Genomic DNA, 1,153,433 nt, shown 5'->3' with positions numbered 1-1,153,433 from the left:
TCGTCGGCATTGTAATACATTCACGCATTTACATACCTCTCATAAATCTTAAAGTACGATTCTTGGTTTCCAACATCCTTTTTCACAAACCAGAGTCCCTAACTTCTATTCATTATTCATATACATATAAACACGTAATCACATTCCTCATATAGCATCAGCTTATTGATCATACACATTCCTCAACAGCATAATACACATTGTCATCGTAATAATAACATCATCAAAACTCAGCCAAATCTTAAAATAGTCGTAGCTTTCTGCAATAGTTTCATACCATAAAAAATATTCTCTGCTCATTTCAATAGTGTCATCTACTTCGAACATACTTTAAAAATCATAATCTCATATGAAATACATCATTCAAAGCCCTCATAGTATCACAATGTAGGGTCCCCCTGAATAGGTCAGGCGTGCACTACACGCCGGAAGCGGCTACGAGGGTAGCGGAGTACGTGTGGAGTGCACATGGGGTTTTTTTAGGTTAGAGAATTCCCTCCCTAGGCCCGACAAGACGCCTCCTGAGACGCGGCAAGGCAGGAGTAGGCAAAATGCAACAAGGAATAACAATATTAATGTGCTAATAGTAAACTGCAGAAGCGTCTATAGAAAGGTCCCAGAACTGCTCTCATTAATAAACGGTCACAACGCCCATATAGTACTAGGAACAGAAAGTTGGCTGAAACCAGACGTAAACAGTAATGAAATCCTAAACTCTGATTGGAATGTATACCGCAGAGATAGGCTGGACAGTGAAGGGGGAGGCGTGTTTATAGCGATAAGAAGTGCAATAGTATCGAAGGAAATTGACGGAGATTCGAATTGTGAAATGATTTGGGTGAAGGTCACGGTTAAAGCAGGCTCAGACATGGTAATTGGATGTCTCTATAGGCCCCCGGGCTCAGCAGCTGTGGTGGCTCAGCACCTGAAGAATAATTTGGAAAATATTTCGAGTAGATTTCCCCACCATGTTATAGTTCTGGGTGGAGATTTTAATTTGCCGGATATAGACTGGGAGACTCAAACGTTCATAACGGGTGGCAGGGACAAAGAATCCAGTGAAATATTTTTAAGTGCTTTATCTGAAAACTACCTTGAGCAGTTAAACAGAAAACCGACTCGTGGCGATAATATATTAGACCTTCTGGTGACAAACAGACCAGAACTATTTGAATCAGTTAATGCAGAACAGGGAATCAGCGATCATAAAGCGGTTACTGCGTCGATGATTTCAGCCGTAAATAGAAATATTAAAAAAGGTAGGAAGATATTTCTGTTTAGCAAAAGTGACAAAAAGCAGATTACAGAGTACCTGACGGCTCAACACAAAAGTTTTGTCTCAAGTGCAGATAGTGTTGAGGATCAGTGGACAAAGTTCAAAACCATGGTACAATATGCGTTAGATGAGTATGTGCCAAGCAAGATCGTAAGAGATGGAAAAGAGCCACCGTGGAACAACAACCGAGTTAGAAAACTGCTGCGGAAGCAAAGGGAACTTCACAGCAAACATAAACATAGCCAAAGCCTTGCAGACAAACAAAAATTACGCGAAGCGAAATGTAGTGTGAGGAGGGCTATGCGAGAGGCTTTCAATGAATTCGAAAGTAACGTTCCATGTACTGACTTGGCAGAAAATCCTAAGAAATTTTGGTCCTATGTCAAAGCGGTAGGTGGATCAAAACAAAATGTCCAGACACTCTGTGACCAAAATGGTACTGAAACAGAGGATGACAGACTAAAGGCCGAATTACTAAATGTCTTCTTCCAAAGCTGTTTCACAGAGGAAGACTGCACTGTGCTTCCTTCTCTAGATTGTCGCACAGTTGACAAAATGGTAGATATCGAAGTAGACGACAGAGGGATAGAGAAACAATTAAAATCGCTCAAAAGAGGAAAGGCCGCTGGTCCTGATGGGATACCAGTTCGATTTTACACAGAGTACGCGAAGGAACTTGCCCCCCTTCTTGCAGCGGTGTACCGTAGGTCTCTAGAAGAGCGAAGCGTTCCAAAGGATTGGAAAAGGGCACAGGTCATCCCCGTTCTCAAGAAGGGACGTCGAACAGATGTGCAGAACTATAGACCTATATCTCTAACGTCGATCAGTTGTAGAATTTTGGAACACGTATTATGTTCGAGTATAATGTCTTTTCTGGAGACTAGAAATCTACTCTGTAGGAATCAGCATGGGTTTCGAAAAAGACGATCGTGTGAAACCCAGCTCGCGCTATTCGTCCACGAGACTCAGAGGGCCTTAGACACGGGTTCACAGGTAGATGCCGTGTTTCTTGACTTCCGCAAGGCGTTTGACACAGTTCCCCATAGTCGTTTAATGAACAAAGTAAGAGCATACGGACTATCAGATCAATTGTGTGATTGGATTGAGGAGTTCCTAGATAACAGAACGCAGCACGTCATTCTCAATGGAGAGAAGTCTTCCGAAGTAAGAGTGATTTCAGGTGTGCCGCAGGGGAGTGTCATAGGACCGTTGCTATTCACAATATACATAAATGACCTGGTGGATGACATCGGAAGTTCACTGAGGCTTTTTGCAGATGATGCTGTGGTGTATCGAGAGGTTGCAACAATGGAAAATTGTACTGAAATGCAGGAGGATCTGCAGCGAATTGACGCATGGTGCACGGAATGGCAATTGAATCTCAATGTAGCGAAGTGTAATGTGATGCGAATACATAGAAAGATAGGTCCCTTATCATTTAGCTACAAAATAGCAGGTCAGCAACTGGAAGCAGTTAATTCCATAAATTATCTGGGAGTACGCATTAGGAGTGATTTAAAATGGAATGATCATATAAAGTTGATCGTCGGTAAAGCAGATGCCAGACTGAGATTCATTGGAAGAATCCTAAGGAAATGCAATCCGACAACAAAGGAAGTAGGTTACAGTACGCTTGTTCGCCCAATGCTTGAATACTGCTCAGCAGTGTGGGATCCGCACCAGGTAGGGTTGATAGAAGAGATAGAGAAGATCCAACGGAGAGCAGCGCGCTTCGTTACAGGATCATTTAGTAATTGCGAAAGCGTTACGGAGATGATAGATAAACTCCAGTGGAAGACTCTGCAGGAGAGACGCTCAGTAGCTCGGTACGGGCTTTTGTTGAAGTTTCGAGAACATACCTTCACCGAAGAGTCAAGCAGTATATTGCTCCCTCCTACGTATATCTCGCGAAGAGACCATGAGGATAAAATCAGAGAGATTAGAGCCCACACAGAAGCATACCGACAATCCTTCTTTCCACGTACAATACGAGACTGGAATAGAAGGGAGAACCGATAGAGGTACTCAGGGTACCCTCCGCCACACACCGTCAGGTGGCTTGCGGAGTACGGATGTAGATGTAGATGTAGACAATAGTTCTGAAAAAATATGAAGAGTTCACAAAGTAGAGACAAAATACAGTTTCATAAGTGTGAAATTATCCAACTCTGTAATTGCGTAAACATGTCACTGATATAGTAAAAAAATGTTTGTTTCTCTGTTAAATAATCGGGTAGCTGTGTATTTTATGTTGGAGAAATATGGTACTGATGTGTGCAGTTATGTAAGCAAATACCAAATTAGCTATGGCTCCTTGTGCTTGCCAAACACATGGTACACAAAGTAAGCGTGTACCCCCCTGAGGATTAATGTAATTATACTCTCAGCTGTTACAGATTACAGCAATTGAATGAAATGTATCACGGAAAACCTTCGTATCATTGTACCTCAAATATCTTTAAAAGTAAATGTTTTAAGTACAAAATTAATCAAACAAATACGTGTACTGTAGCTCTAAACTGTGCATCTTGTTGTAAGATGATCTTTGTGGAAGTGTCGTAGTTATCGTCCTCCAAAAGCTAAGTTCTACAGAAGTCAATGTACTTACCTCATGATAAACAAAAGTGAAATGCTTCGTGTATAGATATCTTAGATATTACGCTTATTGCTGTGATTAAGAAAGTACTGTGCTGTAACGTATTGTTGTGGTACAGAAAAGGCTGTCTCATTGTAGCTATACCACAAAAGTTACTACTAAAACATGCTTTGCTTTCCAGACTAATTCAGAAAAACTTTGCAGATATAAAAGAGATACAGCGCAAAAGCAATAACATAAATTGTGTCACTCATTAGCATCGTCGTGACAAGATCGTGTAGCTGTCAAAGAAACCAAATGCTAAGTCATCTTTAATCTCACCGATTGTACTTCAAATAAAGAACATATTTTCAAGTAAACCGAAATTTTGCATTAAAATCTGATTAGCAGTACCTGTATATGTTCTAAGTATGTGAGCCTTATAGTTGTTACATAATCGTGCAACTAACAAGCAAGAATGTACACACACAATAACACTGTGACATCTGTTCACTATAACAATGCATTCGTAATTTCCGTTTAAATAAGCTCTCTTGGTTCTTGACTGGATGTTTAACTTCAAACATTGTTGTATGTTAACAGATTCCAAGTCTGACAAAGCATACTAGTAATGTAAAGTGAAAAGTTTTATGACAAAGACAAAGTTAAAAAGCAGATTATCTTTCAATACACGGTTTTACATGTGAAATGTGGTGTAAACCTTTACTCTTCCTAGTGTGCAGAGTTTCAACTTCGAAGCAATTATCATGTGGTATACGTCGGATTCTGTAAGGTCCATTGTAAATCAGAAAGATTTTTGACTCAAGTGGTTCTTCTTATGTGACAATGAATGTGCTTTAAAGAGAACTTTCTGACCAATATATAATTTCTTTGCCTTTGCTTTACTGTGTAGTTTTCTCCTTTTGTCTGCAGCAGAATTTATACTTTTAATAGCCAACTCAATTATGTCTTTGTGTCGAAGGTTACGTGTATTCGGGAAAGGTACAATCTCTCTGATTCTGTTCAGTGGTTCTTCATTCTTCAGTACAAGAATAGGTGGTAAAGCAGTGGAGTCATGGGGCATTTTATTCAGCACGTTTTGCAATAAGTGTAAATATCTGTTTCAATGCTGATGCTTTCTGTGACAATAAAGTCTGCAAAGCTTATTGATTTCTTTCATAATCTGTTCAGACAGGTTACAATGTGGTGAGTACAATGAAATAAAAACAGGTTTGATTTTATGGTTCTGAAGCATGTGTGACCAAACAGCAGATCTGAATTCCGGTCCGTCATCTGAAATGACTTTACTAACGTGTCTATCTTCACATAAGAAATTTTTAACAAAGGCGTTGGATACAGACCGTCCAGTGGCTTTCGTAACGGAGTGAAAGAAACAAATTTTGAAGTAAGTTCCACAGCGACTAGAACGTACGATAATCCATCCGATGTTCTGACAAGTGGTCCCAAGAGATCAACAGCAGCAAGTTCTTTTAATTTAAAAGAAATGATAGGAAACAACGAAGGACGATCTGAGATAGTAGATGGTTTCGCCTTTTGACAAAGTTTACAAATAGACAAGACTCTTCGAATTCTATTTTCCATATTGTTAAAATAACAAGTCGTCCGACGAATATGATAACATTTTCGTGGGCCAAAATGTGCGTAGCTGAAATGAATGTACCAAATGAGCTTATTAACAAAATCATCAGGAATGCAAAGTACCCATAGCTTGTCATCAACAGTGCAGCGTTAGAACAGTACGTTGTTTCTAACTAGATAATAATGCCGAATCTGTGTATGTGTCTTTTCATGCCATTTGCTTGTGATGTCTTTCCAAATCAGATCATTATCTTGCTCATGAGCAATGTCCTTTAAAGTTATGGAGATGAAGTTTTCAAAGGCGACTTTCTGAATGTAAAGAATACTGAAATTTTTCTCGAGGTTGCCTTCTGTGTTACTTTTCTCAAGCCCAGCCGGTGCGCGTGACAGTGCGTTCGCAACAATATTCTCCTTGCCGGGAATGTAGACTATTGTGAAGTGGAATTCTTGCAGAAAAAATTCCCAACGTTTTAACCTGTCATGATTTAATTTTGAAGACATAATAAATTGTAATGCACGATGACTGTAACTTCCCCTTAGAACAATTTATACACGAGTGTGCTTAAAGTGACACACAATATTTTTTTAGCGCAACGCAATCTGACTTTCAGTAATCCCTAAAAGAGAATGGCCCAGACTAACATTAACCTATATGTTTCACAAATCTTTTACCTCACAAAAATTTTCGTTACTCGAACTACTGCAGTACAGCAAGCGCCACTACTGCCAGCTAACTAAAAGATTCAAACTACGGAAGTCACTAACTACTGATAGGCACAGTTAGCAAATGAAATATTTTAATAGAGAACAAACAATGTATATACCTTAATAGTCATAATATATATATCAGTTCATGACACCAATTCTTACAAATTCCAAAACTCCGTCATCTCTCTCCCCATGCCCACCATTGCTGGCGGTTCACCAACTGCACAACACTACACGCTGTTAACATCCAGCCGCCCAACACTACAATGGCAGACAACAATGCAAACCAGCCACAGACTAGCCCCCATGCTCCCCAAAAAAAAATTTACAAATTGTTTTGGGCAGTGGCCAATACAGATTTGAAAAATTTTTTCATAATTACAATAACAAAGAAATGAAATGCACACACTTATCGATACAATGTTGGTCAAAAGCTAAAATTTTCTCACAGTCCATAAAGACAGTCCTGATCATTCATCACAATAAAATTGCAGTGTTTTCCTGAAAGTCTGAGTAGTAAAAGAAAATGCACACAGAAGTAGTGGATTTCCATCCAGTCTTGAAGAAGTAGTGTTGTCCTTCCAAAGGAAATGTAATTATGTAATAGGCGTATTTAAACTGTTTTAGCATGTAATTATCTGAACTGTTTCTTATTTAAATTGTTTTGTTAATTAAATTGCATTGTGTATTATTGAGAAAGAGCGGGAAACCGCGCATAGATACATTTTGAGAAAGAGCGGGAAACAGCGCGCAGTAATACATCTGTAATGGTAGCAGGGATTGTCTGCACCAAAAACCATTGTTGGCGGCGAGACCGCACTTTTGTAGCATTGAGCGTTGGAAGCGAGCAGTTGCGAGTAAGATGTGAGACGAGGCAGTCGTAGCTAGCGAGACATGAGAGGAGGTCGCTGTAAGCGAGGTATGAATTAACACTTTGAAAGAAGCGGTGTGCTCGCCAGCCACTCGCTATATGTAGCGCAATGTTAGTTTTTAAGAATTTTTGTAAAGAACTATGCCCCTTGTAATTGTTTGTCAAGATCGTTCTCAGAATATAGTTATGTAATTTTGATGGAAACTTAGGTATGTAGCGCAACGCTACTTTTTAAGAATTTTTGTAAAGAACTATACCCCTTGTAATTGTTTGTCAAGATCGTTCTCAGAATATAGTTAACTTCTACCAGATTAAATGCATTAAGAATTTTCTATCCCAAAATCATTCACGTAAATGCTTTACGGAATTTATTGTTATCTTAAAAGAAAAGTCTAAACTGAGCTTCAGCTTTTATCAAATCTAAATTAACTTCAACTTAAAGAATTCCAGTCACAAAGTATTATGAAACTCCACCAGCAGCTTATAATTATGTTAAAGAGAAGTAAGTATATTCATTCCACAGTTTGCTGTAGCAGTCAGATGGCGATCCAGTATAAATAATTAAAGGTAAGAATCAGTCTTAATAATTTCAGGTAACGACTGAGGGCCACGGCGACAACACATTTTATGTTTCGTCGTAATAATCAGCAGGTAGTCTTGACAGAGCAGCAGTTAAAAGATTTTAAGAGACGCAGCGTTCAGTCAGCAAGCAAACGTTCATCAAATATTAGATGGGAAGGTTTCAGAAAGACAGTGCTGACTCTTGACATGCAGACAGGTAATGGGCCACAACAGAGCAAACCCACAGCAGAGTCAGTCGAAGTTTTGAAGGATATTGGTAGATAGGTCAACACAGAGTAGACCCATTGTAGTCCTGGTAGAGATTACAGTATTGGTGGGCCACCAGAGGTGCAGACCTTGTAGAAACAATGTTATTGGTGAGTCATCAAAGGTGTAGACCCACTGTAGTCCTTGTAGAGATGGCCAGCAGCCATCTGTTTGACTGTGCAGGCGCACAATCGCCATTGAAGAGTCTTGGGGATAATATAGCAAGTCCACAACCACCACTTGTGCACTCACAAATTTTTTTGAAATGTCCTTAGAACCAGAAATGCTGTTATCCAGTCCCTTGCTGAATTATTAACACACATGCAAACACTATCAGTTCCTACTTCTCACATATTGTCTATATACTATTACCAACAGAAATGTGTGCAGTGAACTGTAACTTACAAGTTACTTAATTTGATGAACTGGTGTCAATTACAATTTTATAACATAAGAATACCATAACAAAGGTACAAAATACATCATTAAAGAACATAACAATACAGATAACATTTGTAGTAATACAGGCTTTACAAAACAATAGAAATTATCATATACATCAGTGTTACAGGAATTATGACATAAGTAAATACACAAACGATCAGAATAGCTTTTGAAACATCAACTTCACACATGAGCATTAAAACAAAACAGAATAAATAATGTGTAAACATCTTTACAAAGTAAATAACATTTTATTAATGCAAATTATATTTGAGGATAACAGTATTCCTTATCATAGTGAATGTAGCTTAGTATTAGAAAAATTCTGCAACGTAAGTCTTATCAGATTAACATATAAAGACCGGTAGAACATAAATACACAAGGGTACACAAACATATAATGGGATAACAGAGAGGAAGGACAGGGTTTGTTTTCAGTGTAATATTTGGTACTGCAGTCCAACTCAAAACTTCATTCTGTAGATCTTTCGTCATATCTCAACATTTCCTTCCACCAAAAATATCCTATCCAAGCATGCTTTCTGTATTTTGTTCATATCCTCTTCCAAAAATAGTTTTTATCCACTCTACTCTACTTTTTTTGGCCAAATCATTTCTTATAGCTTCTCAATGCATTTCTTCCAATTCATCACAACTCGTTCTCTTTTATAACCTACCCCATCTTAAGCTAACTTAAAGCTACTGAGCTCAGATTCTAAACTAAGGGACGAGACACTGCAGCAGCACAAAACAATTAATACAAACAGCAATAACAAAAAAAATAGAAATTGGCAAAGCAAGTAGCAGTAAATGTAATAACTTATATCTAAACAGGACAAACCCACAAGCAGAAAAAAATAGTACACTAAAGACAACACCGCAGATAAGGGAAATGTATATTCACATCTTAATGTCTATATAATTAAAGTGGTGCACCACAAAAAAACTAATTTTACCAAAGATATTACCAAGCAGTTGAAAAGAAAACTAAGTATGCATTAACTGTTATTAATTCCTCTTCTTATTGTTCTTTCCTTTCCAAGTGCTCCTTTTCAAAAGAACATGGATCATAAAATGATTATTTAATAGATCTGTTGACAGAAAGTTTTCACATTAGTAAATGCATTTAATTTTATTTTATAAAACCAATGCTGTTAACACAGCTGGAAAACAGATATCAAATGAAATACGCAATTATTCAAAGTAAAGAATGAAAACATCATTCAATAGCTACGTGGCATTTCATAAGTCAGTAGAAGTTCTCTCAACTCTCATAGAAAGACACTTGTCATAATCAGGTGTGCAGATGTAAGAATGTTTCCAAGAAATGAGCGTGTCGTATTTGCGATGCTTTCTACAAAGGAATGTCAATACCGAGGATAATGGCCTCTTTATTTTTTTCTCCACCAGTGCCTCTGAAAGGCACACACTAATGGCTTGTTTCCAGGTGGCTGTCGACCAGCTGGGTGCCCACGACACATTATGTGCAGGTGGTCACTTAACTTTCTTACCGAAATATTTACACCAGTTTCCGCTACAGTGGCAGTCTCATATAAAAAAATTCACAAGTCAAGAATTTGCGTTACAAATCTCTAGAAACAAAATCCTTTAAATATAATAGTGTCCAAAAAATTTTCGCCAGCATAGTGATACATTCTTGCATATACACATATTTCATGACTCTTAAAGTACGATTCTCGGTTTCCAAGAACCTTTTTCACAAACCACTACTCATTATTCCTTACCTTATTCGTCGACACTTCTTCAATATTACATCATAACAGATACGTAGCATAATCAAATTCCTCATATAGCATCAGCTTATTGATCATAAACATACCGCAACAGCATAATACACATAGTCCTCATAACATCATAAAACCTCAGCCAAATCTCAAACTCGTCGTAGCTTCTTCCAATAATTACAAAACCTAAAAAAAATTCTCTGCTCATATCAAAAGTGTCATCTACCTCAAACGTACTTTAAAAATCGTGATGCCATAGCAAATACATCATTCAAAGCTCTCATAGTATCACTATGGTTCTGAAAAAATATGAACAGTTCACAAAGTACAGACAAAATACAATTCCGTAAGTGTGAAGTTATCCAACTGTGTAATTACGAAAACATCTGTCACTGACGTAGTAAAATAAATGTTTGTCTCTCCCAGTTAAATTATCAGATAGCTTTGTACTTAATGTGTTAGAGAAATATGATACCGATGTTTAAAGTTGTATAAGCAAATACTATATTAGCTAGGGCTCCTTGTGCTTGTCATACACATGGTACACAAAGTAAGTGTGTATCCCCCTGAGGATTAATATAATTATATCCTCAGGTGTTACAGATTACAGCAATGGAATGAAATGTATCACGGAAAACCTTTGTATCATTCTACTTTAAATATCTTTAAAAATAAATGTTTTAAGTACAAAAATAATCACTCAAATACGTGTACTGTAGCGCTAAACTGTGCGTCTTGTTGTAAGATAATCTCTGTGGAAGTGTCGTAGTTATCGTCCTCCAAAAGCTAAGTTCTGCAAAAGTCGATGTACTTACCTCATGATAAACAAAAGTGAAATGAAACTTCCTGGCAGATTAAAACTGTGTGCCCGACCGAGACTCGAACTCGGGACCTTTGCCTTTCGCGGGCAAGTGCGGGTAGAGCACTTGCCCGCGAAAGGCAAAGGTCCCGAGTTCGAGTCTCGGTCGGGCACACAGTTTTAATCTGCCAGGAAGTTTCATATCAGCGCACTCTCCGCTGCAGAGTGAAAATCTCATTCTGAAAAGTGAAATGCTTTGCGTATAGATTTCTTAGTTATTACGCTTATTGCCGTGATGAAGTAAGTACTGTGCTGTAACGTATTGTTGTGCTAAAGAAAAGACTGTCTCATTGTAGCTATGATACAAAAGTTACTACTAAAATATGTTTTACTTTCCAGAATAATTCAGAAAAACTGTGCAGATATAAAACAGAAACACCGCAAAAGCAATAATATAAATTGTGTCACTCATTAGTAGCGTCGTGATATAATCGTGTAGCTGTCAAATAAACTAACCACTGTGTCATCTGGTATCTCTAAGAAAGTACTTTAAATCCAGCGTGTATTTTCAAGTAAACCAAAATGTTACATTAAAATCTCATTAGCAGTACTGGTAAATGTTCTAAGCATCTGAGCCTTATGGTCGTTACGTAATCGTGAAACTAACAAGCAAGAATGTACAAATAACAACACTGTGTCGTCTGTTCACTATAAAAATGCATTCGTAATTTCTGTTTAAATAAGTTCTCTTGGTTCTTGACTGGATATTTAACTTCAAATATTGTTGCATATTAACAGATTCTAAGTCTGACAAAGCATACTAGTAATGTAAAGTGAAAATTTTTATTGCAAAGACAAAAGTTAAAAAGCAGATTATCTTTCAATAAACGGTTTTACATGTGAAATGTGGTGCCATCATTTACCCTTTCTAGTTCGCAGAGTTTTAACTTCAAAGCAATTATCATGTTGTGTACGTCGGTAAGGAATGCTAAAATTTTTCTTAAGGTTAGCGTCTTATGTTATTTTTCTCGGAGCCAGCCGGCGCACGTGGCTGCCTGCGGTGCGAGTCATTGTCTGTTACCTTTTTGTTGGCGCGCGTCGTTATTGGGATTAGGAGACATAACTTCTACAAATCCACCTTGTCGAGAGTGCCCTGCTCTGTTTGAATCTCGACAGTTCTGATGCAATTCAAGTCTGTCGTTAAGATTATATCGTCTGTCGTCTTGTCGGTAGTTCCTGTAGTTTCTTTCTTGTCGGTTAAGTGGTGGAGAATTTCTCCCTGAATCGTAACTGCGCGCTGGACCGTTGCGTCTGATGTTATTCCGTCTCCTGTGATGATAATAGTTCTGGTTCCCATGTTGTCTGTTTCTATGATTGTCTCTGTCATATTCATTACTACGGAAATGCGATCTTTCTCTGTAACCATTACTCTGCGACTGGCTGTCATATGGGTGGTGTCTGTTTTGGTCATAATTTGTATTGTGAGAATGGGCTTGTCGTGTCCAGTTATTATTTCTTTCATCGCACAATTGTGATGCATGTAACCTGTAATTGACGTGTTCCTGTTTTCGCGTTCCGCGATTGTCAGTGTCAATTTCCAATTCTTGTAACAGTCCCTGAAAAGCTTCGACGTCCTCTTTGCAACGTCCTGCCAAAATAATATGTCGTAAATGTTCAGGCAATTTGATTAAGCAAATGCAGATGAGTTCTGAGGGGCTGTATGGGTTTGAAAGATACTCATTCTTATGTAACATATCTTCAAAATATTTCACAAGACTGGAGAATTCAGATTGTTCGAAATGTTTCATCATTATGATGCTATGTTTTACTCGGTCTTGTGTAGCTAGAGACCAATATGCTGAGAGGACGGCATGATAAAATTCTCTTTCACTGTGACAATCGTGAATGACCGATCGCATACTTACAGCTGGTTCATTCACCAAGTAACCACACATAAATTCTAATCTGTGCTCTAATGACCAGCTGGGAGGAAAACAATGAGAGAATTGATGGAGCCACGCTTGTGGATAAATATCGTTGCCAGAATTCTTAAATGTTTTCAATTTACGTGTAGTAATGAACAGCTTATAGTCAAAATCATCGTGTCGGCGGGTAGCATATCGGTCATTGTTACGTCGTATCGGCGGTTCCATCTCAAAATTCGGTGCACCTTGCCAATTTCTTTCATGATTTCCGAAATGCCCTGTGTTATTATTTTGTGGCTTTTTCGTATTTCTAAGTTGCTCTTCGCGTGTTGGAGCGCGAGTGTCCTCTGAAATATGTAATTCTATTATTACCTGTGTCAGGTGATCTTGTACTTCCCTGATGTCTCTTTGGTGTTGCGTATTAATTTGATTCAGATTTTGTTTGAATTTCTTAATTTGTTCATACTCTTCTGTGTCAGTGATGGCTACAGGTATTGTGTCATTCAGATCATCATCTACCTTTGCAGATAAATTAGTGAACTAATCCGAAAGTTCGGCTACTTTCTCCGATAGTGAACACATTTCCTCAGTGTGTTTTTCTGAACAAAGTTACAGAGTGTCCATTTGTGTTGAAATCGAATATACTGTGTCCTTTAAGTTTTGCTGAATTTTTGCAACTTGCATAACCGAATCGGTAGATGCAACTGATTCAATTTTAGCTTGCAAGGTCTCATGATTTTCATGAACAATAGTTTGCAGTTCTTTTATGGTTGATTTGTGATTCTGCAATGTATTTTCATGCCACGAAACAATAGGTTGGAAATGCTCACAAATTACTGTTTTTACGTCATTACAGACTTTTTGACATTTCGATTCAATGTTATGTAACTCAGTAGTGAAATCTTCACTTGTTTGTTCAAGCTTATGTTCCACTGAGTCTAACTTTTGAAGCTTTTGTTCCATTGTGTCTAACTTTTGAAGATTTTGTTTCATTGTGTCTAACTTTTTAAGATTTTGTTCCACTGTCTCTAACTTTTGAAGATTTTGTCCCATTTGTTTCTGATTTTGTTCAAGTGTTGTGTCTAACTTTTGTAGCCTTTGTCCCATTTGTTGCATTAACTGTAATAACAGTGCACTGCTGTCTGAAACATGTTCCTCAGTGCAATTCGGCAGTGCATTTGAACCGGCTATATTCGCATTTTGAAAAGCAGACAATGTGTCTTGATTTATTTGAGAAAACGTTGAGGACGCAAAACCTGAATCTACAGTATTTACAAGATTGAGTCCTGTCATTTCGGAATCCTGAGGGGAGCTGTTGGCGAGCGATCGATCGATAATGCTTCCCTGTTCACTAATTGTTTCACTGCCTACACCATTATTTGCAGCCCACTCCATTTCCCTATGCACAATTACCATATTACTACTTTGAACATTAGTTAATTCATTACATGGTGGCGCTAACACACTGCTTTCGTCTTCACTGTCATTTCTCAGTTTACTTTGGACCCTAGTATTACGTTTTTCACACGCCATTATTGTCACAATATTTCACACGATAACACATACAAGCACAATTTGAAGAGCAAAAATAAGAGAACACATTAACATAGCACTGAAAATAATATCTAGGTAATTGCAAGCGCAGCTGCGAAATACTTGGTGCAAATCTACATGCATGCCATAACTGTTTTACTGTACAACAATGAAAGACTACAACTACAAAGGAGATTCTCTCTACAATTACGCACTAGCAATAAACAACATCTACACTAATTACACAAACTACAAGAAAAAATCAGAAGATTCCAGGTTCGAATCCTGGCAGGGTCGCCATATGAAACTTCCCCTTAGAACAATTTATACACGACTGTGCTCATACTGACACACAATTTTTTTTTTTTGCGCAATGCAATCTGACTTTCAGTAATCCCTACAAGAGAATGGCCCTGACTAACATTAACCTATACCTTTCACAAATCACTTACCTCACCAAAAATCTTCGTTACTCAAACTACTGCAATACAGCGAGCGCCACTACTGCCAGCTAAATAAAAGATTCAAACTACGGAAGGCACTGACTACTGATAGGCATAGTTAGCAGATAAAAGATTTTAATAGAGAACAAACAATGTATTTACCTTAATAGTCATAATATAATAGCAGTTCATGACATCCATTCCTACAAATTTCAAAACTCCGCCATCTCTCTCCCCACATCCACCACTGCTGGCGGCTCACCTCCAACTGTGCAACGCTGCGCGCTGTTCACATCAATCTGCCCCAACACTAAAATGGCAGACAACAATGCAAACCAGCCACAGACTGCGCACAGCACAGCCAGCGATTTTCATACAGAGCGCTATGATGCAGCGGCGTTACCAATAAGAAAACCTAAACAGCTTACTTACAAGTTTTATTGGATTGGCGTCCTATTAAAAGTTTTGTACAATGAGGTATTTCTGCAGTACATATTAAGTAAAATTCGAGTGAGGTAATAGATCGAATTCAGCTATGAGATCGCATCCAAAAGAAAGCGTAAAGTTTACTGATTTCAGCGAAGTGTTTAAATTAACCTAAAGTCTATTAGTTAAATAGATATTAAGACTTGAAGTCTGTAGCCTGTATGACTTTCAGTGCCAATTGTGGCCATACTACTGAATAATTCCGAGATAAGTTTTGATACTTTTGCTACCTATATTTTTGTACGTAAAATGACTCCAGTCTCAACTTCGTAAGTGCATTAATTAAGAATTAAGTAAATATGAATAAGTGGAAGTTATTGTCGAAGAGGGTTGCTGTGGTTATCAGTCGGGAATTCCCACTGCGGATGCATAAGCTAGTTCTGCGTATTTAAATTGATACAGCTCACTCTCGTTATTTAAGAAATAAAACCCAATAGTTAACTTCAAAACCATTTAGAAAGGATCATTTTAACCCTGGGAAATTATAAACTATAACATATTAACAGAAATAGTCAAATATTCAAGCACTCGTCTACATATGGTCCAAGCTGGTGCAGTTCACAGTTAGTTCTCGGTCAGATTCTCACGGAGTAAAAGTGCGGCAAGTTAGGGCCGGAATGTGATGTGATGATACTTGAAACAAAAGCTTAACTTTCCCGGTCAGTACCAAAAAAGTGTAATTGTTTTCGGCTTTGGACATTTCACGCGTATTGTGGACATTGTTGAAGACTGGACGTTTTGGACCTACCTAATGTGACGATTATTAGGTGTAAGAGGCCTGGTCACATGAATATTGTGTGTGTGAATGATAGCAAATAAATCGCACTGTGGTTGTCATAAGTGTTCAACAGTGAATACGATCTTGACTTTTGATCTTGGAAAACATGATCTAGGATCCTGGCTTCTTAATTGTAGTGTGATTTAGGTTAGACGGACGCAGCTACCGAGAAGACAACATTGAATAAGCAAAGCAAGGTAGGTAAGGAACACTGCGCACTATCTACTGGGTGTGGAAGTGTTTTAATACATCCGGTTGTAGCGTGAACTTTAAGTGGCCCTAATACAGGGATTCAGCCCGGCACGTTACAGTGCCCTGAGAAGAAAGAGTTGACAGTGAGTTCTCTGCAGTGGGAGCCGTCCTCTGTCTATCACAACGGAGTCCAGTGACGGGAACAGCGGACGGCCAGACCTCTACCCTCAAATCCATTACACAGTATTGCTACAATATACAGGGCGCTTCAAGAGAAATGATCAATATTCAGGAAAATGGCATGAAAAGCCATAATCAAAAACTTCTACTGCATGCTCTTTGCTTTCCATATGTTGAGAGACGGCCGTATGGATCAATCTGAGAAAAATGTCGTGTAAACTTGGGATCTAGAGTGCATACTTTAAGAGCTCTGAGCACTGATTCGTTGCCGTGAAACACATCTTTCCTACTGAAGAAGTGCTCACAGCTCCTCAGGTATGCATTTTAAATCCCGCGCTTACTGAACAGTTTTACTTCGACTGGACATTATTATCATACTCCTGAATGTTGACCATTCACCCTGAGGCACCCTGAATTGTTCAGATGTTCAACCAGTGACACATCGAACCCTAATTGTGTAAAGAATTGAACTCCCATGCATGAGACAGCTTTAGACATATGGTTAATACTTCTTAAGCCATAGAACCCAGTACGTTGTCCTCGATGGTGAGTGTTCATCGGCGTTGAAGGTATCATCTGGAGTGCTCCAGGGAAGTGTGGTAGGTCCGCTGTTGTTTTCTATTTACATAAATGATCTTTTGCATTGGGTGGATAGTAAAGTGCAGCTGTTTGCTGATGATGCTGTGGTGTACGGGAAGGCGTCGTCGTTCAGTGACTGTAGGAGGATACAAGATGACTTGGACAGGATTTGTGATTGGTGTAAAGAATGGCAGCTAACTCTAAATATACATAAATGTAAATTAACGCAGATGAATAGGAAAAAGAATCCTGTAATGTTTGAATACTCCATTAGTAGTATAGAGCGTGACACAGTCACGTCGATTGAATATTTGGGCGTAACATTGCAGAGCGATATGAAGCGCCACCAAATAGCTATCGAAGTATACATGTATGACAGTCGGACCAGTAAGTCATGAGGGATCACATCCACGCCAAAGAAACACATGGATTGTAAGAACCAGCTGCCGGTGTGACCGCCACGACAGCCGACACGGAAGTGGCTCTCCTTTGTTGGCTGTCAAGGAGAGTCCTGCTGGTCCTATGCTCTCATGAATTTATTTGGCGTATGCGTTACTCCTCGCGACAGACTGGCCTAGCTGTCAAACATTTGTGTTTCCATAATCATTCGGCAGCACCTGAGGATGGTTGGTTGATATGTGGAAGGGGACCAATCAATAAGATCATCGGTCCCATGGTTTTAGGGAAGGATGGGAAAGGAAGACGGCCATGACCTTTCAGAGGAACTATACGAGGACTAAATCGATTTAGAGAAAGCACGGAAAACCTAAGTCAGGATGGCCGGACGCGGGTTTGAACTGTCATCCTCCGAAATGCGAGTCCAGTGTGCTAACAACTGCGCCACATCGCACGGATGAAGCTTTAGCCTTCGAAACTGATCGTATAAATTACAAATAAATGAGGCTTCTGGAATGTGTTCGTCAGCTTCCAACGCTCGCATTTTTCATTACATACCTGTGGTATCTATTTTAAATATACACATAAAAAAAAATTAGCATCACCGGTTCCGAGACTTATGGAACTTGTACAGAAAATTAGAACACAGATCAACATAAACATCATTTCCGCCCTTTTTATTGCTCATTAAAACCACACGCTGCATGTAATACCACCATACAGCGAGACCATCAGAGGTGGTGGTCCAGATTGCTATACACACCGGTACTTCCAATACCCAGTAGCACGCCTTCTTGCATTGATGTACGCCTGGATTCGTCGTAGCATGCTATCCACAAGTACATCAAGGCACTGTTGGTCCAGATTGCCCCACTCTTCGACAGCCATTCGGCGTAGATCCGTAAGAGCCGTTGCTGGGTCACGTCGTCAATAAACACCCCTTTCCGGTGTATCTCGGGCATGTCCGATAGGGTTCATGCCAGGAGAACATGCTGGCCACTCTAGTCGAACGATGTCGTTACCTTGAAGGAAGTCATTCACAGGATGTGAATGATGGCTGCGCGAATTGTCTACCATGAAGACGAATGCTTCGCTAATATGCTGCCGATTTGGTTGCTCTATCGGTCCGAGGATGGCATTCAGGTATCGTACAGCCGTCACGGCGCGTTCCATGACCACCAGCGGCGTACGTCGGCCCCACTTCATACCACTCCAAAACAATAGGGGACCTCCACCTTGCTGCAGTCGCTGGACAGTGTGGCTAAGGCATTCAGCCTGACCGGGTTCCCTCCAAACACGTGTTTGCATCTTTGGGCGTGTTTAGTGACATCTCTGAACAGCCAAAGGGACTGTGTGTGTGATACAATATCCACAGTCAACGTCTATCTTCAGAAATTCTACATCTACATCTATATCCGTATTTCGCAAGCCACCTGACGGTGTGTGGCGGAGGGTACCCTGAGTACCTCTATCGGTTCTTCTTTCTATTCCAATCTCGTACTGTTCGTGGAAAGAAGGATTGTCGGTATGCTTCTGTGTGGGCTCGAATCTCTCTGATTCTATCCTCAAGGTCTCTTCGCGAGATATACGTAGGAGGGAGCAATATACTGCTTGACTCCTCGGTGATAGTATGTTCTCGAAACTTTATCAACAGCCGGTACCGAGCTACTGAGCGTCTCTCCTGCAGAGTCTTCCACTGGAGTTTATCATCTCCGTAACGCTTTCGCGATTACTAGGGTGGCTGCGGCCAGACAAACTGCGTGACTACCACACTCTATGTCTACTTCACCGACTCCTCATCGCGCAAGCACCCCAGTACCTAGCTTCAGAGATTAAAAACCTGTCATGCCATCATAATCGAAACACGAGGTCACTCTTATCTGGTATCCTAACTGTGCCCACTCACAAAACAAAAACTTTTGCAAACTCCTTCTCAGTTGCCGCTGTCCGCCTCTGGAACAAACTGCCCCTTACCTTGAGGAAAATTCAATCTCCTGTGGCTTTTAAGAAGAAGTTGAAGCATTTCCTACTATCATCCGCATAAAATTCTCCACAAAATTAATGTGCAAGGCCAATCCTCTCATCTGTCAAATAGCAAAGCTAGCGTCTCGTATCTTGCTGCTGAGATGCCTTCCTCTTCATCTATCTCTATTAGCCACGCAGTCTCCTTTTCCTTTATATTTTCCTTAATTATGTTTCATCATGTCTCTCTATTCTTCTCCTCCCTTCACCATGAGTCTCCCTCATACTCTCTGCTGCCAGCACTCCTATCTTAAATCTTTCTCTTCAATAATGCATTTTTCGAGGTGTACCTTTCTAATTGTTTATCTCACTTTTTGTATTAGATGTAGTTTAACATGCCTACTGAAACATATGACTGTAAAATAAGTAGAATGCCTGGTTAGATGTAAGAGAGGGCCTGATGGCCCTAATCTTGCCAGGTTAAATAAATAAATAAATAAATAAATAAATAAATGATCCTGTAACGAAGCGCGCTGCTCTCCGTTCGATCATCTCTATCTCTTCTATCAACCCTATCTGGTACGGATCCCACACTGCTGAGCAGCATTTAAACAGTGGGCGAACAAGCGTACTGTAACCTACTTCCTTTGTTTTCGGATCGCATTTCCTTAGGATTCTTCCAATGAATCTCAGTCTGGCATCTGCTTTACCGACGATCAACTTTATATGATCATTCCATTTTAAATCATTCCTAATTTATGGAATTAACTGCTTCCAGTTGCTGACCTGCTATTTTGTAGCTAAATGATAAGGGATCAACCTTTCTATGTATTCGCAGCACATTACACTTGTCTACATTGAGATTCAATTGCCATTCTCTGCACCATGCGTCAATTCGCTGCAGATCCTCCTGCATTTCAGTAAAATGTTCCATCGTTACAACCTCTCGATACACCACAGCATCATCTGCAAGAAGCCTCAGTGAACTTCCGATGTCATCCACAAGGTCATTTATGTATACTGTCAATAGCAACGGTCCTATGACACTCCCCTGCGGCACACCTGAAATCACTCTTACTTCGGAAGGCTTCTCTCCATTGAGAATGACATGTTGCGTTCTGTTATCTAGGAACTCTTCAATCCCATCACTCAATTGGGTTTATAGTCCATATGCTCTTACTTTGTTCATTAAACTACTGTGGGGAACTGCATCGAACGCATTGCGGAAGTCAAGAAACATGGCATCTACATGTGAATCCGTGGCTATCGCCCTCTGAGTCTCGTGGACGAATAGCGCGTGCTGGGTTTCACACGACCGTCTTTTTCGAAACCCATGCTGATTCCTACACACTAGATTTCTAGTTTCCAGGAAAGTCATTATACTCGAACATAATATGTGTTCCAAACTGATCGACGTTAGAGATATAGGTATATAGTTCTGCACATCTGTTCGACGTCCCTTGTTGAAAACGGGGATGTCCTGTGCCCTTTTCCAATCCTTTGGAACGCTACGCTCTTCTAGAGACCTACGGTACACCGCTGCAAGAAGGGGGACAAGTTCCTTTTGCCTTCTCTGTGTAAAATCGAACTGGTATCCCATCAGCTCCAGCGGCCTTTCCTCTTTTGAGCGATTTTAATTGTTTCTCTATCCCTCTGTGGTCTATTTTGATATCTACAATTTTGTCATCTGTGGTTCAAAATGGTTCAAATGGCTCTGAGCACTATGGGATTGAACATCCGTGGTTATCAGTCCCCTAGAACTTAGAACTACTTAAACCTAACTAACCTAAGGACACCACACACACCCATACTCGAGCCAGAATTCGAACCTGCGACCGTAGCAGTCACTCGGTTCCGGACTGAGTGCCTTAACCGCGAGAGCACCGCGGCCGGCTGTCATCTGTGCGACAATCTAGAGATGGAACTACAGTACAGTCTTCCTCTGTGAAACAGCTTTAGAAAAAGACATTTAGTATTTCGGCCTTTAGACTGTCATCCTCCGTTTCAATACCATTTTGGTCACAGAGTGCCTGGACATTTTGTTTTGATCCACCTACCGCTTTGACATAAGACCAAAATTTCTTAGGATTTTCTGCCAAGTCAGTACATAGAACTTTACTTTCGAATTCATTGAACGCATAGCCCTCCTCAGACTACATTTCGCTTCGAGTAATTTTGGTTTCTCTGCAAGGTTCAAATGGTTCAAATGGCTCTGAGCACTATGGGACTTAACTACTCTGGTAATCAGTCCCCTAGAACTTAGAACTACTTAAACCTAACTAACCTAAGGACATGACACACATCCATGCCCGAGGCAGGATTCGAACCTGCTACCGTAGCAGTCGCGCGGTTCCGGACTGCGCGCCTAGAACCGCTAGACCACCGCGGCCGGCTGTCTGCACGGCTTTGGCTATTCTGGGAACTGGGGTGATGCAAAACTTTTTTTGATGTGTGTATATGAAACATGTTGCATGTTCCGTTTAAAATGCAATGGTAAGTAGAGACAGCCACAATACACATATGAGATGTTGGTCCTTCTTCTCTCCTATAGAAGCATCCAGCACAACGACTGCTACACCTTACATATGAAATAAACAGGGAAGACGACGGAGCATAATTTTGAACATGAACCATCCAAAACGCACTTTTCTTCTACGATGCACTGAAAGTCATGGATCAAGGCCATCAATTGGATAGACGATTACATGACATCCGAAAAATGTTCGATACAGTCACCAACGCTTGCTAACGAAGTACGAACATATGGGTTATCGTACGAGATTTGGGATTCTAATGAGGATCCGTACATAGGCATGTTACAGTAAGTCGTAGCCGAAGAGGTAACATCGTAGGATATAGAATTACCTTCTGCCGTTCCGAAGGAAGTGTGTTGGGCACACAATACTAACAATAAGCACATTGTTTTTACAGATCGTACAGTACTTCACGTAGCATCGATAGAACACTTACCTGCGAAAGGATAAGGTCGCAGTTTCGAGGACCAGGCCGGCACAGAGCTGTAATCTGCCAAGGAAGTCGAAAATCATTGTACGTTTGCAGCGGAGAAAAAGTTATTCCTGAAAAATTTAACTTGATTGTATTCATTTGAAATAAAAAGCAAAGTCAAAAATTCAACCGTTTCTGTAACCAAAGCGATGCGTTTTCAAAGAGAAATACTATGTACAAGAAATGTTTGAAATGAGATGATTAAGAATAAGTTGTTCCAACAGCAATTTAGATGGTACTGGGTAGACTTATATCATCTAGGAAATATAGCATTTCCTTGAAGGTTAATGAAAGTGTTATTTCCAGGGATCAGATGAGACGAATCGAATATATATTATATATAACCCAGAGTGAATACCGTTGTTCCTACAATGAATGATATAATGATGTGTAAGTGATATGAAGAACATTTGATAAAGAAAATTTCAAAGGAAAAGTAAGGAACTAATAAGTAATTAAATAAAAAACCGTATAAGGTGTTCCAACTAACCGGAGAGAGAGTAAATAAGAAACACTTACAGAAAATGGTTCAGATGGCTCCGAGCACTATGGGACTTAACTGCTGTGGTCATCAGTCCCCTAGAACTTAGAACTACTTAAACCTAACTAACCTAAGGACATCACACACATCCATGCCCGAGGCAGGATTCGAACCTGCGACCGTAGCGGTCGCGCGTTCCAGACTGTAGCGCCTAGAACCGCTCGGCCACTCAGGCTGGCGTAAACACATACATAATTTATGCGAGAATAGTAAAGCATTGTACCAACATGAAACGAAATTGGATTAGCTCTCTGGCAACGCGTACAACACAGTGTTAAAGACATTCATACACCTCATTCCTAATTTTTATTTAGTACACAATGAAACTGATTTTAGAACTCGATATTGCTGAATGTTTTTTGTCCCGCTGTATGACAACCGATGCTAATAGCTGATTAACGTGAACAGTAATACGTGGTCGGAACACAAGAGAGCCCTTTGTATATTCTTTTCTTCTTTAAACTAGTTAACAACTAATTTCCATGACAATATAAGAAGATAAACAAACCAAGAACTAAGAAAAACTAATCATAGTGCTATTGCACCAAAAAAGTTTGTGGGACCGTGAGGTTTTATCATCGTTTCAGAGGCGTCGATGTTTGCCTTAAGGAGATTAAGCAAGATACTGATAGACTAAAAGAAAGTGCATGTACTCCGTCAACATCAGTTCAGAGTGCTTGTTAAGAAATATCTTTCAATACGCTTGGTATGAGAATTTTTCTGACTTCTGACATAGTGTCCGAGGAACAGCAATGACTGATTATGAGCTGGAATATTACAACAGTCAATTCACGATTATTTGTATTATGGTGACTGGTTTAGGGTAAATAGCCATCTTATGTGCGGTTTTATATCGACTGTGATGCGCCTTTATCAAAGATATCGTTATTACAGGAACAAAGTGTCACATGGTCAGCAAATCCAAAGAAATAGAAGTTTAGATCGGTTAATATCAGCTATATTAGACCTTTGCCCTTCAAGTTTCCACCACATGATGTAATACGGTTGATACGTCGCGCGACTGGCCCCACTATACATTTCTTGTTGTGTCATCTTTGCCATCGATTTCGCTTTGGTCAGCCGCGAGTCAGTTGTTCGTCGCGGGTTCGGCTTTTTAAGTCTGCTGCGTCGAGGCAGCAGCGCTAACGGTGTTGTCTGTCGGTTGCGGCTATAGCACGATCGCGAGGCGGGCCCTTACATGGTGCGTATGCTCATATTCGTGGTATTACTGGAGGACTGCGGCCGGAGATGGCGGAAAGGTTTTGGATTCCGGCACGAGGCGTGGTGTTTGGCTTTTCTCGCCACGCATTGCATGCTGAGAAGAAGAGCTTGCCGGAGCGTCGCCCGGCGTTAACCGTTCGCCTGGGCATAGGGCGTGTGTTTCATTTAAACAGGTGCAATTGTGTGCTTATAAGTATATGTTAATTGTTAACAAACGTTGTGACGAGTCTGATATGTCAAAACGATGTCACACGTGGCATGATACGCGGCTTGGGCTTTCCATCTTAGTTTCCTACCACTTGAGGAAGAACGTGCTGGTATATGTAAGGAAACACGGCGAGTTTCTTATTATTGAGTAATGGTATATCTAAAATGGTTATAACCTTGGTGATTAAGTACCAAAATTTGCACCTTAATTAACGAGTTGCGAAATACTACGTTGTCTCGTAAAGCTACATCAGATTCCATGAAAGTGTAGTCCTGGTGGGCTCTTGCCCGTATAAAGTAACACTTAGCTGTTGCTTTATGTTTCAAGGAACAATCTTATTTACCCATGTTCTGCAATGTTTTCATTGAATTATTAAGTATTGAGTTAAAAAGAAGTTTTTTAGAGCCTTCCTGCTTCAATGTTATTATTTATTCTTTTATGTAATATGAACGTGCAACTGCAAGTGTGCTGTTGTAGTTGATTTATGTTTCAGATGTGCGGAGCGCACTGTGTTTCGTCCTGTAAGGTAGGACGTGGCACCGGATCTTGACGACTTGGCCGTTGCCAGTGAAACAGCGTTCAGTATTTCTGTTCTCTTTTTTTTTTTCCTGGCTCTGTCAGGTCGTTAAGCTTTGTAGCTCCCCCGCCGCCTTGCCGGATGCACCTTTCTCTCGAAATATGAATTTGTACCTGTAAGACTGGATCACTCTGTAACCAGTGGCCGATCAGATAGCTGGAGGCTCCGCCTTATTAATTCTGTGTTTCTATACCAGCCATATGCTTATTATGTTTGTACCGTGTCTGCTGGTTGTGAAGTTTAATTTTTATAAAGGAGGGTTTCATGTTCTTATGTTCTCACGGGATGTTTGAATGCTGAGGCGCAGTTTTTTATTAATTGTTTGTTATTTAATTAGTGGCTACCTGTTCTGGCATCAACTGTATTACTCCTTAGTCAGAAGTTCATATGCCCGGTGTCTTCATTGCCGAGTGATGAACTTCTAGAAGTTGCCTTATTGCTACTAGTGTGCCTTGTGTTATGCCTTAATGTCATACCTTGGTATGAATTTACATTGCAAAAGAGTTTGGCAAGTTTCGATTGTATAAAAGGATTTACACCAACAAAAATTTTCTTAATGTTTTAAGCATTTGGCCGGGCGATGTGACCGAGCGGTTCTAGGCGCTTCAGTCCAGAACCACGTTGCTGCTACGGTAGCAGTTTCAAATGCTGCCTCGGGCATGGATGTGTGTGATGTCCTTAGCTTAGTTAGATTTAAATAGTTCTACGTCTAGAGGACTGATAACCTCAGATGTTAAGTCCCATAGTGCTTAAAACCATTTGAACCATTTTATGCATTTGTTATGCAGTTTTCAACAGGGGTTTAAGAACAAAATTTATTGCCAGAATGAGATTTTCACTCTGCAGCGGAGTGTGCGCTGATATGAAACTTCCTGGCAGATTAAAACTGTGTACCCGACCGAGACTCGAACTCGGGACCTTTGCCTTTCGCGGGCAAGTGCTCTACCAAGCACTTTCCCGCGAAAGGCAAAGGTCCCGAGTTCGAGTCTCGGTCGGGCACACAGTTTTAATCTGCCAGGAAGTTTCATATCAGCGCACACTCCGCTGCAGAGTGAAAATCTCATTCTGGAAACATCCCCCAGGCTGTGGCTAAGCCATGTCTCCGCTATATCCTTTCTTTCAGGAGTGCTAGTTCTGCAAGGTTCGCAGGAGAGCTTCTGTAAAGTTTGGAAGGTAGGAGACGAGATACTGGCAGAAGTAAGGCTGTGAGTACCGGGCGTGAGTCGTGCTTCGGTATCTCAGATTGTAGAGCACTTGCCCGCGAAAGGCAAAGGTCTCGAGTTCGAGTCTCGGTCGGGCACACAGTTTTAATCTGCCAGGAAGTTTCAAAATTTATTGCGCTCCTGTAAGGTTGTGAAATTTATGTGTTTTATTGTGTTTAAACTGTCCAAGCTAATAAACATAGTTTAATACAGGTGTGTATATTTGCTAATTATGGCCCTGCTGTTTCCTGTCGTGTTATTGGACGCAAATAGCACATTCCACCGGTAATACCGTTCAGTATCGAAATAATTTGATATTTCTCATTTTTTATGTTTACTCATTCCATCTATGTACATCGTGAAGTGCACAATGCTCACAAAACACTCGTAGGATCCATTCCAGAGGATAGTTCAAGTGTATGCTGGAAACACGAGGAAGGGATTTTTAACGCATTCAAAAAATACTCAGAGTATTATTGGAGACACTGGAGGATGTAAACTATGTGCTGAAAATCCTAAATTGGCAGAGGGTTGAAGAATGACGCCAATTATCCCTCGTTACTTCGGTCAGAAAAATAAAAGGGATATCAACGGCAGCAGAAAATGGTTTACCGGGAGAAGGATTCACTATGAATAGCGAAGTAGAACAGAAAGTGAATTACTGTGAAGAGTTCCGTGATAGCATAGTTCTCATCAGAACTGATAACAAACCATATCTGACAACAATAGTGCGCATATAAATGCCGACGCCGCAAGCAGAAGACGAAGAGGTAGATCAAGTATATGAGGATACTAAAACGGTAATACATAATGTAAAAGGGGATTTGAAAATGATTTGGGGGACAAAGTAGAAGACAGAGTTGCGGGAGAATATGGGCATGGCTGTAGAAATTAGGGAGGAAAAAGACTGAGTTCTGCAACAGGTTTTAGATGGTATTAGGGAATACTTCGTTCTAAAATCACAAGAGGAATAGGTAGACTTTCCAGCGGGATGACATCAGTGTCAGACGTAGATTGCGGAACAAAGTATTGGACTCTAAGGTATGTCTAGGTGCAGACGCAAATGCAAGCCACAATTTAAAATGATGAAGAGTAGACTGAAGTTAAATAGAATCGTACGGAGGAATCAGCGTGGAACCAAGTGAGATACTAAAGATTGAGGAATGATAAGACGCGTTTTGAGTTTCCAGGAGATGTGGATACTGCGATAAGAAGTACCTGAGTCAGTTAAGTTGAAGAGAGTGGACGTCTGTAAAAAGGTCATACATAGATGTTGGACAAACATAGGTACGAGGGGGATAATTGCAATGAAACCTTGGGTAACAAAAGATATCGATGGATGAGAGAAGAAGTACAAAAGAAGTACAAGAAGGGAAAAACAAAATGACTTCGCCATCAATCCCTTAGTCGGCCGCGGTCGTCTAGTGGTTCTAGGAGCGCAGTCCGGAACCGCGGGACTGCTACGGTCACAGGTTCGAATCCTGCCTCGGGCATGGATGTGTGTGATGTCCTTAGGTTAGTTAGGTTTAAGTAGTTCTAAGTTCTAGGGGACTGATGACCACAGCAGTTAAGTCCCATAGTGCTCACAGCCATTTGAACCATCAATCGCTTAGTAATGAAATAAACAAGAAGTGCAGGGAAGGCAGGACGAAATGACTGGGAAAAAAAGTAAGAAATCGAAAAAGGTATGATAGCCGGAAGGATTGTTTCAGCAAATAGAAAATTCAAGAAACCTTCGATGAAATTAAAAGCAAGACTGGCGACATTAAGAGTGCAATAGAAATTCCAGTCCAAAGCAGAAGAGCGATCAGGTGGGTGGTAAGAGTACATTGAGGGCCAATTTGACGGGGAGGAATTGTCTGACGACGTAGTAGAAGACACAGGAATTGATAGGGAAGACTTAGCGGATCCAATAATATTATAATTTAAAAGACATTTGGGCGCCTTAAGATCAAATAACTTGTAAAATCATTGGGGGTGTTGCAACAAAACGGTTATTACCGTTGATGTCTAGAACGTATGAGACTATAGATACACAGTATTTTCATAATTCCAAGAACCAACAAGTGTGAGAATTATCGCAAAATGAGTTTAACAGCTCATGCATCCAAGATACTGACAAGAATAATGTACAGAAGAATCCAAAACAAAAGTGAGGATCTGTTAGAAGACGATCAGTTTGAGCTTTAGGAAAGTAAAGGAGCCAGAGAGGCAGTTATTACGTTGCAGCTGATAATGAAGGCAAGAATGAACAAAAATCGGTTCGCTTTAGTAGGATCTGTCGACCTAGAAAAAGCGTTCGACAATGTAAAATGGTGCAAGACGATCAAAATCTTGAGAAAAATAGGGGGTTAAGCTATAGGAAAAGACGGGTAATATATGATATGCACAAGAACCAAGAGGGAAGAATATGAGTGCTATAGATGCGTAATATACAATATATACAAGAACCAAGAGGGAAGACTATAAGTTAAATACACTCCTGGAAATGGAAAAAAGAACACATTGACACCGGTGTGTCAGACCCACCATACTTGCTCCGGACACTGCGAGAGGGCTGTACAAGCAATGATCACACGCACGGCAAAGATGACACACCAAGAACCGCGGTGTTGGCCGTCAAATGGCGCTAGCTGCGCAGCATTTGTACACCGCCGCCGTCAGTGTCAGCCAGTTTGCCGTGGCAAACGGAGCTCCATCGCAGTCTTTAACACTGGTCGCATGCCGCGACAGTGTAGACGTGAACCGTATGTGCAGTTGACGGACTTTGAGCGAGGGCGTATAGTGGGCATGCGGGAGGCCGGGTGGACGTACCGCCGAATTGCTCAACACGTGGGGCGTGAGGTCTCCACAGTACATCGATGTTGTCGCCAGTGGTCGGCGGAAGGTGCACGTGCCCGTCGACCTGGGACCGGACCGCAGCGACGCACGGATGCACTCCAAGACCGTAGGATCCTACGCAGTGCCATAGGGGACCGCACCGCCACTTCCCAGTAAATTAGGAACACTGTTGCTCCTGGGGTATCGGCGAGGACCATTCGCAACCGTCTTCATGAAGCTGGGCTATGGTCCCGCACACCGTTAGGCCGTCTTCCGCTCACGCTCCAACATCGTGCAGCCCGCCTCCAGTGGTGTCGCGACAGGCGTGAATGGAGGGACGAATGGAGACGTGTCGTCTTCAGCGATGAGAGTCGCTTCTGCCTTGGTGCCAATGATGGTCGTATGCGTGTTTGGCGCCGTGCAGGTGAGCGCCACAATCAGGACTGCATACGACCGAGGCACACAGGGCCAACACCCGGCATCATGGTGTGGGGAGCGATCTCCTACACTGGCCGTACACCTCTGGTGATCGTCAAGGGGACATTGAATAGTGCACGGTACATCCAAACCGTCATCGAACCCATCGTTCTACCATTCCTAGACCGGCAAGGGAACTTGCTGTTCCAACAGGACAATGCACGTCCGCATGTATCCCGTGCCACCCAACGTGCTCTAGAAGGTGTAAGTCAACTACCCTAGCCAGGAAGATCTCCGGATCTGTCCCCCATTGAGCATGTTTGGGACTGAATGAAGCGTCGTCTCACGCGGTCTGCACGTCCAGCACGAACGCTGGTCCAACTGAGGCGCCAGGTGGAAATGGCATGGCAAGCCGTTCCACAGGACTACATCCAGCATCTCTACGATCGTCTCCATGGGAGAATAGCAGCCTGCATTGCTGCGAAAGGTGGATATACACTGTACTAGTGCCGACATTGTGCATGCTCTGTTGCCTGTGTGTATGTGCCTGTGGTTCTGTCAGTGTGATCATGTGATGTATCTGACCTCAGGAATGTGTCAATAAAGTTTCCCCTTCCTAGGACAATGAATTCACAGTGTTCTTATTTCAATTTCCAGGAGTGTACCAAGAACGAAGTGCCCCGTTTGAAAAGGGTGTAAGACAGGGATGCAGTCTTGGCCCCTGTTGTCCAATATATAAAATGGAAAGAAAAGAAAGGCTCAAGGCTAAGATTAAAATTCAAGGTGAAAGCATAAGAGTTAAGGTATACTGATTACGTTGCTATGCTCGGTCAAAGTTAATATTTACGGGATCTACTGAATGGAATGAATAGACTAATGAGTTCAGAATATGGATTAAGAGTAAATCGAAGGTGAACGAAAGTAATGAGGAGTAGCAGAAATAAGAACAGCTGGTGACCACGCAGTAGATCTAGATAGCAAAATAACCTATGGGGGACCAGTTGTGTAAGACATAAAAAAACAGACTAGCACGACGAGAGGGGCATTCCTGGTGAAGAGAAGTCAAGTAGTATTATACATTGGTCTTAATTTGAAAAAGAAATATCTCAGATTATACTTTTGGGCACAGCATTGTATGGTAGTGAGACATAGACTACAGAAAAAACAGAACAGAAGAAAACAGAGAATAGAAGCATTTGAGATGTGTTGCTACAGTAGAATGTTGAAAATTAAATGGACTGATAAGGTAAGAAATGAGGACTTTCTTCACAGAATCGGCCATGGAAGGAATGTATGGAAAATACTGACAAGAAGAAGAGACAGAAAGACGGACTTCTGTCAGTACATCAGGGAATAACGTCCTTGATACTATAGGGAGCTGTAGAGGATGAATACTGTAGAGCAAGACAGAGACTGGGATACACCGATCAAATAATTGATGATGTAGATGGTTAACGCTACTCTGAGTGATACCGTTGGCACAGGATAGGAATTTGTGGCGAGCCGCATCGAACCACTCACAAGACTAATGACTCAGAAAAAAATTAGAATCAAGCAAAGGCTTTGATTTGAGTAATAGAATTTCTGGGGACGTAAATTTGGAGCTCCACATTGTACGGCAGTGAATGATGGATGTTGATGAAACCGGAATAGAAGAAAAGCGAAGGGTTTGAGACGGGTCCTGTAGAAGAAAGCTGAAAATTAGGAGGACCGATAAGTTTCGCAGAATCTGCGAAAAAAGGAACATATGAAGAACACTGACAATAATAGGGTACAGGATGACAAGAGCTGTTGAAAGACATCACGGAATACCATTCGTGGAATCAAAACCAGCTGTAGAGGGTAAAAACTGTAGTGGAGGATACAGATGTTGTTGTTGTTGTGGTCTTCAGTCCTGAGACTGGTTTGATGCAGCTCTCCATGCTACTCTGTCCTGTGCACGTTTCTTCATCTCCCAGTAACTACTGCAACCTACATCCTTCTGAATCTTAGTGTAGTCATCTCTTGGTCTCCCTCTACGATTTTTACCCTCCACGCTGCCCTCCAATACTAAATTGGTGATCCCTTGATGCCTCAGAACATATCCTACCAACCGATCCCTTCTTCTAGTCAAGTTGTGCCACAAATTTCTCTTCTCTCCAGTCCTATTCAGTACCACCTCATTGGTTACGTGATCTACCCACGTAATCGTCAGAAATCTTCTGTAGCACCACATTTCAAAAGCTTCTATTCTCTTCTTGTCCAAACTATTTATCTTCCCTGTTTCATTTCCATACATGGCAACACTCCATACAAGTACTTTCAGAAACGACTTCCTCACACTTAAATCTATACTCGATGTTAACAAATTTCTCTTCTTTAGAAACACTTTCCTTGTCATTGCCAGTCTACTTTTTATATCCTCTCTACTCCGACCATCATCAGATATTTTGCTCCCCAAATAGCAAAACACCTTTACAGATGCACCCAGCAAATAATTGGGAACATAGTGCGCAAGTGCTGCTCAGAGATGAATAGGTTGGCACAGAAGAAGAATTCGTGAACGCCGCATGAAAACAATCAGGAGACTGATGACAAAACAAAACAAAATGAAGCCTACTAGTTACTTTTGAGTGTTGAGTGCAGAATCAAGACGTACGAGTATTGTTCAGCCCCCTACGTGTCGTTCAAGACAGGACATATTAAGCGCCGGCAGAGGCTCTTACGTGCTATTATTTTTTAATTCAATAAATGAAATTCGGAGGTATCCTAATGAGTGGTACAATGGAATTTCAATGTGTGGCTATAGGTGCTCCACTGCTTCACTTTTCCATGAGGACGTAAGACGATCGTATTCCCTTCCTGGAGCTCGGATGCCTCACTGCCGTCGCGAAATAGCATCAGTTCGCAAAACCGCTTTACAGAGGAGTTAATTAGGCCTAATACAGCATGCTGATCGGCTTAACAGGAAAGAGCTTGGTGGTGGAAGGGTCTGAGAAAGCGAAACCGACTGACACAGAACTCCAATCAGCGACATGCTGCATTGTGCCTTGTGTAAACCTTACTAGAGACCAAAGAAACTGGCAAATAAAGAAAGAACTGTAGATGCCTTTTCAGTATTTCCCTGCCATACTGCATTGATGAAAGCACCTGTGATAATAAATGTATACCCCGATAAGAGCAAGGTGAATAAAAATTAATCACTCTGAAGGGAAACTGCAGCTAGCTCAATTTTTTTAAAATAGCTGTATTGTTTATACCGTTATCGGTTTCGGACTATTATGCCCACCTTCGAATGGCTAAATTAGTTTTAGCACATTTTCACAGTCGCCAGTAGAGTGTCGTTTGCTCGTAATATACGTAAGAGTATTGAAGTAGTTAATACTTCTGACAAAACTCTACCATCTGGTGAGCAAGATGTATGAAACAGGCGAAATACCCTCAGACAACAAGAAGAATATAATAATGCCAATCCCAAAGAAGGAAGGTGTTGACAGATGTGAAAATTACCGAACGATCAGTTTAATAAGTCACAGCTGCAAAATATTAACGCGAATTCTTTACAGACGAATGGAAAAACTAGGAGAAGCCGACCTCCGGGAAGATCAGTTTGGATTCCGTAGAAATACTGGAACACGTGAGGCAATACTGACCTTACGACTTATTTTAGAAGCTAGATTAAGGAAGGGTAAACCTACGATTCTAGCATTTATAGACTTTGAGAAAGCTTTTGACAATGTTGACTGGAATACTCTCTTTGAAATTCTAAAGGTGGCAGGGGTAAAATACAGGGAGCGAAAGGCTATTTACAATATGTACAGAAACCAGATGGCAGTTATAAGAGTCGAGGGACATGAAAGGGAAGCAGTGGTTGGGAAGAGAGTGAGACAGGGTTGTAGCCTCTCCCCGATGTTATTCAATCTGTATATTGAGCAAGCAGTGAAGGAAACAAAAGAAAAGTTTGGAGTAGGTATTAAAATCCATGGAGAAGAAATAAAAACTTTGAGGTTCACGATGACATTGTAATTCCGTCAGAGACAGCAAAGGGCTTGGAAGAGCAGTTGAACGCAATGGATAGTGTCTTGAAAGGAGGATATAAGATGAACATCAAGAAAAGCAAAACGAGGATAATGGAATGTAGTCGAATTTAGTCGATTGATGCTGAGGGAATTAGATTAGGAAATGAGACACTTAAAGTAGTAAAGGAGTTTTGCTATTTGGGGAGCAAAATAATTACGACCTTAATTTTTCCGAGAGCATGCAGCTTTACTGTATGATTGAATGATGATGGCGTCATCTTGGTAAAATATTCAGGAGGTAAAATAGTCCCCCATTCGGGTCTCCGGGCAGGGACTACTCAAGAGGATGTCGTTATCAGGAGAAAGAATACTGGCGTTCTACGGATCGGAGCGTGGAATGTCAGATCCCTCAATCGGGCAGGTAGGTTAGAAAATTTAAAAAGGGAATTGGATAGGTTAAGGGTAGATTTAGTGGGAATTAGTGAAGTTCAGTGGCAGGAGGAACAAGACTTCTGACCAGGTGACTACAGGGCGATAAACACAAAATCATATAGGGGTAATGCAGGAATAGGTCTAATGATAAATAGGAAAACAGGAATGCGGGTAAGCTACTACAAACAGCATAGTGAACGCATTATTATGGCCAAGATAGATACGAAGCCCACACCTACTACAGTAGTACAAGTTTATATACCAACTAGCTCTGCAGTTGACGAAGAAATTGAAGAAATGTATAATGAAATAAAAGAAATTATTCAGATAGTGAAGGGAGACGAAAATTTAATAGTCATGGTTGACTGGAATTCGAGTGTAGGAAAAAGGACAGAAGGAAACGTAGTAGGTGACTATGGATTGGGACTAAGAAATGAAAGGGGAAGCCGCCTGGTAGAATTTTGCACAGAGCATAAGTTAATCATAGCTAACACTTGGTTTAAGAATCATGAAAGAAGGTTCTATACATGGAAGAACCCTGGAGATACTAAAAGGTATCAGACAGATTATATAATGGTAAGACAGAGATTTAGGAACCAGGTTTTAAATTGTAAGGCGTTTCCAGGGGCAGAAGTGGACTCTGACCACAATCTGTTTGTTATGACCTGTAGATTAAAACTGAAGAAACTGCTAAAAGGTGGGAATTTAAGGAGATGGGACCTGGATAAACTGAAAGAACCAGAGGTTGTACAGAGTTTCAGGGAGAGCATAAAGGAACAATTGACAGGAATAGGGGACAGAAATACAGTAGAAGAAGAATGGGTAGCTTTGAGGGATGAAATAGTGAAAGCAGCAGAGGATCAAGTAGGTAAAAAGACGAGGGCTAGTAGAAATCCTTGGGTAACAGAAGAAATATTGAATTTAATAGATGAAAGAAGGAAATATGAAAATGCATTAAATGATGCAGGCATAAAGGAATACAAACGTCTCAAAAATGAGATCGACAAGAAGTGCAAAATGGCTAAGCAGGGATGGCTAGAGAACAAATGTAAGGATATAGAGGCTTATCTCACTAGGGGTAAGATAGATACTGCCTACAGGAAAATTAAAGAGATCTTTGGAGATAAGAGGACCACTTCTGCGAACATCAAGAGCACAGACGGAAACCCAGTTCTAAGCAAAAAGGGAAAGCAGAAATTGGAAGGAGTATATAGAGGGTCTGTACATGGGCGATATACTTGAGGACAATATTATGGAAATGGAAGAAGATGTAGATGAAGATGAAATACGATACGATATGGTACGATACTGCGTGAAGCGTTTGACAGAGCACTGAAAGACGTGAGTCGAAACAAGGCCCCCGGAGTAGACAAGTTCCATTGGAACTACTGACGGCCTTGGGAGAGCCAGTCATGACAAAACTCTACCATCTGGTGAGCAAGATGTATGAAACGGGCGAAATATCCTCAGACTTCAAGAAGAATATAATAATTCCAACCCCAAAGAAAGCAGGTGTTGACAGATGTGAAAATTACCGAACTATCAGTTTAATAAGCCACAGCTGCAAAATACTAACACGAATTCCTTACAGACGAATGGAAAAACTAGTAGAAGCCGACCTCGGGGGAGATCAGTTTGGATTCCGTAGAAATACTGGAACACGTGAGGCAATACTGACCTTAAGACTTATCTTAGAAGAAAGATTAAAGAAATTTCAAACCTACATTTCTAGCATTTGTAGACTTAGAGAAAGCTTTTGACAATGTGAGCTGGAATACTCTCTTTCAAATTCTAAAGGTGGCAGGGGTAAAATACAGGGAGCGAAAGACTATTTACAATTTGTACAGAAACCAGATGGCAGTTATAAGAGTCGAGGGACATGAAAGGGAAGCAGTGTTTGGGAAGGGAGTAAGACAGGGTTGTAGCCTCTCCCCGATGTTATTCAATCTGTATATTGAGCAATCAAGGAAGGAAACAAAAGAAAAATTCGGTGTAGGTATTAAAATCCATGGAGAAGAAATAAAAACTTTGAGGTTCGCCGATGACTTTGTAATTCTGTCAGATACATCAAAGGACTAGGAAGAGAAGTTGAAAGGAATGGACAGTGTGTTGAAAGGAGGATATAAGATGAACATCAACAAAAGCAAAACGAAGATAACGGAATGTAGTCGAATTAAGTCGGCTGATGCTGAGGGATTTTCATTATGAAATTAGACACTTAAAGTAGAAAATGAGTTTTGCTATTTGGGGAGCAAAATAACTGATGATGGTCGAAGTAGAGAGGATATAAAATGTAGACTGACAATGGCAAGGAAAGCGTTTCCGAAAATGATAAATTTGTTATCATCGAGTATAGATTTAAGTGTCAGGAAGTCATTTCTGAAAGTATTTGTATGGAGTGTAGCCATGTATGGAAGTGAAAGATGGACGATAAATAGTTTGGACAAGAAGAGAATAGAAGCTTTCGAAATGTGGTGCTACAGAAGAATGCTGAAGATTAGATGGGTACATCACATAAATAATGAGGAAGTATTGAATAGGATTGGGGAGAAGAGAGGTTTGTGGCACAACTTGATCAGAAGAAGGGATCGGTTGGTAGAACATGTTCTGAGGCATCAAGGGATCACCAATTTAGTATTGGAGGGTAGCGTGGAGGTTAAAAATCGTAGAGGGAGGCCAAGAGATAAATACACTAAGCAGATTCAGAAGGATGTAGGTTGTAGTAGGTACTGGGAGAGGAAGAAGCTTGAGCAAAATAGAGTAGCATGGAGAGGTGCATCAAACCAGTCTCAGGACTGAAGACCACAACAACAACAACAATACAGATATTTGCGAAATACCAGTTCCCTTTAGTTCCTTCATATATGTAAAATTTTAGTTTCCTTGTTACTTATTTTCTTATGTATGTGACTGATATTTGTTGATGCAAAGGTCTGCTTCATAGCTGTGTACACTATTTCATTTTTTCTGCTTTTCATGACTGCATAAAAGAAAGTTCTCTCGGTAGAACGTTGTTCGAAGGTGACCTCCTGCTTCTGAAATCTGCACTTTCGTTGCAAGGAGATTGGTAATTTCCTTAATATTTTTCTACAGATGAAGCTATTTCTCTCACAGAACACATTATAATGCCACATATTTAATTACAGATTATCTAGAGGTAAAGTTGTGTACAATGTTTTAATTTGTTTGATAGTTTCGATGTTCCGGCTCAACTTGTATTAAATAATTAAATACAGCGTGTTTTGGTGTATGTTATCTGTGCAACACAATATAGTCAACACTGCTAGGAACTCACTTCAAAATACAGGAAACTAACAGAGGCCTATTGATGATGTTATGGTGTGCTTGAATGTCTGGGACTGTTATAAGAAGAGAAATGTTGCAATACGGTCCCGCAATGTGGTAGCTATACGGTATCTAATTACCAATTAATAGCTTCAGCTGGATTTGGCATACCTAAATAAACTTGTAGAGTTTATACCTCTAGATCCGACATTAGATGGTATTAGCGTGATCAGTTCTGTGGTGTCTATTTTTTTTTTCTTTTTTGGCCGTTGCACGTGAAACACCGTTGTAGGCCTTAAGCCTGTAACACAAGAACGTGCTCGGACATGACGTATATTGTACAAGTGTTTAGTGTATTGCACAAATGTCGCCTGACGCCATTCACATAGCGTAGACGTTTTCCTGATAATGTAACGTTCGTTGGTCTGATCTTCAGTCACATTAACAGAATATCTACAGTTTACGAAGACATGTGTCATGGACACAAGATAACTATTTGATCAATATTGCATAGATCATAGTGCTCCAGAAACACTTTTGAAGCTATCAACGTTACGTCATGTTTCAGTTTAACGTTATTACCTGTTTCTCAAGAGAACAAAAAGAAGTTGAATTAATTTTCAACAACAATGTACTGCCTCATATCGTCACGAAAATACTAAACAGCTTAGTGTTTCTTCTTAAGGGATATTTTTCCATGTTGTAACAGTTGTCATATCGTGAATTTGATTTTTACCAGTGCTTTTTGCAGTGGTGTTATTTCGCTCACACTCGCCTTATGTCAATAGGGGGAGCAAGAAATTAAATTTTCATTTTCTCCAGTTACACATTATACTGCGAATTTTCAATTATCATAACACTCCACAAGCGGATTTCTCCAGAAATCTGATACAGCGAGTAGGTGAAAACGTCACAGACGTTCTTAGCTCCTTCCAGGATCTACCCTTCAGTTCATCTCACAGTCTGCTCTTGCTTGTGACAAGCTTTAATGCGATATTGGCTTTCATGTGAGAAAGACATGGAATTTTTATTATTTTAGTTGTAAGCGTTATCGGACCACAAAGAAACATGGTGAAACGTCAACAGATTGTTTGGCTGTGATGTGAGAACATGTTCGGAAGGCATGGTATTTTTATAATAATTGTTGTAGGTGTTTCCACGTTGCAGCATGTTAAACAAATATTGGACCGCGAAAAACAATCGCGAAAAGTGAACAAATTGTGCAGTGTTTATTCTGTGAAGCAGTGGCTGTGTCATAAACAAGCGTAGTTCGTCGACAAACTCCGGACAGGAAAAGTGCATTACGAACTCAGGCCACTATAACGGGACCCACTGGCGGCTGTGTCCGTATGGACTGGGCAGAAGGGGACAGCAGTGGTGCAAAAGCAAAACCGTGTACTCCGTCAGCGCAGGCCCACATTGCGTTTGCACTGACACGCGCCACGCTGGATGTTATCTCTAAAGCAGGTCGTGTAGCTTTTCACGCTTTGAATTACGTAAATATGTGCCAAACAAGAGTTAGCAGTGATGGGGATAGGATCGCAAGAATAAATGATATAGAAAGTTGTTTATTTGTTTAATACGAGCAGCTAATATGAAACCGACGATCAGAACTAAAGTTAGTTAGGTGACTAAGCAATAGTTCCTAATAACATCGTGCAACATTGAAAATGCTGATAAAGAAAATCACAAATAAAATTGTTTCACAAAGGTTTCCGTCCATAAAGGAAAAAGAGGAGAAATTTACAGCCAACCTAGTTTTTAGTAATTTACACTACTGGCAATTAACATTACTACACCAAGAAGATGGCGTGCTACATACGCGAAATTTTACCGTCAGGAAGATGATACGGTGGTATGCAAATGATTAGCTTTTCAGAGCATTCAAACAAGGTTGGCGCCGGTGGCGACACCTACAACGCGCTGACATGAGGAAAGTTTCCAACCGATTTCTCATACACAAAAAGCAGTTGACCGACGTTGCCTGGTGAAACGTTGTTATGATGCCTCGTGTAAGGAGGAAAAATGCGTACCATCACGTTTCCGACTTCGATAAAGGTCGAATTGTAGCCCATCGCGATTGGGGTTTATCGTATCGCAACATCGCTGTTTACGTAGGTCGAGATCCAATGACTGTTAGCAGAATATTGAATCGGTGGGTTCAGGAGGGTAAAACGGAACGCCTTGCTGGATCCCAACGGCCTCGTATCACTAGCAGTCGAGATGACAGATATCATATTCGCATGGTTGGAACGGATCGTGCAGCCACGTCTCGATCCCTGAGTCAACAGATGGGGACGTTTGCAAGACAACAACCATTTGCCCGAACAGTTCGACGACGTTTGCAGAAGCACGGACTATCAGCTCGGAGACCATGGCTGCGGTTACCCTTGACGCTTCATCACAGACAGGAGCGCCTGCTATGTTGTACTCAGCGACGAACATGGGTGCACAAATGGCAGAACGTGATTTTTTTCTGATGAATCCAGCTTCTGTTTATAGCCTCATGATGGTCGCATCCGTGTCTGGAAAGATCGTGGTGAACGCACATTGGAAGAGTGTATTCGTCATCGCCATAATGGCGTATAACCCTGAGAGTTAGTATGTGGTGCCCTTGGTTACACGTCTCGGTCACTTCGTGTTCGCATTGACGGCACTTTGAACATTTCAGATGTATTACGAACCGTGGCTGTATCCTTCGTTCGATCCCTCCGAAACCCTACATTTCAGCAGGATAATGCACGGCCGCATGTTGCAGGCCCTGTACGGTACGTTCAGTATACGGAGCCATGAGTGATTACCTCGCGGTCTGAGGTGCTGCAGTCATGGACTGTGCAGCTGGTTCCGTCAGAGGTTCGAGTCCTCACTCGGGCATGGATGTGTGTTAAGTAGTTTGTAAGCTTAGTGATTGATGACCTTAGCAATTAAGTCTCATAAAATTTCACACACATTTTAACATCTAGATACAGAAAATGTTCGACTGCTGCCCTGGCCAACACATTCTCCAGATTTCTCACCAATTGAAAACGTCTGGTCAATGGTGGCCGAGCAACTGGCTCGTCACAATACGCCAGCCACTACTCTTGATGAACTGTGGTATCGCGTAGAAGCTATATGGGCAACTGTACCTGTACACGCCATTCATGTCCTGTTTGACTCAATGGTCTGGCGTATCAAGGCCGTTATTATGGCCAGAGGTGGTTGTTCTCGGTACTGATTTCTCAGGATCTATACACCCAAATTGCGTGAAAATGTAATCACATGTCAGTTCTAGTATAATATATTTGTCCAATGAATACCCGTTTATCATCTGTATTTCTTGTTGGTGTAGCAATTTTAATGGTGGGTATTGTATGTATTGTGTGGTACTCACTTGTAAGGCAAAACATTACATACGCATGAATATTTTATTGATACATACAGTTGGCCGGTTGTGGCTGACCGGTTCTAGGCGCTACAATCACAAGTTCGAATCCTGCATCAGGCATGGATGTGTGTGATGTCCTTAGGTTCGTTAGGTTTTAGTAGTTCTAAGTTCTAGGGGAATGATGACCTCAGATGTTAAGTCCCATAATGCTCAGAGCCATTTGAACCATTACAAACATTATATATCTAGACTGCTAGTTTATAAATGATACGATTATTTTCGATTGTGCTAGCAATCTTCTGAAAATTTAAAATAGGCATAAAAATTGTTGTTTGTAATATTTTCTCCCTGCTTACAATATATACAATATAAAAAGTACAGGAAGTGACGGAGAACATACAGTCCTGGAAATGGAGAAAAGAACACATTGACACCGGTGTGTCAGACCCACCATACGTGCTCCGGACATTGCGAGAGGGCTGTACAAGCAATGATCACACGCACGGCACAGCGGACACACCAGGAACCGCGGTGTTGGTCGTCGAATGGCGCTAGCTGCGCAGCATTTGTGCACCGCCGCCGTCAGTGTCAGCCAGTTTGCCGTGGCATACGGAGCTCCATCGCAGTCTTTAACACTGGTAGCATGCCGCGACAGCGTGGACGTGAACCGTATGTGCAGTTGACGGACTTTGAGCGAGGGCGTATAGTGGGCATGCGGGAGGCCGGGTGGACGTCCCGCCGAATTGCTCAACACGTGGGGCGTGAGGTCTCCACAGTACATCGATGTTGTCGCCAGTGGTCGGCGGAAGGAACACGTGCCCGTCGACCTGGGACCGGACCGCAGTGACGCACGGATGCACGCCAAGACCGTAGGATCCTACGCAGTGCCGTAGGGGACCGCACCGCCACTTCCCAGCAAATTAGGGACACTGTTGCTCCTGGGGTATCGGCGAGGACCATTCGCAACCGTCTCCATGAAGTTGGGCTATGGTCCCGCACACCGTTAGGCCGTCTTCCGCTTACGCCCCAACATCGTGCAGCCCGCCTCCAGTGGTGTCGCGACAGGCGTGAATGGAGGGACGAATGGAGACGTGTCGTCTTCTGCGATGAGAGTCGCTTCTGCCTTGGTGACAATGATGGTCGTATGCGTGTTTGGCGCCGTGCAGGTGAGCGCCACAATCAGGACTGCATACGACCGAGGCATACAGGGCCAACACCCGGCATCATGGTGTGGGGAGCGATCTCCTACACTGGCCGTACACCTCTGGTGATCGTCGAGGGGACACTGAATAGTGCACAGCCCATCCAAACCGTCATCGAAACCATCGTTCTACCATTCCTAGACCGGCAAGGGATCTTGCTGTTCCAACAGGACAATGCACGTCCACATGTATCCCGTGACACCCAACGTGCTCTAGAAGGTGTAAGTCAACTACCCTGGCCAGCAAGATCTCCGGATCTGTCCCCCATTGAGCATGTTTGGGACTGGACGAAGCGTCGTCTCACGCGGTCTGCACGTTCAGCACGAACTCTGGTCCAACTGAGGCGCCAGGTGGAAATGGCATGGCAAGCCGTTCCACAGGACTACATCCAGCATCTCTACGATCGTCTCCATGGGAGAATAGCAGCCTGCATTGCTGCGAAAGGTGGATATACACTGTACTAGTGCCGACACTGTGCATGCTCTGTTGCCTGTGTCTATGTGCCTGTGGTTCTGTCAGTGTGATCATGTGATGTATCTGACCCCATTAATGTGTCAATAAAGTTTCCCTTTCCTGGGATAGTGAATTCACGGTCTTCTTATTTCAATTACCAGGAGTGTAACTTGAAATATCGTTACACAGTTAATACATCACATATTATACAGTCACGTACTGAGACAATGAAACTACTGTGTATTCTGTAATAGTGCTATGTCTGTCTTCTAGAGGGACTATTTATGAACAGTTACATAACAAAATTTATCACATGAAAATAAGGTTAAACAAAATACACCAGAAAAATAGTGTTAGTCGTGTGCCTGGCGTTGAAACCTCCATCACTAAGCATTCAGCAGTCAACGTTTTTAACGACGGACCTGTCTGCCCTGCGTAATACCGGGTGATCAAAAAGTCAGTATAAATTTTAAAACTGAATAAATCACGGAATAAGGTAGATAGAGAAGTACAAATTGACATGGGGTTTTATTGGAACAAAAAAAAAAATTTCACAAAATGTTCCACAGATGGCGCTTCATCTGATCAGAATAGCAATAATTAACGTAACAAAGTAAGACGAAGCAAAGATGATGTTCTTTACAGGAAATGTTCAATATGTCCACCATCATTCCTCAACACTAGCTTTAATCGAGGAATAATGTTGTGAACAGCACTGTAAGCATGTTCGGAGTTATGGTGAAGCATTGGCGTCGGATGTTGTCATTCAGCATGCCTAGATATGTCGGACGATCACGATACACTTTCGAATTCAGGTAACCCCAAAGCCAATAATCGCACGGACTGAGGTCTGGGGACCTGGGAGGCCAAGCATGACGAATGTGGCGTCTGAGCACACGATCATCACCAAACGACGCGCGCAAGAGGTCTTTCACGCGTCTAGCAATATTGGGTGGAGCGCCATCCTGCATAAACATCGTACGTTCCAGCAGGTGTTTATCAGCCAGGCTGGGGATGAAGCAGTTCTATAACGTATCGGCGTACCTCTCACCCGTCACGGTAGCAGTTACAAAACCAGAATCACGCATTTCCGCGAAGAAAAAAGGCCCGATAACGGTAGATGTGGTTAATCCAACCCATACCGTGACTTTCACGTCGTTCAATGGCGTTTCCGCGGCAGTTCTAGGATTTTCGGTAGCCCAAATTCTGCAGTTGTGGTCGTTGACAGAGCCTCAGAGCGTGAAATGAGCTTCGTCGGTCCACAACACGTTACTCAACCAATCGTCATCTTCCGCCATCTTTTGAAACGCCTACACCGCAAATGCCTTCCGCTTCACTAAATCTCCATGTAACAGCTCATGATGCCGATGGATTTTGTACGGATAATATCGAGAGTACTCCTAAGTGACAACCAAACAGTAGTGTATGGAATGCCGGTGCGACGTGCGACTGCACGAGCGCTGATTTCCCCGTGCATAGACGAACCCGCTACAGTCTCCATTTCTCCCTGAACTGTCTCAGCAGCATTACCCCTTGTGCTCGGTCGGCCACTACGGGGTCTATCGTCTAAACAACCCGTGGCTTCGAAATTCGAAATCATCCCCGTCACAGCTGCATTTGTCAACGGACCTTTACCCATTCGAATCTCCTTTCTATGGCTATAGGATCGTAACGCTGAACTAGCACATTCCCCATTCTGATAATACAGCTTCACTAAATGCGACTTTTCATTCAACGTCAAGATGCTGGCGCATCAAATTCTCTCTCTCATTACAGCTCCCTGTATGCACGATTGTCATGCGCTGTCACTGACGTCTTGCTGTCCAGCACCATCTGTCGGACATTTTGTGAACTTTGATTTTTTTTGTTCTAATAAAACCCCATGTCATTCCAAGCATGTGTGTCAATTTTTACATCTCTATCTACATTATTCCGCGATTCATTCAGTTTTCAAATTTATACTGACTTTTTGATCACCCAGTATATCCTTCTTGTTGCGTCTGGTGATGAATTATCTTGTTGTGTGATTGCCTTCATTTCGTCTACTTCATGGTCCTAAATTGTAACAGTTTGTAGTTAGTTTGATTTCTACTGCTCCTAAATACTTTCGTCTCTGTGTTAATCTCAATCCATAATCTTTATGCTGTGGATTGTTCCACCCATTCGAGATATTCTGTAATTCTCCCTCGCTGTGACAGACAATATCAACTACATTAACGAACCTTATAATTGGCATCTTTTCATCCTGAATTTTGACCCCACTTCGGAATATCTATGTTATTTCTTCCATTCCTTCAGTAGATACGGACTGAACTGTGGAGGAGGAAGACTGGATCCTTACGTCATGCATTTCTCAGTAAGAGCACTTCTCTTTCGGTTTCCATACCTGGTGTTCCTACTTGTTTTCGCTGAGAATTTTGCATCTGAGAAGCTACAGTCGTCCATGGAGTTTGGAGAAACAATGAATGAACAAGGCAGTGCTTTGTATTCTACGAGATGGTAGCACCCTTCCACGCAGTATGCTCCTGCCGCAGACGGTACTTGTTTGTTTGCGCTTGTGTGCAATCTTTCCCTTTCTCAAAAGTTCTACTTTCGCTTATTAAACATCACTTCCCCACATAGAATCTCGATACGATTTCAGAATTTAAATACCGCCCTCTGTGTACGTATGCTGTTGTATAACCTCGAACAAACTATCGTCATATAACCTTTTCGAGGAATATATACTGTGCACTTAAACCACGTGACTTGATTAATTATTTAAATATGAGATTACACAGGAAAATTACACAGCAATTTCTTGCAGCTAAAACTTTATTGACTGGCACACATTATAGGGGTTTTACTTTGGAAATAAATTACAAACTTAAGTGGAAGCCTCATTCAATTTAGGTAATCCTTACCATCTGGCATCAGGTACTCCTTACTATGTCGCATCAAAGGTGCGTTAGCACGTGAAATACCCCATGACAGAAGTGTGAGAGAAAAGTACCCGGATCATTCGAAGAAGGTACATCCAGCATCACGTGATCCTATTACGTGACCTCGTTCAAACACAATGAGGTAAAATGGAAACGAGCTTTTGGCGTCATGGTGTCTCTCGCCTTTAAATGCATGCTTGATTAACATCAACTATCAACGTCCAATTTCAAAGGTAACTAAAGCTCGTCAACTACACCTACATATATACTCCGCAAGCCACCCAACGGTGTGTGGCGGAGGGCACTTTACGTGCCACTGTTATTACCTCCCTTTCCTTTTCCAGTCGCGTTTGGTTCGCGGGAAGAACGACTGCCGGAAAGCCTCCGTGCGTGCTCGAATCTCTCTAATCTTACACTCGTGATCTCCACGGGAGATATAAGTAGGGGGAAGCAATATATTCGATACCTCATCCAGAAACGCACCCTCTCGAAACCTGGACAGCAAGCTACACCACGATTCAGAGCGTCTCTCTTGCAGAGTCTGCCACTTAAGTTTGCTAAACGTCTCCGTAACGCTATCACGCTTACCAATCAACCCTGTGACGAAACGCGCCGCTCTTCTTTGGATCTCTATCTCCTCTGTCAAGCCGACCTGGTACGGATTCCACACTGATGAGCAATACTCAAGTATAGGTCGAACGAGTGTTTTGTAAGCCACTTCCTTTGTTGATGGACTACATTTTCTAAGGACTCTCCCATTGAGTCTCAACCTGGGACCCGACTTACCAACAATTAATTTTATATGATCATTCCACTTCAAATCTTTCCGTACGCATACTCCCAGATATTTTACAGAAGTAAGTGATACCAATGTTTGTTCCGCTATCATATAATCATACAATAAAGGGTCAAATGGCTCTGAGCACTATGGGACTTCACATCTGAGGTCATCAGTCCCCTAGAAGTTATAAGTACTTAAACCTAACTAATCTAAGGACATCACACACATCCATGCCCGAGGCAGGACTCGAAGCTGGGACCGTAGCAGTCGCGCGGTTCCGGAATGAAGCTCCTAGAACCGCTCGGCCATCACGGCCGGCTACAATAAAGGATCCTTCTTTCTATGTATTCGCAATACATTATATTTGTCTATATTAAGTGTCAGTTGCCACTCCCTGCACCAAGTGCCCATCCAATGAAGAACTTACTGCATTTCGCTGCAATTTTCTAATGCTGCAACTTCTCTGTATACTACAGCATCATCCGGGAAAAGCCGCATGCAACTTCCGACAGTATCTACTAGGTCATTTATATATATATTGTGAAAAGCAATGACGCACGGGAATAGCCAAGCAGTCTAGGGCGCTAAAGTCATGGACTGTGCGGCTGGTCCCGGCGGAGGTTCGAGTCCTCCCTCGGGCATGGGTGTCTGTGTTTGTCCTTAGGATAATTTAGGTTAAGTAGTGTGTAAGCTTAGGGACTGATTACCTTAGCAGTTAAGTCCCATAAGATTTCACACACATTTGAACATTTTGAAAATCAATGGTTCCATAACACTCCCCGGTGGTACGCCAGAGGTTACTTTAACGTCTGTAGACATCTCCCCGTTGAGAAGAACATGCTGTGTTCTGTTTGCTAAAAACTCTTCAATCCGGCCACACAGCTGGTCTGATATTCTGTAGGCTCTTACTTTGTTTATCAGGCGACAATGCGGAACTGTATGGAACGCCTTCCGGAAATCAAGGAAAATGTCATCTACCTGGGAGCCTGTACCTAATATTTTCTGGGTTTCATGAACAAATAAGGCGAGTTGGGTCTGACACGATCGCTGTTTCCGGAATCCATGTTGATTCCTACAGAGTAGGTTCTGGGTTTCCAGAAATGACATTTTTTTTTTTTTTTTTTTTTTTTTTTTTTTTTTTTTTTTTTTCATCAGTCTACTGACTGGTTTGATACGGCCCTCCACGAATTCCTTTCCTGTGCTAACCTCTTCATTTCAGAGTAGCACTTGCAACCTACGTCCTCAATTATTTGCTTGACGTATTCCAATCTCTGTCTTCTTCTACAGTTTTTGCCCTCTACAGCTCCCTCTAGTACCATGGAAGTCATTCCCTAATGTCTTAGCAGATGTCCTATCATCCTGACTCTCCGATTCTGCGTAGAACCTCCTCATTCCTTACCTTATCACTCCACCTACTTTTCAACATTCGTCTATAGCACCACATCTTAAATGCTTGGATTCTCTTCTGTTCCTGTTTTCCCACAGTCCATATTTCACTACCGTATAATGCTGTACTCCAGACGTACACATCCTCAGAAATTTCTTCCTCAAATTAAGGCCGGTATTTGATATTAGTAGAGTTCTCTTGGCCATAAATGCCTTTTTTGCCATAGCTAGTCTGCTTTTGATGTCCTCCTTGCTCTGTCCGTCATTGGTTATTTTACTGCCTAGGTAGCAGAATTCCTTAACTTCATCGACTTCGTGACCATCAATCCTGATATTAAGTTTCTCGCGGTTCTCATTTCTACTACTTTCATTACCTTCGTCTTTCTCCGATTTACTCCCAAACCATACTGTGTACTCATTAGACTGTTCATTCCGTGCAGCAGATCATTTAATTCTTCTTCAATTTCACTCAGGATAACAATGTCATCAGCGAATCGTATCATTGATATCCTTTCACCTTGTTTTTTAATTCCACTCCTGAACCTTTCTTTTATTTCCATCATTGCTTCCTCGATGTACAGATTGAAGAGAAGGGGCGAAAGGCTACAGCCTTGTCTTACTCCCTTCTTAATACGAGCACTTCGTTCTTGGTCGTTCACTCTTATTATTCCCTCTTGGTTGTTGTACATATTGCATATGACCCGTCTCTCCCTATAGCTTACCCCTACTTTTTTCAGAATCTTGAACTGCTTGCACCATTTTATATTGTCGAAAGCTTTTTACAGGTCGACAAATCCTATGAACGTGTCTTGATTTTTCTTTAGCCTTGCTTCCATTATTAGCCGTAATGTCAGAATTGCCTCTCTCGTGCCTTTACTTTCCCTAAAGCCAAACTGATCGTCACCTAGCGCATTCTCAATTTTCTTTTCCGTTCTTCTGTATATTATTCTTGTAAGCAGCTTCGATGCATAAGCTGATTGTGCGATAATTCTCGCACTTGTCAGCTCTTGCCGTCTTCGGAATTGTGTGGCTGATGCTTTTCCGAAAGTAAGATGGTTTGTCGCCAGACTCATATATTCTACACACCAACGTGAATAGTCGTTTTATTGCCACTTCCCCTAATGATTTTAGAAATTCTGATGGAATGTTATCCATCCCTTCTGCCTTATTTGACCGTAAGTCCTCCAAAGCTCTTTTAATTCCGATTCTAATACTGGATCCCCGATCTCTTCTAAATCGACTCCTGTTTCTTCTTCTATCACATCAGACAAATCTTCACCCACATAGAGGCTTTCAATGTATTCTATCCACCTAACTGCTCTCTCTTCTGCATTTAACAATGGAATTCCCGTTGCACTCTTAATGTTACCTCCGTTGCTTTTAATGTCACGAAATGTTGTTTTGAATTTCCTGTATGCTGAGTCTGTCCTTCCGACAATCATATCTTTTTCGATGTCTTCACATTTTTCCTGCAGCCATTTCGTCTTAGCTTCCCTGCACTTCCTATTTATTTCATTCCTCAGCGACTTGTATTTCTGTATTCCTGATTTTCCCGGAACATTTATGTACTTCCTCCTTTCATCAATCAACTGAAGTATTTCTTCTGTTACCCATGTTTTCTTCGCAGCTACCTTCTTTGTACCTATGTTTTCCTTCCCTTTTTAGAGACGTCCATTCCTCTTCCACTGTGTTGCCTACTGCGCTATTCCTTATTGCTGTATCTATAGCGTTAGAGAACTTCAAACGTATCTCGTCATTCCTTAGAACTTCCGTATCCCACTTCTTAGCGTATTGATTCTTCCTGACTAATGTCTTGAAATTCAGCCTACTCTTCATCACTACTATATTGTGATCTGAGTTTGTATCTGCTCCTGGGTACGCCTTACAATCCAGTATCTGATTTCGGAATCTCTGCCTGACCATGACGTAATCTAATTCTAATCTTCCCGTATCTCCCGGCCTTTTCCAAGTATACCTCCTCCTCTTGTGATTCTTGATCAGTGTATTCGCTATTACTAGTTGAAACTTGTTACAGAACTCAATTATTCTGTCTCCTCTTTCATTCCTTGTCCCAAGCCCATATTCTCTTGTAACCTTTTCTTCTACTCCTTCCCCTACAATTGCATTCCAGTCGCCCATGACTATTAGATTTTCGTCCCCCTTTACATACTGCATTACCCTTTCAATATCCTCATACACCTTTTCTGTCTGTTCATCTTCAGCTTGCGACGTCGGCATGTATACCTGAACTATCGTTGTCAGTGTTGGTCTGATGTCGATTCTGATTAGAATAACCCGGTCACTGAACTGTTCACAGTAACACACCCTCTGGTCTACCTTCCTATTCATAGCGTATCCTACACCTGTTATACCATTTTCTGCTGCTGTTGATATTACCCGATACTCATCTGACCAGAAATCCTTGTCTTCCTTCCACTTCACTTCACTGACCCCTACTATATCTAGATTGAGCCTTTGCATTTCCCTTTTCAGATTTTCTAGCTTCCCTACCACGTTCAAGCTTCTGACATTCCACGCCCCGTCTCGTAGAACATTATCCTTCCGTTGATTATTCAATCTTTTTCTCATGGTAACCTCCCCCTTGGCAGTCCCTTCCCGGAGATCCGAATGGGGGACTATTCCGGAATCTTTTGCCAATGGTGAGATCATCATGACACTTCTTCAACTACAGGCCACATGTCCTGTGGATACACGTTACGTGTCTTTAATGCAGTGGTTTCCATAGCCTTCTGCATCCTCATGTCTTTGATCATTGCTGATTCTTCCGCCTTTAGGGGCAATTTCCCACCCCTAGGACAAGAGAGTGCCCTGAACCTCTATCCGCTCCTCCACTCTCTTTGACAAGGCCGTTGGCAGAATGAGGCTGACTTGTTATGCCGGAAGTCTTCGGCGGCCAATGCTGATTATTTATCAAAATTTAGGCAATTTCGGGGATCTAACCCGGGATCGAAGACGTTTTTGATTATTAATCAAAGACGCTACCCCGAGACCACGGGTACATGACATGATACGCGAGCAAAAAACTGATTTGCATCCACCCAAATGCGGATGGAGCAAAATTTGAAAAGACAGCTTCATTCAGGTTTATAATTTATGTCGCACAACTTCTTTTTGAGGTTGCGATTTTACTTTTCCGGTCAGAGTATGTTTACGTCGTTAAGGGACATATATGAGAAGAAAGTAGAGTGACAGATTAATTTCTTTCGTTACCTCCGTTGCAGCTTTTGAGTGGTGAAGTTGTAATCTGTGGTACGTCCAGACGGCATCAGCTCTGCTATCATGCTGATGCTCGGCCAGGATGAGAGGTCGGCTGCATTATTAGCTTTGATAGGCCGGCGGGAGACAGGAGGAGAGTCAGCTACCTGATCCAGTACAGGCGTGGACACATGACCCCGTAGCGAGTGCTGTGACCGCAGGACAGCGGTCGATTAGTCATCGCAGGCGGTCAGCACGGTCAGTGACTGAGCTGGGACGGCAGTCGAGGTTTCTGAGACGGTCTACGCTTGGCGATGTGGACAGCGGAACAGGAGATGCGGCGACAACAATAAGGGCCACACCTGAAAGCCGTGCTATTTGCGGTTGACTGAGGTCCCGGTCCAGACTAGTCACAAATCGCCGTAGCAGGCCGATTTTATCTCAGTGGCCCAGTTGGAGCTGTAGGGTTCAGAACAGAGCAATGAGATGGTGCACAGCCAGGACTGGGAAACCTTCTCCAAGTGGGTGTACCAAGCAACTGTGTATGGGACATCGTCAACCGTCTGTCCAGGGTGTGGCCGCTGCATGGGCACAAACTACGCCAAGGATATGTTGGTGTATTTTCCTAGGCCAGATGACGGCCACTCCGGTATAGGCAGGGAAATGGGCTCCGACATTTCAAGCGTAACACTACTTAATTGTATTAGTATGCATCAGGTTAACTGAGTTGTCCAATGTTGTGTATAGTGCAGATTGCAAGTAGGGCCCTGAAAGCATTTAACAAGTAAATTTATGCACAGAAGTTTATTGGCTGTAGTACGACTTGTTATGGTTACTCTGTGATGGCACTTTGAGTCTTGGAATGTGTTCTCAAAACGCGAAAGCCATTTTGGTTTTGTTAATTAGTCTCCATGAGTGAGACTGATTTCAATGTTTTACTGCAAAGAAGGTAATCATGTTTTATCACGCTGAAAGCGTGACTCTTTGGTTTTCACAATTTGTACAAATAAATCTATCTCGTTATTTTTCTCTGTCAGGGTATTTTAGTTAGCCGGCCGCTTTGGCCGAGCGGTTCTAGGCACTTCAATCCGGAACCGCAAGTTCGAATCCTGCCTCGGACATGGATGTGTTTGATGTCCTTAGGTTAGTCAGGTTTAAGTAGTTCTAAGTCTAGGGGACTACTGACCTCAAACGTTAAGTCCCATAGTGCTTAGAGCCATTTGAAGTATTTCAGTTATGCTTTTCATTATACGTAAGATCGTATTAAGATATACAGGGTGACTGCAGAGGGCTGTCATAATCGGTGAGATGATTCTACATGTGAAAATAAACTAAGAAACTCTTGTGAACATGGGTCCGATTTTCGATCGGTTACAGAACTACAATGTGTTGAAGATTACACACATCCATGAATGATTACGAAGACAAGTCTGCATATTACTTACTCAAATGCAGTGTAGGCGCTGTAGTGGACAGAATAATGGTGGAATGAATGAATGATTTATCCTACAAGAGTTTACAAAAAGTATTACACTCACCCCAATGCTCGCGTTGCTGGTTGTATTGTGTTCCACACCGAACACAATCCGCACGTGCTTTAACGCAGGAAACTGTATCGGTGATGCGAGCAACAAGCCCTTCACGTGAACTCACCTTCGTAGCGTACACATCCCCTCCCCACACCCCCCGCCATCCACCCAGCCCCAAAAACAGAGGTCCGATGGGGTTAGATCGGGCGATCTGGCAGGCCAGTTAGTTTACAAATTAGTGACATTCCTACTGAATCAACCTGTATGTATAGGGTAGTCTTGTAGATCGATCACAGTAGCTTGTCGTAGCGACCAGCTGGTTATAAGAGTGCTCGCAAATTCCCTCAGCATCACCCGACTTAATTCGACTACATTCCATTAACCTCGTTTTGCTTTTGTTGATGTTCATCTTATATCCTCCTTTCAAGACACTGTCCATTCCATTCAACTGCTCTTCCAAGTCCTTTGCTGTCTCTGACAGAATTACAATGTCATCGGTGAACCTCAACGTTTTTATTTCTTCTCCATGGATTTTAATACCTGCTCCGAATTTTTCTTTTGTTTCTTTTACCGCTTGCTCAATATACAGATTGAATAACATCGGGGAGAGATTACAACCCTGTCTTACTCCCTTCCCTACAACGGCTTCCCTTTCATGTACCTCGACTCTTATAACTGACATCTGGTTTCTGTACAAATTGTAAATAGCGTTTCGCTCCCTGTATTTTACTCCTGTCACCTTCAGAATTTGAAAGAGAGTATTCCAGTCAACATTGTCAAAAGCTTTCTCTAAATCTACAAATGCTAGAAACGTAGGTTTGACTTTGGTCAATCTTTCTTCTAAGATAAGTCGTAAGGTCAGTATTGCCTCACGTGTTCCAACATTTCTACGGAATCCAAACTGATCCTCCCCGAGGTCCGCATCTACCAGTTTTTCCATTCGTCTGTAAAGAATTTGCGTTAGTATTTTGCAGCTGTGACTTATTAAACAGATAGTTCGTTAATTTTCACATCTGTCAACACCTGCTTTCTTTGGGATTGGAATTAGTATATTCTTCTTGTTGTCTGAAGGTATTTCGCATGTTTCATACATCTTGCTCAGCAGATGGTAGAGTTTTGTCAGGACTGGTTCTCCAAAGGGCGTCAGTAGTTTCAATGGAATGTTGTCTACTCCGGTGGCCTTGTTTCGACTCAGGTCTTTCAGTGCTCTGTCAAACTCTTCACGCAGTATCGTATCTCCCATTTCGTCTTCATCTACATCCTCTTCCATTTCCATAATATTGTCTTCAAGTACATCGCCCTTGTATCCGTGTGAAAGTTAAGAGGTATTATTTTGTTTGAAATTTTTTATTACGCGAATTCTCGCGTCTGTACAGTGATTCGCTGTTAATGTGCGCGTGCGACGACCAAGCACAATGCTTCTTCCCTCTTCAGGGTTTATCCTGTGCGGAGCGTCCTTACGCAGATTCTTTTCCTATCTATTTTCTGTCACGGCACTTATTTGTGTGCAATATTTTCCTTCTGTCACAACTCACTCATACATACACTTAGCAACTATTCTATATCTAATAGGCACAAGTATAAGATTAAATAAACAAAAATGAATCTTACTAACTAGGAATACAACTTACGTCTACCTTTACACACTACACGCTTTAGACTTATACCCTTAAGTATCCCTGAATATAAACGGTTTTAAGTGCTTGTGCGGGAACAACCCTCTTATCCTTCCTGTGTCCGGGTGTGCTAGCAGGTAACACCCATCATGTGGTATCTGTATGTGGTCCTGTAACTTGCCATCACGAGGCTTATGGCGTGTATTTAAAACAAACCTGATTAGCCTTCTAACAGTGGCGCTATAAGTCACTCTTATGCGACTGACGCGAAATTTGAATAGACGTCGTCTTTTAGACGTAGAACCATGCTACCAACGTTCACTTATGCTGACAAGTCTTTCCTGGTACTGCGATGTTTTTTCCACCAGTGTACTTTCAATGCTCTGATTGTTGCCAGCATCATACTGAACAAAAGCAGTAATCACACCAATCTTTAAACATGGAAACAGAAAATATTGTAACAACTACAGAGGTATATCTTTAATTAGCGTTGTGGGTAAAATCTTCTCAGGTATTGTTGAAAGGAAAGTGCGAGTATTAGTTGAGGACCAATTGGATGAAAATCAGTGTGGGCTTAGGCCTCTTAGAGGTTGTCAGGACCAGATCTTTAGCTTACGGCAAATAATGGAGAAGTGTTATGAATGGAACAGGGAATTGTATCTATGCTTTATAGATCTAGAAAAGGCATATGACCGGGTTCCTAGAAGGAAGTTATTGTCTGTTCTACGAGATTATGAAATAGGAGGCAAACTTTTGCAAGCAATTAAAGGTCCTTACATGGATAGTCAGGCAGCAGTTAGAGTTGACGGTAAATTGAGTTCATGGCTCAGAGTAGTTTCAGGGGTAAGACAAGGCTGCAACCTGTCTCCACTGTTGTTCATATTATATATCGGTCATATGTTGAAAACAATAGACTGCCTGGGCGGACACAAACACAAAATAAGCAGTCTTGCATATTCGGATGACTTTAGTTTTGATGGCAGATTCGATTGGAAGTTTGAAAAGTAATATTTCAGAGCTAGATCAGAAATGTAAGGACTATGGTATGACGATTAGCATCTCCAAAACGAAAGTAATGTCAGTGGGAAAGAGATATAAACGGATTGAGTGCCAAATACGAGGAACAAAGTTCGAACAGGTGGACAGTTTCAAGTACTTAGGATGCATATTCTCACAGGATGGCAACATAGTGAAAGAACTGGAAGCGAGATGTACCAAAGCTAATGCAGTGAGTGCTCAGCTACGATCTACTCTCTTCTGCAAGAAGGAAGTCAGTACTGAGACTAAGTTATCTGTGCACCGTTCAATCTTTCGACTAACTTTGTTGTATGGGAGCGAAAGCTAGGTGGATTCAGGGTACCTTATCAATAAGGTTGAGGTTACGGATATGAAAGTAGCTAGGATGATTGCAGGTACTAGTAGATGGGAACAATGGCAGGAGGGTGTCCACAATGAGGAAATAAAAGAAAAACTGGGAATGAACTCTGTAGATGTAGCAGTCAGGGCGAACAGGCTTAGATGGTGGGGTCATGTTACACGCATGGGGGAAGCAAGGTTACCCAAGAGACTCATGGGTTCAGCAGTAGAGGGTAGGAGGAGTCGGGGCAGACCAAGGAGAAGGTACCTGGGTTCGGTTAAGAAAGATTTTGAAGTAATATTCTTAACATCAGAAGAGGCACCAATGTCAGCGCGGAATAGGGGATCATGGAGGAATCTTATACAGGGGGCTATGCTCCAGACTGAACGCTGAAAGGCATAATCAGTCTTAAATGATGATGATGATGTACTTCCAATAGTAAGGTTTCCTCTTCCGCCAACATTTAAAAGTCTGGTGCGAAGTGCAGTTTGTGGATACCACACACAAACATTGTGAAACCAGACGAATTCAAAAGCGAAAACAGACCACAAGTCTGCAACAAAGTAGCAAGTCAATATTGAGTGACAACACTAGGCAGTCGGCAGCGAATTATGTCCACACGTCGCTGATGATCGCAGTTATCCACAGCAGAGGTGATCGATCGTTGAAGCAATGGCCCTGGTGACGGTGCTACCCAAATGGTGTGCTCGATGTACTGAATGACCTGTTTTCTGCACCACGTGATGGGAAACCCCGTGTGTTGACGTATGACCAAACGGGAACAAATGCGCTGAAATGGGGCGTTGTTCATCCAGAGTCACTGTCCCGCAGACGGCGAATGCCACATCGACTTTCAGAATTACGTGCATTAAGGAATTCCTCGAGAGTAGCAGACTGTCACCATAATGGTAGCTACTTTTCAATAACTTTCTCGTTGCTGCTACATTTAATCTCAAGCTGATCAATTCTGAATATATAGTGGCACAGAAATGTTTCTATAAACTTAAAGGGGTTTTAGAGGGTCTCATGGGGAAGAAATCGTCTCTAGAAACGCCAGCGCCGAAGCTGTACAGGGTGTTACAAAAAGGTACGGCCAAATTTTCAGGAAACATCCCTCACACGCAAAGGAAGAAAATATGTTGTGTGGACATGTGTCCGGAAACGCTTACTTTCCAAGTTAGAGCTCATTTTATAACTTCTCTTCACATCGCATTAATCATGGAATCGAAACACACAGCAACAGAACGTTTCAGCGTGACTTCAAACACTTTGTTACAGGAAATGTTCAAAATGTCCTCCGTTAGCAAGGATACATGCATCCACCCTCCGTCGCATTGAATCCCTGATGCGCTGATGCAGCCCTGGAGAATGGCGTATTGTATCACAGCCGTCCACAATACGAGCACGAAGAAGTTCTACATTTGGTACCGGGGTTGCGTAGGCAAGAGTTTTCAAATGCCCCATAATGAAAGTCAAGAGGATTGAGGTCAGGAGAGCGTGGAGGCCATGGAATTGGTCCACCTCTACCAATCCATCGGTCACCTAATCTGTTGTTGAGAATCGTACGAGCTGATAGTGCCTGCACACGCTGTACATGGTACGGAAACAACTGGTTCTCCCTTAGCACTCTCCATACAGTAACGTGGTCAACGTTACCTTGTACAGCAGAAACTTCTCTGACGTTGACATTAGGGTTATCGTCAAGTGCACGAAGAATTGCCTCGTCCATTGCAGGTGTCGTCGTCGTTCTAGGTCTTCCCCAGTCGCGAGTCATAGGCTGGAATGTTCCGTGCTCCCTAAGACGGTGATCAATTGCTTCGAACGTCTTCCTGTCGGGACACCTTCGTACTGGAAATCTGTCTCAATACAAACGTACCGCGCCACGGCTGTTGTCCCGTGCTAATCCATTCATCAAATGAGCGTCTGCCAACTCCGCATTTATAAACGTTGCACTGACTGCAAAACCACGTTCGTGATGAACACTAACCTGTTGATGCTACGTACTGTTGTGCTTGATGCTAGTACTGTATTGTAATGAGCCGCATATCAACACAAGCATCAAAGTCAACATTACCTTCCTTCAATTGGGCCAACTGGCGGTGAATCGAGGAAGTACAGTACATACTGACGAAACTAAAATGATCCCTAACATGGACATTAAGCGTTTCCGAACACATGTCCGCCCTAACATCTTTTCCTTATTTGTGTGTGAGGAATGATTCCTTAAAGTTTGGCCGTACGTTTTTGTAACAGCCTGTAGAAGCCGGCACCTGTCACGAGGCCACTCCTTCGATAGCAAGCGTGACTTTCCACGCTCACGGAACGTAATTGAAAAGTTTCGCCAAGTCTGCTACTCAGTCATCGCGACTGATTGCCACAATCGCCAGGAGAAGATAGAACTTGCTGTTGCATGAAAAGGCCTTGTCCTCTATGAATGTGATTCTCTGTTGCCTAGGTTTATGGCAGTTTCTGACGTGGGTTGCCATCTATAGTTTAGTTTTCTTTTGGTCCCTCTACAATCTCCAACGTTTTTCTATATACAGAGGATAAATAAATTGCAGATGGACACCTGTGTCCGAAACGGTCATCCATGTAGACAACACGCATTCGTAGGATTCCTTTCTAAGCAGCAGCAAGCTTCATCTTCTCCGCTGACGATTGTGGAAATCAGTCGCCACCAATGAATAACAAACAACATTTTGAGACGTTCCGCCTTTGATCCGTCAGCTTACACAGTCACATGTGCTGCCGAAGACGTGGTCTAGTGGCAGGTGACGGTGCCTCTAGCTTCAACGCTCTCAAGCATTGTTGGATGACCTTTCCGGATTGGGGCTCCTATACTCGATTTGTTCCTCAAAACATGCTCTACAACCACTCGAAATTTGCCTCAACATTTGTGGGGTACTGTGTGTAGTTGGTACAAATGTATTCGAATTGGAAATTTTTCATTCAGTCTCCATCTAACTGGACTCAAATTTCACCGATATCTAGGCTGAACAAGGAATACAATACTGCTTCAGTACGTTGCATGTTATTCTGGTGTTTATATTATGACAACAGAATAATATTTTAAGTTTTAAGACGAAAATGTGTAATTTTAATTTCACTAAATTTCGTTAAATAAGTGACAGTTGATTTAAATGAGCTATTTACCAGACATGTATAGACTTAACTTCTTTGCCTTTACGTGTAACCTACGTTCTTGCTCGCACTTGTGGTGAAGAGTAGTTTTAAGATGGAGTGTGGGAAAGGCTGCTCTAACGAGTATTCGTGTTTCAGCTGTTGAAAGACGTAATCATGTTTGAATTGCTGTAAGAGTGAGTGGGAGATATATTAATATTGTAATCACTCATCTGAGGATTATGAATATGGCAGATGTAATGAAGAAACGTTTAACTTGTGGAAGTAGCTCAATTTCTTGATAGAGGTAAATCCACAGGACATTATAATACCACTAAGAAGAGACAAATAAACCAACGTTAAGAGAATAAGCTAACTACATTTTTAATGGTTCAATAGTGTGAGCGACTCTTTTCAATGACTAATATCCTTCCACTGGATGAGTTATTGTATAAATGTTATAGAAATGGGCATATTACAACAAGAACCATCATGACCAATTTCTGCTGATGATAAATATTATAGTCAATCTCAAAAGACGCAGATAATGCTATAAATTATAGCCGCTGTGTTACTGGCTGGTTTTGCTGCTAGTAGTTTTGCTATTAATTAAAATGGAACGTAACTCTTTCTGTACATCAAGCGCATAATTTCATGATGAAATTAAAGCTTGGACAACAGTTCTTAAGTATGGTAAAGTCTTCAAAATGTTTAATGTTACATGTTGAAGGAAACTGAAATTGAAGAAAAAGCGCGTATCTTAAGAAGCAGACAATGTACTATTCTCGGTCTTCCACCCACTGTAGACAAATAAATCAGTAAATTGACAATCTACGAATATTAACATTCAGTAATACAATGTGCAATTATATCGTAGTAAACATATGTCAGAATTAAAGTTTTCACACAAAAGTGTACCTAAAGCAGTGTGCGTGGCACTCCTCCATGGCCGATTCGTTGTAATTTGTTTTAGAACGTAGGTGTGCTACCTACCACATCACGTTACTTCTCTCCTCTCATTAGCTTTCGTTGTGAATAATGTATTAAATTTCGTAAAGAATAATTAACTTCATAATTTCAACACTGGAAGGATAAAATTGTCTTAATGACTTAAGTAAAACCAGCAGTTGCCCAGAAAGGTGTGAATAGTGCTGTCACAACAATCTTAATCCAGTGGCGTTGAGTAACTAACTGGCAGCACATGTGCATCTAGAACAGCCTACAGGTTGTAGTTAAGTGTCTGGCAAAGAGTGCATCGGATCACTTTCACAATACAGGGTGTTTCAGGAAGAATATACGTATTTCGAATTCATATATTTATTAAACTTTAAGACATACTTATATGAAACCTTCAATTTGTTCAAATGGCTCTAAGCACTATTGGAACCAACATGTGTGGTCATCAGTCCCTAAGTCTTGAACTATGTAAACCTAACTAACCTAAGGACATCACACACACATCCATGCCTGAGGCAGGATTCGAACCTGCGATCGTAGCAGCAGCGCGGCTCCAGCGCCTAGAACCACTTGGACACAGCGGCCGGCATGAATCCTTACACACATATTTAAGAACAAGTTCAGATTACAGATGTTCAATATGTCCTCCATCAGCGACACGAACAATATTACATCGATACTCAAATTCCTCCCAAACTCGTGCAACCATGTCCTTCGTCACTGATGTTATGGCAGTACGGATCCGGTTCTCGAACTCTTCCAGTTTCTGTGGGAGCGGTGGTACATAAACGTTGTCTTTAACGAAACCACACAGGAAGACGTCAGAGGGTGTTAAATCCGGTGACCGTGTAGTCCAGCTGAGACACGCTAAGTCTCCAGCTCATTTTCGACCAGGCCAACGAACTTGTCGAAAAATAAAGTTGTCCACGAACAGCCTCGGAAACAACCAGTTTTGTATCATAGTGAGATCGTTAACCGTGTTTCCATCAAAGATGAATAGACCGTAAACAGTTGATCGACATATGGCACAAAACAAATTGACTTTTGGCGAATCTCATACATGTGCAATGGTTGCATGTGCGTTCTTAGGCCCTAAATTCGACCATTGTGTTTGTTTACTTGACCACTAACATCGAAAGTCGCTTTATCACTGAACACGATGCGTTGTGCGAAAGTGTTATCATTGTCAATAGTATCAATGATCTCGTTACAAAATGCCACACGTCTGCGTTTGTCATCAGGACGCAGAGCTTGTAACAGCTTCTAACCTGTTCGGCTTCATAACCAACCGACCTCTCCAAACACGCCAAATTGTTGTTGTTGTAGGCAGTTGTAACTCCCGACTGGCATGACGAGTTGATTTTGAAGGACCACGCTGGGAAGCAGTTTGAATTCGTTCAACATTTTCTTCAGAAACACGAGGGCGGCCAGTACTCTTTCCTTACACATCCTGTATCTAGAAACTGTCGATACCATATACGAATGTTCCACCCATTCGGAGGATCAGTTTGGTTCCTCAACTGAAAACGTCTTTGCACTGCAATCACGGAATTGCACTTCGCAAACTCGAGAACACAAAATGATTTCTGCGGCGGAGTAGCCATTTTAAACATATGACGGTCACCAAGCAAAACAGAAGACAATTGACATCTAGCGGCTATTAATATAAACTAGACTATATATTCCTTTCTCCAATAGCCGAGCCGAGGCGCAGCTATCGATAGTGTGGACAAAATATTCCTTTGTATTACATATATTCTTTTTGAAACACCATGTATTTCTCTCCCCTTTCTCTCTCAAACAGCGCAAAGGAAAAAAGAACACTTACATATTTCCGAGTGAGTTCTGATTTCCCTTATTTTATTATGATGACCAATTTTGCCTATGTAGATGGGCGCCAACGATATATTTTCTCGTTCAGAGGAGAAAAGTGGAGATGGAAATTTTGTGAAAAGTTCTCGCTGCAACGAATAACTTCTTTGTTCTAATGATTTCGTATCATATTCGTAACGCTCTCTCTCCTATTTCGCGATAATATAAAACGAACTGTCCTTTGATCTTTTTCCAAGTCTTCCATCAATCTTATCTCATACTGACCCCATAAGGCGCAGGAATACTCCAGAACTGTAAAGACAAGCGTAGTGTAGGCTGTCTTTTCAGTAGACTTTTCACTTCTTTGTGTGTCCTGCAAATAAAACGAGCGGAAAGTAAATTTCAAAGTAAACTGAATAAGGTCCTCTTGGAAGCTCTTCCTATAAATCAAAAACTATTTTATTTACAAACTTGTGGAATCTACTCAGCAAAAGAACTGTATATTGACTTCCGTTATTGAACGAAGTACTGTTTTCTGTTATGTGGACTCGTATGTAGCTCGTTAACTTGAACACAGATTAGAGTACCAGTTAACTTAGTAGCAAATGGATGAAACCATTCCACACGCCATTTAAGTGTCCCCTGAAACATAAGTTTGTGGGACGCTGCATAAGCAATTTCGATAGACAGTAAGAAACGGAATGAATAGGGTTGCAGTACTAGACAGGAGATAAGTGTATAACTAGCTTAGAAATTGCTTAACATTTATGTATGCTACGTTTCCATTGCTTCAGCTTTCGCTGTCTTCGTCGCGATGACAGCAGTGCAATTAATTCAACGACCTTATAAAGTATGCAAGTTAAAGAAAAGGAGGACTATCGAGAGAAACCGGCACAGCGAACTGATAAAATCTCGAGTTTCGTCGGCTTCCGTTGTAATTATTTTCGTGAAATATATCTCGTAATCGGATCTTGCAGCGCGCTGCTAAGTTTCCGTCCAATTAGGCGCGAGTTAACGTGCCCAGAGTCCCAGAGTCCGGCTCGGAGGGCTGGGTTCACTGTTAATAATCCAGCAGCATAATCACGCGCTGGACACAGCCAAAGTTCTTCCCAAGGGTAACAGAAGCCCGGAAAACGGAAGAAAGGGAGCACAGACCATTCGAAAATGTAATCCTTAGAGTCGCATTACGTTTTCTGTATGAACAAGCGAAAGAAAGTGGTACTTTCAAGAGCAACCATTCCGGCACTCGCCTTAAGAGGTGCCTCGAACTGACACATTTACCTCTCTCCATAATACCTTGAAGTTTGTATAGAGAAGACCATTCCGAGAAGATGGCACTTTAGCAGCTCTTAAGTGGACCGCTATGAAGACGGTCAACCATAGGTTTTAACAGCGTATTACCTTCAAAATTACGCTTTATGTTCTGACACAATGTCGCGCAGGAGGCGTGAGACACATATCAATACCGAACGCGTCTTTCTTTTCTCCACGGGTGTATTTGGTAGCTAACAACAATAGTTCACCTGTCATCGTATGTAAGCTTAGTTGTCTATGTACGCTACTGACCAGTAAAATTCCTACACCACGAAGATGACGTGCAACGAACGCGAAATTTAACCGACAGGAAGAAGATGCTGTGATATGCAAATATTCGGCTTTTCAGAGGATTCACACAAGGTTGACGCCGGTGGCGACACCTACAACGTGCTGACATGAGGAAAGTTTCCAACCCATTTCTTATACACAAACAGCAGTTGACCGACGTTGCCTGGTGAAACGTTGTTGTGCTGCCTCGTGTAAGGAGGAGAAATGCGTACCATCACGTTTCCGACTTTGGTAACGGTCGGATTGTAGCCTATCGCTATTGCGGTTTACCGTATCGCGACATTGCTGCTCCCTTTGGTCGAGATCCAATGACTGTTAGCAGAATATGGAATCGGTGGGTTCAGGAGGGTAATATGGAACGCCGTGCTTGATCCCAACGGCCTCGTATCACTAGCAGTCGAGACGACAGGCATCGTATCAGCATGGCTTCACAGCTGCAAGCAGCGCTGGCTTCGGTCGCGCAGCTTGAAGCTGTTGCCAATGGGCACCACTGTGGGGAGCCGGACTCGGGTATCACGGGGATGTCAACCTCGTCCCGTCTGTCCCCAGATCGGTCTGCCGCTGTGGTTGCCCCGGTTGCTGCCCGCAGTGGGGCTGAGCTCTTGCCTATGGTTGATTGGGAGGTCGTTCCAAGGCGCGGCAGGCAGCGAAAGGCGTCCCCGGAGGCTGATCAGAAAGCCGCCCCGGTGCGTCTGTGAAACAGGTTTCAGGCAATGTCTCCGGCTGAGCCAGGTGAAGCTGCCTGCCCTATTTCAAAGGATGATTCTCAGCTTTCAAGGTCCGGGCAATCACAGAGGGTGACCTTCTTAGTAGTTGGGAGCTCCAATGTTAGGCGCGTAATGGGACTCCTTAGGGATATGGCGGCTAAGGAGGGGAAGAAATCCAGTGTGCATTCCGTGTGCATTCCGGGTGGACTCATTCCTGATGTGGAAAGGGTCCTTCCGGATGCCATGAAGAGCACAGGGTGCAGGGTGCAGCCAGCTGCAGGTGGCGGCACATGTCGGCACTAATGACGTGTGTCGCCTTTGATCTGAGGAAATTCTCTCTGGATTCCAGCGGCTAACTGATTTGGTGAAGGCTGCCGGTCTTGCTTACGAGATGAAGGCAGAGCTCACCATCTGCAGCATCGTTGACAGAACCGACTGCGGACGTTTCGTGCAGAGCCGGGTGGAGGGTCTGAATCAGACGGTTTTTGCGACCGTGTTGGCTGCAGATTCCTTGACTTGCGCCGTAGGGTGGTGGGGTTTCGGGTTCCGCTGAATAGGTCAGGAGTTCACTACACTCAGCTGGCGGCTACACGGGTAGCGGAGGATGTGTGGCGTGGACTGGGCGGTTTTTTTAGGTTAGAAGGCCTCAGAAAAGTGCGGGATGGGCTGCAATGTCAAAGGGTGCATGGAAATACAGGACGAGCTTGGATCAAGGAATAGTCGGAATTGTAGTTGTAAATTCTTGTAGTTGTGCTCGGAACGTCCCCGAGCTTCAAGCGCTAATAGAAAGCACAGAAGCTGAAATCGTTATAGGCATAGAAAGCTGGATAACGCCTGAAATAAGTTCTGCACAAATTTTTACGAAGTCTCAGACGATGTTCAGGAAAGATAGATTAGGCAGAATTGGTGGTGCAGTTTTTGTGTCTGTCAGTAGTGGTTTATCTTGTAGTGAAGTCGAAATAGATACTCCGTGCGAATCGGTATGGGTGGAGATTATATTTAACAGTCGAACTAAGTTAATAATTGGCTCCTTCTACCGACCCACAGACTCCGATGATATAGTTGCTGAACAGTTCAGAGAAAATTCGAGTCTCGTTACCAATTAATACCCCACTCATACGGTTATAGTTGGTGGGGACTTCAAAAAGCGGATAAAGTGTCACTAGAAGCCTTTCTAGTAGACAATCTCCATTCCTTCCGAACTGACTTGCAAATGTAGACGAGATGAGGCTCAAAATCAAAAATATAGTAGCAACAGCAGTTGAGAGATTCATACCTCATAAATTGGTAAGAGATGGAACTGATCCCCCGTGGTACACAAAACAGGTCCGAACGCTGTTGCAGAGGCAACGAAATAAGAATGCGAAGTTCAGAAGAATGCGAAATCTTGAAGATTGGCTGAAATTTACAGACGCGCGAAATTTGGCACGGACTTCAATGCGAGATGCCTTTAATATGTTCACAACGAAACATTGTATCGAAATTTGGTAGAAAATCCGAAGAAATTCTGGGCGTATGTAAAGTACACAAGCGGCAAGACGCAGTCAATACCTTCCCTGCACAGTGCCGGTGGTACTGTTCCCGACGACTGTGCCACTAAAGCTGAGTTATTGAACACAGATTTCCGAAATTCCTGCATCAGGGAAGACGAATGGAATATTCTAGAATTTGAAGTGTTCAAAAGTCATAATATATATAGTAGTTCATGACATCTATTGTTACAAATTTCAAAACTCCGCCATCTCTCTCCCCACATCAACCACTGCTGGCGGCTCACCTCCGACTGCGCAACGCCACGCGCTGTTAACATCCAGCTGCCCAATACTACAATGGCGAGTACTACAACAATACCAACCAGCCACTGACTGCACACAGCACATCCACTGATTTTCATACAGAGCGCTACGTGGCGTTACCATTATAAAAACCTATACAGCCCACTTACACAGCTAGCTCTTCATTCGCACGAAGTAATGGCCGCTATCGACAGGGGATCTCAAGTTGATTCCGTATTTCTAGATTTCCGGAGAGCTTTTGACACCGTTCCTCACAAGCGACTTCTAATCAAGCTGCGGGCCTATGGGGTGTCGTCTCAGTTGTGCGACTGGACTCGTGATTTCCTGTCAGGAAGGTCGCAGTTTGTAGTAATAGACGACAAATCATCGAGTAAAACTGAAGCGATATCAGGTGTCCCCCACGGAAGCGTCCTTGGACCTCTGCTGTTCCTGATGTATATAAATGCCCTGGGTGACAATCTGAGTAGTTCTCTTAGGTTGTTCGCAGATGATGCTGTAATTTACCGTCTAGTAAGGTCATCCGAAGACCAGTATCAGTTGCAAAGCGATTTAGAAAAGATTGCTGTGTGGTGTGGCAGGTGGCAGTTTACGCTAAATAACGAAAAGTGTAAAGTAATCCACATGAGTTCCAAATGAAATCCGTTGGAATTCGATTACTCGATAAATAGTACAATTCTCAAGGCTGTCAATTCAACTAAGTACCTGGGTGTTAAAATTACGAACAACTTCAGTTGGAAAGACAACATAGATAATATTGTGGGGAAGGCGAAATAAAGGTTGCGTTTCATTGGCAAGACACGTAGATGATGCAACAAGTACACTAAAGAGACAGCTTACACTACACTCGTTCGTCCTCTGTTACAATATGGCTGCGCGGTGTGGGATCCTTACCAGGTGGGATTGACGGAGGACATCAAAAGGGTGCAAAAAAGGGCAGCTCGTTTTGTATTATCATGTAATAGGGGAGACAGTGTAGCAGATATGATACGCGAATTGGGATGGAAGCCATTACAGCAAAGACCTCTTTCGTCGCGGCGAGATCTATTTACGAAATTTCAGTCACCAACTTTCTCTTCCGAATGCTAAAATATTTTGTTGCTCCCAACCTACGTAGATAGGATTGATCATCAAAATAAAATAAGAGAAATCAGAACTCGAACAGAAAGGTTTAGGTGTTCGTTTATACCGCGCGCTGTTCGGGAGTGGAATGGTAGAGACATAGTATGATTGTGGTTCTATGAACCCTCTGCCAAGCACTTAAATGTGAATTGCAGAGTAATCGTTTAGATGTAGATGTAGGTGTAGATGTAGATGGCTGTAGCGTATCGTGCAGCCACGTCTCGATCCCTGATTCAACAGATGGGGACATTTTCAAGACAACAACCATTTGCACGAACAGTTCGACGACGTTTGCAGCAGCATGGACTATCAGCTCGGAGACCATGGCTGCGGTCAACCTGACGCTACATCACAGACAGGAGCGCCTGCTATGGTGTACTCAACCATTGACGGCACTTTCAACAGTGGACGTTACATTTCAGATGTGTTACGACCTGTGGCTCTAGCCTTCTTTCGAGCCCTGCGAAACCCTACATTTTAGCAGGATAATGCTCGATCGCATGTTGCAGGTCCTGTACGGGCCTTTCTGGATACCGAAAATGTTCGACTGCTGCCCTGGCCAGCACATTCTCCAGATGTCTCACCAACTGAAAACGTCTGGTCATTGGTGGCCGAGTATCTGGCCCGTCACCATACGCCAGTCACTACTCTTGATGAACTGTGGTATCGTGTTGAAGCAGCATGGGTAGCTGTACTTGTACATGCCATCCAAGCTCTGTTTGACTCAATGCCTAGGCGTATCAAGGCCGTTATTAAGGCCAGAGGTTGTTATTCTGGGTACTGATTTCTCAGGATCTATGCATCCAAACTGCGTGAAAACGTAATCACAAATCAGTTCTAGTATAATATATTTGTCCAATGAATACCCGTTTATCATCTGCATTTCTTCTTGGTGTAGCAATTTTAATGGTCAGTAGTGTATTAACTCTTAATCTCGTCTGTACGCTGTGCTTGTACTTCAGTACAGTTATCATATTCTTGGCAGATGTTGAGACGATGCGCTATGCCTGAAACGCGTAAATCAGTAAAATGTTTGGGAACAGGTTAGCTGTTGTTACTAGCGACTCAATATAGTGGTGAAAAAAAGACATGCTGAACGTAACGACGCAGCTTAATGGACAAAAAATTCTGTTGAAATTTGCGGGAAGCTTTCGGAGTTAATTTTCGGTGTCATTGTTACCTGCAGCCTCGACTTCTGTGGACCTAGCGAATTATAAAACTGTGGACTCTAAACTAATATAACTCCGTTATTCTTACACGTCACTCCTTCTAAACACGTACACAACCTGTAGAGATTTATTGCCTCAACATACTTCGTACCCGTGGTCTAGGATTAGCGTCTTTGATTCATAATCAAAACGCATTCGATACCCGACACTGCCTAAATTTTGATAAATAATCAGCACTGGCGGCAGAAGACTTCCGGCATAAGAAGTCAGCCTCATTCTGCCAACGGCCTGGTCAAAGAGGGCGGAGGAGCGGATAGAAGTTGAAACGTCCCCTTAGAAAAATTTATACACGACTGTGCATAAGCTGACACACAATATTTTTAGCGCAACGCAATCTGACTTCCAAAAATCCCTACGAAAGAATGGCCCTGACTAACATTAACCTATATGTTTCACAAATCACTTACCTCACAAAAATCTTCGTTACTCGAACTACTGCAATACAACAAGCGCCACTACTGCCAGCTAACAAAAAGATTCAAACTACGGAAGTCACTAACTACTGATAGGCACAGTTAGCAAATGAAAGATTTTAATAGGGAACAAACAATGTATTTACCTTTATAGTCATAATAAATATATCAGTTCATGACACCAATTCTTACAAATTTCAAAACTCCGCCATCTCTCTCCCCACGTCCACCACTGCTGGCGGCTCACCTCCAACTGCGCAACGCTACGCGCTGTTAGCATCCAGCTGCCGCTGCCCAACACTACAATGGCAGACAACAATACAAACCAGCCACAGACTGCACACATGACACAGCCAGTGATTTTTATACAGAGCGCTACGTGGCGGCGGCGTTACCAATAAAAAAACCTAAACAGCCTACTTACAAGGTTCAGGGCACTCTCTTGTCCTAGGGGTCGAAAATTGCCCCTAAAGGCGGAAGAATCAGCAATGATCAACGACATGAGAATGCAGAAGGCAATGGAAACCACTGCATTAAAGACACGTAACGTGTATCCACAGGACATGTGGCCTGTAGTTGAAAAAGTGTCATGATGATCTCTCCATTGGCAAAAGATTCCGGAATAGTCCCCCATTCGGATCTTCGGGAGGGGACTCCCAAGGGGGAGGTTACCATGAGAAAAAGATTGGATAATCAACGAAACGATAATGTTCTACGAGTCAGGGCGTGGAATGTCAGAAGCTTGAACGTGATAGGGAAAGGAAAAAATCTGGAAACGGAAATGCAAAGGCTCAATCTAGATAAAGTAGGGGTCAGTGAAGTGAAGTGGAAGGAAGACAAGGATTTCTGGTCAGGTGAGTATCGGGTAATAATAACAGCAGCAGAAAATGGTATAACACGTGTAGGATTCGTTATGAATAGGAAAGCAGGGCAGAGGGTGTGTTACTGTGAACAGTTCAGTGACCGGGTTGTTCTGATCAGAATCGACATCAGACGAACACCGACAACGATAGTTCAGATATACATGCCGACGTCGCAAGCTGAAGATGAACAGATAGAGAAAGTGCATGAGGATATTGAAAGGGTAATGCAATATGTAAAGGGGGACGAAAATCTAATAGTCATGGGCGACTGGAATGCAGTTGTAGGGGAAGGAGTAGAAGAAAAGGTTGCAGGAGAATATGGGCTTGGGACAAGAAGTGAAAGAGGAGAAAGAATAATTGAGTTCTGTAACAGGTGTCAGCTAGTAATAGCGAATCCACTGTTCAGAAATCACAAGAGAAGGAGGTATACTTGTCAGTCAGTCAGGAAGAATCAATACGATAAGAAGTGGGATACGGAAGTTCTAAGGAATGACGATATACGTTTGAAGTTCTCTAACACTATAGATCCAGCAATAAGGAATAGCGCAGTAGGCAACACAGTTGAAGAGGAATGGACGTCTCTAAAAAGGGCCATCACAGAAGTTGGGAAGGAAAACATAGGTACAAAGAAGGTAGCTCCGAAGAAACCATGGGTAACAGAAGAAATACTTCAATTGATTGATGAAAGGAGAGAGTACAAACATGTTCCGGGAAAATCAGGAATACAGAAATACAAGTCGCTGAGGAATGAAATAAATAGGAAGTGCAGGGAAGCTAAGACCAAATGGCTGCAGGAAAAATGTGAAGACATCGAAAAAGATATGATTGTCGGAAGAACAGACTCAGCATACAGGAAAGTCAAAACAACCTTGGGTGACATTAAAAGCAACGGTGGTAACATTAAGAGTGCAACGGGAATTCCACTGTTAAATGCAGAGAAGAGAGCAGTTAGGTGGAAAGAATACATTGAAAGCCTCTATGAGGGTGAAGATTTGTCTGATGTGATAGAAGAATAAACTGGAGTCGATTTAGAAGAGATAGGGGATCCAGTATTAGAATCGGAATTTAAAAGAGCTTTGGAGGACTTACGGTCAAATAAGGCAGAAGGGATAGATAATATTCCATCAGAATTTCTAAAATCAGTAGGGGAAGTGGGAACAAAACGACTATTCACGTTGGTGTGTAGGATATATGAGTCTAGCGACATACCATCTGACTTTCGGAAAAGCATCATCCACACAATTCCGAAGACGGCAAGAGCTGACAAGTGCGAGAATCAGCTTAACAGCTCATGCATCGGAGCTTCTTACAAGAATAATATACAGAAGAATGGAAAAGAAAATTGAGAATGCGCTAGGTGACGATCAGTTTGGCTTTATGGAAAGTAAAGGCACGAGAGAGGCAATTCTGACGTTACGGCTAATAATGGAAGCAAGGCTAAAGAAAAATCAAGACACGTTCATAGGGTTTGTCGACCTGGAAAAAGCGTTCGACAATATAAAATGGTGTAAGCTGTTCAAGATTCTGAAAAAAGTAGGGGTAAGCTATAGGTAGAGACGGGTCATATGCAATATGTACAACAACCAAGAGGGAATAATAAGAGTGGACGACCAAGAACGAAGTGCTCGTATTAAGAAGGGTGTAAGACAAGGCTGTAGCCTTTCGCCCCTACTCTTCAATCTGTACATCGAGGAAGCAATGATGGAAATAAAAGAAAGGTTCAGGAGTGGAATTACAATACAAGGTGAAAGGATATCAATGATACGATTCGCTGATGACATTGTTATCCTGAGCGAAATTGAAGAAGAATTAAATGATCTGCTGAACTGAATGAACAGTCTAATGAGTACACAGTATGGTTTGAGAGTAAATCGGAGAAAGACGAAAGTAATGAGTAGTAGAAATGAGAACAGCGAGAAACTTAACATCAGGATTGATGGTCACGAAGTCAATGAAGTTAAGGAATTCTGCTACCTAGGCAGTAAAATAACCAATGACGGACTCAGCAAGGAGGACATCAAAAGCAGACTCGCTATGGCAAAAAAGGCATTTCTGGCCAAGAGAAGTCTACTAATATCAAATACCGGCCTTAATTTGAGGAAGAAATCTCTGACGATGTACGTCTGGAGTACAGCATTGTATGGTAGTGAACCATGGACTGTGGGAAAAACGGAACAGAAGAGATTCGAAGCATTTGAGATGTGGTGCTACAGACGAATGTTGAAAATTAGGTGGACTGATAAGGTAAGGAATGAGGAGGTTCTACGCAGAATCGGAGAGGAAAGGAATATGTGGAAAACACTGATAAGGAGAAGGGACAGGATGATAGGACATGTGCTAAGACATGAGGGAATGACTTCCATGGTACTTCAGTCCCAAGCGTCACTAAAGCTTACCTAGAGATGTCTAGGTTTTGGGAACCTAGAATTATGTATGTGTATTTTCGTGTATTCTTTTTTTTTTTGTACCGATTCAAACATGTTTAAGATGCGTTTCATCCATTTAGAACCATTTACTCTTCCCTTGTGGCTAGAAAAAATTCTGCATCTGTGCATTGTGTGGGTAACATTTTCCGGTTTAGGATATACGTCGTACAAATATGTTGTTCCGATTTTTAAAAATAAATTTCGTTTCTGTAATTGTATAAAATCTTTCTTGCCTTGTAATTCCATTTTAAATTATTTCATAGAGAGGATAAAATATTCAACTGCACAGAGACAATTCTGTTATAACGGTATTCTAATAATGAATTTAGGTATATACAGAGACACGTGCTATGCTGCAAACATTTTGTGTGGTTTTAAAAGCTATTTCCACTTTGTTGCTCTTACATTTAAGGCTTTTTATGAACCATTTGCCTGTAATTCATATACCTAGATATTTATCCTCTTTATGCGTAATTGGGGTCTTTTGGACCCAGCTATCTTCACTTTATTAATGAATTGTCACGCTTATTTCCTTATTTATGAATTTTTTCGATACTACTTGATGGAAAAAATTCCGTATTTAATGTTGAATTACACGTACACTGTATTCGTTCTAATGATAAATTACAGCTCAGTACATCCCCACTTTTAAGCTTCACATGAAGTAATCAACCAGTCTCATACACCCGAACCGCCACCATGACACACACAGCTACACAAATATAAAAACACAATAGAATTTTCTAATCCTATTTCAATGTCGTGCAGTCATCAGGCGTACACTAGTAGGCCTTCGAATCGGAAAACCCATTTCCAAGATGTTCCATTGAATGGTTCGCACACTGACAGCTGTCGATGGTCCAGCGGAAGGGTTCCTCTTCTGCCACGTTTAACGGTTCTCTTCAGTTGTCGTTGGTACCGTTCTTGCAGGATGTTTTTCCGGCCTCAGCGATGACGGAAATTTGGTGTTCTTCGGCATTCCTGACATTCACAGTTCACTCGTGAAATCGTCGTACGGGAAAATCCCTACTTCATCGCTACATCAAAGACGCTGTGTGCCATCACTTGTGCGCCGACTATAACACCACGTTCCAACTCACTTAAATCTTGATAGCCTACCACTGTAGCAGCAGTGACCGATGTAACAACTGCACCAGGACACCTGTTGTCTTATATAGGCGATCCCGACCTCAGTGCCATATTTTGCCTGTTTGCATATCTCTATATTTGAATACGCATGCCTATACCAGTTTCCTTGGCGTTTTAGTCTGTTTGATTCCGTATACCGAAGTACAATTATACAGGCTTAGTTTGGGTAGCTGGAACAGTCTTTTAGTAATAAACAACGAATTGCCTTGGCAGATTTCTCGGACTCTCTGTCTTGTACCAAGACGGAATTTTCCCGTCACTCCCTCATTAATTTGGTTCCCACTTTTGGGTTGCAGTTTTCAACAAAGAAGATGATATCCTTTTTTGGTGGCAGTGATTCTTCTAAACTGGGCAATAACATGCTTCTCAGCATTGGTGGTTGCCGCATAAACTTGAATGATCGTGATATTAATGGCCCGACCTCGAAATCTGATGGACATCATTCTATCATTTTTATAGTTTAATCCCATTACAGTTTTCCTTAGTCTCTCACTAACTACAAAGGCTACTCCATTACTTCTGTTGTTCTCTTGTCCAGAATAGTATACCATATGGCCGACCGAAGCAAATTTTCCCATACCAGTCCAGTAATCCACGTCATTTTACTTGTTCCCAATATGGCGATGTCAATCCTCTCAATTTCTCTTTTCACCATGTCTAATTTTCCGCCTAACCAACAGATTTTATATCTTTTTTACATCTTACATCAGAAATAACAGCGAAGAGCATAATGCACAGAAATAACAGCCCAAGCAATTTCCCAGTAACAGGCTACACGAGGGTTTTAATCGGCACGGATGTGTAAACTACGCAGTGGCGAGCTCCTGTTAGCTGGAGCAAGCTCCCCCACTCCTTTCTCCCCCCACCTCCCCCACGTCCGTTGGAATAACACACTGGAGCGCCGCAATCGTACCGGCGGTATTTGTTTCGGCTATTACTCTTTGCGGATGAGTCGGCCAATCGGCAGAGAGGACTTCGCCCCCATGTTCCCCTCTCCAGCCGCTCTGTCTCGCTGTCAGCTGCGATGCCGCGGTTAATCTCCCGCACTGCTGAACGTCCTCGAGCGTCCCGTTGGAGGGTCGTTGCACCAGTCTGACGAGAGCCGGTCAGCAGTCGTGCGTCTGCGCCAGTAATGGAAGTGGTCCGCGGCAAACGTGGCTTCTCTCTCTCTCTTACTTCCCCTGTTGTACGAGAAAGGAAAACAGCGCGGCTCTGGAAGTTCAAAACTGAAAACTCTTAATGCTGATCCTGATTAAAACCTGTTGGAAAACTGTGAGAGAAGATCAGTAGTAAATGAAGTCGCAGAGCAGAAAAGTATTATTTTGAAAAATGCGATAGTTTGTCGTAATAAGAACTACCATTATTGTCAGTTATCCAAACCTATTACTAAGCAGTAATTTAGCATTGTTGTTGGTATTCACTGCGCAAAGGAAACTAATGTGGAAATACTAAATGTGAGCCTTGGTAAATGTTAGATAACTATTTCCTCAGCGTACAATTCAGAAACCACTCCTATATTTCAGTGACGAATCAGAAATAGATTGTTTTGCTGGCGATACAGGTATCGTCAACCACCAAAGAGTAGCAGCAACAGATGAAGCTATAAATGAACTATTGTTAAATACGATTGAATGTTTCTTCGTTAATGTTCCATCATGTTAAAAAAACACACAACTAATTCAGTTCTGTACAAGTCAAGATATATCGTAATCAATAACAAGACAGCATTGGGGAGACAAAAAACGTAAAAGTAAGTTTCCGAAATTCCTGAATGTGCGTACTGATCATAATGTGAACTACGAGTTATGTGTTATATATTTTTTCAAATGCTTCAGTTTAGTAATCTTGCTGTACATTTAATTGCGGATTCTTGCTTTGAAAGCTTTATAAAATTAATTTATGTTGTATGCTTTCATTCACTGAGGCAATTCGACACACAGACATAAAGTTCTCATTACACACAGATATCCTGTATGTATGGTGTCCATCCATAAATGTAACGGAGGCGACGATTTAAAAACTTGGGCATGGTAACAACCACTTTGCAGTACGTTTACTCAATTATGAAGTCTGAAGTGCATAACTATATACAAAATGAAAATAATAGTGGTATTTATAAACACAGCACAAGGAGCAAGATTAGCCTTCCTATACACAACGGAAAGGAGCAAAGTACATAGTCCTAAAAGTATTCTACCAACTCCCTTGTGAATTATAGGTTCAAATTGAAATATGAAGCATGCTTAAATGAAATAGATCCGCATATTGCGAATACATATTAGCATCACCTATTTCTGACACATGAAATTTTGTGCCTGACTGGGATTCGAACCCAAATTTCCAGCCTGTCATGAGCAGTCCCCTAGCACGTCATTAGTGCTGGTCAAACCTCCACATGTCACACAGTCACAATTCAACTGCTGGACGTTCGTGAAACTAAACGTAGTAAGATCTTTGTTATTATTTTGTACTGTCGTTTTAGCCCCGCGAGACGTGATCTTAACAATGAAGGGTACAGTGTCTGTGATGATGTAGTAACTGCACTTATTATACACAGTGTTTTCAGACAAATAATAGGAAACGGCAGTATCTGATTACAGCTTTAGTGGTAAATTCAGAAACCTTTAACTTCCTTTGAATAGCTGCCACTCCGTATAAAGCCGAAGCAATGTGTTCATATAAAACCATCATTGTGTCGTCAAATATACATCCAGACATTGGATATGAGCCAGTAACAAAGCAGTCAAACTACTCTATTAATATCAGAAAATTTATTAACTTACACAAACTCCACCAAAAAGAAGGGGGATTATGGGTTGTCGTTGGTACTAGAAACTTACATTAGAACAGTAACTGCAAAAAACTGCAGTACACTTACTCAAAGCCTAACAGATTATGGTTTATAATCTCAGTTTTTGCTGGACAAATGTGTTTGTCATTTATGACACACACTGCCTAATAACCTGGAAAACTAGATGCTTCTGTAGTGGAAGAAAGACGTGTCGATGATGCCGTCTCTACCGCCGCTTGTCTCGAAATACTGCGTTTACTTTTCTTGTCTAAAGTGCTGCGAAGCTATTATGGCAACTTATTTGTATATCGTAGCCGCTAAGCAGTATGTGATACAGTATAATTGAAAGGATCTCTGTTCACGAAACAAATCTTAAATAAGGTACTCACATATGGTGATGTTGAACAAATGGCAGAATTCGTGAACAATGAAAAGGGTTCTAGAGATAATAAATTCAACGAATCCAGTGATTTGAGAAATGTAATATAATGTTTGATAAAAATAACTTACAGAGTATTTCTAGTCATGGGTTAATACAAGTATCGAATCAAACCTTTTAACTTTCCCACAGAACATTATAGCACAAGAATATTCAAAATAAAGTTGCAGACTTCTGAAACACGATCTTACGAGTGAGAGAAACTGTAAATCACTTGCGCTTACAAATGATTAGCTCGTAAGCGGACACCGGTCACCACATTCCTAATGAGCTCAAAAGCTACATGAAAAGGATACCATTCTACATAATCCGAAAGCACCTGCGAATTCCAAATCTATACTATAATCTACAAGCTAGGCGTTTGTTGCTATCTCACCGTGGTGGGGGAAGTTGTCGGCTGAATGCACTCATCATGAAAGCACTAGACGAGTGTCTAAATCCCGTCAACTTGATGTACTGCCAGGAATCAGAGTGCTTCCTGCTAAAACAGCACAAAGCAAATTGAAAAACAGGTGCACAGTGCTCTGATCGGTCAGCCACGGTAAAAATTTTTGCGATTCACTATGAGATGCCTGCCTGTTGTTTTTTTACAAAGACGTTCCCCTCAAGCAGGCACAGTCTGCTAGTGTCTGACCGTCTTTGAATGCGCCATTGTCGGCGTGAAAACCATTCACTCTAAAGCAGCCATCTTTCTAGAACACATTAGGAAGTGATATGAAGTGGAGTAAAATGGCGAAAGGTGAGTGGATGACATATTCTCTATCATTTGTAAGACACTCATATTATATGAGTGGATGCTCTCCACTGTCCACCGTCCTTCACCTCTACTGAATCTGCTGATAATTTCGTCCATATTTAACGATATCCAGGATCGAGCAATCCAAGCATTCTTCCTCTCCACCTCGTTCATGCAATTTTACCTTCGATGACCCTTCCCTGGTCGCAAATTGTTCGCACTGTATACCGTAATCAAGGTCTTCTCCTCATTGTCGTCATTTTCACTTGTTTCCTCGATTTCTTGAAAGCACTTTTTCTTTGGCAGTCTAATTCATTTACATTATGTTTCTCCACAAAACCATTTTTCCTGTTCCTTTTTTATATATAATGTTATGTTCAGTACTAAACATTTGACGAATCTCTTTCTTATTGCTAACGGAATTGTTTTTGCTGTCGAAAAACCTTTCACCATTCAAAAGCTCGTTTACCTGAATATATTCTCCTTTTTTCCCTCCAAACAGCTTCCATTGCCTACCACCTATCTTCCTAAGCACCTAAGAGTTTTCACTAGACCTTGCATTGTTCCTTCCAATGTTATTTTGACAGAACTCAAGTGTTTGCTTATTCCCAAACCAATGGTCTTCCCTGTACTATTCCTCATTTCGTACTCTTCCCAGTTTTCCGATTCTCTCTGCACTGCTTGAGCATCTGCATACTTATCCGCATTCATTTGTCTTTGCATTACTGTTATGCCGCTTGCTGTTTCCCTCCGTTAGCTTTTAGTTTCTCGTCATAAGCATTGACGTGTGTGGGCGAACACAACATTCTTATCTAATACATTTTCAATACCCGTGTCACCTTTTTCCTCATCGCCAATACTTTCTATCAGTTCTTGCCTTATATTGTGTTCCTGGTGTGTATGACGTCACACAAAACAGTAGAAATTTGTGTCACGTACGAAGGTATTTGTTCTAGTCCTTCCGTACAAAATAGAAGCTTGTCAATGCAATCGAGAAGTACAGCATGTTAAGTCTCATATTTGTCTATTGAAAACTCACTTATTGACCGTTTTAGATGCCTCGCAGTTGACCTAGAATCGTAATATTTGGCAAGAGACGCGGTGCGGCAGCAACATTACACGAAGAAAACGCGAAAACTATTAATTTGTAATAAAATCTTAAGAAAACGTTCCCTTTTTGTTATTTGTTTTCGCATTGTCGTAATGCCAGAACAACATATTGCTCGCCTTTCTCTCGGGAATGGTTACATGTATCGAGTGGAAATTTGTGTCCCGCACTAAGGTATTTCCGTCCAAAATAGAAGCTTCTAAGTCAATGCAGTCGAGAAGTACGGCATGTTACGTCTCGTATTTTGGTTATCGAAAACTCAGTTATTGACCGTTTTAGAAAAAGCCATGAGGGTGACCTAGATCCGTAATATTTGACAAGAGACGAGATGCGGCAGCCACATTACTCGAGAAAATGCGTAAAATATTAATGTGCAATAAAATCTTAAGAAAACGTTCCGTTTTTGTCATGTGGGTTAGAGAGTAGAACAGTAGCTGTCGTCATAAAGAAGCCGACAAGAGCACAAATGATTATCGTACAAGTTAACGCAATAAACAGAAGACTTACTTAACTTGTATTTTTCCAAACTTACAAACATTCATTGTAAGACTCACTATAAATTAGGCAACAAGTAACAGAGTCCATCTACCGATGTAAACAACATTAAATCTCGCTGTCCTATGAGCAGACTACGGCTTTTGATGAGATGAAGCTTTAAGCTCGAGTGGTTGGAGTCGTCGCGTACCGCCATCCTGTAATGCAGCAGCTTAGCGTACTCGAGGTACCGAGCTATTAGACGCATGGCTCAGTGGGCGTGCCTCATTTAGTCTACCGGCTCCTGTATGAGCGCTATTGGCGTCTCACGAAAATTTGTAATTCCGTTGCTATGACTCATGCGGCGTGATAACAAAACGTGATGTCACAAAACTTTGTAAACTGAGATGAGGTTTGGGATCAGTGGTTCGAAATGACCAACTGAAGTGATATGAGATCATCAATGAGCATTGTATATGGGGATGGAGTTGGTAAACTGCTTAAAATTTTCTGCATTACATCAGTGGAGTCACCGTAGAGAGCAATACCCAATAACCTGTGTTGCACAGTCGGTATTTTTCTCTTGGATTATACAATGTTGTTAGTCTATGAAAAAGCAGGAGAATCTGGAAACAAACTCCATGTAGAATCTATCTCTGAGAGAGAGGTACTTGTTTACATGCCGTTCTGATGTATTCACTAAATACACAGCTGTTTCTTCTAGTAGTTGTAGCTAATAGATGTGAGATGAATGGATCTTTTTTTTTAGTTTTGACTCTATCTCTCTTTTGTGATAAATTCATAACTGGTTTTGGCCTTCAAAGGCCACCTTCTGGTAGTATGGGCGACATTCGATGACCAAATATGCAAACATTGTCGGCTGAAAGTCATGAACACTTGTTCATCAAATGCTGCCCACAGCATCTGTAGGTGGCATTTGAAGTGCGAAACCAGCTGTGCTTGTATCATAAGCAGGTGACTGGTCGAAAAAAATTATAATACTTTATAATAAGTCAATCGCCATCTCCGCAACCGGAATGTCGCTTTTTACAAAAATTGTAAGTCGTCTGTGTCAGTAAAAATAAATTGAACATCCAATACGGACCGTTAGTTTATCTCAAAGTATTCAGCTTACGATCTGCATGAATTCTTAAAAGATAGACGTCTGTAACACCAAAATTCAATGAAGATGTTGTCTTGTGACGTATTTATAAGACGTGTAGCTTCGTGCAAAGTGAATCGTTACCATGAGCAGTACAGACAAAATGTGATTACCTGTTTTTGAAATGTGCTGTTACAGAAGAATGTTGAAGATGGTACAGCGGGCAGCTAATAATCATGTACTGCATCAAACTGAGGAGGAACGAGTTTTGAGGTATATCTTTACTTTAAAAAAATGGTATATGGATAATGCGTGTGTCTGTAATAATGAGGAATGTGTAATGTTTATGGCTAATTAGTCTGCTGCTGACTTTAATGTTGTGCAGTATGGCTTACATCCTACTATTACATAGTATATGGCCTAGTGATCACAAAATAAAGCGCAATAAAGTGAACACTGCTTTCTCACATCTCAATGGTTGCTTTTTTCATGGACTTATATTGTAGCGTAGGCTTCCCTGGCTCCTGATTGGCCAGAGCTGAGAGACAGACACCCCACTACAGCTTGACAATAGATCGGCAGTGTAAGTAGCCGCTAATAGTCATTCATGAGAAGTCACTGGTGAGGCTCACTGAGAGGAGCTTGTGACCTGAGCAGGATTGTGTTCACCGTTCAGGATATGTATTTTTAATTTCGTGTTATTAACGTTTCCTTACATTTCAGCGAAATCGTGGTTTGCATTCAGATAATGAAGTCGAGCGAAGAAGTAACACATCTGAATGTACTGTGCAATAGTACGTACTTATGATATTGTTCAATAGTTCACTTATCATCAATTAGAATGTTGTATCGCAATATAATTGTTATAGTATCAGCTATGTGTTGTTTGTTGCTCCAACATTGCAATCGTGGAACAAAATCCTAGCATCCTTCAAATAATTAGGTATCCGTTAGTAAAAAGCAAACCAGAACTTTCCTGTAGCAGATCTACAGAGGCGAATCATCAGAACAGCCACGACCATGTGAGACCTTCTGCATGATGGACACATCTTTAGAAGACTCAAGGGGAGCAAATGAAAATTTTGGAATGTATGCATGCTCACCTGCAACTTCCCCAACTGTTAGGATGCTGGCTGCAGTTATTACGCATAATTGAAGAGACTTAACAGGATAGACTCACATTGAGATATGTGTCGAGTCAGTAAAAACCACAGCAACACAACCTTCTGTGTCGTTAGTTGGTTACGTGTTCCATGGATTATTTTGAATTATATATGGTAATGATGTAGAACGAGTCATTTTACATTCACATCGCAAATTAATTTCTACATATGCTTAAATTCTAAAAATTTCTGAGTTTTTTTTTTCTTTTTTTTCTTTTCTTTACGAAAAGGAAAAGATCTAAAAATGTAGTAGCCAGTAATAGAATTTCTTCTGTGGAATAGGAGTTGTCAAGAGCCAAAATCACAGTTTGTTTTGCAATTTTACATCGGTGTCTGTCGGACTCTTAGCATTGCTGAGCGCAGCATTGTGCACCTTTTTTCTAAATGCAAACTTAATGTGGAGTCAATAATGTCATTTTTTCTTCTAGTTTTTAATTAGGTACAGCAAGGTTCCTTTTGAACTGTAGTGGATCATTTATAACAAAATTCATGAGGGCATAAATATACTGTGACGCAATAGCGAGAAAGCCCAACCCTTTCAACGGTTCTGTAAAAGATGTTCGCGCATGTTCACCACATATTATTATTCTTATAGCACCATTTTGCGATATGGAGACTTTTTGTCTCATTGTCTGGTGAGTTACACCAGAACATTATTCCATATTACTTTAGTGAATGAAAATATGCAAAATATGTCAAATTTCTGATTTGTCTCTCCCCAAGATTTGCAATGACAGTAAGTGCAAATTGTGGCGTAACTAATCTGTTTTACGAGTTCCAAAAGTTTCTTTTTCCGATTTCAGTTTTCATAAATATGGATACCTAAGAATTTTAAACTTCCTAACCTATTTGTATTTCCCACCGTGTGTTATACTTTGCTGGTGTACCCACAGATTTGCAGAAGTGAATATTTTGCGTCTTTTTAAAATAGAAGGTGAGATCATTTGCAGAAAACGAGTAAATGATACTTTTAAGAGCTCTGCTTGCTATTTTTCCTATATGTACGTTTTGCGTGATTACAGTACTAGTGGACTCTACAAAAAGAACTACTTTTTATTATATTAGGCAGAATATCGATTACGTAAATGAGGAACAAGAGTGTCCCTAAGATTGAAACTGTGGGAACCCAATATGTGATTTCTCCCCAGTCAGATTAACGTCCGTGGACTGTATTGGTTACTTAACTAAGCACAACTTCCTGCCTTCTTTAGGTTAGATATGACATCCATTGGTTGTCTGTATCATTAGTTCAATAAAAATTCAATTTACTAGGAGAATACTGAGAGTCACAGAGTCTTTGTCTAAGATAGGTCTCAGAAAATAATAACTGGCGCTGTTTTATTATTTAATGCTTGCAAAATCTGATGAGTGAACATGTAAATGCCGTTCTCGGTAGAGCAACCCTCCTGAAAACCTAATTGTGATTGTCTGTGGATATTATTGTTGCTATTCTAGAATACATCACCTTCTCAAAAAATTTGGAAAATGGTGTCAGCAGTGAAACAACTCGGCATTTTTTGACATCTCTTTTATCACCTTTCCTAAAATGTGCTTTAATAATGGTATGTTTCAGTCTCTTTGGAAAAATGCCTTGAGTTAATGGTTATGATTCTAATAGTTCGGGACATCCTTTCAGTCTCTCACACGCTTCCACATAAGATAAATGCATAATAATGAATATATACATTTTCTCCCTGTGTTGAATACAGTAAGTACTGCCAAATATTTGTCAAAAAGTACCATCAGTTGTGTACTGCACGACAGCTTATGGAGATTGTATATGGATGTCGTCCTTGCACGCCTCAGATCTCTCGTACCTTCCGGAAACTCGATGCACAATGGAGTGTACTAGGTAATTAGTTAGCAGCAGGGGCTCTGCCATCCATCATACTGTCTGGCGATTCCCCGGCGTGCCCAGTCGGCAGAAGTAAGCGTTAAGTACGTCTCCAGAGCCATAGGTATAAAGACTTAGCAGAGAGTTCCAAACCTGCGATTCATCCATCATCCTCTAAGTCGTCGGGATGCGTCTAGCATACCATAACGGCGGAGAAATTGCTTGGCAGTGGTAATGGTTAGTAGCACCTTACACCAGGTATATTTGAGAATGCTCCCATTTAAATGAATATGTTAGATTTCCTGGTCCCTGAAGAAACCTCTTACATTTTTATCTGAGTCTCTTAGTACAAAAAAAAAAAAAAAAAAAAAGATGCTGGGAGTAGGAACAGCTGGTATTGTATGTAGAACATTTTAGAAATGTTTTGGCAAAAATATTTTGAAGATGAGCAAAGAAAGGGGACATAATAATGAAAGATTTGATTGGAACTACTATTGACTGCCGGAATTTCAAGAAAATTTTGTTAGTTTTTGTACATGGGATGGGACAAGAACAAGATTGTTCTGTTAGGAGTGTTACAAGTCAAAGTGGATTTCAGTTTATGGCGTGACCAATGGTATATTCGGCCCTCATAAATTTTTCTTATAGCTTTCGATTTCATTGTTTCCAGATCAGATCTGTCACAAATTGATACATTTACTTTTCTCTAATATTCCTAAATGTTGCTCTTCATGGACAATGTGTGTTTCAGAAACTAGCGTATTGGTCAAACCTGTACAACTGCTACATGTACCTATATTGGAATTCAATGTATGTCCTGACCTCTGTCTCCCATGTCCATCTCCAGCTCACCCTTTCTTTGCCTATCTCCTCCCCTTCCCCCTCTCCAGTATTTCTCTCCAACTCACCCTCTCCCCCTCTGCCATTTTCTTTTACCACACTCTCTGACCTTGTCAACAAAACCTTGATTGTGACCTGAATGCACTTAAAACGCATGTGTAAATCGGTTAGGGCCATTGTCATGCACTGTATGAGACACCTTTCCTGCTGCGGAATCTGTGAAAAGAGTAGCTCCAGTGACAGTATTTAGAATGGTTTTAATCTCTGCAAACCGGTGCGATTACGTAGTAGTATTCTAGTAACGCCATAACAACTTATGTGTTTCCTGTTAAAACCGACTGCGAGGGACGAAGCAAAACGGTATACAGCTGAGAATACAATTTTTGTTTAAAATTATATAAGGAGAAAGAATATTTATAGGAAAAACTATTTGTGTAATGGTTTAAATGCCTTCTGATCGCAGGCAAAACAAACTGTGAGAAAGAGGACTGAAGTGCAAATTTTCACCGCACTGTCTTTTCTTTCTCGCAGTCGGTAATGAGAGAAAAACCTATGCATTGGGCAAGAATTCTGCTGTTTCCTTAGCGCATAAATAATTGTGTACCATATATATTTTCAAATGTGTAATCCATATTCGTCCGAAAGTTTATTAGAGTACCGTGCAAAAACTTGAAGGAATTCGGTGAATAAATTTAGAGATGTTTAGTACAACGTAAAACAACAATTGTCTTTATACAGTGGCATAGATTATGTGTACATATTTACATACATTTCAATATATGTGCGTATGTCCGTCAGTATGTTTATTAAACTAGAACATAACAATTTGTAGTTAATTCCTTACGAACTTGTCTTTACACGTAGATGCAAGCTTAATGCTCGCTGCTTCGCTCGAGTAGACTGTATGGTCTGCACAGACTTTTTTTAATCGAATTTTTACGTTTCTACGTCTTCCTCTAAGCCATTCACTCTGATTAAGGCTATATAAGTATGCTCTTTTTCCAAATGTATTTCCGATAAAAAGAGATTCTTATGGCTGTATGTCGTTTTTAAACCCGATTTTTTAGTTCTTGTAGTGATATTTCCATTGAAACATTCATCCCGTAATACGTATTTATTTACAGGTCATATACAAATTTTCATGCATTTAGCTTTAAAAATGTTTTAATGTAATGGAATATTTACAGTTACATTCCCATTACCTTATTTCGTCTCCGTTTATAGATTAATTTTCCAAAAGGCACTGAAATACATATTTTATTTCGAACCGAAAATCCTAATACAAATTTTCGGAAATTCAGTTTCAAAAATGCTTTCTTAATGAAAAATTTACATACATATTTTCATCTCCTTTGCCTTTCGCGGGAAAGTGCTCTACCAACTGAGCTATCCAAGCACGACTCACGCCCCGTCCTCACAGCTCTAATTCCACGTCTTTTTTTTTCTAAACGAGAGGCCACATTCAAATTTTCATGTGCTAAACTTTAAAAACACTCATAATGAAATATGTTCATAATAGATTTTATGCCCTATTTCACCCCCTTAGGTGCTGAATTTCCGAAAACACTGTAACATGCATTTTCTTTACTGAGAAGTCAAATGCCAGTTTTCAAAGATCTAGGTTCAAAAATGCTGTAACTGTTCTTTATTAATGTTATGCTTTCAAAAAGTTTCACTCACTATTTATCCTTCCAGGAGTTAAATTTTCTAAAATGCTGAAACCCTTGTTCATTTATTACCGAAAATCGAAATACCAATTTTCGAAATTCCAACTTCAATATTACCCTAATAGTGACATAGTTCCTAAAAATTATTCATCCCCTATCTCACCCCCATAGGGGTGGATTTTCGGAAAAATCCCTTCTTAAACGGTTCCTACATTATACCACTTTCGCCACATTTCAAGCTTGTATACTTATCAGTTTGGGCTGGATGATGATGAGCCAGTCAGTCGTGACGTTTTCCTTTATTGAACAGAGGTAGATTTACAGTGGGAAACAAAGTTGTGAGTAGCTAAGATTAACAGGAGAAAATAACAGAAAAATGTTGGAGGTACCTGACAGATGGAACACTGTTACCTTGGGACAAGACCTTCCTTTATACTTTTCCAGTTAGGTTGTCAGAGCATTTAGGGAAACGATCGATTTGAAGGCATCTTGTATGTAATTCTATATCTCTCCGCCTGCGATAATATGGCCAGAGCGTGGAGTGTCGTGTCTAAGCTCGCCACGCAGTACCTGCGTCCCCTCTGCAGCTCCGGCATCTAATTAATCGCGCATTGTGCTCTCACCACACACGGCTCAGATGCGCCGGGACGCAATACTCCGCTATCTCTGGTCTTTGACGTGTGCACGGGTATACACTGTGTAATTCCGCTAATTACGGTCCTGGTACCGATATCTGGGGTTGGGCGGCGGTACTGACGTTCGTGAAGCTACACCCTAATGTCTTCTCCGAAACATCTCAGTAAAACCAAAAGTTAAATGTAGCGTATTTATTTGTTACGGGATTGTCTGTACATACTGTAATGCCCCATTGAAGATTAATTCCGAGAGTATCGTATTAAATCATTTTTCTAAAAGTCAGACAAGGATCGGATCTGAAATAGATACGACTGAGTGACAACAGCTGTTGATAACGATAATGATAATAATAATGAAGCTAATAATGATAATGATGGTGGTATGGCTGATGACGGTAACAAATCTATGCTCATTAAAGAAGCAGAGTTTTCATTTAACGACAACAAGGAATGTCGCAATACATTGAACCACACACTTAATATTACGAAATGTCTGGGAGGAAAGGAATGGTACACAAACGACCAAATTACTTAATAAGTAAGGAAAGACTTATTATTTTAAGAGAGGTTTCAGTCGTGGTTACAATGAAGATGGTTTTATTAGTTCTTCATTTGCGACGTGTTTCGTTTTTATTCGAAGGAATCATCAGACAATCTAGGAAAATTACAAAATTCTGTACAAATATAATGGCCATATACGAAAATTGTAAAATTGCAATACTTTCAAATCCCGTCGCAAATGAACTAATAAATCCATCTTTATGGAAATCACGGCAGAATTCTCTCTTTATAACACTACCACGGTTGCTGCACCAGTGCTCTTTTTTTCTGAGGAAGAATGTAGTTGCTAAAATATACCATTGTAGATTCTTCTTCTGGTTCTACAAGAATCATAGATAAAGAAGTAAACGCTGAAGCTGGCTCGCATTCATAACAGAATAAATTGTCACTCGAGTTTCCCGTCGTAAATTAAGATACGAATGAAAACTATATAGTTGAAAAATATCTACACGCATCTGAATGAGATTATGGATATGCTATCCCGCAGATGAAAGGTCTCGTTACATACCAAGGTAATCAAATAATAATTCATTATAAACCTGCGGTATCGTTGTGAATAGCAAGGTAGGACAAAGAGTGAGCTCCTGTGACAAACTCAGTAACTAAATTATGAAAAACAGGACCGAAAAAAAATTGACATTGACAGCTGCAGTTATATTTTCCAGTGGTAAAAGCAAGTAAAGCACTACGAGATTTAGAGGAATTCATTCTGCCCGCGATTCGTCAGCGATGCTACTCGCTGTGGCTCCAAGACACTCTCTTCAACTCCATAGAATTTGTTCGAGTATTTCAATGTTTTGGTTACATCCTGTTCGTGGAACAACATTTTTCCATCTCTAGTTTCAGTCAACTGTTGATCGATTTCATGTCTTTCAATTTCATATACACTGTTTATACGTGGGTATTACTTTGATGTGCTTCCAGATGTCTGAAGATTTCATTTATCCCCTTACATGTGGAGAAAGGCTGTTTACATCTTACTGCATCGGCATCGTTACTCACCGCACTTGAGAAACTTTATATCCACCTGATTCAAATATGGATAGGGAATTTAAGTGAAAAACAACATTTTTGCGTTTGATAGTCAACTATATTTCTATAACAGAATTTCAATTTTTTTGTTGGAGTGTCAGTTTCAAGTGAAAGTTTCTTGGCTGAGTTCATTTTAAAATTTTTACCTCTGCACTGTGGTTCGGAATCCAAGTCGGTCTGTAAGTTCCGTTACGACTGGTTGGGTACATCAGTTCAACGAAACCAAAAGCCACGCCTACCAAAGCAGTGTGCGCTTCAAACCAACATTTGGGTTTAATAATATTTTGTTTACACGGGTTATGATCTGCTGCACTGCAGGCGATCGTTCTCATATTACTTTTCCTGTCCGTCGTGTTTAATCTCATATTGTAACCCATTAAAGACACATCCTACAATACACTCGTCCTCCCTCTGCGCGGTGTGGGATCCTTACAAGGTAGGATTGACGGAGGGCATCGAAAAAGTGCAAAGAAGGGCAGCTCGTTTCGTGTTATCGCGCAATAAGTGTGAAAGTGTCACTGATATGACACGCACGTTGGGGTGGCAGTCACTGAAACAAAGGCGGTCTTCTTTGCGGCGAGATATATTTACGAAATTTCAATGTCCAACTTTCTCTTCCGAATGCGAAAATATTTTGATGACACCCACCAACGTAGGAAGAAATGATCATCATAATAAAATAAGAGAAATCAGACCTCGAACGGAAAGATTTAGGTGTTCCATTTTCCAACGCGCCATTCGAGAGTGGAATGGTAGAGAAGTAGTAGGAAAATGGTCACTTAAGTGTGAATTGCAGAGTAACCATGTAGATTTAGATGTAGTAGGTAGTGATATTTATTTTCTCTTTTTTTAATTCTAATGTAGATTCTGAAGAAGGACGTTGTAAAGTCGGAACCTTTGATTCTGCTGAAAAAAAAAACAGCGTTGAAGACAATTGAACAAAAAATTGTGTACATCATAAGATCACTCTCCATATTGTCATTTATGTCAAACTCTATTTAGCCTTTGGGCTGACAGCTTTAACTAAGCTAGCATACAATCATAATGGGGACACAAAACAATGTACAAGCACCATATTAATAATAATATTTGAAGTTGCAAGGAAGGACAAGGAGTTATTAAAGTAACTGAATGCTAGTTTAGGATAGACTATCCAAAAAAATACACCATCAGGAGTCGACACACCAAAGCCCAAAATTTATACTTAGACCACAAGAGGGACAGCAAGTAGATAATTAAATCACAATCAACCAAGCTGCCCACTGCTGACCACAGGCCGAATCAAACGAGACCAATAATTCCACCAACGTCAAACGTAAATGACAGGAAATTCGTTGAACATGGTTAACACCAGAATACTGATCTCTTAGAGTTTAAAACACAGCGCCCCCAGCGCCCTCGTCGTTGTGCCAGTATATTAGGGGCCATCAAAAAGTTTACGCTTGAGTGCGTTGTTGTGGCATATAGAGCGACTCCGATGCGGGTACATACGCACCGACATCTAGGCAAGGGATGAGTGTTATATCCGTGTCCTTCCGACGGGCTTGTGGTAAATGTGGAAACGTGAACTCTGGCGCCGTTATCACCAAACGCTTCCAAACACGACCAACGTGTTGTTATACTTTTTCTTGCTAACACACACCGATAGGCATCCATCAGAGAATGAAGAATATTTATGGGGCAGCATGTCTCTCCCAATGCAATTATCAAGCCTCTGATCTCTTAAAAAATACTGGAAGGGTGAACGATTCATGTCGGCCGAGGATGTAAGGCAGTCAGTTTCAGACTTCTTCATACAGTAGGACAGTGTTTTGCCAAACAAGTATATTTAGCCTGGTGCGTCAGTGGGCCGATTGTCTCAATGCTCACGGCGATTTTGCCTGGATTAAACTGAGAAGCTTCTTGACTGAGGACAGCATCCGGGAGAGTGCTGTGCGGGCCACATGCCCCTCCGTATCCGCAGCCAGCAACACTTGTTGGCATGACAGAGCGTCCGGGAGTTACCGTTGGGCACTCATGCCTAAATGGCATGCCGATTCTGGACTGAACAGAAACATTTTGATCTTCCCTTCTATTTACTTCCAATACTTAAACTAAAACTCTCCCAAGCACTGGCGCTCGCATCTGTTCTCAAGGTTTACATTGATTTGAGCACACAAACAGAACATGGCAACAGTTGCAGCTGTCTTACGTCTACCTCATCACATAGAAAGCTGTATGCTACGACAGACGTACAATGATATTATGATATTAAGCTTACAAGCAGAATGTACTATCTCTGATAAGTACACAGACAGTATGATCTGTGTTTTGTGGAGCCAACGACCTTAGTTAACATGTAAACAGTGCGTTAGAGCGTCGATTTATAGCGATTCATGTGAAGGATTTTAGCAACGGTAATAGTTCACGTAATTTACATCGTTTCACAATGAGCAGAGCTTCCTGCTCATTTGATGTTACTGTATTTCTACAGTGAGAAGGGTTGTGTTGACTATGAGATTTATACATGCCGGAGGATTTTAAGGTCAGACTTTTGCTATAGCATAATATAAGTAGTTTGTTATTTCCAGCACTGTTTGTAATCTATTACTAACGTCTGATATGTGCTAAAGCAAAATGTAAGTGGTGTTTTATTTTCATCATTTTTATGATGCACTATGATCTACATGGCATGTTTGTGCAATTTTGTATATACACTAAGTGCTCCACTTTTATATTCTTTTAGATTTTGCAGCACTACTTGATAATGGTCCAAAACCCGAAATGGAAGTAGTGACACAAATAATTTCTACAGTCAACGGCAAAAATTATGTACTTTCAAAAATTAAGCAGACCACTCATTGTTTGTTGCGGAAAATTCTTATCTGTATGACGAGGTCTATGTGGCTAAGATATGTAATCTTAAATAATTTAAATATGTGACAGTTTAATGCAACGCCACTGTGCTAACAACAGACCTAGCTTGCTTTTTAACTACTTTACAACTCACCGAGCTACTGCTACGTTCGTGTTTATTCCATTTAGGGATTGTCGTGTATTTACTCTAAATAATTCTATAATCCGTTAAGCTGTCTCCAAAACGAAAAAGACAATTTGCACGAAAATCATATTGAACAAAACTTGAAATGTCTTTAGTTATGTGAAGTACATATATGTTCGACTGAACCCGTCATTTAGAAGAGCGTTGTAAGTAAATTTTAGGTAAATCAAAACGTTTGTAGTACCTAAATCTCATTCGTTAAAATACGTAGACTCCAAAACGCTGTCCTGTCATTTTGTACTGCAAAAACGTGTTACATATTGAACGTAAAAGACAAATGTTGGTTTTCTGCTTTATTCCTGCACAGTGTAAGGTCTGTAGGACAGTTGGCACCATTACACTGAAAGCGTTAACAAAAGAATATAGATAGTGTAGCGTGAAATCGGACAGAGAAAGTAAAGAACGTAAAAGAGTCGAAAGAGAGAGGTCTGCAGCCGGGCAGACAATAGCAGTAGGACTGCAATTTACTCCATTGTTGTCACAATCGTTTCAAATTTTCCCGTTCTTCGCCCTGCAACATTTATAGCAATTCAGTGATTTCTCGCAGATTTGAACTCGATGGAAGTAAGTACACTTCCTCCAGTGCTTTCAACAGAGCGACAACAACGGCTAATTTCTGCATCATGTATTGTCTGGAAGTGGTTTAGATAAGAAGAACTCCCGTCTTTACAGAATTTCTGCAGAAGAAGATTTTACTGCATTATCCTCCTTTCAGCCGTCTCATGCATGCATATCACTGCAATATTTATAGTATGTGACCCCCGTTTCTCGTCGGTATTAACTGGGTTCTATACTATGTTATTCTCGCTAGTTCACATTTACCCACTGTAAAAGAGTGTTTGTCCTGGAAGCAAGACCATCGAACTCGAAAAGTCTTATAAATCGTCAAGGGGGTTATTCACTGAGCAAGCTGTTTGCCCCCTCAGCCCTTCCTAACCTGAACTGGCCTCTTGCCCACCAAATAGAAAGGTGTATTAATTCAGCATCACTTTGAAAATAGCAGGAACATGTAATGTACCTTGACTAGCGGCCATTTGCGATGAAAACTCTAAGCGTTTTCGTCATACACTGATAAACTAACATGATCTGCTCTCACGTCCTACTCCTTCTCTAGGCGACCATACTATAGATTGTAGGGTGGCGGCTAGACCTTGCGGATATGGTGTATTTTAATATTTTTGAAGAGGAATGGCGACTTTCAACAGTTATAAAACATTTTCAGATCCGACCACTTTAGGAACCTGTCTAACACTGACAAATAGTATTCTTGAAAGTAAAATCTTGAATACATTGTATTTTTCTTATCCGTGACAGTTGGGGGTAGGGGGGGGGGTAGTCACCCTCTCCCCTTTAGCCATAGGTAAGGGCGCTTCTGAGCCATGACACTTTCCACCATACTTAACTCGGGTTCCCTCTACGTTGTCCTACGTCGTTGGTGAATTTTCACTGACAAACCCGATGCTGTCAATAAAGTTCTTCTGGGTTTGTGACCGCATTTTCAACTACAAAATTCCGACGTTTCGCCAACTATTGCCAAATGTCTTCCTCAGGGCGTATTGTTGAAGAAGGCGTCTTGGAATAGTCGCCGAAACGTCGGAATTTTGTAGTTGACAATGCGTCACAAACCAGAAGAATTTTATGGACAGTGACAACGGCTGCGGAAGCCTACGTTTACATTAAACTCGATCCTGTTACGTTTCCTTGGGGACAGCCGATACACCTTTCCCTGATGATGGAAATTCGTCAAGCAGACGTACTGCTTTCTGTAACCCAAATTTTCCAAATAAGGAATTAAGAACGACAGAATATACTTGTTCACCTGTCTCTGTTACTTGCTGCATATTGTCTGTGAAAGATGGAACTACTTTTCAAAGTAGTATTTTTAAGTGAACCGGTACTGGTGCAATGAAACTTTCGCCGCTGTTCTTCACACAGAATGCTTCTATGTTCGAGATCAGAAATATTCTCAAACACCTACCAGACGGACGTTAGAGATATTTTGCCTGTAACTCTGAGCATCCGTCCTCTTACCTTACATATAAGCGCAACTTATCCGTGAATTTTTGATACCTGTTCAGTGATTGCTGTCTCATTCACACTAAATTATTAACTCAGAAATATTGAATCTGTTCCTTCAGATTTCGCCATTAATATTTATTTTCTTTTAAGATGGCATTAGCGAAAGCCTTGCTACAAAAGAACATTAACGCTATTATCTAGAAAAGCTAGTATTAATGAAAGAAAAGTCCGGGAAGCAGCTGAAACATCCGAAAAATGAGGTGAAGGCTACAGACTTCCCTCTTCGTTGCTGCCTGCTATGAAGAAGGTAAACAGCGAAGCACGGAGACGGAGGAACATAAACAACAAGGAATCTAACGAGGTGGTCCATCAGAAACACTTTAGCCTCCTGCCTTTCTTTGAGTGTGTACTTTCAGTATTTACTCAATGACACAGCACACCAATGGCAGCCCAAATATTTTTACACAATGTCTCCACTTACCTGAAAAGAAAACGGCAAAATAGCATTTTAGAATTGAACGTGACACAGTCTTTCGCCGGTGTTGAGCTATCCAGGGACAGAAATGTAATTCTGAAGAAATAAGATGGTGGCATGGCATTATTGGCCGATAAATCCAGTCTAGAAGAATTCGACTGTCTAGCCGTAGGCTTACTACTGCAGTAGTACAAGTTTATATGCCAACTAGCTATGCAGATAACAAAGAAATTGAAGAAATATATGATGAATTAAAGAAATTATTCATATAGTGAAGGGAGATGAAAATTTAATAGTCATGGGTGACTGGAATTCGAGAGTAGGAAAAGCGAGAGAAGGAAACGTAGTAGGTGGATACGGATTGGGGCTAAGAAATGAAAGAGGAAGCCGCCTGGTAGACTTTTGCACAGAGCACAACTTAGTCATAGTTAACACTTGGTTTAAGAATCATGAAAGAAGGTTGTATGCATGGAAGAACCCTGGAGATACTAAAAGGTATCATACAGATTATACAATGGTAAGACAGAGATTTAGGAACCAGGTTTTAAATTTTAAGGCATTTCCAGGGGCAGATGTGGACTCTGACCAATATCTATTGGTTATGACCTGTAGATTAAAACTGAAGAAACTGCAAAATGGTGGGAATTTAAGGAGATGGGACCCGGATAAACTGAAAGAACCAGAGGTTGTACAGAATTTCAGGGAGAGCATAAGGGAACAATTGTCGGGAATGGGGGAAAGAAACACAGTAGAAGAAGAATGGGTAGCTTTGAGGGACGAATTAGTGAAGGCAGCAGGGGATCAAGTAGGTAAAAAGACGAGGGCTAGTAGAAATCCTTGGGTAACAGTAGAAATATTGAATTTAATTGATGAAAGGAGAAAATATAAAAATGCAATAAATGAAGCAGACAAAAAGGAATACAAACGTCTCCAAAATGGGATCGACAGGAAGTGCAAAATGGCTAAGCAGGGATGGCTACAGGACAAATGTAAGGATGTAGAGGCACATCTCACTAGGGGTAACATAGATACTGCCTACAGGAAAATTAAAGAGACCTTTGGAAATAAGAGAACCACTTGTATGAACATCAAGAGTTCAGATGGAAACCCATTTCTAAACAAAGAATGGAAAGCAGAAAGGTGGAAGGAGTATATAGAGGGTCTATACAAGGGCGATGTACTTGAGGACAATATTATGGAAATGGAAGAGAATGTAGATGAAGATGAAATGGGAGATACGATACTGCGTGAAGAGTTTGACAGAGCACTGAAAGACCTGAGTCGAAACAGGGCCCCCGGAGTAGACAACATTCCATTGGAACCACTGACGGCCTGACAAAACTCTATCATGGGGTGAGCAAGATGTATGAAACAGGCGAGATACCCTCAGACTTCAAAAAGAATATAATAATTCCAATCCCAAAGAAAGCAGGTGTTCACAGATGTGAAAATTACCGAACAGTCAGTTTAATAAGTCACAGCTGCAAAATACTAACGCGAAATCTTTACAGACGAATGGAAAAACTGGTAGAAGCCGACCTCGGGGGAGATAAGTTTGGATTCCGTAGAAATACTGGAACACGTGAGGCAATACTGACCTTACGACTTATTTTAGAAGAAAGATTAAGGAAAGGCAAACCTACGTTTCTAGCATTTGTAGACTTAGAGAAAGCTTTTGACAATGTTGACTCTCTTTCAAATTCTAAAGGTGACAGGGGTAAAATACAGGGAGCGAAAAGCTATTTACAATTTGTACAGAAACCAGATGGCAGTTGTATGAGTCGAGGGGCATGAAAGGGAAGCAGTGGTTGGGAAGGGAGTGAGACAGGGTTGTAGCCTTTCCCCTATGTTATTCAATCTGTATACTGAGCAAACAGTAAAGGAAACAAAAGAAAAATTCGGAGTAGGTATTAAAATCCACGAAGAAGAAATAAAAACTTTAAGGTTCGCCGATGACATTGTAATTCTGTCAGAGACAGCAAGGGACTTGGAAGAGGAGTTGAATGGAATGGACAGTGTCTTGAGAGGAGTATATAAGATGAACATCAACAAAAGCAAAACGAGGATAATGGAATGTAGTCGAATTAAGTCGGGTGATGCTGAGGGATTTAGATTAGGAAATGGGAGACTTAAAGTAATAAAGGTTCGCAGAAGAGCTTCTGTGAAGTTTGGAAGGTAGGAGACGAGATACTGGCAGAAATAAAGCTGTGAGTGCTGGACGTGAGTCGTGCTTCGTTGGCTCAGATGGTAGAGCATTTGCCCGCGAAATGCAAAGGTCCCGAGTTCGAGTCTCGGTCGGGCACACAGCTTTAATCTGCCAGGAAGTTTCAACTCTTGCATTCAGTCGTGTGTGATATCTACCACCCTACTCTTCACCCTTCAGTAGCAATTCATGGACGGAAAAATGTTTTTCACCAATTATAAGGTCCAGAACGCCGTTAAAATACGAGTCAAAGAGGCGGCGGGAGCCTTTTTAAGGAAGGTAGCAGAGAGCTAATCCCTCGACTCACATTGTGCTCTCAGAACGAGGCGACGTCGTCGGGTAGTTGCATTTGATGCGCATCTGTCAATTTTTAAATATAAATCAGGACACTGCCTGAGAAAAGGAGTGAAATATCCTAAAAGAAAGCAGGAAACGAAATAAAACTTCGTGGATTTAGAGGATATGTGACGTTACTTAAGCGATTACAAAATCGAGTTGAATGTAGAGAGAGCTTGGCAGTACTAGCTCACTTATCAGCATGGCGTCATACGACCTCTGACGTGGATGCATTCTCTGAATCTGCTGGTCAGGACGTCATAAACCCGTTGTATCTCCTTCAGAGCCACACTGTCCCACACCCACTGAAACTGAACCTAGATATTCTGGATGCTGGAACTGGAACGAAGTTAATGTCCAAGTTAGTTTCAAAAAGTTGTTTTATCGGGGACAGGCCAGGGTGTAATGTTGGCCACAGGAGCTCGTCATCATCACGGAGTCAGTTCGTAGAGACACTTGTAATGTGTAGGCGATCATTGTCCTGCTGAAAAATGGCACAACAATATGGTCGGAAGAGAGAGACCACAGATGAGGACGCAGAATGTCGGTGAAGTACCGTTGTGCCGTCAAGGTCCCCGCACTCACTACCAGCCATGATCACAAGTCACTCCCAGCGGCTCCCTACGTGATGAGGCCAGCAGTAACATCGCTGTGGCATTCCGAAACAATGAGACAATGGAAACTCTCTCCAGGTCGTCGTCGAAGTTGACGACAATGGTCGTGTGGGGTGGCGTATAGCCGCAATTCCTCTCTTAACATAATACGATGCCATTCATCAGCAGTTACATGCTTCCCAATCTTGGGATCACTCGAAACGGAACCATTTGTGTTGTGCCATTAACGGCAGCCCCCGCATGCGGCGGTATTTCCTTGTCCGACTGTTACCATTCTCCGACCAATGATACGGCAGGGGTAGACGTGTAGGATATATGACTTGCCTAGTACACAATATGTTGATAATCGGTTGTGGTCGTCATGTTGTCGATCGGAACGACATGCATGACGATTATGCATGGCATCACGTACTCATGCGGACCAGGGCAGGGCATCTCTTACATCCGAAAGACCCCAACATCAGGATATTGCACAATTCCACCAGCTGGTCAAATTGAGACCAACAGTGGAGGGCTTCGACACTGTTTCAGGTGCTGACAACACAGTCTTAAACGAGTATGTGGCATTTTCATATCCTTCACACAGTTATCACTCTCATGCTTTTCTCAGCTCTTTTATAGCCTACCAGGTCTGTTAGCAACACTAAATACTAACAATACTAGTCCCCTCTGGTTGCCGTTCTACCTATCACAGAGAAAAACAACTTTGAACAATTTTATATTCCCATCATGGACGTGTACAAGAACGAATTTACACTGATTTCATTGGAAAATGTATAAGACGCAGTCAAACGGGCCTGCCCCCATGTTTATGTTTGGCTTTGCAGCCTATGGCCTCAATTGTTTGCCGGATGTATTCCAATCTCTGTCTTCCTCTACAGTTTTTGCCCTCTACAGCTACGTCTAGTACCAGGTATGTAATCCCTTGATGTCTTAACAGATGTCGTATCATCCTGTCACTTCTCCTTGTCAGTGTTTTCCACATGCTTCCTTCCTCTCCGATTCCGCGATGAACCTCCCCATTCCTTACTCTATCAGTCCACCTAATTTTCAATACTCTTCTGTAGCACCACAGCTCGAATGCTTCGATTCTCTTCTGTTCCGGTTTTCCGGCAGTCCGTGTCTCACTACCATACAATGCTGTGGTCCAAACGAACATTCTCAGAATTTTCTTCCTCAAATTAAGGCCTATGTTTTAGTAGATTCCCCTTGGTCAGGAATGCCCTTTCTGTCAATGCTAGTCTACTTTTGATGGCCTCTTTACTCCGTCGGTCATTGGTTATTTTGCTGCACGAGTAGCAGGATTCCTTAACCTCATCTATTTCGTAACCATCAATCCTGATATTAAGTTTCTCGTTGTTCTCATTTCTGCCACTTCGCGTTACTTTTGTCTTTCTTGGATTTACTCTGATCCCATATTCTGTACTCATCACACTGTTAATTCCTTTCAGGAGATCATGTAATTCTTCTTCACTTGCACCGAGCATAGCAATGTCATAAGAGAATCGTATCGTTGATGTCTTATCTCCTTGAACTTTAATTCTATTCTACAACCCTCGTTTTATTTCCATCACTGCCTTTTCGATGTACAGATTGAACAATAGGGGCGAAAGATAGCTTATACCATTTCTAATAAATGAAAAGCACTAATTTGCTTTTGTTCTACCATATCAGTTTTACTGTGTTAACCATTTTCGGCTTACATGGCCATCTTCAGACATTTACTATTTTTAATCCGAGTATTTCGTTCTTGGTCATCCACTCTTATTATTCCCTCTTGTGTCTTGTACACATCGTATATTACCCTTCCCTCCCTATAGCGTCACCCGCTTTTCCTCAGAATTTCGAACATCTTCCACCATTTTACATTGACGAACGCTTTTTCCAGGTCGACAAATCGTATGAAAGTGTGTTGAGTTTTCTTTAGTCTTGCATCCATTATAAAGCACAACGTCAGAACAACCTCTCTCCTTTTCCAGTTCCCTGTATATTGTTCTTGTACGTAACTTTGAAGAGTGAGCTGTTAAGCTGATTGTGTGATAATTTTTGCACGCATCAGCTCTTGCTGTCTTAGAATTTGTGTGGATGATATTTTTTCCGAAGTGAGATGATATATTCCTAGACTAATACATTCTACACACAAACGTAAACAGTAATTTCCTTGCCACTTCCCCAATGATTTAGAAATCCTGATACAATATTACCTATCTCTTCTGTCTTACGTGATGTTAAGTACGCCTTCACCATCAGTGTTCTGCCTAAAGACAGGTTTTCACATGGTAGTTCTCCAGGCTGTCCGGTCTTCTGCCATCCTCTTCAGGTCTGCATAATTTCCTCTTCCCTTTATGTCGCCTATCACTTTGTATCTCCTCCTTCCTCTCATTCTTCTCTCACAAACCAATCCTTCCAAAGCATCTACTAGCAAGCACTCCCTTCTCAACGAATGTCCCAACCAGTTCTTTTTCCTTTCTCTTACAACCCTCAGCATACATCTTCTCTCACCAACCCTTTCCAATACTCTTTCATTACTCACTATTTCCATCCAGCTTATTCTATCCATTCTCCTCCACATCCACATCTCAAATGCTTCTAACCTTTTTTCATCCTCTAGTCTTTCTTTATTTCTAGAATATCAAAAATATTGGTTTTACTTGTTTATTTCTTTACTGATTTATTTAACCAGGCAAGCTTGGGATCATTACACCCTCCCTTACCAGGATTCTACAAAAAGCAACATAGTTTTGCATCACCCCAGTTCCCAGAACTACTAAAGATAGACGTTAACTATAAATATTGTATCACAGACATAGTCTTTTTGACTGTTCAGAGATGTTGTAAATCCTCCCAAAGATGTAAACAACCATTCATGAACAGCGCCGTTAGGCAAACGGGGTCCGACAGCCGATCAGTTTCAATTATTCCACCAGGAAGGAGATATATACGGCTCGTGTTATCTGTTTTTCAACAATGCCTAGACCGTCAATACCGCTGTCCGATCGCGTCCGCATTGTTACTTTGTGCCAGGAAGGGTTCTCAACAAGGGAAGTATCCAGGCGTCATGGGGCGAACCAAAGCGATGTTGTTCGGACATGGAGGAGATACAAAGAGACAGGAACTGTCGATGACATGCCTCGCTCAGGCCGCCCAAGGTCTACCTACGGATTATGGCTCGGAGGAACCCTCACAGCAACCCCACAATGTTGAATAATGCTTTTCGTGCAGCCACAGGATTTCGTGTTACGACTCAAACTGTGCACAATAGGCTTCATGAAGCGCAACTTCATCCCTGACGTCTATGGCGAGGTACACGACACCATGCAACACGGTACAGATGGGCCCAACAGCAGACCCAATGTACCACTCAGTACGTATTGGCATCACGTTCTCTTCATCGATGAATTTCGCTTATGCCTTCAACCAAACAATCGTCGCAGACATGTTTGGAGGCACCCCAGTCAGGCTGACCGCCATAGACACACTGTCCAGCAAGGTGGAGGTTCCCCACTGTTTTGGGGTGGCATTATGTGGGGTCGACGTACGCCGCTGGTGGTCATGGAAGGTACCGTAAAGGCTGTACGATAAGTGAATGCCATCCTCCGACCGATAGTGCAACCATATTGGTAGCATATTGATGAGGCATTCGTCTTTGTGGACGACAATTCGCGTCCCTATCGTGCATATCTTGTGAATGACTTCCTTCAGGATGCCGACATCGCTCCACTAGAGTGGCCAGCATGTTCTACAGTCATGAACCCTATCCAACATGCCTGTGATAGATTTAAAAGGGCTGTTTATGGACGACGTGGACCGCCAACCACTCTGAGGGATCTACGCCGAATCGCCGTTGAGGAGTGGGACAATCTGGACCAACAGTGCCTTGATGAACTGGAGCATAGTATGCCACGACGAATACAGGCATGCATCAATACAAGAGGACGTCCTACTGGCTGCTATAGGTACCAGTATGTACAGCAGTCTGGACCAATACCTCTGAAGGTCTCGCTATATTGTGGTACAACATACAATGTGTGGTTTCCATGCTCAAGAAAAAGGCTGGAAATGTTGATCTGTATTCAAATTTCCTGTACAGGTTCTGGAACTCTCGGAACCGAGGAGAAGCAAAAGTTTTTCTTATGTGTGTATATATTTTACTTTATACAGATATTTCGGTAAGCAGGTTACAGTACATTTAGGTATTAAAAGGTAGAATAGTACAGATTAGAAGAAACCACGCGCATGTAATTTATATTAGTTCATGATAATTACAGCAATGACTATAAACTACTGTAAGGATGGTTTCTAGCTATTAGTGTTAGCATTAGTGGCCATGAGAGAAAGGGGTGAAGGAGGGAGGGAAACAGCAAAGGTATATGCTTAAGAAGAGCGTGATAACACACAAAGAATATGAGGGAAAAGAACTTGACGCGACCCATAATGTAATAGGGAAAAGAGCAGAAATGGGATAAGATAGGAGCAGTGGCTTTGTTATTGGACACAGGGGAAGTTGGTCGTACACGTTATTTTTTGAGGGAAACGTTATGAGGCTGACAGAAGCGCTTCTTATTACTGAAAGTAGCAGGGCATCGAACTGTGTGCACACAGCAGGGAGCTTTTTGCAGGGGGCGGACAGAAGTGAGAACGAAGGAGTTTGCGAAAGTTTTTGATTTGTGAGAGGGTATAGCTAACGTAATTGATAAGTGCGACATTTCGTTTCGGTTATTTGGTGTGTGGCCAAGATAAACACGAAGCCCACGCCTACTACCGTAATACAATTTTTTATGCCAACTAGCTATGCAGATGACGAAGAAATTGATGAAATGTATGATGAGATAAAAGAAATTATTCAGATAGTGAATGGAGATGAAAATGTAATAGTCATGGGTGAGGTGAATTCGATAGTAGGGAAAGGATAGAAGGAAACGTCGTTAATATGGATTGGGAGTATGAAATGGAAGAGGAAGCCACCTGGCAAAAATTTGCACAGAGCATAACTTAATCATAGCTAACACTTGGTTCAAGAATCATAAAAGAAGGTTGTATACATGGAAGAAGCCTGGAGATACTGACAGGTTTCAGATAGATTGTATAATGAAAAGACACAGATTTAGGAACCAGGTTTTAAATTGTAAGACATTTCCAGGGGCAGATGTGGACTCTGACCACAATCTATTGGTTATGACCTGTAGATTAAAACTGAAGAAACTGCAAAAGGGTGGAAATTTAAGGAGATGGGGCCTGGATAAACTGACTAAACCAGAGGCTGCAGAGAGTTTCAGGGAGAGCATAAGGGAACAATTGACAAGAATGGGGGAAGAAATACAGTAGAGTCAAGGAATATATTGCTCCCTCCTACGTATATCTCGCGAAGAGACCATGAGGATAAAATCAGAGAGATTAGAGGCCACACAGAAGCATACCGACAATCCTTCTTTCCACGAACAATACGAGACTGGAATAGAAGGGAGAACCGATAGAGGTACCCTGAGTCAGGTGGCTTGCGGAGTATGGATGTAGATGTAGATTGATGTAGAAGAAGAATGGGTAGCTTTGAGGGATGAAGTAGTGAAGGCAGCAGAAGATCAAGTAGGTAAGAAGACGAAGGGTAGGGGTAAATGAAGCAGGCAAAAAGGAATACAAACGTCTCAAAAATGAGATCGACAGGAAGTGCAAATTGGCTAAGCAGGCATGGCTAGAGGACAAATGTAAGGATGTAGAGGCTTATCTCACGAGGAGTAAGATAGATACTGCCTACAGGAAAATTAAAGACACCTTTGGAGAAAAGAGAACCACTTGCATGGATATCAAGAGCTCAGATGGGAACCCAGTACTAAGCAAAGAAGGCAAAGCAGAAAGGTGGAAGGAGTATATAGAGAGTCGATACAAGGGCGAGGTACTTGAGGGCAATATTATGGAAATTGAAGAGGATGTAGATGAAGATGAAATGGGAGATACGATACTTCGTGAAGAGTTTGACAGAGCACTGAAAGAATTCAGTCGAACCAAGTCCCCGCGAGTAGACAACATTCCATTAAAACTACTGACAACATTGCGAGAGTCCTGACAAAACCCTACCATCTGGTGAGCAAAATGTACGAGACAGGCGAAATACCCTCAGACTTAAAGAAGAATCAGTCTAATAAGTCACGGCTGCAAAATACTAACGCGAAATCTTTAGAGACATATGGAAAACTGGTAGAAGCCCACCTCGGGGAAGATCAGTTTGGATTCCGAAGAAATATTGGAAGACATGAGGCAATACTGATCCTACGACTTATCTTGAAAGACAGATTAAGAAAAGGAAAACCTACGTTTCTAGCATTTGTTGACTTAGAGAAAGAAAACTCTCTTTCAAATTCTGAAGGTGGCAGTGGTAAAACGCAGGGAGCGAAAGGCTATTTACGACGTGTAAAGAAGCCAGATGGCAGATGTAAGAATCGAGGGACATGAAAGGGAAGCAGTGGTTGGGAAGGGAGTGAGACAGGGTTGTAGCCTATCCCCGATGTTATTCAATTTGTATATTGAGCAAGCAGTAAAGAAACAAAAGAAAAATTCGGAGTAGGTATTAAAATCCATGGAGAACAAATAAAAACTTTAAGGTTCGCCGAACACATTGTAATTCAGTCAGAGACAGCAAGGGACTTGGAAGAGCAGTTGAACCGAATGGACAGTGTCTTGATAGAAGGTTATAAGATGAACATCAACAAAAGCAAAACGAGGATAATGGAATGTAGTCGAGTTCACTCGGGTGCTGCCGAGGGAATTAGAGTAGGAAATAAGACACTTAAACTAGTAAAGGAGTTTTGCTATTTGGGGAACAAAATAAGTGATCATGTTTGAAGCAGAGAGGATATAAAATGTAGACTGGCAATGACAAGGAAATCGTTTCTGAAGAAGAGAAATTTGTTAACATCGAGTATAGATTTAAGTATCAGGAAGTCGTTTCTGAAAGTATTTGTATTGAGTGTAGCCACGTACGGAAGTGAAACATGGACGATAAAAAGTTTGGACAAGAAGAGAATAGAAGCTTTCGAAATGTGGTGTTACACAAGAATGTTGAATATAAGATGGGTAGATAACATAATTAATGAGGAGGTATTGAATAGAATTGGGGGGGGGGGGGGGGGGGAAGGGGAGGTTGTGGCACAACTTGACTAGAAGAAGAGATCGGTTGGTAGGACATGTTCTGAAGCATCAAGGGATCATAAATTTAGTATTAGAGGGCAGCGTGGTGGGTAAAAGTCGTAGAGGGAGAATAATCTTAGCAGATTGAGAAGGATGTAGGTTGCAGTAGGTACTGGGAGATGAAGAAGCTAGCACAGGATAGGGTAGCATGGAGAGCTACATCAAACCTGTCTCAGTACTGAAGACCACAACAAGAACGTTTTGGCGTGAAACAATTTTACTCTCTGATGTGAGATAACGGAGTGCTTGTGCGCTGAGTCGCCGGTGTAGTAGACACAGCCAATGATAGTAATCGACGTGCTCGTGTCGATGGAGGTTTGGTGGAACGGGTTCTTGCACTAGTTTACAATCAGACAGTCTTTCCTAAAGGTATTTGTCTGGAGTGCAGCCTTGTGCGAAACTGAAACTTGGACGATAAACAGCTCACACAAGAAGAGAATAAGATTTTTTGATATTTGGTGCTACAGTAGAATACTGGAGATTAGATGGCTAGACCGAGTAGCTAACGAGGTTGTACTGGATCGAACTTACGGGTAAAGAAATTTTATGGCAGACCCTAATTAAAAGGAAGACATCGATTAAGAGGACACCTACTGAAGCATGACCGAATCGTCAGTTTGGTAACGAAGGGACGTCTGTTGGTAAAAGCTATAGAGGAACAGTAACGGATGACCCGTGCACGGCTCTGGATTATTTCATTTATTTTTTTCATCTTCTATTATGGTACTTCCGCCTTGTTTTCTTATTCCATTTACTGGCGTCACTAACGTCCTGACTTACATGCCCGTGAGCAGCAGCAGCAGCACGTATCAATAAGTGCAACGTCGTACCACCTCTGGAGCGACCAACAGTATTTCCGGGTTGCTGTGTGCCTGACAGTTTGGGACAGACCAGCAGTGCAGTCGGGACGCAGCAGCAGTGAAGTCGGGGACAGAGAGCCGGTGAGGCGCGGACAGCCAGTGCTCGCCGACCGCTGGCGACAGACATGAACTGTCCAACGGAGGGAGATTGGAGCGGGACAACCGTTGGTTGGTTGTTCGTTTGGTCGTCTCATCGGCCGACGTATATCTGGTCCTTTCACCGTTTCCAGACCAGACATTTGGTCAGTTGGTATGGAGCAGAGAGAAAATCACCGTGGCGCGTACTTTGGCTGGCCCTGCTGGCAGCCACTATGCGGTGTCGGAGTGCGTGGTGCTTTCCCCATTGCTACGAGGTTCCTGGCTCGCCGATCCTGGACATGAAAGTTGAGTTTTGACTTAATCGACCAGCAAGCCACGACTGTTCACATTGTGTCGTTTGGACTTCATTGTCGGCTGTTCGGATATTCCCGTGAGCAACAATGTGTGTTTTCAAGCTGGCAAATTTTAGCTACCCTCTGGTGGCGTTTAACTGTACTTGGATATTTGAATTACGTGCACCAGCGGAATATTCTGTCTTGTGGCAGTTAACGTTCCCGTTAGCTGCCCTGGTCGTTGACGTAAATTCAAGCAGTATATCTTCCTCATCGTGTTGTCGCTGTCCAGCATTGAGTGTAGTTTGACAGCTCAATTTATAATTGGTTGTGGGCGCCAGTACCTTCTACGTTGCCCCATTTAACTCCCGGTTGTTTGCTGGTTGGGTGAATCGGAGGTTATCTTGACGGTGGGTCCGTTGACTGTGTGTCGGTTGTGTTGTCGTCGGATTGACAATGGTGGGGCCGACTTCCTTTCTCACCTAAGAGAGCGTTAGTGTTTCACTTCCAGCCCGACCCTCGGAACTTCTAAGCGCCCTTGAGTGTACTGCCTTTTCTTGTTTCTTCTTGTTGTTTGTACTTGTATGGTTTCTAGCCGAATTTTAGATTAAGGTAGATTTGCCTTTAAGGCGTCAGATGCTTTGGGCCTTCTGCTAATTTAAGAACTGTTTTACGTAAAGACTTTGGCATTCTTAAAATTAATGGCCGGCCGCGGTGGTCTCGCTGTTCTAGGCGCTCAGTCCGGAGCCGCGCGACTGCTACGGTCGCAGGTTCGAATCCTGCCTCGGGCATGAGTGTGTGTGTTGTCCTTAGGTTAGTTAGGTTTAAGTAGTTCTAAGTTCTAGAGGACTGATGACCACAGATGTTAAGTCCCATAGTGCTCAGAGAAATTTGAACCATTTTTTTTAATTAATGTTATTGAGTCTTAACTGTTGGGCCTTCAGCCGATTTTGAATTTAAGTTGTTTTCCTCTTCAAGTGTCAGATTCTTTGGGCCTTCAGCCCAATTAAGGAACTGTTTTAAGATAAGAGCCGGCTGGAGTGGCCGTGCGGTTCTAGGCACTACAGTCTGGACCGCTACGGTCGTATGTTCAAATACTGCCTTGGGCATGGATGTGTGTGATGTCCTGAGGTTAGTCAGGTTTAATTTGTTCTAAGTTCTAGGCGACTGGTGATTTCAGAAGTTAAGTCGCATGGTGCTCAGAGACATTTGAACCATTTTTTTTAAAGATAAGACTTTGCCTTTTAAATTTTTGATTTTGGTTGAGCTTTAAGTTATTGGCTTTCAGACGTTTTTTAAATTAAAGTGGTGCTGTTCTTAAGGCATGAGATTCTACGGCGCATTCAGCCGCTAATTAAGTTCCAAAACTAAATTTGTGTTTTTTAGGTTTGATCAAATAAAATGTTCTGTCCAGAATGAGATTTTCACTCTGCAGCGGAGTGTGCGCTGATATGAAACTTCCTGGAAGATTAAAATCTGCCAGGAAGTTTCATATCAGCGCACATCCCCCAGGCTGTGGCTAAGCCATGTCTCCACAGTATCCTTTCTTTCAGGAGTGCTAGTTCTGCATGTTTCGCAGAAGAGCTTCTGTAAAGTTTGGAAGGTAGGAGACGGATACTGGCAGAAGTAAAGCTGTGAGTACCGGGCATGAGTCGTGCTTCGGTAGCTCAGTTGGTAGAGCACTTGCCCGCGAAAGGCAAAGGTCCCGAGTTCGAGTCTCGGTCGGGCACACAGTTTTAATCTGCCAGGAAGTTTCAAAATGTTCTGTGTTCGAGCGTAACTGACAGCCGCTTATTCTGGCACCTTTCCACAATTTAAAACCACCTGTCCTGTCCTGCGGGTTTGGCAGGGCGTTTCAAGTGGTGAATAGAGTAAGCAGGTTCAAATGGACTGAGAAGGATGTGGGTTGCAGTAGTTATTAGGGAACAAGGGGCTTAATATAGTAGCGTGGATATCTGCATCAAACTAATATTCTAATGCCAACAACTATTATGAATTCTAGACATACAACTTTTTTTTAAATAAATGGTGATTCTTAATTTCTGGACGTGCCTCCAGGTTTCAGACTAGGTACATTCACACCTCGGTAACGGCAGTAGCAGCAGCGGCAGCAGCAACCTGTAACACAGCTGTGAGGCACCCCCGCACACAGAGGGCGCCTGCCCGGCGTGTCCCTGCAGTAATCAGGTTACTGGCGGCGAGATCAGAGGCCCTGCTCGCGTCATATTTCTAATTACGGAGCGCTGCGCACCACAGGAAAGAGGGCGCTGGCGGAGGACAGGCAACGCGCGGGAACCAACCAGCTCACTGTAAGCCGTGCCGCAGCTTCCATAGACAGCCTCTAGCGGTGAGACTGTGCGAAACTACAGTTTTTTTACCTCAACAGTTATCTCAAACACCGGGGAAGCTGGGGGAGGACAGGGGAATTCGGTACACACCACGGAAATTTATAGCTAAACTTAACACTGTGCTCTTAAAATCAGTCCGCAGCTCGTGGTCGTGCGGTAGCGTTCTCGCTTCTCGCGCCCGGTTTCCCGGGTTCGATTCCCGGCCGGGTACCTGATGATGACTGGGTGTTGTGTGATGTCCTTAGGTTGGTTAGGTTTAAGTAGTTCTAAGCTCTAGGGGACTGCTGACCATAGTTGTTAAGTCCCATAGTGCCAAGAGCCATTTTTTTTTTAATTTTGGAAGTTGTTTCTGAACTTCCACACTTTGTCCACAACTCAGTGCAAAGATAATGTGACTTTTGGATGACTAATTCTCGTATGTCACCGTATCCGACTTAATTTTTGTATTGCCTCACTTTAGATAAAACTGGCGGAAAAATGACGTCAGAACTCTGTTTCAGAAGCAACGAAAACACCATGCCAAATTCAGAAGGTTGCAGAATCCCCAAGACTCGAAATTTAGTGTGGACGTCAATCCGAGATGCTTTTGATAGTTTCCACAATGAAACATTGTCTCAAAATATGGTAGAAAACCCAGAGAGATTCTGGTCGTATGTAAAGTACACTAATGGCAAGAAACAGTCAATGCTGTCACTGCTTGATAACGATGGAAATGTTACCGATGATGGTGCCACGGAAGCGGAGTTATGAAATACCGTGTTCTGTAATTCCTTCACGAAGTAAATACTCCAGAATTCGAAACCAGAACAGCTGTTAGCATGAGTGACATAAAAGTAGATATCTTAGGTGTTTGCGAAGCAACTCAAATCACTTAACAAAGGTAAGTCTTCCTATCCAGATGGAATACCAATCACGTTCCTTTCAGAGTATACACACACAATGGCGCCTTTCTTAGCAATCATATACATCCGCTCCCTTAACGAAAGGTCCTTTCCTTAAGACTGGAAAGTAGCACAGGTCACGCCAATATCCAAGAAACGAAAAAGGAGTAACCCACTGAATTACAGACCCACATCACTGACCTCAATTTGCAGTAGGAATTTGGAGAATATACTGTACTCGAACATTATGAATCATCTTGAAGAAAATGAGTTATTGAGACATAAATTGTTCAAATGGGTCTGAGAACTATGGGACAACTTCTGAGGTCATCAGTCCCCTAGAACTTAGAACTACTTAAACCTAACTAAGGATATCACACACATCCATGCCCGAGGCAGGATTCGAGCCTGCGACCGTAGCGGTCGCCGATTCCAGACTCTAGCGCCTAGAACTGCTCTTCCACTCTGGTCGGCTATTGATACATAACCAACATGGGTTCAGAAAATATCGCTCTTGTGCAATGCAGCTAGCTCTTTATTCCCATGAAGTAATGAGCGCTATCGAGAAGGGATCTCATATCGATTCCATATTCCTAGATTTCCAGAAGGCTTTGGATACCGGTCCTCACAAGCGACTATTAATCAAATTGCGTGCATATGGAGTATCGTCTCAGTTCTGTCACTGTAGTCTTGGTTTCCCCTCAGAGAGGTCACAGTTCGTCGTGATTGACGTTAAATCATCGAGTAGAACGGAAGTGACATCTTGCATTCCGCAAGGTTGTGTCATAAGCATTCTTCTGTTTCTGATTTACTTAAATGATCTAGGTGATATTCTGAGCATCCCCCTTAGATTGTTTGCAGATGACGCTAGTAAAATCATCAGACGATCAGTTCCAAATGGTCTAGAGACAATTTCTGTATGGTGCGAAAATGGCAATTGGCACGAATCAAACAGAAGTGCGAGGTCATCCACATGGGTACTACAAGAAATCCGATAAGTTTTTCGTATACGACAAATCGCACACATCTAAGGGCTGTCAATTCGACAAAATACCTAGGAATTATAATTACGAACAAATTAAATTGGAAAGACCACACAGATAATATTGTGGTAAGGCGAAACAAAGACTGCCTTTATTGGCAGAACACTTAGAAGATGCCACAAACCTACTAAGGGACAGCCTACATTACACTTGTCCGTCCTCTGCTGGAATACTGCTTCGCGGTGTGGGATCCTAACCAGGTAGGATTGATGGAGGACATCGAAAAAGTGCAAAGAAGGGCAGCTCATTTCGTGTTATCGCGCAATAGGTGTGAGAGTGTCACTGACATGGTACGCGAGTTGGGGTGGCAGTCATTGAAACAAAGGCGGTTTACTTTACGAAATTTCCATCACTAACTTTCTCTTCCGAAGGTGACAATATTTTTTTGACACCCACCTACGTAGGGAGATATGATCATCATAATAAAATAAGAGAAATCGGAGCTCGAACAGAAAGATTTAGGTGTCCCTTTTTCCCAAGTGCCATTCGTGAGTGGAATGGTAAAGAAGTAGTATGAAAATGGTTCGATGAACCCTCTGCCAGGCACGTAAGTGTTAACAGCGGAGTAACCATGTACATGTAGATTTGGGGTTAAATATCGCGTCGTAAGATCAAGAAAACTTGTCAGTATAAACCATCGATAACATGTTAAGTTTTTAATTTTCGTGTATCTCTTCTTCACTCACAGTTATAATGGGAGATATTACGTCTTCTGTGTCTGTAATTTAAGCTTAATTTGGATCAGATAGTTTCTGTTTACTTAAAAGTATCTTCATTGGTCATTGTAACATTACGATTTTTCTTAAAAATCTGTGGACAGAACGTAAGGAGTTCTCATGGTTTAAACGCACGTCTTTTTGGCACCTTCTTCATTTCCGTCCGTTCTTCTACACAAAGCCGCAAAACTAAACAGGCTTAACACGGCGAGAATGTGGAGAGAAATTGTTACACCAGCTATGAAGTGGGTATGACCGTAAGGCACTGTGCAAATCGTGGACAAATTTAAATGCCTGGGAGAATTTATAACGGGAATGAACAGCAGCAAGGAGGGAATAACAGAGAGGATAAAGAAGATGAGGTCAGCTTTCTGTATGACAAGAGAGGTATAGAATAAAAAGAAAATATCCACAGAGGCACAGATAAGCCACTACAAGGCCACGCTGAGGACTGCAGTATTATATGCTGCTGAGACGATGACACTAGCAAGAAACGGGGCAGAACAACTAGAGAAAGAAGAGAGAAAAATACTGAGAAAAATACTAGGTCCCAAAATAGTTGGAGAGAGGTGGATGCGAAGACCTAGGGAAGAATTGTACCGGAACATCAGAACAATATCCGGGTACATCAGAGTCAAAAGGGCAAGGTTTACTGCACATGTAGTTAGGATGAGTATGGACAGAATGACGAAGAGAGTGTGGGAAACAACAGGGAGGACAAGGAGAAAGACAGGATCTAAGTGGGTTGTGGAACTTCGGAAGGACTGGTTGGAACTGGGGAAGGAAAGGAAAGGAAAATTGGAGGAACAAATATACACCGACCAATATGCCGGAGATCAATGACAGAGAAGAATACAGGGAAAGATTAGAATGTCACCAGTGGAGCCGACAAGAGAAAAGGACAAAATGATACTGAAGATATCGGAAAAAGAGCGGGAGAGAAGAAGAGATAGAATAAAGAGGTTCTGGGAGAAGAAGAGGAAAGTGCAGTCCTCGAAGGGGCTACCCGTGGTCCTACAGAAGCCGTAACGCAACAAAAAGAAGAAGAGGAGGGTATGAGATATCCGAAAATCTGATGATGAATTTTTCATCCTATAATTGTGTATTAAGTATTTTTTTACTTGGAATACTAATAATGGTGTCTATTAAACATGATGAGTAAGTAAAATACTGTGCTTAAGATATAAAACCTTTTTTTGGGTGAAATAATGAAGTGTCTATATTTCCTCATGAAAAGTACAAGTTCCAAAATTTTAACATTTTTTCATACAAAATTCGAACAAAATTTCAGTTTCTTTGATTAATTAACATAATGACATTATCTTCTAATCCTAAAACAGAAAAAGAAGATGAAAGTGGCTTCATACACTTCGAACAAGAATGTTTTGCTTTACTGTCTGTTTATTCACCTGACACATCTACCAATCATTTTGTTTGGAACTGGCGATGAAGTTTCTCCCAGTTGATCAGCAATCCTGTTTCGAATATCTGTTGGAAGACGTACGTATGCTTGTCTAATGCGAAGACTGTCATTTGTCAGATTCCAACCTAAATTACGAATGATATCTCGGAACTTCATGCGTGTTTTGTCACCTTCGTTATTTTCTCTGCCGATTGGGATGGCATTAATGCAGCCATATTGAGTACACCACAAAAATTGTCATAGGCCAGCGTTTGCTGTTGTTGATTATTTGTATGTGTAAGTATAGTATTCAACATGCTGCTTGTTATAAAAAAACTCCAACATTCAGTCTCTGTTTTGGCATGTTTTACGCCTGGAGAACTGGTAATAATATTCTCTACACGGATACGAATACCTTGTTTAGGAGAATCCTTCATCCATTTTATACCATCTTTGGACGTTTAAGAAATCCCACGTATCTCAGGTGAATGAGACCAGGAGCCGGAAACGCAGATTTTGGCTCTTGCAAATCGTCCAAAATACCCTCTTGCTCCGAATCACTTTCTTCATTTCTTCGAGAAACTTTGTCAATATCTTCTTCGCTCTCAGAGTGGCAGGAACTAGAATTTGAACAGTTTTCTAAAACTTCTTCTAGTAGTTCTTGTAACTGGCATTCATTTTCTTCGTAAGACACCTTGAGAAACATCAAATCTTAAAATAAATCAAAGAATGCTATATGTGACTATATATCACATAAACTTTCCGACAGCTCAAAAATGTAAAATCGACTACGAGGTCGAATGTGACATACTGTAGCCAACTTCGCACCCCTCTGACGTTGGCGCAACAATAAACTCAACACTGCATCTTGCCCCCCCCCACCCCCCCCCCCCCCACCCTGTCCTTTACCTCCAACTACCATGACAGCCAAGATTTGTGTGGCAACAATTACGTTTAGCAGTCTGTGTTCCAAACACCTCGAGTATGACATAGCCGACCGCACTGATGCCGGGTTAATGTCCGGACTTGGAGATCGGAAAACTCTCATATTGTGTTAGAGCAGGTGAGGGATAGCTCGGAAGTGATAGTTTACCTGCATATTTTCTAGCTTTGTGTTGCATCTCAGGTAACCAAATTTCAAAAATGCATAGTGTTTCCACAAGATAGCGTACCGCCACACTGAGGGTTATTTGCTCGCCAGTTCTTGGATGAAATCATTCTGGATAGATAGATCCAATGTTATAACCAACACTTTCGCGAGATATAAAAAATCCCGACTTTTTTGTGGGGTTTACGTTAAGGTTAAAGCAGGGCTTCCCAAGGTGTGGTCCGCGGAACACTTAGGGGTCCGCCGGCTCTTTCTAGGGGGGTCGCGGCCACCTTTCACCAAATAGTGCAAAATAATGGGTAAAATTATTGAATAAAAATGTGAAAATCAAATTCATCACTATCTCTTTTTTTCGTGTGACAAACATGTGTACTTTTACTTTAGGTCGTATTCCCAAGCAGCCTTTGCGGTTCCTAAGTGAGCACGCATACACAGTTTAGTGCCGAAAAGTGCGGCTTCTCTGATCGACTGTTTCACAACAATACGGGGGTCGTTTGTGCGCTGGCTCACGGCGCTAGATGCGCTGAAACCTTTTACGCATGCACGGAGCGAGCTTTGTCGACCAATCACAGCTCTCGCTTTCACTTATTTGGCCCCAGGTATCGTTAAATGTTAAGCTTGCTTTGTCAGTGCATAAGTCGATTTTTGATCAGTTTATTACATATAACATGGGTCCGTGGCTGAAATCGGGATCATTGAAGAAGGGTGCGGTTTCTCCATCGTCTTCACAACAAGGGAAGTTTCCAGTTGAAATGAATGAGGAGGGAGGACCACAAAAGGAAGAACAGTCGCAAGAAGCTCCAATAACTATTGATACTTCGGGGGGGGGGGGGGGGGGGGGGTTCATTGGGAACATGGCAGTTGCATTAAGAAGTTTTCAGTTCCCATGGGTTTCGCTCTGAAATTTAAAGTTCCTGTGCTCTTGACTGACTGGGGGTCCGCCATGTATTTTCGACTGTAGAAGGGGTCCGCCAGCTGAAAAGATTGGGAAGCGCTGAGTGAAAGTATTCAGTTCACCACTTCCTGATGTGTAAGGGGTTAATTACGAATACGAAGTACTAGAGAGCGCTGACGGAACCGGTGTTGGTAAAGATATGGAGAGAAATTGAGTAACGCCTAGGCATTCTAACGGAAACAAACGAAGCACACAAGCATCCTTATAACGTTTAGGAGCTACGGTACCAACTCTAACAAACTTCGCAGTTTTATCTTGGGTACTTCCCTAGTTACAAATTTTTGTTTTCACCGTTTATACGTCTGTAGCGCTTTCCGTGCCTGCTGAGATGAATTTTCGTTTCCCATGAAGACAGTTTCAGTTTCGAGCTGCTCTAGTTCCGCTTCTTATCGGTTTTTGAGATGTTATGGGCTTTGTAAACTATTCAGAACGGACATTGTTTGTGCCGGATGGTGGCAACTAGTAGCCTGTAAATACAAGTCTGTAAGAGTGGTCTTAAGGAAGAAATTTCTGAGTATGTACGTGGGGACTGTGGGGAAACTGGACCGGAAGAGAATGGAAGCATTTCAGATGTGGTGGTACAGACGAACGTTGAAAATTAGGTGGTCTAATAGCTTAAGGAATGAGAACGTTCTGCGCAGATTTGGAGAGGAAAGGAATATGTGGAAAATACTGACAAGGACAGGGGACACTTTGATAGGACGTCTTTTTAGACATCAGGGAATGACGTCCATGGTAGGTTGCAAGTGCTACTCTGAGATGAAGAGGTTGGCAAGAGAGGAATTCGTGGCCGGCCACATCAAACCAGTCAGAAGACAGATGACTCAAAAAAAGAAGAAAGAAATGAGTGGTCTTTGCAGTTATCGAATGTTGTGCCATCTCTTGGAGTGCCATAAATGAAAGTAAATGAAAAACTACCCGAGAGCTTCATGTGCAAAATGTCGTAATGTCAGAGGCCCGAAGATAAACAGTGATAACCAACGGTCTAACAGTAATATCAGTGTATCAAGACGCCATAAAGGACAAAGCTGCGATATCAATGTATCATCTTTATTATTCTTCTCTTGAAGATTGTGTGAAACGTTCGCTCGCTCTCATCTTTTGAGGTCTATAAGTGCATTACCTCTAAGTCAATATGAAAGTACATAAAGTTTTTAAACGTAAATGTTTTTCATGTGTTAGATTAATGAACGACATCTGATATTAAAAATAACGCCTTTAACGTATTTGAGGGTTGGTCGCCATTACAGCATACAATAGTGTTTTGCTTAATACGACCTCAGGATCCGTTATAATCAGAAGATTGCGGGTGAATTTCCTTACTTTGACAGAGCTTTAAATGATTATTAGAAAGGTTCCAGTAATTTCTTGCTACTTATTCCCTATCAAACTACATAATTCGAGTACGTTAACATATAGCCATTTCAAAAGTCGTTTCTACTGCTCTGAAGGAAAGGCATTACTTAAACAATAAGAAAGTAATGGTTCGCATCTACACATGTACTCGAAACCTGATCAGTGAAATGAATGAGCTCATGTGCGCCACTTATGACGAGAAATGTCACCTGGTGGTATGCCCAGCATAACTTTACTTGAATAGAGAAAACTGAAAAATGTTTCAAATGGCTCTGGGCACTATGGCACTTAACTTCTGGGGTCATCAGTCCCCTAGAACTTAGAACTACTTAAACCTAACTAACCTAAGGACATCACACACATCGATGCCCAAGGCAGGGTTCGAACCTGCGTCCGTAGCGGTCGCGCACTTCCAGACTGTAGCGCCTAGAACCGCTCGGCCATTCCGGCCGGCAGAGAAAACTGAATTTTAAGTCGTATTAGTTTATTATTTGTTTTAAAAATCAAGAATTGAGATAACATATAAAACAATATTAGTTTATAGCCACCAGACTAAATACTTTTATTTCATTTTCACGAGTCGGGGAAGGACACTACGACAAAAAATAGACCTTACGTGTTCACTCGTTGTAATGTCCAAGCGAAACATGCTCTTACGTCGCACTACAGCGTCTAAATTTGACAAGTAACCTTCTTCCTACATTATGCATAGTGTGTTTTACAAGACCCCTAATGATCTGAAAGGGAGCCACTATGATGAAATGGGGAGGGTGGCAAGCAAACTGCATAAAAGGAGAACTGCATCAAGCTGTGTCAAGCTTCAGACTGAAACAATCAAGTACCCTCTGCCGCACACCGTAGTGCGACTTCCAGAGCATAAATGAAGGTACAGAAACAACCATCTATATTTTCAAGTACCCTCTGCCGCACACCGTAGTGCGACTTCCAGAGCATAAATGAAGGTACAGAAACAACCATCTATATTTTTGACGTAATTCCAGTACAGGTCTTGTCGTGCCATTTAATAACACATGTGTGGGCCTATCAGTAATTTAAAAGGCATTACGCATCGCACATATTTTCATTCGGCTTAATTTTTGCAGAGTTATAGCGCCAATGGCAATGCGGAAACTGTGTAAATTTTCGGGCCCCAATGTGAACGTTATCCAGAATTAATCAACTTGTGAAAAATGGGATCGAGAGCAAAAGCCGCCATAGGTCCACATCGGTGAACGCGCTGCAAGCGGATTAAAAACCAGAGTACCGCCGCATAAATTCCGAGAGCAATTTGTTTCCCTTCTCGCCGAAGTTAATTCACGGTTTCTGACCTTTGTAAGTAATTTCTCACCTGTTCATTTGTAATTAGCGCCATTTTCAGTATCTCTTTTCTGCCGCACTAGTTCGCTGTATCTGATGTAATGTAAGTGAAGTTGGAATGATGTGTTGAGCGTACTATATGTTTCATGAGTTACTGAGTTCAGATTTGCATACTACACAGTGATCAAAATATGACACCCTATCACGTAAAATTAACTGCAGATCTGTTTTCTTTTTTCATTCATCTGACTTCTAACTACTCTGATGCGGCCCGCCTCGAACTGCTCTCTCGTGCCAACTTCTTCCTCTCAGAGTAGCACTAGCAAGTGCCCTACTACCTCGGTTATTTGATGTTTTCAGCGTTAGGATGTATTCCAATCTCTGTTTAATCCTACAAATTTTACTATCTAAAGCTCCCTCTAGCGACGTGGAAATTCTCAACATATGTCATTCTACAGTAAAACTTCGTTAACACGAATCCGAAGGGACAAAAAAATCACGAGTTCGTGTTAATAAAATTTGTGTTAAGTGAAAAATACAGATTTTAATAAGTATATATGTACAGCAGTACACTAATGTGTAATACACACCATCAATCACGTTCTTGTAGACTTATAACACAATAAAGTGATTGTGAAATCCAAGTACTCACAAATTATGTACGTTACTTCCTTGGAAAAATTCGGTCATGGTTCGCTGACGTTCATGGGAACGAGAATATTTTGTAATTTAACAACCAATTGTAATGATAGCGTCCGTAAACCCAGCAGTGATGTCGGATGTTGAAGCGAACCGTTCTAAACAGTCCAAGGCTGTGAACATCTCCTGACGGGTAGGTGGAATGGTATCTGTATTCTCTTCCTCTACACTTTCTTCTGATGGCCCTTCTTGCACCTCGTTCACAGCTTTTTGCACATCCGATTCCACAGAAGCACATACAACAACGTCGTCGTCTAGACTAATGAATTCTTCGAAACTAATCCCAGGGTTCGTAACCACGAAGTCCTCCAGAACTGTCCATTCCTCAGGTGAAGTGGTATCCTGTAACTCGTGGACATCTTCAGTGTTGCTATGTTAAAGAACTTCCCTATATGATGTGGCGATACTGAGTTTTAGGCTGCTGCTATCGCTTTTATTGCGTCAAGCAGATTCCAATTTGGGGTTGCAGTATTGTTTCCAGCAGCACGAATTGGACCTCTTACAAGTCGTTTCCGATAAGCTCTCTTTATGAGAGAGATTATGCCTTGGACCAAACGCTGAAGGCCGCTTGTGGCCTTGGGTGGAAAGAACTGAACCTCTCTGTTGGATAGGTTCAGGTCATGAACTTTATGGACAGTACATCTGTCCAATGTAAGAAGAACATGTTTATTTTGAGCAACCATTTGACTGTTGATACGAAGAATCCGCTTGCGAAATGATGGCATCGATCCAAGCTTTCTTGTGGTGAGAGCAGATGCAAGGTGAAGTGTCCACATTTGTGTTTTATTTTGATAAAAAACGTGGTTTCTCGGATTTACCCATAACCCAGGGACGAAACTTCTCATTGCTGTCAGCATTACAGCGCAGTACAACAGTCCCACGTTGTTTGCTTCATGCACCGCCATGACACTTGTCACCTTTTATCCCCAGGGTGTGATTTGGAAAAATATTGTAGAAAAATCCAGTTTCATCCATGTTAAACACGTCACACGAGGCATACTTTTCCCTCACTCGGTTGAATTCATGCAGCCAGCTGTTCGCACTTTCTTCATCAACTTTATTTGCTTCACCACAAATTTGTACAGATGAAATTGCATGTCTCTTTTGGAACCGATACAACCAACCAGCAGAACAACGGAAGTCTTCGATGCCCATATCTTTAGCAATATCATTTGCTTTTGACTGAATCATAGGGCCAGCGTATGATTGAACCATTCTAGCAGTAACGTCTCGACGTCTTCATGTTTGGCGGTACGAAGACGTTTAGATTTGTATCCAGAACCTGATGCCGCAGCTACGGTACCGGTTGTAACTGTGGTTTTTATTCTGTATTCCAACTCGATACGGCTACGGCTAACAGAGCACCTGTCAGATCTGGCACTGAGTACATTCCTAAATACGGATGCACACATTATTGAATGTCTTACAATGTACAGCATACGGTGATTGTTGAGGTGATAATCGCGGCTACAGACCTACAATACGTTAAAAACGAGTCAACAATAAGTATAATTAGCTTTGCACCTACGTTTCCTACATTCATTTCGGAAAAAATTACGCTTTAGAATACTCAAAGATTGGAAGTTTTTGTTACAGTGAAATTTAATTTCGCTAGGAACTGAAACGGAGTTCGTAATTCACTTTAAAATTCGTGTTACCCAATAAAACATACCTTAAGAACTAATGTATTCCTGGCGGCACCAATATTTTTTTTTCGTGTTAATCGCGAGTTGGTCTTATGTGAGTTCGCGCTAACGAGGTTATACTGTAGTTTTGTTACTTATAGGACGCGATCTACAAGACTACCATATCAACCACCATGCATATTCAATTTGTTAATTGGAAACGCTTAAGAAAGGAAAACGATACCATTAATTTTCCAAAATAACTCATAGATGAACAGATCTTGAAATTTGTCGTGTTAATAACACACACGTCAATCTTATTCACTAAATTATAATTGACGACAACGAAACATCATACATTTTACAATGACCCATATCAAATTACCAGTACGTGGGGCTGGATAAACCAGCTAATTAAGGTGTTATTGCATGCACAATTGTCTAACGTATCTGCAAAGAAACGACTAATATCAATCCACTACTTTGGCAAGGGAAACATGCAAGAGGAATGAGTGTCGCTACAGGTATAGGACTGCCTAGCAACGTGCCTGAACGTTCTCATGTGATTGTACTCATAAAGGAACGCCATTTAGAAAGCTTCACGTCCGCTCATGAGCGGTCGGAAGTGACAGGTGCAGCACTATTGAAACAAAGTTGAGAAGAAAGAAGCACACAAATATCATGTGACATTCTAAAGTCTAACTAGTTGTTGGTTGACAAAGAAATGTTGATAAAATGAGAACTTACGCACACTAATTGATGGGGATAAGATTAGATCAGTATATAATCAATTTAAATTAGGAATAAACACTGTGGGGATCTACTTAACACCACTGCACGGATTACTACCTGGCATCATACGCAAGCCGTGCTAAAGAAAAATTGGTTTAATTATGAAAATTACACTCTTGAACTGTCGGAAATGTTAGAGAAACACTTTTCAACCAAATAGAGCTAAGGGGACAAAGAATACGTATATGCTTAACACCGTGAGACCGAGCGAGGTGGTGCAGTGGTTAGCACACTAGACTCGGATTCGGGAGGACGACGGTTCAATCCCACGTCCGGCCATCCTGATTTAGGTTTTCCGTGATTTCCCTAAATCGCTACAGGTAAATGCCGGGATGGTTCCTCTGAAAGGGCACGGCAGACTTCCTTCCCCATCCTTCCCTAATCCGATGAGACCGATGACCTCGCTGTCTGGTCTCCTCCCCAAAACAAACCAACCAACACCGTGAGCTATCTGAAACACTGTCTACAATCACGAGCAAGCAGTCACAATGAAGCGATGGTTTAGTTATGAAAACTACACTCGCGAATCATTGAAAACATTATTTAGGTATATATATCGAAGAACAATCACTTTAAGAATCTGTTCGAACGACAAGACATAGCAAAGAACTCCCTAGCCGCACGTGGTTCACAAAGACATATCGTTTGGTTTGTGAGGTAAAAAACAATAGTTCAAGATGTAAAGCAACATATTGCTTTCTTTTAATTAGATTTTAAATATTCGCGGTGCTCTATGTTTTCTTGTCCTACGTCAGTTTTGACATCGTAGAGATTTTATTACGTCATTTGGTATGGAAGTTGTAACATTATATTTCTGCTATTCTGTATACAATTTCATTACGTGGTAGACACCGATAAGTATGCATTTTTTGTCGTCTTTATCAGGTTCCACTGACGACGGGATATATGCCGGAATACCGATCTGGCAGTCAAATATTTTACGTGCAGCTCATGGTCTATAGCACGATGTCTTTCTATAAATACAGCCCACATGTTAGTGATTAACGTAACGCCACCGACGAGCACATGAAGAGACTCCAAATTCTACAGAACCGTTCGCCGAGACTGCTCTACATATATTAATTAGAGATTAAAGTCTATTTCTATTAATTGTCATTTAGCTGATCATTTCGTTCTAGATCGTTACTTTCAGTCAAGCTTTATTTGTTACGAACTAACGACTACCGTTGCAGTTGTTTCACATTGCTCCAGATTCTATCCCTCGCTTCCAGCGTCAGTATTACGTACGGAAGCCTGTAAGCTCATCATTCGTATCGCTAATGTTTTATTGGAACTGAAGAGGCATAGTAACAAAAGAATTGCAAGGCAGTACATGGTGCTTTTTTTTAAAAAAAAAGATTTGAGTAACCTGTGGAAATATTTTTATTGTGAAAAGTTATGAAAAGTGTGACTGCTGTACAAATAATTCCAAAAATTAAAGAGTGGAAGTTGAAAGAAGGAGAAAATAAGAAAAGTTTACAAAATCCAGTAGCACAAAAATTGCCAAAAACTGAGTCGGGTAGTGTAGAGGAAGAGTGGAACGTACTTAAAACATCAATAGTTAACAGAGCTATGCAGAAACAAAGGGTAAAGTGAAAGACAAAGAAACCAGTTGGTGGAACGATAGACTGACAGATGCAATTAATAAACGTAAAATGGCAAAGAAAAAGATGGAGTTTGAAATAAGAAATCAGAACTCCAAGCAAAGAGAATTGTGAAAGACGAAAAGGAGAAGATTTGGGAAACATTCACCCAGAAGCTAAAGCAGGATATCAAAGGGAACCAAAAGCTACTATATGTGTTTTTGAAAAGTAAATGATCTCATAGGGAAGGCATAAAAACGATTGAAAAAGAGGATGGGGATATTATCAGGGACATGGAAGGTATCAGACAAGAGATGAAGAATTATTTTGAAATCTTACAGAATGGGGAAGGTGCACAAAAAAGTGACACCGAAGTCGTTGAATTAGAGGAAGAGCAGGAACCAATCTCTTGGTTAGAAACTGAGAAGTCCCTGAAACGGATGAAAAGAGGGAAGGCGGCTGGAGTAGATGCGCTGACAGCGGATATGGTTAAAGCCGTAGGAATCCATGGAATACAGTGGTTACCCCGGGTGCTGGGGGTGATATGGAAAGAAAACAAAGTGCTGGATAAATGGAGAAAAGGAATTATAATACCATTGTTCAAGAAAGATACTAGAAAGTAATGCACAAACTACCGAGGAATCACACTGTGGAAAATTATAGGACACCAATTAGAGCAACAACAGCATGGGTTCAGAAGTAATAGGGGAACAATAGATCTCATTTTCTCCCTCCATCAGTTAAAGAAGAAATATTGGGAGAAAGGAAAGAACTTCATAGCAGTATTCGTGGATTCAGAAAAAGCATATTATAGTGTACCAAGGGATAAAATATGGGAATGCTTGCGAAAACATAACCTTCCTGGTTCATTAATTAAAACGTCCTGGTGCTGTACGACGGTTTTGAGAGCAGTGGACAAGTAGGAGGTGGAAGATCAAAACGGTTTAAGACGAAGAGAGGTGTTCAGCAAGGTAGTTCGCTCGCCCCTTTACTCTTCATTACGCTTACAGACACAATCGTGAAAGAAATCAAGGATGAAGGAAATGAAGATCTCAACGATTTGTTTTTGCTGATGACATCGCCATTTGGGGAGAGACGGAAATGGAGGTTCAGAGGCACTAGGTTACTAGAACACAAAATTTAAAAATTTAATGACATTCATACATTTTTTTAGAGCTCCTTGTCACCTTCAAAGAAGAACGAAGACGACGTTGACAGCGCCGATTATATGATGTCAATGCATTACTGGATTGGTTGGTCTCACTTTTATAGTCCGTTCCAGGTAAGTCAGCAGTTGCTGATATCTGCCATCTTGACAAGCCTGACAACTTGAGGCTTGCTAAATCCATAGTCAGCTAGTTCAGGCTTGTCAGATTCTCAATTTCGCAGTTCAGCTACTTGAGACAAGTTGAGACCTACAAAAAGCACGGTCAGCGAGTGTATGTATAAATTTTATATTGTACGAACTCGAGACAAGTTGATACAAAACGCTGTGTCAGCGATTTCAGCCTCACCGCAGCCTAATCAATATATGTAGCATTACGCGTAAATAAGAGTCAAATATAATGTCGGAAAAACGTAGAAACGTCAAGCATTATTTCTGATATTATTCAATCATCAATACGATTGCTGCTTATGATAAATAATTGAGCGGTATTAAAACATCCAGAAAATCATTCATAAACATTTTAGCTTGTTGAAAAATTCAGATACTTTTGAACATGATTCTCGTGTGAAAAGGTATGTCAGCATATTTCGCAGATTGCCGGCAAGCATAACCGGAGGCATTCATTTGTCAGTGCTGTTGTTTAAAAGACGCATGAGCGGTCTTCTTAGAGGGCTGGAAAATTTTACTCAGCAGCATCTTATTGTGTCTGCAAACCATGATGTCTCGTTTCAAAAGTCAGACAATATCTACTGTAATTCCTAAAATGCGTGTATCATTTGCTGCGAGAGACATCGATTTCCGTATTTTTTTCAGCAAATTTGTTTTTGTTTTTTTTTTGTTACCACTTAAAGGAGCTACAAAGTCCGAACTTGAGCGGAAACATACAATGCACACACAAACTAACAGCATTACAAACACTTAAAAACAAACGTTCTCTCACATTCTCTGGAAAACTGTGTGTTAAATCCACAGCACCAGCTTCTCACGATAATTAGCTGAAAACTGGCCTCACGTACGCATGTTTTTTCAGTAAATCCATTCCATATCGCTTTGTTTCCCTTCGTGCAATATCGTTACATGTTCGTATTTTGTTACACAGTGTAACTTATAAATAAGTTTTCAAAAAGGTACATAAAATTTACTGTGGTGTATAAATAATACAGAAAAAGTTTACTGATTATGATGATGAGATAGATGTAGAACTATTGTACATGTGAAAACTAATCGCACTAAACTGAATCAAAACATCGACATTTAGTTGCTTTATGTGCAAACCACACGAAATCCACAACTGATGCACCCACACATTACACAAAGAATTTCAGAGACAGTGGTTCCAAGACGATGTTCTATGTCTTGTGTCATCACGAGTATCATGAAAGAATATGAGGATGACAAAATAAGCTAAATGTGTAACGTCTGCTTAGAAAAATTTAAAAATAACAGTGCTGGATAACCTCTTACGTTATTTGATTTTCAAACGGCTGAGCAGAACTGAACGTACTCAGACATTTCTATCTTTACTTATTCTGATCAACACTAAACTGACAAACAATATTTTTAGCGCAACGCAATCTGACTTCAATAATCCCTGCAAAAGAATGGCTGTGACTAACAATAACCTATACCTTTCATGAATCACTTACCTCACAAAAATTTTCGTTTCCGGAACTACGGCAACACAGCGAGCGCCAATACTGCAAACTAAATAAAAGATTCTAACTACTCAACGCACTAACTACTGATAGATATAGTTAGCAAATGAAACCTTACTAATGTTCAAAAGTGATCATATATATATACTCCTGGAAATTGAAATAAGAACACCGTGAATTCATTGTCCCAGGAAGGGGAAACTTTACTAACACATTCCTGGGATCAGATACATCACATGATCACACTGACAGAACCACAGTCACATAGACACAGGCAACAGAGCATGCACAATGTCGGCACTAGTACAGTGTGTATCCACCTTTCGCAACAATGCAGGCTGTTATTCTCCCATGGACACGATCGTAGAGATGCTGGATGTAGTCCTGTGGAACGGCTTGCCATGCCATTTCCACCTGGCGCCTCAGTTGGACCAGCGTTCGTGCTGGCCATGCAGACCACGTGAGACGACGCTTCATCCAGTCCCAAACATGCTCAATGGGGGACAGATCCGGAGATCTTGCTGGCCAGGGTAGTTGACTTACACCTTCTAGAGCACGTTGGGTGCACGGTATACATGCGGACGTGCATTGTCCTGTTGGAACAGCAAGTTCCCTTGCCGGTCTAGGAATGGTAGAACGATGGGTTCTATGACGGTTTGGATGTACCGTGCACTATTCAGTGTCCCCTCGACGATCACCAGAGGTGTACGGCCAGTGTAGGAGATCGCTCCCCACACCATGATGCCGGGTGTTGGCCCTGTGTGCCTCGGTCGTATGCAGTCCTGATTGTGGCGCTCACCTGCACGGCGCCAAACACGCATACGACCATCAGTGGCACTAAGGCAGAAGCGACTCTCATTGCTGAAGACGACACGTCTCCATTCGTCCCTCCTTTCACGCCTGTCGCGACACCACTGGAGGCGGGCTGCACGATGTTGGGGCGTGAGCGGAAGACGGCCTAACTGTGTGCGGGACCGTAGCCCAGCTTCATGGAGACGGTTGCGAATGGTCCTCGCCGATACCCCAGGAGCAACAGTGTCCCTAATTTGCTGGGAAGTGGCGGTGCGGTCCCCTACGGCGCTGCGTAGGATACTACGGTTTTGGCGTGCATCCGTGCGTCGCTGCGGTCCGGTCTCAGGTCGACGGGCACGTGCACCTTTCGCCGACCACTGGCGACAACATCGATGTACTGTGGAGACCTCACGCCCCACGTGTTGAGCAATTCGGCGGTACGTCCACCCGGCCTCCCGCATGTCCACTATACGCCCTCGCTCGAAGTCCGTCAACTGCACATACGGTTCACGTCCACGCTGTCGCGGCATGCTACCAGTGTTAAAGACTGCGATGGAGCTCCGTATGCCACGGCAAACTGGCTGACACTGACGGCGGCGGTGCACAAATGCGGCGCAGCTAGCCACATTCGACGGCCAACACCACGGTTCCTGCTGTGTCCGCTGTGCCGTGGGTGTGATCATTGCTTGTACAGCCCTCTCGCAGTGTCCGGAGCAAGTATGGTGGGTCTGACACACCGGTGTCAATGTGTTCTTTTTTCCATTTCCAGGAGTGTAGTAGGTACCGTGAAGAAAGTACATGTTTCCTGAAACTTCAAAATATTCTTTTTTCCATATTTCTATCAGTTCATGATATCCAGTATTACAAATTTACTCTTTATGATTGACACATGTCCAATTCGTCTCCTCTCAAAATTCTGCAATCTCTCTTCCCACATCCACCACTACTGGCGGCTCACCTCCAACTGCGCAACTCTACACGCTGTTCACATCCAACTGCCCAACACTACAATAGCAAATATTTCAACAACTCAAACCAGCCACAAACTGCACACAGCACAGTCAGTGATTTTCATACAGAGCGCTACGTGGCGTTACCAACATAAAAACCTAAACAGCCTACTTACAAATGGACAAATGAAGATTTGAAATAAGTGAAGCAAGCTGATGCTGCAGATTTATCGAATAGAAAGGTTGCTGAAAATATATTAAAATCTCCTAGCACATTGTAAATCAGAATAAAGAATAAAAATCAATCCGAGCCGAAAATAACCTCTACTTTGTATCACGTAGCTTCCCAATAAAAACATGTTGTCAAACTTCAAAGTAAACTTCTTTATACTTTAAGTTCAGAGATATGTAGACGTATGCAAATACCTTTGACTTTCACATAAATAACGCCTCTTGTCACCATACTTACACATTTTACGCTAAGTAGATACGCAGGTATCTATGTGTATATAAATTTTATTGACTTTAAAGAAAGTAGTGCATTTCTTAACCACCAATTCAGCTGCATGTCTGGTGCCATTAATACGTCTCATTGTAATGCTCCACCATAATTGGCGGGAGAGAAGCTAGAGGGGAGTGGGGAGTGAGTATTATGTGTAACTGGGATACTTCCGCCATCTTGGATTTTTTTTAAATTTATTTTGAATATATACTGTCTTGTGTTTTTAAATTTCTCATCAGCGCCATCTTTGAAGTTTAAATTACCTGCCAATTTTTAAATTTTCCGACATCTGGCATCTTGATGATGCTCATGTTTACAGTACCGACTAGCTGTGGAAACCTGAACTATTTATCAGTATCAGCGCAGGTTTTTATATTTGGAGAAACAAGAAACAAATAATGCGCCAGTTTTTTTGCAACCGTTAATTAATATTACTAAATGTACGTTTAGGTGTTCGAAATTTGATGTTTCTTCTACGATCTTCGTACTAGGAGTATTAGAGTTTGACGTCAAGTCCTAAATGAGTTCCTTTAGTGTTGATCAATAGCTCAGTTTGATAGACCGTACGAAGAGACAGTCATGTGCTTTTCAACCGACCTCTCATTTCCTTAAGCCATTTTAGGGACACTGCGGCAAGCCTTACTTGCCGAATAGTGTTCTGATCCTGAATCGTTGGTCTGAAATCTATGCCTGCTCTCTGTGTTCTCTGAGACATCGGTTCTGCATAAATTGAGACCTCACACTGTACACTGGTAAAGAAACTGCTACTTGGGATGCTGGATTAAGAAGTAAATAAAATTTTCGTTTCGCTCTGCTCTGATTACTCACATTAAAGAAACAAATTCTTAATGAATACACAGAGACAAGTCATATGCAGAATCTTGAAATGATTATGAAATGCTTGAACAAGCTATACATACATAAGAAATAATTATTCCTGGAATACAGTTAGCAGTATTCAATAACACGCCACTCATAAAACCTAAAAAACAACACAAAGAATGCGTGCATTATGATGTGAAAATTTTCTTTGTTTCTCAGGTTTTTGTGGCATTGTTGGTGGGGAGCCCCAGAGGAGTGTATTCAGCATGCTATACAGAAATAGTTTTGTTCTTCCAAACAAAATGGCCCCTTTGCACGCAGTCTATGAGAGTTCTACCGAAAGTGTATTAGTGTTCACGATATTTGATGAGCGCTGTTACTCCACAACTGAGATCTGAACTGGAGAATAGCCGATCCAGTTATTATTCTCTATAAATGGTTTCGGTTCTTAAGTGCAAACCATTTTCAAGCAGAATCTTAAACTGATACTGTAAGTGTAACGAAGCAGTGTACTTAATCACAGTTCCTTGTGTTCTAAGTTTTACCCGAAGAAGCTAGAGAACATAAACTTATACTTCACCTTGAAGCAAAGTCCACTGCAACTATTTTAGAAACTCATTAAACCTACACAGCTGCTTTTAGGTTTTCACTCTCAAAGCATAAAATTTACAATTTATAATATGTCAAAACATAGTTCCTATTAGTGCTAAAGCACCTGATGCTTTTAATTGATCGAAATTATGCAATTTTTTTAATCACGACACGCACAACAGTTCTACGATATTATTGGCAACTTCACTTTTGAAGCTACCAGAGTTAATTTTTTTAATCATCTGATATTGCTACACCACTTTTACTGTAGATGAGCAAACTTACATTTCTTTCATGACGAAACACCTGGATTCACTTCATGTGAATATTATTACGTGCAACGTTTGGTTGCATTTGTTTGTTTGTTTGAGATTTAACTACAAAATGGTTTCAGTATCAAGTAATGTAAAACAAAGGACTTTTAACAACTGGAGCGGCTATACATCAATTCAGTTGAATGTATGTGTTAAGGATGGATGACTGTAATGTGTGTACTTTAACAGTGCGTGTCATATTTGCATCGTGCGATGATGAAAGGAAGGACAGGGCGAAAGCTGGTGACGGAACTAAACCTACCACCTCAACGGCTCCATCCGGCCAACAATTTCCATCAACAGTATCACATGCCCTCCTTTGACGAAACATTACGGAGAAGCTGCTTGAAAGTCTGTTAATCAGGAACTTTTAGCCTTCTCCGAATACAGGTGGTAGAAATTTCAGCCATAACAAAGATTCGAACAAGCTATCTCCAATCTAAACAGCACAACGCTATAAATTACAATGGTTGAATATCTCTGGATTCATTAAGCTCTCTAAAACTCGCACATATCTAATGGCACCGCCATTGGAGTTTTGCTGAATGAATTCCTTTTCAGTCGCGAATTCCAAGGTTCGCGTTTTGCGGGTCCACGTATAGTTGTTTTTATTTATGTGCAGAAGAAGAGGGCGCAACCCAACACTGATGGGAAACGTTCACTTAAAATAAATAAATTAATTAATTAAAACACAAAAAATCGGGCCTGGACTAGATGCAGTGACAGTTAATTAGGTATGAAGAAAAATACGCATATGACAGGTCTACCTCACCTTTTTTACTTCCGAAGTGGCTCTCTATTCATGATACTTCACTAAGTGATCACCACATTGAACATTCTGTTTATAAATCATTTCTCCTCTTTCTTAGGCTTACGCGTATAACTGACGCATGAATATTCTAGAAATGCCCGTTCCATTTGTATCGCACTCCATTCACTGAGTGATGTGGTCTCAGAGATAGGTGGCTGACGTTGAAGTAAGGGAGAGAGGGATTGAGTAAATACGGGCCCCTTCCTCTTACGGCGCCTAATTCAGCTAATGGAAGTGCTCCTTCCTCGGAAGAGATGTTGATGTGCCACGGGGCTTGGGAGGAGCAGCCCGTGTTATAGGATTTAATCCGTATATGATTTCAGGGAAGTAGCGCAGATTCGGACAGTATTAACACACACTGGAACTGCCACTAAATTCAGAGTAATTTTAATTTTTATATTGCCTTAGTAGTTTCTCTTGTTGGTGGCGTCCAGAAATTTTAAATACACACATCAAAAAAAAGTTTTGTATCACCTTGGTTCCGAGAGTTCCAGAACCAGCACAGTAAATTGGAATACATATCGACATAAAAATTATTTCCGCCCTTTATATTGCTCATGAAAACGGCACATTGCGTGTTGTACCACCATATAGTGAGACCTTCAGAGGTGGTGATCCAGATTACTGTAAATACTGATACCTATAATACCCAGTAGCACGTCCTCTTGCGTTGATATATGCCTGTATTCGTCGTGGCATACTATTCACAAGTCCATCAAGGCGCTGTTGGTCCAGATTGTCCCACTCCTCAACGGCGATTCGGTGTAGATCCCTCAATGTGTTTGGTGGGTCACGTCGTCCATAAACAGCCCTTTTCAGTCAATAACAGGTATGTCTGATAGGGTTCATGTCTGGAGAACATGCTGGCAACTCAAGTTGAGCGATGTCGTTATCCTGAAGGAAGTCATTCACAAGATGTACACGACGGGGGGGCGAATTGTCGTCCATGAAGACGAATGCCTTACCAGTACGCTGCCGATATGGTTCCACTATCGGTCGAGGGATAGAATTCACGTGTCGTACAGTCGTTTTGGGGCCTTCCATGACCACTAGGGGCGTACGTCGGTCCTATGTAATGCCACCCCAAAACAGCAGGCAACCTCCACCTTGCTGCACAGTGTGTCTAAGGCGTTCAGACTATTCGGGTTGCCCCCAAACACGTCTCTGACAATTGTCTGGTTGAGGCATATTCCTTTACTTTGTCATATACAAGTTATCACATCAAATGTTGTGAAAGACACTACCAAACCAAAATTGGACATGGACATAGTCCTGTTTCAATATTTACTTTTCATACGGTACAAAAATAATTACATGTCACTTGCAATAGGATTTTTACACTCTCTATGGGGCAACCTTGTTTCTATTTTTATGATAACAGCAATTACAGTAACTTTATCGTTTATAGGCAAAGAGGCAGGTGGGGGCTCTCAAACTGTCTTTCCAATTTTCATCACACAAATTACACAAAAATAAAATTTACTTCAACTGCAATTAATATATTCGTTATTCAAGTTCGTTTATTCATTTCAATCAACTGAAAACTGTAGACCCTTGAACTGTCCATTACCATAAAGGAAACTAAAGATACTTTTCTGAGACAATTTGTAAAATGCAAATTTTGGTACTATTCTGTCACTAATTTCGCTCACCTTGCAGGACTTTTAAAACAGTTAATGCCCGTGATCTTTTATACAAGTTTTTAAGTATGAATTTAAATGCATTTTACTGTAATTAACCTCAAGACAATGTGCTGTCTTATTGCCATTGATACTATCAGTAATTTTCATTAACAGAATTTAATGCAATTTATCTTTAATACACATACACTTTGAAATAAAGCAAATCAATCACTATGGAAGTTTTCATAAATGCCACGCTAACTTCCTCCCGTAACTTCAATCGAAACCACAGTATCTCTAGATATCTTTTTACGTTCAGAATTGTGCAAATAATCAACCATTTATTTTCATTAGATTTTAATACATAGTACTCTCTGATGTCAGTATTTATGTCGAGTGGTTCCTAAGAGGTATGATGAGAGGAACCAAACCAAGGATAGGACACAAGTTTCACATAATTTGCCTGAATTTCGCAAATCAAAAAACACTTAAATGTACTGGTTCATACTTTGTCAAAATTCTGACCTCTTATAACTGCCGAAGTGATTGTGCAACTTCAGTGGCGAGTACCTAACTATTACTAGTCTCTCCTCTGGATGTAATTGGCTCTATTATCTTCTTCTGGGGACGACATTTCCCACATTAGAGCCATTTCCATTAACAGTGCACCACTTAATAGTCGTGCACACATCTCAGGCCTCTCCATATTACATCCAGGTAGTGGATACCTCACCCAGCACCTGCGCAGCTCACTCTATTGCTGCTCAGACTAAACGTGTCCAATAGCTAGCTGCCGACTGACTACTATTCCACCTTTTAGCCTGCGCCAACCACATTCTAAAGCGCACAAACTCACTTCCGTTGTACATGGGAAGTACCGTTGCTTTTAATTTTATACAAGTCCCTAGTCATAAACCAGCTTGTTCACAGTTGTAAACAAACATCTTTTAAAAAATCTTAATATTTAAATACATTAACAGCTCGACACAAAAGCTACTTAATTATATAACATTTTCCTCCCTCGGGCATGGGTGTGTGTGTTGTCCATAGCGTAAGCCAGTTTAGGTTGGATTAAATAGTGTGTTAGTCTAGGGACCGATGATCTTAGCAGTTTGTACCATAGGAACGTACCACAAATTTCCAGTTTTCCAAATTTCTTTAAAAAAAACTCATGCGGTTGGGAACTTCAGTATTTAAAATGCCCAGGTATCGATTGCTTTGAGTCGGAAATTACCGACTCCAGATAATCAATTAACCTTATGCCGATCCTTGTAAGCTCTAGGGGCTATCTCTTACCAAAACGTTTGTGTAACGCTGCAATGAGTCTGCTCCTTTTTTTACTATTCTTGCCATTTTTATCTTTTAAAGTTAATGTTGTTTTGTACATTGAGGAATGATGTCTGACTGAATCTTGGCCCAGCCTTCCCTCGATTTCCAAGGGTTGTTTTCCTTAGTTCATGTAGCACGTCTGGATGTGCCGTTCCAAACTGGCGTAGGGAGCATACATGACAAGTACACGGTCTGCCTGCCGCAAATCCACTCTGTTCCTCTGTATCTACAATTTCTGCTTTGGTTCTGTTTCCGAGAATACGACCACACCAGCTTCCTGTTCAGCTGGATACACTGCTACCTCTGTAATTACGACAGTACCGCGTATTCTCCTTTCTGCAAATTGAGCTTATTACAGAAATATTAAAATCCTCCAGCAGCTCCTCATCATTCATCATCACTTTATTAGAGAAGGTTGACACTATGAAACGTTCCCTTAGAAAAATTGTACATGACTGTGCTTAAACTGACACAATAATTTTTATCGCAACGCAATCTGACTTTCAGTAATTCCTACAAAAGAATGGCCCTGACTAACATTAACCTATACGTTTCACATATCACTTACCTCACAAAAATCTTGATTACTCGAACTACTGCAATACAGCGAGCACCACTACTGCCAGCTAAATAAAAGATTCAAACTACGGAAGGCACTAAGTACTGATAGGTATAGTTAGCAAATGAAAGATTTTAATAGAGAACAAACAATGTATTTACCTTAATGGTCATAATATATATAGCAGTTCCTGACATCCATTCTTACAAATTTCAAAACTCCGCCATCTCTCTCCTCACGTCCACCACTGCTGGCGGATCACCTCCAACTCCACAACGCTACGCGCTGTTAGCATCCAGCTGCCGCTGCCGAACACTACAATGGCAGACAACAATGCAAACCAGCCACAGACTGCACACAGCACAGCCAGTGATTTTCATACAGAGCACTACATGGCGGCGGCGTTACCAATAAGAAAACCTAAACAGCCTACTTACATAGCCCCCATGCCCCCCACAAAAAAATTTACAAATTGTTTTAGGCAGTGACCAATACAGATTTCAATTTTTTTTCATAATTACAATAACAAAGAAATGAAATGCACACACTTATCGATACAATGTTGGTCAAAAGCTAAAATTTTCTCACAGTCCATAAAGACAGTCCTGATCATTCATTAAAGTAAAGTTGCAGTGTTTTTCTCAAAGTCTGAGTAGTAAAAGAAAGTGCACACAGAAGTAGTGGATTTCCATGCAGTCTTGAAGAAGTAGTGTTGTCCTGACAGTGCTGACTCTTGACATGCAGACAGGTAATGGGCCACAACAGAGCAAACCCACAGCATAGTCAGTCGAAGTTTTGAAGAATATTGGGAGGTAGGTCAACACAGAGTAGACCCATTGTAGTCCTGGTAGAGATTACGGTATTGGTGGGCCACCAGAGGTGCAGACCCACTGCAGTCCTTGTATACATAATGGTATTGGTGAGTCATCAAAGGTGTGGACCCACTTCATTCCTTGTAGAGATAGCCAGCACCCACCTGTTGCGACTGTGCAGGTGCACAGTCACCATTGAAGAGTCTTGCGGAGAATATAGCAAGTTCATCAACCACCACTTGTGCATGCACAAAGTTTTTGGAATTGTTCATAGAAGCAGCAATGCTGTTAACCAGTCCCTTGCTGAATTATCAACACATGTGCAAACACTAACAGTCCCTACTTCTCACATATTGTCCATTTACTATGACCAACAGAAACGTGTGCAGTGAAATGTAATTTAGAAGTTACTTAATTTGATGAACTGGTGTCAATTACAATTCTATAACCTGAGAATACAATAACAAAGGTACAAAATACATCATTAAAGAACATAACAATATAGATAACATTTGTAGTAATAGGGGCTTTACAAAAGAATCGAAATAACAAATACATCAGTGTTACAAAAATTATGACATAAGTACATACATAAAAGATCAGAATAACTTTTGAAACATCAACTTCGCACATGAGCATTAGAACAAAACAGAATAAATAATGTGTAAACATCTTTATGAAGTAAATAACATGTTATTAATGCAAATTATATTTGAGGATAACAGTATTCCTCATCATAGTGAATGTAGGTTAATATTAGAAGAGAAAAAATTCTATGAAACAGTACACAGAGACAGAAAGAAAACAAATACACAAGGGTACACAAACACATAGTGGGATAACACAAGAGGAAAGGGCAGGGTTTGTTTTCAGTGTAAAATTTGGTCCTGTAGTCCAACCCAAAACTCCATTCCAGAGATCTTTCGTCGTATTTCAACATTTGTTTCCACCAAAAAAATCCTGTCCAAGCAAGCTTTCTGTATTTATATGTTCACATATTTCTTACCTCATCATTTATTTTCCAGTATCTTACCTCATCATTTATTTCCAAGAAAATCCTACCTATACCTGCTTTCTGCACATTTTTCGTATAACCTCTCAGTCCATTTCTTCCAATTCATCGCAACTCTTTCTTTTATATAGGCTACCCCCTCTTAAGCTAACTTAAATCTACTGAGCTCAGATGCTTAAACTAAGGGATGAGGCAGTGCAGCAGCACAAAACAATTAATACAATGAAAGAAAATGGAAATTGTCAAAGCAAGCTACAGTAAATCTAAATTCCCAAGCAATGCAACATTACAGCTAATATGAGCCAATGTGCAGCAACAAGAAAAATGAATTAGTAGTAAAACTACCTTAACAGAGTAATACAATGTCAAATTCAGTAACACTATGCGTGGCAAACAGCAGCAGCAAATGCAATAACTTGCATCTAAACATGACAAAGCTCAAGCAGAAAAAATATTACAGTAAAGACAACAATGCAGAAAAGGGAAATGTCTATTCACATGTTAATATCTATGTCCTTAAAGTGGTGCACTACAAAACTAATTCTACAAAAGATATTACCAAGTACTTGAAAAGAAAATTCTGTATGCAAATTTCTATGAAGGGAAATGTCTTTTTGTGCTCCTTCGTTTTTTTAAGTACACCATAAAGTTGTTATTCACTGGATCTGTAGGCATAAAATATTTACATTAGTACATCTATAAAATTTTATTTTACTCAATGCTGCTGCAACTAGAAACTTGATATTAAACGAAATGAGCAAATTATATATAAAGCAACATATGAAACGTCTCCAAAGGCTAAAAAACTCTCTCAACTAAAAAGACAATACATGTAAAACGTTTCTCATCATTTCATTAGGCATTTTAGTAAATATCATAAATTAACAACTCTACAGTGTAATCATGTTTTCAAGTTTGAGGGTGTCGTATTTAAGATGCTTTCTACAAAGGAATGTCAATAGCGAGGATAATGGCCTCTTTTTTTTCACCTAATGGCTTTCTTTTGTCAGGTGGCTGTCGCGCAGCTGGGTGCCCACGACGGATTATGTGCAGGTGGTCACTTAACTGTCTTACCGAAATATTTACGACACCAGTTTTCGCTACAGTGGCAGTCTCATATAAAAAATTTCACAGGTCAAGAATTTGCGTTACACATCTGTAGAAACAAAATCCTATTGATATAACAGTGTCCAAAAAATTTCGTCGGCATTGTAATACATTCACGCATTTACATACATTTAATAACTCTTAAAGTACGATTCTTGGTTTCCAACAACCTTTTCCACAAACCAGTGTCCCTAACCACTACTCATTATTCCTTACCTTATTCGTCGACACTTCTTCAATATTTCATCATAACAGATACGTAGCATGATCAAATAACTTATATAGCATCAGCTTATTGATCATAAACATATCGCAACAGCATAATACACATATTCATCGTAGTAATAACAACATAACATTTCAGTCAACTCTCAAAATTGTCGTAGCTTCCTCCAGTAATTTCAAAACCTAAAAAAAATTCTCTGCTCATGTCAAAAGTGTCATCTGCCTCAAACGTACTTTAAAAATCATGATCCCATACCAAATACATCATTCAAAGCTCTCATAGTATCACAATGGTTTCAAAAAAATATGAAAATTTCAAAAAGTACAGACAAAATAAAATTTCATAAGTGTGAAGTTATCCAACCGTGTAATTACGCAAACATCTGTTACTGATGTAGTAAAATAAATATTTGTCTCTCTCAGTTAAATGATCAGATAGCTGTGTAATTCCGTGTTAGAGAAATATGGTACCGATGTGTAAAGTTGTATAAGCAAATACCATATTAGCTAGAGCTTCTTGTGCTTGCCATACACATGGTACACAAAGTAAACGTGTACCCCCCTGAGGATTAATGTAATTATATCCTCAGGTGTTGCAGATTACAGCAATGGAATGAAATGTATCACAGAAAACATTTGTATCATTGTACTTCAAATATCTTTAAAAATAAATGTTTTAAGTACAAAATTAATCACTCAAATACGTGTACTGTAGCTGCAAACTGTGCGTCTTGTTGTGAGATAATCTCTGTGGAGTGTCGTAGTTATCGTCCTCCGAAAGCTAAGTTCTACAGAAGTCAATGTACTTACCTCATGATAAACAAAAGTGAAATGCTTTGCGTATAGATATCTTAGTTACTACGCTTATTGCTGTGATGAAGTAAGTACTGCACTGTAAAGTATTGTTGTGCTACAGAAAAGGCTGTCTCATTGTAGCTATATCACAAAGTTACTACTAAAACTTGTTTTCCTTTCCAGAAGAATTCAGAAAAACTGTGCAGATTTAAAACAGATACTTCGCAAAAGCACAATGTAAAATGTGTCACACATTAGTAGCGTCGTGATACAATCGTGTAGCTATCAAAGAAACCAAATGCTAAGTCATCTTTAATCTCACAGAAAGTACTTCAAATAAAGAATGTCTCTTCAACTAAACCAAAATAATGCATTAAAATCTCATTAACAGTATATGTTCTAAGTATGTAAGCATTATAGTCGTTACGTAATCGTGCAACTAACAAGCAAGAATGTAAAATAACAACACTGTGTCATCTGTTCACTATAACAATGCATTCGTAATTTCTGTTTAAAAATATTCCCTAGGTTCTAGACGGGATATTTAACTTCAAACATTGTTGCATTGTAACAGTTTCGTAAGTCTGACAAAGCATACTAGTAACGTGAAGTGAAAAATTTTATGGCAGAGACTGAGTTATAAAGCAGATTATCATTCAATAAACGGTTTTACATGTGAAATGTGGTGCAATCTTTTACCCTTTATAGTACTCAGTTTCAACTTGAACGCAATTATCATGCGGTATACGTCGGTAAAGAATACTGGAACTTTTCTCAAGGTTAGCGTCTATGTTATTTTTCGCTAAGCCAGTCAGCGCACGTGGCTGCCTGCGGTGGTCATTGTCTGCCACTTTGTTGGCGTGCGTCGTTATTGGTATTAGGAGACCTAACTTCTACAAATTCACCTTGCCGAAAGGGCCCAGCTCTGTTTGAATCCCGCCAGTTCTGATGAAATTCAGGTCTGTCGTTACGATCATATCGTCTGTCGACATGTCGGTAGATTCCATAGTTTCTTTCCTGTCGGTCACGTGTTGGAGAATTTCTCCCTGAATCGTAACTGCGAGCTGGACCGTTGCGTCTTACATTATTCTGTCTCCCGTGATAATAATAGTTCTGGTTGCCATATTGTCTGTTTCTATGATTGTCTGTGTAATATTCATTACTACGGAAATGCGATCTTTCTCTGTAACTATTACTCTGCCAGTGGTTGTCATATGGGTGATGTCTGTTTTGGTCACGATTTACGTGTATTATTTCTGTCATCGCGGAATTGTGACAGGTGTGGCCTGTAATTGTTGTGCTACTGTTTTCGCGTTCCGCGACTGTCAGAGTCAATTTCCTGTTCTTGTAACAGTCCCAGAAAAGCTTCAATGTCGTCTTTGCATCGTCCTGCTAAAATAATATTCCTTAAATGTTCCGGCAATTTCATTAAGCAAATGCGGATGAGTTCTGAGGGGCTGTTTAGGTTTGACAGGTTCTGATTCTTGTGCAACATGTCTTAAAAATATTTCACAAGACTGGAAAATTCAGATTGTTCAAAGTGTTTCATCATCATGATGCTATGTTTTACTCGGTCTTGTGTAGCTTGAGGTCAATATGCATGATAAAATTCTCCTTCACTGTGACAATCGTGAATGACCGATCGTATTCTTACAGCTGGTTCGTTCTCCAAGTAGCCACACATAAATTCTAATCTGTGCTCTAATGACCAGTTGGGAGGAAAACAATGAGAGAATTGATGGAGCCACGCTTGTGGATGAATGTCGTTGTCAGAATTCTTAAATGTTTTGAATTTACGTGCAGTATGAACAGCTTATAGTCAAAATCATCGTGTCGGCGGGTAGCATATCGGTCATAGTTACGTCGTGTCGGCCGTTCCATCTCAAAATTCGGGCACCTTGCCAATTTCTTTCATAATTTCCGAAATGCCCTGTGTTATTATTTTGTGGCTCTTCCTTATTTCTAAGTCCCTCTTCCCGTGTTGGAGCGCCAGTGCCCTCTGAAATACGTAATTCTTGTATTACCTGTGTCAGCTGATCTTGTACTTCCCGGATTTCTCTTTGGTGTTGCGTATTAATTTGATGCTCATTTTGTTTGAATTTCCTAATTTGTTCGCACTCTTCTGTGTCATTCAGATCACCATCTACCTTTGCAGATAAGTTAATGAACTGATCCGAAAGTTCGGTTACTTTCTCCGATAGTGTACTTATTTCCTCAGTGTGTTTTTCTGAACCAATTTCAGAGTGTCCGTTTGTGTTGAAATCGTATCTACTGTGTCCTTTAAGTTTTACGTAACCGAATCGGTAGATGCAACTGAGTCAATTTTGGCTTGCAGGGTCTCATTATTATCATGAACAATAGTTTGCAGTTCTTTTATGGCTGCTTTGTGATTCTGTAATGCACTTTCATGCTGCGAAAAAGGATGAAAATGCTCACAAATTTGTGTTTTTACGTCATTACAGACTTTTTGACATTTCGATTCGATTTCACGCAACAGTAGTTAAATCTTCACGTGTTTGTTCAAGCGTATGTTCCACTGAGTCTAACTTTTTAAGCTTTTGTTCCACTGTGTCTATTTTTTTAAGATTTTGTTCCATTGTGTCTAACTTTGAAGCTTTTGCTGTGTTTGTCTCTGATTTTGTTCCATTGTGTCTAACTTTTGAAGCTTTTGCTGTGTTTCACTCTGATTTTGTTTTATTTGTTGCATTAATTGCAATAATAATGTATTAGTGTCTGGAATCTGCTTTTCGGCAGTGTATTTGCACCGGCAACATTCACATTTTGACAAGCAGAAAATGTGTCTTGACTTATTTTAGAAAACGGCGAGGTCGAAAAACCTGAATGAACAGTATTTGCAAGATTGTGTACTGTCATTTCGGATTCCTGAGGCGAACTGTTGCCGACCGATCGATCGATAACGCTTTCCTGTTCACTAATTGTTTCACTGCCTACACCATTATTTGTAGCCCGCTCAATTTCCCTATGCACTATTACCAAATTACTACTTTGAACATTAGTTAATTCATTACATGGTGGCGCTAACACACTGCTTTCGTCTTCACTGTCATTTCTCAGATTACTTTGAAGCCTAGTATTACGTTTTGCACACGCCATTATTGTCACAATATTTAACACGATATCAAAGAAAAGCAAAATTTGAAGAGCAAAAATAAGAGAACACATTAACGTAGCACTGAAAATAATATCTAGTTAATTGCAAGCGCAGCTGCGAAATACTTGGTGCAAATCTACATGCATGCCACAACTGTTTTACTGTACAACAATGAAAAACTACAACTGCAGAGGAAATTCTCTCCACAATTACGCACTAGCAATAAACAAAGGCTACACTAACTGCACAAAGTACAAGAAAAAATCAGAAGATTCCAGTGAGCTATCCTGGCAGGGTCGCCATATGAAACGCCCCTTAGAAAAATTGTACATGACTGTGCTTAAACTGACACACAATATTTTTTAGCGCAACGCAATCTGACTTTCAAAAATCCCTACAAAAGAATGGCCCTGACTAACATTATCCTATATGTTTCACATATCACTTACCTCACAAAAATCTTGGTTACTCGAACTACCGCAATACAGCGACCACCACTACTGCCAGCTAAATAAAAGATTCAAACTACAGAAGGCACTAACTACTGACAGATATAGTTAGCAAATGAAAGATTTTAATAGAGAACAAACAATGTATTTACGTTAATAGTCATAATATATGTATAGCAGTTCATGACATCCACTCTTACAAATTTCAAAACTGCGCCATCTCTCTCCCCACATCCACCACTGCTGGCAGCTCACCTCCAACTGCGCAACGCTACGCGCTGTTAAAGCCCAGCTGCCGCTGCCCAACACTACAATGGCAGACAACAATGCAAACCAGCCACAGACTGCGCACAGCACAGCCAGTGATTTTCATACAGAGCGCTACGTGGCGGCGGCGTTACCAATAAAAAAACCTAAACAGCCTACTTGCAAGTATTTCCCATAAAGTACTCCATATTGTTTTTCGGAAAATCCTGCAGACCTATTCAAATTTTGTACATAGAACTCTAGAGCAAAAATATCTATCAAGAACTACAAAAAATGTATGTATCTCGAAAATCGGGTGCCAATTCTGCACTAATGTCCAATGCCGACATCAGTCCAAATAGTTTTGGTGCATGAACATGCAGTAATCGAAGCTGCTCCGTTGCCGTTTGGTCGGCTCTCTGAAGTTGCACGGGGAGCTCGGAATAAGGACGCCCGGCTGCACCTAGAAAATTTTACAGGAAAACATTCCCTTGAGATAATGATGCATCTCATGTTCCATCGGTTCCTGGCATCTTCAGATAGACCCATCTCGAGATTCCACAAAATGAGAACTGAAGAAACTAATCCTTGATCCGCCAACTGGATCCACCATTTCTAATTTTGTAATTCGGACATCATATTTTTAACCTGCAACCAGAAGAATTTAAAAAGGACGCAGTTTTGTATGATTTTATATCCATTTTTCTATTATATTTTGAAGCCAGAAGGCCCACTGTGCGCCGAGGAGGACATTGTGGCCACTAGAGTGTTGCTTGGCGGCGAATCGCATTACTTTGCGGCCATATTGTGTGTGTCTAGATGCTGAATTCAGTATTTAGCACATAAATTCATTTCCTCGGTGATAGCTCGGAAACCTTAAATGAGTAACCGTCAGCAGATCTTAATATTTCCAAAATGTATGAATGCCCACAAAAGGAACTGCAACCGAGTAGAGTGGCCGTATAATGCCATGTCACGAACTGCGTGGCCTCTCCCGGCGGAGGTTCGAGTCCTCCCTCAGGCATGGGTGTGTGTGTGTGGTTCTTAGCGTAAGTTAGTTTAAGTAGTGTGTAATACTAAAGACCGATGACGTAAGCAGGTTGGTCCCTTAGGAATTCACACACATTTGAACATTTTGAAAGAACTGAAGGAATTTTCCATTCTGGGAAGCAAGATTAAGAACGATGACCCAAGCAAGGAACATATAAGCTGTAAATTGGCAGACGTGAAGAAAGATATTTTTTCCAATGAAATGTTCTGCTGCTATTACATATGAACTTTCTTTCTGACTGGTTCGATGCGATACGGCACGAAGTCCTCTCTCGTGACAGGCTACATCCTAGATATCTTCGAATCTCTCCCACCCTCTACAGTTTGTAGACTATGTATCGCTCTCAAGTAGCAGGAGGTTATTCCTTGATGTCCTAACACACGTCATATATCATTCTGTTCCTTCATTTTCTTGGTTTTTCCACATGTCCCTCGCTTCACCGATTTTTCGGGGAAGCACCTCATGTCCTATCTTATCAGTCCACCTAACTCTCAACATTCTTCTGTATCCTCACACATCAATCACTTCGATTCTCTTCTTTTCCGGTTTTCTAAACGATCCATGATCCACTACCATACAACTCTGTGCTCCAAAGTTACATTCTCAGAAGTTGTTCCCTCATATTAACACTAGCAGCTTGTCTTGGACACGAATGCCCTCTTCGCTGTTCTAGTTTCCTTTTTTAGACTTTCCTGCTCCATCTGTCATGCGTTACTTTGCTTCCAAGGCAGCAGAATTCCTTATCTGCTTTTACTTCTTAGTCCGCATGTCTAACGCCAAGTTTATTACTAATCTCTTCCCCGCTAATTCTAAGTACATTCGTCTTTCTTTGGTTTACTCTGAATTCGTAGAGAGAGCTCTTTAGATTGTTCGTTTAACAGCTAGTGCAGTCCTTCCTCACTTTCGTTGAGGATACAGTTATGATACATCGTTCTTTGGTCTATAGTTGCATGGAGTAGAAATTTAAATATAAAGACTAAAAAACGTTTGTATATGTCTCTTTCTTTGTTACATGAGCAAGGCAGTAAAAAAGTGCGAGCCGACTGCGGTTTTCATCGTCGAACTAGCAGTTTGCATCGTCGGATGTAATCTACCCGCAGTCGACGATCGTACAGAGGAAGATGATTCCTGAAGGTGCAGTGAACTGCTGGGTTAACTGTCGCAACAATATAAAAAAGAGAGTAATGTATGTGATGAACTACATTCTGTTTTAATCTAATAACGACTAACTTTGAATACAGGCTGAGTAACTTAGAGTTCATTACTTGGCAGTAGCGTGGAATAAATATGTATGATATTGTCAAGAGAATAAATGTGTTTGTATAGTCATTTGCTTTACTTTATCCTAGGGGAAATATTTTTGAAAATTATCTGCTGAGGAGATACATCAACGAATTTATTACACTAATATAAATTCCAAGGCCACTGCGACTCGTAAGCCATACTCTGCCGCTATCTTTGGTCGAACATTATGACATCTTGTACTGAATGTTGAATATTTAGATGTAGGTGAAGGGGCAGCAGCTAGACATGGTCTGTGAGTGAAAAATATACTAATTAACTATCCAAAAAGTTACTGTGACGGACACTAACTTCAAAACATCAGTTAACCATAGTTTGAAAGCAGGGCACCTATTTCACTGGTTGAGATAGCTACGCAATCAAAGCCGCCACTGATACCGAACGTTCTCGTTAAACAGTCTGGTGTTTAATGTCGCAAAGGACAGAGCCGTTGCGCCGTCAATTTATCTGCAACAAGGCGATAAAGTGTCTGCGTCGAGACCATTAAAATCTTCAGAATCTGTGAAGTGCGATCCTGAAGGTGGTGGCAACCTCGATTGTAAAACGACAGCTCATTGTCGTTACGCTACTGTCCCACGCCAGGAGGGAGCTCATTATCAGTGCCATCAGCGATTCTTACCAATGAATCGCTCACCGGCATTTCAGTAGCAGTCTTTAATCTTTCTTCTATTCCCATCATTGCTTCTTCGTTACATAGACTGTACAGAAATCAGCGAGAGACTACGTTCCTGTCTTTTTCGTCCAAGCATTTCGTTCACAATCTTCCATTGTCACTGTTCCCTCCCGCTTTTTGAACATATTGTATGTAATAAGTCTTTCCCTTACATCTATTTTAGTCAAACTTTTGAACATCTTCCGCAAGGTAACAATGTCGATCGCTTTTTTTTCAGGTCAAAAAAATTCTATGATCGTGTTTTTATTTTTCTCAAGTCAGTCGCAACATCAGAACTGTCTTTCTGGCGCCGTTACCTTTCCGTAACCCAAACTGATCGCCGTGATAGTGTGACAAAAAATCCTATGGGAAACTCTTAACGGAGTAAGACAGATATCTGAAATCCCTCACGGCATACGGAAGTAGTAATGTTGCGCTAGAAGGAATAATAGAGGAGAAAAATGGTAGGATTGGGCAAAGGCCAGATATACAAAACACGTTATAGACGTTGATTGGTGTTATACTTACGAATATGTGGCAGAGATTCTAGCCGTAAAGAAAGTGCCTCCAATTGAAACCTATAGGAGAATGAAAGGTGTGTACAGTGATGATTGTATCGGCATCAGTAATGTTCAACATTGCTCTGTTCGTGCTCGTCATGGAGGAAACCATGGTGCTAACCTCAACGTGTGTGACAGAACTCTGAGTGGAAGGCCGCTTACGGCTTCCGATGAGACTCATCGGAATCGGGCTGATGAAAGTATCAGAGAAAATCGGCAGATAACAGAGACACAGCTCTCAGGTAAGTACACTCCTGGAAATTGAAATAGGAACACCGTGAATTCATTGTCCCAGGAAGGGGAAACTTTATTGACACATTCCTGGGGTCAGATACATCACATGATCACACTGACAGAACCACAGGCACATAGACACAGGCAACAGAGCATGCACAATGTCGGCACTAGTGCAGTGTATATCCACCTTTCGCAGCAATGCAGGCTGCTGTTCTCCCATGGAGACGATCGTAGAGATGCTGGATGTAGTCCTGTGGTACGGCTTGCCATGCCATTTCCACCTGGCGCCTCAGTTGGACCAACGTTCGTGCTGGATGTGCAGACCGCGTGATACGACGCTTCATCCAGTCCCAAACATGCTCAATGGGGGACAGATCCGGAGATCTTGCTGGCCAGGGTAGTTGACTTACACCTTCTAGAGCACGTTGGGTGGCACGGGATACATGCGGACGTGCATTGTCCTGTTGGAACAGCAAGTTTCCTTGCCGTTCTAGGAATGGTAGAACGATGGGTTAGATGACGGTTTGGATGTACCGTGCACTATTCAGTGTCCCCTCGACGATCACCAGAGGTGTACGGCCAGTGTAGGAGATCGCTCCCCACACCATGATGCCGGGTGTTGGCCCTGTGTGCCTCGGTCGTATGCAGTCCTGATTGTAGCGCTCATCTGCACGGCGCCAAACACGCATACGAACATCATTGGCACCAAGGCAGAAGCGAATCTCATCGCTGAAGACGACACGTCTCCATTCGTCCCTCCATTCACGCCTGTCGCGATACCACTGGAGGCGGGCTGCACGATGTTGGGGCGTGAGTGGAAGACGGCCTAACGGTGTGCGGGACCGTAGCCCAGCTTCATGGAAACGGTTGCGAATGGTCCTCGCCGATACCCCAGGAGCAACAGTGTCCCTAATTTTCTAGGAAGTGGCGGTGCGGTCCCCTACGGCACTGCATAGAATCCTACGGTCTTGGCGTGCATTCGTGCGTCGCTGCGGTCCGGTCCCAGGTCGACGGGCACGTGCACCTTCCGCCGACCACTGGCGACAACATCGATGTACTGTGGAGACCTCACGCCCCACGTGTTGAGCAATTCGGCGGTACGTCCACCGGCCTCCCGCATGACCACTATACGCTCTCGCTCAAAGTCCGTCAACTGCACATACGGTTCACGTCCACGCTGTCGCGGCATGATACCAGTGTTAAAGACTGCGATGGAGCTCCGTATGCCACGGCAAAAACTGGCTGACACTGACGGCGGCGGTGTACTAATTCTGCGTAGCTAGCGCCATTCGACGGCCAACACCGCGGTTCCTGGTGTGACCGCTGTGCCGTGCGTGTGATCATTGCTTGTACAGCCCTCTCGCAGTGTCAGGAGCAAGTATGGTGGGTCTGACACACTGGTGTCAATGTGTTCTTTTTTCCTTTTCTAGGAGTGTATGACATATCACTAGAGTGTGTACAGGCCATCATTGCAGAACTACATTACAGAAAACTGTGTGGACGGTTGGTACCTCGAATCCGAGATCCTTTACTTATCGTGTCAAAAGTATAGAAATATAATATGTTGACGTAATTTTACACAAAAGAAGACCAAAAACTGGACACTTCAAGTCCATTTGGTGTAGCCCTCATAACGGTCTTGCACGGTGCAGGTGGTTGGTGGTGAGGAACACTGAAGGAGGGGGTGGTTAGTGTTTAACGTCCCGTCGACAACGAGGTCATTAGAGACGGAGCGCCCGCATCTCGTGGTCGTGCGGTAGCGTTCTCGCTTCCACCCCCGGGTTCCCGGGTTCGATTCCCGGCTGGGTCAGGGATTTTCTCTGCCTCGTGATGGCTGGGTGTTGTGTGCTGTCCTTAGGTTAGTTAGGTTTAAGTAGTTCTAAGTTCTGGGGGACTGATAACCATAGATGTTAAGTCCCATAGTGCTCATAGCCATTTGAGAGACGAAGCGCAAGCTCGGGTTAGGGAAGGATTGGGAAGGAAATCGGCCGTGCCCTTTCAAAGGAACCATCCCGGCATTTGCCTGACACGATTTAGGGAAATCACGGAAAACCTAAATCCGTCGTCCTCCCGATTGCGAGTCCAGTGCGCTAACCACTGCGCCACCCCTCTCGGTCCTGATGGAAATGGCTGTTAGTCTGCTCAGCGCCACACTGGCAAAGAACCACAGAGAAACCACAAGTCCGCAGATTGGTCCTGCATCTCGTTGTGTTTGATCGTAATCTATTGAAAGACCACTATATTGACAATTTCTCCAAATTTCTAGGGGGAAGCTCTTCCTTTGGAGTCATCCATTCTCCCACATACCGACATTTCTCCCGCCATTGGGAGAACCTTGCCGCATGTGGATTCTCGATGATAGCCTCAGTACATGTCAAGAAGCTCTTTCTTGATTTCAGCCTAGAATGTGCTGGCTAACGAACGTATAGTGGATGGGCTTCCTTCGTTGTGGCCTGACTTTTTTCATATCTCGCAGCTACCTCACGTCTGATTTCAGGAGGAGCTATGTCAGCGAGGCAGTGGAGTTTGTCGACAGAAGTAGGTTTAAACAACCCGTGGTAATCCGGCAAGACTGATTTAGAGCCACATCTATGTTCCTGCATGGCTGTACTTGTACCATACCGAAAACGCATATTCAGCAGTCGAATAACATAGAACAAACGCACTTGAGCGCACAGTGCAAGGATTAGCACCCCATGATGTACCTGTTAATTTTGGCACTATGTTATTTCTGGCTGCTACTTTCTGTTTGGTTTTTAGGCAATGCTTTTTATATGTTAGCGCGCGATCCAGCGTTACTCCAGGATATTTGGGAGTAGGATTTTGTTCGAGTACGATGCCTCCCCAGGATATATTTAAAGATCTCAGAATGAGATTTTCACTCTGCAGCGGAGTGTGCGCTGATATGAAACTTCCTAGCAGATTAAAACTGAGAGATACTGGCAGAAGTAAAGCTGTGGGTACAGGTAACTAAGTTGGTAGAGCACTTGCCCGCGAAAGACAAAGGTCCCGGGTTCGAGTCTCGGTCGGGCACACAGTTTTAATCTGCTAGGAAGTTTCATTTAAGGATCTATTTCCCTGTTTATTCTTCAGGTGGAACCGTGAAGGCTGTATATCTGCCAGCTATTAGTTTTGAGCGTGAAAGTGATTGATTCCTTGACAAACTTGTAACCTGGTTCATCATTTTCACCCCGAAAACAAGAGAGCATCAATACAGTTACGACACAAGCGGTCACTGACGCCAAAAACGTTCTAGGCCCATATCATCAGCAAGCAAAGAAATGCCCAGTGTCCCGGGGTGTTCAAGCTGGAGTGCACTTGGAATTCATACCTAAAGCCAAGACCATAACCTCTGCCAGGTACTGTGAGACGCTCAGGAAACTCAAAGCACGAATCCGAAGAGTTCGTCCACATAAAGAGCACTCTGTCCTTCAGCATGACAATGCCAGAACGCACACGAGACCTGTGATATCTCCAACAGCCCGACGCCCTCTGTTCACTGTCATTGACCACCCTCCGTACAGATTACGCCCATCCGATTTTCATCTTTTTAAGAAACTTAAGAAACGCATTCGAGGACATAATTTTGAAAGTAACAAAGCGGTGCAGGCACAGGTAAGATTGTGACCCTGCCGACAGTTAAACACTCTACAGTGTCGGTATCAGCAAACCGGTCTACCGTGGGAGAAAAGTGTCCGTTGGCAGGCTGATTATGTTGAAATATAAAGATGTAAGTATCTAGAAAAAAGTAGAAGGATATTAATGGAGTTTGCTGTATTGGAAAAGCTTTAAACATTTTCAAAAACTAAATTTGGAATGCATTACTTTTCATCAAGCCCTTGTTTTAACCAGAAGGTTTGTGTTGTACGAAGTTGAACTTGGAAGGAGGTATCCAGTGAAGAAGATTCATATGAGCTCATGACGAACTATAGCGGCTAATGGTGGATTCACACAGTGGACAGAGTCTGAAGTCAGTGTTTCTATAAACTGTGAGAATCTCACTATTCTTCAAGTTGGTCATCTATTCTTCGATCCAGAACATTCTGATGAAGAATTCTATGCCTGTCCATATTGAGGCTACAAGAAAGAGCACTGACATCTACGTTCCATCATCATGATGCGTAACAATAAGACTGTCTTATAAATCCTTTAATTGGAGTGTCAGATGACTGGGTTAAAGAAATGTGCACTGTTGTATACCAGTGAGACGAGAAACGTTTCAACACACAGAGACCGTATCCCATGTTGATCTGTCACTACGGTTGGCAATTGTTTGGTTATCAGTAAAAAAACGTGTCCATTTCTTGTGCATTTCGAATATCATTATATTGTAAAGAAGAGGTTGCAAGCCTTCCGGTTAAAGGGTAAGAAACTCGTGAAAACCTAGCAGGACTCGGAAAGAAATAATAAATAACTTGTTACCTTTTTGGAGATCAGAACCTGTACTGCACCTGTAACACCAAATTTATAAGTCTCATACAACATCATTGATATCACGGGGCTATCTTTTTTCTCAAAGACCGACCTGTTGCGAAAGGCAAACCACAGAATCGAAAATGTTTTTCTTGCAACATTTAGCTCCATCTTCCAGCTGGTTCTCTACATAGCCGCCGTTCCGACTTAGACATTTGTCGTACAATTGTACCAACTTTCCAATACTCTTGCAATAGAAGATAGCCGCCTATGGCTTCCTCCAGTTCTCTATGCATTTCTGCAGCTCGTTGTCAGTGCCAAAACGCTCTCTTCATAGCCAGCGGTTAATGTGAGTGAAGAGATGAAACTCAGAGCGAACCAAGTCCGGTTTGTATGGTTGGTGCTCAAACACTCAGATGGGAAACGCAGCAGGAGCGTATTTGTTACAGCTGCACTGTGCGACCCAGCATATTCATGAAGAATAACAATGTCTGATGACATTTGGGAGGTAACAGGTGATTTGTGGTGCCCTGAAAATATTCTGAGTTCAGAGTTGGCGATCACGTGGTGCTGCACAAGAGGGGTAGCCCCAGCGTGTGGCCCAGCCACCGCATGGCTGGGAATTCCATTGTGACGCTGTGTCTGTGAAGGAGAGACGCCGGGAGTGCCACAGATGGCGGACTTTGTGAAACCTTAATGGCAGACATTTCACAGTTCATATAAAAATTAATAGTAGCCAGATAAATGATGATATCTCAAAAAGAAATTTATCCATTACTTTTATTTGCATGATGATTCTGATGGTGTAATCAGATTTTCATTATATTTATTGGTTTAAAGTTTAGTATCTGACGATAAATTATACAGTAACACCCAGCAACAAATTTCCAAAATCTAAACGGTTCATGCAATTTTGTCGATCGATATGTGTTTGGAAAGCTGTTAGTGTTAACCTATATTGATATAAATTACAGGCATATAACTTGAATAGCAGATGAGTTATTCGAGGTCGATTATTATCGATCATGTCAGGTCATAAGTACTCCACAGATACACCAAAAAAATTGTAGCAGCGTGCTTATAAATATATTTATTCATCTGTGTCTTTGTTTATATCCAATACATACCATTCGTGTAGAAATTGGTCGTTTATTTACTGTGTTTTAGAAAACACAGAGACATTAGCCTACTGGCCTATTCCTTTGATATATGCTTCTTTGATTTGTTTATGTATTTAATAATGTGTGTTAGAGTGTGTTTCTGGTCCAGTCGCAGGAATATTTATTTAATTATACGTTATTTAAATGTAAATACAGTGTTTCAAATGTGTTTTAGTATGTTTGTGAGTGTGCCTAAGCTTGACAACATGGCGGGAGCTCTCTAGCCAATCACAGCGCTCTTGAATGGGGAATTCTGGACAGTGCAGCGCGAGGTACAGTATGGGAGAGGACACAAGAGGGACCTGGGCAGTATGGGCTGATAGACGCAACGTCGTGGGAAAGACTTGGAGAGTGGAGCAATTTGCTTGTGGTCGTGGGAGATAGAAATACTTTGTGTTGCCGACTTCTGCACTTGTGAGATTTCCATGGCTTCTGCAGTGAATATGTAGTTTTGCGTTTGGAAGTGAATATACCTCGAGCTATGTTGTTGTTCATAACTAATTGCATTAAATAGGAATCTATTGTTTCCCTGACATTCAACATATATTTTATTCAATTTCTGGACCATAGACACCAATAAGTGTTTTGCAGTAATAAGGGGCATTCTTAAAGGTACTGCTATCGTACTCATCAATTAATTTCGTTAAAATAGTACCTGCAGAATTTATTTGATTGCAATCTTTCATTTATAAATTTATATGTTACATTCATAACTCGCAATTACCGAGTCATAGGAACCTTTGACCATTCGATTCATGTGTATATTCATATTGTACACTGTAGACTCTACAGTATGTGCCTTGTAATGCAGCAACTACATATCCCAGCCCCTAGACAACGAAACCAGACAAAACTTTTAATACTTCAACTTTGACTCTGAGGGCACGTAGTTGAGAGCCATCACCTCAGTTCACTTAATTTGGAAGCCCGTACATTGCACTTCGCGTGTTCTGAATTCCACCTCATATACAATTATCTCTAATCATCTGATCCACTTGCTGAACAAGACCATCGGTTGACACTCGCTTCCTTCCCTGACTGCCTGCATCATGAATATCTGCAGTTCCCCCTTCAACGTTTCTGCACCATTGCCGCAATTTGCTGTCACGCATGACAGTTATGTTATGTGGGCTGCATGAAATCAGGTGTAACCCCTTAGCAGGAAGAAATCTAATGACAACATGCACTCACACTTGGTATGAGACTCTTGTTCAGGTCTTCTTTATGTGCTTATTCTACACTCAGACTTTAGAAAGCGCGAGGTGACGCGATCGGTGAGCATACTAGAGACCCTGTGCAACATGTCATTGAAGTTTCACTGGACGACCGATCCGACCTTGAAAGACAACAGCCCTCATATGACTGATTCGAAGCAACCACCACGCTCATTCGTCATTGCTCCTTCGATTTCGACCTCTATCCAGGAATTAAAGGAACAGACTTTATCGAATTATCATAAAATGGGGGAAAATACAAGAAAAGCGAGAGCACTTTCCGTTAAAGGGATTTAGATGACTCTGAACTTTAACATAAGTGACTGATTGCAGGATGACCGTGTTGGAAATAGATTTACATTAGGTAATGTAAATACAGAACGGTTACACTTTCATCCAGTTCCGCGAACTTTGCGAACGTTTCTAACCATGTTCGTAGAGGAGGCTGATGCTTTTTACACAATTCTTATAAATTTATATTTTAGGAAAACATTCCAATTTTGTCAGAGAGATGTAAAGGCGAAATACGGAAAGATATTATTTAATGGTGAGGAAACCTGAAAATGGTTCCGTACAGGACTGTGTGTTGACAAGACAAAATTGAGGGTGTAACTGATGTAAATGCATATAGGTTTCTGTGTGGTACCTTAATATGTACATAGATCAGTGTGTTGGCTGTTTCTTCTCTGCAACAAACAGTCTTTCCACAAAGGCGTCACAACCTTCACGACCTTGATGTTTTCTGCACAGTCCGTACTACACCACTAGGTGGACCACATGCGTCAGTATTGACTTTCCGTTTTGCGTCCACGCATCCTCACTTCAACACTTGAAGTGCCGCTCAGGGGGAAACAAACATTAATGGCCTGCTCTTCCCACATGTGCTTGGCGGTACTAACCAATCTGGAAACATACTACTCCACATAGTTATAAATTTTTAGTCTGCAAATGGAGTAATTACTGATGCAGCGTTATTCAGTATACCACCTTCTATAATCGATAACATTATCAGCAGTTGTACTCGTTACATGCTGTATATGGGAGGAGAATCAGCAGGGCAATATTTGGCAAGACATGAAGGTAAAATAAGAACTACAAAAGTACCTGACAGTCACTTCCCCTAAAGTCGCAAAATACCATATCAGTGTGCTTAAACGGTGCAGGATAAACCATATGAAAGCCTGAATTTTGCAAGACAAAATGGTGCGGAACAAGATTTTTCATGTACCCAAGATAATTGTGTAAATGAGCGCTTTTTACAATCAGTAATGTACGAATTGATGGGAATCACGTTTAAATAGCGTAGGTAAAAGATTATGAAGGCCTCATTCAGGTATTACTACACTATAATAGATAAATGGGACTATTAAATTAAAAGAAAAGTGGCTGTCAGTAAGATGATTAATCAACACAGAGGAAAATTATGCTGCAGCATTTAGTTTTAGCTGTTGGTCGGACGCGAATGTTGCCTATAAAATCTGCGACTTCATCGAATGGCACCTGATCAAAGTATTTCACCCTTAATGCAAGTCATTTATTCATACGCACAAAACCAGATATTCCATCGTTGGACCAGTTGTGTTGAATGTAGTTGCTGCGGAATTATAGGTATTTCAAAGACATAAAAAAGAAATGCAATCTACACTGAATGAGAAGAAAGAAATTCATTAAAAAATATTTCTCTGTTTTGTTTTCAGACACGTTGTATAAGAATTTTGTCACCTTTTCGCCTCAGATAACTGATACACTAATGTTAACACTGGTACAAGTAATATGGGTATTCACATCAGTATCAACATAGAAATATCCTAGTTTTCCTCCTTAGAAAATGTATACTATTTGATACATCCATTCAGTCCAATTCGTTTTTTTTATTTTATTTTATTTATGTATTTATTTATTTATTTTTTTTGACTGTATGGTGACGGTCTGCCAAAACGGGCTACGGCAGGGACAAATATCTATTGAACGGACAGTAAATACTACCACAGATTAACCGCAGGCCTATATCGCTTTAATTAATTAAGCTGAATTTGTTTCCGCTTTAAATGAAAAAGGACGAGGAGAAACTATTGTGCCACATTTCCTTCTTTACTAAAATGCGACTGGACGACCATTTAGAAAAATATGTAAAAACTAAGGACTGGAAATGAGAATAAGTTCTCAAACCGCGTCGTGAATATCTAAATAAAACTGATTTGATGAAGTGAACTAGTAACTGAAATTTATTTTCTTCATAGAAAAAACCCTATATCTTCTCTCTCAAGCCGGAAAGAGATGTTAGCAATACATAGTTTCCTAGTAGCGAGTTAAAAATATTTGGCGTGGAACAGTGAGAAATTCTCCTTGCCCTGTGTCAGGTAGCTGTACTTTTTGTGCAGTGTACCTCCCCGTAAGGTACTGTATATCGGAACATTTGGACCGCCGGGCAGTGGCGAGAGGATTTTCGCACCAGTCTGCTGGGTAAACCCGCTTTCACGGAAAGCTTCTGACCCAGTTGACGGGGTGCCAGGCAGGGCGTAAGGGTCCTCGCTTTCCTTTCCCACAGCTTAGCCTCCCCGAAAGCGCTCCGCAGTATGGGAGGGGTGGCCAAGGAGACTTTTCGGACTCCATTCTGCTCCATGCACAGTACATCACGAGGCTTACATGCGCATCCGCTTGCTGTCAGCGTTGTATATCCTGAACGCATCCAGGATTTGCCTGCGAAAAACAGAAAAATATTCTTATAAATATTTCGCTCAATGCAACGATAAGTATCTTATCAAGACTGTCTTGATACAGAGATTACATGTGATAATGTGAGCGTCTGCTTATATGCAGAATGCTTCTTGACTATGAATGTTACTGTGAAGCGCACTTCCCTCGTCTTGACTGAGTGGAGCAGCCAATGCCTATAAAGATACTTACATGAAGTTTCAATTCATTGATACACATGAAAATACATAACTGATCAGACGGAAGTTTAGTGGAGGTGGAAATCCAATAAAATTATGTCGGAACTCAGGCGTTTTTGTGTGGAGTGGTTCTGTTTAAAAATCTACCTAATAAATGACGTGTGAAAACGTGTGGCGTAGCACACATCAATGTATTCAAATAGGATAATTTATCAAACAAACAAAAAAACCAAAACTTCACGAAATATTCATACAAAGCCGCTTTGTAGGCATGGGCTATCAATTATTATAAATACGAAGCGAGACGTTTTGTAGCCGGAGAAGAACTTTTTTAATCATGGCTGCCTAAAAAAGTCTCTGCCAACGTAAAGAATATCTTAACCTGCTAGCATTTCCATGTTCTAAACCACTCTGCCCAACGGTTCCGTGTCACGGAGCAAAGATATTTCCTTATTCTCTATCAGTAGCTATCATGTCGATAATTCCTAAGTCAAGATTCCGTGGCCAGGAGCAGAGAGGTAACCCAAACACTTCACAAGAACCTATTTATTGCCTCCATTCAACAACAATGGGCCAAGCTACTTTGTTAAATAAATACACGTATGTATAACAGGTGACTGACAAGAGTCAGTGACTGGGATACACGACGTTCTATCAAAATCAGTGGAGTCCTTGGGAGAGCAGACGGTGAAATAGCTATCCCACATGGTGTGGAAAATACACACTGATTCTTATTAACGTTTAAAAACTTCAGAAGGGATGTAGATGACGTTGAGTCAAGTCATTTAATATAAGTTACACTGAGTTGCAAATGTCGGCAAATACCACAAAAGTGGATGACAAATGTGGAAGATCTGACGTCGCCCGATAACGTATTCGCCGCATGTGCAGTGGTTGGACATATTGGTTTATCGCACCTGTTCTTCCAAACCAAATTTAAGTATTCATACGGGTGTGCCTCTATGAGCACGTGAGCAACTTCCACTACTGCGTTAAACAGTTACGTGTCTAGAATGAAGTAGGATTCATTATTTTATTTACCGGTCTCGTGGTCTCCGCTGGCTTAACTTATAGCAAAGTACAGTACAAAAGAAACCTACCGCATTGTGTCACGAGTAAATGAATATAACTTCCAAACTTTGTCGTCACCGGTAATTGAACTACGCTTTCTTTACTAAATAATGTCTGTAAACAAAAAAAGAAGGGTCAACAGAAAAGAAGCACCAAAAACAAGAATAGATTTTACCTAGTTACAGCGAGGGCACTGATTTTGTAACTTCTACTTTTACAACAGATCGTATTTACAAAAAGTGTTCGAAAGTTGCAACGTTTGCTCGAATGCAAGCTATTGCATCGCTCAATCATCCCTTCACGCCCACTCTCAAGCGCTGGCCGTTTGTCGAGGTACTTCATCTGGTGACGTTGCATGTTCAACAATTGTCATCCATTTTTGGAGTCTTTCTCGACGTATGTGACCCCATTTGTCTCAGGTTAAATTACTCATCACAGGGTCATCTACCTCGCTTCGGGGTACATCTTCCACGATCGCCAAGCACAATGGGATAGTATGGATTCCAATCTAATTAAGATAAGTAAGTGGCTAAATAGCGTCAGACTATGAGTTTGATCAGTCATGGTATCCAGATACTGACGTGAGTTATTTACAAATAGAAGGAAAAACTGGTAAACGCACTAACCTAGGAAAATATTAGTTAGTGTAATAACATGCGTGGCAACAAGAATGACCCGACGTTTATAGCAAACCTATCTTAATAGAAATTGTAAATTTTAAGGACCTTTTTGTCAAGGCTATCCTTCTTAAGACAGCAAGGATAAAAAAGAAAGCGAACGGCCATATACAACTTGTACGGAAACCACTAAGATGTTATACGAGCAGTAGAAGAGAACGGAATGACACAGGATTTAGCCAGTCTCCGGCCTTCTTGAATTTGCTCATACAGTGAAGGAAACTAAAAATAAAGTAGGAAAATAAATTATATTTCATAGAGCAAAAATAAAAATTTTCACTTCCGATAATAGAATTATAATTCTCTGAGACTGCTAAGAACTTAGAGGAGCAGTTGAACGGAATGATTGTGCCTTGAAAAGAGGTTATAAGATGTACCTCAACAAAAGGAAAACAAGAATAATAGAATGTAGTCGAATTAAATTGGGTGAGGTTGAAAGAATTAGGTTAGGAAAGGAGATACTAAAAGCAGTAGATCAGTTTTGTTATTTGAATACTGAATTAACTGTAGAGAGCTGACAGCAGTAGCAACAGAGGCACTTCTGCTAAAGATATTTGTTAATTCCTACATTCAATTTAAAAAAGTTGCACAACGAAGGAATTATCCGACTGGGACGGAAATCGGTAGATGTCATGGACATATACAGACAAACAAATGATTATAATTTCACAAATATTGGATGACTTATTCAAGAGAAAGGGCTTCATAAATTGCTCACGTCAACAACACGTTGGTCCACCTCTGGCCTTTCTGCAAGCAGTTATTCGGCTTAGCATTGCTTGACAGAGTTGTTGGTTGTCGTCCAAAGGAATATCGTGCCAAATTCTGTCCAATTGATACGATATATCATCAAAGTCTTGAACTGGTTGGTGGGCGTTCACCATAAAGTTCCAACGTCCTCAAATGGGGAGATGTCTGGTGACCATGCTGACCGAAGTAGGGTTTGACAAGCACGAAGAGACGAAGCATAAACTATCGCCGTGTGCGGTCGGGTATTATCTGTCTGAAACGTAAGCGCAGTATGGCTTGCCATGAAGGTCAACAAAACGGGGCGCGATATAGTCGACCTACCACTCAACTGTAATGGTGTAGCGGATGTCAACAAAAGAGTTCGTTTTATGAAAAGAAAAACCACTGCAAAACATCACTCCTGGTTGTTAGGCTGTATGGTGTATATAACATATGACATGCAGATAGTGTATATACCGTACGTTACCCATAAAAATATAACAAAATTCTCTCGACACTACACATTGTGACTTGAAACACGAGTAACATGTGATTACGTTTCTACTAAATTGTTTAAATATATAAGTAATATGTAAGTTATAGTAAGGCGGTAACAGACGTTTTCATGTGCACACAATTTCCAGATAGTTGGTCATACCACGAGGGGATTAAACTTCTGTTTTCTGCAGAGTCTCAAACGAGAGAATTTATCGGTTATTAGTCCGGTAAATCCACCTTTGCATTCGGGGGTGTCCACAACACTGGCTTTGATGTGATGAAATGTGGAACTATTGTGATTAAATCCAGCACTTATAGGCTTGTAATAAGACGACTAGTGGCCTTGTAGTATGTGAACAAAAGCTGAAGATAAAGTGTGTGTGTGTGTGTGTGTGTGTGTGTGTGTGTGTGTGTGTGAATACCTAAGGGACCAAACTGCTGAGGTCATCGGTCCCTCGACTTACACACTACTTAAACTAACTGTTGCCAAGAACAACACACACACCCATGCCCCAGGGAGGACTCGAACCTCCGGCGGGAGGGTCCGCGCAGCCCGTGACATGGCGCCTCTAACCGCACGGCTGAAGAGAAATTCAATACTGGGTTGCGGCAGACTACTTACCGTTGTTTGCATTAGGGTTGTTTACAACGTCTTGCAACACTGATCCTGAATCACAGTACAACAGAGGGCTGTAGAAAGATTTTATTTCAGAGAATTCCTGCAATTGAAGGGTGTTCTGGTAGATTATTGACCTGTTCATTAAAAACTAGGGATGAGCGGTTTTTAATATTGTATTGTATTTTAACCGGGGACCTAGAAACGATGGAGGTCTCCGTCCCCGCCGCAGCCGCGTTGGTTCACAACCTCTTGACAACTACCGCTGTCCACTTTATCCATCCGCCGCCCCACACCGAATCACTCTTTCAGGGTTACGATATTTAATTTTAGTATTAATTTAACATTGTTACTGGGTGATACCTACTTAACAGTTAAATAGTCGTCAGCAGCTCGTGGTCGTGCGGCAGCGTTCTCGTTTCCCGCTCCCGGGTTCCTAGGTTCCATTCCCGGCGGGGTCAGGGATTTTCTCTGCCTCGTGATGACTGGGTGTTGTGTGCTGTCCTTGGGTTAGTTAGGTTTAAGTGGTTCTAAGCTCTAGGGGACGGATGACCATAGATGTTAAGTCCCATAGTGCTCAGAGCCACTTGAAAGTGAAGTTAAATAGTCGAGGTCTTCCGGAGTTGAGCGTTGCTCGTGCGACTGCCTCGTCGTTGCTCCTTACTGTGTTCTACGACCTCTACCTGAAGAGTGGGAAGCCATTCTTCTGCTGTCAGGATGTCTTGGCTGCTCCCTATCAAACCTGAACGTCGGCATAAACAGGAATCAGTCAGCAAGATAAATGCTGACTAACTGAAACCCTCAGCTGCCAATAGGTCTTGTTGATATACCTCGATGTGGACAGCTGAAAATGCGTGTCCCGACCGGGACTCGAACCAGGTATCTCCTGCTTACGTGGCAAACGCTCTATCCATCTGAGCCACCGAGGACACAGATGAATAGCGCGACTGCAGGGACTTATCCCTTGCACGCTTCCGTAAGACACGAATTCCCAACTGCCCACAATTCTACATACGTAAAGTACGTCATAGACATTTGCCAAACCACTCACTGCTCGCGCACGCTTTGGCGATTCCCGTAAGAGTTTGGGCAACCTGTGCCCATTCGCACAGACAAAGGTCAATCGCTGGGTAGCCTTTAAGTATATACATATGAAGACAGTAACTGTTTTTGAAAGAACAGATACTGTTGATGACCGTGCAGCTTTTCCCTGGAATAAATGATGACTAACTGAAACCCTCAGCTGCCGATAGGTGTTGCTGTCCACATCGAGGTATATCAACAACACCTATCGGTAGCTTAGGGTTTCAGTTAGTTATCATTTATTCCAGGTAAAAGCTGCACCTTCATCAACAGTATCTGTTCTTTCAATAACAGTTACTCTCTTCATATATAGAAAGATGCCAACAGCTGGTTTTCTCTCTTTATTAACGGCGGGATTTCAGTTAGATTTGCAGATGAGAAGTAGGCGAACTCGTCTCGCAGATGTAGTAAGGCATGGACATCTAGCTCACGAAAAGCAAGAATGTGCTGCAGTTCTTGATCCGGCTAATAGCAGAAGCGAGAAAGTGCCAGACTCACCCATACGCCGGACGCTGTCCATGTTAACTCGGCACTGGCCCTTCTTCGTATGCCGCAGGATGTGACGGTAGTACTGGTCAGCTGCAACCTCTTCACGTCCTGCATAGATGGAGGATCCGGCTGATCGGGCGTGGCGGCCGGCCATTGATTCCTCTCCTGTGCCATCCTCTTCATTTCCCAGTAGCACTTGCTCGCTACATCTTCTATTATTGTAAAATGAATTCCAACCTTTGTATTCCCCTAAACTTTCTACACTCTAAAGCTTCCACCAGTAACGGGAAAATTATTCCCTAGTGGCTTAATACATGTCCTATCATCCTGTCCTTCTTGTCAGCGTCTTCTGTATTTTCCTTTAATCGCCGATTCTGTTGAGATACTCATCATTCCTAATCTTGTATATCTAACTTACAACTTTCTATAGCACCGCATCTCAAACGCTTCGATTTTCTTCATTTCCGGTTTGTCCGCAGTCTATGATTCACTTTCGCATATAGCTGTGGTGCAGATGTAAATTCACCGAATTTCTTCCTCAGGTTAACGCTGACGATTGATGCTGGCAGACTTTTCTTGGCCAGAGATGACCTCTAAGTATGTGTCGATCTGAATTCTATACTCTCCTTGCTTCGTCCATCATATGTTGTTTCGCTTCCAAAGTAGCATAAATTTCTTAAATTCATCTATGGCGTGGCAAGCGACACGGATATTAAGTTCACCGTTAGTTTCATTTCTGCTATTCTTCGTTATTTCAGTCTTTATTCTATTTACTCTCCAGCCGTATTCTGTACTCATTAGGTTGTTTGTCCATTCATTGCCCTGTAAATCTGTTTCTCTTTCACTGAAGATGATAATGTCACCAATGAATCTTATAACTGACGTCTTTTCACATTGAATTTTAATCGTGATATTGTATATCTCTTTCATTTCCGTCACTGCTTCTTCGACGTATAGATTTAACAGTAGGGTCAAAGATTGTATCCTTCCTTACACCCTTTATAATCCGAGTACTTCTTTTTGTCTTCCATTCATATTGTTTCCATTGACATTTTACATATCTGTTATACTATACACGTCTAACTTTAGTAATATGAACACTGAATAATTTTTCACCTTCGAAGATTGTTAAAATAACTTATTCATGTGGACGACCGGTTTTGGCAGCTCTCTGTTGCCATCGTCGGACCTGCAAAAGATGGGACCGAAAATAGTAGGAAGCAACAACTAAAAAAACAGTACAATTTGAAATGCATGGAGCAGCAACTTACTGAACTTCACATCATTACACCGTCTTCTCCTTCATTGCAGTAAGTGGTGCTCCTTATTATATGTGGTTATCCTGAGCTATACTACAATTCGGCACGTCAGTTAACAATATAAATATTGCAAACTTTAGGGATAGCCTACAGCAGCTAGACTGGGATGAAGTGTATAAGGAACCCGATGTAAACTTGAAATATAACTTATTTCACAATACATTTTTAAGGGTATTTGAAAATTGTTTTCCCAAGAAAATAGTTAAACATAATTCCAAGAAAACATATAAAAAACCTTGGCTAACTAAAGGAATAAGAATATCTTGCAACCGTAAAAGAGAACTGTATCTAACAGCAAGAGGGAGTACTGACACCGAAATTGTTCAATATTATAAAAACTATTGTGCGGTACTAAGAAAAGTTATTAAAAAGTCCAGAAGCATGTGTATCATGTCTGAGATCAGTAACTCTGATAATAAAATTAAAGCAATTTGGAATATTATTGAAAGGGAAACAGGGCAACCAAGAGCACAGGAAGACTTTAGTGCAATAAAACTGAATGACAAGTGCACTAACAAACAATCAGAAACTGAAAATATTTTGAATAATCATTTTTTAAATGTTGTGGAGAAAATAGAATCTAGATCTTCACTAGAAGAGGCAAGGCTATTAATAGAAGAGGCCATACCTGTGCAGTTTGAAACAACTGTAATTCCACCAACCTCTCCCTCTGAAATCAGTAAAATAATAAACTCACTGAAAAGTAAAAGCTCTTACGGAATTGATGGCATTTCCAGCAAAGTACTTAAAGCTTGTTCCCCACAGATAAGTAGGATTCTCAGCCACGTATGTAATAGCTCTTTGGAGCAGGGTGTTTTCCCTGATAGACTGAAATATGCCACTGTAAAACCATTGCATAAAAAGGGGGATACATCGGATGTCAACAACTACCGCCCAATCTCTCTTCTGACAGCTCTATCAAAAATTTTTGAGAAAGTAATGTATTCAAGAGTAGCCTCCCATATTTGTAAAAATAAAGTACTAACAAAATGTCAGTTTGGTTTTCAGAAAGGCTTTTCAACAGAAAATGCTATATATGCTTTCACTGATCAAATATTAAATGCTCTGAATAACCGGACATCACCCATTGGTATTTTTTGTGATCTCTCAAAGGCCTTTGATTGTGTAAATCATGGAATTCTTTTAGATAAGCTAAATCATTATGGTTTGAGTGGGGCAGTGCACAAATGGTTTAATTCATATTTAACTGGAAGAATGCAGAAAGTTGAAATAAGTGGTTCGTGTAATGTTAAAACAACAGCTGATTCCTCAAACTGGGGTGCTATCAAGCACGGGGTCCCACAGGGTTCGGTCTTAGGTCCTTTACTGTTCTTGATATACGTTAATGACTTACCATTCCACATTGATGAAGATGCAAAGTTAGTTCTTTTTGCTGATGATACAAGTATAGTAATAACATCCAAAAACCAAGAACTAAGTGATGTAATTGTAAATGATGTTTTTCACAAAATTATTAAGTGGTTCTCAGCAAACGGACTCTCTTTAAATTTTGATAAAACACAGTATATACAGTTCCATACAGTAAATGGCACAACTCCAGTAATAAATATAGAATTTGAATAGAAGTCTGTAGCTAAGGTAGAATTTTCAAAATTTTTAGGTGTGTCCATTGATGAGAGGTTAAACTGGAAGCAACACATTGATGGTCTGCTGAAACGTCTGAGTTCAGCTACATATGCTATTAGGGTTATTGCAAATTTTGGTGATAAGAATCTCAGTAAATTAGCTTACTATGCCTACTTTCATTCACGGCTTCCGTATGGCATCATATTCTGGGGTAATTCATCGTTGAGTAGAAAAGTATTCATTGCACAAAAACGTGTAATCAGAATAATTGCTGGAGCCCACCCACGGTCATCCTGCAGACATCTATTTAAGGATCTAGGGATCCTCACAGTAACCTCACAGTATATATATTCCCTTATGAAATTTGTTGATAATAATCCAACCCAATTCAAAAGTAATAGCAGTGTGCATACCTATAACACCAGGAGAAAGGATGATCTTCACTATGCAGGGTTAAATCTGACTTTGGCACAGAAAGGGGTAAATTATGCTGCCACAAAAGTCTTTGGGCACCTACCAAACAGCATCAAAAGCCTGACAGATAGCCAACTAACATTTAAAAATAAATTAAAAGAATTTCTAGATGACAACTCCTTCTACTCATTAGCTGAATTTTTAGATATAAACTAAGTAAAAAAATTAATCATTAGTGTCATGCAATATTTTGTGTAATGTAATTTCTTGTACAGACATCTTTTATTAACCTGACACGTTCCACATCATTACGAAGTGTCGTATTCATGATCTATGGAACAAGTATTAAGCTAATCTAATCTAATCTAGTATTAAAATAATAGATATGTACACACATATTACTGTGCCAATTACGAATGCTCATATTCTTCACCACTTAACAACGGACAGGTCCCACTGTAAACATTTTTAGCGATGTGTAAGTACATCAGATGGTGCAGTACCAATCGATACTATCATCTCACTACATTAAGGCATGCATCTGCTACTCCATATAATCGCATATGCATAAATTATTGTCATAATATATAAGCCAAATCAGTATTCCCCCTTCAGGGGAAACATTTATCCTTAAAATCATGTGCAACGGTCACGAAAAGAAAATTACACATAACTTTTAATATGTTTTAGAAAATTTAAAAAAAAATCATAAACATTCATATTAATTCTGTACCAAATTTTCCTTAATACAAAATCACATCCAATACGACAACCTATGACCAGTTAAAAGCTCTCTATGTAGAACTAATGATATCATATATAGTTTGATTTTAATAATCCAAGAATAGCTCTATATCGACAGGCAGAGATATCTTTCATCAAGAATACATTCAAGACATATGTATAAAAAATTCAACTATTTAGTGTTTGTGTTTTGTTGACAGGTACGATGTTTACATGAGCTTAGCCAAGAGAACACGTCACTCTAGGTCTAGGTGGAATCTTGTCACCTGTGCAACCTGATCACATGATACCCAAGTGAACTCTCTTCAGAAGTTTAGTACAATCAATTTACAATTATTATACCATGTGAGACTGCAATCGCTGTTAAACTCAGCCCTTGATCTAACATTACCAGATCATTGTCACATGTTTCTACATTTCTTATAGAATTATTAAGAATGTTTATAAAGTGTTTTTAAAAAGAATTTTATAAGGGCATAAAATTTTGTATATAAAATATGTTTTGTGAATGTTTCATTTGATTTTAGAGGCAATTTTTCCCCAAATATACAATACTATCTTGGTTTACATGTTATGTAATAATTCAGACAAAGGTTATTATATGGAATAATAGATCCATGCCTTAATGCAATGAGGCCATTATACCGATTTCTACTACCATTGCGCCATGTGATGTACTTATATTGTTTGTTCTGAGATCTGTCTCAGTTAATGAATTTGAGCACTTGTAATCGGCGCAATAATATGTGTTTAGGTACGCCTAGGTAGCCATTATTTTAAAATTAACATGCCAACTCTTTATATAGCATGCACTGTACAGTACCACTTACTGTACTGAAGAAGAAGAAGAAGAAGAATGTATAAAGATGTAAACATAAGTATGTTGCTGTTCAATGTGTAATGAATTTTTGATATAATTATGTGTGCTGTTATGTTACTTGCTGTCTTGTAGCATTTACGGTCCCATCCTTTGCAGATCGAGGATGGCAACAGAAAAATGACGAAAAGCGTGATCTATATGAATAAATGATGTTAGCGATCTTTGCAGATGAATATTTATGCAAATTTAATGTCTATTATCAGTCTTTCCTTGCACATTACCCGTACTTCTTTTCTTATACAGTTTTGATGCTTGCACTGCTTCCCACTGTCAGACTGTTGTTAATTGTTTATTTCGTTATGAATGACAGCGCTCTAAGAACTTCCCTGTTGACCTTGCACTTTCTCAAGGATCGTTATCTGACCGAACCTAAAATTTATTTTCCATTCTCCTCTACACTATTCTTGTCAAAACCTTGGACGTATGCGCAGTTACACTCCTCGTGCGATGGTTCTCGCACTTTTATATCCTTGCTATCTTCCGGAATTATGAGTCTTGTACCTGCCGCACATCGACATGAATAGTCCCTTTGTTGCCACTTTCCTCAATTATTACTAAATATCCGAAGGAATGTTTTTTTTCCTCCCTGACTTATTTGATAGCAAGTCTTCCAAAGTTCTGTTAAACCCTGAGCCCACTATTTCTTCCATATCATCTTCTAGCACATCTTCAGACAGGTACTCCCTCTCGCAGAGACCTTCGATGTACTGTTTCCATCGGTCTACTCACTCCACTGCACTTAGCAGTAAATTACCGGTGTGTTCTTAACGTCCACGCATTTGCTTTTCATTTCACCGAAGGCTACTTTGACTTCTCAATATAGTGAATCAGTATTTCAGACGTGGAAGCGCGGAATGTCACGGACGAAATGCCCTCAGCCGGGATCGATTAGCCAAGACTCCTGGATGTGGTCCTGGTGTTTGCTGAAGTCGGCCTGCAGTGGGCTCTCAACTGGCAGGGCCAAGTTTAGCTGCAGTACTAGACAAGGTTCACCGACCCGTAACTAGTTGAGGAAGCGTCTAGTAGTACTTGATCCCGGATAACCCTCACCTGATCGACAGCTGGCATGAAGTACTCCTCAGGAAAGGTTGTGCTCGAAAAGAGATGGTGCTTGATCGGACTGAGTGACATCTAAAGCCACTTCTCCTGGCCCTTTCGTGATATGCTATCACGTTTGGTTACATATATCGCAAAGTCAGCTTTCCTCCTGGCCCAGGCTTGGTGTAATCCAGTGGCCGGTCTCTCGCACCATGCTATGTCGACAATGTTTCAGCCCTGGTGGCAGCAGCAGGGCTCATTGTGTGGTAAACCACTTTCTACTGTGTCCGAATGCGGACTTTCGTCAAATCAGCACAGCAACTTACCAGATTATGCTCCAAATGGTTCAAATGGCTCTGAGCACTATGGGACTTAACATCTGAGGTCATCAGTCCTCTAGAACGTAGAACTACTTAAACCTAACTAACCGAAGGACATCACACACATCCATGCCCGAGGCAGGATTCGAACCAACTTCCGTAGCAGTCTCGCGGTTCCGGACTGAAGCGCCTAGAACCGCTATGTCACCAAGGTCCTCTCCAGGCTATGCCAGTAGAAAGTTTTTTCTGCCCACAAGTTATGGATGCCGGTTCGGAAAGGTTATTGCGTAACACACCGTCCGGAACTTCTCATTACATCCGTTCGATGCAACACCCCATCAATTATCAATATATTCACTGAGAGAGGTTGTAACTCACTGCTGAGTGTACTCGTACAAACACAGATTAGCGAATGTAGCTAACATAGGTCCTCCTGCTCAAGCGATGCCACCGTTCCACTATGGACGCTGTGACATGTTTACAGCTCCAAGTTTTTTCGCAATCCTGCACTCGAGAACCATGCAAATATGATGTATTACACCCAGTTACAGAATATTAAAGCATAGAAATTGTACTTCAACATTTAGAAACTACCGGTACAGTAATGCGAACTATTTCGCTGGTTTCCATGTACATCACAGCCTTTGGAAGCTGCTACTAGGTTCCTCAAACCTATAATTGGTGATAAATGAAATATTTCGATCCAACGTTTTCAATTAACAGTTTAGTCCATCGCTATTCAAAACCAGTCATATACAAGTTAGTATCCACTAAAAGAATGAAGTTATTCATTTCATTATTTCATATTTTCATGGGGACATTCGTCATGTTCGCAATGAAGCGGATCGTAGTAGTATACGACATTGGATTCTCATCTGACAGCCTTTCTTTCATAGTACAAGTTACGTTTAAGAGATTCGGACATCTCTTAGTCTCCAAAAATAAGTACTTTTTCTATCAATGTCCTTCGCAATAAATTAAGGAGTATTATTAGGAAGTTCAAATTAGCGACATTGATTTAAATTCGAACAAAGAACTGCCCAACCTGTGACATCCTGGAATATACTTGTGAGTAAATTTTTGAAAGCTTTTTGGAGATACGTGTTTGATCCACTCCGCAACCCGGTGTTTTCAGGTTCTAATATCTTTAAATTTCATATTTTAATAAGATACTCCATGTTACTTAACTACTATCTGTTCACTAATTCGAAGACGATTGTGATAGCATGATTATGGATCCGGTGTCTGACGGGTGTTACGTACTAGTCTGCTACTATAAGCTGCAATCTAGATGTAGATATTGCTGTCAACTATGCGGATGCGTGAGTTTACTGTTAGTGTACAACAAACGTATGTTCTGCGGTATTTCGAACTAATGTTCCGGTTCTTCATTACAACGAACTTGTCACGTAAAATATTCTTTCGGTTCTTTAAAGGCGCATACTGGAAATGCGCTCATAAATATGTTGGCTTCATGTAGCTGCTGTTAAAGTATAGCAAAAGCGTCAGTTTTGCGAATGTATTGGTTTAGTAGGGAAAAATATTGTTGGCAATCAGACAAACCACTAGAGTTCATGAACTCCGTTGTCCGAGAAACTGGCGGTATCGCAATCACGCAGTTCCGTCTGCAATTCCCGTACGACCGCGTCTAATCCGCCAGTGGACAGAAACAATTCGCTGCCGCTGTGTCCGCTTGTCCCTGCTGCGTCCCAGATTCCACTTGTCCTACCCCGCCCGAGGGGCGGTGGAGGGAAGGGCGAGTGACCTCTCATTGTTCATCAATACTCCGAAAGCCAGTCAATACCTTCAGGGAAACATGGTTGCTGAGCAGTCTGAACCTCGCCAGGACTGTAGCGTAGAACATTTTCTATAGCAACGACTCACTGCAGACTCATTGCACAAGTAGAAAAGTAATACTTGAATCTGCCCTTTCGACATGCAATAACCATCCTGAATATTCCAAAGGAAACAAGTTCAGAACTAATCAATGTAGTGGAAGCTGTTGTGTGGACCACCAGCTATGTGTTGCGAAGCATCATCATCGTAATCATAATATGGAATGAATGAGAAATATTAGTTATCTACATGTACATGAAGAATACCCGGGTTATATTTTTACATCTCTCTAAGTATTTTGATCTAGTGAACCATGCGCTGCTGCTATGGAAATGGAGGTCATGTAATAGCAGACACAATGGTAAGTATTTCTCAGATATGTGTCATCGAAAATGGCGTGAGGAAAATAAAAATTCAGTCTGTGACTAACGTCAGGACAACGGTCAACACTAGGACCATTTCCTTCATGTGCGTAAGTAACATTATAAAACCTTCTAATCCCATTCGTTTTCCAATTCAGATGACACTTCTCTGCTTTTTTATTGTGACGACGAAAATGAGATAACACACTTTCAATGAATACGACTTTAGAAGCGCCTAAACATCCGGTAACCATGGATTAAAACCAATACCACAAAACCACACTTAAATATTGTCAAAACAGGTAACTCATGCCACTAATGCAGAAAATATATTGGTGGAACTTCCTGTATGGGTATTCAAGTCTTGTACCTGCACTTTAAGGGGGAATAAAACTTTTACCCAAAAAAGCAACGTTACTTTATTTGCCTCTAGGTCAGTGCTGCTCTTTGCAAAAATCAGTAACATCTACACAAATTTATTACTACATTATTCTTGAAGCATCAGGTTTTCGAACATCGCTAGCAATTCTTTTGATAATGACCGGTTTCGACAGGTCTATGCTGTCATCATCAGACCATGCAACATAATTAAATGCATTGCTTGTTACAAGATATGACTATGGCAGCGTAGATCTGTCGAAACCAGTCATAGTAATAAAAAGAATATCTAGCGATCTTGGCAAACTTGATTCTTCAAGAATCATACAACATTCAGATCACCTCCAACGACTGACGCAATGTCAAACATATATAAAAATTATTGCTGCCTGGCTTAACACAGATTTTATAATAACGTACCTTAATGCACCCAGTTCAGATTATGCAGCTGGTCTCTGTCACCAAGTCTCGACGTGCACATAGCTCAGTCATATGATGTAGTCTCAAAATTTTTCCGGGGCAATAAACTGTACATAGTAACTACAACATTAAAAATGCACTCATGAATCATCGAGACAGATATTAAAATACAATGAAAGGAATCTAAGAAAACACACAATAAGAAAAGCATTCTTAACTATGAATAGAAGCTTATAAATCCATATGGTTGGTCCTAAACTCAGTGACGATAAGACAGAACATTGGGTTACAATGACATATGCATGTGATTCCCATAAAACTAATAATAATTCAATAAATTGTATCTTTCTTTAACATTTTGGCACGTTTGTAGTAACCATTACAACTGAAAATGCACTCATAACAAGACTGGAACGCGACGACACTGAAAGAGCAAATAATGCTTAGCACGTTAAATAAGAAGTTGACTGAGGTCAGTCTTGCAACGACCATCAAATAAACACAGAGGTCACTCCACAGTGGTAGACCGGAAATTTCAAAGGGTTTTTATTTGAAATATTTCTCACCACATTAAGATTTCTTCGGTATTCCACGTACGGAGTAGCAAATGAAGAAGACAACTCCTAGTATTAAACGTGGTATTGGCCCGACCACTCAGGCTGCAGTATGTTCAGACTGAGGTTTTCCCAGATACAACGTACTGAGTGGGTCGCCTCCAACGGTGCCTCAAGTGTCACAGGGCAGACAAGAAGTCGGCCTTTGACGCCGAGCGGTTCTAGGCGCTTCAGTCCGGAACTGCTGCTACGGTCGCAGGTTCGAATCCTGCCTCGGGCATGGATGTGTGTGATGTCCTTAGGTTAGTTAGGTTTAACTAGTTCTCCGTCTAGAGGATTGATGACCTCAGATTTTAAGTCCCATGGTGCTTAGAGCCATTTGAACCACTTGCAGACAAGACTATCAGGCTTCAAATCCTACAGAAGGAAGACATTACTATGGCTCCGCAGGACTTTAATCATGGCAGTTAGTCGTAGGGACACTAAGCGAAGAACACACACAGAGACTGAACACACAGTACTCTTAAATTTGGCACGTGGGCATGCCACACGTTAAAGGTACACTATAGCACTCATTGTTAGGTAGCAACACGAAAAAACACAATAGAGGGAAGACCTCTATCGATAGTACTTTCATGAGCAAATAAAAGGTTTGAAAAGGTTGTAAATTGTGTGTGTGTAAGAAAGTAAGAAGAACATTTTAATTGTTTAGCCAGGCTTGCAAGATAGTATATAAGAAGATGCAGACAAATGTATACTATACAAAAGTGACATATTTACGAGTTATGAGATGAAAATGTGAAGTATGTTATACGTTATACTACTACTAGCATTTCCACATTTAACTTTGGAAGTTTGAGAAAATGCTATAGTTAGAGTACTTTTCTTTTTATGGGCTACATTAATTTATAATTCACCGATTTTTTCACGTTTTCCACGCCGACTATTATTTGTTTGCTAGAGACTGCATTATGACCACAGTGTGTCGTGCATACGTGACTGGTGTAGCTAGTATCTACGCTAGGCATGCCTTTGGCCGATTTCTGGGAAACCAGAAGACACTTCACCGCAAGAATGCACTCGTAAACAGTGGTGAACTGGATATAGTCCTGACCTCGGCTAGCCATGAGAGTGACTGACGCAGCATTGGCGGTTGGACGTCCAAGTTTACCAGAGACATGCTCCTTTTGCGGCGAATTTTGTTGGAAAGCGGCGGCAGCTGAGAATTTAACTGTAGGCTTCTCAGTTGTCGAAGAAAGCAAGTATGGCTGGGGGAAACGTTGCCTGCCCAGTTTGTGACCCATGGTGAAACTCTTTGACAACAGGCATTGTCTTTTTGCATACTGGTTCCTTTCGCGCATTCTTCATATATGTGTGTTGGCTCTGGTCTGGTAGTGCCGGCCAGAGGGGCAGGTTGGTGTTGTTCATGTAGTGCACGTTTTCGAAAGTTGTCGCGAACTTTCATCAAGTTTGTTGTGTACTCGCCACGTTACTGAACGACTTGCAGTGTCTTTAAGGTGCGTTTTTGGTTTTCAGTCTGTTTTGTCACGCCTGTCAGTTCTCTTTAAGGTGCTTATATTTTACCGACTAATATTTATTGCTTTGCATTTTGTAATATAATTTGAGTTAGTCTGTCTCTGACTACATTGGCTTTTTATTTAAATGCTACTTAGCCCTTAATGCTGGTCCAGTTGATTTTATATTTTCACCTACTGATGTCTGTGTTTTGGCTTATATCTAAGTTAAGTAATGTTGAATTCTGTTTATATGTATGATTTGCAGATTAAGCCATTATTTAAGGCGTTGTTTGTCATTGACTCCACTGTAACAATCACCAAATAGTTTTGCATTATGACTTATAAAGAAAGGTACTTATTTTTTTGGTAATTCGACTGGCCAAATGATTACATCAAATCCACAGCCCTGTTACTTGTCATTTTCTACTATGTTAAACTATTCGTCTGAATGATACTGTTTGTTATGCCTGCATCTACGTTGCTGCCTACCAGTTTTTGCCCATTCTGTTCGTAAATTTGTTCGGATACTGTTGTTGTTCGTTTCCTCACTTGAATTTGTTCAGTTGTATAAATTCTAAGTGGTTATACAACTTTTTTTTCTTTTGAGCAAAGAGGCGGCACTTAGAGGCGCCCTAAAATATAAGTTCTACTATTGTTTGGTTGAGCAGTGTGCTATAATCTCACTTTAGCTACTAATGGATTCTTTATTCTTTGCATTTTAGAGGGATTTCAGGCAAATCGTGAAGTGGTTTCACCAATCACCAATTGTAGACTTGCTTAAGTGGTCACTGTCCGTTAATTAAGTAGAGGTCTTCCTTTTAAGATACTGTTAAAGTTCCTTGTAAAAGAAATTTTAAGATTTAGTTCTGGCTAGAATTTTAGTTTTAGTATTTACGTTCTTCACACTTTTCAGTATTCCTACTGCAACCACTTCCATCGCTGTGATACGCTATTGGTGCAGCTGTTAACAATAATTTTTGTTTTGTGTTGCATGTAACCTTGTTATTTATACTGTACTGTATAGTACTACACCTACCTGTAACGTAAGGCTTCTGATTTACCAGTGAAATATACCTGTAATTGGGTCATAAGCCAGTTTAGTAGTCGCCAAGTTTTTTAGACTATTTAACAGCCATTGTTGAGTAACTGTGGTTTAATTGGCCTTGATTCATAACTCATTTGTACTGCAACAGTGGAAGCGTTTTTTGGCCTTAGGTGTTCCTCCCTCAAGTTCTCACGAACATAGTCCATAGCTTTTCTTCTTCTTGGTTTTCTCTTGCTCTGTCACCTTCTGCTACAATTTCACGACTCCTTTACCTCCATCTCCTCCATTTTCATGACGTGTCCGCATCATTGCAGTCTCCTGTTTTGAAACCTCTTTGATACCTCTGTTACTTTATGCTGACTTTTAGTCTCTCATTTCTGACCCTATCGCCTCTGGCGACCCCTGAAATTCTTCTTAACAATCTCATTCCAGCCAAATCCATTGCTTTATAATGTGTTTTAGTTGCTGCCAATGTCTCTGCTCCATATTGTATTGCAATTCTCATTAGTGACAAACTCCATTAATTTAGTCTTCAGGTCTATTCTTCTATCGCACAAAACACCTGACGACACTTTCTAGTTCATCCAAACTATCTCACTCTACTGGCTATGACCATATCTGAATTTCAAAACTTGACGCTGTTGGTCCAAAGTAGTTAAAGCTGTAGACGTTCCTCAAGTTTTCTCCTTGCAGTTCCAACGTTTCTTCCCATTGTCCTCCTGCACACATGTACTCCGTTTTCTTCCTACTGATTTTCATCTTTCTGTCTTACAAAGATTTTCTACCTCTTTCCAATCTCACATCGAACTCATCCTTGTTGGTGTTGCGTAGCATATATCGTCTACGAAAATCACGCTTCAGAGAGCTTGCTAGCACTTCCGCTAATATACGTCGATAAGTTTGTGTGGTACCATCTGAAAAATATTACCACACTGGTAAAACTGTTTTATGTATGAATATTTTACTGTATCATCACTTTCCGAAATTGCTATTTCCCAGTAACTGACCAGTGCGTAGTGCGAAGTAATGAGACTTTTATGTTTTATTATCCTTTAAATCATTACACAGATAAGGTAAAGGTGTCCTCCAACAAGGAGGATTTTTAATCCAGCAGTGCTTTGTTCCGACGTCGTAAGCCCTTGTCATCTTCTCATGAGTATTTTCATATTAACATGGACTTAGAACCACGGTTTAATTTAGCATTTTTCACATTAATCAATCAGTGTCAGAAGTGAAAGAAGCTATTCGATCCCAAGAACGACTGTGGGTCATACCTCAAAAGGTTTACAGATAAATATTCATAATTTTGATTTGCAGCTCCTTGTATTGGCAGTGTTTGCAGTTAAAATTGTTGGATGTGAGGTCCGCCAGTTATGCAAAGCACCCTTTTCCCTCAGTAGCCAAACATGTTTCGGCACCACTGCGTGCATTTACAAAACGATCTGTTGTTTGAACTAAAAATGCACATAATTTTATCATCATTTAACAAAAATGTTCACATTTCAGAATAAATAAAAAAGAAAACCCACTGATGATGGCACAGTGGTGCCGAAACATGTTTGGGTACTGAGAAAAAACGATTTTTTGCATAACTGGTGGACCTCACATCCAACAATTTTACAGATGAAGTCTGCCACTTAACCACAGAATCATTTGTCATTAACTATGATATTACCTATATCCACTAGATATAATAATCAGCAGTTTCAGTTCCATTTGTCATGTCAGCTGGTATTTTTCCTATTCTTTAAGCGCCAGAGATGATCGTAAAATGCATTTAAGACCGCACTGTGTTGAGCGTTATCTGTGATGTGTGTCCCTTCTTTATTCCGTGACTTTCGGAAAAGAAAGAAACGAGTATCTTGTCAGAATCCGTGGTGAGAGGGAGCGCATGATGTAGAAAACTCTGTAGCTGGAATCAACTGAGAAGAGACATACATGACTCACTTGTCAAGAATATTGATATAATCATTTGATTTAATCTGCATTGAGTTAGTAAATGCAAGGAAACATATCGTTGTATTTAAGAGTCAGTTAAAGCTATGGCAGGAATTTATTGAAAAAGGAATTTCCCAAATAATGTCATTCTATGCAAAATTAAACTGAGCTTACGATTCGGAAGATGTCTTGGTTCTTGGTGAATCAAATCAGAACCTGCCCTTTGAAGCCTTGCATCGGGTAAAGTTCATTACGATGCCACAGTTGCTACTCATTAGCCATCAAAATTATAGTGCACTTCACTACGCACCTTATTCGTCACAGCCGTGCTGACTTTGGCTCTGTGTATTCAATGTGTAAGATTAACATCTATAGAGTTTCAGGTGATTTGCAAGAGGGATTAGGGTGCCGTGGTGAATTTCTAAATATTATTTTGCTTAAGGTTTACTCTGTTGACGTTGTATATAGTAATAATTTACAATGAGGAGGACAGAGGCATTAGAATGACTCTCACGACAGGAAGGTCTATCTTACATCGTCCACTCATCTTCTTGTTCTTCATCTTCCTGTGTCACCTTCCGCTACCAGTTCCATTCTCTTATCACAGCAGTCTCCTCCCATGAGCCTTCTTTAATATATTACTTTAATGTTACCTTGCTAGTTTACGTACGGCGCAATTGTGTTATTAAGCTTGTTTCATACGCATATTAGAAAAATATTAAAAGGCTACAAACCCGCCTCGATTGGGAAAAAGCACCTAGTGTCAACCTAGGTTTCGGCGTAGATAACCACACCTTCTTCAGAACAATAAAACCCACAAGTGCCTAAAAAGACCTTTGTCAATGATTAAAAGAACACCATAGCTATACATTTATAAACGAAAAACAAGGGGAAACACAAACAGTACATGTGTACAAAGTCTAAACCGTTACTTAACTTAATGGTGTAACCTCCACCTCACACCGGCCTATGTTCGATGAGCCATGACCGCACATAAACTGCGGTGTTGTTTTAATCATTGAGAAAGGTCTTCTTAGGCACATGCGGGTTTTATTATTCTGAAGAAGGTGTAGTTATCTACGCCGAAACCTAGGTGAACACTAGGTGCTTTTTCTCAATTGAGGCGGGTTTCTAGTTTTTTAATACATTAACCAACGATTGCTGACGCGCTCCGATGTTGAAGGTTCTTGATATTAGTAAAACCCCAGAATCATCCCTTGACGTTTGCAGAAGCAAAAGCAGAAACGGCAGTTATCGACGGCAGGCTGAAGTGGAATGAACAACATAACCGACAGCGCCTCTCTTGGTGTGGAAGACTCCGATACATTTCGTCGGCTGCAGAAAGGATTCTCTCACATTTAGTGTCTGTCTGGTAGTTCTGGGGTTGTCGGGAGTTCTGTGCCCGCAATCTAATACAGCTGCCGGGGAGTCAACTGAATCTCTCCGAGGGCGTCTCAGGAAATCAGATCCGCCCCTCCCCCCACCACGCGTCCTCCTGCGCTGTTGCTCTTCCAGCCCCCTCTCCGCATCTCCCCAGGGAGGACCGTTCTGAGTATTTGCCAGCGAGCTGGCTGGTATTGCGGTTTCTTCCCCTCCAATCGCGTGCACACACAGACGGCCTGGGATCGTTTGTCTTCGGACAAAGACATTTCCCGGCTATTAACCCAGATGACTCGCCCTACTGACAATTACTCCAACCAGTACGCTCTAACTCTTCACGGCGATTCGTATTACAGCGCTACAACATACGACGACAGATCGAATCGTCCAACAAAATACATTGTGCGATAACTTATCAGAGCTAGAAACCTTCGTTTGCTGCGACATTCATTTCTCGTCAGAGCTTGAGTTCGTAATTTATGAAACAAATTTTGAGTTTTATATGAAAAACTTAGCAATCGTCTACTGAAAAACTTCATTATCAAACAATGCAGAGTTTAGCATTTTCTGTGAAATTATACTAATTGTAAAATGAAGAACTACCATCTCGTCAACTTGGCAAGTGGCATTCTTTAGAATTTGTGGTAGTGATATGAAGCCCACCCTAGGTGCAATACTGGTCGAAATCTTGATCCATTATTTTTTGCAGTATGTTGTAGCGTACCATCTCGAAGAAAAGCTAACTTTCAACACTAATGAAACTGAAGCCATTATTTCCAACATAGTAGATGTATACTTTTTGCCAATGGAAGAGTTACTGGTAGCAGCACACTCATCCCATGCCAGACTAATCGTTGGTAATCAGAGAAGCACAAAATTTCCGACGAAGGGCTGTTTTGTTCAGGCACTGACGTTATTGCAGTCCACGCCCATGTCCAAGTACCGCTCATACCTCCTTTGTGACCGTGACTTTGCCCGCATAGGCCCGAAAAAGAAAAAGGATACCGTTTACACACCAGATCAGTGGGTTAAAATAATCCAGGAAAATGCTAGTAATATAAGCGTTGATGACGCTGTATAGTCGATCATGAAGCGTCACAAAATATTATTCACCATTTTCAAGGAACCTTCCGACAAAGTTGAAACTGACGACATATAAAATCACCGAGCGCCCTTAGACATCTGTGACTGTAAACACTGCCGCAGGTGGTTTACCGCCGGTACATTTAATTTCAGAAATGAATGCATTATTAATCAACGGATACTTAAATGTCCCTATGAGAAAGACAAAGAATGTTGTGAAGTATGAGGCATCCATTGGTCCCCGCCATCGGCGATGTTTTGAAGAACTGACGCAACGCAAAAGGAGAAAGTTGCTGATTTGGGAAATGAAATCTGGGATTGAGATTGAATGTGAGAATGTATCATACAAACTATTGGAGACAAATTTTTCAGAATATGTACTTTTTCTTTCTTGCTAAATTAATTATGACTCTCTTGTCGCGAAGATTCAAAACGCGGTATACAACGACACAACCATAGCGAATGCACGGTTTTTAAACGTTTTTCACACTTAAACTATTCATTAGATTTGACGGACATGAAAGAATGTTACATATACATATACTGTATTAGTTAGCTGCACACTCGGTCTAATTAAATAATGTCAGAGATATATAAAAATAATTGATTTTTCCGAAGTAATTGTTGGTGGGCTTCTGTTCTTCTGGAAGTCATAGCATTAACAATGTTCATGAAACGCCCCTAAGGACGGTTCGAAACGTGCAGTACTTGCCCCACAATTACTTCTGTCAGATTTCTTGTAGGTCGTACGTTAACCTGTGTAGCTTTCCAGTTTACCTTTGTTTCAGCGTACTAGATACGTTGCATCTCCAGAAAGTCAGGGAAAATACTTTCAGTATTGTGTCATACGATATCTATCCCAATGTTCGTGCTTAATAAAAACTTTTGAACAATAAGTGGTCTCTTGTTATTCGCTATAAAAGAGAGAGTGTTACGGAGACGCTAAACAGACTCCACTGGCAGACGTTAAAAGAGAGACGTTGTGGTTTAAATGGTTCAAATGGCTCTAAGCACTATGGGACTTAGCATCCGAGGTCATCAGTCCCCTAGATTTAGAACTACTTAAACCTAAATAAACTACTAAACTACAGACATCACACACATCCATGCCCGAGACAGGATTCGAACCTGCGGCCATAGCAGCCGCGACGTTCCGGACTGAAGCGCCTAGAACCGCTCTGCCACCGCGGCCGGCGAGACGTTGTGCATCACGGAGAGATTCACTATTAAAATTTCGGGACATCACTTTTCAAGAGGAGTCAGATAACATATAATTCCCCCCCCCCCCATATATCTCGAGTATTGACCACGATGACAAAATAGGATAAAGTAGAGCCGATACAGAGGCTTACCGACAATCATTCTTCCCACTCGCTATTCGCCAGTGTAACAGGGTTGGAGGGATTAGATAGTGGTTCCGAAAGTACCCTTCGCCAAACACCATTAGGTGGCTTGTGGAGTATGATGTAGATGAAGATAAAATATTGGTGACAGGGACGCAGTCAGTGTTCATTTAACGGTCGCACAACAAAGCAAGGAGGAAAACAGTGAAGTGGTATTCAGAGAGAAAGCGTGATACACTTCAAAAGAACTACACTTCCAAAATAACTACCAAATGAATCCCCGTATCTGTCTTGAAGGACTTAAGAAATTTCACTTTAAAAAGTTCTAGAGCTTCTACAGGGAACTGGGTAGACAACTTTTGGAACAGGAACCCATTACTGTAGCCATAAAGTTTTGTTCTACTGCCTTTCCAAATCACGCGTTTATCTCGTCCGCTTCTGAGGAATCAACACTGGGTAACAAACGTCATGGGAAGCGATATGCACATACAGAAGTGATGATAGTATCGCGTACACATCGTACAAAAAGTGTGTTGACGGAGGTGTCATTTATACTCAGATGATTCATACGAAAAGGTTTCAGACGTGATCATGGCCGCACGACGGGAATGGTAGACTCATGGGACGTTCCATTTCGGAATTTGTTGTAGAATTTAGTATTCCGCGGTCTACAGTGTCAAGAGAGTATCGAGAATACCGAATTTCAGGAATTACCTCTCATCACGGACAACGCTGTAACGACAGACAGTTTTCACATAACGACCCAGAGCAGCGGCGTTTGCGTAGAGTTGTCGGTTCTAACAGATTAGCAGCACTGCATGAAATAACCTCTGAAATCAATCCTTCAGGACATTGCGGTGAAATACGGCACTAATGGGCTATGGCAGCAGACGACCGACGCGAGTGCCTTTGCTAACAGCACGACATCACCTGAGCACCTGTCCTGGGCTCGTGACCATATCGGTTGGACCTTAAACGATTGGAAAACCTCGTGGCCTGGAGAGATGAGTCCCGATCTCAGTTGATAAGAGCCGATGGTAGGGTCAGAGTATGGCGCAGACGCCACGTAGTTGTACGTGTGTGTCAACACCCAAGTTGTCAACAAGCCACCGTACATGCTGGTCGTGGCTCAACATGGTGTGGGCTGTTTCAACAAGCAATTGGCTGGGTTCTCTGATCCAGCTGATCCGACCAATCATTGACTGAAAATGTTCATGTTTGGTTCCCTGGAGACCATTTTCAGCCATTCATGGACTTCACGTCCCCATACAACGATGAATTTTTTGTGGATAACAATGCGCCATGTGACTAGGCCACAGTTGGTCGCGATTTGTTTGAAGGACATTCTGGACAGTTAGACTGAGTGATATGGCCACTCAGATCGCCCGACATGAACCCCATCACAAATTTGTGGAACGTAATAGAGAGTTTAGTTCACGCACACAATCCTGCACCGGCAACGTTTCTGTAATTGTGGGCTGCTGTAGAGTCAGCACAGCTCAGTATTTCTGCAGGGGACTTCCAATGACTTGTTGAGTTCATGTCACGTCACAGGGAGATCCGACATGATATTGAGGGGGATCGCATGACTTTTTTCACCCCACTGTAACTATATGCGATTCAGTCCATAACGTATGCAACAATCAAACTGAATTACGTTTCTTTTCCAAGAAGGAACGTATCCATTTATCACTAAAACACGTTTAGCTACGGGAAAACGTTTCTACTATATTCTACAGGAAAAAAGAAGCAAGTATCCCAATATTAGCACATGAGTCTACTGAATTATAACAGCTGATCAATGTGGCAACTGCAACCGACGACACACACATTGTACAAACGAATCATGTACTGGTTCACTCTCTCCATCGTACCTTGTTTTCTGTCAGTCTATTTTGTGACGACCAGAACCGGTGTCAGCATATATTCTTTGTCTCTGCAAGAATCTCGTAGATTGCATGCTTCAAATCACCTAACAAGAAAAATGTCAAATGGAGTCAAACATCTGTGGAGTGACCACAGTTGTTGTTGATGTGGTCTTCAGTCCTGAGAGTGGTTTGATCGAGCTCTCCATGCTAATCTATACTGTGCAAGCTTCTTCATCTCCTAGTACCTACTGCAGCCTACATCCTTCTGAATCTGCTTAGTGTATTCATCTCTTGGTCTCCCTCTACGATTTTTATCCTCCACGCTGCCCTCCAGTACTAAATTGGTGATCCCTTGATGCCTCAGAACATGTCCTACCAACCGATCCGTTCTTCTAGTCAAGTTGTGCCACAAACTCCTCCCCAATTCTATTCAATACCTCCTCATTTGTTATGTTATCTACCCATCTAATCTTCAGCATTCTTCTGTAGCACCACATTTCGAAAGCTTCTATTCTCTTCTTGTCGGTGTTGTGGTTGACAGGAGAGCCAACACCTTGGTACTAAAGGAGGCCGAAATGCACGCGTTTTAGCTGACGCAGGCTGCCGTGAGGTCTGGAACATGACAAGGGAATTAGAATTGAGAAAAACGGACGTAGCTGGTGGAATACTTAACTTTAATCCATTAATGACGAACGTCGCTCTTGACGATACATGGTTTACAATATCAATAGTAGCGATAATGGCGCCTTGCTAGATCGTAGCAAATAACGCAGCTGAAGGCTATGCTACCAATCGTCTCGGCAAATGAGAGGGCAGAGGTCAGTGAACCATCGCTAGCAAAGTCGGCTGTACAACTGGGGCGAGTGCTAGGAAGTCTCTCTAGACCTGCCGTGTGGCGGCGCTCGGTCTGCAATCATTGATAGTGCCGACACGCGGGTCCGACGTATACTACCGGACCGCGGCCGATTTAAAGGCTACAACCTAGCAAGTGTGTTGTCTGGCGGTGACACCGCAGTCTAAACTGTTTATCGTCCATGTTTCAATTCCATACATGGCTACACTCCAAACAAATACTTTGAGAAACGACTTCCTGACATCTAAATCAATACTCGATGTTAAGAAATTTCTCTTCTTCAGACAAGCTTTCCTTGCCATTGCCAGTCTAGATTTTATATCCTCTCTACTTCGTCCATCATCAGTTACTTTGCTCCGCAAATAGCAAAACTCCTTTACTACTTTAAGTGTTCCATTTCCTAATCTAATTCCCTCAGCATCACCCGACTTAATTCGGCTACATTCCATTATCCAAGTTTTGCTTTTGTTGATGTTCATCTTATAACCTCCTTTCAAGACACTGTCCATTCCGTTCAACTGCTGTTCCAAGTCCTTTGCTGTCTCTGACAGTATTACAATGTCTATTTCTTCATCACCTGCAGAGCTAGTTGGCATATAAATTTGTGCTACTGTAGTCGGCGTGGGCTTCGCCTCTGTCTTGGCCACAATAATGCGTTCACTATGCTGTTTGAAGTAGCTTTTCCGCACTCCTATTTTTTTATTCATTATTAAACCTACTCCTGCATTACTCCTATTTGATTTTGTATTTATAACCCTGTATTATCCTGACGAAAAGTAGTGACCACAGTACTGGATTTAACGCAACGAATACAGTTAAGTGTATAGGGATTACGTTATGTCGTGCTTCAATGCACTTCGGTACTTGGGAAGTCAGTGTTCCTATCCCAAAATGCATAGGAAATCACTGGATATAGATATGAGTGAAATTTATAATGAGCTGCAACTGATCTTTTAGGAGAGGACGTGTGACATCGATCTTTCACTGAATGAACAAATTCTACACCTCTTTAACCTATGGAGGACTGTGAGTGAGGTAACTGATGAGTGAATTCAGGATTAATTTTTTCTCCATATACAAGACAGGCAACATAGGAGACACAAATAACTAAAGATAAATTTGCCTCCCTGACACAGACCATAAAATACATAGCAGTGTCTTAAATAATAGTCTATCTCCGACACAGCATTATTAGAACAATGAATAGACTTTAGGAAAGGACGATCGTACACTGATGGTATTTTTAAAATAAACCAACTACACAACGCTCAATAACTGGGTAAAAACTATACAATTGATAGAGACGAGGAGTGAATTTAAGTTAAAGACACACATATTAGGATGTTAACAGACACGTACTATGGTAGATTGTAGACGACCGACGGTGCCCAACACATCTTATTAACTCTATTAAAGCTCTTTACAAAGAGACAAAAGTTGAAAAAACAGCTAACAGCAACACGGAGTCAGACACCAATGTGGCCTTTCTCCAACTCTTTTCAATATGTTCACTGATGATCTTTTGAGGGCTTGGAAACTTTCGGAAAAAAATCATCAAAGGGAAATGTTTTAATACTCTTTACACAGACGATCAAATAATAACTCAGTAAAATGAAGATTATCCTCTAGGGTCGTTTATCATCTCATTTTTGGCTTCCAAATATAACATGAACATCTACACTAATAAAACAAAGGTAATGCCATTCAAGGGAAAATCCCTTACAAGAACTAAAATTGTAATAAATAACATCTTAGCCCGCTATCAGTATCTCGGCTGTGCCATAAGACGAAATTTCGACAGTGAAATTGATAATGAGATAAAATTTAACGAAATCTGTGGAACAATTAGAACGCTACAAAAATAAGCCACGAGAGAGACACAGCTGAAATTCGAAAGTCGTGCCGTACCTACTATGCTCTACGGATCTTAATTTCTGTTCCCACGCAGTAGGATATTAAGAGGATACAAGCTGCGGAAATTGAGATATCTCCGTAGCGTTAAGGGTTCCCAGAGAAGATCGCTTCAGAAATACAGACATCAGGAAGGAAGCTGCTTCGATGCACAAGGACATAGATCAAACAGAAACAGTTGTCGATAGCATGCGAATAGAATGCACAAAATTAGACTACCAAAATAAATTCTTGGCTACAGATGTAGAGCGAAATGGCAGACACGAAGAGCAGGGAAGAAATGGCTAGATCTTACTGATCGTAACAGGTGAAATCATCAAAACCATGAAGGGAGAAGACGAACAATGAGATTTATAATCGTGACAAAGTCATGCTGGAAGAATGCGACCATATTGTACAGGAACAGGTATACTGCAGAATTGCTGTGTTCGTCACGGAATAAGAAGCCACTATCTGATAAACTAATTACTTTAATTGATGAGTTTTGAGTACAACCGAGCATCAGAACCCACATCTTGGTAATCAGATATATAAAGACAGTATGTAACAAACAAAGCTAGTCTGCCATGAGAGCTTAGTTTGTTACATGGTTTCTTTATCTATCTGACCACCAAGATATTCATGACAGTCTGATGATGGATTCTATCAGAAACACATCAAATTAATTCATTAGTTTATCAGCTGATGACTTCGTATTGCATATTATTCAGTACTCCTATTGCATAAGGAGCTGCTAGATTTGGTGGAACGTGTTGAGCTTGTTAGGATAGTAACATACAGCAGTACAGTCTTTTTTAATTAAACATCAGTTGAAGTTTATTTACGAGGTGCATTCAAGTTCTAAGGCCTACGTTCTTTTTTTCTAATTAACTACTCACCCGAAATCGATGACACTGGCGTTACTTCTCGACGTAATCGCCCTGCAGACGTACACATTTTTCACAACCCTGACTCCATGATTCCATGGCAGCGACGAAGGCTTCTTTAGGAGTCTGTTTTGACCACTGGAAAATCGCTGAGGCAATAGCAGAACGACTGGTGAATGTGCGGCCACGGATAGTGTCTTTCATTGTTGTAAAAAGCCAAAAGTCACTAGGAGCCAGGTCAGGTGAGTAGGGAGCATGAGGAATCACTTCAAAGTTGTTATCACGAAGAAACTGTTGCGTAACGTTAGCTAGATGTGCGGGTGCGTTGTCTTGGTGAAACAGCACACGCGCAGCCCTTCCCGGACGTTTTTGTTGTAGTGCAGGGAGGAATTTGTTCTTCAAAACATTTTCGTAGGATGCACCTGTTACAGTAGTGCCCGTTGGAACTCAATGGGTAAGGATTACGCCCTCGCTGTCCCAGAACATGGACACCATCATTTTTTCAGCACTGGCGGTTACCCGAAATTTTTTTGGTGGCGGTGAATCTGTGTGCTTCCATTGAGCTGACTAGCGCTTTGTTTCTGGATAGCAAAATGGCATCCACGTCTCATCCATTGTCACAACCGACGAAAAGAAAGTCCCATTCATGCCGTCGTTGCGCGTCAACATTGCTTGGCAACATGCCACACGGGCAGACATGAGGTCATCCGTCAGCATCTGTGGCACCCACCTGGATGACACTTTTCGCATTTTCAGGTCGTCATGCAGAACTGGGTGCACAGAACCCACAGAAACGCCAACTCTGGAGGCGATCTGTTCAACAGTCATTCGGTGATCCCCATAAACAATTCCCTCCACTTTCTAGATCATGTCGGCAGACCGGCTTGTGCAAGCCAGACGTTGTTTCGGTTTGTTGTCACACGATGTTCTGCCTTCATTAAACTGTCGCACCCACGAACGCACTTTCGACACATCCATAACTCCATCACCACATGTCTCCTTCAACTGTCGATGAATTTCAATTGGTTTCACACCACGCAAATTCAGAAAACGAATGATTGCACGCTGTTCAAGTAAGGAAATCGTCGCCATTTTAAGTATTTAAAACAGTTCTCATTCTCGCCGCTGGCGGTAAAATTGCATCTTCCGTGCGGGGCTACCATCTCTGGGACGTATTGACAATGAACGCGGCCTCATTTTAAAACAATGCGCATGTTTCTATTCTTTCCAGTCCGGAGAAAAACAAATCGGAGTCCTTAGAACTTGAATGCACCACTTAAAAATGAACTTGGATTCACTCAGTCCAATCAGCAAGACACTGCACATTTCTGGTTCCTAAAAACATAAGCACTTCAGAAATTATAGACCAAACGTATGGATGAATCCCCTGAAACGTGAAGGCGATCCTCTGTGTTTTGGTCCATTTACACTCTGTATGTTGTCAACGTTGCTTCTAATTTCACCGAAGGTTGTTTTGACTTTTCTACATATTGAGTCAGCCCTCCTGACGATAACTTCTTTTCCCATTTCTGCACACCTTTCCTGTAGTCATTTCACCTTGGCTGCCCAGCATTCCCCGTTTAATTCAATTATTTGTATTTCTGTATTCCTGTCTTCCCCTGAACATTTTTATACTCCTTTCGTCGATCATTTCCGTTTCTTCTGTTAGCTAAGGTTTCTCCGCAGTTAGCTTCCTTGTACGCATGCCTGTCTGGCCGGCATCTGTGATTGACCTTTTTTTTATATAGATTTACGCTTCTCTTCAACTGAAATTCGACTCTGGTATTTCTTACCGCAGTATACACATCCTTAGCGAATTTCAAGCACCTCTCATCGTTCTTCAGTATCCCAATTTCTTCCACACTGATTCTTCCGACGATTCTCTTAAACTTCAGTGTACTCCTCATCGTTATCAAATTGTGATCTGAGTTGGTATCTGCTGCTCGTTACAATCTAATATCTGATTTCTAAATCTCAGTCTGGCCACTACGTAATACGGCTTCAACGTTCCCACATCTCTTGGTCTTTTCCAAATAAACCTCCTTCTGTTGTGAGTCTTGAACAGCGCATTTGCTGTTACCGTCTGAAATTTATTGCAGAAATCAACTGGTTTTTGCTCCTCTTTCACTCCTAATGCCAAGCCTATACTTTCCAATAACCCTTTCTTCTTTTCTTTCCACTACAACCGCATTCCAACCTCACCTGATTGTTATAGTTCGTTCCCCCGTCCCCCTTCATATATTACATTACCCGTTCCATATCTTCATATACTTTCTCTATATCTTCATACCCTACTTGCGACTGCAGAATGTATACCAAGCTCTCGGTGCTGGTTTGTTGTCGGTTCTGATAACACCCCTGTCACTGGACAGTAATTCACTCTTTGCCCTACCTTCCTGTTCATAAAGAAAACTACCCCCGTTACACGTATTTTGCGGCTGTAATATTGTAATCGTCTAACCTTAAATGCTTGTCCTCTTCCCATTTCACTTCACTGACCCCCACTATATCTAGCTCAAGCTTTTGCATTTCCTTTTACTGATTTCCTAGCTTTCCTACTATGTTCAAACTTCGGAAATTCCATGCTCCGACTCGTAGAATATTATCCCTTCGTTCGTTATTGCATCTATTTCTCTGGCTTAACTTATTCCTTGGCAAGCCCCTCCCGGAGATGCGAACGGGGGACTATTCCGATACCTTTTGACAATGGAGAGATGGCCATTACACCTTTTCACTTAGGGCCTATACGCGATATGTCCTGCTGATACACATTCTGTCTCTTTAATGCCGTGGTTTCCCTCTATTTACACGTCATGGAGGCAGACGGCGTTTCTTGACGTGAGCAAAAATCTAACGTAAAATACCGGTACGGTAGATAAAAATCGACAGCTTTTGTAGGAAGTGTTTTTAGATCTGAAAAGAAAGCCAATTTTGCGTTACAGACTACTGATGACATTTATTTCAATAAAACGAAGCACTTTTAGTGACAAAAATATGCATTTTCATGTTGTTGCAAGGCTTGATTTAAAATACCTTCAATAATTATAAAGCAACAACGTGCAATAAGGCACACAAATGAAGTATTTTTTATACTACATTCCAAATTTTGTATCTTAGTTTCTATTGCACTTTTTTCCACAGTTGGAATACCGACTATAAGTAGTTGAACCACTTCTTTGTGTGCCCTATTTACCACATTCTTGTTTGTATAATGTTAATGCGTCAATATCCAGAGATTTAATAGTACAATTGTGTAAGTTTATCGATGTGGCCATTGATCTTCTACTTCAATATACTTGTAACCACTAAAACTCGCTGCTACAACAGAACAACTCACGGGCCAGAGCCCGTTACAGAAATCCAAAAAATGGTACAGTTGGCTCTGAGCACAATGGGACTTGACACCTGAGGTCATCAGTCCCCTGAACTACTTAAGCGTAGCTAAGCTAAGGATATGCCCGGGGCAGGATTCGAAACTGCGACCGCAGCACCAGCGCGGTTCCGGCCTGAATCGCCTAGAACCGCTCGGCCACCTTACAGAAATCCGCACGTGTGTGCCCAGCCGAGGCAGTGGGTTCCAAGAAGTGTGACTGACAGCGTACTGGTCATGCCTACATAAGATCATTCGCAACTGAGCGAATACTACGTCTGTCCTCTCGGGCGCTGATCGCGTGGAACCACTGAGTTTCTGCGTGGACATAAGTGTGGCCCCGTCTAACCTATCGATTTCGTATTCGCATGACAGTTGTTGGCTCCGAATCAAAGCGAGCAGCAGTATTGGAGGACAACAAACTCCACGAACCGTACAACACGTTCCTACAGCTCTCGCACGCTGATAGGTGCTGTTAAATGTTTTCGCTTATTGCAGTATGATCTCACAATGAAATGTGGATGCTGTTACTCTTATCTACTGTGTGCTGTTGCGTTAAAATTCTCAACATTTGCATATCTAAGGTTGAAGTACACCTCATGCCCAGCGGATAACGTGTCGCACGTTGCCTCTGTGGCATTATTAGCCAACAAAGTATAAGAAATGACAAGAAGGGGGTGTCAAATTATATGAATGAGTTACGTGTGTGGTGTGTCGCTCGTGGAATGCGCTTTGTTGTGTCAGCCAGTAGCAGAGATCTCTGCATATTCATCGCCGCTCCGAATGCGGGGCCCCGTGTGTAATGAAGAGCTATCCCGTCCGCCCGAGGCATCGAGACGGACCCCGCGCACGCTCCATGAATATGCACAACCGCGCGCAAAGCACACATGGACCACCGGAACAGTATCGCCGGCGCTGTTTATGAACATGCAAATCGCTTTCTGATACGGTGCAACCCGTTCCGGCGTCGCCCAGATTCGAACAGAACCCATTACCGGAATCCGTCTGCGTGACCACGGCGTCGTATCTTGGGCTGGTTAGCGGCAGTAGTCAACTAGTTCTGACAGAAGCTTCGCTTATTGCCATTAAATAAAGACCTGAGTTGAAACATGGTACCAGCTGCAAAAGGAGTCCATTGATTCAGTTTGTAGCCGGTAATATTCTGTGGTGGCGTGACAATGAATTTCATCAGTGTCCGACATTCATGGTGGCCAAAATTAAATCAGTAAGACAAAATGAGATTTTCACTCTGCAGCGGAGCGTGAGCTGATATGAAACTTCCTGGCAGATTAAAACTGTGTGCCCGACTGAGACTCGAACTCGGGACCTTTGCCTTTCGCGGGCAGGTGCTCTATCATTTATTTCCTTTTAAAATTTCATTTTGTCCGTTTTAGTTCGTTGCATGTGCTCGGGGCGGACGTCGCAAGACACCCGTTTCAGTTCGTCGTTGATGCATTAACTCATTTTTTTATTTTTTTTATTACAGCGGCAACTAACCCTCTGGCCGAACACGCTGAGCTACCGTGCCGGCACCATCTGAGCTACCGAAGCACGACTCACGCCAGGTCCTCACAGCTTTACTTCTGCCAGTATCTCGTCCTCCACCTTCCAAACTTTACAAAAGCTCTCCTGCGAACCTTGCAGAACTAGCACTCCTAAAAGAAAGGATACTGCGGAGACATGGCTTAGCCACAGCCTGGGGGATGTTTCCAGAATGAGATTTTCACTCTGCAGCGGAGTGTGCACTAACCTGAAACTTCGTGGCAGATTAAAACTGTGTGACCGACCGAGACTCGAACTCGGGACCTTTGCCTTTCGCGGGCAGGTGTTCTACCGAGGCGCGACTTACGTCCGGTACTCACAGCTTTACTTCTGCCAGTATCCGTCCCCCACCTTCCAAACTTTAGAGAAGCTCTCCTGCGAACCTTGCAGAAATGGCACTCCTGAAAGAAAGGATACTGCGGAGACATGGCTTAGCCACAGCCTGGGGGATGTTTCCAGAATGAGATTTTCACTCTGCAGCGGAGTGTGCGCTGATATGAAACTTCGTAAGCCATGTCTCCGCAGTATCCTTTCGTTCAGGAGTGCTAGTTCTGCAATGTTCGCAGGAGAGTTTCTGTAAAGTTTGGAAGGTGGGAGACGAGATACTGGCAGAAGTAAAGCTGTGAGGACCGGGCGTGAGTCGTGCTTCGGTAGCTCAGATGGTAGAGCACTTGCCCGTGAAAGGCAAAGGTCCCGAGTTCGAGTCTCGGTCCAGTACACAGTTTTAATCTGCCAGGAAGTTTCAGCAAGACAAAAGTTTGTAAATGTGACTGTATTTAATGAACCAGGAAAATACCTCTTTTCAGAAGATGCCGCCAACAGCTACCATCGACTCATATACATAACTTTATAACGATCACTACAGCACAACCTGTTGAGATGGATGAAATCACGAGGGAGGAGGTAGGCACTGCGTTTATTCCATATACAGGCGCACTATCGGGGAAAATCGGCCGCATTTTGAAGAAACACCGGGTCGGAATGGTGTTTTGTCCTCCGAATAAAACTCGTGCACTGGTGGGGAGCGCCAAAGATGACCTCGGTTTGAGGAAAGCCGGCGTGTACCAGATTCCGTGTCAATGTGGCAAGTCGTATATTGGTCAGACGATGCGTACCGTCGAGGACCGATGCCGTGAACACCAGAGGCACACTCGACAGACGTATCCGAGCAAGTCGGCGGCCGCTGGAGACTGTTTGTCGGAAAATCACGCTATGGAGTATGAACGCACGAGGATTCTGGTACAGACGTCGAGATACTGGGACAGCGTTGTTAGAGAGGCCATCGAAATTCGCACCAGTGACGACCTCATAAACCGTGATTGTGGCTATAATCTTAGCAAGGCTTGGGAACCAGCGATTGGGTTAATCAAGAGCAAATTGAGCAAAAGTATAGTTGTCACGACCACGCTATCTGTTCCACCGACCGACCGTGGCGCGGGGCGCGGACGGCGGAGTGAGCGCGCCGCGGGCGGAGGGTATTTAAATCCGCCTCCGCCGCGACCGAACCTGGTTCCCCCTGAGCAACCATAGCGCACGGATCTCCGTGCCGGCACGTTCACAGGAGCTCAGTCCGTGAGTTCACCTGATGATGGTGACATGTATGATCGCCGAAATATTGTGCCCGTTGGACACTGTAGACCGGCAGTACACCCTTGGATATTATGATTAATTAATTATTAGATTACATTGTCACGAAATTCAGCATACGGTTTTCTGGACAGTTTTAGCTTGCCTACCTTTTACTATTCCGAAATGGGAAAAGGAAATGACCATGGTTAAGACTGTTTTAAACGATATGTTGAGAACTAGATCACGATTTAGGTACGTTTCATATGTATGCTAATATTATCTGCTTCTCTGCAAGAGCTAACATTAACTAAATTCTCCGTCAACGCTTGTTTTGAGAACAAATCGAAAAACACACTTTCCTGGTAAAACATCCCAGCTTCCTCAACCAAATTAAAACGTTTCAGCTCCTCAACATCAAATTAAAACGTTGCATTAGGAGGTGTCTGCTTCGTGCAAAAGGTCTTGAGTTCATATTGACGACAACAAGTAATTCTTCATTACAGACGTTTATTTACAAACAGAACTGACAGACTTCACAGACTCGACAACTGACTCTCCGAGCTAACCGCACTGCATATCCGAACTGAACTGGCAACTGACAACTCCTAGGTGTATTCATATCTTTCCAAACAATGAGAGTCTTTGACAATGTTTTGTTTACAATACGATAGCAATTCACGACTTAAAACTAAATTAGACATTACAGAATTTTAGTACAGATTAAAGTAAGTAAAAGTATCAGTACATATAAATTCTTACAAGCATAATTTCCAAATAGATTTGATAACATTATTCTACCAGCTTCTGGATAACCTTCACCAGATTTGTACCGATGTTTCCAGAAATATCTGATTCTCGATATTTGATTCTGGATATTTCTTGAGTGATTTAGAACAACTATTTATATGTAAAATGATTTAAATCGTGTTTCAAAACGTAAATAAATCTTTTAGCAATATTTCTTGATACAAATCGTCTTTCGAAATTAGGTTATGAAACAGTTTTCACAAGTTTTCGCATTTTTGCGATCATAATACAGAACCTCTCCATAGAAAGCTCCAGAAGTGCGCATCAAACGCTCATTCACAGACTTTCTCTTTAGCTGGTGAGTTTTTAAAAGTATCTTGTCCATATTATACGAAATAATTTAGCTCAAAACTGATAATTTATACAATTAATCAGAGCTACAGCAAACAGTGAGTCTTTCTTTTACAAAATGAAATATAATTACAAAATGGAATGAAAATAGGTTACTAACACTAATATATATTTACATTAATTCTATTTTTGTTCTTTCTGTGCAAAATGTCCTAATATTGACACAGTACAATATTTAAACATCACCAAAGTTTCCCTTTACATTTTGCATATCTGTATCGACATCCCCTAAAAGTCTACAGTATCGAATACTTCAATATGTCCCAATATGTCCTGTAATATTACACTGGCTATATGCATTTCTTTTACTCACTAACGGTTAAATTCAGAAGAGAGACGGATAGGTGGAAACTATGGCATAAAAGTTCTATACCACACTTGTTACGGGTTGCAGATATCGACCGCGGTCCGTAATACGTATCTCTGTACCCGCGGCTTGTGACACGCATCTAGCGAGCTCTCGTCCACTCTTGCTCGGGACGTCAACCAGGGATATAGGATTGCCTTCAGCTGATAGGAAGCAACCTCTAACAAGGCGCTCAGTCAAGTATGACATAAGTAATGCCTCTCTGGAAATGTTTGTAATTATATGTATGCAGCATATGAAGGAGCCTGTAACACAAGTTAAGTAGAAAATATATTATTTTTTTACCAACGACTACTAATAATTTCAGTTGTTGTAGATACAGACTCTGCAGCCTATGCTCCTTACCGACTTCACCGCCAAACCTGCAATATATGTTTCTATTTATCATTGGCCACCTGTCATCATAACAACTGACGACGAGAATCATAACAGAAACAATAAACCGAAGGCCTCTATGAGGGGCAAGACTTGTCTGGTGAGTTTGGAGACTTAAGGTCGAATAAGGCAGAAGGGGTAAACAACTTTCCAACAGAAATTCTAAAATCTTTAGGGGAAGCGACAACAAAACGACTATTCACGTTAGTGTGTAGAACGTATGAGTCTGGCGATAAACAATCAGACTTTCAGAAGAACGTCATACATACAATTCCGAAGATTTCAAGAGCTGACAAGTGCGAGAATTATCGCACAGTCAGCTTGACGTCTCATGCATCCAAGTTGCTGACACGAACAATATACAGAAGACTGGAAAATAAGATTGAGAATCTGTTAGATGACAATCATCTTGGCTTTAGGAATGCTGTTAATGTAAAATGTCGTGTGACTAGGGCCTCCCGTCAAGTAGACCGTTTGCCGGGTGCAAGTCTTTCGATTTGACGCCACTTCGGCGACTTGTGCGTCGATGGGGATGAGATGATGATGATTAGGACAACAGAACACCCAGTCCCTGAGCGGAGAAAATCTCCGACCCAGTCGGGAATGAAGCCGGGACCTTAGGATTGACATTCTGTCGCGCTGACCACTCAGTTACCGGGGGTGGACGAAAAGCTGTGAATAATGGAAGAAAGACTAAAGAAAAGTCAAGTCACATACATAGGTTTTGACGACCTGGAAAAATCGTTCGATAATATCAAGTGGTACAAATTGTTCGGAATTAGAAAAGTTAATCTATATAGAATGGCCACCTACGTAATAGTCGGCATTTCCACCTTTGGCATGGGTAACGGTGGCTACATGTCGTGGCATGGAATCAATGAGGCCTAAGTAGATTGCAGAAGGGAGCTGGCACAGCACTAAGTCACCTAATTCCCGTAAATTCCGGGGAAGGGGCGATGAACTCTGACGCCACTTTCAATCACATCCCAGATATGTTCGATCGCGTTCTGGTGAGTTGTTGGAGGGGAGGGGGGGGGGGAGGAGAAATACATCAATTGAAACTCGGCACTGTGTTTCTCGAAGCACTCCATCACACTCCTGGCCTTGTGACATGGCGCATTGTCTTGTTGAAAAATGTCACTGCTATCCGGAAACGTGATGGTCAGTAAAGGATGTGTGTGGTGTGGAACCAGTATACAATACTCCTTGGCTGTCATTGTGCCTAGTACGAACTCCACTGAACCAGTTGATGCCCACGTGAATGTTCTCTGGAGCTTAAGGGAGCCGCCGTCACATTCTCTCCGTCCCGTGGTACGTGCGTCAAGGAGCTGTTCTCGTGGAAGACGACGGATTTTCGGCCTCCCATCTGCATGATGAGGGAGGTATCGGGATTCATCAAAAATAAGGAAATGGCTACAGTTATTCAGATTAAAATGGTTCAAATGGTTCTGAGCACTATGGGACTTACCATCTGAGGTCATCAGTCCTCTAGACTTATAATAATTTAAACCTAACTAACCTAAGGACATCACAAACACTCATGGCTGAGGCAGGATTCGAACCTGCAATGGTAGCAGCAGCTCGGTTCTGGACTGAAGTGCCTAGAACCGCCCTATTTACATTATTCGGAAAGTAAGGAACTATAGGTCGCGAAATGGAAATCACAGTGAAAATCCGATGACATTTTGCACAGGTGTGTTGGACAGTGTCTCTAATATGCCCGTCAATCGCGTTACGTCGTTATTTTTGATTTGGAGCACACAGGGAGCACACAAAGACGCCTAGAACAATAGTCTCGTGCCACGTACTAGGGCCTCGCGAGAAATTTTGCCTGAAGCTATGCAGCCAACACTACATAACTATCGTGCGATTTCTTCTTCAAGACGATTCTCAGCCGCATTCTACACGGGCAATGAAGATGCTCCTGCATCGTTTTCCATTGGAGATGTTTGATTACCCACAATACAGCACGTAATTGTCTCCCTCATGAGTTTCATCTCTGCTCACATGAACCGCTGGATATGAAGACAACATTTAGGCACAGACGACGAGCTGTAGGCCAGCGTAGAGAACTGGAGGAAAGCACTGGCGGCTGTGTTCTATAACGAGGGTATTGGAAAGTTGGTACAACCTTCCGACAAACCTCTAAGTCGGATCTGCGACGAAGGAGGTAATTATGTGGAAGTTGTAGCTAACTGTTGCAAATAAAACAGTTTTGATTTTCACTGTGGTTTCCATTTCTCGACCTATCGTTCCTTATTTTCCGAATAGCCCTCGTACTAGAGCTGGGGTGCCACGTATTCGATTTGAGCTAAATAAGGTACGGTAGTGAATATACCTTGACAATGCGAACAACAATCAACAAAAAAGGTCATACTAATTCATACTATTTCAATAGCAGTAGTTTCCTTCAATTAAATTGTCAAAAGAACTCTTTATGTCAATATTGCTCCATCATTAGTAATCATTTATCTCTAATTATCATTTTCCTACTGTAAAGTACAGATAACGTTACTGAGAGCCGTTGGCTAAACACACTAACACCTCTCCAGTGTAGTTCAAGGCAATTCACCGGAACTCTACTTGATTAAATGTTCTACTGTCCCGTATCTTATCAGCAAAACAGAAGTTTAGTGTCAAATAAAGCCTACCCACATTGTATTGTATGTTAACCGGGGGCCTAGAAACGACGGAGAGGCTCCGTCCCCGCCGCAGCCGGAGTGGTCCACAACCCCACGACGACTACCGCAGTCCACTTCACCTATCCGCCGCCCCAAGCCGAACCCAGGGTTATTGTGCGGTTCGGCCCCCGGTTGACCCCCCCCCCCCTGGGAACGTCTCACACCATACGAGTGTAACCCCTATGTTTGCGTGGTAGAGTGGAGAACGTGAAACGTGGCTGCGTAGCAATTGCCGACATAGTGTAACTAAGGCCGAATAAGGGGAACCAACACCCATTCGCGGAGGCAGTTGGAAAACCGCCTAAAAACCACAACAGGTTGGCCATCTCACCAGATCTCGACACAAGTCTGCCGGGAGGATTCGTGCAGGGAACCAGGCGCTCCTTCTAAGTCTGGAAAGCCGTGCGTTAGATCGCACGGCTAAACCTACCCAAATACACTCCTGGAAATTGAAATAAGAACACCGTGAATTCATTGTCCCAGGAAGGGGAAACTTTATTGACACATTCCTGGGGTCAGATACATCACATGAGCACACTGACAGAACCTCAGGCACATAGACACAGCAACAGAGCATGCACAATGTCGGCACTAGTACAGTGTATATCCACCTTTCGCAGCAATGCATGCTGCTATTCTCCCATGGAGACGATCGTAGAGATGCTGGATGTAGTCCTGTGGAACGGCCTGCCATGCCATTTCCACCTGGCGCCTCAGTTCGACCAGCGTTCGTGCTGGACGTGCAGACCGCGTGAGACGACGCTTCATCCAGTCCCAAACGTGCTCAATGGGGGACAGATCCGGAGATCTTGCTGACTTACACCTTCTAGAGCACGTTGGGTGGCACGGGATACATGCGGACGTGCATTGTCCTGTTGGAACAGCAAGTTCCCTTGCCGGTCTAGGAATGGTAGAACGATGGGTTAGATGACGGTTTGGATGTACCGTGCACTATTCAGTGTCCCCTCGACGATCACCAGAGGTGTACGGCCAGTGTAGGAGACCGCTTCCCACACCATGATGCCGGGTGTTGGCCCTGTGTGCCTCGGTCGTATGCAGTCCTGATTGTGGCGCTCACCTGCACGGCGCCAAACACGCATAAGACCATCATTGGCACCAAGGCAGAAGCGACTCTCATCGCTGAAGACGACACGTCTCCATTCGTCCCTCCATTCACGCCTGTCGCGACACCACTGGAGGCGGGCTGCACGATGTTGGGGCGTGAGCGGAAGACGGCCTAACGGTGTGCGGGACCGTAGCCCAGCTTCATGGAGACGGTTGCGGATGGTCCTCGACGATACCCCAGGAGCAACAGTGTCCCTAATTTGCTGGGAAGTGGCGGTGCGGTCCCCTATGGCACTGCGTAGGATCCTACGGTCTTGGCGTGCATCCGTGCGTCGCTGCGGTCCGGTCCCAGGTCGACGGGCACGTGCACCTTCCGCTGACCACTGGCGACATTATCGATGTACTGTGGAGACCTCACGCCTCACGTGTTGAGCAATTCGGCGGTACGTCCACCCGGCCTCCCGCATGCCCACTATACGCCCTCGCTCCAAGTCCGTCAACTGCACATACGGTTCACGTCCACGCTGTCTCGGCATGCTACCAGTGTTAAAGACTGCGATGGAGCTCCGTATGCCACGGCAAACTGGCTGACACTGACGGCGGCGGTGCACAAATGCTGCGCAGCTAGCGCCATTCGACGGCCAACACCGCGGTTCCTGGTGTGTCCGCTGTGCCGTGCGTGTGATCATTGCTTGTGCAGCCCTCTCGCAGTGTCCGGAGCAAGTATGGTGGGTCTGACACACCGGTGTCAATGTGTTCTTTTTTCCATTTCCAGGAGTGTAGTTAACTATCTTTATGAATCATTCTAGTACCGAGTACAACTTCGTCTTATTAGGCTGACGACCGTTCTTATTGCATAATTACAGCTTTCTTCATTACTGATAGAACCTTAGTACGATTCCCGTTTGTTTTTCTCTTGTTTCCTCTCAATAACAATCTTTCCGGAATCGAAAAGTAGTCAGATACGTTCGTTTCCATTACACACAGTCATGGTCACAAAAATCCTTTCGCAAGTGCAACATTATTGGCACAGTACAAAAAAACGAGTAATAGCAGCCGGTAGCGTTATGGGGTGTGCCCCAAAAAAAGTGTGCTGTAGCAATTGATGTTCATGATGTGTATTAGTGACCTTGTGGACAATATTAATAGTAACCTCAGACTTTTTGCGCATAATGCAGTTATGTACAACAGTGTACTGTCTGAAAGAAGTCAGTCAGATCTTGATGAGATGTCAAATTGTTTTAAATGTTCAGAAATTAAAATTGTGCGCCTTACAAAAACGAAAAAACCTATTATCCTATGCCAGTGATATCAATGAGTCACCGTTGGAATCGGTGAACTCAGATAAAATTCTGATTGTAACACCTTGACCTCAAATAACGAAAAGTGTGAGGTCATCTACATGAGTGCTAAAAGAAACGCGTTGAACTTCGGTTACACGATAAATCAGACTAATCTAAAAGCCTTAAATTCAACTACATGCCTAGGTTTACCATTTACGAACAATTTAAATTGGAAGAAACACATAGAAAATGCTGTGGGGAAGGCTAACCAGAGGCTGCATTTTATTGGCAGGACACTTAGAAAATGTAACAGACCTACTAAGGAGACTGCCTTCATTACACTTGTCCGTCCACTTTTAGAATACTGTTGCGCGGTGTGGGACCCTTACCAGATAGGACTGATTGAGTACATCGAAAAAGTTCAAATACAGGCAGCACGTTTTGTATTATCGCGAAATATGGGAGAGAGCGTCACAGAAATGATACAGGATTTGGGATGGACATAATTAAAAGAAAGGCTTTTTTCGATGCGACGGAATCTTCTCACGAAATTTTAATCACCAAATTTCTTCTCCGAATGCGATAATATTTTGTTGACACCGACGTACATAGGGAGGAACGATGACCAAGATAAAATAAGGGGCATCAGAGCTCTTACGGAAAGATATAGGTGTTCATTCTTTCCGCGCGCTATACGAGATTGGAATAATAGAGAATTGTGAAGGTGGTTCGTTGAACCCTCTGCAGGTACTTAAATGTGATTTGCAGAGTATCCATGTAGATGTAGATGTATGAAATAGTGATGGGTAAAAGAGACCGGTTATAACCGATATTTTAGTTCTGAATAAGCAGTATTTTTCTGTATTTATTTGACCTCAGTTATCACGAGTGTTCTTTATTTTTTTTTTACTAATATCTGGGTAAAAACCGAAATACCAGTTAGCCACAATAGCAGTTCAAAATTTTTTGCTTTTAAATAATTTTTTTATAAAACGAGTAATTGATATTCATAAAATTTCCATTACTTTGAAATATTGCCATTTTGTAGAAAATCGAAAAAGCAGTCAGTGGAATTTTAATAAAAATACTAACGGAAACGAGCAACAAACATATGGGATAAGAACTGACACAGCATTGCTGAGACTATAACGCACCTGTCACCATGTGACATTGTCTATTAAATGGTACACGACGACATTTAGTCTACAAACGTGTCCTCACGTGATCTATATGCTAGTTTCTCACAGTAGTCGCCACACATACTTTGTTTATCATAATGGCACCAACCCTAGTTTGGAAATATTTTACAACGTAACTTAGCATAACGCTTCATTTAATAGTATTAGAATGTCGAAAAAAAATCTCTTCATGTGTCGATTATAGGTGTTCTTACCTTATTATAATCTCACTTGTGTATACAAAAAGGCGCGCATGTGCAGACGGCTTAAAAGTTTTTCCGTTACAGGGCCTGTATCCAAAGCTGCCTTTGGTTTTCATTCTTAGGGAACCTACGAGCAGGAACGAGAAACAGTTATACTTACTTCTGTAACCGAATTATCACAGATAGTTTCCAAAATGTAATATGAGTCTGACTTTAGAGGCATCACTTTCAACACTTTAATTTACGTGATACTCTGTCTCAAGTGTAAAATTCATATAAAAGTGACTTCAGCAGATTTCTATAAACGCATCTGCACTATCATAGAAACACACGTGAAATGTAATGCCATTTCCCCCGACAGAACGCTGAGTAGAGCCATTAGCGCAACACGAAACAACCGTGTTTTGCTAACATTCACGTGACTTTAGCCCAGATGTGTTGGAGCCACGAAAATGACGTCACGGCCAGGCTATTATATTTATGGTCGAAGGTCTGGTCTTGTATCTCTGACCGTTCCGCCTTTGGTTTTCCGGCTTGGCCTGTGACTGGGGGGCGTTCAACGAGGCAACATGTTTTGAAGGCAGGCCCTCGTCTCCATCCGCTGTGTCTGGGCCTCGCCATCCTCGCCGTTTTGCCGCGCGCCGGGTGTACGGTGCTGATCAGTCGACGCGTTTGCGTGCGAAACGGTGACGGGGTCCGTCATCTCAGGCTGGACACCTTCTCATCGCGTAACTGGGAGCATTGAGTTTCGTACGATTCATATGCTGCGGTTAACCTGTGAAGATTTGTGATGGTGGCACGTTGTGTCTGCCGGAGGTCAGTTAAGGATGGTTCTGAATAAGAGACTGTTATACTGAACAGCCTTGGGAGAGCCTGTCCTGACAAAACTCTACCATCTGGTGAGGAAAATGTATGAGACAGGCGAAGTACCCTCAGACTCCAAGAAGAATATAACAATTCCACCCCCAAAGAAAGCATGCGTTGACAGATGTGAAAATTACCGAACAATCAGTTTAATAAGTCACGGCTGCAAAATACTAACGCGAATTCTTTACAGGCGAATGGAAAAACTAGTAGATACCGACCGCGGGGAAGACCAGTTTGGCTTCTGTAGAAATATGGGAACACGTGAGGAAATACTGCCCCTACGACTTATTTTACAAGCTAGATAAGAAAAAGCAAACCTATGTTTCTAGCATTTGTAGACTTACAGAAAGCTTTTGACAATGTTGACTGGAATACTCTCAAATTCCGAAGGTGGCAGTTGTAAAATACAGGGAGCGAAAATCTATTTACAATTTGTACAGAAACCAGATGACAGTTATAAGAGTCGAGGGACATGAAGGGGAAGCAGTGATTGGGAAGGGAGTGAGACAGAGTTGTAGCCTCTCTGCGATGTTGTTCAATCTGTATATTGAGCAAGCAGTAAAAGAAACAAAACACGAATTCGGAGTAGGTATTAAAATCCATGGAGAAGAAATAAAAACTCTAAGGTTTGTAATTTTGTCAGAGACAGCAAAGGACTTGGAAGAGCAGTTGAACGGAATGGACAGTGTCTTGAAAGGAGGTTATAAGATGAACATCAACAAAAGCAAAACGAGTATAATGGAATGTGGTCGAATTAAGTCGGGTGATGCTGAGGGAATTAGATTAGGAAATGAGACACTTAAAGTAGTAAAGGACTTTTGCTATTTGGGGAGCAAAATAACTGATGATGCTCGAAGTAGAAAGGATATAAAATGTAGACTGCCAATTTCAAGGAAAGCGTTTCTGAAGAAGAGAAATTTGTTAACATCGAGTATTGATTTAAGTGTTATAAAGTCGTTTCTGAAAGTATTTGTATGGAGTGTAGCCATGTATGGAAGTGAAACATGGACGATAAATAGTTTGGACAGGAAGAGAATAGAAGCTTTCGAAATGTGGTGCTACAGAAGAATGCTGAAAATTAGATGGGTAGATAAAATAACTAATGAGGAGGTATTGAATAGGATTGGGGAGAAGAGAAGTTTGTGGCACAGCTTGACTAGAAGAAGGTATCGGTTGGTAGGACATGTTATGAGGCATCAAGGGATGACCAATTTAGTATTGGAGGGCAGAGTGGAGGGTAAAAATCGTAGAGGGAGTCCAAGAGATGAATACACTAAGCAGATTCAGAAGGATGTAGGCTGCAGTACGTACTGGAAGATGAAGAAGCTTGCACAGGATAGAGTATCATGGAGGGCTGCTCAAACCAGTCTCAGGACTGAAAACCACAACAACAACATACTGAACTTACGAATTCTAAGGCTTCGAAGTGTTGTTTCCGCGTAGCGGAGTTTAATTATATTGGGATATGCAAAAGGGAATAGAGTGTTACTGCTTGTTTCAAAAGTTCCTTGCAGTGTTAATTTGATATAGTATCTTAATTAGTGTGCTCTTCGTCAAGTTTTGGTTTTAGTATTTGTTTTAATAAGAAGGGCAGAGCTTTGTTAAGTCATTGTAATTTTAATTGTTCTTTTATTCGGTAAATGTCTGTCTGGTTTTTAGTTATGTTGCAGATAGTCACGTAGTTAGTAAGTCTTTCATGGTTTTGAAAAAGGTGAATCACGAGTTGAATTTGCCTGCCTCGTGAATTATTTTCTGTTGCAGAAATTGTCTGGTATGTGGGGCAGGTGGGGTTTGTCGCCTTGGCGGACAGGCTGAGATCGTGTGTGTGTTCGTCGTGTTTTCTGCCCTGGGTTGCAGCCTGATCATCGTTGAAATTGCTTGGCGGTTGCTTTCTACTCGTTTTTTCCGAGTACCACCGTGTGTAAGTCGTGCTCCCAACTTTTAGTTAAATATCCGTGCTGTCCACTGGGACGGACGAGATCTTTTCATAAGTTACTCAAGGTGAATTATTAGTGTCGTGTAAATTTTGGTTACGTAAACAGCGATCTTAACATTGAGCTTATGATGGCGACTGACTGTGATCCTTTTTCAATCAGATCTAATTATTGTCTTTGAAATACCGTTTGTTATATTAGTACGAAATTTAGACTTGATCTTTGGTAATTCCATTCGTATTTTTTTTAAAGCGGAGGGAGGGGGGAGACATGCTTTTAACGTCAGTTATCTTAAGAGGACAGAGGTCCGAATTAAATTTTTATATTGTTATTCTGCTTCTGTAATACGAAATTTGGTCTTTAGTTCAAATTAAAATTCTGTACCAACCACAAGTTTGTCCATCAGCAAAGATCCTTAGGTTGTATCTCTTTTGAGTAGCTGTTGTTAAATTGCAGTTTTGGTTTCTCTAGCACGCAACTTGAGCAATCACACATCTCATTAACAATTCATTATTAATTTACAATAAAAATAAACTGATCTGCTGCTTCTCTTTATCTTCTTGTAGCCATTGAAGACGGACTAATTAACACAGAAAATATAATTCAACCTCGCTTTTCACCGTTTAACACTAACTACTCGTACTGCGCAATTCTCGGCGTAATAACCGATAACAGTATGATTCTTGAGCAGAGTTTCCGAACAATATGAATCAATAGGAGAATACTGGTGATTTTTTGTAGTATTTAATTACTTCCCAGTTTTCGAGAAGAGCAGCACACACTGGACGGACTAAGTTTTCTTTTATTTGCTTATTTAATTATATATTTTGATTCTCTGTAGCCGCGCTGGATTAGCCGAGCGGTCTTAGGCGCTGCAGTCATGGACTGTGCAGATGATCCCGGCGGAGGTTCGAGTCCTCCCTCGGGCATGGGTGTCTGTGTTTGTCCATAGGTTAATTTAGGTTAAGTAGCGTGTAAGCTTAGGGACTGATGACCTTAGCAGTTAAGTCCCAAACGATTTCACACACCTTTGTACCGAGGGTCTTAAAATTATTCGGTCTTTATTCGATTCCTATCTTTATTACAGGAAACAATGGGGATAACATTTCGAAAACCAGTTATCTGAGAAACAGATTATCTGGGGCGGTTTTAACATTGAGGTTAAAATGGCGTGAAAAAACGACATTACCGACAAACGGTTGTTTTAGCTGTAGTTGCCATCCTTAATATGAAGTGTAACGATCAGTCTCATTTGTGAATAAATCTAGTGGTAGGCTTCGGTTTATTGGTAGAATACTGGGGACGAGCAGTCAGTCTTTGGTGGTACGCCACATAACGTGGTAAAAATGATATTGAATAACTTCGCAAATATAATAAAACTGAAGTGGTAACGAAATAGATATTATCGGAGAAAATAACAGACTGTAATCAATTAATCTGATCTGCGAACGTAATTGCAGTCTGTTGTCTTTGCAAAATGATCGCCCTCTCTCCCTCCTGTTTCTGCGTAGTGTAAGAAGCCATTTTGTGAAGAGGCACGAAATATGTTACATGTAATATTTGTCCTGTATATAATCAAATATTACTGAAGTGTTGTGTAGTAAAATTTGATAAATACCTACTCCTATATTCATGAACCGGCAATAACAATCTTTTATGAAAGTCTTATAGTGGAACATTTTGGACATAAACAATTTTCCAGTTGTGAAGTAGCCAGAACAACACTAACTTTCCATAATACCGGGTGATCAAAAAGTCAGTATAAATTTGAAAACTTAATAAACCATGGAATAATGTAGATAGAGGTAAAAATAAACACACATGCTTAGAATGACATGGGCTTTTATTAGAACAAAAAAAAAAAAGTATTGCTAGACGCGTGAAAGATCTCTTGCGCTCGTCGTTTGGTGATGCTCGTGTGCTGAGCCGCCACTTTTGTCATGCTTGGCCTCCCAGGTCCCCAGACATTTATTAGCTTTGGGTTTACTTGAAGTCGGAAGTGTATCGTGATCGACCGACGTCTCTAGGGATGTTGAAAGACAACATCCGACGCAATGGCTCATCATAACTCCGCACATGCTTTACAGTGCTGTTCACAACATTATTCCTCGACTACAGCTATTGTTGAGGAATGATTAGCTGTTTCACGTATTACATTATCTGCTTCAATTATTCTGTTCGTTTTAGTACAAACTATAACTGCGTTTGACTTTTTACAATTTTACGAGAGGAACTTTGTATTAACAGGTCATTTTTATTATTGGCTTATGCTATTTAAATTTTATGAAAATCTTCGTAATAACTCTCCAACAAACTTAATATGTTAAAGAGAATTTCTGATAGTGGTACAGTCGAAGAGTGCGGATAGCGCATATGGAGTGCGTTTATATGCGGTGAAGGGCGGGTTCTGTTCACGGCGGAAAAAAGCGTTCGCCAAATACTTGATACTCACGTGGATATTGTGAAAAGAAAATTTTAAACTTTTTTGAGAGGGAGATTCGTGGAGTGTTGACAAGTGCAATAACAATGTACATGCGAGTGAACCGTGTTGTCTGCTGGAATACGTTGCTTAATGTAAAAACGGGTGGGAAACAGTGCACAATTCATGAAGATGATTCGATAACCTTAATGAGTGCGAAAATAAAATGCCGAGTCATTATAATTAAAATGTCGCTACTTGAGCCAGTGTACACGTAAAACTATTTACTGTACAGCTACCCAACTTTATAGGACTCATGTTCAGACTGTGCGCTGCAATCTTCCCGTTGTTAGTAGTGCTATTGATAAAATACTGATGTATCAGTGCATTCTTCTGAAGGTATCGGTATAAATAGACAATTTGTCTTTCGCTATATATCGATATCGAAACGGCAATATTGAATGCCGCTTATTTCATTTCATTTTTTTCGGGATTTTCGGTAAATATTTGAAAGTGTTCTTTTGAAATAGTAATAAAACATAATTTTACTTTCACTATGTGGATGAGTCTTTTTGAGCGTACATCACGTCCAGTCTTCTCTGACTTTTAAAAACAAGTGCAGCCGTCACAAAGAAGTGAGTCTGCACTGAGGGAGGGGGGGATGGGATAATGGTGGCGGGTGAACGAGAATCTAAGTGACAAGACTTGTCTTTGCTGTGGGCGGGGAAATGCTGAGGGGAAATGCTGACGCAAACGGCGCTCTGCGCTCTCTAACAGAAACTGCAACATTTTGTTTTGATATTAGAACCACTCGGTCGCTTGCGTGTGCTGGAATAAAAAAAAGAAAAGAAAAAAAACCGTATGGAAGTCGACATGAAGTGTTCCGGATAAATCCGATATGTGACGAAACCGACCGGCGGATCCACACCTTTTATTGTACCACTTACACTCAGTTACCCTTTGTAGCAGTGTGGTTATCGCCAAGTGTGGCCGTGTATCGTTTTCCTTTCGATTCTCGATGTAGGGGAAGTAAGCAGACTGCTAGATTTCTGATGTACAGAATATCTAATGATAAATCAATACTTAAGTATACAACTGTACGACCGGCAGTATATTTACAATGAGCAGCCGATATTTACATAGGCTAGTACGTCGATATCTTTTCCGACGATATATCATCACATTGGCACTCTTTTTACGGTATATCGATGGCCAATAATGATATTTTTAAATATCGTTCTGTTGGATTCCCGACATTCTTAAAAACAACAACAGTCCCGATACAAAATGGCTCTGAGCACTATGGGAATTTACATCTGAGGCCATCAGTCCCCTACAACTTAGAACTACTTAAAGATAACTAACCTAAGGACATGACACACATCCTTGCCCGAGGTAGGATTCGAACCTGCTACCGTCAAGGTCGCCAGATTTAAGATTGAAGCACTTAGAAGCGCTCGGTCATAGCGGCCGGTAACAGATGGAATTTTAAATTTAGCATTTGACAAATCTTTCACGCAGGAGGATCGTACAAACATACCGCCGTTTGAGTCTCGTATAGATTCCCGTATGGAGGACTTAGTAATAGACATCCCTGGGGTTGTGAAGCAGCTGAATGAGTTGAAAATAAATAAATCGCCAGGTCCTGATGGGATTCCAATTCGGTTCTACAGAGACTACTCTACTGCATTGGCTCCTTGCTTAGGTTGCATTTATCGCGAATCTCTTGCCCAACGTACAGTTCCGAGCGACTGGAAAAAAGCGCAGGTGACGCCTGTATATAATAATGGTAGATGGATGGATCCTCAAAATTACAGACCAATATCCTTAACATCGGTTTGTTACAGGATTCTCGAACATATTCTCAGTTCGAATATAATGAATTTCCTTAAGACAGAAATTGTTGTCCATGCATCAGCACGCCTTTAGAAAGCATCGCTCCTGCGAAACGCAACTCGCCCTTTTTTCACATGATATTCTTGCGAACCATGGATGTGCCATATTCCTTCACTTCCGGAAAGCGTTTGACTCGGTGCCCCACTGATGACTCCTAACTAAGGTACGAGCATATGGGATTGGTTCCCAAGTATGTGAGCGGCTCGAAGACTTCTTAAGTAATAGAACCCAGTACGTTGTCCTCGATGGTGAGTGTCCATCGGGGTGAGGGTATCATCTGGAGTGTCCCAGGGAAGTGTGGTAGATCCGATATTGTTTTCTATCTACATAAATGATCTTTTGGATAGGGTGGATAGCAATGTGCGGTTGTTTGCTGATGATGCTGTAGTGTACGCGAAGGTGTCGTCGTTGAGTGACTGTAGGAGGAAACAAGATGAGTTGGACAGGATTTGTGATTCGTGTAAAGAATGGCAGCTAACTCTAAATATAGATAAATGTAAATTAATGCAGATGAATAGGAAAAAGAATTCTATAATGTTTGAATACTCCATTAGTAGTGTAGCGCTTGACACAGTCGCGTCGATTAATTATTTGGGCGTAACATTGCAGAGCCATATGAAGTGAGACAAGCATGTAATGGCAGTTGTGGGGAAGGTGGATAGTCGTCTTCGGTTCATTGGTAGAATTTTGGAAAGATGTGTTTCATCTGTAAAGGAGACCGCTTATAAAACACTAATACGACCTATTCTTGAGCATTGCTCGAGCGTTTGGGATCATTATAAGGGCGGATTGAGGGAGGACATAGAAGCAATTCAGAGGCGGGCTGCTAGATTTGTTACTGGTAGGTTTGATCATCACGCGAGTGTTACGGAATTGCTTCAGGAACTCGGGTGGGAGTCTCTGGAGGAAAGGAGGCGCTCCTTTCGTGAATCGCTACTGAGGAAATTTGGAGAACCAGCATTTGAGCCTGACTGCAACTTACATTTCGCGGAAAGACCACAAAGATAAGATAAGAGATATAGGGCTCGTACAGAGGCATATAGGCAGTCATATTTCCCTCGTTCTGTTTCAGAGTGGAGGAGGGAGAGAAGATGCTAGTTGTGGTACGACGTACTCTTCGCCACGCACCGTATGGTGGATTGCGGAGTATGTATGTAGATTTAGATGTAGATGTTAGTAGTGTTAGTCATGACTTGCCGTTTGGCGCCAGTGGTACAATGACGTAGGTTTGAAACACAAGTATCTCTGTACGTTAGCTGCAAGCAGTCAGCATGGACTACGTTTGGATGACTTAACTTGTAAAGCCAATTGTGCCACAAATTGTTGCAGAAGGAACTGTTGCATGGCTGAGACTGCTGGAAGCAATGCGCGATCATTAAGTAGTGCACGAACCGAACCCCCCTGACAGCGGAACATACCGTAGTCCACCATCCATAAAGTGCTGCAAACAGTTGTGAAATGGTATCCGTACGAACTTCCAGACTGTTTTGAATGCAGATGGTCGTCACATTGAGTTACGTTTGAAATCTAGAATGTAAACCCTACACGCTGTTAACGAATGTAAATCTCCTTTACAGTCGACACAATTGTTTTGAGAGCGTCAGAAACTGTGTAACTATATAATTGTGTTCCATCGTTCCTTCACAGTTGCCCATTTTCCATTCTACTATACGTTTCTATCACTCTGGATCATCCATATATCTAAAAAAAGTGAAACTAGGTATGTACCATATAATACTTTGCAATAAGTTGAAAAGAAAAGAACTGTACATAATTGCAGAATTTACCTAGGTATTTGCGCCAGCAACACGTCTTCTCTACTCAGAACCGGATGTCATAGTACTGTGCTTTGCAACTACTGTCAATGTTTTAAATGTGTGTATATTGATAGTAGGGGCAGAGGGGAAAGGGGAAATGGAGTGAGGCTGAGTGCGAGAGGGATAAGTAAGCAAGGAGGTGGTTGTGGAGATATCAAGAGATTAACAAGAGAGATCGTGCTAAAGGTATGCAACGTATAATTATGCAAAAGTTCTCATTGTAACATTAATCATGTAGAATGACAAATGATAATATTGACAAATGATAATATAGTAAAAACCGCACAATATTTCGGCGAGACAACTGCCCGCCATCTTCAGGTGCTGCTGAATCGTCGCTGAGAAGCTCGCCAATTTATATGTTGGCTTTCTGGAACAGCGCAGGCGCCAGCGGGGGAATAACGTCATGGAAGACCAATCGTAGACGGCGTCGAATACCAGAGCCCTCGGCTGGAGAAACGGGTCGCGGTCTGCGGAAGCGCGCAGCGGCCCCGGAAAATGCGCCCGGGAGCGACGGACTCCGTTCGAGAGCGCAAGGTGTTGGCGCGCGATTTAAGCATCTGCGCTAAGGCTTCCCATCTGTGTTGACTCGGTGCAGTTGCTAATATGCGGCTGACGATTCCTTAGTGCCGCCAAGGCTGGCTCCCAGGCTGTGCTCAGGTGAAACCCCGTGTCTCTGTTTATTAGGTCACTACTTATACGTATTTCGACAGCCTCTTTGATAATGGAGTCCCAGTGTGTGGAACCATACGAGAGGATCTTGGTTTCTTCATAGTTCATGCCGTGTCCCGTGTCAAGGCAGTGTTCAGCAACGCCAGATTAGTCTGGCTGAACCAACTTCGTGTGACGTTTATGTTCGTAGCACCGGTCTTTAACCATGCGACACGCCTGGCCAAAATAAGACTTCCCACAGTGGCACGTGATTTTATATATTCCTGGTCTCCTCAGGCCGAGGTTGTCCAGAGCCTAGCATTGATTGCACTCGTGCTGGAGGCCGGAAAACAAGTTTAATCCGGTAGTTCTTCAAAATTCTGTCCATCTTAAAAGACACGCCACCGACATACAGTAGAAAAACCAAGCTCCATGGTGTTCTCTGCTTCTTCAGGCTGTTCTTGAGGTTTGGAGCGTGCTGGTGGAAATGCATTCCGGATCTGCTTCTCGGAGTACCCGTTCCGGGCAAACGCAGAGCGGAGACGGCTAAGCTCTGCCGATAAGCAGTCCCGATCTGAGGTGGCTCTAGCCCTATGCACAAGCGTCCGTAATACACTGCTACGCTGTGAGGGATGATGACAGTTCGTAGCTTGTAAACACAAGTCTGTGTGCGTAGGCTTCCGGAACACACTGTGACCCAAGGAGCCGTCTCCTTTTCTACGAATCAAAACATCCAGAAACGGGAGCTCACCATCTTTCTCTACCTCTGTGGTGAAACAGATACTTGGATAGAGGGAGTTCAGGCGTTCCAGAAAAGAAGGGAGCGTTGCTGTCTCATGCGGCCATACCACAAACGTATCATCTACATATCTCCAAAAACATCCGTCTGAAGTGTTTTGTCCTTGAAATCTTCCACAAAAGGATTAGCTACTATGGGAAACAGAAAGCTCCCCATAGCAATACAGTCAGTCTGCTCAAAATACTGGTCGTTGAATAAAAAGTCGAGGTAAGCACATGTTTGAAAGGTGTAAAAATGTCCTCCTCCAGCTTGGCTCCTACGGAGTTGTGAGCCGTGGTAAAAATTGCTGCTTTGAAGAGTGCGCCGCACCGCGTTGTGTGAAGCAGTCGCCCTCCGTTTCTGGCTGTGGCGCCGCTGTGGTAATCGCAGCTTTGGTGTCTGCCTCTGGTGGGAAAGGTTGCCTGTTCACGTGCATTTAAGGGGCGCTATCAGCTCGGCAGGGCGTCAGTCGGAGAGAGGCTACATCAGTCTCACTTCACCAGTTGCTGGCCTGTCTCTCGTTTGCATTTGTGAGGCAGTTAGTGTCTGTCTGTCGTCGAAGTGCTATTATATCTGTCGTCCGGATCAAACTTTAAAGCCAGAAAATGAGTCTTGTCACTCCGCCAGTTGCAGAACTCAGCTACTGGTTGCACGGTCTGGGCGTTAGGCCGACAGTCTGCTCAAGTTGCTCGGCCAACGGTCATTGGCGGTTGGATCGGTAGGTTGGTCGGTCGCGCACTGAGACACGAGATGACTTGTCCGCCTTGAGCGTCGGCGCATGTGAGGTCACCACGTGAGGCCAGTGGGCAGCGCCATATAGAAATGGGTAGTGGCTTCGCGGTTCCCACGAGAGCAACAGGAGACAAACCCCGACATCGGGCTGGCCGGTGAGAGCTGCCACGCCGTGAGACGGGAGATTGGTGATCCTTCCTGCGTCCGTTGAAGCGGCTGGCAGGGGACGGTTCGGGAGAGCATTGGGCGTGCTGCGCCAGGTCTTCGCCAGAAGTCGAAGTTTGTTTTAAGTGATTGGAGATATGTTGGATCATTTACTTGTTAAATTTTACTTGTTTTCTTGGTGAGGTCACCAGCCGCTTTGTTTTGGGGTCGTCCCACCATTTTTCTCCGTTTGCCCACCCGCGGGAAGGTGGTTTTTTGTGAATTGGGTGGTCCGATTTTTCCTTGTGCAGTTGGGAAGGTTTAGAGTAATCTGCACTTCGGGTTGTTTAGTAACCCCACCCCATGTCAATCTGCCATACCTTAATTACTGCCTCTGTCATGTTTGTCAGATTCGGTGTTAACGAATTTATTGCTTAAAGGCCGAATTCTTGATATATGTTTTTATCTTGCCTGTCATCTTGCGAGGTGGTGTATGTGTAATGTATTTTATGTAAGTCTGCATTTTATGGGTTTTATTTAAATAATCATTTTAGGCTATAAGGTTGCCACCATTCTACCGTAAGTCCTTAAAAAATGCACTTTCGGTGGCAAATAATTTGAGTGTTGTGCCATTTCCATCCCACTTACGGGGTGCATAGTTTGTGTGTTTGTGTGAGTTGTTAAAAAATTTTAGTTTAAAGTAATCTGGTGCGTTGCAGGTTGTGAGCGGTCATGACTACGGCCGTGTTGAAAGAGAGCAGGCAAGCTTCTCAACGCGGAGGCTCATACTGTTAATATTGTTCTTTCTGGCTCTAAAAAAAATTGTAACTTAATATTTCGAGGGTGATTTTCTGCTTATAATTTTAAATATTTTTTTAAAGAGCTTTTAGAAATAAAATTCACGTTGGTTAAAAGTAATTTCATTTTCCATCCGTTACTTCCTGGCAACTTCCTATTGATGAATCGCAAGTAAATAGATTCTTTAAAAAAAGATTTTGAAAGTAGATACGGTCAAAGTTGTAATGAGTCCATCATAGGCACTTGTGTGAACACAGAAACCACATCGAAATTCACTAGTAAGTCGGTAGATTCAAGGCGCAAGTTCTTCAGTCGCCGTATAAAATCTTCTGAGTATCATATAGGGTGTTCACATTTCCCCACCAAGACGATAGGGCGAAGTGGAACATTCGTCTTATGTATCTTTGGCAGGCCATAAAGTCGTGGCGGAGCAGGTGCTCTTTCTCTTAAACTCTTCTCCAGATGGTCAGGAAGTTGGCTGGATTTGAGGAGAGCGGATGTCTTCCGTTGTACGTCATCCGTCGGATCTTTCTGAAGACGACGATACGCTGTATCCTGTAGTAAGTCCATCATCTTGCTAAAATAAGATGTAGCAGGCAGACGAACAGTGGCGTTACGCTTGTCAGCTGGTAAAAGCCTCAAACAGCACAACTGAATTAGTTGTTAATGTGTCAGGGTTGGAGTGGAAGGGGACGCAGGGCACCCGATGAGATGTAGTAGCAGTAGTAGTAGTAGTAGTAGTAGCTTTATTCTACCGTAGATCGTTTTCTACAAGGATGTAAGACTTGCCAAAGTATTTAGAAATTTAGATCAATTTAAAAAAGCTAATTCGTATACACATATATTTACAGACATACACATATATTTACAGACTTCTCGTTAGAGACAATCGTTAGATTTACTTCTGGGGTACCAATTCTTTTTTTTACAAATAACTTATTAAGTAATGTAATGCCACATTGCCAGAATGATTTTCACTCTGCAGCGGAGTGTACGCTCATATGAAACATCCTGGCAGATTAAAACTGTGTGCCAGACCGAGACTCAAACTCGGGACCTTTGCCTTTCGTGGGCAAGTGCTCTACCATGTCAGCTACCAAAGCACGACCCTTCCTCATAGCTTTACTTCTGCCAGTATCTCGTCTCCTATCTTGTTCACCCTTATCTCACTATCAGTCACTGCACACACTATACACACATTATTTCATAACACAGAAGGTGATTAAGTTGAACATCTTATGTAGACATGATGGTTTATTTCAGTAAATAGTTGTTGAACGCAGGCCTAGAGAAGCCACCGAAACTGGATGGGCTGCTGCCCAAGAGAGCAGGAAAGGAGAGAGTGTAACCTCCCCCTCAGTTATCGCACTTAATGACAGTGAAAAATTAAACCGCGTGTACCTAATGGAAATCTGGGAAAAGCAATCGTCACCGAAGTTAATCTATCGGTAAAGGAAGAGGAAAGGGTTACATATAAATGAAAGGAAAAATGCAAATGAAATTGGTGGAAATTAATTTTGAAAAGGGTAAAGTTAATAAAGAAAGTAAATGTGCGGTCGATACTTTAACAATTAATTGGCGTTAATTAGATATTTGAGATTTGGGGAAATTACGGTCGCCAGCCCCATGGACAGCTACTATAATAACTGAAAATGATAGATTAATGCACATACATTTAGCACTAAAAGCGTGGCAACTGAAGGTTGTCACGTGTTGTGTGATAACTGAATGTGTGTCAGAAGTAATAAATTTTGCTACACTCTGACTTAATTTAGCAAAAGAATTAATAAAACCGGAAAACTTAAAGTTAATTTAGTGACTGAAATTAATAGTGAACTTTGTTTCTGAAGCACTACGAAATTCAATAAAATAACGTTAGTCTTGGGCTACCTCAACAATCATTTCAAAAGACACTGTCACCAGGCGAAACGTGCTCTTGATGTGCGCCGGCTAATGCTCCCCGTCTGCAACATCGTGGCAGAAACTATCATAGCAAGTCGAGCGCTATTACATGCTGCCAAACCCGAAAGCGCGGCAACTCGCGGGAGCATCACACAACACACATGCTCCACTGCCCTACTCCCGCCAGACTCTGCTCTGCCAAAGATCCTAAACACTTTGGTTCTCCACACGACCTACCGATCTAATCGTTCGATAGCATAGTTTTCCCTAGGCCAGACCCTGCGTAAACGTACAAATAATACTTACAAAACAAACCAATTATACATCGACATAAACCAATGATACATCGATATAAACGCAGTAAAACAATTACAATATGTAAAGACACAGAAATGTCATATCTTCAGGTAACAAAATAAGGAAAAAATAATTACAGTTGGTACAATAGATGGAAATAGGAGGATATGTATTTCTGGCGTTACAAGCGTCTGGTCGTGTCAGAATCTGGCACCAGAAGAGGGTGGACGGCGTGTCCGTTGGCCGCGGTTCGACCCCCACGTGACCACTTCCAAACCTCCCTATTGGACAGCCAATTTGAAGACATGTGGTTCGGTAGTGTTACCTCGTCAGCAACACGTGAGTTTTGCTGCTGATGGTTCAACACGTGAGCTTTGAAGTGGTTGTGTCCGGTATAATCCAAGTGACTTACGAGCTGAAACTAGCCGCCAGGCAGAAGGCACTGGCGAACATCAATTGAAAGATCTATCTATCTACCTACATGCGGATCATGCTCCAGTTACTGCCGGGTTTGGGTGCTGACGAGTCCACTCCATTTGGCTCGGTCCACCCACCACTTTTCTTCCTCCACTTGCTGCCATGTCACACGTCTCCTTTCTACAAATATTCTCACTCCGATTTTCCACAGTGTTCTTGGGCGCCCTCTTTGTCTTTTCCCATCCATATTTAGTTCTTCCATAATTTCGGGGTGTCTCTGTCCATGCATCCTCTTAACATGCCTGTACCTTCTTAATGTCTTTTTTTCAATTTCTTCTCTCATACTTTCTTGGTTAAGGTCCTTTCTAATCTCTACATTCCTTACTCTGTCCATTCTCGTTTTTCCCTTAACTGCGCTGAGAAATTTCATTCCCCTGCTTGCAGTCTGCTCCAGTTCCTTTCTGTCATTGTTCATGTTTCTCCACCATAGGTGACAATCAACTGAAATATAAAAAATTAATTTTTTATAATATTACATCGGTTCAGTAATGGCCGCACTGAACACAGTATCTGAAGATATTCAGTGTGTGAAACTCTGAAAGTATACAGTCTTAAGTTCTTACTTTAAAACTATAAAAATAATATTATATAACTTTTTTTCCTTAAAATATTTTAAGTACAGGCCCAGAACAATGGATTTACAAATAGTGAATGAAATAAAGATCGTAAAATTACGCAAGAGGATTTATGTAGAGGACTTAGAACACACGAAGTGGCATTAAATATTACAAATCTTAAAAGACATTGGAAGTGTAAAGCGGTAAAAAAAAGAAAAAAAATTTAAAAGTGAAACCATGTGCAGCAACTTAAGTTATTAGGAACAGGTTGTAACAGTTGTGGTCAACTGCACTTGCTTCTGTGTCATGGCGCTGCACTGCACACAGTTTTGTAGTAAATGCAGAAGCCAGTGTGCATGTCGGCCTGTTGCTATGACGGTGCGTGAGCCAATGCGCTGCCATTGTCTCATTAAATCCTCAGAGTGATTTTATCATCAGTCCATTTTTGGGAAACTTTGAAATCCTCTTCCAACCGTCCACCTCTCCAACAGCCGCACTCATCGAGCAGAGACAGCAGCTCACAGACCATCCTAGGAGCAGGCCGGCGTGCAGACTGGCTTCCTTACATATTGTAGAAGTACGCGCCTTATATCGCCAACAGGCAGAACCGTATTCTTTTCATCATATTGGCAAACCTGTTCCCTGTAACTTCAGTTGCTATACAAAGTTTTACATTCATAATTTGTTTTGTAGTTTTTTACTTTGAATCTTTTTCAAAATTTATAATATTTAATGACATCTCATGCAGTCCGATGTCCTCTACATAGTTCCACTCGCTTAATTTTACGATATTTATATCTTACACTACTTGTAGATCCATTGATCTAGGAAAATACTTTTAATGTTCAATTGTGTGTGAAATCTTACGGGACTTAACTGCTAAGGTCATCAGCCCCTAAGCTTACACACTACTTAAACTAAATTATCCTATGGACAAACACACACACACCCATGTCCGAGGGAGGACTCCAACCTCCGCCGGGACCAACCGCATAGTCCATGACTCCAGCGCCTTACACCGCTCAGCTAATATACTTTTAATGTTTTAACGAAAAACATTTTTATACAGTTTTATTTTTATAGACATAATGTCTTCACACTTGCACACTTTGAATATTATCAGATACTAATTCAGTTCTTGCCTCTTTTTCCACTTTCATAATTTGCTATTTTTTGCGTTTACATTATTGACTTTATGCAGTTTTAGGTTAAGACCCTCCCTTGTTGAACCCATACCACCTCTACCACTTCCCATTGCCATCCCTTAACTTCTTTTCCCGGTATCCTCTCCCCCCCCCCCCCCAAACCCCGACAACCTTCGTTCCATTTTGTAAATTAATTATTTCATCTCGTTTACACCCCCTTTACACTCCCATTGTTTTACACTACTAGTTTTTCAACGGGAATTTTTACATAATTATACGTTCTATAATTTTAGCACGACCTCTCTTGGTCAACTGATGACATCCCCACCACATGTCCCAGCTTCCTTTCCCCTTCCCCAATCAGCCTCGCTCCATTTCTTAATCTTCGGCCTCCGCCGCCCCCCTCCTACCACCAACATATACCTGTCTTTGAAACACTGATCGCACTTACAAAACACAGTATTCTAACATGTAGCTCAGAGTAGCCAAGTCGGGTTGCTGACGCAACTACTTAAGTAAATTCTGCCCTTCTGTGTAGTTATTTTCTTGTCTACTTATATGTTGTTGTTGTTGTCTTCAGTCCTGAGACTGGTTTGATGCAGCTCTCCATGCTACTCTATCCTGTGCAAGCTTCTTTATCTCCCAGTACCTACTGCAACCTACATCCTTCTGAATCTGCTTAGTGTATTCATCTCTTGGTCTGCCTCTACGATTTTTACCCTCCACGCTGCCCTCCAATGCTACATTTGTGATCCCTTGATGTCTCAAAACATGTCCTACCAACCGATCCCTTCTTCTAGTCAAGTTGTGCCACAAACTTCTCTTCTCCCCAATCCTATTCAATACCTCCTCATTAGTTACGTGATCTATCCACCTTATCTTCAGCATTCTTCTGTAGCACCACATTTCGAAAGCTTTTATTCTCTTCCTGTCCAAACTATTTATCGTCCATGTTTCACTTCCATACATGGCTACATTCCATAGAAATACTTTCATAAACGACTTCCTGACATTTAAATCTCTACTCGATGTTAACAAATTTCTCTTCTTCAGAAACGCTTTCCTTGCCATTGCCAGTCTACATTTTATATCCTCTCTACTTCGACCATCATCAGTTATTTTACTTCCTAAATAGCAAAACTCCTTTACTACTTTAAGTGTCTCATTTCCTAATCTAATGCCCTCAGCATCACCCGATTTAATTTGACTACATTCCATTATCCTCATTTGGCTTTTGTTGGTGTTCATATTATATCCTCCTTTCAAGACGCTGTCCATTCCGTTCAACTGCTCTTCCAAGTCCTTTGCCGTCTCTGACAGAATTACAATGTCATCGGCGAAACTCAAAGTTTTTACTTCTTCTCCATGAATTTTAATACCTACTCCAAATTTTTCTTTTGTTTCCTTTACTGCTTGCTCAATATACAGATTGAATAACATCGGGGAAAGGCTACAGCCCTGTCTCACGTCTTTCCCAACCACTGCTTCCCTTTCATGCCCCTTGACTCCTATGACTGCCGTCTGGTTTCTGTACAAATTGTAAATAGCCTTTCGCTCCCTGCGTTTTAACCCTGCCACCTTCAGAATTTGAAAGACAGTATTCCAGTCAACATTGTCAAAAGCTTTCTCTATGTCTACAAATGCTAGAAACGTAGGTTTGCCTTTTCTTAATCTTTCTTCTAAGATAAGTCGTAAGGTCAGTATTTCCTCACGTCTTCCAACATTTCTACGGAATCCAAACTCATCTTCCCCGAGGTCAGCATCTACCAGTTTTTCCATTTGTCTGTTAAGAATTCGCGTTAGTATTTTGCAGCTGTAACTACTTATAGTAAAATATTAAATGGTATTTACTTAGTATTACTTTGTGTTATGTATGAAGATGATCCAGAGTGATCGAAACAGCGGAACAATAAACGAGAGTTACCTTAAATGTTAATCTCTCACATACGAATCAAAATATGTTTCTTTCAATGATTTATTCTTTATTTCTCCTCTGCATGTCCTCACAAATGTTTCCATGAAGTTTCATTTGCCTACGGCCACTCGTTTTTCACGGGGCCTTCTCAGGTAGTGAAAGTTTAAATATAACCACGCTGTTATACACCACAGGCTGATTCAGCTGCCTCTACTGCTGTCCTATGCAACTCCTCAATGTTATGGCAGGCCATCACAAACGACGCGCGAAATTCTCATATTGTCTCGCTTGCTACACGCAAACCATTAGTCATATAGCAAAAGTGAGCAGGACATGTTTATAGGAAATTTGTGTAGTTAAATTTTGTACTTGGATACGTTTTCACTGGAGGACTCGGTTTTCAATTAATTCAAGAAAAAAATGTAAATAAGTTATCTTCAAACGCACCTCACTCACACACTCATCCCCAACCAGTCAGAATTTCTAGAATTTGTTTGTGGTACTTCTGAAACGTCCCCTTTGAACAATTGTACACGACTGTGCTTAAACTGACACACAATATTTTTAGCGCAACGCTAGCTGACTACAAAAGAATGGCCCTGACTAACATTAACCTATACCTTTCACAAATCACTTCCCTCACAAAAATCTTCGTTACTCAAGCTACTGCAATACAGCGAGTGCCACTACTGCCAGCTAAATAAAAGATTCAAACTACAGAAGGCAGTAACTACTGATAGGCATAGTTAGCAAATGAAAGATTTTAATAGAGAACAAACAATGTATTTACCTCAATAGTGTTCAAAAGTCATAAAGTATATAGCAGTTCATGACACCCAGTATTACAAATTTCAGAACTCCACCATCTCTCTCCTCACATCCACCACTGCTGGCGGCTCAACTCCAACTGTGCAACACTATGCGCGATGTTAATATCCAGCTGCGAGTATTACAACAATGCCAACCAGCCACTGACAGCACATAGCACAGCCAGTGATTTTTCATACAGAGCGCTATGTGACGGTACCAATAAAAAAACCTAAACAGCCTACTGACATAGCCCCCATGCTCCCCACAAAAAATTTACAAATTGATTTGGGCATTGGCCAATACAGACTTGTAAATTTTTTTCATAATTATAATTACAATAAAAAAGAAATCAAAAGCACACACTTATTGATACAATGTTGGTCAAAAGCTAAAATTTTCTCACAGTCCATAAAGACAGTCCTGATCATCCATCACAGTAAAATTGCAGTGTTTTTTTCTCAACATCTGAGGAGTAAAAGAAAATGCTCATAGAAGTAGTGGATTTCCATGCAGTCTTGAAGAAGTAGTGTTGTCCTTCCAAAGGAAAGACAGTGCTGACTCTTGAAATGGTGACAAGTAATGGGCCACAACAGAGCAAACCCACAGCAGAGTCAGTCGAAGGTTTGAAGAATATTGGTAGGTAGGTCATCACAGAGCAGACTCACTGAACTCCTGGAAGAGATTATGGTATTGGTGGGTCACCAAAGGTGCAGACCCACTGCAGTCCTTGTAGAAATAATGATATTGGTGGGTCATCAAAGGTGCAGACCCACTGTAGTCCTTGTAGAGATGGCCAGCAGCCAACTGTTGCGACTGTGCAGGTGCACACTCACCATCGAAGAGTCTTGCGGACAATATAGCAAGTCCATCAACCACCACTTGTGCACTCACTATTTTTTTTAAATGTCCTTAGAACCAGCAATGCTGTTAACCAGTCCTTTGCTGAATTGTTAACACGCGTGGAAACACTAACAGTCCTCTTCTTTTTTCACATATTGTCCATATACTATGACCAGTGAAATGTAACTTACAAGTTACTTAATTTGATGAACTGGTGTCAATTACAATTTTATAACATAAGACTACAATAACAAAGGTACAAAATACATCATTAAAGAACATAACAGTACAGATAATATTTGTAGTAACACAGGCTTTAGAAAAGAATAGAAATAAACATATACATCAGTGTTACAAGAATTATGACAAGTACATACATAAAGATCGGACTAACTTTTGAAACATCACCCTCACATATGAGCAACAAAACAGAATAAATAATGTCTAAACATCTTTACAAAGTAAATAACATATTATCAAAAGAATTCTACAATGTAACTCGCATCTGATAAACACATAAAGACAGGGAAAACACAAATATACAAGAGTACACAAACACATAGCCGATTAACAGAAAAGAAAAGGACAGGGTTTGTTTTAATGCAGTATCTTGCAAACAAAATTTTAGTTACTTCTTGGAGATCTCCCTTCATTCTTCATTATTTCAAAAAGTGCTAACTATACCTGCTTTCTGTACTTTCTTCGTAAAACTTCTCAATGCATTTCTTCCAATTCAGCATGACTCATTCTCTTATATAGTCTGCCCCTCTTAAGCTAATTTAATTCTACTGAGCTCAAATGCTAAACTAAGAGACAAGGCAATGCAGCAGCACAAACAGTTAACACAAACAGCAATGACAAAAAAATGCAAATTGGCAAGGCAAGCAACAGTAAATCTAAATTAACAGAGAAGTTGCAATATTAAAACTATTATGAGCCAATGTGCAGCAACAAGAAAAATAAATCTGTAGTAAAACTGGGTTAACAGAGTAATACAAAGTGAAATTTAGTAGCACTATGCTTGGCAAACAGCAGCAGCAAATGCAATATCTAATATCTAAACACGACAAAGCTCAAGCAGAAAAAATATTACAGTAAAAATAGCCGTGTTTAATACCTATGTCACATCTTAACACTAGAGTGATGCATCACAACAACTTACTCTAACAGACAAGTTACCAAACCGTTAAAAGATTATTTTTGCAATTCCTGTGAAGGGAAATGTCTATTTGTGCTCTCTTTTCTAAGAAAATACATCGTAAAATTATTCTTTACTGGGTCTGTAGACAAAAAATAGTTACATTAGTTCATGTATTAAATTTTATTTTAACCAATGCTGCACTGCAGCTAGAAACTACATATTAAACAAAATGAGCAATCTCTCAACTAGAACGACAATAGATGTAAAATGTTTCTCATCATTTCATTAGGCATTTTAGTAAATATCATAAATTAAGAGCTCAACAGTATAATCATATGTTGTCAAGTTTGAGCGTGTCGTATTTGGAATGCTTTCTACAAAGGAATGAAAGTAGCGAGGATAATGGCCTTTTTTTTCCTTCACCTGTGCCTCTGAAAGGCACACACTAATGGCTTTTTTCCAGGTGTCTGTCTCACAGCTGGGTGCCCACGACACATTACGTGCAGGTGGTCACTTAACTTTCTTACCGAAATAGCAGTTTCCACTACAGTGACATTCTCATATAAAAAATTTCACAGGTCAAGAATTTGCGTTTCAAATCTGTGGAAACAAAATCCTGTAAATGTGATGGTGTCCAAAAATTTTCGCCATCATAATGATACATTCACGCATATACACACATTTCATAACTCTTAAAGTACGATTCTGGGTTTCCAACATCCTTTTCCACAAATCAGAGTCCCTTACCACTACTCATTACTCCTTGCTTTATTACGCATATACATATTCATAGACACTTCTTCAATATTTCATCATAATAGGTACATAGCATAATCAAATTCCTCATATAGCATCAGCTTATTGACCATAAACATACCGCAACTACGTAATACTCATCATCATCATAACATCATAAAACCTCAGGCAAATCTCAAAATCGTCTCAGCTTCCTTCTATAATTTCAAAATCTAAAATTAATTCTCTGCTCATTTCAATAGTGTCATCTATCTCAAACGTACTTTAAAAATCATTATCCCATACCAAATACATCATTCAAAACTCTTATTGTATCACAGTGGTTCCAAAAAAATATGAACAGTTCACAAAGTACAGACAAAATACAATTTTTAAGTGTCAAGTTATCCAACTGTGTAATTGAGTAAACATGTGTCACTGATGTAGTAAAAAAATGTTTGTCTCTCAGTTAAATGATCAGATAGTTGTGTAATTTGTGCGTTAGAGAAATATGGTACCGATGTGTAAAGTTGTATAAGCAAATACCATATTAGCTAGAGCTCCTTGTGCTTGCCACACACATGGTATACAAAGTAAGCGTGTACCCCCCTGAGGATTACTGTAATTATATCCACAGGTGTTGCAGATTACAGCAATGGAATGAAATGTATCACAGAAAACTTTGCATCATTGTACTTCAAATATCTTTAAAAATAAATATTTTAAGTACAAAATTAGTCACTCAAATACTTGTACTGTAGCGCTAAACAGTGCGTCGTGATGTTAGATAATCTCTGTGGAAGTGGGGTAGTTATCGTCCTCCGACAGTTAAGTTCTGCAGAAGTTACCTCATGATGAACAAAAGTAAATGCTATGCGTGTAGATATCGTAGTTATTACGTACCTTATCGTGATCAAGAAAGTACTATAATGTAACGTATTGTTGTGCTACAGAAAAGGCTGTCTCATTGTAGCTATACCACAAAAGTTACTTTCCAGAATAATTCAGAAAAACTGTGCAGATATAAAACAGATACACAGCAAAATCAACATTGTAAATTGTCACCCATTAGTAGCGTTGTGATAAAATCGTGTACTTGTCACATAAACTAAACACTGTGTCATCTGGTATCTCACAGAAAGTACTTTAAATCCAGAATGTATCTTCAAGTAAACCAAAATGTTGCATTAAAATCTCATTAGCAGTACCCGTATATGTCCTAAGTATGTAAGCCTGATAGTCGTTACGTAATCGTGCAACTAACAAGCACGAATGTACAAATAGAACATTGTGTCGTCTGTTCACTATAACAATGCATTCGTAATTTCTGTTCAAAAATGTTCCCGAGGTTCTAGACTGGATATTTAACTTCAAACATTGTTGCTTGTTAACAATTTATTAAGTCTGACAAAGCATACTAGTAATCTGGAGTGAACAGTTTTATGGCAAAGACAAATTTAAAAGGCAGATTATCTCTCAATAAATGCTTTTACATGTGAAATGTGGTGCAATCCTTTACTCTTCCTAGTGGACAGAGTTTAAACTTCAAAGCAACATGTTGTATAAGTCGGTAAGGAATACTGGAATTTTTCTCAATGTTAGCATCTATGTTATTTTTCTCTGAGCCAGCCGGAGCAAGTGGCTGCCTGCGGTGCGAGTCATTGTCTGTCTCTTTGTTGGCGCGCGTCGTTATTGGGGTTAGGAGACCTAACTTCGACAAATTCACCTTGACAAGAAGGCCCTGCCCTCTTTGAAGCTCGCCAGTTCTGATGGAATTCAGGTCTGTCGTTTTGTCGATAGTTTAAATAGTTTCTTTCTTGTTGGTTAAGGGGTGAAGAATTTCTCTCTGAATTATCACTGCACGGTGGATCTTTGCGTCTGAAGTTATTCTGTCCCGCGATAATAATAGTTCTGGTTTCCATATTGTCTGTTTCTATGATTGTCTCTGTTAAATTCATTACTACGGAAATGCGATCTTTCTCTGTAACTATTACTCTGCCAGTGGTTGTCATACGGGTGATGTCTGTTTTAGTCACGATTTACGTTGTAAGAATAGCCTTGTCGTGTATTATTTCTGTCATCGTGGAATTGTGACAGATGTGACCCGTAATTGTTGTGCTCCTGTTTTCGCGTTCCACGGTTGTCAATGTCAATTTCTAGTTCTTGTAACAGTCCCTGAAAAGCTTCAATGTCGTATTTGCAACGTCCTGCCAAAATATTATGTCGTAAATGTTCAGGTAATTTAGTTAAGCAAATGCGGATGAGTTCTGAGGGGCTGTATGGGTTTGACAGGTAGTGATTCTTGTGCAACATGTCTTCAAAATATTTCACAAGACTGGAAAATTCAGATTGTTCGAAACGTTTCATCATTATGATGCTATGTTTTACTCGGTCTTGTGTAGCTTCAGACCAAAACACTGAGAGGAAGGCATGATAAAATTCTCCTTCACTGTGACTGTCGTGAATGACCGATCGCGTTCTTACAGCTGGTTCATTCTCCAAGTAGCCACACATAAATTCTAACCTGTGCTCCAATGACCAGTTGGGAGAAAATTGATGAAGCCATGCTTGTGGATGAATGTCGTTGTCACAATTCTTAAATGTTTTGAATTTACGTGCAGTAATGAACAGCTTAGAGTCAAAATCATCATGTCGGCGAGTCGCATATCGGTCATTGTTACGTCGTGTCGGCGGTTCCATCTCAAAATTCGGTGCACCTTGCCAATTTCTTTCATAATTTCCGAAATGCCCTGTGTTATTATTTTATGGCTTTTCCGTATTTCTAAGTCCCTCTTCCCGTATTGGACCGCGAGTATCCTTTGAAATATGTAATTTTTGTATTACCTGCGTCAAGTGATCTTGTACTTCCCAGATTTCTCTTTTGCACTGTGTATTGATTTGATTTTGTTTGAATTTTCTAATTTGTTCATACTCTTCTGTGTCAGTGAAGGCTACGGGTCTCGTGTCATTCAGATCATCATCTACCTTTGTAGATAAGTTAGTGAAGTGATCCGAAAGTTCGGCTACTTTCTCCGATATTGAACACATTTCCTCAGCGTGTTTTTCTGAACACAGTTTCAGAGTGTCCATTTGTGTTGAAATCGAATCTACTGTGTCCTTTAAGTTTTCCTGAGTTCTTGCAAGTTGCGTAACCGAATCGGTGGATGCAACTGAGTCCATTTTGGCTTGCAAGGTGTCGTGATTTTCAGGAACAATAGTTTGCAGTTCTTTTATGGCTGCTTCGTGATTCTGTAACGCATTTTCATGCCGCGAAAAAATAGGTTGAAAATGCTCACAAATTTGTGTTTTTACGTCATTACAGGCTTTTTGACATTTTGATTCAATGTTATGTAACTCAGTAGTTAAATCTTCATGTGTTTGTCCAAGTGTGGTGTCTAACTTTTGAAGCTTTTGCTGTGTTTGTCTCTGATTTTGTTCCATTGTGTCTAACTTTTGAAGATTTTGTTCCATTTTGTCTAACTTTTGAAGCTTTTGTTCCATTGTGTCTAACTGTTGCTGTGTTTGTCTCATTTTGTTTCATTTGTTGCATTAATTGCAATAATAATGTATTAGTGTCTGGAATCTGTTCATCTATGCTTTTCGGCTGTGCATTTGCACCGGCAACATCCACATTTTGACAAGCAGAAAATGTATCTTGAGAAAACGGTGAGGACGCAAAACCTGAATGTACAGTATTTTCAAGATTGTGTCCTATCATTTCGGATTCCTGAGGCGAGCTGTTGCCGACCGATCGATCGATAATGCTTCCCTGTTAACTAATTGTTTCACTGCCTACACCATTATTTGCAGCTCGCTCCATTTCCCTGTGCGCTATTACCAAACTACTACTTTGAACATTAGTTAATTCATCACACAGTGGTGCTGATAAGCTACGCTCGCTGTCGCTGTTATTTCTCAGTTTACTTTAGAGCCTTGTGTTTCTTTTTCACACGCCATTATTGTCACAATATTTCACACGACAACACAGAAAAACACAATTTGAAGAGCAAAAATAGGAGAACACATTAACGTAGCACTGAAAATAATATTCCGTTAATTGCAAGCGCAACTGCGAAATACTTGCTGCAAATCTACATGCATGTCACAACTGTTTTACTGTACAACAATGAAAGACTGCAACTACAAGGGAGATTATCTCTACATTTACGCACTAGCAATAAACAAAATCTACACTCATTACACAAACTGCAAGAAAAAATCAGAAGATTCCAGTGAGGTATCCTCGGCTAAGGGTCGACATATGAAACGTCCCCTTAGAAAAATAGTACACGACTGTACTTAAACTGACACACAATATTTTTAGCGCAACGCAATCTGACTACCAAGAATCCCTACAAAAGAATGGCACTGACTAACTTTAAACTATACCTTTCACAAATCACTTACCTAACAAAAATCTTCGTTACTCAGGCTACTGCAATTTAGCGAGCGCCACTACTGCCAGCTAAATAAAAGATTCAAACTACGGAAGGCACTAACTACTGATAGGCATAGTTAGCGAATGAAAGATTTTAATATATAACAAACAATGTATTTACCTTAACAGTCATAATATATATATATAGCAGATCATGACATCTAGTCTTACAAATTTCAAAACTCCTCCATCTCTCTCCCCACATCCACCACTGCTGGCGGCTCACCTCCAACGGCGCAACGATACGCGCTGTTAACAGCCAACTGCCCAACACTACAATGGCGAGTATTACAACAATGCCAACCAGCCATTGACTGCATACAGCACAGCCAGTGATTTTTCATACAGAGCGCTATGTGGCATTACCAATAAAAAAACCTAAACAGCCTACTTACACTTCTTCCTACTACTGTACAAGAAATAGTCCCGATATTCGACTTTATGATTTCTGTTGATTGGGCTATTACGCCTCCAGCATAGTCGGATATTCCTTTAACGTTATTAATTTAAACTTGTCCAAAAAGATAGTGAACGAAAAACGACTTCTGTGTACATTTGGCTAAAACTAATTACATTGACAATTCGATACCAGCTGTACCATTACAAGCACATCAGATTCGTAGTGAGAAGGCCTCACGAATACAACGATGTCATTGTTTATTTCATGCTGTTAAAATTCACAAAAATGTTATTTAAAATTAGCACAATCATCTATTTTACAATTTTTAACTGCTCGACTAAGCCGATGGCATGCTATGGCCATTCAGTGAGGACCATAATAGGTCGAATGTAGGAAATAATTCGTGCAGGCGCTAATATTTGTGCAGTGGTAGCAGGGAGTGCCAAGATCAACATAGTAGAAATCCTGACCGGTATCGGTTGACTGTGAGAGTTGAGGGGGGGGGGGGGGCGCGTTTTAAGGCCGCTTTTGTACGTTTTTCTTGAATAACTTGAAACCTACGACCTTTAGCAAAATCATATCATATCCTAGTACAAAATTTAATTACATTAAGTTTCGTATGAAAAGGTCCCCTATTTTTTTTTTTTTTTTTTTTTTACTGTAGGACTAATAGTTTGTGCAAAGCGAGAGAGAAAATGCGAAAATCTCCCTTGTGGTTTGTGAACGCCACCTATAACACTACCGGTTGCATCAAAAGACAGCGGTAGTGGCATTTGAATCAGCCTGTATTTGCATCGAGTCTCATACAATAGCCAGGGGATTGTGGGAACATTATGTGCAGGCGGCGGATAGAAATCGGCTCAGCACTCGCTGTCTGCGCCTGTATGCAGAATGTAGGCATTGCACGGCATGCTGTACGCTCGTGGCGTTTAACAAGGCCTGCCGCAGGCGAACACACCCCTGGTGTCCCAGCGCGAGCGTTACGAGAGGTCCATTATGCAAAGCACGGTAACCACACACACGTTTATCCCCGGGGACAAGAGGTGCTACTGCAGATTCACAGCCAGGAACAGCCAACGACAAAGCTTGCTGTTTAGCACGAATGAACTGCTGCCTTAAATCTTATCTCACAATGTTCTTAATATTTCCTCCTTTCATATGTTCAGCACTTTAAGCTATTCATGTTATCATTGCTCGGTTTCATTAATACTTTTCTCTTATTTCGCGGGTCGTTCAATAAGTAATGCCCCACATTTTTTTCCTCAGAACATATATATTGTTACGAATCAGAATTTGGTGACAATATATATCAACATATCTTGTCCATGTCCTATTTTTCTACGCACTCTCCATCATGTTCCATGGCATTACGCCAATGTGTTGGAAGAATATGTAAGTTTCCTCTAATTTTCGTCTATGGTCACACTTTTTGTTAACAGATTACCGGTTTGGGTCTATGGTGACCAGTATCAGATCTGCAACAAAAAATGGGAAAAACATAAATACACTCGCAGATTGTCTACTGATTAAAAACAACAAATAGACCACAATGAAAAGTTCTACTAACAAATATATGAATTTCTGCGCCTTACGTACGGGAAGGCATGCCTATTTTATAAAAACAAAGTCCTAATGTATTACAGCCATAGTGGGATCGTCAAATGTTAAATGCAGAATCAGCAGTGGCATAGTCAAATATACATAAATAACATCATATGCACGAGTCATATTGTTAGTAGCACTACTGTTCAATACAAACTGCCGTACAGTAGCCACAAGATGTTTGTGTTCTCCAGATGTCGCTAATGTCGGCATACACTAGTTTTCAATAATTAATTGAACAGCGAAAATAGAAGGAGATACAACAGTTGAAGTCTGTAATGAGCTTATATCGTATAAAAGGCATCACAGTAATAAAAAGCAATGACACAGAACACGACAAAAGTAAGACTGTTGAAAAGACGAAGAGTTAAGAGACAGTAGTTATGTTCTAGTGCCAATATTCTAGATAATGACGTAAGTAATAATCGCTTTATTGTATATACGGGTCAGTTTCATTCGCGACTATGTCGCAGCTTGGGAAGATAATGTATTCCCTACTGGTAAAACCTCTTGTCCTGAAGGCGTGGCTATGTTTCCACTCCATTACTGACACCGTCGTCACCTTCAAAGTGTGTTTCCCGTAGAGAACGTTGCCCTGGTCGGCATGAATACGATTCAGCATGTCTGGAGCAGTGACTGTGACAAAACGTCCCGAGCGTGACTATCATGGAGCTCTGTTTCTGCATTTCCTGAGGCTGTAACTTTCCTTACCCAACGCTCAACTGTACTCCTATCAACTGCAGCGTCTCCATAACCTGCATACAAACGTTTATGGATGTTAACCACAGTTTCTTTTTCTGCACACAAGAATTCAATAACAGTACGCTGCTTGTAACATGAGTCGTACGTAGACGCCATTTTGACACTGTACTGCTCTGCCATGTGCCAGAACGGTTCGAAACTTCACCGGCGCACAGAACAAACATCAAATGTGAAGCACCAACATGGACGTTTGTCTATGTATATTAATGGCTTTTTAACGAACCTCTTATATTTACTGGTTTGAGAGTTCATGGATCTTAGAAGTAATCGGCCTGAGAAATAATCAACGATTTTGATTTCTTCGTGCATTATTTTCTGTCGAATTTGTATTTTATACAATACATTAAAAACACAAGATTATATCTTGAACCGTACTGGAGTCGCATTTTGGAGAATGCTATTAACCTTGATAGATTTTGTTTTCAGAACGAGATTTTCACTCTGCAGCGGAGTGTTCGCTGATATGAAACTTCCTGGCAGATTAAAATTGTTTGGTGAGCCGGGACTCGAACTCGGGACCTTTGCCTTTCGGGGGCAAGTGCTCTACCAACTTTTTAAATTTTTTATGACAATTTTTTTCTGTTTAATCTCATTTTGTTCGCTATTGTTCGTTGCATCTGCTGGGGGCGTACGTCGTACGACAACCGTTTTAAGTTCGTTATTCATCGATTAACTCAGTTTTTTTTACTACAGAGAGCACGTAATCCTCTGACCGAACACGCTGAGCTACCGTGCCGGCGTTCATTTTGTTCGTTGTTGATCGTTGTGTTTGTTCGTTGCGGACGTCACATGACATCCGGTTATGTTCGTTTCTTGATCGTTTCGCTCAGTTTTTTTATTACAGAGGCCAACCAGCTCTCTGACCGAACATGCTGAGCTACCATACTGGCCCCAAACTGAGCTACCCAAGCACGACTCACGCCCCGTCTTCACAGCTTTACTTCTGCCAGTACCTCGTATCCTACCTTCTAAACTTTATAGAATCTCTCCTGTGTCGTGGGTATTGCTTGGGTAACTCAGTTGGTAGAGCACTTGCCCCAGAAAGGCAAACGTCCCGAGTTCGAGTCTCGGCCCGGCACACAGTTTTAATCTGCCAGGAAGTTTCAGGTTTTGTTTTGCTGGCAAGTATGTGACTTCAGCTATTAATTGTAGAATTTCCTTTCTTTAAAGCCCATATTAAAAGATCAATGTATTCGTTATCCAGTTCCTTTCAAGCTAATGTCCTTATTTAGTAAAGACGACCCCTCTTCTTATGTTTTAACAACAAACTGGAAGTATTAATCACAGTTGTTGTTGTTGTTGTCTTCAGTCCTGAGACTGGTTTGATGCAGCTCTCCATGCTACTCTATCCTGTGCAAGCTCCTTCATCTCCCAGTACCTACTGCAACCTACATCCTTCTGAATCTGCTTAGTGTACTCATCTCTCGGTCTCCCTCTACGATTTTTACCCTCCACGCTGCCCTCCAATGCTAAATTTGTGATCCCTTGATGTCTCAAAACATGTCCTACCAACCGATCCCTTCTTCTAGTCAAGTTGTGCCACAAACTTCTCTTCTCCCCAATCCTATTCAATACCTCCTCATTAGTTACGTGATCTATCCACCTTATCTTCAGTATTCTTCTGTAGCACCACATTTCGAAAGCTTCTATTCTCTTCCTGTCCAAACTAGTTATCGTCCATGTTTCACTTCCATACATGGCTACACTCCAAACAAATACTTTCAGAAACGACTTCCTGATACATAAATCTATATTCGATGTTAACAAATTTCTCTTCTTCAGAAACGCTTTCCTTGCCATTGCCAGTCTACATTTTATATTCTCTCTACTTCGACCATCATCAGTTATTTTACTTCCTAAATAGCAAAACTCCTTTACTACTTTAAGTGTCTCATTTCCTAATCTAATTCCCTCAGCATCACCCGATTTAATTTGACTACATTCCATTATCCTCGTTTTGCTTTTGTTAATGTTCATCTTATATCCTCCTTTCAAGACACTGTTCATTCCGTTCAACTACTCTTCCAAGTCCTTTGCCGTCTCTGACAGAATTACAATGTCATCGGCGAACCTCAAAGTTTTTACTTCGTCTCCATGAATTTTAATACCTACTCCAAATTTTTCTTTTGTTTTCTTTACTGCTTGCTCAATATACAGATTGAATAACATCGGGGAGAGGCTACAACCCTGTCTCACTCCTTTCCCAACAACTGCTTCCCTTTCATGTCCCTCGACTATTATTACTGCCATCTGGTTTCTGTACACATTATAAATAGCCTTTCGCTCCCTCTATTTTACCCTGCCACCTTTAGAATTTGAAAAAGAGTATTCCAGTCAACATTGTCAAAAGCTTTCTCTAAGTCTACAAATGCTAGAAACGTAGGTTTGCCTTTTCTTAATCTTTCATCTAAGATAAGTCGTAAGGTCAGTATTGCCTCACGTGTTCCAACATTTCGACGGAATCCAAACTGATCTTCCCCGAGGGCTGCATCTACCAGTTTTTCCATTCGTCTATAAAGAATTCGCGTTAGTATTTTGCAGCCGTGGCTTATTAACCTGATAGTTCGGTAATTTTCACATCTGTCAGCACCTGCTTTCTTTGGGATTGGAATTATTACATTCTTCTTGAAGTCTGAGGGTATTTCGCCTGTCTCATACATCTTGCTCACCAGCTGGTAGAGTTTTGTCATGACTGGCTCTCCCAAGGCCGTCAGTAGTTTTAATGGAATGTTGTCTACTCCGGGGGCCTTGTTTCGACTCAGGTCTTTCAGTGCTCTGTCAAACTCTTCACGCAGTATCGTATCTCCCATTTCGTCTTCATCTACATCCTCTTCTATTTCTATAATATTGTCCTCAAGTACATCGCCCTTGTATAAACCTTCTATATACTCCTTCCACCTTTCTGCCTTCCCTTCTTTGCTTAGAACTGGGCTGCCATCTGAGCTCTTGATATTCATACACGTGGTTCTCTTCTCTCCAAAGGTCTCTTTAATTTTCCTGTAGGCAGTATCTATCTTACCCCTAGTGAGATAAGCTTCTACATCCTTACATTTGTCCTCTAGCCATCCCTGTTTAGCCATTTTGCACTTCCTGTCGATCTCATTTTTGAGACGTTTGTATTCCTTTTTGCCTGCTTCATTTACTGCATTTTTATATTTTCTCCTTTCATCAATTAAATTCAATATTTCTTCTGTTACCCAAGGATTTCTAGCAGCCCTCGTCTTTGTACCTACTTTATCCTCTGCTGCCTTCACTACTACATCCCTCATAGCTACCCATTCTTCTCTTACTGTATTTCTTTCCCCTATTCCTGTCACTTGTTCCCTTATGCTCTCTCTGAAACTCTGTACAACCTCTGGTTCTTTCAGTTTATCCAGGTCCCATCTCCTTAATTTCCCACATTTTTGCAGTTTCTTCAGTTTTAATCTACAGGTCAAAACCAATAGATTGTGGTCAGAGTCCACATCTGCCCCTGGAAATGTCTTACAACTTAAAACCTGGTTCCTAAATCTCGGTCTTACCATTATATAATCTATCTGATACCTTTTCGTATCTCCAGGGTTCTTCCACGTATACAACCTTCTTTCACGATTCTTAAACCAAGTGTTAGCTATGATTAGGTTGTGCTCTGTGCAAAATTCTACTAGGCGGCTTCCTCTTTCATTTCTTAGCCCCAATCCATATTCACCTACTATGTTTCCTTCTCTCCCTTTTCCTACACTCGAATTCCAGTCACCCATTACTATTAAATTTTCGTCTCCCTTCACTATCTGAATAATTTCTTTTATTTCATCGTACATTTCTTCAATTTCTTCATCATCTGCAGAGCTAGTTGGCATATAAACTTGTACTACTGTAGTAGGTGTGGGCTTCGTATCTATCTTGGCCACAATAATGCGTTCACTGTGCTGTTTGTAGTAGCTTACCCGCATTCCTATTTTCCTATTCATTATTAAACCTACTCCTGCATTACCCCTATTTGATTTTGTGTTTATAACCCTGTAGTCACCTGACCAGAAGTCTTGTTCCTCCTGCCACCGAACTTCACTATTTCCCACTATATCTAACTTTAACCTTTCCATTTCCCTTTTTAAATTTTCTAACCTACCTGCCCGATTAAGGGATCTGACATTCCACGCTCCGATCCGTAGAACGCCAATTTTCTTTCTCCTGATAACGACATCCTCCTGAGTAGTCCCCGCCCGGAGATCCGAATGGGGGCCTATTTTACCTCCGGAATATTTTACCCAAGAGGATGCCATCATCATTTAATCATACAGTAAAGCTGCATGTCCTCGGGAAAAATTACGGCTGTAGTTTCCCCTTGCTTTCAGCCGTTCGCAGTACCAGCACAGCAAGACCGTTTTGGTTAATGTTGCAAGGCCAGATCAGTCAATCATCCAGACTGTTGCCCCTGCAACTACTGAAAAGGCTGCTGCCCCTCTTCAGGAACCACACGTTTGTCTGGCCTCTCAACAGATACCCCTCCGTTGTGGTTGCACCTACGGTACGGCCATCTGTATCGCTGAGGCACGCAAGCCTCCCCACCAACGGCAAGGAACATGGTTCATGGGGGGAGGATTAATCACAGTACGGAAGCTATATTAGACGCTGTTGTTGTTGTTATGGTCTCAGACTGGTAAGATGCAGCTGTCCATGCTACGCTATCCGATATAAGGCTCTTCATCTCCGAATAAATACTGCAATTTACATCCTACTCAGTCTGTTACCATATTCATGTCTTGGTCGTGATCAGCGATTATTAACCCCCCCCCCCCTCCCCCACCTTTAACGCTTAAATCTACACTCCTGGAAATTGAAATAAGAACACCGTGAACTCATTGTCCCAGGAAGGGGAAACTTTATTGACACATTCCTTCGGTCAGATACATCACATGATCACACTGACAGAACCACAGGCACATAGACACAGGCAACAGAGCATGCACAATGTCGGCACTAGTATAGTGTACGTCCACCTTTCGCAGCAATGCAGGCTGCTATTCTCCCATGGAGACGATCATAGAGATCATGGATGTAGTCCTGTGGAACGGCTTGCCATGCCATTTCCACCTGGCGCCTCAGTTGGACAGCGTTCGTGCTGGACGTGCAGACCGCGTGAGACGACGCTTCATCCAGTCCCAAACATGCTCAATGGGGGACAGATCCGGAGATCTTGCTGGCCAGGGTAGTTGACTTACATCTTCTAGAGCACGTTGGGTGGCACGGGATACATGCGGACGTGCATTGTCCTGTTGGAACAGCAAGTTCCCTTGACGGTCTAGGAATGGTAGAACGATGGGTTAGATGGCGGTTTGGATGTACCGTGCACTATTCAGTGTTCATTCGACGATCACCAGATATGTACGGCCAGTGTAGAAGATCGCTCCCCACACCATGATGCCGGGTGTTGGCCCTTTGTGCCTCGGTCGTATGCAGTCCTGATTGTGGCGCTCACCTGCACGGCGCCAAACACGCATACGACCATCATTGGCACCAAGGCAGAAGCGACTCTCATCGCTGAAGACGACACGTCTCCATTCGTCCCTCCATTCACGCCTGTCGCGACACCACTGGAGGCGGGCTGCACGATGTTGGGGCGTGAGCGGAAGACGGCCTAACGGTGTGCGGGACCGTAGCCCAGCTTCATGGAGACGGTTGCGAATGGTCCTCGCCGATACCCCAGGAGCAACAGTGTCCCTAATTTGCTGGGAAGTGGCGGTGCGGTCCCCTACGGCACTGCATAGGATCCTACGGTCTTGGCGTGCATCCGTGCGTCGCTGCGGTCCGGTCCCAGGTCGACGGGCACGTGCATCTTCCGCCGACCACTGGCGACAACATCGATGTACTGTGGAGACCTCACGCCCCACGTGTTGAGCAATTCGGCGGTACGTCCACCCGGCCTCCCGCATGTCCACTATACGCTCTCGCTCAAAGTCCGTCAACTGCACATACGGTTCACGTCCACGCTGTCGTGGCATGCTACCAGTGTTAAAGACTGCGATGGAGCTCCGTATGCCACGGCAAACTGGCTGACACTGACGGCGGCGGTGCACAGATGCTGCGCAGCTAGCGCCATTCGACGGCCAACACCGCGGTTCCTGGTGTGTCCGCTGTGCCGTGCGTGTGATCATTGCTTGTACAGCCCTCTCGCAGTGTCCGGAGCAACTATGATGGGTCCGACACACCGGTGTCAATGTGTTCTTTTTTCCATTTCCAGGAGTGTATATTAGGTGGTAACAAATGTCTCTTCTTTAGAAATGCTTCTCTTGCCATTGCCATTCTACATTTTATATCCTTTCTGTTTCTGTCATTTATTTTGCTGCCCATAAAGCAAACCTCATCTACTACTTTAAGTGTCTCGTTTCCTAATCTAATTCCCCTAGCAACACTGGATTTAATTTTAATTCAACTACAACAACAACCGAATGAAGCCCGCGCTCCATAATCAAGTGTTTTCTGTCACATTTCGTAGAGAGAATACGATAACTCCTACAATATTATTTTCATGGTAGAGGGCGGCGCACGAAAAATGGGCCACGAGTACTAGACTGCTCATTGTCGCCCATCTGTTGTGTTTCTACAATACTCCATTGCTTCCCATTGACCGTTGATGACCACAGAATCATAATCTTTCTTAAAATCCTAAATTTTAAGATGTACTTCCTGACCTTTAGAACACATCTTCTCTCTTATTTGTTGCTTTATTTGTTATTTCTTTACTGCCTGTTGATTATATATTTATCTATTCTGCTGGGGTGCACTCAGCCTCTTGATGAAAATTTAGGAGCTATGGTCGTTTTCTTTGACCGGAGCAGCTACTATTCGGGAGAGCAGTGTGCTGGCCACGCGCCCCTCCTATCTGCATCCTCAACTGAGGATGACACGGCGGTAGGATGGTCCCAATGGGCCACTTGTGGCCTGTAGCCGTTTGTTCTACTCTGCTCATAGCGGTCAACAAATCGTTCGTAATTGGCGAGCCAGTCTGTACTTGAGGCCAGTTTTTCGTGCGCCACCTTATATTATTTCACTGCTATCAGCGGCCGAACGCTACAGTTGGCTGAACGAGAGCTTTTACAGAATCATGAAAATTACTTCTACAAGAAAGTGAGAATTCTGTAATGAACAAAACTGTGTACTCCAAGGGGAAATTACAGCAGTAATTTTTCCCGAGGGCATACAGCTTTACTGTATGGTTAAATGATGATGGCGTCCTCTTGGGTAAAATATTCCGGAGGTAAAATAGCCCACCATTCGGATCTCCGGGCGGGGACTACTCAAGAGGATGTCGTTATCAGGAGAAAGAAAACTGGCAATCTACGGATCGGAGTGTGGAATGTCAGATCCCTTAATTAGGCAGGCATAGTAGAAAATTTAAAAAGGGAAATGGATCGGTTAAAGTTAGATATAGTGGGAATTAGTGACGTTCGATGGCACGAGGAACAAGACTTCTGGTCAGGTGAATACAGGGTCATAAATACAAAATCAAATAGGAGTAATGCAGGAGTAGATTTAATAATGAATTAAAAAATCGGTGTACGGGTAAGCTACTACAAAAAGCATAGTGAACATATTCTAGTGGCCAAGATAGAGACGTAGCCCATGCCTACTACAGTAGTACAAGTTTATATGCCAACTAGCTCTGCAGATGACGAAGAAATTGAAGAAATGTATGATGAGATAAAAGAAATTATTCAGGTAGTGAGGGGAGATGAAAATTTAATAGTCATGGGTGACTGGAATTCGACAGTAGGAAAAGGGAGGGAAGGAAACATAGTAGGAGAATATGGATTGGGGCTAAGAAATTAAAGAGGAAGCCGTCTGTTAGACTTTTGCACAGAGCATAACTTAATCACAGCTAACACCTAGTTCAAGAATCATAAAAGAAGGTTGTATACATGGAAGAATCCTGGAGGTACTAAAAGGTATGAAACATCCCCTTAGAAAAATTGTACACGACTGTGCTTAAACTGACACATAATATTTTTAGCGCAACGCAATCTGACTTCCAAAAATCCCTACGAAAGAATGGCCCTGACTAACATTAACCTATACGTTTCACAAATCACTTCCCTCACAAAAATCTTCGTTATTCAAGCTACTGCAATACAGCGAGCGCCACTACTGCCAGCTAAAAAAAGATTCAAACTACTGAAGGCACTAACTACTGATAGGCATAGTTAGCAAATGAAAGATTTTAATACAGAACAAACAATGTATTTACCTTAATAGTCATAATATATATAGCAGTTCATGACAACCATTCTTACGAATTTCAAAACACCGCCATCTCTCTCCCCACGTCCACCACTGCTGGCGGCTCACCTCCAACTGCGCAACGCTACACGCTGTTAGCATCCAGCTGCCGCTGCCCAACACTACAATGGCAGACAACAATGCAAACAAGCCACAGACCGCTCATGACACAGCCAGTAATTTTCATACAGAGCGCTACGTGGCGGTGTCGTTAACAATAAAAAAACCTAAACAGCCTACTTACAAAGGTATCAGATAGATTATATAATGGTAAGACAGAGATTTAGGAAGCAGGTTTTAAATTGTAAGACATTTCCAGGGGCAGATGTGGACTCTGACCACAATCTATTGGTTGTGAACTGTAGATTAAAATTGAAGAAGTTGCAAAACGATGGGAATTTAGGAAGATGGGTAGAAGAAGAATGGGTAGCTCTGAGGGATGAAGTAGTGAAGGCAGCAGAGGGTCAAGTAGGTAAAAAGACGAGGGCTAATAGAAATCCGTGGGTAACAGAAGAAATATTGAATTTAATTGATGAAAGGAGAAATAAAAATGCAATAAATGAAGCAGGCAAAAAGAAATACAAACGTCTCAAAAATGAGATCGACAGGAAGTGCAAAATGGCTAAGCAGGGATGGGTAGAGGACAAATGTACTGATGTAGAGGCTTATCTCACTAGGGGTAAGATAGATACAGCCTACAGGAAAATTAAAGAGACCTTTAGAGAAAAGAGAGCCACTTGTATCAATATCAAGAGCTCAGATGGAAACGCAGTTCTAAACACAGAACGTGAAGCAGAAAGGTGGAAGGAGTATATAGAGGGTCTATACAAGGGCGATGTACTTGAGGACAATATTATGGAAATGGAAGAGGATGTAGATGAAGATAAAATGGGAGATACGATACTGCGTGAAGAGTTTGACAGAGCACTGAAAGACCTGAGTCGAAACAAGGCCCTGAGAGTAGACAACATTCCATTAGAACTATTTACGGCCTTGGGAGAGCCAGTCCCGACAAAACTCTACCAAGATGTATGAGACAGGCGAAATACTCTGAGACTTCAAGAAGAATATAATAATTCCAATCCCAAAGAAAGCACGTGTTGACAGATGTGAAAATTACCAAGCAATCAGTTTAATAAGCCATAGCTGCAAAATACTCACACGAATTCTTTACAGATGAATGGAAAAACTAGTAGAAGCCGACCTCGGGGAAGATCAGTTTGGATTCCGTAGAAATACTGGATCACGTGAGGCAATACTGACCTTACGACTTATCTTAGAAGAAAGATTCAAGAAAGGCAAACCTACGTTTCTAGTATTTGTTGACTTAGAGAAAGCTTTTGACAATGTTGACTGGAGTACTCTCTTTCAAATTCTGAAGGTGGCAGGGGTAAAATACAGGGAGCGAAAGGCTATTTACAATTTGTACAGAAACCAGATGGCAGTAATAGTAGTCGAGGGACATGAAAGGGAAGCAGTGGTTGGGAAGGGAGTAAGACAGGGTTGTAGCCTCTCCCCGACGTTATTCAATCTGTATATTGAACAAGCGGTAAAGGAAACAAAAGAAAATTCGGAATAAGTATTAAAATCCATGGAGAAGAAATAAAAACTTTGAGGTTCGCCGATGACATTGTAATTCTGTCAGAGACAGCAAAGGACTGGGAAGGGCAGTTGAACGGAATGGACAGTGTCTTGAGAGGAGTGTATAAGATGAACATCAACAAAAGCAAAACGAGGATAATGGAATGCAGTCGAATTAAGTCGGGTGATGCTGAGGGAATTAGATTAGGAAATGAGAAACTTGAAGTAGTAAAGGAGTTTTGCTATTTAGGGAGCAAAGTTACTGATGATGGGCGAAGTAGAGAAGATATAAAATGTAGACTGGCAATGGCAAGGAAAGCGTTTCTGAAGAATAGAAATTTGTTAACATCGAGTGTAGATTTAAGTGTCAGGAAGTCGTTTCTGAAAGTATTTGTTTGGAGTGTAGCCATGTATGGAAGTGAAACATGGACGATAACTAGTTTGGACAAGAAGAGAATAGAAGCTTTCGAAATGTGGTGCTACAGAAGAATACTGAAGATAAGGTGGATAGATCACGTAACTAATGAGGAGGTATTGAATAGGATTGGGGAGAAGAGAAGTTTGTGGCACAACTTGACTAGAAGAAGGGATCGGTTGGTAGGACATGTTTTGAGGCATCAAGGGATCACAAATTTAGCATTGGAGGGCAGCGTGGAGGGTAAAAATCGTAGAGGGAGACCGAGAGATGAATACACTTATCAGATTCAGAAGGATGTGGGTTGCAGTAGGTACTGGGAGATGAAGAAGCTTGCACAGGATAGATTAGCATAGAGAGCTGCATCAAACCAGTCTCAGGACTGAAGAAAACAACAACAACATGTCTCCATAAACAGTCAACCCATTAAATTATACTAAATAACTGACCCACACAAAAGTTAATATCACTAGATCACTGATACAGCAAATATCATCATGTAAAGACACAAATTCATCTTAAATAATTAATATGATGTACGAATATAGTCACCAAATTTCGTATTTTGGATCTCCTTAAATAAAAATCACCCAGTGAAACCTATTTGTTCACTCGGACCGTTTTCACTCAGTATTCACGTAAACACTCCTATTTTAGACGAAAACGAATGTAATTCTTAGTAACTCATGTTATTTACTTATTTATGCAAATTAAAGAAGTCAATTGTCAAACTTCCAAAAAGCGGCCTTTTGTAACAAAGAATTATTCTGTCAAGCCAACAAATCTGTTAAATTATGTCACTCGATATAATTTAATAACTTTTCTGCACAATTTACAACAGATGTACATGTGACTTATAAACTATACCTCTTTTTAGTAATTCATTGACAAGGGTATAAATACAAGGAGCAAGATGGGTCGGGAGCGGAGTCTGAATGACACTTCGGTAAAGTGTGTATGTGTGTTATTGTTCGAGGTGGATAAACATTGCAAAGAACATGTAAAATAAGTGCTACTTTGTGTTGTGTCATTGTCTTTGGTGGACAGTGGAATTAAGATGTCCACCAGAGAAATAAATATTTGAAGTTTAATTATTTGTTGGTTTCGCTCGTTATTTATCATCAAATGCACATTAAAAACACGGGACCTCATCTTTTTATCCCTAGACAACCAGATTTAGAGCCAGCATCAGCATCGACACACAGCAGCGATCCAGCAAGCAGCAGCGATTACCACAATCCATTTTAATGGCGCCAACCTAACATCAAGTGCTAACAAGCCCCTCAAATGGGAGTGAGATAGTGAGATTATATCAATATCTATGACTAGGCAACAATTATACCAAGTAGCCATTCGGTTACGCTGTGATTGTGGGTATGGGTCAGTATAGCCAGTGGCTGTTTTAATGTCACTGTTTTTTCTTCCCTTCTCTGTGCAGTACGATGGATGCTTCCAATAGTTGATAGCAAGACTAGATAGTGAAAGATAAGTCCTTTCGTAGGAGAATGCAGCAGTGTTGTAATCTTCTACAGGCCTAGAATGGGTTTTAGAAGGCACCCAACAGGGCATTCACTGGCCATCGCCAAATCCTGTGCAACGTGTGATACCCAAGTCATAAAAAGATTCTATACAGGTATTGCTTCTCTAATCCGTCTTTATAAAATGCCGTTGAATCCTCGGCCACGTCAGCTAATATTTTGTTCAAGAATACAAAATTCCTATTAGTTTACCCTCTCCTTCTCAAGATTTCACGCACTTTTTACTTGCAGCCTATATGCCGAGTTTGCCATTCGTCAGTTGCAGAGTTGTGTTAGCGGGTGGGATATCTTAGGGCTGTGTTTTTCTTTCTCTGATCGACTGGCCAAAAAAGAACTACACTGATGAGATTAGGCGTTTGCGTGACTCAGTTACATGTTTCTCGTTTGTCTGAATTCGCAGCTCCACGCTCATTGAGCACCGAGTTCCCGCCCTGGGCAAAACACAGTCGAGTTGCAGAGCATTCACCTAGGAAAAAACACTTCGTGTTCGGATTCTGAAGTATAAAATTTCATGTTCAGCTTTTGCAGTATTTACACTACTGGTCATTAAAATTGCTACACCAAGAAGATAAACGGGTATTCATTGAACAAATGTATTACACTAGAACTGACATGTGATTACATTTTCACACAATTTAGGTGCATAGATCCTGAGAAATCAGTTCCCAGAATATCCACCTCTGGCCGTAACAACGGCCTTGATACGCCTGGACATTGAGTCTAACAAAGCTTGGATGGCGAGTACTGGTACAGCTGCCCATGCAGCTTCAACATGATACCACACTTCATGAAGTTCTTGTAAAACCCTATGTCATTCCAAGCATGTGTCTCAATTTTTACCTCTCTATCTACTTTATTTCGTGGATTATTAAGTCTTCAAATTTATACTGACTTTTTGATCACCCGGTATTTCAAATATGTTCGGCGACATACTGCACTACTGTCTAAGTCCTTGCGATGTTTGGAATATCTCACTCAATTTTCTCCCTACGGTAACTGCTGCATACGATTGGTGGTATATTCTCTGAATTACGGATATCTGTTGTGTTTCTACAATACTCCATCGCTTCACATTGACGGTTGATGAGCACAGCATGATAAGCTTTTTTAAAATCCACAATTGTTAGGTATACTTCCTGACCATTAGAACACGCCTTCTCTCGTTTGTCTGATGCTAAGAAAATGGTCCATACAAGACATCCCAACTGTAAATCATGGCTGTTCCTCTTCCATCTTCCTCTCAATCTCATTTTCAAACCTGTTTTTCAGTAAGGTGCTGAAATATATAATGTTTGATTAAATGTAGAAGGTACGTGGAAAGATAGGAGCGAACACCAGAACACTGCCAAAATGTGCATTGAGAGCAAGAAACTGGATGCGTAATTTTATAACTGCATGACTTGCTCCTGAAGAGAGCGAATTAACTTTGCGTCCGAAAGGTATCGGTGGGTGCAACGATGGAGCATCTTGCCGAACACGTATACCGTGAAAAAGGAATCTGGAGGCAGTAGCGGCTGGAGAATATGATTCCAGCCCTGTCTTTGTGCTCAGCACTCAAGTATAGACATCCTATCAACAGCAAGGCTTGCCCCATCAGTCGTCTATCAAAAGATCTCTCGCCTGTCTTACTCTACTGAACATTAAAATTGCTACACCACGACGATGACGTGCTACAGACGCGAAATTTAACCGACAGGAAGAAGATGCTGTGATATGCAAATGATTACCTTTTCAGAACATTGACAAGAGGTTGGCGCCGGTGGCGACACCTACAACTTGCTGACATGAGGAAATTTTCCAACCGATTTCTCATACACAAACAGCAGTTGACCGGCGTTGCCTGGTGAAACGTTGTTGTGATGCCTCGTGTAGGAAGGATAAATATTTACCATCACGTTTCCAACTTTGCTAAAGGCCTATTGCTATTGCGGTTCATCGTATTGCGACACTGCTGCTTGAGTTGGTCGAGATCCAATGACTGTTAGCACAATATGGAATCGGTGGGTTCAGGAGGTTAATTCCGAACGCCGTAGTGGATCCCAACGGACTCGTATCACTAGCAGTCGAGATGACAGGCATCTTATCCGCATGGCTGTAACGGATCGTGCAGCCACCTCTCGATCCCTGAGTCAACAGATGGGGACGTTTAAAAGACAACAAACATCTGCACGAACAGTTCGACGACGTTTGCAGCACCATGCACTATCAGCTCGGAGACCATGGCTGCGGTCACCCTTGACGCTGCATCACAGACAGGAGCGCCCGGGATGGTGTACTCAACGACGAACCTGGGTGCACGAACGGCAAATCGTCATATTTTCGGATGAATCCAGGTTATGATTGCGGAATTATGACGGTCGCATCCTTGTTTGGCGACATCGCGGTGAACGCACATTGGAAGCGTGTATTCGTCATCGCCGTACTGGCATATCACCCTGTGTGATGGTATGGGGTGCCATTGGTTACACTTCTCTGTCACCTCTTGTTCGCAGTGATGGCACTTAGAACAGTGGACGTTACATTTCAGATGTGTTACGACCCGTGGCTCTACCGTTCATTCGATCCTTGCGAAACGCTACGTTTCAGCAGGATAATACACGACCGCATGTTGCAGGTCCTGTACGGGCCATTCTCGATGCAGAAAATGTTCAACTGCTGCCCTGGCCAGCACATTCGTCAGATCTCTCACCAACTGAAAACATCTGGTCAGGGTTTATTAGAACCACCCCATATTGCTAGACGCGTGAAAGATCTCTTGCGAGCGTCGTTTGGTGATGATCGTGTGCTCAGCCGCCACTTTCGTCATGCTTGGCCTCCCATGTCCCCAGACCTCAGTCCGTGCGATTATTGGCTTTGGGGTTACCTGAAGTCGCAAGTTTATCGTGATCGACCGACATCTCTAGGGATGCTGAAAGATAACATCCGACACCAATGTTTCACCATAACTCCGGACATGCTTTACAGTGCTGTTCACAACATTATTCCTCGACTACAGCTATTGTTGAGGAATGATGGTGGGCATATTGAGCATTTCCTGTAAAGAACATCATCTTTGCGTTGTCTTCTTTGGTAATGCTAATTATTTCTCTTCTGATCAGATGAAGCGACATTTGTCGGTCATTTTATGAACTTTTGTATTTTTTTTTTTTTTTTTGATTCTGATAAAAACCCATGTCATTCCAATCATGTGTCAATTTGTACTCTCTATCTACATTATTCCGTGATATATTCAGTTTTCAAATTTATACTGACTTTTCGATCACCTGGTACATATGTAGTCTCTATTGGAACGGTGTAATTATTTGACCGAAAGTATAGTATTTCCTGTCCATCGTGGTACTGTCTACTCATTATTTGCCGATGATCAGATACTGATAGCACGAGGTACAAAGGATATCAACTTTATGATGAGGAAATTGATGGAGTCATATGAACGAGGCGAGCCTAAAATAAAAATGAGCAAACCAGAATATCTAGTAGTTGGAGGAGATGGAAAGGATACAGTACTGCCGCAAGGATCCATTAAACGTGCTAAATAAATACTTAGGATCGATTATCTCCTCCTCGTGAAGTTGCGAAGCAGATGTGGACGCAGGATCCAGCAAGCAAGAGCAACAATTTGAAAAACTAAATGGGGTTCTGAGGAGCAGTGCTGTATCAGAAGAAACCAAGAAGGGGATTCTGCAAACAATAGTGGAAAAGTATACTAACATACGGTACAGAAGAATCGACGCTGGAGGAGCGGCAGAGAAGCGGAGTACAGACAGTGGAGGTGGTTGGAATAAAGAGGGCAACCAGCGAAGAAGAAATGTGGAGATTAATTATTTATTTTTATTGTTTGAAATAACTTGGATTTAAGTACAAGCTTTTTAAGATATTTTGTCTTCAACTGTTCCTGCAGGTTTAAAACTTGGCTCGCTCTCGATGTTGCTTTCAATTACATACTGTCCTAGTGGTGGTGCCCCATAATACAAATGCTTCTCTTTGCATGCCTGTGACTAAAGATATTTTTCAATGAATATTCAACTCATTTTTACAATTTGAACAGCAGGTCATCTTAAACACAGTAACATATTATATACGCAACACTGTTAAGTGTATTTTTTTAATGTGTGTCCTCTTACTTGGATATGGCCGTCCTTATACTATATTTCTTTTAGCTGTTATACATTATTTATAATCTTCTATCATCATCATCATCATCATCATCATCATTTAAGACTGATTATGGCTTTCAGCGTTCAGTCTGGAGCATAGCCCCCTTATAAAATTCCTCCAAAATCCCTTATTCAGTGCTAACATTGGTGCCTCTTCTGATGTTAAGCCCATTACTTCAAAATCATTCTTAACCGAATCCAGGTACCTTCTCCTTGGTCTGCCGCGACTCCTCCTACCCTCTACTGCTGAACCCACGAATCTCTTGGGTAACCTTGCTTCTCCTATGCGTGTAACATGACCCAACCGTCTAAGCCTGTTCTCCCTGACTGCAACATCTATAGAGTTCATTCCCAGTTTTTCTTTGATTTCCTCATTGTGGACACCCTCCTGCCATTGTTCCCATCTACTAGTATCTGCAATCATCCTAGCTACTTTCAAATCCGTAACCTCAAATTTGTTGATAAGGTAACATGAATCCACCCAGCTTTCGCTCCCATACAACAAAGTTGGTCGAAGATTGAACGGTGCACAGATAACTTAGTCTTGATACTGACTTCCTTCTTGCAGAAGACACTAGATCGTAGCTGATCGCTCACTGCATTAGCTTTGTTACACCTCACTTCCAGTTCTTTCACTATGTTGCCATCCTGTGAGAATATGCATCCTAAGTACTTGAAACCGTCCACCTGTTCTAACTTTGTTCCTTCCTATTTGGCACTCATTCCGTTTATATTTCTTTCCCACTGACATTACTTTCGTTTTGGAGATGCTAATCTTCATACCATGGTCCTTACATTTCTGATCTAGCTCAGAAATATTATTTTGCCTACTTTTAATCGAATCTGCCATCACAACTAAGTCATCCGCATATGCAAGACTGTTTTTTTTTTTTTGTGTTCACATATCTTAATCTCATCCAGCCAGTCTATTGTTTGCAACATATGATCCATAAGTAACATAACAACAGTGGACACAGGTTGCAGCCTCTATACTGTACAAAATTTTCTGACGTTACTTTTTCATTTTCTTATTTACAGATCTGAAGATGGTTGTTAATACCAACTGAAATTCTTCATCATGCTTTAATCGTATATCCATGTTTATCCTACTTAACTGGTTAACGTTGTTACCAGAAAACTAATTACTTACCGATTTCTTACACGATACTCTAATAAACTGTCGGACACACATAGGATACATTTTTGAATGCAGATCTTGTATAATTATACATAAAACACTACATAAAGCGGACATGTTGCTAGCAAAGAGGGAAACGTTCTCGACCGATTTGCTTCAGATTCTTACACAACTTTGTAATAAACTTATTTAATGTACAACGAAGCGGCAAAGAAACTGGTATAGGCGTGCGTATTCAAATACAGAGACACGTAAACAGACAGAATAAGGCACTGCGGTCAGTAACGCCTATATAAGCAAGTGTCTGGTGCAGTTGTTAGATCGGTTACTGCTACTACAATGGCAGGTTGTCAGGTTTAAGTGCGTTCGAACGTGGTGTTATATTCGGCGCACGAGCGATGGGACAAAGCATCTCAGAGGTAGCGGTGAAGTGGGGATTTTCCCGTACGACCATATCACGAACGTACCGCGAATATCAGTCCAGTACAACATCACATCTCCGACATCGCTGTGGCTAGAAAAAGATCCTGGGAGAACGGAACCATAGACTACTGACGAGAATCTTTCAACGTGACGGACGTGCAGTCTTTCCTAAATTGCTGCATATTCCAGTGATGAGCAGTCAAGTGCCAGCTTGCGAACCTTTCAACGAAAACCATCGATATGGGCTTTCGGAGCCGAAGGCCTACTCGTGTACGCTTGTTGTCTGCACCACACAAAGATTTGCTCCTCGCCTGGACCCATCAACAACGACATTGGGCTGTTGATGACTGGAAACATGTTGACTGGGCGAACAAGTCTCGTTTCAAACTGTATCGAGCGGATGGACGTGTACGCGTATGGAGACAACCTCATGAAGCCGTGGGCCCTGCATTTCAGCTGGGGAGTGCTGAAGCTGGTGGAGGCTCTGTAATGGTGTGGGACGTGTGCAGCTGGATTGATATAGGACCCCTGGTGCGTCTAGATAAAACTTTGAGAGCTGACACGTACGTAAGCATCGTGTCAGGTCACCTGCATCCATTCATGTCCTTTGTGCATTCCGACGGACTTGGGAAATTGCAGGGGGAAAATGCAGCACCCCACAGGTTCAGAATTTCTACAAAGCGGCTCTAGGAACACTCTTCTGAGTTGAAACACTTCCGTTGCCCACCAAACTCCCAAGATCCCCCCCTCTCGTACTCTTATGGATTTATGGACAGCCCTGCAGGATTCGTGTTGTCAATTCCCTCCAGCACTACTTCAGACATTAGTGGAGTCCATGCCACTTCATGCTGCGGCTCTTCTGCGTGCTCGTGGGGGCACTGCACGATATTAGGCAGGAGTAAAAAATTTTTTGGCTCTTCACTGCATATGGTCTATAAAGTCGTATATAGGAAACCTGCAAACAAACTTACAACATGAAAATCTCCGAACTCGACTTTGGGTAAGTTTCAGATAGACCAAGTTGCTATATCTGTAACAATACCAAAAATATACTCAACGCACAAACAAGAAACGAATTTTTTTGAGTCAGAGCACCATTTCTTGCAAATAGAGGTTAGATTTCAACGTAACAGAAAAAGCCACAAATGAATAAGACATTCAGAATTGATCCAGAACACCTTCAACTCAACAAGAGGAAAATTCTTTGGGAAATCAGCCAATCAGACACAACAAATTGGAAGGGCTTTTCCGAAGTACCAGGAAACACGAAGAGATTAGGCAAAGCCCCAAGAGAAACATAGGTGGCGGAACAGTGCTCGTTATCAAGCAGTAGAGAAAAAGAATAGAACTTTCAGTAGCAACAAAACTTGGCAGGAATTTTTGAGAATACAGAAAATTTCATCTAAGACAATACGAAGAGAAAAATGTTGATGTGGTATAAACCTGCTTAAAGAAATTGAACAAGAATTTATCAAGAACAATAACAGAGATTTTTACAAATATTTAAGAGAAAACTTCACAGGATATCAACCACTTAAGCTGTGCTTTCGTCAGCCTAACGGTTTACTGGACACAAACACTAGTAATAACTGTCAAATTTTAGGTAAGTATTTTGTCTCAACTGCAATCCTCCGATAGAACAATTACATACTGAAAATCTCCCATACAATCCTGACTCAAATCCACCATTTCTTAAAGAAGGAAAGGAAGTGATCAATTGTTTGAAGAACAACAAGTCTCCCGGGGAAGACGGAATCACAGAAGAAATGTGGAAATTAAATGACAATAATCTGACACACGCAAGTCACATAACTATATCAAACATTGGAGAAACTGAACAAATACTTGCAGAGTGGAAATGTGCATAAATTCATCCTCGCGACAAAAAAGGAACTTCTCTTTTCGTGGCTAGCAGTGAAACTCACTTCAGAAAAGTACTCATAACCTGTAATCCTGCAATTTAATCATCTTAACATTGTTATGTAGTACGAAACTCTATAATAAAACTACAGTAAAATTTTATTAATAATAACAGCGTTATATTCTACTGATTCTGTTTTTGAGTCACTATTCTTCTGCCTGGTCTCATGCGGCACACAACGAATTCCTCTCCAACGTTTTCATCTCAGAGTGGCAGTTGGAACCTACGTCCTCAGTGATTTGCTAAATGTATTCCAATCTGTGTCAGCCTCTACGGCTTTCACGCTGTACAACTCACTCTAGTACTGTGGAAGTTATTACCTGACGTCTTAACATGCGTCCTACCATTCTTTTCCTTCTTCTTGTCTCTTTCTTCCACATATTCTGGTCCACGTCGATTGTACGACGAACCTCATTCCGTACCTTACGAACCCACATAATTTTCAACGATCTTCTATGGTATCACATCTCAAATACTTCGATTCACTTTTGTTCAGGTTTTCCGATAGTCTGTGTGATTTTTCCCTCACCTTGAGGTCTACGTTTGGTACTGGCAGACTCATCTTCGCCAGGAATCCCGTTTTTTGCAGTGCCAGTCTGCTTTTTATGTTCTTATTGCTCCGTCCAGTATCAGCTATTTTGGTGCTTAGATAGCAGAATTCCTCGAATTCGTCTACCTCGTGATCACCAATTCGGATGTTAAGCTTCTCACCATTCTCATTTCTGCTACTTCTCATTTCTTTCGTCTTACTTCGATTTTCTCCCAGTCTATGTTCTGTACTCATTACACTATTCATTCCCTTCATCAGATCCTGTCGTTCTTTTTCTCTTTTACTGAGCAAAGCAATTTCGGCCGGCTGGTGTGGCCGAGTGGTTCTAGGCGCTTCAGTCTGAAACCGCTACGGTCGCAGGTTCGAATCCTGCCTCGGGCACGGATGTGTGTGATGTTCTTAGATTAGTTAGGTTTAAGTAGTTCTAAGTTCTAGGGGACTGATGACCTCAGATGTTAAGTGCCATTGTGCTCAGAGCCATTTGAAACATTTAACCAAAGCAATTTCATTATCGAATATTATCATTGCTATCGACACAGACTGAGTTTTATATCCAGGGCAGGGCGGACTACGATGGAGGCGGGACGTGAGCGACCAGATCTGCTAGGGAATTTCTCGAAATGTGAAATATAGGAGATTCAGTGTTACATTGGGAGTTTATTTCTCCAACCCTGTTATTAAAGACACAACGAAAGAAATAAGATACGGCGTCTAGTAGCCAGATTGTAGGCATGGTGCCTGAAAGAGAAGCTAGCAAACACCGGGATGGGAGCTGGTATGTAAGAGACCTGTCGCATGTCCTAGACGCCTCCAGCCGGCTGCTTACCTACTGGCTGGCAAGGCGGTGCCCCAAGCCATCCTACTGCCAGCTACGTCTCGATTGCCGAAGATATAGGGCCATATTTTGGACATTCTGCTAGTTTGTTCATAAGAGGCTAACCGGTAAGGTTTGGATTCAAACTATAGTGTACAGTCGAAGCTGGAGGATGTCTGTATCAGTTGACCTGCATGGTACAGCTCTGCAGAGAACCAACAAAAATCTGCGTCTACGCGAAAGGGTTGTAACACACTCGTTAAAAGCAAGAGTGGCTGGCTTTGTCAAAGCTTCACCTTCCATTGTTGGTGGAACTGGACTCCAGTCCATTATCAGCAATGGGGGGGAAGCTTTGACAATTCCATCAACTCGTGCTGGCGAAACGTTACGAAAAATCTTGAAACATACGGCGGCCGAAGAACCCAAGACACAAGCCAACAAATAGTTTGTCAACAAGTGATCACGAAAGCCTTAACAATTCTCGTATATATAGAAATGGTACAAGAATTCCAAAGTGGGACTAAAAAACAGCCTAATCTAATGTACGATACTACAAAGGCCACAGACAGCACTTGTCTCTTAGTTTGTCAGTGGATCCGGCGCTCAGAGGCACCAAACGGGACAAAATGTCGTATCGGAGATAGCGCGCCGCGAGCCATGCTCTGGTGTGTTTACTGAAAGGGTGAGGTTTCAGACTTTGGAAAGTAGGTAGGCAAAGGCTAAGCAAACTTCAGCTCCTGCTTTACGGCAAACTTGAGAGCGAGGAAAAGTTAACACTCTCTTCGTCTTGCACGAAGAGAGTAATCTAAGTGCTCTGTAGTTTACGGAGAAGTCCTTCGACCGGAATGCGGTTGAGAGCGCTTACCAGCAGCCCGCGCCTGTGATGTGGCAGGAACACTCCGAACAGCAGCCCGCAGCTCGTGGTCGTGCGGTAGCGTTCTCGTTTCCCGCTCCCGGGATCCCGGGTTCGATTCCCGGCGGGTTCAGGGACTTTCTCTGCCTCCTGATGACTGGGTGTTGTGTGATGTCCTTAGGTTAGTTAAGTTCTAAGTTCTAGGGGCCTGATGACCACAGATGTTAAGTCCCATAGTGCTCAGAGCCATTTTTGAACCAAACAGCAGATGGAATTGTGACAGCGTATAACTATCAAAAATAAATTAAGTAGAGTTCAAACATTTATCCCATTTAACAATACTATATCTTACATCTGACTGGAGACAAAAACTGCTGTGAATTTGAACTTATGCATAAGACCATTAACTTTTTTACGACAGCGCCATGCTATTTTACAAGATTTTTTTTTACATGCATCCACGTTCAATTACATTTACGATCACGAGTTTCATTTACCTTTCACAAACTTTGAAAGTGCCCTCCACTGGACTCACGGCAGACATCCACACAATATCAGACTCGTCCCACTTTCTTTTTTGCGAGCAACTGTGGAGCTGAAGCATCCACTGCTGTTGCTCTCCGGTTTCTCATTACCCTCAGGTAATCGAAGGAGAGACACACAGACGCAATCTTTCACATACTCCTGGTTAAAACAATAACTCTATGGTGTATCATCTAGAAACGTCATCAAAAGCGTACAACTAATTGCAAATTATTGCAAATGACTTAGCTTATCTGTTTGTATCGTGGGAGTTTATCCTCAACGATGGAAACTCTGAGGTTCTCCCACAAAGAAAATTCGCTAAATTTCGGTTACACGATAAACCATACAAATTTGAAGGTGGTTGAATCGCTTAAATACCTAGAACACTTGAGTTGTGGAGAGGGTGAACTAAAGACTGCCTTTTACTGTAAGAACACTCAGAAGATGTACGGAATCTGCATTTTTTGGGACTGGTTTGATGTGGCCCGACACTAATTCCTCTCCTGCGCCATCCTTTTCATATCAAAGTAGCACTTGCATCCTATGTGCTTAATTGTTTTCCCCTACATTTTCTCCCCTCCAGGTTTCCCTTTAGTAACATGGAGGTTATTCCCTGGTGCCTAAACATCTCTTATCCTGTCCCTTCTTCTTTTCAGTGTTTTCATACGTTCCTTTCTTCACCGATTCAACTGAGAGGTTTCTCATTCCTTGCCTTATCTGTACCCTGAATTTCAACATTCTTCTGTAGTAGAACATCTCAGATTCGTCGATTCTCATGTTTTCCCTTGTCGACGGATACTGTGCGGTCCTTACCAAACGGCTATGGCGCATGACACCGAAAATGTTCGAAGAACGGCAGCTCGTTTTCCGTTGGGATGGTGTAGGGTTGATGGCCGTGACAGTCGTTAAAACACAGGCGTTCGTCGTTACGCTGATATCTTTTCTTGAAATTCCAATCACCAAATGCGAAAATATTTTGTTAGGTACACCTACACAGCGAGATATGACAGTCACAACAAAATGAGAGAGAGTTAGCACGGAATGACTTAACCGTTCGATTTACCCATGTGGTGTTCGACAGTGGAACGATCAAATGGTTCAAATGGCTCTGAGCACTATGGGACTCAACTGCTGTGGTCATTAGTCCCCTAGAACTTAGAACTACTTAAACCTAACTAACCTAAGGACATAACATACATCCATGCCCGAGGCAGGATTCGAACCTGTGACCGTAGCAGTCGCACGGTTCCGGACTGCGCGCCTAGAACCGCGAGACCACCGCGGCCGGCTGGAACGAAAAGAAATAACATGAAAGTGTTTTTATGAACCCTCTGCGTAACTGTAACGTGTTAATAGCATGTAGACTTTGAAGACATCGCTAGTTGCGACCTATATGAGAGGTTTTTTTCTGTTTTATCTATTGCTTTCTTTCTTTTTTCTTAATTGTACAGGAACTTCTGGTGATATAGCACAGTGTTTATTTTGCTCTATAACGTAATCAGTAACTGTTTGTTGAAAATAATTATATGTAACTGGTATTATTTCCCTTTTTTGCATTAGTACTTAGGCTTTCTTGTCTATTCAGTAAATTGTTTTGATTATTTATCATGTATTGCATTGGTTTTGATTGTAATGACATTCTAACGATAAATGTATACTGATATACAGTACCAACAGAGCGAGAGTGATCAGAATATCGATTTCGAGGGTCGAACAGTGTGAGTAGAGCGTTTGTGGTGCTCATGTTTGCACGGAGAAGGCGGAAGGAGGTTAAAGTGTGCTGGCTACGTCGTTTAGTGAAACTATCGGCGCGAACGAAAGTGATTAACGATGAGATACATTTCTGCTCCTTCCTGTAGTGGAATGTAGAAACGTTTAAATTGGACGGAGAAGGTGGAGTGTGTAAAACCGCCAAAGGAACTGTGTCGCATCACTAGGACAATATAGCTATTTTGTGAACTATCAGGCCTCATCCCTAAACTGGTGGGGAAGGGCGGCAGACTTTAGTACGTTATAAACTGCTCTGCATGTGGGAGCAGCCTTCGCCCAAACCCATGAGCTTTCCTCCTGATTTTTCGTCAGGACGCTGAGGACCGTGATGTCGAGCGCCCCTCAACCCAGTTCATCATCATCCTAGGCGCCGGCGTCAGGAAGCGCAGCTGAACTGAGCTACGTCGCTGGACTGGTGCCACCTAGCCACTTGGGAAATCTAAGGTTTGTCGAAAGAGATGCTGCTCGTACTGGAAGCTAGGAATCAGTGAATGGCTATCTCTGTAAATCGGCGTTCTTAAATTCCCGACAAAGGGTCGAATGTGCTGCCAATCTGGGAGTCTTAGGACTCTTTTCCGTCTTATTCACATGTGTGTCAATATCACTTTCCCATCTCCTTCCCCATGAACCATGGACCTTGCCGTTGGTGGGGACGCTTGAGTGCCTCAGCGATACAGATGGCCGTACCGTAGGTGCAACCACAACGGAGGGGTATCTGCTGAGAGGCCAGACAAACGTGTGGTTCCTGAAGAGGGGCAGCAGCCTTTTCAGTAGTTGCAGGGGCAACAGTCTGGATGATTGACTGATCTGGCCTTGTAACATTAACCAAAACGGCCTTGCTGTGCTGGTACGCGAACGGCTGAAAGCAAGGGGAAACTACAGCCGTAACTTTTCCCGAGGGCATGCAGCTTTACTGTATGATTAAACGATGATGGCGTCCTCTTGGGTAAAATATTCCGGAAGTAAAATAGTCCCCCATTCGAGTCTCCGGGAGGGGACTACTCAAGAAGACGTCGTTATCAGGAGAAAGAAAACTGGCGTTCTACGGATCGGAGCGTGGAATGTCAGATCCCTTAATCGGGCAGGTAGGATAGAAAATTTAAAAAGGGAAATGAATAGGTTAAAGTTAGATATAGTGGGAATTAGTGAAGTTCGGTGGCAGGAGGAACAAGACTTCTGGTCAGGTGACTACAGGGTTATAAACACAAAATCAAATAGGGGCAATGCAGGAGTAGGTTTAATAATGAATAGGAAAATAGGAATGCTACTACAAACAACATAGTGAACGCATTACTGTGGCCAAGATAGATACGAAGCCCACACCTACAACAGTAGTACAAGTTGATATGCCAACTAGCTCTGCAGATGATGAAGAAATTGATGAAATGTATGATGAGATAAAAGAAATTATTCAAGTAGTGAAGGGAGACGAAAATTTAATAGTCATGGGTGTCTGGAATTCGTCAGTAGGAAAAGGGAGAGAAGGAAACATAGTAGGTGATTATGGATTGGGGGGGGGGGGGGAAGAAGTGAAATAGGAAGTCGTCTGGTAGAATTTTGCACACAGCACAACTTAATCATAGCTAATACTTGGTTCAAGAATCATAAAAGAAGGTTGTATACATGGAAGAATCCTGGAGATACTAAAAGGTATCAGATTACATAATGGTAAGACAGAGATTTAGGAATCAGGTTTTAAATTGTAAGACATTTCAGGGGGCAGATGTGGACTCTGACCACAATCTATTGTTTATGAACTGTAGATTAAAACTGAAGAAACTACAAAAAGGTGCTAAATTAGGGAGATGGGACCTGGATAGACTGAAAGAACCAAAGGTTGTAGAGTGTTTCAGGGAAAGCATAAGGGAACAACTGACAGGAATAGGGGAAAGAAATACAGTAGAAGAAGAATGGGTAGCTTTGAGGGATGAAGCAGTGAAGGCAGCAGAGGATCAAGTAGGTAAAAAGACGAGGGCTAATAGAAATCCTTGGGTAACAGAAGAAATAGTGATTTTAATTGATGAAAGGAGAAAATATAAAAACGCACTAAACGAAGCAGGCAAAAAGAAATACAAACGTCTCAAAAATGAGATCGAGAGGAAGTGCAAAATGGCTAAGCAGGGATGGCTAGAGGACAAATGTAAGGATGTAGAGTCTTATCTCACTAGGGGTAAGATAGATACTGCCTACAGGAAGATTAAAGAGACCTTTGGAGAGAAGAGAACCACTTGTATGAATATCAAGAGCTCAGGTGGAAACCCAGTTCTAAGCAAAGAAGGGAAAGCGGAAAGGTGGAAGGAGTATATAGAGGGTTTATACATGAGCGATGTACTTGAGGACAATATTATGGAAATGGAAGAGGATGTAGATGAAGACGAAATGGGAGATAAGATACTACGTGAAGAGTTAGACCTGAGTCGAAACAAGGCCGCCGGAATAGAGAACATACCATTAGAACTACTGACGGCCTTGGGAGAGCCAGTCATGACAAAACTCTACCATCTGGTGAGTAAGATGTATCAGACAGGCGAAATATCCTCAGACTTAAAGAAGAATATAATAATTCCAATCCCAAAGAAAGCAGGTGCTGACAGATGTGACAATTACCGAACTATCAGTTTAAAAAGTCACAGCTGCAAAATACTAACACGAATTCTTTACAGACGAATGGAAAAACTGGTAGATGCGGACCTCGGGGAAGATCAGTTTGGATTCCGTAGAAATGTTGGAACACGTGAAGCAATACTAACCTAGCGACTTATCTTAGAAGAAAGATTAAGAAAAGGCAAACCTACGTTTCTAGCATTTGTAGACTTAGAGAAAACTTTTGACAATGTTAACTGGAATACTCTCTTTCAAATTCTGAAGATGGCAGGGGTAAAATACAGGGAGCGTAAGGCTATTTACAATTTGTACAGAAACCTGATGGCAGTTATAAGAGTCGAGGGGCATGAAAGGGAAGCAGTGGTTGGGAAGGGAGTGAGTCAGGGTTGTAGCCTCTCCCCGATGTTATTCAATCTGTATATAGAACAAACAGTAAAGGAAACAAAAGAAAAATTCAGAGTAGGTATTAAAATTCATGGAGAAGAAATAAAAACTTTGAGGTTCGCCGATGGCATTGTAATTCTGTCAGAGACAGCAAAGGACTTGGAAGAGCAGTTGAACGGAATGGACAGTGTCTTGAAAGGAAGATATAAGATGAACATCAACAAAAGCAAAACGAGGATGATGGAATGCAGTCAAGTTAAATCCGGTGATACTGAGAGAATTAGATTAGGAAATGAGACACTTAAAGTAGTAAAGGAGTTTTGCTATTTGGGAAGTAAAATAACTGATGATGGTCGAAGTAGAGAGGATATAAAATGTAGACTGGCAATGGCAAGGAAAGCGTTTCTGAAGAAGAGAAATTTGTTAACATCGAATATAGATTTACGTATCAGGAAGTCGTTTCTGAAAATATTAGTTTGGAGTGTAGCCATGTATGGAAGTGAAACATGGACGATAACTAGTTTGGACAAGAAGAGAATAGAAGCTTTCGAAATGTGGTGCTACAGAAGAATGCTGAAGATTACATGGGTAGATCACACAACGAATGAGGAGGTATTGAATAGAATTGGGGAGAAGAGGAGTTTGTGGCACAACTTGACAAAAAGAAGGGACCGGTTGGTACGACATGTTTTGAGGCATCAAGGGATCACAAATTTAGCATTGGAGGGCATTGTGGAGGGTAAAAATCGTAGAGGGAGACCAAGAGATGAATACACTAAGCAGATTCAGAAGGATGTAGGTTGCAGTAAGTACTGGGAGATGAAGAAACTTGCACAGGATAGAGTAGCATGGAGAGCTGCATCAAACCAGTCTCAGGAGTGAAGACCACAACAACAACAACATCCCGTTCATTGTCCCCCGTGATCACGTCACAGGAGTGCGTGAAACAGTAGACGTAATAAGTGTAGACGCCATTTGCTGCTTCGGATTACGTTCAGATTTCGTCGAATGATTTTGAATGGTCCCTAGTACTTCCATCCTTTGCACCACAGCAAACATTTTAGCCGCATTACAGTCCAAGGGGGTGCGATCATAGTCAATGTTGTCCTTGGAGAATGGTTGAATCGTCCAGGAGGTGTCGGTAGTGTCGAATGTTGGCGAGACGATCGTTCTGTTACGCATTGCACCGTGGAATGTCGTTAACGGCCGCGGAATGTGTGGGAATCAACGCCACAAGGGAAGAGGTGGTTTCAGTGACGCGCTTTATGCACCCTCTGAGCGGCGGTGTAAGATATTTCCCTCGGCTAGGCTTAAGAAAACCGCGCGATTTCAACGTTTGGCGTCGAGATTCGGACCTCCGTCGCAAAGGCGTCAACGAAAGGGGTGAAATGTGTGTGGGAGGGCGTGGGGCGGCGGAGGGGGAGAGGGAGTTGACGAACTTCCCACCGTCTGAAACACTATTAGGGTCTTGAGCAGAATTGTGGTGAAATTAGATGCCAATGTGACATCATGAACCGACCATTAACCGACGATTCAGCTGACATGAGTTTTCTTGGCCCTTTTTTTCGCATCTCTAAACACATTTCTTTTCGAAGGGTCACCGAGCCCAAGTGTAATCTCGCAGGATCCTCGCTTTTGCACTGTTAGAAGATAGTTTTAGTCACCTGGGAGAAAATTTAAACTACTATGTCTCAATGGGAGAAAATTATGGGGTTTAGAAAAATTAGCCGTTTACTTATGTTGCGCAGTTTTGTGATTTATTTTCACGACCAGAATTAATTTATGAAACACAATACGCAGTTGTTTATCACCGACATGAAGGGCCTGTAGCTACTGAATTTTGTTTCGCTTGAAACACAGATGTCGCTGCACAACATGCATGACAGACACATGAGCAATAACTCTACACTTGCACTGTAGACTACGTAAAAAACTCTGTTGGAAGCACTCTGTATCTTGGAAAGAGCGCGAGCATGTGACCTCTGCTCTGAATCTGCTGGTGCCGCTGCCAAATGATTAGAACTATGAGGTGCGGTGCCTTTACAACCGGCGAAAATCAGGGTACGCAGCTGTAAATGATTTGCACATGTTTAAAGAACACAATTGCATGAACCAGCTGAAGGCCATATTATGAAGGAAGTGAAATTATTGCTCGGCTGAAGGCCACACACAACTTCAAATAAGAAACGGCTGAAGGCCTGAATTAGAAGTCAAAAGAACAATTCCCAATAGCACACATTTCAACAAATACATTGTATTTAAAACTAGTTTTCTTTAGAAAAAAATACTTATTGTAACACGGCTGAAGGCCTTACCACGAAAGAAGTGAAATTATAGCTCGGCTGAAAGCCACAGTCAACAATAATTTAAAAAATTACAAATATCCTTAAAACGAACATCTACATCTAAGGAATCAAGACAAGCGGTTCTCAGCAAGTGTTCCAAGGGTCGGCCTGGGAAGGTAACTCAAACATAAGGTAAGGTGAGACACGCAGGCAAGAGTAACATGATGGCAACTCGGACTAGGGGCAGCTTAAGCGCCAACCTACCGACTAACAAATCCCCGTAACGACCGATCACCGGTAAGACAAGCTCGAAGAGACACACAGCATTACGTCTTCAGAAAACACCCAAGACCGAAGGGAACACTAGAACAAAGGTAGACGTGCCAAAACAAAACAAAAAATCAAAAATATGCACAGTACTATACAAGAGGCTGTCGAACTACACGCCGTGTCGGACAGCAACAATACAACGAGGAAAGGGTACACTGCCGGAAACGTCCGCTAACCTCCAGGGCCGGTAACTGGGGAGTTAGCGGCCACAAGGCAGAAAATACCGCTGGTAGCACTTCACTAATAAGAATAATACTAAATGCCATGATGAATAACAAATAGAGAAAGACGACTGGAGTATTTGAGTGCCTCGAAACACTCCACTCGTTGCCGCCAGGCTCAGCGGCCCTGAGAACGACAACCCGCGACCAAAGGCGAGATCTCAGAATAGTCGGGGTTGCATTAGCAGTTAACTCTTCACTCAACTTAAACGTCTAAGATTCGGCGTGCAACGAAGCCGTCGCTCTCGCAGCTACCCCTCCTCAACCCGGCAGTGGCAGCACGCCGCCAGCGACCCCTGCTTGCCCTCGCGCTGCACGGACCTGCTAGGTGCGGCGCCCCCAACCGACCTGATGTCCGTTCGCAACTCTCTCCAAATCCAGTACGCAGACAGCATTAAAATAACTACTCATTCAAAAGCACAAGATGCACCCCGATCAGGGAAAAAAATTCCACCAACTACCCAAATACTAAAGCCAGTAACTGTGAAACCACACGGACAAATTATAAGTCGGCACAAACACAGAGAAGCCAGAAGCGCTCGGAAGACCAAATGCACATCGTCCGCTGCGACGACCAACCAACGGTCGAGTCAGGTACGGGAAAGATTCCAGTATAAAATGTCGACTGACAACTTATTGCCATGAGGTTACTTCGACGGACACACACACACACACACACACACACACACACACACACACACAGGTGAAAGTTGCACTGCTAGGATACCACTGTCCATTCAACTACAACTCGCTGAATCCGATCCTTCACGTGGTCGTGTTCTCTCGCGACCACATCCAATCCGTCGGACAGTGCATGTGTGTCGCCAGCGGTCGGGCGAGTACTGGCTGTCCGGACCTCACTGCTGCTCCTTTCCAACTCAACTCGCTCGACACACGACGACCCGGAAATACTAGAGGCCGATCCCAAGATGTTACCACAGTATGCGCTATCGATAAGCGCTGCTGTTGCCACTCACGGACAGAAAAGACGAGCAATCGTAGTGGCGCCATTATCGCTATTACAAGATGTCAAGCTATCATCAACGCGAGCCGCACACGGCTGACCCGCAACTTACTAATGTCGACAAGATATACTTTTACTTTATAAATCAAATGTGTCGCACTTAGAAAATATAATTTCCCGAAATCTCAAATCTTTTTTAAATTCGCTGAATTACCCTTGTCTACAGACTACAACCTTCAGCCTTCAGCAACGAATTAAAAGAATTATACATTCCGACCACAGAAACTATGCAAACGTAAAGGTGGAAGGATAGCAACGGTGTCTGTGTGATTCTTGATGACAAATTTGTACAAATTACCCTTGTTGCTTCATACTCCATACCAGTGGCAGTGAACCTTTATCGTGGATGGAAAGTCATTTTAAAACGGTAGTAGCCAACTCAGTCTGCTGAGATCGTACTCAAGTGTCTCACCCAAGAGTTGAACGTAGTGGTTTATACTTCACCATAAGGAGGCATCTTCTGTAAGTCACAGTGGTGACCAAACAGCAGTGGCAGCTTGCAGTGGCTAATTTTTACTATTACCTACTAGCCGCGGTCTCTAGACAAAGGCTTTTTCAGCAGGCTGCAAATCAGATTCACTAACGAAAATTCTAGTCAGACTTGTTACTTTGGAATCAGAGATACAGTCAGGATGACCGCATACTCAGATTGAGACTTCTGGAACCGGATAGTATTTAGGCTGGATAGTACATCATCATGGACGGCGATGTTGCCATTCACCCTTATTATTCCGAGGTGTCAGTGGACCCCAACATCACGTTTCAGTTATAGTCAGTTCTCCTGCATCATCATCATCATCATCATTTAAGACTGATTATGCCTTTCAGCGTTCAGTCTGGAGCATAGCCCGCTTATCAAATTCCTCCATGATCCCCTATTCAGTGCATTGGCGCCTCTTCTGATGTTAAACCTATTACTTCAAAATCATTCTTAACCGAATCCAGGCACCTTCTCATTGGTCTGCCCCGACTCCACCTACCCTCTACTGCTGAACCCATGAGTCTCTTGCTTCTCCCATGCATGTAACATGACCCCACCATCTAAGCCTGTTCGCCCTGACTGCTACATCTATAGAGTTCATTCCCAGTTTTTCTTTGATTTCCTCATTGTGAACACACTCCTGCATTGTTCCCATCTACTAGTACCTGCAATCATCCTAGCTACTTCCATATCCGTAACCTCAAATTTGTTGATAAGGTAACCTGAATCCACCCAGCTTTCGCTCCCATACAACAAAGTTGGTCGAAAGATTGAACGGTGCACAGATAACTTTGTGTTGATACTGACTTCCTTCGTGCAGAAAAGAGTAGATCGTAGCTGATAGCTCACTGTATTAGCTTTATAGAGTTCATTCCCAGTTTTTCTTTGATTTCCTCATTGTGGACACCCTCCTGCCATTGTTCCCATCTACTAGTACCTGCAACCATCCTAGCTACTTTCATAACTGTAACCTCAACGTTGTTGATAAGGTAATCTGAATCCACCCAGCTTTCGCTCCCATACAACAAAGTTGGTCGAAAGATTGAACGGTGCACAGATAACTTTGTCTTGATACTGACTTCCTTCTTGCAGAAAAGAGTAGATCGTAGCTGATCGCTCACTGCATTAGCTTTGCTACACCTCGCTTCCAGTTATTTCACTATGTTGCCATCCTGTGAGAATATGCATCCTAAGTACTTGAAACCGTCCACCCGTTCTAACTTTGTTCCTCCTATCTGGCACTCAGTCCGTTTATATTTCTTTCCCACTGACATTACTATCGATTTGGAGATGCTAATCTTCATACCACAGTCCTTACATTTCTGATCTATCTCAGAAATATTACTTTGCAAACTTTCAAGCGAATCTGACATCACAACTAAGTCATCCACATATGCAAGACTGCTTATTTTTTGTTCACATATCTTGATCTCACGCAGCCAGTCTATTGCTTTCCACATATGATCCATAAATAATATGAACAACAGTGGAAACAGGTTGCAGCCTAGTCTTACCCCTGAAACTACTCTGAACCATGAACTCAATTTACCGTCAGCTCTAATTGCTGCCTGTCTATCCATGTAAAGACCTTTAATTGCTTGCAAAAGTTTGCCTCCTATTCCATAATCTCGTAAAACAGACAATAACTTCCTCCTAGGAATCCGGTCATATGCCTTTTCTAGATCTATCAAGCATAGATACATTTCCCTGTTCCACTCATAACACTTCTCCATTATTTGCCGTAAGCTAAAGATCTGGTCCTGACAACCTCTAAGAGGCCTAAACGCATACTGATTTTCAACCAATTGGTCCTCAAGTAATACTCGCACTTTCCTTTCAACAATACCTGAGAAGATTTTACCCACAACGCTGATTAAAGAGATACCTCTGTAGTTGTTACAATCTTTTCTGTTTCAATGTTTTGTTTAGTCTGATGGAACCTGTCCCGACTCCCAGGCCATTTCAGTTATCCCGTGTAGCCATTTAAGACCTGACATTCCAATGTATTTGATGAGTTCCGACATAATTTCATCCACCCCATCTCCTTTATTGCACTGCAATCTATTGACCATTTTCTCCACTTCCTCAAAAGTGATCCTATTTCCATCATCATTCCTATCCCATTCTACCTCGAAATCTGAAACATATCTGATCGTATTTTCACCTACATTGAGCAACTCTTCAAAATATTGTCTCCATCCTCCCAAGGCATCCACAGGATTCACCAGCAGTTTTCCTGACCTGTCCAAAATACTTGCTATTTTCTTCTTACCTTCCTTTCGAAGACTGCTAATTAAACTCCAGAATAGTTTTCCAGCAGCTTGACCCATAGTCTGCAACCTGTTTCCTCTGTCTTCCCAAGATTTCTTCTTGGCTGCTGCAATTATCTGTTTGGCTTTGTTTCTTTCTTCAACATAACTTTCTCTGTCTACCTGAGTTCTAGTATGTAGCCATTTTTGATACGCCTTCTTTTTCCTTTTACATGCTGCCTTGACTGTGTCATTCCACCAAGTTGTTTGCTTCACCCTACTTTTACACACTACTGTTCCAAGACATTCTTTAGCCAATTCTGGTACTGTGTCCCTGTACCTTCTCCATTCCTTTTCCAGTGACTGTAGTTGACTATATTCAACTAACTGGTACCTTTCTGAAATCTTTGTTATGTACTTGTGCCTGATTTCCTTATCCTGAAGTTTCTCCACTCTTATCCTCCTACATATGGACCTGACCTCCTGCACTTTCGGCCTCACAGTCCCAATTTCACTGCAGATTAAATAATGATCAGTGTCATCAAAGAATCCCCTGAATACACGTGTGTCCCTCACAGTCTTCTTGAATTCCTGATCTGTTATTATATAGTCAATGACAGATCTGTTTCTCCTGCCTTCCCAAGTATACCAGTGAATGTTCTTATGTTTAAAAAAGGAGTTTGTGATTACTAAGCCCATACTAGCACTGAAATCCAAGAGTTGTTTCCCATTCCTGTTGGCCTCCATATCCTCTCCAAATTTACCCATAACCTTTTCATACCCTTCTGTTCGATTTCCAAACCAGGCATGAAAATCACCTATTAGCAGAACACTGTCCTTGTCTTTTACTCTAACAACTACATCACTGAGTGCCTCATAAAAACTATCGATCTTATCTTGATCTGTCCCTTCACAATGCAAATATACTGGCACAATCCTAATTTTCTTGCTAGACCCTGTCAAATCTATCCACATCAGTCGTTGGTTTACTTACCTTACCTCAACTACACTGGGTTCCATTTCTTTCCTGATGTAAAACCCTACACCCCATTGTGCTATTCCTGTTTTGACTCCTGACAGGTAGACCTTGTATTCTCCCACTTCCTCTTCTTTTTCACCCCTTACCTGAATGTCACTAACAGCTAAAACGTCCAGCGCCATCTTACTTGCAGCCTCTGCCATCTCTACTTTCTTCCCAGAGTAGCCCCCATTGATATTAATAGCTCCCCATCTCATTACCATTTGTTTGCCAAGTTGTATCTTAAGAGTCCCTAGTTTGTCAGAGGTGGGACGCCGTCACCTCCAAAGGTCCGAGGCATTTTGCTCTGATTGTTGCCAGCATCATATTTAAAGTCCCAGCGAAGCAGGTTGCTAGCCTTACTTGCCCTGGGTCCCATTGAGTTTTAACCCTCACGGTTGAGAGACTAACCGGTAGATTTGGTAGTCTTTGCCGTATGAGCACAAAGGTGACCACGACTCAGAATATGTCTGAGATGCCCAGCCTTCTTCCAAAGTAACTGGTATCCCGACTGTCAGGACCACTTACTTGGCCACTCATACATTGCCCGTGGTTCATGAACTAGAACATGACTACAGGAACCCACACCATGAACCACAACATATTTTATGTTTAATAAATTAATTGTTAAACTCAGCCCACACCTGTACAACCCTGAGACCCAAAAGCTACTCCACCTGTAACCTTTTCTATAACAATATGTCCGAGATGCCCAGCCTTATTCCAAAGTAACTGGTATCCCGACTGTCAGAACCACTTACTTGGCCACTCATACGTTGCCCGTAGTTCATGAACTAGGACATGACTACAGGAACGCACACCATGAACCACTTCACTTCAGTTCTCCTTGTCTTCACGATTTCAGTCAGTGTTGGAATTCTGTGGAGCGGCTAAGGGCGATTGTTGGCTCCTTCTTGCAACGCTCACAGGATTAGTTATGGGTGCTGTCAAACTGCAATACTTGATAACGACGTGGCTCGGTACGGTAATGTGGCACGAGTGGCGTCCTGCTTTCGGCAGCATTAGCGCTCGTTCCGTGCCACATAGACTGACTGTGACGGCATGAGACGGATCTGACTTTCTTATGTCTGCACCAAACAATAATATATTAAGATGTAGTAGTCTATTCGTTATCGTTTTCCCCTCTTATGGTTCGACACATATACTGAATACACCTCTGCCTCCTCCTCTTCCTCTCAGTGTCCACCTCTTCTTCCCTCTGTCTGTCCACCTCCTCATCCCACCTCTATCTCTTCTCCCATCTGTCTCTTGGTTTCTTCACTCCCTCTCCCTGACCTTATCTTCATCCCCTCCACTGAGTGAGGCAGTGGATAGCACACTGGACCTTAGGACGATGATGGTTCAAACCCGTATTTGGCCATAGGGTTTCAGGCAAATGCTGGAATGATAATTTTTAAAGGGCACTGTTGACTTCCTTACCCACCCTTAGTTCATGCAATGGGACTGATGACCTCCTTGTTTGGTCCCCTCCCTCAAATCAGCCATATCGTCCTCCCCTTCCTCCATCTCCTTGCTACCCTCTTCCTACCCTAACTACCCACTACCACCCCACATCTTCCAACTGCCTTATGAAACACCCCCTGCTGCCCTCTCTGCCACCAGCTGGTGTGGTCAAGCGGTTCTGGGCGTTAGTCTGGATCCAAGCGACCGCTATGGTCGCAGGTTCGAATACTGCCTCGGGCATGGATGTGTGTGATGTCCTCAGGTTAGTTAGGTTTAAGTAGTTCTAAGTCCTAGGGGACTGATGATCTTAGAAGTTAAGTCCCATAGAGCTCAGAGCCATTTCAACCATTTCAACCCTCTCTGCACATTTCCTCAACCCCTCACTGTCTAGCCCCTCCTCTATCCACCTCAATCTCTCTGGAGCCATGCTCATCAGCGTTTGTAGCCACAGAAGAACAATTCAGTAAAGCAGGCCGATACTATTCCCGCAACAATACTTCATCTAAATCTACATCTACATGACTACTCTGCAATTCACATTTAAGTGCTTGACAGAGGGTTCATCGAAACACAATCATACTATCTCTCTACTATTCCACTCCCTAACAGCGCGCGGGCAAAACGAACACCTAAACCTTTCTGTTCGAGCTCTGATTTCCCTTATTTTATTTTCATGATCATTCCTACCTATGTAGGTTGGGCTCAACAAAATGATTTCGCATTCGGAAGAGAATGTTGGTGACTGAAATTTCGTAAATGGATCTCGCCCCGACGAAAAAGTCTTTACTTTAATGACTTCCATCCGAACTCGCGTATCATATCTGCCACACTCTCTCCCCTATTAGGTGATAATACAAAACGAGCTGCCTTTTTTTGCACCCTTTCGCCATGTCCTCCTTCAATCCCACCTGGTAAGGATCCCACACCGCGCAGCAATATTCTAAAAAAGGACGAACGAGTGTAGTGTAAACTGTCTCTTTAGTGGACTTGTTGCATCTTCTAAGTGTCCTGCCAATGAAACGCAACCTTTGGCTCGCCTTCCCCACAGTATTATCTATGTGGTGTTTCCAAATGAAGTTGTTCGTAATTTTAACACCGAGGTACTTACTTGAATTGACAGCCTTGAGAATGGTACTGTTTATAGAGTAATCGAATTCCAACGGATTTCTTTTGGAACTCATGTGGATCACCTCACACTTTTCGTTATTTAGCGTCACCTGCAAGCTGCCACACCATACAGCAATCTTTTCTAAATCGCTTTGCAACTGATAGTGGTCTTCAGATGACCTTACTAGACAGTAAATTACAGCATCATCTGCGAACAACCTAAAAGGACTGCTCAGTTTGTCACCCAGGTCATTTATATAGCTCAGGAACAGCAGAGGTCCCAGGAAGCTTCCCTGGTGAACTCCTGAAATCATTTCAGTTTTACTCGATGATTTTCCGTCTATTACTACGAACTGCGACCTTCCTGAGAGGAAATCATGAATCCAGTTGCACAACTGAGACGATACCCCGTTGGCCCGCAGATTGATTAGAAGTAGCTTGTGAGGAACGGTGTCAAAAGCTTTCCGGAAATCTAGAAATACCGAATCAACTTGAGATCCCCTGTCGATAGCGGCCATTACTTCGTGCGAATAAAGAGCTAGCTGCGTTGCACAAGAACGATGTTTTCTGAAACCATGCTGAGTATGTATCAATAGATCTTTCCTTTCGCGGTGATTCATAATGTTTGAATACAGTATATGCTCCAAAACCATACTGCAGACCGACGTCAATGATATAGGTCTGTAGTTCGATGGATTACTCCTACTACCCTTCCTAAACACTGTTGTGACCTGCGCAATTTTCCAATCTGTAGGTACAGATCTATCGGTAAGCGAGCGGTTGTATATGATTGCTAAGTAGGGAGCTATTGTATCAGCGTACTCTGAAAGGAACCTAATCGGTATACAATCTGGACCTGAAGACTTGCCCGTATTAAGCGATTTGAGTTGACCCGCAACCCCTAAGGTATCTACTTCTAAGAGACTTATGCTAGCAGCTGTTCATGTTTCAAATTCTGGAATATTCCATTCGGTTTCCCTGGTCAAGGAATTTCGGAAAACTGTGTTGAATAACTCCGCTTTAGTGGCACAGTCGTCGGTAACGGTTCCATTGGCATTGCGCAGGGAAGGTATTGACTGCGTCTTGCCGCTTGTGTACTTTACATACGACGAGAATTACTTAGGATTTTCTACGAAATTTCGAGACAATGTTTCGTTGTGTAACCTATTAAAATCATCTCAAATTGAAGTCAATGCCACATTTCGCGCGTCTGTAAATTTTAACCAATCTTGGGGATTTTGCGTTCTTCTGAACCTCGCATGCTTCTTCCGTTGCCTCTGCAAAAGCGTTCGGACCTGTTTTGTGTACCATGGGGAATCAGTTCCATCTCTTACTAATTTACGAATCTCTCTATTGCTGTTGCTACTATATCTTTGAATTTGAGCCACATCTCTTCTACATTTCCATAGTCAGTTCGGAAGGAATGGAGATTGTCTCTTAGGAAGGCTTCTAGTGACACTTTATCCGATTTTTTAAATACAAATATTTTGCGTTTGTTTCTGGTGGATTTGGAAGAAACGGTATTGAGCGTAGCTACAACGACCTTGTGATCACTAATCCCTGTATCAGTCATGATGCTCTCTATTAGCTTTGGCTTGTTTGTGGCTAAGAGGTCAAGTATGTTTTCGCAATCATTTTCAATTCGCGTGGGATCGTGGTCTAACTGCTCGAAATATTTTTCGGAGAAAGAATTTAGGACAATCTCGGAAAATGTTTTCTTCCTACCACTGGTTTGAACAAGTATTTTTGCCAACATATCTAGGGAAGGTTGAAGTCCCCACCAACTATAACCGTATAAGTGGGGTATTTATTTGTTACGAGACTCAAATTTTCTCTGACCTGTTCAGCAACTATATCATCGGAATCTGGGGATCGGTAGAAGGAGCCAATTATTAACTTAGTTCGGCTGTTAGGTATAACCTCCACCTATACCAATTCGCATGGACTATCTACTTCGACTTCACTAGAAGATAAACCACTACTGACAGACACAAACACTCCGCCACCAATTTTGCCTAATCTATCTTTCTTGAACATCGTCGGAGACGTCGTAAAAATTTCTGCAGAACTTATTTCAGGCCTTAGCCAGCTCTCAGTACCTATAACGATTTCAGCTTCTGTGCTTTCTATTAGCGCTTGAAGCTCAGGGACTTTACCAGCGCAACTACAACAATTTACAACTACAATTCCGACTGTTCCGTGATCCAAGCACGACCTGTATTTACCATGCACCCTTTGAGATTGCAGCCCACCCCTTACTTTCCCGAGGCCTTCTAACCTAAAAAACCGTCGAATCCACGCCACACAGGCTCCGCTACCAGTGTAGCCGCCAGCTGAGTGTAGTGAACTCCTGACCTATTCAGTAGAACCCGAAACCCCACCACCCTATGGCGCAAGTCAAGGAATCTGCAGCCAACACGGTCGCAAAACCGTCTGAGCCTCTGATTCAGACGGTGCAGGGCAGGCTACACATTAGGGCTTGAAACTGATTTTTTTGCTTACACACAGGGTGCAATGCAAAGTAGTTCGATAAAACAGGTTGATACTACTCCTTTACAACATACCTGTCATGCAAGAGAGCCTGTATATCTGGGCCCAGGAAACCTTTTCTTGCCCATGACATATAGGCTGCCCTGCTCAGCAGGTTGATTTGGAAGGCCAATACTGTTTTCACAGAACATTTTCGTCACATAGGGCAGCCTATAGACCAGGGGCTGAAAAAACACGTTTTTTTCAGTATTTCCGCTTGGTTAGAGTTGGTAATCCTGCTGTTTCTGTGCCATATTTGTTGACATCGATAGAGGGATTCTTAGCAGATCCAAGCCATACATTTTGCCGTATAGGTATAACATATGTGCAACTTACAATCATATCTGCTGTGCAACAGTATAATCAACATCCTTATGTGTTTTCTGCTCTAACAGATTCACTGTGTCTTATTTAACTGTTAGAAGAAATACACTCCTGGAAATTGAAATAAGAACACCGTGAATTCATTGTCCCAGGAAGGGGAAACTTTATTGCCACATTCCTGGGGTCAGATACAACACATGATCACACTGACAGAACCACAGGCACATAGACACAGGCAACAGAGCATGCACAATGTCGGCACTAGTACAGTGTATATCCACCTTTCGCAGCAATGCAGGCTGCTATTCTCCCATGGAGACGATCGTAGAGATGCTGGATGTAGTCCTGTGGAACGGCCTGCCATGCCATTTCCACCTGGCGCCTCAGTTGGACCAGCGTTCGTGCTGGACGTGCAGACCGCGTGAGACGACGCTTCATCCAGTCCCAAACGTGCTCAATGGGGGACAGATCCGGAGATCTTGCTGACTTACACCTTCTAGAGCACGTTGGGTGGCACGGGATACATGCGGACGTGCATTGTCCTGTTGGAACAGCAAGTTCCCTTGCCGGTCTAGGAATTCAGTGTCCCCTCGACGATCACCAGAGGTGTACGGCCAGTGTAGGAGATCGCTCCCCACACCATGATGCCGGGTTTTGGCTCTGTGTGCCTCGGTCGTATGCAGTCCTGATTGTGGCGCTCACCTGCACGGCGCCAAACACGCATACGACCATCATTGGCACCAAGGCAGAAGCGACTCTCATCGCTGAAGACGACACGTCTCCATTCGTCCCGCCATTCACGCCTGTCGCGACACCACTGGAGGCGGGCTGCACGATGTTGGGGCGTGAGCGGAAGACGGCCTAACGGTGTGCGGGACCGTAGCCCAGCTTCATGGAAACGGTTGCGAATGGTCCTCGCCGATACCCCAGGAGCAACAGTGTCCCTAATTTGCTGGGAAGTGGCGGTGCGGTCCCCTACGGCACTGCGTAGGATCCTACGGTCTTGGCGTGCATCCATGCGTCGCTGCGGTCCGGTCCCAGGTCGACGGGCACGTGCACCTTCCGCCGACCACTGGCGACAACATCGATGTACTGTGGAGACCTCACGCCCCACGTGTTGAGCAATTCGGCGGTATGTCCACCCGGCCTCCCGCATGCCCACTATACGCCGTCGCTCAAAGTCCGTCAACTGCACATACGGTTCACGTCCACGCTGTCGTGGCATGCTACCAGTGTTAAAGACTGCGATGGAGCTCCGTATGCCACGGCAAACTGGCTGACACTGACGACGGCGGTGCACAAATGCTGCGCAGCTAGCACCATTCGACGGCCAACCCCGCGGTTCCTGGTGTGTCTGCTGTGCCATGCGTGTGATCATTGCTTGTACAGCCCTCTCGCAGTATCCGGAGCAAGTATGATGGGTCTGACACACCGGTGTCAATGTGTTCTTTTTTCCATTTCCAGGAGTGTATAAATATGAACACACAAAAACAGCTTCCCTGACTATATCCTTAATGAGCAAACAAAAAAAAAACTTCGAGAAAGTAACTTCCACACACCAATATAAATGGTTCTATACCTAAGATGAAGTAGGAAATCTTGTAATCTTGTATATCTACAATAGCCTATTATTTTCATGATACTAAATACGAATTACTTATAATGTACCATCATCATCAATGTTCAAATACCTCCTAAGGATTCCACATATTTTCTCATCGACTTCTGTTTCTCCACCATTTTCTAAGTAAGACTGTAGCGCAGTAACTCAAAAAATCATGTATATCTTTTTCCCTTTAATGACCGATATGTAATGTAAAATACTTTTTCACAGTAATGTGAAAGTAATGTACACTTCCTTTCCCGAAACGTTATATTTTTACTAAGTGTCAAGTTCATGGCGCCTTTGACATTCATGTACTTGATAAACACTCTGTGTTTTCATATTTTGCAAGCTAGTCAAAACATAAGGTGTGCAATGGATATTTGTTTCATGACCAAATTAAAGTATTTGTGTAATGATGCAAATTGACGTGTAAAATTAAAATTAAAATTAAAATTAAAATATCGTGTCTGTCTGTTTGAACACACTAAACTCGAAAACTATTGGACGAATTTTCATGTGGTTCTCACAGGTAACTTCAGCGTGGCTTGGGGGAACGTAAAGGCTTTAAGTCACCAAAATCGAATAGAGAAACAAAAATTTAAATTTTTAACACTCTGCTCTGCTTAGTAGCTCTGATGTTTACTTAACGGACAAAATTATCACAGCGTAATACACCAAAGAACCAACAGATGTCGCCTCGGTGATAGAGGTTTTTATATCAAGTCCCGGAATTTTATCTTTAGGAATAAAAAACAATACCGAATTTACTTGGCAGGGATATACTGATCCACAGATTTTGCATCGTACTAAAAGCTTAACGAAATTGCTTTGCTTCTTTCGCTAGGTTTGTTTTATATTTGAATTTTTGGCTGGAGGAAACAAATTTATGTGCTAAGTCATCCTGTAAGGATTCCGTTTTTACCGGTTAAGGTGCCCAAATCTAAAGAGTTACGGTGTCAAAGGCCCTTCTTTAAATTGTTGCGAAGCACGGAGTATGGCTAGTTACAATTATGTTTCTCTGAAGGAAACCTTAAAAACAAATGCTCCATATGTACATCTCATGTAAACTGCATTCTAACACACGTCTGTAGTGGAATTATCTTTATAACAAGTATGTAAGGAAATAATTGATTACCCTGGGGCAACTAACAAGTAACCAATATCTCATATGTTTTGACAAAAGTATGAAAGCTGTCTGATGATGAATTGCGTAAGTGCGGAGCCGGTAACAGTACTTTCTGAAGGAAGTAACCTAAAATCAATTTGTTGCTGGTTGCTGTACACCATGATCAATTTATTTAACATAGCTCCCAAGGTCCACATTTATTTATGTCACAAAACAACTCTTATGGAGAGTCGTGATGAATACAGGAATTACATGAGATACAGGAAATACATGGTCATTGTAGCGAGACAGTACTGTAGCATTTACATCCCCTAAAGTAAACGCAATAAATATATAATTTAAAATGTATATAGCCGGCCGGAGTGATCGAGCGGTTCTAGGCGCTACAGTCTAGAACCGCGTGACCGCTACGGTCGCAGGTTCGAATCCTGACTCGGGCATGGATATGTGTGATGTCCTTAGGTTAGTTAGGTTTAAGTAGTTCTAAGTTCTAGGGAACTGATGACCTCATAAGTTAAATCCCATAGTGCTCAGAGCCATTTGAACCATATTAAAACGTATATAAAAATAAACTTCACGCTTCCTTAAGAGAAAGCTTCCATTCCTTCCAAAATGACCGTGAGCGTAGACCAGATGTAGCTTACATTCAGTAAAGTAGTTTTGGCACAAACTGAGAGTTTGTTAATAAGTAAATTAATAAGTGACGGAGCAGATCCACTTTGGTACACAAAACATGCCAGTACCTTGTTGCAGAAGTTACGAAATAAGCACAACAGATTTAAAAGAAACAACCATCTCCAAAATTGGCGATGTTTCAGTGAAACTCGAAATTTAGCGCAAAATTCATTGCCAGTTGTTTTTAATAGTTTCCACAACGACATCTGTCTCGATATCTGGCAGAAAATTTAAAGAGATTCTGGTCAAATATAAAGTCAGCCAGCAGCAAGACATATAAAATACCTTCACTGCACGAAAGCACCGGTAATATCACCGTCGAAGTCTTCACTTTAGAGAAATTACTAATCTCGGTTTTCCTTCACCAAATACGATATATTCCAGAACTCGATTCAAGAACAGCTGACAACGTGAGTAATTACAAGTAGATATCTACGGTGTAACAAATCTATTTGCGTCACTCAGTAAAGGCAAGTCTTCTGCTCCAGATTGCACCAATTATTTTTCTTTCGGAGTATATCGACCGAATAGCTCTATTTTGAGCAGCCATATACAATCGGTGACTGGGCGAAATATCCGTATCTAAACACTAGAAAGTTGCACAGGCCGCACAAACACACAAGAGAGAAAATAAAAGTAATACACAGACTTGTAGGCCCATGTCTCAGAGGATTTTGCGACATGTATGTATTCGAACGTTTTGAAGTACCTCGAAGAAACGATCTATTGACACATAGTAACATGATGTTACTATGAAGGGTAAGCAGCATGATCGGCTGTGAACTATGAGGGAGTGTTACTGCTAAACTGTTTTAGCAGTAACACTGTTTTTGTTACACAATTACAGAATATTAAGTTAACCATTTCCAAACTAAATTAAATAAAACAAGAAAATTTATCAAAAAAACTTTAGTTCTTTCTAATTTAATAATTTCCGAGAACAACTACAACAAATCTTGCGGGAGTGTAGTGATAATTCCTGTAACAGAATAATAGTAAATTGAAACACTCTCTAACATACATTACTAACAATCCTTGGCAGAACTGAATTCTAGCTCAGTTCCTTGAAATCCTCAAACAAAAACAAAAAAAAACGGAAGCACTGCAGTCACAACATATATTCATAATATTGCCTTCGTAATTCCAAACATAATCATACAGAACAAATTAAGGCCAAGATGCAAGTGCATAAATCAGGTACATATATAGAATTTAGTGGACGAAATATCTCTCACTAAAACTGAAATACATTTTCCTATACACACCTACGTTAACCAACATTGTGGAATAATATTAGACGGAAGACCCGTAATAAATACAGAAATGAAACAGTTTAAGACTAGACATGTGGAAAAATCGGGTCTACTGCCGGATGTTTGTGTCACTCTGGCACAATATTTCGGCCGAAATATTGTGCCAGGGTGACACAAACATGCGGCAGTAGACCCGATTTTTCCACATGTCAAGATCTCGCCGGGAAAGCCTGAAGAGTTACATCAGTTTAAGACTAATTTCTGACAGAATTTTGCGAACAAACGCAATGTAATAATACTGTTCAGCTTCAGCTATCTAACTGTAGTAGCAGTAGTCAACGAAGACCAAGAAAGGTCGAATAGGAGAAAACCTCATGTAGTCGCTAACTTTTGTTGAGTTTGGGACGTACCGTTTAAAAGGCCAACTTACGATTTTCTTGATTAACTAGAAAACCGCAGTATCCAACGAAAATATTTCACAGCACAGAATTAAAGACCATTTCCTACATAATGCCCATTTTTCCTCTAAAACTAATAGTTTCCGAGTTACAGGGAATGAAAAAATCTTATAGGCTATTATTAAAAGCAGGATTTTAAATATATAAAATTATCGTGTATTGCTAAATGAAGTTAGTTAAGAACAAATATTAAATAAATGTACCACATCTAAGTGCATTAGAGCCGTACTGAGGGATAAATTGTTTTCTGGGGGTAAAAGAGGTTGAAGAGCACTGGAGTGGATGGTATAAACATGCGAGAAGCTATGTCGCCAGGTTGTGGTCATGCAATTCCCTCCTTCATAGATCTACAAACTGAGGACTAAGCAGTGATTCCGCACTGTGCACCACTGAGTCACAAGAAGAAACGACAGGATTTTTCGTAAAGTTATACCGACCACGCGCTGTGCAACTTATGAATCACTGGCGACGAAGTGTGCAGGCATGGAAAGGTGGTTTTTATTTTCCACAAAGTGCATGAAGACGGCACGAAACGCAGAAGCGAGATAATAAAAATATTGACCAAAGAAAGGCATATGGACAGAATCTACGTAAATCTCTATACATTGGTGTACACTGTTAGAGGGGAAACTGATTCTTAGTCATCTTGTACGGCAGCTGTAGCGCCCTTCCGGGAAAGGTGATTTCCTCCACTACGAGTTCTGCTCGCATTTCATTTCGCGGACAGACTATAGCCTCCAAGTACTTACTTTCCAGTTCAGTTATATTAACAGAAAGAAAATACCTTCACTGAGCCGATTTCTTAGTCTTGTTAATTTCAAGTTATTAAATGAGTACTTATTTTAGTTGTTAAGGGAGCTAATATGTTTAAAACAACAGCTGGGGCTGTCAACCGTTTACCACAACGGAGTGCCTTCAGTTTGCAGATCTGTGGTGGAGGGAATTGTATGATTAAATTCAGGCAATTTACTTTCCCTCGCACTTTTAACCCCCACTACCCACCGTGTTCCTCACCCTCAACACCATTTACCCCATAATACGACTCTAATGCACTTAGGAGTGGTACACACATTTAATATTTGCTCTTACTCGCTGCAAGCCATGCGCTTTCACTTCTCCTCGACAAACTGCCAGAGCACGAAATTATAAGAAGCAGAAGGTCCCTTTTAAGATACGGAAACATGGACCAACAGTAGCGCTCATAATGGTATGGCAGCGAAATTTGAGTACAGAAATATGCGGCACGAGAATACTTGCTCTTGTTTTGCGAAATACAAGTATTAGATGTTTGTATTTTTTCAATCGATACTTTATGGATTGGCCTCATAGTTCGTGGAAAAGAGTACTTGCAAACGTTTTTGTGGGGTTACAACGTAATATATTCGAGAAATATCACTCGAAAACTTAGATTAACTCCTCGTAGCTGGGTTTCATAGTCATGTAATATGTTATAAATTACATCGTGGTCGCCATCTGACTGTAAAATTATTTATTTGTAACACCCAATATTGTAGTTAAGATTGTATGGCCACTATCAAGTGGAAATAGTTGCTCTTTAGGGCTTGTCAAAATCTATAAATCGTCTGACATCACATAACACAGAAACTGGTTCATCGTACTCTTTTCCTGATTACAATCTTTTGTGTATTGCCCTCTTTGGATTACATTGTAAATATGTTTTTGGTATTCTGCTTAATTGTTGCTCACATCAATAACAGTGTTGGCTGAGGTAAATAATTCCATTTCGCTTCTGTTTCTGCTCGATTAAAATGCATTGTAAGAGTATCACTCGTATTCTACCCTTCTTTTCCGCAACCGTTTCTCTTACTTTCTCTCATTAAAGGGAGTCCTCCGAAATTTTTACTGGGATTGGAGGATCCCTGTTAAATCGCATTATTTGTAGTTAATAACACGTGAACATTTGCATAGCTACTGCAGGACTTTTAGCCTTTCAAGGAAGAATGTTCTAGTCACGTAGTCCACAAAGAATACTCATCTACATCCATACTCTGAAAACCACTGTGAAATGCATTGTATTCGATGGCATTCAAAACAGATTACGTGCTCATTCCGTCACAGGACGTAATGAAGTTGGATACCAATTCTGTCAAAAGTTGCTAACATAGTTCTCCATTAAATGCAAGGGAGTACATAAAAAGGATGCAAACAAAAATAAAGAAATCAAAACAGCTGAAGACTAATCTGCCGCAGAATATTGCAAACACTCGACGTAATAATACCGTTCAATTTGAGCTGTGTGACTGTAGGAGTGCTAGTCAATGAAGACAAAAAAAAACCTGTCGAAGAGGAGAAATAATAGGCTAATCGTAAACTTTTGTACAGTGGCAGTTCACACATGAATTCGTAAGCAGTAACATACGTAAGCTGTTCAAATGGCTGTGAGCACTATGGGACTTAACATCTGAGGTCATCAGTCCCCTTAACATAAGTCCACAGAACACCATGTGGCGAAAACAGCTTCTCTTTTATATGAAACAAAGAAATATAGTATTATTTAATCTACTCAGGCGCCCGTTAACATTTTCATACGTCATAAAATTCTGGGACATCCTAATTCTTTCTTTACACACTCTTTGTGTAAAAGGACTTATCTAAAAGGGAAACGCCACAAACGTGACTTCATATTTTGAGCTGAAAAGAGTAGACATGCAAGTTATCAATTTCAGCAATGTAATCTGCGCGAAAATTCAGCCCATAATTCTGACATTGTGCAGTAATGATCTGCCGTACGTCCAGCCTTTAAACTTCGCGCGCGGCGCCAGTTGTTCATCACCCGCTCCGTCCCACTGCAACCACCCAATGGCGGAGCGCCGAGTAGGGTACAGTGACAACTGAGCCTTCCTATGTGCGGGATGTCGAAGGCGAGGGAAGGTTGAGGAGGGAAACACGTCTGCAGAACGAGTCTCGAATGCCTCTTCGAGAACACTTTTTTTATTGTTTTATGCAAAAAGTACATAATACGTCAACCTGACGTAGTTATATGTTCAGTACAATGCCCCAAACGGAAAGTGAATACACCTACGTAACTGTATATTATGAAATGGTGTTAATAATTTTCGATTTACAATTTAATCATGCCAATCGCGTTGAAGAATAACGCATATCCTTCACTCTTTTCAACCCAAAGAATACTCACAAGAGCATTGTTAATAATAAAACAGCGGTACGTCACTTCCTTGGTGATACACTCATTTATTTCATTAATTTACACTGCACGTCCTTTGATACAATGAACCATCACTAGCAAGCCGCTGTGGCCGAGCGGTTCTAGCCGCTTCAGTCCGGAAGCGCGAGGCTGCTACGGTCGCAGGTTCGAGTCCTGCTTCAGGCACGGGTTTGTGTAATGTAATGTCCTTAGGTTAGTTAGGTTTAAGTAGTTCTAAGTCTAGGGGCCCGATGACCTCAGATGTCAAGTCCCATAGTGCTCAGAGCCATTTGAACCATTTCTGAACCATCGATTGTTGATTTACTGACTTTAGATTAGATAAGATTATGTTTACTTTCATTCCAATTGATCCGTAGTGAGGAGGTCCTCCAGGATGTAGAACATGTCAGAAAAAGAACAATACATGAAAAATATTTACAACTCAAACAAATAAGCTCATGTACCAATCCACAGGTCCCAAGTGGAATGATCGTCCTTTTTTAATGAACACTATATGAAAGGACCGTTTTACAAATACTAATGCAGTGAATTTAAAATTTAAAAAAGTTGAAAAGCCTCTAACAGTACAAAATCTTCTATGTAGTAGTTCGTACTAGAGCATTAAGCTATTTTAGTGAGGCGGAGTGAATGACAAAAAGTGGGAGTGACGTTTGAAAGCTGTACATTCAGAAGGTCAAAACAATCAGAATTATGGTCGAAATTTTCCCGCTGTATCAATAGCTCGGGCTGATATCTTGTTAATCTGTTTTTTCCCCTCCTTAAAATTATAGGTACAGTTGGTGATGTTTCCTTGTTATAAGGTGTCACAAATCTACTAAAGAGACTGCCTTCACGACGCTTATCCGTCAACTTTTAGAATATTATTGCACAGTGTAGGATCTGTACCAGGTAGGATTGAGGGACAATATAAAGAGTTCAAGGGGGTGCACCTCGTTCTGTATTATTGTGAAATAGAGGGGAGAGTTTCACGAGCATAAGCCTGTTGGGATGGCAATAATTGAAAAAATAGTGTTTTTCACTGTTTTGACGGAATTTATATCATCAACGTGACAAACCTTTCAGAGCCCTCTCTTGTCTTTCTGCATTTTTAAACTCCCCATCTGCTTTTTCCCTTTGCCGAATCACGAACGAGCAACTGGCGGCTCACGAGCCAGATTCATCCCAAGATTGGTTCCAGTGCGGCCCACGGAGGAAATTAGTGAGAGAGGAGGGAGGCGTTCGCATTGTATTCCGCCCGCGACCAGCTTTCTGATATTTCCGCGGGTGTTTGGCTCGGCTCGCCTTGGGTTTGCACCTCACCACTCAGACCAGTGAAAGTATTGCTCACTCCACGCGTGCGCGATGGCATTTCACCCGCCCCTGGATCTGAACACATTTCCAGCCTGAGAAATGATCCCCATGCATAACACATCAGTTGCCAGCGTTACTGGATGCGCAGATAATGTGTCAGCACTGCAACCAGACGGCAGTTGATGGTTGCAGTGCTGACGCATTATCTGCGTATCCAGCAATGCTGGCAACTGTTGTGTTCTGCATGGCGATCATATCAACCTGTATCCCATCAAACACAGCATGAAGATGACGCAATGAAGCGTTGAAACTGGTATTGGCAAACTAAAATATCATAAGCCCGGCTGTAGGTGTTTTTATTTATTTGTCACGACAGGGTAGTCGGTCTGTGCCGTGCGACCTTCTGAGGCGTGTTTGAGCACAGTTTAATTTAGTTCTGCTAGTAGGTGCAGTTTGTCACATGTACGTCACTGTTACAGGGTTCTTGGACATATCTTGGTACGACAACTTAGCAACAACGAAATAATATGTCATAAATGAAGTTTGTGGTATTATGCTGTATACTTTTATTTATTTTTTTTATTTATTACTGCCTAGTACGTTTTATTTATTAGAGTTTTTCATGGTCCTTGTAAATTCTGACATTCGCGCAACGTCGACTGTTTTCTAACTGTCAAAATGTACATCAAGGATATCCACAGAACTGGTAGCATTAGAGCGCATTGTGGATAGCAAACGTCTTTTGGTAGCGCGTGTACGCCATTTATCATCCCCTACGCTGCCCATTAGACGAGGCTCCCTGCTTTTGGTTTTTACTGGCCGTTAATCGGATTACATACTGCCGCAGGGGAAAAAGCATTAGGGGGTTTGTAATAGCACTCTCCGCGCCTTTGCCGTGCGGCTGGGGAAGCTAATCACCCCGCGAATTAGGCCGCCCAATAACAAGAGGGTGTGCACGAGGGCTCGCCGCAAAATTTCGTTGAATCATTAACTTGCTTCCATTCGGCAGAAAATAAAATGCGCCGTTCAGTATAAAAAAACTGAAACAAAATAATCCAGACGAAGTGAGCTATGACTGATCCGTTTACAAATGCGTACCGTCTGTATTGCGAACGTTGAAACATTATCAGTTGCATTCCCAGACCGTACAATTATAGTTCTTGTTATCATACTAAGTTTTACATACCCTGAACGCTCTTCGCTGCGTACTGAAACACTTCGCTCTGTCTTAATTGCTCAGACCACTGCAAATGCTTTCACGGTGTCTTTCACATGAACGCTATAGGTCGTCATCTAATGGAAATTCTTCTGCCACTCTCTTTATGATGTGCTTCTGCGTACTCACACTGTAAGCAACCAGTCGGTGCATAGAAGAGGGTGCTTTGTAATTAAGCTGGCCATTATCTTCCTGTTCCATTCGGAAATGGTTAAAGGGAAAACGACTGTCTGCGTGCTTCCGCACGAGGAACCATGGTTCTCTATTCTCACTTTCGAGTTCCTTAACTCTACGTTGATGGCAACACAATCTTTCCTCAGTCAGCTGGTTCACTAAATTTTCGCTATAGTGTTTCGCGAAGAGACAGCCTTCTTTCGTCCAGGAATTCCCATTTGGACTCACGGCGCATTTCTATAATACTCGCGTGTTGGTGGAACCTATGGCTAACCGATCTAGCAGCATGTTTCTGAACTGCTTCCATATCTTCTTCAGACCTTTTTTTAGTCATTAGTCTTCTGACTGGTTTGATGTGGCCCGGCACGAATTCCTCTCCTGTGCTAATCTCTTCATCACAGAGTAGCACCTACAATCTACGTCCTCAATTATTTGCTGGATGTATTCCAATCTCTGTTTACCTCGACAGTTTTTACCACCTACAGCTCCCTGCAGTACCATGGAAGTTATTCACTGATGTCTTAACAGATGTCCTATAATCCTGCCCCCTTTTTCATATATTCCTTTTCTCTCCAATTCTGCGGACAACCTCCTCATTCGTTACCTTATCAGTGCATCTAATTTTCAACATTATTTTGTAGCACAACACTGAAATGCCTCTGTTCTCTTCTGTTACGGTTTTCCCACAGTCAATGTTCCACTGCCATACAGTGCTGTGCTCAAAACATACTTTTTCAGAAATTTCTTCCTCAAATTAAGACCTATGTTCGATACCATTAGATTTCTCTTGACCGATAACGTCCTATTTGCCAGTGCTAATCCGCTCTTTAAGACATCTTTGCTCTGCCCAATGTGGGTTATTTTGCTACACAATTAGCAGAATTCCTTAACTTCGTCTACTTCGTGATCACCAATTCTGATGATAAATTTCTCGTTGTTCTCTTTTCTGCTACTACTGATTACTTTCGTCTTTCCTTGGTGTACTCTCAATCCATGTTCTGTACACATTAGACTGTTCATATTGTTCAACACGTACTGTAATTATTCTTCATTTTCGTTGAAGATAGCAATGGCATCAGCAAATCTTAACATTGACATCCTCTCACCTTGAATTTAAATCCCACTCTCTGAACGTTTCTTCTACATGTGTCATTCGTTCTTCAATGTTTAGATTGAACAGCAGGGGCGTAAGATTTCATTTCTGTCTTACATCATTTTTCATCCTACTACTTCGTTCTTAGTCTTCCACTCTTATTGTTCCCTCTTGGTTCTTTACGCTTCCTTCCCTTTCGAAAGTCTTGGAAACATTTGACACTGTCGAACGCTTTTTCCAGGTCAACAGATCCTATGAACGTGCCTTGATTTTTCTGCATTCTTCCATTACCAGCCGCAACTTCAAACTGCCGCTCTGGTTGTTTTACCTTTCCTAAAGCCAAACTGCTCGTCATCTAACACATCATCAATTTTTTCCAGTCTTCTGTATATCAGTACAGTCAATAACCTGGATGTATGAGCTGTTAAGCTGACTCTGCAATAAGTTTCTACCTTGTCGGCTATTGCAGTCTTGAAATCTGTGTGGATAATGTTCCCCTGAAAATCTCATGATGTCACCAGTCTCATACAATGAACACACCGAGAATAATAGTTTTGTTGCCACTTCCCCCAATATCTATCCATTGTGCCTTATTTGCTCTTACGATGCTAATACTCGAACCCCTATCTCTTACCTGTCGACCCCTTTATAGGCAAGTTAAGCTTATTTGAAATTCTGCCAATAAACGGAAATCGACCATTCGCTGTCCTTATAGCCGACAAATACGTGCTCGTTCCATTTCTTGTTGCTTGCACTGTGCTTAGATATTTATTCAAAGTGACTGTGTGAAGCTGCACACCACTAATACTAATTCGAACACATTAGGAATGTTTTTCCTACTCATCTCCGTTAATTTATATTTCTCGTCATTTCGAGCTAGCTACCACTGATCACATCAAATAATATTCCTGTCCAAGTCGTCCTGTATGCTCCTTCAGTCACTGCCCCGTACACTTTAGCCATCAATAAAACATCACGGATTGCTGCTTAACCCACCTGTCCGACCGATTACTGTTACAAGAGCGGTCCTATCACAAACTTCCCTGGACTCTTGTCCCAGGTGAACACTCACCGTCCAGGGCAATGTACCGGGTTCTGTTAGTTAAAAAGTCTTCGAGAACCTATTCCGTATGTTTGGGCCTTTGTTAAGTCTGCGATATGGCACCATATTAAACATATTCTGGAAATATGGCAATATGGTATCTGTCCGTCACCAATTATCGGTGATTCCCAGGACATCGTGCGAGAAAATGGCTAGCCGTTCCTATTTGGTAATACTAAAATGCCACGCCCTTTTCATTTGCAATCACTTGACTTCAGCTACTGTCGCTTGGTACCTATTCCCATCATCCTGTTTTATCAACAGTCTTCCTAGCTAGACCTGCTCCAGCCATTATTTCCTTCCCCTCATTCGTTGAACTTTCTTTTTTTCAGCAACGATTAGAGTTGTAATATGTACCCAACCATTCCATCTCTCCGTTAACGTGATGCAGGATGTTTTCATTCTTTACTTCATCATCCTAGCCGAATTTGAACAGTCTCCCGTAACTCAACATTTCAAAAGACTGAAATGAAGACAGCCAAGAGGAAACTTACGCGATGTGTTACTGTCAGAGTTCAACTCTTGCGCAAGTTGTCGCACATGGTTCCTCGTGTCGTCTTCACTGAAATAATGTAACTGTTCTGCTCAAAGATTAACGTGTGGTTGACAGTAAATTTGATGAAATAGCAGTTTACAGCGACGCTAGAGTAACAGTTGTCAGTTCCTTGAATGGTGACATAGATGCATCAGTGAATACTACCTGCGTCCTAGGAATTTTTTATCATAATTATCCATTGTACATGAAATCAATCGCTCCAGCATGTGATATTTTATTTTATTTTTATTATTTTTTATTGAATGGGCCGTCACCTTGATACCTAGAAGGACCTTTGTTACATCGCGGCTGCGCGGGGTAGCCGAGCTGTCAGGGGCACCTTGTCGTGGTCCACATGGCTTCCCCTATCGGAGGTTCGAGTCCCCCCTCGGGCATGGGTGTGTTTGTTGTCTTAGCGCAAGTTAGTTTAAGTTAGATTAAGTAGTGTGTAGGCTTAGGGATCGATGACCTCAGCAGTTTGGTCCCATAGGACATTACCAAAATATTTACATCGCGGTTAGGAAAAAGTTATACAGATAAGAAAAATCATAATTTTTGTTTCTGCAATATCAAGTGCGCACTAACGACTTCGTTAGCCCCTAGAAGGCAGTTCTGGCAGTAGGTGTTGCTCTGGTCTCATTCCTTCTATAAGCTAATTAGTGCTATTTTATCCATTAGAGCTACAAATTAAAACCACCCACCACCTAATATTACAGAAAAAAACTAATAACAATAACAAGGGGCTAGTAACAGTAAAGAATGAGATAGAAAGTGAACAGAGACCAGAACGGAAATGAGAAGGAAAGAAGTAGATCTGCCCAGCATATAACATCAACGGATATATGGAACGTAAAACATGTTATATATATAACAGACGTTGTCGAATGATAATAATTTGGAATTTTACTTTCCACTTCTCCACAAGGTCAAGATTTATGCCCTCCATGTGTATTCTCTCTGCTTTCTCTCCGTCAGTCGCGGTACACTGTGTTTACTAGAGGGGACGACACACACCAGGGAGTAACAGCGCGATGCTTCACACATAGTATGGTTAGTTATCTCCAAACGGCGCTCTTACTAAAAACTGCTTCGTGTTTCCGCTCGTAAACATTCAAGTAAGACAATGAATATTAGGACAATTTGCTGAGTTTCTGCGGGTTTTAGCGTCTGTGTTGTTCAATAATGAAGCTGAGTTTTCACGCGACGGGCTATTCAATTATCATAAAAATTACATTTGCCCATATGGAAACCCTCATTAACTGCAACAAGACGGACGTCAACATAGGGTTAGCCTGAACGTGTGGGGTGTAATCATTCATGCCAGTAGCATCTTACTGGACAAACACATCAACAAGTTCTCAGACATGGGTTGCTTGACTTGCTTGAGGATGTACCTCTAGACGTCACCCAACAAATGTGGTTTACGTATGATGGGACTCCATCTTCGACTGTAGCTCGATGTCCATTTCCAAACAGATGGACTGCATAGGCCGATCAATGCAAGGCCTGCCAGATCCCCAAATCTGTATCCAATTTTTTGCTTCGGGAACACTTAAAATCCTTTGAGTATTAAACTCCCCTGGCCAGCGTCGATGTTCTGATGGAGTGTATTCAAACTGGATTTGACGAGATATGGAACACACCGGGAGTTCTCCACTACGTACGGCATAGTATGGAACACAGGCTCAGGGAATGCATGTAGTAGGAGATGGCCACTTCGAGCAATACCTATGAATGTGAATGTACTTGGTAAGTGTATGGTTTTTCTGCCATGAACAGTAAGTCATTTATACCTCCCTGAGGAAAGATTTTCAGACCCATAATCAAATGCTATTTTTGTAATCTTCTTAAGTCAATAATCCATATGTATTACAAAAATGTGTGTGTGCATGCATGTTCCTCATCTCCTAAACCACTGGACCGATTTCAACCAAACTTGGTACACATATCATTTACTGACTAGAAAGAATCGCTGCTGTCATAAGAACCATCTACCTGTCAATGGGGTGGGGGTGGAGGTGGGAAATCATTGTAACCCAGGATGCGCAAACTACACTTATTTTATTCATCCGATAGTTGAGAACGAACACTTAGTGACTTTCAACGAATTTGAACCATAATTTCAAACTTTTACAAAACTTTTACTCGCTGAGAACTCGTACAAAATTCTGAAAGAGAAAGAGTTCATCGCTTATTGCATTTTAACTGTTCATGCAATAAAATTGCAGCACAATTTATGACTGTTTAAGTTATTACTTATTTACAACTAACTGTATCCCCGACACATTTTGCAGACAGTATTTACAAACACCGCTAAAAGTATATCAGCAAAATTCTATCATTTTTGATACTTAATTATGAAGATATTACGTCATAAACACTGAAATTCATGAAAAACTGCTGCATCATGTACAACGTTTAAATTTATCCTAATTTGCTGCCTACTGTATGTGCAGCATCCAGTACCTACATATGCTGCTGAATGTACTTACAAAAGCTCATCATTGTAAACACATAGTGCAGGAGATATGATGTGAAATATTGAGATGCGTGAGTAACTGCAGCATCATGTATAACCGTTAGCTTTGTTTAAATTTGTCCTAATTTGCTACCTACTGTATGTGCAGCATCCAGTACCTACATATGCTACTGAATCTACTTACAAAAGCTCATCATTGTACAACACATAGTGCAGGAGATATGATGTGCAATTTGAGATGCGTGAGTAACTGCAGCGTCATGCATAACCGTTAGCTTTGTTACTTCTTACTACAAACTCTATTCGCAACACATTTCGCAAACAGTGCCACGTATTCCACTGGATGTACCTGCAAAATTAAATCGTTGTACGACACACAGTTCAGGAGATACGTCATAAACATCGAACTGTGTGAAAATGAAACCGCAGGGTGAAATTCTCTAGAGATATAGGTCAAATACGTGTACAGATACGTGTGCAATATGTTAAATATACGTGAAATATATTTGAAATGTCATTACGTGGGCAAATCCATGCGTGGAAAGCTTATCCTAAATCCCTTGAGCGATTTCAACCAAATTTGTGTACACATATTAGTTATGACCTGGATAGAAATACTGTAGGAGTAAGAACCTCCAGCTTCCTATTGTGATGAGGGGTTGTAATGTTATGAGAGAAGGGGAGAGGGGAGAAAAGATGGACAGACAGAGGGATGTAGGAGATGGACGGAGAGAGGCGGAAGGAACTAATAGAATGTTTCAGTAAGTCCATACCCGGGCAACGACGGGTACTCAGCTAGTAAATCGATAAATTTTCTCTTACTTTTTTATATACCCTGTATACTGGCATATATTTAGACTTTTTAAATACTCGTATATCTCACACTAGATCTGTATTATGTAACATACAGAGTTATGAAGTTAGAAATGTATATCATTCAACTATGAATAATGTTAACTTAACCGTCTCCTTTCAACTTACCTTTGTAATGATGAGCTGGTGGAGGGAATATGTTGGACGATGGCACTTAACAATGATTTGTTTTCGTAGGCTTTATCGGCAACTCTCTCTTAACACAAACAAAAAATGAACCTAACTGATCACCATCCCCACGCCAAAATCGAAAGGGCTCAGGGCTGGGGACTTCGCTGGCCAAGAACTTTGAACGTATCAGTTGATTCATCTGCCGGCAAATGTTACGTTTAGACGGTGTGTCACCTGACGAATAGAACGTGCATGTGCCCAGTCATGCTGGAAAAGCATACCGTTCCTTGCAGACAAAGGACGTTCGTTTTTAAGTGTCTACGATAACACAACTAGCCCAACAACGAAAATCTATAGAAAATCGCCCTTGAACGAATATCTCCACAACAACACGCGGGATTTAGTCGGACGAACGATTTCAGTTTCGAGCGTTATTGTTACCATCACGACTGAAAGTGGCTTCGAGAGTAAATAGTAGGACCAATCGCCAATTTTCACTTAACCAATGACGAAATGCCAATCTTCTACCTTCATCACATTCTCGAGGGTATTGAATCCGCCACAAACTGTGAAATTGTAAGGATAGAGGCCTTACATACGTAGTCCGACATATTCCTGTGAGTGAAGCATCATTATGTCTAGAAATTGTGGGTGTTATTATTGAAGAACGAATTTTTCTACTAACCGAATAATGTCTTATACTTTAGCCACACTGTTTCTACCGCAAACTCAGATGGAATGTGGTTGCTGGGCACTGCACCAGTCTGATGCAGTTTGGTGGAAATCGGAATTAACAATCTTAAAGCTGGCACTCTATTGTTAGGAATTCGTCTACTGCATACTCTACAAGCAGCAGAAGCGTTTCCATTACACAAACCTTACACAAATACTCTGTCACCATATGCAGAATTTGTAAATACTTGCACCATGCTTAAACGACGCAATAGAATTGATCAACAAATCATAATCATAGTTCAAAATTTCTGTTAAGTAAATTCAGTCGCAAATTCGATTTTAAAACAGATATCGTAGCGACTAGCAATTTAAATTATTCACTGGAATGTACCGGAGTGTTAGTGTGATCAAAAAATCGACTCACCTGTGGCAACTGGGATTAAATATTGGTCAGCAACCTCACGTCTTTCCCGCATCAGACACACAAGACACTCATCTGCTGATGTATTGCCCGTCGACCGTATTGCCTGTGAGATTCTTCTCCTTGTGGCAAGGGACATTGTTATCTAGACATTGAATGACGATAATAGAACGCGGACAGGCAAAGGCTACAGACAATGAAAAGTCTCTTTAGAGCCTAGACATATTGTAACCAAACAGAACATGATTTGAAGTAGCCTTGTTACATAAATTACTGACAATACCAGTCCTCCGGCTCACCGTCTGGACATCATTCGGGTGAAGTTGAGTACCCACACGGTGAATAGTTTTCAGTCTACACTAGCTCAAGTAGCGAAAGTTTAATTACAGCTACACTGTGAAGCAGTAGTCAGCTCAATTAAGTTTATATCACTCTCTCCTTTTTTCTGGCACTGGAAAGGGCAGTGTTTGTGGGTGTTCTGCGCGCTCTATCTCCCACGAAAAAAATATCGGTTACAAGACGACAGACGACAAATAAACCATAGCAAATGTAGTGTCAACGTGTGAGGTGAAAATTAAGCTCTAACCGGTTGCGTCTCTATAACCAATAAAAACGGAACACATGTTGTACGAAGTATTTCATTCGAATTTGTTCACACTACCACATATTAAAATATTTACTATTTCTGCTAAACTGCTGTATAGCCCTACGCTATTATTTGTTTAAAGATAAACTGCCTAACAAGCAAAATTAAGTGCCCAGAACGAGACGGCGAAACGAAAAGAAACTTCAGTGGTTGAGAGGATAAGTGATATTTCAGTGATTACAAAAATCGATTAAAATCTACCAAAAACTTGGCAGTTTGAATCCAATTGTCAGTATGACGTTTCACCCCGTCTGGCCTGGACGCATATGCCAATTCATATGGGAAGAGTGTGACAAAGCTGTTACATCTTCTGTTGTGGCAAATTGGCCCAAAACTGTTGTAACTCATCCTTGACATCCTGGATACTGACACTAACAATAACTTGATGACCGTTATGGTTACACACGTTCCATCGGGAACAGATTTACGGATCTTGCTGAGCTCAGGAACACCTCCATACTACAGAGACAAAATGGTTCAAATGGCTCTGAGCACTACGCGACTTAACTTCTGAGGTCATCAGTCGCCTAGAACTTAGAACTAATTAAACGTAACTAACCGAAGGACATCACACACACCCATGCCCGAGGCAGGATTCGAACCTGCGACCGTAGCGGTCGCTCGGTTCCAGATTGCAGGGCCTAGAACCGCACGGCCACTCCGGCTGGCCTACAGAGAGAGCTCGTAGAGACACGAGCCAAGTGTGAACCAGCCCAGTCCTTCTGAAAATGGCTCCACGATACAGACGCATCAGAAGTGACGCATGAGGGCGCAAGATATCGCCTGAGTGCTCTCGATCACTATCGTGACAACAACGACATAGAGTCATACCTGACGGCACCCTGCACCACCGTGTCTGAGGTAACACCGCTTGCGTCTCCAAAACAACGGGACCACAGGACCTTTCCCTGGGTTGCCACCATATCAGTCTATGATGGTCATTCGGAGTACTGCAGAACTTCTATTCATCGCTGGAAACAATGCGACACCATTCGTCAGTAGTCGATGCTTCCATGCCACGGCATCACTCCAAACGGCAGCCTACGCATTCCCCTGTCCGACTACTCCTGCTTTCAGACCAGCAGTGAGGCCTAACAGACTGTTGCGGAGATCCATTAGTTATTCTTGGATGGCAGGTGCACATGTGAACTGGTTACAATGTGCGTTGTGCGCAATACGGCAATATTTCCTTGTTGTGGTCAGAAGTCCAGCGCAACCTTGATGTCTGGTATGCATACGCTCACGTTCCCATGCAGTCCAATTTAGGGCCACTGTCACATCCGTATGTGCCACCAATCTGCGTCTGGCACGAGTAGCACCTACAATCTACGTCCTCAATTATTTGCTGGATGTATTCCAATCTCTGTTTACCTCGACAGTTTTTACCACCTACAGCTCCCTGCAGTACCATGGAAGTTATTCACTGATGTCTTAACAGATGTCCTATAATCCTGCCCCCTTTTTCATATATTCCTTTTCTCTCCAATTCTGCGGACAACCTCCTCATTCGTTACCTTATCAGTGCATCTAATTTTCAACATTATTTTGTAGCACAACACTGAAATGCCTCTGTTCTCTTCTGTTACGGTTTTCCCACAGTCAATGTTCCACTGCCATACAGTGCTGTGCTCAAAACATACTTTTTCAGAAATTTCTTCCTCAAATTAAGACCTATGTTCGATACCATTAGATTTCTCTTGACCGATAACGTCCTATTTGCCAGTGCTAATCCGCTCTTTAAGACATCTTTGCTCTGCCCAATGTGGGTTATTTTGCTACACAATTAGCAGAATTCCTTAACTTCGTCTACTTCGTGATCACCAATTCTGATGATAAATTTCTCGTTGTTCTCTTTTCTGCTACTACTGATTACTTTCGTCTTTCCTTGGTGTACTCTCAATCCATGTTCTGTACACATTAGACTGTTCATATTGTTCAACACGTACTGTAATTATTCTTCATTTTCGTTGAAGATAGCAATGGCATCAGCAAATCTTAACATTGACATCCTCTCACCTTGAATTTAAATCCCACTCTCTGAACGTTTCTTCTACATGCGTCATTCGTTCTTCAATGTTTAGATTGAACAGCAGGGGCGTAAGATTTCATTTCTGTCTTACATCATTTTTCATCCTACTACTTCGTTCTTAGTCTTCCACTCTTATTGTTCCCTCTTGGTTCTTTACGCTTCCTTCCCTTTCGAAAGTCTTGGAAACATTTGACACTGTCGAACGCTTTTTCCAGGTCAACAGATCCTATGAACGTGCCTTGATTTTTCTGCATTCTTCCATTACCAGCCGCAACTTCAAACTGCCGCTCTGGTTGTTTTACCTTTCCTAAAGCCAAACTGCTCGTCATCTAACACATCATCAATTTTTTCCAGTCTTCTGTATATCAGTACAGTCAATAACCTGGATGTATGAGCTGTTAAGCTGACTCTGCAATAAGTTTCTACCTTGTCGGCTATTGCAGTCTTGAAATCTGTGTGGATAATGTTCCCCTGAAAATCTCATGATGTCACCAGTCTCATACAATGAACACACCGAGAATAATAGTTTTGTTGCCACTTCCCCCAATATCTATCCATTGTGCCTTATTTGCTCTTACGATGCTAATACTCGAACCCCTATCTCTTACCTGTCGACCCCTTTATAGGCAAGTTAAGCTTATTTGAAATTCTGCCAATAAACGGAAATCGACCATTCGCTGTCCTTATAGCCGACAAATACGTGCTCGTTCCATTTCTTGTTGCTTGCACTGTGCTTAGATATTTATTCAAAGTGACTGTGTGAAGCTGCACACCACTAATACTAATTCGAACACATTAGGAATGTTTTTCCTACTCATCTCCGTTAATTTATATTTCTCGTCATTTCGAGCTAGCTACCACTGATCACATCAAATAATATTCCTGTCCAAGTCGTCCTGTATGCTCCTTCAGTCACTGCCCCGTACACTTTAGCCATCAATAAAACATCACGGATTGCTGCTTAACCCACCTGTCCGACCGATTACTGTTACAAGAGCGGTCCTATCACAAACTTCCCTGGACTCTTGTCCCAGGTGAACACTCACCGTCCAGGGCAATGTACCGGGTTCTGTTAGTTAAAAAGTCTTCGAGAACCTATTCCGTATGTTTGGGCCTTTGTTAAGTCTGCGATATGGCACCATATTAAACATATTCTGGAAATATGGCAATATGGTATCTGTCCGTCACCAATTATCGGTGATTCCCAGGACATCGTGCGAGAAAATGGCTAGCCGTTCCTATTTGGTAATACTAAAATGCCACGCCCTTTTCATTTGCAATCACTTGACTTCAGCTACTGTCGCTTGGTACCTATTCCCATCATCCTGTTTTATCAACAGTCTTCCTAGCTAGACCTGCTCCAGCCATTATTTCCTTCCCCTCATTCGTTGAACTTTCTTTTTTTCAGCAACGATTAGAGTTGTAATATGTACCCAACCATTCCATCTCTCCGTTAACGTGATGCAGGATGTTTTCATTCTTTACTTCATCATCCTAGCCGAATTTGAACAGTCTCCCGTAACTCAACATTTCAAAAGACTGAAATGAAGACAGCCAAGAGGAAACTTACGCGATGTGTTACTGTCAGAGTTCAACTCTTGCGCAAGTTGTCGCACATGGTTCCTCGTGTCGTCTTCACTGAAATAATGTAACTGTTCTGCTCAAAGATTAACGTGTGGTTGACAGTAAATTTGATGAAATAGCAGTTTACAGCGACGCTAGAGTAACAGTTGTCAGTTCCTTGAATGGTGACATAGATGCATCAGTGAATACTACCTGCGTCCTAGGAATTTTTTATCATAATTATCCATTGTACATGAAATCAATCGCTCCAGCATGTGATATTTTATTTTATTTTTATTATTTTTTATTGAATGGGCCGTCACCTTGATACCTAGAAGGACCTTTGTTACATCGCGGCTGCGCGGGGTAGCCGAGCTGTCAGGGGCACCTTGTCGTGGTCCACATGGCTTCCCCTATCGGAGGTTCGAGTCCCCCCTCGGGCATGGGTGTGTTTGTTGTCTTAGCGCAAGTTAGTTTAAGTTAGATTAAGTAGTGTGTAGGCTTAGGGATCGATGACCTCAGCAGTTTGGTCCCATAGGACATTACCAAAATATTTACATCGCGGTTAGGAAAAAGTTATACAGATAAGAAAAATCATAATTTTTGTTTCTGCAATATCAAGTGCGCACTAACGACTTCGTTAGCCCCTAGAAGGCAGTTCTGGCAGTAGGTGTTGCTCTGGTCTTATTCCTTCTATAAGCTAATTAGTGCTATTTTATCCATTAGAGCTACAAATTAAAACCACCCACCACCTAATATTACAGAAAAAAACTAATAACAATAACAAGGGGCTAGTAACAGTAAAGAATGAGGTAGAAAGTGAACAGAGACCAGAACGGAAATGAGAAGGAAAGAAGTAGATCTGCCCAGCATATAACATCAACGGATATATGGAACGTAAAACATGTTATATATATAACAGACGTTGTCGAATGATAATAATTTGGAATTTTGCTTTCCACTTCTCCACAAGGTCAAGATTTATGCCCTCCATGTGTATTCTCTCTGCTTTCTCTCCGTCAGTCGCGGTACACTGTGTTTACTAGAGGGGACGACACACACCAGGGAGTAACAGCGCGATGCTTCACACATAGTATGGTTAGTTATCTCCAAACGGCGCTCTTACTAAAAACTGCTTCGTGTTTCCGCTCGTAAACATTCAAGTAAGACAATGAATATTAGGACAATTTGCTGAGTTTCTGCGGGTTTTAGCGTCTGTGTTGTTCAATAATGAAGCTGAGTTTTCACGCGACGGGCTATTCAATTATCATAAAAATTACATTTGCCCATATGGAAACCCTCATTAACTGCAACAAGACGGACGTCAACATAGGGTTAGCCTGAACGTGTGGGGTGTAATCATTCATGCCAGTAGCATCTTACTGGACAAACACATCAACAAGTTCTCAGACATGGGTTGCTTGACTTGCTTGAGGATGTACCTCTAGACGTCACCCAACAAATGTGGTTTACGTATGATGGGACTCCATCTTCGACTGTAGCTCGATGTCCATTTCCAAACAGATGGACTGCATAGGCCGATCAATGCAAGGCCTGCCAGATCCCCAAATCTGTATCCAATTTTTTGCTTCGGGAACACTTAAAATCCTTTGAGTATTAAACTCCCCTGGCCAGCGTCGATGTTCTGATGGAGTGTATTCAAACTGGATTTGACGAGATATGGAACACACCGGGAGTTCTCCACTACGTACGGCATAGTATGGAACACAGGCTCAGGGAATGCATGTAGTAGGAGATGGCCACTTCGAGCAATACCTATGAATGTGAATGTACTTGGTAAGTGTATGGTTTTTCTGCCATGAACAGTAAGTCATTTATACCTCCCTGAGGAAAGATTTTCAGACCCATAATCAAATGCTATTTTTGTAATCTTCTTAAGTCAATAATCCATATGTATTACAAAAATGTGTGTGTGCATGCATGTTCCTCATCTCCTAAACCACTGGACCGATTTCAACCAAACTTGGTACACATATCATTTACTGACTAGAAAGAATCGCTGCTGTCATGAGAACCATCTACCTGTCAATGGGGTGGGGGTGGAGGTGGGAAATCATTGTAACCCAGGATGCGCAAACTACACTTATTTTATTCATCCGATAGTTGAGAACGAACACTTAGTGACTTTCAACGAATTTGAACCATAATTTCAAACTTTTACAAAACTTTTACTCGCTGAGAACTCGTACAAAATTCTGAAAGAGAAAGAGTTCATCGCTTATTGCATTTTAACTGTTCATGCAATAAAATTGCAGCACAATTTATGACTGTTTAAGTTATTACTTATTTACAACTAACTGTATCCCCGACACATTTTGCAGACAGTATTTACAAACACCGCTAAAAGTATATCAGCAAAATTCTATCATTTTTGATACTTAATTATGAAGATATTACGTCATAAACACTGAAATTCATGAAAAACTGCTGCATCATGTACAACGTTTAAATTTATCCTAATTTGCTGCCTACTGTATGTGCAGCATCCAGTACCTACATATGCTGCTGAATGTACTTACAAAAGCTCATCATTGTAAACACATAGTGCAGGAGATATGATGTGAAATATTGAGATGCGTGAGTAACTGCAGCATCATGTATAACCGTTAGCTTTGTTTAAATTTGTCCTAATTTGCTACCTACTGTATGTGCAGCATCCAGTACCTACATATGCTACTGAATCTACTTACAAAAGCTCATCATTGTACAACACATAGTGCAGGAGATATGATGTGCAATTTGAGATGCGTGAGTAACTGCAGCGTCATGCATAACCGTTAGCTTTGTTACTTCTTACTACAAACTCTATTCGCAACACATTTCGCAAACAGTGCCACGTATTCCACTGGATGTACCTGCAAAATTAAATCGTTGTACGACACACAGTTCAGGAGATACGTCATAAACATCGAACTGTGTGAAAATGAAACCGCAGGGTGAAATTCTCTAGAGATATAGGTCAAATACGTGTACAGATACGTGTGCAATATGTTAAATATACGTGAAATATATTTGAAATGTCATTACGTGGGCAAATCCATGCGTGGAAAGCTTATCCTAAATCCCTTGAGCGATTTCAACCAAATTTGTGTACACATATTAGTTATGACCTGGATAGAAATACTGTAGGAGTAAGAACCTCCAGCTTCCTATTGTGATGAGGGGTTGTAATGTTATGAGAGAAGGGGAGAGGGGAGAAAATATGGACAGACAGAGGGATGTAGGAGATGGACGGAGAGAGGCGGAAGGAACTAATAGAATGTTTCAGTAAGTCCATACCCGGGCAACGACGGGTACTCAGCTAGTAAATCGATAAATTTTCTCTTACTTTTTTATATACCCTGTATACTGGCATATATTTAGACTTTTTAAATACTCGTATATCTCACACTAGATCTGTATTATGTAACATACAGAGTTATGACGTTAGAAATGTATATCATTCAACTATGAATAATGTTAACTTAACCGTCTCCTTTCAACTTACCTTTGTAATGATGAGCTGGTGGAGGGAATATGTTGGACGATGGCACTTAACAATGATTTGTTTTCGTAGGCTTTATCGGCAACTCTCTCTTAACACAAACAAAAAATGAACCTAACTGATCACCATCCCCACGCCAAAATCGAAAGGGCTCAGGGCTGGGGACTTCGCTGGCCAAGAACTTTGAACGTATCAGTTGATTCATCTGCCGGCAAATGTTACGTTTAGACGGTGTGTCACCTGACGAATAGAACGTGCATGTGCCCAGTCATGCTGGAAAAGCATACCGTTCCTTGCAGACAAAGGACGTTCGTTTTTAAGTGTCTACGATAACACAACTAGCCCAACAACGAAAATCTATAGAAAATCGCCCTTGAACGAATATCTCCACAACAACACGCGGGATTTAGTCGGACGAACGATTTCAGTTTCGAGCGTTATTGTTACCATCACGACTGAAAGTGGCTTCGAGAGTAAATAGTAGGACCAATCGCCAATTTTCACTTAACCAATGACGAAATGCCAATCTTCTACCTTCATCACATTCTCGAGGGTATTGAATCCGCCACAAACTGTGAAATTGTAAGGATAGAGGCCTTACATACGTAGTCCGACATATTCCTGTGAGTGAAGCATCATTATGTCTAGAAATTGTGGGTGTTATTATTGAAGAACGAATTTTTCTACTAACCGAATAATGTCTTATACTTTAGCCACACTGTTTCTACCGCAAACTCAGATGGAATGTGGTTGCTGGGCACTGCACCAGTCTGATGCAGTTTGGTGGAAATCGGAATTAACAATCTTAAAGCTGGCACTCTATTGTTAGGAATTCGTCTACTGCATACTCTACAAGCAGCAGAAGCGTTTCCATTACACAAACCTTACACAAATACTCTGTCACCATATGCAGAATTTGTAAATACTTGCACCATGCTTAAACGACGCAATAGAATTGATCAACAAATCATAATCATAGTTCAAAATTTCTGTTAAGTAAATTCAGTCGCAAATTCGATTTTAAAACAGATATCGTAGCGACTAGCAATTTAAATTATTCACTGGAATGTACCGGAGTGTTAGTGTGATCAAAAAATCGACTCACCTGTGGCAACTGGGATTAAATATTGGTCAGCAACCTCACGTCTTTCCCGCATCAGACACACAAGACACTCATCTGCTGATGTATTGCCCGTCGACCGTATTGCCTGTGAGATTCTTCTCCTTGTGGCAAGGGACATTGTTATCTAGACATTGAATGACGATAATAGAACGCGGACAGGCAAAGGCTACAGACAATGAAAAGTCTCTTTAGAGCCTAGACATATTGTAACCAAACAGAACATGATTTGAAGTAGCCTTGTTACATAAATTACTGACAATACCAGTCCTCCGGCTCACCGTCTGGACATCATTCGGGTGAAGTTGAGTACCCACACGGTGAATAGTTTTCAGTCTACACTAGCTCAAGTAGCGAAAGTTTAATTACAGCTACACTGTGAAGCAGTAGTCAGCTCAATTAAGTTTATATCACTCTCTCCTTTTTTCTGGCACTGGAAAGGGCAGTGTTTGTGGGTGTTCTGCGCGCTCTATCTCCCACGAAAAAAATATCGGTTACAAGACGACAGACGACAAATAAACCATAGCAAATGTAGTGTCAACGTGTGAGGTGAAAATTAAGCTCTAACCGGTTGCGTCTCTATAACCAATAAAAACGGAACACATGTTGTACGAAGTATTTCATTCGAATTTGTTCACACTACCACATATTAAAATATTTACTATTTCTGCTAAACTGCTGTATAGCCCTACGCTATTATTTGTTTAAAGATAAACTGCCTAACAAGCAAAATTAAGTGCCCAGAACGAGACGGCGAAACGAAAAGAAACTTCAGTGGTTGAGAGGATAAGTGATATTTCAGTGATTACAAAAATCGATTAAAATCTACCAAAAACTTGGCAGTTTGAATCCAATTGTCAGTATGACGTTTCACCCCGTCTGGCCTGGACGCATATGCCAATTCATATGGGAAGAGTGTGACAAAGCTGTTACATCTTCTGTTGTGGCAAATTGGCCCAAAACTGTTGTAACTCATCCTTGACATCCTGGATACTGACACTAACAATAACTTGATGACCGTTATGGTTACACACGTTCCATCGGGAACAGATTTACGGATCTTGCTGAGCTCAGGAACACCTCCATACTACAGAGACAAAATGGTTCAAATGGCTCTGAGCACTACGCGACTTAACTTCTGAGGTCATCAGTCGCCTAGAACTTAGAACTAATTAAACGTAACTAACCGAAGGACATCACACACACCCATGCCCGAGGCAGGATTCGAACCTGCGACCGTAGCGGTCGCTCGGTTCCAGATTGCAGGGCCTAGAACCGCACGGCCACTCCGGCTGGCCTACAGAGAGAGCTCGTAGAGACACGAGCCAAGTGTGAACCAGCCCAGTCCTTCTGAAAATGGCTCCACGATACAGACGCATCAGAAGTGACGCATGAGGGCGCAAGATATCGCCTGAGTGCTCTCGATCACTATCGTGACAACAACGACATAGAGTCATACCTGACGGCACCCTGCACCACCGTGTCTGAGGTAACACCGCTTGCGTCTCCAAAACAACGGGACCACAGGACCTTTCCCTGGGTTGCCACCATATCAGTCTATGATGGTCATTCGGAGTACTGCAGAACTTCTATTCATCGCTGGAAACAATGCGACACCATTCGTCAGTAGTCGATGCTTCCATGCCACGGCATCACTCCAAACGGCAGCCTACGCATTCCCCTGTCCGACTACTCCTGCTTTCAGACCAGCAGTGAGGCCTAACAGACTGTTGCGGAGATCCATTAGTTATTCTTGGATGGCAGGTGCACATGTGAACTGGTTACAATGTGCGTTGTGCGCAATACGGCAATATTTCCTTGTTGTGGTCAGAAGTCCAGCGCAACCTTGATGTCTGGTATGCATACGCTCACGTTCCCATGCAGTCCAATTTAGGGCCACTGTCACATCCGTATGTGCCACCAATCTGCGTCTGGCACGATTGGAACACCCGCCCGGACACTTTATGAAGCTCCTATCAATTTGTCAGGTCTGATAACGCTGTCCCCCATGAATGTGTGACATTTCTGTGTCCTTGAAAGAGATCATTCAGCAGTTAACGCCCTTATATACCTTACCAGGCCTGCTAGAAACACTAAAACGAAAGATGCTATTGCCTTCTTGTGGCCGTTCTACCTGGCACAGAGAACTGCAACCCTAATCATTCAGATATCCGCTGACGATGTATACACCTACAAAGTTACACTGACATAAGGTCATATCTTCTGGATGCACTACTACATTTGTCAGGCAGTGTACATAAATCTCATGTTTTAAAAAATAGTACAGCGGTTGTTGATGTAAAAATATGAAGAAATTATAGATGGAAGTGGAAGTAAAGCTCCGCTATTACTTTACAATGACCTTTACACATCAAAAGAGGCCAAAACATATAACATACGTGTAAGGCAGAGATGCTAAATGCTTGAATCAACTCCGGTAGAATCTGTAAACCAGTGAATGTGTTCAAGACAAATGCAATGCACTCGAAGAAAGTACACAACGGAGATGTACGCTTCTGTAGGTATGTTACACAAGACCCAAAATACTGGGTGCCCACTCACACCTCCCTGATTTCAAAGACCCCGGAAAACAAACGATAGAGAATACGACAGTAAAAAGCGCATCACACTGTAGAGCACCTCAAACAGTTTATGTATCTATCATCAATACACTCCTACATGTGAACTTGGAGAGTGAAGAATATCGAGTCTATATTCAGTTTCTTGCCAAGGTCTTTGTAACATTTCCTCTGCAGTCGCGTTAGTGATACTATGTCGCAACATAGGAATATCGTCCACTTTGGTCGCATACACGTGGTCCTTCACGAATTCCCACGTGAAGAAATCAAGCGGCGTAATTTCGGGTGGGCGTGGTGGCCAGGCAAAGGGCCCTCCGCGTCCCATCCAAAGACTGGGAAATTTCCTGTCCAGGAACTTGCGCACAGCCGTTGATCAGTGCGGCGGAGCGCCATCTTGTTGAGAAATGATGTTGGGTAGCAAGTCTTGTATCTGCTCCAACATGTCCAGATACACTGACCCATTCACTGTTTGTTCCGCAAAGAAGAACGGTCCAGCAATCCTGTCGTGCATTAGCCCGCACCAGACCTTCAGTTTAGGGCTATCACGAACATGTTCAATGGTAACGTATGGATTCTGCGAATCCCAAATCCGAACATTATGCCTATTGACCCTTCCCGATAGATGAAAGGTTGCCTCATCTGAAAATAAGCACCTTTCCAGGAAGCTGGCATCCATATCAATACGTTGAAGCATACTCGCAGCAAATTGTTGTCAGCATGGTTTGTCATTCGACATCAGATGCTGCAGAATTTGTTCTTTCTAATGGTTCAAATGGCTCTGAACGCTGTGGGACTTAACATCTGTGGTCATCAGTCCCCTACAACTGAGAACTACTTAAACCTAACTAACCTAAGGACATCACACACATCCATGCCCGAGGCAGGATTCGAACCTGCGACCGTAGCGGTCACGCGGTTCCAGACTGAAGCGCCTAGAACCGCACGGCCACAACGGCTGGCGCACTTTCTAAGCACACGTACGAAGACGCTGGTGAACTACACGATGCAATGTTGATCGAGGTACATCACGTTGCCCAACTGCTTGACGAATTGACTTACGTGGGCTTCTGAGAAACGTTTGTCTGATGTCTTCCACTGTCTCTTCTGAAACTCTGTAACGTGCACCGCCAGAATGTTTCACAACACTTCCCGTTGTCAGAAACTTCCTATACCATTCCTTAATTGTTTTCACATCAGGTGGATTACAGTCATGCACACGAGATAATTTCTTGGAACAGAAATCCCCGATTTTGTTTCTGCAAACCACAATACTGATCACGCGCGCTGGTGTGGAGTCACCGTTTTCACTTCATGCGACCATGCTGCACTCTGGCGACGATACTTGGCACTTCTGACGCGGGAATATGAATTCTTTGAGATGCTCTACAGTCTACAGCGTCGTGCATTTTTCACTGTCGTATCTACTGTGGTTTACCTCTCCTGGGTCCTTGAAATCAGGGAGGTTTGAGTGGGACACCCTGTATTTCTTGTTAATACGTCCCTGAAAGCACTAAGTAATCATAGTAATCAACCTAAAACGTTCTAGATATATCGACACCGTTGGTTTTCCATGAGAAATACAACTGAGATAAGCACCTCAACCGCCAACTGTCCGGCCGCGGTGGCCTAGCGATTCTAGGCACTTCAGTCCGGAGCCGCGCTGCTGCTACGGTCGCAGGTTCGAATCCTGCCTTGGGCATCGATGTGTGTGATGTCCTTAGGCTACTTAGGTTTAAGTAGTTCTACGTCTAGGGGACTGGTGACCTCAGATGTTGAGTCCCATAGTCCTTAGAGGCATTGTGAACCGCCAACTGTATGGCAGTGCGTACAAAAAAAGGTCAGTAGCAGAGGCAGTCAGCATGGCGCTACAAGAACCTGCGTCTGGCAGTCGCCTCTTCCCCATGCTATCTCCCTTGTTCACCCCACCGCGTAACTCTATCTCACACCCCTGTGATCACTGAAATTATATTGCGGACACCGATTATTAGCAATCTACGTGCGAGTTAGAGAGGAGCGGAGGGAGAGACGGGGTGCCGAGTACAAGAGTGACAGCTGGGGAGGAATAGTTACGAACGGTAAATTGGTGGATGGCGAGCCCTGCCGTGTTCACATCTTCCAAGCTGACGAATATTCAGCAGTAAAGTGAGGTGGGTGCGAAAAAATGTGTGTGAAATTTTATCGGGCTTAACTGCTAAGGTCATCAGTCCCTAAGCTTACACACTAGTTAACCTAAATTATCCTAAGGACAAACACACACACACACCCATGCCCGAGGGAGGACTCGAACCTCCGCCGGGACCAGCCGCACAGTCCATGACTGCAGCGCCTAAGACCGCTCGGCTAATAACGTGCGGCAGTAAAGTGAGGTCACAGGCTTCACAGACACAGAGCCTATCTCATTAATTCCTCCTCGTTAGGAGGTTATTAGTAAAACAAAGTCCTTAGTACCTCGTAAGAATCTATTTTCTTGTGGGGTGTAATTTTTTTAAATGAACACTTAGAATTACTTCATTCGCGACAGCTAGTTTCTCGGAATGCGTAATATCGAGCGACGTCGCACAGAAGTTACGTAATATGCTCCCAGTAGTGTGGCAAGAACAACGCGTAATGGCATCTCTAACAGAAATGCGACACAGCCATAACAGATACGGTAGCAAAAATCACAAATGTGAAACTAGTTTGCCGGCCGGTGTCGCCGTGCGGTTCTAGGCGCTTCAGTCTGGAACCGCGTGACCGCTACGGACGCAGGTTCGAATCCTGCCTCGGGCATGGATGTGTGTGATGTCCTTAGGTTAGTTAGGTTTAAGTAGTGCTAAGTTCTAGGGGACTGATGACCACAGATGTTAGGTCCCATCGTGCTCAGAGCAATTTGAAACAATTTTTGAAAATAGTTTTCATTCATTTCACTGAGAATGGCTTCGGTTAAAAGCGCCCGTAACCAAGTAAACAGTTTGGAAAGATGAGACAATATTAAACTGCGGTTACTTTATAAATGCTGCGTGAACACAGAGAAACGTTTACAATTGATAAATGTTCATTTTGTAGTCGTCAATATAAGGTAATTCAATATTGTGTCAGTCAAACTCAAGCTTTTCCCTAAACCAATAAAATTAAAGAACAAGAAGGTATCAAATGTAAAGTGTCATGTATAATATCTTACACAAAGTCTAGTGAAATTACAAATACATGTATAAAAATATCCAGGATGTCATCTTCAGTTGTACAGTAATCGCAAGTCGGAGAGGGTATTAGCTTCAGCGTGCGTTTTCTCTTATTGGAAGCCACTGGCGCTACTCTTGATCTATTGATGGTGACAATTTCCCCTTAATATGTGCCCAGTGTTGTGGTTGGCAGGAGAGCCAACCGGGTTACTAAAGGAGGCCGAAAGGCACGCGTTTTAGCTCACGCAGGCTGGCGTGAGGTCTGGAACATGACAAGGGAATTAGAATTGAGAATAACGGACGTAGCTGGTGGAATACTTAACTTTAATCCATTAATGAAGAACGTCGCTCTTTATGTACATGATTCACAATATCAATAGTACGGATACTGGCGCCTTGCTAGGTCGTAGCAAAAAACGTAGCTGAAGGCTATGATAACTATCGTCTCGGCAAATGAGAGCGTAGAAGTCAGTGAACCATCGCTAGCAAAGTCGGCTGTACAACTGGGGCGAGTGCTAGGGAGTCTCTCTAGACTAGACCTGCCGTGTGGCGGCGCTCCGTCTGCAATCACCGATTGTGGCGACACACGGGTCCGACGTATACTAACGGACCGCGGTCGATTTAAAGGCTACCACCTAGCAAGTGTGGTGTCTGGCGGTGACACCACACCCAGCATCAAGTTGCTTCGAAGGTTTTGTCCTCATTACGTAACGATGACCATTCTTCCGATTATAAGCAGTTTTAAGAAACCATACGACGCGAACTGTGTGCCCACCAGCAAGTTCCGTCGACGTTATTGCTCTCATTACATAACGATGATCATTCTTCTTTTGCCTTAACAGGAGACCGTCGGTAATAATCACTGTACGGAGAGTATATGCGAGTTATATGCTGATATGGTTCGATCTTCACTGGAAAGAAATCAACTTATGACATGTCTAAGGATGCCCTGAACTAGATATTCTGCAGTTTTATCTGATGGAGCTCTCACAGGCAACAGAAGAGCACTAATCGTATCAACATATGTCAGAACAATGTCTTTTTGTGACTATTGCCTATACAGGGTGTTACAAAAAGGTACAGCCAAACTGTCAGGAAACATTCCTCACACACACACAACTTACTTTCCATGTAAGAGCTCATTTTATTACTTCTCTTCAAATCACATTAATCATGGAATGGAAACACACAGCAACAGAACGTACCACCGTGACTTCAAACACTTTGTTACAGGAAATGTTCAAAATGTCCTCCGTTAGCGAGGGTACATGCATCCAACCTCCGTCGCATGGAATCCCTGGTGCTCTGATGCAGCCCTGGAGAATGGCGTATTGAATCACAGCCGTCCACAACACGAGCACAAAGAGTATCTACATTTGGTACCGGGGTTGCGTAGACAAGAGCTTTCAAATGCCCCAATAAATGAAAGTCAAGAAGGTTGAGGTTAGGAGAGCGTGGAGGCCATGGAATCGAGGAAGTACAGTAAATACTGGCGAAACTAAAATGAGTTCTAACACGGAAATTAAGCATTTCCGCACACATGTCTACATAACATCTTTTCTTTATTTGTGTGTGAGGAATGTTTCCTGAAAGTCTGGTCGTACCTTTTTGTAACACCCTGTACTATGGCCTGTAAGATAGTATGGATGATTCTGCGTTTACCAATAATAATACTCCATGTTCATGTACCTCTTCGTGGAATACTACTTCTATATGTTGCAACTGTAAACAGATTTCAAAGTAAAGTGCGTTAATACATCTCTTGAAATGAAATCACACATGGCGTGCTAAATATGGTCTCTTAAGTCTTTGTCAATTTGGTTCCGTTCCTAAATGCACAGACGTTCATCTTACGTAATTTTAAAACGTTGGTGGTTCAAATGGCTCTGAGCACTACGTGACTAAATTTCTGAGGTCATCAGTCCCCTAGAACTTAGAACTACTTAAACCTAACTAACCTAAGGACACCACACACATCCATGCCCGAGGTAGGATTCGAACCTGCGACCGTAGCGGTCTCGCAGTTCCAGACTGAAGCGCCTAGAACCGCTCGGCTACACCGGCAGGCTAAACCGTTGATCAGAGGTGAAGTACGGATCTATCTAATCCTTTGTGTGTGGCAGTATGCCTAATCTCTAGAATCAAGCTGATTTCATTTGTTTGTATCCTTTTAGGAGGTGCAATTTTACAAACGTATGCGTGTGGCGTTTCCATTGTTCTTGTTCTAGATGCTGACGATGATGAAGGGGGTACTGTGCATGGCAACGCGGACATTAGGCCTACATCGTCGATTCCCACAGTTGGCTAAGTGTTTCACTCATTGCCCTGCTGCGAGCACACTGCATGCATAATAATTCCGTACACTACATTTCCACGATTTTTCTACGTGATTTGTTTGTGTGCTTGCATGCTGGCTAGTAATGGGCTATTAAATACCACACAGACTTAAATACGAATAAACAAATTTTCCTTTTATACCACTCATATGACCTGTGAGACACTTAAATTTAGGTGTTTTAGATACACGGTTACTAATTCGAAACAGAATTATTTCAGGAAAACTTATCTGCATTTTGAAGTGCTGACTGTTTAATAATGAGTATGCCAGGTCCTTTTTTTTCTTCTATTCGTATAGCTGAAGACGGCACTGTTCTTATTTAACTGAGTCGCATTATTTACGATGAATTTCATTAGCGATTAAACTTACTGTGGAACAGAAGTCAAAATGTTTGACTTTCGGACAAGCGTCTCCTAGGGTGAACACGAATTATTCTCACTGCTCGATGACGCTTCATCCGTCCATTCTGTCTAAGATGTCAGTTACCCCAAAACATTATGCTATAAGACGTTAATGAGTGGTTATCTTCAGCCCGAAGGTCGCAGTTGTTGTTGTGGCCATCAATCTGAAGACTGGTTTGATGCAGCTTTCCACGCTGTCTCGTGCAAGCCTCTTTACATCCGAATGACTAAGTCAACCTACACCCATTTGCGCCTGCTTACTGTTGAATATAACATGCAATTACGTTAATATACTGATAAGTTTGCTTCCGAAAATGACAGTTACACGAAGACAGAAGTTTCTGAGGGTGGTTGGGTTGTTTGGGGGAAGAGACCAAACACCGAGGTCATCGGATTAGAGAAAGACGGGGAAGGAAGTTGGCCGTTTCCTTTCAAAGGAACCATTCCGGCATTTGCCTGGAGTGATTTAGGGAAATCACGGAAAACGTAAATCAGGATGGCCAGGCATGGGATTCAACCATCGTCCTCCCGAATGCGAGTGTAGTGTGCTAACCACTGCGCTACCACGCTCGGTCGAAATTTCTGAATATTTTGAATTATTCTATATTTTTACCGAACTAAATAAATATACTGTTTTCTAAATCTAAGAAGAGTCCATTATCATAAACACTCTTTGGAAAACATTGTTAACACTTGTGAGACCTGAGTTTATCCTCGAGCATACAATTTTCAAACAACTTACAGGAATTCAGCCAGGTAATATTTACAGCGATCGTCGATATTTCGGCGGCAGTACACCCCGCCATTTTCAAGGCTCAAACTGCAACGGACAGGCGATGTACAAAAAAAAAAAAAAAAACTAAAACCTTGGTTCTTGGAGTAATTCAGAAAAAATACCACACACACACACACACACACACACAAACACACACTGAACACTAGTGTCAACAAAGATGACCAAAGTCAGAGGCGTCAATAGAGAAAAACTACGAACTATCAGGTGAGGTAACATTGACTCTGTCCCCCTTTTTTATTGGAAAGGAAGGATGGCAGGATTACAAGCAGAGTTTCAGCAAAAACCTCCATCCCTGTTTACAAGGTTGCTCGCTAATTTAAACTTAAACAGCTTCCTTAATAACATTGTCCCAATAGCTGGACGTGTATGTCAGATAACAAACATTGCGTCTTTTGTACATAATCCTGTTTGTTTAAGATAACTGTGGCATTGCCCTTGTCCGCAGCTAAAGTAACAATGTCATGGTCAACTTAGAGAGTCCGTGAAGTAGCTCTCTCTGCTGCTGTCACATTACTCTTTATTATCTGACTCAGCGTATGGCAGGATCGATGCTGACTCCACGAAAAGTGTGGAGAGAAAGACCAACAGCCTCCTGAAGGAAAGTGATTTGACGCAGTACACTACCAAGAGTCTTAAAACCTATAGTGATTTCCGACATAGGATATGTGGCACAAGGGATGGATTCCTTTCAGTCCGATGGTGAGCATGTCGGCGCTCCGACATATCGTTAAACCAGACATCTTGCTTCTATGTTAAGTCCACAAGTTGGTCTGTGTGAACTTGGCTTATTTCTTACATCGTTTGGAGGGAATACGGTTGAATGTCTGATATTTTAGTAGGTTTTCATGTGGCCTGTCTCTTCACTCATGCTCCTCTGTCTGATTCGTTGCTGTTAATTGAGGTTAGTTTGGTGTCGAATTAGCTAATCTCTTTCAACATGTGTTGAAAGCCTGAAGGGGTACTTCGTGCCTTGGTACACAGGGCACGTGTCATTTCCGACACTGAGACTTTGCCAGATGAGCTGGGCAATTTTGAAGCTACATTTCATCAGAACGGTTATAGTGAAAAACAGATTGAACATGCGTCGCGCTATTGAACAACTCTGCACGGGGGAGGGGGGGGGGGGGGGGGGCTGATGATAATACTGCGTCGACACCTATGTCTACTGCCTTTTTGCCTTACGCAGGAGGCCCTTCCAACAAGATCGGTCTTATTTTACGGAAATGCGATGTGAAATCTGTTTTCTGACCTCCATCTAATATTAGAGTGCTTTTGGGTTCTGTTGAGGATGTTCTTGCTTTGCGTAAGGCGGGTGTATATCGCATTCCTTGTAGCTGTGGCATGGCATACATTGGTCACACTATTAGGACGTGGAGGGCCGATGTACTGAGCATAAACGACTCATACGATTACAGCAGACAAGTAGATCTGCTGTTGCCGAAATTGTTTGGATACTGGTCACCCTATGTTATATAACAATACTGAGATATTGGTATGCACGTCCACGTATTGGGGCAGTGTTATTATGAAAGCTGTTTAAGATTAAATTAGTGAGCAACCAGAGATGGAGGTTTTTCTTAAATACTCTGCTTTGACTCCTGCTCTCTCTCCCTTCTTAAAAAACAGAGGGACAGAGTCAATGTTACCTCACCTGCTAGTTCGTAGTCTTTCACTATTGATACCTCTGACTTTGGACATCTTTGCTGGCACTAATGTTAAGTGTGTGTTTTTGTGTGTGTGTGCGCGCGCGCGCGTATGTGTGTGTGTGTGTATGTGTGTGTGTGTGTGTGTGTGTGTGTGTGTGTGTGTGTGTGCCTGGGTGTGTTATCTTTCCTGAATTCCTCCAAAAAATCGAGGTTTTTTTCTTTTCTTGCATTGCCTGTCCGTTGCGGTTTGTGCCTTGAAAATTGCGGGTGTACTCCCACCGAAATATCGGCGACCGCTGTAAATATTACATGGCTGAATTCCCATAAGTTGTTTGAAAATTGTTTACAGTTTGCTGTTGCTTTCTCTGTTACTGATTTAATTATACTGCTTGTGTCATCTGCAAAATGTACTCACTCTGTTCGATGTATGGTACATGAAATACGATACTCATAAATAAGGAAAGAGTTGACCCAAAATTAAACCCTATAGAAATACTTTTGTAGTTCCCACTCAGGCACTGAAGGTATTTCTTCTTCCAACACAGTTTCAGTTACAAAGTACAACTGTTTACTTCACCTTTGCTGAGTCTGATTCAGACCAATTGTTTGTGAAAAATTCTGTTCAATAAAGCTAAACATTTTCTGTAAGCGAAATATGATCCACTCATTGAAACCCTTTCGCTAACCAAAAATAAGTATAAGCAGTGTTAACTTAGTAAACGTATCTACGCACAGCATTCATGGTGACGTATTTCTTACGTATTCAAAATGATGAGCTAGTATGTAAATTGTTTACTTATAATAAAATGCAAGTCATACAGCTCTCTGTATGTCTTTTATCATCGCTGTTTGTTTTGGTTAGTAGTCATCATCGCAGTAACTGCACACAGCGAACAAATCATGAAATGGCCGGAAATTCATAGCGTAAATTGAATTACACATGAGGTGTTATGACAGAATACTTACAAGGCATATCACTTACGGGTCACATCATGCCAGATCAAAATAAAAATGTTATTACTGCAGCCACATAAAAAAACATTTACCCCTACTCAAGAGGTGGCATGTCAGATGTAAGAGCACATTTGTAACTCATCGTCAGTTAATTGTAAACAAATCAAAGAGTGGCGATCATGGATGTTTGCTTTAAAAACCAAACCAGAACAAATGATTCATGCATTCAGGGTTGAAAGATTCTAAAGATGTTGCAAAAGTCGACTCAAGACATACAAGCAGGATGAATATTATTATATTCTAAAAGTACAAGCCAACTGGACAGACGCATAATGAAACAGCAAATGGTAACATCTGAAAGATGATACTATAAATGTGTAAAAGGTTCATTAAAAGTAAGTTGTTGTGTAAGTGAAGATATGAAAATATGGAAGGCGTTTCCAGTAACTTCTATGTGCCACTTCATACTATTATCCTGGAGTTAACCAAGGTAGTGTCATAGGATCGTTATTATTTACAATTTATATGAATGTTCAAGTGGATAGCGTTGGAGACTCCGTTAGGCTATTCCGGACTATGAAGTTTACAAAGACTGCAAAGCAGAGGATCGATGTCTTATGAAAGGACTGGCAATTGATCTTAGCCATAAATAAATTTATCGAACTTCGCATCAATAGAAGTATAGATCTACTACCGTAAGATTACGCTATTGGTGACAAATAACCGTAAACAGTAACTACCGTAATATGCCTAGGAGGGACATAAGTGGAGCGGCCACATAAAGTAAATAGTAGGTAAAGCAGATGGCGGGATGCGATTCATTTGAAGAATCTTCAGGAACTGCAATTCATCCACAAAAGATGTTTTTCTCGTCAGTCTGGGATCATTACCAAGCGGTTCAAAATGATTCAAATGGCTCTGAGCACTATGCGACTTTACTTGTGAGGACATCAACCACCTAGAACTTAGAACTAATTAAACCTAACTAAGGACATCACACACATCCATGTCAAAGGCTTGATTCGAACCTGCAATCGTAGCGGTCGCTCGGCTCCAGGCTATAGCGCCTAGAACCGCACGGCCACTTCAGCCGGCATTACCAAGCGGGATACGTAGAAGAGACACAGCAGATCCAAAGAAGAGCAGTACGATTTGTCACGGCATCGATCACTCGGCGACGGAGCGTTACGAAAATGCCCCATGAACTCGCTGTAAGATAAGTTCTCTTCATGACGGAGTGTTGTACTATTGAAATGTTGATATAGTGCGTTCCACGAAAGATGGCAACACGCTACTTACTCCCTCGTACGTCTCGCGAAATGACCACAACGAGAAAATCAGAAAAATTTTAGCTAATACGAAGGTTTACCGCGAAGAAGTCTTCCCCTTGAAAGGAGAGATTAGGTAGTTGTACCAAAATTACCCTCAGCCACTCTCCGTAAAGTGGATTTCGTAGAAGTAGATGTAGACTGGCGCGGAATGCTCTATCAAACCTATATTAAGACGAAAGACCATAAGAATTGTTTTGCTATAGCGCAGCTACTATGTTGATAATCATTACTGAATCTGCAAGTAATGTACTATCCGCAGCAACTGTTAGTCCACCGAGACTGTCATATTTTTACTACCTGTTGATCTCCCTTTCAATGTAATTCAACTCAGTTTTTAGCAAATTCCGTGACGTGGGTAGCCTTTCTGTGTTTATCTGCTTGGCTAAAACCTTAGTGAATATAAATTCACTGGGCCCGTCTCTGCGTCCACTTTTCCACCCGTTCTCCGTCTTCTCGGCACGTACGACGTCCATCGCAGCACGTCTCGGCCGCCTGCGCTGAAGCCGCGACCAATTTTTCGGCCTCACGGAGCGGTATCGACTTTGCATTAGCCGCACTCTCTCCGGCGGCTGCCTGCCCCATAACGATTTTAAGCCATCCAGAGGCACGGCGGTAAGCGCGGAGAGTGTGACGAGCGGAGGGAATGTTAGGGTATCCCCCTCCCAGACGAGGGTTCGATTGCGGGCCTTTTGCCCAGCGTGGCTCATGAAGTGTTTACAAAGCGGTTTATGGATGAATGAGCCGCCCTATATCCAGATGATAACCGTCGCGGATGTACTGCATCTACATCTATGTTCTGCAAAAACTTTGAAGTGCATGCCATATAGTTCTTCCTATTGTACTACACATTAGGATTCAGCCCCCTTCCATACATGTATGCATGTATGGTGTGTGAGAGGAATAGTTCTTAAACTGCTCCTATGCTAGCTGTAATGAGTCTAATTCCTCTACACAGTAGTAGCAGGTTGAGGGCCACTGTATACCTCGAGATTCATCACTCACGTAGCATAATCTATTGTCTCTGAACAAGTTTACAGCCTTCACAACACTTCGAAACCTTGTGAAACTTTGAGTCGATACTTGTGCACTTTCTCCGATAATACTACTTTATAGGTAACTGCATAATCTGCAAAAAGTCTGGCGTTAGAATTAATTTTGTCTGTCGGGTTATTCAGTTACAAGAGTCGAGGGACATGAAAGGGAAGCAGTGGTTAGGAAGGGAGTGAGACAAGGCTGTAGTCTCTCCCCGATGTTATTCAATCTGTATATTGAGCAATCAGTGAAGGAAACAAAAGAAAAATTCGGAGTAGGTATTAAAGTCCATGAAGAAGAAATAAAAACTTTGAGGTTCGCCAATGACATCGTAATTCTGTCAGAGACAGCAAAGGACTTGGAAGGGCAGTTGAATGGAATGGATAGTGTCTTGAAAGGAGGATATAAGACGAACATCAACAAAAGCAAAACGAGGATAATGGAATGTACTCGAATTAAGTCGGGTGATGCTGAGGGAATTAGATTAGGAAGCGAGACACTTAAAGTAGTAAGGGAGTTTTGCTATTTGGGGAGCAAAATAACTGATGATGGTAGAGAGGATATAAAACGTAGACTGGCAATGGGAAGCAAAGAGTTTCTGAAGAAGAGAAATTTGTTAACATCGAGTTTAGATTTAAATGTCAGGTAGTCATTTCTGAAAGTATTTGTATGGAGTGTAGCTATGTATGGAAGTGAATCATGGACGATAAATAGTGTGGACAAGAAGAGAATAGAAGCTTTGGAAATGTGGTGCTACAGAAGAATGCTGAAGATTAGATGGGTACATCACATAACTAATGAGGAAGTACTGAATCGGATTGGGGAGAAGAGAAGTTTGTGGCACAACTTGACCAGAAGAAGGGATCGGTTGGTAGGACATGTTCTGAGGCACCAAGGGATCACCAATTTCGTATTGGAGGGCAGCGTGGAGGGTAAAAATCGTAGAGGGAGACCAAGAGATGAATACACTAAGCAGATTCAGAAGGATGTAGGTTGCAGTAGGTACTGGGAGTTGAAGAAGCTTGCACAGGATAGAGTAGCATGGCGAGCTGCACCAAACCAGTCTCAGGACTGAAGACCACAACAACAACAACATGAACAACAAAGGTCCAAATACATTACCCTGGACCATTGCTGTCGCTGACGGTCCATACAAGATAACGCTCTGTGTGTCCCTTCAGAGGCATCCTCAGTATCAGTACAAGACGCGTTCAAACTCAACGGGTCTGTGTTTTTGTTTCAAGGTAACTCCTGCTCCCCCTTCCCTCCACGCCGTCCTTCCCGGCATGTGGCGAAGTCACTGTACCACAGGCTCCATTGTTCCAGCAAAGCGAGGTTAAAGATAAGCCCCCTAAGCCTCCCCTCCCCACCACTGACACATGGCAATGTCATCGAACCACACGGCTATTTCTGTCACTATTGTTGTCGTATGTCTCCTTCGTTTACTATCCCAGATATGTGAGTTTCGTCATTTGTTCAAAATGTTTACACGTCGGTGAAAGGATCAGGATCTTTCTCCTTGGAAGTAAAAAGTGGCACCGAATGTCAGGAGAGGGGCTAGTGTAATTGGTTAATACAAACCATTAAAAAGTGCACGGAAGTATGTTTTTTAACACAAACCTACGTTTTTTTTTAAATGAAACCCGTTAGTTTTGTTAGCACGTCTGAACACATAAACAAATACGTAATCAGTGGCGTCTGTTGCATTGTAAAATGTTAATTACATCCGGAGATATTGTAACGTAAAGTTGACGCTTGAGTACCACTCCCTTGCTGTTCGATCGGAGAGCACCGAATTACGTAGGGATCGAAAGGGAATGGTGATGGACCTTAGGTACAGAAGAGACTGGAACAGCACATTACGTCCACATGCGAAAACCTTTTTATTGGTCTTTTTCACTGACGCACATGTGCATTACCGTGAGGGGTGAGGTACACGTACACACGTGGTTTACGTTTTCAATTACGGAGTGGAATAGAGTGTGTCCCGACATGTCAGGCCAATAGATGTTCAATGTGGTGGCCATCATTTGCTGCACACAATTGCGATCTCTGGCGTAATGAATGTCGTACACGTCTCAGTACATCTGGTGTAATGTCGCCGCAGGCTACCACAATACGTTGTTTCATATCCTCTGGGGTTTTAGCACATCACAGTACACATTCTCCTTTAACGTACCCCACAGGAAGAAGTCCAGAGGTGTAAGATCAGTACAACGGGATGGCCAATTTATGTGTCCTCCAGGTCCTATGAAACGCCCGTCGAACATCCTGTCAAGGTCAGCCTAGTCTTAATGGCGGCTTCAGTGTAACACGTGTTAAGTTCGGCTCGCGAAATTTAGTCGAATTCGAAGGTGTTCTCGCAGGTGGTGTTGTCTAGTACAAGTGGAAATCGTGTAAACAACAGTGTTCTGTGCAGTAGTGCTATTTTTTTCTGTGCTCCGCCAATATCTGCGAGAAAATGGTAAACAGAAGAATCAACAGCAGCGCGTCCAGCAGCGGGGAAGCAGCAGGTGCGGCGGGCCTGCTCCTGGCGGAAGGTGCGGCCGCGGCTCCCGGTATAGCGGAGCTGGTTCGCTCTGAGGTAAACGCTGCGCTTCGCGATAAAAACAATCTCGATCTGATAGCAGGCACCATATCAGATACTGTAACGGCAGCAGTATTGGCCAAAATGCGTGAAACTGTTGAGGCCAATACTGCCGAAATTACAGCACTAAAAAAGTCTGTGTCTGAATACGAGAAAAAGGCACGAGAGTTGGAAGTGAAACTATCTGCCGCCACAGACGAGCTAGAACAGTACCAAAGGCGAAATAGTCTACGACTGTTTGGAGTAGCAGAAAATAAAGAAGAAGACACGGACAACCTGCTTATACAGGTTGCGCGTGAAAAATTAGGCGTCGAAGTGACCAAGGCAGACATTGACAGGAGCCACCGGGTGGGACGAAAACTACCAGGTGCTACCAAACCTCGTCCAATAATTATTAAATTTGTTTCGTACCGAAAAAGGGCTGAGATCTTTACCCAGAAGAAGAAGTTAGCAAGGACAGGGATTACAATAAGGGAAGATCTGACACACGAGCGGCTAAAGATTTTAAACAGTGCCATATCCCATTTCGGTCTTCAGAATGTGTGGACTCAGGATGGCAGAGTAATCATTAAGACTGCAGCTGGAAAGAAGACAGTCACAAACATGACAGAACTAAATAGTATTAAGTGAACCTACTCGAGCCAAAAGTCAAACTTAACACCATTTTCAAATTTTAACAGTCCTATACTCAGATATAGTCTTGTAATTGTATTAACTTTTTAATTATTTGTACCTTCAACTAATTGTTTTTGTAACTTATTAACTTTTTAATTATTTGTACCTTCAACTAATTGTTTTTGTAACTGTATTAACTTTTTACTATTTTTTGTGTCTTTAGCTGTAGCCATTGCTTAGTTTTAGTTACTGCTAATACTTTTTTCATTTTCTCAGTTTATTCTCTTCCATTCTGTAATAGTTCTATTGCAATTATTAGTCTCTCCTTTAGTTCATTAGTCAACCATCTCTTCGGTTTAAATTGTTCATAACAAAAATTACTATCAGTATCACTTTAGCAAATTTCAATTTAATTCTAGCTTCCTACGATACTCTATTAAATATTAAGCTTACTTCTCTCTGCTGGCAGCATCGGCCTCTTAAATCACTCCTCTTTCCCTTATTTCCACCCTAAGCTGTTTCAAATACTCTAATTACACTTTTCCTCTTACGACACAGGATACTCAGGTCCACACAGCTGTCACCATTTTGGTCATATTCTCCCTGCACCGAATACCACTAATCCATTTTCTATACTCCCGCAACCTCAGGAAATCTCTTGCAGTCGCTTTTCTTTCGGCTCTCGCGGAGTCACAAACAGGGCGCGCAAAATCTCGGACACCCCTGGAATATGTCACTTGGCGGAAACACCGGTCAGTGCCCCTCGCGGCAGGTAGTGCCTAACAAAGGGACAAACCAGTCTGCCACCCTACTCCAGGCTGCTCAGCGGAACGCGTCCGAGCTTTTAGCAGCTCACTGCAACATTCAGTCTTTACCTGCGCATTACGAAGAACTTAGCCTCCTCTTCCACCAACTAAACTACCACGTAATCCTCCTATCCGAAACGTGGTTGAAACCACACATATCCTCTGCATCTATTCATCTCCCAGGGTACACATTTCTTAGGGCAGACAGATCAAAAAAGCGAGGTGGCGGGGTCGGCGCATATATACGAACAGATCTCAAAGCGAAAGTCTTATGTACGTCAAATCCTGCTGAAGAAAAAGAGGCTGAATTCATGTTCATTGAAATAAATATACAAAGTCGGAAATTCTTGACTGGCGTCGTGTACAAGCCGCCAAAAATAAGCTCAATGAGTTCCTTCCAGTCGGAATTACATTCACTTCAGTGTCAATACGAACATGTCATCGTAATGGGTGACTTGAACATAGACCTGCTAAGAGACACTCCCTCCGCAATAAACCTAAGAAGATTGTTTAGTTGCAATAGCATGAACATTCTTCCATTACAACCCACACACCATACGGCGCACAGTCATACTCTTATAGACGTGATCGCAACAAAACAGACTGACAAAGTAAGAGATGTTGGTCAATCATCGGCCCCTGGCCTCTCAGCACATGATGTAATATTCCTGGCCTACTCTGTGCAGCCCCCAAGGATCAAATCGCGTTACATAACTTGTAGGAACATGAAACGTATTGACCTTGACGCTCTAACAGCCGATTGCTCAGAAATCTCATGGCATCAAATAATCAGAGAACCTACAATCGACGGCAAAATTAATGAACTTGGTGATAAACTCACTGCCCTCTATGACAAACATGCACCTGTGCGCACAGTCCGTGTAAGAAAATCTCCTGCTCCATGGCTGACAGCTGAATTACGTCAAATGATGACTAATAGGGATGCTGCCCACAGGCGTTTCAAGGCAGATCCGAAACCCGAACGTTTTGAAGAATATAGAAAGCTACGGAACAGAGTGAAACAATGCATTCGCAATGCCAAAATCAGGCACGCTCGCTCCCTCGTATGCAGCGATCTGACACCCACGACTCTATGGAAGAATCTCCGTAGCTTGGGGGTCGGAAAGGCAAAATCGGAAACTACTTTTCATGTGTCAGCTAACGAATTAAATGAATTCTTCTCTGCACCTCTGAATACCAGCACGGCTGATAATTTCCGTCCACAAGAATCCCCAAACAGGATAACTAACAACGATACCTTTCATCTAAAACATGTAACAACAAATACGGCAAGAAAAGCAATAATGAGAATCTCTTCTGATGCAATAGGCAACGACAGTATCGGTATAACCATGATTAAGAATGTTGCCGATATCTTAGTACCTGTCTTAACTGACATATTTAATTTTTCCCTCGTGAACGGAATATACCCCACTGCATGGAAAAGAAGCATAATTCGACCCATCCCTAAGGTCGAAAACCCGCAACTGCCTAGTGATTACCGACCAATTAGCATACTGCCTGCTGTTTCCAAAGCACTGGAATATATTGTTCATGACCAAATCACTGAACACTTGCATGAATTCAGTCTATATGACAAATTTCAATCCGGTTTCCGTAAACATCACAGCACAAACACTGCTCTAATTAAAGTAACTGATGACCTGAAATATGCCATCGACAATCGAAAGGCAACAATATTGACGCTACTGGACTTCAGCAAAGCTTTTGACACTGTTAACTTTGACATATTACTCAGAAAAATGCAACAGCTTAATTTCTCTGATAGTGCAATGAGATGGTTTGAAAGCTACTTAAAAGACAGACAGCAATGTGTTGTCTGCGCAAATGAAAAATCTTCCTGGAAACATGTTTCTTCGGGAGTGCCACAAGGATCAGTCTTAGGACCACTTTTGTTTTCTTTATATGTCAACGATATTTCGTCGGTTTTGTCCTCCTGTAAACATCATTTCTATGCCGACGACCTCCAGCTCTACCTCAGCGTCAGACCTGAAGACGTAAACACTGCAATCGCTCTGATGAATGATGATCTGTCTTCAGTAGTGACATGGGCGAAAAACCTGGGGCTTAAATTAAATGCAAAAAAGACGCAAGTAATCTTAATAGCCCATCAGAAATTAATAAGTTCAGATTTCCGCGAACGGCTACCTCCTATTCTGCTCGAAGGTACTCCAATACCATATCAGAAAACAGTGAAGAACTTGGGTGTAACTTTGGACGAGCATCTCAACTGGGCGGAGAATACAGTCGCAGTGTGCCGAAAGACGTCTGCTTGTCTCTATGCTCTCAAAAAGTTTCGGAACATATTCCCACAGGACTTGAAACGCCAGCTCGTGCAAGCACTCGTTCTACCGAACCTCCACTATTGTGATGTGATTCAACAAGGCATGAGTAGTGAAAACAAAAGACGGCTAGAGCTAACCATGAATGCCTGTGTGCGTTACACCTGCAACATTCGCCGATATGATCATGTTAGTGCTTCATACTCCGAGCTAGGGTGGCTGCGGCCGGACAAACTGCGTGACTACCACACTCTATGTCTACTTCACCGACTCCTCATCGCGCAAGCACCCCAGTACCTAGCTTCAGAGATTAAAATCCTGTCATGCCATCATAATCGAAACACGAGGTCACTCTTATCTGGTATCCTAACTGTACCCACTCACAAAACAAAAACTTTTGCAAACTCCTTCTCAGTTGCCGCTGTCCGCCTCTGGAACAAACTGCCCCTTACCTTGAGGAAAATTCAGTCTCCTGTTGCTTTTAAGAAGAAGTTGAAGCATTTCCTACTATCATCCGCATAAAATTCTCCACAAAATTAATGTGCAAGGCCAATCCTCTCATCTGTCAAATAGCAAAGCTAGTGTCTCCTATCTTGCTCCTGAGATGCCTTCCTCTTCATCTATCTCTATTAGACACGCAGTCTCCTTTTCCTTTATATTTTCCTTAATTATGTTTCATCATGTCTCTATTCTTCTCCTCGCTTCACCATGAGTCTCCCTCATACTCCCTGCTGCCAGCACTCCTATCTTAAATCTTTCTCTTCAATAATGTATTTTTCGAGGTGTACCTTTCTAATTGTTTATCTCACTTTTTGTATTAGATGTAGTTTAACATGCCTACTGAAACATATGACTGTAAAATAAGTAGAATGCCTGGTTAGATGTAAGAGAGGGCCTGATGACCCTAATCTTGCCAGGTTAAATAAATAAATAAATAAATAAATAAATAATTGCGGAATGTGCAGGTGCACCATCATGCTGATACCACATACTTCGACGCGTTTCCAGAGGGACACCTTCGAGCAACGTTGGCAGATAATTCTGTAGAAACGCGATGTATGTTGCAGCTGTTTGGGCCCCTGCAATGACGTGAGGACCAATGAGGTGGTCGCCAATGATTTCGCACCATACATTTACAGTCCACGGTCGCTGTCGCTCTGCCTGTGTGAGCCAGCGAGGATCGTCCAATGACCAGTAATGCATGTTCCGTAGATTCACTGCTCCGTGGTTTGTGAAATCCGCTTCATCGGTAAACAGGTAGAACTGCAACGCATTCTCTGCTAATGCCCATTGACAGAATTGCACTCGATGATTAAAGTCATCCCCATGTAATTGCTGATGTAGCGACGCATGAAACGGGTGAAAGCGGTGACGATGCAGTATGTGCATGACACTACTTTGACTCAGTCCACCGGCTCTCGCAATGTCCCGTGTACTCATGTGTGGGTTCATGGCAACAGCAGCTAACACACCAACTGCATCCGCTTCTCCTGTGACGGGCTACAACCGTACCTGTTGCATACAGCTGGCGGTAGATGTTTTGCAATGTGCGGCACGTTGGATGCTCCCTATCCGGGTACCGTTCTGCATACACCCTGCAGGCTTCGGCTGCATTTCGTCGACACTCGCCATATATAAGTATCATCTCCGCCTTTTTAGAGTTCGAATACACCATGGTCACAGTTCCTACAACACTACACTATCATAGACGTCTGGTAACACGGTGTACTACAGTTGGTCTGAGTACGGAGACGAATGCAGAATAACAATAGCAGCAAGCGCTACATGCGGACACTGCGACAGATAGACCAAACGACAACATTGCACTACAGCCACACTCGTAAACACGGTCGTCATCGTAAACATATTCCTGCAGATGCTGCTCGCCGACCGTGGCCCGTGTTTGTTACAACACACAACTGAACATCGGAGGTTTCAAGCGTCAACTTTAGGTTACAATATCCCCGGATGTAATTAACATTTTAAAATGCAACCAACCGCACTGACTACGTATTTGTTTATATGTTCAGATGTGCTAACCAAACAAACGTGGCTCCATTTAAAAAAGATAGGTTTGTGTTAAAAAACATACTTCTGTGCATTTTTGTATGGTTTGTATTAAGCAACTACACTAGCCCTTCTCCTCAGGTTCGGTCTGTGGAATCGGTTCGTTGACACACATGCTTGGAATGACGTGGGGTTTTATTACAACAAAAAAAGCGTAGTTCACAAAATTTCCGACAGATGGCGCTGGACAGCAAAACTGCTACCGTGACAGGTGAGAGGTACGCCGATATGTTACAGAATCGCATCATCCCCAGCCAGGCTGATAAACACCTGCTGGAACGTACGATGTTTATGTAGGATGGCGCTCCACCCCACATTGTTAGAAGCGTGAAAGATCTCTTGCGCGCCTCGTTTGGTGATGATCGTGAGCTCAGCCGCCAACTTCGTCTTGCTTGACTTCCCAGGTCAGTCCGTGCGATTATTCGCTTTGTGGTTACCTGAAGTCGCAAGTGTATCGTGATCGACCGACATCTCTAGAAATGCTGAAAGACAACATCCGACGCCAATGCCTCACCATAACTCCGGCAAGCTTTACAGTGCTGTTCACAACAATATTCCTATACTACAGCTATTGTTGAGGAATGATGGTGGACATATTGAGCATTTCCTGTAAAGAACATCATCTTTGCTTTGTGTTACTTTGTTATGCTAATTATTGCTATTCTTATTAGATGAAGCGCCATCTGTCAGACATTTTCTGAACGTTTGTATTCTTTTAGTTCTAATAAAACCCCATGTCATTCCAACTATACTGACTTATCGATCACCCATATATATATATATATATATATATATATATATATATATATATATATACTCCTGGAAATTGAAATAAGAACACCGTGAATTCATTGTCCCAGGAAGGCGAAACTTCATTGACACATTCCTGGGGTCAGATACATCACATGATCACACTGACAGAACCACAGGCACATAGACACAGGCAACAGAGCATGCACAATGTCGGCTCTAGTACAGTGTATATCCACCTTTCGCAGCAATGGAGGCTGCTATTCTCCCATGGAGACGATCGTAGGGATGCTGGATGTAGTCCTGTGGAACGGCTTGCCGTGCCATTTCCACCTGGCGCCTCAGTTGGACCAGTGTTCGTGCTGGACGTGCAGACCGCGTGAGACGACACTTCATCCAGTCCCAAACATGCTCAATGGGGGACAGATCCGGAGATCTTGCTGGCCAGGGTAGTTGACTTACACCTTCTAGAGCACGTTGGGTGGCACGGGATACATGCGGACGTGCATTGTCCTGTTGGAACAGCAACTTCCCTTGCCGGTCTAGGAATGGTAGAACGATGGGTTCGATGACGGTTTGGCTGTACCGTGCACTATTCAGTGTCCCCTCGACGATCACCAGAGGTGTACGGCCAGTGTAGGAGATCGCTCCCCACACCATGATGCCAGGTGTTGGCCCTGTGTGCCTCGGCCGTATGCAGTCCTGATTGTGGCGCTCACCTGCACGGCGCCAAACACGCATACGACCATCATTGGCACCAAGGCAGAAGCGACTCTCATCGCTGAAGACGACACGTCTCCATTCGTCCCTCCATTCACGCCTGTCGCGACACCACTGGAGACGGGCTGCACGATGTTGGGGCGCGAGCGGAAGACGGCCTAACGGTGTGCGGGACCGTAGCCCAGCTTCATGGAGACGGTTGCGAATGGTCCTCGCTGATACCCCAGGAGCAACAGTGTCCCTAATTTGCTGGGAAGTGGCGGTGCGGTCCCCTACGGCACTGCATAGGATCCTACGGTCTTGGCGTGCATCCGTGCGTCGCTGCGGTCCGGTCCCAGGTCGACGGGCACGTGCACCTTCCGCCGACAACTGGCGACAACATCGATGTACTGTGGAGACCTCACGCCCCACGTGTTGAGCAATTCGGCGGTACGTCCACCCAGCCTCCCGCATGCCCACTATACGCCCTCGCTCAAAGTCCGTCAACTGCACATACGGTTCACATCCAGGCTGTCGCGGCAGGCTACCAGTGTTAAAGACTGCGATGGAGCTCCGTATGCCACGGCAAACTAGCTGACACTGACGGCGGCGGTGCACAAATGCTGCGCAGCTAGCGCCATTCGACGGCCAACACCGCGGTTCCTGGTGTGTCCGCTGTGCCGTGCGTGTGATCATTGCTTGTACAGCCCTCTCGCAGTGTCCGGAGCAAGTATGGTGGGTCTGACACACCGGTGTCAATGTGTTGTTTTTTCCATTTCCAGGAGTATATATATATATATATATATATATATATATATATATATATATATATATATATATATATATATATGTGTGTGTGTGTGTGTGTGTGTGTTTGTGTGTGTGTGTGTGTTCCATTACAGTAAAATGAAAAACAATTGTAAAGAACCCTTGAAAAAAATTATATTTTTTCTTTTACTGTAATGGAATAAATATAGACAAATAGATACATAGAAAGATATTCCTAAGTTTCTCGTAGTTTACATAATTACTTTTATACGGTATACAGGATTCTCAGGAACAGTTTGAAAAGCTTGTAAGGGTACAGCAGGGATGGTTGTGCATAAAAATAAGTCGTGTTTACCTGGTGACAAATATGCAACCAGTCGCTCTTTTACGATTTATTCAACCACGAACATGTTTTCGAGCCACTGCTGGTTCATCATCAGATGGACGTGTTACAAAAATATTATGTTGTGGACCAAGTGTAGCTAGAAGCAGTGCTGGTGTTGAGTGCTCTGCCTTGTGGTAATCACATCACATTGCTTCTTCTAATGTGCTTTATTAAAATATGTACACAAATAAACAGAGAATGTGGCTACACTTTGTTTTACATAGTAAAACTGCCATACAAACATTGTAAAACATTGTAAAATTTCTATAAAAATTCTCAAATATATTAACGTCATAACATTAAACTGCAAACAATATTTTATTTAGTCCATTTCTGTAACTTCCGGGTAGATTAAAATTGAGTGCCGAACCGAGGCTCGAACTCGGGACCTTTGCCTTTTGCGGTCAAGTGCTCTACCCACATCTTTTTTTTTTTTTTTTTTTTTTTTTGTTGATCTCATTTTTGTTCTATATTCTTCGTTTAATTTATTCTGTTACAGAGAGTCGTTAACCCTCTGACCGCACACGCTGAGCTACCGTGCCGGCACTGACTGAGCTACTAAACATGACTCACGAAGAACCGGGCTCACAGCCTCAATTCTGCCAGTACCTTCCAAACAGTTGGTAGAGCACTTTTCCGCGAAAGGTAAGGATCTCGAGTTCGAGTCTCGGTCCGGCACACAGTTTTAATCTGCAGGTCTCATATCAGCAAGTTTCATATCAGCGCACTCTCCGCTGCAGAGTGAAAATCTCATTGTAGTCCATTTCTATTTGTGATTTTCACAACAATAAAAATTTGTAATTAGAATCAGGTACGTGATTAAAATTTTGAAGTATCTTCCCCGCCAATTTTTCTGACAGGTCACATCTTTGCATTAACAGACTTACGAGTTAGTGTGACGTTGATATCTGTAATATCAACGACATCTGGTCTGAAATGGCAGCATACTGCTGGTTTATTTGGAAATTTGTGCTGAGGTCATCGCTCGCTAGACTTACACACTACCTAATCTAACTTAAACTAACTTATGGTAATAACAACACACACGCACACTCATGTTCGAGGGAGAACACGAACCTCTGAAGGGAGGAGCCAAGCGAACCGGGGCAAAGCGCCTTTGACGACGCGGCTACCATGGCCGGTTCTAGTTTATTCTTCGGCATTTAGAATGATTACAGATTCTAAACACATGTACATACTGTAAGTGTACTGTCATATCGATGGTTTAGTTGTGGAGTATCTTTGCGGGCAACCGCATCAGTAGTGAGTCAAGCGCGTGACACGGAACTTGGTACAAATGGCACTGAGCACTATGGGACTTAGCTTTTGAGGTTATCAGTCGCCTAGAACTTAGAACTGATTAAACCTAACTAACCTAAGGACATCACATACATCCATGTCCGAGGCACGATTCGAACCTTTCAGATTACGTTGATACAATAGCTCCCTACTTAGCAATCATATACAACCGCTCGCTCACCGATAGATCTGTACCTACAAATTGAAAAATTGAGCAGGTCGCACCAGTGTTTAAGAAGGGTAGTAGGAGTAATCCATCGAACCTATATCATTGACATAGGTTTGCAGTAGGGTTTTGGAGCGTATACTGTATTCAAACATTATGAATCACCTCGAAGGGAAAGATCTATTGATACGTAATCAGCATGGCTTCAGAAAACATCGTTCTTGTGCAACGCAGCTAGCTCTTTATTCGCACGAAGTAATGGCCGCTATCGGCAGGGGATCTCAAGTTGATTCCGTATTTCTAGATTTCCGGAAAGCTTTTGACGCCGTTCCTCACAAACGACTTCTAATCAAGCTGCGGGCCTATGGGGTATCGTCTCAGTTGTGCGACTGGATTCGTGATTTCCTGTCAGGAAGGTCGCAGTTCGTAGTAATAGACGGCAAATCATCGAGTAAAACTGTAGTGATATCAGGTGTTCCCCAGGGAAGCGTCCTGGGACCTCTGCTGTTCCTGATCTATGTAAATGAACTGGGTGACAATCTGAGCAGTTCTCTTAGGTTGTTCGCAGATGATTCTGTAATTTACCGTCTAGTAAGGTCATTCGAAGACTAATATCAGTTGCAAAGCGATTTAGAAAAGATTGCTGTATGGTGTAGCAGGTGGCAGTTGACGCTAAATAACGAAAAGTGTTAGGTAATCCACATGAGTTCCAAATGAACTCCGTTGGAATTCGATTACTCGATAAATAGAACAATTCTCAAGGCTGTCAATTCAACTAAGTACCTGGGTGTTAAAATTACGAACAACTTCAAGTTGGAAAGGCCACATAGATAATATTGCCAAAGGTTGCGTTTCATTGGCAGGACACTTTCAAGATGCAACAAGTCCACTCATGAGACAGTTTACAGTACACTCGTTCGTCCTCTGTTAGAATATTGCTGCGCGGTGTGGGATCCTTACCAGGTGGGATAGACGGAGGACATCGAAAGGTCAGCTCGTTTTTTATTATCACGTAATAGGGGAGAGAGTGTGGCAGATATGATACGTGAGTTGGGATGGAAGTCATTAAAGCAAAGGCGTTTTTCGTCGCGGCGAGAACTATTTACGAAATTTCAGTCAGCACTTTTCTCTTCATAATTCGAAAATATTTTGTTGAGCCCAACCAACATAGGTAGTAATGATGATCAAATAAAATAAGAGAAATCAGAGCTCGAACAGAAAGGTTTAGGTGTTCGTTTCTCCCGCGCGCTGTTCGGGAGTGGAATGGTAGAGAGATAGTATGATTGTGGTTCGATGAACCCTCTGCCAAGCAGTTAAATGTGAATTGCTGAGTATTCATGTAGATGTAGATGTAGATGCAGATGTAGACCGTAGCGGTCGCTCGGTTCCAGACTGTAGCGCCTAGAACCGCACGGCCACTCCGGCCGGTGACACGGAACTGTTATGTCCTGTAGTGTGTAGCTCTGCATGTGAGAGGCATTGCCAGCATGGAAGTTGAAGTGTTGCTACAAGTGTTATTACAGTAAAGTAATAAAATAAGTAAATGATTCATAGGAAACTGCGTCATGAAGGAACTTAAAAAGTGAGCAGTGCCGCCGATAACGTATTTCCGTATCCTCTCGTTGCGTGTCGCACCGTACAGTATCAATCACCCGCGCCGTGTGCGTTCTCACAGAATGAATTGATGTGAATCAGCAGAAACTAGTTACCATGAAAGAGTACAGTCAAGTGCCAGTGTCATGTAGCGAGCGTGAGGACGTGCGTTCGATCATCGCGTTCCGCGTAATCAACAATCAGCCGCGCCGCGACTGTCACTCGCACGCTCGTACAAGTGAGAACTGAGAGTGTAAATTCAGCCTTGTGAACAGTGATAAAATTTATTACTAGTGTCAAGGAGGACTGGTACTAAATACCTGTGTATGCGGGACGAGCGTAAGAACTTTCGTGCCACCATTCGGCTTCCGCATCAACAGTCATTCGCGCCGTGTTCGGTACGCGTACGCTCGTCCAAGTGGACAAATAATCATCAAGACTGTCAGTTGGGATAAACATTTACGACTTAGAGTGCAAACAGTGCAACCTGTGATTTCCATATCTTCTCAGAATACAGATGTTCATACCAGACGTAGAACAGAATTGTGCTTAACGTTGAGTGGCTCCCCTTATTCGCTTTCATATTTCGATAAATAATTTCAGGCAAGCCAGCAGCAGTGTGTGGCAGAACAGTCCGACAGCCGCGGGAGTACCAGGTACGTGGTGTGGACAGGGCGCACCGTCCAGAAAAGTAGAAACGAAAACTAGTTTAAAGTACCCCCACCCATTAGTACCCCCGGACGTATAACAACACGCTAGTGTGCATAACGAAAGGGCGAAAAAACCGTTCGCAAGGTGTATCACTGCCAAGTGAGACAGATCAATGAAATGTAGAAGATGCATAGAAAGAACTGCTACAGTATAATACAGAAGTTAATTGACAGAAATGCGCAATGAGACGACTACAATTGTCACTTTTACTCAAAGATTGTAAACCATTGGAGTCACTGCGATTTATGACGGTCTCCTGGCGATTATAAAATGCTGAACAAGGTTCGTAATAGGATGACTGATCAGTACGATTGCCAACATATGTTCTGCAGAGTGCTTCCATACTGACCACATGGCTGGTAAGGAGTTGTTTGTTTTGTTGCGGCATTCCATTCCTCCACTAGCTTGGTCGTCGGTGATACATGTGGATGTGACTCAATACTCCTACCCAACGAATCCCACACGTCATCGATTGGATGCCGGGCACGACAGTCCACTCGCCGAGTATCCTCTTGTTCCAAGACCACCTCCGCCTACGCTATCCGATGCGTCGTGCAGTGTCATTCATAAAAATGAAGTCAGGATCGAATGCACCCTTGGAAAGACACACAGCGGGAAAGGAGTAAAGTCACAGAACGATAAACAGTGAATGTACCGTATTCATAGATCAGGACGTCAGTATCCCCAAGCAACATTATGGATCGCCGTACTATAACACTTGAGACATCTAAAACGATTGTGTTCGAAAATGTTCTCGATGTCTGACTCTACCATATGAGGGTACATAATGAGACGTACTGCCCCAATTACCATCCAGCAGTTCTTAACCGAGCTGTTCGAGCAACGATCGGCCAACCACAAAATCTCCTTACCAATCTCGTGACCAGGATGGGAGAGTGTTGCAGAGCATGCCTTGCTGTACGTGGTGCACGTACACCGTATTAAGAACCATGTTGTGCCTTTTTTAATTTTCAGGGGATCCTCACAAAACACGGTGACTTCAGCTTAATTATTGCATATTTCTTTATTTATCTTTTGTACTATACTGTAGCAGTTCCTTCTAAATCTGATCCAAGAGCTGTATTACTTGGTAATGTTAGATAGTCCGTGAGATACTTTCTTCCATACGTTATTCATGCCAGTGTATGTATGTAGCACCTTTCATAGTTGCAAATTAACTGAAGCTCTCTTCATCAGCGTTGGACCACGCGAAACCTTCCTCACACATATGTGTCTGCTAAGCACGAGGTACATGTGCACGTCAAATGTAAATCCCACGATGTCAAAACATCTTAATCCATCTGGCTTTAGCGAGCTGCTACTGACGATAATATGAAATGTTTTCCTAGTTAGAGCAAGCGTATTTTAAACTCAAACTTTTCGATTTTGCCAACCGTGCAGCCGAGTCCAAATTACAGAGATATGTAAATAGGTGGAATACGGAGCTGTGGTCGGCAACAAGTGTCTGGCTCAGTTGTTAGATCGGTTACTGCTACTGCCATGACAGATTATCAAGATTTAAGTGAGTTTGAACGTTGTGTTATAGTCGGCGCACGAGGCATGGGACGCAGCATCTCTAAGGTAGCGATGAAGTGGTGATTTTCTCATACGACCATTTCACGAGTGTACCGTTGATAACAGGAACCCAATAAAACATCAAATCTCCGACATCGCTGCAACTGAAAAAAGATCCTGCAACGACGGGACCGACAAGCACCGAACAGATGCGTCAACGTGACAGAAGTAGAACCCTTACGCAAATATCTACAGATTACAAAGCTGGGCCATCAACAAGAGTCAGCGTGCGAACCATTCAACGAAACATTATCGATTTGGACACTCTTGATGACTGCACGACGCAAAGCCTTACTCCTCGCCTCGGTCAGTCAACAACGACATTGGACTCTTGATGACTGGAAACATGTTGCCTGTTCGGACGAGTCTCGTTTCAATTTGTATCAACCGGATGGACATGTACGGGTATGGAGACAACCTCATGAATCCATGGACTGTGCATGTCAGCAGGGGACTGTTCAAGGTGGTGGAGGCTCTGTAATGGAGTGGAGCGTGTGCCGTTGGAGTGATCTGGGACCCCTGATATGTCTAGATATGGCTGACAGGTGACACGTACGTAAGGACTGACACGTACATAAGCATCCTGTCTGATCACTTGCATCCATTCATCTCCATTGTACATTCTGGCGGACCTGGGTAATTGCAACAGGACAATGAGACACTCTACACGTGTATAATTGCTACGGAGTCACTTAAGGAACACTCTTCTAAGTTTAAACACCTCCGCTGCTCACCAAACTCCTCAGACATGAACATTACTGAGCATATCTTGGACGCCTTGCAACGTGCTGTTCAGGAGAGATCTACACCCCCTCATACTCTTGCGTATTTATGGTTAGCCCTGCAGGATTCATGACTTTAATTCCCTCCATCACTACTTCAGACATTAGTCGAATCCATGCCACGTAGTGTTGCGGCACTTCTGCGTGCTCGCGGGGGTTCTACACAGTATTAGGCTGGTGTACCAGTTTCATTGGCTCTTCAATGCAATAACACATGTGTATTGTGCCACATTCGTCGAGAATCACTATCCAGATAAAATCATGGCTTATATGTAAGAAGAACATTGGCCCACTTTTCGACCATCCAGGTGGTATGTTGACGGCTCCATACTAGATGTTCCCTTCTGTGAAGACGCGTCGTCACATCCAGTTGGCGTGCAGTACTAAGGCGGAACGGCCGTACCCTTACATACAAATAACGTTTCTCTCTTTTCGATGTTACACATTGTCGCCACATACGAAAAACACTGAACGATCCACATTAGTTCGCGACAGTCCTGCTTCCATTCTTCCCATAGCCCGGTATTCATGTCGTGAACAAACCGAGATGGTGTTTGTGTACGGCCAAGCTGATGGAAACGGTCAAGATGTAGCACGGCTATACCAAAAGAAGTACCTTCACATATACCAACCACATCACACAACGTTTCATTCCCTTATTGCGCGTTTGTGCAATTATGGATCCTTTCAAACAGACCAATGTGCAGGGAGGCGTCGGTCTGTGCGTACACCAGATTTGGAGGACCGTGTTCTGCAGGATACTGAGACGAATTGAAGTACAAGCTCCAGGCAAGTGGCACTGCAACATGGTGTAAGATAAAGTACAATTATGTAGGCTTCGTCGATATATGCTGCAGTGAGACAGATCCAAGCTACTCAGATCGAAAGTTTTTCTTGGTCGTACTTTATGCGCCAACGATACTGGATGTAAAATGGAACCACATTCTAATTTCTAGCGCATCACGAGGGGTTATGGAAACTGTCTGAAATGTACGTACGTCCTGATCTTCGGTGAATAGCACCTGTGGAAACAAACGGCCCAACGGCTTGATACAGTGATGGAGATCTACTTTGAGGCTCCAGTTAGTGACCGCTTTGCCTTTCAATTGTACAACATATCACACATCTTTGAGAACGTTAACAAAGTTTCCTTGTTCTTCCAGGAGCTTTCGATAGTCATTTAACGACGTATATTGTTCCATTCATAGAAATATATTTGCTTCAGTATTTCGTGTCATTTAAGAATTAAGAATGTTTAAAGCAGAACAGAATTACATGCCCTTCTGATTACTACTATCTGCCGAAAAGCTACTTTCCTTCTCATGAGCCGTTATGAAAGGTACTGAAATGTATTGTTTCGTTGTCATTGGTAGCCCTTCCTAAGCGAAAGGCAAATCGATACCGCCGAATGTGCTGCGGCTTTCACCGTGGACTCTGGTCAGCTCGCCATTCGTCCATGAAATAACCTCGACGCTTCCCAGCGATCTGAAAGGGGCCAGACGGGATGTATAGTCGAGTGGGTGGGGGATCTGCCGTAATCCCCTGGAAGCCATGGGATGGGATGATAGAATTTGGGGTCGGCCTTCCCCCTTCCCCGTGCCTGTCAGCCGTTTATTAAATTTTTGTCCGTGCGGTGCTGTTGGCAAATGGATAACGACCGCTTTAGGTGGAAAAGAGAAATTACGAAGTCACTGTAGCTTTTCCTGGCGCTGTACAATGCTTCTCGGGCCTCGTATCAGGACTTTTCTTGTCTTTCCATGCAGCATACGCAGAACGGCGGGATTCAGAATGAACAGATTCAGCACACTGTTATCCTATTGTGATGTAAATCATGTCGTCACTCTACAAAAACTGTAATCGGTGTTAACGCTGTGAACAGATTCAAGCCAGAACATTTAGTTTATATTATGATATGATAACTGGGGTATTATTCAAGATCTAATTACCTGTCGATAACGATTTTATGTTTCGCCCAACGTGATGTTGTGAATACTTTTATGAACCTGATGATGATTAGGAGTCTCAAACTGATAGTATAAACAAAGTATTTTACCAGCAACTCATTGAGGTAATATGACATTTTTCAAATTTATAAGAGCTGTGTGGCACCAGTTCACGAAAATGTATTGGAGGCGTTGAGAATGATATTGATTAGTTTAGCAATTTTGAAGCCTTGTTTAGTATTATAAGAAGTGGAAGGTGTAGTGAAAGAGGAGAGGACTGTAATTTAATTGACAACGGATGCCAGGAAGCCAGAGAATTTCAATAGCGCACATACAGACAAGGGGAGGAAAATGTGGTGGAATGGATTGACGAGAATGATCTGCAAGAAGAGGTACATATTGTGACAGAAAGTAGGCCATTACCTGTCTTTTGAGTTCTGAAATGGTTTTAATTTTCCTATTATTTTGAGAAAGATTGTTTCTGACACAGCCAATGATTTACAGAACTTGGCAGTGTTGTGTATTGGTACAGAGAAGATTTTACTTAGCTGAAAACGAGTATTGCTGCTAGGTTATTCAGATAGTAGTGTAAGGGTTGAAGATACATAAGAAGTAGTGCAATGGTTGAGAAGACGATGCAGCAAACATTGGGGGTGACAATCTCTACGTTTATCGGCATGTATCCATGACAATATTGTTCATGGGCAGGTGTAATACGGTGGAAATAAAGTACATCACAAATGTATCGCACACCAACGTTAATCGCGAGCTCCAGGTGACGTGTACTCTCAAACGAAAGCTCCTGGAGAACGCAATCACTATAATCAAGGACGGGGAATATTAGTCTCTCTCTAAGACATTCTTTTTAACCTAGAACAAAAATACTTTTTCGTATTTGTGCATTGAATGAAGTGATGCCGACAACTTCTTACAGACTGTAGATTGTCTGTTCACTCCAATCTAGGTAATGGTCCAGAACTATCCCTAAATTCCTCGCAGAAGGAACACGGTGATTTCTATGCCGTTTATGGCGCTCAACATCGAGGTCATCAGCGCCCTGACACACATTAAAAGGAACGACGTGGACAGACCTAAGAAAACTAAAGCACACACTCAAAGAAAGCAGGAAAAGAAGGAAAACGCTACATAAGAAAGTAAAACCTAAGGAAAGGGGAAACATAGCAACAAGAATGTCACAGGAAATTATTATTGGCTGGCGACTTACATAAAATATGGGCGAGCTTGTCACACAGCGAGCAAATTAAAATCCTCTCCCTAAAATATTTGTAAAAACATTTGACATGGCACAGAACTTTAAAACTTTAACCACATTCGTCCGATTGTTGCCTAAAAGAGATGGCAGGTCCGCTGGCAAGTCAGCCGCGGCCCGCTGGTCAGAAAATAAAACGCAGTCCAATAAAACGTGGCGCACAGTGACCTTGACGCCGCAAGCAACACACATTGGAGGGTCCTCTCGCCGGAGCAGGAAGCCATGCGTCATAGGGCTGTGGCCTATCTGAAGCCGAGTGAGGAGAAACTCGTCCCGTCGATGGGGCTGAAAGGAAGTACACCTACACGCGTTAGGGGACTGATGACTTCAGCAGTTAAGTTCCATAGTGCTCAGAGCCATTTTTGATCGCGTTTCCCAAGAACTTTCGTATGACAGTTCACGTCGCCTGGAGCTGGCGATCAACGCTTCTGTGCGATAAATTTGTGATGGACGTTATTCCCACCGTATCACTCCTGCCTATGAACAATTCTCAGAAGTCACTAATACTCCCCATCCTTGGCGATGGTTGTGCTACTATCGAAGGACTTTGGTATAAGTGCTGATGTCGGCTGTAACTGTTCACGTGAAAATCAATTTAGCAGAATGTTACTAGGTGCCAGTATATAAGTGTTTCACACTTTCTCAATACCACAAAGTAATAATGATACACAAGGGACAAAATAAACTCTCATGAGAAAGGGAGAATAGGGAGAAGTAGATAAGAAAATAGCAGCTTATACTTTTCCCATCCAACGTATTTACGTATAATTATACAAGTCTCTAAAGTATGTAAGCCAGCGAAGTGATGCAGGATGCACCAAACGGAATGCAGCACAATCTTCCCTGATTTTTCTTGATGGTTCTGTGGATGAGGTTAACATTGTGTGGCTCCATTTGAACGGTCTGCATCAGAAGATAAAATTTACGTTGCATTTTGGGAGGGAACAAAGTACAAACGTTTTGGAATCAATGTGACAAATAAAGACTGTAGGCATACATAAAAAATTTTCGTTAACCTACTGCAACAGATGACATCATTCGTAATTCATCTTGCCGTCTTTCGACAGATTAATAGCCTATTTTCACTCTTTCATAAGCAGACTATTCAATATTCCCCTAGAAAAAGAAAATATAGGTAAATAATTTCGTATACTTAAATTCACCGTCTACTACTATGGATACGAGCCAAATAACGTCCAAACAATGTATGACAATAAACACCAATGATAGGCTAATATTATTAAAGCAACTAGAGAGATGTAAACCTAAATACAGTGACTTACTTTACATCTGTGATATCTCAAACAAGATCACTAGAGTGTTACATAACAACCAAGTGTTGTCGCACAGAGAAACCACTAAGTAGGAGACTGCGGAACAATGTACGAAAAATATAGCAATTCGCACATTCAGATGTCTATAGAACTGACAGTCACAGCTATAAGTTCTATGTAAGGCACACAGGGAGAAATTTTAGTGAATGGTTTAGAGAAAACAATTCAACGAGTGACAGTAATAACTCATCTTTTGGTGCACACATTACGCCAGAGAGCCATGGGGCGCCAAATATAGGTGATTTGAAGAAATTGAAATATGTAACAGCTTTCATAAGCCCACTTGGAGTGCAGTTGATAAAAAAAAAACTTAGCTAAAAACAAGCAAGTTCATAGAAAACGTCCATCAATTACTGCAGGCCAGTTAACATTTTTTCAACTACTTGCCTTTTTTACAGTGTAATCTAAATTCACAACTATATCGTACTCTCACAGCATGGTTCTTGCCTATATGCGCCTTGTCGCGTACCATAATTTTTTGCGCTTCTTTCGTTTTCCCATATGTCAAAGTGCAATGTTTGAAGACAATTACACACTATTACATTTCTGTAGCCCATCTAATACATATTTTGAAGTTTCAGGAAACACGTACTTTCTTCACGGTACCTACTATTTGATCAGACTCGTTACGATTGCTGCATCCTGATCTCGTGTGCCATTATTCTGTCAGTGCCGTTTTTGACTTAGTAAGTAGTGTCTTGTTATAGTACATAACCATCAACCTTCCATCACTTATTTCAATTCTTTATATCCTGTCCATTATCTAACTGCAGTGGTTCCTTGTCAGAGCCACTAAGAGGTCTGAGGATGAATGTGGGCACGTATGTTGCCTCGGTATGTTTCAATAAGATGGTAATGTCGTTAAGGGCAGAAGACTCCATTTTTATTGTTTTATATTTTTACAATTTTCATATATTTTTAGAATTATATGTTGCACATTTTCATCGTCGTTGTTTTGATACTTCTGTCTAGAGGTTTCCATCTCCACTGCTCTATTAAAGTAAAAATAAAAATAAAAAAGATGTACAAGGGCTTGAATGGTGACTTCTCTTGTATTTATTATTGCATACGATATCAAACTAGAGTGTCACAAGAAGTTGTATTGTTTACCATTTTATCTTACTATTTCTAACGCGTTGGATGTTAAGAAGGTAATCTGTATATTATCTTATTTCATTTTATAGTTTCAAACAGTGTGTAACAGTTATTAAAGTTGTGTTGTTTACCATCTTACTGTTTCTAATGACTCAGATATTAAGAAGGACATGTAAATCTGTGCGTTATCTTATTTCATTTTATTGTTTCAAATAGTTTGTAACAGCTGTTAAAAATGAATTCTTGAGTAACTTACATTTCCATAGCGTCGATTAAGATATTGTACACGCAATAAAAAGAATATATTCCTTCTTTTCTTCCTTTCCTAATAGTTATGACAATCTCACCACACATACACCCTATCTGTCCTCGAATTTGTGTTTGACTTGCTTGCCATGAGGTGCCCCTACACCCCTACACATATTTCAACTATAGCGGACATTAGTAAACGACATAGGTATATGCTATTGATTTTACTGTACCAAATATGAAGGCTAAAGTCTTCAAGCCCTGTAACATGGCAAACCATTTTAATGTACAACATTTTCAGCTATTGTCTGCTGTCTGTTTTCACATGTACTAACGCCGCGCTTTTATTTACTCTATTGTAATTATAAGGCCTACCACTGACTGCCCAAGAAAAGGTGACTGTAACCCAGAACATGTATACTTCATGGTTTAAATACTGTAACTTCTCTTTTTATTTTGTTTTAGTTTCGTGACTCCAGTCAGTTGTTGTTTCTTCCAATTTGTACTACAATTATGTTCCTTCTAATACGTGCGCAGTTACTTGAAATTGGCTACACAGCCAAAGCAGAGTCGTATGCAAAATAAAAATAAAATTAAAGTAAATGACGGATAGCTTATTTCGTTGAAGATGGCAGATTAATTTCGCTGAGTGTCGGACTGTTTTGCAGTTGTCGTGAAAGCGATGTAGCGCTGCAGCGAAAAGGGATCAGTTCATCATAAGGGATAAATCAAAGTTCAACGCCAAGGACGACGTGGATCTAGGTACCTTTATTGTGTCTATAGGGTATTGGTGCCATCCTGAAATCATATTAAAACTATTTACTTTCCCAGAGAAAGTGGAAGGCAGCGGACGCACTGAAAACTGCTGTGACGCAACGCCTTCATCTTAGAAATCATTTTCGCACCCCAGAATGATTTCAGTATCTATGCTTAGAATTTTCAGAGTTTTGCCCAGAGCGCTCGGGGCTGATGACGCTAGCTAGGAAACGATGTGCCAATCAATATGTCAACACGGTGTACGATCGATGTACTGAAGACGGATCACCAAGCGAACCTTACCAGACAAGCAACGAGCAAAGGAATCAAAAGAAAACATCAGTACTACACATCAGAGCAGCATGAAGAAACGCCCTGAGATTTCAACTGCTGGAAATAGTTAAATGTTGCAGGAACACCGGAGTTCAGCGACCCATAAACTATCACAGCGAGGCAAAGAGCATTGAGGACGGCAAATTCGATCATGGACCCAGCCACCGCGTCATAGGTGTACGCTAGGCTGTTTTAAGTAACGGAGTTTCCGGAGATCAAAGACACATTCAGTTTCACCGCCTTTCTATCTGTCGCCAGAACCAGAAGCAATGACGGACGGTCTATTCAGTTGCGGCGAAACCGCGACAAGCTGATCGATAATAGTCCGCCTGCTATGGACTTGCTGAGCTGGGGCCCCGTAAAGCAGGTACAGCCCTGCTTTGCTGTTACACCGTACTGCTTCATCGCGGGTAAGGAGGGTGAATCATGAATGATCTGTAAGCGTATCTCTTTACACCGTTGAGATGTGATGCGTGCACGCAGACCCCTGGCTGATTCGTGAACATCTCCCGCACTCTTGGTCGATCTATGGTCAATGATCTGGGCTAACCGACATCCGGACTATCTTCACTTAATCACATGACGGGCTGTGTACAACAGTGCTGAGATACAGGGCCGTGCAGACATAGTATAAGGGGCGGGTGACGCATGCCCAGATTCACACTACCGTCTCCACAACAACACTATAGTTACACTATGTCGGCGATTGCTGCGCAAACAAGTTCTCAACGTATGCGTACCCCACCACTACTCTACCACACAAACATAGGAGTTACACTCGTCTGCTGTGAGACATCCCATGTGGGGGTCTACCGGGGGCCGAACCGCACATTAACACTGGGTTCGGTGTGGGGCGGTGGAAGGGTGAAGTAGACTGCGGTATTCGTCGTGGGCTTGTGGGCCACTGTGTCTGCGGCGGGGACGATGTCTCTCCGTCATTTCTAGGTCCCGATTAACATACAATACAATACAAACGAAACGGAGTCATACGTGTTTACATGAGAGGTATTTTTATTAAACCAGAATATCCGTGCACTTTTTGCGATCTTTACTACTTGTGTAATAGTAACTAACATGCAAAAACGTCATTGTAGTACTAGACATTTAACAATTACTTTCCGCCAATACTTTTTTTTTTAAATTGCAAGTTATTACGAGCATGAAATCAGTTTCTGCGTGTTTATAATAACAGTCAAGGAACAGATGCTCACCAACTTGTTCAGGATTTATTGACGATCCTTTTTTTCCTAAATAATGTTAACATTCACACTAAAAGTCCTTTCACAAGCAGCACTAGTAGCAGGAACAGCAAACGTATTTTTTACTACTTGTGGTAGCTGTGGGAGTATCGGAGATTTTTATTCCCACCAAACAAGCAGTGGATCGTCGTGTAATTCTGATGAGTCAATTACTGCTTACACAGGCATATAGTCATACCTTTCTTCATCATCGACATCGTCACGTAATCAGTTCTGGTCCTCTTGCTTTCTCTGTTCCTTCCCTCCTCTAGTTGCTGCTTTTCGACTGCACTTCGTGGAATTCTCCTAAAGAGATATCTAGCAACTGATCTTATTTCTTTTTCCGCTGTAGTGGAACGCATTCTCATATCTCTGAAAGGGGGAGTGGCGAACGTAGCGATCTTGTGATTCGTTTCAAGATTAATTTTCTGAGGCACTTCCTGCGAAGCGAAGCTTTCGTTGCTAGTTATTTATTTCTTCAAACTGTGTTGTACGACATTTTTCTTGTCGTTCTTGGAGTTTGTTTGTTCCATTGTGAAACGGTTTTAAAAAAAGTATCAAATTTAGAAGTAGGTGCTTGTCTATTCCATCTAATTATACAATATTGTTTTTTGTTGCAGTTTCTTGTCAACGTGCCTAATCAAATTCCTATTGCCCGATGATGACTTGCATGATAATATGTACTTGTATTTCTCGCGCTGAAGAAATCCTGCTGTCTTGGTTATTCAGTACTGTAACACCCCCCGGGGTACAAATGTAGGTGGGGGACCCTTACACTAGTTTCTCACTTCTCACCGTGCGCCTTGCCCTCACGACGTACCTGATAATCCCGTGGCGGTCGTATTGTTCTGCTCCGCACTGCTGCTGGCGTGCCTGAAATTATGTATCTAAATGTGAAAGCAGGTTTAGGGGAGCCATGCAACGTCAAGCACAACACTGTCCCATGTCTGGTATGAACATTTATATTCTGAGACGATATGAAAATCGCAGGACGCAGTGCTTACGTTCTTAGTCATAAGTTTTGATGCCAACTTCTAGATGATTACCTGTCCACAAAATCACTTGGACGAGCGTACGCGCAACCGACACGACGCGGGTTATTGTTCATGATCCGGAAGAAGAATGGTAAACTATAGGGTGCTGATTGACATTAGTTCATTCTGAGAGGCCGAACAAGGCGCGGATGATAGATGTACGGTGCGATACGCAACGAGAGGATACACATTTAAGTTATCGGCGACACTGCTTATTTTTAATTACATCATTACGCACTTTCCTCAGAATCGCTTCCATATTTCATCACTATGCTATAATAGAACTTGCAGCAACATTTCAACTTCCAAAGCAACAATGCCTCTCACATGAAGTACTACCCATAAAGATACTCCGCAACTAAGCCAGCGATATGAAAATACGCTTGTTGTTGTTGTTGTTGTTGTTGTTGTTGTTGTGGTCTTCAGTCCTGAGACTGGTTTGATGCATCTCTCCATGCTACTCTATCCTGTGCAAGCTTCTTCATCTCCCAGTACCTACTGCAACCTACATCCTTCTGAATCTGCTTAGTGTAGTCATCTCTTGGTCTCCCTCTACGATTTTTACCCTCCACGCTGCCCTCCAATACTAAATTGGTGAACCCTTGGTGCCTCAGAACATGCCCTACCAACCGATCCCTTCTTCTGGTCAAGTTGCGCCACAAACTTCTCTTGTCCCCAATCCTATTCAATACTTCCTCACTAGTTATGTGACGTATCCATCTAATCTTCAGCTTTCTTTTGTAGCACCACATTTCGAAAGCTTCTATTCTCTTCTTGTCCAAACTATTTATCGTCCATGTTTCACTTCCATACATGGCTACACTCCATACAAATACTTTCAGAAATGACTTCCTCACACTAAATCTATATTCGATGTTAACAAATTTCTCTTCTTCAGAAACGCTTTCCTTGCCATTGCCAGTCTACATTTTGTATCCTCTCTACTTCGACCATCATCAGTTATTTTGCTCCCCAAATAGCAAAACTCCGTTACTATTTTAAGTGTCTCATTTCCTAATCTAATTCGCTCAGCATCACCCGACTTTATTCGACTACATTCCATTATCCTCGTTTTGCTTTTGTTGATGTTCATCTTATATCCTCCTTTCAAGACACTATCCATTCCGTTCAACTGCTCTTCCAAGTCCTTTGCTGTCTCTGACAGAATTACAATGTCATCGGCGAACCTCAAAGTTTTTATTTCTTCTCCATGGATTTTAATACCTACTCCAATTTTTTCTTTTGTGTCCTTTACTGCTTGCTCAATATACAGATTTAATAATATCGGGGAGAGACTACAACCCTGTCTCACTCCCTTCCCAACCACTGCTTCCCTTTTATGTCCCTCGACTCTTATGACTGCCATCTGGTTTCGGTACAAATTGTAAATAGCCTTTTCGCTCCCTGTGTTTTACCCCTGCCACCTTCAGAATTTGAAAGAGAGTATTCCAGTCAACATTGTCAAAAGCTTTCTCTAAGTCTACAAATGCTAGAACGTAGGTTTCCCCTTCCTTAATATATCTTCTAAGATAAGTCGTAGGGTCATTATTGCCTCACCTGTTCCAACATTTCTACGGAATCCAAACTGATCTTCCCCGAGGTCCGCTTCAACCAGTTTTTCCATTCGTCTGTAAAGAATTCGCGTTAGTATTTTGCAGCTGTGACTTATTAAATTGATAGTTCGGTAATTTTTACATCTGTCAACACCTGCATTCTTTGGGATTGGAATTATTACATTCTTCTTTAAATCTGAGGGTATTTCGCCAGTCTCATACATCTTGCTCACCAGATGGTAGAGTTTTGTCATGACTGGCTTTCCCAAGGCCGTCAGTTGTTCCAATGAAATGTTGTCTATCCCGGGCTCCTTGTTTCGACTCAGCTCTTTCAGTGCTCTGTCAGACACTTCACGCAGTATCGTATCACCCGTTTCATCTTCATCTACATCCTCTTCCATTTCTATAATATTGTCCTCGAGTACATCGCCCTTGTATAGACCCTCTATATACTCCTTCCACCTTTCTGCTTTCCCTTCTTTGCTTAGAACTGGGTTTCCATCTGAGCTCTTGATGTTCATACAAGTACTTCTCTTATCTCCAGAGGTCTCTTAAGTTTTCCTGTAGGCAGTATCTATCTTACCCCTAGTGAGATAAGCCTCTACATCCTTACATTTGTCCTCTAGCCATCCCTGCTTAGCCATTTTGCACTTCCTGTCGATCTCATTTTTGAGACGTCTGTATTCCTTTTTGCCTGCTTCATTTACTACATTTTTATATTTTCTCCTTTTATCAATTAAATTCAATATTTCTTCTGTTACCCAAGGATTTCTACTAGCCCTCGTCTTTTTACCTACTTGATCCTCTGCTGCCTTCACTACTTCATTCCTCAAGTTTACCCATTCTTCTTCTCCTGTTTTTCTGTCCCCCATTCCTGTCAATTGTTCCCTTATGCTCTCCCTGAAACTCTGTACAACCTCTGGTTCTTTTAGTTTATCCATGTCCCATCTCTGTTATTCCCACCTTTTTACAGTTTCTTCAGATGTAATCTACAGGTCATAACCAATAGGTTGTGGTCAGAGTCCACATCTGCCCCTGGAAGTGTCTTACAATTTTAAAACCTTAAAACCTGCTTCCTAAATCTCTGTCTTACCATTATATAATTACAATACGCTATTATGTAATTACAATACGCTTATAGTACGTAAAAATTGTCCCAACTTTGCTTTTTGCTCTAGGACATCGGATGTTGATAGATATTCACTCCTCCTTCTTAAGTTGCTTTTTTGTATCCTCCACCAGAGAAATAGATAACCCAGCCATTGCTTCTCAGTAGAGTCAACAGTAGAAGTATTCATAGATCTGAAATTCCAGTTCATAGCTGATAATCAAGGATACTGCACGAGCGCTAACAAGTGACGCAATAAGTGTCAATGGCTGAACTCCGCGAGAAATGCTTCATAAAGGTACTTTGAAGTCTATGTCCATCACACACCCGCTCAGACCCGAAAATACCCGAGATATCCGAAGAATCACGCAGCGCCCGTATTTAGTCAACACACGGCACGCACGGCGGCCGACGTACCAGGCGCCTGACCATACCCCCTCATATCCCCTTATGCCCAAGAGATCCGTCTCGATGGCATAGCAGGGCCCACTGCTGTGTCACAACATACAGCCATGTATACTGATTTATTGTCTTACTAGAGAAGTTCACTTGCTCCGATACTGGGTGTTACAAAAAAGTACTGCCAAACTTTCAGGAAGCATTCCTCACACACAAACAAAGAAAAGATGTTATGTGGACATGTGTCCGGAAACGCTTAGTTTCCATGTTAGAGTTCATTTTAGTTTCTTCCACCTACGCTCAATGGAGCACTTTATCATGATTTCATAGGGGATACTCTATCTGTGCTGCTAGAACATGTGCCTTTACAAGTACGACACAACATGTGGTTCATGCACGATGGAGCTCCTGCACCCTTCAGTCGAAGTGTTCGTACGCTTCTCAACAACAGATTCGGTCACCGATGGATTGGTAGAGGCGGACCAATTCCATGGCCTCCATGCTCTCCTGACCTCAACCCTCTTGATCTTCATTTATGGGGGCATTTGAAAGCTCTTGTCTACGCAACCCCGGTATCAAATGTAGAGGCTCTTCGTGCTCGTATTGTGGACCTCTGTGATACAATACGCCATTCTCGAGGGCTGCATCAGCGCATCAGGGATTCCATGCGACGGAGGTTGGATGCATGTATCCTCGCTAACGGAAGACATTTGGAACATTTCCTGTAACAAAGTGTTTGAAGTCACGCTGGTACGTTCTGTTGCTGTGTGTTTCCATTCCATGATTAATGTGATTTGAAGAGAAGTAATAAAATGAGCTCTAATCTGGAAAGTAAGCGTTTCCGGACACATGTCCACATAACATATTTTCATTCTTTGTGTGTGAGGAATGTTTGCTGAAAGTTCGGCCATATATATAAATAGAGAGAGAGAGAGAGAGAGCGGTACACGGTTAAAATCAGCCTGCGTCACCTGGGTGATGGTATTATGGAGTTGGTTTACAGCAGGACATGAGGTCAGCTATGGAACGTACTACGGGCTAAAGCTGAAAGATAGTCTCTATGAGCAGAAATGCATGGGAACCACACTGAACTTTAATTATTTCTAATGTCTCATATGTGCCCTATTTGTATGGATAGATGTTCCCTTTATTAAGTATATGTTTCATGAGAGTGAAGTGATATTATTGGAATACACTGTATGGCACTGAGCGAACCTAGGAATTCTAAACCCCTGGCTACTGATTAGCAACAATTAATAATGAATTGCGTAGATAAGTTACCAGCATTCCGTATAACACTGAGGTGACGAAAAGTAGTGGGATAGAAATATGCACATGTACAGGTAGAGGTTGTGTCGCGTACACAAAGTAGAAAATGGCAGTGGATTGGCAGAGGTCTCATTTGTACTTAACTGATTTATGTGAAAAGGCTTACGACAGGAGTTAACAGACTTTAAATGTAGAGTGGTAGTTGCAGCTAGACGGATGTGACAATAAATTTTTGGAATCATTGGGAAATTCAACATTCCGACACCCACAGTGTGAGGAGTATGCCGATAATGCCAAACTTCGGCAGTTGCCGACGGCCTCCGCTTAACGACCGAGAGCAGTGCCGTTTGTGTAGAGTTGTCAGTGATAACAGACAAGCAACACTGCGTGAAATTACAGCAGAAATCAATATGGTTCATACGATGTTAGGACAGTGTGACGAAATTTGGCGTTAATGAACTATGACAGCAGACGATCGACTCGAGTGCGTTTGCTAAAAGTATGACGTCACCTGCAGCGCCTCCCCTGGTCGCGCAACCATATCAGTTGGACGCTAGGATGGCTGGAAAACCGTGGCCAGGCCAGGTGAGTCCCGATTTTAATTGGTGATATCTGATCTTAGGGTTCAAGTGTGACGCAGACCCCACGAAGCCATGGATCCAAATTTTTAACAAGGCTCTGTGCAGACTGGTAGTGGCTCCGCAATGCTATAGCTCTGATCCAAGGGAATCGAGCATTGACCATTTTCGACCATTCATGGTTTGCATGTTTCTAAACAACGATGGAATTTTTGTGGATGACAATGGGCCATATCACCGAGCACAGTTATTTGTGATTACATACAATCCTGTTGGAAGAACATCCGCAACTGAGCATTACACCAGAGGTTGGAAATACCTGAGGATGGGCTTCGCGATTAGTTGCAAGAACATTCTGAGGAATACGAGCGAATAATTTGGCCACTCAGGTCGTCCGTCATGCATCCTATTGATCTCTCGTGGAGTATAATTGAGGGGTCAGTACCCCTGCACAAAATCCTGTGCCCGCAACACTTCAGAAATTATGGACGGTTACAGAGATAGCATGGCTCACTCTTTCTGCAGAGGACTTCCAGCGGCCTGTTGAACCAATGACACTTCGCGTTGCTGCACTATTCCGGGCAAAATGAGTTACGACACGATGTTAGTAGATATCGATGACTTTCCTCATTTCAATGTATGTCTATACCACATTTGTTGCAATGATCTGACTATTAATAGTAACAAACAATATCATTTCCACTTATGCTTCAATGGCAGCTCCAAATCTTCATCATTAGTATTTATAGTACTTCCCTCTTCTTCACTCATAAAAAATATTAATTTCACCGTATTCGCCTCCCACTACCCAATCATCATTGTTGTGGACATTAGCATCAGTGATCACTTTATCATACGCGTATTCCTTAAACAAACCCCTGCTGCTAGTTTCTAATGAATCATCGTTTCTATACCTCCATTTACATCTACTTCTATACCCTGCGAACCACAGAGAGGTGCGTGGCAGACGATACGTCACACTGTACCGTTTATTTGATCATTTCCATTTCCATTCAGGTATGCAGATCGGGAAGAATGATAGTTTCAGTACCTCTGTGCATACTGTGATTAATCTAATCTTATCCTCATAATACTGACGTGAGTGATATGTAGTGGTCTGTCGTATATTCCTAGAGTCGTCATTTAATGCTGTTTCCTGAAACACTGTCAGTAGACTTTTCTGGATAAATTCCGTGTGTCTTCAAGAGTGTGCCAGCACAGTTCTTTCAACATCTCAGTGACAGGTCAAACAAACCTGTGACCATTCGTGCTACCCTTCTCTGTATACGTTCAATATACACTGCTAGTGTTACTTGATAAGGGTCCCAAGCACTTGAGCAATATTCTAGGATGGGTTGCAACCTCCTTGGTAGACAGTTTGCATTTCCCTAGAATTCTACAATAAGTCGAACTACGCTACCTGCTACACCCACGAGTGAGCCTAAGTGATCGTACCACTTCATTTCCCCTGTAAGTGTTACACCCAAGTACTTGTACGAGTTGCAGCTCTCATTACTAATATTATATTCATAGGATACTATGGTATTTAGGGTTCCTTATTCTAGCCGGTAGAAACGGGACTCTTATAGTACGACAGTTATCCGACTGTGTCTCGATCTGCCTGTACAACACGTATCATTTTGATTTTACTGAATTTATGCCACATAGTAAGGTCTACGGTCCCTTATCGGTATGAATAATTGAAGCCTCTAAGTTAATTGAACCAAAAGTTACGGCCATTTATGGCACATGGTTTGATACTCGCAAACTCGCTCATTCAAAACCCATAGGACACTTCCAATTGACGTATAATCGCGAAATTTGGCAAGAAGCAAGGGTTCACAGTAAAACTAAAGTAAAAATCTATAATTGTAAGTTTGCAATTACAAGACACGAAAAATATTTTCTTTTTTTTTTGGTCATTATTGTTATCTGCCAGTCTGTCTCCCCGCCCGTGTTAAGACCCTCTTTCTCAGGAAGGGGGTGACGGGATGACTTAGAATGTTGAAATTTTTGTCGCTTACTGAAATCTACGGTCGCTTTCCGGTGAGGAAAATATAACTATCTAAGTCAATGAAATAGAATGATACGGCCATTTACGTCACAAATTTGAAGATTCTCAAACTCATTCCTGCAAAACTGTAGGGTGCTTCCCATTCACCTAGAATGATTAAATTTGACAACAAGCAAATTTTCACAACGTTAGCAAAGGACAAAATCCGAAAATTGTTAATCTGTAACTATACAACACAAAAAAATTTTTTTCATAATCTGTTATTCGACTGACCGTCCGTCCACATGTTTGAACCCCTTTCTATCAGGAATGGATAGACGTATATGTCGCCTGCATCGATATCGATAACAGGAAAGAAAATCTATATACATAATTAAGTTTGTACGGAACACCCAGTACCCGAGTTTTATTCTCATTACCCGGGTTTTTCGATTTGTGAAATGCTCAATTTAATATTTTTGAACATTTAAAGCATGTTACCAATCATTGAAATCTTATCAAAATCTCATTGAATATTTGCTCAGCTTCATTCAGACTTAACTTCGTTATAGATAACTACATCACCTGTGAAAAATCTGAGGTTACTATTAAAATTGTCTGCAAGATCGTTAGTATATAACATGTACAGCATGGAGCCCAAAACACTTCGCTAGGTACGCCCGAACTTACTTCTACATACGTCCATGACTCTCCATCCAAGATAACATGCTACTTCCTCCCTAGAAAGAAATTCTCAATCCAGTCACGTGTTATGATTGATACCCCAGATGATATAAGCATAGGTGTAGTACTGAATAAAATGCTTTTTCAAACCGAGAAATACTGAATGTACCTGACTGCTTCGATCCGTGACTTTGAGGACGTCATATGAGAAAAGTGCAAGTTGGGTTTACGTGATTTATGTTTTCGAAATCCACGCTAATTGCAATTGAGAATGTTATTTCTTTTTCGAGATACCTCGCTGTGTTTGATCTTAGAATATGTTCAAAGATACTACAATAAATACCTGTCGGTAGCTTTTTGGCTCACTTCTGCTTTCTTTCCGTAGGCAGGTGTGACCTGTCGTTTCTTCCAATTACGGGGCACAATTTTTTGTTCGAGGGAACTACGATAGATTATAGTTAACCATGAGTCTAACTCAGTCGCGAATTGAGTACAGAACATGATACGGATTCCATCGGTCCCTGGGAATTTGTTCATTTTTTACGAATTCAACTGTTTTCATATCCACTGAGACTTATTTGATTCACAGACTTATTTGACTCATCTTTTCAGTGTTACGCGAATTAAATTGAAACAGAACTCTTGGGTTTTCCTTCGCAAAGGAAAATCTGAAAACAGAGTTAAACATTTCTGCTTTTGCTTTGCTACTCGCAATTTTCATTTCCCGTCTCGTCCATGAGTGATTGGACACAAACTTAGGTGCCACTAACAGCCTTAAAAATATTATGTTGTGAAAGATCATTTGATAATATTTTGCTATGGTTGTCATTGGACGCTTCACAAAGTACTCACTTGACTGCCAAACGCGAATCATTCAGCATCTCTCTCACTCTCTCCTCTCTCTTTCTCTCTCTCTAGCCGTATGCCTTTTTTATACCTATTATACTGTAGCTTCTTTCTCTTTAAGTTTCTTTACAACGACTGTATGCTTTGGAGGGTCCTCCAGTTATGAATTTCTCTTTACAAAATTTTTGACAAACACCAGCCTTCTCACCTCATATACTGTTTCAGTACTATCTCCCTGCCTCAACTAATTGTAACCCGTTTTAACCTTGTGATGTAATTCACTTTTCATCGTCGACGGATGACTGTGAAATGGTTTAAATTAGTGTGTAATCAGATAATGAAACTGTTATTCTGATCACACGAAGGAACGACCGACCGCCGTTTTTTTGTTTTTTTAAGTTCGCGACAGACGTCCCCAGCGGCAAGTAGTCGCCTCGCATCTCTCGGAGATGAAGCGCCGTCTGCGGGCGCCGTGCACGTGGCGGCCACGTGGGGTCCTTCTCGGCGGCTGGCCTGCACTTTGTAATGAGCCAATTTATATACATGGCCAGAACAGAACTGAGCCGCCACCGCTGCTGCCGCAACTGCGTTAATTTCGCCTCAGGCCAGGAGCTTTCTGGGAACGGACATCTGGACTGTTAGCTGCAAGGCAGGACACTGTATTCCCATTACGTAATACTTCCCGATCCAGTCAACGTTGTTCATTTCTAACGACTCAAAACATTCAATTTGAAGCTAGTACTCTACTGCAGCAGTACATGGAGTACCTAAGCTTGTTGTTTTAATAGCAAAGGCTGAATATACTGTGTTCATGAGTAACAACATGATGGTTCCACAGCGGCAGCTGCCCGCAGGCTGGTGATACTGTCCCTACACTGAGGCCAAGTTGCGCTAATATCATCGTAAAATTTCTCACTATCTGTTGCTAAAATAATGGTCGCTCACAAGTCGACGGAATACTTTGTATACAGCGACCGTTTAAAGACAGAGTGTTGTGAGAAACTGGAAATCTCACCCGATGACTGTCGCTGGATGATTTTTGAAAAAATTAGTAGAAGTCTAGCAACGGCAGCTTGAATCATTTTGTGTCTACAATTGGTCTGAAGAATTTCTCTTGGATGTCCTTTCGTCAGTGATAAACTGAAGGCGTCAGTGGAAGAATATGCCTAACCACAGAGCATATTTTGAGCTATTACATGTTATACGATTGGTTAAAAACAAAGAGAAGAGCATAATGTTTTCGGTAACCTATCACAACTATGGAAGTGTGGTTAAAATAGGGATTTCGTTTTGAAAATTCAATCATATCCACAGTCACATGAAAAATACTTATAAACATGTACGGACTAAGCGCCTTCGTTGTATATTTGAATGGTTGTTAGCCTAGAGGGAGCTGACAAGAGTAGTAGGGCTCTGAGCATACGAAATGCGATTGGTCCCGGCGGAGGTTCGACTCCTCCCTCGATCATGGGTGTGTATGTGTTTGTCCTTAGGATAATTTAGGTTAAGTAGTGTGTAAACTTAGGGACTGATCACCATAGCAGTTAAGTCCCATAAGATTGCACACGCAAAACACACATACGAAATATCCTTCAAATGACGTTTGCTGTCATATTACAGCTGAGACAATTGCGGATGTCGTATTTCTCTCTCATCAGCTTTACCACCTCCTTATCTTCAAAATCATTCCAGGATTCATGATGTCCTACACGTGACACTGTCAAGGATGGAATGGCCTTCTCATCCCCATCCCTCGTTGCTCATCTGTAAATCTCACATGAATCACTCAGTGCCATCAGCGTCCCCTGGATTCGTGGGAGCGAGGTGCTCCTGCAGTTCGCAAGTGTCTCATATTTGGCTGACATGACGAGCCCCACCACCGGTGCCCCGCACTTTGGCAAATTTTGCACGAAGCACCCCCGTTCCTCACCCCACACGCCCACGCTCAAGCGCAATTCGCGCTTCCGCGCCCATGACGTCACGGTACTATGTATGTCGTGTAAGCTTGTAAATATTGATATACTTATAATAGTAATGACATTTTGTTGCTCAGCAGGTTGTAAGTTTCTTTTAATACAAAGGCACAGTACTCTCTAGCTGCATTTGTGCCTGGAGAATGACTGATTCAGACGTTGTAAGATGATGGTAATAATAATAATTATAATTATAATAATAATAAACAACATCACATAACAAATCTGACATCATACTCACCAATAAAAAGAAGAAATTAACACAACTAATATCCATACCCAATACAACAAATGTATGAAGAAAACAGGAGAAAAAATTGAAAAATACATCCAACTGGCTGAGGAAGTCAAGAACATGTGGCATCAGGATAAAGTTGACACTATGCCAATTATACTATCAACTACAGGAGTCATACCACACAATATCCACCAGTACATCAACGCAATACAGCTACATCCAAACGTATATATACAACTACAGAAATCTGTAATTATTGATACATGTTCAATTACCCGAAAGTTCCTAAATGCAGTGTAACATATACAGTACAGTTAAAAGGAAGTCACGCTTGATCAAGGTCCGCGTCACTTTCCATTTTTAACCACACATAAGGTCTGTGAAAGGAAATAAAATAATAATAATCATCGTAGTATAGGTCGCGAAAAATACACTGACAGAAAAAAATTGCGACGCCGACAAGGAGTTGTGCAATGTAAACGAAAGCTGGGAGATGTGTTTCAACGTCTGAAAGTTGATGTCTATTAATAGTTCACGCCAGTCGCAAAAGAGTGCCGTCAGTATGACCACTATAAGGATGCAAATCGGGTTTGCTTTAAATACGCGCTGTAACGGTCGTGAACGCTAGTTACCTTCGACACTGGACGTAGTGAAATGATGCTAGTCAAGAATTCCTTTATGCCGTCAAGGACACCATTATCACTCAATCACTGAGTCTGAATCAGCGAAGAAGTGTCCAGAGACGTCTGGGACAGTGGTGCAGTACCAACCTAACTGTCTCTCGCCATGTGACCTGACAATGAGTATTGAGGTCTTTGGTGCAATTTCATTTAAAAGCAGAACCTTTGGTTGTCATCTGAGGTACCCTCACAGCACAGCGGTGGATCGACGATATTCTCTGCCCCATTCTGTTACCCTTCATTGCTACCCATCCCGAGCTCACATTTCAGCAAGATAATACACACCTACATATCTCAAGAGTTTCTATCGCTTGTTTCCGTGTTCCCGTCCCCCACCCCCATGAACAATCGACGTTGCCGTTGAGGGGGAGGCTTGTGTGCCTCAGCGATACAGATCGCCGTATCGTAGGTGCAACCACAACGGAGGGGTATCTGTTGAGAGGCCAGACAAAGAGGGGAAGCACCCTTTTCAGTAGTTGCAGGGGCAACAGTCTGGATGAATGACTGATCTGGCCTTGTAACACTAACCAAAACGACCTTGCTGTACTGGTACTACGAACGGCTGAAAGCAAGGGGAAACTACAGCCGTAATTTTTACCCGAGGGCAGGCAGCTTTACTGTATGATTAAATGATGATGGCGTCCTCTTGGGTAAAATATTCCGGAGGTAAAATAGTCCCCCATTCGGATTTCCGGGCGGGGACTACTCAAGAGGACGTCGTTATCAGAAGAAAGAAAACTGGCGTTCTACGGATCGTGGCGTGGAATGTCAGATCCCTTAATCGGGCAAGTAGGTTAGAAAATTTTAAAAGGGAAATGGATAGGTTAAAGTTAGATATAGTGGGAATTAGTGACGTTCGGTGGCAGGAGGAACAAGACTTCTGGTCAGTGAATACAGGGTTATAAATACAAAATCAAATAGGGGTAATGCAGAAGTCGATTTAATAATGGATAAAAAAAATAGGAGTGCGGGTAAGCTACTACAAACAGCATAGTGAACGCTTTTTGTGGCCAAGATAGATACGAAGCCCACGCCTACCACAGTAGTACAACTTTATGTGCCAACTAGCTCCGCAGATAACGAAGAGATTGATGATATTTATAACGATATAAAAGAAATTATTCAGATGGTTGAAGGGAGACGAAAATTTAATAGTCATGGATGACTGGAATTCGATAGTATGAAAAGAAAGAGCAGGAAACTTAGTTGGTGAATATGGAATAGGGGTAGGGAATGGAAGATTAAGCCGCCTGGTAGAATTTTGCAAAGAACATAACCTAATCATAGCTAACACTTGGTTCAAGAATCATAAAAGAAGGTTGTATACATGGAAGAATCCTGGAGATACTAAAAAGTATCAGATAGATTAGATATTGGTAAGACAGAGATTTAGGAAGCAGGTTTTAAATTGTAAGACATTCCCAGGGGCAGATGTGGGCTATGAACACAATCTATTGGTTATGAACCGTAGAGCAAAATTGAAGACACTGTATAAAGGTGGGAATTTAAGGAGATGGAACCTGGATAAACTGACAGAACCAGAGGTTGTAGAGAGTTTCAGGGCGAGCATTAGGGAACGATTGACAAGACTGAGCGAAAGAAATACAGTAGAAGAAGAATGGGTGGCTTGGAGAGATGAAATAGTAAAGGCAGCAGAGGATCAAGTAGGTAAAAAGACCAGCGCTAATAGAAACCCTTGGGTAACAGAAGAGATATTGAATTTAATTGATCAAAGGAGAAAAAAATGTAGTAAATGAAGCACATAAAAAGGAATACAAACGTCTCAAAACTGAGATCGACAGGAAGTGCAAAACGGCTAAGCAGGGATGGCTAGAGGATACGATACTGCGTGAAGAGTTTGACAGAGCACTGAAAAACCTAAGTCGAAACAAAGCCCCCAGAGTAGACAACATTCCATTAGAACTACTGACAGCCTTGGGAGAGCCAGCCCTGGCAAAACTCTACCATCTGGTGAGCAAGATGTATGAGACAGACGAAATAGCTTCAGACTTCAAGAAGAATATAATAATTCCAATCCCAAAGAAAGCAAGTGTTGACAGATGTGAAAATTACCGAACTATCAGGTTAATGAGCCACGGCTGCAAAATACTAACACAAATTCTTTACATTCGAATGGAAAAACTGGTAGAAGCCGACCACGGGGAAGATGAGTTTGGAACCCTTAGAAATGTTGGAGCAGGTGAGACAATACTGACCCTACGACTTATCTCAGAAAATAGATCAAGGAAAGGCAAACCTACATTTCTATCATTTGTAGACTTAGAGAAAGCTTTTGACAATGTTAACGGGAATACTCTGTTTCAAATTCTGAAGGTAGCAGGGGCCAAATACAGGGAGCGAAAGGCTATTTACAATTTGTACAGAAACCAGATGGCAGTTATCCGAGTCGAGGGCCTTGAAAGGGAAGCAGCGTTTGGGAAGGGAGTGCGACAGGGCTATAGCCTATCCCTGATGTTACTCAATCTTTATATTGAGCAAGCGGTAATGGAAACAAAAGAAAAATTCTGAATAGGATTTAAAATCCATGCAGAAGAAATAAAATCTTTGAGGTTCGGCGATGACATTGTAATTCTGTCAGAGACAGCAAAGGACTCGGAAGAGAAGTTGAACGGAATGTACAGTATCTTGAAAGCTGGATGAAAGATGATCAACAAAAGAAAAACGAGGATAATGTAATGTAGTCGATTAAGTCGGGTGACGCTCAGTGAATTATATTAGGAAATGAAACACTTAAGTAGTAAATGAGTTTTGCTATTTAGGGAGTAAAATAACTGATGATAGTCGAAGTAGAGAGGATATAAAATTTAGTCTCGTAATGGCAAGGAAAGCGTTTCTGAAGAAGGGAAATTTGTTAACATCGAGTGTAGATTTAAGTATCAGGAAGTTGTTTCTGAAAGTATTTGTATGGAGTGTAGCCCTGTACGAAAGTGAAACGTGGACAATAAATCAATGGATCACCAATTTAGTATTGGAGGGCATCGTGGAGCGTCAAAATCGTAGGCCTAGACCAAGGGATGAATACACTAAACAAATTCTGAAGGATGTAGGTTGGAGTAGGTACTGGGAGATGAAGAAGCTTGCACAGCATAGAGCAGCATGGAGAGTTGCATCACCCAAGTTTCTGGACTGAAGACCTCAACAACAACAGTTTTCGTGTTTGGCAACACCTAACTTGGCAGGAAGGTCTCCGAATGTGTCCCCAATTGAGAATGTTTGGAGCATTAAGGGCAGGGCTCACCAACCAGCTGAGGACTGACGCCCCAATTGGACAGAGGTTGGCACGACAGCCCTCAGGAGGACATCTAACGACTCTATTAATCAATACCAAGTCAAATAACAGCTTGTATAAGGGTCAAAAGTCGACCAACGGGTTATTGACTTGCTCAGTTTGTGGACTCTTTCTCTTGAATAAATCATCCAATTTTTCTGAAACTGTTTGCCTGTACAAGTAATCCACATCTACAGATTTCCATCCCATTCAGATATTACCTTCATGGTGCACAGTTTTTTTCCTTATTTTTCTTAGGGTTTATTTTTGGCATGGACTCTTTCAATCTTTTTGGTTTGCACACTCAAGGCAGCTTTCTCTATGTGAACTCTTCTGTGTCTATGGACAAGATAGCTTTTTTTGCGACGAATTTAGTGACATTTTTCAAAATGGCCTAGGCAAAGCTAATAACTTTGAGCCTCATATTGCCATGAAGGACAATGGGCAACCACAGTTTTGCCAAGCATGGCCTGCCCTCTTGCTAGCAGAGATCATGTGGAGCAGGAACTCTGATCTTGGCAGAACAATGGTATGGTTTCCTAGTAGCCATCAGTTGATAGGTAATACCTTTAGTATAGTAAAGAAACCGTTAGGCAGCTTGCGTATATGTGCACATTTCAAGTTAACAGGAAATCAACTGTCTGTGATAGACTCTTTTCTTTTGCCACAGCCTGAGGAATCCACGAAAGAGCTTGGCGCAGGCCGTTTCTTTTAGAGAAATAGCTGTTACAAGTTTTTCTAATCAATACACACATGAGATTATTTAAGTTTTTGAGGTTTCAACTGAGCAGGACATTGACACCTGTAATTTTGCAACAGTTTCAGATTGTACTCCTTATGAACTACTTTCCAGTCTCAGGACTTTGTTTCAAGCGCCATCAGAAACTGTCATAAAGTGTAATAATAATCATTGCTCCATGTTCCACTCTGAGACTGAATATCAACGGTCAGAGCAGGCACCCTTTACAGTCACACTTAACAGCTGTACAGGTGATTGCAGTTCATACGTATCTCATTGCACTCCAAGCAGTGTTGTGTAAATTAACTTATTACATTTCGCCCCTACCAAACACTGCACAAATTCCAGTTCCATTGTATTGTCTTCGAAGAAAGAATGTTCCATTTGAAAGGACTCGAGAGTTTCAAGTCGCATTTAAGAAACTGGAAGATGTGTTACTGAGCAACGAAAGTTTGGTGCATTTTGATCCTTCTAAGGTTGTCGTTCGTTCAGTTGATGTATCCTCTTACGGGATTGCCGCTGTTCTCTCACAAAGAGTTGGGCAGGCCAATTGCATTTGCTTGCTATATTCTCGACAAAGTAAAGTGCAAGTATACGCAGATTTAGACGGAACTTCTTCCTGCAGACTATGGGGTGGCCTAATTTTATCAATTCTTTTATGGAAGAAACTTCTTCTTGGTGACAGATCAAAAGACTCACCTCATTGTGTTGCCATTCCAAGCCAGTCCCTTTGTGCATGGTGCAAAGTTGCAACAGCGGTCTCTATTCCTATGAAATTATCAGTATGAAATTTTGTACAGACAGCTTGGCATTCACATACAGACACATTCTTTCGCCTACCAATTGGAATTACGGATCAGAAAAAAAGCCCAGTTACATCGAGACCCATATTTTAGTTCTGAATAACTGGTACTCTTCGGTGTGTTTTGGTTTCAGTTATGAAAGGGCTTTTTTATTTTTTACTAATAACAAAGAAAAAAATTAAATATGTATTAACGACAGCAACAGTGCTAAAATTTTTCGTTTCTAAATAACGTGTTTTTAAAAAGAAGTAATTTTTATTTAAAAAGTTTACACTGGCGTGATATATTGGGTTATTATAGAAACTGGAAAACCACTCAGTGTTATTTTAATAACAGTGCTGGCAGAAATCAGCAAAAACCACATCGCATAACAATTCGTACAGCACCGCTGAGACAATAATGTCCCTCGTGCCGTGTGTTGTGGATTAAGGCTCATGTGTTCATGCACGGTGCAAGAATTGCCCCTAATTGGTCCGTACGATAGTGTATCGGTGTCGTCACTGGATATATGTTGTACTTCACAATGACACCAACCCTATTATGGAAACATTTTTAAAAAATGAAGTACAATGCTTTATTTGCTTAGAAGGTTAAAAATCTGTCTGTCATTTATACGAAATAATAAAAGAGGAAGGAAATTATGGTAACAGGAAAAAATTAAAAACTTAACAATATTTTACTTATAGTATACAGTAAAAATACAAAGTAGCCGATCTGCTGCCTGTGTTTACATAATGTGCTTTTATCTGCCTGTTGTTCTTCAACCACAGGTTTCGCCCTTTATCATTCGCAATGTCCAAATTGAGGTATGGTGAAAGATGATTCGAAAAAAATCAGTGAATGGTGGACAGACTAGTTTTTTTTTTAATTTGCCTGTTTAACTTAATACCTTGATTCTATGTATCTTGAAAGTAGGAGAGTCCAAATTGTTCGATTTTTACCTTTGTCATGGGAAATAATAGGAAGAGAAACCGAGAATCGATTATTTCATAAACCGGTTGTTTTGAGCAATTTTAACACTAAGGTGAAACCCGGCGTGGAGAAAATCGATATAACCGGAAACCAGTTATTTCAGCAATAATATACACCCGTAGTTGACACTGATTCGGTATTTGACACTTCAGAGGATTCTTGTTCCTACATACATGTTCAGGACAATGAAACACTTGATGGTTTCCCGTCGACCATCGATGGATTGCTTCGGCATCTGCTGTGGACTGTACGTAATCTCAAGATTCTGTTGCAGTTGGTCTGCCTTGGTTGACCACATTCACTTATGCAGATTAGTGATCTGGTTTTACACTGTTATTTTGCTCTTTGGCGTAACTTTTCTGTCCAGAAGGGTTTATCCTGTTACATACAGACAACAACGAGTCGTGTGTAATTGTGCCATGGCCGGCCAGTGTGGCCGAGCGGTTCTGGGCGTTTCAGTTTGGAACCGCGCCACCGCTAAGGTCGCAGGTTCGAATCCTGCCTCGGGCATGGATGTGTGTGATTTCCTTAGGTTAGCTACGTTTAAGTAGTTCTAAGTACTAGGGGACTGATGACCTCAGTTGTTAAGTCCCATATGAACCAATATGAACCAATTGTGCCATGTTAGCTTCAGAAGGGACTCTTTGCCTTCTCCATCAAGGACATTGGGGCATTATACACACTAAGCATCTTTCCCGATAGACAGCCACAAGTCATGTGAACAAAGCGCCAAGTCACTGCAACCGTCTGACCACGTGAGTCCTCAGTAGTTAATGTGGAGGCTGCTGCACACTTGCATGCAATCCAAGGTGTGAGCCATCGTGGCATTTCCAACACTCACCTCATGGCAGCAGGTATTGAAGCATGCACACGCGAGTGTACAGCTTGCAGCCAGCAACCAGCCACCGCATGTAGGCGTATGGGGTATGCAATCTCAGGAAACAGAACTGCAGCTCACACATTCACAAAACTTTCACTGGTCCTGGCCCTCGGTGCACTGCAGTAACGGAGCTAGTGTACAGTTTCTAAATCTCCGCGAGACATTCGAAAATAGCTGAAGAAACTGTCTTCACATGACGACAGTTCTTTGCAAATTTACCGTAAATCTTATCGTTTACTGTTAACTTAATATACACACTTTCTTCGCTTACTCCAAGCGAAGTTGGTAGGTGTCATCGCCGCTATTCGTGTTTACTGGACAGCAGCTGACCCACTCCAACAACTGCCATAAGGCCCTGCTTCCTGCTTTGTTTGACCACAACCGACGATGGCGGGTAACATCACGTTTCGAACGCACGGACAGCCCTCTATCTGATTGAGCCTTTGCCACAAAAATGTCACAAATAGTTACTAATAATGAGGAAGTGCTGGAAATGTTATCCAAGTTAATTATTAAAAGCTTCAAACAGACGTGTGGTGATGATTTGGTTCTCCATCCGCATCTACATCTACCTGTCTACTCTGCAGATCATACTTACGTACCTTGCAGAGGGTTCATAGAACCAGCTTCACAATGGTTCTCTGCTATTCCACTCTCGAACAGCGCGCAGAGAAAACCAACTCCTACATCTTTCCAGTCGAGCTTTGATTTCCTTTATTTTACGATGATGATCGTTTGGCTACAACGTAGGTCGGCTTCAACAAAATATTTTCGTATTCTGAGGGAAACAGCCTGCCGCAAGGAGATGTGCCTTTGGTTTAATGAGGTCCACCCGAACTCCTGTATCATGACAGTGACCCTCTCACCCCTATTTCTCGACAATACAAAACGTGCTGCCTTTTTTGAACTGTTTCGATGTACTCAGCCAATCCTATCTTAGCCGTGCGGGGTAGCCGCTTGGTCAGGGGCGCCTTACCACGATCACGGATCGCGCGGCTCCCCTCCCCCCCCCCCCCCCCCCCCGTCGGAGGTTCGAGTCCTCCCTCGGGCATGGATCTGTGTGTTGTCGTTAGCGTAAGTTAGTTATGACTTAAGCCTTTTGGTACCCTAGATTTACCACAAATTTCCAAATCTCCTATCGTGTACTCAGTTAACCCTATCTGGCAAGGATTCCACATGGCGCAGTAGTGCTCCAAAAGAGGACAGACAGGCGTAGTGTCGACAGCTTCTTTAGTACATCTGTTGCATCTTCTAAGTGTTCTGTCAATAAAATGCAATCTTCGTTTCACCTTCCCCACAAGATTTTCAATGTGTTATCCAATTTACGATGCTTATAATAGTTATTTTTCAGAAGTCTAGCAATTTCTGTCAAAAAGCTGAAGCAACTCTTGAGGAAAGAAACGAAAATGAGGTCATTTGATTCGTTCCTCGTTGATGAAAATCGTAAAGAACTTCGTCAGTTTTCGATCAAAACCTTCAGAATCCACAGCTATCAATACTGGCTGACACATCTTTATAATCGCCAAAAGTGGATTTTAAGAGGGTTGTCTAGAAAGTAAGTTCCGATTGGTCGCAAAATGGAAACCACTGGGAAAATCCGGTAAAGCTTTGCAGAGATGTGTTGGTCAGTGTCTCTAGTAAGCCCGTCGATCGTGTCGCGTCGCTCTATTCAGTTCTGAGCGAACAGTCAGCACGTAAGGATGTGTGAGGTATAGAGTCCCCCACCAAGCATGAGGGCTGGTTAGAGATGTCGCGTGTGTCGTGCAGGCCACATAACACAACTGTCGAGCAGTTCCTTCTTCAGGCCAATTCTCGGCCGCACACTGCAGGGGCAATGAAGACGCTCCTGCAGCGTTTCCGATGAGAAGTGTTTGATCACCCCCAATTCAGTCCGTAATTGGCTCCCCCCTCAGTCTCATCTCTAGTCACAAGAATCGCTGGCTGTGAAGACAAAAGTTTTCCACGGACCACGAGCTGCAGACCAGTGTAGATAACTGGCTGAAAGCACAATCGTCTGTTTTCTATGACGAGGATATTGGAAAGTTGGTACAACATTACGGCAACACTCGAAGTTGGAGGGGCGACTATGTAGAGAAGTAGGTGCAAGGTGTACCTAACTGTTCCAAATAAAACGTTTCTGATTTTCACTGTGGTTTCCATTTCACGACCTATCGGAACTTACTTTCTGGAAACTCTCGTACTAATAACCATGTAAGTGATTATACACAGCGTGATAGTGTACGGAAATAAAGATAGTTGTAAATGGTTTTCATTGTTTCACAAAAAACGCAAAATGAAGCACCGTAGTTCACTTTCTTATCTTAACGTTAGAACCAATATTTCGTCAAATGTTACAACTAATATTTCGTCAAATGTTCTTGGAAAGAAATATCTTTTTATGAATCCTTCCTGAAGTCTTCTTTCACCACAGCAAGGCAATATTTAACCTGCGGAACTCGCAGATCCATTTGCTCTGCTTGCACAAACTGCTCTCGGCTGAAGAAGCTAATAAAAAGATTCAGGTGCAGACCACCTGCAAACTCGGGGCGCGCACTCAGTACCAGCACCCTCAAACGGTGTATTACATTTCAAATGATCATGTGTTAAGGTTTTTGGGCTTATTCCACGTTGTTGTTGTGGTCTTCAGTCCTGAGACTGGTTTGATGCAGCTCTTCAAGCTACTCTATCAGGTGCAAGCCTCTTCATCTCCCAGTACCTACTGCAACCTACATCCTTCTGAATCTGCTTGGTCTCCCTCTACGATATTTTACCCTCCACGCAGCCCTGCAATACTAAATTGGTGATCCCTTGATGCCTCAGAACATTTCCTACCAACCGATCCCTTCTTCTAGTCAAGCTGTGCCACAAAATTCTCCACAATCCTATTCAGTACCTCATCATTAGTTATGTGATCTACCCATCTAATCTTCAGCATTCTTCTGTAGCACCACATTTCGAAAGCTTCTATTGTCTTCTTGTCTAAACTATTTATCGTCCAAGTTTCACTTCCATACTTGGCTACACTCCATACAAATGCTTTCAGAAAGCCGGCCGGAGTGGCCGAGCGGTTTTAGCCGCTCTCGAACGCCGACACCGCTGCGGTCGCATGTTCAAATCCGCCCTCGGGCATGGATGTGTATGATGACCTTAGGTTAATTAGGTTTAAGTAGTTCTTAGTTCTAGGGGACTGATGACTTCAGAACTTGAGTCCCATAGTGCTCAGAGCCATTTGAACCATTTTTGCTTTCAGAAACGACTTCCTGACACTTAAATCTATACTCAATGTAAACAAATTTTTGTTCTTCATAAACGCTTTCCTTGCCATTGAAAGTCTACATTTTATATCATCTGTTCTTTGGCCATCATCAACTATTTTGCTCTCCAAATAGCAAAACCCCTTTACTACTTTAAGTGTCTCATTTCCTAATCTAATTCCCTCAGCATCACCGGACTTAATTCGACTACATTCCATTATCCTCGTTTTGCTTTTTGTTGATTTCATCTTATATCCTCCTTTCAAGTCACTGTCCATCCGTTCAACTGCGTTTATTCCATATCCAGGAAAAAAATTTTACTTAGTATCTGTATGTGTTAACATACACTCCTGGAAATTGAAATAAGAACACAGTGAATTCATTGTCCCAGGAAGGGGAAACTTTATTGACACATTCCTGGGGTCAGATACATCACATGATCACACTGGCAGAACCACAGGCTCATAAACACAGGCAACAGAGCATGCACAATGTCGGCACTAGTACAGTGTATATCCACCTTTCGCAGCAATGCAGGCTGCTATTCTCCCATGGAGACGATCGTAGAGATACTGGATGTAGTCCTGTGGAACGGCTTGCCACCTGGCGCCTCAGTTGGACCAGCGTTCGTGCTGGACGTGCAGACCGCGTGAGACGATGCTTCATCCAGTCCCAAACATGCTCAATGGTGGACAGATCTGGACATCTTGCTGGCCAGGATAGTTGACTTACACCTTCTAGAGCACGTTGGGTGGCACGGGATACATGCGGACGTGCATTGTCCTGTTGGAACAGCAAGTTCCCTTGCCGGTCTAGGAATGGTAGAACGATGGGTTCGATGACGGTTTTGATGCACCGTGCACTATTCAGTGTCCCCTCGACGATCACCAGAGGTGTACGGCCAGTGTAGGAGATCGCTCCCCACACCATGATGCCGGGTGTTGGCCCTGTGTGCCTCGGTCGTATGCAGTCCTAATTGTGGCGCTCACCTGCACGGCGCCAAACACGCATACGACCATCATTGGCACCAAGGCAGAAGCGACTCTCATCGCTGAAGACGACACGTCTCCATTCGTCCCTCCATTCACACCTGTCGCGACACCACTGGAGGCGGGCTGCACGATGTTGGGGAGTGAGCGGAAGACGGCCTAACGGTGTGCGGGACCGTAGCCCAGCTTCATGGAGAAGGTTGCGAATGGTCCTCGCCGATACCCCGGGAGCAACAGTGTCCCTAATTTGCTGGGAAGTGGCGGTGCGGTCCCCTACGGCACTGCGTAGGATCCTACGGTCTTGGCGTGCATCCGTGCGTCGCTGCGGTCCGGTCCCAGGTCGACGGGCACGTGTACCTTCCGCCGACCACTGGCGACAACATGGATGTACTGTGGAGACCTCACGCCCCCGTGTTGAGCAATTCGGCGGTAAGTCCACCCGGCCTCCCGCATGCCCACTATACGCCCTCGCTCAAAGTCCGTCAACTGCACATACGGTTCACGTCCACGCTGTCGCGGCATGCTACCAGTGTTAAAGACTGCGATGGAGCTCCGTATGCCACGGCAAACTGGCTGACACTGACGGCGGCGGCGCACAAATGCTGCGCAGCTAGCGCCATTCGACGGCCAACACCGCGGTTCCTGGTGTGTCCGCTGTGCCGTGCGTGTGATCATTGCTTGTACAGCCCTCTCGCAGTGTCCGGAGCAAGTATGGTGGGTCTGACGCACCGGTGTCAATGTGTTCTTTTTTCCATTTCCAGGAGTGTATTTGTCCTTCTTTCTAAATATTTATTGTGAATTCTTGTGTTTCTGACACGTACTACATGGTGCAGTATCTTCTCACTGTGGCTACACTGGATCGAAACCGTTCATCCGATCTAACCTAATCCGTATATCAAGAGAGATCCGCATTGTCCGTCGCTTGATACCTACGGTGCACGCTGTCAGCCTGGCCATTGGCCTTCGGCAGCTGCAGTAGTTGGCCGACTCGTCGCCAGGTGGGGATGGCGGCGGCGGCGGCGGCGCCGGCCCGCTGCAGGAGAGGGCGTCGCGACGCGTCGCCGGCTGCACAGTAGCGCGACCGACGCCGTGCTGTGTGGCCGCTGCAGCGCCGCGACAGCTGCGAAGCCTCTCTGGTGCGAGTCCGCGACGAGACGCACGCAACACGGCAGTAGAGCCGCCAGCTGCGGAGTACTCAGCACGCGGCTGTCAGCTTCCAGAGGACACTACCGAGCGACTGAGTGGTCACGAAAGACTGTAGGTCTCAATATCAGGCTTTCCGGACACTGCCATTGTTGCAGACACTGGTGCGATAACTTCGCTAATAGTCAAATTTCTTTCGCTATAGAGAAACGAGACAGTATATCACTTTATCAGAAGTGTACTGGACTTTCGTTTGGTACGGCGTGTGATCTTCTTAGCGTCACTGTTGAGTAAAATATTTTACGTAGCAACATGGACCATCAGCTTCTGTAACCAATATTCTTAACACGTCATAGGTAGCAGCCGCAGTGCTGGGCCAAAAACTTTGAAGATCTCTCAATAACGTAAGTGTTTGTTTTTCTCTTCATTTTGCGCATTATTAGCTCACTGAAATTATAGCAAATAGTCCTTATTTAATTTCTTATATATCTCATTTTTATGTCATTCAGACAGCAAGTATTTTAATAGACCCGTAGCTGAAGACTACAAAATAGCGGAAAAATTAAGTGGCAAGCAATAAATGGTATCCTGAACATTTTCGCAATAAAAATGTAATACTCCGAGTTAGCAGCAGACTCTGAATAATGAAAAGTGTGAGGTCATTCACACGAGTGCTAAAAGAAACTCGTTGAACTTCGGTTACACGATAGATTAGTCTAATCTAACCGTAAATTCAACTAAATACCTAGGTATTGCAATTACAAACAACTTAAATTGGAAAGAACACACAGAAAATGTTGTGGGGAAGGCTAACCAATGGCTGCGTTTTATTGGCAGGACATTTAGAAAATGTAATAGACCTACTACACTACGCTTATCCGTCCTCTTTTAAAATACTACTGCGCGGTGTGGGATTCTTACCAGATAGGACTGACGGAGTACATTCAAAAATTTCAAAGAAAGGCAGCACGTTTTGTATTATCGCGAAGTATGGGAGTGAGTGTCACAGAAATGATACAGGATTTGGGCTGGAAATCATTTAAAGAATGGCGTTTTCCGTTTCGACGGAATCTTCTCACGAAATTCCAATCACCAACTTTCTCCTCCTAATGCGAAAATATTTTGTTGACACCGACCTACGTAGGGAGGACCGATCACCACGATAAAGTAAGGGAAAGATAAAGCTGTTCATTCTTTCCGCGCGCTATACGAGATTGTAATAATAGAAAATTGTGAAGGTGATTCGATGAACCCTCTGCCAGGCTCTTAAATGTGATTTGTAGAGTATCCATGTAGATGTAGATAAAGATGAGAAGACATTGCACCGAAGTTGCACCGAAGTTACTTCACCGAGTGGTTTGATGCATGTCTTCAGCTTGCATCTGTGAATATTCACAATGAATAATCATAATACTGTCATCTCTCTCCAACGTCGTAATAACACTGCTACTTTTACGTGTCGAATTACGTGTGGCTTAGCAGTTATGGCATCAGGACATAGATGAACTACGAGTATCTCCAACGTTAGGGTGACAGGGGGCGTTACATTTTTTCCGTAATTTCTGAAGATTTCCGCAAATTATGTTGTCAGATTACATTTTCAGCGGCTTAACCTATTGACCATCTCATATCAAAGCTTTTCTCCTGCGTCCACGCAAACAGTGGTCAAGGGCTTGCCAATGTGATGCCCATGAAGTGTTTCCAATAAAACATCAATCTGTGGCTTGTTCTGGGCAATCTGACGATGTTAATGGTTATCTGTTCGTTAGTAAATTATTTTTTTGCCTTGCATGTGTTAATAGAATGATCTTTTATTTTAATTTACCTACAAATGTAAATTTTTATTTTAATACAATGACGATTATTTTGGCAATAATAATACCTAATGTAGAAATATCAGGTAGCTCTAGCAGTGAGGCAAAATGGCTTTGACCATGGAGTACGATGACAGTAGTGATAGAACCTCAGCTCATTTTTTTCTCAGAAACTGTAATTAAATAATTAATCGTTGCTGTTGAATGCTTGTTATTGTGTTGGAAATTTATAGAACTCTAGCTCGTTGATTTTCACCGTCAAACATCATAAATTGTGTTCCATAGTAGTCTGTGTAGTCATCCGTCCATGAGTAACATCAGTTGCTTAGTGTAGGGTCAACGTACTTCTCACTACATACAGGATACTGCATTATACTTTGAGTTTCATCTGCATTGGGCTAAATTTTCTTGTACGAACTTACGTACTTCCTTACCAATCAACATCTGTGCTATAGTAAAGCTCAGTAAAACCTCTTACACTTGCGTATCAGGACTATTCCGTTTTTTTTCACATATGACCTTTCTTTAGGCAGTGGTTTAACATAGAAAATACTTCGGTGTGATTATAATGGGAGAAACAATTTAGGAAGGTCCCAGTTCTTGGTTGCTCTCAGCCTGATGTTCATCACGAAATTATTTAGGGGTTTCTGTGAGTTTACCATTAGGTACTACAGCTTGACCAGGAGTATTTTCATTTTCAGCATGATTCATAGCACTGTAACGTCCCCTTAGAAAAATTGTAAATGAGTATGCTGATAAACCTCTTACGTTATTTTATTTTCAAACAGCTGATGAAAACTGAGCGTACTCAGACATTTCTCTCTTTACTTAGTCTGAGCATCACTAAACTGGCACACAATATTTCTTTTTGCGCAACGCAATCTGACTATCAGTAATCCCTACAAAAGAATGGCCCTCACTAACAATAACCTCTACCTTTCATGAATCATTTACCTCAGAAAAAATCTTCGTTATTCGAACTACTGCAATACAGCGAGCGCCAATACTGCCAGCTAAAGAAAAGATTCTAACTACTGATAGGCATAGTTAGCAAATGAAAGATTTTGATAGAGAGGGCACAATGTATTTACCGTAATAACGTCCAAAAGTCATCGTATATATATCTTTCAATTCATGACATTCATCTTTACTAATTTCCTTTTTTCCGGCGGACACACGTCCATATCGTCCGCTTATAGTAACCTCTGGACACTGGCATCGCTCTCTCCTCATCCACCACTGCTGGCGGGTCACCTCCAACTACGCAACGCTACGCGCTGTTCCCATCCAGCTGCCCAACACTACAATAGTGAATATTCGAACACTGCCAACGAGCCACAGGCTCCACACAGCACAGGCAGTGATTTTCATACAGAGCACTACGTGGCGTTACCAACATAAAAATCTAAACAGCCTACTTACAACGCGAACACGATCTGAGACGTTCGTTGCAGCAAAATCACGCTCAATGAATGGAGGGGCCACACTATTCGATCTCACTTTGTTTGAACCCATTAGTTGCATTTGGGACAGGTGCTTTATCGTTAATACGCAGTGCCCAAAAGATGAGATGGTGAACTCATCCCAGTCAATTCACTCGAGTGGGCAGTCTCAAATGTTATTTTTGTACTGGTATAAACGCATATGGTCCAAATAGGAAAGAATAACAAAATGTCTTCTAGTTGTTCCACAACTGCTTATGTGAAAGTCTTAAAAATTATAACAATACAGGCAATGCACATAACAGTTAACTAATACAGCCAATGGGCATAACAGTTAACAGACACACTCTCAAATGTGGCAGCGGCTCCTCTTTGTGCCTTTAGGGCCCTACCTTCTGAGGCGTTAATAGTATTCATATTATGACGGTGCATAGAAGTATGCTTTAAATTACATGAGTAGTCGTCTTTCCCCTCTCGTCATCTAGCACTGGTCTTTTGCATATGTTTGAATTGTCATTTACATACTATTAGTCGATTCTTATTACGTTCATCTTACTTTTACGGTGAGTACAGGATACTGCATTATACTTTGAGTCTTTTCTGCACTGAGTTAAATTTTCTTGTTCCAGCTTACGTACTTCCTTACCAGTGAATATCAAAATGTCTTTGGTTCCTATAATTAGTACCAATGGCTGTAAGTTTAATTCATCATTCCATCATTCTCTCCTTACTATGGTGTCTAAATGCTTTGTGTTTGCTTTACGCTATATGATATTCCGCTACAAATCAAATGGCTCTGAGCACTATGGGACTGAGATCATCAGTCCCCTACAACTTAGAACTACTTAAACCTAACTAACTTCCGGACATCACACACATCCATTCCCGAGGCAGGATTCTAACCTGCAACCTTAGCGGTCTAGCGTTTCCAGACTGAAGCGCCTAGAACTGCTCGGCCACAGCGGCCGGCTATCTTACACTTACTAGAGCTACCAAATTCGCAGGCTATAAAATCGGCCACGAAATTAGCGTCTGGTTTTTCAGTCAGTCAGCCTTCAAAGCACAATGTAGGATCTTCGGTTTTCCAAGTCCTGCTAAGTTTTGTAGTACTTGTTGCAATGCGCTGCTTCCCCTCATGAATTTCAGAGCCGGCCGCGGTGGTATAGCGGTTCTAGGCGCTCAGTCCGGAGCCGCGCGACTGCTACGGTCGCAGGTTCGAATCCTGCCTCGGGCATGGATGTGTGTGATGTACTTAGGTTAATTAGGTTTAAGTAGTTCTAAGTTCTAGGGGACTTATGACCTCCGCAGTTGAGTCCCATAGTGCTCAGAGCCATTTGAATTTCAGAACATTGTTTCCCAATGGCTGTTGGGAAACACCAGTCTCCAAGTGGAAATCAATCGCCTTTGAAGGTATTATGGTTGGAACACTCCACCACCCATTTAGTTGGATTAAGGGAAGTCTTATCTCAAGGCTTGAGAATAGTCTCCTATCTCCCGGGAACCAGAAAAGTGTGACTCGCATTCACAACAGTGACCAGGACTAGCCAAGGCGATCGATGAAGAAATGATGCGCCACACAATCTTCTCCGTAATCCACTTCCTTGTTCCCCTGTCTCTCCTATTTTTTTCCCAGCATGTACCCCTACGTCACTCCATCATTCACTGAACAACTCATAACTTTTTACGGTTTCCGATTTGTCATTAACAGTGCTCAAAGGGTATTACTACTGATTTGATACTGTCGAAAGCGTGCTTGAAATTTATGAATAACAGATACACTAGTTTTGTTCACAAGTTGCCATGGTCGAGGATGCTATTCCCTCTTCCAATTATCCGATAAAGTTCAACTTCTTTTTCTATGTGGTTGGTGTTGCTCGTAGCGGATATTTTGTGCCTTGTGGAATGAACGATGACGTCTACATAGCCTTTTGCTTTGCCCTCTCCATTTAGTGTGAATGGGGAGGGGAATAATTACAGCATTTTCCAATTTTTAGGAATTGTCTTCTTTCGTAAACATATTGTAAATAATTTTGCAAGCTCCTTTCAAGTTTCCCTGCCAACGACCTTACGGCAGTGGTAACACCAGTCACCGCCAGATCACCGAAGCCAAGTGCTGTTGGGCTTGTCTAACACTTGGATTGGTGACTGGCTAAATCTGCCGGGCGCTGTTGGTCGACGGAGTGCAGTCTGACTTTGTGAGGCCAATTGGGAAACTACCTGATTTGAAAGTAGTGGTTCCGGTAACAAAAACTGATAACGGCCGGGAGAGCGGTGTGTTGACCACTTGCCCCTTCGTATCTGCATTCACTGTCGCCTATAAGCTCAAGATGACATAGCAGTCGGTCGGTACCCTTCGACCTACCGAAGCCAGTTCAGACGGAGTTTTCAAATATCCCTTCAACGCAAACCATTTCTATTTACAGCATAATATCATCCTCAAACTTTTCTCCAGTCATCGAACTACAAATGGCTCGATGGATTTCATTTGTGTTTCTGATCCGTATCATGAACTACACTAACATTTTACAAAACTGGGAATGCTTGTACCATATTCTCTGTGTTGTCTGGTCTCGTGTTACCAGCCATTTCAACTTTTGGTTTTTAATATTCACAAATACTAAATCAATATTTTCATTCCTTTACACTTTTATTCTTTTCAAGTGCCTCTCCTAGTAAATTTTCATTGCATTTAAGCACGACCTATTGTACTGTCTCCATGCCACATTCTGACCACATTGGAGCAAAATTACGTTTTTTCGTTTCAAAAATTGGTCGTGCTCTTCTGTAACATAATCCCAGTATATCCATACTACTGTTTCAACCTTCTTGCTTACAACAAAGCTTACTCAAAAATGTTCATCTGTGTGTGAATTCCTGAGGGACCGAACTGCTGTGGTCATCGGTCCCTAGACTTACACACTACTTAACCTAAATTATCCTAAGGACAAACATACACACCCAGGCCCGAGGGAGGACTCGAACCTCCGACGGGAGGGACCGCGCAATCCGTGACATGGCGCCTCTGACCGCGCGGCCAAAAGCTTACTACAGAGTGTCCTGCCTGCTCTGCTCGTTTGTAGTAGAACATATAACTTTATTATTACTTTTTCATCGTTATTTCGCTGTACTTCGTTTAATCGGTATGCATGCGACGGAGTCCGCAGCTCGTGGTCGTGCGTCAGCGTTCTCGCTTCCCGCGCCCGGGTTCCCGGGTACGATTCCCGGCGGGGTCAAGGATTTTCACTGCCTCGTGATGACTGGGTGTTGTGTGCTGTCCTTAGGTTAGTTAGGGTCAAGGAGGTCAAAGTTCTAGGGGACTGATGACTATAGATGTCCAGTCCCATAGTGCTCAGAGCCATTTGAACCATCCGACAGAATGCTTACCTAATGTGTTCCAAACGACACTCATAAATACGCGATATTCCGGTGCTCATACCTATGGTTCTATTGGTAGGTTCGTTCTGAATAGCCCCTGGGCTCGGACCACTTGTATGCCGAACAGAACTATCGTCGTAGTGACACAGGGTTGAAGTACGAATATTATACACTCCCTCCTCCTTAGGCAGATGGAGCATATGGGTTGGCTCTTTTTGCATTTGATATGGTGTACGGTGTGGTTGATGACATTTATGGAGGCACCATTAGTTCATGGGCGGCTCCTCGGGAAGCCACAGGAAACCTTTTTCGTCATAAGTCGACCAAAACCTAGCTAACGATTCCAAGACGGCTATACACAGAAAATGGCTGAAAGTCTTAAGATACATTACTAAGATACCGATCTCAAGGAACAGTGAAACTTCTCTTTGTATCTTCATCCGTTTCCAAGATACAAATGTGAAAAGCTATCCTACTTCTACACCTAAAAACCGGTATGAGATTAAATTTAAATAACGAATAAACAAACAAACACCGTCCGAACAGGTCATGAAGGCCCAACGAAACCGACCGGCCGCCGTGTCATCCTCAGACCGTAGGCGTCCGCGAATGAGGATCGGACGGGAATGTGGTCAGCACACCACTCTCCCCGCGGTTGTCTCCGTAATGGGTACCGCTACTTCTCAATCAAGTATCTGCTCAATTGGCCTTACAAGGGCTCAGTGCACCCCGCATCCCAACAGCACTCGGTAGACGCGGTTATTGACCCATCCAAGTGCTAGCGTTTAACTTCGGTGATCTGACAGAAACTAGTGTTACCATTGCGATGAGGACGTTGGCTCTAAATAATAAATAACTGCAAGAAATTGATCAAATTTTAACGATTCTTAAAAATCTTTATCCGTTGTCTATTAGTTTGTAAAGTGACATGGCACGGAGAAACATGTCATCGTCTGAGAGCCCTCAGGAATTTTGAAAGAGGAAGCTAGTATTCCACGTTGCAGTTAGAGTCTCTTGAATAAACAGGAACGTACTCGCGCGTTTTGTGCTCCGGTCGGAGCATGTTTCCAATGGTCCTACTATACTGCATTTATTAAAATTCTCTTTTTCTATTCATTAACCTATCTTCGGATCATAAGGCTTGTAGCTTCCTTCCATATTTTGACTCGTGCTTCATTGCAGTAGTTTATTGTCCGCTCATCGGACGTGAGTAGGGATGGTCAACAGAGAGAACACACTCCGTTGTGAACTCTATGTTGGCTAAAACGAAAACATCTTTACTTTACGACTAAGTCATTAAAATACCATATAATTAGGCGGAAAAACGTTGCTTTCAAAGGATATTGGCAGATCATGTATGGTTGCCAGGGCATTTGTCCATGGCTAAAGCCCAAGATGGTGGACATGGGGATACAGGGCCAGCCTCAATGGTTGCTAGCTCACTAATGCTACGTATAGAATTCGGAAACACTGTTTAAAATTGTGGGAAATTGAAAAAAAGGCCAGGTGCGAGCAGGACTCCCACACAGAAGTTACCGTGCAAAATTGATGTGTGTATCCTTTCCGAGAACCGAAGATCTCGTCTACTTTTGTCTGTTGTCCACATTGATACTGGTTGAGATATCAGTCCCATGGATTGCAACACTTTCGAGGATTTTTAATCTTGAAAACAAATAACAAATGACAAACAGAATATTTGTCGTGTAATATTTTTATAAAGTAACAATTTTCGGAGTGTTTCCTTTACTTGTGCTGTGCAACCATTATTCTTGCCAGATTTCATGATTCTACGTCAACGGTACGGTACAGGTTTTAATGAAAGAATTTGCGAGTATCAAAATCTGTGATATAAATCTGATTCCATTGACTTAGAAGTTTACCATCTTTACAGCACCAAAGGACTATAGGCTTCAGTATATTACATAAATTCGAACTGGAGACATTTACCTGTTTCCGAGAAATAAGGCAGGCAGACAGTCAGAAAACAAATGACAGGCTAACACTTCCGGACTTTTCCCTGTACCTGTACTGTAAAACATTGCTTCTTCAGAAATCACATGATTATAGACCACCGGGATGCACCAATATGGGTTTTGATGAATGAGTTTGCATCTAAATATGTGGCATAGATGGCGGTATATTTTGATTGCAATCACTCAGAATTTAACGTTTATTATACCGTCAAGGGAACAGCGACCTTAGTATGTAACATAAATATCAATTTGATACATCTGCTAGTTCCTGAGAGAAAGCAGTCTGAACAGACGGATGGATAAACGGAATCAGAGAACAAATGGTCCAATATGTTTCTTTGTGTGATTTAACGACAATTTAACAATTTTCGTATTTTTTTTCCTTTGCTCCTGGGCGAATTTCATGATTCTGTAGCTTTTGATGAGTGAGTTTACGAGTGTAAAAATGTTTGACATAAATGGCAGTATATTCTGGTTTCATGATTAGGTGCTTCACTTTCTCATATTGCCAAGGGAGCGTAGAGCTGAAAATGTGACATAAGTTTCAACTTGATACGTCTAACCGTTCCTCACAAAAAGGGTTGTGAACAGTCGGGCAGACAGAGGGACAACAAAGTAAAACTGAAAGGGTTCCGTTTGTACGCATTGAGATATATAGCTCTAAAAATGGACCAAGCTCGATAGCCGGCTCTCGGGAGCCTCCACAACACTACAACACTGCTCCCCCCCCCCCCCTCCCCACTCCGCTGCCCGCAGTGGCCGAGCGGTTGTGAGTGTTTCAGACTGTAACCGCGCAACCGCTGGACTTTATATCTATCACAATTTTTAACTTATTGTGGGCTTTTTGGTTCTAAACATGGTGCTTGGTGCCCATTGTCTGCTGCAGCAGGGTCAGGGGGTTGGTGCAGGGGTGCTGCAAGGTGGAGTTTCTCTCTGTTGGGATATCAAACTGAAATTTGCCACCAATTTATGTTTAGCACTGGTGGGCTTGTTGCATTTTATGAATTTTCCACCATTTTAAACAGAGCTGTCGATTGTTATATTTAGCGCAAGTGATCTAATAACCATGCACGATGTGTCAGTATCCCAGGTTCACCGTCTAAGACAGTAGTTATGGACATGTGCTTTGCAACCATGCAGGCTTGACCAATAGTCTCAGGTCCCCCACCTAGGATTTTAGCCATAGGCAAGTAGCCTGTGATGTCATAGAGGATGGGTCAGTTCACCCATGTCTGCTACCTTGAATCACCATCTTGGATTCTGGTGTCATACAGTTGGGGAAACCTCAGTAGGACATGCGGGCCTGTTCATTATCTTTGATTCTGTACTAAGATCAAGTTGTCTGTGACATCATAGGAGCTGGGCCATCATTCACAGGCTTATCTTGGGTTCTGACATCATGGGGTTGGGGAAAACCCAATAGGGAAAGTGAGTTAGGCTGACCATGTTCGATTTCATACTTAGAACTAAGGCTAGCTTGAATTTTTTTTAATTTGCCATTATTTTCTTTTCAATTTCCTGCCATTTTATACATAGCGCAAATGGCTTCGCTTCTAAATTCACATCTCTTTTCTTGTGCAAACTGCTCATATCATTTTGGTGGGATTGAATTATTCATGACCATTGTGTGCTAAACCAAAAAACTCTCCTGCTTCGCCTTCTGGTGCCTGGTAGTGTGAGGAGAGTCCCCCTGTCGGGAAAGGTGAGCTTTCCTACGAAAGTTTTAAAGAACAATTGATGTGTGAGGAGTACGATTTATTACATCATACTACTAACAATAGTAGTACTTCTTTCTGTTGTCCAATTTAGTGAAGCAAACCACAGATGTAGTGGGGTGGCTCAGGTCCATATTATCACTGATTTACCCAAACTGTATGCGTGATGCCCAGGCGTTAGTACATGTTACATCACACATCAAACTTCATATAGTAAATCATTCATTGTGGACATTCAATAAAAGTAAATTTTACACGTACATAGCATATTGTAAGAAAAAACAGGGGTGTCAATCGCTGTGACGGCAACTTCCAAATGGACTCACATTTAATTACCCAACTGGTAATTTGAAAAACAAAAAAGCAATTGTTATAGAAAAGGTTTCAGGTGGAGTAGCTTTTGGGTCGCAGGGTTGTACAGGTGTGGGCTGAGTTTAACAATTAATTTATTAAACATAAAATATGTTGTGGTTCATGGTGTGGGTTCCTGTAGTCATGTCCTAGTTCATGAACCACGGGCAACGTATGAGTGGCCAAGTAAGTGGTCCTGACAGTCGGGGTATCAGTTACTTTGGAAGAAGGCTGGGCATCTCGGACATATTCTGAGTCGTGGTCACCTTTGTGCTCATACGGCAAAGACTACCAAATCCACCGGTTAGTCCCTCAACCGTTAGGGGTAAAACCCAATGGGACTCGGGGCAAGAAAGGCTAGCAACCTGCTTCCCTGGTACTTTAAATATGATGCTGGCAACAATCAGAGCAAAATGCCTCGGATCTTTGGAGGTGACGGAGTCCCACCTCTAACTGACAAACCAGGGACTCCTAAGATACGACTTGGCAAACAAATGCTATTAACATCAATGGGGGCTACTCTGGGAAGAAGGTAGAGCTGGCAAGGCTGCAAGTAAGAAGGGGCTTGACGTTTTAGCTGTTAGTGACATTCGGGTAAGGAGTGAGAAAGAAGAGGAAGTGGGAGAATACAAGGTCTACCTGTCAGGAGTGAAAGCAGGAATAGCACAATGGGATGTAGGGCTTTACACCAGGAAAGAAATGGAACCCAGCGTACTTGGAATAAGGTATGTAAACGAACGACTGATGTGGATAGATTTGACAGTGTCTAGCAAGAAAATTAGGATTGTGTCAGTATATTCGCATTGTGAAGGGACAGATCAAGATAAGATGGATAGTTTTTATGAGGCACTCAGTGATGTAGTTGTTAGAGTAAAGGACAAGGACAGTGTTCTGTCCATGGGGGATTTTAATGCCAGGATTGGAAATCGAACAGAAGGGTATGAAAAGGTTATGGGTAAATTTGGAGAGGATGTGGAGGCCAACAGGAACGGGAAACAACTCCTGGATTTCTGTGCCAGTATGGGCTTAGGATTCACAAACTCCTTTTTAAACATAAGAACATTCACCGGTATACTTGGGAAGGCAGGGGAACCAGATCTGTCATTGACTATATAATAACAGATCAGGAATTCAGGAAGGCTGTGAGGGACATACGTGTCTTCACAGGATTCTTTGATGACACTGATCATTATTTAATCTGCAGTGAAATTGGGAGTGTGAGACCGAAAGTGCAGGAGGTCAGGTCCATATGTAGGAGAATAAGAGTGGAGAAACTTCAGGATAAGGAAATCAGGCACAAGTACATGACAGCGATCTCAGGAAGGTACCAGTTAGTAGAATGTAGTCAATTACAGTCATTGGAAAAGGAATGGACAAGGTACAGGGACACAGTACTAGAAGTGCCTAAAGAATCCCTTGGAACTGTAGTGTGTAAAAGTAGGATGAAGCAAATAGCATGGTGGAATATCACAATCAAGGAAGCCTGTAAAAGGAAAAAGAAGGTGTATCAAAAATGGCTACATACTAGAACTCAGGTGGACAGAGTAAGTTATGTTGAAGAAAGAAACAAAGCCAAACAGATAATTGCAGCATCCAAGAAGAAATCTTGGGAAGACTTTGGAAACAGGTTGGAGACTATGGGTCAAGCTGCTGGAAAACCATTCTGGAGTGTAATTAGCAGTCTTCGAAAGGGAGGTACGAAGGATATGACAAGTATTTTTGACAGGTCAGGAAAACTACTGGTGAATCCTGTGAATGCCTTGGGCAGATGGTGGGAATATTTTGAAGAGTTGCTCAATGTAGGTGAAAATACGATCAGTAATCTTTCAGATTTCGAGGTAGAATGGGATAGGAATGATAATGGAAATAGGATCACATTTGAGGAAGTGAAGAAAATGGTCAATAGATTGCAGTGCAATAAAGCAGCTGGGGTGGATGAAATTAAGTCGGAACTCATCAAATACAGTGGAACGTCAGGTCTTAAATGGCTACACAGGATAATTGAAATGGCCTGCGAGTCGGGACAGGTTCCATCAGACTGGACAAAGCAGTAATCACACCAATCTTTAAACATGGAAACAGAAAAGATAGTAACAACTACAGAGGTATTTCTTTAATCGGCGTTGTGGGTAAAATCTTCTCAGGTATTGTTGAAAGGAAAGTCCGACTATTCGTTGAGGACCAATTGGATGAAAATCAGTGTGGGTTTAGGGCCTCTTGTTGTTGTCAGGACCAGATCTTTAACTTACGGCAAATAATGGAGAAGTGTTATGAGTAGAACAGGGAATTGTATCTATGCTTTATAGATCTAGAAAAGGCATATGACCGGGTTCCTAGGAGGAAGTTATTGTCTGTTCTACGAGATTATGGAATAGGAGGCAAAATTTTGCAAGCAATTAAAGGTCTTTACATGGATAGTCAGGCAGCAGTTAGAGTTGACGGTAAATTGAGTTCATAGTTCAGAGTAGTTTCAGGGGTAAGACAAGGTTGCAACCTGTCTCCATTATTGTTCATATTATTTATCGGTCATATGTTGAAAACAATGGACTGGCTGGGTGAGATTAAGATATGTGAACACAAAATAAGCAGTCTTGCATATGCGGATGACTTAGTTGTGATGTCGGATTCGATTGAAAGTTTGCAAAGTAATATTTCAGAGCTAGATCAGAAATGTAAGGACTATGGTATGAAGATTAGCATCTCCAAAACGAAAGTAATGTCAGTGGGAAAGAAATATAAACGGATTGAGTGCCAAATAGGAGGAACAAAGTTAGAACTGGTGGACGGTTACAAGTACTTAGGATGTATATTCTCACAGGATGGCAACACAGCGAAAGAACTGGAAGCAAGGTGTAGCAAAGCCAATGCAGTGAGCGCTCAGCTACGATCTACTGTCTTCTGCAAGAAGGAAGTCAGTACCAAGACTAAGTTATCTGTGCACCGTTCAATCTTTCGACCAACTTTGTTGTATGTTAGCGAAAGCTGGGTGGATTCAGGTTACTTTATGAACAAGGTTGAGGTTACGGATATGAAAGTAGCTAGGAAGATTGCAGGTACTAGTAGATGGGAACAATGGCAGGAGGGTGTCCACAATGAGGAAATCAAAGAAAAACTGGGAATGAACTCTATAGATGTAGCAGTCAGGGCGAACAGGCTTAGATGGTGGGGTCATGTAACACACATGGGAGAAGCAAAGTTACCCAAGAGACTCATGGGTTCAGCAGTAGAGGGTGGGAGGAGTCGGGGCAGACCAAGGAGAAGGTACCTGGATTCGGTTAAGAATGAGTTTGAAGTAATAGGTTTAACATCAGAAGAGGCACCAATGTTAGCACTGAATAGGGGAACATTGAGGAATTTTATAAGGGTGCTATGCTGCAGACTGAACGCTGAAAGGCATAACAGTCTTAAACGATGATGATGATGATAAAATATGCTTGACAACAGAACAACAACTAAACAAACCTTAATTTAAAGCCCAGTACAGTTCTGGAAATAAAGGCTCAAACAAAAGAATAACTATTAAAATGCTTTCGACACAGTGAAACATAGTTTAGTGAAACAGAAATAAAATCAACTTTACCCCAGCCCACCGAATCGAGCATTAGGAATTACAGTACAAGGCTGCTGGGTGTGGAAAGTGTGGCGAGTGTTTGCGTGTGTCGGCTCGATGGGGATGGTGGTTCAAGCCTGGTGGACGCAGGTCGGCGTCCGTCGGTCGCGACAACTCCGACCTGTAACTTTTTGAAACAAACTCCTCGAATTGTTTGGTTTGTTTCAGATACTATCTCCCTTTAACAGATATCGCGTATCGATGGGGCAGCACGTCGGAATGTATGAGTGGCCCTCGCTTATAATTGAAGCAATGGTGTTCGAAGGATGTCTGTCTCCTTTATTGCCACACACAGTGACTGCACCACTCGGTAGCGCAACAACTGCCTTTATCTCAAACAATAAACCAAATATCCTACGCGGGTTCGCGAACGGCTTATATGCTTACGTGATATTGATAACAGTAGTTCTTCATGTTCGATTTGCAAATAAATGTTCAAACGTAGATAATATCTCCAATTATAAGTTCCACCCTTCAAGCCGATGCGGTAGCGTTCTCGCTTCCCGCGCCGGAGTTCCCGGGTTCGATTCCCGGCGGGGTCAGGGATTTTCTCTGCCTCGTGATGACTGGGTGTTGTGGATGTCCTTAGGTTAGTTAGGTTTAAGTAGTTCTAAGTTCTAGGGGACTGATGACCATAGATGTTAAGTACCATAGTGCTCAGAGCCATTATTATTTTTTTTTTTCAAGCCGATGCCACATTATAGTCTTGTAGCTTTTTGAAGTATTATAGCGTCGTTAAGGCGTCGCTACGGTGCTAATTCAACAACTCCCACGTCGTAAATCCAGAGATAAGGTATTCTCTAAACAACGCACAGAAGGCGTCGTAGTACGGTGTAAACTTCCTGTTCCCTGTTAATAATGTCCCTAAATCACCTTTAACTTCGGCGTTCTCTCAAGAGAGAATTATTTCACAGTTATATGGTAAAGTTCCACTAAACGATGTAGCCGACACCAAGCATTAAAGTTATATCCGAGTTTATTGTACTTCTGAATTATGTAACCACTGCACTGGAAAGCACACCGATCTGTCATTCAGGGCACTAAAGCTATTTGCATCAGCAGTTCTGACACTGACTACAACTTCCGACAACACGGCGTACCTCTGAATTCTTTGTGATCGGGTGTAGATGTTTCCAACTCAAGGCTATTTGTAGAGTTTATGTCGTCGGTTGGTATGTTGCTGTATACTTCCATGTTCGTGGCTGTCACAGATCAAACGATTCAGTCCAAGAATTGATTAAGTATCACACAACTTACTTTTCCTTCACGTAGAGTATAATAACTGTTCCGTTGTGAGGCTAAACGGTAACTGTTCTCTTAAATCTATTCATAATTCTGACTAGTACGTCAAGACGGTACTGGAAAAGCTTTAAAACTCCAGATCGGTCTGAAACAATCTAGTAGTGGTCAATAGACGTACTGTTATCGCAACGTCTACAAGAGAGCGAAGTAACATCTCCATTGAAGTTCTACATTGTAGTCGCAGCGAAATTAAAGCTCGATGTGGCTACAACTCTTTTCTTCGATAAATTTTATCTCTGATCACTTTATCTTGTCTGGGTACTAATATTCGTAAGGCTTGTACTTTGAATTCTTTATTTAAAGTTTCAGGCTTCTTATCATCTGATAGATTTTCGTTTAGTTCTTTCCTTGTGATGAACGTTATTAGTTTTGTAGTGTTTGTGTTAGTCAAACTTTCAATAGTGTTAATATTTTGTTGCTGGTAGCTCCTGTCAAGATCAGAATAACTAATTTTTTTATGTATTTTGCTACCAAAGGGATGCCATTAAGTGCTCTAGATATTTGGGGTGTTACAAGAGGAAATAACAAAAAATGGAGCTTCCGCAATTAACCATAGGACACTACGGCAACTCTCAGACTTAATTAAGATTATCTACATGTTGTTTTTGTTGTGGTCGTCAGTCCTGAGACTGGTTTTATGCAGCTCTCCATGCTGCTCTATCCTGTGCAAGCTCCTTCATCTCCCAGTACTTACTGCACCCTTGTCCTTCTGAAAGTGCTTAGTGTATTCATCTCTTGGTCTCCCCCTACGATATTTACCCCCCACGCTGCCCTCCAATGACTAAATTAGTGATCCCATGATGCCTCAGAATACGCCCTACCAACTGGTCCCTTCGTCTTGTCGAGTTGTACCACAAACTCTTCTTCTCACCAATTCTGTTCAATACCTCATCGTTAGTAATGCGATCTAACCATCTAATCTCCAGCATTTTTGTGTAGCACCACATTTCGAAAGCTTCTATTCTCTTCTTGTCCAAACTATTTATCGTCCATGTTTCACTTCCATACATGGCTACACACCGTACAAATACTTTCAGCAACGACTTCCTGACATTTAAATCTATACTCGATGTTAACAAATTTCTCTTCTTCAGAAACGCTTTCCTTGCCATTGCCAGTCTACATTTTCATATCTTCTCTACTTCCAACACCATCAATTATTTTGCTCCCCAAATAACAAAACTCCTTTAATACTTTAAATGTCTCCTTTCCTAATCTAATTCCCTCAGCATCATCCGACTTAATTCGACTACATTCCATTATCCTCGTTTTGCTTTTGTTGATGTTCGTATTTTATCCTCCTTTCAAGGCACTGCCTGTAGCCTGCAAGATATCTATGCCATAATCCAGTTTCTCCTGGGCATGTCCTCATTTCAGTGTGCAACTGCTACTTTGATATTATTATACTGCATCATTCAGAAATCCCTAAATTTCCCCAGGGGGTCCACAAGCCTTTTATGGGTACCTGCATGGCGAGCACAGGACCCCAAGCTTTCCGCGCTGCGTACCTTCCTTTTCCGCATTCTTCCCCATCCCCCATCCTCCTCCTCCACCCCTCACCTCCGCCTCATCCCTTCCCCTTCTCTCCCTATGGGAGTATGTTTCGTGCCTACGTCCAGAGACGGACGCTTGTAACTGTAAGACAGTCTCTCTTCTTTGCTTTCTAAACTGGAAAGTCTCTGTCCTCCCTTTGTCTTTCTCTTTTCCTCGCCTCTTCTCTTTACCATATTCTTCGCTGCGACGTTTGAAACCTCTCTCCTTTCTTTTCTTTGTTCCTCCCTTTCTCTTTCTTTCCTCCCTGTCCGTGTCTGAAGGCCGACCCAAGCTGTCCCACGCGTAGCCAGTGACGGGGTAACGGGTAATTCCCCGCCCCGGGTAGACAGGTAGGACACGTACGTACCCCAGGTAACGGCCAGGCCCAGGGAGGGGTGATTACCTGAGCTGTTATCTTCCCAACGTGCCGATTGGTCCCTCCGTCCGTTTCTCGATACGTGTGACCTGAGGTGTGAACAATCACCTAAGGCGGGAGTGCCCTCAGAGAGCCCCCCCCCCCCTCTCCCCCACAAGGAAGGAGCACGCCATCGGAGATTCCGGTAATTAATGGGGGATACTTCCACGACGGTTTCCTGTACGTCTGCAATTTCTGCTCACAAGCGAATGTTAAATGAGTCTCAGCCATAGACAATTCTTCCATCAGTGCAGTCTTGTTGTTTCTAGGTTGGAAGAAGGTCAAAACTTCTCCGCAGTCAACCCTTTCATTATTCAGAAAGGTGTCGACGCAATTGCAGGTCCTGAAAAGGCTTGTTCGCAATTACAAAATGACACCTTGTTGTTATAAACAGTCAGTGCCCTCCAGGCACAAAAATTGCTGCGAACTTCGCTGCTACACACCTTCCCTGTCCGGGTGGAAGGGCACTACACTTTAAATTCATCATGTGGAGTAGTTTATACACTCTCACTCGACGGATTGTCCAACGAGGAAATTCAAAACTGCCTGTCTGACCAGGGCATAACGGCTGTACATCGAGTCATGAAAAGACTTGACAAGGCTTGGTTCCAACCCATACTATCTTCTTGACATTTGACAGAGTTCAACTTCCATCGAGAAGCAGGCTATGAGATAATTTCATTTCACCCTTACATCCCCAACCCTACGCCTTGCTAGCAGTGTCAGCGGTTCAATCATACCAGCCAGTCGTGTTTCACCAGGCCAAATGTGTTACTTGTGGCACGGATGCCCATGAGGGTGCTTGTCCAACTCCATCCGCTCGTTGCATCAACTATACGGGTGACCACGCTGCTTCCTCTAGAGATTGCTTCATTTTCGAGGATGAATCGCTTATTTAGCAAATCAGAGTAATGGAAAAAGTCCCTATACATCTACATCTACATGACTACTCTGCAATTCACATTTAAGTGCTTGGCAGAGGGTTCATCGAACCACAATCATACTATCTCTCTACTATTCCACTCCCGAACAGCGAGCGGGAAAAACGAACGCCTAAACCTTTCTGTTCGAGCTCTGATTTCTCTTATTTTATTTTGATGATCATTCCTACCTATATAGGTTGGGCTCAACAAAATATTTTCGCATTCGGAAGAGAAAGTTGGTGACTGAAATTTCGTAAAAAGGTCTCGCCGCGACGAAAAACGTCTATGCTGTAATGACTTCCATCCCGACTCGTGTATCATATCTGCCACACTCTCTCCCCTATAACGTGATAATACAAAACGAGCTGCCCTTTTTTGCACCCTTTCGATGTCCTCCGTCAATCCCACCTGGTAAGGATCCCACACCGCACAACAATATTCTAACAGAGGGCGAACGAGTGTAGTGTAAGCTGTCTCTTTAGTGGACATGTTGCATCTTCTAAGTGTCCTGCCAATGAAACGCAACCTTTGGCTCGCCTTCCCGACAATATTATCTATGTGGTCCTTCCAACTGAAGTTGTTTGTAATTTTAACACCCAGGTACTTAGCTGAATTGACAGCCTTGAGAATTGTACTATTTATCGAGTAATCGAATTCCAACGGATTTCTTTTGGAACTCATGTGGATCATCTCACACTTTTCGTTATTTAGCGTCAACTGCCACTTGACGCACCATACAGCAATCTTTTCTAGATCGCTTTGCAACTGATACTGGTTTTCGGACGACCTTACTAGACGGTAAATTACTGCATCATCTGCGAACAACCTAAGAGAACTGCTCAGATTGTCACCCAGGTCATTTATATAGATCAGGAACAGCAGAGGTCCCAGGACGCTTCCCTGGGGAACACCTGATATCACTTCAGTTTTACTCGATGATTTGCCGTCTATTACTACGAACTGCGACCTTCCTGACAGGAAATCACGAATCCAGTCGCACAACTGAGACGATACCCCATAGCACCGCAGCTTGATTAGAAGTCGCTTGTGAGGAACGGTGTCAAAAGCTTTCTGGAAATCTAGAAATATTTGCTGCTCGTAAGTTATTCGCCAGTCGAAAGCCCTTGTGACCCCAAAAGGTAATTATAGCACTAACCTTGCTTCTCCAATGCCTTCCAAGGAGGCAGCAACGCAGACTTTTGATCTCACCTTTAGTGCTACGGTCGTCAGGTTGGCCAGCGCAAAGATCGCCCGTTCAACCTCTCCACTATCACCTGCTCACTCTATGGCTCACCCTTCATCAGCCTCTGCTACATCACGAGCCCCAAAATCAGAGACCCGGATTTCCAAAAAAGAGCCTACTCGCGAAGAATTTTTACGTACCGCGGTTTCACAACCATCGATTGCTCCCTCATTTCAACGTCCCATTTCCAAGAAGGTTCATAAGAAACCAAGTTCCTCTCCTCCTTCTCCACGGCGTGTCTCATTCACAGCACCACCTGGCGGTAACCGCCCTCGGCTGTCTTCTGTGTCGCCAAGGCGCACTGCTGGCGGCCGATCAACCGGCCGATCGTTGGTGGCAGGAGCTGCCCCCGAACAACCTATGGATCAGGATCTTCTGCCTTTTGCTGAATGCCGTTCCACGCTGTCGGCCACCAGCTCTCAGCAGTCTTGGAGTTGAGAGAAATTGTGGTAAAATTCTTCCATTTTCTGTCCTCCCTATGTCCATTATCCATTGGAATATCCGCGGCATTATAGCCAATTGGGATGAGTTGTCTATCCTCTTACGATCCTCCTCACTGGCCATCTTCTGTCTTCAGGAAAAAAAGCTGCGTACTCACGATCGCTTTGTTTTCCCTTATTTTCAGTCAGTCCGATTTGATCTCCCCTCTGTTGATGGGACTCCAGCACATGGGGGGGGGGGGGGGAGGCTTACGATTCTTCTCCATGATACTATCCATTATCTCCCAATCCCCTTAAACACTTCCTTCGAAGCTGTTGCTGTCTGTCTTTCCCTTTGTGAATATGCCTTCTCTCTTTGTACCGTATACATTCCATCGTCCACACCAATGGCAAGAACTGATCTCCTTCACCTCCTTGGTCAGCTCCCGCCCCCCCCCCCCCCCCTATTTGCTGGTTGGGAACTTGAATGCCCACCACCCGCTTCGGGGATCTCCGCGTCCTTGTCCGCGAGGCTCCCTATTGATTGGCATCTTCCACCAAGCGGATCTTGTTTGCCTCAACACTGGGGAACGTACATTTTTGTCTGCCTCCACGACGAATCTCTCATTTGGACTTTTCGGTCAGTACTGTTCAGCTAGCTCGGCGCTTTGAGTGGTTCGCTCTTCCTGATACACACACGAGTGACCATTTTCCATGTGTCCTTCGATTGTAGCAACAACAGCCATCTATGTGCCAGAGACGCTGGAATTTTGCCCAAGCCGATTGGACACTTTTTCTCTAGTGACATTCAGTGGCCGTCACTTTCCTAGCGCCGACGATCAGGTCACTCACGTTACAGAAGTTATTCTTACAGCCGCGGAACGTTCAATACCTCGCACCTCCGATTTGCCCCGGCGCCCCCCAGTTCCTTTGTGGAATGAGGCGTGCCGTGACGCTATATGTGAGCTGCGACGTGCTCTTCCGACACCATCCTACTTTGGCCAAATGTATCCGCTATAAGCAGTTACGAGCGCGATGCCGTCGCGTCATCCGCTATAGCAAGAAGGCAAGCTGAGACTTCTTTTCTACCTCTTTCAACACCTTCACTCCCTCCTCAGAAGTTTGGAGTCGAATTCGACTGTTGTCTGGAGCACCCAGTTTCTCCTCGATGTCTGGGCTCACTGTCGCGCATGATACCTTAGGGGACCCAGTCGTAAGTTCTAACTCATTGGGTCAACGCTTTGCTGAGATTTCCAGCTCTTCAAATTACCCACAGCCTTTCTCCCGAAGAAACGTGCAGCGGAAGTGCGACCTCTTGCTTTCTCCTCTCAAAGTAGCGAAAGCTATAATACTCTTTTCTCCATGCGGGAACTCCAACACGCACTCTCTTCTTCTCACTCTTCCGCCCCAGGACTGGATGGTATCCACATCCAAATGTCATATCATAGTCTGCGTTACCTCCTTCGCCTTTATAATCGAATTTGGACCGATAGTACTTTTCCCAGAAGATGGCGGGTAGCTATCGTCGTTCCTTTTCCGAAACATGTAAAGGATAAACATCTCCCCTCTAGGTATCTCCCCACTTCTCTAACGAGTATTGTGTGTAAGATTTTGGAGCGTATGGTGACTTACCGTTTACCCTAGTGGCTGGAGTCCCGAAGCCTTTTAACTCCTGCCCAATGCGGTTTCCGAAAGCATCGTTCTGCAGTTGACCATATTGTTGCTCTCTCCACTTATATCATGAACAGTTTTCTCATGAAACGCCAAACAATAGCAACGTTATTTGATCTGGAGCGAGCATACGATACCTGTTGCAGCACAGGCTGCTCCTTTTTATTCGTGAATTTACGGCAGAGTGCACATTTAAAGTGCGGGTGAACTCTACTGTCTCCCGCACTTTCTCCCAAGAAAACGGGGTACCCGAGGGCTCCACGCTGTTCTACTATTTGCCATCGCCATAAATCCAATTATGGATTGTCTCCTTCCCAATGTCTCGGGCTCCCTCTTCGTGGACGATTTTGCGATCTACTACAGCTCTCAACGAACCAGCCATCTTGTACGACGTCTTCAAGGATCTCTCGATCGCCTCCCCTCACGGAGCATCGAAACCGGCTTCCGATTTTCTCCCAGTAAGGCCGTTTGTTTCCATTTTTGGCTTCGTACGGTGTTTCTTCCGCCTTCTCTACATCTAGGCCCTGTCAACCTTCCGTTCGCTGACGTCGCTGAATGCTTGCGTCTTACGTTTGACAGAAAACTCCTAGGGAGCGGACCGAGTGGTCCTCCTCCGCCTCTATCGCGCCTTATTGCGCTCGAAATTGGACTATGGAAACATAGTTTACTCCTCTGCTCGGCCGTCTATTCTTCGGCGTCTCGACTCTGTCCAACACCTTGCATTGCGTTTAGCGTCTGGAGGTTTTTACACCAGCCCTGTGGAAAGCCTTTATGCTGAGACTACTGACTCTCCGCTGTCAAATCGGCGAGCTGACCTTCTGTCGTTACGCTAGCCATCTGTCTTCCATGCCTCCTAAGGCCCATGACCTTTTTCCGACGCCTCCTTGGATTTCGGACGTGTAGGCCGCCCTTCCTCTCTACTACCACCGGGAGTCCGCTTCCGTCAACTGCTACGTTCTCTTTCCTTCCACTTTCCTAAACTTTCTTGACAACTGGGGATACAGCACCGCCTGGGCTCCGCCCCCGGACCTGCCTGCTCCGTGACCTTTGTCAGTTTCCCAAGGGTGCTACCCGTTCCCTCGTTTATCGTCGGGTATTTGCTGCTCTATGCGCACAAATAAAGGATGCCACATTTATTTACACTGACGGCTCAAAAACATCATTTGGTGTTGGGAGTGCCTATATTGTTGGCGACACCCCTAATCGATTCCGGCTTCACCACCAGTGTTCGGTTTTTACTGCGGCGCTTTACTCTGTTCTCCAGGCTGTCAAATACACGCGTCGTCATTAGCGGAAACAGTATATTATATGCTCGTATTTGCTCAGCTCTGTCCTCAGTCTCCAAGCTATTTATCTTGTCCATCCTCTGGTCCACCGGATTCAGGACTGCCTCCACTTGCTCCACTTGGGGGCGTCTCTGTGGCATTCTTCTGGATCCCAGGACACGTTGTTATCCGTGGGAACGAAGCTGCCCATATAGCGGCCATTGCTGCAGTCTCTCTTCTTCAGCCTGCTGTTCGCATGGTTCCCTTTTTCGATGTACGGAGTGTTTATGTCGTCGTGTTGCTCTTTTATGGCACTCACATTGGTCTACACTTCCCAACAATAAATTGCGGGACGTGAAAGCTCTTCCCTGTGCTTGGATCTCTTCTTCCTGAACTCATCGTTGGGAGGTGGTAATTTTAACTAGACTCCGGATAGGGCTCTGACTTTTCAGCCATCGACATCTTTTAAGTGTCGATCCTCCCTCGCTTTGTCCCCACTGCTCTCAACTGTGGACGGTGAGACACCTTTTACTTGAATGCTCCTATTTTACTCCGTTACGCGCCCGTCTACAGCTGTCACCTGATATATCTTCCATTTTAGCAGATGACACGCGCTCCGCCGAGAAGTCCTCAAGTTTATTAGTATCTGTGAGATGACGTCGGTCATTTTAAGCACTTTTTGGGGAAAACAGCTTCCCTTCTGTACTGGTTTTCCAAGTGCCTCATCGACGTAAATCAAAGAAGCGGTTCCATATCGGACATAATGGTTGCACCGATCTACTGTAGGGAAAAGGAAATCACATGGAGAGACGCTAATAGTCTGAATCGTGCATGAACCAAATACCTAGCCTAATTCCTAACAAGGTCCCCTAAACTTCAGAAACAAACGCTCCTACCACTGTCTCATCCACATTGACAGCATGAACTTATAATTTTCTGTCATCGGTGAGAAATAGGAACTCCATGGGCAAAATATCCTAAGCGGAGATGGTCTCTCGTCCGCACGTCTGTAAAATGGTAGTGAAGTGCTCACGTAGAAGAAGAAGCCCCCAATAAGTGAGAATCCGTCTTTCATCGGTAAGAGACACAATATCGACCGAATGTCAGCAATTAAGAAGTAATAAGTGTATTCGAAATGACGCTCCTCTGAGCTCTCCGTAAAGTAACCCCCGGGAAAATCTATTTCACAATCAGGAGGTATGTTAATCGAACTTGCAGTGGGATGCTATGTAACAGTTCTTCCACTTAGCTGGGAAATTGCTATTTGTTTCAAGTTAAACAAATCTCACAATTTGGTAACACTATTCATGGAATGTAGCGCGCAATCTACCACTACGTATGCTTTTCTCAGGTTCTTTTCAATCATCGTGTGTCCAGCTCTCTCCTTCAGAAATTGGGTCAAAATTTCCGCACACCGGCGGCAGAAAGTAGGGCTGGTTTTATTTGACGTGTTGGCAGCATTCCGCAAGTTTTGCGCTCCGACGGACCTGGCAGGACGACATCTGTGATTCCTTTTATTAGCGCACCCCGCAGGCTTTGTTGTTCGGTGGCTGTGTGAACTGAAATTACTGTATGGCTTTTGTGTTCCAGTGTCTCCTTACCTCCGTAGGTTTGGAGGATTTACTATTCTTAATCATGTCTGCTCTTTGTTGTTGCTTTTTTTAATAACAAAGTATGGTCGAAGGAGCCCCATCTTTGATTTTAGTAGAGAGACAAACCACACAACTCTGTTTATTACTATTAATTGATATTAGCTCGAGCCAGTTGCTAGGACCACTAATTGCTACACCGTTTCCGTTGCGCATAATTTATCACTCCAGATCTGGGTCGGTGGGGCGGATGGGAGGGGGGGGGGGGGCGGAGGGCTGTAGGTTTGATCTCCGTATGGAGACAGTCTATTTGATACAGACCAGAGGCACTGTTTACCATTAGCCGTAGCCGAATGGCATCTTGCGACACGGTTGGGATCTTGCATTATATTTATAATATATAGCCTACTATATTTTCGCTGTTGATGTAGTCTCACTTCAGCATAAGGTAAGATGTTTCAGTTTATCACTTCTTTACTACTATAATGGCAACACACATAGCTAACAGCGTCTACATGAAGGCGTTAGGGGTATAACTTCAGATAATTTTTTGGTGATTGAGGGCATTCTACTGAACCACACAATATCTGTGTTCACTTAATTTTGCAGACTACTAATTATAGCAATTAAGAGAAGTATGTTTTTAGGTTGGTTAGTACCTCCAAGTACAAGTGGCTACAGCAATCCAACCATGCTTCTTTTCCCTGTGCGTGGACGCAAAATGGGTAGTCGGTACTGACAGGCGTAGTCCACAAAAAGTAGTGCAGTTACGACAGTGCAGCAACAGAACGGTAGTAAATTATGTAACTTGTTTGTGGGAAGAATGTTAGACGCACGGAATATACAACTAACACTCTGCAATTGGTACATATTATGGAACCAATGATCACAATATCTATACTGACACCCCTAGTACCTTGTATATCACTAAATAGATATGCAACATGAAGGTATTGTACGTCACATAGATCGGGAGAGATGACACCATAAACGGGGAGATGCGTGAAAAACTTTGTTTTATACGAGCGAGATCGATTCTCTAGGCAGTCGGGAATGGAATGAATGGTATGTTCTATGATCCTCTGGCAACTTGCCAGTGGTGTATTGGTCTATAATACTCTATAACCATTACTTTAACCTTTATCTAAATAGGAGTGACTTGCCCTTGCCTGATTTCACGTTTGGCTATCGATATTGACTTACTGGTTTTGCCCAGCTTATAATGTTCGCCACTTCACTGATGTTGATTGGACCATCAATCCAAATGGGAAACACCCCAGGAAACTCGGTCTGTGTTGGCAGGGTTTGGCGAACTTGAGATTCTTCTTCAGGGGACTGGTGAGCGTTCCAATAGTCTACAGCCGTAAGCTGCTGCTTCTGACTATGGCGCTTTGTGTGACACTGAGCTGAGATCTTGACTTTATCCCCTGGAAAGGAAAAATTTTAAAAACAATCAATAAAAAGAGAAGTCAACGTCAAGATGAAAAGCCAGTGGTTTACATCGCTATTGAGAGGAAACGGTAGTTTTTGGGTAACTTCTGCGGCATCTTTTCCATTACTATTTTTAGATTACATTTACCTCTTTCCATGGATCCCTTGGAGAGGAGCCTATGGGATGTGGAAAGAGCCGAAGGTTTTTTTTTTCCTTACTCAGATACTAATGCAGACAAAGTTATAAGCTGTAATCCTTGTGAAGATATTCATCGATGGAGTAGGACTTGGCCAACAGGAAGATCTTTTATTCGCTCTGAAACCGATATTTATCAATTACAAGACCTTTGATATGCTCTGGTAAGTTATTGAATACATCAGTACTAATGTATTTGAGTATTTTTTGTACTAATGTTAAGCTTTTATAGTCCTTGTACAGATTTTTTTTTGGTTCTGGTACTAAAGTCATGTTTTGCACTACTTTGTGTAAAAAGGTGGTTCAACTGGCTCTACGCACTATGGGACTTACCATCTGAGGTCATCAGTCCCCTACACTTGGAACTACTTGAGCTAACTATCCTAAGGACATCGCACAGACCCATGCCCGAGGCAGGATTCGAACCTGTGACCGCAGCAGCCACGTGGTTCCGGGCTGAAATGCCAGTCACATTTGCGAGTAAAAAGAGGCATTTTGGAAATGACAAAGGACACCAATGAGTATATGTACTGTGAAGTAGTAGTTAGAATACCAAGTTTCTTCAAGAGCTCTCTGCATGATTATCTAGAACTGACACCAGATATAATTCTAATGACACATTTCTGAATTTTGAAAATGTTCTCATTGTGAGAAGAGTTTCCTCAAAAGATGATTCCATAACTCATTAGTGAATGGAAGTAGGCCGAATAAACTAACGTCTACATTTTTAAATCACCTATTTCTGCTATCATGCGTAACTAAGGCGTTTAATTAAGTCTAGAGTGTGAGTTTTCCAATTTAGTTTGTGGTCAATTTGTAGCTCTAAAAATTTGACACTGTCTACAGTTTTAATCTCATTGTTTGAATACATTATACTTATAGGGTCAGGTTTTCTTTGTGAGGTACTGAACTGTATGTATTAGGCCATGTCAAAGTTCAGTGGCAATCCATTTGCTGTGAATCACCCGTTGATACTTACAAATATTTCATTAGTCGATTGGTCAGTAAGATCACGAGTACTGATCTGCAAATAAGACAAAATCTGCATTTTGTGAACCTGCATGTGAAAGGTCATTAATATATAATAGGAACTACAAGGGACCTAAAATAGAGCCCTGGGGCACCCCTTTTCTAATGGTTTCACATTTTGAATGGCTATTGTTATGTGATGAGCCTGATGCAGACACACACTGTTTACCATCAAAAAGATATGAGGAGAAGCATGAGTCTGCTGCTCCTGTTATCCCATAATATTTTAACTTTTGTATAAGGATATCATGCTCAACACAATCAAAAGTTTTAGTCAGATCACAGAATATTCCAAGTGGTAATAGCTTTTGATTTATTGATTCTAATATATCATCTGTAAAAGTGAATATAGCTTGGTCAGTTGACAATCCTTTCCGATATCCAAACTGATTGTGAATGAGAATATTATTCTGTACTCAATGTGTATAAAGTCTATTGTACATAACCCTTTCAAACACTCTTGAAAATACTTCCACTGATGATTTGTCTCCTTTTCTGTGCAATGCTTTGACAATAATATATTTAAGCCTATCTGGAAAAGTACGACTGCTGGAGGGATTCATAACATAAGTAACTGAGTTCTGAGGAGCAACATGTAATTATTATAGTGATGATTTCATCATAACCACTGGAACATTTGTTTTTAAGAGAGCTAATAATATTAGAAATCTTTCGGTAAGGCTGGACATAACTGAATTTTGTCAAAATTCTGCGGATATGCACTTTTTAAATATTTTAAGCTGTCTTCTGAGGAACTATGCAAACCGAAGCTGTCTGCTACTGAAAACTCAGTTGCTTTCACTACAACAGATGATGCAGAGCTCTTTGGGTAAGACAGCTTTAGGTATGCAGACAGGAAATATTTTAAAAAAAGGCTAAAGTGTTTAGTGATTATCCGATCATGCCTCAGTTTCGTCTTCCACTGTTCGTTTGATTGTTCTACCATTACATTTCTCAAGTATCTGCACAAGTAACAGTAACGGTATTTTCTGTACTGAGTCTTGGTACAGATGCAGACGAACTAAAGTAGTAGGGGGAAGAGAATGGCGTGGCAGGCATCAAAAGGATTAATACTTAAATTCAGCTATCCAACATCATTGCCTGAGATTATATTGACAAGTTTCTTTTATCTTATAATACACAGAATCGCCAAAGGAACTGGTATAGGCGTGTGTATTTAAATACAGAGATATGTAAACAGGCAGAATACGGCGCTGCGGTCGGCAACACCTATTTACTAGATTTGTTACTGCTGCTACAATGAGAGGTTATCAAGATATAAGTGAGTCTGAACGTGGTGCTATTGTCGGCGCACGAGTGATGTGACACAGCATCTCCGAGGTAGCGATGAAGTAGATATTTTCCCACACGACAATTTCACGAGAGTACCTTGAATATCAGGAATCCGATAAAACATCAAATCTCCGACATCGCTGCGGCCGAAGAAAGATTCTGCAAGAACGGCACCAACGGCGGCTGAAGAGAATCTTTCAACGTGACAGAAGTGGAACCCTTGCACAAATCGCTGCAGATCTCAATGCTGGGCCATCAACAAGTGTCAGCGTGCGAATCATTCAACGAAACATAATCGATATGGGCTTTCGGAGCTGAAATCTCACTCGTGTACCCTTCATCACTACACGACACACAGCTTTGCGCCTCACTTGGGCCCGTCAACACTGACATTGGACTGTTGATGACTGGAAACATGTTGCCTGCTCGGACAAGTCTCGCTTCAAATTGTATCGAGTGGATGGACGTGCACGGGTACGGAGAAAATCTCACGAACCAATGAACCCTACATGTTAGAAGGGGACTATTGAAAGTAGTGGAGGCTCTATAATGGTGTGGGGCGTGTGTAGTTGGAGTGCTATGGGTATCCTGGTACGTCTACATAAGACTCTAACATCTAGATACGACTCTCTCATCAGTCGTCTTTGGACTCGTTCTTGCAGGATCTTTTTCCGACAGAAGCGATGTCGGAGATTTGATGTTTGGCTGGATTCCTGATATTCACGGACACACGTGAAATGGTCATACGGGAAAAAATCCCCATTTCATCGCTACCTCAGAGATGCTGTGTCCTGTCACTCATGCGTCGACTGTAGCACCACGTTAAAAGTCACTTAAATCTTGATAACTTGCCATTGAAGCAAAAGTTTCCGACCGCAGCGCTGTCTTCTACCTGTTTACGTATATCTGTATTTCAATACGCCTTCCTATAACTGCTTCTTTGATGACAGCTGGGTTTAGTCCAGTGTTTGCAATATTATAAAGTTAAAATATTTTCTGTCTGATAACAATACAAACGTCATATAACATGCTATTTCTCGCGGGTACAGAGTAACCGGAGCTGCCAGAACTATTAAGTACCTGATATACGTAATATGATTCGGTTTATACATAAATTTTAAAATAAACAGGATTGGCGTAAAAAACCTGAAGTGGTAATGAATTTCCTCTACAATCTGCAGCTGACGAACAATAAATAAATATCTTAGCAATGATGTTTCTACGACAACGCTTTGGACGACTACCGGGCACCCAATCACGGCTCCAGTCCTACAAGGACATATGCTTCCTGACCTCCAACTATCCCGTTCCACCATTCACTAGAGAGCTTTCCACCACGGTCTCAATAATGCCCTTATAATGTAACTTACTAAAATTTGTATCTTTCATGATGAGGCTCACTCTTCGCTCGGTATTTATGTACAGGTATAACTCAGAAAGAGTTTATGACCACTAAAATAGTAACTCTTCTAGTACTACTGGGGACAAAATAAACCCTTAACCACAATGGAAATAAATATAAGAAAAGACTAGACACCACGAAGGAACTATCCGAATGTGATGAAAATCGTTAGATGTCGTATACATGTACAGGCAAACAAATGATCATAATTTCAGAAAAATTAGATTATTTTTTCAAGAGAAAGAGCTTCCGAATTTGAGTCTGTCAATAACACGTTAGTCCGCCAGTGGGTCTTACGCAAGCAGTTATTCGGCATTCCACTGATTGACAGAGTTATACATCTACATCTACATGGATACTCTGCAAATCAAATTTAAGTGCCTGGCAGAGGGTTCACCGAACCACCTTCACAATTCTCTGTTATTCCAATCCCGTATAGCGCGCGGAAAGAATTAACACCTATATCTTTCCGTACGAGCTCTGATTTCCCACATTTTATAGTGGTGATCGTTCCGACCTATGTACGTCGGTGTCAACAAAATATTATCGCATTCGGAGGAGAAAGTTGGTGAGTGGAATTTCGTGAGAAGATTCCGCCGCAATTAAAAACGCCTTTCTTTTAATGATGTGCAGCCCAAATTCTGTATCATTTCTGTGACAGTCTCTCCCATATTTCGCGATAATACAAAACGTGCTGCCTTTTTTTGAACTTTTTCGATGTACTCCATCTGTCCTACCTGGTAAGGATCCCAGACCGCGCAGCAGTATTCTAAAAGAGGACGGACAAGCGTATTGAAGCCAGTCTCCTTACTAGGTCTGTTACATTTTCTAAGTGTCCTGCCAATAAAACGCAGCCTCTGGTTAGCCTCCCCACAACATTTTCTGTGTGTTCTTTCCAATTTAAGTAGTTCGTAATTGTAATACCGAGGCATTTAGTTGAATTTACGGCTTTTAGATTAGACTGATTTATCGTGTAATCGGAGTTTAACGAGCTTTTTTTAGTACTCATGTGAATGACCTCACACCTTTCGTTGTTTAGGGTTAACTGCCACTTTTCGGACCATTCAGAAATTTTTTTTCTAAACCATTTTGCAGTTTGTTTTGATCTTCTGATGACTATATTTGTCGATAAACGACAGCGTCATCTGCAAACAACAGAAGACGGCTTCTCAGATTGTCTCCCAAATCGTTCATATAGATACGGAACAGCAAAGGGCCTATAACAATACCTTGGGGAACGCCTGAAATCACTTCTGTTTTACTCGAAGAGTCGTTGGATGTCATCATGAGGACTAGTATCGCATCATTAGAACGTCAAGATCCTCAGCTGGTTGGTAGACCTTGCCGATAATATCCCAAACGTTCTCCGTTGAGGAGAAATCCGCCGATCCTTCTGGCCAAGGTACAGTTTGGCAAACGTGGAGACAAGCAGCAGAAACTCTAGCCGTGAGCGGGCGGGCATTATCTTCCTGAAATGAAAGCACAGGAAGGCCTGCCACGAAGGACAATAAAACGGGGCGGAAAATGTCGCTGACATCCCGCTGTGCTGTAATGCCGTCGCGGATGGTCCTGGTATGAGAAGAAAATGGCGCCACAGACCGTCGCTCCTGCTTCTCGGGCTCTATGGTGGTCGACAGTCAGACCTGGAAGAGCAGTTGAACGGAGTGGACAGTGTCTTGAAAGGGAATATAAGATGAACATCGACTATAGCAAAACGAAGATAATGGAATGTAGGCGAGTTAAATCGGGTGATGCTGAGGGAATTAGATTACGGAATGAGACACCTAAAGTAGTAAAGGAGTTTTGCTATTTGGGGAGCAAAATAACTGATGGTCGAGGTAGAGAGGATATAAAATGTAGGCTGCCAATGACAAGAAATGCATTTCTGAAGAAGAAAAATTTTTTACGATCCAGTATAGAATTAAGTGTCAGGAAGTCGTTTCTGGAAGTATTTGTATGGAGTGTAGTCATGTATGGAAGTGAAACATGGACGGTAAATAGTTTGGACAAGAAGAGAATAGAAGCTTTCGAAATGTTGTGTTACAGAAGAATGCTGAAGATTAGAGAAATTTGTGTCACAACTTGATTAGAAGAAGGGTTCCTTTGGTAGGACATGTTCTGAGGCATGAAGGGATCACAAAGTTAGCATTGGAGGGCAGTGTGGAGGGTAAAAATCGTAGAGGGAGACCAAGAGATGAAGACACTAAGCAGATTCAAAAGGACGTAGGTTGCAGTAAATACTAGGAGATGAAGAAGCTTGCACAGGATAGAGTAGCATGGAGAGCTGCATCAAACCAGTGTCTGGACTGAAGACAACAACAACAGAATGTATTTCCAAAATTTATAAGTATCCAATGTTTGGTTCACTTTTATATTTACAACAAATTAAAATCTGTTTATTGTTTCTTTGCACTGTCAGTATGACCCCTGTCTAATTTTTTGTTTGGTTTAATTGTAATATTTAAGAAAACAGAATAATGAGTGGTACGTCGAACAGTTTCAAACATCCCCTTGGAAAAGTTTATGAATGACTGTGCTAATAAACCTCTACGTTGTTTGATTTTCAAAAGCTGAGCAAAACTGAACGTACTCAGACATTTCTTTCTTTGCTTATTCTGATCAACACTAAACTGACACACAATATTTTTAGCGCAACGTTATCTGACTTTCAATAATCCCTACAAAAGAATGGCCCTGACTAACAATAACCTATACCTTACATAAATCACTTACCTCACAAAAATGTTCGTTACTCGAACTACTGCAATACAGCGAGCGCCACTACAGCCAGCTAAATAAAAGAGTCTAACTACTGATAGGCATACTTAGCGAATGAAAGATTTTTATAGAGAACAAACAATGTATTTACCTTAATAATGTTCAAAAGTCATCATATATATTAGTTCATGATATCCAGTATTACAAATTTACTCTTTCTGATGGACACACGTCCAGGTCGTCCGCCCTCAAAACTCCGCCATCTCTCTCCCCATATCCATCACTGCTGGTGGCTCACCTCCAACTGCGCTCTGTTCACATCCAACTGCCCACCACTACAATAGCAAATATTCCAACAATACAAACCAGCCACACACTGCACACAACACAGTCAGTGATTTTCACACAGAGCGCTATGTGGCCTTAGCAACATAAAAACCTAAACAGCCTACTTGCAAGTTGTAATGTATGTTTTTATGTTAGTTCATTAAAATACTGGCATTTTATCCAGTATAACGTACTTGGGATCTTTATGACTCAGTGGTACTCAGCGGAAAAAACGACTCCTGGTTGTAAGAATGTTAAATATAAGTAAACAAAATAAAACGAATAAAATTTATCTGTGTGACTCCTATTTTTTTAAAAAACGGACTTTATCAGCTGCGAACCGACAGATAAATTTCTCCTTCGAAGATAATGGAGAATGTCATGAGAAATCTATGACAGTACTTTTACATTTGTACATCATGCACCTACGAGAAACTGGATCCTTCCGCGTTAGAGTGGGAGAATGGTAGATACTGGCCGTGCCAAATTTACCAGGACACCTGATTTCTAAGACAATATGTACCACGCAATTGGTGACCTCGCCACCAGTAGGCGTTGCGTTGTAGGGCCCTAAGGGTTGTTTCAGCTGAAGTCTCTTGCACTTTTCTGTGTTTTGTGTTGTATGTTTTGGTCATTACACGTTACATGCATTCTCACGGTCATTAAAGAAAGGCAATCACGGTAGCAAAGCAATATTCATACTGACACACTTGCTCTGTAATGAGTACTATATCAAAACACGCAGTTTTATCGGTGAAACTATGCTTTTCTCTGTATACAGGGTGTACGGCCAAACTTTCAGGGAACATTCCTCACACACAAAGAAAGAAATTATGTTATGTGAACATGTGTCCCGAAACGCTTACTTTCCATGTTAGAGCTCATTTTATTACTTCTCTTCAAATCACATTAATCATGGAATGGAAACACACAGCAACAGAACGTACCAGCCTGACTTCAAACACTTTGTTACAGGAAATGTTCAAAATGTCCTCCGTTAGTGAGGATACACACATCCAACCTCCGTCGTACGGAATCTCTGATACGCTGATGCAGCCCTGTAGAATGGCGTATTGTATCACAGCCGTCCACAATACGAGCACGAAGAGTCTACATTTGGTATCGGGGTTGCGTAGACGAGAGCTTTTAAATGCCCCCATAAATGAAAGTCAAGAGGGTTGAGGTCAAGAGAGCGTGGAGGCTATGGAATTGGTCCGCCTCTACCAATCCATCGGCCACGGAATCTGTTGTTTAGAAGCGTACGAACACTTCGACTGAAATGTGCAGAAGCTCCATCATGCGTGAACCACATGTTGTGTCCTACTTGTAAAGGCATATGTTCTAGCAGCACAGGTGGAGTATCCCGTATGAAATCATGATAACGTGCTCCATTGAGCGTAGGTAGAACGAAACTAAAATGAGCTCTAACATGGAAATTAAGCATTTCCGGACACATGTCCACCTAACATCTTTTCATTATTTGTGTGTGAGGAATGTTTCCTGAAAGTTTGGCCGTACCTTTTTGTAACACCCTCATTTGTCAAAACTATGGAGCACAATTTTATAGAAGTGGTAACTTTTAGGGAAGTGTAGAGGTAGTCCAGGGGGAAGCAAATGTTTCAGACATAATCTAATCAATCATACGAGCTTGCAGATGATTGTTGGATGGCATTTTGCAGTGCATTGGGCATTTCTATGCTGTTTTCCAGCCACTCATGCACCACATCGTGAATCACTGTTTTTGTTATTCGGCCTCTGTGAGCATACGTAATGTTACAACAACACGGGAAGCAGCTCATTTCGTGTGAAAGCGCATCTGCTCTAATTCACGCTTCGCGGCCGCAGTTGCTGGACATTTTGTACTGTGCGGAAAAGATAGACTGAGAGGACAGCATACGCAGAAACAATAATGCTTGCAAATACACACACAGAGAGACAGAGAGAGAGAGAGAGACAAACACACGCAGTGAAACGGAAATGTCGACAATGTTTTCCCGATAGCAAACGACTAGCCGTTTGCGTACCAATGTCATCAAAGGGTGAGTGCTGGCATATATTCGAAGCAATTAACGCCTCTCGTACGCCACATTAAACGCTGATCGCGTATGAAAACAATGTCTGTATGAAAGCATTGTCTCCTGTGCGTCGTACATCGAATAATGGAAGTTACTGCACGTCATTAGCGTTATGGGTAGCAAGGCGACAATTAGTAGAAGATTTGTCGATTGTGATACAATGAAGTTGAAAAGAAAGACACTACAAATTCCTTTAATCTGTAGTGGATGTAAAATATCAGCATCATCATACATGAAAACCTAAAGACGAGTCAACAGTTGTGAAGAGTTTTCTAGCAGGTAAAGGAAAACGTTTGAGTTATTTGAGTCACGTTGCTGATTTGTCAAATAGAGAGATGCTTCAGTAGCTTGAGTGTCTGGTATGCCACGTCTAAAAGATACTTACAAACCTTTAGTTCTCTACTAATTTATCTCGTTCTTTCTCTGCCTATTATGACTCATTAGAAAGAGACGTCAGGTGTTTCGAAACATAATTCGTGTAAATTCAAGTAAGAATTGTACTTTATGCTAGATGTTTGAGTTCCTCACGTGTTACATCATCCCAGTTCTATTCCAATGGGATATGGGAGCCATCTAACCGGTGAAATTTTATTCTATCTTTTGCCTCACTTTTCCGTCAAGGAGATGTCTCTGCTAAGGAAATGGGTTTATTTGATAAAAGAGGAAGAGTAGTGATTGACGTCTGTCAAATGGTTCAAATTGCTCTGAGCACTATAGGACTCAACTGATGTGGTCATTAGTCCCCTAGAACTTAGAACTACTTAAACCTAACTAACCTAAGGACATCACACACATCAGTGCCCGAGGCAGGATTCGAACCTGCGACCGTAACAGTCGCACGGTTCCGGACTGCGCGCATTAACTTCTGTCGTTGAGTTCATTGGAGACAAGGCACAATCTCCCAATTGGAAAGAGAGAGTAAGAAATGTCATGTGTCCAGTCAGGGAAATCACTCCTTCCTTGGGCTTAGCCAATTTTAGACAAACCACGGAAGATCTAAATGTATCGCTGTCTCTCTCTCTCTCTCACTGTGTGCGAGTCCAACATAACACCAAAGGGGCATCTCCCTCAGTGGGTTTGTTCGAATGGGTTGCTTCTTCTTTGGGACAGACTTGTATTTCCTCTACATTCGTGCTTGTGCCGTCTTCAGAATTGCCACAAACGTTTATCCGTTTCACTACGTGATAAGGACGTGGTGATTCTTCTATAAATCTGGATTCTCATTCAGACTTTCCTCTGACAACTACTGGTAGCCAAATGAAAGCCGTCGGTTTTTTTCCTGGTCTGCATGTACAGTCTAGGCAAAAAAAAGATGCAATTCTGTCTCCGTGTGTAGGCTGTCCACACTTTACACTAAATCTGTATCTGTAATCCTAGAGCCACCTTACAGTGTGTGGCCGAAAATGCTTGGTGTGCCGCTGTCCGTACCCAGTTTTCCTGTTCCAGTCGGGAATGGTTCGAGGGAGGAACGATTACTAGTAAGTCTCCGTGTGAGCTAGAGTATCTCAAATTTTATCTTCTACGTATTTTGGCGAGATATATGCAGCAAGAAGGAATATTCTGGTTCACACATCTAGGAACATACGCTCTCGGAACAATACAGAACGTTTCTCTTGCAGCTTGTGCCTCTGGAGTTGGTTGAGCCTCTATGTGACGCTTCTGCACTTACTAAATGAACCTGTAAGGAAAGGCGTTCTTCTTTTTTGCTTCTTCTATCTTTCCTCTGTCAACCCTGCCTGCCATTGATCACAGACTGATGAGCAATATGAAATTATTGGTGGAACTGAATTTTTTTATAGGCAACGTCCTTCGTTGAAGGATTAGAATACATTAGGATTCTTGCGATGAATTTCATCCTGGCCTTCGCCTTACTTATTAGTTTTATGTGGTCGTTCCAGTTTAAATCGCTCTGTACCCATATACAGGGATATTTTATGCATGTGGCTGCTACCAATAACAGTTTTACATTCAAATAATACACAATAACAGGTGTTTCTGGATGTTTATAGGATATACACTACTGGATGTTTATACGATATATGTTGTGGGCCAGTTCCTAATCCCTACACCAATTTCGATACTTTGCAGGTATTCCTGAATAGAGCTTTGGAGGGCATAAGATCAAATAAGGCAAAAGGGATAGACAGCATTAAATCAGAATTTCTAAGATTATTGGGGTAAGTGGCAACAAACGGACTATTCAATTTGGTGTGTAGAACGTATGAGTTTTTCGACATATCTAACTTATCATCCACACAATTCCTAAGACTGCAAGAGCAAACAAGTGCGAGAATTATCACACAATCAGCTTAACAGCTCATGAATGAGAATAATCTATTGAAGAATGGAAAAGAAAATTGAAGATGTATTAGATGACGGTCAGTTTGACGTTAGAGGAGGTAAAGGCACCAGAGAGGCAACTCTGACATCGCGGTTGATAATGGAACCAAATGGAAGTGAAACATGGGCGATAAATAGTTTGGACAAGAAGAGAATAGAAGCTTTCGAAATGTGGTGCTACAGAAGAATGCTGAAGATTAGATGGGTAGATCACATAACTAATGAGGAAGTATTGAATAGGATTGGGGAGAAGAGAAGCTTGTGGCACAACCTGACCAGAAGAAGGGATCGGTTGGTAGGACACGTTCTGAGGCATCAAGGGATCACCAATTTAGTGTCACAGGCCAGCGTAGAGGGTAAAAATCGTAGAGGGAGACCAAGAAATGAATACACCAAGCAGATTCAGAAGGATGTAGGTTGCAGTAGGTACTGGGAGATGAAGAAGCTTGCACAGGATAGAGTAGCATGGAGAGCTGCATCAAACCAGTCTCTGGACTGAAGACCACAACAACAACAATGGAACCAAGACTAAACAAATGCCAAGAGATGTTTATAGGATTCATCCACCTGGAAAAGGCCTTAAACAATGTAAAATGGTGCATTATTTTCGAAATTATGAGAAAAATAGGGGTAAGCTATAGTAAGAGTTGGGTAGTACACAGTTTGTACAAGAGCCAAGAGGGAATAATAAGAGTAGACTACCAAGAACGGTCCTCGGAGAACAAAGTCTGTACGACAGGGATGTAGGCTTTTGCCCCTACTGTTCAATCTGTACATCTAAGAAGCAATCATATAATTAAATAAAGGTTCACTTGTGGAATTAAAATTTTAGGTGCAGCAGCAAGATTCACTGTCATGCGGAGGACCTACATTCAGTGCCCGTTACTCCCAGAAATGTTTCTCTCCTTGTGGGAGGCCTGCGAACAGGGCAAATTCAGCCTTGAGGTGCCAACTGACAAACTACTTAAATGAGAAGTAGCTGCTCCATGGTCTACAGACCCAAGACCGACCTTACTATGTACACACATCAGTGTGTTGCCTGCTTTTTCTCTGCACTGAAGTCTCCTCAGAAACATGTCACAAAATTGACTACCTGATGTTTTCTGAACCGCTATAACTGCATCACCAAATGGACTACACCTGTCAGTATAGACATAAAGCTTTGCGTCCACAGGTACACACCTCAACATCCATAATTAATGGATTACTCTTGCCACATGTACCTGGAGGTACTCACCTATCACAAAACATACGACTTGGTCTTACTATAATTATTGGTCTCTAAATGACGTAAATTTTTTATTTTTTATTTTTATTTTTTTGGTCATCAGTCTACTGACTGGTTTGATGCGGCACGCCACGAATTCCTTTCCAGTGCTAACCTCCTCATCTCAGAGTAGCACTTGCAACCTACGTCCTCAATTATTTGCTTGACGTATTCCAATCTCTGTCTTCCTCTACAGTTTTTGCTCTCTACAGCTCCCTCTAGTACCATGGAAGTCATTCCCTCATGTCTTAGCAGATGTCCTATCATCCTGTCCCTTCTCCTTATCAGTGTTTTCCACATATTCCTTTCCTCTCTGATTCTGCGTAGAACCTCCTCATTCCTTACCTTATCAGTCCACCTAATTTTCAACATTCGTCTATAGCACCACATATCAATTCTTCGATTCTCTTCTGTTCCGGTTTTCCCGCAGTCCAAGTTTCACTACCACAGAATGCTGTAATCCAGACGTACATCCTCAGAAATTTCTTCCTCAAATTAAGGCCGGTATTTGATATTAGTAGACTTCTCTTGGCCAGAAATGCCTTTTTTGCCATAGCGAGTCTGCTTTTGATGTCCTCCTTGCTCCGTCCGTCATTGGTTACTTTACTGCCTGGGTAGCAGAATTCCTTAACTTCATTGACTTCGTGACGATCATTCCTGATGTTAAGTTTCTCGCTGTTCTCATTTCTACTACTTCTCATTACCTTCGTCTTTCTCCTATTTACTCTCAAACCATACTGTGTACTCATTAGATTGTTCATTCCGTTCAGCAGATCATTTAATTCTTCTTCACTTTCACTCAGGATAGCAATGTCATCAGCGAATCGTATCATTGATATCCTTTCACCTTGTATTTTAATTCCACTCCTGAACCTTTCTTTTATTTCCATCATTGCTTCCTCGATGTACAGACTGAAGAGTAGGGGCGAAAGGCTACAGCCTTGTCTTACACCCTTCTTAATACGAGCACTTCGTTCTTGATCGTCCACTCTTATTATTCCCTCTTGGTTGTTGTACATAATGCGTATGACCCGTCTCTCCATATAGCTTACCCCTACTTTTTTCAGAATCTCGAACAGCTTGCACCATTTTATATTGTCGAACGCTTTTTCCAGGTCGACAAATCCTATGAACGTGTCTTGATTTTTCTTTGGCCTTGCTTCCATTATTAGTCGAAACGTCAGAATTGCCTCTCTCGTGCCTTTACTTTTCCTAAAGCCAAACTGATCGTCATCTAGCGCACTATCAATTTTCTTTTCCATTCTTCTGTATATTATTCTTGTAAGCAGCTTCGATGCATGAGCTGTTAAGCTGATTGTGCGATAATTCTCGCACTTGTCAGCTCTTGCCGTCTCCGGAATTGTGTGGATGATGCTTTTCCGAAAGTCAGATGGTATGTCGCCATACTCATATATTCTACACACCAACGTGAATAGTCGTTTTGTTCCCACTTCCCCTAATGATTTTAGAAATTCTGATGGAATGTTATCTATCCCTTCTGCTTTATTTGACCGTAAGTCTTCCAAAGCTCTTTTAAATTCCGATTCTAATACTGGATCCCCTGTCTCTTCTAAATCGACTCCTGTTTCTTCTCCTATCACATCAGACAAATCTTCACCCTCATAGAGACTTTCAATGTATTCTTTCCACCTATCTGCTCTGTCCTGTGCATTTAACAGTGGAACCCCCGTTGCACTCTTCATGTTACCACCGTTGCTTTTAATGTCACCAAAGGTTGTTTTGACTTTCCTGTATGCTGAGTCTGTCCTTCCGACAATCATATCTTTTTCGATGTCTTCACATTTTTCCTGCAGCCATTTCGTCTTAGATTCCCTGCACTTCCTATTTATTTCATTCCTCAGCGACTTGTATTTCTGTATTCCTGATTTTCCCGGAACATGTTTGTACTTCCTCCTTTCATCAATCAACTGAAGTATTTCTTCTGTTACCCATGGTTTCTTCGCAGCTACCTCCTTTGTACCTATGTTTTCCTTCCCAACTTCTGTGATGGCCCTTTTTAGAGATGTCCACTCCTCTTCAACTGTGCTGCCTACTGCGCTATTCCTCATTGCTGTATCTATAGCGTTAGAGAACTTCAAACATATCTCGTCATTCCTTAGAACTTCCGTATCTCACTTCCTTGCGTATTGATTCTTCCTGACTAATGTCTTGAACTTCAGCCTACTCTTCATCACTAATATATTGTGATCTGAGTCTATATCTGCTCCTGGGTACGCCTTACAATCCAGTATCTGATTTCGGAATCTCTGTCTGACCATGATGTAATCTAATTGAAGTCTTCCGTATATCCTGGCCTTTTCCAAGTATACCTCCTCCTCTTGTGATTCTTGAACAGGGTATTCGCTATTACTAGCTGAAACTTGTTACAGAACTCAATTAGTCTTCCTCCTCTTTCATTCCTTGTCCCAATCCCATATTCTCCTGTAACCTTTTCTTCTACTCCTTCCAATACAACTGCATTCCAGTCGCCCATGACTATTAGATTTTCGTCCCCCTTTACGTACTGCATTACCCTTTCAATATCCTCATACACATTCTCTATCTGTTCATCTTCAGCTTTCGACGTCGGCATGTATACCTGAACTATCGTTGTCGGTGTTGGTCTGCTGTCGATTCTGATTAGAACAACCCTGTCACTGAACTGTTCACAGTAACACTCCCTCTGCCCTACCTTCCTATTCATAACGAATCCTACACATGTTACACCATTTTCTGCTGCTGTTGATATTACCCGATACTCATCTGACCAGAAATCCTTGTCTTCCTTCCTCTTCACTTCACTGACCCCTACTATATCTAGATTGAGCCTTTGCATTTCCCTTTTCAGATTTTCTAACTTCCCTACCACGTTCAAGCTTCTGACATTCCACGCCCCGACTCGTAGAACATTATCCTTTCGTTGATTATTCAATCTTTTTCTCATGGTAACCTTCCCTTTGGCAGTCCCCTCCCGAAGATCCGAATGGGGGACTATTCCGGAATCTTTTGCCAATGGAGAGATCATGATGACACTACTTCAACTACAGGCCACATGTCCTGTGGATACACGTTACGTGTATTACGTAAATACCGATGTAATATTGTTCAATTCACCGTCCTTTACCATTTGAAATATCTGCACTTACACCCATTACAACCTACATGTAGTGCGCTGAAGAATATTCGTATTTTTTTCCCTGAAAGGCTGTTCTTGAGCTTACTAAGGTTTTCACGAGAGGTACAGCATCTTTATTCTTATCAAATTACAATGAAATCCAGACCTTTAGTTGCTTACAGGCGTTGATAAATATCAACGGGGGAGAGTACGAAATGTGTGACCGACCAGGACTCTAACACTGGATCTCCTGCTTACATGGTAGACGGTTTGTCAGACTGGGCCAACGACATGTCCGAAAGAACACATCCCATCTTCTTATATTAAAATATCTTTATTCTTATGTATTCCACTCAAGTCTTTTCAACACTTCTATTCCACACTCTCGTTTTTAGTACTATTGTTGTTGTGGTCTTCAGTCCTGAAACTGGTTTGATGCAGCTCTTCATGTTACTCTATCCTGTGCAAGCTTCTTCATCGCCTGGTACCTGCTGCAACCTGAATCCTTCTGAATCTGTTCAGTGTATTCATCTCTTGGTCTCCCTCAACGATTTTTACCCTCCACGCTGCCCTCCAATACTAAATTGGTGATCTCTTGATGCCTCAGAAATTTTCCTACCAATCCATCCCTTCTTCTAATCAAGTTATGCCTCAAACTTCCCTTCTCCCCAATTCTATTCAATACCTCTTCATTAGTTATGTGATCTACCCATCTAATCTTCAGAATTCTTCTGTAGCACCACATTTCGAAATCTTCTATTCTCTTCTTGTCCAAACTATTTATCGTCCATGTTTCACTTCCATACTTGGCTACACTCCATACCAATACTTTCAGAAACGGCTTCCTGACACTTAAATCTGTATTCAATGTTAACAAATTTCTCCTCCTCAGAAATGCTTTTCTTGCCATTGCCAGTCTACATTTTATATCCTCTCTACTTCGACCATCATCAGTTATTTTGCTCCCCAAATAGCAAAACTCCTTTACTACTTTAAGTGTCTCATTTCCTAATCTAATTCCCTCAGCATCACACGACTTAATTCGACTACATTCCATTACCCTCGTTTTGCTTTTGTTGATGTTCATCTTATACCCTCCTTTCAAGACAATTTCGTTCAGCTGCTCTTCCATGTTCTTTGCTGTCTCTGACAGAATTACAATGTCACCTGCGAACCTCAAAGTTTTTATTTCTTATCCATGGATTTTAATACCTACTCGAAATTTTTCTTTTGTTTCCTTTACTTGAATGGATAAAAAATGGTCTCGAAGAAGCCGAGCATAGCTATTTCCAGCCGACGATCGGTTCAGCTGGATCAGAGGACTCAGTCTATTCCTCGTAAACACAGCCCATACCATTATGGAGTCATCACCACTCTGCACTTTGCCTTGTTGACGGCTTAGGTCCATGACTTCGTGGGGTCTGCGCCATCAGTCGCTCAAAAGAGGAAAGGCGGCTGGACCTGATGGGATACCAGTTAGATTTTACACAGAGTACGCGAAGGAACTTGCCCCCCTTCTTACAGCGGTGTACCATCTCTAGAAGAGCGTAGCGTTTCAAAAGATTGGAAAACAGCACAGGTCAACCCAATTTTCAAGAAGAGACGTCGAACAGATGTGCAGAACTATAGACCTATATCTCTAACGTCGATCAGTTGTAGAATTTTGGAACACGTATTATGTTCGAGTATAATGACTTTTCTGGAAACTGGAAATCTACTCTGTAGGAATCAGCATGGGTTTCGAAAAAGACAGTCGTGTGAAACCCAGCTTGCGCTATTCGTCCACGAGACTCAAAGGGCCATAGACACGGGTTCCCAGGTAGATGCGGTGTTTCTTGACTTCCGCAAGGCGTTCGACACAGTTCTCCACAGTCGTTTAATGAACAAAGTAAGAGCATATGGACTATCAGACCAATTGTGTGATTGGATTGAAGACTTCCTAGATAACAGAACGCGGTATGGCCTTCTCATTGGACAGAACTCTTCCGAAGTAAGAGTGATTTCAGTTGTGCGGCAAGAGAGTGTCGTAGGACCGTTGCTGTTCACAATATACATAAATGACCTTGTGGGTAACATCGGAAGTTCACTAAGGCTTTTTGTTGAATATGCTGTAGTATATCTAGAGGTTGTAACAATGGAAAATTGTACTGAAATGCAGGAGCATGTGCAACGAATTAACGAATGGTGCAGGAAATGGCAATTGAATCTGAATGTAGACAAGTGTAATGTACTGCGAATACATAGAAAAAAGGATCCTTTATTATTTAGCTACAATATAGCAGAGCAGCAACTGGAAGCAGTTAATTCCATAAATTGTCTGGGAGTAGGAATAAGAAGTGATCTAAAATTAAGTGATACAAAATTAATCGTCAATAAGGCAGATGCCAGACTGAGATTCATTGGAAGAATCCTAAGAAAATGCAATCCGAAAACAAAGGAAGCAGGTTACAGTACACTTGTCAGCCCACTGCTGGAATACTGCTCACCAGTGTGGGATCCGTACCAAATACGGTTGATAGAAGAGATAGAGAAGATTCAACGGAGATCACCGCGCTTCGTTACAGGATCATTTAGTAATCACGAAAACGTTACGGAGATGATAGATAGACTCCAGTGGAAGCCTCTACAAGAGTGACGCTCAGTAGCTCGGTACGGGCTTTTGTTGAAGTTTCGAGAACATACTTTCACCGAAGAGTCAAACAATATATTGCTACCTCCTACGTATATCTTGCGAAGAGACCATGAGGATAAAATCAGACACAGAGGCATACCGACAATCATTCTTTCCACGAACAATACGGGACTGGAATAACGGGAGAACAGATAGAGGAACTCAAAGTACCCTCCACCACACACCGTCGGGTGGCTTGCGGAGTATAGATGTAGATGTAGATGTAGATGTAGATGTAGATGCAGATCAGCTCTTATCAACTGAATTGAGGGCTCATCTGACCAAGCCGTCTAGAGTCCAACCGATCTGATCGCGTCGGTAGTCTGCTGCCATAGCCCATTAACGCCAAATTTTGCCGCACTTTCCTAACGGATGGATTCGTCGTACGTTCCACATTGATTTATGCGACTATTTCACGCAGTGTTGCTTGTTTGTTACCACTGACAACTCTACGCAAACGCCGCTGTTTGCAATGTCGGGAGTGTGTTGCATATCATGCACATATGGAAAAGTTCTTGTTTGACTGGACCACCCATCAGTGCCAGGATCATCGAACATGAACTACACTGCAGTTTCTGATAGGAGAAATCGTCCATGGCATAACACTTGCTGGATGACACTGACCAGACGATAATCCACTGATATACAGATTCTCATTGTGGTGAAAAGCTACGTCGCCCGTTTGTTCAGGAAAGCTATTGAAATTCGTAAACATGACAACACACACACACTCATGCCAGAGGTAGGACTCGTACCTCCGCCGGGACCAGCCGCACAGCCCATGACTGCAGCGCCTCAGACCGCTCGTTTAATCCCGCGCGGCATATCACTATGGTTCCAGTTGTCCGCCTGGATGTTCCTCTGACTATTTTACAGGTTGTTTCTGCACATGGTCATTTTTAAAATTCTCACTAAGGTTGGGCTGAAGCCATCGATGGCTTTTCCGAACTGGGGGTAGAGGTGGGGACGGGGGTGGTCTTCGAGGTTCCCTGCACCTAAGAAGGATGCAGCCACGATCAATGGAGATGCAGCACCGAAATGTCCGCAAAAAAATGTTCAAACGTCGGAGGGTGCCAGCAGTGTTAAATGTTGTCAAGAACGTAGTCCTCTTGCTCATCTCACTGCGAACCGTCGTTTTCGCCCGCGAAATGTGTGAAAATCAGCGGCCGCAACAAAAGGGCTGGTTCCATTGCCTGTGTCTGTAATGTTTTGCTTGGTTATACTTAAGAAACCCTCGTGAATTCAAAGCTGGGCGTTGCGTTTTTGACCTATAAAACACAGACACCAAAATGAGATTTTCACTCTGCAGCGGAGTGTGCGCTGATATGAAACTTCCTGGCAGATTAAAACTGTGTGCCCGGCCGAGACTCTAACTCGGGCTGGCAGAAGTAAAGCTGTAAGTACCGGGCGTGATTCGTGCTTCGGTAGCTCAGTTGGTAGAGCACTTGCCCGCGAAAGGCAAAGGTCCCGAGTTAGAGTCTCGGTTGGGCACACAGTTTTAATCTGCCAGGAAGTTTCATATCAGCGCACACTCCGCTGCAGAGTGAAAATCTCATTCTGGAAACATCCCCCAGGCTGTGGCTAAGCCATGTCTCCGCAGTATCCTTTCTTTCAGGAGTGCTAGTTCTGCATGTTTCGCAGAAGAGCTTCTGTAAAGTTTGGAAGGTAGGAGACGGATACTGGCAGAAGTGAAGCTGTGAGTACCGGACGTGAGTCGTGCTTCGGTAGCTCAGTTGGTAGAGCACTTGCCCGCGAAAGGCAAATGTCCCGAGTTCGAGTCTCGGTCGGGAACACAGTTTTAATCGGCCAGGAAGTTTTACAGACACCAAAGATTGTGACGACCTTCCCAAAGTGTTACACATTCACGGTGGCTTTAAGCAGAATTTGCGTGACATTTGGCGCCAATGTGCCTTAATTAACTTACCTTACACATCACATAAACGTATGATCTGTGGCAGTTTTTTCGTATCATTGAAGACATTGCTGATAGAAGCGTCGTATACTCATAGAGTGACGTCGCAGGACGCTATGCTTTCCCACCAATACTGCGGATGGCTGTGCGTACCTTTGACCAGAATTTCAAACTTATGTATCACTGTGGGAGGCAATTTTGGGATTTAGATAATGCGTCCCTTTGATTCTGTTGCGCAGTGTAAATGAGATCTTACACAAATCCACAACAAGAGGTCGTATGCCATGATATCAGGCGACAGAAGGCGGTGGTACATTGCGAGATTCGTAAGCACGTTACGATCGATCCATCGCTGAGGCAACTGACTGTCAAAGAAATATAGGCTCCAATGAGGCAGTGTTCCGTTCTGCTGAAATTTTCGTCGTTTTTTCTCAAGTGTAGAAAAACCAAGATCTCAAACATACCCACGTACGTGATTCTATAAACGTCGTTGCCACAAAACAAGAACCAGTGAATCGTTTCCCGGAAAACAGCACTAAACAGAAGGTGCTTTGAAAGATTTCTCTTGAGCTCAACTACGGTATATGGCTTACGTTATGATGGTTCACTAATTGAAGGGAAGTAACCTAATCACTGAACTACAATCGTGAAAGGTAATGATTATCATCCATCTCCCGCCCGAAATGAATCCAGAAATATTTACATTGTATTGTTTATCACCGTAGTGAAGAGCGAGTAGCAGCTCACAACTATGTTGTTGCAAACACAAACGTCGCAATACAACACGGTAGATATACACACACATGACGAATGGCATGTTGTCGGTTCTCATGACGTGTAGACCTCTGTGGGCTGGGTGTAAAACTCTGCTGAATGCACACTACGTCTTGAACGAGCACACGGGGAAGGTTTGCATATTTCCCCTTACATAAACAGCCAGTGTCTTGGATCTTTAGGTCTTGGATCTTTTGGTGTCATGATCGAATGGTATTTGCTGAAGAAGGTACACTGGCGTACTCTCAACGTTAATCACGCCGCAGAGTTGTAACAGAATTGCGCCTACGACCAGCCCCCACCCTGTCAACCACATGGACTGCCTGTATAGTACCGAAAATTATTTTACTCTAAGCTTAGTTTTTAGTTTGCCGACAGCCTTGCCGCAGTGGTAGCACCGGTTCCCGTCAGATAACCGAAGTTAACCGCTGTCGGGCTGGGCTAGCACTTGGATGGGTGACCGAGCACTGCTGGCAAGCGGGATGCACTCAGCCCTTGTGAGGCAAACTGAGGAGCTACTCCACTAAGAAGTAGCGGCTCCTGTCTCGGAAACTGACATACGGCCGGGAGAGCGGTGTGCTGACCACGTGTCCCTCCATATCCAGTGACGCTTGAGGGCTAAGGATGACACGGCGGCCGGTCGGTACCGTTGGTCTTCATGGCCTGTTCGGGAGGAGTTTAGTTTTTAGTTTCGATTCATAAGTATAAGTTGATATCAGTTTCTATATTTATTCAAGTATAAAATAAAGTGTTGCGATAGGAAATCAATCCTTTTGAAACTCATTGTACTTCAAAAACAAAAAAGAATGTATACAGGGTGTTACAAAAAGGTACGGCCAAACTTTCAGGAAACATTCCTCACACACAAATAAAGGAAAGACGTTAGGTGGACAAGTGTCCGGAAACGCTTAATTTCCATGTTAGAGCTCATTTTAGTTTCGTCAGTTTTTACTGTACTTCCTCGATTCACCGCCGTGATTTCATACGGGATACTCTACCTGTGCTGCTAGGACATGTGCCTTTACAACTACGACACAACATGTGGTTCATGCACGATGGAGCTCCTGCACATTTTAGTCGAAGTGTTCGTACGCTTCTCAACAACAGATTCCATGACCGATGGATTGGTAGAGGCGGACCAATTCCATGGCCTCCAACCTCTCCTGACCTCAACCCTCTTGACTTTAATTTATTGGGTCATTTGAAAGCTCATGTCTACGCAGCCCCGGTACCAAATGTAGAGACTATTCGTGCTCGTATTGTGGACGGCTGTGATACAATACGCCATTCTCCAGGGCTGCATCAGCGCATCAGGGATTCCATATGACGGAGGGTGGATGCACGTATCCTCGCTAACGGAGGACATTTTGAACATTTCCTGTAGCAAAGTGTTTGAAGTCACGCTGGTACGTTCTGTTGCTGTGTGTTTCCATTCCATGATTAATGTGATTTGAAGAGAAGTAATAAAATGAGCTGTAACATGGAAAGTAAGCGTTTCCGGACACATGTCCATATAACATACTGTTTTTTCTTTGTATGTGAGGAATGTTTCCTGAACGTTTGGCCGTATCTTTTTGTAACACCCTGTATAATTCGTTCGGTTGGAGACTAACAAACAACAAGAAACAAACGACTAAAATAAAAAAAAATCGAGCAGAAATCACCATCAATTTTTCCTTGCTTGGTAGATCTTTTTTTTAAGACTTCAGGCCCAAGGGATGCCTACTGGCAGACATGTCATCCTCTGCACAGCGGCATTAAGCGGATACAGTTTGGAGGAGTACGTGGTCGGCTCACAGCTTCTCCTGTCGTTTAGCGGACATTCCAGACCGCTGAGACGCCATTACTCGGTCAAGTAGCTCATCAGTTCGCAACACGAGGCTGCTACGTAAAAATACTTATCGGTACCAGAAGTCGAACCCAGTCCTCCACATGGAAGCCTTCTATGCTGACAACACTTCTACGGATGCGGACACGTAGGTCTTTAGACATCGCCAAATATAGATGGCGGTCTTCTGTTGGTCCATCAACTGTCATGATTGTGGGCACTTCGTAATATCCACAGCGATTGTTTTATCGGTGCTTGCCCTTTTTTACAAACAGGACGGACTTGACATAACGTGCTCGGCATTCTGTTGTCCGTCGTATCACATGTACTCACACTAACTTGACCGGCTGTTTATTTAATCGAATTACGAGCTCTCCCAGAGAGTGGCGCGGAATGTGCAGTCATGGTAATGCTGAACTGTTCGTCTGCGCAGAGTTACAGATTTTTAATTTATATCTATGCCATTCTGCGTATGCATATGCCAGTTTCAAATTTCACTGATTTCTGCCTTTTATTATTGTTTAATTTTCGGACTGATATGAGTGAACTCTTTTGAGCCACTTTTTTATGTCAGTTGTATTTATCTTGCTCAACGATCAACCGTTTCCGTGTTACCAATTGTTTTCTAAATACTGAGCAGCAACTGAGTATACTCTAGCTATGTACCCTACCTTCTTTGTCTTGCTATAACCAATGGTCATCAGTCCACTGCTGGATAAGGACTTTATCTAGACTTGAAAAAGCAGTACAGTTGTCAGCTGTACGCATGTGTATTATTCCTGGGAGTTTTGTAATACTATTTTCCCATCTTCGCCTTTTCGTATCTAATCCAGCAGAAGGTGCATATACAATCCATACGACTGGTCACATGTCCTACTCCTCATTATTTCATTTTCGTTACAGGCATTATAACGTCATCCATTTCAATCTGTTGCCTGATCAATATGTTTTTTGTTTTTTTTTTGTTTTCCTGTCTCTGCAAGTAATTCTCAATATTCATTGCCTAGTAAAAAGGTGAATCATCCAGAACAGAAGAAGAAAACGAAATGTGACTTCATGGGTTGAGATGGTATTTCATACTATTTTAGAGAGAACAAAATCGGGTACAAATTTTGAAAGAACTTGGTACTATGAATCTACTTACCAGTACGACGTTGCACCTCCTCTGATCTGAAAGCCTACACTGATTCTGCCTCGTCCGAGCAAAGTGGCCAACAACAGTAACTGGTCTGTGATATCATGGATACTGACATTGGGACGTAGTTGACGTCCAATTTGGTCCCACGCATTCTACCGGAGACAGATGTGGGACAGAATATGCCACGAGGGCACCACAAAATCACGTAGATGGTGGACAAGCATTGTTCTGATGAAAAGTGGCGCTACGATACTGTCGCATAAGAGGTAACACATGAGAATGCAGGAGGTCCGAGACGTCCCATTGCGCAGTCTGTGTACCAGCCGTCAGCAGTCATAGCTTACGGCTCCCCACAGCCTGACCCCAGGAGTAACATTGGTGCGACTCTCCAAACAGTTCGCACCCCAGGTCACAGCCATGCTCGCTGACGACGTTCATCTGGTGCAATGCAGAGCAGCGATTCATCGCTGAACACAAAGCGACGGCATTAGCCAGCAGTCCATGCTTCCCAGTAACGGTACCACCCTGAACACAAACGTTTGTGTTAAGCTGTTAACGACAGCCTACTCGTGGGATGGTAACTGAACACTCTGCCTACTGTTAGCCTACGACCAATTGAGCGAGACGACACACAATGTTGAAGGGAGTCCATTACATCTTCTCAGGAGGCAGGTGCAGATGTAAGGAGTTACCATGTGTTTGGTGCACGATATAGTGATCATCTATTGTCTTTAAACTGAGATCGTGATTGTCTGACACGATATCATTCAGCGTATGAACGCCCTTTGATTTCTGTTCGCCATAAATGAAAACCATATCCATTTATCGACTATCTTCAAAACTGCGTAAATCGGAAAAGCTTCATAAGTATGTTTCCTGATCACTAAAACAGCGGGGCAGAGACAAATTGACTTCAAGTACGCTGGTAAACACACGAATTACGTGTTTTCTTACATTTGGTGCGTTTCTGACACCTTATCTTCCACTGGGAAGCAGTGGTTTGTTACTATCTGATCCCATTCCAGAGACACAATATTTTATTGCACTCCTTTGCTAAGGTTCTCTGCATTCCTGTGGAGAACAGCATTTATTTCCATTTAAACAAAACAAAATAATACTCGGTGTCGTAATTCGGCATTTGTAAACGTTAAGATCTACTTGCGTAGATTAGCAAAATCGCCACATTGTCCCCTGTACCTTGGCGAAAGGTGTCGTCGACATTAGGACCTTGCACTTTGCAACACGTGACGTTATTGTGGTGTTTTCATCCTGAAATATTTTAATTGTGGCTTTCCCGACCATAAAGAAGCAGCTGTGGGGAAGACTGGACAGAAAAGCCACGCTGTAAAACTAATGGGTCGGAGAGTTCCCAGACCTTAGATAAACCACAATTCGTGATGTTGATATATATGGCGAGGACTGTGTTAGCGGCATCATCCTCTGTGTGTGTGTGTGTGTGTGTGTGGATTTACGTTTGGAACATAATGATGTCTCGAGATCAAACAGAAATGCCACAAGGATACTCGCATGAGAGTCAAAGCTCATCCGTGCACACATTAGTCCATAGCAGTTCGGAGAGAAAAAAAAGCGTTCTGGAACGCCTAAAATTTATCTGAGCCACTAGAATTAAACAGACGCACTACATAATTTCTAATACAGCATGAGCCATTAGATTAGCTTTAAGGAAACCAGAGCAACAAAAGCAAATTACAAATAGGACAATAAATTAGCAAAACTGCCACGCAGTTTGACATGATCAATTAAATATCCATGGTAACTGGTCATAAATAACGTTTCACTGCGCTTCCAATTGAAAATCAAATAAGCAGTTATTAATGGGAGGCGGACAAGAACAGGTAACGCATACACTAATGGACACCGCTGACCTCAAAATAAGGTTTCTGCTGGAACGCTTTATACTGCCTAAAGGTCAACAGGCGCCGCGGATACAGAAGATTAAAACATAAGACAAATTGTAACAAGACCTCAGCCAATGAATCAGTCTAAAATGTCGATTACATCTTTGAATCACATTGCCCTTTGAATACCATGGAGATACTGGCGTCCGTACCCAACAAACACGAGGAAGACAGACCAAAATGAAAGTGCAGACTGCCCTGACAGCTCGGCGCCCTTCTGATAAATCACAGCACAAGCACTGTCGGCACTCAATAACTTACCCGGGGTGACATGACGCCAATATTGGTCGCCTGCCAACAGCTGACACCTCGGCGAAGAGATCCCACGGACAGCTCGTTACAGATTCGTTCCTCACCCTATACTGGCCACCAAACTGGCCATTACCCCTGGAGCCGCCACACCAGAGGGCGCTGCGCTCCAGCAGCAACATGTTAATCAGAGGTCATACGAACAGTGATATGGATACATTGCGAGAAAGCCGTCACGGATCACTTATTTATCCTTCTTCGTAATTTTGGTGGTAGATAGTGTGGACGCCATTTATATTTCTATCGCCCTTCCCCCTCTCGTTCTCTCCTCCTCCCAGCCACCCTTCCTCGCCTCCCTTGCTACCTTCTGCGGAACACAATTAGTGTACCCCAACAGTCAGCATCTAGTGTTGTCCCCTCTTAAAAGTGTGGATCGTGGATACAAGCCCAGTGTCCACTTAGCCGGATATGAAAAACATCCTGAAAACCACACGCCGGTTTACCAGTACGCCAGCACTCGTTAATTCGCTCTGGAACCAGGCGCCTAACCAAATTCTAGAAGCAATGTGCTAACGTGAGCAGCTGTCTGGGCGAGTGTTTTCATTTCCCTGCATTGTAATGTTCGTCATTCTATTCGTCCTCATACAAAGCGACGAAATTGAAACCGACACTAAAAGTACGAGTGTTGTCCAGAAAGCAAGTTCCGATCGGTTGCGAAATGGAAACCACAGTGGAAACCAGAAACGTTTTATTATCAACAGTTAGGTGCATCTTCCACTTACGTCGTGTGTTGTCGTAGTGTTGTATCGACTTTCCAGTATCCTCGTGATAGAAAGCTGCCGCCTGTTCTTTCGGCCTGCAGCTCCTTGTCTGTGGAAAAAAATTGTCTTCATAGCCAGCGGTTCTTGTGAGCAGAGATGAGACTCAGGGGGAGCCAATTACGAACCGTATTGTGGGTGATCAAACACTTCTCGTCGGAAACGGTGCAGGAGCGTCTTCATTGCCCCTGCAGTGTGCGGCCGAGAATTGGCATGTAGAAGGAACTGCTCGACAGTTGTGTTATGTAGGCTGCATGATGCAGGCGAAATCTCTAACCAGGCCCTCATACTCGGTGGGAGACGTTATTCCCTAAGCATCTTTACGTGCTCACTGTTCACTCAAAACTGGAAAGAGCGACGTGACACGATCGACGGGCATACTCAAGACACTGCCCAACACGTCTGTGTAAAGCTTTACCGGATTTTCCCAGTGGTTTCCATTTGGCGACCGCTCGGAATTTACGTACTGGACAACCCTCGTATTTCATGCACCTTAAGATAGGCTACCCAGCTTACAGCACCTGTTCTGATTGAAGATTATGTAAGTTGGGTTGCCTATCTAAAGGTGTATTAAATTGTTTTCGGCGTGGTATCTAAACGACTGGAGTAGCGAGGTCGAGTGGGTGATGCCACGCAGAACGGAACGACTTGTGCGCGCGGCTGGGCAGCTACCGTAGCCGTGCTGGAGTTGGACGATCGCTCTTCGCGCAGAGCTTGCAGCGTCGGACGGACGACGAGTTACTGCAAAACAGGTAACGGACACGGTAGACGAAGGAGGAACTCCCGCAGAGGACAACGGACGCCTTAGAGAGGTCAACCCACTCCCCCTCAGACGCAGGCGAAATCAAGCAGGATCGTGACACTAGAACCACACACATCCTTTTCCAGACAATTCTACAGTTATCGACGGCACCAGGCCACCATATCACTGTCCAGGACAGAAGACACCGGTACGAACGTGCTAAACGACTCGCACCCAGACGTGAAAAAATGCTACCTACCATTGATAACGCAGAGGACATCGAGCCTTATGCACCGGTATCAACAGAGTTACCAAGTTTGTCAGATGCTGAGCCACCCAATAAGTCGGACACAATCATCCTATCACAACGAAGACCAGGAGTTTTAACTTGACCTGCATCAACGATAGGTAGGAAAACGCAGAAACCCGCATGGAGCGGAGGACATTGCGAAACGACAGCACCCTGTGCCCACCTGAAACAAACGCGCACTGCTACAGCCAATGACTATCAGATGGATGTATCTGCAGAACAGGGTGCAACTGGAAAGAGCAACGACTCAAACCCTGCATTGCTATAAAGCTTTCCACCACCAAGGATACCACATGTTACCGTCCGATTCTCAACGCAATCCCTATCCCTGAACAAGGTAATTAAGAAACATGAAGAAGGATCCGTAAGGATGACACAATCAAGCTTTAGTTCTCCTTACTGGTTGACCAGAGGATCAGCCTGTGGTTTCTCAAGGATTCAAAAATTTTTCTGTTTACACACTAATGACCAATCGACAATTCTCTCAAAGTCGTCATCATATACTTCCCATGGGGAATCACAGAAGATAGCACAGCCTCTGTAGAAAATTGGTTTCCAACAAACATAAGGTCGGTCAATTTGAATCGAGAGACGAGAAAACAAACAAGCTAATACCACATCCAGTGTGCTTTGTGACCCTACCGGCAAGCCCAGCAAGCGAGTCAGTGTATGACGTCAAACATCTTTTCAAAACCAATGTGGTAAATGAAACACATTGGCCAACGCAGAAGATGTCAACATTTCTTCCATCCGCCAATTATTGCCACCTGCCACCTCGGTGTGTAAAGTTCGTGGACCACCAGCCGTCCACGACTTGTCAGAAACCTCTAAACCAAGAACGAAAATGTATAAATTGTGGAGGCGAACATCCTGCTACATGGAGAGGATGCCGAAAGTTGCGGTAGGCACTGCAGATTTACACTGCGTAGGCACAAGCAGCACAGACTAGACACAAACTGGGCTGCCAACGAAGAGGAACTTCCGCCTTTACGTCAGAGAACGGCATAGTCCACGGCAGCCTGGCACACTTCTGCTGACAGCAGAGATCAACAACCTCGCTCGACTGCATCAGTCACACATTCACTGTTCGACTTTTCAGAAGTCATGAAGGTGGTCGAAAGCTTAAATAATTTTCACAGTCATTCAAGAAACCTTAAGAAAATTTAATGAAGCACCTGACATCCTATTAACTTAGCAGATAGAACCATGAAGATGTTCACCACAGTAATGGGCATAAACCAACGAGTCTGGATAACCTTTCACTGTGCATATTCAAAGCGAACGGCATCTACAATAAGAGGGTAGAATTCTAGGATTTCCTCACGCAGTTTAAGATCGAGATTGTGTTTCTGACGTAAACGCATCTCCGCCCCACCCAACCTTAAAACTTATGCAATACGGTGGGCTACCGGACCGACAGAGCAAATGGCCGATAGGGCGGAATAGCCATATATATTAAGCGATGGATCACACACGTTACTCTTGCACTGCTACAATTTACACCTCTGGAAGTAACTACAGTTAACATCTCCACTCGTTTCGGCGTCATGACATTGGTTGCGGCGTATTTTAGCCCTCAGAGCCCGTTTGTCGAGGACGACCTTCTGCTGCTATTGGTTCGACGTGAGAGAATTCTGCTAAAAATGGCTCTGAGCACTATGGGACTTATCATCTATGGTCATCAGTGCCCTAGAACTTAGAACTACTTAAACTTAACTAACCTAAGGACATCACACAACACCCAGCCATCATGAGCAGAGAAAATCCATGACCCCGCCGGGAATCGAACCCGGGAACCCGGGCGTGGGAAGCGAGAACGCTACCTAACGACCACGAGACGCGGGCAGAATTCTGCTCTGTGGCGACTTCAATGACAACCACTTTGCGTGGAACTCGCGCTGTAGCACCACGAGGAAACCAACAGCGTGGCTTGGAGGAACGACTGAAAGCCATCACATTAGAGGTGGGCGATCCAGCTGATGCCCCGAAAAAAACTGCCCAAAAACCCGACGAGTTAATTACCTTGAAAAACTCAGTCTGCGCCTTCATTAACGGTCCGACCACCGACCACAATCCGGTGGTGAGTACCATCACAGCCACACTGGAATATCTACGCCCTCCCATTCAACAGACCACAAAATGGGACCAGTAGCAGGCTTTCTTTAGCAACAATATTCGCCCCACAACAGATATATCGATAACAGCGGAGACCGTCTGTGCATTGAACTGCAAAGACCCGAATGGCCTCCGGTCAGGCTACGGTCATAACCGAGTGGAGCAAATTGTATAGTGAAGAGTTTTCACAACGGCTCCAGATCTTGAAGACCCTTAAAAACAGGGTGCGAAAACGCTGGCAGCAGCACCTTAACCCCTAGGAACATCGAGAACTTAAGCAGTTCTCTTGGTAGTTACAATACAGAGACTCTGAATTCCACCAAGAAAAGTAGGGAGATAGGGTAGCTGTTCTCACCTAATGGACCAGTGATGAGTGGGACGTGGTTCAGGCCCTCCGAAACTCAAGGCCATCGAAAAAGGCACTTCTGAGACGTCTGAGCCCATTCTTCAACCCACTGAGCTAGGCAGAACTTTCCACCACGAAGTATGCGGCCCAAAACGTCTTAGGACATGAGAACGCCGCCGAAGAGCAGAAGATAAAAATAGAACGCCCGACCCAGTATATCCGACATTTGCGGACGTCTGCTAGATTGGTCGACGACTCGGCAACCACTCGCCTCGGAGCGTCACAATATAACGAAGGAACAGTTGAAGACGTTACCACGCAAACCACGGGCGTTGATAACCCGCATTTTTAACTGTTGCCTCCTGCTAGGATACTTCCCCGTCGAGCTGAATATTGCTCGCTGAGTGTCACTACCAAAGCAGGGGAAGGACCATCGCCAATCGCAAAACCACCGGGCAGCAGCCTCTTGCCAACACTCTCTAACGTACTGGAGCGGATCAAACTTCGACGACTTCTCCCAGCAATCAGCGATGTTGTATGCCCAGACCTGTTCCCCTTCCAGCCACCCTTGTCGGTTGAACTCCAGCTCCTCAGTGCTACGAAATACATCACCCTTATTATATGTACTATTGGAATAGTATTAAGTCTCTAGAATGATCAACCATCGCAGGAATTATGTCCTAATTGCTTGAGGTTGTTCTTCTGTTCCAGGAAGCTGAACCATCCCTCGATGGCGAGCCTAACGAGTGCAGCACGAGTTTCCTGCCTGATGCCGTTGATGCTCATACTGGGTGAGTACTGAGCCAACTGTACAGCAAAAACGGTTGTAGGATGTGCGAGTCACTTTATAAAAACCGTACTTTTCTGTAGCGTGGCTCACTGGAGCAAGTACATGGTCACTTTTGTATTTATGTATCGTAGTGTCTTCATGAACCTTGCAGATATTTGTATTGGCAGAGACATTGACTCTACAAGATTTGGACGCAGAGCGATATCAAAGCTCGAATATGTTCAGGTGGTTTTATGTTACAGTAGCTATGCAGATATGAAGACAGTGAACAGGATTAGCATGGAATGCTTCATAAAACCAATCTTCAGATTGAAGACCAGAACAACAATAACAACAGCAACAAGACAATGAGTGCGTGCCAAAAATAGGTTTGATTGAGATATCCACGCTAGTATATTCCGCGCAAGCCTCTTAGTCTCTGCCTATATATCGCAATCTATATCTTCTTGGACATGTCTACAAAATCAGGCTTCGGTCGCCCTCTGCAATCTTTACTCGTCCCTCCTCACACGTCTTTCCGTTACGGAACAGTCTTATCCTTCATGGTACAGAATGTGTTCTGTTAACCTGCCCTTCTATCCTCCCCAACGCGATGCAGCGCCGCACCCATTTAATCTTGAGCATTCTTTTGTAGCAATAATTTTCAAAATATTTTATTGCCCTCTTCTCTGTCCTTTTTATCACCCACGTTGTCTTCCATATAATACTACAATCCAGACAGTAAGACACTGTAACACTTTATGTTGGATGTTAATAAATTTCTCTTTTTCAAAATTGTTTTTCAAACTCGTTTACTATTTTTAGTGTATCATTTCCTAACCTCATTCACCAGCAACACCACACATATTTGAACTATATTCCATTACCCTTTTTCTGACCTTATAGACCGTTGTAAAGACGCTAGCTATACGGTTCAACTACTCTTTCTAGTCCTTTGCAGTCTGTCAGAATTATGAAATCATCAGGCGGCCGAAAAACTCCGCATTGGGGTCCCAGCCAATAACGACATTTATTTTGGATCATCGCTCTTTTCCAGGTTTGTTGCGGCTAATACGAATTCCTCTCCTGTGCCAACCTCTTTATATCAGAGTAGCACTTGAAACCTACTTCCTCAATTATATGCTGGACGTATTCCAATCTCTGTATTCCTCTACAGTTTTTGCCCCCTACAGCTCTCTCTAATACCATGGAAGTCATTCGCTCATGTCTCAACAAATGTCCTATCATCCTGTCCCTTTCTTTGTCAGTTTTTTCCATACATTACTTTCCTCTACGAGCCTGCGCAGAACCTCCTCATTCCTTATCTTATCAGTCCACGAAATTGTTAACTTTCGTCTGTAACTCCACATCTCAAATACTTCGATTTTCTTCTCTTCCGGTTTTCCCACACTCCATATTTCGCTACATCACAGTGCTGTGCTTCAAACGTGCATTCTCAGAAATTTCTTACTCAAATTATGGCCTAAGTGTAATACTAAGAGACTTGTCTTCTCCAGGAATGCCCTTTTTGCCAGAGCTGGTCTGCTTTCGCTGTCCTCCTTGTTCCGTCCGTCATTGGTTATTTTGCTGCCTAGGTAACTGAATTCCTTAACTTTATCTGCTTCGTGACCGTCAATCCTGATGTGAAGTTTCTCGCTATTCTCATTCCTGCTACTTCTCATTACTGTCGTCTTTCTTCGATTTACTCTCAATCCATATTCTGTACTCATACTGTTCACTCCATTCAACAGATCATGTAATTCTTCTTCACCTTCACTTAGAATAGCAATGTCATCCGCGAATCATATCATTGATATCCTTTCACCTTAAATTTTAATTCCACTCCCGAACCTTTCTTTTATTTCCATCGTTGCTTCTTCAATGTACAGATTGAACAGTAAGGGCGAAAGGCTACATCCCTGTTTACATCCTTTTTAATCCGAGCACTTCGCTCTTGGTGGTTCACTCTTACTATTCCCTCTTGGCTCTTGTAGATACTGTATATTACACGTCTCTCCCTATATCTTATTCCTATTTTTCTTAGGATTTCGAACGTCTTGGACCTTTCTACATTGTCGAACGCTTTTTCCAGATCGAGAAAGCTTATGGACGTGTGTTGAAGTTTCTTCAGTCTTGCTTCCATTATCAACAGCAACGTCAGAATTGCCTCACTGAAGCCTTTAGCTTTCTTGAAGCCAAACTGACGACATAAAACACATCCTCAATTTTCTTTTCCATTCTTTTCTGTATCATTCTTGTCAGAAACTTGGATGCATGAGATGTTAAGCTGAATGAGCGATAATTCTCGCACTTGCAAGCCCTTGCAGTCTTCGGAATAGTGGGGATGATATGTTTTCCGAAAGTCAGATGGTACGTTGCCAGACTAATAAGTTCTACACACCAACGTGAATAGGCGTTTTATTGCCCCTTCTCCCAAATGATCTTAGAAATTCTGATCGAATGTTATCCATCCCTTCTACTTCTTCTTAAGTCCTCGAATGCTCTCTGATGCTAATACTGGATACCTTGCTTCTTCCAAATCGACTCCCGTTTCTTCTTCTATCACATCCAACAAATCTTATCACTCGAAGAGGCCTACAATGTATTCTTTCCACCTATACTCTTTCCACCTATCCGCTCTCTCCTCTGCGTTTAATAGTGGAATTCCAGTTGCAATCTTAATGTTACGACCCTTGCTTTTAATTTCACCGAAGGTTGTTTCCACTTTCCTATATGTTGAAACAGTCCTTTAGACAACCATTTCTTTTTCAATTTCTTCATGTTTTTCATGCAGTCATTTCGTCTAGCTTCCCTACACTTCCTACTTATTTCATTCCTCAGTGAGATGTATGTCTGTATTCCCGAATTTCCCTGAACATTTTTGTTCTTCCTTCTTTCATCGATCAACTGAAATATTTCTTCTGTTATCCATTGTTTCTTCGCAGCTACCTTCTTTGTACCTATATTTTCCTTCCCAACTTCTGTGATGGCTCTTTTTAGAGATGACCATTCCTCTTCAACTGTAGTGCCTAGTGAGCTGTTCCTTGTTGCTGTACTTACACCTTTGAGATCTCTCACCATTTCTTAGTAGATCTGTGTCCCACTTCCTTGCCTATTGATTGTTCCTGTCTAATCTCCTAAACTTCAAGTACTCTTTATCACTAATACATTGTGATCTGAGTTTACGTCTGCTCCTGGGTACGCCTTACAATCCATTATTTGATTCCGGAATCTCTGTATGACCATGATATAATCTAACTGAAATGTTCCCAAGCGTATATCCCCCTCTTGTGATTCTCGAACAGAGTATTCGCTACTACTAGCTGAAATTAATGCCATACCGTACTTTTATTGTAACGTCATCCACAACCCGTAAGACTTTATTTCTTCTGGATGAACTTTAATTCCTTTAGCCAATATCTCACTGGTTTCCTCCACTGCTCGTTCTATCTACAGATTTAGTAACGCGCAGAATAGGCTGCAAGCCTCATTTGCTTCTGAAATTCCCTGTCACGACCATCTACTTTATAACTGCAGTCTGGTTTCTGTACAAATTAGTGATATCTTTTGACTTCCTGAGTTTTATCCATGATAACTTCAGAAATTCAAACAATAGTAAATGATTTAATAAAAGAAATAATCAAAGTAATACAAACATGTGTCGTAAGAAGTACTCAGAACATTTTTTTTAGGATAATATATTATTGTATGCCACATGATTCAAATTTATACTGTACCCTGGAAGGGTAAACTGTTTCCGAGTTTGCCGGCCGCGGTGGTCTCGCGGTTAAGGAGCTTAGTCCGGAACCGCGTGACTGTTACGGTCGCAGGTTCGAATCCTGCCTCGGGCATGGATGTGTGTGATGTCCTTAGGTTAGTTAGGTTTAAGTAGTTCTAAGTTCTAGGGGACTGATGACCACAGCAGTTGAGTCCCATAGTGCTCAGAGCCATTTTTGTTTCCGAGTTTCCACATGGATTGTCGGTTTAATTATTGTAAGTTAGACAATACGCTGAAATAAAAATATCCGAAGCTTGTATACATAACACCAAAGGTCCCATCGACAGGGTGTTACTATGTCTCTGCTACATGTATCTCCTAGGGCAGCCGGAAACGGATCTCCTAGTAGCCACTGCAAATAATGCTACTATTTTTACTACAATATTATATCTCCTAGACCTTACAGTTCAATGAATGTCGCCTTACCGATATTCATTGTCGGCGAGCGAAAACATAATGTTTGATAGACTACCACATGGCCTCGACCAATAGCGTAACAACTAAGCAAACAACCTGCGACGTTGAGTAACGTAGCTACGATTCTGTCGAAGTTCAAATAATTCTTGTATGACTCTTGATAGAGTATAAATTTTCATAACCATGAAAAAAATCTGTGGGGAATAATCACATCTACCTCCAAATTAATACGTAACTCATTCTTACAACTAGAATCCAATATCGAGTAACATGAATTGTTCACAGAATGTAAAAAATAGCTCTCCATGAATATACAGTGTTGCATATATGAAGTGAACATTGTGATTCTTGAAGTCTTCCCGACGTACTGAATATTGTATGAGGTTTCGGGATTGCAGCCGTACCATGTTTACTTCTTACCACAATATTTTCGGCTGGCAACTGTGCAGCCATTTTCACGTGTGTGTCCACCACCTGAGGCTGCTTGTTCACGGTATCGGGCATATAACAACTTGGCGTGGAGACGCAAGGGCATTGGCGGCCGTCCTCTATCTAAATCCTCGCTCTCTTCAATACTGTTCCATCTGTGGCGCGCATGCACAAGGGTAAAGGTGAAACTGCAGGTCCGCACCCTGCGGGAATGAGCACACGCTGCGCTAAAACAAACCGTCACCCGTGTCGCCTGACTTGTCATTATGAATAAAATGTTTTCTCTCAGAAGAAATTAAAGAGGTGGCCAGGTCTCAAGTCTTGTCCAGCTGAAAGCAGCCGTTACGATTTATAAGATCTTGTGCTAGACGTATTTCCACAAGTTCTTTAACTACTGATTCCAAAAAGGATCTCGGCGGCCTAAGATTTTTGTGGCAGGAAATAGTGAGTCCTGTGGCAACGCAACGCTGAACCACCGCCTCCTTCCCGTCACCCAGTGTGGCTTTCGGCCGTCCTTCTCTTCTGACGACCTCCTCCTTCACCTCACTCATCTCCTTTCCGACGAGCTTAATTCCCGTCGCTCCGCTATCTTCCTCTCCCTGGACCTCGAACGAGCTTATGACCGTGTATGGCATTCTGGTCTCCTCTTCAAGCTCTAAACCTTCGCCCTTCCCATTAACTACATCCGTCTAATCGGCTCCTTTCTCTCCCACCACACGGACTCCTACACCTTTTTCCCCTCTGCCAGTGTGCCCCAAGGCTCCGTCCTCTCCCCCCTTCTGTATCTCCACCGCTTGGTGCAACCAGTGGTTGCTCAAGGTCAATCCCTCCAAAACCCAGGCGACCATTGTAGTCAAAACCACCCCTTCCTTCCGCCTCCTTGTTTTCTGTCTCATCGTCTATGGCCGTCCTATCGCCCTCACTCCCACCCTAAAGTACCTTGGCGTCACCCTCGATCGTCGCCTCTCCTGGACCCCCCCCCCCCCCCCCATCTCCGGACAATCCAAGCCAAGACACACTCCTGACTCCATCTCCTCAAGCTCCTTTCGGGCCATATGTGGGGTTTGCACCCCTATACCATCCTCCACACCTATAAACCCCTCATCCGCCCTATCCTTTGCTACACTCATCTGGCCTGGATCTCCGCCCCCCCCCCCCACCTTTTATAAATCCCTTCAAATCCTTGAACGCCATGCTCTCCACCTCGCCTATCGCATCCGTCTCCCCTCCCCCACGCGGATCTCATTCCTTTCCCCACCTCCTCCTTTTCCTTGAAAGGATACGGATCCTGTACACCTCCCGCAAACTCGACCCTCCTCATCCGCTTGTCTCGCCCATCCTCTCCCACCCACGCCCGCTGCCACGCCAGTTTTCCCACGTCCCACCCGGTCTCCATCTCTCCTCCCTCCTTACCCTCTCACAAGGTGGCTTCCGCCAGCTCCCCCTCCCTGATGATGTCCTCCTCCCCTCCATCTACCCCTCCTATCAATTTTGATCCTCCCTGCCCTCACTTCCTGTGTCCTCTCCTCTTGGCACCCTCCCTCCCTTCTCTTTAATTTTCCCCCATCCCCTTCCTCCACCCCTCTTCCCCTGGGCTTCCCCCCTTCTCCCCTGCCCCTATCTCCCCTGCCCATGCCATCGTTTCTCCCATCTCCTTCTCACTCTCCCTCTCCCACCCCTCCCCCCCTCCTCCTCTCTTGGCAGGTTCCCAGACTCGTACCCAGTTAGTGAAAATTCACGCGCGGAGATCAACACCTCGTGTTTCTGTGTGTGCCGTCGTTTGTGCTTAAGTGGTTCAGTGTTATTCGTTTTGTGCACCTACGTTCACTTGTGACAATTTTCGTCTATCTATGTGTCCAAGTGTCTGAACAACTTTTATCTTGGACTCTACGCCGGTGAACAGCTCTATGTATTTTCAGAAGCATGTCTCTCTGTTTATATGTTCACCATATTTTTGTCTCACATTGTCTTCATTTGTATCTTGTGTGTTTCTCTGAGGCCAAAGAGTGGCGTAGTATGCTGCTGCAGGCCTGCCTGTAAACAGGTTTGAGAATAACAATAAAGAAAAAAACCAAAAAAAAACGCTGAACTATGGCCAACTTACTGGGCTGCGAAAGGCGAGTGTGGCACTCACGTTTAACGTACCTTTCATTTATCGTGTGTTTCGTCTGACCCATGTACGCTTTGCCACACTGGCAAGGAACTTCGTAAATTCTGGCCTTCCGCAGTGCCAGATCGTCCTTTACCGGACCGGTGGCCGGAAAATTACTTTAACTTGATATTCCCGTAGGATCCTGCCTAGGCCGGCAAGGGTGACCGAGCGGTTCTAGGCGCTACAGTCTGGAACCGCGCGACCGTTACGGCTGCAGGTTCGAATACTGCCTCCGGATGGATGTATGTAATGTCCTTAGGTTAGATAGGTTTAAGTAGGTCTAGGTTCTAGGGGACTGATGACCTCAGAAGTTAAGTCCCATAGTGCTCAGAGCCATTTGAACCGTTTGATCCTGCCTACTTTAGACGAAAGTTGCCGACCTACGGAATGTACGCCTTGGACTTGAATAGCTCCTTGTCTTCTTGATGTTGTGAGTGGTCACGTTTTTCCTACTTCGCACTATACTAATATGACGTGAAGAATAACCATCATCTTTGAACACCGACTGTAGATGCTGTAGCTTCTTTGCAAGGCTATCACCATCGGAAACAACGTGTGCTCGGTGCACCAACGTTCTAAGGACGTCGGTAGTGTGTGACGGCTAACGGCAGCTCGACACTTGCAAGTAGAGGTCCGTATGTGTGGGTTTACGGCAGACGGAATACCTTAATGACCCATCCACTTTCCTACTGACCAAGATGTCCAGAAACGGTAACCAACCAAAATGGTCCAAATGGCTCTGAGCACTATGCGACTTAATTTCTGAGGTTATCAGTCGTCTAGAACTTAGAACTAATTAAACCTAACTGACCTAAGGACATCACACACAGCCATGCCCGAGGTAGGATTCGAACTTGTGACCGTAGCGGTCGCTCGGCTCCAGACTGTAGCGCCTAGAACCGCAAGGCCACTCCGGCCGGCGGTAAGCAACCAGCCTTCACTATTTTCAGCATACATTCTACGTTCTTGTGGACTTAATTCAATTGTTACAAGAAACGTATAAACACTGGAAAATGTCGTGTGACTAGGGCCTCCCGTCGCGTAGACCGTTCGCCGGGTGCAAGTCTTTCTATTTGACGCCATTTCGGCGACTTGCGCGTGGACTTAGACATGTGAAACGTTCCTTTAGTCCGCCCTCGAAGTTTCCGTGTCGTCTCGCGAATTCACACTCGCGGCCCTTGCAGTCTAAGCGATGTGTGGCGTGCAAAAACGTGATCTCCGTTTTGGTGCGCATCCAGATTAATTTTCTTCTGTACCACGATATCCATTCAGAACAAATATGGATCGCCAGCCTCGCTTTGACTCGCGAGACACTGTTATACTTCTCTCAACTCCATAGTCAATAATCATACTCTTCTCCTCAGGAGGCTCCCATCTTTGGAGTACACCGGGTTTTTTTCCCTGTCGATCTCCCTTGGCCACTTCTTGTTTTTTTTTCCTATCCCAAATGTGTTCAGTTTCGAGGTCCAAAGGAGTCTGTCATTTTCTGTGCTCAAGTCAGATCTCCTAAGCTACTGCCTTTTAAGTTTAGGGTGTTGTATCACCAAAAGCTATGGCAGCAAAACACTGAAGGAAAACATCAGCTTTGCATGACTAATGCTAGGAGATGCCAGTAGTCCAAAACAAAGGCTAGTGGGGCCGGGTGGATTCGTAGGCAGGCGCGAAAGCTGCCGCTTAGGGAAAGGAAAATCTTGGAAACAAATTCACCGACAGCCAGGCCAGCAAGGTACTGAAGGTGTAACTTCAATTCCCAGAGCACCGTCACTGGACTCGGAGAGGACAGACTACAAACCTTCTGACCAAGGCTGGGGAAAAGTCTAAAACATGGAAAAATAAAACGGTAACTGAAGATGATCGGTTTCGACAGAGCTACAATGGCATCATTTGATTTTATACTTTAAAATATTTACAACACATTGTCCACCAGTATTACAAGTCACTTCACGCTGCACATGCACTTCCACCATCAAGATCACTAAATATCGGCAAGTCAGATGTAAAAGTGTGATGTACCAACATCAGTGTAACTAAGATGCGACGATCCTGTTCACTACCAGCAAGCAACTCACTCCACCAAAATGTCTTTATAGAGATTTTGGCTTATGGTGCAATGAATTGCAGATCGTTCCCAGATTCACCATGTCACGAATTCCTAAGAAAAAATATAAATATTCTGAGAACTGTAACATGGAACAAAAATTCCTTAATAACAAGGATCACGAGCTTATAGAATAATTGATACATCATGAAATATCAATATGTAGTATCCAAGAGCCAAAAAAGAAATGTTGATGGTGTTAGGACAGCAACCAGCCACAAATTTACTTTCAGTTCCTTTATTCAAAGGATACCGATAAAGGAACTGAAAGTAAATTTGTGGCTGGTTGCTGTCCTAACACCATCAACATTTGTCTTCAAACAGCAGCCACGGTCTCCATCATGTCATCATATGACAAAATTGCAGAAAAGAAATGTTTTCATCAGGTGAGAACCAACATCCGTTACGTACTGGCCAGTGTGGTGTTCGTTGCGTTCTCCTGCGATGTACTGCCTGACTTAAAGCACTATGAAATAAATTCGTTAATATTTCACAGACGACTCTTTCCACGCTTTCACTGTGATGACGTTGATGTTGTATCACCTTAAAAGGAAAGTGGAATACGTTTTGAAATGATTTGGTCTACCTTACATCCAGTGATGATGATCTATGATCGAAAGTGGTATATGAGATATAGGTTAAAAAAAAACAACTGATGATTAAAATGAATTTTCTAAAAAGAAAAGAACTTAAAAGGCAGAAGTAGTACTACCAACACATACTCATTTACAGTGGAGTCGAGAAGGAGACCAGAACTAAGGCAGGAGTAGGATACCTATCCACAAAAAATACGAAGATCTTATTAAGAAGAACGAATAGATCACTGAAATATTTTAATAAAACCGAAAATGGCTCCACATTACCTCTCTGTACAGGCCAGAGGACTGTGGAACACAAGTAGAGACCATCTTTGAGCAGCTGCAAGAAGGTATCAATCTGATACCTTCAAATGAACTTACAGTATTAATGGTGGCAGGTAAACAACGATTTACTGAAGACTTTCTAAATGATAATGGTGAGATTGTGATCAATTTATTCTCAAGCGAAGAACTGAGAATAAGTGACACCTTCTATGACCATAACGTGGAGTATAGATACACTTTTCAGAACACAAGAGTTCATGAATATACAGCTGATTACACTGTTAGGAACATCCACCGACTAGTCAGCGCCAGATGTTAAGACTCTAAGCTTTGCCAACATATGGAGTGATCACAATCTACTCAAGGCAATAATGAGGTTGCATGTAGGAAGATAAAGCACTGCTAAAGAACCTATCACAAACGAAGAAACGTTAAATATGAAATCATTGTGAATTAAATGTACAGAAATTTTGTATCAGAAACTATAAGCAGAGAAAATAAAACAGAAGGCCATTAAAGCAAAGGCTAACATGCACTACTGGCCATTAAAATTGGAACACCAAGGACAAATGCAGATAATGAACGGGTATTCATTGGACAAACAGATTATACTAGAACTGACATGTGATTCATTTTCACGCAAAAATGGCTCAAATGGCTCTGAGCACTATGTGACTCAACTGCTGAGGTCATCAGTCCCCTAGAACTTAGAACTACTTAAACCTAAATAACCTAACGACATCACACACATCCACGCCCATGCAGGATTCGAACCTGTGACAGCAGCGGTTGCGCGGTTCCAGACTGTAGGGCCTAGAACCGCTCGGCCACTCAAGCTGGCCATTTTCACGCAATTTGGGTGGATATATCCTGAGAAATCAGTACCCAGAAGAACCACCTACGGCCGTTATAATGGCCTTGATCCGCCTGGGCATTGAGTCAAACAGAGCTTGGATGCCGTGTACAGTTACAGCTGCCCATGCAGCTTCAACACGATACCACAGTTCATCGAGAGTAGTTACTAGCGTACTGTGACGAGCCAGTTGCTCGGCCTCCATTGACCAGACGCTTTCAATTGGTCAGAGATCTGGAGAATGTCCTGCCCAGGGCAGTAGTCGAACTTTTTCTGTATCCAGAAAGGCCCGTACAGGACCTGCAACGTGCGGTCATGCATTATCCTGCTGAAATGTAGGGTTTCGTAGGGATCGAATGAAGGGCAGAGCCACGGGTCGGAAGACATCTGAATTGTAACGATCACTGTTCAAAGAGCCGTCAATGCGAACAAGAGACGTGTAACCAATGGCACCTCATACCATTACGCTGGGTGATACGCCAGTATGGCGATGACGAATACACGCTTCCAATGTGCGTTCACCGCCAAACACGGATGCAACCATCATGATGGTGTAAACAGAACCTGGATTCATCCGAAAAACTGACGTTTTGCCATTCGTCGTTGAGTACACCATCGCAGGCGCTGCTCTGATGCAGTGTCAAGGGTAACCGCAGCCATGGTCTTCGAGCTGACAGTCCATGCTGCTGCAAACGTTGTCGAACTGTTTGTGCAAATGGCTGGGTTGCAAACGTCCCCATGGGTTGACTCAGGGATCATGACGTGGCTCCTCGATACGTTACAGTCATGCGGATAAGATGCCTGTCATCTCGACTGCTAGTGATACGGGGCCGTTGGGATCCAGCACGGCGTTCCCTATAACCCTCCTGAACCCACCGATTCCATTTTCTGCTAACAGTCATTGGATCTCGACCAACGCGAGTAGCAGTGTCGCGATACGATAAACCACAATCGTGATAGGCTACAATCCGACCTTTATCAAAGTCGCAAACGTGATGGTAGGCATTTCTCCTCCTTACTCGAGGTATCAAAATAACGTTTCAGCAGGCAACGCCGGTCAACTGCTGTTTGTGTATGAGAAATCGTTTGGAAACTTTCCTCATGTCAGTACGTTGTTGGTGTCGTCACCGACGCAAATCTTGTGTGAATGCTCTGAAAAGCTAATCATTTGCATATCACAGCGTCTTCTTCTTGTCGGTTAAATTTCGCTTCTGTAACACGTCATCCACGTGGTGTAGCAATTTTAATGGCCAGTACTGTACATTATGGTCCGGATAATGTCAGAGTGAGTATCGAAGCAGCGGCTCAAGAAGCCTTAGGTATACGAGTTACAATGTGATATACAGAATACTCAAAACAATAAAGTCTTGTGAAGATTAAAAAAGGAATCTGCATGAGACATAATCACTAGTTAATCGTTTTGGAACTGAACACTGGGCAATCTTGCTAAAAATATAGAAATTGACCTTAATGGACTGCAGAAACAAATTAAGACAATGATACGACAGCAGAGTAAATAAGTAAGCGAAAATTTGAAAGTGAATGACATAAATGATGAATCATGTATTGAATATTTAATATAACTGTTTGAACGAAAAAAAGTACCAGAAAACGGAAACAAATCAGAGATCGTCATACAAGTAAATGTTTATGTAATTGTTTCACATGAAGAGACAGAGAAAGCTGTAAGTCGCTAAAAATAGACGGTCTCCATAAAAATATACGATTCTCAATGAAATACTGAAGCATGGAGGATGTCCTCTAATTGAACAATTAACCAAGTTAGTTAATAATGTTCTAATTCATAACAAAAATAATAGTAAATAAATTAGAAAAAGAAGGATTAGTACCCTCCCAGAGGAACAATATGGTCACATAACCGGTAGGTCATGCACAAATGCACCACTCTTTCTTACACAAATTGTAGAGAAATACACTGAATACAACAGAAGAGCCTATCTTTGTTTTATTGACTTAAAGATGGCTTTCGGTAGGATTTAGTTAACAGATGTGGTAAATCAAATCTGCAATCGAGGTGGTACTGTAGGTTAAGCAGCAACATGTACTGTCTTCCGACAGTGCGCCATTCTAGTTATCCAATTGTCTTAGCATGGGATGAAATTTATACCTTAATTTTTGAAGTCACTTAGCAATTGCAGCTGCTAGAAACAGAGATTTTGATCAATCGTTAGGAAAACACAAGGTGGTGGACGCTCTTGAAGCTTAATATCTCCAGGTTTTATCTGTGGGCACCTCTGAAACAATGTCTGTACATGGAAATATTGATGACTCATGAAGACGTTAAATGCCATATATCAAGGGCTTGTCTTCCGGTCAGTCCACAGAAATGAAACGTGAATTATTATCTGTACGAAGTCGCTTTGTGGCAGGCATCACACCCGAAACGTACCTGAGTTGCGTGCTTGCTTACTTTCTCATTTGGTGCGATAGGTCAAATATTTTTGTGGAATCTCTTCTCCTTACAGAGGTACCGTTTGATCATGTTCCATATATGTTGTTGCAGTCCACTTCGAGGTCTCTTCCCGGTGCTACAGGAAGAAGAAAAGTCCCTGTTTTATTTTGGAATGAGCGTTAAAAGTTAGTTACGTACGTAGAGAATTCTCTACACTGTGCGAACTTCCGTATGCCAATTTTATAATACGTATCTCACCCCTTACACTTCACGAAAGTACGTTTCTGTGGTTTGTAATAGATTACACACTGCAAGACAGACGATGTGTGTTAGTTCAGTCGCACGGGGTTTCCTCCACGTACGCAGCCGGTGCAATACCGCTGTCGGAGCTGAAAACGACAGCAATCGTCACCTGGAAATGAAGGTCGAGGTGAGTGAAACATTACGAGGACTAAACCTTATACTCAATGTTCCGGAAAACCATTGCTTCTCGGTCGAGTGAGTGTTGTTGGCAGCTGGTATCGGATATAAACACGCCCGAAGCTAGTTATCGACATCTTGTTTCTTGTCGGCACAATCCTGGGCCACAATAGCGACGGGAAAGTTCATAACGAGCCCGGCAGGAGGGTGCGGAGACTGTATTTGACAGTTCTTCTTTATGAGCCTGAAAGCAAGGAAAGTTGTAACACGAATATTGCTAACGACGTTTCCCATTTCTTGGAAACTCCGTAACGTGTCTGGTGGCACTATTTTACTAAGGAGTTACATCACCGTGAAAAAATGCCACAGAGAGTTATAACATGCATGAATACCAGCAGCATAACTAGAAACAGCCGAACGCTTGACCAAAGCGAGATAATCAGTCCTAGACAAAAGCTAAGGCTTGAAAATGAACAGGGACGCTGACGTTTCCATTGGCATTGCAGTATCTTTCACAATTTATTGGTTCTTATTCATCATATCTCGTTCAGTTTCCGAGCGATTTTTGTTCTCATGATAGACAATATGGATTTATCAACAATTTTTACGATGTAAAGTTTACAGGAGCAACTAAGAAACATGAATTTGTGCATGGATATGGGGAAAATATCTATGGGCTCGTTCAAATTTTATGAGGCAAGCTGAATGAGATGTTGTGCAACATCTCGCGAAATCCTAGTTACAGACATTCAAGAACCAATCTAGTAATATATTACAAGTCCGTCATCACTGCTCCCGGACGGACCGCGAAGATGTCATTAGCGTAATTATAGCATGCACAGAGGAATTTAACCAATCAGTGTACCGGCATTGCATAAACTAGAGCCAGAGGAAGAAAGCCTGATGTGTCGTAGAATACGAAGAATCATTTACCATGCAGGTCACAGTGATTTCCGGTTCAAAGGTGGCCGTCAGTCAGTTGAAGATGGCTGTCGACTAGGAAACTATTCCTGAAGAATAACAAAAACGAGAATGACGTCGCCTGTGGTAGTGTCTCCAACTACCCAGAAAGGAAGGAAGGAATATTGGCTTTAAAGTGCCCTCGACATCGAGGTCATTAGAAACGGAGCACAAGTATGAATGCTGTCGAGGATGGGGAAGGAAATCGGCCGCGCCATTTCAGAGAAATCATCCTGGAAATTGGTTGGAGCGATTTCAGAAAATCACGGAAAATCTAAAATCTGGATGGCCGGACACGGGTTCGAACTGTCGTCCTCCCGAATACGAGTCCAGTGTGCTAAACCCTGCTGCCCCTCTCACTATGCTACCCAAAACGGCATGATATGAAATGCACATAGCCATTGTAGTGAATGAATGCATCGTATTTCAATTTAAGTTTGTATTACGCTGCATATTTTGAATTGATTTTTTTTCCTTCCGCAGAAATCGCTATAGTAGTGTTATTAGTGAATGTGTATAATTGTGCTCAAACTGAGTACTGTTAGTATGCGTAAATTATGAATACTTGTGTGGTAACGAAATCAAAAGTCAAAATTAAAATTAAATAATTATTAAGATAAATATCGTTTTAATACACCACGTTTTTCAATCGAAACAAGAAGTAAAAAATAATTTCTCCTAGCCCCACACAGATTCCTAACCCCATACTGAAAGTCCTGAAGACTTATAATTGTGATTTTTTAACTCTCGGGCGGGCGCGCCGTTTTTCATAACACGAGGGGCGCCCGGCGCACTTTGTACACATGAAAAGAATAGCTTTCCCAAGGTAAGTCATATATGATCAGAATCACAATTTAATCTTAGTTTATTTAAACGAAGACAAAATAAACTTACATAATATGAGCTAAAATACTGTTCTATTAAACAATAATGATATGAATTTTCCCTATAACTCTCTGTTACCAAGGACAGGTGTTAAAGAGACAGTAATGACGCATTAGAAGCATTAAGCAGTGCAGTTGCATCAGATCTTGGTCAGCTGCTTATTCGATCACTAATTATCTCGTAGACAACTTTCTCAATGTTGGATTATGTTGCTAATTCGTAACTGGGAAAATTTGTTTAACAGCCGCAATTTTTTTCTCGCCTAGCTCGCTTTGTATTTTATACTACTGCTGCTCACTTGGACGTACGACAACACAATTTACCGCTGTGTTACCTGAAGCAATACTGAAGGAATAGGTATAGGATTGCAGTTGTGAAACAATAATAGAACCGCACAAAATCGTTTCATTTTTGATTGGCGAACTTTATACACAGGCGCGCCCGCTCTAGGGTTAATAGCTATGAAAACACTCGTACGTTTTAGAACAAGAAACGTGAGGCGCAAGTAACAGATAATAGTAAGGAGCTGAACTATTTATGTGAATCATTCACGAATGGAACACCAAGATGAGAAACAGCCAGTAGGGGGCAAAGTTCCCTGCCACACGCAGCAAACAAGAAAGCGTGTTAATATTATATTCTCGTCCAATTATGACCATCGTCGAAAGTTTCAAATCACTAGCTCATCTGCTTAAAATTAATTGCAAAATTTTGTACCAGACAGATAGACAGATAGAGAAGAAAGTGACCTAATAGAAACCTATTAAAAAAGAAGTCATTTGTCGTGAGTAGATGGTGCTCAGAGTAAGGAAACGCAGGACCTACTGCATGCTAACACTCGTGTGCCACACAACTGTATCTAAGTTGGGTCATGTCATTGGAATATATGCGACAAACTGAATACGCATCTAACTGCTGGTCGGTTTGTACCACGCTTTGCGAGGAGCTCCTTGGACAAGTTTAGAATCTGATGATGACGAAACATCCAAGCACTTGATCATAAGAGGAGAACACTGATGCATCTATAGCGAAAAGTTCAACAACAAAAAAGTTATTGATCACACTGGTGTAGCAAAAGATCTTTAGCCATTAGCACTCTTAAAGAAATATCAAAGCGCCGCCACTCACAGATTTTTCGCTACCACTACGCTTCTGACCAGTGAACTGTGTCCGAGAGCTTTGTACTACAAATGAAAGTTACTATGCTCCCCTAGTCACTCAACAGCCTACACCTCACAAATTAGCTATAAGGCGACGCCGATTTGATACAGTTAATGACGTTTGCCACCCCCACTTAAAGACTTGCATATTAAGGTTTCTATGGGCACGCGCAGAGATAGATGCACTGTAATAAAAATGTTTGAACGATAGTGGAATGTACTTTGGAGACAAGCTGACAAAGTGAAAGAGGATAACTATTTAAAAAATATTTGTGATTTTTGGGACACGTGCCTGCCACACGTAAATCTGTCAGGTTAAAAAGGAGGGGTATCCATTAAAGGATATTTCCACCAACCATTAAATAAATTGCGAACTGTAGCGCAACAAAACGCTTTGATGAAGTGAGTACAGGTTTTGCACTCTGTTTAATTCGGAATGACATCTGTGTTTTTTTGCATCTACGTATACCAACACAGTCACTTCGAAGGAATACTTTCCCACTTAAGGTATTCTCAATGAATCTTTTCCACACAGTAAAAAGTAATTTAAAACACAAATTTGAAAAACTTTTTTCTTGTGTCAAACGTCTGCCTTTATAGTAGGGATGAATGATGTGCATTGAGGTAGTGTATCAACGAAAACATGACGTTTACCAATCTTTGTTTCAATTCAGTGGCCGATTTTAGAATTACGTGAAGGAATTCATAATGGTTCAAATGGCTCTGAGCACTATGGGACTTAACATCTGAGGTTATCAATCCCCTAGAACTTAGAGCTACTTAAACCTAACTAACCTAAGGGCATCAGACACATCCATGCCCGAGGCAGGATTCGAACCTGCGACCGTAGCGGTCGCGCGGTTCCAGACTGTAGCGCCTAGAACCGCTCGGCCATTCCTGCCGGCCGTGAAGGAATTCTCGATAGAGATTGCCGTTAACTGTTTCTGTCGATTTCTTCATTTTTGGTGTTCTGAGTCATTGCGTGTACTTCGTTCAGCATCTGTGAATATTTTGCGTTCTATATACACAGACAGAAAAGAATTTCTGCGACAGAAGGAGCTGTGCGACATAAACGAAAGTTGTTCGGCCTAATTCTACATCTGAAATATGATTATTTTCCCCTCGTCGTTAAGTAAGTGGCCTCAGTTCTCTGAAATGATATATTTACCAGATTCCACTTGTTACCAAGTTATGATTTGATGTGTTTAAAAAGAAAGAAAACGGTAGTAGTAATTTGCTAGGAAACTCGATTACTAATCAAACTACACGCAACTATCAGTACTTGAACACATTACAAATGAATAGGCCCACAGAGGCCCTTACATTGATGGAACTCAAGGCTACAGATAACTGTTAAAAAAACAGTTACAATTTGTGTTTCGTGATGTTCCACTCCCACCTAAGAGTTACACACACTGTCGATCTGATGTGACCAGCGGACGACAATGCTCCACATTGACACTAGGGCACCTACTATATCCAAACTTCAAAAAATCAGAAATATGTCGATATGATTCGACCTTATTTCACGCTTACTTTACTTTTTCTTACCCAGAGAATATTGGTCTTCAGCCCAAAGTTTTGCCATGTCCAATGTTTACTTGCTTCCCTTTCATAATTCATTTCCTGGAACAGTTAGAACAGGTCAGGATACGGTTCATATCCTGATATTCGGCACAATGACAATTGTAGCCATATTCCTCTATAAAACATCATGGATCAATTTTGTCTTCATTGATGCTTCATCCGTTATGATGCGCCTCAGGTTTCTCCAAATTTTCCATCTCAAATTCTCGCCGATGTGCATCTTCTGTTATGGAGTGTAATCGTTCCCAGAATCGAAACGTTCTCTGTTCAAGAACCTCCTGCAGCATTTAGGTCTTCCTGGTCCACATGAAGCTTCCAAAGAAAGCTTGTTTTTCATCGAAGGTATGCTTAATCTTCTCAATGTCTTTGCGTCCGTCTCTTCGGGTGCTGGCGTCCATAAATCAGATTGTTTTGTACAGTTTTTCGATCAGCAAGGGTTTCATGCTGTCGATTATCGAGGCAGCATGTTTCATTTAAGCTTACGTTATCCCTTTTCGCATGTGCAAATCTGGGCTGTGGTTCTCTGCACCTTTCACCTAGCTCCCCATTTGCTGTTAGCCAATTTTCTCTGTATGTCATTACTTGCAGCGACTTTATGATGTCTGTACGACAATTAGTGGCCTAGTTCTACTCCAAAGTAGCTCGGTTTCCAGTTGTGTTTCAGGGTGGTGCCGTTCCAGGTTACATTCAGCTGTCGGTTTGCTTGTTATGGACAAAAATAGAAGAAGCTGACCTGTATTCTTGAGGGATTTGGTTTAAGGGAATTTTCCTGACAGTATTCTGACATGGCGCTTAAATGATGTTTGTTCTACCTCTTCGAAACTCTTTTCTTGTGCTGAGATGCACAAGTCGTCGGTGTACAGGAAGAGAACAGTGTAATTTTGTAATTTGGTGCCGGTTGGTCATTGTAATACAGGCTGTATAGAAGGAAAGCAGAACATTACTCCAGGCAATCCTGTTTTGCTGTCCTCCAGTGCAACATGGAACAGTCAGTGATTTAGTGATTTGTACAACCTGGTAATTTTGAATTATGTCATACGGTCTCGTCATGGGTGACTTATGGTTGACTGTGTCATATCTACATCCGCATCCGTTTACATAACCGGAAAGCCACATAAGGTGCGTGGCGGAGGGTACCCTGTGCCACTATTAGTCACACTCTTTCCTGTTCCACTTGCAAATAGAGCGAGGGAAAAACGGCTGTGACCGAGCGAGGTGGCGCAGTGGTTATCACACGGCTAAAACCCGCGTCCGGCCATTCTGATTTACGTTTCCCGTAATTTCCCTGAATCACTTCAGACAAATTCCGGGACGGTTCCTTTGAACACGGCCGACTTCCTTGCCACTCCTCCCCTACTTAGATGGGACCGATGACATCTACGTCTACATCCATACTCCGCAAGCCACCTGACGGTGTGTGGCGGAGGGTACCTCTATCGGTTCTCCCTTCTATTCCAGTCTCGTATTGTTCGTGGAAAGAAGGATTGTCGGTATGCTTCTGTGTGGGCTCTAATCTCTCTGATTTTATCCCCTCTTCGTGAGATATACGTAGGAGGGAGCAATATACTGCTTGACTCTTCGGTGCAGGTATGTTCTCGAAACTTCAACAAAAGCCCGTACCGAGCTACTGAGCGTGTCTCCTGCAGAGTCTTCCACTGGAGTTTATCCATCATCTCCGTAACGCTTTCGCGATTACTATATGATCATGTAACGAAGTTCGCTGCTCTCCGTTGGATCTTCTCTATCTCTTATATCGACCCTATCTCGTACGGATCCCACACTACTGAGCAGTATTCAAGCAGTGGGCGAACAAGCGTACTGTAACCTACTTCCTTTGTTTTCGGATTGCATTTCCTTAGGATTCTTCCAATGAATCTCAGTCTGGCATCTGCTTTACCGATGATCAACTTTATATGATCATTCAATTTTAAATCACTCTTAATGCGTACTCCCAGGTAATTTACGGAATTAACTGTTTCCAGTTGCTGACCTGCTATTTTGTAGCTAAATGATAAGGGATCTATCTTTCTATGTATTCGAAGCACATTACACTTGTGTACATTGAGATTCAATTGCCATTCCCTGCACCATGCTTCAATTCGCTGCAGATCCTCTTGCATTTCAGTACAATTTTCCATTGTTACAACCTCTCTATACACCACAGCATCATCTGCAAAAAGCCTCAGTGAACTTCCGATGTCATCCACCAGGTCATTTATGTATATTGTGAATAGCAACGGTCCTATGACACTCCCCTGCGGCACACCTGAAATCACTCTTACTTCGGAAGACTTCTCTCCATTGAGAATCACATGCTGCGTTCTGTTATCTAGGAACTCCTCAATCCAATCACACAATTCATCTGATAGTCCGTATGCTCTTACTTTGCTCATTAAACAACTGTGGGGAACTGTGTCAAACGCCTTGCGGAAGTCAAGAAACACGGCATCTACCTGTGAACCCGTGTCTAAGGCCCTCTGAGTCTCGTGGACGAATAGCGCGAGCTGGGTTTCACACGACCGTTTTTATCGAAACCCATGCTGATTCCTACAGAGTAGATTTCTAGTCTCCAGAAAAGTCATTATACTCGAACATAATACGTGTTCCAAAATTGTACAACTGATCGACGTTAGAGATATAGGTCTACAGTTATCTGTTCGACGTCCCTTCTTGAAAACGGAGATGACCTGTCCCCTTTTCCAATCCTTTGAACGCTACGCTCTTCTAGAGACCTACGGTACACCGCTGCAAGAGGGGGGGGGGGGCAAGTTCCTTCGCGTACTCTGTGTAAAATAGAACTGGTATCACATCAGGTCCAGCGGCCTTTCCACTTTTGAGCGATTTTAATTGTTTCTCTATCCTTCTGTAGTCTATTTCGATATCTACCATTTTGTCATCTGTGCGACAATCTAGAGAAGGAACTACAGTGCAGTCTTCCTCTGTCATTTAGTATTTTGGCCTTTAGTCTGTCACCCTCTGTTTCAGTACCATTTTGGTCACAGAGTGTCTGGACATTTTGTTTTGATCCACCTACCGCTGTTTGGTCCCCCCCCCCCCCCCCCCAAAAAAAAACTGAAACAAATGTCTGTATGCCTCCGTACAAGTACTAATTTCTTTTATCTTCGTTTTCCTTAGTGAAATTACGTTGGCGCTCGTAGAATTGTTCTGCAGTCAGCTTCAAATCCTGGTTCTCTAAATTTCCTCCATAGTGTTCCTCGAACATCTGCTTCCCTCCAGGGACTCCAATTTAGGTTCCAAAATGGCTGTGAGCATTATATGACTTAACTTCTGAGGTCATCAGTCCCCTAGAACTTAGAACTACTTAAACCTAACTAACCTAAGGACATCACACACATCCATTCCCGAGGTAGGATTCGAACGTGCGACCGTAGCGGTTGCGCGGGTCCAGACTGTAGCGCCTAGAACCGCTCGGCCACCCCGGCCGGCAATTTAGGTTTCCATGAAAGTTGCGCGTTGTCTGAATCCACATGTATCAAATCTGGCAGCCCGCCGCTGAATTATTTCGATGTCTTCATTTAATCCGACCTAGTGTAGATCCCAAACACTCGACCAGGACTCAACAACGGGTCTCACTAGCGTCCTTTATGTGGTTTCCTTTACAGATTAATCACTCTTTCCCGAAATTCTCTGTAGTCAAACATAAACCGCTGTCAAAGATTCAATAAACCAACGTCAAATATTCAACTTCCCGACACCAATCTTTACACACTCGTTCCATTTCATATAGTTTTACAACGTTATCTTGGGTATTTAATCGAAGTGACTGTGCCAGGCAACACACTGCTAATCCTGAATTCGAACATTACGGGTTTGTTTATTCCCACTCATTCGTAATACCTTACATTTTTCTACCTTTTTGAGCTATCTAAAATTCATCACACCAACTACTAGTTTTGTCTAAGTCATCTTGTACCCACCTTCAGCCACTCCTTACTGTACACCACAGCATCATCACAAACAGCCGCAGATTACTGCCCACCCCGTCTGTCAAATCATTTATAGGCCTATATAGAGACAGATTAACAGCAGTCGGATCACACTTCCGTGGTGCACTCCCGACGATACCTTGTCTCTGATGAATACTCGCCGTCAAGGACAACATACTGGGTTCTAGCCATTTGCATATCTGGGAACCTACTCCATAAGCCCGTACACTCATTAACAGTTCGCAGTCGAGCACGGTGCCAGATTCTTTTCGGAAATTTTGGAATACTGAATCTGCCTGTTGCCCCTCATCAGCAGTTCGCACGATATCGTGCGAGAATAGTGCAAGCTGAGTTTCTCCTGAGCAATGCATTCTGAAACCCTGTTCATTTGTAGACAGAAGCTTTTCAGGCCCAAGTACATGTATTATATTCCAACTAAATATTCATTCAAGAATTCAGCAGGAAACTGCGGTATGGCGGGGTTTTGTTCTCTACCTCAGAAAGGCTTCTGCTCGATGTGCCTGCACTCAGTAACACTGATACTCACGAGAGTATGTAAAAGCAGCGTTGATAAAAAACACCATCTAATATCTACAATTACTGAGGCCAAACAACTCTAGTAAGGAAAGAAAGATCTTTAGAAAAACTGTCATTCAATTTTATCGGGCAGTAAGAAAATGGATTAGCTTCTGGAAAATAATGTCCGAAATTTCCACACATTAATGTTTATTTTGTCCTTATAGCCAAAGAAACGGTACTATTCAGTCCACATTTAAACTATTTGCTACTTTCTTCCAGTTCACAATTCATACCCACAGCAAGCAGACACGAACCGAATTAAACAACATTTTCACATCGTACTTGCACGATATTTCGGTCACGTAGCTCGTAACCTTCATCAGGTGCGACCTGAGACTGCTCCTCGAGTCGCTGTCGCTGTCGCTGTCGCTGCACAGGTGAGGGTGAAACCTCGGCTTGAGTAGGAAGTTCTAGCGCTGATGCGCTTCGCCTTCCTCATGGCGGTGTGGCGAGTGGAGACTTGGCGGTAGTGAAAGGCTTGGCGTTGTGCATTTTTTTTTTTTAATATAAAGAAGACAGAAGAGTCAGAGAGAGAGACAGTAGAAGAGGAGGAAAACGAAAGGCCTCAAGTGACTGGCCTGGTGAAGTTTATATATATATATATATATATATATATATATATATTAGAGAATAGGATAGTAGAAGGGACAGTAAGAGAAGCAGGAAGACGAAAGGATCAATTGACAAGCCAGGCTATAACAAGATTGAAGAGAAGAAGTGGAAGGGAGAATGAGAGAAGAAGATCAGAAAAACGATGACCACCGATTCGTATGCCGACACGGACGGTGAGGCAGACACTCGTAGAATGATGGTTTGGGGAACCAATAAGTGAGATGGGAGAGGTCCCAGGAGAAGAAAGCATAGGGAGTGTTTGGATTACTAGAGCAAGGAGGGAAAAGGACGAGAGAACATAGAGGAGGCGTTGAGCAGCTGGCGTCGACAGGTGGAAAAAGAAAAGATGGAAAGGTGTGGAGCAGGAAGGGAAGGGAGAAGGGGGGACCAGGTATCAGTGGGCAAGGAGGTCAGGCCATCGGGTGGTGGCCAGGCGATGGAGGCGGGTGCCAAGGGAATGGATGAGAGGATTGGCTGATTGGCGGGAGTGGTGATAAAAGGAAATGGCGGAGGAGCAGACGCGATCGTGAAGGAGGGGGACACCAGCAAGCAAATGAAGTTCGCGGGTGGGGAAACGGTATGGGAGTCGGAGGGCAAGCCGGAGAGCACGGTTCTGCACCGTCTGGAGACGGTGGAGATGCGTAGGAGCGGCGTTGCCCCACACAACTGAAGCATATTCAAGGATGGGACGGATCAGGGATGTGTAGAGGAGGATGCCGAGATGCTGGGGAAGAGAGGAAGATGGATTTATGAAGGGATAGAGCTGACCCAGGCGCCCCAAGGCCTTGCTCTGGATGTCTTCAATGTGGGGACACCAGGTGACTGCCCTGTCCAGGGTGACCCACAGATATTTGGCAGTCATTGCCCATGGGGCAGGTATGCCAAGGACAGTTACAGGGGGGTAGTTGATGGGCCACCAGCGCCGACACATGATGAGAGCCTGGGTTTTCGCAGGGTTGAATGCGAGGCGCCACTTTTTCGCATACTCCATGAGAGTGTCGATGGCGGATTGGAGATGTCGTCGGAGGAGGGCCTTGCTCCGGGAGCGAGCGTAAACTGCCGTATCGCCGGCATACAGGGCGAGATGAACACGCGGAATGGTGGGCGTGTCAGCCGTGTAAAAGCTGTAGAGGACTGGGCCGAGCACACTCCCCTGAGGGACACCCGCCCTGACGCGCCTCCTGGTGGAGGTACCTCCCAGGATTCGGACATGGAAAGTGCGGCCCTCAAGGTACGTGGCGATGAGACGGACGTGGCAGGTGGAGAAGCCATGGTCAAAGAGCTTATACAGCAGACCCTCATGCCACTGCTCCTCGAGTGGACCTGGTCCAGTATTTATGCCTATGGCCTTCCCCCTTCACTAACGGCTGCAGGCGCTTCCTCTGTGGTCCGCGCCCATTCCTGCGACCTGCTGGAGCGTTGCCGCTCCGTTTTTCGTCCGCTGCGGCTCTGGATGTTCCCTCTGCAGTCCGCGCCCACCAGTCCCACTTCTGGGTGTTCCATCTTCGGTCTGGTGCTCCTGGCAGTCCGGTAGGGGCTCGTTTTCCATCTCCATGTCTCTGGTTCTTCTGTTTGTGTAGTGTTGCAGCTGGCCCCGTTGCTCCTTTAACAATTCCAGAGCCGGATCCCAAGCTCTGCTTAGCTGGTACCCTGTATCACGGTTCATAAGATCGTCAGCCATTCTTATTTCTATCGATTCTCTTATAACGCTGTCCTAAAATCTGGGTGTTTGTGCTAGAATCTTGGTATCCTCATACTTCATGGCATGATCTACTTCTAGACAGTGTTCAGCTATGGCTGACTTAGTCACCTGTCTTAAGCTAGTGTGCCTCTGATGTTCCTTGCACCTGATCTCCACAGTTCTTGTCGTCTGGCCAATGTAGAACATGCCACATTGACAAGGTATATTGTAAATTCCTGGGTTTCGTAACCCCAGGTCGTCTTTGACACTCCCCAGCAGTCCCCCGATCTTGTTGGATGGACAGAAAACACACTTGATATTGTGTTTACGGAGGATCCTACTGATTCTGGCAGAAATAGAGCCAGCATAGGGCAGATATGCCACCTTCTCTGCTTCATCTTGGTCTTCTTCCTGAACCTTTGGTATAGCGGCTGGTTGGAGTGCCCTCGCAAAAACTGTTTTGAGACATTCTATCTCTATAGGTAGATTCTCTTGGTCTGACAGGGCACGTGCTCTGTAGGCCTAGGTCTTACGAACCCCATTGTTCTGTGCAGGGAGGTTACAGCTGCTGGCCTGCAGATATAAATCAGTGTCGTGATGAGCGGGCGCGGACCGCAGGCGGAACGCTTGGTACCCCAGACCGTAGATGAAACCCCAGGAGCGGGTCTGGTGCGCGCGGACCGCAGAGCCGCAGAGGGAACAACACCTAGATCCGCAGCGGACGGAAAACGGAGCAGCAACGCTCCAGTAGGTCGTAGGGAATGGGCGCGGACCACAGAGGAAGCGCCTGCAGCCGTTGGTGAAGGGGGAAGGCCATAGGCATAAATACTGGACCAGGTCCACTCGAGGAGCAGTCTCAGGTCGCACCTGATGAAGGTTACGAGCTACGTGACCGAAATATCGTGTAAGTACGACGCTGATATCCGGCAGAACACCCGACAACCCAAGATGTCGTTAGATCGCCGGGAAAGCGTGAAGAGTTACAACATTTTCACAGTCATTAATTTCACCACTAATTTGAGTTATTACATTCGGCCCTTCATGAGAATTTCTAAAAAAAATTGCTTCCCAAAAATGCTCAGTGGTTGAATCCTGAAACATGCCACATGGATACTATGAAGGCCAAATTTTCACACGCTAATATCTTTCCAATAAAACAATTCCAAAACTTCTAAACTTCACAAAACTGTCCGTAAATGCAACTGCTATTACGGCCACGCAGTCTGGACACGAGAAGCCAAATATTTCTCCATTTTGCAATATTTTACACATTATTTTGACTCTTACTAATAACATGACCGTCCGCGTTCAAAGCTAGCGAGTGACTCCTCTTCTTGCAGCCTTACTCCCAGTATAAGTATCACGTAATGAGTGGGAACCGTCTCAGTTCTGATTGGTTGATCATACTTGCTGCCAATCAAAATGCTCGCTCATGATCATACTCGAACCAAAACTGGCCTGCACCAATCCTTGTACACAGACGCATTTACGTCATTCTGACTTACAAATATTAAAGTAATGTTTAATAAACGAAAACTAAAAGGCAACAGATCTGGAAATATTCTTTAGATACAGATTTTACTCCAGCTGATTCTCTGGCTGCTGTGTTGCAATAGCAATCAAACCTAGACATACGTCATCAGCAAGTGGGTAAATTCCCTAGGATCATTTTCCCACAACAGACTTGTGTAACTCTTGCAGGTTACGTAAGCCCGTATGTCATACAAGATTTAAATCTGACGGAGGTCCCACGTACACACTCTCATTTACTCACATTTATTCCCACGACAATATTAGACACAAATAATAATTTTGTCTGATTATTATACTATCAAAATGATACATAATTAAAGTTATAATATGAAAATCTCAATTAATTAACTCTGCACACTGAGAGTTCTGTTTATGTTCTCCATTAATAACAAAAAAAAATAAACTATCATATTTCCTAACTGAATATAGTTCCCTAAATGTCAGTTTTTGACTGTTATAGCATTTTTGTATCTCTGAAACTATGATAGTTACATTGTTGAAATTTTTATACAAGCTTCTCCTGAATAACAAACGTTAGTGTACAGATTTTGAAAATTATTAAAAAATATTTAATATCGTTTATTTAGGTTCATAGGTGGCATGAATATACAGTTGCTCGAAGTGACACAGGAGCCGTTCTCACGCTGCAGTAGCAGCAGGTGTATATGAATCATAGGTAGGACACAACTTGCGATCTCCTTCACAGCCTCCGGCTCCAATACTGCCGGCTGTACTGCAATGTAGCATACTGCAATAAGTGTTACTGCGCATTAACTCGCGACGCCACAATACCTAGGTTAAGGATATCGGTCTGTAATTTTCTTTTACACTTCTTACAAACAAGTGTCACCTGCGCTTTTTTCGCTTGTCGCTTGGGAATTCGTTCAGCGCGATTGGTTCGCGATAAACGCAAGCTAAGTGAGGGGCCAGTGTCGTACTCTTCTGTATGCAGAATTTAGGTGAACGAGACGAGTGCTATTATTTGTTTACTTTCATATCCCTTGTTTATATGTTAGCAGACAAAATTTGGCCAGTGCACAATGTTCCTGTTCAGAAACCATCCTGCTGAGGATAATCTTTGGATCCAGGGTACCTGCAGTGCATGTCAGTATTGTTTTTTATGCAGTTTGCGTATGTGATATAAGAGCGACATCGAGCGACAGGCCTTCAGGGAATCTGGCCTTTCTCGGGCTTTTACAAAGCTGCGTACATCACAGCAATCGCTATCGTTGAGAAAACAAACTGATTCACATGAGATCCTGAAAATTTACTTTTTGAATTCCTCTCGTACATCATGTGGGACAGAAAATGAATACCAAAAAGGAGCGCACATACAGGCTATAACCGCTCAGTTCTGTTTCCAAGCGGGTATTTACAGAAGCAAGTACGACATTCTGCAAATACGTCGCAACTGGCGCGCAAATGATCGCGGTATGTGCGAGGCACAGTGGTGGCTTTATTGACTGACGGTTAGCAAATTAGGTGCAAATATAGAGAGCTCATAGCGCCGAAACTCCATCAAAGGTCTGTAATTAGACCCGAGTGCTCTAATTGCATCACGGTCAGCTAATTTGCTATCTACGAACGCAGACGCAGCTGATGCTAATATGATTTACCGAAGCGCATCTATTTCAGAGTAACGTCCAATAAACAAACAGAGCAAATGGCCTGCGGTTCGTCCAACGGTGGACCGGTGCTCATTGTGACATTCCGTTAGGATTATGCTTCAGGAATGACACTGGCACAAAACTAAGACTACAGCATTAGCTACATAGCAAAGGACCTATTTTTCAGGTGTTTTGCTCGGCAGTACACACTACCTTTACCAACAGAGGGTAAAGTATAATATAAAATGCCCATCTTATTACATCGACCGAGTCGTAGCACATCATATCGCGCCTATGTCAAGTAAGAGATAGTAACGGGCAGACAGCTTCACACAATGGGTCATAGTTATCGTGTGACGGGATCTGATCCAGTAGCTAGCCGCAAGTAGTTAGGACTGTGGCCGAGACATGTCAGCTTGTTACAGACTACGAAATTATCAAGTATTTAAAACATATTTAGGCAACAAAACTATTGTTATTGTTATTACTATGGCTTTCATTAATTTCTGCTAATTTGTTTACTAACGCGAATGATAGCGTGAATGAATTTTACACTCCATGAAATGGAAAAAAGAACACATTGACACCGGTGTGTCAGATCCACCATACTTGCTCCGGACACTGCGGGAGGGCTGTACAAGCAGTGATCACACGCACGGCACAGCGGACACACCAGGAACCGCGGTGTTGGTCGTCGAATGGCGCTAGCTGCGTAGCATTTGTGCACCGCCGCCGTCAGTGTCAGCCAGTTTGCCGTGGCATACGGAGCTCCATCGCAGTCTTTAACACTGGTAGCATGCCGCGACAGCGTGGACGTGAACCGTATGTGCAGTTGACGGATTTTGAGCGAGGGCGTATAGTGGGCATGCGGGAGGCCGGGTGGACGTACCGCCGAATTGCTCAACACGTGGGGCGTGGGGTCTCCACAGTACATCGATGTTGTCGCCAGTGGTCGGCGGAAGGTGCACGTGCCCGTCGACCTGGGACCGGACCGCAGCGACGCACGGATGCACGCCAAGACCGTAGGATCCTACGCAGTGCCGTAGGGGACCGCACCGCCACTTCCCAGCAAATTAGGGACACTGTTGCTCCTGGGTTATCGGCGAGGACATTTCGCAACCGTCTCCATGAAGCTGGGCTACGGTCCCGGTCACGCTCCAACATCGTGCAGCCCGCCTCCAGTGGTGTCGTGAGAGGGGTGAATGGAGGGACGAATGGAGACGTGTCGTCTTCAGCGATGAGAGTCGCTTCTGCCTTGGTGCCAATGATGGTCGTATGCGTGTTTGGTGCCGTGCAGGTGAGCGCACAATCAGGACTGCATACGACCGAGGCACACAGTGCCAACACCTGGCATAATGGTGTGGGGAGCGATCTCCTACACTGGCCGTACACCTCTGGTGATCGTCGAGGGGACACTGAATAGTGCACAGTACATCCAAACCGTCATCGAACCCATCGTTCTACCATTCCTAGACCGGCAAGGGAACTTGCTGTTCCAACAGGACAATGCACGTCCGCATGTATCCCGTGCCACCCAACGTGCTCTAGAAGGTTTAAGTCAACTACCCTGGCCAGCAAGATCTCCGGATCTGTCCCCCATTGAGCATGTTTGGGACTGAATGAAGCGTCGTCTCACGCGGTCTGCACGTCCAGCACGAACGCTGGTCCAACTGAGGCGCCAGGTGGAAATGGCATGGCAAGCCGTTCCACAGGACTACATCCAGCATCTCTACGATCGTCTCCATGGGAGAATAGCAGCCTGCATTGCTGCGAAAGGTGGATATACACTGTACTAGTGGCGTCATTGTGGATGCTTTGTTGCCTGTATCTATGTGCCTGTGGTTCTGTCAGTGTGATCATGTGATGTATCTGACCCCAGGAATGTGTCAATAAAGTTTCCCCTTCCTGGGACAATGAATTCACGGTGTTCGTATTTCAATTTCCAGGAGTGTATTATGTCTGTTAACTGAGAGTACACGATATCATGAGAGCTGTGACTGTACAGAGAGAGTGAATTATACTCTCACGGTAATTTTATAACGTACAACTAGCCAGCTTATGGCTCTGGAAAACAAGAAACATTTCACAATAATTCTCTTGTTTAAATAAGGAGTTTTTTATATCTGTGTTTTCTCTAAATTTGTTCATTTAGTAAATTGTTCATTAAAGCTGTTAAGCTATAGTTGGGCAAAAGTAAAGCGGGATTGCGCGGTTGAATGTTAATATCGAAATGGCTATGATGTGATATCAATCAATTAGAGGACGATAGTCTCATTGGTGGGCTAAAGGATTGCTTTGTGAAGGCTGAAGAGTCAGTCAGGAGTGTAGCCATCACCTTTTTCGGGTTTGGATATAAGGAAAGCTGAATGTACGTGATAATTTCACAGAATAATGATTTAGACGTGACCGTGGAGTGCCGCAATGTGGATGAGAACTTGTGAGAAAAACAAACCCTTGACTTCCCGATTTTAAGATGGAAATAGTGACTTTTACATAATCAGTATCCGTGTAGCATGATACACAAGCCATGACCACAAACTGGACATTTTTAGTGGTCAAATTATGTAATATTTGCGCGAGCGTTCTGTCACCGATAATCCGTTTGGTAATCCTTTCGGTGATGGGTTCGCTTAGTTATCATAGGCTGGCAATGACGAGTGACTGTGATAGTGTGCATGCGTTGAAACTAGAGCTTCAGATCAGCACAGGGTTGGTAGTGTTCTGTATCAAACAAGTACCACTGTATCTAAGTTTTCCCTCACAATCTACTTTTACATCAATCGGTCATTTAACACGATACTCAAAAACATTTGCTTTAGCCTTTGGATTCGTATAATGCTACTGGTTGTACAACAGCTTTCCAGTAAAAGAACATCTTTTCTGTTTCTACATCATACACCTATACTCTACAAACCACCGTGAGGTGCATGGCAGAGCGTACGTTCCAATGTTCCAATTATTGCGGCTTTTTTCCGTTCCACTTCTGTTACGTCACTATCTCTGTGACACTCTCCCTCGGATTAAAGAAACCTGTGACCATTCGTGCTACCCATCTCTATCTTCGTTTAGTGTCCCATGCTAGTCCTATCTAGTATGGATCCCACATACGTGAGTAACATTCTGAAACCGGCAGCACAAGTGATTTGTGTAAGCAACCTCCTTTCTAGACTGATGACACTTGCCGAGGATTCGACCAATAGACCGAAGTTTACCACCCGCTGTACCCGCGACTGATTCTATGTGATCATTCCATTTCATACCCATACAAAGTGTTACACCTATGTATTTGTATGAGTTGATCAATTAGAAAACCACTCGGTAATATTCCCTAGATCAGACTGCATATTTATGAAGCTTGTTTCAGACAGTACTTCATTACAGAGAACTGCATCATATGCAAAATGTCTGAGGTAACTGTTAATATTTCATGCGAGGTCATTAATGTACAACATGAATAGCAAGAGCCCCAAAACACTTTCCGGCGGCACACATGAAGTTACTTCTACATCTGACGACAACTCTCCATCCAAGATAACATGCTGCGTCTTCCCTACGAAAAAGTCCTCAATCCAGTTATAAATTTCACTTGACGCCCCATATGATCGCACTTTTGACAAAATAGGAAGGTGTGGTACTGAGTGAAGTGCTTTTCGGAAATCAAGAAATACTGCATCTACCTGACTGTGGAGCGGACTGCTAAAGAAGGAATCACCGTAAGGTGGATGAATATTATTCCTCTCGAAAGAGCACACTGCAAGACCAACGAGAATGTTATGTCCACGTAACTGCGACGCCTGTCATATTGCGGACACACGCCCTGCTCTATGCATGTGCATAGTAACGTCAGTGACATTTTAGGTATTATCAACAGAAACAGAGCTCACCGAATTCACATCGCTATGCTAACAACAGCTGTTTACCTAGTAAGAGAGCAGCAGCAGTTTGGACAGCTCCCTACACAACCGAAGCCGTCATTACATTTACGCAACTACATGGCTGTGGAAGACTGTTGGCTTGCAAACACGAAACTGAGTAATAAATTTAATCAACATCGTGCGGATAATTACGCCTGACTGTCATCTGAATCGTAAAATAGCAGCAGGCGAGCAATTCAAGAAAGAATTACCTCCTGTTCTGGAAAGCTGGCCTGGTATCATACTTCAGAATTGAACTACATTATGTGATCAAAATAATCTGGACGCCTTGCTGAAAATAATTTACAAGTTCGTGGCGCCCTCCATCGGCAATGCTGGATTTCAGTATGGTGTTGGCCCACCCGTAGCCTTGATGACAGCTCGACCATGAAATCCAAGTTTTCTCACCTCCCGCCTAACTGTCATAGCACTTGCAGTGGATCGTGATGCAGTTTGGAATTCGTGTATGATGGTCTGAATAGATGTCTGCCTATTACACATTACGACCCTCTTCAGCTGTCGGCGGTCTCTGTCAGTCAACAGACGAGGTCGGCCTGTTCGCTTTTGTGTTGTACGCGTCCCTTCACGTTTCCACTTCACTATCACATCGGAAACAGTGGACCTAGGGGTGTTTAGGATAGTGGAAATCTCGCGTACAGACTTGTAACACAAGTGACACCCAATCACCTTACCACGTTCGAAGTCCGTGAGTTCCGCAGAGCAAAACATTCTGCTCTCTCATCATGTGTAATGACTAATGAGTTCGCTGATATGGAGTACCTGGCAGTAGGTGGCAAGCACAATGCACATAATATGAAAAACGTATGTTTTTGGGGGTGTCCGTATACTTTTGATCACATAGTGTGCTTATCTTACAGCGGACGCTGCAACTTGCAAGTAGAGTGTAAGGTGTTGTTTATAAAAAGATCACTAAATATTTCATTGAAGAGCGGACCTAAGTTTCTTTCTCAAGACTTAACAGGTGAAGTCTAAATGCTTTGCGTCAGACTAAGAGTCAAAACGTCTTATGTTCCAGCCCTTGCAATTTTATTAATGTGATAAATTACGAGATACTTCGTCTTTCAGAGTCCTCACTTAACTTGCTGGTAAACCATTATACACAGTGAAACGAGGTAGTATGGGAAGGAATAGGAGGCATCAACACGTAACACTTGAACCATTTTATTTCGTTGGTCTTCGTGCCCTTTGTCCTCCGTGAGGTCCCTTTGACGTTTTTGCGAGGCCTGCGTGTATCTTGTTGAAGGTGACATGGCAGGTGGGATATGGCGGCGTGTCTCTGCGTTGTGGGACGCAATGATTGTGTCGCTGATCACCTCACCGGTGGGTGATGAAGTGCATCAGTATCCAATGCGACACTGGTTTTGCAAAGGTTGTCTTGCAGGGGAGCTGCATCAAAACAGTCCATGAAGTGATCGCAGCGTAGCAAAATATTCGACGATTTAGCAGAACGTAAGTAAGCTGATCGAAACTAGAACGAATTTGCGCTGTTTACTATGCGAGAGCACTGTCCAGGTAACCAGTGTTTACACAGTCGGAATGCGCCGATCTTCACAATTCCGTTTCACGGAGCGAACTATGTGGTGATAGGTGCATGCGCTCCTCTGCGGTGAAATATTTTGTGTTTTCTCTACGTCTGATGGAAATGAAGTGTCAAATTCATTTGCACGCACTAAATAAACATATACTGTGACAGTAAATAGTCACAATGTTGATAAAATTATATTTTAGCCTTCGAAACCAGGCGCTTTTGAATTCCCTCGCTTACGTAATTAGTTGCAAATTTAGAATACTGGCATCCACTGTGGCATAGTGGTCAGACGCAAGGGGCCTCTCTGCCCGTATGTATATTTTTTAACGTATATATCTTGTTTCAGGACACGGAAGTGATGATAAGGCAGGAGCATTTCATAAAATAAATGCGTATACACGGCACTCGGACAGAGGAACTTTCGTTCCTCAGCGCAGTCTACTGTGGCAGCGATGCATTTCCGGACACATGTTCGTCGGACCTTTTCTCCTCCATTTCCAGTCAAAAATCCGTCCCTCCAGTTTGTCCGTTTTATTAATGTTCACTCAGCGTACACTTATGTAGAGAGTGACCTTTATATTATGATATCTGTTGCTTGTGTGCTTCTAGCCTCTCGGAAGGCAGTATGTCGTTTAAATGAACATCTCTCTTCTTCTCTTTATTGTGTTACAAATAAGAGGGTATATGAATCACTCCCACCTTCTTGATCATCCCCCCCTCCTTTCCACCGTCCTTTCCCTGGGCTCCCTCTTCCCCCCCTTCCATCCTCTTTACTCCCCACCAAGCCCCTCCCTACCTCCCTTCTCCTTCCCCCCTCCAAGCCCTTTTGTATTCCCATCCTCTGCCTTCCCCACTCCCTGTCGCCTCTGCCCAGCACCCCCCACCCCTCTTATGGGTCCTCATCCGCCATCGACTCCTTTCCCGCCTCACCCCCTTCGCTTTTCCTCTCCTTCCTCCCTTTTTTATTTTCCATCATATGTCCAGTTTCCCCCCACCTGCTCTCGGCTGAGGTATGTCACAATTGCCAACTTTTTAGTGCAGTGTTCCAGTGACTGTTCAGTGTTGTTCGTCTTTCTCGTGATGCGCATAGAAACCATGCTATCGCTATGTGTGAATTTTATGTCTTTTACGAACAGAAACCAGACTGTCGCCATGGTTTTTTAATTGTCTGTCTATTGTTTTACCTGTCTGCTTCGTATGTATTTTATTAGCATCATCATCCCTCAGTTCTTTGTTTTAAGTTCCACGATTTTTTTCGCCCTGTTACTCTTTAAGTCTCCGATTTTATCGCCTGTTTTTATTATTTATTCTCTTCATCTTTTTAATAAAGTCTGTAGGCTGAAGAGCGGCATACTAAAATGCTGCCAGCCCGAAAATTCAATAATGAAAAAAACTTCCTTGTTCTATCATTTGACCTTGCTCCATCATTTAACCTGTTGTGTGCGACTGAAACGAGTCAATGTCAGTCAGCTAATTCAATTTTGTCTGCTCCTCTAGTTTTGCCAGTTACTTTAGAAGAAGTAGAAAGGCAAAGAAGTCGAGCCTGGTCATCAGAGCTGGGATGATAGCACACAAAAGAGTTCAGTTGCCAGCTAAGACGTTCGCATCTTTTGTGCCGGCCACCACAAGGGTAGGGGAAGCGGCAGACTCGAACTGGAGCTGTGGTTTTGTGAGTAGAGGACCGATCTGTGGGTAGCCTACGGATGGTGGAATTTGAAATATTGAATGTCCAAATATTCAGTTATTTCACTGCAGTTTCTTTTGGAAGCAAGGGCAATCATATTAGGTAATGTACGAATAAATTTAGTGTGAAGTTCTTTTTTTTTTAGTTCTGGTAAGAATAATGTATGCTTGACTGACCTACTTTCCTTATTGTGGTAGAACAAAAGACACTTGTCTTCCGAGACTGGTATGGTGGTATATTCACTTAAAAATATAGACTAAAGTCATTAAACGGATGTTTAAAATGTATCTTTGACCATCGACTGTTTTATATTAAACCAATGTATCAATCGGTTTCAATCTAGGACTTCTACAAGTCCTGTGTCATATATCGATATTCATGACATGCTCTACACATTATTTAAGTAATAACAAACGTAAAGTGGTGGCTTAGGCCATTTTAACCCTTATTAGTGAATATGGTCCAAGACTGAAACCGGATTAAAATATAAATAGCTGACGGTCACACTTGCATTTTATATATTACTTGACGTCTGCTTGTACTGGTCCGTGACTGGCAGTACCCAAGATCGATTGACAACGACAAGGGATCGTACTGTACCAACGTCTCTGTGCCGTTACTGCAGAGTATCCTGTTGCGCAAAGTACTTAGGCTGCCAGTCGACAACCTCACCTTTAATTAAGTACACTTTCTTATTTTTAAATAGGTGTTAAGACTGCAGAATGCTATCTAATTGCAGAAGATTCCAGTTGGAGAGGAGCCTCTGATGACGACAAGAATCTAGCCCGCGCCGCAGTCACATTGGCAACGAACTAATCGGACACGAAATCAGCCTCAGTACAATTGATATTGCATCCTCCTCAACCGTTGACCATGCAAACAGCCTGTCTGCCAAATAATGGGAACAACACCCTGTCTAGACACGACACCGAAATGATTACTGAAGTTAAGCAGTAGTGAATAAATGGGCCTATTTAATGAACCACTCTCGTTGTCTACGATACTGATCTCGTCAGAGCAGCAAATTACTTTAATTTCAGTACCTGATTACCTAGCGTGATGATAAATGCGACATCTAACTAGCAATTTTTATCTTTCGCAACGAGCTTTTCACAACGCAGGACGTACTATCTGACTGTTTTATTACTTGTACTAAAATACCAATCTGTCTACCGTCTTGAAATGATTATTCTCTTTATGGACACTTCCATGACTACTGTTGAGAATTAAAACATTTTGTAAGTCTCCCTTAAATATTTTTCCAACTAGACGCAGCGATAATATGTAAGAAATGAGACTTCGAATGCGTCACAGAATAACGTATCTTTGTTAGTAGCAAAATCTTTGGCCTTTCGGTAAATAATTCATTACTTCAATTAAACTTATTCATCATTTAGAAAACATTTTCCCTTAATTGAAATCTTTTCTTTAATATTGAGAAGATCTATTTTCAGTAGATTATTTATAATTTCATTCGTTCAAGAACCTTTACCCAAGCACTTCTAAAAACACCACATTATACGTGATATCGACTTCACTGTATCAATATCTCTGAATTACACTCTTTTATACTTCCGAAAATGATATAGATATATTCACACTAGATACCAATTTAAATAGACTGGAAGGTTTCCTTTAACCCCAATAAAATTATATTGATTTTCCTTATAGGTATCTCAATACACGTTGGTTATCACCAGTGAACGAGTGCCAGCAAATATATTATCATTCCCCACAATACGGAAACAAGTAATAAAAAGATCAAACAAAACTCCCAAATGTCACCGCTACTTTTAAACTAACATTAAGTTACAATTTAAAAGCTAATATTGACATCTTCAGGCGTTGACCACAAGCGACCCGCTAAGTTCCCTAACATTTAAATCGGCCACTCGTCACCTTGATGAATGAAGGTTCGGTTTAGCTACGTGTAGCTCGTTAAATGATTCCTTCAATTTACTACCGCTTGTCTACTCAGTGATACGTGCACACCATCACCGTATAGTGAAACAGTTTGTCGTTCTATGAGCCAATTCGCTGCCTGCTGCAAGCTAGTTGTGCACCTACCAACACGTGTTCGAGGCTTTCCCTTCTCGATACACACGCGCACAATACCCAAACCACCTCCATAGAAACGACAAGCAACCCAATTACCTCTGGGCGCGCCGCGACCACTCAGCATACAAAGCAGACGGGATATCGGTCACACCGATTCCACAAAACTCAGCACCTACAAATCAATCTCTCAATTAAATCAGGCTCACGCGGGACTCACCCCAACAAATTTTACGAACGAAACTGTTCCCACAACTACAATCGACTAAATTCCGTGCACTCTCCCAAGACTTAGGTGTCAACTGATTAGCCTCTCTACACCACGCAGTGAAACGCTATTAACATCAGACCTGATATACGCCACTACCACCACTTGCTCGGTGAGAGGGGTATCCGGGAACTAACTAAGCCTTTTCGTTGTACAATAGGAACCATTTAAAACGAACAAACACGCAACGCCACGCCAACTTTTAACAATTAATGTAATAATCATCTATGATGTCGCTTCTTCGCGATAGCGGCCGGCTGCTGTGCGTAGCTCAGGCAGCATCTCTGGACGCAGCGAGGGCGATATGGTATATCGCTGCAGTCGCGCTTGCTCGCCACCTGCTATTTCTTAGTCGCTCTCATATAATCTGGAACACAATTTGATTTTGGTTTTACCACATCATGCACGTATATTATGGTGACCACCAGGTGTTATCATTGATTTAACACGCAGGACGCTCTGCACCAGTAAGGGCGAACGTACCCCGCGCGTTTTGACACAGCACATGTTTATAGTCTCCTTCCTTCCAAACTCCACAGAAGCTCTCCTGCGTACCTTGCAGAACTAGCACTCCTGAAAAAAAGGATATTGCGAAGACATGGCTTAGCCCCAGCCTGGGGGACGTTTCCAGAATGAAATTTTAACTCTAGAGCGGAGTCTGCGCTGATATGAAACTTCCTAACAGATTAATTTTGTGTGATATCCTTTCTTTCAGGAGTGCTAGTTCTGCAAGGTTTGCAGGAGAGTGTCTGTAAAAGTTGGAAGGTAGGATACGAGATACTAGCGGAAGTAAAGCTATGAGGAAGGGGCTCATATGGTAGAGCACTTGCCCGCGTAAGGCAAAGGTCCCGAGTTCGAGTCTTGGTCCGGCACACAGTTTTAATATGCCAGGAAGTTTCAAGTCAGAAGACTGACGGTTTCTTGAAAAAAATGGAATACCGTACTTGCAGCGATCAACATTAACAACGGGTAGGGCCCAAGGATTGCCCTTAAGAGCACAGTTCAGCGCCAATGGGATCCATTGCGCCTGATTGGCAGTTCTTCAGCTGCTATTGACACCAGCTGCTGCGTTTTAGTGTTGTCATCGGTTTATAGGGGAGACGGTAGAGCCGTTCCATCAGGTTTTCTCTCTTCCTCCAGATCACTAGTGCCCTCGCTTTCTGTACCCACCTTTGCTTCCAGTTACGGATTACAATGAAATAATGCTGCAAGGCCTAACTCACGAAAGCTCACAGCCCATGTAGCTCATCACGAATGCCTGTATTCGTTGTATCTGTCGTGTTTGACTCTTTGCTAATATTTCACCTTCTCATGCACAGGTATACTGACTGCGTGCAGAGAGTCGCAGAGATTTTTAAACCCTCTGCCTTCTCTACTGTCTTATCAACGAACAGTCTTTTATCTCTCTCCTCGACCTTAACACTCTTCTCAGGACAAGACGGCAGAACCACCCTCCACCCTCATAGCAAGATCGTTTCCGCCCCACGCCATCGTTCAGCGACTTTCTCGGAGTTCTTCTCAGTAGCAGGAAGACGACTTCCGACTTATATTAGAAAAATGTATAACATTTCCAGCTTAAAAAGACAGTTAATGGCGTATCTACTACAGCAATAATAAGGATTACTGCTCTCCATCTCAGCACTCATTACCACTGTGGCCTTGTACATTCTTCTTTCCGACCAAATGTTCTTCACGTTTTTGTATGTCCATCCTTGTGCCAGGTCTAGGGGAACTACTGCTGTAAGAAAATTAAATATCTACAGCCGTCCGTAAGTTCTCATTGATTCTGTAGCTACGAGTTTCGGCGCTTCTGTCCACCATTTTCATGGACTGTGCAGCTCGTGCCGGCGGAGGTTCGAGTCCTCCCCAGGGCACGGGTGTGTGTGTTTGTCCTTAGGATAATTTAGGTTAAGTAGTGTGTAAGCTTAGGGACTCATGACCTCAGCAGTTGAGTCCCATAAGATTTCACACACACATCCACCATTTTCAGGCCTTAGTTGATGCTTAAGGGGCTTTCACGATCCATATATACGATATATCAGTGGGCACAGACTGGTTTACGCTGTCGTTTTGAATGTTTCTCCAATCAGTTCACAGGTGATGGTTGGAGAGACGACATCACAGGGCCAGGCAGTGTGCGTAAGCCAGTTGTTGGCCACTGATGTAATATATATATGGATCGTGGTAATCCCCACAACAACAACTAAGGCCTGAAGATGGTGCACTGAAGTGCCGAAACTGGTAGCTACACAATATATGACAACTGTTAATGTTCCCGCATCTCAAAGGCAAGATAGACACACGCCAAAGGCACTGGCCCAGAGAGGGTGCAAACACTAACAGCAAAGTTTAAGAATTAACTGGGAAAGGTACATCATTTCCCGTCTTCTGCCTACGAGAAGAAGTCTTTCCCTCAGCTTGCGACTGAAAACCCGCAATGTGGTCGCAGTGTTATTCCCACACTGTGATTTCGTTCAGGTACCATCATAAAGTTACGGCTGCTACCGAACAGCTCAACAGCGCGCTCGCTTCATACAAATGGCACCTACACAGCTAGCAAAGAGGCTGAAAAAAGAACGAAGTCTATTACAGTGGAGTTTTATTTTTTGCAATAATTATACTGTGTAACAGACTAAGTTGATTTATGTTTATTTTTTTAATTTGGATCTGTTGCACATTATAGCAATGCAAATCAATTAACTGTGAATGCATGAACGTTATTTGAATTTTTAAAACCTCGATACTTGGGCGCAACAATGTATTTAAATAAGCAGCTTGAAGTCAATTTCTTTTTCACAACTTTCCTCACAATAAAAATGTAAATGTTTCTGCTGAGTACTTACAGGACAATCTGCGCTGTTATATTACAGTATTTCTTACACTTATCAAACCACTGCGCTCAATAGACATTCACTGTTCCTCTTCTCAGCTCAGTCGATGGCACATTGTTTATTGCAACTGAGTAGAATACGACGTCTGATTCACCCCACATAACTCAAAGTTGCGTTAGTTAAAACAGCTTCTTTCATCATTGTGAAGTTCCGATATTTCAGGGATGTTAGCTGCGACAGCGTTTCCAGTAACACTTTCGACAGTTTATGTTTGTAGTTAAGTTTCTGGTCGTGTGTATGAGTATGAAGGGAAGCCCAGAACTCACAGCAACAAAGCTTTAGTTTGTTACGCTTTTTAATTCAGTCTACTAATATATTTTCATGCGACATTAAAGCTTGTTTTGAAATCTTAATTCAATGCAGATAATAATTTCCTTTAATCAGCGTAGAATTAAATATTTGAGCTATTTCGTACAGCCAATAAAAGGCCTGAAAAATGACTATGAAAAAAATACATACTTCCGGACTCTATCTAAATCACTCATTTGCCACCTAAATGGTTTTAAAAAGAATCCAGAGTTAGCTCTAAATAGCTGAAACGACAATACTGGCTAGCATGTATTCAACAATGCTATTATTGCTTTTACTTCGCTGCAGTATTGTATTGTCTCAAGGGCAGCCGTAAGTTGAACCCTTGTGTAAACCAAAGTATGCTCTGCCATTGGTCATAGGCTGCACTGCTCGAGCATCTGCCTTCGTAACACCACCGCAACCCACGTAGTTCTCTCATCAAACCTCAGTGGATAGCCGGTATCGCTGTACTTGTCGGTGGTGCCCGTATTTACGTGTCGCTGGTATGCGGGTATCTCAGGACACGCCGCGCGGACAGAAGGGCAACGCCGTTACAGTTGAAATATGCCGGTAATTAGTGGGTATGTTTGATTATCACCGGAGCGTACATACAGATTTTGTTCTACTATAAATGTTCTAGAAACTTTACACAGTAAATAGTTCCGTACTACAATGTCACATATAATTTGTTGTGTGCATAATTATTCATCAGTGTACCTCATTTAAGTAATATTTTTCAAGAGTGCTCCACTTTTAATATACCTCCTTAGAAAATTATATAATTCGCTTAATGCTAAATCTTTGTAATAAAAATTTCGAAAAAGTTGTGGCGGGGTGGGGGGGGGGGTGGTTGGGGGGGGGGGGGGGGGTAGGGGCGTGAGCGTGCAGCTTTGTCACTTCTGCCAGGAAACTACTTCCGGTCCAGATGGTATACCAAACTGGTTCCTTTCAGAGTATGCAAACACAACAGAACATTTCTTAGAAATCATATACAACCGCTCACTTGACGAAAAGTCTGCTCCTAAAGACTGGAAAGTGGCACAGGTCACACCAATAATCAAGAAAAGATATAGGAATAACCCATTGAATTACAGACGCATGTAACTGACCTCAAATTGCAGTACATTTTTGTAGCGTATACTGTACTCGAACATTATCAATCACCTTCAAGAAAATGACATATTAAGACATAACCAACACGGATTCAGAAAACATCGTTCTTGTGCAATTCTCATGAAGTAATGAGTGCTGTCGACAAGGGGTCACAGGTCAATTCCATATTCCTAGATTTCCTAAAGTCTTTGATACCGTTCCTCAGAAGCGACTACTTATCAAATTGCGTGCAGTTGTGTGACTAGATTCGTGATTTCCTCTCAGAGAGGTCACAGTTCGTAGTGATAGACGGTAAATCATCGAGTAGAACAGAAGTGATATCTGGCGTTCCGCAAGGTAGTGTCATAGGCCCTGTGCTGTTCCTGATTAATATAAATGATCTAGGTGATAATCTGAGCAGCCCCCTTAGATTGTTTGCAGATGATGCTGTAATTTACCATCTAGTAAAATTAACAGACGATCAGTTACAATTATAAAATGATCTAGAGAGAATTTATGTATGGTGCGAAAAGTGGCAATTGGCACTAAACAAAGAAAAGTAGGTCATCCACATGGGTAGTAAAAGAAATCCGATAAATTTTTGGTATACGGTAAATCGCACAAATGTAAGGGCGGTCAATTCGACTAAATACGTAGGAATTACAAATTACGAGCAACTTAATTTGGAAAGACTACATAGATAATATTGTCGGGAAGGCGAAACAAAGACTGCGCTTTGTTGGCAGAACACTTAGAAGATGCGACAGATCCACTAAAGAGACAGCCTACATTACGGTACACTTGTCCGTCCTCTGCTGGAATATTGCTGCGCGGTGTGGGATCCTTACCAGGTAGGACTGACGGAGGTCATCGAAAAAGTGCAAAGAAGGGCAGATCGTTTCGTGTTACCCGGCGGGGTCAGGGATTTTCTCTGCCTCGTGATGGCTGGGTGTTGTGTATTGTCCTTAGGTTAATTAGGTTTAAGTAGTTCTAAGTTCTAGGGGACTGATGACCATAGATGTTAAGTCCCATAGTGCTCAGAGCCATTTGAACCATTCGTTTCGTGTTATCACGCAATAGGGCTGAGAGTGTCACTGATGTGATAAGCGAGTTGGGGTGGCAGTCACCGAACAAAGGTGGTCTTCTATGCGGCGAGCTCTATTTACAAAATTTTAATCTCCAACTTTCTCTTCCGAATTCGGAAATATTTTGTTGACACCCACCTACGTAGGGAGAAATGATCATCATAATAAAATAAGAGAAATCAGAGCTCGAACGGAAATATTTAGGAGTTCCTTTTTTCAACGCGCCATCCGAGAGTGGAATGGTGGAGAAGTAGTATGAAAATGGTTCGATGAACCCTCTGCCAGGCACTTAAGTGTGAATTGCAGAGTAACCATGTAGGTGTAGATGTAGAATCCTCTTGCTGCGGCTCTGCAACTAGAACAGCTTCATCAGTTATTGACTATTGCAAAATCGAATCCCGACACCCAACTGTATACTTCAGACCCCTACTGCTGCGCCTGTATTGCCGCATCCCTCCATTGTTAGATCGCCATCAATACTCCGTGTGGTTTTCAGATAATCCGAACCACTGCCTCTCCCAGGTCACGTAATATACCGATTCAATGATGGTTAGACAATGAATTGTACATGGGATGGACGTTTGTTATTATTGTGAATGGACCTGAATTGGAGGGAGATATTCAGTCCACTAAAATAGATTTTACTTACGTTTTTCGTTGAAGTTGCCTTCGTTGTTTTCTTATAGAGGTATGATAAGACGCAGGTCTGCTTCGCATGATGAACAACCACTGATGCTAGGATTATGGAAGTCGGGTGAATCTCTCTACAAAATGAAATGAATATCTACAACTTGTATATTTGTAGCTTAAATCTTCAAAGATCGGAACAACAAAATGTAATATTCATTCGCTTCTATGAGCTATCAGTTGCTTTCTAATGTATCACAAAAGAGCCGTCCTGTGTGACCGTGCGGTTCTACGCGCTACAGTCTGGAACCGCGAGACCGTTACGGTCGTAGGTTCGAATCCTGCCTCGGGCATGGATGTGTGTGATGTCCTTAGCTTAGGTAGGTTTAAGTAGTTCTAGGGGACTGATGACCTCAGATGTTAAGTCCCACTGTGCTCAGAGCCATTTTGAACCATTTGTATCACAAAAGACGATTCGTCTCCATTACTCCACAACTTGCTGCAAAGTGCTCAAGGAAGAGGCACAAAAATAACATTTAAAGCAGACAGGTTCACGCCGTTGTCAATGACCTTAACTGATAAATGTTTAGAAAAAACTGTGTGGATTTAAATTTCAGGATTTTTATGTCAAATCTACAAAATTTATTCCAAAGATATGAGACATAAAGAGTTATGTGCGAAATAATGAATTTTAGTGTGTATAGTTCTATAAGAACTTATGTTGTTGTTGTGGTCCTCAGTCCTGAGACTGGTTTTATGCAGCTCTCCATGCTACTCTATCCTGTGCAAGCTTCTTCATCTCCCAGTACCTACTGCAACCTACATCCTTCTGAATCTGCTTTGTGTACTCATCTCTCGGTCTCCCTCTACGATTTTTACCCTCCACACTGCCCTCCAATGCTAAATTTGTGATCCCTTGATGCCTCAAAACATGTCCTACCAACCGATCCCTTCTTCTAGTAAAGTTGTGCCACAAACTTCTCTTCTCCCCAATCCTATTCAATACCTCCTCATTAGTTACGTGATCTATCCACCTTATCTTCAGTATTCTTCTGTAGCACCACATTTCGAAAGCTTCTATTCTCTTCTTGTCCAAACTAGTTATCGTCCATGTTTCACTTCCATACATGGGTACACTCCAAACAAATATTTTCAGAAATGACTTCCTGACACTTAAATCTATATTCGACGTTAACAAATTTCTCTTCTTCAGTAACGCTTTCCTTGCCATTGCCAGTCTACAGTTTATATCCTCTCTACTTCGACCATCATCAGTTATTTTACTTCCTAAATAGCAAAACTCCTTTACTACTTTAAGTGTCTCATTTCCTAATCTAATTCCCTCAGCATCACCCGATTTAATTTGACTACATTCCATTATCCTCGTTTTGCTTTTGTTTATGTTCATCTTATATCCTCCTTTCAAGACACTGTCCATTCCGTTCAACTGCTCTTCCAAGTCCTTTGCCGTCTCTGACAGAATTACAGTGTCATCGGCGAACCTCAAAGTTTTTACTTCGTCTCCATGAACTTTAATGCCTACTCCAAATTTTTCTTTTGTTTCCTTTACTGCTTGCTCAATATACAGATTGAATAACATCGGGGAGAGGCTACAACCCTGTCTCACTCCTTTCCCAACCACTGCTTCCTTTTCATGCCCCTCGACTCTTATGACTGCCATCTGGTTTCTGTACAAATTGTAAATAGTCTTTCGCTCCCTGTATTTTACCCCTGCCACCTTTAGAATTTGAAAAAGAGTATTCCAGTCAACATTGTCAAAAGCTTTCTCTAAGTCTACAAATGCTAGAAACGTAGGTTTGCCTTTTCTTAATCTTTCTTCTAGGATAAGTCGTAAGGTCAGTAATGCCTCACGTGTTCCAACATTTCGACGGAATCCAAACTGATCCTCCCCGAGGTCCGCATCTACCAGTTTTTCCATTCGTCTGTAAAGAATTCGCGTCAATATTTTGCAGCTGTGACTTATTAAACTGATAGTGCGGTAATTTTCACATCTGTCAGCACCTACTTTCTTTGGGATTGGAATTATTATATTCTTCTTGAAGTCTGAGGGTATTTCGCCTGTCTCATACATCTTGCTCACCAGCTGGTAGAGTTTTGTCATGACTGGCTCTCCCAAGGCCGTCAGTAGTTCTAATGGAATGTTGTCTACTCCCGGGGCCTTGTTTCGACTCAGGTCTTTCAGTGCTCTGTCATACTCTTCACGCAGTATCGTATCACCCATTTCGTCTTCATCTACATCCTCTTCCATTTCCATAATATTGTCCTGAAGTATATCACCCTTGTATAAACCTTCTATATACTCCTTCCACCTATCTGCCTTCCCTTCCTTGCTTAGAACTGGGCTGCCATCTGAGCTCTTGATATTCATACACGTGGTTCTCTTCTCTCCAAAGGTCTCTTTAATTTTCCTGTAGGCAGTATCTATCTTACCCCTAGTGAGATAAGCTTCTACATCCTTACATTTGTCCTCTAGCCATCCCTGTTTAGCCATTTTGCACTTCCTGTCGATCCCATTTTTGAGACGCTTGTATTCCTTTTTGCCTGCCTCATTTACTGCATTTTTACATTTTCTCCTTTCATAAATTAAATTCAATATTTCTTCTGTTACCCAAGGATTTCTAGCAGCCCTCGTCTTTGTACCTACTTTATCCTCTGCTGCCTTCACTACTTCATCCCTCAGAGCTACCCATTCTTCTTCTACTGTATTTCTTTCCCCCATTCCTGTCAATTGTTCCCTTATGCTCTCCCTGAAACTCTGTACAACCTCTGGTTCTTTCAGTTTATCCAGGTCCCATCTCCTTAATTTCCCACATTTTTGCAGTTTCTTCAGTTTTAATCTACAGGTCATAACCAATAGATTGTGGTCAGAGTCCACATCTGCCCCTGGAAATGTCTTACAACTTAAAACCTGGTTCCTAAATCTCTGTCTTACCATTATATAATCTATCTGATACCTTTTAGTATCTCCAGGGTTCTTCCACGTATACAACCTTCTTTCATGATTCTTAAACCAAGTGTTACCTATGACTAAGTTGTGCTCTGTACAAAATTCTACTAGGCGGCTTCCTCTTTCATTTCTTAGCCCCAATCCATATTCACCTACTATGTTTCCTTCTCTCCCTTTTCCTACACTCGAATTCCAGTCACCCATTACTATTAAATTTTCGTCTCCCTTCACTATCTGAATAATTTCTTTTATTTCATCGTACATTTCTTCAATTTCTTCGTCATCTGCAGAGCTAGTTGGCATATAAACTTGTACTACTGTAGTAGGTGTGGGCTTCGTATCTATCTTGGGCACAATAATGCGTTCACTATGCTGTTTGTAGTAGCTTACCCGCATTCCTATTTTCCTATTCATTATTAAACCTACTACTGCATTACCCCTATTTGATTTTGTGTTTATAACCCTGTAATCACCTGACCAGAAGTCTTGTTCCTCCTGCCACCGAACTTCACTAATTCCCACTATATCTAACTTTAACCTATCCATTTCCCTTTTTACATTTTCTAACCTACCTGCCCGATTAAGGGATCTGACATTCCACGCTCCGATCCGTAGAACGCCAGTTTTCTTTCTCCTGATAACGACATCCTCCTGAGTAGTCCCCGCCCGGAGATCCGAATGGGGGACTATTTTACCTCCGGAATATTTTACCCAAGAGGATGCCATCATCATTTAATCATACAGTAAAGCTGCATGTCCTCGGGAAAAATTACGGCTGTAGTTTCCCCTTGCTTTCAGCCGTTCGCAGTTCCAGCACAGCAACGCCGCTTTGGTTAATGTTGCAAGGCCAGATCAGTCAATCATCCAGTCTGTTGCCCCTGCAACTATTGAAAAGGCTGCTGCCCCTCTTCAGGAACCACACGTTTGTCTGGCCTCTCAACAGATACCCCTCCGTTGTGGTTGCACCTACGGTACGGCCATCTGTATCGCTGAGGCACGCAAGCCTCCACACCAACGGCAAGGTCCATGGTTCATGGGGGGGATAAGAACTTATAAACTAATAAAATTAAATTACCTATACCCGACGATATGGAAGAATTCTAAATACGTCCCGCGCCTGGTTACATTACAACCACGAAATACTGAGGTCTACACACCCTATCAACTGTTGCTGTCCCTAACACGTTTCTAAATGAAGGTTCCAGCATGTACGAGGGAAGTCGAAAGGTTCTGATTATGTCCTTGTAAAAATCAAGCTGCGACCACGATACGTTGCGATGGCATTGCTCGTTCTCTACATTCTCTCTCTAAAATGTGTGAACTTTCCCAAAAAATCAGCAGAGGAGATGAATTTGGCGGATCTTCTTTCTAGCATGTAGTAGCTCCCCAGTGCTTAAGCAAAACCTGTTGCATCTGGTCTATTTAACCCAGTGAATAGCCCTCGTTAGAAACCTTAGAAAGCCAGCCGGTGTGGCCGAGCGGTTCTAGGCACTACAGTCTGGAGCAGCGCGACCGCTACGGTAGCAGGTAGGATTCCTGCCTCGGGCATGGATGTGTGAGATGTCCTTAGGTTAGTTAGGTTTAAGTAGTTCTAAGTTCTAGGGGACTGATGACCTCAGCAGTTAAGTCTCATAGTGCTCAGGGCCATTTGAACCATTTGAAACCTTAGAAATCAAGTAATGTTGTTTGAAAACGATGGCTGTGGGTATAGAACACTAAATAATATACAATGAAGGCTGTCACGATATTATTTCTTGGCTGCTAATGAGTCTTTCGCGTTGTACAGTTTTTCGCTGCTCACGTTTCGTCAAGAGCTGCGCTTGACATTTTCAGAGGTCGGCAAGGCTCAGCGGAAATAGGATCACCTCTGAAGATCTCCAATTCAGCTCTGGACAAAACATTAGGGAAGAAAAGTTTGATGGCAGATGGCCATTCAACCCAAAAGATTCACCAGCAGCTACGAAATCTAATGGCCAATAAAGAAATTAAAAAAGGAATATAAAAGTCAACACACAGACATTGGAAGTCAGCTGTGTGTCGGTGAAATTGCCAGTCCTCCTGTTTCTGGACCCAAGATTAATTCAGCTTCTTCCCAAACACTGGGCTAGAACACACAAATAAGCAGACAAGACGCTCATTGACCAGCTAAAATATGGTATGAGTACTGATGCGATTGTAGAAAGCAGCGGCCATACAGGGGCATGCAGGGAACAGATTTGAGGGGCCAAAGTAGCTCTTTGCACGTCGACCAGTGGAATGCTACCCTGATGGTGACTGCCAGTGTGCTGGTGCCAGATAAAGCCTTCGATCATCTGGGGTCGAAGTCAATTTTACAGCCGGCCTTGTGCGCCTAAGAAACACCAGAGTCCGCCGGAAACTTAGTAACGGACCCATAGCCCTACATTTATACTGTGTACGCCATAGGTATTACAAAGTATTACCTTATTTTAACAAAAATAGGCGGAGAGGCTCGGGCTCCATACAAGCCATCTGGAAAGACTAATTGTTTTTATAAAACCGCTGATACTATAAATTGAATTAAAAGCAAAAGCAGCGTAGATGGTGTTACGGGCCGGTGATGGACTTTCACAGACATTCGTTGTTCGAGCTGATCATTAGACGAGACTGCTCAAGAACGACAGTTGTTCCTTAAGACTCGCGGCAGTGGGTGCATACTTGCAGGATGATGTGCTCTAACTGCATTGTTCTCTTGGTGCTTGTTTTCCGAATTAAGGAATAATTCTTGGCCTAAATAGTTTAGCACAAATAATAGTAGATTAAAATAGTAATAGCGCTTGAGCGAAGTTAACTAAAGAAGTCAGATTTTTTGCGATGTGTGTTCTCCTGGCTGAGCTCCAGTCATTCCGGGTTGTGAACCCGGAGGTGACCTTGACCTTTCAGCAGTCTCTATTGATGTTATTTCACATGATATGTGAGCTGTGTTAGGTGCTGCGGGGCACAGAAGTGAAGGCGTATGTGGAGGACAATTGAACAGTACAAAGCAGATCACGATCCACTGCATTCCGCAGTTCGCGGAATCCATAGGTGCAACCGCAATACGACCAACAGCTGAACAATACACCATCGCACTCGGGACTGCCATATGAAACGAGCAGCCATTGCTGTTCGCATAATAAATCCTGTCACAGGAGATGCGCGAGCCTGATAGGACGTAATTTCTAGGTACTGTAGTGCTTTGCATCAGCTCCATGAGATACCAAGCTGTGTAATTCACTAAATCGGAGTTATGGATCAATTATATTTAAACAGTAAGATTTATCATGTTCCACCAATTTATGCAATTGTACATGACGATAACTGCAAAACGTTTAGTTACACCCATATTGTATGTGTTGAACTCTACAATACACAGTAATCAGATATGCTTGTTACTCACAGTTATTGTTGTAGGGAAATATGAGGTTGTTTGTAAAGAAACCACTTTCAATCAGTGACAACATTTTTCCTTTTTGGAATAACTGTTCCATTGCTTAAGGCTCCCCGCGATGCGCAATATACACTGACGGAAAAAATCTAAACACCAAAAAATCATTAATGTAATGTAATGAAATTTTGGGACTACATTTATCTAGGAACATTGAAAGGTAACCCTAGTGGGGACTACATAAATTGATTAAGTGTGTAGGCATGGTTTTAGTGTTGTAACAACATTTATTTTTCAAAAGAAAAAAAAACAGACATAAATTGTGCTAAACACGTTATTAATTGAATACCGCAAACGACTAACAGGTGCCAGAATGAGATTTTCACTCTACTCTGCAGCGGAGTGTGCGCTGATATGAAACTTCCTGGCAGATTAAAACTGTGTACCGAACCGAGACTCGAACTCGGGACCTTTGCCTTTCGCGGGCAAGTACTCTACCATCTTTTTTTAAAATCTCATTTTGTTCGTTTTCGTTCGTTATATCTGCTCGTGGCGGACGTCGCAAGACAGCCGTTACAGTTCGACGTCGATTCATTCACTCAGTTTTTTTATTACAGAGGTCAGCTAATCCTCTGGCTACCAACTGGGCTACCTAAGCACGACTCACGCTACTGGCGGAAGAAAAGCTGTGAGGCCGGGGCGTGAGTCGTGCTTGGGTAGCTCAGTTGGTAGAGCACTTGCCCACGAAAGGCACAGGTCACGAGTTCGACACAGTTTTAACCAACTAACAGATGGTTTAAGGCTACGATGGACAAGGATCCTGGGTTGGCGAAAACGGTTTACCTCTGGCCCTAAAAATATTTACAACGCTATCTGAATTGATCTGACGCTGAGCAGACTTTGAACTACTATAGTTCTCTACGTAGGCGCAGCTGAGAGCAAGTGGCGATTGAGGTCTGTACCCTCTCAGAATGCCGGAGCGGCAGTACGTTACCCTGTTTGGTTCGTGCGGCGATGTAACATTCAGCAAACGAGAAGTGTGCGGTAGGGGCGGGACGTGTAGACGGCATCTGTGAATCGACCGCGGCCACGAAAGAAATGCAAAATTTCACGGGCATAGCGATCAGGCAGACGGATCACTGTTTACTCTCTTCCAGAGCCCTAAAATCACGGTAGATTTCAGTGTGTGCCACACCCGTTCGCTGGTCGTAGCAATGACCAATCTTTCTCACTTATACGACCGAGCGCACAAGGATACCAAACGACAAGACTGGTAAACCAAAAACGAATAGGTGTGCACTCGGCAAACGAGTAGTCAGAGACGTTTGAGGTCGGAGCAGAAAGAACTTCACCACAGGCTTCCCAGTCTAAACTACTCGCAAGTGAAGTCAGTCTCACGACAGTCTCAAGTACCAAGCACACATGCCAGAGCTTCGACCAGAAGTGCTTGCCAGACAAAAGTCCCGTACGCGAGAGACTCGCACCTCTCCAGAAAAAATGCACTACTAGCCTTTAAAATTGCTACACCAAGATGAAATGCGGATGATAATCGGGTATTCATTGGACAAATATATTATATTAGAACTAACATATGATTACATATTCACGCAATTTGAGTGCATAGATCCTGAGAAATCAGTACCCAGAACAACCACCTCTGGCGTAATAACGGCCTTGATACGCCTGGGCATTGAGTCAAACAGACTTGGATGGCGTGTACAGGTACAGCTGCCCATGCAGCTTCAACACGATACCACAGCTCAGCAAGAGTAGTGACTGGCGTATGGCGTATTGTGACCAACCTGTTGCTCGGCCACCATTGAGCAGACGTTTTCAATTGGTGAGAGATCTGGAGGATGTGCTGGCCAGGTCAGCAGTCGAACATTTTCTGTATCCAGAAAGGCCCGTACAGGAACTGCAACATGCGGACGTGCAGTATCTTGCTGAAATGTAGGGTTTCACCGGGATCAAATGAAGGATAGAGCCACGGGTCGTAATACATCTGAAATGTAACGTCCATTGTTCAAACTGCCGTCAATACGAACAAGAGGTGACCGAGAGGTGTAACCGATGGCACCCCATGCCATCACACCGGGTGATACGCCTGGATTAATCCAAAAAAAATACGTTTTGCCATTCGTGCACCCAGGTTCGTCGTTGAGTACACTATCGCAGGCGCACCTGTCTGTGATTCAGCGTCAAGAGCAACCGCAACCATGGTATCCGAGCTGATAGTCCATGCTGCTGCAAACGTCGTCGAACTGTTCGTGCAGATGGTTGTTGTTTTGCAAACGTCCCCATGAGCTGAATCAGGGATCGAGACGTGGCTGCACGATCCGTTACAGCCATGCGGATAAGATGCCTGTCATCTCAACTGCTAGTGATATGAGCCCGTTGGGATCCAACACGGCGTTCCGTATTACCCTCCTGAACCCACCGATTCCATATTCTGCTAACAGTCATTGGATCTCGACCAACGCGAGCAGCAAAGTCGCGATACGATAAACCGCAATCGCGACAGGCTACTGTCCGACCTTTATCAAAGTCGGAAAGGTGATGGTACATATTTTTCCTGATTATACGAGGCATCACAACAACGTTTCACCAGGCAACGCCGGTCACCTGCTGTTTGTGTACGAGAGATCGGTTGGAAACTTTGTAGGTGTCGTCACTGGGCCAACCTTGTGTGAATGCACTGAAAAGCTAATCATTTGCATATCATAGCATCTTCTTCCTGTCGGTTAAATGTCAGGTCTGTAGCACGTCATCTTCGTTGTGTTGCAATTTTAATGGCCCGTAGTGTATTCCGTTTTCCCGCAAAGTACACGGACGACACCGCCTTCACCCTGTCTTGAGCCAATCACAGGGCTCTAGAGGCGCTAAATCTCCCCTTCCACAAAACAGCACATACTCATGTCGAACTAGTGCAAAAGTTAAGAAACCTGCATCTCTGGAAAAAAGGAAACCGCCAATTACTTGCTTTTTAAAGTTTTCGCAGAGAGAGAAGAGACGAGTTTCTCCGATGTCGTGGTGCTTCCGATGGCAGAAAGCGAACGAATAGAATCTTAATGATATTTACCTAAATCGCCTGTTCCCTAGAGCTTGTTAGTCCTAGCTATGAGGTGTAATAAAGCAAGAATGTTGAATTCAAGAATGTAAACGTGCATTCATTGTGTCGCCCACGTGCCTGAGGTCAATCTGTGGGAGGAATTTCCATGCCTGCTGCACTTGGTCGATAAATGCAGGCACCGTTAATGCTGGATGCGTATGATGCTGGAGTTGTCCGATAGTGTTCTAAACATCTTTCATTGAAGACAGACCTGGTGATTGAGGAGGCGATGCAATATGTCGACACTGTTAGAGCATGTTGGTTACACGAGCGGTATGTGGGCGAGCGTTATCCTGTTTGAAAACTCCCCATCCCCCCAGGGGGGAGGGGGGTCGAATCACCAGACTGACGTACAGATTAGCAGTCACAGTGCGTGGGATATCCACGAGAGTACTTCTGCTGTAATACGAAATCACTCTCTGGACCGTAACTCCAGGTGTATGTCAAGTATATCTAGGCCTTCCAGAAAGGTTGGTTACAGGCGCTCATCTGCCCTCCTTCTAACCGACATACTGCCATAACTGGCACCGAGGAAAACCGGCTTTCAACAGAAGACACAACAGACAACCACCGTACCCTCCAATGACCTCTCGCTTCAAACCACTGAAGTCACAAATGGCCGTCGTTGGGGTTAGTGGAATGCACGCTGTAGGACATCTTGTTCGGAGCTGTCCTTGAACTAACCGATTTGTAACAGTTCGTTGTGTCACTGTGGTCCCAACTGCTGATTGAATTACTGCCACAGACGCAATACGATACGCTACAGTCATACGTCGAACACGATGGTTTTCTTCTAACCTCAACTCATTATGTCTAATCTCAAAGGTAAGTAACGCTCACGACTGTTACAGCGCGTATTTTTTTTTATCAAACCGGTTTGTATCCTCATAGTGGCGCTATTAGTGCCATTCTTATATGAATGGCGCGAAATTTCTATAGATCTCATCTTTCAGACGTAGAAACATGCCTACCAGCTTTCGTTTACCTTGCAGAATTTATTGGTGTTGGGCTTTCTTTTCGTCAGTGTGTTTTTTTAACGTCTCACATTGTATTATCGTTGAGCATAGATGCGATATTTTGACACTGAATGAAACCAGTCGTGGTGCAGCTTTTCTGGAATATTTTTTTTTTTCATTAATCCAACGTGGTGAGAGTTCCACGCCGAGAATAAGAATTTGTGGAAGGAGCGTTTCCAAATGACCTCATTCGTGCGTAAATCACTCCTCCTTAGAATTATCCTTATACTCAGTATGGCATCTGCCTTCCCCGGAGTTGCATCTTAAAGCACTACGGACAGAAACTCATAAATACTTCAAGGTTGGGATTCATACCAGTGGTGATCGCTATTCGCCTAGTCAAATGTATTGGACCGTATCTCCTCTTCACGAACATTAAAGTACCTTTAATATGTTTAGTGTCATCGTCTGTCCCTACATCAGGTACTGATACTATCAAAAGTCTCCACATTTTGGAAAAAGCTCCTCACGATGTGGTACCTTTGCTGACAACTGCGTCTTCTGCGAACAGCCTCATAGGGTTTACATACATGATATGTTAGATCGCTCACCCACTGTGTACAGCTTCGTCCCTACCACACGACTTCGAAGTTCACCACATGTCTGCTTCTGATGTTGTTCCTCCATTAAGCGTTTCGTATTCAAAACTCATTTTACGAATATTTGAAATACAAGACGTCGAAAACTGTTTTCCTTCAATATCAATATTCGTCATCTGCTAACGAAAATACACTCCTGGAAATGGAAAAAAGAACACATTGACACCGGTGTGTCAGACCCACCATACTTGCTCCGGACACTGCGAGAGGGCTGTACAAGCAATGATCACACGCACGGCACAGCGGACACACCTGGAACCACGGTGTTGGCCGTCGAATGGCGCTAGCTGCGCAGCACTTGTGCACCGCCGCCGTCAATGTCAGATACTTTGCCGTGGCATACGGAACTCCATCGCAGTCTTTAACACTGGTAGCATGCCGCGACAGCGTGGACGTGAACCCTATGTGCAGTTGACGGACTTTGAGCGAGGGCGTGTAGTGGGCATGCGGGAGGCCGGGTGGACGTACCGCCGAATTGCTCAACACGTGGGGCGTGAGGTCTTCACAGTACATCGATGTTGTCGCCAGTGGTCGGCAGAAGGTGCACGTGCCCGTCGACCTGGGACCGGACCGCAGCGACGCACGGATGCACGCCAAGACCGTAGGATCCTACGCAGTGCCGTAGGGGACCGCACCGCCACTTCTCAGCAAATTAGGGACACTGTTGCTCCTGGGGTATCGGCGAGGACCATTCGCAACCGTCTCCATGAAGCTGGGCTACGGTCCCGCACACCGTTAGGCCGTCTTCCGCTCACGCCCCAACATCGTGCAGCCCGCCTCCAGTGGAGTCACGACAGGCGTGAATGGAGGGACGAATGGAGACGTGTCGTCTTCAGCGATGAGAGTCGCTTCTGCCTTGGTGCCAATGATGGTCGTATGCGTGTTTGGCGCCGTGCAGGTGAGCGCCACAATCAGGACTGCATACGACCCAGGCACACAGGGCCAACACCCGGCATCATGGTGTGGGGAGCGATCTCCTACACTGGCCGTACACCTCTGGTGATCGTCGAGGGACACTGAATAGTGCACGGTACATCCAAACCGTTATCGAATCCATCGTTCTACCATTCCTAGACCAGCAAGGGAACTTGCTGTTCCAACAGGACAATGCACGTCCGCATGTATCCCGTGCCACCCAACGTGCTCTAGAAGGTGTAAGTCAACTACCCTGGCCAGCAAGATCTCCGGATCTGTCCCCCATTGAGCATGTTTGGGACTGGATGAAGCGTCGTCTCACGCGGTCTGCACATCCAGCACGAACGCTGGTCCAACTGAGGCGCTAGGTGGAAATGGCATGGCAAGCCGCTCCACAGGACTACATCCAGCATCTCTACGATCGTCTCCATGGGAGAATAGCAGCCTGCATTGCTGCGAAAGGTGGATATACACTGTACTAGTGCCGACATTGTGCATGCTCTGTTGCCTGTGTCTATGTGCCTGTGGTTCTGTCAGTGTGATCATGTGATGTATCTGAGCCCAGGAATGTGTCAATAAAGTTTCCCCTTCCTGGGACAATGAATTCACGGTGTTCTTATTACAATTTCCAGGAGTGTAATTTATCTTAATTTTGAAAATCGATGAGTTGAGTCATATGTCTCATGAACCTAATTAGGTTCATGTTTTTATGAGAACGTAAGATTTTCTCAGCTAAATTTTAGGTTTTAGAGAGTGTTTCTCAATATAGAAAATACGTAAATATTATTGTAGCTCCTTACAAAAACACATTTACTCACATGAGAAAGAAACACAATAAACATTTCATATATATTTGAAGGGAAAATTTGAAAATATCTCTCACTTTTCACATACAAACGATTTTTAGATTCTCTACGTTTGCTGGACCATCCCAATAACTACAAATAATGTCAAAAAACAAGGAGACTCGCTACGGATGTATAAATAAGTACACATACCATCCCATTTTATAGGTCGCAACCATCTATATATCAACCCCCCGGCCCCTTGTACTTTTCTTCCAAGTTCAGAAAGCTTCTTGTTAGATAACAGCACCAGACAGATATGGGACGGTGACGTCCCAAGCACAAGACGACGTGTTACTTTAGAGGGACGTACGTGTCAACCAAACCACGAAAAACGTAAGGACGACGCACTGCTGTTCGTTGGGAAGCGTGCTGTCCAGTCGCTTATAGGCCGAATATTCCATAAGCACATATAGCGGTTACTAGAGGACTGTGCGGAAGAGCTTCCTGGAAGTCAATAAACGTCGCACCAACCCGCTTTCTTCTACCTTTGGATCTTATGATCGACCTTAGATAGCCGTATCTTATGCGATCGATGCTTGCGGAAACCATACTGATTCCCCACATAGGAATTTTGTCATTTTCTGGAAAAGTTATCATTCAAGAGCGTAACATATATTCCATAATTCTAAAAGAAGTCGTCAGTGACGTAGCAATGAGGATGTCCCCGATATCACTGGATTCTCCCGACGAGATACATCGGCCGATCTTTTCAAATCCAACGTCCGAACGTCGACCTTGGATGTTAATCGGTGTAATTTTCTTCCGTCAGATCCGACGATGTTCTCGCAAACAGTAAGAAACTGATGTTGAGTCCAAGAAAGGGCGACTTTGTGGTAACCTGAGGATGAAAAATAAAATCCGTATACAGTTCGTAATCTATGGACTGAAACCGCAGGTTTATTGGAAACCACAAGAAGGCAGAATCTTTATGGGAAATTTTAGGCGTAAATTATAACCTCAAAAAATAATTTGCTCAAATAAGGCCTGTCTTATCATTACAGTTACCGTAATGGATCTTTTGGTTTGCTGTAGGTGGGTGTTAGCTATCTACAAATTGTTATTACTGCTTAATGGCATTTTTATGCCAGCAGGGTGGTTTATTGTGTAATATGAAGTGATCTGTAAATGTGGTGAGTGTGTTTCCACTTTACATTGCTATAGATTTTCAACGTATGTTTTTCTAAACTTTGTGCTTGTCTTTCACACGTGTGACGAACGATCGTCATTGAAAGATAACTGACGTTTGTCTGCATACGTTCAAATACTTACCGTAAGAAATAGTGTTTTTAGTCTTACTTTTCAACGCCACCATGAGAAATATTATGTATGCAACAAACCGTTTTCCCCTTGACATCATATATTCGAAAAATGGACAGAGATTCCAGTACTCGCCACATTATTTTAGAGACGTATAGCTCATCCACAAGCACTTTTTAAACGCGAAAGCTGCGGAGCAGCTTTCGTCTTCAAGCACATGACGTTGTGGTATTCATCCAACACTAAGGGGTTAAAATGTAGCACAGTTCATACATAGAATAGGTCATAACCTAACCTAAACTAACCTAATATCTTTGACCCTACCAAAAACTGGTGAAGAGGATCGAAAGCCGATATTAGACGACACAGCTCAAGTATACAAGTCAGCACCAACCATCAGTGCTCCAAGCGTACAAGTCTGGAAATGCCAACTTTTGCGCTAGTGTACGTTTGCACCTGTGCCCCAAGGGTACATATTCAGAGCCACGGGTTTGTTTACGTAGGTTACGTCGTAGAGTGCGAAAGTAGGTATTTTGGTACTCGTATCTAAACTTATGAGGGGTCTAGCAGTTATTGTTATCCTGCGTAATGATAATGAAATTATGTTGTGATTGTACTTAATTATGGACTAAAGTGGTCGCGTTATGTCACGCAGGTACAAGCTAATGATTATGTTTACGCTTAACACCATTTTAGACGCGCAGAATTTAGTTACGTATGCAGCATTTGCCGAAACGCTGTCCGCCTTAGAAGGACAGAACAACAATGTAATACCAAGAGAAGGAATTGCCAGGGACGTATACGCCCTGTTAATGTAGGAACTGAAGCCCAAAGATCCACAATAGTTCAGGAATTTCGTCAGAATGGGTGTGCCTTGTCAGTCGTAAATGGCGGGATTCGCGTAAGTGACGCATTAATGGGGGAAGCTATTTCACAATAAAGCCACTGCGAAGGTGCAAACCGGGCTTTACAGTTCTCTCTGTTCACTGCAGGCACAACTGCTCTGACTTTTGTGGATATTCTGTCAACACTATCCTCCTTGGCATGCTGAAATAATACAAAAGATGCTTTCAAATCAAACAAATGAGGTACTTTCACCAACTGAGGTGATTTGTACACATATCGAAAGTAAAATTATATGGACATTCACATAAAAATTAGAATTAAACATTTTTCGACGTACCTTGTAATGTCATAGATAATGTCTAGATAATCTTATAGAGAAGTGCAAAATGGCTAAGCAGCGATGGCTAGAGGACAAATGTAAGGATGTAGAAGCTTATCTCACTAGGGGTAAGATAGATACTGCCTACAGCAAAATTAAAGACACATTTGGAGAGAAGAGAACCACGTGTATGAATATCAAGAGCTCAGATGGCAACCCAGTTCTAAGCAAAGAAGGGAAGGCAGAAAGGTGGAAGGAGTATATAGAAGGTTTATACAAGGGCGATGTACTTCAGGACAATATTATGGAAATGAAAGAGGATGTAGATGAAGACGAAATGGGAGATACGATACTGCGTGAAAAGTTTGACAGAGCACTGAAAGACCTGGGTCGAAACAAGGCCCCGGGAGTATCCAACATTCCATTAGAACTACTGACGGCCTTGGGAGAGCCAGTCATCACAAAACTCTACCAGCTGGTGAGCATGATGTATGAGACAGGCGAAATACCCTCAGACTTCAAGAAGAATATAATAATTCCAATCCGAAAGAAAGTAGGTGCTGACACATGTGAAAATTACCGAACCATCAGTTTAATAAGTCACAGCTGCAAAATACTAACGCGAATTCTTTACAGACGAATGGAAAAACTGGTAGATGCGGACCTCGGGGAGGATCAGTTTGGATTCCGTAGAAATGTTGGAACACGTGAGGCAATACTGACCTTACGACTTATCTTAGAAGGATGATTAAGAAAAGGCAAACCTACGTTTCTAGCATGTGTAGACTTAGAGAAAGCTTTTGACAATGTTGACTGGAATACTCTTTTTCAAATTCTAAAGGTGGCAGGGGTAAAATACAGGGAGCGAAAGGCTTTTTACAATATGTACAGAAACCACATGGCGGTCATAAGAGTCGAGGGGCATGAGAGGGAAGCAGTGGTTGGGAAAGGAGTGAGACAGGGTTGTAGCCTCTCCCCGATGTTATTCAATCTGTATATTGAGCAAGCAGTAAATGAAACAAAAGAAAAATTTGGAGTAGGTATTAAAATTCATGGAGAAGAAGTAAAAACTTTGAGGTTCGCCGAATTCATTGTAATTCTGTCAGACATGGCAAAGGACTAGGAAGAGCAGTTGAACGGAATGGACAGTGTCTTGAAAGGAGGATATAAGATGAACATAAACAAAAGCAAAACGAGGATAATGGAATGTAGTCAAATTAAATCGGGTGATGCTGAAGGAATTAGATTAGGAAATGAGACACTTAAAGTAGTAAAGGAGTTTTGCTATTTAGGAAGTAAAATAACTGATGATGGTCGAAGTAGAGAGGATATAAAATGTAGACTGGCAATGGCAAGGAAAGCGTTTCTGAAGAAGAGAAATTTGTTAACATCGAATATAGATTAATGTATCAGGAAGTCGCTTCTGAAAGTATTTGTTTGGAGTGTAGCCATGTATGGAAGTGAAACATGGACGATAACTAGTTTGGACAAGAAGAGAATAGAAGCTCTCGAAATGTGGTGCTACAGAAGAATACTGAAGATAAGGTGGATAGATCACATAACTAATGAGGAGGTATTGAATAGGATTGGGGAGAAGAGAAGTTTTTGGCACAACTTGACTAGAAGAAGGGATCGGTTGGTAGGACATGTTTTGAGGCATCAAGGGATCTCAAATTTAGCATTGGAGGGCAGCGTGGTGGGTAAAAATAGTAGAGGGAGAGCGAGAGATGAGTACACTAAGCAGATTCAGAAGGATGTAGGTTGCAGTAGGTACTGGGAGATGAAGAAGCTTGCACAGGATAGAGTAGCATGGAGAGCTGCATCAAACCAGTCTCAGGACTGAAGACAACAACAACAATCTTATAGACACCTTTCATTGTTGCATGCCTTAATAAGCACGCTTATACTTTCTTTGTTTCATTCCATTTCACAGTAAGGCACTATCATTAGATGTTATTAGTGGATATAGAGCCGGCCGGAGTGGCCGTGCGGTTCTAGGTGCTGCAGTCTATAGCCGAGCGAGCGCTACGGTCGCAGGTTCGAATCCTGTCTCGGGTATGGATGTGTGTGATGTCCTTAGGTTAGTTAGGTTTAATTAGTTCTAAGTTCTAGGCGACTGATGACCTCAGAAGTTAAGTCGCATAGTGCTCAGAGCCATTTGAACCATAGACATACAGAGTTTCTCAATGGCAATACAAAATGGAAAACTTTCATTTGTTTTATTTCTGTATTTATGTTTTTTTTCCCTTTATTGATTTTCGATTCCCCCCCCCCCTCCCACCTGGGGAGGGGCGGTCTGACAGCAGCTTAATGCGCTGCTCTGCAGCCGAGAGAAAAGGTATACAAACAAAGTTGAAAGAACAAACAATTTAAAAAAGGCGATAAAACTCTGACTTTGTTAATAACAGTTAAATGGTGGATAGTTGCCGAACTTAAAATACAAAAACACGGCGTTGACGATGCAGATGAAGACACACAGGAAGACGGGGACAGGCACAATTAAAAAAGATGGCGACAGTCTGGTTTCCGTTCGCACGAGATAAAAACACAACTAGCGACAGTATGGTGGCCTATCGCAACACTGACAAAGGACGCACAACACTGAACACGCACTTAAAACACCAGTGTAGAAGCAACACGGCGGCAGATGAGGTGGGGGAAGCTGTATTTATAAAAAATTACTCACTGAAAAATGTGTGGGATATCTGGCGCAGTAGACAAAAGGATTTGCAAGAGCTCAAGTATTTCTCATCTGGTGACCACAAGTGAAAAGAATAACAGGCAGAAAGCCGTCTCTAAATGCTGCGTTCTACGCACGCATACACACACCTCTTCTATCGCGCATTCGCGGATCCACAGCAGAATGTAACGGTTCCTATTTCTCCCCGGCGGTTACACGGTCTGCTGAAATCACAGCTTCACCCGTTCTGCCGCCAGGTGCGTCTAACTTGTAGCGTTTAATAGCGGCTTTTTACTGTGGCCAATCTGTTGGCCGACGTTATTGGGTAACTCCTTCTCGAGGCTACCGTCGGTGCCACTGCCAACGTAGCGTATGATTCTTTTTGTTAGTCTGTCAATACTTTTTATCACCTGAAACAACTTGCGCTTCTTTTCAGTCAAATGGCACTCTTCGCTGTTTCAGACGCTTACACGTTCAATACAGAATCCAACTGGCACCCACTTGCATCCTGTGATATCCATGCTGTGGAGTTATTTTTTTTGAGCTAATTCTGTGTTCCCCAATCACTTCTTTCTGTAATTACAATTTTCGTATCGCTGCGATGGTCGGAAGAAAAATTGTATGTATTTGTACATTTTGCAATCGCTGTTCTGGCTCTACACAAGTCCTTCCTGGTTTGGCTCGGCATTGCATTACAATCTCTTCGTAGCGGCTGCGGTACCCTAACTGCATCGATGTTAAGTCGTCAGTTTTGGCTGAACACAGAACACTCGTAACCTGAAGCCGGCAGACTTCGACCTACTACAGCCGATCCAGTACTAGGGAGCCGTCGTTCAGGACATTACGTAAACAAACTACACTGCAAGACCCTTCGTCACTGAAGAGCGTTACAACAAATTTAGACGAATAACATTTCACGGAATTGGAACTTTTAATCATATACAGGGTGGCCCATTGATCGTGACCAGGCCAAATATATCAATAAATAAGCGTTAAACGAAAAAACTACAAAGAGCGAAACTTGTCTAGCTTGAAGGGGATGGCGCTATGGTTGGCCCTCTAGATGGTGCTGCTATAGGTCAAACGGATATCAACTGTGTATTTTTAAATAGGAACCGCCATTTTTATTACATATTCGTGCAGTACGTAAAGAAATATGAATGTTTTATTTAGTCCACTTTTTTCGCTTTGTGATAGATGGCGCTGTAATAGTCACAATTTTAGACGAACAGTTGGCAACAGGCAGGTTTTTTTAAATTAAAATACAGAACGTAGGTACGTTCGAACATTTTATTTCGGTTCTTCTAATGTGATACATGCACCTTTGTGATCTTATCATTTCTGAGAACGCGTGCTGCTACAGCGTGATTACCTGTAAACACTACATTAATGCAATAAATGCTCAAAATGATATCCGTCAACCTCAATGCATTTGGCAATATGTGTACCGACATTCCTGTCAACAGCGAGTAGTTAGCCTTCCGTAATGTTCGCACATGCATTGACAATGCGCTGACGCGTGTTGTCGGTGGATCACGATAGCAAATATCCTTCAACTTTCCCCACAGAAAGAAATCCCGGGACGTCAGATCGGGTGAACGTGCGGGCCATGGTATGGTGCTTCGACGACCAGTACACCTGTCATGAAATATGCCATTCAATACCGCTTCAACCGCACGCGATATATGTGCCGGACATCAATCATATTTGGAAACATCGCCATTCTGTAACGCAGTCAAACATCTTGTAGTAAGATCGGTAGAACATTACGTAGGAAATCACCATACATTGCAGCATTTACATTGCCATCGATAAAATGGGGGCCTCCCATAATGCCTCACCATACATTAACCCGCCAAGGTAGCTGATGTTTTTAATGCCAAAACTATCCCTACTTTCTGAATAGCCCTCGTACACTTGTGCACACACACACACACACACACACACACACACACACACACACACACACACACACACACACACTGAGAAACCAAAACATGTGACCACTGTCCACCGCGTCGTTGGATGCCACCTGGTGGCTTTGCGGACACGTGACGAGGTAACCAAAGGAGGTAAGAGGAGCAGACAGGGATGGGGGATCACCCTAGACAAGAGATGAGCTGTAAATGTGGAAATCCATTATGATACGTTACTTTCATAAAGGGCAGATTATTATTACGAAGAGCCTGTGAACGAGTATGTCTAAAACGGCGAAGCTGCTGTCGTGAGCATCTACGGAAAGAGTTACAATGAGAGTGAAATTACCACTAGGCGCTAAATGGTTGGACGTCCGCGACTCTTCACACAACGTATGGTACGCAGGCATGTCTACTCTGTAATATAGGATAGATAACAATCTCTCTGCCGAAAGAACACAATGCTGGTGCACGTACAAGTGTCTAGGAGCTCACCGTTCATCGTACATGGTTGAACGTGGAGCTTCTCAACAAACTACCGTTACGTGTTCACACGTTGACCCAACGACATCGTCAGTTACGATTGCAGTGTGCACGGGACCATTTGGATTCGACCGTCGATCAATGGAAATGTCCTGGCGTGAAATGTCCTGGCGTGACCACAAGCGCTGGAACGAAGATGAAGAACGCAAGAAAAGAGAAGGCGGTGAGATGACGTCGACCAATGGTGCGCTGATTAGGACCGCACCTAGAGAGCCTGTATACAGAGAGAGTGGCCACAGGTGAAGTTGCCCGTGATTGGTTGATTAGCTTTGCCAGAAAAATGCCACCTAACGTATCTCGCGCTTCCTGTATTCGCCGTGCTTTTGAGTTGAATTCAAGTTCGGAGGACTTTTGGAAACGATTAAAACGTATTTGAATTATTGAGAGACTTGTTATGCGTTGTGCATGCATGTTCGATTTAGTTGTATATTGTTTTTAGTACGTAATTTGCGATCTTAAATACGAGTTGAAATAATGAAGCGTTTTGTGATGAAGTCGGTAGGCCTACAGGTTGCAATAAACACGTTAGGAATTGTACAGTATTGTTTTTGACATCTGTAGTTCGTTCTGCAGACGTTCGTAAACGATGCCAGGTTGTGCTGCATTTGGTTTTTCCAATACAGGCGAGGGTGGATTTAGCGTGTTAGCGTTTCCACACAAAGAAGAAAGACGAAAGCAGTGGGCAGTCGCAGTCAATAGGACTGACATAAACCAAACAGTAGCCTTGTTGAAACCAACCAAGTACTCTTATCTATGCGAAGTAAGTCGTATTTGATTTTTACTACAAATAAAACAACTTGCAATATACATAGTTAAATTTCATAACAGACCGGTAAATTAGCTGTGTAAAAATTATTACAACACATTATTCTTATAAACAAAGGCATTGAACGAATGATTTCGCCATATTGTCTTGTGCTTTTGATTCGGTGAGTGTGTACTCCACTACCCCACTACTGGCCATTCAAAAGTCCAGTCCGCAGTTTGGCAAAAAAATGGCCGCGTACCGTCCGGTTGGTCACTCTCTCCGTATACAGGCTCTCTAACCGCACCATCACAGGAGCGGCCTCCACAAGAGGAGAGTGTAAGCGCAGCTCCTGCCAGTCTCGGTCGCTTAGTACTCCCACAGGACTGGACCCAACCCAGCAGCGAACGCTACGACAGCAGTTATTACTGATCCACAAACTGTGTGCCAAACTTACATGAACACTGTATACAGCAAAGCACTCTGGTTTATACTGCAAGACGCTCACCACTTGGGACAACACGTAAATAAATGTTAAGTACTGGCAATGTTCTTATTTGTAATAGGACTGTTAATGTGATTTTGCTTGAATTGTCGTGTAGCATTCGGAGAACGCAGCAACCTTTAGGCACCCTATACGAAAGGAGTGGGCAGTACCCCACAGGAAACGTGTCGGCTCTGAGGGTGAATCACATTTTTGCTACACTTGGTCGATGGTCGTCTCCACAAACGCCGTTATTGGGGTGAACGGTGGCTCTAAACGAGCAGCACGCCACGGAGTAACAGCATTATGCTATGGGAGACGTTCTCCTGTGCTTCCATGGGAACCGTGGTAGTAATCGAAGATACGCTGACACTAGCGAACGACCTACATTCCTTCATGCTTGATATCTTCTCCGACGGAGATGTCACCTTCAGCAGTAGTTAGTTAGTAAGTAAGTAAGTTAGTTAGTTAGTTACGTGCTCTATTGATCAATAGCACGGAAAACCGTTATGATATGGGACGTGTAAAATGCGCAAGAAATGCGCACAGGAAACAAGTTTTTTTTTCCTTTTCTGTGTTTACATTATAGTGTTATACCTAAATATTTCTATTATCTATCCCATTCCCTTATATGGCAAAAAATGCATATATTGTATCTCCAGATTTATTTACTCATATACAAGAATTCATCTATGGTATAGAAGGAGTTGTCAAGGAGGTATGATTTCAATTTTTTTATGAAACTATTACTGCTGTCTGTCAGACATTTTATTTCATCTGGTAATTTATCAAAAAGTTTTAAAGCAGTATATTTTACTTCCTTTCTGTGCCAAAGCTAGGTTAAGTAAAGGATAGTGTAGGTCTTTCTTTTTTCTGGTATTGTAATCATGAATGTCGCTGTTGATTCTAAACTGGTCCATGTTGCTGAGAAAAAAAAATCATTACTCAGTAAATGTACTGTGAAGCAGTTGTAAGAATTCCTAACCTTTTAAACAGATGCCTACAAGATGTGCGTCTGTGAACTCCACTTTCTGTTGAGCAGTGAATACCTTTTTCCAAAGTGTTGGTTCAAATGGTTCAAGTGGCTCTGAGCACTATGGGACTTAGCATCTGTGGTCATCAGTCCCCTAGAATTTAGAACTACTTAAACCTGACTAACCTAAGGACAACACACAACACCCAGCCATCACGAGGCAGAGAAAATCCCTGACCCGCCGGGAATCGAACTCGGGAACCCGGGCGCGGGAAGCGAGAACGCTACCGCACGACCACGAGATGCGGGCCGCCTAAGTTTGAGTTGCCCCAGAATATTATTCCATAAGACATCATAGAGTGGAAGCATGCAAAGTAAGTTAGCGTACTAACTTACACATCCTCAAAATTGGCAATTATTCTGATTGCAAAAGTTGCTGAACCTAGTCGCTTTAATAGATCCAAAATATGAATTTTCCAATTAAGATTCTCATCTATATGTCCACTCAAAAACTTAGTGTGCTCTACCCTGGCTACTAACTTCTTTTTATGTGTTTTGTTTATTGAAGGAATTATACTTTTTGCAGCAGGAAATTGGATAAACTGAGTTTTTTCAAAGTTCAGAGCAAGCCCATTCGCAGAGAACCAATTAATAACTTTTCCAAAGGTCTTCTTTGTATAATTTTCTATCTGACTTTCTTTTACTAGATTAATAACTATGCTTGTATCATCAGAAAACAGTGTCAGTTTAGCATCTTGTTTCATATAAGAAGGGAGGTAATTCACATATATCAAGAACAGGACGGGACAGGACCCATGATAGAACATTGTGGAACACCTAATGTAATTTTACCCCAGTTAGATGAAGTGGCAAACTCCTTTGAATCATTTGAAGCATATAAAGAGACTTTCTTCTTCCTGTTCCGTAGATATCACTTAAACCACTCTTATTCTGTCCCATTTATACCAAAGAATTGTAATTTCTCAAACGTAATGTCATGGTTCTCACAATCAGGTGCTTTGGATAAGTCACAGAATATTCCTATTGGTAATATTTTACTATTTAAAGACACTGTTATGTGGACAGTGAAGTTGTATATTGCTGTCTCAGTGGAACAGCGTTTCTGAAATCTGAACTGTGATTTACTAAGTATCCCATTACTATTGAGATGACTAACCACTCTTGAGTACATTACTTTCTCAAAGATTTTTGAAAATGCTCGAAGCAAGGATACTGGCTGGTAGTTATTGACTTCTGTGGTTTACCCCTTTTTGTAGAGAGGCCTGACAATGGCATAATTTAACCTGTCAGGAAAAATACCCTGAGTCAGTGATGCATTACATATGTGACTCAAAACATCAGCTGTAATTGCTCCACATTGTTTTAATAACTAGTTAGAGATATCATCTACTCCAACAGAACATTTATTTTTTCAAAGTTTTAATAATTTCCCTTATTTCCCAAGAGGTTGTTAGATGAAACTTAATCTGACTAAACTTTTTCAAAACTGACTCTTCCGTGTACTGTCTGGCTTTTTCTTTTGAACTTTTCTCATCAATTCTTTCTCCTACACTTAAGAAGTGATTGGTAATACATTGGCTACCTGTGAACTGTTGCTTAAGATGGTCTCATTCTCTTTACCAGTAATACTACCTACGCCAGTGGTTACTTTTCCTGTCTCCCTTCTAACAATATTCCATATCGATTTGATTTTATTGCTAGAGTTGTTAATTTCCTCTCTAACAAACATCTTTCTTCGTTACCTTACAACGTTTCTCAGTATGTTACAATAATTTGTATAGTGTAAAACTACTTCTGGATCTTTACTAGTTCTTGCTGTCTGATACAGTTTTCATTATCTTTCTGAAGATATATTAATATCTGTAATAATTCATGGTTTCTTTGAAAAGTTTGTGGTGCTACATTTAGTAATTTTCTTTGGAAAACAATGATCAAAAAGGGATATAAATTTACCACGAAGTATGCTGCATTAATCATTAGAATTTGGCTCATTATACAGGGTGTTACAAAAAGGTACGGCGAAACTTTCAGGAAACATTCCTTTCACACAAACAAAGAAAAAATGTTATGTGGAAATGTGTCCGGAAACGCTTAATTTCCATGTTAGAGCTCATTTTAGTTTCGTCAGTATGTACCGTACTTCCTCGATTCACCGCCGGTTGGCCCAATTGAAGGAAGGTAATATTGACTTCGGTGCTCGTGTTGACATGCGACTCATTGCTCTACAGTACTAGCATCAAGCACATCAGTACGTAGCATCAACAGGTTAGTGTTCATCACGAACGTGGTTTTGCAGTCAGTGCAATGTTTACAAATGCGGAGTTGGCAGATGTCCATTTGATGTATGGATTAGCACGACGCAATAGCCGTGGCGCTGTACGTTTGTATCGAGACAGATTTCCAGAACGAAGGTGTCCGGACAGGAAAACGTTCGAAGCAAATGATCGGCGACTTTGGGAGCACGGAACATTCCAGCCTATGACTCGCGACTGTGAAAGACCTAGAACGACGAGGACACCTGCAATGGACGAGGCAATTCTGCGTGCAGTTGACGATAACCCTAATGTCAGCGTCAGAGAAGTTGCGGCTGTACAACGTTGACCACGTCACTGTATGGAGAGTGCTACGGGAGAACCAGTTGTTTCCGTACCCTGTACAGCGTGTGCAGGCACTATCAGCAGCTGATTGGCCTCCACGGGTACACTTCTGCGAATGGTTCATCCAGCAATGTGTCAATCCTCATTTCAGTGCAAATGTTCTCTTTACGGATGAGGCTTCATTCCAACGTGATCAAATTGTAAATTTTCACAATCAACATGTGTGGGATGACGAAAATCCGCACGCAATTGTGCAATCACGTCATCAACACAGATTTTCTGTGAACGTTTGGGCAGGCATTGTTGGTGAGGTCTTGATTGGGCCCCATGTTCTTCCACCTACACTCAATGGAGCACGTTATCAAAATTTCATACGGGATACTCTACCTGTCCTGCTTGTACATGGGACTTTTCAAGTACGACACAACATGTGGTCCATGCGCGATGGCGCTCCTGCACATTTCAGTCGAAGTGTTCGTACGCTTCTCAACAACAGATTCGGTGACCGATGGATTGGTAGAGGCGGACCAATTCCATGGCTTCTACGCTCTCCTGACCTCAACCCTCTTGACTTTCATTTATGGGAGCATTTGGAAGCTCTTGTCTACGCAACCCCGGTACCAAATGTAGAGACTCTTCGTGCTCGTATTGTGGACGGCTGTGATACAATACCCCATTCTCCAGGGCTGCATCAGCGCATCAGGGATTCCGTGCGACGGAGGGTGGATGCATGTTTCCTCGCTAACGAAGGACATTTTGAACAATTCCTGTAACAAAGTGTTTGAAGTCACGCTGGTACGTTCTGTTGCTGTGTGTTTCCATTCCGTGATTAATGTGGTTTGAAGTAATAAAATGAGCTCTAATATGGAAAGTGAGAGTTTCCAGACACACGTCCACATAGCATATTTTCTTTCTTTGTGTGTGAGGAATGTTTCAGGAAAGTTTGGCCATACCTTTGTGTAAGACCCTGTATACATCTTCCCAGTTTACATTTCTTAAACTTTCTCTAAAGTGGTCTATAGATACCGGGTTGAGCACACTTTTACTTAATTGTTTCTGAAGTATACACCCTCTTAGGTTTTGTAAGTTAATCAGGTATACATCATGGTCAAATAACCCATTCACACAGGGAAAGTATGTGCTTGTTCTGCATCCTATTGCTGTAAAAATACGTTATCTATTAGAGTACTACTGTCCTAAGCTGTGCGTAGGGGTGGGGGGGGGGGGGTATTGATCACTGATTCTAACTTATATTTTGTTAACAACACATCTAGTTCACTTTTCCTACCAGAATCACTTAGAAAGTTAACATTGAAATAACCACAGATTAATAGCTTCTTTTTGTCTGACAGTGAGCATAATACGGAGTCAAACTTTTTTGTGAATAGCTCCCAATCTCCTAGCGGAGGCCTGTACACTGTTGCTCATATCAACACAACATTATCGAGCTGAGGCTTACATGCGCAAAGCTCAAAGTGCTGATCAACACAAAATTTGCTTATTTCAACAGTTCTGTATTTATACCCCTGTCTTATGAAAATGGCAACTCCTCCTTCACCCATACTAGATCTACAAGTGTAAGATGCTAAATTATAGCCATTCATACTGACATTTTCCATCCCCACAGTTACATGGTGCTCAGATGGACAGAGTATGTCAATCACATTCTTATTTTTGAAATCATCTAAACAAATTATCAGCTCATCTACTTTAATTTTTATTCCCCTGATATGTTGGTGAAGTAAGTTGATACCACCCTTAGCTTTATCCCTATTTGCTGTGCATGAAGTTTCTTTTCTTCTATTTTCCTCGGTTGTTGTCCTTCTGGAATTTGGCTTTAATCTCAAAAATCTGTCTGCCTGGTCCTAATGACCACAGGGATCACCCCTTGTGCGACTGTGACCCCCTTACAGTATGTGCTAATAGAGATGCTGACTTACCTTTCCCCTTCCTATTAAGGTACAGGCCATGTGTAGTGTAACCCCATCTACTAACAGCATCGACTGGAGCAACACTCATATGAGACTTTGCCAGTGTCTGGAGCATCCCGTTCATCTCAGTGTTTGTCCAGGGCTGATCATGGCGCTGAAAGACCTCCACAAGCCCCACATTCGTGTGCCCAGTTTCTGCTCCTATTTTATCCAGGTCACTCCTAACACTATATCTTGGATTCATAGCCAGGCTGTTTCCTGCTCCCCCAGCTATAATTACCTGATCTTCCTTCTCAAACTTCTTGCATAGCTGACCTAAGTTTTCTGTCACCTGGCTAAGGCTAGCACTTGGTTTCACAAAACTTCTGACCTGGTACTCTGTCCCTAATTTCTTCTGAAGCTGTTGGCCCACACCCCTCCCATGACTGCTACCTATAAACAGGATTCTTCTTTTCCTATTGTGGTTTCTTCCCGTCCTGTCTTTTTTTCTTTAAGCTAGTATTCTGTTTCAACCTACATTCAACTACATCTGAATGAGGCCCTTCCTCCACTACTTCAGATAGCAAGCCAAACTGATTTGATAACTGAATTTCAGAACTTTTATCAATTGTTTCCATTTTTCGCCCTTTGACTGTTACCTTTTCCCAGCGCCCAGAGTCCTTTCCCTCCCTTAGCTTACATAGTTCCAAATTCGCCGTATATATTATTCAGCCCTAAGGGCACAAATCTTTGCCTTCTGTTCCGCGATTTTTCTGTCCTTTCTACATAATCTACACTGACATGTAAGAGCTTCATTACCTACCCTCGTTTACTCTCCGCTGCACTCGCCCCAATGAAACCACAACCTACAGTCTATGGAGAACACCCCCTCTTTCAAATTTCTACGTCAACCACAACACTTGTCACACATGGTTTGACAGTAAAACGTAACATACAGGTAAAAGCAGAAAATAACTTCAACAACACAATAGTTTCTTAACCTGTACTAATACATAACTAAACACTAATGTAAACAAACTTATAAACTTGCTTCAGAAACTTTTAAGTAACCACACAAATTCTGGATGAGAGACACGAATTAATTTAACTTGTAAGCGCTAAGTCTAGTCAAAAAGAAACATCTACGCTCGTACGAAATTTACGCCGAAGTACGTAAACAAACTCGCGACTGCTGGCCTTTACGAAATACTTCTTTTTCAAGGTAATTACATTTAGAAAAGCGAAACATTTAATAGATAGATTAGATAAGAAGTAAATGCACTAGTCTAAAATGTAATATTAACTAAATTACCTCTTATTTCAATATTAATCGCTTAACTTAGTGAGCGCTTCGTACACGCGCGTCCACCTGGCTGCCCTATGTCTCGGACCCGGAGCTGAGTTACACTGGTTTGAGGACCATTATAGTGAGCTCACGTTGAAGTCTCGGTGACCAAATTCGCCTGATGTAAATCCTATGGAGCCCATATGGGTCACTATCGGGCGCCTTTACCGTGGACCCAAATCAGCGGCAGTTACGAGTATTTACGGGAATTACATGACCTGTGCGTAGACATCTAATGCTACCTACCTCCAAAAAACTAGTAACAAACTTTCGGATCCCTGACACGGAGAATCAGTGATGTGTTTCGTTCCAAAAACGGACAAACAAGTTATCAAGAAGGTGGTCATTTTGTTTTGGTTCATGAGTGTGCATACATAAGTACATCCATTTCTATAAACTGTACAGGTTTGTTCTATTAGTTAAAACTGCGTTTGGTTGATTATGTTTGTTTGGTCGTTTATTATGGGTTTGTTTTCTGTTCTGTCTGCTTCGAATTTGAAAGTTTTCTTGTGGTTTTTCGAGATTGTTGATGATTGCGAGTTTGATTATTTTCATATCTGTTTCTGTTGTGGTTTGGGCGTAGTTTTCATGTCGCAAGTGTTCTGTAAATGTTGAATGGCTGGTGCCGTTCTTCCATACTCTTTAACGTTCTAATATTTTGTTTCAGTTATTCTGCTGATCTGTCGTAAGAACAGGGCATTACAGTGTTACGCTGTAGTTGAGAAATGCTCACTTTTTATATGTGCCAGTGTCATCCTACTTCTTGAAACCTTTCTGTATTGAATTATCACTTTGGTATGCTAATTTTATTCCTTGTTTCTTGAAAATATTACCAAATCTGTGTATCAGCTTCTTCCCATATATGAGCGAGTACCGGCTTGGCTGTTGAGCTTCCTTGCTGTGTTGTTGCGAAGTAGTGGTGTCGTTAGTGTGTGTGCGGTTTTAGTGATTGTTGCGGGTCCTTTGGATTCTCTGGTGTTTTGTTGAAGTTTTTAAGATGGTATTAATTTTATGTCTTTCTGGATTTTCTTATTTATTTTTGTAACTATAGATCCTTTGTACCCATTTGATTTTGCTATTTGACTTAACTTCAGAGCTCAAGATACAGTCTTTCAATTTTGTAGAAAAGGGAGCCACCACACTTGTTGGAAGTATTATGTTACTTCTATATAATGTCTGAAGTCAAAACTTGATGAGATCTTATTTCACTAATTGAAGTAGTAACAGACGCTATGCACCATGATTTTTTCATCCATTATCTGAACAGCATAATTAACATTACTTAGCCTAGAACTACTTGCCACAGTAGATTTTTATAAGCTCGACTCACACGGCAAGAAAAAATCACTTTTTACCGAGAATGAGACGGTTAATCATAAAATTTAGTTTTCACTAAGTGGGTATAATAAAGTTATCGTTGCTCGAGATTTTTACGATCGTTCTAATTACCAGCAAACAGAATTGACCGCTCACCACTATTAATGGGGTTGATTTGCGCAGAGTGCCACGAAATTTGCTTATGGATTATTACGACGCGGGTTAAAAACTAAAATGCATTGTATTATACATCACTGATCCTTAGAATAAATTTTTAGCGACGTACGCCAAAAGTTTTGAGTCGTGCAGTAAAATTTATAGCACACCAGTTCCCAATGTTTAATCCACGATGTGCTCAGTACTGGAAGATGGATGCCTAAAACGGCGACAGACAGCCGAAGGGAACGGCATGAACATTAAAGGACGTATGATAAATTCATACAAATCCGTCTAAGGGTGGTAGATGGTTGAAGGTAACCTAACAAAGGATTGACGAAACGCTACTGAGCTGGTTATTACAGACCTTAATCCAAACAATACCAGTCACGCATGGGGAGTATTCCGGTTGTGCGACTGTATCGCCAAACTGTCTACACCACTTAGTTCGAAGGCATATCAATACTGATTTTTAAAACATTTGTTTGCAACAATGAACAGCAAATAATCCGTTTCAATAATGTTGTGGTGCATGTTCGCAACATTTCAAAGTTGGACAAAGTGGAACTCAAGATGTAGACTATATCAAACACGTGTATCAAATTGTAGAACGGAAAAGGTAGTTTGACACGGTTGTACCGATAGACCTATCCTGCTCCATATACTACAAGAATTTTGAATAGACAATAAACTGCTTGGTTTCATTAAATAGTCTGTCTAGAACACTAAATCAAAAGTTAGATTCCAGTCTGAAATTGATGAACCATTTGAAATGATAACAGTAGACCGCCAATGGAATGTACTCGCCCCTGTTATCTTCAATAGCGTTTTGGGGAAAAACGTTAGAGAATAGGAAAGTGTACTATAAAAGTCTGAATTAAATCAACAACTAAGGCTAGGAACGAAACACGAAGGAACGAAAATCAGCCACCTGGTTTTTTCGGATGACCTTGCAGTCTGTCGCAGAGACATAAACCCGCATTCACGCAGATAAACCACATCGCAAGACCGTCAGAGAACGCAGGATTTGAAATCTCCACATTGGAAACAGGATACATGAATTCACTGAAAACAAACTTTGAAAAAATTAATGAATTCCTCGGTGTAATCGTTCAAACCAATTAACTGGCCTAAGAATCAAGCAATTACAGGTGCCAGGAGATGGATATGGCATACCAGATCTCCAAGGACACCTACAATAAAAATTCAAACTCCGTTACTGTGAAAAATTGCAGCAGAGTACCTTGCAACACTTAAAGTAAGAGAAATAGAAAAAAATTGAGGAAGAACAGAGGATAATCAAATTTTATGGGTCTCACCAAAGAGGAAATAGGCAAATACAAATTTAGAAGCAACAAAGAACATTATAAAAGATTCCCAAACTCTCAGATACAATCCCAGAGAAGACTTGTCAGTTTCTTTGCACTTGTGAAAAGAACGGATAACAATAGCTAATTAAAATAATGTTTCAATATTCCATTCATAAAAAGAACAAAAAACAACGGAACAACGAAACTCAGAAAGTCTGAGGAAATATGAACGTAACTAAAGAAGACATTCAAGACAGAGAAAAATTCTTCAATACTATGCTTGTCAGAAAAAATGAAGCACTCAGAAGAGATGGTCAGATGGCAATTTATCTTCGTATATGTACACACCATAAGCGGTTGTCAAAATAGAGTTGAAATTGTCTATGACACGTTGAAGACAACCAGACTGGATCGGTGTTTTTTTCCGCTAAACTTTGTACCATATGTAAGGTAAGCTGCCTTACTGTGGCATGTTTGCCCTATGCAGCATAATATTTGACTGGAATCGAATGGCGGTCAGAGTGCCGAATGGTTGCTGCTGTGGCTCGAGTGCTGAGATATAATAAGTAGTTTGGAAGTATATGAATACTCAGAGCGCTAAAATTGTTCTATTTATATTGTGAAGCAGAACAAGTCTCAATATGATTCTTGAGTTTCTCCCGGCGTATTTGATAATCAAAATATCCACGGGTGTACTGCCGGTCTGTAGTGTCCAACGGGCACAATATTTCGGCGATCAAACATGTCGCCATCATCAGGTGAACTGACGGACTGAGCTCCTGTGAACGCGCCGGCACGGTGATCCGTACGCTATGGCTGCTCAGGGGGAACTGGGTTCGGCCGCGGCGGCGGCCGATTTAAATACCCTCCGCCCGCGGCGCGCTCCCTCCGCCGTCCGCGCCCCGCGCCCCGGTAGCGCGATGGAGCAGATTGCGACGGCGTCTGAGATGACGTCGGTGTGATGGCTCTGTCCGCCGTGGTCGTCACAACTATGCGTTTGCTCGATTTACTCTTGATTAACCCAATCGCTGGTTCCCAAGCCTTGCTAAGATTATAGCCACAGTCACGGTTTATGAGGTCGTCATTGGTGCGAATTTCGATGGCCTCTCTAACAACGCTGTCCCAGTATCTCGACGATTGTACCAGAATCCTCGTGCGGTCATAATCCATAGCGTGATTTTCCGACAAACAATGTTCAGCGACCGCCGACTTGCTCGGATACATCAGTCGAGTGTGCCTCTGGTGTTCACGGCATCGATCCTCGACGGTACGCATCGTCTGACCAATATACGACTTGCCACATTGACACGGAATCTGGTACACGCCAGCCTTCCTCAAACCGAGGTCATCTGTGGCGCTTCCCACCAGTGCACGAGTTTTATTCGGAGGACAAAACACTGTTCCGACCCGGTGTTTCTTCAGAATGCGGGCGATTTTCCCCGAGAGTGCGCCTGTGTATGGAATAAATGCAGTGCCTACCTCCTCCCTCGTGACTTCATCCATCTCAACAGGCTGTGCTGCAGTGGTAGGGCGGAGAGCACGTTGGATCTGCCACTCTGAGTACCCGTTTTTTCGAAACACAGTTCTCAGACGTTCCAATTCCTGGGGGAGACTCTCTGTGTCAAAGATAGTGCGCGCCCTATGTACTAGAGTTTTAAGTACCCCATTCCTCTGTGCAGGGTGGTGGCAGCTGTCTGCGTGCAAATATAGATCAGTGTGTGTTGTCTTTCGATACACCCCATGACCTAGGGTGCCGTCAGCCCTTCTCCTGACCAAGACGTCAAGGAAAGGTAATTTACCCTCCGTTTCAGTCTCCATAGTGAATTTGATGTTGGGGTGTATGGAGTTCAGATGTGTAAGGAAGTCAAGGAGTTTATCCATACCATGTGGCCAGATGAGGAACGTGTCGTCCACGTAACGGAAAAAGCAAGTAGGTTTCCATTCGGATGACGACAGGGCTTCCTCCTCGAAGTTCTCCATGTACAAATTCGCTACCACCGTTGAGAGTGGGCTACCCATGGCGACTCCCTCCGTTTGTTCGTAGTATTCTCCATTAAAAAGAAAATACGCGGGGCGCGGACGACCGGGAGCGCGCCGCGGGCGGAGGGTATTTAAATCGGCCTCCGCCGCGACCGAACCCAGTTCCCCCTGAACAGCCTTAGCGTACGGATCTCCGTGCCGGCACGTTCACAGGTGCTCAGTCCGTCAGTTCACCTGATGATGGCGACATGTTTGATCACCGAAATATTGTGCCCGTTGGACACTACAGACCGGCAGTACACCCGTGGATATTTTGATTATCAAATACGCCGGGAGAAACTCAAGAATCACATCATACACCTTTACGAGGAGGAGATGTATCGCAGCATGAAGAAATTTGAAAAGTTGCGCCACCGTAGATGTCGTTTGCTAAGTACTCTTGCCTTTCTAAAGAGATGTCGTTCTGAGAATGTTGTTCCAAATTTTGCTAAGGTTATGCATCACATCGATTCTGCTGCAGCTAGGAGAATCAAGAAACGAGCCACCCTCGCATTGGTACGTGAGAGAGTGCAATTCACCCGCCGGAGCCTTGAGTTTATCTCACAGGAATTACTCAAATTACATTTGCAACTGGCTACTAAGTTCACTCCTTTTTCCTGGGATTGGATTGATGGTGTCACCTGGGTGTCAGCTGATTCCGCCCATAAGAAGGCTACGGGACGTTAAACAGCTAAGTTCTCACGTCTCCTTGACAAACCATTTCTGTAGGTTCCATGCAAGACTGTCATCAATTTCAGTGTTACGGTGTTGAGTGATGATGCGGTCTCGGTTTTGCAGAAAGGTCTCAACTTCGCTCCCACCCCAAAGTTCACTCCGGTCGCAGAAATTGCTAGTTCTGTTGAACAAGTTGCAGCTCGACCTCCGCCAGAATCAGTCGAGGAAATACGTCTTGAAACTTGTCGTGCGTTGACGAAATCCAAGCCTATGAAGTCAAATAACAGCAGTAAAGAGAGGGCGGCCATTCGTGATCTGAGGGAACGCTCTGAAATTGTTGTCTTACCGGCTGACAAAGGCAATGCTACAGTTGTTGTCTCCCATAAGGACTACACTGATAAGATGCAGAGCCTGCTAAATGACGATTCCTGCCGGAAGATTAGCGTTGACCCTACAAAGAAGGTGGAGAACAAGACGAGGGTTCTTCTCAAGGACGCAGATTTACCGGAGGGTGACGCTAAGAAATTGTTACCCCAAGGTCCGGTACCGCCTAGACTTAATGGACTCCCGAAGGTTCACAAAGAGGGGGTACCATTACGCCCCATTGTCAGCAACATCAGGGCACCTACATATTTGTTGGCCAAATACCTGACGGGAATATTAAGTCCTTATGTTGGTAAATGCCCTCATCACATCCGTAATTCCGTGGATTTTGTTAAATGCCTTGATAGCTTCAGGTTGGATGAGTCAGATATCATGGTGAGTTTTGACGTCGTTTCCTTGTTTACGAGGGTACCCCTGCGAGAGTCGCTAGAGTTGATTGGTCAGAGGTTTGACGAGAATACCACTGAACTTTTTAGGCATGTCTTGACTTCCACGTATTTTCTTTTTAATGGAGAATACTACGAACAAACGGAGGGAGTCGCCATGGGTAGCCCACTCTCACCGGCGGTAGCGAATTTGTACAAGAAGAACTTCGAGGAGGAAGCCCTGTCGTCATCCGAATGGAAACCTACTTGCTTTTTCCGTTACGTGGACGACACGTTCGTCATCTGGCCACATGGTATGGATAAACTCCTTGACTTCCTTACACATCTGAACTCCATACACCCCAACATCAAATTCACTATGGAGACTGAAACGGAGGGTAAATTACCTTTCCTTGACGTCTTGGTCAGGAGAAGGGCTGACGGCACCCTAGGTCATGGGGTGTATCGAAAGACAACACACACTGATCTATATTTGCACGCAGACAGCTGCCACCACCCTGCACAGAGGAATGGGGTACTTAAAACTCTAGTACATAGGGCGCGCACTATCTTTGACACAGAGAGTCTACCCCAGGAATTGGAACATCTGAGAACTGTGTTTCGGAAAAACGGGTACTCAGAGTGGCAGATCCAACGTGCTCTCCGCCCTACCACTGCAGCACAACCTGTTGAGATGGATGAAGTCACGAGGGAGGAGGTAGGCACTGCATTTATTCCATACACAGGCGCACTCTCGGGGAAAATCGCCCGCATTCTGAAGAAACACCGGGTCGGAACTGTGTTTTGTCCTCCGAATAAAACTCGTGCACTGGTGGGAAGCGCCAAAGATGACATCGGTTTGAGGAAGGCCGGCGTGTACCAGATTCCGTGTCAATGTGGCAAGTCGTATATTGGTCAGACGATGCGTACCGTCGAGGATCGATGCCGTGAACATCAGAGGCACACTCGACTGATGTATCCGAGCAAGTCGGAGGTCGCTGAACATTGTTTGTCGGAAAATCACGCTATGGAGTATGACCGCACGAGGATTCTGGTACAGACGTCGAGATACTGGGACAGCGTTGTTAGAGAGGCCATCTAAATCCTCACCAATGACGACCTCATAAACCGTGACTGTGGCTATAATCTTAGCAAGGCTTGGGAACCAGCGATTGGGTTAATCAAGAGTAAATCGAGCAAACGCATAGTTGTGACGACCACGGCGGACAGAGCCATCACAACGACGTCATCTCAGACGCCGTCGCAATCTGCTCCATCGCGCTACCGTGTTCCTGAGTAGTGGACCCCTTTTTGAACTAAAGTTATTCACTTTCCTCTGGTGTTGGTATAGTGTATCACTTTCAACTATTCGCCCGGTATTTCCTCGTCTCCTCACCGATTCGAGCCTTACACAGCACTGGCAGACTATATAACGACTTGAACAGTATCTGACTGAAAGATACGGAGATGCCACATACTCGTGTAAGACAATGTCTTCAGCACCTGACCGAATTTCGAAGTGGCCTCATTGCGTGTTTCCATTTGGCCAGCTAATCGTATAGAGCTGTCTCAGATTTGCGATGCATTCGGATGTGACAGTGGTCTGATATGTTACCTCTCGTGTGACATATCGCAAAGACGATTTTTCAGCAGGACAAAGCTCGTGTAAACATGTCACTTATGGCTATGAGTTGTCTGCATCCTCTTGAGGTACACACATGCCCAGCGAGATCAACTCCTTCCCATTGCCAGTGTCCAGCATTTAACAACTCATTTCCAGCATTGTGTACCAGCTTTCTCAGGAGAGGATAAAACGACTTTAGACAGCCTTCCGAATAGAATTAGGGCAATCAGATCGGAGAGGGTGCAACGTCATACGGGTAAGTGGGCACATGCTCTCAAGTTCTATGTTAATTTGACTCGATTTTGTAAAACATAGCCTGTCGATCTGTAAGATATCGTTTCCTCATCCCATTCTGGATGTTGAAATTTTGTTATCGGGCACTGTCGAATATTCACACTATTGTGTTATTCGTTTGTAATAATAAGCCACGGAAGAAGCCGTTAAAGTTCAGAAGCACGAGCAATTTTATGCCGTTGACCAACCATTCGCGTTTAATCCTAGTAATCATAGTCAGTTCGAAATTGCTAACGGTTAGTTTTCCAGAAAAATAGGTGAGTGGGGTACCAGTCCTCTGACTGCGGATGACCTGCAGTTTGTGCTACATTGATAACCCGTCTCTGTTCCTGCTGATTGTATTCAAAGGCGCAGGACTATAGCAGTGGCATTTTTGAGGTGACTTGACTAAATACAATTTTAGTTCTGATGCATTCTGGTTAGAGCTCTGAGCCATAAAAACGTCAACAATATCTTGAAAAAGGCAAAGCAAAGTACGTAGCTTGTACCATTGTTTCTCAAATTGAGTCTGTATTTACGCGAGCATGGTTGTATTTCTGTATCTCTCGCACTGTGTGTGTGTGTGAGAGAGAGAGTGAGTGAGAGAGAGAGAGAGGGGCAGGGACAGAGACAGAGCGACGGAGAGAGTGCGTTCAAGTAATGAAGCTCGTTAACGAGGTTTGCACAGAGATAGCAACTCCAGGGCTAACTGCAGTTGTTGTTCCCGCCACAAATGTGGTCAACCAACCATGTCGAATACCAGCACAATAGAGCGCAAACTATTAGGACCGCGAAGCACTACCTGTTGCTATGTGTCTCCTCTCTTATCGCCTCGTATATGTGAAGACCCATGCATGTGGAGCAGTGTTGGAATTAACTATAACACAGATTCTGTTCTGACGAAATGAAACTAGAATCGTCTGGCAAGAACTGTGGATTCTTTGATTGCTCTGTAGCGTAAGTTCTTTAAAGAAGATTTCTTTAGTAAATATTCTGAATGACCAACGCCTTTACAATCACAATAGATTGGTTAAAGCGGAAACAAAATAAATTTATTCCTAATAACTGTCTTTCAGAGGTCGCTATAGACAGAGTCTGATTAAATCGGAAAAGTTGCAAGTTAAATTGCCGTCTGAAAAGTTTATCCATAATTATCGTTTTAACATGGATTTCCGAAAATGGTAATACTAATCTACAAGGGGAATTCAATAAGAAATGCAACTTTCTTCCCCGTCTAGTTTCAGTTTAAAAAAATGAGAAATTTGCTGTGGAACTTCGCGAAATATTGAAGCTTCAGCCTCTATAGTTTCACGAAGTGCCGTTAGATGGTGGCGCTATATGTATCTTCCAAACTAGCGTCTGTAACGGAGGTACATTGCAAGCAGAGAGCTGTCATTGAGTATCTTTTGACGGAAAACCAGAACATCGCTGATATTGATAGGCGCTTGCAGAACGTTTACGGAGACCTGACAGTGAACAAAAGCATGTTGAGTCCTTAGGCAAGACGTCTATCATCATCACAACAAGGTTGCGGAAACAAAACGGCAATCCACAGAGTGGGACCACAAAACCTCTCCTCCGAAGAAAAAGTTGAAAACCGCAATCACAGCCGGTAAAGTCATGGTGACAGGCTTCTGTAAATCTGCAGGAGTCATTCCGTTTGGTTTCCTCCTCATAGTGCAAGGATCAGCTCTGAAGTGTATTGTGCTACCCTCAGGAAATGGAAGAAATGTCTTCAACGAGTTCGTCGCCCAAAAATGCAAACGAAATTCTTCCCCATGATAACGCAGGGCCTCACACAAATCTGTGCTCCCGAGAGGAGCTCGCAAAACTTCATTGCAGTGTTCTTGCTCATACGCCCTAGAGTCCACAACTCGCACATTCTATCTGATTGGCCCAATCCACTCCTCGGAAAGCAGTAAATCGAACATTGGAAGGTTATTGATTCACCAAGTCGTTGGCTCCGACGTCGAGCAGTAGAATGATGACATACGGATATACAGGACCTCCCAGTAAGATGCCGTAAGGATGTCGTATTGAACGATTATGTTCAGAAAGAGTGAGGGAAAAAAAATGGTTCACTGGAGTGCTGAATAAAACCACCTGCTTCCACAACAAATGTGTTGCATTGTTTATTGAATGTCCCTCTTGAATTAGTCCTTCGTGCGTAAATAAATGCATAAGAAAGAGCGCCATGATTAGTTCTTATCAGTAAGTTAATACGGCGGTGCTGGGTGGAAAATACGGTAGTCGATATATCAGATGTGGCATTCCTTGAGGGGAATACATTACAAGGTTCTCTTGTGTAATGGTACTTCAAATAAGTAACCATTACGGCACCTCAGCTCAACCTCTCGATACCTGCAATATTCTACTGTGTTTCTGTAAAATAGTTAACATATTTCTGTGACTACATTCAGATTTGATTTCATTAATGTAGAGGTACTTCGATACATCGATATGTATATATTGCTATGATATTATTCTTATGTGTATTCTTTCTTTTGTCACTATGATCATTGACGTACTTGTAACTCTGATTTTTGGGCGCGTAAGCGTAGAGAGTCAAGTCTTTGTCGTCATGTTGAAAAGACGCAAATTGTAGTCAGTTTATGAAATGTGAACTTTAACAGCGAGGAAGATACTTTTAAGTATGTTTTATATTGTGAAGTGATGTTTTGGAACGAGTTACGTGATATTGTAGCAAAAGTAATAAAAAAGAAGTATAACTTAAATTCGAAGTGCTGATTACTTTTTTACATCACGATTGTCCTAACTTGCAAAAGTTCAATCTTCAAGAATGGGTTATGAAACACATCTACAAAACTTTTGAATATCGCAGAATAACACGTAGGCCTCTTTGCATCCGAGCTTGGAATCATCACTACCTAGATTTTCGACGATTGAGCCATGAGTTCACAACGAGACCAGCGTGGGAAACACGAAAAGATGAGTACCTAGTTTATTCATTATTTCAAGATAAGACTTTATTAACTGTGCTCTAATGACACCTGCCACTAATATAACTTTGTTGTTGCCCGAAAATGCAGTATTTAGCAGCGTGAGCAACACTAAAATCATAATTAATTTTTGACCTTTATTATGGTAGGGTTGTTAGACTGGGAAACCTTAAAACAAAGACGTTGTAGGCGTAAAAAAGAGCGCATATAAATTCCGAAAATTCCATACCATTTCCCGGTAGGTATTCCCCACGGATATCTTTTCTTGTGTATTCATTTTAGCACTGCGTTTCGGTAGTCCGATTTTATAATCATCCTTCTATAGAACTTCCCATTTCTTCACAGGTTTTCAACCTTATGAACAGCAGCACCTGTCTCTGTACGGCGACGCATTTTAAAAACCAGAGCATGCATTTGCGTGGCAGGTCTGCAGCAGCTAGCATTGTTGGCGTCGCCGGTGCTGGGAGAGAGATCCCGTAAGCGGATTGCCGTAGAGGCTCGCCCGGTTCGTCGTAAGCCCCTCTTCACTGGCAAAGAGTTTCGTCCGCGAAAGCTTTCGCTGTCGCCACGGGGACTATTTGCACATCGCAAAAGCACAGCCTTGTTCCTGTACGTATACGCTGCCCTCGTTACAGTGCTCCACTATCGCGTAATGAACAAAATACTAGCTTACGCTGTATCGGAACAGCTTTGTGTATGGATTAAGATGTCGATTTGGTCTTCAGTCCGATGACTGATTTGATGCAGCTCTCCTCTCTATTCTATGCCGAGCAAGCCTCTTCATCTATGTATAACTACTGCTATCTACATATATTTGAACCTGCTTAGTAGTATGACCTACTAATCGACCTCGAGGGCCATGAAAGGGAAGAGTGGTTGGGAAGGGAGCGAGACGGGGTTGTAGCCTCCCCCCGATGTTATTCAATCTATATATTGAGCAAGCACTAAAGGAAACAAAAGAAAAATTCGGAGTAGGTATTAAAATCCATGGAGAAGAAATGAATACCTTGAGGTTCGCCGATGACATTGTAATTCTGTCAGACACAGTAAAGGACTTGGAAGAGCAGTTGAACGGAATGGACAGTGTCTTGAAAGGAGGATATAAGATGAACATCAACAAAAGCAAAACGAGGATAATGGAATGTAGTGGAATTAAGTCGGGTGATGCTGAGGGAATTAGATTAGGAAATGAGACACTTAAAGAAGTAAAGGAATTATGCTATTTGGGGAGCAAAATAAGTGATGACGGTCGAAGTAGAGCGAAGTGTAGACTGGCAATGGCAAGGAAAGCGTTTCTGAAGAAGAGAAATTTGTTAACATCGAGTATAGATTTAAGTGTCAGGAAGTCGTTTCTGAAAGTATTTGTATGAAGTGTAGCCGTGTATGGAAGTGAAACATGGACGATAAATAGTTTAGACAAGAAGAGAATAGAAGCTTTCGAAATGTGGTGCTACAGAAGAATGCTGAAGATTAGATGGGTAGATCACGTAACTAATGAGGAGGTATTGAGTAGAATTGTGGTAAAGAGAAGTTTGTGGCACAACTTAACAAGAAGAAGGGACCGGTTGGTAGGACATGTTCTGAGGCATCAAGGGATCACAAATTTAGCATTGGAGGGCAGCTTGGAGGGCAAAAATCGTATAGGGAGACCAAGAGATGAATACACTAAGCAGATTCAGAAGGATGTAGGCTACAGTAGGTACTGGGAGATGAAGAAGCTTGCACAGGATAGAGCAACATGGAGAGCTGCATCAAACCAGTCTCAGACTGAAGAACACAACAACAACAATCGACCTCTTCCTTTACCAAAGTCGTGCCAAAAATTTCTTTTTTTTCTGACTGAGTATCACCTCATTAGATATTCCCTTTAACCATCTAATCGTCATCATTTTTCGTAAAACCATGGCTCGAAAGCTTCTAGTCTATTCTTGTATGACCCGTTTATCGCCCACGTTGCATTATCGTGAAGTCCGCCCGCGGTAGCTGAGTGGTCAGCGCGACAGAATGTCAACACTAAGGGCCCGAGTTCGATTCCCGGCTGGGGCGGAGGTTTTCACCGCTCAGAGTCTCGGTGTTGTGTTGTCCTAATCATCATCTTTGCATCCCCATGGATGCGCACGTCGCTGCAGTGGCGTCAAATCGAAAGACTTGCGCCCGGCGATCGGTCTACACGACGGGAGGCCCTAGGCACACGATACTTCCAGACGAAAACCTTCAGAAAAATTTCCTACTACTTAAATTTACAACATATATTAAGAAATTCCTCTTCTTCAGAAATCATTTTCTTGCTATTACCAGTTAGTATTTTATATTCTCTCTGTTTCTGCCATCAACAGGTGTTTTTCTGTATAAACAGCAAAATTTATTTACTACTTTTCCTAATAGAATTCCATCAGCCTCGCCTGATCTGATTCGGCTACATCCTATCACCCCTGTTTTGCTTTTTGATGTCTGTTGCGCAGCATTTCAGAAGGAGTGGAATTTCTATTGAGGTTGTGTTAATGTCGGCTCTTAACCAAGTACCCCGATTTATCAACAAGTAGTTTACCAAGGAAGGTCACATACGTAAAGAAATTGCAAGGTAAGTCACGAACTCGCTCTCAGTTTTAAGAAATAATTAACTTGCGATATAACAAGTTGATCAAAATACACTGGTGTGCAAAACTGAAGGACGAAAGTAGCTCTCACATGATGTGTCACTGCCGATTAACATAGCTCTGTGAAACTTGGACCGTATATGGAAAGAACTGCTACAGTATAACATAGAAGGTAACAGAAAGAAATCGCAATGAGATGAATAGAAATCACTCCTTTACTCGAAGAAAATAATTACACTGACGTCACCGTAATTCATGATAGTCCCCTTGGCCATTAAAAAAGGCGGAACATGGTTCTTAACAGGAGTGTCTCAACATCGCCGACAACAGCGAACGCTCTGCAGTGTTCTCCCGGCTGGCCATAATGTTGGTAGAGTAACCTGTGGCAGATCGGAGAACATAACACCCAGTAGTCATTTTGGGGTACAAGACAATTGTGGTAAGCCGTTAAATCGATTGAGAGGGAGGGGGAAGAGGGCAACAGAAAAAGAGAGAAGATTGTGAGTGTCTAGGTGGACTAGAGGGTTCTCTAGTGCAGGTATCATAACAGGTAAGGGTATACGTAGGTCAAGAATAATGACAAACAAAAGCTGAGGTCAGGAGGGTTATAGCAACGTTGGATATATTGCAGGGAGAGTTCTCATCTGCGCAACTGAGAAAAGCTGGTGTTGGTAGGAAGGATACAGATGGCACAGGCTGTGAAGCAGTCACTGAAATGAAGAACGTCGTGTTGGACAGTGTGCTCAGCAACTGAGTGACTCAGCTCTTTCTTGGCCACAATTTGCCAGTATACATTCACGCAGACAGATAGCTTGTTGATTGTCATACTCACATAGAACGCAGCACAGTGGTTGCAGCTTAGCTAGTAGGTCACATGAGTAGTTAATGGGATAGGTTATGCTTGTGGCCGGAGTAGGTGGTTTGTTGAAGGATGTATGGCACAGGTCTTGAATCTAGGTCCATACAGCGATATGAGCCATGAGGCAAGTGGCAGGGAACAGTGGTCGTGACAGAGGATATCGTGTATATTCGGTTGGAGGCGGAATACCACTGTGGGAAGGGTGGAAGAATAGTGTGAAGGACACTCCTCATTTCAAAGTGGTTAAATGGCTCTGAGCACTATGGGACTTCACATCTATGGCTATCAGTCCCCCTAGAACTTAGAACTACTTAAACCTAGCTAACCTAAGGACAGCACACGAGGCAGAGTCCTCATTTCAGGGCACGACGTGAGGTAGTCGAAGCCCTAGTGGAGAATGTGATTTAGTTGCTCCAGTACTTAGTGGCACTGAAACGGGGGAAATGCTCCTCTGTGGCCGGACAGTTGCACTTTGTGAGGAAGTGGGTCGCACGAAAGGTAAGGTACTTTAGACTGATGACATGCATTCGTAGTTTTCGGAGGTTGTACATGCTGTGATAGTGAATCCAACGGTAAGCAGTTCAATTGAACAGGAATAGGCATTTCTAAAACGGGCAATCACGGAAATTGGACAGACAAACATTGGTACAGTCAACCTTGGGTAAAATAAGAAGTACTTCAACTGATCGACGAAAGAAGGAAGTACAAGAATGACAAGAAAAATACAGTGATAAAGCAATATAGGTCACTTCGGAATGAAATAACTAGGAGGCGCAGGGAAGCTTAGGCAAAATGACTTCAGGAACAGTGTGAAGAACTCGACAAAGAAACTATCGTTGGTAGGAGGGATTAGCATATACAAAAATCAAAACAATCTTCGGTGAATTTACTCCTAATTAAGAACAGAAACTATGCGAAACCAAGAATGAACTCTTCTCATTAAAAAGGATGTAAAGCAGGTATGCAGCCATTCAACTTGAAACGTCCCCTTAGAAAAAATTATACAAGACTGTGCTTAAACTGAAATACAATATTTTTGGCGCAAAGCAATCTGACTTCCAAAAATCCCTACGAAAGAACCTGACTAACATTAACCTATACCTTTCACAAATCACTTACCTCACAAAAATCTTCGTTACTCAAGCTACTGCAATACAGCGAGCGCCACTACTCCCAGCTAAATAAAAGATTCAAACTACAGAAGGCAGTAACTACTGATAGGGACAGTTAGCAAATGAAAGATTTTAAGAGAGAACAAACAATGTATTTACCATAATAGTCATAATATATATATCAGTTCATGACATCAATTCTTACAATTTTCAAAACTCCGCCATCTCTCTCCCCACGTCCACCACTGCTGGTGACTCACCTCCAACTGCGCAACGCTATGCGCCTCTAACAGCCAACTGCCGCTGCCCAACATTACAATGGCAGACAACAATGCAAACCAGCCACAGACTGCACACGGCACAGCCAGTGATTTTTATACAGAGCGCTACGTGGCGGCGGCGTTACCAATAAAAAAACCTAAACAGCCTACAGCCTACTTACAAACTCTACAGTTTAGACTATAAATCGAAGAAACAATGACCTATGTAAAAGAAAGGTTAATGAGTGAGATTAAATTTCAAGATGAAAGGATTTCAATGACAATATTCACCAACGGCATCACCATCCTTCATGAAATCGAATAAGGAATATGTGACACATTGAACGGAATGAAGAGTCTAATGAGCACACATTATGGACTGTTCGAAAAGAAGCAAAATGCTAGTATTGAGGAGTTGTAGAAATGACAACATGGACAAACTAAACATCAAAATTTGTCACCACGAAGTAGACGCAGTTATGAATTCTGCTATCTTGCCAGTAATCTGATAGATGATGGAAGATTCAAGAAGGATATAAAAATCGGGTTAGCACAGTATTTCTGGCCAAAAGAAGTGTACTAGTATCAAACATAGACCTTAATTTGATTAAAGAATTGCTGAGGATTTACTTTTGGAGGATATCAATGTACGGTAGTGAACCACAGACTGTCTGAAAACTGGTACAGAAGAGAATCAAAGAATCTGGGCCGCGGTTGTGCAGGAGGATGCTGAAAATTAGGTGGACTGATAAGAAAAAGGACGATGAGGTTCTCTGCAGAATCGACGAAGAAGGAAACACAAAACATTGGCAGTAAGTAGGTACAGCATGAGAGGACGTGTATTAAGAGATCAGGAAATAACAGAGAGGATTAATTGTATAGAGGAATAACGATACTGGAATATATCCAAGAAATAAATGAGGATGTAAGGTGCATGTGCTACTCTGAGTTAAAGAGGGTGGTACAAAAGAGGAATTTGTAGTGGAAAATATTGAACTTGGCAAAAGACTAACGACTAAGAAATTTTTAAAAAGTTTGAAAAATATCTGAATATGCAACAATTTGCGCAGTTTGCCCATCGTGTATGTATCACAATCCCCTATCAAAGACCATGAAATTAGAGCCCAATTACATGGAGATTTAGACGAAATGTTTATAGTTCAAATTAATTTGTATTAACTAAAGCACTATTTCATACTTAATTTACTAGCAGGTCATAGCTACACATTTTCAATTATCTCCCAAACCTGTATAGGCATATGTACCGGAATGTTCTTACTTCAGTTACCGTACTTTCAGCCATGCCATTTTCTGTTGTTAATTACGGTACGTCTCGAGTACTGTACGTATTCTCGATAATATGAATGACACCAGTCGTTGTGCCGTTACTATAGATATATGACGATGTATCAAGATACAGAAAATCACCACCGCCGGAAATTACACTGAAATAATAACGAACACATTTTCATTGAAATCATGGTATATTTTACTGTATTACCATACGGACTTGGAGTGTTTCTAACCATACACACCATACATACACACGTCCATAAAGCTACACAGTAAGTGTATCCATTGGTAACCAGTTAGTGAATTCCTTTAAGTTTAGTTTATTGTTGGTAGATGAGGGGACTCACTCTACATTCAAAGCTATGTTCAATGCCATTAAATTCATGACTTAGGTGCCTGTTTTCTTACTGCGTACGGAAGCACGCTATTAATTATCCAATGGGTTGGAACGTAACAATTCAGCAAGAATAACACCGATTTTGAAGAGCATCTGCAATGAACATCCCTAATCACGACCTCAAGTACATACCAGTGTACACAGTAACCATAAGAGATTAATTCATAACTTTACTCCACTTAGCTGGCAGCCAAAAAGAAAACTGAAGCATACTTTGTTAATATTTTATCTATTTATAATAACATTACCACATCATGAATTCCATTTCTCTGCCTAACGCATGCATCTCACTTATTTCAAAGTGATATTGACACATTATGTCCTTTAACATCTCTAAGCCTCCAAAAGCATCACATAAATTTCGTCAACAATTCGTCAGTGGATAAATGACACTTCATGTATCTTTACTTTAAGATCTGGTTCCTTCATTTCACCCAAATTATCCAGTTAACCTTCTCACAGTACTGGAAATATTTAGGCTGTTATTCTTAGTGTATATTAGAATGTAGAGCGATTTTGCAACAGCCAACAGCTGCAGAAATCCGACGTACACCAATTAACTGGTGCCTGCAGCATTATTTGCTCTCCAGTTTTAGTTACAGACTATGTTAGTCCTATTTGCATAAGAACATATGTAGAAAATAATCACCTCAATTTGGATTCTGTATCAAACTGTACATCCCCACCCTCTGCTGAGTACAAGATCTTGTCAAAAAAAAAGGCAAACATTTTTCATCTGCAATAGGATATGCCAGTGTGGCATTGTGTTCAAATAAACCTTTGCATTGATAGCAGCCATATGTGATAAAACTTAATCTCTATGTTGCCGATGAGTGTTGTGTCCACATCCATGTTAAGACCAATTGACAGACTTTAAAGATTCAAATGTTTCACCTCCTTGATGTTATCTTCAAACAAAATAACGCATGACTACATGTCGAGTGCAGTGTCACAATCTACTCAACAGAGAATTTGTTCGACAACTGCCATGGGCTTTGGGTTCTGTGGATCTCTCCGGAACAGAGAATGGCTGGGCATGTGACCACTTACCAGCCATCAAAGTTGAACTTTGACACACAGCTGAAGCAGCACAGGACATACCCATGACTGACATCCAAGTTCTGTTAGGCCCAGCGCCCAGCAAGGTTAGAGGCATTGCTGCTGCCTGAAGTGATACTAAATCTTGTACCCTTCACACCTCCCAGCTCACTTGCAAACTCAGTAATGCATTCTTTCTACTACATAGTGTATACGCTATAAATAAGACTTGGTTATATGCTATCGTTTTGTGTGTGGCAGTTTTAATGATCACCACTACATCTCCAGCCTTTCACTCATTGCATTTCACCTGTTGCGAGCCCACACCGCAAGCAGGATAGTGAGCAAGTTATAGTTCCAGTACTGGAACCATTCTCGAAGCTGTTCTTCTCAGCCAGCTTTCCTTGCAGCGCCAACCCTTCATCAGGTGACCCTCTCTCCCTACCTGTTGCAGGCGTGTGTCGAGGGCAGCTGGGCGTGCAGGCGCCGGTGCTGGTGCAGGAGCCGCCGGCGCGGCTGCGCTTCTCCAACTCCACAGGGGCGCAGCTCAGCTGTGCCGCAAGGGGCAGCCCGCCCCCAGCCGTCGTCTGGCAACACGCAGATGGCTCTCCCGTCACTGCAGTGCCGAGGCTCAGGTAGGAAAAAGCTCCTGGCTATCGGTTATTGTCACTCCAGTACGTAAGAGAAAAATTGTCTCAGTTTTGTCTTATTGGTCATACAGCGCTTCAAAACTTGGCAATCATTTATATGACTTGGGTTACTTAGAAAATTATATGAACGATACAAGTCTTGAGGTTTCCATATTAAGGTTGCGTCATTGCGAAGGTAGATATTTGTGGGTATAATCTATAGGCCACTCATGGCGGTTCGCTGGGTAAGAAATAATAAATCTGAAAATCGAAGATTTCTTTGTGTCTACCGCTTCATTTTCCTCTTGCATGATGTGTTAATGTGAAAGCTGCAAACTGCCGCGTGGTTTGGAGTCCATGCCAAACAAAAAGATCTGTATTATCTGTCTGGGTAAGTCAATTCAGAGGCCAGAAGAAAACATGGGCATACTGCCTGAATACCATCCTCCGACCGATAGTGCAACCATATCGGCAGCATATTGGCAAAGCATTAGCCTTCATGGACGACAATTCGCGCCCCCATCGTGCACATCTTGTGAATGGCTTCCTTTAGGATAACAACACCGCTCGACTAGAGTGGCCATCATGTTCTCCGGACATGAACCCTATGGAAAATGCCTGGGATAGATTTAAAAGGTCTGTTTATGGACTGCGTGACCCACCGACCACTCTGAGGAATCTACGCCGAATCGCCGTTGAGGAACGGTAAAATCTGGATCAACAGTGACTTGATGAATTTGTGGATAGTATGTCACGACAGTACAGGTATAACACAACCACCGACTACTGCTATACCATAACCTTAAAGTAGAAGCCAGGTCGTGAAATAAAACTATCTAGTTAAAGCAACTATGGTATAAAGCAACAGAGCAGTGTTACCCTCTGAGAGGAATTTTGTTATGTTGACCATGTTGTACCTAATTGGGGTGCCTTATCGGAAATGACAGTCAGAATTACGTAAATAGTTGAACAGTACAAACAATATTTTACCTATCCATACTGTTCAAAGAACAAGGAAAACGGTCACCAGCCTAATTAGGCAAGAGAATTCACATTCTTGTTCAAGAAATTAAGTATGAATAACCTTAGCGGACAAACACAAACTATACTTTGCTACAAGCGAGTGCAATGAACTCTAACACCTGCATATCTTCACGGTAAGAGTTGAGCTGACAGATCAGAAAAAAACTATTTGCATAAGTATTACAGATAACGGAACACACTATTAATATCGGTGCTTATTCAAACTGAATAAGCTTTATGACATTACTATTAATATTCACTGCAGAAACATAAATAGGACATAGGTTAAGTGTTATTTTTCAAACACTTTCCTACTTAACACAAAATTATGAACTGGTCACAGGTGAAGTCTCTCTTAGCTAAATACTTTTCTATTTAGAGTGAAAGTTAAATGGAATCCACTAACAGATTACTTTTCATTTTTTTAATAAAGAATTTACTGTTTTCATAAATAGTTGTCCTTCTGTTAATCGTTATGCAGTACGAGCACAATAGGCAAACTGTGGATCCTGTTACAACATTATTATACACTTTTATTACACAAAAGAAACAAGTACTTAGCAAGCATGAGTATACAACTTGCCACTATTGCAGTTTTCCACGTTTGCTACAGTGAGACACAATGTTGACAAATTTGCAAGAAACTGGCTCACCTTTTAAAATTTACTACAGGCAGCACTACGATCATTAACTAAGCAAAACTTTATAAGCCTCTGTTTTAAGAGCTTTTAATCTTTAAAAGAAACAGCAAATTGTCTTTATTACGGCAGTCTTCTACTTTCAAGTAAATAATTAAATAGGTGACTTTGAAACTCCACAAAACTTTAAATTGGACTGATTCCATCACTGGGAGGCTCTCACAAAACAACATTTACTACCTCCCACAATGTCACTAAATCCACAGCAAATCTGAATACTTCCTTCTTACCAAAGATCAAAGAACATTATTTAATTAACTATTTGGCTTTGAGGCTTTCATTTTTTCCACAAACTCGGATACTCGGTAATTATAGTTCAAATGGAGAGGTGTTGTAATAGCGGAAAAATCAAAGTAGGTACATGAATTCAGTTATAAGTTACTTTATATTTGTGCAAACTAAAACATCCAATGAGCTGATCCTTCACTGTACATTACTATAGTGCTCCATTATAGTGATTGCGCAGTGTGGTGGAAACTGCATGTTGGTAGATGGATTTGCAGGTAGAATTGCCGGACTCTGTCATTTCTTACTGGCGATGATAGACTTCAATTCCAGAATAGTTCCAACTCTTTATCCATCCATCTGAGGCATTGGAAAGCGGCAGGAAAAGCCTCTCTCAGAACCTCCACAATATACAACTTTTACATTGGCAGTGCACAGTTTGGTAGCTCATTCCCGACCAACTCTTTGTTCCACCTTTTCTACCTATGCCAACCACAATTTGCATGCACTACACAGTTCCGTTCCCGAGGGCAACAACAACACTTTTTACATATGATATAATTAAGAACCCTAAGTGACGCTCAGTAGTTTACATAAAATCAAACAAATATTTTAAATAAAACAGAACCTTTGCACATATTGACATTTCTACAAAAATATTTAAATAAAATTACAATTATATACAGTAATATTTGTCTCCCTACAAATGAGACAAAGAATTTAAATGATAGATAAACTACCTTGCATAGAATCAAACCATGACATCAAAGTTTTTACAAAGAAAGGAGTATACAATTTTGTGTTATCTATTCAATCAAACACATTTACAGAAGCTAAACGATGTAACATTAAATAAAACAAAAAGCAAAATAAATCAGTAGATTATTAGAGCTATGGTGTTACACATGCCCCATATTTCGTTGAAGTTTCCCATAACAGACACTTCAAGGAAACATCTATAACATCTAAGTGATGTTAGCTACAAACAAAAATTTTTCCATCCAACTTCAGTTGGGACAAAAAAAAAAAGAATACACATATTACAGACATACAGTATATACACTAAGAAATTTTATACATTTCTCCCAAAAATATTTTCAAAATAACACATTTCCAGTAATTTTCATTTTTACACTGGCTTAAAGAAACTAATTTTCACCATTACACAGAGCATACATTAAATTTTCTGTCTCTTCCACATAGATACTATATCACTGTCAGATAAGCAGTATACAAAATAATCTGGGCATTAGTAAAACAGGTATAGTATTCTAAAAAAATATGCATACACAACATCACAGAAACATTCTAACTTAACAAAACACAAATTTGACTTTCAATATTTTTTAAAGAATGTGAATATTCACAGACACATAAGCATACTCATGATCACAATACATTTTACAAGGTTCAACAATTAATGAAATGATGAAAATATTCAGTTTGCATCCACATATATACAAATATTTAAACAAACAGCTCCTAAACCTTTCTGTTCGAGCTCTGATTTCTCTTCTTTTATTTTGATGATCATTCCTACCTATGTAGGTTCGGCTCAACAAAATATTTTCGCATTCGGAAGAGAAAGTTGGTGGCTGAAATTTCGTAAAAAGGTCTCGCCGCGACGAAAAACGTCTATGCTGTAATGACTTCCATCCCAACTCGTGTATCATATCTGCCACACTCTCTCCCCTATAACGTTATAATACAAAACGAGCTGCACCTTTTTGCACCCTTTCGATGACCTCCTTCAATCCCACCTGGTAAGGATCCCACACCGCGCACCAATATTCTAACACAGGACGAACGAGTGTAGTGTAAGCTGTCTCTTTAGTGGACTTGTTGCGTCTTCTAAGTGTCCTGCCAATGAAACGCAACCTTTGGCTCGCCTTCCCGACAATATTATCTATGTGGTCCTTCCAACTGAAGTTGTTCTTAATTTTAACACACAGGTACTTAGTTGAATTGACAGTCTTGAGAATTGTACTATTTATCGAGTAATCGAATTCCAACGGATTTCTTTTGGAACTCATGTGGATCATCTCACACTTTTCGTTATTTAGCGTCAACTGCCACCTGACACACCATACAACAATCTTTTCTAAATCGCTTTGCAACTGATACTGGTCTTCAGATGACCTTACTAGACGGTAAATTACAGCATCATCTGCGAACAATCTAAGGGAACTGCTCAGATTGTCACCCAGGTCATTTATATAGATCAGGAACAGCAGAGGTCCCAGGACGCTTCCCTGGGGAACACCTGATTTCACTTCAGTTTTACTCGATGATTTGCCGTCTATTACTACGAACTGCGACTTTCCTGACAGGAAATCACGAATCCAGTCGCACAACTGAGACGATATCCCATAGCTCCGCAGCTTGATTAGAAGTCGCTTGTGAGGAACGGTGTCAAAAGCTTTCCAGAAATCTAGAAATACGGAATCAACTTGAGATCCGCTGTCGATAGCGGCCATTACTTCGTGCGAATAAAGAGCTAGCTGCGTTGCACAAGAGCGATGTTTTCTGAAGCCATGCTGATTACGTGTCAATAGATCGTTCCCTTCGAGGTGATTCATAATGTTTGAATACAGTATATGCTCCAAAACCCTACTGCAAACCTACGTCAATGATATAGGTCTGTAGTTAAATGGATTACTCCTACTACCCTGCTTGAACACTGGCGCGACCTGCGCAATTTTCCAATCTGTAGGTACAGATATATCGGTGAGCGAGCGGTTGTATATGAGTGCTAAGTAGGGAGCTATAGTATCAGCGTAATCTGAAAGGAACCTAATCGGTATACAATCTGGACCTGAAGACTTGCCCGTACCAAGCGATTTGAGTTGCTTCTAAGAAACTCATGCTAGCAGATGTTCGTGTTTCAAATTCTGGAATATTCCATTAGTCTTCCCTGGTGAAGGAATTTCGGAAAACTGCGTTCAATAACTCCGCTTTAGCGGCACAGTCGTCGATAACAGTACCATCGGCACTGCGCAGCGAAGGTATTGACTGCGTCTTGCCGCTTGTGTACTTTACATACGACCAGAATTTCTTCAGATTTCCTACCAAATTTCGAGACAATGTTTCGTTGTGGAACCTATTAAAGGCATCTCGCATCGAAGTACGTGCCAAATTTAGCGCGTCTATAAATTTTTGCCCATCTTCGGGATTTCGCGTTCTTCTGAACTTCGCATGCTTTTTCCGTTGCCTCTGCAACAGCGTTCGGACCTGTTTTGTGTACCACTGGGGATCCGTTCCATCTCTTACCAATTTATGAGGTATGAATATCTCAATTGCTGTTGCTACTATATCTTTGAATTTGAGCCACATCTCGTCGACATTCGCATAGTCAGTTCGGAAGGAATGGAAATTGTCTTTTAGGAAGGCTTCTAATGACACTTTATCCGCTTTTTTAAATAAAATTATGTTGCGTTTGTTTCTGATGGATTTGGAAGAAATGGTATTGAGCCTAGCTACAATGACCTTGTGATCACTAATCCCTGTATCAGTCATGATGTCCTCTATTAGCTCTGGATTGTTTGTGGCTAAGAGGTCATGTGTGTTTTCGCAACCATTTACAATTCGCGTGGGTTCGTTAACTAACTGCTCGAAATAATTTTCGGAGAAAGCATTTAGGACAATCTCGGAAGACGTTTTCTGCCTACCACCGGTTTTGAACAAGTATTTTTGCCAACATACCGATGGTAGGTTGAAGTCCCCACCAACTATAACCGTATGAGTGGGGTATTTATTTGTTACGAGACTCAAACTTTCTCTGAACTGTTCCGCAACTGTATCATCGGAGTCTGGGAGTCGGTAGAAGGAGCCAATTATTAACTTAATTCGGCTGTTAAGTATAACCTCCACCCATACCAATTCGCACGGAGTATCTACTTCGACTTCACTACAAGATAAACCACTACTGACAGACACAAACGCTCCACCACCAATTCTGCCTAATCTATCTTTCCTGAACACCGTGTGAGACTTCGTAAAAATTTCTGCAGAACTTATTTCAGGCTTTAGCCAGCTTTCTGTACCTATAACAATATCAGCTTCTGTGCTTTCTACTAGCGCTTGAAGCAAAGGGACTTTTCCAGCGCAACTACGACAATTTACAACTATAATTCCGACTGTTCCTTGATCCAAGCACGTCCTGTAATTACCAAGCACCCTTTGACATTGCAGCCCATCCCGCACTTTCCCGAGGCCTTCTAACCTAAAAAACCGCCCAGTCCACGCCACACAGCCTCCGCTACCCGTGTAGCCGCCAGCTGAGTGTAGTGAACTCCTGACCTATTCAGCGGAACCCTATGGCGCAAGTCAAGGAATCTGCAGCCAATACGGTCGCAAAACCGTCTGAGCCTCTGATTCAGACCCTCCAGCCGGCTCTGCACCAAAGGTCCGCAGTCGGTTCTGTCAACGATGCTGCAGATGGTGAGCTCTGCCTTCATCTCGTAAGCAAGACCGGCAGCCTTCACCAAATCAGATAGCCGCTGGAATCCAGAGAGAATTTCCTCAGATCCAAAGCGACACACGTCATTAGTGCCGACATGTGCCACCACCTGCAGCTGGCTGCACCCTGTGCTCTTCATGGCATCCGGAAGGACCCTTTCCACATCAGGAATGACTCCTCCCGGAATGCACACGGAATGCACACTGGATTTCTTCCCCTCCTTAGCCGCCGTATCCCTAAGGGGCCCCATTTCGCGCCTAACATTGGAGCTCCCAACTACCAGTAAGCCCACCCTCTGCAATTGCCCGGACCTTGAAGGCTGAGGATGATCCTCTGAAACAGGGCAGGCAGCTGCATCTGGCTCAGCGAGAGACAGTGCCTGAAACCGGTTTGTCAGACGCACCGGGGAGGCTTTCTGATCAGCCTCTGGGGACGCCTTTCGCTGCCTGCCACGCCTTGGAACGACCTCGCAATCAACCACAGGCCAGGGCTCAGCCCCACTGCGGGCAGCAACCGGGGCAACCACAGCGGCAGACCGATCTGGGGACAGACGGGACGAGGTTGACATCCCCGTGATACCCAAGTCTGGCTCCCCACAGTGGTGCCCATTGGCAACAGCCTCAAGCTGCGCGACCGAAGTCAGCCCCGATTGCGATGATTAAATGATGATGGCGTCCTCTTGGGTAAAATATTCCGGAGGACAAATAGTACCACATTCGGATCTCCAGGCGGGGACTACTCAAGAGGATGTCGTTATCAGGAGAAAGAAAACTGGCGTTCTAGGGATGGGAGCGTGAAATGTCAGATCCCTTAATCGGACAGGTAGGTTAGAAAATTTAAAAAGGGAAATGGATATGTTAAAGTTAGAGATAGTGGGAATTAGTAAAGTTCGGTGGCAGGAGGAACAAGACTTCTGGTCAGGTGACTACAGGGTTATAAACACAAAATTAAATAGTGGTAATGCAGGAGTAGATTTAATAATGAATAGGAAAATAGCAATGCTACTACAAACAGCATAGTGAACACATTATTGTGGCCAAGATAGATACGAAGCCCAAACGTACTACAGTAGTACAGGTTTATATGCCAACTAGCTCTGCAGATGACGAATAAATTGAAGTGATGTATGATGAAATAAAAGAAATTATTCAGATAGTGAAGGGAGACGAAAATTTAATAGCCAAGGGTGACTGGAATTCGAGTGTAGGAAAAGGGAGACAAGGAAAGCCGCCTGGTATAATTTTGCACAGAGCACAACTTAATCATAGCTAACACTTGGTTTAAGAACCATGAAAGAAGGTTGTATACATGGAAGAAGCCTGGAGATATTGACAGATTTCAAATAGATTATATAATGGTGGTACAGAGATTTAGGAACCAGGTTTTAAATTGTACAACATTTCCAGGGGCAGATGTGGACTCTGACCACAATCTCTTGGTTATAAACTGTAGATTAAACCTGAAGGTGGGAATTTAAGGAGATGGGACCTGGATAAACTGACTAAACCATAGGTTGTACAGAGTTTCAGGGAGAGCATAAGGGAACAATTGACAGGAATTGGGGAAAGAAATACAGCAGAAGAAGAATGGGTAGCTTTGAGGGATGAAGTAGTGAAGGGAGCAGAGGATCAAGTAGGTAAAAAGACAAGGGCTAGTAGAAATCCTTGGGTAACAGAAGAAATAATGAATTTAATTGATGAAAGGAGAAAATATAAAAATGCAGTAAATGAAGCAGGCAGAAAGGAATACACACTTCTCAAAAATGAGATCGACAGGAAGTGCAAAATGGCTAAGCAGGGATGGCTAGAGGACAGATGTAAGGATGTAGAGGCTTATCTCACTAGGGGTAAGATAGATACTGCCTACAGGACTTTTGGAGAAAAGAGAACCACTTGTATGAATATCAAAAGCTCAGATGGAAACCCAATTATAAACAAAGAAGGGAAAGCAGAAAGGTGGAAGGAGTATATAGAGGGTCTATACAAGGGCGATGTACTTGAGGACAATATCATGGAAGTGGAAGAGGATGTAGCTGAAGATGAAATGGGAGATACGATACTGCAAGAAGAGTTTGACAGGGCACTGATAGCCCTGAGTCTAAACAAGGCCCCAGGAGTAGACAACATTCCATTAGAACTACTGATAGCCTTGGGAGAGCCAGTACTGACAAAACTCTACCACCTGGTGAGAAAGATGTATGAGACAGGCGATATACCCTCAGACTTCAAGAAGAATATAATAATTCCAATCCCAAAGAATTCAGGTGTTGACAGATGTGAAAATTACCGAACAATCAGTTTAATAAGCCACAGCTGCAAAATACTAACACGAATTCTTTACAGACTAATGGAAAAACTAGTAGAAGCCGACCTCAGGGAAGATCAGTTTGGATTCCGTAGAAATACTGGAACACGTGAGGCTATACTGACTTTACGACTTATCCTAAAAGAAAGATTAAGGAAAGGCAAACCTACGTTTGTAGCATTTGTAGACTTAGAGAAAGCTTTTGACAATGTTGACTGTAAGTCTCTCTTTCAAATTCTAAAGGTGGCAGGGGTAAAATACAGGGAGCGAAAGGCTATTTACAATTTGTACAGAAACCAGATGGCAGTTAGAAGAGTTGAGGTACAGGAAAGGGAAGCAGTGGTTGGGAAGGGAGTAAGACAGTTTTGTAGCCAAAATCTGTGGAGAAGAAATAAAAACTTTGAGGTTCGCCGATGACATTGTAATTCTGTCAGAGACAGCAAAGGTATTGGAAGAGTAGTTGAACGGAATGGATAGCGTCTTGAAAGGGGGATATAAGATAAACATCAACAAAAGCAAAACGAGGATAATGGAATGTAGTCGAATTAAGTCGGGTGATGCTGAGGGAATTAGATTAGGAAATGTGACACTTAAAGCAGTAAAGGAGTTTTGCTATTCGGGGAGCAAAATAACTGATGATGGTCGAAGTAGAGAGGATATAAAATGTAGACTGGCAATGTTAAGGAAAGCGTTTCTGAAGAAGAGAAATTTGTTAAAATCGAGTATAGATTTAAGAGTCAGGAAGTAATATCTGAAAGTATTTGTGTGGAGTGTAGCCATGTATGGAAGTGAATCATGGACGATAAATAGTTTGGACAAGAAGAGAATAGAAGCTTTCGAAATGTGGTGCTACAGAAGAATGCTGAAGATTAGATGGGTAGATCACATAACTAATGAGGAAGTATTGAATAGGATTGGGGAGAAGAGAAGTTTGTGGCACAACTTGAACAGAAGAAGGTATCGGTTGGTAGGACATGTTCTGAGGCATCAAGGGATCACCAATTTAGTATTGGAGTGCAGTGTGGAGGGTAGAAATCGTATAGGGAGACCAAGAGATGAATACACTAAGCAGATTCAGAAGAATGTAGGTTGCAGTAGGTTGCAGTAGGTACTGGGAGATGAAGAAGCTTGCACATGATAGATTAGCATGGAGAACTGCAGCAAACCAGTCTCAGGACTGAAGACCACTACAACAACATTCACCATAACCTCCACCGCATCTACGTCTTTTACCTCATACACATCATTAATAGTACGATTATTCCCCTTTTCACTCGCCATTTCTGGCTCCCTTTCATTCTTTAATAATGTCTTTTCCCACGATTCCGATTTTGAGTTATCCTTATCATATGACATATTAACTTTATTTTCAGTTTTACATTCGTCTATTACTGAAACCGGCCAAGGGAAGTGTCCGATCGTACCTCTTCTGTTACTCTCTATGGCAGCCATCTTGTTGTGACCAGCGCAAACGGTCACGTGACTTCACACTGGGAACGCCACTATGTATCACTCCGCGCCCGCCTTCCATACGCTCGTTCTTAACCTTCCTGCCCCGTATTGCACATCTTTCATTCTCGAATTTATGATTTGACATCTTTTCTTTGGGCCCGCAACCGGTTTCCGCGTGAATCCGGCCCGTAACACACGCGGTTTTCAGTTTTCCATTTCGTCTCTATTTTGGAAATTCCGCGCTCTGCATCCCTTACCGCGCATCGTATAATTTCCCCATCCTCTCGCACGACCTCTCTGAATCGTGTTCACACGAAATCTGTCATTTTCAGGTCGTTTGTTTTGGTCATTTCTTTCTCGCGAATAATTGTTGTTATTATGGGGACGAGACTCACTATTTCTTCGCCAGTGATTTTCATCCTCTACTCTTTCCAAGAACGAAGAGAAACTTCTAAGGGTACTCCCAACATATCCTTTAGAATCCTAAGGCTGTTTCTGCCAAAGAACCAAAACGATCTCTGCTTCAGTCCTCCTAGCCTTCGGATGTATCAACTTTCTGTACCATGATTCGCAAAACTCTTTCATGGTTTGCCTAGCTCTGATGTTATACAACCTGGCCACTAGAAACTCACGCTACAACTAGTCTTATTTTTGTTCTGACCAGTACCTGTCAATAAATTTTTGATTTAAGTTTTCAAAAGACATCTAGTTAGTATCCAGATTCAACCTCCACCGTTTTGCTTCTCCCGTTAAGGCACTGATCACAGCATTGACTTTTTCCTGGTCAGATAAATATTCAGGAAAGTTTCTTTCGCAATTCTTTCCAAAATCATTATGGTGCCATCTGTTATGTCTCTTTGCAGTGTCGAATTTTTCCTCGCCCTCTAATACTTTACTGAAAGGTATACTTCCAGTAAAATGTGTAGGTCCTGAAACTTCCTGGCAGATTAAAACTGTGTGCCCGACCTAGACTCGAACTCGGGACCTTTGCCTTTCGCGGGCAAGTGCTCTACCAACTGAGCTACCGAAGAACGACTCACGCCCGGTACTCACAGCTTTACTTCTGCCAGTATCTCGTGTCCTACCTTCCAAACTTTACAGAAGCTCTCCTGCGAAACTTGCAGAACTAGCACTCCTGAAAGAAAGGATATAGCGGAGACATGGCTTAGCCACAGCCTGGGGGATGTTTCCAGAATGAGATTTTCACTCTGCAGCGGAGTGTGCGCTGATATGAAACTTCCTGGCAGATTAAAACTGTGTGCCCGACCGAGACTCGAACTCGAGCTGTGAGTACCGGGCGTGAGTCGTGCTTCGGTAGCTAAGTTGGTAGAGCACTTGCCCGCGAAAGGCAAAGGTCCCGAGTTCGAGTCTCGGTCGGGCACACAGTTTTAATCTGCCAGGAAGTTTCATATCAGCGCACACTCCGCTGCAGAGTGAAAATCTCATTCTGTGTAGGTCCTGTTTGTATTTTTCTTTCCAAGTCATACATTTTGTCTTGGATTTGTGAAGTGTTATGGTCACATTTCTTTTCGCGAGCAACAATCTGTTTGGTTAGTTCTCTCCTTGTTTCTGTTACAGATTGTTTAATCTGTTTGTATTTCGGATTTAATACCGAATATCTTTTCGTCCACTTTAGTAATGACTAAGGGTTCTATTTGATCTTGAATTTTAAGTATTTCAGTGTCAATTCTTTCGTTAATGTCATCACTCTGTCCTTGTACATTGGCAATATTGCCACTGATGACAATAATTTCGCTTTTGAGGTTTTTAATTTCATTACTCACTCTTCCTACCCTTGAGTTGACTTCTTCTTTTTGTTTACTAAGTCTGGTACCCTGCATTTCGATTTGTTTACTTTGTGAAATAATCTGTTGGTTTTGCTCAACAAGTTGATTATTAATGTTCCGGCCTTGTGCTGCAATTTGTCCCCCCTGTGCTGCTATTCGTGCATTAATATTGTCACTGTGTGCTGTAATTTCTGCCTTAATATTGTCATTAATATTGTCATTTTGCGCAGCAATTTGTGCCTTAATACTGTCATTTTGCGCTGAAAATTGCACATTCAGTATTCTAAGTAAATCCGTCAGATCTGGTGTCTTTTCACTTATAATTTCTACTGCATTCTCGTGTTCTGATCCTACAGCCCTTTCTGTTTTTGGTGATTCGAACATATCCCTCGATTCATTAGCATAGCCACTGTCTTCGACAACATATCTTATTTTGTCATGTTTAGTACGGGCAACATTCATAGCTTCGATCTGTTTATTGACATACACATGATATCGTACGTAATTTAACTCTCGCGTAGTGCTATCTGTTGGTGTGCTGCCTGAACTCCTCTCGATTGCATTCTGTTCTAGCGTATCTAGATTAATTTCTAGTTCCCTGTCCATTTTCGTTGCTATTAAATACTGATATCTTTAATTTTTAATTTAAGTTGAACTTTCACTATCCGTTCTGCCAAATAATGCACAGGTTCGTGCCGCTGGACGTTTTATGTTCACTCTATGTTTGTAAAATGCCAACTACTCATAATTTTTTCCGCCTGTAGTTGGTAAATTTAACAACATCCTGTCACGCGGCACAACGTATAATACCATCGCTTGTTGCTTTATACCATAATTACTTTAACTAGATAGTTTTATTTCATGATCTGCCTCCTACTTTAAGGTTATGGTATAGCAGTAGGAGGCAGTAGAGTTATACATGTTCCGGAACTCTCGGTTGCGAGGTGATTCAAAACTTTTTGAGGTGTGTCTGTTCCAACATCTGTCTACCTTAAAGAACTTTTTTTACCCTCTACGGCTCCTACAATTGGGGATACTGTGTAAGTTATTCCTTGCCTTCTTAGCGAATGCTATATCATCTTATCACCTCTTATTCTTAATATTTCCCACATGTTCCTCTCTTCAAACATTCTGTAGATAACCTCCTCACTTGTCATGTTCTCTTTCCAAAATCAGGTCAAATATTTCTATATCAAACGCTTCACCTAAAACGTTCTGTAGAGAACTTCCTCATTTGTCATGTTCTCTTTCCTAAATAAGGTCAAATATTTCTGTAGCACCATCTATGAAACGCTTCAATCCTCTACTTCCTCAGAGGCACAGGCATCTGTGAGTGTGTGGAAATAAGAGTGCCCTCCTCCCCTCCCCTTCCTCTGGACTTTGGAGTAGAGATCTGTGATTCATTAAAGAATTCCCTGTCGCTTCTGTAAGTGATTTCCCGAGATTCTATTACGGCTCTCGTTAAGCCAGTTGTAATACCATTACGTGCCTGATCGCAATGAGAGAATACTGTTGCTTTAGCAATTAATGTAAAACCGTTTATATCTTTGACCTCCCATCCCCTACCCTAACACTTAATACGGCTGCAAATATAGGAAATCGTATGAGGATTTTTATGTTTAGCAAGAGCGACAAGAGACAAATTTCAGATTACCTGACAGGTCAACACGCAAATTTCATCTCCAGCGTTGTCAATGTTGAGCATCATTGGACACAGTTCAGTAGATTCGTACAATACGCTTTAAACATGTATGCGCCGAGAAAAAACTGTAAGGTATGGAAAAGACCCACCAGGGTTCGAAACCCGTGTTAGAAAGTTGCTACGTAAGAAAAAAGAGCTTCACTGAAATTTAAATGTAACTAACGAAGTAAAATTTGGCGTAAGTAGGGCTATGTGTGACACGTTAAATGAATTCGAAAGTAAAATTCTGTCTACTGAGTTGACAGAACATCCCAAGAAGCTTCCGTCTTACGTTAAATTAGTAAACTAATCTAATCAACCTATCCAGACACTCCATAATCATAATGACACTGAAACAGACACAGAAAAGGCTGAAACACGAAACGTCTTTTTCCAAAACTGTTTCACAGGGGAATACCGCACTGTGGTTCCTCCTTTAAATTGTCACACTGAAACACCAAGAAAAATTGTACAAGACTGTGCTGACACACAATATTTTTAGCTCAACGCAATCTGACTTTCAAAAATCCCTACAAAAGAATGGCTCTGACTAACATTAACCTATACCTTTCACAAATCACTTACCTCACCAAAAATCTTGGTTACTCGAACTACTGCAATACAACGAGCACCACTACTGCCAGCTAAATAAAAGATTCAAACTACAGAAGGCAGTAACTACTGATAGGGATAGTTAGCAAATGAAAGATTTTAAGAGAGAACAAACAATGTATTTACCTTAATAGTCATAATATATATATATCAGTTCATGACATCAATTCTTACAAATTTCAAAACTCCGCCATCTCTCTCCCCACGTCCACCACTGCTGGCGGCTCACCTCCAACTGCGCAACGCTATGCGCCTCTAACAGCCAACTGCCGCTGCCCAACACTACAATTGCAGACAACAATGCAAACCAGCCACAGGCTCCACACAGTAAAGTCAGTGATTTTCAGAGCGCTACGTGGTGTTACCAATAAAATAACCTAAACAGCCTACTTACAACACGAACGACAAAATGATATGTCTAAATAAGTGGCCACGATACAGGAAGGCGACTGAAACCGGACAGAGGAAAGTCCACTGGACCTAACAGGATGCCAGTTCGATTCTGTACAGAATATACGAAACAGTTTGCGTCTCTTGTCTAGAAGTAGTGTACCGTAGTTCTCTAGAGGAAGGAAGTGTTTCTAAAGATTGGGAAGAAGTGCAGGTCATGTCCGTTCTCGAGAAAAGTCATCAAACAGTCGCGAAAAACTATACTCCTATATCTCTCACATGGTCTGTTGTTTTCTGGAACATGTTTTATGCTCGTGTATTATGATATTCCTGAAGACCGAAAGTCTTCTAAACATGTATTCCGAAAACAATGACATGTGAAACTCAGATCTCTCTGTTCGCCCACGAGACCCAGATAGCAGATGATACAGGCATCCAGTTAGATGCCGTATTCCTTGATTTCCGTAAGGCGTTTGATACAGTTCCTGATTGTCGCCTATTGAACAAAATACGAGGGTGACGAATATCAGACTAACTGTGTGACTGGATTGATGACTTCCTAATAAACAGAACACTGCATGTCATTCTGAACGGAAAGTGGTCTTCAAACGTAAAATTAACTACGGACGCGCCCCGAGGTAGTGGTACAGGATCATTACTTTACTCAATATACAGGGTGCTCCATTGATCGTGACCGGACCAAATATCTCACGAAATAAGCGTCAAACGAAAAAACTACAAATAACGAAACTTGGCTAGCTGAAGGGGGAAACCAGATGACGCTATGGTTGGCCCGCTAGATGGCGCTGCCATAGGTCAAACGGATGTCAACTACGTTTTTTAAAATAGGAACCTCCATTTTCTATTACATATTCGTGTAGTACGTAAAGAAATATGAATGTTTTAGTTGGACCACTTTTTTCACTTTGTGCTAGATGGCGCTGTAATACAAACATTTGGATCACAATTTTAGACGAACATTTAGGTTTTTTAAATTAAAATACAGAACGTAGGTACGTTTGAACATTTTATTTAGGGTATTCCAATGTGATAAATGTACCTTTGTGAATTTATCATTTCTGAGAACGCATGCTGTTGCAGCGTGATTACCTGTAAATACCACATTAACGCAATAAATGCTGAAAATGATGTCCGTCAACCTCAATGCATTTGGCAATACGTGTAACGACATTCCTTTCAACAGCAAGTAGTTTGCCTTCCGTAATGTTTGCACGTGCACTGACAATGCGCCGACGCATGTTGTCAGGCGTTTTCGATGGATCCTTCAACTTTCCCCACAGAAAGAAATCAGGGAACGTCAGATACGGTGAACGTACGGGCCATGGTATAGTGCTACGACAACCGCACGCAAGCTATGTGCCGGACATCAATCATGTTGGAAGCACATCGCCATTCTGTCATGCAATGAAACATCTTGCAGTAACGTTGGTAGAACATTATGTAGGAAATCAGCATACATTCCACCATTTGGATCGCCATCGATAAAATGGGGGCCATTTTGAATAATGCCGCACCATACATTAACCCTCCAAGGTCGCTGATGTTCCACTTATCACAGCCAACGTGGTTCAAATAGCTCTGAGCACTATGGGACTCAACTGCTGTGGTCATTAGTCCCCTAGAACTTAGAACTACTTAAACCTAACTAACCTAAGGACATCACACACATCCACGCCCGAGGCAGGATTCGAACCTGCGACCGTAGCAGTCGCGCGGTTCCGGACTGCGCGCCTAGATCCACGAGACCACCGCGGCCGGCAGCCAACGTGGATTTTCCGTTGCCCAGTAGTGCTTATTATACCGGTTTACGTTACCACTGTTGGTGAATGACGATTCGTCGATAAATAGAAAGCGTGCACAAAATCTGTCATCGTCCCGTAATTTCTCTTGTGCCCAGTGGCAGAACTGTACACTAGGTTCAAATTCGTCGTCTTGTAATTCCTGTTGTTTGTTGTTGTTGTGGTCTTCAGTCCTGAGACTGGTTTGATGCAGCTCTCCATGATACTCTATCCTGTGCAAGCTTCTTCATCTCCCAGTACCTACTGCAACCTACGTCCTTCTGAATCTGCTTGGTGTACTCATTTCTTGGTCTCCCTCTACGATTTTTACCCTCTACGCTGCCCTGCGACACTAAATTGGTGGTCCCTTGATGCCTCAGAACATGTCCTACCAACCGAACCCTTCTTCTAGTCAAGTTGTGCCACAAACTTCTCTTCTCCCCAATCCTATTCAACACCTCCTCATTAGTTATGTGATATACCCATCTAATCTTCAGCATTCTTCTGTAGCACCACAGATCGAAAACCTCTATTCTCTTCTTGTCTAAACTATTTATCGTCCATGTTTCACTTCCATACATGGCTACACTCCATACAAATACTTTCAGAAACGACTTACTGACACTTAAATCTATACTCGATTTTAAGAAATTTCTCTTCATCAGAAACGCTTTCCTTGCCATTGCCAGTCTACATTTTATATCCTCTCTAATTCGACCATCATCAGTTATCTTGCTCCGCAAATAGCAAAACTCCTTTACTACTTTAAGTGTCTCATTTCCTAATCTAATTCCCTCAGCATCACCCGACTTAATTCGACTACATTCCATTATCCTCGTTTTGCTTTTGTGGTGTTCATCTTATATCCTCCTTTCAAGACACTATCCATTCCGTTCAACTGCTCTTCCAAGTCCTTTGCTGTCTCTGACAGAATTACAATGTCATAGGCGAACCTCAAAGTTTTTATTTCTTCTCCACAGATTTTGGCTACAACCCTGTCTTACTCCCTTCCCAACCACTGCTTCCCTTTCCTGTACCTCAACTCTTCTAACTGCCATTTGGTTTCTATACAAATTGTAAATAGCCTTTCGCTTCCTGTATTTTACCCCTGCCACCTTTAGAATTTGAAAGAGAGTATTTCAGTCAACATTGTCAAAAGCTTTCGCTGAGTCTACAAATGCTAGAAACGTAGGTTAGCCTTTCCTTAATCTAGCTTCTAAGTCGTAGGGTCAGTATTGCCTCACATGTTCCAATATTTCTACGGAATCCTAACTCATCTTCCCCTAGGTTAGCTTCTACTAGTTTTTCCATTCGTCTGTAAAGAATTCGAGTTAGTGTTTTGCAGCCGTGACTTATTAGACTGATAGTTCGGTAATTTTCACATCTGGCAACACCTACTTTCTTTGGGATTGGAATTATTGTATTCTTCTTGATGTCTGAGGGTATTTCGCGTGTCTCTCATAACTTGCTCACCAGATGGTACAGTTTTGTCAGGACTGGTTCTCCAAAGGCTGTCAGTAGTTCTAATGGAATGTTGTCTACTCCCGGGGCCTTTTTTTCGACTTAGGTCAAATTCTTCATGCAGTATCATATCTCCCATTTCATCTTCATCTACATCCCCTTCCCTTTCCATGATACTGTCCTCAAGTACATCGCCCTTGTACAGACCCTCTATATACTCCTACAACCTTTCTGCTTTCCCTTCTTTGCTTAGAACTGGGTTTCCATCTGAGCTCTTAATATTCATACAAGTGGTTCTCTTTTCTCCAAAGGTCTCTTTAATTTTCCTATAGGCAGTATCTATCTTACCCCTAGTGAGATAAGCCTCTACATCCTTAGATTTTTCCTCTAGCCATCCCTGCTTAGCCATTTTGCACTTCCTGTCGATCTCATTTTTGAGAAGTGTGTACTCCTTTCTGCCTGCTTCATTTACTGCATTTTTATATTTTCTCCTTTCATCAATTAAATTGATTATTTCTTCTGTTACCCAAGGATTTCTACTAGCCCTTGTCTTTTTACCTACTTGATCCTCTGCTCCCTTCACTACTTCATCCCTCAAAGCTACCCATTCTTCTTCTACTGCATTTCTATCCCCGCTTCCTGTCAATTGTTCCCTCATGCTCTCCCTGAAACTCTGTACAACCTATGGATTAGTCAGTTTATCCAGGTCCTATCTCCTTAAATTCCCACCTTTTTGCAGTTTTTTCAGTTTTAATTTACAGTTCATAACCAATAGATTGTGATCAGAGTCCACATCTGCCCCTGGAAATGTTGTACAATTTAAAACCTGGTTCCTAATTCTCTGTCCTACCAATATATAATCTATATGAAATCTGTCATGATCTCCAGGCTTCTTACATGTATACAATTTTCTTGTATGATTCTTGAACCAAGTGGTAGCTATGATTAAGTTGTGCTTTGCGTAAAATTCTACCAGGCGGCTTCCTCTTTCATTTCTTAGCCCCAATCCATATTCACCTACTACGTTTCCTTCTCTCCCTTTTCCTACTTCTGAATTCCAGTCACACGTGACGATTAAATTTTCGGCTCCCTTCACTATCTGAATAATTTCTTTTATTTCCTCATACATTTCTTCAGTTTCTTCGTCATCTGCTGAGCTAGTTGGCATATAAACTTGTACAACTGTAGTAGGTGTGGGCTTCGTATCTATCTTGTCCACAATAATGCGTTCACTATGCTGTTTGTAGTACCTTACCCGCAAACCTATTTTTTTATTCACTATTAAACCTACTCCTGCATTACCCCTATTTGACATGTATTTATAACCCCGTATTTGCCTGACCAAAAATCTTGTTCCTCCTGCCACCTAACTTCACTAATTCCCACTATATCTAACTTTAACCTATCCATTTGCATTTTTAAATTTTCTAACCTAACTGCCCGATTAAGGGATCGGACATTCCACACTCCGATCCCTAGAACGCCAGTTTTCTTTCTCCTGATAACGACATCCTCTTCAGTAGTCCCCGCCCGGAAATCCGAATGTGGGACTATTTTGCCTCTGGAATATTTTACCCAAGAGCACGTCATCATCATTAACCATACAGTAAAGCTGCATGCATCGGGAAAAAACAACAGCTGTAGTTCCCCCTTGCTTTCAGCCGTTCGCAGTACCAGCACAGCGAGGCTGTTTTGGTTTGTGTTGCCAGGCCAGATCAGTCAATCATGCAGACTGTTGCCCCTGCAACTACTGAAAAGGCTGCTGCCCCTCTTCAGGAACCACATGTTTGTCTGGCCTCCTTGAGTTGTGGTTGCACCTACGGTACGGCTATCTGTATCGCTGAGGCACGCAAGCTTCCCCACCAACGGCAATGTCCATGGTTCATGGGGTGGAGAGGGGGATTTGTAATTCCTGGTGCGTATAAATATGGTACGGGTGTAATCGATGTTGGTGTAGCATTCTCAACACCGACGTTTTGGGATTTCCGATTCTCGCGCAATGTGTCTGCCACTGATGTGCGGATTATCCGCGACAGCAACTAAAAAACCTACTTGGGCATCGTCATTTGTTCCAGGTCGTGGTTCACGTTTCACATGTGGCTGAACACTTCCTGTTTCCTTAAATAACGTAACCATCCGGCGAACGGTCCGGAGACTTGGATGATGTCGTCCAGGATACCGAGCAGCATACATAACACACGGCCGTTGGGTATTTTGGTCACAATAGCCATACATCAACACGATATCGACCTTTTCCGCAATTGGTAAACTGTCCATTTTAACACGGGTAATGTATCACGAACCAAATACCGTACGCACTGGCGAAATGTTACGTGATACCACTTGTATCTTGTGACTATTACAGCGCCATCTTTCACAAAGCGAAAAAAGTGGTCCAACTAAACATTAATTCTTCTTTACGTACTACACGAATATCTAATAAAAAATGGGGGTTCCTATTTTAAAAAAACGCAGTTGATATCCGTTTGACCTATGGCAGCGCCATCTAGCGGGCCAATCATAGCTTCATCTGGTTTCCCCCTTCAAGCTAGAGAAGTTTCGGTTTTTGTATATTTTTCGTCTGATGCTTATTTAGTGAGATATTCGCCGAGGTCACTATCAATGGACCACCCTGTATATAAAAGACGTAGTAGACAACGTCGGAAGTGTCTTGACGCTTTTGACGGATGATGCTGTTAGATAGAGAGAAATGCTGATGCATACAGAGAGTGTTGAAGTAACTGACCCTGAGGGTAAGAAAATGCCTCCAATGCATTCGAAGTTATGGACACGAACAACCATCGGCTGTGTAATAGAATGACGACAGTGAAAATGTTTCACAGACAAGGCTTGTACCCGGATTTTCGCCTTATAATTAGGCTTCACAGCCAGACACAAAGGTACGTATGTCGTCAAACATGTGTCTACAACCTGCACTAGTACCTCCATTATCTATATTCCCCTACAGGGGAGACATTTTAATTGAGAGTTGCTTCCCCAGTGTCGGTGGATAAACTAAGTAACGTAGGGCGTGTTTTGTTCAGAAGTAGAATGCAGTGTTCGTTCGAACATGCATGCATTTCATGTCCGAAGGAACTTCGCATCGTACTTTGTAAGTAGGCTGTTTAGGTTTTTATGTTGGTAACGCCACATAGCGCTCTGTATGAAAATCACTGGCTGTGTTGTGTGCAGTAAGTGGCTTGTTTGCATTGTTGTTTGCCATTTTAGTGTTAGGCAGTTGGCTGTTAACAGCGCGTAGCGTTGCGCAGTTGGAGGCGAGCCGCCAGCAGTGGTGCATATGGGGAAGTGAGATGGCGGATTTTTGAGAATGCATAATCTGGAGGTGTGTCCATCAGAAACAGTACATTTGTAAGAATGGATGTCATGAACTGCTATATATGTTATGACTATTAAGGTAAATACATTGTTTGTTCTCTATCAAAATCTTTCTTTTGCTAACTATGCCTATCAGTAGTTAGTGCCTTCAATAGTTCGAATCTTTTATTTAGCTGGCAGTAGTGGCGCTCGCTGTATTGCAGTAGCTCGAGTAACGAAGATTTTTGTGAGGTAAGTGATTTGTGAAACGTATAGTTTAATTTAGTCAGAGCCATTTTCTTGTAGGGATTACTGAAAGTCAGATTGCGTTGCACTAAAAAATATTGTGTGTCAGTTTAAGCAGTCATGTATAATTTTTCTAAGGGGACGTTTCAACTTTCTAACAACACAGACCCTGCGTATTGCGTAAACAACTGAAACATTTTGCGAATACATAGACAAAAAGATCATTTATTGTATGATTACAAGATTGCAGAACAACCGCTGGAAGCAGTTACTTCCATAAAATATCTTAATTGCATGTGTATGGTTCAAATGGCTCTCAGCACTATGGGACTTAACTACTTTGGTCATCAGTCCCCTAGAACTTAGAACTACTTAAACCTAAGTAACCTAAGGACATCACACACATCCATGCCCGAGGCAGGATTCGAACCTACGACCATAGCGGTCGCTCGGCTCCAGACTGTAGCGCCTAGAACCGCATGGCCACTCCGGCTGGCTGTTTAGGTATTTAATAATGTGTGTTAGAGCGTGTTTATGGTCCAGCCGTAGGAATTTCAAGCTTTTTAAATGCAAATCCAGTATTTGGTATGTGTTTAATTATGTTTGTGAGTGCACGTTGGCTTGGAGACATGGAGGGAGCGCTCTAGCTAATCACAGCGCTCGTTACTAAGAGAGACTTATGGAGGTTGGGGAAGAGCATCGTTTCCGGAGAGGACACGAGGTAGTTCTGGACAGTTCGGTCCGAGGGACAATCGCGCAGGACAAGGAAAGTACTGGTCATGAAGGCGCGACAGACAGTCTCGGGAAAGACTTTGAGTGAAGCAGTTTGGGGATGGTCGCGGAGGATAGAAATACTTCGGAGTGCCGTCCTGTTCTCTTGTGTGATTTCCGTGGCTTCTGCAGTGAGGTCGTAGTATGCATTCAGAATTGAATATATCGTGAGCTATGTTTTTGTTCATAACTAATTACGTGAAGTAGGAATCTATTATTTCCCTGTTATTCTACTTATATTTTATTTAATTGCTGGACCATTGATACCAATAAGTGTTTTGCAGAAATATACCGCATTCTCAAATTTACTTTTACTATCTTACTCATCATTTAAAGTCGTTAAGATAGTACCTGCAGATTTTATTGAATTCCAATCTTTTATTTATAAATTTATACGTTACTTTCATAATACGCAATTGCCGAGCGATAGAAACCTTCGACATTCGATTCATGTGTGTATTCTTATCGTATACTATAGACTCAGCAGTCTTTGGCCTATAATGCATCAACTACGTATCCCAACCCCTAGACAACGAAACCAGCCAAAGCTTTTCATATTTCAGCCTCGAGTCCGAGGGTACGAAGTTGAGGGTCATCCATACCACCTCATTTCACGTTTTATTTGAAAGCCCATAGGACGTTTTTGTTCCAGATTTAGTTTACAGTAAATTACTGGAAAACTAATGGAGGTAGCTCAGTGGCGTCACATACTTAGTGTTTTTTTTTCGAACTGAAGCTTCATACGAATTTTCATCTTTCTAAGTCTAATATTTAGTGCCTTCAATTTTTCGTAAGAACGCCGATTTTGGCTTCAATATTGTTCTGATCAAGTTGAAACTTGTTGCGCTAGCTTTATTATTGAGCACCACCAATTATTTTTTTCTTTAAACGATGTATTTAGGGAAACATATTCATCTGATCACTCTGAGATATAACAATTTTAACATTAATAAACTGAAGCATATTTTGACAACGTTTGGAAAAGCTACTTTAATTTTCAATTTCATCCTTAGATTACGGCGCACGACTTTGTATGCTACGCACATGCGCCAAATTATGGTGATGTGGCGCTAGTAGCAGTGAACTGGTGCAAGTCCCGACACAGTCGCTCGTCTCTGTATCTCTCAAATGATACAGCGCATGCCTCGCCCCAGTGCGTTCCTAGAAGAGTCCGCCAATCCGTTTCTTCCTCCTACGGATACCTCACAAAAAGACAGCGGAGACGAAATAAAAGACATTCGAGCCCACACGAAGGCTTTCTGACCGCGGACCATACACGACTGTAACAGGAAAATGTTGAAGGTATGTGACATATAAATTACCCTCCGCCACACACCGTAAGGTGACTTGAGAAATATAGATGTAGATGCAAATTCATTAATTCCATTTTCTGAGGTTATAGTTAAAATTTTCTTACATCTCATATACGAGCTAAACTCAGTTCAATAGTTGATGTCGGAAAAGAAGGGATCCCCGTTGACGATGAAGTTTATTAATGATGGAGCATGATCTCGGAATGTGGAAGGAAGCCGACTTTCCCCATTCAAAATAAGCCTTCTGGTATTGGCCAAGGAAGACCATCGAAAATTTGAATCTGCTTGGTCGTACGGAATTAAGCCACATTCCACCAGAATACGAGTCCATTGTGTCAAATAGCTTACCACAGCACCCTTTTGTTCGGTACGCTGACTGAAATTATCAGCGACCAAAAACCAAATAACGCGGGTGGATCTCATTCGACTTCTATCGATTTATTCACTTTCATCAGCTATACCGACGATAGTCTGAAATGAAATGATAATTAAATCGTGACCCTAAGCTGTCGATAGGCGTTGATACACATAAACAGGGACAGTTGAAAATGTGTTCCCCGACCGAGACTCGAACTCCGGATCTCTTGCTTACATGGCAGACGCTCTATCCATTTTTTTTCCTTTTTATCTTTTTTCATTTATCATCAAATTAATTTGGTATATTCAAGAAAATCAGACAACCATAGTCGAATCATCATTTAATATCAGCTGCAAAAAGAAAATCATCAAATTAGTTCAACCACAAAAAATTATTAAATTCTGAACGGGAAGACTAACCCATTATCCCACCCTTCTTGTCAATGTTTTTATGTACATACATGTGGAAGAGAAAAAGTGGCAAAACAAAGCTACAAGGGAGGGGAGTCAAGCGCAGGGAAGAAACAGGAATCACAGGGAAGCTTAACCAACACCCTGACGGTTGAACACAAGAAAAAGCATATTCCCAAAAAGCGCTCGGTATCGTGCCATTTCCAATGCACAGTTGTCAGAAAATGGTGAAAAAGGCGGGGATGTGGGTCATTCCCGCCTTCACCGACATAGAGAACGTAGTAACCCAAGAGCCAGACAATCGAGTTCGTTTTCGTCTGAGGAACAAAAGGATATGTCCGGATGTAGGTGAACGTCGTCTGGCAAAGCGGTTTCAGGCCCTCGAATAAGGAAAGCTAACTGACGGCGGACCCAGGGCCAATGATCCCGTCCGCAAGCAACGTGCCTGAGAAGTATGGTGTCAGTTTGATGACATTCCTCACACTGATCATTCGGACGAAGTCCAATGCGAAAATGGCGATCACCAGTAGCTATCAGACGGTGAATGACCTTATACCAAGTCGAAGCAATCTCTATCGGCAATATAGGAAGACTAAGATGCGACGAGACAGTTTTCCAAGACGTTGGCGGGGAAGCAAGCTCAACAGAAGAAAGGGGACATGTTGCAACCCAACGGGGTGATAGCATGGTGGTAGTAATATGCGTCATAGAAAGAAAGTATATCAGCACCTGGGATACCGATAATTAGAAAGTATTCAAGCATGTGCCGCAGTTTAGGATTAATCCGTCCAATATCAACAGGAGGGATCAGCCAGATCGTCCGGAGGCGGGATAGTAACGAGAAATAACTGAATGCGTACAGGTTAAAACATTGCGGTGGGCGAATAAGATGGATGTCTTCAGTTTGATATCGGAAAGACCCAATCCTCCAAGGTTTCGTGGCCTGGCCACTACTTCATACCGGACACGAAAGATATGGCGGCGCCACAGGAATCGACCAGACAGCTGTTTCAGTCGGAGGGCCATCATCGCGGGAAGCAGGAAGGCCTGCGCAACGTAATATACTTTACTGAAGACATAGGTTTCTAAAACCCGTATCTTGTGAAGGAGGCTAAGCGAACGGCGTTCATGTTCAGGGATCGCCCCGTGAACACGACTCGTAACCTCACGCCAATTTAGTGTCGCCATTTTGATCGGACTGCGATCCACTAAGATCCCTAAGGTCTTATGGCGATTGACGACCGTCGCCCAAAGAATTACGACATGATCGAAGCCTCTCAACGGTAGGAACGTGCATTTACGATCATTAATGCAAGCACCAGCAAGATGACGACATGAATCCAAGGTATCCTTAAGCCCCGGTATGTCCTCGACATGTCTTACTAAAATCATGACGTCATCGGCGTATGTACGGACCGAAAAAAAGGTCCGCGATATAGTCCAGACACGTAATTGCATAGCGAGGCGGTGAAGTAAGAGCTCTAAGAACAAGACAAAAAGTGAGATTGATAAGCGGCTTCCCTGGGGTAAACCCCGTCTGATCGATATCCAGGGGGTAGGGTGACCGTTCACAATCACAGACACACTCATACCGATAAGAAGAGAAGTTAAGACTTGTCCAGCATCAGTATTGAAGCCGACAGCTGTGAGCACTCTCGTTAAGAAATCATAGCTGACGCGATTAATCGCTTCTTGGGAATTAAGAAAAAGCAAAGCCCCTGGAATATTAGAGGCAGCAGCCATTGAAATTACATCGCGACATTCGAGAACAGAAGTCAGTATCGTGCATCCAGGCACACAGCTTTGGTGGGCGGCTATAATGGAATCGAGCAGCTTAGAGAGACGGATATTAATTGCTCGAGCGACAATTTTGTAGTCGAAGTTAAGGTTAGTAACAGGACGGAGGGAATCAATCGCAGGTAGACCTGTGGACTTAGGGAGCAGTACCAGTTTCCCTTCCTGAAAAGGAGCAGAAAGTGAGACTCCCCTCATCATTTCATTTACCATTGACATATAGGTATCATGTGGCCAAAATTGAACATAAAACACCTTAGGAATAGAGGAGTGACGACGCGATGCAGCAATGATGTAAAGTCGTCGAGAGAGTCTTTTGCAGGGACATGGGCATCACACAGATTAATAAAATAGGTGTAAATAAAGTCGGAAACGTCACGGTGAGAGGTGAACATGGGGACGTCAGCGGTTGTGAGGGAGGCAAGGCACACACGTTTCTGGCGAGCCCGTAAACGGACTAGAAGGTAAAGTGACGTCAATTCGTCTTGTAAAAGGGAACGTGGTTGAGACCTCGTCCACAGTCTCTCCATTTGAATGCGTTTGAGCTGCAGCAGTTGGGCTTTGATGCAATGCATATCAGTAAACCGTGGGGAGAATGCGTAGCACTATCGTACATTTGACGTACACTGAGTAGTAAAATTCTTGCGTTTGTCGATCGTCTGCCACCGTCTTCCAAAACGCATGAGAGCCCTACGGATTTGTGAATTAGCATGCAGTGTCCACCATGCCATAGTAGACGAGTACTGGTCCATAGTACGAGAACAACGAATCCATACGTCCTCCAGGACGACACCAAGAGAGGTATCCTGAAAATAGGCTATACTGAGCAGCCAGGGAGGACGGAACAGTTTTACCGGTTGCCGCTCGTAATTACACTTGACGCCTACGGTGCAAAGATTAGTAAAACAGACTGGTATCACATCAAATTGCACACACAAGGAATCGGAAAGGTAAAAGCGATAGAGACGATTGCTAGACGTGGGAGTAAAGTACGTACTGAAACGTCCCCTTAGAAAAATTTATACACGACTGTGCTTAAACTGACACACAATAATTTTTGGCGCAACGCACTCTGACTATCAAAAATCCCTACAAAAGAATGGCCCTAACTAACATTAACCTATACATTTCACAAATCACTTACCTCACAAAAATCTTCGTTACTCGAGCTACTGCAATACAGTGAGCACCACTACTGCCAGCTAAATAAAATATTCAAACTACTGAAGGCACTAACTACTGACAGGAATAGTTAGCAAATGAAAGATTTTAATACAGAACAGACAATGTATTTACCTTAATAGTCATAATATATAAATCAGTTCGTGACACCAATTCTTACAAATTTTAAAACTCCGCCATCTCTCTCCCCACGTCCACCACTACTGGCGGCTCACCTCCAACTGCGCAACGCTACGCGCTGTTAGCATCCAGCTGCCGCTGCCCAACACTACAATGGCGAGTATTACAACAATGCCAACCAGCCACAGACTGCACACGGCACAGCCAGTGATTTTCATACAGAGCGCTACGTGGCGACGGCGTTACCAATTAAAAAAAAACCTAAACATCCTACTTACATAGCCCCCATGCTCCCCACAAAAAAATTTACGAATTGTTTTGGGCAGTGGCCAATACAGATTTGAAAAATTGTTTCATAATTACAATAACAAAGAAATGAAATGCACACACTTATCGATACAATGTTGGTTAAAAGCTAAAATGTTCTCACAGTCCATAAAGACAGTCCTGATCATTCATCAAAGTAAAATTGCAGTGTATTTCTCAAAGTCTGAGCAGTAAAAGAAAATGCACACGGAAGTAGTGGATTTCCATGCAGTCTTGAGGAAGTGTTGTCCTTCCAACAGAAAGGCAGTGCTGACTCTTGACATGCAGACAGGTAATGAGCCACAGCAGAGTCAGTCGACGTTGAAGACTATCGGTAGGTAGGTCATCACAGAGCAGACCCACTGTAGTCCTGGTAGAGATTACGGTATTGGTGGGCCACCAGAGGTGCAGATCCATTGCAGTCCTTGTAGAAATAATGGTATTGGTGGGTCATCAAAGGTGTAGACCCACTGTAGTCCTTGTAGAGACGGCCAGCAGCCATCTGTTGCAACCATGCAGGTGCACAATCATCATCGAAGAGTCTTGCGGATAATATAACAAGTCCACAACCATCACTTGTGCAATCACGAAAATTGTTTTTGAAATGTTCTTACAATCAGCAATGCTGTTATCCAGTCTCTTACTCAATTATTAACACACGTGCAAACACTATCAGTCCATAATTCTCACATATTGTCCATATACTATGACCAACAGAAACGTGTGCAGTGAAATGTAATATACAAGTTACTTAATTTGATGAACTGGTGTCAATTACAATTTTATAACATAAGAATACAATAACAAAGGTACAAAATACATCATTAAAGAACATAACAATACAGATAACATTAGCAGTTGTACAGGCTTTACAAAAGAATCGAAATAGCAAATACATCAGTGTTACAAAATTACGACATAAGTACATACATAAAAGATCAGAATAACTTTTGAAATATCAACTTCACACATGAGCATTAAAACAAAACAGAATAAATAATGTGTAAACATCTTTACAAAGTAAATAACATGTTATTAATTCAAATTATATTTGAGGGTAACAGTATTCCTCATCATAGTGAATGTAGCTGAATATTAGAAAATTCTACAACATAAGTCTTATCAGATAAACATATAAAGACAGGAAGAACATAAATACACAAGGGAACACAAACACATAGTGGGATAATACAAGGAAAGGGCAGGGTTTGTTTTACTGCAGTATTTTGCAAACAAAACTTTCTTTACTTCTCGGAGATCTCCCTTCGTTCTTCATTATTTCCAAAAAGTCCTATCTATACCTGCTTTCTGTACTTTTCTCATCCTCTTTCAAAAATAGTTTTTCTCCACTATACACTACTTTTTTTTGGCCAAATCATTTTCATATAGCTTCTCAATGCTTCTCTTCCAATTCATCATAGTTAGTTTCTTATATAGTCTACCCCCTCTTAAGCTAACTTAAATCTACTGAGCTCAGATGATTAACTAAGGGACAAGGCAGCAGCAGCAGCAACACAAAACAATTAATACAAACAGCAATGACAAAAAAAATGCAAGTAAGCATAGCGAGCAGCAATAAATGTAATAATTTATATCTAAACATGACAAAGCTGAAGCAGAAAAAATATTACAGTAAAAATGTTTAATACCTATGTCACATCTTAACACTAGAGTGATGCATCACGAGAACATACGCTAGCAGATAAGTTACCAAATCGTAAAAAAATTATTTTTGCAATTCCCATGAAGGGAAATGTCTATTTGTGCTCTCTTTTCCAATAAAGTAAATCATAAAATGATTCTTTACTGGGTCTGTAGACAGAAAATGGTGATATTAGTACATCTATTAAATTTTATTTTAACCAATGCTGCAGTGCAGATAGAAACTGAATATTAAACAAAATGAGCAATCTCTCAGCTAGAAAGACAATAGATATAAAATGTTTCTCATCATTTCATTTCAGAAAATATCATAAATTAAGAACTCTACAGAGTAATCATGTTTTCAAGTTTGAGGGTGTCGTATTTACTATACTTTCTACAAAGGAATGTCAATAGCGAGGATAATGGCTTTTTTTTTTACCTGTGCCTCTGAAAGGCACACACTAATGGCTTTTTTCCCAGGCGACTGTCGCATGGCTGGGTGCCCACGACGCATTACGTCACGGTCACTTACCTTTCATACCGAAATATTTACGACAGCAGTTTCCGCTACAGTGACAGTCTCATATAAAGATATGTTCGCAGGTTGAGAATTTGCGTTACAAATCTGTAGAAACAAAATCCTTTAAATATAATAGTGTCCAAAAAATTTTCGCCAGCATAGTGATACATTCACGCATATACACACATTTCATAACTCTTAAAGTACGATTCTTGGTTTCCAGCATCCTTTTTCACAAACCAGAGTCCCTAACCACTACTCATTATTCCTTACCTTATTACACATATACATATTCGTCGACACTTCTTCAACATTTCATCATAATGGATATGTAGCATAACCAAATAACTCATATAGCATCAGCTTAAACATACCTCAGCAGCATAATTCACATCGTCGTCGTAATAATAACATCATAACACCTCAATCAAATCTCAAAAACGTCATAGCTTTCTGCAATAATTTCAAAACCTAAAAAGAATTCTCCGCTCATGTCAAAAGTGTCATCCATCTCAAACGTACTTTAAAAATCATGATCTGATACCAAATATGTCATTCAAAGCTCTCATAGTATCACAATGGTTCCGAAAAAATTTGAACAGTTCACAAAGTACAGACAAAATACAAATTCGTAAGTGTGAAGTTATCCAACTGTGTAATTACGTAAACATCTGTCACTGATGTAGTAAAATGAATGTTTGTCTCTCCCAGTTAAATGATCAGGTAGCTGTGTAATTAATGTGTTAGAGAAATATGGTACCTATGTGTAAAGTTGTATAAGCAAATACCATATTAGCTAGGGCTCCTTGTGCTTGCCATACACATGGTACACAAAGTAAGCGTGTACCCCCCCTGAGGATTAATGTAACTATATCCTCAGGTGTTACAGATTACAGCAATGGAATGAAATGTATCACGGAAAACCTTTGTATCATTGTACTTCAAATATCTTTAAAAATAAATATTTTGAGTACAAAATTAATCACTCAAATACGTGTACTGTAGCGCTAAACTGTGCGTCTTGTTGTAAGATAATTTCTGTGGAAGTGTTGTAGTTATCGTCCTCTATAAGCAAAGTTCTGCAGAAGTCAATGTACTTACCTCATGATAAACAAAAGTGAAATGCTTTGCGTATAGATATCTTAGTTATTACGCTTACTGCCGTGATAAAGTAACTGCTATACTGTAACGTATTGTTGTGCTACAGAAAAGGCTGTCTCATTGTAGCTATACCACAAAGTTACTACTAAAACATGTTTTCCTTTCCAGAAGAATTCAGAAAAACTGTGCAGATATAAAACAGATACACCGCAAAAGCAATATTTTAATTTGTCACTCATTAGTAGCGTCGTGATATAATCGTGTAGCTGTCACATATATTAACCACTGTGTCATCTGGTATCTCACAGAAAGTACTTTAAATCCAGAATGTATTTTCAAGTAAACCAAAATGTTGCATTAAAATCTCATTAGCAGTACTGGTAAATGTTCTAAGCATGTGAGCCTTATGGTCGTTACGTAATCGTGCCACTAACAAGCAAGAATGTACACACACACAATGTCACTGTGTCATTTGTTCACTATAACAATGCATTCGTAATTTATGTTTAAATAAGTTCTCTTGGTTCTTGAATGGATATTTAACTTCAAACATTGTTGCATGTTACCAATTTCTTAAGTCTTACAAAGCATACTAGTAATGTAAAGTGAAAAGTTATATGGCAAAGACAAAGTTAAAAAGCAGATTACCTTTCAATAAACGGTTTTACATGTGAAATGTGATGCAATCTTTTACTCTTCCTAGTACGCAGAGTTTCAGTTTCAACGCAATTATCATGTGGTTACGTCGGTAAGGTAAACTGGAATTTTGCTCAAGGTTAGCTTATGTTATTTTTCTCTGAGCCAGCCGGCGCACGCGGCTGCCTGCAGTGCGAGTCATTGTCTGTCTCTTTGTTGGCGCGCGCCGTTATTGGGATTAGGAGACCTAACTTCTACAAATTCACCTTGACGAGAATGCCCTGCCCTGTTTGAAGCTCGCCAGTTCTGATGGAATTCCGGTCTGTCGCTATGATTATATCGTCCATCGTCATGTCGGTAGTTCCTGTAGTTTCTTTCTTGTCGGTTAAGTAGTGGAGAATTTCTCCCTGAATTATCACTGCGCGGTGGACCCTTGCGTCTGAAATTATTCTGTCTCCCGTGATAATAGTTCTAGTTGCCATAGTCTGTTTCTATGATTGTCTCTGTTATATTCATTACTACGGAAATGCTATCTTTCTCTGTAACTATTACTACTCTGCCAACGGTTGTCATACGGGTGGTGTCTGTTTTGGTCACGATTTACATTGTACGAATAGCCTTGTCGTGTATTATTTCTGTCATCGCGAAATTGTGACAGTTGTCACTTGTAATTGTTGTGCTCCTGTTTTCACGTTCCGCGATTGTCAGTGTCAATTTCCAGTTCTTGTAACAGTCCCTGAAAGGCTTCAATGTCGTCTTTGCATCGTCCTGCTAAAATAATCTGTCGTAAATTTTCAGGTAATTTGATTAAGCAAATGCGGATGAGTTCTGAGGGGATGTATGGGTTTGAAAGATACTGATTCTTGTGCAACATGTCCTCAAAATATTTCACAAGACTGGAAAATTCAGATTGTTCGAAATGTTTCATCATTATGATGCCATGTTTTACTCGGTCTTGTGTAGCTTGAGACCAATATGCTGAGAGGAAGGCATGATAAAATTCTCCTTCACTGTGGCAATTGTGCATTCTTACAGCTGGTTCATCCTCCAAGTAGCCACACATAAATTCAAATCTGTGTTCTAATGACCAGTTGGGAGGAAAACAATGAGAGAATTGATGAAGCCACGCTTGTGGATGAATGTCGTTGCCAGAATTCTTAAATGTTTTGAATTTACGTGTAGTAATGAACAACAGCTTATAGTCAAAATCATCATGTCGGCGAGTCGCATGTCGGTCATTGTTACGTCGTTTCGGCGGTTGCATCTCAAAATTCGGTGTACCTTGCCAATTTCTTTCATAATTTCCGAAGTGTCCTGTGTTATTATTTTGTGGTTGTTCTGTATTTCTATGTCCCTCTTCCCGTACTGGAGCGCGAGTGTCCTCTGAAATATGTAATTCTTGTATTACTTGAGCCAACTGATCTTGTACTTCCCGAATTTCTCTTTTGTGCTGTGTGTTGATTTGATTTTGATTCTCTTTGAATTTTCTAATTTGTTCATACTCTTCAGTGTCAGTGAAGGCTACAGGTTTTGTGTCATTCAGATCATCATCTACCTTTGTAGATAAGTTAGTGAACTGATCTGAAAGTTCGGCTACTTTATCTGATAGCGAAATTATTTCCTTTGTGTGTTTTTCTGAACCAAGTTTCAGAGTGTCCATTTGTGTTGAAATCGTATCTACTGTGTCCTTTAAGTTTTCCTGAGTTTTTGCAAGTTGCGTAACTGAATCGGTAGATGCAACTGAGTCAATTTTAGCTTGCAAGGTCTCATGATTTTCATGAACAATAGTTTGCAGTTCTTTTATAGCTGCTTCGTGATTCTGTAATGCATTTTCATGCCGCGAAAAAATAGGTTGAAAATGCTCACAAATTTGTGTTTTTACGTCATTACAGACTTTTTGACATTTCGATTCAATGTTATGTAACTCATTCGTTAAATCTTCACGTGTTTGTTCAAGCGTGGTGTCTAACTTTTGAAGCTTTTGTTCCATTGTGTCTAACTTTTGAAGATTTTGTTCCCTTGTGTCTAACTTTTGAAGATTTTGTTCCATTGTGTCTAACTTTTGAAGCTTTTTCTGTGTTTGTCTCTGATTTTGTTCCATTGTGTCTAACGTTTGAAGCTTTTGTCCCATTTGTTGCAATAATTGTAATAACAATGCACTGGTGTCTGAAACATGTTCCTTAGTGCTATTCGGCAATGCATTTGAACCGGCAATATTCGCAGTTTGAAAAACAGAAAATATGTCTTGACTTATTTGAGAAAACGGTGAGGACGCAAAACCTGAATCTACAGTATTTGCAAGATTGTGTCCTGTCATTTCGGAATCCTGAGGCGAGCTGTTGGCGACCGATCGATCGATAATGCTTCACTGTTCACTAATTGTTTCACTGCCTACACCATTATTTGCAACCCGCTCCATTTCCCTATGCACAATTACCAAATTACTACTTTGAACATTAGTTAATTCATTACATGGTGGCGCTAACACACTGCTTTCGTCTTCATTGTCATTTCTCAGTTTACTTTGGAGCCTAGTATTACGTTTTTCACACGCCATTATTGTCACAATAGTTCACACGATAACACAGAAAAGCACAATTTGAAGAGCAAAAATAAGAGAACACATTAACATAGCAAATAATATCTAGTTAATTGCAAGCGCAGCTGCGAAATACTTGGAACAAATCTACATGCATGCCACAACTGTTTTACAGTACAACAATGAAAGACTACAACTACAAAGGAAATTCCCTCTATGATTACGCGCTAGCAATAAAAAAAATCTACATTAATTACACAAACTACAAGAAAAAATCAGAAGATTCCAGTGAGGTATCCTCGGCTAAGGGTCGACATATGAAAGGTCCCCTTAGAAAAATTTTACACGACTGTGCTTAAACTGACACACAATAATTTTTGGCGCAACGCAATCTGACTATCAAAAATCCCTACAAAAGAATGGCCCTGACTAACATTAACCTATATATTTCACAAATCACTTACCTCACAAAAATCTTCGTTACTCGAGCTACTGCAATACAGTGAGCACCACTACTGCCAGCTAAATAAAATATTCAAACTACTGAAGGCACTAACTACTGACAGGAATAGTTAGCAAATGAAAGATTTTAATACAGAACAGACAATGTATTTACCTTAATAGTCATAATATATAAATCAGTTCGTGACACCAATTCTTACAAATTTTAAAACTCCGCCATCTCTCTCCCCACGTCCACCACTGCTGGCGGCTCACCTCCAACTGCGCAACGCTACGCGCTGTTAGCATCCAGCTGCCGCTGCCCAACACTACAATGGCGAGTATTACAACAAAGCCAACCAGCCACAGACTGCACACGGCACAGCCAGTGATTTTCATACAGAGCGCTACGTGGCGGCGGCGTTACCAATTAAAAAAAACCTAAACATCCTACTTACAGTACGTCCCATAAGTGTAGGATAGCAAGAAATCCATACGCAAGGGGCGCACCAGGTCGTCGAGTTCTTTACTAAAATTAAAATTGGGAGACTGACCCACCGGCCGTAATACACAATTGAAGTCCCCACCTAAGATAATCATTGTCGAGGATGTACGAAGCAGGTAATAGAAACTCGAGCATGTGGTAGTAAGACCTGTGCCAGAAGGGACATAAAGAAGGAGTAAACTGAGATCACAAAACGGGCACCCGATCCCCCTTCCACTGTCGAGTACTTCGAAATGCATCAACGGAATGCCTTCCCTATAAAACAAGGCAGTGTCCGTAGAAAGTTCGGAAGCTACATTAACAACGTCTGAGAACCCAGGAATGGAAGACTGGTCGAATAAGATTTCCTGTAAAAAAAACAACATCTGCCCCAGATTGATATATAAACTGTCGCAAAGCGGCGAGCTGAAGCTCAGAACATATTGTGTTAATATCCAGAGTAAGAAATGTGTACACGTACATGGAACTGCAACACAGAAAGAAGAAGAAAGAACGGTATAGATCCGTAAGTTGAATGAGCAACATATCAGTAACCATACCAGAATCAACCGTCGAACCAGAGAGAGAATAATAACGAAACAGAACCCTCATCTCCCACTGCTTTTTCTTCGGCCCTGATGCGTCTCTCTGTGGCTGTTTACGGATTTTACTGCGTCTCCGCGGCGCCGACGCTGATGCGTTCGGCCGCGTAGAAGCATCATCTAGGTATTCCTTTTCAGATGGCGAGGCAGAGACCTCTACATCGCATTAGTCCGAAGACACGGGTTCACGGAGGGTCGGTTGGTGAATAATAGCGAGATCCACTGACTATTGAGAATCAATCAGTTGTTTCATGCGAGATGATACCGGCGGAGGTCCGAGTCCTTCCTGTGGCATACGTGTGTGTGTGTGTGTGTTTGTCCTTAGGATAATTTAGGTTAAGTAGTGTATAAGCTTAGGGACTGATGAACTTAGCAGTTAAGTCCCATAAGATTTCACATACATTTGAACATTTGATTTTTCATGGGAGAAGGCTGTGACCCAGACGGGGCGACAGAAGTCGCAGAAGGGGGATGGGAAACAGAGTCGACGGGACAAGTGTCCGAGAGAAACGGAGAAGACACGTGGGAACCGGAAGCAGGTTCCTTCATGGGCGTCTCCGAAGGGGTGGCCTCGACAACAGGAAAAACGCCAGGTAAGGTGTCAGGGGTCTCCTGCACAGGCGTGAAAGCACCTGCGGCGTACTCATCCACGATTTCGGACTGAGAAGGGGATCCTTTACTGAAGGACTAAAGGAAGGGCGAGCCAATAGAAATGATTCATCTGCCGCATCAACCTGCGTTCGGCGACGCTTGTTGTCAGAAATCATGGCGGCCACATCGGAATTAACGGCGTCAACATCCAGTCGCAAGGACAGCGGGGGAAAAATTACTGGCGCTGTCGGTCAACGGATGACTTCGTCCCTCAGTAACAGTGAGGGATTCAGTCTGAGATCCCTGTGGGAGAAGACCAGCTGAAGTCAATTTCTTACGCTATTCGTATGTAGGTTTTAATACCACCACACGCCGCGGACGATTAGTACGGAAACGACCGGTTTGATTACAATAACATGTTCTTTCTTGGCCACTGTACGTAATATGGACCCTGTAACCACATACCTGCAGATGGCAAGGAATATGTTTTTTGACCACCATTTCCACCGACCGAATACCACTACAGATCTGTTAGCGGTGCAGAGCACACCAGCGTTCCTTCCGCATATGACGTATTTCCCAATAAGGAAGCAAAAAGGGCCTCAGAAATAGGTGTATGCATTGATGAGGAGTTGAACTGGAAAAACACACTGAAGATCTGATGAAACGTTTAAGTTAAGCTACTTATGTTATTAGGGTCATTGCAAATGTTGGAGATATACATCTGAGTAAATTAGCGTACCACGCCTATTTTCATTCTCTGCTTTCTTATGGCATCATATTCTGGGGTAACTCATCATTGAGTAAAATAGTGTTCATTGCACAAAAGCGTGTAATCAGAATAATTGCTGGAGTTCATCCAAGATCGTGCTGCAGACACTTATTTAAAGAGCTAGGGATCGTCACTGTAACCTCACAATATTTCACTTATGAAATTTGTTATTAACAATCCGAACGAATTCAAAAGTAATAGCAGTGTACATGGCTACAACACTAGGAGAAAGGATGATCTTCACTACTCAAGGTGAAATCTAAATTTGGCTCAGAAGGGGAAAAATTATGCTGCCACAAAAGTCTTTGGTCACTTACCTAATAAAATCAAAAGTCTGACAGATAGCCTTACAGCATTTAAAAGGAAATTAAAATAATTTCTTAATGGCAACTCCTACTACACATTAGACGAATTTTTGGATATAGTAAGTGGGTAATTTCCCCAAGCTCCACAAAAAAGTAATAACAAATATGAAGTGTCATGTAATATTTTTTGTAATGTAATATCTTGCATAGACATATTTTATTAACCTGACACGTTCCACATCATTACGAAATGTCGTATTCGTGATCTATGGAACAATTACTTATCTAATCTGGCCCGACAACCAGGATTGATGGCCCGAGGTGCCATTTGTTTTCATGATAGGTTCCGTTTGGTTGTCATCCACTGGACCCTTACAGCATAAATGTATGTCGGCGATATTCTAAGCCCCATTTTGTTGCCCTTGATGGCAAGCCACCATGGGTTTACATTTCAGCGAGATAATGCCCGCTCGAATACGATAAGAGTCTGTACTGCTTATCTCCGTGCTTGCCAAATCGTAACTTGTCCACCAAGGGCTCCGGATGTCTCCCCAGTTGAGAACGTCTGGAGCGTTACGGGCATGGCCCTCCAACCAAATCGGAATTTTGACAATGTAACACTCCGAACGGACAGAATGTGGCAGAATATGCCTCAGGAGAACATACAACAGCTCTATCAACCAATGGCAAGCCGAGCAGCTGCTTGCATAATGGCTGTAGGTATACCAACGCGTTATTGAACTGCACATTTTGTGAAGCTCTTTCTCTTCGGTAAATAATCCAACTTTTCTTACACTGTAATCGTTCGTTTGGCTGCACACGTGTATAACTTGTACTGAGTTCCGTCCCATTCGGATAATTTCTCCGTGCTGTATGTACTGCTAAAAATTTTGTTGTTGCATTTACCGCCATGCTACGTGTATCTTTCGGTAGCGCACCCATATTCGAATGTCCGTGCAGCCAATGCTGGTCACACAGTGTGAGTAACGGCCTCCTCGCCTAGTGCTGCGACGCAAGCTGAACTAATTTGATTGTCCACGGAGCCTGGGCGCATGCGCTGTGCAAACTCCAGCCATCACGTTACTGCTGAGCTAACACGGCGGGGCAAACAGTGGCTGCCGGATTCCCCACTGTCCACTCACTGCGGGCTGTCTGACTGATACGATGCTCTGCAGCCGAGCTGAGGGCCAAAATTCTTCTCTCAGCACTCGCTGCCGATAAAGATGTGGAGAGGTCTGAAACGTTTCCATACAAGCGTGAAAATCAACGATAGGGATAGAAGGCGAGACAGTGAACGGAAATACCCGTGTTCAACGGTTTGTTAACTTAACAATTCACTCGTTCAATAACACTGGTTTCGGCGAGAAACGACATGCAAGTTAGCACCATGCCACGTAATTCATCACTCTGTTCAGAAACTTAATTTTTTCGGGACCATGCGACCGTCTGAGTAAACATACGTTACAGTAAGCACATTCCACAAGGAGGTTTGTAAAATTCCGCTACTTTCAAAATTATATTGAGTATGCATGCACGGTTGTAAACCCTGTTTATGTCACGAAATAGCCGGCCGTTTTTTTCGTTTTGTGAAGGAAGTGCACAGTTTTACATTTCTGAGCCTTTATAGCAAGCGACGAGCAGTTCTAGGCTCTTCAGTTTGGAACCGCGCGACCGCTACGGTCGCAGGTTCGAATCCTGCCTCCGGCATGACTGTGTGTGATGTCCTTAGGTTAGTTAGGTTTAAGTAGTTCTACGTTCTAGGGTACTGATGACTTCAGATGTTAAGTCCCATAGTGCTCAGAGGCATCTGAACCGTTTTTGTCACTTAATATATCCCCAAACACTGAATATGACTCATTAATAAAGCGATCTGTCTTTCGAATTTAATTCGGTGATGCGACAGTTTACGTAAAGCGCAACGAAAAGGGGGGAGGGGGGGCGGAGTTACTGGGAAGCACTACTACAGATTTTTGAACCAGAACATTAACTGCAAATCTCCAATTCCACAGCCTCAAAGTGTACTAAATCGCGCATTACAGGCCCGCTTTTTTCAGGAATGAATGATTTTGCCGTCTGTTGCCTGCACTACCTAATAACATAAAAACAAAAGGCTTTTGTGCTGAAAAGAATGATTTGCTATGCCGTTCTCTCCATGTCTCGAAGAAATGCGTCAGCATCACCTTACCCGGATTGCTGAAATTTCTTACGAAAGATAAATGCAAGCCCGGTGCACATGTGCAATCCAGACCCTGAGCAAAATCCAACGCACTGGAGCATGTTTCGGTTGAAACCAGCGTTATTCAAATATCGAGTCGAAGTACGCACGGTACAGTTGGTTGTCGTAACCCGATGTGAGTCGCAAAGTACTTACTTCGAATCTCACAATCAGAAGTGGACATGAAAACATCTTTAAAAATGAACCGAACGACGTGAAATAATAGTCTGGAATTTATGATACTTTCTTGTATATATTGGTTGACTATAATTAAAGTTTCGCTATTTAACACGTTATAACACGGAAACCAACCAGTTGGTTGCGCGCAGGTTGCCAAACAGCGGCAGAGCCTAGCTGTGATATTTTGTATTTAAGGTCTCTATGGTTGGAGACAGTACAAAATGCCTCGAATGTCAGGCTAATCAGGTAAGTATGGAGTTAATAAGGAAATGAGACACTGGATTGACTTTTGGCCTGCTTTTAATGATTCTTCACGTGTTTATATTAATATGCGGAAGAACATGTGAAACACAGGCGAGACTTGTACCCTCACGCTATTGTTAAGCAGTTACTAGAACAATATTCTATTATGAATAGTACTGCACATGGTAACATCTAACGGTGGTACTGTAGACCACGAACCAAGAAAATGAGCCAGTTTCTATGGCTTTAATCACACCGTTAGTTTTAGTTGTACATCACTGTGGAAATGGCAAACATATACCAATGCATAAAAGCTAGTCTTTCAAGTGCTGTTTAGTGTACAAGCTTAAATGAGCATTTCTCACTCACGTAGATTCTGCTGGCAGCTGTTGATCACCCGAGTTGCTGCCGGGTTTGAAATTTTCTGCTGGCTGGAACTCTGTCCTCCTTGACTTATAGTGGCCTCTACACAGGGTGAAGAAAGAATGGCGTATTTGGTCAGAATGTGATTCCTCATCCAGATTCACGACAAAAAATTATCCAGCAAAATCAGATAGGCTGCATTTTGACAACATGACAACACATGTGTGAAAACGAGGAGCTGGCAAACACTATCTCATCTCGCAAGTGTATCACCCCCCCCCCCCCCCGCACTACCGTACTACCCGTCGCGGCTCACTGAGTAGACTGCTGGGACATCAAACACACATCCACCATGGAGCTATTGTTGGCATCCGCGCTAGGTTACTTTTATTTTCAGGCGTCCGTTCCCTAGTTCTTGTTATAAGCAGGAAAGTGAACAATCATAACTGGTCCTGTCAGGTTCATGTAGGACCGCGTCCCGATGGATCACACAAACGATGAATACGCCGAAATGCATTTGGTGCCGGGTGCACGCGATAACCAACCTACTGTTGCTGTTCAAGGGTATACTAGACGGTACCCTCCAAAGCCACCATCCTGATGAGATGGTTTTTCGTTACCTGCAGCAACGACTTTGGTAAACCGGTCATCTTCATCCACAATCGATGGACAGAGTCAGTCCAAGGACTAAACGTACTCCATAAACAGGGGACGTGATTCCTAATACCGTTTACCAATCACCTGCGGAGTACCCTTGATATTGTAAGCCAGTTCCAGGTATCTTAAAGAATGGTTATTGACATGTTGAACGATGAAGAAATTCGTCCATATCATTAAACGGAGAGTCTTTCACTCGTGAAGGTATTTTCAACGTCCACAACAGTCATTATTGATGGGAAGGCAAAAGGTTGGGAAGCCGTGCCCTATTGCATACCTCTCTTCCGTCCTCCCATCACTCTCTTCATCACATGGTCCAAAACCGAAAGAAATAGTGTTGGTAAGAGAATACACCCTCGTTGTAGGGAATCATTAACCATTCCCTGATAGGAGGCGCAGGTCTGAACTGCTCCCCATGTGCTTGTTGTACAATACGTCAGTCCTTACTTACGATGGGCAGACGTTGGCGACCGAACCTTTACATGGAGCACTGTCTCAAACTATGTCAGGTGCTGATAATGCTGTCTCAGGCGGGTACGCTTCATTTCCGTGTTCTTCACAGTGATCCCTGAACATCTGACGTAGTTCACGCCTCTTATATACCGAACCGCAACTGTAATTTATTACACAGCCAGCAACGGTATGTACGTGTACGAAGTTATATCGGCATCCGACCATGTCCTCCGGGTGCTTTTTTTTTTTTTGTCATGCGATATATTTATATACAGGGTGTTACAAAAAGGTACGGCCAAACTTTCAGGAAACATTCCTCACACACAAACAATGAAAATATGTTATGTGGACATGTGTCCGTAAACGCTTACTTTCCATGTTAGAGCTCATTTCATTACTTCTCTTCAAATAACATTAATCATGGAATGGAAACACACAGCAACAGAACGTACCAGCGTGACTTCAAACACTTTGTTACAGGAAATGTTTAAAATGTCCTCCGTTAGCGAGGATACATGCATCCACCCTCCGTCGCATGGAATCCCTGATGCACTGATGCAGCCCTGGAGAATGGCGTATTGTATCACAGCTGTCCACAATACAAGCACGAAGAATCTCTACATTTGGTACCGGGGTTGCGTAGACAAGAGCTTTCAAATGCCCCCATAAATAAAAGTCCAGAGGGTTGAAATCAGAAGAGCGTGGAGGCCATGGAATTGGTCCGCCTCTACCAATACATCGGTCACCGAATCTGTTGTTGAGAAGCGTACGAACACTTCGACTGAAATGTGCAGGAGCTCCATCGTGCATGAACCACAAATTGTGTCGTACTTGTAAAGGAACTTGTTCTAGCAGCACAGGTAGAGTATCCCGTACGAAATCATGATAACGTGCTCCATTGAGCGTAGGTGGAAGAACATGGGGCCCAATCAAGACATCACCAACAATGCCTGCCCAAACGGTCACAGAAAATCTGTGTTGATGACGTGATTGCACAATTGCGTGCGGATTCTCGTCAGCCCATACATGTTGATTGTGAAAATTTACAATTTGAACACGTTGGAATGAAGCCTCACCCATAAAGAGAACATTTTTACTGAAATGAGGATTGACACATTGTTGGATGAACCATTCGCAGAAGTGTACCCGTGGAGGCCAATGAGCTGCTGATAGTGCCTGCACACGCTGTACATGGTACGGAAACAACTGGTTCTCCCGTAGCACTCTCCATACAGCGACGGAGTCAACGCTACCTTCTACAGCAGCAACTTCTCTGACGTTGACATTGGGGGTATCGTCAACTGCACGAAGAATTGCCTCGTCCATTGCAGGTGTCCTCGTCGTTCTAGGTCTTTCACAGTCGCGAGTCATAGGCTGGAATGTTCCGTGCTCCCTAAGACGGCGATCAATTGCTTCGAACGTCTTCCTGTCGGGACACCTTCGTTCTGGAAATCTGTCTCGATACAAACGTACCGCGCCACGGCGCCACGGCTATTGCCCTGTGCTAATCCATACGTCAAATGGGCATCTGCCAACTCCGCATTTGTAAACATTGCACTGACTGCAAAACCACCTTCGTGATGAACACTAATCTGTTGATGCTACGGACGGCCGCGGTGGCAGTGCGGTTCTGGGCGCTGCAGTCCGGAACCGCGGGACTGCTACGGTCGCAGGTTCGAATCCTGCCTCGGGCATGGATGTGTGTGATGTCCTTAGCTTAGTTAGGTTTAAGTAGTTCTAGGGGACTGATGACCTAAGATGTTAAGTCCCATAGTGCTCAGAGCCATTTGAACCATTTTTTTGTTGTTGATGCTACATACTGATGTGCTTGATGCTAGTACTGTAGAGCAATGAGCCGCATGTCAACGCAAGCACCGATGTCAACACTACCTTTCTTCAATTGGGCGAACTGGCGGTGAATCGATGAAGTACAGGACATTCTGACGAAACTAAAATGAGGTCTAACATGGAAGTTAATCGTTTCCGGACAAATGTCCACGTAACATATTTTCTTTCTTTGTGTGTTTCCTGAAAGTTTGGCCGTACCTTTTTGTAACATCCTGTATATGCGATTGGTCAACACATAAAAAGACACACTTTCTGCGGAGCTATGAACATAGTTTATTCTGTTATTTTCCAGTTGCAACAAAGAGATAAAATTTTTAATTGGAAGAATAGTTCTTTCTTTGACACTCTGGAATCATTTCAGCCAGCTATGTACAAATCAGTTTAAATCACATTCCTGTCACGTTTGGTTTGGGAGCTACAACACTTCAAAGTTTCAGGGGCGGATACCACACGCCGTACACAAAGCAAAGCGCCTTCTAAAGGTTCTGCGGGCAAGATCGCCGCCGATGTCACGGAGCGACAAGCTTCTTCGATGTGCTCTTAAACTGTCACCCGTATACGTGACAGGTCGAACAATACTAACAAATGGGATTCAGTGTGCTGCAGGTTACTGACGTCAGACGGAGATGGCAGACACATACAACGAGTACGTTGACACGTTGCTGATGCTCGGCAAATGGCGGCACGATGCCATGGCGAGTGCGTGAGGTATCCTAGGAGAAGAGCTCCGGCAGCAATTACGTTCTTGCATGCTGAACGACGACTTCGGGAAACAGGCAGCTTGGGAAGGCGCAGCAGTAACAGGCGAAGACTTGCAAGAAGTGAGGAGACGGATGTACTTGTTTTAGCTGCAGTACACCACGATCCCCGTGTCAGCTTACGAGGTGTTGTAGCGGTCGCTGCTACCAGTCTTACGTCTCTGTGGCGTATAGTGCAGAGTCACAGGTTTCATCCGTACCACCTGTCCCTCACCCAGGAGCTGCATGGGGACGTTTCCAGCCGAAGAGTTACGATCTGTAAATGGGCTGTATCAAGTCCACGTTCATAAATTATGGTGCAGTGAACCGTCAATATGCTGCGACTGCTGGCGCATCTGATTCTCTCTCTCATTACAGCTCCTTTAATACACGATTTCCATGCGCAGTCACCCACGTTTTGCTGTTCAGCGCCATCTGTCGCACATACTGTGAACTTCGTTTTCTTTTTTTTTTGTTCTAATAAAACCCCATGTCATTCCAAGCATGTGTGCCAATTTTTACCTCTCTATCTACATTATTCCGTGATTTATTCAGTTTTAAAATTTATACTGACTTTTTGATCACCCGGTACGTTTACGCGTCTCAATATGCGCTGGACCCGCGCGACACGTGCGGAAATTGCGCGTCGCGCTGCAGTTCGTGTCACGTCACACGTGCTGTAAGCGTCTCCATTTGCGCCGAGCCTAACTCTGGTGGCGCTAGCAGCCTTCGCGTACGACCAGACTTTCTCTGGGGGTTAGTGAAAGATAATTCGACAATATTCTTCTACGGTAGCCACTGGTGGCTTGACGCAACGCTCTCTTGCACTGCTGCTCATGTATAAATTCTGCCGCTGAGCCAACAGTGTATTATTGCCCTGATAACAACAACAATGTGTGGTATGATGTGTTGGGCTCGACACTAAAAGGAAGAGAAGAGCCAGCAGGAGGCCATTATTCACCGAGGAAGGCAAAAACACACACACACACACACACACACACAAACACACACACACGCACGCACGCACACGCAGACAGACGCGGGGTTCAGAATGGATGCTGACGCCGGTCGCCATACATGATGCAGGGCGCACAGTAGACTGGCCTGATACATTATTCCGGCGGCCCTTTTCCTCTGAACGGCGTTCCCCCCATCCCTTCCCTTCCCGTCGCTTCCCTTCCTTTCTTATGGCCGCCGTATATTGGCGCCGCGCCAGACGTCAGCGTCTCCACCAAACAGAAACGTTCTGCCTGACTGCCCACACTAGCCATGTACCTCGCTGGTAGCTGCATCGAAGTCGGCGCTTTGTAGACGCTAAGGTCACCCTGACAGCGAGTAGCTCACAATTTTTTGTGACGATAATATTCACAGCAGATTCTTGTGAGAATCATCGCACCTGTTGTACAACTGAGTAGTTGCTAAGAAACTCCGTCGCTCTAGTATCGACAGGGCCTAATCATATCTGTTATTTCTGAAGCCAACATCCCTTTCTCTCAACAAACGATAATCATGTAGAGATGAATGAGGTACCGTTAGAAGGTTTTTCAGTCGGCTTCTGACACTGCATACCAATTTTAGATTAAAACTTGCTATTTGTGGAAAATATAACATAAAAGAGACTTAACTGTGATAGGTGAAAGGGAATCATGGATGCCCAGTTCCATACCAATATTTTACGAAGATAACTTATTAATCACTAATAAGGAGTCTCTTTTGGTAGGTAACATTTTATTTGCTTCAAATTACTTATTCACTGCATAGTTTGTAAACATCATTGTCATAGACAATAATCGAGATCACTGCGGTAGTCCATTACCTCTACCCGTCGTATAAATTGACTGTTCTAAACAAGTATGCTATCCGAGCGACAAACACATTTGTCGTTGTTGCCTCTACTATGACTTAACGCGCTTACTGTAACTGGAAATGTTTGTCGAGTTAGAGCTATAGGTTATGTGGAGCTATTGTTTTAATTCTGATGAAGGCACTCTTAGAAGAGTTAAAACCTGGTCAGTAAGACTAAAAATAACAGTGAGGGAGGTCTCATTTGTTTCAATTTCGGTTACAATTAAACTCTCCCTGTTCATCACGTTAAAATATGGAAACAAATTGCCGTACGAGGACCAAAATTGGTAGTAGTAATGTGAAGCACACGAGGAAGAGAAATAATGCTGAATCAATTCAATTGAAACGCTTAATGAGCTGCTGCGGTACATCATACCATTACATACCGGTACCATTATTGCTACAAAAAGAGCCCGAAAGCGCAGGACTGCACTCTGTACAACAGAAGGGAGCATGTCCGTAGGTATGCTGCCTACCTCACTTGATATGCTGCGCTTCAGCACATGTGTGAATGTTCCCCTGGTAAACCCTGTCTTCAGGTACCTCCACAACCAGAAATCACAGGGAGTGAGATCAGGTGATGGTGCCGACCAAGCATTTGGAAACGATCGGCTGATAATTCGATTTATTCCAAGTGTGTTTCGGAGAAGCAACTGAACTTCACGAGCGATGTGCGATGGTGCCCTGTCTTGCATGAAAACTGCTGAGTTCCATGCGTGTCTCTCCTGTAGGGTGGGTATGACTTGCTGGGGATGCATATCGCAGTAACGCTGGCCAGTCACAGTGCAAGTCTTTGGTCCTTGATCGCCAGCCTGTTCAAAAAAGTGATGAACACAGCCGTGAAGCCACACCATATGGCGACACGTTCACCCTACAAAAGAACTGCAGGGCCAGTGAATGGAGATGAAGATCCCAACACTCGGCAATTCTGTGTGTTCATCTCACCTGTCACAGAAAAATCAGTTTCATCTGTCCTTATGATGATCCAGGGTCAGCCCCCCTCAGCTTCAGTCCTTGTGAGAAAATGGAGAGCGCAGTCTACAAGGTGTGCGTCATGTGGTGCAAGGTGCTGTACGATACGGACGTTGCAATGGTACCATTTCAGAATGCTTCAGTGCAGTGGACCACATATTGTTCAACAGTGCTGGCACAGCACGAGCAGTGGCTGACGAACAGGAATTGCGTGCAGCGTTGTCTGCCATAGCGATAGCGATTGCACAAACCATCTGTGGTCCAACCGGTCGTCGGTCTCTTCCAAGACTGACGTCCAGGTCTCTAGCAGAATCCGACTTGTTCATCATGCTCCTCGCAAAAGATGAAGAAAGAGGACTTTTCCATAATCCTTTTATTTGGTGATATTCTCGAAGTGCAGCTGCAGCATTACTGTTGTTTTGATAGTAGAGCTTCACCAATGTTACCCTGCTCGTTTTGGCCACCCGGTCGCTATGGACGAGCGGTTCTAGGCGCTTCAGTCCGGAACCGCGCTGCTGCTACGGTGGCAGGTTCGAATCCTGCCTCGGCCATGGATGTGTGTGATGTCCTTAGGTTAGCTGGTTTAAGTGGTTCTATGTTCTAGGGGACTGATGACCTCAGAAGTTAAGTACACAGTGCTCAGAGCTCACATTATCAGTGACAACATGCCTGTCTGATACAAATGGTTGTAAGCACTATAGGTCATCAGTCCGCTAGACTTAGAACTACTTAAGGCTAGCTAACCCAAGGACATCACACACATCCATGCCCGAGGCAGGATTCGAACCTGCGACCGTAGAAGCAGCGCGGTTAAGGACTGAAGCGCCTACAGCCGCTCGGCCACAGCGGCCGGCTAAGTCCCATAGTGCTCAGACCCATTTGAACCTTTTGGTCAACCTCATATTGACACGTCAACAAGTTTACTGCAACTGTCCAGGTGTGTGGGACTATGAATCACGATGACTGATCACGGCACCTGGTGGCCATAGTTGGAACCAGACCGTGGCGCTGTGACGCATGGAAATCATGCACTCCGGACTTTATAGCTAAATGCTAATAAGTTTGTACTCGTACGGTAGTTGGTTTCCGTGTTATAACGTGTTAAATAGCGAAACTTTAATTATAGTCAACCAATATATACAAGAAAGTATCATAAATTCCAGACTATTATTTCACGTCGTTCGGTTCATTTTTAAAGATGTTTTCATGTCCACAACTACCCTTAATCCAACGACTACACTAATTCCAAGTACTGGGATTATTTAAAACTATAGAAGTGCCTAAAGTTTGCCATGAGTTCCGTTGTAAATTATTAACAATCCGATAATCAGTTACAGAAACTTTACTTCTAAATCCAGACGTACACTACTGAAAATTGAAATTTCTTGGCACAACGAAGAAGAGGAATCGTTTTGCCTGCACCTGTACACAAATACTTTCCACTAATGCAGAGTCAAGTACTCCATCAATGGCAGAGGAAATTTTGGTACAGCATAGTTCATAGCTTTTAGCACCACAATACCACAATGTTTTATGCTCCAACTGCTTACTCTAATAAATGAAGTCCAGACTATTTTTAGGCTTCCTTGTTTTGATTTCCTTCTACTCATTATATTCAGCCACCGTTGTACTTCACTGTTAATTTGAAATACTTTCCATTTAGATACATTCACGTCACAGAAGTCATTGAACAGCGATATGTTCATATAAAGATGGCGGTAGTATCGTGTACACATCATATGAAAGGGCAGTGCGTTGGCGGATTTGTCATTCATAATCAATTGATTCGTGTGAAAAGCTTTCCGGCGTGTTTACGGCCGCACAACGGGAATTAACAGACTTTGAACGCGGAATATTAGTTGGAGCTAGACGCATGGGACGTTCCATTTCGGCACACCCCTAGGAAAACTCACAAATCAGTGTAGGACGTACGACGAGCGTATCCATTAGGACAGTGAGGAGAAATTTGGCGTTAATGGACTATGGCAGCAGACAACTGATGCGAGTGTCTTTGCTAAAAGCACGTCTTCACCTGCAGCGCCTCTCCTGCACTGGCGACCATATCGGTTGAAGCCTAGACGATTGGAAAACCATGGTCTGATTATGTGAGTCCAGATTTCGGTTGGTGAGAGCTGATGGTAGGATCCGAGTGTGGCGCAAACTCCAGTAAGCCATCGACCTAAATTATCAATAGCGCACTTTGGAAGCTGGTAGTGACTCCATAATCGTGTGGGCTGTGTTCACATGGGATGGACTGAAACCTCTGGTCCAACTGAACCTATCATTGACGGAAAATTGTTCTGTTAGGCTGCCTGGAAACCATTTGCACCCATTTGTGAATTTCATGTTTCAAAACCACGATTTTATGTCATCGGGTCACAATTATTCGCGATTGGTTTGACGAATGTTCTCTGCATCTCGAGTGAATGATTTAGCTACCCAAATCGGACTATATGAATACCATCGAACATTTATGGGACATAATCAAGAGGTCAGTTCGTGCACAAATTTCTGCACTGACAACACTTTCGCAATTATGGACGGCTGCAGACGCAGCATGGCTCAATATTTCTGAACGGGACTTCCAACGACTTATGGAGTCCATGCCACGTCGAGTTGCTAAGCTGCGACGACACGATATTAGGAGGTTTCCTTTGACCTCTTTCACCTTTCTTTTAAAGGTCTTCTTTGAAATTTTCACTGTCAAATTCTTCCAGCCGCGAGGTGTGGTCGCGCGGTTTGAGGCGTCATGTCACGGACTGCGCGTCCTCTCCTGCCGGGGGTTCGAGTCCTCCCTCGGGTATGGGTGTGTATGTTGTTCTTAGCATGAGTTAGTTTAAGTACTTTGTAAGCCTCGGGACCGATGACCTAAGCAGTTTGGTCTCCTAAGAATTCACACACACAAATTCTTACGAACGTTGCTAAATTTTGTTTGAAGTAAAGGCAAACAGCACAATGGCATCTGCAAAACGAAGGTAGCTTTTTGGCATTAACAATTATGCCTTCTCTCCCAAATTTCAGGGACCTGGACACTTCCTCTAGGGCTATCGGTACGCTTCTGCCGATTAAAATCTCGTTCCCCGGCTTTTACCTCTGTTCTGAACTTCCCACTGCCTATTATTAGTGCTTCCGGTTATTATACCATGTTGTGGTTGGAGTTCAGTCAGCGAGTACACTTAACATTAAAACTCGCAGCACCTGGAGAAGACGGCTGGGTCGGTCGCCGAAATATTGAGCACATTATTAATCAAACCTAGGACTTCCCGCTACATGCATTAAGCCAGTCCACCAATTGAAGCGGTACCATTAATTTACGCAGTTATTGTTCAGAAAACTAACGTAACTTGAACAACTATTTGTTTCTCTGCGGCTGATAGTAAAGATTTTGGCGAAATTTAGTCGAGAGCTATCTCAGATTCTACCAATCACTGACAAAGTGGCAATCAATACCATTGCAATGCTCCATGATTTCGTTCACGGTTTGCGAAATGCTCCTACGCGCTACATCCCCTTCTGATGCCCACTGGTCTATCTGACTGGTCAAAATCTAGTTTTTGTCTGTGCAGATGGTGATAATGTTACTATACATATTGTACATTACTGAGGAACTGCTGATAAATCAACAGTTTACCGACTTACACGGCTACTTCCTTAACTTTGCAATTTAAAGTTTTCCGTGAGGTTAACGAAAGTAAAAAGACTTTTCTCAACATTATCCACAACTTCATAGTTTTTATTTTGATCTAAACTTAATCCTAACGAACACAGTAGTTTAGTAGATAGCAAGTCAGACAAATAAAACAATTTAAATGTTAATTTTACGCAGTTGAAATTCACAAAATTGTGAGGTGAAATTGATACAAACACCAATTTTATAATTTGTAAATGCATGACTACGCCTGTGGCGTAACATCCCAAGTAAATGAAGACCAAGATGTCGAATATGAGAAATAATTCGTGTACAATGGTAGGAAGGAGTACTTCCGTATTCCATTTCTTTGCGATTGAATAATCTCTTAAATTTCAGCCTACTCTTCATCACTACTAAAGTGTGATAGCAATTTATATCTGCTCCTGGGTACGCCTTAAAATCCAGCATCTGATTGCGGAATCTCTGTCTCACCATGATGTAATCTAACTGAAATTTTCCCGTATCACCCGGCGTTTTCCAAGAACACCTCCTCCTCTTGTAATTCTTAAACATAGTATTCGCTATTATTGGCTGAAATTTATTACAGAACTGAGTTGGCCTTTCTCCTCTGTCATTCCTTGTGCCAAGCCCATATTCTCCTGTAACTATTCCTTCTACTCCTTCCCCTGCAACTGCATTCAAGTCCCCCATGACTATTATATTTTCGTCTCCATTTATGTACGGTATTACCCTTTCAATATCCTCATATACTTTCTCTCTCTCTTCATCTTCGCTTGAAGTTCTCTAGGGTTGCACATGCAGCAATAAGGAGTAGCTCAGTAGACAGTACAGTTGAAGAGGAATGGATACATGCAATACTTTGCACCTATGTGCTTCCAGTTGCACACACATAGGCAGGCCCCATTTGGCTGTTAACCTGCGTAGCGGTTAGACGTAGCTAACGTAGCAGAACGAGTAGTGTAGGTGCCATTTTTTAATATCACGTAGTTTACACTTGTACTACAAAAATGAAGATTTCAGCAGAAGTCTAAGAGTCACCCCATACAAATTCGGCTCGTGAGGCTCGAACGCTAACCGCTTGACCGCCATGAACTCTAACTTTTTTTTTTATGTCCATCCTGTCGACTTGAGGTCAAGGGTGCTACAGATGTATACTTATATAAGAAAATGCAGCACCTTCAACCGTCCTTATGATGTCTTTTATTGTACAGCTTCCAGTTCCGGCGCTTCAACGCACCGTCTTAGGCTTGTATGCATAAACGGTAATGACAGCATTATCAGCTTATGAACCATGCAATACAAAGACAGATCAAAGACAGAATGAGAATCAAGGATATGACTCTGCAAGTGAATTTACAGCAATCATTTAATAGAACGGACTGATACATCCATTGTCACATACCTTAAGTGTACCGTAATGAATTTTCACTCTGTACATTGTACAAATATACTATTTATTACTAATTTCATTAACTAAATATCCCATGGTATTTATTGACCAGTCGAACGATACATCATGTGCACAACCCTGAAATAACCTGCTGAATGACAAAATAACTGTATAAAATGTTAAATGTATGAAAGAGACTAGAACCTCAGAAACAAGTAAAGCGAAGAAACATGATCCATTGTCGTGCCAAAGTATAAAATGATGAGCCGTAAACCGTTGAGGGGGCGTACGTACGTCATTTACATAAAATGAATGTCCAAGATATGTCAGAGAATCAAATTTAGGACACCACCTGTGATCAAAAATGTTCAAATGTGTGTGAAATCTTATGGGACTTAACTGCTACTGTCATCAGTCCCTACGCTTACACACTACTTAACCTAAATTACCCTACGGACAAACAAACACATCCATGCCCGAGGGAGGACTCGAATCTCCGCCGGGATCAGCCGCACAGTCCATGACTGCAGCGCCACCTATGTTCATAAAATATGTAGAACATATGAAACATCCCCACAAGAAACTGTTCATGGTGAAGAACAGTCACGTGTAAATGCATCCATACATAATGAGCTGCCATAAAACTATAACACACAAGTACACTCAATAGCTCGCGAGGATGCAGTGCACCATAAAGGATGACTCAACAGTATCTGTTCATGAAGTATCAGAAAATCGTTCTGATTAGCAAACTACACAAAAAGGACTCACATTGAGCCGTGGCGCCATTGAATTAGTAGACCGTTGTGTCTGACGCCACTGGCTGAGGTGTAGCATCAACCATCCCTCTTGTGGCCCCATTGCCAATATCCATGAGGAAGAGTTGGTATCTGTGGGTTGTGTCCTTAGAAGGTCTTCGCTTGCCGATATACAGGGTGTAAATTTTAAGTTCACAAATCAGAATAACTCGAAAATTAAGCTTCACACGAAAAAATGTTTAGAATCCAAAGTTTATTATTTTGGAGGGGGACATCTGCTGGTGCTATAATTAGCTTTCCACCCCAGCCTCATAGGGTGGGGTTTGAGGGAGAGGAATTAGAGTTTTACAAATGTTGACCTAACCTGCGGGAAAAAATTAATATTTGGGTCAACGTTTGTAAAACTCTAATTCCTCTTTGAAAATTATGCCCTTGACCCATCCATAAAAGTTTGCACCCTTCTCATCAGCTTCTCAGGAATTCTAAAGCCAGGCTATGCATTGTATAGGATGTTCCTTTGCATGCTGTCGTATGCACGTTGAAAGTCCCAAACGGATTATATATATCTTTATCGTACTACCAGCGTTTCTCAAACAGTTGCCTTAGGGTGAAAATGAGATATACGTATTATCAGTCAGTTTGATCGAAAGTCAGCTTGGTATTCGTGTATGTTGTTCTCTATGAAAGGTTGTAATTTTCTGAAAATAATGACAGAGAGTACCTTGTAGATTAAATTCAGCAAGTGATACCTGTGTAGCTACCACATTCCATTTTTCTCCCCTTCTTGTATAGCGGCCAATTTATGGCAGTCAAAAGTCTAAGAAAGGACAAGGGCCCCGGGTAGAACAGAATAATAGGAGAATTAATCGAAGAGGGAGATGAGGGCATGCACTTCAACATATAAAAAATTGAGGCGTTTGATACGGAAAAAAGATGCATTGCCAGAAGAATGGAAATTGGCCATTTAGTTAGGTGCTGTGCGAAATTCGAATGGTTTGCAATGAGAAATAGGGGGCGCAATGAGTTTGCGTATGGTGCATGTCAGATCACATATTGCTGTGTACAAAACGGAGCTAGCATAAAGAATTTTTCTTTAGAGTGGAGACGAGTTCTGTATCTAATGCCACCCTTGAGGAAATTGATTGTATGAAGTGCACTCACTTCCGACCGTGCGCGCAAATGATAGAGTGGAAGTGAAATATTCATATCTTCCCTCATATTTGATAAACAGACATACCAAACATGAGATTTTCAGTAGCTATTGATTAACAGTTAGTTATTTCAGGAATATGTCGCAACTGCAATCACATTACCATGTTAGTGAGGTGAAATTGTGTAAATACAGATCTGTTTTGGGAAAAGAAGCTAATCTTCACATGACAAAACGTGAAAGAAAAGGAAGGTGTACAAGACAGGCGAAACCAAATCGTTTCCTATGTTCCAAGTTTTCCGTAATCCAGTACACATTGTATTTTTACGAGGACTGTTCGAAAGGAAGGTCCGATCGGTTGCAGAAAGGAAACCACTGTGAAAATCAAAAACGTTTTATTTCCAACTGTTAGTTACACCTTCCAGCTACTTCTTTACATAGTCGCCGCTCCAATTTACACATTTCTCGAAGCGTTGTACCGTCTGTCCGATACCCTCGTCACAGAAGGAAGCCGGTGTCCTTCCTGCCAATTCTGTGCGTTGGTCTACATCTCTTCTTCCGTGCCATAACGTTTCCTACATAGCTAGCGGTTCATGTGAGCAGAGATGAAACTAAGCGAGAGTCAATTGCATGACCTAACACTTCCCATCGAAAACGCTGCAGGAGGATCTTCATTGCCCCTTCACAGTGCGACCGAGAATTGTCATGCAGAAGGAAATATATGACAGTTGTGTGGGCTGCATAACATCAGGCGAAATGTCAAACCAGGGCCTCGTAGTTGGCGGGAGACACTACTTTCTTCGCATCTTTACATGCTCACTGTGCGCTCAGAACTGAAAAAAGCGACGTGACCCGATCGAAGGGCATACTAGAGACACTGCCCAACATATATGTGCAAAGCGTCATCGGATTTTCACCGTGGTTTCCATTTCTCAACCTGTCGAACTTTCTTTTCCGAATAGCCCTCGTAACAAGAAATTGTTGACTTGTCGAATTATTTGTCGTGCTGGCATAATCTGTTAATACGATCGTTTTCAGACTCGCTTACAAGTTCTGTAAGGGACTTGTTTGCGTGAATACTTGATCTGTAGAACTACACTTTCCCTGCCGCGATGTCCCATCGGCAAGGGAGCCCTCACCCTTACCGTTGTTACCTATCGCATCGCGCCTACTGCGGCGCTACAGTCGTGTGATATCGCACGCACTCTGCATTCGCCTAGAGTGTTTCGCTTTCAGATACCTTCGAAGCAGATGTTCACTGGCGGGGCTACACTATTCGTACAAAGTTGCACAATCGACTATATTTGGAGTCATTCGTCAAGTATTTCAACTTATGTGGATGAAATTAAGAGATACTGTGATTCTAAAAGCAGACGAAAAAATGCATTTAAATTTGAATCTCAACGATTTAAACACGACGCAATGTTTCCTTATTGCATCGAAGCTGTCGGTAGTGAAGCATGTCAGAATATAAAATCCATAACACTCAAGTTCTAATACTTCACTTTTTGCTGCAGTAGTTTTTGTGCTTTGTAACACTGACAATCCCCTTATCTGGGAAGGCATTCGTCATTATGGAAAAGACAGCGACATGTATTTTCAGATACTCTGTTCTTTATGAAAAACTCACTGTAAAATCTTAAGCTATATCGAAACAAAGACCTTTAAAAGAATACCACGTTTTGGCACTTTCTTACGTCATCGCAGATAAGGAAGCATTTGGACTGATGGAAAATTTAGTGAGATCCCACGGCGGATAGCAGCCGATTTATGATAAAATGTAAGGGGCGTTCAAAAAGAAACGAGCCGGTGTCTGGAATGCGCAAACCAGGGACAGGAGGGTAATATCGTGGCGTGTGTAACGAGCTGTGGTTCCGACCAGAGCGTGGAAGTCCACAGCCTGTCGCTAGAGGGCACGTGTGCACGTCACGTGACTATATCGAGCTAGCAGCAGCATTCATCAATCGTCCAACGCTGCCAGTCGCATTGCAAACAGTGACATAGAGGCACCAAAAGAAGAGCAAACAGGTGTTGTTCTTTTCCTGGCAGCGGAAGGTGTAGGAGGAACGGACATTCATCGACGAATGTCACAGGCGTACAGCGAACACCGCATGTCCTTCCAAGGGTCAAGGCATGGCACAAGCGCTTCAGGGAAGGAAGGGTGTCGTTAGCCGATGATGTACGGTCTGGAGCACCACACTGCATTACCGATGACATCGTCCAGCTGGTGGATGCACTCAGGACCGCCTAGTGACAGTGAAAGCCACAGCCGCCGTGGTCGGATTGGGCGTCGGATGTGTTCACACCATCTTGAAGGAACGACTGCGCACGCACAAAGTGTGGGCCCAATGGGTGCCCCACAGCTTCAATCGCACCAGGAATAATGTCGAATGGCCCACTGTCTTGCTCATCTGCAGCGCTGTGCTCAGGAAGGGAATGCGTTCCTGGCACGAATGGTGGGTGGAGATGAGTCATGGTGTCAGCACTTCGAACCAAAATAAAAACGACAATGTCTCCAGTGGAAGCATCCAGGGTCACCACCACCATAAAACGCCAAGACTATCCACACGAGTGCAGAAAAAAGTTATACTGACGTTCTTCTTTGACTGAGATGGCCCCCTTCCGATTCACTTCCTGCAGCACGGGACAACAGTGCATGCCCAGCGGCACTCGTAAACTTTGACCACGCTTCGACAAGAGATCAAATCAAAAAGACCAGGCAATTTCGTCCGGCCAATACAGTCGCTACACTCCTGAACAAATTTAAATGAGAGGTTCTCGGCCACCCTTCATACAGTCCGGATTTCTCTCCCTGTGATTACGCCATTTTTGGTCCCCTTTAAAAGGCTCTGAGAGGGGCAAACGATACACCTCGGACGACGACTTCCAGTTGTACTTGCGGAACTGGTTAACATCGCAGCCCCAGGAATCTTGTGAGACAGTGATTCACCGCCTTGTGACACAGTGGGACGTGTGTCTCAACAGCCAGGGTCAGTACTTCTAACATACAGGTACTGGTTTCTATAGTTATGCCTCCTGCTCGTTTCTTTTCGAACGCCCCTTATATATCGGATAACTTTAAAGCGTAGGTGCTTCGAGTTTACTTTCGGTACAGCGTGTACTAAGTTGCGAATACTCCGTGACCTATGAGATGTCACTGTGGATTGTGCCGAACGCATTTTAAAAGCGATTACAGTACTTCACAACTGTGCTGGAGTGAGAGATAGATTTAAACGCAAAGACAGAAGGAAATGCCTCAAGTGTAAACGCTATCCGCAGTGGATAACCCACTTCATATGCGGATACCGCTTTGGTTAAATTTACATATATTTTGATAATGCAGGCATATTTGACCATGCAAACCGCAAGATATGAACGATAGTGTACTTACTTGTGTCCTCGGAGTCATTCATGACGGCATACGTGAAGAAAACGTTCTCGGTTTTCCAGCCACGTCAATTCGAATAAAATCCTCAATTACATTTATTCAACTTGACGCGGCTGGGAAACTGAGACCGTTTTATTCAGTGTACCTGCTTGCTAACGCTTAAGTTTTTCTTGTCTACATTTTTTTCCTTTCAGTCATTTCCCTATCAGAACATCAAAATCAATTCATCCCAATCTCGCCGTCCTAAAATTTTCTTTTTATGTGTTTCCGACGTTGTATTTCAAAATGCCGGCCTTTTTGTTACTTCGCCACTTACTAGCTCGACGTCAATACTACCGCTTTCCGTTTCGGTTTCACTCATTTTTCACAACTTCCAACAAAGGAAAATAACAGAAACACGACTGGAACGAGGGATCACCTAATCGACACACGGGCGCCACCTGTCCTTCTAATAGCGCGGCAACGGGCTTTTGCCTGCCTGCGTCTACAGACTTTTTTCATAAACGCTCTGTTTACACGCATCAGAATGCGCTCATGTGACGGATTTCAAGTTGAGCGTTAGGTGTCTAAACGAGCGATCTTTTGGCAGACACATGGTGCCGTGCATTTTGATGCTTTCAGGCTGGAACGCCTGTGATATCAACAAGCATTAATTAAATTGCCCTCAGTTTGCTTATAATCTTGTGGATGCGGCTGACGTCATGGCAGCCATCGCTGTTGATCCCAGTGTTGGTGTTTACTCTATCGGCCACTCTGAGTAACCCATATAATGACTGAAACTTCCTGACAGATTAAATCTGTATGCCGGACCGAGACTCGAACTCTGGATCTTTGCCTTTCGCGGGCAAGTGTTCTACCAAATGAGCTACCCAAGCACGACTCACACTCCCTCCTTTACTTCTGCCAGTACGTACCTCGTCTCCTACCTTCCAAACTTTACAGAAGCTCTTCTCTGAACCCTGCACTTGCCCGCGAAAGGCAAAGGTCCCGAGTTCGAGTCTCGGTCCGGCACACAGTTTTAATCTGTCAGGAAGTTTCATATAAACGCTCACTCCGCTGCAGAGTGAAAATCTCATTCTGAAAGCATATAATGACTGACCATCTAGTGTGGCAAGTGCTTACTTGGCCTTATGACGGTGGCTGGTGTAGCCAAATACCGGGTGATTGTAATGAAGGTTCAACTATTCATTATGAGGATTGTAATTCCCTTATGCAGAGAAACCTGGTAATAAGTATGCTAATTCCTTAACGCAGAACCGACTTAGGCATGAAAAAATTAGTTCCAATTTTGGCCACCAAGTGCAGATCTGGCTCTGTAAATGCAAGAAATATGTATAGAAATGTTTCCACATGTATGGATTAGGAACCGTAAGTGGGTAGAAAAAGTCAAACAAGTGAGAAAGACATAACGTTGCTTTTATTACTAACTACTATTTACAGAATTTGTATGAGCACCGGAGACGTCGATAGGATACTGTATCCGTAAAACGATGTGATCAACAGTTGCTCGCAACAGTTCGAGTGGAATCTCAGGAACATGCTCCTGCATAGTGGTAAGGAGATTAGATCGAGACCGAACGTGTTCCCGGTAAACGCGTTCTCTTAGGTAACCGCAGAGCCAAAAGCCACGTGGATTAAAATCAGGTCAGCTTGCAGGCTATGCGTGTGGAAAACCTCTAGAGATAACACGCTTGTGGAAGGTTGCATTAAACAAATGTTTCATTGGGCGAGAGAGTTGTCGTGTTGTACTGTTTTGCATGAAAACATTAGTTTCACACACATCCGTCCTTCCATTGCACGAGTTGTCTGCTGTACGAGGAGGTCTCGGTAACATGCAGACGCTATGGAACACCTGAATGGGCTAGTGGGTGTATTTTCTCGAAAGAAGAACGGGCCGAGAATAAAGGTGCTTGCGAAAGCACTCCACTCAATGCCACACGAAACACACCTGTGTTTCTAACACCATGTGTTTAAACCATTTAGTGAACTCGGGCCCCTCCTCAGACTTTTCAGTCGGCGATACTCTCTCAATGCACCGCTGTAAATACTGTCGTTCACATAAAAACAGTTTCACTAACGGTGTATGGTCTCTCTTCTCGATAGCTGTATTGTTCATTCAAGTTATGGCATGTTATTTGACAGTATGCATGTCATATAGTCCTACAGTGTATGTGCCAGATTTATATCTGGCGGCCATTTTTCTTTCAGTGTGAATCGGTTCCGTTTTAATGCATTGTGTACCAAGTTTCTCTAAAAACTGTGTCCGTACAGGCCTCGGAAGGCCCGGCGTGACCGACCGACCGCCGTGTCATCCTCACCCGGTAGGTGTCACTGGATGCGGATATGTAGGGGCTTGTGGTCAGTACACCGCTCTAGCGGCCCTGGTCAGTTTTCGTAGCCAGAATCACTGCTTCTCAGACAAGTAGCTCTTCCATTGGTCTTACAAGGGCTGAGTGCACCCTGCTTGCCAACAGCGCTCGGCTCCGCAGTGCTTAATTTCGGTGTTCTGAGGGGAACCGGTGTTACCATCGCGGCATGGTTGGCATCAACATCCTCTGTCAGACAATAATTACAGCCCAAAATGGACCTCCATCAGTAGCTGCGCTTATAACCGCCCGGTACGTAAAAAGTCCTTAGAAAGTGTAACTATCATACGTCGTAGATTGCGCCAAAATTCCGAAGCGGTTTTGTCGCCTCGTTTTTCTTGCTAAAGCACTTCTCCGAACCTTTCATCTGGAGAGTTCGTACAGTTGGCAATTAATTCAGCATTTAAGGCAAGTTAATCATGCTGTCGAAGTGGGTTGGTACTAATGTCCGACTCCAGTGCAGTTGCCTGATGGTCCATATTGCTGATTTCTAACGTAAATTGATAATCTTCAACGTCCTGAAGTGCGAAAATATTTATCATAATCGCGAACAAAATTTGTGGTGGGTCGGGCATAAATGGCGGAGCCCGGAAGTGCAAACAGGGCACGGAAGAACCGCTTACGCCGACGGACTGACAGTTTATAGTTCGTGGGTGGGGTCGTGACGCTGAAGAAAACACAGGAACGGCCAGGTTTGCTAATTTTAGCTTACCCTCGCTTCCTGGAATAGTAGAAATATCCAGTGGGAACAGCACTGCTGCATGTGTTTGTCTAACGGATACGGTGTTTGCACTGTTTTACCTTTCGGCTCTGTACACTGCACTGTGTCAGCAGTTTGCAGTGCAGGAAGAGAGAGAGCTACAAAACCTAAATCTCCCGGGCGAATTCCTCGAATCTCGGCGTCGATTACGTGCAACAGACTGTGATTGTCCTCCATTATAGCGTCGTTGTTTACTCGTCACGAAATAAACTGTCCACACCGAAACTTCTTTCTTCTTTGTCGGTATCACCAATTACATTACGTATAAAAATGTACACGGGGTTCATGTGCACAGAAATGCATGTAATACTCGCAAAACAACATACACGTTATATTGTTACCTAGGGGCACTAGAGACAGAGAGGAATCAAAGATACATGTTTATATCGAAGATGACAGACACCTAAATCGGTTGCTAGACTGATCCTAAATGCTCATCTTCATTCGCTAATATGGATGCTATAGATAATTTCTTGTATATGGGTTGTTTTGTCCGTCTTGCACGTGGCATGTCTTTTTCTAGTCCTACATGAGCTGTGATTACAGCCTAAAAGGCTGACTTAAGGGCTACGACTTTTATCATAGCTGGTGTTCTCTAGTAACTGTAAAGAGCCGTAGAAAAGTCCTGGCCTGAAGCAGCCGGAGAAGCGAGCTTGGAGGGGGAGGGGGTGAGCAGGATATGGCCAATTGAGAGGTCTTACTTCTGGCTGCCTGAAGGACCGAAATGTTAGCTGCGCGAGGTAGCCGCGCGCTCTCAGGTTACTTGTCACGGTCCGTGAGGCTCTCCCCGTCGGAGGTTCGAGTCTTCCCTCGGCGGGCATGTGTGTGTGTGTGTGTGTGTGTGTGTGTGTGTGTGTGTGTGTGTGTGTGTATTGACTTAAATTAGTTTCTTAGATGTATTTTGTAGGCTTAGGCACCGAGACCTCAGCAGTTTAGTCCCGTAAGACCAGACCACAAAATTTTTTTCCCAAATGTTAAATAATTCCATCTGCTGCTTGCAGCTCTCGTCGATGTAGGAGGGAATCCTTGTGCCTTCCGGTATGGATGTTATATTCCATAGTGGTCGTATTTTCAGTAGGCACGAGTTGGTAATCCATCCTCATCAACGGATCTACTTTCTCAGTACAGAAGGGCTTACAATCACTTGAAAGTACATTCCTGTGTGTGCGTTTAGCATACGGATGAATCGGTCTTCTGGTTTGTTTGATGTGGCCCACCAACCTTTTCATCTCAGAGTGGTACCTGCATTCTCCGTCCTCAATTATTTGTTAGATATATTCTAATGTCTGTCTTCCTTTGCAGCTTTTACTCTTTACAGCTTCCTCTAGTACTACGAAAGATATTCTCTGAAGTCTTAACGGATGTCCTATCATTTCGTCCCTTCTTCTTGTCAGTATTCTCCTCCCCAGTTCAGCGGAGAACTTCGTCACTTCCTTCATTCTTCTGTATCACCACGTATCAAATTCATCGATTCTCTACCATTCATGTTCCATAGTCCATGTTTCACTACCATATACTGAGGATAGAAATGGCATTACAGCGAATCGTATCACCGATGTCCTTTCGCCCTGAATTTTATTTCCGTCTGAACAGCAGATGCGAAAGACTGCAGCTGTTGCAGCCTACTTCGTTCTTGGTCTTTCAATCTTATTGCTCCCTTTTGCTTCTTGCCCATATTGTATGTTACTCGTCTTTCCCTATAGCTTGGTCCCACTTTTCTCTGAATTTCGATCATATTGAAACATTTAAGATTACCAAACGCTTTTTCCATGTAGCAAAGCCTATTAACGCTTCTTTGATTTTTTTCAGTGTTGCTACCATTGTCACGTGCAACGTTAGAACCGCGCTGCTGCCTTTACTTTTCCTGAATGCAAACATCATCATCTAACAGATTCTCAATTTTCTTTGACATTCTTCTGCATATTATCCTTATCAGCAGCTTGAATGCATTATCTATTAAGCTAATTGTGCGACTTTTCTTGCACTTGACGGCTCTTGCTATCATCATAATTGTGTGGATGATGTTTTTTCCGAAAGTCTGATGGTATATCACCAGCCTCATACTACACACCAACGTGAATAGTCGTTTTGTCGCTATTTCGCACAATGATTTTAGAAATAACGATGGATATTTATCTTTCCCTTCCTCCTTATTTGACCTTAAGCTCTTGTACTGGATTCCCTGTCTCTTCCCTGTTGACTACTGTTTCTTCTATCACGTCATCTCCTCTCTCTCATATAGGTCTCCAATTTACTCTTTCCACCTAACCGCTCTCCCCTCAGCAGTTCACTGTGAATTCATCGTTGCACTCTCCATCCTACCACCCTTCCTTTTAATTTCCCCAAAGGTTGTTTTGACTTTTGTGTATGCTGAGTCAGTCCTTCTAACAATCATTTATTTTTTATTTCTTCACATTTTTCATGTAGCCATTTCGCCCCAGCTTCCCTGTGCATCCTATTTACTTCATTCCAAAGTCACTTCTGCTTCTGTATTCCTGAATTTCCCTGAACGTGTTTCTACTTCCTTTTTTCCTCTATAAATTGAAGTACATCTTCAGTTACCCATGGTTTCTTCGCTGTTACGTTCCTTGTACCTATGTTTTCTTTCCAACTTCTGTGATTCCCCTTTTAAGAGTTGTCTGTTTCTCTTCAACTGTACTGCCTACTGAGCTATTCCTCATTGCTGTATCTATAGCCTTACAGAACTTCAACCGCATCTCGTCATTTCTTACTACTTCCGTACCCCCCTTCTTTGTGGAATGTTTCATCCAGGCTAATGTCTTGGTACTTCACCCTACTCTGCATCACTAGTATACTGTGACCTGTGTCTTCGTCTGCTCCTGGGTACGTCTTACAAATTACAATCCAGTACCTGATTTCGGAATCTCTGTCTGACCATGATGTAATCTAACTGAAATCGTCCTGTCTCCCAGTCTTTTCCAAGTATACCTCCTCCTCTTGTGATTCTCGAAAAGGGTATTCACTATCACTGTCTGAAATTTATTGCAGAACTCAATTAGACTCTCTCCACTCCTATTTCCTGTACCAAACCCTTATTCTCACATAACCCTCTCTTTTATTCCTTTCCCTGTAGCAGCATTTCAGTCCACCATGACTATTAGATTTTCAACTCCATTTACGAAGTGAAATACTCGTTCTCATCTACGTCTACATCTTACTCCGAAAGCCATCTAATGGTGTGTGTCAGAGAGTAATTTCGGTACTACAATCTGGTCCCTCCAACAGTGTTCCACTCTCGAAGAGTGCGTGGGAAGAATAATTGCTGGTAAGCCTCTTTATTGGCTCTAATTTCTCGAATCTTCTCCTCGTGCTCGTGGTCAAAACACGAGATGTACAGGGGGGGGGGGGGGGGGGGGAGTAATATGTTGTCGGACTCCTCCAGGAAAGTACTGTCCAGAAATACCAATAGAAACTCTCTCTGTGACGCACAACGCCTCTCTTGTAACGTCTGCCAGTGGAGTTTGTTTAGGATCTCGAGTAACGCTCCCTCGCCAGCTACACGATCCCTAGACGAAACGAGCCGCCCTTCGTTGAATCTTCTCCATCTCCTCTGTCAGTCCTCTCTGATAGATACTCAAGAATCGGGCGAACAACCACCTTATAAGCCACTTCTTTAGTGGATGAGTTGCAGTTCTTTAAGATTCTTCCAATGACTCTGGGCCTTGTGTCTGCTTTTTCCACAGTCTGTTTTATGTGGTCATTCCACTTACCGTCGCTCTGGATAGTTACGTCTAAATATTTTACGGCAGACGCTGTGTCCAGGTGTTTCTCATAAACAGTGTCGCTGTACAGCAGTGGATTTCTTTTCCTGTGTAAGTGCAATATGTTACATTAATTTACGTTCAGGGTCAACTGCCAGAGCCTACACCAGTCAATGCAGGTCGTTCTGCAAATTCGTACTGCCTTCTGGCTTTGCTACTTTGGTATAGACAACTGTATCATCTGGTAATAGCCTTAAAGAGCATCCGACGCTTTCTACTAGATACACGGGGTAGTCCACTGATCGTGACCGGGGCAAATATTTCACGAAATAAGCGTCAAACGAAAAAACTACAAAGAACAAAACTTGTCTAGCTTGAAGATGAAAACTAGATGGCACTATGGTTGGCCCGATAGATGGCGCTGCCATAGGTCAAACGAATATCAACTGCGTTTTTTAAATGGGAACCCCGATATTTTATTACATATTCGTGTAGTACGTAAAGAAATATGAATGTTTTAGTTGGACCACTTTTTCGCTTTGTGATAGATGGCGCTGTAATAGTCACAAACATATGGCTCACAATTTTAGACGTACAGTTGGTAAAAGGTAGGTTTTTAAAAATTAAAATAAGGAACATAGGTACGTTAGAACATTTTATTTCGGTTGTTCCAATGTGATACATGCACCTTTGTGAACTTATCATTTCTGAAAACGCATACTGTTACAGCGTGATTACCTGTAAATACCACATTAATGCAATAAATGCTATAATTGATGTCCGTCAACCTCAATGCATTTGGCAATACGTGTAACGTCATTCCTCTCAACACCGACGATTTTGAGATTCCCGATTCTCGCGCAGTTTGTGTGCTACTGATGCGTGAATTAGCCGCGACAGTAGCTAAAACACCTACTTGGGCATCATGATTTGTTGCAGTTCGTGGCTGACGTTTCACATGTGACTGAACGCTTCCTGTTTCCTTAAATAACGTAACTATCCGGTGAACGGTCCGGACACTTGGATGATGTCGTCCAGGATACCTAGCAGCATACATAGCACACGCCCGTTGGGCATTTTGATGACAATAGCCATACCTCAACACGATATCGGCCTTTTCCGCAATTGGTAAACGTTCCATTTTAACACGGGTAATGTATCACGAAGCAAATACCGTCCGCACTGGCGGAATGTTGCGTGATACCACGTAGTTATACGTTTGCGACTATTACAGCGCCATCTATCACAAAGCGAAAGAAGTGGTCCAACTAAAAGATTCAAATTTCTTTTCGTACTACGCGAATATATAATAAAAATGGGGGTTCTTATTTTTAAAAAAACGCAGTTGATATCCGTTTGACCTATGGCAGCGCCATCTAGCGGGCCAACCATAGCGCCATCTGGTTTTCCCCATCAAGCTAACCGAATTTCGTTTTTTGTAGTTTCTTTCGTTTGATGCTTATTTCGTGAGATATTTGGCCTGGTCACTATCAATGGTCCACCCTGCAAGCCGCAACGTTCCTACGATACCTCCTGTCGTACTTCGGATATTATGTTTACATCTGCCACTTTTGTTCCTTTAAGAGCGACGTCTTGAGTTCCATCTGCAAGAAAGTCTTGAATCCAATAGCAAGTCTGCTCCGATATTCCGTAAGCTCGTATTTTTTTCATTAAACGTCAAGGCGGGACGGTGTCAGATGCGCTGCTGAAATCAAGGAACACGGCATAAATCTGAGTGCCGTTGTCCACTGTGGATCTCATGGAGTAACAGAGCGCTTAGTTTCACTGGATCTCTGTTTGCGGAATCCATATTGATTTTTAGAGAGGAGCTGTTCGTTTTCCAAAAAACGTCATAATTCTTGAGCATAAAACATGTTCCATAATCCTACAACAGATTGATGTCAACGATATCGGTCTATAATCGAGTAGATCTTACGGCCTTTCTTAAAAAAGAGGAATAACCTGCGTTTTTTCCCCCAGTCGTTACGTATCTTTCGTTGCTCAAGCGATCTACGATAAATTACTGCTACAAGGGGAGCAAGTTCTTACGCATAATTCTTATAGAATGTTATCGGTATCTCATCTGGCCCAGACGTCTTCCCACTACTAAGCGATTGGTAGCTGCTTTTCAATTCCGAAATCGATTATCTCAATATCTGCCATTTCGACGTTCGCACGACGATTGAAAGGCGGGCCAGTGTTACGATCTTCCACGGTGAAACAACTTCGGAAGACCGAATTCAGTATTTCAGCCTTCTCTCTGTTATCTTCCGTTTCGGTGGCCGTGTGGTCGTTGAGAGAATGAATAGATGATTTTGACCCACTTGCTAATTTTACATACGACCAAAATCAGTTAGGTGTTTTACTCACGTCTGTTGACACGTCTTACTTTCAAAATCATTGAACGATTCTCTGATTGCTCTCCTTACGCCCATTTTCGCTTCGTTCAGCTTTTGTTTGTCAGCTAGGTCTTTAGTTCTGTTGAATCTTAGATAAGGTGCTCTTTGTTATCGTAGCGCTTTTCTAACACGACTATTAAACCATGGTGGTTCCTTCCCATCCTTTAAAACATTACTCAGAACATACTTGTCTAGAGCCTATTGAACGATGCTTTTGAGTTTTTTTTTTTTTTTTTTTTTTTTTTTTTTTTTTTTTTTTTTTTTACATTGTTCTCCACATCTTCGTCCTTATCGCCGAATATCTGATGCTGAGTGCTGAGGCATTCTGAAATTTGTATCCTGTCGTCCTTGCTGAGCAAATATATCTTCCTACCTTTCTTAACATTCCTTGTAGGACTTGTCGTCATAGATGCTGTCACAGTCTTATGATAACTGATATCTTCCTCTAGGTTAACTGATCCGATAAGTTCAGATCTGTTTGTTGCCAGGAGGTCTAAGACGTTACCCTCTCGAATTACTTCTCTAACTATCTGCTCAAGGTAATTGTCGGACAAGACATCCAGAACAGTGCCACATGATTCCCTGTCTCTGGCACCAGTTTTGATAGCATAACGCTCCCAATCTATATCTTGTAAGTTGAAGTCTCCCCCCCCCCCCCTTATTACAACGGCATAATCAGGAAAATTACTAATGATATTCTGCAAGTTCTGTCTGAAGCGCTCTACAACCACAGATCCCGACGCAGGTGATCTGTAGAAGCATCCGATCAGCATTTTTGACCGTTATTTGATACTCAGTTTCGCCAAGATTAATTCACAATCGGAATCAATGATAACCTCGCTAGATTTTATCGAATTTTTTACTGCAATAAACACAACGCCACCACTGGCGACTAACCTATCTTTATGATAAACATTCCAGCCTGAGCTTAGGATTTCGTTGTCACTGACATCTGGTTTTAGCCAGCTTTCTGTTGTTCTCAATACTATCTGTGCATTATAACCTTTAGTAAGTGATACTAATTCTGGGACCTTTCCTTGGAAGCTCCTGAAGTTTACTAAAATCATATTAATCTTTTCTATCTCGGATCCACGAGGAGAAAAATTCCTTAAAGTAACTGTGGCTGATTTAACAGGTTAAATTCTCTTTGATCTCAAGGGAGGGGTCCTCTAACCTAATAGATCCCAGCGTGCAAGCCACACATACTGCGCTACCCTAGTAGCCGCTTGCTGCCTGTACTGCAGGGGAACCCTAAAATTCTACACTCGATAGCGGAGGTCGAGAAATTCGCATCCCATGCCGTCGCAGAGTCGTCTGAACCTCTTGGTTAGACATTTCAAATCCGAGGACCGCGATCAACCCTGGGTACGATGCTACAAATAGAAAACTTTGCCTGCACCCCACGTACGTTGCTAGTTGCCTTCGCCAAATCAGCCAGGTGCCGAAAGGAGCCGAGGGTAGTCTCAGAACCCAAGCGGCAGGCGTCATTCGGGCCGACATGTACCACTACATGCAGCCAGTTGCACCCAGTGCGCTCGGCAGCCGCTGTCAGGGCCTCCTCCATATCACGGATGAGACCTTCCGGAAAACATACCGAATGCACACTACAATTCTTTCCGCCTTGTCTGCTATCTCCCTGAGGGGCTCCATCAGCCGCCTAACACTGGAGCTCCCAATGACAAGCATACCCACCCTCTGTACTTGTGCGGACTTGGCAGGAAAATCGACCGCTGGCCCAACAGGAGAGGCATCCCGTGCTGGCTCAGAGTTATCAGAAACATTGGGAAGCACCTCATTACTGTTGCTAAGACGGAGGGAGCAAGCCGCACGGCCTGCTCCTTCTTTCTCCTTCCGCCCAGTGGCACGGAACTCACCAGTCTGCCACTTACTCCGGAGTGAGGACGGACCGGTTAGATGTTCCGTATCAGAAGTCGCAGTGAGGTCTGAATCACCAGGGGATTCCAGTGGCACCAAAGATGTCGCAAGCCTCGTCACTGGCGCCCCGACGTCACCAAAACTTCGAGCACTAGCTAGAAGTTTGTCGACGGTAGCCTACGCAGCTTCCAGCTATTTTTGAACAGCAGGCAACTCTCCTTGTGTCCGCTCACAACAACACAGACCCCAGCCAGTTCGTATATTATACACGATACCGTAAAGATATACAGTCTCAAATGGCGCTACTAAGTTTGAAATGTACTCGTATACAAAATATAGAAAAGGTGAATAAAGTAACACTAAAGTTTTTAGTTTTACAATTTGAACAGAAACCAGATCGTTGTTATAAGGGTCGACGTGCATGACAGGGAAGCAGTGGTTGGGAAGGGAGTGAGACAGGGTTGTAGCCTATCCCCGATGTTATTCAATCTGTATATTGAGCAAGCAGTGAAGGGAACAAAAGAAAAATTCGGAGTCGGTATTAAAATCTATGGAGAAGAAATAAAAACTTTGAGGTTCGCCGATGGCATTGTAATTCTGTCAGAGACAGCAAAGGACTTGGAAGAGCAGTTGAAAGGAATGGACAGTGTCTTGAAAGGAGGATATAAGATGAACGTCAACCAAAGCAAAACGAGGATAATGGAATATAGGTGAATTAACTCAGGTGATGCTGAGGGAATTATATTAGGAAATGAGACACTTAAAGTAGTAAAGGAGTTGCTGTTTGGGGAGCAAAATAACTGATGATGGTCGAAGTAGAGAAGATATAAAATGTAGACTGGCAATGACAAGGAAAGCGTTTCTGAAGAAGAGAAATTTGTTAACATCGAGTATAGATTTAAGTGTCATGAAGTCGTTCCTGAAAGTATTTGTATGGAGTGTGGCCATGTATGGAAGTGAAACATGGACGATAAATAGTTTGCACGAGAAGAAAATAGATGCTTTCGAAACGTGGTGCTACAGAAGAATGCTGAAGATTAGCTGGGTAGATTACGTAACTAATAAGGAGATATTGAATAGAATTGGGGAGAGGAGGAGTTCGTAACACAACTTGACTAGAAGAAGGGATCGGTTGGTAGGGAATATTCTGAGGCATCAAGGGATCACCAGTTTAGTATTGGAGGGCAGCGTGGAGGGTCAAAATCGTAGAGGGAGACCAAGAGATGAATACACTAAACAGATTGAGGAGGATGTAGGTTGCAGTAGGTACTGGAAGATGAAGAAGCTTGCACAGGATAGAGTAGCATGGAAATCTGCATCAAACCAGTCTCAGGACTCAAGACCAGAACAACAACAACTACAGTTTACCTAGGTTTCGATGCCAGTAAAGGTATCTTCTTCAGAACATAAAACAAAATTACTTGGCAACTGAAGGCTGAATTTCTTATTGGCTGTGCAGATTTCTCACAGTAGACTGAACTATTAAACAGAAATAGGTTTCTCTACTGCCGCTGCCGCTACACTGGGTATTGACGCGACGGGTGACATGGCGGTCTGGCGGCGCGAAAAATTACGCTAGGGAGCCGCCCTACACAACGATATTCGCAAGACTTACTCAAAAAAGAATAAACTATGATTAATTTTCTAACCACTAGTCTACACAGTAAATTATACACGTACAGTTCACTTGTTTGCAGAAGCACGTGAACAAAAATCAAAGACGGCGGCTCCTGCTACACTCAGTGTCCTCATATATGTTCTCCATCTCTTCATCTTCTGCTCGCGACGTCGGTATGTACTCGTATATCTGTGCTATTGTTGTTGGTGTTACCATCGACTCTGATGAGAACTACCTTACTATTGATCTGTTTGCAACTGCTCACTCTCTGACCTGCCTTCCTGTTCGTAACGAATTCTGTTCCAGTTATACCATTTTGTGTGTGTTGTTGATATTACCCTATAATCATATGACCAAAAATCCTTGTCTTCTTACCTTTACACTTCTCTGACCCCTGCTGTATCAAACCTGAGCCTTAGCATTTCCTTTTTCAGATATTCTAGCTCCCTTCAACATTCAGTCTTATGACATGCCACGCCCCGTAGAACGTTACCCTTTATTTGGTTATTCTATCTCATTCTCACAGTCACCTCCCCCTTGGCATTTCCCTGTCTGAGATCCGTATGGGGGACTAATCGGGAATCTTTTACCAATGGAAAGATCAATATCTCACTATTAACTATGTAAGGGCTTCATGCCTTGTGGATACACATTATGTGTCTTTAACACAGTTGTTTCAACTACTTTCTGCATCCTCATGTCGTTGATGATTGCTTATTCCCAGCCCAAGAGCCGGCTGGAGTGGCCGTGCGGTTCTAGGCGCTGCAGTCTGGAGCCGAGCGACCGCTACGGTCGCAGGCTCGAACCCTGCGTCGTACATGGATGTGTGTGATGTCGTTAGGTTACTAAGGTTTAATTAGATCTACGTTCTAGGCGACTGATGACCTCAGAAGTTAAGTCGCATAGTGCTCAGAGCCATTTGAACCTAGCCAGCCCAAGAGCAAGACAGTGCCCTGAACCTCTTTCCGCTCTTCCCTCCACTTTGGGAACCCCTTTAGCAGAATGGGGGTGGCTTTTTATGCTGCATGGTGATGAGGATTTTTATTCAAACTGTAAGCAGTGATGAGGTTCGAGCCCGGGGCGCAAGACATTTTGATTACTTGTCAAAGACGCTACGACTACACTAGGGTGATCCCCGATGTTGTGGTTAGTTGTGGCTATGTTCTAATTCGGTAATCGGATGTCGAAACGTTTCTGAAAGTATTTAAGATTGCTACAAGATTTTAATTAATGACTTTGGGCTCCCATGGCAGCCCGGAAGTTGTGCTTTGATAACTGGCAGCTATATAAGTAATGAATCTGGAAAGACAGCGTCAGTCATCGAGCAGCCGCACCTGCAACAGCAACGAGATAGATTATTTATGCCGCGTTACTTTAGGAGGAGTAGGCGTTCTCGTCTTACAGTTTTTAAAGCAATAGACAACATTTCTATTACTACCAAGGATTTTGTAGGCACCCAAGTCATCTTGCACGAGCCATCGGTGTTTTGCGGTGGAGTTTTGAACTTCACTCTCGCTAACAAGGATACGAAGTTAACGAGAAGGTTGTATATACAAGGTTACTGGAGCATTTAAATTCACATAATTTGCTGTCAAATGTTCAGTTTGGTTTTAGAAATGGTTTAACAACTAAAAATGCTATATTCTCTTTTATCTGTGAGGTTTTGGACGGATTAAATAAAAGGTTGCCAACGTTAGGTGTTTTCTCTGATTTAACGAAGGTTTTTGATTGTGTTGGCCACAAAATATTACTGCAGAAGTTGGACCATTATGGAGTATGGGGAGTAGCTTACAATTGGTTCGCCTCTTACTTTAAGAACAGAAAGCAGAAGGTAATTCTCCGCAATATTAAGAGTGGTAGTGATGTTCAGTCCCAATGGGACACTGTTAAGTGGGATGTTCCCCAAGGGTCAGTGTTGGGGCCACTGCTGTTTCTTATTTATATAAATGATATGCCTTTTAGTATTACAGGTGATTCAAAAATACACTCCTGGTAATGGAAAAAAGAACACATTGACACCGGTGTGTCAGACTCACCATACTTGCTCCGGACACTGCGAGAGGGCTGTACAAGCAATGATCACACGCATGGCACAGCGGACACACCAGGAACCGCGGTGTTGGCCGTCGAATGGCGCTAGCTGCGCAGCATTTGTGCACCGCCGCCGTCAGTGTCAGCCAGTTTGCCGTGGCATACGGAGCTCCATCGCAGTCTTTAACACTGATAGCATGCCGCGACAGCGTGGACGTGAACTGTATGTGCAATTGACGGTCTTTGAGCGAGGGCGTATAGTGGAGATGCGGGAGGCCGGGTGGACGTACCGCCGAATTGCTCAACACGTGGGGCGTGAGGTCTCCACAGTACATCGATGTTGTTGCAAGTGATCGGCGGAAGGTGCACGTGCCCGTCGACCTGGGACCGGACCGCAGCGACGCACGGATGCACGCCAAGACCGTAGGATCCTACGCAGTGCTGTAGGGGACCGGACCGCCACTTCCCAGCAAATTAGGGACACTGTTGCTCCTGGGGTATCGGTGAGGACCATTCGCAACCGTCTCCATGAAGCTGGCCTACGGTTCCGCACACCGTTAGGCCGTCTTCCGCTCACGCCCCAACATCGTGCAGCCTGCCTCCAGTGGTGTCGCGACAGGCGTGAATCGAGGGACGAATGGAGACGTGTCGTCTTCAGCGATGAGAGTCGCTTCTGCCTTGGTGCCAATGATGGTCGTATCCGTGTTTGGCGCCGTGCAGGTGAGCGCCACAATCAGGACTGCATACGACCGAGGCACACAGGGCCAACACCCGGCATCATGGTGTGGGGAGCGATCTCCTACACTGGCCGTACACCTCTGGTGATCGTCGAGGGGACATTGAATAGTGCACGGTACATCCAAACCGTCATAGAACCCATCGTTCTACCATTCCTAGACCGGCAAGGGAACTTGCTGTTCCAACAGGACAGTGCACGTCCGCTTGTATCCCGTACCACCCAACGTGCTCTGGAAGGTGTAAGTCAACTACCCTGGCCAGCAAGTTCTCCGGATCTGTCCCCCATTGAGCATGTTTGGGACTCGATGAAGCGTCGTCTCACGCGATCTGCACGTCCAGCACGAACGCTGGTCCAACTGAGGCGCCAGGTGGAAATGGCATGGCAAGCCGTTCCACAGGACTACATCCAGCATCTCTACGATCGTCTCCATGGGAGAATAGCAGCCTGCATTGCTGCGAAAGGTGGATATACACTGTACTAGTGCCGACATTGTGCATGCTCTGTTGCCTGTGTCTATGTGCCTGTGGTTCTGTCAGTGTGATCATGTGATGTATCTGACCCCAGGAATGTGTCAATAAAGTTTCCCCTTCCTGGGACAATGAATTCACGGTGTTCTTATTTCAATTTCCAGGAATGTATTTCTGTTTGCTGATGACACCAACTAGATAGTGAAGGATTTTGTGTGTAATATTGAAACAGTAATAAATAATGTAGTTCATTAAATAAGTTCGTGGTTTGTGGAAAATAATTTGATGCTAAATCACAGTAAGACTCAGTTTTTACAGTTTCTAACTCACAATTCAACAGAACCGATATTTTGATCGGACAGAATGGACATATTATAAGCGAGACGGAACAGTTCAAGTTCCTAGGCGTTCAGATAGATAGTAAGCTGTTGTGCAAAGCCCATGTCCAGGATCTTGTTCAGAAACTAAATGCTGCTTTATTTACCATAAGAACAGTATCTGAAATAAGCCACACTTCAACACGAAAAGTAGTCTACTTCGCATATTTTCATAAGCTTATGTCGTATGGTATTATTTTTTGGGGTAATTCTTCTGATTCAAAAAGGGTATTTTTGGCGCAAAAACGGGCTGTTCGAGCTATATGTGGTGTAAGTTCGAGAACCTCTATTGCCCTCACAGTATATATTTTCTTTAATATCGTCTGGTGTTAGCAACATTAGCCTATTCCCAAGAGTTAGCAGCTTTTACTCAGTTAATACTAGGCAGAAATCAAATCTGCATGTGGAATGCACTTCCTTGGCTCTTGTGCAGAATGGAGTGTAGTATTCTGCTGCATCCATTTTCAATAAGCTACCACAAGAACTCAAAAATCTTAGCAGCAGCCCAAGAGTTTCCTCATGGCTCACTCCTTCTATTCTGTAGAGCAGCTCCTGGAAGAGCTAAAAAATTAAGCAAATTCTAGTGTTAGATTGTTGATTTTCTATATTTAAACTTACTTGTCACCTGAATATGTTTCTTATTTATATATTTCATTTTATCTATTTCTAATATCGTGTTATAATTTTATGTATTGGCTTGTTCCATGACCATGGAGAGTTCTCCTTAATTTGGTCCCACGGAGCAATAAATAAATAAATAAATAAAAAATAAATGAACACGTTAATGGCTGGGTCACCGTTGCTCTTGTACGTGGACCAAATGTCGATAAAGTAAAAGGGCTGGATAATTTCAATTCACGTGATGTCATCGCTTATCGGACATTTCAGATTTGTGAAGTTTACAACAGAGATAAGGGTTCATCGTATTACATGTCGACTATGCCTTTGGTTCTCAGGACCAGAAATGTCGTAATATAAACGAATTGGAATCTGTCTCAGTGTGGGTGAAAGGTGTTGACAACTGTAAAAAGATCGCACTCGTGCGTGAGCTGACTCATTGTTATAGAAATTAAATAGATTTCGCTTCCTTATCCTTAATGTTTATCTTTTAAAAAAAATACACTTTGATCTTGCCCTACATAGTTCTGTCTCACGGTTAACTACTGAAGCACAGGAATGTTCTAGTTGTTAAATACTGACTTTTCATGTGGAAAATCCTAGCGGGTAACCACGGACAATACATGGGGATATTCGTAGGTGAACGGAGTCCATGGTGATAGCGTCCCATGAGGCGGTGAGTGGAGCGGGGGGAGGGGGGGGGGGGCGTTACAAAGTCCCACGAAGACGCGAGGAAGAAGAATGGAATTTTATTGAGTCTAATAACAATTACAGTAGCTTTTTAGTAGAATATGGGCAACCAACATTCGATGTTGCTCTGGGAGGTACCAGAGAGAATCATCTATGTGTTCTACCGCTGCCGTTCCAGGATGAGCCAGTTCAGTCGCTACCACTACGTTCCTCCACTCTCCACCATTGCGGATTGCTTCTGTATCGTATCACCAGTCGCACCGTTTATCTTATTGCATATCCTACCACCTCAGTGAGAAACGCCGACAGTCTTCTGGCCTGACACAACGTAACCTAGCGTCACCTGTGCTCTTGGTTTTCTAACGTTATTCTGTTCCTTCCTCGCCAACAAATACCTCCGGCTGAGCGAGCCGCCGCGTCTATCTGGCGAGCGGCGGAGCTCAGAGACGGCGTGTCTGTAGCGACGTTGGTCCCAATTACGTTAGTGGTTGCAGCCGGCGTATCTGCCACGGGCAACTCCATTCATCTCGCGACTGCTCCCCTCAAAGGGACAATGCGGGCGCAGCACAATGCCGCGGGCCGCGCTCCCTTGTGATAGCGCCGAGCCGCGCGTCAGCTGCCGTCCCCTCCTCCGTCGCAGAAAGGCGTCTTCCGAAAGAGTAATCCGATGCGAGGGGCTCTCTCTCTCCTTCGCATCTGTAGAAGTGGGCAAGGAAAACTGCCACATCAGACGCGTCGATTTCTTCTACCAATGACTGCGTTCGTGCAAGGTTGTAGCTGTTGAGTCTGCAAGTAGAAAATAATACACTCTTGGAAATGGAAAAAAGAACACATTGACACCGGTGTGTCAGACTCACCATACTTGCTAAGGACACTGCGAGAGGGCTGTACAAGCAATGATCACACGCACGGCACAGCGGACTCACCAGGAACCGCGGTGTTGGCCGTCGAATGGCGCTAGCTGCGCAGCATGTGTGCACCGCCGCCGTCAGTGTCAGCCTGTTTGCCGTGGCATACGGAGCTCCATCGCAGTCTTTAACACTGGTAGCATGCCACGACAGCGTGGACGTGAACAGTATGTGCAGTTGACGGACTTTGAGCGGGGGCGTATAGTGGGCATGCAGGAGGCCGGGTGGACGTACCGCCGAATTGCTCAACACGTGGGGCGTGAGGTCTCCACAGTACATCGATGTTGTCGCCAGTGGTCGGCGGAAGGTGCACGTGCCCGTCGACCTGGGACCGGACCGCAGCGACGCACGGATGCACGCCAAGACCGTAGGATCCTACGCAGTGCCGTAGGGGACCGCACCGCCACTTCCCAGCAAATTAGGGACACTGTTGCTCCTGGGGTATCGGCGAGGACCATTCGCAACCGTCTCCATGAAGCTGGGCTACGGTCCCGCACACCGTTAGGCCGTCTTCCGCTCACGCCCCAACATCGTGCAGCCTGCCTCCAGTGGTGTCGCGACAGGCGTGAATCGAGGGACGAATGGAGACGTGTCGTCTTCAGCGATGAGAGTCGCTTCTGCCTTGGTGCCAATGATGGTCGTATGCGTGTTTGGCGCCGTGCAGGTGAGCGCCACAATCAGGACTGCATACGACCGAGGCACACAGGGCCAACACCCGGCATCATGGTGTGGGGAGCGATCTCCTACACTGGCCGTACACCTCTGGTGATCGTCGAGGGGACACTGAATAGTGCACGGTACATCCAAACCGTCATAGAACCCATCGTTCTACCATTCCTAGACCGGCAAGCGAACTTGCTGTTCCAACAGGGCAATGCACGTCCGCTTGTATCCACCCAACGTGCTCTAGAAGGTGTACGTCAACTACCCTGGCCAGCAAGATCTCCGGATCTGTCCCCCATTGAGCATGTTTGGGACTGGATGAAGCGTCGTCTCACGTTGTGTGCACGTCCAGCACGAACGCTGGTCCAACTGAGGCGCCAGGTGGAAATGGCATGGCAAGCCGTTCCACAGGACTACATCCAGCATCTCTACGATCGTCTCCATGGGAGAATAGCATCCTGCATTGCTGCGAAAGGTGGATATACACTGTACTAGTGCCGACATTGTGCATGCTCTGTTGCCTGTGTCTATGTGCCTGTGGTTCTGTCAGTGTGATCATGTGATGTATCTGACCCCAGGAATGTGTCAATAAAGTTTCCCCTTCCTGGGACAATGAATTCACGATGTTCTTATTTCAATTTCCAGGAGTGTAGTAGCTGTGTTTACGTTTAGTAATTTGCTGTTTTCTCTGTTGTTTATCTCACAAGCGACCATGAGATCTGTTAATCAAAGATTTCAATGTGTTCAAAACTGGTTCAAATGGCTCTAAGCACTATGGTACTTAACATCTGAGGTCATCAGTACCCTAGAACATAGAACTAGTTAAACCTAACTAACCTAAGGACATCACACTCATCCATGTCCGAGCAAGATTCGAACCTGCAGCAGCTCGGTTCCGGACTGAAGCGCCTCCAACCGCATGTCCACAGCTGCCGTCTTTCAATGAGTTCAAAGGGTTCAGAGCACTACGGGACTTAACATCTGAGGTCATCAGTCCCTTAGAACATAGAACTAGTTAAACCTAACTAACCTAAGTACATCACACACATTTATGCCCGAGGCAGGATTCGAACCTGGGACCGCAACAGCAGCGCGATTCCGGACTGAAGCGCCTCGAACCGTTCCGCCGCAGCGGCCGGCTTTCAATGTGTCTTAGTATGTTGCAGACGGAACTATCCTATCTGGCTACAGGCTTTCCATGCGACGGGGCTTAGTTTCATAGAAAATAATCGACATCGAAGTTGTAAGCGTACAAGCTACACCTGTAACACCGAGTCGCGGGTCGGGCAAGCGAGCATAGCACCCGAGGCTGAGGGTCACAGCTACCCAGCTGGAGGTATGAATTCAAATCTTAACGATGTACTTTTTTCCATTTTCATCGTACAGTATATCATTGAACAGTATAAGTCTTGCGATACTATTGACAAATGGTCATTTTTGCCGTAGTAATTTCATTAATGAGTCATTTATTACAGCATACTCTCTTCAAATACGTATTCCGCCTGTAGTTCGTAGTTAAAATTCCAAGTATTCGCACAGCTGCAATGAGTGTCCAATGATGCACGCGGAAGGATTCCAGATACAGACGAAAGTCCCCATCCCTCATTTTGACCTCGATCATGTAATTAGTACCGATGAAACCAGCTGCCAGTACCAATCGACGTACTACATATCCCTTACAGGACAACGAGAGAAAACTGATTTGGGCAAGATCGGTCATCCCTTCTCAGCAAAGTATACCATAATAATGTTAGGAAAGATATTCTTTTACGTTTTACTACGTAGGCAATAAGCCATCTTATAAATTTATTTGGAACCTTAAAAACAGAGTTGGCTCATAAATTAAAAAACTGGGGAAAGTCCACGAAAAGCTGAAACAATAATTTTTAAAATCTGTTATTCTTCCGTGCATGGAACAAGACGCATTTCCAAACATTAGTGATGCGTGAGGAGGGCAGTCTGACCAGACACTATGCTTAAAACATTGTAGCTGAAAGAAATACATGCACGTCCTCCTGACTTACTACAGATCAATGGAGAAATGTTTTCGAGGAAAGATTCCATAAAATCCGTTCTTAAATCTTGCAACAATTTAGTGCGCCTGCATTCACATTAATTACCAAATAAGCTTTGTCTGCGTTGAAGTTGACTGAAGAAAGAACAGTATTTTTGACTTCGGATGACCTGTGTTTTCCAGTTTCGCTTCTGAAAAATCTGCGTATTTGCAAGGCAGGAGCTTTCATTAAATGTGTGTGGTGTTCCACGAATTTGTGTTTCGGTTGCTTCTTTCAAATACCATCCGTACCGCACAGCATGCACAGCAAGCAATGCAGGCGATAGTGCATTCTATTCTGTAACAAACTGAGCACGCATTTAAAAAAACTGTGGTGTAATGATTGATTTGTTTATGAAATTACTATGGAGAAAATGCTTCCGAATTTTGTATTCAGTTGAGGTATTATGACATTCAGATTATTCAGTCGACCTTCCCACTAACCTTAGTTCCAAATTTTTGCCGGTAGATGGCTCCGAATTGTGTAAGGTGGCGGCGTGTAACGTAGCTCTGTTGGTCCATGAAAACTGAAAGCACGAATTTGGAGAGTTCATCCGCACACTGAGCACCGATTTCTTCAGTATGACAATACCCGAATACAAACCGAGCCCTGCGACATCTGCAAGAAATTGACGCCTTGGCCCCACTGTCATAGATATCCACCAAACAGTCACCATTTGGCCCCATCCGATTTTCATCTTTTTCCAAAAAGAGAACGCCTTTGAGGGCTTCACTTTGTGGTCACCACCGCTAGATCCCAGTTCGGCTCCAACCTCTCCTTCCCGACCCCACCGAACACCTGAACCTTAGTCTCTTCTTCCCCGGCCTTACTGTCACCTGCGCCACCATCTACGTCCGCCCTAACGTCCCTATTCCCTTCGACTTCCTCTCCCACATTGACCGTACCTTTTCCTACTACGTGATCGCCGCCGACCTCAACATCTATAGTCTTTCCGCCGCCCAGTTACAGCGGTGGCATCGGTTCCTCTCCTCCCTTCACGGCGACCTCATTCCCATCCCCCAGCACACCCGTCCCGAATCCAACTCCACTAACTCCACTCCCGATGTTATCCTTTCCTCCCCTAACCTCCTTGGCTGCATAATGGTGGATGTCCTGGCGCCTATTGGTAGCGACTATCTCCCTGTCCTCCTCACCGTTTCAGACGGTCGTCGCCCCCGCCCCGACCCTCGTAATGACCCTCCCCCAAAGTATGTCCATGACTATTCCCGTGCCGACTGGAATGTCTACCGGGATAACCTTTCTACCCAGGTCGATAGCCACCCCTTCACCTACCACCACCCTGATGATGTAACCCATGCCGCCACCTTTCTCCAGCAGACCTTGTCTGAGGCGGTCGAGGCCCACGTCCCTACTGTCCCCTTCCACCCCCACCGTCCTACCTAACCCCCACAGGCTGTCCTCCTCCTCCGCGAATCCCGCCGTCTATACCGTGCCTTCCTCCACACGCATGACCTGGACACACTCCGACGCCACCGGCAACTCCGACACATTCGAAATTTGCTCGCGGCTAAGAAACGCCGGTACTGGCGACAGACATGCACTCATTTAAATGCTACCCTGCCTATAAACTCGTCCAAGTTCTGGTCAGCCTTCCGTCGCCTTACCGGAACTAACCACCCCCCCTCCCCTACTATCCTCTTCTCCATGATGAGCACCCGTTCCCTGACACCCTTAGACCAATCAGTTTGCCTCTTACCTCTCTTTTCCATCCCTGATGATCCCCAGTTCGATTACTCTCACTTCCCGGATGTCCGCAATCGAACTGACACCTCTGTCCCTCCACTCGCACCTGCTTTCCTGTACTTGGACAACATTGCACACACGGAACTCAATGCCCCTATCACTACACAGGATCTCATTGCTACACTCCGCACGAAACGCAACACCGCACCTGGTCATGATCGTGTCACCTACTGTCACCTTTGTGAAGCTCCTGTCTCTTTCCTCTCCACCCTGGCCAGGCTCTACAATGTAGTCCTGTCCACCGGTTACTACCCTGACCTGTGGAAAACCTCCCGTAACCTGATGTTCCTTAAACCTGGAAAACTGCCGTCCGCCGTCTCCTCCTACCGTCCCATCAGCCTTACCTCGGTCTTCAGCAAGGTCCTGGAATCTATCCTCACCCGCCGTATCCACCAGCATCTCCACCAGCACCGCCTCCTTCCCATTAACCTCTGTGGCTTTCGGCCATCCTTCTCTTCTGACGACCTTCTCCTTCACCTCACTCATCTCCTTTCCGAACAGCTTAATTCCCGTCGCACCGCAATCTTCCTCTCTCTGGACCTCGAACGTGCTTATGACCGCGTATGGCATTCCAGTCTCCTCTTCAAGATCCAAACCTCCGCCCTTCCCACGTCCGTCTGATCGGCTCCTTTCTCTCCCACCGTCCTTTCTACGTCACCATCCATAACACGGATTCCTACACCTTTTTTCCCCTCCGCCGGTGTGCCCCAAGGCTCCGTCCTCTCTCCCCTTCTGTACCTTTTATATACGGCGGACATGCCGCCGCCGTCACCCCCCATCCACCTTCTCCAGTTTGCCGATGACACCGCCTTCCTTGCCCTTGCCCCCCCCCCCCCCCCTGCAGCGCTCCCAACACCTTCTCCAATCCCATCTTGACCGGTTCACCGCTTGGTGCAACTAGTGGTTGCTCAAGGTCAATCCCTCCAAAACCCAGGCGATCATTGTAGGCAAAACCACCCCTTCCTTCCACCTCCTTGATTTCTATCTCACTGTCTATGGCTGTCCTATCGCCACTACCCCCACCCTTAAGTACCTTGGCGTCACCCTCGACCGTCGACTCTCCTGGACCCCCCATCTCTGGACAATCCAAGCCAAGGCACACTCCTGACTCTGTCTCCTCAAGCTCCTTTCCGGCCGTACGTGGGGTCTGGACCCCTCCACCATACTCCACACCTATAAATCCCTCATCCGCCCTATCCTTTGTTACGCCCATCCGGCCTGGATCTCCGCTCCCCCCCCCCCCCTACCTTTTATAAATCCCTCCAAATCCTTGAACGCCATGCTCCCCACCTCGCCTATCGCATCCGTCTCCCCTCCCCCACGCAGATCCTGTATGAACTCATACCATTCCCCCACCTCCTCCTTTTCATTGAGAGGATACGGATCCTGTACACCTCCCACAAAGTCGAACCCCCTCACCCACTTGTCTCGCCCATCCTCTCCCACCCCTGCCCACTACCACGCCTGTATTCCCACATCCCACCCGGTCTCCATCTCTCCACCCTCCTTACCCTCTCCCAAGCTGGCTTCCGCCAAGTCCCCTTCCCTGATGATGCCCTCCTCCCATCCATATACCCCTCCTACCAACTTTGATCCTCCCTCCCTCTTCCTCTGTCTGTTCCTTTGGGCACCCTCCCTCCCTCCTCCCTTTCTCCCCACTCCTCCCCTGGGCGTCCTCTCCCCTGTCCCTCTACCTCTCCCATCTCCTCAGCCTTTGACATCTTTGTTCTCCCATCCCCACCCTCCCCCCCTCACCTTTCTTCCCCTCTTGGCAGGTCCGTGGACTCGCACATGCTACGTGGACTTTCGCGCGCCGGAGATCATCGCCATCTTTGTCTCGTGTGTGTGATGTCGTTTTGTGTTTTTAGTGTCCGCCGTCACGCTTCTACGTTCACTTGTGCCGTCAGATTTATCAGTGTTCTGTGCGCCGTGTCAACGTCTTTTCAGTGTCGTTATCGTCGAGTGTGAACGGCTCCGTGTTTTTTGTGTATCTGTGACCACTATTTTTTAGCCCGTCATTATGTTCATTCTGTTTTTCCAATCTGTGTTCTGTTATTGTCAACACTACGGCTGAAGAGCGGCGTAGCATGCCGCTGACAGCCTACGTGATTGTATAGGTATTAAAATAACAATAAAGGAAAAAAAACTTCACTTTGATAGTGATGAAAGAGTCAAACAGAGGTGAGGTTGTGGCACTGTCAACAAAGCCAAACGTGTTGGTCGTCAGGGCGAATCTGTTGAGAAATAAATACGTACACATTACTAGATGGGCATTCTGTTAGTAATGGGGTGAATGGCCTATCAGACCATGATGCACAAATTTTAACACTAAAAGGCATTTGTACTCAAATGTCACATATAATTACAAACTAAGTAGGAAAGTTAATCCAACAGCAATAGAGAGTTTTTTAAACCTCGTCAAGGAGCAAGAGTGGCAGGATGTTTATAGTGCCGATAACATATATGATAAATACAATGCTTTCCTTAACACATTCTTAACACATTTCTCTTGCACTTTGAGAGTTGCTTTCCATTAGAACATTCTGAACGGGATACTAGCAGTAATGGGTGGCTCGGGTGGCTGACTAGTGGATAAGGATATAGTGTAGAACAAAGCGGGAATTATATGAAAATGTTAGAAGTAGTCACAATCAAGCTACAGTAGCCCATTACAAACAGTACTGTAAGGTGCTTAAAAATGTTATCAGGAAGGCAAAGAGTATGTGGCGTGCAAATAGAATAGCTGATTCACAGGATACAATTATAACCATATGGTCAATTGTGAAGGAAGTGTCTGGTCAGCAGCACAAGGTCGACGATATAAAGTTAGTTCGCAGTAAAAATATTTCTGTTACTGATAAATCAGATATGTGTACAGTATTTAACAATCATTTTCTGAACATTGCTGGTAAATTAAATAAAAATTTAGTTTCTACATAAAATCATATAACTCTTTTGGCAAATGCCTTTCCGAGATTTCTGTCTGAAATGGTCCTTTGTGATACAGACAAGAGGGAGATTGAGTCAATAATTAAATCACTGAAGACTAAGTACTCTAATGGTTTTGATGGAGTGTCTAGCAGAATATTAAATTACTGTGCTGCACATGTTAGCCCTGGATTTAGCCATATTTGTAATTTTTCCTTTAGGAATGGTTAGTTTCCCGAGCGCTTAAAGTACTCAGTAGTAAATCCGCTTTATAAAAAAACGGAGAAAGGGAGAATGTAGATAATATTACAGCTATTTCTATGCCATCAGTGTTTGCAAAAGTTATTGAAAAAGCTGTGTGTGTAAGGGTGACTGATCATTTTATGTCACACGATTGCCTATCAAATGTACAGCTAGGCTTTAGAAGTCGTTTAACATCTGAAAATGCTATATTCTCTTTTCTCTGAGAGGTACTGGATGGATTAAACAATAGGTTTCGGACGCTAGGCATATTTTTTGGTTTAACTAAGGCGTTTGATTGTGTTGATCACAAAATACTGCTCCAGTAGTTGGACCATTACGGAATACTGGGAGTAGCTCACAATTGGTTCACCTCTTACTTTAGCAACAGAAGGCATAAGGTCGACGGCTGGTGTGGCCGTGCGATTATAGGCGCTTCAGTCTGGAACCGCGGGTCCGCTGTGGTCGCAGGTTCGAATCCTGCCTCTGACATTAATGTGTGTGATGTCCGTAGATTAGTTTGGCTTAAGTAGTTCCCAGTTCTAGGGGACTGATGACCACAGATGTTAAGTTCCATAGTGCTCAGAGCCATTTGAACCATTTGAGCAAAAGGTCATTATTGACAATGTTGAGAATGGCTGTGATGTGGGGTCTGATTGGGGTACAGTCCAGTGTTGGGGCCACTCCTGTTTCTTATTTATATAAATGATATGTCCTCTAGTATTACTGGTACCTCTAAAATATTTCTGTTTGCTGATGACTCTAGCTTGGTAGTAAAGAATGTTGTGTGCAACATTGGCTCAGTTTCTAATAGTGCAGTACATGGCCTAAATTCATGGCTAAACGCTAAATCACAGTAAGACAACGTTTCTACAGTTTCTAACATACAATTCAACAAAACCTGTCGTTTTAATTTCACAGGGTTGTCTCATGATTAGTGAAACTGTATAGTACAAATTTCTAGCTGTTCAGATTGATAGTAAACTGTCCTGGAAAGCCCACGTGCAGGATCTTGTTCAAAGACTTAATGCTGCCATCTTTACTATTCGAACGGTATCTGAAGTGACTGATCGTTCGACACGAAAATTAGTCTGCTTTGCTTATTTTTATTCGCTAATGTCGTATGGTATTATATTTTGGGGTAACTCTTCCCATTCTAAAAGCATATTTTGAGCTCAGAAATGGGCGGTTCGGGCAGTAAGTGGTGTAAGCTCACCAACCTCTTGTCGACCCCTGTTCACGAGCCTGGATATTTTGACACTGGCCTCTCAATATATATATTCCTTATTGTCATTTCTTGTTAACAATATTAGTTTATTCCCAACAATAAGCAGCTTTCACTCAGTTAATACTCGGCAGAAATCAAACGTGGATTTGGATCGGACGTCCTTAACTCTTGTGCAGAAAGGTGTGCAGTACACTGCTGCATCCCTTTTCAATAAGCTATCACTCGATTTCAGAAATTTTAGCAGTAATCTATGCACTTTCCAATCGAAGAGTTTCCTCAGGGTCATTTCTTCTATTTCCTTGAAACATTAAGCTGATTGCTGTTGTATTGTTGATTGCGTTTACGTAACCTTATGGACTGGCTTTTTTCGGGTTCATAAACATTTTTTTCTCTGTTTTTGCTTTTATGTGGTAATTTCATGTGCTGACACGTTCCATGAGCTTCGAGATTGGCTCCTCAGTTTGGTCCTACGGAGCTTGACGTGTAAATAAAAAAAAAATTAAGAATAAAGATGTAGAATGTTATTAAAATTTAAAAAGCTTTTCAGATAAAAAATTCAGAGGTATTACATTTTAACACGCCATCGTAAGAACAATGAAATAGCATGCTGTAAAAGTCGTAAGCAGCAAAATAACCAGTTGCAGATTATCTGGATAGCATTGTATAAACAAGTACTGAAGCCAGGGCTCTTTTAGTCAGTCGTCTCGTAAACTCCCAAACCCTTCCGTATCAGAATTCGAGGAACCAAGTTAACAGTCGAGGCGGTCAACTCCTACACTAATGAGGAGTTGATCAATGACAGCATACATGAAGTCATACAACTCCTAGAAGTCCACCTTCGGCAACACAGCTGATTTCATAAAATCATCACATTTTCGTAACACTCCAACTGTCGTGTTGAGGCGTAGCGCAGAATACCGATCCTGCCTTGAAGGCGGTTACGTGGGAGATGTGTCTCAGAGCTGGATAGTGACACATGGTGACGCGAGACTGGACGCGCACGTAGTTTATGTATCAGCCACTAGAGGACAGTATTGGATAGGGAACTGTGATTTAGTTTCGATTGTTCCCACTAGAGTGCACTAAAGTAATAGAATGTTTTTCATAAACTGTTCTAGTATTTTTATAAAGTGTTATGTCTTCTTGTGTATGTAAAATGTTATAAATAAAACAGCACGTAAAATACAGGGAACAAAAGTTGTGGCATCCACACCTCCATCCACAGTATTTTAACAGATTGCGTTTTATACTGTGATGCAAGGGCAGAAGCAGATATTGGTGGGGATCTGCCCTCTGTTTCAACTGATGATGCGATGAGTGTGACTAAGGTTTTAATGTACTGCGATGTATCTGGACTCTGGCCGCCTAAGCTGTTAGGCTGGAGTTTTAGTGTGTTGCAGAGTGGCTGGCTCCTTTTTTTATTGAGGTCAGCCAGCCACATCCATCAGCTGTATTGTTTTATCTCCTTATACCACATTCTTCCTGTATAGTTAATATTTTACTACAACATCTACGTCTACATGGTTACTCTGCAGTTCACACTTAAGTTTCTGGCAGAGTGTTCAACGAACCACTTTCATACTACTTCTCTAACATTCCACTCTCGAATGGCGTGTGGGAAAAAGGAAGACGTAAATCTTTCCGTTCGAGCTGTTATTTCTCTTATTTTATTGTGATGATCATATATCCCTACGTAGGTGGGTGTCAACAAATTATTTACGCATTCGGAAGATAATGTTGGTGATTGAAATTTCGTAAATAGATCTTTCCACAAAGAAAACCGCCTTTGTTTCAGTGACTGCCACCCCAACTCGCGTATCGTATCAGTGACACTCCCACCCCTATCTCTCGATAAGACGAAACGATCTGCCCTTCTTTGCACTTTTTCGACGACCTAAGTCAATCCTACCTGGTAAGGATCCCAAACCGCGCAGCAATATTCCAGCAGAGGACGGACAAGAGCAAGATTTCGTTCCGTGCTTCCGAATCAAGAGTAACACGAGTTGAATATTTTACACGGCGTTCCGTAAAAGCGGTGAAACCTTTCGATGCTTTACCGTGTCTCATTATCTCACTCTAGCCAAATTAACCGATACATAAATGACAATTACTTACATTGTCTTTACATCTGATGTGGGCTCCCTGCACCCGGCGACCAATAAATTATGATTATTGCTGGTGTCCTAAGTCGTAAATATAGAGAAGGGGATAGAGTGTTTAGTAAAACGTGGGAAGAGGGATTCTTTTTCCTATTTTGAGTGAGACAATAAATCAGTGTATATGACGGTGGCTGGATAACTTGATGGCTTTGGTTACCCACATCAGCTATCGCCTGAAAATGGCGAAATAGCCGAAACTGGCCAATTGTGCGAAATAGACAATAATTACAGTCGGAGGCATGAGAAGCTGTCATTTCGCAAATTTTGCTCGACTGTGGTGCCTGGCCGAAGAATTACTTTATTCAGTTTCTAAAAAGTACAGATAAATAAACTGACATAAAAAAATTTTCAAATGTCTGTGAATTTTTAAGGGACCAAACTGCTAAGGTCCTCCATCCCTAGACTTTCACAATACTTAAAAGAAAAAGTATGCTAAGGACAGCACACACAGCCAAGCCCGAGGCAGGACTCGAACCTCCGGTGGGAGGGGCCGCGCAATTCGTGACATGGCGCCTCTAACAATGCTACCTCTCTTCTCGGCAAAACTGACATTGTAAATAACAGATTTCAGCTATCAGTCGTCCTTCTTAAATTTTATTTGCAGATCTAGACTTCAGCTAGAAACTAGCCATTCTCAATGCACTATCATTTTTTATCAATGCATGTAATGCCTGTTGGTTGGGCCTCATTCACATTTAACTGAATATTGAATACTGAGTATTCACTGAATATGGAACACTGAGTATTCAAAGAACTGTGGATAAAGCCCAACCAACAGGCATTACATGCATTGATAAAAAATTACAGTGGATTGAGAGTGGCTAGTTTCTAGCTGAAATCTAGATCTGTCAATAAAATTTTAAAAGGACGACGGATAGCTGAAATCTACACTCCTGGAAATTGAAACAAGAACACCGTGAATTCATTGTCCCAGGAAGGGGAAACTTTATTGACACATTCCTGGGGTCAGATACATCACATGATCACACTGACAGAACCACAGGCACATAGACACAGGCAACAGAGCATGCACAATGTCAGCACTAGTACAGTGTATATCCACATTTCGCAGCAATGCAGGCTGCTATTCTCACATGGAGACGATCGTAGACATGCTGGATGTAGTCCTGTGGAACGGCTTGCCATGCCATTTCCACCTGGCGCCTCAGTTGGACCAGCGTTCGTGCTGGACGTGCAGACCGCGTGAGACGACGCTTCATCCAGTCCCAAACACGGAGATCTTGCTGGCCAGGGTAGTTGACTTACACCTTCTAGAGCACGTTGGGTGGCACGGGATACATGCGGACGTGCATTGTCCTGTTGGAACAGCAAGTTCCCTTGCCGGTCTAGGAATGGTAGAACGATGGGTTCGATGACGGTTTGGATGTACCGTGCACTATTCAGTATCCCCTCGACGATCACCAGAGGTGTACGGCCAGTGTAGGAGATCGCTCCCCACACCATGATGCCGGGTGTTGGCCCTGTGTGCCTCGGTCGTATGCAGTCCTGATTGTGGCGCTCACGTGCACGGCGCCAAACACGCATACGACCATCATTGGCACCAAGGCAGAAGCGACTCTCATCGCTGAAGACGACACGTCTCTATTCGTCCCTCGATTTACGCCTGTCGCGACACCACTGGAGGCAGGCTGCACGACGTTGGGGCGTGAGCGGAAGACGGCGTAACGGTGTGCGGGACCGTAGCCCAGCTTCATGGAGACGGTTGCGAATGGTCCTCGCCGATACCCCAGGAGCAACAGTGTCCCTAATTTGCTGGGAAGTGGCGGTGCGGTCCCCTACAGCACTGCGTAGGATCCTACGGTCTTGGCGTGCATCCGTGCGTCGCTGCGGTCCGGTCCCAGGTCGACGGGCACGTGCACCTTCAGCCGACCATTGGCGACAACATCGATGTACTGTGGAGACCTCACGCCCCACGTGTTGAGCAATTCGGCGGTACGTCCACCCTGCCTCCCTCATGCCCACTATACGCCCTCGCTCAAAGTCCGTCAACTGCACATACGGTTCACGTCCACTGCGATGGAGCTCCGTATGCCACGGCAAACTGGCTGACACTGACGGCGGAGGTGCACAAATGCTGCGCAGCTAGCGCCATTCGACGGCCAACACCGCGGTTCCTGGTGTGTCCGCTGTGCCGTGCGTGTGATCATTGCTTGTACAGCCCTCTCGCAGTGTCCGGAGCAAGTATGGTGGGTCTGACACACCGGTGTCTATGTGTTCTTTTTTCCATTTCCAGGAGTGTATAATTAACAAGTCAATATAACAGTCGCTGAGTGCAACAGCCTTCTGAATGGAAGGTAATCTGATGAATACTGACTTTGTTTACAGATTCATTGTAATATTAATTTAACACTAAGTGATTATACTAGACCTTTTTAGTTTCTGCACCGAAGGCATCGACTGTAACCATTCGCCTAAGGAGACAGGATCGATTCCCGGTACCTCCCCGGATTTTTCTGAGATAGGGAGATCTGGAACTGGGTCCACTCGGCCACGTCAGGCCAAATGGGGAGCTACTTGAATAAAGAAGCTGGGGCGTCATCAGGCTTCATCTGCTGGCAATAACGGCTGGAGGAATTCGCGACAAGCTGTTCAAGTGTCCCACGCTAATAGGCCGCTCCTCGTACTGCCTTATGGTAGAAGTTGGTTGGTCGGAACGTCCCTGAGGTCTTTTAAGCGTGAGCCCCGCGGGGTAGCCTCGAGATCTATGCGTCTTGCCACAGTTCGCGCGTCTTCCCCGTCGGACGTTCGACTCCTCCCTCGGGCACTGATGTGTGTTTGTTGTTTTTAGCTCGAGTTAGTTAGATTATGCAGTTCGTAAGCTTAGGGACCGATGACCTCAGCCGTTTTCTCCCACAAGACCTTACCACAAATTTCCAAAAATTTCTCTAAGCGTGAGCAACTATCTAGGTGTAGTCTCTCTCAAGGAGGCAACGTGAAGCTGCCCGCCGATAAAACATGATAGCCTCGAATTCACGCCACTGAACGAGGTGGCGTAGTGGTAAGCCACCCGTCAGGCATTCCGAACGAGAAAGGCTCTGGTACACAATGTGAGACGCTGAGTCTTTTTCCTCGTGGTCACAGACACTCAAGTTCATTTCCCCTCCTGAATTTTCTGGCAGCAATTACAGTGCCGTATTGAGGGAGTGTCGCCGAGCGAACGGGGTGATGGTTTAAAGAAGATGATAATGGAATTCGAAAGTACGAGTGAGCTTCGCGTGACACCTGGACGAGGAAGGTGTCCTGCTCCGGTGGAAGCTGTTGAGGAGTAGTTGTTGTTGTAACTGAGAATGCAGCACGTGTTCCGGGTAGTGTTAGTGCTCGGTCAAAAATACGGAACGTTTTGTGATCTGTTATGCACTGGTTCCCGAAAAAGATCCAGTCTGAGCTGCAGCTGAAACCACGTGATCCGCAGAAATATTCTGAGTTTGCTCTTCGGATTGACGTTGATAACACGTGGCCGAAACTCCTTCTCCAAAGAAGACGAAGTAAATATTCCTGAATTCCAATCAAGAACAACTGCCAAGATGAGAAACATAAAAGTAGATATCCTCGGTGTAACAAAGCACCTTAAATCACTTACTAAAGGCAAGGCCTCCGGTCCAGATTATATACCAGTCAGGTTCCTCTCAGATTATGCTGATAAAATAACTCCATGTTTAGCAGTTGTATACAACCGTTCACTCATAGAAAGATCCGTACCTGAGGACTGAAAAATTGCTCAGGGCACACCAATACCCAAAAGGGGAAGTATGAGTAATCCGCTGAATTACAGGTCCATCTCACTAGCGTCGATTTGCACTAGGGTTCTGGAACATATACTGTGTTCCAACGCTTTATTGACACATCAGCACGTGTTCAGCAAATATCGTTCTTGTGAAACACAAATAGCTCTTTATACGCATGAAGTAATGAGTGCTATCAACAGGGGATGTCCAACTTATTGCATATTTTTAGATTTATAGAAGGCTTTCGACACCGTTCCGCACAAGCGTGCCTGTGGAATATCGCCTCAGTTCTGCGACTGAATTGGTGATTTGCTATCAGAAAGGTCACAGTTCGTCGTAATAGACGGAAGGTCATCGAGTAAAACAGAAATAATATCAGGTGTTCCCCGAGGAAGTGTTATAGGCCCTCTATTGTTGCTGATGTATGTTAACGATGTAGTAGACAATCTCTTTAGCCGTCTTAGATTGTTTGCAGATAATGCTGTCATTTACCTTCTTGTAAAGTCATCAAATAGCCAAAACTAATTGCAAAATTATTTAGATATCTGTATGGTCTGAAAAGTGGCAACTGACCATGAATAAAGAAAAGTGTGAAGTTATTCATATGAATACTAAAAGAAATCCCCTATATTTCGATTACGCGATAAGTCACACAAATCTTAAAGCTGTAAGTTCAACTAATTACTTAGGGATTACTATTACAAATAACCTAAATTCCAACGATCACATAGATAATGTTGTGGGTAGAGTAAACCAAAGACTGCGATTCATTGGCAGAAAACTTAGAACGTACAACAGATCTGCTAAAGAGAGTGCTTACACCACGCTTGTCCGCCCTATCCTGGAGTATTTCTGTGCGATGTGGGATCAGAATCAGATGGGACTGACGAATGACAGCGAAAAAGTTCAAAGAAGGGCAGCTCGTCTTGTATTGTCGGGAAAAAGGGAAGATAGTGTCACAGACATGATACGTGAATTGGAGTGGTAGTCATTAAAACAAAGGCGTTTTTTGTTGCGACGGGATCTTTTTATGAAATTTCAATCAACAATTGCGAAAACATTCTGTTTGCAACCACCTACATAGGGAGAAATGATCATCACTATAAAATAGGAGAAATCAGAGCTCGCACAGAAAAGTTTAAGTACTTTTTTTTCCCGCTGATCGTTCGAGTGTGAAACGGTAGAGAGACAGCTTGAAGGTGATTCATTGAACCCTCTGCCAGGCACTTTTTAATAACAGAGTAATCACGTAGATGTACATGTAGATTCTACGAACTGACGAACCACATTTTAGACTACAGGGTGCAATGAATAAACAGAATTGCCAAATTTGGGATACTGTTACACCGCACACTGTGTACGAAGAGCTGTTGCACTGCCGTATGAGACTGTGTGGCGCTGACTCACAAGCACTTTTATTCTTGGTCAGTTCTCGTTTGAAGAGAATACACGCAGAGCGCTTATCAGGTGTACCGTGACGTCTGCGCATTATCGAGATTCCTTGTATAGCCTGTGATCCTCGCTTTGGAAGAGCGCAACTGTGTGAAAATCACTGTCTTCATGCAAGAGAGGGCAACATCAAATGTCGCTCGTCCATTGCAAGATATGCTTAATGCAACCTTCTACTTACTTGTAATCTCCAAAGGTTTCCAAGATGAATGGCTTGCAATATCCCCTGATCTCAATTCATGTGATATTTTGATCATGTCAATATCCAAAAGAACGCCTTTACCAGGAGTGCGTTCGGTCTCTACATAATCTCAAGGCCATTATGGAGGAACACGTTACTCAGATTCCATCGTAAATGCTGCGAGCAATTGTTCAACAGGTCGTTTTACGGATGCAGCTTCTCGTCAACGTTTCAGGTGCTCCTGTTGAACAAACTGTGTAAAATAAAATCAACATTATGTCTTTCTCTCTTGTTTGGTCCTTTCCGACCACGTCCTGTTCCTAATCCATTACGTATGGAAATATTTCTATATCCCGTTCCTATTCCATTACCTACAGAATTATTTCTATACGTCTGTCTTGCTCTCACAGCGCCAGATTTGCACCTGGTGACTAAAATTGTAACTATCTGTTTCTCCCTTCCTGTACCTTCGTGAGTAGTTGCGCTTTAATCATGACAACCCTGGAGAACAGCATTGCACTCATAACAGATAAGCACTTTCTCTGTGAGCAACTGTTCTCCAAAGCTAATGGAAGTAAAACCTCTGTTCAACAAAAATAGCAGTCGTAATGTGATCTTGAGGCGCATTCGAAACCAATGGGGCAGCGAAAGACGTAGGAGTTCTTCAACCATTCACCTAGCCCATAAGGTTAACAGTATAAGTTGAACAACACGGATCTGTTGCCCATGCTTAGCCTTGATCGCCTATTTGGCAAACAGACGGAAATCTGTAAGCCCTTCTGTGTATTTTACACTACTGGCCATTAAAATTGCTACACCAAGAACAAATGCAGATGATAAACGGGTATTCATTGGACAAATACATTATACTATAACTGACATGTGATTATATTTTCAAACAATTTGGGTGCATAGACCCTGAGAAATCAGTATCAAGAGCAATCACCTCTGGCCGTAATAACAGCCTTGATATGCCTGGGCATTGAGTCAAACAGAGCTTCGATGACGTGTACAAGTACAGCTGCTCATGCAGCTTCAACATGATACCACACTTCATCAAGAGTAGTGACTGGCGTATTGTGACGGGCCAGTTGTTCGGCCACCATTGACCAGACGTTTTCAGTTGCTGAGAGATCTGGAGAATGTGCTGACTAGGGCAGTATTCGAATATTGCCTGTATCCAGAGAGGCCCGTACAGGACCTGTAACATGCGGTCGTGCATTATCCTGCTGAAATGTAGGGTTTCGCAGGGATCGAATGAAGGGTACAGCGACGCGTCGTAACACATCTGAAATGTAACGTCCACTGTTCAAAGTGCCGTCAATAAGAACAATAGGTGACCGAGGCGTGTAACCAATGGCATCCCATACCATCACGCCGGGTGATACGCCAGTATGGCGATGACGAATACACACTTCTAATGTGTGTTCACCGTGATGTCTTCAAACACGGATGCGACCATCGTGATGCTGTAAACAGAGCTTCGATTCATCCGAAAAAATGACATTTTGCCATTTGTGCACCCACGTTCTGCGTTGAGTACACCATCGCAGGCGCTCTTGTCTTTGATGCAGCGTCAAGCGGAACCGCAGCCATGGTCTCCGAGCTGATAGTCCATGCTGCTGCAAACGTCTTCGAAGTGTTCGTGCAGATGGTTGTTGTCTTGCAAACGTCCCCATCTGTTGACTCAGGGATCGAGACGTGGCTGCACGATCCGTTACAGCCATGCGGATAAGATGGCTGTCATCTCGAGTGCTGGTGATTCGAGGCCGTTGGGATCCAGCACGGCGTTCCGTACTACCCTCCTGAACCCACCGATTCCATATTCCGCTATGAGTCATTGGATCTCGACCAACGCTAGCAGCAATGTCGCGATTCTATAGACCGCAATCGCGATAGGCTACAATCCAGCCACTATCAAAGTCGGAAACGTGATGGTACGCATTTTTCCTCCTTACACGAGGCATCATAACAACGTTTACCAGGCAACGCCGGTGAACTGCTGTTTGTGTATGAGAAATTGGTTGAAAACTCTCCTCATGTCAGCGCGTTGTAGGTGTCGCAACCTGCGTCAACCTAGTGTGAATGCTCTAACAAGCTAATCCTTTGCATATCACATCTTTTTCCTGTCGGTTATATTTCGTATCTGTAGCATTTCATCTCCTGTTGTAACAATTCTAAAGGCCAGTAGTGTATGTACCTTTAGTCTTTGAGATTTGAGCATAAAGTTTCCACAAATATAACAAAATGGACTGTTGAAACTTGTACACGTTTGTGTAGAAGAAGATTTTAAATAAATAAAATTATTGTATCACTTCTTCTCGAGGATTCCACAGTTGACTCTAATAATTTCAAACCAAACCTAAGAAGACAAGAAAATCATAATGTTTATTCGTAGCTGTGATTGGGATATTTAAAAACACCCTAATTCCCAAATATTATAAAATCAGCAGTGAAACCAACACGACACATTTAACAACTACACTCAACGTAGTTGATAGGGAAAAAAAGCAAACTACCAAAAAATGTGGCACTGACCACAACTATATAGTAGAAGATACGCAGAATATGTGAAGCATACTTTAAACTGTAATTCTCAAAAACTACGGTCACTGAAATGAATAAACTCTAGATTAGTGTTGTATCAACCTTAGTAACATTGTCTCACTAAGCAAAATATTTGTTGCACAGTTAATATCCCTGTTATGAAGCAAGCTGTCTTCCTAGGTCTTGTTGTGCTTTGTTCATTCGTGCCGTCTTATTCCCTGCTAAAAAGTGAGGGGAAAAACGACTAAAGGTGGCTGTGAATAAATGGTCAAACAACACCATTTTCTTATGGCGATTAAAGCTAATCAAATGTATTGATTGTCATACAAGTGGGAAACACAAAAGGAGAACTAGGTTGTACGCCGTGCGTCGAGTGAGACCGAACTCAACCAGGCTGCCTTCTGACGCGGTTCGCTAGTATAGCGAAACTTCTCCGAGGCCGCTGTGTGCTAAAGACGTCACACACACACACACCACACACACACACACACACACACACACACACACACACACACGCACACAAGCAGAGGTGCTGGAGCAGCCGCCCGTGTAATTGAATCCCAAAGGCAGCGCCATCTGCACGCGACAGCACAAGAGCGTATCGTGTTCCACAAACGTGGAAATGTTCCACAGAGCAGCTTCTGGCCCTTCTCACAGTACACCGGCAAACATACGTACATGGGAACCTCGGCTTCAGATAATGGGAAGGGACAAGTTGGTTGTTTTGAGAAACTGCACATTGAAGTTTCGATGAAACCTCGTAAGATTTTTCAAGTACAAGTAAACTGATATCGTATTCAAATACTCATTGTTTTCAAATATATGTGACGACATACTTTTAGAATGGTAAATTCTACTAAAAGCTTAATTTAAAAAAAAATCAGTGTGGACTTTACATTACCTGCAAAAAGAATGCACGTAAAATGGGTTTCCATGTTTTGCGTGCATTAACTCTGTTTCTTTTCGAATATTTACTTACTGTGTGAATTGAAGAAATATTACTGTGAAACATCTCTAAAATACAAATTTAAAAGTTCCGAATCGTTCGAGTTTTTCTTATATTAAGACTTGCATCAACACTGTTTTTCAGTAATAAAGTATAACAGCCTCAAAAATTCATCTGTGGTCCAGCACAACATAAAATCAATTTTTGCAAGCACCTTACTACAGCATGCAAAGGAAATGTTAAGGACGGCCAAAGGGGGCCACACCGTGATTCAGATAGGAAAAAATCGATTTTCTGTTTTCATCATATTTCGATAGATTAATGTTTTATTTAAGTACTCGGAAATGGATTTTGCTGAAAAAAAATTTTTTTGAGCATCTGAAGAGCATTTTCCTACCACGTGTGTTTATGTGCCACGCCCACTTTTCTGCCACCTACTTTTCTCCATATATTTTAGATCTTTATATCCCCTACATTGCACGTTAGTGATTTTTTTTGCTCCAGAGAGTGTTGGCTATCCTTGGAATGCAACGGTCGGGATTGTTTTGTTTCTGTTGTTTGTAAAATTGTTGACCGGACAGGGTCAGTTAACTAAAACTGAAATAGAAAACTTGCAGGAATACTATGGGCAGGCAATTAGGAGAAATAAAGAAAATCTGGAGGCAATGAAGAGAGATGTTTGGGCCATATTCTTCCATAAGTCCTCTTCTGATGATAAGCCATATCATGGATTGTGTCCATCAGGAGAAAATAAATTCTTGGTGCAAATACATTAGGGCTGGGGCAACTGGAGTACCTTATTCTCACCAGCATTCCCTTCCTGCTGATGTTATTACATCAATTAAATCTATTTTCAGAGAATTGGGTCATCCTGACCTACTAAGGAAATCTGTGCATGGGCAGACACAGAACCCAAATGAATGTTTCATCATAATTTGGAACCGCCTTCCTAAAACTGTATTTGTAGGCATGCATACAATCAAACTAGGAGTTCATGATGCTGTTATCAAATTAAATTGTGGTAATATTTGAAAGTGTTGGGTACTGAAAAGCTGGGAATTAATCCTGGTGAAAATAAGATCACTGGGCTGCAGCATTACGATAAAATAAGGGTAGCCGATGCAGACAAGTCTGCATCTAATATTCTAGGCGCTACAGTCTGGAACCGAGCGACCGCCACGGTCGCAGGTTCGAATCCTGCCTCGGGCATGGATGTGTGTGATGTCCTTAGGTTAGCTAGGTTTAAGTAGTTCTAAGTTCTAGGAGACTGATGACCTCAGATGTTAAGTCCCATAGTGCTCAGAGCTATTTGAACCAAAGCAAGACAAACATCCAGGAAGGTGAAAAAGAAGCGAGAAGACCTGCTAGAGGACAAAGAAGGTCCATCATATGCAGCAGTACAGTTTTAATTAACTATAAGTAACAAATTTCAAATTTCCCGCAAAATTAAAATTTTCAGTACATATGCCCCATTATATCAGAAACTATCATAGATAAATGAATGAAATTTTCAGAGACTCTGCATAACATACAAAGCCACCTCTGGTACTAAGTTCATTAATTTTCCCTCATAAGGAAGTTAACAAAAAGTATTTCCTGCAGAAAAAACTTAATATTTTTTGTTAATACACTTTTAAAAAAGTATTTCTTAAACACTATAAAATCGGTAAAGTATATTTTAGAACAGTTTTTCTGCAGAAAAAACTTAATATTTTTTGTTAATACACTTTAAAAAAAGTATTTCTTAAACACTATAAAATCGGTAAAGTATATTTTAGAACAGTTGACTATTAGCATCATGTAACTTACAGTAAAAATATTAAGGTCCTGTATCAAATAGTTTTTTCAGAAATTGGTCAAATACCTGCCTAAATTAACATGGGTTAGGTAGGTAGGGTGTGGTCCCCTTGACATTTCTGCCATAACTCTGTCATAGAAATCCACGTAAACTATGGTGAAGAACACGACATTGTTTACTTGTTGAAATTTACACCTTTACCTGACTAGCAACCATTTCTCAAGTGCATCTACGTACAAGAACATATTAAGGAACTTTATGTTGTAGGTATCCACGTCATGCTGATATTCGTAAAAATTTGTCCAAAAACGAATTTTCTTGGCACGAATACTGCCTGCGTTATTAAACCAGCAATAGTAACTGGCAGCCATGTTTCTGATACTTACCAAAGTCTACACGCACAGATCCTGAGAAAACCGCCATTCATGAGAATCTGAAATTGGATACTAAGCTGCCATTTCTCGGTATGACGGGAGAACTATCAGCTAATACGAATAAAGGACATCGGTTACCATGTTTTGCGTGCTGTAATTCTGTTTCTCTTCGAATGTCCCTCACCCCTGTTTACTGGAGGGGTCTTCTTACAGAAATGACCTTTCACACTCATTTTCTTCATGTAGGGTACCACAACCGTATATTTGTTAAAGAAAATTTCGGAATATTCCACCTCGGCTGTTTTTCACAATAATTCAATTTGTTAAACGCTGCACGGTTGGCCAGTTTCGGCCATGCAGGGCATTGTCAAACGCAGTAGGTCTCGATTTGTTTCACTATTATTGTCCTGCTAGTAAATGGCGATGCACCCGGTCTGAAAGATAGCAAATAACGTACAAACTGGGAACTTCCTACGTGCAGTAATAGCCGTGTTTATAGCTAATGCCCGTTATACGTGCGGTCGAGGTCGTTGGCGAAAACCCAACTGTCGAGACCGGAAGCGAGGACGTAACATGGAATTAACGATGAAGTTGACTGTTACTAAAAGCAATAAGATTTTCAGTTTTGACGTAATGAGTTCGCTTTCACATCGGACATATAGCCGTTTATTACCATAACAATAATTGTAGAACACATCAACACCTACTGCGCTTGAGAATGGCCGCAAGGTCGACATTGGGCAATCGCGCAAGGTATGGTAAACTGAATGCTTGTGAATAAAACGGGCGAAGTGGAATACACCAAAATGTCCTTTTACTATCACGTTGTTCCTTTCGGCAGTGTGGGTAATACTTTCAAAGGATTTACAGATCTACAAAAAGGATTCGACGATGTGAAGTGGTGCAAGAAGTCTGATATTCACAGATAATTACGCAAGCGCTACAGAGAAAGAAGGCTGATATACAATGTGTAAGATGTGTTATTATAAATTTTAAAAAACTGACTCGAGTGTAAGTGTATGATAGTAGTTCCAGTAGAACCGCAAACAAAGTTTGCGAGATATTTTCGAATGTCTGGTTACAATCAGACACCTGTTTCAGAAAGAAGTATTGTTCTAGTTACAGAAAGTGGAACTAAAATATAAATTGATTAAGCCAGAATCTTTATCCCCTCGAATTTCACGTATAACCCATGTTTCAGGAATGTGGTACACTGTTACATTTTGCTGCTGATGTAAGACATCTAGGTCACCAGTGTAGTCCGAAATGGATAAGTCGAGTACAGTCTTTTGTTTGGCCTCCAAGATCACACTCCACTGAATTTTTCTGCCTGCGATTTACTCAGAAGTTAAGAGTACTGGACTCCCGATATTACAGTTGAGGAATCGGGGCACTGAGCTGCACGGTATTATACAAATTTCAAGATGATCCAAGAGGCTTTGAAAGATTTTTTAACCACTTCAGAGCTGAGGGTTGTAATGCATTGTATTGCGACTACGACATGTGGAATACCTCATATAACAAATAGAAGTATGCAGTAAATTATAGCATGTAACGTACAGTGTTGTACTTCATGTTGAGGTGGGCTACGGATGCAAAATCAGTCCAAGTAATCGTAAATGGAAAATTAAGTGAGAAGTTTGAGTTTCAAATACATTTGTACTAAGTAGGACAATTTTTCATTCTGAAGTTAGAGTCGGATCACAACTGGACCCATATTTCTTGACACGTTTTCGCCATTGTTACCGTCACGTAGGCCTATTAATTACAACTATTGTACACACTTTGTACGGGAACCAAACAGGTCTCGCTTGTGTGAGGGCGGAGATCTAAATCCCAGTCCAGATTTAGGTTGTCCGTGGTTTACCTGAATCACTTGAGGCAAAATCCGGAATTTTTCGTTTGATAAGTAGACTGCAGATATCTTTCAACATCATTCCCTCAGTCACCACTCTCAGAAGGTTACTTATTGTGGAAACAGCCATAATTTCGTCACCCAGTTGTGAGCTTAGGCCTGCGCCTGCCGTTCGGATGCATTTCTTTCACCCATGAGAAAAAGTCCGCACAGAAGATAAATATTTTTTTTCGATTTTGCATTGGGGGAATGTTTATCTGATATTTGGTGACACAGGGTCAGGCCACTATCTGAACCATATTTTTTTTTTACTAACGTTTCACGACCTGCTGCCCGAGCCATCCTCAGAGGTTGAAGTAAAATAGGGTTGTTGTTGTGGTCTTCAGTCCTGAGACTGGTTTGATGCAGCTCTCCATGCTACTCTATCCTGTGCAAGTTTCTTCATCTCCCAGTACTTACTGCAACCTACATCCTTCTGAATCTGTTTAGTATATTCATCTCTTGGTCTCCCTATACGAGTTTTACACTCCAGCTGCCCTCCAGTACTAAATTGGTGATCCCTTGATGTCTCAGAACATGACCCTCAAACCGATCCCTTCTTCTAGTCAAATTGTGCCACAAACTCCTATTCTCCCCAATTCTATTCAATACTTCCTCATTAGTTATGTGATCTACCCATCTAATCTTCAGTATTCTTCTGTAGCACCACATTTCGAAAGCTTCTATTCTCTTCTTGTCCAAACTATTTATCTTCCATGTTTCACTTCCATACATGGCTACACTCCATACAAATACTTTCAGAAACTACTTCCTGACACTTAAATCTATACTCGATGTTAACAAATTTCTCTTCTTTAGAAACGCTTTCCTTGCAATTGCCAGTCTACATTTTATATCCTCTCTACTTCGACCATCATCAGTTATTTTGCTCCCCAAATAGCAAAACTCCTTTACTACTTTAAGTGTCTCATTTCCTAATCTAATTCCCTCAGCATCGCCTGAATTCGACTACATTCCATTATCCTCGTTTTGCTTTTGTTGATGTTCACCTTATGCCCTCCTTTGAAGGCACTGTCCATTCCGTCCAACTGCTCTCCCAAGTCCTTCGCTGTCTCTGACAGAACTACAATGTCATCAGCGAAGCTCAAAGTTTTTATTTCTTCTCCATGGATTTTAATACCTACTACAAACTTTTCTTTTGTTTCCTTTACTGCTTGCTCAATATACAGATTGAAAAGCATAGGGTATAGAATAATAACCTTCACCAGTCACAATATCAGGTTTATATATATATATATATGTGCGACCGGTTTGGGGCTTGTTGTCATCTGCGGGTACTTTTCATTCAATTACAAGTTTCTACCCTCAGTGTTGTAGATCAGTATTTAAGCGCAAAACAGAGAATGTGATGACTGGTAGCAGCTGGTATCCTACACCCTATAAAGGTACAGTCACAGAGTTCAACTGCATCTATTACGGATAAAATTCACTTATGGTAAAATAGTTACACTACTGAAATTGAAAGTGTTAGACCACTAACAACGTGACCGAACGGTTCCAACTGACACTCCAGCACGTTCGTGTAAAATAGCATTTGACAGGCACTATCACAAAATTACGTCTGCCACGAGAGTAGCTGTAAATGAGCTTTGTTTCCAAGAGCAAGTGTTCAATACGACACTAACACCCGTCTTATCTGCTGGCAAATGGCATTGGAAAAGCTCTCTAATTTTTGTAAACTTTAATCTGAAACTATAAATGTTTAATTATGACACATGCTGTAGGTTCATCGATCAACAAATCAAAAATTACTCCGAAAAAGACTCTGAAATTCCGGCCTTCCATATGAAATCACGGTTGAATTACTATTGGTGTTTCTTACGTGCTTCGGTGATATGGATCGACAAATAATTCACAGTTATAAATAAGCTTACACGGGGCTTCCTCTATTGATTTCACACTTACATTACCTTGAAATGCATTCAGCGTAATTATGGGCACAGTGAGAGCCTGAACCAGTACCATTAAATAATTCTCATGCTTTATTGTAGTGGAACCATGCGGCTGCTAAGGTCGCAGGTTCGAATCCTGCCTAGGGCATGGATGTGTGTGATGTCCTTAGGTTAGTTAGGTTTAAGTAGTTTAAGTGCTAGGGGACTGATGACCTCAGATGTTAAGTCGCATAGTGCTTAGAGCCATTTGAACCATTTTTTTATTCTAATTAACCGAGTCAGTAAGCGCTGATGTTGAAGTGAAGATCTATATCTTCTAACAGTCAGCGACTAGAAAGAAAATGAGTACATCAGTGTCTCAACTACACCGACAAGAGTCTCTGGACTGTAACTCGATCGGCTATCAAAGATATGAAAATCACGAAAAAAAGTTGGTGGTAATAATATATGCTCTACATCCTCGGGGAAGATCGGATTTCGGAATTTAGTGAGCAGCCTCTTCCCCTAAGCCCGCCGTCTATCTGCAAGTGTGTCCCACTTCAAACTTTCTATGAGATTTGTAACGCTCTCGCAATGGCTAAATGTACCTGTCACTAATCTTGCCCCTGTTCTTTGGACCTTCTCAATTTCTTGAATAAGACCCAAGTGGTAAGGGTCCCATACTGATGAGCAATACTCTAAGACTGGACGAACTAACATATTGTAAGATATTTTCTTTGTTGAAGGACTGCATCGCTTCAGGATTCTACCAATAAACCGCAATCTAGCGTTCGCCTTACCCGTTACTTGTGTAATCTGATCATTCCATTTGAGATCATTTCGAATAGTCACACCCAGATACTTGACTGATTTTACCGCTTCCAAAGACTGGGCATTTATTTTGTACTCGTACATTAATGGGGATTTTCGCCTTGCTACACGCAGTAGGTTACACTTACTAATATTGAGAGATAACTGCCAGTCATTACACCACTCATTTATTTTCTGCAAATCCTCATTGATTTGTTCACAACTTTCGTGTGATACTACTTTCCTGTAGGCTACAGCATCATAGGCAAGCAGGCCTTAGGCCGCTGTCAATACCATCAATCAGATCGTTTATGTAAATCGTAAAAAACAGAGGACCTATTACACTGCTCTGGGGCACACCTGAAGCTACTCTTGTTTCTGTTGAAGTTACCCCGTTCAGGACGACATACTGCTCCCTGTCTGATAGAAAACTTTCTATCCAACGCATATGTCATTGTATAGATAGTAAGCCCGTACTTTTTGTAGTAAGCGACAGTTCGGATACGTAACTATAGGACGTCTATGTACAGCTTATCGGCATTTTTCGAAGTTTGTGAATGGTCGAATCACTGCAGTGAGGCACATTGGAACATCCGACTGTCAGACCGCACAGAGGGTTTCCTGAAGTTGAGTAGTTGCAGAACGAGAGGTAGTGGCGAAATTGGTCAACAGTGTAGCACCATGAGGAGGCATCGGTCCTTCCAGAAGCCTTGCACCACGAGTAGAGAGTAGGATTGCCGGCCTCCGTACCAAGATGGTCAGCATAGACTGCTGACATTCGGAGGACCCGGGTTGGATTCCTGGTACTGCCAATCATTTTCCTTGGTGGATGAAATGGTATGGGATGCACTGAACGTCATGATCACAACTGAGAAGCAGCGTGAATGAAAAGTAGCGGCTATACGGTCTGGACGTCGTACGGCGTGCTGACCAAATGCCCCTCCAATCGTAGGGTAATGCGAAGCAGACTGTAACTTGGCGGCTGGTCGACATCTCTTGGGCCTGTATAGCAGAGGTGTCACACGAATGGGTGAAATGTGGGTAAGAGGGGGTGTGACGACCTTCTCATAACGTGACACGTCGACGGTGGAGTTGGGCAGAGTTGGGTATCAATGTGATGTCATTAACCCGTCTTACAGCTCACATGACTTCTGAGCTCTGGCGTTTTATTTGCGGGTGTCGACAACTTGCTACTTGCAGCGTCGTCGAGTCGGAGGATGACGTCACAGGGGCATCACGCTTTTGTTCTATTACAGAGGACGTTCGTAGACACCTCTGAGCCAAATCTGAAACTTCTGCGTCGCAATGGGAGACAGTTATTAGGTATCAAAAATTTATCTCTTTTAAATGTGTTGTGCAGAGTATTTTGCTCCGGTGAAGTAGCACTGTTAGGGGCCTAACTTAAAAATCTCGTGATATCGTAAATATTCCAGCACAACAGCCGTAACTAGCGTCCAGAATTTAGAGCATGATTGTGTATGACTAGTTCAAATCAGTACGAACATCAAATTGCGTCTGTCCAAGGATGGAGCAGTTCCAATGATTTCACCAACGCTAATCTAAAAATAAACACAGCTCCTAGATTCACGCAACAGTTGACAACATAAAGAAATTTCGTAACTTCTAATTAATTTAAATAATGGATCGTTCACACAGCGAGAAACGTATGCTAGATCATAAAAAGATGCGGCGCTGTTGTACGACTGTTTGAACACGACGAGCCTCCGTGCAATGCCCTCAATGGGTTGCCAGTGTCTGTCGTGTTCGGAACAGACTTTTATGAGTGCATTGTGTTGGAGCTAAAGGAATTCGAAAGTGGACAATTTTTTGTACTCTTATGGTGGCTGCTTCCCTGACGCAGTTAGTTGAAGTGTTTGGTATTTCAAGAGGAACCACATCGAAACTGTGTGCTGATGTCACGCCTGCATAAGCTGGCGCGAAGATTGGTTATTTTCACATATGATATATTTATGTTCGCAGAATTCAGCCACTATACAGTTTAGAGGGGCAGATTGCGTATCATATTGCCGAAACTGGTAGCTTATAAAATAAACTGGAGATGGACTTTCGGTCTCGTTATTTTTTACGAGTGGAAGTTATTTTGAATGCTAAAGTTTTTGAAACATCATTTTAGGCATCGTGGAATGTCAGATCCCTTAATCGGGCAAGTAGGTTAGAAAATGTGGAATGTCAGATCCCTTAATCGGGCAGGTAGGTTAGAAAATTTAAAATGGAAATGGATAGGTTAAAGTTAGATGTAGTGGGAATTAGTGAAGTTCGGTGGCAGGAGGAACAAGACTTCTGGTCAGGTGACTACAGGGTTATAAACACAAAATCAAATAGGGGTAATGCAGGAATAGATTTAATAACGAATAAAAAATAGGAGTGCGGGTAAGCTACTACAAACAGCATAGTGAACGCATTATTGTGGCCAAGATAACCACAAAGCCCATGCCTACTACAGTAGTACAAGTTTATATGCCAACTAGCTCTGCAGATGATGAAGAAATTGATGAAATGTATGATGAGATAAAAAAAATTATTCAGGTAGTGAAGGGAGACGAAAATTTAATAGTCATGGGTGACTGGAATTCGTCAGTAGGAAAAGGGAGAGAAGGAAACATAGTAGGTGAATATGGAATGGGGCTAAGAAATGAAAGAGGAAGCCGTCTGGTAGAATTTTCCAAAGAGCATAACTTAATTGTAGCTAACACTTGGTTCAAGAATCATTAAAGAAGGTTGTCTACATGGAGGAATCCTGGAGATACTAAAAGGTATCAGATAGATTATATAATGGTAAGACAGAGATTTAGGAATCAGGTTTTAAATTGTAGGACATTTCCAGGGGTAGATGTGGACTCTGACCACAATCTATTGGTTATGAACTGTAGATTAAAACTGAAGAAACTGCAAAAAGTTGGGAATTTAAGGAGATGGGACCTGGATAAAGTGAAAGTACCAGAGATTGTACAGAGTTTAAGCGAGAGCATAAGGGAACAATTGACAGGAATGGGGAAAGAAATACAGTACAAGAAGAATGGGTAGCTTTGAGGGATGAAATAGTCAAGGCAGCAGAGGATCAAATAGGTAAAAAGACGAGGGCTAGTAGAAACCCTTGGGTAACAGAAGAAATATTGAATTTGATTGATGAAAGGAGAAAATATAAAAATGCAGTAAATGAAGCAGGCAAAAATGAATACAAACGTCTCAAAAATGAGATCGACAGGAAGTGCAAAATGGCTAAGCAGTGATGCCTAGAAGACAAATGTAAGGATGTTGAAGATTATCTAACTAGGGATAAGATAAATACTGCCTACAGGAAAATTAAAGAGACCTTTGGAGAGAAGAGAACCACTTGTATGAATATCAAGAGCTCAGATGGCAACCCAGTTCTAAGCAAAGAAGGGAAGGCAGAAAGGTGGAAGGAGTATATAGAGGGTTTATACAAGGGCGATGTACTTGAGGACAATATTATGGAAATGGAAGAGGACGTAGATGAAGATGAAATGAGAGATACGATATTGCGTGAAGAGCACTGAAAGACCCAAGTCGAAACAAGGCCCTGGGAGTAGACAACATTCCATTAGAACTGCTAACGGCCTTGGTTGAGCCAGTCATGACAAAACTCTACCAGCTGGTGAGCAAGATGTATGAGACAGGCGAAATACCCTCAGATTTCAAGAAGAATATAATAATTCCAATCCCAAAGAAAGTAGGTGCTGACAGGTGTGAAAATTAATGAACTATCAGTTTAATAAGTCACAGCTGCAAAATACTAACGCGAATTCTTTACGGACGAATGGAAAAACTGGTAGATGCGGGAGGATCAGTTTGGATTGCGTAGAAATATTGGAACACGTGAGGCAATATTGACCTTACGACTTATCTTAGAAGAAAGATTAAGAAAAGGCAAACTTACGTTTCTAGCATTTGTCGACTTAGACAAAGCTTTTGACAATGTTGACTGGAATAATCTCTTTCAAATTCTAAAGGTGGCAGGGGTAAAATACAGGGAGCGAAAGGCTATTCACAATTTGTACAGAAACCAGATGGCAGTTATAAGAGTCGAGGGACATGAAAGGGAAGCACTGGTTGGGAAGAGAGTGAGACAGGGTTGTAGCCTCTCCCCGATATTATTCAATCTGTATATTGAACAAGCAGTGAAGGAAACAAAATAAAAATTCGGAGTAGGTATTAAAATTCATGGAGAAGAAGTAAAAACTTTGAGGTTCGCCGATGACATTGTAACTCTGTCAGAGACAGCAAAGGACCTGGAAGAGCAGTTGAACGGAATGGACAGTGTCTTGAAAGGAGGATATAAGATGAACATCAACAAAATCAAAACGAGAATAATGGAATGTAGTCAAATTAAGCCGGGTGATGCTGAGGGAATTAGATTAGGAAATGAAACACTTAAAGTAGTAAAGGAGTTTTGCTATTTAGGAAGTAAAATAACTGATGATGGTCGAAGTAGAGAGGATATAAAATGTAGACTGGCAATGGCAAGGAAAGCGTTTCTGAAGAAGAGAAATTTGTTAACATGAAGTATAGATTTATGTACCAGGAAGTCGTTTCTGAAAGTATGTGTGTGGAGTGTAGCCATGTATGGAAGTGAAACATGGACGATAACTAGTTTGGACAAGAAGAGAATAGAAGCTTTCGAAATGTGGTGCTACAGAAGAATGCTGTAGATAAGGTGGATAGATCGTGTAACTAATGAGGAGGTATTGAATAGGATTGGGGAGAAGAGACGTTTGTGGCACAACTTGACTAGAAGAAGGGATCGGTTGATACGACATGTTTTGAGGCATCAAGGGATCACAAATGTGGCATTGGAGTGCAGCGTGGAGGGTAAAAATCGTAGAGGGAGACCAAGAGATGAATACACTAAGCAGATTCAGAAGGATGTAGGTTTCAGTAGGTACTGGGAGATGAAGAAGCTTGCACAGGATAGAGCACCATGGAGAGCTGCATCAAACCAGTCTCAGGACTGAAGACCACAACAACAACAGGCATCGCAATGTGTTGTGCTTTTGCTGTTCCCGTATCTTTGTTCACTTCTTGCACCGTCTCAGTATATAAAAGAAAACGATGAGCTGCTGAACGAAAATATAACAATATATTCTTCAAAACAATACGTCCATTGAATCCCCATAACATTTGGCTGCTAACTAACTTTAAAAGAATTTCATTCAATATTCTTCTTGTTTTCTTTGTGCCTTTGTCGCACATTTTGGCAGTGTCGGCATGGTTAAGGGCGGATTTGGCAGGGTTAATTTTAGACTATATCGGATACCCTTCCTCTCGCCACCATGTGACTCGAATGAGGATGATGATGAAGATGATGATATGATAATGACACCACAGCACAAACACCCCGGCTCCGGGCAGAAAACAAAATCCCCAACCCACCCGGGAATCGAACCCCGGGCTTCGTGATCCATGGGCAGCAAATGCTAGCCATTAGACCCTTCGTGATCTAGAGGCAACAATGGTAACCACTACATCACGAGCTGCGTACAATTCCATTCAATATTATTGGTAATAATCCTGAATTTGAACAATTAAAATATTCTTCACTCTAAAACTAACGGAAATCAGAAATTGACGACTGCACTAGTAATTTACTTCATGTGACTGCAGTCTTTCTTGCCGTATTCTAATGAGAAAATCTTCTTGACTCCGATCAGTTTTGTTCTTTTCAACAGCCACGATCTGCAGTATCCTACTGCTGCCCTTTCTTCTGCTCGTCGATCTCTCTCGCATACATCATCTACGCACCTTTATCCCAGGAACTGCAATTTGGAATGGCGGCACGGTAACTCTTAATCAACAGAAATATCTAAAAGATTTTCACAAAATGATTAATAAAACATTTTCTTCCCTCATACCGCCCATCTACCGTCGCTCAGCTAACGCTTTTAATTCATTGCCCTAGTCAGGCATTCTGAATTCATCGGGTGATTAGCGGATGTAAGTGAACCGTTACATCGGTAAAGTAATATTTTGTTCGCTAAGCGACAGTGCAGAAATATATCAGATTCCTAACTGAAGTCAAGGAATAAGGCATCAACGTGGGTACGGAGGGCTAGAAGACTGACAAAAAAAAAAGGGTACCCTACGTGCTAACTTGATATTAGTTGCCCGCTGCTTTCATGGTGTTACTGTGCAGGAGAAAAGGTTTTGTATACGACTTTAGATAAGTGGCTGAGGTCTTTGAAACAGGTACACTACTGGCTATTAAAATTGCTACAATAAGGAGAAATGCAGATGATAAACGGTTATTCATTGGACAAATATATTATACTAGAACTGACATGTGATAACATTTTCACACAATTTGGGTGCATAGATCCAGAGAAGCCAGTACCAACAGCAATCACCTCTGCCCGTAATAACGGCCTTGATATCCCTGAGCACTGAGTCAAACAGAGCTTCAACACAATAGCACAGTTCATCAAGAGTAGTGACTGGCGTATTGTGACGAGCCAGTTGCTCAGCCACCATTGACCAGATGTTTTCAATTGGCGAGAGATCTGGAGAATGTGCGGACCAGGGCAGCAGTAGAAACATTTTCTGTATCCAGAAAGGCCGGTACAGAACTGCAACATGCGGTCGTGCATTATCCTGCTGAAATGTAGGGTTTCGCAGGGATCGAATGAGGGGTCCACGTCCACTGTTCAAAGTGCCGTCAGTGTGAACAAGAGGTGACCGAGACGTGTAACCAATGGCACCCCATACCATCACGCTGGGTGATACACCAGTATGGCGATGACGAATACAAGCTTCCAGTGTGCATTCACCACGATGTTGCCAAACACGGATGTGACCATCAAGATTCTGTAAACAGAACCTGGATTCATCCCAAAATATGACGTTTCGCCATTCGTTTACCCAGATTCGTCGATGAGTACGCCATCGCAGGCGCTCCTGTCTGTCATGCAGCGTCAAGGGTAACCGCAGCCATCGTCTCCGAGCTGATAGTCCATGCTGCTGCAAACGTTGTCGAACTGTTCGTGCAGATGGTTCTTGTCATGCAAACGTCCCCATCTGTTTACTCAGGGATCGAGATGTGGCTGCACGATCCGTTACAGCCATGTGGATAAGATGACTGACATCTCGACTGCTAGTGATACGAGGCCGTTGGGGTCCAGCACGGTGTTCCGTATTACCCTCCTGAACCCACCGATTCCATATTCTGTTAACAGTCTTTGGATCTCGCCCAGCGCGAGCTGCAATGTCGCGATACGATAAACCGCAATCGCGATAGGTGGAAACGTGTTGGTACGCATTTCTCCTCCTTACCTGAGGCATCACAACAACGTTTCACCAGGCAACGCCGGTAAACTGCTGTTTGTGTATGAGAAATCGGTTGGAACCTTCGTCATCTAAGTGGTGAAGCAATTTTAATGGCCAGTAGTGTACTTAGAACGGGGGTGGGAGGGCCTTCAATACGTAATACATAACTTTTTTTCTCGGCCAATTCCTATCGAAAAAATGCAGCATTTTCTGTGGGACATCGTGGAATATTCCCTCTTCAGCCTCTGTTTCATGAAGTTCCGATAAGTAGCGACGCACTGTAGTCTGTCGGTAAACTGAAGAGCGAGTGCGCGAGTCCCCACTCTGCCTACCTGCTACGTCACAGGGCGCTTCTACAGGCTGTTTCACAACGTAGTACAGTCGCTCCCGCGGCGCGAGCTTTAGATCTATGGCGACGCCTTGTACAGATACGTCTCGGCTGCGTTTATTTTTAGACAAATGAGTTGAGAGTATAGGGAAAACAAAAGACGATAGCTTCTTCGAAACAATACTTTTTAGAGTAAATAATATTAACATAAGAACGGAAGTCAGGATTCTATTACAAACATAGAACCAAATGCCTATTCATATGAATGTATGTTCCTTTATTCGTAAGACGAACCAGACATAGTGCAATCAGTCTGTAGATTTAAGGCTTGTTCTTACTTTGTGTTTCTACTAAAAGGTAGAAGTTTTTTTTGAAGGGCTGCATTGAAACTTAACAATTCTTGCACCACGAGAAATTTATAATTTCGTGTGTTGTATTAGTTCGATTCGCACTGCTTTTTTTGTCACTGTCTTCGTAAACACATTTGAAAAGTATTTCCAGGTAAATCCCATTTCACGCAATGTCTTGTGTAAAACATCTTTCTGCAACGAAAATATATTTTTTGTGTCACGCCAGTAAGTAATTTCTGCAATGTGGGCACTATTGTTTGGTTTATATAAAAAGTCCTCCATCGTTTGTCGAATGACCGATTTTGTGAAACTCCCTAAATTACTAGTTTTCCTTCGCGACGATTCCAGTAAACCATGCGGCTTGTTTTCGCGTTCCTTCCTTATGCATCCTATTGCGGCGAGGCTGACGTTTGCACAAGCGATTGGGACTGGTAATATTAGCCAACAGTTCTTTCTCTGTAGCCTCCTTAACACACGCTGTAATAACGTTAGAGACGATCGAACGCTCGTTCTCCGCAAATATCTCCTCTTCTTCGTATTCTGCACATTTTCTTGCAATTCAGGGCGATTATGCATCACTTCCGGGTACTGAAGTATATCGATGAGTACACAGAGTCAACTGACTGAGATTGGCAACTAAGATCCCACGAACAGAAACGACGTATATCACTGCACGCCGAACTACACCGCTGGACAGGTAACGGGCAACTGATTTTGGGTGGCCCTGTAGGCCAGTGGCAGGGTTCTTCCGGGAAGGGCCATTTCCCCCACCAAAAGCGCTGCTCGCTCTTGGGTTTACAGACAGACTATACTTAGTCTTCAAAATGGCGTCTGTAATGCAGGTGCATTCAGAGAGCCGTCACTGAGTTTCTTTCGGCAGAAAACGAAAGCACCGCAGGTATTCATAGGTGCTTACAGAATGTCTGCCGTTAGCTGGCAGTGATACGTCTGTCGTAATCGCAACAAGGTCCCGCAGAGCTGTCCGATATTCCAAGTGCCGGCGGGTCGCACACAACTGTGACTGGTGCAATGTTCGAACGTGCGGACAGTCTCTTTCGAGGTGATCCATGGATTACTGCACAACTGAACATCTTTGATGGTAGCGTTGACACATTCATCCATCAGCTGAGGTACTTAAAGGGGCGTACCCGCAGGGTTCCACATCACCTAATATAACACTGTAAAGAGCAATGAAGGACCATTTTTGCGAAACTGCTTGTGCCTTACGAGGCTGGTTGTGACACTTTTTGTCGAACAGTGTCACAGGCAATGAAACATGAGCTCATCACCACGAAGAGGAAACAAAACGGCAGTCCATGCAGTGACAGCAAACCAACTCCCCTCCGAAAATAAAGGTTAAATCCGCTCCCTCAGCCAGTTAAGTCATGGTGGCGGGCTTCTACGATCCTGAAGAGGTTATTCTGTTCGATGTCCTCCTTCACTGCGAAACAATCTACGCTAAGTGTAATTGTGCTATCCTCGGGGAATTGAAGAAACCACTTCAGCGTGTCCGTTGCCGCGAAAATGCAAACGAACTTCTCCTTCTCCATGGCAACGCAAGTCCTCATGACATCTAGGACGCCCAAGCTTTTTTTTTCTAACTTGGATGCGTAAGGGGGGGAGGGGGGGGGGGGGTGAGTGTTCGGCGAGCCCACTGGTATTAAATAAGTATACTGGCGAAAAATTACACCTTTCAAAATGGTTTATGTATTTTAACTAGGGCATCGTTTTATAAATGTTGTTAATTGTTATAAATATTGGATTGAGTGAATAAAAAATTGACATATTGCAATACAAAAAACAGATGTGTTCATATACAACAGACTGCTCTGAGTCCTCAACTTCAAGGCAAGAGACACACTTCACAATTTTTTCTGAACGTGTATACACACATGTTTATGACACTGACCACAATATTGTTTTGGTTTACTTAGATTGTTGTATTTCTGCTTCTTTGTTTCAGCTTTTGTTACACAAATATGGCATCGGCCTTTCCCTGCAGGAGGCTGACGTGCTTCTGTTGTCACTTCTTTGAGTTTCTTTGTAGAATACTCTCCATTGATTGCACAATTTGGTTAGATAACCCTCTTGCATTGGCACTTCTTTCTTCTACCTGCAATTTCACTAGTTCCGTCCCAGCTTTCAGAAGATAAAAGTTTCCATTTGTTGTGTTTCTTTTCATTCCATCTTGGATGTTGCTGGATGTATATGCTGGTTGCATTGATTGCACAAATGTCGCTGAGAGAGTAAAATACAGATAGAGGCCATTTCTTTGTTCCCCTCTTGGAGGTGTACATACGCGCCATTTGATCAATGGTATCAATTCCACCTTTAGTGGAATTATAATATGCATTTATCTCGATTTTATTCTTCTCTCCTCCAACAGTGCCTTTATCTTGGTGCACTGTTGCCAGACATCAGTACGTTTTTACTTGGTTTCGTTTTTGCTGTGTAGGACACCAAAGTTACTGGAAGCCTACGTGTTGGGAACTGCACTGACTCACTGCAAGTTTACAAATAAATAACAGCTCACTGACGTCAACAATCACTTCCTCTGAAAGTAAAACTATTGTTGTGAATATCAAGAATACCAACCAACAAGAAACTAACTTGCATTGTTGTAGAGATGAGAAATACGAAATCCTACTAAGGGAAATATTCTATAGCATGGAAGGCTAAGGGGGGGGGGGGGGTTGTTGTACCCATGATAAGTTTATTTATTTTTTCTTTCTAAGCAGGAATTTTCTATAAAATATATTGACACTAACGTTTCGTAAAATAGCCAACAAACAATAACTCGAAGGGAATATTAGTATGAAAGTTAGTTGAGCAAAAGCAGGGGACATAAAAAAATTGTAGGTTCAACGAACCCCCCCCCCGCCACCTTAGATGTCCTAGGGTTAATTGGACTGTTCTACCACAAGCACCCTACAGCTTGGATCTCGCTCCTTCTGACTTCCATCAGTTTGGCGCAATGCAGGATGCACTTCGCAGGGAGCAGTGCAAGGATGATGGGTAGGTTACTGACGCAGCAAGACGATGACTCCGATGTCGTCCAGTAGTGTGTTACCGTGCATGCATAAAGACCCTCCCAGTAAGATGGCATACGGGCGCCGCATTGAACGGAGATTATATTGAAGCCGAGAGAGTGGAGAATAATACGATGTAACGGCATCCTGAATGAGACCAACCTGCTTTCAGAAAAAAGTGTGTTGCACTATTTATTGCATTAGCGCTTCTCGTACGTTCGCAGAGCTTCTGCGCGTGGTTGATGACCTCGCCGATGCTGAGACGGCATGCGTAGGCTGTGGCGCCCAGAGCCAACCGCTGCTGGCCAGTGTAAGACAACCCAGTAGGGTCTGGTGTGGAGTGGTGTGGTGTGGTGTGCCGGGCCACAGCTGACGCCAGCCGCTAACTGAATTACAAAGTCTCCAGTTTCGCAGTCCCGGCAACGCAAATTTCAGGCAAGTTCGGCGCCGTATCGGATTTCCATGCAAACCGCAACTGCGCGAATACCGCACGGGACAGCGGTGTCAGAGTTCGGCGAACGTGGCCTACTAAGACCTGACAGAGTCACTTGTGGCACCGGTACCGCGCTTCTTCAACACGAACGCTTTCGGTAGGCTTTTGCTGACGGATGTCAATGAAACAGAATTGACAGACAATTTATAAAATTATAGCTGACAATTGATCTTCATGTAGTGACATAAACAAATCCGTATTTAATTAGCTGAGAAAGGATTTATAATGTATGTATGACAATTTTATAAACAGCTAAGGCCTGCTCAAATAAATAGGTGAAAGTCGGGAAAGATTTTATTGAATTTATTGAGTTTCTGCGTGAACTATGCTTTTTGCTTCCTTATCCCGTTCTTCAGGTATGTCTGCTGAATCACAGTCACTTGGTCATTTATATTAATAAGTATTAGTTGGTTACACATAAGCCTTACAGATTTACTGCTGGTTTAATGACTGCTAAGAATTTGTGGATGTTTAAGAATGTATCCAAAACGTCAACTGCGGCTAGGATGACTAATTATGCAAAGGCTAAAGTAGTGAATTCGGCATTATCCTATGAAGCAGTTGGTACATTATCAGTGGCCTCACCTACCTCTAACTCCACATCTACACCTAACCCTGCTTTACCTCCGATACCTAATGCTGCACCTAAAGGAGATCCAAGAATACGAAGAAACAAGCTTCCGTCTGTACACAGAACCAGCAAATAGCTCTGAAACTAAAGAGACAAAGAGAAGAGGACAATGAGGAGAAGAAACAAGGAATAACAACAAACAGAGATAAAAAATTGGAATAGATTGCGAATGGAAAGGCAAATAAAATGAACAAAGGTCCTAAACGTAAACTACGTTCGGCGGAGCTTTTGGAATGAGGCAAAGAAACTATCCTGGAATAGGCTTCTGCGGCTCAGCTTCAGATTTATCCATTGAAACTGAGTACACTAACAGTGATTCCGATAATGTCGATGAGAGAGACTGCATCCCTTGTCGTGAGGTTGGACAGTCAGAGACATGGTGCGTTGATTGACAAGAGGGGGCTCATAAACAGTGTATAGGCTTAAATTACAGGGAAGCAGAATAAAAATGTTCTACGCTGAAGAGCCAAAGAAACTAGTTCTCCTGCCTAATATCGTGTAGGGCCTCAGAGAGAACGCAGAAGTGCCGCAACACGGCGTGGCATGGACTCGAGAAATATGTCTAAATTTGAGCTGGAGCGAATTGCTGTCATGAATCCTGCAGAGTTGTCCATAAAGCCGTAAGAGTACGTGGGGTGGAGATCCCTCCTGAACAGCAAGTTGCAAGGCATCGCAGATACGCTCAATAAAGTTCATGCCTGGGAAGCTTGGTGGCCAGCGGAAGTGTTAAACTCAGGACAGAGTTCCTGGAGCCACTCTGTAGCAATTCTCGACGTGTGGGGTGTCGCATTGTCCTGCTGGAATTGTCCAAGTACTTCGAAATGTACAATGGACATGAACGGATTCAGGTTTTTACGTACTTGTCACCTGTCAGAGTCGTATCACTCCAAATGCACCGACCTCCACACCACTACACCAACTTGAACACACCCCTTCTGACACGCAGGAGGTAGTCTCCATACCCGTACACGTCCATCCGCTCGATACAATTTGAAACGAGACTTGCTTGACCAGGCAACGTTTCCAGTCATCGGCAGTCCAATACTGGTGTTGACGGACCCAGGCGAGGCAGTCATCAAAGGTACATGAGTGGTTCTTCGGCTCCGAAAGCCCATATCGATGATGTTTCGCTGACAATTGTTGATGGCCCAGTATTGAAATCCGCAGCAATCCTAAGGACGATCCCAGCAGAGGGGTCGAAACGTCGAGCATTTTAGAAGAATCATGAAGCGGCCTAATAACCCAGAAGATTTTAACTCCAATTTGCAGAAGGATTGCACTTCTATTACGTTGAACGATTCTCATCAGTCGTCGTTCGTCCAATTCTTGCATAATCTTTTACCGACCGAAGCGATGACGGAGATTTGATGTGTTACCGGATTCCTGATATTCACGGTACGCTCGTGATATGGTCATACGGGAAAATCCCCACTTCAGCGCTACCTCGGAGAGGCTGTGTCCCATCGCTCATGCGCCGACTATAGCACCACGTTCAAACTGACTTAAATCTTGATAAAGGGCCATTGTAGTACCGCGGTCTTGTATCAGTAAATGTAGTGGGCAGTTTCTGTCGGATTCACTGGAATATTTTATTGCATTCTTGATGACTAACTGAAACCCTTAGCTGGAGACAGGTGTTGTTGATATACCTCGATGTGGGCAGTTGAAAATGTGTGTCCCGACCGGAACTCGAACCCGGGATCTCCTGCTTACATGGCAGACGATCTGTCCATCTAAGCCAAATGGGCAAATGTCTATAAGGTACATTACATATGTAGAATTGTGGACAGTTGGGAATGTGGGTCTCACGGGAAGCGTGCAAGGGATAAGTGCCTGCAGTCGCGCTATTCATCTGTGTCTTCGGTGGCTTAGATGGATAGAGCGTCTGCCATGTAAGCAGGAGATCCCGGGTTCGAGTCCCGGTCGGGGCACACATTTTCAACTGTCCACAACGAGGTATATTAACAACACCTGTGGCCGGCCGGAGTGGCCGTGCGGTTCTAGGTGCTACAGTCTAGAACCGAGTGACCACTACGGTCGCAGGTTCGAATCCTGCCTCGGGCATGGTTGTGTGTAATGTCCTTAGTTCTAAGTTCTAGGCGACTGATGACCTCAGAATTTACGTCGCATAGTGCTCAGGGCCATTTGAACCATTTGAAGCCAACAACACCTGTCGGCAGCTAAGTGTTTCAGTTAGTCCTCATTTATTCCAAGGAAAAGCTGCACGGTCATCAACAGTATTAGGTTCTTTCAAGAACAGTTACTGCCTTCACATTTATTGAATTCTGTCACCAGTTGCTTTCTGACAGCAGAAATGATGGATGGTTGTGGGTAAATTAATGATATTATTTAATTAATTTCTGCCATTAATTGCTTTCTGTAAGTTGGAACTATTAATCTGGCTGGCAATGCCTATTTAAGTCAGGGACCATTTTGTTAGATTTCACCACCTGTTGCTGTCCGTAAAATTTAACTGTTAATCTGATCGCAGTTATTATTTAATTCATTCATCATTTTATTAAATTCTGCCAAAAGTTGTCTTTCTTAAGTTATAATAGCAACAGAAAACATAGTCGGCACTTGCCCTCTTGCTCATTGGTTAGTATATTAAATTCTTCCAGCAGCAAGTTTGGTAAATCACTATGGTATGTTCTGTGGGCAATGGTTGGTCAAATATGTGGTGTCAATTGTTAACACTCTTACTTATGTTAGTACAGTGGTTGACATTGACTTCTAATGTTATGTACAAATAGAGAGGGTGGGGTGATGGAATTAATCACTGAACATTACATATTGCCAAGAACGATTTACTCATTGTTTGTAAACAATGCCTCATCTGTAAGTTAACCTTTTCGTATACACCAGTCGGAGAACTGATACCGGTTTTGAAAATCATTGCTAGGAAGCCATTATGAAAAAAATGCAGTGCATTAGAATGTATCCACATATTTGGCTGATCCCATTCGCACAAATATGGTAGAAAGTAGGAGTGTGGTTCTATTGCTAGGATGTAGCCGTGGATGCGGCGTGAGCGGGAATTTGTAGGAAATATTAGATAACGGGTACCAGGTGACAAACATTTTAAAGCTCTATGTATGTTTTACCCAAGTGGTAGATGGGGTAGGAGCCTTGCAGAGGTGGTTTACGAACGAGTATCGTGTTCGGTCAGTGGGTGGAGTAGGAAACAGTCTTGGTTGGGATGTGGGCCACCACATTTAGACTGGCCTGGTCGAGAGAGCTTTCGAAACAAACCGTAAAAATGTTGGGTTGGGCTTCTCTTCATGCTGCATGGTCGGCTCCAGTTGAACAGCTCTGTAAGGAGGGTCAGTGTGGAAATTGATCGGCTGATGCGGGCGACTGCTGGGTCAGTCACGGATCTGGTTCCTGTTGATACTATTGGTAGGTGGGATTACACTAGGCATAGCCTGCATCTAATAATTAAATCGAGGAGTAAATTTGCTGGACGGTTAATGACATCCTTAAATCCTGCAACCCATGGGAGTACCTCTTGTTTAGGCTAAGATCAGTTTGAGTGATTCAACCGCAAAAGGTATTAAGCTTAACGAGAGGCTCAGAGAGGTAAGTACTAAGATGTTAAAACGACACAAGATTCTCATAAAAGTACAGTGAAAAATAATATTACTATATTGCGTAATATCAAGGATTAAAAAACAGAGCAAACGAGCTTCTTATTTGTTTGGAAGCTTTAGAAACTGTACATGTAATAGCTGTACTATGCCTGTCTGAAAATCATTCAGTCACATATATGGAAATCTGTGAGCTTAAACTAAATCATGGTACTTTTATAATTGCATCTGTGTAGAGGTAACGACTGGTAAATTTTTAACTGTTTACGAAAACTTGGATTCCTTGTTGTGCTACTTGTCTGACAGAGGGAAGCAAACTGTTATTTGTGGGAACTTCAGTGTAGGTTTTCAGATGACGGAATTTCTCTTTATGGACTTTCTCCACAATTTCATGATCGAATCTCTTAAAAGGTTTCCTTTTGGTAACATATCTGTGGTCTTCTTGTAGGCGCAACAGCAGTTCAACTCATTCGTACTGCGACGGGGCAGTTGCTCACTGTGATCAATAGCATTGAGTGACGCAAGCTGCAAAATTAATGTCCACCTACCTCAGTGTAGCGTTCGTTCACCGTCTGTTGCTCTGCATTCGTAGGTACTATGCAGACGATGTTAAAAGCAGAGTTGAAGAAAACCATCTTCCATACTTATGAATGCATAGTCCGCGTAACTCAGGTAACAAAATAAACCTGCAAATCTCTAGTAATAACGGGCATAAGGGGATGCTTCCTTCCTTCATTGAAAATACCCTCTAATAGATACTAATGTTTATTATTATCTTTTAGCTATGATGTCAACAAGTCCAACCCGAAATATTACGAGATTGAGTGAGCTTCACAATCGGTCCTTTTCAGTGGATTCTTCAAATGAAGATGCTCGCCAAAAAATGTTCTGTAAATGCATACTGAACACGTCACGCAGAAATCTTTACAAAGAGCGATAGTTTCACATGCAGTTTTCTCTACAACAAACACTCCAAAATCTCCCAAACTTCACAGAACTGTCCGTAACTGCATCCGCTCGCACGGCGATACGAACCGACCGTGATTTAACAGCCTTTTCTCCATTTTACAAATATTTTTTTTCGGTCACTAACATGACCTTCTCGTCCGGCAGCTAAACCACGACTGACTGAATGCCGTTGTTTTCAGGGCATATAACTCATCCCAGCGCGCTGGAAAGACTTTACTCTGATTGGTTGATCAAAACAAACAGCCAGTTAGATTAATTTCTCATGATCATATTCGCGCCCAAACTGTTTTACTCCAATCAACATTCGCAGATGCATCTACGTCATTGCATGCTGCGAGTATTAACTAAATGTTCCACCAAACCAAACCAAACGAAAAATTAAGAGAAAACTATGCTTGAAATGTACTTTAGAACTAATTATCCCCTTACTACCTTTCTGGCTGACTTATTACAAAAGCAAACGGTCATAGACATACATCATCCGCCAGTAAGGGGGATTCACAGTTTTTCACGACATCCTGGTTGCGTAACTCTTGCTAGTTATGTAAAGTGTAATATAGAATTGAAATTTGACGTATGTCCCTCTTACACACTAGTTCACTCTCATTTACTCTCACCCTAACACGAAATATAAATATCAGCTTATAAATTGTTATTTCCATTACGAATGCAAAATTATCGAAAGTTTAGAATTGAAAATCTTTATAAAATAAATTACACTAAGGGTGCTATTGTTGTTGTTGCTGTTGTGGTCTTCAGTTCAGAGACTGGTTTGCTGCAGCTATCCTTGTTACTCTATCCTGTACAAGGTTCTTCATCTCCCAGTACTTAGAGCAACCAACATCCTTCAGAATTTGTTTAGTGTATTCATCTATTGGTCTCCCTCTACGATTTTTACCCTCCACGCTGCCCTCCAGCACTATATTGGTGATCCATTGATGCCTCAGAATATGAACTACCAACCGAACCCTTCTTCTAGTCAAGTTGTGCCACAAATTTCTCTTCTCTCCATTTCTATTCAATACCCCTTCATTAGTTATGTGATCTACCCATCTAATCTTCAGCATTCTTCTGTAGCACCACATTTCGAAAGCTTCTATTCTGTTCTTGTCTAAACTATTTATATCCATGTTTCACTTCCATACATGGCTAAACTCCATACAAATACTTTCAGAAACGACTTCCTGACACTTAAATCTATACTCGATGTTAACAAATTTTTCTTCCTCAGTAACGCTTTCCTTGCCATTGCCAGTTTACATTTTATATCCTCTCAAAGTCGACCATCATCAGTTACTTTGCTCCCCAAATAGCAAAACTCCATTACTACTTTAAGCGTCTCATTTCCTAATCTATAGTAAATTGATTTCTTAGGATGGCTAGGATGTGTGGCTGCTCTGTACGGACGCAGGAGCTGGCCACTCTTCGCGAACAGCTGAGCGTGTTGATGGCCGCGGTCAGCCGTCTTCAGGCTGCTGCCTCGGAGTGTAGCGGCAGTGGGGAGTCTGGTGCGTCGCATGGTGCACCCCAGGTGTTAGATGCTTCACCCACTGTCCCTGCTGTCGAGACATCTTCGCGGGTACCGGGCGCGGTTGGGCCACCCTCTCCCCAAGGGGAGTGGCGGGTTCAGCGGCGTTCGCGGCGCACGAGGCGGAGGGTCAATGTGGAGGCTGGCCGTGTGGCATCGCCCGCTCTGCCTGTGAGTGGACATGTGGCAAGGTCCGAGCAGGCACACGGGGGGAGGGGTTTATTAGTTATTGGGAGCTCCAACGTTAGGCGGGTGATGGAGCCCCTTAGGGAAATAGCGGAAAGGTCGGGGAAGAAGGCCAGTGTTCACTCTGTCTGCTTGCCGGGGTGTCTCATCCGAGATGTGGAGGAGGCCCTACCGGCGGCGATAGAGAGCACTGGGTGCACCCGACTGCAAATTGTTGCTCATGTCGGCACCAATGACTCTTGCCGTCTGGGTTCAGAGGTCATCCTCAGTTCGTACAGGCGGTTGGCGGAGTTGGTGAAGGTGGAAAGCCTCGCTCGCGGGGTGGAATCAGAGCTAACTATTTGTAGTATCGTTCCGAGAACCGATCGCGGTCCTCTGGTTTGGAGCCGAGTGGAAGGCTTAAACCAGAGGCTCAGACGATTCTGCGGAGAGCTGGGGTGCAAATTTCTCGACCTCCGCTATCGGGTGGAGAAATGTAGGGTCCCCCTGAATAGGTCAGGCGTGCACTACACGCCGGAAGCGGCTACGAGGGTAGCGGAGTACGTGTGGAGTGCACATGGGGTTTTTTAGGTTAGAGAATTCCCTCCCTAGGCCCGACAAGACGCCTCCTGAGACGCGGCAAGGCAGGAGTAGGCAAAATGCAACAAGGAATAACAATATTAATGTGCTAATAGTAAACTGCAGGAGCGTCTATAGAAAGGTCCCAGAACTGCTCTCATTAATAAACGGTCACAACGCCCATATAGTACTAGGAACAGAAAGTTGGCTGAAACCAGACGTAAACAGTAATGAAATCCTAAACTCTGATTGGAATGTATACCGCAGAGATAGGCTGGACAGTGAAGGGGGAGGCGTGTTTATAGCGATAAGAAGTGCAATAGTATCGAAGTAAATTGACGGAGATTCGAATTGTGAAATGATTTGGGTGAAGGTCACGGTTAAAGCAGGCTCAGACATGGTAATTGGATGTCTCTATAGGCCCCCGGGCTCAGCAGCTGTTGTGGCTCAGCACCAGAAGAATAATTTGGAAAATATTTCGAGTAGATTTCCCCACCATGTTATAGTTCTGGGTGGAGATTTTAATTTGCCGGATATAGACTGGGAGACTCAAACGTTCATAACGGGTGGCAGGGACAAAGAATCCAGTGAAATATTTTTAAGTGCTTTATCTGAAAACTACCTTGAGCAGTTAAACAGAAAACCGACTCGTGGCGATAATATATTAGACCTTCTGGTGACAAACAGACCCGAACTGTTTGAATCAGTTAATGCAGAACAGGGAATCAGCGATCATAAAGCGGTTACTGCGTCGATGATTTCAGCCGTAAATAGAAATATTAAAAAAGGTAGGAAGATTTTTCTGTTTAGCAAAAGTGACAAAAAGCAGATTACAGAGTACCTGACGGCTCAACACAAAAGTTTTGTCTCAAGTGCAGATAGTGTTGAGGATCAGTGGACAAAGTTCAAAACCATGGTACAATATGCGTTAGATGAGTATGTGCCAAGCAAGATCGTAAGAGATGGAAAAGAGCCACCGTGGTACAACAACCGAGTTAGAAAACTGCTGCGGAAGCAAAGGGAACTTCACAGCAAACATAAACATAGCCAAAGCCTTGCAGACAAACAAAAATTACGCGAAGCGAAATGTAGTGTGAGGAGGGCTATGCGAGAGGCTTTCAATGAATTCGAAAGTAAAGTTCTATGTACTGACTTGGCAGAAAATCCTAAGAAATTTTGGTCCTATGTCAAAGCGGTAGGTGGATCGAAACAAAATGTCCAGACACTCCGTGACCAAAATGGTACTGAAACAGAGGATGACAGACTAAAGGCCGAATTACTAAATGTCTTCTTCCAAAGCTGTTTCACAGAGGAAGACTGCACTGTGCTTCCTTCTCTAGATTGTCGCACAGTTGACAAAATGGTAGATATCGAAGTAGACGACAGAGGGATAGAGAAACAATTAAAATCGCTCAAAAGAGGAAAGGCCGCTGGTCCTGATGGGATACCAGTTCGATTTTACACAGAGTACGCGAAGGAACTTGCCCCCCTTCTTGCAGCGGTGTACCGTAGGTCTCTAGAAGAGCGAAGCGTTCCAAAGGATTGGAAAAGGGCACAGGTCATCCCCGTTCTCAAGAAGGGACGTCGAACAGATGTGCAGAACTATAGACCTATATCTCTAACGTCGATCAGTTGTAGAATTTTGGAACACGTATTATGTTCGAGTATAATGTCTTTTCTGGAGACTAGAAATCTACTCTGTAGGAATCAGCATGGGTTTCGAAAAAGACGATCGTGTGAAACCCAGCTCGCGCTATTCGTCCACGAGACTCAGAGAGCCTTAGACACGGGTTCACAGGTAGATGCCGTGTTTCTTGACTTCCGCAAGGCGTGTGACACAGTTCCCCACAGTCGTTTAATGAACAAAGTAAGAGCATACGGACTATCAGATCAATTGTGTGATTGGATTGAGGAGTTCCTAGATAACAGAACGCAGCACGTCATTCTCAATGGAGAGAAGTCTTCCGAAGTAAGAGTGATTTCAGGTGTGCCGCAGGGGAGTGTCATAGGACCGTTGCTATTCACAATATACATAAATGACCTGGTGGATGACATCGGAAGTTCACTGAGGCTTTTTGCAGATGATGCTGTGGTGTATCGAGAGGTTGCAACAATGGAAAATTGTACTGAAATGCAGGAGGATCTGCAGCGAATTGACGCATGGTGCACGGAATGGCAATTGAATCTCAATGTAGCGAAGTGTAATGTGATGCGAATACATAGAAAGATAGGTCCCTTATCATTTAGCTACAAAATAGCAGGTCAGCAACTGGAAGCAGTTAATTCCATAAATTATCTGGGAGTACGCATTAGGAGTGATTTAAAATGGAATGATCATATAAAGTTGATCGTCGGTAAAGCAGATGCCAGACTGAGATTCATTGGAAGAATCCTAAGGAAATGCAATCCGACAACAAAGGAAGTAGGTTACAGTACGCTTGTTCGCCCAATGCTTGAATACTGCTCAGCAGTGTGGGATCCGCACCAGGTAGGGTTGATAGAAGAAATAGAGAAGATCCAACGGAGAGCAGCGCGCTTCGTTACAGGCTCATTTAGTAATTGCGAAAGCGTTACGGAGATGATAGATAAACTCCAGTGGAAGACTCTGCAGGAGAGACGCTCAGTAGCTCGGTGCGGGCTTTTGTTAAAGTTTCGAGAACATACCTTCACCGAAGAGTCAAGCAGTATATTGCTCCCTCCTACGTATATCTCGCGAAGAGACCATGAGGATAAAATCAGAGAGATTAGAGCCCACACAGAAGCATACCGACAATCCTTCTTTCCACGTACAATACGAGACTGGAATATAAGGGAGAACCGATAGAGGTACTCAGGGTACCCTCCGCCACACACCGTCAGGTGGCTTGCGGAGTACGGATGTAGATGTAGATGTAGATCTAATTCCCTCAGTATCACCCGATCTAATTCGACTACATTCCAATATTCTCGTTTTGCTTTTGTTGATGTTCATCTCATATCCTACTTTCAGGACACTGTCCATTCCGTTCAGCTGCTCTTCCAAGTTCTATGCTGTCTCTGACAGAATTACAATGTCATCGGCAAACCTCAAAGTTTTTATTTCTTCTCCATTGATTTTAATTCCTACTCCGAATTTTTCTTGTTTCCTTTACTGCTTGCTCAATACAGAGATTGAATAACATCGAGGAGTGGCTACAACCCTGTCTCAGTCTCTTCCCAACAACTACTTCCCTTTCGTACCCATCGACTCTTATAACTGCCATCTGGTTTCTGTACAAATTGTAAATAGCCTTTCGCTGCCAGCTTCAGAATTTAAAAGAGAGTGTGCCGCGTGGGATTAGACGAGCGGTCTAAGGCGCTGCAGTAATGGGCTGTGTGGCCTCCCGGCGGAGGTTCGAGTCCTCCCTCGGGCATGGGTGTGTGTGTCTTTGTCCTTAGGATAATTTAGGTTAAGTAGTGTGTAAGGTTAGGGACTGATAACCTTAGTAGTTAAGTCCCATAAGATTTCACACACATTTTTGAAAGAGAGTGTTCCAGTCAACATTGTCAAAAGCTTTCTCTAAGTCTACAATTGCTAGAAACGTAGGTTTGCCTTTCCTTAATCTAGGTTCTAAGATAAGTCGTAGGGTCAGTATTGCCTCACATGTTCCAATATTTCTACGGAATCCTAACTCATCTTTCCCTAGGTTAGCTTCTACTAGTTTTTCCATTCCTCTGTAAAGAAATCTTGTTAGTATATTGCAGCCATGGCTTATTAAACTGATAGTTCGGTAATTTTCACATCTGTCAACACCTGATTTCTTTGGGATTGGAATTATTATGTTACTGTTTTCAGATAACAACAAAAATATAAACTGTTATTGTTACTATCTGAATTATTTTTCTTATGTGTGGGTTAAGTACTTTTCAATAGGTCTTTTTATATCTCCGAAACTATTATAGGTAGCGGTATTAAATTCTGACACCAAGCTCGTCTGAATAACAGAAGGTCATGTACCAAATCTGGAATAAAACAGCTCATATTTAAGGTAGTTATTTAGTTTCTTAGGTGAGGTGAATAAGTGATTTTATTATGCGCCACAATGAGCATTCTCACGGTCTGCTTTAGCGACAGGTGAGGCTATAAATCATACGGCAGGGCACGTGCGGGCCGCCACCGAACGCTACTGTACTGCTGGCCATAACGTAACAAGCTTACTGCAAAAATATGCAGTCGCATAATAGCTGCAACGCCACAGCACCACCAACGTAATTCTTGCAGAACTGTGTTACGTCCTTACGTCCTTCTGCCAGGTTACCTCTGGTATTCCCTTTCTCAAGTATCATCTGATCGTCAACACTGTTACGACCAAATCATTTTCCTGAAGTTTCGGTAATAACGGATCGAGTAGCAGATTTGAATTTGTGAAGGTATCTCTGGACACGATAGAGTTGCTATATATTTTGGCAATAATTCTTAAAAAAGAGCTGTATAACGCTCGTGGTAAGTCCAAGTTCCTCAGGCTGTCAAAACATACCGACCACCAAAAGTAATCAAACGCCTCGGCGGTACTTATAATGACGGATACAACGTATTTACGCAGAGCGTCTTCGCAAACTGTTATTGCTTTATTTACAGCGTCTTCTGTTGGCTTTACACTTCTGACCCCACGTTGTTGGGAGCTGAATCCATAAAGAAGTCTTTCCCCCTGTAGTCTAGAACATTGCAGCTTCTCCAGCAGTTTCCCCTAAGGTGTCGAGAAGGCAAATTGTTCTGTAGGACATTGGGGCTAGGAGACCACAATTGCTTTCTTTCAAAAATCCGGTATTCTTCCCTCCAATATACAAACGTCATGCGTGGTAGAAATGAAATTAATATGCATATGAAGGGAATGTAGAACTGCTGCAGAGATGTGATCTCTAAGGTTTTCTCGGCCCGACTGATTAGTAGAGCTCTTCTGGGTGTTCCGCGGACTTGTTATTTCCATTTTATGCACAGGGAAGGCGGTTTCAATTTTAATAGCGTGCGGGGTCCGGTACTCAATTTATTAAAATCTATCTGGGCATCAGAACCATCAGAGTGGGAAAACGCCCAGAGAGTTTGCGTTTCGCCGAAAAGTCAGTGCGTGCCGTGGAAAGAAGAGCACATCAAAGGGTGTTGTGGTTGTCGGAATAGAAATCGGTTATAAACAGCGGAGTGAGGTCAACAACCGTTTATTCTGGTTAGAGTGCAGGCATCGAGTACACATAACAGCAAAATGTGAAGAGGACGGATGGGTCGGTCGTCGAATTACTGTGCTTACAATGGAAAATAATAAGTCAGCAGTACGCCGCTAAGTAAACTATTAATTCCGCAGGGACGCCGTAAGGCTCAAGCCATTTATACTTTGTCACTTTCAAGATTCCTTTCCTCGCACCTTCGCCCGACAATGAAATGTACCTGTGATAAACCATCGTCAAGTCGTTCACTTATGGTTCTGTTCTTGTGCAGTTCACTGCCAGTGCTACGACGGCTGTTAATTCTGTGTTGCAGGCAAACTCTATCCAACGGCACACTGCACTTCCCGCCGTTCAGGGCCGAAGATTACCGGGATGAAGTACACTCCGCCACATACCGCTGCCGGGCTGCCAATGTGGGCGGCGCTGTTGTGAGCAGAGATGTCACTGTGCGAGCTGGTGAGTACCACACTCCTGTTACCTACGCCAGTTGAGAGAAATTTTCAAATGAAATTGGAACCCACTACTATTTTGTGTGGTTTTATAAAGCACTGCGTCGGTATTACCCAAATGATTTAGTCTCAAAGGGGATGTACCACAGTATCAAAAATGTTTTTAGATTATGGAGATGCATCTGCTCTACAACACATGATAGTCGTTAATCCACAAAACTCGGCATTTGTGAATAGATATTTGTAGATCAGTCCATTCCCCGAGTATCATTTCGTTCTAAGAGCTCCTCCAACTGTGCTATTCCATGCGCAGCGCATTGTCATCCATAAAAATGAACTCAAGGTCGAATGCACCCCTGAAAAGACGCACATTGGGAAGGAGTACAGTGTCAAAGTAACGTAACGGCACAATGATTTGGAGGTCAGTATATGTGTGAAACACTATGCCCCCCAAAAACGTTCACTTTCCATAATGCTGGACGCTAGACTTTGCCAGCTAACATCCCAGAGATGTTCGGGCTCACATGCTGTTCCTCTTCGTCGAAATGTCTCTGCCCAAACTCGTCTAAGATTTGAACAGCAAGTGTCACATTACACGCCCTAAATTACACACAAGTGACCATTTGGTTAAATTGTCTGCCTGATGGCAACTTTGTTAAATTGTATGAACCATTCAAAGTTAATATAACATATAACAAAAGTGATAATAATATCAGGAGCTAAATTAATGACCCATAGATAATATAGGTCACACAGTTGCGATTTGGTTGGAATAATGTTTATTCAGAAAGCAGACTAATAGCGATAGTGTTCGTATATAGAACTACTCTTACATTCGAGGGTACATCCGTTTGACACAGTTCGATCACTCATAATCTCACTGCGAAACACAAGTCCAACACTCCAGTTCATTAACTACGCGAAAAGTCAGAGTTCACACCAGGCGCGCTACTGCTCACCACTCAGAGAGTAAATCTCACGACACCACACAACGCGAAATTTTCTGTTTCACTTTCCAGCTACCTAAAGACCGACTGTCCGCTTTCAGGTCTCAATCCGAACTGTACCCTTTGATGTCTAGAACAGAACTGTTCCTCTGCCCGTCTCAGGCAGCGTCCTCCGCGTGCCAAACATCGTCGCTCAACTGACTGTGGCAGTTTCCTTTTCTGAAGTCATCCATCTGATTGGCTGCAGCTTATTCTACATTATTTTACATCTTAACATTTTAAATAATCAAAGCTTGACCACTTTCACGTTCTAGATGTAGTAACAATAATATACATTTTTCTATCCCGCGTGGAAGGCTGCGTGTGGGTTTGCTCCTGGAAACTGAAAGGTTGGCCAAATGAAGGAAGCGAGCAGGAGCAGGTGAGGTACAACACGTCGGTACTGCAAGTAAGTAAAAGGGGTTTACTGGTCCATGAATACATACAGGGGAATACATAACTCTGTACGTAGGTGCGAAGCCTTAGACCCGTCGTAAGCAGTGGAAAGTCTGTATATGAAGCGAAGCTGAAGCGAAGTGTCCCGGCCGTCTGCTCATGATCAAATGGGCTGAATCTGCAGCGGAGCTCGTAGAGCTGCACAGCACCGGCTAGAGGGCGCTGTCGTCGGTGTCTGTCGTAATGCCAACCTAAGAACTTGCACCTACACCGCGGCATTGTAGCTATCGATACCACATCCCTCCCCCCTGAAACGACGCACCGTCGTCGAGTATGGCTTCCGGCGGAGGGTGGAGGGTGGAGGGACCCAGGAGCGGCGCAGCTGAGGGGGCGGACAGCGGAACTGTCAGGGCGCTCTGTCCGCCCACGACCACGAATTGCTCTCGAGGGGGCGAGGAAAACGCCCCATGGAAAATCTGCCCAGGTCGCGTACAGCCACTGGATATGGTCACATGAGGAGGCGGAACAACGACCTCCAAAAATGGTTCAAATGGCTCTGAGCACTATGGGACTTAACTTCTATGGTCATCAGTCCCCTAGAACTTAGAACTACTTAAACCTAACTAACCTAAGGACATCACACACATCCAAGCACGAGGCAGGATTCGAACCTGCACCGCAGCGGTCGCGCGGTTCCAGACTGCAGCGCCTTTAACCGCTTGGCCACCACAACGACCTCCATGGGCGACGGAGGCGGCGGCGGCTTCGGCGGCGGCGGCGGCGGCTGCGGCGTGACGGCAGCCTCAGCGTCCATCGGTTCTGGCACCGTGGTGGAACTCGGCGACGGCGGTGGCGGCGGCAGGAGATGGGGCCGTGGCGGCGGCGATAGGTGCCCTTCCGGTTCAGGTGACCGGACTGGCAGCGACGACGACCGCAGGCGCGCCCGCGGAGGGGCGAGCGGTGGAAGCGCCGTCGGTGCAGTCGTGGGCTGAGGCGGCGGAAACTGCGAAGCCTCCAATACTGCCGCAAAACAACCAGCGGCAGGAAACCGACGATGGCACAAACGAATCTGGTTCCGATGTCACTTGACAGTGTTGGACGGACCAGAAATGACAAACAAGGCGCGGCCCAGCTGGCGAAGAATAAGCCCCTGCTCCCAGCGCTGCCTGCCAGAGAAAACGCGATAGAACACCATGTCATGCGGTGCCGAACCAGAACGAGGCGAAGCGGTGGGAGCGAGCGGCGGCGGGTGCAATAGCTGCAGGAGCGACCGCTGGGCGCGGTCGTGTAGCAATTCCGCTGGGGAACGGGTGCCGCGCGACTAGGAGCGATATGAAGCTAGTTAAGTCCATAGTGCGCGCTCGCGGGAGTGCGTGGCGCGCAACTTGCTCATCTGCGACTTAAACGTACGCACAAAGCGTTTAGCCTCGCCGTTCGACTGGGGTGGAACAGGGCTGAGGTCAGATGGCGTATGCCATTAGCAGCACAGAACGCTTCGAAGTCTGAGGACACGAACGGGGAGCCATTGTTGGAGACAATAACTTCAGGAAGGCCCTCAGTGAAAAAAAAAAAATAGACGTCAAAGCCCGAATAGTACTGGCAGATGTAGTAGAAGACATAGGTTCAGCAAAATGAAAGTTGCTGTATGCATCAATAACTATCAACCAGGGGGTGTCCCAGAAAGGACCAGCAAAATCAAATGAACGCCCTGCCAAGGCGCAGTAAAAGTCGGCCACGCAAAGAAGCGCTCGCGGGGAGCAGATTGTCGCTCTGCGCAAGATCGACAGTTGGTAAGCAAATTCTAAATATATTTATCAATGCCGACCGAAGTGCAGTGACGGCGCGCTAATTGCTTCGTCCGTACTATACCCCAATGACCAGTGTGCTGTAAACAGAGGATTTCCGGCTGCAAAGAACGAGGTACAACCACACAGGACTGATCATTATCAGTTCGTAAGAAGATAACACTGCGGCGTAGAGACAAGTTGTGACGTTGCACAAAGTAACGTCGAACAAGTGGATCACGAATCTGCGTAGCAGATGGAGGCCATTAAGTACGAATATACTGCAAAAGAATCTGCAAAGAAGTATCGGCGGCTGTCACGGTAGCAATGCGACGAAAATCCACCGGAAAACCACCAGCTAATTTCTCATCTTGCGAATCAATAAACATACACGAGAATTCAGAAGAATCAAACACTGCGTCAGGACCGATAGGTAGACGAGACAAAGCATTAGCATTGGCGGGTGGAACAACAACGTCAAAGGCTTGTGGTCGGTGGCCAAATAGAACTTCCGAGCGTAGTAAACATCATGAAACTTAGATACTCCATAGATAATAGCTAAAGCGTCTTTCTCGATTTGAGAATAATTTTGCTGGCCACAATTGATCGACTTAGACGCAAAAGCGATCGGGCGATCGACAGAATTAATGCGGTGCGAGAGAATCGCGCCGATGCCGTGAGAAGATGGATTGACAGCCAAAACAACTGGTTTGGAGGGATCGAAAGATATCAAACAGCGATCACTCAACAAAGTAGATTTGAGCTTGTGGAAAGCAACGTCACATTCGCAAGATTAAACAAAAGGAATGCTATTGCGCCGAAGGCGACGCAAATGCGCTATAGTCTGCGCTGCATTTGGTATAAACCGAATATAATATGTAATTTTGCCCAACACAGACTGAAGTTCTTTCAAGTTCCTGGGTGCTGGCAAGTCTCTAATCGCACTGAGATGTGACGGCGACGGGAGGATACCCTGTCCGTTAACCATATGTCCTAAATATTGACTCTCAGTTTGAAAAAAATTGCACTTGTCTCTGTTACACTTTAGTCGTGCCTGCAAAAGTACAGTAAAAAGGCACGTTAATTCTGCAAATGTTCGTCAGGGTTTTGACCTGATACAACGATACCGTCCAGATAATTGGGACAACCAGGCACAGTGGCACACGACTGCTGCAAGTATGACCGAAAAATCGCAGGAGCCAAAGCACAGCCGAACGGAAGGCGGCGAAACTTGAACAATCCAAGGTGGGAATCTGAAAGTATGCGTCACGCGAGTCAATAGTGGAAAAGAATTTTCCCGCACCAAGCCCATCAAAAACGTCTTCAGGACGCGGTAAGGGAAAGGTAGAATACAAATATATAAGGCTTGTGTGTGTACATATTGAGAGACTATTCGCCATTAGTAACCACTGCCGCCCACTTGTGGCTGTGGTGGTAGATAACCATTGTTGTCAAGCTGTTAGTAAGGGAGTTTGATAGAGGCGCGTGGCAATGGGTGTGTGTGACAAGCAAATATCAGCGTAATATGGAGTAATAAGTACTCGTAGAAAAAACTATGTACTCTCTGACTTACGAACTTTACAGTAAATGTGAAAATGTATTTATTGTTTATTGTTTCATTCTTCCGGTACAGTACGATCCTTGGGCAGTTTCGTCGTTTAGACTTTAATAACCACTTGTAATGAAACTTCCTGACATATTAAAACTGTGTGCCGGACCGAGTCTCGAACTCGAGACCTTTTCACTCTCGCGGGAAAGTGCTCTAACGACTGAGGTAGCCAAGCACGGCTGGCACCCTGCTGGCGCCCTGCCGTCAAGCTGTGACGAAGCCTCGTGAGTCGTGCTTAGTTAGCTCAGACTCGACTTCTGGACCTATTTGCGAACACCCCATGCAGCTCTCGAAAACACGCCACGTTACCGAACATTATTTGCCAACTTCCTTAGAGGGGTTACACCACTAATAAGCTGGGGAGTGATTGGAGCTGAGAGTACCTCACCCCCACCCCCCCCCCACCCCCCCCACCGCCGCGGTGTCGCCTATGATCGATTCTACCTCTGACCTCCACGGGTGGGAGAGCGCGTCATAGATTGCGCGGATTTTATTTATTTTTTCTTTTCGTTTTTCCTTACCCAGCATGTATATATTTTTTTCTCTGTCGCTGCTGTATGTTCCACATAATTTCATAGTAATAGGGAATATTAAAAACACAAAATGGAAATAAATAAACAACAATAGCGCCTTTCACTCCTGTTGATTCCTTTTCCAGTATGTCCCACTTCCGTATTCTCCACAGGCTCGGTGGTGGTGAGGGGGACACGGTGGCCTGGTCTAGGGGTTTCAGCCCCTGCCCACTTTGTCCCCTGAGCCCACAACGGTCCACTAGTCCTATAAAATAAAATAAAAAATCGATAGACCACTTACCCGTGAAAGCCAAAGGTCCCGAGTTCTACTCTCGGCCCTGCACAAAGTTTTAATTCGCCACGCACATTCCGCTCAAGAGTGAAAATTTCATCCTGGAACGACGTGTAATATCAAACAGATAAGATTTTAATCTCTCAGAGCGTTTTCGTCAATTACTCATACCGACGATCAGTAGAGACACAAGGGACAAAATCCAGATAGATTCAAAGATATAAACACTCGTAGCTAACAAATAAATAATAGAACTGTACGATACAGTGACTTCGGTTAAACATTCCGCAACGCCCTATGATATAAATTACCTCCCATTCCTTTCCAGTGTCATTTAAATACTATTATATTAAATCAGTATTACTAAACTAGCATTGAAATCCTGGCGTTACCCACAGTTAAATACGGTGATTGGAACTTACATAATGGTAACTATTTATTCACAACCGATACAAAAGAGTTACATGTTTGCACCTTTTACTATCCCTCAAAGTAGTCACCAGCGTTGTGTAGAACACGTTGCCAGCGATGTGGAAGGCGTAGTATACCGTTAACAGAGCCTGTTTTATTGGAGGTGCGAATGTCTAAAGTTATGGTGATTGTCGTGTTCGACTGTGATGGTGTTATCAAATGGCTCTGAGCACTATGGGGCTAAACATCTAAGGTCATCAGTCCCCTACAACTTAGAACTACGTAAACCTAACTAACCTAAGAACGTCACACATATCCATGCCTGAGGCAGGATTCGAACCTGCGACCGTAGCAGTCGCGCGGTTCCGGACTGCAGCGCCTAGAACAGCCCGGACACCCCGGGCGGCGATGGTGTTATCCTAACTCATTACGTTCCTTCACGGCGTACCGTCAATCCACAGATTTAGTGTTCGTTTTTGGAGGATCATCTGCGACCAGCTCTGCGAAAGAAGCGGCGACACTTTCTGTGCAACCCACCTATCATTTTGAGCGATGTATACAGCTTTATAGCTATTTACTTTGTGCTGATAAGCTCAAATGCTAATCATTTCCATATCCAGGCATGTAGTACACACCAGGAAAATTTGACGTTTCTTGCATGCCGCCTTCGTGTTGCAATTTTGAAGGATAGCAGAGTAAATTCGAACTTATAATTAACTTACACAGCGTCGTTCATCTGTTAACGAATGCAAGAGGAGAGAATGGAAATAGCTGATAGTGTTTTCCGAAGTAACCTCCACATCACACGGTACGGTGGCTCTCAGAGTACAGGGGAGTGTGTGTAAAGCGCTTCTTCATATTTAGGTGAAACTTGATATGTCAGCCCGCATATGATGGATCTTCCTCGTCCACCAGTTCGGCGAAACAACGGGGCCGCATCGTATGTGTTTGTGTGTGTGTGTGTGGCCTGTTGGAGGATGGCAGCTCCCCTTTCAGTACGGCTCGTCTCTCAAAGGACGTCGCAGCATCGGAAACGCCAAAGCATAAACATCGCTGCAGCTACGTCAAAAGGTCGCTCCAATGCACATACGAGGGAGGCAGGTGGGGTATTATGAAAAAGTCAGGCGGTCGGCGAGTCTCCAAACAGCTGCCGGCGGTGTGTGTCAAAGAGGCAGCCGAATGGGGAGAGGAGGCTGTAACGCGGGAGCCGGCATTCCGTACCTACAGACAGATAAAGGACACACGCACGACACATAACGGGTCCGGCCATCTACACGTCAGTGTCCCTGTACCGCACAAATCATGAATGAGCACACGTCCTAGCGCCTGTACTTGAAATCTTAGGTAACTATTCTGTACTTTGTCTGTGTTTGTACAAGTAAAAGAAAAAGACTCCGATGAATGGAGCCTATTTAAAATTTTATCTGTACATCATCTCTCCTCCGTTAATATTCTGGGTATACAAGTCAGGCACTTAAAAAGAATGTGATACACTACTGGCCATTAAAATTGCTACACCAAGAAGAAATGCAGATGATAAACGCGTATTCGTTGGACAAATATATTATAATACAACTGACATGTGATTATATTTTCACCCAATTTGGGTGCATAGATCCTGACAAATTAGTACCCAGAACAACCACCTCTAGCCGTAATAACGGCCTTGATACGCCTGGGCGTTGAGTCAAACAGAGCTTGGATGGCGTGTAGAGGTACAGCTGCCCATGCAGCTTCAAGACGATACCACAGTTCATCAAGAGCAGTGACTGACGTGTTGTGACGAGCCAGTTGCTCGGCCACCATTGGCCAGACGTTTTCAGTTGGTGAGAGATCTGTAGAATGTGCTGGCCAGGGTTGCACTCGAACATTTTCTGTATCCAGAAAGACCCGTACAGGACTGCAACATGCGGTCGTGCATTATCCTGCTGAAACGTAGGGTTTCGCAGGGATCGAATGAATGGTAGAGCCAAGGGTCGTAACACATCTGAAATGTAACGTCCACTGTTCAAAGTGCCGCCAATGCGAACAAGAGGTGACCGAGACGTGTAACCAATGACACCCCATACCATAACGCCGGGTGATACGCCAGTATGGCGATGACGAATACACGCTTCCAATGTGGGTTCACCGCGATGTCGCAGAACACGGATGCGACCATCGTGATGCTGTAAACAGAACCTTGATTCATCGCAAAACATTACGTTTTGCCATTCGTGCACCCAGGTTCGTCGTTGAGTACACCATCGCAGGCGCTACTATCTGTGATGGAGCGTCAAGGGTAACCGCAGCCATGGTCTCCGAGCTGATAGTCCGTGCTGCTGCAAACGTCGTCGAACTGTTCGTGCAGATGGTTTTTGTCTTGCAAACGTCCCCATCTGTTGACTCAGGAATCGCGACCTGGCTGCCGTTACTACCATGCGGATAAGGTGTCTGTCACCTCGACTGCTAGGGTTACGATCCGTTGGGATCCAGCACGGCTTCCGTTTTACCTTCCTGAACCCATAGATTCCATATTCTGCTAACAGTCATTGGATCTCTACCAACGCGAGCAGCATTGTCGCGATACGATGAACCACAATCGTGATAGGCTACAATCCGACCTTTATCAAAGTCGGAAACGTGATGAAATGGTACATCTTTCTCCTCCTTACACGAGGGATCACATAACGTTTCACGAGGCAACGCCGGTCAACTGCTGTTTGTGTATGAGAAATCGGTTGGAAACTTTCCTCATGTCAGCACTTTGTAGGTGTCTCCACCGGCGCCAACCTTGTGTGAATGGTCTGAAAAGCTGATCATTTGCATATCACAGAATGTTCTTCCTGTCGGTTAAATTTCGCATCCGTAGCACGTCATCTTCGTGGTGTACCAATTATACGAGATTGGAATAATAGAGAATGGTTCTATGAACCCTCTTCCAGGCACTTAAATGTGATTTGCAGAGTAGCCATGTAGATGTAGATGTAGAATGTTAAGAAGTGTTAATTTAATAACTCTTGTTACAAAATACTAACACGATGAATCGACGACTGGTATATAACTACCTGTGAGGATAACAGTTTGGTTTCCGGGGGGCAATGTAGGACCACGCAAGACAAAACGACTTATCTGAGAAGCTAGTTCGAAGAAAGCAAACTAACATTTATAGGTTTACACATAGGTGTTTACTGTATTGATTGGAACACACTTCATAGCTTGTAAAGGAGTTGCGTTTAAAACACAGGGCGTTGAAACCAGGTTAGTAGCTATTCAGAGAGCGCGCAGGATAAGGCTATAATTGTAGGTGAGGCCATAAACAGTTACTGTCAGTTGCACAATCAAACAGACAATTTTATTTTTCTAAGAACCTCTCATTTACACATTGCTTTAAAAGATCACAACAAAACAATTCGGGTGAAGGCCTAATTAAAGAACTTGAGGTGCTTTCTGGGCTGAAGGCCCAAAATCACACCACAAAAAAGAACGGCTGAAGGCCTGGCTTAGAAATCGAAAGCAATTAAATATATGAGGTAATTTTTTAAAAAAAGCATGCAATTGAAAACAATTACAGGCTGAAGGCCTACACTACACGTCTGAAGGACAACTATAATTCAAATACATTAATAAACCATTTTTCCAACCAAGAAATTTCTATTTAAACTTACAAAAGAATGGCCGAATGTCTAATTAAAGTAACATTAACTTATTGCACGGATGAAGGCCGCAAACAAATTTGAAACAACAGCTGAAGGCCTGAACAACAAGTCACACAAATAATTTAAAATAAACCCCTTCCTTCTTTTAAAAAATTTTCCTTTAAAGAATACACACGGCTGAAGGCCTTATTAAAAGGCGTTCACGTAAATCCTCGACTGAAGGCCACACATATCAAATCGAACAACTAACGGCTTAGGGCCTGGATTACAAACAACTTCAGACAGAATCAATTTTAAGGAATTTTTTTCTTTTCTAAAATTAAATCAATCTTCAAATTTTTTATTTGACGTGGCTGAAGGCCTTTATGTAAAATTTAAAAAACGGAATTAATGCACGGCCACAGACCTGACACAATACTTCAAACTAAAATGAAAATCACAATCTAAAACAAACAGAACAAGTGGTGCTCAGAAGCGTTCCAAGGGTCGGCCTGAGAAGGTAGCTCAAACGTAACGTAAGGTGACGTGAGACAGGCAGCCAAGAGCTGCAGTTAAATAACTGGATGGCAACCCAAACTAGGGACGGCTCAAGGACCGACCAACAACTTAACCAATTCCCTTCCGTCCGACCAACGGCACAACGATCGAAGATATCAGCCAAGGACGAGGATACGAACAGCACTACATCTTCATAAATTGGCGTTCAAAAACAACCAAGGGAACAATAACCACTCTAAGCAAATATGAACCAAACAGCTTAAAAGGCTGTCGAACTACACGCCGTGCCGGACAGCATCAACACGACAAGGAAAGGCAGACTGCCGGAAAGGTATGCTAACGACCGTGGCAGGTAACTGGGGCGTTAACGGCCACAAGGAAGAAAATACTGCTGGTGCACTTCACTGGTAAGTAACAGTCAATTTAATAATTAATCACAATATAGGAACATAGTTTAGAGATTTAGCTGACCCCAACACATCATACTTTGCCGCTAGCCCAAACGGCCCAGGGAGCAACAACCCGCAAATGAACAAAGAGATGTCACAATAGCTGAGGCTTCATAACAGGTTAACTGATCACTCAACTTCAGCGTCCAGGTTCGTTGGGCAAGGAACTTGTCGCTCCCTCAGCTGGCGCCTCACGATCCGACAGCGCATGCACGCCACCAGCGGTCCCAGCCTGGCTTCGCACTGCAAACAGTTCCTTGCTGCTCCGTCCCCACTGGCTGACTACCTCAATCCAGCATGCAGACAGCATTAAAATAACTGTCAAAACCACACAAGCTACATACGGTTCCACGAAACACATCCACAAACAACTCGAGCAATACTAAAACCAGTCACTGTGGAACAACTAGGAGGAATCACAAGTCGACACACACAGAGAATCCGGAAGCGGTCTGCGACCAAACACACGTCGTCCAATGAGACGACCGACTGAACGACCAACCAAGGTCGTCCCCACTGAAGTCATGTGTGCCAGCAATGGCCAGGCGAGTCATGGCTGTACGGACTTCACTGCTGCTCCATCCCCACTGAACTACCGACACATGACAACCCGAAAATACTAGCGCTCGCTCCAAAGATAGTACGACAGCGCTCTTATCGATAAGCACTACTGCTGCCACTCACGGGCAGGCAAGCCAGCAACTTAGTGACGCCAGTAAACGGAATAAGAAATGGGACAGGAGTACCTCCAAAACAAGATATCAAGCAATAACGGCACGCATGGCTCAGGAGTGAAGGTTCTTCTTAATTGATACACATCCCGGACTGCAGTTATGAGATGGAACGGAAGCAATATCTAAAAATGTACGAATGTAAAGGATGTCATGGAGAATTTTGCAAAATGGTTTACAGATACTAAAACACCACATTCCCTGAAAAAATCAGCACTCACAAGCACCAGGATATAATACACTACTGGCCATTAAAATTGCTGCACCACGAAGATGACGGGCTACAGACGCGAAATTTAATTGAAAGAAAGAAGATGGTGTGATATGCAAATGATTAGCTTTTCAGAGCATTCACATAAGGTTGGCACCGGTGGCGACACCTACAACGTGCTGACATGAGGAAAGTTTCCAAACGATTTCTCATACACAAACAGCAGTTGACCGGCTTTGCCTGGTGCAACGTTGTTGTGATGCCTCGTGTAAGGAGGAGAAATGCGTACCATCACGTTTCCGACTGTCATAAAGGTCGGATTGTAGCGTATCGCGATTACGGTTCATCGTAAGGAGGGTAATACGGAACGCCGTGCTGGATCCCGACGGCCTCGTATCATTAGTAGTCGAGATGACAGGCATCTTATCCGCATGGCTGTAACGTATCGTGGAGCCAGGTCTCGATCCCTGAGTCAACAGATGGGGACGTTTGCAGGACAACAACCATCTGCGCGAACAGTTCGACGACGTTTGCAGCAGCATGGGCTATCAACTCTGAGACCACGGCTGCGGTTACCCTTGACGCTGCATCACAGACAGGAGCACCTGCGATGGTGTACTCAACGACGAACATGGGTGCACGAATGGCAAAACGTCATTTTTTCAGGTGAATCCAGGTTCTGTTTACAGCATCATGATGGTCGCATCCGTGTTTGGCGGTGAACGCACATTGGAAGCGTGTATTCGTCATCGCCATACTGACGTATCACCTGGCGTGATGGTATGGGGTGCCATTGGTTACACGTGTCGGTCACCTCTTGTTCACATTGACGGCACTTTCAACAGTGGACGTTACATTTCAGGTGTGTTACGACCCGTGGCTCTACCCTTTATTCGATCCCTGCGGAACCTCACATTTCAGCAGAATAATGCACTGCCGCATGTTGCAGGTCCTGTACGGGCCTTTCTGGATACAGAACATACTCCAGATCTCTCACCAATTGAAAACGTGTGGTCAATGGTGGCCGAGTAACTGGCTCGACACAATACTCCAGTTACTACTCTTGATGAACTGTAGTATCGTGTTGAAGCTGCATGGGCAGCTGTACCTGTACACGCCATCCAAGCTCTGTTTCACTCAATGCCCAGGCGTATCAGTGCCGTTATTACGGCCAGAGGTGGTTGTTCTGGGTACTGATTTCTCAGGATATATGCATAAATATTTGGCTATTTGTCCATCTGCGTTTCTTCTTGGTGTAGCAATTTTAATGGCCAGTAGTGTATGTATGTACTGAGGGGTTGCAGCGTTGGCGATTCATTTGTCGCAGTCTCCAGCAATCATATGGGATTCAGGAGGACTGTCTGTGCACCTTGTATTTTGATTCTGCAGGCAGTAACTGTACTGAATTTAGACCCGGAACCTTTTATTATGCCGCACCGACAAGTGTACTCCTGTTGAGCAGCTTCAGCCACTTGAAAGGGGACGCACTGTGCACCTGAGGGGAGCTGGATGTATCGACGAATTGCTGCACGTGCTGGGCACGGGGTATCGGTGGTGCGTCCCTGCTTCCGGCAGTGGTCTGTGCATATTCCCACGTCCTTTTCATTTGCCTAGTGTAGAGGGACGTCAAGATCGACGCATTGCGTGTGCAGCCATAACTGATCGATCATCGTTCAGGAACTAAATCGGGGCGAATGTAGTACCTGCTGTGCTTGCAGCAGGATTAAGATCATACAGTATGTGCCTCTGGCTAGGCTGGTACGACACCGTCAGGCATGGCTACTCTTGTACCTTGAAAGAGTCGACTGGAGAGTGGAACGGCACTCTGCTCCATCAGTGGTGACAGCAGCTGCTGTCTATACGCGAATGCTGAAAGCACATTTGTAAGGCGTAGTCCTGGGTTGAGCTGCCTATTCCACAATGCATTCGCCCACTACACACAGGCTTCATAGTATTGGGGGCAATCAGTTACAGTTTGGTATTCCTACAGGGTAAAGTAGCCGATATACATAAATGACCTTGTGGATAACATCGGAAGTTCACTGAGGCTTTTTGCGGATGATGCTGTGGTATATCGAGAGGTTGTAACAATGGAAAATTGTACTGACATGCAGGAGGATCTGCAATTAATTGACGCATGGTGAAGGGAATGGCAACTGAATCTCAATGTAGACAGGTGTAATGTGCTACGAATGTATAGAAAGAAAGATCCCTTATCATTTAGCTACAGTATAGCAGGTCAGTAACTGGAAGCAGTTAATTCCATAAATTATCTGGGTGTAGGCATTAGGAGTGATTTAAACTGGAATGATCAAATAAAGTTGATCGTCGGTAAAGCAGATGCCAGACTGAGATTCATTGGAAGAATCCTAAGGAAATGCAATCCGAAAACAAAGGAAGTAGGTTACAGTACGCTTGTTCGCTCACTGAATACTACTCAGGAGTGTGGGATCCGTACCAGATAGGGTTGATAGAAGAGATAGAGAAGATCCAACGGAAAACAGCGCGCTTCGTTACAGGATCATTTAGTAATCGTGAAAGCATTACGGAGAAGACAGATTAACTCCAGTGGAAGACTCTGCAAGAGAGACGCTCAGTAACTTAGTGCGGGCTTTTGTTGAATTTTCGAGAACATGCCGTCACCGAGGAGTCAAGCAGTATTTCCCACCTACGTATATCTCGCGAAGAGACCATGAGAATATAATCAAAGAGATTAGAGCCCACACAGAGGCATACAGACAATCTTGCTTTCCACGAACAATACGAGACTGGAATAGAAGGGAGAACCGATAGAGGTACTCAAGGTACCCTCCGCCACACACCGTCAGGTGGCTTGCGGAGTATGGATGTAGATGTAGATGTAGAATGCCCTGTACGTTTCTCAGACTGTTATCACAGTGCTAACGCCATTTCTTAAGGAGATGTGCTGAAAAATCAGGACTATTCCACCTTCATATACGGCTGCTCAGACACAATATGCTCTTCGTGGTTTACAACAACACTGCCAGTAATATCACCAGATCAATCGTCAACGGAGCACATATGGAACATGTAAACGAAGGCTTCCGCGCCCTATGTCCCATTCAATACATGTTTCCTGTGTTTATGACCGCATTGCCAATATACACACATCAAAAAAAGTTTTGCATCACTTCGGTTCCGAGAGTTCCGGAACCTGTACGGAAAATGGATCAACATAACATCATTTCCGCCCTTTTCATTGCTCATGAAAACCACACATTGCATGTTGTACCACCATACAATGCGACCTTGAGAGGTGGTGATCAAGATAGCTGTATACACCGGTACCTATAATACCAAGGAGCACGTCCTCTTGCATTGATGAATGCCTGTATTCGTCGTGGGACACTATCCACAAGTCCAGAACGTCCCACTCGTCAAAGTCGACTCGACGCAGATCCCTCAGAGTGGTTGGTGGATCGCGTCGTCCATAAACTGCCCTTTCTCAATCTATCCCAGGCATGTTCATCTCTGGATAACATGCTGGCCGCTCTAGTCGAGCGATGTCGTTATCCTGAAGGAAGTCATTCACAAGACGTGCATGATGGGCCGCCAATTGACGTCCGTGAAGACAAATGCCTCGCCAATATTGTGCCGATATGGATGGCTTTCATGTATCGTACAGCCATTACGGTGCCTTCTATGACCACCCGTGGCGTACGTTGGCCACACCTAATGCAGCACGGTACCTCCACCTTGCTGCACTTTCTGGAAAGTGTGTCCAAGGCGTTCGGCCTGACCTGGATGCATATAATCTCCGACGATTTTCATGATTGTCTGGTTGAAGGCAAATGCGACCCTCATCGGTGAAGAGAACGTGATGCCAATGCTGAGCGGTCAATTTGACTTGTTGTTGGGCCCATTTGTACTGCGCCTGGAGTTAAGTTGCGCAACATGCAACGTACTGCGCACAGTTTTAGTCGTACTACGACGTCCTGCGTCCGCACGAAAAACATTTTTCAAGATAGTGGCATTGCTGTCAGGTTTCCTCCGGGCCATAATAATTAGGTAGTGGTCATCCATTGCAGGAGTAGGCCTTGGGCGGCCTGAGCGAGGCATGTCATCGGCAGTTTCTGTTTCTCTGTATCTCCTCCATGTCCAACCAACATCGCTTTGGTTCACTCCGAGACGCCAGGACACTTCCATTGTCGAGAGCCCTTCCTGGAACAAAGTAACAATGTGGATGTGATCGCAGTGCGGTATTGAAGAGCCCTTCCTGGCACAAAGTAACAATGCGGATGCGGTCGAACTGCAGTATTGACCGTCTAGGCATTGTTGAATTACAGACAACACGAGCCGTGTACCTCCTTCCTGGTGAAATGACTGGAACTGATCAGCTGTCGGGTCCCCCTTCGTTTAATAGGTGCTTTTCATTAATGGTTGTTTACATCTTTGGGCGGGTTTAGTGACATCCCTGAACAGTCACAGGGACCGTGTCTGTGATACAATATTCACAGTCAACGTTTATCTTCAGGAGTTCTGGGAACTGAGGTGATGCAAAACTTTTTTAATGTGTGTATATAAAACTACCGACGTTTCCGTCCAAATTGTAAGCGACAAAACATCCTGATGAGCCGGCCGCTGTGGTAGAGCGCTTCTGGCGCTTCAGTCCGGAACCACGCGATTGCTACGGTCGCAGATTCGAATCCTCGGCATGGATGTGTGTGATGCCCTTAGGTTAATTAGGTTGACGTAGTTCTAAGTTCTAGGGGACTGATGACCTCCGGTGTTAAGTCCCATAGTGCTCAGAGCCACTTGAACCATCATCCTGAAGAAGGTCGCTTGCATCAGGGACCGAAACGTCGGTAGTTTTACATATATTGATAATGCTCACACAAACTCACGAAAGCTTTGTTTAAAACGTATGGAACATGAAGAAGCGGAAATTTACTCGTTTTCCAGGTTCTGCAAGAACAATTATCGAACTGCAACAAAAGGCGCAAGAGTATTGGGACAAGCTATCGTAGGATGACATTCGGCACATTTATGATCATTTCTATGCAAGATTACACGTCTATGTTGTTGCCAGAGGGGGATACGCAAGTTAATTGACGAGATTGGTTTGGCACCCTTTACTGTCACATGTGGGTTTCATTTGGTCTGAATTTGTTACCATATACTACTACAATGATGAAATGCCTGTCACATTCATTTGTCAATAAAATGTTCTTGTGGACGCTGTACTTTTTTTTTCGCTGTGCATAAGGTTCGTAGGTGAACTCTAATTCTGACAGTGATGGCAAAAGCCTGATATCAATTGAATGGAATGGGTAGTGTCTTGAAAGATGTTACAAGTTGACCATAAGTGAAAGCCGAACAAGAATAATGATGTGTATGAGAAACAAGTTAGGTTAGGTTGGGTTGGTGTTTTACGTCCCGTCGACGACGAGGTCATTAGAGACGGAGCGCAAGCTCGGGTCAGGGAAGGATAGGAAAGGAAATCGGCCGTGCTCTTTCAAAGGAACCATCCCGGCATTTGCCTGAAACGATTTAGGGAAATCACAGAAAACCTAAATCAGGAGGGCTGGAGACGGGATTGAACCGTCGTCCTCCCGAATGCGAGTCCAGTGTGCTACCACTGCGCCACATCGCTCCGCTGAGAAACAAGTCTTCTAATGCAAGGGGTCTCGTGTTAGAAATTTATAATCTAAAAAATGTTATCCAGTTTCGATATTGGGGTAACAAAATACCACACAACGGCAGAATAAAAGAAGATATAAAATCGAGATTGACAACAGCCAGATATGATTTTCTGACAAACAAAGATATATATACATCAAACAAAAATATTGAAATCCCCTTACATAAGATGGGATAGGAAAAGGACACGTTGATGCATAGGACCACGATAATCGTAATATTTTTCTTTGACAGTTCACATTTCACCAAATTGTATTTTTCTTAAACAATTCACATTTTACCAAATTGTAAGATACTAAGGTAAACCGTTTCTTGAGAAAATCAAGTTGGCCTTGGAATAATTAAAAGAATCTTAAGAAAAATCGCTAAATTAGTCTCAATCATAATCAGACTAGCCTTTGAAAGGAACATCTGCGGCTGCGATTCCTAAATTTCAAGTCCGAACATTCAGTCTTGAGAACAGACCAACCATGAAAGTTAGGTTAATTCCCAACAGCTACGATCCAGCAAGAGTTTCTTTTACATGCATGGAATGAATACAGTTCCGAAGTGATGGCAAAAATAATTAGAACATCTCAAACATTGACTACTGGAGAAAGTAAGCGAAAAGTTTCCACACATTAGCACAATATGTGCATGCTTAAATGGTCTGATTTAGAAAATCTGAAGGTTAATCATTAGTCGTATAATATTGCCCATTTCAGGAGAGATGTAAAATAGTTGGGGAAAATATTAACATAAGAGTTTGTGAATAATAGCGAAGGCTAAACAAACCTAATTTAATAAATGCGCTGCTAGTGCATACAGCCCCACTAAGGTAATGTCGGGCAGCCTCAAACACTCGCGAAAAACACCGCGCCGTTGCGTAACAGCAACAGGTCCCCACGGCCAAGCTCTACTCCAAACAGCGGCCTCACAATTCGTCAGACTAAGAGCTATTAACAAATACCATTCGGGTTAAACCTCAGTTATAAGATATAAATTAAGAAAATGTAATTCGCCCACCCCTTAATACCACAGTGGAATAAAACCTTCAAATCTTCCATAATAGTCAAACAGTAATGTTACTCAAAATCGCACCGCTTAATAACATAAAACAGTAAAACGATGGCGTAAAAAATATCTCCCCCCAAAACAACTTAGCTGAATAGGATGAAATCAATTTCAGAAAGTTCTTGTAATAGAAAATCAGTGAATAAGTTACCGAGGCTTCGCAGCCAGAGACTTGTTTAAACCAAGATGAAATTTCTGTGAGAAACCAGAACTGACCTTTAAAAAGTGGTACTTAGCTGCTATCATTTGCGAGTAAGGCTCTCTTCCATGACACATTTCAAAACGATCTAAAACACAATTTGAACAGCATCATTAGTTCGACAAATTTCCTTAAAATAAATAAAGGATTAAACAATAAATCCAAGAAAATATCCCAAGACGGTAAAAACAACCGCATAATAAACCAGTTTTACCACAGAGATTATGAACAGTTTACTGGCAGTAAACACCCAATTTCATTAAGCACTAGTGTTGTTGTTGTGTTTTTCAGTCCCGAGGCTGGTTTGATGCACCTCTCCATGCTACTCTATCCTGTGCAAGCTTCTTCATCTCCCAGTACTTACTGCAGCCTAAATCCTTCTGAATCTGCTTAGTGTATTCATCTCTTGGCCTCCGATTTTTACCCTCCACGCTGCCCTCCAATGCTAAATTTGCGATCTCTTGATGCCTCAGAACATGTCCTACTAACCGCTCCCTCCGTCTTGTCAAGTTGTGCCACAAACTCCTCCTCTCCCCAGTTCTATTCAAAACCTCATCATTAGTTATGGGATCTACACATCTAATCTTCAGCATTCTTCTGTAGCAGCACATTTCGAAAGCTTCTTGTACAAACTGTTTATTGTCCGTGTTTCACTTCCATACATGGCTACACTCCATACAAATACTTTCAGAAACAACTTCCTAACACTTAAATCTATATGCGATGTTAACAAATTTCTCTTGTTCAGAAACGCTTTCCTTGCCATTGCCAGTATACATTTTATATCTTCTCTATTGAGACCATCATCAGTTATTTTGCTCCCCAAATAGCAAAACTCCTTTACTACTTTCAGTGTCTCATTTCCTAAGCACTAGTGCCACGACAAATATCCTGCCGGCTCACAGGAAAATAACACTGATCTGAAAGCCGCCAGATATACGGTACCAAACAGCTTGTGAAGTAAGCGAATAACAGTAAGGCAAAACTTCAAGTAGCACTAATAATGGCAATCAGCCACCTATACACGTGCGAAACACCAATAGCCGTCACGAAGAAGATTTACGTGGCTGAAGGCACTATGCAGAGTTGAAGCGGTCTGCACAGGAAAGGGTATTGTGGAGGGTAACATTTAGTAGGGCTGAAGACCACTACCATCACCGTGTCCTTTCATGGCTGTCCGTTAACTGTGTATCACCGTGTTTTCAGAATGAAAACGTGAACACACGTGTAGCATAGTGCGACGTGGTGTGCAATTTTGAGAGCGAGAGACAGAGCCTAACTGTAAGCTGCCACTTCTTTTTATGGCTCAGGCAGGATACGTAGGAGGAGGTAACGGACTAGGAGGCTAACTGATCGATATACCTGGAGAAACGGCTGCGTGTTGAACAATAGGGTTACCACTCATGTGAAGGTAAGAGCGAGCTTAGCAATGGAGATCGCTGAACATTGTGAATGCTAGGTATTACTTGTTATTTTAAATTACCATTTAAAGTGTCCACCAATATACATGTAACTCATGTAAGTAATAACAGGCATAAATGTGTGGTCAACGTCTCTCTTCTTCAAAGAAAATGTTAATAATTTCCAGTGATCGATTTTAGGTGCTTTAGGATACCATCTGCACATGCGATGTAGTCCGTATATCCTTGCATCTGTTTCACCCTTAATTCTTTGGAGCATTCTGTCTCCTGAAACTATCACAGCTATGTCATCAGAAAACCTAAGTATTTGTATTCTTTATCCATTTATTGCATGTTCTTTGTAAATGTTTATTTGGGATAGGGACATACTGCAACCTGTTCAAACTCCTTTTAGAATTCTAGATTCTTTTGTGTATTTCTTATCTTAACTATCACTGTTTGTTTTTTATTGTTCTTCTTATTGTCTCTGTAGTGTACTTTAATCGTTTTCAGAAATTTTGTTCGTTTCTACCAGTTGATAGTATCAAAAGCTTTCCTGAAGTCGACGAAAGCCACGTATATTTTTTTGTTGACCCTAAAGATTTGTTTCATTATACTCCGTAGTCACAGAGAACAGTTAAAACAAATAGATAATGCCATAAATATACGTGTGTATAGTATTGGGACGTTGTATTGTATGTTAACCGGGGACCTAGAAACGACGGAGAGGTTCCGTCCCGGCCGCAGCCGCAGTGGTCCACAACCCCACGACGACTACCGCAGTCCACTTCACCGCTCCGCCGCCCCGCACCGAACTCAAGGTTATTGTGCGGTTCGGCCCCCGGTGGACACCCCAGGGAACGTCTCACACCAGACGAATGTAACCCCTATGTTTGCGTGATACAGTAATGGTGGTGTACGCGTACGTGGAGAACTTATTTGCGCGGCAATCGCCGACCTAGTCTAACTGAGGCGGAATAAGGGGAACCAGACCGCATTCGCCGAGGCAGATGGAAAACCGCCTAAAAACCATCCACAGACTGGCGGGTTCACCAGACCTCGACACAAATCCGCCGGAGGATACGTGTCGGGGACCAGGCGCTCCTTCCCGCCCGGAAAGCCGTGCGTTAGACCGCACGGCCAACCGGGCGGGCTATTGTTACCTTACACACTCACTGGTTAGTTCTTTTATAAATCAGTGATGTTTAGAGTATCTGGTTGCACAACTACGATGCAAAAGCATTTATCCTCTCCCTCTGGCGCTTATTTAATATCGAATCGTTGCAGCCATAAAAAACAACTGAATTTTCGACGCGTTGTACCAATACAATATTAGTCCTTCAGCACATGGCGTGTGAAAATAGAGAGCAATAGTCCTGCCTTGACGCTGTGTTTTTCTTAAACATAGCCGTCCAACTATTTTACCGACTTCGTAGCGTATGCTATATGTGATTTTAAAACACACTGACTAACTTATAATCGTGGCAGCGGATGTTTTAGCCTTTTTTTTTACTTTAATTCATTCTATTTCCGTTTCGAACACGATCCATTAAGCTAGCTTTTGCTACGTGACATTCTACGTATTAAATGACATATCCAGTCTCTCTCTCTCTCTCTCTCTCTCTCTCTCTCTCTCTCTCTCTCTGTCTCTCTCTCTCTCACACACACACACACACACAAACACACACACATATTCACACTAGCGCACATGGGAAACCACCACCATCGCGCTTCAGCATATAGCTGTGTGTTGCGTTACGCAATAGAGCTGCGACTCACAGAGATGCCCAGAGGTACCCCGCACAAAGAGCATCCCAGGGTGCGTCCGAGAGCTTCAACACCAAGAATCGCTTCTCAACTTTTGACAAGATCAGTGTGTGGTGTTTTTGGGATTAATTCTTCCTTATTTATGAAAGATAATTGATTGAAACCCTCAGCTGCCGACAGGTTCTTGACAATCCTTGAGGGGACAGCAGAAAATATGTGCCCCGATCGGGACTTGAACCCGGGATCTCGTGCTTACATGGCAGATACTCTGTCCATCTGAATCACCGTGTACTCAGATGAACAGCGCAACTGCAAGGACCTATCCCTTGCACGCTTCCTGTGAGACCCACATCCCAACTGTCCACAATCTACATACGTAATGTTCCTAATAGATACTTTACCCATCCACTCGTTACTCGCGCCCACTCAAGGATCGTCAACAACGCCTGTCGGCAGCTGAGGGTTTCAATTAATTATCATTTATTCTAGAGAAGCTGCACGGTCATCACTGGTGTCTGTTCTTTCGAGAACAGTTACTATCTTCATATATTCTTTATTTATAATAATGTACAGCCCACTAACCAGTTTCACGGCTTCAAAAAGACCAGATCCTCTACATCACGCATTAACACCTTCATCTTGATCCATGTTACTACGTCCACGGTTCCTCAGTACAAAACGCATGGTACATACAGACACACCTACACCCACGACTCACGTACAATATTTACCATGTAAGCGTAGTAAACTCAGTAAATATCTCATGGCTGTTTGACAGTTCTATGGTGTTTTCACAAAGCAACAGGTTTTTTAGACACTGTAATTGATGTGGACTGTTTCCTGTTTTCTGCTACACAGAAAACAGTGGAAATATTCTTTTAGATGTACTAAAGAACTTCTGCAATTACGAAAAGTTTTCCATTCTTATATCAGCATACTGCTCGGTTCTCGTAAGCACCCGTTACACGTTCCTCAAGGAGCGAAAAAAGGCCCGCAACCACAAATAAGCAAGGGAAATGTCGAATATGGTTAGAAACACCACAAGACGCAAAGTGGTTCGGTTCAAATGGCTCTGAGCACTGGAACCGTGCGACCGCTACGGTCACACGGTTCCAGACTATAGCGCCTAGAACCGCTCGGCCACTCTGGCCGCCAGACAAAACGCACATTGGTACAGTAAGCTGTAAGGGCAAGCTGTTGTGTCGTCGAATGCTGAAAGTCAATGAACAATTACTGCTATCATTCTGGAAACATCCCCCAGGCTGTGGCTAAGCCATGTCTCCGCAATATCCTTTCTTTCACGAGTGCTAGTTCTGCAAGATTCGAAGGAGAGCTTCTGTAAAGTTTGGAAGTTAGGAGACGAGGTACTGATAGAAGTACAGCTGTGACTACCGGGAGTGAGTCGTGCTTCGGTAGCTCAGTTGGTAGAGCACTTGCCCGCGAAAGGCAAAGGTCCCGAGTTCGAGTCTCGGTCGGGCACACAGTTTTAATCTGCCAGGAAGTTTCAATTACTGCTATCTGCGAGAGCACAAAAAAGGAAGGTCAGCACAGGCGAAAAAACTGGCTGAGCAGACATGAGAGGGACGCATCAAAGTCAGGACGTATATTTGCTTCGAAAGTATTTCAGGGGTTGGATTGTGTTTATTCAAATATCGTATCTTATCTCTATATTAGTCACATTGCGCCTGTAAGTCAAGCACGTGTCTGTAAAACAATGTCTTTCAAAGGACAATGTGTTTGGCACAGAAAACGTGCTCAGTAGAAGCACCATACGTGTTCTCCTGTTGTGACAATTTTTGTGTATGATGTCAAAAGGCTGGCCGGGGTGGCCGAGCGCTTCTAGGAGCTTCAGTCTGAAACCGCTGCGACCGCTACGGTCGCAGGTTCGAATCCTGCCTCGGGCATGGTTATGTGTGCTGTCCTTAGGTTAGTTAGGTTTAAGTAGCTCTAAGTCCTAGGGGACTGATGACCTCAGAAATTAAGTCCCACAGCGCTCAGAGCCATTTGAACCATTTTATGTCAAAAGATACTGATGTCAAAAGGTACTGATCAGTTAAAACAGTAACTTTTGTTCTTTACATCAAGTTGCCGTATTCTGGTTTACTCCTCTGCAAAATCACATTGTCGTCCCTAGATGCCGTGGAAGCTCTCAAATGCAGAGCTGAAAACGCTCTTCCCGCTTGATATCGGACGTGTCGGCGAACTCCTTCGTTTCTATCGACAACATTTGTGTATTATCAGATGCGTTTTTGCGCGTGGATATAGACCTGCACCCTCTTCCGTTCCCGTGCAACAAACAGGGTGGAGGTGGAGAGTTTAGGCAGTCTGCTCTATTCTGGAAACTCTAGTGCGCTAAAAGGAAAGCGTAATGGGCACCGCCGCTCTGCCCCTCTGGCTTTGCCGAGGGCTCAGAATTTCGCTGTGGGCCTCTCCACTAGTGCGAGGCGGCAGCGACCACTCGGGGATTTTCGCCTGCGCTATTCACGTGGCCGCTACGTGTCGCACAAACCTCTGCAACATAACTCTCCCGTAATTGGATTGCCTCCACCGCGTGACTCCATTAGCAAACACACACTTCGCGAAAATAATTATAACTGCCCAGGCTGCAGCCTTTTCTGGTCCCAACACGGACTTATGCTTTTCATATCGCCCTCCTCTTCCTTTGCCTCCACCCCGAGGCCGTCTACTCTGCAAATGAGGTGTGCAGGGTACATGTACTCGTAGCAGGACGCTTTTAGTGAATTCTATATTAAAGCTCGTTTTTTCTAAAAATATACAAGTTTAAAACTATTTAATATTAATTATTAATTTTGATTAATATCTAGAATGGAGCAGGTAGCGGGCAGTTGGGAGCGGTAAAGCACTGGAAAGTAGAAGTTGACATTTTCGCCAGAACAGAAATTTATTTCAAAACATCAGTTGAAAGTAATTACCATAAATATTCAGATATTCCACACTGGTTTTGATTACAACACGCTCGTTTCCTGCCAAGCAAAATGAATGAATCCTTCACCTCAAAGAATGCTTAATAAATTGAAAGATTGGAAACGCTACTTACTGAGTACTACTAACAATTCAGTAGAAGACTTCTCTATTAAAACAGTATGAGTAACAATTTTAAAACACTGAGATATTAATAACATAATTACAGGAGGTACGTAAATAGGAAATTTAATTTGTTGCAATCTGCGCTGGCCCTGGTTCATTCTTTATCAGACAAACAATACTAAAACAGAGGGAAAAAATTATATTAGATACATTTAGGAGAAACATCATTCAAGATGGTTTAAGAATTGACCCGGATCAACCAGTTAACCTTTTGTGGTTGGCAGGAGAGCCAACACCGTGTTACTAAAAAAGGCCGAAATGCACGCGTTTTAGCTCGCGCAGGCTGGCGTGAGGTCTGGAACATGACAAGAAATTAGAATTGAGAAAAACGGACGTAGCTGTTGGAATACTTTAATCCACTAATGATGAACGTCGCTCGTTACAGTACATGATTCACAATATCAATGGTAACTGAATATGGCGCCCTGCTAGGCCGTAGCAAATAACGTAGCTGAAGGCTATGCTAACTATCGTCTCGGCAAATGAGAGCGTATTTTGTCAGTGAACAATCGGTAGCAAAGTCGGCTGTACAACTGGGGCTAGTGCTAGGAAGTCTCTCCAGACCTGCTGTGTGGCGGCGCTCGGTCTGCAATCACAGATAGTGGCGACATGCGGCTCCGACGTATACTACCGGACCGCGGCCGATTTAAAGGCTACCACCTAGCAAGTGTGGTGTCTGGCGGTGACACCACAGAACCTTCATGGCCAATGACTGTAAGAACAAGTGCGCGCCACGCAACTTATAAGTACGATAGGGAAAATGGGGCACCAGCTATTGCATGAACAAGTGTGCTCAAAATACTGAACCTCAAACAAGGCCTGCAGCCTGCACTACACATTCAAGAAAGTATTTTCATTAATCATAAACTCAAACCAGTTGCCCACATTACACATACACATACACATAGACTCACACACACACACACACACACACACACACACACACACACACACACACATCGAAAAAAATTAAAAATGGCAGTTAGGGAGCAAATAAAAGTTAAACTCGAAAAAAGATTTTTTTAATTTAAACTAGCCAGGAACATACGTAAATTACCAACAGATTTAAAAACAAAGATATCAATGGTTTAGAGGCCAAATGACTCAACTGGCTCATGCTTAACAAAACCACTTCACTTCACTCAGCACAAGTAAATATGGCCGACATAGACTGTTGTTGTTGTTGTTGTTGTTGTTGTGGTCTTCAGTCCTGAGACTGGTTTGATGCAGCTCTCCATGCTAGCCTATCCTGTGCAAGCTTCTTCATCTCCCAGTACCTACTGCAACCTACATCCTTCTGAATCTGTTTAGTGTACTCATCTCTTGGTCTCCCTCTACGATCTTTACCCTCCACAATGCCCTCCAATAATAAATTGGTGATCCCTCGATGTCTCACAACATGTCCTACCAACCGATCAATTCTTCTAGTCAAGTTGTGCCACAAGCTCCTCTTCTCCCCAATTCTACTCAATACCTCCTCATTAGTAATGTGATCAACCCATCTAATCTTCAGCATTCTTCTGTAGCACCACACTTCGAAGCTTCTATTCTCTTCTTGTCTAAGCTATTTATCGTCCATGTTTCACTTCAATACATGGCTACACTCCATACAAATACTTTCAGAAACAGCTTCCTGACACTTAAATCAATACTCGATGATAACAAATTTCTCTTCTTAAGAAACGCTTTCCTTGCCATTGCCAGTCTACACTTTATATCCTCTCTACTTCGACCGTCATCAGTTATTTTGCTCCCCAAATAGCAAAATTCCTTTACTTCTTTAAGTGTCTCATTTCCTAATCAAATTCCCTCAGCATCACCCGACATAATTCCACTACATTCCATTATCCTCGTTTTGCTTTTGTTGATGTTCATCGTATACCCTCCTTTCAAGACACTGTCCATTCCGTTCAACTGCTCTTCCAAGTCCTTTACTGTCTCTGACAGAATTACAATGCCATCGCCGAACCTCAAGGTTTTTATTTCTTCTCCATGGATTTTAATACCTACTCCGAACTTTTCTTTTGTTTCCTTTATTGCTTGCTCAATATACAGATTGAATAACATCAGGGACAGGCTACAGCCCTGACTCACTCCCTTCCCAACCACTGCTTCCCTTTCATACCCCTCGACTCTTATAACTGCCATCTGGTTTCTGTACAAATTATAAATAGCTTTTCGCTCTCTGTATTCCACCCCTGCCACCTTCAGAATTTGAAAGAGAGTATTCCAATCAGCATTGTAAAAAACTTTCTCTAAGTCTACAAATGCTAGAAACGTAGGTTTGCCTATCCTTCATCTTTCTTCTAAGATAAGTCGTAGGTTCAGTATTGCCTCTTGTGTTCCAACATTTCTACGGAATCCAAACTGATCTTCCCCGAGGTCGGCTTCTATCAGTTTTTCCATTCGTCTGTAAAGAATTCGCGTTATTATTTTGCAGCTGTGACTTATTAAACTGATAGTTCAGTAATTTTCACATCTGTCAACATCTGCTTTCTTTGGGATAGGGATTATTATATTCGTCTTGAAGTCTGAAGGTAGTTCACCTGTCTCATACATCTTGCTCACAAGATGATAGAGTTTTGTCAGCACTGGCTCACCTAAGGCTGTCAGTGGTTCCAATGGAATGTGGTCTACTCCCGGGGCCTTGTTTCGACTCAGGTCTTTCAGTGCTCTTCACGCAATATCGTATCTCCCATTTCATCTTCATCTACATCCTCTTCCATTTCCATAATATTGTCCTCAAGTACATCGTCCTTGTATAGACCCTCTATATACTCCTTCAACCTTTCTGCTTTCCCTTCTTTGCTAAGAACTGGGTTTCCATCTGAGCTCTTGATATTCATACAAGTGGTTCTCTTTTCTCCAAAGGTCTCTTTAATTTTCCTGTAGGCAATATCTACCTTACCCCTAGTGAGATAAGCCTCTACATCCTAACATTTGTCCTCTAGCCATCCCTGCTGATCAATTTTGCACTTCCTGTCGATCTCATTTTTGAGTCGTTTGTATTCCTTTTTGCCTGCTTCGTTTACTGCATTTTTATATTTTCTCCTTTCATCAATCAAATTCAATATTTCTTCTGTTACCCAAGGGTTTCTACTAGACCTCGTATTTTTACCTATTTGATCTTCTGCTGCCTTGACTATTTCATCTCTCAAAGCTACCCATTCTTCTTCTACTGTATTTTTTCCCCCATTCCTGTCGATTGTTCCCTTATGCTCTCGCTCAAACTCTGTACAATCTCTGGTTCTATCAGGTTATCCAGGGCCCCTCTCTTTAAATTCCCACCTTTTTGCAGTTTCTTCAGTTTTAATCTACAGTTCATAACCAATAGATTGTGGTCAGAGTCCACATCTGCCCCTGGAAATGTCCCACAATTTAAAACCTGGTTCCTAATTCTCTGTCTTACCATTATATAATGTATCTGATGCCTTTTAGTACCTCCAGGATTCTTCCATGTATACAACCTTCTTTTATGAGTCTTGAACCAAGTGTTAACTATGATTAAGTTGCGCACAAAATGCACAAAATTCTACCAGGCGGCTTCCTCTTTCATTTCTTTGCCGCAATCCATATTCACCTACTATGTTTCCTTCTCTCCCTTTTCCTACTGATGAATTCCAGCCATCCATGACTCTTAAATTTTCGTCTCCCTTCACTATCTGAATAATTTTTTTTTATCTCATCATACATTTCATCAATTTCTTCGTCATCTGCAGAGCTAGTTGGCATATAAACTTGTACTACTGTAGTAGGCGTGGGCTTCGTGTCTATCTTGACCACAATAATGCTTTCATTATGCGGTTTGTAGTAGCTTACCCGTACACCTATTTTTTTATTCATTATTAAACCCACTCCTGCATTACCCCTATTTGATTTTGTATTTATGACCCTGTATTCATCTGACCAAAAGTCTTTTTCCTCCTGCCACCGAACTTCACTAATTCCCACTATATATAATTTTAACGTATCCACTTCCCTTTTTAAATTTTCTAACCTACCTGCCCGATTAAGTGATCTGACATTCCACGCTCCGCTCCGTAGAACGCCAGTTTTCTTTCTCCTGATAACAACGTCCTCTTGAGTAGTCTCCGCCCGGAGATCCGAATGGGGGACTATTTTACCTCCGGAATATTTTACCCAAGAGGACCCCATCATCATTTAATCATACAGTAAAGCTGCATGCCCTCAGGAAAAATTACGGCTGTAGTTTCCCCTTGCTTTCAGCCGTTCGCAGTACCAGAACAGCAAGGCCATTTTGGTTAATGTTACAAGGCCAGATCAGTCAGTGGTTGTACCTACGGTACACCTCTCTGTATCGCTGAGGCGCGCAAGCCTCCCCACCAACGGCAAGGTCCATGGTTCATGGAGGGGGTTATGATGAATAAAGAGGAAAATAAGGTAGAAAATGCCACGCAAAAGATGTGTGCACAATTAATAATAGGTGAAAATGATGTAGAGGAGGACGTTAATAAACATTGCATTATAAGCAGTACAGGAGAAATTATTGTTGATGGAAAGGTGTTCTGTGATTCCAATGCAAAAGGGCCTAGTAGGAATTTCGCACTATTGTCTGAAAATGATTGCAAGGAAGAAAATGAAATGAAGGTTATCGAATTACGCTGTCTGTAGTAGCTTACCCGCATTCCTATTTTCCTATTCATTATTAAACCTACTCCTGCATTACCCCTATTTGATTTTGTATTTATAACCCTGTAGTCACCTGACCATAGGTCTTGTTCCTCCTGCCACCGAACTTCACTAATTCCCACTATATCTAACTTTAACCTATCCATTTCTCTTTTTAAATTTTCTAACCTACCTGCCCGATTAAGGGATCTGACATTCCACGCTCCGATCCGTAGAACGCCAGTTATCTTTCTCCTGATAACGACATCCTGTTGAGTAGTCCTCGCCCGGAGATCCGAATGGGGGACTATTTTACCTCCGGAATATTTTACTCAAGAGGACGCCATTATCATTTAATCATACAGTAAAGCTGCATGCCCTCAGGAAAAATTACGGCTGTAGTTACCCATTTCTTTCAGCCGTTCGCAGTACCAGCACAGCAAGGCCGTTTTGGTTAGTATTACAAGGCCAGATCAGTCAATCATCCAGACTGTTGCCCCTGCAACTACTGAAAAGGCTGCTGCCCCTCTTCAGGAACCACACGTTTGTCTGACCTCTCAACAGATACCCCTCCGCTGTGGTTGCACCTACGGTTCGGCTATTTGTATCGTTGAGGCACGCAAGCCTCCCCACTAACGGCAAGGTCCATGGTTCATGGCATGGGGGGGGGGGGGGGGGGGACACATAGGCTAGTACACAAGAAAACGTGAGCTTTCCCCCGCACTATACAAACGTGACGGACCCTTGTTAAACACGTCTACGCCAAAATGTAAGTGGTGCTGTTGCACATCGTCAAAAGAACACAATGACACCGCTACTGGTACACCTCCCTCGGAAATGGGTAAGCACGCCACAGGGCCAAGCAAACGCTCAACGGACAAATCCATGAGCGCCTACTGTTCCACTCAGTCGGTGTACCCACGGACCAAGCAGTAAAGGCGAACCGAGACCGTGCGGGAACTCGAGCGTCATTTTTGCAGTCCGAGGCCGTCAGTCATTCTGGTTCGTATTGCGAGGTTTGAGATGGAGAATTTCACGGAATGTTTTACGACTTTAAAGCATGTCCTTCCGATGGACATGTTACTTTTGCACCCTTGTAAGAAGTCGTCAATGCACGGTAAATCGATTTGCTATGAATCCGTCAGACTACTAGAGCCTTTAAATTCGTCACACTCGCAGCTAATGGGATTCATTGAATGTCTTTAGAGATCTCTAGAATTTCTTTCGTTACAAGTTTTCATGTGCTGTAACTCCCTGAAGCATATGTTCTGAGCACAAACGTTGTGTGTACCATCATGGCTTAACTCCTTTTTTCGAAATTATTACATCGATGGTAGGCAATGAAAACCTAGTAACTCCATATTTTTAAGTTTTGCAGGTGAAGCGAAAACGGTTTCTTAGAAAACAGTTTAAAGTGATAATGGAAGTTACTACATGTGTAACTGTATAGCAGAAGCCTAATTACTGGCAGATAATAGAAATCCATGCACTTACAAATCTCTCTTTGATTATGGAGTTACTGGTTACCGGAATTACGAGATTTCAGCGAAAGATGGAACTACGAGGGTTTATTGCCTACCATCGATATTCTTTTCTACTCAAATACTTTCTAAATCAACTGAATTTCCTTGTAATCATTTTCCTGTACAGGCGAATTAGCGCGGAGTTACGCTTTGCGGTTACCACGTACAATACTCGACACAGAGTGGACTTTTCCATCATTTATTCTGTCTTAATTTGTTTCTAAGAACAACAAAAAGCCGTTCACCAATCACAGTGAGCATTACGAAGCGCCTTTTTGTGCAAAGCTGTTCAGAACCGAAGGTAGGTGACGGAGAAGTCGGAGGTAACAGAGTTGAAGTTCGTCATTTCATATGAATTGTTGGTGTTTTACGTCTTGTATTTGTGAATTTAGCCACCCCTCTGCGTACACCATGCCAACTTCACTCAGTCAGGCTATAACCACCGTCGTTTACAAGTACTATAGCCCGTGTCACATAGGACAGCGGTTCCGCTCATAGAGGTGGACCGATAGGGGAGTGTGGAGGGGATGAGGTCTTCGCATGCGTGGCGGGCAAAAAAAGTCCGTATTTCCGACCTGTGTTGCTGCGGACAACAGCCAGGTTCGGTACATCATATTATCCGTTCAAATCTGTGCGAGAATGATACTCTTTAAAAGCCATTTCCATCAGTCGCCTAACTTCACATCTTGAGGTTGTGTCCACAGCTCCACAGTAGTCGTCTGAGGGACGTCGGAACGGTCTATGTGAAGGCGTCGAGTACAATTTTTCTGAAGACGACGATTGTCTAGCTACAAGATCAGCGAAAATGGTTGAATTAATCGCAATTTATTGTGATTAGGACTTTATTATAAGTAAAAATGTAATACCCCATAAAATAGGCCGGCCGAAGTGACCGAGCGGTTCTACGCGCTACAATCTGGAACCGCGCGACCCCTACAGTCGCAGGTTCGAATCCTGCCTCGGGCATGGACGTGTGCGGTGTCCTTAGGTTAGTTAGGTTTAAGTAGTTCTACGTTCTAAGGGACTGATGACCGCAGCAGTTAAGTCCCATAGTGCTCAGAGCCATTTGAACCATTTTGAACAAAATAGACTACAAACTCAAAACGAAATCATTAAATTAGTTTAACAACTGCCTCTGCTCTATACAATTTTTTAAATGTGTATAATGCAGGTAAGTGGGTGTATTTCACTGCAGATAAGTGTAAATCAGTATGTGTAAAAAAGGAATTACTGGTAGCAAACACTAGTGCAAAAGACTATCGTAAAAATTGTCAGTTTGTTATATTTTTCGGTGTCAAGAGGCGTTATGAGTTGAAACTAATTCGTTCGACATTACAGTGCGAAAACGCATTTATGATCCATTGAACAAGCAAACAATTAACCATCTACTGTTAACAAAACCAAAATAAGATTATTACTTTACTTTGTTTCAAAGCTTACATCGTGACACCATCTGCTATCTGAGTCCATGTCTGAACCATCTGATTGTAAATTTAGGATGATGGGTTTAAGGTTTTTATCAATCTTCACCTCCCTCTCAATGTCTTATTTCTGAAACTTTTCAGCGTGCCGCACACAGGGGATGCTGTCTATTCCTTCATACACAAGCTTTTCAGTGTCTGTTAGCATGAATGTTTTTTTTTTTTTCCCACGTAGCTTCTAACCTGTGGGAAAATGCATTCTGTCTTAATATACTGACCAGTGATGCGATCATGTGAGTAAATGCAAAACTGGGTGACAACATTCACATGCAAGAAAGTCAAATTTGTAAATTCTGCCGTGTGACATTTATAAATTAACGAGCTGCAGGAGTTCAGCACGAGTCTGGCTTATGTTGTCCGGAACATTTTTATTTTTCTGCCAGAGCACAATATTCCCTTTCCTGGTGCTCGTACTTGGTGTTTCCTCTGTAACAGCTGAATAGTACCTGGCATGGTATTTACATTGACCGACATCATATCAAAGTATGGCAAGAATTTTCCAGTGAACAACTTTTGCTATTTCACGTTGGTGATCACTCCTCCCTATGTAGGTGGGCGCAACAAAGTGTTTTCACACTCTGAGGAGAAAGTTTGCGACTGAAAGTTCATGACAAGATCCTGCCACAACGAAAAAGCCTTGGTTTTGATGTCTGCCACCTTACTTCGCGTATCATATCCGTGGTAGTCCCTTCCCATTTCGCGATAATACAGAACGAGGGGCCCTTCTTTGAACTTTTTCGATTAATCCTATCTGCTGTGGGTCCCACACCGCACAACAATACTCTAGAAGCGGGCAGAAAAGCGCGGTGTAAGTAGTCTCTTGACTAGACCTGTTGCATTTTCTAAGTGTTCTACCAACAAGTCTTTGGTGTGCTACCCACACAACATTATCCATATGGTCGTTGCAATTAAATTATACTTAATCATAATCTGTAAGCATTTATTTGAATTTGCAATCTTTAGATTTGTGTATTTTATCTTGTAAACCGCAATTTAGTTGATTCCTTTTAGTACTCATGTGGATGGTTTCAGATTCTTACTTTTTTAGAGTCAATAGCTACTTTTCTCGTCATACAGATATCGTGCCGAAATCGTTTTGTATTGTGTTTTACTCATGTGATGACTTTACAAGACGATAAAACACAGCACCATCTGCAAACACTCTGAGACGGCTACTCAGATTGTTTGCTAAATCGTTTATTAGATCAGGAACAGCAGATGGCCTACAACAGTCCCTTGCAAACACCAGGTACCACTTCGGTTTAACTCGATGAATTTCCGTCGATTACTACATGGTTTGAGCTTTCTGACAGGAAATCAAGAAGCCAGTTGGATAACTAAGACGATACTCATATGCACCCAATTGAACTAAAGCTGCTTGTGAAGAAATTCTCGTTTATTGCCGTCACCTGACTCATTCATTGGGAAATCACACTAAAACGTTTACAGATACACATTCACAGCTAAACTGCTACAAGAAAGTAACATCGACATATGAATGAACAATTCGTTCACTCTGTGAATGGAACTGCAACAGGGGCATGCCCGAGAGAGAGAGATTCTCGCAGTCGAGTTCGTAAAGCGCAGCATGCCGGTCGAACATAAAATGAATCTTATTGGCTGCTAGCAGCTGCTGGTGGCGGATGTGCAGAACAGCTGAAAACAGGGTCTCCTTCCTACAGGACGCGAACTATAGCCCACCACAATATTGTTGCATCCGTGAATGAGGGCGCTCTGCTCTGCTTATCGTGTTTATCATGTATTTTACGACGACACACTGAGCCCATAGACAGCATATCCACAGCTAACCTGGAAGCATTGAACAGTTTGATCCATTTTCCTTAGTCATTACTGTACTCGTTTATTGTAAGGTCACGACAAGTTCCCAATACAGGCCACTGGAGACCAAGTGCAATAACATCGTTGTCGTGTAGTAAATTCAGACGTTTTCTATGTCTAATCAGGTTCACACAATCAACTATCTGCTGTGCCCAGCAGAACAAATTGAGCGAAGTGCATATTTCCTGTTCTAGGTCACATTATCTTAATGTTGCAGTCAGATCGCGTCAATATATCAATTAATGGGTCTGAACGTTGCATATGAGTGAGACTTTCAATTCAGAGTGCATTTCGACTTTTTGAATGTAATCCGATTACAGAACGAGACAGGGATCTTGAAAGGTTCTGTTAAAGATAATCTGGGGCTAAGAAAGCCAGGTGCTTATACGCTACCATGTGACTGTGCTAAATCGTACATAGTTCAAACTGTCAGTATTGATTAGGACAGCCGCTACACATAGTTTCACCAACCAAAAAAACTCTCGCCGGCAGAACAATGCTTAGCCTCGCAATGACCGACTGCTTGCATCAGGGCCAGAGGTGGGCCAATGCGTAATTGACTTGTTCAATTTGTGAAGCTCTTTCTCTGAATAAATCATCCAATTTTTTTTTTGAAATTGTAATAATTTGTTTGCCTGCACATGTACATCACATTTCCCGTTGTTCGTCCCATTCGGTAATTTCTTCATTGTAGGTCTCCCCCCCCCCCACCCCCCCCCCCACCCCCCCCCCCACCCACCGAGTGTATACGAGGCTTGTGAAAATGATGTAGTCATTTCAAATTTCAAGCGAATGTTTGGTTTATCTCTAACGAAAATGTCGTTTGGTAGTTATTATTTTTCTAAGTGCCAAGGCAAATCTACACATTGCAACGCTTCTGGTTAGTAAACATTCCCATCTGCAGAGCGAATCTTTATAAGTGACTACTCACATCACATTGTTCTTTAGGCTGGACCTTATCCCTGGGTTCCTTCACTCGTTTTGTTTTCACTGCGGCAGTAGCCGTCTTGGCAACGTCTTCTCCACACCTGTAAGCTCTCTCACCATTTTCCAGCCCTTAAACGTCACTACGTGAGAAAATTCCGCCTGCTGAAACCTAGCGACAATCGTCGGCATACTGCTTTGTAGATTTATTATTCAGAAACCTGCTGCCTAGACAGTAAGCTACAGAATTATATGTAAACTAAAAGTATCCGCCGTACATTGATGCGCAGCGACATCATCAACGGAAAAAAATAATCCTAATAAATACACCTCTTATTAATCACTGGAGGAATATGTTACCTCGCATTATTTAGCTGGAATTGGCCCCTTATTTCATTTACCATTCTAACTTGATCTACGACCTGAAATATGGCTCTACATAACACCCGACGGTATCAAATAAATTTCAAGTAGGATAAAATAAATCTATGCATACGTTCCATGTCATTTAAAAATATTTCATAGATGCCTTTCCAATGGCTTAACCTGTGATTTAAGAGCGTATTTAAGAGTTGTATGTAACTGACAGTAGTGATGAACTTTGTTTACGTGTGTAACAATAAGAATGCAGTGGGAATGTATTCACATCTGTTGGACGAATGTTAGGGAAACAAACACTCCAAACTGACATTTCACGTAGGTCACATCCAATGAAAATCTGTAACGCAACCATCTGTGTTTGGCGTGCTTATACTTACGTATTATTTATATTTTAGGACAATTAATCTGTAAAAAACGGACCTCATGTTATAAGGAAAACATGTAAACCACCTGAAGATGAATAATAACGATTCGAAACCGGTAACGGTATCCTTTGAATAAAAGAATTGAAAATAAATTTGTGGCTGGTTGCTGTCCCAACACCATCGACATTTCAAACAACAGCCGCGGTCTCCAACCATGTCATCAAATGACAAAATTGCATCGTTATGTTTTAAGGTAAGTAACATTCTAGAAACACTGTTATTTAAAAAACTTGATTCCTTTTTTTCTGCTTTCTACTCAGCTTCAGTTATTCTTTTGTTTTTGTCAAAACAAAGTAACAACTAAACTATGATTGCATAGTTGTGGTTAGAACATTCTTTGTGCCCCTCTGACTTTGAATATAGACGACGGGCAATTATAACGTCCCTAATTCACTCTCTTTTAAAAACTCCGTAAATTACAATACGTTAATCACCTAGTGCATGTAATTACAGTAATACGATGCTGCTCACAAACCTTCTCGTTCCACATAGCGAAGAAACCAACCACGACGCAACTGGCGCATTACTATATGAAATCCACATTTTGTCTTCTTTCGTTCCACCATACTTTGCGGTACCTTAAATCAATGAGTTTTCAATGTTCTGTGCCTTTCTGTTAGCCTAGTATTGTTTCATCCATTCTGATCTTGCTTCCCTTTTGCTTCAGAGATTTACATAACTCGTTTGGCTTTCATTTTGACTTGGAACGTCTCTTTCTCGTTCTTTTTTACCTATGGGCATATTTTCCTCGATTTGGAGTTCTGTTAAGTTCTCTCCTTTTCCTTAAACCAATTAGTTTGGATTCTTTTGTGCAGAAGCAATCAAAAACATTTTTTGTTTAATTATTTGGGTTCATTCTGAGGCTGAGTCCATAAAATAAATGCTTCTTTTCCTAACTGTGTCCGACAGTTTGTTTCGGCTGCGTATAGGGCTTTTTGGTTACTGCGTTGTAATCTCTTATTTTACCATTCCATGAGAGGGACTTTTTGTTATGTGTGTTTTTGGTTAGTTGTAAGGCCTGTTCTACTTTTCTTCTTCTAGATTTCATTGCGTTTTCTGGACGGCATTCCAGCTTATCCCTGCTTGAAGATATTTGTATTCTTTGACAATCTATATTTTTTGCTCCCCCATTTTAAAATGTTTTGGTGGGTTTTTTATGTTCGTCTTCACCTTGGTCTTTCCAAAGGAGATTTTGAGACCTGTTTTTCAGCTTGTTTGTGGAGTTCGAGGGCTGTTCTTTGGCTTCTTCCCAGGTTAGTAAGGCCATATCTTTTGCAAAGGCTAGAAATTGATTTTGTTACCTTTGTTTTTTGTTCTTAGTCGGATTCCAATATGGAGTTTCGTGTTCGACTGTCTGACTACTTTCTCTAGTCTGTAATTAAGTAGCAGTGGGGAGAAACCATCTCCTTGCCGTACACCAGTGTTTATCTCCAAAGGATCTCTCTGATTAGGTTTGTGATTTAGTACACAGATTAGAAATTTCCGGTCTATCGATTCATATGCTTTCTGAAAGTCAATGAAAGTGGTAACATATGATTTTGCTCTTGATTTTTTATAAGCCATGAGGTTTTTGAGGTTTAGGAATTATTCTGGGTAGGATCTTCCTTTCTGAAAACCACGTGGTATTCTCCAAGTCTGTGGTCTAATTGTCATCCAGCCCTGTTCAGTAGGGCTTCAGAGAATATCTTGTGTTTTACATCTAGGAGTGAGATCCCTGTATAGTTTTTGAGGTCAGTTTTGGTCGCTTTCTTTAGGATCAGGTAGAGGAGAGTCATCATCCATTCATCTGTCGTTCTTTCATTTATCCAGATTTTTTCAAAGATGTTTTGGAGAGCGTCTATGGCATTTTTACTACAGAAAAAGATGCACCTGTTGGTCGTTTACGATCAGGCCTTCACTGATTCATCCATATTAATTAACAAGTAAATTACAAACTATTGTTTGAATATTTTGGCAATAACTAGAATTTTTTGGTAGTTTCCTTGCCGCTAATATGCTTGTTGGATTACAATTAAACCCAGTCCTGTCTCTTTACACAGCAAATTTCTATTTTTGTTCATGCTCACACACATCGAGTCCTGTACTTCAGAACTGTCTCGGCCTGAGGCACTTTACCTGACATACTACCGAGAGCCACTGTACACATATGAGAGTCTAGTCTTATGATGCCATTACCTTAGTACTTTGCAATCCGACATCTTGGAGAAAAAATTTGCAATTAAGCCACTCCTTGATGTGAGACTTTTCCGAAATTCAACTAAGTACCTGGGTGTTAAAATTACGAACAACTTCAGTTGGAAAGACGGCATAGATAATTGTGGGGAAGGCGAGCCAAAGGTTGCGTTTCATTGGCAGGACACTTAGAAGATGCAACAAGTCCACTAAGGAGACAGCTTACACTACACTCGTTCGTCCTCTGTTAGAATATTGCTGCGCGGTGTGGGATCCTTACCACGTGGGACTGATGGCGGACATCGAAAGGGTGCAAAAAGGGGCAGCTCGTTTTGTATTATCACGTAATATGTGAGAGAGTGTGGCAGATACGATATGCGAGTTGGGATGGAAGTCATTAAAGCAAAGACGTTTTTCGTCGCGGCGAGATCTATTTACGAAATTTCAGTAACCAACTTTCTCTTCCGAATGCGAAAATATTTTGTTGGGCCCAACCTACATAGGTAGGAATGATCATCAAAATAAAATAAGAGAAATCAGAGCTCGAACAGAAAGGTTTAGGTGTTCGTTTTTCCCGCTCGCTGTTCGGGAGTGGAATGGTAGAGAGATAGTATGATTGTGGTTCGATGAACCCTCTGCCAAGCACTTAAATGTCAATTACAGAGTAGTCATGTAGATGTAGATGTAGATGAAAGCCGCAGAAGGCAAGAAGGTTGGGTTTACAAGTGCTGTGCGTCTCTCTCAAAGGGGTGTCCCGTTTAAAGACTGACTGGTATCTATGGGCGCCACTAAGTTCTCGAGGACCTGAGACTCTTTAGCCAGGGTCCCAAAGGCCTTCCTATTACAAATAAACAGACTTCCTATTGAGCCGCAGCCTTCTTGGTAACGTTATGTATTACAGAGAGACACTTGGACACGCTCACAGACTTTTCTCAAGAAAATCCGTCATGTAAAACTCTAGTGGACCAGACGCGGCCTGCGCGGACTCCGAGACTAGAGAAGGTGTGGAAGCCTCACTTGCTGCGTGACGGCCACGGCTCAGGGGCCATTCAGAAGGGCGTCGAGAAGTTTGGGGTCCTGTATCCTGGACGAGCAGCGTGGAGTCACACAACATCGATCATTGATTGGATAACAACAAAAAGATTTTTTTTCTAGTCAGCGGTCTTTCTGCCACGAATTCCTCTCCTGTGTCAACCTATTCATACCAAAGTAGCACCTCCTGCAACCCACGTCTCAATTATTTATTAGACGTATTCCAATCTCTCTCTTCCTATGACGTTTTTACCCTCTAAAGGTCCGTCCAGTACTCTAAGCGTTATTGCCTTATGTCTTACCGTACGCCATCATCCTGTTGCTTCTTCTTGTCAGTGTTTTTCACATATTCCTTTCTTCGACGATTCTGCGGAGAAGCGTTTCATTCCTTGTCTTACCAGCCCACCTAATTTTCAACATTCTTCTGTAGCACCCCATCTCAAATACTTTGACTCTCTTCTGTTCCGGTTTTCCGGGAGTCCAAGATTCACTGCCGTACAGTGCTGCGCACCGAATGTACATTCTCGCAGCTTCTTCCTCAAATTAAGGCCTGTAATCTATATCAGTAGACTTCTTTTGGCCAGTGATGCCGTCCTTGCCTGTTATAGTATGCTTTCTATGTCCCCTCGCTTCGTCCGTCGTGGATTATTTCGTTTTCAAGGTAGCAGCACTCCTTAACTTCTTCTACTGGGTGGTGACCATCTGTTCTGTATTCATTAGGCTGTTCATTCTATTCAACAGATTTTTTAATTCTCCACCTTCAATGAGGATAGTTATGTAGATATCTTTTCACCCTGAATTTAATCCCACTCTAGGGCCTTTATTTCCATCACTGCTTCTTCAACGCATCCCTGTATTACACCCTTCTTAATCCCAGAACAACGTTCTTGGCCTTCCAATCTTACTGTGCCCCCTTGGTTCCTGTACACTTTGCATATTACCCCTCGTTCCCTATTGCTTACTCCTATTTTTCTCTGAATTTCGAACATCTTGCCAAATTTAGCGTAGTCGGACGCTTTCTTGTGGTCGATGACTCCTATGAAAGAGTCTTGATTTTTCTTCAGTCTTGCTTCCATTATCAAGCGCAACGTCAGAACTGCCTCTCTGGTGCCTTTATTTTTCCCAGAGCCATAGTCATAGCACGCAAGTTCTAATACAAAAACAAGCAAATGTAGCATTTCAACTACAGAACTGTGTCAATATGGCATCTGCTCTGTTCAGCCTGTGACGTAGAAATTAATTCCGCATCGAATTGGTTCGCATGTAGAAATACTTTTACAAAATTCGAAATACTTTATTCTGTTTAAGGGAGCGCGTGTCACAGTGGTTACCACACTGGACTTACATTGGGGACGACGACGGTCCAAATATATCCATGCAGATTTAGGTATTACGCGATTTCTCAAATTGCTCAAGACAAATGCCGGGATCCTTCATCTGAAAGAGCATGGCCGATTTCATAATAGCCCACTGTCGAAACATTTCGTGCTTGCGCTCTGTCTCTTACGTCCTCGATGCCGATGGGACGTTGAAACCTAATCTTTCTTACAAGTTTTCTTTCCACGCTCGGAATACATGGTAATGTAGGGCTAAAGTTCCATATTACGAAATCACAAAAATCGTCCCGCTGAGTGTCCACGTTCGGGTTCGTGTCGCATGGATGAACACTTAAAGCCTCTGTCACTGAAACAGATGTGTCATCTTTTACCACCTTCCAATTCACAACTGAAGTTAATACAGGGAGTTATCGCTTCCCTAGTGTCTATGGACATTCTTGTGCCAGTACAGTTCTTTGAAACAGAGACCTGCGTAAATACTGGCTACAAGATTGCAGCTTGTTGCTCCCGTGTCCCTCGTATAGAGTGTTAGCGGCTGTCAGAAGATCTGGACGGGTCATAAATCACTGCAGGAGAGAGACGTGGAGCCGGCCGTCGCTCACCGAGAGCTCAGCGCGGCTCAGCTGACAGGCTATGGCAGCCCGGCGATGCGTATTTCACTGCCGACCGACATTTAGGCCGCTCTGGTCACGCTGCGCTCCTATGTGGTTGCCCGGACCGTGGTGCGTGCGGTAGAGGACTACAACACAGTTTGTTTTCATTTCACGCCATGGCCGCGTCTGCTAGGGCTGTCGTATCGCTGTTTTCTGGAAATACACAAATTGTGTCACTAGTGTAGTCGATTAATTATCCCAGAGCTAATATTTCAATAAATTATTGTGGTGTGCGTACTGTAAGACCTTCGGTACACACACCATAAGATTATTTGACTTGTCGCTCTAACGAAGTGGGCGAGCGTCAGCAATATGTCTCGTGGTCTTATCGTGGAGTGTTTATCTTCTGCCGTTACGTCAGACGATAGAAATGCCACTTGCACGCTTAGTGTAGCAGATTGACGGTGACCAACTTTAAACAGAACTTGATTAATTTTCACACACATTTATTAAAATAGTAACAAACAGAAAACTTACGTAAGTTGATACTGGATGCTATTTACAATTAACAATCTGAAGTTCCTTTGGTCTTGGTACGTTAATCTTATTCTCACATATGTCGAATACTTGTCAAAGTATTCATTTATCTTCATGGCTATGTGCAGGAATATGGTAATCTTATTAGGCGCAGACTGAAACGTGACTATAGACTGGTACAGACTAATGTAGACTGGTACAGAGTGGTGCAGACGAATGCAGACTGGTGCAGAGTGGCGCAGACGAATGCAGACTGGTGCAGAGTGGTGCAGACGAATGCAGACTGGTGCAGAGTGGCGCAGACGAATGCAGACTGGTGCAGAGTGGCGCAGACGAATGCAGACTGGTGCAGAGTGGTGCAGACGAATGCAGACTGGTGCAGAGTGGCGCAGACGAATGCAGACTGGTGCAGAGTGGTGCAGACAAATGCAGACTGGTGCAGAGTGGCGCAGACGAATGCAGACTGGTGCAGAGTGGTGCAGACGAATGCAGACTGGTGCAGAGTGGTGCAGACGAATGCAGACTGGTGCAGAGTGGCGCAGACGAATGCAGACTGGTGCAGAGTGGTGCAGACGAATGCAGACTGGTGCAGAGTGGCGCAGACGAATGCAGACTGGTGCAGAGTGGTGCAGACGAATGCAGACTGGTGCAGAGTGGCGCAGACGAATGCAGACTGGTGCAGAGTGATGGAGGCGAATGCAGACTAGTGCAAAGTGGTGGAGGCGAATGCAGACTGGTGCAGAGTGGTGCACACAAATGCAGGGTGGTGTAGAGAAGTGCAGGGTGGTGGAGACAAATGCAAGATGGTGGAGACAAATGCAGGGTGGTGGAGACAAATGCAGGGTGGTGGAGACAAATGCAGGGTGTTGGAGGCATATGCAGGGTGGTGGAGGCAAGTGCATGCTGGTGCAGGGTGGTGGAGGCAAATGCAGGCTGGTGCAGGGTGGTGGAGGCAAATGCAGACTGACTCATCGGAGGTCTGTACACTCGTTATAATACCTCGCGCTTTCAGGTATCTGTTCTCATCCTACCCCAGTCATCCAACCGGGGAAAGGGAATTTACAGCTTAAGTTGGCATCCAATTATGGTTTCTGGTGCGTCCTCACGCCGTTGAGAGGTGAAAGCCAGGTTAAAGCATAGGCGGATAAATCCGTGGTTTCATCCAGATTGATTCGATACAGAGACCTGTTGGTTTGATGGCACGCACAGGAATCGATGGGTTCAGTAGGGTAATACGGAACGCCGTGCTGGATCCCAACGGCCTCGTATCACTAGCGGTCGAGATGACAGGCAACTTATCCGCATTGCTCTAACGGAGCATGCAGCCACGTCTCAATCCCTGAGTCAACAGATGGGGACGTTTGCAAGACAACAATCATCTGCATGAACAGTTCGACGACGTTTGCTGCAGCATGGACTATAAACTCGGAGATCATGGCTGCGGTTACCCTTGACGCTGCATCACAGACAGGAGCGCCTGCGATGGTGTTCTGAACGACGAAACTGGGTGCACGAATGGTGAAACGTAATTTTTTCAGATGAATCCAGGCTCTGTTTGCAGCATCATGACAGTCGCAAACGTGTTTGGCGACATCGCGGTAAACGCTAATTGGAAGCGTGTATTCGTCATCGCCATACTGGCGTATCCCCCGGCGTGATGGTACGAGGTGCCGTTGGTTACACGTCTCTTGTTCACATTGACGGCACTTTGAACAGTGGACGTTACATTTCAAATGTGTTACGATCCGTGGTTCTACACTTCGTTCGATCCCCGCGAAACCCTACATTTCAGCAGGATAATGCACGACCGTATGTTGGAGGTCCTGTACGGGCCTTTCTGAATACAAAAAATGTTCGGCTGGTGCCCTGGCTAGCACATTCTCCAGATCAGCCACCAATTGAAAACGTCTGGTCAATTTTGGCCGAGCAACTGGCTCGTCACGATACGCCAGTCATTACTCTTGATGAACTGAGGTATCATCTTGAAGCTACACGGGCAGCTGTACCTGTACACTCCATCCAAACTCTGTTTGACTCAATTCCCAGGCGTATCAGGGCCGTTATTACGGCCAGAGGTGGTTGTTCTGGGTACTGATTTCTCAGCATCTATGCACCCAGTTCTAGTATAATGTATCTGTCGAATGAATACCCGTTTATCATCGGCATTTCTTCTTGGTGTAGCAATTTTAATGGCCAGTAGTGTATTATCTGACATAAATATCAACCTGATACGTCTACCCGTGCAGATAAATTGGTCCCTATAGACGGCCGTGTCTTTTGACTTCACTGATATAGAAACTTTCGTAACGAGCAGGGACCATAGATCTTAGTACGTGATATGAATTTCAGCAAGATACTTGTAACAGTTCCTGACAAATAATGGTCTTAACAGCCGGACAGGCAGACTGATAGACAACAAAATTACCCTACAAGCTTTCCGGTTTCACTGATTGCCGGACGGAACCCTAAAAATTAAACCTTGTATGTATAAACTGAGCCATAACATTTCTGCAACTTCAGTGATTGATGAGTGCAATACTAGTCATGGCACAGTCTGCACTGAAGAGACAAAACGTGGCGGCTACCTACTTAATAGCGAGTGGTTCCGCCTTTGGAACGCATTGGAGCAGCATTCTGCTTGGCATGGCTTCGACAAGTAGTTGGTATGCTTCCAGCGATACGTGGTGCGAAATATCTACTCATAGGTCATTCGATTCCCATAAATTACGAATCAGTGATTACTAGGCGCGTTTCAGGCACCAAATAGCGTTCCAGATACGTCCCAAATGTGCTGCACAGAGTTCAGTTTAGGCGAAATAGGTGGCCAAAGAATCAACGTCAGTTCATTGTCATACTCTCCAAAGCACTGTAGCAAGACTCTGTCCTCGTGACAGGTACATTTACTCTGCTGAAAGATGCAACCGCCGTCGAGGAAGACAGCACGCGTGAAGGGAAGTACAGGAAGACACGAAGGATTAACGCTTAGTACAGGAAGTGGCAGCAGACACCCAACATAAACAATCGCAACGCATTACGTACGCGTAGACAGCAAAACCCATTCTTGTATGATTACACTATCGCAGTACAATAATAGGAAGCAGTTACTTCCAGGAAACCTCTGGAAATATGCGTACGGAGCGATTTAAAGTGGAGCGACCGCATAAGATAAATAGGAAGAACGTCATACGACCGACTGGTGTTCATAGAAGAGTCATCAGACAACGTAATCCGTCAACAAGGAGGTAGCTTACAACATCCTAGTTCGACTAGTACGTGAGTATTGCTCGTCAGTATGGGGTACTAACGAGACAGGATTGATGGAGGAAATAGGGAAAATTCAAAGAACAACAGGACGTTTCGTTAGTTCATTTAGTAAGCACGAAAGCATCACGGAGATGACAACCAATTCCAATGGCAGATGCTGCAAGAAAGGCGCTGTGCATCACTGTGTGGCTCCGAGAGCGTACGGTCCTAGAAGAATCAAAAAGACTTTCACCTACGTATACCTAGCGAAAAGATCGTGAAGAAAATGTTAGGGGAATTAGAGCCCACATGGTGGCTAACCGGAAATCGTTTTATCCGTGAACTACATTCGACTCACAGTGGTTCACAAAGTACTTTCCGCCATACGCCGCGAGGTGGCTTGCGAAGTATAGATGTAGATATAGATGTATAAGTGTGCAAGTGCTCGACTTTAAAGTCGATGTGGTTAGTTAGTTGATGAGTTAGTACCATAGATTCCAAAGTAGGCCAAGTGAATGTCCGCTCCCTGTAGCATTTGTAAGGTTTTCATACGTTGTTTGCCATATGTTTTACTGTACTGCGACAAGGATGAATGGCCGCGCTGCATGTGTTGAATGAGGTAAGCTTTTCTGTGGTGTGCTTGCTCGCCAGTGAGTTATGCATTGCTGGTGTATTATTATTTGAATCATAGTATCGAGCAGTTGAGTTTTTAGAAAAGGATATTAGATATTTGTGAATCTGAGAAAAATTTTCTGAAATACCGTACGTAGGCTGTTTATGGTAACGCCACGTAGTGCTCTGTATGAAAATCGCTGACTGCGCTGTGTGCAGTCTGTGGCGGATTGGACTCATTGTTGGAATATTTGGGTGGGTGATGTTGGGCAGTTGGATGTGAACAGCAGGTAGCGTTGGGCAGTTGGAGGTCAGCCGCCAGCAGTGATGGATGTGGAGATAGGGATGCCAGAGTTTTGAGAGGTTGCTATAAGCTGACGATCTGGACGTTAGTCCACCAGAAAAAGGAAATTTGTAAAAATGGATATATATCAATTCATGACATCCATCTTTACAAATTTCCTTTTTCTGGCGGACAAACGTCCATGACTTTTGAACATTATTAAGGTAAATACATTGTTCGTTCTCTACCAAAATCTTTCATTTGCTAACTATGCCTATCAGTGGTTGGTGGCCTCAGTAGTCAGAATCTCTTATTTAGATGGCAGTAGTGGCGCTTGCTGTATTGCAGTAGTTCGAGTAATGAAGATGATTGTGAGGTAGGTGATTCAAGAGAGGTATAGGTTATTGTTAGTCAGGATCATTCATTTGTAGGGACTATTGCGCTAAAAATATTGTGTGTTACTTTAGTGATGATCAGAATAAGTAAAGAGAGAAATGTCTGAGTACGTTCACTTTTGCTCAGCTGTTTGTGTATCAAATAACGTAGACGTTTATCAGCACAGTCATTCATAATTTTTCTAAGAGGAAGTTACAATACTTTATTATGGAGATAAAGACTTGTCTGTAAACATATGTTACTGATTCTATTGATGGAGAAGATTTTCTAGAGGAAAGATAACCAATACATGTACAAGAGTGAAATATTTGTTTTTCAGAACTGCTAATTTAATGAAATCTTTGTCCCTCGGACATTCATGATTAGTGTTAATTTGGTCTCTTTGTTTGCATTATGTCCCACATAACGCAGTTGGTTGCAATATCTGTAATTTTTGTTTTGAGAGAATTTCATAACGTTTAAGGTCTCCTTATGTTCCTTAGTGCTAGTTGACATTAATCAAAGTTTAATTTTTCGAGAACGAGTTTCTTTAAAGCAAAACCGTCCTACCACGTTGCTAGTACAGTTTTGAATATTTTGTCGTGTATGCATTCCATTTTACGCCACACGAAGCCACAGATTGCTTCTGACAAGTAAAAAACATTGTACTGGCTAGTTTCTTTTTTTCTTTTGCTACTGCATCTGCTGATTTCTCTTTGCTTTCGAGAAATGCACCACAACACATACAAAACAATATGTTGAGCTTTACGTAAGTTACTTCTATTTCACGGTAGATTTTACTTTGCATTCTTATGAAGTAAACAGTTCGTAGTCACAATTATCAGTTGTTGTGCTAAGCAAGAAGATTAACAGTGCAGATAATCTCAGAGAGTTATTTTCTTGAGTAGAGTAGTATTTTATATTTGTTACATTTCAATTCAAAAATTAGACTTCATATCACGCAAATTTCATAATGAACTTCCGTACTGAGTTTCATTTAAACAGGTTTCACCGAGTACACACTTACCTACTTTTGGCATTTCATCAGATTACTTTTCATTATTTCAAATTACGTATTTCAGTAAGTTAAGGGCTTTGTTTCACTACACCGTTGACATGCGCAGTACAGTGCCAACTAACAGTCAGTATTGCTCAGCAGTTGAATACGATATTTAAAACATGCGTTACACGAGGAACAAGGTTTTGAAAAAAGAATGTCCAGTACTTTCATTCATACATAAATTTTGTATAAAGCTTCCATCTTATACCGCCTCACAGGATTGCGTCTTTGACGCAGCCCTCATGAGAAATACTAGTGGGCCTCGCCTTCGCGTTTATGACGGTGTACGCAGGCACAATATCTACATCGACAATTACGTCCACTATTGGCCATTAAAATTGCTACACCAAGAAGAAACGCAGATGATAAACGGGTATTCATTGGACAAATCCATTATACAATGGTAGAACTGACATGTGATTACATTTTCACGCATTTTGGGCGCATAGGTCCTGAGAAATCTGTACCCAGAACAACCACCTGTGGCCGTAATAACGGGCTTGATACGCCTGACCATTGAGTCAAACATAGCTCGGATTCCGTGTACAGGTACAGCTGCCCATGCAGTTTCAACACGATACCACAGTTCTTCAAGAGTAGTGACTGGAGTATTGTGACGAGCCAGTTGCTCGGCCACCATTGACCAGACGTTTTCAATTGGTGAGAGATCTGGAGAATGTGCTGACCAGGGCAGCAGTAGAAACATTTTCTGTATCCAGAAAGGCCCGTACAGGACCTGCAACATGCGGTCGTGAAATATCCTGCTGAAATTTAGGGTTTCTCGGGAATCGAATGAAGGGTACAGCCACGGATCGTAACACATCTGAAATGTAACGTCCACTGTTCAAAGTGCCGTCAATGCGAACAAGAGGTGACCGAGACGTGTAACCAGTGGCACCCCATACCATGACGCCGGGTGATAGGCCAGTATAGCGATGACGAATACAAGCTTCCAGTGTGCATTCACCGCGATATTGCCAAACACGGATGTGACCATCAAGATTCTGTAAACAGAACCTGGATTCATCCCAAAATATGACATTTTGCCATTCGTGCACCCAGGTTCGTCGCTGAGTACACCATCGAAGGCGCTCCTGTCTGTGATGCAGCGTCAAAGGTAACCGCAGCCATGGTCTCTGAGCTGATAGTCCATGCTGCTGCAAACGTAGTCGAACTGTTCGTGCAGATGGTTGTTGTCTTGCAAAGGTCCCCATCTGTTGACTCAGGGATCGAGACGTGGCTGCACGATCCGTTACAGCCATACGGACAAGATGCCTGTCATCTCGACTGCTAGTGATACGAGGCCGTTGGGATTCAGCACGGCGTTCCGTATTACCCTCCTTAACCCACCGATTCCATATTCTGCTAACAGTCATTGGATCTCGACCAACGCGAGCAGCAATGTTGCGACACGATAAATCGCAATCGCGATAGGCTACAATCCGACATTTATCAACATCGGAAACGTGATGGTACGGATCTCTCCTCCTTACACGAGGCATCACAACAACGTTTTACCAGGCAACGCCGGTTAACTGCTGTTTTTGTATGAGAACTTTCCTCATATCAGCACGTTGTAGGTGTCGCCACCGGCGCCAACCTTGTGTGAATGCTCTGAAAAGCTAATCATTTGCATATCACAGCATCTCCTTCCTGTTGGTTAAATTATGCGTCTGTAGCACGTCATCTTCGTGATGTAGCAATTTTAATGGCCAGTAGTATATATACTCCTTGAGCCACCGTGCGATGCTGGCGGAGGATATTCTGCACCACTACTAAGCATTTCCTTCCAATCGCAAAGCCGCAAGGGTTAGTCGTGCGGTCTCGGACGCATTGCCATGGTTCGCGCGGCTCTCCCCGTCGGTGGTTCGAATCCTCCCTCGGGCATGAGTGTGAGTGTGTTGTCCTTAGAGTAAGTTATTTTAGGTTACATTCAGTAATGTGTAAGCCTAGGGACCGATGACCTCAGCAGCTGTGGTCCCATAGTCCTTACCACAAATTTCCAATTTCCAATCGCAAACAGCCAGGGAAAACCTACTCTCTATATGCCTCCGTATGAGCCCTAGTTTCTCGTATCTTATCTTCGTGGTTCTTACGCACAGTGCAAGTTGCCGCCAGTAGAATCGTTTGGCGGCCAGCTTCAAATGCTAGTTCTCTAAACTTTCCCAATAGCGCTTCTCTAAAAGAACGTCACTTTCCCTGTAAAGATTCCCATTTGAGTTCTCGAAGCACCTCCATAACACTTACGTTTTGCTCGAACCTGCCGGTAACAAAACTAGCAGCCCCCCTCTCAACTGCTTCGATGTCCTCCTTCAATCCGACCTGGTAAGGATCCCAAACAACCAAGCAGCACTGAAGAATGGGTCGCACCAGCGTCTTATGCGCGGTATTGTTTACAGATGAACCACTCTTTCCTAAAATTCTCAGAAGAATTCGAAGTCGACCATTTGCCTTCCCTATCACAGTTCTCACATGCTCGTTCCATTTCATACCGCTTTGCAACGATAAGCCTAGATTCTTAAGCGAAGTGACTGTGTGAAGTAGGACACTAGTAATACTGTATCCGAACATTGCAGGTGTCTTCTTCCTACTCATCCACATTAAATTAAAGTTTTTCCACATTTAGAATCAGCTTCCATTTACCGCACTATTTGAAAATTTTGTCTAAGTTGTCTTATATCTTCTTACAACCACTCAACATCGACACCTTACCGTTTATCAAAGCATCATCAGAAAGCAACCACAGATTGCTGTCTCCCCTATCCGCCAAATCATTTATGTATACACACAACAACACCGGTCCTACCACACTTCCCTGGGGCACTCCTGATGTTAGCTCTGTCTCCGATGAACACTCGCCTCGTTAACTGCCTGTAATGGGGCACCGTGCCAAATACTTTCAGGAACTCTAGACACCTGGAATCTACCTACTGCCCTTAATAATCTGGTGTAACCAGAAACGTGGTTCGTCTGACCAGGCGACATGTTTCCATCGATCCATGGTCCAGATCCCGTGTCCACTGCAACTGTCCCTGACGATGTGATTGGGTCAACATGGCAACAAGTCGGGGGCAACTGTTTTTGAGCTCCATGTTAAACGATGTGCGCTGTGCGGTATGCTCCCTTTGTACAGTATTTATGTCACTGTCTGACCTCCGACGTGTCTGTCTGTGAGACTCAATGGAACCTGGCGGTCATCTGAAGATGTCCAACGCGGCTCTGCACGAAACGTCAAGAACGAAACTGTTTCATGGACTACGAACATACACCCCGAAAGATTGCAAGATTTTATAATCTGGACTTGAATAAACATGGCACGGTAATGTTACTCAGAGCACAGAAGCTATGATCTAAATGACAATAGATTTATTGAACCTTAACAAGACAAAAAAATGACTAAACAAACGTCACACAAACATCTTTCTTTGACAAACGCTTTCACTAACATGGGGCTTGTAGTGGACAAAGTGATCAGCTGGGTATCGGCACACGACACTACCCAGAACACTAATCGCTCTATCTTGACTTCATACTCCTGAGTCCTGGGTATGGAACAACAACTACCCCGCAATCAAGCATCTATACTCTACCATTCAAAAAAGATAAATATGATTCGAAAGAACAGGGTGCTGAGAACATATATTGGAGCCCTACGCCGTAGCAGCGAATACTTTACCCTCCTGATGATCAGAGCAGCACATCAAGATGCGTTCGGCGACTGAAATCAAGGACGGCCGCAATCTGTTATTAATGGCGAGCGCCCTAAAAATGCAAGTACGCGGTCTCGTGTTTGGTTAATTCGGAACGCAGGTACTTTCCTATGAGTCTCTGAAACCCCAGAGAATTCCAGTGTGCAGGTGTACCCGTTTGCTGGTCTACCAAACCAATTTGACTATGCGTGACGGAATATGTCAATTGTTTAGACAGTTGTCTTATTGCCTTCCTGCATAACAAGGGCCCATCCTGTGCTTTATTGCTGGTCTACAATGCCCTGGCCATTGCAGCGGCGACTTCTCGGTGCTAGTCAGTCTACCTGGACGTAGGTACCTACCGACTGGCACCGACCAATGTGTCTGCTCAATGAGACCGCGTAACTCGGCCTGGAAATGTTTCCACCCAGGTTCCGCATAAAAAACGCGCTTCCCTCGGACCACCGTTGCCGTGCTTTTACTGCAGTCGTTTAAATCGGCAGCCTATTCCTTTGAACGCAGGTAAAGCTTACCGTTATTCCTTCCCTGGAGCACGCCAGCAAGAGCATGAACTACTACCCACTATTTCATCAGGATGTAGGAAGTCAAATTGCAAGAAAGATCAAATGCCCTAAGAAGATGAAGCGGCATAACAGCGAATCAGAAGGGAGAGTGCCCTGCAATCTCTCAAGATGCACCAGCAGCTTAGACAATGTATGTATGTAACTAGTTTAACGTTTTAGTCTCTCTTCATAGCGAAAGTACCGCACTTTTACAACATTTTATTTCATTTTTAAAAGTTTTAAATTGCTGAATTTTAATGCACCTGATTCATATTTGAGCCTTAGTAACAAAAGTGCCTGTAACACAAGACACACTTCACACTTCTGTTATTACTCGGCCCTAACACTAAAGCCTAGTCTCTGGGATTTGGTCATGTACAGGGTGGTCAGAATCAGCCTGAAAAGCTTTTAAGGGTATTGTAGGTAGGTTGTGCTGAGTAACAATTGTTACGAAGAGAATTAGATACCTAGCGTTATTTCCGAGCTAGCTATCATTGAAGATAGACAATCTGGCCGCGCTCTAATTCAGGTAGCCCGCCAGATGTAATCAGCGTCAGTTGCCCTCATAGCGTATATGATAGCGCACGTGACTGCTCAACCTTTGGCTCGAGTTCAGTCCTTATTACCGTGCCATGTCCAATTTTTCTATCACTCCCTTGTCCAATTTTTCTGTCACTCCCTTGTTTGGTGTCAGGAAACCAAACGAAGAACAAGTTTGGCAACATCGTCTCTGACGGGCCGCTTGAATTTGTGCCCGCATCTTCAGTGCTAACCGACTCGGAAACAGCACAACGTATATCGAATTTTTTCATAACAATTATTTCTCAGCACAAGTTACTCTGCAACAGTCTTACTAGCTTTTCAGACTGTTTCTGAGCACCGTGTATATTCGTTGAACTTTTACTGTCTTTTCGTATGTAATAAGGCAAACCAACTGGCGAAGGTGCTGGCAACAGTCCTGTATTTTACATAATCTCTTTCGTTATTCATTATAAACAGCGTAGATGATAATAATTTATTTAAAATTTCATTTCTCTGTATTCCAGTGTGAAATCAAAAGACGCTTAATTCAGTCGAAACCATTTTTAAGATTCCGTGGCTCAATCTGTAAAAGCGGTACCGTTATATGTTCGCTTTGTTATCCGTCTCTGTCCGACGGTTAACAACCATATTTCATAAAAATAAGTAGACGTATGCAAGATAGCTATTTCTTGTTCGTCTTATTGTATGTGTTAGCATTTGTAAAGGAAAATGATATATTTGAAGAATTGTTGTCAGAGAAAGTGTTGTTAGGAAACAGTATCTGTGTCTGGGATGGCACCTCTGCGGAGTCGTAGAATCTTTGACAGTCTGTAGTGGGAAGCTGCCGTTTGCAGCAGGCGGGAATCGATGAGTGTACAGTATAAGGCATGGACACTCTTTCAGAACTATGTGAGTTGCAGATTTATGAAGAGGAGGAATGATGACTCGGAAAAATGGTTGGATAGCATATGGACACAATAAAAGGTTTTGAGATGAAAAACAAGATATTACTTGATGAAGTAAAAAGTATATTTTTATTTTTGTAAACGAGTATTGTTGGTTCATTTTACCCTCGTCACAGTCTAGTTTTTGATTATTATTCCACTGATTGATCTTCTGAGCCAATTCACCGTACCATGGAAGTTATTAGACTAAATGAATTTTCATATTAGAGTCTATAATTGTTTTTTCTGTTCTTTTTATTTTTGTCAGATCCTTGCTACCCGGAATTTCAGAACTTAAAGGTTGAGTCATGTGTTCCATTGGCTTTTGTGTCAAGATTATAAACCCAATTTCCCTGAACAACTGTAGTTAGTTTTTAGCAATATGTTTTGGGCTGTTGAGTTGTTTCGGGGGAGGAGACCAGCGAGGTCATCGGTCTCATCGGATTAGGAAAGGATGGCGAAGGAAGTCTGCCGTGCCCTTTTCAAACGTACCATCCCGGCATGTGCGTGAAGAAATTTAGGGAAATCACGGAAAACCTAAATCAGGGTGGCCGGACGCGGGATTAAACCGTCGTCCTCCCGAATGCGAAAGCGATATGTTTTTAGCTGTTGCGGTATCTTGCTGTTTCTACCAGTACTTGATTTTGCACGTGAGATTCATAACACTTCACTGTTTCGTTTCCTTTGCGCAATGCAGATTCTATTAGTTTCTTTATTTTACCAGGGCCGTACATCAGTGCCGAAACATTCGTGTATTTAAGGTTACATTCTTATACAGAGCGACATTACAGTTTCGTTTGTTTTGTTGATACAGCTATCTTCTTTTTCTTTCTTTTTTTTTCAACTTTCCTCACTGACCAAATCTACTGAGCTTGAAACTATTGGGTTGCTTGTTTATCTACTTCTGAATAAGATTAGTTGTCACACACAGAATTCTTTTCAATTTCATATAAGTGATGTCGCCCCCATGAACCATGGACCTTGCCGTTGGTGGGGAGGCTTGCGTGCCTCAGCGATACAGATGGCCGTACCGTAGGTGCAACCACAACGGAGGGGTATCTGTTGAGAGGCCAGACAAACGTGTGGTTCCTGAAGAAGGGCAGCAGCCTTTTCAGTAGTTGCAGGGGCAACAGTCTGGATGATTGACTGATCTGGCCTTGCAACATTAACCAAAACGGCCTTGCTGTGCTGGTACTGCGAACGGCTGAAAGCAAGGGGAAACTACAGCCGTAATTTTTCCCGAGGACATGCAGCTTTACTGTATGATTAAATGATGACGGCATCCTCTTGGGTAAAATATTCCGGAGGTAAAGTAGTCCCCCATTCGCATCTCCGGGCGGGGACTACTCAGGAGGATGTCGTTATCAGGAGAAAGAAAACTGGCGTTCTACGGATCGGAGCGTGGAATGTCAGATCCCTTAATCGGGCAGGTAGGTTAAAAATTTAAAAAGAGAAATGGATAGGTTAAAGTTAGATATAGTGGGAATTAGTGAAGTTCGGTGAAGGAACAAGACTTCTGGTCAGGTGACTACAGGGTTATAAACACAAAATCAAATAGGGGTAATGCAGGAGTAGGTTTAATAATGAATAGGAAAATAGGAATGCGGGTAAGCAACTACAAACAGCATAGTGAACGCATTATTGTGGCCAAGATAGATACGAAGCCCACACCTACTACAGTAGTACAAGTTTATATGCCAACTAGCTCTGCATATGATGAAGAAATTGAAGAAATGTACGATGAAATAAAAGAAATTATTCAGATAGTGAAGGGAGACGAAAATTTAATAGTAATGGGTGACTGGAATTCGAGTGTAGGAAAAGGGAGAGAAGGAAACATAGTAGGTGAATATGGATTGGGGCTAAGAAATGAAAGGGGAAGCCGCCTAGTAGAATTTTGCACAGAGCACAACTTAATCATAGGTAACACTTGGTTTAAGAATCATGAAAGAAGGTTGTATACGTGGAAGAACCCTGGAGATACTAAAAGGTATCAGATAGATTATATAATGGTAAGACATAGATTTAGGAACCAGGTTTTAAGTTGTAAGACATTTCCAGGGGCAGATGTGGACTCTGACCACAATCTATTGGTTATGACCTGTAGATTAAAACTGAAGAAACTGCAAAAATGGGGGAAATTAAGGAGATGGGAGCTGGATAAACTGAAAGAACCAGAGGTTGTACAGAGTTTCAGGGAGAGCATAAGGGAACAATTGACAGGAATAGGGGAAAGAAATACAGTAGAAGAAGAATGGGTAGCTCTGAGGGATGAAGTAGTGAAGGCAGCAGAGGATAAAGTAGGTACAAAGACGAGGGCTGCTAGAAATCCTTGGGTAACAGAAGAAATATTGAATTTAATTGATGAATGGAGAAAATATAAAAATACAGTAAATGAAGCAGGCAAAAAGGAATACAAACGTCTCAAAAATGAGATCGACAGGAAGTGCAAAATGGCTAAACAGGGATGGCTAGAGGACAAATGTAAGGATGTAGAAGCTTATCTCACTAGGGGTAAGATAGATCCTGCCTACAGGAAAATTAAAGAGACCTTTGGAGAGAAGAGAAACACGTGTATGAATATCAAGAGCTCAGATGGCAGCCCAGTTCTAAGCAAAGAAGGGAAGGCAGAAAGGTGGAAGGAGTATATAGAAGGTTTATACAAGGGCGATGTACTTGAGGACAATATTATGGAAATGGAAGAGGATGTAGATGAAGGCGAAATGAGAGATACGATACTGCGTGAAGAGTTTGACAGAGCACTGAAAGACCTGAGTCGAAACAAGGCCCCCGGCGTAGACAACATTCCATTAGAACTACTGACGGCCTTGGGAGAACCAGTCCTGACAAAACTCTACCAGCTGGTGAGCAAGATGTATGAGACAGGCGAAATACCCTCAGACTTCAAGAAGAATATAATAATTCCAATCCCAAAGAAAGCAGGTGCTGAAAGATGTGAAAATTACCGAACTATCAGTTTAATAAGTCACAGCTGCAAAATACTAACGCGAATTCTTTACAGACGAATGGAAAAACTGGTAGATGCGGACCTCGGGGAGGATCAGTTTGGATTCTGTAGAAATACTGGAACACGTGAGGCAATACTGACCTTACGACTTATCTTAGAAGAAAGATTAAGAAAAGGCAAACCTACGTTTCTAGCATTTGTAGACTTAGAGAAAGCTTTTGACAATGTTTACTGGAATGCTCTTTTTCATATTCTAAAGGTGGCAGGGGTAAAATACAGGGAGCGAAAGGCTATTTATAATTTGTACAGAAACCAGATGGCAGTCATAAGAGTCGAGGGGCATGAAAGGGAAGCAGTGGTTGGGAAAGGAGTGAGACAGGGTTGTAGCCTCTCCCCGATGTTATTCAATCTGTATATTGAGCAAGCAGTAAAGGAAACAAAAGAAAAATTTGGAGTAGGTATTAAAATTCATGGAGACGAAGTAAAAACTTTGAGGTTCGCCGATGACATTGTAATTCTGTCAGAGACGGCAAAGGACTTGGAAGAGCAGTTGAACGGAATGGACAGTGTCTTGAAAGGAGGATATAAGATGAACATTAACAAAAGCAAAACGAGGATAATGGAATGTAGTCAAATTAAATCGGGTGATGCTGAGGGAATTAGATTAGGAAATGAGACACTTAAAGTAGTAAAGGAGTTTTGCTATTTAGGAAGTAAAATAACTGATGATGGTCGATGTAGAGAGGATATAAAATGTAGACTGGCAATGGCAAGGAAAGCGTTTCTGAAGAAGAGAAATTTGTTAACATCGAATATAGATTTATGTATCAGGAAGTCGTTTCTGAAAGTATTTGTTTGGAGTGTAGCCATGTATGGAAGTGAAACATGGACGATAAATAGTTTGGACAAGAAGAGAATAGAAGCTTTCGAAATGTGGTGCTACAGAAGAATACTGAAGATAAGGTGGATAGATCACGTAACTAATGGGGAGGTATTGAATAGGATTGGGGAGAAGAGAAGATTGTGGCACAACTTGACTAGAAGAAGGGATCGGTTGGTAGGACATGTTTTGAGGCATCAAGGGATCACAAATTTAGCATTGGAGGGCAGCGTGGAGGGTAAAAATCGTAGAGGGAGACCGAGAGATGAGTACACTAAGCAGATTCAGAAGGATGTAGGTTGCAGTAGGTACTGGGAGATGAAGCAGCTTGCACAGGATAGAGTAGTTTGGAGAGCTGCATCAAACCAGTCTCAGGACTGAAGACAACAACAGCAACAACAACAACAATAAGTGATGTGGCTTTAAGCTCAGTAGCACATTCAGGTTGCCGGTTCACATTCCCAGGCTTGTACATACATCAAATAAAGTTATGCATCTCCCCTGTTCCCAGAACTCCTGAAGATAGGCGTTGACTCTGGATATTGTATTACAGACACAGTCCCTTTAACTGGTCAGAGATATCACTAAACCCGCCCAAAGATGTAAACAACCATTCATGAGCAGCACCTATTATACGAGGGGGCCCGTCAGCCGATCAGTTCCAGTCATTCCACCAGTAAGAAGGCACACGGCTCGTGTTGCCTGTAGTTCAACCGTGCCTAGACGGTCAATACCGCGGTTCGATAGCGTCCGCATTGTTACTTTGTGCCGGGAAGGTCTCTCTACAAGGGAAGAGTCCAGGCGTCTCGGAGTGAACCAAAGCGATGTTGTTCGGACATGGAGGAGATACAGAGAGACAGGATCTGTCGATGACATGCCTCGATCAAGCCGCCCAAGGGCTACTACTGCAGGGGATGACCGCTACCTACGGATTATGGCTCGGAGGCACCCTGACAGCAACGCCACCATGATGAATAATGCTTTTCGTGCAGCCACAGGACGTCGTGTTACGACTCAAACAATGCACAATAGGCTGCATGATGCGAAACTTCACTTCCCACGTCCATGGCCAGGTTCATATTTCCAACCATGACACCATGCAGTGCGGTACAGATGGGCCCAACAACATGCCGAATGGTCCGCTAAGCATTGGCACACGTTCTATTCACCGATGAGTGTCGCATTTGCCTTCAGTCAGACAATCGTCGGAGACATGTTTGGAGCAACCCAGTCACGCTGAACATCTTAGACACATTGTCCACAGAGTGCAGCAAGGTGAAGGTTCCCTGCTATGTTGGGGTGGCATTACGTGAGGCAGACATACGCCGCTGGTGGTCACGGAAGGCGCTGTAATGGCTGTACAATACGTGAATTCCACCGTCCGACCGATAGTGCAACCATATCGCCAGTATAGTGGCGAGCCATTCGTCGTCATGGACGACAATTCGCAGTCCCATCGTGCAAAACATGCTTTTGATGTGTGTATTTACGATAACACACACACACACACACACACAAGTAATGGCTACGCACTTACATTTATCAAGTTTAAATTTATGTCACGTATTAAGATCTACGGTCTTTTGGCTATGCTAAAATTTTAAGCTCCTTAGTCTATTCATTCAAAAGATACGATCATTGATGCCACATATTTTTATACTCGAAAACTCACTCGTCATAACGTATAGGTTACTTTCTGTTGACTTAGAATATTTTTTTATCCGCCTGGCTGTTACCGTTCCTTCGGTATTCTCTGGAAAAGGTTGGCGTCTCAAGCTCAAATTTACGTCACATAGTAAGGTCTGTGGTCCCTTTGGATGTAAAATTGTTCAGCTTGTAAGTCAATGCAGTCAAAAGATACGGCCATCTACGTCACCTTTTTGATCATCAAAACCTCTTTCATCAAAACCTATAGCCCCATTAACCTAGCCGGCCGAAGTGGCCGTGCGGTTCTAGGCGCTGCAGTCTGGAACCGCGAGACCGCTACGGTCGCAGGTTCGAATCCTGCCTCGGGCATGGATGTGTGTGACGTTCTTAGGTTAGTTAGGTTTAACTAGTTCTAAGTTCTAGGGGACTAATGACGTCAGAAGTTGAGTCCCATAGTGATCACAGCCATTTGAACCATTTTGAACCCATTAACCTGGAATCATGAAATTTGGCAGGAAGCAAGAATTCAAAATACAAGTAAAGAGAAAATTTCGAAATTGTTAATTTGTAATTATATCAAGTGGAAAAAATATTTAGTTTTTCATTTTTGGTATTTGTATTTGGTATTTGTAAGTTCATATGGGACGAAACTGCTGAGGTCGTCGATCCCTAGGCTTACACACTACTTAATCTAACTTAAACCGATTTATGATAAGGACAACACACACACACACACACACACACACACACACACACACACACATACCTCAGGGACGACTCGAACCTTCGATGGGGGAGCCGCGTGAACCGTTGCAGGATTCGAACCTGCGACCGTAGCGGTCGCGCAGTTCCCGACTGAAGCGTCTAGAACCGCTCGGCCACAGCAAGGCGCCTCAAATCGAGCGGCTACCGCGGCTGTCATTTCTGACCGACTTCAAACTTGAAATTAAAACATTCTCGAAAGAGCTGGAATTTATGGCACCGATATCTTGCCCGCATCAAGGTTAACAACAAGCAAAAATCGTCAGTATCCTCTGTGGTGTCACCGCCAGACACCACACTTGCTAGGTGGTAGCCTTTAAATCGGACGCGGTCAATTAGTATACGTCGACCCGCGTGTCGCCACTATCAGTGATTGCAGACCGAGTGCCGCCACAAGGCAGGTCTAGTCTAGAGAGACTCCCTAGCACTCGCCCCAGTTGTACAGCCGACTTCGCTAGCGATGGTTCACTGTCTACTTACGCTCTCATTTGCAGAGACGACAATTTAGGATAGCCTTCAGCTACGTCATTACTACGACCTAGCAAGGCGCCATATTCATTTACTACAATTACTTCAAGAATGTATTCTGAACAGACAATATTGTGAATTATGTACCGTCAAGATCGACGTTCATCATTAATGGATTAAAGTTTCAAACTAATTATGTCCGCTTTCTGAATTCTGATTCCTTGTCATGTTCCAGACCTCACGTCAGTATAGTTCTTCCCTCTTCACGCCAGCCTGCGTGAGCTAAAACGTTTGCATTTCGGCCTCCATTCGTAACACGGTCTTGGCTCTGCTGCTAACACAAAATCGTAGATTCCCGAAATGGATAAACTATCTACAAACATCATTAAATTTCACAAGCTGCGACATAGTTGCGAAAACTAACAGTGATCCGGGTACTGTCAGATATATCTTATTCCAGTCTTTGATCACAATAAAAAGTCCTTCGACGATGACTGGTTTCAGTCGGTAATGACCATCCTCAGATGTACAATATAAAAGATATACAATTTGTGGGCAGTCTGTCTTTCAAGACAGTGCAGTATTTCCTATCACGATATACTCTGATACAAACTGGGAATGTACAGACATTTGTCAATACTTCTAGAATGTATTCGAACGAAATATAGATATTAAATTTGTACGGTCTATGTGAGTTTTGAACTCACGCCCCTCAATGCAATAGTTTACTATCACCACAACTAAACAAAGGTGCTACTCATCTTCTTCTGAAACAATCTGATAAAGTTTGCACGGAACCCCAGGTGACTGAGTCCTACTCACAGCTAGCCAATTTTTAGCAGTTAATAAAACGACTTTTTAACTAATTTTCATAACATTATACAATAAAACACCTCTTATAATTGATTTAGTGCCGTGATCCAATACTGGTTAAAAAGTGATAAAGTATGAGTTAAAAATATGTGAAAAGTATTTTTACCATTTTATTTTTATGTAGGAGGCAGTGCAGAGTGCTTTCCGAGAGTCAAGAAACGTAAGTGTTTATGAATAAAGCAGCCATTGTTTTTGGAATGAGCTTTCACGCTGCGACGGTGCCTTTCTGCGCTGATTTTTTAAACTATTAATATCCAGCAAAAAAATTTAGTTTGTTCCTTATTACAGGTAAATTCGTTTCACTTTGAGAGCAATTCAGGCTCTTGGAAGGGCTTTTTCAAACTGTTGCTTTATATAACTTCGAAAGCGGCCAGTACCTGTATTTAAATCTGCACAGAAGGTTGCCAGTTCTCGGAGGAAGCGCAATCCGCTTAGCGTCCGCCTTCTCGCAGCCTTCAAGAGAGCCTCCTCAGCGCGATCGCCTGCCTCTGAAGATGTAAGTGGCTGCCGTAACAATGGCGCTATCAAGCAAGATGGCCGACCCGCGGGTGGCTACAAGTTATCCCATTATGCCGCCCGCGCCACGCAGGCACGAAGACGGGCAACTTGCAGCCGTGCCGGAATCGGACTGCTTCCCGCGCCCACTGTTAATCACTGGCTGGCAGCCGGCGCTCGCAGTTCCACCAGCTGCTGTCCCGAACATGCGAGGCGGGGGAGGTCTCAGGAGCTGTTCCAGATCTCTCTGTCTCCATCTACATCTCCGAAATCCACTGTACTTGGCGCGACGGACGGTGGAGGAGAACTGGCTTAAGTGTCTACTCTGGGGAAAGTGTCGTCTCCTCTGACATCCTATGAAGGATAACCATACGAAATATACCCTTTTAGACAGTATATATAAGACTTTGAAATCATTTTGAAGATAAAACCCCTTCATCTGTAAGTACCTTATTTGTAAGCACGACCAATTTCGCAGCATTTCAGCTACATCATCAGGTGGGGTATACAGGGTAGTCCATTGATAGTGACCGACTGTAATGATGAGTTCCTAACAAACAGAACATTTCATGTCATTCTGAACGGAGAGTGGTCTTCAAAGGTAAACGTAACTTTGGACGCGCCCTGAGGTAGTGGTATAGGATCATTACTTTATACAATATACAGGGTGGTCTATTCCTCGCGACCGGGCCAAATATCTCACGAAATAAGCGCCAAACGAAAAAACCTACAAAGAACAAAACTCGTCTAGCTTGAAGGGGGAAACCAGACGGTGCTGTGGTTGGCCTGCTAGATGGTGCTGCCATAGGTCAAACGGATATCAACTGCGTTTTTTTTTTTTTTTTTTTAAATAGGAACCCCCATTTTTATTACATATTCGTGTATTACGCAAAGAAATATGAATGTTTTAGTTGGTACACTTTCTTCGCTTTGATACACTCCTGGAAATGGAAAAAAGAACACATTGACACCGGTGTGTCAGACCCACCATACTTGCTCCGGACACTGCGAGAGGGCTGTACAAGCAATGATCTCACGCACGGCACAGCGGACACACCAGGAACCGCGGTGTTGGCCGTCGAATGGCGCTAGCTGCGCAGCATTTGTGCACCGCCGCCGTCAGTGTCAGCCAGTTTGCCGTGGCATACGGAGCTCCATCGCAGTCTTTAACACTGGTAGCATGCCACGACAGCGTGGACGTGAACCGTATGTGCAGTTGACGGACTTTGAGCGAGGGCGTATAGTGGGCATGCGGGAGGCTGGGTGGACGTACCGCCGAATTGCTCAACACGTGGGGCGTGAGGTCTCCACAGTACATCGATGTTGTCGCCAGTGGTCGGCAGAAGGTGCACGTGCCCGTCGACCTGGGACCGGACCGCAGCGACGCACGGATGCACGCCAAGACCGTAGGATCCTACGCAGTGCCGTAGGGGACCGCACCGCCACTTCCCAGCAAATTAGGGACACTGTTGCTCCTGGGGTATCGGCGAGGACCATTCGCAACCGTCTCCATGAAGCTGGGCTACGGTCCCGCACACCGTTAGGCCGTCTTCCGCTCACGCCCCAACATCGTGCAGCCCGCCTCCAGTGGTGTCGCGAAAGGCGTGAATGGAGGGACGAATGGAGACGTGTCGTCTTCAGCGATGAGAGTCGCTTCTGCCTTGGTGCCAATGATGGTCGTATGCGTGTTTGGCGCCGTGCAGGTGAGCGCCACAATCAGGACTGCATACGACCGAGGCACACAGGGCCAACACCCGGCATCATGGTGTGGGGAGCGATCTCCTACAATGGCCGTACACCTCTGGTGATCGTCGAGGGGACATTGAATAGTGCACGGTACATCCAAACCGTCATCGAACCCATCGTTCTACCATTCCTAGACCGGCAAGGGAACTTGCTGTTCCAACAGGACAATGCACGTCCGCATGTATCCCGTGCCACCCAACGTGCTCTAGAAGGTGTAAGTCAACTACCCGGGCCAGCAAGATCTCCGGATCTGTCCCCCATTGAGCATGTTTGGGACTGGATGAAGCGTCGTCTCACGCGGTCTGCACGTCCAGCACGAACGCTGGTCCAACTGAGGCGCCAGGTGGAAATGGCATGGCAAGCCGTTCCACAGGACTACATCCAGCATCTCTACGATCGTCTCCATGGGAGAATAGCAGCCTGCATTGCTGCGAAAGGTGGATATACACTGTACTAGTGCCGACATTGTGCATGCTCTGTTGCCTGTGTCTATGTGCCTGTGGTTCTGTCAGTGTGATCATGTGATGTATCTGACCCCAGGAATGTGTCAATAAAGTTTCCCCTTCCTGGGACAATGAATTCACGGTGTTCTTACTTCAATTTCCAGGAGTGTAGATGGCGCTGTAATAGTCAGAAGATGGTATTTGCTTCGCGATGCATAACCCATGTTTAAATGCACCGTTTACCAATTGCGGAAAAGGTCGATATCGTGTTGATGTATGGCTATTGTGATCAAAATGCCCTACGGACGTGTGCTATGTATGATGCTCGGTATCCTGGACGACATCATCCAAGTGTCCGGATCGTACGCTGGATAGTTACGTTGTTTAAGGAAACAGGAAGTGTTCAGCCACATGTGTAACATCAACCACGACCTCCAACAAATGATGATGCCCAAGTAGGTGTTTTAGCTGCTGTCGCGGCTAATCCGCACATCAGTAGCACACAAACTGTGCAAGAATCGAGAATCTAGAAAACGTCGGTGTTCAGAATGCTACATCAACATCGATTGCACCCATACCATATTTCTATGTACCAGAAATTGAATGGCGACGACTTTGAACGTCGTGTACAAAAAATGGTTCAAATGGCTACGAGCACTACGGGACTTAACGTCTGAGGTCATCAGTCCCCTAGAACATAGAACTACTTAAACCTAACGAACCTAAGGACATCACAGACATCCATGCCCGAGGCAGGATTCGAACCCGCGACCGTAGCGGTCGCGTGGTTCTAGACTGTAGCGCCTAGGACCGCTCAGCCAACCAGGCCAGCCGTCGTGTACAGTTCTGCCACTGGGCACCAGAGAAATTATGGAACGATGAAAGATTTTTTGCACGCGTTCTTTTTAGCGACGAAGCGTCATTCACCAACAACGGTAACGTAAACAGGCATAATATGCACTATTGGGCAACGAAAAATCCACGATGGCTGCGACAAGTGGAACATCAACGATCTTGGTGGGTTAAAGTATGGTGCGGCATTATCAGAGGAAGGAGAATTGGCCCCCATTTTATCGATGGCAATCTAAATGGTGCAATGTATGCTGATTTCCTACGTAATGTTCTACCGATGTTACTACAAGACGTTTCAGTGCATGACAGAATGGCGATGTACTTCCAACATGATGGACGTCCGGCACATAGCTCGCGTGCGGTGGAAGCGGTATTGAATAGCATATTTCATGCCAGGCGAATTGGTCGTCGAAGCACTTGATTTCTTTCTGTGTGGAAAGTTGAAGGATATTTGCTTTCGTGATCCACCGACAACGCCTGACAACATGCGTCAGCGCATTGTCAGTGCATGTGCGAAATTACGGAAGGCGAACTACTCGCTGTTGAGAGGAATGTCGTTACACGTATGGCCAAATGCAATGAGATTGACGGACATCATTTTGAACATTTATTGCATTAATGTGGTATTTACAGGTAAGCACGCTGTAACAGCATGCGTTCTCAGAAACGATAAGTTCACAAAGCTATATTTATCAAATTCGAACAACCGAAATAAAATGTTCAAACGTACCTACGTTCTGTATTTGAATTTAAACAACCTACCTGTTACCAACTGTTCGTCTAAAATTGTGTGCCAAATTTTTGTGTCTATTACAGCACCATCTATCACTAAGCGAAAAAAGTGGTCCAATTATAACTTTCATATTTCTTTACGTACTACACGAATATGTAATAAAAAATGGGGGTTCCTATTTTTAAAAAACGCAGTTGATATCCGTTTGACCTATGGCAGCGCCATCTAGCGGGCCAACCATGGCGCCATCTGGTTTCCCCGTAGCTAGATAAGTTTCGTTCTTTGTAGTTTTTCATTTTACGCTTATTCCGTGAGATATTGGACCCGGTCACGATCAATAGACCACCCTGTATACAAAGCAACCGAAAAAACTCACGTAAGGCAAGGAAAAAATGTACATGATGAACATACTCAAAAAATCAAGTCATATTATGATCAAAAAAGAGAATACGATGACCCACCGGTCATAGTCAGTACTTTTTCGCTAGGTAACGGAAGTCAGTTGTAAAATAGCACAAAACAGCATAGAACACACCAGTGATACATAGAAAGGACAAAAGCTAAAATATGAACTTCTTGATAACAAACTGCCTGGCAGCTTAAATACTACTGAATTACACACACCACTCGCAACATTAAATGGTGAGCTGACGGGTCCTCATATAGCGAAAGAACGATCAGAAACCGACTGTATGTGAATATCAATTGGACTTTGTAAAGTAAAGCAGCAACGGTGCCTCATTTAACTAAAAAGAATTGGAAAACATACTAGTGAAAACCCCAGTTGTTCGATCTTTATTTCTGGTTGATTCTCCAAAAATTCCCGTATAGAACTATTTTAAGGCTTAGAAGGAAACTGAAATGAAGTGAAACAAGTCAAGCTCCTAAACAGCTTAATCGGCAGAAAGCAACTCACTGTATAGCCATATGGCAAGAGACTGTACTCACGGGGTGAAAATTATTGAACCAAATGAGAAAAACGTGAATTAACTACATACTACGGCGTGCACACACTTTATTCTAAAAGTAAACGTCACCACGTATATTCAGATTTAGGTTACGACACGATCGATATGCCTGCCATCATTTGTGATGATGTGGCGCAGACGAATAGCGAAATTCTGCATGACCCGCTAAAGTGTCGGAAAAGCGATGCTGTCGCTGACCTCCTGAATTTATGTCTTGCACTCTTTTTGGGGCTATTATTGTACACCTTGCCTTTATTATAGCTACACAAAATGAAGTCGTATTTGTTCAGATCCGGAGAATACGGCGGTCAATCGATGGCCATGCCAGTGGCTTCTGGGAACCCCAGAGCCATAATGCGGTCCGCAAAGTCATCCTCCAGAGCATCAAACACTCCCCTGCTTCGACGGGGTCGAGTTCCGTCTTGCATGAACCAGATCTTGTCAGTACCAGGATAACTTTCGATAATGGGGATGAAATCATCTTCCAAAATATTCACGCACCGTTCGGTAGTCACCGTGTCATCAAGGAGAGGAGGAGAAGGAGGAGGAGGAGATTAGTGTTTAAGGTCCCGTCGACAACCAGGTCATTAGAGACGGAGCGCAAGCTCGGGTGAGGGAAGGATGGGGAAGGAAATCGGCCGTGCCCTTTCAAAGAAACCATCTCGGCATTTGCCTGAAGCGATTTAGAGAAATCAAAGAAAACCTAAATCAGGATGGCCGGAGACGGGATTGAACCGTCGTCCTCCCGAATGCGAGTCCAGTGCGTTGACCACTCATCAAGGAATATCGCACCGATTTTTCCGCAACTTAACATTTCACACCACGCAGTCACCCGTTGAGGGTGAAGAGACTTCTAGATCGCGAAATGCTGATTCTCAGTCCCCCAATTTTTGTCATTGACGAAACCATTCAAATGAAAATAGGCTTCGTCGCTGCATGCACATACCAACTCCCACCATTCCCCGCGGCCAACAGGTCAGTTTGAACGTCCTGATGCAAACCGTTCAGAAGTTATGAAGATTTCATTTCATATAGTTCAATAATTGTCACCCTGTACCGTCGCAAGCGCCCGCACTGGCTATGTAGTAACAGGCAGAGTGTGAAGACGGAACTGGGGAATCGACATGTAGTGACATGGAGAGTATGTTCATGTGGAGCGCACATCCGCGGATAACTGGACGTGTAGGACGGTGACTGAACTGATGGGAACGCCAACTGATCGCTTACAATGTGTTGAAACTGACTTAAATCCTTAAAAGCTGCTATTAGTGCCAATGTTGTCCATAGAAAAGCAGCACGTTAATGGCTGTAAAATGGTTCAGGGTCGTAGATATTAAAACTTCTTCACTATGACGTACAACGATAATTTATAAAAAAAACAACGCTCCAGACTAGCATGATGCACTTTATAGGAATCACGATTGCTTTAAAATCTAGTATAAGTATGAAAAACGCAAAAGATAATTTAAATTTTTTTAAAAAAAAGAAAGGGAGCGTCCAAACAAAACAGGGACAAATCGGTTAGTATACACAAACTGACCGCTTAGCACCCCAGAGAGGACTGAATGAAAGTAGATAAATTCTATCCGCTGTATTACTATCGTAGTCTATTTCCTAACCAGATCATGGTTCAAATGGCTCTGAGCACTATGGGACTCAACTGCTGTGGTCATTAGTCCCCTAGAACTTAGAACTACTTAAACCTAACTAACCTAAGGACATCACACACATCCATGCCCGAGGCAGGATTCGAACCTGCGACCGTAGCAGTCGCACGGTTCCGGACTGCGCGCCTAGAACCGCGAGACCACCGCCGCCGGCTATCCAGATCATGACTTTATTTTGTACGTTCATCCAGAACATGTTTTCAATTAAGATGCGCTTCTTTCATTACGTGAGTTTTTGTCTATTACTTTGTACTAATTGCACCTGACGATGGAGGTAAAACGCTGTGAAACCGGTTGCTAAGAAATAAAGTACTTACAGCTGAAGCGGTTTTACCTTTACACGAAACCGTAAAACAGTTTTATTACTGTTCAAACCCTCCATTCATATTAAAAAAAATTGAGCGTAATGGAATGCAAGCTATCCACTTCCCCTGTTGGGTAAGGCAAAGTGACCAGACGCAAAGAAAAGTAAAAATGTGACTCAGATGAAATGGAATCTAGTTTTCTAAGATTTATATTTAGATGTACAAAACATCTAAATAGTTTCGCTGCTATAGCAAACGGTGTTGTTTCCCTATTTACGGCATCCAATGTCTGTTGACCAATCACAGGATTCTTAATTTTTTTTCGCATCTGGACATACAGATGTAGTAAGAGAAAATAGCGTTTCGCCAAGTTGTTAATAAACTGATACCTTAGTATACCTACACTCCTGGAAATTGAAATAAGAACACCGTGAATTCATTGTCCCAGGAAGTGGAAACTTTATTGACACATTCCTGGGGTCAGATACATCACATGATCACACTGACAGAACCACAGGTACATAGACACAGGCAACAGAGCATGCGCAATGTCGGCACTAGTACAGTGTATATCCACCTTTCGCAGCAATGCAGGCTGCTATTCTCCCATGGAGACGATCGTAGAGATTCTGGATGTAGTCCTGTGGAACGGCTTGCCATGCCACTTCCACCTGGCGCCTCAGTTGGACCAGCGTTCGTGCTGGACGTGCAGACCGCGTGAGACGACGCTTCATCCAGTCCCAAACATGCTCAATGGGGGACAGATCCGGAGATCTTGCGGGACAAGGTAGTTGACTTACACCTTCTAGAGCACGTTGGGTGGCACGGGATACATGCGGACGTGCATTGTCCTGTTGGAACAGCAAGTTCCCTTGCCGGTCTAGGAATGGTAGAAGGATGGGTTCGATGACGGTTTGGATGTACCGTGCACTATTCAGTGTCCCCTCGACGATCGCCAGAGGCGTACGGCCAGTGTAGGAGATCGCTCCCCACACCATGATGTCGGGTGTTGGCCCTGTGTGCCTCGGTCGTATGCAGTCCTGATTGCGGCGCTCACCTGCACGGCGCCAAACACGCATACGACCATCATTGGCACCAAGGCAGAAGAGACTCTCATCGCTGAAGACGACACGTCTCCATTCGTCCCTCCATTCACGCCTGTCGCGACACCACTTGAGGCGGGCTGCACGATGTTGGGGCGTGAGCGGAAGACGGCCTAACGGTGTGCGGGACCGTAGCCCAGCTTCATGGAGACGGTTGCGAATGGTCCTCGCCGATACCCCAGGAGCAACAGTGTCCTTAATTTGCTGGGAAGTGGCGGTACGGTCCCCTACGGCACTGCGTAGGATCCTACGGTCTTGGCGTGAATCCGTGCGTCGCTGCGGTCCAGTCCCAGGTCGACGGGCACGTGCACCTTCCGCCGACCACTGGCGACAACATCGATGTACTGTGGAGACGTCACGCCCCACGTGTTGAGCAATTCGGCGGTACGTCCACCCGGCCTCCCGCATGCCCACTATACGCCCTCGCTCAAAGTCCGTCAACTGCACATACGGTTCACGTCCACGCTGTCGCGGCATGCTACCAGTGTTAAAGACTGCGATGGAGCTCCGTACGCCACGGCAAACTGGCTGACACTGACGGCGGCGGTGCACAAATACTGCGCAGCTAGCGCCATTAGACGGCCAACACCGCGGTTCCTGGTGTGTCCGCTGTGCCGTGCGTGTGATCATTGCTTGTACAGCCCTCTCGCAGTGTCCGGAGCAAGTATGGTGGGTCTGACACACCGGTGTCAATGTGTTCTTTTTTCCATTTCCAGGAGTGTATTTTATGAAATACTCTCGTCTTATTATCAACTCTGTTGTCTTCAAAGAACGTAAATGCATTACAAAATATACCTTTGGGCAAAATTGTCTGGTGGCCACTACTCCAGACAAGATGCCATTATGCTAAATTTTTCTGAATGGAGTTACATAATCTAGGCAATTCATAAAAGGCTGGTTTTGCAGACTAAAACATTAGGTTTACCAGCATTGTGGCAGTTAATTGTCACAGTATATTTTTTAATACATACAAATGAAATTGGCTGTCTTAAATTAGAGGTAAGGAAACATATTTCACTAAAGAGGAGGGCAGGCAACTATCGCTACGAAACTCGCTGACAAAACCAAAGAAGTTTCTTTCACTAGTTGTCCATTTGGCCACTAGGCTACAGCAATCTCCGAGGGAATAAAACTAAGTGACCACTTTACCCTCCCTGCCCAATATAGCTGTCCTTATCCTACTTCTTAACAAGATTAGCAGTTTCGTGTCATATTCCATTGGAATAGTGAACAAGGAAAAAAGACTATCTAGTTGCCTACGTACATGCAAGTGACTTGGGAAATAAGCTGAAGGGAATCGACCTTTTTTCAGTTTGATGCAGCCAGCCACGAAGTTTTCTCCTGCCAAATACTTCATTTTAGAGTAGCACATGCTCCTAACGTCCTCAATTGTTTGTTCGATATATTCCAATCTCTGTCTTCACCTAGAGTTTTACCCTCTACTGCTCCCTCTTGTACAGTCCGAATTAATCCCTGATGACTTCTTCTTGTCAGTGCTTTCGATATATTCTATTTCTTGCAAATTCTGCGTAGAACCTCCTCATTTCTTATCTATTTACTTCATCTACATTTTCTACCTTCTTCTGTAACACTACAATCCAAACGCATCTATTCTCTTCTTTCCTCATTTTTTCTCAAGGTCTGTGATTGACTACCGTACAATTCTGAGCTCCGAACATACATTTCTAGAGCTCGCGGAGATGAAATCAGACACAACACACTTAGGAGCATATAAGTTATCATTTTTTCTAGCGTTCCAAATGCGAGTGGAACAGGAAGAAACCCTAATACATGCTGCTATGCAAAGACCCTCTCCTGTGCTCCTCACAGGGATTGGCATAAAATACATACAGATATAAAGACTTTTCATTTATTTATTTAAATCATGAGGCTTCTATCCGGTTTGATGCAGCCCCCCTCCCAAGAATTTTGTACTGATATCTTCGTCTCAGAACACTTCCTTAACTGCTTGTTGGACATACTACAACCTCTTTCTTCTGTCACAGTCGTTACACTTCAAAGCGCCCTCTAGTGCGATGGAACTTCATCGCTGGTGTCTTAAGACTTGTCATGTAGTCTTGTCGGTGTTTTCCATATGTTCCTTCCTTCACAGATTCTACGGAGATCCTCCTAAATCATTGTCTCATGAGTCCACCAAACTTTCAACAACCTTCTGTAGCATCCCATCTCAAGCGCTTCGATGCTCTTCTTCCCTGGTTTTTCCACAGTCCAGGGCTCACAAACTCACATTGCTGAGTTCCAACGCACCTTTTCTAAAACTGACTTCTAAGATTAAGGTCGATGTTTGATACTAGCAGACTCCCTTGGACAGAAATGCCCTGTTCGCTACTGTTAAGCAGGTGCTTAGTTCCCCTTGCTTCGAGAGATATATATATTATTCTGCTTCCAAGGTAGCAGGATTAATTAACTTCGTTTGGTTCGTGGTCACCAAGTCTGATGTTAAGATTATCTCTGATCTCATCTTTGCTACTCCTCATTACTTTTTCCTCTTCCTTCAAATTACTCTGACGCCATATTCTGTACTTAACAGACTGTTCATTCCATTCAACAGGTCCTGTGATTCTTTTCTTTCATTGAGGATAGCAATTTTATCATCGAATCTTATCATTGATATAATTTCGCCCCAAATTTTAATCGCAGTCCTGAATCTTTCTTTCATTTCTGCTTTTCGGATGCATAGATTAACAGTAAGAGTTAAAGACTATATCTGTCTTACGCCCTTTTCGATCCAAACACTTCGTTCTTACTCCTTCGAACTCATTCTTTCATCTTCTTATCTCTACATTTTGTATTACCTTATATATTACCTTCTTTCTCTCTAGCTTAATCCTATTTCCCCCATAATTTCGAACCTTGCTCCATTTTACACTGTCGAATGCTTTTCATACCTCCATAGATCCTATGAGGATGTCTTTGCTTCCAGCACCAAGCACAACGTGCTCCTCCAGTGTCCATACCTTTCCTATCGCCAAACTGATAGTTATCTAACAGACTCTCAGTTTTCTTTTCCATTTTTCTGTGTATTGTTTCCGTCAGCAAGTTGGATGCATGAACTGTTCTGCTACAGTTCTCGCAATTATCTGCCCTTGCTATCTTTGGGATTGAAGGGAGTATATTGTTCCATAAGTCTGATTGTCCATCTCTCCTGCCTTATTCTGTCCTGCCTTATTTGATCGCAAGTCTTCCAAAGCTCTGTTAATTTCCGATGTAATACTGAATTCTCTACGTCTTCCATCTACACACATTTATTCTTCTGTCACATCATCCAAAAGTATTCCTCTTTAAGAGGCCATTATTATACTCTTTCCTGTGAAATTCCCTTCACGTTCCTAATGTTGAAACCTCTGCATTTAATTCCACTGCTTTTTTTTTCCTAAATGTTGAATCTCCCTAACGATGGCCTTTTCAATTCCGATTCCTTCGATTGTTTTTCTGTAGCGTTTTCACCTTAGTTTTCCTGTACTTCGTATTTATTTCAGTCCCAAGTGACTAACGTTTCTATATTCCTCTCTTTCATTGAAATTTTTGTACTTCCTTCTCTCGTTGATAACTGAAGTATTTGTTTTGCTATCCAAGATTTCATCACAGTTACGCTCCTTCTTCTACGTTTATCTGGCCCACTTCTGGTACTGCCCTTTTTTAAAGATGTCCACTCTTCAACTGTACTGCCTACCCTGCTTTTCCTTATCATAGTATGCACAATCTTAGAAAACACATCTTATTTGTCTTCAGTACTTCAGCAGCCCACTTCTTTCCACATTATTTCGTTTGGATTGTTCCCTTTAAAGTTCAGTCTGCTCTAGATCCTTAATAAACTATGACACTGGTCGCTATTGCTGTCCGACATGCATTGCAAAACTTAGTGTGCCTCCTCTCTCATTCTTTCTACCAAGCCCATATTATCCTGTAACTCTGCCTTCCATTTGTTCCCCTACTTCCGCGTTACAATGCCCCAATGTTATTGGATTACCATCTCCGTTTACTCAATGAAGTATCCATACTATATCCTCGTATACTTTCCGTAATTAATGAGTTATTCACATTAATTCACTCTCTGTCGTTCCTACTTATTGATAACGAATCCTACTCTCGTTATATTATTGGTTGCTGCAGCTGATATTACTCGTTATTCTTCTGAGCAAAGATCATTATCCTCCTCCCATTTCACTTCACTGACCCCCACAATGATCTCGAAATAATGATTAGCGTTATTGTGTGTGTGTGTGTGTGTGTGTGTGTGTAAATTGCACTGGTTAGGTCTCACACATCTCATACTGCTGTTACATTGACGTCTGAGTGCCGCAGCAAACCTGTACTATTAAAGCAAATGAAACATCAAGTAATTTAGGAAAAAAAGAAATTTTCTCAGGTGACAGTTAAATACCCTTCATTTTATTATACCGTGCTTAGTTTCGAGTCGTAGTAAGATGCTCCCGATGCATGTACATCGCAAGAATGCCGGTAAGCTATTCTTAAGACCATTTCTTACTAATACCAATTGTCCTTTCAGTATCGTTCTCTGTCAAAATAGGTACCCACGTCACAGCTCACGAAGCGGTAACCCCGGCGACTACGTTTGCATTAACCCAATGATTGATGGAATGTTTAAATATGAACTAGTTTAATGGTTTTCGTTTCATTGACAGTATGGACTCTACAGGTATTTTGACGTATTTTAAAAATTTGTAAAATATGGTCGTGAACAGTAGCTGTAGGGACAAACGGCGGATGCCATTACAGAGTTTCCGCGCTGGTAATCCCGCAGACTTGTTCTTGCCGCAGGCTGCGTGAAAAACCGCTTTCCGCATACCCAATTATTTTCTAAAGACTCCTGCTGCTGCCCTGTGAGGCTTGTGCCTCGCTGTTGCCAGAGATGCTGCAAGATGCCCGCCCCAGCAGAATAAGATGGAGCGTCAGAGCTTGTTCAAATAAATTTAGGCGTGTTTTTCCGCTACGCCGTGCCCTTCTTCAGAGAAAGGGTAGTGGGAGACTGGAACAGGATCGTCACTCTCATAATGAGATATTTTTTACACAACTTGGCTTGAAACCAAAGAGGAAAGTTAGTTTCTTCGACTAATAGGACGAGCTGGTACAGTCGTTAAGGATCTGAACGTCTAGAAGAAGGCTTCACATTCTCATACGGCTGTTATTATGTTTTCTGTGTGGTTTTATGTACTTTTTTTTTTAGCTTTGTCCTTCGTACGCCAATCAGTCAGCAAGCCTCTGAAGCTTGAAGATGGAAAAGAATGCAAAACACCAAAAAACTGTGTAATTCCAACACTACATTGGCATAAAGGACGAGATATTCAATTGTTTATTTAGGTTTTCGTCACAGATGCATATAATTTTTAGTGATTACTTGTTATGTTCATTTTGAAACCATTAGCTGTATCTCTAATGTTTGACTGTAACATAATTCTATGAGACATTCAAAGAATTTTTGGTACATAAGGTCAACACAACAAATGTACTGTGTTGACCTGGAGTACAAGCAAGTATTTGAATATTCTTTTGGAATTATGTTACAGGTTAAGCATTGGAGACACAGGATGACTCCTTCATGAATGCAAGCCTTCGAAAATAGCCATTTTTAAATATATCTGCAGTTGTGGCAGAAACCTAAATAAATAATAAACGAATTAAATTGGAATGGAAGCCTCTCGTCTGTACACACACACACACACACACACACACACACACACACAGATAGAGAGAGAGAGAGAGAGAGAGAGAGAGAGAGAGAATATTTGAAAAAGAAAAGTTGAAACAGTATTTTATTATTTTTCCAATGTATTGCAACGTCAGAAGTTGCTAACGTTCCATACCATTCGTGGTTGTATTGATCTGCACGTTAACTAGATCTCGAACTGCACCTGTCTTAGCTTACCTGACAAAGACCACTGTATTCATTCCTATCGAACAACAATATTACGCTCACGAGATGTCAGTAGAGCACAAAGGAAAATACAGTGTTTGGCATATAATGAAAAGCACTCAGAAGACATGATTGGAAGTCAGTGTAATTTCGCAGGCTTCCTCACCAAGGGCGGAAATGTAAAGTATATGAATGCGTGGTATCTGTTCTTGCAGACGTCTCTGAAACGACAGACACCACACATTCATGTAATTGATTCAACAAAATGGGCAATGGATCTACATCTACATCTACATTTATACTCCGCAAGCCACCCAACGGTGTGTGGCGGAGGGCACTTTACGTGCCACTGTCATTATCCCCCTTTCCTGTTCCAGTCGCGTTTGGTTCGCGGGAAGAACGACTACCGGAAAGCCTCTGTGCGCGCTCGAATCTCTCTAATTTTACATTCGTGATCTCCTCGGGAGGTATAAGTAGGCGGAAGCAATATATTCGATACCTCATCCAGAAACGCACCCTCTCAAAACCTGGACAGCAAGCTACACCGCGATGCAGAGCTCCTCTCTTGCAGTCTGCCACTTGAGTTAGCTAAACATCTCCGTAACACTATCACGCTTACCAAATAACCCTGTGATGAAACGTGCCTCTGTTCTTTGGATCTTCTCTATCTCTTCTGTCAACCCAACCTGGCACGGATCCCACACTGATGAGCAGTACTCATGTATAGGTTGAACGAGTCGTTTGTAAGCCACCTCCTTTCTTGATGGACTACATTTTCTAAGGACTCTCCCAATGAATCTCAACTTGGCACCCGCCCTACCAACAATTAATTTTATACGATCATTCCACTTCAAATCGTTCCGTACGCATACTCCCAGATATTTTACAGAAGCAACTTCTGCCAGTGTTTGTTCCGCTGTCACATAATCATACAATAAAGGATCCTTCTTTGTACGTATTCACAATACATTACATTTGTCTATGTTAAGGGTCAGTTGCCACTCCGCTGCCGATCTTCCTGCATTTAGCTGCAATTTTCTAACGCTGCAACTTCTCTGTTTACTACAGCATCATCCGCGAAAAGCCGCATGGAACTTCCGACACTATCTACTAAGTCATTTATGTATATTGTGAATCCGTCTTGATTCCTACAGAGTAATGCAGATGCAGAAGTACGTCCGACCTCTGCAGGAATAGAGCAGCAAGAACGGAGGATAGGTGGCGTGGCGCTCGGCGTGGGAGGGGGGGGGGGGGGGGGTGGAGGGAGGCCGTCAGCTGTTAGGTGTGACGAGGTAGCCCACGCAGTTGCGAGAACGCTGGCCCCTCAGATGGTGCAATGGTTAACACACCTATGTATCAAGCAGGACAGCTTATGTTCGAATGACAATCCAGCACACATTTTCACTCGTCGCCACTGATTTCGCGTTGTGTCACAATGCACCTGAAGTCAGTAATCCCTTTCCTTTCCGTTCTCCCCCCCCCCCCCCCCCCTTCCACTTTCAATTTACATATAGGATGTGTAAGTGATTAGAGCTGCAATAGTCTGTAACGGGTTCAGTGTTGTTTGCTAGGTCTGGTAGGTTATACACGGGGCGTGGACTGCGTCAGATGTTAAGTGATCACTAAAGGACACAGAGATGCCACGTACTAGTATGAGACAGCGTTATCAGCACCCGCCAGAATTTGACAGTGTTGGCCTCATTGTAGGTCTCCACTTCGCCAGCTGATCGAATCGTTCTGTATCCAGAGTGGTGGAGCATTCAGCTGTGATGACAGTGGCACGTTGTTGGATTTCGGAGGGGGGAGGGGAGGGGCGTGAGGTGGGCATTTTCGTCATCACGATTCCAGTCGACCACCACAGAGGGCGATCACCATACTGTGCATCAAGCACATTGTAACCCCTCCACATCTCCCGCTGCCATCCGAGAACAACTAAAGGACTCCCTGCCACTTTCTGTGTCATCCCACACCATTGCTTCGACACTAGCAGCAGCGAGACCATGGGGTTACCGTCCCATGGACAGGCAGGCTCGCGATTCTGAGCTACCCCAGGTGACCATCGTCGTCGAGAATGGCGACGATCTGGTGAGAGGCCCGTTCTTCCAATGTTTTGAAGAGGCTAAGCAATGTTACTCATGGCGTCATGTGGTAAGCCATCGGGCATCAGTTCAGGTCACACCTGGCATTAACTGACGGAATTCTGACGACACATTGGTAAATCGAGGACATCCTGTGAACTTATAAACCCTACATTTTAATATGCTTTTACCTAAATAACAGAAACCCTGTCTCTGTGCTACCACGTATAACCCTCTTACTAAAATTTAGTTTAGTTTTCAAATAAAGTACACTATGGGAAGATAGTACTGTTAAGAGGAAAATCTAATCAATAGAATTACCCTTTTTACAGGATTTGACTGTGTGTTGTGTCTAATGGATAAGTAAACCAGACTATTCACTCTACCCAGCTGTCAGACAGAAAGGCAGTATCAATAATTTTATACTGAAGCTAAGAAAAACGCAGTTCCAAGATAATTTAGTGGTTTAGAACACGTACTAATGGTCGCCAGCATATCCAGGCGATGAAACAGTGAAGCATTGGAAAAGCAGAAGTATGAATTTTGCCTACTTTCTTGATACTGTTTAATTTGGTTCTTCAAAAAAATATTACTCCATTTAAACAATGTTGGATGACACCCTTATACATTACGTTTCAGAAGAGAAAAGAAAAACAGTAGATAATTTCAAGGAAGCCAAAAAAATTTGGCCGGGAGCCATTTAGAAAAGCACTTTCCGCAAACTTAAATATTAAAATATTTAGATACTAAAGCACACACTTTTCATACTGAACATATCACTTCAAGAAAAACTCTTTCTTACTGCAATTTACTTTCAAAAGTAAAAGTTAACAGACTCTAGTAACTTTGCTCTATTTTATTTTTCGTAAGCAAACTTTTACTATATAACATTTTGCAGAACTTAACAAAACACATACACAATTTAAATGGTGCCTGTTGATATTAACTTGGCACTGCGCAAGTCTGTAAAACAGGATACTCGGATTAATCAAACACCAGGAAGGAACCCTACATAGGTGTATGATTAGGATGAGGTAACAGGGTGAACCAGTTTCTTTAAAGTTCAAGAATGATTATTAAGCACAAACTCGGGACCTTTGCTTTTCGCGGGCAAGTGCTCTACCATCTGAGCTACCGAAGCACGACTCACGCCCGGTACTCACAGCTTTACTTCTGCCAGTATCCGTCTCCTACCTTCCAAACTTTACAGAAGCTCTCCTGCGAACCTTGCAGAACTAGCACTCCTGAAAGAAAGGATATTGCGGAGACATGGCTTAGCCACAGCCTGGGGAATGTTTCCAGAATGAGATTTTCACTCTGCAGCTGAGTGTGCGCTGATATGAAACTTCCTGGCATATTAAAACTGTGTGCCCGACCGAGACTCGAACTCGGGACCTTTGCTTTTCGCGGGAAGTGCTCTACCAACCGAGCTACCGAAGCACGACTCACGCCCGGTACTCACAGCTTGCCCGCGAAAAACAAAGGTCCCGAGTTCGAGTCTCGGTCGGGCACACAGTTTTAATCTGCCAGGAAGCTTCATATCAGCGCACACTCCGCTGCAGAGTGAAAATCTCATTCTGGATGATTAAACACAGTTTAAATTAATAGTTCATGCTGCAGAAAAGTAAAAATACAAGAAAAATTATTTGGTGGCAGTAGGCTTAGGTGTGGCTGTAGGCTACACTACCCGCATTACGGCCTGCAAGTATCTTGCCGTATGGGCTCAATTTCTCTTCTTGGCGTTGTTCAGTTTTACATACAGTAGCCCAACAACTCGCAGCTATGCCGTAAGCCGTTTGCAGTCTCCATCCGAGGCATTGTTGTGCAAATTTGCAGGCAAATTGTTGTGGTTGGCAGGAGAGCCAACCGTGTTCCTAAAGGAGGCCCAAATGCACGCGTTTTAGGTCACGCAGGCTGGCGTGAGGTCTGGAACATGACAAGGGAATTAGAATTGAGAAAAACGGACGTAGATGGTGGAATACTTAACTTTAATCCATTAATGGAAAACGTCGCTCTTTATGGTACATGATTCACAATATCAATAGTACGGATACTGGTGCCTTGCTAGGTCGTAGCAAATATCGTAGCTGAAGGCTATGCTAACTATCGTCTCGGCAAATGAGAGCGTATTTTGTCAGTGAACCATCTCTAGCAAAGTCGGCTGTACAACTGGGGCGAGTGCTAGGAAGACTCTATAGACCTGCCGTGTGGCGGCGCTCGGTCTGCAATGACAGATAGTGGCGACACGCGGGTCTGACGTATACTACGGGACCGCGGCCGATTTAAAGGCTACCACCTAGCAAGTGTGGTGTCTGGCGGTGACACCACATTCCTCTCCCTAAAATCGGCGTACGGTTGTGGCATAAGGCTTCCGCCCGCCGTGGGGAGGACCGCATGTTGACGTATACGACGAGGTGGGAAGCCTAACTTCAGGCGAGGCTGTACCACCCGCACCTAGCCATACAGTCCGGAGCGGGCAAGAGTTCCATGTCGGAGGACAACTGGTCACGGGAAGCGATCGGCGGCGCGTGACCCAGGGAAGGCGCCCGGCGGCTGCAGTGGCGCGTCCAACGTGGGCGTCACCGGCGGGAGAACAGGCGGCGGCGGCGGCGGCGGCGCGGCGCCATGTGGTAAAATGGAAGGCAGCGTCGGTAACACCTGGGGCTGAGGCGAGCCAGTAGATGGGTCCCCGGAGCGCTGACCGGACGGCACCGTCGCTGAAAGCAGACGGCTAGCGGCTGATCCCGTGCGACGACAGAGGCGCAGCTGATTGAGATGCCGACGCACCTCACCAGAGACCCCAAAACCAGATACATAGCGCGTCCGAGGCAGCGAAGAATGCGCCCTTCGAGCCAACGCCGTGAACCTCGATATTGGCGATAGTAGACAACGTCGCCGGGAGCAAAAGCAGGTGTCTGCCGCTGCACAGGAAACCTGATGCGGCGGATGTAGCAAAGACATCAAGGTTCGATGAGGGCGACCGTGGAGCAACTCAGCCGACGAGCGACCATCTCGGCGCTGAGAGCGATACGAGGACAAGAAGAGCAATAACGCGTCCTCCCGAGAATGCGACTCTTTCAACTTCAACATCTGTGACTTGAAAGTCCTGGCCAATCGTTCAGCGGCACCGTTTGACTGTGGCGAAAACGGCGCGGACGTCAGATGTTGAATACCATTGGCCTTGCAGAATGACTGAAATTCTGCGGACATGAATTGTGGGCCATTGTCGGAAACAATAGTCTGTGGAAGACCTTCAATGCAAAAGATAGCGGATAACGCTTGGATGGTGGCAGGTGACGTCGTGGAAGCCATCCGGACAACAAAAGGAAAATTACTGAATGAATCTACCATAACCAACCATCGAGCATTCCAGAATGGACCAGCAAAATCGATGTGTAAGCGTTGCCAAGGGAAAGTGGCTTTTGGCCATGCAAAGAATTTCCGCGGTGGTGCTGATTGTTGTTCGGCACACACCATGCAAGAAGAGCACATATTCGTAATCGCGGCATCGATTCCGAACCAAGTACAGTGCTGACGTGCAAGTTGTTTCGTTCTCACTATACCCCAATGTCCTTGATGGAGAACCTGTAATACAGGGTACTGTAACGAACGTGGTACCACGACCCTGGGCTGATCATTATCAGAACGCAACAGCAAAACACCACGTCGTACAAAAAGTCTCTCCTTGTGAGCAAAAAATCGGCGGACCAACGGGTCCCCGATCCGTGACTTTGACAAGGGCCATGGCGTCGCAACAAAACTCAGAACGGGAGCAAGCACAGGGTCGGCAGCTGTGGCTGTAGCTACACGACGAAAATCAATCGGAAACGATTCGACCACGTCATCGGTTTCCGAATCAATGAACATGCAAGCAAGTTCGGAGGAAACTAATGCCCTATCATCAGCAACAGGTAAGCGGGACAACGCATCGGCGTTTCCGTGCTTAGCAGTGGACCGATACAAGATATCGTAGCGGTACTGCGAGAGGAAAATGGACCAGCGAATGAATTTCTGCGCTGTACGTGGAGGTACAGGCTTGGTCGGATGAAAAAGCGATGTCAAAGGTTTGTGGTCTGTGATTATGGTAAAGTGACGACCATACAAGAAATCATGAAACTTTGTAACACCAAATACGAGAGCCAATGATTCTTTCTCGATGTGCGAATAATTTCTTTGAGCAGACGAGAGCAATTTGGACGCAAAGGCAATAGGGCGATAGTGCGATCCATCTTTGTGAGCAAGCACAGCACCGATCCCGAAATCAGATGCAACCACCATCAACAAAAGGGGCTTCTGGGGATCGAACGGCGTAAGGCAAGTATTGGAAAGCAACGCCGATTTCAACTGGCGAAAGGCGCGTTCGCATTCCGTCGTCCAGACGAACGGAACCCCTTTACGGCGTAAGCGATGAAGCGGGGCTGAAATGGAAGAGGCATGCGGCACATATTTATTGTAACAAGTAAATTTTTCCCAGCACACTCTGTAGTTGCTTCAAATTCCGCGGCGAAGGCAAGTCTTGTATGGCACGAAGGTGCGTTGGACTGGGATGTATGCCTTGGGCATTGACTACATGTCCCAAGTATGGTAAGTCCCGAGCAAAAAACACACATTTGTCCTTCCGCAAGCGAAGACCATTTTGTCGCAAGACCTAAAATAATGTTCTGAGATTGGCCAAATGTTCTTCTTCCGTCTTTCCAGAGATCACAATATCGTCCAGATAATTTGCTGCAGTAGGGACCGCCGCACAAACAGTTTGTAGATATTGCTGAAACATTGCAGAGGCGGATGCTCACCCGAATGGCAGTCGTTTGAATCGATACAAACCAAGATGCGTGTTAACCACCAAAACGCGCTGGGAGTCTTCGTCCACCGGTATTTGCAAATACGCATCTGCTAGGTCCAACTTCGAAAAATATTTATCCGGGCACAGTTTGTCAAAAAAGATCTTCCGGGCGGGGTAAAGGAAAAGTTACAATCACTAGTTGTGGATTCACTGTTACCTTGAAGTCCACACAAAGTCTCAATTTGCCGGAAGGTTTTGGCAAAATTACTAAGGGTGGTGCCCAGAGAGAAGCCTGCACACGTTCAATTACACCTTGTGATTCCAAATCGTGTAATGGTTTTGCGACCTCATCACGCAATGCTTGGGGAACATTGCGCGCTCTGAAAAATTTCGGTTGCGAGTTTACTTTCAGTTCCAAATGTGCTTTATAGTTCTTAGCGCAACCGAGGCCCGGTGCAAAAATGTCTGCAAATTGTTCACATAGACGAGAAACACTGTCTGAAGGCACAGTCTGGTTCACTGATAGGACTTGATTTACTATAGACAAGTTAAACAACTGAAATAAATCAAAACCAAACAAGTTCACTGCAGAAGAAGAACGAAGGACGTAAAATGACACAAGTTTTATTTGTCCTTTGTATGATGCCAGAAGGCTGCACTGTCCTAACACAGGGATATCTTGACCGGAGTAGCTATTTAGCGTAACATTTGCGGCACGCAACGGAGGTGTGCCCAGCAGTATGTAAGTGTCTTGATTGATCAGTGAAACTGCAGCTCCGGTATCGAGCTAGAATGGTATCACTTTGCCGTTAATGTCCAAGTCCACAAAAAGTTTATTGTCCTGCTGATGACAAGAGCGACTGTCTCGTGAACGTGAACTGACACTGGGACATAATCACTTGTTACTCGACGGGAGTTCCTGCGATGTCGACGCACACTATTTTTGGGACGAACACAGTCACTGTTAGAGAGAGTGGCACTGAGCGGAGTGGAATGAACTACATGAATTTCCATGGGCGAAGTTTCGCGAGCCTGAGTATCCTTGGTTCGATTCCGATTCCGGCGCGAAGCAATGGGCCTGGAACGGTTTTGAGTTTCTGATCTGAGCTTTTTCTGGCAAACACTCCAAACATGTCCTTTTTTATGACAATGAAAGCAAATTGCTCGACGTGACGGGCAATTCTCACGCGAATGTTTAGTAGCACACCGCGGGCATGATTTGATCACTGCATTTGCTTGCCTGCATCTAATGCAGACAAAATTTGGTCGTAGGACAGAGTTGCTACGTCGCGGCGGGGAAATAATTTGACTATCACACGGTACGTTTGTACCCCGACGGAGGAAAGGAGGAAAGGCTGCCGCTCGTTACCTTGAATTCTGTAGGCGGCGAGATGGAATCCAAATTGCCGTGACCACTCCGTCCAGCTTTCCAGTGCATCATCATAACGGCGAAAAGTTGGTGCAACAGCGTGTTGTGGCTGCGTTAGTGGTGGAGCGGCTGCTGCCGCATCGTTTTGCATCTCACGTTGACCCTGGACGAGCTGTCCGGGGGCATCCAGTAAGGCCTGCGTCTGCTGATTCTGTAAGCGATAAAATTCGGACAGTACATCTGGAGATTGTGGCGAAGCCATTACACAAGTAAATCAGGGCAATATCCATAATAACGCGGCTTTGCCTCGTCGCCAATGTTGTGGTTGGCAGGAGAGCCAACCGTGTTCCTAAAGGAGGCCCAAATGCACGCGTTTTAGCTCACGCAGGCGGTTGTGAGGTCTGGAACATGACAAGGGAATTAGAATTGAGAAAAACGGACGTAGGTGGTGGAATACTTAACTTTAATCCATTAATGGAGAACGTCGCTCTTTATGGTACATGATTCACAATATCAATAGTACGGATACTGGCGCCTTGCTAGGTCGTAGCAAATAACGTAGCTGAAGGCTATGCTAACTATCGTCTCGGCAAATGAGAGCGTAGAAGTCAGTGAACCATCGCTAGCAAAGTCGGCTGTACAACTGGGGCGAGTGCTAGGAAGTGTCTCTAGACCTGCCGTGTGGCGGCGCTCGGTCTGCAATCATTGATAGTGGCTACACGCGGGTCCGACGTATACTACCGGACTGCGGCCGATTTAAAGGCTACCACCTAGCAAGTGTGGTGTCTGGCGGTGACACCACACAAAGCTTCTCCTGCTCCACAAGGGTGTTGCCTCAATCACTACTGTCTACAGACTGAATGTCTTACTTCCCGCGCTTGCTCTAGGTAGCCCGCCAATTCTCCCTTGCCACCTTTCCCACTCCCCAGAGCCAGTTTCGTTTCAAATAATACATTGTTCCTAAGTGTGACCATCTCTTAAAATGTCAAATTTACATCTCCATGAACAATGTATACGAACAAATATTTTTAAATACAAAGTGTCATCAGAAAATTATTTTACGTAATAAACAAGTTACATATCTTTTAATACACGTGTTACTCACATACAGTCCAAAGAACTTCAAATTCCAGTATAGCACACTTTATGTAACATCTATAGAAAATATAGTACCAATGTGCTAAAATTTTGAAGCAAAACAATTATAATAATTTAAATGAAGCTTAAACAGATAATTTTATAACCTCCAATGCTAAATCTCAGGCGATAGTAATGTAGTGTCATTTCAAAACAGGATGTTGATCAATGTTACATGGCACGTGTTTCTGCAAATTGTCTGCGTAATGTCGTCTGCGTAATGTCGGCCAGCAAAATCAATAGATCTGAAACATCAACTCCCCCAGCGCCACGAGCGGTCAGCACACTGGAATCGCATTTGAGAGGATGACGCTTCAAAAGCAGTGCCCGACCATCCTAATTTAGGCCTTCTGTAAGTACCCTCAATCACTTCAGGCAAATACGCGATGGTTCCTTTGAAAGTGCATGGTCGACTTACTTCCCCATCCTTCTCTAATCCGATGGGACCAATGACCTCGCTGTTTGCTCCCTTTCCACCACATCAACCAGCCAACACATCCAGTGGCAGTATCCGAGGTATCAAGGACCAGTTACAACAATCGTGGGCCTGCTTGCCTCAGGAAAGGATACAATTGGCTTATAACACGCTTCCCAACCGCATCACTGTATCAAAGCCAGAGGGGTTGCAACGTCTTTCTAATAAATGGACTCATACTGCCAAGTGCTATGTAAATTTGACTTGTTTTTCTAATCATCGAAATAATATCACATACCCAACCTTAAAGGTTCACTTCGGGTCCTTCCCGTTGCTTCACTTTTTTGCCAGGTAGTGTATTTCCCGATCCTGCCACCACATGATCTTTTTTCATCGGATGTTCCATAATTCCGGGGAAGAGAAAAGTGTACTATTTCACAACAAGTGAAAAAAACGGCGATACTTCGGCTGCGTCATTTCATAACTCTCGTGTGATCCGGACATTCACCTGTTGTTCAGAAAATTAATTCTGCACAATTTCACTTATGCTTTACTCATAAATTCCATTATCAGGAGAACAACGCCATAAGATACTGTAGAAATCAGTAAATTATGTGCTGTATTTTCCAACCCTTGCATACCCTGAACTACAAAATGAAATGTCGAAAGAAAAAATTGGGCACATCTTCAGGTAGTTCTAACTCGTAAATTCAAATAGCGCAGAAGCCACTAGAACAAAGTTCACAACTCAAAATAATTTATTATTCCTCACAATCTGTAATTTCAAACGTAACTAGTTGTTACCAGCATAGAACACACGTGAAAGAGAATAGATATACTGGATTTGCTAGCAGTAAGGACTACTGAAGAAAGCTACTTCCAGAAATAGCTGAAACGTTTCACTTTCTCTCCATTCTCGTAACACTGAAACGTAAAGGCTTGTTTGCTTTACTCACTTTCACGTTATTATATCGTATGGTGTTACATTTTGTGGCGATCTGAGAACACACCAACAATATTTGTAGCTCAGACAAGGGCGCCCCGGTAGATATTTTGTGTGAGTTTACGAACTTCGTTAGTTATTGCTATTGTAACCCAGACATCGTTGTACATATACGCAATCATCTGATTTGTTGTTGGTAATAATGACTTACCCATATATTACTGCAAAAATGCTTCATTCAACACTAGACTTGGATAACACTTGTGCAGAAAGTTGTGACCTACTAAACAGATTTCATTTTCTGTAGACTTCCTACAGAAATGAAAATTAAGCTTTAAACCTAAATTGAAAGGTTTCCTTGTATCTCATTCCTCTTACCCTGTGTAATGTATTTATTCGTACACATTCACTCATTTTTTCCATAAGACATTAATTCTTCAGCTTCTTTCGTTTATAAAGTTTGTAATGAACATCCTGTAAACTCTTTGTTGACCCATTCCATGACTATGTAGCATTGGTTCGTATAGTACCACTGCGGAGAAGCAAGCACTGTGGCTACAAAGTAACGGTGACGGAACAAGTCAGACCTTTGCTTCCTCGTCACGCATCGAAGCCCATGCCGTGCTTAACGTTGCACAAGCATTCAGATAAATCTTTGAGCAACAAACTAAAGGAAAATTAAATATTTAAATAATATCACAATACTTTGCCACATAATGTAATACCATACCAATGTTACATACTTCTAGTTTCAACATCATCCGTTGAATAGCTACCACAAAAATCGACTTTCGAATCTAATTTCAAAAGCGCGAAATAAAAAAAGGACACAAAGTTGTAATTTTGAATTTAGGTCCATTTTATGTAAAGACAGACTGTAGTGGTTTTTATGAAGTTATCTCTTTCATTTTTCAAGTTATTAAGTAAAATATTATTTTTGGACTAAAACTTGTGAAATCATAATAGATTAACTATAATTTAGAAGTAAATAACAATGATAAAATTGCTATATTCATCTTATGGATTTGCAGCTCTTGTATTCTTTTCGTGTTTGTATTTAAAATTATTTCATACACGTTTCACCTTTCATGCAAAATACTTTTTTTTTTTTTGTTATCCAAACATCTTTCGGCAGCTCTGAGCAATCATCAGTGGGTTTAGTTTATTGAAAAACTTTATTTTACGTCATATGGTTTAGCACGTCCATCTTTACGGTGTCCTGTACAGATAGAAAATCGTGTTTTGTTGTGACAGATTCTTCTTCTCTCATGTTGACAGCACTGCATATATATATTAAATGTACTTTGTGTGATTTTGGTCTGACAAACGCCTTATCACTTCATAAAACGGGGTGTACATATGATGTTGTTGTTTGTCCTAAACACCGACGGGGTCAGCACAAACAACAACATCGTTTACACCACGTTTTGCGAAGTAAAAAGGCGTTTATTAGACCAAAATTACAGAAAGTACACTTCATATATGTGTGCAGTGCTCTCATAACATGAGAGAAGAAGAATCTGCCACAACAAAGCATAACAAGTTGTCACTGCAGGACGTCATACAGATGGTTCTGCAGAACCGTATAAAGCAAAATCAAGTTTTTCAATAAACAAAACTCACTAATGATGGCACAGAGGTGCAGAAACATGTTTGAGCAACAAGAAAAAGTCAGTATTTTTCAAGAAAGGCGGAACCTATGTCCAGCAATTACATCACTATGCACATTACAAGTTATGATGAAGCTCCAATAAATTCCAAGATAAGTATATAATTTTACAGAGGTACAGACAGTAGAATAGACATTGTAGAGGTTGCAATCTACACTCTGTTCCACTGAAAAATTATAGATGTCCTAATTTAACAGTTATATGACTAATATTTTATGGAGCATACGTAGAGTGCAGCATTGTACATAGAAAAATCAGAAAAGTTGTTAGTTTAACCTACCAACGACACGTAATATCTTTGAGTAGAAAGAGTTCCATTTGAGCACTGCTGCAGGAGCTTAAAGAATTTTACAGGTGTTCTTTTTCCCATCCGGTGCCAACCTGCACCGAGAGTATAAAAGAACCACCGGTAGCTGTATATTGATTCATTCCATCGTCCTCAGTCGTCCTGATGTATCTCGGTACACTTCAGGGCGAGCTGTATGTCTGTCTATTACGGTGTATCCAAGCTTCGGATGGCACTGAAGACGACTGACTTGAACATTTATCGATCAAATTAGTTACCGCCCATTTTCGTGAAAAAGTGTACAACTGAACTTCCTGGAAAGCCTATGTTTTAGTTTCGATGTTTTAGTCTGGAGGCCGCCTGCAGTTTTGTGGAAAACCGCGTGGCAAGTGTTATGGCTTATTCATTACATTTGAGGCGAGTAATTGTTGTAGTTATGGTCTTCAGTCCTGAGACTGGTTCGATGCAGCTCTCCATGCTATACTGTCCTGGGCGAGCTTCTTCATCTCCGTATAACTACTGCAACTTACATCCTTCTGAATCTGCTTAGCGTATTCATCTCTTGGCCTCCCTTTGCGAATTTTACCCTCCACGCTTCCCTCCAGTACTAAATTGGTGATCCCTTGATACCTCAGAACTGTCCTACCAACCGATTCCCTCTTCTAGTCAAGCTGTGCCACAAATTCCTCTCTTTCCTAATTCTGTTCAGTACCTCCTCTACCCATCTAATCTTGAACATTCTTCTTTAGCACCACATTTCGAAAGCTTCTACTGTTTTCTTGTCTAAACTGTTTATTGTCCGTGTTTCACTTCCATACATGGCTACACTCCATACAAATACTTTCGGAAAAGACTGACTGACACTTAAAACTATTCTCGATGTTAATAAATTTCTGGTCGTCTCTCTCGTCTTCGGCGAGTAATTAACTGCACTTAATTAACTTTTGGAGCGATAATTTGCAGTACTTTTCTGACTAGAGGGTGTCCCTGAACTGCATCGAGTGCTGATTACGGTAGAAAAACTTTACTGAATTTAAAAAATTATTACTTGTGTGTGTGAACGTCTCTTGAATACACCGATTAGTTAAAAGAGTAAACTTTCTTTTATCGCCTTAGTTACCGACTCCAATAAATTATAATGAGTGAGAAATTTTTATTCCAGTTTGGCGAGCTGGACCGTGGATTTTGGGACTGGAGATTATAAACAACAGGTTTCTAGATTACTTTCTGTCTGTCCACACAAACAATTTGCAAACGGTAGTGATATTTACGTCTCATAAACGCTACTAAATGTTTAGCGTCCCCTTAGAAAAATTATAAATGACTGCTCTTACGTTATTTGATTTTCAAACAGCTGAGCAAAACTGAAGGTACTCAGACATATCTCTCTTTACTTATTCTAATCATCACTAAACTGACACACAATATTTTTTTAGCGCAAAGCAATCTGACTTTCAATAATCCCTACAAAAGAATGGCCCTGACTAACAATAACCTATACCTTTCATTATTCACTTACCTTACCAAAATCTTGGTTACCCTTTTTCTGGCGGACACACGTCCAGATCGTCCGCTCTCAAAACTGTGGCATGTCTCTCCCCACATCCACCACTGCTGGCAGCTCACCTCAAACTGCGCAATGCTGCACGCTGTTCACTTTCAACTGCCCAACACTGCACAAGCTAATATTCCAACAATAAGTCCAACCAGCCACATACTGCACACAGCACAGTCACTGATTTTCATACAGAGCGCTACGTAGCGTTACCAACAGAAAAACCTAAACAGCCTAGTTACAAATCAACCAAAAATGACCAATATATTACGAAGCAGTAACGAAAGTTTCAACCTTCAGCCTCACACCAAGCAGCCCAATAAACAACATGTCAACGCGGCTATATGCTCAAAAAATTTTATTGAAAAAAAAGTTCAAACTGTGTCAGATATGTATCTTTAATTGTTAGTTAATCCATGTATTCGGTGAAGTTATACAGGGAGAAGGCTCATTAACATAGGATAAAATCATTAAAATTGGCTATGTGGTTATTAATTTATTAATTTCTATGTTTATACCTCTGTTGCGGCTTAAGAAAACTGAAACATTTCATATATGCCATTGACGAGAGAGCTCATTTTCTGACCTAGGTAACGCGCCGTATACAATAGCGCATTGTAGGCCATGGAGCCTGTGTTCAGGCCGTAATTACAGCACCAAACACTGCAGTCAACAGCGTGAGTGTTTGCCACTGCGTTGCTTGCTTCGGCTAAGGAAGGAATAAGAAGGACGTTTGTCTAATCACAGTCAGTTCCTCCACACGCTGGCTCTCAGCTGTAAGGCCCTCGGCGGTTCTGAAGTAATGAATTCATTACAACCCTCGCTATAAGCAGTTCCTAACTAGCTAATGAGAAGTGATTACGCTAACAAGGATTCTCGGGACAAAACTTGCCCACGTCGACTGACGGGGAACTTTCTCCCCCTTGCGAACCAAAGAGCTCGCATGAAAGGATCGCAGCACGTGTCGCGGGCTGGCTTCCAGTCAACGGCGCAATAGCTCCCTCTCCAAACTCGGATCCCCGCTGCTCGCCTCCGAAAAGAGGGGACGTCCGTGAATGTTCTCCCCAGTTCTCGAGAACGTCGCCCCTCCCTACAACACCACCCCCAAATCAACCGCCGTGGCCGGGAAGAACTGGAGGGCTTCAAACTCGTGCGGAACGCAAACCCCGGCACAATGGCACGTGACAGCGTCCACGATCGTCATAAAAACAGTCCTTAGAATGCGCTGAGGCGAAGACCTCCGAGTCCTCGAAGGCCACTTGGGGGAGCAGTCTTTCTATACGAGTCACTGCGTTCGTATCTCCGCTCCCATGTTCTGTGGGCACACAACATAACTGCTAACGAACTGCACTGCGCAGCTTCTCTTTAGGAGGAGCGCACGCGGTTGGACGTGCTCAGTGGGTAAGCTCTCCTGGCCAGCTGAGAATGGAAAACTAGATATCCTTTATCATTCAAACCGAGATCACACACAGACATCTTCCTTTTCAGTCATCAGTCTGAACCGTGATTTATTTTCAAAGTATATCCTTAAGAATTTATTTTATTTACTAGCGATTCTTCAAGAACATTAACACATTTAATCACACTTTGTAACCTAGAAAGTAGTTGCCAGGGAGTAACTGATGAAATCATAATCAAATTCCTTTTAACAAATAAGAATTTTATTCACTTTAATGGTGCCTAAAAGCATTTTTAAAAGAAAAACATTTAAAATTCTAATCAGAAAGCACCCTCTAAATATCAAAGTTACAATTTATTCAGAGGCAGAAAGAAACATGTTTTGACGGTATGAACTTTCAGGCAGAGAACCTGCACCACACCGGAAAAATTTAAACAAAGAGTTATAACAATTTACACAAGCACACAAACTATGCACCCCCCGAAGGAGGGATGGAAATGGTACGAAACATTAACAATTAAAATATTAACCTTGCCACCGAAGGTGCAAAATGATTTTAACTTCTAAGAAAGTCTTCCGGTGAATGGGTGGCAACTTTATACAGAGTGTTACAAAAAGGTACGGCCAAACGTTCAGGAAGCATTCCTCACACACAAAGAAAGAAAATATGTTACTTGGACATGTGTCCGTAAACGCTTACTTTCCATGTTAGAACTCATTTTATTACTTCTCTTCAAATCACATTAATCATGGAATGGAAATACACAGCAACAGAACGTACCAGCTTGACTTCAAACGCTTTGTTACAGGAAATGTTCAAAATGTCCTTTAGCGAGGATACATGCATCCACCCTCCGTTGCATGGAATCCCTGATGCGTTGATGCAGCCCTGGAGAACGGCGTATTGTATCACAGCCGTCCACAATACGAGCACGAAGGGTCTCTACATTTGGTACCGGGGTTGCGTAGACAAGAGCTTTCAAATGCCCCCATAAATGAAAGTAAAGAGGGTTGCGGTTAGGAGAGCATGGAGGCCATGGAATTGGTCCGCCTCTATCGGTCACCGAATCTGTTGTTGAGAAGCGTACAAACACTTCGACTGAAATGTGCAGGAGCTCCATCGTGCATGAATCCCATGTTGTGTCATACTTGTAAAGGCACATGTTCTGGCACCACAGGTAGAGTATCCCGTATTAAATCATGATAATGTGCTCCATTTAGCGTAGGTGGAAGAACATGGGGCCCAATCAAGACATCACCAACAGTGCCTGCCCAAACGTTCACAGAAAATATGTGTTGATGACGTGATTCCACAATTGCGTGAGGATTCTCGTCAGCCCACACATGTTGATTGTGAAAAATTAGAATTTGATCACGCTGGAATGAAGCCTCATCCGTAAAGAGAACATTTTTACTGAAATGAGGATTGACACATTGTTGGATGAGCCACTCGCAGAAGTGTACCCGTGGAAGCCAATCAGCTGCTGATAGTGCCTGCACACGCTGTACATGGTACGGAAACAACTGGTTCTCCAGTAGCACTCTCCATACAGTGACGTGGTCAAAGTTACCTTGTACAGCAGCAACTTGTCTGACGCTGACATTAGGGTTATCGTCAACTGCAGGCTGCACGAAGAATTGCCTCGTCCATTGCAGATATCCTCGTCGTTCTAGGTCTTCCCCAGTCGCGACTCATAGGCTGGAATGTTCCGTGCTCCCTAAGACGCTGATCAATTGCTTCGAACTTCTTCCTGTGGGGACATCTTCGTTCCGGAAATCTATCTCGACACAAACGTACCGCGCCACGGCTATTGCCCCGTGCTAATCCATACATCAAATTGGCATCTGCCAACTCCGTATTTGTAAACATTGCAGTGACTGCAAAACCACGTTCGTGATGAACACTAACCTGTTGATGCTACGTACTGATGTGCTTGATGCTAGTACTGTAGAGCAATGAGTCGCATGTCAACGAGCACCGAAGTCAACATTACCTTCCTTCAATTGGGCCAACTGGCGGTGAATCAAGTAAGTACAGTACATACTGACGAAACTCAAATGAGCTCTAACATGGAAATTAAGCGTTTCCAGACACATGTCCACATAACACATTTTCTTTATTTGTGTTTGAGGAATGTTTCCTGAAAGTTTGGCCGTACCTTTTTTAACACCCTGTATACTAAAATGATCATTTAAATAAAAGCCCATGACATGCAACCTTATATAAAATTCTACAAGGTTGGCCAAACAATAGTTAACATGCTCTACAGTACACAGATACCGCCTCTCAAGATGATAGGCAATAATATCAGTTTCCAAAGATCGAAACATTTTTCAGGTATTAGGCCGTAACACTCCAAGCAATAAATTCGTTAACACACAGAATCCGACAAACATGACAGAGGCAGCTATTAACATACGGTAGATTGATAGGGAGATTACCGAACAACCCGAACCGCAGGTTGCTCTAAACCGTCCCTACTCGCCAAGGGAAATACGGACCACCCAATTTATAAACAACCAACTTCCCGCGGGTGCGCAAACGGAGAAGAATGGTGGGACGCCCCGAAAGAAAAACGGCTGGTGACCTCACCAAGAAAACAAACAGAATTTAACAGGAGTAAATCAAACAACATATTACCAATCACTTAACTTCTAATAAACTGCGATTTCTCGAGAAGACCTGGCGCAGCACCCCCAAATCGCTCTCCCGAACCGTCCGCTGCCAGCCGCTTCAACGAACGCAGGTAAGGCTCGCCAATCTCCGGTCTCACGGCGTCGCAGCTCGCGCCGGACAGACTGGTGTCGTGGGTTGACTCCTGTCACTTTCGTGTCGACCGCGGAGCCACTACCCCTCGCTATACGCCGCATCCCACTAGACTCACGTGGAAACCTCACATGCGCCGACGCCCAAGAGGGACAAGTCATCTTATGTCTCAGTGCGCGACCGACCAACCGATCGATCCAACCGCCAATGATCATTGCCTGAGCAAACTCGAGCAGACCAGGAGCATAACGCGCAGACTCAGATGCAGGAACTAAGCCCCGACCGGGCGATCACTCGCTGAGTTGTCTTACTGGCGGAGTGGAAAGACTCTCATTATACTGGCTTTAAAGGTTGACCCCAACGACAGACGTACTAGCACTCCGAACGACAGACAGACACTAACTGCCTAACAAATGCGGACGAGAGACTGACCCAGACTGACCGACTGGCGAGCTCATAGCGCGCCTTAAATGCACGTGAACAGGCAACCTTTCTGCTTTCCACCGGAGGGAGACACCAAAGCTGCGACTGGCACAGCGGCGCCACCGCCAGAAACGAAGGGTGATTGCTACACACTAGGCGCTGCGGCGCGCTCTTCGAAACAGCAATTTTTACCACAGCTCACAGTATTACACAATGTTTTATAAATCCTATATTCTTCTGCATCGTTCAACGTGTACTCTAATTACTGTCTTTGTTTTCTTAATTAGTATATGCCTGAGCAGATGGTATTATCATATAGATAAAAACGAAATAACCCACAACGGACGAAGCAAGGGGAACATAAAAAGCAGACTAGCAAAGGTAAAGAGCCATTCCTGACCAAGATAAGTCCACTGGTATCAAACATAGGCCTTTCAATCAAGGAAGAGACGCTGACGATATACGACTTATAACACCAACACAAACTAGTGTTAGTTACCCTCTGGGAGGATTTTTATGTTTTGACAGTGTGTGTGTCTAACGGAAAAAATGGTTAAAATAGCTCTGAGCACTATGGGACTTAACGTCTGAGGTCATCAGTCCCCTAGAACTTAGAACTACTTAAACCTAACTAAATCAAGTACATCACACACATCCATGCCCGAGGCAGGATTCGAACCTGCGACCGTAGCAGTCGCACGGTTCCAGGCTGTAGCCCCTAGAGAACCGCTCGGCCACCCCTGCCGGCTCTAACGGATAAAAGTATCGAACAGTAATTTAGATATATAATGCAGTTAATAGAAAAATAGCTAAACCAGGTTTTGGCTTGGCTCTGAGCGCTATGGGACTTAACATCTTAGGTCATCAGTCCCTAGAACTTAGAACTACTTAAACCTAACTAACCTAAGGACAACACACACACACACGCACACACACCCATGCCCGAGGCAGGATTCGAACCTGCGACCGTAGCGGTCGCGCGGTTCCAGACTGAAGCTCCTAGAACCGCTCGGTCACACCGGCTGGCGGGTAAACCAGGTTTTACTTTGGGGATAATGAAAGTAGAAAAGTTTCTTATGAATAAAACAATAAACGGTCGCAGCCTAATTAGGCATATTAATTTGGAACATTATATTTAAGGGCATTGAACTTCAGTAGTTGTGACTTTCGTTAAGATGCCCTTTGAGTGGTACGCTGGATACACACTACTACAAAGCGATCTAAGATGTGGTTAGCAGTAGTTGCCTTTAATGCACCAACCAGTAATCATAGAAAGCAAGATATTGCCCCACTATTATAATAACAGTTACAATCACTATCATTACATGATTCAGTACTGAGATGTTACTGAAAGAAACACTGAACTTAAGTTGAGCACGAAAAGATTTCTGACTTAACTGACAAATAAATACCACAAATTAAATTAAATAATACTACATATACACTTTTTATGTTCCCATTTCTATAAAAGTATCAGATTTCTTTAGTAGCAATAAATATCCCAATTATCCTTCTGATGTGTGTGGGGCACCCATAAACTGATACTGCCTCTCAGGGCAAACTCCATGGTTATTTCAGAAGCAAAGTTCAGTTCAATCAACGTTAATTCTTAGCCCCACTTGGAATAATTTGTTTTCATCCTTTAAGCAAATTACTTAACAGTGAGCTCGATTAAGCAAAAAAAAAAAAAAAAAAAAAAAAAAAAAAAAAAAAAAAAACGTTCATGTTAGCAATCAAGACTAAATTACGTTTTAAATAAGTTTAATTTAAGTGCATTTTTCATCACCTATGAAGCAGGTGCTTTAGACAGTGACATTTACACTCTCTGCCACTGAATTTTTGCACATTTAATACATAGAAACAAATTACTAGTTACTTAGAAACAGGACACTCGGGTGTCTGCACACTTAGGAGGGTATCCTGCTTCGGTTCATGATTAGGATAAAGTTAGGTGACAAAACAAGGGTTTATAGCATTTGGATTATTATTGAAGACAATTACACAAATTTACTGGTCAATGCTATAATACACTCATGCTCGTAAATTAAGGATAATTGCAGAATGTCGTGCCACACAACGTGGCACTACACAAAACTGGCGCTAATAACTAAGCACACAGGGAACACACACGACACAGATCTGTAAGTCCACGGTATTGCTGATAAGTTGAGAAACACAAGTGCTACAAAACGCCACTTTTTCCTGGGCATGTACCCCAACATCAATATGGGATATGATCACCATTCACACGTACACAGATCGCACAACAGGTTGGCATACTCTGGATCAGGTGGTCGAGCAGCTGCTGGGGTATAGCCTCCCATTCTTGCACCAGTACCTGTCGGCGCTCCTGAAGTGTCCCAGGGGTTTGAAGTCAGTCTGCTTTGGGCCGGTGAGCGGCGAGGACACCTTGTTTACGTCCCGTCCGCAGAGTCGCGAGCGCGTAGTTTGTTTACTTCCTCGCCGCAGCTAATACTTGCGTCCGTTAATACTGAGTCGCCATGGCTCATTCGTACAGAAAAGCTACCATCAAGATCAGCTTCCAGCCCGACTACGCACGACCACGAGCCTTTGAAGTCGAACGATTCATCCGTGATGAAGTTCAAATACCAACACAGCACATCATCAGTATCCACCTATCCGTCACAAGTAGCATCGTTTACGTCAAGATGGTCGATGACGAGTTATGTCACGCTGTTGTGAATAGATGCGCGAACACTCTCAAGTTCAAACACTCCGATGGTCACATCGGAGAGGTTACTGTTGACCATGCTGGACTAGGATTACGCACACTAAGAGTCTTCGAACTCCCTTTCGAAGTTCCACCAGACGTCGTTACCTCAGCTTTCCGCCATGATGGGACGGTAATTAGCCACGTGGCCGAAAAATGGAACACCTTCGAGACGTACCAGGTCCTCAACGGCGTCCGACAAGTGAAAATTGAATTGAAGAAACATGTGTCGTCCCACTTAGTCATAGGTGGCTGTCGAGCAATAATAATGTACGACGGACAACCTCGTACTTGTTCTGGTTGCGGCCAGGAGGGTCACGTACGCTCGGCGTGTATTCAACGTCGGGTTACACAACTTCCATTGCATCACACGACACCACCTCCTACGCTCACGGCCCTCCCTCTCAATTACGCAGAGGTGAAACGATCGACCGTCATGACAGACGACAACCCCCCCCCCCCCCCTCCCGGAAGACAGGAAGCGTTAGAATGCGCACCTGTCGCCGGTCCTGGATTGACCAACACCATTACGGTGTCTGCAGAGGTTGAAGAACGCCGCCCATCGACTCCACATGAAGATTTGGACGAGAGAATGGAACTCGACGCTAGGGTTGTACCGACGTCTGCCTTTCTACCTGAGGGAGATGCTATACGGGAACCACAAACTCTTTCGGACACAGAAACCCATGTCCGCAAACAAAGGTCACCGAGAAAACATAAAAAGCGACGTCGCACACCCTCAGACGATTGCCTCCAGTGGACGTCTGCACGAAACGACGAGGAAAATGGATGACACGAGGTCGCTCTCACCTGTCACTTTGTCTGATTTTGACAAACCCGATTCTGCTCTCTCGGACAAACGGATGGCCAGCACAGCGCCCGCCGTTTGTACACAACCGGAAACAACTGTGGATTCACCCTTAGTCACTCAGCCCATAAGTGTTCTTCCGCAGCCACCGTTAACTTACGGACCTTGGGCGGATGACATGGAAGACGATTCTACGGCCACTGTGGTGGATGAGGAGAGGGGTCTTTCCACCCACACCTCGGGCCCTCCCGAGTAGCAACAGATGACGGCGCGGACGCGGCCAGCAGATCACAGGCCCCACCTTTTACGGCGACACTGACGGCGGCCCCCACCGCAGGAGACGATCTACAGACCTATCGCTTAACGACCATCAACATTAACATCATTCGGACACGTACGAAGTTGTTGCTGCTCCAAGACATGCTCAGTGCAGCAGACGTTGACATTGTCTTTCTCCAAGAAGTATTCGTCGCCGATTTCCCGGGTATGTTTGGTTATACGGTTCATGTGTCCCACGCCTCGCCAACTAACAGTGGAGTCGTCATTCTCCTCATAGAGGGCCTCGAGGCGGACGAAGTCCGATATCTCCCCGACGCTAGAGGAATGGCCGTAACGGTGCAAGACGTCCGCTTTATCAACGTGTACGCCCCTTCCGGAACGAATCGCCGTCGTGATCGATCGCGCTTCTTCGCAGAAGGAATAGCACCGCTTTTTCAGGGCAGGCACCATGACTTGATATTAGGCGGCGATTTCAATTGCACCCAAGCACCAAAAGATCAGCTGCCACGCCATTCACCGTGCCCCAAACTTGGGACACTCATCGGCGATCTGCAGCTGGTAGATACATGGGAACATGACCGAGGAAATAGACCGGGATACACCCATTTCACGAGTCACTCGTCTAGTCGCATCGATAGGATTTACGTCTCCCATTCTCTCGCGGCAACGGTGAGTGACGCGGAGGTGTGGGCAGTAGCCTTTTCTGATCACGAGGCCTATATATGTGCCGTCCCCGTTCGTCGCCAGCGGGTGTGGCTCAGCCGACATCGCTGGAAATTAAACCTTGCTCATCTCGCTTCTCCGGATTGTCGACGCGCCATCGAAGACACGTGGAATTTGTGCGTCTGCCGCCTCCCAACGCATCCTACGTCGATTAGTTGGTGGTTGACCTGCGCCAAGCCGGCCCTACGGCGAACCTTTATTACGTATGGTCGTGAGACTGCTGCTTGGAGGCGGCAGACCCTTGATTTTTATTTCACCGTCCTTCGCGAATGCGCCTCCTTCCCACCCACATCGGAACGACACTTGACAGTTCAGCGTGCGAAAGCACAGATCGTAGCCCATATGCGCCGATATTTCGAAGGGACGATCGTCCGAGCACGAACACAAGACAGACTCGCAACGGAACGACCCACCATGTACCACGTCATCCGAGAACGTACACTGCGAAGACGGGCGCTGATACATGCCATCACCACTGAGGACGGCCGTCATCACACCACACAACGCGATTTTGCTGCAGCCTTCTTCGACCATTACGCACGACTTTCTGCTCAATGTTCGGACCCGACGACGGTGACAGCAGTCTCATAACTGGTTTACGGCTTTGTCCCACAGGATTTACAAACTGAATTATTGAACGACATTACGGAAGACGAAGTTATCGACGCCATCGGCAAAGGAGCGGCGAATAAGTCTCCTGGCCCAGACGGGCTCCCTGTGGAGTTTTATAGAACTTTCCAGTATTTACTGGCTCCCAAGTTAACAGACATCTGTCGGGAGCTTATGTCTCCCGCGGTGCCGCTCCCTGCGACCTTCTTAGAAGGAATAATTATACCCGTTCACAAACCTAAAGGTGGGCTCGAATACAAGATTACCGCCCGCTAACACTCGTCAACTGCGACATGAAGATATTCACCAGACTATTAGCCAACTGTCTACGACCGACCCTACCTTACGTCGTCTCACCAGATAAGACTTCCCTAGGGGGTATCAACAACATCCGCACAGCACTGTGTCGATACCGTGACTTAATAGCCCTAGCCAGGGCACGCCGCATCCCGGGAGCGCTGGCATCACTAGATTTTAGCCAGGCTTTTGATCGAGTGGATCACGCGTACCTAACGTCCGTTCTCCAGCACTTGCAGTACCCACAGCAATTCTCAGACGTCGTGATGCGCCTCCTCCGAGGGGCGACTTCCAAAGTGCTCGTTAACGGGCGACTCTCGTAGTCCCTCCCGATATTCCGCTCCGTGCGTCAAGGCTGCCCCTTGGCGACGTTACTATATGCTCTGGCGCCGGAACCGCTCCTCTGTGGCCTCCGTCAACGCCTCACCGGTCTTACTCTACGTGACGTTACATTTTGCTGTACAGCATATGCAGACGACCTGGTTCTCGTGTTCCGCAATCGCGACGATGTCAACAGGGCACTAAAATGGATTACCACGTACGGTGTGGCTTCCGGCAGCTGTCTGAACGTCGCCAAATCGGTCGCCATGGCCGTAGGAGACGGGTTGAACCCAGCGTGTGTCGAACCCCTACAGCTTCGTGGCACTATCAGATGTCTCGGAATAGAGTTTCACGACGACATAGGGCGCACTGCGGCTCTTAACTACCACCGCTTATTACAACAAATTCGGGTCCAGATCTTCAACCTTCGTCTGCGGACCCTAGACATTCTCCAAAGGACACACTTCGTCAATATTTACCTCGCATTGTGCCTTCCCCACAAAGCGTGTTCTCCCAATACCGTTGCTGATGGCTCGACGTCTATTAGCGGCATTCGGAGCCTACGTCAGTACAGGCATGCTCTTCAAAGTCAGTTATGAGTCACTGAACCTTCCTCCAGAAATGGGAGGTCTTGGTCTAGTCCATGTCCACGACAGAGCTGTAGCCCTGTATGTCAGCTCACACATCAAGCTGTGGCGCCACCACCCGGAAAGTTTGACAGGTTTGCTGTTGGAGTCCTTAGCTCCGCCCTCCCTTATGCCCCCACTGACGACGCAAGACATACCCCCACCCTTCTACTATTTCGGGAACTTTTACATTGAACACAGTTATGTCCGTATCGCAGTACCACCGACGAAACAGGCGTCGGCGCGGGATATATATCATGTCCTACAGCAGAGGCGCCCACCAAACATCGTGGAGACCAAAAGCCCTCAGGTTAATTGGAAGGTGGTGTGGAAGACGGTTCACTCGGTTCCACTGGATACAGCCGTCCGATCCACATGATACTTCACAGTCAATGGGAAACAGATCACCCGATCACGCCTCCATAAGATAAGCATGGCGGAATCACCTCTCTGCGTAGACTGCGGGATACCAGACACGGACGAACACCGTCTCACATGTGGCGCAGCAGAAGACGTATGGCGCTTGGTGCGACAAATTTTGTCGTATTTTCTACGAGTGACTCTGGAACACATTACACCTCGGTTTCTACTATTTCCGGATCAACAATATTTCCCGCACGCCAAGACCAACGCTATCACGTGGATCCGTGCGCATGCGGTACACTACTTATTTCACGGTGGACCTAAAGATGTATTAGACTTTTGGAACTACCTACAAGAGCGTCATTGCAAGATCGTACGGAACCCAAAATACAGACAGTATTTTTCTAATTACTTAGGGAGTGCCCTACGCGACCCTCCACGCAGCTGGATCATCAACAGGTAGGAGAAGATACCCACTGAGTGAGGTGACATGACTAAGTTCGATTCTCGGTGGAATAACATGATATACGTGAAGATGTACCTGGATGATGAAGCGTAAGGAGAGTAGCGAAGCACCCTTCTGCATCCTGTATGAAGCACTCCCCCCCCATATACATTACCTCGCCGTAGGAACGTGCCGAGATGTTGTTTTCTTTTTCTCAGAGCACGATGCGGTGCTAGATACACTTATTTTCCTTGTGGTATAAAGTAAAACCACATTAAGAATGTATTAAAAACAGTAAATAAAAATAAATAAATAAATAATAATTCCCACAAAAGATTTCCCCTTCCCATCTCTGATTCCTTGACGGACAGGGGGGACACTGCGACCAGGCCTCGGGTTACGACCCCTGATCGCTCTGCCTTCCCCGCCCTCACCCACCTTAAAAAAGGCAGTAAAAAAAGGAGAGGTCCTTGGTTCAAAAAATAAAAAGAAAGACGTGCAGCGATACGTCGACCGAGAGCATTCCAGGTGTTCTCGATGGGGTTTACGTCTGGAGAACAGGCAGGCCACTCCATGCGCCTGGTATCTTCTGTTTCAAGGTACTCCTCCACAATGCCAGCTCGGTGGAGCCGTGCGTTATTATCCATCAGGAGGAAGGTGGGACCCACTGCAACCCTGAAAAGGCGAACATACTGGTGTAAAATGAACTTCTGATACATGTGACCTGTTATAGTTCCTCTGTCAAAGACATGCGAGGGTGTACGTGCACCAATCATAAACCCACCCCACACCATCAAACCACAACCTCCATACAGGTCCCTTTCAAGGACATTAAGGGTTTGGTATCTGATTCCTGGTTCAAGCCAGATGAAAACCCAGCGAGAATCACTTCAGACTATACCTTGACTCATCCATGAACATAACTTGGGACCACTGTTCCATTGACCATGTACTGTGTTCTTGACACCAGGCTTTACGAGCTCTCCTGTCACCAGGGGTCAGTGGAATGTACCTTGCAGGTCTCTGGGCGAATAAACCATGTCTATTCAGTCGTCTGTAGACTGTGTGTCTGGAGACAACTGTTACAGCGGCTGCAGTAAGGTCCCGAGGCTACCTGCAACGCTCCGTGGACGTCTGCGAGCACTGATGGTGAGATATCGGTCTTCTTGCGGTGTTGTACTCAGTGGACGTCCAGTACTGTAGCGCCTGGATACGTTTCCTGTCTGCTGGAATCGTTGGCATAATCTAGAGATCACACTTTGTGGCACACTGAGGGCCCGTGCAACGACCTGCTGAGTTCGACCAGCCTACAGTTGCCCTAGTATTCTACCATTCATAACATAAATATGTGTTCTTTGAGCCATTTTCAACACACAGTCACCATTAGCACGTCTGAAAACGTCTGCATACTTACTCGCTGCACCGTACTCTGACAAGCACCAACACACCTCCGCGTATGTGGACTGCTGCCAGCGCCACCGCGCGACGACCGCAGGTGAGGTGCCCGCAAGGTCAAACCCCGAGGTGATTTAAACCCAGAAACCGCCCACCAGAGCGTTGCGTTGTTTCACCATGTATCACCTTTATCCTTACTTTATGAGCATCAGTGTATACATCTGTGTGCCTGAAGTTGGTGGAGCAGTGGCGAAGCAGTGGTGGCAAGCGACGTGGCGGCTAACTGTACTCGCGGCTCTTGATGTTGAATGCTCTATACAATTTCTTCTTGTCGACGGATTTTTAACGTGTTAGAGCTGTTCCGTATTGCCGAGAGTACTAAGCAACAGCCAAATCCACATCCGAGGCTATTTTCCATGCAAAACGGATTCCAATTGCCTCCATTGGCACCCTCGATGTTTACCGTCCTACGCTAGCCACTGACTGCGTACCGTTCCCACCAAGGAGCCGCCCAGTTTGACCGCCAAAACCACCTTTCACATCGCGCCACGCCACTTCTGTTGCGGAGGGACTTCCCTACAGCTTTTACCTTTCACAAAACGAGTTCCCTAAGCATGAACCAGCTTTCAATATACAAATTTTTCTTTATGAACATGCATATATTATAAACTTCCATTATTTTTAAACATGACTTAGCTCTTAATATATATATATATATTACACACTTTAACTTTCCTGTCAGAAATCAATGACCTTAACTAACAAAGAACAAACATTAGAAGGGAGGTCAGCGTTGGCTGTAACTTTGATGGTTTATTGACAGCAAAATCGATATTCAATCACATAATGATGAGCTTCAGTGGTGTAGTGTACAAATTAAAATTCATACGCACTGGTGTCAAGTTATTATCAGTAACCAAAGCTATGAAACGATCACAATAACTCCTGCTTTGGCTCAAATGGCTCTGAGGACTATGGGACTTAACATCAGTGGTCATTAGTCCCCTAGAACGTAGAACTAATTAAACCTAACTTACCTAAGGACATCACACACATCCATACCCGAGGCAGGATTCGAACCTGCGCCCGTAGCAACCTCCTGCTTTGGTTCATTGTGATCGTTTCATAGCTTTGGTTACTGATAATAACTTGACACCAGTGCCTATGAGTTTTAATTTGTACACTACAGCACTGAATATGATCATTATGTGATTGAATATCGATTTTGCTGTCAATAAACCATCAAAATTACGGCCAACGCTGACCTTCCTTCTAATTTCACGAATATGGTCGTTGTGCACCCAGCAATCTATGGAGTCTCCAATCAGTAAAGAACAAACACTTCATAATCACATACACATAGTTACATAGATTAAAGCTATTTCTAATCGATATTGGTCTCACAAGCTGGAGGGCAGTACTGTACATGGACAGTGGGAAAACTGGAATAGTAGAGAATCGTAGCTTTTGTGATGTTGTGCTAAAGAATAACGTTGAAGATTAGCTGCACGTTTAAGGTAGGAAGAGAGATCTTCCCCATAATCGATGAAGAAAGGAACAAACAGAAAACACTCACACAAAGAAGGGACAGGATGATGAGGCGTATGTTAACACGTCAGGGAACAGCCTTCACTGCCGTAGATGGAGCTATAGAGGGCAACAATTGTAGAGGGAGACAGCGGTTGCAATACATCCAAGAAAGAATTGAGAATATAGAGCCCAAGTGATACTCTGAAATGAAGAGGTTAGAGTAGGAGAGGAATCTTTGCTGGACCGCATCAAACTAGTCAGAAGATTGATGACAAAATTAAAGGATAATAATGGAACCAATCAGAATCAGATAAAACAGAGAGTGAAAACATAAAGTACAGGGTGAAAATATTTTACGTGTACACTACAGTAGCTTATAATGTTAAATTTTTATGAACACAGCCAACAGCATCCGGCTTTAGTGTGAGAAAGTCCTTTGCATCGCCCACATATGATTTTAAAGTAAACTCCTGCGCGATATGTTAGTATGGTCTGTAGCCTCTCCCTGCAGCTGTAAAACGAATTGTACACTTTTTATTCACCTGAAAGGGCAGTTCCTCCGTATCCCATGTTTTGTACGTGCTCTAATTGCTGTTCTACACTACGTCTGTGAAGTCAGAACTCTGCTGGTTTGCTGTGCGTGCCGGAACGTACTTCTTTCTTTAACCATAATTATCCCACCCCCCTACCCCCGTCCCTAAAAACCACAAGTCACGACTTTTGAATACTTGTGATAACATAACGAGAAATCATAGAAAATATTGTTCTGAAATTTCGATTTTTGAAACATAATTTCTTGCAGCCAAAATAACAAAACAACAAGACTTATGTAATGAAAAGATGATACCGTCTGTTCACGTAGCGGTGTGAGTTTGGTCCGTAGTTTTAGGTAGTGGGCAGGGTAGGGGGCGAACCGTTTATGTTAGCGAAGTTTCCAGGCTGTGGCTGGCGCAGCGGTGAGAGCGCAGGGTGGTAATCCTAGAGTCGTGACCCTACGCCCAAAACTGGTGCAAGCCGCAATATTCAACCATTTGCATTGCAGCTGCTCGGTGAAGTGAAAATATTCGGTATATACTTGTATAACTAGGTTTAGAAAAGTATAAGACAGATTTTCTGGAAACTTAAATTTCCTCTCTGAGATATTACATTCCCTGGTAGGTGCCGGAATGCCAGTCCGGCGCGTTCCGGTCGAAATTAATCTCTGGTATTCAGGTGGGTTTCTGTACCTGGCAGTGCTTGCCGGATCCATATATGCTCCTATTTATGGCGTATATCCAGTCCTTCGTCAGCTTGATCTGCTGTGTATTTTATTGCCGGTTGTTGAATTTGGCTGTCAGATGTAGCAGTGAGCATATAACCATTATAACCATTAACGTCCAGTGTCAGGAAGAACGTAGAACTAGGAACCATGGATAAAACAGTTGTAAATTGGCGTAGCAAAGCTCCAAGCACTAATAGAAAGCACAATTGTTCAAATCGTAATAGGCACTGAAAGCTGGCTATCCGGCCGCTGTGGCCGAGCGGTTCTATGCGCTTCAGTCCCGAACCGCGCGGCTGCTACGGTCGCAGGTTTGAGTAATGCCTCGGGCATGTCTGTGTGTGATGTCCTTAGGTAAGTTAGATTCACGTAGTTCTATATCTAAGGGACTGATGACCTCATGTTAAGTCCCATAGTGCTCAGAGCCATTTGAACCATTTTTTCGAAAGCTGGCTAAAGTCGGAGATAAGATCAGCGAGGGACCTAACGGTGACCAGAAAAGATATGCTAAATACATTTGGCGGTGGCGTTTTTGTTGCTGCTAGAAGTAATTTATCTTGTAGCGAAAATAAGATAGATAGTACCTATGAGCTATTATGGTAGGGGTCATTCTTGGCAGTGGGAATAAAATAATAATTGGATTCTTTTACCGACCTCCCAACTCAGAAATACAATTGCTGAAAATTTCAATGAAAACTTGAGTCTAATTTCAAACACGTACCCGACTACAGTTGGTGATGTCATCAACTTACCCTCGAAATATTGGCGAAAATACGTGTTTAAATCCGGAGGAACAAATAAACATCTTCAGAAGTCGTGCTAAGCGCATTCTCTGAAAATTATTTCGAGCAGTAAGTTCATGGGCCCACTCGAATAGTAAATGGTTCTGAAACTACACTTGCTCTCTTAGCAACGAATAATCCTGAGCTAATAACAAGCCTCAAAACGGATACAGAGACTAGTGAACACAGGGCTCTCGTAGCGAAAATGAATGCCGTAGTTCTCAGATCCATCAAACATAAATGAAAAATACAGCTATTAAAAAAAAAACAGATAAAAGTTGGCTAGACTAATTCCTGAGAGACACTCTACACTCTTTCCAAATCGCAATGTAAGTGTAGACCAGATGTGGCGTGAATTAAAAAGAAATAGTACCGAAAGAAACTGAGAGATTTATACCACATCCCCCACGGTACACAAAACAGGTCAGAACGCTGTTGGACAAACAATGAAAACACCTTGCCAAATTTAAACGAACGCAAGACCCCCAAGAATGGTCTTTTACAGAAGCTCGAAATTTAGCGTGGACGTCAATGCGAGAGGCTTTTAACAGTTCCCACAACGAAACTTTGTCTCGAAACCTGGCAGAAAATCCCAAGATATTCTAGTCGTACGTAACGTATGCCAGCGGCAAGACACAACAAATGTCTTCTCTGCGCGACAGCAATGGAAATAATATCGATGACAGTGCTGCTTAAGCAGAATTACTAAACACAGCGTTCCGAAATTCCTTCAGCAAAGAAGACGATTTAAACAGTCCAGAATCCTAATTAATAACAGTGAAGAACATGAGTAAGGGGTAGATATCATCGGAGTAGTAAAGCAAATTGTTGTTGTTGTTGTTGTTGTTGTGGTCTTCAGTCCTGAAACTGGTTTGATGCAGCTCTCCATGCTACTCTATCCTGTGCAAGCCTCTTCATCTCCCAGTACCTACTACAACCTACATCCTTCTGAATCTGCTTAGTGTATTCATCTCTTTGTTTCCCACTACGATTTTTACGCTCCATGCTGCCGTCCAGTACTAAATTGGTGATCCCTTGATGCCTCAGAACATGTTCTACCAACCGATCCCTTCTTTTAGTCAAGTTGTGCCACGAACTCCTCTTTTCCCCAATTTTGCTCAATACCTCCTCATTAGTTGTGTCATCTACCCACCTAATCTTCAGCATTCTTCTGTAGCACCATATTTCGAAAGCTTCTATTCTCTTCTTGTCCAAACTATTTATTGTCCATGTTTCATTTCCATTCCTGGCTACACTCCAAACAAATACTTTCACAAACGACTTCCTGACACTTAATCAATACTCGATGTTAACAAATTTCTCTTCTTCTGAAACACTTTCGGTGCCATTGCCAGTCTACATTTTATATCCTCTCTACTTCGACCATCATCAGTTATTTTGCTCCCCAAATAGCAAAACTCCTTTACTACTTTAAGTGTCTCATTTCATAATCTAATTCCCTCAGCATCATCCGACTTAATTTGACTACATTCCATTATCCTTACTTAAATCACTTAATAACTTCCGGTCCAGATTTTATACCAGTCAGGTATCGGTCAGAGTATTCTGATGCAATAGCTCCATACTAAACATTCATATACAACAACTCGCTCGACAAAAGATCCTTACCCAAAGACTGGGAAGCTGTACAGGAGACATCAATATTCAAAAAAATTATATGCTCTTATCATTAACGTCGATATGCAGCAGAATTTTGGAACATATTGTTTTCGAACATTATTAATTACCTCGAAGAGAACTGTCTATTGACACACATCCATCACGGATTTAGAAGATGTCATTCGTGTGAAACGCAAGTAGTTCTTTACTCATACGAAGTGCTGAGTGCTATCAACAATAGATTTATTCCCTATTTCTAGATTTCTAAACGGCTTTCGGCACCGTATCTCACAAGCGCCTTGTAATCAAATTGCATTCTTTATATCGTCTCAACTATCAGACTGGTTTTGTCATTTCTTGTCAAAGACGTCACATCCTGATTTAGGTTTACCGTGGTTTCGCTGAATCGCTTTAGGCAAATAACGGGATCTTTCCTTTGAAAGGGTGCACGACCGACTTCCCTCCCTGCCCTTCCCTAATCCGATGGGGGCGATGACCTTGTTGTTTGATCTCCTCCCCCAAAAGAACCAACCAACCATCATTATCCACGACGCTCACAATCGATGACAGAGGTTTCTTATACTTTTTTACAGTTGTTGTATTTTAGTAGTCGCGTTGTCTGCTATAAACTGTAGCATTCCATCAGTTACAGAACTGCCATGCACTTACTATGTCACCGTCAGTGATACCTTTTGCGGCTCCTTGAATCCTTGGCAACCTGATAATTATGTTGTTTATGCACGTGTGCAGAGTGTTTCTTTAGCCATTTGAAGGATTCATTCTTACACAAAAAATGGTTGATATATAAGCTGGCGCACCATTTTCTTCACCAGTATCACTTTCCTCTGAGGCTAATTTTTCATCAAACTACACAACACCGTCAGCGACTTCTGAGGGAGATGATGGTTCGTCCTGATCGTCATCACTGAGAACTAGGCCGCGCAGCAGACGCTGGTCTTCGTCCGTCAGACCCTACCTACCTGCCACTGCACATCAACCTCTCCAGATATTACAAAAATTTAACGCATGAAACTGGGAGAAAGTGCCACAGAAACCTTTCACTTCAGAAAAAAAAGACCCTAATATGAACACTATGGGGGGGTCTTACAAACCTACAGCTGTTTCATCTGTCAGGTAGGGCGGAATAAATTCAAAGTGATGCCACCTGCAGAAAATATCAAAACTGCCAAAGCTGTCAGTTGTCCAGTATGGAAGGTACGTGCAGAACAAAAGATGGTATATATCATACTCCGCTACAGCAGTTAAAGGTTCAATCAATTGCACTGCCAAAATATAATTTTATAACTGGCCTCGCAGATCACTTCTTCGCATATATTTTCGTAATGTGTTCTGCCACTGAACAGATACGAGTACAGGTAGAATAATTCGTAATATAGACATTGTTATAGTATTTAGTTGTTTCCTATTTGTTTGTCTACATTAGATATATTTCGAAGTCTTTCTTGGCTCTGTAACAAGAAGAATGATATTTTTACTTGCAGCAGTATATTCAGGTTTTACTTTATAATATTCTATCGCTTGCGCCTTCTCCCGCGATTACGCAGGGTCGGCCATGGTTAACGGGATTTGGCATGTCAATGTTAAGAGGTGGCCGGATGCCCTTCCTGCCGCCACCCCATACCCCCAGGACGGAGTTAGTGTACCCCAGCTGTCTGTGTCTAGTGTAAATCGTGAAATAGCGTGAATGTGTTTCAAATGTCTGTGAGTCGTGTAACATTGGCGGGACGTGGGGACCAGCCCGGTATTCACCTAGTAGGATGCGGAAAACCGCCTAAAAACCACATCCAGGTTGGTCGGCCTACCGGCCGTCGTCGTTAATCCACCGAGCAGATTCGATCAGCGGCTGGCGCGCCCACCGGAGTCCAGGAAGCAGCGCGGGTATCAGGTTTTACTTTAAAATACATACGTGAAATATTTTGTTGCAGACGATTTCTCTTTCACATAGAACCTTTAAGTCTCATCTTTTTTACACATACAACTTCAGTATTTGAAAATATCTGAATCCCAGAATACGAAATGACGCACGCAGTACAGCTACTTCCCAAAACCTCCATGCAGCTACTTTGAGCTAACTATGAAGGGCAAAGATATCACATACATCAAAGAAATCCTTTCACGTAACAAGTGAGTTACTTATCGAGAATATTTTCTGAAGTTACTTTGAAAGTTTATAACTTATAATTTTAATGTCAATGTCTTCAAGAGTAATTACAATGAGCTAACAAAATTTTGAAAAACATCCAATATATAAAAAGTAACTGCGTCTTTTGAAACGTAATGAAATTGGTATTATTTATGCTAGATTCTTGTTTGAACGCATTTTCTGTAAATGAGCGTACAAAACTATTTTATTTGTGTCTTTAAAACTATGCGTAGCGCAAGATTACAATTTTGAACTTATACGTATAGTATAGAAAATTTATGAAGTGTATTGGGTTGTTCAGTATATTGTGAAAATGCATCACTGACCAGTTCCGTTAAACGGTTTAGTTTGTATCGTGTGACTCATATCTTACCGCCATGAGAAAACGCAGGCTCCAGTTCTACCATCGGAGATCCATGAATTTCTTTTTTTTTTTTTTCTTCCCCTTTGCACAATGAACTTTAACTCTGCATCGGAGTGTGATCTGATTTGAAATTTCCTGCCAGATTGAACTTGTATGCCGGACTGGGATTCGAATCTGAAAGCTTTCCCTTTTACGTTAGTTCCTATTTCATCTTCAGTTAAACGTGGAGACTCTACTCTTGGAAAAAGTTCGTGGATGATTTCCTCCTTATATGTTTGTCTAGCCCCTACCCTAGAAGCTGTTGTTCCCGGCGAATGACGTGTAAGGCTTTCAAATGTGACATATTTCGTTATTGGAGTAAACAGCAGTAACACAGTAAAAAATGGTAATTTTGGCTATCTGTGTTTTAGGTTATCAGTGCAGTCTCGGACCTGATGATAAAAAACAAATGTCTTGTGACTAGGGCCTCCCGTCGGGTAGACCGCTCGCCTGGTGCAAGTCTTTCGATTTGACGCCACTTCGGCGGCTTGCTCGTCGATGGGGATGAAATGATGATGGTTAGGACAACACAACACCGAGTCCCTGAGCGGAAAAAATCTCCGACCCAGCCGGGAATCGAACCCGGGCCCTTAGGATTGACAGTCTGTCACGCTGACCACTTTTATTTTATTTTTAATCTCATTTTGTTTGTTATAGTTCGCTGCAATTGTTCGTGGCGAACGTCCCCTGACGCCCATTGAAGTTCGTTATTGATCCATTCACTCAGTTTTTTTATTACAGAGGGCAGCTAACCCTCTGACCGAACACGCTGAGCTACCGTGCCGCCATCCACTCAGTTACCGGATCTGATGATGATGTTTGGGTTGTGGGGAGCTCAACTGCGCCGTTATCAGCGCCCGTACAAATTCCCAACCTTTGCTCAGTCCAGTCTCGCCACTTTCATGAATGGCGATGAAATTATGAGGACAATCAGACACCCAGTCACCCCTCGAGGCAGGTGAAAATCCCTGACCCCACAGGGGATTTTTTTTTTTTTTCGACCAAAACCCGAACCGCGCAGATTGTGCAATGTCTTACAATAAGCTGCTGCACCGGCCGCAGTGGCCGTGCGGTTCTAGGCGCTACAGTCTGGAGCCGAGCGACCGCGACGGTCGCAGGTTCGAATCCTGGGTATGGGCCCATGCGTTTTTTGTATGTCTTGGAAAATGGCAATTCAGTAGAAGTTCTATCCAGACAGCGGGTGTCCTGACAGCAAGACATTCCAAGAAGTCCACCACCGCTTATGAGAGCATTATAGTTTCATACCGTTACGTGGGAAAAGAGGATGGTCAAGACGCACCAACCCTGCAGCTAAGGACGCTATTGTTGACGCTGCAGAACAGAGCCGCACATCAGCAGTTGGCTCTTATGTCGTCAGCTGGATGTCCTTCACAACGCCTCTGGCGACATCTGCTTGAACAACAGCTGTACCCTTACCACCTACAGAGGTTTAAAGTATTGCCCTCTTTAGATATTCCAGCAAGACTTAGGTTTTGTCGATGGTTTATTCAATAAAGCAGCACGAGGCCTGCTTTTCCAGCAGTGGTGCTACGGATGGATGAGACAACATTCCGCCGGCCGCGCTGGTCTCGCGGTTCTAGGCGCGCAGTCCGGAACCGTGCGACTACTACGGTCGCAGGTTCGAATCCTGCCTCGGGCATGGATGTGTGTGATGTCCTTAGGTTAGTTAGGTTTAAGTAGTTCTAAGTTCTAGGGGACTGATGACCACAGCAGTTGAGTCCCATAGTGCTCAGAGCCATTTGAACCATTTTTTTGTTAGAACTACTTAAACCTAACTAACCTACCGACATCACACACATCCATGCCCGAGGCAGGATTCGAACCTGCGACCGTAGTGGTCGCTCGGCTCCAAACTGTAGCGCCTAGAACCGCACGGCCACTCCGGCCGGCTCTACAACTGTTTCAGTTGATTCTGTTTGTAATGATTACTGGCTACTCATAGTCACACTCCGAGTAACATCTGATTTTTTTTCATCTCTTCACGCAAACTGGCAAAGACATTGCAATGAAGGTGCAGTAATTTGTCACTATAACCAAGTCAGTACCTATGTTCGTGCCAATCCATCACCGCAGGGCTCCCTGTGACGTGCGCCGCTTTGCCCGGAGCCCGAAACCAATAGCCCAGTGCCCCTTTGTCGGTGCGCCAATTACCCGCTCTGCTACGCTCGAACAACCAATCAGCTAACGGCGCGTCGCTCCCCCATCGGCCGGATTAACGTCTGCTCGACGCCGGTCGTTACGCATGCAGCCTCTCCCGTGCCATTCACCGAAATGACTCGACCGTTTCCCGTTTTCCGCGACCAACGGGACTGCGCAGATGGGCGTTTAAACTGTAGGAGCAGCTTTTGTAACGCGCAGCAGAAGCGGGAGCGGAAGCGGGGAAAGGGGGAGTGCGGACATTAATGCGAAGTGCGACAGTTCACTAGGCGGATTACAAATTTAAATCGACAAATGGACGTTAGGAATTTGGCTTCGGGGCATTGTACGGACAACAGGCACGAAGGCCACTTATAGTAATTGCCGCACTGCTCGGAGCACAGCGTAGGGAACGCGTTTTTCAAACGAATAACAGGGGAAGCAGAAAGTGGGGCAATATGTAGCAGGCTGATGACTAAACTCATTCGCAGCGAACTCCATTTGCCATTATTAGAGACAGGATTTTTATGTAACACCAACACGCAAAACATGTAGGGCAGAGTCTGTTACCCAGACGGTAGTGTACCTAGTAACACATGTTGGATTTTAACGCCACTTCGGTCTAGTGACTGGTTTTAGAATACCATGACGGTATGTACACAACAGACTGCCATAAGCAGTTTCCGACATTTTCTACGGTTTGATGAGGTTGTGTTTTGTGCTCCATTCTGGAATATTTAAAGTTTTACACATTTCTGTGCTGTACACACATTTACGTTATTTAGCATACATTGATAAAAATCATTCAGTTACAGGTTTTTATGGCAGGTGAAATTCAACTCGTATATATACTCTTTTACATTAGTTGTATAACATGTGGATGATTAAACCATATTACACTACTGGCCATTAAAATTGCTACACCATGAAGATGACGTGCTACAGACGCGAAATTTAACCGACAGGGAGGCGATGCTGTGATATGCAAATGATTAGCTTTCCAGAGCATTCACACAAGGTCGGCGGCGGTGGCGACACCTACAACGTGCCGCCATGAGGAAAGTTTCCAACCGATTTGTCATACACAAACAGCAGTTGAGCAGCATTGCCTGGTGAAACGTTGTTGTGATGCCTCGTGTAAGGAGGAGAAATGCGTATCATCAAGTTTCCGCCTTTGATAAAAGGTCGGTTTGTAGCCTATCGCGATTCCGGTTTATCGTATCGCGACATTGCTCTTCGCGTTGGTCGACATCCAATGACTCTTAGCAGAACATGAAATCGGTAGGTTCAGGAGGGTAATACGGAACGCCTCGCATCACTAGCAGTCGAGATGACAGGCATCTTATCCGCTTGGCTGTAACGTATCGTGCAGCCACGTCTCCATCCCTGAGTCAACAAATGGGGACGTTTGCGAGACAACAACCATCTGCACGAACAGTTCCACGACGTTTGCAGCCGCATGGACTGTCAGCTCGGACACCATTGCTGCGATTACCCTTGACGCTGCATCGCAGACAGCAGCGTCTGCGATGGTGTACTCCACGACGAACCTGGGTGCACGAGTGGCAAAACATATTTTTTTTTTTTTTTCGGATGAATCCAGGTTCTGTTTACAGCATCATGATGGTCGCATCCGAGTTTGACGACATCGCGGTGAACGCGCATTGGAAACGTGTATTCGTCATCGCCATACTGACGTATCACCCGGCGTGATGGTATGGGGCATCATTGGTTACACGTCTCGGTCACCTCTTGTTCGCATTGACGGCACTTTGAACAGTGGACGTTACATTTCAGATGTGTCACGACCCGTGGCTCTACCCTTCATTCGATCCCTGGAAAACCCGACATTTCAGCAGGATAATGCACGACCGCATGTTGCAGGTCCTGTACGGGCCTTTCTAGATACAGAAAATGTTCGACTGCTGCCCTGGCCAGTACATTCTCCAGATCTCTCACCAATTGAAAACGTCTGGTCAGTGGTGGCGTGCAACTGGCTCGTCACAATACGACAGTCACTACTCTTGATGAAATATGGTATCGTGTTCAAGCTGCATGGGCATCTGTACCTGTCCACGCCATCTAAGCTCTGCTGGACTCAATGCCCAGGCATATCAAGACCGTTATTACGGCCAGAGGTGATTGTTCTGGGTACTGATTTCTCAGGATCTATACACTCAAATTGAGTGAAAATGTAATCACATGTCAGTTCTAGTATAATATATTTGTCCAATGAATACCCGTTTATCATCTGCATTTCTTCTTGGTGTAGCAATTTTAGTGGCCAGTAGTGTGTATTGACTGCAGTACTTTTGTAGGAACGCGAGATATTTAGGCACTTTAAGTTTGTACAATTGTACGTTCTCACAGCCATATCGGAACACTTATCATGAAAAAATTCATTTGTGAAGTTTACGGTCTTTTGTATCCGTGTCAACAACGTTTGTCTCTTAAACGATTTCACTGTTTTTTTTTTTTTATTTCTGTGCTTATCACGACGTATATGTCGCTCGAGTTTGGACTTCATAGAGCACCAGATCCAATTATTGCAAGCTCGACATAGTAGTGAAAGGGTCGTTCATTGTAACCCAAGTTCTTCATTTACATGGTAATTTTGATGGAACAGTAGGCATCATGAAGACAAACACTGGTCAACAGTACTATCTGACATACTTTTCTTGGCTCAGGCAATCCAAGTTCAGAATCGGAAGAAGCCGCTAGTCGTCGGGAAACTTCGACTTGCTAGTCTTTAGTTTGCGCCACTCCCAATCTCGACAGCGCACGAAGCCCACCACCAGACGCGCGGCTTTCCCCGTTGGAAATTCTTCTCCTCCCTAGGGCATGGGTGGGTGGGTGGTTGTGTTGTCCATAGTTAGGTAAAGTGGAGTGTAAGCCTAGGGACTGATGACCTCAGACGTTTTGTCCCATAGCACTTAACTCAAATTCTTTCCCTTCACCGCAGACAGCAACGACTATTAAAATGGCACAATAGAAATGTTATTATATCGGATTTGTTTTTAATCTGCTTTGTTTTTCAAGAATGAAAGCACATCCTTCATCATCCAACTCAAAGAACGCTTAACCACGTTTTATTATAATAGCAAGTAATTTTTAGACGTAATTTACTTACTTCAGATTCGTATATTTTCTAGGGAAATGGCCTGCTTTAGGGATGTGTGGAGTTATGAAGACGGGTAAAAAATCATCAATATGTCATTTTATGTAGCGTGGAGTAAATACGTAAAAAATATAATTATAGTGAAACATGTAAAAATAAAATATATTAATACCGGCAAATTACATTAAATTAAATGATCGTATGGCATTGTTGGCCGGGAGACCCCATGCGGTGTTGTTCGGCCGCCGTATTGCAAGTCCTTTTGAGCAGACGCCACTTCGGTGACTTGCAAGTCAATGATGATGAAATGATGAAAGACGCACAACAGCCAGTCATCTCGAGGCATAGAATGTCCCTCACCCCGCCGGGAATGAACCCGGGACCCCGGGCGCTGGAAGCGAGAACGCTACCGCAAGACCACGAGCTGCGGACAATACCGGCAACTAATTCGTGATTATTTACACTTTTCAAGCAAAGTAAAGAATATACAATTACATTAAAGCCATTCATTACAGTAAAATTCTAAGTAGCGTGTATGAGGAAAACTGGCAACAACTGTGCACCAATTGCAGCTACACCGTGTGAGGTGTCGGTGGCAGAGAGTAAATATCGAACAGTTAATTACGTTTTTCACTAGGTGAAGAAAAAACAGCTCTTCACGTGACAGAGATAAAAACCTTCTTATTGTAGTAGAACTTTTCTTTCGCACACAGTGGAGATAAGCACGTAGTGTCCCTCCCATATCACTTAGCGTTGTAACTTAACAACAGAATCTGATACGACCGCTAATCTCCCCACATAGCGCGACCTCCAATCAAACCAAAAATCACTGTAAGGGAAAGGTATATTACAACTGGCACAGTCGATTTCCGCCGTGTTACAACCTGCACTGAACAAAGCATTGTTCTTGCCATTTCTCATGTACGAAACTTTTCCTGACGTTAAAATTACGCCTGTAAAAAAAAAAAAAGAAAGAAAATAAAAAGAAACCTTATGTATCTGAAGAACTGATTTTTGATGTGTTAGACATTGCGGCGGCGCGGTTCCTTTCGTCCATTACCTGCACCTACCTGTGAACTCGTTGCAGTAGATCGTCATTAGGAAAGCCAAGCAGAAACCTACCGTATTGCAACTCGCACCAGGATCCATACAATGTAACTATTCTAAGAAACGGGAAAAGGTCTTTATTTTGAATGAAAGGTGGAAATACTTTGCAAAACTTCGGTATATTTTGAACCTTGATAGCTTACAGGTTCAATGCCAAGCCCTTCCTAATCTTAACACATTCATGCACAAACACTTTCCTTCACGTTAGCAAGTTTATTATAACATATTTCCCGAAAACTGAACAGTAACTAAGCACAGATTGTTCTTAAATGAAAATCCTCGCCATACTACTAAGTTTATCGGTGTCTTAGTGCACTCAACTTTTTAGCCACCGATCTGCTCAATATGCCACGTGGAATTACTGTGTTTTCTCATACACAAAAGTGCTTTAAAAAATCCGTAGTTTCTAAAAACACACCTCAATAATACGCCTACACTTTAACACACTTTTGAAACATGTAAACCGTCAAATTATAACTTCCTTCGGAGCTCATACTACACATGACCGTACCATTGAACTCCGACTACTTAAGACAGCTGTAAGTATTCTCTGTCTCTAAGGGAAAAGACGCGCGAAGAATACTCCGTTCTGAATGGCCAATAGACATTATTCTCCCGCGTTAGTGCGCAATTTTCGTGATTAACCAATCAACAAATAACACACTTACAAAGTGTACGTTCTCCCGAAGTAAATATTTGACATTCTGATATTTTGCTTATACTTTATGTTATTAACTATTTTCATTGGCACTCGAATTAGCTTTCCTTTTACCATAAACTTACTTAACATATTATGATACAAAATTCCCCGACGTTCAACGTTCACCAGTAGAACAATGATATACAAATTTACTTTAGACCACATTCACGCCTAATTCACACTACTAAAAGCATATACAAAACTGTACAAACATAAATAAGCACAAAACGCCTCCAAGAAATAAACAGAACTGTCTCTTTTCCCTGCTGTCCTCTGGCAGATGTATATTAGAACTACGTACTCGACTTAACCCGCTTCAGACCATTTGTCACTGTTAACGTATGAGTCATTCTCCCAACACACAGGCTCTAGTCAGGAGCGATATAAGGCGCCACACCTCAACGTTATATACCACACCACATGTGAATTTCAGCATGTTTACCTGCTTCTTGTAGGAGATAAAATGGTTGAAAATGGCTCCAAGCGCTATCTGACTTAATATCTGAGGTCATCAGTCCCCTAGACTTAGAACTACTTAAACCTAAATAACCTAAGGACATCACACACATCCATGCCCGAGGCAGGATTCGAACCTGCGACTGTAGCAACAGCGTGGTTCCGGACTGAAGCGCCTAGAACCTCTCGGTCACAAGGCCGGCATGTAGGAGATAAAGAGTTTAGACTTCTTACGAGTTAAACATTCATAAAATTACAAAAAGAGCCATTTTCCGAGTCTTATACATAGTAAACACAACGCAACACGAAAATCTGGAAAGATCCGCGGGTGAGGTATATTTGTAATCAATGAAATTAACTCTATTTCAGTGAGTTCAACTAATTTCGAGATATCACGTGATAAGTCTGATATTGTTTCCAACATGGGAAATTTCATGCTTTAAAAAAAATAATAACGTAACTCTGGCGCTAATTAATATAAAAGAACGATTGTTTGCAAGGGTTGCAGACACCAAGAAATATAAATAATTGTTTAAATTTTTTCAGTTAAACTTAATCAAATTTAGGTTCCCCCCTCCTCCCTTAGTAGTAGATGTGACTTTTCACAACTAATGTCTAACTCAGTAAATGATAACGTCAAAAGATATTTTCGGGTTCTGGGAGCTACTTACACATCATTACCTCTTTAAAATGTATGTTGTTAATAAAGGTAAACAATAGTTAACGAAATTTATATTTTCTTTAATTTTATGTAGTGGTCATAACATACCCCTCCCTGCTCATAGTAAATAAACACTCGAAAGAAAAAGAGCCCACAGTGCACTGAATATGTTTATTCTAAGTCTTGACCATTGTTTCTGCTATAATAATATAACCTTCTTCAGAAGTCCTAAATAGTGATCAAAATAATATCTAGACCAGTAATACAATCTATTCATAAACTTCTAAAATTACGTATGCGATAACACATCACTTACATAAGCTTTTGAAAATGAAAAACGTCTTAGCCCAACGGATGCGTTGAAGTGATTTTATTTTATTGATCTTGACGCAGCCGCTGGGCTAAGACGTTTTTCATTTTTAAAAGCTTATGAAAGTAATATGTTATAACATACGAAATTTTAGAAGTTTATGTATAGTTTGTATTACTGGCCTACATGTTATTTTGATCATTTTTTAGGACTTCTGAAGAACGTTATATTATTATAGCAGAAACCATGGTAAAGATTTAGGATAAACATTATCAGTGCAACTGTTGGCTGTTTTTCTTTCGAGACAATTTCGTAACGGTTGCTGGTGTTGATGCCATTACAAAAATAAGAAAATTTTATGTTATGTAGCACATAGTGTGTGCAGTTTTTTTTGTTTTTTTTCTGGGGGGGGGGGGGGCATCAGTCTACTGACTGGTTTGGTGCGGCCCGCCACGAATTCCTCTCCTGTGCCAACCTCTTCATCGCAGAGTAGCACTTGCAACCTACGTCCTCAATTATTTGCTTGACGTATTCCAATCTCTGTCTTCCTCTACAGTTTTTGCCCTCTACAGCTCCCTCTAGTACCATGGAAGTCATTCCCTCATGTCTTAGCAGATGTCCTATCATCCTGTCCCTTCTCCTTATCAGTGTTTTCCACATATTCCTTTCCTCTCCGATTCTGCGTAGAACCTCCTCATTCCTTACCTTATCAGTCCACCAAATCTTCAACATTCGTCTATAGTACCACATCTAAAATGCTTCGATTCTCTTCTGTTCTTGTTTCCCCACAGTCCATGTTTCACTACCATACAATGATGTATTCCAAATGTACATTTTCAGAAATTTCTCCTTTAAATTAAGGCCGATATTTGATATTAGTAGACTTCTCTTGGCCAGGAATGCCTTTTTTCCCATAGCTAGTATTCTTTTGATGTCCTCCTTGCTCCGTCCGTCATTGGTTATGTTATTGCGTAGCTAGCAGAATTCCTTAACTTCATCTACTTCGTGACCATCAATGCTGATGTTACGTTTCTCGCTGTTCTCATTTCTTCTACCAGTGTCATGAGAAGCATATGCAGTTGAAAATGCGTTACTATAACCAGGGTCCAAACAAGATGTGCCATCTAGTTGAAATCACGCTATTGTATGCACCGAACCAGTGTGACATTGTCAATAGATCGAAAAAAAAAGTAAACAACAAGAAGAATAAACGCGGATGCTAGAATCCTGCCGGCTGTTTAAAGAGGAATATATCACGGTCATAGGCGCATGCCAACCGTGACTAATACTGGAGGTAGCAACAATCATCCGAAAAAAAACTACCACACGTCGTTCATCGCTGCGAAAGGCTATTCGGTAACATTGGACTCTCATAAGTGAAGTTATTTTGGCGATGAAATTTCGAGTGACTTAGCATATAGCAGGAAGTCAGTGATCATATGACCATCACAACATTAATGCTTGCCGGTGTTAGCGAGAATCTGAAGAAAGGCAGAAGGACGTTTTTGCTTAGTAAGTGTAAAAACATCTATATGATTAATCTGCAACTCACACTTAAGGTTTTGACAGAGGGTATATAAAACCACTTTCAGATTTTTTCTAGACCGTTCCACTCTCAGATGGCATTGGCAAAAATGAACACCTAATCTTCTCTTGTTAGGTATCATTTCTCTTTTTTTATTACAATTTCTCCCTACGTAGCAGGGAGTCAAAATATTTTGGCAATTGGAGGCGACTGTGGGCGATTTAAATTTTGTGAAAAGTTCTTTATTTTAGTGATTGCCGCCCTAACTCGATTATCACATCCATGTCATTCTCTCTATTTCGCGATAATTCAAAACGAGGTGTACTACTTTGAAATTTTTCAGTATCCTCAGTCAATTATATGTAGTGAACATTCCATATCGGGCAGTAATACTCGTGAAGAGGGCAGATAAGCATAGAACAAGCATTCTTTTTAGTAGATTTTTTGCATCTTCTAAGTGTTCTGCCAAAAAAACGCCGTACTCGCAACCAGTTGCTGGTACGTATGAGGGCGCCCCCCCTCCCCTCCCCTCCCCCCCCCCCCCTTGCAGGGCCGCCCGCATCGTCACCGGCGCCGCCCCCGCCAGTCAGTCAGCCCGCACGCTATTCGTTCGTTTCTTTCATCAGTCGAGTCGACAGGATCGAGTTATCGAGTAGCTGTACTTTGCTATGTAGCACGCCCGTCCGCGTCATCGTAATTTGTACGTTTCTGTCTGACCACATAGAGATCGACTTAATGACTTACCTCTGTTGAAATCTCACACTGACATTGATGGCCCTATTGACGATGTAATTAACCAATTTGCCAGGAATGATAGGCCCATAGATTTCATAATTTAAGGAAGAGAATCACAATTGTAACTTTTTTATATCATAAGATGGCACTGTCTTGTATATGCGTACATTCGGTTTAAATAAAACTTCATTAAGGGAACCCGGAAACTAAAAATGATGAAATTATGGGTTTTCAATTTATTGTGAAATAAAATACTACATATCTTCCTCTTTAAAATGACATATTAATACCTGTAGCTCAACTCCAAGTTTTGAAAATACACTCCTGGAAATTGAAATAAGAACACCGTGAATTCATTGTCCCAGGAAGGGGAAACTTCATTGACACATTTCTGGGGTCAGATACATCACATGATCACACTGACAGAACCACAAGCACATAGACACAGGCAACAGAGCACGAACAATGTCGGCACTAGTACAGTGTATATCCACCTTTCGCAGCAATGCAGGCTGCTATTCTCCCATGGAGACGATCGTAGAGATGCTGGATGTAGTCCTGTGGAACGGCTTGCCATGCCATTTCCACCTGGCGCCTCAGTTGGACCAGCGTTCGTGCTGGACGTGCAGACCGCGTGAGACGACGCTTCATCCAGTCCTAAACATGCTCAATTGGGGGACAGATCCGGAGATCTTGCTGGCCAGGGTAGTTGACTTACACCTTCTAGAGCACGTTGGGTGGCACGGGATACATGCGGACGTGCATTGTCCTGTTGGAACAGCAAGTTCCCCTGCCGGTCTAGGAATGGTAGAACGATGGGTTCGATGACGGTTTGGATGTACCGTGCACTATTCAGTGTCCCCTCGACGATCACCAGAGGTGTACGGCCAGTGTAGGAGATCGCTCCCCACACCATGATGCCGGGTGTTGGCCCTGTGTGCCTCGGTCCTATGCAGTCCTGATTGTGGCGCTCACCTGAACGGCGCCAAACACGCATACGACCGTCATTGGCACCAAGGCAGAAGCGACTCTCATCGCTGAAGACGACACGTCTCCATTCGTCCCTCCATTCACGCCTGTCGCGACACCACTGGAGGCGGGCTGCACGATGTTGGGGCGTGAGCGGAAGACGGCCTAACGGTGTGCGGGACCGTAGCCCAGCTTCATGGAGACGGTTGCGAATGGTCCTCGCCGATACCCCAGGAGCAACAGTGTCCCTAATTTGCTGGGAAGTGGCGGTGCTGTCCCCTACGGCACTGCGTAGGATCCTACGGTCTTGGCGTGCATCCGTGCGTCGCTACGGTCCGGTCCCAGGTCGACGGGCACGTGCACCTTCCGCCGACCACTGGCAACAACATCGATGTACTGTGGAGACCTCACGCACCACGTGTTGAGCAATTCGGCGCTACGTCCACCCGGCCTCCCGCATGCCCACTACACGCCCTCGCTCAAAGTCCGTCAACTGCACATACGGTTCACGTCCACGCTGTCGCGGCATGCTACCAGTGTTAAAGACTGCGATGGAGCTCCGTATGCCACGGCAAACTGGCTGACACTGACGGCGGCGGTGCACAAATGCTGCGCAGCTAGCGCCATTCGACGGCCAACACCGCGGTTCCTGGTGTGTCCGCTGTGCCGTGCGTGTGATCATTGCTTGTACAGCCCTCTCGCAGTGTCCGAAGCAAGTATGGTGGCTCTGATACACCGGTGTCAATTTGTTCTTTTTTCCATTTCCAGGAGTGTATTATTTTCAATAATGTGCTGTAGAAGGCATGTAGGGACGTTGAATTTCCATGGGTACATGTTCATTTAAAACATAGTTTTTCAAAACTTCCGGTCTTTCGAAAGACTTTATATTATGCTGGCATCACGATTTGACAGGCAATTGTTTTGTCTTCGAATTGTAGATTTTGGATACTGTTGTTTAAATTGATCATTTGGTGGTTATTGCACGATTTGTGTTGTATTTCTATTGCGTAACTGGAACTTATCAAACATGCCTCGATTTAGTAACAGAGTTTAGAAGAGGAAGAAGCATCCTCCGAGGTACACTAGTGGAACTGTGACAACTTCTCCGACCTTGGGAAATGATTCTGAAAATAGTGAGGTCATTCATACAGTGAAATCTACTCCTGTCTCTAGCACAAGCAAGAAGTTGCATGAATCAACTGAAATTATTGCAGTTTATTGGAGAAGTGTAGTGAGGATAATGTGAAAGAAATAATTACCATTTCATTGCTCTCAAAAGTGATTGAAAGTTCAGTACTGTGTAAGGAATGTTGCAATTTGAGTATGTCAGTAAATGTCAAGCGACACATAGGACTTGCAGCAGAAATCTGTCTCCTTTGTACTAGTTATCATTACAGTGTTTCATTTTGGAACTCAGAATATGTCGAAATAGGCCAGGGTGAAACTGATAGTGAGAAAAGCAAGTACTATGGTGTAAATATTATATGTTTTTATGTTCTAAGGTCAATCGGTAAGGCATACTCTGCTGGTCAAATGTTTTGTGGTGTACTGAATCTACCATCACCAACAACGAAATTCTCAAAATATAACTCGATAGTTGGATCCTGTGATGACGATATTGCCCAAGAATCCATGAAATAAGCAGTGGAGTAAGCTGTGGCGGTGAATGAAGAAATTCCAAATGTTCAGAATCCTCGGGACCTGGCTGTCGCTGTAGATGGTACGTGACAGAAGCGCGGGCACACTTCACATAATGGGGTAATGACGGCAACAAGTGCTGATACTACAAAAGTTATAGATGTTGTAATTAAATCCAAGCACTGTAGGTTTCCTAAAAGAGTGAAGGATGAGCATGTAGAAAACTGTCGAAGGAATTACAGTGGGTATACTGGGGCCATGGAAGTTTAAGGTGTGAAAGACATTTTGAGTCGCTCTCTTCTCTGGTACAAGATCAGATACCTACAGTTCCTGGGTGATGGTGCTTCGAAGTCTTTTGCTGCTGTATCTGAGCTGAAACTTTATGGAAATGATGTTACCATTACTAAACAGGAGTGCATAGGTCACGTTCTGAAACTTATGGGACCAAGGCAGCGTCCACTGAAGACCACACTGAAAGGCCAAGTACTCAATTATGGAAAACCCTTGGGTGGGGCTAAAAGATTGACAGACGAGGTTATCAACAGATTGCAGAGAGACTATGGACTGGCAATAAGACAAAACACTCACAGTGTTGATGCAATGGAAAAGGCTGTAATGACACTTTACTACCATCGCCTGACAAGGAACCACTACATGGATTATGCCCACATGGACCCAATTCCTGGTGCAAGTACAACAAATATCAGGGATCTGAACGTGTATTCAAGCATCATCACAGTCTTCCAGAAACTGCCATGAAGGCTATAAAACCAATTTTCAGAGATCTTTCTGCAACTGAACTTTTGAAGAAATGTATCCATGGACGTACACAAAATCAAAATGAGAGTATGAATAATGTAATTTGGAGCAGAATCCCAAAAAATGTGTTTGTAGAAATTCATACTCTTCATTTTGGAGTATATGATGCCATTGCTACGTGCAACAAAGGTAACATTCTAAAGTGCAATGTGCTGCAGAAGTTGGATGTGATGCCCGGAAAGTACATGCTGAGTGGAATAATGTCGATAGAAAATGAGAGGAAACGGTATGCTGAAAGGAAAGAAAAGGAGTGTGAGAGGCAAGCCAGACAAAGAATGAAAGGTGTGAAAAGAAGACTAGATAGGGAGATATCTAGTGACAGTGAAAACCCCTCTTATGGTGCTGGACTCCACTAAAATGTTATTTAAATTTTGAAACTCGTTTTCCACAAGTTCACTTTTTTGCCATATAAGGAACATATTCAGATAAACAGAGATAAAAATTTAAAATTTTCAAGGAATTTAAACAGTTCCAATGTACACCTTTTATTATAGCCTTTTTGTGATACATAATTCATAACAGATTTTATTTCAAAGATACTATGCCAAAAAACGTGTCAATTATTTTCAGTAACAAAATAATTAATATCTTCCAAAAAAACACCAATAAATTAAAATCCATAAGGTACATGGTATTAAATATATGTAATATTATACTGTAAAAGTTTCATCATTATGGTGTTAATAGTTCACAAGAAAATGTTCCTTACATTTAACATTGGAGGTATAGGACGTTCCGGGTCACCTTAAACTTTGAATATGACTTGATTATTTTTTTATTACGGTAAAAGTGAAGGTAGCTCGAGAGATCTTTAGCGCCCCCTCATTGAGGATTCTCTGTATCCTCCACTGCTCACAACCTTTTCTATGCGATTTTTCCAATTTAAGTTGTCCCCGAGTGTAATTCCTACTTACACACTTACAACGTTTAAAGCTGCGTTATCTGTGGTGTAACTGAAATGTAATCCTTGTTTCGGATCAATTGTTGCTTTTACCGCAAACAGATATCTTGCCTAAAACATTTTGCGATTCTTTTTGGTATTCGGGTGACTTTAGCTGATGGCAAACGTTCGTACCATGTGCAAACACTGAAGAGGGATACTTAGATTGTGTTCTAGATTATTGATGTAGCTTAAGGACGCAAAGAGCAAATAATAATTCCTTGGTGAATCGCTGATGTCACTTCTTTTTAACTACACGCCTTCCTGTCAGTATGATATAAAATTACGAATCCAGCCACACAACTGAAGCGATATTTGATAACCACGCTATTTGATTGGAAGCTATATGTGAGGAACGCTGTCAAAACCCTTCTGAAAATCTAGAAATATGGAATCAACTTGAAACCCCGTGCTGATAGCATCCCTTAAGAGCCAATTGCTTTTTTTCCAAGAATCTGAATATGTGTCAATAGTAAACTTTGTTCGATGTGTTTTATAACGGTGAAACATAGCTTAGGTTTCATAATTCTGTTACAAATCGATCTCAGTGACGAAAGCCTATAATTCAGCATAGCATATCGTTTTTCTTTCCTGTGCATTAATGTGACATGTAAAACCTCCCAGTCTCTAGGAACGAATCTTTCATTGCACATCATTACTAAAAATTGAACTATTTCATCGTCACACTCCGACCAGAACCTAATTGTATACATTCTGGATCGGAAGACGTGTCTTTATTGACTTAAGTTGCTTGGCTTCATTGTAGGTATCTACAATGTGCAACACAATTAAAGGGTTACTTTTTCGGAACCCCGTAATGTTCTTACTCTGCGACACAGAAGTTTGAAATTTGGCTCAAAGGACCCTACAACCATACTCTGTAATGGCGCAAAAGAATGGCGCCCAATGACGTCACCCTTGGGATCCACAATGCCTCAAACAGGAAGTTGTCGACACATGTGGGAAAAAAAGCCTGAGCTCTGATGTTCATTTGAGGTGTAAGGTAGCTTCATAATGTCACATTGGCACCAGATTTCACAACAATTTCGCCCTATCCATCGTGGACGTACCGCACGATGGGACGCCGTCACGCACCCTGATACCCACATTTCACCCCTCCTCTTGACACCTCTGCGATAGGGGCCAGAACCGCGAAACCCAACGTTGAAACTACGCGGTTTTCTTACGGGTGGCGGAAGAAAACATTTCAGACACACAGCAGCTCAGGATCGAAACGAAAACGCCTGAGGAGTGACACAAAGGGTGTCAAGGAAACCACCCCTTCCCTTGGTGCGTTGATTTCCACACGTTTCGGGGTCTAAAACGAAGTTCTCAGTGCGACGAGCAACAGGACGGCATTCTTGACAACCTTTGACTGCTAACACCCTCTAGTCGTTTCAACTCTTCTCTTAAGAACATCGTGTGTCTGCAGACATACCGAGCGCGATCGAACCCCTTAGAGTATATAACAACCTCTGTTTGTGCCTTTGTGCACAGAGTGGAAACACTCTGACAGCTCAAAACCAGTTGACAAAATCTGAATGTGATCAGAAGCAGCAAAGGGTTTTTATGTTTTTTCAGCCTCCTGTTTCGCATCCTCCTGCGGTATCATTGTTAGAGGGGTGGAGGAGCAACATTGACACGTGCGTGAATAAAATGGCAAACGGTGCCTCTAAGACATCCCAGTTCAGCAACAGCCGAACACCAATGCTGAGCACTTTAAATACACCATGTATCCGGCCACCTGGCGGCTGAAAATGATTTAGAAGTTCGCGGCGCCCACCGTCGGTAATGCTGGAGGTGCTGGCCCACCCTCAGCCTTGATGACAACTTCCACTCTCACAGGCATACGTTCAATCATGTGCTGGAAGGCTTCTTGGGTAACGGCAGCTCTTTCTTCACGGAGTGCTGCACTGAGGAGAGGTATCGATGTCGGTCAGTGAGGCTTGGCAAGAATTCGGCGTTCCAAAACATAGCAATGGTGTTGTATAGGATTCAGGTCAGAACTCTGTGCGGGCCAGTCCGTTACAGGCATGTTATTCTCGTGTAACCACTCCGCCACAGGTAGTGCATTATGAACAGGTGATTGATTGTGCTGAAAGATGCCATCGCCATCCCCGTAATGCTCTGCAGCAGTGGGAAGCAAGAAGCTGCTTAAAGCATCATTGTAGGCCTGTGCTGTGATAGCCCCCTCAATGAAAAACCCAGCCACTCCATAACACCACCGCATCCGAATTTTACTGTTGGCACTACACACGCTGGCAGTGGACGTTCACCAGGCGTTCGCCACACCCACACCCTGCCATCGGATCGCCACATTGTGTACTTGATTAGTGGCTCCACACAATGTTTTTTCACTGTTCAATCGTCCAATGTTTACCCTCCTTACACCAAGCGAGTCGTCGTTTGGCATTTACCGGCGTGATGTGTGGCTTATTTGCAGCCGCTCGACCATGAAATCCAAGTTTTCTCACCTCCCACCGAACTGTCATAGTACTTGCAGTGGATCCTGATGCAGTTTGGAAGTCCTGTGTGATAGTCTGGATAGATGTCTGATTATTACACATACTCTTCAACTGTCGGCGGTCTCTGTCAATCAACAGACGACGTCGGCCTGTACGCTTTTGTACTATATGCGTCCCTTTACGTTTCCACTTCACTATCGCAACCGAAACAGTGGTCCTAGGGATGCGTAGAAGTGTGAAAATCTCGAGTACTGACGTATGGCACATGCGAAACCCAACCATATGACCACGTTCGAAGTCCGTGAGTTCCGCGGAGAGCCCTATTCTGCTCTCTTCCGATATCTAATGACTACTGAGGTCGCTAATATGGAGTACCTGGCAGTAGATGGCAGCACAATGCACGTACTATATAAAACGTATGTTTTGGGGGGTGTCTGGATACTTTTGATCACATAGTGTATATACACCTGTTCATAGAGCCCTTGATGGATTACTAGACGCCTGAAGGTACGCGAACCCTTCAAGACCGCTAAGATTCCACATGCCTGCAAACGGGCACTAGGACTGTAGACAAGTGCCCTCAGATGAAGGGTGTCAAAGGGTTGCCTGCCTTTAGGCTGTTTGGAATGGCTCAAGAGATGTCTCTGTACAGGTAACGGCGTTCAACAAAGGTGTGCTGGAAGCACCAAGGACGTTGCTGAAATGGGTGGTCTTAAAGGGACCACGTCACAGGGTGACGCGAAATAGAAGGAATGAAAAAGTATAAACACCTTTGATGCTTTGAATCACATTCAGATTTCATGAGTTGACTTTGAACGGCCTCTGACGCCTCCCTGTACATTAGAGCAAAACTTGCTGTGTGCTACACTCCAAATAGGTCAAATCACGTTTAGCGGGGATGCAGGCTTATGATGCCCTCAGATAGGAGCTGCATCTTCCATGTGATGCTAGCAGTGTGAAAAGTCGCCCCGAACGTCGTCCTGTTGCTCAGCGCAATGCAAACTGTCATTTTCGACTCAGAAATGTGTAAGAAACAATGAGCCAAGGGAAGGGGTGGTTTCATAGACGCCCTTTATGTTCGCACCGAGCAGCTGGATGTCTGAAATACTTTCTTCACACACCCATAAAAGAGTCACTGGACGTCGCGGTTTTGACCTCCAGCGGAGAGGAGGGGATGAAATTTGGTTAAAGGGGAGTGTCACGCTATTTCTATTGAGTAACACGTCCACGATGGCATAGGGTGGAATTTTTGGGAAATTTGGTGCCATTTTGACGTCACTAACCCACCTTACACCTCAGAGGAACTCCCGAACTCTGGACTCTTTTTTTTCTTTCACACATGTCGACACGTTGCTGTTTGAAGAGTCTGCGAGTCCGAGAGCGACGTCTCCGGGAGCTACGATTTCGCAGCATTACTGAGTAAGGTTGTAGGAACCTTGGAGCGAAATTCAAACTTCTGCGTCGCAATTGAAGACAATTATGTGGTTCCAAAAAGTTATTTTTAAGTGTGTAGCTGAGTGTACCTGTCTTTGATTGGAACTGTATAATATTTATCTTCTTCGTTATGGGAATTTCGGGAAACCACGTTTAGCAACTCCTCTTTAATGGCAGATTTCAGCTTACCAGAGCAAAAAAAAAAAAAGGTGGAGCGCTCATCTCTGAGACTAAAAACTGTTGAGCACAAAAGTGCAACGAACGGGGGGTTTTATTGTGCAATTATAGATACATTGAAAAATATCTACTGGTCGATCTTGAGTTGGTATATGACTTACGTTGGCTCTGTTTAAATGAGCGGTTATGCTCCCAGTATTGTTTGCATGGAAATTATCATTCCAATCTAATTATCAGACAAAAATATGGTGATTGCTAGCTACGAAATCAATAATGCGGTGATTAGCGTATGATACCAAATTAAGATTTGTTCAGAAAACAGGATGAGCAATATTTCTACCTAACATCTACATCTACATGACTACTCTGCAATTTACATTTAAGTGCTTGGCAGAGGGTTCATCGAACCACAATCATACTATCTCTCTACCATTCCACCCCCGAACAGCGCGCGGGAAAAACGAACACCTAAACCTTTCTGTTCGAGCTCTGATTTCCTTTATTTTATTTTGATGATCATTCCTACCTATGCAGGTGGGGCAGAACAAAATATTTTCGCATTCGGAAGAGAAAGTTGGTGACTGAAATTTCGTAAATAGATCTCGCCTTGACGAAAAACGTCTTTGCTTTAATGACTTCCATCCCAACTCACGTATCATATCTGCCATACTCTCTACCTTATTACGTGTTAATACAAAACGAGCTGCCCTTTTTTGCACCCTTTCGATGTCCTCCGTCAATCCCACCTGGTAAGGATCCCACACCGCGCAGCAATATTCTAATGGAGGACGAACGAGTGTAGTGTAATGGACTTGTTGCATCTTCTAAGTACCCTGCCAATGAAACACAACCTTTGGCTCGCCTTCCCCACAGCATTATGTATGTGGTCTTTCCAACTGAAGTTGTTCGTAATTTTAACACCCAGGTACTTAGTTGAATTGACAGCCTTGAGAATTTTACTATTTATCGAGTAATCGAATTCCAACGAATTTCTTTTGGAACCCATGTGGATCACCTCACACTTTTCATTATTTAGCATCAACTGCCACGTGCCACACCATACAGCAATCTTTTCTAAATCGCTTTGCAGCTGATACTGGTCTTCGGATGACCTTACTAGACGGTAAATTACAGCATCATCTGCGAACAGTCTAAGAGAACTGCTCAGATTGTCACCCAGGTCATTTATATAGATCAGGAACAGTAGAGGTCCCAGGACGCTTCCCTGGGGAACACCTGATATCACTTCAGTTTTACTCGATGATTTTCCGTCTATTACTACGAACTGCGACCTTCCCGACAGGAAATCACGAATCCAGTCGCACAGATGAGACGATACCCATAGGCCCGCAGCCTGATTAGAAGAGGCTTGTGAGGAACGGTGTCAAAAGCTTTCCGGAAATCTAGAAATACGGAATCAACTTGAGATCCCCTGTCGATAGCGGCCATTACTTTGTGCGAATAAAAAGCTACCTGGGTTGCAAAAGAACGATGTTTTGTGAAATCATGCTGATTACATATCAATAGATCGTTCCCTTCGAGGTGATTCATAATGTTTGAATACACTATATGCTCCAAAACAACCGACGTCAATGACATAGGTCTGTAGTTCCATGGATTACTCCTACTACCCTTCTTAAACACTGGTGCGACCTGCGCAATTTTCCAATCTGTAGTTACAGATCTATCGGTGAGCGAGCGGTTGTATATGATTTCTAAGTAGGGAGCTATTGTATCAGCGTAATCTGAAAGGAACCTAATCGGTATACAGGTACAATCTGGACCTGAAGACTTGCCCGTATCAAGCGATTTGAGTTGCTTCGAAACCCCTAAGTTATCTACTTCTAAGAAACTCACGGTAGCAGCTGTTCGTGTTTCAAATTCTGGAATTTCTATTCGTCTTCCCTGGTGAAGGAATTTCGGAAAACTGCGTTCAATAACTCCGCTTTAGCGGCACAGTCGTCGGTAACAGTACAATCGGCACTGCGCAGCGAAGATATTGACTGCGTCTTGCCGCTTGTATACTTTACATACGACTAGAATTTCTTCGGATTTTCTACCAAATTTCGAGACAATGTTTCGTTGTGGAACCTATTAAAGGCATCTCGCATTGAATTCCGTGACAAATTTTGCGCGTCTGTAAATTTTAGTCAATCTTCGGGATTTCACGTTCTTCTGAACTCGCATGCTTTTTCCATTGCCTCTGCAACAGCGTTCGGACCTATTTTGTGTACCATGAGGGATCAGTTCCATCTATTACCAATTTATGAGGCATGAATCTGTCATTTACTGTTGCTACTATATCTTTGAATTTGAGCCACATCTCGTCTACATTTGTATAGTCAGTTCGGAAGAATGGAGATTGTCTCTTAGGAAGTCTTCTAGTGACACTTTATCCGCTTTTTTAAATAAAATTATTTTGCGTTTGTTTCTGGTGGATTTGTAAGAAACGGTATTGAGCCTAGCTACAACGACCTTGTGATCTCTAATCCCTGTATCAGTCATGATGCTCTCTATCAGCTCTGGATTGATTGTGGCTAAGAGGTCAAGTGTATTGTCGCAACCATTTACATTTCGCGTTGGTTCGTGGACTAACTGCTCGAAATAATTATCGGAGAAAGCATTTAGGACAATCTCGGATGGTGTTTTCTGCCTACCATCCGTTTTGAACAAGCATTTTCGTCAACATATCTAGGGAAGGTTGAAGTCCCCACCAACTATAACCGTATGAGTGGGTATTTATATGTTACGAGACTCAAATTTTCTCTGAACTATTCAGCAACTATATCATCGGAGTCTGGGGGTCGGTAGAAGGAGCCAATTATTAACTTAGTTCGGCTGTTAAATATAACCTCCAACCATACCAATTCGCACGGACTATCTTCTTCGACTTCACTACAAGATAAACCACTACTGACAGACACAAACACTCCACCACCAATTCTGCCTAATCTATCTTTCCTGAACACCGTCTGAGACTTCGTAAAAATTTCTGCAGAACTTATTTCAGGCTTTAGCCAGCTTTCTGTACCTATAACGATCTCAGCTTCTGTGCTTTCTATTAGCGCTTGAAGCTCAGGGACTTTGCCAGCACAACTACAACAAATTACAGTCACTCGCTATCCTAACTATCCTATCATTGGCACAATGTATCCTCTTTTCCTAACTCCTTAAGTCAACACTGAACTCCCAAGTTACTCTAGTGAAGTTCTGCCTGAACGGACACAGACTCAGAGAGCGCCAGTCAAAGAGCTAGTGGAATACGAACTCATTTATAATTACAGTGCCCTACTTTGGCTGATGACTGCTAAATCACCGTAATTCTCCGTGATGATTACGACGGTAGGCCCAGCCAAAGTCTTGATGCCGTCTTTCCCGTGAGCGAGCTTGGCTTTAATCTCAAACGTGGACGTGATTTGCGTCCGTAAATTCCTGTACGTAAGTGTTCAATTGAGGAGTCCGTCACGAGTCAACACTCAAACTACTTGTACATATGCCAAGAGCAGTTGGTAGACTCAAGTGCGCGGTAGCAAAGGTACACTTCAGATTGCATATGAACACCACAAGTTAGTACAAATCAGTTTCTCTTCTCAGAGGAACAGATAATGCTACGTGTGTGGAGTCGTATGCTCTAAACTATTCAGACTTGGAGAGTAACCACCGGACTCAATGCCGGTAATTTCTCCAACCTGCTTCTCTCCACGCTCTCCAAGCAGAGCAGCCAGACACCGCGACTGTTCCGGTCCAGAGCAGACCCCAGAGCCCTCATTCAGATTTCTGCAAACTTGGCCGTTCTTCGCCGCATGGATCCGTGCGCGTTGGTAGCCAATCACAACACAGACTCCCATATATATGTGCGCGTTTATACCCAACCACGACGCAGAATTCTCCCGCGGTCACTGTTGCCGTCAACCTTTTAATATACCGGGTTATCACAAAGTCAGTGTAAATTTCTAAACTTAATAAACCAAGGAATAATGTAGACAGAGAGGTAAAAATTGGCACACATGCTTGGAATGACATGGGATTTTATTAGAACAAAAAAAAAAAAAAAAAAAGTTCACAAAAGTCCGACAGACTGTGCTGGACAGTAAAACGTCAGTGACTGCGCATGACAGTCGTGTACACAGGGAGCTGTAATGAGAGAGAGAATTTGATGCGCCAGCACTTGCAGCATGTTGACGTTACCTGAAAAGGCGCTTTTAGTGAAGCCGTATTATCAGAATGGGGAATGTGGTGGTTCAGCGTTGCAATCGTATCGCTATAGGAAGGGGATTCGAACGGATAAAGGTCCGTTGACAAATGCAGCTGTGGCGAGAATGATTTCGAAGTTCGAAGCAACGAGTTGTTTCGACGATAGACCCCGTAGTGGCCGACAAAGCACAAGGCGTAATGCTGCTGAGACAGTTCAAGAAGAAATGGAGACTGTAGCGGGTTCGCCTATGGACGGGGAAGTCAGCGCTCGTGCAGTCGGACGTCGCACGGGCATTCCATACACTACTTTTTGGTTGGCACTTAGGCGTACCCTCCGATGCTATCCGCACAAAATCCATCGGCATTATGAACTGTTACATGGCGATTTAGTGAAGCATTCGCGGTGTGGGCGTTTCAGAAGATTGCGGAAGATGACGATTGGTTGAGTAACGTGTTGTGGACCGACGAAGCTCATTTCACGCTCCGAGGGTCTGTCAACGCCCACAAGTGCAAAATTTTGGCTAAAGAAAGTCCTAGAACTGTCGTGAAAACTCCATTGCACGACGAGAAAGTCACCGTATGGGTTGGATTTAGCACATCTACCGTTATCGGGTCTTTTTTCTTCGATGAAATGCGTGATTCTGGTTTTGTAACTGCTACCGTGACGGGTGAGAGGTACGCCGATATGTTACAGAATCGTATCATCCCCAGCCTGGCTGATAAACACCTGCTGGAACGTACGATGTTTATGCGGGATGGCGCTCAACCCCATATTGCTTGACGCGTCAAGGATCTCTTTCGCACGTCGTTTGGTGATGATCGTGTGCTCAGCCGCCACTTTCGTCATGCTTGGCCTCCCAGGTACCCAGACCTCAGTCCGTGCGATTATAGGCTTTGGGGTTACCTGAAGTCGCAAGTGTATCGTGATCTTCCGACATCTCTAGGGATGCTGAAAGACAACATCCGACGCCTATGCCTCACCATAACTCCGAATATGCGTTACAGTGCTGTTCCCATTATTCCTCGACTACAGCTATTGTTAAGGAATGATGGTGGACATATTGAGGATTTCCTGTAAAGAACATCATCTTTGTTTTGTCTTAATTTGTTATGCTAATTATTGCTGTTCTGATCAGATGAAGCGCCATCTGTCGGACATTTTTTGAACTTTTGTAACTTTTTTTTGTTCTAATAAAACCCCATGTCATTCCAAACATGTGTGTCAATTTGTACCTCTCTATCTACATTATTCCGCATTTTATTCAGTTTTCAAATTTATACTGACTTTTTGATCACCCGGTATATCTCTACGCGCTCTGCGCCAATCCCGTCACAGTCTTCCGCTAATCGTCTTCCTCTCTTTCGCATATAGCTCCTTCTCACTTCTTGTTGTGATGCCCCAGCCTCTCCCAATGTCTTTGGTGGCCTAAAGTGCCAGCCGACAAAGGGGTCCAGGGGTGTTCCAGCCTCTGCGGCCATCTCGTTAGTTTGACATGACATAAACAACTTCCTTTGGGGTTCCGGCCGTGTTCCAGACTCTGCGGCCATCTCGTTAGTTTGACATAACACACACAACTTCCTTTTCTGTGCCCATTCTCTCCTACCGGTGGGCCAATTATCTCGTTTTGTTAAATGGCTATCTCTATGTATTCGCTGTGTTAGTAGATTAGATTAGATTAGATTTACTTTCATTCCAATTGATACGTAGTGAGGAGGTCCTCCAGGATGTAGAACACGTCAGAAAAACAACAATACATGACAGATATTTACAACTCAAACAAATAAGCTAAAGTACCATTCAACAGGTCCCAAGTGGCATGGTCGTCATTTTTTAATCAACGCTATATGAAAGAATCATTTTATAACTACTAATGTACTGAATTTGAAATTTAAAAAATTTTATATTTATTTGTAAGGTAATAAACGTGTAATACAACACACACACACACACACACACACACACACACACACACACACACACCTACACACACACACATACATACACACACACACACACACACACACACACACACACACTTATTTACAATGACCACTTTACTGCACTGAAATTGTGCAGAAGTTATATAAACAAACACACAAATCATATGGTTCTACTAAGAAATTCATCAATGGAGTAGAAGGAGTTGGCCACCAATAAATGGCATCTCTTAAACTGAATTTCATTGACTGTTAAGCTTTTTGTGGCTGCTGGCAAGTTATTGAAAATGTGTGTTCCTGAATAATGCACACCTTTTTGTACAAGACTAAGTGACTTTAAATCCTAGTGAACATTATTGTTATTTCTAGTATTGATTCCATAAATTGAACTGTTGGTTTGGAAAAGTGATATATTTTTAATGACAAATTTCATTAAGGAATAAATATATTGGGAACCAGTAGTTAGTATCCCTAGTTCCCTAAACAGGCTTCTGCAGCATGTTCTTGAGTTCACACCACATATAACTCTTACTGCACGTTTTTGTGCCCGGAAAACTTTAGCTTGGCGTGATGAATTACCCCAAAAAATAATCCCATAAGACATTATGGAATGAAAGTAAGCATAGTATGCCAACTTGTTTTATAACCCCTATGTCTAACACAATTCGCATTGCAAATACAGGTTTGTTAAGACGCTTCAGCAGTTCCGTGGTGCGCTCTTCCCAGTTGAATTTATTACCAAGCTGTAATCCCAAGAATTTAACACTGTCCACTTCCTCTATCTGCTTGTCATCGTATGTTAGGCATATACTCATGGGACACCTCTTACAATTTCTGAACTGCATGTAGTGTGTTTTTTCAAAGGTTAGTGACAAATAATTGGCTAGGAACCAGTGATTAATGTACACAAATATTTTATTAGCTGACCTTTCTAAGACTACTCTTGATTTGCTATTTACTGCAAGGTTTGTACCATCGGCAAACAAAACGAACTTGGCTTCTGGTAATGTTACTAGTGAAAGCTCATTGATATACACAAGAAAAAGTAAGGACCCTAAAATGGAACCTTGTGGGACCCCACATGTAATTAGTTACCAGTTGGATGATGCCTGATAGCATGATGCATGTCTCTTTCCTAATAACACCCTTTGTTTCCTGCCAGAGATATAAGATTTGAACCATTTTGCAGCATTTTCGTTACACTATAATATTCTAATTTATTTAAAAGGATATTGTGATTTACACGGTCAAATTCCTATGACAGAACACAAAATATACCAGTTGCCTGCAATTTTTTGTCTAATGAATTAAGCTCATTTTCACTTTAAGTGTAGATAGCCTTCTCAACATCAGAACCTGATTTAACATCATGTAATGTGCAAAATATGCTACCTTACTAAAGGACAGAGTTTGAGAGTACTAAGCCTTACACCAGTGTGTGCCTAGAAAAACTGAGCGATCAAGAAGACCGGGTCGTGGTTCGACAGCAGCGTTAAATAGGTGCTCCCGAATATACTGACCACAGGATGTAAATACAAGATAGAATGAAGAGTGAGAAATCTACAGTTATACTTCTTGTATTTTTAGAAACAGTTTTTGATAGTGATCTGTATCTCGCCTTTCCTGTTTTTCTTTTATTTCATTCGTGGTTGTGACATTTTTGACCAGAAACTGAACTGTTGTTGTTGTCTTCAGTCCAGAGACTAGTTTGATGCAGCTCTCCATGCTACTCAATCCTATTCATCTCTGAGTAACTACTGCAACCAACATCCTTCGAATTTTTCTTAGTGTATTCACCTCTACACCTACCTCTACATGGATACTCTGCAAAACACACTTAAGTGCCTGGCAGAGGGTTCATCGAACCACCGTCACAATTCTCTACTATTCCAATCTCGTATAGCGTGCTGTAAGAACGAACACCTATATCTTTCCGTACAGGCTTTCATTTTCCTTATTTTATCGTGGTGATCGTTTCTCCCTATGCAGGTCGGTGTGAACAAAATATTTTCGCATTCGGAGGAGAATGTTGGTGATTAGAATTTCATTTAATGATGTCAACCCCAAATCCTGTATCATTTCAGTGACACTCTCTCCAATATTTCGCGATAATACAAAACGTGCTGCCCTTCTTTGAAATTTTTCGATGTATTCCGTCAGTCCTACCTAGTAAGGATCCCACACCGCGCGGCAGTATTCTAAAAGAGGACTGTCAACCATAGTGTATGCAGTTTCCTTAATAGATGTTTTACATTTTCTATGTGTCCTGCCAATAAAATGCAGTCTTTGGTTAACCTTCCCCACAACACTTCCCTGTAATACTAAATTGGTGATCCCTTGATGCCTCAGAATGTGCCCTAGTAACCGATCTCTTCTTCTAGTCAAGTTGTGCCATAAATTCCTCTTCTCTGCAATTCTAATCACTCCTCATTGGTTACATCATCTACCCTTCTAACCCGCAGCATTCCTCTGTAGCGCCACATTTCGAAAGCTTCTATTCTTTTCTTGTCTAAACTATTTACCGTCCATGTTTCACTTCCATTCTTGGCTACACTCTATACACACACTTTGAGAAACGACTTTCTGACACTGAAATCTTTATTCTACGTTAACAAATTTCTCTTCCTCGCCATAGGCAATCTACATTTCATATTCTCCATCCTTCGACTATCATCAGTTATTTTGCTTCCCAAACAGCAAAGATCATCTGATACTTTATGTGTCTCATTTCCCCATTTAATTCGCTCACCATCGTCTGATTTAATTCGAATACATTCCATTACCCTCGTCTGGCATTTGTTGATGTTCATCGTATGTTCTTCTTTCAAGACACTGTCCATTCCGTTCAACTACTCTTCCAGGCCCTTTGCTGTCTCTCACAGAATTACAATGTCATCCGCACATCTCAAAGTTTTCATTTCTTCTCCGTTGATTTTAATTCCTTCTTTGAATTTTTTCTTCTTTTGATGCGTTTACTGCTTGCTCAATATACAGATTGAATAACATCGGTGATAGGCTACAACGCTCTCTCACTCCCTTTCCAGTCACCGCTTCCCTTTCGTGTTCCTCGACTCTTATAACTGGCACCTGGTTTCTGTACAGATTGTAAATAGCTGTTCGCTCTCTGTATTTTACCCCTGCCACATTCAGAATTTGAAAGAGGGTTTTCCAGTCAACATTGCCAAAAACGTTCTATAATTATACACATGCTATAGACGTTAGTTTGCCTTTGCTTAACATATCTTCTAAGAAAAGCCGTAGGGTCAGTATTGACTCGTGTGATCCAACATTTCTACGGAACAAAACTTATCCTACCCGAGGTCGCCTTCTACCAATTTTTCCATTCGGCTCTACAGAATTAGTGTTATTGTTTTGCAGCCATGACTTATTAAACTGATAGTTCGATAATTTTCATACCTGTCAACACCTACTTTCTTTGGGATTGGAATTATTATATTCTTCTTGAACTCTGAGGGTATTTTGCCTGTCTCATACATCTCGTTCACGAGATGGAAGAGTTTTGTCGTGGCTGGCTATCCCAAGGCTATCAGTAGCTCCAATGGTATGTTGTCTTCTCCTTGGGCCTTGTTTCGACTTAAGTCTTTCAGTGCTCTGTCAAATTCTTCACGAAGTATCATAACGCCCATTTCATCATCATTTACGTCCTCCTCCATTTCCATAACACCGCCCCCAATATCATCGTCCTTATATAGACGCTCTATGTACCCCTTCCACATTCCTGCTTTCTCCTCTTTGCTTAGGACTTTGCTAAGATATTCATACATTCTTTTCTCCAAAGGTCTGTTTAATTTTCCTGTAGGCAGTATCGATCTTACCCCTAGTAATATATGCTTCTACATCGTTGCATTTCTCCTCTAGCCATCCATGCTTAGCCATTTTGCACTTCCTGTCGATCTCGTTTTTGAGACGTTTATATTCTTTTTCGCCTGCTTCATTTACCGTATTTTTATATTTTCTCCTTGCGTCAGTTAAATTCAATATATTTTGGTTTACCCACGGATTTCGACTAGCCCTCGTCTTTTTACCTACTTTATCCTCTGTCCTCTTCACTACTTCATCTCTCAAAGCTGCCCATTCTTCTTCTATCGTATTTTGTATTTCTTTCCGCTGTTCCTGTCAATCGCTCCCATGCTCTCTCTGAAACTCTCTAGAACCTCCAAATTTTCGGTTAATCCAGGTCCCATCTCGTTAAATCAGTACATTTTTATAGTTTATTCAGTTTTAATCTGCAGTTCATAACCAATAAATTATGGTCAGAGTCCACATCTGCCCCTGGAAATGTCTTACAATTTAAAACTTGGTTCCTAAATCTCTGTCTTACCATAATGTAATCTAAGACATTCCATTGTCTCCCGGCCACTTCCACGTATACAACCTCCTTTCCTGATTCTTAAACCAAGTGTTAGCTGTAATTAAGTTATTCTCTGTGCAAGATTCTAATCGGTCGTATCCTCTTTCATTCCTTACCCCCAGTCCTTATTCACCTACTACTTTTCATTCTCTTCCTGTTCCTACTATCGAATTCCAGTCCCCATGACCATTATATTTTCGTATCCTTTGCCTATTTGAATAATTTCTTTTATCGCATCATACATTTCTTCAATCTCTTCATCATATGCGGATCTAATAGACATATAAACTAGTACTACTGTGATAGGCTTGGGCTTCGTGTCTATCTGGGCTATAATAACGCTTTCATTATGCTGTTCGTAGTAGGTTAACCGCGTTCGTATTTTTTTATTCATTATTAAACCTACTCCTGCATTACCTGTATTTGATTTTGTATTTATAACCCTGTATTCGAATGACGAGAAGCCTTGTTCCTCCTGCCACCTAACTTCACTTGTTCCCACTATATCTAACTTTAACCTATTTATTTCTCTTTTTCCCCCATGAACCGTGGACCTTGCCGTCGGTGGGGAGGCTTGCGTGCCTCAGCGATACAGATAGTCGTACCGTAGGTACAACCACAACGGAGGGGTTTCTGTTCAGAGGCCAGACAAACGTGTAGTTCCTGAAGAGGGGCAACAGCATTTGCAATAGTTGTAGGGGCAACAGTTTGGATGATTGACTGATCTGGCCTTCTAACATCAACCAAATCGGACTTGCTGTGCTGGTACTGCGAACGGCTGAAAGCAAGGGCAAACTACAGCCTTAATTTTTCCGGAGAGCATACAGCTTTACTGTTTGCTTGAATATTGATGGCGTCCTCTTGGGTAAAATATTCCAGAGGCAAAATAGTCCCTCATTAGGATCTCCGGGCAGGGACTACTCAGGAGGACTTCGTCATCAGGAGAAACAAAGCTGTAGGCCTACGGATCGAAGCATGGAATAACAGATCCTTTAATCGGAAAGGTAGGTTATAAAAATTAAAAAAACTGAGCAGAAGAAACTTTAATGTGACTCAGGAAAAGATGTTCAACGGTTACCACTATTTTAAAGTCATTATTGACAGTCAGGCTTATTGATTAATTCACATTTAAGAAACATTCAGTGGAGAAATGCCGGCCGCAGTGGCCGAGCGGTTCTAGGCGCTTCAGTCTGGAACCGCGTGACCGCTACGGTCGCAGGTTCGAATCCTGCCTCGGGCATGGATGTGTGTGATGTTCTTAGGTTAGTTAGGTTTAAGTAGTTCTAAGTTCTAGGGGACTGATGACCACAGATGTTAAGTCCCATAGTGCTCAGAGCCATTCATCGAACCATCTTCACACGAACTCTCTATTATTACACTTTCCAACAGCGAGAGAAAAACGAACTCCTATATCTCTCCTTGCGAGCTCTGACTTCCAGAATTTTATTATGATGATCTATTCTCCCTCTGTAGGTCAGCGTCAACAATATATTTTCGTTTAGGAAGAAAAGTTGCTGATTGAAATTTCATGAGGAGGTGCAGTCACAACGGGAAACGCCTATTTTTTAAATTATGTCCACCCCAAATCCGGTATCACGTAAGTAATACTCTCTCTTCTATTTCTCGATAATACAAAACGTGCTGCTCTTCTTTGAACTTTCTCGATGTACTCCGTTGGTCCTATCTGATAAGGAATCCACACTGTGCAGTATTATTCCAAAAGAGGACAAACAATCGGAGTGGAGGCAGTCTCCTTATTAGATCTGTCGCCCCTTCTAAGTGTTTTGCAAATAAACCGTAGTCTCTGGTTCGCCTTCCCCAAAACATTTTCTGTGAGTTCTTCCTAATTTCAGTTGTACGTAGTTGTAATTCCTAGGTATTTAGTTGAATTTACGGCCTTCAGACTTGATTGATTTATCTTGTGATCGAATATTACCAGATTTTTTTAAGCATTCATGTGGATGACCTCACACTTTTCATTATTTAGGGTCAGTTGCCAATTTTCGCGCCATACAGATAATGTTTCTAAATCGTTTTGCAATTTGTATTAATCTTCTGATGACTTTACTAGACAATAAACGGGAGCATCATCTGCAAACAACTAAGATGACTGCTCAGATTGTCTCCTGATTCGTTTATCTAGATAAAGAACAATAGAGAGCCTATAACACTACCTTGGGGAACGCCAGAAATCGTTCGATGACTTACTACGTACTGTGACCTCTCTGACAGGAAATCACAAAACCATTCGCATAACTAAGTCACATTCCATAAGCAAGCAATTTGATTACAAGCCGTTTGTGATGTTCAGTATCAAAAGCCGTTTGAAAGTCTAGACATACGCAATCAATTTGAAATCCCTTGTCAGTAGCACTCAAAAATTTATTTTCTGAGAACATCCATCCAACTTTTAAAACGACTCTTGTTGTCTGAGCCGTGTTGAGAAGTGATGGATGGGTTGAAAGCATAGAAAAAAATCTACAAAAATGTCAGAACAAAAAATCAAACATAATGTTGTTGTGATTTATATCAAACTATTCCGTTTGAGCGGAGAATCCATAAACTGAAATTGCATTTGGTCATGGCAAATTTTTACAAAACTTATGGATTTATCTTTATGGATGTTTTAATTAACATAAATTAAACCATCATTTTTTTGGAAAACTAATTCTTAGAATCGAGATGGTTTGGTCGCGTAGTTTGAAATAAATCAACAGAAGTCTTTAGAAAAAGTGTCAAAATGAAGATGAGCAGTGTCCTCATATACGGCATTGTAGGATTACGCTTGTAAATATTTGATAAAAAGATCCCCCACAAAACATGTTATGTCGCTCTGAGTAAGAGTTGATCCTGACTGACGGTACATGTCTGCAAAGCTGGCGATAAGATCTAAAAGACTAAGCACGGAAACTCTAACCGCACGACGAAAATTAATAACGTAAAAATAAGTAATAACGACTTACATGGAGAGGGACAGATGATATCAAACAATTTAATGTAGCGGCCGAAAGCACCTGCTATGGTAAATCAAAAGTAACTTTTATGAAGTAGAATTTAGTTTATGAGGAACAAAGCAGTTTTCATGTGCAGAAATCGATTTATAACAGATCTGTTTGCACAATCGATGTCCAAGTTATGAAAATCGTGGCGAATTCAAAAGAATTACACCACACTACCTGCGAATGAAGAAGAATGGGAAAGAAAGAAGACGTGATGAAAAAGTCAGTCGTGATCAGCAAAAGTCGAAGCGAGCCGTACGAATAAAATTGGCACCGCATGATAGAGAATAGTACTCAATGTTTGTTCTTCATAGAAATGGAATCCAATAAGCTTTCGTACCGCTTCAGCTGCGGTTTGTATTGATGCTATGACCACCACGCACGCACGTACGCGCACAGACACAAACACACACACACCACACACACACACACACACACACACGTAGTGTTATTTGCGTCAGCCCAGCAGACAGAGAAGGCCTTCCACCCTCTGTCCAATATGAGGCCTCACCGAGAGGAAACGAGATTCGAGAGGGCGTGCCGCGGAACACCACGTGAAGATTATGGGTCCATTTCTCGGAGCGGATGCGGTTTCAGTTCTGAGCGCGCGTGCTCCACATTTAGTTTCTTCCGCTCGGGAGCCGTGTACGATCCTACTGCTGCTACCTCACGCGACATACGTTTACCGGGTGGGGAAATGCTAGGGTTATGACACTGGACTCGCATTTTGGTGAACCGTGTTTCTAGCTCCCACCTGGCCACCTAGTCTTTTTGTTTTCTGTGTCCCCACATAGTTTCACGCTACTGTTAGAATGAAGAAAAGTGTGAAGTTATTCACATGAGTACTAAAAGAAATCAGCTAAATTTCGATTACGCTATAAGTCACACAAATCTGAGGGCTGTAAATTCAGCGTAATACTTAGGGATTACAATTACAAATAACCTAAATTGGAACTATCACATAGATAAATATTGTGGGTAGAGCAAACCAAAGACTGCGATTCATTGGCCGAACAGTTAGAAAGTGCAACAGGTCTACTAAAGAGACTGCTTACACCACGCTAGTCCGCCCTATTGTAGAGTACTGCTGTGCGGTGCGGGATGCGCATCAGGTGGGACTGACGGATGACATCGAAAAAGTACAAAGAAGGGCAGTTCGATTTGTATTATCGCGAAGTAGTTTCGTTGCGACGGGACCTTCTCATGAAATTTCAATTACCAGTTTTTTTCCTCCGATTCCGAAAACATTCTGTTAGCACCCACCTACATAGGGAGAAATTATCATCACGACAAAATAAGAGAAATCGGGGCTCGCACAGAAAAAATTAAGTGCTGGTTTTTCCCGGGTGCCGTTCGAGAGTGGAACGGTAGAGGGACAGCTTGAACGTGGTTCATTGAACCCTCTGCCAGGCACTTTATTGTGGATAGCAGAGTAATAACGTACATGTAGATGTAGATTCCGTTAAACAGCTACATCCGATCCCTTGTCTAATAAATGCTTGTGTTCTATAATGACCTTGATGTTGATGCGACTTTAAGATTTAACGTCCTTTCCCTAAGACTTATGACGTCTAGACAACGTAAGTATTTGTCTAATGTTCGACGAAATGAGAAGAATAGAAAACAAATTCGTAGAGATCGAACACTTCGAGTTTAAGGGTGTTCGATGATAGTCGATATTTTCAAAATATCTCTGTCGCATGTTTAAACATCGACGTTTCAGTATCGATAGTGAAACATCGGTAACATAGATGTGGAAAACAAAATACTTAACTTCAGTGTTGATAGAAACAACAAGTTACTTGTTACCACTGCCAATAACATTTTCGTTGCAGAAGTAATAGAAATAAAATTCGAAAGAAAAACTCATAACTCGAGTTTTGCCCAAAAGCTCACCTGTGTAGCAAAAAGAGCCACTGGAAAGATTAACAAATTGCCTGAGGTGATTACTCCCTTGTAATGTGTCTTAACCAAATCGTAGTGGCAACCGATGACCTAAGAAAAAATCGTATCTCAAACACTGCGACCGGTCATTAAAAATATCATTAACTGCCACTAGTGTACCACCCATGCCATCAGCCGCAGACACTGTAGATCTGGTAGATGGTTGTGACCTTCTGCTTCCTGTAGGAACTGCTGCTTGACAAATTTGTGCAAAAAAAAAGATGGTTCATATGGCTCTGAGCACTATGGGACTTAACATCTGAGGTCATCAGTCCCCCAGAACTTAGAACTACTTAAACCTAAGGACATCAACACATCCATGACTGAGGCAGGATTCAAACTTGCGACCGTAGCAGTCGCGCGGTTCCGGACTGAAGCGCCTAGAAGCGCTCGGCCACCGCGGCCGGCTTGTGCGGGAAAGTACGTCAGAAGCAGTAAAGTAATCACAATAACTAGACACATCAAACAAAGAATTCCATCACCCTAGTTCCCAAAACTCCTGAAGATAGACATTGACCTTGCATATTTTGTCACAGACATAGTCCCTTCCACGGTACCCCGCCCAAAGATGTAAACAACCATGCATGAGTAGCGCCTACTAGACGGTGGGGATCCGACATCCGATCAGTTCCAGTCATTCCACTACGCAGGAGTTACACGGCTCGTATTTTCTGTAGTTCAACCATGCCTAGACGGTCAATATCGCGGTTCGACCGCGTCCGCATTGTTACTTTGTGCCAGGAAGGGCAACAAGGGAAGTGTCCAGACGTCTCGGAGTGAACCAAAGCGATGTTGTTCGGACATGTGGAGATACACAGAGAGACAGTAACTGTCCAGACATGCCTCGCTCAGGCCGCTCAAGGCCTACTACTGCTGTGGATGACCGCTACCTACGGATTATGGTTCGGAGGAACCGTGACAGCAACGCGACCATGTTGAATAATGCTTTTCGTGCAGCCACAGGGCGTTGTGTTATGACTCAAACTGTGCGCATTAGGCTGCATGATGCACAACTTCACTCCCGACGAACATGGCGAGGTCCATCTTTGCAACCACGAGACCATGCAGTACAGTACAGATAGCCCAAGAACATGCCAAACGGACCGCTCAGCATTGGTATCACATTCTCTTCACTGATGAGAGTCGCATATGCCTTCAACCAGACAACTGTCGGAGAGGTATTTGGACACAACCAGATCAGGGCGAACGCCTTAAACACACTGTCCAGCGAATGGAGCAAGGTGGAGGTTCCCCGCTGTTTTGGGGTGGCATTATATGGCTCCTACGTATACCGCTGGTGGTCACGGAAGGCGTCATAACGGCTGTACGTCACGTGAATGACATCCTCCAACCTATAGTGCAACCATATCGGCAGCATACTGGCGGGCCACTCGTCTTCATGGACGATAATTCGCGCCCCCATCGTGGACATCTTGTGGATGACTTCCTTCAGGATAACGACCCCGCTCGACTAGAAACATGAACCCTGTCGAACATACCTGGGATAGGTTTTAAAGGGCTGTTTATGGACGACGTGACCCACCAACCAATCTGAGGGATCTACGACGAATCGCCGTTGAGGAGTGGGACAATCTGGACCAACAGTGCCTTGATGAACTTGTGGATAGTATGCCACGACAAATACAAGTAAGCATCAATGCAAGAGGACGTGCTACTGGGTATTAGAAGTATAGGTGTGTACAGCAATCTGGACCACCATATCTGAAGATCTCGCTGTATGGTGCCACAACATGCAATGTGTGGTTTTCTTAAGCAATAAAAAGGGCGGAAATGATGTTTATGAAGATCTCTATTCCAGTTTTCCGTACAGGTTCCGGTACTCTCGGAATCAAGGTGATGCAAAACTTTTTTTGATGTGTGTAGTATCTATAACATCAAAATATCTAGCATCCAATACATACTGACTGGAGGAGAATCTGAAAAATAACGTCAAAGCCGAAATCAGAAAGCATTTACGACCTACTGAACATGTTAACACGCTGGGTATATTAACGTCACGCGATGTCATATACAAGAACATATACTTTCAGGGACTTAAGTACGTTTGCAGGCCAGTTAAACCCATCAAAAATTTGCTCGAAGCTGTTGAAATGACTGACAGCAAGGATGGGCAACAGGTTGGTACATTACAGGAAAACAGGTAAATCAAATTCGAATTATGGGGTGAAGAAGCACATGAGGAGAAACATTTGCCAATTGGAGTAGAAACAGACTTACCATCGCAGTTCATGTATTATCTTGAACATCGCCTTCTAAATGTTAAACAAGATCCAGTAGACATCAGTTGTACCTACCCACATGCACAAAAAATTGCACTGAAGTTTTTGAGTTTAATAGGTTCTGAACGACTGTTCTAAAAAGCAATAAACTGAAAGGAAAACCTATCTCATCAATGTTATTTTTACATTTTGTATACAAAAAATTGTGGGATATGTAATTTTAATTACTGTTGTATTTACTGATTAATATTTATGTTATTAGAGGGGTTTGTATGCTGCTTCTTACGCCATTCAATGAGTTCAACATTTAATACCGTATTTAGAGGTCGATTTTTAACAGCCATTGATGTTTAGACATCGATGATAGATCGATATTGGCATCGATGTCTTCTCAACATCTTAGATTCGTAGTTCTAACTGCTGTATGCCAGCTCATCTCCAACATTTTAACCCATTCACAAGGAACCTGTCATATTAACTCAATGAACAGCAGACAGAGAAACGATTTACACTTCGAGAACACTTCTTGTGCCATTGTTTTTCTTTGGTGTCGGGTCCACGTTTCCCATGAATTTCTTTAATGACACCATACCGCCAGCCATTATTGAAGGTCATTCACTGCTATCGCAAAATTTCGGGCCAAGGCCATTTCAGGTATGAGTCTTTAGCTATTTGGCTGTCAAAATTCTACGATGACTAATATTGCCAAAGTAAATCGTACATGTTATTCACACAATCGACATTGGAGATTAAAACGGTAGCGGCTTTGTCTGCTGGTAAAATAAATAATTCAGGTTCCACTCTAATAGACCGAATAGCTGCCCGTTCAGACGAGGAAATGTTACTCTGTGAAGGCCGAGCCCGTTCCAAAAGGTGTGAAACCTCCGGTCTGATCTCTTCCGCCCGTTCTTCCGGAAGATGTAACAGTGCTTTCTCTACAGAAGAAATGAATTCCATGGTTGGAGCAGTTCTAGGCGTGGGAGCATAATTTAAACTTTTTTCCAATACTGAAACAGTGACATCATCCAGTTCTTTTCTTGTCAGATTTATCATTTCGCGATGTCTATGGTAGACGACAAAGTGACGCTGAAATTTAGAGAGTAGCCTACTAGCAGCATTGCTATTCACCCAATCTGATACTGCCCAGGAAGAAAAATCGATTCACTCCCAAGATATTGTGAACAGCAGTGACGAAATGAAGGTAAAATAAATCTTTGGATACAATATCTAATCGTCTTCTACTAAACCGGATGCCTTCTCTAAGGCAAAACTAGCCCGTCTCTTAATACTATTGGCTGTTCTCGTATTATTAATATTGGACGAATCTGGCAAATTTTGGTGTAATACCTTCGGTTCTGGTTTATTTAATGTGTTACGCATGAAGCTCACCATTTAGCCTAGTGTTCCGTTTGCATTACGTCTTGAATCTGTTCAGACAAACTGTTGTTTAATGTAGGTTATACCTCGAATGTGATTATGTGTTTTGCTGTTGTATGCAACCTTAACTTGATGACATGCTATTATACCAATTGAGCTAGTTGGAACTATCTGACCATATATGTTCGCACACCAACACACCAACTAATCAAAAGTATGCGGACACCCCTACGTAATGCGGAATTGACCACTAGGTGCCGCGAGAGGCGGTCCTAACAGTTTAAAAGGAGGTGGGAAGTACCGTGTTGTCAGTAGTGGAGCAATGACAGCAGAATGGGTCGGTCAGGAGAGGTCAGTGACTTCGTACGTTGACTAGTCAAGTCGATCGCTAGCAATGTGACTGTGAAGAGGAAAACAAAAGAACAACCACAGCTAAGCCGAGATCGGTCAGACCTCACGTACTGACGGACTGAGACCTTAAAGCGTTGGGAAAGGTGTGCAACACTTATGTTAATTATCTACACTTCAGTGCCTATTTCTTTGACTTGAAATGCATGTAAATATTTTTTCTCATTCTGTAGTTCAGTATAATCTGAAAATGTGTATGTAAATATTTTTTTCTTGTTCTAGTAGTTTGATGTAATTCAGAAATAATTTGTAAATCTCTTTCTGAAAATTGTGTAATTCTGTGTATTGAATTGTGATACGTAACTGGTGCGAGCTAAGGGAATGCTGGGTTCTGCACGACTGAAAAACTGTACGGGAGTCCCTCCGCAAGCAAGAGGCCTAGGGAGGAATGTAAAACGTGGAAAGGCGCAATTTGGGACGAAATGTCCATGTAGAAATGGAATCAGTGGCTAGTGCTCGACAAGTCAACATCCTGAGTGAGGCAAAGATCTCTTGACAAATGGAATAATTATGCCTGGATTATGTGGAGTGTTGTTAGCCAGTGTATTATGGTATTAACTGGGTTGCTCTAAAATCTGTATTTACGACGCCAAGAAGATATTTTACAAAGCATATTGCTTCAGGAGCTATTACAGTGCTTTACAGCTTTATTCTACTGGCATGTAAGATCCGCATTGCACCACCTTCAGGCTAAGTACCACAGAATTTAGTGAATGCACCCAGGACATGTGTATGTTCAATTTTTCAAATATTGTTTCACCTTGATAGAATTCTATACCTGTCTCGAGAATGTATCGAGTTTATGAGAATAGTTAATGACAACAATTAACAGAATCTATAGCTTTGTGGAGAAATAGGATTTGGTCCTGCAAATACTGTGTGTTCGTGTAAGCTGACGCCAGCATACCAGGTGCCAAAGAGGGTGCTAGAAGATCGATAGAGGCCAATGACAGATTCGCAGGAAACGAGCCCCCTACGCCCTCTCGGCCGCCAGTATTTAGATCACCGCTGCGAACCAGAGGTCCATTCTGTCACAATCTGTTGCGCCAAGTGAGCTCCAGTCTGTCATCAGTCGCAGCGCAGTGGGAGTCGCAGTAGCAGTTGGCTCTGCTGCTAGCTATGAATAATGAACCCAGTTAATATACATGTGCAGTTTGTGTTATAGAAAGAGGATACCAGCCACCAATCAAAACACTCTCTAGAATGAAAATTTCACTCTGCAGAGGAATGTGCGTTGGTATGAAACTTCCTGGCGGATTAAAACTGTGTGCCAGACTGAGACTCGAACTCGGGTCCTTTGCCTTTCGCTGGCCAGTGCTCTACCAGCTGAGCTACCCAGGCATGACTCATGACCCGTCCTCACAGCTTGAATTCCGCCAGTACCTCGTCTCCTACCTCATTCTGGAAACATCCACCAGGCTGTGGCAAAGCAAACTCTCTGCAATAACCTTTCTTCCAGTAGTGCTACTTCTGCAACTTTCGCAGGAGAGCTTCTGTGAAGTTCGGAAGGTAGGAGACAAGGTACTGGTGGAATTAAAGCTGTGAGGTCGGGTCATGAGTCGTACTTGGGTAGCTCAGTTGGCAGAGCAGTTGTCCGTAGAAGTCAAAGGTCCGGAATTCGAGTCTCGGTCCAGCTCACAGTTTTAATCTGACAGGAAGTTTTCAACAGACTCTCTCCTTGCTCCCTTGGTACAAGCCTACAAAGACAACGTGACGACATAAAACACTGCGCAACAAAATTAAAGGATCCCTTTTTTGAATCCCCATAATTTTCTCCCATTGCGAAGCATAAGTTTGAAATATGAGTCGGAGATGCCCTACAAACTTATTCTGTAATGGTGCGAAAACGTGACGCTTTGCAACGTCACCCTAAATATCTGCATCGCTTCAAACAGAATGATATCGACACATGAGGAAAATAGCGGGTCAATGACTTCACATTGACACCAAATTTCACCACACCTGTTCCAGATGCCACAATGGACGTGTCACTCGATGAACAGGTCGTTACATCCATTTCAACCCTTCTTTTGGTGCCCATCACTGACATTACGCTGTTTATTTGTGGGTGGCCAAAGAAAAACAACATTTCAGACACACCGCCACTTAGAATTGTAACGAAAGCGTCTCAACGGGGGAGGCATGCAGAGTGTCAATGCAACCACCCTTCCTCTTGGGCCTTAGATATCCTCACATTTCGCAGACAGAAACCATAGAGCGCAGTGCGTTAAGCGTCAATGAGACGTTCATGACAACATCCGACACTGCCGCCGCCTAATGGGTGTTTGATGCTTACTCTGAGAACATCGTGGGGCTGAAGCCCCACTGAACGTTATCTGACCCCTGTGGAGTGTAGGCCGACTGCAATGTTTGCTCTAGTTCCAGTAGTGGAAGCGCCAGGGACCGTTCAGAAGCATTCGACGAAATCTAAATTTGATCCCAATGAGAAGAGGATGTCTGTGCTCTTAGAACGCAAAGTTAATAAGTGCGTGAATATAACAGCAAAGAATCCCTCTAAGACACTCTCCTCCCTCCAACCCCCACCCCTCCACCCAATTCGGCCACATCCTCAGTGCCACCAAGCACGTTTGTTGACCATGTAAAAAGTGTGCCTATCAGAAACGTCAGCACCCATCAGCCTCCCGACTGCTATAGCACCTGATGGTTAGGCAGCCCCTTCAACACCTCTTAGATGAGGTTTGTCTACCTGCAGTCGCAACAGCACCTGTGAGGCTGAAGTGATCTCCAAGTTTCTAACAGATCCATTTCTAACGTAAACAATGGCGCATAGGTGTTGTCAAATTGGGAAGGGTGGGGAGGGGGGGGGGGTTCTTAGAGAACTCTTTGCCGTTTTATGTACGTGTCAATGTCGCATCCCCCCCTCCCTCATCACGCAAAGGAGGGTATAAAACAGGAGCACTGAAAAGCATAAGCACGCTTTGCCGCTTCGGATCGTGTTAATATTTCGTCGAATGGTTTCGAACGGTCCTTTGTGCTACCTCACTATACACGAGAGCAAAAATTGCTGTCGCACTACACTCGAAAAGGACGCGTTCACTTTTAATGGGGCTATTAGCCCACGATGTCCTAAGAGAAGGGTTTAAGGGCTCTTAGCGAGTCAGCACTGGAACATATCGTAAGGAACGTCATCCTGTTGCACATCTCACTGCGAAGCAACGTGTCTGACCGCAAACTGTGTGTAAATCAACCCACCAAGGGAAGGGTTAGTTTCACTGACGTTCTTTATGCCATCCCCTGAGGCCTTTTCGTGTAAATTTTGTGCGGCGGTGTGATGAAATGTTTCCCTTGGCCACCGTTAAGGAAACCGCATGATATCAATGCTGAGAGTCACGATTCTGACCTCCATCGCGGAGGTGTCAAAAGAATGGATGAAACATGAGTAATACACGATGTGATGACCTTCTCATCGCGTGGAACATCCACAGTGGCATTGAGGCAGAACCGTAGTGAATTTGTGCCTATGTGACATTAATAACCCACCTTATAGCTTACATGAGCTTCTGAATTGCCGTCTTTTTCTCACATATGTCAACATCTTACTGTCTGAAGCGCCACCGAGACCGAGATTGAGGTGGCAGGGAGAACCGCTTTTACACCATTACAGTGTAAGGTTTCAGGCACGTTATAAGAGCGGTAGGACGTCAAACGGGCCGACGTGGAGCAGCAGAGGCACCACAGGACATTTTAATTTCCACTGTCGACACTTTTACAAATAAATTCATAAAACTTCGGTAGCATGACGAGGAAGGATTCAGGAGTCATACTCATAGTAGTGGAAGCTCAAAAACGTAACAAAACGCTTTTTTTACATGTGAAATTTCATCATTTTTTCACTTACTACTGGCTGCATTTGTTGCCTTAGGTACACTTTTCTTCCTAAGTAAGAGAGATTCTTCGGTGACTTTTGTACAGCATACAAACCATAGTTACAGGTATATGAAACTCTAGAAGTTATTTAATTTATGAAAAAATGAATGAACTGTTACATTTTAAACTTCATGTTTAGAAAATACTCAAGTTTTATAGTTAATCATATCAATATTTTCCACAGTTTTTTAATAGATTTGGGAACTTCTAGTGTTTCATACACCTGTAACTACTGTTTGTATGCTCTGAAAAATTCATCGAAGAGTCTCTCTTACTTAGGGAGAAAAGTCTACCTACAGCAACAAATGCAGAGAGTAACAAGTTGAAAAAATTATGAAATTTCACATTTGAAAAAAAAGGTATTTTGCTACGTTTTTGAACTTCCACTGCGATGGGTGTTAGTCCTCAATCCTTCCTGGTCATGGTGACAATGTTTTATGAATTTATTTGTGAAAGTATAGACTGTAGAAATTAAAATGTCCTGTGGTGCCTCTCCTGCTACAAGTCGGCCCGTGTGACGTCCTACCCCCCTTAACCAATTTCAAACATATGCGTCGCAATGGGAGACAATTAGAGAGTCTCGAAAATGTGATCCTTTAATTTTGTTGTACTGCGTAGTTTTTTTTACTGAAGTGATCCACGTGGTACTTAAAGTTCTTAATTTCAATCCACAGAAAAAATAAATTCAATTACAATTTCATGCTGAAGCGAAACTTTTAAAGATACTTAAAAATCATTTCTCTGGAAAGAAATTTACTAGAGTACAGTGATTAGAGATACAAAGTCTAGGCAGTAAGAATGTGAAGGCCTACAGCAATCATATAACAGGTTTGCGAACAGTGATTTTGTGGGTATATTTCCTTTTTTTGCTCATGTGTTCTGACTGTTTGATGCTAAAATTTAGTAACCAACAAGTGTGCTAGTAGACAGAACAGTTTCATATACCTCCTTTTTTTTAGTGTGCCAGTAATTATACAGCAAAGGTTTGCGTAAATCTCAATAATTAATTTTGAAACATTTGTACAGTTGAAAATATTATTTGCAATACCTTTATTAAACGGTAACAGAGTCAGGGCTCCCATATACTTCATAACTCACATTCTCTGCAATGAAAAGGCTTAGGCATATTCTGTGAAAACAGCGTTCATGTTAATTATTATTATAACTTACCAATTAAATCAAAATTATTGTCTGCCTCGTGTCAAACGTATTTGTACTTCTCTCCAGCCAGTTCGTATAGTGTAATTAACATTATCCTTTACACTCTAAAGCAGACAGTTTACGTTAGCGTGAAGCAGTTCGTTGCTGCTATACTTAGACAGTATATTTACTTATGGGTGGATGCATTGTTAATACATACTAGAGTTGCCTGTTGTTTTTCGCATCCGTTCCCCAAACAAATGTCTCCGTTAAGTGAAGTTTAATGCAGCAGTTAATTTATATTGTTTGTCGTACCTTTAAATGAAATTACTTTTGCCTTATTCGGCTGGATACCGTATTGATTTGCATGACACAGCTTCTACTTTTAGAACGTAGTACCGTTGGTTTGATTTCTACTACAATAAGTGTTGCATCTTTTCATTATTTAACCCTTCAGCTGACGGCCTACTGTCCGATTACTTTCCATCGAATACGGTCAAACTAAAATCCCCTCCAACTGGTAACATTATAGGGTGGATTTGCTTTGTTGTAACAACCTATAGTGTTATAAGTGGTTGTGAAAAGTCGCATGAAATTTGTTTCGTGGGAAACGAGGAAGAAACTAAATACAGTTTCTCACAAAATAAAATTGAATACGAATGAAAAACTGCGTTTGCCGACCACCAAACATAGTAATGCTACCACAGTATAATAAGCACCTATTACATACAACATATTTAACGGAGACAGTATTGGATGTATGATAAATGTGCGTATTATTTCGCTACCGGGTTAGCAGTTTTCAGATTCGAGTAAACACTTTCTACACTGACCGTTCAGTAGTTCTTTTGACACTACCGGAAACACGAGATAAAACATCGCGAACTGGAAGTCTAATGCTACCCAGAACACAAAGCCATCTCACATGTTCAGTTGCAAGAGGCACTTCGGGAAACGATGACAAAGTTTTGAGACTTTACGGTGAACGTGCAAGAATACACTTGCTACCAGTCAATGTGTAATGCAAATTGTGTTGCGGGGCAAGTGCGGTTTGCTAATAGTTGTTCATAACTCTTTTAATGTCGATGGAGGGGAGGGGGGGGGGGGGGGTATCGTCCTTCGTTGGTTACACACTTGATTACACTACACGGCACCTCCTCTTTTAAGCAAAGCTGTATGAACACAGTTCAATGTGTACGGAATAAATTTTCTTTTTGCAGCAGAGTGTGTTTTTGGTTTGAAACTTTCTGCCACATTAAACCTGTTTGGCGGAGCGTTGTTCGATTGTGGTAGCTTTACCTTCCATCGGATAAGTGCTCTACCGACAGAGTTATGACACACTACCCGCCCTCAAAGCTTATTTTCCAGAAGTCTGGCGAAGCGGTAATGGCGGTTTTAAAACTATGGCGGCGGGTTGTGGCTCGTGCTTGGATAGCTCAGTCAGTGGAGCACTTTCCCTTGATGTCAAAAGCCCTAGGTTAGAGTCCCGTTCTGGCACACAGTTTTAATCTGCCAGGAAGTGGCTGGCAGGAATAGCGTAGACAATTTGGCAGAAAACAGAATTCAATAGGATACTGTGAGAAATTCCGCGTTTACCTTGTAGCTTGTTTAGAGTGGAGTATGCTTGCTCGGTTGTCTATAGATACTGCCATAACAGAGCAGCTGATGCAGTCACCGATGAGAAAAGCCACACCATTACACGACAAGCTGCTAGAAGCCACCCATCTGGAGAATGTACAGGGCGTAGCGAAACGATACCGACATCTTTCGAAGAGTTCTAGAGGGCGTCTCGAGGAACAAATTAAGGATTGGACACCAAGTCTGGAAACGTCACAGAACGACGCGATAGGTCACCGAAGTTAGAGGGCGTAACGCCTGGCCTCCGGTTGCAAACGTGAGTGTACAATAATGAAACGCAAGCAACAGGTTTGACGTCATTTATGAAGTTAGATGACGTCGAAAACGTTCACACTTGCCTCAGTGGCACTGCAGAGCGTGCAAACTCAGTTTTGCTCCTGAATGTGTGCCTGACGGCAGTCGCATCCGTCTAAAACTCAGCCACTCTATAGCGTCCATACATAACGATTCCGGATATGTACGTGCATACTTTGTAAACAACATGGAGTGCGTAGCAAAGGGTTCTCTATCGTGACACTGCAAGGTAGGGTTTCATGCCTTCCCAACGGCGGTCCCTACGGTATCGATAGATAAAGGGTTTTAACATATTCCTAGATTCCTCAAGTAACGCTGGATTTGCAAATTTATAAGTATGCTTTCGTTGGGTAATTTACATCTATCTTCAAGTTTCTACCAATTCAGCTCCTTCAGAATTTTGCGTGATGCTCTCCGTGATCCAGAAAAACTTGTGACCATTTGTATTGCTCTCCATTGTATGAGTTCAGCGTTTGCTGCCAGTCGAATCACGTGTGTGCCCAACACACTTGAGTAATATTGGAAAATGGGAAGCACAAGTGATTCGGAAGCAGTACCTTTGTTGACTTACGGCGTCTCCGTTAAAAAACATTTAAAAATACGAAACTTCGCAAAGGTAATAAATTATGTCTCTGGTCTAGCGGCATAACCTGATGCACCAGAGACTCGGGGCAGTTAATACAAATCTCTGCCATACTCTTGCTCACTGAGTTTCATCCCATAAAGGAATGCGAAGTGAATTTTACTAGATGTGCATAGCAAGACGTGAGTGTAACGATCAATCATGTGGACAAGTTTTGTACGATTGAAGACAGTAAATTCCCTCATATTCTGCGAAGTATTACAATAACTACCAATCTCATTACTTCATTATCCGCGACATTACTACTAATGGAGTTTTAGTTTGCATATTGTGTGGCATTAATATTGATTTTAATGTAGAGGAAGGGTTGATCCACAATGAAGAATTCATTCTAGAATGCTACACCTTTCTAAATTAATTGCCGGTAAACATTCAGTAACTATCATTTCTGTGAGTGTAACAATTTATTTTGCTTCTTTAATTTTGCCACATATGGAATCTGACGTTTGCAATTCCATACGTATTCAGGTAATAGTAACCGAGAGAAAGAGTTAGCAATATTAGAAGAGCAACGTATGTCTGCGACACAAGTTACGCAGAACAGTTAATCTATAATGACTTTATTTTTACAGTACCCAACAAGTGAACCTACGTCTACCGCGTGCCTTATATACGGTTGAGCCTCTGTCGTTATCCCATCTCATAGCCCTATAAATTGTTATACCCATGTATTTGTACGAGTTGACTGATTCCATCTGTGACACATTAATTTCTTAGTCACAAGAGAATATTTTTCTACGTTTTATGAGGTGCACAGTTTTATAGTAATGAACATTTAAAACAAGTTGCTAATCTTAGACCATTATGAAATCTTGTCTTGAGCTACTTGAATATTTAAATTTTTTAGATAGTAATTAGTTATAGATAACTGCATCACCAACAAATAATCTGAGGATGTTATCTATATTGTCTGGCAGATCTCAATAACATACAAATGAACTGCAAGGTGCCAAAACAGTCCCCTGGGGCACGCCTGAAATCACTCTGTTCTGTCTACTGACTTTGATTCAGACTGACAAATCTGGTATGATACAGTAACAATACACTCATACATGCGAATACACAAACAGAAGTACAACTACAAACCTGTAATGTAAAGGTATGTGTAGGCCGCTGAACTGTTATGGCCTTCATTTGGTTTTTGTACCCACTGTTTAGCTTTGCAAAATTGAAGTCTGTGTATTGAGTTTAATAATAATTGAAATGTATCACTTCAGTTAATGATTTCTAAACACTTATTTTTTTACTCTACTTCAATTTAGGCACTTTCATAACCGCTTGAAGCACTTCACAGAATTTTTCAATAACTAACGAATTAAGAAAATTATTATTTCATGAAATCTAGTTAAAATTTAAACAATATTGATTAAATACAGCCACTTCCACAGGCAGTGACGTCTCTGGTAGTGATCTCGAATCTGTACTCAGTGCACTTTTGCACAGTGTGTAGATAAACACTTTCTTGCGGAACTGACTGTAGTTCATAAGTCTTGAAAAGCACTCGGAATATCTTAGTAACAGGAATAGGACCTATCAAGGTAAATTATTAAGGATTGAATGGTCTCCATATTGAGTCCTTCACACGGTTTCAATCAAATTTAACGTCATTTCACATGTCCTGTACCACCTTATACTTTGGGTGCAATTAATATACATGCCACGAGAAGGATGGGCAGCTGATTATATTCCAATCAGCCACAACTGCATACATTCTCTGAATTCATATTTATGCTATGTATGTTTTATATCCATGTATTGATTTATTACGTGTCTGCGCTTCCTATAAATTCCCCACACTTAAATACAATGTATTTATATTGTACCGCTATCCTTCTTTCCCTTTCCTACCATCTTAGACTAACATAGTGAGTGAATGCGTACGTATGTTGAGTTTCCACTATGTCGGATGGCGGGTAAACATATCGTGGTGATTTAACCAACTTTTGTGCAAGCTTAGAGATTGGCAAGGAGGTTTCGTTCCCTTCTGGTCGAAGCGCTATTGTGCATAAGTTGGTAAGGTGCGGTCAGGGTGTTCTCTGACAACTTCTGCAGCCTTCGTGTGGAACTCGATTTGGCCAAAGAGCTGGTCACTCGGTCCTGGAATTTTGAAAAGAGAGGTTGCTCGTGGCAGTTTGTTCGCATAGCGATTTTGGTAAATGAGTCTGCGTAAGTTTCAGCACAGTTGAAATTTTAACCCAATTCTTTTCTAGCTTCAGACCTTTGCAACCACGCAGAATATTTCATTAGGAATGGGAAGTGGTAGAGTTTTTGTAATCGTTCGATTTTACTGGTTGTAACTTCAACTAAAACGTAGTAATGTGGGTGCCTGGTGTGCTAATTCTGCTTATTCTCAATTAGAATTTCGTGTTTCCCAATGTAAATCTGCGTGTTTCTGTGTATTTTATCCTTCCTCTCGTTAGTTACTTCGGTATTCCTTAACTTGCATCCGTTAATGCGTGTGTCTTTCTTTCTCTCTCTCTCTCACTCTTGCGTGGGTGGCGTGTTTAACAGACATTCCCGATCTGATACGTAATTCGGATCGTAATTGTCGTTCAATTCGACGGCTTGAGAGTTCCGTGTTTTGCGTTAGGCACGTGGAGAAAAACTTTTGTTGACTGTAGTATGTGTTTGTGGTGCATGTTGTAGTTCTTCTAGATCCTCTTCTATCTTCTGTGTGCTGTTAATATGAATTAGAAGTGTGTTTATGATTCCTTGGTATTAAGTGATTCTTATATTGTGAGACCGTAAAGTAAAGATTTACAAGCCAATATGGCAAAGTGTCTGAGTATTTGTTGCACTCAGAAGATTATGTAAAGCAGGCAACAGTAACCACTATGTTTTTTATATAAATATGTAGTGTTTTTCTAATTTGAATACGTAAAATGAATCCTCAGACCAGTTTAAATTTAACCTCGCTGTTACTGTTTTATCCCACGTGTCCCAATGTGTGTTTCATAGGATAGATTTTACTGCGTTTGTCCCTTGCACAGTTCATGTAGGCCTATTTATTTAATTGCTTATTAAGTAAAATTCCAATTTTACAAAACATATTGCCTATGAACAAACTGATTGCCTGACTGAGAAAAGAATGCACAGTCGTGTCGGATGAGAGAGCCGTATCCTCAGTGTTGTAAATTAAAATCGTTTATGTAGATACCGCTCATAAATTCTGCAGATAACCTTCAGGATATATCATGGTTCACGACACATAGCTAAAAATGGTACAGTTGTTATTTAAACTTTGACGAACGTCTGGTCCATGCACGTAAAATTAACATCTACTTAGCCTGGAGGCGGTTGCGGTAGCGCTCTTCTGAGATATCAGAACAACGCTTCTTTATACGATCATGGCTCTTGGTGTGGTAAGGTCTGTAAAATACCTTCACGTTTCGGAGCAAATGAATAAATGCCACGATATATCAGGAAATAATCGACGTCCGAGACATATTTATTCCACTTTTACTGCAAACCTTGCCTCACTAAAAACTCGGGATGCTGGGCACAATCTGTGTATGCCACAAATACTTCTCGCGCCATAACACGTTTGAATGCATGGTCATCTTCCGCAAGAACAGTTAAAGTCAGAATTGATTTTTACGTACTGAGCTTATTGCAATTCAATTAAAGGTAATTTTATAGTAGACGCATTTCGCTTTTATTTATAAAGCATCTTCCGTGGTTATTCGTGTTTCTCTACATATTTTTGTCTACAAGTTCTCAATACTCTGGAGAATGTGTAGAGAAACACCAGTAACCCCCAATGGTAATTTACAAATAAAAGCGAAACGTGTGTGACGTAAAATTCTCTTTAAATAAATTGTAATGAGCACGAGACACAAAAACTAATAATAAGTGACTTCTCCAGCTACATGGCGTCAAACAAACTTTTACACTTCCACCTAAGTGTTTTAGTTGGCCGGCTGCTGTGGCCGAGTGGTTCTGGGCGCTTCAGTCCGGAACCGCGTTGCTGCTACGGTCGCAGGTTCGAATCTTGCCTCAGGCATGGATGTGTATGATGTCCTTAGGTTAGTTAGGTTTAAGCAGTTCTAAGTCTAGGGGACTGATGACCTCAGATTTTAGGTCCCATAGTGCTTAGAGCCATTTGAACCATCTTTTCGTTGCAGAGGGACTTGCCTCCACATTTTTCATGGTCTATATTCGCGCAGTTCTAAACATGAACCAATTATACATATACACTGAAGGGGCAAAGACACTGGTACACCTGTCTAATATCGTGAAGGACCCCTGTGAGCACGCAGAAGTTCCACAACAAGATGTGCCATGTACTCGACTAATGTTTGAAGTAGTGCTGAAGGGAATTGACACCATGAACACTTCAGAGCTGTCCAAAAATCCGTAAGAGTACGAGGGGGCAGAGATCTCTCCTGAACTGCACGTTGCAAGGCATCCCAGACATGCTCAACAATGTTCATGGCTGGGGGTTTGGTAGCCAGCGGCAGTTTTTAAGCTTAGAACCACTCTGTAGCAATTATGGACATGTGGGGTGTCGCATTGTCCTGATGAAATTGACCAAATCCGTCGAAATGCACAATAAACAAGATAGACATGAATGGATACAGGTGATCAGACTGGAGGCTTACGTACGTGTTACCTGTCAGAGTAGTATCTAGAAGTACCACTCGGCCCGCCGGATTGGCCGAGCGGTTTTAGGTGCTACAGTCTGGAACCGCACGACCGCTACGGTCGCAGGTTCGAATCCTGCCTCGGGCATGAATGTGTGTTAGGTAGGTTTAAGTAGTTCTAAGTCTAGGGGACTTATGACCTCAGATGTTAAATCCCATAGTGCTCAGAGCCATTTGAACCATTTAGTATCACTGGTCCCACATCACTTCAACTGCACACGCTCCACAGCATTACAGAGCTTCCACCACCTTGAACATTCCCTTGCTGACATGCAGGGTCCATGGATTCATGAGGCTGTCTCGTTACCCGTAAAGGTCCCTCCACTCGACACAATTTGAAACGAAACTCGTCCGGCCAGGCAAAATGTTTCCAGTCTTCAACAGTCCAATGTCGGTGTTGACGGGCCCAGGTGTGGCGTAAAGCTTTGTGTCGTGCAGTCAGCAAGGGTACACGAGTGGGCCTTCAGCTCCGAAAGCCCGTATCGATAATGTTCCCGTTGAATGATTCGCGCGCTGACTTTTGTTAATGGCCCAGCATTGCAATTTGCAGCAGTTTGCGGAAGGGTTGCACTTCTGTCACGTTGAACAATTGCCTTCAGTCGTTATTGCCCCCGTTGTTGCATGATCGTTTTCCGGCCGCAGCGATGTCGGAGATTTGATATTTTACCGGCTTCTTGATATTCACGTTTCACTAGTGAAATGTTCGTACGGGGAAATCCCCAATTCATCGCTACCTCGGAGATGTTGTGTCTCCTCGCTCATGCGCCGACTATAACACCACGTTCAAACTCACTTAAATCTTGATAACCTGCGATTGTATGCCGGCCGCTGTGGCGAGCGGTTCTAGGCGCTTCAGTCTGGACTCATGCGACCGCTACGGTCGTAGGTTCGTATCCTGCCTCTGCCATAGATGTGCGTGCTGTCCCTAGATTAGTTAGGTTTAAGCAGTTCTAAGTTCCAGGGGACTGATGACCTCAGATGTTAAGTCCTTTTTTTTGCCATTGCATAAGCAGTAACCGATCTAACAACTGCGGCAGAGTCAACAGTACCAGAGATCCTGAACCTTTTGGTTTTCCACACGACCTATCAATCTACTCGTTCGATAGCATAGTTTTCCCTTGGCAAGACCCAGCGTAAATATACAAATAATATTTACACAACAAACAAATTATACATCGACACACACACACACACATATATATATATATATATATATATATATATATATATATATATATATATATATATATATATAGTAAAGCACTTAAAATATATAAAGAGAAAGAAATACCATATCTTCAGGTAACAAAATAAGGAAAAAATTTCTAGTACAATAGATGGAAATAGGAGGATATGCATTTCCGGCGTTACAAGTTGGAACTGTTGGACGCACGGGAGAAAAGGGAAAGTGGGAGGAACAGGACCACAGCAGCCACGCAGCTGATCCGCCGCACACGTGTTGGACTGTCTCGGGGCTGTGGGCGCGTCGCGCCCTGACGAGCTCCGCCCGCCTGCAGATCGCGCGGGCCCCAAATCTGGTCGCCGGTGCGCATGCATAATGCATGCGACAGCCGCAGCTAGCCGGCACGACGCACTGCCGAAGGGGACAGCCGACAGGCTAATGGCGGCCGCACCGCGCCCCCTGCCGGCGACACACGGCTGCCGTGGCGTCCCTAGCGGACACTGTTCCCCGTGCCAGCGACTCCTGCTGTCATCGAGGAGAGTTGATCTGATAATGATCTCTCTAGGAGGTCGAAACCTGTCATGAAGAAATAATAATCAGCACCTTATATGCGACATGAACGTACTTACTAACAAGGGAAATTCCTGTTGTTGTTGTGGTCTTAAGTCCAGAGACTGGTTTGATGCAGCTCTCCATGCTTCTCTGTCCGAATACTTTTGCGATTGAGTGTAGGTAGCTCCGCACTCACACCGCAGTTCGTAAATACCTGCAGTGTTAAATTTGTTGACTGCATCCTCAGTGGAGCCTAACATTTCGTGGATACTGTGACTGCTTCGAAAAATCAGTTTGAAACCTCGTCGGCGGAGGACATTGCCTATCCGTTCACTGACGCCTTTTACACATGCCAAGTGTACCAGTGGAAGTTTCTCATTGCCTTCTTCTCGTGTTCTGCTCCCTTTAGTTTTAGCTACATTTATGTTGTCATCATAACAGTTGGCACGAAAAGTGTGTTGTAGCCCCTTTAATTCTTCTTTGATGTTATTTTCATTGCTTATCCGGTAGGCTCGGGCAGTTAACGTATGCAGAACAGAATACTTTGAGCGGCATAATACCCAGCAGAATTTTAATCACTATGACACCGGCCGCGGAAGCCAATCTTCTTATATAAGGGAAACTACTCATCACAATCCCCTCAGATGTATTGGTAAGAGGGCAAAGTGAACAGCCCATCAAAAACTGAACATAGATCAAGCATGAAAACAGAAAGAAGGTGTACTGGACTGTGAAAAATAGAAACTTGGAACGGTCCAAGAGCACGAAGTGCAATATTGGAGCTACCTGACAGATAAATGGCGTCGTCGTTATATGGTACGCCAGCACGGTAGCTCAGCGTGTTCGGTCAGAGTGTTAGCTGCCCTCTGCAATACAAAAACTGAGTGAATGGACGGTCGGTGAACTTGATTGGGTGTCATGGGACGTCCGCCCTGAATAAATGCAACGAACAATATCGAACAAAATGAGATTTTAAAAAAAAGTACTTCGTTGTCGGACTGTCAAGCAGGCGAGCCGTAATCAAACCTCCCTCTTGATTTTTTTTCCACTGTTCGCTGCATTCAAATTTGTGTTTGTGCCGTGGCGTAACGTCCGTTTGCAATAGCGAACTGCACTACCAAACTATCAGTTTAATAAGTGACAGATCCAAAATACTAAAGCGAATTCTTTACAAACTGATAGAAGCCGACCTCGGGGGAGATCAATTTGGATTCCGTAGAAATGTTGGAACACACGACTTATCTTAGAAGAATGATTAAGGAAAAGCAAACCTACGTTTCTTGTATTTCGAGACTTAGAGAAAGTTTTGACAATGTTGATTGGAATACTCTCTTTCAAATTCTGAAGGGGGCAGGGGTAAAATACACGGAGCGAAAGGCTATTTACAATTTGTACAGAAACCAGATGGCAGTTATAAGAGTCGAAGGACACGAAAGGGAAGCAGCGGTTGGGAAGGGAATGAGACAGGGTTGTAGCCTGTCCCCGATGTTATTCAATCTGTATATTCAGCAAGCAGTAAGGGAAACAAAAGAAAATTTCGGAGTAGGTATTAAAGTCCATGGAGAAGAAATAAAAACTTTGAGGTTCGCCGATGACATTGTAATTCTGTCAGAGACAGCAAAGGACTTGGAAGAGCACTTGAACGGAATGGACAGTGTCTTGAAAGGAGGATATAAAATGAACATCAACAAAAGCGAAACAAGAGTAATGGAACGTAGTCGGATTAAGTCGGGTGATGCTGAGGGAATTAGATTAGGAAATGAGACAATGTAGTAGAGGAGTTTTGCTATTTGGGGAGCAAAATAACTGATGATGGTCGAAGAAGAGAGAATATAAAATGTAGACTGGCAATGGCAAGGAAAGCGTTTCTGAAGAAGAGAAATTTGTTAACATCGAGTATAGATTTAAGTGTCAGGAAGTCGTTTCTGGAAGTATTTGTATGGAGTGTAGCTATGTATGGAAGTGAAACATGGACGATAAGTAGTTTAGACAAGAGAATAGAAGCTTTCGAAATTTGGTTCTACAGAAGATTAGATGGGTAGATCACATAACTAATGAGGAGATACTGAACAGAATTGGGGAGAAGAGGAGCTTGTATCACAAATTGACTAGAAGAAGGTATCGGTTGGTAGGACATGTTCTGAGGCATCAAGGGATCACCAATCTAGTACTGGAGGGCTGCGTGGAGGGCAAAAATCGTAGAGGCAGACCAAGAGATGAATACACTAAGCAGATTCAGAAGGATGTAGGTTGCAGTAGGTACTGTGAGGTGAAGAAGCTTGCACAGGATAAAGTAGCATGGAGAGCTCCATCAAACCAGACTCAGGAATGAAGACCACAACAGCAACAAAGGAAGGAATCTATAATGAAAGTTGATCATGTACAACTACTAAATTAGCAGCCGAAAGGAAGTGGCCTTCGGATGTGAACTGCAGACATTATTTGACAAGGTGACAAGTCAACCGAATATTCCACCGGAAAACAACCTGGTGCTGATGAATCCTTCTCGGGTTATCAGCCGAGTGGTGGCGTCGTCTTGTCGCAACGTTTCGACAAGTTTCGTACCCACCATCTTCTAGCGAAGTCACTTCTCCAGAAGATGATGGGTACGAAACTCGCCGGAACTTTGCGACAAGACGACGCCACCACTCGGCTGATACGCCGAGAGGAATTCATCAGTGGAATACACCGAGAGAGACTGCAATCGCATACAATCTGGTGCGTCATACATGGCATTAGTGACAGATAGGACGACGTACCTAATTTTATACGCGCCTCCTTCCCTCATTTAGGTGAATGTGGCCACTCCCAAGGAAATAACATAGTAGTTTATCACATAAGCTACAGCAAATGAGCGCAACAGTTTCACCATATCCCAGTGTATTTGTGCTCTGTCGAAACATACTTTTCTAACGTTTTTGAAGTTGCATTCTGTTTTGGAAGCTTTGACTCATAGATTTCTTTGTTGAAACACAGTTCACATCCGTTTATTTGTTGTTTTCATTTCTGTGAGAGGTCTATGTGTTATCTTGCCTGTTCTCACTGTTAATCACATTTACTTGCGACGGCAGTGTATTCTTACCCCACGACTATCCGTACTAGATAGGGTTGATATAAGAGATAGACAAGATCCAACGGAGAGCAGCGCGCTTCATTACAGGATCATTCAGTAATCGCGATCGATAGCGTTACGGACATGATAGATAAACTCCAGTGTGAGACTCTGCAGGACAGACGCTCAGTAGCTCGGTACGGGCTTTTGTTAAAGCTTCGAGAACATACCTTCACCGAAGAGTCAAGCACTATATTGCTCCCTCTTTGTATATCTCGCGAAGAGACCATGAGGATAAAATCAGAGAGATTAGAGCCCACACAGAAGCATACCGACAATCCTTCCTCCGACGAACAATACGAGACTAGAATAGAAGGGAGAACCGATAGAGGTACTCAGGGTACCCTCCGCCACACACTATGAGGTGGCTTGCGGAGTATGGATGTAGATGTAGATGTAGAGGTGTCATTTCACTGCAGAGTACGCCTGTCCTTTTTAGTATAACTCAACTCAAGCCAAACAGGTGGATTTAGCGTCAACGACACATGCTTGTTTATAACAGGCTGTTTAAAATGTACTCCGTATAGCTTTACCACGTAGCACGAATATCTCCATCTTATGTTCGAAGAGACGTAGCAGCGAAGGAGGAAAGGAATAAAATCAAAACGAAGGTGATTCATCCATTGCATGGACACGAAATTCAAGTAAAAAGGCTGAAGTCCAGAGAGAGCTTCGTAAGTTATTAGATGTACTCATAAACTTACATGAAATAGGCAGATTTCCTTTGTGGAGAGCTAAGGACCCCTTTCAGCTTGGCTGTAAATGAGCGTTGGAAAATCTGCTATCCAGTTATGACAAGGGATGACTGACATGGATGGCCTTGAATAGACTGAGATCAGGAGCGGACAAATCCTGTATTAACATGTCAAGCTGGAGCCATGACAAAGAAGACAACGCCAAGTGCGACTGAAGGGGAGATCGGTCAGTTAAACGTATGCTTCAGTGTCAGCTGTGTCCAAGCTGCTGCATGGAAGATGGGTCGAATTAATCCTAAGAGAATGTGCTACAAGTGGCCAAGTTTTACATACTGTGATGTTTGTTAACTGTGTAAATGTGTACGTTCCTGAAACGAGAATACACTCCTGGAAATTGAAATAAGAACACCGTGAATTCATTGTCCCAAGAAGGGGAAACTTTATTGACACATTCCTGGGGTCAGATACATCACATGGTCACACTGACAGAACCACAGGCACATAGACACAGGCAACAGAGAATGCACAATGTCGGCACTAGTACAGTGTATATCCACCTTTCGCAGCAATGCAGGCTGCTATTCTCCCATGGAGACGATCGTAGAGATGCTGGATGTAGTCCTGTGGAACGGCTTGCCATGCCATTTCCACCTGGCGCCTCAGTTGGACCAGCGTTCGTGCTGGACGTGCAGACCGCGTGAGACGACGCTTCATCCAGTCCCAAACATGCTCAATGGGGGACAGATCCGGAGATCTTGCTGGCCAGGGTAGTTGACTTACGCCTTCTAGAGCACGTTGAGTGGCACGGGATACATGCGGACGTGCATTGTCCTGTTGGAACAGCAAGTTCCGTTGCCGGTCTAGGAATGGTAGAACGATGGGTTCGATTACGGTTTGGATATACCGTGCACTATTCAGTGTCCCCTCGACGATCACCAGAGGTGTACGGCCAGTGTAGGAGATCGCTCCCCACACCATGATGCCGGGTGTTGGCCCTGTGTGCCTCGGTCGTATGCAGTCCTGATTATGGCGCTCACCTGCACGGCGCCAAACACGCATACGACCAACATTGGCACCAAGGCAGAAGCGACTCTCATCGCTGAAGACGACACGTCTCCATTCGTCCCTCCATTCACGCCTGTCGCGACACCACTGGAGGCGGGCTGCACTATGTTGCGGCGTGAGCGGAAGACGGCCTAACGGTGTGCGGAACATTAGACCAGCTTCATGGAGACGGTTGCGAATGGTACTCGCCGATATCCCAGGAGCAATAGTGTCCCTAATTTGCTGGGAAGTGGCGACGCGGTCCCCTACGGCACTGCGTAGGATCCTACGGTCTTGGCGTGCATCCGTGTGTCGCTGCGATCCGGTCCCAGATCGACGGGCATGTGCACCTTGCGCCGACCACTGGCGACAACGTCGATGTACTGTGGAGACCTCACACCCCACGTGTTGAGCAATTCGGCGGTACGTCCACCCGGCCTCCCACATGCCCACTATACGCCCTCGCTCAAAGTCCGTCAAGTGCACATACGGTTCACGTCCACGCTGTCGCGGCATGCTACCAGTGTTAAAGACTGCGATGGAGCTCCGTATGCCACGGCAAACTGGCTGACACTGACGGCGGCGGTGCACAAATGCTGCGCAGCTAGCGCCATTCGACGACCAACACCGCGGTTCGTGGTGTGTCCGCTGTGCCGTGCGTGTGATCATTGCTTGTACAGCCCTCTCGCAGTGTCCGGAGCAATTATGGTGGGTCTGACACACCGGTGTCAATGTGTTCTTTTTTCCATTTCCAGGAGTGTAGTTATTCCTACAAACAGAGGAGTAAAAATAATGCCTGCAATTCATTTGGTAAATTAAGCAGGGTTTTCAAAACTAAATTTTTCTTTATGTTTGAGAAGAAAAGATTACTCCCCTTTTCTAGCAGTGACACATTGACCGTCAATGCGAAATTGAAAAATGTGGGTTCCTCAGCGAGCAGCGTGGAGAGATGGGAAATAGCAAGAGTGACAGTGAAACAAGCAAGAGTGACAGTGAAACAAACGAATCATGGAATTGACTGGAGAAGAAGACGTAATCGTGAGCAATGAAAGTGGAATGGGGGTGGACGGAAAATGTAGCCCGGTGGCAAAGTGCGATCAAAAACATAAATGTGTTTCTAAATAGGAGTTGCAATGTATTCGTTCGATCAGCCACAGTAAGACAGCAGCACAGGTATTATAGCAACACAGGTATTACCGAAAATTAACAAAGACCTTAATATAACGGGTAGAGGTCACATGCGGGCCGGTCGGAGTGGCCGACCGGTTCTAGGCGCTACAGTCTGGAACCGCGCTACCGCTACGGTCGCAGGTTCGAATCCTGCCTCGGCATGGATGTGTGTGATGTCCTTAGATTAGTTAGGTTTAAGTAGTTCTAAGTTCTAGAGGACTGATCACCTCAGAACTTAAGTCCCATAGTGCTCAGAGCTATTTGAACCATTTTTTGAATCAGATGCGTCCGCAATATTGCCCATTTCATTGCTTCGTAAACATGTCGTTTTCCCAAGAGCAAAAATTTTACATTCCTGAATAGTATGTCCCGTATCGTCCGTATGCACATGTTGTGGACGCATTCCAAGGGAAATATTTAAACGCTGCAATGCCGAAAAATTCAAAAATAAAGATATTAATGGCACGTTTCCGGGAATGCGGATAACTTGCACACAAGAAGAGAAATGGGAGGTCGGCCCGATATCAGTTTTCACTTGGTAGTGTTCAAAAAGCGATACAGAAGTTAAAATTACGTGCTTATTATGTTTTGAGTGTATAAGCTGAAAACTACGTATAAAGAATAGCGTCTATCGTGGTCTACGTGACTTCGCCCATTTGTTATCAATCATGAAATAGCAGAACTGGATCATGTTTTCTCCACTGGTGATGTGTCATTTCACCATAGTGGATACCTGAATGGTCGGAACTCAAGAATTTGATGAACAACAAAATCTATCTCGAAAACATGAGAGGTGGCACGCCATTCTCTCACTGCAACAACATTGTCGGTCAGATTATTATTCATATTTTAGGTCATGACCTCACTGTTCCACAGTACTAAATTTAGGAATTTGTTATTTACGACTTTTTTACACGAGGAAATTGTGGACAGAATGTTCTTATAACTGCATGTGTTACCTGTAAAGAACTTCTACCTGAGAGGTTGTACTGAACGTGATGGAGAACAGGGAGAGAGATTATATGGCGGCCATAAATGATGAATGAAGAGAGCTGGTTGTGAGAGTGATTCTGGGAAGCAGCGCTCAGTGGATCGCACCTGCAGACGGAAGTCTGGTCGAAGCCCTTTCCTCCTTCCGCTTAGAAACGGACAGAAGATCGCCGGTTCGCAAAGCAAATTGCTTAGGCCAGGTGGCTATCCGTCGTGAAGGCAGCCAGTAGGCGGAAGGTGGACTGAGGAAGCCATTTAAGAGAGACTGTCGTAAAATCAGTTTCCGTGTAAACAGTGGGAAAGTCATAAAACTCTGTGCATTCTTGTGCTGGCAGCTGGGACGATACAGACAGAGAAGTTGATGTACACTACTGGCCATTAAAATTGCTACACCAAGAAGAAATGCAGATGATAAACGGTTATTCATTGGACGGATATTCACACTAGAACTGACATGTGATTAGATTTTCATGCAATTTGGGTGCATAGATGCTGAGAAATCGGTACCCAGAACAACCACCTCCGACCGTAATAAGGCCCTTGATACGCCAGGGCATTGAGTCAAAGAGAGCTTGGATGGTGTGTACAGGTACAGCTGCCCATGCAGCTTCAACATGATACCACAGTTCATCAAGAGTACTTCAAATGGTTCAAATGGCTCTGAGGACTATGGGACTTAACATCTGAGATCATCGGTCCCCTAGAACTTAGAACTACTTAAACCTAACTAACCTAAGGACGTCATACACGTCCACGCCCGAGGCAGGATTCGAACCTGCGACCGTAGCAGTCGAGCGGTTCCGGATTGAAGCGCCTAGAACTGCCGGCTTGGTAGCTCAGCGTGTTCGGTCAGAGGGTTTAGCTACCCTCTGTAGTAAAAAAACTGAGTGAACGGATCAACGAACAACCTGAACAAGTGTCATCGGACGTCCGCCACGAACCAAGTGAACGAACAATATAGAACAAAATGAGATTTAAGAAAAAAGATCCGCTTGGCCACAACGGCCGGCATCAAGAGTAGTGACTGGAGTATTGTGACGAGCCAGTTGCTCGGGGACCATTGACCAGACGTTTTGAATTGGTGAGAGATCTGGAGAATGTGCTGGCCACGGCAGCAGTCGAACATGTTCTGTATCCAGAAAGGCCCGTACAGGACCTGCAACATGCGGTCGTGCTTTATCCTGCTGAAATGTAGGGTTTCGCAGGGATCGAATGAAGGGTAGAGCCACGGGTCGTAACACATTTGAAATGTAACGTCCACTGTTGAAAGTGCCGTCAACGTGAACCAGAGGTGACCGAGACGTGTAACCAGTGGCACCCCATACCCATCACGCCGGATGATACGCCAGTATGGCGATGATGAATACACCCTTCACAGCCATGTCGCCAAACACGGATGCTACCATCATGATGCTGTACACAGAACCTGGATTCACCCGAAAAAATGACGTTGTGCCATTCGTGCACCCAGGTTGTACGAGGAGTACACCATCGCAGGCGCTCCTGTCTGTGATGCAGCGGCAAGGGTAACCGCAGCCATAGTCTCCGAGTTGATAGTACATGCTGCTGCAAACGTCGTCGAACTGTTCGTGCAGATGGTTGTTGTCTTGCAAACGTCCCCATCATGTTGACTCAGCGATCGAGACGTGGCTGCACGATCCGTTACAGCCATGCGGATAAGACGCCTGTCATGTGGACTGCTAGCGATACGAGGCCGTTGGGATCCAGCACGGCGTTCCGTATTACCCTCCTGAACCCACCGATTCCATATTCTGCTAACAGTCATTGGATCTCGACCAACGAGAGCAGTAATGTCGCGATACGATAAACCGCAATCGCGATAGGCTACAATCCGACCTTTATCACAGTCGGAAGCGTGATGGTACGCATTTCTCCTCCTTACACGAGGCATCACAACAACTTTCCATCAGGCAACGCCGGTCAACTGTTGTTTGTGTATGAGAAATCGATTGGAAACTTTCCTCATGTCAGAACGCTGTAGGTGTCGCCATCGGCGCCAAACTTGTGTGAATGCTCTGAAAAGCTAATCATTTGCATATCACAGCATCTTCTTCCTGTAGGTTAAATTTCGCGTCTGTAGCACGTCATCTTCGTGGTGTAGCAATTTTAATGGCCAGTATTGTATATGTTTAGAGGAGACAAGATTGTAGCTCCCCTCCTCCCACCCTCTCACGCCAGGAAGTCGACAGGTTCTTTTAGCGATCGGCTAAAACGTATATTTCATTTGCATGACTATCTAGGAATCATATCAACCTTCTATCAGATATTGGAAATGATCGGTCTAGAAAGATTAGATCCGTCCGCAAATGAAAGACTGTGGTCCCATCTAGGTAGAGATTGTTTTGCCAAAACATGGCCATGCTTATCGTGAGAACGACACCACCCTTCCTTTTTTGACAATAGAAGAGTCGCTGATTGGCTCCTCTCGGGATACTGAAAGTGGAAGCTTGATTCCTCACCTTGGGAACTCTGGTACTGCGTGTGGATTGGCCACCAGACAAGGAGAACAGCTAAGAGGGGAGATTCAGTGAGAAAAGTGTAGTTTGGCTGGTTTGTGCAGTGTGGGCGCGGTTTCGTTTTTGCTTATTTAGCTCCTGTAGCTAGGCTTGGAGGAAAGTGTGATTCCTTGTTTTGTCATCATCTGGTCCTCCCGAGGTCTTTCCGTAGTGGGTGAGACTTATGGCCGCTCGAGATTAGCCGAGCGGTCTGAGGCGCTGCAGTCATGGACTGTGCGGCTGGTCCCGGCGGAGGTTCGAGTCCTCCCTCGGGCATGGGTAGTGTGTTTGTCCTTAGTGCTAAAAGCGTAGTGCAAGCTTTAGTGCAACAAATTTGTTCTATGGGGAAGTGTACAACATTTTAGAGAAGGTTTTGGTTCAAGGGCATAGGCATAAAGGTAAGCAATATGTAAAAGAAGATCAGAGTAGAGTTGTGGTGGGTGATGCTTTAGAATCGGAAACTTGCGGAAGTAGCAATCGATTTGAATGCTTATGAGAAGCAAAGCTGGTTTGTGTAGTGAGAAAGACTGCAACCTAATGTCGTTCAAATGGAACAAGAGCCAGCAACTGATGCAGACCAAGATAGAACGGCGGAAGAAGTTCATTTAAATCAGTCTGAAAACAAGGCGCAAATATCAAATGCAGAGTCCATGATATGTTACTGGAAGTAAGCTATTGGAATCAGTCAGTCAATTTATGCAAGAGGCAGAGAAGAGACGACGACACGGAAAATACCAAAGACACGAGATCTTTATTTATGAAATAATGAAAATTCAGAAGCGACTAGACCTGAGGTAATCTATCATTTTATGTGATCTTGGATGACAGCTTCAGCATCATTCCAATGCACATACTCATGGAGCAACTGATAAGCAAGAGATCGTGTTCACAGGACACCCGGCTTCTGGCAAGGTGTTGCCAGTACAAAATATGTAGCTGCGGCATGAATGGCTTGACCCGAACGTAGGATGCCATACGGCATCGAAACTGATGAAGGCCTTGATGATGATAATGATGATGAAGGTTCTACATTCCCATTCGTTGCAATGGTGCACCTAGCCATATTACATCCGACAGAAAGGCTATCAGATGGATCTTCGTATCGTTAAACTCAATCTGTCAAGATTCAACCACACCACTCTGAAATTAGAAATAATACGACGCCCTCACATGTCTTATACTATACACACCAAGCTTGTAACTGTACGGAGGGAGTAGATTCGTAGCGTGCACAATACGCAATATTTATCGACTACCTGCCATTTGCGTAATTCTTTCAGTGGGTGAGCCCAATAACGTATTTTACCAATCAAAGCAGCTTATCACTGCGGTGTCTACAACGTACTTACCATAACTCATGAAGCGTCTACCATGAGCAGTGTTTCCTCTTTGAGACACCAAAAATATATAAATGTTTTTATGTCGCAGTTGTTATGTACCCTACAGGATTCACGCTTTTTTCTGCGGAAGTGTGATTTCGTAGATTGGGTATGAACACAAATGATATCTTGAGAGCGAGAAACTGGGAGTAGAGGTTGCCAGGCCAAGAAAATATTTATTCCAAAGGAACATTTTTTTAATTTTTTGAAGCCAGTGCTGCATTAAAACAATAAAAACTGCATAACCTTATTATCATGAGACTTAACGGTAAATACAAAGAATTAATCACGTGTGAAACCGATAGCTAAGGAATTTATAACATGTGTCTGCACAGGCAGTTTACAACCAGGAGCCGCCCTCTATCTCCAAGAATGGACACACCCTCCGCCTGCTACTCTCGACAGTCTCACGCCTTAAACTGGCCATGCACTGTAGCTACAACATTCAGAACACAATTCTCACTAAACATAGGAATGTGTTTACTAAATCTAGTAATATTAAATGAAAGATCTATTAACATTTAAAACCCCTGAAACAGTCCAACGTTAATGCCGATAGCAAGACATAATCAAAATAACACGTAATCTATGATGGGTTTACAAAGAACAAACTCAATGGGAGTGATTCGCGACTTTACAAATAATAGTACGGATGCAACTAACAAGGAGACGGAACGACCGTGGGGTCGGGGATTTGTCCGAAATTTTGTGTCGTGAAAGAGGACCCCTAACACCTCACGTGATTAAAATCTTAGTACGCACTACCCGGAAAATCCCGAGAAAAATCGTTCCAAAGTTTCTTAGGTGACTTATGAGTATACAATGTTAGTCCATTGCTGAGCCGCCGTCTCGCCTAGATGGTAGATCTCGGACCCTTACGCCAGACGTCTCAGGTTCGATTCCTCCTCTGTAACTTTTTTTTTCTTCTGTTTCATTTTCTTTTGTTGTACCACCAATTATTCAAACAGTGTATAATGCCCTGTAGAGAAGCACGTGAACATTATAAGCAAATAGCATTTGAGAGCGGACGTGTTGTTGGGCTCAAGGAAGCCGGTTGGAGTAATAGGAGAGTCGTTCTACATTTGAATAGGAACCATGTTGGCAGGAATGGGTGGACCATGGCCGAACACAGCGTCAAGAAGGCAGCGGTCAACATAGGAAGACGACAGAACGTGAGGACCGAGCTATCGTCAGAGAGCCAATCAGAGTCCCGTATTCATCATAAGCATCCATCCAATTCGCAGCTGGAGCTTCAGTGACCGCTAGGACCATTAACAGGCGGTTCGCAGAAAGGGGGCTGAGGTCACTGCTCCCCTTCCGCTGACAGCCACTGACTTCAGTGCATCCAACAAGCCCGTCGCAGTGGTGTCGGGGGATCTCGCTGACTGCAATACAACTGTCTTCAGTGATGAGTACCACTTCGAACTGAGACCCGATGACCAGTGAAAATGTGTCTAGAGACGCCCCGGACAGCACTGGAATACCCTACCTGACTGCCGTCTGCCGGCCTGATTGACCGAGCGGTTCTAGGCGCTCTAGGCGCTGGAACTGCGCGACCGCTACGGTCGCAGGCTCGAATCCTGTCTCGGGCATGTGTGTGATGTCCTTAGGTTAGTTAGGTTTCAGTAGTTCTAAGTTCTAGGGTACTGATGACCTCAGATGTTAAGTACCATAGCGCTCAGAGCCATTTGAAGCATTTTGACTGCAGCCCGCCATACGGCAAGACAACCAGGAGTGATGGTGTGGAGTGCCATTTCTTGTCAACCCCTTTGGTTGTAAGCCGCGGCGCACTTACAGAATAGCGGTACGTCGACGATGTTCTCCGCCCCGTTCTGTTGACCTTCATGGCAGCCATCCCGGGCTTACACTTCAACAACATATTGCCTGTCCATACACGGCGAGTTTCTTCTGCTTGTCTTCGTGCTTGTCAAACCATACCGCTGCCAGCAAGGTCGCCGAATCTTGCCCCAATTGAGAATGTCTGGAGCACTGCGAGCAAGGCCCTCTAACAAGCTCGGGATTTAGACGATCTAACGCACCACTTGGACACAGGTGGCACGATATCCTTCAGGAGGACATCCAACATGTCTATCAGTCAATGCGAAGCCGACTAACTGATTGCATAAGGGCCAGAGGTGGACCAACGCGTTACTGACGTCCTCAATTTGTGAAGTTCTTTCTCGTGAATAAATCACCCATTTTTTCTGAAATTGTTATCAGTTGTTTGTGTGTACTGTCAATCCGATGAAATATGCGTTTGGATAGAAAGATTTCTAACAGACAGAAAACAGTATGTCGTCCTGAATGGGGAGACTTGAACAGAAACAAGCGTGACTTCAGGTGTACCCCAGGGCACCGTAATAGGTCCGCTGCTTTTTACGATTTAGATAAACGATCTGGTTGATAGTATTGACAGCTGCATTAGACTGTTTGCCGATGGTGCTGTAGTCTAGAGGAAAGTAGTATCACACGAAAGATGTGATCAAATGAATGAGGTTTAGCAGAATGCGTGGTGTAATGACTGGCAGTTATATCCCAATATCAGTAAGTGTAACCTACTGCGTATAACAAGGCGAAAATCCCCATTAATGTACGAGTACAAAATAAATGCCCAGTCTTCGGAAGCGGTAACATCCGTCAAGTATCTGGGTGTGACTATCCGAAATGATCTCAAATGGAACGATCACATTACACAAGTAACGGGCAAGGCTAACTCTAGATTGCGCTTTATTGGGAGAGACCTGAAGCGATTCAGTCAGGAAATTGCTTACAATACTTTAGTCCGTCTTAGAGTATTGTTCGTCTCTATGGGACCGTTACCAGTTGGGTCTGATTCAAGAGATTGAGAAGGTCCAAAGAAGAGCGGCAAGGTTCGTAACGGTGTATTTAGCGATCGCGAGAGCGTCACAAATCTCATAGAAAGTTTGAAGTGGGACACACTTGCAGATAGACGGCGCGCTAATCGGAAGGGGCTGCTCACAAAATTCCGAAATCCGATCTTCGCCGAGGATGTAGAGGGTATATTACCACCACTAACTTCCATATCTCGCAATGATCACCATTCCAAGATAAGGGAAATTAGAGCTCGTACTGAGGCGTTCAGACAGTCGTTTTCCCTCCCGCGACCCGCGAGTGGAACAGAAGGGAGGGAGGGGGGGGCGGGGGGGGGGGAATATGAGTTTGGCACGAATACTGCCCTCCGCCACACACCGCTTGGTGGCTAGCGGAGTATATATGTTCATGTGAAGATGTAGATCGCATCTGCCAGTTTCCGACCTATTCGGATAATTCCTTCCTTCCTCGTGCGCCTTTCTTTTTTTTGTCTTAGAGCGTACTTTAATCGGGTTGTTGAAACTATAGGTGGCTCTAATTTTTCTCTCTTAAATAATTACAGATTCTTACGTTTGCAAGAAGTCTATGGAGGATGATGGCCTTCTAAGATAACTCGATTTTACATAATTTTTTTAAGTCTCTGGAACCCATGTTCCATTTCGTTATCAATACCTCAGACTTCCATTTCCATCTTTTGGCTGTAGGATTCCTTCCATATAATGCCTATATTTTGTCGTCATGCATGTTACACATACTGTCGTAACATTCCTTTTCTACCAATAGCTTTTCCCTTTCTTTTTCCTACATTTACTCATTTAGTAGCTCTGCTGTGTCATAGATGAAGCATTTGGATTCCATTGTATAATTATATTTGTCATTTTCCGACTGCGCCATTATATTTCCATTTTGTTATTATACATAGATTGTCAGCAATATACCTGCAAGCATCCTCGTGGACCTTCCGAAGTTATCCGTCAGATAATTTCTTATTTACTCCCTCAGAATTACTGAGAGCATTATGAGCTGAAATTTCTTTGACTTCCACGTAATGGACTTCCAGACTGTAAAATGCTGGACGACCTAACACTTTACCTGCTCTTCTTGGAACAAATCCTTTCGGAGTTTTAATAGCAAATGTGATGCCCTTTGGAATTTGATGGGCGCTTGGTTATTAAAAGACCCCGTGATGAGATGCGCTGCTTTTCTTCGGATTTTCTCTAACTCTCCTGTCCATTGTATTTGGTAAGGCTCTTGAATCGGCCAATATAGATAGAACATGCTTTTTATGAGCATCTCCTTTTGTGGATGAATTATCTTTCTTTTAAATTTTTCCAAATACAGTCATAGTAGGTCTGCTTTACCTGCAACTTTTTTATGTGGTCGTACAGTTTTCAGGTGCTCAAGCATATACTCATACACATTTTACAGTTGCTCGTGAATCCAGTGATTGATTGCCAACAGCGTGATCGAATGATACTAGGTCGGACATTCTCTGCACGAAGCGTCTATCATCTGCAGGTGTTCCTGAATTTTATTACAGTTCTTCGCTGTTGCGACTTCCCAATATACAGGGTGAAGGGAAATTCGCTCACTCGGGCTTCGCAGTGCAACTCCTCACATGCTGACGATAAATGTCTCTCACAAAATTTCGTCTGGTGAGTACATCCGGCAAAACAGGATGTTAAAGAGTGGCAATATGGCAAAACTGTAACCACATGTATGGCAACTACCAATATAAGCACACACTCGTTGTGCTGTACAGTTGCAGCAGTGGATAGGCTTTTGGGTTAGCGTGCAGCAGGTCGATGGTTCGAGCCTGCGATGAGGCCTATATTTTTTATTTGGTAAAAGTAGTGCAGGTGGTACGTTTTCTAGATTCTTAATCGCCAACAGCGAATTCAAACTCTGTTATTATTTGTAAGTGTTGTCACTACGGTCACATGCCTTTCAAGACTGAATCTGGTAAGCGCATGCTGTTTAGTTCGTATTTCAATGCATTATTATTATTATCATTATTATTCTATTGATGGGATTGAGGAAACATCACGTCTATTACCGTTAGGGAAACTGTGTAATTCGAAACAGAACATTGCACAATTAGCGACGTCGGTATGAAAGATGCAAAGCAATGTCTGTCAAAGGGGTAACGCGCATTTCCTGGAACGGGAGCATATTTACCATCTCAAAATTGATATTGTATTTGTAGTTATTCTGTCCTATAACAAACGAGCGAGGTGGCGCAGTGGTTAGCACACTGGACTCGCATTCGGGAGGACGACGTTTCAATCCCGCGTCCGGCCATCCTGATTTAGGTTTTCCGTGATTTCCCTAAATCGCTCCAGGTAAATGCCGGGATGGTGCCCTTGTAAGGGCACGGCCGACTTCCTTCCCCGTCCTTCCCTGATACGATGATACCGATGACCTTGCAATTTGGTCTCTTTCCCCCAAATAACACACCCACAACTGTCCCATAACAGGTCATTTTCTTCCACTGTCTATTTCTTATTTGTCTAACCACGTTTTTGTTACGTACAGAGTTACAAAGTGTTGTAAATTTGGGATACATGTTACATAGGAAACGGTGTATATTACAGTATGAAATGTCAGAATGAAATTAGCAAATTAAAAAAAATGCGCCCTAACTCAGGATCGAACCCACGACCTCCTGCATGCTGACCCAAAACTCTATCCTCTTCCAACTGTGTACCACGAGTAACAAGTGCTGACAAAACTAATTACCATACATGTGGTTACAGTGTTGTCAGACTGCCGCTCTTTGACGTCCTTTTTCTGGCGGATGCTCTCGCCGGACAAAATTTTGCGACAGACATTTTTTTTTTTATCGTTGGCTTGTGAGGAGTGGTGGCGCTGCGAAGCCCGGACACTCAAATTTCGCTTCACACTGTATAACAGTGCTATCTGCAAGCAGCCCCGTGGATCTTCCGAAGTGACTCATCAGATGGTTTATTATTTATTCCCTAAGAGTTACTGTCATATGGGATCATATCCTCCATCAAATCGAGTGCCAAAGCATGTAATAAGACTCATTTGTGGTGTTAATTCAAGAACGCTATGGAGAAACCTGTTCAAGGAACTTTGTATTCTAACCACTCCTCCTCACTATATTTAATCCATAATGAAAGTTGTTCGAGCAATACGTCTCTATTTTCAACCAATAGCTCAATACGTAATATCATTACTAGGAATAAAAACAATCCACATAAAGACCTAAAATCAGTTAGCTTAGGCCAAAAATGAGTACAATATTCACGAACACACATTTTCAATAAACTGCCAGCAAACATTTAAAACTTGGTTTCAGATAAAGCACAGTTTAAACAGAGTTTGAAGGACGTTTTGATAGACAACTCCTTCTACTCTATAGATGAAGGTCTTAACAGGTATTGTCAGACCAGCTTAAGTAAAGACGTCTGTTACATTTCAGTTTTAACAGCACTGGGTCACAACAGTCTATATTAGATATTTTGTGAAGGACAAATTTATTAAATTTGCTTAACTATGTTTCATTCTGACAGAGTATTAATTGTGTAACCATTAGCGGTTCCAGTTTACTGTAATGCAGTCACATATTTTGACAATCTTCTGACAAGCGATCATGGAAGTGAGTATTATATTCTAATGTTTTTTATTTTTATGTTATACTTTATGACTTGCTCCGCACGCAGGAAAATCATCTCATTTATAAGTCTATGACACGAAAACTGAATCTCATCTAATCTAATTTAATCTAATCATCGAACCGAATCTTCGAGAGTCTTTCTACTTTCCTACGAAATGGTACCTGCTGTTTTTTTCACTATTCCAATACTAGCAAGCAAGTCTTAGAGAAGGCATTTTACTGAAATGTAAAGAGACTTGCAGTCATGTAAACTTGTTGTTTTCCTTAATAAAAGCAACTTTGTCATAATAAAGTCTCATGTTTAAAGAGCGATGTCCAGTTATATTTCAGAGGATGTCTCGTAAGTGCCCCAAAAAATAAGGTATTGGGACGCTGCCTGCGGAGACTACGTTTGGACGTCCCCTTCTTCATCCTCAGTGTTTCATACAGTGAGGGAGTGTCACAAATTGATAGTTATCGCCTACTGCGAGGGACTTGTAAGGTTGACGGGATAATACATGTACGTACATTAATCCCTGCACGGTAATCTCTCTCTCTCTCTCTCTCTCTCTCTCTCTCTCTCTCTCTCTGTCCTAAATGACAACCCCACCTGCCACTGGTTTACCCGTCAAGCTAACGAATCTCTTATGAGCGAAGATCAGCCGAATAGCTACGAGATCGAGTACAGAGGAAATTCTGCACTAGTACTCATTTACGGAGACAAGCAGCTTTGAGTAAGGAAACTCGAATTTCGCTTCACACTGTATAACAGTGCTATCTGCAACTAGCCCCGTGGATCTTCGGAAGTGACTCATCAGATGGTTTATTATTTATTCCCTAAGAGTTACTGAGATCCTGAAGAGAACATATTACGATAAAATTGTGTATGCAATATATATGGATACGTGAACCGCCCTTAGACCAATCCCAAAGATGTCAGCTGATGACAGGTGCGAATATTACCCGCAACCGTCAGTCTGATAATTTCTGGTTGCAAAAAGTTGACGTGAATAATTTACAGACAAAAGGGAGGACTTACTGAAGCCGAGATCAGGAGAAATGTGTTTGGGTTCGAAGAAACACGCAAGGCGATACCAACGCTATTATTGATTTAGAAAGTTGGCTAAAAAATTACATTTATAGCATCTGTAGATTCAGAGAACTCGTCTGACAATGTTGATGGACCACAATCTGAAGGTAGCAGTAATAAAATTGAGAGACAGGTAATTCACAACCTGTACAGAAACCAGATGTAGTTATAAGAATTCTACATCTAAAGGGCTACGCTGCATTTCCCACTTAAGTACTTGTCAGAGGTTTCATTGAATCACATTCAGACTCTTTAGCTACCGTTCCAATGTCGAATAGTGTGTGGCAAAAACGAACACCTAATTCTTTCCGTGTGAGCTTCCATTTCTCTTATTGTATTGCAACTGTCGTGTAGGTGGGAGTCAACAAAATATTTTTTCCTGCGAAGGTGAAAGTTCAAGATTGAACCTTCGTGAAAAAATCACGCCGCAAAGAAAAAAACCTTGGTTCTAATGATTAGCACCCCAACTCGCTTATCATATGCAAGACACTCTCTGCCCTGTTCCGCGATAATACAAAACGATCTGCCCTCCTTTGAATCTTTTCGCTGTCCTCCATCAGTCTTATCTGGTAAGGACCTTGTACCGCGCAACAGTATCCCAGAAGAGGACGGACAAGTATAGTGCAGGCAGACTGTTTAACAGATTTATTCTGCCAGTGAAAAGCAGTCTTTGATTCGTCTTCAATATTTTCTGTGTTATGGTTCCAATTTAAGTGGTTCGTAATTGTAATCCCTAGGTATTTGGTTGAACCGATAACATTTAAATTTGTGTCATTTGTCTTGTAACTGAAATTTAATGGATGCTTTCCAGTACTCATGTGGATGACCTCACACTTTTCATTATTTAAAGTCCATCACCACTTTTCCCACCATACCGACATCTTGTCCAAATCATTTTGTAATTGTTTTTAATCTTCCGATGACTTCATTAAATGACAATATCATCCGAAAAATCCTAAGAAAGGTGTTCAGATTGTCTCCTAAATCTTTTATATAGATTAGGAACAGTAGAATGCAAGTATCACTTCCCCTCGGGGTGCATCAGATATTACTTGATAACTTTCCGTCCATTACTACGAACTGTGACCTATCTGCCAGGAAATCGGACATCCAGTCGCACAACTGAGATGATACTCCATAGACACGCAATTTGATATGACGTCGCTTGTGAGGAACTGTGTCAAAGCCATTCGGTAATCTAACAAAATGGAATTAATTTGACACCCCTTTCCGGTAGAACATATTACTTCGTGTCAAAATAAAGCCCATAGTGTTTCATAATAACCATATTTTCTGAATACGTGCTATGTATCAATAGATCGTTTTCTTCGAGGTAATTCATAATGACAGCAAAGGAAAGCAGTATTTGAGAAAGAAATGAGACAGGATTGTGTCTAGTCCCTGTGGTTATGCAATCTGTACCCTTATAAAACTGTGAAAGAAGACATTTGTAAAGGGACTTTAAAGTTCAGGGACAACAAATAAAAACTTTGAAGTTCATTGAAGACACTGTGATTCTATCAGATACGGCAGGAAATCTTAAACAAGAAACTCAACGGAATGGCTACTGTCTTGAAAAGAGATTACAAGGTGAACATCCATAAAAGTAAAATAAGGATACTGGAATGTAATCAAATCAGACAAGGGTAAGAGAATTAAATCAGAAAATAAAACACTGAAAGTAGTCAATCAGTTTTGCTATTTAAGCATCAAATAACTGATGATGGCAGAAGTAGAGAGAGTATAAATACAGACTGGAAATAACAAGAAAAACATTAATGAAACAGAAAAAATTATGAACATCGAATCCAAATTTAAATGTTCGAAACTTTTTTCTGTACGGATTTGTCTTGGATGTACCTAAGTGAAACGTAGACAACACTCCAGACATGATTAGAGTAGTGCCTTCTCGACAGTGGTATCATAGAAGAATGCTGGAGATAATACGCGCAGATCTAACAGATAATGAGAATTAACTGAACCAAACTGGTAAAGAACGAAATTTATAGCACAACTTTCTAAAAATAAAAAGTATCGGTTGACCGGACACAACATACGGCATCAGGGCTTGTCAGTCTCGTAATGAAGGTAAGTGTTTGGGCAAAAATTGTAGGGGGAGGCCAAAGTTTGAAATACAGTGAGAGGGTTGAAGTGGATGTAGGTTGCAACAGTTGAGCAGAGACAGGGTGCTTCTACAGGAAAGACAACAATAACACAGCGAGCCAAGTATCAACCTATAATTTTTCTGACATCGTGTTTAGCGTCACATAAAACACACCACAGACTTAGTGCAGAAATTTCACTGTTGCAGTGTAAGAACCGAGAGAGACAACGGAGTGGCTGTACGGTGGACTCACATTTGGCATGAAGCCAGTTCCAATCCCCGACCTGCTTTCCGGGATTAGATTTTCCCTGTTTTGCCTGAGCCTCTTAAAGCGATTGACACAATGGCTGTTTTGAAAAGGACCGCAACGGTCCCTTTCTCTATCCTACAATTCGAATTTGTGCTCCATCTAACGATCTCGGCGTCACCAGGACTTAAAAAGTATAATTTTCCTTGCTTCTTACTCATTTCTTTTACAGTAAAAGACGTCGGTAACTTACCAAATATTTCTAGAAGAAATGCTTGTCTGTCGCGAGGAACAGAGATATCATAGATTTCACTGTTAAAAGTTACGTTGAGGAAACTATGCACGAAAGTGGGGGAGCCGGGTATTACGTGGCTAGTGAGAGATGGTTGCGAGGCTACCCTGTCGCATTTGAAATTCAATGGGGTGCGCAGAACGGAATCGCCAATAAACTCTCATCGAAGCTCCCGCAGAGGAGATGAAACACCGCCACCGAAAGGGAATAGCGCAGCGCGCTGCAGAGTTCCATTATGACCTGCTGCATATGGATACGGCAGCCTCAGGCTGATGTAAGCGCCACGTCTATGCTCCATGGTGTTTCAGCATGGGGCGATACGTGCTATCTCAAAACAGCTTGTGCTATTGGTTCTTAAATTTAATCTTTTCATGTACTCTATATGTAATGTTGTAACAATAAGTCAATTGGAAACCTCTAAAAGTGTGTACACATTTTTTTGCAGTAATTTATATATATAGTTGTACGAGGGTTGGAACTTAAATAGTGGCAACTACTAATTCACAACCGATACAAAACAGTTACATGTTTGCACCTGTAACTGTCCTTCAAAGTAGACACCAGCGTTGTGTAGACCCTGTTACCAGCGATGTGGAAGGCGTAGTATACCGTTAGCAGATCCTGTTCTGTTGATGGTGAGAATGGAACGGTCTACTGCCTGTCGAATCTCTGGAACAGTTCTGAAGCTGTGATACCTGAGCTTCTCCTGGCGTAAACTATGTTCAAAGTACTTACTGGCATTCAGCCAGGTTGAATTTTCGACAACTGCCGATATTTCGGCGGATACACACTCCGCCATTTTCAAGGCTTAACTGCAACGACCAGACGAAGTGCAGAAAACACGAGAGCTCGGTTCTGCGAGTCTAACAGAAAAGATAACACACACCCAAACAAAAGCCACCAAAGGTGAACGAAGTCAGAGGTATCGATAGTAAGAAACTATGGACTGGTAGTTGAGGAAACGTTAACTCTGTCCCTATGTTTTTTAACAAGTGAAAGAGCAGGATTCCAGGCCGAGTTTAAACAAAAGCCTCCATCCCTATTCACAAGGTTGCTAGCCAATTTAATTTCAACAGACTCCTTAATCACACTATCCCAATAGCCGGACGTGCATGCTAAAATCTCGGTATTATTATACCACATGGGGTGACCAGTGTCCAAACAATGTTCGGCAATAGCAGATTTGCTAGGCTGCTGTAGTCGCGTGTGCCGTTTATGTTCAATACACCGGTCCTGATGGTCTGACCAATGTATGCCATGCCACAGCTACAAGGAATGCGATAAACACCTGCCTTACGTAAACCAAGATCATCCTTAACAGACCCCAAAAGCGCTTTAATCTACATCTACATCTACATCCATACTCCGCAGGCCACATGACGGTGTGTGGCGGAGGGTACCCTGAGTACCTCTATCGGTTCTCCCTTCTATTCCAGTCTCGTATTGTACGTGGAAAGAAGGATTGTCGGTATGCTTCTGTGTGGGCTCTAATCTCTCTGATTTTATCCTCATGGTCTATTCGCGAGATATACGTAGGAGGGAGCAATGTACTGTTTGACTCTTCGGTGAAGGTATGTTCTCGAAACTTTAACAAAAGCCCGTACCGAGCTACTGAGCGTCTCTCCTGCAGAGTCTTCCACTGGAGTTTATCTATCATCTCCGTAACGCTTTCGCAATTACTAAATGATCCTGTAACGAAGCGCGCTGCTCTCCGTTGGATCTTCTCTATCTCTTCTATCAACCCTACCTGGTGCGGATCCCACACTGCTGAGCAGTATTCAAGCATTGGGCGAACAAGCGTACTGTAACCTACTTCCTTTGTTGTCGGATTGCATTTCCTTAGGATTCTTCCAATGAATCTCAGTCTGGCATCTGCTTTACCGACGATCAACTTTATATGATCATTCCATTTTAAATCACTCCTAATGAGTACTCCCAGATAATTTATGGAATTAACTGCTTCCAGTTGCTGACCTGCTATTTTGTAGCTAAATGATAAGGGACCTATCTTTCTATGTATTCGCATCACATTACACTTGTCTACATTGAGATTCAATTGCCATTCCGTGCACCATGCGTCAATTCGCTGCAGATCCTCCTGCGTTTCAGTACAATTTTCCATTGTTGCAACCTCTCGATACACCACAGCATCATCTGCAAAAAGCCTCAGTGAACTTCCGATGTCATCCACCAGGTCATTTATGTATATTCTGAATAGCAACGGTCCTATGACACTCCCCTGCGGCACACCTGAAATCACTCTTACTTCGGAAGACTTCTCTCCATTGAGAATGACATGCTGCGTTCTGTTATCTAGGAACTCCTCAATCCAATCACACAATTGATCTGATAGTCCGTGTGCTCTTACTTTGTTCATTAAACGACTGTGGGGAACTGTGTCAAACGCCTTGCGGAAGTCAAGAAACACGGCATCTACCTGTGAACCCGTGTCTAAGGCTCTCTGAGTCTCGTGGACGAATAGCGCGAGCTGGGTTTCACACGACCGTCTTTTTCGAAACCCATGCTGATTCCTACAGAGTAGATTTCTAGTCTCCAGAAAAGACATTATACTCGAACATAATACGTGTTCCAAAATTCTACAACTGATCGACGTTAGAGATATAGGTCTATAGTTCTGCACATCTGTTCGACGTCCCTTCTTGAAAACGGGGATGACCTGTGCCCTTTTCCATTCCTTTCCTTTGGAACGCTTCGCTCTTCTAGAGACCTACGGTACACCGCTGCAAGAAGGGGGGCAAGTTCCTTCGCGTACTCCGTGTAAAATCGAACTGGTATCCCATCAGGACCAGCGGCCTTTCCTCTTTTGAGCGATTTTAATTGTTTCTCTATCCCTCTGTCGTCTACTTCGATATCTACCATTTTGTCAACTGTGCGACAATCTAGAGAAGGAAGCACAGTGCAGTCTTCCTCTGTGAAACAGCTTTGGAAGAAGACATTTAGTAATTCGGCCTTTAGTCTGTCATCCTCTGTTTCAGTACCATTTTGGTCAGAGAGTGTCTGGACATTTTGTTTTGATCCACCTACCGCTTTGACATAGGACCAAAATTTCTTAGGATTTTCTGCCAAGTCAGTACATAGAACTTTACTTTCGAATTCATTGAAAGCCTCTCGCATAGCCCTCCTCACACTGCATTTCGCTTCGCGTAATTTTTGTTTGTCTGCAAGTCTTTGGCTATGTTTATGTTTGCTGTGAAGTTCCCTTTGCTTCCGCAGCAGTTTTCTAACTCGGTTGTTGTACCACGGTGGCTCTTTCCCATCTCTTACGATCTTGCTTGGCACATACTCATCTAACGCATATTGTACCATGGTTTTGAACTTGGTCCACTGATCGTCAACACTGCATGTACTTGAGACAAAACTTTTGTGTTGAGCCACCAAGTACTCTGAAATCTGCTTTTTGTCACTTTTGCTAAACAGAAAAATCTTCCTACCTTTCTTAATATTTCTATTTACGGCTGAAATCATCGATGCAGTAACCGCTTTATGATCGCTGATTCCCTGTTCTGCATTAACTGATTCAAATAGTTCGGGTCTGTTTGTCACCAGAAGGTCTAATATGTTATCGCCACGAGTCGGTTTTCTGTTTAACTGCTCAAGGCAGTTTTCAGATAAAGCACTTAAAAATATTTCACTGGATTCTTTGTCCCTGCCACCCGTTATGAACGTTTGAGTCTCCCAGTCTATATCCGGCAAATTAAAATCTCCACCCAGAACTATAACATGGTGGGGAAATCTACTCGAAATATTTTCCAATTTATTCTTCAGCTGCTGAGCCACAACAGCTGCTGAGCCCGGGGGCCTATAGAGACATCCAATTACCATGTCTGAGCCTTCTTTAACCGTGACCTTCACCCAAATCATTTCACAATTCGAATCTCCGTCAATTTCCTTCGATACTATTGCACTTCTTATCGCTATAAACACGCCTCCCCCTTCACTGTCCAGCCTATCTCTGCGGTATACATTCCAATCAGAGTTTAGGATTTCATTACTATTTACGTCTGGTTTCAGCCAATTTTCTGTTCCTAGTACTATATGGGCGTTGTGACCGTTTATTAATGAGAGCAGTTCTGGGACCTTTCTATAGACGCTCCTGCAGTTTACTATAAGCACATTAATATTGTTATTCCTTGTTGCATTTTGCCTACTCCTGCCTTGCCGCGTCTCAGGAGACGTCTTGTCGGGCCTACTCCACACGTACTCCGCTACCCTCGTAGCCGCTTCCGGCGTGTAGTGCACGCCTGACCTATTCAGGGGGACCCTACATTTCTCCACCCGATAGCGGAGGTCGAGAAATTTGCACCCCAGCTCTCCGCAGAATCGTCTGAGCCTCTGGTTTAAGCCTTCCACTCGGCTCCAAACCAGAGGACCGCGATCGGTTCTGGGAACGATACTACAAATAGTTAGCTCTGATTCCACCCCGCGAGCGAGGCTTTCCGCCTTCACCATCTCCGCCAACCGCCTGTACGAACTGAGGATGACCTCTGAACCCAGACGGCAGGAGTCATTGGTGCCAACATGAGCAACAATTTGCAGTCGGGTGCACCCAGTGCTCTCTATCGCCGCCGGTAGGGCCTCCTCCACATCTCGGATGAGACCCCCCGGCAAGCAGACAGAGTGAACACTGGCCTTCTTCCCCGACCTTTCCGTTATTTCCCTAAGGGGCTCCATCACCCGCCTAACGTTGGAGCTCCCAATAACTAATAAACCCCTCCCCCCGTGTGCCTGCTCGGACCTTGCTGAAGGAGCAGCCACATGTCCACTCACAGGCAGAGCGGGCGATGCCACACGGCCAGCCTCCACATTGACCCTCCGCCTCGTGCGCCGCGAACGCCGCTGAACCCGCCACTCCCCTTGGGGAGAGGGTGGCCCAACCGCGCCCGGTACCCGCGAAGATGTCTCGACAGCAGGGACAGTGGGTGAAGCATGTAACACCTGGGGTGTACCTTGCGACGCACCAGACTCCCCACTGCCGCTACACTCCGAGGCAGCAGCCTGAAGACGGCTGACCGCGGCCATCAACACGCTCAGCTGTTCGCGAAGAGTGGCCAGCTCCTCCTGCGTCCGTACACAGCAGCCACACATCCTATCCATCCTAAGAAATCAATTTACTATAGAGTGTTAATAAACTTTTTAATAGACTGCTAATTCACTAAAGGCGGTTGATTATTGACTAAACTGTGATTGCTAACCACTTCTTGTAGAAAACAAGGAAATAGCCCTACCTGTCTCTGGACTGTATTAATCTTAGATGGAGGTCGGAAAACACATTTCACATTGTATTTCCGTATAATATGACCTATCTTGTTTGAAGTGCTTCCTATGTAGGGCAAAAAGGCAATAGATTTAGGAGTCAACTGAGAATTATCATCAGTCACCTGGCGCACAGTTGGTTGATATCGCAACGCCCGTTCAATCTGTCTTTCACTATGCCCATTGTGGCGGAAGGTAGCCTCAAGATGGGCCAGCTCAGCAGGCAAAGTCTCAACGTCGGAGATGACATTTGCCCTGTGTACCAGGGTACGAAGTACCCCTTCACGTTGGGCCGGATGATGACAACTGTCCGCCTGCAGATACAAGTCAGTGTGAGTACGCTTCCTATAAACTGCATGTCCCAACGATCCATCCACCTTCCTCCTAACCAAAACGTCAAGAAAGGGAAGGCAACCATCCTCTTCCACCTCCATGGTAAAACGAATGTTGGGGTGGATCGAGTTTAGATGTTCTAAAAAGGCATTCAAATTCTCCCTGCCATGCGGCCAAGCAACAAAAGTATCGTCAACGTATCTGAAAAAACAGGCAGGTTTCAATGGCACCGACTCCAATGCACGCTCCTCGAAGTCTTCCATGAACAGATTTGCAATCACAGGAGACAACGGGCTACCCATCAAAACTCCATCTGTCTGCTCGTAATACTGGTCATTGAATAAGAAATACGTGGACGTCAACACATGTCGAAACAAATTAGTTAGTTCCAATCCAAACTTCACTTCAATTAACCGCAACGAATCAGACAAAGGAACACGAGTAAAGAGCGAAACCACATCAAAACTTACTAACATATCAGAGTCATTCAACTGCATTCCCTCCAAACGCCGTAAGAAGTCAGCTGAGTTCTTAATATGATGTTCACAACGTCCAACTTGTGGGCTTAACATTGAAGCAAGGTGCTTAGCCACACGATATGTTGGAGCACCGATATTGCTGACTATGGGGCGGAGAGGGACCCCCTCCTTATGTAGTTTCGGAAGGCCATATAACCTGGGGGGAACAGCACTATAGGTGTTAAGACTCTTGATAGTGTCCTGTGGCAAACCACTTTTCTTCAGGAGGAAGACCAGCGACAATAGTAGATTCCATTGCAAAGTGTCTCCAACGCAGCGTTGCCACTGTTTAAATTCCAACCTACGTATATAAAAATGTTTAAAAATATGTAGCCTATGTACCATTAGTACATAGTTTTAATTTTTAGGATACTGTGCGGTAAGAGTTCGTGAAAGAAAACATATAATTTACCTTTGCGAAAACGTTCAATTCGTAAATTAGTTCCAAAGTGTCTGAATCTTTTATATTGAGCATTCTTTATTGTTACTGCAGACAGAACCTTGATTCGTATAACTTCTGTGCGTAAATCCTTTGGGATCATTAGTATACTGCGTACAAGACTGACCTCTTCAGCTGCTGAACCTATGAGGATAGTAGCTTCAACGGCATTATTTCAGTCACAGAAGTTAGGCAGATATATAGGTGTAAGGAAGTTAACAGCGAAGAAAACTGTGATAACAGAAGAAATACTTCAACTGATCAAAGAAATAAGGAAATGAAACGAATACAGCAATATACGTCACTCGGGAATGAAATAAAATGGAAGTTCAGGGTAGCTAAAGCCAAATGGTATAGGGAAAACGTGAAGAAATCGGAAAATATATGGTGCTAGGAGGAGATATTGAGTACATAGAGAAGTCAGGACAACCTCCGGTGAAATTAAAAGTAATGGCGTCAATTAGTGACAGGTATTCCACTGTTAAACGCACTGAAGAGAGCAGATACGTGGAAAGAGGACATAGAAGGCCTCTGCGATGACGCACCAGAGGAGGAAATCAGAGTCTCTATGGAAGGGGTAGGGGGCTCAGTATTAGAGCTTGACTGATCTTTCGAAGAATCCAATGTTTGATTTTGGTGCCTCTGTCTCAACAAGATATACTCCGGATGGAATTTTCTCGTGCCTCTAGCCCGTTTGCAGTTGTCCCTCCTCTTTTTATGGTTTATAACAGTTTATTCACTATTACTCGCTAAAATACATTGAAATTAAACTTCCTCCTTTTTCTTCCTACCAAGCACAACTCTGTCTCCCATTCCTTCCCCTGCTTCGGCGTTCCAGTCCTATGTGATTACTGAATTTTCATCTCCGCTTACATACTGACTTACCCATACAAGATCCTCATATATTCTTTCTGTTTCTTCGTCTTCCACGTGTTACGTTGCTATGTGTACTTGAACTATTGTTCTTGACGATCGTTTGCTGTCGAATCTGCTGAGAATAATCCCGTCGATCGACTGTTCGCAGTTACTCACTTACTGCCCTATGTTCCTATTCATGGCCAATCCTACTCCCGTTACTACATTTTCTGTTGCTGTTGACATTGCCCTACATTTGTCTAACTAGAAATCTTTATTTCTTCCCATTTCACTACACTGATCCCCTCTACATGCAGACTGACCCTTCATGAAACCCTTTTCAGATTTCCTAGCTTCCGTACCACTTTCAAATTCTGACATTCCACGATCCAACTGGTAGAACGTTACCATTTCGTTGGTTATGCAATCGTCTGTCATGGTCACCTACCTCTTCCTGGAGATCCGAATGAAGGATTAATCGTGAATGTTTTGTAAATGAGAGATCATCAAGGCACTGTTCCAATTATGGGTCACAAGGCCAGTGGATGCACATAATGTGAGTTTAATGCAATAGTTTCGACTGTCTTTTCCATCCTGATGCCGTTGACCACTGCTGATTCTTCCACCTTTCCCGTCCCAAAAGGGTCTCCCATAATTACATCGACTCATCTTCCCTCTTTGACAAGGCCACTAGCAGGAAGAGCGCGAATCTTTATACTCATTAGTATTGAAATGTTAAGCAGTTGCAGTTGCTGGGATCCAGTACAATTTGGATTACTAGGTACCCCTGTGCCACGAAATGAGACACTATTACTCGTTTACTTAATGTATTTATTGGCTCTCCCTTTTATATGGCTTCCAACAATTCTTTGGCGCAAGACGTTTCGGCCATAACACGAGCTTTCATCCTCTGTTGCAGTGGTGGTGCAGGACTACGAGGTGCAGGTGTACCGCGCGCATGCGCTGCTGGGCAACACGGCGGTGCTGCGCTGCGTCATCCCGCCCTTCGTCCGGGACGACGTCTCCGTCTCCTCCTGGTTCCGGGACGACACCATCATCCTGCCGGGCAGCCACGAAGCAGGTGAGTAGACTACAGTTTCTGATCCTCTAGAGTTTCTGATCCTTGCTACGAGATGCACAGCTATCACACTGTCATCAAAAGTACTCTTAAGGACAACTTATTCATTTGCAGTGCAAATGATGTCAGATGTAGGTGATAGAAGTATCAGAAAACTTGCGCACTTCACTTACTTTCATTCTATATGTCATATGGGATCATATCCTCCATCAAATCGAGTGCAGGTTTTTAGACTGCAAAGCATGTAATAAGACTCATTTGTGGTGTAAATTCAAGAACGCTATGGAGAAACCTGTTCAAGGAACTTTGTATTCTAAACACTGCTGCTCACTATATTTATTCCATAATGAAAGTTGTTCGAGCAATACGTCTCTATTTTCAACCAATAGCTCAATACGTAATATCATTTCTAGGAATAAAAACAATCCACATAAAGACCTAAAATCAGTTAGCTTAGGCCAAAATTGAGTACAATATTCACGAACACACATTTTCAATAAACTGCCAGCAAACATTTAAAAATTTATTAAATTTGAATAACTATGTTTCATTCGGACAGTGTATTAATTGTGTAACCATTAGCGGTTCCAGTATATTGTAATGTAGTCATATATTTTGACAATCTTCTGACAAGCTATCATGGAAGTGAGTATTATATTCTAATGTTTTTTATTTTTTATGTTATACTTTATGACTTGCTCCGCACTCAGGAAAATCATCTCATTTATAAGTCTATGACACGAAAACTGAATCTCATCTAATCTAATTTAATCTAATCATCGGACCGAATCTTCGAGAGTCTTTCTACTTTTCTACGAAATGGTACCTGCTGTTTCTTTCACTATTCCAATACTAGCAAGCAAGTCTTAGAGAAGGCATTTTACTGAAATCTTAAGAGACTTGCAGTCATGCAAACTTGTTGTTTTCCTTAATAAAAGCAACTTTGTCATATTAAAGTCTCATGTTTAAAGAGCGATGTCCAGTTATATTTCAGAGAATGTCTTGTAAGTGCCCCAAAAAATAAGGGATTGGGACGCTGCCTGCGGAGACTACGTTTGGACGTCCCCTTCTTCATCCTCAGTGTTTCATACAGTGAGGGAGTGTCACAAATTGATAGTTATCGCCTACTGCGAGGGACTTGTAAGGTTGACGGGATAATACATGTACTTACATTAATCCCTGCACGGTAATCTCTCTCTCTCTCTCTCTCTCTCTCTCTCTCTCTCTCTCTCTCTCTCTCTCTCTTAAATGACAACTCTACCTGCCACTGGTTTACCCGTCAAGCTAACGAATCTCTTATGAGCGAAGATCAGCCGAATAGCTACGAGATCGAGTACAGAGGAAATTCTGCACTAGTACTCATTTACGGAGACAAGCAGCTTTGAGTAAGGAAACACGAAGATGGCAGCCCCTTCACCAATCTTACCTACTCTGGGTTGGTAACCCATTCAGGGACATTTCAAAATACTCCCAGTCCCCAAATGTACATCGGAAAACCAGATAGATTTTCTATGACGACTCCAGCTACTGAAAGTGACGAGAGAACATAAACATCTCGAAAAGCAAGATTAGCTACATGGAATACAAGAGGAATTGCTTACAAAGAACAATAAATAGTAAAGATATTTTCACAATAACAATTGCAGCTACCTCAGAAACTAAGAAGAAGCTGAAAGGTAGTAAATACGTCAGAAATTTAACATAATGTTGTATTTAGTGGAGTACAACAGAAAGAAAGAGCACGAGGAGGTGTAGCAATATACCTAAACAGAAAATGGGAAAATTATATCTGGACTTATGAATATATGAACGAAAGAATTATAATAGCAACGATTAGAAACAAAGAGGGAAAGTATAACTCTCACAGCAGTTTTTGTACCACTGCAAAGTAATACTGTGGCATCAGTTACCTTTCATTACAAACGACTAAAACATGTGGATCCCAAATGAATAAGAACTATTAGCCACCTAGGACACCATTGAAGAAGAATGGACGAATACTTAAAAAAATAATTTAAAATATCTGAAAATGAGACATTGGGAGAGAAAATGTCACAGAAAGCGTGGATTAATAATCGAGTCCTCCCTCGGGCATGGGTGTGTGTGTTGTTCTTAGCATACGTTAGTTTAAGTTAGTTTAAGTAGTGTGCAAGCCTAGGGACCGATGACCTAAGCAGTTTAGTCCCTTACGAATTCACACACATTGGAACTTTTTTTTAAACTCATGACCATCAGCAGATAGCATATAAGCATTTTAAAATAAAACAGAAAAGGGTACAGTTCATTTGAATAATATTACGAAAGAAGAGTGGATTAAATACTATGATAACCTATGGTCTAGAAATAGAAGGAAACGGCCTAGATGACACGATAGTAAAAGAACTCACAGCATCTTTGAAAAGCACAAAACATTGAAAAGCAACACGTATAAGAGGAATTAATGCAAAGTTAATTAAATATGGGGCGTTACCCATCTTAGATATAGGAAGCTTGTATACAGAACCAAAACAAACAAATGGAGGGGTGAGACAAGTCTGTAGTTTATCCTCTACGGTGTTCAGTATTTTTATTCACGATACAGTTTGCAGATGAAATTCTAGGATAAACGCTGGAGTACAACCAAATAATTCAGTAAATTATTACGTTTGTTTTAAACTCCCTGGAAGCAAAAAGATGTATCACGAAATCGGAAGAGGGCAAAAGTAATACCGATATATAAGAAAGGAGAGAATATAAAAGTGAAAACAAAATAGGGGTAAGTTTTATTGACACAGCATATAAGCGTTATGCAAGAATTATAAAACACAAATTTGAAAACAATAGCAGAATATTTACTAGTGGAGGAACAGGTTGGATTTAGAAAGGGACGAAGAACGACCGATGCAGTATTTGTTTTGCAGCATTTTGCTGAAAAGCAGAGAAAGTTTAACAAACAACACATTTTGCTCTTGCGGTTTTTGACAGCGCTTTCAATAATGTGGTTAGAGAGAAGTTATGGAGAATAACGATGCACAGAGGTTACACTTTACAGTGACATCAGCTATCAAATACATATTGAGAAACATCAGTAACCTTAGATATAGGAAGCTTGTATACAGAACCAAAACAAACAAATGGAGGGGTGAGACAAGTCTGTAGTTTATCCTCTACGGTGTTCAGTATTTTTATTCACGATACAATTTGCAGATGAAATTCTAGGATAAACGCTGGAGTACAACCAAACAATTCAGTAAAGCTAAAATCCCTTCCATATGCTGATGATCTTACACACGTTTTCACGGGAAGATGCTTTAGAAAACGAAATTTATTATTTAAATAAAATATGCTCGGAATATAATATTAAATTATCTTCTAGTAAACCTAAAGCAATGGCATTTTATGGAAAATATTCACTGGGAACTATGATAGTAGTACACAGAAAACAACCGAAAAGGTTAAAATATTTTTAAGTATGGAAATGAAGTGCCGTGCTTCTTGACACAGCGTAGGTGAACGATGCGGGAAACACGCACCGCCGTACTAGGCAAGGTCCTGATCGAGGTGGTTTGCCATTGTCTTCCTCCGACCGTAATGGGGATGAATGATGGCGAAGGCGACACAACAACACCCAGTCATCTCGATGAAGGTGATAATCCCTGCCCCCACTGGTAATCGAACCCGGGACTACGGGAAGCGAGTACGCTACCTTGAGACCACGAGCTGAGGACATTTTTAACTATGTTGGATATAAAATGACCAGCAATAACGTATGCAGATTATGTTGAATAGATTTGGAAGGGTCTGTGGAAGAATTACTAGAACTTTAAAGGATATAAAACGAAAAGAATCAGGACCGAAATTTCATACTGCTGGTGCATTACCGACCCTATTATATGGAAGTGAATTGTTGATACTGAATAAAAGACAAGAAAAACAGATATAAGGAATACAACTGATTATTCTCAGAACTGTAGTTCATTTGCCTCAGAAGGGCAAAGATCCCGAGTTGGGGTCTCCACCCGCCACACAGTTTTGATCTGCCAGGAAACTTCAGATCTGCGCACACGCCACTGCAGAGTTAATATTTCATGCTGGAAACATACTCCAGGCAGTGGCTAAGCGACGTCTCCTCAGTATCCTGTCTTCCAGAAATGCTAGTCTTGTAAGTTCCTCTGGAGAACACCTGTGAAGTTTGGAAGGTAAGAGAAGAGGGACTGGAGGCTGTAAAGCTGTAACAATAGGTTTTGGCTCGTGGTTGGGTAATTCAGTCGGTAGAGCACTTGCCCACCAAAAGCACAGGTCCAGAGTTCGACTCTCGATCCAGCACACACTTTTAATCTGCCAGGAAGTTTGATGGTCACTGTTATTGTTTCTGATGTTTCATGGGTTGTTTGTAATATGCTTCACGATAATACGTTTTTTTATATAGCTTACATATCCAACTGCTTCATCAGCTGTCTACAAGACGATCGTGAAGAATCTCAACTAATTATTTTGTGCTACCCTTCTGAGTAATTAAATGTGTATAATGAAAGGTGACTTACGCCAGAACAGTAAGACCATTAGGTGCACTGGAGTTCTGAGTCCGGCAAATTCGATGTTGCACTAAGGGGGTGATCGTAAAACAATTTGAAAATAGTGCTGGGAGCACCTGCTCATGTAGCGACTGCATAAACACTCGCTGCAGCTACAATTCGCGAACAATCTCTACTGTAACTACCACTACTAATGTTAGAGTTTTTATCTATGTTATCTATTTTATTTGTGGGGGCAGTCTCCAACTATGTTCTTAACCGGCTTATTTGCAACCTTGTATGATAGTCTCGTAGAGTCTTGTTACGAACAAAACTTTAGACCAATGAGATAAAATCAATCGTTCTGTCTTAAAATACAAGATACACAATTTTTGTGAATGTCCGCGATACCCAGATGCATTTTAAAATATTACATTTTTCTTATTAGTTTATTAATGATGAGAACTTTTCGGAAGTTACAACTTGTAAACATGAAATCTCAAAAAGATAGTCATCCTAATAATTTTACTTTAAAACAAGAAATACTACGATGTAATTTGTCTTTATTTAAGCTACTAAAGTAATAAAAAATACCTCATGTATTTACAAAAACTTCATAGTTTAATTAAATTGTACCAGACTGTAATTTAGTTTTCATTAGGTAAATATCCACTGTACTGTTACCTAAATGTGGTGAACTTCACGAGAAACAATTTCATTCGATACAAAAGTAACATAAACAATCTTTTACACTTGTCTCATTATGGAAACTTCGATTTTTAATTCAGTGTTATTGACTGATTGATTGATCTGCACAGATAGACAAAATAACTGTGTTCTCAGCCCACTATGCCCACTCCGAAACTGGATTTAGTGTACTGTTTCTCTCCCAGTGTTTCTAGTAAAGTCAGTTGGTACTCTTAAAAAAGTAGTAGGGTACTCTAACTAGGCCTTTATAGGCACAATTTCTTCGCATATTAATGACCCAAATATTTTGTCTCTTTTAAGTTTCGTTGGCTTGGTAATGGAAGGTTAAATATGGTGTTATTTCATCCTCCTCGCAACATAGTCTACACTTAGCGGCTTCTTTCTCTTTCCAATCATTAGACGTACCACGAGTATAATCTGATTACTGTTGAAACCCATGATACACAACTTCTCCTAAAACATGGCTTTGCCATCATCAGCATACGAAAGTTTTGTTTTTGCATTTTAGTCCAATATTCTGTCTACTGCCTCTTAATGCAGCTACGTAGTTTCGATTTTAACATTACCTTAGTGGTGGTTAGGACTTTTCGAGTCGTCGCACCCGCCCTGAACTGCCTATCACCTCGTTCATTGCCTTTTAATTCCTGACTGACCAGAGACCCAGAGCAGGTTTACGCTACTGCCTTCTCCTAGCCTCACAAGGGCTTCGGGGCATTCTGCAACGATCTTTGATCTCGTTGCATAAGCTAAAAGTGATTTCAGAACTGTTTGGCTGTCTGAATGAATATAGATGCCATGATCCTTGTAGTAGCTACACTCTGAAACCAGGTATTCCTCCTGGAATACCGTAGCCAGCTTCCCTATGGAGACTGCTCCCTCTCATCTAGGATGTACCCTTACATCCCAGAATCTTCGACTGTTTTCGACAATAAACTATATCGTGATTCATACTTCCATTGCCCCTACTTGAAGGCTTTATTGAAGGAGCTGAAAGTTATTGTATAGTCAGCCAGCACTTTCCTGACAATTTCTATATTTACCAGTTTAATTACATTTGTGTACGATTCCGGATATTCTAAACTCTTTAGCAGACAGCTTCCGTTCTGCTTTATTTCATCACACTGTAGCCCCACAGCCGGCCGTTGTGGCCGAGCGGTTCTAAGCGCTTCAGTCCGAACTGCGCTGCTGCTACCGTCGCAGGTTCGATCCTGCCACGGGCATGGGTGTGTGTGATGTCCTCAGGTTGGTTAGGTTTAATTAGTTCTACGTCTAGGGGACTGATGACCTCAGATGTTAAGTCCCATAGTGCTTAGAGCGATTTGGACCATTTTCTGAAGCCCCACAAATTATCAAAGGTCTTATTACTGTGGTGTGTATCCAGTACATACTATTTTCGCTTAGAACATAGTTTTTACCACAGTGCTTTCTAGTATGCGTAAGAGTGCCTTCGAACACTTATTCTGTGTGTGACAGATCCAAGATAGTTTCCCATACAGAGTTATACCTAGATATTTCAGTGCGCCTTCTACTCGTAGAATTTCGTCGACTAGCTTGAAATTCCAGTAAGTGTCGTGGATATGTTTCCTCATAAACGTTACTACAACAGTTTTCTTGTCACCGACCCTTGTATCTTATTTTGCATAACTTTCAGTGGGCACTGTGTCATTGTTCTGCAGGTACTAGCAAATCTGCCAAGTGTTACTATGACTAAATCATCTGCATATCCTTGCTAAAAGTCATCATTTATCATCATTTACTTGAGGCCTTATTCCTGTGGCCTTGTTACTGTGGATATGTCAGTGTTAGTTGCAGAGGGTGGCCCGATGCCCTTTCTGCTGCCACCTGAACTCCCCCCCCCCCCCCCCCCCCCGGTCGGAATCGGTGTACCCCCACTATCTGCATCTTGCGTAAGCCATCGAATGCGAGTAGCGGAACTGAGGCGCAACATGGGGACCAGCCCTGTATTCACCTAGCGCGATGTGGAAAACCGCCGTAAAACCACATCCAGGCTGGCTGGCATACTGGCTTTTTTCGTAAAACCGCCGGGCGTATTCGATCCGGGGCCGACGCGCCTACCCGAGTCCAGGAAACAGTGCATTAGCGCTCTCGGCTGCCCTGACGGTCCTTGCTAAAAGTAGCCTCTAATATTTAACTCCTCAAACAGTTAATTTACCACTAGGATCCACAGTTGTGGGGACAACCTTTCTGCGGACAGCCTATGGTGATGTTGATCACCATGTTCACATTCATTGTGGTAACCTCTGCACATATTCTACTCAGCATGGTCTTCCTCTCAGCTATAACCATGTATTTGAAAAGTCTCACAATATCCAGGAATATACAGAGAGCAAGATGGTGATGTGCTGCCTGCTTGATTTGCTTGTTGGTTTTCATGTAAAGGAACCCCAGTCAACCGCCTTTTCCTAACGTGCACATCAACAGGTTTTTCTAATGTGGTTAGAAGAAAGGAGGATAGACTTATCGGTCTCGTATCCTTAGCCTTGGTATAATCACTTCGGAGTGAACAAAACTTTAACTGTACACCAAGTGTTGGGAATGACTCTTGGTGCTAGGATGATCCTAAACAGTCTGCAGAGAACTCTAATTAATCCCTCTCCTGCTTGTTTCAGTAGAGCCAGGAAGATTCCATCTGGGCCTTGTGACTTGAACGATGGAGACGTGCCCACCTTCCATTACAGAAGGAATCAATGTGGCGAAGAGAAAGAGTAGTTAATAACAAGTTAAGGTCGGCAGATGTGATGGAAAGAAGAAAACACAGATAATAGGTTCAAGTGGCTCTGAGCACTATGAGACTTAACTTCTGAGGTCATCAGTCCCCTAGAACTTAGAACTACTTAAACCTAACTAACCTAAGAACATCACACACATCCATGCCCGAGGCAGGGTTCGAACCTGCGACCGTAGCGTTCGCGCGTTTCCAGACTGTAGCTCCTAGAACCGCTTGGCCATCCCGGCCGGCAAAACACAGATAAAATGCATGAGAAAACTACAGATACTTTACAGTGTGATAGAGTTACAAATTGGACAATAGGAAAGCCGGAAGAAGAGGGAACTACGCTGATGATAATAAATAAAGCGTTGATCATCAGTTTCTCCATTTTTGGAGAGTGCTAATCCCTCAACCGTATGTTCAAGTTACGAGAAACCGCTCCAGTTGCTAATAAGAACTTTATTAAGTGCAGAACATCTGGATTTAATGAAATTTTTGTTAGCAAGTGGAGCAGCTTTCCATTAAGAGCTTTAATCTCCTCTTGATTTGCAAAATGTTTTCGGTAACGCCCAGGCTGCAGACGAATTTCTTCTATAGCTTTAAGGCGGAAATGGAAAAGGAAATGGAGAAAGATTTACGGGCATGCAAACACATAGCCATGGTTATGGCTGTATCCTACCCGAGACTGCAGTTATGGAATGATGATAGCTATTTGACGGGGGGAAAACTTGTTTTAAGCTTAGATATATGAGTAGAACAAAAATTGGATGTTCATTAATGTTAACACGAATCATGTATATATTTCCTGCAAACCATTTCTATAAAATAATTATTGAAATGGTCTATAGAATATGTAATTTACTAACTGACCAATGGCTAAGTAAACGATGAAGTATACACAACGTGTGAAAATGACACCCCCTACCCGGTCGCAGATCAACCTGAGTGTAGGAAGGGCTGATATAATCATAGTACCGAATGTTGCACACATGTATTACGAAACTGAGTCGTCTATTTGTGCCATGTAGAACTACACTGAAGTGCCTAAGAAACTGATATAGCCCTGCGTTTTCAACTTCAGAGATATGTAAACAGGCAGGCACAATATGACGCTGTGTTCGACAATGCAAGTGTCTGGCCCAGTTGTTAGAACGGTTACTGCTGCTACAAAGGCAGGTTATCAAGATTTAAGTGAGTTTGAACGTGGTTTTATAGTCGGCGCATGAGCGATGGCACACAGTATCTCCGAGGCACGATGAAGTGCGGATTTTCCGTACGGCCATCTCACATCGATGTGGCCTGAAAGAGATCCTGCAATAACGGGACCAATGACGACTGAAAAGAGTCGTTCAACGTGACATGAGTGCAACCCTTCCGCAATTTGCTGCAGATTTCAACGTTGGCCCATCAACAAATAGCGTGCGAATCATTCAACGAAACGTCATCAATACGGGCTTTCGGAGGCGAAGGACCAGTAGAGTACCCTTGATGACTGCACGACACAAAGCCTTACGCCTCGCCTGGTCCCGTCAACACCGACGCTGGAATGTTGATGACTGGAAACATGTTACCTGATTGGAAGAGTCGTTTCAAATAGTATCGAACGGATGGACGTGTACGGGTATGGAGGCAGCCCCATGAATCCATGGATCGCCGGCCGCGGTGGTCTCGCGGTTCTAGGCGCGCAGTCCGGAACCGTAGGACTGCTACGGTCGCAGGTTCGAATCCTGCCTCGGGCATGGATGTGTGTGATGTCCTTAGGTTAGTTAGGTTTAAGTAGTTCTAAGTTCTAGGGGACTAATGACCACAGCAGTTGAGTCCCATAGTGCTCAGAGCCATTTGAACCAATCCATGGATCCGGTATATCAGCAGGGGACAGTTCAAAATCGTGGAGGCTCTATAATTGTGTGGGGCATGTGTAGCTGAAGTGCTATGGGAGCCCCTGATACGTCTATGTCAAACTCTGACAGGTAATACGTAAGTAAGCATCCTGTCTGATCACCTGCATCCATTCATGTCCATTGTGCATTCCGACGGACTTGGGCAGTTCCAGCATGACAATGCGACACCCCACACGTACAGAAATGCTACAGAGTGGCTCCAGGAACACTCTTCTGAGTTTAAACACTTCCGCTGGCCACCAAGCATCCCAGACATGATTATTATTGAGCACATCTGGGATGCCTTGCAACGTGCTGTTGGGAAGATATCTCCACCACCTCGTACTCTTACGGATTTATGGACATTTGTGTGTGTGTTGTGTCCCCACTAGACAGTGCCACACGTTTCTCTAAGAAATCGTAAAAGTGACTGGTAACAGTAAACTCATACAAGTGGTTCTCGTTTCTCCAAAGCTCTCTAAGTTTCCTGTAGGCAGTATCTATGTTACCCCTAGTGAGATAAGCCTCTACATCCTTACTTTTGTCCTCAAGCCATCCCTGCTTAGCCATTTTGCACTTTCTGTCTTCCTTTTTGCCTGCTTCATTTCCTGCATTTTTATATTTTCTCCTTTCATCAATTAAATTCAATATTTCTTCTGTTGCCCAAGGATTTCTACTAGCCCTCTTCTTTTTACCTACTTGATCATCTGCAGCCTTCACTGCTTCATCACTCAAAGCTTCTACTGTATTTCTTTCCTCCATTCCTGTCAATTGCGCTCTCCCTGAAACTCTGTACGATCTCTGGTTCAGTCAGTTTATCCAGAGCCCACCTCCTTAAATTCCCACCTTTTTCAGTTTCTACAGTTTTAATCTACAGTTCATAACCAATAGATTGTGCTCAGAGTCCACATCTGTCCCTGGAAATGTCTTACAAATTAAAACCTGCTTCCTGAATCTCTGTCTTACCATTATATAATCTATCTGATACCTTCTAGTATTTCCAGGGTTCTTCCATGTATACAACCTTCTTTCATGATTCTTGAACCAAGTGTTAGCTATGATTAAATTATGCTCTGTACAAAATTCTACCAGGCGGCTTCCTCTTTCATTTCTTACCCCCAATCCATATTCACCAACTACGTTTCCTTCCTTCCTTTTCCTACACTCGAATTCCAGTCACCCATTACTATTAAATTTTCGTCTCCCTTCACTATCTGAATAATTTCTTTTATCTCATCATACATTTCATCAATTTCTTCGTCATCTGCAGAGCTAGTTGGCATATAAACTTGTACTACTGTAGTAGGTGGAGGCTTCGTGTCTATGTATTGCATAAGGATGCTAAAAATTAAATGAACTGAAAACATCGGAACTGTTGAGGAAGAAATATCTGAGAATTTACATCTGGAACACAGTACTGATGGAATGAATCATGGGCTATGGAAAAAGTGAAAAAGGGAATCTAGGCATATGAGATATACTACTATAGAAGGGTTCTGAAAATTAAATGGTATGATAAATGATAAATGAGGAGGTTCTCGGCAGAATCGGAGAGGAAACATGGACAACTCCAACAGGCAGAAGTTACAGTGTGATACGGCATGTGTTACTATATTAAAGAACAGTTTCTACTGTGTGGAGAGATCCACACAGGAGACTGCCGTTGAAACGTGTACAAGTAATTGAGGGCACTGGGTGAGAATTCTTCTGTAGTACGAAGACACGGTGTAGGAAATGAAATCGTGGAGGAACGCATCAAACCAGTTGGGATACGGAGGAAAACAGCTCTGTAATTTAGTTACATTTAGTTAGGGACGGTCTTTGAGAGTATACAGGTCGGTAGATATGGTGGCTGGCGGTTGGCCTTCCGTCACCTCGTTGTAAATGGAAGGCGCAGGTGCCCCAGCAGAGGCCACACGAAGTTAGCCGACACCAGAATGTGATTAGTGGGTTGGGAGCCTCGGCGAACGGCCTACACTCCAGGGACACTGTCATACTAATTAGGCTTACCGTAGGCTTACCCTAATCCTGTTATTGGAGGCCATGATATCTGCAACTCGGGACCGCCGTCCATAATTTTGTGCAGAAATCAACAAGCTGTGTGAGGCTGATTAAAACGTCAGGCTCAGAAACTGATGTCTCTTATTTAGACATGTCAAAATACAAATACCATACTCACTGAAATATCAAAAAAATGCTATTATAATGGAAGTCCTGAGATAGCGGTGATTCCACGTTTTGACTTAGGAGACATAGTGGGAAGTTAACGTTCGTATTACAGTTATTGTACTGTAAGATATATAGCGGCCGAGCAAAGGGAGAAAATTTAAATGTGCTGCTAATCTTTCAGCGTTATTTTAATGCTACGTTTAAGCCACTATTCAGCGAAATATGTTAAATGGTGCGTCACTCCTTATCGATCATTCAGTCAGAAGTAATAAACTGCTTAGTTCCGCTAAAGTTGTCGAGCAAGTTGTTTTCAATTTCACAATAGCTATTACGATATCTTCGATTGCTGGTGTCGGTTCTGGCTGCGCCAAATGCTGTACTTATCGTCATCATACAAGTCACAACATTGACTACAGACATTGGTTTAAGACTGTGTTGAACGCATCATCGCATTTCCAAAATGAATCCCAACTCGCCCTTTTTCTTCCATCGGAGTTTATTTTCATTTGCATTAAGTAAATTGCAAATACCTGTTTGTGAACCGTTTATTTTCGCCATGGCCCGCCTCGCAGAGTATAAAACATGCCCCTAATGAGATCTAATCTGTTTTTTTTTTTTTCCTGATCATTCATAGCTAAGTCTCGAAACCATTGCAAACTTCTCTGTGTGGATGCTTCATACAGGCATAGAACACATTTTACTTCCTTTTTCTACTAGTGAACATACATACGAAACAGTATTGCACAATAGGGAGGAACCGAACGAGGGTGCGCTATTTGTTAAGAGATTGGCATTCTTCTTGGGAGGGTAGGGTCTAATCCTCATCAAGCATTTCTGATTTAGGTGTTCCACGACTTCCTTAAATTATTTCAACATATTCGGAAAGTCACCTTACGGTGTGTGGTAGATGGTATTTTTCCTCCCTTTCCTGTTTCACTCACAAATGGCTAGGGAATAAAATGTTGGAATGTATGTGAATTCCTAAGGGACCAATCTGATGAGGTCATCGGTCCCTAGCCTTACACACTACTTGAACTAACTTATGCTGAGAACAACACACACCCCCATGTCCGAGGGAGGACTCTAACCTCCAGCGGGAGAGGCTGCGCAGTCCGTGTCATGGCGCCCTAAAACGCGCGGCCACTCAGCGCTGCTTCTTCGGAAGAATTATGTTCGTAAAGCTCCGTATGACACCGCGTTTCTCTGATTTTCTTGTCGTGATCATTTCGCGAGACGTATGTAGGAGGAAGTAGTATGTAGTCGGACTCTTCTTGGAAAGTAATCTCTAGAAATTTCAACAGTAAACGCCTCCGTGGCGCACAACGCCTCTCTTGTAGCGTTTGCCACTGGAGTTCGTTGAGCATCTCCGTAACGATCTCGCAGCGAGTAAACGTTCCGGGGACGATACGCGTAACTCTTCGTTGCATCTTCTCTGTATCTCGTATTAATCTTGCTTGAGAAGGGTTGCAAACAGATGAACAATACTCAAGAAACGGTCGAAAGACTATCTTATAAACCACTTTTTTGTGGATGAAGTAAATTTATTTAAAATTTTGTGTATGAATTTCAGCCTGGAATCTGGTTTTTCCTGCTATTTATTTTATAGAGTCATTCCATTGTAGGCTGCTCGAGGTGGTAACTTGTAATTTTTTTTACTTACAGTTTCTATTTATTTTTCAACAGTAGTGAAACCGAACAGCAGCAGATATTTCGCCTATTTATGCGCAGTAAATAACATTCATTTACTGCCAGTCCCTACAACAATAGTCTGTTCTACAGGCTTTCTTGCATTTTCCTTACAATCTTCCGCCTTCGCAACCTCCCAGTATGCAAAAGTTTATGTCTCGATTGTTCCTACTATAAGGCCGTAGCCAATTACCTGCTGTATCTTTGTCAAACTGGGCCTGTAGGAATGATAGCGGTTTAAAAGTGAGGCAACAAGTCCTCCCTTTCTTCGTTGCGGATTGCAGCAAGACATCGCAAATGTCTATGGTACCGATGCCTGTTGCCGACTTTTTGTGGTACTGCGATTTTTGGACGATACCACAGCATCAATGGGACGATCAGCTTGAATAGATCTTTCGACGCGACACACCTTGTTTTTGACTTGAACGTGTTTTTTGGCCTTCCTGACCTAACTTGTGTCGCACATCTCTTCTGCCCTTATCAAACTAATCATTTTGGTGAAGGGGCCTAGTTGCCAATAAATTGGTACAAGGAACGCTTTCGTTAAACGCACAAAACTTACTACACTTCGCCTCTCAGTGGCCCCTCACTTGAAACTTTATTTAGAAGCGCAGTGGCACAACTAGCTCCAACTACCAGCAGTTTTTCAAAGTTTTGAACGTCTCTTCTCTCTACACATGGCATTTGATCCACAATGTCTATTTATACTCCCCTGAGATTTCATGTTACCTTACAGACTGAAACACCCTCAAAAGAAACTGTAATACCATAACATGTCCAACTTTGTAACAGTTATCCACCGATCAACAAAGCTACTACTAGTGCAGCTGCAGTTATCAACAATCGCGTCTCTCCATGTTACCTTCCAAATATTAGAGTGTGCTACCATATTACCTTTTCACTGGCCAAAAAAGAATTGGCTTACAATATCACCCTACAATTCCCAAGCAGTAATCTTAACTAACAAATGTGTACAGCATATTTCTCCATAGGTGAAGTTGAGAGACTACATGAGACCAGTAATTTCATCCTCACGATTGTTGGAACGTTTGTGCGAATCTTGAACTGCGTGTTACGGCCTCTTCAGACACCTACTTTCGAGGTTAGAACAAACAATAAACGTTCTCCCTACGTTGGCTCACGCTTAATGGGGCGCACACCAGACGAAATACGCAACCTTGTACTAATCACTGGCGCGACATTAACTGAAAACTTGATTACGATACGATCGCCTACAACAGTGGTTAGGTTAGGTTAGTGTTTTTTTTAACATCCCGTCGACAACGAGGTCATTAGAGACGGAGAGCAAGCTCGGGTTACGGAAGGATGGGGAAGGAAATCGGCCGTGCCCTTTTGAAAGGAACCATCCCGGCATTTGCCTGAAACGATTTAGGGAAATCACGGAAAACCTAAATCAGGATGGCTGGAGACGGGATTGAACCGTCGTCCTCCCGAATGCGAGTCCAGTGTGCTAACCACTGCACAACAGTGGCGTCAAGCTATTACTTGCAAAATTAGTCTAAACACAGAACTACTGCAGTACAATCAGTATTGAGGAGATTCCTAAGACACCGGCCAACAGTCTGCTATTGGAAGCATCGGACATGATGCTCCACATCTGTTTATGTTACTGAGAAGTCGGGAGCCTCAGTGTTGAACAGTAGCTTCTTCAGACGAGCCGTCGTTTCTTCCTTGAAACGAAAGGCGCTTTTCGAAACAGTAACCGCCACTTGTCAGGAACGCTTCCTTACAGCCCTCTTCACCACACTAACTAGCACTTCAAAATTTATTATTCTCTGCTACTCTGGTCTTGCGACATTCACCTGCTCCTCAAAGCCGGCCGCTGTGGCCGAGCGGTTCTAGGAGCTTCAGTCCGAAACCACGCTGCTGCTACGGTCACAGGTTCGAATCCTGCCTCGGGCATGGATGTGTGTGATGTCCTTAGGTTAGTTAGGTTTAAGTAGTTCTAAGTCTAAGGGAATGATGACTTCAGATGTTAAGCACCATAGTGCTTAGAGCCACTTGTACCCTTCTTTTTTTTCTCCTCGAAAATGAAACAACAAACGTCAGCAACATATTCACTACAACGGCGCACGTGCCGCATCGAGATGAAATTGAAATTTTCGCTGAGGGATCGAAAATATGCGATCAACCTTATAAGCGATCATCCTTATATTGTTAGCACTTTCTTTAAGCCTGATTTACAGTCAAAATGGTCCCATTCGCTCCCTGAGATCATGTCAGTGTTTAAGGCACTCGAAGTTTGTGATACTCCGTCGGTCGCCGTGCCAAGGTGCATATTATCTTTTTCATTAAACAGCAGCTTTACATAAACTAAGTGATAAGGATTGCAGATACGTCTTAACAAGTTATCGGTATGACAAAATAGAACTGCGCCCAAAATTTCTGAACTCTTCTTCTTTTTATTTTGTGTCTGTTCCGCATCGGGGCAACGTCGCCATGGTTAAAAACGGATTTGGCACGGTTAATTTAAGGGGGGGAGGCTTTCTGTTCCCATCCCGTTACTGCCTGCACTTGCGAGACATGAGCAAACGAGGGGCTCCATATGGTTTCCATTCATAGTAAGGCACGCTCCTGTCCGACGACTTAAGAAATCACGCACACCTTGAAGAAAATCAGGTTGGTCGCGGATGACGTATTTCTGTAGTGTTCGTATATCATTAATGGGGCTTGCATATATTGATTTAAAGTGCTGCCGCAAGCAAAAAAATCCGAGACATTAGATCGGGGAAAGGAGCTGACGAACGTACTGGACATTCCCGACCAATCCATGCTCATTCAGTGTCTGTAAGAGGTTTTATCTTACTTTTAGTAGAAAATGGGCTGTTGCCCCATCATGCATGAACCATATCTCCACAGCCGTTGCCGGGATGCTACCTCCTCTGACAGGACAGACAGTCGTTGAATAGGTTGAAGTTACCTTGTGCGTGTCAACCTATTTGGTGGTATGTAAGGTCCAAGCCTGTCCATTGCTAAGAAGAGCACAACAGCGAAGATGAATAAGTATGCCTAGTTCTTCGGGTACGCATTACAAAGCTCAGATTTAGTGGACTTCTTTTTCTTGCTTCTGTCTGCACTACCGTCGCTCGAAATATGGATTATTTTTTTAATACCCTTTACATGCCAACGGTCAACGTCTCGAACTATTCAAAGTATTTACGGTATTATCCTTTTTAGTACGATCTCATTACTGAGTGTAATTGCATTCGGATTAAAATACCACTTAAAAGCGATAGCTACCGATCTCCTTAAATTAAGCACAGCTCTTGTATAAAGAATTATTCTTATTTGTTAAAGCTTTGTGCATTTAGTTCGATACCGGGTTCGATAATTTATTCGCCGCAACATTCATGACCTGTATTCTACTATACTTCTGTCAACAATTTTTTTCTAACCCTGAGAAGACATAAACTGAATCCGATCATAACCTTTGAGCGCACAGGTAACGATAGCATCTTACATGCAACCTAATCCCAGGCGAGAAACTTTCCAGTGGATGGCAATTCCAAGCCCGTTCGAACCCAACTGAACTACGAGTCTCACCTCTTGTGTAAGACAGATGGAGGTTCAGAAGAGCAGCGTTATTCCTCCTTATTAGTAATAGCCCACTGTGAAGAAAGGACTAACTTACTGCTCTCCACTGACAGCTTCGCTGAAGTGAACAATGCTCGTATTCCACCTCCACTTGCTAAGATTTTCCTGTCGCTTCAGCTAACTTCTATAACATTGTGACAAACACAACGTACAATACAGAATATTTACAAAATCACAGCAGCATAATCCAAGAAAATAGTGGCTTTCTGGGTCGACATAGGCCTGTACGTGAGGTATTGCGACCTTTTTCCTACGTGACGTCTCTGTATAGTCATTTTGGCCGCTCACATGCAGTCTCTCCAGGCCGCGAGATGTTAACGATATCTGACTCGGGTAAAGCGTGTTCAGCTCCCAGTATCTCAATAACGAGGAGAGGCGACAGCATTTATTTTCGTGGTCGGACTTCAGCTCAACAACAAAGTTCAGCTTCTTTCGCTCTTCGTATAATCGCTAGTCTTGGTAATAAACAGATCAGCTTCCTGACGTACTTTGTGTATTTCCAGTCGGTAATGTCTTATGGAATAGTTTTCTGGGGTAACTCACCACTTAGACATAAAGTATTGATTGCACAAAAGAGAGCAGTGAGAATAATTAGTGGTGCTCACCCAAAGACGTCATGTAGGCACATTTTCAAGGAGTTAGGTATTTTAACAGCACCAGCAGAGTACATATATTCGCTAATGAAATTTGTTGTAAATAACCAATCTCAGTTCGTGAATAACAGTAACGTTCATACGTAGAACACTAGAGGGCAAAATGACGTTTCCTATCCGTTATTGAAGCTGTCAGTTGCTCAAAAGTGAGTACATTATTCAGCAACAAAGTTCTTTGATCATCTGCCCAACAACGTAAAGTGTCTGGCAGGTAGCAGATCAAGTTTTAAATCTAGCTTCGAATAATTTCTTTTGGACAACTCTTTCTACTCCATGGACGAGTTTCTGTCTCAGAAATGGTAGAAAAAATTACCTTTAAGTGTGGTTCCATGTGTAGAACTAAAAATTTCAGTAATGTTAATATTAGCATCATTCATGTGTCTATATATATCTTATAATCTGGCTTGTTCCACGTGACATCGATAAAATAATCGGGAAAATTATCTACGGAACATGAAATAACTAAACCTAAAACTAAAAACTTCCTTCCCTGATCCGATGTGACCGATGACCTTGCTGTTTGGTCCCCTCGCCCGAATCAAGCAAACAACGTAATAACCAACATCCAAACCTTTGAACACAGTATACTGGCCAGTCAACGTTATTGTGAAGCTGTACTCCTTCCGCATGTGCGATTTTTCAGGAATGTATTCGGTACTGAGTTCCTTTTTATGGATGACAATCCGCGACTGAATCTAACAGCGCAGATCGAGGGGCTGTTTGAATCAGACGGTATACCGTGAATGGACCAGCCCGTCCTTTCCCACGACTTAAATCCCATCGAGCATGTGTACGAGGTATTACAGCACGTTGACATCCACCATTGACCATCCACACGTTGTCAACCGATCTGGTGGAGGAATAGAACGATCTACCATAAGAGCACCTTACTGGCCTTGTGACCAGCGTGGAAGCACACTACAGAGCATGCACCGCCGAAAAATGGTTCAAATCGTTCTGAGCACTATGGAACTTAACATCTGAGGTCATCAGTCCGCTAGCCGGCTGGAGTGGCCGAGCGGTTCTAGGTGCATCAGTCTGGAACAGCGCGACCACTACGGTCGCAGGTTCGAATCCTGCGTCGGGCATGCATGTTTGTGACGTCCTTAGGTTAGTTAGGTTTACGTAGTTCTAAGTTCTAGGGGACTGATGACCTCAGATGTTAAGTCCCATAGTGCTTGGAGCCATTTGAACCATTTTGAATCAGTCCGCTAGACTTAGAACTACTTAAAACTATCTAACCTAAGGACACCACACACATCCATCCCGGGGCGGGATTAGAACCTGCATCGCCGACCGTGGTGATTAAACACCCTACTAAGAAAAATGTCCCGCCTTTTTTAACGTCCGCGGACCATCATAAATCATGGTGGCTCCAGTGCAATTATTCTTTTTGAATAAAAATGTTTTTTCTGTTCGTCTCACTTCGTACTTTTTTCCGTTTCCTTCTGTCCAGCGCTGAATCAGTTCTTTCTATGCATGGTCAAGAAAGGAAATAGGAGTAACCCATTGAATTACAGACCCATATCACTGACCTCAATTTGCTGTAGAATTTTGGAGCATATACTCTACTCGAACATTATGAATCACCTTGAATAAAATGACTTATTGATACAAAACCAACACGGATTCAGAAAATATCGTTCTTGTGCAAAACAGACAGCTCCTTATTCCCGTGAAGTAATGAGTGCTGTCGACAAGGGATCTCATATCGATTCCATATTTCTAGATTTCCAGAAGGCTTTTGATACCGTTCCTCACAAGCGACTATTAATCACACTGCATGCTTGTCGAGTATCGTCTCAGTTGTGTGACTGGATTCGTGATTTCGTCTCAGAGAGTTCACAGTTTGTAGTGATAGTCGGAAAATCATCGAGGAGAACAGAAGTGATATCTGGTGTTCCGCAAGGTAGTGTCATAAGCCCTCTGCTGTTACTGATTTACATAAATGATCTAGGTGATAATCTGAGCAGCCCCCTTAGATTGTTTTGCAAATGACGCTGTAATTTACCGTTTATTAAAATAATCAGACGATCAATTCCAATTACAAAATGATCTAGAGAGGATTTCTGTATGGTGCGAAAAGTGGCAACTGGCACTAAACAATGAAAAGTGCGAGGTCATCCACATGGGTACTAAAAGAAATCCGATAAATTTTGGGTGTACGATAAATAGCACAAATCTAAGGGCTGTCAATTCGACTAAATACCTAGTAATTACAATTGCGAGCAACGTAAATTGGAATGACCACATAGATAATATTGTGAGGAAGGCGAACAGAGACTGCGCTTTGTTGGCAGAACACTTAGAACATGCGACCAACCCACTACATTACACTTGTCCGTCCTCTGTTGGAATACTGCTGCGCAGTATGGGATCCTTACCAGGTAGGATTGGCGGAGAACATCGAAAAAGTGCAAAGAAGGGAGCTCGTTTCGTGTTGTAGCGCAGTAGGGGTGAGGGTGTCACTCATATGATATGCAAGTTGGGGTGGCAGTCACTGAGAGAAAGGCGATTTTCTTTGCGGAAAGATCTACAGGGTGATCAAAAAGTCAATATAAATTTGAAAGCTTAATAAACCACGGAATAATGTAGATAGAGAGGTAAAAATTGACACACATGACATGGGGTTTTATTAGAACCAAAATGACAAAGTTCATAAAATGTCGACATATGGCGCTGGACAGGAGAACTGGTACCGTGGCGGGTGAGAGGTAGGCCGATATGTTACAGAATCGCATCATCCCCAGCCTGGCTGACAAACACCTACCGGAACTGGAATGTTTATGTAGGATGGCGCTTCACCCCATATTGCTAGAAGCGTGAAAGATCTCTTGCGCCCGTCGTTTGGTGATGATCGTGCGCTCAGCCGCCACTTTTGTCATGCTCGGCCTCCCAGGTCCCGAGACCTCACTCCGTGCGATTATTGGCTCTGGGGTTACCTAAAGTCGCAAGTGTATCGCGATCGACCGACTTCTCTAGGGATGCTGAAAGACAACATCCGACGCCATTGCCTCCCCATAACTCCGGACATGCTTTACAGTGCTGTTCACAACATTATTCCTCGACTACAGCTATTGTCGAGGAACGATGCTGGACATATTGAGCATTTCCTGTAAAGTCTTACTTTGTCTTACTTTGTTATGCTAATTATTACTATTCTGATCAGATGAAGCGCCACCTGTCGGACATTTTTTGAACGTTTGTATTTTTTTGGTTCTAATAAAACCCCATGTCATTCCAAGTATGTGTGTCAATTTGTACCTCTCTATCTACTTTATTCCGTGATTTATTCAGTTTCCAAATTTATACAGACTTTTTGATCACCAGATATTTACGAAATTTCAATCACCAACTTCCTCTTTCTAATACATATATATTTTGTCGACACCCACCTACGTAGGGATAAATGGTCATCATAATAAAATAAGAGGAATCAGAGCTCGAACGGAAAGATTTAGGTGTTCGTTTTTCCCACGCGTGGTTCGAGAGTGGAATGGTAGAGAAGTAGTATGAAAATGGTTCGATTAACCCTCTGCCATGCACTTAAGTGTGAATTGCAGAGTAACCATGTAGATGTAGATGTAGGTGTGGATGTAGATGTGGATCAAGTGTCATCGAGCTGCGTTACTTGGCAGTGACACGATACGCGGAAGTTACTTTCGTCCTTAATTTTTGCACGCTAGCGTATAATTACCATTTCATAAAGGCGTAATTTTGTTTTAAAGCTTTTTATACTTTACTTTTTAGTTTTTCGTGTCCGGAAACTACAATTTGTTTGCCCAGTATTGGGCAATGTCCAATGCTTCTTCTTTAGCCAGCCATAGATCGTCGAGGGTGCATCTGTGGGGGCAGGCAGGGCATTGTAGGAGGTGTTCCATGTCATGTCGAGTGCCGCAGTCGCATTTGTCGTCATTTTTGTCCAACAAACCCCATTTGATCAGATTAGATTTCACAGGAGCCACTCCAGTTCTGATGCGGTTAAGCATTCTCCAGGTTTTCCAATCACCAGAAACGCTGCTCTGGTGGGTCCTCTCTTAGTGGATAGTAGATGGGGGGCTCATCTATGGCGCAACTTAGGAAACGGCGTCTGGATTTGAGGCTACTGGGGCCACACTCTAGGCCAAATATCGAGCGTCAGGCATCAAAGGTTTGTTTTAGATTCTCGGTATGTTCATGGGCTTTCCTACGTGAGTCAGGGTTTCTGAAACCTGCGGCCCTGTGAAGATTTTCTATGGGGGTTGGTTTCATGCCGCCTGCCACTATCCTGCATGTTTCATTCAACATGGTTTGGCACCCCATTTGCTATTGGACAGCTTTCTTATTAGGGAATTTCGTGCTTCTACTTTTTTGCTTGTTTTTTTTCGCAATGATACTTGTATGTCCATGTTCTGTCCAGCACGACGCCAAGGTATGTGGGAGTATCTGTGTGTTCTAGTAATGTCCTATCCCAGGTAACATTGAGCCTGTACTTTGCCTGCCTCGAGTTCAGATGGAATGCACTCACTTGAGTTTTAGAGGGATTGGGTTTTAGAGAATTCTTTTTGTAGCAGGTTGACATTGTAGAAAGGGCGCTTTCTAGTTTCTCCTCGATGGCTTCAAACCTGTTGCCTTGAACTGTTATTGACACGTGGTCTGCATATACAAAAGTTTTGGTTTTGTCTGGAGTTGGTTTGTCATTTGTATATATGTTGAATACTATTGGCGCCAATACGCTCCCTTGGGTGAGCCCATTAAAGCAAGGAAGGTGCCTCCGCGTTTTGTCTGGAGTTGGTTTGTCATTTGTATATATGTTGAATACTATTGGCGCCAACATGCTCCCTTGGGTGAGCCCATTAAAGCAAGGAAGGTGCCTCCGCGTTTTGTCTGGAGTTGGTTTGTCATTTGTATATATGTTGAATACTATTGGCGCCAACACGCTCCCTTGGGTGAGCCCATTAAAGCAAGGAAGGTGCCTCCGCGTTTTGTCTGGAGTTGGTTTGTCATTTGTATATCTGTTGAATACTATTGGCGCCAACACGCTCCCTTGGGTGAGCCCATTAAAGCAAGGAAGGTGCCTCCGCGTTTTGTCTGGAGTTGGTTTGTCATTTGTATATATGTTGAATACTATTGGCGCCAACATGCTCCCTTGGGTGAGCCCATTAAAGCAAGGAAGGTGCCTCCACGTTTTGTCTGGAGTTGGTTTGTCATTTGTATATCTGTTGAATACTATTGGCGCCAACACGCTCCCTTGGGTGAGCCCATTAAAGCAAGGAAGGTGCCTCCGCGTTTTGTCTCGAGTTGGTTTGTCATTTGTATATATGTTGAATACTATTGGCACCAACACGCTCCCTTGGGTGAGCCCATTAAAGCAAGGAAGGTGCCTCTGCATGTGCATTTTACTTACATGCTAGATAGAAGAAAGTAAAATGCCGGCGCCCCCGGGAAACGTTGCCCAATCGGACAACGGCCAAACGTTCCACCACTGGGAACAAATGCAAAAAATAAATAAAAATAAGAAAAACTTTTTATAAAACACTGAAATTTATACTGAGTCCCGTGTCAGGTCCTAAAGTTTGTTGTGCGGCCCATTGACGGACCATAGCAGGTAGCTGCGGATCTAAATCCTACAAAGTAAGCACCTGCCCAAACCGTTGCGGCGCCTCCACGTCTCTACAGTGAGACACTGCTCGCACGGTCGTAGCCTGCCGGGAGGGGAAGTGTGATGGGAGGCGATGTCGGCGGCCCTGAAGTGCTTGCGAGGCCTTCGTACGTGATAGCGGCACTCCAGAAGCGTCAGATCCCAGCGGAGACTCCCTAACTTAATGGGAGGAGGCAACGACCGCCCCCGAGCGAGACTGCGGCGCGATCAGCGCCCCGCCCATTCGTCGCATCCCGTTCTCCCACTCCGCTCTCCAGCACTCTCCCCCCTCCCCTCCTCTCTCTCTCTTTCTCTCTCTCTCATACACACACACACACACACACACACACACACACACACTCACTCACTCACTCACGCAGACAGACACGGAAGGGGACGAAAGCGGGGAACAGCGGCGGTTATCTGTCGCTGTGCATCAGTCGTCAACTCGACAACTTTACAGCCGCGTGCAATCTCGTTAGGTTAAATAGTGCGTATACACAGCGCCGGCCTCATACATCCTTCCTGGGCGTGTGCGTATACATGGGAAGGGAATACGGAATGTGGAACACTGGCGGCGGGAATAGGGAAAGACACAGACGGGTTACCCCAAACGCCGCGTCGTCAGCCCAAAGTTTCCGTTGGCGCTGAAACAGTTGAAAGCGTCTCGTCCTTTCCGGTCGTAAATGGCTGGCGCCTACATCAGCGGAATGCAGAGATTGGTGGAGGCCCCCTCGATGAAACGACCTTTCGCCAGCACCTGGGGGTAAAAGGAGGTCGTAACTGGGAATTGCTTGTAGCGCTGTGCTCCTCATTTCTCCTTCTTCGTACGCCTAGCCTTATACGGGATAGGACCGAACTCCACCGACAAAAATTCGGAGCTTATTTTCTGTTTGCATGCTTCAGACTGTACACACGTACCTTGCGTACCTAGCTCTTTTTACGAGGCGCTAATCAAAAGTTTTGACTGCCCGTCGTTCGATAAAAAAACTGACGCAATCGAAATAATAACTACGACCGTGACAATAGAGGGCGTTTCCTTTTTTTCTTCTTATTTACACGTCACGTTCCGTAGCACCGAAATGAGTAGCAAATCTCCCAGGTCATGGAACGTGTCGGTACATGAAATTACAACATAAAAGTAATAACAGATAAAAATAAAAGTTTATGAACACGAAAAAAGACAGTACACAAGTTTAAGTAAACGCAACTAACAATACGATAACACTCAACTTAATTTTTCAAGGAACTCCTCGACAGAATAGAAGCAGTGACCCACGAGGAAACTCTTCAGTTTCAATTTGAAAGCGCGTGAATTACTGCTAAAAAAATGGTTCAAATGGCTCTGAGCACTATGGGACTTACCATTTGAGGTCATCAGTCCCCTAGAACTTAGAACTGCTTAAACCTAACTAACCTAAGGACATCACACACATCGATGCCCGAGGCAGGATTCGAACCTGCAGGATTCGAACCTGCAGTCACGCGGTTCCGGACTGAAGTGCCTGATTACTGCTAAGATTTTTGAATTCTTGTCGTAGCTTATTGAAAAATCGATGCAGCAGTATACTGCACACCTTTCTGCACAAGAGTTTAGGAAGTCTGAGCCAAATGCATGTTTGGGTTCTGACGAGTATTAACCGAGTGAAAGCTGCTTATTCTAGGGAATAAGCTAATGATGCTAACAAGAAATGACAGTAAGGAATATATATATTGAGAGACCAATGTCAAAATATCCAGACTCTTTAACAAGGGTCGACAAGCGGTTTGTGGCCGTACACCACCTATTGCCCCAACAGCCCATTTCTGAACCAAAAATATCTTTTTAGAATGAAAAGATTTACCCCAGAATATAATACCATACTACATAAACGAATGAAAATGACCAAAGTAGACTAATTTTCGTGTCAAACGATCACTCACTTCAGATACCGTTCGAATAGTAAAAATGACAGCATTAAGTCTTTAAACAAGATCGTGAATGTTGGCTTTCCACGACAGTTTACTGTCTATTTGAACACCTATAAATTTGAATTGTTCAGTATCACTAATCATATGCCCATTCTATGAAACTGAAATGTCAGGTTTTGTTGAATTGCTAAAAACTGTAAAAACTGAGTCTTACTATGATTTAGCATTAGTTTATTTTCTACAGGCCATGAACTTATTTCACGAACTGCATTATTTGAAACCGAGCTAATGTTTCACACAAAATCCTTTACTACCAAGCTAGTGTCATCAGCAAACAGAAATATTTTAGAGTTAGCTGTAATACTAGAGGGCATATCATTTATATAAATAAGGAACAGGAGTGGTGTCAACACTGATCCCTGGGGCACACCTCTTGACTGTACCCCACTCAGACCCCACATCACAGCCGTTATCAATATTGTGAATAATGACCTTTTGCTGTCTGTTGCTAAGGTAAGAGGTGAACCAATTGTGAGCTACTCCCCATATTCCGTAATGGTCCAACTTTTGGAGCAATATTTTGTGAGCAACACAACCAAATGCCTTAGTTAAAACAAAAACTATGCCTAGCGTTGGAAACCTTTTGTTTAACCCATCCAGTACCTCACAGAGGAAAGAGAATATAGCATTTTGAGTTGTTAAACGACTTCTAATGCCGAACTGTACGTTTGGTAGCAAATCGTGTGATATAATTATCCTTACATACACAGACTTTTCAACGACTTTTGCAAACACTGATGGCATAGAAATAGATCTAAAATTATCTACATTATCCCTATATCCCTTTTGATAAAGCGGCTTTATTACCGAGTACTTTAAATGTTCAGAAAACCGACCATTCCTAAAGGAAAAATTACAAATATGGCTAAATACAGGGTTAAAATGTGCAACATAGTACTTTAATATACTGCTTGACAATCCATCACAACCATGAGAGTCCTTAGTCTTCAGTGATTTAATTATTGACTTAATCTCCCCCTTGTTTGTATCACAGAGGAGTATTTCAGACAAAAATATCAGAAAGGCATTTGCAAGAAAGTTATATGATTCCCTGTAGATACTAAATTTTTACTTAATTCACCAGCAATGCTCAGAAAATGATTGTTAAATACTGTACATATATATGATTTATCAGTAATAGAAATATTTTTACTGCAAACTGGCTTTATATCCTCCACCTTGTGCTGCTGACCAAACACTTCCTTGCTAATAACATTTTTAAGCACCTTACTATACTGTAGCTTGATTGTGACTACTTCTAACATTTTGATATAACTCCCGTTTTATTCCACAAGATATCCTTATCCCACTAGTCAGTCACATGGGCTGCCTATTACTGCTAGTACCCCGTTTAGGACGCTCTAATGGAAAGCAATTCTCAAAGAGCATGAGATATGTGTTAAGGAAAGAATTATATTTATCATCTATGTTATTGGCACTGTAAACATCCTGCCACTCTATTCCTTGACAAGATTTAAAAAACTCTCTATTCCTGTTGGATTAACTTTCCTACATAGTTTGTAACATGTATCTGAGATTTGTTTGAGTACAAAAGCCTTTTAGTGTTAAAATTTGTGCAGCATACTTTGAAATACCATTCACGCTTCTACTAACAGAATGCCCATCTAGTAATGAAGAATGAATGAAAATGTTTTCTATGGCTTTGCTGAAGTTCCCCTGCGCCCTAGTTGGAAGAAACACAGCCTGCCTCAGATCATATGAATTTATGACATCTACCAACATCTTTTTTCTTGCAACATCATATACAAAATTAATATTGAAGTCACCACATATAACTAATTTGTGGTACTTCCTACAAAGTTAATCAAGAACCCTCTCTAACTTGAGCAGAAGTGCTCTGAAGTTGGAGTTAGGGGACCTATAAACAACAACAATTATAAGTTTAGTTTCACTAAATTCAACTGCCCCTGCACAAAATTCAAATATCTGTTCAGTGCAGTGTCGTGATACATCTATGGACTCAAATGGAACACTGTTTTCACGTACATAGCCACTCCCCCACCCCACAAGCAACTCCTTGAAAAACAGCCAGATAATGTCTGGCAAGGGAAACCTCTGGTTGTCAAACAATGTCTTAATTTGTACTGCTGCATATAATAAAAAGTAAATTTGAATCACCAAATTCTATGATACACATCTAAAACTCTGATAACACCTGGCATTACCCTTGTGAAACTTCGACATTAATAAAATCAGAAGAGGTGAAACTAAAAGTCTTTGAAGTGAGAATTTTGAGAAAGATATTTGGAGGAATCCAAAATTAAACCTCAGCAGAATACAAACAACTGACAAATGCAGAAGTCTATGATTTACATAGAGAGGCAGACACGTCTTGAGCTAAAGCTACGAAACTTCCTTGCCTTCTCTAAAAATCATGATGTGCCTCAACTGCTGTATCTGATGTTTTTGTTGAAACATTTTTCGAAAAACACCAGACCAGAAGAAACTTTTCGACCAAATCTGGTAGTATTTGAATAAAGGAGTTTCCTACAGCTAACGTGCCAAAATAAACAGTTCTGAAAAGGGTTTAGAAGCTCAAAATAACGAAGAGTCCGTTGGGCTGCACAAGTATTCAGAGGTCTGTGCAAAACGCCGTAAAGAAAACGAAGTCTTTTCAGAAGACCTATGCTTGGTTTCTTTGGCAGCGTAACTCAAGGCATGAATCTCCTAATTGTGAGGAACTGGAAGTTAAAACCCAGAGAGAAATACTACGGACGTTCAATAATTAATGCAACAATTTTTTTCTCGGACAATTTAGGTTCAAAAAATGCGGAATTTTTTGTGGAACATCGTGGAATATTCCCCCTTCAGCCCCTATTGTTTCGTGAAGTTCCGATAGGTGGTGGCGCCATACGTAGCCTTCAAAATGGTGTCTGTAGTAGGGGTGCTTTACAAGCAGAGAGCTGTCACTGAGCTTCTTTTGCTGGAAAAACAGAGCATCGCAGATATTCATAGACGTTCGCATAATGTCTACGGGGACCGGACCGTGAACAAAAGCACGGTGAGTCGTTGGGCGAGGCGCCTGTCGTCATCGCAACAAGGTCGCGCAAACCTGATTAATCTCCAGCGTGCCGGCCGAACGCATAGAGCTGTGACTCCTGCAATGCTGGAACGTGCAGACACTCTCATTCGAGGTGGTCGATGGACCAGAATCAAACAAGTAGCTGGTGCTGACACACTCTTCCACTAATTAGTGTAGTCAATGTGTGTGCCCGCTCATCCACCCTACAGCCCGGATCCCTCTTCTTCTACCATCTGTTTGGCCAATGAAGGATGCACTCCATGAGAAGCAGTGCTCGGATAATGGGGTTTTTATCGATGCAGAGACAGCAAAGGACCTGGAAGAGCAGATAAACGGAATCGACAGTGTCTTGAAAGGAGGATATAAGATGAACATCAACAAAAGCAAAACGAGAATGATGGAATGTTGTCAAATTAAATCAGGTGATGCTGTGGGAATTAGATTAGGAAATGAGAAGCTTAAAGTATTAATGAGTTTTGCTATTTGGGGAACAAAATAACTGATGATGGTCGAAGTAGAGAGGATATAAAATGTAGAATGGCAATGGCAAGGAAAGCGTTTCTGAAGAAGAGAAATTTGTTAACATCGGGTATAGATTTAAGAGTCAGGAAGTCGTTTCTGAAAGTATTTGTATGGAGTGTAGCCATTTATGAAAGTGAAACGTGGACGGTAAATAGTTTACACAGGAAGAGAATAAAATCTTTCGAAATGTGGTGCTACAGAAGAATGCTGAAGATTAGATGGTTAGATCACGTAACTAATGAGGAGGTATTGAATAGAATTGGGGAAAAGAGAAATTTGTGGCACAACTAGACTAGAAGAAGGGATCGGTTGGCAGCGCATATTCTGAGGCATCAAGGGATCACCATTTTGGTGCTGGAGAGCAGCGTGGAGCGTAAAAATTGTAAACGGAGCCCAAGACATGAATACACTAAACAGATTCATAAGGATGTAGGTTGCAGTGGGTACTGGGAGAAGAAGAAGCTTGCACGGGATAGGGTAGCATGGAGAGCTGCATCAAAACCAGTCTCTGGACTGAAGACCACGACTACATCGATGCAGCAAGACGTTCGCTCCGACGTCGACCATTAGTGTGGTACCATGCGGGCATACAGGCTATCCGAGTAAGGTGGCATAAGGCCGTCGCATTTAACCGAGATTGTATTGAAAAATAGGTTTCGTAGCCAAAAGAGTGGAGAATAACGTGGTGTATGAGAATCCTTAATACTAGCATCCTACTTCCAGACAAAAATGTGTTGCATTACTTTTTGAAAGCCCCTCGTACCTGGCAAGACATTGTGAAATCGATAACTAATAGCTTTCATAGTTGTAAAGCTCGTTAATAATAATAAGTGAACAGGTGGACAGACGATTTATGATTCTATGTCTTTGTGTAGGACCAAATCATTTTTATGATTTATTGACACAACACAGATAAGAAGTATTATACTCACGTAAGCAATTGATTTCTGGAGGGGAAAGTAACAACAAAGAAAAAAGTTTACGAACCAAGAATATCTTTGAGATACCAAAGCTATCGAAGTTTCTGACACAGCCGCACTCTCTCTCACCTGTCAGCGAGGACAGATTTTAATCACAGCCTCTGTGGCCACATGCCAGTTCGCCAGGTATCCCTCGGACTGCTATTGGATTCCGATGCCCCGAGCTCTGCACATATTAAATCGCCGCTCGTTCGTTTGCTAGACTGCTGGAAGAGAAGTGTGGTATTGCATGAACAGCCGCAGCATCCGCTCTTTAACTCTGGCAACTGTAGTATAGCATCAGACCCTTTCTTGCCCTCTTTGCTCCTGCGATAATTAGTTAATTACATGCCGATCTCACTTTACTTGTCTGCGTTCAAGGGAACTTGCTTTGTGTGCTGCGTTCACCAACACTCGTCTAATTGACGCTTCAGGCACCGACATATCTCTAAAGGCAGTGATAACACACGCAGCGGTTTCGTCTCCGTTGTTACGAAACTGATCTCGTATTCGGGTGGACGTTGGTTCAAATCGCTATCCCGTGCCCAGATTTAGGTTTCACACAGTTCCCTTAAGATGCATAAGACAATCCTTGTCGTCGGCGTCATATTAAACTGTAGTCTTGGTTTCTCACATTTTACAGCAACAGCGTGACACAGCGTCCCAGTGAGATCTCTTACCAACAGGGATATCAAGGTAGTCTGTTACGTTGCTGATTTCCCATCTTCTAGAACGTTTACATAATACACTAACGTCTGTGAAATTTCAGGTTGAAGTGATTTACGTATGTTGAAATTAAAGAGGGTGAGAAACTGTTTGTGCTGGAAATTTACGAATTAATAACATAAAGTGGAAATTCTCCGTGACAGTACTCAGTTACCTAAGTGAAGACGTGGGGAATGCAATAACGAAATAGTTAACACAAGAACGGGCACCTTAGCCGCAGTGGAACAAGACAGAAGTCACGGATTATCAGAGGAATACTCCGCTTTCTGATGAAAGAAAAGTTAGATAGGAAACCAGCACTGAGGACAGATTTTAGGTAAAATTACAGACGCTGTTATCTGGATAAATCAGAACGGATGCGAAGTCAAATAAGAAAATTGAGAAATAGAAAGTGGTAAGGCAACCTCTATTAAATGCAGAAACATAGTTGGGAATTCGTATGGAGTACATTGAAGGTTTGTATGATGGAGGAAAACTGTCATGAACAATAACAGATGTGGAGATGTATATTAGAATGATGGAGAGAAATGAGCCTATAATATGGCCAAAGTCTGACATACGAGGGGCGTTTGAAAAGTCCATGGAAAGTCCGACATATGGCACCACCGGCGCGTATTGAGATCACGTTTAGTTAGTAGCATCTTTGAAAATAATGCACACCACGTTTCAGCCATATTGGTCTATTTCTTTGTGTTTGGCATTCGTGTGAATCAAGGAAGTCGAATGATTGTCAAAAAATGAACGAAAAAGAATTTCGTTTGGTGATTAAACATTAGTTTATGAAAGGCAAAACGACTCATGAGAGAAAGAGAAGCTTGATAAACATTACTGTGACTCTTCACCTTCGAGTAGAACAGTTTCTTTATAAGAGGTTTCAAAATTTTCGGAGTGGCCATATGGGCACCAGTGATGCTGAACGTTCTGGACGCCCTATGGAGGTTATGACTCTAGAAATCATTGATAAAATCCATGATATTGTGATGGATAACAGAAGATTTAAGGTGCGTGACATTTCTAGTGCTGTGGGCGTCTCTAATGAACAGGTACATAATATTTTGCATAAACATTTGGACATGAGTAAGCTATCCGCAAGATGGGTTCCGCGATTGCCCACGCTTGACCAAAATCGGAATCGTGTGAAGTGTTGCAAGAATGGTTTGCAGCTGTTCAGGAAGACTTTAAGCGTCGTTTCGTCATTGTGGATGAAACATGGATACATTACCATACTCCTGAGACTAAATAAAAATCTAAACAATGGGTTAACAATGAAGAATCTGCACAAAAAAAGGCCACGACCATTCCTTCGGTCGGAAAGGTTAAGGCAACTGTCTTTTGGGATTCGCAAGGGATAATCTTCATCGGCTATCTGGAAAAGGGTGAAACAATTACAGGTGCATTTATCCATCGTTATTGGACTGTTTGAAAACCGAGCTGAAAAAAAATAAAAAAAATAAAACATCACCGGCAATTGGACCGCAAAAAATTCCTTTTATATCACGACAATGCACCAGCACACACCTAAGCAGTTGTGGTCGCAAAATTAATGGACATAGGATTCCAACTCGTTTCACATCCCGCCTACTCTCCAGACTTGGCTCCCTCGGACTACTATTTGTTCCCCAATTTGAAGAAATGGCTGGCAGGACAAAGATTTCATTCAAATGAGGAGGTGACTGCACCCACCAATTGCTATTTTGCAGACTTGAACAATTCCTATTATTCGGAGGGGATCAACAAATTAGAACAGTGTTGGACGAACTGTGTAAGTCTAAAAGGAGACTATGTCGAAAAATAAAACACATTTACCCCAAACACGTGAGTAGTTTTTATTTTTGCACGGACTTTTCAAACGCCCCTAGTAGTTGTCCACGATCTCAGCTGAAACAAGTCAGTACGAGTCGATGATACATCTTTAGTGCTACGTTATCTGTGGTTGGCCCTACTAATAAGTGCTGAAACGGTGAAGCTGTGAGAGTGGATGGTGAGTCTTGCCTGGATATCCTGCCAACGACAGGTATGATTCCCAGTTCGAATACAGTTTTAATGTGTCAGGAAGTTTCATTGCAGTTTACATTCCGCTGCGTAGTGAAAGATCCTTTCCGGTGATGATTTTTCAGAAAAATATTTTCCTTTGTCCTGCGCCTCTGTATAAAACAAGAGGGGCGTTAAATAATTAATGCGCCACGTTTCTTTCTCGGCCAGTCTCGGTTTAAAAATGCGGAATTTGTTGCAGGAGACTGTGTAATATTCCTGCTTCAGCCCCTATAGTTACATGAAGTTCCGATAGCTGGCTATGCTAAACGTAGCTTTCAAAATGGCGTCTGTTTTGGAGGTGCGTTCCGAGCAGTGTTGTGTCATTGAGTTTCTTTTTGCGGAAAACCGGAGCATCATAGATGTTCACAGGATCTTGCAGATTGTCTACGGAGAAGTGGCAGTGAACAAAAGCACGGCGAGTCGTTGGGTGAGGCGTCTGTTATCATGGCAACAAGATCGCGCAAAACCTGTTCGATCTCCAACACGCCGAAACTGAAGGTACGGGTTCAGCGTGTCCGTCGCTACAAAGATGCAAGCGAACTTCTCATTCTCCATGACAACGAAAAGTCTCGCACAAGTTTGTGCATCTGAGAAGAGCTCATGATACTTCGTTGGACTGTTCTTGCTCAACCACCTTATAGCCCGGAGCCCGCACCTTCCGACTTCAATCTGTTTGGCCCAATGAAGGATGCACTCCACGGTAAGCAGTATGTGTATGATGGGGAGATTATTTATGCAGCAAGACGCTGGTTGTGACATCCACCAGTAGTGCTACCATATGAGCACATATTCCCTCCCGCTAAGGTAGCCTAAAGCCGTTGGCACACGGACCGTGGACGCGAACGTTGAGCGTGCCGAGTTTCTGACGTCATAGCGTGGAACAGCGCGTTCGGGAGTCTTTTTGAACGTGCAGAGCAGTTTCTGGTATGTCAGATATTCTGAGCGTGCGTTTGAGCGTTGGCCAATAAGATGGCACAACGCCACCTACGTCACACGCACGCCGTCTCCCTTCAGTACAGAGTTGTGAGGCGCCATATTGGCATTCATTTCAAGCCTATATGTATATATGCCGTTTCTGAGCACCAGCAAATTGAGAATCACTGGAAAACCCTTTGTTAACTATGTGATTCGTTCCAATAAAATAATGAAAAACATCATAGTCGTGGCAAAATAATTATTGCACTTGCTTATTATGAGAGTAGGCTATTTGAAGGCAGCGACACACTGAAGATCCATCCAAAATGCATTGTTCTTGGTACAATTTGTTATGATTAAATTTCAATTAGTAACATATCTACGATTAAGGTTTTCAGCAAGGACTACCATAATATGATTCATAGGGTGTACTGTTGGCGTAACGAGTAGCGTCGCGGACCTGTCCTGAGTTACTTATAAGGGCGGTGGTTCGCTTTTCGACATTTCCAAATTTGTTTTCCTTACATTCAAGTTTTTATTAGGTTCTGATACTTTATTATTAGTTTAATATAAGTACACTCCTGGAAATGGAAAAAAGAACACATTGACACCGGTGTTTCAGACCCAGCATACTTGCTCCGGACACTGCGAGAGGGCTGTACAAGCAATGATCACACGCACGGCACAGCGGACACACCAGGAACCGCGGTGTTGGCCGTCGAATGGCGCTGGCTGCGCAGCATTTGTGCACCGCCGCCGTCAGTGTCAGCCAGTTTGCCGTGGCATACGGAGCTCCATCGCAGTCTTTAACACTGGTAGCATGCCGCGACAGCGTGGACGTGAACCGTATGTGCAGTTGACGGACTTTGAGCGAGGGCGTATAGTGGACATGCGGGAGGCCGGGTGGACGTACCGCCGAATTGCTCAACACGTGGGGCGTGAGGTCTCCACAGTACATCGATGTTGTCGCCAGTGGTCGGCGGAAGGTGCACGTGCCCGTCGACCTGGCACCGGACCGCAGCGACGCACGGATGCACGTCAAGACCGTAGGATCCTACGCAGTGCCGTAGGGGACCGCACCGCCACTTCCCAGCAAATTAGGGACACTGCTGCTCCTGGGGTATCGGCGAGGACCATTCGCAACCGTCTCCATGAAGCTGGGCTACGGTCCCGCACACCGTTATGCCGTCTTCCGCTCACGCCCCAACATCGTGCAGCCCGCCTCCAGTGGTGTCGCGACAGGCGTGAATGGAGGGACGAATGGAGACGTGTCGTCTTCAGCGATGAGAGTCGCTTCTGGCTTGGTGCCAATGATGGTCGTATGCGTGTTTGGCGCCGTGCAGGTGAGCTCCACAATCAGGACTGCATACGACCGACGCACACAGGGCCAACACCCGGCATCATGGTGCGGGGAGCGATCTCCTACACTGGCCGTACACCTCTGGTGATCGTCGAGGGGACACTGAACAGTGCACAGTACATCCAAACCGTCATCGAACCCATCGTTCTACCATTCCTAGACCGGCAAGGGAACTTGCTGTTCCAACAGGACAATGCACGTCCGCATGTATAACGTGCCACCCAACGTGCTCTAGAAGGTGTAAGTCAACTACCTGGCCAGCAAGATCTCCGGATCTGTCCCCCATTGAGCATGTTTGGGACTGGATGAAGCGTCGTCTGACGCGGTCTGCACGTCCAGCACGAACGCTGGTCCAACTGAGGCGCCAGGTGGAAATGGCATGGCAAGCCGTTCCACAGGACTACATCCAGCATCTCTACAATCGTCTCCATGGGAGAATAGCAGCCTGCATTGCTGCGAAAGGTGGATATACACTGCACTAGTGCCGACATTGTGCATGCTTTGTTGCCTGTGTCTATGTGCCTGTGGTTCTGTCAGTGTGATCATGTGATGTATCTGACCCCAGGAATGTGTCAATAAAGTTTCCCTCTCCTGGGACAATGAATTCACGGTGTTCTTATTTCAATTTCCAGGAGTGTATATACTAATATAAGTTCACCTTTTTTGGAGGGGTGACTTTGTTCGATCGGCTTAATCTACAGGACAGCTTGCTCCTATTTCTTTTACGCCTCATAATTCACATGTTGCAAAGATTCTGCTACTGGGTTGGAACAGTGATCAAGTAAACTGACCTTGTGGTTTTACTAAAATGTGGGAATTATGAAATAATATTAATCTCATGCGAAGAAGTATTCCAAATTCGTACCGCACTGCTTGCAACGGAACTTTTATAAGCCTGTGCCCTTATTGATTGGACATTCCTTTTCGTGGACGATGGAGGAAATGTGCGTTTTAATAGAGCTAATTTTACCCGCGCCCATTGAGTAAACAGTGTGGTTTACGAACTAGAAACCACTCTCAACTGCCGCTGGAGTGCGTTGCGATCAAGTATACCACGTTGGGTCCCACGTGCCGTATGCACAAGTCGCATAGTCCCTGAGCGTTCAGCAGCACGTTGAACTTGGCACGCTCAACATTAACGTTCCACAGCACGGCCCGTGTGCCGACGGCTTAAGGCTGCCGGACTGAACGGAGATAATGCTGAAAACTAGGAGTCTGTAGCCAAAAGAGTGGGGAATAATATGGTTTATTAGAATCCTGAATGAAACCAACATGCTTTATAAAAAGAGGAATGTTGTGTCACATGGTAGCTGAAATACAGACTTCGCGTCATGACCGACTTCATCCCTCTTGTCAGACGACTGCTGGAGGCTCCCCGAGACTGGCGTAAGCCAACCACAGGCCGTAGTGAACCCAGTGTCAGCTTGGTGAGTAGAAGGATACGTTCCAAATCACATGCTTATGACTGCATCGTAGAGACCGCGGGTGGGGGCATAAATGAGATTCCTGCACACATTGTTCAACGTTGATGAGAAAATGACAGCGAGGCGTAGCGCAGTATATACCGATCCTGCCTTGGAGGCGGTTAAGTGGGAGATGTGTCTCAGAGCTGGATAGTGACAGATGGTGACGCGAGACTGGACGCGCACGTAGTTTATGTATCACCCGATAGACAGTATTGGATAGGGGGACTGTGAATTAGGTTCGAATGTGTCCACTAAAGTTCACTAAAGTAATAGAATGTTGTTCATAAACTATTCTAGTTCAAAAATGGTTCAACTAGCTCTGAGCGCTATGGGACATGAGGTCATCAGTCCCCTAGAACTTAGAACTACTTAAACTTAACTAACCAAAGGTCATCACACACATCCATGCCCGAGGCAGGATTCGAACGTGCGACCGGGCGACCGGAGCGGTCGCTCGGTTCCAGGCTGTAGCGCCTAGAACCGCTCGGCCGGCAAACTGTTCTAGTATTATCATAAAGTGTTATTAAGTCTTTTTGTGTATGTAAAATGTTATTAACGTGTTTTAGCAGTATGAATGATGAGTGAGTTTGGTTTATTGTTAATATGAAGATAACTGTTTAACGAGTTATGTAGTGGGGTTTAGAGTGGGAACATTTCGAAGAAATATGGATGTGGACAAAGGAGATTTTTGTACAATAGATTTGTAAAGTAAGGTTATGATAAAGAGAAAGTTAATTCAGGTAAAACAGCCCCCCATGAACCATGGACCTTGCCGTTGGTGGGGAGGCTTGCGTGTCTCAGCGATACAGATGGCCGTACCGTAGGTGCAACCACAACGGAGGGGTATCTGTTGAGAGGCCAGACAAACGTGTGGTTCCTGAAGAGGGGCAGCAGCCTTTTCAGTAGTTGCAGGGGCAACAGTCTGGATGATTGACTGATCTGGCCTTGCAACATTAACCAAAACGGCCTTGCTGTGCTGGTACTGCGAACGGCTGAAAGCAAGGGGAAACTACAGCCGTAATTTTTCCCGAGGACATGCAGCTTTACTGTATGATTAAATGATGATGGCATCCTCTTGGGTAAAATATTCCGGAGGTAAAATAGTCCCCCATTCGGATCTCCAGGCGGGGACTACTCAGGAGGATGTCGTTATCAGGAGAAAGAAAACTGGCGTTCTACGGATCGGAGCGTGGAATGTCAGATCCCTTAATCGGGCAGGTAGGTTAGAACATTTAAAAAGGGAAATGGATATAGTGGGAATTAGTGACTTTCGGTGGCAGGAGGAACAAGACTTCTGGTCAGGTGACTACAGGGTTATAAACACAAAATCAAAGAGGGGTAATGCAGGAGTAGGTTTAATAATGAATAGGAAAATAGGAATGCGGGTAAGCTACTACAAAGAGTATAGTGAACGCATTATTGTGGCCAAGATAGATACGAAGCCCACACCTACTACAGTAGTACAAGTTTATATGCCAACTAGCTCTGCAGATGATGAAGAAATTGAAGAAATGTACGATGAAATAAAAGAAATTATTCAGTTAGTAAAGGGAGACGAAAATTTAATAGTAATGGGTGACTGGAATTCGAGTGTAGGAAAAGGGAGAGAAGGAAACATAGTAGGTGAATATGGATTGGGGCTAAGAAATGAAAGAGGAAGCCACCTAGTAGAATTTTGCACAGAGCACAACTTAATCATAGCTAACACTTGGTTTAAGAATCATGAAAGAAGGTTGTATACGTGGAAGAACCCTGGAGATACTAAAAGGTATCAGATAGATTATATAATGGTAAGACAGAGATTTAGGAACCAGGTTTTAAATTGTAAGACATTTCCAGGGACAGATGTGGACTCTGACCACAATCTATTGGTTATGACCTGTAGATTAAAACTGAAGAAACTGCAAAAATGTGGGAAATTAAGGAGATGGGACCTGGATAAACTGAAAGAACCAGAGGTTGTACAGAGTTTCAAAGAGAGCATAAGGGAACAATTGACAGGAATAGGGGAAAGAAATACAGTAGAAGAAGAATGGGTAGCTCTGAGGGATGTAGTAGTGAAGGCAGCAGAGGATAAAGTAGGTACAAAGACGAGGGCTGCTAGAAATCCTTGGGTAACAGAAGAAATATTGAATTTAATTGATGAAAGGAGAAAATATAAAAATGCAGTAAATGAAGCAGGCAAAAAGGTATACAAACGTCTCAAAAATGAGATCGACAGGAAGTGCAAAATGGCTAAACAGGGATGGCTAGAGGACAAATGTAAGGATGTATAAGCTTATCTCACTAGGGGTAAGATAGATACTGCCTACAGGAAAATTAAAGAGACCTTTGGAGAGAAGAGAACCACGTGTATGAATATCAAGAGCTCAGATGGCAGCCCAGTTCTAAGCAAAGAAGGGAAGGCAGAAAGGTGGAAGGAGTATATAGAAAGTTTATACAAGGGCGATGTACTTGAGGACAATATTATGGAAATAGAAGAAGATGTAGATGAAGACGAAATGGGAGATACGATACTGCGTGAAGAGTTTGACAGAGCACTGAAAGACCTGAGTCGAAACAAGGCCCCCGGAGTAGACAACATTCCATTAGAACTACTGACGGCCTTGGGAGAGCCAGTCATGACAAAACTCTACCAGCTGGTGAGCAAGATGTATGAGACAGGCGAAATACCCTCAGACTTCAAGAAGAATATAATAATTCCAATCCCAAAGAAAGCAGGTGCTGACAGATGTGAAAATTACCGAACTATCAGTTTATTAAGCCACGGCTGCAAAATACTAACGCGAATTCTTTACAGACGAATGGAAAAACTGGTAGATGCAGACCTCGGGGAGGATCAGTTTGGATTCCGTCGAAATGTTGGAACACGTGAGGCAATACTGACCTTACGACTTATCTTAGAAGAAAGATTAAGGAAAGGCAAACCTACGTTTCTAGCATTTGTAGACTTAGAGAAAGCTTTTGACAATGTTGACTGGAATACTCTCTTTCAAATTCTAAAGGTGGCAGGGGTAAAATACAGGGAGCGAAAGGCTATTTATAATTTGTACAGAAACCAGATGGCAGTCATAAGAGTCGAGGGGCATGAAAGGGAAGCAGTGGTTGGGAAAGGAGTGAGACAGGGTTGTAGCCTCTCCCCGATGTTATTCAATCTGTATATTGAGCAAGCAGTAAAGGAAACAAAAGAAAAATTTGGAGTAGGTATTAAAATTCATGGAGACGAAGTAAAAACTTTGAGGTTCGCCGATGACATTGTAATTCTGTCAGAGACAGCAAAGGACTTGGAAGAGCAGTTGAACGGAATGGACAGTGTCTTGAAAGGAGGATATAAGATGAACATTAATAAAAGCAAAACGAGGATAATGGAATGTAGTCAAATTAAATCGGGTGATGCTGAGGGAATTAGATTAGGAAATGAGACACTTAAAGTAGTAAAGGAGTTTTGCTATTTAGGAAGTAAAATAACTGATGATGGTCGAAGTAGAGAGGATATAAAATGTAGACTGGCAATGGCAAGGAAAGCGTTTCTGAAGAAGAGAAATTTGTTAACATCGAATATAGATTTATGTATCAGGAAGTCGTTTCTGAAAGTATTTGTTTGGAGTGTAGCCATGCATGGAAGTGAAACATGGACGATAACTAGTTTGGACAAGAAGAGAATAGAAGCTTTCGAAATGTGGTGCTACAGAAGAATACTGAAGATAAGGGGGATAGATCACGTAACTAATGAGGAGGTATTGAATAGGATTGGGGAGAAGAGAAGTTTGTGGCACAACTTGACTAGAAGAAGGGATCGGTTGGTAGGACATGTTCTGAGGCATCAAGGGATCACAAATTTAGCATTGGAGGGCAGCGTGGAGGGTAAAAATCGTAGAGGGAGACCGAGAGATGAGTACACTAAGCAGATTCAGAAGGATGTAGGTTGCAGTAGGTACTGGGAGATGAAGCAGCTTGCACAGGATAGAGTAGCATGGAGAGCTGCATCAAACCAGTCTCAGGACTGAAGACAACAACAACAACAACAACAACAGTCAATAACTTTATCCATAACAAAACTTCAGCATATTAGATAATTACGTCGGTAAAAAGTGCAGTCGTTAGGTTTACTACTTTGCGATTGGTTTTTGATGAAAAGCGCGGACTTACGCGGGAGAGTGTTGTTTCGCTATTGGCTGTTGAGTAAACTGACCAGTGGTAAAGCAATATTCTTCGCGCGCCTTTCTCTGCTGCTAGAGAAGATTTAGAGTATTCTAGAGAGGAGTCGGAGCGTAGCCATTAAACAGTTCGGACGTGTGTAGTAGTAGTTCCGATGCAAACGATAAGTTGCCGGATCTAGCAATGTTTTATACATCAAAAGTGTTGTAAAGTGGCGGCATAATTATTCCGATCGCTGTGTAGAAATTTCGGAATTTTTAAGTGAATTTTGTGACGAGAAAATACACACATTCCGTGTGGCATATTCAGCAGGTCGGTGGCTGAGAAACTGTGACTGCATTAGGTACCGACAGACTTAATATTTGTCGAGCATTCTCAATCAAACACAATCTGTATTTTTGTAGCTATTACGTTTTCGGGAAATGCAACACCATAAACTTGCTAACGTCACAGAAAGGGATTGTGAGTGACTGTGTTAAGACTAGCACGGGCTTGGCAGTGATACTTGTTCACTTAAGTTTCAGAATACATTAATAGAGGGCAAAATTTCAAACCTTTTATTCGTGTTTCTCCCGAAACGTAGATCAGTGACTTTAATTGCAGCCTGGTTCACGTCGAAGTACAGTAGGTTCCACTCGGCTTTCCTACTGATGATCTGCTGAGACAATGTTCACGGGTACGTGCAGGTTCGTCGTAAAGGTACGGAAAGAACAGCGCCGCCGCAACAGCTTGCTTACGTCAAGATCGCGTCCCTTGCTTATGATCAAATATTACTCACCCAATAACATCTACATCTACATCTCATTCTACCTGATTACTCTGCAATTAACATTTAAGTGCTTGGCAGAGGGTTCATCAAAACACAATTCATAACATCTACATCCTCATCTACATCTACATGATTACTTTGCAATTCACATTTAACTGCTTGGCAGAGGGCTCATCGAACCACAATCATACTATCTCTCTACCATTCCACTCCCGAACAGCGCGCGGGAAAAACGAACACCTAAACTATTCTGTTCGAGCTCTGATTCCTCTTATTTTATTTTGATGATCATTCCTACCTATGTACGTTGGGTTCAACAAAATATTTTCGCATTCGGAAGAGAATGTTGATGACTGAAATTTCGTAAATACGTCTCGCCGCGACGAAAAACGTCTTTGCTTATAATGACTTCCATCAGAACTCGTGTATCATATCTGCCACACTCTCTCCCCTATTACGTGATAATACAAAGCGAGCTGCCATTTTTTTTGCACCCTTTCGATGGCTTCCGTCAATCCCACCTGTTAAGGATCCCACCCCTAACAGAGGACGAACGAGTGTATTGTAAGTTGTCTCTTTATTGGACTTGTTGCATCTTCTAAGTGTCCTGCCACGAAACGCAACCTTTGGCTCGCCTTCCCACAATATTATCTATGTGGTCTTTACAACTGAAGTTGTTCGTAATTTTAACACCCGGGTACTTAGTTGAATTGCCAGCCTTGAGGATTGTACTATTTATCATCATCATCATCATCATCATCATCATCATTTAAGACTGATTATGCCTTTCAGCGTTCAGTCTGGAGCATAGCCCCTTATAAAACTCCTCCATGATCCCCTATTCAGTGCTAACATTGGTGCCTCTTCTGATGTTAAGCCTATCACTTCAAAATCATTCTTAACCGAATCCAGGTACCTTCTCCTTGGTCTGCCCCGACTCCTCCTACCCTCTACTGCTGAACCCATGAGTCTCTTGGGTAACCTTGCTTCTCCCAAGCGTGTAACATGACCCCACCATCTAAGCCTGGTCATCTTGACTGCTACATCTATACAGTTCATTCCTAGTTTTTCCTTGATTTCCTCATTGTGGACACCCTCCTGCCATTGTTCCCATCTACTAGTACCTGCAATCACCCTAGCTACTTTCATATCCGTAACCTCAACCTTGTTGATAAGGTAACCTGAATCCACCCAGCTTTCGCTCCCATACAACAAAGTTGGTCGAAAGATTGAACGGTGCACAGATAACTTAGTCTTGGTACTGACTTCCTTCTTGCAGAAGAGAGTACATCGTAGCTGAGCGCTCACTGCATTAGCTTTGCTACACCTCGTTTCCAGTTCTTTCACTATGGTGCCATCCTGTGAGAATATGCATCCTAAGTACTTGAAACTGTCCACCTGTTCTAACTTTGTTCCTCCTATTTGGCACTCAATCCGTTTATATTTCTTTCCCACTGACATTACTTTCGTTTTGGAGATGCTAATCTTCATACCATAGTCCTTACATTTCTGATCTAGCTCTGAAATATTACTTTGCAAACTTTCAATCGTATCTGCCATCACAACTAAGTCATCCGCATATGCAAGACTGCTTATTTTGTGTTCACATACCTTAATCTCACCCAGCCAGTCTATTGTTTTCAACATATGATCTATAAATAATATGTACAACAGTGGAGACAGGTTGCAGCCTTGTCTTACCCCTGAAACTACCAGAACCATGAACTCAATTTACCGTCAACTCTAACTACTGCCTGACTATCCATGCAAAGACCTTTTATTGCTTGCAAAAGTTTGCCTCTTATTTCATAATCTCGTAGAACAGACAATAACTTCCTCCTAGGAACCCGATCATATGTACTATTTATCGAGTAATCGAATTCGAACGGATTTCTTTTGGAACTCATGTGGATCACCTCGCACTTTTCGTTATTTAGCGTCAACTGCCACCTGCCACACCATACAGCAATCTTTTCTAATTCGCTTTGCAACTGATACTGGAACAGCAGAGATCCCAGGACGCTTCCCTGGGGAACACCTAATATCACTTCAATTTTACTCGATGATTTGCCGTCTATTACTACGGACTGCGACCTTCCTGACAGGAAATCACGAATCCAGTCGCACAACTGAGACGATACCCCATAGGCCCGCAGCTTGATTAGAAGTCGCTTGTGAGGAACGGTGTCAAAAGGTTTCCGGAAATGTAGAAATACGGAATCAACTTGAGATCCCCTGTCGATAGCGGCCGTTTCTTCGTGCGAATAAAGAGCTAGCTGCGTTGCACAAGAACGATGTTTTCTGAAACCATGCTGATGACGTATCAATAGATCATTCCCTTCGAGGTGATTCATAATGTTTGAATAGAATATATGCTCCAAAACCCTACTGCAAACCGACGTCAATGATATAGGTCTGAAGTTCGATGGATTACTCCTACTACTATTCTTAAACACTGGTGCGACCTGCGCAATTTTCCAATCTGTAGCACAGATCTATCGGTGAGCGAGCGGTTGTGTATGATTGCTAAGTAGGGAGCTATTGTATCATCGCAAGAGCATTCCAGTTTCAGAAATAAAGATGCAGACACAGTAATTAGTATGACGAGCCAGCTGCGATGTTCAATAAAACACAAGACGTAGCGCGTGACACAGGTGACTTCTCCAGTTGCAGGCGGCGGCCGCTTCGTGGTGACGAGCACCGGCGACCTGCTGGTGAGGCGGGCCACGGCGTCGGACGCCTCCTCCCGCTACAGCTGCCTCACGCTGCACGCACTCACCGGGGAGCGGCGCAGGAGCACCCCGGCGCAGCTGCTCACCGTCACAGGTGAGCTGTCCCAAAGCACGGGATGAGTTAACCTGACAGACGTCCAAAATTGTGGTACGCAACGTAATTAAGTTTTCGTCCAGATTCTGAGGGTACTGGTGTGTAGTACCTGTAAGCGGTTGTTCTTTGGAGGGCGACAATGCCCAGTGGTGCAGAGAGTCGCAAGCAGAGGCAGTTGTTGAGAGGCTGTGGAAGGTGTACGCTGCGTGAGCCAGAGGCGGTTGCGTAGCGAAGGATTTACCTCTATGTTTAATAGTAGTTCAAAAATGGTTCAAATGGCTCTGAGCACTATGGTACTTAGCTGCTGTGGTCATCAGTCTCCTAGAACTTAGAACTACTTAAACCTAACTAACCTTAGGACAGCACACACATCCATGACGGAGGCAGGATTCGAACCTGCGACCGTAGCGGTCACGCGTTTCCAGACTGTAGCGCCTAGAACCGCACGGCCACTCCGGCCGGCTTAATAGTAGCGGCACACAGTTTGAATAATAGTGTGTTTACGTTTGTGCAGTGTGATAAAAGAAATAAATTAAATTTTACCAGTTCTTAATGCGTCTCCATCAGTTAGTACCATACCACTGCATTTAACAATGAAGGAAGTCTCCATATACACGGTCAACTAAAACAAGAGGATTGTAACATAATTAATCATTAATTAACCAATATAAGCTCCCGTCTCCTTGGAGATTATACAGGTTAATTAATGATTATTCTACATCTACATCTACATTTATACTCCGCAAGCCACCCAACGGTGTGTGGCGGAGGGCACTTTACGTGCCACTGTCATTACCTCCCTTTTCTGTTCAAGTCGCGTATGGTTCGCGGGAAGAACGACTGTCTGAAAGCCTCAAATCTCTCTAATTTTACATTCGTGATCTCCTCGGGAGGTATAAATAGGGGGAAGCAATATATTCAGTACCTCATCCAGAAACGCACCCTCTCGAAACCTGGCGAGCAAGCTACACCGCGATGCAGAGCGCCTCTCTTGCAGAGTCTGCCACATGAGTTTGCTAAACATCTCCGTAACGCTATCACGCTTACCAAATAACCCTGTGACGAAACGCGCCGCTCTTCTTTGTATCTTCTCTATCTCCTCCATCAATGTTACTGGTAAAATTTAATTTATTTCCTTTATCACACTGCACAAACATAAACACAATATTATTCAAACTGTGCGCCACTACTATTAAACATAGAGATAAATTAAGTGAAACAACAAGTTCCATGTTACCAGTCACTATTTTATTTATTTCCACGACTCGTTTCGAAGGTTTAAACCTCCATCATCGGGTGTATTTACATTAGTAAGTATTACATTTGTGTTACGATTTTTGGAGGAACTTGTGACACTGCCTAGTGGAGAAACAAGACACTATTTCAGAATATGGTTTAGGATTACTTTTGACAAAAAAATTAAACTGATATCTAATGGTAAACATTAAATAAGTAAACTACAGTACCTTCAGTGGTCACAGGTTCGTTTTGCTGTCGTAACACATCACATGTACTCTTGAGACAATTTCTATTGAAGTGTATGTGTTGTGTCGTCATTGCGACCTTGTCTGCACTGTTTTTGTACTCTAAAATAGCCTTGATTGCCTGACTAGGCAGATTAACTTTAAATGCGAACATTTTAAACTTGTTGTTTCATTTAATGTCAATAACATTCACGGTAAAGCCTAACTTAAAAATGTTCGCATTTAAAGTAAAAATAGAGATAAATCCTTCGCTACGCAACCGCCTTTGGCTCACGCAGCGTACACCTTCCACAGCCTCTCAACAACTGCCTCTGCTTGCGACTCTCTGCTCCACTGGGCATTGTCGCCCTCCAAAGAACAACCACTTACAGATACTACGCACCAGTACCCTCACAAGATCAAATGCAAGCAAGACCCCACTGGACTGCATATACACACATCAACATAAGATTTGTATCACCCCAGTTCCCAGAACTCCTGAAGACAGACGTTGACTGTGGATATTGTATAACAGACACAGTCGTTTTGACTGTTCAGAGAAGACACTAACACTGCCCAAAGATGTAAACAACCATGCACGAACAGCGCCTATTAGCCGGACGGGGTCCGACAGCCGCTCAGTTCCAGTCATTCCACCAGGAAAGAGATACACGGCTAGTATTGTCTGTAGGTCAATCATGCCTAGACGGTCAATAACGCTGTTCGATCGCGTCCGCATTGTTACTTTGTGCCAGGAAGGGTTCTCAACAAAAGTGTCCAGGCGTCTCGGAGTGAATCAAAGCAATGTTGTTCGGACATGGAGGAGACATAGAGAGACAGTAACTGTCGATGACATGCCTCGCTTAGGCCGCCCAAGAGCTACTACTGCAGTGGATGACGGCTACGTCGGAGGAACTCTGGCAGCAACGCCACAATGTTGAATAATGCTTTTCGTGCAGCCACAGGACGCCGTGTTACGACTCATACTGTGCGCAATAGGCTGCATGATAGGCAACTTCACTCCCGACGTCCATGGCGAGGTCCATCTTTGCAACCACGACTCCATGTACGGCGGTACAGATGGGCCCATCAACATGCCGAATGTATCTCTCGCGATTGGCACCACGTTCTCTTCATCGATGACTGTCGCATACGCCTTCAACTAGACAGTTGTCGGAGACGTGTCTGGAGGCAACCCGGTCAAGCTGAACGCCTTAGACGCACTGTCCAGAGCGTGCAGCAAGGTGGAAATTCCCTGCTGTTTTGAGGTGGCATTATGTGGGGCCGACGTACGCCGCTGGTGGTCACGGAAAGCGCCGTAATGGTTGTACGATACCTGAACGCCATCCTCCGACCGCTAGGTAACAGCGAAGAAACAATGGGTAACAGGAGAAGTGATTCATCGACGAAAGAATGAAGTACAAAAACGTTCAGAGAATTTCAGGAATAGACCTACAGAAATACAAGCGACGTAGGAATGAAATAAACAGGAATTGCAGTGAAGCTAAGACGAAATGGCTACATGAAGAACATGAACAATGATTGTCGGAAGAACTGACACAACGTACAGAAAAGTTAAAACAACCATCGGTGATATTAAAAGCAAGGGCGGTAACTTATGGGTGCAATGGGAATTCTGCAGTTAAATGCGGAGCAAAGATCGAATTCGTGGATAGAGTACACTGATGGCCTCTATGTGCGTGGAGACTCGTCTGTTGGTGAGATGGAAGAAGAAGCAGGAGTTGTAGAGGAAGAGATAAAGGTTCTACTATTAGAGTCAGAATTTAAAAGAGGTTCGGACAACCTACGTTCAAATAAGGTAAAGGGGATAAATAACATTCCACAAGAATTTCCGAAATCATTGGGGTAAGTGCCAACCAAACGACTATTCAAGTTGTTGTGTAAAGTGTACGAGACTTTCGGGAAAACGTTATCCACACAATTCCAAACAGAGCAAGATCAGGCAAAATGCAGGAATTATCACACAATCAGCTTATCAGCTCATACATTCAAGTTGCTGAGAGGAATAATGTGCAGAAAAATGGAAAAAAATTCTAGTTCTATTAGATGACTATCAGCTTAGCTTTAGAAGAGGTAACGGAACCAGAGAGGCATTTCTGACGTTGCGGTTGATAATGAAAGCAAGACTGAAGAAAAATCAAGGCACGTTCATAGGTTCTGTGAACTGGAAATAGCTTTTAACGATGTAAAATGGTGCAAGATGTTCGAATTCTGAGAAAAATATGGGTAATCTATAGATAGAGACGGATACTATACAATATGTACAAGAACGAGGGGACAACAAGACTGGAAGATCAAGAACGGAGTGTTCGGATTAAAAAGGGTGTGTCCCAGGGAGGTAGTCTTTGGACTCTGCTGTTCGATTTATTCATCGAAGAAGCAATGACAAAAATAAAAGAGTGGAATTAAAATTCAAGGTGAGAGGTTATCACCGATAAAGTTTGCTGATGAGACTGCTATGCTCAGTGACAATGTAGAAGAATTACAGGATGTGTTGGATGGAATGAACTGGGAGTACAGAATATGGATTGATAGTAAACCGAAAAAAGACAAAAGTAATGAGAAGTAGCAGAATGAGAACATCGAGAAACTTAATATCAGAAATGGGAATCACGGAGCTAAGAAATTCTGCTACCTGAACAGGAAAATAACTCCTGGTGGATGAAGCAAGGAGGACATAAAAAGGAGACTATCACTGTGTAAGAGGGCATTCCTGCCCGAAAAAATGTCTTCCTAATATTAAATATGGGCCTTAATATGAGGAAGAAATTTCTGAGAATGTGCATTTAGAGTACAGCATTGTGTGACAGTGAAACGTGGACAACGGAAAAACCGGAACAGAGGAGGATCGAAGCTTTTGAGGTGTGGTACTACAGGAGAATGTTGAAAATTTGCTGGACTGATAAGGCAAGAAACTGAGAGGTTGTGCGCAGAATCGGCGAGGAAACAGTATATGGAAAACAATGAGAAGAAGAAGAGACAAAATGAGATGACTTCTATTAAGACATCATAATACTAGAGGGAACTGTAGAGGGAAAAAACCTGTAGAGGAAGACAGACCCTGGAATACATCCAGGAAAGAAATGGGAATCTAAATTGCAATTGGTACTCTGAGAAGGATGGCGCATGAGATGAATCAATGGCCGGCGGTCAGAAGAGTGATGACACTTAGAAGCCACTTTATGGAGGTTATCGCACGGTCTCCAGAAAGGTCAATTGATTTTTTTGAGGTGATTGACTACTTGCAACTGTTCGATCTCGTAATTGCAAGTATTTGTTATCTCATGTATACATCTAACAGGGCATTTGATGTTAAATGCATAGTGTCTCTTGTCATTTATTTACGCCACAGAATCTGAAGATGGTGATTACACGAACACGCCACGTCCCTGAAACTAAAAAATAGCTGTGATGAGTAATTTCCTGAGTATCACAGAACGCTGAAGGGATTATTAGTCTGCATGATTTGTCTTCATAAGTGTCACTCGGATATTTCATCAACTGCGATAATTATTATTTAGAACACGTTGTATCTGCTCGCGTTGGACGCATGAATCGAGTAATCGGAAATCCACGTTGCCGGAAGTGATGTTGTCAAAATTAAACTCCTCATATTGAGATTTATTGAATTTTTACCAGTACCGAATGAACAAATTACAGACTCTACGACTATCCATTCATGCGGTGGTATAAGGGACACGACCACGCAGTGGAAGTTAATTTGACATTTTTTCCGATATGAGGAAAAGTCTCCGATATTGGATTTTTTAATTAAACCTCGTAATTAAAGTTTCTAAGCTTAAATCCCTATCCACAGTTCCTTCTTTCGACGGCAGTGATATTTAATTTGCAACACGGGTGCGGCATTAGCTGATCAGATTCTCAAGCCAACCTCTGAGTCGCCTAGAGTACTCTGGACATGTGTCGTCCAGTGAGATGTCAGTGCTGAAACACGGGCTACGCTACATATTTTGATGCCCAAAGACCCTGTAATTATTCGATGTTGTTTGTTAGTGACAAAGGTCAAAAGCAACCTAGACGCTTTCGTGTTTTACTGAAGATTACTACACCCATTCGTGTTAGCATCAGAAAATTATGCATGAGCGAAGCACTGCTTTTTTTCTTTTTTTAGTAATTTCTCATTCTATTTGCTTTCTTTTGTTCGATGTGTGATACAAAAATTACCTGTCGACTTCATACGTAGCATACTGATTGCATTTGCAAGACTGATAATAAGCACCTACATCTACATCCATACTCCGCAAGCCACCTGACGGTGTGTGGCGGAGGGTACCTCTATCGGTTCTCTCTTCTATTCCAGTCTCGTATTGTTCGTGGAAAGAAGGATTGTCGGTATGCGTCTGCGTGGGCTCCAATCTCTCTGACCTTATCCTCATGGTCTCTTCGCGAGATATACGTGGGAGGGAGCAATATACTGCTTGACTCCTCGGTGAAGGTATGTTCTCGAAACTTCAACAAAAGCCCGAACCGAGCTACTGACCGTCTTTCTTGCAGAGTCTTCCACTGGAGTTTATATGTTATCTCCGTAACGCTCTCGCGCTTAATAAATGATACTTTAACAAAGCGCGCTGCTCTCCTTTCGATCTTCTCTATCTCTTCTATCAACCCTAACTGGTACGGATCCCAACCCGTGAGCAGTATTCAAGCAGTGGGCGAACAAGCGTACTCTAACCTACTTCCTTTGTTTTCGGATTGCATTTCCTTAGGATTCTTCCAATGAATTTCAGTATGGCATCTGCTTTACCGACGATTAATTTTATATGGTCATTCCATTTTAGATCACTCCTAATGCCTACTCCCAGATAATTTATGAAATTAACTGCTTCCAGTTACTGACATGCTATATTGTAGCGGAATGGTAAAGGATCTTTCTTACTATGTATTCGCATTGAGATTCAATTGCCATTCCCTCCACTATGCGTCAATTGGTTGCAGATCCTTCTACAATTCAGTACAATTAACCATTGTTACAACCTCTCGATATACTACAGCATCATCCGCAAAAAGCCTCAGTGAACTTCCGATGTCATCCACAAGGTCATTTATGTATATTGTGAATAGCAACGGACCTACGATACTCCCCTGCGGCACACCTGAAATCACTCTTACTTCGGAAGACTTCTCTCCATTGAGAATGATATGCTGCGTTCTGTTATCTAGAATCTCTTCAATCCAATCACAAAATTGGTGTGATAGTTCATGAGCTCTTACTTTGTTCATTAAACGACTGTGGGGAACTGTATCAAACGCCTTGCGGCAGTCAAGAAACACGGCATCTACCTCGGAACCCATGTCTTTGGCCCTTTGAGTCTGGGTTTCTCACCATCCTCTTTCTCGAAACCCATGCTGATTCCTACAGAGTAGATTTCTAGTCTCGAGAAAAGTCATTATACTCGAACATAATACGTGTTCCAAAATTCTACAACTGATCGACGTTAGAGATATAGGTCTATAGTTCTGCACATCTGTTCGACGTCCCTTCTTGAGAACGGGGATGGCCTGTGCCCTTTTCCAATCCTTTGGAACGCTTCGCTCTTCTAGAGACCTACGGTACACCGCTGCAAGAAGGGTGGGGGGGGGGGGGGGGGGGGCAAGTTCCTTCGCATACTCTGTGTAAAATCGAACTGGTATCCCATCACGTCCAGCGGCCTTTCCTCTTTTGAGCGTTTTTAATTGTTTTTCTATCCCGCTCTCATCTATTTCGATGTCTACCATTTTGTCATCTGTGCGAGAATGTAGAGAAGGAACTACAGTGCAGTCTTCCTCTGTGAAACAGCTCTGGAAGAAGACATTTAGTATTTAGGCCTTTAGTCTGTCATCCTCTGTTTCATACCATTTTGGTCGCAGAGTTTCTGGACATTTTGTTTTGATCCACCTACCGCTTTGACATAAGACCAAAATTTCTTAGGATTTTCTGCCAAGTCAGTACATGGAACTTTACTTTCGAATTCATTGAACGCCTCTCGCATAGCCCTCCTCACACTACTTTCACTTCATGTAATTTTTGTTTGTCTGCAAGGCTTTGGCTATGTTTATGGTTCAATGGCTCTGAGCATTAGTCTGGAACCGCGCGACCGCTAAGGTAGCAGATTCGAATCCTGCCTCAGACATGGTTGTGTGTTATGTTCTTAGGTTAGTTATGATTAAGTAGTTCTAAGTTCTAGGGGACTGATGACCTCTGATGCTAAATCCCGTAGTGGTCAGAGCCGTTTGAACCATAGTCTTGCTAACCAGCTTAAATATTAGGTTTCACAGGTAGCTGACTCAGCTATGTCAACAGGCTTACACTTTACACTTCATTTCCCACTTTATTCTTTGCCCACTACTATTCCGTATGCGGAAATGCTACGCTGTCCTTTTAACTCGCCAGTAATTATCAGAATAGCTATTTACAATGCTACGTTCTTTTTTCTTTTTTTTTTCAGAAGCGACTGGGGGCATGCCGCCGCGCTTGACGCAGCTGTCTGTGACGTCACTGACGGTGGATCAGGGACAGCACGTGACGTTGGGCTGCGCCGCCCAGGGACACCCACCACCTACCTTCTCGTGAGTTTCAGCACGACAACGCACTCCTGTCCTGTTGAGCTCCTAACGCGTTCTGTGCAAGCCATCTGGAAGGGTTGTCGAAGGATTAATCATGCGATTCGTAGGAAATTTCCTGGCAGATTAAAACTGTGTGCCGGACCGAGACTCGAACTCGGGACCTTTGCCTTTCGCAGGCAAGTGCTCTACCAACTAAGCTACCCAAACACGACTCACCCCCTCTCCCCACAGCTTTACTTCCGCCAGTACCTCGCCTCCTACCTTCCAAACTTTACAGAAGCTCTCCTGCGAACCTTGCAGAACTAGCACTCCTGAAAGAAAGGATATTGCGGGGACATGGCTTAGCCACAGCCTGGGGGATGTTTCCAGAATGAGATTTTCACTCTGCAGCGGAGTGTGCGCTGATATGAAACTTCCTGGCAGATTAAAACTGTGTGCCGGACCGAGACTCGAACTCGGGACCTTTGCCTTTCGCGGCAAAGTGCTCTACCAACTGGGCTACGCAAGCACGACTCACGCCCCCTCCTCACAGCTTTACTTCCGCCTGTAGCTCGCCTCCTACCTTCCAAACACTCCGCTCCTGAGTGAAAATCTCATTCTGGAATGCGATTCGTATTTCAATCCAGAGGCTACTTTGACGTGGTTTAAATGCTTTGAGGCAGACTACCATAATCGATCAAATGGTTATGAGCTTGACTGGGAGTTTCGGAAGGCATTGAGAACTGAATGGGAGTCAGTGCAAATTTCGAATATTCGGATCCTTGGGAGGGGGGTGGGGATGTTTCCTGAAATCCGAAGATAATATGACACTCGGGACTGCTTTCCCTGCACGGAATATTCAGAAAGTTTCCTCTGACGTCTCTGTAACACTTCTGGGGGAAAGGGTTGGTGGGGGGTGGGGTGGAGGGGGGCGGCAGGCTGCAGTCCCAAGGACTCTTCCACAGTGGATTCGCTCTGCCCACCAGCAACGTCCATGAGTGGAAAACAAGCCAAATATCCTGCACCAATTTCAGTATGATTGTTCTGGGTGTGGGACTGCGTCATAATGTGTTAAACTTCTATCGTCTCAGCAGCTGGTGCAGTTAACCATCATCATGGCGACAACCTGCTGATTTGTGGTTGGTGCCTTATATACACTATGGAGCCACTATCCCTCAAGTTGATAGCGACTTGGCGTTGCATTTTATTTTTTTGACGTTAAAATTATCGTTTACCGTTCTGGGTATGCATAGAACTTCAATTTAAAATAGTATTTTACTGAAATTTGTGATGAAAGCAATAAAGAATTGGCTTACTGTACGTAGTTCCATTGAAATCATATGGAAAGATTTGCTGAGGCAGTTCACATATAGACACGAAGTAGTTGCAAGGGTAATGTGTACTGTATATCCTCAAACCTCATGTTGGTAACTGTTTGAAAAAATTATGTATACTACAACAGCGTAACAATATATATAGTCAAATATAAAGCTTGATATGAAAAATCGGACACAATTTGGGAGTAATAGTAGCAGTCGTAAATATAGCACTAGGAACAGAAATAGTATCCACTATCAACAATTTAAGCTTACGCTTGCACAGAAGAGGCCATAAATCTGTTAGAACAACCGGAGATATACCTCCACAAAATCGAGAAAACCAGAATCTATGTTAAATGAACAAACAGATTTAGTAAGCCATAATTATTTCAGTAATTTTAAAGACCTATTTTAAAGTTTTTTCCTGCATATGTGAGTTGTTTAACAGTTATATAGTTAGCGTTACGAATAAATTCACCTTTAACAACACCACGTACAGAAACATCTATGACGTGTTTAAAAACATGTGTGTGCAAATGTGCCTCTAGAATGAAGTGACATGTACGAAGACGACGGAGAAAAGAATGTCTGCTGGTGCTAAAACGTTACAAAGGCTTTTCTTGGTTTATGTGGTAAGTTTACACTGTTCATCTTTTCCACTGCTTCGCAGATATTTTCCGCGTTTGACTTACTAAATTCATAACCAAACAATAAACCTTTTCGTGACAGGTAATATGCATTACACCTCATTCAAGACAAGAAATAATGAATGTATTAAGAGAAATTACACCTCATGATGGACCGACAGGGTCCGAAATGCACCGTGTACTTAATAAAACACGAAAAGTTGTGTCTGAAGGCGTTTTTTAACACACGCCTCCGCGTATTAAATACAGTCACGTTTGAAACTGTGAAATATGGATAAAATTAAAAAGTTATAACTATTAGTCATAGCAGCAGTGCTAATTTTTTTCGTTTTTAAATAAACATTTTAAAATAAGAGTAATTTTTATTCGTAAAATTTGCGTTGGATTGGTGTATTGCGTTATTACAGAAAACGCGAAAGGCGATCACTGCTGTTTTAATAACAATGCCGACAGAAACGGGAAACTAACACATGGCACAGGAATTCCTAAATGATTGCTCAGACAATAATGTCCTCCTTGCCGTGTCTCATGGCTGAGGTACACGTGTGCATATGCAGTGTGCAAGACTCGCCCCAACATAGTCTGCCGGCCAGAGTGGCCGAGCGGTTCTAGGCGCTACAGTCTGCAACCGCGAGACCGCTACGGTCGCAGGTTTGAATCCTGCCTCGTGCGTGGGTGTGTGTGATGTCCTTAGGTTAGTTAGGTTTACTTAGGACCAAGTTCTAGGGGACTAATGACCTTAGCAGTTAAGTCCCATACTGGTCAGAGCCATTTGAACCATTTCGCACATATTTTCAGCGTTTGACCTAAGAAATTCATAACCTAACAGTAAACCTTTTCGCGACAGGATTATGCGTTTTACCTCATTCAAGAGAAGAAATAAAGCATGTATTAAGACAAGTTACACCTCATGATGGCCCCACATGGTCCGAAAAGCATCGTGTACTTAATAAAACACGAGAGGTTGTGACCGAAGGCGTTTTTTTTAATTCATACCTCCAGTGTAACGGTTATTTCGCTTTTTTAATCGGTTATTAGTAAAAAGAATGAAGAAAGACCTGTTATAACTGTGGAAAACACCGGTTACCCAGAACTAAAATACCGATATCGTCTTTAAAAGGTTCCGTTTTTGTCGGCCCTACATTGGTGGCTATGTTCAAAAAATGGTTCAAATGGCTCGAAGCACTAGTCTATGGACTTAACATCTGAGGTCATCAGTCCCCTATGCTTAGAACTACTTCAATCTAACTAACCTAAGGACATTACACACATCAATGCCCGAGGCAGGATTCGAACCTGCGACCGTAGCAGCAGCGCGGTTCCGGACTGAAGTGCCTAGGACCGCTCTGCCACAGCTGCCGGTGGTCATGTTCAAAGCGCCTCTTGGGGTGCCCGTACGATTCTTCACCGAGGGCGCCGACTCCGATAGCATCGATAACCTCGATAACCTACACTGGCACACATTTGTTTATTTTTAACAGACCATCGGAAGTTAATTTATGTGCAGCCTTCATATTAAATCACCAACTGGTGAAATAACGTCACTGCCATTCTCTACCTCGTTCCCTGCGGCATACATACGCTTTCTCCAGCGGGCATCAAAAGCGGCCCTGCGCCGCGTACAGCGAACACGGACGCCGGCGGGACCACACCCACCCCGCTCGCCCTGGCCCCACTGACACGGCCGTCGACGCCGCGGCTTCCGGAGCGTGATGCACGGCGCAGCGCCCTTTTATCTGCCGGTCGGGGCGCCGCTTCCGTTCCGGTGGCGGTCGTTATTCCAGCGCCGCAATAAACCTGCGAAAAGCTAACCGCGGTTTTATTCTCACCCCACTGCCCCGTCCACTAGCGCGCCTCTGCTCTTTTTCGGGGCGCAGCCATAAAATACCAGCCGCCGAGCGGCTGAAAAGTGCTCCGAATTTACAAGAGGCAGCCCCCCGCACCCGGGCGTATTTTTTTTATTGTCTCCCCAGCCAGCGGCTGTGTGCGCCAATCGCTACGGGATCGCCATGGCAGACAATTCCCGACTAATCGCCGCCCTCTCTGAGTGCGTTGTCGACCCCTCTCTGCGACCTGTTCCAAACAAACACGAGCCCAGTTTGTGGCGTCCGCAGATCACTGCAGACCTCCTCTCACGAGCTTCCCTGTCCTTTACGCTGCAGTTCTTATTTCAAGTAGAGTTTTTCCAAGACATCAAATGCTATTGCTACCATACGATTTCTAGCATTTGTAGACTTAGAGAAAGCTTTTGACAATGTTGACTGGAATACTCTCTTTCAAATTCTGAAGGTGTCAGGGGTAAAATACAGGGAGCGAAAGGCTATTTACAAAAACCAGATGGCAGTTATAAGAGTCGAGGGACATGAAAGGGAAGCAGTGGTTGGGAAGGGAGTGAGACAGGGTTGTAGCCTCTCCCCGATGTTATTCAATCTGTATATTGAGCAAGCAGTAAAGGAAACAAAAGAAAAATTCTGAGTAGGTATTAAAATCCAGGGAGAAGAAATAAAAACTTTGAGGTTCGCCGATGACATTGCAATTCTATCACAGTCAGCAAAGGACTTGGAAGAGCAGTTGAACGGAATGGACAGAGGGTATAAGATTAACATCAACAAAAGCAAAGCGAGGAAAATGGAATGTAGTCGAATTAAGTCGGGTGATTCTGAGGGAATCAGATTAGGAAATGAGACAATGTAGTAAAGGAGTTTTGCTATTTAGGGAGCAAAATAACTGATGATGGTCGAAGAAGAGAGGATATAAAATGTAGACTGGCAATGGCAAGAAAAGCGTCTCTGAAGAAGAGTAATTTGTTAATATCGAGTATAGATTTAAGTGTCAGGAAGTCGCTTCTGAAAGTATTTGTATGGAGTGTAGCCATGTATGGAAGTGAAACATGGACGATATATAGTTTAGACAAGAAGAGAATAGAAGCTTTCGAAATGTGGTGCTACAGAAGAATTCTGAAGATTAGATGGGTAGATCACATAACTAATGAGGAGGTAATGGATAGAATTGGGGAGAAGAGGAGTTTGTGGCACGATTTGACGAGAAGAATGGACCGGTTGATAAAACATGTTCTGAGGCATCAAGGGCTCACAAATTTAGCATTGGAGGACAGCGTAGAGGGTAAAATTCGTAAAGGGAGACCAAGAGATGAATACACTAAGCAGATTCAGAAGGATGTAGGTTGCAGTAGATACTGGGAGATGAAGAAACTTGCACAGGATAGGGTAGCATGGAGAGCTGCATCAAACCAGCCTATGGACTGAAGTCCACAACAACAATAAGTAAAGAGTAGCTTCTGAGCCGTGCGTGGCTCCTGTTCCTGCCATCATGTATTTTGCACCCTGTTTTTAACGTACTTCCACGTCACTACGTTAGTTTAAATCACTACTGTCGCCGAGTTGCTGCTTTGACTGACCTTGAGTGGCGTTAGCAGAGCGTATCGATATATTCCCTCCCGTAGTATCTTTGCTGGACTGCTATTACTTTCCGGTCGTTGTCTGTCGTAAGCGATTTCGCGTCGGAGTTCGGCTTGCGAGTTCGGGCCTGCAAGTCAGTTGGAACGTGTCTGGAACGCAGTCCGGACCTGCCAGTCGGGGAGCTGAAGTGCGGCACTAGTGCAGCCTGCTTGGAGCATCTAACAACCCTACCACAACAAAGGTCAAAATTTAATAATGATTGTGGTGTTGCTCACGCTGTTAAATACTGCATTTTCGGGCAACAACAAAGTTGTTATGTGGCAGGTGTCATTAGAGCACAGTTAATAAAGTTAATAAACTAGGCACTCATCTTTTCGTGTTTCCCACGCTGGTCTCGTTGTAAAATCATGGCTCAATCGTCGAAAATCTAGGTGGTTATGATTCCAAGCTCGGATGCAAAGAGGCCTAGGTTTTGTTCAGCTATATATTTTGTAGATGCGCTTCACAAACCATTCTTGAAGATTAAACCTTTCAAAGTTAGCACAATAGTGATGTAAAAAAAATAATCAGCTCTCCGAATTTAAGTTACACTTCCTTTTAGTTGCTTTTATTGCAATAGCACGTAACACACAAAACATCACTTCACAATACAAAACATACTTGAAAACATCTTCCTCACAGTCACTGTAAAAGTTCACATTTTATAAGCTGACTACAATATGCGTCTTTCCAATATGACGACCAAGACTTGACTTTTTCAAGGTCCGACTCTAACATACTAATAATTGCTTACGCGCAGAAAAATCAGAGTTACAAGTACGTCAAAGATCATAGTAACAAAGGAAAGAATACACATAAGAATAATATCATTGCAATATAAACATATCGATGTATCAAAGTACCCCTACATTAATGAAATCAAATATGAATGTTGTCTCAAAAATATGTTAACTACTTCACAGAAAAACAGTAGAATATTGCTGGTATCGAAAGGTTCAGTTGAGGTGCCGTAATGGTTGTGTAACTCAAGTACCATTACAAGCAGCAGTGAGGTCTGCGTCGATATGGCCCACCCGACCATTGTCGCCACGCATCTCTTGAGCCGGACCACGGTCTTGGTGGATTGTCGGTCGGTCGTCCAACCGGACGACGCTTTTTGGCTCGCCGATCGTTCATGAGTCGGCTGTTTGTGTGTGCATCGACTCCCTATTTGTCTTTGTGTGTGCTCAGTTACTGTCGGGCATCGTTCAGGTCTTCGTGCAAGTCTTTGTCAGGTTGTATGTGTAGTTCGCGTTATTTCCTTTGTCAAGTTAGTTTAAATGTTGTCGGGGTACTGCCTCTGAGAGGTCGGTAGTCTCATCGGTCGACGTGTAACTGGTTCTCCGAGCGCTTCTGGGCCCCTTCAATTACCATCTTGTGGAACGTGGGTCGGTCCTTTCCTGGTGCAGGGATGTCGCTTAGCCCGTGGGCGTGTTTCCTCTGCATGGTTGGGTCCGAGCCAGTATTTCCGCCGTCGTATGTTTCGAAGCGAGTGGGAGACGCACCAGCAGTGCAGTCGCGACGGACCAACAGGCAGTCGGTCGGTTGCTGCGGACCAGGGAAGATATCCCCGCGCGGTGCAGTCGCTGGGTCCTCTGCCGGTCCGTGCGCAGTGTGTGTGTGGAGCTGTCCTATCGCTACCAGCTTCGTGACGACCCAGGACGTCAGAGTTGAGTAGTGGTTTCAGGTACCCAAGCCACGTCCTTACATGCTGTGTGGCTCGTTTCGGTGTTTCGCTGTTGGGGAGATTCTGTGTCTGAATTCTCATGTACCCATTGATGGCAAGCAAGTCTTTTTTGTCGGTCGGTCCGTTTCTGTCCCCTGGTTGGGTTCCGATGGATCAAGTATAGTTTGGCTCACCACCTGTCTTGCCTAACTGAACAAGAGCAGACCGACCTCCCTGGACGCGTCTGAGTGCCACCGATGTTTAATTATCCGTTGTCAGCTACCTTAAAAGTAAGGCTTCTGGTTATGTTTTTAATTTTCTTTAAAATTTTGCAAAATTAATTTTTAAATTTATTTTTCAGGCTTAGACATTTCGGTCTTCTGCTTTTGAAATATTATGGTAATATATTTTAAAATTTTGAAACTCGATTGTGACCTTCAGCCATTGGTATTGCACCTTGCTTATGTATGTTCTATCTGCTTAGCCTTAAGGCTTTCCACGCAGCCGTGATAGGTTTTCTTATTTCATTGATTTGTCTCTTTAATTGCATTTTAATCTTGTTGATTTGTTAAGATTTCTTGTTTAGAAACTGACCTTTTCACAATCCTATTACCTGTTCTGTCCAGTGAGTTTAGCTGGCGTATCAGCATCCATAAATGGAGGGTGACTTGAGCAAACCGAAACAATTCCATCGTTGCCCCCCCCCCCATCTCACTATATGCAGAAAGCTTGTTTGGCGGTCGAAAATATAGTTCTAGCAAATCGGAATTTATTGAGTTGGGATTGAAGAAGTTACATACAGGTGGGGAAGATTCACGTGTGTGTGGACTTGGTCAAAATGTTGACATATTTCCCTACGGCTAGAGACCGCATTGTGTTTTGTCCATATTCCTCCAGAATTTCATGGTAGAGCTATGAACAATTTACAGGTTTTGCCCACAGGGGTCGTACTTTGGAGTATGTTTCCACTCGCCATGCCACTTCAGTCACACACTGTGCTGCACCTGTTACCCACACCGCGGCAGGAGTGAATTCCCAATGGTCTTAGCGTGGCACTACAAGTTTAAGTTCCTTTTTTGAAGTTCCTACGTAAGTCGTTTGTTTCTTATTGCTCTGTCCTCTGAATTAATTAATACATTTATTTTTAACGTACTTCCATTTATTAGTTCCCGTCGACAATATCTCATTTTAATAGCAACGGTATTGAATAAAACTCCATTTACTCAAGATTTTCTCAACATCCGCTCCCAGCACTCTTCTATACTCAGCAGTAAAGGAAACAAAAGAAAAATTCGGAGTAGGTATTAAAATCCAGGGAGAAGAAATAAAAACTTTGAGGTTCGCGGATGACATTGTAATTCTGTCAGAGACAGCAAGGGACTTGGAAGAGCAGTTGAACGGAATGGACAATGTCTTGAAAGGGGGATATAAGATGAACATCAACAAAAGCCAAACTAGAATAATGGAATGTAGTCGAATTAAGTCGGGTGATGCTGAGGGAATTAGATTAGGCAAGGGGACACTTAAAGTAGTAAAGGAGTTTTGCTATTTGGGGAGCAAAATAACTGATCATGGTCGAAGTAGAGAGGATATAAAATGTAGACTGGCAATGGCAAGGAAAGCAGGATTTTAATACCTACTCCGAATTTTTCTTTTGTTTCCTTTACTGCTTGCTCAATATACAGATTGAACAACATCGGGGCTAGGCTACAGCCCTGTCTCACTCCCTTCCCAACCACTGCTTCCCTTTGTAGTATTTGGATTATCATTGAAACCACTCACAAATGAACTGGTCCATGCCCATATACACAGCCGCGTGTATGAAGTTTTATTGTATAGTAGTGCATGTTAACCGGGGACCTAGAAACGACGGAGAAGCTCCGTCCCCGCCCAGCCACAGTGGTTCACAACCCCACGACACACGACGACTACTGCAGTCCACCTCACCCCTTTCAGAGGTATTGTGCGGTTCGGCCCCCAGTGGACTCCCCAGGGAACATCTCACACCAGACGAGAGCAACCCCTATGTTTGCGCGGTAGAGTAATGGTGGTGTACGAGCACGTAGAGAACTTGTTTGCGCAGCAATCGCCGACATAGTGTAGCGGAGGCGGAATAAGGGGAACCAGCCCGCATTCGCCGAGGCAAATGGAAAACCGCCTAAAAACCATCCACAGACTGGCCGGCTCACCGGACCTCGACACAAGCCCGCCTGACGGATTCGTGCCGGAGACCAGGTGCTCCTTCCCGGTCCAGAAAACCGGCTAACCGGTCGGGTACGTATGAAGTTAGTAAAGCAGTGGCGAAGTTTTGGTGGCAAGTGACATGGCAGCTAACTCTACTCACAGCTGCATGTTCGAATGCTCCATAAAATCTCTTCTTGGCGTCGGATTATCAGCATATTAGAGCCATTCATTTTTGCCGATAGTATCAAATACTAGCCGGATCCACATCCGAGGCAAAAATCCTTCCTTCGCAAAGCAGCTTTGAATTGCGTCTCTTAGCACCGTCAAAGCGAACCGTGCTACGGCTAACCACACACTGCGTACCGTTCACACCAAGGAGCCGCCCAGATCTATCACCAAAACCACCTTTTACATCGTGCCATGCCACGTCCGTTGCGGACGGACTTCCCTAAGTCTTTTATGTATTACAAATACCAGTGCCCTTACCACGAACCAGCTTCCAACAAACATTGTCTTTTTTATAATCGGACAGATATAATAATAATTTATCCTTTCAATAATTAATTTGGCTTTTTGCTTATACACATTACAAAGACTCTCATTTCTTGTCACAAGTCAAGGACTTTAGCCAACAAAGGATACACACTCCATAATTGCAGATACACAGTTACATAATGTAAACCTACTCTTGATCGATATAACTCTTACATGCTCGAGTATTTGGGTTCCTTAACAGACTGGATTGGAGGAAAACATCGAAACAATTCAGAGACGGTCTGCTAGATTTGTTACTGGTAGGTTTGAACGACACTTAAGTGCTATGAGGATGCTTCGGAAACTCAAGTGAGAATCGTTAGGGAAAGGTGACGTTCTTTCCCAGAAACACTGTTGAGAAAATTTAGTGGAGCAGCATCTGAATCTGACTGCTCAACGATTCTACACTAATGGTCATGAAAATTGCTACACCACGAATATGGCGTGCTACAGACGTGAAATTTACCCGACAGGAAGAAGTTGATGTGATATGCAAATGATTAGCGTTTCAGAGCATTCACACAAGTTTGGCGCCGGTAGCGACACCTACAAAGTGCTGACATGACGAAAGTTTCCAACCGATTTCTCATACACAAACAGCAGTTGACCGGCGTTGCTTGGTGAAACATTGATGTGATGCCTCGCGTAAGCATAAGTAATGCGTACCATCACGTTTCCGACTTTGATAAAGGTCGGATTGTAGCCTATCGCGATTGCGGTTTATCATATCGCGACAATGCTGCTCGCGTTATTCGAGATCCAATGACTGTTAGCAGAATATAGGATCGGTGGGTTCAGGAGGGTAATACGGATCGGCGTGCTGGATCACAACGGCCTCGTATCACTAGCAGTCCAGATGACAGGCATCTTATCCGCATGGCTGTAACGGATCGTGCAGCCACGTCTCTATCCCTGAGTCAACAGATGGGGACGTTTTCAAGACAACAATCATCTGCACGAACAGTTCGACGACGTTTGCAGCGGCATGGACTATCAGCTCGGAGACCATGTCGGCGGTTACCCTTAACGCTGCATCACAGACAGGACCGCCTGCGATGGTGTGCTCAACGACGAACCTGGGTGCACGAATGGCAAAACGTTATTTTTTCGGATGAATCCGGGTTCTGTTTACAGGATAATGATGGTCGCATCCATGTTTGGTGACATCGTGGTGAACGCACATTGGAAGCGTGTATTCGTCATCGCCATACTGGCGTATCCTCGGCGTAATGGTATAGGGTGCCATTGGTTACACGTCTCGGACACCTCTTGTTCGCATTGACGGCACTTTGAACAATGGACGTTACATTTCAGATGTGTTACGACCCGTGGATCTACCCTTCATTCTATCCTTGCGAAATCCTACATTTCAGCAGGATAATGCACGACCGCATGTTGCAGGTCCTGTACTGCCCTTTCTGGATACGGAAAATGTTCGTCTGCTGCCCTGGACGGCACATTCTCCAGATCTCTCACCAATTGAAAACGTATGGTGAATGGTGGCTGTACCTGTACACGCCATCCAAGCTCTGTTTGGCTCAATGCCCAGGCGTATCAAGGCCGTTATTACGGCCAGAGGTGGTTGTTCTGGGTGCTGATTTCTCAGGATCTATGCACCCAAATTGCGTGAAAATGTAATCACATGTCAGTTTTAGTATAATGCATATGTACAATGAATACCCGTTTATCATCTGCATTTCTTCTTGGTGTAGCAATTTTAATTGCCAGTAGTGTATATTATCTCCTCACGAGAGTGATTGCAATAGCGAATAACTGGATTGGTGAAAGACTATTTACCAAAGAATGCTTGCGAGCAGAGACGATGAGAACAAGCCGTTGACAGGCACAGTAAGCGAATATTCTCCCAGTGTGACGTCGCACGACAGGTCGACAAAATGTAGAAAAGATCGAGCACCGGAATTCGGCGCATGACGCGCAGCTGTCAGCCCGTCCCCGCAACTCGGCGTTGAGCGAGCACTCGCTCCGTCTTCCCTGAATAGCGTGGCTGGTGCCGCCTTGAGATGCTATAGGCGGACAAACGGATGTATGTGATCAGTCAATAGGTTTGTGGTGACATTCACCAGTGAGAGACGGTTCAGCGCCTATTTACGTCCCACACTGGGGAAGACTGAATGTTGCCCTCTTGGCAAACGAAATACAACACCTGATAAGGTTTCGACGTATTCGTACCCTGTCACGGATCTGTACCAGTGTCCACTGCGACTCATCAGTCATCAGCAGAGACCCATCATGCTTCTAGCTTCCAGTGGCGGTGTTCTGCACCTGTGCTAATCTCTGTACCCCCTGAAGTGTTGAGGTGACTAAATACACTTGCAAGTGCTTGCCGACAAAATATCGAGAGAGCCAGAATAGATCTTTGCATGTAGCCAGGTGGAATGGTGCTCGGACTACGTTCAGAAATGATTCAAATGGCTCTGAGCGCTATGGGACTTAACATATGAGGTAATCACTCCCCTAGAACTTAGAACTACGTAAACCTAACTAACCTAAGGACATCACACAACACCCAGTGATCACGAGGCAGAGAAAATCCCTGACCCCGCCGGGAATCGAACCCGGGAACGCGGGCGTGGGAAGCGAAAACGCTACCGGCTGTTTAAGAAACTGGGGATACTACCTACTCCTTCCCAATATTTTCGTCCCGTATGAAATTTATCATTAAAAATATATCGTTATTTCAAACCAACAGCTCAGTTCGTGCAGTCAGTACCAGAAATAAGATTAACTTTCACAGAGATTTAAAGACAGTTACTTTGGTTCAGATAGTTATCCACTATTCAGCAACACACATTTTCAATTACATGCCAGCAGCCATAAAAATTTTAACTAATGATAAACTGCAGTTTGAGAAGAGTCCAAAGGATTTGTTGGTTGCCAATTCCTTCTATTCTATTGATGAGTTTCTTAGCAGGACTGACTAATACGTGAATGTTATTAATAATATTACATAATTTGAATATTGCGTAAAATGTTATTTCTGTGCAAATTTTTCTCAGTAATACGTAAATATTTTATGCTATTATTTTATTTGATAATCTCGTAACGTTAGGATTCAGCATTACTCGTGTGCTGCTGGACGTAGTGATGCAAATTCAGTACCTATGTGTAACGCTGCAGACCGAAATGAAGGGGAACGAGCATGTAGTGAAGGAGACTGGTCACTATCGATTTATTGCAAGAACTCTAAAAAAGTGTAACTCACATGTAAAGAGATCTTGTACAGAACATTTCGACACGTTTTCTTGAATACTGCTCGAGTGTTTGGGATCCCCACCATGTCGGGTTAAAGGAAAGTATCGAAGCAGTTAAGAGACGTGCTGCTAGATTTGTTACCGGTAAGATCGATCAACATGGGAGGGTTTCGGAAACTCATATGTAAATCTCTGGAGGGGAAAAGACGTTCTTTTTGCGAAACACTATTGAGATATTTCCAGAATGAAATTTTCACTCTGCAGCGGAGTGTGCGCTGGTATGAAACTTCCTGGCAGATTAAAACTGTGTGCCCGACCGAGACTCGAACTCGGCACCTTTGGGATAGTTTAGAGAATCGGCACATGCGACAAACTGCAGAACGACCCTACTGCCACCAACAAACATCACGCGTAAGGACCGAGAAAATCAGAGCCCCTATAGAAGCACAAAAACAGTCGTTTTACTCTTGCTTCTTTTATGAATGGAACACAAAAGGGAATGACCAGCATTTGTACAAGATACTTACCGCAGTGCATCTTATTGTGATTTGCAGAGTCTGTATGTAGGTGTAGATGTAGAAGTAAACAAATATTTATCACCTTTTAACTGAATATATTACCGACTAGCTTAGCGCCGGCTGTTTCGCTCGAAAATACTGTATGGCCTGCAGAGTTTTCTTTATTTTTATTTAATCCAATTTTTATGTTATTCACAAATTTCAACACCTTCTAAGCTTTTTACGCTAATTAAGGCCATACAAGCATGATCTTCTCCGAATGCACTTCTGACCAAAAAGCGCTTCTGGTATGTGGAGTCCAAAGTTTTTGTTAATCTTGCCTTTTGCGTTCGTGTGGAGATATTTTCATCCCCTAACAAATATTTCTTCATTGCTAACTGAGAAGTGAAATACCAATTATCATAAATATAGCTTTAAATTTTTTAATGCAACGAAATATTTTCTTAAAAATTTTCATCCTCTATTGCATTTCCTCAGGGGTTGATTTTCCAGAAACTCTTGAACAAGTTTTTTTTTTATTTATAGCCTAGAACTCAGACACTACATGTCATAGATGTGGCCTTAAAAATCCTTTAGTACTTCTTTAATAATATATTTTCAAAAAACCTTTCATCCACTATTTTATTGGTTGAATTTCCAAAAGTGCGGAAACACGAATTTTTTTAAGTTCTGACTGAGAAACCAGATACCAGTTGTCGTAGTTCTAGCTTCAGAATATCCTTAATAGTGACTTACTTTCAAAAAGCCTTTAATCCTGTATTTCGACCCCTTAGGAGTGGAATTTGGGACACTCCTTTCTTAAACGATGCCTAGGCCTACAGTATAAGACCCACACCCTCTCCAAACTTCAAGTTTCTATCTTTAGCGGTTTGAGCTGGGAGATGATGAGGCAGTGAATCAGTCTGATGCTATTTAACCCCCTTCGGGGCCGAATTTCCAAAAACTGTGACGTGCGTATATTTTATTTCTAACAGAGAAGACAAATGTATATTGCCATCGATTTAGCTTCAAAAGTGCTCGAACAACGAAATATTTTAGTAAAAACTTACATCCCCCGCTTAATTCCTACAAGAATAATGAAACGTATTTTTTTTATTTCTAACTGAGAGACAACATTTAAAATTTCATGTATTTCGCTTTGAAATGCTTTCACAATAAAATATTTTCATAAAAACATCTCATCCCCTATTTCATCCCCTTAGGGTTTCAGTTCCCAAAAACAATGGAAAACATTATTTTTATTATTTGTAATCGAGAGATCAAATACCAATATTCAAAGATGTTGCTTTAAAAATACTTAAATACTTCACTCGGTCTTTAATAATGATACATTTTCAACAAAAGTTTTCATCGACTATTTCACCCCCGTAGGCTTAAAATTACAAAAATGCTGAAAAATGTAGTCTTTATTTCTGACTAAGAAACCAAATACCAATTATCGTAGCTCTAACTTCAAACTTGCCTTAATAGTGACATTAAAATATAGAAAACCTTCATCCCCTATTTCACCCCCTTAGTGTTGACGCCTACAACATAAGTTTCAAACCTTCTCAGAAGGCCGACCGCAGTGGCCGACCGCTTCTAAGGGCTTCAGTCCGCAACCGCGCAACTGCTACGGTCACAGGTTCGAATCCTACCTCGAGCATGGGTGTGTGTGATGTCCTTAGGTTGGTTAGGTTTAAGTAGTTGTAAGTTCTAGGGGGCTGATGACCTCAGATGTTAAGTCCCATAGTGCTCAGAGCCATTTGAAACTTCTCAGAATTTCAAGTTTCTGTCCTTAGCGGTTTGGGCTTGGCCGTTATGAGTCAGTCAGTCGTGAGTCAGGACATTACGTTTCATTTATAGAGATCACAAGATGTTGTACAGATGAGTGTACAATATCTGAGTGGCGGTGAGTAACCAGGCCGCCCCGGTGCTTTTTGCAGGTGGTGGTACGAGTCCGGAACGCAGGTGGCTTCTTCTGGCCGTGTGTGGGCGTCTCAGGAGGCGCTGCACATCATGGGGGCGCGGCCGGAGGACTCCGGCAGGTGGGAGTGCCGAGTGAACAACGCCTTCGGCGAGCAGCGGGTGCACGCCTCGCTACAGGTCACCGCGCCGCTCACCGTACACGTCACGCCACACCTGCTGGTGAGGACTTTTGGAAGGGTCAGCTTTGATGACTTGGGTATCATCGAGAACACTACCCTGAAACTACCACGGTTACTGCCTTGTGGCAGCCGCCCCCCACAGCATAGCTCATACCTAATGCCATGTGCCTGGCCTGGTGGTGAAACGTCCATCACTAAGAGTGCGGCCGTCAACGTTTTAAGTCATGTTGTTGTGGTCTTCAGTCCTGAGACTGTTTGATGCAGCTCTCCATGCAGCTCTATCTTGTGCAAGCTTCTTCATCTCCCAGTACCTACTGCAACCTACATCCTTCTGAATCTGCTTAGTGTATTCATCTCTTGGTCTCCCTCTACGATTTTTACTCTCCACGCTGCCATCCAATACTAAATTGGCGATACCTAGATGCCTCAGAACATGTCCTGCCAACCGATCCCTTCTTCTAGTCATGTTGTGCCACAAACTCCTCCTCTCCCCAATTCTGTTCAATACCTCCTCATTAGTTATGTGATCTACCCATCTAATCTTCGGAATTCTTCTGTAGCACCATATTTTGAAAGCTTCTATTCTCTTCTTGTCCAAACTATTTATCATCCATGTTTTACTTCCATACATGGCTACACTCCATGCAAATACTTTCAGAAAAGACTTTCTGACACTTAAATCTATACTCGATGTTAACAAATTGCTCTACTTCAGAAACGCTTTCCTTGCCATTGCAGTCTACATTTTATATCCTCTCTACTTTCACCATCATCACTTATTTTGCTCCCCAAATAGCAAAACTCCTTTACTACTTTAAGTGTCTCGTTTCCTAATATAATTCCCTGAGCATCACCCGACTTAATTCGACTATATTCCCTTATCCTCTTTTTACTGTTGTTGATGCTCATCTTATATCCTCCTTTCAAGACAATGTCAATTCCGTTCAGCTACTCTCCCAGGTCCTTTGCTGTCTCTGACAGAGTTACAATGTCATCGGCGAACCTCAAAGTTTTCATTTCTTCTACATGGATTTTAATACCTACTCCGAATTTTTCTTTTGTTTCCTTTACTGCTTGCTCAATATACAGACTGAGAGGCTACAACCCTGGCTCACTCCCTTCCCAACCAGTGCTTCCCTTTCATATCCCTCGACTCTTATAACTGTCGTCTGGTTTCTGTACAAACTGTAAATAACTTTCGCTCCTTATCAGTTCTCAATTAATACAATTTATGAGCACTCATGCGTTACCCAACGCGTCATAACAAACCGTGATTCCTTCTTTACTGTTATTCAAGCTGTTGTACATAAAGGGATGTACACTGCAAGACATAAAAACACTAGCATCTACAAGGAGAGGGATGGGGGGAAAGGGGGAGGGGAGCAGAAAAAACGAAATTAAACTTCATTGGTTGAGAGGCTTTGCGATGTTGTTTCATTGGTTACAAAATCGAGTCAAATTTACAAACAGTAAGCCTACGATTGTCATAGAGTTGTAGTATTCTGTTCTGAGGTAAGCTGGCCCACAACAGTTGTATCTGGTTCTTGGTATTCCGGATAGCGGCACGTTCTGCGCAATTAACGTGGTTCCTGAGTGTATTCGTGGTCTTCGTTATAGGCAAACCAGAGGTGATGAGGATTTAATCTCACAATGAAACCTTAACGCCGTTCTACAGAACATGGACTACAACAGTCCCGTCGTGCACAAAATTGAAACACCACGCTGTTTCGAAGCCTCGCCAGCACTGCTTACCTTGTGATCTGTAAAGGCGTACAAGGAATTCAAAATGTTTCTTTCGATGGCAGTTGCTTTCGCAGTCACTAAAATTTTTATTTAAGGCAGAATTTGCAGTAAGTTTCTTGCTTACATCGATTTTAGACTAAAGAATAAATACAAAACTTAGTATTCAGTCCAAATTTAGAATGGTTTCCGCAAGCGACTGGAGGACGAAAATAAACTGCAGATATTTTGAGGAATTTCCTGATTAATAATGCTCCATTCGAAAGCAATAACAACTATTATAGAGTACACATGTCCTGTGAAAAGTGAAAAACTAAACAAAAGAAAATCTCTATACACATTAGGAAATTCTGAATAGATTTAAATTAGTGCGAATGTAACGAAGCCAGTAGACTAACCTCACGGATGAATAAGTGAAACCTTTGGAAAACGGAAGTTCATTGTAAACGTAGGCTTCTGCGGCCATTGCCACATTCAATAAAATTCTTCTGGGTTTCTGAAAGCATTGTCAGTATGTAAAACTACCGACGTTTCGGTGACCCTGAAGAAGGTCACTTGCAAAAGGGACCGAAACGTCGGTAGTTGTATATATTGACAATGCGGTCACAAACCCAGAAAAAATTGGCTAAACCGAAGTCCAGTCTGTACATGAGTGAAGGCACAGACCTGAAAACCCTTCAAACAAAACATTTTCCGCCAAGCTGCAAATGGATGCCGCAACCTCACCGTAATTCTTGTAGCAGCTCGTAACATCTGTAACATACTCCCAAAGCTACCTACCGGTGTGGGGCGGGGGATACTTCTGGTACCACTAACTGACCCCCCCCCCCCCCCCAAATTCCCCGTTCGACTCGTGTATGGCACTTGGGAAGCATAATTGTCAATAAGCCTCCATTTCTCGAATTTTCTCGTTGTGGTCATTTCACGAGATGTATGTGAGAGGAAGTAATACATTGTCCGAGTCTTCCCGGAAAGTACACTCTCGAAATTTCAATAGTAAATCGCTCCGTGACGCACAAAACCTGTCTTGTGACATGCCTACTAAACGATCCAGTGACAACGCACGACACTTCGTTGGATCTTCTCTCTCTCTTCTAACACTCCGACCTGTGAGGGTCCCATATTGATGGACAATACTCAATAATCGGCTAAACAAGCGCTTTGAAACACTTCTTTCATGGATACGTTGCATTTTTCATTAAGATTCATGAGAATGGCCATCAAGCAATAGCTTCAGTACAAACACTCAACATCCATAATCAAGCTGCGACATCAGTCGTCCGTAGCAAGTGCAAACAGAAACCCGCGGACCAACAATACAGCACTGAAAGGGACCCTTTAGCACGCCTCTCAGCCCGGACAGGCCTTTGGTCTGTACGCACTGTATCTAAAGTGTTACCCAACAGACCTGCCTTCACGTTACCAGTCAAAGACCATAGCACGCCAAGCAATCGATGTCCGGAGCCCAGAATGTCATTGCAACAAACTCACGACACAGAAATCGTAGAGGAATGAATAACATCAAAGCTGACATTTATCGAACGACTTTGAATATATTAACATCAGCTTTGATAGGGGTGTTCAATACGTAAGGTAAAACATACTTTTCTAGGAAAATTTCGGTTGAAAAAATGCGGAATTTGTTACAGGACATTGTAGAATACTTCTGCTTTGGACCCTATAGTTTCGTGAAGTTCCTATAGGTGGCGGTGCCATAAGTAGCCTTCAAAGTGGCGTCTGTGTTTCAGGCAGAGAGCTCTCGTTGAGTTCCTTTTGGCGAAAAACCAGAGCGTCGCATATATTCATTGACCGCTGCAGAACGTCTACAGAGACCTGCAGTGAATAAAAGCACGGTGAGTGTTTGTGCGAGGCGTCAGTCACCATCCTAGCTAGGTCGTGCAAATCTGTCCAGTCTCCCGAGAGCCGGCGGACCGCACACAGCCGTGACTCCTGCACTGTTGGAACGTGCGTACATTGTCGTTTGAAGTGATCGACGGATCAGAACCAAACACCTCGATGCCCAGCTGGACGTCTCTGCTGGTGGTGCTAACACACTCGTCCACCACTTATGGTGCTCAAAGGTGTGTCCCACGTGGGTTCCTCGCCACCCAACAGAAGACCATAAAGAACAACGAAGGACCATGTGTGCAGAGTTGTTTGCACGTTACAAGGATGATCCTCGCAACATTTTGTCAAATATTGTCACAGCCGCTGAAGCATGGGTTCATCATTCCGAACTGGAAACAAAAGACCTCATAAATTGGTAAGAGATGGAACGGATCCCCCGTGGTACACAAAAAAGGTGCGAACGCTGTTGCAGAGGCAACGGAAAAAGCATGCGAAGTTCAGAAGAACGCGAAATCCCGAAGATGGGCTAAAATTTACAGACGCGCGAAATTTGGCACGTACTTCGATGCGAGATGCCTTTAATAGGTTCCACAACGAAACATTGTCTCGAAATTTGGTAGAAAATCCGAAGAAATTCTGGTCGTATGTAAAGTACACAAGCGGCAAGACGCAGTCAATACCTTCGCTGCGCAGTGCCGATGGTACTGTTATCGACGACTGTGCCGCTAAAACGGAGTTATTGAACGCAGTTTTCCGAAATTCCTTCACCAGGGAAGACGAATAGAATATTCCAGAATTTGAAACACGAACATCTGCTAGCATGAGTCTCTTAGAAGTAGATACCTTAGGGGTTGCGAAGCAACTCAAATCGCTTGATACGGGCAAGTCTTCAGGTCCAGACTGTATACCGATTAGGTTCCTTTCAGATTACGCTGATACTATAGCTCCCTACTTAGCAATCATATACAACCGCTCGCTCACCGATAGATCTGTACCTACAGATTGGAAAATTGCGCAGGGCGCACCAGTGTTCAAGAAGGGTAGTAGGAGTAATCCATCGAACTACAGACCTATATCATTGACGTCGGTTTGCAGTAGGGTTTTGGAGCATATATTGTATTCAAACATTATGAATCACCTCGAAGGGAACGATCTATTGACACGTAATCAGCATGGTTTCAGAAAACATCGTTCTCGTGCAACGCAGCTAGCTCTTTATTCGTACGAAGCAATGGCCGCTATCGACAGGGGATCTAAAGTTAATTCCGTGTTTCTAAATTTCCGGAAAGCTTTTGACACCGTTCCTCATAAGCTGCGGTCCTATGGGTATCGTCTCAGTTGTGCGACTGGATTCGTGATTTCCTGTCAGGATTGTAGCAGTTCGTAGTAATAGACGGCAAATCATCGAGTAAAACTGAAGTGATATCAGGTGTTGCCCAGGGAAGCGTCCTGGGACCTCTACTGTTCCTGATCTATATAGATGACCTGGGTGACAATCTGAGCAGTTCTCTTAGACTGTTCGCAGATGATGCTGTAATTTACCGTCTAGTAAGGTCATCCGAAGACCAGTATCAGTTGCAAAGCGATCTAGAAAAGATTGCTGTATGGTGTGTCAGGTGGCAGTTGACGCTAAATAACGAAAAGTGTGAGATGATCCACATGAGTTCCAAAAGAAATCCGTTGGAATTCGATTACTCTATAAATAGTACAATTCTCAAGGCTGTCAATTCAACTAAGTACCTGGGTGTTAAAATTACGAACAACTTCTTTGGAAGGACCACATAGATAATATTGTCGGGAAGGCGAGCCAAAGGTTGCGTTTCATTGGCAAGACACTTAGAAGATGCAACAAGTCCACTAAAGAGACAGCTTACACTACACTCGTTCGTCCTCTGTTAGAATATTGCTGCGCGGTGTGGGATCCTTACCAGGTGGGATTGACGGAGGACATTGAAAGGGTGCAAAGAAGGGCAGCTCGTTTTGTATTATCACGTTATAGGGGAGAGAGTGTGGCAGATATGATACACGAGTTGGGATGGAAGTCATTACAGCATAGACGTTTTTCGTCGCGGCGAGACCTTTTTACGAAATTTCAGTCACCAACTTTCTCTTCCGAATGCGAAAATATTTTGTTGAGCCCAACCTACATAGGTAGGAATGATCATCAAAATAAAATAAGAGAAATCAGAGCTCGAACAGAAAGGTTTAGGTGTTCGTTTTTCCCGCTCGCTGTTCGTGAGTGGAATAGTAGAGAGATAGTATGATTGTAGTTCGATGAACCCTCTGCCAAGCACTTAAATGTGAATTGCAGAGTAGTCATGTAGATGTAGATGTAGATGTAGACTTATCCATGGAGAGGCGCCACACCACCTCTCCTCTGAAGAAAAAGTTCACAAGCCAGTAAAGTAATGGAGATGGATTTCTGGGAATCTGAGAAGGTTATTCTGTTTGATGTCCTTCCTCATAGCGCAACAATTAACTATTAAGTGGATTGTGCTACCCTCAGAAGTTGAAGGAATGACTTCAGCATGTTCGTCATCACAAAAATGCAAACAAACTACTGCGTCTCCATGACAATGCAAGGAGTCACACAAGTCTGCCCACCGGAGAGGGACTCACAAAATTTCGTTGGTCTGTTCTTCCTCATCCACCCTACAGCCTGGATCCCGCACCTTCCGACTTCCAGCTGTTTGGTCCAATGAAGGATGTACCCCACATGAAGCAGAAAATGGATGATGGGTTATTGATACAGCAAGACATTGCCTCCGACGTCGACCAGTAGAGTGGTGCCATGTGTGTCTTAGCGGCCCCTTACCAGTTAGAGGGCCCGTCCAACCGACAAGCAAGATGAGCTGCCGACCTCCCTTCAGGAGCGCAGACAGAAACATCGCCAGTGGATATAAACAATAACAGACTTTCCAAATAAACACAGGACTACTTCGCCAGACAACATGTGACAGTGTTCCACCAATCAGAGCTCATATGACTCATATAGCACTCCACCGACTTGGCTTTATTAGCACGCCCGGACAGTCAGACTGGCGCGCTCGTCCTGTCCTCCTCTCCCCCACGCTCACCTACCTTGGACTCACCATTGATCGTCAACTCACCTGCATCCCTCATCCCCAACCTATTCAATCCAAAGGCTGTTGCCTCCGTCTCCTTAAACTCCTCTCTGGCCGGACATGGGGTTCAAATGATTCAAATGGCTCTAAGCACTATGAGACTTAACATATGAGGTCAACTTAAAGACATCACACACAGCCATGCCTGAGGCAAGATTCGAACCTGCGACCGTAGCAGCCACATGGTTTCAGACTGTAGCGTCTAGAACCAATCGGCCACAGCAGCCGGCCAGGACATGGGGGTTGAACCCCTCTACCATCCTCCAAACCTACAAATCCTTATGTCGTTCCATCCTCTGTTATTCCAGTCCTGCCTGTATATCTGCCCTCCCCCCCCCCCAAATTCTATAAGTCCTTCCAGATCCTCAAACGCCATGCACTCTGCCTCACCTTCCATATACACCTCCCATCCCCCATCTGGATCCTCTATGACCTGATTCCATTACCTTTTCCTCGAATATGTCTTCATCCTCTACACCTCCCACCAACCTCATCCTCCTCACCCCATGGTTGCTCCTCTCCTTTCCGACCCCCGCCCACTGGCACGCTTTCACCGTTGTGTCCCCCCTACACACTTCATCTTCATTCAAGAGGTGGCATCTATCAACTCCCCCTCCCGGATGATGTTCTCTCTCCCTCCATTTAATCCTATCAACTATGATCCTCACTTCCCCCTCCCCTCCCTCCCTCTGTCTCTTTTCCCCACTCTCCCTCTCCCCCCCTTCCATCTTGTTTCTTCTCCACGTACCTACTCCTTGACTCCATTCTCTCCCGCCTTTCCCCTTCCCCTCCACCCTCCACTGTCTTCCCCACTCCTTTCTCGTGTCTGCCCCGCTCCCCCTTTCTCTGTGCTCTCTCCCTCCATCGGCTTCCCCCCTTTTTTCCTTTCCTCTCCTCCCCCCTTTCCCCCCTCATCTGTCCATGTCCTCCCCCCTCCCATACCCATACACCTTCGTACTCTATAGTGCAGTGTTTTCAATGAGTGTTCAATGCTGCGCGTGCCCTTTTTAAAGTGCTGCGAACAGAACCCAGACTGTCAGAATATTTTTTAGTTGTGCCTGTCTATTTCCTAAGTGTTTTTAATCAGCATTACTAACCCCTTTGTTTTTTATGTTTTCTTCACAACTCTTTCGCCATGTACCAGTTTTAAACAGTACCCGTTTTATCACCTCTTTTTATTGTTACATCTTTTCATTATGTTTTTTTAACTGCAGGCTGCAGAGCGGCGTATTACGCCGCTGCCAGTATCGAAATACAATAAAGAAAAAAATCAGGCCGGCAGTGCTAACTACGGCTAGGGACAGCTCCTGGCAGTACTTACGCCGGCTCTAGCATTGTGTATACCCGCCGTAGCATTGCAGTAGCATGTTGTATTTTGTATCTGGTAGAGCAGATTTTGGTCAGTATTTCCTTCCATAGTCTTGTTTCCTTATCTGGTTTGCCACCAGTTTGTTGTTCTTGCGTTTAAAGCTTAGTGTATGCCGAAAAGGCGTTTCTCTTTAATTATAATAAAGTATGTTCAAATTGACCATTAGTTCTCTCTTGCCGACTGCAGGAGACTACAGTGTGGGCATAAAGGCCTCCTCAGTAAGGCCGTCGCACTGAACTGACATTGTGCTGAAAAATAGAGTTTTGTAGCCGAAAGAGTGTCAAATAATATGGTGTATTGGAATCCTGAACAAAAATAGCCTGCTCTCAGAAAATAATTGAAGGCTCCTTGTAGTACCTCTTATCTGCCTCGGCATCCCACATAAAAATAGTAACATAAATTATTCATTAGAAAATTGAAATTTCTGCTTTATTTATGATCTCAGAGGCCTTCTATCTTTTAATCATCCTAATTATTCATTGTTTAAGAAATTCCGCCACCGCTAGAGAATGTGGCAGTACACTACCTATTTCGCTTACCTCCTGAGACTGTTAGTATGTCGTTGTCAACAGGTGGTGAACTCTGGAGAAGCGGCGATGTTCAACTGTTCAGTGTCGGGGGCGCCGATGGGCAGCGTGGAGTGGCTGCACAACGCAGAGCCCATCCCTGCCGGACGAGTTCGGCTGCTGTCGCCGCTGGTGTTGCACCTCGCCGCGGCCACTCGCGCACACCGCGGCGTCTACCAGTGTGTCGCCCGGGGAGATGCCGACAGCGCTCAGGCGGCAGCAGAGCTCAGGCTCGGAGGTCAGCTGGCTCTCTGTCTCCAGTCAATTTCATCAACAATCGTATTTAACATAACATTCCATTTTTGTTCACTTACAACCTATCTCACATCGCCTCACTATTCGCTCCTCACTAGGCTTATTTTAGCCAGCAGGCGTAGACTCAATGACAAAAAGAAAAACGACCCACCACGAAGGAATTACCAGAACGGAATGGAAATCGGTATACACACATCAGAAAAAATTCTGCATCACCTCCATTCAGAGAGTTCCGGAACCTGTACAGAAAATTGGAATATAGATCAACATAAACATATTTACGCCCTTTTTATTGCTCATGAAAACCACACATTGCATCTTGTACCACCATACAGCGAGACCTTCAGAGGTGGTCGTCCAGATCGCTGTACACACCGGTACCTCTAATACCTAGTAGCACGTCCTTTTGCATTGTTGCATGCCTATATTCGTCGTGGCATACTATCCACATCAAGCCACTGTTGGCACAGAGTGTCTCACTCCTCAACGGTGATTCAGCGTAGATCCCTCAGAGTGGTTGGTGGGTCACGTCGTCCATAGAAAGCCCTTTTGAATCTATCCCAGGAATCAGAATGAGATTTTCACTCTGCATCGGAGTGTGCGCTGATATGAAACTTCCTGGCAGATTAAAACTGTGTGCCTTACCGAGACTCGAACTCGGGACCTTTGCCTTTCGCGGGCACGTGCTCTACCAACTGATCTACCCAAGCACGACTCACGCCCCGTCCTCACAGCTTCACTTCTGCCAGTACCTCGTCTCCTACCTTCCAAACTTTACAGAAGATCTCGCAGGAAGAGGTAGGAGACGAGGTACTGGCAGAAGTGAAGCTGTGAGGACGGGGCGTGAGTCGTGCTTGGGTAGCTCAGTTGGTAGAGCACTTTCCTGCGAAAGGCAAAGGTCCCGAGTTCGAGTCTCGGTTATCACAGGAATGTTCGATAGGATTCATATCTGGAGAACATGGTGGCCACTCTAGTCGAGTGACGTCTTTATCCTGAAGGAAGTCATTCACAAGATGTGCACGATGGGGGCGCGAATTGTTGTCCATGAAGACGAATTCCTCGCCAATATGCTGCCGATATGGTTGCTGTATCAGTCGGAGGATGGCATTCACGTATCGTACAGCCGTTATGACGCCTTCCATGACTACCAAAGGCATACCTAAGTCCCACATAATGCCACACCAAAACAGCAGGGAACCTCCACCTTGCTGCACTCGCTGGACAGTGTATCTAAGGCGTTTAGCCTGACTGGGTTGCCTCCAAACACGTCTCCGACGATTGTCTGCTTGAAGGCATATGCGACACTCTTCGGTGAAGAGAATGTGATGCCAATTCTGAGCGGTCCATTCGGCTTATTATTGCGGCCATCTGTACCGCGCTGCAATGTGTCGTAGTTGCAGAGATGGCCCTCGCCATGGACGTCGGGAGTGAAGTTGCGCATCTTAAAGGCTATTGCGCACAGTTTGAGTTGTAACACGACGTCCTGTGGCATCACGAAAAGCATTATTCAACAAGGTGACGTTGATGTCAGGGTTCCTCCGAGCCATAATCCGTAGGTAGCGGTCATCCACTACAGCAGTAGCATCACTTGAGTAGCCTAGGTGAGGCCTGTCATCGACAGTTCCTGTCTCTCTGTATCTCCTCCGTGTTGGAACAACATCGCTTTGATTCACTCCGAGACGCCTGGACACTTCTCTTGTTGAAAGCCCTTCTTGTCACAAAGTAACAATGCGGACACGATCGACCGCAGTATTGACCGTCTAGCAATGGTTGAACTATAGACAACACGAGCCGTGTACCTCATTCCTGGTGGAATGAATGGAACTGGTCTTCTCTCGGACCCCTTCCGTCTAATATGCGCTGCTCGTGCATAGTTGCTTACATCTTTGGGCGGGTTTAGTGACACCCCTGAACAGCCAAAGGTACTGTGTCTGCGATACAATATCCACAGTCAACGTCTATCTTCAGGATTTCTGGGAACCGGGGTGATGCAAAACATTTTTTTGATGTGTGTATATGCCGTACATGTACAGAGAAACAATCATTATAATTGCTGAAAAATTGGATGATTTGTTAAAGAGAGAAACCTTCAGAAATCGAGCAAGTCAATAACGCGTTGTTCCACCTGTCTCCCTTATGCAAGAAGTTATTGGGCATGGCATTGATTGATAGAGTTGTGGGATGCGCTCCTGAGGAATACCTCGCTGAATTCTGTCCAATTGGAGCGTTCGACCGTCGAACTTCGGATATGGCTGGAGGGCCCTGCTCCTAATTCTCCAAATCTTCTTTCCCTAGGAGAGATCCGGTGACCTTTTTGCCCAAGGCAGGGTTTGTAAAGCACGAAGACTAGCAGTAGAAACTCTCGCGGTGTGCGAGCGAGCATTATCTTGCTCAGATGTAAGACCGGGATAGTTTGCCAAAAACGGAACGTGGAATATATTCGCCGTAAGGATGACGCAGATGACAACCAAAGGGATCCTGCTACGAAATAAAACGGTACCCCAGGACATCACTCCTGACTGTCAGGCTATAAGACGGACAATAGACAGAGTGGTATCCCTCACCTGTTGGGGCATCTCTAGACCCGTCTTCACTGGTCATTGGAACTCAGTTCAAAAGACAGCTCATCAGTGGAAACAACTGTATTCTGCTCAATGACTCCAGGTTGAAGATGCGGTTGGAGACGCCGCCGCGGTTCTGACTGTCGCCCACGATACGGCCAAACAACAAGTAGTGATAGTTTACATTTTGTTTTTTTATAGAAGGACCCCTTTGCTGGTCATCCGCGGCACCCTTGCACTACAGCGGTACGTCGACGGTATTCTTCACCGTGTTTTATTGCCCTTCATGGCAAGACACGCTGGTCATACATTTCAGCAATATAATGCCCACCAGCAGAGGGCGAGAGTTCTTCCACATGTCTTCGTGCTTGCCAAACCCCACATTGGCCAGGAAGTTCCAGTTGAGAACGTTTGGAGCATTATGAGCAGAGCCCTCCAGCCAGCTTGGCATTTCCACTATCTAATGGACCAGCTGGACAGAATTTTGCACGATATCCCTCAGCAGGACATCAAAAAATTTTGGAAGTCAGTTCCAAGCTGAAATACTGTTTGCATAAGAGACAAAGGTGGACCAACGCGTTACGGACTTACTCAATTTTTGCAGCTCTTTCTCTTGAAATAATCATCCAATTTCTCTGAAATTGTAATCAGTTGTCTGACAGCACATCTACCGATTTCCGTCCCATTCCGATAATTCCTTGGTGGTGCTTCGTTTCTTTTCTTTCTCTAATGTGTACATTCAATGCTAGTGACAAACAACGGCAGAAATATTGTTATCCAAAAGAATACAGCAAACGCCAATTTATATAGAAATGAGACTGCAGTTCTAGTAGTCGAATGAAATGAAAAGGAAGCAATAGTTGAGAAGTGAGCAAAGCATGGTTTCATCACATGCCCACTGTTATTCATCCTGTACATTGAGCAAGTAGTGAAGGAAACAAAGGAGAGATTTTTAATAGGAATTAAAGTTCATGGAGAAGATATAAAGAAGTACAGGCCAGCTGATGACACTAATTCTGTCAGAGATGTGTGAAACCTACATTCACAGCAACAGTAATAATGCTTCTAACCAACAAGCAGCTGGAAAACGTTGCATTTTCTCATTTGTCGGATGTCACAACTCCAAAAGCAAAACTACCCCAACCTGAAAATGTACAAAAAAAATTACATGTCAAAGCAAGAGCTTATCTGTCATTTCTATTGTAATTTTTCAATGCAGCAGTCGGGAGAAAATAAAAATGGGCTATTTTTTAGCACCAAACGTTTTCATAGTTGGGTATCGTTATCTAGCTATGGAGCAGGCGGGTACTCCTTAGAGTAGGCTATTTTTCAGCCCAAAATATTTTCATAGTTGGGCTGTTTCTAACTTACTTCGTGATTTTACCTCTATTTACTCTCTTACTTTTTTAACTGCCATAGCAGATTATCACAATACGTATAATTCTGACTCTTCGCTCAAACTACGAGGGCCATTCGGAAAGTAAGATCCGATCAGTTGCGAAATGGATACCACAATGAAAATCAAACCTGTATTTGCAACAGTTTTCTACACCTTCCAAATACTTCTCTGCATAGCTTCCGATCCGACTTTAAAATTTGTCGTAGCGTTCTAACAACTTTCCAGCACCCTCGTCTTAGAAGACAGCCGCCTGTCCTTTCCCCCCTTTTTCTACTCTGGCTGGAAGATCGTCATCTGTGCCAAAATGTTGCCTTCGTAGCCAGCGGTTGATACGAACAGATGTCAATGTAAGAGGGCTCCAAGCCCGCGCTGTGTGATGGGTAATCAAACACTCCCATCTAAAACGTTGCAAGGGCGTCCTCAATACCACTGCAGTGTGTGGCTGAGAATTGTGAAGAAAGAAATGCATGAGAGGTATGTTATGCTGGGTTGCATGAAGTCAAGCGATACCTCGCAGCTGGCACCCATATTTGGCGGGAGACGTTATTTTCTAGTCCTCATTATGTGTTCACTGTGTGCTTAGAACCGTCAAGAGCGATATGATGCCATCAACAGGCATACTGGAGACACTGCCCATCACATCTGTCCAAAGATTCAGCGGATTTTCACTATCGTTACTTTCCGAATAGGCCTTGTAGTTATAGCTCTCCATGTGGTTCAGCAAAAATGTTGCATCCCGCCTTCTTAAACAACCTAATAAACATACTAATAAATTTTAGAAATTGAGTACTAAAGACTAAAAACTGTATGTTCATGGCTGTATGGACCTAAAAGCCATTACATGGACCTCAAAGACATAGGAAAGAACGAATCCTTTCTTCAGTCGTTGATGTAACTATTGTAAGCTGGACTGTGATCTCTTTATACTGTCAGTTAGCTGTGTGTTTTCTTTAGTCTTGAGAGCTTTCGTCTTTACTATAAACTACACTAAGGGCCATTAAAATTGCTACACCAAGAAGAAATGCAGATTCTTCTTCTTCCGTGTCCGGATGCACCAATTATATCTTCCCTTCGCAGTAATTAGCAACGTAGTTTGCTTTGTCATTGACTTTCAAAATATCGTCTTTAGTGCATGTTATAGACATGTCTGGGCAAATTACTAGGTGATACAGTCCTGTATTGCTCCGCATTCACACCTATCGCTATCACTGTAACCCCATTTAAATAGGTTTGATTTGCACCCAGTTACTCCAGTGCGCAACCGGTTTAATGACCTCCAAGTTATAAAATAACGACCTTGATACGCCTGGGCATTGAGTCAAACAGAGCTTGGATGACGTGTACAGGTACAGCTCCCCATGCAGCTTCACCACAATACCACAGTTCATCAAGAGGAGTGACTCGCATATTGTGGCGAGCCAGTTGCTCGGCCACCATTGACCACACTTTTCAGTTGGTGAGAGATCTGGAGAATGTGCTGGCCAGGGCAGCAGTCGAACATTTTCTGTATTCAGAAAGGCCCGTACAGGACCTGCAACATGCGGACGTGCAGTATCCTGCTGAAATGTAGGGTTTCATCGGGATCGAATGAAGGATAGAGCCACGCGTCGTAACACATCTGAAATGTAACGTCCATTGTTCAAAGTGCCGTCAATACGAACAAGAGGTGACCGAGACATGTAACCAATGGCACCCCATGCCATCACACCGAGTGATACGCCTGGATTCATCCAAAAAAAAATACGTTTTGACTTTGGTGCACCCAGGTTCGTCGTTGAGTACACCATCGCAGGCGCTCCTGTCTGTGATGCAGCGTCAAGGGTAACCGCAGACATGGTCTCCGAGGTGATAGTCCATGCTGCTGCAAACGTCGTCGAACTGTTCGTGCAGATGGTTGTTGTCTTGCAAACGTCCCCATCTGTTGACTAAGGGATCGAGACGTGGCTGCACCATCCGCTACAGCCATGCGGATAAGATGGCTGTCATTTCGACTGCTAGAGATACGAGGCCCATGGGATCCAGCACGGCGTTCCGTATTACCCTCCTGAAACAACCGATTCCATATTCTGCTAACAGTCATTGTATCTCGACCAACGGGAGCAGCAATGTCGCGATATTATAAACCGCAATCGCGATATTCTACAATCTGACCTTTGTCAAAGATGGAAACGTGATGGTACGCATCACAACAACGTTTCACCAGGCAACGCCGGTCAACTGCTGTTTGTGTATGAGAAATCGGTTGTAAACTTTCCTCATGTCAGCATGTGTGAATGCTCTGAAAAGCTAATCATTTGCATATCACAGAATCTTCTTCTTGTCGGTTAAATTTCACGTCTGTAACACGTCATCATCGTGGTGTAGCAATTTTAATGGCCAGTAGTGTATATATTTATACTTGGAGAAAATCATTTTAAAAATATTATTTAAATCTCTTTTCTCATTACCATCACTCACGTCTCACCAGTTTACACTTTTACTAGATTCAGAATTCTTCTTGTTGATTCATCGTGTTACATATTTATTATCGTCCAGAAAGTTCTTCATAATGTTATCACAACTTTAACTGCCTTCCGATGTGGAAAAAAACACCTTTCACTTCTACATTCAAGTGCGAACGAAACTGGTATAGGGATGCGTATTCAAATACAGAGTTATGCAAACAGGCAGAATACGGCCCTGTGGGCGGCAAAGCCTTGATAACCCAACAAGTATCTAGCACAGTTGTTAAATCTGTTACTGCTGCTACAATGGCAGGTTATCAGATTTAAGTGAGTTTGAGCGCGGAATTACAGTCGGCGCACGAGGGATAGAACACAGTATACCCGAGGTAGCGATGAAGTAGGGATTTTTCCTGTACGGACATTCACGGGCGTACCGTGAATATCAGGAATCCGGTAAAACATCAAATCTCCGACATAGCTGCGACTGGAACCGGACCATCGACGACTGAAGAGAATCGTTCAACAAGACTGAAGTACAACCCTTTAGCAGATTGCTGCAGATTTCAATGCTGGGCCATCAGAATATATCACTGTGCTAACAATTCAACGAAATATCATTTATATGGGCTTTCGGAGCCGAAGGCCCATTTCTGTACCCTTGATGACTCCACGACACAAAGCTTTACGCCTCACCTGGGCACGTCGACACTGATATTGGACTGTTAGTGGCTGCAAACATGTTGCCACGTCGCTCGACTCTCGTTTCAAATTTTATCGAGCGAATGGACGTGTAAGAGTAAGGAGTCAACCTCATGAATCCATGGCCTCTGCATGTCAACTGGGGAGTGTTTAACCTGGTGGAGCCACTGTAATGGTGTGGGTCGTGTGCAGTTGGTGCGAAATGGGACCCCTGGTATGCCTAGATACGACTCTGACAGGTGTCACGTACGTAAGCATCGTGTCTGACCACTTGCATCCATTCATGTCCATTGTGCATTCCGACAGAGATGGGCTATTCCAGCAGTACAATGTGACACTCCACACGTCCAGGAGTGCTACAGAGTGGCTCCAGGAAGACTCTTCTGAGTTTAAACACTTCCGCTGGTTACCAGAATTCCCAGACATGAACATTATTGGATATATCTGGGATTCCGTGCAACGTGCCGTTCAGAAGAAATCTCACCCCCTCGTACTCTTACGGCTTTATGAACAGCCCTGCAGAATTCATAGTGTCAGTTCCCTCCATCACTACTTCAGACACTAGTCTAATCCATACCACGTCGTGTTGCGGCACTTCTGCATGCTCGCGGGTTGCCCTACACGATGTTAGGAAGGTACACCATTTTCTTTGGCTCTTTAGTATATATCATATACCGTACATAGATTGATTTTTGTGATTATATCCCGCCCAAAGTTGTTTCAATCCCATGTCCATATGTTATTCTCTCACGCACAACTAATTTTTCATAGTACTGTAACACGCCCGGGTGTACAAATGGGTGGGGGTACTTTTTATACTGGTTGTCGTTCCTTGACCGCGCGCCCTGTCCACACCACGTAGCTGGTAAACCGCTGCGGTCGTACTCTCCTGCTCCACACGGCTGCTGGCTTGCCTGAAATTATCTATCGAAATATACAGGCGTGTTTAGGGGAGTCACTCAACATAAAAACACAACACAGTCCTACGTCTGCTATGAACATCTGTATTCTGAGACGATAAGAAATCACAGGTTGTACTGTTTACACTCTAATTCATAAGTCTTTATCCCAATTACTGGTTGATTACCAGTCCACAATATCACTCCGACGAGCGTACGCGTAACCGACACGACGCGGTTGATTCTTGATGATGTGGAAGCCGAATGATCGCACGAAAGTTCTTACGCTCGTCACGCATACACAGATTTCTTTTGGTACCAGTCCTCCTTGACACTGGTAATGATATAACACTGATTATAGAGATTATAATCCAGTTCTCAGTTCTCATTTGTACGAGCGTGCGCGTAACCGTCGCGGCGCGGCTAATTGTTGATAACGCGGAAACGCGATGATCGAACGAGTGTTCTGACGCTCACATCAAGACACTGGCACTTGACTGCACTCTTTTATGGTAACTAATTTTTGCTGATTCACATCAGTTCATTCTGGGAGACCGAACACGGCGCGGATGATTGATGCTGTACGGTACGATACGCAACGAGAGGATACACAAATACGTTATCAGCAGCACTACTCATTTTTAAATTACTTATTCACGCACTTTTCTCTGAATCATTTGCTTATTTTGTCACTTTTTTGTAGTAGCACTTGAAGCATCACCTCAACTTCCATACTAACAATGCCTCTCACATGCAGAGCTACCCACTACACAACATACCAGTTCCGGGCCGCGTGCTCGACACGACAGACGCGGCTGCCCGCAAAGATACTCCACAACCAAGCCAGCGATATAACAGTACGCTTACAGTACGATGTTAGTAAATTAACTAATTAGCATAACTTATTTTACTTACGTGTTTGCCGGCCGCTGTGACCGAGCGGTTGTAGGCGCTTCATTCCGGAACCACGCGGCTGCTACGGTTCGAATCCTGCCTCGGGCATGGATGTGTTTGATGTCCTTAGGTTAGTTAAGTTCACGTAATTCTAAGTCGAGGGGACTGATGACCTCAGATGCTATTTCCCTTAGTGCTTAGAGCCATTTGAACTTACATGTTTGAAGTTAAAATTTGATTCATCAAGCAGAACTCTGTGCTTCATCTATCTTTCTTCATATTGAAGCTTGCAGTTTCTGTTGACACATTTTCAAAGTACTTGAATTACTTTTGAGTAGATTTCATCTTTTACACTTACATCTTTTAATCCAAAAACATTCTAATACATACATATCCCACCACAACTGTGGGCTTTGTCCCCACAAAACATCGTTTCAAAATATTCTGTCCGTAACAGTGTATGATTATATATGTTGTAACAAACGCTCTTTCGTGGATAGCACGAATTAACATGATCATTTAAGAGCAATTTCGGATTCGCAAAGTTTGTTACATAAACTTTGCTCCCTAATGTACGACAGTGTTGAGATATCTGCAAGTCAAATCTTTTACCCATCCACTACCTATGTATCTGGCGTACCGTAGTAATATAATTCACTGTAGGTGGTGATTTCCAGCGTATTATTCTACTGCTGAGTGGACGGTTGGTTGCGAGTAATTGGCCAAACGCGCGAGCGAGCGCGCTCGCCCCTGCGACGCCAGCGCCGCCAGGCTTCTGTGGCACGCGGGTCGCCCGGCGCGGCAGGGGCGGTCATGCATAATGCAGGGCTGCCAACGGTGGCGGATGGTCGCTCTGTGCCGCCAACCCCTCTTAACGTTCAATTATTCTACTGGGGTGCAAAGGCCAGAGGGTATTCAGCGGGATGGCTGAATGTGCAGCGTTCATCCTCTGTTCCAGCCGCTCCGCCGCTCTTTACGGCCCTGCCAGTCGGCTGAATATTAAAAAGTCCCACGTCCTAGCCCGCAATTGCTGCGCTGCAGAGGTACACCGCTGAGAATAAAAGCACGCGAAGGACGGACTCCAGCGCAAAATGTCAGAAGTTACAGATTCGAAATCAGAGCTATCTTGGAACGCTAGATGCTGTGTCATGAATAATGTGCTCCACATTGCAGTGTAAGGTAAAGATGTACAGTTTGTAAATATTGCGATTTTTACACTACTGAAGCAATCACGAACCCACGTGAACTTGTCTCACCTAGATGCTTGCTGCTCTTCATTCAGAACTATAACGAGCAGAATCCTCGTTACACGTAGTCTTTCTGTAACTTTCCGGCTATTTAAAATGAGTTGTGAGGTGTTACACAATCCTTCTTAACCAAATATCCACTCATGGACAGAAATGTCTGTCGAGGTATACTTATACCGAAAAGCATACGTAGTCACTGCAGAAATTTTATTAACATACATGTTTACGCTGGTAGGAGAAGGGCATCTTAATGTCTGGCGACTGTTTAAGCTTTGTTGCGAACAGGATGTGCAGCCATACCATCCTCCTACTTGCTTGATATTTCCATTCTCTTTAGACGAAAAGGGGGCATCTACACAATCAGTAATCCAAAAATTACCGAAGTGGCCATTGTAACCAAGGATTAGATCATACCGGCCTGATGCTATATACATTGAGAAAACCAGTTTCAACTTTTAAGAAGTGTATTAAGAGAAAAAAGAACTTATTTACAGTGCAATTACATGTTACCTGTAAAAATTAAATTACGTAATATAATTATCCCGTTGAACCATCCTTCAGGAGCTCAGCAATCGTTTACTGGTTACGGGCTTGGCTACCCTGTGGTTCCTGAGCTGAGGACTAGCAAGCGCCACCAGTTCTGTCATCGTAAGCTCTTGGCATGCTTCAGCAACCACCGTGCCAAGCGGCCATGGAATGTTGTGTGTCTCAGAAATTGTGGATCTTAGCTTGACCGCCCGGATAGCGGAATAAACCTCTATACAAAAATCTCGATATCAAGGTGCGCTGCCTGCTGATCAGATGTATGGTTTTTGAGGTGGAACAGTCGTCAGCTGGCAATCAGGCAACTTCTGGGGAACCTGCCGCACGTCAGTTGTATAAGTCTTACTCGGGGACGCGGGGCTCTGTCTGAGTGGAGCCTTACTTTCCTAGCTCCTCGTGGGACCGAGATGGGTTCTCCGCAGTTTATCTTCCAGCTTCCAGCGGAATTGAAGGCCACGGGTAGGTAGAAACACCCGCTCAATCAAGAACGCTCCGGACTCCGGAATAATCAGGAATTCTAGTGGGGTTACTAACAGAAGGCATACTGCTGGTCAGAGGGTGTTTTTATTAGTTAAAAGGAAAGAAAGCAGTTTTGACTAAGTGTAACCTTTTGATGTACAAAAGGATTTAGAGGGGATTGTGGGAACTATGAGCTAAGCGGTTACAAAATTGAACACTGTTGATGGAAACATCAAGTTTCCAACAGATGAAGAACCTGCAGTAGGCCAAAACCTTTGGGGAATGCGCCATTGATACTGAACTCCACGCCACATTAAACTACTGTAAAGGTGCTGTCGCGTGCAGAGACCTTGTGAACATCTCCAAAAAAGAATATTTTGAAACTGATGGGAGGCGATCTGATTAAATCCGACTCGTCCTTCCTCATTTTTAATAGCACAAAACTCCCGAGTCATTTAAAGGCAGGTTTTTTTCGCTCAACCTTGCTGCCCTATGTCCCCAACCCAATGTGCTGTTTTAAATGCTAGCGCTTTCTACATAGCACTCTTGGATGTAATGGCAAAGCCACTTGTAGCAAATGTGATAAGTCTACCCACGAAGGGATCAGATGTTTACCTCATCGGGAGTGTGCGAATTGCTCTGGGGTTCACCCTATTATATCTGGAGTAGGAACTGCTGTTTCTTCCTTGAAGAACGTAAGTACTGATCCCCTATGGCGAGACCAAGAAGATTTATAAGACCATGCAACCCCCAACTTTCGCTACCGCCATTGCTTCCGTTGTTGAACAGTCAGTACAGAAAAGCGATGCTGCTACACAAACGGAGGCAGCTAGTGTTATCACTAGGACCTGCGTTTGGTCAGTGTACGTGTGCTGCTGCAATTACTTGTTCAAAGCCTACACTTTCTCAAAAAATTGTAAAAGTCTGAGGTCGCTAGCGTTGCGGAGTCCCCTCCTCCCCCTAGTATTCAGTCTGCCCCACTATCCAGTGCTCCCATTATCACTGCCACGGTTGTGGCTCCGTAGCCTAAACAGGGTAAAAGATCCAAGGCAAAGTGTCCCCCACCGTCGGAGTCGGGAAGAAACAGTCCGACGATGTCGACGTGATACTATCTGACGTCTCTCTTGATTCTTCGGTAGAGCTAACGGAACTTGATGTGAGACTGGGGGAATCACCCTTCCCCGAGACTGAGCCTCCACACTTTATGGGCTCCCCTTCCCCGTGGAAAGAAAGGGTGAAAGTGCAAACCCCGTGGTAGATGTCTCACATATGACAGTGGAACAGTAATGGGTTCAGGACACATGTGGAAGAACTGAAACTGCTAGTGCATAAAAGTCATCTATGCCTGTGTTTACAAGAAACATTTTAAACCCACTGACACCCCCTTACTATGTGGCTATACCCTTCACCGAAAGGATGACCTAATTGGAGACAGAGCCAAGGGAAAGGTTGCTGTGTTCTTCAATGACGTGCATCTCTCCTCTGCTCTCCCCCCCTCCCCCCCCCCCCCCTCCTTCGGCTACTGACCTGCGCTGTTAGTAATAGTTTATCCTGCAGTGAAGTAGAAGTGGATAGTTCCTGTGAATTATTATGGGTGGAGGTTACAGTCAACAAACGAGCTAGGTTAATAATTGGCTCCTTTTACCGACCTCTCGACTCAGCAGCATAACTGGCGGAACAACTGAGAGAAAATCTGGACTAAATTTCACATAAATTTCCTCAGCATGTTATAGCCTTAGGTGGAGATTTCAATTTACCAGATATAGACTAGGACACTCAGATGTTTAGGAGGGGTGGTAGTGAAAGAGCATCGAGTGACAGTATACTGAGCGCACTATCCAAAAATTACCTCGCGCAATTAAACAGAGAACCGACTCGTGGAGATAACATCTTGGACCTACTGATAAGTAACAGACCCGAACTTTTCGACTCTGTAAGCGCAGAACAGGGAAACAGTGATCATAATGCCGTTGCAGCATCCCTGAATATGGAAGTAAATGGGAATATAAAAAAAAGGGAGGAAGGTTTGTCTGTTTAGCAAGAGTAATATAAGGCAGATTTCAGACTACCTAACAGATCAAAACGAAAATTTCTCTTCCGACACTGACAATGTTGAATATTCATGGAAAAAGTTCAAAGCAATCGTAAAATGCGTTTTAGACAGGTATGTGCCGAGTAAAACTGTGAGGGACGGGAAAAACCCACCGTGGTTCAAGAACAGAGTTAGGAAACTACTGCGAAAGAAAAGAGAGGAGCTTCACTGCAAGTTTAAACGCAGCCAAAACCTCTCAGACAAACAGAAGCTAAACAATGCCAAAGTTAGCGTAAGGAGGGCTATGGGTGAAGCGTTCACTGAATTCGAAAGTAAAATTCTATGTACCGATTTGACAGAAAATCCTAGGAAGTTCTGGTCTTACGTTAAATCAGTAAGTGGCTCGAAACAACATATCCAGACACTCCGGGATGATAATGGCATTGAAGCAGAGGATGACACGAGTAAAGCTGAAATACTAAACACCTTTTACCAAAACTGTTTCACAGAGGAAGACCGCACTGCAGTTCCTTCTCTAAATCCTCGACAAACGAAAAAATGTCTGACATCGAAATAAGTGTCCAAGGAATAGAAAAGCAACTGAAATCACTCAACAGAGGACAATCCACTGGACCTGACAGGATACCATTTCGATTCTACACAAAGTACGCGAAAGAACTTGCCCCCCTTCTGACAGCCGTGTACCGCAAGTCTCTAGAGGAACGAAACATTCTAAATGATTGAAAAACAGCACAGACAGTCCCAGTCTTCAAGAAGGGTCCTCGAGCAGATGCGCAAAACTATAGACCTATATCTCTGACATCGATTCTGTTGTAGAATTTTACAACATGTTTGTTGCTCGGGTATCATGTCATTTCTGGAAACCCAGAATCTACTCTGTAGGAATCTACATGGATTCCGGAAACAGCGATCGTGTGAGACCCAACTCGCTTTATTTGTTCATGAGACCCAGAAAATATTAGGTAAAAGCTCCCAGGTAGATGCCATTTTTCTTGTCTTCCGGAAGGCGTTCGATACAGTTCCGCACTGTCACCTGATAAACAAAGTAAGAGCCTATGGAATATCAGACCATCTGTGTGGCTGGATTGATGAGTTTTTAGCAAACAGAACTCAGTATGTTGTTCTCAATGGAGAGACATCTACAGACGTTACAGTAACCTCTGGCGTGCCACAGGGGAGTGTTATGTGACCATTGCTTTTCACAATATGTATAAATGACCTAGTAGATAGTGTCGGAAGTCCCATGCGGCTTTTCGCGGACGATGCTATACTATACAGAGAAGATGTAGCATTAGAAAATTGCAGTGAAATGCAGGAAGATCAGCAGCGGATAGGCACTTGGTGTAGGGACTGGCAACTGACCCTTAACATAGACAAATGTAATGTATTACGAATACATAGAAAGAAGGATCCTTTATTGTATGATTATATGATAGCCGAAAAAACACTGGTAGCAGTTACTTCTGTAAAATATCTGGGAGTATGCGTGCGGAACGATTTGAAGTGGAATGATCATACTAAATTAATTGTTGGTAAAGCGGGTGCCAGACTGAGATTCATTGGGAGAGTCCTTAAAAAATGTAGTCCATCAACAAAGGAGGTGGCTTACAAAACACTCGTTCGACGTATACTTTAGTATTGCTCATCAGTGTGGGATCCGTACCAGGCCAGGTTGACAGAGGAGATAGAGAAGATCCAAAGTAGAGCGGCGCGTTTCGTCACAGGGTTATTTGGTAAGCGTGATAGCGTTACGTAGATGTTTAGGAAACTCAAGTGGCAGACTGTGCAAGAGAGGCGCTCTGCATCACGGTGTAGCTTGCTGTCCAGGTTTCGAGAGGGTGCGTTTCTGGATGAGGTATCGAAAATATTGCTTCCCCCTACTTGTACCTCCCGAGGAGATCACGAATGTAAAATTAGAGAGATTAGAGCGGGCACGGAGACTTTCCGGCAGTCGTCCTTCCCGCGAACCATACGCGACTGGAACACGAAATGGAGGTAATGACAGTGGCACGTAAAGTGCCCTCCGCCACACACCGTTGGGTGGCTTGCGGAGTATAAATGTAGATGTAGATGTAGACAGAGTTATAAGTATGTATCGAAATAATCAGCAAACCAATTACATAAAAGAAATTTAACTTTTTTAACCCGTTTCAGGCACTTAGTGCACTTCTATAGAAGGTTATAGCTATCGCATCATTTGCCAGTGTCAACAATAATATGCATGCAGTGTATTGCTGCTGTCGTAGATATGGTTCATACTACATGTACAAATATGGTGTAAAGAAGCAAAACAACAAATGCAGACATCATGCCAGCATTGGAGCTAATCGGCTAATGGATGTAAAGCGGGAGATCCGGGTTCGTGTCCCGTTCTGACACAAATTTTCATTGTCATCAGTTCATTATACACCTGAAGGTTGTCCTATTCGCACCTGCGAATTCATAACATGTACCCTAATAATGGCTACATTTCGGCGATAGAGAGAGCCCACAAGGTTTTGTTTCGGGTATGCTACATCCGGCTGAGACCGAAGAGCTACCAAATTGTCGGATATATTACCCACACATTTTCTGTGTGATTAAGATCGACTGATATAGCGGGCCAGTACATATGCAATACGGCACCTGGATGTTCATCAGCCCAGGAATGTATGCATCCAGCCCTGTGAATAAAGTTGCCGTCACTTTTGGAACACGTGAGTTTCTATAGCATATTCATAATTTGGTTATTGAAAATGTTGAAGTAAACATCCTTGTTCATGGGTACGGTTACCAAATGACAGGACCCAAATCATAGTTCAAAAACTAGACCCAAAATATCACAGTACCCCCTCAGGCCTAAACTATACCCTCCAGATATTGCAGGTTAAATGCCTCATTTAAAAGTCGGTGCACTCAGCTCCTTGAATCAGCTGAAAAGAGGGGTAGACTGAGTTGGACAACACTGCGTTCATACGGTTAGCTACTGTCCAGTTCTTGTATTCTTCGACGTTTAGCTTTATGTGTCCTGTGAGAACGGCCTTTTGATAGGTATCAGTCCATTGCATGAAATTTCATTCACTATGTTCGCTCGGAAGATGGTTGAGATACGTCTGCATTTACCGAGAGTAGCAATTGCTTTTTCGGCGGTTTCGACTGAAGACGTTGAGCATAAACTACTATCGGGACGTTACACGCCTCTTTCGGCTACGATCTGTCTAAGGCCATTGTTCTTACGGTGTGTAACATGGCTGCGAGCAACAAACCATTCCTTGTAGACAAGTTGATCAGCCCAATTTGAAACACCAACAAATTGGGCAACTTCATCCACGGCGTGATCTAGGGCATGTCGAATCAAAATAGATTCTTTCGATTATTCTGTCATATCTTCAAGGCGACTCATCTTACTGCCCTGGTTCCATACACACGACGGCATATACAGGTTGCTCCATTCATAGTGACCGGGCCAAATATCTCACGAAATAAGCGTCAAACGAAAAAACTACAAAGAACGAAACTCGTCTAGCTTGAAGAGGGAAACCAGATGACGCTATGGTTTGCCCGCTAGATGGCGCTGCCATAGGTCAAACGGATATCAACAGAGTTTTTTTAAGTATGAACCCCATTTTTATTACATATTCATGTAGTACGTAAAGAAATATGAATATTTAGTTGGACCACTTTTTTCGCTTTCTGATAGGTGGCGCTGTAATAGTCACAATCATGTAAGCACGTGGTATCACGTAACATTCCGCTAGTGCGGACGGTATTTGCTTAGTGATACATTATCCGTGTTAAAATGGACCGTTTACCAATTGCTGTAAAGGTCGATATTGTGTTGATGTATGGCTATTGTGATCAAAATGCCCGACGGGCGTGTGCTATGTATGCTGCTCGGTATCCTGGACGACATCATCCAAGTGTCCAGACCGTTCGCCGGATAGTTACGTTATGTAAGGAAACAGCAAGTGTTCAGCTACATGTGAAATGTCAACCGCAACCTATATTATGGGAGGAAGGATAATTGGCCCCCATTTTATCGATGGCGATCTAAATGGTGCAATGTATGCTAATTTCCTATATAGTGTTCTACCGATGTTACTACAAGATGTTTCACTGCATGACAGAATGGCGATGTACCTCCAACACGTTGGATGTCCGGCACATACCTCGAGTGTGGTTGAAGCAGTAATGAATAGTATATTTTATAACAGGTGGATTGGTCCTCGAAGCACCATACCATAGCCCGCACGCTCACCGCATCTGACGTCCTCGGATTTCATTCTGTGGGGAAAGTTGAAGGATATTTACTATCGTAATCCAACGACAACGCCTGACGACATGCGTCAGCGCATTGTCAATGCATGTGCGAACATTACAGAAGGCGAACTACTCGCTGTTGAGACGAATGTCGTTACACGTATTGCCAAATGCATTGAGGTTGACGGACATCATTTTGAGCATTTCTTGCATTAATGTGGTCTTTACAGGTAATCACGCTGTAACAGCATGCGTTCTCAGAAATGAAAAGTTCACTAAGGTACATATATCACATTGGAACAACTGAAATAAAATGTTCTACGTTCTATATTTTAATTTAAAAAAGCTACCTGTTCGTCTAAAATTGTGAGCCATATTATTGTGACTATTACAGCGGTATCTATCACAAAGCGAAAAAACTGGTCCAACTAAAACATTCATATTTCTTTACGTACTACACGTGTATGTAATTAAAAATGGGGGTTCCTATTTAAAAAAAAAAACGCTGTTGATATACGTTTGATCTATGGCAACGCCATCTAGCGGGCCAACCATAGCGCCATCCGGTTTCCCCCTTCAAGCGAGATAAGTTTCTTTCTTTGTAGTTTTTTCGGTTGACCCTTGTTTCGTGAGATATTTGGCCCGGTCACTATCAAAGGACCACCCTGCATACTTCAAAAAAATAAGTTACACGTGATTATGGCAAGTCAGGTAATTTGTACGGAATGTTGCACTGCACTTGAAAGTGACACAGATACAAGATTTTTCAGTATAGTAAAAAGGTCTCTGTAAACAACAGTGGCAACGTTCTACGAATTGTTCAGTTGCTCGACCACAGAAGTCCGCTCCCTGGCCACAGAGTCATTCGAGAACCGCTATGCGAACGCCTTCATCGTTGAAATCCTCCCCCCTCCCCCCCTTCCCTTCCAGATGTTCTTTCAGCTTGCCCAAAATATGAAAATCGAATTGTGCGAGACTTGAACCTTATGGCGGATGCTTCCAGACCTCCCTTCGAAAACTTTCAAGGAACGCTTGTCTTGTGCGCATCGTTCGTCTTGTTGAATTGTTGTGCAGGAGAGCAACGCCTTTGTTTACCTTTGCACACCTCTTGTTCTTTCTGGCGTTGCGCAATGATGCCAGTGATGCACAGCACTAATCACCATAAATGGTTCTGCCATTTGCTGTAAACTCTGTGTAGGCAACTCCTTCGGAACTCAACAAAACGGTGGCCATGACCTTCCATGCTGACAGCACAACTTCTCATTTCTTCCGCGCAGAGGAGGAAGTGTTTCTCCACTCCACACAGGCTCTCTCTGTTGCACGTGCGAAATGTTGGACCCGTTTCTCACCGTGGATAGTAATACGCCCTGGGAAGTTATTGCCTTCTACTAAGTAAAGCTCAAGGAAGTCCAGAGACGCCATAAACCTTACGCCTTTGTGTACGGGTGGCAGCGATAGAGAAACCCAGCGAGCACAATTTCCGATACTGAAGACGATCTCGGACTATATGACGTACACTGCCCATAGAGATGCGCATCTGCTGAGCAGTTTCCAGATAACCGCTCTGTGATTGCTGAGGATCAGTTCTTCTATCGCCTGGACATTGTCATCTGTGGTCAATGTAGACAGCCTTCCTCTTCGATCAGCATCTCCCACGCCTGTGCGGCCTTGGTCAAATTGTTGACACTATTTCACTACAGCTGGACGTGGCACTGCGTGTGGTCCATACACGCCAAAATATCACCGTGAATCTGTGTGCAGTTTAGTTTTGCCGACAAGAATCTGTCTGTCCCTGGAGTACGTTCCCAACTGCAGCGTCATTTCACTCGCACACTGTTTTCCACTTGTTATTCATATCACAGCAGAGCTGTATCTCCAGGAAACCCAGAACATTGTACTCTCTTCTGACAATGCGCAATGATCTTGGCCTGGGCCATGTGTAACTTACTTCCTGAAGTCACTACGTTCAGGATGTCCCACAAAGAGGTTTACGCAGCTTGAACTTTACTAACGCAAACAAAAATAACAAAAACCCCGAATTTTTTAATAACATAGTTGGTCATGACATTAAGGATGATTTTTTTACTGTTGGAGATGTTCCAAATGTGCTCCATCGGCTGCAGTACAGCTTCTGCAACGCTATGGAATAAATCGACACATATGTGTTACGGTTGCCATTGGAGTGGATTCACAGGCAGTAATAAATCGCCTCTCTCATGTCATGCAGCAAACGTGGCTTTGTGGTGAAGACAGTGTCCTTAATAATTCTCCAGAGAAAGATTCCCAACGGCTTTAGATCGACAGATGCGGGTGGAAACTCAACACTTCCTCATCGGCCCACCCCTGTCTCAACAAATGTTTCATATAGAAATTGCCACACGTCTCGTCGAAAAAGGCTCTTCGTCTCGGCACAGTTGATGAACAGCTTATACAGTTCGTTCCTTCAACACAGTAAGATACTTTTCATCTGTCACTGTTCCTCCAAAACAGAGTCGCCCTGGACGTCCTCTGACATACCACACCACACTGGCAACCGACAAAGATTAACAGCTCGTTCTTCCGTAACGTGTGGATTATGTGTTGCCCAGTACAGTTATGATGACGGCATTCAATTTAAACGTCGCCTTATTAGACCAATCAATGTTATTCATCATCGCAAATCCATTCACAAAATTGGAGGTGCCTTTTCGGATCGTCCTCATTCAGCGCTTGAAGCACTCCAGGAATGCGGATTTTCAGCTTTGCTTACTTGAAAATGCTATGGAAACTTGATTTGTTTACACCTGATTCAAGCGTGGCTTGCCGTGTGGACTTCTTTCGGAATCTTATGAAAGTTAGTACCATTGCGTCCACTCCTCTTTCGTCCGCTACTGGTTTGTTCCTGCCACACTGTCTCTTCTCCAGGTCACGCACACTTCCTTCCCACTTAAATGTGTCGTGTATTTTCGTTATTGTTACACGTGACGTTGGTGCAGTATCAAACTCTGCCTGCCACCGTCTCTGCAATTCTTTCGTGTTTCCACACTTCCAACCAACGCGGTAAGCACACAGCCATCGGGTTACAAATAACTGTTTGCTACACTGACCTAGGTTTCGATGCACCTTGGAATGTCTTCATCAAAAGTAACTTTTAAGAAATCGTAAAGTTACATTTGCGAGAAAGCAATGTTGAAAGTTTCGAACATATATGCTCAAGTCAAAAATTAATTTTTTTTTAGATTAAATGGGGCCCCTCCACGTCCACACCAACGTGGTGACCAGACCAAAAGTTCTACTGTCACCTCCGTAAACATGTTAGTTTTTTTTTTAATCAGGCGTCACAGGATGCGGGCTGTGATGTTGTCCATGCGCTTGAGTAAGATTACTCATTAACATGGTCCATCGGGAGATAGAAGTGGTCGAAAACGATTGAAGGGTAGCGGTTGTAAGGGCAGAGGAAAAAAAGTGCCAAGGCCAGCGCCAAGGGAAAAATACCTCTGCGACAGTAGGACGGGTAGTAAGGGCAGTAGCGGCTTGCTATCTGCGACAGTGCATGCAAGGTGTGGTTGTGTTAGTTCGAGGTATCGTGCATCGTTACCTTTGTCGTTGCGGAAGCTCGTTGCGGCGCTTGCTGCAGTTGCTGCGTCCCTGCAACAGTTCAAGGTCGTTGTAGATTAGTGGGCGATCGGTCATAGATCGGCTCACAGACGGTGTAGGGGGTGTGTGTGGCTGGTTTGCGTGCTGTGTACAGTACGGTTTCCCTGCGGTTGCCAGATTTTCGGCTGGTCGCACATCTGGGTTCCCAGTAATAACTGTGTTGCAGGGGCTCGCCAGTACTGTCGTGTTAGCGTTCTATGGACCATAGATGTTTAGTTCCTAGCCAGTAGTGTCTTAAACACTTTAAAGCCTCTGGCACGTATGCCTTGCTAGGAACAACCTCAGGAGTTGTTGATGTTCTTCCTAGCAAGGCGTACGTGCCATAAGCTTGAATATGTTTAATTTTAATTTTTGACTTGAGCATACTTGCTCAAAACTATGACGATAGCTTTCTCGCAATGTAACTTTACGGTTTCTTAAAATTTAATTCTGATGAAGACATCCTTAGAGGTGTCAAAACCTAGATCATTGTACGAAACAGTTATATGCAACCGGTTGGCTGTGTGAACCCAATGCTGAACTTATATAAGGTTGATGAGAGACAGACATGTTTCACCTTGTAATACTTTAAAATCAACTTTCTTCGCTCCAAGCCCAAGTTCCAGCCGTTTTGTTATTTACGTGTAGTTACTGGCAACTGAAAATAAACAAAAAAAATTAATGGCTACGCACCCAAGTCATGAGAGTCACGAGAGGCGTTCAAAAAGTAACGCAACACATTATTTGCCGGCCAGTTTAGGTTAAAAAATGCAGAATTTGTTGTAGGACATCGTGGAATATTCCCGTTTCAGCCCCTTTCATGACGTTCTGATAGGTGGCGGTGCTATACATAGCTATCAAAATGGCGTCTGTCACTGAAGTGAGTTTTAAGCGGAGAGGTGGCATTGCGTTTCCTTTGGCGGGAAACCAGAGAATCGTAGATATTCATAGGCGTTTGCAGAATGTCTACGGACGTCTAGTAGTGGACAAAAACACGATGAATCGTTGAGCGAGGCATCTGTCATCATCACAACAAGGTTGCGCGTTTCCGACCGATGTCACGCATACCATTCGGTAGCACACACCTGTGACTCTTGCAATGTTAGAACATTTGGACACTCTCATTCGAGACGATCATCGGATCACAATCGAAACAAACTCGCGTCAGAAGTGGACGTTTCTGTTGGTAATACTGACACACTTGTCCACCATTTGGCTTTCCTCGACGCGTAACAGATGATGGTGATGGTGGTTAGTGTGTAACGTCCCGTCGACAACGAGGTCATTAGAGACGGAGCGCAAGCTCAGTTTTGGGAAGGATTGGGAAGGAAATCGGTTTTGCCCTTTTAAAGGAACCATCCCAGCATTTGCCTGAAACGATTTAGGGAAATCACGGAAAACCTAAATCAGGATGGCCGAACAGAAGAGCATAAAGAGCAACGAAGGACCGACTGTACTGAACTGCCTGCGCATTACGAGGCTCACCATGACGTATTTGTAGAATATCGTCACAGGCGATGAAACATGGGTTCATTACTTGAAACCAGAAACAAAAAACATGGACTGGTGCCGCGCTCATCTGCTCGGAAGAAAAAGTTGAAAGCCGCACCATCAGCTGGTGAAGTCACGTCAATGGCCTTCTAGGACACTGAAGGGGTTATTCTCTTTGATGCTATCCCTCGTGGTGCAACTATGAACTCTAAAGTGTATTTTGCTACTCTCAGGAAATTGAAGAAATTACTTCAGCGTGTTCGTCACCACAAACGTACAAACGAGCTTCTCCTTCCCCTTGCCAATGCAAGGCATCAGACCAAGCTGTGCACCCGAGAGCAGCTCACAACCCTTCATTGGACTGTTCTTCCTCATCCACCCCACGACCCAAATCTCGCATCTTCCGAAAAAAATGGTTCGAATGGCTGTGAGCGCTATGGGACTTATCATCTTAGGTCATCAGTCCCCTAGAACTTAGAACTACTTAAACATAACCAACCTAAGGACATCACACACATCCATGCCCAAGGCAGGATTCGAACCTGTGACTGTAGCAGTTGCACAATTCCAGACTGAAGCCCCTAGAACCACTCGGCCACACCGGTCGGCTCATCTTTCGACTTCCATCAGTTTAGCCCAATGAAGGTTATACTCCACAGGAAGTAGTACGTGGATGATGCGGAGATTGTTGTTGCAGTAAGATAATGGCTCCGACGTCGACCTGTGGAGTGGTACCATGTAGACATACAGACCCTCGCAGTAAGGTAGTGTAACACCGTCACATTGAACAAAAAAAAAAAGGTTCAAATGGCCCTGAGCACTATGGGACTTAACATCTATGGTCATCAGTCCCCTATAACTTAGAACTACTTAAACCTAACTAACTACGAACAACACACAACACCCAGTCATCACGAGGCAGAGACAATCCCTGACCCCACCGGGAATCGAACCCGGGAACGCATTGAAAGCAGATAATGTTTAAAAATAGGGTTTTATAGCCAAAAGAGCTGGAATAATATGATGTATTGCAATTCTGAATAAAACCAATCTGCTCTCATAAAAATAATGTGCTCCGTTACTTATTGGGTGTCCCACGTAATAAAAACTGGATGAAGTTGTCATTAACACCCGCTCAGGGTTATTAAAGTTCAAACAGTGAAACTCCTTTGTGGGACACCCTGCAAGTTGTATCATTGCCATGGCGTCAGCAGTAGAGGGACCATCACAGCTTGCTTACGGTTCTTACACCACCTGCAGTGCTCCAAAGCGTCCAGTATGCTAATATTTAGTGCTTTGTCATTAGTTGGCGAGGCCACATCTTGACAATTAATGGAGACCTTCTGCCGGCAGACACGGTGCCGGAGCTGCAGTCGACGTTCATCGAGCAGGCGCTGAGCCCGGGACCGCCCGTGTCGCTGCGCTGCTCGGCCGCCGGCAGCCCGCCCCCGCAGTTCACCTGGAGGCTGGACGGCCAGGCGCTCACCGCCGCCAGGCTGGGCCACAGGTGAGCCAGCTGGTCTGACTGGCCGAGTGGATGTGGGGCTGAGTACCGGCTAGCTTGAGAGAGATATGGAATTGGGTTGAAAATATCCTGATATACTGGGCGCGACCGCCACGGTCGCAGGTTCGAATCCTGCCTCCGGCAGGGATGTGTGTAGTGTCCTTAGGTTAGTTAGGTTTAAGTAGTTCTAAGTTCTAAGGGACTGATGGCCTCAGATGTTAAGTCACATAGTGCTCAGAGCCATTTGAACCATACTGGGTGCCAGCACACTATCCTTCACAGCACATCATATTTCAAGCATATGCAAAGTTTTGCATCTTCCTTTCAATGTTCAAACATCTAAAATTATGCAACTGACGGAACGGAGAAAACGTAGTTATGAGTACAATGTAGTGCTCACCACAATTTCCCGATTGCGCCTTGTTATACAGGGTGTTACAAAAACGTACGGCCAAACTTTCAGGAAACATTCCTCACACACAAATACAGAAAAAATGTTACGTGGACATGTGTCCGGAAACGATTAATTTCCATGTTAAAGCTCATTTTAGTATCGTCAGTATGTACTGTACTTCCTCCATTTACCGCCAGTTGGCCCAATTGATGGAAGGTAATGTTGACTTGCGTTGACATGCGACTCATTGCTCTACACTACTACCATCAAGCACATCAGTACGTAGCATCAACAGGTTAGTGTTCATCACGAACGTGGTTTTGCAGTCAGTGCACTGTTTACAAATGCGGAGTTGGCAGATGCCCATTTGATGTATGGATTAGCACGGGGCAATAGCCGTGGCGCGGTACGTTTCTATCGAGACAGATTTCCAGAACGAAGGTGTCCCGACAGGAAGACGTTCGAAGAAATCGATCGGCGTCTTAGGGAGCACGGAACATTCCACCCTGTGACTCGCGACTGGGGAAGACCTAGAACGACGAGGACACGTGCAATGGACGAGGCAATTCTTCGTGCAGTTGACGATAACACTAATGTCAGCGTCAGAGAAGTTGCTGCTGTGCAAGATAACGTTGACCACGTCACTGTATGGAGAGTGCTACGGGAGAACCAGTTGTTTCCGTACCATGTACAGCGTGTGCAGGCACTATCAGCAGCTGATTAGCCTCCACGGGTACACTTCTGCGAATGGTTCATCCAACAATGTGTCAATCCTCGTTTCAGTGCAAATGTTCCCTTTACGGATGAGGCTTCATTCCAAAGTGATCAAATTCTAAATTTTCACAATCAACATGTGTGGGCTGACGAGAATAAGCGCGCAATTGTGCAATCACGTCATCAACACAGATTTCCTGCGAACGTTTGGGCAGGCATTGTTGGTAATGTCTTGATTGCACCCCATGTTCTTCCACCTATGCTCAATGGAGCACGTTATCATGATTTCATACGGGATACTCTACCTGTGCTGCTAGAACATGTGCCTTTACAAGTACGACACAACATGTGGTTCATGCAAGATGGAGCTCCTGCACATTTCAGTCGAAGTGTTCGTACGCTTCTCAACAACAGATTCGGTGACCGATGGATTGGCAGAGGCGGACCAATTCCATGGCCTCCACGCTCTCCTGACTTCAACCATCTCGACTTTCATTTATGGGGGCATTTGAAAGCTCTTGTCTACGCAACCCCGGTACCAAATGTAGAGATTCTTCGTGCCCGTATTGTGGACGGCTGTGATACATTACGCCATTCTCCAGGGCTGCAACAGCGCATCAGGAATTCCATGCGACGGAGGGTGGATGCATCTACCCTCGCTAACGGAGGACATTTTGAATATTTCCCATTAACAAAGTGTTTGAAGTCACGCTGGTACGTTCTGTTGCTGTGTGTTTCCATTCCATGATTAATGTGATTTGAAGAGAAGTAATAAAATGAGCTCTAAGATGGAAAGTAAGCGTTTCCGGACACATGTCCACATAACATATTTTCTTTCTTTCTGTGTAAGGAATGTTTCCTGAAAGTTTGGCTGTACCTTTTTGTAATACCCTGTATAGTGTGGTTATACAGTGATGAGCCTAAACCTTATGACCACCTCCTTAGTAGCTTGTTTGTCCGTCTTTGAAACGAAATACATCACTCATTCTGCGCATCAGACATCCGACAGTTTGTTGTTAGGTTTGTGGGTGTATGTGGTATTGTCTACGCACACGATACGTAATTCGCGTAAATAACGGGTCGCCGATTTGCGTACGCGGTGGTGACGGCCCGGGTGGCTTCCATAAAATTTACATCAGACGAATTTTATCGTCGAGACATCAGTGTAAGTTTACTGTAATGTTCCCCAAACCACTGTAGCATAGTTCTGGCTCCGAGATACGGACAGTTATGCATATTCTGACTCTTCAAGCTTTCCCGGCGGATGTGTTGTAAATGGTCTTGACGGATTTTCCGCCGGATTACGATGTGCAAATTCCGCAATATTTCCTCGGAGCAACTGGCCGACATCTTCAGGTGGCCCAACCTTGTTGATGGCTACGTACGACGACGTTACCGCACGTCGACGCCCCGTTTCTAGAACACGCGCGCAAAGAATGCGCAGACGCGGAAATCACGCATACGTAATGATTTCCAGTTAGATGGTGCCACATTCAAACTCCCTCTGCCGGAAATCCCACGGCGGCTCTCCTGGGCGTGCGCTGTACGCTGCGTTTACTGACACTGCGGCAAGGCGTTATTAACCAACGGCCGTACTTGAGCAATGTTATGACGGGCCTGTTATCGAAGAGTCTGAATTTTCGCGTCGTGATTTAATAGCAGCCACTGCAGGGTCCCGGGCTGTGCTCAGCTGAAATACGAAGACACACACCACCTTGGCCTTTTTGCCTTATTTTTGGTTTACTCATCACTTAGAAAGAATATTGATTGCATAAAAGCAAACAGTAAGAATAATATGTGGTGTTCACCCACAGATATCATGTAGGTACCTCTTCAAGGAGCTAGGCACTGTAACTGCGCCGTCGTAACACAGATTTTCGTTAGTGAAATTTGTCATAAATAATCCATGAACAGTAATGTACATACCTACAACACTAGAGGGAAAAATTGCCTTTATTACCCGTTGTTGAAAGTGTTAGTGGCTCACAGACAAGTTCAAAACGCAGCAATAAAATTTTTTGATCGTATGCCCAAAAACATAAAATGCCTGACAGGTAGCGAAACAACTTTCAAATCTAATTTAAAATCATTTCTTCGGGACACCCCTATTCTATAAATGAATTTCTACTGGTAGCCAATAAGTAAAACAATAAAAAAATAATTTTTAAATGTAGTTGCTTGAGTGCGAATAAAATGATAATTTGTTCATTAATGTTAATACTAATGACATACAGACATTGTGTAAACTGACTAGTCCCACATATTTCGATAAAGAATCGTTCAAATGATCTATCGAACATGAAACTAACTATCTGACAACTGAACAATATGGAATCTGTCAGCTCTTACAAATACCCGAGTTTAACATTTTCTAGGAAAGTTAAAGGAACTATAGCATAGACCCAGTTGTTAATATAGGTGCCAGACCTCAGTTTTTGGTAGAATACCAGGGAAATGCAATATCCCTACAAAGAAAATTGCTTCCAGATCTCTCTTGCGATTCATCCTGGAATATTGCTCAGGTATTTGGGACACATACCAAACAGCACTAACAGCTGATATTGAATGTATATAGAAACGGGCAGCAAGAATGGTCAAAAGTTTGTTTCTGGTGTTGGAGAGTGTCACATAGAAGCTGAAGAAACTGAACTGGCAAACACATCAAGACAGACTCAAAGTATCCTGAGAAAGACTACTTACAGAGTTTCACGAAGCGGCTTTAAATAATGACCCTAGAAAAATATTACCAACACGTTACACATTGTTCGTGAGGACAATACTATCTTAATTACAGCGAGCACAGACCGCTTACAGTGTCATTCCCTCCATACTCCATAAGTGAATGGAACGGCAAAAAGTCGTAATAATTGGATTAATGAAAAGTACCCTCTGTCATGGACTTCATAGTGGTTTGCATGGTATAAATCTACATGTATCTCTACAGACACTAGTGTACTACCTGCTGCGCCCCACCGAAGTTGATTGCAACCACTGATGTAGCACACTGTTTTGGGTAGATACTCCTCTACAGGCATTGGCTTAAGATGGTGTGCCTCACGGCAGAGTCGTATAGTTGGTACAGTGCACTATCTTGAATGGGTACCCATCTGCAGGCACTAGTGTACTATCTAGTTTCCATCAGAGGAGAATTATACACAGAGCAATATTTTGGACAGTTACCCATCTACAAACAATGGCGAATGTAGTGTGCCATAGGAGAGTGTCATACAACCATTGTTTTATATGTTATACATCAATGACATATGCAGTTGAAACTTCCTGGCATATTAAAACTTTTTGCCGGACCGAGACTCGAACACGGGACCTTTGCCTTTCGCGGGAAAGTGCTCTACCATCTGAGCTACCCAAGCACGAATCACGCCCCATCCTCACAGTATCACGTCTCCTACCTTTCAGACTTTACAGAAGCTCTCCTGCGCACCCTGTATTTTTCCGTCATAACCTATTCAGATCAGGGCTATGCAGTCAGTAGACAAACATGCAAAAACAAATGTTCACAAATCTCATTCGTCTTCGAATTAGGAAAGACTCTTTCTCTCTCTCTCTCTCTCTCTCTCTCTCTCACACACACACACACACACACACACACACACACACACACACACACACACACACACAGAGAGAGAGAGAGAGAGAGAGAGAGAGAGAGAGAGAGAGAGAGAGAGAGAGAGAGAGAGAGAGAGAGAGAGAGCGAGAGAGAGAGAGAGGGGGGGGGAGAAAGGGAGGGAGGGAGAGAGAGAGAGAGAGAGATGAAATAAAATTTTGAAAAAGTCAAATCTTTTGTGAAATTATTTGTCTAAAAGTAAGAAATAAAATACGAGAGCGTGGTGAAACGGAATGTCTCCGAGTTTTTTATGTGAAAACTTTTTAGACTTTCGCCTCTGCAAGCTCTGTAATAGAAGTTTAGTATATTCCATTTTGAAATGACGGCATTCTTCTGAAATTACAAAAATTACTCCACAAAAGTAAGGTTTTCTCAGATGTGAAAAACTCTTCCAATGTACAACACGTCATGTACCAGGGAACAAATGTGCTACTCAAATTTAAAAGTATTGTTTCAATCGATAGAATCTTATCGATGCAGTATATAATAGCGATATAAATAATCTGTTACTATTGCAACCCCTTTCTTCTGTCAGTGTTGCGGGCTTTCAAAATATAATGAAATTAAAATGATGTGGTGTGGTGTGGCCCTCAACTATGTACCCTCCGACTCAACGTTGAAGTATTAAAAGGTTTGGATTATTTCGTTGTCTATGGGCTGGGATACGTAGTTGCCGCATTACAAGCCAAATACCACTGAGCCTACAGTGTATACAATACGAATATATACATGAATCGAATGGTAAAAGCTTCCTATCACTCGGAAATCGTGAATGTAACGTAGAAATTTATAAATAAAAGATTTGCAATAAATAAAATCTGCAGGTACTAACTTAATGACTTTAAATGATGACTAACATACTAGAAGTACTTTTGAGAATGTGGTATATTTCTACAAAACATGGTACAGCAATTAAATAAAATATAAGTTGAAAAACAGGCGAGCAATAGATCCCTACTGCACGTAATTAGTTAGGAACGACAACATAACTCGCGAGATATTCACCTGTAAACGCATACTACGTCTTCGCTGTAGAAAGCTCGTAAATCTCACAAGTTCACAAGTCCGCACTCCAAAGTATTTCTATCTCTCGCGACGACGCGCAAACCACTCCACACTCCAAGTCTTTCTCGCGACCGTGCGTCCCTCGAACCGTAATGTCCGAGACTCCTCTCCCGTACTGTCCCAGACTCTCCCGTGGACTCTCCCGTACTCCTCTCCCACTTCCACCCAGTCTCCCCATTCACGAGCGCTGCGATCGGCTAGTGCGCTCCCACCATGTCTTCAAGCCAACGCACATTCACAAGCAACAGTGGATTTACATTTACATAACCATGCTCCTACGGTTTTCTCGTGTAACTGTGGAGTACTTATGGCCTGACGCGATCGATAGTAATCGGCCACTTTGACCTCCAATAACTCATGTACTATTACATGCCTGTAACTTACACCAATTTAGGTTTACACTAATAGCTATCTAAAGACACGTCGATAGACGCAATTGGATGAACCGTTTAGATTTTGGAAATATGTTGCAGGGTGTTTCTTGTATAATTTACAGTCAGATATTAAACTTTACACTAATAAAGATATTGAAAACCTGTTTACACCAGCAGAATCATTGTGCAGGTAATGGTAATGTACATGTTTATTTTTTGGGTGTTATGATTCATCTGGCTGCTATTAATTTCTGTACAAACGGTGAAATTCTGCAATGATTGTTTCACAAAGTCCGCCATCTTTATCACTCCCGGCATGTTTCCTTCGTCGACACTGCGTGACCGTGGAATTCCCAGCCTTGCGGCCGATGGACCACCTGGTCTTGCCGTTGTGCGTCCGCCGACGAGCCGCTGCCCACCGAGAGGTCCCAGCGCGGCCACGTCAACTCTGAACTAAGAATATCCAGGGTGCCACAACTCTCCCATCACCTCACAGTGTGTTGTTTCTATACAGGTTTCCAATACAGCATATTATTCCGCACTCTCTTGGACACAACCTCCTATTTTTCATAATAATGTCCATTCAGTTTGATGGCCTTACTCCACCTTACTGGGAGGGCCTTATGTCCGCATAGTATCACTCTACTAGTCGACGATGGAGCCAACGTATTGCTGCATCACTAACTTCCCCTTCATCTATGTACTGCTTCCCATGGGGTGCGTTCTAGGCGCACAGTTCGGAACCGTGTGACTGCTACGGTCGCAGGTTCGAATCCTGCCTCGGGCATGGATGTGTGTGATGTCCTTAGGTTAGTTAGGTTTAAGTAGTTCTAAGTTCTAGGGGACTAATGACCACAGCAGTTGAGTCCCATAGTGCTCAGAGCCATTTGAACCATTTGAACCCATGGGGTGCATTCTTTATTCCGCCAAACAGGTGGAAGTCTGAAGGTGCGAGAACCGGCCCGTAGAGTAGATGAGGAAGAACAGTCCAATGAAGATTTGTGAACTGCTCTCGTGTACGTAAAATTGTGTGAGGCCTTGCTTTGTCAGGGAGGAGCACACGTTCATTTGTATTTTGATGGTGATGAACACGCTGAAATCGTTTCTTCAGTTTCCTGAGAGTAGAGCAAATACACTTCAGAGTTGATCGTTGCACCGTGAGGGAGGATATAAAAGAGAACAGCCCCTTCACAGTCCCAGAAGACAGTCTGGAGTAGGACATGGTCGAAGAAGACTGTCCACCTTTAGCAACGGAGGCAGCAGGTTTTCTGCCTGGGAGAAAGGACGCTCACCCGCAGTTGGTGTTGGAGGCCGGGCGATCACAGCCAAATCTGGGATACATCTGACCAACAGCGCCCCGTCAGTTGAGGAATGAACTGGAGGGCAGCGGTTCACGGAGGAGCGAACATTCGGCCCCTGGAGGACGGCAATTACACCCGTACGTGTCTGCTACCATCGGCAAGGATCCAGCCAAAAGACTACACCGGGTTAGGGCGTTTTTGACAAAAATTGTCGTTGCCAGGCTGCACTGTGCAAACTGGAAACTGGAATGAAATTAGTACGCCTTAGAATCTAGTTTTGGTGGGCATGTCGCCCTGGAATTTAGAATCAGTGTGAGGCTTTGACCCTTTTGATGAGAAGAGAAATTGTGTGGCGCCACTTCATGGATTACAGTTTTGTTTCCGGTTTGAACTGATGAATCCATGTTCCATCGCCTGCAACAGTGTTCGACAAAAGATTGTCACGATCAGCCTCACAACGCGCAAGAAACTCCACACAGATGGTCCTTCTTTGCTCTTTATGGTCTTGTGTTAGGCAGCGAGGAATCCAGGGGGCAGACACCTTTGAGTGTACGAGTGTGTGAGTACTACCAACAGAGACGTATAGCTGTGTAGCGACGTGTTTGATTGTGATTCGTCGATGATCTCAAATGAGGGTGTCCGCACGTTCCAACATTGCAGGTGTCACAGCTGTGTGCGACCGGCCGGCACGCGTGAGACGACAGGTTTGCGCGACCTTGTAGCGATGACGACAGGTGCCTCACCAGCGACTCACCGTGCTTTCGTTCAGTATCAGGTCACCGTAGACATCCCGTAAGCGCCTGCAGTGCTCTGATTTTCCTCCAAAACAAACTCTGCTTGGGACGCACCTCCAATAAAACGCCATTTTGAAGGCTACATATAGTGTCACCACCTATCGGAGCTTCATGGAACTATAGAAGATGGAGCGGGAATATCCAACGATGTCACACAAAAAAAAAAACAGCAAATCTTTTCAATCAAAACGGGCCGAGGGAAAAAATGTGATTCGTTAATTACTGAACGCCCTTCGTTAAAACATTTTGAAATAGAATTTATTAGGAACTAATACAAATTTTCATTTTCGAGACAAGACATTCAAGTTCATTGACAAATATCACGTGTTCCATGGTAAAAAATATCTATCTTTTAGAGGTGCACTACGTATGGCTTAAATGTACACACTTTATGCAACTAATTTTAAAAACAGAATTTTACTTATCATAAAACTGTGTAACTGAACAATTAAGAATGTCCTCGAAATGTCTTTAATATATTAAACAGCGCTTAAACTTTTAGAACTCGTTGTATTTACAAAACCTGCACAAAATACAACCTCACGTCTCGTAAAAATAAAACAAGCAGAAAACACCGAATACTGCTTATGGCAGTCTTTAGTGCACGCCCCCTCATGTTATTCTGAAATAGATCACTGGATTGAAATACTGATCAGGAAACACCATGTGTTTCTACGTATACTATCCACCTGGTGCAACGCTTTGACACGTTTCCTAGCCTTAAAGGGAAATAAAAAATGTAAATTTGCATTCCAAATTAATAAAGAAGGAGGGAAGTTCCATTAGATGGCGGTCGCACGAGTATTGTCGCCCGCAATACGGACGGCGCAGTGCGATGAAACTGCAGCGCTCCGTTCCGAGTTCGGCGTGAAGCGGCTAGTATAAATTAAAAAATAAAACATGGACCACCATCAATAATTTGAACGAAGCAGGGCCTGTGTCCGACTGGTGTAGGTCGCACAACTACGCCACTGTTAGTGAACGGCGGGCCGAATCATACTTCGTGTCAATCGCGTGAAAACTGCAGCAAGATGCAAATTAAATTATCGGCGCATCGATCTCAGGGACGTGGAGCGATATACGCGATTTTCAATTAATGACTAAACACGAGATGTGTTCGGCCATATACGTCCACTAACAATGGGTCGTCTTCGGCTCTTTTCCAGCCGTGATCGCCTGAAAAACATAAATCATAAAATGTTAATAACAAGATGACACAGAGGGTAGAAATTTGGAAATGAAAATCATAGTAAAGTGAACTTTGAAAGTGTTTTAAGCACTTAAGGTACATTGTAACATAGATTCATACAGAGAATCATGACAATGCGTCCGTAACTAATCAGAACAGGAACAGAACAAAAGAAAAACCAGCGGACACTAGGCAAATGAATTAGACATAAAAAATCACTATCGAAATTAAACAGGGGTTGCACGTCAGCAGATACCTCGATAAGTACACACAGATGAAACTATAAGACAGGATGTGATATGGAATCTCTGACTCCGTAAATGTCGGAAATTGTTTTAAAAGCAAAATAAATACTACTATAAAAAGTAATACTACAGCTTCCCATACTGTCTAAAATTCCAAATTAAACATTGAAATTTAATTTCTCTACGGGTACATCGTTTACTGTACATGGTTTCAAACATCATTCAAAGGCACGTCAAATATTTCTGTAATCTATTTTATTTCTTACTTTCAGACAAATCATTTCATTTTTTTAATTCATAATTTTTATTGACAGTTAAATATCACACCACTGTAACATTTTATGTTCAAAATAGCTCGGCTTTGAAGAGATGAACTTTTTGACACTTCATTTATATAGCTAGCAGCGGCTGTTCGCCAAACATTTCAATTTTCTCTCTAATTTTGCTTGATTATTCTAACTACTCTCAAGCAATTAAACCCTTTTCTGCAAAACTATACCTCACGCTGGTCGATTTGATATCCCATCTGTCGACTTCCCACACTTCGTTTGGCTGTGAATATTCAGACAAAAATTTTCCCTCAAATCATTAACTTCTCAATAACCTATATTACTTACAGCATCTAAACCTCTTGTTCCAAAACTAGACCTGATATTCCATTTACTTGTTTCCTACTCTTCCTTTAGCTGCGAAAATTCGATCGAAAATCCATTTTGTAATTTACTCTCAAAGCAATAATTGAATTTTTATTAATTACCCTGATTACTTTCAAGAAATTAAATTTTTCTTTGTAGAGTCAGACCTCATGCTAGTCATTTTGATATGTCATTTGTCAATTTCCCACTCTACGTTTGTATATTAAAATGTGTAATTTCTAGGGAGTCTTGTTTTCACTCCGCTCAAACATTTAACCAATACAAAAAAATTCTGAGAAAGGCATCACTTACAGAAACAAATGAAACAGTAGATACCGAAAGTCAATTGAACTAATGATATGTTATGAAATAACTCTACACGGGAAAGCGCAGCTTCTAAACGGTTTTCCACAGGGGAAAAACTGCATGATCGTCAATGATTAATTCAACATTTTACTGTAAATACATTTTCATTTTATTATAAAATATGTACATGAACTGTTTTATATCTAAAAATCAACATGTGAAAACGAAAACTCGTGTAACACTCCAGGACACCAGCTGAGGATGTGTCTTTATAAAAGGCGAAATGCATCTAAACGTATAAATAAAATTCATGTTCAGTCTGCAAAAGGTGTTTTCTTGCCAACTACTGCAATTTATTATGCATTTCCTGCGAAAGATGGCCACCACAAGAAACTTTAAATTAGCCTGTAAAGAGCCACTGAAGCTCATGGTTCCTTATATCGACATACTCGTTAAATGTCCCGGAACAATATCCAAAACTCTGTCAATGAAATTCGTCTTCATTCTGTATAAATAAACGAAGAGACTAAATTCTCTGGTTTCATACGTCGTCCAAATCATCTATAGATTTCGCATGTAGCGAATGACGCACTTGTGTGGCGCATACACAGTTGTAAGCCGTTTCGTAGCTCAGTTCAAATATTGTTTTCATTGTTGTTTACAGGTACACAATTGGTCAGTACGTTGACCAGGCTGGCGACGTCATCAGTCATGTAAACATTTCGACAGTTCGTGTCCAAGATGGCGGCCTGTACAGCTGCAGTGCTGCCAACTCCATGGGCACCGTTCAGTACGAGGCCAGGCTTAACATCTATGGTCAGTAACTACATCCGGCGTGAATTATAAAAGAGAGGTAGTCCTCGTTTCTGACTTTAAGCTCTACGCTTTCAGCAACAGAGGCCGTGTTGATAAAAATTAGGCCTGTAATGTCAATAATATGCAGAAATATACACCTACTGAACAGGCTCCGATATATCGTATAAAATAAAAACCATATTTTGACAAAACGAGAGAAGGGAAGTTTCTACTCACCATATAGCGGAGATGCTGAGTCAGAATAGGCACAATAGAAAGATTCACACATCATATCTTTCGGCCATTAAGGCCTTTGTCAGCAGTAGACACACATACACACAAGCACACACACTCACGCAAGCGCAACTTGCACACACGTCTGCACTCTCAGGGAGCGGAAATTACACTGCAGTGCACTGCAAAGCTATGATTGTGTGAATCCTTCTATTGTGCCTATTCCGACTCAGCGTGTCCACTATCTGGTGAGTAGCAACTTTCCTTCTCATGTATTGTTACATTCCATCCTGGACCTTCCGTTGTTTGATTTAAACCATATTTTGAGATATTCAAAGGGACTGTCCAAATCGTGATTTAGGAAAATCATGGTGAACTTCCTCCCCCCATGAACCATGGACCTTGCCGTTGGTGGGGAGGCTTGCGTGCCTCAGCGATACAGATAGCCGTACCGTAGGTGCAACCACGACGGAGGGCTGTCTGTTGAGAGGCCAGACAAACGTGTGGTTCCTGAAGAGGAGCAGCAGCCTTTTCAGTAGTTGCAAGGGCAACAGTCTGGATGATTGACTGATCTGGCCTTGCAACAATAACCAAAACGGCCTTGCTGCGCTGGTAACTGCGAATGGCTGAAAGCAAGGGGAAACTACGGACGTAATTTTTCCGGAGGGCTTGCAGCTTTACTGTATGTTTAAATGATGATGGCCTCCTCTTGGGTAAAATATTCCGGAGGTAAAATAGTCCTCCATTCGGATCTCCGGGCAAGGACTACTCAAGAGGATGTCGTTATCAGGAGAAAGAAAACTGGTGTTCTACGGATCGGAGCGTGGAATGTCGGTTAGAAAATTTAAAAAGGGAAATGGATAGGTTACAGTTAGATATAGTGGGAATTAGTGAAGTTGGGTGGCAGGAGAAACAAGACATCTGGTCAGGTGAATACAGGGTTATAAACACAAAATCAAATAGGGGTAATGCAGGAGTAGGTTTAATAATGAATAGGTAAATAAGAATTCGGGTAAGCTACTACAAACAGCATAGTGAACGCATTATTGTGGCCAAGATAGAAACGAAGCCCACACCTACTACAGTAGTACAAGTTTATATGTCAACTAGCTCTGCAGATGACGAAGAAATTGAAGAAATGTATGCTGAAATAAAAGAAATTATTCAGATAGTGAAGAGTGACGAAAAGTTAATAGTCACAGGTGACTGGAATTGAGTAGTAGGAAAAGGGAGAGAAGGAAACGTAGTAGGTGGATATGGATTGGGGATAAGAAATGAAAGAGGAAGCCGCCTGGTAGAATTTTGCACGGAGCACAACTTAATCATACCTAACACTTGGTTTAAGAATCATGAAATAAGGTGGGTATACATGGAAGAACCCTGGAGATACTAAAAGGTATCAGATAGATTATATAATGGTAAGACAGAGATTTAGGAACCAGGTTTTTAATTGTAAGACATTTCCAGGGGCAGATGTGGTCTCTGACCACAATCAATTGGTTATGACCTGTAGATTAAAACTGAAGAAACTGCAAAAAGGTGGGAACTTAAGGAGATGGGACCTGGATAAACTGAAAGAAGCAGAGGTTGTACAGAGTTTCATGGAGAGCATAAGGGAACAATTGACAGGAATGGGGGAGAGAAATACAGTAGAAGAAGAATGGGTAGCTTTGAGGGATGAAATAGTGAAGGCAGGAGAGGATCAAGTAGGTAAAAAGACAGGGGCTAGTAAAAATCCTTGGATAACAGGAGAAATATTGAATTTAATTGATGAAAGGAGAAAATATAAAAATGCAGTAAATGAAGCAGATCCAGGAAGTGCAAAATGGCTAAGCAGGGATGGCTAGAGGACAAATGTAAGAATGTAGAGGCTTATCTCACTAGGGGTAAGATAGATACTGCCTACAGGAAAATTAAAGAGACCTTTGGAGAAAAGAGAACCACTTGTATGAACATCAAGAGCTCAGATGGAAACCCAATTCTAAGCAAAGAAGGGAAAGCAGAAAGGTGGAAGGAGAATATATGGAGGGTCTATACAAGGGCGAAGTACTTGAGGACAATATTATGGAAATGGAAGAAGATGTAGATGAAGATGAAATGGGAGATACGATACTGCATGTGGAGTTTGACAGAGCACTGAAAGACCTGAGTCAAAACAAGGCCCACGGAGTAGACAACATTCCATTGGAACTACTGACGGCCTTGGGAGAGCCAGCCCTGACAAAACACTACCATCTGGTGAGCAAGATGTATGAAACAGGCGAAATACCCTCAGACTTCAAGAAGAATAGAATAATTCCAATCCCAAAGAAAGCAGGTGTTGACAGATGTGAAATTACCGAACAATTACCGAGCTACAGCTGAAAAATACTAACACGAATTCTTTACAGACGAATGGAAAAACGAGTAGAAGCCGACCTTGGGGAAGATCAGTTTGGATTCCGTAGAAATACTGGAACACGTGAGGCAATACTGACCTTACGACTTCTCTTAGAAGAAAGATTAAGGAAAGGCAGACCTACGTTTCTAGCATTTGTAGACTTAGAGAAAGCTTTTGACAGTGTTGATTGGAATACTCTCTTTCAAATTCTAAAGGTGGCAGGGGTAAAATACAGGGAGCGAAAGGCCATTTACAATTTGTACAGAAACCAGATGGCAGTTATAAGAGTCGAGGGACATGAAAGGGAAGCAGCTGTTGGGAAGGGAGTAAGACAGGTTTGTAGCCTCTCCCCGATGTTATTCAATCTGTATATTGAGCAAGCAGTAAAGGAAACAAAACAAAATTCAGAGTAGTTATTAAAATCCATGGAGAAGAAATAAAAACTTTGAGGTTCGCCGATGACATTGTAATTCTGTCAGAGACAGCAAAGGACTTGGAACAGCAGTTGAATGGAATTGATAGCGTCTTGAAAGAAGGATATAAGATGAACATCAACAAAAGCAAAACGAGGATAATGGAATGTAGTCGAATTAAGTCAGATGATGCTGCGGGTATTAGATTAGGAAATGAGACACTTAAAGTAGTAAAGGAGAATTGCTATTTGGGGGGCAAAATAACCGATGATGGTCGAAGTAGAGAGGATATAAAATGTAGACTGGCAATGGCCAGGAAAGCGTTTCTGAAGAAGAAAAATTTGTTAACATCAAGTATAGATTTAAGTGTCAGGAAATCATTTCTGAAAGTATTTGTATGGAGTGTAGCCATGTATGGAAGTGAAACATGGAAGATAAATAGTTAGGACAAGAAGAGAATAGAAGCTTTCGAAATGTGGTGCTACAGAAGAATGCTGAATATTAGATGGGTAGATCACATAACTAATGAGGAAGCATTGAATAGGATTGGGGAGAAGTTTGTGGCACAACTTGACCAGAAGAAGGGATCGGTTGGTACAACATGTTCTGAGGCATCAAGGGATCACCAATTTAGTATTGGAGGACAGCGTGGAGGGTAAAAATCGTAGAGGGAGACCAAGAGATGAATACACTAAGCAGATTCAGGTGGATGTAGGTTGCAGTAGGTACTGGAAGATGAAGAAGTTTGCACAGGATAGAGTAGCATGGAGAGCTGCATCAAACCAGTCTCAGGACTGAAGACAACAACAACAACAACAACAACAACAATGGTGAACATAAATCTAAACAGCCTTTCAGGAATTTGAACCACTGTTCTCCAGAATATAAGTCAAGTGACTTAATAAACTGATACGAGAACGGAGAAAGAAGTGTAGAAAAGTTATTGTAGAGTGCCACAAAGTTTGGAGTACACCAAAGAGATTACTGAGGATGTCAGATTTAAGGGTACCCAGGGATGAAGGGTACAAACGAATGAACCAGTCTTAACATTTGGAAAAGAAGTGACTGTTAAAAATATAGAATTGAAGTTAGTTGATTCACGTTCCGTCAGAGTGTGCTGCTTTCCTGCCATAGGTCCTGCCTACGTGCGCCCCCTGCCGGGCCCGGTGCGCGCCGTGGAGTCTGCGCAGGTGACGCTGCGCTGCCCGTACGCCGGCTACCCAATCAGCGGCGTCTCCTGGGAGCGCCGGGGAGTCCCCCTGACAAGTGACTTGCGGCGCGAGCTGCGCGACGGTGGCGCCGCCCTCCACATCCTGCGCGTCGACCCGGCCGCCGACGCGGGCGTCTACGTCTGCACAGTGAGGGGCTCTCAAGGGGACGTTGCCCGGGGGGAAGTGGCGCTGAGCGTCGACAGTGAGTAACGGCACACACATCACCACCGTAGACTGGTACCTCTGAAGTCGAAACTGAGATGGATTAATGTAATTCAAAGTCAAACCTTCTGGGTTGACAGGCCACATTGTGTTTCTCTCCTAATACGTTCTCTACAAGTCGAAGATTTGACCCCCACCACTGGTTACATACATTCCTGAAGGCGAGAAGGCACGAACTGGAAGACCATAGCTGATATCTCTGTTGAAGTTACAATCTTTTTTAGAGATCTCAGCAGATTTTCAGACTCCCTTCTATAGATGTTACATTATTTGTCTACTAAGTATCCTGGTTGTAGTAATGACGTTCCACTACTACGATTTCAATATTTTCTTGCTATTTCATCAGTTCGTTTATTGACCTCCCGGTTTTGCCTCTTTACACTTTTTCGAAAGCCACATGTCACTTTATAGTGTCCCATTGTATGGAGGTGGTCACACGCCTCCTTTTTACGATGGGGAAGTCTATTATTTTTTTTAAGACTCAAAGAAATGGGCAGTAACACTGCAAATTAATGGCAACCTTAGAGAGAGAAGGCGGTTCATCGACCTTCGTACTATCATACACTACTGGCCATTAAAATTTCTACACTGAGAATAAATGCAGATGATAAACGGGTATTCATTGGACAAATATATTATACGGAGAACTGACATGTGATTACAATTTCACGCAATTTGGGTGCATAAATCCTGAGAAATCAGTACCCAGAACAACCACCTCTGGCCGTAATAACGGCCTTGATACGCCTGGGCATTGAGTTAAACAGAGCTCGGATGGCGTGTACAGGTACAGCTGCCCATTCAGCTTCAACACGATACCACAGTTCATCATGAGTAGTGACTGGCGTATGGTGACGAGCCAGTTGCTCGGCGACCATTGACCACACGTTTTCAGTTGGTGAGAGATCTGGAGAATGTGCTGGCCAACGCAGCAGTCGAATCTTTTCTGTATCCAGAAAGGCCCGTACAGGACCTGCAACATGCGGTCGTGCAGTATCCTGCTGAAATCTAGGGTTTCGCAGGTATCGAATGAAGGGTAGAGCCACAGGTCGTAAAACATCTGAAATGTAACGTCCACTGTTCAAACTGCCGTTAATGCGAACAAGAGGTGTAACCAATGGCAACCCATACCGTCACACCGGGTGACACGCTAGTATGGCGATGACGAATACACGTTTCCAATGTGTGTTCACCTCGATGTCACCAAACACGGATGCGACCATCATGATGCTGTAAACAGAACCTGGATTCATCCGAAAAAATTACGTTTTGCCATTCGTGCACTCAGGTTGGTCGTTGACTACACCATCGCAGGCGGTCCTGTCTGTGATACAGCGTCAAGGATAACCACAGCCATGGTCTCCGAGCTGATAGGCCATGCTGCTGCAAACTTCGTCGAACTGTTCGTGCAGATGGTTGTTGTCTTGCGAACGTCCCCATCAGTTGAATCAGGGATAGAAACGTGGCTGCACGATCCGTTACAGTCATGCTGATAAGATGCCTGTCATCTCGACTGCTAGTGATACGAGTCCGTTGGGATCCAGCACGGCGTTCCGTATTACCCTCCTGAATCCACCGATTCCATATTCTGCTAACAGTCATAGGATCTCGACCAAAGCGAGGAGCAATGTCGGGATACGATAAACCGCAATCGCGATAGGGTACAATCCGACCTTTATCAAAGTCGGAAACGTGATGGTAGTATTTCTCCTCCTGACACGAGGCGTCACAACAAAGTTTCACCACGCAACGCCGATCAACTGCTGTTTGTGTATGAGAAATGGGTTGGCAACTTTCCTCATGTCAGCACGTTGTAGGTGTCGCCACCGGCGCCAACCTTGTGTGAATGCTCTGAAAAGCTAATCATTTGCATATCACATCATCTCCTTCCTGTCGGTTAATTTTCGCGTCTGTAGCACGTCATCTCCTTGGTGTAGCAATTTTAATGGCCAGTAGTGTAATTACCATTAATACCAATTCGCTTGAAGGATGTGGAAAAACCAATATAGCAGCATAGCAGTACCCCTTCAGTATATCCTGTAAAAAAGTCATCTTCAATTGAAAGCTGTTATTGTCAGTCATATGGAAGACACGCGAAGACAAGAGCGTTGAGCACTGCCTGTCTCCCATTTGGCTATTGGAATAAAGTGACATCTAAATACCTGTTTGTATTTGTAGCCTTTCTGTACATTCTGTGCGCTAGAGCACACTGTCACATCTTATACGGATCAACACATTTAGTAACGAGAGAACGACTTCTTTCTCTTCATCCAAGGTGATATTTGCCGTGAATGTCTGCGCCTAGAACCGCACGGCCACTCCGGCCGGCTCATAAGATTGTATCTTCTACAACAGTGAACTTATGCATGGGACTACAATATTTCCTATAGCATAAGAAACATACGATTTTGAAAGTGCATTATGCATGCATGCACATAAAGTGCTTGGACAAAATATGGAAACACCACAAGAAATGCCCGCTTGAACATAACTGCCGATTCTAGCTAAGCCTGCAGATTGCACTGTTGTATGTGACCACGAACGGCACCTGTGCAGAGCCCCTCAATACGTTGCAAGTTTCAGCAGTTGTCAGAACAGCGTTGTGTTGGAAGTAAGTGAATACCGACGTGGGCAAGCAAATTTTTAGCGTTCGTATGGTGAGTGCATCTGTAACCGTGGTAGCCGAAGTGTTTGGTGTACGAGAGGCACCGCATCGAAGAGTTATACTGCACACAGAGAAAGCGGAAAAATATCCACTAAAGCACAACGCCAACGAAAGAACCTTGCCCCTTCTATGACACAGCTTGCCGCAAGCCCATGGTGCCGAGATAAACTACTTCCGATGTACAAGTTCAAATCCACCCAAAATTTCTCTCTTCGTTCATACAGAAACTGTAGTCTACATCTACATCTACATGACTGCTCTGCAATTCACATTTAAGTGCTTGGCAGAGGGTTCATCGAACCACAATCATACTATCTCTCTACCATTCCACTCCCGAACAGCGCGCGGGAAAAACGAACACCTAAACATTTCTGTTTGAGCTCTGATTTGTCTTATTTTATTTTGATGATCATTCCTACCTATGTAGGTTGGGCTCAACAAAATATTTTCGCATTCGGAAGAGAAAGTTGGTGATTGAAATTTCGTAAATACATCTCGCCGCGACGAAAAACGTCTTTGCTTTAATCACTTCCATTCCAACTCGCATATCATATCTGCCACACTCTCTCCCCTATTACGTGATAATACAAAACGAGCTCCCCGTCTTTGCACCCTTTCGATGTCCTCCGTCAATCCCATCTGGTAAGAATCCCACACCACGCACTAATATTCTAACAGAGGACGAACGAGTGTAGTGTAAGCTGTCTCTGTAGTGGACTTGTTGCATCTTCTAAGTATCCTGCCAATGAAACGCAACCTTTGGCTCGCCTTCCCCACAATATTATCTATGTGTTCGTAATTTTAACACCCAGGTACTTAGTTCAATTGACAGCCTTGAGAATTGTACTATTTAACGAGTAATCGAATTCCAACGGATTTCTTTTGGAACTCATGTGGATCACCTCACACTTTTCGTTATTTAGCGTCAACTGCCACCTGCCACACCATACAGCAATCTTTTCTAAATCGCTTTGCAACTGATACTGGCCTTCGCATGACCTTACTAGGCGGTAACCTAAGAGAACTGCTCAGATTGTCACCCAGGTCATTTATATAGATCAGTTCCCTGGGGAACACCTGATATCACTTCAGTTTCACTCGATGATTTGCCGTCTATTACAACGAACTGCGACCTTCCTGACAGGAAATCACGAATCCAGTCGCACAACTGAGACGATTTCCCATAGGCCCGCAGCTTGATTAGAAGTCGCTTGTGAGGAACGGTGTCAAAAGCTTACCGGAAATCTAGAAATACGTAATCAACTTTAGATCCGCTGTCGATAGCTGCCATTACTTCGTGCGAATAAAGAGCTAGCTGCGTTGCACAAAAACGATGTTTTCTGAAAGCATGCTGATTACGTATCAATAGTTCGTTCCCTTCCAGGTGATTCATAATGTTTGAATACAGTATATGCTCCAAAACCCTACTGCAAACCGACGTCAATGATATAGGCCTGTAGTTCGATGGATTACTCCTATTACCCTTCTTAAACACTGGTGCGACCTGCGCAATTTTGCAATCTGTAGGCACAGATCTATCGGTGAGCGAGCGGTTGTATATGATTGCTAAGTAGGGAGCTATTGTATCAGCGTAATCTGAAAGGAACCTAATCGATATACAATCTGGACCTGAAGACTTGCCCGTATCAAGCGATTTCAGTTGCTTCGCAACCCCTAAGGTATCTACTTCTAAGAAACATGGTAGCAGCTGTTCGTGTTTCAAATTCTGGAATATTCCATTCGTTTTCCCTTGAAGGAATTTCGGAAAACTGCGTTCAATAACTCCGCTTATCGGCACAGTCGTCGGTAACAGTACCATCGGCACTATGAAATTGTGTGAATCCATTTGAAACACTCTGCGTATTAATCACAACTGCAATTACGTTGACAGATTTCTATCACGGTACTGTTTCACAACACTTTTACTTTTACAGGTCCGCCGGTGGTGGCTCCCTTTACATTTCAACCCAACCTGCGGGAAGGAGCCAGAGCGCAGGTCGGCTGTGGTGTGTCATCTGGGGACCTGCCAATCCGGTTCTCATGGCTCAAGGACAAGGCCCCCATTCCAAAGTCCCTACAGGTACAGTGCACAAATATTCACCCAAACGTTCTCATCTAAACTCAAAACCTTACTTTCTGAAGCATAGAAGGCAAGTATGGAAGTAAACAGAGAAGGAATGAGGCTCTAACACAGCGTCAGAGGTTCTGTATCAGATTGTACTACCGAGATGACCAGCTGCCCTCGCAACGGTATCCGTCCATACGAGTACTGAGAAAACATCTACCTCTCTAAGTTAACCATTTCTGAGGACAACAAAAGTACATTACCTGACCAAAAATTAAAGTGCCCAGAAGACGTGGTCAAATGTCTATGTTCTTTGTACACGTACACACCATTGGTGGGTATGTAAATGATTATGGTGGCAGCTTTCTGTGATAACTAGAATGGTCAGCAGAATGCATTAGTGTTGCTCATGTTTGTTGTTGTTACGAAGACTGGTAGGATATATAAGGGGCGCGTCAGATGTTGAGCGATCACTGAAAAGGACGCAGAGATCCCATGTACTCGTGTGACACAACGTTATCATCACCTGAGACATTTTGAAGAAACACTTAAAATACATTAATAATTATTCAAGGAAAATGGCAAATGAAAGTTGAAGAAATTATATCTCTGGCAAAAAGTTTCAGTGGAGGAATTCCTCTGTGATTTTGTTTGAATGACACGAACATTTGAAGTCATTCTTGAGGTTTTCTTCCGAACGGTAGAACGATTCTGCTTCAAAATGAAATTCAAATTATGCGAATTAGTAAGATAAAAGGGAGAAGTCACATAGACGATTTTTGTGGTGTTACTGTTGGCGACACAGTCCTGTGTATAAAAGATATCAGTGAATGAAGCTATACCATTGCAACGTAAGGGAACATTACTATGGAATTCACCAGCTGCAGTAGAAGATGAAGAGGTTGGCACAAAAGAGGAAGTCGTGCTGGGTCACATCAGACAAGTCAGGTAATTGCTGAACCAGAAAATTGAAAAAAGCGGGGTGTGATATGGGCACCACACATTTAGCCGGATTAAAGGAAACCTGGCCTGTTATATCCAATTTGGGGAATAGCCACCGTCCCTGGAAACCGGAAACCCGGCGTTGGTGTTCATAACAGCGACTAGACTTAGCCGACGGTACAGCCCAGAAATGACGTGCTACAAATTCATAAAAACAATCACGTTACCATCCTTCATGCTTCCAGAATGAGACTTTCACTCTGCAGCGGAGTGTGCGCTGATATGAAACTTCCTGGCAGATTAAAACTGTGTGCCGGACCGAGACTCGAACTCGGGAACTTTGCCTTTCGCGTGCAAGTGATCTACCAACTGAGCTACCCAAGCACGACTCACGCCCCCTCCTCACAGCTTTACTTCTGCCAGTACCTCGTCTCCTACCTTCCAAACTTTACAGAAGCCCTTCTGCGAACCTTGCAGAACTAGCACTCCTGAAAGAAAGGATATTGATGAGACATGGCTTAGCCACAGCCTGGGGGATGTTTCCAGAGTGAGATTTTCACTCTGCAGCGGAGTGTGCGCTGATGTTAAACTTCCTGGCAGATTAAAACTGTGTGCCAGACCGCAATATCCTTTCTTTCAGGAGTGCTTGTTCTGCTAGGTTCGCAGAAGAGCTTCTGTTAAGTTTGGAAGGTAGGAGGCGAGGCACTGGTAGAAGTAAAGCTGTGAGGACGGGGCGTGAGTCGTGCTTGGGTACCTCAGTTGGTAGAGCACTTTCCCGTGAAAGGCAAAGGTACCGAGTTCGAGTCTCGGTCCAGCACACAGTTTTAATCTGCCAGGAAGTTTCATCCTTCATGCTGTTTCAAAGGTAATACAGGAGCGTTCAATAAGTAATGCATCGCATATTTTTCTGAAAGAAAGTTGCTTTTATTCAGAATTTCAATGTACCATATTATTCCCCACTATTTTGGCTACAAAACCCTATTTTTCAAAACATAATCTACGTTCAATGCGGCGGCCTTACCCCACCACACTGGGATGGCCTGTATGCCCGTATGTTATCACTCTACTGGTCGACGTTGGAGGCAACATCTTGCTGCATCAATAACCTCCTCATCATTTACGTACCACTTCCCATGGAGTACATCCTTCATTGGGCCTACGGACTGAAGTCCAAAGGTGAGAGATCCAGGCTGTTGGGTGGATGTGGAAGAACAGTCCAATGCAGTCTTTTGAGTTCCTCCCGTGTACGCAGACTTGTGTGAGGCCATGTTTTGACATGGAGAACGACTAGTTCATTTTAATTTTTGCGGCGACGAATACGCTAAAGTCGTTTCTTTAGTTCCCTGAGTGTAGCGCTATATACTTTAGAACTGATCGTTGCACCACGGGGGAGAACACCAAACAGAATAACCCCTTCAGAGTCCCATAAGACTATCATCATGACTCTACCACCTGAGGGTGTGGAAGAGACGTTGTAAGGCGCCACTACATGGATTGCCGTTTTGTTTCCGTGTTGAAGTGATGAATTCATGTCTCGTCGCCTGTGACTGTGTCCGACAGAAAATTTCCACTATCGGCCTCGTAACGTGCAAGAAACTCCGCACGGATGGTCCATCGTTGCTCTATATAGCCTTCTGTTAGTTGGCGAGGTACCCAGCGGCCACACACCTTTGAATGGGCACTACCAACAGAGACGTCCAGTTGTACAGCGTGGTGTTTCACTATGATCGGCCCGTCGCCCGTAATGAGCGTGTCTGCACGTTCCAACAATGCAAGAGTCACAGCTGTGTGCAGCCGGTCGGCACACGGCAGATTGCACAAGTTTCTGTGTCCTTGTTGCGCTGACAGACTCCTCGCACAACGACTCCTTTGCCTTTGTTCACTGCCCGGTCTTCGTAGACATCCTGTAAGCGCCTATTAATATCTGTGACGCTCTGATATTTCACCAAAAGAGATTCAGTGGGAATATATGGTTATAGACACCATTTTGAAGGATACTTATACCGCCGCCACCTGTCGGAACTCCATGAAACTATAAGAGCTGAAGAGGGAATATTCTACAATGAAACTTCCTGCCAGATTAAAACTGTGTACCGGACCGAGACTCGAACTCGGGACCTCTGCCTTTCGCGGGCAAGTGCTCTACCAACTGAGCTACCCAAGCACGACTCACGGCCCGTCCTCACAGCCTTACTTCTGCCAGTACCTCGTCTCCTGCCTTCCAAACTTAACAGAAGCTCTCATTCTGGAAACATCCCGCAGGCTGTGGCTAAGCCATGTCTCCGCAATATCCTTTCTTTCAGGAGTGCTTGTTCTGCAAGGTTCGCAAGAGAGCTCCTGTAAAATTTGGAAGGTAGGAGGCGAGGTACTGGCGGAAGTAAAACTGTTAGGACAGGGCGCGAGTCGTGCTTGAGTAGCTCCGTTGGTAAAACACTTACCCACGAAAGGCAAAGGTCCCGTGTTCGAGTCTCGGTCCGGCACACGGTTTTAACCTGCCAGGAAGTTTCACAGCGTATTCTTATTTATCTTTCCTTTATTTCTCCCTTGTCTGTAGTCCCCCCTCTGCTCCCCGAGGGTGTTACAACTTACCGAATGTAATGTAATTGTGCAGGTGAGTGAGAAGCAGGTGAGCGACTTCCTGAGCGTGCTGCTCTTCAGCAAGCTGTCCTCGCGCCACAGCGGCACCTACACCTGCGTCGCCTCTAACAGCGCCGCCAGCGCCAACCACTCGGCACAGCTGCAGGTCAACGGTGAGTCGAGCCACTGATCCACATCGGGCTGGGTCCACACCCGAAGTAAACCTTTCGAATGAACTTTATCTCCTGCACTGGCTATCGTAACTTAGATTACAGATCCTTTTATTTTGCTTTTTTCACTTCTGCACAGCTTCGACAGTGTTTGATATACACACCACATACAATATCGTTAAAATACTGTGTGATCCATTGATAGTCCAAAAGCGTGTAATACGTATTATTTGTGGAGTAAATTCACGGATGTCCTGTAGAAACCTCTACAATGAATTGGATATACTAACTACTGCCTCTCAACATATTTACTCCTTAATGAAACTTGTTCTAAATAATATATCTTTTTCCAACAAACAGTTCAGTTCATACATACAATACCAGAAACAAAAATGATCTGCACAAGGACTTAAAAGCACTTACTTTAGTTCAAAAAGGGGTCCACTACTCAGGAACACTCATCTTCAATAATTTGCCAGCAAACATAAAAAAATTAGTTACAAATAAAGATCAGTCTAAAAGGAGCCTGAGAGACTTACTAGTGGCCAACTCCTTCTACTCCATTGACGATTTTTTTAACAGAAACAAATGATGTATTGTATATATATTCATAATATTAGTATTGTTATTTCAGCTTTTATTTTTTAAAAAATTGACATGTTCCACATCCATGAGGATCTCCTCAGCACGGATCTATGGAATCAAAAACTAATCTAATCTAATCTAATCATAGTGACCGGGCCAAATATCTCACGAAATAAGCATCAAACGAAAAAACTATAAAGAGCAAAACTCGTCTAGCTTGAAGGGGGAAACCAAATGGCGCTATGTTTGGCCCGCTAGATGGCGCTGCCATAGGCCAAACGGATATCAACTGCGTTTTTTAAAAATAGGAACCCCCATTTCTAATTACATATTTATGTAGTACGTAAAGATACCAGGTGATGAAAAAGTCAGTATAAATCTGAAAACTGAAGAAATCACGGAATAATGTAGATAGAGAGGTACAAATTGACACACATGCTTGGAATGACATGGGGTTTTATTAGAACAAAAAGAAATACAAACGTTCAAAAAATGTCCGACAGATGGCGCTTCATCGGGTCAGAATAGCAATAATTAGCATAACAAAGTAAGACAAAACAAAGATGATGTCCTTTAAAGGAAATGCTCAATATGTCCACTATCATTGCTCAACAGTAGCTGTAGTCGAGAATAATTTTGTGAACAGCACTGTAAAGCATATCCGGAGTTATGGTGTGGCATTGGCGTCGGATGTTGTCTTTCAGCATCCCTAGAGATGTCGGTCAACCACGATACACTTGCGACTTCAGGTAACCCCAAAGCCAATAATCGCACGGACTGAGGCCTGGGGACCTGGAAGGCCAAGCATGACGAAAGTGGCGGCTGAGCACACGATCATCACCAAACGACGCGCGCAAGAGATCTTTCACGCGTCTAGCAATACTTTTTTTTGTTCTAATAAAATCCCATGTCATTCCAAGCATGTGTCTTAATTTTTACCTCTCTATCTACATTATTCCGTGGTTTATTAAGTTTTCTAATTTAACTGACTTTTTGATCACTCGGTATATGAATGTTTTAGTTGGACCACTTTTTTCGCTTTGTGATAGAAGGCGCTGTAATAGTCACAAACGTATAATTACGTGGTATCACGTAACATTCCGCCAGTGCGCACGGTATTTGCTTCGTGATACATTACGCGTGTTACAATTGACCTTTTACCAATTGCGGAAAAGGTCGATATCGTGTTGATGTATGGCTATTGTGATCAAAATGCCCAACGGGCGTGTGCTATGTATGTTGCTCGGTACCCTGGACGACATCATCCAAGTGTCCGGACCGTTCGCCGGATAGTTACGTTATTTAAGGAAACAGGAAGTGCTCAGCCACATGTGAAACGTCAATCGCGACCTGCAACAAATGATGATGCCCAAGTAGGTGTTTTAGTTGCTGTCGCGGCTAATCCGCAAATCAGTAGCAGACAAATTGCGCGATAATCGGGAATCTCAAAAACGGCGGTGTTGAGAATGCTACATCAACACCGATTGCACCCGTACCACATTTCTATACACCAGGAATTCCATCGAGACAACTTTGAACGTCGTGTACGTTTCGGCCACAGGGCACAAGAGAAATTATGGGACTATCACAGAGTTTTTGCACGCGTTCTATTTAGCGACGAAGTGTCATTCACCAACAGCGGTAACGTCAACCGGCGTAATATGCACTATTGGGCAACGGAAACTCCACGATGGCTGCGACAAGTGGCACATCATCGAGCTTGGCGGGTTAATTTATGGTGCGGCATTATGGGAGGAAGGATAATTGGCCCCCATTTTATCTATGGCAATCTAAATGGTGCAATATATGCTGATTTCCTAGATGTTTCACTGCATGACAGAATGGCGATGTACTTCCAACATGATGGATGTCCGGCACATAGTTCGCGTGAGGTTGTAGCAGTATTGAATAGCATACTTCATGACAGGTGGTTTGGTCGTCGAAGCACCATACCATGGCCCGCACGTTCACCAGAACTGACGTCCCCGGATTTCTTTCTGTGGGGAAAGTTGAAGGATATTTGCTAACGTGATCCACCGACACCGCCTGACAACATGCGTCAGCGCATTGTCAATGCATGTGCGAACAACGGAAGGCGAACTACTCGCTGTTGAGACGAATGTCGTTACACGTATTGCCAAATGCATTGGGGTTGACGGACATTTTCCTCTGACACCATTTCACTGACAGGCATTTCAGTTTAAACTGCTGCTGGCACTAGTCAAACGCGTGAATATTATGTTTCAACTGCTGTTGGGGGTGATAATATTTAGGACGTTAACAAAATGTGTAAAACGCAAGGGAGACAACTAGCGTCTGTGGTACAGGACGCAGGGTGGGGGCTTGGTGGACGAGCCTAAGTGGTGGAGAAGTCGGAGGGGAGGGGGACGGCAAATGATACGTCGCTTGTGTGGAAAAACCTTCTCGAACGGGCCCCGAATGGTATAAAAGCGTACTGGCCAACCTGCAGCTACACCTGGTGGCCAGCTGATCTGATGTAAAACTGAGAGAAGAGAAATGATCTGTGTGTTGCACAAATTAAGTAACTTTTTTTCTTGTAGCCAAATGACGTTGCACAAAAATGAATGACAGGAAGGGAACGAAGGATTACTATTTCTTATTCTGTGCGCAAATTTCATAGGGAGATCGTATTTACCTCCCTCCGAATCATGTACACAGTATAAAGAATTACCAGTTCTTCTTTCTCTTCCGCGATTCTTTTTTGTAGTGTGGTATTCGTGGATGAACAGAGATCATTTAAATTTGTACTGCACAGTTTTATCTCTGGCCAGCTGGTCCCGAGGTGTCGCTATCCTTAGCCCAATACCCACTTATATCTGCAAATGGAGTGCAGCGTCAAAACTGTCAATAAACACTTGGTGTCGTGTTGTTTATTTTAGAGTCCGGTAAGGTCAAGAAATAGTTTACGATATGACACTATATAGGATTCTATGACGACCACTTTTGAATGCTATTTGTATTTCTCAGTATGACAGACCACTGCATTATAACACTGTATGGCCAAATTAATTTTTGAGTAACACAAGTAATACGCTCCACATTATACTGTGCAACGCATTTACCAAACAGAATATCACGTTTTTATTATACTTGTCCTATCTGGTGGTAATATCGTAAAGAAAGCTGAATTTATCGTAACTATGTTGAAGTTAATCTTTGGAAAAAGTCTACTCCAAAGCTGCAGGCTCAGTGTCGCAATAGAAAATTAGTTGTTATGTATTGATTTAATAATTAAACCCCAGATAGAACCATAATGCATCATACACACCTTCAGATTGAGTGAATTGTCTATCATGCTTTTCGCGGAGGCATGTACCGTCTATGCAACTAATCTAAGGCAGTTTGTTTATTGCCATACGAGTTTCGCTTCTTTTATTTGGGAAGCATCATCAGCGACGATTTTCAGCGCTGTTAACTCGTGTGTGTGGTCCTGGATATGTACTCGTTAGTCTCCATACTTCAGCTAGCAGTATGGAAACAAACTAATACACACTCAGGACCACACATACGAGTTAACAGCGCTGAAAATAGCCGCTGATGATGCTTCCCAAATAAAATAAGCGAAACTCCTATGTCAATAAACAAACTGCCTTAGTTTAGTTGCATAGACGGTACATGCCTCCAAGAATTTTAAGCAACTAAGGGAAAGACGGAAAATAGAAAAAAATAACGATATTATGCCTTTATTCAATTACTGAAATTCATCATTTAATTACTTTTCTTCAATATTAACGACTGGATTATTTGCAACTATGTATGCAGACACAAATTACTTCACTTCAACATCGTTTATTAATGGGTAAATGATACACTCACAGTGCGTTCTCAGATCTTTTATGCTGATTCTACAGATAAAGATGAAATGGCGGTCTTGTTATGTGCAATTACCATTCTTTTTTAAATTCATATTCTAGCAAGTTGAGGAGAATACCAGCAAGGTACCCTAAGTCCCTGCTCATATAGAGCCTTTGGATTTTCGCTTGAACAAAGGTAAAGTTCTGCGTTCTGGTCCTACACGCTCCAATCCGGTCTGACCGACCGTGGCCAGTGGCGTCAGCGAATGCTGTAAGGAGAGTCATGTGGTCGGCACTGGACATGGGTGTCGTTCGCGAATTAACGGGTCCAAAGAAACTGTTCACCAAGATCAACAGAACGAGTTCCCGGGAGCGGGAAACGGTCGGTCTCGTTCCCGCAACAACACGTCGGCCGGTCTCGTTCCAGCCTCGGTCCCGTTCCCCTCTGTCTCGGTCTCGGTCTCTCTCGGCCGGACTCGTCCGTCTTTCTTCGCGTGGCCATTCGTCGCAGTTCCACTGCCGACTGCTCATAGTTAGTTCAGTATCGAGTTGTTGGTGGTTTCGTTCGCTTCGCACGCCCAGTCTAGATCTGTAACAAACCTTTCTTGCACTCTGAACTTCTGGATCTTTACGTATTCTGTTCAGCGTCCACGACCGGTAATTAAAATGTATTTTAGAATTACATAAATTACATAAAAATTACATGGTATGTAATACACACATCCTTTCAGGTAACAAATCGGCGTATCAGCTTACTTCACTATTTGGATAAATAGCAGAAGAAATACTTGTAAAAAGGCAAGATTTTTTTGTTATTACACATGCAAAGGACGTCGGCACTGCACACGCGAGTGGCCATTTTCCCTCTTTTTTTGACCGAAGGTAAAAGAGCATGTTCACGGCTATGGAAGGCACACCGACTTACAACCGAATGAAGTCCGCACTTCGTAATCGAGTGTATGGTGTCACATTTTGTAAAGAGAATGTGATAACCTCTACAATATTATTTCAGTGGTACTGGGTAGGGCACTAAAAATCGGCCCCGAGTTCTAGACTGCTCATTGTCACTTACCAATCGTCCGTCATCTCTTGTTTCGATGTTGTTTGCATTAGCTTACTTGTTATTTCTTCACTGCCTAATTATTACATGTATCTATTCTAATCGTATCGGTCAACAAATCTTGCGGGCCGGCCGTGGTGGCCGAGCGGTTCTAGGCGCTTTAGTTCAGAACCGCGCGATCGCTACGACCGCAGATTCGAATACTGCCTCGGGCATGGATGTGTGTGATGTCCTTAGGTTAGTTACGTTATGTAGTCTCTAAGTCAAGGGGACTGATGACCTCAGATGTTAAGTCCCATAGTGCTCAGAGTCATTTGAACCAAATCGTGCGTAATTGGCGAGCAGTCTGTACTCGGCGCCGGTTCTTTGTGTGCCACCTGATATTATTTCACTGCAATGAGCCACATAACGCTGCAGCTGGCTGAACGAGATGTTTTGCAGAATCACGAAAATTACAAGTGTGTGAGAATTCTGTTATGAATAAAATCTCTGTACTCCAGGGGGGAGGCAAGTGCCCCCTCTTGGTGCATTCCATCTTCAGCCACCTACGCTACTAATTTTCAATTTTTCATAAGAACCACGTACCAAGCACAATGAACGGTGAACGAGTAAAAATGAACGGTTCCCAAAAAAGAGCGGTCACCAGTGAACCAGTCCCCAAGGATGAACGAGTTTGCCCATCTCTAGTCAGCACGCTGCTCTTCAGGTCGTTGTTGGGATTCTTGACGTTGGAACCGCCACTAATCGGTCCCACAGCACCTCTGTTGGCGTCACGAGGCAGAGTGCGCCCCGTACCAGACCTCCCATAAAGGATAAATCCCTGGCAGTACCGGGAATCGAACCCGGGTCCCCCGCATGGCAGTCAGCAGCGCTGACCACTCAGCTACATAGGCGAACTCTACAACAGAAGCACAGAAAACAAACTTCACAAGCACGTGCTAGTAGCTTGATACATTATTACGTGTTATACCAAGTATCTACTATTTTACTTTTATGCGATTTTTAGCCTACCGAATAAATAGCAAATAATTTATTTTATGTTTGTAGTTTTATGGTGTTACATCTGGCATGTGTTTCAGGCACCTGGAAATGGCTACACAGCGTTGTGTAGCAGTGAAAAAGACAAAATAAAAGGATATTCTGTTGCATTTTACAACAGCCAGGTCAAGACGCTGAGGTGACAGAAGTCATGGGATTCTTACTAATATCATGTCTGACCTCCATTTGGCCCACCGTACTGCAGAAACTCAATGTGGAATAGACTCTACAAGTCGTTGGAAGTCCCCTGCAGGGATACTGAGCCATGCTGCCTCTATAGCCGTCCATAACTGCGAAAGTGCTGCCGGTGCAGCATTCTGTGCACGAACTGACTTCTCAATTGCCTCTCATAAGTGTTCGATGGGATTTATATCGGGCGATCTGGGTGGCCACACCATTCTCAATTTGTCTACAATGTTCTTCAAACCAATCACGAGCAGTTGTTTCGGAAATTTGTGGTAAGATCCTATTGGACGAAACTGCTGAGGTCATCGGTCCCTAAGCTTACACACTATTTAATCTAACTTTAACTAACTTACGCTAAGGACAACACACACACCCATGCCCGAGAGAGGACTCGAACTTCCGACGGGGGAAAGCCGCGCGAACCGTAACAAGGCGCTGCAGATCGCGCAGCTACGAACGGTTGTGGCCCAGCGACTTGGAGCATCGTTGTTTAGGAACATGAAGTCTATGAATGGTTCCATATGGTCTACAGGTAAGAAATCATAGCCATTTCCACTCAATGACCGGTTCAGCTGGACCAGATGACCCGGTCAATTCCATGTGTACACAGCCCACACCATAATTGGTCCACTTCCAGCTTGCACAGTACCTTGTTGACAACTTCGGTCCATGGCTTCGTGGGGAATGCGCCACACTAGAATCTTACCATCAGCTCTTACCAACTGCAATAGGCCACCGTTTTGCAGTCGTCTGGGATCCAGCCGATATGGTCACGAGTCCAGGAGAGGCGCTGCAGACGATGTCGTGCTGTTAGCAGACGCACTCACGTCGGTCGTCTGCTGCCATAGACCATTAACCCCAAATTTCGCCACAGTGTCGTAATGGACACGTTTGTCGTGCGCGCCACATTGATTTCTCTGGTTAGTGGAGGAGGAGACTAGTGTTTAACGTCCCGTTAGTTCACGCAGTGTTTGCTTGTCTGTTAGCACTGACAACTTTACGCAAACGCCGCTGCTCTCGGTCGTTAAGTGAAAGCCGTCTGCGACTGCATTGTCCTTGGTGAGAGGTAACGCCTGAATTTTGGTATTCTCGGCACACTCTTGACACTGTTGATCAGGGAGTATTGAATTCGCTAACGATTTCCGAATTGGAATGTCCTTTGCGTCTAGCTCCAACTACCTTTCCGCTTTCAAGTCTATTAATCGCCGTCGTGCGCCATAATCTCGTCGACAACCTTTTCAGATAAATCACCTGAATACAAATGACAACTCCGCCAATGCACTGATCTTTTATACCTTGTGTGCGCGACACTACCGCCATCTGTATATGTGAACAGTGCTACCCATGACTTTTATCACCTCAGTGTGGATTATTATCGGTGTTATTCGGTATTTCAAACATTAAAGCATCCATAGTAACTACCATTTGAGAGAGTGTGTCACTTGCGGTGCAACAGGATGAGATTTGTACGGCATCTAATAACCCAGCATATGTTTACATTCTTTTCCAGTCGCTCCACAGTGGTTACTGGAACCTCACGACACGTCTGCTCTCTCTGGGAACCCACTGTCCATCCACTGTCGAGCACAGGGCTTTCCTCAACCAGCCGTGTCCTGGCTGCGTGGACAAGGTAAGACGAAACGTCACTCAGAATACAACAGCTAATCCTTATATATAACATTCTTGTATCACAGTGTTAGTTGCCATACTCCTCCGAAACGGCTCGATCTATCCTGATGAAATTTTACATGTATATTCGGAAGGTCAGAGAATCGGTCGTAATCTATTTTTCATACTCCTAAGTGAAGATTAGATGGGTAGACCACATAACTAATGAGGAGGTATTGAATAGAATTGGGGAGAAGAGGAGCTTGTGGCACAACTTGACTAGAAGAAGGGATCGGTTGGTAGGACATGTTCTGAGACATCGAGGGATCACCAATTTAGTTTTGGAGGGCAGCGTGGAGGGTAAAAATCGAAGAGGGATACCAAAAGATGGATACACTAAGCAGATTCAGAAGAATGTAGGCTACAGTAGGTACTGGGAGATGAAGAAGCTCGCACAGGATAGAGTAGCATGGAGAGCTGTATCAAACTAGTCTCAGGACTGATTACCACAATAACAACAACAACAACAACAACAAGTGATAAGAGTGGTCCATCCCAAAAAAAAATTCTCATTTTTTGGACAGAACTTTTTATTTTTATTTTTTATGATGTGGCATTAAAATACACACAATCCTAAATTTTCACCCTTCTACCACCAACCTCTATTTTAATAGCGATTTTAGTAATTTAATAATTTTCAACCCCGGTCGATAACTGATCAATTATCACTTGATTAGTTATCGCCTCCATGTGTCTACCGGTGGTAGTCTTTCACTATTCGGTAGATAAGTAATTGAAGAAAACGTACCAAAAGCAACGACTCGAATATCCCTCTTTGAATCGACGTAACTAGACCGAAAATTAAACTAGGTAGCACGCGTCATTCGCCAAACCGACATTTAGGCCTAGCGCACACGCATCGATTTTTATCGTACGGAAATATATCATACGATCAAATTCTTTCAGTGAAACAAAGAAGTTCCTATGCTCTCCCTTGTTCCTTTAAAATAATTTAATCGAACAATATTTTTACGTACGATTAAAATCGATGCGTGTGCGCTTGGCCTTATTAATAATTCTGACGAACACGTTTTGGCACGAAATTGCCGCTACGTTTTTATGCTCATGGACGAGCCGTGTATCGGCTGCAATTGTTAAATCCACACTATCTACCGTAGAAACACTAGAAGTGATAGTGGCCGATAATCCCGGACTCCCTACAGTTTTCGGCCATTATTATTGTTTGTGTCACGAGCTCCCGCCAACAACCACTATTGTGTTACACGTATACTTGTGTTACACGTGTACAGTATTCTTATAGACTAGAAATAATTTATAAGGCAAAACAACGTTTGCCGGGTCAGCTATAACATATAAAGATTTTCAGAGGCGGAAGGAAGTTCATCGGGTATAGCTAATATTTCAGTAATATTTTAATGGTGCGAAGTTAATAACCACAGCACACATAACAGTTCAGTAATCGACGCTGATAACCATAAATATTACAACCATAGTCTCGTGGTCCACCATTGAAGCTTAAAAGAGTTGGATTTTAAAATACTTTGTTATACGCCTGCAGCAAATGGATCTACACAAACCTCAGACAATCCCTTTAGATTAGACGAAGGTGCTTTGTGAGTTTGGACGTAGAGTTACACAGTATCCTAGGAGTCTTCTGTAGCCTTCAGTCTACAGGGTGTTACAAAAAGGTAAGACCAAACTTTCAGGAAACATTCCTCATACACAAAGAAAGAAAATATGTTATGTGGACATGTGTCCGGAAACGCTTACTTTCCAAGTTAGAGGCCGGCCGCGTTGGTCTCGCGGTTCTAGGCGTGCAGTCCGGAACCGTGCGGCTGCTACGATTGCAGGTTCGAATCCTGCCTCGGGCATGGATGTGTGTACTGTCCTTAGGTTAGTTAGGTTTAAGTAGTTCTAAGTTCTAGGGGACTGATGACCTAAGCAGTTGAGTCCCATAGTGCTCAGAGCCATTTGAACCATCCATGTTAGAGCTCATTTTATTACTTCTCCTCAAATCACATTAATCATGGAATGGAAACACACAGCAACAGAACGTACCAGCGTGACTTCAAACACTTTGTTACAGGAAATGTTCAACATGTCCTCCGTTAGCGAGGATACATGCATCCACCCTCCTTCGCATCGAATCCCTGATGCGCTAATGCAGCCCTGGAGAATGGCGTATTCTATGACAGCCGTCCACAATACGAGCACGAAGAGTCTCTACATTTGGTACCGGGGTTGCGTAGACAAGAGCTTTCAAATGCCCCCATAAATGAAAGTCAAGAGTATTGAGGTCAGGAGAGCGTGGAGGCTAAGGAATTGGTCCGCCTCTACCAATCCATCGGTCACCGAATGTGTTTTTGAGAAGCGTACAAACACTTCGACTGAAATGTGCAGGAGCTCCATCGTGCATGAACCACATGTTGCGTCGTACATGTAAAAGCACATTTTCTAGTAGCACAGGTAGAAAATCATGATAACGTGCTCCATTGAGCGTAGGTGGAAGAACATGGGGCCCAATCAAGACATCACCAACAATGTCTGTACTGTAGAGCAATGAGTCGCATGTCAACACAAGCACAGAAGTCAACATTAGCTTCCTTCAATTGGGCCAACTGGCGGTGAATCGAGGAAGTACAGTACATACTGACGAAACTAAAATGAGCTCTAACATGGAAACTAAGCGTTTAAGGACACATGTCCATATAACATCTTTTCTTTATTTGTGTGTGAGGGATGTTTCCTGAATGTTTGGCCGTACCTTTTTGTAACACCCTGCATATGCGACCTCAACGGCTCCTGTACACAGGGCGGCACTACATAGACCTTAATATTTTGCAAGACGAATGGTGACTTGTCAAGGGTCTAGTACCAGCACTGTTAGAAAATCTGCGTAATATCGACTTTTGAATTATTTTCTTGAAGGAAAAATACCTGAGGTATGGACATCATTGTGTGACCTCTAAGAAGACTGTCAGCGAGGTGACTTATGGGAGAAGCTGAATCGAACGAAACTGAAATAAGAGGGGCATTGAATGAGTAATGCAACAAATTTTTTCATGAAAGCAGGTTGGCTTAATTCAGGATTCCAATGGACCATATTATTCCCCAATCTTTTGGTTGCAAAACCCTATTTTTCAACATAATCTCTATTCAATGCAGTGGCCTTACACCACCTTACTCCGAGAGCCAGAATGCTCAGTTCACAGTTCATGCACCCCAGTACACACGCAAGGCAGCCAGAAATGTACTTAAGTCCAACCCGAAGAATTACGCGATTTCACAGTCATTACTCCGCTACTATATCTGAGTTTCACATTCAGTCCTTTTCAGTAGATTTCTGTTAAAGAAATTGCTCGCCAAATATTCCGTATACGGATACGAAACATGACACTCGGAATTTTACAAAGGCCGAAAGTTCACACGCGTTTATCTTTCCAACAAAACAATTCTAGAACTCCCAAACTTCACGAAACTGTCCATAAATGCAACTGCTTCTATCGCAACACGATTTGGACACGAAATTCCAATAACTTCTTCATTTTACACATTATGCAGACGGACACGTTCAACATAACCTGCCCGTTCAATAGCAACCCAGCGACTCTTCCATGCTGCTCCTTTCACGGCCTACAACTACCTGGCAGTGCGTGGGAACTGCTAAACTCTTATTGGTTGATCAAAATGACCAGCCAATCAGAATAATCGTTCCAGATCATTCTCGCGCCAAAACTGTCCTACGCCAATCACTATTCCCAGTTGCATTCACATTATTTCAATATGCAAATATTAACATAATGTTTAACAAAACCAAACGAAAGGAAAACTGATCTGGTAGTTTATTTAGAAGGCTATTGCTCTGCAAACGGCTATTCTGGGTGCCTTCTTACAAAAACAAGTACTCTTAGACATACGTCATCAGTAATGAGGGGAAAACACAACTTTCCCACTACACAGCGACGTAATGTGATAGAATATACAATACTGAATTTATACGTATGTTCCACTTACACACTCTCACTCATTGTCATTCATTCCACAACAACAAAACAGATATTAATTAAATAATAATCTTTTCTGGATTTTATATTACGACAATTAAAAGTAGTTAACATTTTTAATATGAAAATCCAAATAAATTGATCTGACATTTTGTGAACTCCAATAACGATTTCATACGATTCTAAAAGGCAAACTATTATTATTCCTACCTGAGTTTTGTAGCCTAAGTGTCGGTTTAGGGTGTTTTAGGTAATTTCCTCTAATTCCGAAGCTACGACAGATAGATGGCTGGAATTTTTGCGGTGTTATTTTGATCCAACAATGGGATCCTTTTATAATCCCTGGTTTCTGACTAAATGCCTCTTTATGTTCTCCAATGAAGCTGAACAGTTCTTCTGCTCCTCTGAAACCCACGTCGCAATGCCATTAATTTTCGAATGCACTTCATCTGGATTAAGTTTATGTTGTTCTTCTGATTCCCCTAAAATTTTAGTTGTTTTGAGCTCATAAGCCTTCGACACATCGTTTTCACGTCCTTCAAGTTCAACTATTTGTAGATTAGCATAAATTTCCTATCGACTGACATCCTTTAGATAAACTGAATTTTCTTGACTCCGCCATCTCCTCTTATTCTCATCTATTCCTTGCATATCTGCTCCCTGCTCGGTGAGCCAATCTGATCCAGTAATAAATTCTACCTGTAACAGAGGTACCAACATGACATCCACTCGATGCGTTTCTCTACCTATTTAATTTCTAACATGTACTGACAACTAATTGGTTTTCCAGCTTCTCCCACTGGTCCCTTAATCTTAAAACCTGTCACAGACAAAAGGTATTTTCACATTTCCTGCGTTGTTGGCAACTGCCTAAAGCTCACCTCCAGAGTCGATCAGTGTTCTCATCTTTCTTTCCCTGATCTCTGTTTTTATAACTGTTACCATTACTGCCTTCTTCTATCAAATGTTCTTAGCTATTTCTTAACCGGTCTCCTATTGTTATGAAAAACTGTCAGTCTCATTCACATTGTAATGTTGGGGCCCCGCTTTGTCCTTTTCAGGTCGGACCACAGCCTGTTTCCCGTCCGATTACCTGCAAAGGCTTCTGCTCCGTCCGCTCTCTCCAAAGTATCGCTTTCATTCTCACATGCTTTACGCTCATCTTTCTTCTGTCTGCGGTGTCTCCTCTCCCTATAGCCTCTTTATGCATGGCTATCTTGTCTGCCGTGCGGCGTCCGAACTTCATTTTTCCTTTTAGTTTCACGTCATTCTTTCGGCTGTCGCCCGGCGTTGTCCAAATTTTCTCGAAGCTCTTTCCCTTGTCATTCTTCTCTCTCGAGTTGGACGAATACCGTCCTTGCTTGATCGATGGACTCAACGATGGTTCTTAGTAAGTGGCTACGTGTATGTCTCAGTAATGTTTGCACCACCTCCCTTACAGCTGCTCTTTCATCACACAGACTACTTAAGTACTGCTTCCTTTCAAGTTCCTTTCCTAAAAATTCGGCGCATGTCCCGTCCGATCTACTTTTATACGGTCGGTTGCAAATAGATATTAGCATATTAACCTGTTTACTTTGCGACCAATATTTGTTCAGAAACATTTTCTCAAATTCTTAGTATGACATTCGACCCTTTTCTCGTCTCATACCCCTGTTATCGTCTTCGTCTTCCATCTGATTCACCTTGTACGCGATTTTTGTTTTATCATACCAACTTGTAGGCAACAGGCCGCGAAAATTTCTGATGAAAGCTACTGGGGTGCAATTTTCCACTTGGAAACAGTTAATGAACTCAATCTGATGGTCATTTTTACTACTCATAGTTGTCTGTCCAGTAAAAGCACGCAGTTCGTACTTCAATTTACTTTTCACTAACAGACTGACCCATTGCTCTACAGTTTGTTATACCCCTTGTACATCTTGGCTTACTGTTTCTACTCAACTTCATGTACCCTTTTGGTGTATTCTCTTGTCGTTGTGTGGTATCATTTGTGAGAACCGAAACTGCTACCGCACTATCCTCTTATACAGATTGATTTTCGCGAATTTCGACGATTTCAGCCTTTTGCAAATACACCTGCAGCGTTAACTTCTTATTCACCGCCGACTCTTCTTCTGCCGCCCTTTCTTGTTCTTCATTTATATCCTTTCTCCATTTTATTACTAAATTCTTCGCTGTTTGTTCATAAGTTTCCAATTATTCCTCTAGGACTTTTTAAAAAAAAAAAAAATCTTGCTTCGTTGCCACCGATCACTGCAGTTCTTTACAATTTCAGTTCATGAAATCCATGATCTTTTTGTTATGTACTTCCTCATCTACTCTTCTACCTGGTGTTTCTATCACTGTATTACAGCCTTCTCCCTTTTTAACTACCATTTACTTCTCTGCCGTGTTTTCCGTGAATGATGTGTTCTGACTTTTTACGCTTCTTATCTGCTGCGCTCCCACATTTCCGAGCTGTCCATTTCCGCCCTGTTTCCTACCATTATTTTCGTAGAGTTTCTTAACGGGCTTTCCAATATTCCCACGGACGTATTATCCTCCTGTATTTGACTTTCAGTCAATGTTTGATTTGAAGTATTTACACTTACATAAAATCCAGCTGGTAGGAGGATAGGAAGAAAGAGAACGCGATCTGATAGTTTTATCATCAACACCAATAACAGGTATCTGCCACTGCCAGAGTTAAGTGGAGAAGAGCCTCAGGTAGAACGAGGAGCAGGAAATGTGCAGCACACTTCAACCGAGGCCAAGAAGCCTAGGAATGTACAAAGTGTTAGGAAGAAGAAAGTGCTGCTGCTAGGTAGTAGCCATGGGCGAGGTGTAGGCCCTCAGTTACAGGAAAGTTTAGGGGCAGCGTACCAGGCCACCAGTATCTTCAAACCAAATGCAGGGCTAAGTCATGTGATAGAGGACCTAGGGTCTTTATGTAAGGATTTTACAAAAGAGGACCATGTAGTGATAGTGGGTGGGGCGGGAAACAGTTTGGACAGGGATGGGGCATATGAAATAGGTGGTGACCTGGACAAGATAGCTTCCCTGACTCATGGCACCAATGTACACTTTGTTGAGCTGTTCCGGCGTCATGATCAGCCACGCCTTGATGGAGCTGTGAGGCGAATCAATGTGGGGCTGGGGATGGCTCTGAGGACGGCCAACTTTTGCTCATGTTTCTCTGGTGCCCGTCGGGACTATCAACAGATGGGGTTTCACTAGGCATGGCCTACACCTAAACAGGACTGGGAAGGGAAGATTGGTACAGCTGATTCATGAAAGTATAGGGGGTGGATCTCGGGCCACACATGGTCAAATACCTGTTGTCATAGGTAGGAAAAGTAGGTCTTTTTTAGGATAAATCCAGACAACAGGTTCCCCTGCCTAAAGAGTATCTCTAGCAGTTCAAAAAATACTGAAACAATCACTCACAAGACAGACTATAACACTTCAAAAATCACACATACCAGATGTCACAAAGAAAAACAAACCATCGGAAAGAGTAACATGGGGCATTTCACAGACTTAACAATCCTCCATCAAAACATGCAATCAATAAAAAATAAAATACAAGCATTAGAAGTTGAGCTCCAATCTTTGAACTGCACAGTAGTTTGTATTACTGAGCACTGGTGTAGAGACACAGAAAACCAACATGTAGTATTATCATTGTATGAAAGGGCAAACTCTTACTGCAGAACTAATTCAAGGGGTGGAGGATCATGCATTTATATCAGAAAAGGAACACAGTTCAAATCTAGACATGACCTCAGTACAGTAAGTGAAGACAAACACATTGAAATATCAGCTATTGAATTATCAGGGCTCGATATCACCAAGAAATTAATCATTTTGTGTGTGTATAGATCTCCCAATGGTAGTGTGGACACTTTTTTCAATAAATTAACAGAAGTTCTAGATAAAGTCTCAAGTACAAAGGTCAACATAATTCTGTGTGGGGACATAAACATCAACACTAATATCATAAATGAATCCAGCAGCACCTTCATAAATATCCTTCAAAGTTTTGGCATGTCCCTATTGGTCAATAGTGCAACAAGGGTTACTACAATGACTGCATCAGTAATTGACCATGTGGCCACAAATATAGACAGGGAAAAATGTGATGTAGCTGTAAAAGATCTCGGACTATCAGACCATCTCTGTCAAATAACAACAGTAAAATCAGGCATCGAATCATTCCCTAAACTACAAGCCTATAAACGACATCTATCAGAAATCAAAATAAAAGATTTTTCAAAAGAACTAGAAAAACAAAGCTGGGATGAAGTGTATAAGGAAACCAATGTGAATATGAAATTCTCCAAATTCTCCACATTGTTTAAATTGAACTTTGAAACAGCATTTCCAAAAGTATGCATGACTGTATCAACATCTCACAAAAACAGATGGATAACAGCAGGTATTAAGAAGTCCTCCCAAACACTTAAACAACTCAGTTCCATGAAAAAGATTCACAATGACCCAGAATTTTTAAATTTCTATCATAGATACAAAAAGATTTATAGGAAGGTGCTGATTGCTGCAAAAAAGTCATTTAATGACAAAATAATATATAATGCAGAGAATAAAAGCAAAGCAGTCTGGGATGTTATAAAAAAGGAAACGGGGAGAGGCAAACAAACGCAGAATAACATACTGCTAAGGGAGGGGGATAAGGTAATAAATGATCCACAACACTTAGCAAACTATGTAAACGAGCATTTTTCAAGTATTGCAGAGAAGTTACAGCAAAAATTCCCCAAAACAAATATAACACCTGCAAAAATTGTTGCACTAGATACAATGATGTTACTTCCAACCACAGAGAATGAAGTCAATAAAACTGTTCAAAAGCTAAAAAATAAAAAGTCAGAAGGCTTAGATGATGTACCAATGTGTGTACTGAAACAATGCATAGGGATTATACAAGGCCCATTAACAAATATAATAAATGAATCCTTCACATCAGGGACATTTCCAGAGCAGCTAAAACAGGCAAGAGTTGTACCTTTGCTTAAGAAAGGTAATGCAGAAGACGTAGAAAATTACCGGCCTATTTCCCTGCTGTCAGCATTCTCAAAAATAATAGAAGCAATTATGAAAGACAGATTAATGAATTATCTGAATAAATACAATCTTTTAAGCAAATCACAGTTTGGTTTTCGAAGTGGCAAAAATACGGAGTCAGCCATAGTAGAATTCACAAAAGTTGTACTTAATGCTCTTGATAAAGATGAGTGTGTCACAGGCATATTTTTGGATCTTTCTAAGGCTTTTGATACAGTCGACCACAAGATTCTATTAAATAAATTAGAAGCATTAGGAATAAGAGGGGTAGCTAATGACTGGTTTCGATCATACCTAACAGATAGGGTACAAAGAGTAGAGTTAACACATACTTCAAATAGATCTAAACATTTAGTAAAATACTTATCAGAACCAAAACATATTAATATAGGGGTTCCACAAGGTAGCATATTAGGACCAATACTATTCCTGATATACATCAATGACTTTCCCAGTAGTGTTACTCATGGTGAGAAAATTCTCTTCGCTGATGACAGCAATATTATAGTCACTGAGAGAACAAGAGAACTCCTTACCGAGATAGCAAATGAAACTCTCAAGGAAGTTTACGATTGGTCAATAAGCAACAAATTGACATTAAACATAAAGAAAACTAATGCCATGAACTTCAGTTTGAAGAGGAAAAATGACAATGTTAAATTAAATGTAGATGGCACCTCTATAGACTGTGTAACAAATGCAAAATTTCTAGGAATGAATATTGACTCTCAGCTGAAGTGGTGCGAACACACAAAGGTACTTGCAAACAGAATGTCATCAGCATGTTATGCCCTTAGAATTCTATCATCTGTGTGTAACATGCAGTGTCTTTTAGTTACATATTATTCATATGTACACTCAATTCTTAGCTATGGCATTCTTTTTTGGGGAACAAATCCACAAAATATGAACACAATCTTCAAACTCCAGAAAAGAGCCATAAGAATAATAACCAGAAATAGTAGTCGAGCTCATTGTAAAGATCTGTTCAAAACACTGGGAATTTTAACTGCTCCATGTGAACACATTTACCAGTCAGTTGTACACATCAAAAGTAACATTGGCAATTACTGCACAAACAGCTCTGTCCATGACCATGCAACAAGAGATAGACTCGACTTACATTTACCAAGAAAAAATAAACATAAAACGCAAAACAGCATTTTCTACCAAGGAATAAAACTGTACAATAAATTACCAAAAGAGATTAAAGAAATTTCAAAAATACACTTATTTAAGAAGGCAGCTAAAAAGTACCTGTTATGCAATACATTTTATACATTGAAGGATTACTTAGATAAAGCAGAGTAGGGGTTTGATAAAAAAAATGTTATACAAACAAATAATAATAATAATAATGATTATAAAACATCCAATATTCCACATAACACCTTCACTTTATTATTTTTCTTCTTTTTTCCTTTCTAGAGACACTCTCCCCTCAAGCTATGCATAGCACGATACTAACACCTCTTCCTCTTTCTGAGCTCAACATCTCATTCATTATGAAGGGATGCTGACTCAGTTTTTCAGGATAGCAAATGGGAACTTGCAGTACAGAAAATGGCCCAAGGATCACCTGTGTGTGTGTGTGTGTGTGTGTGTGTGTGTATGTAGTGAGTGAAGTGTTATGAAACAATGTGTGTATAGTGTGTGCAGTGACTGATAGTGAAATATGAGTGAATAGTGTGGCATTACATTATTTAATGAGTTATTTGTAAATAAATTATTGTATACCAGGAGTAAAATCTAATGATTGTCTCTAACTAGAAGTCTGTAAATATATGTGTATACGAATTAGCTTATTGTAAATTGATCTAAGCTTGTAAATACTTTGACATGTCCTATATCCTTGTAAAAAGAGATCTACGGATGAATAAAACTACTACTACTACTACTACTACTACACTCTCCTCATCTACTTTTCCCTTTTTAGCTTTATCTACGGGAGTGCATGCTTCCGTTTTACTCAGTAATCGTTTTCAAAACGTTAAATAATGAGAGACACAATTTCTGATAATATTGAAAATATTATCTTCGTCACACGCACTTTTCCTTCACACGCCTTTCTACTTCAGTATTACCGCCAAGCGCATTGCACTGGTTAGTTTCTTTCCTAACCTTCCAAAAACTGTTAGAGGTCTAGACATTTACGACACTTAACTTTTTATTCTCTGGCCGCCGGCTGCAGCATGCTGTGGTTCCTCTTGTTCCCACGGCCGGCTGTGTATGGCGCCATGGCATCTGCTTGCTGTATCCAAGTTGTTCACACTCAGTTCTAATAGATATGAAAAGGATTCTAAAGGAGACACTGATTCCATAGAACCGAAAGGTTTATTGTCTCTAGTACAAGGCACGGAACACGTTCCTTATGTTTCTACTGACGTTCACCCTTACTTTGGCTTGTTATTACTGTTCTGATGTACCATTTCTTCTATCGATCTTTACTAACGATTCATTTCTAATATTTCTCAACACCGTCCACAAACACTACAACCTTCAAGATCAAAACTTAGCTTCCTCAAACAAAAACAATGCCGGCTGGTTGGAAGAAAGCACAGGTCACACCCGTCTACAAAATGGCAATAGAAGTGATCCACAAAACTACTGTCGTATTCCTTTGAAATTCATTTGTTGTAGAATTTTAAGAGTTTATGAGCTCAACCATAATGAGATATCCGAAGCCCAATGACCTCCTCCATACCAGCCAACGTGGATTCCAAAACATTGGTCATGTGAAATTCAACCCACATGCTTCACACATGACAGTCTCAAATCCATGGATCTAATTCTGGCAGATAGATGCACCAATTCTTGGTTTCTGAAAAGCATTTAATTCAGTGTCAAGCGTAATGCATATGGTTGAGGTACGATCATAAAGACAATCAAGCGGAATTTGCAACTAGATTGAGAATTTCTTGGTAAGGTGTCATAACATGACAATCTGGATGGAGAGTCATCGACAGATGTAGAAGTAACTTTAAGTGTGCCCCAAGCAAATGTGTCGCCATCCTTGATGTTCATGTTGTATTTATAAATGACCTCGCAGTGACATTAACAGTAACATTAGACATTTTGCAGATGATGCAGCTATCTATAGTGAAACACTTACTGTCTGATGAAAACTGCACAAATATTCAATTAAATCTTGATAAGATCTTGCAAAGTTTGATACCTTGCTGTAACTCTGCATAAATTTAAAACAATTCACTTCACAAAACAAAACAAAACAAAAAAATGTAATGTCGTATGGCCATGGTATTGGTGAGTCACAATTTGAATTGGACAATTCATACAAATACATGCATGTAGCGGTATGAAATGGAATGATCACATAGGTTTATTTGTAGGTAAAGGTGGTAGACTTTGGTTCCTTGCTAGGAAACAAGCAAAATTCAATTCGTCTACAAAGAGGATTGCTTATAAAAAAAGAAATTGTGAGGCCCAAGTTAGAACATTACTCAATTGTGTGGGATCCTGCCAAATAAAATTAACAGGGGATATATTGATCATAAACAAATAATAGGAAAATGAATGGTCAAATAAACACACATGGGAGCATCAGCGGAGACATGAACTTTGATACCTAATTACAAACTTTTAAAAACCAGATTCAAGTGAGCATCTAGGAACGTACTATGAATCCCTACATATCAGGGATTGCAAAGACTACACTGTATTACTATTAGAGCTCGCACAGAAGCGTTTAATCAATCATTCTTCCCCAGTTACATACCAGAGCGGAACGGGAAGAAATCCTAGTAACAGATACATTGAGAAGTATCCTCTGTCATGCATTCCAGCGATTTTTCAGTTTACAGAATTAGATGTAAAACAATATTTTGTTCTACGTGCATGCCTTCATGCTTGATGGCTTTCCTAAAATGACACCTTCCAGCTGGAAAGTAGCGCACTTTCACGATGCAGCGCTGGTGCTCAAAGGACACATATTGAGACTGTCACCATCATGGACCTTCTTGTCCTGACAAAACCCAGTTTTGTCCTCATTTTACAAAATACTGTTCCGAGCTTGACTCAGTTACGCCATCTGTTGGCACAACATGTAAATACAGCCTCAGTTTGTTTTATTTATGTCAATAACTTTATGATGACAACGTCTTCTCACAGATGGCGTTGTGTGTTGCGTCTTCCGCATCGACGATACAGGCACGTTCTAGATCTAGTGCCATTATTCGAGAAAATACAAGATTTCTCCAGCAACGAAGGCCTGGAACTATTTAAGCAGCGCCACACGGAAGGATAGACAGTTCCCGTTTGAATGGCGGTCTGACAAGACGATTCTTTCTAAACGTAGTACAAACAACGAGTGCAAGTTAGTAGTGTTTGAAGTGTTTACTTTGGGTATACGGGATGTGAAGCGTCTACTGAATTGTACTTTGATGACTATACTTATTTGAAAAGGCAGCTAAAAAGTACCTGTTGTGCAATACCTTTTGTACACTGAACGATTTCTTACCTAAAACAGAGTAGGGGTTTGGTAAAAAAAAAAAAAAGTTACACAAATAAATAATAATGACTATAAAACATCCAACATGTCACATAACACCTTCACACTATGTTTTTTCCCTTCTTTCTTCCTTTTCTAGAAAAACTGCCCCCAAGCTATGCATAGCACAATACTAACACCTCTTTTTTGGCATGCTGAAATAAAGTGAGAGATGCAATCAAATCAAACATGAACTTTCGTAAACTAAGGCATTACGATACAAATCGAAAGTCACCGTATAACGTTATATGACTATTACTCAGGAAGAAACAATTGCCGACGTACTTTTTATGGTACAGAGTCACACGTACACCTTTCCTCGCTGTATGACTGGATTAAGACGCTTAACACCTTGCTCCATTTCATTTCTAGAATACGAAGCAATCAATAGAAAAAAATGCTTTCAGCAAGTATAAAAGAGTCTACGGCAAAAAAAGTTTTTTTTCTGCGTTTATGAAACCTACCTACTGAAAAAATGCGGAAAATCCCCAACACGAAAATCTGAATTTAGCCACTAGCCGCCTAACAATAAGCAAACAACAAGCAGAAAGCACTGTGGTACACCCTTCTGCGCATGCGCGAGTTATTGCTGCCTACTCCACATGCGCGGATTGACGACAGTGGATTGTCGTGTATACCCACTGTAGCGGCCAGCTGACCGAAACTGACCGTTAAGTGGCAATCCAGAATTACAGGACATTGTGAAAAATTAGCACACATTTGGTTTAGCAAAAAATATTAAACAGTTACGTGAAGAAAGAATACAGACACGCACAGCCAAAGCTAAACATGTTTCTGATTGTGTATCCAGCCGCTGCAGTTATGCTGTTGGTAATGATTGAGGAGGGTGGAGAAAGACGCCATGCCGTTGCTCATAAACACGCTTTACAACAATAGCCGTGGAAAATGCTGATATTTTATGGCACAGAAAAGTTTCAACCGTCTTCAGCTATGTTGTCAAGGAAATGGATTTGAAACTACTCTTGACAACAGATTTCGCCCTCGTATTTGGTATGTTACGCTGCCTTTTAACCTGGACAATGAAGTAGCAAACGGGAAACAGTGGAAGCTCTTTATGCTTCCTATTAACACTCAGAAAAGATGAACGTGAAAGTGTTCGTCCTTGGCGTGTGTTGTTGTCATCGATCAATTTTGTCAATGCTTCATAATTTGCTGTGGATATTAATAGTTTTGTTAAAGTATACTTAAGGCAAACTCAGTCTGAAATAAGGTACAACTTGCCTCAATGAATGAAGATAGCTAAAACAATATTTTGCGAAGTTTAATACAGTACCAGCACCAGTATTAAGAAAGAGATTTATTTTTTAATTTCTGACATTTCCCTTTTAATTTATTTCGTTTAGATGAGTTCAAAAGCGAGGTATTTAAAAGTGATAATGAACGGCGTCATGGGACACCTAAATCATTCATATAGCACCAGATTTTGTATGCATGTTTTACAGATCTTTATTTATTTTTCCAGTTTAGTAAAGATGTAATAAAATCTCAATGATAGTGGTCATTCCTGTTTATCCAGTAATTAGTACTGACATTTATGTACATAGCTATCACATTGATTCTGTCACTCCACTATATCACATGGATTCTATCATCCTGTTAAGTTCAAAGTACCACTATACTAGTAGTCCTGCTTATGAACTGGCAATACTTTCTCTTCTTGGTACATTTTTGCTGAAGCAGGTTATTCAACTGCCTGTACTCATTTCAATTTTTGCTAATTGTTGTAGGTGGTAAACCAAATGACTTCCAGCCCCTAGAACCTACGGAACCTCACAGGCTGGTAATGGCGAATGGAACACTGTCAATCCTGTCTGCTTCTGCTGAAGATGAGGGCTTCTACCTGTGCCGTGCTGATAACGGCATTGGAGCTGGACTAAGCAAGGTGGTCGAGATAGCTGTCAATGGTAATGATCTACGAGTGACACATTAATGTAGGCTAATCTAAAATATGTAAAAAGTATCATGGAGGAAGCTGAACAAGACTTTCATGGAAATAGGTATAAAGAACTTTATAGAAAAGTGAAAAGTTTTAAAGGAGGGACATACCATCAACACAGATTCATAAAAGATGCCAATGGAAGAATGTTAACAGAATATCAAAAAATTGGAAGAAGATGGATGGAATACTTCAGAGAATTACTAAACTCTGATGAACCAACCGAACTACTTGAGTTTGATGAACCAGTAACAGTAGACCCAGAATATCCTCCACCCACCATTGAAGAGATAAGGAACCAGATTAAAAACCTTAAGAATGGTAAAAGTCCAGGTGAGGACGGTATTGCTGTTGAACTTCTCAAGGCTGGAGACGAAATCCTCGGTTTCAAAATCCACAAGCTAATCGAGCAAATTTGGGTAAAACATGAAATACCAGAGGAATGGAAGGTAGCTGTGATATGCCCCATATATAAAAAGAAAGACAAATCCGTCTGTGACAACTACAGGGACATAGCACTACTCAACACCTGTTATAAGATCTTCTCCAACTGCCTATTAGAACGAATAAAACGTATAGCAACAGACATAATTGGAGAATACCAAGGAGGTTTCCAGGCAGGGCGATCAACCACGGACCAGATTTTTGTCCTAAAACAGGTCTGTGAAAAAATGTACGAATACGGACGAGAGACACATCTCCTGTGTGTAGACTTCAAGAAGGCTTACGACAGTATACATAGACCTAGCCTGATTAGAACTATGACAGAGTTTCGTATACCAAAGAAGTTGGTCAAACTGGTAGAGGTATGCCTAAATGACACAAAACTTAAGGTTAAGGTAGGCAATCAAATGACAGAAAGCTTCCAAGTTGTAACAGGATTACGCCAAGGAGATGGGCTATCACCTGTCCTCTTCAACCTGGCACTTGAGAAGGTAATGCGGAATTTCAACAAAGAAAACATCAAGGGCATTCAAATTGGTAATGAACACATTACATATCAAGCCTATGCAGACGACATTGCACTATTAGCATGCACACAAGAAGAAGATCTGAAGAGAAGTATCCAGACTTTGGAGTTATTGGCAGCTAGGATCGGTCTACAAATTAGCTCTGAAAAGACAGCGTACATGACCATTGGAAGAAAGATCCAGAACTCTCAAGATTTAATTGTGAACAACACCAGGTATAAACATGTGAAAGAGTTCAAATACCTTGGATCATTTTTTACAGAAGTAACATCAACTGAAGCAGAGATAAAAGCACGGCTGCAGGTGGGAAACAGATACTATCACTCTCTAGACCCTATATTAAAATGTAGAAGTGTCTCTCAACAACTAAAGCTACGGTTGTATAAGACATTAATAATGCCAGTAGTACTTTATGGTTCTCAAACCTGGAGCACTCGAAAACAAGACCTTAAGCGACTGCTAACATTTGAAAGGAAAGTCCTCAGGAAAATATTTGGACCAGTCAGAGACCAGACTACTGGAGAATGGAGAACACGCCATAACACTGAATTAGAAGAGCTGTACAAGGAGCCTAACATCTTGGGAGTGATGAGAAGCAAAAGACTGCAATAGGCTGGACATTTTGTTAGAATGGAGGCAACAAGATGGCCCAAAATCACTATGGACTGGATCCCGTCAGGCAGCAGACCAGTGGGAAGACCTAGAAAGAGGTGGATCGATGGAGTGAGAGAAGACCTGTTGCACTGGGAGTCGCGGAAAACTGGAGACAGATATCAGAAGACAGAGACGGATGGAGAGCTCTAACTATGGTGGTGCGCGGTCCTCTGGGCCTGATCGTGTGAATTGATTATTGAATTGAATCTCTCAAACAACAGACCATTAATTTCTGCTCACAATATGATATCCAAGTTATATGAATCACTTCATATTTAGTAATCTGTGTGTACTACATTAATTTTTCTTAAAATAAACCTGTGGAGAACCTTTAGAACTTCAAGAGAGGGTAGCAAGTTCACACATAGAAATGGCATTTCTAGTATTTTGTTTCCTTCTTTTTACTTAATTAACCAATACTGTTTATGTTAATTATAAGACAGAACACTAGTGATACTAATGATATGTGTTGTATTGTAAGAATGATGGGACCTCACTGAAGATATATGATGAACTATAGAGTGGTCAAGGACCTATATACATGTTCATGTGCTGGGTTACATCCAGTTCTTGAAATAGCACTGAAGTCAGAAGGTATTCAAAGAAATCAATATTGTTATTTACAGAGCAACCATTACAGTGAAGTGGGACCACCTCCCCCCCCCCCCTCCCGCCGAGGATTTGGAAAAGAGATAGTGATGAGGCTATTATGACTGCACCATTTGCATGTCTGTTTAGGTGTTGCAAAGGGTACTATAGCAACTGTTAGCCACTCTCAGGAGTAGAAACCAACTCATTAACACACTGCTACCACATACATAAATATGGAGCATTACATAATTCAAACAATACTATTGCTTTTCCCTTAACACTATCTATCGATTTAGCAATTGCAGAATCATCTAAGTGACATCATACAACCAGTATACGATTCTTCTTAAACTTCTGTTTTTAATGGTGGTTTTAGCTAATTTTTGATGAGAAAGGTTCTTTAGATACTTTTTTTTCAATTTCATACCAGACTTTTCTTTATTTACTTCCACCATACCCAAATTGTGATGGGCATTGCTATCTCTGAACAAACATAGCATAAGTGACACCTTTCTTTGCTGGGACTTTTTGCTCTCCACCCCACTTCTCTGTTCTGCCCTTAGTCCTTCATTATTTTAAAACAGGAAAGAAAAACATGTCATGAGTCCTATGGGATATCAAAGTCTCGTGTGTATGAATTTTTATCCTCCAGTTAGTCTGTTCTTTCACTTTGTTGTCACCATTGCTGTTGACTTTACATTCCACTTACTCCTCGAAAATGTAATTCCTGTTCCCATACCAAGTGCACCGATTTCTTGCCAAACACGACACCATAGAAATTTGTTTTTTAATTCAAGTCATCAAATTTCAGAAGTGAAGTATTTACACCATTATTTGTTCCAACTATCTGGAAAATCTAAAGTTTTGCAAGTTGCCACATTTGCATCACTTTCATCATCATCAGTTACACAGAGTGATCACTGACTTTCAATAACAGATGCACTGTTTAAGTTCTTAACACATTACTTTTTACATAGTTTGACCTGTCTTTTATGTGGTGTGTCATTTCTTCAACCAATTCATCAAACTCATGATGGCAAAATAATAACTCAATATAAAAGTAAAGTTTTTCATTCTTTAATCAGCTCATGGGTCACTTCACAAATATGGATATTAATTCTATTTCTACCAGTATCACATTTAGCCAATATGTCACTTCTATATTGGTACTACAGATGGCTGAAAACAAGAAAACTACAACTGTTTGGGTTCCTGCAGCTCTACTGTGTGGCTTGGTCCAATGATGACATCACCTTGAGTAAAACATTCTAGAGGTAAAACAGGCCTCCACTCAGATCTCCCACTTGGTACAATTCTGCATTTCCAGGGTCGTGTGTACTTGAAAGAACCTGAGATTGAGCATTTCATAGGAAGCAGTCAGCAATGATTGACAAAAACAGGACAGAGAAATTCAATAGGTAGGTTTATGATCAAATAGCAAAGACAGCTGTGGATCAAATAGCAAAAAGACAAGACCCAGTAGAAATCATTGGATAACAGATGATATGAATTTAGTTGCTGAAAAGAAAGAATATGAAAATGAAGAGAGCAAAAGCGAATACAGACGTCTGAAAAATGAGAGTGAAGAGAGTGCAAAATATTTAAGCAGGTATGATTAGAAGAAAAATGCTGTAGAAGCATGCATGGCTAGGGAAAAGATAGCTGCCATTTATAACAAAATCAAAGAGACCTTTAGAAAAATGAGAAACAAGTGTATAATTGTGAAGAACTCAGAAGCAAGCCAGTACTAAGCTAAGGATGAAAGTGAAAGATGTAAGGAATGAGTAGAAACACTACAGAACAAAAATGAACTACAAGCCAGTATTATAAAAAGTAAAGAGAAGTAAATGAAGATGAAATTGGAGACAAACTGTGAAAAGAACTTGATAGAACACTGAAGGACCTAAGTAGAAACAAGGCCATGGAGTAGATAAAATTCCCTCAGAATTATTTGAGTCCTTGAGAGAGTCAGCCATAATAAAACTATTCCGCATAATGTACAAGATATATGACACAGGAAAAATACCTTCAGACTTCAAAAAGTACATAATAATTCCAATTTCAAAAGTGGCAGGCGCTGACAGGTGTGACTATTATCAGACTATCAGTATAAATTGCAAAGTAATGATACCAAACAATTGAAACTCTAGGACAGAACAGAATAATTTTATTGTTGTTAGGCCATTAATGCAACAAAGTCATACATATAATACACTATAACTCATGTTGCAATAGAGCAATAGGTTTGTTATTACAGTGTGATATTACAATTGATGAAGTCCTACAAAGTCATACTTATAACACAATATAATTCCTGTTGCAAAAGAGCGATAGATTTGTTATTGCAGTATAATATTACAACTGACAAAGTCATAAATATAATACAATATAATTCAAGTTGCAACAGAACAATAGGTTTGTTATTACAATGTAGTATTATGATTGGTGAAATCCCACAGTCATACTTATAATACTATATAATTCCTGTCGCAAAAGAGTAATTGCTTTGTTATTACAGTATAATATTGCAATCTATGAAATCCTTTATGACATAGAGTGGACGGGCAACTAACCACTCATACACTGCATGTTTGAATGGTTGCTCTGGTAAATCTTGCATAGCAAGTGGAAGTTTATTAAATAATTTGTGCCCCATTAGTTTATAAGTGTTCAGCGATTTTGAGAGTCTATGGAATGGAGTATAAATACATCTCTTCATCCTAGTGTTGTAGCAATGTATATTCTCTCTGCATTTAGCTTCGGGTAGCTTCTTTTTCATATAGATTAAGACATAGAATATATATGTAGGTTTGGAAACGACACCTCGTTTAAATTAGAGAAACCAGTATCTTATGTGGGAAGTGTAGTTGCTCAACCACTTAGCCATATGATATGAAGGACAAAGAAGCATATGTCACTGTCTCGCCTGAGAACTATACGTATTCAAACAGACATGTCACTTGCTGTGAAAATAAAATTACCTTCTGCATGAAGCTGAGTATAACTTTGGATAAAAACGTTTTGAATACATCTCCCAAAAACTGATCCTGTCATGTAACAACATTCTGTTTCAGAACCAGTGAGATTTGATGTGATGGAGAAAAATGTGACAGCTCGTCGTGGCCAGCAGGTGACTTTGAAGTGTGATGTCAGAGGGGACCATCCAATTCAGGTGAACTGGCTGTTCAGGGGGCAGCGACTGCACCACAGTTATAGGTAACTTACTCAGTACTTATTTACTATAACAAAATTCTTGCATTAAAAAAGTGAATAATCTTAAATGTGAGAGGTATTTTCTTTTATTAAGTTACTGATTGATTAAGGTCACTGAATCATTTCATGATGTGGCTCTTGATTGTCGGCCAAGTAATATTAGTGTTGGTGGCAAAAGAAACTTTCGTCATCAGCATTTCCCCAGTGCTATGTCATGAAGTCCCTACTCACCAAAGTGCCCTGGTTTAATCTCGAACATCTCTGCATTGTGTAAAAGTACAGATGCCCAATGGCTTTATTGGATGGTATGCCCCATAAACATTTAGGTGTCTAAATTGAAAGGCTGTTATGTTCGTGTCTTCCACTAGTTCTCCATTTTGAAGTGTGACTGCTGTACTTTAGAGGTAAGTAACTGTGGCAGTTGAGTGTAGAGTGTTATGATGATTTACACTGCCTGACAAACAAAGTGAAGCACCTATAAGATATGGTTGAATGTTAACTTCATAGGTGTTCGTGTGTAACTGATTAGAGTTGACGTTCTGGGGCAGGTAGAATGACCATTAGAATATGTTAATATTATTTGTCTTTCGTGTTGTTACCAGGACTGGTAACGAGTATAAGGGGTGTGAACAATGTCAGACATTGACTGATCCCTGTGAAGGACATGGAAAAGCCACGTACTTGTTTGAGACGTTATCAGCACCTGACTGTGTTTGAAAATGGCCTCATTGTGAGTCTCCATTTGGTTGGCCAGTCGAATTGTCCTGTATCCAGATTTAGGGGGCATTCTGATGTGACTAGTCACATCAGAAGTACTTGTGGTTGAGGATATAGTTGGTCATGGCAACTAGGAAGGAGGTAGTCAGTGTGGAATCCATCGTGCGTTGGGAAAGGTAGTGTTCAATAGGGCTCATGCCATGGGCATTAGGGATGTTAGTGTGAAACTTGGTAGTACCAGTAGTTACAGGCAGGGCACCGTGTGGTAAAGGGACAGAAACTATGGAGAGTTGGTGGAGGAGGGTAAGTTGTGGGTAATAGACTGAAGGTATTGGTAAATGAGAAGAAGGTATTAGCCAATGAGAGCAGCGATCCTCTCAGTGGGGGCTCAGTAACTGGCCACAATGGGCTATGATGGGTGGTTGGGTTTATGGACTTTAGGAAGCATGTAGGAGAAGGAATCTTTCATAAATATCCAGAATGCCAAACTACTAATCTGGTTCAGATTCATTGATGTCACATTCGTGATCTGGATCGAGGGTGAGGACACCCTATCCAGATTGTTCCAGAACCTCAGCACCTGCTCCTACTGAACCAATTAGGCCACCTTCTTTGATGTGGACCTTTATCTGGAAGTTTGCTATGTCAGTACCTCTGTCCATATCAAACCTACCAACTACCAGAAATACCTCCACTTTGACAACTGCCACCCATTCCATGGCAAGAAGTCCCTTCCATACAACCTAGCCACCTGTGGCCGTCACATCTGTAGTGATGAGCGGCCATCTCGAAATATACCAAGGGTCTCACTGATGCCTTTACAGATCATTATTACCATCCCAACCTTGTACAAAAACAGATCTCCTGAACCTTATCTTTGGAGTCACCCAACACCACACAAAGCCCCACCATCCAGCCACAGAAAAGCATTTTCCTCGTGACTCAGTACCACCCAGAACTGGAGCAACTGAACTGCTTTCTGATCTGACTACCTCTTATTGTGCCCCAAAATGATAAATGTGCTGCCCACTATCATTCCCACCCCTCCCACAGTGGTTTTCAACCATCCACTGAACCCACACAATATCCTTGTCCACCCTTACACAACCTGTGCTCCCAATCCCTTATGCCATTGCTCATACCCCTTAATAGACCTGTCCCATACATCTTCCCACCACCACCTACTCCAGTCCTGTCACAAACGTCACTTATCCCATCAAAGTCAGGGCTACTTGTGAAACCAGTCAAGTGATCTACAAGCTAAACTGCAACCACTGTCCTGCATTCTCTGTGGGCATGACAATCAACAAGCTGTCTGTCTACATGAGTGTCCACCAACAAACTGTGCCAATAAACAACTGGACCACCCTGTTGCTGAACATTCCTCCTAACCTCCTAACATGATGTTCTGCATTTGAATGGCTGCTTCACAGCCTATGTCATCTGGATCCTTCCCACCAACTCTAGCTTATCTGAATTTCGCAGGTGTAAGCTCTCCCTGCAATATATCCTATTCTCCTGTAACCCGCCTAGTCTCAACCTTCATTAATCATTGTCCTTATCCATCATTCCTTTCCTATTCACATTCCAACACTATACAGCCCTCCATTCCACCAGCGTACCCAGTCTTTTTACTTCTCTTCTTTACTACCACCAACCATCCTCCTCCCCCCCCCCCCCCCCTCTCTCACCCAATCTTTGTCTAACCTCCTGACTGCACCTAACTGTCCCACTCTCCACCTCATCCCTGTACACTCCTAGCAGCACTTCGCCGACCCCCACCCCTGCCCTACTATCCCTCTCACTCCCCACTCCAGCCTCTTCATTAACCCCATACGATTGCCTCGCAGTCTGCCTCCAGATGCCAGAGACTGTAGTCATGTGTGCGTGAGTTGCGTTTGAATGTGTGTGTGTGTGTGTGTGTGTGTGTGTGTGTGTGTGTGTGTGTGTGTGTGTGTGTGCACTTTGTTTAATTTTGGCAAAGGCCTTGTTGGCCAAAAGCTAATTGTGTGATGGCTTTTTTTTTTCTTTTCTGCAACTCAGCATCTGTTCTGTATGGTGAGTAGCAACTATCCTTTTCATTATATTGTAGCGACCTTCAGTTCAGCAGCAATAACTTTGTTGCGACCGCGTATCTGATGATGCCCGGCATACGTGGACTGATCAGAGTTACAAAATTTGTTTCTGGCCTCTACAGAAGGATCCTTAGTCCTGGGAAAACTTCCGTAGTTATTGGAGAGGAAACAGTACTCGTCCACACAAGCCAGGAGGCACAGAACTACCAATTAACTCAAAAAACAAGGAATAATAATAATAAACAGGACTTGTATAAAAGCTAGAAAACACAGCGCCTCTAGAGGTCGGGAGCAGAACTACACATACGTCATGTACAGTAATTACGACCGCACAGCACTGCACTGACACACATGCAAACACACACACACACACACACACACACACACACACACACACACACACACACACACACACACACACCGCCTAGCTTGAATTAGCGCGCAGCAGCATCGCTACATGATTGTTACATTCCATCCGGGATTTTCCATTGTTTGATTTTCCTGATGGCTTTTCTTCCATCTCAACCCAGTGTTGTTTTTCTTTGTTACTATTTTCTGATGCATTACTATACTCAGTGTCCATTCTTCTTTATTTTCTTTTGTGTGTTTCTTTTTTCGCCTCACAGATTGCGTTGCATGCTCTACTTACAAACCACTCTGTATCAACCATCTCAGCCAAGCACAATAGATGGCTGCAAGACCATGCTGATTGTTGGTGCAGCACTGTATGTCCCACATTGCACCCATCGATATGATTAATCCTATACCTTCATATTGATCACTGGCCCTGTTTTCACATGTTCTTTCTCACTTCTTTCCTGTGCCACACAAACTTGTATCTCATCCTACCAACCGCTCCCCCTCCTCCCCACTCCTTCTCCTCTCTATTCCAGTTCCCAGCTTGTACCTACTGATTTCAGGTAATCTAGTCACTTCCACCATTCCCCTTTTGATGCTTATCCACCTACAGGCCTGCAGCTCACATTATAAATATATATTTTTTTGTTTTTCATTTGATCTCATTGTGACTTCATGCCAATTTCAATTGGTTATCACCTCTCATTATCGGCCTACTCCCTCAGATTCCATCCTGTTTCCCCGTATTTCTTCCTTTTCATAATTTTTTGTTTGAGTATATTTCTGTAAATTTTTTGTCTGGCATAACTCTACGGTATTTGCATATTTTTTGCATTTTTTCTACCACCATGGATTATTGCACCTTCCGTCTGCACCAGTACAGAAAAGACCGATCTCCTACACTGGCCGTACACCTCTGGTGATCGTCGAGGGGACACTGAATAGTGCACGGTACATCCAAACCGTCATCGAACCCATCGTTCTACCATTCCTAGACCGGCAAGGGAACTTGCTGTTCCAACAGGACAATGCACGTCCGCATGTATCCCGTGCCACCCAACATGCTCTAGAAGGTGTAAGTCAACTGTCCTGGCCAGCAAGATCTCCGGATCTGTCCCCCAGTGAGCATGTTTGGGACTGGATGAAGCGTCGTCTCACGCCGTCTGCACGTCCAGCACGAACGCTCGTTCAACTGAGGCACCAGGTGGAAATGGCATGGCAAGCCGTTCCACAGGACTACATCCAGCATCTCTACGATCGTCTCCATGGGAGAATAGCAGCCTGCATTGCTGCGAAAGGTGGATATACACTGTACTAGTGCCCACATTGTGCATGCTCTGTTGCCTGTGTCTATGTGCCTGTGGTTCTGGCAGTGTGATCATGTGATGTATCTGACCCCAGGAATGTGTCAATAAAGTTTCCCCTTCCTGGGACTATGAATTCACGGTGTTCTTATTTCAATTTCCAGGAGTGTATTACTCACAACCAACCCTCTTATATAAAAGGTGCCAACCATTTCCTCCATTGACTCTCCATAGTTACTGTCACTTTACCACATGATGCCATGCTTGTCACTGTTGTGCCACCTCCTTTTACACTAATATCCCTAATGCCCATGTCCTACCCATGTTGAACACTGCCTTTCCCAACGTCCAATTAATTCCAAACCAGGCCTCCATAGAAACTCCATAAGCACCTGTGAATATCTGTGATGCTCTGGTTTTCTGCCAAAAGAATCTCAATGGCAGCTCTGTGTTTGGAATGCACCTCCACTGCAGACACTGTTTTGAAGACTATGCATAATGCTGGTACTTATCAGAACTTCATGAAACTATGGGGATTGAAGCAGAAATATTTCACGAATTCTCACAACAAATTACACATTTTTTTCAACTGAAATTATCCTAGAAAAAAATGTATTGCATTACTTATTGAACGGCTCTGTAGTATTCTTTGAGTACAGCATCAATGAGTTACAGTTGAAATAAGCCATCTCATTCAAACACGTGGCTGCAGCAGTTTGCAGGGATATGAAATGAAATGATCACATAAGTAACACAGGTGGCAAACTTTGATTTATTCACAGAATATAGGGAAAATTCCATCAGTTTATAAAGCAGATTGCTTACAGATCACTCATGTGTCCCATCTCAGAACATTGCTCAAGTATTTGGGACCCACACCAAATAGGACAAGCAGGGGCCGTTGTACATATTCAAAGGAGGGCAGCACAGAAGGTCTCAAGTTTGTTTAACTTAATGGCAACTGTCAGGGAAATATTAAGTATCCTAAGTTGGCAGACAGTTGAAGATAGAAGTCAATTATCCATCAAAAGCCTACTCATGAAGTTTCAAGGTTCTTTATTAAGTGAAGAATCTAGAGATATTCTCCAGCTGCTTACATTCTGTTCGCATTGACTAATTACAGCATACACAGAGGCATTTAAGCAGTCATTCCTCTTTACTTCGTATGCAATTGGAATGGAAGTAACTCAAACATGTGGCATCATTTTAAGTATATAAGTAGATGTAATTTTCAACAGGCAAGTACTGTTCTTTAGCGTTGGTGATCTCCATTTATGTTTTAGTTGAAGTAAGTGTTTCACTTTCTTAGGTGGTCATTACTTTCTTTTAATGTGATCCTAGTGACTGTAATTTTTCACATTAATTCCAGGCTAAGTATGTCAGAAATGAAGACAGCCATAGGACTGCAGGCTCAGCTGGTGATTGACCAGGCAGACAGACAGGACTCTGGCCTCTATGTATGTGAAGCAGGAAACGTGTTTGGTCACAGTGAGCTGCTTGTCCATTTAACTATCCAAGGTAAGTTTATTTACAACTTTGTTCTCTATTGTTAAAACTTATTCATGTGAGTATTAATTCTGCTGTAATTACAAAGAGAGTAGAAGTTTCATAACAAAAGATTGCTTCACACAGTTAGAATCTGGCATCTGTTCTTTCAGACCTGTCCGGAAGAACAGACACCATTTTGATCCTGCAGCCACTGTGAATCAAGACACAAAGAAATAAAAGACAGTTGGCAGCTATTGTCTTTAATTCCTTTATGAATTGAATTTTTGATTAACATTGCAATCGTTTCACTTTTTTCTTTTTCTTTTTTGTCACTTAATAAAAGCTCTTGCTGCTAAAGAAATAAAGGAATCTGGAAAGAATCATATGGCTGGTTCTACAGCTAATTATGTGACACATAGTAGAAAATAGCTATGCATTATCATTTAATAGTAAATGAATTCCACAGTGAGCATTCCATTGGATTTAGTGCTTTTAACATTTCTCTACTTATGGTATCAATTAATAACCATTGATTTTATTAGGCAGCTCCAAAGCTGTAATATTGTCCTCTAAATCATACCAAATTTAAACAATGGAAAGTCAAGGTTGCAATATCAACATTATTATGAAAAGCATAGATTTCTAATCATCATAAAAATGACACACTGAGTTGCAGATGGGCACAACAAAAAGAGGCACAGCATCGGGAGGCTGTGGGGAATGGAGTGTGTATGTGTGTGTGTGTGTGGCGGGGGGGTCAATGGAAAATGAGAGGAGCAGAGAAGGAGACAAGATCAGTGGTATGTTGGTAGAAGGTGGTACACTGTAAGTGGAAGGGGCTGTGAATTGAGAGGAAGTGATAAGGCAGAGAAGTCAGAAACTGTTGGGTGGAGGGTGTGGTAACTCTAGAGTATTGCAGGTTGAGGCTGGGGTAGTTTTGAGAATGGAGATTGTCTTATAAGGATAACCCCATCGGTGTAGTTCAGAATGTATGCTGCTGGAGGGGAAGACTTCAGAGGCCTGTTTTGTGAAGCAGCCACTGAAATCAAGCATGATATGTTCAGCTCCATGTTGTGCCACAGGTTGGTCTGCTTTGCTTTTGGCCACAGTTTGGCTGTGGCCATTCATCCTAGTGGACATCTGGTTGGTAGTCATACCAGATAAAAAGCTGTGCAATGATTGTAGCAAAGCTGGTGTATGACATGGCTGCTTTTACAGATCACCCAGCCTCTGTTGTGGTAGGATAAGCATATGACAGGATTGACTGCGTGGATTGGGCAAGTCTTGCACCCCAGTCTTCCAGAGGGATATGATCCCTGTGCCAAGGGTTTGGAATTGGGAGAGGCAAAGAGATGGACTAGAATGTTGTGGAGATTGGGTAGGCAATGAAACACCGGTTTGACAGGGGTGGTAAAAATCTCGGGTAGGATGTCCCTCATACCAGGGAACAATGATAAATAATCAAAGCACTGATTGAGGAAGTGGTTCACTTGTTACAGTCTGGTGTGGTATTAAGTGATGAACGGACACGCGTTAGTTGTTGGTTCTTGGGGATGGTGGGAAGATTGAGGGTGTGTGGGGATATGACACAGAAAATTTGTTTACTGACTAGGTCTGGAGATAGTGCCTGTTTGTGAAGGCCTTCATGAGATCCTGGCATGCAGGACAATGGAATCTGTGTAACTGTAGATACGCTGTCCTATCATGACCATCCCATATGGGAGAAATTTTTTAATGTGGGAGGTATGACAGCATCAAAATGTAGTGCTGTTGGTGATTGATGGGATTCATGTGAAGAGAGGTGTGAATGGAGCCATTAGAGAGGAGGGGCTCAACATCCAGGAATGTGGCACGCTGGGTAGAGGAGGACCAAGTGAAGCAGTTGGGAGAGAAGGTGTTGAAATTGTGAAGCAATAAGGATAGGGAGTCTTTGCCCTGTGTCCAAATCATGAAGATACCATCAGTGAACCTAAACCAGACTCGGGGTTTAGGGTTTTGGGCGTCTGGGAAGGTGTCTTCTACATGGTGTGTAAACAGGTTTGCACAGGAGGGGGCCAAGCAGGTACCCATGGCTGTGCCGGAGATTTGTTTGTATACTTCCCCTTCAGAGGAGTAGCCGTGTTGTATGATAAAGTTGTTGTTGTTGGTGTCTTCAGTCCAGAGACTGGTTTGATGCAGCTCTCCATGCTAGCCTATTCTGTGCAAGCTTCTTCATCTCCCAGTACCTAATGCAACCTACATCCTTCTGAATCTGCTTAGTGTATTCATCTCTTGGTCTCCCTCTACGATTTTTACCTTCCACGCTGCCCTCCAGTGCTAAATTTGTGATCCCATAATGCCTCAGAACATGTCCTACCAACCGATCCCTTCTTCTAGTCAAGTTGTGTCACAAGCTCCTCTTCTCCCCAATCCTATTCAGTACCTCCTCATTAGTAACGTGATCTACCAACCTAATCTTCAACATTCTTCTGTAGCACCACATTTCGAAAGCTTCTATTCTCTTCTTGTCTACACTCTTTATTGTCCATGTTTCACTTCCATACATGGCTACACTCCATACAAATACTTTCAGAAACGACTTCCTGACACTTAAATCTCTACTCGATGTCAACAAATTTCTCTTCTTCAGAAACACTTTCCTTGCCATTGCCAGTGTACATATTATATCCTCTCTACTTCAACCATCATCAGTCATTTTGCTCCCCAAATAACAAAACTCCTTTACTACTTTAAGTGTGTCATTCCCTAGTCTAATTCCCTCAGCATCACTCGACTTAATTTGACTACATTCCATTATTCTCGTTTTGCTTTTGTTGATGTCCGTCTTATATCCTCCTTTCAAGACACTGTCCATTCTGTTCAACTGCTCTGCCAAGTCCTTTGCTGTCTCTGACAGAATTACAATGCCATCAGCGAACCTCAAAGTTTTTATTTCTTCTCCATGGATTTTAATACCTACTCCGAATTTTTCTTTTGTTTCCTTTACTGATTGCTCAATATACAGATTGAATAACATCGGGGAGAGGCTGCAACCCTGTCTCACTCCCTTCCCAACAGCTGCTTCCCCTTCATGCCCCTCGACTCTTATAACTGCCATCTGGTTTCTGTACAAATTGTAAATAGCCTTTCGCTTCCTGTATTTTACCCCTGCCACTTTTAGAATTTGAAAGAGAGTATTCCAGCCAACATTGTCAAAAGCTTTCTCTAAGTCTACAAATGCTGGAAACGTAGGTTTGCCTTTCCTTAATCTAATTTCTAAGATAAGTTGTAGGGTCAGTATTGGCTCATGTGTTCCAACATTTCTATGGAATCCAAACTGATTTTCCCCGACGTCGACTTCTACCAGTTTTTCCATTTGCTTGTAAATAATTTGTGTTAGTATTTTGCAGCTGTGACTTATTAAACTGATAGTTTGGTAATTTTCACATCTTTCAACACCTGCTTTCTTTGGGATTGGAATTATTCTATTCTTCTTGAAGTCTGAGGGTATTTCACCTGTCTCGTACATCTTCCTCACCAGATGGTAAGTTTTGTCAGGACTGGCTCTCCCATGGCTGTCAGTAGTTCTAATGGAATGTTGTCTACTCCCTGGGCCTTGTTTCGACTCAGGTCTTTCAGTTCTCTGTCAAACTCTTCACATCTCCCGTTTCATCTTCATCTACATCCTCTTCCATTTCCATAATATTGTCCTCAAGTACATCACCCTTGAATAGACCCTTTATATAATCCTTCCACCTTTCTGCTTTCCCCTCTTTGCTTAGAACTGTGTTTCCATCTGAGCTCTTGATATTCATACAAGTGGTTCTCTTTTCTCCAAAGGTCTCTTTAATTTTCCTGTAGGCAGTATCTATCTTACCCCTTGTGAGATAAGCCTCCACATACTTATATTTTTCCTCTAGCCATGCCTGCTTAGCCATTTTGCACTTCCTGTCGATCTCATTTTTGAGACGTTTGTATTCCTTTTTGCCTGCTTCATTTACTGCATTTTTATATTTTCTCCTTTCATCAATTAAATTCAATATTTCTTCTGTTACCCAAGGATTTTTATTAGCCCTTGTCTTTTTACCTACTTGATCCTCTGCTGCCTTCACTACTTCATCCCTCAAAGCTACCCATTCTTCTTCTACTGTATTTCTTTCCCCCATTCTTGTCAGTTGTTACCTTATGCTCTCCCTGAAACTCTGTACAACCTCTGGTTTTTTCAGTTTATCCAGGTCCGATCTCCTTAAATTCCAACCCTTTTGCAATTTCTTCAGTTTTAATCTACAGTTCATAACCAATAGATTGTAGTCAGAGTCCACATCTGCCCCTGTAAATGTCTTACAATGTAAAACCTGCTTCCTAAATCTCTGTCTTGCCATTATATAATCTATCTGATACCTTTTAGTATCTCCAGGGTTCTTGCATGTATACAACCTTCTTTTATGATTCTTAAACCAAGTGTTAGCTATGATTAAGTTGTGCTCTGTGAAAAATTCTACCAGGCGGCTTCCTCTTTCATTTCTTAGCCCCAACCCATATTCACCTACTATGTTTCCTTCTCTCCCTTTTCCTACTGTCGAATTCCAGTCACCCATGACTATTAAATTTGCGTCTTCCTTCACTAGCTGAATAATTTCTTTTATCTCATCATACATTTCTTCAATTTCTTTGTCATCTGCAGAGCTAGCTGGCATATAAACTTGTACTTCTGTAGTAGGCATGGGCTTCATATCTATCTTGGCCACTATAATACGTTCACTATTCTATTTGTAGTAGTTTACTCGCACTCCTATTTTTTTATTCATTATTAAACCTACTCCTGCATTACCCCTATTCGATTTTGTATTTATAACCCTGTATTCACCTGACCAGAAGTCTTGTTCCTCCTGCCACTGGACTTCATTAATTCCCACTATATCTAACTTTAACCTATCCATTTCCCTTGTTAAATTTTCTAACCTACCTGCCCGATTAAGGGATCTGACATTCCACTCTCAGATCCGTAGAACGCCAGTTTTCTTTCTCCTGATAATGACATCCTCCTGAGTAGTCCCCGCCCAGAGATCCGAATGGGGGACTATTTTACCTCTGGAATATTTTACCCAAGAGGACGCCATCAACATTTAACCATACAGTAAAGCTGCATATCCTCGGGAAAAATTACGGCTGTAGTTTCCCCTTGCTTTCAGCCATTCACAGTACCACAACAGCAAGGCCGTTTTGGTTAATGTTACAAGGCCAGATCAGTCAATCATCCAGATTGTTGCCCCTGCAACTACTGAAAAGGCTGCTGCCCCTCTTTAGGAACCACATGTATGTCTGACCTCTCAACAGATACCCCTCCGTTGTGGTTGCACCTACGGTACAGGTATCTGTATTGTTGAGGCATCTGTATTGTTGCCCCACCAACGGCAAGGTCCATGGTTCATGGGGGGAGGGGGGGGGGATGATAAAGTTAGTAAAGTAACAATACGAGAGAAGGAAAGTTGCTACTCACCATATAGTGGAGATGCTGTGCTGTGATAGGCACAATAAAAAGATTCACACAATCATACCTGTAGCTTTTGGCCATTAAGCCCTTTGTCAACAGTAGACACACACACACACACACACACACACACACACACGCGCGCGCGCGCTCACGCAAGTGCAACTTGCACACACATCTGAGAGAGCTTAAACTACACTGTGATCAGCATCACCAGTGCATGATGGGAGTGGCGACTGGGTGGGGGTAAGGAGTAGGTTGGGATGGGGAAGGGGGGGGGATAGTATGGTGGGAGTGGCAGACAGTGAAGTGTTGCAGTTTAGACGGATGGTAGGAGGAAGGTTTGGAGGGAGGAGGGGGTAAGTAGCGGAAAGGAGATAAATAAAAATAAAAGAAATTAAAAAACTGGGTGTGGCGGTTAAATGACGGCTGTGTAGTGCTGGAATGGGCACAGCTAAGGGGCTGGATGGGTGAGGACAGTGACTAATGAGGGTTGAGGCCAGGAGGGTTACGGGAACATAGGATGTACTGCAGGGAAAGTACCCACCTGTGCCATTCAGAAAAGCTGGTGTTGGTGGAAAGGATCCATATGGCACAGGCTGTGAGGCAGTCATTGAGATGAGGGGTATCATGTTTGGCAGCATGTTCAACTACAGGGTGGTCCACTTGATTTTAGGCCACAGTTTGCCAGTGGCCATTCTTGCAGACAGACATCTTGTTGGTTGTCATGCCTACATAAAATGCAGCACAGTGGTTGCAGCTTATGGCTGCCACCCGTTTCATACCAAGAAGTCCCTTCGCTACAGCCTAGCCATCCATGGTCGACACAAAAACAAATCTCCCGTGCCTTATCTTTCCAGTCTCCCACCACCTCCCAAAGTCCCACAGTCCAGTCAAAGAGGAGCATTCCCCTTTAACTCAGTACCATCCGGGACTGGAGCAACTGAATTACATTCTTCGCCAGGATTTCGACTACCTTATGTCATGCCCTGAAATGAGAAATGCCCTACCCACTATCCTTCCCACCCCTCCTACCGTGGTGTACCGCTGTCCACCGAACCTACACAATATACTCATCCATCCTTACACATGCCCTGCTCCCAATCCCTTACCTCATGGCTCATACCCTTGTAATATACTTAGATGCAAGACCTGTCCCATACATCCTCCTACCACCACCTACTCCAGTCCGGTCTTTAACATTACCTATCACATCAAAGGCAGGGCTACCTGTGAAACCAACCATGTAATCTACAAGCTAAATTGCAACCACTGTGCCGCATTCTATGTAGGCATGACAACCAACAATCTGTCTGTCCGCATGAACGGCCACTGACAAACTGTGCCCTAAAATCAAGTGGACCACCCTGTTGCTGAACACGCTACCAAACATGATACCCCTCATCTCAATGACTGCTTCACAGCCTGTGCCATATGGATCCATCCCACCAACACCAGCTTTTCTGAATTACGCAAGTGGGAACTTTCCCTGCAATACATCCTACGTTTCCGTAACCCTCCTGGCCTCAACCTTCGTTAGTCACTGTTCTCACCCATCCAGTCTCCTCCCTGTTCCAATTCCAGCACTACACAGCCGTCATTTCACCGCCACACCCAGTCTTTTAATTTCTTTTATTGTTATTTTTATTTCTCTCCTTTCCGCTACTTACCGCCTTCTCCTTTCGCACCTTCTCTCCTACCCTCCGTCTAAACTGCAACACTTCACTGTCTGCCACTCCCACCACACTATCCCTCCCCCTCCCCACCCCAGCCTCCTCCTTACCTCCACCCAGTCGCCACTCCCATCATGCACTGGTGTTGCTGATCGCAGTGTAGTTTCAGCTCTCTGAGATGTGTGTGCAAGTTGCACTTGCATGAGTTTGTGTGTGTGTGTGTGTGTGTGTCTACTGCTGACAAACGGCTTAAAGGCCAAAAGCTATGATTGTGTGAATCTTTTTATTTTGCCTATCGCAGCTCTGCATCTCCGCCATATGGTGAGTAGCAACTTTCCTTCTCTTATATTGTTACATTCCATCATTTCCATTGTTTGATTTAAAACTAGTAAAGTGTTTGAGGAACGAAGTAGTGGGTTGGAATGTGAAGGATGTTGGGAGAAGTAGTGTTCAATAGTGTCAAGATCATGGGCATGAAGGATGTTGGTGTGTAGTGAAGTGGCATCGAGTGCTGATTAGGAATCCTGGAGGTAAAGAAATAGGAATGGTGGATAGTCGGGGAAGGAAATGGTTGGTATCTTTGATGTGGGATGCTTGATTTTGGGCAATTGGTTGGATGTGTTGGTTAATGATGGCCAAAATTGCTGGCCGTAATCGCAATGTGATTGACATGCGTAATCACATTTCCATACTTATCAAGAGGTCCGAAACGAATAATATGGTCTGGTGCACAATTACGGGCAGCATGGGGTTCACGCCTGAGCCTCAGGACGTGCGCTAGCAGCGCATGTTGGGTGTTTCAAGCGTCAACTTCGCGTGTCAATATCTCGGGATGTAATGGGAATATTGTGATGCAATCAACACCATTGTGTATGTGCTTTGTCATGCTATGGATTGCTGAAGAAAAAATATAGGAGGTCCATTTAAAAAACGTAAGCTTGTGTTAAAAAAACACATATGCTTTCGTTTTAGAATGTTTCCAAACATGTACATTCATGGGCCCCAGGGCCTACATTGATACTGGTGAAAGTCGTTTTCCAATAGCTGTTATTGTTCCAGAGATGTTTTGGGTGGACAAGATAGCTGGGACACCCTGTATAATAATTGTGATAATCTTCAGAAAATATATTCATTTATTTAACGTTTTTGTTTGCAGAGCCACCAGACCCACCCCTTGATGTTGAGGTGGTGGAGGCAGACAGCAGGTCAGTCCGTCTGTCATGGCGGCCTCCATTTGACGGACACAGCAGCTTGATGGGATATCTCGTACAGTACAAGAGGGCAACTAGCCTCATTGATGACTGGAATCACATTGGCACCGTTAACGTCTCCATTTCACCGTCAGGTGCTGATTTAACAAGTAAGAAGTGAGTACTTATAGCATAGTGATAACCTAGGTGGAACATTGCAAGCCACAAGAAAAATTAAAATTGCAGCAGTTTAAACTGAAATGTATAAATTCTCCTTATGCTTAGACAACCTCATTAAAATGAGGAATGAGACAGTCATTAGGAATTAGTTTATGTGAGGTAGTACCTTTCTGTTTGGAATAAATTACCATGAAATGGTGTAAATTACAGTTTTTTAAATGTTACAAATTTAGTCTCATTTTGTGAAATAAAATGTAATATTGACTTTGATTCTTAATGTTAACTAACTTTATTGTTAGAAGAACTTATAACACAGTGAAAATAGACTGTAGACAGATTATGGTGATAAACTCATTAAAAATAAAGTCACTGTAATCCTCATCATGTAACCACTCATTAGAACTTTTGATAAAAGCTTATATTATTAAAATTCAAGCCCACATAAACATAAAACCAAGCCATGCCATTAAAACACAGAAGTTAACATTTATTTCTATTATTTTTGCTTCATCAGTCACCAATTGTGAGTAATATATATTACTGTATAAAACTAATTTTGTAATTTCTCAAAAGAATCAAGTATCTTGCATCCTTTACATGGTTAGTTCATGTCTTTGACTTGAAACAGTGTCTGTCTCTGATAGCTGAGTGGTCAGTGTGCCAGAATGTCAATCCTAAGGGCCCGGGTTTGATTCCCAGCCAGGTCAGAAATTTTCTCCGCTGAGAGACTGGGTGTTGTGTTGTCCTAATCTTCATCATTTCATCCCCATCAACACGCAAATCGCTGAAGTGGCGTCAAATCAAAAGACTTGCACCCGGTGAATAGTCTACCTGACGGGAGGCCCTAGTCACACAACATTTACATTTTACTTGAAACAGTGTGAATATTTGAAAGTGCTCACATGCATTGGAAGCACAGTTTGTTTTCCTGTAGTCTGTACATTTTATTCCAAGTTGCATTATTTGATGGTGTTGCTCTTCAGTAAAGAAGCCAGATTGCTGCTTTTGTGGGTCGCCACATATAGCACCACATCTAAATGCTTCAATTCTGTTTTTTTTTTTTCCCCAATTTTCCTGCAGTCCATTATTTACTTTCATGCATTACTGAGCTCGAAATTTACAAACTCAGGTATTTCTTCCTCAAATTAAGGACTAGTTTTGGTAGATGTTTATGGCCCAGGACTATTCTCTTTCCCTCTTCCAGTCTGCTGTTCATGTCCCCCTATAGTGGAATTCCTTCATCTTCTTTGTGGTCCTCAACTTTGATGGTAAGTTGATCAATAATCTCACTTCTGCTACTCCACATTACTTTTTTCTTTCTTCTGTTTATCCTCAGCACATATTCTGCAGTCATTAGATTGTTCATTTCATTCAACAGGCCATGTAATACTTCTTCACTTAACTGAATTTTAATCCCACTGCAGAGCATTTATGTTATTTCCACCATTGTTTCGTGAATGTATAGATTGAACAGTTGACGTGAAAGACTGCATCTCTGTCTCACACCCTTTTTAATCTTATCTGTCAACTCTTGGTCTTCCATCCTTATTTTTCCCTCTTTGTTTTTGTACATATTGCATATTACTTGTATTTCCTTATAGCTTAATCCTATTTATCAGAGACTTTTGAACACCTTTCTGCATTTTACATTAAAGAATGCTTTTTCTAGATCTACAACATTTCTGTATGCTGAATACAGTCTTCTGATGAACATTTCTGTTTGATTTATTATCTTTTTTGTGCAACCATTTCACTTTAGTGTCTCAGCACTTAATATTTGTTTCACTCCTAAAACACTTATTTTGCTGTATTACTGTCTTTTCTTGAACAATTTTGTACTTCCTTTTATTGCTGATCAATTGAGGTAATTCCTCTGTTACCGAAGATTTATTCACAGTTGCCTTCCTTGTACCAATATTTGACTGTCCAACGTCTGTGATTACCCTTTTTATGTACGTATATTCCTGTTCAACTGAAATGCCTGCTGTGGTATACATACCCACAGTATCTACGGACTTGAAGAATTTCAAAGTCACACATCACTTTTTAGTAGTTCAGAATTCCACATCTTTCCACATTCATTCTTCTGTGTGATTTTTTAAAACTCTAACCTACTCTTCATCATTATTAAATAATGATTGGAGTACATATTTGCAGCTTGCCTGCCGTAAGTCCACTACCTGATTTTGGAATCTCTTTTCTACCATAAACTAATCTAGTGGGCATCTTCCCATGTCTCCAGGTCGTTTTCAAGTATACCTCCTCCTCTTGCAGTTTTTGAAAAGAGTATTTTCGATTACTAGCAGAAATTTATTCCAGCTCTATCCCTATACATAAAAAATTGCACATTTAGTGTCCTCAGTACTTAATGTATAAATGGTGTATCAAACCTTTTGGGTCAAACTGAAACAGGTGATAATGGATCCACAGCTGATTATATTGAGACAGGGAACCAAGGGACAGAAATGCATTTTTATTGTATTGTGGATGTACACAGCGCACACCACATGACAACAGTGTGGCTCTTAGTAACTGTTCAGAGTGTTGACTGCCATCTCAGTGCGTGTTTTGCAATGATGCGTGCAGTTTTGATGCGTTCTAGCAATGATCCCTGGTGTCTGTTGTCCACTTGAAGAAGCAGCAGGTGATAAGCAGCGTACATCTGTGACCACCAGACAGACATGCTGTACTCAACTTGGTTCATACCACGTGGTCATGTGACGACCTTCAGTGGCTAATCCACCGCAGTGCTGTAGTGCCAAACTTCTTACAGTTTGTATTGTTCATGTATGAGGCCTCAAGCCACCTGTGATGGTGTTTTCGACAACTGCAACAGCCATGTCTGGAGTAAGATGTGTTACATGGTGTTCTGCCAGATGTGCTGGCACAGTTTGTAGTGCCTCGAGAATTTTGGTGTAAGTTCCAAAGACACTCACCTTTCCACAGTCTCGAACACCCAATATTTAAAGTATGAGGGTGAGAGAGTGGAGATGTGTCTACCTTGCCTCCGGTTTCTGTTTGTGCAGGATGGACTTGTATCGGGAGAATACTGCAATAGTGACTGTCAATTGGCGTGGACAAGTATTTGCCACTCACGCCATAGAAGCTGAATGTGCAGTACAAGGAGCAAGCATGCTTTATTCCTTGATGGTGTAGTAACTGCATTTGTTATGAACACATAAATTATGTATTGAACTCAAGACACTTACATTTGATTTCCACGTCGTGGACTTGCTAAAGGCAAGATGTAGTTCAGATTTTGTGAGAAGAGGAATGGTTGTTAAGCCAACTCTCTCACAAATGTTGTTTAATTGGTCTCTGCAAGTTATATATTTAAGTGAACATGAAGAAACTTATTGTGTTTCAAGTCAACTACATCATTAATCGACAAGTATATTGACAGCAAAATTTGTGTATGTGATCATCAGATTACGGAAATAAGAAAATATTATTTTTTACTATACACGCCTAGTGGTGACCTAAGTGACAAGACTTGAAGAAAGCAGGAATTTCTAGACAGAAACGGGAAGAAGATATTGTGAGTTGCCATAGTAACCAGGCCTAACAAGATGTGCAAACTGCTTTCAGTAATTGTATTGAGCCCAATAAAACAATGGAAGAAATAGGCGAGTGCAACATAGTAAAAGACTTGAGAAAGTCATAGTGAAAAAGAAAAAACTGGAGAGAAGACCACAAGCTTTTGACTACGAAAATTGGATGTGGAGAGTAAGCAGTTTTGACACATGTACATCCCGCCGACGCAGTAACCAGCCACCGACACGGACTGCACCAGCCTCTACTCATCGATGGCGACTCCGCCTCCACTCGCTAAGATTTTTCTTCAGGGACTTCAAAGGTGAAGGTGAGAATGTCAGTTCTGTAGGAGACGTTTAACATCATACCTCCTCCGGCTTCTCACTCAAATATTGGCAAAGTAGGGATCCTGGGGAAGGGGTGGGGAAGGGTTTCCTGTCTGTGGGGCTATCTTTTTTCTCTTCTTCAATCTTAGCAACTTTCTTACTTCTCATCTGAGTACCTATCTATCTTTCCCTCTTTCCATATTCATATACTTCTATCGCAGAAATCCTTCTCTTTTTTTTGGTTACAAAGAACCTACAACTTATTTCACTTAAGTAGGCCGAAGAGTCAGGCTGCACAAACACACATAGACATACACACAAAGAGAAACTTACACACAAGCATGAAAATTACAAATTAGAAAACTGAAGTGATGTCTGAACCTCCAAGGGGTGGGTGTAGGGGAATAAAGACAGGGAACAACAATCCTCTAAGTAGGTCCACATATTACATTGTTGATATGTGACGGTTGTACATCATTATTTTTTTCATTGCTCTCATATATACACTCCTGGAAATTGAAATAAGAACACCGTGAATTCATTGTCCCAGGAAGGGGAAACTTTATTGACACATTCCTGGGGTCAGATACATCACATGATCACACTGACAGAACCACAGGCACATAGACACAGGCAACAGAGCATGCACAATGTCGGCACTAGTACAGTGTATATCCACCTTTCGCAGCAATGCAGGCTGCTGTTCTCCCATGGAGACGATCGTAGAGATGCTGGATGTAGTCCTGTGGAATGGCTTGCCATGCCATTTCCACCTGGCGCCTCAGTTGGACCAGCGTTCGTGCTGGACGTGCAGACCGTGTGAGACGACGCTTCATCCAGTCCCAAACATGCTCAATGGGGGACAGATCCGGAGATCTTGCTGGCCAGGGTAGTTGACTTACACCTTCTAGAGCACGTTGGGTGGCACAGGATACATGCGGACGTGCATTGTCCTGTTGGAACAGCAAGTTCCCTTGCCGGTCTAGGAATGGTAGAACGATGGGTTCGATGACGGTTTGGATGTACCGTGCACTATTCAGTGTCCCCTCGACGATCACCAGAGGTGTACGGCCAGTGTAGGAGATCGCTCCCCACACCATGATGCCGGGTGTTGGCCCTGTGTGCCTCGGTCGTATGCAGTCCTGATTGTGGCGCTCACCTGCAAAGCACCAAACACGCATACGACCATCATTGGCACCAAGGCAGAAGCGACTCTCATCGCTGAAGACGACACGTCTCCATTCGTCCCTCCATTCACGCCTGTCGCGACACCACTGGAGGCGGGCTGCACGATGTTGGGGCGTGAGCGGAAGACGGCCTAACGGTGTGCGGGACCGTAGCCCAGCTTCATGGAGACGGTTGCGAATAGTCCTCGCCGATACCCCAGGAGCAACAGTGTTCCTAATTTGCTGGGAAGTGGCGTTGCGGTCCCCTACGGCACTGCGTACGATCCTACGGTCTTGGCGTGCATCCGTGCGTCGCTGCGGTCCGGTCCCAGGTCGACGGGCACGTGCACCTTCCGCCGACCACTGGCGACAACATCGATGTACTGTGGAGACCTCACGCCCCACGTGTTGAGCAATTCGGCGGTACGTCCACCCGGCCTCCCTCATGCCCACTATACGCCCTCGCTCAAAGTCCGTCAACTGCACGTACGGTTCACGTCCACGCTGTCGCGGCATGCTACCAGTGTTAAAGACTGCGACAGAGCTCCGTATGCCACGGCAAACTGGCTGACACTGACGGCGGCGGTGCACAAATGCTGCGCAGCTAGCGCCATTCGACGGCCAACACCGCGGTTCCTGGTGTGTCCGCTGTGCCGTGCTTGTACAGCCCTCTCGCAGTGTCCTGAGCAAATATGGTGGGTCTGACACACCGGTGTCAATGTGTTCTTTTTTCCATTTCCAGGAGTGTATTTTCATGCATATAAAGACAGCATAATAACAATCAACGCATGTGCCTCAAGAAGCAGGAACAGGAGAACTGGAGCAATAAGTATAAAACAGGGGTAAGTTAATTGGAGTTAGTCATCCTAGTCTTTTGAGAAAAGGCATAGTATCTAGTGGTAGTTAGTAAATACAGGTAGACATATCATCTACTATGTGTAGGCGTAATATTTGTTTATATCGTAGGAGTGAGGAGTGAAAGAGGACTCTAAGGTATTAGACGGAGTATTGGAAAGAGGAGTTGAGGTGTGAGGTAGATTTATAATTTTACCAGAGAATATTTAAGAATAGTATACATAAAGATGTATGCTAGAGCAATGAACCAGGAGGCCTGCTCAAGAAGGATGCGGAGGGCCCACTCTACATTTATTGGATGAGAAAAAGGGCGGATAGGCAGACCTATGAAAGGCTGACCTATACTGCACGGACAGGGGTGCCAAGAAGGGAATTGACCTGTACCATAGAAGGATAGGAATAAGAAAGGGGCATACCTACCAAAATGGAAGGAGAAAGGGTACTCCTAGGATCAACCCATGTAAGATATAGGTACTGTTCCTAAAGGGAAAAAGGGAAGTGCCGTGACAGAAGTCACACGTTTAAAGGGATGTGTCTGGTAGGTTTGAATTCTATGCAACACTAGCATTTTTAGGTTTTAAATTGAAAAGTATCTGAAGAAGGGAACACCTTTGTTTAACTCAGAGTTCCTCCAGATTACAATAAGTAATGAATAAGTACATACTAACGAAAAGTAGTATGGGAAATAAGAACAAGAATATTCATGAATTATGTACACCTGGAATTTACTATTGAAAAAAGGCAAAAAACAAACATTGGTACGCACAAATTGTCAGACAGTTGAAAAGAGCTAACTCTAACAGGGATTGAAAGATGAGAACAGGCATATTCACTGTTATTGATACAAAAGATATGTTGTTGAAAGATGTAGCATTATCCTATGTGACCTTACTGTACATGACAATCATGTACAAAAGATCACGTGTTCGAGCTAAGGGGAGGGATATGTAGTGCCTCAAGAGTTTCAGTGTAAGTTCTAGAGGCACTTGGCTTTCCACCATCTCCATCACTCGATATTTTAAGTGTGAGGGTGAGAGAGTGGAGATGTGACTACATTGTCACCAGTTTCTGTGTGTGTAGGATGGACATTTATCGGGAGAATACTGCAATAGTGACTGTCGATTGGTGTGGACAAATGTTTGCTGCACATGCCATGGAAGTTGTATGTCCAGTACAAGGAGCAAGCATGCTTTATTCCTTGATGGTGTAATGACTGCATTTGTTGTGAAAAAATGAATTATGTATTGAACTAAAGACATTTACATTTTTTTCTGGTGTTGGACTTGCTGGAAACAAGAACTGGTTTTATAGTGGTTATTAAACCAAACATATTGTAGTTGTACCTGTTAGTATCTGATGGTCCAAGATGGGGTTGACTTGCGACAGTTGAACGATTATTTGAAACTTGTGAAGTTGTTTTACTGTGGAGATGAAAATACAACAGAGTTGAACAAAAAGTGTCCTGAGAGTACAGAATCATTTCAAGAGTAGAAAATAAGTCTATTTTGAAATTCCCTTAACCAGCTATAGTCTTAGGAGAAGAAGAGTTTGTGAAGATTGATGCAGACATCTGACCCGAGAAGAAGACTGGCTGCACACATTACGTAAGTCATCTGTGAGAGACATGTGAGTCTTGCATCCTCGTGTTATCAGAAATTGTTGGAAGTTCTTGGAGAGTGCACCCCATGTTGTCTATGAAAGGATACCCGCAAGTGTCTGAACAACTTGCACCTTCACTATTGGATTGGAAGGGAATTTTCAGCTCCATGGTCAATGTGATTGCCAAATTTCACACCTCTGGACATTTTCATATGGCATTAGGTGAGGACATTGTTGTATGAAACACCCAAAGTAATTGATAAAGACCTGGTTGCCAGGGTCTAAGCCACGTGTCTTCTGGTACAACAGGCACAAGGGATCTTTGAGAGAGTGCAGCAGAACTTCATGCTCCGTTGCCATGCCTCATTGAGTCGGATGGTTGCATGTTAAACAATTACTATGTGGTATGTTGTTGTTATGTGGTGTGGACTGTGTATATCCATAACATAATAAATATGCATTTCTGACCATTGGTTCCCTATCTCAATATAATCGATTGTGGACCCAGTATCACCTGTTTCAATTTGACCCAAAAGGTTTGAGACTCTCTGTACAGTGGTTGTATGTGCAACGGAAGGATATGTCAGATATGAGACTGAAAAAGGTGAAACAGTTGTTTTAGTGCAGTTGCACAGATCTGGAAGATGTATGACAAAGCAGCAAATGGTTTCTGATAATGGAGGAAATCAAAATCTTTACCAAGGCAGAAGATTTAATGTTGTCATATAGGCTCTTGAACATCCAGCCATTGTTGGACAGGCTGGTATTACCTGAGAATCTGTGTAATATACTGGACATGAGAAGAGTGTCCTTTGTTTCGTAATAAACGTCCAAATGGAGCAGCACATTACATTAATGTGAGCCTCTTAGCAATTTGATTGGTTGGTTCCTTGATTATGACCAAAAATTAAAAGAAAGACGGAAGCATTTGAAATGCAAAGATGTTCTACTAATAAAGACACAGTCGCCTGCTGTGGACATTATTGTTTGAAGTGCTTTGAATAAAACATCATTTCATGCCTTTAGATAAAATTAATGAAAAAAATATTTTATACAGTACTTTTGTCTTTTTTTTTTATCTTTTACTGCTATTAAAAAGGCTGTAAATAGTCACTCATAGGAATCAACCTACAGCAGACATCATCATTTCTGATTTTTCAGGGCAGAGTCTGTGAGCAGTGCTGTAATAAGAGACCTGCACCCTGCAACCAGCTACCACATAAGAATGCTTGCCATTAATGCTATTGAGGCTAGCATCTTCACAGATCCCCTTACTGTGAAAACACAAGAAGAAGGTAGTGTCTTAGCAGTAATAGATGTCACCTAGACAAAATGTTTTATTTTAGCTAGTCAAATGTCTCACATATGTTTTATGTCTGTCATAATGAATAAAATTTGTAATAACATCACTCAATAACAACAGCTCCATCGGGCACCCCTCAAGAAGTTAATGCTGAAAATGTTGATCCTGATGAGCTACTCTTAACGTGGAAGGTATGTATTCCTTTTTCGTAATGAAAGCTAAAATTTTCCTTTGCAACAAGTATGATGGACTTCATCATGAGAAGGACATAGTGTCTGCATAACTTAAGAGTTTTTAACACAAATCAAAGATAACATTACATGTGAAACACTTTCATGCTGTTCTGAGTTTGCATTTGTAGAGCATCATGAAAATTTCTATGTAAGCCTTTTGTCACGTTCTGTTATTCACTGCAAAAATATTGCAAAAGAAGAGTTTAAAGCAAACTCTTGCAATAAAAACATAATTTTACAGTGCAATAGCATTCAGTGTCAAATTAGGTTCACTACTCAGAATGAATTACTAATTTGAAAATTCCTTTCAGAGTAAAATCTATGATTTTTTAAGTACCTCACTTTCCATCTTCATAGTTAAATGTTTTGTGTATTTCAGAATAGGTAGTTGCATTAAAACAGTGTTGTTCTAACTAGAGATATAAGGAAACACATGGCCATAAAAGAGATAATGGCCTGATGTACGTCCACTGTGGGTCTTCTCAAGGATATTTTTAAAATGCTGTTAGAAAAAGCAAACATATTCTTCCATGTGGTTTTCTCATATCATTTGTCCATATCTTGTACCTCTAGAAATGTGCTCTTTCAGCCACTGTACTCTGGATGGTGAAGGATACTTTGTGCCTTTGCAAGCCATTCCCTCCCTGCTCCACTTGGCCACAAAGTCTTTACGTAAGATTTACATTGGAGGATGTAGAACATTTCAGATGTTATTCATGAATGCTGGTTATCTAACCATTCCTGGTAGTTTGGAAAAAGATCACCTCTTTCCTCAAGAGGATACCCATTTAAGTACATGGAACAGTTCCATCATTACTCTCATACTGATTAAACTTTCTGGTAACATCTCCATACTGACAAAAGTACCTCACTTCTTACTAACCTAGTATACCAACAATAAATAATACATGGTGTACAAAGTTCTAAGTTCTTAGATGTGCATATTAATGGAAACTTAAACTGTAAAAACCATATAGTAGACCCATTAAAATATTTAGGTTAAACTACTTTTGCCATAAGATTAATTGCCAACTTTATGGATATAGAAATCAGTAATTAAAATTTATGTTCAGTTTACCATATTTTGGATTATTTTCCTTTACTGACATCTTTCAAAATATTTTTTACTTTTCACAAAAGAAAGTAAATGGATTTATATGTGGGGTTCATGAACATACATGTTGTAGGAAATTATTTAAGCAGTTGGGAATATTAACTACAAACAAAATTGTTTGTATGCAGTTTTTGCAAAGTGATAGAAAAAATGAGCCGTATCTTTTACATGACTTTCATCTTTGTAATTTCTTCATCTAAAAAAATTCACTTATGCATTCGTGGCATTTTACTTTTAAACAGTGCATATATCTAAATATATTTATTAATTTGTAAATAAAATAGAAAGAAACTTTCACATGGGAAAAATATATTAAAAACAAAAATTCCAAGACTTACCAAGCGGGAAAGCGCCGGCAGACAGGCACATGAACAAAACACACAAACACACACACAGAATTACTAGCTTTCACAACCGATGGTTGCTTCTTCAGGAAGGAAAGGGAAAGACGAAAGGATGTGGGTTTTAAGGGAGAGGGTAAGGAGTCATTCCAATCCCGGGAGCGGAAAGACTTCCCTTAGGGGAAAAAAAGGACAGGTGTACACTCGCGCGCACACACACAGACACACACACATATCCATCCGCACATCATGTGCACAACCATCGGTTGCGAAAGCTAGTAATTCTGTGTGTGTGTTTGTGTGTTTTGTTCATGTGCCTGTCTGCTGGCGCTTTCCCACTTAGTAAGTCTTGGAATCTTTGTTTTTAATATATTCATTAAGTTGCATTCTCATACTTAAGGTAATGTCCTTTGTTTGAAAAAATTACAATATCTTTCATTCAATGTATCACAGTTGATAGTTGCCAAGCAGAATGTTCACATGTTTAGTTCTTTCATTGAGCTGCCCTACCTGGACAGTCCAGTATAGCACAGCATGCTATTTTTCCCTGCATACACTGTTGGCTATGCTTATGTTAGTTGGTTGATGAAGCATTTTATTCCTTGTACAGTGTGCTTGCAGTGTGCCTTTTAACATTATATATGACTAAGTGAATTATTTACAAAGAATATTGGTGAACTTTCATAGTGAATTAGATATCATACATTATATGAATATTAAACAATAGGAAGTCCAGGGAGGAATAACAACAACACGTGAAGGATAGACTACTACTCATCACATAGAGGTGGCATTGGGTCCCAGACAGGCACAATGATAAGACTGCTAACCATTTAAACCCTTGGACAAAAAAGTCCTTCATCTGAAACAGAAAGCACACACACATTCACTTAAGCACAACTCACACACATGGCCACTGCCTTTGGGTGCTGGGGCCCATCTGTGGATTGCAATTGCAACTGATATGAATATGAATGGCAATCTGCTGGGGTGAGTGGTGGGAGTAAGTAGGTGGGTTGGGGCAGGGAGGGTGAGCAATAACAGGGTATGGATGGGACAAGATGATGTGCTGCCTGTGGAAGCACACTGGGATGAGGTGGGGATAGGATGGGCTGCTAGATGCAGAATCCTAGGCTGTGGTTGTTGTGGGAGGGGGGGGGGGGGAGAGGGGAGACAAGAAGAGGAGAGAAGAGGTAGTAGGTGCATTGACGGGATAGAAAGCGTGTGTAGTGCTGGAGTGGGAACAGGGAGAATGATAGATAGGTGGAAGACAGGGACTAGTGAATGTAAAGGCCAGAGGGGGTACATCATGTTCTGGACTGTGGGTGAGGGCACCCTATCTACAATCCTCTATAACCTGAATACCACCCTCCCTATTCACTTCACCTGGTCCTCCTTAACCCAATAAGCCACTTTCCTTGATGTTAAGCTCTACCTCCAGGGTAGCTACATCAGTACCTCCATCCACATCAAATTACCAATTACCAATGATACTTACACTTCCAATGGCTGCCACCCATTCCATACCAAAGAAGCCTTCTGTACAGACTGGACACCAGAAGTCATCACATCTGTAGTGACAAGCAGCTCCTTTCCAAATATACAAAGGGTCCGACTGAGATCTTCACAGAGCAAAACTATCCTCCTGACCATGTTCAGAAACAGATCCCCCATGCCTTGTTTCTCCAATCACCTACCACCTCCGACATATCCACTGTCTGACTCAAAGGAGCACTGCTCCAATGACTCAGTACCACCCAGGACTGGAGAAACAGAATCAAATTCTCCACCAGGATTTTGATTACCTCTCTTTGTGGCCTGAAATGAATATTCTCCCCACTATCCTCCTCACCCCACCTACAGTGGCATTCCACTGTACAGAAAACCTATTCAGTATCCTTGTCTGTCCCTACTCCACCTCTGCTCCCAGCCCCATGACTCATGGTTCACATCCCTGCAACAGACTTAGGCAAGATCTATCTCGGGCGTCTTCCCACTAGTACCTATTCCAGTTCTGTCACATGCACCTCTTCGCTTATGAAAGGTATTTGTGAAAGCAGCCATGTGACTACATACTAAGCTGGAACCACTGTGGTGCATGACAAATAACAAGCTGTCTGTCTGCATGAATGACCACTGCCAAACTGGGGCCATCCAGTTGCTGAACATGCTGCCCAATACTATGTGCTTCATCTCAATGATTGCTTCACAGCTTGTGCCATCTGGACCCTTCCTGCAATACCAACTTTTCTGACAATACCAAAATTACTGAATTGTACAGGTGGGAACTGTCCCTACAACATAACCTTTGTTTCCATAACACCGTGGCCTCAACCTTCACTAGCCCCTGTTCTACATCTACCTGTCACCTTTCATGTTCTCTCTCCAGCAGTCACATTCCTTGCATCTTCCATTCCCACAACACAAGTACTAGTCTTTTTCTGTCCCTCCCCTCTCCCCCAGCAAAAGCTCCCAACTTGTGCCTATAGTTCAATTCTTTTATCTTGGCGGCTCGCGCATGCCCGCCCAGACACGGGAGATTGCTGCGTTGCCAGTTGCACACGACGCACGCACCAATAGAAGCAGTGCCATAGTATAGCATAGTTTGCAAGCTTACGTTTAGGGGGGAGTGCGCAGTTCATGAAGTAAAGCCATCATGGCCACATTAACGCTTTCTCTGCTACAAAGTTGTACTCCCTGCATTCCGCGCTGTGCTCGATTTTATCACTGCACTGCTCGCCTGTGCAGACACATCATGTTCTGACTGCTTTGACAGTCTTATCATTTGATTCCACAAAAACTATTTGGCCCGAAAATTAGATTTTTACACATCTTCTTGACTGATACCTTTCCCCCAAAAATGATTTAATTTTGTTTCGGTGTTCAACTCAGTTATTATGCAGCATTAAATATAATAAACTATTGCACAAAATTTTGAAGAGTTAGCAGAGGTAAAAGTCCATAGAGTATACTTTCCGTATGGTCAATTTCAGTTGCCACAATGTTGAGAATGAAATGTGGACAAGATACCTAAATTTCATATAAAATTTACTGTATAACAATATGCCATTTAAGTACCACATAGGTGCCGTAGGTAATATTGAGAAATATTCTGTCTTTCGCAACTGTAGCAAAAGTTTTATTTACACTGAGCACGTTTGGCTTTATTTTAAAGCACTTCAATCAATCAAAAGGAAGTAGACAAAATACATTAAACAAAACTGTGGACTTACAAAAACAATAGGACTTGAATATAGCGTCTATCAGTGAAGTGCTCTGAGCTGTTGTTGTTGTCTTCAGTCCTGAGACTGGTTTGATGCAGCTCTCCATGCTACTCTATCCTGTGCAAGATTCTTCATCTCCCAGTACCTACTGCAACCTACATCCTTCTGAATCTGCTTAGTGTATTCATCTCTTGGTCTCCCTCTACGATTTTTACCCTCCACGCTGCCCTCCAGCACTAAATTGGTGATCCATTGATGCCTCAGAACATGTCTTACCAACCGATACCTTCTTCTGGTCAAGCTGTGCCACAAACTATTCTTCTCCCCAATCCTATTCAATACCTCCTCGTTAGTTATGTGATTTACCCACCTAATCTTCAACATTCTTCTGTAGCACCACATTTCAAAAGCTTCTGTTCTCTTCTTGTCCAAACTATTTATCGTCCATGTTTCACTTCCATACATGGCTACACTCCATACAAATACTTTCAGAAATGACTTCCTGACACTTACATCTATACTCGATGTTAACAAATTTCTCTTCTTCAGAAACGCTTTCCTTGCCATTGCCAGTCTACATTTTATATCGTCTCTACTTCAACCATCATCAGTCATTTTGCTCCCCAAATAGCAAAACTCCTTTACTACTTTAAGTGTCTTATTTCCTAATCTAATTCCCTCAGCATCACCCGATTTAATTTGACTACATTCCATTATCCTCATTTTGCTTTTGTTGATGTTCATCTTATATCCTCCTTTCAAGACACTGTCCATTCCGTTCAACTGCTCTTCCAAGTCCTTTGCTGTCTCTGACAGAATTACAATGTCATCAGCAAACCTCAAAGTTTTTATTTCTTCTCCATGGATTTTAATACCTACTCCGAATTTTTCTTTTGTTTCCTTTACTGCTTGCTCAATATACAGATTGAATAACATCGGGGAGAGGCTGCAACCCTGTCTTACTCCGTTCCCAACCACTGCTTCCCTTTCATGTCCCTCGACTCTTATAACTGCCATCTAGTTTCTGTACAAATTGTAAATAGCCTTTCGCTCCCTGTATTTTACCCCTGCCACCTTAAGAATTTGAAAGAGAGTATTCCAGTCAACATTGTCAAAAGCTTTCTCTAAGTCTACAAATGCTAGAAATGTAGGTTTGTCTTTCCTTAATCTTTCTTCTAAAAGAAGTCATAAGGTCAGTATTGCCTCACGTGTTCCAGTATTTCTATGGAATCCAAACTGATCTTCCCCGAGGTCGGCTTCTACTAGTTTTTCCATTCGTCTGTAAAGAATTCAAGTTAGTATTTTGCAGCTGTGGATTATTAAACTGATTGTTCCATAATTTCCACATCTGTCAACACCTGCTTTCTTTGGAATTGGAATTATTATATTCTGCTTGAAGTCTGAGGGAATTTCGCCTGTTTCATACATCTTGCTCACCAGATGATACAGTTTTGTCAGGACTGGCTCTCCCAAGGCCGTCAGTAGTTCCAATGGAATGTTGTCTACTCCGAGGGCCTTGTTTCGACTCAGGTCTTTCAGTGCTCCGTCAAACTCTTCACGCAGTATCACATCTCCCATTTCATCTTCATTTACATCCTCTTCCATTTCCATAATATTGTCCTCAAGTACATCACCCTTGTATAGATGCTCTATATACTCCTTCCACCTTTCTGCTTTCTCTTCTTTGCTTACAACTGGGTTTCGCTATGTCAAATATAATTTTTGTGTGTGGCACACACAAACATCATTTATTTGCTGAAACACTGATCAGCCAACACAACATCTACCTACATCTACATCTACATTCATCTACCTTCATACTCCGCAAGCCACCCAATGGTGTGTGACGGAGCGCACTTTACATGCCACTGTCATTACCTCCCTTTTCTGTTCCAGTCGCGTATGGTTCTCGGGAAGAACGACTGTCTGAAAGCCTCCGTGCGTGCTCGAATCTCTAATTTTACATTTGTTGTCTCCACGGGAGGTATAAGTAGGGGGAAGCAGTATATTCGATACCTCATTCAGAAATGCACCCTCTCGAAACCTGGCGAGCAAGCTACACCGCGATGCAGAGCACCTCTCTTGCACAGTCTGCCACTTGAGTTTGCTAAACATCTCCGTAACGCTATCACGGTTACCAAATGACCCTGTGACGAAACACGCTGCTCTTCTTTGGATCTTCTCTATCTCCTCCGTCAACCCGATCTGGTACGGATCCCACACTGATAAGCAATACTCAAGTATAGGTCGAACGAGTGTTTTGTAAGCCACCTCCTTTGTTGATGGACTACATTTTCTAAGGACTCTCCCAATGAATCTCAACCTGGTACCCGCCTTACCAACAATTAATTTTATATGATCATTCCATTTCAAATCGTTCCGCATGCATACTCCCAGATATTTAACAGAAGTAACTGTTACCAGTGTTTGTTCCACTATCATATAATCATACAATATAGGATCCTTCTTTCTATGTATTCACAATAGAGTACATTTGTCTATGTTAAGGGTCAGTTGCCACTCCCTACACCAAGTGCCTATCCGCTACAGATCTTCCTGCATTCCGCTACAATTTTCTAATGCTGCATCATCCGCGAAAAGCCGCATGGAACTTCCGACATTATCTACTAGGTCATTTATATATATTGTGAAAAGCAATGGTCCCATAACACTCCCCTGTGGCACACCAGTGATTGCTGTAACGTCTTTAGACGTCTCTCCATTGATAACAACATGCTGTGTTCCATTTGCTAAAAACTCTTCAATCCAGCCACACATCTGGTCTGATATTCCGTAGGCTCTTACTTTGTTTATCAGGCGACAGTGCAGAACTGTATCAAACCACTTTCGGAAGTCTAGGAAAATAGCATCTACCTGGGAGCCTGTATCTAATAATTTCTGGGTCTCATGAGCAAATAAAGTGAGTTGGGTCTCACACGATCGCTGTTTCTGGAATCCGTGTTGATTCCTACAGAGTAGATTCTGGGTTTCCAAAAACGACATGATACTCGAGCAAAAAACATGTTCTAAAATTCTGCAACAGATCGATGTCAGAGATATAGGTCTACAGTTTTGCGCATCTGCTCAACGACCCTTCTTGAAGACTGGGACTACCTGTGCTTTTTTCCAATCATTTGGATCCTTCCGTTCCTCTAGAGACTTGCGGTACACAGCTGTTAGAAGGGGAGCAAGTTCTTTCGCGTACTCTGTGTAGAATCGAACTGGTATTCCATCAGGTCCAGTGGACTTTCCTCTGTTGAGTGATTTCAGTTGCTTTTCTATTCCTTGGACACTTATTTCGATGTCAGCCATTTTTTCCTTTGTGCGAGGATTTAGAGAAGGAACTGCAGTGCGGTCTTCCTCTGTGAAACAGCTTTGGAAAAAGGTGTTTAGTATTTCAGCTTTACACGTGTCATCCTCTGTTTCAAAGCCATCATCATCCCAGAGTGTCTGGATATGCTGTTTCGAGCCACTTACTGATTTAACATAAGACCAGAACTTCCTAAGATTTTCTGTCAAGTCGGTACATAGAATTTTACTTTTGAATTCACTGAACGCTTCACGCATAGCCCTCCTTACGCTAACTTTGACATTGTTTAGGTTCTGTTTGTCTGAGAGGTTTTGGCTGCATTTAAATTTGGAGTGAAGCTCTCTTTGCTTCCGCAGTAGTTTCCTAACTTTGTTGTTGTTCCACAGTGGGTTTTTCCCATCCCTCACAGTTTTACTCAGCACATACCTGTCTAAAACGCATTTTACAATCGCCTTAAACTTTTTCCATAAACACTCAACATTGTCAGTGTCGGAACAGAAATTTTCATTTTGATCTGTTAGGTAGTCTGAAATCTGCCTTCTATTACTCTTGCTAAACAGATAAACCTTCCTCCCTTTTTTATGTTCCTATTAACTTCTGTCCCTACCACCTGTCCTAAACATCTGAGTATCACAGTCTATATCTGGTAAATTGAAATCTCCACCTAAGACTATAATATGCTGAAGAAACGTTGAATATTGTGTTACCGCAGCACAAAACTACGAAAGGTGTCTTGGCAATGGAGGAGACAAAATACTGCCCACTGAAGATGCTTCAAAAGAGAGAAACGCATCTGGTCTAAATAAGTTGCATATTACAGTTGCAGAAGAGGAATATATTTCAGTACCATTGGTAAAACTGTGACTATGGAACAAAAACAAGAAATAGAATATGAGTACCATTGCGTATGTGCCATACCTTTCATTGATTGAAGTGCTTTAAAATAAAGCCAAACGCATCCGGTGTAAATAAAACTTTTATTACAGTCGCGAAAGACGGAATATTTCTCAATATTACATATGACACCTATGTGGTACTTAAATTAAATGAGATATTGTTATACAGTAAATTTTATATGAAGTTTAGGTATCTTGTCCACATTTCATTCTCAACATTGTGGCAACTGAAATCGACCACACGGAAAGTATACTCTGGACTTTTACCTCTGCAAACTCTTCAAAATTTCATGCAATTGTTTACTACAGTTAATGCTGCATAATAACGGCGTTGAACATCGAAACAAAATTAAGTCATTTATGGGGGGAAGGTATCAGTTAAGAAGACATGTAAAAATCAAATTTTTGGGCCAAATAGTTTTTGCGAAATCGAATGATAAGTGTATCAAAGCAGTGGGAACTCCTTGTGTCTGCACAGGTGAGCAGTGCAGTGATGACAAAATGTGGAGAGCATGTGTCTGCAACAGTGAAAGGGTTAATGAAGAGACAAAGCACTTGCCCGTGAAAGGCAAAGGTCCCGAGTTCGAGTTTCGGTCAGGCACACAGTTTTAATCTGCCAGGAAGTTTCAAAGCACTAGAAATTTCAAAAAATTGCATTCAAACGAATATAATTAGTGAAGCAAGACACTTCGATATTGTTTTTAAATAATGAAAATAATAAGCACTGCACAAGGTTTGAACCCATAGCCTTTCCCATAGAAGTCCAACACCTTAACCGTTACACTAACGCAGCTCGTCTGGCTACTGTATGCAATGAGGACTCTAACACGTTATGCAAAATACTGACATCAACACTGTTGGTATGACTCTGAATTACTCACGCTTTGTCGAAGTACAATAGGAAATAAACAATTACCCCTGTTCTTTATTGCAAAAAAACGGTTCGTGAGATTGATACAAACACCTTTCCTTGCTATCGCCTGAATTAGGAGTCTTATTGCTTGTTTGGTTTAATTAATTAATAGAATATGAAGCAGTTGGTATAATGAATGCTTTTTCCAAACTTTCTATAAAAGAAAGTCTGCTATCAAGACATTGCTTTTGTTCTATTACTTTATTTATGACTGAATGTTTCTAAAACTGAAGACACTCGTCCATGCTCTGCACTGCATTCGAGATCTGGCAACGACATTCTCTGTTCATTGGCTGACTGTGTTATGTGACGTCAGATGCGCAGAACAAACCTAAACTCAGCCACCAACATAAATGACGCGCACTTTAGTACCCCATCGTGTCACCACCACATCCATGCACACTCTCAGAGGCAGTGCAGTATCTCCCCCACACCTACCCTGCCAGCTCTCATCCTGCCTAACCCATGCTGCCTCCTTATCCCCACCACCCACTCCATCAAACTACTGGTCATGTCAGATGCAGTCGCAGTCCCAATCAGGCTCCAGTGCCTGGAGACAGTGACCATGTGGAGTGAGTTGCGCTTGCAAGAATAGGTATGTGTGTGTTGTACTTGCAAGAATGTATGTGTGTGTGTGTGTGTGTGTGTGTGTGTGTGTGTGTGCGTTTTCTCTTTTGGAAGAGGAGCTTTTTTGTACGAGGGCTTAAATGTCTTTTCATTGTACCTGTCTGCAACTCAGTATCTTCTCTGTGTAGTGTGTAGCAATCTATCCTTTTCATATTGTTATTATTACATTACGTGCCTGTTTCAGTGGCTTTTAGCCTAATCTTTGCATTGTTGAATTGTGGGGAACTGAAATTTCATTTGAAATCGAACAGGTTGTGGCATAGTAAACACATACCTGAAATTCAGCAGTGGTGGCTTTTATTAACATTTCTCAAAAGTGAAACTTCCTGGCAGATTAAAACTGTGTGCCCGAGCGAGACTCGAACTCGGGACCTTTGCCTTTCACGGGCAAGTGCTCTACCATCTGAGCTATGGAAGCACAACTCACGCCCGGTACTCACAGCTCTACTTCTGCCAGTATCCGTCTCCTACCTTCCAAACTTTACAGAAGCTCTCCTGCGAACCTTGCAGAACTAGCACTCCTGAAAGAAAGGATATTGCAGAGACATGGCTTAGGAAGTTTCATATCAGCACACACTCTGCTGCAGAATGAAAATCTCATTCTGGAAACATCCCCCAGGCTGTGGCTAAGCCATGTCCCCTCAATATCCTTTCTTTCAGGAGTGCTAGTTCTGCAAGGTTCGCAGGAGAGCTTCTGTAAAGTTTGGAAGGTAGGAGACGGATACTGGCAGAAGTAAAGCTGTGAGTACCGGGCGTGAGTCGTGCTTCGGTAGCTCAGATGGTAGAGCACTTGCCCGTGAAAGGCAAAGGTCCCGAGTTCGAGTCTCAGTCGGGCACACAGTTTTAATCTGCCAGGAAGTTTCATATCAGCTCACACTCCGCTGCAGAGTGAAAATCTCATTCTGGATTTCTCAAAAGTGTTTTGGGAAACAAATGCATCCTTCTCCCAGAGGATTTCCATTTGAGTACATGGAGCACTTCCAAAGCACATTCTTACTGATTGAACTTCCCAGTAAGATAGCTAGAAACTGCGATGGAAACTGCTATCAGTGGTGGTTGTCAATCGCTGTACCACTTCTCATCATGGGTGATTAAATTTTCTGTGCATTAACTAGTGGGATTATCATTAATGACAGGGAACACATTGTCATTGTCCAACCACTACACTTATCAGATCAAAGTATGACGACCTGACACCAGCATTCCCATTCCTACATCTAATCTACTTGAAGGTTGGTGCCATTCCTGGAACATGGGTTCTGCAAGTCAGATGAGATTGTACTGTGTGGGATCTAAACTCAGCATTCACTCAGTGATGAGCGTGGTTCCATGATTGGGGCTGCTTCCAGCAGTGGCTGAGACATTGGTCTGCAGAGTGGCATGAAGTGATTGCTTATCAGAATTTATTCTTTTAAAGATGACAATAGCTGCTGAAGCCTAGGGTTGCACTAGTAATTCATTGTTAGTGCCCTTTACAGAAGAAACCTGCAATGGCTACTTCTGCCTATTAATGTGTAACTTGACTTGTTCCTCACCCATGAAAACTTTTCTTCAGCATGAAATTTATGAAAAATGATTCGTAAACGAATACTGTGTCATTTTACCTGGCAGATGTATAAGTGATTGAACTGTAATTCTACCCGGTACAGGGTCTCAAATACTTCACAAATACTCAGGGATGGCACACTTAAGTATTTTGTACATGGTCATCTTTGTTTGTACACTACACTTCCCTCGTATTCTCTCTTGATAAGTTGTGGTCAGCTGTTCCCCTACCTTACAAGTGACCTGATGAACTCTTTCATTTCATATAATTCCACATTACATCTAGATATTTAATTAATGTGACTGACTCAAATAGCATACTACTAATACAGTATTTGAACATTACAGGAATGTTTCTCGTATACATCAACATTAGTGCCCATATTTTGAACATGGCTGACAACAGCAACTGTAAATAAATTTTCAGTATATCAAGTATACAGCCAATTGGCTGTATACTTTATATGTTGAAGATTAGAGTACATTTATCCACATTTAAAATATTCACTATACACTTATTCTTACAGTCATGATCATTATTACTCACCTCCAGTAGGACAGCATTGTATATCAATAAGCCTGCCTCAATGACTTTTTCACCTCAGTGAATTTTTTGGTGCTCATTTTCATCCTTTTTGTTTTCGGATACATCTCCATTGGACTGTACAACTCCATTCTTAAATTCGATCTGTATGCCATTACTGGCGGGAAACTATCAAGGCATTGTGTATGCATGAATGGAAAGTTTTTCATTATGCCTACATGTTTCCTACCTTTTGTTTGGCTAGAGTGAGGGCTGTGTTTTAAATTGTAACTGTCCTAAAGTGCACTGATGTTGCTGATGATAGAGAGAGAGGAAAGGAGTAAAAATCCACAGCCACATGATCTACATCCTTGAGACTCTGCCAACATGTTCAGAATTTAACTCAACACTTTCCCATATAGTTTAATGACCAAGAACCATAAATAGCTGTACTTCCTTCAGTTGTTGCACAAACTATAATTTTGCATTGTGACAACTGATTGTGGAGGTGTACTACATTCTCACTTTGAGAACAAAGTGAGTTATTACTGACAGACAGAAACTTGTATTACTTTTGTAGTTGAACATAGAAGTCAAAAATTTAGAATGAATTTTAGATGGAAGACCTGAGAGGAAAAAAGTCCAATTTGATTAGGAGGATGAATGTTTGCAATTGCGATCACATGGTCTACAAAGACAAACAACCCCCCACCACTATTTGAAAAGTGTTCTTAATGAATCCAATAAAGAAATGCCTTCACTATTTTCTGGTTATGAAGGAGGAAGAAAATGATATGATTTTAAATACGAAGTACTTCTAGGTTGTACAGTCATAATAGTTTTAAACTCCCGCCTGAGGTTGAAGTTCTTCCTCGGCCATGGGTGTGGGTGTTGTTCTTAGCATAGATTAGTTTAAGTTAATTTAAGTACTGTGTAAGTCTAGGGAACGATGACCTCTGCAGTTTGGTCCCTTAAGAATTCAGATACATTTGAACATTTGAATTAGATTGATGTATTTCAATGTTTAATATATTTCCGTATGGGTTAATTTATAGGTTCTGAAGAAGATACCATTATTGGCATCGAAACATAGGTAAACTAAAAAAAAAAAATTTCCTTGGAACTGAAGGCTGAATTTCTTATTTTTTGAATAGTTCACGGTTGATGAAGCATTGCATTATGTTAAAGATTTGTAGATTCATGATAGTTTGACATCATCCAAAACACAGGGTTCTTAAAACACGGCAGTCTTTCCTATAACATTTATGTAACTACAGCAAGAATTTATGATTATTCTTATTGTAGAGGTTGATGACAATTAGCTTTTGTCTAAAGGGTGGCAGTTGCCTTGTGTAACATGAGAGAGACTCTGGCTTTGCAACCTCGACTTTGTCCACGAACAGATGATGATGCTGTACATGAAGTGGTGATCCTGATATGGTGACAATGTAATGCTGTTGAGTGTTTCGCCGGTGCTGGAGTAAGCAATGGACAGGTGACTTAGGGAACTTGTGGAGCAGACTGTTCTACGGTGAACCATCAGCAATCACTTTGATGCCAATGTTGTTGGCATGGCATAGGTGTCCATGAATGGACAACTATGTAGTAGGAATCGATTGCAAAGACCTTGCAGGATGCCATAAAATGGTGAGAAATCTCCTCTAACAGTCAGGTTTAACACTTCTTCAGCAATGAATCTCTGTACAAATACGCACTGAATATTGAAATTTGTAGATGTAAGGTGATGTGGCTGCAGCTCCTGATGGAAGATCTGTTCATTGGATACAGGTGACTGCCATTGGTATTTTGCCATTGAAGACTAGAACAGTGGTAAACTGAGAGATCAGCACCTACAATGATTAGGAATTGTAGCTTAGTAGGGTGCTCTGTTATGAACAATTAATAGCTATCCAGATTGAATTCAGCTACAATCACTACCGATTTCTGGCAATGTTTTCCTTGCCACCGGGTGGTCAACATTCCCAAGTTGCAGACCCAAATTTTCTGTCATACCGGCAAACATTTTCTCTAGTGGGCAGACGCTAATCTTTGCTGAAAAAGCTTCACTGTCACAGTGCACTTGTGGAGTGCCATGTTTGTAGGACTGCAGGTTGCTTATCTAGTTCAGTTAGTTGTACTTGCATTGTTTCCAGAGGACAGTCAGTCCTGGTGAAGGTAGATGCAAGGCCCATGTATGGTCACATGTTCACTGTTTGGTCATCAGTTTGAGCAAGACCTTTTAGGTCATCAGCCAAAATTATGTAAGTGGGGGCACAATAACCAGCCACAATGGGATGCACAGGATTGTTGCATTGTAGATTTTGGGGAGCACGTAGAAAGTGGGTGTGCGGGTTGTCACGGGGATCAGGAGAGAAATGGATTCAGTGGAGAGGTTCTGGGAAGTGCCTGAGGCCTAAAGCAGGGATTGGAGGTTGTGTTGGGCTTCTGAGATGGGATCACTGTGGCATAGTTTATAGGTGGAGGTGTCAGATAATTGCTGGAAGGCTTCTGCCAGGTTGTCAGTGTGATTCATAATGATGTTGGTGGAACCTTTGTGTGTGGATAGGATAAACAGGTCAGGATTTGTTTTGAGGTTGTGTATAGCTAGACTTCCTTCTATTGAAAGGTTGATGTTCTGAGTAAGGGACCCAGGGAAGGATGGTGAGGTTAAGTTAGAGGTAAAAAATTCCTGAAACGTAGGTGGGAAGTAAGGGAGGATTGCTATCGGATGGTGGCAGGAACTGGAAGAGGCTTCAAAGTAGTTTCATTGCAGGGATCGGGAGAAGGAGAGTAGGTCTTTGACAAGTCTAGCATGGTTGAATTTGGGTGCAGGACTAAAGATGAGGCCTTTGGATAGGACTGAAATTTCTGTGGAGCTGAGGGTTTTGATGGAAAGGTTAACAACGGCATTATGGGAATGTTTTGTCTCTGGATTTGGCGTAGTGTTGGTAGGGTGTTTTCGGGGATGTGACAAGTTGAAAAGGTCACCTAGGCAGAGTTTAGCTGCTATAAGGGGCAAACGAGGAGATACACTGTGAGTAAGGTAAGGGTTGGATAGCGGTACCCTGAGGCAGCTGTAGGATGTCAGCAGATTGGATAACTGATGGAGGTGGTGTCTGGAATGCAAGCAATTTGATTCCAGAGATGTGATGTTTGGATAGGGCTTCCACAGTAGTAGCATCTTGCAGAGGGAGCGGAGATGATTCTAGGATGCCTGTGCCATGGAGATGTGTTTATGCAATATTGTGGTATCTGCCATGGGTGCAATTTCAGGAATGCCAAATGTATAGTCTTGGACAGAAAAACCTTGTTTCACAAAGTGCCTATCATCCAGTGCACATTGCTCTATCGATTATTCATATGATTTTGACTTGCATCCCAGTTGATTTCTTAGCTTACCTGAACACTCTCTAAGTTGATTTCTGAATGAATCATAAGCCGATTTTTGGATGCATGGATAATGTGCAAGATGCATCTGCCAGGGGAATTCCCGTTGCATCTAGAAATAAAAAAATTCCCACAGACAAAAGCGGATGGGACTACATGAGCTGAGTCAAATAAACCTGTATGGGAGAATGCCAATTGCTGTTTGTTTATGTGGTTAATTTGCTGAGCAGATGATCAGCATTATTATGATTATTGGTGGAATCCATAGATTCAAATTACCAGAGTGTAAATAAACGACTAACAGGAATAACAGTTAAGAAAAGTTACATATTGTCTTCTTGATATATTCAAGAAAATGAAATTTTGACAGAAAATTTTTGCCAGATCGCTACACTACCAGTTGTACAGTCATCAGTTAGCAACCACTCTAAGTTTTGTGTTAGGAACTGTGCAGAAAAAGCATCGTACAAACACATAATAATGCCCAACCGGAGAATAGACATGGGATAACTGAACCTGTAGTTCTGGCAGGGTTATTGAACTGGAGAATAAGTTTTGACAATGGCAAGAATAGTTACAGAATTAGTGATGACAAGATTGTTTGTTCGAAAGAGAGAGGAAAAGAAATGGAGACATCACACAAAATGTACGGAAGAATATGATGATTCCAAATTTATATAAGTATTTGAGCATATGAATGAAATATGAGACTATTCTCTAACATAAAACTTTTTGCTTGTAGTACGCCTAATAGGTGTTTGATATTGGTATTTCATGAATTATGTTCTGTCGTGTTATTTATGTAAGTGAGTTACTAAAAGTAACCATTTGTGCCCAAACAGTTTCGCTTATTTGATGTGAGTTACAATTGCTGCTATAGTAGAAAGGCCTATTTTGCAGTGACAAGCTGTGAAAGATGTAATCAAATCGAGAAACCACACCAGTCTTGGGAACTATTCATATTAACATCTACTTCAATATTAGACAATGATATTTTGATCTTTTGTGCAGCAAAATGTTGCCCAAACTTTGAGTTAATACATCTACATCTACATCTACATCCATACTCGGCAAGCCACCTGACGGTGTGTGGCGGAGGGTACCCTGAGTACCTCTATCGGTTCTCCCTTCTATTCCAGTCTCGTATTGTACGTGGAAAGAAGGATTGTCGGTATGCTTCTGTGTGGGCTCTAATCTCTCTGATTTTATCATCATGGTCTCTTCGCGAGATATACGAAGGAGGGATCAATATACTGCTTGACTCTTCGGTGAAGGTATGTTCTCGAATCTTTAACAAAAGCCCGTACCGAGCTACTGAGCGTCTCTCCTGCAGAGTCTTCCACTGGAGTTTATCTATCATCTCCATAATGCTTTCGCCATTACTAAATGATCCTTTAACGAAGCGCGCTGTTCTCTGTTGGATCTTCTCTATCTCTTCTATTAATCCTATCTGGTGCGGATCCCACACTGCTGAGCAGTATTCAAGCAGTGGGCGAACAAGCGTACTGTAACCTACTTCCTTTGTTGTCTGATTGCATTTCCTTAGGATTCTTCCAATGAATCTCAGTCTGGCATCTGCTTTACCAACGATCAACTTTATATGATCATTCCATTTTAAATCACTCCTAATGCGTACTCCCAGATAATTTATGGAATTAACTGCTTCCAGTTGCTGACCTGCTATTTTGTAGCTAAATGATAAGGGACCTATCTTTCTATGTATTCGCATCACATTACACTTGTCTACACTGAGATTCAATTGCCAGATTCTTGTACAGAAAGGAAAGCATGCGATGTAAAGTTGAAGCAAGATTAGAGAGAAAAAATGTTGGGTCCTAAGCATTGAAGAAATGTGTCCTGCCTTATTTGTCTTTACAGGTTTCATGTTTCCTATATTTAATTTTATGTCACACAAAAGAGAAAGTTATTAGCTAATAGGTAATAAAGAGTGCAAATTTAGTGAAGAGTTCTTATTCCTCTGCTCACAAATAGTCCCACCCAGTCTATTTTAAGGGGGTAGGGCCAGGAGAGGCACCACAGAACATTTTAATTTCCACTGTCCTGAATGTAGGTTTGGTTGCTTTCATTATAAAATATACACATTAGAATTCTGAACACATTCACAGTAATGTGCAATAAAATAAAGCTGTGTGAAGAGGTGTAGCACTGCGCTTTTACACACCTAAAACTGAATAACATGTCTTACATTTCCTCAAACTCATTTATTTTATATATCAAATCTTCAGAAATATATGCTCTACAAAGTGAACATATTTTTAAAAAAAAACTGTTTGTTATTTTTCTTTTAATTTTTGACATCCTGTCTCAAACACTCAAGGGTGCGAAGGGTGACACCATCAAGTTTTTGCACAGTTCAAAAGTATCGTATATCCTGGGCTGAGGTGAGGGATTGGTGAAATCTGAATAGGTGTATGACCCCTTCTAACAGCTGTGTACCGCAAGTCTCTAGAGGAACGGAAGGATCCAAATGATTGTAAAAGAGCACAGGTAGTCCCAGTCTTCAAGAAGGGTCGTTGAGCAGATGCGCAAAACTATAGACCTATATCTCTGACGTTGATCTGTTGTAGAATTTTAGAACATGTGTTTTGCTCGAGTATCATGTTGTTTTTGGAAGCCCAGAATCTACTCTGTAGGAATCAACATGGATTCCGGAAACAACGATCGTGTGAGACCCTACTCGCTTTATTTGTTCATGAGACACAGAAAATATTACATACAGGCTCCCAGGTAGATGCTATTTTTCTTGACTTCCGGAAGGCATTCGATACAGTTCCACACTGTCAGCTGATAAACAAAGTAAGAGCCTACGGAATATCAGACAAGCTGTGTGGCTGGATTGAAGAGTTTTTAGCAAACAGAACACAGCCTGTTGTTATCAATGGAGAGACGTCTACAGACGTTAAAGTAACATCTGGCGTGCCACAGGGGAGTGTTATGGGACCAATGCTTTTCACAATATATATAAATGACCTAGTAGGTAGTGTCGAAAGTTCGATGCGGCTTTTCGCGGATGATGCTGTAGTACACAGAGAAGTTGCAGCATTAGAAAATTATAGCGAAATGCAGGAAGATCTGCAGCGGACAGGCACTTGGTGCAGGGAGTGGTAACTGACCCTTAACATAGACAAATGTAATGTATTGCGAATACATAGAAAGAAGGATCCTTTATTGTATGATTATATGATAGCGGAACAAACACTGGTAGCAGTTACTTCTGTAAAATATTTGGGAGTATACTTGCGGAACGATTTGAAGTGGAATGATCATATAAAATTAATTGTTGGTAAGGCGGGTACCAGGTTGAGATTCATTGGGAGAGTCCTTAGAAAATGTAGTCCATCAACAAAGGAGGTGGCTTACAAAACACTCGTTTGACCCATACTTGAGTATTGCTCATCAGTGTGGGATCCATACCAGATCGGGTTGACGGAGGAGATAGAGAAGATCCAAAGAAGAGCAGCGCGTTTTGTCACAAGGTTATTTGGTAACCGTGATAGCATTACGGAGATGTTTAACAAACTCAAGTGGCAGACTCTGCAAGAGAGGCGCTCTGCATCGCGGTGTACCTTGCTCACCAGGTTTCGAGAGGGTGCTTTTCTGGATGAGGTATTGAATATATTGCTTACCCCTACTTATACCTCCCGAGGAGATCACGAATGTAAAATTAGATAGATTAGAGCGCACGGAGGCTTTCAGACAGTCATTCTTCCCGCGAACCATACACGACTGGAACAGAAAAGGGAGGTAATGACAGTGACACGTAAAGTGCCCTCCGCCACACACCATTGGGTGGCTTGCAGAGTATAAATGTAGATGTAGATGTAGATTGTGTGAAGGCAGGGGTGGGATCCTCACTCCTCTGTTGGCATGTGCTGAGAGCTCTGTCATTACACGTAACTTTTTCTGTTTCTTTTTGCTACATGTCAAAATTGATACTGATTACACTGTAGTTTTAGCTTCTGTTTCCTATTTTTGTTTTAATGTTAAACAATGTTGATGTGATACAAATTTACTAATAAATTTTTTAGGCACCATTGGCTGACACCTGGAATGGAGAGATATTGGGATACACAGTCTTCTGGAACATTCATGGAAACATGTTTGATGAAAAAAATAGTACAAATAAGCTAGAGGTTGGTAAAGTTTTTCTGCAATAAGTTCTAAAAATTATAAGTAAGTCATTATGCAATCATTTTTATCTTTATATCAAATATGCAATCACAGGTTCGAGGTTCTTCTAACACAGAGATCCGATTGAAACAATTGAAGAAATTCACAAAATATGATTTGTATGTGCAAGCCTTCAATGAAATGGGGCCTGGACCACTTTCATCACCTGTTACTATTACAACTAAAGAGGGAGGTGAGTGTCACTTTTAATCAACAGCATCTAAACACTTTGGCTTGCATTGCTCATGTATATTTAAACACTGTACTTAACAACGAAAACAGATGGACATATCGTAACACCTACTGTAAAGTAGTATCTGTGCTTAATTTGGTTTTGTGGTCATCATTAAAGAAGAGTGCTGATAACTGGCAAAGTTTTCATGTTTGCAAAGTTATTTTTGAAAGAATCAAAATTTACTAGCATATACACTCCTGGAAATGGAAAAAAGAACACATTGACACCGGTGTGTCAGACCCACCATACTTGCTCCGGACACTGCGAGAGGAGAGGGCTGTACAAGCAATGATCACACGCACGGCACAGCGGACACACCAGGAACAGCGGTGTTGGCCGTCGAATGGCGCTAGCTGCGCAGAATTTGTGCACCGCCGCCGTCAGTGTCAGCCAGTTTGCCGTGGCATACGGAGCTCCATCGCAGTCTTTAACACTGGTAGCATGCCGCGACAGCGTGGACGTGAACCGTATGTGCAGTTGACGGACTTTGAGCGAGGGCATATAGTGGGCATGCGGGAGGCCGGGTGGACGTACCGCCGAATTGCTCAACACGTGGGGCGTGAGGTCTCCACAGTACATCGACGTTGTCGCCAGTGGTCGGCGGAAGGTGCACGTGCCCGTCGACCTGGGACCGGACCGCAGCGACGCACGGATGCACGCCAAGACCGTAGGATCCTACGCAGTGCTGTAGGGGACCGCACCGCCATTTCCCAGCAAATTAGAGACACTGTTGCTCCTGGGGTATCGGCGAGGACCATTCGCAACCATCTCCATGAAGCTGGGCTATGGTCCCGCACACCGTTAGGCCGTCTTCCACTCACGCCCCAACATCGTGCAGCCCACCTCCAATGGTGTCGCGACAGGCGTGAATGGAGGGACGAATGGAGATGTGTCGTCTTCAGTGATGAGAGTCGCTTCTGCCTTGGTGCCAATGGTGGTCGTATGCGTGTTTGGCACCGTGCAGGTGAGCGCCACAATCAGGACTGCATATGACCGAGGCACACAAGGCCAACACCCGGCATCATGGTGTGGGGAGCGATCTCCTACACTGGCCGTACACCTCTGGTGATCGTCGAGGGGACACTGAATAGTGCACGGTACATCCAAACCGTCATCGAACCCATCGTTCTACCATTCCTAGACCGGCAAGGGAACTTCCTGTTCCAACAGGACAATGCACGTCCGCATGTATCCCGTGCCACCCAACGTGCTCTAGAGGGTGTAAGTCAACTACCCTGGCCAACAAGATCTTCGGATCTGTCCCGCATTGAGCATGTTTGGGACTGGATGAAGCGTCGTCTCACGCGGTCTGCACGTCCAGCACGAACGCTGGTCCAACTGAGGCACCAGGTGGAAATGGCATGGCAAGCCGTTCCACAGGACTACATCCTGCATCTCTACGATCGTCTCCATGGGAGAATAGCAGCCTGCATTGCTCCGAAAGGTGGATATACACTGTACTAGTGCCGACATTGTGCATGCTCTGTTGCCTGTGTCTATGTGCCTGTGGTTCTGTCAGTGTGATCATGTGATGTATCTGACCCCAGGAATGTGTCAATAAAGTTTCCCCTTCCTGGGACAATGAATTCACGGTGTTCTTATTTCAATTTCCAGGAGTGTATTCATATTTTCTACATGAGGCATACAAAAGCAGTGAGCACACTTTTTTTAGAATACAGTTTATTACACTCAGTATTCAGATTAATATTTTTGTGACTGCACTAGTTTCTGCTGGATTTTAATTTTCACTATCCTCTAGGATGAGCCTTGGCTAAAGTCTACCTTTTAATATGTCTATATGATATAAATGAACATAGAAAAGTTCAGGAAATGTGCAAGCTTTTGGAGCCAATGGCTGCTGCCTGTAGCAGAAGGGTTGAAGCAGAAGGAAGAGGGATGGAGGGAAAAGGACTGGTGAAGTTTAGAAACTGGAGAGAGTTGTGGAAAAACTGCCCAGAACCCCATAACTCTCTGTATTTCCTAAACTGTGCCAGTCCATTTCCGTAATCCCTCTTCCTTCCCCTTTAACTCTTCTGCTGGAAGAAGCAGCCACTGGCTCTGAAAGCTCGCACATTTCCTTAACTTTTAGACTACACTTACTCTTTGATCTGCTCATGGCAGACTTTCACTGGTATGACATTCAGTTCACCATCTTATGGGGAACATGTTTTACCAGCTGTTCTACATGACTGTGAACATCAAAGCTGTGTCTGATCTTTTTAAGGTGAAATGTGCTTTAGGCAATCAAATAGAGGCAAAAATGGTTGTTAACTGTACATGATCTGGAAACTCTAGAAAATGAACTCAACTTCAGAATTTGAAATGGGAACAATGGGGAAAAATTAGTATTTCTGAAAAAACCTCTAGAAACTGAAAATCATTGTCTGAAAAGTATTTTTATATTTTCCATCATTTTGAAGAGATCATCAAAAACTCCTCAAGTCAATGATTTAGACAGTGCTTTACACAAAAATAAATTAATACAATGGAGAAACAGCCAAATTTACAAATTTCATTTTTTGAGTTATCTGTATGATTCGTAAATGTTCATTTGCTCTTTAAGTTGCAGGCAAGATTAGAAGACACTCACATGTAGCTTTTGGCTATGCACAACATTAACACAAACACACACACACACACACACACACACACACACACACACACACACACACAAGCAAGTGTACCTCACACACGCACACAATCTCCAGCTCCAACATCTCGGGCTGGAATGCCAAACCTATCTACCTTTTCCTACATTGTTGTTATTCCTATCTGGAGTTTCCATCGTTTGCTTCATTTGCTCTTTGTTATATGTATATCTTGACATGGTACTTATATTTTGGGAAATACCCTTATGACTTTCTGAGTGGTATGAAATTGGATCCAGACCCGAAACTAGTCATCAAATAAATAAAAACAAAATTTGCAACTTTATCTGCTGTTCCATTTTATTGATTAACACTAATTGCTGCCCTGCAATTACTACAGCATGTCAAAAATTCATAAAAAATAAATTGTTAAACTGTTTGCTATGAACCACTCGTATGCCAGTTCCACTATTCTCTCAGCTGTGTTTTTAATATGGATGTATTAGGACATTGTGCCATCAGCAAATACCACAATTTTGAAGAGTCCTCCAATGCCATTGTTAAATTATGTATTTAGGTTAAGAAAAGCAGTGGGCCAAGTAAGAAACCTAGTTGGACACAACATTTAAATGGTTTCCCATCCTGGTTGTTCCTCCCCCCCCCCCCCCCCCCCCACACACACACACACACACGCACACACCCCTTCCCCTCTTTAATGTCATAACATTTTAATGTCTCTAATATAAATTTGTGATCCACTTACAAAATTAAATTGAAGCCCATGGCTGGCTGCTAAGAGGAGGACTCAGGTTCAGTTCTTGGCACTCCCAGAGGGTGTTCCTTGGTGGAGGGACTGTAACAGGATGCAGTCAGCCTCTTGATGTCAGTTGAGGAGCCACTCAGTTGAGAAGTAGCCATTCTTAGGTTTTTTTTAAAAAAAAAAAAAAAAAAGGAGCTGACTAAGACTGGGAGAGCGATAGGCTGACCTCATGCCTTTCCATACTACATCCGCATGATATCCTTGGTGGTCATTTGGTACCAATTGGCCCATATGGGCCAGAATGTGGAGCTTTGTTTTTTTATTTATATATGTAAATTCATTAGATGATATATTCCTTTCTCTGTAGATAATCCTTTAGAGAATCCAGACTGAGTAGTAGTTAAAAGATTATCAAAAAAGTGATCCAGTATTCTGTTATACATCAGTTACTCAGTTTTTTAATAACATCAGGAGAAAAGAGCTAGGTCTATAATTAGAGGTGATTCATTCACCTACATGCTTTAAAATGGGTGTTTTAACCTCATACTTCAGCCCTTCAGGAAATAACACCCTGACTAATTTACTCATGATAAAGGCAACTAAGGGAACCAGCACAAAATTTCAGAAGTTTGGTTCAAATACCACCAGAGCCCAAGTGCGAATGATTTTTGTCATCCCTTTTAACAGCTGATTTTGTAAAATTGATATCTGCTGATGGAGTATGCAATGCTTATCTCAATGAATATGCTGGATATACTTTTGATAGCCACCTTTTTGTCTCTGTGGTTAGAGCTACTGGTAAGATAAAATTTTTGAATTTAGTTGCCAGTATTTTCCAATTTACATTGCATGTCTCCCACAAGGGATGGAATGTCACCATGTTTACTCATATGGTTCCTAATGATACTGCAAATTGGACTGCCTTCTTTCCTGGAAATTTGAAGTTTTCTGCTTAGTGCATGATCTTTGCTTTTCTATGTCTTCTGAAGAATTTGCTTGTTGTGCACCGTTATAGCTTGTTTAGAGCTAATTTTCTATGTTAAATAAAGTGGCCTCTTCCTGTTCTAGATACATTAGTCCCAGAAGTTAGCCACCCTTTCTCTCTGCCCCCATTGGAATGGTCTCTGACTTCTGACCAATTGTAAATGAATTGTGGTATTAATTACATCTTCCACTCCAGTTTGTTCTGGGGCCTACTTCTTTGTTTACATGTCTCCCCTAGTAATTCTAAATGTGCACATGCTCATTACTCACTGAGTGAACTCCGATTTTTTTAACATTTTTTACATTAAAGGTCAAAATCAAAACCATAAATGGTATGCTGATAGTAAATCTTTCCAACTCATCAAAAGTTTCATTGTGAAAATCATATTTAGTTTGCCAGAATTACTACAGGCTATTTTTACTCACCTGTTTATTTCTGCCCCTGCCAGTCCACTCATCCACAACTGCCCTATTTACAACAACTCATCTACCTGCTCTATTACTTCATTATTAGTTTGAACTTTTTTTTCTGAGTGTGCAAATCATTTATTATTTTAGTTCTATTATAATTGTTTTTAAAACCTGCTTTAAAATTTGTTCTGTTAATGGCTTTCAGCAGGTGTTCAGTTTAATTTCCTCTTGGCACAAACAGTGCAATTGATGAGCAAAGCAATAGTTTTTCCGGTATAAAAAAAGCTGAGGACTTCCTCTAGGGATATTGAGTGTAGGTTCGGTGATATGTAATATAATTTCTGGACTCCTCTCTCAATATCCTGCTATCCTGGAAAAATCTAATGGAAGACGTAAAACTGACAAATATATTCACCACTATAGTTACATCAGTTGAATAAAATTGATGTTTTTAATTTTCTGTTAGTATCAGTTTAATTGGAAATGAATCAACAAATTTCTCAAAATGTATGAACCCAAGACAAAGAGAATTCATACTCATTGCTCATTTCTGTAATCCCATTCATGACTTGTAAATTGGTTATTTTACTATATCCACTTCTAAAATCAAAGAATTCCATTAAAAAAAATTAATTCCAATTTGTGTGTTTGTTGATTATTTTAATGAATGTAATGAATATATTGTACATTGTGGTATGTTTTCTGATAGATTCAGAGAGTGAAAAGTTCTGTAAAGCTGCATAACAGGTGGTAGTGTACTGTAAATAGGACTCAGTATTTACAAACATAGTTACATATTTTCTTTGGAAATATCAATATAATCCAGTAGATATTAAACTACCAATAGCATACAAACAGCAGCCCTACGATGTGACTCAGAAGACAACAGATTTTTTTCAAAGTAGCTACTTTCTGTATAAATTACCCCATTTAATTTGGATGGCCTAAGAATGAACTGCACTAAGGAGCACAGTAATACTTCATTCTTAAAACAGTATGCTGATTGGGTTTCTATGATTTCATGCTCTTTTGCTAATGTACATGCTAACTCATTTCACATCCCTGAAGGTTCTCGTTCTTGATGGTACATGGAGTGTGATGAATTAATAACAGGTTCATATTTTACAAATTCTCCTTTGTCCTCCTATTTTATAAATTCTCCTTTTCTCGTAAAGTAGAACAATTTCTGCATTGTTTCATTTTCAAGGAAGACTCTTCCTTCTCAGTCGTAAGTTTGCAAGTTTGTTTTGTATTGGCTTACCTCCTTGTTTAACCATTTCTACTGAACTCCATTATCTCAGAGAGCCTTTCCTTTCCTCGTGCCGCAAATGATTTTATACATCTTACTTGTTATTAAATCTGGAATGCTAGACTCATCATTCTTAACTATCAGTATTTTTGATTGAGCTCATGAGCTACACAAATTTAAAGAAATATTGGAATCTTCTTTCTGTCTTCTGATAGTTACTGTGACATCTGCCACCTTCCACACTGATGAAATTTGGCATCTACCAACATACATTTCTGTTTTGTTTCCTTCATGATCTTATGACCTTTTGTTGTTTCTCTTGCTATATTTTTGTGGCATTTGATCACATTCAAAGAAATTTATGAATAATTTTCTTTAATTCAGAATATTCTGTTATTCAACATATTTTTTGAATTGGTTGCATGAAATTAATTCTTTTCGTTTAACACTTCATCTTGTTCCATTTGAGGTCTTCTTTGCTTTCAGTTTCTTAACAGTTTTGGTATTTGAAAGTAGTTTAGCAAAATTGCCCACATGTGTAGCTGAGCACTAGTGCATTTGAATGCCATTCTCTGGATCTGGCTTAAATTTCCCATTAGTGTAATGGAGTTTACTTGTGGGGAGGACTGACATGTGTACTCAGCCTCATGAGGCTTATGGAAGAGCTACTTCAATAAGAAATAGCAGCTTCAAGACCTGGGAGCTGATAACAGATAGAAGAACAATGTGCTGGCCAAATGTACCTCCACACTGCATCAGAATGGGAGAGGATGAGTTTGTGACCATTTAGTGTACATAATCTTTTGTACCTGGTTGTAGAGTTAATCTGTTTTTCCTCAGTTTGGATACAGTTGATTTATTTTTCTGCAGTTCTGTTCCTAGACCCCCCCCCCCCCCCAAAAAAAAAAACCTTGAATGTATAGCGATCTTTTCATTGTGCCTGTCTGTGCATCAACATCTCCTCTGTAGGGTGAGAGATTATTAAATTGGATGTATCAATCTTGCAGTGGCTTCTGAATCATTCCATTGATTTTTAAACTTTTACCTTTAATACAGTATTGCTGTTGACCTTAGATTGTAATGCATTCATGGTGTTTTCAGTATAGAATACCCATCACAAATGTTTTATTTATTATTATTATTATTATTATTATTATTATTATTATTATCATATAGTCCCCAACTGGTGACTTTTGCAAATGTCATAGCATTTTTGTACAATTTTTGTTCAAACAGTAGGAATTTGCAATTCACATGTACCAGAAGCCACTTACGGGTGATGCACTTGGCAATATAGAGTACAGAATTTCCTAACGCAACATACAGTTGTTACACAGTATAGGTATTTGCATTTACAGCATGTTGTTACAAAAATAATATATATTACAATCACCTCAGAATAGTGCATCGTATAGATAGAAGAGTTAGGCCTACATTTAAGAGTAGCTACATTTTAATATCAGTATTCATTCAGTGAGTACAAACATTTGAGAGTTAAGAATGATTTTAATTCTCTTTTGAATACTTTACCTCTGTGGCATCTTATAGCACTTGGCAGTTTGTTAAACCATATCTGGCCATTAATCCAAGGACTATGATCTGTTGTCTTTAGTTTAGTTCCCTTTCTGAAGAATCAATCTTTTTGTCGTGTGTTATGGGTATGCACATCAGAGCACTTAGTTTCGTTATTTTTATGGTCCACAAAGAATGTTATTAATTTGTACAGATACAAGGAATATACTATTAGATATTTACATTGTACAAAGGTTTCCCTACATGAATCTCTGTATCCTAGTTGATGCATGGTCCTGATTGCTCTTTTCTGCTGTGTTAGGATTCTGTTCATGTGATTATCAGCAGCACATGCCCATACCTTTATTCCATAATTAATATATGCAAATATTGTCCCATAATAAGCAGTTTTTAATGTTTCTTGAGAGACTAATTTTGATAGTTTGCTAATTAAGTGCAGTGAACTGCTGATTTTATTGCATACAAAATTGATATGGTCTACCCATCTAAGATTTTCATCTAGGTATATCCCCAAAAATTTACATTTGTCAGTGTCTATTTTTTTGATGCCACTTATATCATCAATGCAGGTCTGGTATGAATTACCATCGTGTTTCCCATGTATATTCATCAATGGGTTGTACACTGTCAACCAGTTTAACATGATTTTTGCATTCCAGAAGTTAATGTGAGCTTGTAATAAGTGACACTGTTTCATGATATTAATTGATGCTTAAGCATATCTGCATATTCACAGATTTTAAACGTTGAACTGCTGGTGCTGACTCAGTATTTGTGATTGTGGTTTTGTACTTCTTATATTCACAGATTTTAAATAATGAACTGCTGGTGCTGACTCATTACTTGTGATTATGGTTTTGTACCACTTGTATTATTCTAATTTATTATATTTTGATAACGTTTGGATATCACGAGATATCTCAACATTATTTAAGTAAATTTTCATTACTAACAAATATTTGCACATGTAATGTAACACAAAATTGCTATATTTTGTGCTACAAAAAATATAACTTGCTGTGCAGTGAGAACCATATTATCACTTTGCTATCTTCAGTTCCAGATGCCCCTCCACGAAATGTAACCTGCTCTCCTTTATCATCACAAAGTGTGAAAGTCAGCTGGTCACCACCACCAGCCCATAGCCATGGTGGCATCATACGTGGATACAAAGTCATCTACAGGCCCATCATTACTGATTACAGTAAGTCTGTCATGACTCATTTCCAGTACCATAAACTCTCTTTAGAATCAGACTAAAATCTGCTGTGAACAATGCTTGCTTTAAGATCTTACTATTATCTTTAATATAGACTTAGATGTTCTGCTAATGAGTAGTATAAGGTGAGTCTGTTGCCAATTTAAATTCATTAAAAACATTTAAAAGTCTCAATGAGTTTCAGATACCATTCCAAAATAAAATTATAACCCAATGTGAAAATTAAAATAAGATTTAACAATGTAAGAATGCTTTTTTGTGGTCATTTTATATAGAACTTCCTTTTCTATTGCCAAGGATTATAGATTCTAAGCTAATCATCATAGCCATAAAAAGCTGTAAAGCTAACAATGAAGAATGCTGATTTTTATATTAGTTGATGACTGACTTCCATTGTAAATTATTCCTAATTCTCTTTTCACTGAACTGCACTTTACATCTGTCAAAAGCAGATGATGAGGTCCATAAAATTTTTTAATGTTAGACTGTATTCAGTTGGTGTGTATGTAGTATTGAGTCATTTCCGTGCAAGTGTTGTGTACATTATAAATCATGAATCATACACTGTCAGAAAATAAAAATGCAGTAATCTCAAGTAAAGGGTCATTTTATTGATAAGTGATATGGCTCATAGTTCATTATTGCAGGAGTGTATGGTAACAAATACAGACCAAATGAAACAAATATCAAAGGAAAGGGTGCCTAAACAGTTGCATCAGTAGACAGTGCACCCTCCTCTGGCAGCAATGCAGGTGTGTATTCTTGCATGCAAAATTTGAAGGAACACAGACTGCGTTTTATTGACAGGACACTTAGAAAATGTAACAGACCTACTAAGGAGACTGCCTACACTATGCTTGTCCGTCCTCTTTTAGAGTACTGCTGTGCAGTGTAGGATCCTTACAAGATAGGACTGATGGAGTACATCGAAAAAGTTCACAGAAAGGCAGCACATTTTGTAATATTGTGAAATATGGGAGAGAGTGTCACAGAAATGATACAGGATTTGGGCTGGGCATCATTTTTCGTTGTGCCGGAATCTTCTCACAAAATTCCAATCACCAACTTTCACCTCCGATTGTGAAAACATTTTGTTGACACCAGCCTACATAGGGAGGAATGATCACAATGATAAAATAAGGGATATCAGAGCTCATACGGAAAGATATAGGTGTTAATTCGGTCCGCGCGCTATACGAGATTGGAATAATAGAGAATTGTGGAGGTGGTTGGATGAACCCTTTGCCAGGCACTTAAATGTGATTTGCAGAATATCCATGCAGATGTAGATGTAGATGTAGAAATGATCATAAAAGTGTCGAATGGCATCCTAAGTCCCAAGCATCTTGCAACTTTTGCTGCATTTCAACATTGATTCTAGCAGGCCCCGGAGAATGAATAAGTTCCTGCGTTGCCATGTCCCATATGCATTCAGTTGGTAAGAGATAGGGTGAGCTTGCCAGCGAGAGCAACACAAACAACACGTTGTGTCACAGCAGCCATATGTTGTTGGGCATTGTTGTGCTGAAAAAGCACATCACCTTCCTGCAGAAGAAAGGGTATTAGTATGGGATTAAAAACATGTGTTATGTACTGACCAGTGGTTTCTTTACCTCGTAGAAACAGTAAATGTTACCAAAATTTGTAACTGGTGACCCTCACACCATGAAGCCTGGGAGGGGACCTGTGTGTTGCGGGTGGGTGTGCTCCAGAATAGGCTGTTCACCAGGTGTAAGCCATGCATACAGACAGAACTTCCTCTCATCACTGAAGACAACAGACCACCACTCCACTCCACTCTCTCCAGTCGATTCTTTCTAGACTTGAGAGTAGCCGTGTTCAGCAGTGTCATGGTGTCAGTGGTAGTGTGGTCAGCATCGTATGTGATCTCGTTTGTTTGTTTGTTTGGTTGGTTGGTTGGGTGTTTAAAGCAACCAAACTGCTTGGTCGTCACTCCCCATGATCTTAGTGCTGCTGTAAGTACAGTAGATGGTTCCCAAGTGTCCTTGATGACACAGCAGGTGCAACATATGCCCAGATTTATTCCCTGGTTGAATAGAATAGAATAGAATAGAATCTTTATTGTCACATGACATACTATATACACTCATTTTATTGAAATATTGGTGACTCGCCAATGAATAATTCTATGCCTACCTACTTATACCTTAAAACAAGATACATTAAGATAAAGCATATGGATGTTCCCAGAAGCACATTACAACATAAAAAGATAATTACATGTTAGATTTCTTCCTTTTTCTTAAAATTTCCACAGTGGTTTAAAATCATTCTTTTTCAGTATTTTTCATGTTTGCTTCTCTAGTTTATAAATATGGACATACTTCAAAGAACACATACTTTCATAAAAGTAGTACATATGTATACATCTAGATATTTAGATACATAGTTCACACAATACGTAGTTTATAAGTATGGACACATACAAAGAGAACATACATCTCATTTAAAAGGGAACATAAGCATACACATAGAACGTAATGTAGAAAAAACAGGAAAACAATTCAATATCTTCTACTTGTCTTCCTCATTTATAAAATCATCCACACTGTAGTAGCATTTGCTTTTTAAATATTTTTCAATGTTTGCACCTGTGGGTTCTTGCTTGCACTCCTTCAACTTGAATGCATTTTATTGCTTAGCTTCAAAGCCATGTAATATGGAGTATTTTCAAATAATGTTACTCTGTGGCAAGGTAACTTGTAATCTTGTTTGTGCCTTGTTTCATAAGCATGTGTAAATGAATTTTCCTCAAAAAGATGTGTGTCTTTTAACTGAAAGAGAAGTGTTTCATATACAAACGTGGAAGGAATTGTCAGTAAATCAAGGCTTGCAAATACAGGTTTGCATGATTTTCTATTGTTTGTTCCAGTCATAGCTCTGATAATATTTTTCTGTAGCTTGAAGGCTCTGATGAGGCTTACGTTTTCAGTTCCTCAAAAATTATGCCGTATTGTACTACTGATATAAAATATGCATGATACACAGTTTTCCTAACAGCTAAGTCAATTACTTTATTTAGAACCCTCATTGTGTAAACAAAACTGTTTAACTGAAGTTCAATGAGCCACTGTTGCTTGCACTATGGTTTGAGTGTGACATGCATCTGTACTGTGTGGATGTTCAGAACCTCATGGGTTCGGTAATGTTTCACATACCACTACGGAAAGCAGGGACACACCACTCATACATTGTATGTGGGGTGCGGAGCACTCCTTCGATATGTCCAGTCTGCTTCATGGAGGTATACAATGCAAACCTTTTAAGATGGCTGAAGTTATTCCATATGGTGGTAGTACACACTCGTTGCCGGTGGATGGTTGTACCCCAGAATGACTGTTGCAAACACTGTTCACCTCTAAACTTAGTGCAGTTACGGCCTACAGAATCAAAAATGAAAAATGCGCAGACAGGTCTCCCGAGTGCCATCTGGTTGCTGATCATCATGACAGATTAATCACTAACACTAGTACTACTGAACAAAAACAGATCAATTAATATTTTCATGTGAATTCATTGCTAGATGGAATCATATATCTTGTATGTTAATTTTACACTATAGCATGTCAAATTTTATGCAGTATTTATCATATGTGTTTCTCCTGCAGAACCTAAGCCAAAATGCAGCACATGAGTAATATCATTTTTGAATGGACTGTTTTCAGATTTTCAAACTGTGGGAAGTGAAGTAAAAAGAACTGCTAGCCTTGAAACATACCTTCATGGGCTTCTCAAGTTTACGAACTACTCTGTAAGACTGCTGGCTTTCACAAATGTTGGAGATGGTGAACTGAGCCAGTCTGCTTTCTGTACAACTGAACAGGATGGTAATGTAATATATTATTCCCATGCCATTATTTATCTGGAGCTACTCATTATGTAGATACTGCTATTGTGTAATCAATGATTCAGTGTATTAAAACTTGTTTTTGCATGGAAGGGTAGTTTTTTGTGTCAGTATGTGTAATTTTTTAATGAATATAAGTATTGAAGTATCTAAGAGTTCTATTAAGTGGATAATACACTACTTCCCTGTAGTTCGAAAACAGCAGCATTCCACCACCATACAAAATGAATATCCTTGAAAATAATCAATTTTTTAAAATATAATGTAATTCGTTAGCTAAAAAAATCTACTCACCAGGTGGCAACAGCAGAACACATGCATAAAAGTTATTACAGTTTACAAACTTTTGGAACCTGTGACTCCTTCTTCTGACAGAAGGGTTGAAGGGGAAGGAAGAGGGGTGAAGGAAAAGCACTGGTGAGATTTAGGAGAAGGGGTAGAGTCAGAAAAGTTACCCACTATCCCAGGTCATGGGAAACTTACTGGACGGTGCCACTGGCTCCTAAAACTTGCAAACTTTAATACCTTTTAAATGTGTGTTCTCTTACTGGTGCTTGGTGAGTAGATTTTTTATCTGTCTAATTACATTAAATGGATACCCTGAAATTTATGGGGTGTGCATCTTACACAGTAGCCCTGTATATCCATTATGTGACTAAAAACTTCAGACACACTCTCACATTCCTTCCAAAGATTAATTAATCATTATTGGACTGCCTTTCACTATTATTACAGCATTTTTACTTTCGCAAATACTCTCCACTAAGTTGTGATATACTGGTGTTGTGAAGTGAAAGATTTTTTTCCATCTCTGAGTGATACAATAAGCTCTTGATGAGCCATTCGGTGAAATATTTTCATGCAGAACTCGAAAATTACTCATGGTAGAGGGATGTTCACATGTTTGGTTTGGAGCCGAGTAGAATGCTTAAACCAGAGGCTCAAACAATTCTGCAGAGATGTGGGGTGCAAATTTCTCGACCTCCGTTATTGGGTGGAAAAATGTAGGGTCCCCCTGAATAGGTCAGGCGTGCACTACATGCCGGAGGTGGCTACAAGGGTATCGGAGTATGTGTGGAGTGCACATGTGGGTTTTCTAGGTTAGAGAATTCCCTCCCTAGGCCCGACAAGACGCCTCCTGAGACGCGGCAAGGTAGGAGTAGGCAAAATGCAACAGGGAATAACAATATTAATGTGCTAATAGTAAACTGCAGGAGCATTTATAGAAAGGTCCCAGAACTGCTGTCATTAATAAACAGTCACAATGCCCATATAGTACTAGGGACAGAAAGTTGGCTGAAACCAGACGTAAATAGTAATGAAATCCTAAACTCAAATTGGAATGTATACTGCAAAGACAGGCTGGACAGTGAAGGGGGAGGCATGTTTATAGTGATAAAAAGTGCAATAGTATCAAAGGAAATTGACGGAGATCTGAAATGTGAAATAATTTGGGTGAAGGTCACGGTTAAAGCAGGCTCAGACATGGTAATTGGTTGTCTCTATAGGCCCCCTGGCTCAGCAGCTGTTGTGGCTGAGCACCTGAAGGATAATTTGGAAAATATTTCGAGTAGATTTCCCCACCATGTTATAGTTCCGGCTGGAGATTTTAATTTGCCCGATATAGACTGGGAGACTCAAAATGTTCATAACGGGTGGCAGGGACAGAGAATCCAGTGCTTTATCTGAAAACTACCTTGATCAGTTAAACAGAGAACCAGCTCGTGGAAATAACATATTAGACCTTCTGGTGACAAACAGACCCGAACTATTTGAAACAGTTAATGAAGAACAGGGAATCAGCGATCATAAAGCGGTTACTGCATCAATGATTTCAGCTGTAATTTGAAATATTAAAAAAGGTAGGAAGATTTTTCTGTTTAGCAAAAGTGACAAAAAGCAGACTAAAGAGTACCTGATGGCTAAACACAAAAGTTTTGTCTCAAGTACAGATAGTGTTGAGGATCAGAGAACAAAGTTCAAAACCATTGTACAATATGCGTTAGATGAGTATGTGCCAAGCAAGATCGTAAGAGATGGAAAAGAGCCACCGTGGTACAACAACCAAGTTAGAAAACTGCTGCGGAAGCAAAGGGAACTTCAGAGCAAACATAAACATAGCCAAAGCCTTCCAGACAAACAAAAATTACATGAAGCGAAATGCAGTGTGAGGAGGGCTCTGCGAGAGGTGTTCAATGAATTCGAAAGTAAAGTTCTATGTACTGACTTGGCAGAAAATCCTAAGAAATTTTGGTCTTATGTCAAAGCGGTAGGTGGATCAAAACAAAATGTCCAGACACTCTGTGACAAAAATGATACTGAAACAGAGGATGACAGACTAAAGGCCAAAATACTAAATGTCTTTTTCCAAAGCTGTTTCACAGAGGAAGACTGCACTGTAGTTCCTTCTCTAGATTGTCACACAGATGACAAAATGGTAGCTATCGAAATAGACGACAGAGGGATAGAGAAACAATTAAAATCGCTCAAAAGAGGAAAGGCCGCTGGACCTGATGGGATACCAGTTCGATTTTACACAGAGTACGCGAAGGAACTTGCCCCCCTTCTTGCAGCAGTGTATCGTAGGTCTCTAGAAGAGCGTAGCGTTCCAAAGGATTTGAAAAGGGCACAGGTCATCCCTGTTTTCAAGAAGGGACGTTGAACAGATGTGCAGAACTATAGACCTCTATCTCTAACGTCGATCAGTTGTAGAATTTTGGAACACGTATTATGTTCAAGTATAATGACTTTTCTGGAGACTAGAAATCTACTCTGTAGGAATCAGCAAGGGTTTCGAAAAAGACGGTCGTGTGAAACTCAGCTCACACTATTCGTCCACGAGACTCATAGGGCCATAGACACGGGTTCACAGGTAGATGCTGTGTTTCTTGACTTCCGCAAGGCGTTCGATACAGTTCCCCACAGTCGTTTAATGAACAAAGTAAGAGCATATGGACTATCAGACCAAATGTTTGATTGAATTGAAGGGTTCCCAGATGACAGAACGCAGCATGTCATTCTCAATGGAAAGAAGTTTTCTGAAGTAAGAGTGATTTCAGGTGTTCCACAGGGGAGTGTCGTAGGACCGTTTAGCTACAAAATAGCAGGTCAACAACTGGAAGCAGTTAATTCCATAAATTATCTGGGAGTATGCATTAGGAGTGATTTAAAATGGAATGATCATATAAAGTTGATTGTCAATAAAGCAGATGCCAGACTGAGATTCATTGGAAGAATCAGAAGGAAATGCAATCCAAAAACAAAGGAAGTAGGTTGCAGTACACTTGTTCGCCCACTGCTTGAATACTGCTCAGCAGTGTGGGATCCGTACCAGATAGGATTGATAGAAGAGATACAGAAGATCCAACAGAGAGCAGCGCACTTCGTTACAGGATCATTTACTAATTGTGAAAGCATTACAGAGATGATAATAAACTCCAGTGGAAGACTGCAGGAGAGACACTCAGTAGCTCGGTATGGGCTTTTGTTAAAGTTTCGAGAACATACCTTCACCGAAGAGTCAAGCAGTATATTGCTCCCTCCTACGTATATCTCGTGAAAAGACCATGAGGATAAAATCAGGGAGATTAGAGCCCACACAGAAGCATACCGACAATCCTTCTTTCCACAGACAATACGAGACTGGAATAGAAGGGAGAACTGATGGAGGTACTCAAGGTACCCTCCGCCACACACCATCAGGTGGCTTGCGGAGTATGGATGTAGATGTAGATGTAGATGTAGATGTACGATTGATGTATTGCCTCTCACTCGGTTGGTTCATATACGGTTTGCCTATGTATGTTTATGGTATGAGGATACTTGCATAGGTAATTTCCAGAAATATCCAGTCTGACCAAAGATGTATCCATTGTATACCAGTGATTTTTTGTGTGCCCACAAACTTTTTTAGAGTAAATGTATCTGGAAACAGAGCTGTAGAATAAATATAGTTACAGTTGAAACAGCTACAAGTACAACAAAATACTACAACTTGGACAAAGCCAAGAATATTAAAGAAAATGCGATAATGTTTTCCTTTGAAACATCAGAAGCCTTATAAATAAAACTTTTCATTTCCAATCAGGGAAAAGAAAGGAAGATGAAATTTTTCAGACTTGTTGTCCATATCAGAACATTACGTAGAAATCACTTAAATTGAACACATTTGTCCTGATTGGTACAAGCTAATGTCATACTACTGCAGGGCCAATAATAAAAAAACAATAATTTAAAAAATATAACCCATAAGGAGATTACAAAACTCAGCAGGTCACTAAAAAACAATAATTCTGCTGTCCATTGTGCTGTTTCTAGCATAATATCAAAACCTGTGGATTACCCTTAAGCTGTCTTTGAAATCAATCTGCAACTCGGGGCATATTTCCTGACAGGATTAAGCATGCTGTAGTAACACATCTACAGAACTACAGATAAGCAAGTCGCCTGCAACTACAGCTTACTCTTATATGTATTTTCAAAAGTGTTGTCTGTGATAAAATACTGACGAACTTTTTATCTGCTACTCAGTTTGGCTTTGTATTCTCCTCAAAGAATGTAGTATAAGACCCCATAAATGAAATGCTAACAGGAAAATTATCATATTGGTAGCTTTTATGGGTTAGAAAATTTAAAAATGGAAATGGATAGGTTACAGTTAGATATAGTGGGAATTAGAGAAGTTCGGTGGCAGGAGGAACAAGACTTCTGGTCAGGTGACTACAGGGTTATAAACACAAAATCAAATAGCGGTAATGCAGGAGTAGGTTTAATAATGAATAGGAAAATAGGAATGTGGGTAAGCAACTACAAACAGCATAGTGAACGCATTATTGTGACCAAGATAGACACGAAGCCCACGCCTACTACAGTAGTACAAGTTTATATGCCAACTAGCTCTGCAAATGATGAAGAAATTGAAGAAATGTATGATGAGCTAAAAGAAAATATTCAGCTATTGAAGGGAGCCGAAAATTTAATAGTCATGGGTGACTGGAATTCGGTAGTAGGAAAAGGGAGAGAAGGAAACGTAGTAAGTGAATATGGATTGGGGGTAATAAATGAAAGAGGAAGCCGCCTGGTAGAATTCTGCACAGAGCACAACTTAATCATAGTTAACACTTGGTTCAACAACCATGAAAGAAGGTTGTATACATGGAAGAATCCTGGACATACTAGAAGGTATCTTATAGATTATATAATGGTAAGACAGAGATTTAGGAACCAGATTTTAAATTCTAAGACATTACCGGGGGCAGATATGGACTCTGACCACAATCTATTGGTTATGACCTGTAGATTAAAACTGAAGAAACTGCAAACAGGTGGGAATTTAAGGAGATGGGACCTGGTTAAACTGACTAAACCAGAGGTTGTACAGAGTTTCAGGGAGAGCATAAGGGAACAAATGGCAGGAATGAGGGAAAGAAGTACGGTAGAAGAAGAGTGGGTAGCTCTGAGGGATGAAGTAGTGAAGGCAGCAGAGGATGAAGTAGGTAAAAAGATGAGGCGTAGTAGAACTCCTTGGGTAACAGAAAAAATATTGAATTTAATTGATGAAAGGAGAAAATATAAAAATGCAGTAAATGAAGCAGGCAAAAAGGAATACAAACGTCTCAAAAATGAGATCGACAGGAAGTGCAAAATGGCTAAGCAGGGATGGCTAGAGGACAAATGTACGGATGTAGAGGCTTATCTCACTAGGGGTGAGATGGATGCTGCCTAAATGAAAATTAAAGAGACCATTGGAGAAGAGAAAACCACTTGTATGAATATCAAGAGCTCAGGTGGAAACGCAGTTCTAAGCAAAGAAGGGAAAGCAGAAAGGTGGAAGGAGTATATAGAGGGTCTACACAAGGGCAATGTACTTGAGGACAATATTTTGGAAATGGAAGAGGAGGTAGATGAAGATGAAATGGGAGATGTGATACTACGTGAAGAGCTTCAGTGCTCTTTTCAAAGACCTGACTCGAAACAAAGCCCCGGGAGTAGACAACGATCCATTAGAACTACTGACGGCCTTTCGAGAGAAAGTCCTGAGAAAACTCTACCATCTGGTGAGCAAGATGTATGAGACAGGTGAAATGCCCTCAGACTTCAAGAAGAATATAATAATTCCAATCCCAAAGAAAGCAGGTGTTGACAGATGTGAAAATTACCGAACTATCAGTTTAATAATTCACAGCTGCAAAATACTAATGCGAATTCTTTACAGACGAATGGAGAAACTGGTAAAAGCCAACCTTGGGGAAGATCAGTTTGGATTCTGTAGAAATGTTGGAACACATGAGGCAGTACTGACCTTATGACTTATCTTAGAAGAAAGATTAAGGAAAGGAAAACCTACGTTTCTAGCATTTGTAGACTTAGAGAAAGCTTTTGACAATGTTGATTGGAATACTCTCTTTCAAATTCTAAAGGTGGCAGGGGTTAAATACAGGGGCAAAAGGCTATTTACAATTTGTACAGAAACCAGATGACAGTTATAAGAGTCAAGGGGCATGAAAGGGAAGCAGCGGTTGGGAAGAGAGTGAGACAGGGTTGTAGCCTGTCCCCGGTGTTATTCAATCTGTATATTGTGCAAGCAGTAAAGGAAACAGAAGAAAAATTTGGAGTAGGTATTAAAATACATGGAGAAGAAATAAAAACTTTGAGGTTCGCCGATGACATTGTAATTCTGTCAGGGACAGCAAAGGATTTGGAAGAGCAGTTGAATGGAATGGACAGTGTCTTGAAAGGAGGATATAAGATGAATATCAACAAAAGCAAAATGATGATAATTGAATGTGGTAGAATTAAGTCGGGTAATGCTGAGGGTATTAGAATAGGAAATGAGACACTTAAAGTAGTAAAGGAGTTTTGCTATTTGGGGAGCATAATAAATGATGATGGTCGAAGTAGAGAAGATATAAAATATAGACTGGCAATGGCAAAGAAAGCGTTTCTGAAGAAGAGAAATTTGTTAACATTGAGTATAGATTTAAGTGTCAGGAAATCATTCCTGAAAGTATTTGTGTGGAGTGTGGCCATGTGTGGAAGTGAAATGTGGACGATAAAATTTGGACAAGAAGAGAATAGGAGGTTTCAAAATGTGGTGCTACAGAATAATGCTGAAGATTAGATAGGTAGATCACATAACTAATGAGGAGGTATTGAATAGAATTAGGGAGAAGAGAAATTTGTGGCACATCTTGACTAGAAGAAGGGATCAGTTGGTAGGACATGTTCTGAGGTATCAAGGGATCACAAATTTAGCATTGGAGGGCAGCGTGGAGGGTAAAAATCATAGACGGAGACCAAGAGATGAATACACTAAGCAGATTCAGAAGGATGTGGGTTGCAGTAAGTACTGGGAGATGAAGAAGCTTGCACAGGATAGGGTAGAATGGAGAACTGCATCAAACCAGTCTCAGGACTGAAGACCACAACAACATGACCATGCCAAAATCTTTGATTGTGTGAATCACAAAATTCTACTGCACAAACTAAAGTGCTATGATATTAATGGCATCCCTCTTGAATGGAGGTAGTCATAACTTGATAACCAAAAACAGAGACTGCCACCTTTCACAGCTGGTATTAGTGTTATTGTTGATATCTGTTTTATGAGTACAAGGCCATGGTCCAAGTCGAAATTCTCTGCATAACATTTTGTCTTCCAGCACTGGAGGTATTATCAGAGGCTTTAATGAACCAGGAAACAGTTACAATCTCAAATAAGCTCCGCAAGCCAAACTGTTTTCTACAGCCATGCAACTGTTGGTTCATGCCGTCATCAGATTGCTGTCTAATATCACAGAGTATGTTGTGGAGTTTGTAGTACGTAAAAGTTGGTGCTGTTTTTTGTATTTAGCCCTAAGGTCTGCAACTTGTCTAATTTCAATCCTTTTTCTTTTCTGTTAAATTTGTTTTTGGGCTTTTGAATTTCTGTGGCCTCCCTGTACATCATAACAAAGTAATGATTATATCCAGCTAAAACCACAGTCTGAGAAAAATGGGTTTGGTGTTTCCTGGTCCCAGTGCATGATCTGCTACTGCTGATTTATTCGACTTCTTCAGGCAATAATGGCACTTGTGTGTCGTAAGGTGGGTAATAATGCATTCTTTTGTAGATTGTATGTACATTTGACATTCCTGCATATACTTTGTCACAAGAGTAAGGGATTTTATGTGCTCCTCCTGTGGCAAGCAACTGGCATAGGTCCTTTGCAGTGTTCAAATATTCAAACCCCTTTCTAGTTTGTTTCCCAAGTATTCTGTTGATACGATGTGTGACAGTATTTACAAATGGAAGGCAAACTCTCCCTTTGGTGGGTTCTTTTTTCATTAGAAGCTTTAGATCCTTAGTCAGAGTTTGCTGTTTCTTCTGAAGGCATTTCTTATGGTAGAAGTCACCCTCCATGTACTATGCTTCACATATTCTTTTAACCTGGTGCACCAATGATAACTCTCAGAATTTATAAATTTTCTGTATAGTATTAATTGTAATATTTTTAGTTCACTAAGAAAAAAGGGAAAGTTCAAATTTCATTTTTGAATGTACATGTACTTAGAAAACCTGATGAAACTTTCAGGCATAAAATCTACAGGGAGCCCACTGGGTACATACCATCGCAGAAATACCAGTCACCATCCCAAGCAGAAAAGAGAAGTTATAAAAATTTTGGTGGACTGGGATACAAGAATCTGTGAACCACAGTACTTGGAGGATAAGCTTGATCATTTAAGAAGTGCCTTTGGAAGAAACTGGTACTCAGAAAGAGGAATAAACAGGGCACTACACCCTAAATGATCTAGAGCTTCTTATTGAAAAGGACCAACCAAAAGGAGAAGTTTTCCTTTCATTTGTAAACACTATCATAGATCAAATCCACAGAGTTCTAAGAAAACACAGCATTGATACAGTGTTTAAACCAACTGATAAGGCCTGTGAATATTTGAACACTGAAAAGGACCTACACCAACCACTTGCCATAATAGGAGTATATAAAACTCTAGAACTTGTGGTGACGTGTACATAGGAATTACAAAAAGAACCATTAACACCCACCTTAAAGAATACAAGAACAATTGTTGCCTAGGCAAGACAGGTAAATCAGCAGTGGCAGCTCATGCATTGGGACCAGGGAGCTACCAAATTCAATAGTCTGACACTGTGGTTTTAGTGAGATCTAATCATTGCTTTGCTAGAATGTACAGAGAGGCTATAGAAATTCTTAAGTATAAAAGCAGCTGTTACAGAAAAGGAGGAGGATTGAAATTAGTCGAATTGTGGGTTTTAGTGCTAACTAATACAAATATCCCAACTCTTCCCCACTACAAACTTCATAACATATGTCAGTGCATCCCTGCAATCTTAGGCAGCAGTCTGGTGATGCCACGAACTTATGGTTGCATCGATACACATAAAAAGTTTGACTTTCTGAGCTTGTTTGAGTCTTAACTGCTCTGATATTGTCTTCAGCACTGAAAGATGAAACATTAGGCAGAGAATAATGCCAAGGACCAAGGCCTTATGCCCATAAAGCAAATATCAACAATAACATTAAGCAGAGAATCTTATTAATACACTGTGTCTTGAGCATGATACTAACCTCAAAGCAGAGGAACATAATATGTAGTGTGTCACAGTGATTGGTACTGGGCACACTCATGGTTTTGATGTATGTAAATAATATTCCACTGACTGAAGAAAGGGCAGTTAAAAAAGTATAATATTTGTTAATGACAGAAATGTACCACTCTAATCTGAAACTTGGCGATAGCAGACCCATCTCTGGTGTTAGCTGAACAGGCCTGAAAGTAGATCACAGCAGAGAAAGCCTTTCTGTTATGAAGGCTCATTTTGTGCAATTTTTGATAAGCAATAATGACCTGTTAACACCAGATGTTCTAAATGAAGCTCGGTGCTTAAAATTCCTCTAGGTCCAGTTGGATAAAAAGTTAAAATAAAGACATAGATAAAGTAATCAAGGGAACCAGTTCAGTGTGTTTTACCTTTAGAAGCATCTCTCATTCACGGGACCTTTGCCTTTTGCGGGCAAGTGCTCTACCATCTGAGCTACCGAAGCACAACTCACGCCCAGTACTCACAGCTTTACTTCTGCCAGTATCTCGTCTCCTACCTTCCAAACTTTGCAGAACAGGTTCGCAGAAGAGCTTCTGTAAAGTCTGGAAGGTAGGAGACGGGATACTGGCAGAAGTAAAGCTGTGAGTACCGGGCGTGAGTCGTGCTTCGGTAGCTCAGATGATAGAGCACTTGCCCACGAAAGGCAAAGGTTCCGAGTTCGAGTCTTGGTCGGGCACACAGTTTTAATCTGCCAGGAAGTTTCATATCAGCGCACACTCTGCTGCAGAGTGAAAATCTCATTCTGGATCTCTCATTCAATTGACCTGAAGACAAGTGTGTGGACATAGTTTGTATATTTTCACTCCCTGTTGTCTTATAGACTTGTCTTCTGGGGTAGTGAATCTTAAATAAGTGAAATGTTTGTTCAGCAGATGTGAACAGTAAGATTATTGCGTAATGTAGGTAATTTACATTGTGCAGAATCCTTTTTAAAGATCTTGGAATTCTTACACTCATTTCCCAATACATTTATTACTTAACAATTTTTGTTGCTGATAATAAAAATATATTTCAGCTGAGCAGTGGTATATGCAATCATAATACAAGACGCAAAAACAAGTTTTATGTAGACTTTGTCTCCTGGTCCAGGGTATGGAATGGAATTGTGTACTGTGGTGGTAAGATATTCTACAAGCTCCCATCTAACATAAAGCATAAAGTTGCATGACAAGTTATAATGTTCTGTAAATAGGACTCAGCATTTATGGATGTAAGAAAATATTTTTTCCTGTTTACTGCATTTATATTTATTCACTGTTCAACTTCTTACTTTTTACATTGCATTTTCACCACACTGTCCAAGATGGTTATGTACTGCATGTTTCTGCTTCAATCTAGATGTGTAACTTCTTTGCCAATGTCATTTTCAAACATTGTAACTTCTTTAGCAAGAACAGTCAGTGGAAATGAGTGTATGCCATTGTGATCTGGGAGTTCCCCATTCGGGGAAGTTTAGCCATTGAGGGCAGGTACTTATTGCATTTGATACCACATTGGGCGACTTGCATGTTGGCGATGAGGATGAAATGATTATGAGGACAACACATTACCCTGTCTCTGAGTGGAGAAAATCTCCTGCCCCAGCTAGGAATCAGGCCTGGGACCCTTGGTGAGAATAGTCAGTAAATGTCTGAAGATGGTCTTGTAAGCTGAAAACCAATTGACACAGTAAAAGTAATACTGTAGAACAAAACCAAACTAGTGCTTTGCATTTAGTATAATGATAACTGATTGTAATTACAGTTTTTGAGAAGTTTCAGGTTATTGTGTATATTGATTCACTTTGCACCACTGAAGGTTCTCCTTCTTAATGGGATCTATGGAATGTGCTGAGTGATGGAGAACTTCTCATATATACTCCTTGAAGTAGGTCTGTGGTGAATAGTTCTTGTTGGATTTGGGGGAATATCATTCATTGAATAACTGATATGGTACCACCCCATAACTGATACAGTACTTCAACCCAGAGATATTTCATGTAGTTCAAGTCAGGATTTTGGGCAGGTCATTACACCTAGTTTACTTGATTTCCATCTAACCATGATGCAGAGATTCTTGCTAAAAACAGAGATTTTTCTGTCACTTTCAGCATCTTTAAACCCTGGCAGTTATTTGTTATGAAGTTGCTGTAGGTTCCCTTATAACTGTGGAAAGTCAGTTCAGTGGCCATATGAATGGAATAGCATACCACCTTCAGTAGAATCTTGGTCATAAAGCAGTGTGGCATTCAAACCAACCTTTCAGTTGAGGACAATTTTACCTTTCTACAATCTGTCCTTGTGCAGATCAGCTCACATGCTATCATTCCCATCACTTTGAATACATTTACATACATGTTATTGTATATCTCGTAGTTCCATTGTCAGTGTCCACCAAATTGATAAAGTGTCTTTGTTACAATGTCCCTTGTGTCAACTGTTAGATCAGATTGTTTGAAAATGCTGTCAATCACAGATCTGTAGCACTGTGTTAGTCCCCATTTTAGGATTCCCTCTGCAAAATCAGTCTGCTTTATGTTATACGATCTGCTCAATATAATGTTACTCATATTATGAAAGCCAAGTAATACATTAAATCAGTACTTTATAAGCATTTGCATCTCAAGTTTACTATACAGCAAGGTGATTGCTTGTCTTTCTGGCCAATTATGAGAAAAAGCTGCTGAGATTTAACCCTTTGACTGCTGAAGGCACGTCACCTACTTGGCACGCTTAGGCTCCGCGTTCTGCGGTGTAATCCGTCTACCTGCACTGCGCACCTGTCTCTCACTGCAGGGACCGGATCGGCCCGCCCTGCGCTCAATATTTCTCATCTGAATATGACTCCCCCTGAGCCAGCATGAATTTTTGGTGACTTTGAGCTGTAATATTTCGGGCAATTGTTTTTGTAAAGAAATAAAATTAGGCCATCTTGAACAGCTTTATGCATTATCTTAAGAATAATAATGAAAAGAATTCTACAAGCCATAGTGAGCCAGAAAATTGTAGGTAAATTGGCCAAAAAATACGCGCCTGAAAAAATTTCGAAGTTTGGCTTCTTACATCTCCTGAACTAATGCTACGATGAGTGTAAAACTTGGCATGTAGTAACCTAACAACACAAGGTTCTTAAATATAAAGTTTCATTTCCATAGCAGTTTTCAGTAGTGAATGAATTAAGCATAAATTTGAAGATTTTGTGAAAACATCAAAAATGCGGTATTTTCGTTCCAATATTGCTAAAAAAAACTATGCTCCATAAAACACACCAAGCTGTACAACTCAAATGAAAGTTTGGTGCAAAAATCAGACCCAAAAATAATGTAAACTTTGGATTAGCATATCTAGTAGTGTGAACGCATGATGAAAATTAAATTTAGAGTGCATCAGATTGACTGCACAATGATAAAGAATAAAACTTTTTATTCCCTCACTGTTTTCCAATAATCTACAAATTAGATGTTGATTTTTATGAAAAGATGAAAGCAGGGTGTATTCAATACTTCTTTTTCCAATACCATTTTCTATTAATGCTCCAAAGCCAGTCTCATTTGAGCAACAAATTTTAAGCCCTTCACCCTCCCCAGAACAATGAACAATGAGTTTAATTTTCAATATTGGCTAACAACAGAGGCAAGGTAACAAGAAAAATCGCACTGAGAAAAGAGTTTAAACTTTGGCATGTTGTTTCTCGTTGATCAAAGGCATTTAAATGAGTTATGGAAAACATGTTTTGTACAAGTAGACTTGAGTGTGATCTACATTTGTACTACTAAGGATAAAAGTGTATCTCTGGACCAATAATAACTTAATTTTAACTTCTTAACTTGCGCCATTAGAAGGCAGATAGCAACAAAACAATACATTTCCTCAAATCCAGCATCTTTCCACTTTGACAGTCGAGAATTCACTGATTCTGTAGTATTTTCTCTGGTGTAAATGTAAGAATGGTTTGTTTTGTCTGCAATAAATTGCAACAGTGCTTGAGACATAAATATCACAAAAAATGAAAGAATGCTTGGGTAAGTATCTAATTGACATTTGTGTCCTGAACTCAAGTCATCGAAGTAATGGTTTAACGGCTGGAAATTGGTTTCTTTCCAGTCAGATGTGTCACTTAAGTGCGCTCTTCTCTCAACCATTTCACTGACACTTTCTGATTCCTCGGATTCAGAGGAACTGCTGACTGTAATTCTTGCGCTCCCCTCTGATATAAAGGGCTGAGGACTACAACTTCGAGATTCTGTTGAAGACTCATCACTGTTAGCAACATCAGATAATGAATGCTCACTGTCACTCTTAGTGAGCATATCCAGGATTTCTTTATCTGTGCAACCACTGTGACGTCACATTTCTCACATAGAAAACAAGAAAACTGACAAAAATACAGGAATCTCTAAGTCGAATTCTGCAAAGAGTGAACACAGCAACAAAGATATATGCATTCTCGAACTACACAGTCATACCACTGAACAGCTACTAGAAGAGAAGGGCAGAAAGACAGCTCTGTGTGTATACACGTCTGTAGCGCTCTGGTAGCTGTGACTCAGCAGGCCTAAACTCATCCCTAGCGGTGGGAAGGCCGGTGGTGCAGGACATGTAAACATGTCCTTATCACTTTACAGAAGACCCAAGGCTGCTTGTATACATGTCAGGCGCGCCAGGGGAACGGTGAGGCATGACAAGTTAACACGTCCACAGAAGTCAAAGGGTTAATGTATATTACATTTTCCTAATTACTCAGAAAAGATGTCACTAGTATCCTGACATCACTCGAAACTTAATGCACAGTGCATGTGCTGTGAGGTGGACAGTCAGGTAAGTCACCATTATCTCCTGACCTTCTAAACTTTTGTCTGTTGTTGAATGTGATTGCTTCTGCTGATGACCAATTATCTGTTTGGACATAGTGACAGCCAACCAGAGGGCACAGATACATCCAGCATTTTGGGCTGTGTTTTGCCTGCAATGCAACTGTAATCAAAGATTGATTTTTCAGGCAGGAGGAGGTCACTTTAAACATTACCTCTAATAAATGCATGCTCAGTGTGCAGTAGTTCACCAGTATTGGTGGTACTGGCCTGCAGTCTTTTTTACTTAAGTTTTCACATTTAGTTTCAATAGAATAAGTAAGTTGATTGCAGGTAGATCACTTTCAAATCAAGTAGTAGTCTGGTGGGAGAACCACGAAATAATCACAGAGGATGAGAGAGTGAGAGAGAGAGAGAGAGAGAGAGAGAGAGAGAGAGAGAGAGAGAGAGAGAGAGAGAGAGAGTGGGGGGGGGGCTGATTAATGGTAGATTGGAACATTGCCCAAGTCTACAGTGTGTATTTAAGCAGCCAAATAGTAGACTAGATAAGGCAACAAGAGAGTCAGTTTCAGTTCTCTAACTTGCACACAATATTAGACTAAATGAGAGTTCAAAAAGAGATAAGTTATATTGTGACCATAACCATCCTTGACATTATTAGGATGTTTTGTGCTTGTTAACAGCTTTCACATGTAAATTCATTTCAATGTAAATCATCAGCCTAAATATTAAAGAAAATGCCAATGTATTAACTGCATTGCTGTACTCTTCAGTTCCAGGGCCACCATCTGCTGTAAAGACCCTGACTCTGACGTCTGACTCGATACTCGTATCATGGTTGCCACCTAAACAACCTAACGGCCTCATCACACAGTACACTGTGTACTGTAGTAAGAAACACCATCTTTCAAAGGTTAATTTTAATTTTCTTCATTATGTAATTTTTTTATATCTAGTCCATTGATCTCATACCTGCTGATTGATCTGAACCTGAAACTGGACCACAATTACTATTATTGTCCAGTTTATGTGCCAAAGTTTCACCTAACATTGCATACAAAATGTTCTATTGCTCAGTCATGTTCATACCACATAAACCTCCTGTCAGCAGAACATTTTTCAGAAAATATGGGACATCATGGTCAATTAATGTAGTAAACATATCTCACAAAATCCTGAAGACATTCTGGAAATGCAAGATCCTTTTATCAAACCACACAGCAAACATTCATGACTAAACGTCTCAAATCTTTTCAGTAAAGTTTATGTTTTCCCTATGCAAAGGGCTGCAGAGGTGTGTTAATTTACAGCAGTAGATGTATGTTAGGTTGCTAAGGCTAGAACATACCATTTGAACATGCTACAGAGTTTAGATGCTGACAAATGGGCAACTTTCACAAATATGGTTTGTTGAAATGGGAAATGGCAGCCTGAATAGAACCTAAAAGTAGATACCTATCCAAGCAGAACATCTCAACAAAGAGAAAATTTAATGTTGATTAATTTTTATCCTTTATACCTTCCTCACAGATTCAGACATCAAACGTACATAATAGCATATTTCAATATAATTACAAATTTACTTTTTAGTGGAAGAGTTTCTCAGTTTGTATCTCACAGTGTGTTGGCAATTGCACTCTTTGGAGAATACTTTTGTAGTTTTTGTGTGCTTGACACAGGAAGTCAAATACCTGATTACTTTCTGCCCTTTGATGCAGCAACATCAATGGCTAAATTTTGCATTGCAGCCAACGAGTTTTCGAGTGGGGCCCACAATGAATACGCATGAGATCCGAGGACTTAAGGAACTGGAGGCTTATGAGACCTGGGTTACAGCCTCAACAGTTGTGGGTGAAGGAGATCGCACAAGGTCAATCACACAGGCACCAAACTCAAAAGGTAAACTACAAAACTGCAACTATTTAAGAGAAGCAGAACTATGTAACTTTACTTTTCACATAAAATATATCTAAAGTGAAGATAAAATCTGAAAGAATGATGATCCCCTCATTTTTACCCTGTGACCTTGACTCTGAAGCTGCTGCATAAAAGAATATCATGTCCTGTCTAATTTGAGTGTTCATTGAGTTTTGTTTCAGGATGGCTTACAACTTTTAGTAGTTCTCTCTTCTCCCATATTTTTTGTAGAAGCATTTAATTTATTTTTCTACTCAGTGCATCTAGTTCTTGTAATTCTCCTCCAGAACCACATTTCTGCAGCTTCAAGATGAGCTTTCTCCTGCTTTGCTGATATCCTAGATTTCACATTCATATGTCAGGAAATTCCACACAAAAGTCTTTACAAATCTTTTCTTAGCTGGGATGCTTACATGCTTGTACAACAGAAGGTTCTTATCATTTTGGAAGGCATTCTTGTCCAGTGCTATTCCTCTCTTGATATCCTTGAGACATCTATTGTTTTCCTCCACAGTGCTACTGAGATACTGAAATTCAGTTACTTTTTCACATTTCTCACTGCCTATTCTTATGCTAGCCTTACCATATGTATTGAACAGAGAGATAGGACAACCAGCCATGGAACAAGGTAACAATGCTATTGAAGTGAATGAAAGAGCTACAAATGATGAGTCACAGGCAGCAAATGTATTTAATAATCATTTCTTAAATGCAGTAGAATGCATAGGGACACACAGTTGAAGAGATGAATCACAACAGTATGTTGAAAAAATAACTCTCATCAAATTCAGTCATATGAATGTATCACCAATTTCTCCTTCTGAAATTAACAAATTTATACAGTGTATTTGATGGTGTTTCCAATGGAATACTAAAGATTTGTTCCCATATGACAAGTCCAGTCTTATCCAAAATACGTAATGCATCACTAACTCAAGCCTTTATCCAGAAAGACTGAAATATGTTGTTGTTAAATTCCTCTGTAAGAAAGGTGATCAGAGGGATGACAGTAACTACCAACCTGTTTCAGTATTGACATCAACCTGTTTCAGTGTTGACATCATTTTCCAAAAATTTTGAGAAGGTGACGTATTCTAGAATAGTATTTCACTTTAGGAACAATATTATCTTCATCAAATTGCTGTTTGGGTTCAAGAAACGTTGCTCTACTGTGAATGCCATTTACATGTTCACTCACCAGTTTTGACAAGCATTAAGTAATAAAATAGCACTGGTAGGTATTTTCTGTGACCTATCTAAGCCATTTGACTGTGTCAATCACAGTATTCTCCTAGTATACCCAACAGTAGGATAATGTCATATCTAACCAAAAGAAAGCAGAAAGTTGTACTTAGTAATTCAACCAATATAGTCTAGGGATATAATCCTGACTGGGGAGAAATCATGCATGGGGCTCCCCAACACTCGATCTTAGTTCCATTATTGTTCCTCATATATGTAAATGATCTTTTCATCTAATATACAACAAGCAGAATTAGTTCCTTTTGCAGATGGTGCTAGTATTGTAATCCACCCAAGTATACACACAGAAACAGAAGAAATAGTCAACAAAGTTCTTACAAGTATCATTGACTGATTTTCTGTGAATGATGTCACCCTCAACTTTTAAAAGACACAACATATTCAGTTCTAACTAATTAATGGAAAATCTCATATAAAGATGTGAAACAATTACTAACAAAGAGATAGAGGGGCTGGCCAGTACTTACCTCAGCTCAGTACAGCCGATAGAGACACAAAAAACAACCGAAAATTTAAGCTCCTAGCTTTCGGAATAAATGTTCCTTCATCAGGGAGGAGAGAGGGGAAAGAAAGGGAAGAAGGGAAAGTGGATTTAGTTACTCACAACCCAGGTTATGAAGCAACAGGGAAAGGAAAACAGGGAAGGTAGCAAGGATGGAGGCATGGTTGTCAGAGGGAAGCCAAAGATATTCTACTGCAGGTACTGTGCCAGCTTCAAACCAAAGAGGATGCATACAGAAGTAAAGAGGTGTATAGTATAAAGATGTAGGATGGAAAGATGCATGAATGGCTAAAGAGGAAAGGGAAAGAGGAGAAGACTGAAAAGTAAATGGGAGTGAGGTTGTTTAACGTAGGTTTAGTCCAGGGGGATGGCGGGATGAAAGGATGTGCTGGAGTGCAAGTTCCCATCTCCGCAGTTCAGAGGGACTGGTGTTGGGTGGGAGAAGCCAAATGGCACGTACTGTGTAGCAGGTTCCTAGGTCCCTAGAATTATGCTGGAGGGCATGCTCCGCTACTGGGTATTGGACATCTCCTAGGCGGACAGTTCGTCTGTGTCCGTTCATGCGCTCAGCCAGTTTAGTTGTTGTCATACCGATGTAAAAGGCTGTGCAGTGCAGGCATGTCAGCTGATAAATGACATGTGTAGTCTCACACGTGGCCCTTCCTTGAATTGTGTATGTTTTCCTAGTAGCGGGGCTGGAGTAGGTGGTTGTGGGGGGATGCATGGGGCAGGTTTTGCAGCGGGGTCGGTTACAGGGGTAGGAACCACTGGGTAGAGAAGGTAGTCTGGGAATATTGCAGGGTTTAACAAGGATGTTACGGAGGTTAGGGGGACGACGAAAGGCAACTCTGGGTGGTGTGGGGAGAATTTTGTCAAGGGATGATCTCATTTCAGGGGTTGACTTGAGAAAGTCATATCCCTGGCGGAGTAATTTATTGATGTATTCGAGGCCAGGATAATATTGGGTGACAAGGGGGATGCTTCTGTGTGGTCTGAGGCTAGGAATATTGTTGTTGGACGGGGAGGAATGTATTGCTCGGGAGATCTGTTTGTGGACAAGGTCTGCAGGATAGTTGCGGGAGAGGAAAGCACTGGTCAGGTTATTGGTGTAATTGTTGAGGGATTCGTCACTGGAGCAGATACGTTTGCCACGAATACCTAGGCTGTAGGGAAGGGAGCGTTTGATGTGGAATGGATGGCAGCTATCAAAGTGAAGGTACTGTTGTTTGTTGGTGGGTTTGATATGGACAGAGGTGTGGATGTGAGCTTCAACAAGATGAAGGTCAACATCCAGGAAGGTGGCTTTGGTTTTGGAGAAGGACCAGGTGAAATTCAGATTCGAAAAGGAGTTGAGGTTATGGAGAAAATTAAGGAGTGTTTCTTCACCATGAGTCCAGACCACAAAGATGTCATCTATAAACCTATACCAGGCCAGGGGAAGCAGCTGTTGGGTCTTCAGGAAAGCCTCCTCCATGCGGCCCATGAAGAGGTTGGCATAGGATGGAGCCATCCTGATTCCCATGGCAGTTCGGGAGATCTGTTTGTGGACAAGGTCTGCAGGATAGTTGCGGGAGAGGAAAGCACTGGTCAGGTTATTGGTGTAATTGTTGAGGGATTCGTCACTGGAGCAGATACGTTTGCCACGAATACCTAGGCTGTAGGGAAGGGAGCGTTTGATGTGGAATGGATGGCAGCTATCAAAGTGAAGGTACTGTTGTTTGTTGGTGGGTTTGATATGGACAGAGGTGTGGATGTGAGCTTCAACAAGATGAAGGTCAACATCCAGGAAGGTGGCTTTGGTTTTGGAGAAGGACCAGGTGAAATTCAGATTCGAAAAGGAGTTGAGGTTATGGAGAAAATTAAGGAGTGTTTCTTCACCATGAGTCCAGACCACAAAGATGTCATCTATAAACCTATACCAGGCCAGGGGAAGCAGCTGTTGGGTCTTCAGGAAAGCCTCCTCCATGCGGCCCATGAAGAGGTTGGCATAGGATGGAGCCATCCTGGTTCCCATGGCAGTTCCCCTGCTCGGGGAACCTGACCAGTGCTTTCCTCTCCCGCAACTATCCTGCAGACCTTGTCCACAAACAGATCTCCCGAACTGCCATGGGAATCAGGATGGCTCCATCCTATGCCAACCTCTTCATGGGCCGCATGGAGGAGGCTTTCCTGAAGACCCAACAGCTGCTTCCCCTGGCCTGGTATAGGTTTATAGATGACATCTTTGTGGTCTGGACTCATGGTGAAGAAACACTCCTTAATTTTCTCCATAACCTCAACTCCTTTTCGAATCTGAATTTCACCTGGTCCTTCTCCAAAACCAAAGCCACCTTCCTGGATGTTGACCTTCATCTTGTTGAAGCTCACATCCACACCTCTGTCCATATCAAACCCACCAACAAACAACAGTACCTTCACTTTGATAGCTGCCATCCATTCCACATCAAACGCTCCCTTCCCTACAGCCTAGGTATTCGTGGCAAACGTATCTGCTCCAGTGACGAATCCCTCAACAATTACACCAATAACCTGACCAGTGCTTTCCTCTCCCGCAACTATCCTGCAGACCTTGTCCACAAACAGATCTCCCGAGCAATACATTCCTCCCCGTCCAACAACAATATTCCTAGCCTCAGACCACACAGAAGCATCCCCCTTGTCACCCAATATTATCCTGGCCTCGAATACATCAATAAATTACTCCGCCAGGGATATGACTTTCTCAAGTCAACCCCTGAAATGAGATCATCCCTTGACAAAATTCTCCCCACACCACCCAGAGTTGCCTTTCGTCGTCCCCCTAACCTCCGTAACATCCTTGTTAAACCCTGCAATATTCCCAGACTACCTTCTCTACCCAGTGGTTCCTACCCCTGTAACCGACCCCGCTGCAAAACCTGCCCCATGCATCCCCCCACAACCACCTACTCCAGCCCCGCTACTAGGAAAACATACACAATTCAAGGAAGGGCCACGTGTGAGACTACACATGTCATTTATCAGCTGACATGCCTGCACTGCACAGCCTTTTACATCGGTATGACAACAACTAAACTGGCTGAGCGCATGAACGGACACAGACGAACTGTCCGCCTAGGAGATGTCCAATACCCAGTAGCGGAGCATGCCCTCCAGCATAATTCTAGGGACCTAGGAACCTGCTACACTGTACGTGCCATTTGGCTTCTCCCACCCAACACCAGTCCCTCTGAACTGCGGAGATGGGAACTTGCACTCCAGCACATCCTTTCATCCCGCCATCCCCCTGGACTAAACCTACGTTAAACAACCTCACTCCCATTTACTTTTCAGTCTTCTCCTCTTTCCCTTTCCTCTTTAGCCATTCATGCATCTTTCCATCCTACATCTTTATACTATACACCTCTTTACTTCTGTATGCATCCTCTTTGGTTTGAAGCTGGCACAGTACCTGCAGTAGAATATCTTTGGCTTCCCTCTGACAACCATGCCTCCATCCTTGCTACCTTCCCTGTTTTCCTTTCCCTGTTGCTTCATAACCTGGGTTGTGAGTAACTAAATCCACTTTCCCTTCTTCCCTTTCTTTCCCCTCTCTCCTCCCTGATGAAGGAACATTTATTCCGAAAGCTAGGAGCTTAAATTTTCGGTTGTTTTTTGTGTCTCTATCGGCTGTACTGAGCTGAGGTAAGTACTGGCCAGCCCCTCTATCTCTTTGTTAACATATTCAGTTCTGCACATCTAGGTGTACTACACTAATGATAAGTGTAACATACAGTGGAAACTTTAAAATTTTTAGGTGTGCATATTGATGAGAATTTAAATTGGGAAAATCACATTTTGGAACACCTAAATCAACTTAGTTCAACCAAATTTGGACTTAGAATCATTGTAATTCTTGGGGAGAAACAAATAAGTAAGTCAACATATTTTGCATATTTGCATTCTATAATTACACATGGAATAACGTCCTGCCATAACTCATCTTTAAGAAAGAAACTTGTCATTGCACAAAAATGTGCTCTAAGAGTGTGTGATTCTCACCCATGATAATTTTGTAGACATCTGTTTAAGGAGTTGGGCATTCTTGCTACTGCTTCACAGTATATGTACTCCCTCATGAAGTTTCTTGTAAAGAATCCACTACAGTTCAAAAGGAATTATGTACATAATTTCAACATCAGAAGGAAAAAGACATTCATTACTCCACATTAAAGTTGTCTAGCCAAAAAAGAAGTGCACAATCTGCAACAAAAAATTTTGATCACTCACCCAGTGATATAAAATGCCCGACAGGCAGCAAAGTAAAAATAGAAAACAAACTCAGAAAGTTTTTCTTTGGCAGCTTCTATTCAATAGAAGAATTTCTACTACTGCGGTGTGAAAAAGGGTAAGAATTACTAACTCATATCTGTATATAGCTTTTCCTTTTGTAAAATGTTCAGAATGTAAACATATGTACAAATTAATTTGCAATGTGAATGTAAAATGACTCATTCCACATCATTACAATCTATTGTGCAAAGTGATCTGTGGAACAGGTAACTAACCTAACACAGCCTCATTTCCTGTCTTATCTATGACCATGACTTTTGTCTTCTTGATATTTATTTTTAGTTTTGTTATCTTCCCATTTAAGACCTTAAGTGTTTCATTTGGTTCCTTCTCTGAGCCAGTCACTGATTGCAGTGAATATACGTGCCATTAATTTTGAGTCCAGTTGGCTTTTCTTTCATTGCTGTAATTGCCTCCTTGATGAACATATTAAATAAATGGGGTGATAGAGAGTGCCCCAGTCTCACACTCTTCTGATTTTTGCCATTTTCTTGCTGCTATTAATATCTAGTTCAGTGCTTTTGTACCCAGGAATAGTTTGTACCCAGGAATAATCAAAATTAATCAACTATCCTTTCAGTCAAGTTCTGCTTTGTGCATTGCTTTAAATAACAACTTCAAATCAGCCATAGGAAATGCATTTTCTAGGTCAGTATGTGCTATATACGTTTTACTGTTAACTTCTAATCTTCTTTCCAAAATTTAACATAATGCCAATATCACTTCCCTCATTCCTTTCCCTGATCTGAAAACAAATTGATCATTGGCTAAGTTCAAATCCCTTTTCTTTTTAATCCTCCCTCCAACCATTTATAGTAACATTTTTTATGCCTGTGACAGAAGGGCTATAGTCCAGTCGCCGTAGGAAGATCCCAGATAGTGCTGTTGTCAGCTAACAACTGCAATGTTCAGTACAGCTGACTGCTTATGGTAGCAATTGTTATCTGTTGTGTTATTATTATTTATAATGCAACTTACGATAAGAGGTAGACTCAAAAAACTCCCTGAAAGTGTCACATTAAAGTGTGATTGTTGAGTGGCTGCAAATAAGCATTCCCCTTGTTATAACTTTTATCTAAATATTAATTTATACAAATAAACCAGCCAAGAAGTCATATGCTATTGACGTGTTGGCTCAAAATAAAGACTGAAATGGTATTTGCTCACCACCTTATGATTACAATAGTGTGATCATAGGATGATCAAAAGGCATTTTGGAGAGCCCATTATATCAGTGGGCTTTGTATGCTGCAAATATGTGGAATACTGTAGTCACTTCTAATGTCTTACTACTGGGAACTCGGGATGACACTGCAGGAAAGTGTAGCAAATGGGAAGAATACTGCTTGTACAGTGATGTTGAAATGGCTGTAAATGAAACTGTTGTAAATACTTGCCTACCTAGTGCAGGTGACAAAGAGAGGACCACACACACTCACAATATTTTGTAAACATTGACAAGGAAACACAAAGATCAAGAAAGTAATGTGATAAATAACAAATTATGACCTTACTTCTAATTTTCCTCTGGAAGAACAGCAACTCCAAGATCATCATAATCAGTTCAGCACTCTTTTATTGTGATCACACTGGTGTCACAATCTTTACTGCTGTCCTAATCATCTGAGAAAGAAACAACTATATTTGGTATTGTTTCTTCTCTTAGCCCTCTTCTTCATTTGATTTTTTTCCACTCATGGTTCCCAATCTTCTTGCATTTATGTGATGCTATTTGTGTAACAGCCTTGTTTGCCAGTCTCTCTGTGTCTCATAGCATAAATGTCATATTTTGCTTCACATCGTGTGCTTTAATTTGAGCCCAGACAAGTTCAGTGGGGTTGAAGTGCAATGATATGGAGGAAGGTGTGGAACTTGGTGGTCATGGTCCTCTGTTAATTGATCCATTATATATTGCATGTTCTGTGGTTTGTATTTCCTCACCAATTCTAAATGTTCTGCTTCTTCCCTGTTCTGTTCACAATCTATGTTATTTCCTTCATCCAGGCCAAAATTTCATCCTTCCTTATGGATACAGTTGGTGCCTTATTTAATTACAGAGAATAATGTGTTGCATTATCAATTGCAAAAGTACTACCCGAGCTGACATTTGGTAGCAAATAAGTAAAGAACAAGTCTTGAAATGTTTCAGCTTTCATTTCTTCATGGTAGCCTACAGTTTTCTTTTCTGAAAAAAACAAAGTAGCACCAGGCACAAAACCATTAACAGAATCAGCATAAGGAAGCATAAGTTGGTCCCCCTTTCCTGCAGGCATACTTATCACTCCATGACGTGTATCATTTGTCCATGAGACTTATCTTGCAAGACACATGTTCAACTGTGTTTCATCACTCCATATTATGTTTTTTGGATTCATTCCCTGCACCTTAAGGAAGAAATGACATCTCCACACTAAGCTGTCTCCACACTTCATCAACACTTTTCTGCCCAAGAAACTTTTTTCACTTGGAACCAATCCTTTGAATTTTTAATCTTGCATAATGCAATAATCCTACGTTTTTTGTGAAGTCAGGTATTATTATATACCCCTCATATTGTTTGGATACTGCAGTAAACAATTTAATTTTTATGTTATCACTACTGTGTTGTATTTCTGTGGAGATATCATCTACACTCATTATTTTATTCAATTTTAACCTATTTAGTGCAAGGAAGAATTTTTCATTGTGTATATTCCTTTATTGTTTTCGCTAATTAAGTTTTTCATCTTCAATAAATTTAGCCAAACTTCCAATTTCAGCACAACTGTACATGCCTACAATATATTCTTTCCATTTATGACTTACATGTTTTACCTCTTACTATGGTACTCCTGGTTCTCTGTCTGTGCCGCAAAATTTTGATCATAGAGTACGCTTCACCAGTTTCCAAAATTTAAAATCATCTTCCATTTCTTTGCTACTTTTTCCAAACCACTTTTCTTTGTCTGAAGGGCACATTGTTGTTGTCATGTTTTTGATTGCTTTGTCTTGATCATGAATCTTTTCTTTTAGCCTGTTACTTTTGTCAATGAGTTCCTATGTTTCTGGTGTCATTCAGGGCCTCCTAGGCACCATCTTCCTTATTCCTAACACATCTGTGGCTGCATTTGTTGTATTTGACTTGATAGCACCCCAGCTGTATTCTTCTCTGTCTGATTGCATTGCTGTGCAAAAGATAAATTGCTGCTCAGCATAAAGATGACACATTCAGTTGCAGATAGGCACAACAAAAAGACTGTTACACATAAATCTTTCGGCCAAAGCCTCCTTCAGAAAGGAGAACTACCATCATTCACATAAGCAAGTAGACCTCACACTCAAATGAGCACTATTTCGGGCATGTCTGGCTAGAATGCAACAGTGTCACATCAGTAGAAACAGCAATATCAAGTGGGATGGGGAAGAAGGGAGAGGAATAGCAGGGTACCCTGGGCTTTTCAGTAAATTTTTAATTCATTTTTGCTATTTTCTTTCTGTAAGTTGATGTCTAGGAAATTATTGGTGGAAACACTGAACTGTGGCATGACCTTTATGTTAGTATGCCACTGATTCACATTTTCTAAGAACTTCATAAGTTGTCTAGTGGAACATTTCCACTTACAGAGAATATCATTGACATACCTATACCAATTCTTAACGTGTTTTGCCAATGGTTCACTCTTAAGAAAACCAGTCTCCCACTTGTCCATGAGCATTTCTGCTACCAAGAGGGATAAGGATGAGGCCATTACCAGACCATGTGCTCGCTTATATTTGTTCACTTGAAAGTGGAAATGACTCTTATTTAAGCAACATTGAACTGTACTGATTATGATTAGCTGTTCTTCCTGATTAACATTATGTAAATGCAATGATTGTGTCACAATATCATTACAATTGTTCAAAGGAATGCTTAAGAACAAGCAGTATACATCAGAAGAAACTAATTATGTGTTTGTCAGAATTCTAACAACTGTTAACTTGTTTACTAAATATAAACTGTTCTTAATGCTACATTTCCCTGTGAAACCCAGTTCTTTTTGCAAGATGATGTTGATCCTCCTCACAGTATTGTGTACTGGTGCTTTTGTATTGCAGATACTGCTGATCAGATTAACACTTAGGATGTTTTTTGGGTAGCCAAACAGCTGTGGAGCCCTACTATTCATTTGAAAAATGCTCTTACAAATATATTCAGAAAAAAATTACTGGAACGTTTGTTACTAACTACTTAGCCTGACCACTGTATTTAGCTGTTGGATTTTTCCGTAGTTTTTGTAGCAGGAAAGATTAAAAAATTCTTCCACAGTGCTTGTATAATGTGATTCACTTAACAGTACTACAGTACCTCCTTTATCTGCTTTATTCACAATCATGTTACTCAGCAGTGGCTCGTGACCAAAAAAGATGGTGGCACATTTTGCCCACCATGTTATACACTAACAGAGGAGAGAAAGGCAGAACACTGCTCATGTTTTTGTAATATGTGACATAAATAGATTGCTCTGTCATGTCACTGCAGTATCTATTCTTAATAATGCCAAAACATGTAAGTAGAGTGAAGTATTACTTTGCAGAATAAAAGAAATTAAGATGAATTGCAACTCTGTGTATATGTAGTATAACTGTCTTACTAACCTTTTTCAGCAGAACTGAAGTTAATGTTGTTTGACTGTTGAAATGGTGTTGATCACTTATATAGCAACTCCATTCTTCTTTCATTCATATTTGCATAGTTTTCAATTACTCTTTGATTGAAGTCAAAAATTTCTAAAATAAGGTCTCATTCAATAGAGAATATTGTGAGTGCTGATAGTCTTACTTGGTGCATAGTGTTTTGTAAGAAGGTTTTTACGTGTTTCAGTGATGAAGAACAAAGCTCTGCATCTGATGTGGTCATTGGAATTATAATTATCACTTTCAAGAGTTTCATAGATTTGCTCAGTGTATCACTAAAATTATCTGTTATATAACCCAGCAAGCTCAAAGCTCCACACATACTTTTGAACTCTTCTCTTCCATAAACAACAGGGTTCCATTTGAGGTTTCTTTGCTTCCAAAAGAAGGATTGTACTTGATAGTAGCTCAGAAGAAAGTTCCTGGAAAACTGGTAGAAAAAGAGAGGCTGCAGCCAGTTGTCCAGTGAACTTGAATCTTTCTTTTGCCTCCTCTCTTAATAACATCACATACTTCTTTTGCATCTCACATTAGATTAGACGTCATCCTCCATCTTCAGTTCTCTCTTTCATTATACTGGTACAAATCTTAAATTTTCATTCACTCCATCCCTAATGTTTGTAATTTCATGCTCAAAAGCTGTCAGCTGATTGTGCATGTGGGCTGGCTCAATACCCCTTTTCTGTAGCCAGTTGTACAAAAAAATCCACATCGATCAAAATTTTATAAGAAGATGAGGGCCAGAAAACAAACCTTTCATCCTTTAAAATTGTTGTTACTAAGGCATAGGCTCATTGCTTATATTATGTATGCAGTTGATAATATCTTAGCTGTATTCGAAAACAATGTTGATGCTCCTTAACCAGAAATTTCATTGGGTAGGCACTGAATGTGGCAGTTGTTTTCATACGGTCTTGTTGAGAATTGCTGTTCTTTGCAGAGATGTGGAAAAGAAGATGCAAACCCCCAGAATTTTAGTGAAAAATAATTACATGTTTGTAGTAACTGAAGTGTTTGAGATTCAACTGCTGGGCATAATAATGTATGTATGAAGCATTGGGAAACTTTTCCTTAACAAGCACCTGCACCCACATGACAAACCACTCATGGATACTGCACCGTAATATGTTCGTGATATTAGTTTGACTTGACAGTTCTTCAAATGGTGATTTGTCTGTTCTGTGATGTAACTGCTAGTGGGCATCATGCTTTCCCAGCTATAAAGGGCAAAAATCTTTCAACTGGCCTTCCATTAATAATGTGTCTATATACTACAACAATCTGGAAATCACAGGCTACATCACTGGTTTTGTCAGCTGTTACAGCCAAAAACTCAGTGCCTTTAATTTCTTTTCTAATTTCCACTTGGCAGACTTGAAGCATGCATTGGAGCAGATCATTCTGGATGGTTTTAAAGATGCCTTTGAAAACTTGTGTTTTCTAATTGCATCTTTAATATGGACTCTTAATTATGCACCAAAATTAATAAAGGCACAAAAAATGCTGGGATTGCTAAATGATTAAGTCTCATCCAGTTAACTGTCATCTGAGGCCAAGTTCCAATGTGTCACAGAAACAAATACAGTTAATAATTAGATTTAGTGTGTACCTATTATCAATACCTTTTTGGTTGTGTAATGCCCTGACATTCTGTACCCACAGTCGAAGTGGGTAAGCTATATGTACATTGTCCACACTTGCCAGATGGAAAATGTTAGTCACATTAACCGTAGAAAGTTCGTGTTTCCTAATTTTGTTATAGAGATGGACAATAGCACAGACTCCTTGTTTAGTCCATAATACCTCTCCTTCATAAAATAAAAGAGGAATACAGAATGAGACATTTTCTATATCACAGCCACACAGTCATTCCTGCTTGCTGTACAATTCGGCGTTAAATTTTCTATTGAACTGGTGACTTTTCATTTTAACTGTCCATTAAATTTTTAAAGCAGGAGTCTGCCTAACTTGCCTCTTGATTTCTAATTTTTTTTTTCAAACTAAAATCACTATAGCATGTGCTAAAATGATGAACACAACACACAGTAAATAGTTACTTCACTTGTTGCCACATGAGAACTGATAAGGAGGTGTGAGAGCCCCACTTTGTTTGAAGATCTGACACTCTTGGTTATCAGGTTGCCCTCCATTCAGAGGTTGTTGCAAGCAGCGACTGTTATTGAATTGTAAATAACAAACTTCAGCTATCAGTCATCCTTTTGAAACTTATTGGCAGATCTAGATTTCAGCTAGAAACTAGCCATTCTCAATACACTATCATTTTTGATCAATGCATGTAATCCCTGTTGGTCGGGCTTCATTCACAGTTCATTGAATACTAATGTTTGCAGAAGGACTACCCCCTTCACAGCTCCATCAGCCCAGGTGGCTGCTTTTAGTAATTGATAAACAATAATCAGTCTTGCTGTGGTTGTGGGACCGTATGTTCAAATGTCTGAGTAGTTTTGTGTGTGTGTGTGTACTTCAAATTAAAAAAAAAAAAAAACAAGAGCTTGAAAGCTAGTATGGATACTATTTTCTGTTATGTGTTTCTATACTCCGCACATCAGTCTGCTATAGGTAGGGACCATGTAGCATCTATTTTTCTCAAAACTTAGCACCTCTTTGTGTCAAAATTCACTTCCATTTTCTTGTTTGTAAATGATTAGATGCACAAATTTAAAAGGTTGTCATGCTACATGAGTGAAGACAGACAAAGCCGTACTTATGTGAAACTGACTGTTAAAAAAAAGGAGCTGATTGGGAACTTTTTGTCTGGAATGTTTGTTTTTGCAAAAACTTCTATAGCTTTTCTTTTGAAATGGCCTTTATTTTCTTCCCTTGAATGTATTTAATCTTTCAAAACCTGATTGTTCTGTAAAAAAGTAGCAACATTTCCCTGCTGGTGAACTAAATGTGTCTGCAATTTAAGGAGTTTCTGGACATTACTTGTTTATCCCATCCATTTCAATGATTAAAATTTCTGTAGAACATTAATTTCGACCTTTTGTGGGCTTTCACAGCCATGCAACCCATGTTTGACAATGCTACAGGTAGAACTGACAAGGTAATTAGTATAGAAGTAGTAGTAGCACAGCAGTAGAACTGAAAGTACCAGCAATTCTGTTGTAATGGTAGGGAAAGAATTTCGGTGCAGACAAAAAATGACAGATTTTATTTTCTGAGTGCTATAGTGCAGAGCGTGGGCACTATATAGCCATCATCACAAACAAACTATAATTTTGACTGCCATAGGTGTAACAAGCAGTTTTGGGAAACAAGCTCCACCTCCCATTTTGTAAGGCAGCAGCCCACACCTATGTTCTGCAAAAGCTGAACTGACACATTACCAGAGGGATTGCCAATCTCTTCAGGTGTTGTAAGGATTGTAATCAAAATTTGTGGTGGATCAGCATTATGCCTTTCACTTATTTCAATATAAGAAAACAACGAGCACCGCACAACACAAAGCATTCGGAAACAGCAACTGCACAATTGCTTGTTGAGGTTGGTACTGTATTGTTAACAACCTAGTTCAGGCCTAACCTCAAGTGGTATATGATGCAGGCACAGTTCGAAACATCTGCCACCTAATTTTCCATGTTAAAAATGTCCGCATTATTCCAACATTTGAACCTTAGCTAAGAAACAAACACAAGCGTTTCTTTGTTATAAAATAAAAGGTGGCATGGCTGAGTACTACATTATATTAACTGTCTTGTATCTCCCTTCAACTGCCCACAATTGAGATGGCAGCAGAGCATTGTGCACATTGATACATCCTTGCATTCCTGTACTTTTTATTTTGCAAACAGGTTCTTATCCACATTATCTTTCCAAACTGGGCTTCGCCAGATGATGTACGATATCAGCAACCGAAATCTGGTTAAATTTTTGATATTGATATGCAGAAAATATAGCTATTTCAAACTGTCTCTGATAAAATAGTTCATCTGGATACAATTCGCTATAAAATAACATCTATTAAGTAATTTCGCATTTTGAGACAAAATTACATGTATTGTGCGTTTATTGTACAATGTTAATTTTTCCGGTCCTTAGCTGTAGGTGAGTGGTTGCCTTTCCCTTATTTTACAAATTCAAAGCCATCTTAATTACATAATTTCTGTAAAATGCTACTGTATTTATTTGTGTTGTGCATTTTTTAGTGCTATAACCTAACCCAAGAAAACAATATTTAACACAGTATTGCGTTAAATAGTTTCCACAAAAACAAGCTATAAAAATAACTTGCAGGTTTGGGAACAAAATGTCCAGAATCAAAAGGCAGATTGAACAGTATTTTTTACAGTTTGTGTCATAGAGCCTGTACTAAGCATTTAAAATTTCAAAAGGAATGTAGAAAGGAACAGACATATGTAGACTTTGGTAGACCCAAATGACTCTTACTGTAAAATGATGTCTTCCTGTTGAACATATTTGAACACATTTGCAGCATCTGTCGTATTAATATTGTGGTATGCTTTGTACACCCACCTCTGCCATAGAGTTAACCTCCTATGTTGAAATTTGGCACAGTACAAGGACAACGTTTTGAGGTTCAAAAATTGTGTCAAGCCACATCAAACAGTAAGACCAAACTGTAGTCTTTGACATGATGTGCAGCTTTTATAATTTTAAAGTTCCTGTTGTTGCTTTCTCCTTTACTGTGGAATATATGTATCTAAAGTATATTTATGCTACAATGGTAATCTTGCAATCATTTTCAGCTCCTGCTCGAATTGCATCATTTTCCCAAGTTTTACATGAGGCTCTAAACTCTCATGTGGCACTTGCATGCATTTCTATTGGCAACCCCACACCAAATGTTTGGTGGCAGCATGGGAAGGAGATTCTGAAAACTGATTCCAGATTTAGAGTATCCAAGAACTCTCTTCTCATTTCAAGTAAGTAATTAACATTCTTCAAGAATTCTTATTCCATTTCATTTCTATTTTTGCATATTTATTGTGTTTTGTAAATAATGAAATTCCTATCTTGAAACAGTATTCTTTCAAAACCAATTAGATACAATATCCACAGCAACTATCACAGTTCCAACATTGATGGAATTTTAACCAAATTTATGAAGACTATTAATATAATAATGTATTAGTGACATCGTGCTGATTTCTGTAGTAGTTACCATAATTGCAAACACTGCAAATTAAGGTAAGCAATGTAAAACAAATGCAGTTTAACAGCTAGTAAAATGCCTATGAGTCCACAAATTTGGCATCATGTAAGTTTCTGGAGAAACAAAGTGACAAATTTACACAATCATTAACTAAACAGAAATACTATAATTGAGAGATAAACAGCAGACAGAACAGAGAAAAATTAAAAAATTACACAGATGTTACTGCAAGTTATTTTAATGAGTTATTTTAACCAGAGTGACATCTCTCTCTCTCTCTCTCTCTCTCTCTCTCTCTCTCTCTCTCTCTCTCTCTCTCTCTCTCTCTCTCTCTAACTCACACACACACACACAAACACAAATGAAAGTGATGTAATTACAGCCAACACAATGGAATGCAAACTCTTCCAAGGAAATCTTTCATTGTAATGTTTTCGGCAAAATGTTCCTGTGAATACAAGGAGAATGAAAATTTAATTAATAGAGGGGGGAGGGAAAAGAGACAGTCAGCTAGAAACCATTAATCTTCGTATATCCATATTTAAACTGGATGAAGGTGGGAAACAGCTGGTATAATTTTTATTAAAAATGAAACTCCTCCAGCTGTACTTACAGTTTTTTATTTACTTCACTGCTAGTTTCGGTGTTGCGTCAACGCCATTTTCAGGCGCGTACACTTTGCTGAAATCAGTTGTGTGTGGCTCGTCTAGAAGTCCGCAGTGAGATCAACATGTGCTCCACATGGATGGTTGGCAGTAACTAGTGTTGTAGACTGTGTAAGAACTTAGTAACATTTCTGCCTAGCAATATTGATAACATCATTGCTTTGGGAGATCATGCAGAGGCAGCAATCATTTAGCACAGATGGTGGTACAGATAGAGCAGCAGGTGTCAAAGTGGAGATATTGCTGGTGGTTGGTAGGTTTGATATGGATGGAGGAGTTGATGTTGCCACTTCCGAGATGTAAATCGACATCGAGCAAGGTGGCTTGTCGTGAGAGGACCAGGTGTAATGAATAGGGGAGAAGATGAGAGATTGTGAAGGACTGTGCATTGTTTCCTCACCTTCGATCCAGATCATGAAGATGTCATCAATGAATCTGAACAAGGTGAGGGGGTTTAGGATTCTGGATGGTTAGGAAGGATTCCTCTAGATGCCCCATGAATAAGTTGGCATAAGATGGTGCTATGCAGGTGTCCATTGTTATACCAGGGACTTGTTTGTAGGTGATGCCTTCAAAGGTGAAGTAATTGTGGGTGAGGATATAGATGGTCATGGTGAACAAGAATGAGGCTGTAGGTTTGGAATCCATTGGACGTTGGGAACGGTAGGGTTCAGCAGTGGCAAGGACACAGGCATTGTAGATGTTAGTGTCAAGGAAAGTGGCATCAATATTGATGAACAGAGGCAGGAACTATGGAGAGCTGATGGAGAAAATAGTCGGTGCCTTTCTATAATAGGATAAGTTTAGGCAATACGCTGAAGGTGTTGGTCTACAAGAGCAGAGATTCTTTCACTGGGAGGGGGGGAGGGGGGGCACAGTAACTGGCCACAATGGGGCATCCTGGGTGGTTGGGCCCATGGACTTTAGGAAGCATGTAGGAGGTAGGAGTGCAGGGATTGGTAGAGGTGAGGAGAGAGAGGGACTCAGGGGAGAGGTTCTGGGATGGGCCTAAGGATATGAGGATAGACCGGCGATCCTGTTGGATTTCTGGAATGGGATCACTGTGGCAGGGTTTTTAGGTGGATGAATCTGACAGCTGCCACTGTGAAGAAGCCTTTATGAACTGAGTCAGCCAATGTTGAACCTTGCGTGACTCAGTTCACTCAATCCAAATGTGGTCCTCCCCCAATGTTGACACTCCAGAATTTCTGAACCTCAAACCTTGCCTCACCAACATTCCCAAAATCCCACAACATGCAAGCTAACCCTTCATCCAGAGAAAGAATCGCAGCCCACCACCTAAAAAGTGATCTTGACCTTATAATCCTCCCAGCTGACAAAAGCTCCTCCACTGTGGTATATATACTCTTCTTCCTTTCCATAATGGTGTTTGGAGGTTGCACTTATTAACAATTGAGAGTTGATTTTGTTCTGCTATAGGCATTCCCAAAAGTGTAGTCAGTTGCTTCTTTATTTCCTTTTAATCTTGTAAGCCAAAACTAAATGTTTGCTGCCTGCCTGTTTGCTAGATTTGAAGAAGGAGAATGAGGGAAACTACTCATGCTACGCAAGAAACTTGTTCGGTGAAGATAAAATAAGTTACAAGATCATTATAATTTTGCCTCCTGAAGTTCCCTTACTGGAAGTTATTGGTTCTGACCATCACAGCATTAAAATACAGTGGACTTCTCCGAAAGATGGAGGTGCACCAATTTTAGGTATGTATTTACTTAAGAGTGTGAAAATTATCTAATAGTTAGCTGAGTACAATACTTTTTATCAATATTGTGCATTATAATCAGTAAATAATTTATGGTGAAAGCCCACATTACAGGAACTGTAAAAACTGTTGGGACCTCTGAATTAAAACACAAAAGATTTGTAGTGACAAGTAATCACAGGGAGACACTGTAGACAAGGGTGACAAACATGTCTTCACAATTGACTCATTTGGGACGAAATGTAGACAGTGTAAGTTATTTAACTTAATCTCCACAGTCATCACATAACACAGGTCATATTCATTTGTATCAAGAAAGTAGAAAGTAACTGTTGCTAGGTCAGCAATGCAGGAGTCTACAGGGGGCAGGCACCTAGTGCCACACACCTGTGTCACTTCTGTTTAATCTCTCAACTGTGAACTATCACCAACTGTTGTTTCTACCTGGCAGACTTTTGGCTTAATGCTAGATCCACACTCTATAGTGTGATCCATGTAAATATTTGTAGAAAAGTTGCTTTGCTCTTAACCCTTTTGTTTGGTGACACATGACATGAATTTGTGTGACCATGTGTGAGCAAAAGGTGTTGATAAGCTCTTTGTGTAGCTGTCTCCTTTTGGCACTAGAGATTTCTGTACTTAGAATAATTTTTTAGTCTTCTAACTGGTTTGATGTGGCCGGCCACGAATCCATTTCCTGTGCCAACCTTTTCATCACAGAGTAACACATGCAGCCTACATCCTCAATTATTTGCTGGAAGTATTCCAGTCTCTGTCTCTTACAGTTTTTGCCCTCCAGCTCCCTCTAGTACCACAGAAGTCATTCCCTGATGTCTCAACAGATGTCCTATATCCTGTCCCTTCTCCTTGGCAGTGTTTTCCACATATTCCTTTCCTTTCTAATTCTGTGCAGAACCTCCTCTATCCTTACCTTATCAGTTAACCTACTTTTCAACATTCATCTGTAGCACCACATCTCATATGCTTCAATTCTCTTCTGTTTTGGTTTTCCCACAGTCCATTTTTCACCACCATACAATGCTGTTATCCAAATATATATTCTCAGAAATTTCTTCCTCTAATTAAGGCCCATGTTTGATACTAGTAGACTTCTCTTACCCAGGAATGTGTTTTTTACCAGTGCTAGCTTACTTTTGATGTTCTCCTTGCTCTGTCCATTGTTGGTTATTTTGCTGCCTAGGTAGTAGATTCGTTAACTTCATATACTTCATGACCATCAATCCTGATGTTACATTTCTTGCTGTTCTCTTTCCTGCTACATCTCATTACTTTTGTCTTTCTTTGATTTTCTCTCAATCCATATTCTGTTCTCAGTAGACTGTTCATTCCATTCAGGAGATTATGTAATTCTTCTTCACTTTCACTCATTATAGTAATGTCATCAGTAAACTGTATCATTGAATCCTTTCACTTTGAATTTTAATTCCACTCCAGAATCTTTATTTTATTTCCATCTTTGCTTCTCCAGTCTCTCCTTCTCATCCTGTCCAGTAAGTCGCCCCTGACACGGAGTTCTGGGTGAATTTTCTGAACTGTACCCCTTTTCTTAAACCTCTCCAGTCCTTTTCTGTCACCCTTCTTCCTTCCCCTTCAACTCTTCTGCCAGAAGAAGAAGCCACTGGCTCCAAAATCTTGTAAAAGTTAATCCTTGGTGTGTGTGTGTGTGTGTGTGTGTGTGTGTGTGTGTGTGTGTGTGTGTGTGTGTGCGCGCGCGCGCGCGCTCTGCTGCGGTCCCTTGGTGAGATTGCATCTGTCTACAGGTGTCTGCAAGCTCAGGTTCTTTTCTTCGGCATCTCTGTGATATTCTCCCATGGGTTAAACAAATATGTAACCATATGTACTGCCCTCTTCTACATCCTTCGATAGTCCTGTTTGGTATTGACATAAGAATCACTTACTGATCTTATGTGAATAACAGCATGAACTACCAGCCTGGAGGTTGTGCACACAGTTTTCCCTTCTCTAAACAGATTGCATGTTCACTTAAGATTTCTTCCTCACTGCTGCTGTGGATTTCATGCTCACATGGATTAAACACCTCTGCAGTTGTCAGTACTTTCGTTTCAGTACCATTTTTGGGTGTGTTCTTTTTCACATTCAGCATGTTTTTAAAATATTTGTTTAGCTGGTGGAATGAAATTCTGGATTGCAGATCGATCTTTTGATCTGGCACAGTAACATTTTTTTAATGTGAAATCACTTCTTAACAGGAAATCATTTTCATCATCTCTTTTCTTTGTAGTAGATATACATTTGTCCTTTTCATTACAACTAACGTTTTCCATTTTATGAGCTTTGAATTAACATTCACACACTTTTCTTGTAGTCTGCAATTACACTCAATATAGCCTCAGGGCTGTTCTTGCACATCACTATGAGGATGGTTCTCAGTGTCCAATAGCTTAAGTATCACAAAGGCTCATCTCCACTCAGCAGTGCTACTCCTAAGTTGAAAAGGAAGCACTTGCTATTGTCTAAGCCCTCAGGAAGTCAAAGCCCTCAGCAAGTTTCACGTATTCTTGTATAGGTCAAAGTTCCACCTCATCACTGTCCACAAGCCCTTGGTGTCATTGTTTAATCCTTCTGCTTCATTGCCTGACAAAGCAACACATCACCTACAGTGTTTGGTCTCTTTTGTGTCTCGCTAAAACTATGAAATACATTTTCAGCTTACTGTGCAGCATGCCAATCCCTATGTACTGTCCCAGGTTCCGATGGGTCCAGATCCTTCTGTTGATCAGGATGAGATCCTTCATTTTCACTTACATGTTGAGGTTCAATGTACAATGGAAGATTTTCCTATTACAGGTTCATGGCTTGCAGCTGCTGTTGCTGCCAATACAGTTTTGCACTGAGTTGTTCAGCTTGTTCAGCATGGTTTTTGATCCTTTACATAACTATTTTGCTCTCCTTCATCACCTTTTTGTCCATGGATTTGTTCCCTTAGCTATGGATGGACTGTCACAAGATTGTGATCCTGATCACTCTATGGTGGGATTCACTTCAGCTCCTACATCAGGGACACTGGGGTGGAGGGGGGGCGGGGGAGAATCTCTCATACCAAGTCATCGGCCCATCAACATCTGTTTTGGCTTGGCATCTATGGTGACACTGTGCATCTTGTCACAGCCTGTTCTCAGTATGATACAGAACAGGCAACTCTGCAGGTGATGCTCTCTCCATGGCACACACTGAGCATCTGTAAGAAAGCATCGATGTTGATTTTGTGGGACCCTTCATAAATTCTTATTGGCTGTTAAATGTCGATGCTTCCTCTTGTAATGTACCCTCTTTCGTCCGGGGTGAAAATCAAATATCAAGCGACAAACTTTCAATTCATTTAAATTATATTTCAAACCCTGAGATTATGATGATCAATTGACGACACCCCGCCAGCTTGGGTGGTCTGTATCTACAACAGACGATGTTAAGCTTAATATTTAGACAAAAGAATGATACTAAAACTAATTAAAATACCTTACCTTTAGATGCTGAATTTGGTCTCGTCTTCATTCTCGCCATGGTGCATTTCATCCATCTAACATTGTTAATATTAGGTCCGGGTCTTTGTGTGCTAATGAAAACTGGTACTCGCTTTTTGTTTTACTATATAGACGACAGACTTCCTTCCGTATCCCATCAACAGTCCACCTCACAAAAACCCGCTCTCCCCACAACAGTCCAACTAACTCACTCCAACATCACCTTAACAATGTCCGACTCTCTACCTTTCACACACGAATGTCTTTGCCTCACACTGGTGCCAACATATTCTCCAGAAATAAACAAATAAAGTTCACATTATAGAATAATATAATAAAAAAGATTTGTGCAAAATTAAATACTACATACAATAATATTAAATTTAAAAAAAATCATAGAAATGAAATTGGAGCACAAGGGCAGATGCGACTATAAGAGTGGTATCGCACTCTTCAGTAGTCCGTTGCATTACACACACCCCTCGAGATTTCATGCAAAAGTATTTTGCAAGAGATCTCGACAGAAACGCAAAGCAATGAACCACTGGTCTTTTTTATGTAATTAATGTAATCTTCAATAGTTGTCTTCTTGTCTCTTTCTGCTGGTCTTCTCCTCTTGAATTTGTCCCCTTAATCACCTCATCTGTCAAATTATATCATGGTAATTTTCCTGAAATCATACAACACTTAATTAGTCACATATAAATACATTGGTATCTCACCCAGGATGCCTCTTCCCTACCATACTGGGTTTGATTACCAGAGTTCACTTACATATTTATATAATGATTGTACAAATATATTAGACACTAAAAGTAAGACATAAAAGAGATAAATGTCGTCTTATATCAACTTGGTTTTAACATCAGCTAAAAAGGTTATTTTCAATTCAGTTCAGACATCTACTGAGAAATATGTCGCTAATTTTTTTTATGTAAAGAGTATCATTTGAACAATCTCAGTTAAATAAGCATCTCAGCGTCCTCATATCAATAAGTTTTCCATAATGTAATGTAAAATAGCTAAAAAGTGAGAGTTTAGAAATGGCAGTGCAATGGAATCATGTTAACCCAGCCATCATCAGTGGTATCATGCTTCACTTGTACAAATGTATAAAATAATTCAAATGTACAAATTCAGAGGTGGCATTGCAATGGGAATCTGTAAACCCCGTCAAATGTAGTGGGAAAATACTTTTCTCACAAATATAAGTTAAATAGTAATAAAGTGAATACATGTAAATACTACACAAAGTTTTGTGTTTGTCAGTTCCTGCATGTACTTTATCCTCTAATCCTAATCCACTCCATGCTGACACTCATCCAACCTACCCTTATCTCATATTCTGTGTCTATACAAGATCAATTTCTTTCAGAGTTAGTCAGTAAAACATAAATCTGCGGAGATACAGAGCTCCATCCACATAAAAGTGTTGTTGTTTTCTCAACTGATCAGAACAGAAGCTAGCAATTGCTTGGTCATGTCAGTTTGTCAATATAAGATAATAAAATAGCAAACACACTTCTAATCCTAAAATTCAAAGAAAATATAAATATATATATATGAAAATTCCCTCTACTCATGGCATAGGCAATGTGTAATCATGTAAAGTGTACATCTATGTAAGTGTGTAGTCCTCTCTCCATACCCAGTTCCTTTGTCACATAAAACATGTAGATTAGTTAATTATATTGCAGAATCATCCACCTTCTGCCACCAATACTCAGCCTTCAATCAATCTTGGCCATATGCACAGGGTGCAAGACTAAACAGTACGCAGAAGTCCAACCAGCATAAAGGCGCGCAGTGTTTATGTGTCTCCATGAGAACCACATAGTATACGCAACTGTGGCAAAACAGGATCACCATCACTATTAGAGTATGAACGCTGGTTCACTCAAGATTATTTGCAGTTTTTTATCCTCATATTTCAACTCACACAGTTCGTAGTAAACACATGTTACTCTGGTCATAACTTCTCGCAGTCAAATATCCATATCGTAGCATATAAGTCACTTCACAAGTGTAAATTTGTGGTTAGTGTAGTTGCCTATGTCATAAAACATGACGTCTACTCCCCATTTAATTAACCCATACTGAGCTGACCACACAACAAAGCCAAAGTTTCATAGCTTTGTGCATAAGTAAGTGAAATAGTCAGCATTTTGATATCTGCAGTTTCAATGTATATCTTCAGTAAGTGATTAATTCCAGATTTCTAATGTCATTTAGAGTGTACAGTTTTATCATATATAGACTGCTTTCACAGTTATTTCATAGATCTCAGAACCAAATCTTGACAGAATTACCTAAGTGTTTGTGTATTACAGACACAACATTGTCAGTGGCAAGGTAAGTTTCGAATGAGATGTCTCAGTGGTACAGAACAAATGTCACACCTCCGTAATTTTGACTAAGTAATAACGCAAGGCATAAAGAAATTTAAATATTACATAAAAAGGATTCACGAATAAAAGTTTACCACTGAAAAATCTCATCTGTTATTTCTCTCCAGTCCTATCATTGTGTTTTTATGTTAGGTATCAGTAAATCAAAATGTACATTTCTGAAGGGTATGGTATCCTATTAAATCCATATATACTTGAGGTAATAGTAGATAAGCCTCACAACAGGCAAAGGTACAAATTATTATACTTAAGTACTCATATTTCGTGAGTTATGCTTCAATACGAAAAACAATGTATAGCATATATAAGTGTTCTAAAACTATAGTTCAGGTAAGTTTCTCACAGAAATGATAATTGTTTCACTGGTTCAAGAGTAAATGCCTGTCCAGGTATCTACTTATGTGCACAGTGCACATGTTTTCAAACAAGATAAGACTAGTGATCTGTCTTGAAGCAACATGGCCCAATACTGCGTTAAAAGTCCATAGTTATTGGACAAGACAAAGTTATGCAATAAAAATGATAATACAAAAGTTAAAACTCCATAAGCATAAACAAGAATAGAAACATGAAAACTTCTCTCCCCAGTTACTCATAAAGTCTGGTTCATAAAGGATCTTCAGTAACAAAATGTTACAAACAGTTACACTGTGTATAATAAATATCAATAACAAAGATATTAAGCATAATGTCTAAATGAATAAGCTCTTTTGAGCACAACATAGCCATATTCAAACAGATGAAGTATGGCTCATCAACTTACACTAACACAAGGATACTAAGATTAAAAATCTATATTTTCAAATCACGTGAGTATAAAGAAACATTTAAGTTTTGCACTCATCGTGCAAGGCAAGAGCATAAGATATTCATTGCAATAACCATAAATATATACAAAGCAAAATGCAAGATTAAACAGCAAAGATGCAGATCAAGACAGAGTCCCAAGTTTTCAAAATTGTGACACTGTAAACTTAGCTTGGACTTTTATAATGCTTCAACTCCGTGATGTTACTTAGACCAAAAAGTTTTCTAAATTCAGGATAGATCAACCTATAGGCATTTGGATGTGGGTTCTCAGATATCACAAATGGTCTAATGTCGTTGCAGATTTTCACGACATCTTTCTCCTCATTTATCCCTTTTAAATACATAATTTTAAATTCATTCCCTCCTTCATCACCATTGTCACCAATAGATTCTCCCAAAGGATGCCTTGAAAGAGCATCTGCTATGCAGTTTTCATCACCTTTAATATATTTGATGGTGTAGTTAAACTGCTGAAGAAAAAGTGCCCATCTCGTGATTCTACTATGGTATAATTTACATTCTTGTAAGTAGGATAGTGCTTTATGATCTGAAAAGACTATCACCTCGTGACCCAATAAATAATTCTTAAATTTGGAGAAAGCCCAATGAACGGCTAATAGTTCCTTTTCTGTAATGGTGTACTGCCTCTCGTGTTTCTGCTATGTCCTGCTGGCAAAAGCAATAGATCTATGTTCTTCCACCCCATTCTGACTTCTCACTTGGAAAAGGCGTGCCCCTAAACCATAGTTACTACTGTCAGTCATAATACAGCAAGGCAACCCAAAATCTGGCCTACATAAGATTTTACTATTTACCAACTGGTGTTTAATCTCTTCAAAAGCAATCTGACAATCTTTATTCCAACCCCATAAAGTATTCTTTTTAAGCAAATTCCCTAAACAAAGTGCATTAAGAGCCTGAGTAACACAATACATCCTATAGAAGCCACACAGTCCGAGAAATGACTTTAGTTGTTTCTTATTCCTAGGTGGTGGAAACTTTGCAATGCTTCAATTTTCTCATCATCTGGCATAATTCCATTGTCAGATGTAATGTGCCCCAAAAATGTTAATTGTTTCACTGCAAATTTACATTTCGATAACTTCAGTGACATTCCTCCTTTTCTAAACTCCTCACAAATTTCTTTAAGTAACCCTATGTGTTCTTCCCAACTTTTACTGGATACCAAAATATCATCTACATATATAGTTAGTTTGTGTAACAATTCCTTTCCCAACACATAATCTAAAGCTCTGATAATCTCTGCAACAGATACATTCAGCTCAAATGCTACTACACTAAAGGTATAACATTTTCCATTATATAAGAATGCTGTGTATTTCTGAGATTCCCTTGCTAATGGTATTTGATGAAATCCAGAGGTCAGATCGAGGCTAGACATAAACTTTACATGTTCAAATTTGTGTAATAATTCATCAATGTTTTCAGGATGATCAGTTTCCCTACATAATAATTTATTGAGGAACCTAGAATCTAGGACAAATCTTACACTATTATCCTTCTTGGCAATGGCTATGATAGGATTATTATATTCGCTATTACACCTCTGAATAACCCCCCAAGTCTGCATCTTTCCAACACCCTCTCTACAGCTTTCCTCCTGCTTAATGGAATCCCATAAGGTTTAATGAAAAATGGATCATGCGGTTTGAGTACAAGTTTACATTCATACCCTTTTACTCTGCGTGGTCTGTCACTAAATACATCAGAATATTCCCATACAAGTTCCATGAGATCAGATTGTTGTTCCCTAGTTAAACTCTCTGCTTCAGCAATCTTATTTTCTACTATGCTTTGATAATCTTTGTCATCAATAGAAGTCTGTTTTTCAAAAGGATCAGTGTATCTCCCATCATCTAAATAATCCACCACCATGATCTGATTATGACTGTTACTATTCTTCTCAATGAAGTTCTCTGTATACAACTTATTTTTATCTGTTGGTTCCCTAAATTTGACAGTTTTGTTTTTCCAATTAAATCCCATATCCACTTTTACTATCCAATCCATACCTAGAATTATGCCCTCGCTCAGGTCTGGAATGACAAGACAACCCTGATCAAAGACCATATCTCCAACTTTGAAAGACAAAAGAATTTGACATTTTACTGTTTTACTGAATCTTCCTGTCGCTCCCCTAATTTTAACCCCAACTACTGGTAATTCTGCAAATTCATGGTTTTTATTTATCCTATCCCTCAATTTTTCACTGATTCCTGATATCAGGCTTCCAGTATCAATCAAACAATAACCTGTCCAATCATTAATACAAATTTGCATGTATGGGCTTCCTACAATTTCACTCTCCTGCTCACCAACATCTTCATGCATCAAGTCATCTTCTACGCTTTTAAAATTCAGATCTTCATTTTGTTTGACATAAGCTAAACTATTTTCAGTCTGCACATTGTGCAGAAGCCAACTAGGATTCTCAACACAAACATAATTAGACACATTATTATTATCAGTAATCATAGGCAATTCTTTACATTTTATACCTGTTTTTGCTTTTTCCCACCAAATAGGATATACCTTCTCGCAGATGGATAACAAATGTATCAAAAACATATTATGTTTATTAGCCTCATTAAGGCTGTCCCACAATCTACAAATGAACTCTTGTCCCTGGTTTCCTAAGTTAATAATTACCTTCTCTTCATTTGCAATATTAATGTCATCCCTGTCTATCCCCTCGATTACTGGTGATGTATTAACCCACGTGACTGCAGCCTGATCCTCTTGTACTGAATGATTATTTTCTCTAACACTATTACCCTCGTCCTTCATAACTACATCTGCATCATTCTTAATCACAACAAATACTCTTATCTCACTTCTATATTCCATATCATCACTATCATCAACTGCCTCTTCCTCAGCATCATTTAACATCTCACCATTTGACTCAACTTCCCTAACCTTAGCTACTTCAGCACGACTTCTCACATCAACATCACACTCTACTTCTTCTAATTCTACAACCTTATTATTCAGTACTTGATTGACATTCTCACCCACAGAAGTTTTTACATCACTCAGATCTCGATTTACTGCAATTTCATCAGAATACATTAATGCATTTATTCCGAAGGTATCATAACTATTATTATCATAGGAACAACCACCTACATCCCCCCTCACATCATTTTATTCCTGCCTAAACAAATTATTCATTATCTCCCCACTAACCTCTGAATCTTCATTACTAATGTGTCTAGAATTATCTGTGCTCATAGCTTTCTCACTGACTTGCTGCCAAAACTGTTTATCAAATGGTCTCTTATCAATTTCCGGTGCTCTTGTCATGTTATTACTATGTCTTTTTCTGTAATCATTTTGCCCATACCTATTCTGATTCCACTTAGCCTGATTTCTAGCATTATATCTGTTCGTCCCAAACTGACAGGCCCTCATTGGGACGGCTCTTAGTTTAACCGGCCTTGCCCATTCCCATCTTGTCTTCTATCTGGATTTTCCCATTGTCTATTTCTGTTCCCACCATAATAATTACCTCCCTTATTCTCATGTTGACGCCAGTCGTTATTCTCTCCTCTATTGAAATCTCCCTGAAAATTACCTTGATGATCCTGCTGATTATTCCCATTATGATTATTTCGCCTACCATTACTCCCATTATTAGAATTTTGGTTCCACCCTCCATGATTTTGTTCATAATGATGCCCATTAAATCTTTTGCTTCTTTCTAATGCACGATCCAATTTCTCCACGTAATTCAAAAATTGTTCAACTGAATCAACTGGCCCCTATACCAAGTCCCACTGAACTCTATTTGGTAACCTTCTTTCTAGAGCGTCTATTTGCGTTAGTTCATCAAAAGGTCTGTCTAAATGCACCAACTTTCTTAGATGTTTCTCCCAAAATTCCCTCATTGTACCATCACATTCTTTATAATTAGACCCATTAAGAAAATCGCTTTTGATTTTGGCCTGAACAGACGCTGAGAAAAATTTGTTCAAAAAACTTTTTTCGAATTGACTATAGGTTAAATCAGAACTGGCAATTAGATTAGCCCACGACAATGCTACTCCATCTAAGAATTTTTTAACAAATTTGATCTTTACAGTGTCACTCATTTCGAACGAAAAATAGTCACGACAGTTCATAATGAAATCAACTGGGTGTAATTTTCCGTCTCCCGGAAAATTACGTACGTTTGTACTTGGTCAAAATCCGTTAAATGAAGTTGCTACCAATTTCATAGCTAAATCATCCCGAATTTCATTTAATTGTTTCTGTAGTCGAACTACCTCATGCTCATTGTCTTTAATTACATTGTTACAAGAATCTACATTATGTTCAATAATTTTCACTTTTTCTGTTACCTTGTTTTCAAACAATGACAATTTGTCATCGACATTTTTCGTATGTAAGTCAATTCTGGTAATCATTTCCCTATCTTTAATTTTTCTCTCACTCGAAAATGATTCAAAATACTTCACGGTTTCTTCCACTTCCCGTTTTATTGTTAATTCGACTTTATTGAGTTTATCTTCCACATTGTCTACCCTATCTTCAATTTCGTCTGTCCGCTCCCCCAAACTGGTTTTCGCCTCTTTCATTTTCGATCTTATAGGTGCACATTCATTAAAGAATTCCTTAGCCAATTGGCTATTTTCTTTTAAAAGCTTCTCTTCTAAATCAGACACTTTCTTTTCCATACTTTTCGCGTTTTCTGTAATAACATTATTCAAGAAACTAAATTGTTCAGAATATTGCTTATTCAAACAACTAAACCGTTTGCTCAAAGTATCGAATTGTTCAGCATTCTGTGTTAACAGTAATTGCAACATAGCGGACATATCTAATTCTTCAACCTTTCCTACCGATTTTTTACCTGCCATTTCTGTACTAGCACTTGTTTGAACACTTTCGATAGACTTTTTATCCCCCTGCTGATTTTGTTCCAACTCGTCTGTCACGGCCATTTTTAATCGAATTAAGAAACTCTTGCTCCAGCAAATATAATAAAAAAGATTTGTGCAAAATTAAATACTTCATACAATAATATTAAATAAAAAAAATCATAGAAATGAAATTGGAGCACAAGGGCAGATGCGACTATAAGGGTGGTATCGCACTCTTCAGTAGTCTGTTACATTACACTCTGAATTTCCATATATTGTCTGTAGCAGATGAGGCTATGGTTCAGACCCTGCCAAAAAATTTCTAGTGAAGGATAGTCTAATACACTTATGACAGATAACATTCCACAGATTGTGTCTCAGACCTTCCACGATTTCTGCAGCCACCAAGGCATTTTCCATGTGACTGCTTCTCCTTTCCATCCCCAATCTAACAGTGAGATGAAACAGCTTGTTTGCATATTCGGGTTTGCTAAATCTTCCATGGACTACACCTTGACACGACTCTTGAGTTCATACAGGTTAATGCTGGTGGCAGCAAGATGTTCCATAGTCACCTGCCACATTCCCTCCTGCAACTGTTCATGCCATCCCACCAACATCCAGTGGTGGAGCCCTTACTGCAGTTTGATCCTGAGTCTGCCGTCTGGGCTTAGAGGGGTCAGCTGCCAACCAAAATGGTTTATGGCCATTATCCCTCCTGCAACTGTTCATGCCATCCCACCAACATCCAGTGGTGGAGCCCTTACTGCAGTTTGATCCTGAGTCTGCCGTCTGGGCTTAGAGGGGTCAGCTACCAACCAAAATGGGTTATAGCCATTATCCCTCCTGCAACTGTTCATGCCATCCCACCAACATCCAGTGGTGGAGCCCTTACTGCAGTTTGATCCTGAGTCTGCCGTCTGGGCTTAGAGGGGTCAGCTGCCAACCAAAATGGTTTATAGGCATTATCCACAGTTGTTGTGGCTGCCGCCTCTCTATGGTGGCACCAGTAAGGGGCTGGTGGTTCAGCAACATGACAGCTGTTCCCTTGTGCCACAGTGAGGGCAGCAGGTCTGCCGTCTCCACCTCCTCCCTCAGCATCTGTCTCGGCCTCTCAGGGGATCCCTGCTGAAAGGATTTGCCCAACCACCTTGTGGATGTTACCATCTCCTGCCTCTTCTCTGGGGTCCGACACCTGCTGGCCCTTCCTGTAATGCTTCGCTAAAACATGAGTGCCTGCCACCAGCTGGGGTGGCACTGTCATGTCCTTCACCACTGGTGTGTCCAGCAACCCTCCCCCCCCCCCCCCCCCCAAGTGGCCAGCACCTTCACCACTGGTGCAGTGCACTCATGTGGAGGGTCCAGACATGGAGATGCTGCCAGTGCCACTCTCGCCAATCCTCCTTTATGGTATTTCACTGGAGGTGGCCACTGCACATGTCCGCGGGTGCACCATTTCCATTCGTCTCATTCCACTGTCACTGTCATCACATATGGCATATACTGCAGAGACTGCAGTTTTGTCATCAGTCACCCTGATGCCTTTCCCCAATATGGGTGGTGTGCTATAACCCTACACACAAAACCTGGATATGTACTGTGGTGTCAGGCCACTGACATGCTACGCTGCAAATAGTCCACCTGTGGCAGCTGCACACATCGGCCACTGGAGGCTGTTTGCAGTGGGTCACGAGACTAGTGTGCATGGAACAACATCAGCCATGCTGCCTACCAGAGCTCTTTCTATACAGACAGCACAATCAGTGCTGTTCCTCGGGATGTTATCTACTGCCTCTTGTACTCTTTCTATGTTTGTCGTTTATTTGAATGTGGATAAATAAACTCTTGTTCTTAGTGGCCACATTATTGGTTGTGTGTAGCATTACGATACTCTCTCTCTCTCTCTCTCTCTCTCTCTCTCTCTCTCTCTCTCTCTCTATCTCTCTCTCTCTCTCTCTCTCTCTCTCTCTCTCTCTCTCTCTCTCTGCTCTGTGTGTGTGTGTATGTGTGTGTGTGGTGTAGTAGGAGTAGTAGTAGTAGTAGTAGTAGTAGGTTGCATCTTCATCATGCAATTAAGTCAACTATTTTTATTTAGGATGATTATTTATGACCCTGTAATCACTGTTTTCAGATGACTTTGGGTTCTGTAGATTTATTTTCACATATTAAAAAAAGACATCACATCAAGTAAAATCAATGTAATGTTTTACCTCATGAGAGGCAATTCCTACACTACAGTAATTGTACTGTCATTCAAATAGTAGATTCTGTGATGTCTTGTATGCAACACAGCAAAGTTAAAATGTGAGATAACAGATTACTGTGATTATTCAGGCTACATGCTGAGCTTCAAAAGAGATCATGGAAACTGGCAAGAAGTTAATTTAGAAGCTGAGAAGACTACCCACACGCTGGAAGATCTAAGCTGTGGAGGAACTTACCATGCATTTATTTATGCACGAAATAGAATTGGCAACAGCCCACACAGTGCCATACTCACTGCTAAGACAAAAGGTGCAGGTTAGTAATTAATTATTCCTTAGTATCTTCTTTTATACTATATATCTCTTTTCAGCACTTATACAATTATACATAACTTCAAGAAAGTAATGTGATCATAAAAGAGCTTATTATATCTTAACATAGGTTGCAGTAGGTACTGGGAGATGAAGAAGCTTGCACAGGATAGAGTATCATGGAGAGCTGCATCAAACCAATCTCCGGACTGAAGACCACAACAACAACAACATATCTTTAAAATCAACTAATGGAAACTCCACATAGGAATTTTAACAATGTAGAAAAAGATAGATTGCTACTTACCACAAAGAAGGCACATTAAGTTGCAGACAGGCACAATTAAAATTCACTTTCATCAGCAAAAGAGAAACACACACCATTTAGACACACAGTCAAGCACAGCTCACACACACATGACCAGCAACTCTGGCAGCTCAGGCCAGAATACCATTCTGGGAGTTTGCACCATCACTGTACACACAGAAAGACGAATCTGCTCACCTACCATTATGCTGGGAGTTTGCATTTAAGATAGAATTTTAAGAAATGTTAACATCCAGACGCCGTTTTGACCCGTAGCCAAGATCAGTGGCCATTTGTGTGTTAAAGATGATCTGGGGCTGAGGAAGCCATGTGTTAAGAAGATTTCATGCCTCTGTTGCAAAGCATACATTAACTATTTGTACTGTTAAGAACAGGTGTGTGGAACACAAGATTACAAGAGCCTGAAAAATCTGCAGTAGCAGAGCATTGTTTAGTACAGGGACACGCAGTGAAATACAGGGTGCATCAAAAAGAGTCATGGTATTTTTTTAAAAAAAATCGTGACCATTATGTTATTTGACAAATGTGCATGAACAATGTACTGTTGGAAAGAGAAAACTCTTGATTTTTAAACGGTTCCCGCTAGTTAGCAGTGGCATCTCGAAGTGTGGGAATTTTTAAATCAAAGAATTACTGAATGGTGGATCAAGCACACTGGACCAAATGATTCAGCCTTACATTACTGGCAACCAAGGTCACTGGACATGACTGTATGTGATTATTTCTTGTGAAGGTTTATAAAGGACTCCGTTTATTTGCCTCCATTACCAACAACATTGAATGAACTGAGAGATCACATAACAGCAGCTGTGGTAGCTGTAGCTTAAGACATGCTCACTGAAGTGTGGGAACAGTCTGAATTCTCCATTGACATATGCCGTACATCTGAAGGGGGGCATATTGAATGCCTATGAAAAGCTAAGAAAAAAACTTGTTGAGTTTCCCATTCATTAAAAACAGGATTAATTGCATATGTTTATTAGTTTCAGAAATATAGATGTGCCAAATTGGATTATTCTTTTTGATACACCCTGTATAATGAGATTGTGAGGAATGGGAATTCTGACAACAGCTGTAAAAATACAGTGGAAGGACAGAAGAAAATAGGAAAGAGAAGAATAAAAATGCTGGCTGAAGTGGAAAGAGGAACATGCCTGACTACAAAGCAGTTAATCTGGAATAGGATCAGGTGGAGACAACAGCGGTGTTAAGAAGCTGCCAATTTCCAGCACTCGTTATAATGATGATGAGATGATGATGATGTTGTGGTTGCTGCTGCTTCCTATTACTGGGATTATGTTGTGTAGGAATACATTGGAATTAGACGAGCAGAGGTTCTTACTACTCCCCTGAATACATTGTGGAACCCTGTTCTGATCTGCATTAAAATACATTCTTTGACTCAGTTGCCAGAATATTTTGACATTTATGGCAGTGGTACCTCATTTTTGATTGCCTTCATCACTAACAGTGCTGCTCCTACCTTTGGGACAGCACTCGTGACCCTTAATTTATGTGCAAGTATTCTTTGCTGACCTGTAATGGCACCGGCTCCAGTGCAGCATCCGTTTGATGGAACTTACTGGCAGCAGCATCTCACCTGAAGATGATGGCCTGATCCACTGAGATATTGTGTAAACTTTACTTGCAAGTCTGGCTGCACTTCCAAAAAAAAGTATCAGTATATCAATGGTGTGCCTCCAGATGTTTTGTCAGGTTGTTGTTTCCATTTTCTTTCCAATATTTTGGTGACTGACCCAGCCGTCAACTTCAGGTGTTGCAAGTTTTGCTGTTATGTGTACTCACTGGGTGGATGCAACCAGACTGTGAACTATTGTTCTCATGCTGTTATTTATAGCCAAGTTCAGTTCCTGATGTCCACTACCCCTTTGATGATTTTCAGATCTTGCACTGCTGTCATGTGAAATGCACATTCTTTCAGTGTTTTCCAACTCTAGTGGGTGTTATGGCTGGTGAGATTTTAATAAATAGAATGTTGGACCCCTAGCATTATTTAAACTGGAACCTCTACCACTGTTTATTACATTTTGAGAAACTTTTATTTTGATTTATATCTTAATTATGCTGTCCCCAAAACTCATACAAAAGCCAGGATTATTTTTACCAATTTATGATGTTGTGTACTATAACAGCAAACACACAGTAACAACTCCTAACTCAAATGATAAGACATTCAAAATAATTTTATATCTGTAGGTATAAATGTTCTTGATGTGTGTTCGCATTTTCAGCTGTTTTGAATATTTAGTTTATCGTTGAAACTTCCTGGCAGATTAAAACTGTGTGTCCAACCGAGACTCAAACTCGGTACCTTTCCCTTTCATGGGCAAGTGCTCTACCATCTGAGCTACCAAAGCACGACTCACGCCCGGTACTCACAGCTTTAGTTCTGCCATTATCTGTCTCCTACCTTCCAAACTTTACAGAAGCTCTCCTGCGAACCTTGCAGAACTAGCACCTCTGAAAGAAAGGATATTGCAGAGACATGGCTTAGCCACAGCCTGGGGGATGTTTCCAGAATGAGATTTTCACTCTGCAGCAGAGAATGCGCTGATATGAAACTTCCTGGCAGATTAAAACTGTGTGCCCAACCGAGACTCGAACTCGGGACCTTTGCCTTTTGCGGGCAAGTGCTCTACCATCTGAGCTACCGAAGCACGACTCACGCCCGGTACTCACAGCTTTAGTTGTGCCAGTATCCGTCTCCTACCTTCCAAACTTTACAGAAGCTCTCCTACGAACCTTGCAGAACTAGCGCCTCTGAAATAAAGGATATGGCACCCCTACAGTCAATAAGGTAATAAGTGTTTATGGGTACTCATCAAATTTTTACTTTCAGAAAAGATAGACCAAAGAATTTGCATTAAATTTTGAAACTTCCTGGGGGATTAAAACTGTGTGCCAGACCAAGACTCGAACTCGGGACCTTTGCCTTTCACAAGCAAGTGCTCTACCGACTGTGCGACCCAAGCACGACTCACGCCTTGCCCTCACAGCTTCAACTCTGCCCGTACCTCCTCTCCTACCTTCTAAACTTCACGGAAGCTCTCCTGTGAACCTTGCAGAACTAGCACTCCTGGAAGAAAGGATACTGCGGAGACATGGCTTAGCCACAGCCTAGGGGATGTTTCTGGAATTAAAGTTTGTTTGAAAAATGGAATAAAATGCACCCATACACTTGAATGTTGACTATGGTTTTGGGGGATCTGGGGTGGGTAAGACAAGAGTTTATGAGTGGTATAAACATTTCAAAGAGGGGAGGGTTGAGAAGGCATTGAAGATTACGAACACCTGGATGCCCTAGCAAATCAATTACTGACCACAGTGTGAAAGAAGTAAATAAAATTGTTTTGGCTCATGTCAAGCAATTTTTCTGGATGTTTTGGACATGAAATGCACAGTTTATTTTGAAATTGCTGAATTTCAACCAAAAATGATGTTGTGTAGACATTGATGAGGACTCACTAAATGAAGTCAACAACGATCTAGAACCTATAAAGAAGGTTATAACAGGTGACAGAACATGGGTATTCAGGTGTAACATCAAAACAAAGACCCACTTCTCTGAATGGAAACTGCCTGAAGAGCCAAGACAAAAAAGCATTTGAGAAGTCTGACTACATGTGAAGGTTCTTCTCACTGTTTTTCTCGGTCACATTGGGATAGTGCATCATGAGTTCCTGCCTTATGGTCATATGGTCAGTGAGGAATACTACCTGGAAGTTAAGTGCTGTTTTCCTGAAGCAATCCAAAGAAAATCAACAGAATTGTGGCAAAACCACTTGTGAAAGTTGCCTCTTGATAATGCTCCCATTCACACCTCAATGCTTGTTTATGTTTTTTGGCAAAAAACAAAACTGTTGAGTTGCCTCGGCTGCTATATTTGCTGGACATTGCCCCGTGCTACTTCTTTTTATTTCTGAGGCTGAAGAGAACCTTGAAAGGACATCATTCTGTCACCATCGATGAGATAAAAACAGAACTGCTGAAGCTAAACACCATAACTAAAAGTGAGTTCCAAAAGTGCTTCCAAGACTGGGAAAGGTGCTAGCACAAATGTATTATATGGACATTATTATTTAATGAGGAAGTTATTATTAACAACAGTGCAGTTTTATGAGTAACTGTGCAGACATTCTTATGCTGCATGTGCAAGAGAAGAAACTTAGCAGTTCTAAGCCCAATGCAAGCTGAAATAAAAATAAAAGTAACCTTTGTTGCTGGACTCAGCACATATGACTCTCTCAATACACATTAAACTATGACTGTCACCATCAATGACTGCTCAAATGTCTCCTACCTATATCTAGAGAAAACTATAATTCTCCTCATTCTCCAGATATGGCCTTATACATTTCTGATATCTAAAGCTGATGGCAACCTCTGGCTACTTCTTTTAACTGTACTTGTCATCCTGGACCATATGCAACCATAAACGGTATTGTGTTTCTGTGACCTGCGCCGTCATCTACATCAAAATGACATATCAGCTGCCTCCCAATGTTCCTTCTCTTTCTTTCTTTCATGTGTCTTGGATCTGCTTCACTTCTGTGTTAAGTGATTTAGCACTAGCCAATAAACAACTCGAAAAGACATCCAAACATTTCTTGAAAATTTCTTCATAGATTGCACAGGATGTTTACTTTTCAAATCCAGCAAAACTAATGCTATCTCTGTGCTTCTCTGAACGTATAATTTTCCCTTTCCAAGGTCAAGATTAACTTGGACTGACACCATTGAAGCTTTTTCTTCATGTATCTTGAGCATCCATTTTACGTGGCCATCTGACATTTTGGTCATATGAATTGGTATGATTGATGCAGAATGACATCCTAGTGTCTGAAACTTCCATTAGATCAAAGCTCTGACAAAAAATGAAATCTTTCTATTGCAATATGATTTAATAGGAATCATTATCACAGTTTAACCCTTAAAAGGGGGATGTATTATATTTCCTCTTGTATTCAAAATGAATTTATTAGAGCCCTACTAACCTCAGTGTTCCTTCCTAAATGCTATGCATGTGTGTCATCTACTGTGTCTCAGTACTGCTCCATGGTCTTAGCATTGTACAAGAGTGAATCAAATGAAAACCTTAAATTTGTAATAACAAATCAAAATTTCCTGTAAGTTGGTAAGCATGCTACAAACAGCATGCAGAATGGCCTGAAGGTGGCAGCATAGTGCAGATGCACACATACCGCCACAGTATCAGTATAAGGATGGCCGCCCCACTTACGACTTGCACCAGGGAAGAACAGTGTTCTTTTATTCGGTTTTTGCATAGTGAAGATGTGAAACCTATTGAAATTCATCGATGAATGAAGGTTCAGTACAGTGATGCATGTTTGTCACAGTAGCAAGTTTACGAATGAAGTAGGAAGTTCACAAATGGTGTGACTTCAGTGGAAGATGCTCATCTACATCTACATCTACATGACTACTCTGCAATTCACATTTAAGTGCTTGGCAGAGGGTTCATCGAACCAGAATCATACTATCTCTCTACTATTCCACTCCCGAACAGCGAGCGGGAAAAACGAACACCTAAACCTTTCTGTTCGAGCTCTGATTTCTCTTATTTTATTTTGATGATCATTCCTACCTATGTAGGTTGGGCTCAACAAAATATTTTCGCATTCGGAAGAGAAAGTTGGTGACTGAAATTTTGTAAAAAGCTCTCGCCGCGACGAAAAACGTCTATGCTGTAATGACTTCCATCCCAACTCATGTATCATATCTGCCACACTCTCTCCCCTATAACGTGATAATACAAAACGAGCTGCCCTTCTTTGCACCCTCTCGATGTCCTCCGTCAATCCCACCTGGTAAGGATCCCACACCGCGCAGCAATATTCTAACAGAGGACGAACGAGTGTAGTGTAAGCTGTCTCTTTAGTGGACTTGTTGCATCTTCTAAGTGTCCTGCCAATGAAACGCAACCTTTGGCTCGCCTTCCCGACAATATTATCTATGTGGTCCTTCCAACTGAAGTTGTTCGTAATTTTAACACCCAGGTACTTAGTTGAATTGACAGCCTTGAGAATTGTACTATTTATCGAGTAATCGAATTCCAACGGATTTCTTTTCGAACTCATGTGGATCATCTCACACTTTTCGTTATTTAGCGTCAACTGCCACCTGACACACCATACAGCAATCTTTTCTAAATCGCTTTGCAGCTGATACTGGTCTTCGGATGACCTTACTAGACGGTAAATTACAGCATCATCTGCGAACAACCTAAGAGAACTGCTCAGATTGTCACCCAGGTCATTTATATAGATCAGGAACAGTAGAGGTCCCAGGACGCTTCCCTGGGGAACACCTGATATCACTTCAGTTTTACTCGATGATTTTCCGTCTATTACTACGAACTGCGACCTTCCTGACAGGAAATCACGAATCCAGTCGCACAACTGAGACGATACCCCATAGCTCCGCAGCTTGATTAGAAGTCGCTTGTGAGGAACGGTGTCAAAAGCTTTCCGGAAATCTAGAAATACGGAACCAACTTGAGATCCCCTGTCGATAGCGGCCATTACTTCGTGCGAATAAAGAGCTAGCTGCGTTGCACAAGAGCGATGTTTTCTGAAACCATGCTGATTATGTGTCAATAGATCGTTCCCTTCGAGGTGATTCATAATGTTTGAATACAGTATATGTTCCAAAACCCTACTGCAAACCGACGTCAATGATATAGGTCTGTAGTTAAATGGATTACTCCTACTACCCTTCTTGAACACTGGTGCGACCTGCGCAATTTTCCAATCTGTAGGTACAGATCTATCGGTGAGCGAGCGGTTGTATATGAGTGCTAAGTAGGGAGCTATAGTATCAGCGTAATCTGAAAGGAACCTAATCGGTATACAATCTGGACCTGAAGACTTGCCCGTATCAAGCGATTTGAGTTGCTTCGCAACCCCTAAGGTATCTACTTCTAAGAAACTCATGCTAGCAGATGTTCGTGTTTCAAATTCTGGAATATTCCATTCGTCTTCCCTGGTGAAGGAATTTCGGAAAACTGCGTTCAATAACTCCGCTTTAGCGGCACAGTCGTCGATAACAGTACCATCGGCACTGCGCAGCGAAGGTATTGACTGCGTCTTGCCGCTTGTGTACTTTACATACGACCAGAATTTCTTCGGATTTTCTACCAAATTTCGAGACAATGTTTCGTTGTGGAACCTATTAAAGGCATCTCGCATCGAAGTACGTGCCAAATTTCGCGCGTCTGTAAATTTTAGCCCATCTTCAGGATTTCGCGTTCTTCTGAACTTCGCATGCTTTTTCCGTTGCCTCTGCAACAGCGTTCGGACCTTTTTTGTGTACCACGGGGGATCCGTTCCATCTCTTACCAATTTATGAGGTATGAATATCTCAATTGCAGTTGCTACTATATCTTTGAATTTGAGCCACATCTCGTCTACATTCGCATAGTCAGTTCGGAAGGAATGGAAATTGTCTTTTAGGAAGGCTTCTAGTGGCACTTTATCCGCTTTTTTAAATAAAATTATTTTGCGTTCGTTTCTGATGGATTTGGAAGAAATGGTATTGAGCCTAGCTACAATGACCTTGTGATCACTAATCCCGGTATCAGTCATGATACTCTCTATCAGCTCTGGATTGTTTGTGGCCAAGAGGTCAAGTGTGTTTTCGCAACCATCCACAATTCGCGTGGGTTCGTGGACTAACTGCTCTAAATAATTTTCGGAGAATGCATTTAGGACAATCTTGGAAGACGTTTTCTGCCTACCACCGGTTTTGAACAAGTATTTTTGCCAACATACCGAGGGTAGGTTGAAGTCCCCACCAACTATAACCGTATGAGTGGGGTATTTATTTGTTACGAGACCCAAACCTTCTCTGAACTGTTCCGCAACTGTATCATCGGAGTCTGGGGGTCGGTAGAAGGAGCCAATTATTAACTTAATTCGGCTGTTAAGTATAACCTCCACCAACACCAATTCGCACGGAGTATCTACTTCGACTTCACTACAAGATAAACCACTACTGACAGACACCAACACTCCACCACCAATTCTGCCTAATCTATCTTTCCTGAACACCGTCTGAGACTTCGTAAAAATTTCTGCAGAACTTATTTCAGGCTTTAGCCAGCTTTCTGTACCTATAACGATATCAGCTTCTGTGCTTTCTATTAGCGCTTGAAGCTCAGGGACTTTTCCAGTGCAACTACAACAGTTTACAACAATAATTCCGACTGTTCCTTGATCCAAGCACGTCCTGTAATTGCCAAGCACCCTTTGACATTGCAGCCCATCCCGCACTTTCCCGAGGCCTTCTAACCTAAAAAACCGCCCAGTCCATGCCACACAGCCTCCGCTACCCGTGTAGCCGCCAGCTGAGTGTAGTGAACTCCTGACCTATTCAGCGGAACCCGAAACCCCACCACCCTATGGCGCAAGTCAAGGAATCTGCAGCCAATACGGTCGCAAAACCGTCTGAGCCTCTGATTCAGACCCTCCACCCGGCTCTGCACCAAAGGTCCGCAGTCGGTTCTGTCAACGATGCTGCAGATGGTGAGCTCTGCCTTCATCTCGTAAGCAAGACCGGCAGCCTTCACCAAATCAGATAGCCGCTGGAATCCAGAGAGAATTTCCTCAGATCCAAAGCGACACACGTCATTAGTGCCGACATGTGCCACCACCTGCAGCTGGCTGCACCCTGTGCTCTTCATGGCATCCGGAAGGACCCTTTCCACATCAGGAATGACTCCTCCCGGAATGCACACGGAGTGCACACTGGATTTCTTCCCCTCCTTAGCCGCCATATCCCTAAGGGGCCCCATTACGCGCCTAACATTGGAGCTCCCAACTACCAATAAGCCCACCCTCTGCGATTGCCCGGACCTTGAAGGCTGAGAATGATCCTCTGAAACAGGGCAGGCAGCTGCATCTGGCTCAGCCAGAGACAGTGCCTGAAACCGGTTTGTCAGACGCACCGGGGAGGCTTTCTGATCAGCCTCCGGGGACGCCTTTCGCTGCCTGCCATGCCTTGGAACGACCTCCCAATCAACCACAGGCGAGGGCTCAGCCCCACTGCGGGCAGAAACCGGGGCAACCAAAGCGGCAGACCGATCTGGGGACAGACGGGATGAGGTTGACATCCCCGTGATACCCGAGTCCGGCTCCCCACAGTGGTGCCCATTGGCAACAGCCTCAAGCTGCGCGACCGAAGTCAGCGCCGATTGCAGCTGTGAGCAAAGGGATGCCAAGTCAGCCCTCATCCGAACACAGCAATCGCAGTCCCTGCCCATTCTAATTGATGTTTAACAACAGTTACTGAAACACGAGTCTGTGCCTAGATAACGCAAGCGGAACACACAAAGAATGTATCAACTAACCTGTACAAATGCCTAACGACTGCGCTACAATCTGCTGAATTTACGATTACAGTAACTAAAACTCGAAATTGCACCTCCTATACGAAACTCACACGCAATTTAAATAAGAATCTACGAAGTAAGCACTAAAGCGCGATGCTACAACTGTCAAATACTATAATACGCCCGAAATATATGAATTAAACAATGCAAGTACCCAAAAACACGCAAAGAAATTAATTAAACTATCTAACAAATAAGTAAGCTAGGGTTATACGACTTGCTGCAGCAGCTGCTTATCCAACGGCGGCAGGTCAGGCCTAACAAGTTGTGACTCCACAGAAAATTGCAACAGTTGAAGCCATAGTGAAGGAAAACCGCCAAGTGTTGCTGAATGACATTGCAGCATGTTTACAGATTAGTCATGGGTCAGCACACCACATTGTGCGTGATGTGCTCCAGTTTCACAGAGTGTCTGCAAGATGGATGTCATGGCAGCTGACTCCTGAAATGAGAGAACGATGTGTTGATGCTTGTGAAGAACTTCTTCAGTGCTTTGAATGAGAATGTGATGGCTTGACTTCCACCAAACAGAAATGAAGAGAGCAAGCAAGGAATGGCGCCATTCATGATCACCAAAACCAAAGAAGTTTCGAACAGAACCATCAGCAGGGAAAGTTATGCTGATTCTCTTTTGGGACAAAAAAGGTGTTATCTGGAACATTAAAAGCCTAGAGGGACCACTGTCACCAATGCATCATACACATATCTCCTAAAAAATCATGTGCGGCCTGCAATCAAATCAAAGCGACTTGGATTGCTGTCAGCAGGTGTCCTTTTGCAAAATGACAATGCAAGGCCCCACACTGCCCGTACAACAGTTGTAACAATTACAGACCTGCATTTTTAGTGTCTTCCTCATCCACCATACTCACCAGACCTTACCCCAAGTGATTTCCATATGTTTGGACCACTCAAAGACGCAATGGTAGGAAAGAAGTTCCGTTCTGATGAAGAGGTACGCCACAGGGTGCATGAGTGGTTGCACGGACTACCAAAAGAATGTTTTTCTAAAGGAATTTATGCGCTTTGTAAGCACTGGAGGACTTGTATTGAGTGTGGGGGAGATTATGTTGAAAAGTGATACAGGTTTGTACCACTTCTGCACAGTAAATAATATTTTTTTAAATATTTAAGGTTTTCATTTGACTCACCCTCGTATATTCCTAGTTGAATTGTGATATTATTATATTATGGAAAACGTCTGTGAACTATTATAGGAATTAATTTAGTTTTATCTGTTAGAACCACAGGTACCAAACACAGAGACCCTCATGTCAGCAAATGCAACGTCTCTTCATCTGCACTTGCATAGCTGGCCAGATGGTGGATGTTCTATGTTGTATTTTGTTGTTGAATACCGGATGCGTGAAAGTAATGATGAGTGGATACTCATTGACAATAATGCACCACCAAAGAATCTCCTGATAGGGGATCTGCAACCTGCCACATGGTATCAGTTGCGACTAACTGCTCACAACAGTGCTGGTTCCACCAGAGTGCATTTCAACATAGCCACAACAACATTAACTGGAGGTAAGATAGCCATGAAAAAACACTCTTATTGTTAAATTCTCTGAATTTCCATATAATAATTTGACTTCATATATGTATCTAGGCCCAGTTTGAGAACACCTTTCCTCACAAGAGACTTACCTTTTGAGTGACCCTCCTTCCTCCATTTCCATCATACACTTCCACCAGTGTCAGTATTCACTACTAATTGTGATATCTGCTACATAAAAACCTTGCCCATGTTCACCCCTGATGTACTCCTCAGCTCTGAGTGCCAAGTGTGGTGTATCCAGTGTAGAAATCTTACTGTTCTAGTGCCCCTCTCTGCTTGCCATTCAAAGTGGCAATTTGTGTTGCTTGTGCCATAAACCAGCCCTGTGTGTATCTCTGGTTCAGCCACATTGCTTTGTTTTTAAATTTTCTATAGTGTGTGATATTCCTCTAGATTTGCAAGCACATATCAAACACATAAGCGTCTAATAAGTAGAACAAATATAAAGAAGAAGTGTTTTAACCCTGTATTTCATTTCTCTTATCAGAAACTGTTGGCCCAATGCAAGTAAGTGGAAAATCAAAAAATGCAGGTCGATTCTATGAAGACATTCATGTTATAGTGCCATCCATTTGTTCTGCAATTTTGTTACTGTCTACTGGATTGCTTGTGTATGTGGCAATCCACAGAAGGTGAGTGAATAATCTGTAATAGTCTCTCCATTAGTGTGGTTCACTTGCCTTCAGAGTACTTCAAGTTCTTCTGTCCTCAGACAGTGTCGACAAGATACAGAGTACAAAGGAAATCAGGGCTTACCTGAGAGCCCAAGTGTTTGCAAGGCAGCAGCTGAAATGGACAACAAGAGAAACTTTCAGCAGATCTATTCATCATGCCCCACTAAAATTGAGGATCATCTTACACTCAAGCAGTCAGATGATTCTTCTGGTAAGAAACATACTGAGTATATCAAAGATTGATGTTACTTGTATTGTATTTTTATACAATGTCTGCTTTGGGTTGTAACATGTTACAAAACAAAAGTGTTTGATTGACAATAGATTACCTCAATAATTTTAGTGTCAACTGTGTTGGTATTTAATTTATTGTGATGGAAAAACTATTACTATTGTGAACTTATTGGTGTTTGTTTAACATAACTGAGGGAATTAGATTAGGAAATGAGAGACACCATAAGTAGTATTGTAGATGAGTTGTATTATTTGGGTAGCAAAATAACTAACAATGGCTGAAATAGAGAGGATATGGACTGGGTTTCCATCTGAGCTCTTGATATTCATACAAGTGGCTCTCTTTTCTCCAAAGGTCACTTTAATTTTCCTGTAGGCAGTATCTCTCTTACCCCTAGTGATATATGCCTCTACATCCTTACATTTGTCCTCTAGCCACCCCTGCTTAGCCATTTTGCATTTCCTGTCAATTTCATTTTTGAGACGTTTGTATTCCTTTTTGCCTGCTCCATTTATTGCATTTTTATATTTTCTCCTTTCATCAATTAAATTCAATATTTCTTCTGTTACCCAAGGATTTCTACTAGCCCTCGTCTTTTTACCTACTTGATCCTCTGCTGCCTTCACTACTTCATCCCTCAAAGCTACCCATTCTTCTTCTACTGTATTTATTTCCCCCATTCCTAATAATTGTTCCCTTATGCTCTCCCTGAAACTCTGTACAACCTCTGGTTCTTTCAGTTTATCTAGGTCCCATCTCCTTAAATTCCCAAGTTTTTGCAGTTTCTTCAATTTTAATCTACAATTCAGAAACAATAGATTGTGGTCACAGTCCACATCTGCCCCTCGGAATGTCTTAGAATTTAAAACCTGGTTCCTAAATCTCTGTCTTCCCATTATATAATCTGTCTGAAACCTTACAGTATCTCCAGGCTTCTTCCATGTATGCAACCTTCTTTTATGATTCTTGAACCAAGTGTTAGCTATGATTAAGTTATGCTCTGTGCAAAATTCTACCAGGCAGCTTCCTCTTTCATTTCTTACCCCCATTCCATATTCACCCACTACATTTCCCTCTCTTCCTTTTCTTACTATCGAATTCCATTCACCCATGACTATTAAATTGTCGTCTCCCTTCACTATCTGAATAATTTCCTTTACGTCATCATACATTTCATCAATTTCTTCGTCATCTGTAGAGCTAAACTTGTACTACAGTGGTAGGTGTGGGCTTCGTGTCTATCTTGGCCACAATAATATGTTCAGTATGCTGTTTGTTGTAGCTTACCCACACTCCTATTTTTTATTCATTATTTATTTATTATTTATTTATTTATGCATTTATTTTACCTGGCAAGATTAGGGCCTTCAGGCCCTCTCTTACACCTAACCAGGCATACTCAGATTGAACGAGTTACAGTTTCTACAGAACATTAAGGACAAATAACGTATTATGCAGTATTGATGTTAAAGAAAAAAATAGAGATTATAACAGTTGTACAATGATAATTATAACAATAAAAAATAATTATAACAATCAAGAATAATAATGATAATAATAATAATAATAATAATAATAATAATAATAATGACTATGTATATGAAAGTAAACATACTTTTCTTATGGGAATGTCAGTCCCATTGTTAGTTGGGAATTTCCTTGTTATGTTCTTGCAGCTTGTGAGTTATTCTCATTGAGGACAGACATAAGGCAATAGATGGGGTGAGAGAGATATATAAGAGGTAGATAGGTTAGAGGAAGAGAAATACAATGGTAAAATTCGAAGCTGTGATGGAGAGGAGAAAGAAAGAGGTGGGAGGGGCACAAAAATGGTAGCTATACCATCCCTAATATGTAAGTTTTGAGTTCCCTCTTGAATGTTGAGTAGTTCTGGATAAGACGCAGATCACAGGGAAGCGCATTCCATAGTCGTATGGCTGAGATGGAGAATGACACGGAGAAAGTTTTTGTGTTATGTAAAGGTACAGCCAAGATGCTAGAAGTATCCGATCTGGTATTGCGATTGTGGAGTGATGATAGGTGTTTAATGTGAGAAGATAAGTATTGGGGGCACCAGTGGCCAAGAAATCGATGGAGTAAGCACATCGTGTGGAGATCGTGTGCCTTATGTGGGCGTATCCAACCTAGCTGGGAGTATGAAGGACTGATATGATCATACAACCGAATATTGCACACGTATCTAACACAAGCATTCATCACTAGCTTGAGGCATCTAGAATTTTCACTATTTGTGCCGTGTTGAACTACATCCCAGTAGTAAAGATTAGGCAAGACTAGTGTTTGGACTAATTTTTGTTTAACATGGGTTGGAAATATTTTTTCTAAATTTTTGAATTGCATGTAGGGAGGAGAGCGATTTCCAGCAAGCTGTGACTGTTTGTTCTTCCCAGTTTAGGTGTTCATCCAAGATTATTCCAAGGTCTTTTACTATTTTTTGGTATGGTAGTTGGGTACCATTGAGGAGTATTTTAGGGACTGTTTCACGAAAGTGCTGGCTGATTAACTTTGGATGAGATATAAGTATGACCTGGGATTTCTTGGGGTTTAGTTTCAGACCTAGGTTCTGTGCCCATCGAGAAACAGAGCAAAGATCTGCGTTCATACTCGCTTACTGCGTCACCAATGTTTTTGGAGCTTGCACTTATGTACAGTTGGATGTCATCGAAATATAGATGGTAGTTGCAGGAGTGAATCACTGAAGAAATTTCGTTAATGTACAGTGAGAAGAGTAGTGGACTAAGGACAGAGCCATGGGGAACTCCAGAACGCAAGTTTTTCCATTATGACTTTTCCGACCCACAAATGACTTGTTGACTTCTGTTTTTGAGGTAGCTGTCGAACCAGTGTATTGTTCAGCTGTTTCATTTTAATTAGAAATATATTGAAGTCAACTGTGTCAAAAGCCTTGCTAAAGTCAAGCAGTGTTAGGATAGTAGCTTCACATCTGTCCATAGCATGTTTAATGTCATCAGTTACTTTGATTAATTCAGTTGCTGTACTATGGTGCTTTCGAAAGCCTGACTGATATTCATCATGGATGTTATGAGTTTTGAGGTAATCCGTCAGTTGTTCATGGACGATGTGCTCTAGGGCTTTAGAAATTGCAGGTAGTATGCTGATCGGCCTGTAGTCACCTGGCGACTTAGGGTTGTCAGTCTTGGGTATAGGCTTAATTAAACTTTGCTTCCACTCAGTAGGATATGTACTACTGACAAGAGACAGGTTGAAGATGTCTGTGATAACTGGAATAATAGTGTCTACGACGTTCTTAATCATGCCAATGCTCACTCCATAATTTCCTACTGCCTCGGAAGAGATTCTCATAATTGCCTTGTGTACTGTGCCGGTAGTGACATGTTTTAGGAAAAACTTGTCTCTCAAGAGATCGATATCTTGGGGCTGGTAATTTGTCGCTGCGTGGCAGTTTACAGCTGTTGAGAAGAAATCGTTTAATTCTTCTGCAGACGCTTGATAAACAACGTCAGATCTTCGCTTTCCTATACCGAAACTGCGCAGCTTTTTCCACAGTGCAGCAGGTTTTGATATGCCGCATACAACAGAGCGGGCATGTCTGATTTTGGCATTCCTCACGCTTTGCTTGGTTCTGTTTTGGAGTTTCCTATAAGTTTTGTACTCCTATGGAGTTGGGTTACGCTTCAAGGCCCTATGTGCAGCATCACGTTTATTCATTAACTGGCGTAATGCAGTGGTGAGCCACGGAGCGGGTGCTCTCTTTACCTTGACAGTGCGTTGAGGAGCATGTTTATCATACAGTGCAATAATTTTGCGACATAATTGCCGAATTTTTCCATCTAAAGTCGGTTCATTGCTTATATCATGCCAAGGGATGTCTGAGCAATCCTTTTGAAGAGCATCATGGTCAACATTTTTTAAGTTTCTGTAGGTTACCAGGTGAGATTTTTCTTTGGTAGTATGCATTGAGTACTTTAAGAATATCACGTCATGAGCAGAGAGTCCCGGAGTGGATGTCTGAATGGCGTGGATTATTTTATCTGGTTGCTTTGTTGCTATTATATCTATTAGTGTGTGTTTGTGTGGCGTGTGATGAGTTGGGTCCAGTGGTGTTAAACTCATATCATTGGAGTAGAACAGTCGCCTTAGTTTTTTGGCAGAGGGAGATTTTAACTGTAAGTCGATGTTTGTGTCGCCCATAATGATTATGTGTTCATACTGTGTCACGAGTGAGGACAGGGCAGACTTAAAGGAGGACATGGCACCGACGTTTGGAGGTTTATAGATTACTCCAATCAGCAGTTTCTGATTTGATGTATTTATTTCGAAAAACAAGAACTCTGCTTCTCCTTTGCCGTTTGCATCCGGTGTGCATAGTACAGTAGGTGTCAAATCAGAGCGAACATAGGCACCCAAACCACCCCCATGTCGTGTTTCACGATCTGCCCTTAGGAGAGAGTAACCAGTGATTTGGATAGCGTCGGAAGAAATGTTTGGTTTCAACCAAGTTTCAGAGATGAGGATAATATGGAACAGCGATTGGCAGAACAGGTCACAGAACTCATCGAAGTGAGCCGTTAGCGACTGTGTGTTCACGTGGGCCACAAAGAGCCCGCCGCCGGAACCGATCCGTCCCATTGTGGCCGCCTGTAGGACCGAGCGCGCTCCGTTTACCTGCTGGCCGGAAGACATATTTACAGGTGTGTCCAAGGTCGTGACTGACTCAAGCGTCTGTGGACAAAAAGGTGAAAAACACACTGGAAGTATTGGAGAAGGGAGTGAAAAGAAAGATGGAAAGTGGCAGTAGCGGTTACGAAAAAGATAATAGTAGAAGTAGTGGTAGTGGCGAGGATGAAAATAACAGATATAGAAAGGCAGTTGTAAGGAGATTCCTGTTAATGGAGAATGTTAATTCCCATTTGACTGACAATATGAATATTCATGAGCACTTATGCTAGACAAAAAAGAAACAATATTTTTGTGAAACAATTGACTGATTTTAAATAGAGTACTTATGGTACTTATAGAAATAACGAAGTAATATTTAAGCTAAAAAAATGAAAAGAAAGAATAAAAATTAACTTATATTAGACAGATTACAATATGAGACTTTGTGTCTCGCGAAATTTCGCTCAGTCTTTCAGTTCGAACATGTTCGTCACCTTTTCCTCCCTCCTTCCGTCTTGACTACGATCCTGCCATCCTGGGTCCATACATTTTGAAGGCCGATCTGTGTGATTTCAGCGTTCAAAACTTTTAGTCTTTCGTGCGTCAGATCTTCCCTTAGGGTAACCCCACTCTTGGCGAGTTTTCTTTTCTGAGCAAGCACTTCAGCTCCTTTCCGGTAAGACACAAATTTAATTATTATGGCCCTGGGTTTCATGGCACCTGGTATCCTGGGCCCAACATGGTGGCTTCTGTCAATATCGGCCATGTCGATCTGCACGCCAAGTTTCTCACGCACGAGGCTAATGGCCAGGTCGTCGGTGTTTTCACGGTCGTTTTCAGCTACCCCGAACAAGCGCAAGCTGTTCCTTCACTGATACTGCTCAATTTCATCAGTGGCAGCAGACAGTTTAGCTTCTAGGTCGGTGGCATTTTTCTCTTGTGCGGCCAGGGACTTTCTAAGGGACTGGATTTTGGTGCTGTTGCGCCCGACAGACTCTTGCAGTTTGTCCATGACCGTGGGCGTCACAGAGTCCGTGATGGATTGGGCGATTACGTCTAGCGTGTCTTTGCTGTGCAGTGCCGCACTCACCTGGGACCAGACGAGCTCCCCGATGTCGGGAAGCGGGGCGTCACCTGCCGCCGGAGACCGGGCGCCCGCGCTGCCTGCGCCCCTGTAGCCTCGCCTGCATTCCTATTTTCCTATTCATTATTAAACCTACTCCAGCTTTTCCTCTATTTGATTTTGTGTTTATAACCCTGTATTCACCTGACCAGAAGTCTTGTTCCTCCTGCCACTGAACTTCCCACTATATCTAACTTTAATCTATCCATTTCCCTTTTTAAATTTTCTAACCTACCTGCTTGATTAATGGATCTGACGTTCCATGCTCCAATTCGTAGAATGCCAGTTTTCTTTCTCCTAATAACGACGTCCTCTTGAGTAGTCCCTGCCCGGAGATCCAAATGGGGGACTATTTTACCTCCAGAATATTTCACCCAAGAGGACGCTATCGTCATTTAACCATACAGTAAAGCTGCATGCCCTCGGGAAAAATTACAGCTGTAGTTTCCCCTTGCTTTCATCTGTTCGCAGTACCTGCACAGCAAGGCTGTTTTGGTTAGTGTTACAAGGCCAGACCAGCCAGTCATCCAGACTGTTGCCTCTGCAACTACTGCAAAGGCTGCTGCCCCTCTTCAGGAACCATACGTTTGTCTGGCTTCTCAACAGATACCTCTCCATCGTAGTTCCACCTACGGTACGGCAAGCCTCCCCACCAACAGCAAGGTCCATGACTCATATCCGTCACACTTCTTAAATGTGACTCCATACTCACAAATTAAATTTTGTGTTACAATGGCTTGTGCATGATGCCTCCAATTCTAGCATTCAGTTGCCAATCCACAGAGTCCAGTAAATCACATCCCTAAGACAGTATAGCATTTTTATTTATTTATTTATTTATTTATTTATTTTTTTTTTTTTTTTTTTGTGTCAAAGTGAACATTGTAATGATGTCATGCATATCCATTGCTTTGAGCTCTCTCTCATTCATCAGTTACATAGCTGACTGATATGTCTGCATGGGCAGAACTGTCTTTTTACTCTTCTTGTAGTAATGCTCAGCAGTTATACCCCAAAATATTCTGCATTAATATACAGATGAGGGGCAGGCTAAAAGTTTTAATTGTCACCTCAAAGAAATCAAGCTGTGACTATGGAACTTAGTGATGGTGTTAAGCTGTGACTATGGAACTCAGTGGTGGTGCTTGTCCTTACAAAATCATGCTTCACTTCGAAGCTTTTTCCAAGTGGTGGGTGATTTAACAGAGACCTTGGCTGTAGAAGTCTGCAGTTTGGCTATTCAGGAAACATTCCATATTGGAAATCATTTTGTCATAATTCTGGAAATGCCTGCCAAGCAAGGGTTTCATTATCCGGTCATTCAAGGAAAGAGGAAGATGTTACTGGGTCCATGCCAGGAGAATAAGGGACCAGCTTCCCATTGTCCTCTGTCTCGGCGGTCTCTGGTAATATCAGGAGATTTTGATAGTAATTTGCTAGCATCACAGTATGGCAGTCACAAAAAAATAATTTGCATCACCTTGTCCGATGGTGATTGGATCTTCCTATTTCTTGGTGGCAGTAAATCCATATTTCCACTCACTGTTCTATTGCTTTGTCTTGGCATCACACAGCACTTATACATGGTGATCGGACAGATAAAGCAATGATCCTAATTGAACTGATACAGCTACACCATTTTTTTGATGTCTCTGTTTGGCAGTTTTTTGAATGGGTGTGGTACTGGCCATGATACTGTGCAATGGGAATTCCAAAGTGTAGCAGTACTCCAAACAAGCCCTCACAAACAAACAAAAACTCAGTTATGTAACTTTATTTTATCAAGTTTATATTGAAACCTTATGACTACATCTTGCACTGAAGACACAGTACAATGTGTAACATTGCTGATTTAAAAGGTGTTGATCAGCATCTCCTTCTCTGACCTAATGGATGAACTTACAGGTACTTATAACTTTTTTGTATAATCAATATGTCTGTGTGGAAGTTAAATTTCAGTTAGTGTACTTTCTTGATGATCAGCTTGCAGATAAGGAGTCCCATAATTATCACAGAAAGGCCAGTAATGTATAAATACTTAAATAAGTCTAACTTACCATATTCACCCGAGTACAAGATGACCCTGAATATAAGACGATCCCCCTTTTTTTTAAGAGGCTCCTTGAGAAAAATGTATTTTTAACATATTCTGAATACCGTAATCAAAAATTACAAGTTGGTTTGTTGAAATTAATTATTTGCCTAAAACACTAGTATTAAAGCTATTTTAAACTTAGGCCATTTATTGACTGTCTGGATTTTGATAATACAAGAAGAAATAAAATAACAAAAAGAAATGATTTACATTAATTTTTATTTTCACTACCTTTTTTGCTTACCAAGTCTGTCATATGTAGTATCACTATTTTCAATCACCATCATTTTAACAGCACAGTTGTGAAATTTATATCATTGCCATCACATATATTTTGCTGTTTGTTCCAAATAAGTGCAATATCTGATGTTGTGGTTTTGGTGCAACATGAGAATGCAACTGCCTTTTGCCATGTACATATCATATTTCATTTATATATTGATCTGGTGATGTTACAATGTTTCTTGCATCTGGGGACAATAGGGAGCCATGGTTCCCCCAGGCCCCTAGTCTCAGGAAAAGGAAAAAATATAGTACAGTCAGGTGTTTTTCCTTCAAGAAAATAATTTAAAGCTTTGTACGAGAGCTATCCACAAAGTACATTATGTTTTTGAATTAAAAATAAATAAAGTATTGGAATTTTTTAATTATATACAGATGAAAGCCACACTTAAATACAACTTTTCTACATAGTTGCCATTTAAATTAAGGCACTTATCATAGCGATGGATGAGCTTCGAAATTCCTTCCTTGTAAAATTCGGCCATCTGCGCCTTCAACCACGTGGTTACCTCTTCTTGAAGCTGTGTGTCATCATCAAAACACTGCATAGCGAACCACTTTTTCATTGCTGGGAATAAGTGGAAGTCGCTTGGTGCCAGGTCGGGACTGTACAGCGGATGAGGAAACAACTCCCACTTCAAAGATTCGAGAACTTCACGAGTGGCATTTGCCCTATGGGCCCGGGCATTGTCATGAATCAGCAAGATCTTTGAGCCCAACTTTCCCATGCGCTTTTTTTGTATTGCTCTTCTGAGGTTGTGCAGAGTTTGGCAATACCTTTGAGAGTTTATTGTAGTGCCTCTTTCCAGGAAATCCACAAAAATCACACCTTTTCTGTCCCAAAAGAAGAGGTAACCATGTGGTTGAAGGCGCAGGCGGCCGAATTTTACGACGAAGGAATTTCCAAGCTCATCCATCGCTATGATAAGTGCCTTAATTTAAATGGCAACTGTGTAGAAAAGTAGTATTTAAGTGTGTCTTTCATCTTTGTATAATAAAAAAAATTCCAATACTTTATTTATTTTTAATTCCAAAACGTAATGTACTTTGTGGATAGTCCTCGTATTATGCAAGTTTTCAACAGGAGCAGAACTGGATCTTCTTTGTGGCTGCTTACAAGTCTCCTTTTGTCTTTCAAAATACTAAAAATACTCCCATACCTCAGGCCTTGGCCACCCCTCCTGCAAACCATTATATGGGTGCCTGTGTTCCAAACATATTGTCTACCCATCGCTCTTTCATTGGCTGCACAGAACCAGCAGCTGACCTATACCCAGTTGTATCTTTCATACCTCACAGTGAGGGTTACAATAATTGTAGGAAACACGAAAGTACAGTGTTCAGGGTTTTTATGACTATTAAATTTTGAATATTTTTGAAATAAACTATTTCTCAGAACATCATATCTGATTCTCTCCGATTCACTTCTTCATCGTTGTCTGATCAAAGATGCTCCATCTCTGAAAGTGTAATAATTTTGTTATCAATAGGACATTCAATGTAACTTCCCTTTTCCTTTACTTATCCTTATGCTTCTGTAGATTCACTTACATCTATTATGTTGCCTGAAGAATCTTTGCAAGATACATATCATAAGTCAGTTTGTGGGAATAACTTTTACTCTGCTGTAAGTGAATGAGTTTGTGAACACTGTAAAAGGATTGGAATGTAAAAGAAGCTTGGTTAGAGTGTAATGGCCTGTCAACTTCAGGAACATTAGACAAAGAGCACTAGCTCAGGAAGAACTTGGGTTGCAAACTTTTCAGGGAACTATCATGCATTAACCTCAATTTTCATTGAATCAAATTGAGGATTTCAACACAATTATTTCCAGTCATTTATGCAGCTAGTCCTCGTGATTCAATGGACTGGAGTGCCTCAGTGGTTCATAAGATACACTTTTTCAGGAAAAGACAAAGATCCATGTTCTAAGTCCAGGCCAGAACACAATTTTATTTTGCTGAGAAGGGCAGTTTCTGTGCACACTCTGCTACAGAGTAGATATTTTATCCTCATAGCTAATTCATTATTTTTACCATTGTCTTAAGATGAGTTCTACAGTATATATCCTTCCTGATTTACTACTGCAATTGAAATAACTTTTGTCAGCAATAACATTGTTCACAAATTTCTACCAGGAGCTCTGTATGAATAACAATTTCATTTTGTTTTATCATTTCAGAGCTCTATGAGATGAGCCCGTACGCCACATTTCCTGTGTCATGTGATCTTGCAAGGACAACTAACACACCAACACTTGACTATACAATGCAGTTTAAAAGCTTTGGACACCTGGAAAATGATAGTGGTGTACAACAGGGATGCACTCTTCAAGTCAACAGAAAGCGTCAGCACATGATGTCTGATGACAGTGCAGGTATCCATTGTTTGTAGACTGATAACCGTGCAGTTTAGTCCCTTTAATCTACAAACCAACCAACCAACCATTGTTTGTATCAAATTAAATTATAAACTAAAAAGGTGCTTAGATACAAAAAATAATTTATAATCATCTCTGCCTTTTTGTTTTTGTTTTATTGAACTTTGTGCTCCAGACATGACCAGCTTATGAGATATGCATATACCATGTCTTTGCAGCCAACTTATGAGATCTGCATAAACCCTGTCTTTGTTCCCAGCTGTGGAAAACAGAACTCATAGATTTTAATTTCAGTGCCTTTAAAATCTAACTTTTAATATATTGTACAGTAATATCAGTTTTGTTGCAAAGATCCATTGCCGTGTGTATTACTTCATTGTGTTGTGGCCTTCTTTAAGTACTTTACTTTTGTATGAAACTTATTCACAGTTGCAAATATGAACAATCATCAGCTGTATAATGGAATGACAGCAATGAAAATATGTGCTGGACTGGGATTCAAACCTGGATATCCTACTTTACTTGAGCAGTTGGAGGAGATTAGTGTTCAGTGTCCTGTCGACTACTAAGTCATTAGAGATGGAGCACAAGCTCGAATTAGGGAAGTACTGTGAAGGAAATTGGCTGTGCCTTTTCAAAGGAACCATCCCGGCATTTACCTGAAATGATGTAGGGAAATCACGGAAAACCTTAATCAGGATGGCTGGAGATGGGTTTGAACCATTGCCCTGCCAAATGCGAGTCTAGTGTGCTAACCACTGCACCACCTTGCTCAGTAAATGTGAGCAGTTGACTTAACTGCTTTGGCCGTCTGTGTATGACTCATGACCAGACTCAAACTTCCATATGTCATTGTTCCCACATCATAACCTGTACACACATTGTGAACAGGGGAGGATATTTTAATTGAAAGTCATTGGTCAGTATTGGCAGATAAATAAAATATTGCATTGCCTGTGTTGTTAAGAGGAGCGATGAAATTTTCCTTTAGACAAGCATGCTTGTCTGAAAGAACATTGCATCCTTCTTCTTAACAACACAGGCTCTGCAATAGGAGCTTCATTTTTAATTTTCTGACGATTAAATCAAGTAAATTACATACAGCCTGGAAATTATTGTTGCAGTGAAAATGATAGATGAAAGTCACCCTGAATGTAAGTTTCCCTAGCCAGTAAAAGGTGGAATGTTGTGCTTTGTGAAAGACGAGTATCCATGTTTGAGAAAAGCAGGAGGTGGCTATTGTACACCACTGTACACACTTTCAGGAGGAGCAAGGTTCAGTTTCTCACTCAACTGTGCTGAATTCTGTTTTATGTGGCTTCCTTAGATTGTTTAATGCAAATACTGTGGTGGTTCCTTTGAAAAAGACATAGCCAGCATCTACCTCCATAGGTAGGTCACTCCATGTTGGTGGGTGTGCTGTCTAAGAGTGTAACACAGCAGAGCTGTTAATGAACAGGCTGCAAGTAACCACAATGCACAGCCCTGCAGGCTGGGGAACCTGCGGACTACTGGGTGGAATCAGCTCATTGGCTCTGGCCAGTGTCTGCGCTCAGTTTGGCAGCCCGGTGAGCCAGGTAGCAAAATACGGGCTGTGCAAGCACGGAGATATCGTCTATTTGCTCCATATGAAGCCCTACTACAGTTCTGAGGCAGAAATTGAAATTCTCACCAGATAACAGAGATGCTGATTTGCAGATAGGCACAACAAAAAGACTGTCAGGAAGGTAGCTTTTGGCTATAAAGGCCTTCAACAGAAATGGACAACACACACACACACACACACACACACACACACACACACACACACACACATGCAAATGCAACTCACTCACGCACCAGCCCAGACTTCTCAGCAGCCAGAGACTGTTCTCATGTACGTGAGAGTTGCGTTTGCATGTGTGTGTGTGTGTGTGTGTGTGTGTGTGTGTGTGTGTGTGTGTGTGTGTGTGTATGTTGTCTATTCCCAGTGAAGGCCCTGCTGGCTCAAAGCTAACTTACTGACAGCCTTTTTGTTGTGTCTATTGGTGACTCAGCATTTTCACTATATGGTGAGTAGCAGCTATTGTTTTCATAATACTGAGACTGAAAATCTGCTTGATAACCATGAAGCTTCAAAGTAAGGGACTACCTCTGGTGCTCATCGTAGCAAAGAGGCTGTGACAACATAAGCTCTGTGGTATAGAGAATCATTGATGAGATCTATATCCAGGGAGCTGTAGATGGCTTCATTGAGAACTCCTGAACAGCAGGTCACTGTTTCTCCTGGAGAGAGAAAAATGCTATGAGCTGTGGTGCATGCAGTTTATCGTAGCAGTTAGTGCCACTCTCTGACATGCTGTGGGTAACCAGTTCAAACTCCACCACCACCAATTATATGTCTTCTAGTATTTATCATTTCTGAAAGGTTCTCTAAATTTATTATGTTTGCATGATATATGTGTGTAAATGCTGGCACTCTGTGCAGGAGTTCATTTCTATTCTGACTGCATGACGGCGTTCATAATAAATATGCTGTCAGTGCCAAGTGTTATACTTCATTAACAACACTACTTTCCGATATAGAATTGAGTGTAGTTACAATTTGACACCTCACAACTATGCTTGGGACAGCTTAAGGGAATGTGGATCCACACATTTGTCATTTGTTATTCCATGTAATACATTTTATTACTTAATGCCAATATTAATACTGCAATTTACAAATGAATTAAAGGAATCAGAAATCTGAGGAAAAGTTGAAGAGGCTCAAATCATTTAAAAATTAACAGTTATACCATGAAAGGCAGGACATGAAAATCAGAAGCACATAGTTTCCAAAAACGAGAAAAGTCGCATCAACGGCAAGTAGATTCAATACACCAAATGAATTACAATAACAGCCATTAAATGTACTAACACTTTCTCAGTTATATAAGAAACTTCCACATGGGAAAAATTAAAAACATAGATTCCAAGACTTACCAAGCGGGAAAGCGCCGGCAGACAGGCACATGAACAAAACACACAAACACACACACAGAATTACTAGCTTTCGCAACCGATGGTTGCTTCTTCAGGAAGGAGAGGGAAAGACGAAAGGATGTGGGTTTTAAGGGAGAAGGTAAGGAGTCATTCCAATCCCGGGAGCGGAAAGACTTCCCTTAGGGGAAAAAAAGGACAGGTGTACACTCGCACACACACACACACACACACACACACACACACACACACACACACACACACACACATATCTATCCGCACATACACAGACACAAGCAGACATATTTAAAGGCAAAGAGTCAGTAATTCTGTGTGTGTGTTTGTGTGTTTTGTTCATGTGCCTGTCTGCCGGCGCTTTCCCGCTTGGTAAGTCTTGGAATCTTTGTTTTTAATATATTTTTCCCATGTGGAAGTTTCTTTCTATTTTATATATACTCCTGGAAATTGAAATAAGAACACCGTGAATTCATTGTCCCATGAAGGGGAAACTTTATTGACACATTCCTGGGGTCAGATACATCACATGATCACACTGACAGAACCACAGGCACATAGAGACAGGCAACATAGCATGCACAATGTCGGCACTAGTACAGTGTATATCCACCTTTCGCAGCAATGCAGGCTGCTATTCTCCCATGGAGACGATCGTAGAGATGCTTGGATGTAGTCCTGTGGAATGGCTTGCCATGCCATTTCCACCTGGCGCCTCAGTTGGACCAGCGTTTGTCCTGGACATGCAGACCGTGTGAGACGACGCTTCATCCAGTCCCAAACATGCTCAATGGGGGACAGATCCGGAGATCTTACTGGCTAGGGTAGTCGACTTACACCTTCTAGAGCACGTTGGGTGGCACAGGATACATGCGGACGTGCATTGTCCTGTTGGAACAGCAAGTTCCCTTGCCGGTCTAGGAATGGTAGAATGATGGGTTCGATGACGGTTTGGATGTGCCGTGCACTATTCAGTGTCCCCTCGATGATCACCAGAGGTGTACGGCCAGTGTAGGAGATCGCTCCCCACACCATGATGCCGGGTGTTGGCCCTGTGTGCCTCAGTCGTATGCAGTCCTGATTGTGGCGCTCACCTGCACGGCACCAAACACGCATACGACCATCATTGGCACCAAGGCAGAAGCGACTCTCATCGCTGAAGACGACACGTCTCCATTCGTCCCTCCATTCACGCCTGTCGCGACACCACTGGAGGCCGGCTGCACGATGTTGGGGCGTGAGCAGAAGACGGCCTAACGGTGTGCGGGACCGTAGCCCAGCTTCATGGAGACGGTTGCGAATGGTCCCCGCCGATACCCCAGGAGCAACAGTGTCCCTAATTTGCTGGGAAGTGGCGGTGCGGTCCCCTACAGCACTGCGTAGGATCCTACGGTCTTGGCATGCATCCGTGCGTCGCTGCGGTCCGGTCCCAGGTCGACGGGCACGTGCACCTTCCGCCGACCACTGGCGACAACATCGATGTACTGTGGAGACCTCACGCCCCACGTGTTGAGCAATTCGGCGGTACGTCCATCCGGCCTCCCGCATGCCCACTATACGCCCTCGCTCAAAGTCCATCAACTGCACATACGGTTCACGTCCACACTGTCGCAGCATGCTACCAGTGTTAAAGATTGCGATGGAGCTCCGTATGCCACGGCAAACTGGCTGACACTGACGGCGGTGGTGCACAAATGCACCGCAGCTAGCGCCATTCGACGGCCAACACCGCGGTTCCTGGTGTGTCCGCTGTGCCGTGCGTGTGATCATTGCTTGTACAGCCCTCTTGCAGTGTCTGGAGCAAGTATGGTGGGTCTGACACACCGGTGTCAATGTGTTCTTTTTTCCATTTCCAGGAGTGTGTATAAAACTTCACAATTGTGCAGGAGATTAAAATAGGAAGCACAGCGTTCCCCAAAGCAAGAAGAGTTACATCAACTGAGTGTGGCAGCAAGCAGGTTCAACAAACAATTTTATCAACTAAAATAATTAAAATAACCTGTTAAATGTACTAACAAATTCCAAGACTAGCTGACCGTTACACAGTTGTACAAAATTCACCCAAATACTGAGTTTCTCACTAGATGCACCACTGATTGTAGCTACTGGAAGGCTGCTTAGCACTCCATAACTGTTAATAAAAAATCCCATAAACAATAAAATAAATGCTCACTCAAACATAAACGGCCACCCATATATTGCAACCAAACATTAACAACAGCTCTTAATAAATACAGAATTGCCCAAATTTGAAGATAAGTTGAAGTACATGCAATTGAAATGCACTTCAACTGGTACAGACTAACAGAAATTTTGACACAATCCTTAACAACCATACAATTCCTCAAAATTCAAAGTAAGCTGAGAGCTATAGCAGACAGCTATCAGAGCTAACAAAGAATGAGCATCCCCAAATTTCACAGCAAGGATCAAGGTAAAGTTTGGCAGTTTATCTTGATAAGAGACAGACCTTAAGCTTTACACACTCAGAAGTAGTAAAAAGAGTGCCAGCTTTAAAAGAACAGTTACAGAGATATAATGAGAAAAACCTCAAGTATGGCAAATATGCCTTAAGCTCCTGAGATCTTTGAATGTGCCAAACAGATCCAACTACTGGTTCCCGCCTGAATGGCAACACTTCTCTGGGGCACACATGAAACAATCAAATTTACTTACCTTGAGGCACGCTGATGTGGCTGGTAAGGGCTGCTGATTTAGATATGGCCAAGAACACAAATTGGAATTATTTACACTGACCGATGTCCATGCGCTCAAACATTGATAGGCACGTTAACATAACAGGTCGCATTCCATATAACACAGACATAGCCTTACAATATCAAGTACTCAAAAAAAGAAAACAACATTTAACTTCACTTAGGTGAGACTTGCAGGATTCCAGCCAGGGCATTATTGCCTCCAACCTACACAGGCGATATTCGAGATGGCGTAAACCTTACGTTAGGCCAGGAACTTGTCAACCAGGTTGCACAGAACATCCGTGTCTCTTTGCACCACCTACCACTACCAATTCTTAAGTGGGCCGCCCAGGCTTGCTGCTGACTGATTTAACCATATGCCATTCGTCAAGACCCTTGCTGGACAGTTGAAGTCCCCAAAAAGCCACAAATTGCCAGCCACTTTCCCCCCAGCCAACTGACCTCTCCAGGCCCCACCAAACCCACAATACACACACTTCAACCAAAGACCTTAGCTCACAACACACAATCAACTCAATATCGGCAACTAAATAGTTAGTGGTGCCAGAGGAAAGCCATACCGCCAATATTAGAGCTGCCACAGCTCAAAACAGACTGTAATTTTTTCACATGAAACTGACTTTTCTCTCCATTTATGTCCTTAGAAAACTTATTTTCTATATGACCCAATAACTGCAGCAACATATAGTTAAAGTAAATAAAGATGTCATACGTTTCCATCAAGTTTTCTAACAGTGAATCATTGTTATCATATATAAATATAGAAGTACCAATTGCAGTAATGAAAGGATCTACTCTCTTTTTTTCCTCACAGGAAACAATGGCCAGCGACCAATGTTATCGTCCAGTCTTCACAGGCATGGCACTGGGAAACACCACAAGAAGGCTACTGGAGACAACTCAGAATCAGATACTAGTGGTAGCCCATCTGCAGTGAGCACTTACAGGCTTCCTATAAAGCAAGCCACCGCTAGAAGTCTGGGTATGTTACTCCCAAAGATTGTAAACTTAATTAATACCTCTGTAGCGTCTTCAGTGTAAAACAGTGCTAGCAGTGAGGAAGGGAAATCACATCCACCAATCTTGGGCAGAGTGTAATACCTTTTTACCTCCATCTCCCCAAAAATCAGCAGATTTTTGAACCACACATCTTGACTCAGTGATTTTTACTAGAATCAGTGAGAACTCCATTTAAAATCACAAACTTATTGCATGGGCTTAGAAGCAATAGAAAGAGAAAGCATGTAAATCAGATTAAAAAGCTATATCTAAAAAATAAGATTATGTGACTTACCAAACAAAAGCGCTGGCAGGTCGATAGACACACAAACAAACACACACACACACACACACACACACACACACACACAAAATTCGAGCTTTCGCAACCGGCGGTTGCTTCATCAGGAAAGAGGGAAGGAGAGGGAAAGATGAAAGGATGTGGGTTTTAAGGGAGAGGGTAAGGAGTCATTCCAAACCCGGGAGCGGAAAGACTTATCTTAGGGGGAAAAAAGGATAGGTATACACTCGCACACACACACACGCACACATATCCATCCGCACATACACAGTCACATAATCTTATTTTTTAGATATATTTTTCCCACGTGGAATGTTTTCCCTCTATTATATTCAGATAAAAAAGTTTTGTAGATATATATGGATCACATGCAGCGAGAACCCATGCACATTACACCTCCTTATCGGTCCAAAACTTCTTGACTTCTAATGACATGACCATCCTGTTCTAATGACATGACCAACATCTGACTGGACATGTGACACAGTAACATGTCATTTGAGGTATGTTTGAAATTTTGGAGTAATCCATTATGTAATGCACAGCGTTTTTCCTTTCACGTCTACCTCTGCAGACTGTTCAAACAATGGAAAATCCAGGAAGGAATAATGACAATATTATGAAAAGGATAGATTTCTACTCACCATATAGTGGAAATGTTGACTTTCATGGAAATGTTGACTCACAGACACACACAGCAAAAAGACTGCTAAACAAATAAGCTTTCAGCCAAAAAGCCTTCATCTGAATTAGACAAAACACACACACACACACACACACTATTTGTGTGTGTGTGTGTGTGTGTGTGTGTGTGTTTTGTCTAAACCAGAAGAAGACATTTTGGCAAAAAGTTTACTTGTTTGGAGTCATTTTGCTGTGCCTGTCTGCAACTCAACATTTGCAGATTTTTCAGCTTCTTTCTGCCACAGGTGCGATGACCAGACAGTTTAGTCAAAAATCGCTCATTTCTTCTTTGAATTTTCTGTATATCTGTCAGTAATCAACTTTCTTAATGTTCCAGAATGATGAGCAAATTCAAGAACCAGACTCTATTCAAGAACTGTTTAGTTTTGTAATAACCTACTTTGTTGATACATTACACTTATTGTTCTTATAATCTCAGTCTAACACATGCCTTCTCTTGACTGGGCTTATGTGATCCTTCCACATTAAATCACTTTGGATGCATATCGTCTCACCCATGGTGTGGTCAAATAAAGTCAGTCTATCAGTCTATTGCTTGCATACGCAATTGCTTTCCAACACTTCTAATGAACTGAGTTGTCATTGTTGTTTTCAGACACTCAAAGGAAAGTGGAATCCACAATGAATCTTCATGTGTCCAGATGCACTAATAGCAGAAGTCTTATAATAAAATGCTAATTCACTCTTGTAGTAACATTGTACAGATGCTATATCAGAAGTAATGCCAAATAAGTTTTATTCTGCTTCCACATGAAGTGATCACCAATAACACAGAATGAGATATAGAATAGTACAAAGTCTCATAACTATAGAACACATCAGTATAAAGTATTGTAGCTGAGCATACAATAAGCAAGTAAACATAAGTGAGGCTAATAGCCCAGCACTCTGGGCTTGTATTAGCCTGTTGTGCACATGGCACAGTGCTTACTGCCCCATCAGTCCAGGTTGCGAAGTGACTTCTCTAGGACACTGTGGAGGCACTTATATCATGTGCTGTTTCATTATGTGCACTCACACTGTAGGGTTACAATACTATGGAGATGTCCATGTCTTCAGCATAGGTGATGACTGCGTAAGCAGGTTTTTTTGTGCTGTCACAGGAGAAAATGGTATCAAATGGTGCAGATGTGGACAGGTACAGTGCCCACTCCCCTGTGAGAAGCCATAAGGGAGCACCGGCAATGGAGGCAGCAGAGAAGACTGCGGCAGCAGCGACAGAGGCTGCAGAGATGGAGGTGACCTGTTGCTGACTACTCTGTTCAGCGGTGACACAAAGAGCGAGGATGGCACCTGAGCCTAGAAGGCACGGACTACGCCGTGGGAGCTAGGCAGATGCTGGAGGTGGCTGCAGGGGTGAAAGGCTCTCCGGTGCTCAGTTGATTGTGTGTGGATGGAACCATTCATAGTACCATGACACTAAGCCATCAAAGGTGCACCACAATGCACAGGCGGTGGCCTTGGTAGCTATGGATGACCGCTAGTATCCACTTTGGGCCACCCAAACCAGTGGGCCTAAAGGTGGAGCCTGCAATGTGGGCACTGGTGGGTAGATAGGCATCAGTTGGAGCAGATGAAGCAGTGTCCAGTACTAGCAGCCATGAAGCAGCTCCACTGGACTATGGTTGTCAACTACAGTGAACCTGTGTGGACCCCTAGAACCTACTGAAGGCTTCCTTGGGAGATGATTAGGTGATGTATTTTTTCATCTGGGTTATGTATGTATGGACCAGCTGCTCCACTTCTCCATTGGACTTTATATGAAATGGAGGAGTAGTTACATGCTGGATGCCACTCTTTGTGCAAAAATCTTCAAAATCTTGAGACACAAACTGTGGGCCATTGTTCATCACAAGCATTATGGAAATCTTTGAGATGGCCATGACCATAACTGCAGTGGACATGTATGGACAACAAACCACATAAGGAAATTTTGAGAAAGCATTAATTACTACAAGCTAAAGGAGTTAAGACCTTGGAGAATGAGTGCCACATGATAGGTGGCACACTGCGGGCTGGCTGTCACAGTGTGCATGATCTCATTATCAATACCCAGCCAAACCACATGGCTGCTGGCCGTCAGTTTTGTACAGGAAGGAGAGGGACATGCGGACAAGTTCACAACTAGGAACCGACTCTTCATTAGCCATCAGTAACACACCATCAAGAATGGAAGGCAGCTGTGGTGCATAACAATCACACTAAGGATCTGATACTAGCCTGTTAGTTTATGGAGCCAGCCATGGTGGATGAACTGAACAATCTGACATAAGATATGACTGGCCTCAACAGCCACCAAAATTCATTGTTGTTGTTGTTGTTGTTGTTGTTGTGGTATCAGTCCTGAGACTGGTTTGATGCAGCTCTCCTTGCTACTCTATCCTGTGCAAGCTTCTTCATCTCCCAGTACCTACTGCAACCTACATCCTTTGAATCAGCTTACTGTATTCATCTCTTGGTCTCCCTCTACGATTTTAACCTCCACGCTGCTCTCCAATACTAAATTGGTGCTCCCTTGATGCGTCAGAACATGTCCTACCAACCAATCCTTTCTTCTAGTCAAATTGTGCCACAAATTTCTCTTCTCCCCAATTCTATTCAACACCTCCTCATTAGTTATGTGATCTACCCATAAAATCTTCAGCATTCTTCTGTGGCACCACATTTCGAAAGCTTCTATTCTTTTCTGGTCTAAACTATTTATTGTCCATGTTTCACTTCCATACATGGTTACACTCCATACTAAAACTTTCAGAAATGCATTCCTAACACTTAAATCAATACACGATGTTAACAAATTTCTTTTCAACACTTTCCTTCACATTGCCAGTCTACATTTTATATCCTCTCTACTTCGACCATCAAAAGTTATTTTTCTCCCCAAATAGCAAAACTCCTTTACTACTTTAAGTGTCTCATTTCCTAATCTAATACCCTCAACATTACCCGACTTAATTTGACTACATTCCATTATCCTTATTTTGCTTTTGTTGATGTTCATCTTATATCCTCCCTTCAAGCCACTATCCATTCTGTTCAACTGCTCTTCCAAGTCCTTTGCTGTCTCTGACAGAATTACAATGTCATCAGCGAACCTCTTCTCCCTGGATTTTAATTGTTGTTGTTGTTGTCTTCAGTCCTGAGACTGGTTTGATGCAGCTCTCCATGCTACTCTATCCTGTGCAAGCTGCTTCATCTCCCAGTACCTACTGCAACCTACATCCTTCTGAATCTGTTTAGTGTACTCATCTCTCGGTCTCCCTCTACGATTTTTACCCTCCACGCTGCCCTCCAATGCTAAATTTGTGATCCCTTGATGCCTCAAAACATGTCCTACCAACCGATCCCTTCTTCTAGTCAAGTTGTGCCACAAACTTCTCTTCTCCCCAATCCTATTCAATACCTCCTCATTAGTTACGTGATCTATCCACCTTATCTTCAGTATTCTTCTGTAGCACCACATTTCGAAAGATTTTAATACCTACTCCAAATTTTTCTTTTGTTTCCTTTACTGCTTGCTCAATACACAGATTGAATAACATTGAGGAGAGGCTACAACCCTGTCTCACTCCCTTCCCAACCACTGCATCCCTTTCATGCCCCTCAACTCTTATAACTGCCAATCGGTACAAATTGTAAATAGCCTTTCGCTCCCTATATTTTACCCATGCCACCTTCAGAATTTGAAAGAGAGTATTCCAGTCAACATTGCAAAAGCTTTCTCTAAGTCTACAAATGCTAGAAACGTAGGTTTGCCTTTCCTTAATCTAGCTTCTAAGGTAAGCCGTAAGGTCAGTATTGCCTCACGTGTTCCAATATTTCTACGGAATCCAAACTGATCTTCCCCAAGGTTGGCTTCTACTAGTTTTTCCATTCGTCTGTAAAGAATTCATGTTAGTATTTTGCAGCCGTGACTTATTAAACTGATAGTTCGGTAATTTTCACATCTGTCAACACCTTCTTTCTTTGGGATTGGAATTATTATATTCTTCTTGAAGTCTGAGGGTATTTCGCCTGTCTCATACATCTTGCTCACCAGATGGTAGAGTTTTGTCAGGACTGGCTCTCCCAAGGCCGTCAGTAGTTCTAATGGAATGTTGTCTACTCCCGGGGCCTTGTTTTGACTCAGGTCTTTGAAAAGAGCACTGAAACTCTTCACACAGTATCACATCTCCCATTTCATCTTCTTCTACATCCTCTTCCATTTCCATCGCTCTTGTGTAGACCCTCTATATACTCCTTCCACCTTTCTGCCTTCCCTTCTTTGCTTAGAACTGGATTGCCATCTGAGCTCTTGATATTCATACACGTGGTTCTCTTCTCTCCAAAGGTCTCTTTAATTTTCCTGTAGGCAATATCCATCTTACCCCTAGTGAGATAAGCCTCTGCATCCTTACATTTATCCTCTAGCCATCCCTGCTTAACCGTTTTGCACTTCCAATTGATCTCATTTTTGAGAAGTTTGTATTCCTTTTTGCCTGCTTCATTTACTGCATTTTTATATTTTTTCCTTTTATCAATTAAATTTAATATTTCTTCTGTTACCCAAGGATTTCTACTAGCCCTCGTCTTTTTACCTACTTGTCCTCTGCTGTCTTCACTACTTCATCCCTCAAAGTTACCCATTCTTCTTTTACTGTATTTCTTTCCACCAATTCTGCAATTTGTTAGCTTATGCTCTCCCTGAGACTCTGTACAACCTATGGTTTAGTCAGTTTATCCAGGTCCCATTCCTCAAATTTACACCTTTTTGTAGTTTCTTCAGTTTTAATCTATAGGTCATAACCAATAGATTGTGGTCAGAGTCCACATCTGCCCTGGAAATGTCTTACAGTTTAAAACCTGGTTCCTAAATCTCTGTCTTACCATTATATAATCTATCTGATACCTTCTAGTATCTCCAGGCTTCTTCCATGTATACAGTCTTCTTTCATGATTCTGGAACCAAGTGTTAGCTATGAATAAGTTATTCTCTGTTCAAAATTCTACCAGGCGGCTGCCTCTTTCATTTCTTCCCCCCAGTCCATATTCACCTACTACGTTTCCTTCTCTTCCTTTTCCTACCATTGAAATCCAGTCACCCATGACTATTAAATTTTCGTCTTCCTTCACTATCTGAATAATTTCTTTTATCTCATCATACATTTCATCAATCATTTCGTCATCTTCAGAGCTAGTTGGCATATAAACTTGTACTACAGTAGTATGCGTGGGCTTCAATAACGCGTTCACTATGCTGTTTGTAGTAGCTTACCTGCACTCCTGTTTTTTTATTCATTATTAAACCTACTCGTGCATTACCCTTATTTGATTTTGTATTTATAACCCTGTAGTCACCTGGCCAGAAGTCTTGTTCCTCCTGCCATCAAACTTCACTAATTCCCACTAGCTTTAACCTACGCATATCCCTTTTTAAATTTTCTAAACTACCTACCCAATTAAGGGGTCTAACATTTCAACCCATAGAACGCCAGTTTTCTTTCTCCTGATAACAACATCCTCCTGGGTAGTCCCCACCCGAAGATCTAAATGGGGGACTACTTTACCTCTGGAATATTTTACCCAACAGGACGCCATCATCATTTAACCATACAGTAAAGCTGCATGCTGTTCACAGTACCAGCAGAGTAAGGCCGTTGTGGCTAGTGCTAAAAGGCCAGGTCAGTCAATCATCCAGACTGTTGCCCCTGCAACTACTGAAAAGGCTTTTGCCCCTATTCAGGAGCCACACGTTTGTCTGGCCTCTCAACAAACATCCCTACATTATGGTTGCACCTACGGTATGACTATCTGTATTGCTGAGGCACACAAGCCTCCCCACCAGTGGCAAGGTCCATGGTTCATGGGGGGAGCATGCAAAAGCAAGCCAAAATAAGTGTGGCCAAGGGTCCACTGCACTGTGCTTATGTTGGGCTGTTGGGCACATGGCACAACACTTGCTCAGCTGTCTGTCCTGGTTGCAAAGCAACAACTCTAGGCCAACTGTGGAGGCACTTGTATCACATGCTGTTTGATTATGTGCACACATACTATAGGGTTAGAAAATTATATTCTTTGCAACAACTCTACTTTATCACCCACTATCAGCAGCAGTTGGAATGTTTCATGTCAAAGAGCCATGAACAAAAAGAGACTGCCAGTTTATAGTATTCAGAAGTGAATTAGTTTATAGTATTCAGCAGTGAATTATGCTTCTGTCTTGTTGAAGATGACTAGAGACTAGTGTGTGGTAGTAATTTACCAACACAAGGCATATTGTTGAATGCTGTCCTACTTGAAGGCCACATTTTGTGATGATCTTTTTTAATATGGACTATTGGTCACTCCTGGTAATTATTCCAGGCACATAAGAAAGACAATGATGTTGATTTCATTCTCTAAACAGTTTTCTCTGACATTTCTGCACTTATTGCAAGGGAAATGCTCCAACAAGAGAACACTTGATGTGACAGAGCTGAATATCTAGAAATTGGCAAAAAAAAGACTAATTCTGTTCCATAACCAACCAAAATACCAGGTCTCTCCCTGCAGAAATTGTATGGAATAGAATTAAACATGTATAGAGAATGCATTTCCACCATACAGTATTCAAAGATTATGTGGCAGTGAAAACCACATAGGAAACCAATACCCATAAAAAAATCTGTCCTATGCCAAATGAAAAGCTGAGAAATGCAGGTTTCAGTCAGACTGTCAAACATTCACTGAAATATAAGAGTGTATGAGGGGAGTTTAATAAATAATGCAGCACTTTTTTCTGAAAGCTGGGTGGGTTTCTTCAGGATTCCAACACACTATATTATTCCCCTCTCTTTGGCTCCAAAAACCTGTTTTTCAACATAATGTCTGTTCCGTGTGACAGCCTTACGCCACCCTACTGGGAGGGCATATATGGCTGCACGGTACCTCTCTACTGGTTGACATTGGAGCCAAAGTCTTGCTACATTAATAACCTCCCCATCATCCACGTGCTGCTTCCCATGGAGTGCATTCTTTATTGAGCCAAGAGATGGAAATTAGAAGGTGTGACATCTGCGTTGTAGGAAGGATAAAGAAGAACAGTCCAATGAAAGTGAGCTCCATCTGCATGTGCAGACTTGTGTGAGGCTTACATTGTCATGAAGAAGGAGAAGTTTGTTTGCATTTTTGTGGTGGCAGACATGCTGAAGTCGCTTCTGCAATTTCCTGAGGGTAGCACAATACGCTTGATAGTTGATCGTTGCACCATGATGGAGGACATCAAATAGAATAACCCCTTGAGAGTCCCAGGAGAGTGTCGGCATGACTTTACCAGTTGAGGATGTGGCTTTGAACTTTTACTTTGCTGGAGAGGTGATATGTTGCCACTCCATGTATTGCTGTTTTGTTTCTGATTTGAAGTGATGAACCCATTTTTATCTCCTGTGATGATATTAGACAAAAAATTGTCACAATCCACCTCATAATGTGCAAGCAGTTCCACATAGATGGTACTTCGCTCCTCTTAATGGTCTTCTGCTAGGCAGTCAGGAAGCCAACAGGTATCACTGTACACAGAAAAAAATGGAAGCATGTTATATGACATTTTTATTGCAATTTGTCTGTAGTACCACCTCCTAAAATATTTACTGTTCCTCCTGAAACACCCTGTATACCACCTCTACTGCAACCACTGAACAGTGTCTTACATTGGTGTGACAACCAACCATCAACTAGTATGAATGGCCACCACCAAACTATTGCCAAAACCAAGGGAGACCACCCAGTGGCACAACATGCAGTGAAGCACAAGATGCATGATTTCAATGGCTACTTCTCAATCCTTGCCATCTGAATCCTCCCCACCGCCATCAGCTTTTCTGAGCAGAGCAGATGGGAGCTATACTTACAGCACATCATTTGCTTCCAAAACCTTCCTGGCCTAAACCTAAGGTAACTCACTGTCCCCCACCCCACACAAAATAGTGTGTGTCTGGCTGTGTGCTGTTATCTCATGCCCTAGTGTATGAAATCAGGTGCCTGGCCATCTGCCACCTGCCCCCTCTACCTGTTCTCCTAGCTAACCCACAGACAGCTCCCCACTCCCCCATGAGCCATTATATGCTTCCTCCCAATCCCCTCCCTGCCTTCCGCCTCTCTCCATCCCTCACCCTACCCCACCCCCCCACCCCCACTGTACCACAGCACACTCACCATGGGCCAGGAGAAAGCTGGCAGACAACTGAGCACAATGTAGGGAGACAGACGTGTGAATGTGATTTTTGTGTGTGTGTGTGTGTGTGTGTGTGTGTGTGTGTGTGTGTGTGTGGGCGCAAGGGGAAATGCATTCCAAAAGCTAACAAAGCTTCTGTTTGTGTACCTATAGGCAATGCAGCACAAATAATTCATAGATGTCAGAGTTAGATCATTGGTCCTTACTTTTACAAAGAAAACAAGCATGCAGTAATTTATGAACATAACTGGGAACTCATTTTTTCCAAATTGTGAACAAGCTGATGCTAGGGGTTGTATGGGTTTAGTGAGGTGGGGCCATAGTGCACACAGCTTGAAGTTCTCAGGGAATTCAGTTTCTTTTAGAGGCGATATTCCATGACTGGTACACTTATGCCATTTAGCTCCTTGCAGTGTTGTTTTTTATTATAATATCTAACATCGATTGTATGCACCAATTGTTCAAGGATCCTTCCATACTTGAAAGAGAAAATGTACCATGCAGAACTCCTCACACTCATTTCTACATTCAAAAAATTGACCAGACCTTCAAAGTTTGAGTAACTCAATGTATTGATAAAATTGGGAATCATTTACTAGATATCATTTTTAAACACACATTGTATTTATTAAATTACCAATTATGTAGAAACACAACAAATGGAATTACAATTTGTGATGTATCTTTTGATCTCCAAAGCAGTAAGCTTTGTTGCCCCACCACGTCTAAGGTTGTTCACTTCATGAAACCTACAAGTATAGTTACCATATACAAAAGGTTAATTCAATCCTAAATTTCAGTTCATTTGTAACTATTTGTCTAAAATGTCTGCTTTGTATCTAGTAGTGTTTCTTTGTTTAAGATAAAGCATCACTTATCATCATTGGTTTAGTGTGAACTTGGTATTCAGTTTGAAATCTTGTGATTAGTAATCATAGTTTTGGTGATCAGGTGGTCAAAACTATATCAACAATCAAACCAAGAAGGAGCAATACTCAATAATTTTTAATTCATGCTGTTTACAGAAATTTATCGCCTTGATTCAAGTACTGAATCAAATGAGATGTCTCCTGCTCCCCAGAGAAGACGGACACCCCGTCACTACCCCATCTGCAGTGGTGATAAAAGATTGGCATCACACAACAGGTAGTCAAGGTTTGTTTCTAAATATCAATAATACTTTTCAGTTAATCTAAATACAGTTGTAGTGGTATCCATCACATTACAGAAAACGCTACATTTTCTGATTATTTAAATCATTTGTTAGTATCAGTTGTTGCAGCTTTATAGTGTTCTTTCCTGTTTGGTTCTAAATTTTACAAAACATAAATTATGGCTGGTAGTGTATGCATGTAACTAACACAACATTTTGTTATAAGCATTTGATGTAATATGAATGAAAACATTTCTTAGTGCCATAATGTGCACACATTGATATTCATCATGAGGAATAGTTGTATATTCATGTTTCGCTATACTGTACATATTTTCATCATCAGTTGTGAAATATGCCTTGGAAAGCTTAAATTTCATATTCAATAATTCTCCCATTACAAAAAATTGATATTTGACCAGTTGGAAGCCCTGCCAGGCCAAAATCTTGCATTAATTCATCATTTACGTATTAGCTAAATTTTTATCTTTAGTGATATAATTTTTATGGCATCTTATAACAATTGTAAAGGCCAAAATACCTCTATGCCTGTAAGGCGCAGAAGACAAAACAAAAACAATGGGGGATATTGTGGAAGAATAGGGAGAAATGTAAAAATCAAATTATGGTGGAAAGTGGTGTAATTAGTTATAAGGACAATATGACCAATAGATTGTAAATATTCTTCAGTGGAGACACCAGAAACTATAATGTCATCCAAATAGTTTGCACAAAACAGCTCAGATGCTGTAAGTTGTTTCAAAAAACATTGAAAAATAGTGGGAGCGGTATTGGGCATGTATCCACCATAGTTGCGCGTTCATAGAAATTTTAAAGTTGCCACAGGGGCAAAGCCGGCCTGATGGTTTCTTTGCTATAACTAAGGGGGTAGACCATTCACTTGTTGCAATAGGCCAAACAATGCCAGATTCCATGAGGCAATCTAATTCATCTTTCGCTTGTTACCTGAATGCCACTGGAACTGGATGGACATGGAAGAAATGAGACCAAATCCAAAAAGATTCTCCATATGTTATCTACAACAAGAAATGTAAATGACCAGAATACTGACTTGTAAGTCTCTGGGGCAGAAAATTGGCCTAGAACAGAAATACTGTTTTTATTGTAATTTACTACTGTTCATGCCACAGGGAGAAGCGGAGGGGAGCCCAAGTCTCTATAAGTTTGTGAGTTTATCAATAAGGGCAGAATGGGAGCATGGGACACACATGTTGCTGTGCATTTTCAAATTTGCACAGTGTAATGAATAGTCCATTACATTTTGGGCATGCATCCATGCAAATAAAATTTCCTCCATTGATATTATGGCCATGTATCGTCTGGCCATCCTCAGAGTGAGTCACAAGACTGACAACGAGATGCTAAGCATGGCTTATATGCTCCACTGTGGCAATATTGTGCATGCGGGTCACAGATGCTGGTCAGTGGTGAATGCACACAGACATTTGATTCGCTTATCGGTGTATGATCGAAGACGGTGACACCATGATGACTTCTCTGCAGTTTAATTGCCCCAAGAGCCAGATTCCATGCTTTGTTCAAATTAAAACCATTATCTCTATTTATTAAATTATTAGCTAATCTAATCTGTATAGCTTCCTTGAAGACAGGTTCCTAAAAGGAAGAGGTGGATTTTAAAATCTTCACATCACGGTAATTCATGGAATGCCCCGTATCAACACAATGTTTGGCCACTGCTGACTTGTCTGGTTACGATAAGTATTTGTATCTTCAATGCGCCACACCTCTCATGAACGGTGCATGTTGTTTGTCTTATGTAGGACTTCTCACAATTTCCACAGGGAATCATATGCAAACCTGCTTTACAAAGCAGTAAATCATCCTTTACAGAGCCGAGTAAAGCTGCAATCTTCACGAGGGTCCAGAAGATCACCTTAACACAGTGTTTCTCAAGAATATGACCTATCTTCAAGGAAAGAGAACCCACATAGGGCGAAAACGCATTTGATCTGAAGGGATTACTGTCTTCTTCCCCATCACATACCTGCTTTCTAGGTTTTGCATTGAATGCTCCATGAATTTGCTGCGGAGAAAATTCATTTGCTTTAAAAACGCTCTTGAGGTATGAGAGCTCTTCTTGCAAATTATCTTTATCAGATATACAGTGCACATTGAGCACTAAGGTCTTAAGGACACCTATGGTCTTTGAAGGGTGATGCAGTTATTGGCATATAAATATAGATTTGTGTGTGTTGATTTCCGATATGTTGTATGTCCTAATGTGCCATCAACTATACGGCGAATGACAACATCCAAAAAGGGGAGCAGCCATCCTTTTCTATTGCTATAGTAAATTTGATACTAGCATGGATAGAAATCAATGTAATTCATCCATCTCGTGCAGCCATACCACAAATATGTCATCCACGTACATCCAGAAGTCAGTTGGTTTAAAATTTGCCGAGTCCAGTGCCTTGTCCTTGAAGTCTTCCATGAATAAAATTAGCTACCAGAGGGGAGAGGGGGCTTCCCATAGCAATGCCATTAATCTGCTCATAAAATTCACCATGAAACTGAAAATAAAATGATAAAAGCACATGTTCAAATAAGGCCATGATGTTTGTATCAAAATGTTGGCCGATAAGAGATAAAGAGTCCTTTCAAGGTACCTTGGTGTACAACGATACCACATCAAAACTAACAAGCACATCTGTACTATTTCACCTGACATTGCTAAGTCTCTGAATAAAATCCATAGAATTATGAATGTGGTGGCTACATTTTCCTACCAATGGTTTAATAAGAATGCTAAATATTTGGCAGAAAAATACATTGGTGAACCAATAGTTCTCATTATAGGCCTCATATTTAGCTTCCTTATTAAAACCATTGGTAGGGAAATGTAATCACCACATTCGTAATTCTATGAGTTTTATTCAGAGACTTAGCAATGTCAGGCTAAATAGTACAGATGTTAGTTCTGACGTGGTATCATTATACGCCAAGGTATCTTTAAAAGACTCTTTATCTCTTATTGGCCAACATTTTGATAAAAACATCACAGCCTTATTTGAACATGTGCTTTTATCATCTTATTTTCAGTTTAATGGTGAATTTTATGAGCAGATTGATGACACATTAGGACATGCTGTACATCGGAAACCACCACACACAAATCTGTGTCTACATGCCAGTAGCTGCCATCACCCGTCACAGACCATAGGTGTCTTTAAGATCATAGTGCACAGGGTGCACTGTATATCCGATAAAGATAATTTGCAAGAAGAGCTCTCATACCTCAAGAGCGTTTTTAAAGCCAATGGATTTTCTCCGCAGCAAAACCTAGAATGCAGGTATGTGATAGGGAAGAAAACTAATTCCTTCAGATCAAGTGCGTTTTTGCCCTATTTTGATGCTCTTTCCTCGAAGATAGGCCATATTCTTGAGAAACACTGTGTTAAGGTGATCTTCTGGCCCCCCATGAAGATTGCAGCTTTACTCAGCTCCATAAAGGATGATTTACTGCTTTGTAAAGCGTTTGCGTATCAGATGCCCTGTGGAAATTGTGAAGTCATACATAGGTCAAACAACACACACCGTTCATCCGAGATGTGTGGAGCATTGAAGATACACATGCTTATCACAGCCAGACAAGTCAGCTGTGGCCAAACATTGTGTTGATACAGTGCATTCCATGAATTACTGTGATACAAAGATTTTAACGTCCACCTCTTCCTTTAGAGCATCTGTCTTCAAGGAAGCTATAGAGACTGGATTAGCTAATAATTTAATAAATAGAGATAATGGTTTTAATTTGGACAAAGCATGGAGGAGTCCAGCTCTTGGGGTAATTAAACTGCAGAAAAGTCGTCATGGTGTTACCACTGCCGATCATACATCGATAAGTGAATGAAATGTCTGTATGCCTTCGACACAGGCAGCACATCTGTAAGAGTATTTCTTTGCCACTGACCAGCATCTGTGACCTGCATGCGCTGTATCACCATGGTGGAGCATATAAGGCCACACTCGGCATCTTGTCTTCAGTTGTGTGACTCACTCTGAGGATGGCCAGACGATACATGGCCAAAATATCAATGGAGGAAATTTTATTTGTGCAGATGCATGCGCAAAATTTAATGGACTACATTGTTGCTGTTTACTGGCCTGTTTACATTGTCGATGTGACTGCTGCTGGGAGCGAGGCCAACCACCTTGACACTGTGATCATTTGTGGACCGCCGTGATCATATCTTCCCTCTACAAACAATCTGAAGCTTGGTTACCTATCAGAGAGGGATGGATTTTTGCACTGGAGGGCAACCTCTCAAACCTTTTGATCCAGAGATAAACGAATGATAGCATCTCTCACCATCTGATCAGCGATTATCTCTTTATGCACGTCGGCCACAAAATGATGACGATGACTTAGCCCATGGAGTTCAGCTGCCCATGCAGTTCAGTCACCCACGCTTGACAGGACTGATGTGACTGCTTTGTACAGCAACAAAACTCAGTCTAGAATGCAGTAATGTGGGTGTGCTTACAGTAGTATTTCGAAAGAAGTTCACGCATTTGATCAAACGTTAAAGAAGATGGATCCTGGAAAGGGGCAAGGTGACATAGGACTTGATACAGTCATGGCAATATCCAGGAAAGGAACAAGGCATGACAAAAATAGCGTCAGTAACCTCAGAAGCTTGAAAGTGTTTTCACAGATGTTTTTCATATTCATCCCATTCCTCAATGGACTTTCCATATGTAGAAAATGGAGGCGAATAAACCATGGGGGCTGTGGAGGGCAAAGCAGCAGGTGATACAGACTGGGAAGCATGCCAGCTAGACAATACAGATACCAATGACTGATGTACATGATGTTCATGAGTTTGTTTGTCCAGCACCTGTGATCGGTGGTGCAATGCCTCAGCAAATGATTCTTGCTCTTCAACCAATCAATGTAAAATGTCTTTCATAAGAATATGGAGGACCAACAAGAGTAAAATTTGCACGGAGAACAAGACCACACTTGCTGCCAATCGTGTTGTATTTAGGTATAAGTACAACACTACCAGTAGGTGTAACACAGTTTTATTCCACAGAAGCATTAACAACTTGAACACAGTATTTAAGTAACAATCAGCAAGAACCAATTACGTGCACGAAGAGCTGTAGCAATACACTTAGAGAACTGAGGCCGATCATAACTTGGCTGGCCTAAATAGGCTGGGGCCCGGGGGGGGGGGGGGGGGGGGGGGGGGCTGATGGTGATTTGATGGTGACTACACACACAAAACTCTGTGGTGCCCTCTGTGAATGGTAGCACCACCTCACACAAGGCCTTTTGAAAGTATGTTTACATGTCCCTGAGAAAACAGTCATGATTACTGAAGAAAAAATGTAGTGAAGAAATTATTGAGGAAGGAAAGGAGTAATAGACCTTCTTACCTATTTGGGATTATAATTTAATGTATAAATCCAGTGATGGAGGAAAAGGAAATCCAATAGTAGAAGTAACATACGAGTCCTGTGTTAAGCTACCAGTAATCATCCAACTGTATATTAATTACATGTAGTGTGACACAGAGATCCACCATACCATTACTTTTTCTTGTCTAGCTTAATGAACTTCCATCAGTAACATTACCAGACGCCAAGTTTGTTTTGTTTATTAGATCATCCAAATACACACACACACAACATGCAGCCTCTTAAGTTATTAAATACATTTTTAAGAGGTTTTTCCATGCATCCCTGTCCGCTGCTGTCTTCTGCCAGTTGAAGCCTGCAACTTTCCTGATTTCATTATCCCAGCAGTCAGGTGGTCTCCCTGGTGGTCTTTGTTTTTTTCCATAGATCTCTGAGCAGTTCTAAGTTTCCTTTTGAAATGTTTATTGAAAGTCCAAGTTTCACACCCATACGTTAAAACCAATAGGACACACTGATCAAAAACTGTCTTCTTTAAGTAGACTGGCATGTTAGATTTGAAAACTGTTGCATTCCTTCTGTAAGACCTCCAACCCAGTTTAATTCAACGAAAAATTTCAGGTTTCAAATCCACTTTGGGGTCAATTAATTGCCCCAGATAAACGTATTCTGTAACATTGGTTAGGATGTTGCTGTTTAGTGTTACTTGTCCTGCAGCTACCAAATTATTATGCATAACCTTAGTTTTAGAGTGATTTATTTTAAATCCAACTTCCTGACAATGATATGTTAAGTCTTTTATAGAGGACTGCACTTCCATCTTACTGTTAGCTAGGACCACTATATCATCAGCAAATCTCAGTTTGGTAAGCCTTTTACCATTTATCCTTATTCCTCTGTTGTTCCAAATAATTTTGGACATAGCCATCTTCAAAACTGTTATAAATAACTTCAGGAATATAGGATCACCCTGCTTGACTCCTTTTCCAATGGGAAATTCACATTTGTTTTTTCCTACATTGATAGATGATACAGAAGTGTCACAAATGTTGCACAATATGTTTATATATTTTGTTTCCACTCCTTGCTTGGCCATTGCTTGTATGACATCAGTGTGGCTGGCAGAATAAAAGGCTTTTTCGAAGTCAATTAAGGCTATGCATAATGGCATTTCATACTCATTGTCTCGACTGATTACCTCATGCATTGTGTTTATATGGTCAATTGTACTGAAACCACTGCGATATCCAGCTTGTTCTATGGGTTGTGCAGTCTCCACTACTATTTTAATGTGACTTATCGGGACTTTAGTGAACACTTTATATATAACAGAAAGTAAGCTAATGGGGCGGTAGTTTTGTATGTCGGCTTTCATATTCTTCCTTTTACACTTACACAGTTCTGAATATTCCACCTTGTCACAGGAAGTTTTAATTTTTATCTCTCATCTTTTTACAAATAAAGCTTTGGTTTCCGCTCTTAACTTTCCTGGTTGTTTAGTAATTGTGGTCAGTCCACCTATTTGTTTTGCAGTTTCCATTATCGTTTCAGCTAGGTTTTCTTCTGTTGACTCTTCTAATCTCACTCAAAGGGTATACACAAAATCCTTTTTCCTTTCATTCAGTTTATCCATACCGATAATTTCTTTTTTCTGTTATATTAGTTTTCTTCGTTCTTGTTGAGTATTAATGTTTATTTTCACTCTTACCAGTCTACTGTCATTACCAGTATTAAATTAATTTAAAACCGAAACATCTTTGATTATTTTGGTATGATTTGTGATGATAACATCTATTTCATTGTGGGTCTCATGGTTTTGGCTTCTCCAGGTCCATTTCCTATTATGGTGTTCCTTAAAAAAAGTGTTCATGATAAATAATTTATTTTCTTCTGCAAATTGAACTAGCCTTTCACCCCTTTCATTCCTATCATAAATTCCATGGCAGCCTACTGAGACATCACCACGGTTTTTGATACCAACCCTGGCATTTACGTCCCCAATTACCAGTTTAATGTGGAAGTCGCATCCTTTGTTATGTGCTGAAGGCAGGATGGCTGTGTCGAGAGGTATGTCGTCATTGAGGGACCATGCCGGTTTAAGCCTATTAACTGAGGCTGTCTGTGGCCGTCCATTGAGATTGATGACGAACATGTTGGTATCGCGACATAGCACATGGTGAGGGCCCGAATAGTGTGGCTGAAGGGCTGTCCGCACAGTGTCATCCCACAGCATAGCAAAGTCAGACGTAGCTAGGTCCTTGTGGACGAACAGAGATGGGGTGGGGGGTATGTAGGTGCACAACATGCATTTGGACACATTCGATTAGAGCAGGGAGATCCTCAGTGTGACAGAAGGTGAATTCTTGATGAATTCAGCAGGGAGGAGGAGAGGCTCGCTGTATAGAACCTCGGCGAGCGAGACATTAAGATCTTCCTTATGAGCTGAGTGAATAGCCAGCAGGACCCACCTGAGACCTCCGTGGCACATTAGGGCAACATGAGTGTGCAGTGTCACCACTTGATCAGGCCGTTCTACTGCGGGTGGTATGCAGTGGTATGAAACTTGGTGATGCCCCAGAGTTCGCAGAGTCGTGTGAAGAGTTTGGACTCAAATTGATGACCTTGGTCGGTGGGGGACAGCTGAAGTGAGCAACCCACGCCGAGATGAAGGAACGGGCGACAGTCTCAACCATCGTGTCAGTAAGGGGGATCGCCTTGACCCAGCGGGTCACATGGTCAATGATCGATAAGATATATCTGTAGCCCTTGGACGGGGGAAGGCGACCAACGAAATTGATATGGACATGCCGGAAATACCTCTTTTGGATGTCAAACTTGCCAAGAGGAGGTTGAACATGCCTACTGACCTTGCTGTGCTGGCACAGAACGCACACATGGATCCAAGTGCGACAGTCGTGCTTCATGCCAGGTCACACGAAGCTCTCCATTACCAGTCACATTGTGGCTCACGCCCCACGGTGAGCTAAGCCATGCAAGGCGGTAAAGACCCTGTGGTGAAGGGCAGCGGGGACCAGATTTGTGCCTGTACAGGAGTCACAAAGGACAGGGATTGCTGGACCAGGTAGTAGGGTGTGTAAGGGGTATGAACAGAGTCAACTGTTGAGTGATCACTGTGAAGGCTCTCTGTTAATATTAGCGGAACATTGAACATTGACAAACTGAGATAAATCAAGAATAAAATGTCAAATTTCAGAAGTTAATTATTGATATCCATTCTGGTAACAGTATTCTCTACAGTCCAAGACTTGCATCTTTGTGTAAAGACAGTGATTATATCTGCATACTTTAACAGATTTTTGTTTAAGACTCTTTCTACCTGTTCCATGGTACTTGACTATCTGGATATGTACATAAATCCACTAAGTCATCTTTTGTCCTTTCATTGGCAGCACAGAAACAAGTTCGGCTGAAGATGATGCTAGCTTTTCCAGCTACCATCTCCAGCCACCTTCTGGGTTCTCGGATAATCGAGAACTAAGTGAAGCTGAATGTGATCGTGATACCATCCAATTTGGCAAAATACTTAGTCGGTATGTAAGACATAGTATTTAAACATTGAAAACATTCCTAATATTTCCAAATGAAGTTAATGATTCTATTGCATTTCAAAACAGTATCCATGGTTAGGTAACTTTGCAATAACCTTACGTTAAGTCAGTAGGGAAAGATATCCTATTTCCAGGACATTTGATTTTATAGACCATGAGCCACCATGTATTCGTTCTTCATGTTCTGTAGATCCCACCAATTAGGAGAAGATTCAGGAATGTGACACTTTTTATGGTAATCTGTTTGATGAGGACATTAAGCTTGGCAGAAAGTTCTATTTGAGGGCGTAGGCTACGTCCTGGCACCAGAATTCAACCTCCTCTTTCTCTCATGATCATACAACACAAATATGACGCAACAGTATACAGACGCACATTTCAGTCATATACACTTAACAAATACACTTAAAACACAACTCTCATACACTGTGTGAAAAGGGAGGAATAAAATGCTTTGCAATTAGATGGCTGAATTACCTCTCGGGGCATCCCAGCCAACAATGCCAAATGACTCTTTCTTTATCAGAAATGTAATGGACTATCAAACAGTGTTAAAAATCAGGAATTATGGTTTTTTGTACAGTATGAGAGCTGGGAGAAAATTCAGGTACAAACTTTATTGTGAACAAAAAAATTAAAACAATGTTACAGATATTGGAGGAATCTCAGACAGAACAGAAGGACTCATTTTAAAAATAAGCAAAAGATATTCCAAGGTAATCATTTGGGCATATGCACCATTGTGTACACACTCCCATGAGGAGGTACATAAGCTCTACAAAGACTTACAGAAATATATAAATGACAACAAATATTGCTGCAAGATTTTTTCTGCACCTGTCACTGTATTGATATATTTCTTGAACAATACATTAGTATTACACATTTGGCAAGAAGTTATTGTTATAATTAACTTGGCACTTGTATCGCCATCAGCTTCATTTTTTAATACAATATTCACCATTTATTTACACTTCACTCATCTCTGACCACATGATGCATATTATCACAATAAATATTTTGTTTACTGAACATCTTTATTGAATGTTTTAAGGTGTGTGTATTTTAGCATCTGACAATAGGGAAGTTAGTTACTATAATGCAAAAACCTTAAAGCATTAATTCCACACCACAGGAAGAAAGGACAGTTTATTATTGTTACAAGGGTTGCCACAAGTTCTGGAAATATCAAGGAATTTCAAACGTACCAGGAAAAATTAGGGAAATTTGAAAAAAAAACCACACTGGAAAAATCTCATTTTTGTCTCAGTAGCATAAAATTGTTTGTTTACTGAGATGTCATCCTTAGTCACTGACTGGGTGCAGCTGAGTACATGCACCGTTTCTCTACTTTCTCATTCTTACTGCTTCTCCCCTTCCCAGCTTGCAGTCAGCGCTGCCACCACTACTTCCTGCTAGCCTAGCAGCTGCCAGTGTGAGGCAAGGGGGTGGGGGGTGAGGAGTGGTTTGTTTGGATCCGATTCTCAGAGCTTGTTGACGTAGCATCTCAAGTCAACAGTCCTGTGTGCATGAGTTGTGTCTGAGGGATTGTGTAAATGTGTGTGCGCTCTCATTTTCTGACAAAGGCTATGGCCAAAAATTCTTTCCTATGTGCCTGTCTGTGGCTCAGTGATATTCTTTATTGTGAGTTGCTACCTATCCTCATTAGCATTGATTCTCAGAGTGCTTGCGCAAGTTACCTGTTTCATAGGTAATCACCGTGGTCTCATTTCATCAACGTGGTGTCTGTGGTACATGAACAGCTGGCCACATGAGTGGACTTCCATGATGGGCTAAAACTGCAAGCCATTTTTGTGGGTATCTCTAATGGATCAGGCCTGCTGATATGAAGTCCACAGTTTCCCACTAATGTACGGGCCTTGCCTGTCGGATCTAGTCTCACTGACCTGCCTGCAGGCTGGGTCTGTCTGTGTGTGGTGTAATGCAGCAGATTTGCATGGTTTATCCATGGACCCAGGACTGTGGTGCTCCTCGGCAGACCAGAGGCCATAGGTGATGGACTTCAGGAATTCCGACTGTCTCACCGCAAGTACATTGTACAGTGCAGAATTTTATAGATATTTTATTTATTCTAGTACATTTTGGCACTTTTAAAGTAGTTTATATATTAGAAAGTATGGATGATTAGAAGAAGAAAATTGTGGTTGTCGCTGGCAGTACTCGTGTATTTCTTGAAGGAAAAATCACACAATACCTGTAGAGTAATAGGCATAACACAGTGGGTAATACCGACAGTAATGAACATAGTAGAACCAACGTTTTATTTGTGGTCACCTATAGTGTTGATTTACACAACTCTTCCCCACTTTATACATTTCTGTCAAGAGGCCTACTTTTTCCTGAGGCTATTTCTGAAACAAGTGAAGGTATTTTAAGTCTGTCTTGCGACTCCAACAAAATGCGTATTTTTGTCACCAAATGTGTTTTACTTATTAAAATAAAATAACATCAGTGGTCTTAATGAAACATATACACCATTTGGCTTGCTTTCTCCATCTAAAAAGAAATCATTATAAAAGATTTTGATGTTGGTACTTAAGATTTTTGCTCACAAATTTAGAGATACAGAAGTCGTTGTCTTCTTCTTCTTCTTCTTCTTCTTCTTCTTCTTCAACTCTTGAGACCTAAAAATTTGTCAGGGAAAATGCTAAAACTTGTCTGGAAATCAGGGAATTTCACTTTGGGAAACTTGTGGCAACCGTGGTTACATATTGTAATAGTATTACCAAATAACAGAGAGAGATGCTGAGTCACAGATAGAGACAGTAAAAAGACTGTCACAAATAAAGCTTTTGGCCATTAAGGCCTTTATCAACAGTAGATGACAGACGCGAGGTGCGCGTGTGGCATGCGCGCGCACGCGCGCCCACACCCACACACCCACACCCACACACACACACACACACACACACACACACACACACACACACACACACACGACTGTAGTCTCTGGCAACTGAAGTGTGGTTTCACTTTTCTGAGAGTGCAGTCGTGTGTGTGTGTGTGTGTGTGTGTGTGTGTGTGTGTGTGTGTGTGTGTGTGTGTGTGTGTGTGTGTGTGTGTGTCTATTGTTGACAAAGGCCTTAATGGCCAAAACTTCATTTGTAACTGTTTTTTGTTGTGCCTATCTGCAATTAAGCACATCGACTACATGGCAAGTAGCAACTTTCCTTTTCTAAGATTTTCCATTGTTTTATTATTACGTATTGTTTATGTATTGCTAAATGAAACAATAGAGATTAAGTTGTGTTTATTCATTTTTAATTATGTAGTGCTTCTATGAACGTTTTCACACATTTGGAATGATCTAATCATGTTCTCTACCTTAGGTTTCATCAGAAAAAGCTGCAGAAAAGGAGTCAGTACACCATTGATGTATGACTTCCTTACCTATTGGCATTATATGACCAGTGATAACTTTCTGCAAGTACTGACTAACATTAGTCATGATGAACCTATTTTTATACATGTGTTCATCAGTATAATTACTGTGTTTAACAGTTATTTATGTGTTTTTAGAAAAAGATGAGACTTTTCTCAGGTGACTATTTCATATCTTCAAATATTTGAGTATAGTTTGGTTGTTGGAATTGTCAACTAAGCATTATGTCTAAATATGTAAATCTGTAAATCAGGAAATAAGAATTTTTGTAAGTCACTCATTCACTCAAAATCTCTGTAATAATATAAATTAACATCTGAAACTGTTTATCAAATAGTCAACATTTTTATGATATGATCTCATTGAGTTAACGTTAATAATAATTATGTGCCATGTACTTTGAAGACTGACAAATACACAGATCACGATATAATTAATGTATTTATGGTTCTACAAAGTTTTTAATAAACAAACAGCCAATGGTACAAATAATGTATAATGTATAGTATGTGCACAAAGTTCTTAATGTTGTCACATTTTTATTTTTATACAATGAAGTGCTTGAAAATAAAATAAATTTTTCCTTAGTTTTATTATACTACTTAATGCTAATTTGTGGGTACTGCATCTTAAATTCCCTAAAGCAAGTTTCCTCCATCACATTGTTTTAGTCATCCTCATGCAAAAAAAAAGTTCAGAAAATGAAGATTAGGGATTAATATCACATTCACAGTGACGTCATTTGAGATGTGGCATGTCGTTATTGGGGAAGGACAGCAGAAGGAAGTTGACTGTGTGCTTTCCCAGGACCACATTGGGATTTTCCTTTATCACTTTATGCAAACCATGAAATCATAGATCTGGAACTCACTATGGTCAGACACAGCTTTTAACTGCTACCGCTTTGAATGTGAATCCAGTACCTTACCCAAAAACCTTTCACATTGTTTACAGCACTCATTCATCTTCAGGACTACAAAAGATAAAAACTATTAAATGATGTTTGTCATGTCAAGTTTAGTTTGTATCAAACATTGCACAGAAGCCCAAAAATATTGAACCATTAATACAAAATAAATAACTTATAGTTCCTAGCATTACAAATCTAGCACATTCAAAAAGAGTATTCCAGTTATGACTGGGAACCTTTGTATATTTTTATGCAAATCACATGCATATTCACATGCTAATGATTTGGGCTAGAGAGCTAATGGAACTACAAGTATCATCTTGCCAACATGTTGAACACTAAGCCTGCAATACTTCTTCTCATGCAGACTCCTGTCTGTGTTCATAAAATATATGAGTTGCATGGATAATGAGCAGAAATTGATAATTTAATGATCAGACTCTGACACAAAAGGAACAGGTACAATGTGTGGTCAAAAATTAATGTGTAATTTCATGGGCTGTATACATCTGATTTTCAGATTTGCTTTAATTTGATGGTAAACATATTTCTGATGCATGCTTGTATTTTCAGGTGTTTTGATTATTTAGTGTACTGTTCACAGTCAGAAGGTTTTATGTGTTTTTGAGTGATCAGTGAATTAAAATATGGATAACAGAATCTGCATTAAATTTGAAAAATGAAATAAAGTGCAGCATGACATTCAAAATATTGTCACCATTTTGCAACTATGGATGAGATGAAAACAGAATCACTGAAGAAGGTGAACACCTTAACAAAAAGTAAGTTCTAGAAGTGCACATCCAAGATTGGAAAAAGTGCTGGCACTAATGTGCTAATCAAAGGGGGATTACTATCAAGGGGACAAAGTTTTTGATGAATAAATACAGATTATGCAAGAAAAACAAAAATTCCTGTTACTTTTTTATCACACCTCATATGTTGTGAGTATGAGTACCGTCTCTCATTACCATGTATGCTGATTGCATTTCTTGTATAAATATCTAGTGCTTACCCATTTACTGTGAAAGAAGAACAAAATCAGTGATCGTTTTATCCCAGAATATCTGCTGGTGAGAAAATGATTTAGAAGTAATTGTTATATCAGGGAAACATTATGCCTGTCACATCCAGAAGTGGTTTAGTGACATTTGATTTACTAGTCTCATTACATAAATTTTTGGATCATTTGATTCAGATTAAAGAGGACACCCAAAAAAAATGTGACCAAACTACGCCACTATCAAGGTACAACGAGAGCTATTAACAACAACTTAATACTTCAGTCAATCATCAAAACTTTGTGGCAGATTTAAACGTCGTGCCAGAGTGGGAGTCGAACCAAACCTGGAAATTCAGTCAACCAACTGTGAAAAGTTTCTGTTATTAGTCAATAAATTTAATGCCAAATTGTACCTTGCTCCTATTATGAGTTCATCCTGCAGTCTCCTATTAAGAGCAAATTGAGTATTTTATTACTTAATTTATTACAGTGTTTCATTCCCATGTACTGTATCATCTGAGCATATAATTTCAGTCAGTGTGTGAGCAACTTACAATTATCATTATTTATTGTTTTTCATGTGTAGCTAAAATTTTTTTCTTAAATAATTTTACTCTTTTGTGTAAGAATATTATGATATTGTAAATGTATAGGAAAGCTACAGTTTGTAGGTGTAAATTCCTAATGAGTGAAAAGACACTTTTGGCCATGCAAAATAAATACATATATTTTTTGCAGACATAAGTTTCTTGTGCAACTTTTTTTCACACAGTACTTCATCACAGATACATGCATCATTTGTCTGAATTTACCATTAACATTATCTGCCAGGTCTGCAATATACAACATGAAGAATGAGGGTCCCAATGCTGTCTCTGTGGCATGCCTAAAGTTAATTCACATCTGCCAATGACTATCCATCTAAGATGTAGAGAACAAGGGGTTATTTTTAGGAAATATGAAGCAAAATTGTGATTTAGTGTGTTTCAGTGCGCGATGCGCCAGCCTCACGGCATATGGGGAACGGAGGCTGGCCGGCGCATTATGCAGGTGACACAGTTTTGCATCGAGCGTCGGTATGTGTGTATGTGCGCAGCAGCCATCAACAGCCAGAGCGCAGCATTAGCAGAATTACACAGGCGCGGGCTGCATGTGGCGCAATTGAGTTAGCCAACTCATCAAAAACATTCTAATAAACACTTTTAACATTTCAGCTCCTCAACACCAAATTAAAACATTCCACTTCAATTTGTTTGCACTTATAGCGATCCCAGCTTCCTCAACCAAATTAAAACTTTGCATTAGGAGGTGTCTGCTTCGTGCAAAAGGTCTTGAGTTCATATTGATGACAACAAGTAATTCTTCATTACAGACGTTTATTTACAAACAAAACTGACCGACTTCACAGACTCAACAACTGACTCTCAGAGCTAACCACACTACATATCCGAACTGGCAACTGACAACTCCTAGGTGTACTAATATCCTTCCAAACAATGAGTCTTTGACAATGCTTTGTTCACAATACGATAGCAATTCACGACTTAAAACCAAATCAGACATTACAGAACTTTAGCACAGATTAAAGCAAGTAAAAGGATCAGTACATATAAATTCTTACAAGCATAATTTCCAAATAGATTTTATAACATTTTTCTACCAGCTTCTGGATAACCTTCACCAGACTTGCACCGACGTTTCCAGAAATATCTTGACATTTGATTCTGGATATTTCTTGAGTGATTTAGAACAACTATTTATATGTAAAATGATTTAAATCGTGTTTCAAAATGTAAATAAATCTTTTTAGAAATATTTCTTGATACAAATCGTCTTTTGAAATTAGGTTATGAAACAGTTTTCACAAGTTTTCGTATTTTTGCGATCATAATATAGAATTTCTCCATTGAAAGTTCCAGAAGTGTGCATTAAACGTTCATTTACAGACTTTCTCTTTAGCTGGTGAGTTTTTAAAAGTATCTTGTCCATATTATACGAAATAATTTAGCTCAAAACTGATAATTTATACAATTAATCAGAGCTACAGCAAACAGTGAGTCTTTCTTTACAAAATGAAATATAATTACAAAATTGAATGAAAATAGGTTACTAACACTAATATATATTTACATTAATTCTATTTTTGTTCTTTCTGTGCAAAATGTCCTAATATTGACACAGTACAATATTTAAACATCACCAAAGTTTCCCTTTACATTTTGCATATCTGTATCGACATCCCCTAAAAGTCTACAGTATCGAATACTTCAATATGTCCCAATATGTACTGTAAGGTTACACAACACCCCCCCATCAGCACTTCCACGTGAAACACGGAAGGGTTGATGTCCTTACATTACAAAACAGAAAAGTTTTACACATCTCTTTGGTGTCTTCTTTCTTGAAGACCGGTGATCTTCTTTCTTGAAGGTCGGTGATCTTCTTCCTTAAAGATCGGTATACCTCAATCCCACACACTGTATTTCAGTCTCATCTTCACAGTCCGTATGGTTTCCATATACACTGCAGGCTATCACAGACTGCAATAGCACAGTCCACTATGAATATACAGCATACAGTGGTCAAACCCAGTTAAACATTAGCAAAAGCATTTAATAGTCGGTGGACTGGTTTTTAAGGACACAGAAATTTGAATTCTCTAAAGTCTAATTACTCAAGAAAATTTACTCTAAATAATTTCTTAAAGCTAAGAGAGGATAGACTGACAGATGGAGGAAATTGATTATACTGGATCACAGAATAAGTGTAAGATGCAATGCCAGAATACGAAAATGAAATATGACAATTGCATAGCTAGGGGACCTAGTGCTTGCCAAACACTTAGCACACAAAGAATGTATGCTCCCCTGAGGAATCAGATAAATACAACATAACAAAGTATACAAAAATATCCTGGTAAGATTACATATAAAAGTCTATAAACATCTATTATCTAAAATACTTTTTTACATTCGTTTATACAATTTCAGTTCGGTCACGTTTCGTAGGCCAAACAGTCTGCCAGAATTTGGGTAGACTAGACGGTAGGCATTCGGATGAGGACTGTCCTGAATCTTGAAAGGTCCAATGTATATGTCAAAAAACTTTTTTAATTCACCACTGATGGCTTTAGACTTCTCTTGTGTTTTAACAAGGACCAAGTCTTCAATTTTAAATTGAGTAGGCTTCAATCTTTTGTCATGTCTACATTTCCTCTTATCACCTTGAGATTTCATGGTCTTTCTCACTATTTCCTCTCTCTCTTGAGTACTTAATGGTTTGCAGACTGGAAAATCAATGAAATCACTAATTGGATGTGGTGGTTTGCTATTATGCTGTATTTCATAAGGCGAAAACCCTGTTGAGGAATGCTGTAGGCTGTTCACAACATCTTCGAATTTCTCAACATAGTCAATCCAACTAGCATGATCAGTATTGCAGTAGGTTCTAAAGAATCGCCCAATTTCCCTCATGTATCTCTCCTAAGGGTTTCCTGGCGGATGATAAGCTGAAATAAGAATGTGACTTATATTTTCATCTTCAACAAAAGCTTTCCATACTCCAGAAGTAAATTGAGTCCCATTGTCTGATAAGATTTTCTGAGGTTTTCCAACCCTGCCAAAATAGTCTCCTCTGATTTTTGAAATAATGCTCTTACTGTTTGCCTTGCGAAGAGGGTATAACTTAATGAATTTTGAAAAAACATCAACCATAACAAAAATGTAGCAATAGCCTCCTCTGGTCTTCGGTAATGGTCCATATAAGTCGACAGCGACTAACTCGTGTTGTTCTTTTGGTAAGATGTTTTGCATCAATCCTCGACAAGTTTGGTTGGATACTTTTACTCTTTGGCACCTGTCACAACCAGTCAAAATTTTTCTAACCCTCCTGGCTATGTTGGTAAAGTATACATTTTCTTGGATTTTCTGGATACACTTTTGAATCCCACAATGACCAAAACTTTCATGAATGTACGAGTACATTGATGTACTGTTCAGGCCAACATAATTTCCATACATCGCTATCTACACTGTTTCTCTTGAACAGAATCCCCTTGTAGATTTTGTAATAATCTCCCACTTTTTCATGTCCCTTTTTCCCTAAATAACTTTTGACCAGTTTACAGTTCTCATCGTGATTCTGATTCCGTCAGATGTCATTACAAATGTCTCTGATTTCTTGTTCATTGTCCACCCCTCTTAAATACATAATTTTGAATTCTTTTTCACATTCCCCACTGTCATCTTCAAAGTCACCCCCCACAGGTAGTCTAGATAAAGCATCAGCAACTACATTATCGGGTCCTCTAAGATATTTTATTGAGTAATTAAATTGTTGTAACAAGAGTGCCCACCTGGTAATCCTTCCATGATGCAACCTACATTCTTGAATATAAATTAATGCCTTATGGTCTGTGTAGACAACTACCTGGTTTCCCAATAAATAATTTCTGAATTTAGAAAATGCCCAGTAAATGGCCAAAAGCTCTTTCTCGGTAACATTGTATTGCCGCTCATGTTTTTCAAGGTTCGACTAGCAAAAGCAATAGACCTGTGTTTCATTTTCCCATTTATATTTACTTCTTGGAAAAGGTGAGCACCTAGGCCATAATCACTACTATCTGCCATAATGCAAAAAGGTAAACTTAAATCAGGACGGTACAAAATTTGACTGTTACATAACTGTGTTTTTATTTCTTCAAAAGCAGCTTCACATTCCTGATCCCAAACCCACATTGCGTTTTTCTTCAGCAATCTGTTAACACTTGGAGCATTTAGAGCTTGGGTACTAAAAACTTTCTGTAGTAACCGCACATCCCGAAAAATGACTTTAGTTGTTTCTTGGTTTTTGGAATTGGGAATTTTGCAATTGCCTCGAGTTTTTCAGGATCTGGCAAAATACCTTCCTCAGAAATACTGTGCCCCAGAAACTTCAATTTTTTCATACCAAACTTACATTTAGATAATTTAAGTGACATTCCCCCTTTCCTTAATCTATTGCAAACCTCCCTCAAAGTATTAACATATTCTTCCCAAGTTTCTCCAGTGATCAAAATGTCATCTACATACATAGTTAATTTTGATAAAAGATCTTTTCCCAAAACAAAGTCAAGTGCTCTAATGAATTCGGCTACTGAGACATTCAGCCCAAATGGTACCACACAATACTGGTAACATCTTCCCCCATACAAAAAGGCAGTATACTTTCTGGAATCATTTACTCATTCTACTTGGTGAAATCCTGATGTGAGATCTAAACTGGTCATGTATTTCATTCTTTCAAATTTATGAAGTAATTCGTCTATATTCTCGGGATGATCGGTCTCTCTTTCCAGATACTTATTTAGGTGTCTTGAATCTAGTACAAGCCTAACACTGCCATCACGTTTTGCAACCACTACCAAAGGATTATTGTATTGGCTCTTACTTCTCTCAATGATGCCCCACTCTTCCATCTTTTGAAGTTCCTTTTCTACATCTTTTCTCTTTGCAATGGGTACACTATAAGGTTTTATAAAGAATGGCTCATGTGGTTTTAATCTGAGTTTACATTGATAATTCTTTACTCTGCCAGGTCTATCATCAAAAACATCACAGTAATTCCACAATAATCTTTCTAACTCTACCTTCTGTTCTTGGTTCAAATTATCTGATTCCCGTAATTTTTCTTGAACTATATCCCCATATTCTCCATCATCATAATCCTCAGTAATTTCCTCTACACAATAACCACTGTCTTTAGAAAATGTAACGTCCCTAATTTCAATTCCCTTATCAGCACAGTTTTGAACCGACATGTCAGTACTGGAACATACTCTCGTCTCAGGATCAATAAAGGTAAACAAACACTTTTCCCAATCAAATGCTGCATTAGCTTTTAATATCCAGTCCATACCCAACAGTACATTTTCATTTAGGTCACTTATTACAAGACATCCTTGAGTAAACTGTACATCAATTATACTGAAGGACAACAACACCTGTCTATTAACAATTTTGCTCAGTTTGCCGGTAATGCCTCTAATTTTTATTCCAACAACTGGTAACTCAACAAAGTCAGGATCATGCTTAATTATATCTCTTAATTTGCTTGAAATGGCACTAATTGGACTCCCTGTGTCAATCAAACAATACCCTTCCCAACCTGCAGCTTTAATTTTTATCTATGGACTACCAATAGTGGTGTTTTCCCTTTCTTCCTGTTCTTGATACAAAAGATCTTCTGCTATCTCATCATACCTCTGTTCCATATTTAGGTTTTCTTTATTAGGCAATACTTTCTTCAAACTTCTAGGTCTACTGGAATTTACTGGAATGTCTGGATTACTATTTACCTCACACACATCCTGACTAGTACCCCGTTTGATGATTTCATTAGGCTTAAAAGCAGAAACTGGTTCACAAATTTCCCTTAATTTGATCTTAACATCATTGTCATCACTGTAATCTTTAAATTTGTCCCAAACAGATTTCAAAATAATCTCAGATGCCTCAGCACAATCAATCCCCCTGTCTCCTGATGTATTACTAAGCTGAACTGGCACAATCTGATTCTCATGTGGAATGTAGTTAGAGTTCCTGGCACAACTATTCTCAACACTATTGCTTATAACATCCTCCCTAACTTCAACATTCACCACCAAAATCTTCTAGTACATAATCACCATTAGCCTTAACATCAACATTATCATCATCATTGCCTGAGCTTACACTACAAACACTACTAGTATCACCAACATTACTCACAACACCATCTTCACCAACCACATCCACATGAATATCAGACTTCCCAGAAACTTCAGTACGAACATCATTATGACAACTTACATCTAAAACATCACCACACATAAGTTTGTACAATCCAAAATTATCAAAGTTATCCTTACCTTTCATTTCAGCATTAGGTGCTTCTTCTTGATTATATAAATTTGCAATTATATCATCTTCTAAGCCTACTTCATCAAAGGTAGCCTGGTTCCTATTACAGTTGTTTCTAGTATTTTCTCTGATGACATTCCAAAATTTCCTGTCAAATTTAATTTTTTCATTACCTCTATCTACAGATCGATCATAAGCATACTGTCTATACTGGCTAGGTCTCTGATTATTGTGCTGTCTGTTCCGGGTGAAATTAGCCTGATTTTGAAAATTCCTTGCCCCAAACTGACAGACTCCCAGTGGAGCATTTAGTCGTTTCCCTGCCTCGGGTTACCTTCTCTCATGTCATTACCCCAGGACCTGTTTCGATTTTCCCATTCTCTGTTTGAATTAAAGTGCTGATCATTCCTACCAAAATTTCTTCTGTCATTGCTATTATAATTATCCCTGTTGTTGTTAAAGTTTCTTCGTTCACTATTATTGTTATTATTTCCACGGTTCGGTTCCCACCCTCTGTGTGATGAACCTACAAAGTCGTCAAATCTGTTGTTTTGTTCAAAGGCTCTATCAAGTTTGTCCACATATTTCAAGAATTGTTCTATGGACTCATATGGACCATATACTAAACCCCATTGTACTCTTTTCGGAAGTCTCCGTTTTAGTGCATCAATTTGAGTTAGCTCATCAAATGGCTTATCCAGATGCACTAATTTTTGCAACTGTTTCTCACAATAGGCTTTCATTGACCCATCAGATTCTCTGTAACTAGGACCATTCAAGAATTCACTTTTGATTCGAGCTTGCTCAGTTTCAGACCAAAATTTGGTTAGAAAACATTTTTCGAAATCTTCAAAGGACATTTCCGCGGAACAATTCTGATTGGCCCAAAAAAGCGCCTCACCATCAAGTAATTTCTTTACAAATTTTATCTTAACACTATCTGTCATTATGGACGTGAACTGCTCCTTACAGAATTGCATGAAGTCTTTTGGGTGTATATTCTTGACACCGGGATAAGTTTTAATGGGAAAATTTCCCCATAACCCATTACAACTATTACTAAAACCTTTTTGCAACATAGTTTCTTGTATTTCTACAAATTTTCTGTCTACAGTTTTTTCGACATTACCTACTCTACTACAAATTTCTGTGACCTTTTTGTCAGAATCAGATTTGAAAGATTCAATTTCGCTTTCAAAAAATCGTTTTGTCTGGTCAAATTCATTTTTCAATTGAGAATTTTCCTCATTTACAAAATCAACAACTTTTTTAAGTTTTGACTGGTTATTTGAAATTTCGTTACTTAAATCAGTTTCAAGGACAGAAATTTTGCTCTCAACCGTGTCCACACGACAACTAAGTTCTTTTTGGTTTGACTCAAAAGTAATTCGCCATTCTTCGAGAACCTGATTAGTGTGAGCAATCTGTTCTGTATTTGAATTTATTTCTGATTTTAAATCACACACAGCCTTCGAAATCGACCTGTCCATCTGTTGTGTCTGTTCAATTTGTTGTCGTAATTCGGCACGAGAATCGTCCATCTTCGAGTTTAACATTTCCAACATTCCTACACTGTCAGAAGCACTTTCCCTAATAGGTGTACTCGCTACACCGCTGTCAATACTGAAATCTGCGTCTTTTTCCATAATTTTAGGAAGCAGGTACTTAGTGTCCGTCGGCGGTCGTTGGTGTTCGTGTTTTGCGAAATTTCTTCAATTCCAGGATGGTTTCGCTCGGTTGATTCACTCCTCTACTTGTGACCCCAGAATCGACGTATTTACTTCTGAAGAATGACTGGTCCGTCGTATATCCTCTTCTTGTGGTCCCAAAACAGACGTATATTCTTCTTGTGATCCCAGAAGAGACGTATTTTATTTTGAAGAATCACTGGGTGGTCGTCATATCCTCTGCTTCCTCCACCAAATTATAATATCCCAGCTCCTCCACCAAATTATAACATTTCAGCTCCTCAACACCAAATTAAAACGTTCCACTTCAATTTGTTTGCACTTATTGCGATCCCAGCTTCCTCAACCAAATTAAAACTTTGCATTAGGAGGTGTCTGCTTCGTGCAAAAGGTCTTGAGTTCATATTGACGACAACAAGTAATTCTTCATTACAGACGTTTATTTACAAACAAAACTGACCGACTTCACAGACTCAACAACTGACTCTCAGAGCTAACCGCACTGCATATCCGAACTGGCAACTGACAACTCCTAGGTGTACTAATATCCTTCCAAACAATGAGAGTCTTTGACAATGCTTTGTTCACAATACGATAGCAATTCACGACTTAAAACCAAATCAGACATTACAGAACTTTAGCACAGATTAAAGCAAGTAAAAGGATCAGTACATATAAATTCTTACAAGCATAATTTCCAAATAGATTTTATAACATTTTTCTACCAGCTTCTGGATAACCTTCACCAGACTTGCACCGACGTTTCCAGAAATATCTTGACATTTGATTCTGGATATTTCTTGAGTGATTTAGAACAACTATTTGTATGTAAAATGATTTAAATCGTGTTTCAAAACGTAAATAAATCTTTTTAGCAATATTTCTTGATACAAATCGTCTTTCGAAATTAGGTTATGAAACAGTTTTCACAAGTTTTCGTATTTTTGCGATCATAATATAGAATTTCTCCATAGAAAGTTCCAGAAGTGTGCATTAAACGTTCATTTACAGACTTTCTCTTTAGCTGGTGAGTTTTTAAAAGTATCTTGTCCATGTTATACGAAATAATTTAGCTCAAAACCTAATAATTTATACAATTAATCAGAGCTACAGCAAACAGTGAGTCTTTCTTTACAAAATGAAATATAATTACAAAATTGAATGAAAATAGGTTACTAACACTAATATATATTTACATTAATTCTATTTTTGTTCTTTCTGTGCAAAATGTCCTAACATTGACACAGTACAATATTTAAACATCACCAAAGTTTCCCTTTACATTTTGCATATCTGTATCGACATCCCCTAAAAGTCTACAGTATCGAATACTTCAATATGTCCCAATATGTCCTGTAATGTTACACACTGTACCGTGTAACTGGCGGATTCAGCAGCTGTCTGCACTGTTTAAGGGCATCAAAGGTGGGCTTCAGCATTCGGTTCAACCAAATGGGCGTTCGGTCGCTATTACGTTGTCATCATCAGTGACACTGTCAGCGGGGACCGGCCGGCAGAGGGCGTTGCCTGCTGCTGCACCAACCCACTTGTAATAGGATGACCGGAGCAGGTAACGGTCGGGGATGTAGGGAGTGCCTGGGTAGAAGGAGGTGGCTGTTTTTACCAATCTTCATCTTTATTGTTGGTTCTTTCAATACATTTTCCGGTAGCTCAGCCCCACCACTCATGCTGTGGTGGAGACGTGCTGATGCGCGCAGCCCAGGGAATGCAACGCCGTGCTGTCAGCAACTGCACAGGGATAGGAGGTTAGCAGCTCAAGGCCCAGCTTAGCTCGCCTCCTGCAGATGCAGCGGCTCGTGATGCTGCTGGGAGTCGCCGCTGCAGCAGCGGACAACGCCCTCCGCCGGCCGGTCCTCGGGGACGGCATCACTGATGACGAAGACTTAACAGCGACCGAATGCCCAATCGCTCGAACCAATGCCGACGCCCACCTCTGATGCCCTTAAATAGTGCAGACCCCTGCTGAATCCACTGGTTATGCGGTGCACTGTTTATTAGAATGTTCTGGATGAGTTGGCTAATGCAACTGCGCCATACGCGACCTGCGCCATCGTAATTCTGCTGATGCTGTGTTCTAGCTGTTGATGGCTGCCGTGGACGTACACACTTGCCGACGCTTGTTGCAAAACTGCGTCACCTGTAAAACGCGCCAGCCAGCCTTCATCCGCCATCTGCCATGAGTCTGACACATGACGCACTGAAACACACTAAATCACAATTTCACACCATTTTCCCAAAAATAACCCCTTGTCCTCTACAAAGATAACATCCTGCTTTGTCTCTATAAAGAAATTTCTGTCCAGTCACAAATTTTATTTCAAACCCCATATGAATGTACATTTATTAATAAGTTTTAGTGTTTGTCCTCAGTCAGATACTTTTCAGAAGTCAAGAAATGCTGTGTCTGGCTGGTTGCCTTGATCAATTGCTTTCACATTGTCATGTGAGAAGAGTATGAATTGGAGACTAATGTTTTCTGAATCCATTTAGTTGCTCCTGAAGAAGTAATTCTATTGGAGATACCTCATTATGTTTGTGCTCTGAATATGTTCTAAGACTCTGTCACGTATGGATGTCAAAGATATGTTTTATGGACAACTGCTGTTGTGGACAACTGCTGTTAACATTTTTGTAGACAGATGTGACTTGTACTGTCATCTAGTTAATGGGCACAGTTCTTTGGTTCTTGCATATATTATGATTAGAAATTGAGGTAACTCATCTGAAAATTCAGAATAGAATCTAATAATGATTCCCCTGGGATCTGGAGCTCTGTTTAACTGAAGTGATTGCAGTTGTTTCTCTATGCCAGAGGCCCCTGAGGGAACTTAAGGGTATTGTCCAGAGGAAACATAAGGCAGACTAGTTGCCTTTAGAAGTGATTGTCTTATCCATTGGTATGTATGTGGGGGTGGGGGGTTATTGGTAAGGACCATGTGCTGATTTCTGGTACTGTTGGTACTGATACATGTTCTTGACTGATTATAAGCTGTAAGCTGTGCCACTGTAGACTGGCCTGTATTGTATATTACTAAGCTGGATTTGTACTTCATCCCTGATTAATGTTCATAAAATACTGAAAGCTTTTGAGGATATGAACTGCTCCCAATTGCTGTTGGTACAGTGTGTAGTCTATGAGATGGGTAAGTGTTCAAATTCTGTGCTGCACTCTACTAGAGTGGTGCCTCATACTAAATTGCCCATCACTGTGTATGTCATTGCGTTTTGAGTAGCCATAATAAGTTGCTAGTGGTTCCATTGAACAGAAAACATCAATCATGTGAAACTCAACTCACACTTTTCTCACATGACTGCTTTGGATCAAGGCAGGCAGGTAGATGCAGTATTTCTTCATTGCTGAAATGCATTTGACTCAGTATCACACCTACACTTTTTGTCAAAAGCGTGATCAAATGGGGTGTCAAGTGACATTTATGACTGGACTGAGGAATTTTTGGTAGGGACGACTCAGTATGTTATCTTGGATGTGCCCCAGGGAAGTATGTCGGGGCCCTTGCTGTTCATGTGGTATATTAATGACTTTGAAAGGAATATTAATAGTAAACTCGGGCTATTTGCAGATGATAAGTACTTTTTAAAAGAAGCTGCATACATTTTCAGTCAGATCTTGATAGGATTTCAAAGTGGTGGAATGATTGACAACTTGCTTTAAATGTTCAAAAATATAGAATTGAGCACTTCACAAAATGAAAATAAACATAGTGTTCTAAGAAAAAATAATATCAATGAGTCATTGTTGGAATTGGTCAACTCATGCAAATACTTGGGTGTAACACTTTGTAGGGGTATAAAATGGAATGATCACATGGACTCAGTCAAAAGCAGAGCAAGTGGTAGACTTCTGTTTATTGGTAGAATACTGGGGAAGTGCAATCAATCTACAAAGGAGATTGCTTAAAAATCATTTGTGCAACTGGTTCTAGAATATTGCTCATGTGTGTGTGGCACCCTTATGGAACAGGACTAACAGGAGAAAATGAACATATATAGAGAGGGGCAGCAAGAATGGTAACGGATTTGCTTGATTTGTGGAGAAGTGTATGAGAGGTATGAAGAAACTGAACAGGCTGACTCTTTAAGATAGGCCTAACTATCCCAAGAAAGTCTGTTAACCAAGTTTCAAGATCCAGCTTTCAATTATTACTCTAGGAATATACTACAACCCACTATTACCACTCACATAAGGATGATAAGATCAGAATTACTACAGCATGCACAGTGCATTCAAACAATCTTTCTTCTCATGCTCCATATGTAAATGGAATGGGATGAAATTCTAATAACTGGTGCAATGGAATTTATCCTCTGCTGTGCACTTCATGGTGGTTTGCAGAGTAGAAATGTAGGTGCAGAAAGGAGGTAATATTATAGCGTTTACTTATACCTGAACTTCAGTATTGGTATGAAAATACATGCTAGAATCAGTCTGCAGTAATATTGCTGAGTTTCCCATCACTACTCCAGATTAAATTAAGCATAACGTTTTCTTTACAGACGAATGGAAAAACTAGTAGAAGCCAGCCTCTGGGAAGATCAGTTTGGATTCCGTAGAAATATTAGAACACGTGAGGCAATACTGACCCTACGACTTATCTTAGAAGCTAGATTAAGGAAAGGCAAACCTACGTTTCCAGCATTTGTAGACTTAGAGAAAGCTTTTGACAATGTTGACTGGAATACTCTCTTTCAGATTCTGAAGGTGACAGGGGTAAAATACAGGGAACGAAAGGCTATTTACAATTTGTACAGAAACCAAATGGCAGTTATAAGAGTTGAGGGCCATGAAAGGGAAGCAGTGGTTGGACAGGGAGTGAGACAGGGTTGTAGCCTCTCCCTGATGTTATTCAATCTGTATATTGAGCAAGCAGTGAAGGAAACAAAAGAAAAATTTGGAGTAGGTATTAAAATCCATGGAGAAGAAATAAAAACTTTGAGGTTCGCCGATGACATTGTAATTCTGTCAGAGACAGCAAAGGACTTGGAAGAGCAGTTGAACGGAATGGATAGCGTCTTGAAAGGAGGGTATAAAATGAACATCACCAAAAGCAAAATGAGGATAATGGAATGTAGTCGAATTAAGTTGGGTGATGCTGAGGGACTTAGATTAGGAAATGAGACACTTAAAGTAGTAAAGGAGTTTTGCTATTTGGGGAGCAAAATAACTGATGATGGTCAAAGTAGATAGAATATAAAATGTAGACTGGCAATGGCAAGGAAAGCGTTTCTGAAGAAGAGAAATTTGTTAACATCGAGTATAGATTTAAGTGTCAGGAAGTCATTTCTGAAAGTATTTGTATGGAGTGTAGCCATGTATGGAAGTGAAAAGTATAGACAAGAAGAGAATAGAAGCTTTCGAAATGTGGTGCTACAGAAGAATGTTGAAGGTTAGGTTGGTAGATCATGTTACTAATGAGGAGGTATTGAATAGGCTTGGGGAGAGGAGAAGTTTGTGGCACAACTTGACTAGAAGAAGGGATCGATTGGTAGGACATGTTCTGAGGCATCAAGGGATCACCAATTTAGCATTGGAGGGCAGCGTGGAGGGTAAAAACCGTAGAGGGAGACCATAAGATGAATACACCAAGCAGATTCAGAAGAATGTTAGTTGCAGTAGGTACTGGGAGATGAAGAAGCTTGCACAAGATAGAATAGCATGGAGAGCTGCATCAAACCAGTCTCAGGACTGAAGACCACAACAACAACAACAAAGTGTAGATTATTATAAACTGGAATTAGTAAAGACACAGACAAATGACTTCTTTTTTTTTGCATACAGCAGAAAATGTTGTAGGTGTACAAAAAATACTCTCTAATAGTATAAATCAGCCATTAAACAGGAGAGTTTCAAGCTCAACAGTAGGAACATGACAGAACCTGCTGAATCAAACATTTAAACAAAACTATTTGAAAATCTGTTGAATAGGATGTGAAAGATACAATGAGAAATTGGCAATAGAAACAATTGTAAAGGATAAAAAGTTTTAACAAACCTTAATGAGTAATGGCATTTCTTGAGTTAAGGTGGCAGATGTCACAATAATAATAGAAAGATCAAATAATGGAAAATCAGTGATGGAATGTAACAATATTATGAAAAGAAAAGTTCTGATTCACCATATAGCGGAAATACTGAGCCACAGGAAGGCACAACAAAAAGACTGTCACAAATAAAGCTTTTGGCCTGTAAAGTCTTCATCAAAATGGCGGAAATGCTGTGTCGCAGGTAGGCACAACAAAATGACTGAACAAATAAAGCTTTTGGCCAGTAAGGCCTTCGTCAAAAGGTGTCGAAGACCTTACTGGCCGCAAAGCTTTATTTGTGACAGTCATTTTGTTGTGCCTACCTGCGACTCAGCATTTCTGCTATATGGTGAGTGGCAACTTTCCTTTTTATAATATTTGAATAATAGAAAGAAAATACTTTATGAGCATTCCAAGATTTCTTTAAATGCATGTGAGGTTCAAGAGATGAACAGGTAGATAATAATGAAAATAATGGTATTCCAGATGTAATGCAATTAGAGGTTGTAACTCTACCACCCTCTCTGTAATAATAAATATCCAAACGTCAAACTTACATGGTCTAAGTGGTGTTTCAACTGTAATAAACACAGTTTTTATCACTCTGAGCAGTACTGAGATGAGTGGAAGTTACACTAAAATTATATTTAACCTGTTGTTTTTGTTGCTGCCTCCACCTTGTTGAATTTTTCTTTTGACATTTGCCTGGTTCTGTATTTGCAAGTGGAAACTATGTAAATAACAGACTCATGTATTTTCAATTCTATCATCATTTGTTTGTTCTCCACATGATATAACAGCATCACCAAAAGACCGACTGTCTACGGCACATCAAAACAAAACTCTCTGAGGTAAAACACTGAGACAAGGCAGCACTGCTGCATTTCTTTATACAGAATTTTAACAATGAATTTTGAAATAACCCGTTATTAATTTGGTACAATTTCGATCTTATAATTAAAATTTACAAATTCACAGAAACTTATAATACAGCAGAATATGGTACAAAATACAAAATTGAATGACATAATTTTTATAGTATTATCTTTGATTTTAAACATGAAAATCAATCTCAACTTTAATTACAATAATGTCTTTCATATTATTTTACTTTCGGAATTAGTTACCAAATGGATTTTGTTACTAACATTTACTGACAGTACAGAACTCACGCTTTATCTGATTACATACGTAAAACTCACAAATATAGCTTCAAATTGCAGAAATTGGAAATTTGGGTGGTGTAAACAGTGGAGAATTAATTATAAATGTAATTACAAAGAGTATTAATTACAAAGGAGGACATAAAAATAAATAATGAATGAAAATACATTGCTTGGTAATGTCTTTTAAGCTGTTACAATAAGCAATGAGGTTTTCTATTATCGGATTTTTGAATTATGATTTTGTTAGTTAGAAGTATTGATTTTTCATGCTAACATTTCTGCAGTCTAATTATTTACTGTTACAGAATGTAGCATAAGCATAAATTCTGGCCAGCCCGAGTGGCCGAGCAGTTCTAGGCGCTACAGTCTGGAACTGCGCGACCGCTGCGGTCGCAGGTTCGAATCCTGCCTCAAGCATGGATGTGTGTGATGTCCTTAGGTTGGTTAGGTTTAAGTTGTTCTACGTTCTAGAGGACTGATGGCCTCAGAAGTTATGTCCCATAGTGCTCAGAGCCATTTTTTTTTAGCCATAAATTCTGATTAATGGTGTCAGTCAATTAACAATTAGGAATGTACTCAGTAATGAATCTGGAATGTTACATTTACTTATATAGACTTTAGGACATATAGAACTATATGATACTCACTCAACTATACAGACAGTATATGATATTGGACTAGTATCATAATGTTGACTTGGCATTCTGGGAAGCTGTACCATTATAAGGTATATAAAAGCTTGTA

General features: G+C 42.4%; 1 protein-coding gene and 1 non-coding gene across 2 annotated transcripts; both read left to right on the top strand.

Annotated features, from left to right (window-relative positions):
* The first annotated feature begins 503,498 nt into the window (after positions 1–503,498).
* LOC126298023 (Down syndrome cell adhesion molecule-like protein Dscam2) lies at positions 503,499–1,136,107 on the top strand. The gene is made up of 37 exons (XM_049989376.1): positions 503,499–503,540; positions 503,722–504,068; positions 630,947–631,089; positions 823,029–823,190; positions 867,339–867,491; positions 875,422–875,542; positions 890,982–891,183; positions 899,798–900,029; positions 923,943–924,096; positions 935,400–935,551; positions 939,692–939,970; positions 944,590–944,735; positions 948,274–948,412; positions 956,604–956,723; positions 972,049–972,225; positions 977,548–977,689; positions 983,509–983,657; positions 991,927–992,137; positions 1,000,782–1,000,915; positions 1,001,044–1,001,114; positions 1,021,086–1,021,190; positions 1,021,282–1,021,420; positions 1,030,045–1,030,191; positions 1,033,893–1,034,054; positions 1,049,265–1,049,404; positions 1,050,240–1,050,390; positions 1,065,871–1,066,047; positions 1,068,472–1,068,660; positions 1,082,604–1,082,789; positions 1,093,786–1,094,076; positions 1,094,595–1,094,739; positions 1,094,820–1,094,992; positions 1,105,361–1,105,555; positions 1,112,069–1,112,236; positions 1,122,476–1,122,605; positions 1,131,420–1,131,560; positions 1,134,929–1,136,107. The coding sequence occupies exons 1-35, from the start codon at positions 503,499–503,501 to the stop codon at positions 1,122,598–1,122,600; spliced, it is 5,769 nt and encodes a 1,922-aa protein (XP_049845333.1). The 3' UTR covers positions 1,122,601–1,122,605; positions 1,131,420–1,131,560; positions 1,134,929–1,136,107.
* On the top strand, positions 620,484–620,558 carry Trnat-ugu (transfer RNA threonine (anticodon UGU)). Its single transcript has one exon. It is a non-coding gene; the product is annotated as a tRNA-Thr (tRNA).
* Positions 1,136,108–1,153,433: the final 17,326 nt, after the last annotated feature.

Source organism: Schistocerca gregaria, chromosome 1 (assembly GCF_023897955.1).
Source record: "Schistocerca gregaria isolate iqSchGreg1 chromosome 1, iqSchGreg1.2, whole genome shotgun sequence".
NCBI lineage: Eukaryota > Metazoa > Arthropoda > Insecta > Orthoptera > Acrididae > Schistocerca > Schistocerca gregaria.
Note: the sequence above shows the minus strand (reverse complement) of the source record. Positions and strands in the feature narration are given on the sequence as shown.

Excerpts from the sequence above, each read along its gene's own strand:
- LOC126298023 (XM_049989376.1), top strand. The coding sequence starts at position 503,499 with ATGACTGACATCCAAGTTCTGTTAGGCCCAGCGCCCAGCAAG. Across the intron at positions 631,090-823,028 it reads AGATGTCACTGTGCGAGCTG|TGGTGGTGCAGGACTACGAG; the intron begins GTGAGTACCACA and ends CCTCTGTTGCAG. Across the intron at positions 867,492-875,421 it reads GCAGCTGCTCACCGTCACAG|AAGCGACTGGGGGCATGCCG; the intron begins GTGAGCTGTCCC and ends TTTTTTTTTCAG.